The 1,111,560-nt window shown below is 40.6% G+C and overlaps 5 protein-coding genes across 6 annotated transcripts; 3 read left to right on the top strand and 2 right to left on the bottom strand.

Annotated features, from left to right (window-relative positions):
* The first annotated feature begins 40,162 nt into the window (after positions 1-40,162).
* Positions 40,163-110,933, top strand: LOC134336989 (uncharacterized). Its single transcript, XM_063031731.1, has 15 exons — positions 40,163-40,486; positions 43,648-43,741; positions 48,240-48,302; positions 50,370-50,432; positions 53,058-53,241; positions 54,455-54,659; positions 63,573-63,751; positions 65,697-65,862; positions 75,582-75,743; positions 83,260-83,423; positions 86,896-87,077; positions 91,912-91,969; positions 99,007-99,159; positions 105,370-105,570; positions 109,632-110,933. Exons 1-15 carry the CDS (start codon positions 40,336-40,338, stop codon positions 109,668-109,670), a joined length of 2,064 nt encoding a protein of 687 aa, XP_062887801.1. The 5' UTR covers positions 40,163-40,335; the 3' UTR covers positions 109,671-110,933.
* Positions 110,934-153,029: 42,096 nt separating this feature from the next.
* On the top strand, positions 153,030-337,206 carry med13a (mediator complex subunit 13a). 2 transcript variants are annotated; one of them, XM_063031090.1, is made up of 31 exons: positions 153,030-153,389; positions 166,921-167,155; positions 202,397-202,481; positions 210,816-210,899; positions 238,174-238,319; positions 240,423-240,620; positions 242,866-243,069; positions 245,045-245,204; positions 249,777-249,881; positions 256,237-256,932; positions 272,151-272,373; positions 273,423-273,513; positions 274,848-274,966; positions 275,378-275,465; positions 275,998-276,212; positions 276,513-276,709; positions 277,922-278,853; positions 282,890-283,069; positions 286,953-287,176; positions 287,327-287,519; positions 288,045-288,453; positions 290,635-290,854; positions 306,337-306,528; positions 308,087-308,310; positions 309,529-309,671; positions 317,745-317,903; positions 321,582-321,740; positions 326,153-326,280; positions 327,887-328,048; positions 329,213-329,313; positions 330,131-337,206. In XM_063031090.1, exons 1-31 carry the CDS (start codon positions 153,315-153,317, stop codon positions 330,261-330,263), a joined length of 6,480 nt encoding a protein of 2,159 aa, XP_062887160.1. In that variant the 5' UTR covers positions 153,030-153,314; the 3' UTR covers positions 330,264-337,206. The 2 variants fall into 2 exon arrangements, with proteins under 2 accessions (XP_062887160.1, XP_062887159.1); XM_063031089.1 differs by having other exon boundaries at positions 275,375-275,465.
* Positions 337,207-337,282: 76 nt separating this feature from the next.
* On the bottom strand, positions 337,283-406,221 carry ints2 (integrator complex subunit 2). Its single transcript, XM_063031091.1, has 25 exons — positions 405,896-406,221; positions 404,038-404,345; positions 396,224-396,362; positions 394,646-394,748; positions 394,170-394,283; positions 392,642-392,772; positions 388,485-388,658; positions 386,875-387,104; positions 385,201-385,326; positions 383,088-383,159; positions 377,905-378,019; positions 374,891-374,959; positions 372,484-372,618; positions 370,055-370,231; positions 362,786-362,894; positions 361,297-361,401; positions 356,011-356,175; positions 354,958-355,159; positions 354,504-354,629; positions 346,984-347,185; positions 346,182-346,418; positions 344,625-344,732; positions 341,062-341,167; positions 340,090-340,266; positions 337,283-339,247 (listed from the first exon to the last, which is right to left on the bottom strand). The coding sequence occupies exons 2-25, from the start codon at positions 404,328-404,330 to the stop codon at positions 339,069-339,071; spliced, it is 3,594 nt and encodes a 1,197-aa protein (XP_062887161.1). The 5' UTR covers positions 404,331-404,345; positions 405,896-406,221; the 3' UTR covers positions 337,283-339,068.
* A 283-nt stretch (positions 406,222-406,504) lies between these two features.
* brip1 (BRCA1 interacting helicase 1) lies at positions 406,505-718,688 on the top strand. Its single transcript, XM_063031229.1, has 21 exons — positions 406,505-406,572; positions 410,507-410,648; positions 411,305-411,416; positions 417,773-417,940; positions 424,322-424,452; positions 425,875-426,009; positions 471,121-471,405; positions 505,564-505,785; positions 505,889-506,088; positions 507,482-507,614; positions 510,612-510,766; positions 512,252-512,417; positions 514,179-514,316; positions 530,305-530,466; positions 600,892-601,051; positions 614,898-615,019; positions 688,677-688,789; positions 692,397-692,479; positions 706,410-706,766; positions 713,227-714,180; positions 717,017-718,688. Exons 2-21 carry the CDS (start codon positions 410,556-410,558, stop codon positions 718,243-718,245), a joined length of 5,118 nt encoding a protein of 1,705 aa, XP_062887299.1. The 5' UTR covers positions 406,505-406,572; positions 410,507-410,555; the 3' UTR covers positions 718,246-718,688.
* A 230,478-nt stretch (positions 718,689-949,166) lies between these two features.
* Positions 949,167-1,056,363, bottom strand: tbx4 (T-box transcription factor 4). Its single transcript, XM_063031730.1, has 9 exons — positions 1,056,208-1,056,363; positions 1,044,742-1,044,836; positions 995,914-996,033; positions 990,049-990,196; positions 977,448-977,600; positions 961,959-962,047; positions 961,084-961,086; positions 956,657-956,892; positions 949,167-949,783 (listed from the first exon to the last, which is right to left on the bottom strand). The coding sequence occupies exons 1-9, from the start codon at positions 1,056,361-1,056,363 to the stop codon at positions 949,167-949,169; spliced, it is 1,617 nt and encodes a 538-aa protein (XP_062887800.1).
* Between the last annotated feature and the right edge of the window lie 55,197 nt (positions 1,056,364-1,111,560).

The following is a 1,111,560-nucleotide window of genomic DNA, read 5'->3' as shown; positions in this document are numbered from 1 at the left end:
ACATTACATCCTTGCTTTTATGTTCTAGTCCTGTTGAAATGAATGCTAACATTGCATTTGCTTTCTTCACCTGCAAATTGGCCCGGCGTAGTGGCATCAGTGCCAGACTTCAGGACGAAGGGTCCTGAGTTCAAATCCAGCCGGCTCCCCTGCACGCTTTCCATCCGTGCTGGGTTACGAGCTGGTGATCTCTTTGGAAACTCACCTGGCAGAAGGCAATGGCAAACCACTGCTGTAACTTGCCTCGTATGCGTTTTCCCACTGCGTCAGAGAGGCGTGGAGGGAAAACGTCCGCTAACCAGAGAAACTCCGGATGCGACGTACCTTTCCTTTACCTGCAAATTAACCTCTAGGGAATTCTGCTCATGGACTCCAAAGTTCCTTTGCGCCTCAGTTGTTTTGTATTTTCTCTCCATTTAGAAAAAAGTCAACCCTTTCATTTCTTGTACCAAAGTACATGACCATAATACTTCTCAACACTGTATTCCATTTGCCATTTCTTTGCCCATTCTCCTAATCTGTCTAAATCCTTTTGTAGCTTCTCCACTTTCTCAGAACTACTTGCCCCTCCAACTATTTTCATAGCATCTGCAAACTTTGCAACAAAGCCACCAATCCATCATTGACATATAATGTAAAAAGAATTGGTCCCAGCACAGACCCCTGTGGAACACCACTAGTCACTGGCAGCCAAACAGAAAAGGCTTCCTTTATTCCCAATCTTTGTCTGCTACCAATCAGCCCCTGCTTTATCCATGCAAGAATCTTTCCTGTAATACCATGGACTGGTAGCTTTTTAAGCAGCCTGTCAAAGGCCTTCTGAAAATCCAAGTACACAACATCAACCAATTCTCCTTTGTCTATCCTGCTTGTTATTTCTTCAAAGAATTCCAACAAATTTGTCAGGCACGATATTCCCTTGAGGAAACCATGCTGATTATGGCCTATTTTATCATGTGCCTCCAAGTACCCTAACACCTCATCCTTAATAATCGACTCCAACATCGTCCCAACCACTGAGATCAGACTAACTGGCCTATAGTTTCCTTTCTTCTGCCTCTCTCCCTTCTTGAAGAGTGGAGTGACATTTGCAATTTTCCAGTCTTACGGAACCATTTCAGAATCTAGTGATTTTTGAAAGCACATTACTAATGCCTTCGCAATCTCTTTAGCCTTCTCTTTCAGAACCTTGGGTGTATAGCATATTGTCCAGGTGACTTATCTACCTTCAGAACTTCAGTTACCCAAGAACCTTCTCTTGAGTTATGGTAACCACACACTTCATGACCCCTGACACCTGGAACTTTCACCATACTGCTTCTGTGGTCGTGAAGACTGACCCAAATACTTATTCAGTTCACCTGCCTTTTTGTTGTCCCCTATTACTCAGTGAGATTCTATCTCCTGTTCTCCTCCTCAGCACAGGACATCAATTTTCAGAGCCTCCCTAACTAATCATCTCAGGTAAAAGGAAGAAACTTGTTTTCAATATCCTGACAACAGGAATTCTGCAGATGCTGGAAATTCAAGCAACACACATCAAAGTTGCTGGTGAACGCAGCAGGCCAGGCAGCATCGCTAGGAAGAGGTACAGTGGACGTTTCAGGTTGAGACCCTTCGTCAGGACTTCGAAGTTCTGACGAAGGGTCTTGGCCTGAAACGTCAACTGTACCTCTTCCTAGGGATGCTGCCTGGCCTGCTGCATTCACCAGCAACTTTGATGTGTGTTGCTTTCAATATCCCGAGTCCTTTTCAGAATATCCCAAGCGACTTTACAGCTAAAGAAACTTAAGGGGTCTCTGTTTCCATGCTCCATTTGCAGAACCCATATTCATGGGCTCCTCTTAAATCTAGGGATCTCTATTCATGCCCACCTCCAAAATGCTTGGTGTGCTGCTCTTGAAACAAAAAAGCTTCTAGTCATGTGTTGTTCTTAATAGAATTGAGCCCCCACGCCCCCGACTATAAAGATGAGAGCAGAAACAGAGTATTTAAGAGGTTCCCTAGGTTTAAGAGGAGCAGGTGAATTTGAAGATGCTGGAGTTTGAGAGTAGAGTAGGAAAAACAACATGTTGAGTTTGAAAGGAACACAGAAACAGAAGTCTCTTCAGTTTGGGAGGACCATTGGAATAGAGACTCATTGAGTTTCTTTAAGCTAATAAAGCTATTTGGGATAACCTTTTTATACTTCATACTTTATTGTCGCCAAACAATTGGTACTAGAACGTACAATCATCACAGTGATATTTGATTCTGTGCTTCACACTCCCTGGATTACAAATACTAAATATTAAAGATATTAAAAATAGTTAAAATTAGTAAATATTAAAAATTTAAATTATAAATCATAAATAGAAAATAGAAAAATGCAAAGTAAGGAAGTGCAAAAAAACTGAGAGGCAGGTCCGTATATTTGGAGGGTACGGCCCAGATCTGGGGCAGGATCCGTTCAGCAGTCTTATCACAGCTGGAAGGAAGCTGTTCCCAAATCTGGCCATACGAGTCTTCAAGCTCCTGAACCTTCTCCCGGAGGGAAGAGGGACGAAAAGTCTGTTGGCTGGGTGGGTCGTGTCCTTGATTATCCTGGCAGCACTGCTCCGACAGCGTGCTGTGTAAAGTGAGTCCAAGGACGGAAGATTGGTTTGTGTGATGTGCTGCGCCGTGTTCACGATCTTCTGCAGCTTCTTCCGGTCTTGGACAGGACAACTTCCATACCAGGTTGTGATGTACCCTAGAAGAATGCTTTCTATGGTGCATCTATAAAAATTAGTGAGGGTTTTAGGGGACAGGCCAAATTTCTTTAGTTTTCTCAGGAAGTAAAGGCGCTGGTGGGCCTTCTTGGCAGGGAACTCTGCTTGGTTGGACCAAGTCAGGTCACTTGTGATATTGACCCCAAGGAACTTAAAGCTTTTGACCTGTTCCACTTGCGCACCATCGATGTAAATTGGGTCGTGCAGTCCACTGCTCCTTCTGACGTCAACAACCAATTCCTTCGTCTTGCTGACATTGAGGGATAGGTTATTGTCTTGAAAAGGATCGAGATACAGTATAAATACAAGTTACAAACACAATAGTTTCTGTAGATGTCCCCAAGCAATACATATAAAATGTTGGATGAACTCAGCAGATAAGACAATATCTTTGGAAATGAATAAACAGTTGATGTTTTGAGCCAAGACCCTTCGTCAGCACAGGAAAGGAAAGGGGAAGTCATCAGAATAAAACGGTGGGGAAAGGAAAAGGAGGACAAGCTAGAAGGTGATGGGTGAAGACAGATGGGTGGGAAAGGTAAGGGGCTGAAGAAGAAGGAACATGATAGGAAAATAGAGTGAGCCATGAGAGAAATGGAAGAAGGAGCAGCTCCAGGGGAAGGCAATAGGTAGGGGAGGAGAGGAGAGGAGGTAAGAGGTCAGAGTGGGGAATAGAAGTAAAGGGAAAGGAAAGGAAAAAAATACCGCAAGCAGAAATCGATGTACATGCCATCAGGTTGGAGCCTAACTAGATGGAATAAGAGGAGGCCATGGACCGACATGTTGCTATGGAAATGGGAATCAAAATTAAAATGTTTGGCCACCAGGAAATTCTGCTTTTGGCAGACGGGTGGAGTGGAGGAGCTCAATAAAGCAGTCCCCTAATTTATGTATGGTCTCACTAATGTAGAGGAGGCCGCATCGGGAGCATCGGATATAATAAATACAGTATCCCCAACAGATTTGTAGGTGAAGTGTTGCCTCTATTGGAAATATTATTTTGGGCTCTGAATGGAGGTAAGGGAGAAAGTGAATGGGCAAATGCAGCACTTCTGTAGCTTGCAGGGTTATGTGCCAGGAGGGAGATTAGTGGGGAGGGACAAATGGACAAGGGAAACACAGAGAGAGCGATCCTTGAAGAAAGCAGATGGTGGGGGGAGGGAGGTAAGTGGTTAACAGATGTGGTGGGGATGAAGGAACTGAGAAAAGGGAATAGTATTTTTACAGGAGTCAGGGTGGGAAGAGGTATTGTCAAGATAGTTGTGGGAATCGGTAGGTTTGTAAAAGATGTTGGTAGACATTTTCCGGAAATGGAGTCAGAGAGCTTAAGAAACGGGTGAGAGGTGTCAGAAATGGACCAAGTGAATTTAAGGGCAGGGTGGAAGTTGGAGATAAAGTTGATAAATACAAGTTCCTTCCTTTTACTTGAGGTTTGTGGTACTATACGTGGATAGAAGGGGTTTGTATGGATATGAGACAAATATGGACAAATGGGAGTAGATTGGTGGACACCATGGTTGGTGTGGAAGAATTGAGCTGAGGGACAGGTTTCCATGCTGTATTACTTCATGCTTCTATGATTCCAAACCTTCCTCCTACATATTGTGCTAGATTTCAGATTGCTACATGTAGGCAAAAAACAAATTTAGAAGATCCGTGACATTGTTTTCATGATTTGTCACCTCTTCCTCTAAAGTCTGATAGTCAGATTCTGTTCATTTGTTTGTTAGCTGCCGTGTCATATGATGTGGGCGACCATGGTCTTTCCATGACCATGATTGTTTTTGGGAATTTTTTTCTACAGAAGTGGTTTGCTTCTTCTGGGCAGTGTCTTTATAAGATGGCTGACCCCAGCCATTATCTATACTCTTCAGAGATTGTCTGCCTGGCATCAGTGGTCGCACAACCAGGATTTGTGATATGCACCAGCTGCTCATACGACCATCCGCCACCTGCTCCCATGGCTACACATGACCCTGATCGGGGGGCTAAGCAGGTGTCACACTTTGCCCAAGGGTGACCTGCAGGCTAACAGAGGGAAGGATTGCTTTAGACCTCCTTTGATGGAGATGTATCTCCACATCACTACCCATGAGATTCTGTATATTGTGTTAATCTGTTGAGAATATAGAGGAGGGAATGAGTAAATTGAGTTGAGGTACTGTATATGTGGTATAAGATCTGATTGTAGCCTGAGGACTGAAAAGCATACTCCTGTTCCTGTACTCAGGAAGTGAAATTATATTTGGATCCATCAAAGATTGTGAATAGATATTGTTTAGATATGAATCATAAATTAGTTTGCTTTAATAGAAAGGAACAAAATTCTCTATGTCCCATTCATTAGCATGGTGAAGACCAAAAAACCTGTGATTCATCCATTGTGACTGATATCGGTGGGAGGTCACGAACACTGCAGAGCTGCAGTTGAACGGTGTTAATGGATGTGAAATGACATCATCAGCAAAAGTTTGGGTTTGAATCATGACTGTAAGAGCTCATTGATTGGAAATAGGAACAGAATTAACTAGGAGAGGACTGAGCAGTGCTGATCTCTTAAATTGTTTGAAACAGTTAGCCAATGAACCACTAGCTCCAGCACAGATAAAGTGATGTGACAAGACTGGATGGCAATGAACATAGCCTTGGTAGAAAATGATAGGCATTTTGATGATCTGGATGTACACAGCTTTAATGTTCTAACCCTGAAGGTTTTAAAGATAACCAAGTCAAGGGCTGATGATTCACCAAAGTGTTCAAAAATAGAGTATGACAAATTGGAGTTCTATCATAAGTAATTTGATATATTTTTCTAGATGTTAGTAATGCATGCTCCAGAAGAAACTACATGCTGTCCATACATATGACTTGTTTTGTACAAATCAGGGCACTACTCGTGACTATTTCATCTGCAAAATGGCATTTCAAAGGCATTATTCCTAGCTATTTAATTTCCAAATCTGTATAGCTACATTTTTCATGTCACGAATCAGTTGTGTCCACCTTGTGGGGGAGCATCACTGTTTAACAAAGCAGGAACAAATCAGACAAATCAAAATGTAATGGTTGGTCAGTAACTAGCATTGATTTTAAAAACATATCAGTCGATGTTTCCTCTGGCTGCATTGTCTAGAACAATAGGTCACATTCTCAAAAGAGGCAAAGCTGAGTAAGATAAACAGTTTCATAGACACAAAAAAGTCTGCAGATGCTGGAAATCCAAAGCAACACAGGATCCTGAATCAGGGTCTTAACCCAAAATGTTAATTATTTATTTATTTCTGTAGATGCTGCCTGATTTGCTGAATTCCTCCAGCATTTTATGTGTGTTGCTTAAGACAGACAATTTCATACTTTGCTTGGAAAAGCTGGGAAAATAAAATTGGATGTTGTCTATCCACATGCTTGTTTTCCTTGAGGCATCATTCTTTGCCACTTCCCACATCCTATCTGGACACTGAGCTGTGATGAGAGTCCTTGATGGGAATGGTTTGGACTCAAATGCTGGAGTATTTGAGGCTAGGATCGAGACACGGTATCAAACTGGATTGAGAACTGAGCTCAAAACTAACAATAGACAATATGACTAAAAGGGTTCCAATTGAGCACTAAGGCTCTGTTCAGGTGCTCTTTAAATACACAATTCTTGGCACCCAAAATGTGATTGCCAGTTAGCTGGACAGTCCTGAATCTTTAAAGGGGCCACACCAGCTATCCATATTCCAGAAAGTTAGAGCGTCTAAAACCCAGAAGCTGGTGAAATTGGGTGCTTGTCGTAACAGGACTTCCTCCCCTATGGCTGACTCCTGACAGCCCAGGCTGCTCGGAGAGACGATAATTGTAGTCGCGGATGAGAGCCAGATACAAGATATCCCTTTCAGGAGCCCAGCACAGTTCCTTGCATCTGGATCCTTCCCAGTTCACAAGGAACTGCTGACCACCCTGAACAATTTGTGAATCCAAATTCTTCTCACGGTAAAGACCTGCTCCCCATCGACAAACCTGGGAGGTGGTGGGACTGATGGTAGTGAGGCTAAAGGGCTGATGTTCACAGGTTTTAATTGGAAATGTGGGAAGTGGGATTGATCTTGAGGGTTTTGGGGAACTTCAAGGTGTAAGCCACCAGGTTTACTTTCCCGAGAATCTTGAAGTGTCCAATGAACTTGGGCACCAATTTCCTGGACTCCTTTCGGAGAGGTAAATCCTGAGTTGACAGCCAAACCTGTTGCCCAGGCTGCAAAACTGGTCCCTGTGTTCTCTTGCGGTTGGCCTTTATTTCAGCCTTCTGGGTAGAAGCTAACAAAATCTCGCTCGTCCGAGTCCATCTCTCCTTGCAGTGTCAGACTGGATCTTTGGGACAGAAACCCCAACTTCGGCCTCCTGCTCAGGGAAGAGTGGTGGAGAATACCCAAATTGGCATTTGAAAGGGGGGCGTCCTGTGCTCCGAATGCTGTAAAGTGTTGTGTAGGACCTCTACCCACATCAAGTGGTTGCAACACTCAGCTGGTTTTTCAGAGGCCAGGCACTTTAGGGTTCATTCCAAATCTTGGTTCACCTGCTCTGTCTAGCTGTTGGGCTACAGGTGAAACCCAGAGGAAAGCGTTGCTGTTGCCCCAATCAGCTTATAGAATACCCTCCAAAAACATTACGTGAATCACAGACCATGATCCAACACAATGTCCACCAGAAAACCATGGATCCTCAAGATCTGGTGCAGGACAATTTTGGTCATCTGCACTGCAGATGGTAGTCTGTCCAAGGCAATGAATTTGCAGGCTTTCAAAACATAATCTACATTTACCATGATAATGATCATCCCCTTGGAAGGAGGCAGGCCTGTGACAAAGTCCATGGAGATGTGCGCCCATGCTCTTTGTGGAACAGGCTGAGGGTGAAGGAGCCCTTGAGATTGGGTGCAGGGTTCCTTGTTCTAGGTGCACACCGCCCATGCCTGCGTATATTGACAGACCTCCCTCACCATTCTAGGCCAGCAATATCTTCTCTTAATGAACTCGAAGATCCTGGAAATCCCTGGGTGAGAGGTCATTCTCAATGCATTTCTCCATTGAAGAACCTAAGACCGGACAGAACTGGGAACGAACAGCTGACCTGGAGGGCCATTCTGAAGGATCTCCCCTTGTGCCTAGGTCTTCTGAACAAGTGTGTCGATTCCCCACTGAATTGGCACTATCACCTTGGGGCAAAATGGTGGTAGGCTGCTCCTCTCATTTGGGTTCGTCAAACTGATGGGACAAGGCATCTGGCTGTTCTACGAGTCTGTGGTGGTCAGCGCGATCATGTTTGCTGTTGTGTGCTGGGGCAGCAGGCTGAGGGTAGCAGACACCAACAGAATCAACAAACTCATTCGTAAGGCCAGTGATGTTGTGGGGATGGAACTGGACTCTCTGATGGTGGTGTCTGAAAAGAGGATGCTGTCCAAGTTGCATGCCATCTTGGACAATGTCTCCCATCCACTACATAATGGACTGGTTGGGCACAGGAGTACATTCAGCCAGAGACTCATTCCACCGAGATGCAACACAGAGCATCATAGGAAGTCATTCCTGCCCGTGGCCATCAAACTTTACAGCTCCTCCCTTGGAAGGGGTCAGACACCCTGAGCCAATAGGCTGGTCCTGGACTTATTTCCTGGCATAATTTACATATTACTATTTAATTATTTATGGTTTTATTACTATTTAATTGTTTATGGTGCAACTGTAACAAAAACCAATTTCCCCTGGGATCAATAAAGTATCACTATGACTACGACTACTCTGGTTCTTAGATCCTTGTCAATAGGTAAGGATGAAATTAAAACAGTTAAAGAGAAGAGACCACCTGGCCTGCCTGGAATTCAGTCTCTTGGCCTCCTGAATATAAGCCAGGATCTTGTGGTCTGCCCATACGATAAAGGGGCTGTTGGCTCCCTCAAGCTAGCATTCATCCAGAGCCAACTTGACTGTGAGCAGCTCTCTATTTCCAATGTCGTAGTTCATCTCTGCCAAGGTTAGCCACCCAGAAAAGAACACACTCTGATGTCCTATACATCTATTCCAGCTCTGTAGCATTTGAGATGCTAATGTTCTTCTGGCATTTTGATCATACACAGATTTAATCACAACTGCACAATGGTCTCTAAGCACTGAAATTCCCTCAGAAAGCTCTCCACCTCTAGACGTCATTTGTCCTATTGTGACCTATGTGATGTAGTTTGATAATGTCCTTTTTCTTTACAAATGGTATATAATTAGAAATAGAATATTGTGACAAGGAGAAGAGTAAGCGTAGAAAGAATAAGAAAGAAAAGGTAATAAATGCCCTTAGCCAGTAGAAACAATTTAGAAGCAAGGAAAATTTATTTTGTAGAATGAGCTTGGAAGACACCTACAAATCTACCCAGTCACACACATTTCCTTCTCTTGTTCAACAGCTGAACATCCATATGAGCTAGCCATGTATCTGCATCTGCTCATTCATAATCTATTCCCAACGTGGCCTGAAATTTTTGGAATGGCAGAAAGAGTGATGATTCGTCTAGAAAATGAAGACCCAGAACTCTTTGCTCACGTTCATTCTTCATTCACCAAAAATGCCTTGCTTGATTCCATGGTAAGAATTAATTGACAGTGAAGACCTGAATATTAGAGAAAGGCATTATAACTGTGTACAAACAGAGGAATGAGGTGGGACCAAACCATTTAGTTCATGGACGGATGGTTTCTGCCACTGTCTGTAAGGAGTTTGTATGTTCTCTCCATGACCGCATGGGTTTCCTCCGGGTGCTCTGGTTTCCTCCCAATGCCCTAGTTGGTAGGTTAATTGGTCATTGTAAATTGTTCTGTGATTAGGCTGGGGTTAAGTCAGGGTTGTTGGCTTTTGCGGCTCAAAGGGTTGGAAGGGCCTAGTCTGCACTTTATCGCTATAAATAAATAAAATAAAATAAAAATCATAATATTGGGTAGCATTTATCCATGCTAAGTGGCTTCCTAAAGGCATGACACATTTTGGAGACACTTTCCTGGTGTCATGGATTCTTGATTACCTGACTGGCAGATCACGGTACGTGTGCTTGCAACACTGTCTGTCCGACAGAGTGATCAGCAGCACTGGGGCTCCACAGGGGACTGTCTTGTCTCCCTTTTTCTTCACCATTTACACCTCGGACTTCAACTACTGCACAGAGTCTTGTCATCTTCAGAAGTTTTTGGATGACTCTGCCATAGTTGGATGCATCAGCAAGGGAGATGAGGCTGAGTACAGGGCTACAGTAGGAAACTTTGTCACATGGTGTGAGCACAATTATCTGCAGCTTAATGTGAAAAAGACTAAGGAGCTGGTGGTAGACCTGAGGAGAGCTAAGGCACCAGTGGCCCCTGTTTCCATTCAGGGAGTCAGTGTGGACATGGTGGAGGATTACAAATACCTGGGGATACGAATTGACAATAAACTGGACTGGTCAAAGAACACTGAGGCTGTCTACAAGAAGGGTCAGAGCCGTCTCTATTTCCTGAGGAGACTGAGGTCCTTTAACATCTGTTGGACGATGCTGAGGATGTTCTACGAGTCTGTGGTGGCCAGTGCGATCATGTTTGCTGTTGTGTGCTGGGGCAGCAGGCTGAGGGTAGCAGACACCAACAGAATCAACAAACTCATTCGTAAGGCCAGTGATGTTGTGGGGATGGAACTGGACTCTCTGACGGTGGTGTCTAAAAAGAGGATGCTGTCCAAGTTGCATGCCATCTTGGACAATGTCTCCCATCCACTACATAATGTACTGGTTGGGCACAGGAGTACATTCAGCCAGAGACTCATTCCACTGAGATGCAACACTGAGCATCATAGGAAGTCGTTCCTGCCTGTGGCCATCAAACTTTACAACTCCTCCCTTGGAGGGTCAGACTCCCTGAGCCGATAGGCTGGTCCTGGACTTATTTCCTGGCATAATTTACATATTACTATTTAATTATTTATGGTTTTATTACTATTTAATTGTTTATGGTGCAACTGTAATGAAAACCAATTTCCCTCGGGATCAATAAAGTATGACTATGACTATGAGTCTGCTATGACCACTGGGGGGTGCGGATATTCCCAGAACCAGTCATAGCTCAGGGATATTGGAAGTAAGGTAAATATCAACATAGCTATAGAGCTGTGGAGGTGAGGGGCTACTCAAAGTCCAGGAGGACCTTCTAAGTATGTAGAAATGGACTTTGTAGTTTTAACGGCCACAGATTAGGAAAGAGTTGGCATTTCAGGGTGCAGGGTGTAGGATTAGATCAGGTCTTGAAAGCAAAAGGCCAAGAATGGGGGCCAGAATCAGAACCAGTTTTATTATCACTGGTATGTCATGAAGTTTGTAGATGTGGATTTTATGGCAGCAATGCAGTGCAAGACATTAAAATACTATAAGTTACAAAAGTAAAATAAACGTATAGTGCAAAAGAGGAATAGTGAGGTAGTGTTCATGGACCATTCAGAAATCTGATGGCAGAGAGGACGAAGCTGTTGCTAAAACATAAAAACATAGAAACATAGATAAACTACAGCACAATACAGACCCTTCGGCCCACAATGCTGTGCTGAACATGTACTTACTTTAGAAATTATCTAGGGTCACCCATAGCCCTCTATTTTTGTAAGCTCCATGTACCTATCCAAGAGTCTCTTAAAAGACTGTATCATATCTGCCTCCACCACCATTGCTGGCAGCCTATTCCATGCATTCACCATTCTCTGCTTAAAAAACTTACCCCTGACATCTCCTCTGTACCTACTTCCAAGCACCTTAAAACTGTGCCCTCTCATGATAGCCATTTCAGCCCTGGGAAAAAGCCTCTGACTATCCACATGATCAATGCCTCTCATCATCTTATACACCTGTATCAGTTCATTTCTCATCCGCCGTCACTCCAAGGAGAAAAGGCCAAGTTCACTCAACCTATTCTCATAAGGCACGCTCTCCAATCCAGGCAACATCCTTGTAAATCTCCTGTGCACCCATTCTATAGTTTCCACATCCTTCCTGCAATGAGGTGACCAGAACTGAGCACAGTACTCCAAGAGGGGGGGTCTGACCAGGGTCCCTTATAGCTGTAACATTACCTCTCGGCTCTTAAACTCAATCCCACGGTTGATGAAGGCCAATGCACTGTATGCCTTCTTAACTAATAACTAAACCAAAACATTGAGTGTGTGTCTTCAGGCTCCTGTCCTATATCCCTGATGGGAGAGGTAACAAGACTAGGGTATGTCTTGGATGGTGAGGGTCCTTTTGGATGCTGTCTTCTTGAGACACTTGTTTTGAAGACTTCCTCGATGGTGGGGAGCATTGTGCCCGTGATGAACAGAGTGATGATGGTGAATCTGGTGTGAAGTGGTTGGAAGTTGGAGTTTAGCAGATCAGCAGTATGAAAACAACTTCGCTGGATGGAACCAAAGATAGATTCCACTGAAGGCATACTCAATTGTGAAAACAAATCTGAAGCTCTCCAAATTAGGGTTGCTGATTCCGCCTATACTATTGCTAATGTTGTTCATGGAACTGGAATTAGAATTGGTTTATTATTGACACATACCAAGATAAAGGGAAAAGTGTAGTTTTGCTGTTATCCATGCAAGGCATAAGTACATTGAGGTAGTACAAGGGAAATGCAGAAGATAGTGTTACAGTGACATATATAAAGACTGGAGGTATTGAGAATACAGTTAGACAATGAGATACAAGGGCCACGACAAGGCATATTGTGAGGTCAAGAGTTCACCTTTACCATACATGCGGTCCATTCAAGGTTCTTGTAATAACAGGGTAGAAGCTTTCCTTGAGTCTGCTAGTGTGTGTTTCCAAGCTTTTATATCTCCTGCCCAACGGAAATGGATAGAAGAGAGAATATCCAGAGTGGGAGGTGTCTTTGATTTATTCTGGTTGCTTTTTTTGAAGTTGCAAGAAGTTCAGACAGAACCCGTGGAGGGGAGGCTGGTTTTCATAATAGACTGGGGTGTGTCCACAACTCCCTGCAGTTTTTTGTAGTCTTGAGCAGACCGTTGTCATACCTAGCTTTGAAGCATCTGGATAGGATGCTTTTTATAATACTCTATAAACAGGAACATGCTGCTGAATTTCCTTAGCCATTTGAGGAAGTTGAGGTGTTGGTGTGCTTTCTACGTGATTGCATCAGGATAAGCTATTGATGAAATGGAAGTGCTGGTGTGCTTGACTGATCCGGACAAACTTTTGATGAAGTTAAGGTTTTGGTGTGCTTCCTACAGATTGGATCAGGACAAGCAATTGGTGAAGTTGAGACACTGGTGAGCTTCCTGTGTGATTGGATCAGGACAAGCAATTGGTGAAGTTGAGACACTGGTGAGCTTCCTGTGTGATTGGATCAGGACAAGCTATTGATGATGTTTACACAGCTGGGTTAATTTCTATCAGTCTAATAAATCTGTATCTTCAAAATGCTTATTACATTTCAAAATATTTCTTTTTCTTTTTCAATATTTTAATTAATTAATTACTTGCATAGAGGAATACAAAATACATTATGATATTATGGAATCAGAAACAAGATTGAATTGCCCCATAACTACGTATAGTAAATTAACCATAATATTGCAAAGGTATATTTTATTCTAATTACATTTCAAAATATTTCAAGTTACCAGAACACATAAATCAGAAAAAGTCACCAAATAATCAAGTAAATTTTGCACAACTGTGCTTGCAGAGAATGAAGCCTTATCAGAAAGCACAGAAAATTTGAAAACTAAGATCTGTGATCATTCCAATTATCCAACTGTTAACTGGTGAGACTTCAGCAGGGCATGCTGTCGTCTGTATTTGTAAGCATTCACTGGGCTGCATACTGTACAAGGAATATAAACTTCCAGATCACCTTCCTTACCTGTGCAATTAAAACAGAAAATATTGGAAACACTTAACATCAAAATCAGCTAACTTTTCAGCAGTGGGACCCTTTGTCAGAACTTAACACTGAGCCTTCATTGTTGACATTTCATCAGGAACTTATTTTAGGAAGTAAAGTTCTAAGCTACTGCATTCCATGCTATCCATTCTAAAGTTAATGATGTCTTCAATTCTCTTTTGGTATCCTGAATTTCTTCCGGAGCAATTTGTCCGGGAAAAGATACAAACTCAGAAGTTCAACAACTCTGAAGATTGGCATCACAACAGCAAAGAGTGTTTGGAAAACCCAATTATACTCCTCAGGAAATGGATGGGAGAGGTAAGAGCAATGAAGAAAATTGCATAATGTTCAATAGGCTCTGAGAAATCTTTTATTCTTTTGTTTTCTCTCTTCAAGGGATACATGATGGATAGTTTAACAAGTACTTTGCACTCTAGGTATCTTACAACAATAAATGCCTTTCAGAGATAGATGGATAGACAGATACTTTATTGATCCCAAAGGAAATTGCAGTGTCACAGTAGCATTACGAGTGCACAGATATTCAAATATTAGAAGAGAAGTAAGAAAGAATAAAAGTAAGTTACCTTAAAAATAAGATATACAATATTTTCAAGTCAAAGATTACAAGATCACTTCCCTGGCTATAGGTTGACTCATTATAGAGTCTGATGGCTGAGGGTAAGAATGACCTCATATAGAGCTCTTCGGAGCAGCGCAGTTGTCTTAGTCTATTACCGAAAGTGCTCCTCTGTTCAGCCAATGTGGGTGAGAAACATTGTCCAGAATTGCCAGGATTTTTTGGAGGGTCCCTTGTTCTACCATAAGCTGCACTATGTCCAGTTTGATTCCTATAGCAGAACCAGCCTTTCTAATCAGTTTATTGAGCCTGTTGGCATCACTAGTGTTGATGCCATTGTCCCAGCACACCACTGCATAGAAATTGTCCTGTTAACAACAGACTGGTAGAACATGTGAAGGAGAGGCCTTCATACTCTGGCCCTTCTTGTACACAAACTCTATGCTGGTGCTCCACTCAAGTTCTCAAGGATCAACCGAACCACTGAGCCATTTTACTGCAAGTAGCATCACAGGACTTTCACAACAGCCTCAAACTATATGCACATTACTTGGGAATGCCGTAACAAACATGAATCACTGCATTTAAAATCCCTTTCCTTCCTGTGAACATTGAGACTGATTGAGAACGGTGTTGTTCTGCCGAGCGTTGTGAGCATGCCAAATTGGCACTGGAATGTGTGGCGACACACAACCCCCTCAAGCTTGTCTTGGTTGTTAATGCAAAAATATATTTCACTGTGTGTTTTGATGTACATGTGACAAATAAATCAGAATCCGAAACTGAATTTGAATTGTATTGCTGAAACAAGCACAGGTATCACACCAAATTAATTTACACCACATATTGAGCTATATAACTTCTTTGTGCAATTGTTTGTGTCTCATAGGGTTCTGTGGGCATTTTGGACCTGCCAGCTGTGCTGCTGACCTGGGACCAGCTCTTTATGCAAGACTGGAAAGCTCAGGTGAGGGAGGATTTCTGCCTGACAATCCTCCTGTTATTGAGGGAGCCTTTAATGGAGGCTAATGATCAACACAGTCTGAAACGGGTGAGAGCGAAATATAGTTTGTACTACCAACACCTTTAATGATTTACAGTAATTGGAGATGATTCCAAAAAGGAATCCGAATTCACAGATGAAGGTTGCCACTCAGCACTGTAAAACCTTTCTGAACTGTTGCCAAAGTAGAATGTTTAAAATAAAAACAAAAATAAAACTAAAAATACTCAGCAGAGCAGGAGGCAGCTTTCTAAAAATTTAATAGCATTGAGAAACATGAATTTTTGAACCTAACAAAAAAAAACTAAAAACTCAGAATTTATCTCTGTAATAAAAAATTAAGACAATCTGGAACCATCTACTTTAACTGAAAAGAGTGGGGTTTAATCAATCTAAGCACCAGTCTGATTTGGAAAGGTCAGGTAAGAGTTGAAATGTGGGGTGGGATGGGGTCCAGGCCCAGAGCATATCGATGCGACACGGCCTGGGTCTCACAGCAAGGAATGACCCAATGTTTGGACGATTTAAATGCGGGGATAGATAGATTGAAAAGGCAGGGTGTCGGGACCAGAGGCAAGGGCTGGTTTTGCTCACTGCTCCATGATGTTTACTCCGCTCTAAATTGCATTGAGGCTGAAGTTGTGGCCCGCCTTGGCTGCTCCAGACTCGGTGCCTGCAGGTTCCGCCACATTTACTCCGCTATGCAATGAACTAAGGCTGTGGCTGCGGCTTGCTCTGGGCTTCGTGTCTGAGGACTCACTTTCATTCTAAATGTTATTTGCTTACTTTTATTGTTTGAATAATTTGTTTCTTTCTCTCTCTACACATTGGGTGTTTGACGGTTTTTTATGGGTTCTTTTGGGTTTCTTTGTTTTGTGGCTGCCTGTAAGGAGACGAAGCTCAAAGTTGTAAAATGTATACGTACTTTGATAATACATGTACGTTGAACTTTGAAAAAAGCTGCAGATACTGTTACTCTGCAATAAAAACAGAAATTGCTGGAAATATTCAGCAGGTCAAGCAGCATCAGTGAAGCAAGAAGCTGAGTCAGCATTTCAGGTTGATGACATTATGCATCTTTATATTATTAATTTTTTTAAAACAGAGCCACCTCCTTTTACCTAGTTCTTTGGTACAGGAATTATCACTAGTGCACCTTGCATTTGGGGTGGATATACAAAGGCAGCAAACCCAAATGAGCTTGTTCTTTTTATGTCTTTGAAGTAACATTACTTTCTGTTATGTATGGGAGCATTTATTATTTCATTAGAAATACAGACTGTCAGAAATGATCAACTTTTGTTTTTGATGATGCTTTATTACGAGGTAAATGAGAAACATCAATATTGGTTGTCATTGTCTCAACTGGTAGTACTCTCAGATGTAACCAGATTTAATGGTTACTTGGACTAGTGAAGACCCAAGATGTTTCCATGCAACTTTACGCCTTGGAGAATTTATGTAGAATTTAACAAAATATTTCAAGGGACTGTGCCTAATCAATAACTTCCATATGGAGATCAACATGAGAGCTATTGTGCATGTTTGTGTTTGAACAACAAAATTATCGGAGTGAGAGATGACGTTTAGATTATGAACATCAGCGTGGACACTTCAGGCTCAGTACTTTGTTCTTATTTTGCAGTATTTGGTACTTACTGTGGAATGGCATACAATTTATATACACAACTTGTAAATGGTAAATGGTACCAGTTGAAGGTGGCTAATTGTCAGAAATGAGGGGATCCACTTCAAAATGATGTGAGATAGAAAGTATTGCATCCTGTTAGTCCACTGGGGAAGTTGGAGGCCCAGTGTCTACGAGTCCGTGAGCCCAATGGAAGCTGGAGGCCGGAGGCCCAGAGGCAGCTTGTGCTGTTTTCGGAGGACTGGCTCTTCTATGTGTGAGGGGTGGGTGTAAGGGATGTGAGGGGCTTGTTTTGCTGCTGTTGTTTTGTTGCTTTTGTTCGGTTGTTGTTTTTCTTGCTTGTATTGATCTGCCGGACATGGTGGGCGTGCAATGTTGGCGCTGGAACATGTGGCGACACTTGCGGGCTGCCCCCAGCAATCCTTACATTGTGTTGGTTGTTAATACAAATGTTTCAATGTACACGTGATAAATAAATCTGTTTTGCTTTAGGTTTGTCAAAAGAGAACCTTTGAGCAGCTACATTATCCACCTGCACTGACACAGATAGACAAGATGGTATTTGGCATGCTTGGCTTCATTGGTCAGAGCATTGAGTACAAGGTTGAGATGTCATGTTACACCAGTATATGATGTCAGTGTGACCATACCTGTAGTATTGCGTGCAGGCCTGATCACCTAGCTATAGATAAAATGTCATTAAGCTGGAAAGGGTGCAGAACAGATTCTCAAGGATATTGCCTGGACTGGAGGACATAAGTTATAAAGAAAGACTAGATAGGCTGTGGCTCTTTTTTCCCCAGTAGTTGGGGGAGATGGAAGAGCAGCCCAAGGAGTTGCAAAGGGGATACTGTCTTTAAAATGCTGAAAGGAGAGGGAAGGGAAGGACAAGGGGTACCTAATAGAGGTATTATGAAATCCTGAGGGTTGTAGATTATATAAATGATCACAGCCTTTACCCAGGGTAGGGGAGCCTACAACTGGAGAGGACAGATTTATAAAGGTGACCTGAGGGTAATGTTTTCACCCAGAGGGTGGCAGGTATTTGGAGAAAGCTACCAGAGGATATAGTGCAGGCAGTATAGTCACAATGTGCAAAAGACATTTGGACAGATAAATGGAGAGAAAAGGCACAGACAGATATGAACCAAACAAAGATGGATTGTTCAGACAGGCAACTTGGTTGGTATGGAGAGGTTAGGCCAAAGGGCCTGTTTCTATGCTATTTACCTTTATGAGTTGAGAGTCAAAGGTCATAACAAGCAAATGTTCAAAAAGGAGGAGGGTCTTAGTCTCCAAGTCAATCATTATGCACTTACTATATCTTTTTCCAAAGGTTTTCTTTTCTTATGCCAACCACCTGTACACAGTGGATATTCAAAGATCTTGGATCCATTTACAACAAGGTGGCCTACCATCTGATATTCCTGGGTTGAACCAACTTAAATTAAGGTATGGATTTTCTGGTATTTGTTTGGATAATGGCTAACCAGAATCATTTTCGTTAGAGATTTCTTGCCTCAAGACCAGCCCTGAGTCACTGAATCAAATTTGTGGTCTTACATTGAAATTGGTGGTGTTGCACACACTGCCTCATTAATCTTACCTCAGAACTTCAGTCTCCACATGGTGAAAAACGATGTCAATACAAATAATTACTCAAACATTTCATAAGCCCCGTACAAAATTTTTGGTTTCATTTGGAGTGTATGGGCAGAAATTGGAGATAAAGATAAGATACTTGATATTATAAATCTGAACCTGCTTTTAATTCCCATTGGCCCAGGGAAGTTTTTTTTTGCCCCTAAGATATCTTCATTTCATCCTGAACTGTGGCTTCCCCTTTACCATAGTTGAAAGATCTAATTACATCTAATCTAATTCCTGCAACTCTGCTCTCACTTCTCTAATGCTAGCCAAAGTTAAGGATAGAGTTCTCCTGATCCAGATCTAACCCCACACTAACCCCTGCAGTCAATGGATCATCCTTTGGGATTTCCACTACCTTCAATGAAATTCACCACTGGACATATTTTCCCCTTCCCTCTCCTTTCAGCATTTCAAAGAGATTATTCCCTTCTCAACTCTCTCGGCTGCTTTTTCATCTCCACCAACTACTTCCCTCTTCATGGCACTTTCCCATCCAAAGTTCAAACTTCAAAGTAAAACTTATTATTAAAGTATGTATATGTTATCATATACTACCTTGAGATTTTTGCAGGTATTTACAAGAAAATAAAGAAATATATAATTTACAAAAAAAAACTATACATAAACAAATACTGGCAAACAACCAAATGTGCAAAAGAAGACAAATATTGCAAATAAATAAGAATCCAATTGCAAAGGATCAACACAACATTTCTCGACATTCAGGGACCCAAAAGTAGCAATTCACCATTTTACCATGCAAATGACCATACCTGTAGTATTGCGTGCAGGCCTGATCACCATGCAAAGTAGCAAATACTAATTACTTCAGTATTCGTCGACCATTCCCTGACCTTAACTGTTCTCCACATTTGAGATTCTCCCACTGTTGGAAATATTGAAGTTAATACATCAGGTAACTGTAAATCATCCATCTACAACATTCTCTCTCTCTCCATTATCATGACATGACATTTCAATTTTATTTAGAGATGAGCACAGTAACAGGTTGTTTTGGTCCAATGAGCCTGTGCCACCCAATTACACCCATGTAACCAATTAACTATTAACCAAATAACCCAAATGTATTTGGAATGTGGTAAGAAACTGGAGCACCAGGAGGAAACCCATGCAGTCATGGGGAGAACATACAAACTATCTACAAACAGCAGTGGAATTAAACCCGGCTTACTAGTGCTGGAATAGCCTTACACTAACCAGTACAGTATGTTATTGTTTCTTTCCTTGTATTCTCATTCCCCCTAATTGCACTCATTTCACAGTTTCCACATTCTCTTGTTTACATTCTTACTGTCTAACTTCATTAATTCATTAACTTATTATCTGCATCAGTAATTTACTCCAGTGCAACTCAGGCCCCATCATTATCAGAAATATTTCCATTGTTCTATCTATCCCTTCCACCACCATCTCTGCAATTTAAAACTAAATTGTTTTCTCTGATTCCTAGTATTGATGAATAGAAGCTGGCAAACAACCAAAGGAAAAGGATGCAGTGCTTTCCCAGCGTATGACACATAAACTCTTCTCAGGTTTCCGTCCAGGTACAGGCATCAATTTTAACTGATGGAGATGGCAGAGTTTGTCATCGCAATATTGATTAAATCGATACCTGTACCCACTGGAAGTCCAATGAAACATTAACTCCATATTTCTTTCAATAGTCACTGCTTGACTTGCAGAGCATTTCCTACAATTTTTGCTTTTACAAGAAATCTCCTTTGGTTGAATGTTGTGAATGTTTATAACAAAATCATACAGAATTTTTCTTTAACTTCCCATACAAAGGAAATTATAGCTCAAATGGTGATCACCACTGGATGAAGTTAGAATAATTCTGTCACAAACTTATGTCAAAGGGGCAATGTTACAATAGTTGTGGGGGATTTCAATATGCAGGTAGATTGGGAAAATCAGGTTGGTGCTGGATCCCAAGAGGGGGAAATGTCTAGGATGCCTATGAAATGTCGTTTCAGAGCAGCTTGTGGTTGAACCCACTACAGGATCAGCTATTCTGGACTGGGTGTTGTGCAATGAACCAGAATTGATTAGAGGGCTTAAGTTAAAGGAACCCTTGGGGCCCAGTGATCATAATATGATAGAATTCACTCTGCAATTTGAGAAGCAGAGGCTAAAGTCAGGTGTAGCATCATTGGAGTAAAGGTAAATGCAGAGGCATGAGAGAGGAGCTGGCCAAAATTGATTGGAAAGGAACACTAGCACGGGTGACGGCAGAGCAGCAATGGCTGGAATTTCTGGGAGTAACTTGGAAGGCACAGGATATATACATCCCAAAGAAGAAGAATATTCTAAAGGCAAGATGACACAACCATGGCTGACAAGGTCAAAGCTACCATAAAAGCCAAAGAGGGGGCTTATAATAGAGCAAAAATCAATGGGAAGTTTGGGAAGCTTTTAAAAACCAACAAAAGGCAACTAAAAATGTCATAATGGAGGAAAAGACGGAAAACGAAGTTAAGCTAGCCAATAATATTAAGGAGGATACCATAAGTTTCTTCAGATATATAAAGTGTAAAAGAGAGGCAAGAGTAGATATCAGACCACTGGAAAATAATGCTAGAGAGGTAGTAATGGGGAAAAGGAAATGACAGATGAACTGAGTAAGTATTTTACATCAGTCTTCACTGAGGAAGACACTAGCAGTATGCCGGAAATTGGAGAGTATCAGGGGGCAGAAGTGTGTGAAGTTGCCCTTACTATGGAGAAGGTGCTTGGGAAACTGAAAGGTCTGAAGGTAGATAAGTCGCCTGGACCATATGGTGTACACCCCAGGGTTTTGGAAGAGATGGCTAAAGAGATTGTGGGGCACTAGTAATGATTTTTCAAGAATTAATAGATTCTGGAATGGTTATGGAGGACTGGAAGATTGCAAATGTAACTCCACTCTTTAAGGAGGGAGAGAGGCAAAAGAAAGGAAGTTATTGACCAGTTAGCCTGAGCTCAGTGGTTGGGAAGATGTTGGTGTCGATTCTTAAGGATGTGGCTTTGGGATACTTTGAGGCACATGATAAAATAGGCCATAGTCAGCATGGTTTCTTTAAGGGAAAATCTTGCCTGACAAATTTGTTGAAATTCTTTGAAGAAATAACATGCAGGATAGACAAAGGAGAATTGGGGGATGTTGGATTTTCAGGAGCTCTTAGACAAGATGCTACACATGAGGGTACTTAACAAGTTAAGAACCCATAGTATTACAGGAAAGATACAATCATGGATAGAGCATTGGCTGATTAGCAGGATGCAAAGAGTGGGAATAAAGTGAGCCTTTTCTAGCTGGCTGACAGTGTCTAGTAGTTTTCCACAGGGGTCTATGTTGGGACAGCTTCTTTTTACGTTATATATTAATGATTTGGATGAGGGAATTGATGGCTTTGTAGCTAAATTTGTGAATGATACAGAGACGGGTGGCGGAGCAGATAGTTTTTTGGAAGCAGAGAGGCTATAGAAGAACAGATTAGGAGAGTGGACAAAGAAGTGGCAGATGAAATACAGCATTGGGAAATGTATGGTCATGCAATTTGGTAGAAGAAATAAAAGTGTTGACTATTTTCTAAATGGAGAGAAAATTCAAAACTCAGGGGTGCAAAGGGACTTAGGAGTCCTCATGCAGAATTCCCTGAAGGTTAATTTGCAGGTTGAGTTGATGGTGCCCTAAACGTTAATTTGCAGGTTGAGTCAGTGGTGAGGAAGGCAAATGCAAATTCATTTCAAAGAGACTATAATATAAAAGCAAGGATGCTTTATAAAGCACTGGTGAAGCCTCACTTAGAGTATTGTGAATAGTTTTTGGCCCCTTATCTAAGAAAAGATGTGCTGACATTGGAGAGCGTTGATAGGAGGTTTATGAAAATGATTCTGGGATTGAAAGGCTTGTCATATCAGAAGTGTTTGGTAGCTCTGGACTGCTGTTCACTAGAATTAAGAAGAATGAGGGGTGACCTTATTGAAACCTATCAATTGTCAAAAGGCCTCGATAGAGTGAATGTGGAGAGGTGTTTTCTATGGTGGGGAAGTCTAATATCAGAGGACACAGCCTCAGAATAGAAGGGTGTCCTTTTAGAACGGAGATAGGGAGGATGTTCTTTAGCTAGAGAGTGGTGAATCTGTTGAATTCGTTGCCATAGGCGACTGTGGAGTCCAAGTATTTGGGTATATTTGAGGTAGAGGTTGATAGATTATTGATTAGTCAGGCATGAAGAGATATGGGGAGAAGACAATAGATTGGGGCTGAGAGGAAAAATGGATCAGCCATGATGAAATGGCATAGCAGACTAAATGGGTCAAATGGCCTAATTCTGCTTCTATGTCTTATGATCTTATGGTCTTATAATTATTTACTTTCATTGTGGAAATTAATTGGCTGCTTATACTCAAGATGGCAATATTATCCTCAAGATAACAAAATATGACCTTGACTAAACAAGTTGATTAAAAACGACTCACATTCAAAAATTAATCAGCTTGGCTTCTTGCTTTTGATGTAGCAAGGGAGTTGTTGCAGCACCAGACTGGATATGTCAAGAGACCAATCGTGGGAATATGGGAGGAGTATATTTGAAGATGGCAGGTTATATGATTAAAATCAACAGTAATTCACCTAACCAGTGTAACGTCAGGTTGTACCCAGTTGACCCTAAAGGGAATAAGATGATCTTCTGTTCTGTTGATGTTAATGTCTTTAGAAAGACACACTATGTTAGGATTCATTCAGGAAAGTGTACAGTGAAATTGCAGGCGCAAACACGAGGAATTCTGACTGAGTTGATAGGGATAATGTTCACTCCCAGTCTTCCACTTGAACTTGGAAGGTTCCATTATTTGATTACCAGTGATTATTTCCGCAGTATGCAAGCACAGCTGTTGCTTTTTTAAAGTATTAAAATTAATAATAATGCTCTACTCTGAATTACCAACTGCTATGGTAATAATGGAGTTCGGTGCCCTGAGGCATGATGAAAGCAAGTACTTATATCTGGTAAGTGGTAAGCACTTGCCGTTCACTCATGTTTATAATTCCTCTTTCCTCACTATCTACTGACTCGGAACTTGATGAACAACCATGGAACAATTGGTCCTTGCTGGAGATTTGTTCCTCAGAGTCCCTTAAGTACTTTACAAGTATTGTCATTCCGCATCATGAGAGCCAGCATAGTAAGTTTTGTAAGTCTTATTTGTGTGTGGGTGGCTTTGCAAATGTTCATTAACCATCCAAAGGATGTCTTTAACCTTCCTCCTGCTCAGATGAGAAAACCTGCAAGATATTGCTGCTCTCCTGAGTGTGTGCCTTTAGACTCCTCCCCAATGATAACAATGAGAAGAGGCATGTCTAGGATGGTTAGGGTCCCTAATGATGGATGCTGCCTTCGCGAGGCGTTGCCTTTTGAGGATGACCTCGAAGGTGGGGAGGTAGTGCCCATGATGGAGCTGGTTCAGCCTCCAACCCTCTGCAGGAGTTTCTCCTCCATGAACACTACCTCACCATTTTGCTTGCTTTTTGCACTACATTTTTAAAAAATATATTCCTTATTGTAACTTATAGAATTTTTTAAGTGTTGCACTGTACTGCTTCTGCAAAGCAACAGATTTCTCATTGATAATAAACCTGATTCTGAGAACCAGATTACAGAAAAAGCATATATATTTCTCTTTTTCACATTACTTGTGAGCCAAAAAGTGCTGAAATACTCCTTCAGATCCCAACAGGGGAATTAGGTGTCACCTACACTGAGCTTCCTTCCCTGACCCCCTTCTCTGCCCTCCCTCGTAAACCATTTCCTTCCCTTCCATGAAACTCCTCAGACCCTGCTAGCCACACACCCACAACTTAGCTAAATGCTGCTGAACTTCCAGTTGCCCAAAGACCCATTCTTACCCTCCAAATTCCCAGCCAATGGCATGTAAGTGAAGCCTAGAAGATCACATTACCCGCACTCCATTGATAAAGATAGAACAGTGATGGGGTGGAATGGTATTCAGCATTTGTTGTGTTCCCTGTCAGCCCAAAACTCACTCCAAGATAAATTTGGTGTTTTCCAAACATTGTGTTTCTAGCCTGGAGCCTAGATAATGATCAATAACATTGCCCATATGTGATATTTTATCTCTTTCTACTCTAGTCCAGCTGGCTGGTGGTGTAGTGGCATCAGCGCTGGACTTCGAAGCGAAGGCTCCCGAGTTCGAATCCAGCCGGCTCCCTTGCACACTCTCCATCTGTGTTGGGTTGAGCGTCGAGCTAGCAACTCGGTCTCGTAAAAATAAGAAAGCCTGCTAAAAAAACACCGTCATGACGGTGTCCCGATGACTCCACTCAGAGTTAAGGGCTTTCTTCTTCTACTCTAGTCCAGAGACGCTAACAACAACTAGATTTTCTGGTTTGCATAGTTTAGTTCCATGCTGAGCTTTGAAATAACTTTTAATGTCCAGGAACATGATAATTTCTTTCCATGGTAGAGACTAAATAGAGCTGATGCCTTTTCATTCATGTAATCCTGTAATATCGAGTTTGAAAGTATGCCATACCATACAGATCCCCTTTCAGAGATTGGCACTTTAATTAGTTTTCAGGTTTACTTTGAATTTTCACTGTTTGAAATATATCCTCATGCTCCTTAATCTTTGAACACATGCAATTTCTTAACATTAACAGATTTAATAATCAATCAAACTCTTATAAATTTATTTAAAGAGATATGGCCCTTTTTGATGGTGAATTTTAAATACAGTTATTGATCTATTTATCCCACAGAAATCTGTATGGACCAAACCCAAAGAAGAAAAGAGCTTTGACAGGTATAGTCACAGATTGTTGGAGTAATATGGAAATGGTATGGAATGTATTATTTATAATTTTTTTTAAATACAGTGGCAATTCTCTTTTGAAAAGTCACTTCCTAAAAGCTGACATCTCCCTCATTCAATATATAGTATTTAAAGACTAGGTGAACAGTCTTAGACTCTCCCAGCATTTTTGTGCCATTTTTCAAGGAGGTGTAATAGCATGGGTGGATAGGATCCTCTTGTTGTTTGCTTCACTTCTACTTCCATGTGAAGCCACTTGCTTGACTCTAAAAATGTATAAAAGTTACAACGCACACAGAATGCTGGAGGAACTCGTCAGGTTGGGCAGCATCTATGGAGGGAGGTAAACAGCAACTACAGAATCTCATGTGTCTATAAAATTTAGAGGCCTGGAAGAACCATCTGGTTCATGTGTCCTATATAATTTGATGCCTATTTACCCTACTCATCCATGCGTAATGAGAAAGAGGGGCATTAGACCCCTCTGTGTTGGATACTGTTGGGGGGGATGACTTACCTGGGACAAGCTCCAGTGACATCTCCGGCACTGAGTCTGGCTCTGCAGTGCAGAAGGGAGGGGGGAGAAAGAGGAGAGCGGTAGTGATAGGGGACTCGATAGTTAGAGGTGCAGATAGGAGGTTCTGTGGTCGTGACAGAGAATCCAGGATGGTTTGTTGCCTCCCGGGTGCCAGGGTCAAGGATGTCTCTGATTGATTGTATGACATTCTGAAGTGGGAGGATGATCAGCCAGATGTCATGGTGCACATTGGTACCAATGACATAGCAAGGAAGAGTGAGGAGGTCCTGGAGAGTGAGTATAGAGAACTTGGCAGGAAGTTGAAAAGCAGGACCTCGAGGATGGTAATCTCAGGATTGCTACCTGTGCTACGTGCCAGTGAGGGTAGGAATAGGATGTTCTGGAGGATGAACAAGTGGTTGAGGAACTGGTGTAGGGGGCAGGGTTTCAGATTTCAGGATAATTGGGACCTCTTCTGGGGCAGGTGGGACATGTACAAGAGAGACGGGTTACATTTGAACCACAGGGGGACCAATATCCTTTCAGGGAGGTTTGTTAATACTATTGGGGAGGCTTTAAACTAGATTTGCAGGGGGATGGGAACCAGAGTGCCAGAGCTGACAGTGTGGCTGGGGTGAAAATAAATTATGTTAAAAGTTCAAGCAAATCCGCTAATAGAAAGGTTGTGAGTGGTGGTAAAAATCTTCTGAGGTGTATATATTTCAATGCTAGGAGTATTGCGAGGAAGGCGGATGAGTTGAGGGTGTGGATTGACACGTGGAATTATGACGTTATAGCAATTAGTGAAACTTGGCTACAGGAGGGGCAGGACTGGCAGCTAAATATTCCAGGGTTCCGATGTTTCAGATGTGATCGAGGCAGAGGAATGAAACGTGGGGTAGTAGCATTGCTTGTTAGGGAAAATATTACAGCAGTGCTCAGGCCAGACAGATTAGAGGGCTTGTCTACTGAGTCCTTATGCGTGGAGCTGAGAAACAGGAAAGGTATGGCCACATTAGTGGGATTGTATTACAGACCACCCAATAGTCAACGAGAATTGGAAGAGCAAATCTGCAGAGAGATAGCAGGCAACTGCAGGAAACATAAAGTTGTGGTGGTAGGGGATTTTAATTTTCCATATATTGATTGGGTCTCCCATACTGTTAGGGGTCTAGATGGTTTAGAGTTTGTAAAATGTGTTCAGGAAAGTTTTCTAAATCCATATATAGAGGGACCAACTAGAGGGGATGCAATATTGGATCTCCTGTTAGGAAACGAGTTAGGACAAGTGACAGAAGTCTGTGTAGGGGAGCACTTTGGTTCCAGTGATCATAACACCATTAGTTTCAACTTGATCATGGACAAGGATAGATCTGGTCCTAGGGTTGAGGTTCTGAACTGGAAGAAGGCCAAATTTGAAGAAATGAGAAAGGATCTAAAAAGCGTGGATTGGGACAGGTTGTTCTCTGGCAAAGATGTGATTGGTAGGTGGGAAGCCTTCAAAGGGGAAATTTTGAGAGTGCAGAGTTTGTATGTTCCTGTCAGGATTAAAGGCAAATTGAATAGGAATAAGGAACCTTGGTTCTCAAGGGATATTGCAACTCTGATAAAGAAGAAGAGGAAGTTGTATGAAATGTATAGGAAACAGGGGGTAAATCAGATGCTTGAGGAGTATAAGAAGTGCAAGAAAATACTTAACAAAGAAATCAGGAGGGCTAAAAGAAGACATGAGGTTGCCTTGGCAGTCAAAGTAAAGGATAATCCAAAAGAGCTTTTACAAGTATATTAAGAGCAAAAGGAATGTAAGGGATAAAATTGGTCCTCTTGAAAATCAGAGTGGTCAGCTTTGTGCGGAACCAAAGGAAATGGGGGAGATCTTAAATAGGTTTTTTGCGTCTGTATTTACTAAGGAAGCTGGCATGAAATCTATGGAATTGAGGGAATCAAGTAGTGAGACCATGAAAACTGTACAGATTAAAAAGGAGGAGGTGCTTGCTGTCTTGAGGAAAATTAAAGTGGATAAATCCCCGGGATCTGACAGAGTGTTCCCTCGAACCTTGAAGGAGACTAGTGTTGAAATTGTGGGGGCCCTGGCAGAAATACTTAAAATGTCGCTGTCTACGGGTGAAGTGCCGGAGGATTGGAGAGTGGCTCATGTTGTTCCGTTATTTAAAAAAGGATCGAAAAGTAATCCGGGAAATTATAGGCCAGTAGGTTTAACGTCGGTAGTGGGTAAGTTATTGGAGGGAGTACTAAGAGACAGAATCTACAAGCATTTGGATAGACAGGGACTTATTAGGGAGAGTCAACATGGCTTTGTGCGTGGTAGGTCATGTTTGACCAATCTATTGGAGTTTTTCGAGGAGGTTACCAGGAAAGTGGATGAAGGGAAGGCAGTGGATATTGTCTACATGGACTTCAGTAAGGCCTTTGACAAGGTCCAGCATGGGAGGTTAGTTAGGAAAATTCAGTCGCTAGGTATACATGGAGAGGTGGTAAATTGGATTAGACATTGGCTCAATGGAAGAAGCCAAAGAGTGGTAGTAGAGAATTGTTTCTCCGAGTGGAGGCCTGTGACTAGTGGTGTGCCACAGGGATCAGTGCTGGGTCCATTGTTATTTGTCATCTATATCAATGATCTGGATGATAATGTGGTAAATTAGATCAGCAAATTTGCTGATGATACAAAGATTGGAGGTGTAGTAGACAGTGAGGAAGGTTTTCAGAGCCTGCAGAGGGACTTGGACCAGCTGGAAAAATGGGCTGAAAAATGGCAGATGGAGTTTAATACAGACAAGTGTGAGGTATTGCATGTTGGAAGGACAAACCAAGGTAGAACATACAGGGTTAATGGTAAGGCACTGAGGAGTGCAGTGGAACAGAGGGATCTGGGAATACAGATACAAAATTCCCTAAAAGTGTTGTCACAGGTAGATAGGGTCGTAAAGAGAGCTTTTGGTACATTGGCCTTTATTAATCAAAGTCTTGAGTATAAGAGCTGGAGTGTTATGATGAGGTTGTGTGAGGCCGAATCTGGAGTATTGTGTTCAGTTTTGGTCACCAAATTACAGGAAGGATATAAATAAGGTTGAAAGAGTGCAGAGAAGGTTTACAAGGATGTTGCCGGGACTTGAGAAACTCAGTTACAGAGAAAGGTTGAATGGGTTACGACTTTATTCCCTGGAGCGTAGAAGAATGAGGGGAGATTTGATAGAGGTATATAAAATTATGATGGGTATAGATAGAGTGAATGCAAGCAGGCTTTTTCCACTGAGGCAAGGGGAGAAAAAAACCAGAGGACATGGGTTAAGGGTGAGGGGGGAAAAGTTTAAAGGGAACATTAGGGGGGGCTTCTTCACACAGAGAGTGGTGGGAGTATGGAATGAACTGCCAGACGAGGTGGTAAATGCGGGTTCTTTTTTAACATTTAAGAATAAATTGGACAGATACATGGATGGGAGGTGTATGGAGGGATATGGTCCATGTGCAGGTCAGTGGGACTAGCTAGAAAATGGTTCGGCACAGCCAAGAAGGGCCAAAAGGCCTGTTTCTGTGCTGTAGTTTCTATGGTTCTATGGTTCTATGGTAGACCAGAAAAAATCTGCAGCCAATAAGAAAAGGATTCTCTAGAGACTGACTCTGAATTCTTTTAGAGTCCTAGGGCAGAGAGCATTATTCTACAGAAACATGTCTTTTGGCCCATCTAGTCTGTGCTGAGCAGTTGTGTTGCATAGTCCCATAGTTCCCCATGCCCATCCCACCCATGTACCTATCAAAACTTATAAGAGTCATAGGTGATTAAAATCATTCTAGGTGATCATATGGTAATGAAGTTATCTGTAAGAACAATATCTGTATCCCAATCAAGAACTGGCTCTCATGAATTCTATGGCAGCACCCATGACAGTGGCTGTCATTGTACTCCCGAGGCTCACTACTCTCTTGAGAACAGAAACCAAAGGTAATGTTTAACCTATTGCAGATAAGAATAAGGAAGTCAACTACTTAGGGCTGTCATAAGCAACTTTTTGACTGAAAACACTAAGGATCTTTGAAATTCTGTACTCCAGACGAATACAATAGACAATAGGTGCTGGAGTAGGCCATTCGGCCCTTCGAGTCAGCACCGCCGTTCACTGTGATCATGGCTGATCGTGCACTATCAGTATCCAGTTCCTGCCTTATCCCCATAACCTTTGATTCCACTATCTTTAAGAGCTCTATCCACCTCTTTCTTGAAAGCATCCAGAGACTTGGCCTCCACAGCCTTCTGGGGCAGAGCATTCCATATATCCACCACTCTCTGGGTGAAAAAGTTTTTCCTCAATTCCGTTCTAAATGGCCTACCCCTTATTCTTAAACTGTGGCCTCTGGTTCTGGACTCACCCATCAGCGGGAACATGCTTCCTGCCTTCAGCGTGTCCAATCCCTTAATAATCTTGTATGTTTCAATAAGATCCCCTCTCAGCCTTCTAAATTCCAGAGTATACAAGCCCAGTCGCTCCAATCTTTCCACATATGACAGTCCCGCCATCCCGGGAATTAACCTTGTGAACCTACGCTGCACTCCCTCAATAGCAAGAATGTCCTTCCTCAAATTTGGAGACCGAAACTGCACACAGTGCTCCAGGTGTGGTCTCACCTGGGCACTGTACAGCTGCAGAAGGACCTCTTTGCTCTTATACTCAATTCCCCTTGTTATGAAGGCCAGCATGCCATTAGCTTTCTTCACTGCCTGCTGTACTTGCATGCTTGCTTGCAGTGACTGATGTACAAGAACACCTAGATCTCATTGTACTTCCCTTTTCCTAACTTGACTCCATTTAGATAATAATCTGCCTTCCTGTTCTTACCACCAAAGTGGATAACCTCACATTTATCCACATTAAACTGCATCTGCCCACTCATCCAGCCTGTCCAAGTCACCCTGCAATGTCATTACATCCTCCTCACATTTCACACTGCCACCCAGCTTTGTGTCATCGGCAAATTTGCTAATGTTACTTTTAATTCCCTCATCTAAATCATTAATATATATTGTAAACAGCTGCGGTCCCAGCACTGAACCCTGCGGTACCCCACTGGTCACCGCCTGCCATTCCGAAAGGGACCCGTTAATCGCTACTCTTTGTTTTCTGTCAGCCAGCCAATTTTCAATCCATGTCAGTACTCTGCCCCCAATACCATGTGCCCTAATTTTACCCACTAATCTCCTATGTGGGACTTTTATCAAAGGCTTTCTGAAAGTCCTGGTACACTACATCCACTGGCTCTCCCTTGTCCACTTTCATAGTTACATCCTCAAAAAATTCCAGAAGATTAGTCAAGCACGATTTCCCCTTCGTAAATCCATGCTGACTCGGACCGGTCCTGTTACTGCTATCCAGATGTGTCGTAATTTCATCTTTTATAATTGACTCCAGCATCTTTCCCACCACCAACGTCAGGCTAATCGGTCTATAATTCCCTGTTTTCTCTCTTCCTCCCTTCTTGAAGAGAGGGACAACATTAGCCACTTTCCAATCCACAGGAACTGATCCTGAATCTATAGAACATTGGAAAATGATTACCAATGCGTCCACGATTTCTAAAGCCACCTCCTTAAGTACCCTGGGATGTAGACCAACAGGTCCCGGGGACTTATCAGCCTTCAGACCCAACAGCCTATCCAATACCATTTCCTGCCTAATATAAATTTCCTTCAGTTCATCCATTACCCTAGGTCCTTTGGCCACTATTATATCTGGGAGATTGTTTGTGTCTTCCCTAGTGAAGATCCAAAGTACCTGTTCAACTCGTCTGCCATTTCCTTGTTCCCCATAATAAATTCACCCGCTTCTGTCTTCAAGGGCCCAAATTTTAACATTTTTTTTTCCTTTTCACATACCTAAAGAAGCTTTTACTATCCTCCTATATATTCTTGGCTAGTTTACCTTCGTACCTCATTCTTTCTCCACGTATTGCCTTTTCAGTTACCTTCTGTTGCTCTTTAAAAGTTACCCAATCCTCTGGCTTCCCACTCATCTTTGCTATGTTATACTTCTTCTCTTTTATTTTTATACTATTCGTTACTTCCCTTGTCAGCCACTGCCTCCCCTTACTCCCCTTAGGATCTTTCTTCCTCTTTGGAATGAACTGATCCTGCACCTTCCGCATTATTCCCAGAAACACTTGCCATTGCTGTTCCACTGTCATCCCTGCGACCACTCAGAGTCATAGAGTTTTACAAATAGTAACAAGCCCAACTTGTCAATGCCTTCCTGAGCTTGTTTCATTTGCCCGCATTTGGCCTATATCCCTCTAAATCTTCCTTATCTATGAATTTGTTCAAATGTCTTTTAAATGTGATGTACCTGCCTCTACCACTTTCTCTGGCAGCTTTTTCCCACATATCCACCACTATATGTGTGATAAACCTGCCTTTCAGGTCCCCTTTCTATCTTAGGCCAGAAGGCCATTGGACATTGGAGCAGAATCAGCCATTCGGTCCATCGAGTCTATCCTGCCATTTGATTTTGGCTGATTTATTTTCCCTCTCAGCCCCATTCTCATGTCTTCTCCCCATAACCTTTGACACCTTTACTAATTAAGAATCTATCAACCTCCACTTTAAATATACCTAGTAACTTGTCCTCCACTGCTGTCGGTGGCAATGAATTCCACAGATTACCTTCTTCTGGCTAAAGAAATTTCTACTCATCGCAATTCTAAAGGGATGTCCTTTTATTTTGAAGCTGTGCTCTCTAGTCCTAGACTCTCCCTCTGATGGAAACATGTCCTTCACATCCACTCTACCTATCCTCTCTTCATAAACCTATCCCATCCGGCTGTAGACTCCTCTACCCTGGGAAAAAGACTGTGACCAGTGACCTTATAATTTGCATACCTCTTTAAGGTCAACCTAAAGCTTCCTTCAGTCCAGGGAAAATAGTTCTATCCTCTGCGGTCTCCTTCTGTAAACTTCAAGCCCTCCCCCGCCCCCAGTCTTGTCAACATCCATGTGAATCTTTTACTTCACCCTCTCTAGCTTAATCACATTCTTCCAATAGTGTGGCAGCACACAATATTCCAAACTTAGTCTCACCAACATCCTATATAGCTGTAACATAATGTCCTAACTCTTGTACTCAGTGCCCCATCCAATGGAGGTAAGCATGCCTTTTTCACCAATTTACCCAGCTATGCCACCACTTTTTGGAATTGTACTTGTATATAGACACAAGAAATTCTGCAGATGCTTAAGCCTAAAGCAATCATGGGTGAACAAGAGGATATGCACAGAATGCTGGCGGAACTCAGCAGCTCAGGCAACATCCATGGAAATGAGCAAACATTCGATGTTTCGAGCCGAGGCCCTTCTTGGAGTACTTGTATGTAGTTGACTTGTACCCTAGTTTCTCTGTTCTACAAGGCTTGTATTTAATGAGTATTTTTAAGACTGAGATTCGCTAAGAACAAGATCCAGGTGAATCTGAGAAGATAGAGAAACAGGGATTTGAGAGGGAAGGTCTTTTATGAATATACGGTATAAGCAGGCTCAAAGCGTTAATCCTGCTCCTTTTTCATGTATTCTTACAGTCTTAGATGATTTGAACATGCTCATGCTACACACCAATCTGTTAAATATCCTTACACCAACGGGTTTGGGATTAGCAAATCATTAGATTGGAGACCTCGTGGGGCCGGCTGGTGGCACAATGACATCGGCGCGAACCCGGGAGCGGAGGTTCCCAGGTTCGAAACCAGTCAGGTCCGCTCCCAAGTCGTTTTCCATCCGTGCCGGGTTGAGTGTCGAGATCGCAACTCGACCTCGTAAAATAAAGGGAAAAATATTGTGAAAATGTCTGTGTGAAGAGTGGCGTGTCACACAGTCTCGCTCTCGCTCTGCGCCTTGTAAAAGCCATGAAAAAATACATGATCACAGACATATGCACACACACGCAGACGCTCACGCACAGACTCGCACACATGCAGGCACACGGCAAAAAAAAAGATTGGAAACCTTGTGAACATGAGCTTCTGTCCTAGCATTCTAAGAGAATTTGCTTTAGGTTACACAATTAATTTTCCAAAATTTTATAAGTGGCATTGTTATTTTGTATTGGCCATCTCTTAATATTTTATCCTTTGTCCACATTTTAGTGGTATTAACTACTGTTTTTATTGAAATTACTTCAAATTTGAAGGAATTATTAGCTCATTTACTATTATTTGTACTTAGGTACCAATGACCCTGATACTAAAGACATGTTGGGTGAGATCCGACCTATTGGAGTAAAGAATATATCCGTGAAACTATATTTACTGAAATTCAAATCAGAGGTAAATAATTCATTTGGATAATATGATGATATTGCATACTGTACTGTATTGGGGTACCCCGGTAATGTAGTGATTAGCACGATGCTACTACAGCTTGGGCATCGGAGTTCAGAGTTCAATCCCAACGCCCTCCGTAAGAAGTCTCTGTACGTCCTCGCTGTGGAACGCTTGAGTTTTCTCTGGGGCCTCTGGTTCCCCCCCCCCGCCCCTACCAACCAAAGACATATGAGTTAGGTTCATTGGTCATTGTACTGTAAAATTGTCCCATGATTAGGTTAGGATTAAATCAGGGTTGTCGGGGGTTGCTGGGTGTTGTGGTTCAAAGGGCAGGAAGGGACTACCCTGCACTGTATCTCAAATAAATAAATAAAATGTTCTGATGATGGGTCAGAGGGGAAAAGTGTATATTTATGACTTGCTACAGTTGTGACTGAATTGAGTCTCTGAAATTGTTAGATATAGAGGTCTTTATTCATCATGACAAGCAGGCATTCTCTTGGAAACCTTCTCAGTCTAGTCTCACCAGATTCAAAGCACGTCAAGTTTTTATACTCTCGGGGGAAAAAGATAACAGAAGGTGATTCAATACGACTTCAGTAGCTGCAATGATATTGTCTACTTCGATATCTTGAGTCTGACAAATGGTTCCTTTGAATGACATACTTTAAATGGGCTCCCACTAAAACTGATAAGATGCTTCACGACGTTGAAACAGATTTGCAGGGACAAAGTAACTCACATGGATATGCTGCTGAGGACAATGAACCCAGGCACCCAAAATTAGTGCTGTGACAGCTGACACTCTGCACAAATACCCAACTATTGATAGACAGAACAAATCTGCCTGTTGCTGTATTTGATATAGTAAGTAACAAAATAACTTAGCTGGTGTTTGATGCCTAGTTTGATAACAACCAATTAATATAGCCCCATTGTCTTATGTTTGGCTGATGCATAGGAGAGTGTCTCCTAGTCAATCAGTTTACAACCCTTATCTCTTGATTAGCCTTCTGCTGTGGGCTACTGCTCTGTTTGTTTACAAGCTTTCCTTTTAATATCAAATTGATTACTGCTTGCAATTTACATTAGAATGTTTTTTTTCATGACAGGTTCTCATAAGAATGAATGCAAGCTATCTCCACATACAGGGCAGCATGGTAGTACAGCTGTTAGTGTAACGCTTTACAGTACCTGTGGCCGCAGTCGAGGTTTAATTCCCACTGCTGTCTGTTAGGAGTTTGTACATTCTCCCCATGTCTGTGTGGGTTATCTCTGGATGTTCCTGTTTCCTCCCATATTTTAAACACATAAGGGTTAGGGTTAGTGGGTTGTAGACATGCTTTGTTGCCGCCAGAAGCATGGTGACACTTTCGGGCTGACCCCAGCACATCCTCAGACTGTGCTGGTCGTTGACACAAATGACACATTTCACTGTGTGCTTCAATGTACATGTGACAAATAAAGCTATTCTTTAATTCCATCACTCCTGAATCCTTAATAGCCGTGTTTTCGTATTGTCGTGTATCTGGAGGGGTGAGTACTCCATTTGAAATTTGGAACTTGGCGATAATTGGAGCTAAATTCATAAAATATTAATAAACAGGTCATTGAAAGTAAGAAAAGGACAATAGGTGCTGGACATATGACAAAAAAATGGAAATTGCAGAAATTACTCTGCAGGTCAGGCAGCATTTCTAGAAAGAGAAACAGAGTTAACAAACTCTTTATTGAAACCTGTGAATCATCAACCTGAAATATTAATTCTGTTTTTCCTTTCATAGTTGCTGTGTTCATCGCTGAATGTTTTTGGAATTTCTAGGAAGAGGTGCAGTCGACGTTTCAGGCCGAGACCCTTCGTCAGGACTAACTGAAGGAAGAGTGAGTAAGGGATTTGAAAGTTGGAGGGGGAGGGGGAGATCCAAAATGATAAGAGAAGACAGGAGGGGGAGGGATGGAGCCACCCCTCCCCCTCTCCAACTTTCAAATCCCTTACTCACTCTTCCTTCAGTTAGTCCTGACGAAGGGTCTCGGCCTGAAACGTCAACTGTACCTCTTCCTAGAGATGCTGCCTGGCCTGCTGCGTTCACCAGTAACTTTTATGTGTGTTGCTTGAATTTCCAGCATCTGCAGAATTCCTGTTGTTTGCGTTTTTGGAATTTGTTGTTTTTATATTAGTATTGATTAACCAGTTTTTTAGTTTTCCATTTCAATGCATTCCTCTTTTCTAGCTTGGTATTTTTACTGTTTGTTTCTGTATTTGTGAATTTAGTGCATGAAACATAAAAAAATGTAGTGGAGAAGGAAATGGCGATTGAGTAATATGTGGATACTTCAATCATCCAGTACTCCAGAAAATCCTAAAGTTAGAGCTATCTTTCTAAGTTTGTATTACCTGTGTGAAGTTTTGTACATTGGACATCTGTGTTGTTAAGTCAGTGTGAGCTAGCCACAACTTCCCATTTATTTTAAATAATCACATTTCTACACTTTTTTAATCTGCCTAGTTATTGAGCAAGGTTACACTGAGAGATATACAAAGTTGAAGTAGTAATTGGCTATCTGTCTCTTCAAGCTTGCACCACCATTTAACATCATGGTTGACCTTGGCCTCAAGTGCAATTTCCCATTCCTGCAAATTCAGCAGTCTTGCATCGATGCTTTATTAATGCTAAATATTCTCATGTGCAGAATACCATAGACGGCTTCTTACTCTGTATCTCTGCTTTTTCTCAGGAGTGGTTAAAGGATTTTAATCCACTTGCTGTAAAGTTAACTGTTTCTATATTCTATGGAAACTCGAAATTGTGCTCAAAATTGGCTATATCTAAGCCAATCCTTTTGAAATTGACTGAAGAAGGAACATCCAGTGAGGCAGCAGTGACCAAAGTAACTCTCAAGTTTGATGGTATGGATAAGATATGAATGTTTCTCTGGTGATATGGAAAAAACATATTACTTATTGAAAACTTGATGTATCACTTTCAACATTTCTCACATATCCTTAACTTTTCAACTTGGAAAAAGTTGAAAGTACATCTTCTGAATACGTTTAGTCTGGAATGTTTAGGCGCGATTCTGATTTGGAAGCATTTAGTCATAATTTTGCAGATGGTGAAGTCCACAAGTTAATTAGAATTCCCTAATTTTTACCATTTGATACATAATTATACTCTTTTGAGTCATTTACAATATTTGGCCCTTTGACTGATGCAGAGAACAACACTAATGCAACTATTTTAGAAAATGCTTTATTATCCTAACTTTCTATTTAAATGATCCTTTGTAATATTACATCAAATTATCTGTGAGATTCATATGGCACAAGAACTCTGGACAATGACTACATTACAAATTGTGAAAAGCTTAGGAACGTATCTGACAAGTTGGATAGGTGAATTAATCTTATTTTGTCTTTTCATTGGATTGTGGCTGCATCTTAGTTTGATCCTGCGTCATAATTCGATAACCACAGATACCATTGCTTAACAAAATCTATCAAACTCAGTATTGTAGTTTGCATTTGATTGCCAACATTTATCTCCTCTTGTTTGGAAGAGAATTCCTGATTGCCTTTACCTTTTTGTGTGAAACAGTATATTCTACATTATCTTGAATGGCCTAACTCTAATTTTAATGTTTAACACCTTTGTTCATCATAAGGCCACTCTATAAATAGAAGTATTTACTTAATTATTTATTCAAATCAAAACTTAAAAGGTGAATTTAAAACTGATTGTTAGCACAATAATTTTTCTAATTTCTGCTTAACTACCAGCTCAATGTTGTTGAAATTCCTCTTTCAGATATATTTGAGTTTGAGTCACTCATTCTATCTAAGCTCAAAGTCACAAATTCAACTGGCCAACCATATGTCTTTATCAAACTGCTGTATTGTCCCACTATGGAAGGTGTGTATATTAAAAAGAACCAATTTTTGAAAATAAATATATTGTTTTGATTCACTTAAGTTGTTGTAGAAACTATGCATCATATGTTAAATAATCAAGTTATGAAAAATATCAAACACTACATTATCTAAAAGAAATATTGTAAGATAGTCATGCTTTTTTCTAACTTGGAAACTTTCAAACATCTTCAAATTTGCAAACTTATCTTACCTAGTCAAACAAAAATTACATTCTGCTGTTCTCATTAACAGAAATGGATCTACGAAGGGACAGCACAGCTTAAACACACTTAACTCTGAACAGAAGAATATTATGTTGTACATTATAAAATATAAAGTTTATATTCTTTCACTTAGCTTGAGCATTATCATTGGTGATTTTCTGATCTTTTGATATAAGTTCTATTTTCTAATTGGTATTCAAAAGATCATGAATAAACCAAATTTTTTAAAAGTATATACCCTGTATATATATTCTTATTCTCTTTGCTAGCCTGATATGACAACTTAACTGTGTGTTTGGAATGATAATTATATTTAATCTAAAAATCTCATGGTTAACTTAGAACTCTTGATGGTGTGTAAGTAGATTACTTCCCAAATCATTGCTCATAACTATCAAAGTATATCATCTCTGTCAAATAAATTGTCGAAAATGTGTCACATAAAAAACCATGCTGTAAGCAAGGCTTTACATGCATGATATTAAGAACCAGACTACCTTGGCAGATCAATAGGTTGCTGTTCCAACAGTGTTTTGGAATTTCACCTCTTAATTATTACCACAGCCCTTTCTCCCACTTAGGAACCTGCTCACCATTTTATTTGGCCTTTTTATCAAGTTTTTCCACCATGCATTTTCTTTCTCATGCTTGGTGGAAAAACATGGCTTCTACACAATCACAAGTTTGTTGTCATGTCTGCTACTGGTTCTGAAAGACCTCTTTGAATTCTTTGTGGTGTCAAGCATTGATTTACTTGGCAACATGAAGACAAGGAAATGCATTAAAACCTGACTCCCATGGCCAACTCTTATAAAAACAGAAGTGGGAACGTGAATTGACCATATGCCCACCGAGCTTGCTTGACCATTCAACATTTTGGCTGTCCTACTTCAGATACTCTTTTCCATCTCATACCCAAATTCCTCGATCCATTTAGGGGAACATCTATCATTTCAGCTTAATATGTTTCTACTGAGGGACCGAGACCATGTAGCACTTTTCTGTAGAAAGCTCTATAATAGATTGGTCTCGGCCTGAAATGTCGACTGCGCCTCTTCCTATAGATGCTGCTTGGCCTGCTGCGTTCACCAGCAACCTTGATGTATGTTGCTTGAATTTCCAGCATCTGCAGAATTCCTGTTGTTTGCGTTTAATAGATTCACTTCCACTTTCCCATTCAAATGTACAGCTATGTTTTAATGTCCATTCCTTGCCTCTGTTATTCTGCATGAGATATAATTATGTTTTGAGTAAAGAGGTTCTTCCAAATGCCTGGTTTAAATTTACTTTTCATTTAAAAATAACTCTTTTCTTTTAAATAATATCTATATCTTTAACTTCTGTGTTCTTTTGTAATGTAATATCTTTATAATTTAGGCTTGTTTGATTCTCTGCACAAGCTCTAATTAGTGAATATCCACTGTGGCAAACAAAACTGAACATAATGTTCCAAATGTAGTTCAATTTCCACCTCCTGTATCTTACAATGAAACCTCCTTAGGGAGTACCATATTGATTTTATATGTGAATTTTACAACAGTGGTTGAACATCAAATTACATGCAAAGCACAATGGAATGTTCTGAGGTCATGAAAGCTACTATATAAATGTACGTCCTTGAGGGAGTGTCTATTGAAGTACAATACAATTACATAGAAATTAGAACCCTTTTGCATCACTATTTTACTTTGTCCTTTGCTTGAGAAGACTTTAATTTGATATTTACATTTCTTGAGTTAAAGGCCAATCCTTGAAATAGTGCTGATCAGTGAGGGTGTGCATCAACCAAAGCTAGAAAATCTGATACTTGTGCTGAAATACTTTAAAAATATCACTTTCTATGTGTAAATGAATGTAAGTCTGATCTAATTTTAATTTTGCAATTACCTCTTGTGCATTATCTTGTTCATTTATTAAAATACTCGAAATAAAATTATAACCTATAGATTTTGGAACAATACCCATGGGCTGGATTAAGAGAGACCTATTTCATCAAGAAACCACAGTATCTGGGTTTGTATGGGTACCTCAACCACAATTTCTGGACATTATACTGCATCCAGGAAAACTCCCTGACAACATTATTGATGAAGTTCCATCTTACTGCAATTCAGGTAATCAAATAAAACAAAAGAAAACATAACTCAAACTAAGTATTTAATGATCAAAATAAACTAATACCTCTTTAAATTGTTTTTATGTATTAAACAAATAAAAATCCTATTAATTCCAGACCCTATGCCCTGTTACTGTCAAACTGCACAAGAATTTACAATGTGCCAAGATAATTCATGCTAGCGGGTGGTGTAGAGGCAATAGCACCAGACTTCGAGGCAAATAGTCCCAAGTTCAAATCTGGCCGGCTCCTTGCACACTTCCCATCCATGTTGAATGCTACAGAAATAGAAAAAATGCCGCCCGAAAGCAGGAGGCATGAAAAGGAACAAGAAGATGATTCATGATGAGTTCTGGGTAGTCTGGTAGGAGACCAATTGAAGAACTACCATGAAACGAGATATTAGCAAACTTGACTGGACCTCTCTGAGTCTTGTATGGAGGGGAGTGGTTCCATCTGCCACAAAACTAATGAATGATGGGAACAAGGATGAGGATTTCATATCCTGGTGGCTCTCATTTCCTTGGCCTCAAAGGGCTCTAGCAACACTCTCTTAGTACAATAAAGGTTTATTGTGAGATTCTAGAAAACACAGGTCACTTCTCGCACCTCAGGAGCCATCCCCTAGTAAAAGGCAAAACTTAACGATAAAATGCACCATCAAACTCAATGTGCCAGCTGAACTTTTGATTAAGGAAAAAATTGTTTTCAAAAGACTTCAGACCTGGTACAAAATTCGTAGTCATTGGGGTAACAACAATTCCTGTCCTCCTATGATGTTTTTACCCTTGAACTACCAACAACAGGAACCTCAAGGCATTTGAATGATATCACCAATGCTATCTCCCCTAAGTCCTCCAAATCACATGAACGGATAAGCAAACCAATATCAGTGTCCTTTTGCAGGCCAACATGTCCAATATTTAGACCTGGTTACACTTGGATATTGTTTGGATGTCCAACAAGTTACTCCACTAAACTATCACCTGTTCCAAGTTTTGTTATCAGGTAGCCACGTTGAATGAACTGAAGCATTGTTCCTTAGTAACATAAATTGGGCTCTTGACCTCACAATCTACCTCGTTGTGATCTCGCACTTTATTGTTTACAAGGACTGCTATTTCTTTGTAGCTGTTACACTTTATTCTGCATTATGTTATTTTACCTTGTTCTACCTCAGTGCACTATGTAAGGATCTGATCTGTATGCAAGGCAAGCTTTTTTACTGTATCTCAGTACTGGTGACATTAATAAACCAATTCCAATTTCAAAAGGGTAGAAATGGGTTCTAGCTGAAATCATAGCTAAATTCAGGACTAAATTAATAGACTGAAGGCAGAGAGGGGGTGAGAATATTTTTTTAAATTGCAAGACATCCTCTACCATAAAAGACCAACTCATGTTCCAGCTTGCATAACTTTATAACTTTTGAGGTGTGGGGGGAGGGCTAACCTGGATTTACAGATCTCAACTTACATTGCCAAGGGTCTGCTTTTAGAGCCACCTGCTTGACCTGAAATCTATAACAGTTTTGTACCAGATATGATCCCGGCAGATGTTCCAGATTATGCTGTTGTGGCTTTCTAATTATATCAGAACATATTTCATATTGTAATAGTAGCTTGGAACTCAGTGATAATCAAACCATCTGAAAATAGCTGCTACAGATAAAGTGGCCACTGAGTGTATTTCTGTATGTTCATGGTCTTCCGCTGCTACAAACCATCCACTTCAAGGTATGTCACTTCAAGGTTCGAAGTGTTGTGTGTGCAGAGATGCTCCTCTGCACATCACTTTTGTAACAAAGTTCAAAGTAAAATTTATTATCAGAGTACATACGTGTCACCATATACAACTCTGTGGTTATTTGAGTTACTGTCACTTTCCTTGAATCAGTTTGGCCATTCTCCTCTGACCTCTTTCATTAACAAGGTGTTTTCAACCACAGAACTCCTGCTCACTGGATCTTTTTGTTTTGTTTTTTGCACCATTCTCTATAATCTCTAGAGACTGTTGTGTATGGAAACCCCAGGAGATCAGCAGATTCTGAGATATTCGAACTCCCCGTCTGGCACCAACAATCATTATACAAAGTCACTTACATTACATTTCTTCCCCACTTTGATGTTTGATCTAATCAACATTTGAACCTCTTGAGCATGTCTACATGCTTTTATGCAATGAGTTGCTGCCAGATGATTGGCTGATTAGATATTTGCATTAATGAGCAGGTGTACAGGTGTACCTAATGAAGTGGCCACTGGGTATATTTCTAGCCCAGTGCCTTTAGTGAGATACATTGCCCAAAACTGAATGCAGAATGGGCTCTTGCCATATAACTGAAACATCCTTTATTAGCTTTCAAATTCCAATCACTCTGAGATAAAGTCCAACATTCCATTAACCTTTCTGATTGTATATTGTGCATGTGGGTTTCATTTAGGTGATTTTTTTATGTACTTAGAGATTTAAATTTCTTTGCTGTTCCACAGGACCTAATCTCCTTCCATAAATAAAATATTCTGAAATGACCTTCTCTGCTCCAAAATGCATGACCTTACATTTCCCCAGGCCAAGCTCCATTTGCTATAGATTGGCCCACTCATTTAGACTGCCTGATTCTTTACTGTCACCTTCAACCCAGATAACATCTGCAGAATAGAATGTATTCTAAATTGTTTCATCTCATTTATTAACCTGTAGCACGAAAAGCAAAGGCCCCAGTATAGATCCATCAAAATCAGAACACTGAAAGTTCTAGAGAACTCAACAGGTCAGGCAGGATCTATGGAGGGAAACAAACAGTCGATATTTCAGGCTGAGACCTTCATCGGGACTGGAAAAGGAGAGGGCAGAAGCCACAAGACTATAAAGGCTTTCATTCCCCTCATAAATGCAGCCTAACCTGCTGAGTTCCTCCAGCATTTTCTGTGTGTTACTCAAGATACCCAGCATCTGTAGAATCTCTTGCATTTAGAATCAGAATATGTTCCTTTTATCTTTGCTCTTTGTTTCCAGCCTTAGAATCAATGGCCAGCCCATGTCATGGCCTTATGTTTTCAATGTTTTTGGTTTAAGTGGGAAGTGGGGTGGGGATGAAGCACACCAAATATTGGAAGAATTTGATTTCATCTCATCATATATCTGATATTTCGACAGAACTCATCCAGCAAGGGTCTAGGATCACACTAACTGTTTATGATCCATTCCTGGAAACACAGAGGCATCAAGACCAGCAAGAAGAAGAAAACAAGTAAATTGCAAATATTTTTATTACTAAACTTTAAATGTTACCTGTTTTACCTTATCTCAGGGCGGTGCTACAGTATTGAGTGAGAACAGTATCACCGAGTCAAATTTTAGGGTTCATTATTGACTACAGCTGCAGAGCAGCAAGTGGAACAATTGAATTTTGAAACATTCTTCAAATTCAGAAGTGAACTCCACAGCCAATACTGTTATATAACCTGCCATTGTGACATGTGCACAGCAATCCTTTAATGGTTTCTCCTATAATTCTTCGCTTTCTGCAGAGGAAAGACCAAGCCACTACTCCCCTCAGCACTATTCCCGAAATGACGAACGAAGTGCAGATTGTGCTAGTGATTAAGCAGCACATTAAATTGTTTCAGATCATGAGCGGTTGTGGGGGAAATGGCAAAAAAAAACTGCAAGCTGTCAAAAGTGAAACTTTTCTCCTGGGCACTGGTCCAAATTAGAGAGCCGATGGGAAAATTGGGGCGTTTGTTGGAACAACTTAGATTGTGCACAGCTAGCCACACAATTGGCAAGTGCACAAATATGTAATTCTAACCCTGACTTCAAACAGTACTGGTGTGAAGAGCTGAGAGCCTCCTAGTCTCCATCAGGAATGGTGAGATATTCTAATGAAAGGACAATAACCTCAAATGTTAACTCTCCCACTCCATCGATATTACCAGTTCTGCTGAATATTTCCAGTATTTCCTGCTTTTACTTCAAGGTGATGTACTATGGCAGCCCTTGAAATTGAGCTGCTGATTAAAAGTAACATGTCAGTGCAAAGGGAAACTGTCTGGGGAATTTATCCAGTCTGGCAAACATCATGGGATTTATTTCAGAATGTTACCCATAACAAATCACTTCCCCTGAATGAAGACTTGCAGTCATTTAAAAATATATTTCATATATATGTTAATCCAACAGGAATGATAAAATTCCCAATCCAGACTTTAATTAGTGAGATCGTTTCCCACCAGAAGACTGCATCTGTCATTACTTCTGCTGTTCCTGTCATTTTATTGTTCCCTTGCTGGATGGCATGACAGCAAATGTTCACCAGCTAAGTGTGCAAAATATGACTATAAATTCATACCTGTTTATCAACTTGGCTGGCTGCCTAACTTAAAAGATCGTGTCAATTAAGGCACTCACTTGAAATCACATTTCATATTGCTAGTGCAATAAGAGTGCTGTCAATTAGACATCAGAGACCTGTGGCTCATTAACTCTGCAGGAACAATAACTCTGAAGCATTTCCTCACCTGGGGTGATGTGTTGAATTGGCAGAGCTAAGCCCGGATCTCAAACCTTCCTGTCAGGATGTATTTTTAACTAATTTTAACATACAGACCCATACAGAACCCTCTACTGAAGATGAATACATTTTGTATTTTGAAAATCTGAGAAGTACCTATAAAATCAATTAATATGTCGCAGTCACAAGTGAATTCACAAACTTGTGAATGCTGGGGGAGGGTCGAGAGATTTAAAGTCTTGAGATATAATTTTGAATTACTTTAGACAAGACACTGAAAATGATTTTAAAATGTGGTAACTTTAGTTATATTGTTATCATTATCATTAATACAAAAATAGAATTGTGATTCAGTTGTTTGTCCAATTAATAGATAGTCATTAATCATCTATTCAGTAGGGGGAAGGAACTGAGAAGGAAGACAGTCTGTCCATTGGGAGCTTATGATAAATTGAGGCTCGGGGGACTGCAGATATTGGAATCTGGAGCAACAAGGGCTGAGGATGGACAGGTCATTGTGGTAATGGGAAGAGGAATTCAATTCAATTCAATTCCCCTTCCTGTTCCCACACTGCCCTTGCCTTCTTTACTGCTAGGATGGGCCCCAACACAAACTGGAGGAACAACGCCTCATATTCTGCCTGAGCACTCTGCAAAGCCAGTAGCCTTGTCCCTTCCCACTTCTTCTGATCCTCTTCCAGTCCTCCATTTTTGAACCCTTTGCACCCAGCTCCCTTTACTCAGTTCCATTGCTCCTCCCTCCAGGTTCAGTCCTCTTACTGAACGCACATGCAGTTCACTTACAGGTCCCCCTCTCTGCTGCCCCTCCCACTTTTTAACCTGTTTCTGATTCCAGCTGCCATTTTCCTCTCCTCTAATGGTTCTCTTTATCACTTTCAATACTTATGAGGTTTCAGCACTGGTAACCTTTTGTGTTCCTACTTATCTCCCTCCAGTAACTCTCTCCAATCTTCACACACCCTTCCTCCCATCTTGCCCCACTTGCCTCTACATGTTCATTCTCATTCTCTCTCTCTCTCTCTGTCTCCCTCCCTCCCTCTCTCTATCTATCATTCACCTACCACTGTCTCCTAATTTCTCCATGCTTCTCTTCTCCACCTGGCACAACCTGCCTGTTACCTTACATCCCTCCTCAGTTCACAAATAACCTTGCACTCCTTTTTCATCACCCCCTCCCCTCTTTTATTTGATTTAGAGATACAACAGAGTATCAGGCCCTTCTGACCCAATGAACCGGCAGCACCCAGTTACACCCATCTGACAGATTAATCTACTAGGTCTCTGGAACATAGGAGGAAACTGGATCACTCGGAGGAGTATGCAAATGCCTTACAGACAGCACTGGAACAGAACTGTGTTGCTCCCAAATGCTGGCCGCCTCGCCCCTCCACTCTCAGTCTCAACCTGAACCATCGATGATTCCTTCCCTGCCATAGATCAGAAACAGAATCAGGTTTATTATCACCAGCATATGACACAAAATTTGTTAACTTAGCAGCAGCAGTTCAATGCAATACATAATCTAGCAGAGAAAAAAATAAAAATAATAATAATAAATAAACAATTATGTATATTGAATAGATTTTTAAAAAGTGCAAAAACAGAAATACTGTATATTTTTTTAAAGAGCGAGGTAGTGTCCAAAGATTCAATGTCCATTTAGGAATCAGGTGGCAGAGGGGAAGAAGTTGTTCCTGAATTGCTGAGTGTGTGCCTTCAGGCTTCTGTTTCTCCTACCTGATGGTAACAGTGAGAAAAGGGCATGCCCTGGGTGCTGGAGGCCCTTAATAATGGACGCTGCCTTTCTGAGACACTGCTCACTGAAGGTGTCCTGGGTACTTTGTAGGCTAGTGCCCAAGATGGAGCTGACTAGATTTACAACCTTCTGCAGCTTCTTTCGGTCCTGAGCAGAAGCCTCTCCATACCAGACAGTGATGCATCCTGTCAGAATGCTCTCCATGGCAAAACTATAGAAGTTTTTGAGTGTATTTGTTGACATGCCAAATCTTTTCAAACTCCTAAAAAAGTATAGCCGCTGTCTTGCCTTCTTTATTACTCCATCGATATGTTGGGACCAGGTTAGATCCTCAGAGATCTTGACACCCAGGAACTTGAAGCTGCTCACTCTCTCCACTTCTGATCCCTCTATGAGGATCGGTATGTGTTCCTTTGTCTTACCCTTCCTGAAGTCCATAATCAGCTCCTTCGTCTTACTGACATTGAGTGTCAGGTTGTTACTGCGGCACCACTCCACTAGTTGGCATATCTCACTCCTGTACGCTCTCTCGTCACCATGAGATTCTACCAACAATGGTTGTATTGTTAGCAAAAATTTATAGATGGTATTTGAGCTATGCCTAACCACACAATCATGTGTATATAGAGAGTAGAGCAGTGGGCTGAGCACACACCCCTGAGGTGTGCCAGTGTTGATCATCAGCGAGGAGGATGTGTTATCACCAATCCACACAGGTTGTGGTCTTCTGGTTAGGAAGTCGAGGATCCAATTGCAGAGGGAGGTACAGAGGCCCAGGTTCTGAATTTCTCAATCAGGATTGTGGGAATGATGGTATTAAATGCTGAGCTATAGTCGATGAACGGCATCTTGACGTAGGTGTTTGTGTTGTCCAGGTGGTCTAAAGCCATGCAGAGAGCCATTGAGATTGCATCTGCCGTTGACCTATTGTGGCGATAGGCAAATTGCAATGGGTCCAGGTCCTTGCTGAGGCAGGAGTTCAGTCTAATCATGACCAACCTCTCAAAGCATTTCATCACTGCTGACCAGCAGACTGATTGTTCCTTATTATAAATTCATTGGTTTTCTGTTTCCAAGCTGGGGGGTCTATCTCATAGAGCCTTACAGTATGGGTAAAGGCCTTTCAGATCAATCAGTCCATACTAACCATAATACCCATCAAAAGTCATCCTTCAAGCTGGAATCTGGAATAAGGTTTTCAGAACTCTGCCACCGTAGTTCTCTGCTCCACCACCTGAACCATCAAAGGAACATACCTAATTAATCTTTCTAAATAATAAAAAGAAAGAGCTTGCATTGACATCAGGACATCTCAAAGATTCCACAGACAGCGAATGTAAAAAATAAGTTCTCTCGTACTGTCCCCTCTTACAATCATTATAGCAATATTTTTGTAAGAATAGTTTGACACTATTTTGGCAAATTTTATTCTGAACTTTGGTGGTTTTGTTTCGACAGTGACTCTTTGCGCTACAACAAGGAGGAGGAGGACTGTGGGAGATTTGAAAAGGGATCATTAAGGTAAGCAACAGGAATTCTGCAGATGCTGGAAATTCAAGCAACACACATCAAAGTTGCTGGTGAACGCAGCAGGCCAGGCAGCATCTCTAGGAAGAGGTGCAGTCGACGTTTCAGGCCGAGACTCTTCGTCAGGACTAACTGAAGGAAGAGTGAGTAAGGGATTTGAAAGTTGGAGGGGGAGGGGGAGATCCAAAATGATAGGAGAAGACAGGAGGGGGAGGGATGGAGCCAAGAGCTGGACAGGTGATAGGCAAAAGGGATACAAGAGGATCATGGGACAGGAGGTCCGGGAAGAAAGACAAGGCGGGGGGGGGGACCCAGAGGATGGGAAAGGGGTATATTCAGAGGGACAGAGGGAGAAAAAGGAGAGTGAGAGAAAGAATGTGTGTATAAAAATAAGTAACAGATGAGGTACGAGGGGGAATGGGGCATTAGCGGAAGTTAGAGAAGTCGATGTTCATGCCATCAGGTTGGAGGCTACCCAGACGGAATATAAGGTCGTACCCCATCTGTTACTTATTTTTATACACACATTCTTTCTCTCACTCTCCTTTTTCTCCCTCTGTCCCTCTGAATATACCCCTTGCCCATCCTCTGGGTCCCGCCCCCCCAGCCTTGTCTTTCTTCCCGGACCTCCTGTCCCATGATCCTCTCGTATCCCTTTTGCCTATCACCTGTCCAGCTCTTGGCTCCATCCCTCCCCCTCCTGTCTTCTCCTATCATTTTGGATCTCCCCCTCCCCCTCCAACTTTCAAATCCCTTACTCACTCTTCCTTCAGTTAGTCCTGACGAAGGGTCTCGGCCTGAAACGTCGACTGCACCTCTTCCTAGAGATGCTGCCTGGCCTGCTGCGTTCACCAGCAACTTTTATGTGTGTTGTTCATTAAGGTAAGATTTTCTTGGTTTCAGTAGAGACTGTGTGAAGCTGTAACAAGCAGGAGTACGGAAGGGACCATTAAGGCAAAGCCCCCAGAAGCTAATAAAAGGAAGTTGGGCTGTAGCATAGTGAAGGTTTTGGCTGTGCCCATGTCTGCAAAGTAAGTGCTGTTGTTTGTTTTGAATCTTTGGCTCATGAGGTTCCTACGAAGATGCTGAGCAGAGGTAGAGGTAAGGGCCAATGAGGTCATTTAACTTTATTATTCACATTTATTCTGGCTTCTTCTCCCTTCCTTTCCAGTCCTGAAGGGTCTTGGCCCAAAATGTTGACTGTTTATTCCTCCCCATAGATGTTGCCTGATTTACTGAGTTCTGCCAGCATTTTGTGTGTATTGCTTAGAATTTACAGCATCTGCAGAATCTCTTGTGTTTGTTATTCACACTTAGTATAGTTGGGCCAATGAGTTTCTTGTGCAGGACGTAGTAAGCTAGAGAAACTTCCAGTGTCCCTAATGACCACATACACCTGTAGGAAGTGCAGCACCTAGCTGGCCACCTCAAGAAAATAGATCTGGGCACACTTAAGATAATTCGGGATGCTAAGAATATCATAGATGAGAATTTTAGTGAGGTGGTCACATCTAAGGTGCAGCAAATCATAAACATAAGAGGTTCTGCGGATGCTGGAAATACATACAAAATTTACGGTGCAGGCTGTAGGTAGGTGCAGGGTGACCACCAGGAAAGACAAAGATAGTGAGAGGATAATGTGCCCCTTATATCCATTCCATTTAGCAACAATACAGCTATTTGGATACTCCTGGGGGGGGGGTGGAACTAACTTTCAAACAAGGTAGCAGCAGCAGCCTCATCAGCTGTACTGTGCCCAGGTCTGAGGCCAGCATGGAAGGGCAAGGTCAAACAGGGAGGTAGAGATAGGGTACTCAGTAGTTGGTGCCACAGATGTCTGTAGCCACAGGTGAAATGACTTAATAGTGTATTCCCAGGTGCCAGGTCAAGACTGTCTCCAAGCAGTTGCAGAGCATTTTTAAGGAGGATGGTGAGCAGGTTGTTGTGCATATTGGTACAAACGGCATAAAGGTGAGGTCCTGCGGAGTGAACGGAGTTAAGAAGGAGGTTATAAAGTAGGCCATCAAGGGTAATTGATGTCTGGATTTTTTTCCCTTGCAGGACAAATGTGGATTGCTCCCAGTGCAGCAGAGGAGTGAGGCCAGAGATAAGAAGAAAGACCAGGTGAATGCATTGTTAAGGAGTTGGTGCAAGAGGCAAGGAATTCAGTTCTTAGGTCATTAGGATTTCTTCTGAGGCAGAGGTAACTTATATGAGGACAGGATGCACCTGAACTGGAGGGGGAACCAATAACCTAGGAAGGAGATTTACTAGTGCCACTCAGGAGGATTTAAACTAGATTGATGGAGGGAGTGTTGTGGGAGGGATCCTGAGCAGTGTTGAAGCAGATGTGGAATTGGAGGGAAATACTGCAGTCAACGACAGCAAGATTCGTAAATGGCAAAGACAGAGGAAAAACCTCTGGTTTTACTGCATTTATTTCAATGCTAGAGGCTCAACAGGTAAGGTGGACAAACTGAGGGTGTGAATTGGCTTTGAGGACTGGGATAATACAGCCATATCAGAAACATGACTGAGAGAAGGGCAAGACTGGCAGCTCAGTGTTCCAGGATACAGATGCTACAGGAGTGACAGATAGGGGAGGAGGGGGAGAAGGATATTCTTGGGGGATCATCCAAGATTTATGATACAAGGTTATCTGTACATCGAAACATACAATGAAATGCATTGTTTCCACTCACAACCAACACACCCTAGGGTGTGCTGGGGGCAGCATGCAAGTGTCGCCCATGCATTCCCGTGCCAGCATAGCATGCCCACAATGTTAGTGTCGCCCATGCATTCCCGTGCCAACATAGCATGCCCACAATGTTAGTGTCGCCCATGCATTCCCGTGCCAACATAGCATGCCCACAATGTTAGTGTCGCCCATGCATTCCCGTGCCAGCATAGCATGCCCACAATGTTTGTGTCGCCCATGCATTCCCATGCCAACATAGCATGCCCACAATGTTTGTGTCGCCCATGCATTCCCGTGCCAACATAGCATGCCCACAATGTTTGTGTCGCCCATGCATTCCCGTGCCAGCATAGCATGCCCACAATGTTAGTGTCGCCCATGCATTCCCGTGCCAGCATAGCATGCCCACAATGTTTGTGTCACCCATGCATTCCCATGCCAACATAGCATGCCCACAATGTTAGTGTCGCCCATGCATTCCCGTGCCAGCATAGCATGCCCACAATGTTTGTGTCACCCATGCATTCCCATGCCAACATAGCATGCCCACAATGTTAGTGTCGCCCATGCATTCCCATGCCAACATAACATGCCCACAATGTTTGTGTCGCCCATGCATTCCCGTGCCAGCATAGCATGCCCACAATGTTAGTGTCGCCCATGCATTCCCATGCCAGCATAGCATGCCCACAATGTTTGTGTCGCCCATGCATTCCCATGCCAACATAGCATGCCCACAATGTTAGTGTCGCCCATGCATTCCCGTGCCAGCATAGCATGCCCACAATGTTTGTGTCGCCCATGCATTCCCATGCCAACATAGCATGCCCACAATGTTTGTGTCGCCCATGCATTCCCGTGCCAGCATAGCATGCCCACAATGTTTGTGTCGCCCATGCATTCCCATGCCAACATAGCATGCCCACAAAGTTAGTGTCGCCCATGCATTCCCATGCCAACATAACATGCCCACAATGTTTGTGTCGCCCATGCATTCCCGTGCCAGCATAGCATGCCCACAATGTTAGTGTCGCCCATGCATTCCCATGCCAGCATAGCATGCCCACAATGTTTGTGTCGCCCATGCATTCCCATGCCAACATAGCATGCCCACAATGTTAGTGTCGCCCATGCATTCCCATGCCAACATAGCATGCCCACAATGTTTGTGTCGCCCATGCATTCCCATGCCAGCATAGCATGCCCACAATGTTTGTGTCGCCCATGCATTCCCATGCCAACATAGCATGCCCACAATGTTTGGCAAAAAGGACACAGAAGACAACAAACAACAACATTAAATACAGTCCAGAGAGGCTAAGTAGGTAGAACTTAGAAACAAGAAGGGGATGATCATTCTGATAGGACTGTATCATATGCCCTCCAAATCTTTAGGTTGTGTTGGTTTCACTGCACGTTTCAATGTACAAGTGATAAATAAGTTAATCTGAATCTGAATAGTCATTGGGAATTAGAGGACGAAATGTGCTGGATGATCACAGATAGTTGTAAGAATAATAAGAGTAGTGTTACTAGGAGATCTTAACTTCCTAAAAATGGGAAAAGTGTAGAAAAGATACACAAGGATGTTGCCCAGACCTGAGAGACTGAATTCTAAGGAGAGGTTGGACAGGCTAGGACTACATTCCTTGGAGCTTAGTAAACTGAGGGGTGACCTCATAGAGGTGTGTAAAATCACACGAGGTATAGATAGAGTGAATACACATAGTCTTTTTCCTAGGGAAAGGAAACCAAAAGCTAAAGGACAAAGCTTATAGGTGATATGGAAGATAGGGGCAAATTCTTCATACAGAGGTGGTGTGTATATGGAAAGAGACGCCAGAGAAAGCAGTTGAGGCAGGTATAATAATGACATCTAAGAGACATTTAGATAAGTATATGGAAAGGATAGGTTTTATGGGATACAGGACAAATGTAGAAAAATGCGACTAGTTTAGGTGGGCACCTTGGTAGGCATGGATGAATTGGGCTGAAAGGCCCATTTCCATGCTGGATTAGTCTATGACTCTATGGTTTGATTTTGCCAGATCTTCGTCCTCTGATGACCACATTCTAACTGTACCATGGGTTGCCCATAATCCGTCTGTGGCGTTACCAGATCCAGCTAGGGTAAATGAGGCTTTTGATCTGTACATTGATGTAATACGTTATATTCCAGACAATGCAACCATCACCAAGGTAAGAAATGAAGTACATGTGGTGACAACTTGTGTCATGGGGAAGGAACTACTTTTTTAAAAAATTTTCTTCTTTAGTGGGTGAAGGGTACAACCATTACAACATATACCAATTTTTTTACACAAAAGGCCTTCACTCTAAGGGTGGTACAAGTCTGGTGTGAATATTATTTTGTGACTATATGTGTTATCTTAACATGTATGTACTATGTGTGACTGTATGTATCGTGTTTTACAATGGAATGCTGTTTGAATGACAATTAAACATGAACTTGAACGAGCTGCCAATGGAAGTGGAGGATGTGAGTTCAATTGCCACATTTAAGAGATGTTTGCATAAGTACGAGGGGTAATTGATAGGTTCGTGGCCTAAGGTAGAAGGAGTCAATTTTAGAAAACCTAGCACATTTGTTTTTCAACTTAGTCCCCTCCTACATGTACACACATAGTCCAGCAGTCGTGGAGCATACTGATCCCTTCTTTGTAGAAGTGGTACACAGCAGGGGTGATTGATAAGTTCGTGGCCTAAGGTAGAAGGAGATGAGTTATACAGCTCTCGTTACATGCACGTGCAGTTCAACTCTGAGTGAAAATGCAGAAAGTTTGAAGTTAATAACTCATCTTCTTCTACCTTAGGCCACAAACTTATCAATCACCCCTGCTGTGGACTACTTTTTGGAGGTCCAAGACGCCAACTTCTACAAAGAAGGGATCCGTATGCTCCACGACCGCTGGACTAAGTGTGTAAATGTAGGAAAAATAAATATGCTAGGTTTTCTAAATTTGACTCCTGCTACCTTAGGCCACGAACCTATCAATCACCCCTTGTATATGAACAAGAGAAAATCTGCAGGTAAGTACATGGATGGGAGGGATATGGAGGGTTATGCTCCAGTTACAGGTCAATGGGACTAGGCAGAGTAACAGTTTGGCACAGATTAGATGGGCTGAAGGGCCTGTTTCTGTGATGTAGCACTCTATGATTCTATGAACAAATCATTCTGATGTTTAGTCTCCTTTGCATCCAAGCAATGTCTATTAATAATTTGGATCACTGATGGGCAGCTTGCTATTTTGAGAGCGGAGCTGGAAACGTGGCGGACCATACACAGGCCTGATGGAAGGGAATAAGGGGCGGTATAGGACTAACTGCAAAAACAATAAAAAGTATTATTGAAATGTAAGGATGAGCAGCAAGTACCAATTTTACTCAACTCCTTTTTTCTATTCATCCTAATATATTAAAGGTGACTGGACGGCTAATACATTCCGGCAGGGATGATGTTCCTGACGTTTTGGCTTTTCCAGTAATCACCAGCCGAGCAAGGTGCCCAGAGTTCCGCTACCGTATGACTGTAAACGTGAAAGGCAAAGTGACTCTAGATCCCAATGCACTTGTTTTACTTAGAGTGAACACAGTTGATTCCGACACTGGCAAACTGTCTGTTATAGGTAAGTAACTATTTATCTGAGTGAATCAAACATAGGAATTTTTTTAAATGAAGCATGATGATGTAATAAAGTGTTTAATTTCCTATGATCATATCAAACTCATCTCTGGGATCTTGGTGTGCCAATGCATTTTGGGATATCAAATACTAACAGAACATATACCATAAATTGCAGGGATTTCTGGGGTATTGATGTGCAAAGTAACCTTGGGGTGCAAGTTCACAGCTCCCTGAAAATGCTGACACATGTGGATAAAGTAGTGAAGAAAGCTGAGATATCGAGTATACAATTTGGGATGTCATGTTGCAGCTGTACAAATCATTCAGTAGGCTGGACTTAGAGTATTGTTAGTGCAAGAAATTCACCAGGATATTGCCTGGATTGGAAGACTTTAGTTATGGGGAAAGATTCTCTGAAACACTGGGCGATTTCACAGAGGCTCATAATTATAGTTTCTTCTCCTAGCAGGCAGGGGTATCTAGTTACAGAGAGCATAGCACACCAGATTTAAGGTGAGAGGAGAAAAATATAAAGAAGATCCAAGAGGCAAGGTTTCAAGTGGATATATGGAATGAGCCACCAGAGAAAGTGATGGAGGCAGATGTAGTTATAATGTTTAATATTCATTTGGACAATTCTTGAGTAGGAAGAGATTCGAGGGATACAGGCCTAATGTGGGCAAATACAATTGGTGTATACAAGCATTCAAGCCCAATTTATATAACCATATAACAATTACAGCACGGAAACAGGCTATCTCTCAGTGCCGTACAACTCTAACATTCTGTATCAACAGATAATTACTTATTAAGGAATTATTAACATCAAGAATTTTGTTTGCCCATCTAATGAATTAGTGCAATAGCATGAGTGACAATAAGCTTCGATAAAAAAGGCAAATAAATAAATTTCTAAAGTTCTGTCATTAAGAATCAGATCCAAGACCACAATTACGACAGATACAGTCTCCAAAATGCCAAGCCATTGAATTCTAAAATACAAAGATTAAAGAGATCCCAGTTAAAACTATAATGGACAAAACATAATTATTCTTTAATCATAGATTTTTTTGTTTTAGGGGAATAAGATTGTCACATGAACATTGAAACATACAGTGAAATGTGTTGTTTTTTGCATCAACAACCAACGCAGTCCGAGGATGTACAAGGGCCAGCCTACAAGTGTCATCATGCTTCCGGTGCTAACATAGCATGCCACAACTTATAACCCTAACCCCTACACCTTTTGGAATGTTGGAGGAAACTGGAGCATCTAAAGGAAACCCACTCAGTCATGGGGAGAACATAGAAACACCTAACAGACAGTAGTGAGAATTCAGTCCCAATCTTACAGCTGGCATTACACTGACCACTACACTGCTGTGCTGCCTGTACCAGGAAAGAACACTTAGAAGAACAAGAAAGAAACTAGGAAGGGTTGTTTAAGTTCCTAGTTTAATCTGCATATTTTTCAATTATTATTTAATTGGTGAACTACAATTGTTCAGTCAGTGAATCTCGTCCTCTCAACCATTTACATCCTGGCTAAGTATTGGGTATCCCCAGAGCCAAGGATATTGAAATTCCAGACACAGAGAACATCTCTGGCTCCAGTGAGGACCACTTTTCAGCAGCCAATTGATCCCAGACTTGACCTGCTTTCTATTTGTTTATTTTCATCATAGTTATGGCCAGAAATTCTAAGGACCTTCGGGCTCCAAACCAGCCAATGTTGAAATCGTAAAAGAAAACAGGAAGTATGATGGAAAGAGCAAACATCCTTCTTTTTCTTTCCAGATGGTTATGTTAGTTTTCTGATGTATTTTCTGACCTAACAGAGGAAAGTCCCAGTGGTCGGGTCTCTGGCACCGAGTCTGCCTTCTCTGACTCAGAGGAGAGGGGGAAGAGGAGGCACGGTTTGGTTATGGGGGATACGTTAGTTAGGGGAATGGACAGGAGGTTCAGTGGGCGAGAACGAGATTGCCTCCCGGGTGCCAGGGTCCAAGATACCTTGGATCGAGTCTTAAGCATTGTTAATTGGGAGGGTGAGCAGCCAGAAGTCGTGGTCCATGTAGGTACCAATGACATGGTTAGAATGAGTGACGAGGGTCTGTATAGAAAGTTCAGGGAGTTAGGTGCTAAGTTAAAGAGCAGGGCCTCCATGGTTGTGAGTTCAGAATTGCTACCCATGCCACATGCTAGTGAATCTAGAACTAGGAAGATTATACAGTTTAATAGGTGGCTAAGGAGTTGGTGGAGGAGGGAGGGCAGAAGATTTTTTGATCATTAGGCTCTTTTCCAGGGAAGATGGGACCAGTACAGAAGAGACGGTTTGCATCTAAACTAAAGGGGGACTAATGTCCTAGTGGGAAGGTGTGTTAATGCTTCACAGTGGAGTTTAAACTAGAGTTGCAGGGGATGGGAACCAGAATGCCAGAACAGTGAGTGGAGAGGTTGTGGAGGCAGATGTAGGTAAGACCTCGGACGAAGTTAGGAATCAAAAGGCTGAGCATGATGTAAAAGGTGAATACAGGATTGAATACACCTCTGTGAATACACGCAGTATAGGGAATAAGGTGGATGAACTTGCAGCACAGTTGCAGATTGGCAGATATATGTTGTAGGTATCGCTGAATCATGGCTGAAAGATTATAGCTGGGAGCTTAATGTCCAAGGATACACATTGTATCGAAAGGATAGGCAGGAAGGCAGAGGGGACGGCATTGCTCTGTTGGTAAGAAATGAAATCAAGTCATTTGATAGAGGTAACATAGGGTCGGAAGGTGTTGAATTATTATGCATAGAGCTAAGGAACTGCAAGGGTAAAAAGACCCTGAATGGAGTTGTATACAGACCCCCAAACGGTAGTAATGATGTGGCCTTCAAATTACAATAGGAGATACAAAATGCATGCCAAAAAGGCGATGTTACAATAGTCATGGAGGACTTCAATATACAGGTAGAAGGAAAATCAGGTTGGTGCTGGGTTCCAGGAGGGGGTATTTCTCGCAAGCCTACGAGATGGCTTTTTAGAGCAGCTCGTGGTTGAGCCCATTAAAGGATCAGCTGTTCTGGATTGGGACGTTGTGCAATGAACCAGAATTGATTAGTGAGCTTAAGGTAAAAAAAACCCTTAGCTTCAAGTCAAGTCAAGATTACCATCATTTCAACCATAAGCTGCTGGTACAGTACACAGTAAAAACAAAACAACACAAAACTACATTACACTATGTGAGACAGCACAAAGCTACACTAGACTACGTAAAACAACATAAAAACTGCACTAGACTACAGACCTGCACAGGACTACATAAAGTGCACAAAACAGTGCAGGGCAGTACAATAATTAATAAACAAGACAATAGGCACAGTAGAGGACAAATTACAATATTATAATAAATGATGTAGATGTCAGTCTAGTGTCTGGGTACTGAGGAGTCTGATGACTTGGGGGAAGAAACTGTTACACAGTCTGGTTGTGAGAGCCCGAATGCTTCGGTACCTTTTGCCAGATGGCAGGAGGGAGAAGAGATTGTGTGAGGGGTGCGTGGGGTCTTTCACAATGCTGTTAGCTTTGTGGGTGCAGCGTGTGGTGTAAATGTCTGTAATAGTGGAAGAGAGACCCCGATGATCTTCTCAGCTGACCTCACTATCCGCTGCAGGGTCTTGCGATCCGAGACGGTGCAATTCCCAAACCAGGCAGTGATGCAGTTGCTCAGGATGCTCTCGATACATCCTCTGTAGAATATAGTGAGGATGGGGGGTGGGAGATGGACTTTTCTCAGCCTTCGCAGAAAGTAGAGACGCTGCTGGGCTTTCTTGGCTATGGAGCTTGTGTTGAGGGACCAGGTGAGATTCTCCAACAGGTGAACACCAAGAAATTTGGTGCTCCTAACGATCTGTACAGAGGAGTCGTCGATGTTCAGTGGAGAGTGGTCGCTCCGTACTCTCCTGAAGTCAACAACCATCTCTTTTGTTTTGTTTACATTCAGAGACAGGTTGTTGGCTCTGCACCAGTCCGTTAGCCGCTGCACCTCCTCTCTGTATGCTGACTCATCGTTCTTGCTGATGAGACCCACCATAGTCATGTCATCGGTGAACTTGATGATGTGATTGGAGCTGTTTATTGCTGCACAGTTGCGGGTCAGCAGAGTGAACAGCAGTGGACTGAGCACACAGCCCTGGGGGGCCCCCGTGCTCAGTGTGATGGTGTTGGAGACGCTGCTCCCAATCCGGACTGACTGAGGTCTCCCAGTCAGGAAGTCTAGGATCCAGTTGCAGAGGGAGGTGTTCAGGCCCAGCAGTTTCAGCTTTCCAATCAGGTGCTAAGGAATGATTGTGTTGAATGCTGAACTGAAGTCTATGAACAGCATTCAAACGTAGGTGCCTTTTTTGTCCAGGTGGGTGAGGACCAGGTGGAGGGTGGTGGCGATGGCGTCGTCTGTTGAGCGATTGGGACGATACGCGAACTGCAGGGGGTCCAGTGAGGGGGGCAGTAGGGTAAAGACCCTTAGGGAAAGTGATCATAATATAATCGAATTCACCCTGAAATTTGAGACGAAGCTAAGGTCAGATATGTTAGTATTACAGTGGAGTAAAGGAAATTACAGAGGCTTGAAAGAGGAGTTGACCAGAATTGATTAGAAAACTACACTGGCAGGGGTGATGGCAGACTAGCAAAGGCTGGGATTTCTGGAAGCAATTTGGAAAGTATGGGATATATACATCCCAAAGAGGAAGATGTATTCTAAAGGAAAGATGACACAACCATGGCAAACAAAAGAAGTCAAAGCCAACATAAAAACCAAAGAGGGGGACATATAATAGAGCAAAAATTAGTGGGCAGTTAGAGGATTGGGAAGCTTTTAAAAATGAACAGAAGGCAACTAAAAAAGTCATTAAGAAGGTAAAGATGGAATAAGAAAGAAGATTGGCCAATAATATCAAAGAAGATGCTAAAAGTTTCTTTAGATACATAAAGTGTAAAAGACAGTGAGAGTGGATATCAGACCGCTGGGAAATAATGCTGGAGAGTTAGTAATGGAGGACAAGGATATGTCAGACAAACTGAAGATGTATTTTGCATCAGTCTTCACAGTGGAAGACACCAGCAGTAAGGTGGAAGTTCCAGGTGTCATGAAGTGCATGAAGCTACCATAGCTAGAGAGAAGGTTCTTAGGAAACTGAAAGGTCTGAAGATAGATAAGTTACCTGGACCAGATAGTGTACACCCCAGAGTTCTGAAAGAGGTGGCTGAAGAGATTGTGGAGGCATTAGTAATGATCTTTCAAGAATCACTGGATTCTAGATTGGTTCCAGAAGACTGGAAAATTGCAAATATCACTTTTCTCTTCAAGAAGGGAGAGAGGTAGAAGAAAGGAAACTATAGGCCAGTTAGTCTGACATCAGCAGTTTGGAAGATGTTGGAGTCAATTATTAAGGATGAGGCTTCAAGAAACTTAGAGGCACATGATGAAATAGGCCGTAGTCAACATGGTTTCCTCAAGGGAAAACCTTGTCTGACAAATCTGTTAGAATTCTTTGAAGAAATAACAAGCAGGATAGACAAAGGAGAATTGGTTGATGTTGTGTACCTGGATTTTCAGAAAGCCTTTGACAAGGTTTCACACATGAGGCGCTTAATGTGTTATGAGCCCATGGTATTACAGGAAAGATTCTAGCATGGATAAAGCAGGATCCGATTGGCAGGAAGCAAAGAGTGGGAATAAAGGGAACTTTTCTGGCTGGCTGCCGGTGACTAGTGGCGTTCCACAGGGGTCTGGTTGGGACCAATTCTTTTTACATTATATGTCAATGATTTGGATGATGGAATTAATGGTTTTGTTGTGAAGTTTGCAGATGATATGAAGATAGGTGGAGGGACAGGTAGTTTTGAGGAAGTAGAGAGGCTACAGAAGGACTTAGACAGATTGGGAGAATGGGCAAACAAATGGCAGATGGAATATAATGTTGGGAAATATGTGGTCATGCTCTTTGACAGAAGAAATGAAAAGGTTGACTATTTTCTAAATGGAGAGAAAATACAAAAATTTGAGATGCAACAGGACTTCGGAGTCCTTGTGCAAGATTCCCTAAAGGTTAATTTCCAGGATGAGTCTGTGGTGAGGAAGGCAAATGCAATGTTAGCATTCATTTCAAGAGGATTTGAATATAAAAGCAAGGATGTAATGTTGAGACTTTATAAAGCACTGGTGAGGCCTCACTTGGAGTATTGTGAGCTGTTTTGGGCCCTTTATCTTAGAAAGGATCTGCTGAAACTGGAGAGAGTTCAAAGGAGGTTCATGAAACTGCTTCCAGGATTGAATGGATTGCCATATGAAGAGCATTTGATGGCCCTGAGCCTGTATTCACTGGAATTCAGAAGAATGAGGGGTGACCTCACTGAAAGCTATGGAATGATGAAAGGCCTTGATAGAGTGGATGTGGAGAGGATGTTTCCTATGTTGGGAGAGGTTAAGACCAGAGGACACAGCCTCAGAATAGAGGGGCATCCTTTTAGAATGGAGATGAGGAGGATTTTCTTTAGCCAGAGTAGTGAATCTGTGGAATTCTTTGCTACAGGCAGCTGTGGAGGCCAAATCTTTATGTATATTTAAGGCAGAGGTTGATAGATTCTTGATTGGTCAGGGCATGAAGGGAAATGGGAAGAAGGCAGGAGATTGGGGCTGAGTGGAAAATTGGATCGGCCATGATGAAACAGTGGAGCAGACGTAACAGGCCAAGTGGCCTAATTCTGTTCCTATATCTTATGGTCTTATGGTATATACTATACAACTTTGAGATTCATCTCCTTATAGGCAGGCACAAAACAAAAAAATCCAATAGAACCCATTAAAAATGAAGACCATCAAGCAACCAATATGCAGAAAAAAACAAATTGTGCAAATAATAAAAGTAAGATTTCCAGCAACTGCAGAATCTCTTGTGTTTATGCTCCTTCCTTTCCAGTCCTAATGAAGGGTCTCAGCCTGAAACATCAACTGTTATTCTTTTCCATAGATGTGCCTGACCTGCTGATTTCCTCCAGCAGTCTGTATGTGTTACTCTGAATATACTTAAACTGTGTAAAAGTCTGAGAGGTGACCATTCGTTCTAAACATAACCACCACTGTAACCTTGCAGCTCTTTGTACTGAGAGTGAGGATGGTCTTCTCATGTAAACTGAAAAAAAAATTGTTTCTAAGCTTCTGCTAAATACCATTAGCTAAAGCTATTTGAACTACTGCATGAAAATCCTATTCATTAATAAAGCTGTTAAATATTGGTAGATAAAATTACAAGAGATAGATGAATGCTTAGTTGCTGCTCTATGTTGTGTGGTAACTACTTATCAATAGATGTCAAATCTTTCCTGCATCATAGTATTTTCTCCTGGTACCTATTAAATATGAACATTGTATTACAGCTACAATGTTCAGTGCTACATGGCAACATGACTCAGTTTCATGTCATGTTTACTCATAGGAAATGTTACCAAACTCAGCTGTTGCTGTACTGGAATGACAATGTTGTGAAGAATTGTTTGGAACAGGTTAAGTGCTTCATCGTAAAAGAGAGACAGAGGAAGAGTAGTGGAGAGAGACAGAGACTTGAAAACAGACACAAGGAGAAAATCGTATGCAGTGATGAGAGGCACCAAGAATCACTCCTTCTCTGCAGCTGCAAATGGTTTCATACCAAGTGGTATTGTCTCAGTCCAAAGAGAGATCGACCAGTTTTCTTGACTGAATAGTGCATGGTACAAGGGCTATAAAAAAAGAATAAAACAATTTTAAAATGTCTTCTTCTTAGGCATTTCTTTGGAAACAATGGTGACTTGCTTCTGCTCCAGTTCTCTGGGTTCTGAGGTGATTAATGATGTGGCTTCAACAGACTCTTCTACAGGTGGGAGAGATGTTGCTTGATGCTGTTAGCCACTGGATAGTTAGGGATGTTGAGCACTCCTTCCAGTGTTGGTGCACCATTGTAGAGACTTCGTGCTCAGTACATGCCCAACTGCTGGTTCTCCATTTTGAGTAGTCTCAAGATAAGAACTTCCGTGAGTTAAAGAAGACTATAACAGTGTTCTTCAAGTGTTTGCTCTGTCTTCCTCATGGAGCTCAGAGTCTTTGTTTTGGGAGTCAAATGTCAGGCATGCTGTTATTAGTACAAGAACAAAGATTCTTGCTACAATTTCCAGAGCACTGAGTGCAGTTTAGATCTTCTTCTGGATCTTCTTTTCCAAGGAAAGATATGCTATCTAGAAAAGGATTGCAGCAAAGATTAACCATATTGACACTTGGAAAGTGAGACATTGGTGTAAGGAGAGTTTAGATCAACTCAATTCAAAGCAATGAAAGGAGATTGTATTGAAACTTGTGGATTTCTCACTGAGCTGGACTAAAAGCACTTGACTGGGATTTCAGGATGATGAAGGGTCTTGGCCCAAAACATCGATCGGTTATTCCTCTCCATAGATGCTGTCTGACCTTCTGAGTTCCTCCAACGTTTTGTGTGTGTTACTCTGGATTTCCAGCATCTGCAGAAACTCTTGTATTCACAATTTTATGACATAGGGTAAGCTGTTTAGGATGGAGATTAGAAATTTCTTCACTTAAAGGAGGACAACCCTGTAGAGTTTGCAATCATGAAGTACTGTAGAGTCATTGAATATGTTTAAAGAGATACACTTCTGGGCACTAAAGGTATCAATGGCAATGGGAAAATGCAGGAATGTGGTATTGAGACAGAAATCAGCCAAGAATAATTCTGCTTCTGCTCCTGTGTTGCTGTTTCTGTGTAACTATGAGGGAAATACAGCACTTATAAACTGATTATTGGCACTCTAGGATTACTGTGTCTAATATTGACATATTCCCTGTTTATACAACTGTTTATCTGTTTGATCTTCTAGGGAATACTGTGGTTTCCTTGTTCAATAAACATGGAGATTTAAATGTTGGAGGATTCCAGCTCAAACTGAGAAGAGGGATGCCATCAAAAGGTCAGACTCTTCTCACTGCATCATCTCTAAATCATCATCCTATGATTCCCTGCTGCAGTTTATTAATCCGACTTTTACCACACACACAGGTAATTTAGCTCAATTATCTCAGTTCAGTATTTATATAGCTCTTGTGATGATGTACTGCTTGTTTTAATATGAAGTGGTTATATGAGGAATAAATGGAGCCTGTCCTATGACATCTATTGGAAAGTGCTTTCAGAACAATGAAGTATTTTGAAATGCAGCTGCTATAATTGGCGGGGTGCACATAGTGTCCATTCTGCATATCACAAGAACTGCTAAGATGGAATATGATCTAAATTGGATAAAGTTGACTGAGCATAGGATATAAACTTGGTTGTTAAAAGTTCTTGATCCTTACTGCAATGCAGTGGATTCTGGTTAATTGGGAAACATCAGGACCACTACATTTTGGCCCAAATAAGTGGCTGCCCCACTTAGCCAAAGATTTATGGGAATAGTTTAAAAGATATAAAAAAGACAAACTGCTGTTTAACTGAGTAAAAAGTTATATATTTAAATGAAATACAAAACAAATTAGAACACCATCAATACTACTACAGTACTATAAAACTGTGTATTAGTTCCTAATGGTTATCGATGGAGAAATAAATTCAGTGTACGCTGCTGTGTTCTTTTGATTAACTGTAAATGAGCAAAATCAGCTTAGATGCCTAATGCAGATAATGGACTACCTTCATACAATCCTTTTGACAATTGCATACTCCAAATCTTCATTTTCATTGTAACATTCAAGATGATTGTCAATTCCTTTAAACACTTCAGAATTCCTAACTTGTTGATGTAGTGAAATCATTTCATTATCACTCCCGGCTGTTTCAGGCGTCTCTAAACCTGTATGCTTGAAACCACAGTGAGCAAAACAGTTCAGGATCATCTTACCAACTATCAGTAACAAAAATCATTCCTTTTTGAACACAAACACATGTAACTGATGCTACTTTAAAACCATTCGCTCTAAGCAGAGTGTAGTGTCTAACAGCCGCACAAGTGCATTTGATTGACACTAGTTAAAAACTATTCGGCAACAGTCTCCTGTCCCAATTAAGCAGCATAGTGTCACAAATAAATGAAGGGAATTCACAGCTATTTTCTCAATGAGTTTTTGTTCTTCAAGAGTAGTCTCAAATAAGTGGCTGCCCTAGTTAACCGGAATCTACTGCACTTCTGATGTAAATGGAGCAGCACAGTAGCGTAGCAGTTATCTAACACTGCAGAGCACCGGCCTTTATATGGCCTGCTCCTGTCTTGATGAAGGATCTCAACCTGAAACATCAGCTGTTTATTCCTCTCCATAGGTGCTGCCTGGTCTGCTGAGTTCATCCAGCATTTAGTGTGTGTTGCTATGGATTTCCAGCATCTGTAGAATCTCTTGTGTTTACGTACAGGCTATGACCCTCCATTTTTCTTTCATCCATGTGCCTATCTAGGAGCCTCTGAAATGTACCTAATGGCTTCTACCACCACCTTGGCAGTGCATTCCATTCCCTGTGTAAACAATCTAGCCTTGACATTTCCCATCAACTTTTCTCCACTCATCTTTAAAAGATTGAAATTACAATTTGTGAGATGACTCCCTTTATTGTCCCCTAACTCAAACAGAGCTGATCATGAGTGCTTTGGTATCATATTGACTAGAAAATCCGAATGGGTGGAATTCTGTCTCCTGTAACTTGTGGCTGATTCTGACTTCGATGTATCATGGGAAGCTTCTGCTGAGGCAGGGATTTACTTGTATTTCTAGTCTATTATTTCAAGGGGTGATCCATTCTACCATCACAAGGGCTTAACTTTTCTATTCTTCGGTTAAAGGTGCCGGAAATAGGGATGACTGGAATAAAACTGCTCATCATTTTGAACTTGATTTCTTATTTTAATTATGAAGCTTTCCATATGACTCCTCATGAAAAATGAGTGGACTAAAGCTCTAGTGAATATCCAATAATGATACCCCAGTCCCAAATTGTCCATGCTCTTCTCTTTGTTCAGGATCCTGTGCCCCCTCCAGGCTATTTGAGTGGATTTTACTTCACAGAGGATGCAGAACCAAATAAATCTGAGCTGGAAATCATTTCATCCTTCCAACAGGACAAAGAATTCACAGTCTCCGTGGGTGACACAGCAGCAAGCCTAATGAGCAAGGAGCAGACTGAAGGTAATGATTCACTCTCTAGGGAGGATTCCTATTTATTGATGAGTTAGGCATGACTATGATTGAGGTGAAGAAAGATTTGCATTTGAATAGCAACTTTCTTGACCCATATGTGTGCTGTGATTTTACAACCAATAAAGCACTTTTGAAATATAAAATCTTGGGCAGAGAATTTGTACACAGCAATGTGTTAATAACCAGATTATCTATTTTTGCATGCTGGTTGAAGGATAACTATTAGCTCTGACACTAGAAAGAAGTAACTCCTGTTTTTGATTCAGGTGAAACCATGGGACTTTTCAGATCCACCAAAGCCCTTGGTTTAAGGACTTACCCAAAAGGGCACATTGAACAACACAGTATTCCTTCAGCATTGCACTGATTTTAGATTAGACTTTAGCCATCAAACCTCAACATTGGTACTTGTGTCCAGAGTATTCCAGTCAGAAATGAGGATCTGGCTGCTAAGACAGGGCCAAGAGAGGATGGAAGGAAGAAAGGGAATGCGTTTCTGGTCCTGAAAATGAAGGACTGAATCCTGTTCAAAGTTTTCTTGTACTTTATCCAAATGTTTGCCATTCATGCCCAAGTCCCTCTGGTGAATGTCAGCAGGCTCTTGTTGCGTGTCCTCACAGCTGTATCCCATCCCTGTATTTATAGACAATAGACAATAGACAATAGGTGCAGGAGTAGGCCATTCGGCCCTTCGAGCCAGCACCGTCACTCACTGTGATCATGGCTGATCATCCACTATCAGTATCCAGTTCCTGCCTTACCCCCATAACCTTTGATTCCACTATCTTTAAGAGCTCTATCCATCTCTTTCTTGAAAGCATCCAGAGACTTGGCCTCCACAGCCTTCTGGGGCAGAGCATTCCATATATCCACCACTCTCTGGGTGAAAAAGTTTCTCCTCAACTCCGTTCTAAATGGCCTACCCCTTATTCTTAAACTGTGGCCTCTGGTTCTGGACTCACCCATCAACGGGAACATGCTTCCTGCCTCCAGTGTGTCCAATCCCTTAATAATCTTATATGTTTCAATAAGATCCCCTCCCAGCCTTCTAAATTCCAGAGTATACAAGCCCAGTCGCTCCAATCTTTCAACATATAACAGTCCCACCATCCCGGGAATTAACCTTGTGAACCTACGCTGCACTCCCTCAATAGCAAGAATGTCCTTCCTGTATTTCTGGGATAGATGATCCAATAGCAGTGAGAACTCTGATTTTCTTCTGTCTAATCCAGCACCATCAACATGTAATTGCCTCTATATTATTTATTTTGTTCCTTTCTCCAATATTTATATAGCTAATAAATAAAATGTCAAAAGAATGTGAAAGTAAAAATTAATATGTCAGTGACTTTTCTCCTGGAGTTCCGGGCACAAGGGTAATGTTCAATTTCTGGAGGGTCAAGGGTAATCATGAAGGCTGGCAAATTTTAGCACGGAATGAGTTTCACATCTGTGACTTACCTGGTCTGCATGATTCAATTATTCACTGAGCCACTTGGATAAGCAGACTGAGCTGCTTGCCAAGCAAATACACAGACAAATATTACCTACGTACCCTGTCTCCTTCCTGTCACTTTACCTGGCAACATGACTAGAATCGGGAATACTCTGCACAAATCATCTCACTTCATGGAAGCACTTATTGGATCCTTGTGCTACTTTTGGGTTTAAGTGCAGAAACTATGCAACCATTGTGCAATATATGCAATGTACAATATGTAGATGAAAGGCTGTAAACAAAAGTCAATATTGTTTGGTGCAGAAGATATACCGTAAACCACTCCAAAACAAATCTACAGAGAAATAATCAAAATAATTAACTAAAAAAGGCTTAAAATTTTTTTACATGTTATTACTACTACAAGGAAACAGACTACTCAATACAACCAGTATTATTTGTTTAATATCAATAGTGAGGCAGGATGTCCACCACACAAAACCATGCTGACTATTCTAATCAACCCCTGGCCTTTCCATATGTAGAGAAATCTTATTCCTTAGGACTTCCTCCGATATGCCTATACTGATGGAAAGCTTGTTTTTCCTGCTGTACTCCTTACATAGAGTCACAGAGCACTACAGCATGGAAACAAAACCTTCAGCCCAGCTAGTCCATACCAGACTGTATTCTGCCTCGTCCCATCAACCTGCACCTGGACCATACTCCTCCCATTTACGTACTTATCCAAATTTCTCTTGAATCTTGCAGTTGAATCCAAATCCACCACTTCCACTGGCAGTTGTCCTGACGAAGGGTCTCGGCCCGAAACGTCGACTGTACCTCTTCCCATAGTTGCTGCCTGGTCTGCTGCGTTCACCAGCAACTTTTATGTGTGTTACTTCCACTGGCAGCTTGTTCCACACTCGCACCGCCCTTTGAGTGAAAATGTTCCCCTTTTTACCTTTAACCTATGACCTTTAGTTCTAGTCTCACCAACCTCAGTGGAAAAAGCCTGCTTGCATTTACCCTATCTTTACTCCTCATAATTTTGTATACCTCTGTCAAGTCTCCTCTCATTCTCCTGCGCTCCAGGATAAAAAGCCATAACATTCCAGAAAAATGTTCCAGGAACAGCTATAGTTATCCTCCATTCTTCTGACATTCCACCTGTTGGAGCCCCAGACCTGCACTCCTTTGCTTCCCTCAGCAACCTCGAGTAAATTTTGTCTAGCCCTGGGATTTATCAAGCGCTCCACTTTTTAAATCCTGACTTGATTGAGATTATTAACACATCCTTCCTGAACTCACCAACTTTCATATCCTTCCTCTTGTGAATACAGATGGAAAATATTGACTTAGAGACTTATCCATATCCCTAGCTATATACATAAGCTACCCCTTTGGTCTTTAAGGAGTAAACATAAAAGAGATTCTGCAGAACCTGGAAATCCAGAATAACAAACACAAAATGCTTCACAGGTTAGTACTTCCCTTAGTGAAGAAATTTCTAATCTTCATCCTAAATGGCTTACCCCATGCTGTGCTGTTGTGAGCACAAGAGATTTTGAAGATGCTGAAAATCTAGAGTAACACACTCAAAATGCTGGAGGAACTCAGCAGTCGAAGTTTCAGGCTGAGGCCCTGAATCCTTTCACTGGCTCCCGATATACGTACTTATTCTTGCGACTCTCTTTTACTTGTCAAGGGTATTTTGTGGCCCTTATTTCCCTCCTAATTTCTTTTTTTTTAATTCTCTCCTGTGCATTGTAATTTCCTTTAGAGACTCCCTGAATCCCAGTTGCTTATACTAGACATACGTTTCTGTTTATTTCCTGATCTTACCTTTGCCATCTTTGTCTTTCACCCTGACCTGAACATGATGGCTCTGAACTCTTACCAACTTTAAAAGATTCCCATTTGTCAGCTCACAAATATCTGCTCCCAATCCACTTTCATCAGATCATCTCTTATGTCATTGAAATAAGCCTTCTCTCAGCTGATGATCTTAACTTGAGGACCCGCGTTATCCTTCTCATAAATACCAGAAATGTGGTCACTGTTCACAAAATGCTCTCCCAATAACCAGCTCCTGTTTCTTTTCCTAAGATAAGGTCAACTGCTGTCTTGCCTCTGATAGGTCCCTGAGTTTTGACTTGAAGGGACTTAGTAAGTTCTGCCTCTCACACAGAGACAATCCCAGTCAGTATCGGGCAAGTCAGAATCCCCCAGTACTATAGCACTATTGCTTTAACACATTTCTGCAATTTGCTTTTTATTTATTGCTCTCATTCCTGCTGACTGTAATTGGGAGGCTTATAACATAACCCCAGCAAAGTAATCAACCCTTTCTTATGTCTAGTTTATACCCATTTGGCCTTATTGAATAATCCCCCCAAGATTCTAAGTCCTGACATTTTACTCCCTAGTTAGTGATGCGAATCCTCCCTCCTCTTAATCATTCTCTTGTGCCATGTCTGAAACTCTGGTAGACTGCAGCATTAAACTAAGAGTCATATCTTTCCCTCAGCTTTTGATGTTTCTGTTACATCATAATTGCAAGTGCTGATCCAAGCTCGAAGTTCGTCTGATTTACCTTTGAATCTCCTTGTAGTAAAGTGACTGCTGTTGATTGTGTTGGTCCTTCAATGTCCCCGACCTGTCTCAGTTTGCTCGCTCCACTGAACTTGCTTGATTTTTCTTCTACAGTTTTCGCCCAGCTGCATTGCTGGTGTGTTTCCAAACCCCTGCCAAATTAGGTTAAATCCTCCTGAACAGACTGAGCAAGCCTCCCATCTAAGGAAATTAGTCACCCTCCAGTTTAGGTGCAACCTGTTATTCTTGTACGAGTCTCACCTACCCCAGAAGTGATCCCAGAGATCTAAGAATAAAAGTGCATATCATTTTACAATCTAAATTAACCCTTGCATTTACAGTCCTGCACCTTCACAAATTTCTGTACAATTTTCTTAAAAACGTAAAATATCACAGGCCCCTTGAGCCTTTTTTGGCATTTAACAACTCCACTTGCCTACTAATCTCTACTTCCATTCCTTACTTTGTAATTCCAATGTACATTGATCTCAGTCTTGAATGTAATCAATGACTGAACATCCACAGCCAGATGGAATGGAAATTTCAAAGATTCACCCTGCCTTCTTTGAAGAAGTCAGCCCAGAACTCAGCCAGTCATTCAGAGATTGTGGCCCACAGTTCTCGCATCTCCAGCCAAAGGAAGAAACTGCCGAGCTCTTTCAGAATCCCATAAATTTAATCTCTGAAGGGAAAGTTTTGAATAGTTTCTTCCTGTGCCTCACTTTCCTTCCTACCAAGATGGAAGAACATCTGTCTAAGCTGGCGTGCTTTGGCTGCTTATATGATGCTATGTGCTTGTGGTGCAGCTACGAATAAGGTTTTTAATCGCATCTGTGCATATGACAGTAACCTGGACTTTTGACTTTGGCCAGGTGTTCCCTTTTAAATCAGAAAATAATATTCAACTCTGCTGTCTTTCCCTAGCCAAATAATGAAGTGATTGAAAAGATTTCGGTTTTCATTTCCAGTGTATGATTAAATTAATTGATTTGAGCCAGGCCAGTCATTGTGATTCTGCTGTGGATATAAATATCTTACATTATGTATTGGACGCCTGACTGTCGTCTCATAACCCTTGCTGGAAGTACACACCAGCTGGAGACAAATTTCACTGCATCTGCAATGCCACAAGAGTTGTGGGTGTTCACATCCCAAGCTCCCAATGTTGAGCAATCATGAGTTATGTATCGGGGAGTTGCATTACACCTATTCAGGAATCCAGAGAAATTTCAACCAAAAATGTCTTCCTGTTTTAAGCACAAGAGATTCTGCAGATGCTGGCTATCTTAAGCAACACACATAAAATGCTGTCGGAACTTAGCAGGACACGCAGTATCAATGGAGTGGGATAAGCAGTCAATGTTTCAGGCCGAGACCCTTCACCAGTCCTCATGAATGGTCTTGGCCTGAAACATTGACTGTTTATTCCCTTCCATAGATACTGCCAGACCTGCTTAGTTCCTCAAGCATTTTGTGTGTGTTGCTTATTTTAAGATCAGTTTCAGTACATTTTGAATTGGATTTAATTTCATGGACACATACTGTAGTTATCCTAATCAAATTATCACTTTATCCATTTGTCATATTACCCATGTGATAAATGCTACACTTCATTTCCCTTTACTAAAAGGGCAGTGGGATTCCATTAGCCAATTCATGACCAGCCAGTCTAAAGATTCAGGTTCATTTATTTATCACATGTACATCAAGACATACAGTGACATGCGTTGTTTGCATGAATAAACAACACAGCCTAAGGATATGCAGCGGGCAGTCTGTAGGTCTTGCCACACATTCCAGGGCCAGCATTACTTGCCCACAATGTTCAACAGAACTACACAAGCAACAACAACAACACAACAACAGCAAAACAAGCCCCTTTCCTCCCACCCATCCACCCACTCACTCACAGGATTGTACATTTTGACATACGATAACCCAGTAAATAATTCTCCACCATTTGCAAAAAAAAACTTTTACTATCCGTAAATTCAGTTGAAAATGTACTTTCTACATACCGTATAAAATGGTGCAGAGTATTGGAGTTGTCAAGAAGTATTCAGACAATCAATGCTGTGCACTGACCTCTAGTGGAGTGGCTTAAGGAGCTGTAGTGTAATATTCCTGTTCTCGATGCCAGCAAGACAAGTATTTTCCTTTTGGAGAATTGTTGTTTGGAAATGTTGACATTGTTGCATGTTGTGCTTCCATGATTGAACAAGATGGAAAAGAGGGTGCACACCTGCAGATTGATGCATCAATTAGTTAATGGACGCATGCTTTTAGACCATCTTCCATAAGACATGGGAGTAGACTTAGGCCCCTTAGCCCATTGAGTGTTCTTTGCCATTCCATCATAGCTAACTTATTATCCCTCCCAACCCCATTCTCCTGCCTTCTTCCTGTAACCTTTCACACCTTACTAATCAGGAACCTATGTCCACTCTATCTAGGCCAGGGGTTCCCAACCTTTAACCCTTATCGTTAACCAAAGGGTCTGTGGACTTCAGGTTGGGAACCCCTGATCTGAGGTCTTTCAATACTGGGTAAGTTCCAATGAGAACTCCCTTATTCTTCTAAACTCTAGCAAGTACAGGCCAAAAGCCATCAAACGCTCCTCATACGTTAACACTTCCTTTCCTGGGATAAGTTTTGTGAACCTTCTCTAGACCCTCTCCAATGTCAGCACAACCATTTTTAGGTAAGGGGTCCAAAACAGCTCACAATATCCTTCGTTGCTTTTATTAAACAATTAATAATAGGCAATAATATCACAACAATCAGGAACAATAGCTTTGATTTGTTGTGTCTTTTAACAGAGTAAAACATCCCAAAGAGAAATAAAAATTGAGGGGCTGAAGTTTGGGCTGCAGCCAACAAGAGCACATAGATAAACACAGGAAAACTCAGACTGCATGGGGCTGGTTGCATAGCAAGATTAAGATTGGAATGCCAGGATAATAAATAGGGATGCGGAGAGAGCTGGAAGTCCTCAGTAGGTCAGCTATCCCACGATGCATTGTGAGTGAGGTGCATTGGAACATTGTGAGGAAATGCAAGGCCCTACACAAGTACAGGGAGAAGAATAGAGGAACAAGGCTAACGAGATTGGAAACAAGCAGTCACCACTGACTTGATGGTGTGAATGCCCTGCACCCCTCCCTACTTTTGGCATGGTTCATTGTGAAAGCCTGTTGAGTGAAATGCTTGAGGCAAAATTCCACTTCAGAATAATTCAGCAAAAATGCATGAATACAAAATTGAAAATTTCACCTTCTTTTGTCTGGGTCCAACAAGCTACTGCACTATGTTTAGAATTCATTGTTTACATTTTCTTGCAATTCCAGCAAATTATACCTTTATTTTGTTTTGCATTCTAATCCTCATTAATTGTTAGAAGATCGAGTTAGGAGGAAGTTAGGCTTGAGAACACAAATGAAATGAGACTGCTAACTAGAAGAGCCAAGTCCACTCTGTCCAGTTAATCCATGACTGTATGATTTGAGTGAGTTAGATGTGAAGTACTAAAATGAAAGTCCAGAATGCTTTCTTCCACACAAACGTTTGAAATAAGATGCCAGACAAAATAGTAGACACATAAACCCTGAAGTTATTTAAGAGGCGATGAGCTGCTTTGTTTGAGGACAAATGCCTTAGGTTCCTTTGGAAAAACTACCTGGATGGTCTGAATGCCTTCCCTCATTTGTACTTGGTGATTCAGAGTGAGCAGAGTTGGAGAACATAATAATTATTATCAACTAGCTGCTTTCACACAATCCTACTACATATCAGGAGGTTGTTCAGGTCATCATGGCTGTATCAGTTGCCTCTGCCAAATTAGTTGCACTCCCCTGATGTTTTTTCCCCTTCATTTGTGAACTAACTTTACTTTTACAAATATAAATTCCATTCCATTTTGGAAGTTATTGCTGAATTTGCGTCCACTACTTTGGATAGGCACTGTGTACAGATCAAAGCAAATTGTTGCTTCATATAGATCCCCCTTGGTCCACATGCTGCCCCATCCCCCAACCCTTTTTTGCTATTTCTAGTTAATGTGGATATCAATTTTCCTGCTAGGGCAATAGGCTTTTATTACGTTGGTCCATTTTGTAGCTCTACTCAGAATGTTAATTCATTTTTTTCAATTGTTTTGATGATGGGGTTTGGGGTTACATCTCCAAATAATTTATAGTAGCACTTGACTTGAGACTATTGAACTATGTCATAAATTGCAAATAGCAGGTTAAAGAGATTTATTATTCATCACCTTGGGTCAACTTTGAACCAGAGCCCAGGCGTGTAAGGATTTTATGTTAGCTCAGTCCTCAAAGATATATATTTTAAACTCATGACTGAACTCAGTTCTGGGAGGTACAGTAAGTTTCAGTACGAGTTTTGAGCTGCTACACTGGACCTGACCTTTGAATTGAGCCTGTCAATGATTTAAAGAACTTGCAGATCAGTCACCAGGGAGCCACATGACAATTATTTTCAGCTACTTTTATTTAACTTGTGTGTGATTCAATTATATCAAAGTATCAGTGCAGCTGTAGCTTTGGTATTGTAAAGATGTGGTCACAAGGTTTGTTTTACCACAAGGTGAAATAACAACTTGCATTTATTTCATGCTAGCGGACGAACTAAATATTCCTGGCTAATTAACATAAAGAAAAAATCTGTATAAACACTTAGCAATATTTGAGGTTTGGAAATGCTGACCAGATCAAAAATAGTGTTGAGAGGCTTTCAGAATCAGGTATAATCTACTGGAATATGTCGTGAAATTTGTTGTTTGTATAATTGTTGAGAGATATGAAGGACTAACATTAAATTCCATAGAGAAATGATATAGAGGAAGTCAAATGAAGGACTAGGGCCTAGTTTCCTTAGTGCTGGGACATATAGGAGGCCAACGTGTAGGGATGAAATGCTGCAATATGAAGAAGTTGAGTGTTGTAGGTGAGTGAGCAATTGTCGAAAAGAATGAAGATTTAAATTTATTTTGGTTACTGAATAAATATGGATCATAATTTTTTTTCATTTACTGCATACCTACTTCCAATGTGTTTGTAGTATTTCAATTCAATTCAAATTTAATTGTCATTCAACCATACATGAATACCTATGAATACAGCCAAATCAGACAGCGTTACTCAAGGTGCACCAACAGTCACACAGCACCAACAGTCACACAGCACAAACCACTTGTTTGCATGAACAAGATAGCAAGCACATAAAGCTATCAATAAGATACAGCCACGCAATAAAAAAAGTCCAGACTCAAGCCGTCATTGCAGAAATTTGTAGTTGACCACAAAAGAGCTTGACTTCTACCGTGCAAACACTGGGGGGAGGACAACATCGACTCCACCGGAACACCGCACCAGCTCTGATATCTCTCTCCTGGTGCCCGTAGACAGGCAACACCGTAGCTTGAGGAGTCTTCAAGGCTTCAAACCCTGTTCTCCTTTGCATCCGTCGGACACTCTGGAGCCCAGACAATTTATGGCTACCAGCATCGTTGCATTCCATTGCACTTTACTCTTGCAGCATATCTTGCCAAATCCTTACCATGGTGATGCAGGCATCTTGGAGGTTTGATCTGAATTTCTTTTGCATAAACCATTAGTACAAATATATGTGCACATTATGTTGGTTTTTGTCTTCATAGTTCCCTGTGAACAGTGGACAGCCTGGTATGAGGAAAGACTAGATGAGAGGAAGCATCTTCCACCTCAGCAGCCACTAGAGCACCTCAGTATAATCCACATGGTTCGGTATCGGCAAAGAGCTGGATTACGCATCCGAATTTCCCAGGTTCATGGATTGAAACGTTAGTAAATTATTCTGTACTTCAGAATCACAATATGAATGTCTTACAAGGCTGAACTTTTACATAGAATGTAGAACATATAACATTACAACACAGTACAGGCCCTTTAGCCCACTATCTTGTGCTGATCTCTGAACATGTGTTTACTTGTTGAAAGCATTAGGTGAAGGAATAAACCCCAAAGTCAGAGGGGAAACAAGAGACTCCAGATACTGGAACCTGGGGTAAAGATAAACTGCTGGAGGACTTAGCAAGTCAAGAAGCGTTCACCAGGGCAGGCGGAGGGGAAGATTCGGATCGAGATCCTCCATCAGCATTGAGCGGGAGGGGAGAAAAGCTAGCCTCTGTAAAGAGGAGAGAGGGAGAGAGCAATAAAATGGGGGCTGCTAGTGATAGGTGATGTGAGGGATGATGGGCAGATGGGGGCAGGTGGCAGAAGGGGGTGACATGGAGTGGAGATGCAGAGGCAACTGGAAGCAAAGGGCAGGTGGAACCAAGTAAAGTTCAATTTATTATCACAGTACATATAGGTCACTATATACAACCCCGAGATTAGTCTTCTTGCAGGCATTCACAGTAAATACAAAGAAACACCATAGAATCAATGAAAAACCGCACACAACAAAGACGGACAAACAACCATTGTGAAAAAGACAACTGTGCAAATACAAAAATAAATAAATAAATAAGCAATTAATATTGAGAACAAGAGTGGTTGTGGGAACAGTTCAGTGTTGGGATGAGTGAAGTTATCCCATCTGGTTCAAGAGCCTGATGGTTGGCGGGTGGTAACTGTTCCTGAACCAGGTGACGTGGGTCCTGAGGCTCCTGTATGCCCTTCCTGATGGCAGCAGTAAGAATAAAGCATAGGCTAGATGGTGGGGGTGGGGGGGGGTCCTTGATGATGGATGCTGCTTTCCTGTGACATCGCTCCTTGTAGATGTGCTTAATGGTGGGGGCGGCTTTACCCGTGACAGACTGGGCCATATCGACTACTTTTCATAGGCTTTTCCATTTAAGGGCATTGGTGTATCCAAACCAGACCATGATGTTACTAGTCAGTATACCCTCCACCACACATCTATAGAAGTTTGTCAAAGCTTTAGATGGCGTGCTGAATCTTGGCAAACTTCTAAAAAAGCAGAGGTGCTGCATGCTTTATTTGTAATGACACTTACATACTGGATCCAGGACATTCCTCTGAAATGGTAGTGCTAAAGAATTTACAGTTGCTGACCCTCTCCACCTCTGATCCCCTGATGAGGATTTTCTTCATAGACCTCCAGTGAAAATGGGTGTCGCCAGTCTGTATACAAAAGGGAATAAAAATGGGAGGATTGAAGGTGAATCAGGAAGAGAGAGAGAGTGTAAAAACCTGAAATTGGAAAATTTAATGGTCATACCATTGAGCTGTAGATGTCCCAGATTGAATATGAGGCATTGTTCTTTTAGTTTGTGTTAGGTTCCATCCTGGAGAAGGCCAAGGATGCACAGGTCAGTATGGGAATGGAAATGGAAATGGCAGGCCACTGTAGCATTAGGACAAGAACTGTTAGGATAGAAAACAGCTTCTTCCACTGGGCCATAGGACTACTAATCTCCCTGCCACCACGTATGAATCTCATCAACAGTCTCATCACATATGAAGCGCCAGTATAACTTTTTAACATTTATTGTAGGAATTATATCTTTGTCTATCCTATTCAGTAGCAATTGAATTTATACAGTGCATAAAAAACAGTAAAACAACGCAAGGTGTTTTAAAGCAGTATTAGCCTGTAACATCTGACCTCAGTCTTTATGAGGTTTGTTCGGCAAAAGTGACAGATTTTCCTTAATATTCACGAATTCCTTAAAGGAATTTAAGGAATATCTGAAAGTTAGGGAGAGGAGAGCTGGGTTGGGGAGGGGAAGGGAGGGGAAATATCAGAAAGAGAGGTTTAGGGAAGAAATTCTGAAACTTGTGGTCTGGAGACCTAAAGGTTTAACCATCAGTGTTGGAAATGCAAACTGGAATTCTAAACACAGTGGTCTTCACTAGCAACCTATTTCCCAGGCAGTTTCCAGATATTGACAAAATATTGATAAAACAGTGGATTTCAATTAATTGGGACACATTGGACCAGTACATTTTTTTTACCCAATTAAGCGGCTGCCCCAATTAGCAGAAGTTACATAGAAATGGTTAAAAAATGTATAAAAAAAGACAAACTATAGTTTAACTGAGTAACAAATTATGTATTTAAATTAAATACAGAACAAATTAGAACACTAATAAAATTACTACAGTAATAAAAATCTGTCATTCCTACTAGTTATCAATGGAGGAATTTATTCAGTGTATGCTGTCATGTTTTGATTGATTGTAAATGAACAAAATGAACACAGACACCTACTGCAGATAATGGAATGCTTTCATATACTTTCAACAATGAATCCACCAAATAATTATTTTCATTGTAACATTCAAGATGATTGTTGATTTGATATCTTCAAGTTCTTCGCAATGCCTAATTTGCTGAAGTAGTGAAATCGTTTCATTTTCACTCCTGGCAGTTTCTGGCATCTCCAAGCCTGAATGCTTGAAACCACAGTAAGCAAAAAAATTGTGAATTGTTTTACTGTTCATTTCTCACCAACTATCAGGGATAAAAAAATCACTTTTATTAACACAATACATGCAACTGACAGTATTTAAAAACTGTTTGCTCTCAGCACGGTGTAGTGTTTAATGTCCACGCAAGTGTACGTTACTGACGCTAGTTAAAATCTTTGGCAGCAATCTCCTACCCCAATTAAGCGACACAGTGTGCCAAATAAGTGAAGGGGATCCCAGCTACTTTCTCAATTAGTTTTCATTTCAGAATTATCTCAGATAAGTGGCTGCCCGATTAACCAATGGCCCAATTGACCAGAATCAACTGTTCTTCTACCTAACAGAGAAGACAGGCTAGTTTTGTGACTGCAGTGAGATTCACAGCCAGAAAGTGAGCATTTCTTTTAATGTCTCTATTTAGATACGGTGTAAGCATGTCAGCAGTCTTTGCAGTTAGTGCTGCAGCTACACATCTTCAATCACCCGGGTTCAGTCCTGACCTCCAGTGCCGTCTCTATAGGTCCTCGCTGGATTATGGTGGAGCCCTGTTCCTGAGAACTGTTCATGAGCCAAACAGTTGATAAATGTGGCTACACGCAAGATTCCCACATGATCGAAGAGCAGCCACCAGCTGAATCCCCACATGGCTGAAAATCTCTGCAGCCTTGCAGCAACCAGGAAGTCCACCCCGCCACTCTCCCAAAAGCTCCGTCTTATTTATATACAGGCTGTGCATTCTAACCTAGGGAGGGACTGTGTGGAATTTCATGTAATGATGCAAGATTCCTCAGTGCTTTGGTTTTCTTCCACATCCCAAAAGTATGCTACTGTGTTAATTGGGTAGTATAAATTATCCATAGTTAAGACAAGGAAGTTAGTGGGCTTCTGAGGGCGAATAAGCCTTAGGGCTACAGGGAATTAGGAAGAGAGGGAATGGCACTTCTCTGGCATAACTTGAGGAGCCAAACACTGTTGTTCTGTGGTGCAGTGCTGAAGAATAAAAGGATTTACTGGTGTATTGTTGGTTTAGAGCTAGAATCACAGTCTATTTAGGTATGCATTGCAAAATGTATTGTACAAATCACAATGTACAAAAACAACAGAAACATTTATTTACTACTACGTCGACTCAGGCCTAGGGGGCCGGCATCGGGCACGATGACGGACTGTCCACTTCTCCCTCTCCCTCATCAGTTCATCTACATTAGCCGTACCGCTGTCTTCTAGGAGCGTGTTGACCATAGTCTTGGGAGGGCACCCAGGGTTCATCCTCCCGTGCTTGGGCTCCCATATGATGACTAGGCTGGCAGGTAGCTCGGGGTAGTGTAGACAGTGCCCCGCTAGTTGCAGTCTTCTCTCCTCGATTTTAGTGGTGAGCATCAGTAGGTTGTTATAGAGCTCGACGTTCGTCATGTGCTGTTGCCAACTCACGTCAAGAGCCATCTAGAGCATTTGTGTATAGCAACCATCTAGAGACTTTCACATCGTCTTGGTGAGTGTCCACGTCTCGCATCCGTACATGAGAATGGACTCTATGACTGCTATGAAAATCCTCTTTTTAAGCTGTTATGTAAACAGCAACAATGAATATCAATCGAGACAGGTTATATAAAAATAACCAAACATTTATTAAACACAGATAAACAATAAGGTAAAAAAAAACGAACAAAAACTTTAACCGGAAGTTAACCGATATGCAGCTGTTCAACGAATCAACACTCAGCTCTGGTTCTTAAAGCGTTAAATGCGAAAGCAGTTCTTAAAACGATAAAGTCAAATATAGTTCTTAAAGCGATAAATTCGGAAGTCCAACAGATTTATACATTCAATTGGGGAGACACTTCTCTAGAGAAGGATTTCTTCACAGATGCAACTTTCCTGCTGGTTCTGTCCACAGAATCCACGTGGAGGTAAATAAACAGTTTAAAACAACTGACCTTAAATCCTTTTAGAGAGAGAGCGCAAACCGTTGCATGAACTCTTTGCTCTTTTTAGCAAGAGTTATCTTTGATGCAGGTTGCTACTCCAACGAAAACTCAATAAGGTCGATCCTTTATTAAACTGCCGAACGATGCCGACTCCTCTCGATCCCTCGATCCTGCACTTCGATAAATTCTTCACTCTCCCTTCTAATGTTGGAATTGAGTAAATCAACGCATCTAGCCAAAAATTTCCAGTCCAATAATATGGTATTCCTGCAACAGAACGCACACCCGTTTTAAAAATGAAACTGCGTCACAAAAACAAACACGCAACAGAAACGGAGATACCTGGAAATCTACAAACTAAAAAACCCTACTGCATCATCTGGGTCGACCCTTATATAGTCATGATGCACATGTCATCACGTGACCTCACATCGGCGGGAAAATCACATCAGGTGACCTCCAAAAGACCATTACATCATTATCACAGGGAAAAAACAGATCTCCTTGAGCATGTAACAAAGCCCTCTGGTTAGGTTCGACTTCCAGATTTCCTTCATGTCGTTCATAGCCCTCCACGCCAGCGCCTTCCGTATCTTTATGTCCTTCTCCGAACTCATCTTTGAAATAACTCCTTTAAATTAGCCTGTAAATTTCAAGGTACGTTGGATAACAAGGACCATAAGAAACTGAAGCAGGAGTAAGCCATTCAGCCTTTTATTACTGTTCTCCCATTTAATAAGATCATACCTAACCATTTATCTCAGCTCCACTTTTCTGCACTTATCTCATTCTCCTTGATTCTTTTAATAGCTAAAGATCTATCCACCTCTATCTTCAACATATTCAATAATCACAGGTAGATAGGGTCGTAAAGAGAGCTTTTGGTACATCGGCCTTTATTAATCAAAGTGTTGAGTATAACAGCTGGAATGTTATGGTGAGGTTTTACAAGGCATTGGTGAGGCCGAATCTGGAGTTTGTGTTCAGTTTTGGTCACCAAATTAGAGGAAGGATATTAATAAGGTTGAAAGAGTGCAGAGAAGGTTTACAAGGATGTTGCCGGGACTTGAGAAACTCAGTTACAGAGAAAGGTTGAATAGCTTAAGACTTTATTCCCTGGAGCGTAGAAGAATGAGGGGAGAGTTGATAGAGGTATATAAAATTATGATGGGTACAGATAGAGTGAATGCAAGCAGGCTTTTTCCACTGAGGCAAGGGGAGGAAAAAACCAGAGGACATGGGTTAAGGGTGAAGGGGGAAAAGTGTAAAGGGAATATTAGGGGGGGCTTCTTCACACAGAGAGTGGTGGGAGTGTGGAATGAGCTGCCAGACGAGGTGGTAAATGCGGGTTCTTTTTTAACATTTAAGAATAAATTGGACAGATACATGGATGGGAGGTGTATGGAGGGATATAGTCTGTGTGCAGGTCAGTGGGACTAGGCAGAAAATGGTTCGGCACAGCCAAGAAGGGCCAAAAGGCCTGTTTCTGTGCTGTAGTTTTTCTATGGTTTCTATGGTTTCAAATTGCATCTCAACAGCCCTTTTGAGTAGAGAATTCCAAAGAATCACTGTGAATGAATGTGTGAAGAAATCTTGGTTGCAAGTTTAACCTGAATTGTCGACCCTGCGTTTTAAGACCATGGCCTCTGGTTCTAGATATTCCAGCCCATGGAATAATTTGTTCCAAATCCACCATGTAAAGTTATAGAACATAGAACATAGAATAGTACAGCACAGTACAGGCCCTTCGGCCCACAATGTTGTGCCGACCCTCAAACCCTGCCTCCCATATAAGTCCCCACCTTAAATTCCTCCATATACCTGTCTGGTAGTCTCTTAAACTTCACTAGTGTATCTGCCTCCACCACTGACTCAGGCAGTGCATTCCACGCACCAACCACTCTCTGAGTAAAAAACCTTCCTCTAATATCCCTCTTGAACTTCCCACCCCTTACCTTAAAGCCATGTCCTCTTGTATTGAGCAATGGTGCCCTGGGGAAGAGGCGCTGGCTGTGCACTCTATCTATTCCTCTTATTATCTTGTACACCTCTATCATGTCTCCTCTCATCCTCCTTCTCTCCAAAGAGTAAAGCCCTAGCTCCCTTAATCTCTGATCATAATGCATACTCTCTAAACCAGGCAGCATCCTGGTAAATCTCCTCTGTACCCTTTCCAATGCTTCCACATCCTTCCTATAGTGAGGCGACCAGAACTGGACACAGTACTCCAAGTTATGTTGAAATAAACTTCCATTCCTTTACACTCATGGGAGTGTTGGTGCAGTGAGCTTAATCCATCTTCATACAATAAACCCATTATCCCTGGATAAACCTGGTGAACTTCACTGCACTCCTTTTATCACAACTACTTCCTTCTTTCTAACAACATAGCATTGTGGGCGTGCTACGTTAGCACCGGAATGTGTGCCAACATTTGCAAGCTGCCCCAGCACATCCTTCGCTGCGTTGGTTGTGAGCACAAATGATCCATTTCAGTCTATGTTTCGACGTACATGTGATAAATAAGTATGTAGATGGGATCCTGGTTTGTAAGTTCAAAAACATTTGAGGAGAGAGATGATGGCATATTTGAGGGAGGGGACGACAGTTCCTGAGGAATGAAACTATTAGTATCAGCTAACATGGAGGCCAGAAAGGGCATTTGGATAGTCAGCAGTTTGGAAGGAAAGGGTTCGAGAAACAGGAGATGGGTCTCGAGGATGCAGAATTTGGAAATGTGATTGGAGGAGATATTTTATGGTGAATTCCTGACAGTTTTAGCAAAACTAGGAATGGCCAATAAATGCTTGAGTCTTATCTAAGCTCAACAGCTCAAAACAAACGTAACTACTGAGATGCTCATTAATTAATATCATAGTTAATGACAGAAAGGCTTGTATTACATGCTTGTATTATAGAAGATGTGAATTAACAAATCAGTTTTAATATTATTCAATACAGTGTTTTGTGAACATTTTTTTTTCTTGTACAGGAGATGGCTCTTATGCGAATGCTTTTGCCAGACTCCTGAAAGGAGGCAGTGCATTGCATTTACCTGAGATAGCAGAATTCAGTGGTAAAGATGAGAAATTCTTGACCCGTAAACATGACTTTGCCAGCCTTCAGAGATCACCTCGCTGGGTAGATACATCTCAAGTAAGTAACAGGAAATATGAATAGAATAATTTTTTTTCTATTTTGTAAATTTCTTACATGTATGCAATGTCTTTTTAGATGGTCAAAATGTTGGCAAAAAGTTTTAGAATAGTGAATTGTTTTGGAGTGCAGATAAACAACATGTTCTTCTGTTGTTGAGTCTCCGATGGTCCAAAGGCACACTCTTATGGATGTTTAGGGTTTTTTTTTCAGATTTGACGCTGCACCAACTGCTGTCAGCTTGACTTGTAGCATTCTAAAGTCAAAAGGTTGTAGAATAAAGTGCACCATGGGATTTGGGATTTGAGTACGTATTTCAAACTAAGAGTCTTTGAGTATTGCACTGTAAGTGATGTATCTTCTGGATGCTACATAAAGGAAACCCCATGACACCATTCAGAGCAGAAGAGATGTTTTTTGTACTGTCCAGGATAACATTCATACCTCAACAATACAGCCAAAACTAGATTAACTGCTCATTGATCTCGCTGACGCGAACAATATTGGCTGTCACTTTTGCTTTCAAAAATTGTATGTAGAAGCACTCTGTTGTAGTTTTTTCAGATCAGTATTAAATGTATGTTCCCAGTATGTGAAAAAGAAGTAGCATACCCAGTTACCCAGCATCACCAGCGAGTTGATCAATTCAGCAATAAGCATTTCAAGATTTCAATTTGCATTAAACCTTCTTCAAAAGGAACAGAGTGGAATCGTGTGCAAGTCAGCACGCCCAGTTTTTTGATCTTCTGCTCATTAAATTGGATAGCTGAAAAATCCTGAATATTAATTAATTTCCTGATTGATCTGAGGCTCTTCAGAGTCGTCAAGTCAAGTCAAGTCACTTTTTATTGTCATTTTGACCATAATTGCTGGTACAGTACACAGTAAAAACGAGATGTAAAACTTGGTGATTACAACTGTTTATTGGGTGTTACAAAACAACGAACAAACAAAGAAAAGTGACAAAGAAAAAGAAGTTGTGGTTGTCCCATGCTCAGACTAGTGATAAAGAAAGTTCCAGTGATAACACATAACCCACCCCCACGTGGCCACTTTATTAGGTACACCTCTACACCTGTTCGTTAATGCAAATATCTAATCAGCCAATGATGTGGCAGCAACTCAATGCATAAAAGCATATAGACATGGTCAACCGGTTCAGTTGTTGTTCAGACCAAACATCAGAATGGGGGAAGAAATGTGACCTAAGTGACCTTGACTATAAAAGAATTGTTGGTGCCAGATGAGGTGGTTTGAGTATCCCAGAAATCGTTGATCCCTTAGGATTCTCACGCACAACATTCTCTAGAGCTTACAAAGAATGCTATTGACAATAAACTGGACTGGTCAAAGAACACTGAGGCTGTCTACAAGAAGGGTCAGAGCCGTCTCTATTTCCTGTGGAGACTGAGGTCCTTTAACATCTGCCGGACGATGCTAAGGATGTTCTACGAGTCTGTGGTGGCCAGTGCTATCATGTTTGCTGTTGTGTGCTGGGGCAGCAGGCTGAGGGTAGCAGACACCAACAGAATCAACAAAATCATTCGTAAGGCCAGTGATGTTGTGGGGATGGAACTGGACTCTCTGACGGTGGTGTCTGAAAAGAGGATGCTGTCCAAGTTGCATGCCATCTTGGACAGTCTCTCCCATCCACTACATAATGTACTGGTTGGGCACAGGAGTACATTCAGCCAGAGACTCATTCCACCAAGATGCAACACAGAGCGTCACAGGAAGTCATTCCTGCCTGTAGCCATCAAACTTTACAACTCCTCCCTTGGAGGGTCAGACACCCTGAGCCAATAGGCTGGTCCTGGACTTATTTCCTGGCATAATTTACATATTACTATTTAATTATTCATGGTTCTATCACTATTATTTAAGGTGCAACTGTAACGAAAACCAATTTCCCTCGGGATCAATAAAGTATGACTATGACTATGACTAAATAAAAAAACATCCAGTGAGTGGCAGTTCTGTGGGAAGAAATGCCGTGTTAATGAGAGAGGTCAGAGGAGATGGCCAGACAGATTCAAGCTGACAGGAAGGTGATAGTAACTCATATAACCATGTGTTACAACAGTGGAGTGCCGAAGAGCACCTCTGAATGCACAACATGTCAAACATGAAGTGGGTGGCTGCAGCAGCAGAAGACTATGAACATACAATCAGTGGCCACTTCATAAGGTACAGAAGATACCTAATAAAGTGACCATGGGGTGTATAAAATAGCTAGGTTCAAGCTGTGTGACAGTTGCTGCAGAAAAACTGAGAAGCTTCAAAAAAAAGATACAGTATCAGCTACACTACAATTACTGGAAGATTTACTGAACAATTACACCTGTAAATACAAGCTAGCATAGGAAAGTTAAAATACCAGAAAAAAAACACAATTCTACTTCTTAGTCCATTATCCCATTTGTTCAATTCACATTCTGAGTCTGACAAGATGTCTTCTTGCTCATTTTGTCTGTTTGAAATCTTCTAAACCTTTCATTCTCGCATGCATCCTGTTACAGCCGATCCGACTAGCTTTCTTACTTTTTTAACTTAGGTTATTTGTAATTTTTTTTCACGGTAACACGTTGAAGCTGCACCCTCTCTAACATGCTGGTGGAGAGAGTTTTATTTGGGTTTTTAGCGCTGGAAATAGTTATATTTGGACACGTCTCATTAGTGGGGCAGCAGTATGGTCGCATTGTTTATTCCAGGGACCGGCTGATTGCGCTTATGCCGGCTGGTTTAGCGAGCAGAGCGGCGGACACCCCTGTTGAAATTTGGAGGAAAACACACAGAGGATGCAGAGGGGGATCAAAAAGGCAAGGAAAAAGGACCGGGTCGAGACAACAGAGACTTATGGAGAAGAGGAGTTATAAGCCATGTCTTCCCTCTCTCATTATGGGCAATGTGAGATTGCTGGGTAATAAAATGGATGAGTTGACGGCGCTAGCCGGGAGTCAGAGAACATTTCGGGAGAGCAGTGTTATGTATTTTACTGAAACGTGGACATACCCGACCAAAACGTTTCCATAGAGGGCTTCCAGACTGTCCGGGCTGACCAGAAGTGCACTGAGAGCGGTAAGCGTAAAGGAGGGGGGGCTTGCTGTTCTGGTTAACAACGGATGGTGCAATCCTGGTCATATTACGATCGAGGAACATGTTTGTAGCCCCGATATTGAACTTTTTGCTGTTGGACTCTGGCCATATTCCACCGAGATGCAACACTGAGCGTCATGGGAGGTTGTGGCCATCGAACTTTGCAGCTTCTCCCGTGGAGGGTCAAACACCCTGAGCCAATAGGCTGGTCCTGGACATATTTCCATCTGGCATAGTTTGCATATTGTTGTTTGATTGTTTGTAGTTTTGTATTGCTATATTTATGCTCTATTCTTGGTTGGTGCAGCTGTAATGAAACCCAATTTCCTTCGGGATCAATAAAGTATATCTATCTATCTATCTATCTATTCTTCAGGTGTTACATCCAAATTGTGATATCCACAGTGTGTTGCTCGTCCAGATATTCAGCATCAATGTTGTGTACACTCCTGACCGTAGTGGTCAGGAACCAGGCCAGGTCACATCACGCTCAGGAGGCGAGCCAGAACCAAATGACCTGCTACAGCTTGGGTGGTCAGCAATCCCTCTTTTTGATGGGTGAGTACATTGTCTCTTTCGCCATTCATCCCAACAAGCCAGACATGTCACTGAAATTTTAAAGAAGCCGTGACCTTGATGGTTTGTAACTAAGAAATTCTGTTTCCAAACTTGGCAAGATGGGTGAGTCAGATTCTTTTGATACGGTTCCATAATATTGTGGAGCAGTCATTGTAAGAAGTGCAAATTTATTTTTACTCTTTTAAAAATTACAATGAATCCTTGAAAATATTACAGGGCTTGTCTAATTTTTGCCACAAAGTTTATGGACATTTTAGTTCATATCCATATTTCTAATTTTATGTTTCTGTAATTCTTTATTCTTTGTAATTGTTGAATGTGTTTTTGTTGCATGTCTCACCAACACGCCACAGCAAATTCCTAATACATGTGAATGTATATGGTGAATAAAGTTGACCCTTGATGTTGATTCATGTTTTGAATAACTTTCTCCTTTCTTTCTCAAAAATATTGCTATTTTATCAAAAACTCAGCATCTTTGGACAAAAAGTTAACATTTCAGGTCCCAGCATTTTCATCAGAACCAGAGAGAAGTTAGAAATAAGACAGGTGGTGAATCTGTGGAATTTATTGCCACAGAGAGCTATATAGGCCAGATCACTGGGTGTATTTAAAACAGATCTTAATGAGTTCTTAGAGACATACAAAACTGTAAATGCTGGAATCTGGAGTAATGAACAAACTGCTGGAAAAACTCAGTGGGTCAAGCAGTGTCTGTGGGAAGGCAGAAACTGCTGAAGTTTCAGGTCATAGCAGTTTCGACCCGAAACATCAATATTTCCTTTCCTCCCACATATGCTGCTTGAGCTTCTAAGTTCTTCCAGCAGGTCAATTAATGGTTCCTGATTGGTAAATGATTTCAAGGTTACCGAGAATAGGTGGGAGAATGGAGTTGAGAAAAGAATAAAAAATAACCATGACTGGAATGGCAGAGCAGAAAAAATGGGCCAAATGACCTAATTTTGCTTCTGTATCTTATGTTCATACGATCTCAGTTTCAAGTTGCAGAGAGAAAAAGGGACAGAGAGGTCAGAGGGCAGATTCTGTGATAGGGTGAGGGGTGGGGGAGGGTGAGGAGAAGGGTGATCCGTAAACTGAAATAGTTGAATACAATGTGTTCATTTCAGATTTATTCTCTGATTCTAATAATTTCAGGTACTATTTCTCTCCTATTTGGCTATCATTCTCTAGCCTTTACCATCTCTTAAAAGCATCACCAATTTTGACATTTAAACTCCTTGCCCTTCACCCTATTGGCGACCTTTCCTTTTCTCTCCACTCCTTCACACTTTCTCTCCAACAGAAAACTTACTTCATTCTGACTTCTCATAATTTAGTGAAAGTTATTTCACCTGAAATACTAACTCTTTTTCTCTTTCCACAATTGGAGCCTGGTCTGCTGAATATTTACAGCCTTTTCTTTTTAGATTTTGAACATCTGCCATCTTTTTTGCTTTTAGAAGGATGATTGAAAGGGGAGTTCTTTAAAATTTAGTTTGAATTTGTTCTTATCTGGTGCCTGCACACATCTGTCTCCAATGGGGTTATTGATTAGCAACTGAGATCAGGAACTCAGATGACTAATTTTCCTCCTTTCTTGTGGCAATAAGACTAACTTAGATTTAGATTATAAGAACACTCAGTCCTCTTTTATTGTCATTTAGAAATGCATACATGCATTAAGAAATGATACAATGTTTCTCCGGAGTGATATCACAGAAAACAAGACAGACCAAAGACTAACACTGACAAAACCATATAATTAGAACATATAGTTACAGCAGTGCAAAGCAATACCATAATTTGATGAAGAACAGACCATGGGCACGGTAAAAAAAAGTCTCAAAGTCCCGAGTCAATCGACTCCCGAGTCCCCATAGCAGGCAGCAAAAGGGAGAAACTCCCATAAACCTCCAGGCACCGTCAACTTGCCAATACCTTGGAAGCAGCCAACCACAGCCGACACTGAGTCCATCCATCCGAAAACTCCGAGCTTCCGATACAGCCTCCCAAGTGCCATCCTCTGCCGAGTGCCTTCGACCTCTCCCTGGCCACTGAAACACGCAAAGCCGAGGATTTCGTGGCCTTCGGCTCCAGAGATTCCGGTTACCACACAGTAGCAGCGGTAGCAAAGCAGACATTTCAGAAGTTTTCCAGATGTTCTGCTGTGCACTCACGTCTGTCTCCATCGAATCGGGATTGTGCACGGTCCCCTTCTTGACAGATAACAGACGTCATCACCGAAGTGGCCGCGCGCAAGTATTAAACTTGCTGATGGTGCCACAAACTGTCTGGATTGGTTAGTTAGCACCTTTGCAACTAGTAATTAGCAGGAGTTGGCTTCTTGATTCCAAAGTCCTGTTGTAAGTTGAAGGTCATCTCGCGACAGTTAAAATAGTAAGCCCTTTGAAATAGGCAGAGAACCTGCAAAGGCCTCACCCTAACACAGGCCCCTCTGTCATAATGGCCTCCTGGTATGGTGTCCACTGTCCCCACTTCCACCAGTAACTTGTAAAACTAAAGGATATGACTGTAAGACACAGCACCAGAATTAGGTCACTTGGCCCATCAAATCTACACTGCCATTCCACCATGGCTGATTTATTATCCCTCTCCACTCCATTCTCTTGTCTTCTCCCTGTAACCTTACAAATCAAGAGCCTATCCACTTCCACTTTAAATATGCCCAATGATTTGACCTCCACAGCTGTCTGTTGCAAAGAATTTTGCAGATTCACTACCCTCTGGCGAAAGAAGTTCCTCCTTATCTTTAAAGATATCTAGATCTTAAAGGGCCTGAGTTCCCCAACAATTGAAATGTGTGGGGGTCAAGTGAAAAGTGTAAGGAGGGCTCTGCCAGGCCCTTGTTCTGCATTGGAGAAATTTGGAGTTTTTATCAATGCTTCCAGGAATACATCATCACCTTCCCCATCTGAGAATATAAAATTACTTCATTTGTCTCTACAATAATCTAAAATAAAATAAAGGGGATGGCATGGTAGCATAGTGGTTATCGTAACGCTAATATAGTGCCTGTGGTCACTGATCGGGGTTCAATTCCTGCTGCTGTCTGTAAGGAGTTTGCACATTCTCCCCGTGACCGTGCGGGTTTCCTCTGGATGCTCCGGTTTCCTCCCACAGTCCAACAATGTATGGTTAGGGTTAGTGAGTTGTGGGCATGTTATGTTGTTTCCAGAAGTGTGGTGACCTCCCCAACACAATCCTCGCTGATCTGATTTGACACAAACGACACAAACTTGTGACAATTACAGCTAATCTTTAAGATCTTTAAAAATGTTTAAAATAAAGAACCTTATTGTCTATGGAATCTTTCACAACAGCAGGATGCTCCAATTTTTAAAGTGTAGTCACTACTGTAATGTAGAAAACATGATAGACACAACAAAGTTGAACAGATAATGACTTAATGATCTGCTTTTTCAAATGTTGATTGCTGGATAATTATTCACAAGGACCCAGGGAGAACTCACCTACTCTTCATTGTGATAGTTCAATGGGATATTCTGTGTCTACTTGAGGGGAAGATAAGGGCACTGATTTAGTTTTTCATCGAAGAGACGAGACACAAAAAATGACGGACCTGAGAAAGATAAGAAACGAGTTTTTGTCTTGTACTGACCTTTGTGCATGAGAACATTCATACAGCTGCATAAACAATGCTTGGCAGGAAACAGGAAAGTACTGAGTTTGAGGCTAGCAATGGTGCACGTGCAGTTCCTGTCTCCAGTACCGCAGAATGCCCTGGACTAACCTAGTTATGTCAGCTAAACTGTTATGCAACATACACAAAATACAGGAAGAGCTCAGCAAGTCAGGCAGCATCTACAGAGGGAAATATACTATATAATGTATACATATATGCAAAGGTGCTCAAAAAAGGCCAGCAATGTCATGAAGAACCCCACCTACCTTGCTTATGGACTGTTTAACACACGCCCCTCAGGGAAGAAGCAACACAACATCCACACCAGCACCACCAGACTCAAAAACGGTTACTTTCCCCAAAATGTCAGGCTGATCAACATCTCCGCCCACTAAACCACCCCACCACCACTACATCCACATCAATCACTCTTCTCCACAACTCTCAGCACACTTCATACCCCAATGAACTCCCATGTTACTTGTGATTTTATGCTTATTGTGTTTTTTTTTTGCACTGCATCAGATATGAAGTAACAATCATTTTGCTTTCCTTTGTACAGTCAACATGTTGGGCTCAGACCCTTCATCAGGACTGGAAAGGAAGAGGGAAGAAACTAGAATAAGAAGGTGGGGGAGGGGAAGGAGTACAAGCTGGCAGGTGGCAGGTGAGGGGGAAGGGAGGTGGGTGGGGGAGAGGGGATTACATGATAAACTGGGAGATGATGGGTGGAAGAGGTGAAGGGTTAAAGAAGAGGAAATCTAATAGGAGAGGACATGGAAGAAAGGGAAGGAAGAGGGGAGGCAGAAGGAGGTGATGAGCAGGTGAGGAGAAGAGAAGATGTGAGAGGGGAACCAGAACGGGGAATGGAAAGAGAAGGGGAGGAATGGAGAAACTACCAGAATTTAAAGAAATTGATGTTCATGCCATTTGGTTGGAGACTCCTCAGGTGGAATATGAGGTGTCATTCCTCCAACTTAAGTGTAGTCTCATCATGGTAATGGAGGAGGCCATGGACGGACATGCCAGAATAGGAATGGGAAGTCAAATTGCAATGGGTGGCCACCGAGAAATCTTGCCTTTTACAGTGGACAGAGCAAAGATGCCTGACATAACTAAACTGTTACGTTTTTCTCTCTCACCTTCCAGCCCTTATGTGAAGACAGGAGTTCACAATGCTCCACTTTTTCGAGGCTCTCCACATGCTGTAAGTAATTAGGAAGCTTGAAATCTTTATCTAGATTTTTTTTTACAGAGTGTGCTAGGTGTCTGGATGAAGTGATGGAAACAGATATATTAACAACATTTAAGATTCATTTAGAGAGAAACATGAACAGGCAGAAAATGGAAGGATGTAGATCATGTATGATACATGCACATAGGATTAGTTTAAATCAGCACCGTGGTTGGCATGTGTATCATGGTCTAAAAGGCATGTTCCTATTCTGTGCTATGTTCCAAACATTTTAAACGTGCTTGCTCTTATATGTCTATGCTACTATATGGTATTTTTTTGTCATTTGGAGGAATATTTTTGGAGTCAGCAATGTTATAATCTCCTTTTATTAACAAAAAAGAGAGGCATGGTAGCATAGCAGTGAGCTTAGTGCTATTACAGCACCGGCTGTAAGATTGGGATTCAATTCCCAGCAGAGTCTGTAAGAAGTTTGTACATTCTCCACATAACCGTATTGGCACTGGAAACGTGATGACATTTGCAGGCTGCCCAACACAACACTTAATGATCCAATTTGATGGAAACAATGCATGTTGCTGTATATTTTGATTTACAGGTGACAAATAAATCTAATCTTTATCTTTATATTTTATTAACATATCATCTCCCTGATGTTGTCACATACTTGTCACACATTAGTTCTTACCTGCTTCAGCATGTACTAATAATTCTTATTAGCATGCCTGCCCCAGAAGGCTGTGGAGGCCAAGTCGCTGGATGCTTTCAAAAAAGAGACGGATAGAGCTCTTAAAGATAGCAGAATCAAAGGTTATGGGGATAAGGCAGGAACTGGATACTGATTGTGGATGATCAGCCATGATCACAGTGAATGGCGGTGCTGGCTCGAAGGGCCAAATGGCCTACTCCTGCACCTATTGTCTGTTGTCTATTGTCTATAATAAGAAATAATCAGCACAACAGAATCAGAATCAGGTTTAATGTCACCAGCATACTTTGTGAAATTTGTTGTTATGTGGCAGCAGTACAATGCTATACATAATAACAAAAAAATTGTAAAATACGGTAAGAAGTATATATATATTTTAAAAGGTTAAATTAAATAAATAGTGCAAAAAGAGAGAGAAAAAGGACTGAGGTAGTGTTTTGGGCCAAGACCTCAGCCCAAAACTTCTACTGTTTACTCTTTCCCATATATGCTGCCTGGCTTGCTGAGTTCCTTCAGCATTATGTGTGTGTTGCTTTGGATTTCCAGCATCCATATGCAGATTTTCTTGTTTTAATAAGGTAGTGTTCATGGGTTCAATGTCCATTCAGAAATCTGATGGCAGAGGGCAAGGAGCTATTGCTGAATCATTGAGTGTGGGTCTTCAGGCTCCTGTACCTCCTCCTTGATGTTAGCAATGAGAAGAAGGCACGTCCTGGATGATGGGGGGGGGGGGTCCTTAATGATGGACTCTGCCTTTTTGAGGCTTTTGCTCCTTGAAGATGTTAATTTAATTAACTCTTGCTTCCTGGATATACCTATTTGTTTTCAAATTGAGCAGCATTGCTGATGGATTTATCATGAAAGCTACACAGTTCAGGAATATCCACATCTATAAGTAACTTCAATCAAATTTAAATGGCAAAGGATATGATCCAAATGACCATCACAACCCCATATGTATGAAGAAAGAAATGGTTCAAAATTCTGAAGGGAGGCTGCATGATTTGGAATCTAGAACAATAAACAAAACTCAGAATTGTTCAATCATCATTCATTAATCTTCCAGTTTAAGGTGGCATTACTGAAGATAAATAGATAGATAAAACACAAAACAGACATTAAAATGTGCAATGGTTTGTGTGAACTGAAAAAAATGTGACCTACAGTTAGGCTGCTTATCTTGCTATCTACTATTCCAAACAAGATGATTGTGTAATTCCTCTGTTAATTATCACATTAATTAACTGGTAATGTATCTATTCGCACTCTTTGTATTTCGTAATTTAATCTATTAACTAGCCTATACTGGAAAAACAAATGTATCGTAACATTGTCCTGGATAAACCATTCTCCTTTCATCAGGACAATTTACAGCAGCTGAATTCGTGAGTAGTTTAGACACTCTGTGATGGCAATCTCTAGTCTTCCCCAGTTGACAACTCACCTGGAATGAAAATCATTTTATCCAGCACTTCCACTGGGATTATGGCCCATTGGAATGTTCATAATTTGGATTTAATTTTGGAATATCCACTCTGCTGATAAATCAGAATCAGGTATAATATCACTGCATCTGTCATGAAATTGGTTATTTTGCAGCAGTAGTATGTTAAAACTATAAATTACTATAACAAAATATGAATTAAATTAGATACATAGTGCAAAAAGAGAACAAAAAAAATGAAGTAGTGTACATGGATTCATTGTCCATTCACAAATCTGATGGTGGAGGAGAAGAAGCTGTTTCTAAAATGTTGAGTATGTGTCTTCTGACTCCTGTACCTCCTCCATGATGGTAGCAGTAACAAGAGCACATGTCTGGGTGATGGGGGTCCTTAATGATAGATGCTGCCTTTTTTTGAGATGTTGCTTTTTGCAGGTGCCCTTGGTGCTGGGGAGGCCAGTGCCCATGATGGAGCTGGTTGAGTTTACAACATTCTGCAGCTTTTTGTGACTCTGTGCAGTGGCCCCTCTATACCAGATGGTGATGTAACCAGTTATAATATTCTCCAAAGTACATCTGTAGAAATTTGCTGGAGTCTCTGGAGACATACAAACTAATGCAATACTGCCCCAGTCGTACCTTCTTTTTAATTGCATCAAAATGTTGAGCTGGGAGATGTTGACACCTAGGAGCTTGAAACGGCTCATCCTTTCCACTGCTGATCCCTGGATGAGGACTGGTGTCTGTTTTCTCAGCTTCTCCTTCCTGTAGTCCACAATCAATTTCTTGGTTTTATTGATGTTGAGTGCAAGTTTGTTGTTACGGCACCACATATCTAGCTGATCTATCTCACTCCTGTACACCTCCAATAATAGTTGTGTCACTGGAAAATTTATAGGTGGTGTTCGAGCTCTGCCTAACCAAACAGTCGTGAGTAAAGAGAGTAGAGCAGTAGGCTAAGCATACATCCATGAGGTGCTGTGGTGTTGATGTTACTTCCAATCCGCACTGGCTGTGGTCTCCTGATTTTAAATCAAGGATCCAATTTCAGGGGCCAGTACAGAGACCCAGGTTGTTGATTAGTATTGAGGTATGATCATGCTGAATATGAAGTTGTCATCAACAAACAGCAGCCTGACATAGGTATTGCTGTGCCCAGGTGATTCAAGGCTGAGTGGTGAGCCAGTGAGAATGCATCTGCTGTGGACCGGTTGTGGCAGTAGGCAAATTGCGGCAGGTCCTGGTTCTTGTTCAGGCGTAAGCCTAGTGAAAACGGAGGAAGGAAAGCCTTTCATAACCACCAGATACTTCAAAGTAAACTAGAGTCTGGCCACCACCATGACTATTCCTGACCTAACCTGAGCCCATTTAATTGTAAACTTAAAATTGCACCACTAAACTCAGGTGCAGAGACACCAAATGCCCAGTAAACGCTGTCAATTTAACCCATGCAATCCCAGGCATACAGATGCCAGGTAATGATGTTTAAAAATATCATTACCCTCAGAATTACATGCCTCTCATTATCCTGGTTCATGGGAAAAACACAAGCCGGGCTTGGTCAACTCTGGCTGGGTCACCTCGGGGAGTGTGTCTAATGATTAAAGACCCAAAACACCCAACGATCCAAAGATGCATTACTGATGATATGTCCCAGTGCACACCTGGTTCGTTGAACCAAGTGGTGTCGGACCACGATAATGAAAGGCACGGGCCAGATTCACCTGGCTTCACCACACGAGCCCATCCGCCACAGCACCTCATACCTCAGCACTCAAAACTCCGCAGCCTTACCTCTCCCAGTCACACATATACATCCACCAGCCCAACACTCAAACCTAATCCTAAAGTTAAAAAAAGAGGGCACACACCCCCACAAACCGTAGGCACATCCCAATTAACCCTGGCAACACCCCCACAAACCCTAGGCACACCTCGATTAACCCTGGCCAAACCCAATGACCTGTGTCAGGAGGGGTAAGATCCAAGAAAGGCAAGTGTTGGGCCTGGTTAATGAAGGCGTGGGTCGGATCAAAGTGGCAGGGTTGATTGAATCTGAACCTCAAGTGAGGAGATCAAAAAGCACAAGAGGGCTGATTTGCCCACTGCCTGCATACTCTCAACCTAATCTTACAGTGACACGCTCTTCATTCTCCCGGTCCATGAAACGCCAATTAAAAAAAGCCAAGATACCCAAAAGGCGAGAGAGAACCAGTAAGTTAAACCCAAGCTGGGTCCACAGAAAACAAGTCCAAACAAGTCAAACTGCCCATCTCTCACACACTCACTCATTATAGTATGACTCACAGGGAATAACCTGTTGTACCAAGGACAGAGGTAGCAGGCTCATGGGAACATCACCCCAGGAGGTTACTCTCCCTAGTCACCATCCTGACTTGAAAATATATCGCTAACCCTTCAATGTAAGTCCTGGAGCTCCCAACTGATGATATTGTCAAACAAAACAGGGGCCCTGTGAGTTTAGTGGCAATCAGAGAGACAGAAGCACTGCCCTCACCTTAAGGAGAGTCTCCAAGGACCAAAACCAAAAGACATTCTTTTCTTTGAGTTCTTAGAGATTCTTCTTAAAATAGATTCTATTCAGTGCTCATTTATTGTAACACATGATTTAAATAGACTATTTGCTGAATAAATACACTGCAGTACATCTTGTCCCACCTCCTACATATAAGCTCGAAGAGTGATATCAGCACTTGTCTTAAATATTCATGTTCACCAACTAACCACGTTCAGCACTTCAGAACATTTAATAGGAACATAAGTGGACTACACCCCTTACCAGGTCTGCCCTGCCACCTTTACTAAGTATTTGCAATGAATTCAATTGCATAATGTTGTTTTTCTTTCTTGAGTAATTTCCAGGCTACTTTTGAGTCACTCTGGAAATTTTGGTGGCTTCTCCTCGGCATGAGTCATGCTAGTGTCCTTACCGTCTGCTCCAGCATCCATAGGGTGACACAATTTGAAAGGCCGCACTGTGTCAGCAACTTTGAACTGAGAGTGGCTGTCAATGGGTACTACAGGGATAAAATCAGTCTTTGTCTGTGTGTGTGTAGCTTTTCACTGATTTTAATTTAAAAAGATAATTATTGAGGTACGATGCAGAGTAGGCCCTTCAAACCATGCTGCCCAGCAATCCCCCAATTTAATCCTAGCCTAATCACGAGACGATTAACAACAACCAATTAACCTATCAACCGGTACGTCTTTGGACTGTGGGAGGAAACCAGAGCACCCAGAGGAAACCAACATGGTCACGGGGAGAATGTACAAGCTCCTTACAGGCAGTGGCAGTGGCAGGAATTGAATCTGGGTCAAGCGATGTGCTACTGTACCATCCTTACTGTAAATGCCTGCAAGAAAATTAATCTCAAGGTGGTATATGATGACATATATATGTACTTAGATAATAAATTTACTTTAAACTTTGAATGTGCTTTGCCCAGTGCATCATTGGATTGTTTGTCATGTTAAGCCAATGAACTTGAGCTCTCCTCCACCATACCTAGTCCATTCTATCTCCTCGGCCCTGCCCCCTCTGCAGCAACTTCCCATCATCTAATTTCCAATCTCTTTCTCCTATGCAGCCCCCATTCCTCCACCCTATTAATCAGCAGTCAATATCAGTCTCCCCTTCTTGAGCCACACCACCATGCCAAAGGTCCACCCAGTCCATAGCAGAATCCCAATCAAAATGGACAACTGGACAGAATATTCTCACTATTAAAAATGGGTAATAAACAATTTGTTGTTTGCATGAGCCAAGAGGAATTCCAAGGTGAACTGCCAGCTCATCTGCATTGGTAATATTGCCTGAGGATGGAACAGCAGGACTGAAATTTAGGCACCACTCCAAGTTACCCTCAGGTCTACAGCACAAGGTAGAATGTCAGTCATTCTCTAATGGAACACACCTATCCACAGGGTGTGGAGTGAGATGTGTTGGTTTGCAGAGGAACCTAACTACTGATGCACTCATCTACCGTTTACTGAGCGCCAGATTTGAGTGCACTTTCATTTCTAGGCGTCTTCCTTAAATACTTGTTCAAGATTCAAAGTAAATTTATGTCACCAGATACACCCTGAGATTCAATTTCTTGCAGGCATACCCAATAAATCCATAATAGAATGATAACCATAAAAGGATCAATGAAAGACCGCACCGGGCCGGCTGGTGGCGCAATGACATCAGTGCCTGACCCGGGAACGGAAGTCGCTGGGTTCGAAACCAGTCGGGTCCGCTCCCGAGTATGTTTTCCATCCGTGCCGGGTTGAGTGTCGAGATTGCAACTCGACCGCGTAAAATAAAAGCGAAAAATTGTGAAAATATCTGTGTGAGGAGTGGCGCACCACATGGTCTCTCTCTCTCGCTGCGCGCCCTGTAAAAACCATGAAAAAGACATCATCGCGGACAGATGCACACACACGCAGACGCACAAAGACTCGCACGCACGCAGGCACATACATGCCAAAAAAAAAGAAAGACTGCACCAACTTGGGTATTTAACCAGTGTGTAAAAGACAACAAATTATACAAATACAAAAATAAAGAAATACAATTACAAAAAGAAGACGGTTAACCCCTTTTTATTAATCCAACATAGAACATAGAAATTTACAGCACATTACAGGCCCTTCAGCCCACAATGTTGTGCCTACCATGTAACCCACTCTAGAAACTGCCTAGAATTTCCCTACCACATAGCCCTCTATCTTTCTAAGCTCCATATACCTCAGAGTCTCTTAAAAGACCCACCACTCTCTGTGTGCAAAAAAGAGTACCTAACTAAATGTACATAACTTGAGCAAAATAATTATTTTAATTGCAACAGCAAGACTAATGCCAAGAATATGTGTTTTTTTTTGCCTCTTTAGAATTTTCTGGATTATGTGATTTCACATTCTGTGAAATCTGCTGTGGATGAGTTCCTGCACAAAAAATGGTTAAAACTCACGAAAGAATACAGCAGTATTACAATAGAAGTGTGGGACGGACATTACTTTGATGATGAACGCATTGATTTACCGGTGAGTTTAAAGCTTAGAAATGTTCATTACCGTATCTCTGTCCTTCAGAGAGTGCACTTTCTGAGCTACTGTCCTGCAACTATTTTGCTCTTCATTGTGCAGGCTGGCAGCATTCAAAGAGCCCGATATTCCACCCATGCTTAGGATAGTCCTGACATTTTGGCTACAATGCATGACTGCTGTTTGCATTTTAACTCAACAGTTTACAATTGCTGTCTGTGTTGCAATAGCTGTAAACTGTAATTTACAATGATTTTGTCACAGTGGAGCTAACAAAGATGCTACCACGATGCAAACAACAGGAATTCTGCAGATGCTGGAAATTCAAGCAACATACATCAAAGTTGCTGGTGAACGCAGCAGGCCAAGCAGCATCTATAGGAAGAGGCGCAGTCGATGTTTCAGGCCGAGACCCTTCATCAGGACTAACTGAAGGAAGAGTGAGTAAGGGATTTGAAAGCTGGAGGGGGAGGGGGAGATGCAAAATGATAGGAGAAGACAGGAGGGGGAGGGATAGAGCCGAGAGCTGGACAAGTGATAGGCAAAAGGGGATACGAGAGGATCATGGGACAGGAGGTCCGGGAAGAAAGACAAGGCGGGGGGGGTTGACCCAGAGGATGGGCAAGAGGTATATTCAGAGGGACAGAGGGAGAAAAAGGAGAGTGAGAGAAAGAATGTGTGCATAAAAATGAGTAACAGATGGGGTACGAGGGGGAGGTGGGGCCTTAGCGGAAGTTAGAGAAGTCAATGTTCATGCCATCAGGTTGGAGGCTACCCAGACGGAATATAAGGTGTTGTTCCTCCAACCATGATGGGTCGTTTGAATACAGGAGTACTCAGTTCCAGGTACAGGAAGGAGGAATTAGGAACAAAGTCCCACCGGATCACTTATCTGCCCTGAAGTTTCTGAACTTTCCTAAAAGCAACTAAAACTGAGAACAGGAGGAAAAGATTACGAGACTTGTGGGCCGCCCCCAGCACGTCCATAGGTTGTGTTGGTTGTTAATGCAAATGATGCATTTCACTGTATGACTAGATGTACATATGATAAGTAAATGAATCTGAAGCAGATCTGGAAGAGTCAGGAGCTGACATCCCTGCAATCCCACCTCAGTCACTCTGTACACTCATTGGATGCCAGACAGAGAGGCACCGGTGAACAGAGAAAATGGTCCCCACTTCTGCAGGGACCCTGGGAACAACCTAGGAGTCAAAAGGCTAAATAAATTACTTCTCCCAAGTCCTATTCCTCCCTATGCCGAGAAACTAACTCTGACAGCTCTTTGTCAAGGGTTGGATCTCTTCCAAGCAGATGCTTATGATATCTAGTAGGTACCTTTTGGAAACAGTGTAGGTAGTGAAACTGATTCTGGCAGAAAGCCCCTCATTGGGCCTTCTTAGGAGAAAATTCCCCTTTATATCCACATTGTTGTGTTTATTAGCTGGCATAGAGGATTTTAATGGGAAGGTAGATATACATGAGGGACAAATGAATTAAGGCAAGTGCTGTAGGGATAAGATGACGAGCCTCTGCTTTTGCACTGCAGACTCTAAGTAATGTTTGAAAATGAAAAATAATTTGCATTAATTTAACATTATTAACATTCTCATGATGCCCCAAAGGTAATGAATTACTTTTTTATAGTGCAATAATTTTTATTATGTTGGTAAATGCAATAGTTACTTTGCATAAAAGAAAAATCCCGTTGACAAGAATCGACGTGAACAACCCAGTTCATCTACTTCGGCAATAGAACAGCGCGTTTACATTGATGACATTCTTAATCATGCCATTTGAGAGTAACTGCAAGTTAATCTCAAATGACATGATGAAGAATATCATCCACCTTTTGATGGAATACACCTTTGCACAGGATGTGGAGAGAAGCGTATTAGTTTCTGACTTGGTTCATCTCTAGTGGCTCAATAACATATGATTCAAAGTTCAAAGTAAATTTATTATCGAAGTACATATACGTCACCCTGAGAATCATTTTCTAGCAGATATTCACAGTAGATACAAAGGAATACAAGGAATCAATGAAAAACTACACAAATAAATTCTATGCTTTATTGACTATCTCTCTGCCCTACAATGAGACAGGTAACATTTGCAGCCAGATTACTTTAGGTTAACAAGGCCTTGTGATCCATCTGTAAACTGCTGATTTTCCAGAAAATGGGACTGTCCATGATCAAATGTTACCAATTAGCTCAATCTAAGATGCAAGAATATACCCTCTTAAGCAAGATGACTCCTGCACAAGGGAACCATGGAAAGATGTTACCATATAAAACCACTGTCTATAATCCTTTGGAATACTAATAAGATTCTTGTCTGCTTTTTGTAAGAAAGCATATGTACATTATACAGTAGATTCTGCTCAATTGGACTATCTGTTGATCAGGACAGCTGCTTATTTTGGACAAAAAGAAAAAAAACAAATTGCCAGGATTCCCTTTGTTTATTTGGGATTCTATTGCCACTTAATTGGGGCAGGAAACTTTCTGAACAGATTCTAACTAGTGTAATTCACGCACACTTATGTGGGCATTAGACACGACACCATGCTTAGAGCTGGCATCAGTTGTGTGTATTGTGTTTTAAAAGCAGTGATTTTGTCACTGATAGCTGGTGAGAAACAAGCAGTAAGACAATTTAGACGGTAACGCATCTCCCCCATTTCACGCACATCTGCTCTCACTCCATCCTCCCGTCACCCCACTAGGAATAGGGTTCCCCTTGTCCTCACCTACTACCTCACCAGCCGCTGGGTCCAACATATTCTCCGTAATTTCCGCCACCTCTAATGGGATCCCACCACTAAGCACATCTTTCCCTCCCCCCTCTCTCTGCATTCCGCAGGGATCGCTCCCTACACGACTCCCTTGTCCATTCGTCCCCCCCATCCCTCCCCACTGATCTCCCTCCTGGCACTTATCCGTGTAAGCGGAACAAGTGCTACACATGCCCTTACACTTCCTCCCTTACCACCATTCAGGGCCCCAGACAGTCCTTCCAGGTGAGGCGACACTTCACCTGTGAGTCGGCTGGGGTGATATACTGCATCCGGTGCTCCCGATGTGGCCTTCTATATATTGGCGAGACCCGACGCAGACTGGGATTTCATTTCGCTGAACACCTACGCTCTGTCCGCCAGAGAAAGCAGGATCTCCCAGTGGCCACACATTTTAATTCCACGTCCCATTCCCATTCTGATATGTCTATCCACAGCCTCCTCTACTGTCAAGATGAAGCCACACTCAAGTTGGAGGAATAACACCTTATATTCCATCTGGGTAGCCTCCAACCTGATGGCATGAACATTGACTCCTCAAACTTCTGCTAATGCCCCACCTCCCCCTCATAACCCATCCGTTATTTATTTATATACACACATTCTTTCTCTCTCTCTCCTGTTTCTCCCTCTGTCCATCTCACTATACCCCTTGCCCATCCTCTGGGTTTCCCCCTGCCCTTGTCTTTCTCTCCGGACCTCCTGTCTCATATCCCTTTTGCCAATCAACTGTCCAGCTCTTGGCTCCATCCCTCCCCCTCCTGTCTTCTCCTATCATTTTGGATCTCCCCCTCCCCCCTCCCACTTTCAAATCTCTTACTATCTCTTCTTTCAGTTAGTCCTGATGAAGGGTCTCGGCTCGAAACGTCGACTGTACCTCTTCTTAGAGATGCTGCCTGGCCTGCTGCGTTCACCAGCAACTTTGATGTGTGTTGCTTGAGACAACTTAGAACTTAGAATTGCCTCAATTGCTCACTGTGGTTTCAAGCATTTAGGTTTGGAGATACCATAAACAGCCGGGAATGAAAATGAAATGATTTCACTACATCAATAAGTTAGGAACTGTAAAGAATTTGAAGGTATCAACAATCATCCGGAATGTTACAATGAAAATGTAGATTTGGAGGATGCAATCATTATCTACAGTACAAGTCTGTGCTGATTTTGTACATTGCATACAGTAGATGAATTCCTCCATCAATAACTATTTGGAACTAATACGCAATTTTATAGTACTGTGGTACTATTGGTAGTGTTCTAATTTGACATAAGATGGAGGAGCAGAATTAGCCCATTTGGTCCATTGAGTCTGTATTTCATTTAAATACATAATTTGTTACTCAGTTAAGTAATTGTAAAAAAGGCAAACATCTGTAATAACAGCAAAGGACTGGAAAGTTATATTGATGTAAATATTCTCCTTTCATCTTTAAGACATAAATTTAAATCAGTTTGTGCTGCCTACAGATTCCTAAAATAAATATATCTATGTACAGTAGTAGAAATCCAATTGCTAATTAATGTGATGTTACGGCGTAAGTTTTGATATGTTGAGGTAATTATTTTATTCCAAAAAAGAACAGTAAATGTGATTTTTGGTATCACTGTTTGAAGAATTGTTATAACAATTGTATTTACTAAAATGCATATACTGCATTGTCAAAATCTTTCACAAGAATGGTCCATTTTGTTCTCATCATTCTTACTGATTCACTTAATAGATTAATTTTAAGTATGATTAAGGCTTCTGATTTTTAATTTTAAAATACCACCATATGCTCTGTGAATTCTTAAGTAATAAGCACAAGGAAAATTTATCTTCTTTAATTCCGAAATTTCCTTCCATCTGCACATCATTTACACTTTCATTGCTCTGTCAATAAAACATAAGAGAATTGAAGGCATAGTAATGGAAGGACTAGAAGCAGTAGTTGATCTCATGAGCTCTCAAGAAGATCATGGAGTTATTGCATTGTTAAAATAGAACAGAACTTTATTGTCATTGCTCAAGACAATGAGATGCCTTGGCGGGGGGGATCTGTAATGCGGGACGTAAGGGGCTGTATGTGAGTTCAAAGAAGACATACCCTCCCTGCTTTGTGTAGTTTTCAGTGATCTCTTGTATCTGTGTACATGGGAGTCCCCAGTCTGGGTTAAATTAACAGGGAATGTGTCATCCTATTCTCAATGATTTAATTTCATAGATCCAGTCAGTAATCTTACACCAGTTATTAGGCTTAGACCATTTGTGAAGTAGGTTTATTTTACAGGTCTAGTTATTTAGGCTTAGTTTTGACCATTCAGGGAGCAGGTTCTGTTTTTAGGCCAAGTTTTTAGGCATCATTTAGACATTTTGGGGAGTAGCTTTGTAATGTTTCAATTCTTTTCCTCTTTGCTCTTTTTCTTTGAAGGTTTGACTCGTTCATGTTAGCTTCCAGGCCCGAGATCTCCAAAGACGGGATAGTGAAGTCTGTGCCTACTGCTAGTTGACCTACCTATCCTATGTCCAATTGACCTATCCTATGCGCCTTTGCCTCTGGTCTCTTGGAAAGCCTGAAGGATTACAGGCAGTGAGTTCTAGATCGTAACTCTCTGTGGGTGAGGGAGGGAGGAGAAGTTTTTGCTCACATCCCTATTTTGTCTTTACTTAAGTCATAAATTACGTTTTCTCTCAAGATCTTTACACAATCTCTCTGTTTATCCCTTTAAAATTGTGGCTGATTCTGTGCATTATGTCTTTTTCCTTTCCGACCACCCTCATCCCCTGGTTCCCTTGGTACTCTTGAATATAATGAATGTTAAACATACTCAATCATTAAGCATAACCTTCTTGAGTTAAAGAATTTCAAATATTTATTGCTGGCTGAGTAAATAAATTTATCTTCAACTCTGTCCTCAGTTGCTAATTTCTTATCCTAAGGAATATATTTTAAATAAATAGGAAATAGTTGTGAAAAAATAGCACATGGAGCGAAAAAAGCAAATCTCATTCATGGCAACACACAAAATGATGGAGGAACTCAGCAAGTTGGGCAGCATCTATGGAGGAGGATAAACAGCCTGCATTTCAGGCCAAGATCCTTCATCAGGACAACACTCATGGTTGAAGGGTGTGTTTTATAAGGTTGAAGGGAGTTGTGTGGGTCAATGACATTAAAGCAATTTTGTTAGGGATGGAGGAGTTAATGGAAATGTATGAAGAATAGATATGTAGGAGAGTGGAATAAGATATGAGCTGCAGGAAATTGAAGGAGTTGGATCTTATGAATATTCAAACCTTGTAGCAGGGTGATTTTAAGAAATTGTGACTGCATTGATGATCATAGACTAATGTCAATGTTTGCAACTGAAAATGTCAAGTCGCTGTGTACCTGCTGTCTAATTCCTCTACTTTTTATTTCATCTGCATCAGGTTATTAATGATCTTCTCACAGTGGATAAAACTAATAAATTTCTAAAAGTGCAATCTAACAAGAAAGGAAAAGATATGACCCAGCTTGTCTTGCAGAGCTTGGATCACAGAATCCGGAAAGCTGGAAGAAATCACCCAGAATACAATCGCGAGGAACAGTTCTTTGAAGAAGCTATGGCAGAGACGTTCTGCAGGCTCGTGGTCTGTATAGCCAAATACTGTGCATGAAATCTATGAGTAACAGTGGGTTTTGCAGTAATGAGCTCTGCTACTGAACTGTCTCTTCACTACAATATTATGTTGACATGATTAATGGGAAAATTCCTTTACTGTGAATAGCTTCTCATGCACCAATTAGTTCTTAATTATAATTAAATCCATATTGAAGGGCTTAGCTTGAAGAACTGTAGCTGTACAATAAACCTACTCTTGTTTCCACAACAGTACCAAAATATTGTAACTACTAACCAGCACAAGTGGTTACAAGAGCTTGGTTTCAATGCTTAAGAGAAATCTGAATAGGTACATGGTTGGTAGGGGTATGGAGGACTGTGGTGCCAGTGCAGGTCGATAGGAGCAGGCAGTTTAAATAGTTTTGGCGCGGACTAGATGGGCCAAAGGGCCTGTGGGTGTGCTGTACTTTTCTATGACTGTGACTAATTTTTTTAATCTCTAATAATTTAAAGATTAACAACTATGATTTCTTTTTAAAAATCTACTATGTGCGTCCCAGTTTCCCTCTCTGAAGGTCAGCACAGCATCGTGGGCTGAAGGGCCTGTACAGTGCTGTAATGTTCTGTGTTCAAAGTTCTATGGATCTGGCCCCATCCTGTCCACAGTTGGGAAGATGACCCGGGCCAGTCAACTCGTAGCAGAGATTACAAGAAGGTGCAGTGGCAGCCCAGGGTGTCAGCTCTGCTTCTTTTTCCCTCTGGATGAAGCTGACATGACAACATAGTGTGTTCCAACTCCAGACCAGCATCCCACTGAACGGCAGCTCTCAGAACGTCATCTGTCAATTCTTGTCAACTGTTGGCGCCAAAATATTTCTGTCTTCTACAAGAACTGGGGCATCCAGACATGACATTTCAGCACACTAAAATGCATTTTTTCCCAATCACCCCACTTCAGTACAGCATCTGTCAACACTGAGAAAATCTCTGCCTAGAGAACATTCAAAGCTGTCTTCTATTATAAAAAATCTTACAAGCTTTCAATTTAAATTGAATAAAAATATTCCACATATTTTACTGTAATGGTTCAAATTTCAAATTAATTTATGCATCAAAAATACAGAACGATTTAAAGGGACAAGTTAATGGAGAACTGATTTGCATAAACCTATCCCTCTTATTCATATTTCAGAGTTTGTTTAACTAGCAGCTAAAGAAGATGTTTTAAGATATATTTCACCCTCAGCCTCACACCAAAATCCTACTAAACTTGAAGTTTGGGTAAACTGTGAGGAAATGACTTATTATAGTTGAGTGAATTTGCAAAGTAAATATTGATTACAACATTTAAGAGAAGTTTGGAATAAGACATGGATGGAGTATGTTGGCTATGCTCCAGGTGCAGTTCGATGGGACAATCAGTTTGGAACTAGATGGGCCAAAGGCACTTTTTCTGTGCTGTAGTACTCTATAACTCTAAAGTACTCTTTGTTTTTAAAGATGTCAATTCTCTACACTCAATGATATTCGACTCCACCAACCACATGCGGTTGGATAATTTATGTTCCTGTAATCAATGTGTAATCTATTATGGGTCTCCAGGGGTGATGTAAGTGATCCAACATCTATAAGACCAGACTTTTTATAAAACTGCAAACATATCTGCTGTAACTATCTAGTCTATGGCTTACAAAGATTATCACTATTCAGATGTTACTTCGATCCATAACATAGTAGATGATACTTGGGTTATTTCCCATTTTGCTGCCATGTTATTTTCTGTAAGACAGAATGACCAGTATAATAATCCCAGTAGTCATAGAATAGAATTAGATTAATACAACAAACAAATCCTTCAGTCCCTGAATTCACACCAAGCATCAAATAGCCATCTACATTCAATTACAATATTCATTCCATTTTATCCTTTGCACATTCCCAAATCACAGCCTCATGAATTTCCGTGAAAGAAATCCTGTTGAAGTGTGCAAATTTTTTACTCATAACCCATTCCTGTCTCAATTTGTTGGGTTGAGGGATCAACAGTTTATGTCCAACACCTATTCTCTTTCAGTGAGTCACATCTGACAAAATTGTGCATTATTACTTTATTTAGAGATACAGCACAGTAGCAGGCCTTACACTGCCCAATGTAACCAATTAACTGAATAACCCACATGTCTAATCAACAGCCTTCAAAAGCTGGGCCCCTTTACTTCCCTCTGTAACTGGATCCTTAACTTCCTGTCTGAGAGACCACAGTCTGTGCAGATGTTCTCTCACTGGCAATCAACATTGTAACACCTCAAGGATGTGTGCTTAGCCCACTTCTCTACACCCACAACTAAAACAACCATCTATAAAGTTGCCAATGGCACAACTATTGTTGGCAGAATTTCAGATGACAAGGAGGAGGTGTACAGGAGTGAGATAGATCAGCTGATCGAGTGGTGTCATTACAAGAAACTTGCACTCAATGTCAGTAAGACCAAGGAATTAAGTAAAGACTTCAGGAAGGGGAAATTGAAGAAACACGCACCAGGGATCAGAAGTGGAAAACAATGCATGGGTGAGCAATTTCCAAAGAGTCAGCAAGTTCTTGGGTGTCAACATTTCTGAGGATCTATCCTGGACACAACGTATTGGTGCAATTACAAAGAAGGCACAACATCAGCTATGTTTCATTAGTTTGAGGAGAATTGATTTGTCACCAAAGACACTTGCAAATTTCTACAGAATACAATGGACAGCATTCTAACCAGTGTCAGAAAAAGCTGCAGAAAGTTGTAAACTCAGCCCGCTCCTTTGTGGGCACCAGCCTCCCCAGCATCAAGTATAACTTCAAAAGGCAGCATCCATCATTAAAGACCCCCATCACCCAGGACATGCCCTCTTGTCACTGCTACCATCAAGAAGGAGGTACAGGAGCCTGAATACACACACTCAACGTTTCAGCAACAGCTTCTTCACCTATGCCATCAGGTTTCTGAATGGACAACGAACCCATGAACGTTACCTCAGTATTTCTTTCCACTACCTATTCAATTTAATTTTCTTTTATACGTACACTTATTATCATGTATTGCAATGTGCTGCTGCAAAACAACCAATTTCACGACATATTCCAGTGATATTAAACCTGATTCTGATGGTTTTGGAATGTGGGAGGAAACCAGAGCACTCGGAGAAAACCCACATGGTCACGGGGAGGACATACAAACTCCTTACAGACAGCAGCGGGAATTGAAGCTGGCTTGCTGGCACTAATAGAGTTGTGATAACTGCTCCACTACAGTGCTGCTCCCTGTTGTGTCTGATCATTAGAGTTTGTCCAGTTTCACTGAGCAACAAAATGAAAGTGTCATAAAATCTTGATTACTAACCCCAATCAAAAGCTCCCTCCAAAATAATTCTCACAATTATTCATTAATTCTAAGCTCCTCTTCCTTTAGATCACCATCTGTACTGATATCTGTGCCTCAGTCAAACATCCACATGGCTTGTTGCATTCAATCTTTAAAATGTTGACCCCCATTGGGCTTTGATTATACCTTCCCCCACTAGTATACCTATTGAAAACACACCAATTTTAGATATTCAATGGCCATTCAGTCTCTTGAATCTATTCTACCATTCACTTCTGATCCATCTAGTTGATTTTATAGTTCTGCAAGAGGGAATTGTATAAATATCTGGTACAGAAAGTTTGCAAGCCTATGGAGAATAGGCTAGTGGGTGGGACTGTTTTGATAGAAAGCCAACATGCTGAAGGACCTCCTGTGTTGGAGCTTTTCCATGATTCCAAATATTCAGTGCAAAATAACTTGTTGATCTTAGGAATTCACTTTCCAAGCCACTTGAGCTTGTTGTAGGCATTGCTAACATTCCCCTGGAACCGAATGCTTTTAGGTTTCACTCCCTTGATTGACTACATTACAGCAATAACTACATTTCAAAGCTGCTTTACTGAGTGTAAAAACCTTTATAAATGCAACTCATTCTTTCTTTTTGATATGATGGATGTCTCTGTTATGAAGTTCACAGATGTATTCAATAAGTTGTAATTTTCCTTCTCATCTTCTAAAACAGGAGTCAGCACTAATGACGACAGGATATGGACCTCTCTGAACGATAGCCAGATGGAGTATGGTTTCTGCAGTTGTAAATGCACCACATGTAAATTTAATGACTTGAAAAGGATTTGTAACCTTCACGTAAATGATTCTTCTATTATACTGTAACTAGGAAATTTTACCTGCAATGTTTATGTTTTAAGAGGCCGTGATGTTTCTGTACCAGTTTTTATTATTACTTGACAAAAGTTTTACTGAGAATATGACATGCCAAACAAGCAGGGACTTGCTTGGAAAAGCAAAATACTGCAAATCCTGGATATCTGAATTAAAAGAGAAAATGCGGAAGTACTCAGCAGTGGAAAGCAGCTAAAATGGAGAGAAATGTAGAATTAATGTGTCAGATTCATGGTCTTTCATGAAAACTCATCAGGTGACCTGCTGCTTGCTTGGAGGCAATGACCACTGATTTAAATGGGACGATTTTAACGCAGTGCGCTATCAGCAAGGCAGAGTTCATGGTTACACTGTGGCAACACCTCTGAAAGAGGTCAACTTAACCCCATCAAGCTTCTGAAGAAATCAAAATCAGACTGGGACAGGAAGATAGGACATTGCAAGAAATTTCTTTTATTACTTTCTCTGTCAAAACCCTGTTACTTTCCCAAAGGATTGTCAAGATACAGGAATTTACAGATGATGAAATGGTGCATTCTCAACACCAAGCTTGCATATCAACTATTAGTGGACATTCTGTTGAAATGATTTGGAAAGGAAATCAGGGAGCTTCACTGACAGATGTGCCTTCCATCCCACATACTTTTTAGTTATTCACTACACAAGTAATTCAGTACATATGGGTGTCAATGCAACAGCATCTCCCTGCAATAGTGGTAAGTGGGTGAAGCTTGAAAACAACAGACAAAGCTTAGCAGAGGCCAAGCTGGACTAGAGAAATGGTGAGAGAATACGACTGCTCCGTTGTCATTTCTTTTTACTATAATGTAACTATCAGGCAGGAGGTAAACTTGCAAAATAATTCTCTGAGGCTCTTTTAAAAACAAAAAAGATGAAAGTACCATTCTTAATCTTCATATAACCCTGCGCATGTAAGTTGTTTATTTTCTATTTCTCTCATTGTGTTAAGTCTGAGACTCAGTAATTTGTCTTCAAATTGCCGTCTGTGTGAGATGAATGTATGCTTTATGGACTGGGGGAGTTAAAAGCTTAGACTCGGTAGAGGGTCACCAATGATAAACCTTACTGGAGGCAAAATAGAAAAATTAAAAAAAAGGTCAAGGACAGAATAAAATGCTCTCATCTACCCTCTGGAACTTGTCTCCATGGCATTCTATTGCTTAGCCCAATATCCAACTGTATTCTGAATGACTCTAATATTCTGGCTGATGGAAGTTATTTCAGAAACTTATCACCCAAGGTCCTTTGAGTATGTGTGCTATATTTACTTTTCTCTAGTTTGTATGTATTACTGTCCTTCTACTCTCCTGCCCGTGTGACTTACCTTATCTAAACCATTTAATATTTTAGTTACTGAAATGAGATAGCTCCTTAAATCTTTCACTGCAGGGATCTTTTTTTTTTGGAAACTTTCTTCATGTGTTGCATGCCTTGTGCTCAAAAGCTTTTCTTTGTTCCTCCTGAGTCTGAACATCCCTTTAGTGAGAAGAATTATGCACAGTGTTACACATGTAATCTAACTAATGCATTAGACAGTCGTAGCATAAACTCTTAAACTCATTCCCAGGACATATTCCTGCTGTGATAAAGTTTACACCCAAATTATAGTTGATTTATTTTAAATTTAGTCCACAATGTTCCTTTGTGCAAAACCAAAGATGCTGTGGTTGGTTACTAAAAATATAGATATGCAAGAAAATAGAAAAATAGAATGGAAATTGAACGGAGAAAATGCTTGTGTTGGAATATAAAATCCAAGCACATTTGATTGCTGCTGGTCATAAACACAAGAGATTCTGTGGATGCTGGAAAGGCAACACACACAAAATTCTGGAGGAACTCAGCAGGTCAGGCAGAGGAATAAACAGTCGACATTTCAGTCTGAGACCCTTCATCGAGACTCTGTCCTGATGATGGGTCTCAGCTGGAAACATCAACTGTTTATTCTTCTCCATAGATGCTGCCTGACCTGCTGGGTCCCTTCAGCATTTTGTGTGCTTTGATTGCTTTTGGTCGTCTTCTCTGTATTATGAAGCTTTTTTTTTCCTTGGTGCTGTAACTATTTAAGCCTTTTGCTATCTAACTCATAATAAGGGACTTACACCCTCATCATTTCCTTGGTCCTGCGTAACTTTTTCAGAGTCTGGAAAACTGCTAAGAGATCTTCTCCAATGTCCCCTTTGTCAAGAGGTGCACAATAGTGCATTAAAGCATGTCAACATCTGGTTTTCCTTCTCTCGCAGTCTGAAGCTATATGACAATCAGGCAAACACATGTAAATCCAAGCAGGTGAACAGTAGGAGCCACAGCAGCTCTGTGGTTAGCATGACACTATTACAGCTCAGGGTGTCAGAGTTTGGAGTTCAATTCCAACAGCATCTGTAAGGAGTTTGTATGTCCTCCCCATGAATATGTAGGTTTTCTCCAGGTGCTCCAGTTTCCTCCTATATTCCAAAGCCATCCTGGTTAGTAGATTAATTGGTCTTTGTAAATCGTACTGTGATTAAGCTAGGATAAAATAGGTAAGTTGCTGAGCGGTGCAGCTCGTTGGGCGGAAGGTCTTGTTCTGTGCTGTATCTCCAAATAAAAAAAAATTAATTAATTTCCTGCTGTTTTGAGAAGATGTCAAACACTGGGGATGGTATTATCACCCTGTCCTTAAAAGGAATTTCATGCCTTTTGAAATGTGAGACGTTGATAATCAGTGGGCTAAGGTTAAAGAGAGAGCAAACTCATAAATGATTTGGTTTTCATTAAAGAAAGAAGACTCGGTGCCGAACTGCTAATGAAGGTACCAATGATGTAGCTCATTCTGAACACACAATTTAGGGGGTACTAGTTTTTTGCTGTTTTCTGGCTCTCTACCCCTTAGCTCTTAACTAAGTTGATTATTTTCAGGTTTTAGTTTTCAGGTATGATTATGATCGCAAGCCTAAGATAAAGAATGTAAAATCTGCCTTTAAATTACTTTAGCAATTAATCCATCCTATGTTTCTGCAGGAATTCCCATTGATCCAATGATAAGTCGTAAAGCCAAGTCAAAACTAAACCTTGTTTTAGACTTTAAGCAGTATGTAATATTGTTAGACAATAGGTGAACAAGTGGATACACACAAAATGCTGGAGCAACTCAGCAGGTCAGGCAGCATCCGTGGAAAGCAACAAACAGTCATAGGTGCTGCCTGACCTGCTGAGTTCCTCCAGCATCTTGTATGTGTTGCTCTGGCTCTTGTGTTTATGAACAAGTGGATTTATAGTTTACATAGATATGTCAGAATTAGAATCAAGTTTATTACCACTGACATATATCGTGAATGAAATTTGTTGTTATGCAGCAGTGGTACAGTGCAATACATAAAAAATAACTGCAAGTTACAATGAGAATTATTTAAAAATAAAAGTATTGCAAAACAAGAGCAAAATAGTGAAGTAGTGTTCATATGTTTATGGACAGTTCAGAAATCTGATGGTGGAAGGGAAGAAGCTATTCCTAGAGTGTGTGTCTTCAGGCTCCTGTACCTCCTCTCTGATTGTGCTAATGAGAAGAGGGCATGTTCCAGATTATGACGATTATTAATGATGGATGCTGCCTTCTTGAGCCATCGCCCTTTGAAGATGTCCTTGCTGGTGGGGAGGCTAGTGCCCATGATGGAACTGCCTGAGTTTACAACCCTGTGCAGGTTTTTTTGATTCTGTACATTGATCCCTCCATACCAGACAGTGATGCAACCAGTCAGAATGCTCCCTGCAGTACATCTATAGAAATTGCTACACTCTTTGGTGACATATCAAATCTGCACAAACTCCGAATAAAATATAACTGCTGACATTATATTACAATATACACAATATTTCTAATGAAATCTTGGCAAAAACATTAAATTTTTTTTTTGTCATTGATATTAAAGCGAGTCAGTGGCTGAATATTCTGTCATGGGCAGTGTTTTTGATTTCCTGAAGGCTCTCCACAACTGACAAGGCATAATACAAAGATGATGGAAACTCTCCACTTGCCTGAATGAGTGCAGTCATAACATGCAAGAACCTTGACAAGCACCCAAATCAAATCTGTCTGCTTGAGTGACACATAACTCTAAGTGTTCACCTTCTCCTCCACAGTGACTGCAGGGTGTACCATCTGTGGGATGTGTTGTATCAGTCCAATAACTCATCAGTTGTAGGATGACTGAAGGTTCGCAATTCATTACACTTAAATGATTTGCTATTAAAACCTCTTGCTTTTAAGTGAATTATGTGCCTTTGAGAGCAACCATCGTCCATGGGAATGCCATCTCTTCCAGAGTTGTCAGCCCTTCGTTGTTCATCTTCTAACTGTTTAAGAAAATATCTCATCACCATGTAGTCAAGGGCAGCTAGAGCTGGGTAATATATGTTCACCTTTATATACATGATAATTATACTTTCTGTGAGAGTTAAGTGGTCTAATCTCTATCTTTGAAAATAACACAATGATTTAAACAGCTTAATTTGCTCAAATTTCTCCCTGTTGCAGGACTTTCTGGGATTTGAGTAACAACTTGCGTAATTTAAAAGGAGCTGCCAACCACAAAGGCCATAAGCAAACTCACCCGGATATAACCAAACAGAACCTCAGCATTTGTTTCCTGTTATGTTTAGGAAAAATAATTTTGACAACAAGTAGTTATAAGTGGAGTTTGAGGCCTGCTGTTGTGTCCTGTGGTCGATATCGAGGGATCGAGACTGGAGGGTTGAATCAGAAGTCTGGAAGTCAAGGCCCATTGGCCAGAGCCCCAGGTCTGCAAGTCCACTGGAGTAGCTGAAGGCCGAATGTCTGTGTGTCAGGCTCCAAATCTGAGTCCACTGGAGGCCAAAGAAGATGGCCTATCTTTGGGGTCAGAGTACTGTGTATGTGTGTGGGTGGGAAGGAAGAACGGAGCTTGTTTTTCTGTTGTTGTTTTATTGTTTGTTGTGTTCAGTGTTGTTCTGCCAAACTTTGTGAGCATGCTTCGTTGGTACCCAAATGTGTGGCGACATTTGCGGGCTGCCCCCAGCACAGCCTCTGGTGTGATTGTTGTTAATGCAAACAACACATTTCAGGTGTACACATGATAAATAATCTTGAACCTTAAAGGACTGTCACCAAATCAAATGTGGTCAACAAATGCTGTATTGTCAAAAGGGGCATAAGTTTAACAAGTGTTGGATACAGTACGATTTGAATAGATGTTTTCCCATTTAAAAGAAGTATGAAATAGACCGTTGAATAAAATAGTTACAGTTGTGTCAATTAACACTATTAAAAAGAGGATTTATGTTGGAAATTATATAGATATTTGTAGCTTTAATTAGCTGCCTTGAAGGATGTTGTAATTTTTGAACTGATGGAAGTTATGATTCTGAGGTAGGCTGTGTCTCTGGTGAAGTGAACTATGTTATACACTCCAGCATCTTGTTCAAGATACCTTCAAGTCACAGGGAACATTTCTACAGGAAATCAAAAGAATAGAATTTATGATAAAATATGTCATATTTGGTATAAGATGGGACTCATAGAATCATAGAAAGGTACAGCACAGAAACAGGCCCTTCAGCCCATCTAGTCCATCTTGAACCATTTAATCTGCCTTCTCCCATCGACCTGTACCAGGACCTTAGCCCTCCAAACCCCTATTATCCATGTGCCTATCCAAACTTCTCTCAAACATTGATATCGAACTCACATGCACCACTTGCGCTGGCAGCTTGTTCCACACTCTCACCACCATCTGAGTGAAGAATTTTCTCCTCATGTTCTTCTTAAACTTTTCACCTTTCCCCCTTCCCTCATAGTCCCACCCAACCTCGGTGGAAAAAGCCTGCTTGCATTTACTGTATCAATATCCCTCATACTTCTGTATACCTCTAACCTCCTCTATTAATCTTCTCAAATCTCCTCTATCAACCTCCTATGTTCCAAGGAATAAATTCCTAACCTATGCAATCTTTCTATATGATTCAGGTCTTCCAGATCTGGTGACATCCTTGTAAATAATGTTGAAAGAGTGCAGAGAAAATTTACATCTTTCCTGAAAGTAGGTGACCAAAACTGCACACAATACTCCAAATTAGGCTTCATCAATATTTTATACAACTTTAACAGTAGAGTAGTCTTAGCAAATTGATTTGCACTTTATAATTTTAGGTTTACTTGTGACCTTCTCAATTTGATTTCTTCCTTGAGTTAGTTCCCATTGAGAACTGTTCATAGACTACCAGTATAATTGAGTATACATGCAGTAAAACTCCAATAATCCCACACCATAAGGGCACTGGTGATGCTAAAATAAAAACAGAAGATGCTGGAAATACTCAGCAAGGCAGATTGTATCTATGGGAAGAGAGACAGAGCTACAGTTGAGGTTGAAGACTTCATCAGAAATGAGAAGGAGACAAAAACAGATTATAAAGCTGCAGATCAAAAATATAATAGATTCTACCAATTCTGGAAATAGAGTAACACACGCAACATGCTGGAGGAAGTCAGCTGGTCAAACAGTATCAATGTTGGAATAAAGGGTCAATGTTTCATTCCAAGACCCTTCCTCAGGACTGGAAAGGAAGGGGGAAGAAGCTGGAATAAGAAGGTGGGTGGGGGGCAGAGGAAGAAATACAAGCTGGAAGGTTACAGGTAAAGCAAGGTGAGGGGGGAAGGTAGGTGGGTGAGTGGGGATGGGACGATGAAGTGAGAATAAAGCTGCAGAGAGGATTGGGGAGGGGGTTGTCTCCGACAGGATAAAACCAGGGTAAGATGTAAGCAAGATTGTTGGTCAATAGTGAATGGGAACAGTTAGAGGGTCAGAACATAGACAAAAGAATGCAGGGTTTGCAAAGTGCAGATTAGAAGGACATGTCTGGGAGGTCAGGCTGGAGATGTCCTCCAGTCCAGGAGGATAAAGTGGGGTCACGGGGGGGGGGCACAAGTTGTAGATATCTAACTTCCAATGTAGCAGAGAAATCAAGTGTTATTGTTTTACCTTGTAGTACCTCAAATAACCTTGTTTGTACCTTATCCCTGCTTTTACCCTTTTAGAGACATCCCTCCATCCCAAACCCTCCCTGCTACCTTATAAGCTGCTTTTCTCTCCTTCCCAGTTCTAAGTATCTTTGACTTGAAACATCAGCTCTGTTTCTCTTCCCACAGATACAGGCAGATCTACTAAGTATTTTCAACATTTTCTGTTTTTATTTTACACCTTTAATTCATTTTCATTGGGAATTCATCAGGAAGGAAGTACAGGAGCCTTAAGTCCCACAACTACGGTGTAGTATCAGTTACCCTACAACCATCAGGCTCCCAAACCAACATGGATAACTTCACTCACCACAACTCTGAACTGATTCCACAAACTGCACATTCATTTTCAGGGACTCTACAACTCATGTTCTCAGGATAACTTGTTTAGTTTTTTTCTGTATTTGCACATGGTTTGCTTATCAGTCTTTCTGTGTGTGTAATTTTTCATTGATTCTATTTTATTTCTTTGTTCTACTGTAAATGCCTGTAAGAAAATAAATGTCATAGTAGTATATGATGACATATACAGATATTGACAGTAAATTTACTTTTCAAACTTAACTTACTGTAGATGCTACACAGTAATATATAATAAGTTCTTCCAGTTGACCTGGTGAATTTAAAGGCACTGCAGGAAATGGGACCCCAGGGGGTTTAAAAGGAAACAGAACCCCGATGAGTTTAAAAAGAGCATGGAAAGTATCAACTGGTGAGTCAGATGCTGAACCATTGAGACTTCTGAATAATCTGAGAAGAGATTATCAGAATTTTAGAATAATCTTTAAGAGAGAAACCACTCTGCTGCGAAACAAGAAATTTCATGATATATGTGAATGACCATAAGACCATAAGAACTAAAGACATAGGAACAGAATTAGGCCACTTGGCCTATCAAGGCTCCATGGTTTATTTATTATCCCTCTCAATCCCATTCTCCCGCCTTCTCTCTGTAACTTTTAACACCCTTACAAATCATGAGCCTGTCAACCTCTGCTTTAAATATACCCAATGACTTGGCCTCCACAGCTGCCTGCAGCAATGAATTCCACAGGTCCATCACCCTCTGGCTAAAGAAATTCCTCTTCATCTCTGTTTTAAAGAGACATCCTTGTATTCTGAGGCTCTGCCTTTTGGTTCCAGACTCCTCCACAATAGGAAACATCCTCTCTACGTCCACTCTATCATGGCCTTTTAATAAACTTGATTTCGGATTCTAATTAGAAAGAAGAGACTCTTATCCCATCGGTGCGGTCTGATGTCAAGATCATAGAAGAGAAAAGCTTTTGTCTCATCTAATGTAACCCTTTGTGCAAAACTGGCTGTAGTTGAAGCTGAATTAGAAATCAAAACTTTAAAATAACTGCTTTGACTTTGAAAGTGCTGCCCCACTAAAACTGTTAAGTTATCAATGGCTCTCTGCATAGAAGTAGATGTTACCTTGTGCCATTTTCTTATTTCAAAATCAACATACCCTCTATTTTTTTTACAGCTGCACGGAGCAACCATTGCTCTGGGCTGGAGATTTTTACATGGCCTGAAAACTGTGCAGCACTTCAAATTTTTTTTTTTGTAATATGCATGCACCAAATGTTTAGAATGAGAATTGAAAAATCACATACTTTTTTAATTAATTGAAGGGTATAATGCAACAAAGAAAATATTTCACGTTTCATAAACTTTCTCTATCTGAATCCAACTCCAGCAATGTAGCAACAAAGGCTATGTGCACAGAACATTTCAGTTACTGCGTGGCCATGCACCCACACAGCTTAGAGGGAACAGTGTTTTAGATTCAAGATTGTTCAGTGTCGTTTCCAGTACACAAGTGTAAAGGAGAACAAAATAATTGTTACTCTGGATCTGATGCAGCACAAAATAAAACACAATAAGATAAGGAACACAAGAAATGTAAATACGTAGGATAGCTTATGTACATAGATTGATTGTATGTCCGTAAAGTGAGACTAGGTGCAGGAGTGTCTGTACGTAAAGTGACTCTGACAGGAAATGGTAAAGTAGTGGTAGTTGGGGGTGTAGGGGTGTGAGTTAGTGGTTGGAGGTGTTGATCAGCCTTAATGTTTGGGGAAAGTAACTTTTTAAATCTGGTGGTCCTGGCCTGGTTGCTACATAGATTTCTCCCTAATGAGAGTGGAACAAACAGTCCATCAGCAGGCTGATTACGAAATCCGATTTTCTCTAAGACATGGGACAGTGCTTGACAAGTGAAAATGTCAGCATTCAAATAAACTGGAATGACATGTTATGTAGTGAAGGTATTTGCCTTGGATTAAGGAGGTATTTTGTTTTGCAGATTCATGTCACAACCTTGTTTTGAGGATTTATTGTTTTTTTTAAACCTGTCCATTATCACTCTAACAACATGAATAAAAGTAAGCTATCAACATATTTAAAAGTAAGGGCATCAAAATAATGGGGAGAAGGTGGGAGAATGGGGTTGAGAGGGATAATAATTCAGCCATAATCAAATAGCAGAGCAGACTCGATGAACTGAATGGCCTAATTCTGCTCTGACACACAGTGGCCACTTTATTGGGTATAGCTGTACACCTCATTAGTATAAATATCTAATCAGCCAATCATGTGGCAGCAACTCAATGTATAAAACCATGCAGACATGGTCAAGAAGCTCAAACTAAGCATCAGAAAGAGGGAGAAATGTGATCTTAGTGACTTTGACCATGGATTAATTGTTGGTGCCAGACAGGGTGGTTTGAGTATTTTAGAAACTGCTGACCTCCTGGGATTTTCACACCTTGTTAATGGGAGAGGTTAGAGGAAAAAGGCCAGGCAGGCTCTAGCTGACAGGAAGATGACAGTAACTCAAGTAACCACACGTTGCAGCATTGGTGACCAAAAAAGCAACTATGAACGCACAAAGTGTCAAACTTCAAAGTGCATGGGCTACAGCAGCAGAAACCACAAACATACACTCAGTGGCCACTTTATTAGGTACCTCCTGTGCTTAATAAAGTTGTCACTAAGTGTATATTTTATGGTCTTCTGGTCAAACCTTTTCTTTCCAATAAGTGAAACACTTTGAATTTCAATACACTCAAATGCTTTATTATTAAAACCTTATCACTTTTAAAATAGTTTTGTGGTGTGGCCTTTGGCCATTGATATTTGCATTTGATTTTTTGAATAACCAATTAAATAACAGTGCTGGGGCATAATGTAATTTTCCAAAAACAAAATAATAAGCAAAACTTTGGAGGAACTTGGAGCTGGAGATCTATGAGAAAGTCAGTGTGCAGAAAGGTTTGGGATACATCAAGTTGTTAGTCGAGCCTCCAGCATCTCCTTCTTTGTTTAAGCGATCATTTTCATCTGATTGTGCATTGTCAATTTCCTTGGGGTCATTTTTTTCCCCTTTAAAACAGCACAAAGTGGATTAATTTTGTCGTACAGATGTAACATTTCTAATCAATCTGCTACAGTTTTGAAAAGGAGTGTATGGAGTGTCTAGGAAGAAGTAACACCTCTGGTGATGGGGCTTGTTGTGTCCATTCTGGGGCAGCTCATTCATCTTTGGTCCCCCCCCACCCCCCAACCCAGACACCCAGCTTTCACCTGTGATTCTGAGTAGCTGTTTACATGCAGGCAGGCTAAACCAGGTAGCCAGTGGGCCTCATACCCCGGTGATCCCCCCGGCAAGTGAAATCGGCTCCAGCAGATCTGGCGGATGAGATCAACCATGAGGTCCAACGGCCAGGAAGGTGGTTCTGCAACACTTTGTGGTGAGCAAAGGGCATGCCAAGGCACGGAACAAGTCATGGTCATCCACTCCAACCGAGGAAGACCCAGTTGTGATGACTACTTGCACCACTGGACCAGAATTTCCGAGCTGGAGAGACTGGAACTGCGCCAGTACAAAGGCTTTTCCTCTTTAAAAATTCTCCCACACGGGTTTCCTGTCATCGTCAAATACGATGGACAACCACTACAATTCTGAAATTTGAAAACAGAACAATGGGTCAGCTAGAATGTATATAGAGGGAAACACAGTTAACATTTCAGGCCAACAACCTTTTACCAGAAATGGGATAAGTTAGAGATAATACAGGTTTTAGATATAAAGAAAGGGGAATGGCAAAGAGAGCACAAAGGGAAACCTGTGATAGGGCTGAGGGTAGGAGGAGAGGTTAATGCCAGATGATGGACTATTGCCTGTCATGGTACAGCATAGCAATGAGTGCAATCACGTTAAAACACCAGCCATCACCGATCGGAGTTCAGTTCCTGCTGCTGCCTGTAAGGGATTTGTGCATTCTTCCGTAACCATGTGGCTTCCTCCAGCTGTTCCCGTTTCCTCCCATGTCAGGGTTAGGGCTAGTAAGTTATGGGTGTGTTACGTTGGTGCCAGAAGCATAACGACAGCTGCACATCCTCTGACGCATTTTAGACCATAAGACGTAGGAGCGGAATTAGACCATTCACCCATCAAGTCTACTCCACCATTGCATCATGGCTGATTTATTATCCCTCTCAACCCCATTCTCCTGCCTTCTCTCTGAACTTTTGATACCCTGTCTAATCAAGAACCTAGTCTACTGTATGTTTTGATGTACCTGTGACAAATAAAGCTATCGTTATCTCGCTTTATAACGAGAAAGGGTTACGGTTACGGCTCCCACAACCCGCCTGGGCTGCAGGAGTGCTGCACTGATTGCCTCCATTGCTCACGGTTGTGGGCACGCGCCTGGGTTGTGGCAGAGCTCTTGCTGGAACAAAATTGTCTGCGAAAGAGGGTATTAAAGGCATTGGTGAATAATAAAGAAGGCATAAATAAAGGGGGGCAAATAATTATCTGAAATTACCGGCAGAGATAAAAATGTGAGTGTGAAAATCTGAAATACAAAGTCTAAGATTGCTAATTAAACAAAATTTTAATCATTTGAAACAGAAAACTATTTTGCCTTCATACTTAAAATGCTGTAAATGGCAGTGTGATGGCTTAAGGTGAGGTCTTCAGTCCTTTCCTAGTTTAACCTACCATTAGAACAAGAAAGAAAGTAAAGGAATTGAGACAAGCATGAGATGTAATCCTGTGGATCATTAATAATGTGGCTGACAATTATTCTGTCTGCTGCTGCTCATTTAAACAGCCCCAGGCAATTTTGCTGGTATGTTAACTATTGAGATTGTTGTATAAGAGTTAACTCCAGCTTTATTTTTAAAGGGACACAACCAATAAACTGCAAGCAACACACATAAAAGTTGCTGGTGGAACACAGCAGGCCAGGCAGCATCTCTAGGAAGAGGTGCAGTCGACGTTTCGGGCCCAGACCCTTCGTCAGGACTGCAAATTGTGAATGGTTTAAGAAAATATGAAATGTAAATGTAAAGTAAAATAACTCTGCCACGGACAATCCCAACCCAGCTGCAAAAAGAGGAGGGTTGGGCATGGGGCTCGCAAACTCATCCCGTAAAAACCCAGAGCTACAGAAGCTCCAAAGACCTCATCCCTGGGAGAAGAAGGACCTTCAAAGATGGGCTGCACCTGGGGACAACTTGAAGGACTGGCCCAGGATGGAGGACTCTAGTGATCTGCGCTTGGTGGCCTACACCCCAGTAGCAGTGATAGGCTTAAATAAATAAAGTAAAATAATATCCTTGGTGGAAGCAGTAATGACGCATTCCAGTCCTCTTGGCCCTCAGATTCCTGGCCAAGTGCTTAATTAGCAGCTTAATTAGACCATTTGCTCCGCAATTCCACCATGGCTAAAATTCCACAGAAAGATTTTTGGTGCCAGTCAAGTCTATGCCAAAATTTACCTGTCTGGATGAAGGGTCCTAACCTGAAATGTCAACTGCTATTCCCTTTATTGATACTGCCTGACCCACCAAACTTTGAGCAGTGTCAATGGGAGGAAAGAAATTGTCAAAGTTTCAGGCCAAAACTCTGCATCAACCATAAGTCAGAGTGTGCAACAGCACAGAAACAGGCCCCTCAGCCCATGCTGGACTGTTATTTTGTCCAGCCCCATCGCCCTGTACCTGAATCATACTCCCCCCCCACCCCCGTCCATATACTTATCCAAACTTCTCCTAACTGTTCCAGCCAAGCCCACGTCCACCACTTCCCCTGGCAGCTCTTTCCACACTCTCACCGTCCTTCTGGTCGTATTCCAAAGAGTTGGTATATGTTGTAATGCGATCATGTTTGCTGTTGTGTGCTGGGGCAGCAGGCTGAGGGTAGCAGACACCAACAGAATCAACAAACTCATTCATAAGGCCAATGATGTTGTGGGGATGGAACTGGACTCTCTGACGGTGGTGTCTGAAAAGAGGATGCTGTCCAAGTTGCATGCCATCTTGGACAATGTCTCCAATCCACTACATAATGTACTGGGTGGGCACATTCAGCCAGAGACTCATTCCACCGAGATGCAACACAGAGCGTCATGGGAAGTCATTCCTGCCTGTGGCCATCAAACTTTACAACTCCTCCCTTGGAGGGTCAGACACCCTGAGCCAATAGGCTGGTCCTGGACTTATTTCCTGGCATAATTTACATATTACTATTTGACTATTTATGGTTTTATTACTATTTAATTATTTATGGTGCAACTGTAACGAAAACCAATTTCCCCCGGGATCAATAAAGTATGACTATGACTATGACTAATGGTCGTACCCTTCACCCACTAAAGAAGAAAATTAAAACAGTGTAGTTGTAAGTGGATCTGACTTGCCCATTACACAAATTGTCACCACGTGACCTTCGTTCCTTACCCAGGTGATGGTTACATTGTCTGGAATATAACATATTCTATCAACATACAGGAGAGAAGGGATCATTTTATCCTAGCTGAATCTGGCATTTCCAATAGCTGAATTATAGGCAGCCCATGTTCCTCCAGGAACTTATTTTATGCTCCAGGTTCCAGCATCTGCAGCTCCTTGTGCCTCCTCTGCCAACACTTTACCCTCCTCTTCTATCTGAAGGTAGACTGGATTACAATGCATTTGAAAAGTACTTTGAAACACGTCTTTGAACACATTGAAATTGGTAAATTGGTTTATTATTGTCACACACAGTGAAAAGCTTTGTTCTGCATGCCATCCATACAAGTCATTTCATCATATTGGTGCATTAAGGTACAATAATAGTGGAATGCAGGGTGACGTGTTACAGGGGGAATGCAATGCAGGCAGACAATAATGAACAAAGTAGATTGTGAGGTCAAGAATCCATTTTATTATACAAGGGGAACATTCAATCATCTTATAACAATGGGATAGAAGCAGCTCTTGAGCCTGGTGGTATGTGCTTTCAGGCTTTTTGCGTCACACACAGAATGCTGGAGGAACTCAGCAGGTCAGGCAGCATCCATATAAATGAATGAACAATCGACAGTTTGGGCCGAGACCCTTCTTCAGGACTGGAAAGGAAGGGGGAAGATGCCAAAACAAAAAAAAGGTGGGGGGAAACAGGAAGAGGGATAGCTGGAAGGTGATGGTCTAAGCCAGGTGTGTGGGAACGGTAAAGAGCTGGAGAGGAAGGAATCTGATAGGAGAGGAGAGTGGAACATAGGAGAAAAGGGAGAAGGAGGGGCATCAGATGGAGGTAATAGGCAGGTGAGAAGAGAATAGGACAGAGTTGGAATAGAAGAAGAGGGGAGGGAAATGATGCACTATCAATAACTCCAAAAGACTGGAGGTAGAGTAAATACTGAAAGGCTTTTATTAGCAGTAAAATGTGACCTCCACCGTGCTGAGTATTTACCCCTGGACTGAGAGGAGGAGCAATGGCACAATTGCCTTTATTCAGGGCTCTGTGGGAGGAGCCACAGGGGCAGTCAGCAGAGGGGCGTGTCCAGACAGGTAATCCAGTTACAACATATATATATGGTTTACCACAGGGAGGGAAATATCTTAGTATCTTCTGCGCAATGGGAGGGCAGAGAAGAGAGAATGTCTGGGGTGGGTGGGTTGTTTGACTATGCTGTTCCTTTACCAAAGCACTGAGAAGCGTAGACAGTGTCTGGGGGGAGACCTGTTTTCATGATGTGCTGAGCTTTGTTTACAATTCTGCCCTGTTTTTACTTCATTGTCTTAGGCAGAGCAGTTGCTATACCAAGCAGTGTTGTATCTGGAAAGGATGTTTTCTACGCTAGATCTATAATAAAATTAGTGAGGCACTTTGACAAAGCTTTTGAATTTTGAGAACTACAGACCAGTGGGTCCTGTCCACCATGTTATAAAGATCACCAAGGGAAACTGAGTGTTTGCGAATAATTTAATCTGCTTGCAGTTGGAATGTTGAAGAGAAGATTAGATTAGATTAGATTAGATTATGAGGACACACAGTCCTCTTTTATTGTCATTTAGTAATGCATGCATTAAGAAATGATACAATATTCCTCCGGTGTGATATCACAAAAACACAGGAGGCAAGATGAGGCAAGAAAGGAGATTTACATGTAACAGATCGAAGGGAAGAAAGCAAAATGAGTCTCCTCCTGCAAAACAACATATTTCACAACATACAGTACTGTGCAAAAGTTTTAGGCAGCCTAGCGTGTGTGTGTGTGTGTGTGTGGGGGGGGGCGTCTGAGACATTGGCACAGTACTGTAATACAGTGATATTAAACCTGATTCCGATTCTTATCTTTTAATCTTCTCATTCAAATCTTGAGCCATTCTGAAATTTCCTCTTGCTTGTAAATATCTTGGTCATGTACCATGTCTGAAGTGGATGTATGGAGACCATTCTGTGTGAAATCAGTGCTCGAGTGCCAGAGATATACTCAATGTTGACTGGATCAGCTCACGCAGTTGTAGCCAGAGACCTGACTTTTAAATTGGTGTGTCTGATTTCTAAGGACCCCATGATTCAGGTTTTCAATATTTCCCCTCAATGTTGATTTGAAGAAAGATGTTACACAATTGCTGTGGGGGCATTAGGACCCTGAGGAGTGGATAAATCTTTGTGACTTTCAAAAAGTCACAGGTGTTTTTGATTAAGCAAATGGGTTCAGATATTTTCTAAATGCTTTACAAAGACTTTAGGGAGGAATATGAAGGGATGTGATAACAGTGTATGTTTCTGGTTTTACAACTAATGATTAAAAAGTGTGTGAGAATGGTGAATTGCCTTTGGTTGAATTGGTGCTGGGAGTCTGAAGGGGTGAGGCAAGAGTTTGTAGGAGGGGAAGGAGGGAAAGAGCTTTGCAAAGGGAATTGTTAGCTTAATCACTGAAGTGGTTGATAGAGGTGCAGGATATGTCAAGGAAATCACTGAAGTGGGATGGACTAAGACTTGAATGTGAAATGTTTATCTAAAACTGTTGGTCTATGAACTGCAGGATTGGATGTTAGTGTAGATTAACAAGTACAGAATATCAGAGTGCCAAGTTGTGTTTCAAATAGATGTAGTCTAGTGAAAGAAAAAAATAGAGTAAGCTTGACAGGAAGGAAAGACCTTTGTTTTCCCTTTTTATACAAACCTGATATTCTGAACTGATAAGCAGTTTTGAACTGACTTTGTTGATTTAGATTTTTCTGAAGTGGATTGCAGATGCTTTGTTCTATTGTGTTCACCAGGTGGTTTAGACTGAACTCTACAGTGAACTGAATGACTTCTCTGTGTAAGTGGGTTTCAACCTGCTTTATATGTGCTTTGTTTTTATCGGTGGATGAAAGGAAGCCATGTATGACCCATTTTAGATGCTATTCCAGGTGATGAGTCAGTGCAAAATATATGAAAGTGTTGTCTGTGCATTACTGGTTTAGTCATTTAATGTAAGTATTACAGAGAATTTGAAGAAAAGTAGCATGATTTGCTATCGTGCTATTTTTGGTACCTTTTGTTTATAATGGATGAGTTTTAAAAATGCAGGCAATATTTTACATTAAAGTTATACTCATAATTGGATCATGTTGAAATGAAAAAAGACAGCAGTGCATCTTAATATAAGTATATAAAATTCCATGGTTTTAAAATACCTTTTAAAAACGAAGAGCAGGATTATTTTAAATACTCGTGTGTTTTCCAAGATGGTTAACTTTCCAAAATGTTTCTTCAAAATGCAGTATTTGAATAATTGTTGGTATCAGTGATTTGAATACTTTGGGTAAGTGGGTGTTCTCACTCAGTTACTTCAATGTGCAATTCTTGAATTGTTTTGCTTATCTGAGTAACATGTTCAGAAAGTGCTCCTGATCTCTGAATAGTATAATGGAATATATCTGGGGGATATGGGGGATGGTGGTAAAAGTTTAAATTATTTATGTTTTCTCCATTATTTCCATTCTGTGTATCATAAGCTTCTGTATAAAAACTATACTTTTATTATAGTTATTTCGACTCTCCAGTGTTGTGCTCTGTAGACAGCCATGGAAACAGTCTTTTCAGCCCAACTTGTCCATACCAACCATGGTGCCCACAAAGTGGGTCTAATCTGCTTGCATTTGACCCAAATCCCTTGAAACCAGAGGTTCCCATGCTTTTTTATGCCATAGACCAATACCTTTAAGCAAGATGGACCCCAGGTTGGGAACTCCTGATTTTTATAATCATCATCATCATCATCACCTGCCGTGTCATATGACAAAGGCGATCATGGTCTTTCCATGACCACGATTGTTCTTGGTTAATTTTTCTGCAGAAGTGGTTTGCCATCGCCTTCTTCCGGGCAGTGTCTTTACAAGACGGGTGATCCCAGCCATTACCAATACTCTTCGGAGATTGTCTGCCTGGTGTCAGTGGTCGCATAACCAGGACTTGTGATATGCACCAGCTGCTCATATGACCATCCATCACCTGCTCCCATGGCTTCCCGTGACCCTGATCGGGGGGCTAATCGGGTGCTACACCTTGTCCAAGGGTGACCTGCAGGCTAGCGGAGGGAAGGAGTGCCCTACACCTCCTTTGGTAGAGACAGATCTCCACCCTGCTCTAAACCTATCCTATCCTTGCACTTATTTAAATATCTTTTAATAGTTATTATTGTTGCACCTACTTCAACCACTTCTGGTAGCTCATGTCATAAACGCACCATCCTCTGCATGAAGAAGTTGCCCTGTGGGACCCTCTTCACCTCTCATCTTAAACCTATGCCCTCTAGTTTTTAGTTTGCCTTCCTTCAGATAAAGACTGTGCATTCACTGTAACTATAGACCAAGATGTGATATTTCTATAAGGTCACCACTCAGTCAGTATAAAGTCCTAGCCTGCCCATCTTCTCATTGTAACTCAGTCCCTCAAGTCTTGGCCACATCCTCCTAAATCTTCTCTGTATCCTTTCCAGTTTCATGATGTCTCTCCTATAACACACCCACAACTGTGTGCAAAACTCAGTGTGGTTTCACTAACATTTTGTACAACTGCAATATAATATTCCAGCTACTGTACTGAACGCCCGAACAGATAAAAGCCAGAGGGCCAAATGGCATCTTCACCATCCTCTCTACCTACTGTGTGCAGCTTTCAGTGAACTATGTACTTCATACTCCTAGTCCTTCCTGCTCTATAACACCTTCCAGAGTCGGACCATTCATTGTACAACCCTTCCCTGGTTTGACTTCCTAAAATGCAACACTTCACACTTAGTTGAATTTAAAAACCATTTGCCAGTCTTTGGCCAACTTATTCAGCTGATCAAGATCCCCCTGCAGTTTTTAATAACCTTCACTGTCTATGATACCATCTATTATAATATCATCTGCAAATGTACTAACCCTACCTTGTACATTCACATTCAGATAGTTTATATAAATAACAAACAACAAAGTTCATGGCATTGACTCCAGAGACATACAACCAGTCCCAGACCTCCAGTCTGAGGCTACGTCCACACTACGCTGGATAATTTTGAAAACACCGGTTTCAAGTAAAAACGATAGGCGTCCACACTAAGCGTTTTTCAAAATATCTCCGTCCACATTAGATGGATATTTGGGCGAATCTTCTCCTACTTGGCACGCGCAGGACACACAGAAAACAAGCAAAGAGGAAATGGTATACTTGGTGCGCGTTTGTCCAGTTACAGAGTAGAGAAACTTAAAAGGAATTGCTCTTGGCTCTCGCGCAAGAGGACTTAAAACTTTTAAAAAAACAAATTCTGGAGCGTATGGAGGCAACCGACAGGGAGTTCACGGACAGTATGACCCGGCTGACGACGAACATTGAAAAACTGACCAACTCTGTTGCATTAATAAAGCACCTTGTTAAATGTATAAAACATGTCTGCATCAGTGTTATCTTGTATTTCCATACAATGTTACATTAGGCTGTTACACATCTATTGTCAGAGAAGTACTTGCATAAATAGGTAAACCACCCTCATACAAGCAAGGACAGAAAACAGGGCAAAGTGAGTATATTTATTTATTCAGTAAGCTATGGGTCAAAGTATTTGGTGAGTACATTTCTAACTCTTCTGGCTTCAGTCTTGTTGCCGTCTGTTCTGAAATTGTTAGGTTCTGCGAAGTGCAGAATCAAATATTGCAGTGATGATTGTATGCTCTAGTACCAATTATTTGGCGACAATAAAGTAGTAATAATAATAAGAAGAAGAAAACAATGAAATGCCGCGCTGCTGTCATTTGTTCCGGCACGTCATGACAGCGGTTTTAAAAAGCTCCGGTTACCCCATACACACTGCAACGGATATTAGGCGTTTTCAGATTTATTCACTCTGGAGACCGTTTCTGAAAATCTCCGTTTTCAGGGGCTGAAAACGCTGTTTTAGTATAGACAGAGGGTCAAAATGAAGAGAAAGAGCTTTGTTTTCAAAATTATCCGGCATAGTGTGGACGTAGCCTGAGTGACAACTTTTGATCATCACTCTCTTGTTTTATTCACTGAGCCAATATGAATCCAATTAGCTATCTTCCATGAGTCTGAACATGACAGACTATCCTGCATTGTACGTTCTTGTCAAAGGCCTTGCTAAAATCCACGTAGACAGTATGCACTTCCCTACCTTCCTCTCTCTGCTTGGTTACCTCTTTGGAAAAACTCTGGAAGATTTTCCATGCACGATTTTCCAAGTACAAAGCCCTGTTGACTCTGCCTATACAGAACTGCCTCCTGTAACTTGTCCACCACCAATGTCAGACCCATTGGCCTGTGATTCCCTGGCCTTGCTGCCCTTGGATGACAGTGTAGCATTAGCCACCCTCCAGTCTCTAGAATTCTGCCTGTGTCTCAAGATGCAGCAAATATCTCTGCAAAGGCCTCCACATTTTGTTTCCCCTAGCTTCCCACAAGTTCTTCTGAGGATGCACTTAATCAGGCCCTGGCAATTTATCCATCTTAAAGCACTTTAAGTGCCAGCAGTACCTTCTTCCTGATAATCTGAGAGCCGTTTAAGATATCATCGGGTGGCAGCCTTGCCATTTCTTAAACATTTTGTCTGTTTTTTATGAGGCCGAATTGCTGGCTTGACGCTCGACCCAGCACGGATGGGAAGTGTGCAAGGAGCCAGCTGGATTCGAACCCTGGGCCACTCACCTTGAAGTCCGGTGCTGATGCGACTACACTACCGGCCAGCATGTAGGGTAATATCTAACCCCAAACCTGTTGGTGTGGGACCCAAGGCTCCCATCCATCCTTCTTGATGGTAGTAACGAGAAGAAAGTACAGCCTGGGTAGAGGGGGTCTTTGATTATTGCTGCTTTCTTGTGGCAGCACTCGAGGTAAATGTACTCAATCAATACATCGCAATAATTAGAGACATTACAATAAGAACAACCCAAGAAAGTGATCATTTCCTTTGTGTTTCTCATTTCTACATATGTGGCCTCACTGGATGACTTCCCTCCCCATCCCCAGGTTACCCTCTCTAAGCATTGTTGTTATAGTCTCCCCCCTCTCTTACCTCTGCCTCTGTGGTGCCTGTAGCATCCGGGATCTGGAACACCGCCATTCCTGCTCCTCTCTCAGCCATGCTTTTGTTACGGCCATCACATCCCAGCACCCAGAACGAATCTATGACCTAAATACTTCCGCCTTACCTGCTAAGCCTCTCACACTGAGTTAAATGATGTTTAAACCCATGGCCCTTCCTGTTCCTTTGCTCTGCTTCTGGGATTCCTGAATACTAAACTTGCCTTTGTTAGCTACAGTATCCTCCCCACCCCCGCCATCTTCTCACCTGCTTTGCAGGTCCCACCCCACACCCTTTTTGCCAATTTAGTTTAAACCCTCTTGAGGAGCACAAGCAAGATTTCCTGTCGTGATATTGGTCCGCCTGCAGTTAAGGTCCACCTATGGCTCTTGTAAAGTTCACCCCTGCTCCGGAAGAGATCCCAGTGACCCGAGGACCTGAATCCCTGCGGGAGCTCTTTGACCACACGTTCATCTGGCCTATCTTGATGCCAGCCCACACTAGCACTATTTCTCGACTTTGTGATGTCAGGTGTTTCCAACAGATTTTGATATTGGCCTTTTAAAAAGATCTTTAGTGTGTGTGTGTTTTTTTCCCCCCATATTTGAGTTTAAGATGACATTGAGTCCTTTTTGGGTTCCAGTTTCTGTGTAGTTGAAGACCTTTGGAGAATGTAGTCCCTCCCAAGTAATTGAGTGGAAATGCTAAGTATCTGAGCCTCCCTCACCAGGAAAAATATTATACTTTCCAAAAATTTCAATGGATGGAATCGGTAAAATTGGCTTGTATACAGTACTGTGCAAAAGTCTTAGGCACCCTAGATTTTTTAAAATATGTAATGATACAGCTCTATAAAACTCTGGTTAGGCCACACTTGGAGTAGTGTGTCCAGTTCTGTACCCTTTCCAATGCTTCCACATTCCGCCTATACTGAGGAAGGATAGGAAGGATGTGGAAGCATTGGAAAGGGTACAGAGGAGATTTACCAGGATGCTGCCTGGTTTAGAGAATGTGCAATATGATCAGAGATTAAGGGAGCTAGGGCTTTACTCTTTGGAGAGAAGGAGGATGAGAGGAGACATGATAGAGGTGTACAAGATAATAAGAGGAATAGATAGAGTGGATAGCCAGCGCCTCTTCCCCAGGGCACCACTGCTCGATACAAGAGGACATGGCTTTAAGGTAAGGAGTGGGAAGTTCAAGGGGGATATTAAAGGAAGGTTTTTTACTCGGAGAGTGGTTGGTGCGTGGAATGCACTGCCTGAGTCAGTGGTGGAGGCAGATACACTAGTGAAGTTTAAGAGACTACTAGACAGGTATATGGAGGAATTTAAGGTGGGAGGTTATATGGGAGGCAGGGTTTGAGGGTCGGCACAACATTGTGGGCCGAAGGGCCTGTAATGTGCTGTACTATTCTATATTCTATGTATGGCCTCCACAGAGCCCCGATCTTAACATCATCGAAGCTGTCTGGGATTACCTGGAGAGACAGAAGCAAGCGAGACAGCAGAAGTCTGCAAAAGAACAGTGGCAAGTTCACCAAAATGATTAGAAAAACCTACCAGCCGATTTTCTTATAAAACTGCATGACAGTGTACTTAAGGGAATTGATGCAGTTTTAAAGGTAAAGGGTGGTCACACCAAATATTGATTTGATTTAATTTTTTTTACTGTTTACTGCTCTTTATAGTTTTTTTTATATTAAGAAATTTTTTATTTCATTATTTTTGAAAGCATCTTTGCTTTACTGATTTTTTAAAATATAAATATCCCTGAGACTTTTGCACAATACTGTACTCAATCCTTTATTTCTGCAAGGTGATCTTCAGTTCTATTCCTCCCCTCACCTCACCAAACTCCACAGGTTATTCCTATACATCGTATAGATAAGACACTGCAGGTTGAAGTTGAGTTTATTGTCATGTGTACGAGTACATGTATGAACAATGGTGTAATGAAAACCCTACAGAAACAGTATCACAGGCACAAAGCATCATTTACAATCAAAATATGAGCATGAATTATATATAATTTTTACACAAGAAAATGTAATTAAAACAAAAAGTTTCTTCCTGTCTGTCAACAGCCTCTCAGTCAATGTCAGCAAGACCAAGGCACTAATTGTAGACTTCGGGGGGGCGGCGGGGGGAATCAGAGGTCGTTGAGCCAGTCCTCATCGGAGGATAGGGTCAGCAAATCTAAATTCCTGGGTGTTACTATTTCAGAGGGCCCATCCTGAACTCAGCATACAAGTGCAATTGTGAAGAAAGCATGGCAGTGTCTTTACTCCCCTAGGTTGCAGAGATTTGGCATGACATCAACAACTTTGACAAACTTGTTATAGATGTGTAGTGGTGAGTGTATCAGCTGGCTGCATCATGGCCCGGTGTGGAAACACCAATGCCTTTGAATGGAAAATCCTACAAAAGGTAGTGAATTTGGCCCAGTACATCGCGGTTAAAGCTCTCCCAACCATTGAGCACATCTACATGAACCTCCTGGAGGTTCAGCACAGTGACCACTTTGATCTTTGTGCTAAGATGGTCTTTTCCAAGTTCAAAGTAAATTTTATTATCAGAGTATGTACGTCACCCCATACAACCCTGAGATTCATTTTCCTGTGGGCATTCTCAGTAAATCTATAGAATAGTAACCATAACAGGATCGATGAAAGATCAGGTAGAGGACAGAAGACGACAAACTATGCAAGTGCAAATATAAATAAATCACAATAAGTAACAAAATCAATGGATGGGCATTGATCCTATTATGGTGCTGAACTGCCAAGAGGACTACAACCCTGTCGTAGGGTTTGGAGGCTCGTGTGCCTCAATGACCCGGAGAGCTGTGTCGGCTGGAGCCAGGGCTTTATGCTTTGGCTCTTGGTAGGGTCATCCATGCCAAACAGATCAAAGGGTAGAGGCCAGACTAAGAGTGGTCCATCAGTCCTCCAGCTTCGGGAGTTCAACTCAGGGCTAAAAACCCTGACTGATCAAAATAAAGAAAATTCTGTCTATGTGGTCAAAGACAGAAGACAGAGAGCTGGAGGACCTTCATTGCTGCTTTAAATGGCAATAGCATAAGATATAGGAGCAGAATTAGTCCCATTGAGGCTGCTCTGTCATTTTATAATGGTTAATCCATTTTCCTTTCAGCCCCAATTTCCTGCCTTCTCCCCATATCCCTTCATGCACTGACTAATCAAGGATCTATCAACCTCTGCCTTAAATATACATACAGACGTAGCTTCTGCACCCACCTGTAGCATCAAATTCCATAGATTCACCACTCTGGCTAAAGAAATTCCTCCTTATCTCAGATCTAAAAGGATGCCCCTCAATTCTGAGGCTGTGTCCTCCAGTCTACTCCCCCCGCCCCATATCCTCTCCGCATCCACACTACTGAGGCCTTTTAGTATTTGACAGATTTCACTTGGGTCACCACCTGTTCTTAATGGCCAATTGATTAAAAATGATGGTGTCGTGATGCGGATTGTGCTGACTGGTTCAAGGACCAAATGATTGAAGAGAATTCACTGCTCTTGAATCTGGTGGTGTGGGATTTCAAACTTCTGTACTTCCTGCCCAGAGGTAGCAGTGAGAAGATGGCGGGGGCCTTTTGATTTTCCACCTTGCGGCAATGCCTCATGTAGATACTACCAATAGTGAGGAGGGGTAAGTGGTATTAGAGGAGTTTGTTAGTAATTAATTGGGTATGCTTCAATAAGCAGGGAAAAAAAATTGGATACAATGGCTTGTATATTGACCTAAATGTAAGGATGAACAGGGAGAACACACCAACCTGACAGAATTATCTCTGTCAGCAAGTAAAGGGTGCTGCCAGTAAAAAGCTGCCTGAGCCAATAATGACCTACATTTTTCTTTTGTGTCAGTACAGTTCATCTAAAGGTCTCATTTCACATTATTATTGAGGACTGCAATAAAAACAGAAAATGATGGAACACCAAGTTAGTCAGGTTGCATCTTATTTGTTTAGTAATTCAGCGCAGAGCAGCCTCTTCCGGCCCAACAAGCTGCATCGACCCACAACCCACTGATTTAACCCTACCCTAATCACAGGACAATTTACAGTGACCAATTGGCCTACTAACCGGTATATCTCTGGACTGTTGGGGGGGTGGGGGGAACCGGGACACCCGGTAGAAACGTACACTCAAGCTGTCCTCCCGTGTACAAACTCCTTACGGATTATGCCGGAATTGAACTCTGAACTCTGGAACAGCCGAGCTGTAATAGCGTCCACGCTAGCCACTACGTTACCATGGCGCCCTGTGGAAAGGGAAGCAGTGTGAGGTCCTTTGGCAGCACAGGGAAAGTTGATTTTTCCATTGGATGTGCAGAACTAAAGGAACTCTGATAGACTGAGGCCAAATGGGTTAATGTGGCAGCTCGGATCAGAGCCTGCTGCTTCGTCAATGTTGTGTAGCTGATGGCAGGGCTGAAGGATGGATTCGGCGGACCACGTGATACTAGTGAAAAGAATGAAACTCAGCTGTCCAACTGGCCAGTTTTGCTATGGACAGGAAGCAAGCATGAGTGAATTACCTGAAGTTGGAAAATTCAATATCTGAAGCCTACAACATGCCCAGATGGGAGATGAGGTAGTGTCCTCTAGCTTGGATGCAGCTTATTGTAACAATGCAGGAAATCTCAAATGGGTCAGTGGAATGGAGAATTTCAGTTAGAAGCAACTGGAAACTCGAACCCTTCACCTAATCTGTTTTCTTTTTTCACTCCCATGTGGAGGAGATGCATTGTGAACACCAAATACAATGGGTTAGATTGGAAGAAGTGCAACAGAATCCTTGCTTCACCTGGAAAGGCGAGGTCCCTGGATAATGAGAAGAAAGCTTTGAAGGGATGGGTTGAATGGGGAAAGTGCCTTTAGGCAAGAGTAGAGGAAGAGTGGACCCACGAGTTGTGAGAGGTGTGATTCTGCCAAAATGCTGAAAGGGATAGAGAATGTGTCACTCGAGATCAGATCTTATTGGAGCTGATGGAAATTGGAAGGGATTGCAGAGGGTTGCAACCTGAAATGTCAACCATCCATTTCCCTCCAGGGATGCTGCCTGACCCTATGAGTTCCTCCTGCTTTTTATGTGTATTTGAGAAATGTACTTGGGCAGGTGCTGTTATAGATCCACTAATCTATTAGTTCTATAACTATAAATAACATGGAGGACTATCAGTTAACTTGACAGATTTCTGTTATATTTGTTGACCAATAGCTACACTGTTCTAGTTTAAGAGAAATTCTTTGCTATTCTGGGAACTAAATTCTCTGTTTGGGCTGGCACAGTACTGTAGCAGTTAGAATAAAACTTTACAGTGCCCCTAATGTTGAATATCCCATTGCTTTCTGTAAAGAGTTTGTATGTTCTCCCTGTGACTCCGGGTTTCCCTCTGGTTGCTCAGTATGTCTCCTATGTTCCAAAGGTGTGTGGTTCAGGGTTAGTAAGCATGGGTATTTCATGTTGGGGATGAAACCATGGTGATGTCCTTGGACTGTGTGGGTCATTGATGTAAAACAGCGCATTTCGTTGATGTGAATGTGACAAATAAAGCTCATGTTATCTTTTTCCACCGTGATTAGTAACCACAATATTATCTTGTATGCTATCTCTGCTCTGGTTTGGGTAGCATTATTTGTGTTGTTCAGGACTGGTAAACCTCACTGGCGGTTGCCCATCGTGTCTGCTGATGACAGGAAGCCTGTGAGGGAGAGTTTTTAAGGAGGAAATGCCATTGCACTGGGGCAGTTCCACTCTCCCGACCAGGTCCAGTGGGACGAAGAAGTGTCACAAACTGGGGTCTTCCTTGGTTGCATTGGATGCCCATGATGTCTTCAGTGCCTAGTTATGCCCTTTGCTCTCCACAAAGTGTTGTAGTACTGCCTACCTGGCCGTCAGATCTCCCTGTGGATCTCATCCGCCCAGTCCACCAGAGCTGACTTCACCTGATAGGAGAGGCATGTCCCTATCTTACTAAGGTATGGGCTGCTGGCTACCCTCTCCTGGTTTAGCCCGCCTGTCAACGCGGTGTACTGAGGTGTGGCCGCTGTCGCGTACAAACAGCTACTTGGAGCCATAGGTGAGAGCTGCGTGTCCGTTGGGGTTCAAAGGTGAGTGAGCTGCCCTGGAGTGGACACAACAAGCCCCTTCACCAGAGATGCTACCCCTCCCTGGACACCCCATACGCCCCTAAGCCTCGCTATTGCATCTACAAAATATACCCTTTTACTCTCTTGAGTGTTTTCTCCTTTTGAAGCTCACAGTACTCAGCTGACCATGTCATAGAAAAATAGAAACCATAGAAACTACAGCACAGAAACAGGCCTTTTGGACCTTCTTGGCTGTGCCGAACCATTTTCTGCCTAGTCCCACTGACCTGCACACGGACTATATCCCTCCAAACACCTCCCATCCATGTATCTGTCCAATTTATTCTTAAGTGTTAAAGAAGAACCCGCATTTACCACCTCGTCTGGCAGCTCATTCCATACTCCCACCACTCTCTGTGTGAAGAAGCCTCCCCTAATGTTCCCTTTAAACTTTTCCCCCCTCACCCTTAACCCATGTCCTCTGGTTTTTTCCTCCCCTTGCCTCAGTGGAAAAAGCCTGCTTGCATTCACTCTATCTATACCCATCATAATTTTATATACCTCTATCAAATCTCCCCTCATTCTTCTACGCTCCAGGGAATAAAGTCCTAACCTATTCAACCTTTCTCTGTAACTCAGTTTCTCAAGTCCCGGCATCATCCTTGTAAACCTTCTCTGCACTCTTTCAACCTTATTTATATCCTTCCTGTAATTTGGTGACCAAAACTGAACACAATACTCCAGATTCGGCCTCACCAATGCCTTATACAACCTCATCATACGATGAAGCATTGGCAAAATGCTGCCTTGTTGTCAAGGGCAGCCATACTCAACCTGCATCTGGTATTCTATTCTTTGGTCCTTGTTTGGACCGAGGCTGTGAGCTCTGAAGTTAAATAGCCCCAACAAAATTCAAACTGGACCTAGAGCAGATTATTAGTGAGCAACTACTACATCCTTATGCCCTGATGTCTTCTCTTATTCCAAGAGATGACCGAACATTGGATGGCTGGATTGGATTTGTCAGCCTTTTGTGAACAGGACATACCTGGGTAATTTGCCACATTGGGTAAATGCCAGTATCATAACTGCACCAGGGCAGCTTGGTTAGAGGCACAAGGTGCTGTGTCCAGTGCTCTTGTCTGTGTTTTTCCTACCACATAAATTGAATCAACGGGACTGGAGGCTGGCTTCTGTCAGGATCTCTGGAGAGAGCCAAGGTGGATCATGCACATAGTAGTTGTGGCTGAGCACGATTGGAAAATTGTCTGCACTGGTGCTAGACCCTGCCATCATTGAGGTTGGAGATGACACTTTATTTGGTTGTTTAATGTCCATCACCGTGCACGATTAGATGTAAGATTAGATTAGATGTGAGATTAGATTAGATTATGAGGACACGCAGTCCTCTTTTATTGTCATTTAGTAATGCATGCATTAAGAAGTGATACAATGTTTTTCCAGAATGATATCAGAGAAAACACATAGCAAACCAAGACTGAAAAACTGACAAAAACCACATAATTAAAATATGTAATTACAACAGTGCAAAGCAATACCGTAATTTGATAAGAACAGACCATGGGCACGGTAAAAGTCTCAAAGTCTCTCTCAAGTCCCATCATCTCACGCAGACGGTAAACCTCCAGCACCGCCAACTTGCCGATGCAGCATCCGGGAAACGTCCGACCACAGTCCAACTCCGAGTCCGTCCAAAAACTCCGAACCTCCGACCACCTCTTCGACACCAAGTAGCATCTCTGCCGAGCGCTTCGACCCTGGGCAAGGCCGAGGATTTGGGGCCTTCCCCTCCGGAGATTCCCGAGAGAGGATCTAGGCTGAGATTCTAGGTGGCAATGCAATTAAACTTTCCTAGGTTTAGATGGGTCACGTGTATTCTATTGCAAGTAGACTCTGTGGAATTGGGTCAATGTTGAAGACTCCAAGGGCAGCGTCCCTCACCAGCATACAACTGTGCCATCACCTCCTCGGGGGTGTAACACCAGAGTGAGGAGCACCTGGGAACAATGAAGAATCTGGCATATTTTGTGCAAGCTATGATTCTCTTGGTAGCTAAATTGGCTTATTATCGTCATGTACATGAAATTATGATGATTAATTACGATAGTGCATTAAGGTAGTACAAGGTAAAGCAATAACAATACAGAATAAATAGTTGCAGTTACAGGAAAAGTGCAGTGCGGGTAGGCGGCAAGGTGACAATGCAGTTGATTGTGAGGTCAAGAGTCTACCTTGTATGAGGGAGCTGTTCAATAGTCATATAACAGCAGGGTGGAAGCTGTCCTGGAGCCTGGTGGTCCATGGTTTCAGGCTTTTGTATCTTCTGGCCAAAAGGAGGGGAGAGAAAAGGGAATGTCTGGGATGGGTGGGATCTTTGATCATGTTGGCGGCTTTATCAAGGCAGTGAGCAGTGTAAACAGAGTCCATGAATGGGAGGCTGGTTTCTGCGATTTTGTCCACAACTATAAGACCATAAAACATAGAGCAGAAATAGGCAATTCAACCCATTAAATCTGCTCTGCCGTTCCATTATGGCTGATTTTTTTTTTGTTCAAATCCTTCTCAACCCCATTCTCCTGCCTTCTCCCTGTAACCTTTGATGCCCAGGCTAATCAAGAACCTCAGCTTTAAATATATTGAATTAAACTGACTTTATTACTTACATCCTTCACGTACATGAGGAGTAAAAATGTTTACGTTAAGCCTCCATCTCAATGTGCAAACATGGTAATTTATAATAAATAGAACAGTCAATGTAACATAGAAATACACTCAGATCAGCGTGAGTTAATTGGCCTGATGGCCTGATGGAAGAAGCCGTTCCAGAGCCTGTTGGTCCTGGCTTTTATGCTGCGGTACCATTTCCCGGATGGTAGCGGCTGGAATAGACTGTGGTTGGGATGACTTGAGTCCCCAGTGATCCTTTGGGCCCCTTTTTTTTCACACCTATCTTTGTAAATGTCCTGAATCATGAGAAGTTCACAACTACAGATGCGCTGGGCTGTCCGCACCACTCTCTGCAGAGTCCTGCGATTAAGGGAGGTTCAGTTCCCATACCAGGCAGTGATGCAGCCAGCCAGGATGTTCTCAATTGTGCCCCTCTAGAAAGTTCTTAGGATTTGGGGGCCCATACTAAACTTCCTCAACCGTCTGAGGTGAAAGAGGCGCTGTTGTGCCTTTTTCGCCACACAGCTGGTGTGTACAGACCACGTGAGGTCCTCAGTGATGCTGATGCCAAGGAATTTAAGATCCATTGGTGTCAATAGGGGTTAGCCCATCTCCATTCCTCCTGTAGCCCACAACCAGCTCTTTTGTTTTCGTAACATTGAGGGAGAGGTTTTTTTGACACCACTGTGTCAGGGTGATGGCTTCTTTCCTGTAGGCCACCTCGCTGTTGTTTGAGATTAGACCAACCAATGTAGTGTCGTCAGCATATTTAATTAGCAGGTTAGAGCTGTGGGTGGCGACACAGTTGTAGGTATACAGAGAGTAAAAGATAGGACAGAACACAGCCCTGAGGGACTCCTGTGTTGAGAGTCAGAGGGTTGGAGATGAAGGAGCCCACTCTTACCACCTGCTGGCGATCTGACAGGAAGTCCAGGATCCAGCTGTTCAAGGCAGGGTCAAGGCCAGGGTCTCTGAGCTTCCTGTTGAGCCTAGATGGAATTACGGCATTGAATGCTGAACTGTAGTCCAAGGACAGCATTCTCACATAAGCATCCTTCTTCTCCAGGTGTGTAAAGACAGTATGTGGAGCAGTGGCTATTGCGTCATCTGTCGATCGGTTGTGTCGGTAGGCAAATTGTACTGGGCCCACTTTGGGTGGTAGCACGCTGCAGATGTAATCCTTGACCAGCCTCTCAAAGCATTTGCTTATCATTGAGGTGAGTGCGACAGGACGCCAGTCATTCAGTCATGTTGCCTTGGTCTTTTTTGGTACAGGGACAATGGTGGATAATTTGAAACAGGAGGGCACTCTACACTGGGAGAGGGAGAGATTGAAAATGTCTGTAAACACACCTGTCAATTGTGCTGCGCACATCCTGAGTTCTCGCCCTGGGACGCCGTCTGGTCCCGCAGCCTTGCGACTGTCCACTCATTGGAAACATCTGCATACCTCAGCCTCAGAGATGACCAGGTTGTAGTGGTGGCTTTCCTCGGAGGCTCAGAGTTAGCGACATCGAACCGAATGTAAAAACAATTAAGTTATTTTGGGAGAGAGGCTGCGATGTTGGCGGCACCATTACGTTTGGCTTTGAAGTCTGTGATGGTATGCAACCCTCACCACAAATCACGTGTGCTATTTGTTGTGAATCTTGACTCAATCTTGTCCCTGTATTGTTGCTTTGCAGCCTTGATAGCTTTGCACAGATTGAAGCTGCTTTTCTTCAGCTCCTGCTGATTGCTGGCAGCGTAAGCTTTGTGTCACACGGTAAGTGCTGCTCGCACGAAACTATTGATCCAGGGTTTCTGGTTTGGGAAGACCCTGACCGACTTCTGGGGGACAATATCGGCAATGAAACATGTGACTCCATCCGTGAACTCGGAGACATCCACATCATGGAAGACATTCCAGTCGACGTCATTGAAGCAGTCCTGCAGCATGGAGGCCGATTGGTGGGACCAACAGTGGACGGTTTTAACTATGGCTGCCTCTTGTTTCAGCTTCTGCCTGTACATCAGCAAAAGCAGGATCAAAGAGTGATCTGATTTTCCAAAAGCTGGGTGAATATGCTCAATGATTTGGCTTCAACAGCCGTCTGTGGCAATGAAATCCTCAGATTTACCACCATCTGGCTAAAGAAATTCCTCCTCAAGTGTGTTCTACGTGAGGAATTCCCAACCTGGGTCCATGGACCTCTTGCTTAATGGTATTGGTCAATGGCATAAAAAAGATTAGCCGCCAGTGGGTTAGCGGCTTCTGCACCGGACTTCGAGGCGAGTGGTCCCAGGTTCAGATCCAGCCAGCTCCTTGCGCACTTCCCATCCACGCCGGGTTGAGTATCGAGCAAACAACTCTGCCTCATAAAAATAAACAGACAAATGCTAAAGAAATGACACATCTGCTGCTTGATGCGCCACAACGCGCTGAGAGGAACAACAATTTTTTTTTAGAAGGGTTGGGAACCTCTGTTCTAAATGGACATTCCTCTCTGTCACGACTGTGTCCTTGGTTCTAGCCTTGCCCACTATAGGAGACATCCTATCCTTGGGTGGAACAGGTACTACACCAAGTCATGATGCATCTGGATAGGAGTCTTTCTGTGATGCATTGATAACACTCTAATGAGGCCTTTCAACATTTGATAGGTTTCAATGAGATCCCCCTCATTCTTCTGAATTCCTGTGGGTACCAGCCCAGAGCCATCAATCAGTCCTCCTATGGTAACCCCTTGATTCCTAGAATCATTTTCATAAACCTCCTCTGAATCCTCTCTAATTTTAGCACATCCTTTCTTAAGCAAGGGGTCCATAGACCCCAGACCGAGAACCCCCGCTCTGTAAGGTCACTCCCCCCCCCCCACACAACCCCTCCAGCCTGCTATATTCCAGTAAGAACAAAGCCACAGACCCCTTGCTAAATTGGCTGGCTGACAGAAAACAAAGCGATTAATGGGTTGCTTTCGAAATGGCAGGCGGTGACTAGTGGGGTACCGCAGGGTTCAGTGCTGGGACCGCAGCTGTTTACAATATATATTAATGATTTAGATGAGGGAATTAAAAATAATATTAGCAAATTTGCCGATGACACAAAGCTGGGTGGCCGTGTGAAATGTGAGGAGGATGTTATGAGAATGCAGGGTGACTTGGACAGGCTGGGTGAGTGGGCAGATGCATAGCAGATGCAGTTTAATGTGGATAAATGTGAGGTTATCCACTTTGGTGGTAAGAACAGGAAGGCAGATTATTATCTAAATGGAGTCAAGTTAGGAAAACAGGAAGCACAATGAGATCTAGGTGTTCTTGTACATCAGTCACTGAAAGCAAGCATGCAAGTACAGCGGGCAGTGAAGAAAGCTAATGGCATGCTGGCCTTCATAACAAGGGGAATTGAGTATAAGAGCAAAGAGGTCCTTCTGCAGCTGTACAGGGCCCTGGTGAGACCACACCTGGAGTACTGTGTGCAGTTTTGGTCTCCAAATTTGAGGAAGGACATTCTTGCTATTGAGGGAGTGCAGCGTAGGTTCACAAGATTAATTCCCAGGATGGCGGGACTGTCATATCTCGAAAGATTGAAGCGACTGGGCTTGTATACTCTGGAATTTAGAAGGCTGAGAGGGAATCTTATTGAAACATATAAAATTATTAAGGGATTGGACACGCTGCAGGCAGGAAGCATGTTCCCGCTGATGGGTGAGTCCAGAACCAGAGGCCACAGTTTAAGAATAACGGGTAGTCCATTTAGAACGGAGTTGAGGAAAAACTTTTTCACCCAGAGAGTGGTGGATATATGGAATGCTCTGACCCGGAAGGCTGTGGAGGCCAAGTCTCTGGATGCTTTCAAAAAAGAAATGGATAGAGTTCTTAAAGATAGTGGAATCAAAGGTTATGGGGATAAGGCAGGAAATGGATACTGATAGTGGATGATCAGCCATGATCACAGGGAATGGCGGTGCTGGCTCGAAGGGCCGAATGGCCTACTCCTACACCTATTGTCTATTGTCTATTAATGATTTCTTAGATAAGGGGCCCAAAACTGCTCATAGTACTCCACTGGTCCCTATCAGTGCCTTATAAAAGCTCAACGTTACATCCTTGAATGAGTGTTTAGGGAGTAGAGCAGCTGGCTAAGCTCCAGTGTTGAGAATAATTGTGGCAGAGCTGTAGTTGTGTATCCTTACTGACTGCGGTCTGTTGGTCAGAAAGTCGAGGACCTAGCTGCAGAGGAAGGTGTTGATTTATGTATTTATTTATTTATTTACAGATACAGCGTGGTAAGAGGCCCATGTCACCCAATTACACCCACGTGACCAGTTACCTCACTGACCTGTACGGCTTTGAGATGTGGGGGGAAAGTGAAGCACCACAAGGCAAACCATGCGGTCACGGGGAGAACGTGCAGAGTCCTTGCAGAGAGCGGCTGGAGGTGACTCCTGACAGAGGTCACTGGCATTATAAAATGTTACACTACCATGTCACCCCAAAAGTGTTGAGTCACAGGTTCTTGGGTTTGTTTGGAATTATAGTATTAAAGGAAGAACTGTAGTCATAAACAATATACTAACATAGGTGTCTTTACTGTCCAGATGCTCTAGTGATGATGTGTAACTTTCGGTCATTGTTAATAAGATTGCTTACTATTTTTTTTTCCAAGTTCCAGATCATTAACAAATTTAAATTCAACATCTGCAGTGGGATTTGAACTTGCCTTTTGGAGTGCTCATCCAGGTCTCTGGACAACTGGTTGAGTAATTTTGTCACGGTGCCAGCACTGCGCTCTTGTCACAGACACCAGAAAATGACCACTCGGGCTTTTGGGACTTTTTGAAGAAATTGGCTCTTTCCTGCATTACAAAGATGATAGGTTTTCAAAGGCATGGAAACTCCTACATTATCACAAATTCTTTCCTCAATATTTGGTGGGGGGCTGGGGCTTTATTTCCCAGTTTGCCCCTTTCCCCTTCTCATAATCCAAGACTCTTTCAATACTCTATGCCATAGAGTCTATGGAGACCAGGAGATAACAACTGGGACTTTTCTGTACTATAAAACTTGCATTATTGTTCGTTTTAACACTATTTAGCTCATTGGAAGCTTGTATTTTTTTGTATTTATTTTCACTTTAAAGGAGATTGATATAAATAGCTTTTAATTGCTGCTTTATATCCCACCAGACAGTGAGTGTAACTGTGAATGTATGTGGTATTTTGGATGACATGGTGATTAGAGAGAGGAGGTGTCTTCAATCTGAAATTTGGGCCATCATGAACAGTTAAATTTGGCATCTTTTGGAAAATTTAAACTCGCTGATCTAAGTATTAATGTCTGGGTGGTTGCTTTGGAAACTGGTCTTCAAAAAGGCTATGAACCTTTTGTAAATTGCCACTTGTTTAAGATTTGAGCACTGGCTGTAATATTGAGATAGATGCGTATTTGAAAGATTTGAGGATTGTGGGGAACTGGCACAGGAGATGTGGTTGGAGATGCTATTGAGAGGTAAGGGAGGACCTGGTGATTACCAGGCCATTTCCTTGTTCTTTTTGTACCATTAAACCTGGAAGTTTTATCTTAATTGCAGTTTTGCAACAATTTTTTGGTGAATTTGTTTCTGAGCACAAGATGCCAGGTGTAGCCTCTTGGCTGTGCAAGCCTACACTGCCATTCAATAAGATCATGACTGTCCTGACTATAGATCAGATTAGTGGAATTAAGCGGTCTATGTGAAGACCAGGATTTGGTCAATGTGATGCATCGGGAGTCAGTCTGAATCTTTGCACACCCTCTGTGGCATGTACACTCAGATCACTTTATTAGTTACATATGTACACCTGCTTATTAATGCAGATATTTAATCAGTCAATCATTTGGCTGATTATGGAAGTTGTCCTGTCCAAGACCTAAAGAAGCTGCAGAAGATCGTGAACACAGCGCAGCACGTCACACAAATCAATCTTCTGTCCGTGGACTCACTTTACACCGCACGCTGTCGGAGCCAGGATAATCAAGGACACGACCCACCCAGTCAGCACACTTTTCGTCCCTCTTCCCTCCGGGAGAAGGTTCAGGAGCTTGAAGACTCGTACAGCCAGATTTGGGAACAGCTTCTTTCCAACTGTGATAAGACTGCTGAATGGATCCTGACCCGGATCTGGGCCGTACCCTCCAAATATCCGGACCTGCCTCTCGGTTTTTTTGCATTACCTTACTTTCCATTTTTCTATTTTCTATTTATGATTTATAATTTAAATTTTTAATATTTACAAATTTTAACTATTTTTAATATTTATAATATTTACTATTTGTAATCCAGGGAGTGTGAAGTGCAGAATCAAATTTCACTGTGATGATTGTACGTTCTAGTACCAATTGTTTGGCGACAATAAAGTATAAAGTACTTGGCAGCAACCGAATGCATAAAGCATACAGACGGAGTCAAGAGGCTCAGATGGTTTACAGACCATACACCAGAATGGGAAGACCTGTGCTGAACAGCTGGCTAGAGTGTTCACTGAGATCTTTAACCTCTCAATTCGGCAGTCTGAGATGCCCACCCGCTTCAAATTTCCCAGTGCCTACTAAGAACATGGTAACCTGCCCCAACGACTGTCATCCAGCAGCACCTATGTCCACAGTGATGAAGTGTTTTGAGAGGTTGGTGACGAAACATCAACTTCTGCCTGAGAAGCGACTTGGATCTGCTCCAATTTGCCTACCGGCACAACAGATCCACGGCAGATGCCATTTCATAGCCTTTTCACTCCACCCTGCAACATCTGGACAGCAAAGTTGCATACATAGGGATGCTCCTTATTGAATACAGCTCAACAATCAATACTACCTTTCCCTCTAAGCTGATCAATAAGCTCCCAGACCTTGGCCTCAATACCTCCTATGCAATTGGATCCTTGATTTCCTCACTTGCAGACCGCAGTTAGTTTGAATTGGCAACAACATATCCCCCATAATGTTCATCAGCATAGTTACACCACAAGGTTGTGTGCACTGCACCCCCCCAAACTCTGTTAAGCTTTACACCTAAGCACAGTTCCAATGCCAGATTTAAATTTGCTGACAACATCATTGCTATTGGCTGAATCAAAGGTAGGGAGATAGAAAATCTGGCTGAATTGTGCTACAAAAATAACCTCTCACTCGATGTCAGCAAGACTAAGGAGCTGATTACTAACTTCAGGAGGAGGAAATCAGGGATCAGAGGCGGTGAGGGACAGCAACTTCAAATTCTTCAGTGTTATTATTTCTGAGAATCTGTCCTTACAAAAAGTAATGGTATGGCCCAGTCCATCATGGGTAAAGCCCTGCCCACCATAATACATGTCTGCTCGGAGCATTGTCACAGGCAAAGCAGCAACTATCTTCAGAGAACCCCCAACACCTAGGACGTGCTCTCTTCTCACTGCTGCCATCAGGAAGAAGGTTCAGGAGCTTCAGGACTCACACCACCAGGCTCTTGAACCAGAGGGGACAACTTCATTTAACTTCACAACTCACAACACGCTGGAGGAACTCAGCAGGTCGGGCAGCATCCATGGAAACGATTAGTCAACGTTCCGGGCTGGAACTCTCCGTCAGGACTGAAGAGGGAAGGGGCAGAGGCCCTATAAAGAAGGTGGGGGGTGGGTGGGAAGGAGAAGGCTGGTAGGTTCCAGGTGAAAAACCAGTAAGGGGAAAGATAAAGGGGTAGGGGAGGGGAAAAAGGGAGGGGATAGGCAGGAAAGGTGAAGAAGGAATAGGGGAAAACACAATGGGTAGTAGAAGGAGGCGGAACCATAAAGGAGGTGATAGGCAGCTGGGGGAGGGGGCAGAGTAAAATAGGGATAGGGGAAAGGAGGGGGAGGGAATTACCAGAAGTTGGAGAATTCTATGTTCATACCAAGGGGCTGGAGACTACCTAGACAGTAAATGATGTGTTGCTCCTCCAACCTGAGTTTAGCCTCATCATGGCAGTAGAGGAGGCCATGTATGGACATATCTGAATGGGAATGGGAAGCAGAGTTGAAGTGGGTGGCTACCGGGAGATCCTGTCTGTTGTGGCAGATAGAGCGGAGGGGCTCGACGAAGCGGTCCCCCAATCTGCGTTGGGTTTCACCGATGTAGAGGAGGCCGCACCGGGAGCACCGGATGCAATAGATGACCCCAACAGACTCACAAGTGAAGTGTTGCCTTTAACTTCACTGACTGGACTGTTCTCAAAACTCATAGTTTTACTTTCAAGAACTCTTCATCTAATGTTCCTGATAGTAATTATTTATTTTATAATTATTATTTCTTTCCCTTTATTTTTGTATTTGCATACTTCATTTTTTTGCAGACTGTTTGTCTACTCTGTTAGTGTGGTCTTTCATTGATTCTTTAATGATTATTAGGTTTATTGAGTACGTCCACAAGAAAATATATCTCAGGATTTTATATGGTGATTATCTATTTTGATAATAAATTTACTTTGAAATGGGATCTAAGTGATTTTGACCATGGAATGGTTGGTGAAAGCCAGAAGGTTTAGATCTCTTGTGATTTTCATGTGCAAGTCTCTCGAGTTTACAGAGAATGGTGCAAGAAACAAGAAACATCCAGTGAATAGCATCTCTGTGGGAGATAACACCTTGTTAATGAGAGAGGTCAGAGGAGAATAGCCAGACTGGCTCAAGCTGACAGGAAGGTGACAGTAACTCAAATAACCACGTGTTACAACAGTAGCGTGCAGAAGAGCATCTCTGAATGCACAGCATGTCGAACCTTGAAGTGGATGGGCTACAGCAGCAGAAAACCACAAACGTGCCACTTTATTGGGTACAGGAGGAATAGACTGGCTCAAGCTGACAGGAAGGTGACAGTAACTCAAATAACCACCCCTTACAACAGTAGCGTGCAGAAGAGCATCTCTGAATGCACAGCATGTCGAACCTTGAAGTGGATGGGCTACAGCAGCAGAAAACCACAAACGTGCCACTTTATTGGGTACAGGAGGAACCTAGTAAGGTGGCTACTGGGTGTATGTATTTTGGAGAAAAGCTCTTGTGGAGCTTTGCTGGGAATGCTGAGGATACTCACTAGTTTGCTTCTCCTTCCAGTGGGTTTGGAGGATTCTGTGGTGGCAGAATTTGAGGCACTTCAGTTCTTTAGGACACCTTCGTGTTCTTGAAAATGGCCCTTGGTGTCAGGTTTGACATCTTGGTCTGTTGAGCACTTGTTTCCACAAGCAGGCTGCAGATATTGTGAGTGGCAATATTTTCTGTGCATTTTAAAAGACTTTACAATGTGCCGACATGGCATTAAAAGAATAGAAGGAAATTATTGATTTTAAATTCTTTTTCTCTCTACTTCATTTAGGGATTTGACATCTTTGGGGAAAATGTATTCTAACAATCCACACTTGCAGAGTTTTATATCTAATCCAATTTATAGATCTTGTCCTGTGAGGAACAAAAACAAAATTATTTCTTTTACTGTGCTCTCAATATCTTTGGTCACATCGACAAAAATTCAATATTCTTCTGTAGAGTGAGGAGTGCCCCACGGAGAACTGTGCACCACTTTTTGCCTAAAGTCAAATGCCATCATAGAGACAGCATTTGTTGCTTCAGATTTTTTTTATTTTATGAGGAAGCCAAAATGGAACTTCTTTAATAGTTTCTGTGGAACTACAGTTTTCATAACTTCATATAAAGTTCTATAGATACACAGCAGAGAGTATCTAATTGGTTGCATCATAGCCTGGTATGGCAGCATCAATACCCAGGAATGGAAAAGGCCATAGAGAGTAATGGACACAGCCCAGTCCATCACAGGAAAAGCCTTTCTCACCATTGAGCACATTGACATTGGGCACTGCCACAAGAAAGTAGCAGTCATCATCAAGGACCCTACCATCCAGGCCATGATCTCTTGTCACAACTGTTATTGGGCAGGAGATTCAGAAGCCTTAGGTCCCACACCACCAGGTTCAAGAAGAGTTATTACCTTTCAACCATCAGGCCCTTAAACAGTGTCGATAATTTCACTCGCCACAAATCTGAACTGATTTCACAACCTGCTGTCTTACTTACAAGGGCTATACAACTCATAATTCTCAGAATTACTTATTTACTATATGTATTTTTTTTTAGAATTTGCACGGTTTGTCATCTTTTGCACATTGCTCGTCAGTTTTTGTGTGCAGTTTTTCATTAATTCTATTGTATTTCTTTGTTCTACTTTAAGTGCTTGGAAGTAAATGAATCTCAGGATAGTATAAGGTGATGTATCTGTACTTCGATAATAAATTTACTTTGAACTTTTAAACTGATTCCACAACATGCAAATTCAATTTCAAGGACTTTGCAGCTCATGTTCTCAGTAATTTTTATTTGCAGTTTGGTTGTTTATGTATAGTTTTTCAGAAATTGTACTGAACTCCTTTACTTTCTTGCAAATGCCTGCAAGAAAATGAACCTCAAGGAGGTAAATATATGTTGAGATATACACTTTAATAATACATTTTACCTTGACTCCATTTCCATGACAGATTAGATCTGAGAAGGTGATTTTGAATATTATGTGAAGATGTCTATTATTCTTTCTTCCCATGGTGTCTGTGTTTTTTGAGGGTGGGGGAATGTTTGAAGAGATGCAAGAGCATGAGAATTGTGGATGGGAATTCCAAAATGAAATCCTTGCATTATCATCTTTTTCTACCTCCTTCAAAGTTGGTTCATGTAATGAGTCTGTGTCATTAGATTTTTTTTTGCTACGAGAGGCACTACAGCAGACTCTGACCAAATTGTTTTCTGATATTTGCACGATGCAGTAATGAGTGGGAATCACATTCTTCCCTCTGTCCCTAGGGGCACTGAACCAACTAATTTCCTTGTCACCCAAATGACTTCAGTTTTTATAAACAAATATTTATCATGCAAGTGGTACTTAGCTGATTGAACGGAGCTTTACGATTTATCTTGGGATGAATCTTGCTTTTTCATTTTTCTCAGTAAATTTGCTTGACCAGTAAACTTGCTGTCCAGTGCTGTGGGTTCTGAGGTGAAGGCCCAAGAGGGACCTGTAAGGGTGGGAGATGCTTGACAAAGTGGGGAAGTGGATGGATGGGGAGTTGGAGTACTTCTGGTATCCCAACAATGGGATTCTATAGTCTCTCTGCAGGTCTGTTTTAACAAGTGGATTGCTCTATGTCTGTAAGGATGTGTTTTTCTTTAAACATGTGAATATCCTTGAATTTTTTTTTTACCAGATAATTTTGCGCCACAAAGCATGGCCTCTATTATTGTTAATAGCAGAGTAATTGTCTCTAACAGAATTTTTACTGTAAAATTTATAATACCACTTGTATACTGAGGAAGTTACTATGCGGCAGTTTGTAATTCCATGGTAGTTAAGTTTAATGTATGTAATAAAAATAAACACTTTTTGGATTTTGTTATATGCAATCACTTAAAGTGAATGAACTTTGAAAGTATCAGTGCAAAGTTAACTGGACATGTGAGCTTTCCTCCACACTACGCTTGACTCTATGTTTAGAATTATTCAGCTTTTGATCCCACAGTGTCTGCAAAGGGTTATATTTTCATGCAATTTTTCCGTGAACACTTTGTTTTCCTACTGTGTTGCCTCCAAAACTGGTGCTTTTTATTTGTAATCCATTGCTGCAAATAAAATCTGTCATTATGAGATCATTTCTTTGTGCCCTATGTCCTTGTGAAGTTTATTACGTTTTCATCTAGACTGTATTGCTCCATCGTTCAGATGGCAGTACAAGTGGTAACTCCTTTTATTTGTGAAATTGTGTGTAATTTGCAAAGCATGACAGATTGGTGAATTTAAAGTGTAGGCTTTCTGACTCTGTCTGTGCCCCTTAGGGGATTATAAAGAGTCTGTGAGCTCATCAGATTTCTCTCGGGTTAAAGCCAGACATATTGTAACCCATGGGGATAGCAGCATCTTGAATTCTAAATGTTTTTTGTATTTGTTGATTTACTAACTTTTTTTGGTTTTATATAAATTCTCTACAAAGTTGCAACTGTTTTCCTTTTGGCTATCTAACACACGGATAGGGGCTCATTGTGTTTGCAAGGAGTTTCTGCTGTGTCAATGTTTGCCTAATATTCTTGATACAGCACCTTTGCCTCATTGCCCAAAAGTATTTGCAAACAATAACTGCAGAAAATGCTGGAAACGGTTATTCGGTCAGGTAGCATCTGTGGAAAGAGAAACTGCCAATGTTTTGTGTTGAAGGCATTTGGGGATGTTTAGAAATGTTTTCAGCATTTTCTATTATTTCAGATTCCAGCATCTGCAGTTACTATTTTTATATTTGTAAAACAATTTTATAAATTTGAGTACAAAATATATACAGCTGGTTGAGCAGTATTTGACCCAAGTTATTTCAGCATTTTGTTTCTCTTTCTGACTTCCAGTGTATGTAGAGTTTTGAATTTTGATTACAAATGCATAGTGTTTTTCATTTGGAGATACAGTGTGGTAACAGGTCCTTCCAGCCCAGTGGGCCTGCACTGCCCAATTACACTCATGTAATCATTTAACCTGCTAACCTGTACATCTTTGAATTTATAGCAACGTGACAGAAGACAAGAAGCTTTCTCCTTCACTCCCAACAAGAAAAAATCTAAATTGTTTTCATCATATTTAAAATTTACTCTAAAAGGAGACAATCTATGAAGTGGAATGTAAAAGATTTTTGAAAACACTTGAGTCAGAAAGGTTGGTGAAAATAATTAATGCCAGACTGCAAACAAGCTAATTTTGAGGTTTGAGGGGAAAAACATTCTATTTTAAAAAATGCATAAACAGTTGTAGATCTGATGCATCACCCATACTTGGGAGTAATCTTTTTTTTAAAAAGCCATTATCTGATTTGCTCTGTTTCCCCTACTTGACTTGTGTCTACTGTTCTCAAGTTTAGAAATAACTGGTATGAATACATCTAGTTACTCTAGAAACTTTTCAAAGATATTGATGTACAGGAGGGTTTAGTGTGACAAGTTGTGTGTGGGGAAGGATAAAACATAGATATACTTTTTGAAACAAAGGGAGCTTGAGAAACATACACCATTTGAAATTGAAAAGGAGGAAATGTGATCATTTACTAAGTACTTGAATTAAAATATGCGATAGGATGGACATCCTCTCTGGGCTGCAGGATGTATGGCCGGCCTCCTCAGCGCCCCAAGTGGCCGAGGCGCGAAGTGTTTTGCAATTTGATTTGCGCTCCAGCGCGCCCCAAGTGGCCGTGCGGGGGAAGCGCGGCCGCCGGGCCAGTCACGTGACGGGCCTCCGCCATTAAGTCTGGGACTGAGGCTCCCATTAAAGGAAGGGATTGCACACAAACCTGAGTCTCCGAGAGAGAGAGAGAGAGAGAGAGCGCGAGAGAGAGCGAGAGCGAGAGAGAGAGAGAGAGAGAGAGAGAGAGAGAGCGAGTGTGTGTGTGTGTGAGAGAGAGAGAGAGAGAGAGAGCGCGAGAGTGAGTGAGTGAGAAAGCGAGTGAGAGAGAGAGAGAGAGAGAGAGAGAGAGAGGGGGCAAGGGGGGGAGGGAGGGAAAGAAGGCAAGAGAGGAGACAGAAGACAGATGCCTTCACCTCGTTCCCCTCTCTGAGAGGAGAAAGGGAGGAAAAGAAAGGAGGCGTGGAAAAAAAAGGAATAAAACACCTCGGATTTCATGTGGAAGAAAATAATTTGAGGGAATTTTCTCGAGGGGACGACTTTTATTCCCCCCCCCCGTGTATGTATTTCCTTTCGAAGTGCGCGTTAGAGCTGCTTGGACGATGCAGGGATCGTGATGATGAGTTCGTCCGGCTGCTGGGTGGCGAACGGGGCGAGTTTGGAGGATTGCTACTCGAACCTCTTCTCTCTGGTGAGTGATTGAAGCGGCCGTCGCGCAGCCATTTTCCAACCGCGGCCTTCACTCAGGCGTAGTGGAAGGGGAGGGGGGGGTGTTGTAAAAATACCTGTAACCTAATTCAAAATACACATTTCTAAATGGACAAGAGGAGGAAAAATACAAACCACCCTTCTTTTAAATTTAAAAGCAGTCACTTTTTTCCACAAATACTTCCCTCTTCTTCTCTCCCCCCCCCCCTTTTAACTTGCAGATGTCTTGAAGTGAAAATTCCTCTATATCTGACAGGGGAAAAAGTATTTCTTTTCTTACTTGGTAATTTTTAGATGTTTTCGGCCGAGTAAATATTAAATTCGTAACCGCACTCATTTATTAAAAAAACAATTTTGACTCTACCTCTTGTCATGTACTAGTTTGAAATGAAGATCGCCTTTTAAACTTGTAAATGATATCTGGTTTGTACTTTTATAAAAATGCTTTAATCATTTGTTACCCTTTCACTTGAACTGGGAGAAGGTATTTTAACAGCCGGAGCAAGAGTTGGTAAAATATCGCTTAACAACATCAAAACTGCGATAGGCTCCGAGGCTGTCATTTTATCTCGGGCGATTTAAGTGTATTTTTAAAAGGTGACTGGTTATAATAAAGAGCTACATGTAGAATGCAGCCTCTTTATGCTTTATTTCTTCTTTCTCTTACATTTCCACCCCCTCCATCGTCGTCGTTCACTCTGGAGGCGAATAGAATAACTGCATCGTGAAAGGGAAGTGTTTTTGAAAACCCCCAGAGAAAAGCAAAAATATATAGATAAGCAGCCAGTTCCAAAGTGAAAATTTCAATCGACCGAAGGGAGAGATTCAAGGGTTTTAAGAGTTTAAATGCAGTGTAAGACGTGTTTCACTGGGCATATAACTTTTTAAAAAAAAACTGTGGAATGGAAAGTCTTTCATTCGGAGTGAGGGAAAGTTGTCAAAGGTCACTTAAATTGTATTTCTAAATTTATTGAGTGGAAGACATGATTCGGGCACCATTTTCCCTTTTGAGCAAGGCAGCAGAAATACGTTGTGTGTGTTAATTAACATTTAGATAATTAGTTATTTTGAAAGCAGAGTTGTTGATTGCTGTCGAACAAATGTGGCCTTTGCATTCCTCTAAGCTGACAAAATATGTTTGCTTTTATGAACATTGAATTTAAGGCAAAGGATGGTGGAATGGAAAGTTTAGGAGTTTGTTGGTCCTATGGGAGTCTTAAATAATCTTTAACACTTTTTGAGAAGCTTTTTTGGAAACCCTAATATGGCTGCCCAGCTGTCTTCTAAAAATGATTAGTTACTCTCATTACAGTCGAATGTGTCACCATATAATGTTTTTTTAGAGAGGAAAATGTGGGTGAGTTGTGGAACATGAGAATAAAAAAAAGTGCTTCCCACTATTCCACATTTCAAACTATAAATGTAGCAAGTCACCAAGAAAAGGGAAATCGGATTAATTTTAAAATGACTGTTTCCCTACTTTTACGTGGCTTCCCTTCCCCCACTGATCTTGGCTCCACTGAGGAACTTTTAATGCTTTGATTTCTCCTCTCTGAGATAACTTGAATAATCTGAGCAGCAGACTTCGTGACTGTTGTAGTTTTTGTTGGTGTCTGGCGGGATATGTGATCAGATGAAGTAAGAGCAATTACTGCTTTTTCCTCCAGATTTATTCTCACCCACCCTCTTTGCCCCACCTACCCATGAAAACAAGAGAACACTTTATTTTTGCCCCCCCCCCAATTGACATGAATTTGTGATCCTTATTGCATACAGGAACTTTGCTTTTTAATTGCCTCGCTGCAAAATCCTGGCAAACTCTTTGAATATTGAAAATCCACTCTTTAGTTTACTGAAGACATTTTCCTAATTTTCATGTTTTAATAATAGTGATATTACTTGATGTAGATTAATTATGTAGAAGAGGTTTAACATGATTTATGTTTGTATTGTGTTCTTTCAATGAAAAAATGCAGATTAAGAAAAATCTAATGGCCTTTCTGATACAGACTCTGGGCTGAATGATTTCCTTCTGCAGTATTTGGATCTTTGAATCTATGACTCTTGCTAGAGTTGACTCCATGAATGACAGTTGCTTTGTGGTCTTTCCCAAAGTTGCCTTTCTTCTGCATGTCATTAAAACACTGGCATTTAATTCATCTTGTGGGTCATGGGAAGTTAAGCCTAAACCTAACTTCATGTAACAGAAGGCAATCAAAAGTGTGCCATGCCTATTGCCCCTGATTCCTTCCTCTGCCAAGTTCACTTTTACTGTTTAATTTTGTCTTTCCTAGTATTATAACTGCGCCAATATTGTGCTGTTAGCATTACACTGAGGCTTTGGTTATAAGTTCTTAGGCAATGTTAAGTATTTGTTCTCCATTCTATCAGACTACACTGTTTTGCTACGTTGATTTTTCAGTAATTGACCTATACCAGTAATGGCACTTCAGTTTCATTCCATAGTTTCAATAAAAGATGTAATTGTGCTTCATAATTTTTCTGTTTTGTTCTCCCAATATTATGTTTCTAAGAGGGGGAGTTTTGGAGGAGGGAGCTTTCTCTTAATAAATCCATATACATAAGATTTTCAGACAAGCAAATCTGTTCTGCTCTTGGTCTGTCCTGTGAAGTCACTAATGAAATGTCCTGGAATTGCTTGATTATAAAGTATTGTTTTCAGATTGGGGAGTTGAGTTCGAGCCTCCATTGACTAGGCTTCCTGAACTGGAGTCTATAGCCAGTCACTAATTTGGGGTCCTGCATTTGGTAGTTGCTTTATTTTCAGTTTGGGGGAACCTCTTTTGGATTTATGAGCTTGCTGCCCACCAGTGTTGTCATCAGTTCAGCTACAGCATGATATTTAACCAGAGTGGATACTGTCCTGCCTTTAAAAGGAAACCTAAATTTGATTAAAATAACTTAAAATACTCCTACTGTCCCCTTAACAAATACAGTAAGTACTGAGCCATACAGAATTTAGAAGATGCCTAGCCCTTACATCAGACTTGTAAGCAGACATCTTCATCTTGTCCTATCTGTACTAGGATGTTGAGTGCAAATATAGTTTCTCTTGTTTCAAGTTACTTGTTTTTGTTTAATGATTCAGTTTCTTGTTTATCCTTGGAAGAAATCTTGCATCTTAAAGTACTTGTACTAAATTTTCATTTCCAACACTCCACCATACCTTTTTGATTGTGATAGCACCTGTTGGAGCTTGTGTGCATAGTTTCTCTAGCACCTTCACTTAGAAACTTGAGAACCAAATATTCATAAGCTCTTTGATACTGGAAGGTTGATAACTACGTACAATACCATTTTTGCTAGCGTATTGTCAGCATGCAACTTCCATAGTGATTGAGTTCATATTGAGCAATGGGAAGTCAGTTTATGTATTTTTTTGAAAACATTGAGGTCACTTGTAATAATCTTGATTTCTTTGGTGCTTAAGATGACCTCATTTGGCAGGGAGCAGGAACTAACTTGTGTATGGGTGTTTTTACTTGGATTTCAATATCCTGTTTAGAGGTAGATCTTTGTGTATTCATAATTTTTACATTTCCTGTCAGAATTGCCCTTAATGTTTTGCACTTGCTAATTAATATGGAGATGCCACACAGTGATGACTGGCTGCCTGTGTTAACATTATTGACACCTGCAGTCTTGTGGGTTCTTGAAGGAAGGGGGAGCCTATGGTCGGAAATGCTTTTCTGTAGATTGTTGTAGGTAGTAAATCCCATGAATGCTTAAATGTGATGAACGACTAGCAGATTAGCTTGTGGTGTTATTTGAAGTTGTATTGTTAACACTAGAGCTCCCTTCCTCCTGTTCAGTGTGCAGTAGGATATTTTCCATTCATGCAGTTACACTGGGGCCTCTGTTTAATTTTTTACATGAAAGATGGTTCCTCCCACAATGCAGCACTTGATCGGCATGTCTTTGAGGGCTAGTTGAGATTGTTTGTTTCTATAGTGGGTTATGAGCCTACTTTCAGAAGCTTGTGCCTGAAAAAGTTTTGTTATATAATTCTGTTGTGTTTGTATAGTGAAGAGCTTTGACAGAAGCAAATGAATCTTCTCTAGCTCTGCTGTAATACATGGCCAGCATAGCTTAATGGTTAAGTCTCCCTATAAAGGCCACTTATTTTGCTTAATATTGTCAGAGTCCCAAAATCTCATGGTATCGCGCTTGTTTTTGAATAGTTTTTGATATGGTAGGTGAAGAATAGTTCTGAGGTGAGTTGACATTGCCACTTAAATGCCAGGAGGATACAATGTGGATAAAAATGATAGCTTTTGGGAGCAAATTTAGTTAGGTGATGCAAGGTATTTTAACAGGTTTTTATTTAAAATATAAATAGGCATTATGCATTGCTATGCTTAAGGTGAAGATAAAATGAAGGAATTTTTCTGCTCAGTTGTAAAACGTGATGAGCTTGCTGGAATTTGGAATAAATAGCTTTACTTCGGCACCAGAAAGGAGACAATTGCGTGGATAGGCTTTTGTATTTTTTTATTGCTCCTCCATGCTTTCTCTTCTCAAGATATAGTGGGATCTACCAAGAATTAAAACACATTTTTTACGTGTTCTGTAGTTTCCTGCAGGACAAATAACCGTTTAAACAGAAGATGAGATCTTTACACAGTGGGAAGTCCTTTCTTTGCAGGTGATGCTAGTTTTTGGGGGGTGTCCAAAGACAACCATTGCACCTGTTTGTTCTTTTGTCCCCTGTTGCACTGAAACACATCCAACTTGGGTGATTGGCTGTCTTGTAGGGAGTAATAGTTGCAAATTAAAATAATTACTTCCCTCACCATTTAGCTGTGTGAGAACAAGTTCAACGAGGCAACAGAGGAAAGGCACAGGAAACGCCACAACAGAGCCTCGGCCCCTGCTGCCCCTCCAGGCTTCACCTGCCAAGTATATGGCAAACAGTGCCTGTCAAGGAGCCACTCCAGCCACTCCAGGACGCACATATTAAACCCTACTAACTGACTGGAAGGAACCATCATCATCCTATGGGATGGATAGTTAGAGAGAGAGAGGGAGGGCGGTGTGGTATAATCAGGTTGATAAAATTGCATGGCAAGGAGAAAATACTATATATTAAAATTTTCCGTTTGTGAACTTATTTTTATTCCGCAATTAAGTTGCTCTTTCTGCTGTAATCAAACAATTTTAATGAGCTGGCATCTACATAGCACCTTTAACTTTGAAAATGCCCCAAAATTCTGCACAGAAGTGCAAGAAGAAATGGCTGAGCTATGTGATTTTTGGATGGAATAGTAGAATAGATGAATTGGTTATTTTAGAACAGTGATTTGGGGAAAGATGGTTTAACATAGATGAAGTTTTTATTTGTACTGATAACTACTATCTGTGTTTATAAAGTTGGTGTTTGTATTCCTAGAAAGGCAGTGTGTTATCATTCCCTTTTGTCTCATTTTCATTTCTGTAAGTGACATGAAGCATGAGGTGCTGTTGCTTTTTAAAGCTAGTTGAGCAATATTAATAGAAAAATGTAATATACTGAAATGCCATAATGGTAACTTGTAGAACAAATTAATACGGCAACATTAATTCAGTATTGTATCTAAATTCAGTAGATTTTTGTATTCACAAGTCAGAAAATTAAATTTAAATTTTCAGTTCTTTGCATTTGTTTGACATTTTCAAAAATACTTTTCTAGTTTTAGTATAATTCTTTGCCCAAAGGAGCCAGATATCTGCATTGTCTTCTGAGAATTTCACTTTCAATAAAGTGACTCTTAGGAAATGTGTGGGGCAAGTATAATTGTTTTTTTTTATTTTCCCATGAAGTACGGTGTTGATTAGAATGAAAGCTCTGAGCAGGAAACTGAAGAATTGCAAGCATTGGCTAGGTTTGCCACTCTATGTACAACATTCTAGGGCCACATGCTGACTTTTTTAGATCCAAATTTTAAGTCTGTGTGAAAGGGTATTTCAGGAACAGTTAGGAGAACAGCTGTTGTTATGCTGAGATTCTGTGGCTGTATATACTTTCCTTGGGACTTGGCTGAAACCAGACTATGGTGATGGAAGTTCAGTTGAAGGTTCTGTAAGATGTATTTGAAAATCAAAACAAACAAAAAACTTCACCTTCTTGTATCCAGATTAATTAAAGAAATACTGATGGAGAGAGTTTCTGCCCTAGCAGTTTTTGTTTTTGACTGAACTTTCCATTTTAAATAAATTCTGTATTAAGACATCATGGAAGTCTTGCTGAAGCATGGTGTGCAAGCAGATTGTCAAGTTTTTTGGGAAGGAATCCAAGCATTTGGAAAATATTGTATGTGTGTTTCCTTATGTTTTCCAACTAAACTCAGCAATTGATTGTAGAGTTGTACAGCATGGAAACAGGCTCTGGCTAACCGAATCCAAGTCGCTGTTATACCAGTGTTCATGCTGTTGCTCCTATCTATGTTAATCCCATTTACCAACATTAGGTCCATAGCCTTCTGTGCCTTGGCAATCCAAGTACATGACTAGATGCTGTTTATATGTCACAAGTGACTGCCTTCACCACCTCTTTGGCCATGCATTCCAGACTTTCAACTACCCTTTTGTGTAAGAAGAAAAAAAAGTTGCTTTTAAGCTACATACCTCTGACCTTTAAACCCATGCCCTCTTGTATTGGACTCCTCCAGCTGGCAAAAAAAAGATTTTTACTGTCTATCCTATCAAACCTCCTCATAAATTCTGTATCTATCTGGTTATCTCTCAGCCACCTCTGCTTCAGTGTCGGTAACTTTTTACTGGTGTTTTTTTGGGTGACATTTTAGACCATAACACACTTTCTTTGAACGATTGCTTGCTCAGGTATTATCTATGTGCAGTGCCTACAATAGTGAATTTTTAGGTTAACTAGGGAACTGAGATTTGCCTTGAATTTTAATTTTTTACCATTGCCTTAAACATAGATTAGAGGATCTAAAGTGATGTTTTGAATGGGGTCTCTGACATTTTGCTTTTCATGTGACAGTGATGGGAACAGATATTGGAGTGGCAGCTGGTGGGGTGGGACCTGGAGGAGAACAGCATCTTCTGTGAATTTGCTTTACAATGAGATTTGATGTTTATAGTCTAGGTTGTTTTGCTGTGAAATAATTCTACAGAAAAAAAAAGTTAGCTTCATTATCCTGCCAAATGATGGATGTTTAGACTTGTATTGTGGAGCAGATGTGCTTGAGGAATGCTGTCCTCAGTTATACAGGAACCCTGATTGAGATGAATAAAGTAAATGGGGGAAGAAAAATAGTTTTCAATTTCAAAAACATTTTCAGAATGTGTACTTGGATAGCTATTGCTAATTGGTCACTATTTTGGTGGCTACTTCACAGATTCAGTACGCTCAATCCTATTCTGAAAAGAATTAAAGTTTAAAGATCAGTATGGCTTTGTTTGGATTAGCTTTATTTGCCTCTGCTGCAGTCTGGTGCAGTTGGAAAAGTATTTTTGATGTGTACATTCTGACGTATAGCTTTTAAGTTTATTGTCATCTGACTATACATATATACAACCAAATGAAAAACAGTGTTTCTCTGGAGCAGGGTGCACCCACAAAATGAAATATTATCACACACAACACAAAACAAAATATCATCACAAATAAGTTAATAGAATGTAATTCATTGTGCATATAGTGCGCAGCACAGGTAAACAATGGAAGTGCTAACTTTGGGTGTAATAGTAAACATGTCCCATATTATCCTCTTCAGTAAAAGATCCTGTGTTATCACTTGAAGAGCAGAGAAATGTGAACTGTTTGGTTTTTGATGCAGTGCATTTATTATGTAGTGAATGTATCCTCCATTACCATTGCTACAAGATTCTCTTAATTGCGTTGCTATTTTGGGACTTTGTGCCAGTTGACTGTTTCCCTGCTTCACCATGATGATTACACTTGAGCAAATTAAGTATTTTTGAAGTGTTTTGGGAGATTGTGGGGGAAAAAAAAACAAATAAATATGATCTGGGTTTTGAATTGGCCTGATGCTTTAGTCTTTTTTTAAAACTGCCAAGAGGTTTTCTCATGGCCACTCATTTTGGATACAAAATTTTGTGTTGGAGAACGTTTCTTTTTATCGGTATTCATTTTAATCTGTAGGATTAGTACTTGGTTTAGATAAATGACAATGTATTTGTCACACTGCCTGCAACTGAGTTGCATAAACGTAATTTAATAAGTGGAGCAATTTATTTAAAAATACTCCACCCACTACAGTTCATCTTTTCATTGATCCCTTCCAGGAGTATTTTGTTTTCAAACACTGTGTTCAACAAAAAACATATTTGGTCTACATTCATAAATTTGAAAAGTGATCTACCCATAAAACACAGAAAAACATAACAGTAGATTAGATTCATTGAGTAAACAGCCTTCAGACAGGAACTTGTAACTAAAATACTGTGGTCTTTAATGTGTTGTCTTGCAATACAAAACATTTTAAAAGTAACTTCCTGTTTTCAAACTTTATCTGAAGCTTTGTTTAGAAGCAAGTGCACATAATTTTCTTTATATAGTTCTGGATTTTGACCAGAGTGTAAAGTCATTCATAATATAGTCTGGCACAGCACCCTGTGGTTGAATATCAGCCCAGCATTCCAGTTTAGTTGTACACAGACATAGAGTTCTCTGCTGTGCTTTTTTGGCTGTACAAATGCATTCCAAAGCAGTTAGAGAAGTTAGTATTAAACCTGCTGATTTACTTGCCACAGATGTCTATCTGTAGTAAAAGTATTACTGCAGAAGAGTGACTATTACAGTAAACTCTGAAATTTCTACTATTTTAATAGGTTAATAGAATAAGCTTGAGCAAAATATTATAAATGTTGGAAACCTGAGGAAACTCAAATGCATAGAATCAAGTGGATTTAGGAAGATGAAATATAAAATTAAAAACTAAAAATGTCTGATTTAAGCTTTGATGAAAGATCAAGTTAGTTTGTCTTTAAGCTCAAGTTGCCTTCCAGTTTTATAACTTTACAAGCAAAATCCTTGGGATAATTTGAAATTTTTCCACTTTCAACTCAATTGCCTGAGATATATTGCAACTTTCAGAGTTGTGCTTCAGTACTAATTAATATTTTCTTGAGCTAATTTTTCTGTAAAGTATATTTTCACTTGCATGTTGCTTACACAGTTGAGGAATCTGGAGATGTATTATTTTTTAAAATATACTATAACATTTGGGATGGAAAGAAGTTCTGCTTTAGACTTGTGTTAATAGCATTTTTTTTCTTAAAAGGGGGTGTGGAGAAAAATAGGGCAGTGGTAAGTGAATTGCATGATATGTCTGTAATTAGAACTAAATTAACCTAAAGAGACTGGGGCCATAACTCTTTTAATGTCTTATGGATATAACTTGTAATTGGGTGTCTAATTTGTGACTAAAGCAGTCACTTTTGTTGTGGAGCTTGAAAAGCCACAGTAAGAAATAAAGCTAACCAGTTGCTAATCTGAAATCTGAACAGAAACTGCATTTGCCTGCATGATTTGACAAATTGTTTAAAAATGGATTCTGTATTCAATAGAGTTGCCTTTGTGGAATTGTGTACATTTATTAAACATATATTGGGTGGGAGTGTATTCACTTGTATTAAAAATATTGCAATTGATTCACTGTTGAATCAACTGGTTTCAGTTGAGTCAATCAGTTCTGACTTTTGAAGTCTTGAAAGCAGTTTAGTTCCTAGTTAATGGAGCAAGGATCAAATTATACTTGAAGACAATTTTCTGTGTATTGAATTTAGTATTGCATTACTTGAACCTGCATGTTCATGATCTTTTCAAAAGCAAAAGGTGTAAGCCATTTGGCACTTGCCCATTCATCGAAGTTATGGCTAATATTTTTATTTCCAGTGCTGCTTTCCTGTACCAGGAACAACTTTGATTCCCTTATTATCTCCTATTTTTAAAAAAAAATCATTGTTCTGACTTGAATACATTTAATGGTTAACCTCTGTAGCCGCCTTGAGTAGTGAATTACAAAGATTCATGGCATCTGGTAGAATAAATTTCTTTATTTAGCCTAGATAGCTGGCCCCTTATTTTGAGACTGTTTCTCATTCTAAGTGCCTCAACCAAGAAAGTGACAGCTCTACATCTACACTTATTGAGCCCCTTAGAATTTTCTACATCTCGATGAGTTTGCCTCTCATTCCTCACACGTGACTGCACAGCCAAACACCTGGATAATCACTCTGTCAAGTTTGCCGATGACACAACGAGTGGGACTCATCACCAACACAGATGGCCTATAGAGAGGAGGTGGAAGAGCTTGAGACTTGGTGTCAGGCAAATAACCTCTTTCTTAATGTAAATGGAATAAAGAATGTTATTGACTTCAGGAAGACTCGCACCACTCACACTGCCCTTTACATTTGTGTCACAGCAAGCAGTTTCAAACTCCTGGAGTGTACTACTTACATCTCCCGTGGTTATAGAACACATCCTGCGCAGTCTGGAAAGCTCACGAGCGCCTCTATCTTTCTGTGGACGCTGAAGGGAGCTGGACTGTACACATCTATACTCGTGCAGTAAAGAACATCCTAAAGGACTGCATCACTGCTTGGTATGGAAACTGCATTGCAGCAGACAGGAAGGCTCTACAATGGGTAGTCAAAACTGCCCAACGCATCACTGACACCAGCATACCCCCCCCCCAACACCCCCCCCACACCCCCCTCCCACACCCCACCACACACATCAAGAGGATGTATACAGAACGCTGCTGGAATAGTGCCAGTAAACACCCTGCTCATCTACTGATTGGCTCACTCCTATCAGGAAGGAGACTACATAGCATCCACTCCAGGACCACCAGACTCAAAAGCAGTTACTTTCCCTATGCAGTAAGACCGATTTAACACCTCCACCCACTAACCCATCCCACCACAACTTTATTAATAACGAGAAAATATGCATGAAGGGTCTCAGCCTGAAACGTCGACTGTACTCTTTTTCCATAGATGCTCCGTGTCCTGTTGAGTTCCTCCAGCATTTTATGTGTTGCACAACATTATTATTTCCTGTCAGTCTCCTCATGTACAGACTCTTGTGCATTGTGTCAATTTATGGACACAAAATCAATCTATGTATGTAAGTTATCTTGTGTATCTATATTGTTTCTTGTATTTATTCTTTACCTTTGCGCTGTATTGGATACAGAGTAACAATTACTTTTTCATCTTTACACTTGTATACAGGGAATGGCATTAAACGATCTTGATTCTTGATTGATTCTGAATCTTGAATATAGGCCTAGTCTGCTTGATCTCTCCTAATAAGGCAAAACCACTACTAGAAAGTGGTCTGGGGAACCCTCCCTGCACTCCCTCTATCAGAAATCTTTTCTTGGGTGTGGAGACCAGCCCTGTACATTGTATTCCAGACGTGATCTTGCCAGAATCCCTTTTAATTGGAGCAACATGTCTCTACTCTTATACTCCATGTCTCTTGCAGTAGTAGTTAATACATTGTCTTTTCAGCTACTGGTTGAAGCTGTATATTAACTTGGTGATTTGTGTACAAGGGCACCCTGATCCCTCTGAACACCAGTGCCATTTAATATCTTGGCATTTAAAAAAATCTGCCCTTTAACTAAAGTGGATGGCTTGGCATTTTTCTTTAATTATATTCCATTTGCCATGTCCCTTTGCTCGTACTAAATTTCATAATTCCAAGAAGGGAACTCTTTATCTACTGAATACAGAATCTATTTTAAAACAGATTGTCAAATCATTCAACCACTTGGGTTTCTGTTCAGTGTTTACCTAAAGTCCTTTTGCTCCGCATATAGTGCACATTGCCTTGTGGCTTTATCATCAGCAGACCTATATTGTATATAGTACATTTTGATTCCCTCTTCCAACTCGCTGATAAAGATTAAACCAGAACCAATCCCTATGACACTCATTGCCTCCAGTCCAAAAATACCCAGTTTATGCTTAATCAGTCAACCTACATCAGCATATTACTCTCAATACTCAAAGCCATGACTTTTAAATTGTTTGATAATCTGTTGTATGGCATAAATTAAGGGCTTTCAGAAGATCCAAATTCAGTACATCAGTTGTCTTACAAGTTTCACCTCAAAATTCCAATGGATTTGTCCAAATCTGTGTCCCTTATCATAAATCATTTGACTCCAAGGGCCCTGTTTACCTCTGCTTTAATAATGGCAATGAAACTACCAGAACCTACTCGTGTCAAGTGCACTGGACTATAGTCCCTTGGATTTTTCTCTCCTTTTAAATTGTAGGGTTATATTTCCTATTTTATCCATTGGAAGTTGTTCCATGATTTATGGAATTTTGGAAGCTGACTGTCAATGCTGCCACCCCTGTTATCTTGGAAGTCAGACATTTGGTATTAAGGATTTATTATATGAATATTACCTTTCTTAACTAAAGCTCATTTCTTTGAGCTTATTTTATTCTAAAGATGTAGTCCTTTACAATTTCTGGGAAGTTTCTGTGGTTTGCTTAATTTCTCCATTCTCCAGCTGTAAGGTAACCGCATTTTTTTTTTACATATCTGAAGATGTTGCAGTCTGTTTCTCACTAACCTCTCATTCTGTTTTCCTTTTATCAATATCATCATCTCCTTTGATTCTGACATTTTCTCAGTACTCAAGCTTTCTGCTTTTATTGGCAATGATAGACCCTTTCCTTTGGTCTCGTACTGTCTTTAATTCTAACCATGACTGAACCACTTCTCCTGTTTTTTCCCTTAATGGAGATACATACTACTTATTTATACATTAATTCAGTTGTTAGTCTCTGCTTGTTTCTGTTTTTCTTGATATAGGTTACCAGTCTACCATAGTCAACATCTACTTTGTCACTTTGTAGTTTGTTTTTGATCAGATTAGATGCCCTGGTATCATGTTAGTTAAATTTTTAATAATTACAGTTTATTGACTAACCTTTTATTTCCTTTTACTATTTTAATTGCTCTGCATTAAAGTTTCCAGTAGCACGGGAGATCCTCTAGTAACCTGTTGAAGGCATTTTGCAGTTAGGTATTCAATGATCGCTTCTTTTTGATCATTGATTCACGGGGAAGGTGGGAATAATACGTCTGCTGTAATTGCAAAGTTTAGTGACTTCTTTGTGTCAATTTGTTGTCACACAGGAGGCTAAACCAAATTTTACATTGATTATGTGCAGTAGTGCACAGGTATTTGGTTATAGTGTATCTTTATCGGTTATTGTATGCTTTCACATTGGAGCCATTTTAGTATTGTCCTGGATCACTTATGACTGATAGATTAATGGCTAAATGTGGAAAAATGTTTCTCTTTGGTCTTGCTGGTGAGAGGTAGTTGAGCACTACTAAAGCATAGACCTTTGACTAGGGATATGAATTAAATTCCTGTTGTCCTAGCTTCATATCAAATAACTTGCCATTTTGAAAGTTTGTTTTCATTATAGCACAAATGACTTTGATGCAATTAACATTGGGGTAACACTTTTGTGTGTCTGTCTAGGCTGACCTACCTGGGATTAAATGGCGCCGTTATTCGTGGCAAGGTCCTGTTGGAACACCACTCGTCATCCCAGTGGCTGAAGATGATGCTATTCTTTGCAGTTTCAGCCGTTGCTTGAAGGCTAATGTACTTTGTGTCTGGCGAAGGGATATGACACCTGGCCACAGGGAGCTTTGGATTTTCTGGTGGGGCGAAGTTCCAAATTTTGCTGATCTCATTCATCATGAACTCAAAGGTGAGAATGAAAGTGGGCTGATTGTGACTTTTTAAAAATATAATTTTTATGATCTGACACCTTGATCAAGGCTGCAGTTCTCTTGGTGTATAACACGATTACTATATTGAGATATACAGTTGCTTCCATGGCTACACTCAGCAAATGACTGGGTAAGGTATGGGACAGAGGCTGAAGCAGAAATGAAAAACTGTAAAAATGTCATCAACATTTTCCCAAAATAGCTGGCTGTTCAGTAACAAGTGGTGAAATGTCATAAGATTACTTGGCTAGTTTGTTTCCCACTGTTTTAAAGGACTTTAAGGTTGTAAAGTAATGTGGTCTAATCCAACAATGGCCTCTAAAATGATTGCACCAGTACTGCTTTGTTCTTTTGTGTAACTTTCTGCAACAGTTCAGAGGTTGCAATCGCTTCATTCCAATGAGTTCTCAAGCACATTCTTCTCCCTTTTCTTTTCATTGGTGTCAAGACAATTGAGTGCCATTATCTGAAATTTTATTCATTAGCCCTTTGTTTTACCACCACTTTTTGTGGCTCTTTTTAAAGGAAAACTGGTATTTTTAAAAAACATTTTGATGTACTGTATTTCAAAGTACAAGTGTTGTTTAAATATACTGCAAAAAAAGAATTCGGTGATCTTTATTAACTACAGGAACCAGATTTTGGTTTTCTTGCTCCATGCAAAGATGAGGTCAAAATTTTGCAAGATTTTAGAGTTGTGGTTATAGGGCCTTTGAGTTGTACAGCACAGAAACACCAATCCCATTTATTCATGTTAGTTCTGTAGCCTGAGAGGTTAAAATATCCTTTCTAAACATCTCCCTCACTTTAAACCCGTGCCTCATGGCTTAAGAGACTTGCACCAAGGAATAAAGATTTTTTTCCTACCTTCCATATCTATCCCCTCATAATTTTCTATACCTCCTATCAGGTCCTCTGGATCAGCTGGGTTTGCTTTCTCTGGAGGAGTCTTTCCTTAACTGAAATACTCCGATCCAAGGAATTTTCTGGTGAATCTTCTCCGCACCATTCGGTGCATTCACTTTTTAAAAATGGTGTGGCAACTTAAACTGTACACATTACATCAGGTGTGGCCTGATGTTTCAGGAAACTCTTAACATGAAATCCCAGCTCTTGTAAACTATGCCGTAGCCAGTGAAAGCAAGCATCTCATCTAACCTTCTCCGCCTTTCCACCTGTACTGCTACTTTTAGAGATATTCAAAGTTCAAAAATTTATTATAAATTTACATAGATGTCACCATATACAACCCTGAGATTCATTTTCTTGTGTGCATACACTATAAATCCAAGAAACACAATAGTCAATGAAAGACTGCAACCAACAACCTGTTGGGTGTAAAAGACGACAAACTCTGCAAATACAGAAAGAAGGAAAAAAAAAGCAATAAAGATTAAGAATGAGATGAAGAGGGTACAGTTTAGTGTTGGGGCAAGTGAAGTTGAGTGAAGTTATCCTCTTTGATTCAAGAGCCTGATGATTGAGGGGTAATAACATTCCTGAATCTGGTAGTGTGTCCCCTGAGGCTCCACCTTCATAGTAACACCAGTGAGAAGGGAAGCATGGACTCAGGGTCCTTGATGATGGATGCTACTTTCCTTTGACATTGCTTTATGCAGATGTGCTCAATGTGGGGAGGGCTCTACCTGTGATGGACTGTGCCATATCCTCTACTTCTCGTAGGATTTTCTGTTCAAGGGTATTGTTGTTTCCATACCAGGCTATGATGCAACCAGTTAGTATACTCTCCACCACACATCCATAGAAGTTTATCAAGGTAGAGATGATGCTTTGCTTTCTTTGCTGGCTCGTGGACCTCTGTTGATTTCAGGAAGAGGAAACGATTAGCTACTTGGTTTTGTTGACATTGGGTATTTGCTGATTGTTGAGGCACCCCTCAGCTAGATGTTCAATCTCCCTCCTACATGCTGTTTTATCACCACCTTTGATTCTGCCAATGACAATGGTGTCATCAGCAAGCTTAACTATGGCATTGGAGCTATACTTAGTCTCGCAGTCGTAAGTATAAAGCAACTACAGAGTGGGGGCTAAGGCTCTCAGCATTGTATTGTACTTGTGCTAATGGAGATTGTGGAAGAGCTGTTGCCAATCCAAATTGACTGTGGTCTGTAAGTGAGGAAATTGAGGATCCAGTTGCACAAGGAGCTATTGAGGCCAATGTCTTGAAGCCTATTGATTAGTTTTGAGGGTATAATATTATTGGATGCTGAGCTGTAGCTAATGAAGAGATTTCCTGATGTGTGCATCTTTGCTGTTCAGATGTTCCAGGGTTGAGTGAAGAGCCATTGAAATGGCATTTGTGGACCTGTTGTGCCCGTAGGCAAAAATGGAGTGGATCCAAGTCACTTTTCAGACAGGAATTGATGTGTTTTATCACCAACCTCTTGAGGCACATCATCACTGTGGATGTAATTGCTACTGGATGGTAGTCATTGAGGCAGATTACCATGTTTTTCTTGGACACCAGTATGATTGAAGCCTGCTTGAAGCAGGTGGATATGTCAGGCTGCTGAAGTGAGAGGTTAAAGATATCAGTAAACATTTTAGCCAGCTGGTCAGCACAAGTTTTTAGTACTTGGCCAGGTATCCCATCTGGGCTGGATGCTTTCTGTGAGTTCACCCTCCTGAAGGATTCTCTCATGTCGACTTGAGAGACTGAAGTTACAGGGTCATTGGAGGCTGTGGGAGTCTGAAGGTTCCTGCATGTTTTGCTGGTCAAAGTGAGTATAGAAGTCATTGAGCTCATCTGGGAGCAAAGACTTGTCACCCATGTTACTTGGTTTCACTTTGTAAGAAATAATAGCATTCAAGCCCTGCTCCAGCTGTTGGATATTGTTCAGTGATTCAACTTTACATAGAAACATAGAAACATAGAAAATAGGTGCAGGAGTAGGCCATTCGGCCCTTCGAGCCTGCACCGCCATTTATTATGATCATGGCTGATCATCCAACTCAGAACCCAGCCTTCCCTCCATACCCCCTGACCCCTGTAGCCACAAGGGCCATATCTAACTTCCTTTTAAACATAGCTAATGAACTGGCCTCAACAGTTTGCTGTGGCAGAGAATTCCACAGATTCACCACTCTCTGTGTGAAGAAGTTTTTCCTAACCTCGGTCCTAAAAGGCTTCCCCTCTATCCTCAAACTGTGACCCCTCGTTCTAGACCTCCCCAACATCGGGAACAATCTTCCCGCATCTAGCCTGTCCAATCCCTTTAGGATCTTATACGTTTCAATCAGATCCCCCCTCAATCTTCTAAATTCCAACGAGTACAAGCCCAGTTCATCCAGTCTTTCTTCATATGAAAGACCTGCCATCCCAGGAATCAATCTGGTGAACCTTCTTTGTACTCCCTCTATGGCAAAGATGTCTTTCCTCAGATTAGGGGACCAAAACTGCACACAATACTCCAGGTGTGGTCTCACCAAGGCCTTGTACAACTGCAGTAGTACCTCCCTGCTCCTGTACTCGAATCCTCTCGCTATAAATGCCAGCATACCGTTCGCCTTTTTCACCGCCTGCTGTACCTGCATGCCCACTTTCAATGACTGGTGTATAATGACACCCAGGTCTCGTTGCACCTCCCCTTTTCCTAATCGGCCACCATTCAGATAATAATCTGTTTTCCTATTTTTGCCACCAAAGTGGATAACTTCACATTTATCCACATTAAATTGCATCTGCCATGAGTTTGCCCACTCACCCAACCTATCCAAGTCACCCTGCATCCTCTTAGCATCCTCCCCACTGCTAACACTGCCACCCAGCTTCGTGTCATCCGCAAACTTGGAGATGCTGCATTTAATTCCCTCATCCAAGTCATTAATATATATTGTAAACAACTGGGGTCCCAGCACTGAGCCTTGCGGTACCCCACTAGTCACCGCCTGCCATTCTGAAAAGGTCCCGTTTATTCCCACTCTTTGCTTCCTGTCTGCTAACCAATTCTCCACCCACACCAATACCTTACCCCCAATACCGTGTGCTTTAAGTTTGCACACTAATCTCCTATGTGGGACCTTGTCAAAAGCCTTTTGAAAATCCAAATATACCACATCCACTGGTTCTCCCCTATCCACTCTACTAGTTACATCCTCAAAAATTCTATGAGATTCGTCAGACATGATTTTCCTTTCACAAATCCATGCTGACTTTGTCCGATCATTTCACCGCTTTCCAAATGTGCTGTTATCACATCCTTGATAACTGACTCCAGCAGTTTCCCCACCACCGACGTTAGGCTAACCGGCCTATAATTCCCCGGTTTCTCTCTCCCTCCTTTTTTAAAAAGTGGGGTTACATTAGCCACCCTCCAATCCTCAGGAACTAGTCCAGAATCTAACGAGTTTTGAAAAATTATCACTAATGCATCCACTATTTCTTGGGCCACTTCCTTAAGCACTCTGGGATGCAGACCATCTGGCCCTGGGGATTTATCTGCCTTCAATCCCTTCAATTTACCTAACACCACTTCCCTACTAACATGTATTTCGCTCAGTTCCTCCATCTCACTGGACCCTCTGTCCCTTACTATTTCTGGAAGATTATTTATGTCCTCCTTAGTGAAGACAGAACCAAAGTAATTATTCAATTGGTCTGCCATGTCCTTGCTCCCCATAATCAATTCACCTGTTTCTGTTTGCAGGGGACCTACATTTGTCTTTATCAGTCTTTTCCTTTTTACATATCTATAAAAGCTTTTACAGTCCGTTTTTATGTTCTCTGCCAGTTTTCTCTCATAATCTTTTTTCCCCTTCCTAATTAAGCCCTTTGTCCTCCTCTGCTGAACTCTGAATTTCTCCCAGTCCTCAGGTGAGCCACTTTCTCTGGCTAATTTGTATGCTACTTCTTTGGAATTGATACTATCCCTAATTTCTCTTGTCAGCCACGGGTGCACTACCTTCCTTGATTTATTCTTTTGCCAAACTGGGATGAACAATTGTTGTAGTTCATCCATGCAACCTTTAAATGCCTGCCATTGCATATCCACCGTCAATCCTTGAAGTGTCATTTGCCAGTCTATCTTAGCTAATTCATGTCTCATACCTTCAAAGTTACCCCTCTTTAAGTTCAGAACCTTTGTTTCTGAATTAACTACGTCACTCTCCATGTTAATGAAGAATTCCACCATATTATGGTCACTCTTACCCAAGGGGCCTCTCACGACAAGATCGCTAATTAACCCTTCCTCATTGCTCAAAACCCAGTCCAGAATAGCCTGCTCTCTAGTCGGTTCCTCGACATGTTGGTTCAAAAAACCATCCCGCATACATTCCAAGAAATCCTCTTCCTCAGCACCTTTACCAATTTGGTTCACCCAGTCTACATGTAGATTGAAGTCACCCATTATAACTGCTGTTCCTTTATTGCACACATTTCTAATTTCCTGTTTAATACCATCTCCGACCTCACTACTACTGTTAGGTGGCCTGTACACAACTCCCACCAGCGTCTTCTGCCCCTTAGTGTTACGCAGCTCTACCCATATCGATTCCACATCTTCCCGGCTTATGTCCTTCCTTTCTATTGCGTTAATCTCTTTTTTAACCAGCAACGCCACCCCACCTCCCCTTCCTTCGTGTCTATCCCTCCTGAATATTGAATATCCCTGAACGTTGAGCTCCCATCCCTGGTCACCCTGGAGCCATGTCTCTGTGATCCCAACTATATCATAATCATTAATAACAATCTGCACTTTCAATTCATCCACCTTATTACGAATGCTCCTTGCATTGACACATAAAGCCTTCAGGCACTCTTTTACAACTCTCTTAGCCCTTTTTAATGCTTGCCCTGGATTTGTCGGCCTGCCACTTTTACTTTTCCCCTTTGTACTTTTTGCTTCTACGCTCATTTTACACCCCTCTGTCTCTCTGCACTGGTTCCCATCCCTCTGTTGTGAACTAACCTCCTCACACCTAGCCGCTTTAATTTGATTCCAGAATTGTCACTTCAGACATGAGATGGCTTTCTGTAGATTGTACCTGGACCTCTTGTATCTTGGTTGTCAGGTCTGAACGCCTCTGATCTGGCCTTCAGTAGATTGTGGATCTCATGGTTCATGCAGGGATTCTGGTTGGAGAAGGCAGAGATTTTGTGAGGAAGCACTCTCTGACTGTTTTTATAAAGCCCATGACAACTGGTGTATTCATTCCGACTTTTCAAATCATTTAACAAAATGAATGTTAATAAATGGCTGACCTGTAGTTGACTTGCAGAGAATTAGAAATCCAGCAGGTCACAACTGATGACGATGAGCTCTGAAATTAATCAACAAGGTATCATGTGTTATTAGTTGGTGCTCTTGTAGCTGATAGTCCCACATTTGCTGAACTTGAATATTTTGATACTGTGCTCTTTAGTTCTGGATACTCCTACTATAGGAAACATCCTGTCCACATCCACCCAAAATAGCCCTTTCAACATTTGGTAGGTTTCAATGAGATCCCCTTGCATTCTTCCAAAACTGTGGACAATACTTCAAGTGCAGCCTAACTAATGTCTTATAAAGCTTCAGCATTATCTCCTATATTCTATTCCCCTTGAAACAAATGGCAATATGGCATTTGCCTTTTTTACTACAGACTCAACCTGTAAATTAACCTTCTGGGAGTCTTGCACGAGGACTCGAGTCCCTCTGCACATTTGAATTTTCTCCCCATCTTGATAATCTGCACTTCTACCAAAATGCATTGTCATACATTTCCTAACACTGTATTACATCTGCCACTTTTTTTTGCGCCATTCTTCCAATTTGTCTAAGTCCTGCTGCAATGGCATTGCTTCTTTAGCACTACCTTCCCCTCCACCTATCTTCGTATGATCTGCAAATGTTGCCCCAAAGTCATCAATTCCATTATCTAAATCATTGACAGCATAATGTGAAAAGCCGCGGCCCCAATACTGACCCCTGAGGAAAACCACTAGTTACTGGTAGCCAACCAGAAAAGGCTGCTTTTATTCCCACTTGCTGCCTCATGTCTGTCAGCCATTCTGCTATCCATGCTAGTATTTTTCCTGTAACGCCATAAGATTTTATCTTCTTAAGCAGCCTCATGTGGCACCTTATCAAACGCCTTCTGAAAATCCAAGTAAATGACATTCACTGCCTCCTTTGTCTGCCCTGCTTGTTACTTCCTCAAAGAACTAACAGATTTGTCAGGCAAGTTTTCCCTTTACAGATAACATGCTGACTTTGACTTATTTTATCATTAGTCTATTAGTACCTTGAAACCTCATCCTTGATGATAGACTCCAACACTTTCCCAGCCACTGAGGTTAGGCTAACTGACATATTTCTTTTCTTTTGCCTTTCTCCCTCTTAAGGACTGGTAAAGAAAGATAGTTTCACTGCTGTTGGGTATGCAGATCCAGGATTTGTACCCAGCAGTAATGTACAATTGGTGATGTATTTCCCATTCAGGATGGTGGCCTTGTATATCTACTTGTTCTGCTTGGTGGTAGAGATCACAGGTTTGAGAGATGCTTGTTAGCGTAGCCTAGAGAAGTAACTGCAGTGAGTGTAGTAAATGGGTAAATAAGACAGGCCATGCCTGCAGGACTGTCATCACACCCGAGGCTTCATTCTATCAGTCTGTCCATAGCTTTTGCAATTTCTCATCAATGGTGAACTCTCTGGATGTTGATATTGGGATCTGGGTAATGGAAATGCCTTTGAGTATCAAGGGTAAGTAGTTAGATTTTCTAGATTGCCATTATCTGGTACTTTCATGGCCTGGGTGAGTATAATGATTTGTAGATGATATTGTGTGGGTAGTTAGGATTTAGTTTGACTTCCATTCTTTTATGGCTTCTGAGATGATTAAGGCCTTCAATGGATGAAGTGGAGGGCATATTTACACAGGTCTTGTGTGCTTCAGAATCAGAATCGGGTTTATTATCACCAGCATGTGATGTGAAATTTGTTAACTTAGCAGCAGTAGTTCAATGCAATACATAATCTAGCAGAGAGAGAGAGAGAGAAAATATAATAATAAATAGAGAATAAACAAACTACGTATATTGAATAGATTTTTAATGTGCAAAAACAAATACTGTACATTTAAAAAAAAAAGTGAGGTAGTGTCTAAAGCTTCAATGTCCATTTAGGAATCGGATGGCAGAGGGGAAGAAGCTGTTCCTGAATCACTGAGTGTGTGCCTTCAGGCTTCTGTACCTCCTACCTGATGGTAACAGTGAGAAAAGGGCATGCCCTGGGTGCTGGAGGCCCTTAATAATGGACGATGCCTTTCTGAGACGCTGCTCACTGAAGATGTCCTGGGTACTTTGTAGGCTAGTGCCCAAGATGGAGCTGACTAGATTTACAACCTTATGCAGCTTCTTTCGGTCCTGTGCAGTAGCCTCTCCATACCAGACAGTGATGCAGCCTGTCAGAATGCTCTCCACGGTACAACTATAGAAGGTTATGAGTGTATTTGTTGACATGCCAAATCTCTTCAAACTCCTAATAAAGTATAGCCACTATCTTGCCGCCTTTATGACTACATCGATATGTTGGGACCAGGTTAGATCCTCAGAGATCTTGACACTGAGGAATTTGAAGCTGCCCTCACTCTCTACTTCTGATGCCTGAGGATTGGTATGTGCTCCTTTGTCTTGTACTTCCTGAAGTCCACAATCAGCTCCTTCGTCTTACTGACGTTGAGTGCCAGGTTGTTGCTGCGGCACCATTCCACTAGTCGGCATATCTCACTCCTGTCCGCCCTCTCGTCACCACCTGAGATTCTACCAACAATGGTTGTATCGTCAGCAAATTTGTAGATGGTATTTGAGCTGTGCCTAGCCACACAGTCATGTGTATACAGAGAGTAGAGCAATGGGCTAAGCACACACCCCTGAGGTGCGCCAGTGTTGATCGTCAGCGAGGAGGATATGTTATCACCAATCCACACAGACTGTGGTCTTCGGGTTACGAAGTTGAGGATCCTATTGCAGAGGGAGGTACAGAGGCTCAGGTTCTGAACTTCTCAATCAGGATTGTGGGAATGATGGTATTAAATGCTGAGCTATAGTTGATGAACAGCATCCTGACGTAGGTGTTAGTGTTGTCTAGGTCGGGGGTCCCCAACCTTTTTAGCACCGCGGACTGGTTTAATATTGACAATATTCTTGCGGACTGGCCGACTTGGGGAGGGGAGGGCGGTGGTTCAAGTTCAACAGTGCATGACAGTTAATGAGGAAAGGTGCAGCTGACTCTTATCATTTCATAGCGCCAAAACATGTGGTTTCCTCGTGGCCCGGTAGCACATCTTTGCAACCTGGTGGTTGGGGACCACTGGTCTAGGTGGTCTAAGGCCGTGTGGAGAGCCATTGAGATTGCATCTGCTGTTGACCTATTGTGATGATAGGCAAATTGAAATGGGTCCAGGTCCTTGCTGAGGCAGGAGTTCAGTCTAGTCATAATCAACCTCACAAAGTATTTCATCACTGTTGATATGAGTGCTACTGGGCAATAGTCATTAAGGCAGCCCACATTATTCTTCTTGGGCACTGGTATAATTGTTACCTTTTTGAAGCAAGTAAGAACTTCTGCCCGTAGCAGTGAGAGGTTGAAAATGTCCCTGAATACTCCTGCTAATTGGTTGGCACAGGTTTACAGAGCCTTACCAGGTATTCCATTGGGACCTTCTGCCTTGTGAGGGTTTGCTCTCTTTAAAGGCAGTCTAACATCGGCCTCTGAGACAGAGATCACAGGGTCATTGGGTGCAGCAGGGATCTTCACAGCTGTAGTTATAGACTTCAGATTTTCTGAGCAATCTGAAGTGCTCCTTCACTTAAAACATTTATGACTTGGGGGTTCTTGAGTCAGTGGGAGCGATGCATCTTCTTCCCTCAAGGAGGCCTTGTGTACTATTCCAGTTTCTGACCGATGTCTTCAAATAGTATGTTTCACAGCATATTGCTCGGCAAGTGAATAACATGGCCTGCAAATAAAGTGTAATTGGATGCTGGTTTGGGAGAAGTACTGACATTTCTTTGCTTATTCTTTTGGTGGATTTGAAGAATTTTGTGGAGGCCATATCTGGTACCTTTTGAGGTGGCTGGTGTAGGTAGTCTATGTCTTGGAAGGATACAGGAAGGTGGGAACTATTGTTGCCTTGCAGACCTTTGGTTTGGCAAGACTAATGGTCTACAAGATAACAATAGTTCCCATATTCCTTTGTTGTTCTAAGACTAAAGTTTTTGTGTATAAGATTGAAAACGATTGAATTTAGTAATTCAAACGATATAGAAGGTGAGAGTTTTCAACAACAAAAAAAAGTTTAAGGTAGTGTTCTGCAGGAGCATTTGGGTTGAACGTGGGGCTCATGTTCCAATCACAGTGGTAAAGTAAATGAATGTTTAAGTTTATTTTTGGACTGGGCTTAATGGAGAATATTACATTGTGTACGAGATGGTTGAAAGGCTTTGGAAAGTCAGGTGATGAGTCACCTAGTGCATCTGAACTGCTAGTTGGTTTCCATATTGATGGGAGACTGTTTAAGGCTAATAACCAACTTTATTCAATCTAGTTGTAGAATACACCTTCTGGTGCTACTTGGACATGTCTTCAGTGATGAACCCGAGGTCGTAGGGTGTTTCGGGTCTTTAAATCATCAGACAGCCTCGACTGGGTGACCCAGCCGGGGGTGATCAGCCCCCGACTTGTGTCCAAGTGGCGCACTAATCCACCACAGCCACCGCGAGGCTTTTTCAGCACCCTCCAGAATGTTCTTGGTGGCTCTTCTGCACTGCAGTCCTTTAACTCCAAGGAGTTTTCTAAGTATAGTTTCATTATGAAGAACAGAAAAAAAATACAGATTTGGATAGGGGAAGGGGAAACTTGTAGCAAATATGCATTACATTAATGTCAAAAAGTTACTGTTCAAGGACAAGTACTCAAGTTGAGTAACATCTGCAAACAGTTTTGCTTCTGAAGAGTTACTGGATTTTTAAGTAGGGAAATTATTAAATTGTGTGGGAAGGGGCAAACAGTGTTGGAGAGAACAAAATGCAGTTGCAATTGCTGAAAATCTGAAATTGATTGGTGCCAAAGTGGGTTGATCAAGTGGGGTTTGTGGAGGGTGGGGTGATGGGAAAACCATTTCGAGGTGAGAGTGAATGATCTTGCAATCTTTAAGGCTGCAAAGATTAAGATTTGTTATACTGGAGTTATTACAAATAAAGTGCGTGCCTGTGGTGTGTATTTTCATGGTCTTCTGCTTCTGTAGACCAACCATTTCAAAGCTTGATATGTTAATCTTAATGTTATTCAACATTTGCTGTATAACCTTGCATCTCCTAATGAGTGTGTTTCAATTTTTATTTAAAAAAAATATATTTAGTACTATTTGCATCAACTTCTGTCAGCACTGTTTTTAAACTGTGACTTCATTGGATTGTATTTATCTTGCAGCAAGCATTGCTGAGGTCAAATCCAATGGAATTGAATCGCACAAGTGAAGCACTGAAGTTAATTTTATCTCAATTCCAAAATTGATATCGTGGAAATACTGTATCTAGTTTTGCTGTAGTTAATTGTACAATGTAATCAAATGTGGACCTTTGTAAAAATAAGTCTTGGATAAAGGAGAACATAAATGGCTTTTTAAGTGGTATTCCATAAATAACTTTCAGAGGTGCTACATTTTTTATCTCAACGATCTGAAAAACAAAACTGCAAATTTGAAATTCCAAAATGACATGATTAAGCAGCATGTCTGAGGGGAGGCAAAATTAACAAGTTGGGTTAATGAACTTCTGCAAGTTAAATTCTGATGAAAGGTTCTCGCTGTGTAACCCTCTGAATATTTCCAGCATTTCCTCAATTTCTTATGGAATCTACAGTCAACCTATTTTGTTTTCTTCATTTCTGTAATGCCAAAATGTGGCTTGGGCATTTATTTGCAAGGTTGTTCATGATTTAAACCCGCTGTTAACTGGAGGTTAGATGGGGAAATAAAGGAAAGTGATGGAAGGTGTCATTGATTAATCTGTTTCAGTATCCTTTATCTGAAATGCTTGGGACTGGAAGTGTTTTGGATTTCAGATTTTTAGGAGGATGTTAGAATATATAATGAGTTAGCATGACATTGCCATCATTTCTACCCCTGAATTTATGTGCTATCAGTAAGCAGTCTGTTGTACACTTGTTCATCACATGTACTTAACAGTAAAAATTATTACATACCATTAATTTTAATAAAAATATACTGCGTGCAGAATAACAAAAGAAGCACAGCAGCATCAGGAGAAGAATTATCAGAATCAGCTATTGAACAACAAATAACGGCAGGTTTTTAGTCTCCACTTGTGGCGTGTTTTGATTTAAAAAGTTACCATACACTGTATCTGTGGTATAGTTCTTTTAGGTATAAAAAACAATCAGCATTGTAAACTTGTTCTGGTGCTAGATTTTCGTGATCAGCAGACGCTTTAAAAATTTAATGTTGTGCCTTTTTTAAAAGTTATGCAAGCAGCCTGCTGAATATTCACAATTGCCTTCAATTTTCAGTTTGTCAAATAGATCTTTGCTTGTTTCATCAGCATACTATTAAGACCATAAGATATAGGCAGAATTAGGCCATTTCATCATGGCTGATCCATTTTTCGTCTCAGCCCCAATCCACCGTCTTCTCTCCATATCCATTCATTCCCTGAGCAATCAAGAATCTATCAACCTCTGCCCTAAATATACATACAAGATTTGGCCTTCACAGCTCCTGTGGCAATGAATTCCACAGATTCACCACAGATTCTGGCTAAAGAAATTCCTCCTCATCTCCATTCTAAAAGGATGCCCCCCTATTCTGAGGCTGTGTCCTCTGGTCTTAGACTCTCCCACGATGGAAGACATCTTTTCCATATCCACTCTATCAAGGCCTTTCACCTTTCGTTAGGTTTCGATGAAGTCACCCCTCATTCTTCTGAATTCTACTGACTACAGGCCCAGAGCTATCAAACGCTCTTCATATGACAAGCCATTCAATCCTGGAGTCATTTTCGTGAACCTCCTTTGAGCCCTCTACAGTTTGTCTTTCTAAGATAAGAGAGTCAACTGCTCACAATATTCCAAGTGAGGCCTCACCAGTGCTTTATAACATCTCAACATTACATCCTTGCTTTTATATTCGGTCCTCTTGAAATGAATGCTAACATTGCATTTTCCTTCCTCACCACAGCCTCAACCTGCAAATTAACCTTTTAGGAAATCCTGCACAAGTACTTCCAAGTCCCTTTGCCCCTCAGATTTTTGTATTCTCTCCAATTAGAAAATAATCAACCCTCATTTCTTCTATCAAAGTCCACTTCCTGACACTGTATTCCATCTGCCACTTCTTTATCCATTCTCCTAATCAGTCTTGAGTTCTACTGTAACCTCTCTATTTTCACAAAACTACCTGCTGCTCCACTGATCTTCATATTGTCTGCAAACTTTGCAACAAAGCTATCAATTCCATCCTCCAAATCATTGACATATAACAATAAGAGAATTGGTCCTGACACAGTCAACTGGTCAATGGCGCCAGTCAGAAAAGGCTTCCTTTATTCTCACTTTGTCTCCTGCCAATCCTTTTATCCTTGCTAAACTCTTTCCTGTAATACTATGGGCTCGTAACATGTTAAGCAGCTTCATGTGTGGCACCTTGTCAAAGGCCTTCTGAAAATCCAAGAACACAACTTCAACTGATTCCCCTTTGTCTATCCTACTTGTTGGACTTCTTTGGGAAAAAATAACAAATTTGTCCGGCAAGATTTTCCCTTGAGGAAACCATGCTGACTATGGCCTATTTTATCATGTGCATCCAAGTACCTTGAGACCTCATCCTCAACTCCAACATCTTCCCAACCACTGAGATCTAACTAACTGGCCTATAAATCTTTCTTATAAATCTTCTTGTAATTTTCCAGTCTTCCAGAACCATTCCAGAATCTAGTGATTCTTGAAAGATCATTGCTACTGCCTCCATAATCTCCACAGCTACCTCTTTTCAGAATCCTGGGGTTTACACCATTTGGAGACTGCAAGTTCAGGTGACTTGTCTACCTTCAGACCTTTCAGTTTACCAATAAACTCTAGTAATGGTAACTTCACACACTTCATGACCACTGACACCTGGAACTTCCACCATACTGCTAGTGTCTTCCACAGTTAAATGGTATATGTTCACTCTGACGCTGATAATCCATTCTTTTAATATACTGTCCACATTTTTTTTGCCTTGTGCAGTGTTTTTCTATTTTACATTAATTTCTGTTAATTGCATGTGTGAAGTCACTTCTCTTAGCTGTCTGTGGTGTGCAGAGACCCACTCATTGCCTGGGTACCTTTCCAGCACCTTGTGGAAATTTCCTTTTGTAATGTCATGTCAGCGCTCGAAAAAATTTCACATTTTGGAAGTTTTAGGATTTTGGATGGGTGCTCAGCCTGTACAATCAAGTGGTGCCTTTTCACTAATGTTCACCATCGACAAAACCCCCTGCATTTACTTACCTAGACTCTCTGACACTACCTATCAGACCTATGATCTTTGCACCGAAAAGAGCAAGATATTTGGGTATATAAGGACACCACCTAATACGAGGTGCACACACTTTTGATCTGGATGGTGACCTAGCCACAATTCTTTTCAAAATCCTGGAACTCTATCCAGTTATACTGTGGAAAATGGAGTGCAGTAGTTTGAGGTTGGCTGGTTAACAGTACTTCCAAAGTCTATTGAGATGACACTGAATTTAATATGGTTAACATGTAGGATTACCTTGATGGCCTTTCATTTAGTTCTGATCCTTAAAGATTCTCTCACAGCGTGGGTGAAAGGAGTTTGGTAGATTGTGCTCCAAATAGGAAGAGGCATTTAGGAATGCTGCTTGCTATTAGGTAGTGACATTTGACCTTTGTCCATTTGGAAGGCATTCGAAGTATCTGAATGAGGCCAATGTTGGAGAGCATCAAGTTTAGGCATGAAGGATTGGGGCTGAAATTTATTGAAGAATCTAGGAAATTATAAGAAAATGAAAGAAGTAGAATGGGGTCTGATGCAGCAATTACGCTTGGAATGAGGTACCTACCTGCTTTAAGTAGGTTGCAATCATACCGGTACCTAAGAAGAGTGTGGTAACCTGCCTCAGTGACTATTGTACAGTAGCATTAACATCCACAGTGAAGTGCTTTGAGAGGTTGGTAATGAAACATATCAGCTCCTGCCTAAGAAGTGACTTGGATGTGCTCCATTTGACCTACCATCACAACAGGTCCACAGCAGATGCCATTAGCTCTTCACTCAACCCTGGGACATCTGTTCAGCAAAGATGCATACATCAGGATACTCTTTATTGACTACAGCCTGGCATTCAATATTATCATCCTCTTAAAATTAACCATAAGCTTCAAAATCTTGACCTCAATACCTCCTTGTGCAATTGGATTCTCAATTTCCTCACTTCTCAGTCAGTCCAGGTTGGCAACATCTCCACAATCTCCATCAGCATGGTGCACTACAAGGCTGTGTGCTTAGTCTCCTAGTCTACTTGGTTCGTACTTAATGGCAGTGTGGCTAAACATAGCTCCAGTGCCATATTCACGTTTGCTGACTTCACCACTGTTGTCCAAATCAAAGGTGGTGATGAATTAGCATTGGGGGGGGGGGGGAGAGAGAGAGATTGAAACTCTGGCTGAGTGTTGCCGCAGCAACAACCTCTTGCTCTGTGTAAGTAAGATCAAGGAACTGCCTATTGACCTGAGGAAACCGGAGATCACTGAGCCAGTCCTCATTGGTGGGGATCAAAGGTGGAGAAGGTCAACACCTTTAATTTCTCGGTGTTATAATTTCAGAGGACCTGTCCTGGGCCCAGCATGCAAGTGCAATTATGAAGAAAGCACAGCAGCGTCTCTACTTCCTCTGGAGTTTGTGAAGATTTGGCATGACATCTAATACTTTGAAAACCTCCTATAGATGTGTGGTGGAAAGTATATTGACTGGTTCCATTCGCGGTCTGGTTCCATTCGCGGTCTGGAAAGGAAACACCAGTGCCCTTGAATGGAAAATTCTACAAAAAGAAATGGATACGACCCAGTCCATCACAGGTAAAGCCCTCTCCTCCAGTGAGCACATCTACATGGAGCGCTGTCACAGGAAAGCAACATCTGTCATCGTGGACCCCCTCCACCCAGGTCATGCTCTCTTCTCACTTTTCCCATCAGGAAGAAGGTATAGGAGCTTCAAGACTCTCACTACCAGGTTCAGGAAGTTATCCTTCAATCACCAGGCTCTTGAACCAGTGTGGATAACTTCATTCATCTTCACTTCCCCAGCACTGAATTGTTCCCACAACCTTGGTGACAGGAGCTCTTCATCTCATGTTCTCAATATTTATTGCTAGTTATTTTTTTTCTTTTGTTTTGTGTTTGCACAGTTTGTCTTTTGCACATTGGTTGGTTGTCTGCCCTGTTGGGTGTGGTCTTTTCTTTCTTTGATTCCATTTTGGTTCTTGGATTTACTGAGTGCCCTCAAGAAAACTAATCTCAGAGTTGTGTATGGTGACACGTATGTAATTTGATAATAAATTTACTTTGAGCAATGATTTTTCTTCTCACCCATTCCCACTGATTTCTAAGCATTTGGTGAGATAGTTGGTCAGATGAATTTCAGAGGGTGTGCCTCCCTCTCCTTCACCATTCCCCATCCCCTTTACCCCCTCTCACCTTATCTCCTGGCCTGCCCATCGCCTCCCTTTGGTGTTCTTCCCCCTTTTCTTCCATCGCCTTCTGTCCCCTCCTATTAAAACTCCCGCTTCTCTAGCCCTGTATTGCTTTCACCAATCGACTTCCCAGTTCTTTACTTCACCTCTCCCCCTCCTGGGACTTGTTACCTTGTGTTTCTCCCTCCCCATATCCTACCTTTTAACTCTACTCCTCATCTTTTTTCCTCCAGTCCTGCTGAAGGGTCTCAGCCCAAAGTATCGACTATACTTTTTTTTTTTCCTTTATGCTACCTGGCCTGCTGAGTTCCTCCAGCATTTTGTGTGTGTTGCTTAGATTTCCAGCATCATCAAATTTTCTCTTGCTGTAACTTTGTTGGATGTGGCATTTGGGCAGTCTATAACATTAATCGCAGGGCAAATTTGTGGTGGTGGTGGGGAGCCACGAGACAAAGCATTTTGAAATGCATTAAGAATGTGTTGAAATTCTGTTAAATAAATGTGAAGTAGTGTACTTTATTTTAGAAAGTATCCTATTAAGCTTATTATATTAATATAGCCTTAAATATTTCCATTATCTGCTAATTACCATTTAAAGCTAGTTTAGGGCTTTTTAAAAAAAAATCAAAATGTTTCCCAATTTCCTAACATTGAATTTTGCCATTTTAAGCACTTCTGCATTACACCTGAGTTGGATGAGTGATTTTTCCAGAGGTGACTTTTTAGACTGTATGACAATAGTAGCAATCATTGCAACTGCAGCCATAAAATTGTGTATTTTGCTGATGCAGGTGTGGAATTTGACAATTTAAAACTTGAATTATTTTATTCTCTGAAAATTCAATGCTACAGGTCTAATGTTAAAATTGATTCAAAAATGCCTTTTAACTTCTATTGCTGCGCAGCTAGTAGAGAAGCTACCTCACAGCTGCAGTAATCTGTGTTCAATCCTGAGCTCAGTGCTCTGTGTGTGTGTCATTTTTCTTATCTTTCATTTCTTTCTCTTTTTTCCTTCCTTTCCTCCCTCCATGGAGAATAAAACAGTATAAAAGGGCACTTTGACATGAACTTGATAAGCTGAAGTTATGGTAATATGACTTGCTGATTCCAGTGGTTCTTAAACATCTTAATAACATTTTAGGTTGTGGCCTTTGAAACGGTGAAAGTAAATCCAGGCCTGTGTTTTGTGGTCTTGGAGAGCCAGAGGGCTGACAACTTGGCAACAGTTCTTTAAATTGCCATGGACCCTAATTCTGTGCACTTTGGTAGCGTAGTAGTTAGTGTGATATTTATGGTTCAGGGCTTTCCGGAGTTCGGAGCTCAATTACGTAGCAGTCTGTAAGGAGTTTGTAATGTTCACCCTGTGAACTATGTGGATTTCTTTGGGTGCTTCAGTTTCTCCCACAGTCTAAAGATGTACTGGTTAGTAGGTTAATTTGTCATTGTAAATTGTCCTGTGATTAGACTAGCGTTGAATAGATGAGTTGCTGAGCAGTGCTGCTAGTTGGGCAGGGATGGCCTGTTCCGTGCTTTAAATAAAATAGTTAAGTTTTAAACTTTTATGTTCATTAGTGGAAGTAATATTTTCAATATTAAGTACTCTGTTTCATTTGCCGGACTTTCAGTATTGTTGTAAGAAATCATGCTTGAACATTGATTCACTTGCATGTTAGCTCCTATATGTATTTTGGGCTTTGCATGAAATGAAGATTGAATAATTTTAGGCAGTGAATACATGAAGTATTGTATGTAATTATTAAGCTTTCTAAGCATAAGCTTATGATTTGTTGATTTTCATCATTCTCTGTATATCCATGTGTGAAAAGCATCACTTGCTGAGCTGAAATCGGGCAACATTAATTAGCAGTGTGCAGTTGTGCAATGCTATTAGATGGACTTTGGGGAATAGAGGAATGCATTTGCTCTGCTTAATGACCACTGATATAAGCATCCTTCTGTGCATTATAAACTGTTGGTCAAAATTAATTGGAGTATTTGTTGCAAGTACTACAGTAATCACTGCAAAATATTTTTTATTACTTTGAAATACAATGGGTAATTTTCATTTTTTTAAATTGGTCTGTAAAATTGGAAACTAGAATATATCTGCTGGGTTGAATCTTGAGTAAATTCTTGTCAGATGTAACATCAAAAATGGATCTCTTGAAGATGATAGAATGTAGTTCTCTTGAATCTTGAGGCTAATTATGTTCTAGTTAGCTGACTTAAATTTGGAATTAATCTACAAAGGATTTTAAAACCATAACCATTCTGTAAACCTTGTATAGATAGTTATGACAGAAGGAGGCTAGACAGGCCTGTTGAGTCTACCGACAAAACAACAATCTAATGTTTTTCTCTTTTTTATTTTGCAGTATCCTTTCCAGTGGTGTGTCTTCCATTGGCTAATTCTCCCAAATTTTAGTTTAAGTGTATAACTTCACTTGATTAGCAAAAAGCTGAGGAGTCAGATGTATCATTGTCTCGGTGCTTAGCTGCTGGAATGATGTTGAGTGGGAGTCTGTGTTTCATGCCTAATTCAGATACTAGCTTGACAGCAAGAAAGTGAGTAAAATCTAGCCTAGTGTACTAGGTAATGACTCTTCATTATGACGTATGAACTCTTGAGTATTTCCAGCATTTCCCCATCTCATTTCAGATCTTCAGCATCTGCTGTATTTCCCTTTTTTTGCTCTACTTTGAAGCTTAATCAGTTAAAATCATGCATTGGAGGTGTAAACAGCATGGTATGTGGTTGTTCAGATTTTCCAGCTTGGCAGCTGTCATCAGTTTGCTGGCTTGGTTAACTGAACTGTGCTGTAATGGGGAATCAGAATGCTCTTTCAACAATTTTTCTACAATTTCCTGTTTAATGTGGATGTCTCATTATCTTTAAATAGATCATTAGGTGGGAAGTGCATTTGCACATCTACAGTGGCATGCAAAAGTTTGGGCACTCCGGTCAAAATTTGTGTTACTGTGAATAGCTAAGTGAGTAAAAGATGACCTGATTTCCAAAAGGCATAAAGATAAAGATGACACATTTCTTTAATATTTTAAGCAAAATTACTTTTTTATTTCCATCTTTTACAGTTTCAAAATAACAAAAAAGGAAAAGGGCCCGAAGCAAAAGTTTGGGTGCCCTGCATGGTCAGTACTTAGTAACACCCCCTTTGGCAAGTATCGCAGCTTGTAAACGCTTTCTGTAGCCAGCTTTCAATTCTTGTTTGGGGGATATTTGCTCATTCTTCCTTGCAAAAGGCTTCTAGTTCTGTGAGATTCTTAGGCCGTCTTGCATGCACTGCTCTTTTGAGGTCTATCCACAGATTTTCGATGACGTTTAGGTCGGAGGACTGTGAGGGCCATGGCAAAACCTTCAGCTTGCGCCTCTTGAGGTAGTCCACTGTGGATTTTGAGGTGTGTTTAGGATTATTATCCTGTTGTAGAAGCCATCTTCTTTTCATCTTCAGCTTTTTTACAGACGGTGTGATGGTTGCTTCCAGAATTTGCTGATATTTAATTGAATTCATTCTTCCCTCTACCAGTGAAATATTTCCAGTGCTACTGGCTGCAACACAAGCCCAAAGCATGCTCGATCCACATTTGTGCTTAACAGTTGGAGAGGTGTTCTTTTCAAAATTCTGCACCCTTTTTTCTCCAAGCATACCTTTGCTCATTGTGGCCAAAAAGTTCTATTTTAACTTCAGTCCACAGGACTTGTTTCCAAAATGCATCAGGCTTTTTTAGGTGTTCCTTTGCAAACTTCTGACGCAGAATTTTGTGGTTAGGACACAGGAAAGGTTTTCTTCTGATGACTCCTCCATGAAGGTCATACTTGTGCAGGTGTCACTGCACAGTAGAACAGTGCACCGCCACTCCAGAGTCTGTTAAATCTTCCTGAAGGTCTTTTGCAGTCAAACGGGGGTTTTGATTTGCCTTTCTAGCAATCCTATGAGCAGTTCTCTCAGAAAGTTTTCTTGGTCTTCCAGACCTCATCTTGACCTCCACCGTTCCTGTTAACTGCCATTTCTTAATTACATTACGAACTGAGGAAACGGCTACCTGAAAACACTTTGCTATCTTCTTATAGCCTTCTGCTTTGTGGGCATCATTTATTTTAATTTTCAGAGTGTTTGGCAGCTGCTTAGAGGAGCCCATGGCTGCTGATTGTTGGGACAAGGTTTGAGGAGTCAGGGTATTTATAAAGCTTTGAAATTTGCATCACCTGGCCTTTCCTGACAATGACTGTGAACAAGCCATAGCTCTAACAAGCTAATTAAGGTCTAAGACCTTGGTAAAAGTTATCTGAGAGCTCAAATCTCTTGGGGTGCCCAAACTTTTGCATGGTGCTCCTTTCCTTTTTTTCACTCTAAAATTGTACAAAACAAAAGTAAGACACTAACCTTGCTTAAAATGTTGAAGAGAATGTTTCATCTTTAACTTTATGACTTTTGAAGATCAGTTCATCTTCTACTCACTTAGCTATTCACAGTAACAGAAATTTTGACCAGCAGTGCCCAAACTTTAGCATGCCACTGTATATTGCACACCTAGTATATTTTTTTTGGGTCTTGGGTGGACAGTGGTTGCTGGTGTTTAGTAGCTACAAGTAATGTATCTGATCACACATGCTGCCAGGAAGTGACATATCCAGTTGCAAGGTTCAAATCTGCTCCTGTTATATGTGAGCGTTTGTCCTTTTAACTGACTATGGAATGATGCCTTACAGCAATTGTTTCATGCCTCAAATTCAGTTTGGCATCTATGATATTGCTGTTGGAAGGCCATGTGTCACCCTCCTTAATAACCTCAATATTGTTAAATATCTTTTTGTCAACAGCTTGTTCAGGTTTTTTGTTGAATCTGGTAAAAGTTGTGACTTGTTGCTTCAACAACTTCAATCATTTTAAGTAAAGTTGTACTCTACTGTAGCCGGCTGGTGTCGTAGTGTCATCAGTGCCGGACTTCGGAGCGAAGGCTCCTGAGTTCGAATCCAGCCGGCTCCCTTGCACACTTCCATCCGTGCTGGATTGAGTGTCGAGCTAGCAACTCGGCCTCATAAAAATAAAAAAAAAACGCTGTCATGACAGCGTCCCGATGACTCCACTCGGAGTTAAGGGCTTTCTTCTTCTTCTTCGTCGTACTCTACTGTGATGTGTTGGGTTATTTTTATTTCAGTGATCACAACTTTAGTAAAGACAAACTGTTTGTTACAAGGAGTTCTTATTGGCATGTAACTTAAGTCCATGACTAAGTAGACTTCCAGTTATTGGAGTTCAGCAAGCACTTAACAGGAAGCCTGGATGCCTTGATATCCCAGGTATAACATGTGGAAATGCATTTAAGTATGAAAACAAGTTATTCTTTTATTTTGGTGAGGGCAATAGAGAGCTGATTTTTGTCCCTCCTAAATACCATCCATGATGGGGAATTACCACTCTGGTGGGGAGGAGCCTCTGCAGTTCTATCCTTATTGCTGTGCCTCCTACAAAGTTGTTATTTTCTTTTTTTGGAGAAAATCTTTTGGGCCTCTGTTCTGAAAATCACATTTTGATTAGTTTTAAACTTCAGTTTCATGTATATAATTTTGAGAAGTTTGAAAATTTCAAATAAGTTTGAACATTATTTGAAAATTTGTATAATATTGTAAAATAATGTTTTTTGAAAAATTACCACGTTCAAAATTGAAAAGCAGATCTGAGTCTTCCTTTAAGACACACAAGGTTAATTCATTCATCTGCGATTGACTATAGCTCAGCATTTAATACCATCATTCCCACAATCCTGATTGAGAAGTTGCAGAACCTGGGCCTCTGTAGCTCCATCTGCAATTGGATTCTCGACTTTCTAACCAGAAGACCACAATCTGCAGATTGGTGATAACACATCCTCCTCGCTGACTGTCAACACTGGCATACCTTGGGTGTGTGCTTAGCCCACTGCTCTACTCTATATACACATGACTGTGTGGCTAGGCATAGCTCAAATACCATCTATAAATCTGCAGACGATACAACCCTTATTGGCAGAATCTCAGGTGGTGATGAGAGGGCGTGCAGGAGTGAGATATGCCATCTCGTGGAGTGGTGCCGTAGCAACAACCTGGCACTTAACGTCAGTAAGACAAAAGAGCTGATTATGGACTTCAGGAAGGGTAAGAGAAAGGAACACATACCAATCCTCATAGTGAGCAGTTTCAAGTTCTTTGGTGTCAAGATCTGAGGATCTAACCTGGTTCCAACACATTGATACTGTTATAAAGAAGGCAAAACAGCAGCTGTACTTCAATAGGAGTTTGAAGAGATTTGGCATGTCAACAAATACACTCAAAACCTTCTATAGTTGTACTATGGAGAGCATGCTGACAGGTTGCATCACTGTCTGGTATGGAGAGGCTACTGCACAGGACCAAAAGAAGCTGCAGAGGGTTGTAAATCTCGTCATCTCCATATTGAGCACTAGCCTACAAAATGTCCAGGACATCTTTTGGTGTCTCAGAAAGGCAGTGTCCATTATTAAGAACCTCCAGCACCTCAGTGCCCTTTTCTCACTGGTACCATCCGGTATGAGGTACGGAAGCCTAAAGGCACACAGCGATTCAGAAACAGCTTCTTCTCCTGTCATCCGATTCCTAAATGGACATTGAACCCTTGGACACTACCTCACTTTTTTAATATTATTTCTGTTTTTTGCACTATTTTTAATGTATTCAATACATGTATACTGTATTTGATTTATTTATTACATTTATTTTTTTCTCTCTGCTAGATTATGTATTGCATTGAACTGCTGCTATGTTAACAAATTTCACGTCACGTGCCGGTGATAATAAACCTGATTCTGATTTTTAATTTAGTAATTAAGTTGCCATGTAACTTAATTCATTTTGAAATGGTTGTTTACACAGTTCTCCTGGCTGCAGTAAGAGTAGTTGGTTACTTTTTACTGCCTTTTTGCAGATGTTTTTGAGCAGGTTTGTGGAGATGACGACAAATGGATACCTTCCTCTTTTCCCTAGAATTACTTGGATTCCTTGTTGAATCTTTTTGGGCTAGTTCTAGTATCCCTTGAATGTTTGGAATCAAGAATCTTTTGGTCAGGGTGGGAAATGAAAAAAGCTAGGAGCAAGAGATCCACTGAGGAATATTGCTTTTGAATTGAAGTGTACTTAACTGCAATTTACATTTAACAAAGTTATAAAATTCAGAATTAAATCTTAGAACTTGAATCATATTGACCTAATGTCTGTCAAGTTTAAAGGAAGTTTATTTTAGAAATGCAAAGTTAATCCTATTCCTAGAACTTCAAATCAATGATATTATCATGACAACTGTTTATAAACTTCATTTGAAATTATGCCAAGCACCTAGATTTGGTACATAGAACTCTTATGTATAACTTTTGAGTAATTGTGCTAATTTATGCAAATCTGGCTGCAAAATTGCAACACCTTTGTATCTTGTTTGCTGTGAGGTACATTGTATGGCCTGTTGCCACAAATATAGGTGCTCTAACAATCTGGAGAAGGAGGTGCAACACAATACTCTTTTAGCAGTGCTCATTCTTTGCATTTACTGCTTTTGTTACTGTTTATTCTAACATCTGGAATTGGAACTCATCAATATAATCACTAGTTTAAATTTGGCGGGGGGGGGGGGTGCAATTTAAGTACATTCAACTTCCCAATACCCTGTATATCAATCTGAAGTATAATTTGTACTGTCTGCCTAAAAATTTGGCAAGAGTAATTCAAGATGATTAAGTACCAACATCTCCACAAATTTGTCAAAAGATATTACATGTAAGCAACTTAGTTATTGCCCATACATATTTAGAAAATTTTTCTTTTTAAAATTTATTTCTTCAGAATATCCAACAGGTCTTGAAAATTTTACTGGATTGTTTTACCTCATTAGATTAGGATACAGATATTTAAAAAAAAATGGCTGTCTTTAGAAATGATTTGTAGCTACTGCCAGAGCTCTAATTGGTGACTGATTTTTTTCGCTTTGCAACAGCAAAGCATTTCCTCATTATTTTGTATAATTTTGGTTGAAATACTAATTTTATTTTTTATATATCTGAACTGCACTCACACATGCCTGAAACCATTTGGAAGGTTGTCAATATGTTGAATGTGTGCAGGTCATGCATTGCTGATTAGGAAAGTAAGTTAGGTCTATTATCAGGCCTATCATCATATCATCAGACCTAATGTCTGCATTTAAAATCAGTGTTATCCAATGTCGTCATTTTGATTGTTATGATGTGTATAGGTGGCCAGCTGGTATAGTTAACATGCAGCTAAAATTGAAAGCTTTATTTTTTATTTTTAGAGATTCAGCGCAGAACTGGCCCTTCCTGCCCAATGAGCTGCACTTCACAGCAACCAACCTGTTTAACCTGAGCCTAATCACGTGACAATTCACAATGACCAATTAACCTACTAACCAGTATGTCTTTGGACTGTGGGAGGATACCAGAGAACCCAAAATAAGTCTGTGCCTTCACAGATAGGATGTACAAACTTCTTGTAGAGAGTGCTGGAATTGAATTCTGAACTCTGATTGCAAGCTGTAATAGCATTGCACTAGCACCATGGTGTCCAACATGCTGTCACTATACAATGTTTTGTCAGTATATCAACAAAATGCATTTTTAGTAAATCCAGGTATTGAGAATTTTTTTAACGGCATTGTGGTTTCACTTTAAAATCTCCTGTATTCTTTGGAAAAATTTAAAATAGTATATGTACTTGTTTCTTTTGAGTTGCGATTCCTTTTTTCTGCTTCTCCTTTGCAAAAAAAAATTCCAAGGGAAATATTTTCTATAGCAAATACTTCCTGAATTCTATTTAAATTGAGTTCTGCAATTAATATAACTTTTGTTGTAACAAGTGTAGGATTTCTGCAAATTGTCACATGGATGTTCAGTAGTCCCTTGAAATAGTTTTTAATTCTGCATCACATGAAATGAAAAAATTGTCAGGTGCAGCTTTGAGCAATGGAGTGTGTAATTCATGCTCACATGTGCTCTCAGTGCAGGACAGAAAATTTGCAAATAAAGTTGTGCGTGGGGATCCCAACCTCAACTCGCCATGGTGATTTCAATACTGAAGGAATTTTTCACAAGGAAGGAATTCCATGGTTTCATGAGTTGGATGGCACATGGATCAATTCACTTTTCCTGAGTGTGTTCCTCCGTAGGTACAAATTGCTTTCTTTGGTTAAACTACAAAAGTTTTTTTTTACCCCAGTATTTTAGGGAATTGCAACACCTGTATTTGTGTTTTACAAGACCTTTTATCAGTTATGCATAGAGGGAGCTAAGCACCATCCCTGATGCACCTTGAGCTTTAGTTCAGGAGAAATCAACCAATTTCCTTTCATCCAGTGATTTAGAAGAAGAACTTAAAAACATCTCTAAGTATCTGGAGAGCCTTCTAACCTGTAGAAGAGTTGGATTGAAGTATAGATCAATATTGGCCTGTAATTTCCAGTGAGACCATTTTGGCATAATGATAGGACCAAGACTGGATATTGATTTTGGAAATGTGAGATTTAAATTTCCTAACTGCTATGATGGAACTTAAACAAACCAATAATAACCAGGGAAATACTGGATTGTCATAAATCTCATCTAGATTACTAATGTAATCTTGGAGGAAAACAGAGCCTGAACTGTCTAGAATCAGGGGTGGTGAGCCTATGGCATGTTTGCCTAAGATGGCTAGTGCAAAAAAAAAAGTTATTGGCACACTACCATGCACTGTACTGTAGTCTCTCGATTCTTTAAATCCCACCCATAAAAAAAGATACATAATTATTTTTATTTCCAAATGAAGCAGTGAATGATTTGTTACAACCCAAGAGCAGCATGATGTTTCCACAGGAAGCATCTCACACCAGCTTGGCAGCAGCTAGATGATCACAAGAACACTAGTCATTGGATGATATGTTTTGAAACCTTCACAGATCAGTATTTGAATAGTGAATAGTTGCAATAACAATACTATTTAGAAATGATATTTCCAATTTAAAAATGACCATAAACTATTATTAATTCATTAATCAATGATAATCTCATCAAAATTACCATAACACGAGAGACTTTTTTTAAGATTATTGGCAGTTTGGGGGCATGCTTTCAAAAAGATTTGCCACCCCTGGTCTAGACTGTGTGACTTGAAACATGCCAGTTTAGGTGTGTTTTCTGAAATGTGGCTTAGCAATCTAAGTTCATGGGTCGATTCTGATTTGAACTAACAAAAGTGTCAGTTTTGTTAGTGACGTCTCTTGAATAAATAAGAATATCCTTTTCTCCTGTCTTCTGTGTTGATCATCCTCAATTGCTGTCCTTGATACACTTAGAGATGGTATTTCTGAAGTATTGAAATATTGCAATGTTCTGGCTGTTACTGTATCTGTTTCTACTTTGTATGACTGTCTAAAGAGTAATGCTGTTTAACGCCTTGACCCCTGACCAGGTTGTGTGACTTCTCCAGTATGTTCATGAAAGTCCAATCTGTTCTGTTTCATGAGCACTCTGTTCCTTTATGTTCGTGTTATGCTTAGTATCATCAAGAGCTGGGGTTGTAATAGTGTGGTTGGTTCAATGTATATTTTTATAGGGCTGTAGCAATGAGGGAATTTCTCTGGCAATTTTTTCAGGCCAGCTGGGTTTTGTTTTTTCTTTAGGTGTTGAGTGTTTTTACCTATTGACACTTGTATACCTATAATTTCTGCATTGGTATTTGAAGTGTTGGTGTTGTGTTAAATTGGAGGCTTAAAATATCTTAAGTTTACTGCACCTTGAATTAGGGAGTTGGATATTCAAGTAATTTTTTCAGAATTTGCATAGTATTTCCATCTTTGAAGGTGGAATGCGATTTAAATGTTTTGCTGTTCACTCAAAAAAAAAATTTTTGGTAGTGCATTCCAGTAACATTGGAAAAACAAATACGATCAAGTCCGCTGTGAAAACTTAGCACTTCTGAAATATTTCACTTAGGGGAAAATTCCAGTTTTAAAATATGCACTGGTTTGTGTACTCCACTTGGGTTTATAATTTGAATTTCAAGATCAGCTTATCTTTTCTACATTTCATAGAACAAGTAGTTCCATGAAAAATAAGTCGTAGCGGTCTTTTCAATACAGTTGGGCAGCTGCCAATTTTAAAATGGTTTGTTTTCCAAGATCTTTCAGACATGTTTAGTACCCTGGATTGATTAACTTTTGCCATTGGGAAATTTTAGTCCCCCCTCATAAGAATTGATCATATTTTAAATTCTTGAGTTTTTAAACATCGGGCACCATTGTTGAAGTTAAACAGCTCTGTCTTAGCTATTTACCTGAGATGTTATTTGCAAAAGTTAGTTGCTTTTGATGCTGTGGGTATATCTTGAAATCATGATACACAATATTATTTACGTTGTATGAAGCTTGATCTCTGCTTGGACTGTAAATGTATTTAGTACTTTGTTAAAGTCCATTGGTAAATTCAACTGAGTTAATGTTTACCTAGTTTGTCTGCTTTTGGCAACAGTTGCAATTTTTTATTCCACTGGACTTGCTTTCTTCAAGGTCTGCCAACGGTGTCACAACTTATTGATCACACCTGATCACACCCTTCCGAATGCTAGAATTCTTGAAATGCATTTCAAGTTTTTTAATCTGACTCCTACAGAGGCACCACACCTCCATAGCTATTGACATTTTATCTGGTTAAGCATTCATTTGTAGATGGCTGCTGTGTGGATGTCTTTACACAGACAATTTTAATGCTTGGTTAAGGATAATTGCTTGCAGAGTTACTGTACTGACTTAATTATTTAATATTATGGCATCGCTAATAATCTTGTATAGACACTGGAAGTGGAAGCTCATTGGGTCCAAGGGAGAATGGCATTTGAATTAAATATTAGTTGAGTGGCAAAAAACAAAGCATTCAAAGCCACTGGAAGCTTTAATGGCTGTGCTTTGGAGAAGGGGAATGCAGGCTAAATACAGTGCCTATAAAAAGTGTTTCTCTTCCCCCCCCCCCGAGAAGTTTTTGTTTAAATGTTTTACAGCTTTGAATCACAGTGGATTTAATTCGGCTTTTTTGACACTGATCAACAGAGAAAGACACTTTAATGTTAAAGTGAAAATATCTCTTCAAACTGATCTAAATTAATTACAAATATAAAACACAAAATAATTTGATTGCATAAGTATTCACCCCTTTAATATGACGTGCCAAATCATTGCTGTTGCAGCCATTTCGTTTTAGAAGTCACGTAGTCAGTTAAATGAAGATCTCTATTTGCAGTCAAGATGTTTCAATTGATTGTAGTAAAAATACACCTATATCTGGAAGGTCCAGCTGCTGGTGAGTCAGTATCTGGCAAAAACTATACCATGAAGGCAAAAGAATACTCCAAGCGACTCCGTGAAAAGAGTATTAAAAAGCACAAGCCAGGAGATGGATACAAGAAAATTTCCAAGTCACTGCATATCCCTTGGGGTACAGTTAAGTCAATCATAAAGAAATGGAAAGAATATGGTATAGCTGTAACTCTGCTTAGAGCAGGCAGTCTTCAAAAACTGAGTGATCGTGCAAGAAGGGGACTAGTGAGGGAGGCCACCAAGAGACCTATGACAACTTTGGAGGAGGTACAAGCTTCAGTGGCCGAGATGGGAGAGACTGCGCATACAGCAACAGTTGCCCTGGTGCTTCATCAGTCACAGCTTTATGGTAGAGTGGCAAAGAGAAAGCCACTGTTTGGCGGGGGTGGGGGGGGTATAAAAACTCTAATGAAATTTGTTGGCATGTGTGAGACTCTGAAATCAGCTGGAAGAAGGTTCTATGGTCTGATGAAACCAAAATTGAGCTTTTTGGCCATCAGACTAACAGTTACGTTTGGCATAAGCCAAACACCATCCCTGCCACGAGGCATGGTGGTGACTGCTTCATGCTGTCAGGATGCTTCACTACAGCGGGCCCTTGAAGACTTGTGAAGGTAAAGGGTAAAATGAATGCAGCAAAATACAGGGAAGGCCCAAGTATTTTAAAATCTGAAGTTCGTAATGCAATAAATAAGATGAAGAAAGGAAAGGCAACAGGTCCTGATGAATTAGTAATAGAACAAATTATTGCCCTTGAAGATTATGGAATTGAAAAACTTACTGATTTAATCAATGACATTTATGAGTCTGGAATAATACCAGAAGAGATGAAAAAATCAGTATTTATCACTCTTCCTAAGAAAGCTGGAGCAATAGAATGTGAATTACATAGGACCATAAGTTTAATGAGTCATATCACCAAGATACTTCTAAGAATTTTGATGATAAGAGCTAAAAGTAAGATACAAGCTGAAATAGGTAAAGAACAATGTGGTTTTGTGAAAGACAAAGGTACAAGAAATGCAATATTGTTGTTAAGGATACTATCAGAATGAGCTATTCAAGTGCAAAAAGATTTGTTTGTTTTATCGACTACACAAAAGCATTTGATAAAGTGAAGCACAATAAGTTATTTGAAATATTACAGAAAAACTCTAGATCTAGATTTGAAAGATCTCCGCCTCATCCGAAATCTGTACTGGGAACAAACTACCGCTGTAAGAATAGATGGAGAAGTGAGTCAGTTTATGAAAATCAAGAGAGGTGTTAGACAAGGGTGTGTTTTCTCCCCTGATTTATTTAATGTGTACAGTGAAACAATATTACAAAAAAAATAGGAGACATCTTGGGAATCAAAGTTGGCAGTGAAAACATAAATAATTTCAGATATAAAGATAGCACTGTGTTAATTGCAAGTGCGGAGGAAGAACTACAAAACTTAATTGATATAATTGTTGAAGAAAGTCCAAAAATGGGTCTATCTATCAGTTGCAAAAAGACAATGTATGGTGATATCCAAAAAGAAGGAGGATCCTATCTGCAGGCTGAGAATAAATGGGGAAGACATAAAACAAGTAAAGAACTTTTGCTACTTAGGAAGCTGGGTGACATCAGATGGCAGGTGCGACATGGACATCCAAAGAGTAGGGATGGCAAAAGACACCTTTACGAGAATGAAGAGTATACTGACCAATACTAAACTAGGTATGACAGCCCACCTCAGAGTACTGAAATGTTACATTTATCCAGTTATGTTATATGGCTTAGAATGTTGGACAATATCTAGTAACATGAGGAAATGAATTGTAGCAGCAGAGATGTGGTTTTTGAGGAGGATACAAAGAATATCATGGACGAAACAAATATCTAACGAGGATGTCATGAATAGAGCAAACACAAAAAGAGAAATAATGTATGAGATCATGAAAAGGCAATGTAACTTCATTGGACATGTGATTAGGAAAGAGGAGTTAGAATGCACGGTAATTATGGGAAAGACTGAAGGGAAGAAAGCAAGAGGAAGACAGACAAATGATGATGGAGACAGCAGCTAGAGAATTGGATTTGAATACCAATGAATTAATCCACTTGACCCGAAACAGGAGTATGTGGGCCATGGCAGTCAAAGCTCAAACTGGGCATGGCAGGCACCTGATGATGATAAATTTTGCAGCGTGTAATTCTAGACCTGTTATGTAGTTTTTAATACGGTAGTTGATTGTGACTTGAAGAGGCTTTGATTAAATAGATTGACACCAAAAGTGAAAGTTCTTGGTTACATGAATTCATCAATAGATTGGTTAGATGGTCACAGTGGTAAATGAAGTTCACTCCTGAAAAGGGAGTGGGGGATTAGGATGCCACAGGAAAACAGTGGTTAGTGCAATGTTCTCGCTCGGGGTGCTCTGGAGTTCAGCTCTGGTGCTGTCTGTAAGCAGTTTGTATGTTCTTCCTGTGAACTGCGTGGGTTTTCCCTGGGTGCTCCAGTTTTCTCCCTCCGTCTAAAGACATACCAATTAGTAGGTTAATTGGTCATTGTGAGTTGTTCTATCATTAGGCTAGTTTAAAATAGGTGGGTTGCTGGGCAGTGCAGCTCATTGGACAGGAAGGGCCTGTTCTGCGCTGTATCTCTGAATAAAGTACAATAAAATAAATAGTAATTTATAAGATACTAAGTTTAGAGGGATAAATGATTCTTGAGTGCATGCCCATATAGTCCTGAAGGTAGCAATGGAACATAGAACAGTACAGCAAATGAACAGGCCCTGTGGTCCACAATGTTTGTTCTATCCATGCCAGTTTTAACTAATCCCATCTGATTTTACATGGTCTATATTCCTGATTTCTCTGCCTGATCATGTGCCTGTCTTTATGCCGCTTAAAAGATACTACTTTTCTATAGCACATTCCATATGCCTGTAACTCGTACAAGGCTTTGACCTGAAATGATTGCAATTCTTTTCCCCTCTTAGATGTTAGGAGCCAACTGAGTTCCTCTAGCAGATTGATTCCAGTATCTGCTGTCTCTTGTGTCTTCTGTTTTTAAGAAAACCTTACTTCATAATTCTCCTTTAAGCTCTCGCCTGCCCCCAAAGCCACACCCTCTATTATTTAACATTTTGTAATGGGTGGGGGTTTGGGAAGCAGGGGAAAGATGCTGACCATCTATATCATATTTATGCCTCATAATTGTATTTACTAGCAGGTCACTTCTCAACCTCTACTCCAGGTTAAAAACAACCAAAATCAGTTTTATTATCACTGACATGACATGAAATTTATCGTTTTGCAACAGGAGTAAGGTGCAAGGACACAAAAATCTAGTAACAAAGATCGAAAAGATCAATCCTGACACCACACGCTGGACAAGAATGGCTGACTGTCTGGTGCGACACGCTAAAAAAAACCTCACTCTAAGATATTTGTTTTTACTATAGTTCTGATGAAGGGTCTCGCCTCAAACTGTCAACTCTTCATTCCCTTCCAAAGGTGCTGCCTGACCTGCTGAGTTCCTCTAGCATTGAGAGTGTGTTACTATTTACTTGTATTTACACTTTCAGGGAGATTTGGATTTGCACTCCAAGGTTCTGCTGTACCTCAATGATCAAGGTGCAACACTTCATATTTGTCTGGATTAAACTCCACCTGCCATTTCTCTGGCCACATTTCTAATTGCTCTATATTCTGCAGAATCCTTTTGACAACCTTCCTCACTGTCCACAGCTTCTCCAGTTTTTGTCACCTGTGAACTTGTTAATCAGTCCACCTGCATTTTTGCCAATATCATTTGTACAAATCTCAGTGGTCCTGGGACTGATCCTTGTACGTCACTGGTCAGAATAACACCCTTCTACCACTATCCTCTGTTTGCTATGGCCAATCCAATTTTAAATGCAACCTGTCAAGTTGCCTTGAATCCCCTGTGCCTGTATCTTCTAGATCAGCCTACCATGAGGGACTCTTCAAACATCCAGTATGCTGCCCTCATAAATTGTTTTCACTACCCCCTCAAAATAAAACCAACTTTGATAGACAGACCTCTTCCCACACAAAACCATGCTAGCTATCCCTATTGCTTTTCAAGATGCAGTTAGGCCCTGTCCCTAAAACACTGAGTAAATGTGGTTGAATTGGTATATGCATTACATCTATTTCGGTTGAGAGACAATACAAAATCAGGGAAGCTGTTTGAAAGGATAGGTCATAACTTGGAGTCCTGTAAACTGTCTGCTGTTTTCTCTGTAATGGAATGTGAGGGGTATTCGGTATAGAAATTATTTTGTGTAGATGTCAGGGTTGGCAAATTGTAGTTGAGGATTAGGTGTGGACTGTTGTGGCTTTCTTTGGGTGTAGGTGGGTGAAATTGAAACTAAGGAGTAATTATGAAGTTTAAGGAGTAGAGGTGTCATTAGCTGGACATAGGTTTAGGATGGTTGTTGGAAGATTTGGAGGGCAGTTTTTTTTACTTGTGGTTGTGGGTAGTTAAAACGTGTTGCCTAGAGGAATAGTGATGTAGAAGTCCTCCACACATTCCAAGTGCTTGGATATGGATTTAAAAAGCCATAATGTTATGGACCAAGAGCTGGAAAGTGCTAGTAATACAAAATGTGCACTGATGTAGCTTTTTCTATACCATAAGCTTATTCCATAATTACTGCTAGACATTTGTGCAGTACATCGACCTTTATATAGCAATGTTATTTTAAATAATTGGTGTTATTTGCCTGTTGAGCATTTATTAATTTTTACTATGATGCTATTGCCCTGGGGCACATGCTTTCAACTTGCAATTTTTTTTGCTGTAATGAGTGGCCTGCCATTCTTTGCACATAAAAGGCTGCCTGCCAAGGCACCCACAATGCATTTTACCTAGCTTTTATTTACTGGAGTTAACTTAAACATTTCCAGAAACTTGAATTAAGGAATGACAGTAGTTAGTCCTTAATTATGTTGGGTAATGATGTAGTGTCACTGATTTAATAACTTTCCCATTAAAGTACATATATTTTAGTTTTTAGTGAGTAAATTATTGTACACATTTAATGGTTTTATTGATTTGTATTCCTGCATCAAAATTTTGAAAGCCATCTTTTTGTAAACTTTTTCCTGTTTTCAGTAAAATAGCATTGAAACAAAGCAAGGTGTTCATTAGGCTGCCAACTTTTGAGTCCTGGGCAGGTTCTAGTGACACCAAGTTTCCAGTTACAAGTTGAACATGTTACCTATGTCTTGAACTTGACCTACCTTATCCTTTGTACGATCAATTCAGCTCCTATATTGTTTTAGTTAGCTTTGCATGCACTGAATTGAACTTTACATTTACTTTCAGATGTCTGGTTTCTTAAGAACTTTGTACAACTCCAATTGATATTTAAATGTATGATACTACTATAGAAGTACTGAGGGGCAGGACAGTGTAAACTTGGATGAGATAGAAAGTACGAGTAAATATCATGCACCTCACCATGCAGTTTCTGAATGCTTGCAAGATGTACTTAGGACAATAATGATTGAAATGTATGTTTAAGACTCATGTATGTCACTTGGGTATCTTGAACATGATAGGGATTATTGGTCTTGTGCTTCACAAACATGAAAAAACCTGCAGATGCTGGAAATCCAAAGCAACACACTGTCCTTGAAGAATGGTCTTGGCCCAAAACGTTGACCGTTGACTCTTCTGTAGATGCTGCCTGACCTGCTGAGTTCCTCCAGCATTTTATGTTTGTTGCTTTAAAGTTGGTCTTTTTAATGTTTCGTGATTATTTGTTGGTTAAGGTGTAAGAAAACTTTGGAAATTTTTTTAGTGGCTTTCATAAAAGTGAATTCCTTATTACTTGTTACATTGATATCTTTGGTATTTATCAGTCTTTTTGTCCATGTCTCTGTCTAATCCATTGGTTTTCCATCTTGAAGTCCTCGAAATGAAGTTTTAAGTCCATGCTATTTTTGCCATCTCGTGAACTGAATTGTTAACACTTGACCCAGCATTCAGATACAGAAAACTTAAACCAGAGATTAAGATTGTTAGTTTAACCAGAGATTAAGTTTCTGGTTGTTAGCTATCAGAACTATCAAATTAACACTTCATTTTGCTTTTCATTTTACAGTTGAAGAGAATGGATTGTGGGAGCAGGGTCTGTCTTACGAGTGTCGAACTCTGCTTTTTAAGGCCATTCACAACTTGCTGGAAAGGTAATTGTTAGACTTTTCTATAATGGAACTTGTGTAAATTATTGACAAATTTCAATTTCTAACCCAATCTTGGTTTCCAAACTGATATGTTTGTATGCATATACATCTATGATGGAAATAGTATAAAGTGCATTCATAAGTATAATGTTGAGTTGGGGAGGTTGTCATAGAGTGACTTAGAATTATTATGAACTTCAGGTGTTTCTGTAAATTAGGTGACTATTCTCATTGAATAATTGGGAATAATTGTAGTATAGCTAGTCTGTAGGATAATTGTAGAAGAAGTTTGTTGATTCTTAACAAGCTACATAAGACTATCATGTATAATATCCAATCTTTGAGTTTGCAAAACGGATTGCAAATACATGGGATTTAGTAGTGGGTAAAGAATTGTTCAGTTCCTTGCCTCAAAATATTTGATAAAAAGTTTGAATATAATTAGTGCTTTAATAATCTTTTTTGTAGTTGTTTAGTTCAATACACATTCTGAGATTTAATTTCCATTCATTTGGTATGATTTAAGCAGGTCAGTTTCTTATAATTATTTTGTACCTTTGTTTTCAAAACTAAAATTGCATTGTCAAGCTTTGAATAAATAGATCTTTGCCGCAATCTAATCTGTTTCTGGTCTGTAGGTATTTAGTAACAAATCAATATTTTGCGTAGAAAGAGAAGGATGAACATAGGAACAGAGTTGACATTAAATATAATCTCAAAAAGTACCAGTTTTCAAATCCAGAAGATTCTAAGCTGCTTTTGATACGTTTGGTTATCTTCAGTGATTCTGTTTACTCTACCTGGAAGTCCATGCCATTTGGCCATCGTATGAAATTCATTTCCAAATTCACTAGTTTTAAGTGTTTCCCCTGATCACTTCCATGTGCCTTGTATATTGCAATAAAGCTGCATCTCAATTTACCCATTAACGATAGAAAGTTATAGATTTCTTCATTTTCAATGTAATTTCTGATAGAATCAGCTTGACGTCTCTTCCCTGAATTGCTTGTGTGCTTAGATGTTTCTGAATCTGACCACGAGGATAATTGTGTGTAAATGGCTTTTTACAATGTGCGTCTATATTCTGTACCATCCAAATCCTGAATGACGTCTGTAACTGAAACTACTGTAGACTTAAAGATGTCTCGATCCAAAGAAAAATGCTGTTTTATACAATTACTTTCAGATTTCACGTGTTATGTTGTGTAGCTGGTTTATAGATTTGTTTGCGTACTGTTGCATGGAACTAAAGGTGTGGTCTTCAGAAAGCTGAGATGTTGTTGAATTGAGTCCAAAATTCCACCCTTTAATGAACACCTTAATAGTCTGAATTGCTGATACATTTTTACAAGTGGTAGCTGGCTTCAGCAATTTTCTAAGTATAAAATTTGTTTTTTAAAGATGTTTCCTCTATAATAGAAGGAAATTTAAACTACTGGCATACAGCCATAAGTAGTGAACCACTTTGTATTTTTAATAATCTATAGAGCGAATCTTCTGGGAGAAGGTCCTCTTTGATATCTTCCTCTTTTAGAGGAGATGTCTTGCACCTAAGGACCACATTGAGTGGCAGACAAATATTAAGCCAGGTGGTGGTTGGTTTGTAACTGCAAAACTTTGTTTTCACTAACCCTGCCTACCTGGAAGTTGTTGATCATTATTACCCTGTGGGTAAGGACAATACTTGGTGGTCCTTGAGTACACTGGAGCTTTGTTTCACAAATGATTGACATAGAACCCGTTGCTGCTTTGACCATCTTCCTATGGGGTAGGGTATGTCCTTGCACTCGTCCTCTATCTCAAAAGAAAACTGGACAGCTTAAATATCACTGAAGATATATATTTGCGGTATAAACTGAAGTCTCAAATGGTTGTGGGATGGTGTGTACTAGTCAAATCAAGATGGTGGAATCTGGGCCCGAGAGTGGGAAAAGTCACTATCAGAGTGGACTTGGAGGTGATTCAAAGCAACAACACTGAGGTGGCAGGGCCCAACCCTGAGAGCGAGGAACGGCCCGCTGCTTGGCTGATTTAAGTGTCGGGCCATATTGGAAAAGTCAAATATGGGCTGAGTTGAGCCAGTGGGTCTAGGCCCGTGAGTGAGGAATGACCTGATGTTTGACTGATTTAAGCACCAGGCCACATTGAAAATGTCAGTGTGTTGGGGCTGGAGGAGAAGGATGGGCTCGCTGCTTTGCAAGGTTTATTCGTCTCTGCACTGAACTGAGGTTGTCGCCTGCAGGTAACAGGCTTCTGGACCAGCTGTGACTGGCTTTGTGCCCATGGACTCACTTTTATGAATTTCATTAAATATTATTTGCATACTTTTATTGTTCACACAATTTTTCTCCCTCTCCATTGGGCGTTTGATGGCCTTTTTTAAATGGGTTCTATTGGGTTTCTTTGTTTTGTGGCTGCCTGTAAGGAGATGAGTCTCAAGGTTGTATATAGTATGTATACTTTGAACATTCAATGCCAACTGTTTTGGGTACAATTTGGCCTTTTTATTTGTTTGCTAATTGTACGTCTACATTGGCTGGTATTTTAGACAACAATCAAATGGCATGGAAATTTCTTGGCTCATAAGGAAACCTTCTTCCTTCATGGGCTTTCCCTCTTGCCATTCAGCAGTCTTAGTCTGAGCAATCTGGCACTGAATCCCTAAATAACAACTGGGTGATGTCCACTACTTGTTGGAAAATTCCAGCACTCAGCTCTGTGGCTAGGAGTTGACTTCACTGGCAAGTAGGTAGCTGGGTTGGAGATCAAGCCACACTGCCAGAAATAAAATATATTGGTCCTTCGCTTAATGCTCAGATGTGTTCACTGGAACAAGAGTGCTAATTGAATTGGTCCAAAAAATGGTTGTTACAGTTTTGTATGCGTAAAGATACTGCGTGTTACTCTACCGGGAATTTGTGGATCTCTTCTCCATTTGTGCTTTTGTATCAATATGTTGAGGCCTGCTGAATGTGAAGATCCTGTCAAAGGTCTGTCACTACTTGATCAGTGTGGCTGCTCTGTGCTGTGGTGTGGGTCACAGGGTTGCTTCCTGATTGGCATGGTTGCTGCTGACCTTTACTGGGATTTAGCTGAATTTGCTCCATGGTTTGACTGCCCATGCTACAGATTAATGATGGGGTGATATTTGGAGCTGGCATGGATCTGATAGGCCAAAAATCTGACTCCAATATTGTAATTAGTCAGGTCCTCCTGATCACATGGTGGTGGAGGCAATGACAGCTGTTGGCTTCCCTTTCACTTTGCTCATTGTCTTTCCCTTTGCTCGTTGTCTTTCCCTTCCCTCTGGGAGAGCACAACTTTCCTTGCCCATGGATTTTACTATGATATTGAACACAATGTCCAGTAACCTCTAATGAGTTTTTAATAGAGAAATCTCTGAGCGAGGAAGTGCTGTGTGGCCAAGTCGGGTAGAAGACAGCAGTTTCCATCAAATCCAACAGGCGATGAAGAGTATGACTATAACATCCAGGCAGTCAACACATAGAAATGCTACTATCCGTGCCCCAACACTGGTCCACAGTGTTGCCAACTTGAGACCCCAGCTTGAGGTGGAGTACCCTCACCGTTCACCCATCAGCCTCTCCACACCAAACCATGAAAAACTCTTTGCTGTGGGGGTGTCAAAGGAGGGCAGTGCTCATAGCAGATTCTTGGCACAGGCATATGCAGAAGAAGAGAGTATCTGGTTTGTCAGGTGCCTAGCACAGGAATGTACAAGCCCATCTGTGAGTGTTCTGTTTGGGAGACCGAGAACATCATAACAAATTGGCACTCTGGCGAAGTGCTAAAGGTACATACTGGTTAATAGCATCTGCTTCCATAATTCGACAAATTCTGGCTTAGAAATCCTTCCGGTAAGGTGGCTGCACACTCATTTTCAGCAGCCTCTCTGGGTCCAAACAAGGTGTAATTGTTTGTCCTTTACATCTTTTTTTTAATAATATGGCAAGATATTAAGAACATCAAGTACTACAGATCTAACTCATCAGCAAGTTGCTGGATAGTGGAGGAGCTGGACTTGTTGCAGATCGTGTGGCTGGTTGCTACAGGAAGGCATTGGAGGCCGTGTGTAGTCCCAACATACGGTACAATTGATTGTCTCGGACAATCCTTGTGATCACAAAGCTCTGTTGGACATTAGTAATGTAGAATACTGCAAGTCCGGTTCACTGGTTCATTAGTGAAACTGATGGCAGGGGAGCTGCGTGGTTGTTGTGCAGACTAGGTCCTTATGCCGTGAGGTTACCTGTTGCAGCCGCCTAGGGCTGTATTCATGGGTATTCATGTAGGGTTGAATGATAATTGAACTTGAGGTTGTCCATGTCTTTACTGAATAAGGACTGAATACAGATATGCTTATAATTCCCCCTTCCTTGAAGTTAACTTCTGTCATGTTGTTTTGTGGTTAAACATTGACAATTCTTTTCTAGGAAGGAAGAGTGCAAACTCCCAAAATCTGAATCTGCACTTAAGACAAAATGATGCTCATTATAGTGATCAACCTGGCTCTGACATTACTCCAAGATTAATCTAATTTTCTCTGTCCTCCCCCCGCACCCCCCCAGATAGCTCCCCATTTTTCTTTCAGTAGGAGTATGGATTGTTTTAAGATAAATTGACTTCCCATACTTGATTTGGTTGCAAATGTAATTAGTAGTTAGTTATTTTGTGATACTGGGTCTATTATTTAGGATTTAATTTGTGTCCTAGCTTGTCATATGACAGTGGACATGTGGGCAGCCCTATAGTTTTAGTAATTTAACTAACGTAAAGCTTGGTGAAGTATTTGAATCCTTCAAAATTTTGGAGGTTGATCACTGTAGAATATATTTTACAAATTTTGACTTTAACAACCAACCACTGTTCATATTACTAACTTTGAAGGAGGAGCTGTCAGAAACAAAATCTCAAATGATGAAAAATAATTTGTTTTTTTAAACACTAATTGTCATATCTGTGGTCCAAAAAATTCCACCTTCAGAAGAAAATAAAATTATTCAAAATTCTTCTTTTGACCGCTATCACCAATTGTAGAACTAATATCAAATACTTAGCCTCTTGCCGAACATTTTATTTCCTCCCTATCCAGTGCATCTGCCTCCATGATAAATTCAGTTGTTTTGTAGTTTAGTGTCCAAGGAAAATGCTACAAATCCAGCAATCTTTGAAGTGTTTGTACTTGTTGCCTCTTGTTTAGTTTATAAAAATCACAAGGATGTCAATTATAATGGTCTCTCCCCAATGTAATGCTTGCTTTTCTCTGCTCCCTTTTGTAGAGTGTTTTCTCTCCCAGTGGAAATCCTTAATTGCCTAGGCTTTTCCTGCTTTTTCTTCTCCTAGCTTCCATGCTGGTAGAACATTAGCTAAAGTCTTGTTGATTATATTATCCAGTCAATCTTGAAACAATATGGACAGTGAACAGGGGCAGGATTGAACTTGCCCCTATCTCTCAATAATTGAATAATCTGCTCCCAGTTTGCCAAAGATAAAAGTGGCAATAAGTATGAAAGTTATTGGCATGTGGGATTCTGCAGAAGATTCTGATGAATGTAGTCATCTTACATATACCCATAGAATTTAACTGTAACTTGAATACCTTCAGAACTAAGACAAATGTGACTGCATGTCACCACCAACACCAGCCGCACCCCCCGCACCCATCAAACATAGTCAGACAGCTGTGAATCACAGTTTGCCTTGCTCACTAGAAGCTGGAAATTTTTAATTTCTTTAAAAGAACTGGAACCTGATGTTAAAAACAAATTGTAGACACTGTCTGTATGGCTAGTAGATTAATATGAAACCTGAAGTGATTTTGCTTTGGTTGCTCAAGTAACAACTTAGAAAGTAGTGCAAAGTAACTGCTGCTATTTATTGTGCTTTTCATTTGATATATTTAGTTTGTATAGTTCTAGTGAGTAGCTGTAATTACTAAAGTGTTCAAAAGTTGTCTAAACTGTAGATTTAGCATCAGGACCTTTGAGTAATTTAACATTATTTTACCCATTCAGAGACAGATGAGCACTCTGAAGTAACAGACTGGAATAATTTGTTCTTGGATTAGACCTTCGGTTTCTTTTACTCTGTGGTACAAAATGTTTTGAGCCAGTAAAGATTGTTATTGAAAAATTATAAAATGCTGTTTGCTGATAGTTTTTTTTACATTCCCTTTATCAGACCAGGTTACTGAACACGTTTCTGCATTTCTCAGCAGATGTGACTAAAGCTGCATATTTTACTTAACTTTTAGCTCTTATGGCAGTGCATAGTGTTTCAAAACAAAGCTAGTATTGGTTTTCTCCCACAATATGGCTGAGAAATCTAAATGCTGAAATGATATAGATGGACTCGACTGTAATCTCCCATTCCACCAAAAACATTTGTAAGAAGTGACAAAGAGAAAGATAAATTTGCTTAATTTGAGAGCAGCATTACTTGATCTTGTCAATACTAGATCAAAACATGACTACTAAATCAATGTGAGTAAATTACCATGGTCATCTTTTGACAAAGGGTGAAACTTCTAATTTCTACACCTTCTTTGGGTTTTGCTGTAAGATGTACAACTGAACTTTTGAAGTGTCTTTTTACAGGTCTGCTTATTGAGTGTTCTCCCAACTTAAATTTCAGAAATCTCAATACAAAAATTCTCAGGATGAGGCTTTTCATTCTAGAATGGAGGAGATGTCCTCCTTTTTCAAAGAAAGGGGCTTCTCTTCCTCCACCATCTACGCTGCCCTCAACAGCATCTCTTCATCTCTTCTATTTCACGCACGTCTGCCCTTAACCCATCCTCCCGCCACCTTACCAGGGACAGGGTTCTTGTCCTCACCTATCACTCCACCGGCCTCCGCGTCCAGTGCATAATTCTCCGAAACTTCTGCCACCTCCAACTGGATCCCACCACCAAACATATCTCTTCCTCTCTCCCCCCCCCCCAACTTCCTGCTTTCTGTAGGGATCTCTTTCTATGCGACTCCCTTGTCCATTTGTTTTTCCCCACTGATCTCCTTCCTAGCACTGACCCCTGGAAGTGGAATAAGCGCTACACCTGCCCCTACACCGCCTCCCCCCTCACTACCATTCAGGGCCCCAAACATTTGTTCCAGGTGAGGCGACACTTCACCTGTGAGTCTGTTGGGGTCCTGTACTGTGTTCGGTGCTCCCAATGTGGCCTTCTTTATATTGGTGAGATCGACTAGATTGGGAGACCACTTCACCGAGCACCTATGCTCTGTCCGTCAGAACAAGTGGGATCTCCCAGTGGCCACCCATTTTAATTCCACTTCCCATTCCCATTACGATATGTCGATCCGTAGCCTCTTCCACTGTCATGATAAGGCCACACTCAGGATGGAGGAATAGCACCTTGTATTCCATTTGGGTAGCCTCCAACCCGATGGTGTGAACATCGATCTCTCAAACTTCCAGTAATGCCTGCCAGCCCCCCCCCCCAACCATTTCCCGTCCCCTTTTCCCTCTCACGTTATCTCCTTGCCTGCCCATCGCTTCCATCTGGTGGTCCTTCTCCACCCCCCACCTTCCTTTTTCTTTCTTCAATGGCCATCTGTCTCTTTCACCAATCAACCTAGAACTTTGCTTCATCCCTCCCCCTCCAAATTTCACCCTAACATTTCTCTCTCCCTCCCCCCACCTTTCAAATCTACTCCTCAGCCTTTTCTCCAGTCCTGCTGAAGGGGTTCAGCCTCAAATGTCGATTGTGCTTTTTTTCCATAGATGCTGCCTCTTGCTGAGTTGCTGCAGCAATTTTTGTGTGTTGCTTGGATTTCCAGCATCTGCAGATTTTCTTTTTTTTTCAAAAATTCTCAACAGATATTGTAATAATTGTCCTGTGTTTCAATATTACCATAATATCTTGTGTGTGTGAAAAATTGAATAGACAGTGGGCGTACATTTTATAATGATGAATTTCTATTTCCAACTCCTTAAAATTGTGTTTCCTTATGGAGGAAGGGAATAGTTTTCCACAGCAAATTATCGGACTGTTTCATTGAATCTGTTACTTGGCTCTGAATTGGTCACTTGAATGTACTTTTTGTTTTAATAATATGGATAAAATATTTTTGGTCTGTCTTCCCCTCTGCAGAGTGTGATGGAATTATCTTCTCTGGTAAACTCAGCATACTGAGTCCTCCTTCAAATAAGAGCAGAATTTCTAACTTGTATTCTGTTCCAGGGAAGATTTTGTGTCAGTTTGGCTGATTGAAATATAAACTTGAAAAAAAGCAATGTTCCAAAGTTGCTTTTCAACAGTTTTTCCATTTATGACCACCTTCCTTTTCTTTTTCAAAGGTGCTTGTTAAATAGGAACTTTGTGCGGATTGGGAAATGGTTTGTGAAGCCATATGAGAAGGATGAGAAACCGGTAAACAAAAGGTAAATATGGTTATAGTAGAACTTTTTATTGTTGCATCTCTTGTCACATTTGTAATTGTCTTTTCAGTTGCTCGACTCTTGCTAAAATTTTAATACTTTGCTTTCCCCGATTCTGATTTGGGGAGCTGAATGATTTTCTTAATTTATGAAATTTCAGTCTCCACAGCCTGAGATTAATTCTGATTGTGACTAAATTGGTAACCTAATGTCAGATTTTATTTTTTTAAACATTTAGATTATTGAGCTAAAAAGAGTTAAACCAAATAAATTGTCAAACATAATTGAGCTTGCTTGATTTGTTTTTGTCTTTCACAAGGATAGGATGAAAGTAATTTCTACTACTGGGATATGGAGTTACATGTGTTCTTATTGACCTTAGCATTGACACTTCAGTGTTGTGACCTTAAGGTCTACTTGTACAGACTTCACTCTGATCAAAAGAAGTTGGAATTTAACTGGTCAATCTCTTGGTTTGAAGTTTAACATTTCAGTTCACATTATGACTGCTTTGTTGCACTGCATGTGGAGAATTATAAGCCAACTTTGTAAGGTGGACTCTGAAGACGGAGTGTTGGAAATGGCCTGCAGGCAGGCTGTGTCAATGAGCAGAAACAGAATTAATGTTTTTCCACAAAGGTTTTTCATCAGAACTTGAAGTAATATGTAACTGATGAAATGCTTTTAGAAGGGGAGAGGTGAGAATGAATTGGATGTAGAGCAAGAGAATGACAAAATGATGGTGTAAACTGGGAGAAATTGAAAGTTTAGTAATTGCAATTAATCTGTTTGGAGGAGGATGAATAGAAGGTGAGGTGTGAGGACACCAGTCTGCTGGAACTGTGGGATACTAAATACAACAGTTGCTGGAAATCTGGAATAACACTACTGAAAGAACTTGATGGAGCAGAATTGGTGAAGGGTGGGAAATGTTACTTATTAATAACTTTTCATCAAAACTGCTCTGTCCTGATGAAAATGCGAAAGCCTGTTTCTCATTGTTAAATTCAAGTCCTGGGTTCTGTAACATTCCTGTTTGGAAGATGAGATGTTGTTCCTTGTGCTTACTGTAGGACTTGTTTGTACTCTGTAGTAGGCCCTCCATTAATTGGGGTCGACCATGGATGTTGCATCCTAGCTGTCTCAACGAGTCAAGGCAGTACAATATAGAGAGCAAGCTGTTGCCTGTGTAGACTGCTTCTCTCCATGCAGCTGATGAATGTAAAGGAGAGCACATTGCTAGTGTCAAATGCAGTACACTCTATTAGTATGAGTGAATTGTTACTTAAGCTGCAAGAGGACTTTGGAATCTCTGGGTGCTTTGAAGGAAATTGCATGTGAAGAAGCTGCAAGAAAGGAGTGGATTTTGAGAGAGATTGTGGAGTACACCAGGAAGTCACAGAAGAAAGTTTCCTGAGTTTTTTAAGGAGGTGACCAGGGAAACTGGGCCTGTCCAAGGAGAGATTTGCTGGAGAGGGCCTAGAAGTGGTTCACAGGAATAAAAGGTGATGAGTGTTTGATGCCTCTGGGTCTTTGGGGAGGATTTCAGTGAAACTTAAAGGATACTGAACGGCCTTGACAGAGTGAATATGGAGAGGATATTTAAATTAGTTGGACCATGTAGGTTCAGAGGGCAAAGCCTTAGAATAAAGAGGTGTTCCTTTATCACTGGGGTGAAGAGGAATTTCTTCATCTAGTAGATGGAAAATCTCAAAGTTCGAAGTACATTTATTATCGAAGTATGCATACTATATACAACCTTGAGATTTGTCTTGTTACAGGCAGCCAGGAATTAGTTGATACAGAGGACTGTGAGGGTCAAATCATTCTGTATATTTAAGAAGGATGGGGTTTTTGGTGAGGGGTTTAAGGGTTATGGGAGAAGATGAGCCAAAGTGTTGGGGGAAAAAATCAACTCTGCCATTATTGAATCATGGAGCTGACTTAATGAGCTAAATAGCACAATTCTGCCCCAGTATCATAAAAACCTATAATTGAGGGCAGGTGATGGACGTTATCAAAGTAGGTAAGTAGATTTTGTGTTGCAGGGTAAGCTGGTCCAGAAAGTTTGAATACATAGGATCCAGGGCAAAAAAGAAAATTGATATGGGCTTGGTAGGAGGAGGAGGGTTGCTTTCCAGATTGAAAACCTGTAACTAGTGGTGTGCCACAAGCTTCAGTGTTCCAGTATACTCATTGTTATCCATACTAAAGATTTGGGGGAGAATGTAGGTGGCAAGCAATAGTAAGCTTGCATCTGATGCCAAAATTGGTAATGTGGTGGACAGTGAAGAAGGTTGTCTAAGGTTACAACAGAATCTAGATCAGTTAGCAAAGTGGAGAGGGAATGGCTGACTGAACGTAATTCTGACAAGTGCAAAGTTATGCTGCTGTTGTATTAAACCAGCTGAATTTGGCATCTGAACAGGTCAGTTACAATGAAGGATCAGTGACCTGTTAAACTACTTTTTCTCTGTAGATCTCAATTATAGCATTGGCTTTGTTTTCACCCTCTTTCTCTGATTTGCATTTTACCAGACTGATAATTTGGAATCAATATGGCTTTGTTTCTCAGCTGGCAATACCGTTATTTGCATCTGTCTCTCCTGATCTCCATTCTGTCACAAACTTGTCTTTGTTCTTTCAATCTCTCTCCTTTCTCTGCAGCTTGAAATATTTTTGTTTCCATGGTTCAGATGAAGTGTCATCAATCTGAAGTATTTTGAGTATTTGCAGCATTTTCATTTTTGTTTTTCTTCCTTATCTGGGTTTGTTATTTTTTTGCCTTTTAGATTGTGAAATGCCAGTTGTATTTAAAGACCAATATTCAGAATGTATAATTCATAATTTAACTAACATTGTTTCAGGCCAAATAGAAGTCAGTGGTGGAACACTTAGATTTCAGGTTTTTGGGGAAACCTTTGAAGTACTGGGATATGCAAATACCTGATTAACCACTCACATTTTAAGGTTATTGCATACAGTAAATTAGCTTCCTTATGATTTCTCAGAAGTGTTAATATGAAGAGAACCAATGTTAGACAAAGAAATGTAGTAATTTAGACAAGTGTCATACCAAGGTGTTGCAGCCAGCAAAACGGCCAACTTCATTAAGGCTAGGCTGTGATTATTAGCATTTGAAGGAAAGGAGCTCAGCTCTGATGTATTGTGAGTGCTCAATGAAGGCAATATGTCTGTAAAGTTGTGAGTTTTAGATCTATTGCCAAATTAAATGAAAAGCAGGGTTGCTGCAGATTATGATTTGAGTCTCCGGGATAACACTATAGTAAAGAAAACCTTTTCAATTTCGTTTATTATTTAAAAGGCTGCTATTGATTTTGGGTTAAACATTTCAAGTAGTTGATTAAAATAAAGGCTGAATTGCTTTAAGATGATCTGCAGATAGTTACCAGAATTTATTCCACAGGATGTTGATCAAACAAGTGGCTTGATTTTCTTTTTTAATACTTCCTTCTATAAGAAAGAATATTTACCCTTCATTACTGGTTCAGAGATTTGTTAGTACATTTCAAAATACCTTGACAAATTAGATGTGCTAAATTCTAGAAATATTCAGCTGATTTTCTGTAATAGAAAGTATACTCACTACAATCCTAATCACTGAACATTTTAGTATAAATTGGTAATCAACGTTGTTGGCAGGGCAGGATAATCGTACATAATCTCCAAAATTAGCTGACAGGAGATTATTCTCCTAGCTAGCTGCAGTTCCAGAGAGGTGTTTTTACAGACTGCTGGCTGATGGAAGTTGGTGCTTGAGAGTGAGAGAGATATTGTGCATCTTACGACACTAAGATTGGAGGCGTTGTGGACAGCGAGGAAGGCTTTCAAAGCTTGCAGAGGGATCTGGACCAACTGGAAAAATGGACCAGAAAATGGCAGATGGAATTTAATGCAGACAAGTGTGAGGTGTTGCGTTTCGGAAGGACAAATCAAGGTAGGACATGCACAGTAAATGGTAGGGCACCGAGGAAATGAACAAAGAGATCTGGGAGTTCAGATACATAATTCCCTGAAGGTGGCGTCACAAGTAGACAGGGTTGTAAAGAAGGCTTTTGGCGTCCTGACATTCATAAATCAAAGTATTGAGTATAGGAGTTGGGATGTTATGGTGAGGTTGTATAAGACATTGGTGAGGCCAAATTTGGAGTATTGTGTGCAGTTCTGGAAGGATATCAGTAAGATTGAAAGAGTTCAGAGAAGATTTACTAGGATGTTGCCGAGTCTTCAGGAGTTGAGTTACAGGGAAAGATTGAACAGGTTAGGACTTTATTCCTTGGAGCATAGAAGAATGAGGGGGGATTTGATAGAGGTTTACAAAATTATGAGGGGTACAACAAAGTAAATGTGAGCTGGCTCTTTCCACTTAGATTAGGCGAGATAAATATGAGAGGATATGGCTTTAGGGTGAAAGGTTTAGGGGGAAACTTCACTCAGAGTGGTGGGAGTGTGGAACGCGCTGCCATCAGAGTGGTAAATGCGAGCTCACTCTTAAGCTTTAGGAATAAATTGGATATCTACATGGATGGGAGAGGTCTGGAGGGTTATGGACTGGGTTCAGGCCAATGGGACTAGCAGAATAAAGTTTTGGCCCAGACTAGAAGGGCCGAATGGCTTGTTTTCTGTGCTGTAGTGTTCTATGGTTTAGTATTTAAATGCTGTTAGTAGACCTACTATACTTAAGTAAAAGTAACGCGATTTAATAGGGAAACTTGAGACTGATGGAGCTAGATCTGTCTTGGGTAATATTTGTAGCTGGGAGCAATATTAGATTCATAATCAAAATATATTGGAAAAAGATCTAGTGCTTTCCCAGCATCTATGACAAACACTTCTTGGGCTTCCAATTGGGTACAGGTATCGATTATAATTGATGTTTCAATGGCAAACTTTGCCATCTTCATCAGGTACCAGACTAGACATGCTAGTTTGTCATCAAAATGTTTGTTATAATCGATACCTGTACTCGGCTAGAAGTCCAAGAAGAGTTTATTTGTAGAAATATATATATATATTTAAAATCAACTAGTTTAGTGTAGTTTAGTGTTGTTTTACGTAGTTCAGTGTAGTTTTTGTATTGTTCATGTAGCACCATGGTCCTGAAAAACATTGTCTCGTTTTTACTGTGTACTGTACCAGCAGTTATGGTCGAAATGACAATAAAAAGTGACTTGACTTGAAAAGCTACTATAGTGCTTTAAATTTACTGATAATATGACTCTTCTGGATGTTTACACTGTGTGATTATAAAACCTGTTTATTCTTCCTGGATTACAGAGCTAAAATTTCTAGTACACACCCATAATTTTTGAAGGTTAATGTTATCAGTTACACAAACAATTGTAGCCAATTAATCTACCAAATTGGTTTATTCATAGATTGCAATTTACTCTACATCAGAAAGCTTGGGTGTTTAGTACTGCAGCTCTTTAGAAACATCCATGAAAGGGCAAGCAGATAATGTGTTCCTTTTGTGTTTGAACAGAACTTAAAAAGCAGACATATTCAATTCCTGAAGGGTGTGGCAAGGTGCCTGATGTATGTTGAACAGACTTTATTGAAGTGTGCAGCTGTTCTTCTGGAGTTGGGTTCTGTTATGGCTGTCAACTAAAAAAAAATCATGTGTCTAATGCCAAAAAAGTTAATTTTAAGTAGCGATAAGTAAAATCTATCTACATCTGTTTTTAAAAAGCAACTAGAGACAAAGTTTTGGATGATTTTGATGAATGGAGGAATGGGTTAGAAGGTTATTTATTTGATAGGTTATCTTTCTTCTCAAATGGGAAGTTTTAACGTTTGAAGAGGCTAAGGAACTTCAAAGGATATTGGGCAAGCCTTTTAAAACTTGGTCAGAAGAGATAAGATAGCTGTTTGCATTGAAGGAAAGTAAATATTGTGAGGGGAGGGGTGATTTGAAATGGAGGATGACAGAACCCAAGTAGTAGGAACTCTACTATCTACTTTAATTTGCTGATTGAATATGGTAACTTTTCATTGCTGGTATTGTTGGGGGAGCTAGAGATAAATTCTTGTAAGGTCCAAGAACCAAAGTAGAAACTAGAATAAAATTGAATTTGGGATTAGAATTGTGGGGGGGAGGGGGGAGGAAGATGAGGATAATGATTGGGAAGGCAGGGGCAAAGCAGAGTAGATGGACTCTTGTCATAGCATCTCTGAGCTGTTGGTGCTCTTTTTTGAGGTAGTGTTGGAGGCACTATCAAAGTTTAAGAATACTAATTTGTAGGGAAAAGAAGCTAAGGTGAACTTTTGCAAGAATGAACTGATTTGACAGATGAGAGTAGGGTCCAGTATCTGCTTTATGGTCCAGCTAGATCTGATGCTGAACCACGTAAATTTGCATCCTTTGGAATTGTTGGTTGTGGGGGGGGGGACTCAATTAAAGGAGTAGTGTGAGAGAGTGCAGTGTTTTAATCAGGTTTGTCATTAGCTTTGATAACTATTTCCAATAACCTACGCATAATATTAAGTGGTTTCAACATTACTAATGTTCCTAAGCTTTGTCAAGTAGGATGTTGCCGTTAAACTGAAACTAAACTGGTTAAGCTATACATCCTGTGGCTGTAAGACTAAACTGGATACTTAGTGGTGAGTGATTTGCCTTCTGTTGCCCCGAGCATTTTGCCCCTAATGGGGCTCGTGTGTCAGTAAGTACACATTACTTGCTCCAGCAGCACTTCAGAAGCTTGATGCCATCCGGGTTAGACTATCTCGATTAATGCCTCATATCCTCCCTAGGTATTTGCACCATCAACAAAATGCAATAGTTATTCATTTCGTTTATTCTGGCAGTGTCTCCCAAACCCACTGTTTCTCCAACCAAGGTGGAAAATGTGTATGAATCCGCCTTCATGATGCATTGTGACTTGGAAATGTTTTATTCATTATCACTGCAGGGTTAATATTTTGAAATGGCTTATCAAACATCACTAGCTATAGTTTTAGCAGAAGTTGCCGCTAAGAAATTAGAGCAGGAATGGGCCATTTAGCTGGTTGAGTCTGCTCCACTATTCAATAAGATCATGGCTGATCTGGCTGTGGATTCTGGTCCCCTTAACCCTAATTTCCCTACTGTGCAAGGATCTATCAAACTGTTTTAAGTGTATTTAATGAGTTAGCCCCTACTGTTCCCTGAGGCAGATGATTCTGCAGATTCACAACTCTAGGAAATGCAGTCCTTCCTTATCTCTATCCTCAATCTGTCCTGAATCTTGAGGCTATTCTCCTAGTCCTAACCTAGAAACAACCTTGCTCATTTACCTTATGTCCCTTTTATAATTTGTATGTTTCTATAAGATTACCTCATTCTACAGAGTTCCAGGGTGTAGGTTCCCAGATGACTCAATCCCTCATCTGTGGAATCAACCTAATGAACTTCCTCTGCATCTCCTCCAAAGCCAGTATATGAAGGATCTCGGCACATTGACTCTTTATTCCATTCTCGCTTGCTGGGTTCCTCCAGCATTTTGCGTGCATTACGCCAATATTCCATTTACCGCCTTGATAGCCTTGTACGACTCATTCACCAGCACTCCCAAAACCCTCTGCACAACACCATGCTACAATCTTTCACAATTTAAATAATAATCTGATACTCTATTTTTCTTTCAGAAACGAATGACCTCACATGTACCAATATTGTATTCCATTTGCTCATTTACTTAACCTATCTATAATCTCTAGATTCTCTGCATCCTTTATGCAATTTGCTTTTCCACTCCTAGTGTTATCGGCAATTTAGATAGCTACTCACTGACCCTTCTTCCAAATCGTTAATGTATATTGTAAACATTTGCAAGACCAGCACTCCTGTAGCATTCATTCATTACTGACTGCCAACCAGAGAAACACCCATTTATCCCAATGTTCTGCATTCTGTTGGTTAACTAATCCTCTGTCTGTGCTAATACAACTTATTGCATTCTTATGGATAAGGCTTTCATGCAACACCTTATTGAACATCTCTAGAAATCCAAGTATGTTATGTCCACCTATTGCCCTCTATCATTATATCTTTATAGAACTGCAGTAAGCTTGTTAAACAGAACCTGCTCTTTCTGAATCTCTGCTGTGTCTGGCTGATGGAATAATTTCTATCCATATGTCGCTACTACTTGTCTCTTAATGATGGCTTCAAGCATTTTCCTGACTAGAGGTGTTAAGCTGCTTATATTACCTGCCTTTTCCCTACATTCTTTTTTGAATATTGGCATGACATTTGCTGTTTTCCCATCTGCCAGGACCTGCCCCAAAAACAAAGAAAATCACACACAGACACAGACACCCCTGAAGGAACTCAGCAGATCAGAAATAAAGAGTCGGCATTTTGGGCTGAGACCCTTCATCGAGAATAGCAAGGAAAGGAGAAGAAGACAGAATTAGAAAGTGGGGTGGGGAGAGTGGAAGAACTACAGGCGGTCTACAGGTTGATTGGCGAAGCTAGGTGAGGAGGAAAGTGGGTGGGGGAAGGGGTGATAAAGTGAGAAACTGGGAGTGGAAAAGGTAAAGGGCTGAAGAAAGAATATGATATGAGAGGAGAGTTGACCTTGGGAGAAAAGGGAGGAGAAGGGGCACCAGGGGGAGGTAATGGGCAGATGAGGCGAGAAGAGAAAGGTGTAAAAGGCAAGCCAAAATGGGAGAATTTTGGTAAGTTATCATAAATGCCTCTACAATAACTCTGCCATTCCATCAGGATGAGTGAGGAACTTGTTCTTTTAGTGGTAGCTGGAAAGTCAATTTGACAAATTCTTTTAGAACATGTACATGAGATTTTAAAGTAGAACCTGAAATCTTTCTCTAAATGTTCATTTAAATAGACTATAAAACTTGCTTGTATAGGAGACCAAATGTTAAATTTTTGGACCACAGTTTGTTAAAAGTGCAACCTTGGTATATTGTTTAAGATTTGCTCTTACTTGAAATGCAAGTACCATTCGGAATTTTACTCATTAATATTAGATTATGAGAACAGTCAGTCCTTGTTTATTGTCATTTAGAAATGCATGCATGTATTAAGAAATGATACAATGTTCCTCCAGAGTGATATCACAGAAAAACAGGACAAACCAAAAACTAGCACTGACAGAACCACATAATTATAACATACAGTTATAGCAGTGCAAAGCAATATCATAATTTGATAAAGAGCAGACCATGGGCACGGTAAAAAAAAAAGTCTCAAAGTCCCAATCGACTCCCGAGTCCCCGATAGTGGTGGCAAAAGGGAGAAACTCCCTGCCATAAACCCCCAGGCACCGACAACTGCCTATTCATTGGAAGCACCCGACCACAGCCAACACTGAGTCCGTCCATCTGAAAACTTCGAGCCTCCGACCAGCCCCTCCGATACAGCCTCCCGAGCGCCTTTGACCTCGCCCTGGCCGCCGAAACAAGCAAAGCTGAGGATTCGGGGCCTTCTCCAGAGATTCCAGATCACACAGTAGCAGTGGCAGTGAAGCGGGCATTTCAGAAGTTTCTCCAGATGTTCCTCCGTACTCTCATGTCTGTCTCCATCAAATCAGAATTGTGCACGGTACCCTACTTGACACATAACAAATATCATTCACCGGAGTGGCCATGCGCGCTGCGAGTACTTACAGTTCACATTAAGTTATTGATCTCTGGCACTTCTAGAGGGAGGCATCAAAGACTTGCAAATTTCTGTAGGTGTACAGACAAACTACATCACAATGTAATATGGAGGCTCCAATGCATAGGCTCGCAGAGAACCTTTCAGACGGTTGTAGATTCAGCCAGCGCAACCCTTTCTACTATCAAAGACATCTTCAAGAGGTGCTGCATCAATTCAAAGAGAAAAGGAGTTACTGGTTTGGGTTTAAAAGCTTTCAACAGAACTGGAAATGTCGAGGTTTGCTTCAGCTGCACATGTGGACCTTGGTTCAGTTGGTTTTGCTATATACTGATGGCAGTTGTGCCTGGGTCATGTCCATCAGAAATGTCTGAGAGATGCTAATCTGTGATGTTATTTCAAACACATTGGTTCTAATTTTGTTGTGTCCTTGGTTAATTATAAATGCCAAAAATTAGATTTTGTAGTCTGTTGTTATCTGGTTGCAGAAGTTTCTTTGAAGTATAATTTTAAGGAAACCTTTTAGGAAAGGACCCTGTTCTGTTACTTTGGCAATACTTGATCTGAAGAATAACAATTTTTTTTTAAAAGGTACTAATGTTACCTTACAGTTTCTGTTGACTAGAATGAGAGCTGACGAGAACAGTTTTCATATTACTGCAAGAAACCCTGCTCAAATACTCGTGGTTAAAAAGAACCTCTGCAAAAAGTCATCATTGGCATTTTTTTAAAACCTCTAAATTTTGGGGTTGGCCTTCAATTACAAGTTGATAAAGAATTACTTGTTTATCTTTTCATGTCAATGATAGCAGGTAATACTTACCTAGTGAATGCATTACAGGCCTAACCCGTTGCTTGTAGTTAAGGCTTTGGGGAAGGGAGTTTATTTGCATCATGTTAGATTTGGTTTGGAAAAATTCAAATTAAGGTCAATTGCTTTTAAAACTGTTTCACAGCTGCAGAATTTTAGTCGATTTAACGATAAAAACTTATTAGATTGATTATTTCAGTTATATTGGTCAAGAATTTCAGAATCCTATTTATTATCACTGACTTGTATGACACAATTCAGAAATCTACAGAGGAGAAGATTCTCCTGTTCTGAATGTGCTGTTCCTGAATTTTTGAATGTGGGTCTTTCCTAATGGTAGTAATGAGAAGAGGGCATGTACTGATGGTGGGGTGAGTTGTACTTGTGATGGCACTGGCTGAGTCTACAACCCTTTTTAGTCTCTTGTGATCCTGTGCACTGGGAGCCTCCATACCAGGCTGTGATGTACCCAGTCAGAATTCTGTCCATTGTAGATCTGTAGAGATTTGCAAGTGTCTTTGGGTGGGGGGGGGGGCGGGGTCTGTGTGTCCATGAAAGGTTTGAAAATTTGTACACAGTGATGAGTGCATGTGAAATGATGTATTGTGGAGTTTATGGTATTGCAGAGGAGGAGATTGTACTGAGATAGCAAATGCATGGTTGTGTTTATGCCACACAAAACTGAGCCATAATGCTGCTGCAAGTGGATCTGTGCTATTCTGTGCAGATGTGTAATGTGAAACTTACTTTGGGTTGATAATAACAGTAAATATGAACTATTACAAAAACACAAAGAAATCTGCAGATGCTGGAATTTTGAGCAACACATAAAAGTTGCTGGTGAATGCAGTAGGCCAGGCAGCATCTCTAGGAAGAGTACAGTCGACGTTTCAGGCTGAGACCCTTCATCAGGACCGAAATGTTAACTGTTCCTCTTCCTAGAGATGCTGCCTGGCCTGCTGCGTTCACCAGCAACTTTGAAATGTGAACCATTGTTCATCTTTGCCATTGAAAGAGGGATGAAGTTTGTAGTAAAGATTGAATAATAAATGGCTTGGTCTTTACAGTATTGGAGAGAATTCCTATTCAATACTGGATGCCTGACAGTTTGGAAAGAATCAATTGTACACATTGTTCTTGTGGTGAGGCCAGGGGCACAGCATGTAGATGAGAAATTAGGAAGTCAACAATGGATCTTTGTGGACTTGAATAATTTAGTTCCAAATGAGGTGATACTGAGGTTGTGGGTCGATAGAAAATGTAACCAGATGCTGAAGGTCCTATCCATTTGGCTGGTGAGTTCAGCCAGATTTAGAAGAATGAAGGGGAAAATACCTCTGTTAGTGACTTTGCATGTTGTTGGAACTCTGAGTCAAATATTTAATATATAGGCCTTAGTCCAGACAGATGGAGCTCATCACCCGTGGTTAGGAGCTTATCTAGGTGACGATAAATTCTGATTTTAAACATCTTCGGCAGTGTGGTTATACCCACTCATGGGAAAGGCTTTGGGAGTAAACCACAAAGTGAAACATCCAGAGCTGGAGTCTCTAAGGCAGTCCTATGTTGAGTTCAACACTGACTGGCAACCCCTGTGATGCAGCTGGTGGCAAACTTCATCAGTCTCTGCCATTCTTTTGGATTCATCATTTGTGTGGAGAGGGGAGCCTGCAGCATGGGCAGCACCTTGCTCTCCATATTGTAGTGCCCTGGCTTGCATATGACAGCTAGAACATAACGTCCATGGTCAATCCTGACGCAATTAGTACAAACATTTGTGCAGGGGTGATGGTGATACAAAATAGGAGGTGGTTTGTTTTTAGGATTTCCATATGATAAATTCCTGGTATTGTCCAGAACTTCTACAATAAAAATTCTCCAGGGTGTCAGCTTTGAAATTTTGGGTTCAGGCCCCCACCCCCACCCCCACCTGGCACATGGTTACAAAGAAACTGGTATTTCTACACCAATAGAGTAACGTGGTTGCAGTTAAACAACCACCAGTTAGACCACAATTTGCAAAATTGTATCCTGAAATGTTCCTGTTCAGTTGTCAGTAATAATTCTTGCTATATGAGTGAAATCTGTGCAAGTGAAAATTAGTTCCATCATGGGTACTGGCCTCTGTGGTATCCTAAACATCTTCAAGGAGTGATGCCTGAAGGTGCATACTCAGCAATTCATGAACAGCTACTTCTCATTGGACATTGAACCCAGGAACACTACCTCACTACTTTTGTTTTCTTTGCACTACTTATTTTAACCTGTGTGTGTGTGTATTCAGTTTTTTCTCTATTTATTATGGATTGCATTGTACTGCTGCTGTAAAGTTAACAAATTTCACAACATGTGCCAGTGATATTAAACCTGATTCAGATTCTGACTCTGAATAAATAAGGTGGTGTTGTCTGGATGCAATTTTACAACCTTGGGCAAGTCCTTTTAGAGCTAGTTAGCAGGGTTATGCTTGTGCACCACTGGAATCTTCTGTGATTATAGGCGATTAGCATCTGTTCTTTGTCCTAAAGCTTTAACTATATTTTCAGTTGTCTAGTTTTGCACCTTGCATTTATTCAAAGCAGCAGAAAGTGGCTTGCATTTGCTGTTGAGTTGTATTGTAGCTTAGGCTGTAACTGGAGAGCAAACATTTTGGCTCAGTGTAGTACACCAGGAAAATTTGGAAGAGAAGGGAAGTATTCAACTACTAATAACACCAAAGGCTGATAACTGTTTGGCCATATTGCCATGCCAATACAAAAATACTGAATCTGATAAAAACAGAACAATGTTTTTGCTGAATTATGCAGTTTATTGGCATCACTCCAGCTTGCACTGGTGAAACATGTTAGCATGTTGTTCCACAACAGCTAAGTAGCAAGAAATCTTGCTTCTGTGGTCCACCATTTCCTTTGTGTCAATAATCTGGAAACTGTTTGCATTGCAAAGTGAGAAATGTAGAATTCACTGGGGTTTTTAACAAAAAGTTTGTTCATCATATCCCTCAATAGTAATTTACAAATTGCTTTTTATTAAAGCAGTGATTGATAAAATGAATTTTTATCACTTCTTGCCCACACCTCCTTGACCTCTTGAGACTTAAGAAAAATGAATGTGCTACTGCCTTAAAGAACTGCTGTGGTCTAAAGTGCTAATTTTATCTCCCTGTGGCCTCTTCTGGGACATGTTATTCTGAGGGACTATCATGTGACCAAGCTACTGAAGCCTCTTGAGTTTATCCAGCACTTTAACAGATCTAATTTCAAGCCATCTGCAGTACAAGCTAAATGTCATCACTTCTGATCACTATTCCTTTCTTGTGCAGTTACAAAAGAATTGTGCAATCAGCATTTGAACATGCAAATTGAGTATGCCATGATTTAAAAAAAAATTGCCTATAAACTGTTGGAATTAAACAGGTGATTTTTTTTACTGCAATCCTTGCCACAACCTCTTCAAAAATGTTAAAATGCTTTAATAATACTAAAATTACAAAACAAAATTGATCTAGACTTAGACAAGTGGTGAACACTTAATTTTAAGGTCAGCTCTGCTCTCAGGCCAGTTGCCCTCTTTTAGTAAGTGTAGTAAGTTGGTGATAAAGACACAAACGTATATTTCAATTAGTTAGAAAGCTTGTAATACTAGCTTCATTTACATATGCTGATTTTCAAATTGGCTGTTGTAAATTTATGAGAACTTAAGTTTTAAATTCTCTGGTTTCAAATCTCTGTGAATAAAAATTTTAATGAACTTTAATAAACTATTGTACTTATTGTCTTTGGTCTTAAACTAAAGGGCCAGACACCATTTTGTATTTGTACATGTTTCCATAGGCATGGCTCTAAGGCCTCAGTCAGCTGTTCATCTTGCATACAGGTCTAGACTGTACAGCTGTTTTGACTGGATAATTTTAGAACCATCAATGTTAAATCTTTTAACTCGTCGGGTTGGGCAGCATCTGTGGATGGAAGCAGTTTCTTGAGTCCCTTCATTCAGTCCAGATGATTGCCCTTCATCATAGATGTCATCTGCCCATTGCCCTCCACTAATGCCACCTAACAAAATGGCACAAGATAGAAAGAAGTCGGCATGGTTTCTTTAAGGGAAAATCTTGCCTGGTGAATCTGTTGGACTTCTTTGAGAAAATTACAAGTAGGATAGATAAATGATGCAGTGGATGTTGTATATTTAGACTTTCAGAAGGCCTTTGACATGGGTCACACATGAGGCTGCTTACCAAGTTAAGAGCCTACGGTATTACAGGAAAGTTACTGGCATTAGTGGCGGACCAATCGATTTGAAGAGAGAGCTTTGCACAGGTTGAGGAGAAGAGATTAAAAAAACGAGCGTTTCGCGGGGCTTGGCGCATTAGCGGTGGACCAGTTGATTCGCAGGTCATTAGCAGGAGCAAATAAAAGTAAAGCACTGTGGCCATTGTGTGAGTGGACCAGTGTAGGAGTGGGAACATGAGGCTTTGGTGTCGAGGCACAGGTAAGTAGCAGATGAGGCTTTTGTAGTGGTTGAATAAAAGGTCACTAAATTACAGCTAATTAAATAAAGTAGGGATGATGCAGTATCAGGTGTTTTGCTGTAGCCGCACGATGTGGGATCTGGTGGACCCCATTGTGATTCTTGGTGACCACGTTTGCAGCACGTGTTGGCTGCTTGAGGAACTCGGGCTCAAAGTTGATAACCTGGAATCTGAGCTACAAACACTGTGGTACATCAGGGAGGGGGAGAGTTACTTGGATTCTCTGTTTCAGGAGGTAGTCACGCCCATTAGATTAGCTGCCTCAAATTTGGTCTATGGTCAGGGACAAGAGGGTGTGACTGCACTGTAGTTCAGGGAACCATTGGGGGTGGGGAGAGAAGAGAAATGTCATGGTAATTGGGGATTGTATAGTCAGGGGAATAGACAGTTCTCAGCCACGAGGATAGTGTCCTGAAGGCTGTGTTGCTTGCCTGGTGCCCAGGTTCGGGACATCTTATCTGACCTGCAGAGGAATTTGCAGTAGGAAGGGAAAGATCCAGTTGTTGTGGTCCATGTGGATACCAACAACATGGCTAGAACGAGGAAAGGGGTTCTGCTGAGGGAATTTGAGCAGCTAGGGACTAAATTTAAAAAGCAGAACGATAAAGGTAGAAATCTCTGGATTACTGCCTGAGCTACGTGCAAATTGGCATAGTGTCAAGAAGATTGGAGAGTTAAATTTGTGGCTCAAGGATTGGTGTGGGAGAAATGGGTTTGAATTTATGGGAAATTGGTACCAGTATTGGGGAAGGAGGGAGCTGTACCAATGGGGCGGGCTCCATCTGAGCCGTGATAGGACCTGGATCCTAGCAAATCACATAACTAGGGCTGTGAATAGGTCTTTAAACAAAATAGTAGGGAGTGAGTTCAACAGATTGGAGAAGTATGGATAAAGTAAAAAAAAAAGTGAAAAAGAAGCCAAAGATTAAAAAAAGAGTAAAGTAAGAGGTGGAGTGAAGAAAAGTCAAGTGCAAAGGAGTGAAAGATTGCAAGATTTTAAAAGCACAATGAGTGTGAGGGCACTTTATTTGAATGCCCATAGTACCTGAAACAAAGTCAGTGAACTTGTGGCGCAAATCAGTACAAAGAGGTATGTTTTAGCGGCCATTACAGAAATGTTGCTGGGTGGGGAGAAGTGGGAATTAAATATCCAAGGATATCAGGCAATTTGGAAGGATAGGCAGGAAGGTAAGGGAGGTGAGGAAGCACTCTTAATTAAGATGAGATCAGGGAGATAGTGAGAGACTGTATGAGATCTAAGGAGCAGAATGTTGAATCCATCTGGGTAGAGATTAAGAATAGTAATGGAAAAAATCATTGGTGGGAATTGTCTGTCAGCCACTGAATAATAACATTACAGTGGCATAGGCAATAAACAGAAATATCTGAGGCATGTAAGAATGGAACAGCAGTTATCATGGGGGATTTTAACTTGCATATAGATTGGGTGAATCGGGTTGGTCGAGGTAGTCTTGAGGAGGACTTCATAGAATGCATCCGTGATAGCTTTCTTGAACAGCTTGTTACTGAATCTACAAGGGAATATTCTATCTGAGATCTGGTCCTGTGCAATGAGACAGGTAAAATTAATGATCTTATAGTTGGGGATCCTCTTGGAAAGAGTGATCACAGTATAATTGAATTTCTCATACAAATTCCTTATGTTTACTAAATGGAGGGTGCAATAGTTCAATCGAAAACCAGTGTATTATGCCTAAACAATGGAGACTACAATGGGATGAGGGAGGATTTGGCTATTGTAGACTGGGAACACAGGTTATATGGTGGGACAGTTGAGGAACAGTGGAAGACTTTCAAAGAGATTTTTCATGGTGCTTAACAAAAGTGAATTCCATTTAAAAGCAAGGACGGTAAGGATGGGGTGAGCCAGCCATGGATAACAAAGGAAATAAAAGAAGGCACCAAACTAAATGCTCAAGCATAGAAAGTCGCCTAGAGTAGTGGGAAACTGAAGATTGGGAAAACTTAAAGAAGTGACAAAGTACCACTAAGCGAGCAATAAAGAAAGGGAACTAGATTTTGAACATAAACTAGCATAAAATATAAAAACAGATAGTAAAAGTTTTTATAATTATATAAAGTGGAAAAGGTGGCTAAAGTGAATGTAGGTCCCTTGGAGGACGAGAAGGGGGAATTGATATTGGGTAATAAAGAAACGGCTGAGGCTTTGAAAGACTATTTTGAGTCGGTCTTCACAGTGGAGGACACATCTAACAGGCCAAAGAAAGATGTTATGGATGTGATGAGAGATGAGGATCTCGATACAATAGCTATCACTAAAGAGGTAGTGCTGAGCAAACTTTTGGGCCTAAGGATAGACAAGTCCCTTGGTCCTGATGGAGTGCATCCCAGGGTACTGAAGGAAATGGCAAAAGTTATTAGTAGAGGCTTTGGTGATGATTCTCTGTACTCTGGACTCCTGGCAGATTGGAAAATGCTGAATGTCATGCCACTGTTCAAAAAAAACGGATGTAGGTAAAAGGTAGGTAACTGGAGGCCACACACACAAAATGCTGGTGGAACGCAGCAGGCCAGGCAGCATCTATAGGAAGAAGTACAGTTGACGTTTCGGGTCGAGACCCTTCATCAGGACTAGCGGAAAAAAGAGATAGTAAGAGATTTAGGAGGGGGAGGGGGAGACCCAAAATGATAGGAGAAGGCAGGAGGGGGAGGAATGAAGCCAAGAGCCGGGAAGTTGATTGGCAAAAAGGATAAGGCTGGAGAAGGGGGAGTATCATGGGATGGAAGGCCTTGGAAGGAAGAAAGAAAGGGGGAGCTCTCAGAATGAGGCTTTTCATTCCAGGACGAAGGAGATGTCTTCCTTTTTTAAAGAAAGGGGCTTCCCTTCCTCCACCACCAACTCTGCCCTCAAACACATCTCTCCCATTTCACGCACTTCTGCTCTCACCCCATCCTCCTGCCACCCCACTAGGGATAACCTCCCCCTTTCTTTCTTCCAAGGCCTTCAGTCCCATGATACTCCCCGTTCTTCAGCCTTGTATTCCTTTTGCCAATCAACTTCCCAGCTCTTGGTTTCATCCCTTCCCCTCCTGTCTTCTCTTATCATTTCGGGTCTTCCCCCCCCCCCAATCTTCAAATCTCTTACTATCTCTTTTTCCTGTTAGTCCTGATGAAGGGTCTCGACCCGAAACATTGACTGTACTTCTTCCTATAGATACTGCCTGGCCTGCTGCGTCCCACCAGCATTTTGTGTGAATTTCCAGCATCAGCAGATTTTCTTGTGTTTGCTAACTATAGGCCAGTTAGTTTAACATCTGTAGCTTGAAGTTATAGTTAAAGAGAAAATAATGAGCCATCTGGAAAGAAATGGATCCATCAGGCAGATGCAGCACGGATTCAGCAAAGGCAGGTCCTGTTTGACACATTTATTGGAGTTCTTTGAGGATATAACGAGTGCAGTGGATAGAGGGGAACAGATAAACGTTATTTAGTTGGACTTCCAAAAGGTGCTCAATAAGGTGCTGCATAAAAGACATACAAGATGAGGATGCCTAGAGTTGGGGATGATGTATTAGCATGGATAAAGGATTGATTCATGAATAGAAAGCAGAGAATTGGGATACATGTGTGTTACTCTGGTTGGCAATCAGTGGTGAGTGGTGTGCTGCAGGAGTCTGTGCTGGACCCGCAACTGTTTACGAACATAGAATAGTACAGCACAGTACAGGCCCTTTGGCCCACAATGTTGTGCTGACCCTCAAACCCTGCCTCCCATATAAGCCCCCACCTTAGATTCCTCCATATACCTGTCTAGTAGTTTCTTAAACTTCACTAGTGTATCTGCTTCCACCACTGACTCAGGCGATATACATTAACGATCAGAAAGCGGGGACCAAGTGTAGTGCATCTAAGTTTGCTGATGATACTAAATTGAGTGGAAAAGCAAATTGTGCAGAAGGTACAGAGAGTCTGCAGAGAGACATAGATAGGTTCAGTGAGTGGGCAAGGGTCTGGCAAATGGAGTACAATATTGGTAAATGTGAGGTCATCCACCTTGGAAGGAAACATGAAAGAGCAGATGATTATTTAAATGGTAAAAAAAATTTGCAGCATGCTGCTGTGCAGAGGGACTTGGGAATGCTTGTGCATGAATCACAAAAGGTTGGTTTGCAGGTGCAGCAGGCTATCAAGAAAGCAAATGGAATGTTGGTCTTTATTGCTAGAGGGATTGAATTTAAAAGCAGGGAGGTTATGCTGCAACTATACGGGATACTGGTGAGGCCACAACTGTGTGCAGTTCTGGTCTCCTTGAAGGATATATTGGCTTTGGAGGTGATGCAGAGGATGTTCACCAGGTTGATTCCAGAGATTAGGGGGTTAGACTATGAGGAAAGAGGCAGGAAAGTTGTTTACACTGATAGGTGAGACTAGAATAGGGGTCATAGTCTCACGATTCGGGGGAGTAGATTTAGGACAGAGATGAGGAGGAACTGCTTTTCCCAGAGAGTGGTGAATCTGTGGAATTCTCTGCCCAATGAAGCAGTGGAGGCTACCTCAGTAAATATTTAAGACAAAGTTGGATAGATTTTTGCATAGTAGTGGAATTAAGAGTTATGGGGAAAAGGCAGGTAGCTGGTGATGAGTCCATGGCCAGATCAGCCATGTTCTTATTGAATGGCAGAGCAGGTTTGATGGCCCAGATGGCCGACTCCTCCTATTTCTTATGTTCTCGTGGTTAGAGCATTGGCTGATTGGTAGGAGGCAGCAAGTGGTAATAAAAGGATCCTTTTCTGGTTGGCTGCCAATGACTAGTGGTGTTCTGCAGGGGTTGGTGTTGGAACTGCTTTTTATGCTGTATATAAATGATTTAGATGATGGAATTGGTCGCTTGGTAGCCAAGTTTACAGATGATACGAAGATTGGTGGAGGGGCAGGTAGTATTGAAGAAACAGGAAGGTTGTAGAAGGACTTAGACAGATTTGGAGAATGGGCAAGTAAGTGGCAAATGAAGTACAATGTTGGAAATGCATGGTCATGCACTTTGCTAATAAAAATAAATGCAGAATATTTTCTGAACGGGGAGGAAATCCAAAAATCTGAGGTGCAAAGGGACTTGGGAGTCCTTGTGCATAACACCCTAAAGGTTAACTTGCAGGTTGAGTCAGTGGTGAGGAAGGCAAATGCCATGTTAGAATTCTTTTCAAGAGGTCTAGAATACAAGGGCAGGGGTGTGATGCTGAGGCTTTATAAGGCACTGCTGAGGCCTCACCCTGAGTATTCTAAATGGTTTTTGCCTCCTCATCTAAGAAAAGATGTGCTGGCATTGGAGAGGGTTCAGAGGAGGTTCACAAGAATGATTCTGTGAGTGAAATGACTATCATATGATGGACAGTTGATGGCTCTGGGACTTTACTCACTGGAATTTAGAAGGATGAGAGGGGATCACGTTGAAACCTTTTGAACGTTGAAAGGCCTAGTCAGAGTAGATGTGGAAAGGATGTTTCCCAAGGTGGGGGAATCTAGGACAAGAGGGCACAGCCTCAGGACAGAGGAGCGTCCATTTAAAACAGAGATGCGGAGGAATTTCTTTAGCCAGATGGTGGTGAATTTGTGGTATTTGTTACCATGGGCAGCTGTGGAGGCCAGGTCATTGGTGGGTGTACTTAAGGCAGAGCTTGATAGGTTCTTGATTGGACATGGCGTCAAAGGTTATGGGCAGAAGCCTGGGAAGTGGGGCTGAGGAGGGAATAAGGATCATCCATGATTGGATGGCAGAGCAAACTCTGGGCCAAATGGCCTATTTCTGCTCCAATGTTTTATGATTTTGTGGTCTAACCTGCTAAGTTACCCTGGCATTGTTGTTTTTTCTTGTTGTCGTTGCAGATTCCAACATCTGCATCTCCATTTTGACAATACCATTGACTTAGTTGGAAGTTAGAAACACTTTTTTCTTTGTTCCCCCTAAGTAGAGTTCACATTTTGTCATGGTTGACTCTGTTGAAGTCAGTGAACTTGCATCAAGAATCCACTGCATGACATTTCTGATCCTTTGACAGTATGTTGGAATACTGAGCTTTCTGAGGAGTGAGTGAATTTTCTGTCTTGAGGCACCAAATCTCTATGTCCAAAACCAGGACTTGATGCGCAACATGTATTGAAAAGGAAGGCTATGGTTGGTGGCTAATTTGATTAATCAGCACGGCTTGCAGTCCAAGTGTCTATGGAGATTGGAATGGAGATAGCAAGTTTCCCATGATCTCCCAAACTTGGATGTCAAAGTAAAATGTATTATCAAAGTACATATGTCACCATATACAACCATGAGATTCATTTTCTTGCAGGCATAATAAATCCATAATAGAATATATCAAAATAGTTAAATCAACAAAAACCACACCATCTTGGGCATTCAACCAGTGTGCAAAAGACAAACTGTGCAAATAAAAAATAAATAACTAATAAATAAATTTAAAGAACAAGGTGAAGAGTCCTTGAAATAAGTTGTGGGACAAGCGAAGTTGAGTGAAGTTATCCCCTTTGGTTCAAGAGCTTGATGACTGAGGGGTAATAACTGTTCCTGAACTTAGTGGTTCCCGAGGCTCCTGTATTTCCTTCCTGATGGCAGCAGTGAGAAGAAACCATATGTCTTTGGTGGTGGGGCTCCCTGATAATGGATACTGCTTTCTTGTGACAATGCTTCGTGTAGATGTACTCAGTGGTGGGGAGGGCTTTACCTGTGATGGACTGAACTGTATCCGCTACTTTTCGTAGAATTTTCTTTTCAAGGGCATAACAGGTGTATGTAACAAGCAAGGTGTTTCCATACCAGGCTGTGATGTCGCTGGACAATATACTCTCCACTACACATCTATAGAAGTTAGTCAAAGTTTTAGATGTCATGCTGAATCTTCACAAACTTCTAAGTAAGTAGAGGCGCTGTTGTGCTTTCTTAGTAATTGCAGTTACGTGCTTAGGCCCAAGACAGGTCCTGTGAAATGATAACACTAAGAGAATTTAAAGTTGCTGACCCTCTCCACCTCTGATCCTCCGATGAGGACTGACTTCTTGATTTCTTCCTTCTGAAGTCAATAATTAGCTGTTTGGTCTTGTTCACATTAAGAGGTTGTTATGGAACCACTCAGCCAGATTTTCAGTCTCCCTTCTATATGCTGATTCGTCACCACCTTTGATTCGGCCTACGACAGTGGTGTCATCAATAAACTTAAATACGGCATTGGAGCTGTGCTTAGCCACACAGTCATAAGTGTAAAGCAAGTAGAGCAGGGGGCTATGCACTGCCTCGTCGTATACCTGTGCTGATAGAGATTGTGGAGGAGATGTCAATCCAAATTTACTGGAGTCTGCAAGTGAGGAAATCAAGGATCCAATTGCACAAGGAGGTATTGTTAGGATAATTCAACTACAGGTCGACCTTCTATAATCCGGCACCATTGGGACCTGAGGAGTGCTGGATTAGTGAAAATGCTGAATTACTGAAGAATCACATTAAGCAATAGCTAACCATCTTATCATACCTTTAAAATATCAAAGGATTCAAAGGTTCATTTAATGTCAGAGAAATGTATACAGTATACATCCTGAAATGCTTTTTCTTCGCAACCATCCACGAAAACAGAGGAGTGTCCCAAAGAATGTACGACAGTTAAATGTTAGAACCCCTAAATTCCCCCCCACTCCCCTCCCTCCTGCGCCAGCGAGCAATGATCTCCCCACGATCAGCAAAAAATAAAGCGCACCCACTACCAGCACTCAAGCGTGAGCTGAGCGATAGCAAAGACACAGACTTGCAGTTACCCCAGAGACTACATTGCACTCGCAGTTACTGAGGGAATCCTCGTTGATTTCTTTTCCTCCACTTAGTAATGTGCTTAAATTCTGCGGGTCACCACGTCTGATCTGAGGTCGTAGGCAGAAGAGAACGGAGCGCTGGCTGGGCGATGCTAGAGGGCAGTTCGCGATTGCTGGCAGGTGGGCGAGAAAGCGGACCAACCCAGTGTGTGCCAGCTTCCCCGCTGCTGGCAGGTGCCGGGCGACCGCGCCTCAAGCAAATTATATTAATAAATGTAGGAAAACAAGCAGGAATTGCCTGTCTGTGCTTACAAGAGCACGCCAACATGTGAACAGATCCAGCGCAACCAAAACAATGCGCAGCAGGTTGGTACAGTGGCCAGTAAAATTTGAATTTACAGTTGTGCGGCAAATTTGCAATCGATGCGGATTATCGAAGGATCCAGATTACAGGATTAGTGAAGGTCGACCTGTATTCCTGAAATCAATCCAGTGAACTTTCACTGCATGCTCTGTCACAAGAGCATCCTTGGGCAGGAAGGCCAGGATTGTAATTGGTATTCTAGATGCAATCTCTTCTCATACTCTAATCCTTTGCATTTGAGACCATCGTAATGTGCTGCTTGCTAATTACTTCCAGTGATTTGTATACAAAGCTATTGCAAGTCTCCCTACCTTTAACTCTCTCACCATTTTAATGAAAAAAATCCATTATATTTGAAATCAAGGTCAATGACTTCATTTCACATTATATTCTGCCTGCCACATGTATGCCCATTCACATTGCCTGTCTATATCCCCTTTAGTTATCTGTATCCTCCTCTCAGCCCTTGGCCATCTAGCTATATTCAGTCAACTTTATATATTACACATGATCACCTGATTGATTGATAAAGATTTTGAATATGTGGGACCCTAGTACCAATTCTTGTGGAGTACTCCACGTGTTACAGCCTGTCATCCAGAAAATGACCCAGTTGCATATGGAAGTCTAGCAATCTGCCTAACCCTGCAGGACTCTTTAGCTATCTGACAGTGCATGGGGCTAGAGTGAAGCAAGTTGCCCTTTACACATTCAACATACAATAAAGTACTTTTTAAGTGTAGTCAAATGCCACTGCTTGTTTTAAAATCCATTGCACTATATAATTCAAACACTCTTGATTCATTTTGCCTGAAGCCATTGTGAACCTTGATAATTTAAATATATTATGCTGGTAATAATGTAAATTTTATGGAAAACATTTTAATGATCATTGTATCCTTCTAGATACTAACTTGATTAACTTAAACAGTGTAAAAGGCTGTTTTGGGAATACTATTTTGCTCAGTTGATGTTTTCTTTATTGTAACAAAGTCAGTAGATTTTGCAAATGCATTTATTTCCAGACACATTTGTATAAGGAATTTTAGTTGTTTGTCTCTAAATGGCACTCATTGGCCTTCGTTGTCCAATGTGTAGACTATATTTTGGATGGTTTATCTAAAATACATTTGGACTGGTTGTTGCATACATAGGAGCTAGTTCCTACACTGGCAATATAACTGTATTTTGCTGTCCATTGTGTCAACACCTCCCAATAACTGAGCAATTGCACATCTTTTAAATACCTCCATTCAAGGCACAACTTGTTAAGTCAAGCTGAATAAAAAATGTATGTTCAATCCACGTTAATAAATGGGAATTTCTAATAAAGTGTATTTACCTACAGAAGAAATTGCACTACTTTATCACATTAGTAAGTATTACTATGCCAATACATGAATTAGTAACACACAGAATTTTGGAGCAACTCACCAGGTCAGGCAGCAACTATAGAGGGTCGACATTTTGGGCCGAGACCCTTCATCAGGACTGGGTTTATGAAATGGTGATGTCCATAAGTAAATGATTTGCTCTGGAACTTAAAAAAAAAATATAATAGTAATAGCACGAACTTGGATTGAAGGAAGGCCTTATGCCCACAGATCGCATGACAAACAGTTCCCTATATTATTTCTGTGAAACCAGTCTTGACCAGTTTATGAAAATTAAATGATATAATAAATGATGTCTGTAATCCCAAATCTTAAAAGTACTCTCATTTCTCTTTCATAAAACATCAACAGAAATATGATAAAGACCATTTGGTCCTACTTGTTTACGTGTACTTCTTTTCCAAACTCTCCACATAATCTCTTCAATTTCATTGTACCTTGGGGAAAAAAATCTTTTGATTGCGCTGAATATTGAATATTCTCTGTGATGAGCCTTAGGAGACCTCTTCATTTCTGTCCTGATGACCAATCCCTTACTTTAACCTTGTGTTCCCTTACTTTAAATATCTCAGTTAGGGAAAGCATTAGCTCCACATCCAGCCAATACCCAGGAGCATTTTATTTGCTTTAATAAGGTTACTACTTGCTTTTCTGAACTCCTTTTTAAACATGAGTTGTTGCTCATTTTTCCCCGTCTTTACATGATAATGCTACCCTCCCCCAGGAATCAATTCCTCTGAGCCTTCTCTGCACTTCCACACTAGTACGGAATATTCCAGTTATGGTTGCATGGGTTAAATATATTTGGAGCAAGAAACATCTACTCTTGTACTCAAAGGGTCTACAATAAATGCTAATGTGCCATTTTCCTCCCTGATTGCTTGTGGCACTTGCATGTTAATATTCAGTAAATGTGCAAGAAACCTAGGCCCCACCACACATCAACACCTTTGTGTTTCTCACTATTTGAAAAGAATTCAGCTTTTTTGCTTTTCTACCATCTGTCTCATCAGGTTTGCACACTTTAGTTTTCAATTGTGTAAAAAGATCACATTCCTGCGTTACTGTTCTGGATATTTTAATATGGAGGAGAATGTGCATTATACAGGTAGTTTTCTGCAGCCATGGCAGTAAATTTTAGTTTGTTTTATATTGAAGATGCTTTCTTTTGGAAAAAAAACTTACTGTTATCTGTCTTCTATCTGAAATCTTTGTGGTTATTGAAATGTTGATTTTTTTTCCCCTTGAGTTATCTTGTGATGCAGTCTTTATCATCTTTGTAGAATTGTGCATAGTTAATTTTATATTGACATATTGATAATATGATCTGACAGCCTACACTGTAAAATTGTGAGGGGCTCATTGAACAGTAAAAGCCAGCAATCTGTCTGTGTGTTGTCTGTCGCCTTATAGTCCGCCTGATGTTTATCTGGACTGATGGCATTAAGACAACTAGCCGTGGGCTAGCAGATAAAATGAGGTTCCAGTTAATGGTTGTGTTTTTCCTCCTCCTTGATTAGGATAGAATATTAATCTCATTTATTCTCAAATATATCCAATTACTGATTGAAATATAGAGAAGGTATTGGAATAGACCTCCTACCTCTTCTGGAAAATAGAAGTAGTTAGCAACTTACTATCCATTATCTGTAATTAATATATTTTGAAAGGGTCAAGTTATATTAAAATCATGTGCAATAGAACAAATACTCTGTACTTGGAGATCCCAATATTCTGAGTATATTTGTTTATATGGATTTGATTACCATACTTTTAGTAGCAAAATTGTACTTCCAAATTTTAATTATTGTGTTTTTAATCACGTAATATATTTCTGATTTGAAAACCACACTTTGCATTAGTCTTAAATTCCTTTATTAGGAAATAGGAATCCCAGAATTACTGCAAATGTCTGAATAATAATAGCAATCATAAATCTCTAACTCTCAATCCTGTAACAGAATTTAATGATGTTCCAAGGTTTTCCACTAATGGTATACTAAATAAAATATGTCTCAGCAATGTAATGAGTGCATGATTTGCTGGCCCTACTTTTCGGCTCCAAGCCAGCAACAGTCCTGACAGTTGTGAGGAACTGTTAATGAGTGCTACCTGTGTTCTGCTGATTCTCTGGTTTGTGCATTCACTTGCCATCTGCTTAGAGATTTTATTTTAAAGGCGGGGGGGTGAGGAGTCCCTAACCAGATTAGCTGTATATTTTCTCATTGTGGACTGTCACGGGTGGCTGTAGGCTATCTGGAAAATGCCAACCAAGGAGTAGGACTGATGTTTGAACTAATTAGACCTACTTGCCTGTTTAGTATCGAGGGTTACATCCCAACGGGTAACTTCTTGAAGAGCATTCCCTATGTATTAGTGGTAGCACATGGGTCAGTTTCTGTGAGTTGCGCTCTTTTTCATATGGTATATCTGTAAAATTTGCTGCGGGCTTTGATTATGTTTCTCTCAGTTATCAAAGAATGGAGTCAAATAAGCTAAATTAGCAGTAATTTTTAAAACAAAGCTCTCATTGAAAAGTACAGTGAGGAAAAATGAGTTCCACCTTGATCAGACAGGCAGTGTATAGAGGCCGGAGCTTCAGGCAGGAGGCGGGCAACAATAGGTCTCTTCCTCTAATAAGTCTGTTTTAAATATGTGGAAATCTGAATGTAGGTGAGACTTGTTCTTTTTGATTATTATCTTTTACAATATATTGATGAATATATTCACAGTTAACCATTGTTTCTCCTTCCTCTAGTGAGCACTTGTCCTGTTCCTTCACATTTTTCTTGCATGGGGATAGTAAGGTCTGTACCAGTGTTGAAATAAACCAGCACCAACCAGTGTACCGTCTGAGTGAAGAGCATGTTACTGCTGCCCAGGCATCCTCCAATCCTTTCCAAGGTAGGAAAAGCAAACCGAGAACTTTCAAAGGAATGGTTCCTGTATGTTTGTTGATGAGGGTAAAAATGCATAGCTGGGTCAAATTCTACTGAATGTAGATACAGCTGTTACCACTCCCACTATAATGTCCTTGTAGATAAAGGCAGCACCTGTTTACTGTCAAACTATACTGGCAAGGGTGTTGCAGTCTTGCTGATCTTGCTTGAGGTTCTGTAAATATTCCCCTTACTCCTAATGGATATCTAATGATCTTGTGTAGCCTTGATTGTGATGGGATACACAAACGAGAAGTGACAAATTATTCTTGTCTGTTTTCAGAGAAGAAAGTCTGAATGAGCGTCTTCTGCACCACATTGAGATAATTCTACGTAGTCATAGATGAGGGAATATGTATTTTTGAAAAAGTTTAAAAAACCCCCCCATTTATTTTAAGTGAATAGTAAGCTAGCAATGTAATTACGTGATTGTTTGGTCATTCTTTATACCCCGTATTACTATCCAGTTAGAATATTTAATTTGTATTCCCTAAAAGATGTATTGGTTTTTGAGTACTTGTAATGGATGTTGTTCTAGGTTGCAACCTTATGCAAGGGAGATTTTTCCGAACTACTATTACTACTCCTAATCAAAATTGTTGTTGACCTGACTCTGAGATTGCTGAAATATAAATTTTGCTTTTAATTTAGCAACACTTAAGTAATTGATTTAAAACAATTTTTAATATGTCTTTTGGCCTACTTCAATGTAATTCTGTGGGTTCATATTTATTCCTTCTTGCTCAGTGTGTGAACAATCTTCATCTATCCCACACTATAAGTACTGAGGAGCCACATTTGTATGTGTTTGCTTTGATGCATCAGTTCTTAATTTGTTTTTTTTAGTTTTTCATCATATTGCATCATTTACCTCTTTAGGAAATGGGTTGTGTATGTGCTCCAGGAATTCACTACAAGTGCCCCTTTGGTTTGACCAAATAGTCACATTATTTGTGAGTGCTCAGCAGAAGGGAAAGCAGGAGGCCATTTAGCTAATTTGGTCCAGGCAGGCGCTAGGGGAGCCATCCCTGGACAGAGAAGATTTTCCTGTATTTTGGTAGTGCAGTGGAACAAAAGGATCTGGGAGCGCAGATCCATGATTTCTTGAAAATAGCACCATAGCCAGTCAGTGTTGTAAAGGAAGTTTGGCACACTGGCCTTCATAAATCAAAATACTGAGTACAGGGGTTGGGAAGTTATATTGAAGTTGAATAAGATGTTTGTAAGGATGAATTTGGATTATTGTGTGCAGTTTGGTCACCTACCCAGAGGAAAGATTATCAATAAGATTGAAAGAGTACAGAAAAAATTTACAAGGATGTTGCCAAGACTAGAGGATTTGAGTTATAGGGAGAGGTTGAATATTTTAGAACCTTATTCCTTGAAGCGTAGGAGAATGAGGGGAGATTTGATAAACGTATATATTAATTTATGAGGGGGGGTGAGGCTTTTTACTGAGTTTGGGTGAGACTAGAAATGGGTTAAGGGTGAAAGGTGAAATGTTTAAGGAGAATTGAGGGGGGGGCTTCACTGAGGTAGTGGTGAGTGTGTGGAATGAGCTGCCAGTGGAAGTGGTGGACGCAGGTTTGATAATATTTGGGAGAGTGTGGGTAAGTACAAGTGGGAGGGATATAGAAGACTATGGTGTAGGTTTGGGTTGATGGGACGAGGGAGAACAACAGTTTTGCATGGATTAGATGGAGCCAATTACTTGCTTTTGTGCAGTAGTACTCTATAACTCCATTTTACTCAGCGTTTTGTGTAATTAAAACTTTCTTTTACTGCTCTACTAGTTTCTCCATTACCCAAGTTCTGTGTCATGGTACTATTTTTGACATTTGTTCCCTGTCAGAGAAATAATGGTGTAATCCAAAAGTGACTTGGACTGTTTTTGAGACTGCTTCAGTGCATTCCACATAGATTACTTTTATTTCATAATGGGTACTGCAATTCATAGATCCGAGTTTTTAAAGCTGTTGATTTTGGCTGAACTAGAATTACATCCAAGAGGTAAGTGTATAGCTTGCCAATTCAGTAACATTGACAACTTGTGTTTTGATTCTTCCAGTGATCCTCAGCCCTTTTGGATTAAGTGGTACTCTGACAGGTCAGTCGTTCAAGCTATCTGACCCTCCCACTCTTAAACTAATAGAAGAATGGAAGCAATTCTATCCAATCCAAACTGGCTCAAAGGAAACCACGGACGACAAGCAGGAGGAGTTAGATTGGGATGATGACTCAATAGCGGCTGTTGAAGTCATTGTCGGTAAGTAGAAATAAAAATGTTGCAATCGTTTGATTTTATTCAGCTTTATGTAAATTGGATTGTAAAAACAAAGTGACAAATTAAAATGTAAATACAAACATTAAAAAGTTCTAACTGCACATGATTATAAAGCAAAGATCTGAAAATGCTGGAAATAATAAAAGAAGAACATAAAGTAAGTTATGAACTGATGAAGGGGTTATCAGCCTAAAACTCTTCCCCTCACCACAGTTACTGCCTGTCCTGCTGTGTACCTCCTGTTTTTATAATTTTTTTGCCAGTAAAAGTTTTATCAAGCCAAACAATTAATAAATCACTATTTCTGTTGGAGAAGTGTTCCTTCAGCAGTGCATAATTTATACCAATACTTCACAGCAGTATTCGGGGGAAAAACCTAGTAATTCATTGGTAGGATCTGCCTTTCATTTTCCTGAGAAGTTTCTCAGATATTGGGTGGAATATAGTATCAAGAAGTTAGTTTACAACAGAGTGATGACACATACTGTGCTTCATTAATTCTTTTCTATAGAGTATTGACTTGTATCCTTATTACTTTTATCTTGGAAATTAATTGCCTATAGAGATATATTATAATTATTTTGTTTAAATTGTTTGAATTTTGTTGGTTTTTGGCTTTAATGTCCATATATCATTGTTCACTGAGACCTCTGAAGATGAAATATTTCCTCCTCTCATGTAGTTTGGCTGTATTAGACTGTTGATTTAGATATTTAGCACTTCTAACTAGAGGCAACGTAAAGCAATAAGTACAGATATTTTTGGTTGTGGATTTCTGAGTACGTATTGAAAAACAAGTAACCTTTGGAAGTGACTAAAGCCTAAATTTGTTATTGTCCTGAAATCCCCTTCTGGAGTTAACATTGAGTAAGACAATAAAAATTTACATAGGGTGAAAAAATTTTATTTGTAGGAAAGCATAATCTATCAAAAGTAAATTTGCATTTATATTGTGAGTCAGGCCAATGAGGAAATGGTGAAATTATTAAAGAAATGTTATTTTATGTGCATAGTTTGATTTTTTTAAAATCAATAATATCTATCCAGATGTCAATGTGTCTTGAACTTAAATTCCTCTAAAGAGAGCAAAACCCCTGGGTCCTGAATGCATCTGCTTGTAACATTGAGTATTTGTATGCTTCACAACTAGACTTGTCAGGCTAGCTGCAGGAGGCAATGTTTTCCCCATCTGAGGAGATTATGACCAGAGGACTCAGTTTGCGGGTAAATGATGGCCCTTTCGGACTGAGATGAGAAGATTTTATTTTCATGCTAACTGGTGGTAAACGTTCAGAATTTCTAACCCAAATGGCTGTGAGGGCTTAGTAGAATTTATAAAGAAGAGGTTGTTTAAATTCTGCATGTTGAGAGAATCAAGGAAAATGGGATGGCACTGAAGTTGATGAACGGTGGAACAGACTCATTAGACTGGCTGGTTAGCAAGTGTTCCTCCACACAGGAAATTTACACACTGTAGTAGGATGCATGGAATTAAGCAATATATTAGTTTGGATTAAGAGCCGATTAATGGGAAGAAAACGAAGAGCAAGAATGAGTGGGTCAATTCAGGTTAGCAGTCTATAATTAATGGGGTACCAAATCTTCACAATCTACATCAGCTAGACATTGATATGTTTTTAGCTGTTGAAGGAATTGAGAGATATGGGTTTGATCCATGAAAGTAGAAGTTGAGCCATGATGTTGTCTAATGGCGGAGTGGTTTGGTTAGTTTGAATGGCATCATCTCATGCCTTACATTCAATTGAACTTGCAAACCATTTTAGAAAATACATGATGCAGTCAGGAACTGTGGGAAATCACAGTTAAAATAATGTTCTTAAGATCCATGGCACAGCAAGTTAATCTAGTGTAACAGCCTAACCTTAGCACACTGTGTCTGTACTGTTGTAGCTTGGTAAATTTACTATAGCAATTTGACAGCATCCACTCAAATCTATGACATGTTATTTGGAGAGCTTTTCTGAACTTTTACACCACCTTAATTTGGGAATGTAATGTTCCTTCATTGTGGAACTAAATCCCCAGAGTTACCTACCTAAAACAACACTGTAACTTCACGTTAGATTGCAGGACTTTAACCTTCTCAAGGATAATAAGGAATCTGCATTTAAGCGTTCATCCTTCCAGGAATGCTCATGTCCCATGAATGAAGTAAAAATGGCAGCTTTTTAAAAATTATTATTAACGTGCACTGTTCTACTTGCAGCTGGTGTGCGAATGGTGTATCCAGCGTGCTTTGTCCTGGTGCCTCAGCCTGATGTCGCGACAACTGTTACGAGCAACACCACTGGATCGTCACATTGCACAGTTGCATATTCAAGTGCCCACCAAGTGCCTGCCCCAGTGAGGGATCCCGCCATTTCCTCTGTGACCTTGACTCCACCCACATCACCAGAAGAGACTGAAACAGGTAATTATGAGAAATTTATTGTTTGTTATGAATGCTGCATCACCACTTTTGGAAACTGAAATAAAGTAATTGCTTAATTAATTACATCATGAACTGAATCATGGTGTTTTTTATTACCAATAATTGCAGCTTCATAGTGTTTTTGAAGAATTTTCAGTATTTTTTTTTGGTGATTTTCTATGACTGCCAGAAGGAGGCAATTTAGCTCCTTACGTGTTTTTTGAAAGAGATGTCCAATATGATACTAAACCCCGGCACTCTATCCATTAATTTTACAAAGTAGCTCTTCTCAAATACACATTTGATTATCCTTTAAAACTCAAGATGGAAACTAAATCTGCTGCCTTTTTAAGTAGTGTCCTCACTGTCCATAAAATCCTCTATGAAATGTTTTTGCTAATTTTTCTAATTATATGTTAGTACTTCAGTATTCGATCTATTTACTAGAGGAAAAGGTTCTCTCTTGTGGATATTTCAAAGTCCTTCAATAATTGGAATACTTCAACCCTTCTCTTTCGGTAGAATTGCCAGAACTGTATGCAGTCCTCTAGCTGATGCTTAACAGAATCAGGTTTATTGTCGCTGACTTATGACATGAAAGTTGTTGTAATGCAGCAGTAGTACAGTGCAAAGATGTAATATTATAAATTACAGAAGTGAATAGTGCAAAAAATTGAGGGTAGTGTTCTTGGACTGTACAGAAATCTAAAGGCAAAGCTGTTTCTGAGTTATTGACTGTGGGACTTCAGGTTCCTGTACCACCTGCCAGACGGTGGTAACTGGTAACTTAGTTAGAGATACAGCATGGCAACAGGTCCTTCTGGCTCAAGGAGCCTGAGCTGCCCAGTTACACAATTAGCCTACTAATTACTACATCTTTGGAATGTGGGAGGAAACCCACATGGTCATGGGGAGAATGTGCAAACTCCTTACAAACCAACGTTGGATCTGAACCCAGGTTGCTGGCGCAATAATAGCATTATGCTATTCTCTACACTACTGTACTGCCCAAACTTTCTACATTTCTTAAACAAGAGAAAATCTGCAGATGCTGGAAATCCAAGCAACACACACACAAAGTGCTAGAGGAACTCAGCAGGCCAGACAGCATCTAGGAAAAGAGTACAGTTGATGTTTCGGGACAAAACTCTTCAAACCCTGCTGAGTTCCTCCAGCATTTTGTGTGTGTTTCTAGCTTTCATCTTGATTATCCCTATCTATAAAACCAAGTATCCTTTAGACACTCTTCCCAGCTTTCTCTTCGTATAGCTATATGGAATGAGGTCCAGCTGCTTTTGTATCTTTCAAAATAATACTAGGTAGGTGAATGCTGCTACAAGTTGCTTCTAGTGTGGATCACTGTAGTTAACCACATTACTCTGAACCCATTATGTTTTGTTTTTGGATACCATCCTGTTAACAGTTTGCTTTGCAAAATTTTCCATCAGTTCCTAACTTCAAAATTGCACTTGCTGTGCATATAACTGTATAGTGAGGGAAAACAACTACCGCTGATCCCTCGGGTATCCGGTGCATTCTTTCCTTCCCCCGTCAAAAGCATTTGCTTACTGCTATTTGCTTGCTCCTATTATTAATTACCACAATCTTTTAATACCATAAACTCCATTTTTCCAAGATGTCTGAAAAAAAATGCAGATTCTGTAAATCTAAAATGAGAACAAAGTGCTGGAAACACCATGCAGTTTAGAGGGAAGCTGTTTTTAAAAAAAAAGAAAGAAAAAAAATTAATCGGAACCGTCAAAAAGTTAAAAGAAGTTAGTTTAAATTGATAGGTATGTGTATGCTAGATCCTGCCTTCATTTTGTATTCACCACAAACGTGATAGTTTTGTGACAGCACTTACACAAATTGCTCATCTTAGATGGCATTCACAGAACAGGTTTTGTACATGTTGACCTAACACAAACTTTTGTGCTCTTCAAACACTGCTAATTTTGACTTTTCTCTTTTCTAGCTGAAACTCAATCCACCCAGAAATGGACGAAGCTTACTTCTGTACCTGAGGGATTTAATATAGAGAATTCTGGGCATGGTGGGAAGATCCCTAGAAAATTAGCCAATCAGGTCGTAGAGAATGTGTGGCAGGAATGCAATCTCAACAGAACCCAGAAAAAGTGAGTACTTTATTAAACTAAGCTGAGCAGTGGTGGGCTACTAGGTCAGTGAAGCTCATTTGGTGCATGATGTGCTTTATAGTATTACTGTAAGTTTTGGAGCAAAGAGATCAAAGGGATGTCTGTCTCCTATTTTTTCCCTTATTTCAGTTCTTTCGTTTGACAGAAATGCTGTTTTCAGGTTTATCAACACCAGCAGCTGAAATCAAAATGCTAAATTTTATACCATACTTGCAAAGGATGGTATATCTTTCACATACAAGGAGCAAGTGATTTGACCCATTTTCTTGTAGTGGTCACTCATTTAGGAATTGGAGCAACAATGTTTCTTGCCCCTGGCAGCAGACTTGAGGTTGGATAGAACTGGGGTTTTGAGACTGCAAGATGTATGTGATGTACAAGATGGGGAGGTAGTTGTTACAGGGACTGTGTAACATACATGAGGAAAGCCTGGTTGTAACAATGTCTTGTTTTATGTTCAGAGATGAATGTATTGAATGAAAAATACTATCATAATTTGAAGCTATATTTATAATGCTTATCAGTTAGATAATAATGCATCCTAAAGGCTAAATGAAAGTTGGTCAGCAAAAAAGAAAATTCATCAAAAACATTCATTGCGTGACTTGTTTATAGGGAAAATCCAAGACAAGTCTTTGTTAATATCACCCCAATTTATTACTTCAGATGCTATACTTGTTTGCATTTCACTCCAGTTGCGATAGTTATAAATCTACTTCAGATCAGCTACTGGGAATTCATTATAGGTTAAGAGGGCATGCTACAAAACTCTTAAGTTTCTTGTTTATGACTCACTGAAATCCTCGAAACAGCACTGATTTAAGATGCATTTAATTTTGGTACTTAAATAATCCTTCATACCTTCATAACGTTTTGTGAAGATTAAGGAATCTTATGTATTTAATTTTATTTTTAAATTAAATTAAAGTCAGTTTTACAACTTGGCAGTATAATTAGGTAATTTAAAATTATCTATTCATTTATTATCAATATAATACATTACTGGTGAATTTTGACCTGAAAGTAAGCAACAAGAAAAAGCTGTCTGTTGATGCCAAAATTCAGTTTTGGATGGTTTTTGGTACAATTATTTTGCCAAGGATTGTTAATTAGATAACATTTCTTTTTAATTGTTGCTTTGGATTGCTATGACATATTTCTTTGACAGTACCCACCAACAATCTCAAGAAGGTGTCCGATGAATTGTACATTGTATAGTCTACCTTTGGCACAGTTCTTTACCTATTATACTTGCAATCCAACCTTCTGAAATACTTGTGTATTTAACTTGTGTGATTGTTCAAATTTATGGCTGAGTTATTGGACCAGGTAAAGAGTGGATGACAGTTGCAACATTGGCTGTTTGTTAGTGGTGAACAAGTCAATGATAAGATTTATCTGTGAGGAGGAGGAAAAAGAGACCATACCATCAAGTGCACCAGCCTGTGCCAAAGTAACTTATTGAGTTTGTGTCACAACATTAGTGAAAATGCAGGAAATGTCGGAATGTATGGATTGAAGACCAGCATAAGAAAAGTACCAGTGAAATACTCAAGCAGGAAAGCCAAAAGTTAAATGAGCATTTTAAAAGAGAAAAATAATGTTCATCATATTGGCGAGTATTTTTTAACACAAGCCAAAAATGGCTTGGGTGGTTTCCTCTTCACAGACTAAAACTTACCAGCGAGGTTGCATCTAGGGATCGTAATGGGATGAGTACATCCTGCCAAGCTTCTAAAATTGAGGAAAAATTAAATTGACTGGAGCAGGACATTAATGCAGATGAGATTGTGTTGTAGTGCAGAAAGACAGTGGCAAGAATGTTTCTTGTTCAGAAAGGATTGAAAGCATCAAGGTTGAAGGAAGCCAAGGATTTATTTTAAATATTTCTATAGATCACATGGTGAAGCTGTGTTTGCTGAGCTGATTGAAGAAGCATGGCGAGGGTGGGGGGGGGGGAATAATCCTGTTGTATCCTTTTATTAGCAATCAAACATAAATGCCTGAGTTACTGCTCATTCATTGTGGATTGGTTCTATAATTGCTTCATTCACAAAACTGAAAAAGCTATTATTTAAGGTTTTGCTGATCATAGACAATGTTCAGGTCACTCATAGAATTAGTACTTTGCTTACTCTGATGGGGAGATTGTGTCTTTACTTTGAAGCAACATTTCCTTCATCTAGCCTTTGAACTGGTGATAATAAAAACGTTATGCCATTTAAACCTTATATATAATTATATTTTTGGCCTCATTGGAAATGCAATGGATGCTGATTCTCACTGTAGTGTTATTTAGTGCTGGAAAGAATGCAGAATCACTTACTATAACACATTAAAGAATCCATGGATGAACTAAAGCCACATTTTGGCAAAACTTGCATAAGGAAGTTGCCAGTGTCGTCTTCAGATTTTCTTCACTTGGTGGAGAGCTGAAGCACCTCATAACTCTGGCCTGTTAGGTGGGAGAAGGAGGTTTCAGTGGTATTGAGGAAAAAGGAAGTGGATGTGATAGGCTGACAGTGAAGTACTCATTGTAGCAGGCTTGGAAGAAAAGGTTAAAAATGACAAATGACTGACAAAGTCAACTTTTCAGTGTGCAAAACAGCTAAATCAGTTAAAGTCCCCTCCATGTAGTGAAGTCATAAAATTAAAAGGGAAGGTTTGGCAGCAGTAACCCTGTGCCAAAAAAAATCTTGATAAGACAGCTGTCTATCATGATGTTCTTTAATAAAACCCATCCAAGATCTTCACCACCACCATATCTCACCACATCCACCACCATTTCTGCCTCTACAATGATGCTGTAATGTAAGATTCTCTTCATTATAGCATATTAGAATAAGTTTACAAATGGTGTGTTATTATTACCCTTTATATTCTGTGCCATTTTGACTTCTGTGCTTGTGTAAAAATATTTCGAAAGGTTTGGAATTTGTAACTGTTCCTAGAATTTCCTTTGTGAAAATTAAGGGTTTACTGTAGTTCCAAGTGTCATGCAGTCCAGTGGTATCTCATTTAGTTGATTGATCTTTAGGTAAGTGTAGAATAGTCAGAAGTGGTGGTCATCAAATCCATAGGTTTTCCGGCTGATTTTTTTTGTGTTTCCTGCTTACAGATGTGAGCTTTCAACTTTTGTCTTAGTCTTTAGCAGAACTGACATTTGAGCCTGTCTCTTTTCTGTCTTAACTACTTACTCTTTGCTTGGTTAAAAGTTTGAGAAAGAGCAGAAAGGGCATAGTTTTTAGTAAAGTAAACCCACTTCGGAATAATTCTGTTTATTTTCAGAAAAACTTGGGAGTTAAGTGTAGCTCATCTTTATTTGATCTTAAAAAATGCTTATTTGCTGTTTTATAGTTAGAAAAGAAAAGACTGTGACTTCCTGAATTTGTCAAATGAAGCATCGGTGGGCATGCTTTGGGCTGGTTTCTTAAAACTGCTGAAATGAAGTGGGGTCTATACTTCCTACTATTTTTTTTAAAGAAATGTATACTGGTGGTAAAACAATATACACATGGGGAAGATGCATTTATAATAAAAACTTTGTTTTAGAATTCATCTTTTGAAAATGTCTGTGACCTGTCTGTTGATTGCTATTTATTTTGTCTTGCAATTTTTAACCTCCTGGAAAGCTGGTTGAAATGAAGTGATATCCATAACTAACACTATTGTTTATCATTATTCATAGTGTATGCAACCTTTGTAGTGGTCCATTAATGTTCTAATGTGAATCTTATAATTTTGCTATTGAACATTGGTTGCCAAAGAATTGTTGCTGCAATGAGCCATATACCTACCTTCAATCTGGAAACAAAAGTTGTGGGCTGGCTGGTGGCGCAATGACATCAGCACCGGACTCCGGAACGAAGGTTCCTGGGTTCGAATCCAGTCGGGGCCACTCCTGAGTACGCTTTCCATCCGTGCGGGGTTGAGTGTCAAGATCGCAACTCAACCTCGTAAAATAAAGGGAAAAATACCACGAAATGTCTGTGTGAGGAGTGACCCGCCACACAGTCTCTCTCTCTCGCTCCGCACCTTTAAAGACATGTCCTGGCAACACTGCACACGCACGTACGTGCATGCCAAAAAAAAAGAAAACAGAAGTTGTGTTTCTGTGGATGTTACTTCTTGTGAGGCCCTATGTTTTCCAGAGGTTTGATCTACTGTGCATTATTTCCCTGCTGTTGGATGTTTCTGAAGCTTGGCTTACTACATTTGGTAATTCCATTCCTGGAACTTATAAATTCCATTCCTGGAATTACAAGCAATGGAGTTGGTAGGCGAAAGTTAACAAAGGGAACTTATAAATTGGAACCTCAGGAAAACAGACCAGTTGCAGTGTAATTAACCTGGAAAGATTAATCTGTTAGTGACTGAAAGCTGCTCCTCAGCCACCCAAGTCTCAAAAATTGGTTGAAGGTACATTTTTCCCAGCTTACAGCTTCTCTCTGGCTATTTATAGGTACATTATAGTAGTCTAACAGATCTTAAATTACTTTTAGGAAAATCTTCAGTATTAAAATTGATTAAAACCAAACTTATCACTTCCAGGCGGAAGTTTTCTACTGTGAATGGCTGTGAAGAAGATGCATCGGACAAAGAGACATCCTGGGATTTTGTTGAAGCCAGGCATAGAGTGAATTGCAACTGTTCGAGGTACAGAAATATTACTTAATACATGCATGTTTTAAAAGAAAATTAGAAAAGGACATTATCCATCAAAAATACAGATATTTCCTAATATGCAAGTTATATATTTTTTAAAAATTAAGAAGCTGTGCATGTGTATTTTTAAAAAAAAACTGAACATAATGGACCTGCTTAATTTGTCAGCTATGAGAAAAGATGTCTGCCATGTTGAACAGGATTCTTCAGATCTAATATCTTCAGGTTCTGATGTTCAAAATGCATTTATTATCAAAGTATTTACACTATATACAACCTTGAGATTTGTCTCCTTACAAGCAACCACAAAACAAAGACACCTAATAGAACCCAAAAAAAAAGACCAAATGTTGCGAATCTCTTTCAGAGTATTGAGTATTTTCTGTCTTTTATTGTAACCTGTTAACCTTGCTGATGTATATTTTTTTCAAAATGCAAAGTGATAAGGCTATGATAGTTGTTTTGTTCTAGTGGCACTGAATTGGCTTTATTTGGGACCTTTGATTTTTCCCAGTAACTGGCCAGCACCATTCTGAGTACAACTGTATTTTAATCACTTGAACAGAATGTTAATCTTATCATTTAAAATGAAAATGACAGTGACTCCTTTACGTATATATAAATTTTATAAAATGGAATGTGTGTTAATATATTTTATAAGGACGATGGTTGTGTTGGTTGGAGGTCAATCATCTCATCCTCAGGTTATTAACTGCAGGAGTTCCTCGGGGAGGTGACTTAGGACTAACCATCTTCAGCTGCTTCATCAATGACTTTCCTTCCATCATAAGGTCAGAAATGGAGATGTCCGCAGATGACTGCACGTTGCAGAACACCTTTCGTGACTCCTCAGATGAGTGTAGCAGTTCATACCCAAATGCAGCAGGACCTGGACAATATCCAGGCTTTGGGCTGACAAGTGGCAAGTAATGTTCGAGCCAGATAAGTGCCAGGCAATGACTATCTCCATAAATAGAGGCTGTAACCATCATCCCTTGACATTCAATGGCATCACCATCACTGAATCCCTGACTATCAACATCGTGGGGATTACTATTGGCAGGAAACTAGCCATATAAACACCATGGCTAGCAGAGCAGGCCAAAGGCTAGGAATCCTGTGGCGTGTAACTCACCTCCTGACTCCCTAAAGCCTGTCCACCATCTACAAGGCTCAGGTCAGGTGTTTAATGGAATACTCGCCTCTCGCCTGGATGAGTACAGCTCCATCAACACTCCAGAAGCTTGACACCAACCAGTGCAAAGCAGCCCACTTGATTGGTACCCCTTCCACAAGCATCCAGTCCTTCCACCATCAACAAACAGTTGTGGCAGTGTGTAAGACATCACCTTCTAGACCCACGACCACTACCATTTTGAAGGACGAGCAGATGCCTGGGAACACCACCACCACACTCACCATCCTGACTTGGAAACATTGTTCATTCATTGTTGCTGGGTTAAAATTATGGAATTCCCTTCCTAACAGCACTGTGGGTGTACCTACACCTCAGGGACTGCAGCAGTTCAAGAGGGCAGCTCATCACCGCCTTCTCAAGGACAACTAGGGGTGGGCAATAAATGCTGGCTTAGTTGGTGACACTCACATCCTGTAAATGAATAAATTGAAAAAATATATATTTTCAAACAAATTGACAAATAGGTTGATGCCAAAGTTGGTAATTGTGAAACAGCCACGGCATGGTAAAGGAGCTGATGGTGAAAGCAAAAGAAAGCCAAAAGTTTGTTGAATAATAACTGCAGATTACTGTCAAATATTTTCTCCATTTAGTTGAATGCTTTGGTGCATAATTGAGACCATACCAGTTTCTCTACTCTGAATAACTGAAATCCCTTATTCCTATAATGTTTTGCCAAAAAAATTCTAATCTCACCTTTTTGAAACTACACCGAATTGAATACAACTTTCCAACTGAAGCTGAACTAGTTTATTTTAATGAAAGTTCAATTTAACTTCTGTTTTTACACTTGTATATGCCAACAACTCTACAATTATCAACCTTTTCAACATGTTCTACTATTTCTAATGATTTGTATGTACACATCACAATTTTGGTAACTACCCTCTTGTTATTTGTACTAGTTATTCACACAGCTTTTTTGACATTCTTCCTACCTAGTTGTAATTGATAAACCATCATTCTATTAAATTTCATCTGTCATATATCTATCCTTTCACCGGTATGTATCTTTCTAAAGTCTGCTAATGTGTTTCTTGTTTGTTGCTACATTTCTAACTTTCATATTTTCTGCAGAATTTGAAAAAAACAGTGGTATTAATTGCAGCCCTTGGGGAGCACCACTGTATACCTCAGTTCAGTCTGGAAATATTCACTATCACTCACGTTTTATAGTGAGGTCAGCTGAGAAGATCATTGGGGTCTCTCTTCCCGCCATTACAGACATTTACACCACACACTGCATCCGTAAAGCAAACTGCATTATGAAGGACCCCACGCACCCCTCATACAAACTCTTCTCCCTCCTGCCATCTGGCAAAAGGCACCGAAGCATTTGGACTCTCACGACCAGACTATGTAACAGTTTCTTCCCCCAAGCCATCAGACTCCTCAATACCCAGAGCCTGGACTGACACCAGCCTACAACCCTCTACTGTGCATATTGTCTTGTTTATTATTTATTGTAATGCCTGCACTGTTTTGTGCACTTTATGCAGTCCTGGGTAGGTCTGTAGTCTAGTGTAGTTTTGCGTTGTTTTACGTAGTTCAGTGTAGTTTTTGTGTTGTTCATGTAGCACCATGGTCCTGAAAAATGTTGCCTAGTTGTTACTGTGTACTGTACCAGCAGTTATGGTTGAACTGACAATAAAAAGTGACGACTTGACTTTAGTTTCTGAGTCTATATCTTTACTGTCAGTGTTCCTTTAATCCATGAGTTTTGATTTTGCTAACACTTGTTATTGTATTTTAATGGTCCATTAGTAATAGTTCTTAATAGTGGGCAGCAATAAGTATCATATGAAACGAATTGGATCTCCTGTTAGGTAACGAATTAGGGCAAGTGACAGAAGTCTGTGTAGGGGAGCACTTTGGTTCCAGTGATCATAACACCATTAGTTTCAATTTGATCATGGACAAGGATAGATCTGGCCCTAGGGTTGAGGTTCTGAACTGGAAGAAGACCAAATTTGAAGAAATGAGAAAGGATCTAAAAAGCGTGGATTGGGACAGGTTGTTCTCTGGCAAAGATGTGATTGGTAGGTGGGAAACCTTCAAAGGGGAAATTTTGAGAGTGCAGAGTTTGTATGTTCCTGTCAGGATTAAAGGCAAATTGAATAGGAATAAGGAACCTTGGTTCTCAAGGGATATTACAACTCTGATAAAGAAGAAGAGGGAGTTGTATGAAATGTATAGGAAACGGGGTAAATCAGGTGCTTGAGGAGTATAAGAAATGCAAGAAAATACTTAAGAAAGAAATCAGGAGGGCTAAAAGAAGACGAGGTTGCCTTGGCAGTCAAAGTGAAGGATAATCTAAAGAGCTTTTACAAGTATATTAAGAGCAAAAGGATTGTAAGGGATAAAATTGGTCCTCTTGAAGATCAGAGTGGTCGGCTTTGTGCGGAACCAAAGGAAATGGGGGAGATCTTAAACAGGTAAGGAAGCTGGCATGAAATCTATGGAATTGAGGGAATCAAGTAGTGAGACCATGGAAACTGTACAGATTGAAAAGGAGGAGGTCCTTGCTGTCTTGAGGAAAATTAAAGTGGATAAATCCCCGGGATCTGACAGAGTGTTCCTTCGGACCTTGAAGGAGACTAGTGTTGAAATTGCGGGGGCCCTGGCAGAAATATTTAAAATGTCGCTGTCTACGGGTGAAGTGCCGGATGATTGGAGAGTGGCTCATGTTGTTCCGTTGTTTAAAAAAGGATCGAAAAGTAATCCGGGAAATTACAGGCCGGTGAGTTTAACGTCAGTAGTAGGTAAGTTATTGGAGGGAGTACTAAGAGACAGAATCTACAAGCATTTGAATAGACAGGGGCTTATTAGGGAGAGTCAACATGGCTTTGTGCGTGGTAGGTCATGTTTGACCAATCTGTTGGAGTTTTTCGAGGAGGTTACCAGGAAAGTGGATGAAGGGAAGGCAGTGGATATTGTCTACATGGACTTCAGTAAGGCCTTTGACAAGGTCCTGCATGGGAGGTTAGTTAGGAAAATTCAGTCGCTAGGTATACATGGAGAGCTGGTAAATTGGATTAGACATTGGCTCGATGGAAGAAGCCAGAGAATTGCTTCTCTGAGTGGAGGCCTGTGACTAGTGGTGTGCCACAGGGATCAGTGCTGGGTCCATTGTTATTTGTCATCTATATCAATGATCTGGATGATAATGTGGTAAATTGGATCAGCAAGTTTGCTGATGATACAAAGATTGGAGGTGTAGTAGACAGTGAGGAAGGTTTTCAGAGCCTGCAGAGGGACTTGGACCAGCTGGAAAAATGGGCTGAAAAATGGCAGATGGAGTTTAATACTGACAAGTGTGAGGTATTGCATGTTGGAAGGACAAACCAAGGTAGAACATACAGGGTTAATGGTAAGGCACTGAGGAGTGCAGTGGAACAGAGGGATCTGGGAATACAGATACAAAATTCCCTAAAAGTGTCGTCACAGGTAGATAAGGTCGTAAAGAGAGCTTTTGGTACATTGGCCTTTATTAATCGAAGTATTGAGTATAAGAGCTGGAATGTTATGATGAGGTTGTATAAGGCATTGGTGAGGCCGAATCTGGAGTATTGTGTTCAGTTTTGGTCACCAAATTACAGGAAGGATATAAATAAGATTGAAAGAGTGCAGAGAAGGTTTACAAGGATGTTGCCGGGACTTGAGAAACTCAGTTACAGAGAAAGGTTGAATGGGTTACGACTTTATTCCCTGGAGCGTAGAAGAATGAGGGGAGATTTGATAGAGGTATATAAAATTATGATGGGTATAGATAGAGTGAATGCAAGCAGGCTTTTTCCACTGAGGCAAGGGGAGAAAAAAAAACCAGAGGACATGGGTTAAGGGTGAGGGGGGAAAAGTTTAAAGGGAACATATGTGGGGGGCTTCTTCACACAGAGAGTGGTGGGAGTATGGAATGAGCTGCCAGACGAGGTGGTACATGCGGGTTCTTTTTTAACATTTAAGAATAAATTGGACAGATACATGGATGGGAGGTGTATGGAGGGATATGGTCCGTGTGCAGGTCAGTGGGACTAGGCAGAAAATGGTTCGGCACAGCCAAGAAGGGCCAAAGGGCCTGTTTCTGTGCTGTAGTTTCTATGGTTCTATGGTAAATAGAAACTCTAGCATTTTTATAACCTCATTACTAATTTCCATTTTGTTTTCGAATATTAACATGTTGGTGCACTTTGAAGCATGGTTAATTGTGTTCAGATACCAGTGAAGTTTATTGCTATTGAATCCAGATTTTATAATCCTTTGTATGCAGTACTGCTCCTGAATTGGACTGCTGAAGTTTTTATGTAACAATAAGTGAAATTTGGTAACAGTTATTTGCTGCCCATGAAATATTCCCATAGAAAATTGGTAATATGCTTTGAGATGTAATTTAGCAGTGCTATATCCAGTAACACATGGAAAATCATTTTTAGATTGCTTCCTGATCTTCCTATGATTTTAATATAGGCTAGTAAGGACAGAGTTAGAAACTCTATAAGGTATAATGGGCAAGGCAGATGATGAGCGGAGTTAAGAATGAGCTTATGATGGACTGTTGAAGCTGCTTCTGGTAAAGTTGAATTGGGGCTGAAATACATGGTGACATTTTCATCAACATATTGAGGAAAGAGTGCTGTGGACAAATTAAAACTAGGTAATTTTCATTCTTGGCTACAGGCTGTCCCTGGGTTAAGAAAGCCCGATTGAAGGACACCTCTACAAATGAAGGAGCTCCCATAATATCAAAGTGTAATGTTATCTAATCTGTTTATTTAGAGATACAGCGCAGAACAGGCCCTTCCAGCCCAATGAGCAGCACCACGCAGCAGCCCACCTATTTAACACTAGCCTAATTACATTGCAATTTGCCATGACCAATTAATCTACTACAGATACGTCTTTTGGACTGTGGGAGGAAACCGGAGCACCTGGAGGAAACGCACAGTCATCGGGAGAACATACAAACTTGTTATAGTTGGCGCTAGAATTGAACTCTAAAATCTGCACCTATTTGTTTTTGATAACTAAAGATTGACTTCATTCCCTTGAACAGTAACTCCTCATTTGAATGATCTTGGATATCTCTAGTCACCTTGATGTGAACAGAACTGCATCCTTTTTCTAAAAGAGTCTTTTATAATTATTTTGCAGGCACAAGAACAAAAGAGGGACTGGAATGCAAGGACAGTCTCAGCCTCCAGGACCACAACTGCCAACAGCTCTCAAGCACAAAATAAATGACAAGCAAGACAAAGGGGATAAACAACAGAAGCGGCCACAAACTCCATTCCATCACCGTAATTCAGCATGCGATGATGTTTCAATGGAACAGGACTCAGCCAATCACAGACTTGGAATCAGGCCGCAGGACAGTAGAGGAAGATACCCAAATGCGAGGCCTAGTGACCATAGCTCCTCAAAATCCTCACAGTTACACATGCCAGAGATGGCAAACTCACCGCCACCACCGCCACTCAGCCCTCATCCGTGTGAGAGGGGTGAGGAAGTTGTTGATACATTTAAAAACCCATTGACACCTCACAGTCAACCATTCTGCCAGATGCCTGCACCAGATCCACTACTTCCAGCCAAAGCTGTAGAGGACAGGATGGAGGCACTTCCCACCCAGGCTTTCCCGTTGGGTTTTCCAGAAGTTTTGGAGCCTACAACATACAACAGTGGTGCTGTACAGTTGGAAGATGAAGGGAGTGCTGTCACGTGGAAGTGTTATCGATTACCCTCCCAGGTGGATGATGATTTTACTCCACCGCAGCTGCCATTAGATAAATACAGGGAGGAGTACACTGCAGCAAGTAACTCAGAACGTACACTTCCTTCTGCCTCAGAGTAAGTGTTGCAGTAAACCATTTTTTATATGTTTTTATTTCTTATGTTTTTATAGTTGCGCATCCATAATGGAAATTTTGAGGTGGTATCCATTTCATTAGTAAAGTTTAGACTTTAAAGTGATTACACAGTTGCAGTTTCGATAACAAGTAGTTGAATCATCTATGTAGATCAAGAAAATCCTAAATATGATCTTTCTTGTACTGAAATGGTGATTGGAGGTAGCATCTCTAAGGAGCCTCACTCCTGATTGGTAATGAGTTAGAACATGCATTATCATTTGTTCCTTTGTCTAGGTACACTTAGTTGAATAAATGTTCCTGATGTTCACCATGGATATTTTTAGTGCTATGTATGTTTCAACATTTAGATTCATGTCAGATACTGATCGGTCCATAAAATAATTAAATTACTAAACTGCATCAATTGAGCTCTTGTAAATTTGAATATTCACAAAGAATGGCTTATCATAGCACAAGGTACAATGCCTACTTTTAAAAAAAGTATTCTGTCTCCTCCCCCCGGTAGAGTTTTCATGTTTTATTATTTTATGACATTGAATCACGGGATTTAATTTGGCTTTTTTTGGATGCTGATCAACAGAAAAAGACTCTTTCGTGTCAAAGTGAAAGCAGATCTCTACTGGGTTGAATCATTCTTGCCTTTTTCCATTTTGATATCTTAATTTATCAACAAGATAAAGAAAATTAGTTGTGAAGACGAAAAATTCACCATTGGTTGGGCAATGTATTGTATGTGTTTAGAAAAAGCCACTTTCAGCAAAGCATTGGTAGAAACTTGAGAGTGGAATATCTGCATCCATTCCTTAGAATATTGAGGAAGGACATTTCAAAGAAAGGAAGCAAAAATTTACCTGATAATTGGTGAATATAGTTGAATATAGCCAATTCTGTATAGTTGAATAGAACACTAAAATATCTGAAATGGGAAACATTTTGTGTCATGGTAGGCCAATTCAATGAAAACTTTAACAACTGCAAAAATGATTATTCAACTGCTTTTGAGCTAATTTGAAATATGAGCTGATCAGAATCTGGTATTGGTGACAGTCTGAAGCACCAGTGTTGAAATGTGCTGAGCTTTACTGGTTCTACAGTGCAGAAACTTAGAATAAAGTGAGTACATTATCCTGGCTGAGGATCAGTGATATTCAGATGTTCAGTCTTTTAGATTTGTATCCTGGTTCTTTCACTTGATTCTTTTGGAAAGCGAGAGGGTGGAACTTCAGATAAGAAGCTTCCAGTAAGGTGATGGCGCACTTGGAAGCAGCGTCCACTCTGGTCCAGTTAAAGGTGTAAAAAGTTTGTCTTGTGTGTCTTTTTTTATGATCGCTAGTCACTGCTGGATATTAAGTACTACAGGACTATACCATTGTTTTGGTGTTACCTGGACGTTGTGGTTGTTGGCTTCAGTTGTTTCCATGACTTGTGTTGATTTTTCCCTTCTCTTGGGTGTTGGTTTTATAATTTTTTAAAAATTTAATTGGGTTATTTCGGGTTTCTTGCTTTATGGCTACTTGTTAAGCAAATAAATCTCAAAGTTGTATATTTTATGCATTCTTTGATAAATGTACTTTGAACTTGAGCTTTTGAACTTATGTACTGTTGGACAGTGTGTGGTCCAAAAAGTGTGAGTGATTTTCTTGGATGTTTTTATTGTGATCGCATGACCCTGCTGGACATTGGCAAGGTACAACACTGCAAATCTGGTACATTATTCTTGCGGACCAGCCGACGGGGTTGGGGGGGAGGTGTTCAAGTAGGGTTAAATTCACCTCAACATGTCTTTTACAGTTAAGGTTGCCAACATTCTCACTCCCAAATAAGGGACAAAAGTAGCAGTCAAATCCTGGTACATTTTAACCCAAGAAAGACTACCATGACCATGAAGCTTTGCACGAGCACCTGTGTGCGCATGCGTGATGTGCGCATGTGCGTACGTGCAGATATTTCCCCCCGCAAATCGGTTTTGCCTTCATCTTCCCGACTATACTGTATATACATTATTTGTACTTTATATAGGCTGTGTATTTATCATATTCCTGCTTTTACTATATGTTAGTGTTATTTATTTTCGGTTTTATGTGTTATTTGGTATGATTTGTTAGGTTATTTTTTGGGTCTGGGAACGCTCAAAAAAAATTTTCTGATATAAATTAATAGTAATTGCTTCTTCGCTTCACACCATTTCAGCATGAAAGGTTTCATAGGAACACTCTAACTTAGCAGGGGAAATACGGGACAAACCAATTTAGCCCAATATACGGGATGTCCCGGCAAATACGGGATAGTTGGCAACCCTATGTTCAAGTTCAACAGTGCGTGATAGGGAATGAGGAAAGGTGCAGCTGACTCGTATCGTTTCCTCACGGCCCGGTAGCACATGCTTTGCGGCCCGCTGGTTGGGACTGCTGCGTTAGCGAGATTGACAGTGGGGAGCTGTGTTGCCTTGGTTGTGGTGAGGACTAGCCCAGACCATAGGGTCGTCTTTAGTAGTCGCCCAGGGGAGGTGATAACGAGGTGGTGCAGGAGAGGCATCTGGGGGGTATGCTGGAATCTGTTCTGTGTTGGGGGCTGGCCCTTTCTGTCGATACTGCTCTCCATTCGCTCAGTAGAAGAACAAGCTGGACACTCATGGACTGAAGCTAATTATATTTTTTCTTGGTGCCTATGCTTTTCTGACATTGTAACCATATGTGCTATGTGCAGTGTGCTGTTGCTAATGTGTTTTGCAGTTTGGCTTTGGAGGAACACTGTTTTGTTTCGCTAGATTCATGTTTGGTTGAATGATAATTAAACCTGAACTTGAGAGCTTGGTCTTTGGGATGATGCTAGCAGTGAAGGATGTCTTCAGCTTCCCATTTTCTTGCTGTCAGGATTTTCTTTGACATGGCCTTGGAGGTTACGAAGCAGAGCATTATATATCCACCTCAGTTATTTGTCTGCATTCATTGAAGTTTGTGTCAATGAGATTGAATCTGATCATGAAAGTTCTGATGTTTTGAAGCTAAAGGTAGAATACATTGAGTTCCCACAAAGTTCCCTTTTGGGTTGTGGTCATTGCTGACAAAGCTGGTGCTTATCACCTATCCTAGTTGCCCTGAGAAAACGATATGCATCTTGAACAGTTTAATACAATTGACAGCTTTTCATTGCTAAAGACAAGTTCACAATATTTTTATCCACAGAATAACTTGATATTCTCTGAAGTCGCATAAGCCAAATCCAGTAGGAGCTAGTGATATGACCTAACCATTTTTAAAAATATAAATAGCAGCTCAGTAGCATTTGTTGTATTTTATTTAAAATATTCCTTACTTTTCAAACAATTCATGCTGAACTCCCGTGGTTGATTAATCCTGTTGTATCATGACTACATTTGAACTGCTTATTGAGTTTTTAATTATTTTCTGTGTATCATTGGCACTCACTAATTTCCATTATTCATGGCATCAACCAATAATAGATTGAAGTATTTAGAGGTTTTGGAGTATTGTGAGTTGTTTTGGGCCCTATATCTGAGGAAGGATGTGCTAGCATTGGCAAAGTCCCTGAAGAATGATCCCAGAGATGAAAGGTTTAACATATGAGGAGCATTTGCTTGCCCTAGGTCTGTAATCGCTGGAGATTAGAAGGATGAGGCAGTGGATAATTGAATACATTGCTGCAGATGGCTGAGGGAGACCAATTATTTGGATATGTTTAAGGCAGAGGTTGATAGGTTCCTGAATTGTAAAGGTGTCAAAGGTTATGGAGAAAAGAAAGGAGAAATGGTTGAGAGGGATAATAAATCAGCCATGATTAAATGGCAGAGCAGACTAGATGGGCTGAATGGCCTAATTCTGCTCCTATGTCTTATGGTCTAAATTTTTGAATGTTTTGATATTAATGAGAATATGATCAACTGATTATAAGAAGCGTATAACCTGTAACACAATGAGGTATTTCTGTATAATATGAACAGTGGTCGTGTATAGTAGAGAAAAGTCCAATATCAGTTCATTAAATGGTTCTGATCAAACTTTATGGGACATTATCCACTATTCCACTGCTTTCAAGCAATACTCATCCAATTATATAGTTTTTATCAGAACCATTTGATGAACTGACTGCATGGAGTTTTCTCGACTGCAAACTGCCATTGTTCACACAATACTGAAATATGCAGTTGTATCACTGGTCACGTGCTGTAACTGTTCATTATAACTGTTGCCAATATTCATTTTATGATGGAGCATATTATGACACTTCAATGCAGAAGACACAGCTATGGAGACTTTCCCACATACTCATCTATCAACCTATTCCTTGTCCCTTGTGCTCATCAAGGTACATCGATACCACTTGGCAAAGTCTGCATTCTCACCATTCTTGGGGGGGGGCAGGGGGGGAATAAAGTTTTATATTGAATTTGTTTAAAAAAAATTCAAAATGACTATTTTGCATCAATAACCTCTAGATTTGCTTTTTCCCCACCAATAAGATCACATTTTTGATCTATGCACAGTTGTCCAAAGTTTTCTCAACTCCAAAGATCTTTTCAAGCATTGCTCAGCTGTCTTCTCTTTCCTGATTCTTAATACTGTAGTAATAAATGTGTTTGCTGCTTGGGCTGCTGGCACTAACAACAAGGGTAACAATAACGTGCAGTGGTCAATCGCTCCATGGATGTAACCAATTCTGAACAAGCTTCACCTTGTCTATTTAAGCATATCAAAAATTGGCTGAAATGTGTAAGAATACTGGAGTCTGGCTCCAAGTGTACTTATTTTTCTGACTCCCCAGTGTTCTTGATTCTGGTTCTGGTCAACGCAGGGCCCACATTTCAACCAAGGCTCTAGCTGCAAGTTTATTGATGTTTGTGAACCTTTTTTATAGAAACCGTACTCCCTGGTGTCATTCAGATAAAGCTTGATAAAGTTCAATATAACTTGCCTACTTTTCAACACTTCCCTTCTGGAAGTAGCTCGCTTATACTTGGTTTTCTTCTGTGATTGCCTTGCATCACAAATTGCAGTCATATTTAAAAAATTTGTGCTCCCAAGTCCTTTTGCAAACCTATATCCTGCAACTAATTTTCCAAGTTGTTTGTGATCCTTTTATTTGCAAAATGGAATCCTTTTCACTTATGAGTTTGTTAATCTTTTACCCATACTGTAAAATTATTAATTCTTATTGCACATTGCTGTCTTTTTTAAAATACTGTTAAAAGGGATGCACCCGTTTAACCAAAGTATTGAGATAAAGACTGAGCTTGGATAAGTAAAGCATAATGTTTGTTATTCCTTTATAATTGGTAATGATATAGCTATTTTAAGTTGCACAGTAATGCATGCAAGCATACTAAGATCCCAGAAGGCAGGAGTTTTCCTAATGATGTAAGTTACAGCCATTTAGCAGTTGAGAGGGTACTGATTTTTGTATTGGTACAGCTATTCACTAACTGTATGGAAGTAAAATAATGCTTGATTACTTTTTTTTTCCAAATCAAGTATTTATTGAACATCTCAAATTTGAATATCCCAAAAAATAAAATTCCAAATGTTTCTGCAGTAAAGATCCAAATTCTCTTTTCCCCGCACTCTCATGAGCTGCTATCCCCTACTCCACAAGATCCACACATGTGGATAATCCTTAACGCAGATGTGTACCAGGGTGAAGGAAGCCCGTCCTCTTTCTGATTCTTATGTCACTCATGCTTTTTGATCTCCTGCTGCACTCTGTTCCTTATTGCACTAATGGGCACAGTCCTCAGTAAATAATCAACGCACTTCTGGCAAATGGATTCAGTTAGCATACAGTGAAGTATGCAAGGCCTACAATATGGAAATTATTTAAGGCATTTAACATCAGGATTCCATGCTATTGAGATACACAGACCTTTTTATCTCTGGTCCAGATGGTTAAATTAGTGCACCCCCTTGCTGAAGGAATCTGCAACTGTTTCTTTAGATGTCCTAAAATCTTTTTAGTTTAAATATATCTAAAATGGCTGAATAAATAGAATTGTAGAATACTTAATTATCAAGATTGGAAAACAATATCCTTTAATTGCTGAGATGCAAGAGGTTTTTTTTTTACACTTTTAGAATAATTTTGGATCTTCTGTGCAAAAAGGCCACAGTCTCCTATCAGACTGGAACCATTATGCAGTCACACCCATATGTTAGTTAACCACTGGAAAGATAAACACAACTAATTGACATTACTGTATCTTACTGAAAATAAAATTGACAGTTTCAGGTCATGATTTTTCCAGACGTTAGTTTTAAGTTTGAACTAAAGTTACTGTATAAAGAGCTATTTAAATAGGTTTTTTTTAAAGTTACTCTTTTTGTGGGAAAAGTTCATTTATTAATACATCATCTCCTAATTATTATTCTCCAATACCTGGGCAGCCTAGCTCAACAGTAGTTTTGAGTGAGTTGGTAGAAACCCACTTTTCTTAATGTGGTATTTTCATGTTTAATCCTGTGAATTGGGCACGTGGCCAAGCGGTTAAGGCATTTAACTAGCGACCTGAAGGTCGTGAGTTTGAGCCCCAGTGTGTTGTGTCCTTGAGCAAGGCATTTAACCACAGAGTGCTCTGTGATGACGCCGGTGCCAAGCTGTATCGGCCCTTGCCCTTCCCTTGGACAACATCGGTGTCGTGGACAGGGGAGACTTGCAGCATGGGCAACTGCTGGTCTTCCATACAACCTTGCCCAGGCCTGCGCCCTGGGGAGTGAAGACTCCATGGTCTCGCAAGACTAACGGATGCCTTTAATCCTGTGAAGAAGTGCCAGGTCTCTGACATTGTTTATTTTCTAACTTTTCAGTTCAAAGGAAGACCTTTGCTCTGGTGAGAGGAGGTCTTGGTGAAATCATTGTGGAAAAAGTGCCTTTTACTCCTGACACACTAGACTAAAGTATAGAGCAACTTAAGTAATTATGATTGTAAACACAAGAAAATCTGCGGATGCTGGAAATGCGAGCAACACACACAAAATGCTGGTAGAATGCAGCAGGCCAGGCAGCATCTATAGGAAGTACAACCGATGTTTTGGGTTGAGACCCTTCGACAGGACTAATGAAGAAAAGAGATAGTAAGAGATTTGAAAGTGGGAGGTGGAGGGGGAGACCCGAAATGATAGGAGAAGACAGGAGGATGAAGCCAAGAGCTGGGAGGTTCATTGGCAAAAGGAATAAGGCTGGAGAAGAGGTAGTATCATAGGACAGAAGGCCTTGGAAGAAAGAAAGGGGAGGGGAGCTCCAGAGGAAGATGGAGAACAAGCAAGGAGTTGTGAGAGGGAAAGAGAGAAGGAAAAGAAAAATAAAATAAAAAAAATAAAAATTAGGGATGGGCTAAGAAGGGGAGGAGGGGCACTGGGAGGTCTTGCTTCCTCTGGCGGACAGAGCATAGGTGTTCAGCAAAGCAGTCTCCCAATCTGCGTTGGGTCTCACCAATATACAGAAGGCCGCACCGGACACAGGTCTCACCAATATACTATTGTAAGTTAGTGAATATTTGATATGAGCAACACACACAAAGCTGGAGGAATTCAGCAGGCTAGACATATTCTTTGGAAAAGAGTACACTCGACGTTTTGGGTCGAGACCCTTCATCAGGACCTGTTTAGTCCTGATGAAGGATCTCATCCCGAAACATCGACTATACCTTTCCATCGATGCTGCCTGGCCTGCTGAGTTCCTCTAGCATTTTATGTGTGTTGCTTGAATTTTCAGCATCTGCAGATTTTTCTCTTGTTTGTGATTGAACATTGATAATGAAGTAATTTTGACTGTTGTTTCAAATTGAACAATTTGGCGTAAAGTTGGGTCTAAGACAACTTTGAAGAGAAATTGAAAATAGAACACGGTACAGTACAGCACAGGAACAGGCCCCTTGACCCACAATGTTGTGATAAGCCAAGTAGATCTTGCAGTGCTTTGACATACTCTGGCTTTCCCATCTGTAGACATGACTGAAAGTGTATTAAAATAGTCACCCCCTACAAAGAGGGAATGTCAGCTTGGAAAAAGCAAGAGGGTTTTAGGCAAAGCACAGTGAGGAGAGAAGCAGATGTTAAAAGCAGAACCCTGCAGTAACTGGAGTCATCTTTGATAGAAAGGAGGTCTTCATGGATGAAGGAAGGTAGGTGTTGCAGCCTTAACCTATAATGTCTGGAGTTTATTAATGACCTATCTTCCAGTTTGAAACTAACTGTGAAGATGTAGCAGCATCAGTGATATATCCAGGCCAAGACTGAAAAATAGGGTAGTTCTTTTCTATCACATGAGAACCAAGTAATGACCTATTCAACAAACTGTCGTAGCACTTCGAAAGGGATTGTAGTCACTATAGAGTCATAGAACACTACAGCACAGTCCCAACTCCTATACTTAGTACATTGATTTATGAAGGCCAATGTGCTAAAAGGCTTTCTTTACGACCCTATCTACCTGTGATGCCACTTTCAAGGAATTGTGGATCTGCATTCTACCACACTCCTCAGTATGCTATGATTCACCGTGAAAGACCTGTCCGGGTTGGTTCCTCCAAAGTGCAACAACTCACTTGTCTGCATTAAATCCATCTGCCATTTTTCAGCCTATTTTTCCAGCTGGTCAGATCCCACTGCAATTTTTGATAGTCTTCCTCGCTTTCCACCACACCCCAGTCTCGGTGTCATCAGCAAATTTGCTGATTCAGTTTACCACGTTATCATCCAGATCGTTGACATAGATGTCAAACAATAATGGACTGAGCACCGATTCCTGTGATACAGCACTAGTCACAGGCCTTCAGTCAGAGAGGTAACCATCTACTACCATTCTGGCTTCTCCTGTGAAGCCAGTGTCTAATCCAATTTATTATCTCATCCTGAATACCAAATTACTGAACCTTCTTGATCAACCTTCCATGCAGGACCTTGTCTTGCTGAAGTCTATGTAGCCAATATCCACTGCCTTGCCTTTACTAACTTTCTTGTTAACTTTCTTGAAAAGCTCTATAAGATTGGTTGGACATGTCTTGCCATGCACAAAGCCATGTTGACTATCTCTAATCAGTCCCTGTGTATCCAAATACTTATATCTGGTCCTTGAATACCTTCCAATAACTTTTCCACTACTGATGTCAGGCTCACCCGCCTATAATTTCCTGTCTTGTTCTTAGAGCATCTCCTAAACAATACAACAACATTAGCTATCTTCCAATCCTCTAGCACCTCAACTGTGGCTAAGGATGTTTTAAATATCTCTGCCAGGGCCCCTGCAATTTCTGCACTAGCCTCCCATTGGGTCCAAGAGAACAACTAACCATGCCCTGGGGATTTATCCAACCTAATTTGCTTCAAGACAGCGAACACCTTCTCCTCTATAATCTGTATAGGGTCCATGACCATACTGCTGCGTTGCCTCACTTCTGTAGACTCTGCGTCCGTCTCTGGAATAAATGCAGATAAAATTTAGATACCCCTATCTCTTTCAGCTCCATGCATAGATTACCAGTCTGATCTTCCAGAGGACCAATTTTGTCCCTTGCTATCCCTTTGCTCTTAATATATCTATGGAAGCCCGTAAAATTCTCCTTTACCTTGTGTGCCAGAGCAGCCTTATGCCTTCTTTCCACTGTATTTCAGTGGAGTAAAGGAAATTATAGTGGCATGAGAGAGGAACTGGCCAAAGTTAACTGGAAAGAGACACTGGCGGGAAGGACGGCAGAGCAGCAGTGGCTGGAGTTTATGTGAGAAGTGAAGAAAGTGCAAGCAACACTCACAACACGCTGGAGGAACTCAGCAGGTCGGCCAGCATCCGTGGAAACGATCAGTCAACATTTCGGGCCTGTCCTGACGAAGGGTTCTGGCCCGAAACGTTGACTGATCGTTTCCATGGATGCTTCCCGACCTGCTGAGTTCCTCCAGCGTGTTGTGAGTGTTGCTTTGACCCTAGCATCTGCAGATTATTTTGTGTTTAGGAAGGTGCAAGACAGGTATATTCCAAAAAAGAAGAAATTTTCGAGTGGAAAAGGGATGCAACCGTGGCTGATGAAAAGTCAAAGCCAAAGTTAAAGCAAAGGAGAGGGCATACAAGGAAGCAAAAATTAGTGGGAAGACAGAGGACTGGGAAGTTTTTAAAACCTTACAAAAGGAAACTAAGAAGGTCATTAAGAGGGAAAAGATGAACTATGAAAGGAAGCTAGCAAATAATATCAAAGAGAATACTAAAAGCTTTTTCAAATATGTAAAGAGTAAAAGACAGGTGAGAGTAGATATAGGACTGATAGAAAATGATGGAGAAATTGTAATGGGAGGTAAGAAGGTGGCGGAGGAACTGAGCAAGTATTTTGCATCGGTCTTCACTGGACACTCAAGGATGGCAGGGAAGAGAAGTGTGTGCAGTCACAATTACGACAGAGAAAGTACTCAGAAAGCTGAATAGTCTAAAGGTAGATAAATCTCCCGGACCAGATGGAATGCACCCTTGTGTTCTGAAGGAAGTAGCTGTGGAGATTGCGGAGGCATTAGGGATGATCTTTCAAAAGTTGATAGATTCTGGCATGGTTCCGGAGGACTGGAAGATTGTAAATGTCACTCTGCTATTTAAAAAGGGGGGCAAGGAAGCAAAAAGGAAATTATAGACCTGTTAGCTTGACATTGGTGGTTAGGAAGTTGTTGGAGTCGATCCTCAAGGATGAGGTTACGGAGTACCTGGAGGCATATGACAAGATAGGCAGAACTCAGCATGGCTTCCTTAAAGGAAAATCTTGCCTGACAAACCTATTACAATTTTTTGAGGAAATTAGGCTAGACAAGGGAGATGTAGTGGATGTTGTATATTTGGATTTTCAGAAGGCCTTTGACAAGGTGCCACACATGAGGCTGCTTAACAAGATAAGAGCCCATGGAATTACGGGAAAGTTACATACTTGGATAGAGCGTTGGCTGATTGGCAGGAAACAGAGAGTGGGAATAAAGGGATCCTATTCTGGTTGGCTGCCGGTTACCAGTGGTGTTCCACAGGGGTCTGTGTTGGGGCCGCTTCTTCTTAATTTGTACATCAACGATTTGGATTATGGAATAGATGGCTTTGTGGCTAAGTTTGCTGACGATATGAAGATAGGTGGAGGGGCCGGTAGTGCTGAGGAAACAGAGCCTGCAGAGAGACTTGGATAGATTGGAAGAATGGGCAAAGAAGTGGCAAATGAAATACAACGTCGGAAAGTGTATGGTTATGCACTTTGGCAGAAGAAATAATCGGGCAGACTATTATTTAAATGGGGAGAGAATTCAAAGTTCTGAGATGCAACGGGACTTGGGAGTCCTCGTGCAGGATACCCTTAAGGTTAACCTCCCGCTTGAGTCAATGGTGAAGAAGGTGAATGCAATGTTGGCATTCATTTCTAGGGGAATAGAGTATAGGAGCAGGGATGTGATGTTGAGGCTCTATAAGGCGCTGGTGAGACCTCACTTGGAGTACTGTGGGCAGTTTTGGTCTCCTTATGTAAGAAAGGATGTGCTGACGTTGGAGAGGGTACAGAGAAGATTCACTAGAATGATTCTGGGAATGAGAGGGTTAACATATGAGGAACGTTTGAACGCTCTTGGACTGTATTCCTTGGAGTTTAGAAGAATGACCGATAGAAACATTTCGAAAGTTGAAAGGCATGGACAGAGTAGATGTGGCAAAGTTGTTTCCCATGATGGGGAAGTCTAGTACGAGAGGGCATGACTTAAGGATTGAAAGGTGTCCATTCAGAACAGAGATGCAAAGAAATTTTTTTAGCCAGAGGGTGGTGAATCTATGGAATTTGTTGCCACGGGTGGTAGTGGAGGCCAAGTCATTGGGTGTATTTAAGGCAGAGGTTGATAGGTATCTGAGTAGCCAGGGTATCAAAGGTTATGGTGAGAAGGCGGGGGAGTGAGACTAAATGGGAGAATGGATCAGCTCATGATAAAATGGCAGAGCAGCCTTGATGGGCCGAATGGCCGACTTCTGCTCCTTTGTCTTATGGTCTTCTTTTAGCCCTCCTGATTTCCTCCATAAGTGTTTTCTTGCTTTTCTTATACTCAAGTACCTCATTTGTTCCTACCTGTCTGTATCTGCTATGCATCTCCTTCGTTTTCTTAACCAAGGCCCCTGTATCTCTTGGAAACAAAGGTTCCCTTGCCTTTTATTCTGACAGGAACATACAAACTCTGTGCTCTCAAACTTACACTTTTGATTTCCTCTTACTTAGTACTTCTTTGCCAGAAGACAACCTATGCAATCCACACTTGCCAAATCCTTTCTGATACCATCAAAGTCAGCCTTTCTCTAATTTAGAACCTCAAACAGAGGACCAAATCTATCCTTTTCCATAATTACCTTAAAACTAATGACATTATTTTCACTAGATGCAAACTGCTCCCCTATGTAAACTTCTGTCACGTGCCCTGTTTGATTCCCTAGTAGGAGATGTAGTATCACATTTTCTCTAGTTGGGACTTCGATGTACTGATTGAGGAAACTTTCCTGAACATGTTTGACAAACTCTTTCCCATCTATTCCTTTTACAATTTGTGAATCACAGTCAATGTGTGGAAAGTTAAAATCGCCTAACATCGCAGCCTTATGTTACTTGCAAGAGTCTGTGATCTCTCTGCAAATTTGCTCCTCTAAATCCTGTGGACTGTTGGGTGCTCTATAATATCCATTAATGTTGGGTGTACCTTTCTTATTCCCCATTTCTATCCACGAGCCCTCGCTAAATGAGCTCTCTAGTCTGTCACGACTGAGCACTGCTTTGACGTTTTCCCTGACTAGTAATACCATCCCTCCTGTTGCACTTACAACAATGGAGGCCAGGCGCATTGAGCTACCAGTCATGCTCCTCCTGCAACTGAGTCTCATTAATGGCTACACTGTCATAATTCCAGGTGCTGATCCATGCGCTAAGCTCATCCACCTTTCATACAGTGCTCCCTGTATTGTACTACATGCAGCTCAGAACATTAGATCCACCATACTCAACCTTTGGATTCCTGACTTTGTATGTAGTTTTTGAGATTGCCATGAACCCAAAACTTAAGTGGATTAGCCACACTAGCCCCTGACTTCAAAATTGGAAAAACATGCCAGAGGCTGGGGATGTTGTGGCAGATGATTTATTTGTAACTAGAAAACCTCTTTTTGCCATCTTTGTGTCATGTATACAATGGAATGCTCAGCACTTATCCTGCTTTAGATTAGCAACAGTAACACAGATATGACATGAACGGCTTTTGTATTCAAGCTTTGATCATCCTCTTTACTGCTAGTGAATAATGGTGTCCTGATTCTACATTCAATGATACTTTACAACTCCTGTTCTCAGTATTATGTTTGCATTTACACATTGGTTGTTAGTTGTAGTCTATGTATAGATTTTCATAACTTCTATTTTATTTCCTCTAAATGCCTGCAAGAAAATGAGTCTCAAGGTAGTATATGGTAACATAATAAATTTACTTTGGACTTTCATAGGAAGTGCCAGAGAGTTCACCAAGGTTGTGCCTTGCTTCTGCTGAAGCGATACAATATATTAGTGTTCCTTCAGTGCTGCGACAACATACTGGAATTGTTTGCGTTACACCCTTGTAAATGTATCATCAGAATAAAACTGCCATTATTTTGACACTAGGAGAGCTCAATAAATGTTGCCTTGTGGGTAATGTTGGTTCCTGAGATTTAAAAGTTCAACAGTATTTACTTGGGAGCTGCTAATTAGGCATGATATGGCATTTTACTTGCTATTTCAAGCTTTTTGGTCTGTTTCACATTGGTATAATATTGGTAGGGAGAGGGAAGGGGATAAATAAAATCTATAGGTTTTTACTTGACATTGTGGTTTACTGTTAATTAAGAAATCCTAATCCACACCAGTGTTTCTTTGTAGAGGTACTTGAGAACCTTTTGAAATTATATAATACTTGCAAGTGCCTTCACACTTGTTTCACAAAACTTTACACTTTTCTGAATTGAATTCTGTTTGTCTCTTTTTGCACAACAGTCCAGTCCATTGAAATCTTGGTGCAGTCTAAAGGTTTCCTTCTTGTTAAGCATTGAACCAATTTTTATATCAATTGCAAGCTGATTTATCATGCCCTCCTAATTTTAAATGTAAATTATTAACTTGTACTAAAAGTATGAAGGGACAGAGAGTAAGTAGTCGTCAAATATTACCCTTTCCTGCCATAGTTACTTCAGTGGTGAGTACCTCTGAAAAAGAGGGTAAAAGGTTGGAACAGTATCCTGGATTGTTTAAAGCAACAATATTAGCGACATTCCTTTTAAATTGCATTTCTCAGCATCTACAATTAATTTTCAGACTGAGCCTTCAGAGGTCTTTGTTATTGTAGTTAGTGATTGAAAGGATTGGGAGAAAATGTAGGTTGAATACTGCCGTTTAGTACTTTTTGGTTTAGGAAAATTTTGAGTGCTCAGCCGTTGATAGCACTACCGAATGTGTGAAACAACTTTCTGGTAGTCACAAAAGCAAAGAAATCTGACTAAAAATTACTAAAATCTCTATTAAAAAATGCCTTTTCTGAGGTAAATCTGTTAAATTATCACTACAAACAGTGAAGGGGTGAGTTCAGTAGATGAAGCAGTGCAGATGGAGTTCTGATTCTAGTACAGCTGGCCTGGGAGCGAGGTTGGATCACTGGGTGCCGTAAGGAGAAGTTGGGACTCTGGCAAGAGCTGATTTTGCTCGATCTCCGCGGTGTTCACTCTTCTCTCCAGGCTGCCCGAGCCTTTCGCTGTCCATTGTTTGGCCAATTTAAATACTGACCTAGATAGACTGAAAAGACAGGGTGTCAGGGACAAGAGCAGATTTCGATCGTTCTGCGATGGTCATCTACATGGCACTGAGGCTATGAAGACTGCCCCAGCTGCCGGGCTCTGTGCCTGCTAATATGATGAACGGATAATCGAGGCTTTAGGCTTACTCTGGGCTGCTCTGGGGTTTGGATCTGAGGGCTTGTTTTTGGTTCAGAATATGCTGCTGTTCCAGTACAGTTGTTTGCATGACTTGTATTTTTTTTTCTTTAAATTGGGTTCTTTCGGGTTTCTTGCTTTGTGGCTACTGGTGAGCAAGCAAATCTCAAGGTTGCTTAATTTATACATTCTTTGATAAGTGTATGAGGGTTCTTGAATGTGGGTTATTTAATTTTTTTGAACTTTTAAAACTTTTAGGTTGGTGGCACGTTCAAATAAGCCATTAAAGATTTCTGAAGAGCGGATTCAGACATATATCCAGAGGATAAACCAATGTTACAAAAGTAGTCGTCTGGAGGCTGATTCTAAGTCAGAAGTTGATCCATATGCATTTGATGATGGAGATGAGGAGTTCAGCTTTCCTGATAAGAAAGACAAACAAGCCACTGAAAGGGATCCTGGAAGGAAACATGCACAGAAGGTGAGCCATGATAGATGAATTTTTCCATTGATGTTGCATTTCCAGAACAGCTTAGTTTATTGATGTCACTAAAATTTCATTTACACATGAAATTTTTGAGGCTGCAGTGTTTAAAATATCAAAAGAAATACTTTTATTCCATTTTCAAAGCTGGGCGAATAACCAAAAAGTTTTAGAGTGACAGAATTCCATCCAGAGCTTGCAACGTAGCCTTCTGAAGGCATGTACAGTAAATGAATGGTGCAGGGGAAGGGAGATGCACAGGAAATGAGCTAAAAATGAAAATTGGAATGGCAGTGCTGAGGAGTTTGCAGAAATAGGAAGTAGTGAAGCCAAGAAGGGCTTCAAACGTAAGAATAAATTCTGACTTAGTGTTGCCTGGAACTTGGAGTCAGTATAGTTCCACAAAGATAGTGACGGGTGAGTAGAATTTAATGTGAAGTTGAACCTGGGCGGCTTTAAAGAAGATAAAGAATTAAATTAACTTGGAGATTCTGCAAAAGCTATGGTATGTATGTCCATGTAACGTTTCAGTAATGTTTCAAGAAGAATTAAACCATAATTTAGTGAACATAATCTTTATGCTACAGTAGCAAATTCTGTGTATTAGAACAGAAATGAAGTTGACAGAATCAAAATGATGGGAGATCATTTTGGATCTCCCCCTCTCCCTTCCACTTTCAAATCTCTTACTAGCTCTTCCTTCAGTTAGTCCTGACGAAGGGTCTCGGCCCAAAACGTCGACTGTACCTCTTCCTAGAGATGCTGCTTGGCCTGCTGCGTTCACCATCAACTTTGATGTGTGTTGCTTGAATTTTCGGCATCTGCAGCATTCCTCGTATTTGCAAAATCTTTATTCTCTTTCCCCCAGTGCTTGGTATGACCAGTGATATGTCAATAAATAGCATTGATGGTTGAAAACAGTGCTTAGATGTAAATTAAAGGAAAATGCTCAAGCTTTGGACTAATAAATATCTGGTCACAAAATTCCGCAACGCAATACCATTTGTACATGGATGCAGGTGTAAATTGTAATTTCTGTATTACAGAGCGATAGTGAAAGTGCTGGCACATCTCACTCAACATTACCAGTAGAAGGAGAAGATGCTATGTCACTGTTCAATTCTGGAACAAAGCCTGGTATGGTTCACTTTTTTTCTTCTCTTTTCTGCTACTTTGTCTCCTCACTTTCAGAATTCTCAGATCAATTGAAGATAGATATTTGGGATGTATGTTTTCTATTTAGATTCCATTTATTAGCATGTTAAAAATGAGCAACAATCATGGGAAGGTTAAATATTTGGGCTACAAAATTTTGAACAGAATTTATTTTATTGATCCTCTGAATTTATTACTGCTGCTTCTAAATTGTCATTTCATTGGCGTCCTCTGATTATTGTGTTTGATCAATATCTTTGTTTTCAAATTTTTATTTTCAGAGAATCAAAAATCATTAGTTGGGTTGAGTTATTTTATTGTGACGAAGTAATCAAATACTGAGCAGGCCAGTTTTGTGTGTGTGTTAGCTTTGTATATGTTTTATTGTCAGCAGGCATTGGTCAAATCAAAAAAGCTGCTGCAGAGGAGGATATTATTTTTAAAGGGATTTCCAGGTTTAGAAAATGATTTTTCTCATTTTTGTTTTCTTTCTCCCTTTTATTTTGAACTGATGGATGGGATTACATTTTCAGCTGAACTTTGATAGGATCAACACACATAAAATACTGGAGGAACTCAGCAGGTCAGGCAGCATCTATGGGGGGGGGGGGAGTACAGTCTACGTTTCAGCCCAAAACGTAGACTACTTTTTCCATCGATGCTCCCTGGCTTGCTGAGTTTCTCCAGCATTTTGTGTGTGTTGCCTGGATTTCCAGCATCTGCAGACTTTTCTCTTGTTTGTGATTGGATAGGATCAACTAGTTAATGTTAATTTAATGTTGTTTTCTAACTTCTGGTTTTTGTTTCAGAATTATATTAACTTTTTCTTTTGCATATTTTTTCGCACTTTTGCATATCTATTTGGATCTTTACAAAGACCTTTTAAAACAAAACTGTTGATAATTAGATAACCACATAATATCTCCAGATTTTTGAGAACAAACCTGCTTTTAAGTGCTAGTTGATAGCTTCTTTATATCAACATAGCTAAGGCTAACTGTCTCATGGGAGTGGGGGCTAGTTGTGGATGTCAGTTTTGCTTGGCGTCCAATGTATTTCCTCAGGAGTCTCAATGGGGAATAAAATTGTGTTAAACCAGAACTTAATCTAATCCTTTATGGTTAGAGTATTATGGCCATTCTTCTGTACCGTAACATCCTATCTAACAGTAAATTTTATTATACTGACCAAAGCAGGTCAAGAGGGCAGCATGTCATTTGGGAATTAGGTGTGGTGTTGCTAGCAGTAGTCATGTGTCATATATTAAAAATCCTCTAACTCGTAGAATTTTAATAGGTTTTCTTTAACTGTTGTAGATGGACAAAAGTCACCCTCGCACAATCGGACTGCATCCACCAGTCTCATGAATGAGGTTGATTTAGTTGTTTCATACAAAGACCTTGACAATCTGTTTGATGACGAGGATGAACTTGTGGTGAGATAGTTTGCTCAGTTTATACTTCCTGATGCTTTTCCTTACTTGTTACTGAAGGAATAGGTGTACAGATTTGGAATATGTAAAACGTGCAGATTTTTGTTTTTGGACATTTGATCCTGTTTGCCAATTTGCTTCTAAAACTTTCTGGATTTGTGGTGCAGGAAATATTAATTTTATTTCCTCTTAAGCGAGTATATTTACTTTTAAAATGTAGAAGAAAATCTTTTTAAAAAAAAAAATATGGAAATTGCATGGTTTACTTCACACAAGTGTGAGTTAGACCTGAATTGTTAATTGTGGACCATGAACTATGGAAAAACAAAATGTTAATTTGTATAGCCATCTAAAGGAGTGGTGTAGTATGCACTATTTTTCTGAAGTGACTATTCATCTAAATGTTTTTAGCAGGCTATTTCTCGAACACATGTTGGATTGGATGAAAAAATGAGCAACAGGGATTCAAAAGCGGGGCCTTTTGATGCTTTCCCCTGTATAAGTAAGCAAAAGTTCCTATTCTGAATTTGTAATCCAGGGAATATCCATTATCTGTTGTTTATCTTAATTATTTCTTTCCTTTTTAAAAAGAAAAAAGGTTGTCTTTGTTTTTCTGTTGCATTGCCAAATTTGAGACTTACTGTGATTTAAATGAAATATATATTTAGTGCCAATGTAAGAGTTGGTGTCTCTTTATGCTGATCAAGGAAAAGTGTTTGTGCAACTCTTTAGTCTGCTGGTTTATGCTTATTAGAATGTTGAATTATTGGTCAGTTGTTATTGTATCTTGAACTTCAAGTTTATATATGTTCTTCCGATACCTGATGACAGAATTTTGAAATGCGTTTAATTGTAGAGCAGGTGGGCTGTGTAGTTTGGTAAATGGCTTACTCAAAAGTTTCAGCAGTTGATTAAACTGAGCTATGCCATATTTTGGTTTTGTTATCTTCTACAGAATATTGTAGTATAATCTAGTGAACTTCGATTTTTTTTTCCCCCTCAATGTTTGCTCTGTTTTGGATTTGTTCTCATAGGCTCTGCAGATCTCCAGCAAATGTTTCCCACACCTCCATCCTTGGAGCAACATGGTCCAGGCTACTCTCCAATGAATATTAACTGTAAAGAGTTTGGAGGCTTAGATAACACTCCAGGAATGACTCTAGATGGCCATCATTTTACTACAAGCTTGAATCATTTCAAGGTTGAAGTAGAGGAGGGCATGGGTAGCCCAAAACCTTCAGAGATCAAGGTAACAAAGTTAAAAATAGTTTCTTTATAACTATTTTGAAAAGAATATCAGAGGTTTATAAAATCAATTTAATGGATTAAACTGATTATATAGACTGTAATGGTATCTACTTCTATGCTCAAAAACATCTTAATACCATGGCAACCAGATATTAATTGACGTTATTATAGGAAGCCATCCCAGGAGTCTCCTTGGGTGGAGATGAAACAAAAGGCTGTTTTCTGCATTTGATCTGGCATTATTACTAGTGTATAATCCAAAACCTGGATTAAAGTTCTCTTTCCTGTTTTTCTTCCTTAGGATTTTTCCTATGTCTATTGCCCTGAGAAGTGCCAAGGTTATGTGGGTTGTACTATGTTTGCACCATTGAAAATTTTACCAAGCCAGTGTATGCCGCCTGTTAAACTGCTAGAGGAGTGTATCTATCGTCCATCATGGACAGTTGGCAAGCTAGACCTGCTCCCTCCTGTTGCTCCCATGCCGTACATCCGGGACATGTAAGTTTAAATTGCGCTGTTGGTTAATCAGGTTCAGACAATTGCAAAACTGCATTCAAACAGGAAATCGTTATTTTCAATGGATCAGAAGAGAATTAATGATAGGTTTTAAATAGAGCTACTTCCAATGACTGCTGTGTCACTGAAAGGGAAGTCATAAATTAAAATTCCTCTAAAAGGGTTAAGAACATGAAATGCTTAAACGTTGGAAGTAGAAATGATTGTAGGGTTTTAGTTGATAATTATTTGATGAAGAAGAGGGTAGAGAGTAATGCTGAAAGTAGGAGTCATTTTAGTGTTAGCAAGTTGTTACATTGATTGTTGTCTAATTGGCTTCTCTCCAGGCATCTGTTGTCATTGTTATTTGAGTGCAAAGTTGCAGTGGGCCAGTATATTATTCCCTGTTCTGGAAATGTACAGTATTTTGTCTTGCACTTTGTCAACTCTCTTGATTTTAAGGTTAATGAATCTATTCTTCGTTTCTTGTCTGTCATTGGGATTAAAAATATACTCTCACTTTTTAATCTGATTAAAGTGCAAGAAGGTACTGTTGCTTCTGTCTACTGATTCTTCATGTATCTGGTGCTTATAAGAGGCTTGGAGTTGTTTACTGTCCACTTTGTGGTGTCTTTAGATGAACAATACAGGTGAATTAATCTTGCATAGTTGAAATTGTTTTTAACCTCTCTAGATTTTTGCTTTCATTGTCTTGTTGAAAATCTCTGCACTTAGTATCTACTATCATGGAACCGTGGAACAGTGGCATTGGAATGCACAATACTTAGCCCCATCATAGCCACAAAAAGAAGTTAATCCCACTGAGAATTTGGATCTGTAACTAGCAGAGTGGGTTGAACTTGTTAACCATGTTGTGTAAAGGTAAATGCTATGTATCACACAGCTTTTAGTTAGGGCCTCTTGGTTTATCATTGGAGTACAAGCAATAATCATTGTAGATTCAGCTGGAGAAAACAGTGCCACAGTTTGTTTGTGAAACTATATCTTAAAGGAAATGGTATAATTTATAATCAGTCCATCTGCTGCAGTATTTTCTTGATGGATGAGTGTTGACTTGGTGAAAATTCTATGTTTACAGACTAAGAAAACAAAAGCATTTTGTCTGTCTTGTTCTTTACATTGAATGTGTGTATATTTCAGAACTTGAATGCATTTTTGATTTGGGTTTAACTAATAATCTGCTCTGTTTTGTAGAAACATTCCCAGTGTTGGTAGTGGTATGGATCAGGATTACATTCAGACTTGCACGCCACAAATGCATACCCCATTTGGAGTGACGAATAGTGCTCCTCCCAGTAATAGTGGTGCTGGTGTTCTTCCATCACCTGCCACTCCACGCATCTCTGCCCCTACTCCCAGAACACCAAGGACGCCACGCACTCCTCGTGGTTGTGGGGGCCCAGCCAGTGTCCAAGGCTCGGTGAAATACGAGAACTCTGATTTGTATTCGCCTGCCTCTACGCCTTCAACGTGTCGCCCGTTAAACTCAGTAGAACCTGCAACAGTGCAATCCATCCCGGAGGCACACAGCCTTTATGTAAATTTGATTTTATCTGATTCCATTATGAATTTCTTTAAAGACTGTAGCTTCGACAGTTGCTGCATCTGTGTCTGCAACATGAACATCAAAGGAGCCGATGTTGGCTTATACATCCCAGACCCAACCAAAGAATCTCAGATCTCCTGTACGTGCGGATTTAGTGCTGTCATGAACCGAAGGTTTGGAAACAATGCTGGGCTCTTTTTGGAGGATGAAGTGGATATCATTGGGCGAAACACGGATTGCAGCAGTGAGGTTGAGAAACGATTAGAGGACCTCAGGAATGTTTCTCTTGAACAAGGAGAAGGAAGCCCCAAGGAGCCTCTGAAAGTGCCTGATGAGTTAATATTGCTACTTCAGGACCAGTGCACTAATCCCTTCTCCCCGCTGAGATCGGTGGATCCTTCAGTAGTGGCAAAATTGCGGACAGTGGGATCACCAGTACGCGTGGAGGATAAAGATTATCACAGGGAATGTTATACGGCTTTGGAGCAGGGATATCAATTCATGGAAAATATGTCAGGAGGAAAGCTCGATGAAACACTTATGAAAAACTCTTGTTTGCATCTATGGTCAAGAAGAAATGGTGAGTTGTTCTGAATTTGATGGGTAGCAGCAGAGTTCATCAGTTTTTTGGAGTAGATTGTATTTTTTCTAATTAATGATAGAATCATACAGCACGGAAACAGGCCCTTTAGCCCATCTAGTCCATACTATCTATCTACCCTGCACTGGGACCATAGCTCCCCATACTTCTCTCATCCATGTACCTATCCAGACTTCTCTTAAATGTTGTAAGCTACCACATCTAATACTAGCTCATTCCACACTTGCACCACCCCAAGTGATGTTGTTTCTCAGGTTCCCCTTATAAATATTTCACCTTTCACTCTAAATCTCTAGTTCTGGCGTTACTCAACTTTGGGAGATAAAGCCTGCTTATATTACTCTATTTATACCTTTCATAATTTTGTATACCTCCATAAGATCTCCACTTACTCACCAGGGAATAAAGTCCTCACCTTTACATTTTAGAGATACAACATGATAACAGGTCCTTCCAACCCAACGAGCCCATGCTGCCCAATTAACATACTAACCTGTGTGTCTTTGAAGTGTGGGAGGAAACTGGAGCACAAGGAGGAAACCCAAGCAGCGGGAAATGAACCCAGTTCACTGGTGCTGTAATAATGTTAGGTTAATTGCTGTGCTACTGTGTTGCCCCTATTCAACCTCTCCCAATAACTCTGGTCCTCAAGTTCTAGTCCGTTTGTTATGTGTCATGTCATATGGTGTGGATGATCAGGTCTTTCCATGACCTTGATTGTTCTTAGCAATTTTTTCTACAGAAGTGGTTAGCCATTATCAGTACTCTTCAGAAATTGTCTGCTCAGTGTCAATGGTCAAAATAATCAGGGCTTGTGATATACACCAGCTGCTCATGTGATTATCCACCACCTGCTGGCATGCCTTCATGTGACCCTGATCTTTGGGGAGCTAAGCAGGTGCTACACATTGCCCAAGGGTGACCTGCGGGCTAATGGAGGGAAGGAGTGCCTTACATCTCCTTTGGTAGAGACGCATCTCCACCTCACCACCCAAAGTCCTGGTAACATCCTTGTAAATTTTCTCTGAACTCTTTCTAGCTTATTGATGTCTTTCCTGTAGATAGGTGACAGAAGACTGCATACAATATTCCAAATTTGGCAATTCCAACGTCTTGTACAGCTGTAAGATAACAACCCAATTCCTGTAATCAGTGCTTTGATTTATGAAGGCGAATGTGCCAAAAACATTATGACTCTACCTGTGACACCATTTTCAAGTAATTATGGATCTGTATTCCCAGATCCCTCTGTTCTACTGCACTCCTCAGTGCTCTACTGCTCACCATATAAGACCTACCCTGGATGGTTCTCCCAAAGTGCAACAAGACATACTTGTCTGCATTAAATTCCATCTGCCATTTTTCAGCCCATTCTTCCAGCTGGTCCAGGTCATGCTGTAAGTTTTGATAGTCTTCCTCAGTGTCCACTGTGCCCTTAATGCAAATTTTCTGATCCAGTTTATTACATTATCATTTGAATTATTAATATAAATGATAGGGACCCAGCGCAGATCCCTCTGAGCTACCACTAGTCACAGGTCATCAGTCAGAGAGATTGTGTTGGACTTTTTTTTTAGTTATAATGAATAATTTTGCACTAACTGCTTGCTCAGAATGCTTCAGATACTCACTGATAGTATCGTGTTTGGATATTTGTTGCTAAATTTCAATTGTAACTTTGCAAAAGTGATCTAGATAAAAGATTGACTGGTTTTTAAAATTTTACAGAAATAATATGAACAAATTATTTGGCAATTGATCCTGTGGTTCTCTGTAATGGAAAAGAATTGACAAATGTTCAACTGTTATAGATAGAAGATTGGTGTCTGAAAATGATTTACTTGAGAGATACCAAAACATGCTCAAAAATGTAGCTTATGATTTTAAAAAATATTTAGAAATTTATGTTATGCTATAGAATCAATAAGCATTTTTATTTTGTTCGTTCTTTATTTCCCCCAACTTAAACATGGTGCTCTGGTCATGCCATATTTGTTGTTCAATTCTGCTATTTTCTCTAATATTTTCATAATTCTGTGCTTTTTTTTACAAAAATAAGATGGAGATAATTTTAATTAACCACCTACTTTGGTATGGAAATAGTTTTCATATGTATTTGTTTTAAGGATTGCTGCCTTTGTTGATGTGTGTTGTATCATAACATTATTGTATCATAATTACACAGCATGGAAAGAGGCTCTTGGGCCCAGCTCATCCATGCCGACCAAGATGCCTGTCTTAAGCTAGTCCCATTTGCCTTTGTTTGGCCTAAATGCATGTCTAAATATTTCTTTTCCATGTACCTGTCCAAATATCTTTTAAAATTTTTTAATTGTACTTCCACCATATGCCCATGTATGTGCAAAACTTGTCCTTCAGATTGCCTTGAAATCTTTCCCTTCTCATTTTAAACCCATGCAGTCTAGTTTCAGACTCCTCTATCCGGTGAAGAGATTCTATCTAATCTATCTCTCCCTTTTATGATTTTATAAACCTCTGCAGGGCCACCCCTCGGCTTCTTTCGTCCAAGCAAAATGCACTCAGTTCAGTCTCTTCTCGATAACGCATGCTCTTCACTCTAGGCAAGAGCTTAGTATTTTTTTCCTGCACCTTTTTTTTAGTTTTATTACATCCTTCTTGTGGCTTGGCAACCAGAACTGTGTACAATATTTCAACTGTTTTCCAACCAACAATTTCTGTCACTAACATAATGCCCCAACTCTTGTATTCAAGGCCTCCACACTGTTACCCCACTCCATCCCAATCTCTTTTCTATTAGCAACTGATATCCACTCTTTTGTTATCTTTGGGCCATTTTTGTGTTGGTTTGGCATCGTTGTGACATGTATTACAAAAGAGAGAGAAAACCTGATTAATATATTGCTTTTTATATTCTTTGAATGCCTCAAAACTACTTTTCATAAGACCATAAGACAGAGGAGCATAATTAGGCAACTTAGCCCATCGAGTCTGCTCCGCCGTTTCTTCATGGTTCTCAGTCCATTCTCTTGCCTTCTGCCTGTAACCGTTGATGCCCTGACTAATCAACTACCTATCAACCTCTGCTTTAAATATACCCAATGACTTGGCCTCCACAGTTGTCTGTGGCAATGAATTCCACTCATTCACCACCCTCTGGCTAAAGAAATTCCTCTACATCTCTGTTCTAAAGGGACTCCTATTCTAAGGCTGTGCCCTCTGGTCCTAGACACCCACATCATTAGAAATATCCTCTCCAAGTCCACTCTATCTGAACCTTTCAATATTTGATGGGCTTCAATAAGATCCCTCCCCTCACTCCTCTAAACTCCAGTGAATAGAGGCCCAGAGCCCTTAAGTGCACTGCATATGTTAACCCTTGCATTTCTGGAATCATTTTTGTGAAATGTAGATATTTCGGTATGCAAGCACAGTTGCTTATTTTGCTTCTAAGCTATTTCAAATGGCATTAGCTAAAGTAACCAGGTCAAATGGTAAGGTTTGACTAGCCCACTTTTACACAGAAAATGCAAAAGCAGCATTTCCCTGTTAAAACCTTCACTTCAGTTTTGGAAGTCACTGAATTATGCTCTTCAATAGTGATTTAATATTTTAGAAGTGGGTAAGAACCTGTGCCACATTCTCTGTCAATCTGTTGGTGCTCCAATGCCAACTGATAATCATTTCCTGACCATTGCTAGCTGCTTGAGTGAATGCAAGATTATATAATATGAAATACTTCTATTTTTAACCCAGATTGTTTTTTTGTTCATTGCACATATTGAATGTTATGGGATTCTTGAAAATGCTATTAAGAATGAACACTTAGAGTCTGTATTCATCTGTTTAATTAAATGGAATGTTGATCCACATTAAAATAAGCAGTTTAATGTCTGATTAAAATGGCATAAGCTATGCTTAGTGTTTGCTTGTTAATATGCACAATATATTTTAACGTAAATGGAAACTACATTTTTTCCTGAAATTTTGAGTTCCTATTCCTGAAGGTAAAATTTGTTCTCTTTTTTTCCTCCAGCTGTGGATGTCAGCATGCTGTGTTCACAAGATCTTCTGCGCCTGCTTCTCTCTCTTCAACCTGTTCTGCAGGATGCCATTCAGAAGAAACGAGCAGTCAGGTCATGGGAGAGCATTCAGCATGTCCAAGGACCACTCACTTGGCAACAGTTCCACAAGCTGGCTGGTCGGGGATCTTATGGTAAAATAACTGCTACTTTAGTTTGCTGCCATTGGATACAGTGTATTTGCCAATATATTAATATAGTTATAAAAGCAGTTTTAATCTCCACTTTAATCTCTATAAATCTCTGTAACCTCATGTAAGTTCATCATGAAGTCATGATTACTAATACCAGGCTATGCAAATAGGATAACTATTAATTTTGCAACATCTTAAAGTGATTTACAGGGGCATTTTCATCCAGAATTGGCCATGGTGATATTCAGGGAGATGGCCAAATGCTTTGGTCAATGAGATTGATTTTAAAGTATCTTAGAGGAGGAAAAAGATATAGCATAATTTTGGGGAGACCTCCAAAATTTAGAGCCTTGGCAGGTGAAAGTGTGGCATCGTGCTTAAATAATTAATTTAAGGGTGATCAAAAAATCAGAATTTAAGCATTTTGGGGCTGAAGTAGTCTTAGGCAGTCATTGGGATTTGTGACCCACGATGACTTACTTCCACTCTGTGTTGTGGTTCTAAGGTTACAGATAAAATCATTGTGGAACCTTAAATTGTACCACAGGTGGGCCAGAATATGTCTAGTGTGTTGATGGTTTGTATTGTGGTGTACTCCTCCTGTTGTTAATCCTGAGCTCCTGGTGCATAGATTTGAGGATCCCAATGCCATCCTAAATACTCCTTTGAGCTGTAAAGGACCATGGATTCTCGGTCAATGGGGAGGTTGAGTTTATTTGAAAGAGGCTCTAAGCTCTCCAACTGGAAACTCCTTCCCGTGACAGAGTTTGGAATAGAGTGCTTGTTTTGGGAGACTTGTTAGGCAGCTGAATGACGTGTTTGCCCAGAAGAACTGACTGAGGAAGATCAGTGCTGGGAATGTTAGCTGGGAGAGCGATACTGCTTTGTCTTTTTCCAACAGATTTGAAGGATTTTATATAGGAGGCATTGGTGCCATCTTTCCAGTGCATTGAAATGGCTGCTGTATGTAGTCCAGAAGGTCAAGGATTACCTGCTGCCCAATAATCCATGTGATTTGTCCTAGGTTTGAGTTCTAGGTCTGGAGACATTCTCTCAATTGACCTGTGGCTGTACTGACCTATTGAAGGCAATGTGACTTTCATTGTTGATGTCTGCCCTTTCTGAGATGTGACACCTGAGCCTGGGAGTGTTGGACAATGGGGCTAGAAGGCCAGTGATGTTGTGGGGATGGAACTGGACTCTCTGATGGTGGTGTCTGAAAAGAGGATGCTGCCCAAGTTGCATGCCATAGGAAGTCATTCCTGCCTGTGGCTGTCAAACTTTACAACTCCTCCCTTGGAAGGTCAGACACCCTGAGCCAATAAGCTGGTCATGAACTTATTTCCTGGCGTAATTTACATAATTACATATTACTATTTAACTATTTATGGTTTTATTACTATTTAATTATTTATGGTGCAACTGTAACGAAAACCAATTTTCCCCGGGATCAATAAAGTATGACTACTATGACTAGATTGGTTGTGGACCTTTGTCCTGAGGATATTGTATGTAATGGACATCCTAAAAAGTACTTCTGTTAACAGGTGGAGCAGATTAGTGTGGATGAGTGTGGCTGAGGGACGTGAAAACATGAGCATTTTAAAATCCATTTTATTCATAACCAGTTGTAGGTTAGCATGCACAGACCTGATGGATATTTGTCAAGATAGTCAGCAAAATGTTGTATGATACCGAAAAAAAGAGTGGCAAACCAAGAAAATAGTAGGACTGTCAATTCTTGAACTAAAATGTGCATGACAAAAGTTCCTGCAGCATATGTGCTGAAGTGTTGTTCCTTGTTACCCTAGTCTGATATAAGTTTGGGTAAGTGGCTGTGGAATGGAATTCTTGCTAAGTACTAACAACCATGTTGTTACTTTATCATCTTGGAACAAGTTTCTGATCTGCCTATTTTATACACACAATAGAGAGAGAGGGGGAAGAGAGGGAGGGGGAAGAGAGAGGGACGGGGATGGGGAGAGAGATTGATAGATCTTTGGTCTGTGATGATCTAACATGATTTGGTGAGTTCTCCCTGTTCTCCCTTCACCCAAACTTTTCAAATTTATTTATAGGATGTAGCTGCAGGCAAATTCAAATTAAATTTGCTTTTGTGGGATAGTAATAATGGTTAGCTGTTTTCTTAAATTGCTCTAGCAAATTAGAACGATCCACCCTATGATCCATGTCCTCGGTAAATACAGATGCAAAATACTCATTTAGGACCTCACCCACATTCTCCAACCTCAAGTACATGAACCGTCCTCCATCCTTCAGTGATCCTACCTGTTCCTCTGTTAACCTCTCGCTCTTGACATTTGTATAAAATGCTTTGGGATTCTCTTTAATCCTACATGGCAAGGATTTTCCACAGCTCCTCCAGGCTCTCCTAATTCTCTCCTTGAGTTCTTTGCTGGCTTATTTATAATCCACAAGAAGTTCTGTTTATTTTAGCTTCCTAAACAGCAGAAAGAAAACTATAGACCTGTTGGCCTGACATCAGTGGTTGGGAAGTTGTTGGAATCGATTGTTAGGGATGAAATTACGGAGCATCGTTACCCGAAAGGAAAATCCTACCTGACTAACCTACTACAATTTTTTGAGCAAATTACAGGCAGGGTAGACAAAGGAGATGCAGTAGATGTGGTGTATTTGGATTTTCAGAAGGCGTTTGACAAGGTGCCATGTGTGAGGGTGTCATGCAGCTGAAAGGATAGTCTAGTTCTCTGCCTTGTGAGTATTGTTCAGACTCGGATTGGTTGTGCTAACCTGGCTAATACTGATGAAGGCTAAAGTCAGAAACTTGCTCCTGAAAGTATGAAATGAAAGTTGTTTACTTTATTAAAATGATTGTTTAAAGTATTGAATTGTTATTGCTATGAGTTTCCGAACAGTGCAACTCTGTGTTACGTAGAGGGTTGATACTCAATGGATTTTGTACAAAGAGAATCTGTGTTTGTGGTGTATCTAAGGGTGCTCAAAAGCACTTTACAGCCAGTGAATTGTTTTGTAATTAGAAAGTTGGTGCGTATCAGGGCCCCAGAAGTAACAATAAAATAGCAAACAGTTAATCATCTGCAATAAAAAGACAATCAGTTTGTGGTGAGCTCATCCACTCCCTTTAACAGTGCCATTAGATTTTTGAAAAATGGTAACCCTAAGTTTAGAGACGGCTTTGTTCAGCATCCTTTTGACTTGGAAGTGTCAACATAGATTGAGTTTAAAAACTCTGGTGGGATTTGAACCCGCACCACCTGATTTGTACAAGAGTGCCAAGCTTGAAACTAAGTACCTTAAATGCTGATCCCATGAAGAGAGTAATCTCAGTGGTCCTTTTCCTTAGAGTAGTTTTGACAATGTTGTGATCTCAGTGCTTCAGAATGAGATGTTTTAGGATAACATTTTACATAAGCAGTTGCGGTAATTCTCTAATTATTTGGAAACAGCAGAGTAACTGACCATATTGTGTTTGAAAGTAAATAGGCAAGAAGCCAAAATAATTGCCCACTCATCACATGGTAATGATTCCAAGATTCTTTTATGTTTGAAAAATGCCTTATTCACATTCCAGCAGCAGAGCATTCTGCATATTGTTTAAGGTGGGTTTGGAGTAGTATACACATACCATTAGTATTTCGTGTGGAGGAATGACATTGATGTAGATTAGCTAGACCAACAAGTCTATTTTCCTGTTGTGATTTTATGTCTGGTTTGACAGTGGAGACTTAAAGGGATATTGTCTACCAGACCTGTGGTTATAAAGATGCAGGTACACCATACAATTATCAGCCATTACGTGATAGGGGTAAAGCAGAAGGGTAAAAAGGACTGATAATTTGAGCATTTGGGTCTTAACTAATAGCCTCTTTCATCAACACAGGTACTGATGAGTCCCCGGAGCCGCTTCCCATCCCAACATTTATGTTAGGTTATGAATGCGACTTTCTGGTGTTGTCTCCATTTGCATTGCCATATTGGGAGAAGCTTCTCCTTGAGCCCTACGGATCACAGAGGGATATTGGGTATGTGGTGGTATGTCCGGAAAATGAAGCCCTTTTAAATGGAGCAAGGAATTTCTTTCGTGATCTCAGTGCAGTCTACGAGGTAAGTCATCATTTATGTATATGAGCTTAAATATTTAAAAGGTAAATTCCTTTTGCCACCTTATGTTGACAAAATGATGGTTTGAATAAAATCACAATGCAAAACTATTGTTGAGAATTTCAACAAAATTTTTTTTTGCTTGAACTTTAGTCCTGTAGACTTGGACAGCACAGGCCTATCTCAAAGTTGCTTCCTGATGGCATCATGAAAGTGGGGACCAAAGCAGCTTTGAAAATTGCAGAACAGCCGGTAACTGACTGGTTCTCTCAGCATTGTATGAACACCAACAGTGAAGCTTATTCCAAACTGAAACTTTACGCTGAAGTATGCAGACATGATCTAGGTGAGTACTTGTGATCACTGTAAGCTAGCATGATATAATTCCTTGTCACATAGTTATCTTGAGTGCCTATGTCATGTCTATTATAGTAATTGATTTCTAATACTAAAGCAGACAACATATTGAACATTGCAATTTCTTTGCAAATGAGACAGATTGCACAGTTAACCGACTGTACATTTGCTGTTTTATATAGAAAAACATTAGAACCCTGGTTTCATTCTTTTTACTAGCATGTGCTATTTGTGAAGTCTTGGAAATATGTTAACATAAGATACTATATGCTAGAAGTCTACAAAAAACGTTAACATTTCTGGTGAAGGGCATTTATCAAAAGACCTGGATCACAAAGTTAACTAGAGCACTATATGTCCAAGATGTATCTACTTCCAGAAGTTTTTATTTTTACACTAAGAATTGTTCTGATCAATATTTGAGATAGTTTAAATAAATGTTATTTTGTGCATTTTATAAGAAACTTACAGCCGTGCTCAGTGTTTTAAAATATATATTTTCTCCTTGTTTCAGGCCCATATCTTGCCGGTCAAACACTGGACAGTTCCTTGTTATCACAACCTAATCCAGTTTCCCCACCCAGTCGGTCCACTACTTCTCAGACTCCATTACAGTGTTCTGCTGGGGCTGCATCTGCTGCAGCCTCCAACTCCACTCCTGTACTGGCCAGTACTTTAACAAACACTGCTGTAGCCTCCACGGTTGCTGCTGCCACTTCGAGCGTGCCCCTGGCCAATTCATCATCAGCTGTCAAACAGTCTTCCTCCTTTTCATCATTTGCACATTTGAACAACTCCTCTAGCGCTGTGACTGCGCAGGGATCAGCCACCCAGAATGGACAACTACCCCAGCAGAATACTGGAACATCCAATGATGCAACAACAGGTGGTACAGGGCAGCAGCATCAGGATCCTCCAGAGAGGTGAGCGAGTTGGCATTTTAAAATATTCTGATTTGTGAATATTTTGCACGTGAATGAACTGAACCTTGCACGTCTGCAGTCCATTTCATGTGCAAATATAGATGATGTTGTTTGGATGCAAAGCAGATTATAACAAAGTTGTTTCTTTCTTGATCTATAAAATTCCAAGTTACACCATTTTTATGTACAAAATGGTGCATGGGATCTGACAGGCTCCCTCACCCATAAATGTTAAATAAATGTGTTCTTCTGCAGATCTAGAAAATAATTCAAATTTTTAGTACCAGGGCATAGTGGGCAAGGCCAGCATTTATCATCCATACCTAATTGCCCTTAAGAAGACACTTTCATATTGCTATTGGGTCACGAATTCTACAATTTAGACCCAGCAACAATATTGGAAGATAAATTTCCAAGTCAGGATGGTATGCAACTATAACAGACATCCTTGCAATTCATGGAATTACCATTGTAAAGGCTCCAATTTTTAGTGTGCAGGGAATAACCACTGACTAAAAGTGCAACTGAATCATAATACTGTGGATATGAGAGCAGGACATAAGCTGGGTATCCTTCAATGACTGTTTCTAAAAGTGACCACAAATTGTTGTTTCACTAGTGGCAAGACAAAAATCAGAAATGTAATGAAATATAGAGTTGTTCTCAGTACTGCAGATGTGGCCTAAACATGCGTTGGTAATATAATTTTTCTTGCATTTTTTGATAGGAACAAGCAGGAACAGCAGTAATAGGAAAGTTTCTTTTGTTTTTGTGTATGCAGTTTCTATAATTTGGATTCCTCTTGTACCAAAGTAGTTGTCTATTATCACAAATCCAGGAGAATATATACAATCCATTGGAATCTGAAAACCATTGGAGCTGGGGCCTGAAATATTTACAAATGCTCTAACTTGAGCAATTTATATGTCATTATATCTGCCTGTTTGGTTCAATTATCCCAGGGTGTTATGTAGCCTTGGTTTTAAAGAGATATGTCAGATAAACATCACAACAGTAGTCCAGACTTTTTGACAGCAATGAAATCTATTAAGATGGGAGTGAATCAGAAGAAGCATTACTAATGCTGTCTTCATCGTACAGATGTGTCACAGAAATTACTTGTCTGTTTTTTTGGCTTCCGTTGATAGCCGCCCAAAATACAGGGATATTGTCAAGTCCTGAGAGTAATGTGTCTTTAATGTAATTGGTGAACCACTGTGAATAACAGATTACTGGATTCCTATCAAAGAAATAGAAAATTGATTCACTCTTCATATCTTCATCGAACCATTGCATGTTCTTTTTTGCCGCAGAGCCCCCTTTGACTTACTGATTCAAATTCATGTTTTGTATTTCTTTTTGGGCAGAGTACAGATGGGTTGTTTTCTTTTCCTGCTGGAAATAAGATTGCTCTCTTCACCTCTCGGTAAAATTGAATGCTTGTATTTACTAATTATTAATGTCTTTCGGTGGAGCTTGCCTTAGTTTTGTTAAAAAGAAATGTCAAGAACAATTAAATATTTTCTGTGTGCCATGGAGAGAAAACTAATAGGAGCTGCAAACACTACTTGCTTGCAATTCTGAATTATAGAATAATAGAGCTGGCGGTATGTTTTCGTATGTCCATGACAGAGAATGTACTTTGGGCTGGCCAGTCAAGGAGATGAACCAATGAAAATGGAATAATTATTTTACTTTCAGAAGGAATAAGTTATTTTCCAGGTATCAGTGATACCAGTTTGCATATGGCCAAGGAGTAAAAACAATTGGCTTTCCTTATGTTTCCTTGCTACATAGAAGTAGGCCATTCTGCCCATAGCATATACTGGCTCTCAGAGTATGCAGATTGTCCTATCTGTCACTGCTTCCCTGTGTTATCTGTTTTCTCTCAGCTACCCATTGATACCCTTCTGACACTCACCTACACCATGGGCAGTTAATAGTAACCAATTAACTGATCAGCAAGCACACCTTTGGGATGCACAGGGGAGACTTGCAGGATCATATGGAGAAGTTGAAGACTCCATTCATGCACCATTCACAGTTGGGATCAAGTCACTAGATCTGTGTGTCATTGTTGACAAATGCACAATTATGCCACCCTTGTATTCATACTGAGACGCCTTGGTTCATAATATGCAGCTATATGCTGACTTTTGATTCTTTTTGTTTGTATTGCAGCACCATGGAAAGGGATAAAATTGGAGTCCCAACAGAGGGGGAATCACATGCTGTCACTTATCCACCATCTATTGTTGTATACATTGTGGATCCTTTTACATATAATACAGATGATGAAAGTTCGTCACCTTCAAATGTTTGGACACTTGGGCTGTTGCGCTGCTACTTGGAGATGATCCATTTCTTGCCCCAGCACATCAAAAATGCAATATCTGTGCAGGTGGGTACAGGTTTTTAAGATAAGAAAGTGACTATAGAAGAGAAACTGGTTCCTTTAATATTGTTGCAAGATTGCTTTAGCATTCGAAGAATAGCTCTCCTTCATGCCCAAAATCTTTATGCATTGACCTCTGTAGGAACCCACATAATGCATTTGAAGGTGTTTGTTTCGTGTGTTAGTGTGGTGGATAATTATTTGTAATTTGAAGATTATCTGATATTAGGGTGCTTTAAAACAATCACATTGGAGCATTAGATACACTTGAAGGTAAAATTTGAAGGATTTTATGGTGATTCATCATAGAATGAAGTTGTTTATAAATATTTTCTATTACCCACCTGGCTTTATCTAGAATGTCTGGAGTGAGGGGTATCCTTTTTTTCCCAGATCCAGGTGCCTTGCAGCAGTAATTTAATTGTGAAGGCCTTCTGAAAGTCCAAGTATACCAAATCCCCTGCTGTTTCCCCCTTATCCTTTTTGTTAGGATCTGAGTCTAACAAATTTGTCAAGCGTGACCTTTTTTTTCATAGACTCTGTCCAGTCCTATTGTTTTCTAAAGGCCAGTTTCATAATAAGTGCTTTCTGGTAGTCCCAGCTACAGAGGAATTCTGATAGTCCACTATTTGATTGTGTGGAATTCCTGCCTGCTTGGTGTCTGGCTCCCTTTGGACTTACTGAGGCCCTTGTTTCCATTGTTCTCTTTGAGCTTACCCAGTCCATTGGAAGAGTTATTATAAGGCCGTAAGATCTAGGAGCAGAATCAGGCCATTTGTCCCATCAAGTCTGCACTGCCAGTCCATCGTGGCTGATTTATTATCCCTCTCAACTCCATTCTCCTGCCTCCTTGTACATTAGCCCTTTCACTCCTGGGATCATTCTCATGGACCTCCTCTGGACTTTTTTTCAATGCCAACACATCCTTTCTGAGATAAAGGGCCCCTAAACTGCTCACAATACTCCAAGTGCGGCCTGAACAATGACTTATAAAGCCTCAGCATTACATCCTTGTTTTTGTACTGTGGTCCTCTTGAAATGAATGCTAGCATTACATTTGCCTTCCTTACTACTGACTCAACCTGTAAGTTAACTTTTAGGGCAGGAATTCCCAACCTGAGTCTACAGACCCCTTGCTTAATGGTATTGCCCCACGGCATTAAAAAGATTGGGGACTGCCGCTTTAGGGAATCCTATGCAAGGACTTCCAAGTCCCTCTGCAACTCTGAAATAGCCCATACCTTTAATCTTTCGTCAAAGTGCATGATCATGCACTTCCCTGCATTATATTCCATCTGCCACTTCTTTGCCCCTTTCCCCAGTCTTCTGCAGACACCCTGCTTCCTCAGCACTACCGGCCCATCCATCTATCTTCATATCATCTGCAAACTTGGCCACAAAGCTGTCAATTCCTTCATACAAATCATTGATATACAACGTGAAAAGAAGCAGCCCCAACACCGACCCCAGCGGCATAGCACTTGTCACCAGCAGCTAACCAGAAAAGGGCCCCTTTATTCCCACCCTTTACCTCCTGCCAGTTCCCCAATCTTTGATCCATTTAAGTTTATTATCTTCAAAGGTTCATTTTATTGTCAAAAGTATGCATGTACGATACAACTCTGATACTTGTCTACTCCAGATAGCTATTAAATATAGAAAGACCCATGGGTGCTGATGAAAGAAAATTCATCAGCCACCCCCTCCCCTCCCCCCACCAGCACGAGAAAGAAAAGAAACAAAGCCGACAGACCCCACAATAGCCCCCTCTCCGCAGCAAAAAAAAACAGCGTAATTAACGATCGCTACCCCCTACACACAATAATCCCAGATTCTTGATACTCTCACTCGCAGAAAAAAAACAGCAGCAGTAGCACCAAACCCCCAACTAGACACACACACGCACCACCCATCTGCCAACCGGCTACAGAAAGAAAACACTGAAAAGCAGAAGGAAACCAATATAGAATATAGTCAAATAATCACATAAACGTCAGAATATGGGAAACGTCTTTTTGGCTGCATACAAGGATAACAGCTGCACGAACTCAGTCCTTCCATAAAGAGTGACCACCGACCTGGGTCCAAACGCTGCCGATCTGGGTTGAATGCGCCAACCCTGGTCCGAACACCACCAATCCAGCTGCTGGCTCTCTTCCACATTCATCTGGATTCTTCAGTTTTCCTCCCTACTTTGAGATGGAGTTGCTCATGACGCTGTGCTTCGTCTGTGGTATTTTCCACGAGTCAGCTTGTGTATCTTTCCTGTAATACCTCAAGCTCTTATTTTGTTAAGCAGCTTCAAGTGCAGCACCTTGTCAAAGGCTGCCTGAAAATCCAAATAAACAATATGTACTGACTCTCCTTTGTCTGTCCTGTCTGTTATATCCTCAAAGATTCCAACAGATTTGTCAGGCAAGATTTCCCCTTGCTGGCTTTGATCTATTTTATCATGTTCCTCCAAGTACCCCAAAACCTCATCCTTATTAATAGACTCCAATATCTTCCCAACCACTGAAGTCAGACTAACTGGTGTATAATTTCCTTTCCTCTACCTCCCTCCCTTCTTGAAGAGTGGATAGACATTTGCAATTTTCCAGTCCTCCAGAACCCATTCAAAATCAAGTGATTCTTGGAAGATCATTACTAATGCCTCCACAGTCTCTTCAGCTACCTCTTTTAAAACCCTGGGGTTTACACCATCTGGTCCAAGTGACTTATCTACCTTCAGACTTCTCAGCTTCCCAAGCACTTTCTCTTTAGTACAGGTTTCCCCCGCCATCCGAAGGTAGAGCGTTTCTATGAAACGGTTCGTAAGCTGGAATGTTGTAAAGCGAAGAAGCAGTTACCATTTATTTATATGGGAGAATTTTGTGAGTGTTTGCAGACCCAAAAATAACCTACCAAATCATGCCAAATAACACATAAAACCTAAAATAACAGTAACATATAGTAAAAGCAGGAATGATATGATAAATACACAGCCTATATTAAGTAGAAGTACTTTTCCACAGTCATTGCCGGCACTGTTCTCGGTAGCGAAAATCTCACGCAGGCGCTCTCGGTAGAAAATCTCACGCAAGCGCTGTTGGCAAAAACACTCCCTCCAGTAACCTTTAAGCAATGAAGCTGCCAAATCATACCAAATAACGCATAAAAATACACAACCTATATAAAGTAGAAATAATGTATGTACAGTGTAGTATCACTTACGGGAATCAGGAAGACAGCTTGCCGAGCACACTGATGATGGTGTGTTAGACTGAGTCGTCAGAGTTTGGGTGGTGCAGTGGCCCCCACTCTCCGGGCTGCCGACCGATACTGATCCGCGAAGCATGCAGGGGTCCAGCGGTGGCCGGGAGGCACACAGCACATCTTTTAAGAAAAAAGCCGAAATAAACAAGCTAATTAATTAGGTGCCGCCCGGCACGTGGATGTTGGCCCAGATTAGAGGCGACGCAATCGTACACCCTTGACTTGGAGCCTTCTTTCACAAATGATATGCGATGTTCTGTGCAGCATGGGGCAGGAGATAAGTTGTGCTGCAGTACTGTCTGCTCAACTGCTTCTGTTACAACTTTGAGAACATTGTTATGTCTCCAAGTGTACATGCCACTGGAAAGATTGACTCTGCATGCACTCAAAATATGTTGAATTGTTCCCTTCTCGCCACGATCAGCACACCTGTCTGTCTTATCTTCATACCAGGTGCTGAGGTTGGCAGATGTTGGGAGCAGGTCGTATGCTGCTCTGCATAGAAAAGAAATGCGGAGCAGTTCCATCTGCCACAAAACATTCCATGATAGATGTCGTTGTTCAGTACTTTCCCACCAGGTCCAAGCCCCTTGTTTGGCCAGGCCAGCTGTTTTAGCTAACCCCTTCTCCTCTTTTACCTCTCGTATTTCTTGCATTACAAGCTCATGGCACTCCTTACCTGTAGAAGGTGACCACCACTTGTGGGTTGTCCATCCAAGTCCCTGGCGGCCTTGCTGGGTAGCCCCAACTGTCTCCTTGTGCTTCAATCTAGACTCTGCCTCATCAACTCCTACGTGGGCTGACCACTTCCTGCCTGATCTCACATCCGGCTGGGTGTTCTTGATGACAGGGTCTTTTGAGTCTTGAAGCATCAAGAATGATCTTACCTTGGCTACCTTGACCTCTTCAACGAGGGATTGCACTGGGATAGTAAGCTTTGTCTGGCTACTGTGGATTGCAGCATTGGTGAGGCTGCTCAGTACTCCAAGCCACTTCTTCACATATTTGTTGATCTTCCATTCCATTGCCTCAACATGGGACATTGCCACTTAATAGACAGTTAGTGGCCACATTATCCGTGGCATCAGTCTGTACTGCAAGCACCACAACTTCAACTTGCCAGGCAAGCCACACTTGTCGACAGACATCAGACCTCTGCTGATCTGTTCTCCTGCCTCTTGAATCCTCTTGTGTCTCTCAGCTCCTCTGTGTACCATCGCCTGAGGCTTTTAACTGGTTGGTCCTGAATGGATGGAATCTCCTCTCCGCAAAGGGTGAAATGGAAGTCAACCAGCTTTCCTCTCCTAAAAACAAGGCTCCTTGATTTCTTGGTCTTGAACTTCATTCTTCCCCAATCCATTAGCTCCTTGAGTCTAGATAGTAACTTTCCACTGCCTCTGTGCTAGGACCTAAAAGGGTGAGATCGTCCATGAATGCTCGTATTGGTGGTAATTCCTCTCCGCCATCAAGTGCGACACCTGGTCCCACTGATTCTGCAGCCCTCGCAATGACATCCATGGCTAACACAAAAAGGACGGGTGAAATCGCACATCCCATTGGAATTCCAGCATCCAAGCTCTGCCACCTAGTTGTAAGCTGCTGAGTGGAAAACCTCATCTGGAAATCATTGTAGTACTGCAATAACAAAGTTCCTCACCTTAGCAGGAATCCATAGGAATTCCATTGCAAACTCAATCAGGGCATGGGGAACAGAACCATATGCATTTGCAAGATCAAGCCAAACTACGGCCAGATTTCTTCTCTATCTTTTCGACTCCTGGATGGTATGCCATATCATACTAGTATGTTCAAGGCATCCCGGGAAGCCTGGTATTCCTGCCTTCTGCACAGATGTGTTTACCAATCCATTTCTCTATCACAAATGAAGATATTCTTTCTGCTGGAATGCCAAACATAATCTTCCCCTCTATATTCAGGAGTGAAATTGGTCAGAACTGATTCAATGTAGTAGAATTCTCTTCCTTCAGGATGTATGCTCCTTCAGCCTCACTCCATGACAAAGGAACAACACCTTGTCTCCACACCACCTTTAACAATCTCCACAAGTATTTCCTCAACTCTTCACACTTCCTGAACATTTTATACAGCATTCCATTAGGTCCTGCCACTGAACCTGACCTTGCCTTTCTGATGAACCATTCGACTTCTGCCAGTTTGGGTTCTGACAAGTCGAACTTCACTCCTGGCTTGGTAGGCTTCACAAGCCCGGAAATGTCTAGCAAAGGAGCTTTCCGCTGTTTGTTAGAGTAAGTGCTTGCCAGGCGATTCTCAAGTTCTTGTTGAGAGATGATAAGCTGCCTGCTCTTACTTTGTTCAAACAATTTCTTTGTGAACTGGTGAGGGTTCTCAAAGAACGACTTTCTTGCCTTCTCTCTCTTTCTCTTTTTACGTTGTGACTCTGCACGACGGAGTGATGCTAACTTTAATTGAAAATGCTTTTGGAGATCAGCAAGCTCTGGCTTGTCACCCTCACTTGCTACCTTCCACCTCTGTCTCAATGATCTAAGCTCTCTCCTCAACCTACTAATCTCCTTCTGGCACCTGCTTGGTGTCTGTGTAGGCTTTGCTTTCTTCAACTCAACCAAACCAAACCGGTACTTTCCAACATTGTAAATCATATTGCCCATCACTTCCAACTTTCTCTTTGATGTTCCCCTGAGAGTGTTCTCCAACATCATACTGATATCCTCATCAAACATGCGCCAAGCCTTCTCATCTGCCATTGCTGGCCACTTGACCTTCCTCCTCTTCTCTACCTCCTCACCACTGCCATCATGCGAAGGATCTACCTGGGTACTGTGGTCTGAGACCTGACCTGGGTTATCTCTTGTCTGACCTGGAGTATGATAACTCTCTCCAGAGCGAATGGCTGTGGCTTGTGAATCAGTGGTTGAAAAGACCACATCATCTGTGCTTGGTGAAGTAATTTCATCTTCATCCAAGAATAATCACCAATAATCTGGAAAACATGTCACTCCAGTAATCCAGCTCTACCAAAATCCAGAGAGGTGCCAGATTACTGGAGTTTTATTAATCTGATGTTTGAGTAGCGTTGTAGAAGGAAAATGACCAGATATGTCCTCTTTATAAAAGGCAAGACAAATCTAATCCGGCTAATTTACCACACAATTAGTCTGTTTTAAATATCAGCAAAGTTGGATCAATAGTACTGTGAATAACCTATACACAGATGCTCAGTTTGGGTTTTTGCTGGGGCTTTTTGGCTCAGACATCCTTACAGCCTTGATCCAAATGTGGATCAGAGTTGAATTCCAAAAGTAAGATGAGATGTGGGGGGAGGGGTGGGAAGTGGAATCTTAGGAGTTACTGCTCTTGACATCAGGAACTTTTGATGAATTGTGGTACCAGGTGCCTTGGCAAAACTAAAGCCAGTGAGCATAAAAGAGAATGGCTAGTCATACCAAGGAAGGCGGTTGAGGTTGTTAGAACTTAATCAGTATTCCCACTTTATCAAGGTTACCCATTATTAAATGTAAACTCTGTTTTTCTTTCCATGTATATTGTTCGACTTCCTGAATATTTTCTACATTTTGTTTTAATTAACCATGTTACATTGGGGAACTAGGGAAATGTGCCAGGTTACTTTCTTTACCATTTTAATGTAGCCTGCAAAAAAGAAACATGATTTAAGTATTCTGCTGTTTTTAGATGTCTTTCTACTGAACTCATGAATACTAAACAATTGCTAAACCTTGAGACCTGTCTTTTTCTTTTAGTTCCTTGCTTTTCTCTATTTCTAGCATTTTTACCCTGCCCCTGTGTAATCTCCATATTGGGCCTAATGTTTTGTCTGTGTGCAGGAATTCTCCCCACATCCACTCGTGACATTTTAGTGCCACTATTCTGGAAAAACTTGTGTATTTGTATCTGGTGAGCAGTGCTATGGCGAATCGACTAATTCGTCAGGCATTCAGTTTGGATCTTGTCATTTGATATTCTATTAATGTTTTGAATTACTACAGTATTTAGAACTAGTTGGGACAATAATATCACATCAGAACTTAAGTCACTAGATTTAGACTGACTGGAAGTGTTTGGAACAGGCAACTTGTATACTTTTTTTTGCTTGTTTACACGTAATCTGCATGGTTTGATCTTCTGTACAAAATCTGAACAAAGTAATGAATTCATGCATGTGTGTGAGAGGGAGAGAATTTGTAACCAAACTCTCTGTGCCAGGATTAACTGGTCTGAGGCCAACAGAGTATCTTGATTCTTGCGTTTTATTTGTTAGATGCTGAATATTTAATGAGGATTTTATGTTTTGCGTTGTTTGAAGCAGATATTAACACATTATTCACACAGCATTTTCTTTTTCCTTTGGGATGGGTGAAAAAGGGAGCATTGTATTAAAATGATCCATGCTTTAGTGACATTCCTTGGTCATGGCATGTAACAAACGGAAGGAGATGGATTGCTAAACCCAGTTGAGTAAACTGGCAGGTTACCAGTTTAAAATGTGCTTGCTTATACAGTGGGGGGGGGGGGGAAGTCTCCTGATGTTAGATATGTTGACCAACATTGGACAGGGTGCCATGACAGCATAGTAGTTAGTGTGACACTATTACAGCTTGGGGTGTTGAAATTTGGAGTTCAGTTTGGTGCTGCCTGTAAGGAGTTTGAATGTTCTCCCCATGACCATGTGGAGTTCCTCTGGGTGCTCCGGTTTCCTCCCACAGTCCAACAACATACCATTGTAACTTGTCCTGTGACTGGACTGCGGTTAAATAGTTTAGTTGCTGGGGAGTGCAACTTGTTTGGTTGGAAGGGCCTGTTCCACACTGTATCTCTAAATAAATAACTTTGCAGCTGCAGAGACTGAAAGCATCCACAATCCCAATTCTGTTTCCTTTCATAATTGTACAAGGAATAGAAGCTCCACATGCTGCTCTGTGATTCACCAAGATCATGGTTCATCACCTCTTTGCTTCACAAGCGGTTCCTTCACCTCTAAATATCTATTGCTCTCCTGTGTTCTCTAAAAATAATCTAACTGAACCTTTAAGTATCTATTGGAGTGCTCCCCTTTCATTTTGGTTCAGAAAGGACAACCTTGCACTTTATTGAAATCCGTCTGAATATAGAACAGTAGAGCACAGGAAAAAGCACTTTCGCCCATGGTGCCAAATTAAACCATATCCCTCCATTCCTTGCATATTCATGTGTCTGTCTACATGCCTCTAAATATTGCTGGCAGCATGTTCTGGGCACCTAATGTGTTTAAAAACAAAGCTTGCTTTGCACATCTTTAATCTTACCCCCCCCCCATCTTAAAATTTGCCTCTTGAATTTGATACTTCTAGCAGGAAGACAAAGTTGTGGCAAACAGAACTGTACACAGTAATCCACATGATTTCCCACCTTTTATACTCAACATCTTGACCACTAAAGGCAAGCACACTGTTTGCCTTATTTCCTGTAGTAACTACTTGTGTTGCTGTTTTCAGCGACCCATGGACTTGTCACTCTGTCCATCAATGAGCCATGCCATTGACTGAATACTTGCCCATTACATTTCATCTATCAAAGTGCAACACATCGCACTTATGCTACCTGCCACTTCTCTGGCCTTATCTTTGACTGATCTATATCCTTTGACAACCTTCACAACGTACAACTCCACCAAGTTTTGTATTGTTAGCCATCTTTTAGCTAATCTACATTTTCATCCAAGTTATTTATTTGTATATAGCACGGATCCCCGCAGAACATCACCAGTCATCGACCTCTAGTCAGGGAACCCTCTTGTCTATAGCCAACTCATTTTTGAACCCAATCTACCAGGTCATTGTGGTCCCATTTGTCTTAATCTGTGGGTCACTCTAGCATGAAGGTCCTTACCATATTTCAAAGATATATGGGTTAGTAGTTAATTGGCACATATGTGTAATTGGCTGGCATGGGCTAGTTGGCTCAAAAGGGCCTGTCACCCTGCTGAATCTCTAAATAATAAAGTCCATCTAGACAGCATCCACTATCCCACCCCATTAATCATCTTCATAACCTCCTCAGAAAAGTCTTATTGTTTGTAAGACATGCCCTGGCCCGCGCAAAGTCATACTGACTATTTGTAATAAGACAAATATATGTAAGTCTTATTCCTAATTCTCTCCAATGGCTACCTTCCAGATGTCTGGGACCTCGCTGCTGGCAAGCAAATATATATTGTCAACTGCCAGGAAACCTCCCCTTTTTGCTGCTCTCAATAATCTGGGATAGGTCCCATCAGTCTCTGTGGACTTCATCCATCTTCGTGTCCTTCAGGAGACCCAACATTACCTTCTTCATGATATCAACAATATTGGCAGAACTCACACTTACTTCACTGTCCTGCATGTACATTTCTTCAGTGAATACTCTTGCAGCCTCACCCGTTTCCTTTGCCTCCAACTATAAATTCCCTTCATTGTCCTTGAATGGCTGTACCCTCTCCTGAGCTTCAATCTTCAGGTGTCTATGTACTTTTATAATTCTACTTATACAGCACTAATCTTTATTCCACTGGCAAAGATCAGCACGAGTCTTTTCATCATCCAAGTCAGTTATAAGTATTGAGAAGCTGATCTCACAGTACAGAAGCTTCAGGTGAAGAAAGCAAAAGATGAATTTGAAGAATGTGATTCTGATCTTTCTGTAGTGATCAGTGTTGTATTTTAAATTACTCCCCTTCATCAATCCTGATGGCTACACAGACTGTTGCTTTAGTGGTTTTATAGCCATTTAGGCAAGAAACTGGAAGACCGAGTAATCTGTGTTTTGTTCTACACAACAGCACAGATTTGAATTATTATGGTGTCTTTAGGATGTTATGGCATTCTAAACTACTGTGAATTATTTTCAAAATAATGGGTATAATGTGGCAATTAGATGCGGTAAGATGAGTGCAATTGGACGCAGCGGCCTCTCTGGGTTTAACCAGAGGTGCAGTTGCTCGTGCCTTTTCTTTCACAATCGCAAGATACTGCTGGTTATCAAGAATATCAAGTACTGCAGGTCTACCCCAATAGCAATTTGCTGGATAGCAGGCGAGCTGGACTTGTTATGCATCATGTTGCAGCTTTCTATAGGCACTGTCAGTGGCAGCGTGCAAAGGTGGTGCCTGATCCAACGGATAGTGCTGGTGACTGTTTTGGATGTTTTGATGTGATCGCAAGACCCTGTTGGACATTGGTAATGTAGAATACTGAGTCTGGTTCATTGGTGAGACTGACGGCAGGGGAGCTGTGTGGCCTCGGTTGTGGCATCGTCCAGGCCTCATTCAAGCCTCAGGGTCACCTTTTGTGACTGGCAAGGAAGGGTCAGCACTACTGGATTTTGTACTGGGTTGGAGGCCTTCTCCCATCAGTGCTGGCCTCCAGTGTTTGCTTGGTGGGAGACAAGTTGGATTACGCTTGTCTGTGGCTGCACTACATGATATAAGGAACTATTCTGGCTGTTCTTGCAGAAATGTGGCTCCAGGACAACAACCATGTACCATCATTCAGCAGCCATGACACTTGGGGACTTAAGCTATATTATTATTGAAAATAAAAACTTGTAACTTTTTTCCCATAATTACAGTGCCTCAAAAACTATTCACCCTCCCCCTTGGAAGTTTTCATGTTTTTTTCATTTTACAACATTGAATCACAATGGATTTAATTTGGCATTTTTGACTCTTGCGTGTCATAAGACCATAAGATATAGGGGCAGAAGTAGGCAATTTGGCCCAATAAGTCTACTCTGCCATTCAATCATGGGCCGATCCAATTCTTCCAGTCATCCCTGCTCCTCTACCTTCACCCCATACCCTTTGACGCCCTGGCTAATCAAGAACATATCTATCTCTGCCTTAAACGCACTTAGTGACAGCCTCCACAGGCACGCGAGGTAACAAATTCCACAGATTTACCACCTCTGACTAAAGTAATTTCTCCGCATTTCAGTTCTAAATGGACGTCCTTGAATCCTGAAGTTGTGCCTCATTTCTTAGAGTTCCCTACCATGGGAAATAACTTTTCCATACCTATTCTGTTCAGGCCTTTTAACATTCGGAATGTTTCTGTGAGTTCCCCCTCATTCTCCTGAACTCCAGGGAATACAGCCCAAGAGCTGCCAGATGTTCCGCATACAGTAACCCTTTCATTCCTGGAATTATTCTTGTGAATCTTCTCTGAACCCTCTCCAATGTCAGTATATCCTTTCTAAAATGAGGAGGCCCAAACTGCACACAATACTCCAAGTATGGTCTCACAAGTGCCTTATAGATCCTCAACATCCCATCCCTGCTCTTATATTCTATACCTCTGGAAATGAATGCCAACATTGCATTCAGCTTCTTCACAACCGACTCAACAGGAGGTTAACCTTTAGGGTATCTTGCACAAGGACTCTCAAGTCTCTTTGCATCTCTGCATTTTGAATTCTCTCCCCATCTAAATAATAGTCTGCCTGTTTATTTCTTCCACCAAAGTGCATGACCATACACTTTCCAACCTTGTATTTCGTTTGCTACTTCTTTGCCCATTCCCCTAAACTTTCTAAGTCTCTCTGCAGGCTCTCTGTTTCCTCAACAATACCTGGTCCTCCACCTATCTTTGTATCATCGGCAAATTTAGCCACAAATTCATTAATCTCATAGTCCAAATCATTGACATATATCGTAAAAAGCAGCAGTCCCAACACCGACCCCTGTGGAACTCCACTGGTAGCCGGCAGCCAGCCAGAATAGGATCTCTTGATTCCCACTCTCTGTTTTCTGCCGACCAGCCAATGCTCCACCCATGCTAGTAACTTCTCTGTAGTTTCATGGGCTCTTATCTTGCTAAGCAGCCTCATGTGCGACACCTTGTCAAAGGCCTTCTGAAAATCCAAGTACACCACATCTACTGCATCTCCTTTGTCTACCCTGCTTGTAATTTCCTCAAAGAATTGCAGTAGGTTTGTCAGGTAGGATTTTCCTTTCAGGAAAACATACTGGCTTTGGCCTATCTTGTCATGTGCCTCCAGGTACTCCGGTAATCTCATCCTTAACAATCAATTCCAATATCTTCTGAACCACTGATTTCAGGCTAACAGGTCTATAGTTTCCTTTCTGCTGCCTCCCACCCTTATTAAATAACGGAGTAACATTTGCAATTTTCCAGTCATCCAGTACAGTGCCAGAATCTATCGATTCTTGGAAGATAAATCGTTAATGCCTCCTTAACCTCACCAGCTACTTCCTTCAGAACCAGAGGGTGCATTCCATTAGGTCCAGGAGATTTATCCACCCCCAGACCACTAAGCTTCCAGAGCACCTTCTCAGTCGTAATTTTCACTGCACAAACTTCACTTTCCTGACACTCTTGAACGTCTGGTATACTGCAGACATCTTCCACTGTGAAAACTGATACAAAATACGCATTCAGTTCCTCTGTCATCTCTGCATCTCTCATTATAATATCTCTAGCCTCATTTTGTATTGGTTCTATAGGTACCCTTGACTTTTTTTTTACCCATTATATACTTAAAAAAAGCTTTTAGTATCTTCTTTGATATTAGTAGCCAGCTTCCTTTCATAATTTATCTTTTCTTTTCTGATGACCTTAAGTTTCCTTCTGCAAGTTTTTAAAAGCTTCCCAATCCTCTATCTTCCCACTAGCTTTGGCTTCCTTGTATGCTTTCTCTTTTGCTTTTACTTTGTCTCTGACTTCACTTGTCAGCCATGGTAGTGTCCTCCTTCCCTTTGAAAATTTCTTCTTATTTGGAATATATCTGTCTTGCATTTCCCTCATTTTTCACAGGAACTCCAGCCATTGCTGCTCTGCTCTCCTTCCTGCAAATGTCCCTTTCCAGTGAATTTCGGCCAGTTCCCCCTCATGCCATTGTAATTTCCTTTATTCCACTGAAATACAACACATTAGATTTTATTTTTTCCCCCTCAAATTTCAATGTGAACTTGATCATATTGTGATCACTGTTCCCTAAGGGTTCCTTAAGCTCTCTTATCACCTCCGGATTATTGTACAACACCCAATCCAGCACAGCTGATCCCCTAGTGAGCTCAACAACAAGCTGTTCTAAAAAGCCATCCTTTAGACATTCTACAGATTCTCTCTCTTGAGTTCCAGTACTGACCTGGTTTTCCCAATCCACTTTCATGTTAAAATCCCCAACGATTATCATGACATTCACTTTCTGACACACCTTTTCTATCTCCTGCTGTAATTTGTAACTCACATCCTGGCTGCTGTTTGGAGGCCTGTATACAACTGCCATTAGGGTCCTTTTACCCTTTCCATTTCTTAACTCAACCCATAGAGACTCTACACTTTCCAATCCTGTGTCATCTCTTCCTAATGATTTAATATTATTTCTTATACTCAGAGCCACACCATCCCCTCTGCCTACTAACCTGTCTTTCCGATACACCGTATATCCTTGGGTCAAAGTGAAAACACCTCTACGAAGTGATCTTAATTACAAATATAAAACACAAAATAATTGATTGCATAAATATTCAGCCCCCTTTAATATGACATACCAAATCCTCACTGGTGCAGCCAATTAGTTTCAGAAGTCACATAATTAGTTAGATCGAGATCTGTTTTTGGAGATGTGTATGCAGTCAAGGTGCTTCAGTGATTGTAGTCCAAATCACCCTGTATCTGGAAGGTCTAACTGCTGGTGAGTCAGTATCCTGGCAAAAACTACACCATAAAGACAAGAACATTCCAAACAACTCCATGAAAAGTTTTTTGAAAAGCACCAATCAGGAGATGGGTAAGAGAAAATGTTCAAGTCACTGAATATCCCTTGGAGTACAGTTAAGTCAATCTTTAAGAAATGAAAGAATATGGGACAGCTGTAAATCTGCCTAGATCAGGCCATCCTTAAAGACTGTGTGACTGTGTAAGAAGGGGACGAGTGAAGGGACACCACCAAGTGACCTATGGCAACTCTGGAGGAGTTGCAAGCTTCTGAGATGGGAGAGACTGCACGTACAACAACTGTTGCCTGGGAGCTTTACTAGTCGCAGCTTCATGAGAGAGTGGCAAAGAGAAAAGTACTATTAGAAAAACAAACTCATACGAAATCTTGGCTAGCATTTGCCAGAAGGCATGTGGGAGACCCTGAAGTCAGCTGGAAGAAGGTTCCATGATCTGATGAAACCAAAATTAAGCTTTTTGGCCATCAGACTAAATGCTCTGTTTGGTGTAAACCAAACACCATACATCTTCCAAAACACACCATCCATACCGGGAAGCATGATGGTGGCTGCATCTTGCTGTGGGGGATGCTTCACTGCAGCAGGCCCTGGAAGGCTTGTGAAGGTAGAGGGTAAAATGATTGCAGCAAAATACAGCGAAATCCTGGAGGAAAACCTGACGTATTCTGCAAGAGAAATGTGACTTCGGAGAAGATTTGTTTACCAGCAAGACAATTAACCCAAACATAAAGCCAAAGCTACACAGGAATGGCTTAAAAACAACAATGTCCTGGAGTGGCCAAGTTAGAGTCCAGACCTCAATCCAATTGAGAACTTGTGGTTGGATTTAAAGGTTTGTGCACTCATGATCCCCATGCAATCTTAGAACTTGAGCAGTTTTGTAAAGAAGAATGGGGGGAAAAAACTACATTGTTCAGATGTGCAAAGCTGCTAGAGACCTGTTCACATAGACTCAAGGCTGTAATTGCTGCCAAAGATGCATTTACTAAATACCGACTTGAAAGGGGTGAATACTTATGCAATCAATTATTTTGTGTTTGATGTTTGTAATTAATTTAGATCACTTGGTGAGATCTGTTTTTGCTTTGACATGAAAGTGTTTTTAAGTTGATCAGTGTCAAAAAAGCCAAATTAAATCCACTGTGATTTGGTGTTGTAAAACAATAAAACTTCCAAGGGGAGTGAATACTTTCTATAGGCACGGTGTGTATGTGCTCTGTGTGTTGGGGTTTAGTTCTGTGTTTTGTACCCTGGACCCCAGAAGAATGCTGTTTCATTGGCTGTATTCATATGTATGGTTGAATGGCAACTAAACTTGAAATTGAACTGGTTGATTGTCCCTTTGGTACTACTGGCTGTTCCCAAAATGGAAATTTAAAAGTTTGATCCCCTGCATTGCTCTAGCTAAAGAATAGACCACTGTACCATATCCAGGCTGGAACTCTAATGAGAATTAGATTAAGATTCAAAAGCATTCAATTTTGGATTTTTCTCTTCACAGATTGTTCCATGTCAGTATCTTTTGCAACCTGTGAAAAATGATGATCGACACCTCTATTCCCAGCACCTTAAATCACTGGCATTTTCTGTGTTCACGCAATGTCGGAGATCCTTACCACCTTCCACGTATGTCAAAGCACTGACTGGCTTTGGCCCAGGACTGGCCTTAGACAGCACCTTAAAGAGTCCTGATGTAAGTAATGTGCTTGACGATCTTACAAATATGTTCTTCATTGTACATACCAAGGGAGTTTGTTGCAATTCTGGGTAGCTCCAGGGGCAATACTATTGTTGGTACAACAATAACTTTGTTATTGGTCCTCAACTCTAAATTAAGTGTGTTGCTCTTATTCTCAATTCTTGCACCAGGCTGCAAGAAATGGATGAGTTAGATTTTTTCACTGGGCCAGATTGGCATGTACCCAATTAAACTTGATGCCTGGCTTAACATCTGTTGATTTTGGTAAATACATTCTGTGTGTCCGAAACAAATTGGATTTTCTGCTGTACAAATATACACTTTGGGATCAGAAGTAAACCATTTGGCCACTCAAGCTCACTCTGCCATTTAATATGGTCATAGCTCATCTGTTTGTATCCTTAGCTCCACATTCCTCTCTACCTTTGCTAGCCTTTCTCCTTGCTAACCAAATATCTACTCACATCTTACTTTAAAATATTCGAAGACGATGCGGCCATTACTCCATAAAGGTAGAAAGTTCCAAGGACTTTAAACCCTCAGAGAGAAAATGTTTTTCCTCCATTCTATAGGGAATGGGAAACCCATTGTTTTTAAACAATGACCCTACAACCTTTGAGGCGTAGGTTATTAGGTTCTGAGGATTCGTCAAGCTTTAGCCCCAATAATTTTATGAGAATTATTTTTTTACTAATTTTTTTCCTTCAGTGTCTCTCCATGCCCCTCTCCACCCTGTCTGTCTGCTCTTCCTTTGCAAAGACAAAACTAAAGTGTGTTTAATTCTTCCATTTCTTTGTTCCCAATTATAATTTCTTTGATATCTGGTTGTAAAGTTAAAAGTACCTTCCTTAACACATATATAATGAGATAAAGGTGGCAGACAAGCCATGATTGCATGGAAAAGAGTGGGAACTTAGATCCAGGGTTTTCTGCCGTTAACTTGTTCCTGAATTTGAGCACAGTGGGTATTTTGATAGTCCTGACTTGTAGATGGATATACGAAGTCCCCAAGCACGTTAACAATAACCATTACTGGTGCCATCACCCTTGCTGGAGGGAGGATGTGGAGATCAAGTAAGTAGGTGTCAGCTTAACTGACAGCACTTACAGCTGGCTTCATTTTCAGGCTTTCTGGATAATGGTGATTCCACATATCATTTCTATCACAAAAAAATGTCGAAGATAATTAGCTCAGTGGCACCAAGGCAGTTCTGCAATGATCTGGTGTCTTGGACTGAGGCCATTGTGTAGTTCTACTGCGATGACCTGGTACTGTTCAAGTTTAATCTAGGACCTATTGTGAATTTTTCACTCAGGAGTAGGATACTTGCACTGTACAGCAAATAACTAAAACCAAAACTGCCTTCCTTATGCTGTTAGGAATTGGGATGACTCCAGAAATAAGTATTATACACAAGATTGATGTAGAGCTCGGGGCCTCTGCTTTATATTTGTGGTACAATAAAGAGGTGCACTTAATCACTAAGCTATTTGTGTAGTTGAGATATTTAAAACACAAGCTAATTCTGAACCTGCCTGTTTTTCCCTACAGAGGCCGGAATATTTGCGCATTTATAGCCCACCATTTATTTTGGCTCCCGTGAAGGATAAGCAGACTGAGCTGGGGGAGACGTTTGGAGAAGCTAGCCAGAAGTACAATGTGCTTTTTGTTGGATATTGCTTGTCACATGACCAGAGGTGGCTGCTTGGAACATGTACAGATCTGTATGGAGAGCTGTTGGAAACCTGCGTCATTAATATAGATGTACCAAACAGGTTTGTAGACTTTTGGAAAATATCAAAATACGGACTAATTCATGCTGTCTAGTCAGTAGTCAGTCTGGTGGCCTAGACTGGTGGTGGTACTTTCCATTCAGTATTCTTGTAGCGAGGCATTGGAAATTATCCCAAGTACAAGATAAGCTTTTTGGGAATATACTGATTAACCACTCCTATTAAGAATTGAGAAGCTGTGTGGCCTTGCCTCAGCTTTGGACGTAAGAGTTGACTTGCGACACTCTTGATGTTAATGAGGTTTTTTTTCGAGGAAGTTTTTGCATGTGATCCAATGGGAAATTCAGAATTAGTCCTTTTTATGATGTCTGTTACTGTTGCACGCATATAGTACTGCCTGAAGGATGGTAATTTAGAGTTCTCTTTGTGTAACAACCTGTCTGATCATTTCATGACTCAATTTATTGATTGGATTGCTTTAGAATTCTGCTTTGGCTCCTGTTTTATTATAAGATTTTTATGTAATCTGTTTTCCCCTCCCACTCAAACTAAGTGCTAGGAAATTTCTTGAGCTACGTAAGGGCTTAGCTAGTAGGCGTCATTACTCTTTTCATGGGTCCAATTCAAAGTTCTGTGTAGTTTGCTCAAGCAGACAGTCTTTGAGCTTTATCGGTAAACGTTAAGAGTGTTTGGTCTTGGATGGTATAGAAACCAAGCCTGACTGTAACTTTGCGTGAGGTTTTGGATGTTTTTCCCAATGCAGACCAATAATCCAAGATCGACCAACTCCCTACAAGAAGTGAACCGATTTTGTATGTCTCAGCCACTTACCCCCTGGATCCTTGGGTGGTGGACTGAGCACATTTGCTCGGTACTCAATTTAATTGCATGGTGGTACTACTAATATTACTACATCAACTCAGGCTTAGGGGGCCGACGTCGGGCACAATGACGGACTCTCCACTTCTCCCTGTCCCTCATCAGTGTGTTCAGTTCATCTGCACCGCCATCTTCTAGGAGCATGTTGACCATAGTCTCGGGAGGGCTCCCAGGTTCATCCTCCCATGCTTGGGCCCCCATATGATGACTAGGCTGGGGGCTGGTAGCTCGGGGTGGCATAGACAGTGCCCCGCTAGTTGCAGTCTTCTCGCCTCGATTTTGGTAGTGATCTCTTTATGTTGTTACTTATATTTTCAAGAGAAAAGGATTTTGGTAAATCAGTTTTACTCAGTTAAAGTAGTGATTTGTTTTATTTGACAGGGCTCGCAGGCGGAAAGGTTCACCCAGGAGAATGGGTCTGCAAAAGCTCTGGGACTGGTGTTTGGGTATTATGCAGATGACATCACTTCCTTGGAGAGTTGTCATTGGGCGCCTTGGGAGAATAGGACATGGAGAGTTGAAAGGTAAAATAAATCAGAGTAAATCTGTCATGCAAGCAGGCACATTGCATATTTGTTTTGCAATTTTCTTTTTCTATCAAATGATTCTCATTCTTGGATGTATTGATTCCAGATGTGAACCGTGACTAATAGGAATCATTGTCATTATATATACACACATGAAACGGCCCTGTATTTTCTTAAAGAATATTTGCTCACAACATTGGGTGATATGCTATTTTATAAGATTAATGTTGTAATCATGTGATTTAGCTTTTTTTCCCCTTATTGTAGGGATATGGGTTAGGCAGAGTTCAGTTGTTTGTGAGGGAACCATACGAATTGAAAGGTACTTTAAATACCATAAGACCATAAGACATAGGAGCAGAATTAGGCCATCTGGCCCATTGAGTCTGCTCCGCCATTCAATCATGGCTGATCCTTTTTTTAATTTCCTCCTCAACCCCAGTTCCCGACCTTCTCCCCATAACCTTTGATGCTATGTCCAATCAAGAACCTATCAGTCTCTGCCTTAAATACACCCAACAACCTGGGCTCCACAGCTGAATGTGGCAATAAATTCCACAAATTCACTACCCTTTGGCTAAAGAAATTTCAATGCATCTCTGTTTTGAAAGGGCACCCCTCTATCCTGAGGCTGTGCCCTCTTGTCCCAGACTCTCCCACCATGGGAAACATCCTTTCCACATCTACTCTGTCTAGGCCTTTCAATATTTGAAAGGTTTCAATGAGATCCCCCCTCATTCTTCTGAAATCCAGCAAGTGCAGACCTAGAGCCATCGAACATTTCTTGTATGATAACCCTTTCATTCCTGGAATCATCCTTGTGAACCCCCTCTGGACCCCCTCCAATGCCAGCACATCTTTTCTAAGATGAGAGGCTGAAAGCTGTTCACAATACTCAATGTGAGGCCTCACTGGTGCCTTATGGAGCCTCAGCATCATATCCTTGCTCTTGTATTCTCGACCTCTTGAAATAAATGCTAACATGGCATTTGCCTTCCTCACCACCAACTCAGACCTGCAAGTTAACCTTCAGCATGTTCTGCACAAGGACTCCCAAGTCCCTCTGCATCTCAGATTCCTGGATTTTTTCTCTGTTTAGAAAATAGTCTGCACATTTATTTCTACTATCAAAGTACATGACCATGCATTTTCCAACATTGTATCTAATTTGCCACTTTCTTGCCTATTCTCCTAATCTAAGTCCTTCTGCATCCTACCTGTTTCCTCAACACTACCTGCCCCTCCACCAAATACCAATGTAATAATGCTATTTTAATATTTATGGCTGACCCTAATAAAAATGTGTGTGTGAATATATAGAATACATTGTTCCTGGATGTTAATTCATAAGTTGTGCCTAAAGAGGGAGGAAATTTTCATCAGTTGCCTTAAAACTTGTCTAGTATTTAGAAACTGGCATCATTTTTGAAATTTGAATTTACATAAATTGATATCACTCAGATGACCTACTTATGAAGGCAAAAACATAATTTTATTAGCTCTACTGTAACCTACAGGATACTGATCATATGTTCTTATCAGTGAAATATCGAAGGTTATTGTCATACCAAGCAGCATTACAGGAACATAGCATTCAGAATTAAAGCATATTTTACACAATTTTAACAAAAGAAAAGAAACAGTTAAAGCCCACTTTAATGCGTAAAGTGATCAGAGTGGTCATAGTGTTGCTGAACCCTCGTGTTTAGGGTTTTGCAGGTGGTTGAATGGAAGTCACTGTTCTTAAACCTAGTTGTGTGCAACTTCAAGCTTCTGTACCTCCTGTCCAATGATAGCTGCAAAAAGATAGCATGACTTGGGTGGTGACTTCGATGGATGTTCTTTACTTGAGGCATCACCTCGTGTAGACACTACCAATTTAGATACTGGTTATCAGAATACCATATCAGTGATGAACTTGAAAGAGTGTAGCCAAAATGATTGCAACTTTTGTATGAAGCTCCACTCTTTTACTTTTAAAGTTCAAAGTTATTTTTTTATCAGAGTACAGACCTGTCATCACATACAGCGGTGCTATAGAGTTTGTGAACCCTGTAGGATTTTCTCCATTTCTACATAAATATGACCTAAAATGTGATCAGATCTTCATGCAAGTCCTTAAACTAGATAGAGAACTCATTTAAATAAATAACAAAAACATATTTGTTTATTTATTGAGAAAATGATTCATTATTACATGTATTTGTTGGAAAAAGTATATGAACCTTTGCTTTCAGTACCTGGTGTGACCTGCTTGGACAGCAATAACTTCAACCAAACGTTTCCAGTAACTGTTTATCAGCCCTGCACATCAGCTTGGAGGAGTTTTAGGCCACTTCTCCTTGCAAAACTGCTTCAACTCTGGGATGTTGGGGGGCATCCTTTTGTGAACTGCTTGCTTTAGGTCCTTCCACAACATCTCTGTAGGATTAAGGTCAGGACTTTGACTTGGCAATTCTGGAACACTAATTTTCTTCTTTTTAAACCATTCTGTTGTTGATTTATTCTTGTTTTTTGGCTCATTGTCTTGTTGCATTATCCAACTTATATTAAACTTCTGGTGATGCACTGCTACACTAAAATACTCCTGTAAAATGTCTTGATAAAATTTTGAATTCATTGTTCCCTCAAGCTGTCCAGGCCCTGAGGCAGCAAAGCAGCCCCAAACCATCATGTATCAGTGTGGATGGGGTTTTGATGTTGGTGTGTAGTGCCCTTTTCCCTCCAAACATAGCAATGTGCATTTCTGCCAAAACGTTCAATTTTTGTCTCATCTGTCCACAGAACGTGGTCCCAGAAGTGCTGCAGAGCATTCAGGTGGACTTTTGCAAACTTACGATGTGCAGCAAATATTTATTTATTTATTTGGAAAACAGTTGTTCGTCTGTGGTGTCCTTCCACGAACACCATTCTTGTTCAGTGTTTTTCTTATAGTGGGCACATGAACAGAGACTTCAAGTTCTAGAAATTTCTGCAGGTCTTTTATTTCTACCCTTGGGTTCTTTTTCACCTCCTTCAGCATTGCACCTTTGCAGGATGCCCACTCCTAGGGAGAATAGCAACAGTACTGAGTTTCCTCCATTTGTAGATAATTTCTCTTACTGTGGACTGATGAACACTCAGGTCATTTGAAATGCATTTTGTAGCCTTTTCCAACTTGATGCATCTCCACAATGCTAAGGTTCTCCCCCATTTCACGTACATCCGCTCTCACTCCATCCTCCCACCACCCCACTAGGAATAGGGTTCCCCTGGTCCTCACCTACCACCCCACCAGCCTCCGGGTCCAACATATTATTCTCCGTAACTTCCGCCACCTCCAACGGGATCCCACCACTAAGCACATCTTTCCCTCCCCCCCTCTCTCTGCATTCCGCAGGGATCGCTCCCTACACAACTCCCTTGTCCATTCGTCCCCCCCATCCCTCCCCACTGATCTCCCTCCTGGCACTTATCCGTGTAAGCGGAACAAGTGCTACACATGCCCTGACACTTCCTCCCTTACCACCATTCAGGGCCCCAAACAGTCCTTCCAGGTGAGGCATCACTTCACCTGTGAGTCGACTGGGGTGATATACTGCGTCCGGTGCTCCCAATGTGGCCTTTTATATATTGGTGAGACCCGACGCAGACTGGGAGACCGCTTTGCTGAACATCTACGCTCTGTCCGCCAGAGAAAGCAGGATCTCCCAGTGGCCACACATTTTAATTCCACATCCCATTCCTATTCTGACATGTCTATCCACGGCCTCCTCTACTGTAAAGATGAAGCCACACTCAGGTTGGAGGAACAACACCTTATATTCCGTCTGGGTAGCCTCCAACCTGATGGCATGAACATTGACTTCTCTAACTTCCGCTAAGGCCCCACCTCCCCCTCGTACCCCATCTGTTACTCATTTTTATGCACACATTCTTTCTCTCACTCTCCTCTTTCTCCCTCTGTCCCTCTGAATATACCTCTTGCCCATCCTCTGGGTCACCCCCCCCCCCGTCTTTCTTCCCGGACCTCCTGTCCCATGATCCTCTCGTATCCCCTTTTGCCTATCACCTGTCCAGCTCTCGGCTCCATCCCTCCCCCTCCTGTCTTCTCCTATCATTTTGCATCTCCCCCTCCCCCTCCAGCTTTCAAATCCCTTACTCACTCTTCCTTCAGTTAGTCCTGACGAAGGGTCTCGGCCTGAAACGTCGACTGCGCCTCTTCCTATAGATGCTGCTTGGCCTGCTGCGTTCACCAGCAACTTTGATGTGTGTTGCTTGAATTTCCAGCATCTGCAGAATTCCTGTTGTTAAAGTTCTCTGAATGTTGTTTTGATCAAGGCTGGTGCATATAAAGAAATCTTTCTTGAGAAGGGCAGGCTCTCTCAGTAACCTGATTTTGTGTGCCTTTTTTTATAGGGCAGGGCACCTCTACAACCCACACCTTCAATCTTATCTCATTGATTGGAACACCCAACTCCAAATAGCTTCTATAGAAGGCATTATTCCAGAGTTCACATACTTTTTCCAACAAATACATGTAATATTGGATCATTTTTCTCAATAAATAAATGAACAAGTATTATGTTTTTAGTGTTATTTATTTATCTTCGTTTAGTTTTAGGATGTACGTGAAGATCTGATCAAGTTTGAGGTCACAATTATGCAGAAATGGAGAAAATTCTATAGGGTTCACAGCTTACTAGCACCACTGTACAACTCTGAGATTCTTTTTCTGTGGGCATACTTAACAAATCTATAGAACAGGAACTGTAAACTGTGCAAATGCAGATATAAATAAATAGCATTAAATGACGAGCATGAAATAAGAATATAATAGAGTCCTCAAACGAGTGTTGCTGTTCCCTTTTGATCAAGAGTCTGATGGTTGAGAGGTAGTAACTGTTCTTGAATCTACTGGTGGAAGTCCTGAGGCACCTGTACCTCCTTCCTGATGGCAGCAGCGAGGAAACAGCATGGCCAAGGTGGTGAAGATCTTTGATGAATGCTGCTTTTCTATGGCAACGTCTCCTGTAGATGTTCTCAATGGTTGGGAGGGTTTTACTGTACAGTCGTGATGTACTGGGCCGAATCCACTTCTTTTTGTATGATTTTCTGTTCAAAGGCATTGGTGTTCCCATACCAGGCTGTAATGCAGCCAGTCAGCACACTTTCCACCACACTTCTATAGAAGTTGGTCAAGAATTTCGAAGACATGCCAAATCTCCGCAGACTCCTGAGGATGTCGTGCTTTCTTTGCGATTGTATTTATATGATGGTCCAGGACGGGTCCTTTGAGATGGTGACACCCAAGAATTTAAAGCTCTCCACCTCTGATCCTCCGATGATTACTGGCTCGTGGACCTTTAGTTTTCCTTTCCTGAAGTCTATAATCAGTTCCTTGGTCTTACTGACATTGAGTGAGAGATCTTCAGTCTCCTTCCTGTATGCTGATTCACCGCCCCCTTCGATACAGCCAACAACAGTGGTGTCATCAGCAAACTTGCACATGGTATTGAAGGTGTATGTAGCCATACAGTTAGAGGTGTAAAGTGAATAGAGCAGGGGGCTAAGTACACATCCCTGTGGTGCTCCTGTGCTGAGGAGATTGTGGAGGAGATGCTTTTGTTAATCTAAACTGACTGGGGCCTACAAGTGAGGAAATCCAGGATCCAATTGCACAAAGGGTTATTGAGTCCCAGGTCTTGGAGTTTAATTTTGAGGGGATGATGGTGTTAAATGCTGAGTTGTAGTCGATAAAGAGCATCCAGATGTTCCAGCGTTGTGTGAAGAGCCAACAAGATAGCATCTGCTGTAGACCTGTTGCTTTGGTAGTTGCCATTCAGACAGGAGCTGATATGCTTCAACTCCAGCCTCTGAGAATGCCTTCATATTTGCAGTGTGTTAGTAAAAATGAAAAGCTGAAAATTCATACAAAAAATTTGTGAGTTTGGTATTCTGCCTCATTAAATTATCTCTGTTCACATGAAGGCATTTACATTCAAATGACAAGGAACTTGCATCTAAAATGAAGCAAAAAAATCTGAAAATATCCGACAGGTCGCGCAGCATCCCTGGAGAAACAGAGTTAACATCTCAGATTGATGACTTTTCATCAAATCTGTTGTGAAAATTCATCAATCTGAACTCATCACAGGTGCTTCCTGCCCCTTAAGCATTTTCTAGCATTTTTTTTTGTTTTTAGTTTAGACTTCCTGGATCTATAGCGTTTTGTTTTCAAATGAATCACAGTATTTGGAACTGCATCCATTCTTGTTTTTGCTGTTGCTTATAAATAAAAATTTGAGCAAGGGCTGGTTGATTGTAACTGGGAACAGGAACTCCTTATTTTTATTACTTCTCTGCCACATTATGTACTATAAGCTGAGCAGGACCATGCTGGATCCTGAATTTGCTCAACATGATCTCCACTGATTAAATTTATTTTCAGGGATCTTGATGTGACACACCTTTTACGGTTTACAGGAGATTTGGATGTATTCAAATACAGGTTAATATCTACAATTATATCCCAGCTTTAATTTGGTTTATAGTATTCTACTCTTTTTGTCTGGTTTGTGGTTCCAATATGAAACTCTAGGCTGACATTCTAATGTAGTTGAGTGTGCCTACTTTTAAATGAAACATTCAACTACATAGATCGAAAGTAGAGGTCATGCTAGTGTTGTAGCATTTAGTTCACATTATTGAAAGAGGTTACAGTCATTGCTACATAATTGTTTTGTTGGAAAAATGCCATATTTCCTACAATACAACAATGACTATACTTCAGGAAAAACTTCATTAACTATAAGGCAACGGGATGTCCTTGAAAGACACAGTTTCATGTTTATTTTTGCTTTTGCATGGAACAGAGAAAGGAATGTCATGTAAACCTGAAATATTATCAGTATTTAAGATGTTGGAAAAGACTTGTAGCTTGGGTTGAGGATGTTGTTGTTGAGTGGCTCGCCGAGCTGGTTTGTTAGCAAGACATTTCATTACCCAGCTAGGCAACATCATCAGCGCAACTTCAAATGAAATGTTGGTGATCTACATTGTTCGTCTTTTATATGTCCTGTGATTTGTCCGTTTGTGTGTTTTTATGGATATGTGTGCCATTTCTATTCGATACCGTTTATATACCGTTGATGGGCTTGGCCCAAGATAGTGATATTGGTCCAGTGGAATTGATGTGCTTCGCTGTCACAGTGTATAGATACAAGGGAAAGTTGATCATGACAGTTTACAGCCAGTTGGTGTTCATGTACCCTTGTTGATAGCTTCTTACCAGTCTGTCCAATATAATGCTTGTTGCATGGAATTTTATATATAGTATTTGTTCTGTGCATCATTGGTGGGGAGTCTTTTATTCTTGATAGACATTGGCGTGGTGTGGCTGTAGGTTTGTGTGCTACTGTGTTGTCAAATATCTATACATTGTGACAGCGAAGCACATCAATTCTACTGGACCAATGTCACTATCCTCGGCCAAGCCTATCAACAACAAGCCCGAGAATTCTTAGAGGCTTTGTTCTCCACACGGAATTCTATCAGCAAGCACATCGAAATGAACCTAGTTTGCATCCCACTTCAGCGTCAAGTCGTCAGTCCAGAGTCAAGAGCCAATTCATACCTGATTACTTGTGTCAATCAATGAGGGCAACGTTAATCCTACATAATGGTCAACTAACCCAGCCCGGACAACAATGATCGGCTATTCGGATTTTAACGAGCCAATCACGGATTATATAATTGATAACCAATAGAAGTGGCAGATACACACAGACACACACACCCCACCCCTCACCCCACAGGACACATAAAAGAGAAACAATGTAGATCACCAACATTTCATTCGAAGTTGCACTGATGATGTTACCTAGCTGGGTCATGAAACATCTGCAAGCTAACAAGCCAGCTCGGTGAGCCACTCAGCAACAACATATCAGTTTCTTTAGTAACTTTCGGGCTATTATGCAATTCTGTGGAATAAATATACATTCAAAATGATGGAGAAAACAACAGGAAAAAATATTCTTTGATCTCCGGTGTAGATTTGTCTTTCATGTCAGTCTTTGTTTTCTGCAGACTGGAGTTGCTTGCTTGGTCGTCGCACTTTGCAGTCCCTCAGCCGGCACCTAAAGGACACGTGTAAGATGTGCGGTATTTCTGCAGCTGATTCTCCAAGCATCCTTAGTGCTTGCTTGGTTGCCATGGAGCCACAGGGATCGTTTGTGATCATGCCTGGTAAGAATTGTTCACAATATATTGAAGTATGAATGTATTCTTAATGATCAGTTTGCAGATGTTAAGTGGTGTGTAAGTGATGTTGATGTAATTTTATATAGGTATGATTTGTGATTAACCTGCTGAAGAATCTAAATAGAACCTGTCCTTTCATGCAACACACATCAAAGTTGCTGGTGAACGCAGCAGGCCGGGCAGCATCTCTAGGAAGAGGTACAGTCGACGTTTCAGGCCAAGACCCTTTGTCAGGACTAACTGAAGGAAGAGTTAGTAAGAGATTTGAGAGGGGGAGGGGGAGATCCAAAATGATAGGAGAAGACAGGAGGGGGAGGGATGGAGCCAAGAGCTGGACAGGTGATTGGCAAAAGGGATATGAGAGGATCATGGGACAGGAGGTCCGGGGAGAAAGACGGGGGTGGGGTGGAACCAGAGGATGGGCAAGGGGTAAGGTCAGAGGGACAGAGGGAGAACGGATGGGGTACGAGGGGGAGGTGGGGCATTAGCGGAAGTTAGAGAAGTCAATGTTCATGCCATCAGGTTGGAGGCTACCCAGACGGAATATAAGGTGTTGTTCCTCCAACCTGAGTGTGGCTTCATCTTTACAGTAGACGAGGCCGTGGATAGACATGTCAGAATGGGAATGGGATGTGGAATTAAAATGTGTGGCCACTGGGAGATCCTGCTTTCTCTGGCGGACAGAGCGTAGGTGTTCAGCAAAGTGGTCTCCCAGTCTGCGTCGGGTCTCGCCAATATATAGAAGGCCACATCGGGAGCACCGGACGCAGTATATCACCCCAGCTGACTCACAGGTGAAGTGTCGCCTCACCTGGAAGGACTGTTTGGGGCCCTGAATGGTGGTAAGGGAGGAAGTGTAAGGGCATGTGTAGCACTTGTTCCGCTTACTTGGGTCTTTTTATTTTTTAGGCTTTGGTGTTGTCTCTTTAGGGAGTATAAGATTTGTGGTTGGTTAAACCTGACTACAGCAGTGATGAGGGTAATTATAGATTGAAAGGGTGGTTGAGTGTTCAATATGGAAACATACAGTCTTGGTCTTTTGGAGGGTTGTTGGATTACTGGAGTAAATAGCACTAATTTAAAAAGAGATTGAAGATCAGCTTTGTCACACATACATCAAAACATAACGTGTCATTTTCATCAGTGATTAATCCAGTCCAAGGGCATATTTGGATCAGCCTACAGGTGTTGCCCCACTTCCAGCACCAACATAAGCATGACCACAACTTCCTAACCCCAACATCTTCAATCCTGTAGTGTGAAACGGTGGTGTTTGCTAATGATTACACAATATTTAATTCCATTGTAAGTCTGAAAATGAAACAGTCTCTGCCTACCTGCAACAAGACCCAAGCATTTCAAGTCTGAGCTGTTAAGCAGCAAGTCACATTCATGGCACTGCAGTGATGGTCAATGGCTTTCTCTAAAACTTCAGTGTTTTATCACCTATCCATTATCTTCATTGACAATACCGTTACTGACTCTCTTCCCATCAAGATCGTGTGTGTCATTATTGACCAGAAATTCAGCTGGATAATAATAGGACTTGCGGACATCAGTGCAAAGCAGAGGGGAATTATTTTGTGGTGGATATCTTCCCAACACAGTGCAAAGGCTTTCATCCATTTGCAAGTCACAAGTCAGAAGTGTAATAAAATACTTCTTACTCAGAGGAGGGCAGCTCAAAAAATGCCCAAAATGCTTTTATTGCTAGAGTGGGACAAATTTAAAGGTGATGTGAGGGGCAGGTTATTTACACAGAGTGATAGGTGCTTGAAATAAGTTCCCAGTGGAAGCAGAATTTCGGAGTTTAAGGTCTTTTAGATAGGCACATGAATATGGAGGGATATGGATGATACACAGGAGGTAGACACTTGTTTTAAGTTGGCATCAAGATCAGCACAACTCCATCCAGGAGAAGGCAGTCCACTGAATTGATATTCTCTTCACCACTCTAAATTTTCAATGAACTTCATCGCTGCTGCACTGTGGATGCAATGTGTACTGTTTATAAAATGCACTACAGTTAGTCGGTCCTATTCTCAACTATTGCATCCTCTACCTGGAGGACAAGAGCAGTTGGTATTGAGATGCAGTGAAAAGCTTGTCTTGCATACTGTTCATACAGTACACTGAAGCAGAACAATAAAAGAATGCAGAATAAAGTGTAACAGCTACAGAGAAAGTGTAGTGCAAGTAAACAGTAAGATGCAAAATTATAATGAGGTAGATTGTGAGGTGAAAAGTCCATCTTAACATACTAGGGAACCATTCAGTAGTTTTGTAATAGTGGGGTAGAAGTTGTACTTGAGACTTGATTGCATTTACCCCTACAAGTGATTTCTCATCCTGACTGAGGAATGTTCCTTCAAAGTTGTTGGGCCTAAATCCATTAGAAAGGAATTGAAAAGATGTTTGAGATTAAGAAGGATTGAAGGGTTAACTTCCAAAGATCTGGCACAGCCAAACACCTTTGTATGATTACCAAATTTTGCAGCTGGAATATGTCTGCAGGGTAGTTAATCCAGTGTACTGTTGCCTAAGTTAATCAATTACAGGTTTAAGGTAATAGGAACCTGAGGGGCAATTTTTTCCACCCAGAGAGGGGCAAATGTATGGAATGAACTGCAGAGAAAGTGGTACATTAACAACATTTAAAAGGCACTAGGACATGTACATGGCCAGGAAAGGTCTACAGGGATATGTGTCAAACCCAAGCAAATGAAACTCACTGAGGTGGGAATCCTGGTCAATATGGGCCACTTGGGCTGAAGGGCCGGTGTCCATGCCCTGTGTGTGTAGAGAGAGAGAGAGATCTACATTTACCTCAGCACTATTAGATTATTGATGGAAGTATGACTGCATTAATAGTGCATAAATAATCCATGGATACAGTTGGATGAATTTCTTCACCATTTGTGAGCAATTGCATTTCCATATGTCCTGCTTCTATGTGTTTGTTTGGATCAATTATAGAGTGGCACTAAAGCAACTGAGTGAATAACAGGAGGTTCCAGTGACCACACTCCTATTAAGGAGTGAGAATATGAAAGAGCCAATAATCTAAATTTATTATGTACTATAAATATGTTGGAGAAATAACTAGTATTATAGAACACAGCTTGTTGTCAAAACATTTCAATATTGTTTCCCAAATTAATTTTTGAAATGCAGTGACTATTAATGGAATCAGACTTTATAATTATCTGGGATGCTGGAATGACCTGACTGGCATTTTTTTTGATGGTTAGGGATGAATGTTGACCAGGGCAGAAGGAGAATTCACTACTCTTTCAAATGGCACCACAGAATTTTCAAAGTTATTTATGGTACATTAACATGAGTGCATAATTTGCTAGTTGTTAAGTATTTTTAGCCTGGGTAATTAAAACCAGGGGTTCAAGAAGTATTTCAAGTCTCCGACTTGAACATATTACCAGTGTCTGCAAGCTATCAGGAAATCACATTTTTCTTTTTTGAAGTGCTGTTATGAATCAAATGAATTAATTCATTCCATCAAAAAAGTGAAAGATAATTAGAACTGAAGGTCAGTCCTTATCCTGAAGCCGTTAGGAATAATATTACTAACTGCTGAAACTTAACAGGGAATCTTAACTTTCAAATGTTGATTTAAGAAACGATGGATGTTTTCTGTTTCTGTAGACTCTGTGTCCGTGGGATCAGTGTTTGGCCGTGGCACATCTCTCAACATGCAGACATCACAGCTGAGCACACCGCAGGATACGTCGTGCACACACATTCTGGTGTTCCCCACTTCGGCGATGGTGCAGGTGCAAACTGGGAACTACGAAATAAATGTCGGTTAGTGCTGCCTGTCTGTGCATTAGCAGGTTTTTTTGTTTTAATTGGCCTATAATTTCTCGTTCTTGTTTTGGTTTTGTTGGCTTATGATTTGTATCTTTTCCATTGGGTGGTAGCTTGATTGATCAATCGGTTGTTTCAAAAATGAAAATCGGTAGGTTTTTTGTTTTTAAATGATTATTGCTTCATTAACCTAGATAGTAACAGAGCTGAATAAATCCAGGAACCCCCTGGATTCAGAGCCTGATCCTTGTTATCTCATCTAGGGTAATTGTAGGCATGCTATACAAGGTATGGGGTGATAAAGAACAGAACAAGATACTGGTGCTAGAATCTGAAGCAACGAACAAACTGCTAGAAGATCTCAGTGGGTTGAGCAGCATGAAGGGAAGGAATTGTTGATGTTTCAAGTCAAAGTGTCCTAATACAGGCTTTTGATTCAAAAAGTTCAAGATTTCTCTCCCACAGATACTGCCCAACCCAACCCTCTGAGTTTCCCCAGAAGAATGTTTGTTTCTCCAGAACTCTTGTTAAGTTCACCACTTTTAGAAGCTGTTGAAGATCAGCTAGATTTCCTTTCCTACGAGCAGTATGTGAGAGTTCGGGTTGTGTGATTTTCCGGTGTACGCAACTGAAGAGTAATAATTATACAGGAGTGAATATTGTGCACATCTTTGAAAATGTTTAGTGAGTATCATAACAGGGAAAAAACTTTGTTGAGCACTAAACACACCAGGCCATAGATGTACTCCTCAGATGAAGCAGAACTTGAGTTATTACAGTCTACCATGGGCTAAGTATAAAATGACGGTCACTGTTTCTAAACTTCAGAGATTCTGCAGCTGCTGGAAATCTTGAGCAATACATACAAAGTGCTGGAGGAACTCAGTCGGTCAGGCAGTATCTGAGACGGCATGCTGGTGTACTGGTTAGCACAATGCTTATAGTACAGGCTTAGCTGGCTCCGGCTGACAGGACCCGGTATGGGCCCCTGTCCAGGGTTATGGATCCCACTGCCTTGTGGGTATCTTCGGGAGAAGAGAAGGCTAAGGAGTAAACCCTACACAAATCCGGAGTGGAGCCCCTGAGGCGGTTGGATGACGTATCACGTCACCTCCTGGCAGCTCCTGCTGCCAAGCTTGATGCCAAATGTACTGCTTTGCATTCCTTTGGACCACATCTGCGAGGTTGAGAGGGGGATCTTGATGTCTGGGCAGCCCAGGATCTCCATATTCATCGCCCAGGTCTGCGCCCCAGAAACCGGGCGCATCCATTGTCTACTTAGATAGATGGAGCCATTATCTATCTTATAGTACAGGTGATCAGAGTTCAATTCCTGATGCTCCCTGTAAGGAGTTTGTATATTCTCCTTGTGACCATGTGGATTTCCTTCTGGTGCTTGGTTTCCTGCCACTGCCCAAAGATCTACTTTGCTGGTAGGTTACTTGGTCATTGGAGATGGTCACATGGTAAGGCTAGGGTGAAATCAGGAATTGCTGGGCAGTGTGGCTCAAAGGGCCGTAAGGGTTTATTCCACACTGTATCCCTATAAATAAACAAATAAGCAGGGAATAAACAGTCTACATTTCCATAAAACATAGGAGCAGAATTAGGCCATTTGGCCCATCAAGTCTGCTCTGCCTTTCAATTGTAGTGGATCCTTATTTCCCCCTCCTCAGCCCCCGCCTTCTCCCCGTAACCTTTGATACCGTGGCCAATAAAGAAATTGTCAATCTCTGCCTTAAATACACCCACCATCCTGGCCTCCACAGCTGCCTGTGGTAACAAATTCCACAAATTTGCCACCCTCTGGCTAAAGAAAATTCTCTGCATCTCTGTTTTAAATGGATGCCCCTCGGTTCTGAGGCTGTGCCCTCTTGTCCTAGACTCACCCCACCATAGGAAACATCCTTTCCACATCTACTTTGTCTAGGCCTTTCTTCATTTGAAAGGTTTCAATAAGATCCTACCCCACCCCCCCATCCTTCTAAGTTCCAGTGAGTGCAGACCTAGAGCCATACAGGTTACCATATGAGGGTTACCTAATATGGTAACCTGTTCTTTCATTCCTGGAATCATCCTTGTGAACCTCTTCTGAACACTCTCCAAAGCCAGCACATCTTAGAAAAAAAGCTCAAAACCGTTCATAATACCTCAAGGTGAGGCCTCATTAATGCCTTATAAACCTTCAGCATCTCATCTCTGCTTTTGTATTTTGATCTCTTGAAATGAATGTGAACATTACATTTGCCTTCCTCACCATCAGATCAACCTGCAAGTTAACCCTTAGGGTATTCTGTCCAAGGACTCTGAAATCCTTTTGTATCTCAGACTTTTGGATTTTTTTCTCGTTTATTCACGTTTATTTTTTTTCTATCAATGTGCATGACCATGCATTTTCCAGTATTGTATTTCATCTGCCAATTTCTTACCCATTCTGCTAATCTGTCTAAGTCTTTCTACAGCCTTCCTGCTCCCTCAACACTACCTGCCCTTCCACTAATCTTCGTATCATCTGCAAACTTGGCAATAAAGCCATCTATTTCGTCATCTAAATCATTGATATACAACATGAAAGTGGTCCAAACACCAACCCCTGTGGAATACCTAGTCACTGGCAGCCAAGCAGAAAAGGATCCTTTTATTCCCACTTCCTGCTTTCTACCAATCAGCCCATGCTAGTAACTTCCCTGTAATACCACGGGCTCTTAATTTGGTAAGCAGCCTCATGTGTGACACCTTGTCAAAGGTGTTCTGAAAATCCAAATATACAACATCCCCTTTTATTTATCCTATTTGTAATCTCCTCAAAGAATTCCAACAGGTTTGTCAGGCAAGATTTTCCCTTAAGGAAGCCATGCTGATTTTGTCCTATCTTGTCCTGTGTCACCAAGTACTCCATAACCTCATCCTTAACAATTGACTCTAATATCTTCCCAACCACTGAGGTCAGGCTAACTGTTTGTATAATTTCCTTTCTGCTGTCTCCCTCTTTTCTCAAAGAGTGGAGTGACATTTTCAATTTTCCAGTCCTCTGGAACCATGTCAGAGTCCAATGATTTTTGAAAGATCAAGACTAATGCCTCTGCAATCTCTACCACTAACTCTTTCAGAGCCCTAGTGTACAGGTCATCTGGTCCGGGTGACTTATGTACCCTCAGGTCTTTCAGCTTTTTGAGCACCTTCTCCTTTGTAATAGTAACTGCACTCACTTCTCTTCTCTCACACCCTTCAACACCTGGCACACTGCTGATCTCTTCCACAGTGAGGACTGATGCAAAATACTGATTTAGTTCATCTGCCATCTGCTTGTCCCCCGTTATTTTGCCTGTCTCATTTTCTAGTGGTCCTATATCCACTCTGATTTCTTATTTTTTATATACTTGAAAAAACTTTTCCTGTCCACCTTGATATTGTTTGCTAGCTTGCTTTCATAATTCATTGTTTCCTTTCTATTGATTCTTTTAGTTGCTTTCTGTAGGTTTTTAAAAGCTTGCCAATCCTCTATCTTCCTGTTAGTTTTTGCTTTATTGTATGCCCCCTCTTTTGCTTTTACATTAGCATCGACTCCCCTTGTCAGCTACAGTTGTACTATTTAAGTAATTCTTTGTTTTGGGAATACATCTATCCTGCACCTTCCTCATTTTTCTCAGAAACTCGAGCCATTTCTCTGCTGTCATCCCTGCCAGCATCTCCTTCCAGTTTCCAGTTTTGGGCTGAGACCCTTGATCAGGAGTCTTTAGAAGGAATCAGTGTTTTTTTTCTGTAGGCTCAAAGGACTTGGAGCCTTCAGTGAATTGGAACAAGGTTTCTCAGTCCTGATAAAGAGTCTCTGCTCAAAGCATCAACTCTTTATTCCCCTCCATAGATGCTGCCTGACTTGCTGAGTTTGCTTCAGCATTTTGTGTGGATTGCTATTTCTAATGCCAAGATGCCAAAGTGATTGACTAATTCACTGACTCGTAAACTTTCTCTTATGGTTACTCAAATTCAGTAATGGAGAAAAACAGGACATTCTAGAAAAAAATTCAGGTCAAGCAGCATATGTGGATAGGGAACCAGTAAATGTTTTAAATTGATGCTGTTTGTCAGAATTCTGAACAAGAGTTCTTAGACCTGCAGAATTAACTGTTTCTCTTTTCACAGCTGCTTTCTGACCTGAACATTTTGGGATTTTTTTTGGGTTTCCAGAGTCTTTTTAAATTTTCATTCATGTTTGGGATGGGTTACAAGGAATTGTGGGCTCACACCACTAGAAACAGCTGAGTGTGAGTGATGGGAGTGGCCCACAGAGTAGTGGAAGACCAGTTCCTTGGTCTAATATGGTGTTGATTGCCATGTTAGAAGATGGGAAACTTTTGTTTTTGAAAAATTATGTTCTGCTTTTCTTATGATTTCATTTTGATTTTCAGAGGAATTTGGGATTTTTGAATTATTGGACCCAGATGATGATCTAATAATAAACTTGCCAGCATCTCCACCCACACCACCGGCACATTCACCAGGCTCTCATTATCCACATGGTGGTGATACTAGCAAGGTAACGTATGTCGTGTTGGCATCAGTAACCCTTCCTTATTGTTAATTGTTATTTCTCTGCAATACTTCAGTAAATCACTTCCCAATTTACAGAAAATAAATTGGTTTGTCCATCAAGATTCATCAATAGTAAGTATTTTTAATAACTCAAATAACTCATGTTATTTTTTAATACCACTTTTTGTGGACAAGTAACTTCCTAGCCTCAATTCTAACTTTGCTAATGTGACCTTGTGCCCTTCGCCCTGTTATAAACAAGGTTATGTTGCTAAACTGGATACAGAACAATATCCTGGGATGGCATGGTAATGTAGCGGTTAGCATGATGCACTTACAGCACCAGTAACCTGGTTTCAATTCTGCAGATGTATGTGAGGCGTTTGTATATTCTCCTCGTGACCACTTGGTTTTCCCACATTACAAAGACTTCGGTTGCATGGGTGTAATTGGGTGGCGCGGGCTCATTGAGTTGGAAGGGCCTGTTACTCTGCTGTGTATCTAAAATTAAAAATAGCTCCAGATTTTCAGCAGGATTCCTTGCTATGGCCTCAAATTCCTTATGTGTACCTCACTGCTCTGCTTGTCCTTGTTTTCTGTGCATCTGTGATATGCCCTGACATTTATCACAACACCAGAGCATTGTAACAGCTGCCAAACCCTAGCATGATTAAATTACCTTGGGCAGATATTGTGTGTTAACTGGCAATGTCTGGGCTTGATATGTTAACAAGGAGGTGTTGAAAATCCGCCAAAATGTAAACTTTTCCACACTGTATTTTGTATTAAAATCCTATTTGTTTTCCCTCTTTGTTTTAAAAAAAATAAAACTCTTGCTGGAAAACTCTGCAGCACTTTTATACCACATGACTTTTCACAGTGACTTATTTTCTGATTTGTTTTCTTCAAAACTTACCTGCAGAAGAAGCTGCCTTTGTTTCCAGCTTAAATGCGTTATCCATTAAATATCAATTATGTTCATTCTATTTAAAATTTTTTAATTTGTGGAACAGAGTAATAAGATGATAGGAGAGGGTTTAGGATGAAGTTCTGCCCAAGAAAGCATCTAGTTAGTAGCTGAGTGTCAGAAATAAAGTATGTGTTCCATTTATACTCATTTGTTGAGGAATTTCTTGAACACCCACCCTCTCCACCACCTTGGCTCAAGTTGGGCACACTGAATGTATTCTTGAGACTTCTTGACAGGAGCTTTTACCTACAAGGATAAAGAGCAGGAAGTGCATGACAACAAGCGTCTCCAACTCCCCAGCTCCTCTTGCGTCCCACCAGGAATGTGAATGTTTCACTCATTGCCAAGTAGTCAGAACCCTCAAAGATGGGTGTGCTCCCTCACGGGCCACACTGGTTCTCGAAGATGGCCAAAGCCGCTTTCTGAAGAGAAACTAAAAATGAGCCATGAACATCTGGTCTTTGAAGAGACTCCTATTAAATACCAGGCACATGTTACCTTCCCCCTCGCCAAAGGTTATGTTGAAATGAAATTATTATTCCATTTGATGTCAGAAAAGATGGGGCTTTGAAACGCTATAGGTGGATGGGCTTAGTTACGCATTTGGAATTATTGTAATTGCCATTTTTCTTTGTTTTAGGGACAGTGCACAGACCGTCAGGAATCTCACGATGAGGTAACCATTCTGCAGCAGCCCCTGGCCCTAGGCTATTTCGTCTCGACAGCTAAGGCTGGGCCACTTCCTGATTGGTTTTGGTCGGCCTGCCCTCAAGCACAGAACCAATGTCCACTTTTTCTCAAGGTATTTGTTTTTAGCAAAACCTGTAGAGCCTGAAAGTCATTCAGCATACCTGTGTGGGAAATCACTATTGCACTTCACCAGTTGCGCAGACAATGCTCGCTGATTTTTGTGTAGAAGTTTTGAAGAATCTAGATTGTTGATTTTTAAGCTGAGTTTGTTTTCTAACACTTGATGCCGGTTTGCTGGGTGTGGACTTTTTCACTGGGGGGGGCACTTCTGCTAACAAGTTACTTAACTAATTAACTAATTTTTGTTTTTTTATTTCCTCTTAATGCTTACCATTCAAAAAATTTTGGAACAAAATCTGATAAAATATTCCAGCTCTGGCCTTGGAGAATTGCCACCATAGTGGTGTCAATATGGGAAGCTCAGTTTCTCCCAAGTTCCAGTTGCTGCTGTTTATTTTTCCCAACATATATCGCGACTGTTGGAGGGAGGGCACTCTGCTTTTACTGTAACTGTTCTGTTGTCAGAAGATTCAGGATTGTTTAATGTTTTTTCCCTAGTACTTAAGTGTAAAGGTGAACAAAATAATGTTACTCTGGATGCGATGCAGTACAAAAAATCACAATAAAGAACACAAAAAAACATAAATATAAATACATAAAATTTTATGTCCATTAAATGATGCTAGGCACAGGAGAGTCCGTACATAAGTGTCTGACTGGAAATGATAAAGTAGTGGGGTGTCTCTGTGCTATGTATTTATTTTATTCATACTTCTAATTAAGTTTGGAGCAAGTAATGAGTGAAAGTAAAATTTTGCTTTTATCTAATTTGATGACTTCAGGATCAATTTACATTGTGTAACTTTGTGCAAGGAAGTTGAAGCTGCCAACAGTTACTGCCATCTGGTGTTAAGGATGGTACTACAATAATATGTTGAGCTGGTCTCAAACACATGCAGATACTGGAATCTGGAGCAACTAACAACTTACTGCAGGGACTCAGTAAGCTTGAGTACTGTTAATGGGAGGAAATGAATTGTTGATGTCTTTGGTCGAAACCCTGCATCAGATATCAGGGTTATGACCTGAAACATCGTCAGTTCCCTTCCTCCCACAGATGCTGCTCGACCCATTGAGTTTGACCCACTGTCCAGCATATTATATGTTACTTCTGTATATCCCTCTAAATGGGTTTAATTTTTTTTTTGGTTTTCAGGCCTCCTTGCACCTTCATGTGCCTTCAGTACATTCAGATGAATTGCTCCATAGCAAGCACTCCCACCCCCTTGACTCAAACCAAACCTCTGATGTGCTCAGGTAAGGAATACTGCATTATTCTGAAATTATCTTAAAATTAATTTTGCAACACTGGTGTTTGTTGAGATCCTTTTGTGCATCCAGATATTTTGTAATTGAATTGTAATTTCACACAAATGCCCTTTAATGTGGATTGTATATGATGATAACTAATTGGGAGTCACAGACTTGCAATGTAACATTCATCGTAAATGCCACTTGTCCATATCCCTGGTGTCATTTTATGAGTGCCACAGTAGTGTAGTGGTTAGTATGACACTATTGCACCTTGGGAAGTTGGACTTCAATTCTGGCATCCTCTGTAAGGAGTTTACACGTACTCCCCCTGCCCATGTGGGTTTCCCCGGGTGATCGGTTTCCTCCCACAGTCCGAAGATGTACTGGTTAATTAAGTTAAATATTCATTGTAAATTGTCCTGTGATTAGACTAGAGTTAAATAGGTGGGTTGTTGGGTGGTGTGGCTCATTGGGAAGAAGGGCCTGTATCTCTAAATAAAATGAATAAAAACAAGTTCTTATTAATGTTATGGATAATATATTCAGCATCTCAGAAATTGGCCAGTCATATTTTCGATTTACAGGATGTTAGATTATGAACAATAATCTGCTTATCTGCACACAAAACTGCATTGTGATGGCAATTAAGTGAAACATTTGCGTACTTCAGGTTTATGTTCAGTTACAGCTTTCAATGTTATTTCTTTCGTAGCAGCATTGCAATTTATGTTAACGGCCCTGTGAAGTGTTGGCATGCTATCTACCTTGTAGGTGCTCTTGTTTGTAGTGTTTCAAATTGTAAAATTCTTTCAAATGCCAGGTTTGTTCTCGAACAGTACAACGCTCTTTCCTGGCTCACCTGTGACCCTGCCACTCAGGATCGCCGCTCCTGCCTCCCCGTTCATTTTGTGGTGCTGACGCAGCTGTACAACTTCATCACAAGCATGTTGTAGACCAGGCGAAGAAGTGGCCAGAGATTCGGGAATAACTCTTAGAAAAGGGATGTCGTTTGAGAGCATCATTGAGAGCAGGATTCTGTGGGAAGGGAAGTGGACGATACTCATGGACAAAATGGAGAGATTCATGAAATTGGGTCTGAAGCACCTGAGGGTGTCCCCCCCACCCCCACAACCCCCGTAATTGCTTGATGGGTTTTAAAGCCACAGGCAGTTATCCAAAAAATGCCTGCATCTTAATTTATTGTAAGTTTTTAAATGTTGTATAAATTGTCTTATATTTTGTATTTTTTTTAATTTTTCAAGAAGGTTTATATTACCTTCAGGCTTTAAAGCATTTGTTGTACTAAAATATCTATAATCGTCTTAAGAGTTTGCAGTAGGTTGCTATAAAGTCAGGAGCAAGAGCAGCAAATATCTATTGGCTCAATGTACATTTAGTAGGGGCAGGAGTTAGTGTCAGCCACATCTTGTGTGGTGAAAACGCAGCAAAGCTGCCAATGCAGAGTACTTGTACAGTAAATAAAGTATGTTCACTGTGTTTATAACTGAAAAAAGGACATCTTAAGCATTTCCTATCATGCATTTTTGAAGCCAGGGATAAAAGGGGAGGTGTGTGGGGGGGGTGGGAGTGTTCAACAGGTAACAGGGCTGAGAAGTCGAATGCTCTAGCTGGGTCAGTCCCTGTGACCTGCCTATTTGTATATATAAAAAAAATCAGTAACTTTAATTTGTTACTACTGTATAAAAATTGTGCAGAATGGTAACTAAATTTTGTAGCAACATAATTTTTTTCCAAAATTGAATCAATGCAAAGCAGGTGTGATGGTCTGTTGTAGTGTTAAGGTTTCTAGGCCCCAGACTTTTTATCATTGTCTGAACTTTATGATGGCTTTAGAGAATGGACCGCTTGACTGATCCAGGTACCATCTTTGTGAAAATTACACGCATATGCTTTTTCTTGTTTTGGTCCTCCATTAATTGTGATTCAGTGGTGAGCACACCTGATAATTTAACACAGACCCCATTACTCTATGGTTTACTTTTGTATGAAATGTCTTTTTTTTTATTGTTAATTAATTACTGCAGACATTTTAAGATTTGGAATACTGAAAATTATTGGGACATTTAGAACCTTTATAAAGCTTCAGCATTCAATTGTGGGTAACATAGATTCAAATAAATGGCCTCTCAGGTTAGCAACAATTTGAAAATAATAGTGACAGATGGTTGGCTCAACATTTGCCTCGTATGCCCTTACATCTCCACATCTCCACATTTCCCATTGTCATGTTACATTCTGAACTTAAAAGAAATTTTATTTTCTTTGAGAAGTAAAGTTTTTCGATATTAATCTGTTCAAGTTGCTATGTAGACTCAGTGCCTTTTTTCTAAACAACTCCAATTCCATTTTTATACATTCACAAGGTAAAATTTACATTTCAATAAAAAGATCTAAAGGGTCAAATAGTATAATGATATAAATAGTTTGAAGCTAAACTAAGTGATGAATTTCCGTTTAGGAAGTTAAATTCAAAACCACCTTCAGAGGTTTGCCTGCAATATAATTTGTGGGAAGAAATTCTTATGACAATTATTTCAGTTTATCTTCTGTAGTGTCGAACAGGTTGAATAGAGACTGGTTGTAGGTCCTGACAGAAGGACTGGACCACACTATGCAAATATAATTAGGTTCCCATTTAGAAAAAATAATTTTAAAAAATTTTACCATTACAATCTCTGTGCCTGCATGAAACTGATTGGTAAAGGTACAGATGGTTTTGAGACACTCCTGTCAGGGGTGATGCTGTAGTATTTCCACATGGGAAGAAAACTAATTATAGCTGAGTAATTTCTCAAATAATTTGTTGGAGAATTTGTGAAGTATGTGCAAGTGTAAATTTTTGAACTTGTGGCTGTAATACGAACTCTCTACCATGTGGTGACTGTATAGACAGTAACTGTTAGAGGTGTATTAGTCTGAGCAGCAGGAAAACACCAGGTTTGAATTGATAGAAATTAAAAAATTCTAACAAGTATACAAATATGCCACCAGAAACCATCAGAAAAAGAACTTGCCAATTAAGTGAGAGTCCGCTGCAGGAATATGTAATTCAAAAAAGTGTTGCCTAACTTCATAAGTAATTTTTGCTTGCATCTTCTAAAAGGCTGATTTTGCCAGAGGTATTGAGTGACCAAAATCCAAGGACTAATTTGCCCTTCTCAGGATGATTTCAGAAAAATGTTGATTATTTATGTAACATTTGATCAAATCTGATCCCTTTATGGCTGGGTATAGTAGGAGCACATTTCTTTCTGGTAATGTAAACAGGTTTGCCTCATCAAGTGAAAACCTGAATAGCACTTTATGCTTGTTTAATCCTTGGGAAAGTATGCATGGCATAAATTCTGGAAGACAACTGAAACTTGAAGCCTTTTACATCTTACTGTTTAACCTTTATAAATTTCACAAGGGTGGCTTTTCTGAAGGTAGCAAGGAAATGATAAACATATGAAATAATGTTTAACTCAAATGCTCTTAATTACTGAAGAACCATAATTACTAAGTGCAGCAGGGAGTGATATCAGTTGTTGGCAATTTTTTTATAAATAATAAAAATGTACATAGCTTTTAAAGCTATAGCAATATAGAGGCCTTCAAGAAATAGTTGAGATAGGAGTTTCACAAGAACTTAATTGGTACAATAATCATGTTCCAAGACTGCATTAGGACTGTTAAAGTTAAAACTCCCAGACTTAATGTTTAAAGCCCAAGTCATCAATCTGTTTTTCAAAATTCTCTTTAACTCTTTTCTTCTCTTGGGTGTTTGCTTCTTGCCACTCTGAGCCTTTGTACCAATGGACATTGAAGACTGAAGCTTGTGGCTGAAGGTGGCCATTGTTAAATGTCTAAGGAGCTCGGTTGAGTGATCCTAGAGAAAACTTGACCCCAAGTAAACAGGAAATGTAAGGTGTGAGCATGTGGTGAATTTATGAAAGAGCATTTGCCCTAACCTTATTCCCTAAAACTGTCCTCTGTTCAAAGTACACTTAAGTTCATTAGTGTAAACCCTTAATATAAACAAGCCCACTACCTACAATGCCGAACGTTAAAGTTTTACCAAAATTTCACAAACACTTTTTTAGTTTGAATTATGACTCTTCTTTGGAATAGTCCTCTTAATGATAGGAGATAATTAACAATCATTACAATTCCAGGGTACCATTGAACCAAAATGCTTTGTTGAGTGGCAACAGCACTCTGGTTCCTGTTCTTTCCCTGTGACCAGTTTTTGATGTCTACACAGCATAGAAACAGGGCATTTAACTCGTCCTGTTGATGCTGACCATCATGCCCATCTATAACTAATCCCATTTGCCTGCATTTATTCTATATTTTTCTCCAGCCTCGCTCATTCAAGCACCTGCCACGATGCCTCTTAAATGTTGTAACTTTTTCTTTCCCTGGTATCACCCCTGGCATCTCATTCCAGGTACCAACTGTGCGTTAAAACATACAGCTCCGATTCCCTTTTGTATTTCTCTTCAGGTCTTGCAAATTGTAAATTTACACAGTTGAAATAAAGAGCAGACCTCCCCCTACCTCCCTGATTCTCAGTTACATTTTCAAATATAAAATCTTGTTTAATTAATGCTGAGTGTTGGCGCACATTTCTAGAACATTGTGTAAGCTATAGATGACTGAACATCTTGGGCATTGTGACATTAGAAAATTGCAATATCAACACAATTGCTTTTTTTAAAAAAAAAAGTAAGCTATCTTTTTCCCTATCCAAGATTGTGTTCATTTTTAAACTTGTCCCCAGCCAATTCATTCCTGTGGAAAAAATGGGTTAAGTAACTCAGAGGGTAGTTGGTAAGATGCAACCCAAATGGTTGTATCTTATCACAGAAGTGTCACCCCAGAGGGTGATGGGGAACACCACAGAGCGAACTTTGTGGTACTAAGTTGACCATGGTACATCTGTTATGACAATGGCTGCTTGTTTGAAATAATCAGAGTAAGTGAATTGACTTTGTTAACTCTGTTAACTTTTTTCCAATGATGTTGCTTGACTTGGCCCAAACCTAAAATTTCTTTCAAAATTTGCTTAAATAAATTTAAAACTGGTAAATATACAACAAATTAGATTTGTTTTGTCATATTTTAGTTCTTAATAATCATAGCAGTTGTGGGTTTAGAGAAACTGCTAATGTTTTAATTGAAATATATTATTCCACATATCCCTGCCTGACTCTTACTGCAGTTATATTCAGTGGTGTTCTTGAAACCTGGTGCATGTGCATAATCTGGTGGTTATATGATAGTATTAAGGTTGAAAGGATATCTTCATTAAATGGAGTTTCACCACAGTGCAGGCTTTCTACTGTTACCCACAATTTATTGCTAAGTTTATTCTCCAGTGTGGAGAAGAGCAATCATTGTAACTGGGTCATCATGATTTAAGGTATGATTGCCTGCAGACAATACTATTCTGGATACTTCCAGCAGTTTTACAAACCTATGATCCCTACGGGAATCTGTAGCCTCTTCCCAGTTCAGATATTTTCTTGGTCATGCTCAAACCAGATCTGAAAGTGGTCCATTTGATTGTGCAAACACTAGTAATCCCAGTGCTTAAATAATGCATTGCTTCAAAGTTTTTTTTGTCTTATTTAAATTTCATAATTTAATCTTTTTTGTCAAAATATTTATAGATTTTTGAGCTGAATTGCAGTAGATTTAAAAAAAACTCAAATTTTATTAATTGTTGGATTTTACAGAGTTGATGCCTTGCTTATTTTTAAAGAGATAAAATATTGGGAGAACAATGTCATGTTTTACTGAAAAGTTGGTTGCCTGTAACAGCTGGGCAAGCAGTGATGAAAGCCCAGATGTAGTGACGAATGGTCCATTTTTTTTCCTTGGTGTCTTGTTTTGGTATAAAACATCCTGCTTGCAAAGCTGCAGCTGTACTTCCTTTCGAGTCTTTCAATGAATTATGAACAAATTTTAGTCTGGAGATCGTGGCAAACACTAAAAGCTACATACAGTCCAAAAAGCTTAAAGTACAAATTATGGTCGAATTGTTGAAAAAGTTTATACTTTTTAAACATTTTCAGATGAAAATAAATAATTTATTCATAATATTGGTGTGACACTCCTTCGTCATTTTATTTACTTACTCAGGTCTATTCACTTATGCGGATGTGGAGTAGGACTGAGGTAGAGATCACAGGATTAATTATCTAACATAAATACTGCTTGCTGTATAGTTTCAGTGAGAGGATGGATTAATCATTAGGAGTAATAGTTGGTTAGCAGAACTGGAATAGTTATTTAGTCCCTGACCCTGCTCCATCACCTAGCACAAGTTGCAATTATGGCTGATCTATCACCTTATACTTTCTTCTCCTCCTCCTCCTCCCCTGCCCCTGCCACCCCCCTCCCCCCAGTATTCCTCAAAACACTTTTGTACTCGAAATCAATCTTGACTGGACCCTACTGTTGTTTTAAATTTCACTTGTAATTCTGTAGGTCTCTTTACTGAAAAGAAAATCTGCTGTGACAATTTTGCATTGTTTGAGTGATGATTTGTACACTGATGTAAATATTAGTAACAATGCATTAGCTGGGATGAAGTTCAATCCATCATACACAACTCTCTGATGCCATCTCTGGTTCTGGTAAGATGGCAGCAGACTCAGATGCATCGGCCTCTCCAGGGCCGGCCAAAGGTATTTTTGTTTTTCTAAACGTTTTTTTTTATGCTCGCAAGACCCTGCTGGTCATAAAGAACTTCAGGCACAGGTCTACCCCATCATTGAGTTGCTTGATAAGAGGGGGAGCTTGGAGGAGCGGTATTTGGTGCGGACCATTTTGCTGCCTGCTAAAGAGAGGTGTTGGGAGTCAATTTGCAAAATTGGTGATTGTCTTGGATATTTTTCTTGTTGCAAGACCCTGTTAGACATTAATGTGAAATACTGCAAGTCTGACTCACTTGTTTATTGCAGAGACTGACGTAGAGGGAGCTGTGTGGCCTACTGTGGGGGCAAGACTGCTCTGTCTGTGCTGCTCTCCAGTATTCACTCAGTGGAAGGTGAGCTGGGTTGTGTATATATACATGCATTCATCGGTGGAAGCCGAGAGCTTGCTTTGCTCTTGCTAAGAGCATCCATGCACCATCAATCTACAGGACATATCACTTAGACTTGGGTGCTACTATATTCCCTTTGCGTGACTGTTTTGCAGCTTGACCCCAGAGGAACGCTGTTTCATATGACTATTCATATCAGGTTGAATGATTATTAAATGTAAATGTGAATTTGTTCCTGTTGCCTCAGTAGTGAAGGCCTGCAGCCAATGGTATTTGCCAACTATGGTCACAGACTGGAGTTTTGTTCTATGTTGTATACTTTAAAGTGAGTGAAAGATTTCAAAATTGTATGTAATCTATTCTCAGCTCTCACAGAATCTGTGAAAAGATGCTAAAAGGAGAAAACCTGCAGATGCTCGAAATCAAATAATACACACAAAATACTGGAGGAACACAGCAGGCCAGGCAGCATCTATAGAAAAGTGTAAACAGTTGACCCTTTATCAGGACTGCAAAAACAAAGATTAGTCTGCCAGAATAATTAGGATGTGCTAGTGGTCACCTATTTCAATTCTGTTTCCCATTCCAACATGTTAGTGCTGTGATGAGGTCACACTCGAATTGGAGGAGCAACACCTTATATTCCATCTGGATAGTCTCCAACATGAGGGCATGAACATAGATTCCTCGAACTTCTGGATATTCCCATTCCCATTTCACTCACCTTACCTGCCCATCACCTCCCTCTGGTTCTCCTCCCCCTTCTCTTTCTTCCATGGCCTATCGGGTTTCCCCTCCTCCAGTCCTTTTTCTCTTTCACCAATCCACTTCCTGGCTCTTACTTCACCCTCCCCCTCCCAGTTTCATTTATCACCAACTACCTTGTCCTACTTCCTCTCCTTCCCCCCCCCCGCTACCTTCTTACTCTGACTTCTAATCTCTTTTCCAGTCCTCAAGGGTGTCAGTCCAATATGTTGCTGTTTATACTCTTACCATAGATGCTGCCTGGCCTGCTGTATGCTAAGGAGATTATGGAAAATAATCATTTCAGATCAGGTTGCCAGCCAGAAGAGAAAGATACCAAATTTCACAGCAATTCATGGCATCCAACCACAAAGCTGCTCTGCTGCCAAGATCAAGTACATCTTTCCTGTGCTTGGTGTCCAGAACATTGTTGTACTTTCACTACGTCTTAACATTATTGCTCAACTTTTGTTCCCTTATGCTCTTGTCCAGCTTCAACTTGTTGTATTGTTTCAGTTCTGCTGGGCTCATCATACGAAGGGATGTGGAGAGAATCCAAAGGAGATCCGAGGATGGTTCCTCGGGTGAGGGAATACATTTAAGTATAGAGAGTGCAACTGTTTTCTAAGGAGAAAAGTGGAGGGGAAATCAGATGTGATATATAAAATGGTGAGTTAGTCACTTTAGCACGGCTGAGGTTTTCCTCTGGCAGGAGTGAAAAATTTTGCAACACAATGCTGGAGGAACCCTTCAGGTCAGGCAATGTCTGTGGAGAAAGATGAACAGGCAAGAGTTTGAGCTTCATCAAGACTTTGCATGACACCCAGTGCCACCATATTAAGAAAGTGGGATCAGGAAATTATACAACTATTTTGTAACAATGTCAGTAGCCCCCTTTGTTAGTTGTTATCTCTCCTGCTATATTTAAAGGGATACTGTAACGTTGGGAGACTTGGGTCATTACTGTCAAGATGTAACTACAGGTTCCTTAATCACTTCAACACCACAGTGTACTACTTTTCTAGGAATTACCTGTTAAGTTACATATTTAATGGTTGCCTCATTTCACACTGCTGACACTCCATTGCTGGAGATGTTGCAACCATGGCAGCCCACAAAGCAAGTTATAGCTCTCTTCATCTCCTACCTTACTGCTAGACTCTGATGTGGAAAATATACAAGTGCACTGGTGACATCTTAGCTGATTCACCAATAAGCCCATAAAAGAAAACTGCAGACAGAAAAATAGTTTGCCACAGACCAGAATGGTCAAAGGCTGTACTGTAGTGCTCTAATCTGCAAGCTTTAATAAATAAAATACCAATTAGGCAATTCTATTAAATAATCTAAATAGTCATGTCATCAGAACAAACACCAGAACTAAGAGACGTAGCAGTGATCTGCCGACTTTAGGAGATGGGTCAATAGTCGTGCTAATGGGTTACTTGGAAACTATGATAATGGAAAATAATTGACTACTTCTGACAGTGTCACAGTCCATTTCTTTCTCTCTTTTGGTTATTATATTTTCTCCTCAAGGACAAAGCATGAGGGTGGGAAAGGAATGTTAGATTGAGGAAAAAAGGAACAATTATCAAATGATCAGCATATGCTTATGGATGTACTCTAAGACATAGGTAACAAGCAGTGAGCACCAATTTAAAATGTAAATGGACAATTTTTTTTATTACAAAGCAAATCTAAGTTGCAATTTGCAGAAAATTGAATAGTCAGGTTTTTATAAAGATATTAAAATGTCGATTTCTTTTTCAAGACAATGGGTCCAGCTTGGGCTCTGGCTGTAATTGAAAATCCATTCTGTATTTGGATTTATGCAGAAAACAGCGCCTATGTCTCTGATAAAAAAAAACTGCTCCATCATGCACCAGTCTCATTTCACGACGCTACCACGTTAGCTGTTGCAGTGTTAGCCGATCCTTGACAAAGCTTCATTCTAGTACTAGACTCCAACGACAGCTGTATTTATTATTTCTAAGAAAGTTGCTTCGATGCGCTGGCACAAAAGCACATCAGGGTCCAAACTCTCAGTAATATTCTCCCCCTTTTTAATCACCTCCAGGTCTGTACTTGAGTAAAAGTTGGCACTTGCGTGAGGGTTCTCTTTTAGATTCTTGAGACCTAGAAAAAGACAATTAACATAAAGCTGCCTTTCTTGACTTGTGTTAGAATGTAGCTGTGTAACTATGGTTTACACCAGTTTTATGTAATCTGGTCAATGCTGCAACCCTGGTATTCTGAATCAACAGGCATGGACTTGGTTACATATTTTTTTGTTTTAAGACTGTATTTCAACTTCAGTTAGGAAGATCTGCAAAACAGCTTTCTTCACCCCCCCCCCCACCAGATTAGCAGGAGTAATCAATTGCTTCTAAGAGCATTCAGAAACAAACCTCTGGGACCTAGATGATCTATACCATTCTAGCAACCCTTTCCAAATGTGGAGGGCCTAAACAAGAAAACAAACACTATCCATAATTTTGTATTTATAGAAGTGGAGGAGAGGGAGCAGCTTTGGTCAGATTAGATTTTCTTTGCATGTAGGTGATTCCTGTTAGGTATATTTATTAAGTCAGAGAACATCTATGGAAAGAAATAGACAGCTGATACCTGGACAGTGACTGTCCAGTTCCCCCCACATATGCTATTCAAGTTCCGGCTCCAGATTCCAGCATCTGTGGCACCACTGCTATATCATTGCTTCAAAGCACATCAACCTTTCCAGCAACCTGGCTGGTGATCAGGAGTCTAAACTCACACCTAGAAGATCCACACCCAGCATATTGTTGCCAATCTGCTAATTTAACAGTAAACCAACAAGAACTGACCAGAAATTTTCCACAGTGACATTACTGAACAACAACTTTTGTGGTTTTAGGTCAGAGGGTGTCAAATTATCTCCATTTCTAATGGTTATATCGGAAGACATTTTAGATCAACTAATGTAATGAACAAATACATACGTGTGATGATGGGGTCAATATCTTGTGCCTGAGTGGCGACATGCGAGGCACAGACTTGTCCGGTCTGAATTAGTAATGAGGTAACATCATCACAGAGAGGTGGGAAAGCTCGGCAGAAAGACACTAAACAAGGCAATGTCGGCATGAAGAAGGCAAACCGTTTAGCCTGGGTCAGCACTGTACAAAGAAGAAAATGGTTGTTAACACTTCAAAGTTTATTCAATACAAAGGCACAGCCTCCAAAGGTAGGATTTTTAAACAGAATTGTAGCTGAAATGCCCTGCCAGCGGTGGTGGTGGAGGCAGACACGGGCATTGAAGAGGCTCATGGATGACGCACATGGGTGATAGAAACATGGAGGGCTTTGCAGAACACAAGTGTTACAAGGTTCGGCAGAATGTAGGCCAAAGTACCTGTTCTGTGTTGTAATGTTTTGCGTTCTACGTAAAGTGCTGGAATACTCAGTCCAGACAGCATCTATGTCGAGAGATCAAAATTAATGTTTCAGGTGAGAATTTTTATCTGACCACCTTTGGATTTTCAGTATTTTGCATTTTTTTGTTTTAGTCACCTTAACCTTAGTTAGCTCCCAACTTTTCTCAATCTCAACCTCTCTACTCAAGAGCCCATTTCAATGCTGTAGCATCCTGACTCTAATCAATTTGTCAGCCAGAATATAGCCTGTTTGTGTTCTATAAATTGTTAAGCAATATGTTACCTGCTTTCCACAATCTTGGTGGCCTAGGTTATGGATTATTGCCTTGATTTCTTGCGCTAGGCATTAGTGTACAGTCCCCTTACTTGGTTTGTTTTCAAAGCACACAGTTTTCAACTATTCTGAATCGGTGAAAAACTCAAGTAAGGGATACGAGAACGGGACAAAAGCAGCACTTGCAAGGAAAGAAACTCTTTTGTGACACATTCTCCCTCATATTTCACATTTAAAGTATGGCAGCTCTGTAAAAATCTCACCTGTCAGTATTGTTCCCATGACGTTGATGGACAAACGTGCTACACTGAGAGACTTGGGCAATGCATACTGGATACACAAGTGAGACAAAAGTTGGATGGCAAATATCTAAACGAAGAGCACATCAGAACAATTACATTTCATTTTGGACATAAGAGATCTTAGGAACCTGCTTTTGGATCTGGCATAAACTATTTGAGAGATTTACAGCTGGACAGAGGCCATTATCACAATTTTAAGTCAAGTGAAGTAAAATTTATGGGACAATTTTCCAGTTTACCATAGAACTCAAAAGTAGCTGGCAGCAAATTCACACATATTGAGGCTTCTATATTGAGGTTAAGACATGATGCTGGGAGAAGCTTTATAATCTGCATTAAACCTCTTCTATACCTGCATGGGAAAGTTTGATGTCAGTATTTCCATACCCCAGGTAATATTTTTATATTCATTGAAGGGACATGGGTATTATTGCAAAGGTCACTATTTATTCATCACCCCTAAAGTTAATACATTTAAAATAAAGGTCTAATTTAGAGAGGTCAGCATTGATTATACAAGGGAAAGTTAATTTTTTGGACCTTCAGAATACAATAGTGGCATTACCATACCAACTCCAAATCTATTATGTGGCTGTAAGATTGATCGAGTTGCCTTCCTCTTAAGACGACCAGCAGCATTAATATCGTAATCACAAGAAATTCTGTAGATGCCAGAAATCCAAAGCAACATACACAAAATGCTGGAGGAACTGAACAGGTCAGGCAGCTTCCATGGAAAAGAAACAGTTGTTTTTTCCAAGGCCGCCTTCGGGACTGGAAAGGGAGGGGAGGGAAAGGAGGATGGCTAGAAGGTGGTAGGTGAAACTGGGTGGGTGGAAATGGTAAAGGGCTGGAGATGAAGGCATCTGACAAGACCATAAGACAAAGGAGGATAGGACACCAGGGGAGGTGAGAAGTGGTAAAAGGTCAGAGTGGAGAACATAAGAGGGAAATTTTTCCTACTGGAAGGCAGGAATATTGATTTCTCCTTCAAGGTGTTGCTCTTCCACTCTGAGGATGGCTTCATTGTGGCATAAGAGGCCATGTTGGAATAAGAATCAGAATTAAAATGTTGGGCCACTAGGCAGTTCTGCTTTTGGTGGGTGGAGCAGCTTGACGAAACAGTCCCCCAATTTATGATGAGTCTCACCAATGTAGAGGCTGCATGGGAGCACAATAGATGACCCCAGCAGATGCGCAGGTGAAGTATTGACTCACCTGGAAGGACTGTTTAGGGCCATGAATGGAGGTGAGGGAGGAGATGAATGGGTAGGCGTAGTACTTTGGGCACTTGCAGGGATAAGTGCCGTGAGGGAGAGGAGTCGGTAGTAATGAGTGGACAAGGGAATCACGGAGCAATCCCTGCAGAAAGTGGGGGGAAGTAAAGATGTGCTTAGTGGTAGGATTTACACAGATGTTGCCAGGGCTTGAAGATCTGATAAACAGCAAAAAGTAGAATAGATTAGGACTTATTCTTCTATGCTCCAGCAAATAGAGAGTAGATCTTACAGAGATATACAAAACTATGAGGAGTTTAGTTAGGATAAATGCAAGCAAGTTATTTTTCTACTGAGGTTGGGTGACAGTAGAACTAGAGATCACAGGTTAAGGGTGAAATCTTTCAGGGGAGCCTGAAGGGGAATTTGTTCACTCAAGGTGGTGGGAACTTGGAACGAGCTGTCAGTAGAGATGGTGGATGTGGGCTTGACTGCAACACTTAGAGGTTTGGAAAAGTACATACGTGGATGAGAGGGGTGTGGAGGGCTATGGACCAGGTACGAGTAGATGGGACTAGGCAGAAAACAGATGAGCATGGACTAGACAGGCCAAAGGGCCTGTTTCGGTGCTGTACTGCTCAATGACTCTGGATCCCTTTGGAGATGGCAGATGTTGCAGAGGGTGATGTGTTGGAGACAGAGGCTCATGGGGGTGCTATGCAAAGACAAGAGGAACTCCCACTCTTAAGGTGGCAGGAGGATGGGGTAAGCGCAGACTTTCGGGAAAAGGAGAAACCTATGAGGGCAGCATCAATGGAGGAGGAAGGGAAACTCAGTTCTTCGAAGGAGGAGGTCATCTGTCCTAGAAAGGAAAGCCTCATTCTGGGTGGGAACTGGTAGGTTTATAAAAGATGCTGGTTGACAGTTTGTCTCCAGAGGTGGAGACAGGGATCAAGAACGGGGAGGGAGGTGTCAGAAATAGATTAAGTGAATTTAAGGGACAGGGTGGAAATTGGAACCAAGGGGTAAAGAAAGTGTCTTCATACCTCGACTCAAGTTGAGTGAGGCAGGAACAGACAAAGACAATGGGCCTACCCAGAGAGTCAGGTTTGGGTAGGAGGTAGAAGTGAACAGTGTGGGTCTGCAGGGTTGATAAGGTCAGTGACGGTAGTGGACAGTTTTCTGATGGTCTGAGATGCTGCCTAGCCTCAGAAAGGTAGAGGTAAGGGCACCATACTACAACAGCACCCTCTTTGTAGGTTTGATGGCAAGATTGGAATTGGTGCCGAGAGAGTGGAGGGCAGTGCATTCAGAGGGGGGAAGGTTTGAGGAGGCATCATACCAAAATCATGATATAAATATCTATCGGATAGGACTCCCCAAAGCACCTCTGAGAACCTATCATGTTTTTGTTGTCGGGTAACTTGGGGCACAGAATTTCATTCCTGATAAAATTTATCTACTTTTCGATCAACAATAAATCAAGACAGGTAGTGGTCAAGTGTTGGTGAGAAACCACTTAAATTTAAATGCTACTGAAACACTTTCTCTGAATGATATTTGACTGCTATTTTGGAATACAGGAAACCAGACTAAATGATACCCAGTTTAATTATGTGCATAGAATAAATGAGCTGAACTACATGTAGTGGCCACTTTATTAGGTACACTTGTACATCTCATTAATGCAAATATCTAATCAGCCAATCTTGCAGTAGCAACTTAATGCATAAAAGCGTGCAGATATGATCAAGAGATTCAGTTGTTGTTTAGACCAAACATCAGAATGGGGAAGAAACGTGACTTTGACCCTGGAATGACTGCCGGTGCCAGGGTGGTTTGAGTATTGCAAAAACTGAAGTCCTGGCATTTTCTGGCACAACAGTCTCAGTCTAGAGTTTTCAGAGAACGGTGCAAAAAATAAAAGATATCCAATGAGCAGCAGTTCTGTGGGTGAAAATGCCTTGTTAATGAGAGAGGTCACTGAAGAATGGCCAGACTGGTTCAAAATGACAGGAAGATGATGGTAACTCAAATAATCACGCATTACAACAGCAGTGTGCAGAAGAGAATCTCTGAACACACAACGCGTCGAACTTTGAAGTGGATGGGCTCCAGCAGCAGCAGATCACACTAGGTTCCACTCCTATACCCAATAAAGTGGGATCTGGAGTGTATATAAAGTACATTTCACTATATAATGTCTATTGTTTCTTTCATTTGCTCATTTCTTCATTTGTTGAGCCTACCAGTTATACAATACTGTATGTAAATACAATAACTGCATTTCAGTGGACCCTGAATTACCTGCTTCTCCAGCTGTGGTTGTGCCAGGAGTTCAGGAATGAAGTCCAGGCATATGTGAATGGAGGGAATTCCAGCCACAGTCAGGGGCAATAGCTCACTTGGGTAACCCTGTGAAAACAAATTTTGTTCAAACTCAAGACACAAAGATCATCACACAGAAAAAGTCTTCGGGTAATACGTGGAGAGGGGAGAACCAAACAGGGAGAGAAGATGATGTTCACAATTAGGCGAGCAGCTGACTTCATGCTGCTTCCTGATCAGTTTTAAAAAAACAGGATTAAATTAACAATTGTTATCGAACATATTTGTTTAACACCAAGTTTTATGCCCGTCACCTAGAAACTACCAATTACTGTTTTATGAATCCTAATGGCCCTACTTTAGTTCACTGCAGAATTGGATGCAGGTATTAATTCTAAAGTTTGAGCTGCAGCTGCCTCAAAGTCAATTCATCTGGTTCCTTGGCCCACGCAAACCTGCATAATGCAATAAACACCACATGGAAAGAAACACCTTGAACCACAACGTGTCTGCTACATGAACCCCAATACTTGGACAAGTATCTAACTGGATCACAGGCAGTACTCGCAGCTCAGATAGGCCAGAGAACCAAACGGATACTGCACTGTGGACAGCATTTCTCTCACCCAGGAGTTTATAATGAAGTCCTGGTACTATTCCCTGATACCACCAAAACTGATATTTCTCCTCTCTGCTGTGATATGACAAACAGAACAATGATAACATTACAAAAGTACTGAAGTGTTTTGACATCCTGAGGATGTGAAATATGTAAGATAATGTAACATCTGCAGTGTACCGATCAGCTCAACAATACCTCTGCCTATCACAATCAAGGCAGCACTTTTAAAACTTTAAGGTAAAGCCATAATTGTGCACTGTCAGTTTTCCAGAAACTCAGCAGGTCAGGCAGCATCCATGGAGAGGAATAAACAGTCAACGTTTTGGGCCAAAACCCTTCATCAGGACAATTATTATTTTTCTGCATAGATGCTGCCTGACGTGCTGAATTCTTCTCGAATTGCATGTGGGTTTCTCTGGATTTCCAGCGTCTGCAGAATCTTGTGTTTGCCTGTTTCAGCTTGCAGCACAAATTAATTTGCTAAATGACTAAATGTAAATTTCATGACAAATATCAGTGATAATAAACCTGATTCTGATTGATCACATTCTTACTTTCTGTATCTTTAATGCCATCATGTTTATGGACTACAAATATCACCAACACAGCACCTGATGCTAGCTGAAATTCTAATACAGTGTGGACGTGGTGCTGCAGAGTTGAGATGCCACAGTTTGATCAAATAACCAAATCAAGAATACCCCCACCAAATTGCCCTATGGTTCAGGTGACAGTACACACCCTTTGGTTGATTGTTACTTCTTTCAGTGTTCCAACCTTAACAGATGATACCCATCTCATTGCTATTCAGTTCACATGGCTGCTACATAATAAGAGCACAGAACTTAAGTAACTTTGTTCTGTGAAGCTCTGGGCCATTTACGAGTATCATTTGATAAATAAGCTGCACTAACCTGAAAGTGAACAAGTTTGGCAATATTTGGATCTGCAATGAACAACTGATGCAGGAGACAGCAAATGAGACACTGCACCTCCCGGACATTGCTCAGTAAAGTGTCCTGACTGTCCTCAGAGCATTCAGACAGACCACCTGTTTGGTCCAGCGGTTCCAGAAACCTTGCAGCACCACAAGACCTCTCTTCTTCAGTAGGCAAGCAAATCTCCAGCAGAATCTGAACGGCGGCACTGTCCTGCAAACAGAACACCACTGAACATTGAAGGAAAAATATTACCACGTAAAGGCCACAGACAAATACGTGTCCTTTCACTTTATTTGGGGGTATTGTTAGTATTGTTTCAGATATTCTCTTCACATCAAATTAATTTACAAGTGAGGGCACAAGCACACACAGGTCGGGATGGTGATGTAGTATTACAGCACCAGTCACCCGAGTTCCACTGCTGTCTGGAAGCAGCTTGTGCGTTCTCCTCAAGACCATGTGGGTTTCCTTCAGTTTTCTCCCCCGACATTCTAAAGATGTACAGGTTAGGGCCTGTTACCATATTACATCTCTAAATAAAATAAAACAAACAAGTGCATGCACGCATTTCATACCAGGCAAGTCAACGATCTGTGGCTCTTTCAGCTGCTCAAAATACCTGTTTGAAACACAACCATCTCAAAAATCTTTCCCTCACACCATGATCATATTTGCAATTACCCAGACTTCAGTCTATCCATCCTTCCTGCACATTCATTTCAGACTACTCTCTAGATCGTATCTAAGAGGCTATAGCATAATGCAGCATTATTACCTGGGCTGACAATAAGGCATTTTTCAGTTCCTCCCTTGTGACCTCTGGAGTGTCAGGCTGCCCCACAATCCCCATTGTATTGTTCTGATACAGTTTGGTGTCCTGATCCGCATTTTCCTTGAGGTGGGCACTCAGATAGGCCTTTGAGGCCAGAAGGTATCCATTGAGCATGTGCAAGGTGATGTCCATTAGTGGTGGACACCTAAAGTTAAAAAACAAACATATAAAACACTACAATATTAGCATTTCCCCGTAACAGATGACGTGGAATATCATAAGTATAAGGAAACTATTTAATGTTCCAGTGAAGTATTACTATGGCCCCAAGACAGCGGTCCCCAACCACCGGGCCGCAAGGCATGTGCTACCGGGCCACGAGGGAACGATATGACTTGGCGATATGAGTCAGCTGCACCTTTCCTCATTCCCTATCACGGCCACTGTTGAGCTTGAACGCATGCGAGGTCATTACCCGCGCGTCATCCATGTCAGCGCGGGAAGGAGATCAACTCCTCGAGCTTGCAAATGACGGCGGGCTGAAAAGCATATTTGACATAACATCTGTTGGCATTCTGGATCAAAGTCAAGGCTAAATATCCTGAGATAGCCATGAAAGCATTGAAAACGTTGCTTCCATTTCCAACATTTTTCTGCAAAGCGGAGTTTTCTGCAATGAATGCAACGAAAACTAAATTGCGGAATAGACTGGACATCAGGAACCCCCTTCGAGTAGCACTGTCTCCCATCACCCCTCGATAGGATCGTCTTGTTGCAGGAAAACAAGTCCAGGGCTCCCACTGATTCAGCAATATTGGTGTGTTGCAATGATTTTATATGTTCATACAGGGAAAATATGTGCTGTGTGTTTAATATCCAAACGTTACTTAAAATGTTATGATGCTATTGACTTATAAAACCATATAACAATTACAGCACGGAAACAGGCCATCTTGGCCCTTCTAGTCCATGCCGAACGCTACTCTAACCTAGTCCCACCGACCCGCACTCAGCTCATAACCCTCCATTCCTTTCCTGTCCATATACCTATCCAATTTTTCTTTAAATGATATTATCAAACCTGCTTCTGCCACTTCCACCGGGAGTTCGTTCAACACGTATTTCAAGCCCCCTTGTCCTCCCCCGATAATTGACTTATCGCTATATTCATGCGAGGAAAATATGCGCTGTGTGTTTAATATTAAGTTCATTAGATAAACTCTTTTAGAAACGAAATTGAGTGTATTAGCCACTTATCACCTATATTGCGTTTGTGATTAACACCAACCCCCCCCCGAACAGAATCGCCAAAAACGATTTGCAGGGAAAAAAAAATCAGCAGGTACACGCATGAGCACTGGTGCCCGCAGAAGGCTTCATCGTCATTGTAGTCTCTCTCTGTCGTTGGCAACCCTATCCCCCCAGCCTCCCCCCCGGGGTCAGCTGGTCCGCAGTGCAAAAAAGGTTGGGAACCCCTGCCCAAAGAGTAGCAGCAGACTGGAGTGTGATACATGTTCCTTACTTTCTTCGGGGTAATTGGGTTAGTACTGGGAATTATAAAGCCAGTGAGTCTTTCTTACATTCAGGAAATCAGGACACACGGGATCCAGGGAAACCTGGCTGCATGGATTTAGAATTTGCTTACCCACAGAAGGCGGAGGGTGGTAACAGCTGCTGTGCCTGGAGGTCAGTGACCAGTGGTGTTCTGCAATGCTCTGTTCTGGGATCCCTGCTATTTATGATTTTTATAAATGACTTGGATGAGGAAGTACAAGGGTGGGTTAAGTAAGCTGCAGAAGACACGAAGGTTGGTAGAGTTGTGCAAAGTGAAGGTTTCACAAGTTACAACAGGACATTGATAAGAGTGCAGAGCTGGGCTGTGAAATAGTAGATGGTGTTCAAACTAGAAAAGTGAGGATTCTTAGCAGTGTGGAGGAACGGAGGGATCTTGAGGTCCACGTCCATACAGTGGTGCTAGAAAGTTTGTGAACCCTGTAGAATTTTCCCTATTTCTGCATTTTCAAGCAAATCCTAAAACTAAATAATACTAAAAACATTATACATGTTCATTTATTTGAGAAAAATATCCACTATTACATGTATTTGTTGGAAAAAGTATGTGAACCTTTGCTTTCAGAAACTAATGTGATCCCCTCATACAGCAATAAGTTCAATTAAATGTCTCTGGTAACTGTTGACCAGTCCTGCACATCAGCTTGAGTCATTTCTCCTTACAGAATGGCTTCAACTCTGGGATGTTGGTGGGCATCCTTGTGTGAACTTCTTGCACAATGTCCTTCCACAACATTTCTGTAGGATCAAGGTCAGGACTTTGACTCTGCCATTCCAAAACACTAATTTTCTTCTTTTTAAGCCATTCTGTTGTTGATTTACTCTTGCCTTTTGGATCATTGTCTTGTTGCATTATCCAACTTCTATTAAGCTTCAGATGACGGACTGCTACCTCGGCATTGTTCCCTCAAGCTGTCCAGGCCCTGAGGCAGCAAAGCAGCCCCAAACCATCATAGAAACATAGAAAATAGGTGCAGGAGTAGGCCATTCGGCCCTTCAAGCCTGCACCGCCATTTATTATGATCATGGCTGATCATCCAACTCAGAACCCAGCCTTCCCTCCATACCCCCTGACCCCTGTAGCCACAAGGGCCATATCTAACTTCCTTTTAAACATAGCTAATGAACTGGCCTCAACAGTTTGCTGTGGCAGAGAATTCCACAGATTCACCACTCTCTGTGTGAAGAAGTTTTTCCTAACCTCGGTCCTAAAAGGCTTCCCCTCTATCCTCAAACTGTGACCCCTCATGTATCAGTGTGGATGGGGTTTTGGTGTTGGTGTGTAGTGCCCTTTTCCCTCCAAACATAGCAATGTGCATTTCTGCCAAAACGTTCAACTTTTGTCTCATCTGTCCACAGAACGTTGTCCCAGAAGTGCTGCAGAGCATTCAGTGGACTTTTGCAACCTTACGACATGCAGCAATTTTGTTTTGGAGAGCAGTTGTTCATCTGTGGTGTCCTTCCATGAACACCATTCTTCTTCAGTGTTTTTCTCAGAGTGGGCACATGAACAGAGACTACAGCAAGTTCTAGAAATTTCTGCAGGTCTTTTGCTATCACCCTTGGGTTCTTTTTCACCTCCTTCAGCATTGCACCTTGTGGTCTTGGTGTGATCTTTGCAGGATGCCCACTCCTAGGGAGAATAGCAACAGTACTGAGTTTCCTCCATTTGTAGATAATTTCTCTTACTGTGGACTGATGAAAACTCAGGTCTTTAGAAATGCCTTTGTGGTCTTTTCCAGCTTTGAGCATCTGTACAAATCTTATTCTAAGGTCCTCTACAAGTTGTTTTGATCGAGGCATGGTGCACATAAAGGCATCTTTCTTGAGAAGAGCAGGCTCTGTCAGTAACCTGTCTTTTTTATAGGGCAGGGCACTTCTACAACCCACACCCCCAATCTCATCTCATTGATTGGAACACCCAACTCCAAACAGCTTTTATAGAAGGCTTTACCCCAGAGGTTCACATGCTTTTTCCAAAAAATACATGTAATATTGGACTATTTTTCTCAATAAATAAATCAACAAGTATAATGTTTTTAGTGTTATTTATTTAATTTGGCTCTCTTTTTCTAGTTTTAGGATTTATGTGAAGATCTGATCATACTTGAGGTCACATTTATGCAGAAATAGAGAAAATTCTACAGAGTTAAAAAGCTTTCTAGCATCACTGCACCCCTACAGATCGCTCGAAGTTGCTGTGCGAGTTGATGATGTGGTTAAGGTGACATGTGGTGTGTTGGCCTTCATTAGAAGAGATGTCAGAGGCAGTGTTGTTGTTTTTTTTTTAAAAAATACAGAGTGAATAGAACACCCTGCTGGGAGTGATTATGGTAGAGGCAGATACATTCGGGACATTTAAATGACTATTAAATATGCATCTAGATGAAAGAGAAGTGGTGGGCTACGTGGGAGGGAAGGGTAGATTGACTGTGGAGTAGGTTAAAAGGTTGACACAACAATGTGGGACAAAGGATCTGTACGGTCCTGCACTATGTATGCATGTACTTCGTTTGTATTACATTCTATGAAGCCTGAAGTGGAAATTAGAATTTTACCCAGCCAGGATTAGCTCAAAACCAAAGACCATAGCAAAACCAAACATCAAACCTAATAGAACATCAATGCTAATCTGGCAGACTGTTCCAAGGTTCCCTTAGAATACTTTGGTAGTTGGGACAATGCACAGCAAAGCTGATAAATGCTTGTAATCTCCAAGATCTGCATAAATAGTAGAAATTCAATTCTGGGTACACTTGAGAGGAGATCATTGCTGTGGAGGATAATGGTAACCTAGACACACCAAACCAATACCCTGTGGGTTAATGCCAAAAAAGATTGTATTACCACAAGCTTATAAGCTTCTGGGATAATCTGATCAAACATTCCGCCCCACCTTCTGCAGGGATTGCTCCCTATGCAATTCCCTTGTCTGTTTGCCCCTCACCAATGATCTTCCTCCTGGGACTTATCCTGGTAAGCAGAACAAGTGCTACATTTGCCTCTACACCTCCCTCACTACCATTCAGGACCCCAAACAGTCCTTCCAGGTGATGTGACACTTCACCTGTGAGTCCGTCGTGGTCATATACTGTGCACGGTGCTCTTGGTGTGGCCTCCTGTATATCGGTGAGACCTGATGTAGATTGGGAGACCACTTCGCCAAGCACCTACGCTCCATCTGCCAGAAAAAAAAAATGGGATCTCCCAGTGGCCACCCATTTTAGTTCCACTTCCCATTCCCATTCAGATGTATCTATCTCCTCCACTGTCGTGATGAGGCCACACTTAGGCTGGAGGAACAACACCTTATATTCCATTTGGGTAGCTTCGAACCTGATGGCAAGAATATTGATTTCTCGAACTTCCAGTAATACCCCACCTCCCCCCTCACCTTCATCATTCCCTATCCCCCTTTCCCTCTTTCAATCATTGCCTTGCCCGCCCATCGCCTCCCTCTTTTCTTTCTTCTATGGCCTTCTGTCCTCTTCTGTCAGACTCCTCCATCTCTAGCCCTGTATCTCCTTCACCAATCAACTTCCTACTTCTAGTTCATCCCTCCCCCTTCAGGTTTCACCTATCTTCTTGTGTTGCAAAGTTTTCACAATATTGATAACTGAAGAAGTTGCTACAGAGTAGCGATTGACACTGGCTGGGAAGCCCAAAGTAGAAGATGAAGCTCAACAGCAACAGACACAAAATGTTGGAACTCAGCAGGCCAGGCAACACCTATGGAAAAAAATAGTACAGTTGGCATTTCAGACCGAAATCCTTCAGCAGAACTGGAGGAAAAAAGCTCGAGTAGATTTAAAAGGTGGGGGTAGGGAAGCCAGAACCACCAGGTGATAGGTGAAACCTGGAGGGGGAGAGATGAAGTAAAGAGCTGGGAAGTTGATTGGTGAAAGAGACAGGAGGCCATGGAAGATAGAAGAAGGGGTAGGAGCGCTAGAGGGAGGTGATGGGTGGCCAAGGAGATAAGGTAAGAGAGGGAAAAGGGGATGGGAAATGGTGAAGGGGGTTGGGGGCATTACAGGAAGTTTGGGAAATCAATGTTTGTGCCATCAGGTTCGAGGCTACCCAAACAGAATATTAGGTGGTGTTCCTCCAACCCAAGTGTGGCCTCATCACGACAGTGGAGGAGGCCATGGATGGACTTAATGAGAAGTGGAATTAAAATGGACGGCAACTGGGACATCCCACTTGTTCTGGCGGACGGAGTAGATACTTGGCGAAGTGGTTTCCCAATCTTCGTTGTGTCTCACCAAAGGGCACAACTGGAACACCAAACACAGTAAATGGCCCCAAGAGACTCACAGGCGAAGTGTTGCCTCACCTGAAAGGACTGTTTAGGACCCTGAATGGTAGTGAGGGAGATCAGTGGGGAGGGATGAATGGACAAGAGAGTCACGTAGGGAGCGATCCTTGTGGAAAGCAGAAAGTGGGGGGGGGTGGGGAAGAAGAGGGAAAGATGTGCTTGGTGGTGGGATCCCATTGGAGGTGGCGGAGATTATGTGCTGGAAGCGGAGGCTGGTGAGGTGGTAGGTGAGGACAAGTGGAACCCTATCCCAGGTAGGGTGGTGGGAAGATAGGATACGAGCAGACGTGTGTGAAATGGTAGAGATGCAGTTCAGTGCAGCGTTGATGGTAGAACACCTTATTTTCCATTTGGATAGCCTCCAACCTGATGGTACAAGCACTGATTTCTCAAATTCCCGGTAATGCCCCCTGCACCCTCCCTCTTCACCATTTCCCATTCCCCTGTCCCTCTCTCATCTCATCTCCTTGGCCACCCATCGCCTGCCTCTGGTGCTCCTTCCCCCTTTTTCTTTCTTCCATGGCCTTCTGTCTCTTTCATCAATCATCTTCCCAGCTCTTTACTTCATCCCTCCCCCTCCAGGTTTCATTTATCACCTGGTGGTTCTCCCCCCTCCCCCCAACTTTCAAATCCACTCCTAGTCCTGCTGAAGGGTTTCGGCCTGAAACGTTGACTGTACTTTTTTTTCCCCCGTAGATGCTGCCTGGCCTGCTGAGTTTATCCAACATTTTGTGTGTGTTGCTCAGATCTCCAGCATCTGCAAATTTTCGCTTGTTTGAGATGAAGCTCAAGAATTAGTTACATGGATTTCAGGAGTGAAATTAAGAAACATTTCTCCATATAAACAGTGGTAAAAGACTTACACATTGCTGATGTGAAATCAAAGACATACAAGTCTTTTGTTAACCAAAGGTATTAAGGGATATGAACAAACAATAGATATATGGAGTGTGGCCAGAGATGAGCAACTACTTTATTCAATGACAAAGTCCGATTAGTGATAGAAGTAGATACGATAATGGTGTTTAAGGGGCTCGTAGACAGGCATGTGAAAATGCAGGGACTGGAGAGAAAAAGATCATACGAAGAAGACAGAGATTTAGTTTAATTTGGCAGATATCATAGGTCAAAAGGCCTGTTCTTGTGCTGTACTGATCCATGTTCAGATTCAGATTTATCACATGCAAATGGAAACATACAGTGAAATGCACCCTTTGCATTATCAACCAACATATCTAAGGATGTGCTGGGGGAAGCCCGCAAGTATTGGCACACATTCCAGCACCCACAATACTTGACAGAACACAACAAGTAACAAAACAATAGCAAAACCAGTCCCTGTTCTCCCTCCCACTCAGGCTTCCAGTCTCCGGCCTCTAATCGAGTAGTCCCAGCAATGTGTACGGTTCTTAAATCTGAAGTGACCCTGCAACTCACTGCCCACCTTTTTCACAGATCAATCCAGGATGGAGAAGAAAGAAGAACCAGAAATGCACTGGAGTATTTAGGAACAAAAGAATATTTGGTCCAATAAGTCTATTACTTTTTGTTTTGAACCCATGATACTCTGAGTGAGAGGCAACACAGGACATTGAGTTTGGAGTGATTCATGCTGAGCTCGCTGTCAGCGCCTTACCTGTACACTCTGCGGTCACATCGCAGCACGATCAGTGGATCAATCATCAGGTCATTCTGTGTGTACTTTTGTTGGCGAAGCAGCTTGGCCTTTGGCTGCAGGGCGTTCACAGTCATTACCCAGAGCCTACAAACATAAAGATGTCATTTAAGGTGCTCAGTGAAAGCCAACTAACCAGTACTCGATAAAATCAAGGTTCCATTTAACCAATGAACTCTATTTGACCAACTAATGAAGAATGATTACAAAACAAACGTCAAAAATGACCACGTCCAGGCAAATGGGATTGGTTAGACTGGTATCAGATGTGATGGGCTGTGCTGCTCGATGTTCTATATCATTACATAATAGTATGGGTAAATGAACACATTGCATGGGGAGGATGGCCAAAGTTCTGGATAAGGTTTCTAAACAAAGACCCCAGGATCAGAACTCTGTATGAAGGATGTCCTACCTCCTTGGCATAACAGTGTTGAGAAGCCTCCAGAGCTGATTAACTATTTGCAGAATTTGTCGGGGAACCCCTGGCTCCAGTAACTTGTATAAATCCAACATCAAAGCTTCAGCAAATGGGATCAGCTCGCTGGCAGACAAAAGGGTCAAGTCCTCCAAGATCTGTATCAGTTGAGTGTAATTGCCAGAAGCCACCTGGAAAGCTGGAGATAACAGAATAATGGGAATTATCAAATAAAATGATAAATGAGAATGTCTCTATGGTGGTACTATTGCTAGTTTTAAAAAAATGGCCAGAAAATACAATGCACTTATGCAATCTCCAAATATTTGTATTCTGAATAAGACCGTAAAACTTAAGAGCAGAATTAGACCATTTAACTCAAAGTCTTTCAATCATGGCTAATGTATTATCTGTCTCAAACCTGTTCTCTTGCTATTCGTGATATTTTCAGTGTCATCTAAACTCAGACACCAATCTTCACTTTTCTTAAACTACGTGGCCAGAAGACCATTAAGATGTAGGAATTAGGTTATTTGGCCCATCAAGTCTATTCTGCAATTCAATCATTGCTGATTTATATTTCCCTTTCAACCATTCTCCTGCCTTCTCCCTGTAACCTTTGATGTCCTTAGTCAGACTATATATCAACCTCTGCTTTAAATATATCCTGTGACCTTGCTTCCACAGCTGTCTGCAGCGATCAACTCCACTCAGTGAAATACCTCCCCATCTCTGTTCTAAAGGGATATCCTTGTATTCTGAGTCTGTACCCTCTAGTTCTACACTCCCCCACCATTGGAAAAATCCTCTCCATGTCCACACTTTTTAAGCCTTTCAATATTCGATAGGTTTCAATGATTCATTCTTGTCAGCTCCAACAAATACAGGCTTAGAGCCATCAAACACTCCTCATAAATTAACAATTTTATCTCGGAGATCATTCTTGCAAACTTCCTCTGGATTCTCCCCAATGCCAGTACCTCTTTCCTTAGAGATCTCACCAAGATGCGCAGTTGTTCACACAACCCCAGTCAGCTTTGGTACTGTTACCTTCCTGCAGCTTCTTGGGCGAATGGCGCTTGGCCCGACTGGTCAGAAGCATTCTGCTGAGCAGGACCTCCGTGCCCGTGACCTCCTCCTCACACATCCAGTCGTCCACCATGCACAGGTGAGGGAAGTTGGTGGCCAACAGGCGCAACAATGCAGAGTGTAGGCCTGAGGAGAGGAGAACCATTGTCTGTTCAAGATGTGCCTCTTAACACACAAATCTAAATAATTCTGAAACCTAATTGAGGCTGTATCATATCACATTGCAGCAAAAGGACGACAGTTACAACACAACTTTACAAGCTTCTTTTTGAAGACAACTGAATACACGTTGGATGATTGAAAGTCAGTTGGGAACTGCAATGATAGTTTTGCAATAGAATTAGGATCTGAACCAATACACCACAGTTGTCTTGGACTTTTATAAAAAAGTGTTCCCACAATACCATTCAGAGTCTTCCCCAACCTGAAGCCCTAAACAAACCATAAGATTCAGTCTGCTGCGGGCCAGATCAATGGCATTCAGGTCTGGCAACCAAGTTAAACACAGAGTTTCAGGTACGATACTTCTGGTCTAGATGGTGCCAGCAAACAATGATTTCTTACGCAACATCTTTCCAGTAGCAAACCTTTCCAAATATTTCACTTTCTACACCTTCTGCTTGCTTTTTTGTGTTTACAGAAACTGTTGGAGCCTGTGACACACAAGTCTCCATCTCAATCAAAGATGTGTCCGGAGAGCAGCCTCGTGGAGATCATAGATGGGAGGCCGACTAGGTCCGAGAATGCAAGGTAACTCGTGGAAAAGATCAGAGATGAAGTGCAGGGTCATGAATGCCTCCATCTCAAAGCAGTGAGGAAGACTGAAGCATCAAGGTGAATGCAGAGGGGGTCAGCGATGGCTCAGCACGAGACGGTCTGCAGGCGGATCGGCACGTTTGGAACCAGGTTGCGGACACTCTTTACGGAGGACTGAAGCTGTGTAGCTACTCTTCCTGTACACAGCAAAAAGATGTTTCCCATATTCTGAGATTTGTGTGATTATTGGACTGTACTTTATATTAGTTTCCTTCAGTTTTTCAGTGTTTTCTTGTGGATATGTTAATTTTCTGAGTGTAAGGGGAGTTAGGGGCTTGATGCTACTGTTGCTGTGCGAGTGAGGGGGTCAGGGATTGTTTTGTGTAGAGGGTTGTTGATGGTTATTGTGGCTGCTTTTTGCTGTGGACGAGGAGAGATTTTGGGGTCTGCGAGTTTTCTTTTTCATGCCATGGGGGGGGGGGAAGGAGGATTAGATGACTTTTCTTTCTGTATTTAATGGGAATCTGGAATAGACAAATATCGAAGTTGCATTACACATGCCCATTTTCATAATAAGATGAACCTTTGATCTCTGGAAAGCCATCTTATGTGCGAAGTGGCAATTCCAGACCAAACATGAACCACTGAAGAATCACACATAAAAGTTGCTGGTGAACGCAGCAGGCCAGACAACATCTCTAGGAAGAGGTACAGTCGACATTTCGGGCCGAAACCCTTCGTCAGGGAGACAAAGGGTCTTGGCCCGAAACGTCGACTGTACCTCTTCCTAGAGATGCTGCCTGGCCTGCTGCGTCCACCAGCCACTTTTATGTGTGTGCTTGAATTTCCAGCATCTGCAGATTTCCTCGTGTTTGCGTTTCTAAGACCACTGAAGGACGCTTGACAGCTGTGGCAGGGCTTGAATACCATCTCCTGCTACAGAGTGAAACCAACTGACAAGGCTTCGTTTACAGACCAGCTCAATGCTTTTATGCTTGCTTTGACTGTCAAAACACGGAGGTACTTCCGTGAACTCCCACAGCCCCCCCACGACCCTGTGATTTCAGTCTCTGAGGCTGATGTGAGAGCATCCTTCATAAGGGTGAACCTACAAAAAGCATCTGGTCCAGAGCTAAAGACCTATGCCGATTAACTGGCTGGAGTATTCACCGGTATCTTTAACCTCTTTCTTCTGCAGTCTGAGATACCCACCTGCTTCAAGCAGGTTTTACTTATACCGGTGCCCAAGAACATGGTAACGGGCCTCAAAGACCATCATCCAGTAGCACTTACATCCATTGTGATAAAGTGCTTTGAGAGGCTGATGATGAAACACATCAACTCCTGCCTCAGAAATGACTTGGATCTGCTCCAATTTGCCTACTGTCACAACAGGTCAACAACAAGTATGGGAGATGAGGCTGAGTACAGGGCTACGGTAGGAAACTTTATCACATGGTGTGAGCAGAATTATCTGCAGCTTAATGTGAAAAAGACTAAGGAGCTGGTGGTAGACCTGAGGAGAGCTAAGGCACTGGTGACCCCTGTTTCCATCCAGGGGGTCAGTGTGGACATGGAGGATTACAAATACCTGGGGATACGAATTGACAATAAACTGGACTGGTCAAAGAACACGGAGGCTGTCTACAAGAAGGGTCAGAGCCGTCTCTATTTCCTGAGGAGACTGAGGTCCTTTAACATCTACCGGACGATGCTGAGGATGTTCTACGAGTCTGTGGTAGCCAGTGCGATCATGTTTGCTGTTGTGTGCTGGGGCAGCAGACACCAACAGAATCAACAACCTCATTCGTAAGGCCAGTGATGTTGTGGGGATGGAACTGGACTCTCTGACGGTGGTGTCTGAAAAGGGGATGCTGTCTAAGTTGCATGCCATCTTGGACAATGTCTCCCATCCACTACATAATGTACTGGTTGGACACAGGAGTACATTCAGCCAGAGACTCACTCCACCGAGATGCAACACAGAGCGTCATAGGAAGTTATTCCTGCCTGTGGCCATCAAACTTTACAACTCCTCCCTTGGAGGGTCAGACACCCTGAGCCAATAGGCTGGTCCTGGATTTATTTCCTGGCATAATTTACAAATTACTATTTAATTATTTATGGTTTTATTACTATTTATTATTTATGGTGCAACTATAACGAAAACCAATTTCCCCCGGGATCAATAAAGTATGACTATCATTTCATTTGCTTTTCCCTCAACCCTGGAACATCTGGACAGCAAAGCTGCATACATCAGGATGCTGTTCATTCACTACAGTTCAGCATTCAATAATATCACCACTTCAAAACTAAACAATACACTTCAAGACATTGGCCTCAGTGCCTTCTTGTGCAATCAGCTCCTCCATTTCCTCACTTACAGACCAGACCCCAGTCAGTTCAGATTGGCAACACCTCCTCCATAATCTCCATCTACACAGGTACACCACAGGTGCACCCCTGCTTTATACCTACAATTGCGAGGCCAAGCACAGTTCCAATGCCATATTTAAATTTGCGGAGGACACTACAGTTGTTGGCCAAATCAAAGGTAGCGATGAATCAACATATAGGAGGGAGGGTGAAAATCTGGCTGAGTAGTGCCACAACAACCACCTCTCACATAATGTCAGCAAGACCATGGAGCTCATTATTGACTTCAGGAGGAAACCGGAGGTCCATGAGTGGGTTCTCAGCAGGGGATCAGAAGTGGAGTGGAGAGGGTCAGCAAATTCTGCAGTATTTTCATTTCAGAGGACCTGCTCTGGGTCCAGCACACAAGTGCCATTACAAAGAAAGCACAGCAACACCTCTACTTTCTTAGAAGTCTGTGAGGATTCAGCATGTTTTCTAAAATTTTGACAAACTTCTATAGAAGTGTGCTGAAGAGTATATTGACCGATTGTTCCACTGCCTGGTTTGGAAGCCCTAATGCCTACAAAAGGTAGTGGATATAGCCCAGTCTATCACGAGTAAAGCCCTTCCCACCACTGAGCACATCTACACGCCACGCTGCTGCAGGGGAAGCAGTGTCCAAAGAACGCCCACCGTCAACTCTGCCCACTGCTGCCATCAGGAAGGTGATACAGGAGCCTCAGGGCCCACATCACCAGGTTCACCAACAGTTATTACGCCTCAACCATCAGGCTCTTCAACCAGACGGGATAACTTCACTCATCCACATCACTGAACTCACCTGTAATGATTCTTCATTTTATGTTTCTGATATTGAGTTTATTATTATTATTTATTTTTGTATTTAGTTTTTCAGGTGCACATTGATTGTGGTCTTTCATTGATTCTATTGTATCTCATTTTTACTGTGAACACCCACAAAAAAAAATCTCAGGATTGCATATGGTGACACACATGTACTTTCATAATAAACTTACTTTGAACTTTGAATTAGAGGAAAATTGCAGAGAATACATCTGACAACCAACTGAAATTTAAATTCTAATCTCTACTTTCCAGCCTTTCATGAAGGTGTGCGTGCTTGAAGGATTTATTTCAACGACAGTAGCAGCATTCTAGTACCTCACCTGACTATCCTTCTGTGAGCATTGATAGCAAGCTGAATCCCATCTTCTTCTCAACCAGTACCACAAATTGTTTAGTGATTGGAAAATCAATTCAGACCATCTTTCTTCCACCTTTCCCTAGCTCAGATATGTACAGCAACCCAATCAAATGTGATAAGCAAATAAGACACAAAATCTTCTGTGATGGTAGTGGCCTATTACTATGCTTAGCACATTCTTCCCATGAAACCATGGGAAACAAGCTGCCAGTGGAAGTGGTGGATGCAAGTTCAATTGCAATATTTAAGAGAAGTTTGGGTAAATACAGTACATGGATGAGCAGGGAATGGAGGGTATGGTGAGGGTTGATGGGATTAGGCAGAACAAGGTGGAATGAGGGTCCTGTTTGTGATGTAGTGCTCTATGATTCTAAGGCTATAAACCTTACAACTTCAATAGATAGAGACAAAGTCCAATGGAATCTCATTTCAACAGGACTGAAGAGAGTTAATAAGATTTATAACAAGGATTCAAAGATATTCATAGCACATAGGAGCATAGGAGTGGAATTAGGTTATTCAGCCCATCGTCTGCTCTTCCATTCTATTGTGGCTGATTTATTATTCATTTCAACCCCATTATCCATGTTACCTTTGATACCCTTACAATCAAGAACCTATCAACCACCGCTTTACATATACTGAATGACTTGGCCTCCACAAAGGTCTGTGGCAATGAATTGTACAGATTCACAATCCTCTGGCTGAAGAAATTCCTCCTCATCTCTGTTCTAAAGGAACATCCTATTCTGGTGCTGTGCCCTCCGGTCTAAGAATCCCTCACTACAGGAGCCATCCTCTCCACATACACTATCTAGGATAATGGTAGGGGTGTCATTTTGTTTATCATCACAACTTGTGTGTTCAGTGTAGCCTTGTGGTACAACTGGAGTATCTGCTTTTACCTCCCAGCTCCTGCTGAAGCCCCTGTGCCTGCCGAATCAAGTACTTGATAGGAATCTGGTCCATTAGTGCTGCAGAGTATGACTTGGGCTTCTTCTGCATTGCAGCTGTAAAACACACACAAGAGTGAAAGAAATATTTAGTACACCCACCAACGATAGCCCAATCTGACAACAATCCAATAGGTTTTAAAGGAAAAATGCAAGGGTCAAACGAGAAAAGTGAAACTTCATTCATAGCTCAGTTTGATAAAAACAAATTAATAGTGACCATCAGATGAACTGAAATAATATTTTCATTTATGCAATAACAATGTATGTTCCAAATCACTTAGCAGTACTTTTGCCTGGTTTAAAAAAAACTGACATTATGTGGGAAACAGAGTAGTCAATTAGTGTCTAAAAGGTTGCCATAAAGTACTAAAATATACAAAACAACTTATCTGGTCATGTATGTTAGCTGAAGAATAATGCTTCCTAGGTCAGTACAGAAAACTCCTTTGCACTTTTAAAATTGTTTCAGAGGCTGTTAAACTGAAGTCATTTATGACTCTAAGGTTTAAGTGAACAATCCAGACAGTGCAGAATTCCTTGAGTAATACAGTGGATGTCATAGTGGGATTATCTGTTTAAAAATCCCCAGAGGTTGTCTTAAAATTGATAGGGTGGTTAAGAAAATGTTTCGTGTGTTAGCCTTCATTAGTTGGGAGACTGGGTTCAAGAGCTGTGAGGTAATGTTGCAGTTCTATAAAACCCTAGTTAGACCTCATTATAGGAAGAACGTGGAAAGTTTAGAGAATGCTGCCTGGATTAGAGAGCACGTCTTATGAGGAAAGGTTGAGTGAGCTGGGGTTTTTGTCTTTGGAGCAAAGGAGGGTGAAAGGTGACTTGGTAAAAGTACAAGATGATAAGACTGGACAGCCAGCATCTTATTGCAAGGGTGGCAATAGTCACAGGTGGCTTCTTTTTTAAATGACACAGAGGTAAATTAATTGAATACATTGCCAGGGATAGAGGCAAATACATTAGGACATTTAAGAGAATCCAAGATAGTCTGATGAGATGGAAAAAAATAGGAGGGCTATATAGGAGGGAAGGGTTTAATTGATCTTGGAATAGGTCATAGGGTTGGCACAGTACAGGTTGAAAGGCCTGTACTGTGATCTGCTGTTCTATGTAAAATCCCAAGCAGCAAGTAGTACTATCGAGCCACAACTGACACAGGTTATCCTCTCTAATGTGGAAAATCACCTTTGTTCCATTTTGCACTACAATCTGTTGAAGAGCCAAGAATGAAATATCAAGACAAGCTCAAACTGTTCTTGATTTGCTGCCTCTATTTTGGATCTACTTAGAGGAGGCTGTGGCAAGGGAATTTTGTGTCTCACAGAATACTTGATTTTATCACCGACTACTGAATGGTAGCGCATCTAAGTGTGAAAGGAGAGAGTTGAAAAGAGCATGTTTCTCAGTGAGGCAGAGGAAGACATACCCAATGGTTTGATGTTGGACAAGAGAGTCTCTTCATATGAAAGAGTGTAATAGAGGACCAGCAACTGGGCAGTGATGCTACGTCTCTGCCGACACCTGTTGTTCTCTCCCTGGAACAGGGGAAAGGAAAATTAAATCAGCTTTCTTTAGTTTACATGGTAGACCATTCATTTAATATTTAATACCCTCAAAATATTTTCACAACAGTTACAACTTTAAAACAAGTCTGCATTCAACAAAGGATAAATTACAGGGATATATTGCACAAATTTGTTATGTCTACGGGTAAAGTGGGGGATTATATGGTGGAAAGCAAACCCTTGACTGGCCGCAATTTACAACATGATGTTCCTTAACACATGCAACTCTGCAGGAACAGCAGCTACACATTAGAAGATTTAACTCGATTAACAAGTTTAAACACCTCCAAAGGAGATAATGCTGCATCAACAAATTCAATAACAAAACCGCAAAGGAATGGAGGAGCAGCACATTACCAAATACACTGATGTTTCCATTAACACACAGTCATGTGTATATACGCCTAGCCACACAGTCATGTGTATATACAGAGTAGAGCAGTGGGCTAAGCACACACACCTGAGGTGTCAGTGTTGATCGTCAGCGAAAAGGATATGTTATCACCAATCTACACAGACTGTGGTCTTCCGGTTAGGAAGTCGAGTATCCAATTGCAGAGGGAGGTACAGAGGCCCAGGTTCTGCAACTTCTCAATCAGGATTGTGGGAATGATGGTATTAAGTGCTGAGCTATAGTCGATGAACAGCATCCCGACATGGGTGTTTGTGTGGTCCAGGTGGTCTAAAGCCATGTGGAGAGCCATTGAGATTGCGTCTACCGTTGACCTATTGTGGCGACAGGCAAATTGCAATGGGTCCAGGTCCTTGCTGAGGCAGGAGTTCAGTCTAGTCATAACCAACCTCTCAAAACATTTCATCACTGTCAACGTGAGTGCTATTGGGCGATAGTCATTAAGGCAGCTCACATTATTCTTCTTAGGCTCTGGTATAATTGTTACCTTTTTGAAGCAAGTGGGAACTTCCACCCGTAGCAGTGAGAGGTTGAAAATGTCCTTGAATACTCTCACTAGGTGGTTGGCACAGGTTTTCAGAGCCTTACCAGGTACTCCATTGGGATCTTCTGCCTTGCGAGGGTTCACTCTCTTTAAAGACAGCCTAACATTTGGCCTCTGAGTCGGAGATCACAGGGTCATCAGGTGCAGCAGGGATCTTCACAGCTGTAGTTGTGTTCCCTCTTTCAAAAGGGGGGGGCATAGAACTAGTTGTTTAGTGGTTTTTTTTCAGAATAGCCTGGTTAAAATCTCCCAAAACGATGGTGAAGGCGTTAGGGTCCGCTGTTTTGTGCATGTTGATCCCATCGCTCGATCATCTAAAGCCTGCTTGACATTGGCTTGAGGTGGAATGTAAACTGCTACCAAAATGACCCCAGAGAACTCCCGTGATAGCTAAAAAGGACAGTACTTAACTGCTAGATATTCCAGGTCCGGTGAGCAGAACTGGGACAGCACCTATATATTTGTGCACCAAGAAGAGTTGATCATGTGGCATACTCCTCCACCTCTGCTTTTGAGAGACGGATTATAGTAAACCCGTTGATCTGGATCTCTGCATCTGGTCCGGAAGGGGTTAACCAGGATTCCATGAAACAAAGGATACACATGGTCCTAATCTCCCTGATTAGGCACCCTAGCTCCGAGATCATTGATCTTATTCACCAGAGACTGCATGTTCGCCAGCAAGATAGTCAGTATAGGGAGTTTAAAACCCTGTTTCCTTAAACGCACTTGTAACCCCGATTTACACCCGCGCTTCCTCCGAGGTGTCCTCCGTGGGCACTTCTGAACACAATTGCTGTTATTTCCTTTGGTTTTAAGCAGCAATAGTTAGCTTAAATACATTAATACATCTTTGTTGACTGCACTGACCTTGGAAGCAGTTGTGCTTTTTAGCTGCATCAGGCTGAAATGGGAATATTTAATTGTATCCATTGAGAGTACTGCTGCTATTCTGATTGTAGCTCTTAATGTTTCCATTCCTACTTGTGTGTGGACACTAGAGTTCATTTTGGCCTTTGCTGGAATATACAGTAGTTCAATAATAGTAGTTTATTAACGACCTGGATGTGGGGGTAGAAGGGTGGGTTGGCAAGTTTGCAGACGACACAAAGGTTGGTGGTGTTGTAGATAGTGTAGAGGATTGTCAAAGATTGCAGAGAAACATTAATAGGATGCAGAAGTGGGCTGAGAAATGGCAGATGGAGTTCAACCCAGAGAAGAGTGAGGTGGTATACTTTGGAAGGGCAAACTCCAAGGCAGAGTACAAAGTAAACGGCAGGATACTTGGTAGTGTGGAGGAGCAGAGGGATCTCGGGGTACATGTCCACAGATCCCTGAAAGTTGCCTCACAGGTGGATAGGGTAGTTAAGAAAGCTTATAGAAACATAGAAAATAGGTGCAGGAGTAGGCCATTCAGCCCTTCGAGCTTGCACCGCCATTTATGATGATCATGGCTGATCATCCAACTCAGAACCCTGCACCAGCCTTCCCTCAAACATACCCCCTGATCCCCGTAGCCACAAGGGCCATATCTAACTCCCTCTTAAATATAGCCAATGAACTGGCCTCAACTGTTTCCTGTGGCAAAGAATTCCACAGATTCAACACTCTGTGTGAAGAAGTTTTTCCTAATCTCGGTCCTAAAAGGCTTCCCCTTTATCCTCAAACTGTGACCCCTCGTTCTGGACTTCCCCAACATCGGGAACAATCTTCCTCCATCTAGCCTGTCCAATCCCTTTAGGATTTTATACGTTTCAATCAGATCCCCCCTCAATCTTCTAAATTCCAACGAGTACAAGCCCAGTTCATCCAGTCTTTCTTCATATGAAAGTCCTGCCATCCCAGGAATCAATCTGGTGAACCTTCTTTGTACTCCCTCTATGGCAAGGATGTCTTTCCTCAGATTAGGGGACCAAAACTGCACACAATACTCCAGGTGTGGTCTCACCAAGGCCTTGTACAACTGCAGTAGTACCTCCCTGCTCCTGTACTCGAATCCTCTCGCTATAAATGCCAGCATACCATTCGCCTTTTTCACCGCCTGCTGTACCTGCATGCCCACTTTCAATGACTGGTGTATAATGACACCCAGGTCTCGTTGCACCTCCCCTTTTCCTAATCGGCCACCATTCAGATAATAATCTGTTTTCCTATTTTTGCCACCAAAGTGGATAACTTCACATTTATCCACATTAAATTGCATCTGCCATGAATTTGCCCACTCACCCAACCTATCCAAGTCACCCTGCATCCTCTTAGCATCCTCCTCACAGCTAACACTGCCGCCCAGCTTCGTGTCATCCGCAAACTTGGAGATGCTGCATTTAATTCCCTCATCCAAGTCATTAATATATATTGTAAACAAATGGGGTCCCAGCACTGAGCCTTGCGGTACCCCACTAGTCACTGCCTGCCATTCTGAAAAGGTCCCGTTTATTCCCACTCTTTGCTTCCTGTCTGCTAACCAATTCTCTATCCACATCAATACCTTAGCCCCAATACCGTGTGCTTTAAGTTTGCACACTAATCTCCTGTGTGTGACCTTGTCAAAAGCCTTTTGAAAATCCAAATATACCACATCCACTGGTTCTCCCCTATCCACTCTACTAGTTACATCCTCAAAAAATTCTATGAGATTTGTCAGACATGATTTTCCTTTCAGAAATCCATGCTGACTTTGTCCGATGATTTCACCGCTTTCCAAATGTGCTGTTATCACATCTTTGATAATTGACTCCAGCAGTTTCCCCACCACCGACGTTAGGCTAACCGGTCTATAATTCCCCGGTTTCTCTCTCCCTCCTTTTTTAAAAAGTGGGGTTACATTAGCCACCCTCCAATCCTCAGGAACTAGTCCAGAATCTAACGAGTTTTGAAAAATTATCACTAATGCATCCACTATTTCTTGGGCTACTTCCTTAAGCACTCTGGGATGCAGACCATCTGGCCCTGGGGATTTATCTGCCTTTAATTCCTTCAATTTACCCAACACCACTTCCCTACTAACATGTATTTCGCTCAGTTCCTCCATCTCACTGGACCCTCTGTCCCCTACTATTTCTGGAAGATTATTTATGTCCTCCGTAGTGAAGACAGAACCAAAGTAATTATTCAATTGGTCTGCTATGTCCTTGCTCCCCATAATCAATTCACCTGTTTCTGTCTGTAGGGGACCTATATTTGTCTTTACCAGTCTTTTCCTTTTTACATATCTATAAAAGCTTTTACAGTCAGTTTTTATGTTCCCTGCCAGTTTTCTCTCAATCTTTTTTCCCCTTCCTAATTAAGCCCTTTGTCCTCCTCTGCTGAACTCTGAATTTCTCCCAGTCCTCAGGTGAGCCACTTTTTCTGGCTAATTTGTATGCTTCTTCTTTGGAATTGATACCATCCCTAATTTCTCTTGTCAGCCACGGGTGCACTACCTTCCTTGATTTATTCTTTTGCCAAACTGGGATGAACAATTGTTGTAGTTCATCCATGCAATCTTTAAATGCTTGCCATTGCATATCCACCGTCAATCCTTTAAGTGTCATTTGCCAGTCTATCTTAGCTAATTCACGTCTCATACCTTCAAAGTTACCCCTCTTTAAGTTCAGAACCTTTGTTTCTGAATTAACTATGTCACTCTCCATCTTAATGAAGAATTCCACCATATTATGGTCACTCTTACCCAAGGGGCCTCTCACGACAAGATTGCTAATTAACCCTTCCTCATTGCTCAAAACCCAGTCTAGAATAGCCTGCTCTCTAGTTGGTTCCTCGACATGTTGGTTCAAAAAACCATCCCGCATACATTCCAAGAAATCCTCTTCCTCAGCACCTTTACCAATTTGGTTCACCCAATCTACATGTAGATTGAAGTCACCCATTATAACTGCTGTTCCTTTATTGCACACATTTCTAATCTCCTGTTTAATACCATCTCCGACCTCACTACTACTGTTAGGTGGCCTGTACACAACTCCCTGTACACAATGTATGGGGTGTTAGCTTTCATAAATCGAGGGATAGACTTTAAGAGTCGCGATGTAATGATGCAGCTCTATAAAACTCTGGTTAGGCCACACTTGGAGTACTGTGTCCAGTTCTGGTCACCTCACTATAGGAAGGATGTGGAAGCATTGGAAAGTGTACAGAGGAGGTTTACCAGGATGCTGCCTGGTTTAGAAAGTATGCATTATGATCAGAGATTAAGGGAGCTAGGGCTTTACTCTTTGGAGAGAAGGAGGATGACAGGAGACATGATAGAGGTGTACAAGATAATAAGAGGAATAGATAGAGTGGATAGCCAGCGCCTCTTCCCCAGGGCACCACTGCTCAATACAAGAGGACATGGCTTTAAGGTAAGGGGTGGGAAGTTCAAGGGGGATATTAGAGGAAGGTTTTTTACTCAGAGAGTGGTTGGTGTGTGGAATGCACTGCCTGAGTCAGTGGTGGAGGCAGATACACTAGTGAAGGTTAAGAGACTACTAGACAGGTATATGGAGGAATTTAAGGTGGGGGCTTATATGGGAGGCAGGGTTTGAGGGTCGGCCCAACATTGTGGGCTGAAGGCCCTGTACTGTGCTGTACTATTCTATGTAATATCTCAGCCAAGTGGACAGTAAACTTCATTTCAGCTGACCATAAAATCCATGGAGACATAACTTGGACTATTTTTAAACATATAGAGAATAGAAAACCTAGGGACACATTAACCATGCGGGTATGTTAAATTTCAGTGAGATAGAGGCGACAATTAAAATTGATTGATAAAAATGTGAAGGATATTGGGAAGGAATGCAGGGTAATAAGGAAGGAAGATGAGAGGAGGCAAAACAAATTGGAGGGGATAATTCTAAAAGGGATAATTGAATAGATAGATTTGTGGGTATCTTTATATAGTTTGTTGAAGGAGGTAGGGAAAGCTATGAAAATGGTTAAAATGCATTTAATATTCTGGACCACAAATGAGACAATACACTGGAAGTCATAATGAATCCTCAATATGCAAGTTCAGCTACAAATTGAGGACAATATACATTGTGTATAGTTCATCAGGAAAGGTGCAAAGAATTCTGACAGGGTGTAGAAAGTTTACTAAAACAAAGGACTAGTTATGATCGCAAACACGAGGAATTCTGCAGATGCTGGAAATTCAAGCAACACACATCAAAGTTGCTGGTTCACCAGCAACTTTGATACGTGACTAGTTATGATGATAGACTTAAGAAATTGGAGTTTTTTTTATATAGAACATATCAAAAGTTAACAAAATTATGAAAGGTAAAGAAAGTTATAGCAAAATTACTGTCACTAGCAGGTCAGAAGCTTGGACATGGAGTGAAAGTAACTGGTACAAGTATTGAAAGTGACAGTGAATGTTTAGGGTGTTGTCAGGGTAATAGTGAAGACAGCTTCAACTGTCACATTCAGAAAGGAAATGCATAAATGTTGGGAAGGGAAGAGCCTATCAGACTGGGGGTGGGAGACGGTGGGGGAATTAGTCTTGGATTGTTCGTCCATGTCAGACCTAATTCAATATATGATTCCAGCAAAAGGGTTGGTTGCTCCATCACCACCAGGAGTGGAAACACTAACTTTTCCTCTAATTCTGCACCAACTAAATTCAGTGCAGACTGGAACCGAAGAACTGAATTTCCTGTGTTTGCTGCAGTCTACCCTGTGACAGTACACAAAACAATCAGTGGTGGAAACTCAGTGTTGCACAATTTCCTTTCTTCAATTTACCATTGCTAGTGAGAAGGCTGATTCACGTACAAGTTGAATCTGTGGATGCATACAGGTTCAAGGAAAAATAGCAGCCCAGTGATACTACTGTGACAAAGGGGGAATATTACAGCAGGTGATCAATTTTTAAAAGCAACACACAAAATGCTGGAGGAACTCAGGCAACATCTACGGAAGGGAATAAACAGTTGATGTTGCAGGTGAAGACCCTTCATCTTGGCCCAGAACATCAACTGTTATCCCTCTCTAAAGTTGCTACCCAAACTGCTGAATCCCTCAAGCATTTTATGTGTGCTGCTCTAGGTTTTCAGCATCTGCAGAATCTCGTGTTTATGATTTACTTCTAAGAACAATTGATATCACATCAGTGTATTCTATCAACAAGAACCATCAACTTGTAATACTTCAGTACAAATCTTCTGCCTTTACAGTTTCAGATCTTACCCAGGTAAGGCCATTGAATACATTCAGGACCTCCTGTTCTGTAATTGGTTGATTTGTGGCTTCTGGATTACCCTTGGATGCTGGCGTTAGGATGGAATTGATGTATACATCAATCAGAGGAATCAGCTGAGGGTGCAGGGGTGTTGTAGTCTCACACATCTGTCTATAAATCCAATCCTAAATGTATGAACAATAAATAATATTGAAAATTGTAGCATTCAGACATCTTGTAATTGATGTTGGCCCTCTGGGTGCGAGATATGAAACAGCAAGCAAGGGTGGAGTTCCGCTTGGGCCACTGAGTTACCATAAAAGGGGATGATGCAGTTCCCAAAACATACTTTCATCTAAAAGTCAAACTGTGCACAATCACCTGTCTTAAGAACATTACAGTGGAAGCATCATAGGATCTGCATGTTAACCGATTAAAATTGATTACAGTATTTCACATCCACAAATAAAGATATTGTCATTACTAGTAAGAGGAAAAACATCCCGAAAGGGAAGACACACTTTAGGTAGCAACACCACAGCAGGAACTCAAGCCATCCATTCTGCTCCACAAAAAAAAGTCACATTTTTTCTACATTCTTACTATGGGACTTCATGTGTGTGGGGGTGGGAGAAGGAGAGGGGGGAGAAGTAGTTGGTTGATGTCATGGATTAAACAGGTTTGAGACTATCAGTCATCTCCTGACCCAATGGAACCAACAAGTTGAAAGACTGTTTGCAGCCTTTGATCTAAGCATGAATGTCAGATCGTATCTGTGCCTTTACTCAGACTGTCCACCACCAAGGACCTTCAGTATACCCTCCTTCCATTACTATTATCAGGGAGGGCACACACTCAATGATTCTGGAACAGCTTCTTCCCAACAGCAGATTGCTGAATGGTTCAGAAATGCTACCTCATTATTCCTTTTCTGTTAATTTATAGATTGTTATGTCTGTGCTGTACTGCTGCCGGAAGATATCAAATTTCATGTCATCTGTCAGTGATAATAAATCCAATTCTGAGACTAACCATCTCCACTTGCATAATGTCTGGTTTTGTTTTTGTTGGTGGAACTCTCATTCATGCTTTTGTTACTTCAATTTTTTTTTCCCCAATCACATACTTGGCAAGTCTGAGGTCACTATAAATCCGTGACCTCTCCCAACTTGCACTAACTGCTACCAACTCATCACTTCTCAATGCTTCCACACACACCTGCTTCTAAAATCAGAACCAGAATCAGGCTTATTACCACTGATATGTTGTGAAATTTGTTGCTTTGTAACTGCAGTGCAAGACATAAATATCATTATAAATCACAAAAATAAATAAATAGTGCAAAAAAAAGGAATAGTGAAATAGTGTTAGTGAGCCATTAAGAAATTTGTTGGCAGAGGGAAAGACTCCCGAACCATCTCCTTGATGCTAGTAATGAGATGAAAGCATGTCCTGATGGTGAGGGTCCTCAGTGACAGATGCTGATGATGCCCTCGATGGCGGGAAGGTTGTTCCCAAGATGGTCTGGCTGAATCTACAACCCTCTGCAGCCTCTTGTGATTCTGTGCATTGCAGCCTCCATACCAGGCAGTGATACAACCAGTTAGAATGCTCTCCACCGGTATGTCTGCTGACATACCCAGTATCCTCAAGCTCTTAATGAAGTAGAAATTCTGTTTTAAAATTCTTTTTCCAAATCTCTTCAATCCTTTCTGGTCTTTAACTTTCAGAAGCATCTGGCATCTTGACAATCCACAAATTTTATCAATAAATCATTAGCAATAATGCTTTCAGATGCTAAGACTATATAATCCATCATCTGGGTTAGCACAATGGTGTAGTAGTTAGTGTTGCACTGCACAGCTCCAGAGACCTGATTTGATTCTGACCTTGGCATGGAGTCTGCATGCACATCTTGTGACTGTGTTTCCCCCCAGGTGCGACTGTTTCCTCCAATATGCTAAAGATATGCTGGTTGACAGTTTAGTTGGCTAAATGCCCCAATATAAGAGGATGGTAGGAGCAGGGTGGGGAGTTGATAAGAGATGCAAAAGGAAAGACTGGATTAGCGTAGATGGGCGCCAGATTGACAGTGTAGACCTGGTGTGCCAAAGGACTTGCTTCCGTGTTGTATGGTTCTATGACTCAAAGCTTAGTCAAACCAAATCTTCCCTAATATTTCTATTGGGAAGAAAGAAACTGAAGGGTTAGGACTGCCTGGACTGTTCCTAAACATAGCCATCATAGAACTGAAGGTGTAATTATTCTATGATATAATGATTCTATGAAGGATGATATGTCTGTGTGCACCTGGGGATATTTTCATTTATTAAAGGTGTTATATGAATGCAAGCTGCTGTTGACATCAACCATGGGCAAAGTACGACCTTACTGTCTAAAAGAAATTGTATTTTTAAATATAAGAAAAAGTCAGTACCTTGATGGAAACCTTATGCTTAGTGAAAGCACGACTTCTTAACAGCTGGTAAATACAGTGTATAGGTAGGAACCCTGTGATGATGGCACTCAGGTTACTGGTAACAGGTACTCGCACAGCGTGGGCAGTCACCACCTAAAATTAGAAGTTAAAAAAACATGTTGCAACTAACACATCACTAAGTTTAATATTCACAATTCGAGCTTACTTGATCAAGATCTAACCCACCCACTGCTTTGCACAGTAGTACAAAAGTGATGTACATTTGTCATCCTTTCTATTAACCAATTCCTGATTTAAAAACAGGAAAGTTTGGAAACATCCACGTCAGGCAGCTGTTAAAATTTTAGTTTAATTACACAGACCCACAGAGCACCACAGCACAGAAACTGGCTCTTTGGTCCATCCAGTCCATGCCAAGCTATTATTACCCACCATCAAAACTTGGAAAAGTTAACAATGAAACTTGTTTAAACTCAACGTTCAAAGTAAATTTTATCAAAGCAGATATATGTCACCAAATACTACCCTGAGATGCATTTTTTGCAGGCTTTCATTGTAGAACAAAGTAGTACAAAGAATCAATGAAAAATTAAATACAAAGACTGATAGATTGTGCAAAAACAAAAGAAACAAGAACTACTACTACTAATAAAAATGATAAAAAACTGAGAACTTGAGTTGCAGAGTCTTTGAAAGTGAGTCCAAAGGTTGTGCTTAATAATCAGTTCAGTGTTGTGTTGAGTGAAAATTCCACACTGGTTGAGGAGCCTGATGGTTGAAGAATTTGCAGACATCTGCATGCGTATGCACTCTGCCTTTCAGAGTGGCAGTGAGGGTGAGAGACAGAGTGCAGAGACAGAAGATCTGTGATACGTTCAAGACCAAGAGAAACGAAAAGGCACAAGTGATGATGCTGCCACTGGCAAGGGGGCAGTAAAAATATTTCTGGAGAGGTACAATCAGAAGACAATTGGAATCTGAAACATCAGAAGGTTAAATTCTAGAAATGTGAGAAAAATGATTGGCTGCTTAAAAGCAATGAATTCAATCCAAAAGCAAAGTACTGCAGATGTTCAAAATCTGAAATAAAAGCAGAAAATACTGGAAAAAGTCAGTTTTGAAGTTTATTGCAACTAAAAAACAAACTATTTCCACACCACAAATGCTGCCTGACCAGCTGAGTGTTTCGTAGACAATAGGTGCAGGAGTAGGCCATTCGACCCTTTGAACCTGCACCGCCATTCAGTATGATCATGGCTGATCATCCAACTCAGAACCCTGTACCAGCCTTCCCCCCATACCCCCTGATCCCTTTAGCCACAAGGGCCATATCTAACTCCTTCTTAAATATAGCCAATGAACTGGCCTTAACTGTTTCCTGTGGCAGAGAATTCCACAGATTCACCACTCTGTGTGAAGAAGTTTTTCCTAATCTCGGTCCTAAAAGGCTTCCCCTTTATCCTCAAACTGTTTCCAACACTTTGTTTTATTGCTACTGGATTCAATGTTTATAAAGCGCTACTCCTGAAACTTGTTATCATTAGCAAGAACAAAAAGTGATTACAAAATCCATGTTTGATTTCCACAAATTAGAGGAAACCACTCTGTTCTGGACTGTTCAGGAATCTGACAGTGGAAGGGAAGAACTGTTCCTTTCAGGCACCTCCTTCCCTTATGGTAGTGATGAGAAGATATATCCTGGATGGTGACATCAAGATAAATGCCGCAGTCACTAAAAAGGAGCAAAAATCTTGCTGGCCAGTTTTCTCACGCATTGTACTGCCAACCTAGACACTGCTTTGCTGCATCCACACATTCTGTAGCAAAAAATAAAAGTTGAGAAGGGGCAAAAATAATAAAAACCAGTTTGATAAAGGGGGAATGGTTCCTCATTCAGGTTCCACAGACCTTGCCTGTAAGCAGTAGTTTACCTCCCGCACACAAGCAAACAGAATGCCAGATACACCCACATAAACTGTTCCATGACTAATCAATTAGTTTCTTCTGTTTAATTAGCAACTGTGAATATTTCTTCCCATTTTACATCACCTCCTGTTTCACAGAGTACATCTCGACAGCAGCTGGCTGTATAACACTTTATTCAAATGATTGTCCTGTATATGATGAACAGTAATAGATACCACCTTCAGCTTATTCCTGGTCATTTCATCTGATAGCAACAGTAGCTTCATTTAGGTATGATGAATGATGTGTGATGAAGTATATAAATGAAACTTGTCATCAATCTTGAGTCATAAAATGAAGGTTTCAAGATTAGTAATTTGAAATGCAAGATTTAAATTGGACATGAACTGCTTAATTAGCAATTCTTTATACAAAGCACACACAGTATTCCCTTGTATACAAATGCTAAGGTAAAGGCTTTTACAAGCTGTGAACTCACCTGCTCTGTGAATATCTCTTGTGTGAAAATGGTTTTCATTCTGTTCAGTGAGCTTGGCTTAATTGCAATCTATGAAAGGAAATGTAAGAATGTAAAATCAAGGTCTTCTAACAATAAATAACAGGTTGGTGCTCTGTGGTCTGAAACTAGTCTTAATGCAAAGCTTATCTCAGAGTAACACGGATTTACAAAGTTAAGTTTTTAGGGGCATATTTTGGATTCATGTGCTGGGATTTCTAACGTGCACAACTGGTGAGAACAATAGGTTAGGATGTCAGCCGACTTCACTCCTTCCATAGTGCATCATACAAAGACATTTTTACAAGGCTGCCACTGACAGACTAACTTGCTTCAAATGAAATAGAAAAAATAAATCAGGAAATTGCAAATGCCAGAAATCTGAAGTAAATTAGAAAATGCTAGAAACATACACTACGTCAGGAAGCATCTGTTAAAAGTGAAACTGAGTTAATGTTTCAGGTCAAAGACTCCATCAGAATGGAAGGTGAGAAAACAAGCAAATTTTAGACTGCAGAGAAGATGGGGCGAAGGGTTGGAAATATCTGTTAGATCGAAGCTAGAATCACACAAGTGATCCTGATGTTTATGAAACCATCTGGTTAATAAATGGAGATGATAAACAAAACGGCATGATGAAATACCATTCTGAACTGCTGCCGGAACTGTAAACCTCAAGAGAATGCTGAAATGCTCAGGTGGAGAGTTAATGTTATAATGCTATCCTTGCTAGTCTCCCATCTTTTAACATTTGTAAACTTGAGCTCATGTAAATTCTTATGATCGGTCTGGTATTACACAACACTTTAATAACTACTCATTGGCATTATCTTCACTGACACTCTTATGCTGGCTCTTAATTCACCAAGAAACTACTGTTCAAAATTTCAATCCTGTTTAATTTGTTTTATGGTGTCTGCTCAAAGTTTTGACATCTACAACTCGGTGTCGATTTTTCCAGTGCATTCTTTTTCCTTTTGTTATGCTGTTGACAGCCACCATCTCCACTCATTAAGGTCCTGCAGTAGAATTTCTTCCCTAAAGCTCTCCAGTTTTGAAACCTCACCTTTTGTGCACACCTTCTCCTGAGCTAATAGCTTTATCTTTGTTCTCATTGTGTTTCTGCAAAGTATTTTTGGGATGTTTTAGTTGAAGGTGCAAGCTGACACGGGTTAAACACGAAATTCCTCCATCAAAAATGCTGTTGTTCATTTCTATAATTGCCTCCTCTCACATTGAGCTTTAAGCCTCGGTTCAGTGGGTGCATCATCACATCTGAGTAATTCATGTCATGTCCTGAAGGGCTGGGAAGGGGGTTCAGACGAGTGTACCCATTTTCCAGAGTTTTCCCTCTGGAGAAGACAAAAGCCACTGCACGCTGTAGAGGGTGGTACGGTAGTGTAGCTGTCAGCATAACACTATTACAATGCCAGCAGTCACTGATTGCGGTTCAATTACTGCCACTAGCTACAAGTTTATACATTCTCCCCATGACCATGGGGGTTTCCTCTCACATTCCAAAGACGTATGGTTAGGGATAGTGTGTGGGCATGTTAATTTGGCACCAGAAACACTTGCTGGCTGCCCTCAGGACATCCTCATTGACTTGATGCAAATGACACATTTCACTATGTTTTGATGTACATGTGACAAATAAAGCTAATCTTTAATTTTAAATCTGTTGTTCTATTCCATTCCCAAAGGGAAAGGAAGGTCAGAAAGAAACTTCTAAGCAAACTCGTTTTACCATGAGGGCAGTGCCACTACACTGTCAGAATAATTTTGTTTCCAGCCTGAAATTCTATTCAGATTTTGCATAGAAAGATTTACAACTTTTTTGTATTTTACTGAAAATGTTTTAGGTCTTTAACATTAGTCATTAATAGCTCGAGATTATCGGAGTTCAAAACCACAACAGCACCAACTTGTAGCATCTGCTTCAATGCTGTAGCAGATGATTAATTCCCCTAGAGGGAGGAATCATTGGCCTGCAACTCTTGTTTACGCTCTGGTGACTATGACTATTATTAGTTGCAGTGGGGATCTGATGAACACCCTGAGGAAATAGAATGAAATAAGGTGCTTATGTACATGCAGTGAATATTTTTAAATACAGTGGATTCCAGTTAATTGGGGCAGCTACTTACTTGAGACAAATCTTAAAGAACAAAACCAAATCTGGAAATTAGCCAGGATTCCTTTCATCTATTTGGGACGCTATGCTGCTTAATTGGGACAGGAGACTGTTGTCGAGCAGTTTCTAGCTAGTGTGAGTCACATGCACTCGTAAATGGCCATTAGACAACACACTGTGCTTAGAACTAACAGTTTTTAAAATCACGCTAGTTGGGTATTTTCATGTTTAAAAAGCAGTGATTTTTGTCACTGATAATTGGTGAAAAATAAGCAGTAACACAATTCTGAACTGCTTTGCTCAATGCAATTTCAATCATTTAGACAGAGTTGTCAGAAAAGTCTGGGAGTGAAAGTGAAATGATTTCACTACTTCAAGTTAGGAATTACAAAGAATTTGAACGCATCGACAATCATCTTGAATGTTACAATGATGCAATTGTCAAAAAGCTTTTTATGAAGGCAGTCCACTATCTGCCCTAGGTGTCTGTGCTGATTTTGTTCATTTACGGTCAATCAAAAGAACATGGGAGCATATACTGGGTTAATTCCTCGGCTGTAATTATTAGGAACTAAAACAGTTTTATAGTACTGTAGTAGTATTCAGTGTTCCAAATTGTCCCGTATTTCATTTAAGTACATAATTTGTTATTTAATTAAATGGTAGTTTGTCTTTTTTTAAAAATACCTTTTTCCATGTAACTTCAGTAATGGGGCAGCTGCTTAAATGGGCCAAAATGTACTAATCCCGATGTGTCCCAATTAACCGGAATCCACTGTATTTGTTCTGAAAGAGAAACCTTTAGTTAAGAAGTAAATGCATTCAACTTGTTGACCTACACACATGCCAGAAGCAAATTTACCTTCATACCCAGAGTGGAACACACCAAATCGATGATGGCATTAAGTTGGTTGCTATGGAAATACATAGCAACCAACAGCAGCATCTCACCAAATGAAGCAGAGACTCCTGTAGTACTGGAACGTAAACAAGAAAACAGCGCAAGTCATTATTCCTTCATTGTGGAAGTGGAGGTCTAATGAACAATATAGAGATTAAAGATTCAAGTGTAATGCCCTGGTTAAATTTTTTTTACTCCTAATGCTGGAGGGCATTTCATTTAGTAGTTTTCTGTAGAAAGATTGTGTCCTGCTGATAGTGTTTGTGTTTCAGTTAGAGATAAGGGTCTGTGACATTCAGCTTAGGAATGCTGTGTCAGCTAATCAGGATGGTGGAATTGGGAGAAGGTTTGAGAGAAAGCTGGGCAGAGAGAAATTTGTGACAGACACTGGTGGGGTTCATGGTCTTTTTGGCAGGCGATGGAGAGGAGATGATCAGGAGGGAGGTCCGTTGGATGTTTATAATGGGTCCTTTAATGTTCTTTTTCTTTTTCTCTTAATAACTGGTTGATTAAGCTGAAATTAGTAAATACACTTTCTTTATAATAGTATGCGGTGTGCCATCTGTTATTTCTTGCCAATGGATAATTGCATATGGGCAGTATTTACACAGCATTTGCTCAGATCAGGGTTCCCTTAATTGAAACATCTCAACTTTTCTGATTTGGTGGGACCCAAATCATACCCACCCTAGACATACATTGCTTGAGAAAGTTGGCTTTCTCACCACTGAGACCAGTGGCTGTTAGCAGAGCCAGCTGACTAGCCAAGTTTCTATACAAGCCCGGTGAGGGGGGGTTTCATTGTGAGGACTCATCCAGGATTCATTTGCTGAATGCTGTGCAATTGATCTAAGAACTGATTAAGTGGTTTGTGGTGTTTATGCCTGCGTTTAAACTAGTGTCGGGACAAGTGATTAGGTGACTTGATTATGGATGCTGCAGGGATTCAGCTTTGGTGTGATTCAAAGTGACTACCCACAACTAATGCTTGTGTTCTGAGCCGCGTGGATATCTGCAGCCCAGACAAATTTCTGATCAGAGTGCCAAGTTCAGTTAAAGTATTAGGGAAAGTTACACTCGTTAAATGGTGGTTTGATCAATCGACGGGCGAAGATGTCTTGTTAGTCCAGATTAGCAGTGACATGAATAAAATTGCGCTGTCCGGTACGATCGGAGCACCTGGAGAGGTGGAGTCATGAGCCGTCCATACTCTTAGAGAAAAGGGTGAAGAATTTAAAGACAAGTTTCTTGTAGCTGAAGGAAAAGACTTTAAAAGACAAGTTGTTCTCATTTCTGTGAAGTGAGGGAAAGGAGTTATCTCATGTGAAAGGTCCAATGGGTCCCTCAGCTGGTGGTGAAAATTCTGATTTGTTTTCGGCAATTATACCCCAGTAGATAAATGTCAAAGTGTACTGGTGGAAAGTCAAAGTTATTGCAAGCTGAGAATGTTTTCAGGAGTCAAGCCCACCCCTGATGGGGAGGAGAAATAGGAGACTTGGGTAGAGCAGACATCTCAGTTACTGGATGAATGGCAGTGCTCAGATAAAATGAAAAAATAACAACTGGTAGAGTCTAAAAGGTCTGGCTGCTGAGGTGGTGAGGTCCTTAATGCAGAGAACATGTTGGTCATGTCAGTGGGCTATAAGCGAGCATAAGAAAGCAGTTTTGGCGTGAGACAGCCCAGTGGAGCTTATGATAAGGTTCAGGCACACATTCCAGGAGAAAGGGAAGAAACTTTCTGCCTACATTTTCAGGCTAGAGAGAGACAGCTGCATTGCTTGTGTTGCAAAAGGGCCGATCAATTGGGTGAGATAAATCAATTAAGGATGGAGCAAGTGGTGAAGGGCGTGCTGTCACATGACATGATTGCTTTAAGCATCCAAATGTCTCATAAGACCCTTCTCCTCCCTTGTTTGTTGAGCTGATCAGAGAAGTAAGAGGGGGAAAACATGACAGAGGAGTGGAAGGCCTCTATCAGCAGGGCAAAGTCCTCAGTAGTAGCCTCTGTTGCTGAAACAACCCCTGTTGCCATACGAGCTGTAGTTTTGCAGAATGTAGTGAAAAAGCTGCAAGCCAATGTACCTCAGTTGACGTTGGCTAGTGCTGCCACCAAGCATAACAAGGACGATAGGAAGCCGAATCCATCAGTGGGACGTACCAAGCAGAGGGCTGTTATTGGCTGGGGTCTCCTGACAAGGGCAATGACCAATATTTTCTGTTACAACTGTGGCAAGGATGGACTTTTCAAATGGGAGTGTGAAGGACAGGAAAGCCTACGGAAAGTGACCTAACAGTTACTTAAACAGAAGAGGAAGTCTGTAACTTTGGAGCGACCCAGTAAGGGAATTGCCTTGCATCTCGGCGGGTGGGGGGGGGGGGGGAAAGAGACATGTTCCAATCAATGTATCGAGGAATATACTAAAGCGCAAATCTCATTTCCTGAAGGTTTTGTAGGGTCAAGCTCCAGTGTATCCATACAGATTGTGGGTATTTATGCTAAAACCATACTTGACAGAGGTTAACATGAGGAATTCTGCAGATGCTGGAAATTCAAGCAACACACAAAGTTGCTGGTGAACGCAGCAGGCCAGGCAGCATCTGTAGGAAGAGGTACAGTCGACGTTTCGGGCCGAGACCCTTCATCAGGACTAACTGAAGGAAGAGCTAGTAAGAGATTTGAAAGTTGGAGGGGGAGATCCAAAATGATAGGAGAAGACAGGAGGGGGAGGGATGGAGCCAAGAGCTGGACAGGTGATTGGCAAAAGGGGAAATGAGAGGATCATGGGACAGGAGGTCTAGGGAGAAGGAAAAGGGGGAGGGGGGGGAAAACCCCAGAGGATGGGCAAGGGGTATAGTGAGAGGGACAGAGGGAGGTTCTCAGGTTATTCTACTGTACAGATCCTTCTACAACTGGTATTTGACACATTTACCATGGACAATACTCAGTGCCCTAGGAATATGGGGCCTCAGTACTGATAAGTGTCCATATGATGGTTACTTGTCATTGAAGCTGGAGTTTTCGGAAGAAGATGTTGGAGTAGCCAAGGCCCTTGATACAGTATCTATCTGGACCTGGTTGAGAAGGGTGAAGCTTCCATTATTGTGGGAACAAATACTCCCATTGTGAGAAGGCTCGTGGGAGTCTACAAGGAGAGAAATGGAGAGAAGTTTTTGAAAGCTTTCTCCATTCACCCAGTGTTCAGAGCTGTTTTTGAAAAGGTGCAAGTTCCTCCTAAGCAGAATGATGAGCATAAACAGGGAACTGTATGGTACAACCAGCCCAAACCCATTGTGTTACATCCTGGGGAAGTAGCTAGAGTAATGGGAAACCCTAAATTCCCCAGAATGCTTGATGCCGAGGCCCCCGATGGATGCTCCCGATGATCACAGAGAGTCATGCTTAGCTGCTAGGGTGCTGGTGAGCCCAGAACTGCAGAAACCTTCACTGTACACATAAGCAGGATGACAGTAATTGTCAGGAACCTTGGAGAGAGAGGTCACTCCCAGAGGTGGGATGACAATGGCACATCTTTTTCTGGTGACAGTAATGTCTAGTTTTCTGGTGAGAAAACCAGGAGAGACCATCTCCTGTATCAGGAAAGTTAACAGCAAAGACATTCAACTTTGGTGACTCCCTGGTACCCAAGAGATGGAAAAGGAGACTGACAGAAGATGTTAAAGTTCGAAGATGTCTTTTCTACTATTGAGTTTGATGTGGGTTGCCCCTAGAGTACTTACCACACCATCTGAGTAATAGAGGATACCCCTTAAAGAGAAGGGTCTCGATGATTAGCACCAGTGGAGGTAGAAGATGTTTGGCAGCATTTGATGAAACTGAAGGAAGCTCCAATTATCAATGAGTCAAGAGTCCCTATGCATCCCCATAGTGGTGGCTAGGAAGCAGGAGGTGTGAATGGGTGCTGACTAGTTGACATTGAACCGACGCACAGTCCCTGACCAATATACTGTTCCACAGGTAGAGGATGCTCTGGCCTGCCTGAGTGGAGCAAAATGATTCAGTATGCTGGACCTAAGGAATAGGTATTATCAAATACTCATGAGTGAAGCTGACAGAAAGACAGCATTCATATATCCACTTGGATTCCTTCAAGAGCACCAGCTACTTTTTAACGTGTCATGGAGAAGACTGCTGGGGACATGAAATTGCTTGAGGTACTGGTGTACTTGGATAATCCCAGTGTTCAGGTCCACCCTGGAAGAGCATGAGACGATGCTACTGGTGGTAACAGTTCGCCTGAAAGGTGAAGGATTAAAATTGTCACTGGACAAGTGCCAGTTCTATAAGATGCCTGTCCACTATGTCAGGCACATAGTCTCACAGATGGAGTAGCTACGGATCCATCCAAGAAAGAGGTGGTGACCACATGGCCAAGGCCCAAGAATGTGAGTGCTCTGCACTTATCCCTTGGATTCTGTGGGTACTACCAGATATTCAAGAAGGATTACTCCAAAGAAAGCCACCCTCTGAATCAGCTTCTGTGTGGTTACTCTCCCTTGGGAAAGAAAGGGAGGAAAATGAAAGGAGAATAAGATAACATTTATCTTAGCCATTTGGAGCCTTTTGGAGAAAGATGGGATGCAAAATGTGAACAGGCCATTCAGCTGTTGACTAAAGCACCTTTGCAAACCCCAGCTGCCGCATGTACTGCAAACTGAAGCCAGCTGTGAGGGTTTGGGGGTGTGCTGTTTCAGGAATAGGGCAAAGGGTTGAGACCTGTTGCTTTTGTCAGCTGGAGTCTGTCACCCTCCAAATAAAACTACCTTACGCACAAATTAAGAGTTTCTGGCATTGATATGGGCTGCAGTGGATAAGTTAGTAACCATCTATATGGTGCCAAATTCAGGTGAGGACAATTTGTATCCTGACCTTTGTGAAGTTGGATGCCATAAGTTGTTGTTGGTTGGCGGCATTGTCTGCTTATGATTTCAGCCTGAAATATTGGCCGGGGACCTGGAACATTGATGTAGATGCGTTGTCCTCATGTTCACATGAGGTGCTAGAAGTGGACAGAGAGTGGCAGAGCCTTCCTGCCTCTGGAGTTAAAGCAACGTGCCAGCTTTCTGCCACAGGGAAATCAGAAGCAAGACTATGACAGGAAAACAGAGCCAACATTCAGTCTTACCTTTCAAAATATGCTTCCTCTCTGATCATCCAGCTTAACCACATCACAGTCATTTGCTCCTGCTCAGGTGTGCTAGAAACATTAAAATATGAGTCTAAATACCAGGATCAACTTTGTATGATTTTTTTATTCTGTGTATAATGAATATTCTGCCTGCAAATGCACAGTGAACATCCCAGGGAACAACCATGCAAGACTGGTGTTAAATTACTCATGAAGACGACCTTTTTCTGGATGCTTTCCTTACAGTATTATTCAGAAAATGCACTTTAACAATACAAGGTTTTCCTTAATAGAATTATTCCTACCTACAACCACAGCCACCTAGTACACAAGGGGAACACTGTACAAATCCAAGACTTCCACTGAACAGATTAGTATATGCCCAACTTCACTTGCCAAAATCTTTTAACCCCTTATCTAAACAGCATGGAAGAACCTTTACCACATGGACTATAATGGTTTATAAAGGTAGTTCACCATCTCTGCCTTCTCAACAGATGGCTAATCAACACTGACCTACCAAAGTATACCTAAATCTCACAACTGAATGCATAAAAACGTGTTTTTTTTTTTTGGTTTGTTTATTTATATAAATGGAATTATGAGATAGGTTAAACATCCTGCATGGAGGCAAACATTGCTGTCCAATCAGGGTAAATGATAACAGAAGTGCTCTTAGGCTCACTTTCAAAATCTCTACCATTATACTGCTCAGAGCAAATTGTACCCATTCCCTCCTTTGGGATTACACTTTTCAACTGCATTACTCCTCCGTCAACAAGTGTGGGGGGCTTAGAAAACAAGCCTGTTAACCAACATCCAGATACGAACAGACTAAATCTAAGTATTGACTAGATATTTGACTACGTAGCCTAATCTTGTACTCCTGCACACTTGGATCACATTTGTTGTGCTAATTTTCTTGATAACCTAGATGTACGTTAGGGCCCTGTCTTTACATGTCAATTTCACTGTGGGGAAAGGATAGTTCTGATACAATATAGATCTTAGTCCCTCGTAACACCATACAACTGTGCTTAACTTTCCCTTAAAACTGGGCATCCCTGCACCAAAACAAGCAACCTGCTTTTCAGTCATTTGTTATTGAACTAGGTGGGACTACAATTAGAGGTCATGGGATAACGGTGAAAGGTGAAAAGAGCTGCCAGCACAAGTGGTGCACGTGAGCTTGATTTCAACATTTAAGAGAGGTTTGGACGGGTACATGAATGGTAGGGGCATGAAGGGCTATGGTACCAGTGCAGGTTGATGGGTGTAGGCAGTTTAAATGGTTTTAGCATGGACTAAATAGGCTGTAGGGCCTGCTTCTATGCTATATTCTTCTCTAAAGATGCAGAAATTATCTCACGCACATACAGTGCAAGTTAAGGCTGGCAAGAGTAAATACATCAAACACCACTTAACGGTATCCTACTTCTCTGATCCTAAGTTGAACTTTTCTTGCATCTTCAATAGAAACAAAACAAATTATGAAGATGTAATACCTATAAATCATTACAGGAAAGTTGAGAGGTTCTGATAACTATAAAAGTAAGTGATGTGGGTCATCCTTAAAGCAACCATTAGATTATAGCTCCATATTTGTCTGTTTAAACCATTTCCAATTATTCAGGACTGACAATAGCTGTCAAGTGTGGCTGTTGACACACAGCAAGCATCAAGACAGACATTAGTAATTAATTACTGACAATTTATGCTCAGCATATAGTTATAATCAAATTTCAAAACCCAATGTTCTTCATTTATATATAGTGTTATGTACTATTTTTCTTAATTTCCTTTTCTCATGTAAAAGTAAAAAGTAAATTTATTATTAAAGTACATACATGTCACCATATACTATCCTAAGATTCGCTTCTTTGTGGCCATAGTCAGTATATCCACGAATCATAATTGAATCAATGAAAGACCAATTCACCAATACCTGTACAAAGTGACTATTCTTCATTTGCAATTGACAGCCAAGTCTGATCTCTGCTCTAACCAGATTTATTTTTCCATCTTAGGAGTCACTAAGTAATGAATATCCAGGCTAACTTTAACCATCCTAGCACTGCAATACTGGCTCAACTGCAGACTTCCAACTTACCTGACTAAGCTGGGAAATGCTAGCAGCATGCAGAATGAAAGGGACACAAAGCGAACGCCAGCTGGAGTTGCTGGTGGACGGCTGGTCATCAGCTGTAAGAGTTGTTCAGCTTCCTCATCAGTAGGCCTAGATGACAAGATTATATGCAATAATGCAACACGCTGTGTAAAATGAAGCTATAGCTAACTACGCACAAAACAGGAAATCTGTGGCATATTGCAAAAGACTAAAATGGTGCACCAATAACAAATAAAAATGTGCACCATTATTAGGTAGCAGCTGGAAGGGTTGCTTCAGTGATGCACTGCATGACACAGCATAGAATGGCAACATTCAGAGGGTGTCAGAACCCAAGGTTGCGGTATGGAAGCATATGTAATAACATGCCATGGAATACCAGATAAATATAATGATAGTGGAATGTTAGGTCAGAAAGTTCATTATTATTATTACTGTAAGCAACAATCCTTTCAGTTGGTACTTACTGTAATAATGGTGCACACTCATTTTTTAACATTACAATGCTACTGATACCAGGATGAAAAAGCATACTCATTTGTTATCTTTGTTATCTTTGTTAAAATGAAATACCCCAGTTCAAATTCGGTATCTAGAGTGTAGCAATGGAAAGTGACCAGTCTCTTTGAAATATATCCGGCTATTATGAAGGGTTGGACAGAAAGCAACGTCAGTAGTTCACAATTCAATGTATGAAACCCCAGAGAAATGGAAGGATTGCAGTGTGGAATGAAATATACTACAGCACAAAAGTTTGGCTACAGGTTGATAACTGTGTGAAGTTGTGGTGGTGTGTGGGGCAGGTACATCTTCTGCATTGGTGGGAGATGGGAAGGGTTTGTCTTGCTGTTGTGTCTGTCATGTACGTTGGCTGCATGTTATTCTGTTGACTATCGTGTGCATGCTTGTTGGTGCCGGGAGTGTAGCGACACTTGTGGGCTGCTCCTAGCACATCTCAGACTGTGTTGATTGTGAACGCAAACACACTTCACTGTATTTTTCAATGTACAACCTTAATGACTATCCTTCTGCATCCTTCCTCAGCAATATTTTTTTTCAATTTTTTCCTACTCATTGTATTTCCATGCTATTTGCCACTTTGCATTCAAGTTAGTGATTCCCAAAAGATTTTCTCATCCTAACAAAGGCCATTATTTGGTCTAACATTCTTACACACAACAGCCACGTCTGTGAAAATCAAACAGTAGTAATAAGCAAATTTCTCTCCAAACTACAAGTTTGAAAGGCTTAAGATTAAAGCCTCCACCATCTTATCAGTTAATGCAGGTGGATGAGGAAGCAAAGCTATAACTTTGATAATCAGTTGGACTCTTTCCTTGCACACGTCTGCATGGAGATGTAATACTAGGCTAATTCTTATACTCTGAAACTATGATGCTCTTTTAATGCCAACAGACAAGATTAAGGTACCAAAAAAAATGGGATAAGCATCTGGGTACACAATGTTTCTTAATACTAAGCAGTTTAATTTACCATTTTGATTACTGACTCATCAACAGCCAAGATTGCTATATTTTTCCACCAATTCTGCTCCCTTTCTCTAATAATTCAGTAGTTTATGCCACACATCCTTTGTGAAATATCCACTGAACAACAATCCCCACACGGAAATCCATATATCATCTCAGTCCATACTTGAGGCCAGCAATTCCCATCAGTGCACAGTACAGACGTAGCATTGCGCTCGCCTTCACCACGTTTTCTTCCTTCAGTGCAGAGTATACTGATATGTTGGGCTCCATGTCCGTGTCTGCGGTGTCTTCACCAATGCGGCTACTGCTGACTGTCGGGAGGATTGCCATTAGCTCCAGTAACAGCTGTCGTCTCATCTGCCACAGTACCGAACTGCTGCGCTCCCGCTTCCGCTGAACAACAAAAAATTTGGAGTTACACTTTGCATTTTAATTACTCTTACTGCCAAAGGGGAAATGTAGCAGAGTATTAACTAATCATACTATACTGCTTCTACCACATAGAAGACAATAAAGCCTAGAAAAAATACATAATACAGCAAAATCTTCCTCCTTACAAGTTTCTATCCAAAAATGTCCAAATCAAAAGGCAGAAAAATTCTCAGTTTCAAAGTCACCTTCTCTACCCTTTAAGGAAGCACTCCACTCTTTGGCAAAATTATTCCCCTCAAATACTGTAACAGTGTTATTTTACATAACACTGACATACTTCCTTAGTCTCAGGACAACCATCACCAACCACTTGCATCCATACACAGCAGCACAGTGGTTAGCTATTGTTTACAGCACCAGCTGTAAGATTGGGTTCTGATTCCCACCTGTCTGTAATGAGTTTGTACATTCTCCCTGTCACTGCATAGGTTTTCTCCAGGTACTCTGGTTTCCTCCCGCATTCCAAGACACTGGTTAGGGTTATTGAGTTGTGGGCTTGCCATGATGGCAATGGAAGCGCGACAACACTTAGCCCAAGCACAATTGTTTCTGATTTGATTTTATGCAAACAACACATTTCACTGTATTTTTCGATATACGTGACAAATAAAGCTAATCTCTTCAATAATGTTAGACATCACAAGGCAGGAGCATGGTCAAGAAACAAGTGATACAAGTGATACCTAGGCAGAGATGCCTTAAAAGAGCAAAGGATTTAACAAGAGCAGCAATAATAGATCTGGAGAGACATGGCACCATGAGGAATGCTGACAACTCAGAGGATTGTAGAACTGGAGGAACCTACAGAGACAGGTGACACCAATCATACTGCTAAAGAATACAAAGATTAAACTTTAAGGTAGGCACATTCAAGTGCTTTATCGTTTGAAAGAGTAACTGGAAACCAAAAAATGTTGGTGGGCTGTAAGCTATTATTTGGCCAATTGGAACAGAGTTCACAAATAATTGAAATGGCATTGTTAATGGTTGACATGACATGAAAAGAAAAACATGGAGAGGTTGGAGAGGATATTCCAGATCCTAAGGAGCTGAAGAGTAGAGTATTGATAATTGGATAACTGCACACAAGGACAACATATCATTTTGTAAAACTGCACTATGGCAATAGACCATGTTGTGCTGACACAGTCATTATTCATTAGTTATCCTTGATGTTGTAGGGTCCTGAAAATTAAAAACAAAATTAGTCATGAGGAACGTCATCAACATTCAACAGGAAGACTTCAATTTTTAGCAGATCTTTTGAATATTGTGTCCAATTAGTTTCAAATTAACTTTCAAAACCAGGTGAAGTCACAGCCAACATTGTTTGTTTCTCACCTGCTGCCCATTGCGGATGAACATCCCAAACCAGGTTCTCACTTTAGCATTAGTTCCCAATAACAGGCCACTAACAAATGACACTAAGTCAGTCACGGTATCGTCAGAGCCATCATTCTTGCACTGGTCTAGGGTCAGAGCTATTCCAAGGCCAGGGAGGTGGCATTCCTCCACCTGTAACGAAAACAAGGCAGCAAAAGCACAAGGAAGCCCAAGAACACCATTTAGTACATGTATTCATAAACTGTGTATATGTATTCTAATATGGGCTGTCCACTACTCCGTTATTCTGTACTTTAGCGTGTACTAAGTTCTCCTCCTTACCTCAAATTATTAAATTTGACTAGATTTAATTAAATTGATAAGCGGCAAAGAGTTTGTGTTGTGATCCAAAAGCAAACTCGACTAGAAATTGATAACAAGATCATAATATATAGGAGCAGAATTAGGCCATTTGTCCCATCGATTCTGCTCTGCCATTCGATAATGGCTGATCCTTTTTTCCCCTTCCTCAGCCCTACTCCCTGGACTTCTCTCCCTAACCTTTGATGCCGTGGCCAATCAAGAACCTAATCAATCTGTTTTAAATACACCCAATGACCTGGCCTCCACACCTGCCTGTGGTAACAAATTCCACAAATTTACCACCCTCTGGCTGAAGAAGTTTCTCCCCATCTCTGTTTTAAATGAACTCCCCTCTATCCTGGACTCCCCCACCATGGGAAACATCTTTTCCAGATCTACTCTGTCTAGGCCTTTCAACATCTGAAAGGTTTCAATGCGATCCCCTCCTCATCCTTCTAAATTTCAGCGAGTACAGGCCCACAGCCATCAAGCATTCCTTATATGATAACCCTTTCATTCCTAGAATCACCTTTGAGAACCTCCTCTGAACCCTCTCCAACGCCAGCACATCTTTTCTTAGATGAGGAACTCAAACTGTTCACAATACTCAAGGTGAGGCCTCCCCACTGCCTTATAAAGCCTCAGCATCACATTCCTGCCCTTATATTCTCGACCACTTGAAATGAATGCTAACATTGCATTTGCCTTCCTCACCACTGATTCAATCTGCAAGTTAGCCTTTAGGGTTTTCTGTACAAGTACTCCCAATTCCCTTTGCATCTCAGATTTTTGGATTTTCTCCCCATTTAGAAAATAGTCTGCACATTTATTTCTTCTACAAAGTGCATGACCATGCATTTTCCAACATTGTATTTAATTTGCCACTTCCTTACCCATTCTCTTAATCTGTTCAAGTCCTTCTGCAGCCTTCCTGTTTCCTCAACACTACTGCCCCTCCACTAATCTTTGTATCATCTGCAAACTTGGCAACAAAGCCATCTATTTCATCATTAATATACAGCATAAAAAGAAGTGGTCCCAACACCGGCACCAGCAGAACACCTAGTCACTGGCAGCCAAGCAGAAAAGGATCCTTTTATTCCCACTTGCTGCCTACCAATCAGCCAATGCTCTAACCATCTTATTAACTTTCCTCTAATAAAATAGGTTCTTAATTTGGTAAGCAGCCTCATGAGTGGCACTTTGTCAAAGACTTTCAGAAAATCCAAATATATAACATCCATTGCATCCCTTTTATCTATTTTATTTATAACCTCCTCAAAGAATTCCAATAGGTTCAACAGGCACGATTTTCCCTTAAGGAAACTGTGCTGACTTTGTCCCATCTTGTCCTGTGTCACCACGTACTCCATAGCCTCATCTTTAGCAATTGACTCCAACATCTTCCCAACCACTGAGGTCAGGCTAAGCGGTCTATAATTTCCTTTCCGCTGCCTCCCTCCTTTCGTAAAGAGAGAAGTGACATTGGCAATATTCCAGCCCTCTGGAACCATGCCAGAGTCCAATGATTCTTGAAAGGTCATTATGAATGCCTCCACAATCTCCGCTGCTACCCCTTTCAGAGCCTAGGGTGCAGTTCATCTGGTCAGGGTATATTATGCACCTTTAGGTCTCAGTTTTTTTTTTTTGAGCACCTTCTCCCTTGTAATAGTAACTGCATTTACTTCTCTTCCCTCACACCCTTCACCACATGGCACACTGCTAGTCTCTTCCACTGTGAGGACTGAAGAAAAAAATTTATTTAGTTTATCTGCCATCTCCTTGTCCTGTTATTATTTCTCTAGCCTCATTTCTAGTGGTCCTATATCCACTCTCATCTCTCCATTTTTGTTTTGCATACTTGAAGCTTTTTCTATCCACCTTGATATCGTTTGCTAGCTTGCTTTCATATTTCATCTTTTCCCTCCTAATGATTCTTTTAGTTGCTTTCTGTAGGTTTTTAAAAGCTTGCCAATCCTCTATTATCCAGCTAATTTTTGCTTTGTTGTATACTCCCTCTTTTGCTTCTACATTAGTTTCAACTTCCCTTGTCAACCATGGCTGTACTATTTTGCCATTTAAATAATTCTTTGTTTTGGGAATACATCTATCCTTAACCCTCATTTTTCCCAGAAATTCAAGCCATTTCTGTTCAGCTGTCATCCCTGCCAGCATCTCCTTCCAATCTACTTTGGCCAGCTCCTCTCTCATACCACTGTAATTTCCTTTACTCCACTGAAATACTGCCATATCAGATTTTACTTTTTCACGATCATATTGTGATCACTGCCTCCCAAAGGTTCCTTTACCTTAAGCTCCCTACTCACCTCCAGTTCATTACATAACACCCAATCCAGTATAGCTGATTCCCTATTAGGCTCAACAAGTTGTTCTAAAAAGCCATCTTGTAGGCATTCAACAAATTCAGTCTCTTGAGATCCCTTAACAACCTGATTTTCCCAAAATACCTGCATGTTAAAATCTCCCATGACTATTATAACATTGCCCTTTTGACATGCCTTTTCTATTTCCTGTTGTATTCTGTAGTCCACATCCCAGCTGTTTAGAGGCCTATTTATAATTGCCATCAGGGTCCTTTTACTCTTGCAGTTTCTTAACTCAGCCCACAAGAACTCAGCATCTTCTGATCCTATGTAACATCTTCCAACCCTAAGTCACATCTTTCTCATGATTTGACGCCATTCTTTACCAGCAGAACCAAGCCACCCCCTCTGACTACCTTCCTATCCCTCCAATACAATGTGTAAAGCTGGGGAAGCAACCTCATTTTAAATAACTGAACTTAAAAAAAAACTATACTGGGCCATGAGAGCACTCAATACTGTTGAGTAGTTGCCAGTTCATACTAAATTGTTATTATTCAAAGGTTAATCCATTAATCCTTTTGCAAGCAAACACTTCATGTTAAGATACTGTAAGGGCTCTATTATTCAACGTAATTTAATTCTTGAAATGTGAAATTAAGCAAAACATATTTTTAAATCAATGCAAATGATCATAAATTTACGTTATTCTGAATGCAATTTGTACTTGAAATTCCTCAAACACCCGAATTACTAGTTCAATCTTGGGCAAAGCACCAGAATTTTACTCATCACAAATTCTGACCAATCTCTCGATTGTTTTCAGTCCCAATTCTCAATTGAGAATGGCTTCATTTCTTTTTAAAGGTGTCAGCTGACCCCCAAAGCAAATGATGTCTTTGCACCTTCCCACTTCAACCCCAAAATACTGGTGCACTGAAATCTGCAGGTACAGCAGCTGAGATGCAATGCTATTGAAAAGTGCCACATTCAGCTGTTATTACACTGACACAAGAACATAACTATAAAAATTCATTCCAGACATCAGAAGCAGTATCACCAGCAGGCAACTACATTGATTATGGCTGGTTTGAAAGGGTGCAATCAAATTAGCTGCATTACAGTGAAGACAAATGCAATTTTAAATTGGGCTTCAGTATATTACAAGACAAAAGACCACTAGCCCACCGTGTTTTTGCAGGCCAAAAGTGGAGCTATATGGAATACCTTCCATTCTCTTGGATGTTGCAACGTGGGTTTCTGCCCCACCACCCTTTCAGGCGGTTCCAGACTTTCACCCACTGCTTTGAGTGACAGGCTACACTGATGTATATTGGTTTAAGCAGAAATACAGTGACAATGACAGTTGACGTGCAGTGCCAGGCACCAGTGGAAACTGCACTGGCCACTGTGGCCTTTGGAACCTGCCCACTGAGAGGTTTGTGACAGAATGAGTGTACTACATGCATACACAATATCATCTCTTACCACCATAGCTCGGACATTTAAGGCCTGTGTAGGATTCATCTTACAAAGCTGCCGAAGGGCCTCAGTCCTGCGCCGGCCCCCAGTACTCTCCTCGTCCTGCCGCTCACCATTCTTTATTAAGCTCCTGCAAACTGACAAACAGAGGGTCTGTGTTACACCCAATTCACAACATCAGAAGGGAAATAAATCATAAACTGAGAAAGTGTGTTTTTTTGTATATGGATTCACATTTTTAAATTACATTTCTTCCAATACGTGAACTCTCCAGCACATTTATGGACAAATAGGTGAATGGAACACTACAGCACATTGCAGGACCTTTGGCCCTCAATGTTGCGTCGACCTATATAAAACTACTCCATGATCAATCTAACCCTCCCTCCACAGTACGCAACCCAAACCCTCTATTTTTCTTTCATCAATGTGCCTCTGTAAATGTCTCTTAAAAGCATCAGCCTCTACCACTACTGCTGGCAGTGCATTCCAGACACCCTCCACTCTGTAAAAATAACATACCTCTGACATTGCACCTAAACTTTCCTCCACTCACCTTAAACAGATATCCTCAATATTGGCCATTGTTGCCTAGGAAAAAGGAGGTGGCTGTCCACTCTATCTATGCCTCTCACAATCTTATATACCTTGATCACGTCACCTCTCATCCTCTTTCGCTCCAAAGAGAAAAGCCTTAGTTCAAGCAAATTTTCCTTACAAGGTGTACTCTAATCCAGACAGCATCTCTGAAATGCTTCACATCCTTCCCATAATGAGTGACCAGAAACTAACAATCCTTCAAATGCGGTTGACCAGAGTTTTATAAAGCTGCAACATTACCTTGCGGCTCTTGAACTTAATCCCACAACTAATGAAGGCCAATACACCATACACCTTCTTAACTATCCTATCACAAACAAGAGAAAATCTGCAGATGCTGAAAAATTTTCTGTGCGTTGCTTAACTATCAACTTTGAGGTATCTACAGACATGAACCCCAAGTCTGTACCTCCACTCTACCTGTAAGGTTGACCTTCCAAAGTGTATAATTTTATACTTTTCCAGACTGAACTCCATTTGCCATTTCTCCGCCCAGTTCTGCATCGTTTATATCTTCCTTCCACACTATACAGAACACAATTGACCTTTGTGCATCTTCAGACACAATTTCCTTTGCTAATATTTTAAAAAAATCAAATAGCAGGGTCACAGAACCAAATTCCTGACTTGGGCAAAACACAAGCCATTACAGACTGCAATATTAAATACATAACTCAGTTACAAACAGACTCTTGAGCTTTTTCAAGCCTACTTATTATATTTAATTTAGAAAAACAGTACTGTAACAGGCCCTTCCAGCCCAATTACACCTAAGTGATCAATTAACCCATTGACCCATACATCTTTGGAATATGGGAAGAAACCAGAGCACCCAGAGGAAACCAATATGGTGAAAGAGAAAAGGTACAAACTCCTTTAGACAGCGGTGGAAATTGAACCGTGTTATAGTCATGACTGCAAAAGGAAGACTTACCTTCATTAAAGCTGTCTGGGACATTGGCCACCAACAAACACATGAACCAGGACCCATTCTTCACATGCAACAGGGCTTCTGCTACTTCAGTAATTGGCAGTAATGATGGAAGTTCTGCAGTAAGAAAACAATGCTTCAGCTTAGATATCAACTATATTCTGAATATCTTGTATTACACCCAGGGTATTGTTTTAATTTTTCAGAATATTATTTACACCCAACAGAAAATTTATAACAATTCGGATAAGCCAATTATTCCTCACCAAATGGACAAATTATTCATTTTCTGGTATTGGTCTATATGATGAGAAGCCAAGTTTCTGTAATTCGATTAGTTAGTTCACATTTCAACTCAGCTTTAGAAGGAGCTTTTCCACTGTTGATGTTCTGCTGCAAGCAAATTTTTCCCAAAATTTGTACTTAGAAAACATTAATCCAAAGAATTAAGATAATTTCACTGACAGCGCAATATTTACCTGCTTGAAGGATACACAGCACATCTGCAACTTCATCGAGATATACAGGGCTTTCAAACAGTTCTGAAGATTTCATAAAAAATTCTCCATTTGAATCAGTTACCTTAAAACACAAATAAATAATAGTAAAATTTATATTAATTAGTCCTGATGAAGGGTCTCGGCCTGAAACATCGACTGCACCTCTTCCTAGAGATGCTGCCTGGCCTGCTGGTTATGTGTGTTGCTTGAATTTCCAGCATCTGCAGAATTCCCGTTGTTTTAATTAGAATTTGTTTTCAAATTATTGCCTTTGATACTCAGTTTTCCAAGCTTCTTCCTGGTGCCCCCTTTAAACAATGCAACAATATTACTGTCCTCCAGTTTTCTGGTAACCCATCCACAGTTAACAAAGATGCAAACACCTCCATCACAGCTATCTCAAAAAAATATTATCTCTAACAGCAACTTGAGTACCATTGGTTGTGTGCCCTTGGAACTGAAGAAAATTGGATTTCACTTCTACTTTTAATGCTTTCATGAAATCCTAATATGCTTCACAATCAGTGCATGATCTTGAAATGTTCTTTGGCAAATACAAACAAAGTTACATACAGAAGTATGCTGCAAGGAACAAATTATAGATAACCTATTAATCTTTATGGATGGTATTTCACAAAATAGTAAAATTGCTAATTGTTTTGTATGTACTCTTTCATTCAGAAAATGATCTGATCAATCATAAACATCAATGTGAACAGTTCTATTTCTGAAGAACAGGTCTTTAGTTGCAGCTTTATGTGGTTTATGTTGGCTTCATTAAGGAAGGGTTCACTTTCTATCCGGAGACTCTCACCACTCTTCCCCATCAGTAGGTTCATACGTGCAAGCTTTAGCTGAGGAAAACTTAATCTCCTGAAGGATGTGAAAATACATTCTGGATTTTCTGGAAAGTGACTGGTTGTGGCAGGGATTGGGGAATGAAAGATAGAACAGCCCCACTTCAGCCTCAGATTTGTATTGAAATGGGATAATCTTTGTGCTTGTCGAATGTCTGCACCATTATCACTGTGGCCTGGCCTTGAGCATATGTGACTGGGACCATGAGAATACGATACACCGTAAAAATGCAGTGTACTATGGGAATACAATGTAGCAGCCTTGAGAGTACAGGCATTGGAACATGAAAGTTAGGTGAAAATAGGGGTGTGATTTGTGAAGTGTGGTGACGTGCTGATTGATTCTGTTTTGGTGGTTTGAGCCGGTGATCATGTATTGGCCCACCTACAGCAGCTTCGTAGCAGTGGAACAGATATACAAGTGGAATAGTTGGGGATGATTGAGGTTAGTTCTTCGAGGCCACACCAACATTCTAGTTGGGAATGGTGCCACACATTGGACGCAGTGGTATGGGCGCTGCAGCAAGAGGGACTTGTGCCTACCTAGACAAATATTTTAATGCTTGGTATTCTGTCCTAATCAACAAAGTTTTGTGGGTTCTATGTAAATAATTGGCATCTGTGATTTCTGCATCACTGGGTAGAATCAGCAAACCTTTTAATGTTATGTATCAAGATTAATTTAGGCTGCCCTCTGTACCTTGTTCATGATCACCAGCAATTCACTTAGTGCTAGTCTGAGTCGACGAGGAGAGTCGCTGTGTTCAAACTCCAAAGCCAGGCCATGCTGCAACTGTGACACCAGGATGCTCTCTCCATTTGCCCCACCTAATTTGTGCCTGTCAAGTGGAAAGCAAAGCCCTTAAGTGAGATTGTTGGAAAACAATAAATGATTAAATAAAGCAACACAAAAATCACATTTGCTCGTTGCTTTTCAACACATCAGGATATTCTAAAACGCGTATTTTTGAAATATATTTAAGATTGTAAGCATAAGAGTCATACAATATAGAAATAGGCCCCATAACCCACCACATCCATGCCAACTTTCAATTACCCATCTCAATTATTGATATCTCATCTTGGTCAAGTGCACTAAGTTCCTGGCAGTTCACATCATGGATGACCTCACCTGGTTCGTTAACATCAACTCCCTGAACAAGGCAGCACAGCAGTGCCTCTACTTCTTAAGGTTGAGGAATGCAGGGCTCCCCACCCCTCACCAATCTTAACTGTGTTTTACAGGAGCACCAGTGACAGCATCCTGACAAGTTGAATCTTCATCTAGTATGGCCACTATCGAGCATCGGACCAGAAGTCCCTACAAAGGACTGTGAGAACATCTAAGAGGATCATAGGGGTCTTTCTAACATTCATCAGGGACGTTTATCAGGAGCACTGCGTACGCAGGGCCCTTAATATTTTTAAGGATCCCACTCATCCATCATCTCTTTGACTTTCTGCCATTAGGCAAAAGACTACAATGTATATAAACAAGAGCAGTCAGGATGAGAAACAGCTTGTTCTTCCCAGGCCATTAGGCTCTGAACCCCCTGCTGCATTGTACTTGAAGTGTTACTGGTTAATCTGTTCTGCACCTTCCAATACACAATATTAATGCACTTTAGTTTGTTATTTATGCATGATTCATCTGCAGATTTTATCCTTACCTTCATAAGTTATCGTGTGTTATGTGTACCACTGAGCTTTACATCCTAGTTCGGAAAAACATCTCTTTTCTACATAAATTATATGTTTATACACATTTTATATACATGTATACAATTAAATAACAATGAACGCGACTTATTTTTTTTCTTTCTTTTTTTCTTTTTAAATCTTTTTATTGAATAAGTATACAAAAAGGTAAACCATTTAAACATTAATACAATGTTAAAATATAATAGAATTCCAGAAGGTATCAATACCAAAAAAAATACTACAAACAATGTAATTTAAACATAAAAAACCAAGATAACATAATAGTATACTAAATTTTATATATATATATCAATGGAAAAAAAAAGAAAAAAAAAATCCCAAAAAAAACCCACCGTGCAACTAACTAAAAGCAAAGCAAAGCAATGGGCTAACTTGAAACCAAACAGAGTTAAACTTAAAATCACGTCCTCAATCCCGACCTCCTTTAAAAACAGTGAAAAAAAACAAGAAGGGTATGTATTACATTAAATGAAAGTATCGAATAAAAGGTCCCCAAATCTGTTCAAATTTAAATGAAGAATCATAAAGGTTGCTTCTAATTTTCTCCAGATTCAAACATAAAATCGTCTGAGAGAACCAAAAAAAGGTAGTTGGAGCATTAAGCTCTTTCCAATGTTGTAAAATACACCTTTTCGCCATTAAAGTAAGAAATGCGATCATTCTACGGGCTGAAGGGGAAAGATTACTAGAAATTTTAGGAAGTCCAAAGATAGCAGTAATAGGGTGAGGAGAGATATCTATATTTAATACCTTAGAAATAATATTAAAAATATCTCTCCAAAAAGTTTCCAAAGTAGGACAAGACCAAAACATATGAGTTAAAGAGGCTATCTGCCCCGAACATCTATCACAAAAAGGATTAATATGCGAGTAAAAACGCGCTAACTTATCTTTGGACATATGTGCTCTATGAACCACTTTAAATTGAATTAGGGAATGTTTAGCACAAATAGAGGAAGTATTAACTAATTGTAAAATCTGCCCCCAATCATCCACAGAAATGGTAAGCCCCAATTCCTGTTCCCAATCTACCCTAATCTTATCAAATGGAGCTTTCCTAAGTTTCATAATAATATTATAAATCATAGCCGATGCACCTTTCTGACATGGATTGAGGTTAATTATTGAATCTAAAATATATGTAGGAGGAAGCATTGGAAAGGAAGAAAGTATAGTACTTAGGAAATTTCTAACTTGTAAGTATCTAAAAAAATGTATTCTTGATAAATTATATTTATTAGATAATTGTTCAAAAGACATAAGGGAACCATCTAAAAATAAATCCAAAAACCGTAAAATACCCTTAGTCTTCCAGGTTTGAAAAGCGCGATCCGTAAAAGAGGGAGGAAAAAATGTTACCTAAAATAGGAATCGCTAACCCGAATTGATTAAGATCAAAAAATTTTCTGAATTGAAACCAAATACGCAAAGCATATTTAACTATCGGGTTAGAGACCTGCTTAAGGCGTTTCGAATCAAAAGGGAGAGAGGAGCCTAAAATAGAGCCAAGTGTATAACCCTGAACAGATTGTAGTTCCAATGCTACCCATTTAGGAATAGATAGTATATCCTGATCAAGTAACCAAAATTTCATATGTCGAATATTAATAGCCCAATAATAGAATCTAAAGTTAGGTAATGCTAAACCTCCATCTCTCTTAGCTTTCTGTAAATGTATTTTACCCAGTCTCGGATTCTTATTCTGCCAAATAAATGAAGAAATTTTAGAGTCAACTTTATCAAAGAAAGATTTTGGAACAAAAATTGGTAATGCCTGAAACACATATAAAAATTTTGGCAAAAAAAACATCTTAACTGCATTAATACGACCAATCAAAATTAAATATAAGGGAAACCATTTAGATGAAAGTTGAGTAATATGGTCTATTAATGATAAAAAGTTAATCTTAAATAAATCTTTATATTTACAAGTAATTTTAATCCCAAGATAAGAAAAATAATTATCAATCAATTTAAATGGAAATTTATAATATAAGGGAAGATGTTTATTAATCGGAAAGAGTTCACTCTTACTAAGATTTAATTTATAACCTGAAAAAAAACCAAATTGTGCTAATAACTCTAAAACAGCAGGAATGGATTTCTCAGGATTAGAAATATATAACAGTAAATCATCAGCATAGAGTGATAATTTATGGGACTTTAATCCCCGAGTTATCCCAGTAATATTTGAAGATTCTCGAATAGCAATTGCAAGAGGTTCTAATGCAATATCAAATAATAGGGGACTAAGAGGACAGCCTTGTCGAGTACCTCGAAAGAGAGGAAAAAAAGGTGAGTTTAAAGAGTTAGTACGGACCGAGGCTACAGGGGAATGATATAACAGTTTAATCCAGGATGTAAATTTCAAGCTAAAATTAAACATTTCAAGCACCTTAAATAAATAGGACCATTCTACTCTATCAAAAGCTTTCTCGGCGTCTAAAGAAATAACACACTCAGGAACATTTTGTGAGGGAGTATAAACAATATTTAACAATGTATGAATATTATAAAAAGAGTAACGACCTTTAATAAAACCCGTTTGGTCTTCCGAAATAATAGAAGGAAGTACTTTTTCTAGTCTATTTGCTAATAACTTAGAAAAAACTTTAGAATCAACATTTAATAAAGATATTGGTCTATAAGATGCACATTGAGCAGGGTCTTTATCCTTCTTTAGTATTAAAGAAATTGACGCTCTATTAAAAGATTCAGGAAGTTTACCAAGTTTCAGAGAAGCCTCAAAGACCCTACAGAGCCAAGGGATCAATAAAGAAGCAAAACATTTATAAAATTCAACGGTAAACCCATCCGGGCCAGGAGCTTTCCCCAGATTCATAGAAAAAATAACATTCTTAATCTCATCCATAGTAATGGAAGTATCTAATATAGAAGACATATCCTGTGAAATCTTAGGGAAGTCTAACTTATCTAAAAAATCATTCATATATTTAGAATCTCGAGGAGACTCTGATTGATATAAAGAAGAATAAAAATCACAAAAGGTTTGATTAATCCCCACATGATCCAGTATCAATTGATCATTTTGGTCATAAATCTGATTGATTTGAGATTTAACATAATTAGATTTCAATTGATTAACCAGCAGCTTGCCAATTTTGTCACTGTGAACATAAAATTCACTTCTTGTTTTCCTGACGAAGGGTCTCGGCCTGAAACGTCGACTGCGCCTCTTCCTATAGATGCTGCTTGGCCTGCTGCGTTCACCAGCAACTTTGATGTATGTTGTTTTCTTTAATTGGTTTACAATCGAGGACGATATTAATAAACTGTGTTCCATTTGAAGTTCAGTTCTTTGTTTGTATAACTCCTCAGAAGGAGCCATAACATATTTCTTATCAATTTCTTTAATCTTGTCCACAATTGCCATCTCCTCCTGCTTCTGTTTCTTCCTCAAAGCAGCAGTTGACCCTAGAAGGGTCAACAATTTCATTCGAACTCCAATGCTAAGATTCGAGGTGTCTCTATTTTTATAGATTCCTCAGTTACTTTTATACAACAGGATATTATTTCTGATCCGAATGGTAGATTTTTATTGGTTAGTGGTTTACTATTTAATAAAAAAGTAGTTTTGGTTAATGTTTATGCTCCTAATATGGATTGTCCGGAATTTTATAAATCATTGTTTATTTTTTTTTAACCTAAGAGATACAGCACAGAACAGACCCTTCTTGCCAGCAGCCCACTCATTTAACCCTAGCCGATTCTCAGGACAATTGTATGCCTTGGGAATTCATGGGGTTGTCTGGATATACAAATGTTTGAGAGTACTTACTTCCAGCACCACTCAGCAGTGCATTCCAGAATCCAGCCACCCTCAGGATAAAAGCATATTTTTCTCAGAACCCCGCTAAACTCTTCTCCTTTAACCCTAAACCTCTAGGGTTTGGTGAGAAATTGCGGCAGCTCATTTGTACACAGCAAGGGCAGACAACATAATGAATGAATTTTTGTTTCTAATGTTGACTCAATCTTGCTTGATGGATGAATACTGGCCAGTACTCCAAGGATAACTTTCATTCTTTCTTTGAAGTGATGCTGCAGAGTACTTCCACGTTCACCCATGAGGAGAAAGGCTGTTGATTTGGCATCGCACTAAGATGATACCTCTGATCCTGCTGCACTTAGTCAATTCTGCAATTCATCAAGTGTTTGGCTGTATGGCTATCTCAGAATAAGGGACTAAAATCTAGAATCTTTTATTCCACAGACAGAAGCGTTAACAACTCTGACTTAAACTTTCAACAATAAACACAAATAATTCATATTCCTAAAACATGTGCAATAAAGAAATAAAGATTAACTTTATTTGTCATATGTACACTGAAATATACAGTGAAATGCGTCATTTGCGTCAACAAACAAGTCTGAGGATTGTTGTGGGGCAGCCTGTGAGTGTCACGATTCCAGCGCCAAAATAGCATGTCCACAACTCACTAACCCTAATGATATGTCTTTCGGATGCAGGAGGAGACCACATATTGGATGTGGTATGAAAGTACGGCAGTGAGTCTACTTCCTTTTAAGTTTGTGTAGATTCAGAATGACATCTAAAATTTTGACAAAAGTTGGGGGGATGGGAAAGATGTACTTGGTAGTGGGATCCCGTTGGAGATGGCATCTACTATAAGCCCACGGACTCTCACAGCTACCTGGACTATTCCACTTCCCACCCTGTTACTTGTAAAAACACCATCCCCTTCTCGCAATTCCTCCGTCTCTGCCGCATCTGCTCTCAGAATGAGGTTTTTCATTCCAGGACGAAAGAGATGTCTTCCGTTTTTAAAGAAAGGGGCTTCCCTTCCTCCACTATCAACTCTGCTCTTAAACGCATCTCCCCCATTTCACGTACATCTGCTCTCACTCCATCCTCCTGCCACCCCACTAGGAATAGGGTTCCCGTCCTCATCTACCACCCCACCAGCCTCCAGGTCCAACATATAATTCTCCGTAACTTCCGCCACCTCCAACGGGATCCCACAACCAAGCACATCTTTCCCTCCCCCCCCCCACTTACTGCTTTCCGCAGGGATTACTCCCTACACGACTCCCTTGTCCATTCGTGTCCACCCCCCCCCGCCTCCATCCCTTCCCACCAATCTTCCTCCTGGCACTTATCCTTTTAAGCGGAACAAGTGCTACACATGCCCTTAAACTTCCTCCCTCACCACCATTCAGGGCCCCAGACAGTCCTTCCAGGTGAGGCAACACTTCACCTGTGAGTCGGCTGGGGTGATATACTGCGTCTGGTGCTCCCGATGCGGCCTTCTATATATTGGCGAGACCCGACGCAGACTGGGAGATCGTTTCGCTGAACTCCTACGCTGTCTGCCAGAGGAAGCAGGATCTCCCAGTGGCCACACATTTTAATTCCACGTACCATTCCCATTCTGATATGTCAATCCATGGCCTCCTCTACTGTCAAGATGAAGCCACACTTAGGTTGGAGGAACAACACCTTATATTCCGTCTGGGTAGCCTCCAACCTGATGGCATGAACATTGATTTATCTAACTTCCGCTAATGCCCCTCCTCCCCTTCTCAACCCATCCCTAATTTATTATCTATTTTCCCCCCCTCTTTCCCTCTCACAATAACTCCTTACCTGTTCTTCATCTTCCTCTGGTGCTCCTCTCCCCCTTTCTTTCTTCCAAGGCCACCTATCTCATGATACTCACCTTTCTCCAGCCTTGTATCCCTTTTGACAATTAACTTCCCAGCTCTTGGCTTCATCCCTCCCCCTTCTGTCTTCTCCTATCATTTCAGGTCTCCCCCTCCCCCTCTCAAATTTCTTACCATCTCTTTTTTCCGTTAGTCCTGACAAAGGGTCTCAACCCGAAATGTCAACTGTGCTTCTCCCTATAGGTGCTGCCTGGCCTGCTGCATTCCACCAGTATTTTGTGTGTGTTACTTGAATTTCAAGAAAATTCAAAGATTTTCTCGTGTATGAGGATATTGACTGGTTGCGTCACAGCCTCCTATGGAAACACCAATGATCCTGAATGGAAAAGCCAACAAAAAGTAGTGGATACAGCCCAGTTCATCACAGGTAAAGCCCTCCCCACCACCGAGAACACCTACATGCAGTGCTGTGGCAGGAAAGCAGTATACATCATTAACAAGCCCTCCCACCACTCAGGTCATGCTGTCTTCTCCCCGCTGCCATCAAGGTGGGACAGGAGCCTCAGGACCAACACTGCCAGGTTCAGAAACAGTTATTACCCCTCAAACATCAGGCTGTTGAACCCAGTGGGGATAATGTTATTCAACTTCATTTGCTCCATCACTGAACTATTCCCACAACCTATGGACTCACTTTAAGGACTCTTTGTCTCATGTTCTGGATATTTGTTGCCTATTTATTTACTACTATATATTTTTTCTTTTTGTAGTTGTACAGTTTGTCATCTTTTGCACTTGGTCCATTCTGTCGGGTGTGGTCTTTCATTAATTCTATTATGGTTCTTGGATTTACTGAACATACCTACAAGAAAACGAATCTCAGGGTTGTATATGGTACTTTGATAATAAGTTTAATTTGAACTTTGAAACTGGAGCACCCGGAGGAAACGCACGTGGTCACGGGGAGAACATAGAACGATGTCCTTACAGATAACAATAGGAGTCAAGCTCCGATCAATGACTCTGTAATGCAATTGCATTAACTGCTAAACTACTATGCTGCCCCTACCCATTAGCTTATCAAGAAATAACAGAACTTATGATTAACATCTGTAGTAAATTATTTATACCAGTAATATAAAATACCTTAGCTGTTGTTCTTTTGTAGCGTCCTGTTCTAGTGCATGGAAATCCACTGATAATAAGGCCACAATAGAGTTCACCGCTTCAATCCCTGACAGGAGGCGTAGGATGAGTTTTTTATCTTGAGCCCAGGCATCACTCTGGTCAGCTGGGGCACATAGAGCCATTCTCACTAGGCAAGGCAACAGCAGCCTCAGCTCTGGGTCACTCAGTGCCGCCAGCTTTACCACATCCACCTTTTGCATCGCCTCAAATGCAAAGGAACTCACAAACTGCAGGCATGTAAACTCCGTCATCTTCAGTGAAGATACCTGAATAGAAAATAGCATTTACAAATTCTTTCCAGTTCAATAAAATCACACAAATATGACAGTTCTCCCAATAACTTCTGCAATACTGCACAACTGAAGAGATAGTTCTGCTTTTCTTCCTTTAGTAACTTAAATGAATTTCAAAAACCCATCTTTAGGCTACTGGAAATTTATCTTTGGTTGTTTCCCACACTCCTTAGAAATACAAGGAGTGGAGTGGGCTACACACATCAAAGTTGCTGGAGAACGCAGCAGGCCAGGCAGCATCTCTAGGAAGATTCATCCTGAAGGGTCTCGGCCTGAAGCGTTGACTGCACCTCTTCCTAGAGATGCTGCCTGGCCTGCTGCGTTCACCAGCAACTTTGATGTGTGTTGCTCGAATTTCCAGCATCTGCAGAATTCCTGTTGTTAGTGGAGTGGGCTAGTTAGGATATCTGTGAACAGAGCTAAAATCCATTTACTTGCCTATGCACTAGATCCTTTTGTTTCTTGACAGCATTCCTACTCTAAAGTAAAACAGAAAATGCTGGGAACACTTAGCAGATTAGAAAGCATTTGTAAAAAGAGAAATTATTAACATTTTAGAGCTGAACCCTTCTCATTCCACAGCTGCTGCCTGACTTGCAGAGTATTTCCAGTTTTTTCTGCTTTCATTTCAGATTCCCAGCAACTGTGTTTATTTTTGATTTTCATTAACAATCTCTCAACATCTATTGCTTTGGGTGGGGGGGGGGGCAAAATTCCAAGTCATTTTGTCAGAGAAGAAAAAAAAGAGGCATCTCATTTTGTTTCTTTATTAACTAGTTCTGCTTAAAGATTATGATTCTCCTTCCAGGTCATGCAATGTCTACCCTCCATACCCTGCCCATTACCACAGTATTCCAAAGAAATTGTTTCTCAGTATCTATGACTGTGAATCTCAAATTCTTTTAAAATACCTTACTAGCTCATTCCTCATTTTTAACAACATTTTTACTTCAGAAGACCATGAAGTTTAGACCAACAAATTTAGAAAGCCTATTGACACGTCCATGGCAAACAATATTAATTCAGCACTTAGTTTCCATGCTGTCAACCACACATAAATGCAGGTACATTTTTTTTTGTATTTATTTTAAAGGCCACCTTCCAAATATGTGTCATACTGGGCCTTAATAACTAAGTGCCATTGTAAAACCAAACCCAAAGGATGCACAATTAGATTAGATTCAACTTTATTGTCATTGTGCCGAGTACAGATACAAAGCCAATGAAATGCATTCAGGATCTGACCAGAAATGCAAAGAATAATGTTATTTCCAAAATTATGGGAGAAAACAAGAAGTCTGCAGATAAATTTTTAAAAAGTTTTACTCTACAGTATCATTTCTGCGTATAGCTTTAAAATAAATCATAAAATGATTCGTAATATTTATGTAAAATAATACAATTCCTATTACCAATACTATATCGTGGATTTTAATTATTCAATTAGATCAAAATATAGTACTAACAATACATTTCATCTAACCATAACAATAATACGCGCAAGCTTGAGTTCAGTTACGTACCTGCTTAGGAACCAAATGATGTTCTTATTAAAATAATAATGCGTGAGGCCTAGTTCTAACTAAGTCCCCGATGTTGCGTAATCCTATTAACCGAGAGGCATATCCTGCGCCGGGGCCTCGCCATTCGCGGGCGATGATTTTACTCTTCCCTAGCTGACGAAACCATCAAACAGAACGTTAACTAAATATCCTCAAAGTGGTCCGTATTCAAGGAATTGTGCTAAAATTATATTTAGTTCTTTCAAAAAATGTAATTCCTGAGTTCATCAATGTGGACTACAACTCCTAACTCCTCTTTACCCTGTCCGACTGGAGACACCGTACTGAACGGCACATGGGATTGTGGGCCATCCTGCCGTAACCATAACAACTGACAGTCCTCATCTGCGGACGAATTCCCCACACCTTGTGCCGATTGGTTGGTAGAAGTCTCCGCATTTTGATTGGCTGAGACTTGGTGAAGCCGTTGATTGGTTCCAGGTGACCATACGACGCTAATTTTCGGACCAGCCGTCGATTTGACGCTATTGTTGATTGGCACGTTTAACCTTTCTGCTATTTGTCAGTAGGCAGCAGGGGGCGGGATTTGAGTTCTGCGCATGTGTTATTCGCACGAGCTGAAGGCGCGAATTGATGATGTTCGATTTATGTTTGAAGTAAAACAAAATTGGAGAACTGTGAGTAAAATAATTGTGTAAAAGTTGAATTATTGAAATGCAAATGTGCCTCACAGTTCCAAACTGTTCGCTCTAGCTTATAAATAATGAGGGCATTTGAATTGAATTTGTTGAAATGGTTGATTTTTTATCACCGAAATAAATTCCTTCTCACAATCGCGCATTTCTAACTTGAGGAAGATTTGGCCGCGCAAGTGTTTATTTCATATTGTACAACACAGCAGGAACTCAGCAGGTCAGATGGCCGGAATATACAGAGGCCTCATCTTTGCTATGTCTCAAGTTCTGGCATCTGCAATCTTGTTCTTTCACTTACCTCGTACATAACTTAAGGTTTCATATTTCCAGACATGAGGCTGCAGAACCTGGACAATTGAAAAGGAGATACGGAAGCCTTGGGTCCCACACCATTAGATTCACCTTACAACTATCGGGCTTCTGAATCAGCATGGATAACTTCACTCACTTCACCACTGCACTGATTCTACAACCTGCAGACTCACTTTCAAGAACTCATTACAACTCGTGTTCTCAGCTGTTTTCCTTTGCATATTGGTTGCTTGTTAGTCTTTGTTTCTGTACAGTTTTTGGTAAATTCTTTTCCTAGAAATGCCTGCAAGAAAATGAATATTAGGGTAGTATATAGTAAAATATATGTACTTTGATAATTTTTCCTTTGAACTTTGATAATGAAATAAAATAAAGCTCAGTGTGCTGGAGGAACTTGGTGAATCCAGCAGCATTTGTGGAGGGAAAGGGATTGTTGACGTTTCAGATTGAGATCTCGCATCAGAAATTTTTCGACCTGTGATGACATGTCTTGAAACGTCGACAATAATATCAGGAAATAAGGCAGTCGAGGGTGGAGATTATCCCAGATGAGTGGAGGCAATAATGCACCAAGCATAACTAATAAAAATAAGGTGTTGACTTGCAAGTTTGATTGTACTTTTAATTAAAGCTGTTATCAACATGCTGGATGAGAAATGCTCAATGGATTTAAGACTTTCAAAGATGTTTTGGTGAGGAGCCAGATCATCTTTACAACATCAAACACTGATATTTCATGCTGGACCAGGAGCTGACTGGAACAATAATATAAAAAAAAAGTGGATAGATTTGTCCTTGTAGACAATGCTCAAAAGCTTTAGCGGCCCTAATGTATTGATAATTTAATTTCCAAATGTAGAGTGATGTTCAATCTGTGAAAATGGAGGTAGGTGGTAGAGAAGGAAAGATATTTGGGCATTCTCTGTAGTTTAGTGCTGATAGAATAAATCATGTATTGGGGTGATTTATTAGGTCAATTGATTATGAAACCCTGATGAGACCTCAGTTAGAATAGTGTTCAATTTTTGCCCCCTTGTATAATGACTTTTGATTGCAAAGAAAAGCTGTAAGACCAATTACCTATGTAAAACTTACATTGGTTTATTATTGTCACATGTACTGAGCTACAGTGAAAGTCTTCGTCTTGCATGCCATACATATAGATAATTTCATCACATCAGCACATTGAGGTAATACAAGGGAAAAGCAACAACAAAAGGTAGCATGAAATGTTGCAGTTACAGCAGAAGTGCAGTGTGGGCTAGCAACAAGGTGCAAGCGCATGATGATTGTGACCTCGGGAGTTTAAAGTGAGGGTTTGTGATTCTGTATTTAATTACAGTATGGACATATTGCTAATATGATAGCAATTCATTTTTGACAACTGGAGAATTTGTTTTCCAGTTGTCTAAAACTGTAAGTTAGGCTGCATCTGGAGTATTGCATTCAGTTCTGGCTGCCCCATTCTGTGTAGGAAGGATGTTGAGAAAGGAGGGAGCCTGTAGATGGAATTGGGTAGGATTGGAGAATGGGCTAAGAAGTTGCAGATGGAACACAGCACAGGGAACTGTATGGTCGTGCACTTTGGTAGAAGGAATAAGGGCATGGAGTATTTTCTAAATGGGAAGAGAATTCAGAGATTGAAGGTGCAAAGGGACTTGGGAGTCCTTGATCAGGACTCCCTAAAGGTTAACTTGTAGGTTGAGTCTGTAGTCGTCATCATCATGTGCCATACTCTGCCAGAGCCTCAGTGACCACTTTCTTCCACTGCGATCTGTTGGCAGTCAAACCTCTTGCATCTCTGGCGGTGAGGCTGGTCCACTTCTTGATGTTGTCAATCCAGGTTGTCCTCCGTCTGCCTTGGGAGCGGTTTCCTTCTACTCTACCTTCAAGCACAGTGCGTTCCAGTGTGTCATCAGTTCTTGAGATGTGTCCGAAAGTAGTCTGTAATAAGAAGGGCAAATGCAATGTTAGTATTCATTTCAAGAGGAGTAGAATATAAATGCAAGGATGTAATGCTGAGGCTTTATAAGCCATTGGTTATACTACATTTAGAGTACTGTGAGCAATTTTGGGCCCCATTTCTTTTTTAAAAAAAAAGAATGTGCTGGCATTGGTTCAAAGTTGAAAGTGAAATTTATTATCGGAGTGCATATGTGTCACCACATACAAGTCTTTTTCTGTGGGCCAAACTTAACAAATGTATAGAACAGTAACTGTAAGCTGTAAACATCAGGAATTGTTAACTGTAAACAAACTCTGCAAATGCAGATGTAAATAAATAGCAATAAATAACAAGCATGAAATAATTCAACGGAGTCCTTAAATGAGTGTAGTTATCTCCTTTTGCTCAGGAGCCTGAGGGTTGAGGGGTAGTAACTGTTCTCGAACCTGGTGGTGCAAATCCTTAGGCACCTGTACCTTCTACCTGATGGCAGCGGCGAGAACAGAGCTTGGCCTGAGTGGTGAGGATTTTTGATGATTGATGCTGCTTTTCTACGGCAACATTTCATTTAGATGTGTTCAATGGCTAGGAGGGTTTTACCGTGTATGTACTGGGCCAAATCCACTACCTTTTGTAGGAATTTCTGCTCAAAGGCATTGGTGTTCCCATCCCAGGCCATAATGCAGCCAGTCAGCACACTTTCCACCACACATCTATAGAAGTTTGCCAGGATTTTCAATGACATGCCGAACATCCGCAGCTTTTTATAGAATGTTGAGAGCGGAATTCTAATATTAAGGGAGATGAGGCTGAGTACAGGGCTACGGTAGGAAACTTTGTCACAATGGTGTGAGCAGCATTATCTGCAGCTTAATGTGAAAAAGACTAAAGAGCTGGTGGTAGACCTGAGGAGGGCTAAGGCACCGGTGACCCTTGTTTCCATCCAGGGGGTCAGTGTGGACATGGTGGAGGATTACAAATACCTGGGGATACGAATTGACAATAAACTGGACTGGTCAAAGAACACTGAGGCTGTCTACAAGAAGGGTCAGAGCCATCTCTATTTCCTGAGGAGACTGAGGTCCTTTAATATCTGTCGGACAATGCTGAGGATGTTCTATGGCGGCTAGTGCGATCATGTTTGCTGTTGTGTGCTGGGGCAGCAGGCTGAGGGTAGCAGACACCAACAGAATCAACAAACTCATTCGTAAGGCCAGTGATGTTGTGGGGATGGAATTGGACTCTCTAACAGTGGTGTCTGAAAAGAGGATGCTGTCTAAGTTGCATGCCATCTTGGACAATGTCTCCCATCCACTACATAATGTACTGGGTGGGCACAGGAGTACATTCAGCCAGAGACTCATTCCACCGTGATGCAACACTGAGTGTCATAGGAAGTCATTCCTGCCTGTGGCCATCAAATTTTACATCTCCTCCCTTGGAGGGTTAGACACCCTGAGCCAATAGGCTGGTCCTGGATTTATTTCCAGGCATAATTTACATATTACTATTTAGTTATTTATAGGTTTTATTGCTAAGTAATTACTTATGGTGCAACTGTAACGAAAACCAATTTCCCTCGGGATCAATAAAGTATAACTGTGACTATTAAACATATTTTTCTGTCTAAATAATTTCTGTTTTAAATTTATTTTGCAGATTTAAACAAAAATTCATTTCCTCAATGTATTAGGATTAATTGCTTAAAATGGCATCATCACCGTCAGAGTATACCATTGGTGGAGTGAGAATTCTTTTTCCATGCAAGGCATATCCATCTCAGCTTGCCATGATGAATTCAGTAAGTTCCACATATTTGTGTAATTGAGCACACATTTTGAATGATGATCTGCTTCTTAAGTTCTAAGTGGTAGACAGAATATGAGTGTCGTCTCTAGGGGAGCCAGATGGCACCAAGAAAACTCAACTTGTTGTAGGGTTGATTCCATTTGAAAACTGTGTGGTGAAGTTGACATTCAAATAACTAGGGGAAGGAGCTCTGAAGCATTATTTAAATCAATTGAGCATCCTGGTACTAGTGGAATCTGAGGAAAAGATTTATTTGACAGAACTAGGATTCTGCTCCTATGTCTTATGGTCTTGTGGCTGAAAGTAACCTTGTCAAATAATGCCTGAAAGAATAGACTAGTTGCAACTGGACAGGAAGCAGAAAGTCATTATGTAAACATTACATTATTTCTGCTTCAGTGAACCTTGTATATTTCATGCTGCAAACCTTAATTTTACCACTCTTAATGTTTCCAGTTTTTAATTATTTGAGAAGAGTTGCATTATTGGTTTGCATTTTTTACTAGATTTGTATTCCTGTATCAGTTGGAGAGTAGTAACAGTCTTAAGTGTAATGACCTCACTATTATTTATATTTTTGATCTTGATTGTGGGTGACTGGCTGAATTAATGGTGAGATGCACATTGGTCCGATTTGTTTTCATTCAGATCATTCGTGGTTTGAACTGCCAACAGCACTGCCTGTTAGAAAGTCCTACCGGAAGTGGAAAGAGTCTTGCATTGCTTTGCTCTGCACTGGCCTGGCAGCAGTCTCAATATGGTACACTTTATTTATTTCCTTGTATATTTTGTGCAGTTATGAAGAATTTACAATGCAGTTTTTATGTATCACTGCTGATTGTGTTACCATCACTAAATATATAGTAATTAATTTGTGAAAAATGAGAATATTGTCTATGTAAGTGAAAGGTGGGGACACCAAGTCAAAGAAACCTGCATGTTTAGCGTTATCAGGGGTTGAATTTAACAGAAAAAAACTAAGAATATTGTAGACTTAGAGAACTGAAAATATTAGGAATATCGTAATCATAGACAGGACTTAAACATTCTTTGTACTTACATGTTTGTGATGCTGCTGCAAGCAAAATTTTCGTTACACCTGTAGCTCACTGTACTTGTATGCATGAAAATATTACTTTCCAGGGTCAAATGTCTAACTCACCAGATTGTATTGTATTAAAACCTATTTTGCCATCAAGAAGACGAATTGACGAATACACAGGAGTTCAGACTAAAGTTATAAAAAAAAAAGTGCAGATTTTGGCAACAGAAAGTGATAAATAATAATGTGATAAAACTGTAAGAACAAAACAAAGGGTATGGAAAAAAATCTTACAACCAGTTTCAAAATGGCACAAATTTTGACAGTTTTTCGGTAAGTGGTGGTGGTCAGGAGCTATAGGAGTCCCTTAGTGAGTGTAGTCGCTATTACTAAGGAGAAAGTACTTGGGAAGCTGAAAGATCTGAAGGTCAATAAGCCATCTGGACAGATGGACTACACTCCTGGGTTCTGAAAGAGGTAGCTGAAGAGACTGTGGAGGCATTAGTAATGATCCTTCAATTGGAAACTAGACTGGAAAATTGTAAATGTCGCTCCAGTCTTTAAGAAGGGAGGGAGTCAGAAGAAAGAAAACTATAGGCCAGTTAGCCTGACTTCAGTGGTTGGGAAGATTTTAAGAGTCCATTATTAAGGATGAGGTTTCAGGGTACTTGGAGGCACATGATAAAAGAGACCAAAGTCAGCATTGTTTCCTTAAGGGGCAATCTTGCCTGACATCTGTTGGAATTCTATGAGGAAATAACAGGCAGGATAGACAAAGGAGTCAGTGGATGTTGTTTCCTTGGATTTTCAGAAGGCCTTTTATAAAGTGCCTCACACAAGGCTGCTTAACAAAATAAGAGCCCATGCTGTTACAGGAATGATGTTAGCATGGATAGAAGATTGGCAGGAGGCAAAGAACAGGAATAAAGGGGCGTTTCCTGGTAGACTGCTGGTGACTAATGGTGTTACACAACAGTCAGTGTTGGGACTGAATCTTTTCAAGTTGTATGTCAATGATTTGGATGATGAAATTGATGGCTTTGTGGCCAAGTTTGCAGAAGGGTAAGTTCCTTTAATGAATCTAATTACCTTAAGAGTAGGTAATGGAGGCAGCAGTTAGGGCAGTCAAGTGCTCCGTGTGCAGTATGTGGGAAGTCAGGGCAAGCACAATCGTCCCTGATGACTGCACCAATAAAAGGTGCATCCAGCTGCAGCTCCTCACAAACTGAGTTAGGGAGCTGGAGCTGGATGAACTTCGGATCATTCGGGAGGCAGAGGCAGAAATAAGCAGGATTTACAGGGAGATAGTCACCCCTAAGAGTCAGGAGACAGGTAGCTGGGTGACTGTCAGGAGAGAGAAGGGGAATAGACAGAATGAGCAGAGCACCCCTGTGGCCGTTCCCACCAATTATAAGTATATCATTTTGGATACTGTTCATGGGGACGACTTACCAGGGACAAGTTGCAGTGGTGGCGTCTCTGGCACCGAGACGGGACCCTCAGCTCAGAAGGGAAGGAGGGAAAAGAGGAGAGCAGTAGTGATAGGGGATTTGATAGTTAGGCGGACAGATAAGAGGTTCTGTGGAAGAGATTGAGAATCCCAGATGGTCTGTTGTCTCCCTGGTGCCAAGGTCAGCGATACCTTGGATCGAGTTCTCAGTATTCTCAAGAGGGAGGGTGAGCAGCCGGATGTCGTGGTCCATGTAGGGACCAATGACGTCGGTAGGAAGAGTGAGGAGGTCCTGAAAGGTGAGTTTAGGGAGTTGGGCGCCAAGTTAAAGGACAGGACCTCCAGGATAGCAATCTCAGGATTGCTACCAGTGCCATGTGCAGGCGGGTTTAGAAATAATAAGATAGCATAGATCAACACGTGGCTGAAAACATGGTGCATGAGGGAGAGCTTCAAATTTATAGATAATTGGGCAGTTTTCCAGGGAAGGTGGGACCTGTTCCGGCGGGATGGTTTACATCCGAACTGGAGGGGGACAAATATTCTTTCAGGTAGGTTTGTTAGAGAGGCTCCTGTGGATTTAAACTAGATACAAGTGGGGAGGGGAACCAGAGTGTAGGAACAGATGTAGGGGAGAAGGAAGAAAAAGAAAATAGTAAAGTTGTTTACACCGTCAGTGATAAACAGAGTAAGAGGTGGAAAATTTCTTAAATGCATTTATTTTAATGCTAGGAGCATTGTAAGAAAGGTGGATGAGTTTAGAGCATGGATTGATACCTGGAAGTATGATGTTGTAGCTATTAGTGAAACATGGTTGCAGGAAGGGTGTGATTGGCAACTAAATATTCCTGGATTTTGTTGCTTCAGGTGTGATAGAATCGGAGGGACAAGGGGGGAGGTGTTGCATTGCTTGTCAGAGAAAATATTACAGTGGTGCTCTGGCAGGACAGATTAGAGGGCTTGTCTAGGGAGGCTATTTGGGTGGAATTGAGGAATGGGAAAGGTGTAGTAACACTTATAGGGGTGTATTATATACCACCTAATGGGGAGCGAGAATTGGAGGAACAAATTTGTAAAGAGATAGCAGATATTTGTAGTAAGCACAAGGTTGTGATTGTGGGAGATTTTAATTTTCCACACATAGACTGGGAAGCCCATACTGTAAAAGGGCTGGATGGTTTGGAGTTTGTAAAATGTGTGCAGGATAGTTTTTTACAGCAATACATAGAGAAGGGGCAGTGTTGGATCTCCTAGGGAATGAGTTAGGTCAGGTGATGGAGGTATGTGCTGGGGAGCACTTCGGGTCCAGTGATCACAATGCCATTAGTTTCATTATAATTATGGAGAAGGATAAGTCTGGACCCAGGGTTGAGATTTTTGATTGGAGAAAGGCTAACTTTGAGGAGATGCAAAAGGATTTAGAAGGAGTGGATTGGGGCAAATTGTTTTATGGGAAGGATGTGATAGAGAAATGGAGGTCATTTAAAGGTGAAATTTTGAGGGTACAGAATCTTTATGTTCTTGTTAGGTTGAAAGGAAAGGTTAAAAGTTTGAGAGAGCCATGGTTTTCAAGGGATATTGGAAACTTGGTTCGGAAAAAAAGAGATACCTACAATAAATAGGCAGTGTGGAGTAAATGAGATGCTCGAGGAATATAAAGAATGTAAAAAGAATCTTAAGAAAGAAATTAGAAGAGCTAAAAGAAGATACGAGGTTGCTTTGGCAAGTAGGGTGAAAATAAATCCAAAGTGTTTCTACAGTTATATTAATAGCAAAAGGGTAGTGAGGGATAAAATTGGTCCCTTAGAAAATCAGAGTGGACAGCTATGTGTGGAACCAAAAGAGATGGGGGAGATTTTGAACAATTTCTTTTCTTCGGTATTCACTAAGGAGAAGGATATTGAATTGTGTAAGGTAAGGGAAATAGGTAGGGAAGTTATGGAAACTATGATAATTAAAGAAGAGGAAGTACTGGTGCTTTTAAGGAATATAAAAGTGGATAAGTCTCCAGGTCCTGACAGGATATTCCCTAGGACCTTGAGGGAAGTTAGTGTAGAAATAGCAGGGGCTCTGACAGAAATATTTGAAATGTCATTAAAAACGGGGATGGTGCCGGAGGATTGGCATATTGCTCATGTTGTTCCATTGTTTAAAAAGGGTTCTAAGAGTAAACCTAGCAATTATCGGCCTGTAAGTTTGACGTCAGTGGTGGTTAAATTGATGGAAAGTATTCTTAGAGATGGTATATATAATTATCTGGATAGACAGGGTCTGATTAGGAATAGTCAACATGGATTTTTGCATGGAAGGTCATGTTTGACAGATCTTACTGAATTTTTTGAAGAGGTTACTAGGAAAGTTGACGAGGGTAAAGTGGCGGATGTTGTCTATATGGACTTCAGTAAGGCCTTTGACAAGGTTCCACACGGAAGGTTAGTTAGGAAGGTTCAATCGTTAGGTATTAATATTGAAGTAGTGAAATGGATTCAGCAGTGGCTAGATGGGAGATGCCAGAGAGTAGTGGTAGATAACTGTGTGTCAGATTGGAGGACGGTGTCTAATGGTGTGCCTCAGGGATCTGTACTGGGTCCAATGTTGTTTGTCATATATATTAATGATCTGGATGATGGGGTGGTAAATTGGATGAGTAAGTATGCAGACGATACTAAGATAGGTGGAGTTGTGGATAATGAATTAGGTTTTCAAAGCTTGCAGAGAGATTTAGGCCAGTTAGAAGAATGGGCTGAAAGATGGCAGATGGAGTTTAATGCTGATAAATGTGAGGTCTACATTTTGGTAGGACTAATCAAAGTAGGACATACATGGTAAATGGTAGGGCACTGAAGAATGCAGTAGAACAGAGGGATCTAGGAATAGTGGTGCATAGTTCCCTGAAGGTGGAATCTCATGTGGATAGGGTGGTGAAGAAAGCTTTTGGTATGCTGGCCTTTATAAATCAGAGCAATGAGTATAGGAGTTGGGATGTAATGTTGAAATTGTACAAGGCATTGGTAAGGCCAAATTTGGAGTATTGTGTACAGTTCTGGTCACTGAATTGTAGGAAATATGTCACAAAATAGAGAGAGTACAGAGAAGATTTACTAGAATGTTACCTGGATTTCAGCACCTAAGTTACAGAGAAAGGTTGAACAAGTTGGGTCTTCATTCTTTGGAGCGTAGAAGGTTGAGGGTGGACTTATTAGAGGTATTTAAAATTATGAGGGGGATTGATAGAGTTGACGTGGATAGGCTTTTTCCGTTGAGAGTAGGAGAGATTCAAACAAGAGGACATGAGTTGAGAGTTAAAGGGCAAAAGTTTAGGGGTAACATGAGGGGGAACTTCTTTACTCATAGAGTGGTAGCTGTGTGGAACGAGCTTCCAGCAGAAGTGGTAGAGGCAGGTTCGATATTGTCATTTAAAGTAAAATTGGATAGCTTTATGGACAGGAAAGGAATGAAGGGTTATGGGCTGAGTGCAGGTCGGTGGGACTAGGTGAGAGTAAGCGTTTGGCACGGACTAGAAGGGCTGAGATGTCCTGTTTCCATGCTGTTATATGGTTTATATTATATGATACAAAGGTAGGTGGAGGGGCAGGTGGTGAAGCAGGGAGTTTGCAAAAGGGCTTGAGACGGATTAGGAGAATGGGCAAAGAAGTGGCAGATGGAATATAGTGTAGTGAAGTGTGTGGTCATGCACTTTGGTAGAAGGAATAAAAGTGTAGACAATTTTTTTTTTAAAGGGGAGAAAATTTAGAAATTAGAGGTGCAAAGGGGATTGGGAGCCCTCATGCAGGATTCCCTAAAGGTTAACTTGCAGGTTGAATTGGTTGTAAGGAAGGCTAATGCAATGTTAGCATTCACTTTAAGAGGACTAGAGTATAAAAGCAAGGATTATATGCTGAGGCTTTATAAGGTATTGGTCAGACTGCACTTGGAGTATTCTGAGAAGTTTTGGGTCTCCTTACCTATGAAAAGATGCGTTGGCATTGGAGAGGTTCCAGGGGAGGGTTATGAGAATGTTCCCAGAATTGAAAGGGTTAATGTATGAGGAGAGTTTGATGGCTCTGGGCCTGTAGTCACTGGAGTTTAGAAGAATGGGGCGGGGGGTCTCATTAAAATCTGTTGAATATTGAATAGTGGATATGGAGAGAATGTTTCCTACTTGGGGTGAATATTGAACCCAAGGGCACAGCCTCGGAATAGAGGGACTTCCATTTAGAAAAGAGATAAGTAGGAATTTCTTTAGCCAGTGGGTGGTGAACCTTTGGAATTTGTTGCCACAGATGGGGGTGAAGGCCAAGTGATTGGCTATATTTAAGGTGGCGGTTGATAGGTTCTTAGTCAGGGCATCAAAGGTTACGGAGAGAAGGCTGGAGAATGAGGTTGAGGGGGAAAATGGATCAACCATGATGCAACGGAATGGAAAAGCAGAGTCAAGTGGCCCAATTCTGCTCCTGTGCTTTATGGTCTTAAACTTATAACAAAGCTGCAATAGGGCAATTGACCATTTTGTTCAATTTCTTTCTCATACTGTACAAAGTTGTGACATTCCTAGTATTGGGTAACAAATTTGCAAGATAACTGTTGATCCTATAAGTACTGTAATGAATGATTTGTTTTGTAGAGAAAACTGGAAAAGGAAATTGCTTCAATGACTGTAAGAAACAAGAAAGCCCACTTGTCTGTTTCTGTGTCTGTCACGGAACGAAAATACCTCCTGATCCAACAGCAGTGACAGAACAGGTCAGCTCAACTGCTGCAGAAAATGAAAAACCCTCAAGTTTAAATCAAGGTACTGGTGAGCTATCTTGTATAGCTATTTATATGAAGCATATCTATAAATATTTTTTTCTGCTTGGTGTCTGTCCAAATGGGCCTAGTACTAACTCAAGATTTTTAAGCCATTTAATTCATTTCTAAATCCTTATAGATTCATTTTGCTTGGATTTCCCTATCTCAGTATGAAAGATTACTCAAGCTATTGGAATAAAAATAACACACACAAAATGCTGGAGGAACAAATCAGGCAGCATCTCTGGAGGGAAATGAACAGCTGACTTTTCGGGCTGAGACCCTTCATCAGGACTAGAAAGGAAGAGGGCAGAATCTTGTGTGTGTTGCTCAAGATTTCCAGCATTTGCTGAATTTCTTATGTTTAGAATAAAAGTAATAAAGAATTTCAGAGATGTGGGAATTGTGGACACCTGAGAATTCAAAAGTTTGGCGTGTTAAGAGTTGGAGACCAGTACAAGGACTGGAAACCAGGAAATTACAGGTTCTTGATATGAAGCTTTTCCATTGGGATTAAAGTATAAATGCAGCCATTCCATGAGGTATTGTTTTTCATTTCCCACAGTATTTTCAAACTCCTGTGGTATTGTATACATTACTATGAAGCTATATTTAAAGTTTTAAACATGTGACATCTGAAGAGTAAGAAGGATTGTGACTCTGGAAGGAGGAGTTACTGAAGTGAATCAAAAGAAATCATAGAATTATTAAGGCACAAAAGGAAACCCTGTATGGTTAATCAAGTCTATGGTAGCTCCAGTAAATCTTTACTGTGCCTTCCTCTAGGATCTTCACGTTCTTCCTAAAGTGGGCAACCAGAAATGGACAATACTCCTAATTACTGGCGTAACCAGTGTTTTGTACTGTTTAAGATGGACTCTCTGCTTTGGTTTTCTTTGGCTCTATTTATGAATTCCAGGACCCCATGTGCTTTATTACTCATTCTTTCAGTATGCTTTTCTACTTTCAAGTGTGTGTGCACAAAAATATCTAGTTTTTGTTCCTACAAGACCTTTAGAACTATAGCATTTAGTCTCTATTGTCTTCCTTTATTTTTGCCATCGTGAATTATTTCAGACTTGTGTCAAATTTCATCTGTTATCTCACTACCCGTTCGGTCAGCTTGGGTGAAAGAAAATGTTAAAAGTGTGAAGGATGTTGCAGATCCTGAGTTGGTGGTATTACTCTGGTGCTATGAGGTGCCTATTGTATGTTGGCCATTTCTCAGAAATCTCTAGAATGCTATGGATCACTGCCTCACTGTAGGTTGCAAGCTTGGCTTCGTTTTCCTCAGATGGCCCTTCTGGTTCAAAGGTATAAGTTAATGTCAGAGAATTGTATACATCCTGAAATGCTTTTGAGTACTGGATACAGATGGGTTTCATTATTGATGCTTGGTATCACTGATGGGCAGGGTTGCAGTGCAGTGATGGGCAAAGAATGGTGCCAAAAACCAAAAAAAAAATCCAGCGAGTTGATGTAACAAGATGTTTTCGCTCACAGAACAGCCACTCGCTGGATTTATTTTTGTTTTTGGCACCATTTTTTGTAAACTCCAGAGTCTGTTGTGCATAAAAATCCCAGGAGATCAGCAGTTTCTGAGATACTCAAATCACCCTGGGCAGCACCTAATTAATTAGCTTGTTTATTTTGGCTTTTTTCTTAAAGATGTGCAGGACACGCTCCGGTTAGCACTGCACCCCTGCTGATCGGTGACTTCTGGTGTATGGGAAGTGTTCCATGTTGACCAGTCTTGATTCTTGATGATGTTTGTACAAGTGTGGTTTGGTTATGGACCTTGGTTTTCTAGCTGTTTGGGACTAGGGACCATATCTTTGCATGATTCACTTTAGAACTGGGTTCCCCAATGTGCATGTATGTAAGTTTTGTGACTTGTTGTCTGCAGTTGTTGTTATCTTGGTTCTGGAGTAGAGGTGATAAAGTTTCAGTAGTTTTTCCACTTGTCCTGTAGATCAGCTTCACTCCAGCAGAGAGCTTGTTAAGTTGAGGAGAGGTATGACATGAACGTATGAAAAGAGTTTTGTGACAACACATCCTTTCATGACTTCAGTCTGCATTGGCTCTGTGGTGAAGGGCTATAGATAAATTTGGGAATAGGATAAGAGTGAAGTAAATGCTTTGTACAAAAAAACCAAATAAATTAAGAAGTTGCCCAATGATTTTACAAGTTCTAATATTCTTGATGTGGTCGTGTGAGAAAGAGCTACTGAAATAAATATTATTGGAGCAATTAAATAATAATATTAAGATTAGGCTGGGCTATTTGTTAGGTCCAGAATGGTTAATGATATAGCTATGAAATTAACATGTTGCAACTAACAATTAATAGAACCATAAAATTAAATAAAGCTATTAGATTGGAACTAAAACATATAAGAGAACTGACAGGCAATGGAATGAATAAAATATGGTATTAATATGAAAAATAAACAAATTGAACAAAAATTAAATAATATCAAGGCAGTAAAAATGAAATGTTAGAAATCTTTGAGCATCAATGAAGCCAATGTTATGTGGTGTGGTTTCCCAAGAAACTAATGGCACAATTATTATGAATTTGCAAAAAAAAGAATGTTGAGTAAAGGAGAATGGATGAAGTAGCATAAGGGTGACTTCAGGCCTGACAGAATGAAAGTGGAACATTATTTAAATGTTCGTATATTTGTAGGTTATTAGCGAAAAAAATTGCAATCTGATTCTGGATTTTACCACAATGACATCTGGTGGTGAAACTCCAGCATGACAAGCAGATAAACCTTCCTTATTATAAAATTGATGATAATAGTGACAAATTATGAAATATCAACTTAACCTTTGAGTTTAGGAAGTGTGTACTGCCTGGAAGGAATTGACATTGGTGAGCAATTAAAATTATCAACTTTTGGCATCAATGCAAGTATGTTTAAAGGAGGAAATCGAGAAGTTGATATTGATAATTGGATTATTATTGTCACATGTACAAGTACCCTGGAAAAACTGTTTTGCAAGCCATCTATACAGATAATTTCATCACATCAGTGAATTGAAAGGAAAAACAATAACAGAATGCAGAGGGTCCCACAGTAACATAACGGTTAGTGCGACACTATTACAGCTCAGGGTGTTTTGGAGTTCATTTCTGGTGCTGTTCCATAAAGATTCTCTGTATGTCCTCTCTGTGGAATTTATGAGTTTTTCCCCTGGTGCTCTGGTTTCCTCACACAGTCCAAAGTCATACCAGGTAGGATGATTGATTATTGTAAATTGTTCCATGGTTAGTTTAGGATTAATTGGAGTTGTGGGGTTGCTTGGGCAGTGTGGCTGGAAGGGCCTACTCTGTGCTGTGTCACCAAGTAAGTAAATAAACTGAATGTTAGAGTTACAGACAGTACTGTAAATACTGTAAAAGTGCAGAACAAAGGCCACAACAAAGATTGAGCTTTAAAGTCCATCTTGTGGTAACAGGGGGGACCATTTAATAGTCTTACATTAGTGGGTTAGAAGCCTTGAACTTCATGGTATGTGAGGAGGGAGAAGAGAGAATGTCCAAGGTGGGTGGGTGTCTTGGATTATGTTACTTTACCAAGGTAGTGAGAACTGTAGACAGAGCCATGGAGGAGAGACTGGTTTTTGTGATATGTTGAGCTATGTCCACAACCTTCTGCAATTTATGGCGGTCTTGGATAGAGCAGTTGCTATAGCAAGCTGTGAAGCATGTGCTGATTTAAAAAAAATGGTAGGGGACATGGCAAATTCCTCTAGCTTTCTGAGAAAGTAGAGGCGCCGGTGTGCTTGCTTCGTATCTACATGGTTGGAGCAAGTCAGGTTCCCTCCTAAGAAGTTCTCAACCCTCCTGACCTCAGCACCATTCATATAAATGTGCTCATTGTACCCCTTTCTGAAGTCAGTGGCCGCTTTTTTGTTTTGTTGACAGATTTGAATTGAATTGAATTTATTTCTTGCATCCTTCACATGCATGAGTAAAAATCTTTACGCTACATCTCCATCTGAATGTGCAATGTGCAAATTATAGTATGTACAGTAAGATGTACAATGGAACAGTCAATATAGTTTAGAAATTCAATTGTCAGCATAAAGTAATCAGTCTGATGGCCTGGTGGAAGAAGCTGTCCTGGAGCCTGCTGGTCCTGGCTTTAATGCTGTGGCACAGTTTCCTGTATGGTAACAGCTGGAACAGTTTGTGGTTGGCGTGACTCAGATCCCCAATTTTCCTTTGGGCCTTTTTTACACACCTGTTGCTGTAAATGTCCTGAATAGTGGGAAGTTTACATCCACAGATGCACTGGGCTGTCCACACCTGCGACTGAGGAAAGTACAGTTCCCATACCAGGCAGTGATACAGCCAGTCAGGATGCTCTCGGTTGTGCCCCTGTAGAAAGTCCTTGGGATTTGAGGACTCATGCTGAATTTCATCAACTGTCTGAGGTGAATGAGGCACAGTTGTGCTTTTTTCATCACACAGCCAGTATGTACAGATCAAGTGAGGTCCTCGGTGATGTGTAAACCGAGGAACTAGAAACTATTCAGCCTTTCAACCCCAAATCCATTGATGACGATAGGGGTGAGCTTGCCTCTGTTCCTCCTGTAGACCATAACCAGCTCATTTGTTTTGGCAACATTAGGGAGAGGTTGTTTTCTTGACACCCCTGTGTCAGGGTGATGACTTCTTCTGTAGGCTGCCTCATTATTATTTGAGATAAGGCCAATCAATGTAGTATCATCTGCAAAGTTACTTAGCAGATTGGAGCTGTGGGTAGCGGCACAGTCATGGGTGTACGGAGAGTAAAGGAGGGGCTTAGGACACATCCCTGGGAGGCTCCTGTGTTGAAGGGCAGAGGTGAGGGAGCCCACTCGTACCACCTGCCAGCGATCTGACTGGAAGTTCAGGATCCAGCTGCACAAGGCAGGGTGAAGGCTGAGGTCTCTGAGCTTCTTGTCAAGCCTGGAGGGAATTATGGTGTTGAATGCTGTACTGTAGTCCAAGAACAGCATCCTCACATTAGCATCCCTCCTATCCAGGTGTGTAAGGACGATGTGTAGAACTGTGGCTGTTGCGTCATCTGTCAGTTTGTTGTGTCAGTAGGTGAATTATAGGGTGTCCAGTGTGGTTGGTAGCGTGCTGCAGATGTAGTCCTTGACCAGCCTGTCAAAGTATTTGCTTATTATTGAGGTGAGTGTGATAGGACGCTAGTTGTTTAGATGTGTTACCTTGATCTTTTTGAGTACAGGGGGAAAGATTGTTATTATGATACCACACCACTAGGCTGTCTATCTCCTTCCTGTTCTCTGACTGATCATTTTGAGATTCAGCCCACTACAGTGGTGTCACTTGTAAATTTGCAGAGATGCTCTGTTTGTCACTGACTGCTTTAAAATGTTCATAAATACAGTACAAGAAATGTTTTGTATTTTCTATCACTCTGACTCCAGTTTGTGTCTTTGCTAAATGTTACTCCCTCATACAACTTCATCTGTCACCCATTTCTGTCTTCCTCATGCTACATTTGCTGAGGTACAGTGATGAGCTGGTTTGGTATACTGTATTTGGTTTTTTTTATTTTGGTATGGAAGACATTACTGTGGAGTCCAAGTTCCCAACAGAAGCAGTTGTTTGGGAGCTGCTAGATTTTGATCAGTTGGGATAAAGTGATCAAGGCCCATAAAATGCATTTGGTTTCAAGCACAGGCAGAGTAAACAGAGACTAAATAATAGGATTTAGTAGTACTAGATTACAGAAATGAAATAAGATGAACAGCACCGGCCTTCATTTGTGTACTTTGCTATCTACACCTTGAGTTGGGAGATTCTATTGTACCCTGTTGAAGTTTGGTAGTGGATGATGAAGCACTGTTGTTGGAAGCCACAACAGACTTGTTAATACCTTAATATTATATCAGTGCTTATTGCTGAGCGTATAGGAAAATATAAATATTTTAAGTGGAATTCTTGTTGTTTGAATAACATTCTTCAGTAAGCAAATTGCCCAATATGAATTTTGATATATTACACTAATTATTACTAGTGACAGTTATTCTTACTTAAATATGATTCTCACTGATATTGAAAATTATTTCCCACACAAATGTTGATTTTATATATTTCACTTGGTTTACCAAAGTTTTGTAATGCAGTTCAGTTGCTTGTATTTCTTTTGTAATAGCTTGTCTGTTTGTGGGCCATATCCTCTCAGATCATTGTGATGTACAGCTGCTTGTGCCTTTAGCTCTGTAAGCTTGGTATTTTAAAGTCGTTAATCAACAAATTCTATACCACCTTGTTCATGTTTTGTTAATATTATAGGTAATCAAACTGTTAATGTAATGCATATAAACAATCAATGTTTTTTTTCTGTTTTTCCAGATGCTGCATATAGTCCAAGGAATACATTGTCCTCCAAACTGCATACCATGATGAAAGCAGCTTTAAATAAGAGTGATGATGATTTTCAGTCAGAGAAAAAGCGAATGCGTATGCCTGTAAATGATCCAAAGGTATTATCCTTTTTTGTTCTCATACTATTATTTGTATGACTTAGTAAATTGCTAGCTTTCCACTAATTAGATTGACGTGATGGATTCATTCTGGCTTCTATTCCTACTACGTAATGCAACAGAATTCTTGGAATATGTGATAATGATTAGAAAATAACAAATTTTTGAGAATATTTAGCATGATGCTGGGTTAGAAATAAGAGTGTCTTTTGGAGTTTAAAGGTTCTGGCATTTTGATCTTGTGAGAATAAACTGAGAAAGCCAGTCAGTAGGTTAAAGTAGATGATTAACTTTTCAAGTAAAAGAAATTAATTGAGTACAACCTCAGAAGTCATTCAGCTGCTTGTATTGCAACTTGTATAGCCAAACATCTTTGCTCCTTCTGGCCAAGTTAATGAAATCAGTAAAGACACAGAAAAGTTTTAGATAATGTTATTGGTTTTTAACTGAAAGGTGAAACTGTAGTCCAGCAGTTCAATCATCTTAATAAAATCTCAAACATATATACTATAATGTGACTGCAGCAACAATTTTTTATATACTAGCTTTTAATAGGTTGGGTTGGGATTGCAGAGGGTCTTAGCTAACTTCTCTGGAGTATTTTTAATCAAAGAATTGACACCAGCCCAACTGAACATATATTAGGGGAGATGATTTAAAAGGAGGAAAGAGAAGATATTGTGAGGGAATTCACAATTTGAATATTCAGAACGTAGTGATTTTCTTTGGGAATTTTCAAGCGTGCAAGATTAGAGAATGTAGAGATTTTGGGAGGATACAGGGCTGGAGGAGATTAGAGTTAAAAAGAGTAGGGACTTGAAAACAATGGGAGAATTTTAACATGGAAGCATGATTTACCATGGCTAGTGTCAGCAGAAATCTGGGGGAAAAACTGAATGGAACATGATGGGAGTTGAGAAATGGAGGCAGCATTATAGAATGCTTATGGAGAGTAAACTTGAACAGAGAATACTTGAATGGAGTAATATCAAGTCTAGATATAAATATAGTAGACATCTAGATGAGGGCTTTTAAATTGAGCTGAGGTTCGTGTTGAACTGCCAAACCCATGCACTTTGAAGAAAATCTGTTTTAATAATAAGATTCTACAATATTTTAAATCTGCTTTTTCACAGTAGAAAATGTCTGTTTACTGAATTTTCATAGTGTTTTCAAGTTGCTCACTTCTGAACTGTGTAAGATCTTCTATGTTAAACTAAAAACAAAACTACTGGAAAATGAGAATCTTTGAGATTTAATCTCTGGTTTGCATTTCAGTTTTAAGCATACATTTTTCTAAAAAATCTATCAGTGAAATGTTTCTAGCAATTCACACTCTTTCCACCTCCCATTGTCGTAAAATGAAGTATGTTGAAGCTGGTACCAAATGGTCTCTTTTTTTAAAAATATATAATTTTGCAGATTCGAAAGCGGAGGTGCTTTGAGAAAGGAGTATTTTATATTGATTGCGATGATGTGACTTTGGATCAAGGGGATACTGGATCATGCAAGATGAATGTAAATTCTGAGGAACCACATGTTTTACATTCCCCACAAGTATGTTGTATGCAGTAATTTTTTGAGGTTTCTGTTGCTTTAATTATTAGAAAATTAATGTACTAGTGAAATGCTCTATTTTAAAATGGTCTTTTAATCATGTTATAAATCTAATTAACTGGTTTTGGATTGTGGGCAAAACCAGCATACGCTGAGAATCTTAAATAAAAACAGAAAATGCTAGAAACATTCAACAGGTCAAGCAGCATCAATGGGAAGAGAAACAATGAGGTGTCAAGAACTCATCACATTCTCTTTTTTCCCCCACCTCTCTCGCATTAGTTTTCTCACTTTTCTGAATGTGTTTACTTTTCACACTGATGTTAATTGACCTGATGATGCCTTTAGCATATTCTGTTTTTTTTTGTTCTCCATGGTTGTTCTCGAAAAAGTGGTGGTGAGCCTCTGTAATCCTTCAGTGATGGATTTATTTTCAAGATTTAGACCAATGTCAATAAAGGTATAAACAATCAAAGTTGGTCCAAGTTAGCCTTTTGCTGACATAGAAGGGAATCTGCAGGTGGTAATGATCCCATCTGTCTGTTGCCCTTATCTTTCTTGATGATAGAGTTTGAAAAGATGAATTTTAAACTTGCAGATCGTAACTTCCTCTTTGAGAATTCATGATGATTTTCTAATTGGCGTGCTGTCAGTAAGGGTAAAGATGTAAATACTGTATTTTGTAAATTGAATATTATATTTTACACAAAACCAAATATTTCATAATAGAATTCTGCAGTTTAATGGGATTAATTTGCTTGCTCAATTTATAGAGTGTTGTAGTGAGGATTAACATTAAAGGAGGTTAGGTTCGGGAGTATTTGGCCCTCTTGGTGTACTTTGAAATCCTGGCTGACTTCTCATCTAAATCCATTTTCCTGCATTTCTACAAAATACCTGAGCAGTAGAAGACTGATTTTCCTTAACACTTTTTATTTAAGAATTGATTTAATTAGTGTGAGGGTTATGTTTGATACAAAACTACTACTTGACCTAGCTTCAGTCGCCATTTGCAAAAGGAAATTCTGAATAATCTTTCTGGGAGGGTGTAGACCAGTTCCAATCGAAATTTGGCCTTTACAGGGTCTTTCCTAGAATTTTCAGTAGCAGTACATCCATTTGTATTCAAAGATAAGCATTAAGAAATTTTGGTCAATAGTTGGTAGTCTGATTATTTTCCGTTATTTGAGATCCTGTTGTTTAAAGAAACCAAGATCTTCTTACGCAGAGGTGAGAACACTATTGAATCAAAACTGACATCTAAATTTGGAAAGAAAAAGGGCAATTTTGAGAGGAAAATAAATCGCCTTCTTGTGAAGCTCTAAGTCATCTACTTAAAATATTTAGAGATGGTTTAAAAATTTGTTTTTGTGGCTTTTGTTTATGAATAAACCTAATATAATAATTACTTGGCAAGTTGTAAACAATTAGAATGGTTTTTCCATCGTATTCTGATATACAGGTGTACTTCAGAAAAAGTAATGGATTCTTTCAACATGATGAATAAACTTAGAAGCACAAAGATGGAATGCATTTGATCTGATGTGCTCCTTGCATTTACTGTCTCTGTTATACCCATGGCTGTGCTTTTTCAGCCGTGCTGGTCCAAATGTTTTCATGGTCTTGCTGCTGCGACCATCCTAAGAAGTGGCATGGAATGTGAGTGGGTGATCCCGAGGCCTGGCCTCCTGGTCTGTGCTTTTGTCCTTTTGAATGCTTGCTGCTATCAAAGGCTATTTTAGCAGCTTCTAAGGCTACATCCACACTACACTGGATAATTTTGAAAACAAAGCTTTTTCTCTTCGTTTTGACCCTCCGTCCATACTGAAACGGAGTATTCATCCCCCGAAAACGGAGATTTTCTAAAACACTCTCCAGAGTGTGTAAATTTGAAAACGATTGTTTCACGTTGTAGTGTGGACGGGGTAAACAGAGAGATTTTAAAACGTTGTCATGACAACACAACAACAATGCTTTTTCTGCTTCTGCTTGGTGCTGTGCAAGCACTGCCGGACGGCTGTTACAATGCGCAGTCAGTGTGAACGGCGTGAGAGTTAAATTGTAAAGTAAGCTTTTTTTGACTAGATCCCCTAAATTGAATTGATTGAGTCTATCTTTAAAAATATTAATGTCAGAAATACTGCGCAGGTCTGGCGGCAGAAGATTCCACTCTCTTGTTGATCTTGGGTAGAGGACGGCTTCATGCGTGTGTTGTTTACTTTGTTGTCTACGTTAATAGTTTGGAATTAAACATCTCTACTGGTTTGCTGACTATGTAGTCGTTTGTAATTCGCAGAAACAGCTCGACTTCATTGTCTGTCTAAACGAAGAAGTCCGGTCTGATTTTTCCAGCGGAGGTTTTCTTTGTATTCCTCGAAGACATTGTTGAAAACTTTCTTTCGCTGTTGTTGTTGGTATTCTAGTTTAATTCTATGGAAGTAGCACAACGCAGCCGTAGAAACGTAAATATTATACCGTTTCCTCTTTGCTTGTTTTCTGTAGATGTGTCTGCGCATGCCCAGTAGGAGTAGATTCGCCCAAGTATCCATTTTGGTGTGGACAGAGATATTTTGAAAAACGCGTAATGTGGATGCCTGTCGTTTTCACTCAAAACCGGCGTTTTCAAAATTATCTGGTCTAGTGTGGACGTAGCTTAAGTGTTTCTGTTGATCAGTGATAACAAAAAATATTTGAAATAGATATAATTAATGAAAAAATACTTAAAATTTAAAGAATGAAGGATTAATTTTCAAGGACTCAGAATCGGAATCGAGTTTATTATCACTGGCATGTGTCGTGAAATTTGTTAACTTAGCAGCAGCAGCAGTTCAATGCAATACATAATATAGAAGAAAGTAAATAAATCAATAACAGTATAGGTATATTGAATAGATTAAAAATTGTGTTTTAAAAAAAACAGAAATAATGTATATTAAAAAAAGTGAGGTAGTGTCCAAGGGTTTAGTGTCCATTTAAGAGAATCGGATGGCAGAGGGGAAGAAGCTGTTCCTGAATTGCTGAGTGTGTGCCTTTAGGCTTCTGTACCTCCTACCTGATGGTAACAGTGAGAAAAGGGCATGCCCTGGGTGCTGGAGGTCCTTAATAATGGACGCTGCCTTTCTGAGACACCGCTCACTAAAGATGTCCTGGGTACTTTGTAGGCTAGAACCCAAGATGGAGCCGACTAAATTTACAAGCCTCTGCAGCTTCCTTTGGTCCTGTGCAGTAGCATCCCCATACCAGACAGTGATGCAGCCTGTCAGAATGCTCTCCATGGTACATCTATAGAAGTTTTTGAGTGTATTTGTTGACATACCAAATCTTTTCAAACTCCTAATGAAGTATCGTCGCTGTCTTGCCTTCTTTATAACTTCATCGATGTGTTGGGACCAGGTTAGATCCTCAGAGATCTTGACACCTAGGAACTTGAAACTGCTCATTCTCTCCTGATCCCTCTGAGGATTGGTATGTGTTCCTTCATCTTACCCTTCCTGAAGTCCACAATCAGCTCTTTCGTCTTACTGATATTTAGTGCCGGGTTGTTGCTACAACACCACTCCACTAGTTGGCACATCTCGCTCCTGTATGCCTTCTCGTTACCGTCTGAGATTCTACCAACAATGGTCGTATCATAAGCAAATTTTTAGATGGTGTTTGAGTTATGCTTACCCACACAGTCAGGTTACTTGTCTGAGTGCTACTGGTACCCAGTACTACCTGTCGGGTGGTCGGCGACTAAACCGCGCCCCCGCCCCACCAGGCTTGCCTGGTGAGGTGGGTGGCTAGACACCCTGCAGGACGAGAAACAAGACCTGTCAAAGGGCGGATGAATCCTCTCATAGGGTCAACGGCCATCTGGCAAACACGTGCCGTGAAGTGCGGAAAGGGCATCCCTTGCATTGAAGCTTGGTCTGGCCATTCACTGCAACAGAACTTCCCCCAGCTGTCTTGGACCTCACCATGCCGCTGGATCCGGGACGGGATGTTGAGAGGGTGGGTCTGGACCTGTGCAACCCCCTATTCACCTAAAATCCACTCACGCACACACTGTTCCTTTCTGAGGAGTGGGGTACCACCCCACTAACTGACTGAAAGGAACCATCATCATCCTATGGGATGGATAGCCAGAGAGAGAGAGACCCACACAGTCATGGGTGTAGACAGAGTAGAACAGTGGGCTAAGTACACACCTCTGAGGTGCACCAGTGTTGATTGTCAGCGAGGAGATGTTATCACCAATCTGCACAGATTGTGGTCTTCCAGTTAGGAAGTCGAGGATCCAATTGCAGAGGGAGGTACAGAGGCCCAGGTTCTGAACTTCTCAATCAGGATTGTGGGAATGATGGTATTAAATGCTGAGCTATAGTCGATGAACAGTATCCCGACATGGGTGTTTGTGTTGTCCAGATGGTCTAAAGCCTTGTGAAGAGCCATTGAGATTGCATCTGCCGTTGACCTATTGTGGCAAAAGGCAAATTGCAATGGGTCCTGGTCCTTGCTGAGGCAGGAGTTCAGTCTAGTTATGACCAACCTCTCAAAGCATTTCATCACTGTAGATGTGAGTGCTACCGGGCGATAGTCATTAAGGCAGCTAACTTTATTCTTCTTAGGCACAGGTATAATTGTTGCCTCTTTGAAGCAAATGGGAACTTCTGCCCGTAGCAGTGACAGGTTGAAAATGTCCTTGGTTGGCACAGGTTTTCAGAGCCTTACCCGGTACTCCATCAGGACCTTCATCTTGCGAGGGTTCACTCTCTTTAAAGGCAGCAAGCATTGCTGCCATTCATGCTATTGGGTTTTGCTTTGTTATTCTCAATGGAATTAATTATTATAATTTTTGTATTTTCATAGTTTGTCTTGTGCATGTGGGTTGTTTGTCCTTCTTTGTGTGTAATTTTTCAGTGATTCTTTTGAGTTTCTTTATATCTACTATGAAATCCTGCAAGAAAATGACTGTAGTATATGGTGACATCTACAGACTTCAATAATAAATTTACTTTAAACTTTGAGATTTACTGAAGAACTGAATAAAATATTAGATGTTAATTAAATGAGTTAGGAGTGGAGTGCCTTGTGGAAATTTGTCTGTGTTTGCCTTTTCAAACCAGGTTGCTGAACCCAACGAAATGTACTACGTATGTTAGCCGTAATTGTTCCGGAGCATGCAGGCCAAATGCGTACATCTGGACCCAGAGTTTGGCTTGTCTGAGCTCTATCTGACTGTGTGCTGAATTCAGCAGTGGAAAGGAAGATCTGATGTTTTGGCATCTGACCTCCAGCTTATTCTGGTCTTCCATGTTGAGTCCACAGGCATGGAGGTTAGGAATGAGCTTGCCCTTGTACTGCTAGCAGTTCTCTGTGAGGCTACCAGTTAATCAGCAGCACAATGCAGCCCACTGAATTTTGTGTTGCCAATAATATCTCAAAGATATTATAACCATTACTATCATTTCACAGTTTGAGGTGTGTTCACTAATGGTATTTAGATGATTATAATTCCACAATAAATATCAACCACAAAGGTTGACATTTTATTGATTATTTAGCAATATCAAAATGGTTCAAAATGCAGAAATTAGCACTGTCACTTGGGGAAAAAATGTTCAAATTCTATGTGGGTTTGGAAAAATGCTCTGTGTTGTTCAGCTGTGTGAACAGTAGGGGATGTTGTTGTTCTGTAGTAGCAAGCCTAGTTATAATTGGAGTTCAACTGCTGATGCTCTGATATTCTGCTAAAGTAATCATGTAAGATTTACTTAAAACCTGTGGACCAAGAAAACAAAGGAAAGACCAAATCATCCCTTTTCCCTCCTGAGAACATCTTTTCCTGAATCGTGAGTTGATAATAGAAGGAATTATTTTGCCTTGTTTTGTTTGAAGCAGCTAATATTTTTTGTCCAAATGCATTCTTGCTTCCCCATTTTTTTTTTCAGCCAGTTATGTATCCATTTTAGCTTCAGACATTTTTTGGCACTAAATTTTCATTGTGGCAAAACATTGTATACTCTGACTCTATGGTGCATTAATAAATCATTCCTAATCTTTTTCCACGCCTTTTATATAATAATTTTAAACTGCTGATTTCTATCCCACCCTTCTCACCGATTCCCAAATAAAAGCTGGATATATGTGTGTGTGTACACATATGTATGTATATATACATATACACGCAGTTCTTGTCCATCTAAAATTAAGAAATGTAAGAAAAAAATCCTGGCCAATCTTGATCAAAAGATCAATACTCATTAAACACTAAACACTTTGACCATGATAAGTTTAAAAAAGCAAAAGATGATTGGCTGATTTCTTAGTGTTGGCAGAGTTTGGTTTATGCACTCTTGGTCAGTGGATTTGAGGATTTAATGTGTGCATACTATGAAGGTAAACTGCAGATGTGCATTCAATTTTGAAAATTAGTGTAACTTCTAAAAGTCTGCCACAAGTTTTAGCATTCCAATTTTCTGCTGCTTAGAGTATGAGCGGGTTAAAATTATGTTTGTGTTGTTCTTGTAAAATATATATGCAGTTAACCTAGGAACAGCTGTTTCTCATTTGCAATGCTGGATTCATATATCATTGCTAAAGAAAATATTAAGGCTCAGAAACTCAAGCTCTTCTCAGTCCCCACTTGAAATAGGAGCACACTAAAACATTAATATGCAATTAATGTTGGTCATACAAGTTGATGCTAATAAGGGTATGTTGACAAAATAACTCGGAGATTTGTTAAAACAAGTTTAACTTATGAAATATTAAATGTTTAGCGATAACCACACTGGAACTGTTTTCATCCAAGGGTAATGTGGTACTTATCAAGCACCTCGTATTTCTGGAGATAAACTCTAGAAAGAATGCTAGCGCCCAGAGGTATAAGGGTCCCTGAATTTAGGGAAAAAAAATGCATTTTTGGCCCAGTGTAAATTCAAACTTTGCAAATTAAGTTACCGTTTGGAAATATGAAACGTGGGTGGCTTAAGTTTGGAAAGGTAGTGTATAAAGTGTTGGAATTTTTTAAGATTATTACTAAAATAGTTGTATAAAATGTTTTCATTTACTTTGGTTGAATAATGATTTGACTTTGTTACCCATGCAGCATGGTGGATTAAAGCAAATTTTAAACAGTGTTTAATTTGCCTTGTCAGTAATACTTCCTAATTTTTAACTAATTGTCTTCAATTGTGTATGTTTCGTTTTCTTAACAAATGCATATTCACACATGACACACATTTTAAAATAAATCATGGTACACCGGCTGAATGTGCTTTGCTGAATGTAGTTTGGTGTTGTCAGTTGTATCTTATGAGAATAGATTTAACAAATGATTATCAATTTATAATAATAATCTGCAGTAAATATTAGCAGCCTGTATATTAATTTAGCAGCCTTGTGTTTGAGTTGGGAACAACTTTAATTCAACCCTGTTATGCCATAGTATGTGGTATGAAACTACAGCACTTGGGTATCATTGCAGAAGCTTTAATGAGGGGAGAGAGGAATTGGAAAGGAAAGAAAATATATAAAATAAAGAATAAAAAGTAAAAAGGAAAATAGGCAACAAAGAGAAAACTGTACATTAAACAAGAGGACAATATATGAGAAATATTTTTCTTTAAATACAGTCTAAGATTTGCTGATGTTAAGAGAGAACATTTAAAGAAATTTATTGAGGGATATGTGAAAAGTTTAAATATAGATCATGCACATCAAGAAATGGTCCGTAATTTACCACCAAAATAATGGTATATGTTTTGTTCATCATTACTTATACAAGATATACAAATGGGAGCTATTTGGCTGTTACATTTGATAGCAAGTGTGCAGTTAGATGTAGATGTTCAATATTTGATATTTGAAGGGAACTGACTGATGTTTCCTTTTCTATCCAAATGCATTGAACCACATGAAGCGCCTGTACTTGGGAGATGACAGTGAATCTCATCTCAAAGTCAGAGTTCTCTGAGATGACACAGCTAATTAAAATGAGTATTTAATTAAAGATGGATTGGATTAATCTTGGTTTCTTTCATAATGTGTTGCATGATAACTATGTGAGCCTCGATGAAAGTTAATCTTTGAAAGATTATTAATTAAAATCATTGACAGTTTTGTTATTTTAAAATCTTTATCTTGAAAGTTTTCCTTTTTTCTCAATCATTGGTTTCTTGTCCATTTCTTTTCTGATTTTGTTTTGAATTCAATCTCTTTAATTCACCAGCCTTTCTGCTGATTGATAGATTAAAGACACTTGTTTTTTTTGCCTTGTCCGTTTGGGCAGGAATTCCAGACCAATATCACTCTCTGGGTGAAAATGTGTTCATAAACTTGTACTATTTAGCACATTGCGCCCACGGTGGTGTGGACGGGTAAAGGGATGGCTATTCTGATATCCAGCACTCAGTCTTCAACCCTCTAATTTATTGTACTTTGTGTTTTAAATATGTTGAAGATTTTTGGATCTCTACTATCTGTACTTGGTACAATGACAATAAAGTTGAATCTAGTCTAATCTTTTCTCCCATCTACAATAACACCTTAACTGCTAGTTCATGATCTTGTTGCAAAGTGAAATGGGCTCATCCTGTCAAGCCTGTTTTAAACATGGAGCAGTGTCGGCCCTTCAGCTAACGGTGTTGACCTACTCTACTCTAACCCTTTCTTCTCCCATAGCCCTCTGTTTTACTTTCATCCTGTCTTAAATATCCCGAATGTATCTGCCACTATCACCACCCTGGCAGTGTGCTCCAGGCATCCACCACTCTCTGTACAAAAGAAAACAACTCTGACATCCCCCTTAACTTCCCTCCACTAAATTATGTTCCCTCATCTCCCCAACTTCTGTACCACTAACCACAGAAAGACCCAGTGTAAAATGCCCTTGGTGAGTGGTAATACAGTGGCATGCAAAAGTTTGGGTACCCCTGGTCAAAATTTTTGTTACTGTGAATAGCTAAGCGAGTAAAAGAGGACCTGATTTCCAAAAGGTAAAAAGTTAAAGATGACACATTTCTTTAATATTTTAAGCAAGGTTAATTTCTTATTTCCATCCTTTACAGTTTTAAAATAACAAAAAAGGAAAAGGGCCGGAAGCAAAAGTTTAGGCACCCTGCATGGTCAGTACTTAGTAACACCCCCTTTGGCAAGTATCACAGCTTGTAAACGCTTTCTGTAGCCAGCTAAGAGTCTTTCAATTCTTGTTTGGGGAATTTTCGCCCGTTCTTCCTTGCAAAAGGCTTCTAGTTCTGTGAGATTCTTAGGTCGTCTTGCATGCACTGCTCTTTTGAGGTCTATCCACAGATTTTCGATGATGTTTAGGTTGGGGGACTGTGAGGGCCATAGCAAAACCTTCAGCTTGTGCCTCTTGAGGTAGTCCATTGTAGATTTTGAGGTGTGTTTAGGATCATTATCCTGTTGTAGAAGCCATCCTCTTTTCATCTTCAGCTTTTTTACCGACGGTGTGATGTTTGCTTCCAGAATTTGCTGGTAGTTAATTGAATTCATTCTTCCCTCTACCAGTGAAATGTTCCCTGTGCCATTGGCTGTAACACAAGCCCAAAGCATGATCAATCCACCCTCGTGCTTAACAGTTGGAGAGGTGTTCTTTTCATGAATTTCTGCACCCTTTTTTTTCTTCAAACATACCTTTGCTCATTGTGGCCAAAAAGTTCTATTTTAACTTCATCAGTCCACGGGACTTGTTTCCAAAATGCATCAGGCTTGTTTGGATGTTCCTTTGCAAACTTCTACTTTCAATATTTTTATTAGTTTCTATTTAAAAGAATACAGAGTACAAGAAAGTATATATAAAGGTTGAAAAAAACAACTACCAATTACATTATAACAATTTGTAATAGCAATCTCATTACCCCATATTCATGTAGGTTAGTCAAAGGTATATTGAAATATACTAATTTATTACAATTTTATTGCAAAAAAAATCTAACTCCTACCAAGATCGAAGTTGTTTATTAAGGAAAAAAAAAGGTAAAATACCTTCTCGTATAATAAAAAATTAATAATAGCCAACATTTAAATTTAAACAACAAATTGAGGGTTTTGAAAGTTTTGAAGATAATTTGGAAAGGCTCCCCACAATGTTTGAAAGTCTTGACGAGATTCAGAAATTGAACAACGAATCTTCTCTAAATCTAAGCATGATATAACATCGCATAACCATTGAGCTTGAGTAGGAGGAGAAACATCTTTCCATTTAAACAAAAGTGCCCTCCTAGCTATAAGAGAGCTAAGGGCCAAAATATGTAAATCTGATGTCTTCAACTTGATATCTTGTCCAGCAACAATACCGAATAGGGCTGTCAGAGGATTAGGCTTAAAATTGACTTTGAAAAGTAAAGAAGTTTGAAAAGCTTCCTTCCAATATTTTTCAAGACATGGACAAGTCCAAAACATATGAATTAATGAAGCTTCTCCATTATTACATCTGTCACAGTAGGGAGATATATCTGAATTAAAAATGAGATAGTATATCTTTAGTCATATGGACTCTATGTACCGCCTTAAATTGTATGAAGGAATGGCGAGCACATAGCGATGACGTATTAACCAGTTTAAAAATTTCATTCCAAATTTCCTCAGATAGTGATGTCTGTAAGTCTTGTTTCCAGAGATTCTTACTTTTGTCGAAAGGAACATTCCTCGTCTCCAGTAACATACTATAAATATTAGATACTGAACCATTATAAAAAGGTGGCAAATTAAAAATTACATCTGGTAAGTTCTTATCTGAGCTTATAGGAAATGTGCATAATTGAGATCTTAAAGTCTCTAATTTGTAGATATGTAAAAAAGTGAGTTTTGGGTAGGCTATATTTAGCTGACAATTGCTCACATGAAAAAAGAGTTCCTCCAATAAACATATCCCAAAAACATTTAATACCCAATCTGCCCCATTCTTTAAAAACTAAATCAGTCATGGGGGGTAAAAAAATTAGAATGAATGGGACTAGAAAGAGAAAATCTCAATAAACCAAAATGTTTTCTAAATTGTATCCAGATCCTTACAGTATGTTTAACTATTAAATTATCAGTTAGTTTACTTACAAATAAAGGAAGTGAGGATCCAAGAAGAGAAATAATAGAAAATTTATTAACAGAATAAGCTTCTAAAGAAACCCATACCGGACAGTCTACATGATTAATATAATATATCCAAAACGTAAGATATCGTATATTAACTGCCCAGTAATAAAACCTAAAATTAGGTAAGGCTAAACCTCCAGACTTTTTAGGTTTTTGAAGATGAACTTTATTTAAACGAGGATGTTTATTTTCCATATATAGGGAGGATAAAATAGATTCAAGAGACTCAAAAAAGGATTTAGGAATAAAAAAGGGGAAAGCCTGAAAAAGATATATAAATTTAGGTAGAATATTCATTTTAATATAATAAATTCGTCCAATCAACGGTATTGAAAGAGGCGACCAATTTAACAATATCTTTTTTACATGGTTCAATAAAGTAAGAAAGTTTTGTAGTTCTTAGTGATGGTTACACCCAAATAAGTAAATTGATTCTTTACAATTTTAAAAAGATTAGTATTAATTGATACCAAATTATTTAAAGGAAATAATTCACCCTTGTGTAGATTCAATTTATATTCTGAAAACTGTCTAAAATGGGAAAGTAAAGAAAGTATACAAGGTAACGAAATCTCAGCATTAGAGATAAAAAGCAATATATCATCAGGTTAAAGCGAGATTTTGTGGGTGATACCTGTCCCTGAAATAGCACAGATATCATTAGATTCTCAAAAAGCATTAGCAAGGGGTTCTAAAGCTAAACCAAAAAGCAAAGGACTCAATGGACAACCTTATCTAGTTCTGCGGTGAAGTTTAAATGGTTTAGAAATTTGAAAATTAGGAAGTACTTGAGCAGGAGATAAATAAAGTAACTTAATCCATTGAATAAAATCTGGTCCAAAATTTAATTTTTCTAAAGTTTTAAATAAATAATTCCATTCAACCCGGTTGAAAGACTTCTCAGCATCTAAGAATATCACACATTCCAATATCTCCTGAGAAGGAGAGTAAATAACATTTAATATACGGCGTATATTAAAATTGGAATGTCGGTTTTTAATAAATCCAGTCTGATCATCAGAAATAATAGAAGGTAAAATATTTTCAATCCTACAAGTCAGAACTTTAGAAAGAATTTTAGTATCTACATTAAGTAATGAAATTGGCCTATATGAAGAGCATTCAGTTGGATCCTTGTTCTTTTTTAGGATAAGTGAAATAGAAGCTTCATAGAAAGATTGAGGCAAACTACCCAATTTGAAAGAATCCAGAAAGACTAAGTGTAACTGTGGTATAATTAATGAATTAAAAAGCCTTATAAAATTCTCCAGAAAATCCATCTGTTTGCAATTATCTGCAGAAAGTGCAAGGATACTTAAATGATCTAAAAAATTGTTCATTACAGTATTTAGGGGAGTCAGAACTATAAAGTTTAGAATAAAATTTTCTAAAGGTATCATTTATTTCAGAGTAATCATTTGTCCTATCACTATTAGTTTTACAAATTTCTTTAATTTGTCGTTTAACTACAGAAGTTTTTAATTGGTTGGCCAATACTTTGCCTGATTTATCTCCGTAAAAATAGAATTGAGTTTTATCTTTAAGAGGTTGAGTTTCAATTGGATATGTTATCGGAAGATCATATTTAGTTTTAACTTCAACACGTCTTTTATATAAAACGGGATCTGGAGCTATAGCATATTTTTGATCTAATTGTTTTAATTGATTGGCTAATCCAATTCTTTCTTTAAAAGCTTTATTCTTAACACTCGCAGTATAAGAAATAATTTGTCCTTTAATATAGGCCTTGAAAGTATCCCATACAATAAGATTAGAAGTCTCTTCCTTTTTATTCTCTTCAAAAAGCAAAATAATATGCTTCTCTAGAAATTTTAAAAATTCCTTATCAGATAACAAAGTTGTATTAAAATGCCAGAATCTGTTGGTTTGAAGAAGACCAGGGTGTTTTAAAGATAAAAATATAGGAGCATGGTCTGAAACAGCAATCTCTTTATATTCACAGGAACAAACTGATGAGATCATTTGACTATAGATTTAAAAAAAAAATCAATCCTGGAATATGTGTGATAAACATGGGAAAAAGAAATGAATATTCCCTATCTAAGGGATGTATGAAATGCCAAACATCAACTATACCACACTTCAGTAAAAAGGATTGAATAAACAAAGCTGATTTATTAAGAGACGGTGGATTAGAAGATGATCGGTCTAAGATTGGGTCTAGCCAACAGTTAACATCGCCTCCCATCACCAAAGAATGAAGATTCAGATCTGGTAAAAACAAAAAAAAAGTTCAAAGAATCCTGGGTCATCTACATTTGGGGCATACACATTGGCAAATACTGTTAACCTATAATCTAGTTTCGCTGAGACTATAACAAAATGTCCATTAGTATCAGGCACTACTTTATGTTGGACAAAGGAAAGTGTATTATCTATAAGAATTGAAACTCCTCAGATTTGGCCTGAAAACAAGAGTGAAAACAAAGTCCATTTCAACGGCTAAAAAACCGTAGATTATCACATTTGCGTATGTGAGTTTCTTGTAAAAAAAATAATAGGGACCTTAAATTTCTTAATATAAGCAAAAATCTTACTACCTTTGACAGGATGATTTAACCCTTTCACGTTAAAACTGAGTAAATTAATAGTTTGGTCCATTTTTAATACTATTTAAAGGAAGGGTTAAAATGTAAGTTAAAAACCAAGCCGTAAGCCTTGAGAAATGGTAACCAAGCAACAAGTTGGCTAAAAATTCGCGAACAACTTCTAGGAAGAAAACCATGACCCAGCCCACCTCCCAAAGAAGGAAAACTGACCAATAGAAGGTCGGCATCTACAAACTACTGACAACCCCCCAAAAAACCTGGTGATCGCTCCAATTAGTTTCAAGGATATTTATATTCCAACCTAGACTAAACAAAACCTAAACAAGAGATTCAGCTCTTGTATATCAAAAATACAGTATTAAAAAATACGAAAGGAAATTAGTTACAAAGGTTTACCAAAAGTAAAAGATACAATTATTCATACAGATAGACATTGAACGTTAATCTTATATCTTCATGGAAAAAACAGACTAAGCAATTAGCTTTCAAATTTAAAAAAAACTTTGTGCTTCAACATTCAAACGAAGCCATTCGAAGGATCCTTCTTTAATTAGATTCTCAGTCAAACTCGGTAGCCAAGGGACGGGTTAAAACCCTTGTTTTTTAAAAAAAAATTCCAACAAAGCTTGTTTAAACTTAGCACACTCCTGCATAACCTCAAACGAATAACCTTTGAGAATCTTAATATTCCACCTGAGAACCAGACATGGCCCTTCGACGGGATTTGCGAATTAAAAGTTTCTCATTTAATCTTGTGTCTTCATGTAAGGAGAAACTAGACAGTTAGCCTTCGGATTTAATCTTCAGATTTCAAATCTTTTGTGCTTCAGTAGTCGAGCGGAACCATTCGAAAGAACAGTTTTAAAGTGTAATTCTCAGCTGGGCTGGGTAGCGAAGGGAAGGCTTGAAACCCATATTAAAAAAACTCAGACATAACTTCCTTGAATTTAACACTTTCCTGCATAACCTCAGGCGAATAATCTTCAACAATTCTAATCTTTTGACCGCTATAGTCAATCATGCCTCTTTGATGAGATTCGCGAATTAAGAGTTTCTTTGTTTTAAATTCATGAAAATAGATTATTACTGATCTTGGTTTCTGAGTGTTAGGAGACCTAAATGCAGGAAATCTGTGAACCCGTTCGATCATAGGCACAGACGTCAAAATCTCCGGAAATAATTCTTGCAAAAAGTTTGCAAAAAACTCCATAGGATGGTTACCTTCGATTAATTCTTCGAGACCCAGAACCCGTAAGTTGTTCCTTCTATTTCTGTTTTCTAGGTCGATAATCTTCTGTCTTAACTTTTCATTGGACTTTGATTGCTTTTCACAAAGCTTATGCAATTCATCCACTTCTGTTTCCAGAGCCAACAAATTTTCCTCATTATTATTGATACGTTTATCGTGTTCATTAAGAGTTTGTTGAATAGAGTCCAATTTACCATCTATTTGTTTAAATTCAGTGCTGAATTGTTGAAACTTTTCAGAGGCTTCTCGTGTATGACTTTGAAGCAATTCCATAATAGAATCCAAAGATGCAGGAAAATCATCCATTTTAGTACCTCTGGCACTCCTTCCAGCCATAATGAAAGAATGTCACACTTAAAAAAAAGTTTCAAGACAGGTTGGAAATAGTAAGATAATTAAAATTGGAGCAACGGCAGATTGCTGTTACTCCATCAGCCACCACTAGGAAATCTTTTGCAAACTTCTGACACAGAATTTTGCAGGAAAGGCTTTCTTCTGATGACTCTTCCATGAAGGTAATATTTGTGCAGGTGTCGCTGCACAGTAGAACAGTGGCCCCACCACTCTAGAGTCTGCTAAATCTTCCTGAAGGTCTTTTGCGGTCAAACGGGGGTTTTGATTTGCCTTTCTAGCAATCCTACGAGCAGTTCTCTTGGAAATTTTTCGTGGTCTTCCAGACCTCATCTTGACCTCCACCATTCCTGTTAACTGCCATTTCTTAATTATATTACGAACAGAGGAAACGGCTACCTGAAAACGCTTTGCTGTCTTCTTGTAGCCTTCTCCTGCTTTGTGGGCATTATTTATTTTAATTTTCAGAGTGCTAGGCAGCTGCTTAGAGGAGCCCATGGCTGCTGATTGTTGGGACAAGGTTAGAGGAACTAGGGTATTTATAAAGCTTTGAAATTTGCATGACCTGGCCTTTCCTAATGATGACTGTGAACAAGCCACAGCCTAACAAGCTAAGTAAGGTCTGAGACCTTGGTAAAAGTTATCTGAGAGCTCAAATCTCTTGTGCCCAAACTTTTGCATGGTGCTCCTTTCTTTTTTTTCACTCTGAAATTGTACAAAACAAAAATAACACACTAATCTTGCTTAAAATGTTGAAAAGAATGTTTCATCTTTAACTTTATGACTTTTGGAGATCAGTTCATCTTCTGCTCACTTAACTATTCACAGTAACAGAAATTTTGACCAGAGGTGCCCAAACTTTTGCATGCCACTGTATCTGTAAGGAATTGATGGGAAAATGGGACTAGTGTTGGATTAGCTTAAATGGTTGGATGATGGTTAGCACAGACATGGTTGGCTGTAGTGCTAACCGTGCTTCTCTATGGCAAAATGCGTCCTGGAAGAATTAAGGCTTAGTTTTCTCAATGGCCGGGATTAATATAATTTATGATTACTGGATATCAGTGGTTGTCTAAACTTTTGAACATGTATGAATTTGTTACTGTTCGCAGAGGATAATGATGTGTGACGCTTGTGTAGATAAGTTTAACAGTTTCACAAAGTTTTATGGTTGGAACACTATAGAGCCTGAACCTATTTGCTAATTTACCGATGCTGAAACAGACCTCTCTGGAAATGTATTTCAGCAAGATACAGTGGATTCTGGTTAACTGGGTCATCAGTTAGTTGGAGCAGCCATTTATTTGGGGCAACTCTTAAAGAACAAAAACAAATCAGTAAAGTAGCCGGGATTCCCTTTGTTTATTTGGGACACCATGCTGCTTAATTGGGACAGGAGACTGTTGCTAAACAGTTTATAAGTAGTGTCAGTTATTTGCACTTCTGTAGCTGTTAGACACTTCATTGTGTTTAAAGCGAATATTTTCATGTAACGTTAGTTGTGTGTGCTTGTGTTATATAATCAAATTGGACTGTTGGATGCTGATTCAAACAGCAATGAGTTTTGATAATTTTGTTTTTATTTTGACTTAAAACATTTCAGACTCTTTCCAAAATGCCATGAAAAGATTTGACACTAGCTGAAAAAGTTATCCTATTGGACCAAGTTAATAGCTACCATCTAACACCACTGATTGTCATCTGGCAGAGGAAATTTATTGTTGGATTACGACCCTATTTCATGCAGGAAGACAGTGAAAGCAGAATCCATTGTAATAGTACATTAATAGCACTATGTATGTACATTTTGAAATGTAAAAAATTAATCACATTCTCAGGGTAAGATGTAAATTTTAATCCATGATGGTTGATTCTTAAAATACAGTAAATATCGTACATCAAAATTGATTTGCAGGAGGGGTTCCTATCCTGGGGTCCATGGACCAACCCTTTGCTTAATGGTATTGGCCATGGCATAAAAAAGGTTGGAAGCCCCTGATCAATAGAGTTTACAGTGAACTTAAAATGATTGAAGCTAGTCTACATGCTATAGGTCTATCAGCAGCATATGCAACTCCATGTACATTTGCTGGTCTACTAGTAAAAGTATGTAGATACTTATATGTAGCTGATGCACTTGGCTATCTCAATGCATATTACACTGTCTCCAATAAATTTGGTTTGACTTTCCACATAAGCAAATTATCAAACGTTCACTGATACTAATGCTCAGAAAAAAGTAAATATGTATTTATGGTAAGAAGCCATTCTTAACTATTTCAAAGAAGGTTGTGATAGAGGCATTTGGTAAAGGATTTGGAGATTATGGGATGGAGAAAGTTTGATTATTTTTGTTCGGTTGATTAAGGCTAGGTTTCCATTTGAGAAACAGCAATTTTCTGTTTTGTTTGTGATGCACAGTCGTGCACTTTTGAGAGAAGAACCGCATGTTCTGAAAACTGTAAAAGTACTTCGTACATCCAGCGGTACAGTGAAAAGAATCCAGTCCATGTGGCAGTCTTTCACACAATGCTGTATTGCTTAGAGGTTTCCTTACACTGTTCATAATAGATTAAGAACGACTTCAATTACAAATTTCTGGAGACTGGCAGTCTGTTACAATGGAAGTCATAGCAGTGTCTGAGAGTAATTTACAGTAATAGGATGAAGAAAGTTACGGATTTGTATTACACTCTCTCACCTGACACCGCATTTGATCCTTTGCCTGTTGATTGACATTTTGAATGGGCTCTTTGAAATAAGCTCCAGCTTAATTAAAATGCTTGCTAAGTTAGCTACGATCAGTGAGTGCCAGTGATAAATATTGAATTGAGTTCACCTGCTGGTTACAGAGAGTGCATAAACAGATGCTTTGTGTCACATATCATGAGACCATCGAAGGAGAGCACCACTCTTGTAAGAAAAGAAATAGAGAGAATAGATGTCGAGTGATAGTGTAGCAAGCTCACTTCATTTCTGGTATCTTATTCAGGTATGAGAGTGTGAGATTTCACACAGTAGGAACTTGGAGTTGTATCATTCACATGCCTTTGTAACTGTATGAAGTGGAAAAATTTCATTTTGTATGGCACCTTTTTTTTCTTTCTTATTCATTTGCAATGGTGAAAGAAAGGACCTGTTCACAAATGTAACATTACCTGTTAAATTACTCACTTTAATATTTGCTAATTAAAGTTGAACTTTTCAGTATTCCAGGTTCCTAGACCCAGAAAGTTAAAGTGCTTTCCGGGGGCGGGCGGGATTATAGTAATGAGTAGATTATTGCCCACATGTTCCATTGGGGCTGATTATTCTTTGTTGTGGTTTATGGTTCCATAGTGAATTATTGCTAAACTGGTCTCTGATGTGTCAATGTGTCTTCTACTTCTGTGTCTCTGAGCTGGAGCGCAGAAATTGAAAATGCATTGAAGGTCAGCTGCTGACACATCTGACCTTGCACTCTACTGTTGGACTTGCTATTCATTCCAGGGCTGTATTTTTGCTTTTCCTTATTTTACTGTACATCTTTTAAGTTAAGGAGCAGTTCAACTCATGTTCTCAATATTATCTATTTGTTATATTTGCACAGTTTGACTTTTGCACATTGTTTATTGGTCTTGGTGTAGTTTTTCATTCATTCTATTGTATTTCTTTGTCAACTGTGAATGTCTAAGAAAATTAATCTTGGGTAGTGTATTGTGACATATATAATTTGATAATTTATTTTTGAACTACTTAGCCTCTTTTAGCTAAGTTTAGCTAAAATATTTTGGTTTTAAATGTGGTTGAATATCAGCGATATTTAAAACAGAGTAGTATCCTGGCAAAGTCTGTCAGGGCTTTCTGGGGGCAAGGCCTTGTGATTCCCTGCCTGAGGCCTATTTGCTACTGTCTGTAAATGTGCCTTGTGGAAGAATTGTGATAAGACCATAAGATATAGGAGCAGAAGTAGGCCATTCGGCCCATTGAGTCTGCTCCGCCATTCAATCATGGGCTGATCCAATTCTTAATCATCCCCACTCCCCTGCTTTTACCCCATACCCTTTGATGCCCTGGCTAATCAAGAACCTATCTATCTATGCCAATCAATCAACCAATCGTGGCAACAAACTCCACAGATTTACCACCCTCTGACTAAAGTAATTTCTCCACATCTCAGTTCTAAAAGGACGCCCTTCAATCCTGAAGTCATGCCCTCTTGTCCTAGAATCCCCTACCATGGGAAATAACTTTGCTCTTTCTAATCTGTTCAGGCCTTTTAACATTTGGAATGTTTCTATGAGGTCCCCCCCCCCCACCAGTTCTCCTGAACTCCAGGGAATACAATCCAAGAGCTGCAAGGTGTTCCTCATATGGTAACCCTTTCATTCCTGGAATCATTCTCGTGAATCTTCTCTGAACCCTCTCCAATGTCAGTATATCCTTTCTAAAATAAGGAGCCCAAAACTGCACACAATACTCCAAGTGTAGTCTCATGAGTGCCTTATAGAGCCTCAACATCACATCCCTGCTCTTATATTCTGTACCTCTAGAAATGAATGCCAACATTGCATTCGCCTTCTTCACAATCGACTCAACCTGGAAGTTAACCTTTAGGATATTTTGCACAAGGACTCCCAAGTGCCTTTGCATTTTTGCATTCTGAATTCTCTCCCCAACTAAATAATAGTCTGCCTGTTTATTTCTTCCACCAAAGTGCATGACCATACACTTTCCAACATTGTATTTTCATTTGCCACTTCTTTGCCCATTCCCCTAAACTATCTAAGTCTCTCTGTAGGGCTCTCTGTTTCCTCAACACTACCTGCTCCTCCACCTATCTTTGTTATCGTCGGTAAATTTATTAATACCGTAGTCCAAATCATTGACATACATCGTTAAAAGCAGCGATCCCAACACCGACCCCGTGGAACTCCACTGGTAACCGGCAGCCAGCCAGAATAGGAACTCTGTATTCCCACTCTGTTTTCTGCCGACCAGCTAATGCTCCACCCATGCTAGTAACTTCCCTGTAATTCCATGGGCTCTTATCTTGCTAAGCAGCTTCATGTGCGGCACCTTGTCAAAGGCCTTCTGAAAATCCAAGTACACCGCGTCTACTGCATCTCCTTTGTCTACCCTGCTGGTAATTTCCTCAAAAATTGCAGTAGGTTTGTCAGGCAGGTTTTTCCTTTTAGGAAACCATGCTGGCTTTGGCTTATCTCGTCATGTGCCTCCAAGTAATCTCATCCCTAACAATCGATTCCAACAATTGTTGTGGAGACTTTCAGTCTAGTCCATCCTGTGAAGATAAGGTGAATTGGATTCTTCAAAGTTGCTGGTGAACGCAGCAGGCCAGGCAGCATCTCTAGGAAGAGGTACAGGTGACGTTTCGGGCCGAGACCCCGAAACGTCGACTGTACCTCTTCCTAGAGATGCTGCCTGGCCTGCTGCGTTCACCAGCAACTTTGTGTGTTGCTTGAATTTCTAGCATCTGCAGAATTCCTTGTGTTTACTAATTAGATTCTGATGTTTTCAATCGCAAGTTCTTTCGGAAGTCAGGAAAGTGGCATAAAACTTACAGTTTCTCGATTATTTTATTAGTTTTAATAGAACAAAGAAAACTGAAAACAGACAGTAACAGTATGTGGATGTGTGTGTGTGTATAATGTATATGTAGTTATTAAAAACACTAGCTGGTAATTAATTGTTAAGATGCAAGAAAAATTAGTCTAATCCAACAGTGGGATTAACAGTGATAAGTGGGATAGAGATGGCATTGGCAGTGAGCATGGGCAAATGATAGTGGGTCAGATTGAGCACAATCTATAAAAATGTTCCAGCAAATGTCAAACAGGTGGAGAGACTTAGTGGGTCAAGCGGCATATTAAAGGAACTGACGATGTTTCAGGTTGTGAACCTACATCAGGTCTTGACCCAAAATGTTTACAGTTCTTTTCCCTCACAAGTGCTGATTTAACTGTTGAGTTCTATTTATAGTTTGTTTTTTCACTGTAGGTTGCAGCATCTGTAGTCTCCCTACAAATGGCATCATGTGCTATGCTTTTGAAACTAGTACTCCTTTATTGTACCAATAGGGGGCAGCCTTGCTGTGAGACAGATATAGGTTGTGCTCATTTGTTGCCCATTTAGCCGCTGGCTACCCTCTTGACATCTACAGTTATCAAAACAGAAGATGCTTAACTCATGAATGTATGGCACAAGAATAAAACAATGTTTTAACTGTTAAATAAAAAGGGAAAATACTGAAAATATTTAAACATGAGATTCTGCAGAATCTGGAAATCCAGAGTAACATACACAAAATGCTGGAGGAACTTGGCAGGTCAGGCGGCATCTGTGGCAGGAGGAACAGGTTTAGCATTTGAGGTTTGAGATCTTTTGTATAAAAAGAGTCTGGCAAAAGATCTTGGACCTGAAACGTTAAATCTGTCTCACCTTCTGAAGGTGCTGGCTGACCTGCTGAGAGTTTTCAGTATCTTTCATAGTTCTAGTACCTGCAATCCTGAACTGTCAGACCTTGATGTCTTTATTGTATTGGATGGAAATCGTAGCTAGCAGAAGAATCAGAATCAGTTCTAATATCACTGACGTGTCGTGAAATTAATTGTTTTGTGGCAGCAGTCAGTGCAAAACATGAAATATAATATAAATTAAAATAAGTAAGTAGTACAAAAAGAGAGCAGAACAGTGAGGTAGTGTTCATGGGTTGGTTTATTGTCTGTTCGGAAATCTGACGTCAGAGGGAAGAAGTTGTTCCTAAGATGTTGAGTGTGTTTATGTACAAGATTGTGATTGATATAAGAATTGTAATTGTACCTAATTACTTGGCAGTTAATTAACTGGTACAGAAGAAGTCTCAGTTGGATCTTTGTGGACAAATCCTCTGTAGATGTGGAACAGTACAAAATTAAAATGCATTGCAAGAGCTATTTATGAAAGATACTCAGTGTTTCATTGTGGAATTGGATATTAATGTTTGACTGGTAACATCTCTTTGCATCTGTGTGAATGAAGATTTACATCATGGAAGTGACAGAAAAAGAATCGGGTGGAAGTGAAAGTATCTAAAATGATGAAGGCTGTTATTCCGCTAATGTATGACAAAAACAAATGTATTTCATGGAATATGTAAGTATGTGTAAAGAATATGTAAATAAACCCTATCCTCGTTATATGCGTCTTCAGACAATGCGAATTCACAGTTATGCGAGGAACCTATTTCTATCAACTTCTCCTTATATGCGTCCAAAACTCAGTTATGCGAGGAGCACTGCTTTCCCGCCAATACAAGTCACGTGCGCATGCCTCACAGTCTCACTCCTGCCAGTCTCGCATTGGTTTTGGCAATGTGCAGATGTGCGATCTTGCGCTCTTAAACTTTTGTTCTTTTTACCTACGGTGCACTGATTTTGTGCTTGAAATATTTAACTATGCCTCCTAAGCGTCTGATGTCAAGTCCTGGGCCATCAGCTAAGCGGCAGAGAACCACTTTGACACTTGGGGAAAAAAAAAGCTGGAAAAAGAAAAAGGGTGGTGTCAGATGAAGGTAACACAGCTCTGGGACGCTACTTTGGCCTGGGTGTGTCCACGATCAGAAACATAAAGAAAAATGCTGAGAAAATAAAATGTGCAGTGATTGATTCATCACAAGTATCTTTTAAGATTGTTACCAAAGTGTGTAACCTGATTATGACAAAAATGGAGAGAATGTTGAGTTTGTACGTTGAGCATGAAACAAAGAAAAAAAAACACTTCGTTCCAATCATCTTCGTGTGAAAGCTTTGGAAATATATGGTCGCCTTTGTTCAGAGGCTAGTGAGGAAGTGTCAAGTGATATTATGCAAGTGCTTTAGTGCAAGTAGGGGATGGTTTTCTAAGTTTGTTAATTGACACAGGCTTCACAACTTAGCTGTGTGTAGTGAGCAAGCCAGTGCTGACCACGAAGCTGCTGAACGCTACCCTGTGCAGTTGCGGGCTTTGATAACTGAGTTAGGCATCACACCAAAGCAGGTGTTTAATGCAGACGAGACCAGGCTTTTTTGGAAGCGTGTGCCGAAATGCACTTACATAAGTAAGGGTGAAAAAATCTGCATCAGGTTTCAAGGCAGCAAAGGATAGATTGACTTTGCTTATGTGTTCCAATGCTGAAGGAGACTGTAAGATGAAGCCTGTCTTAATTTACCATTCACTAAACCCCCATGCTCTTATGGGTTTGAGTAAGAATATGCTTCCTGACCACTGGGCAGCTAACAAGAAAGCATAGGTCACTGGTCAAATCTTTGAAGATTGGTTTGCTAATCATTTTGCTGTTGAGGCTGAACACTACTGCTGGGAACAGAATCTTGCCTTTAAAGTTCTTTTGTTGCTTGCCAATGCGCCAGCCCATCCTAAACATTTGGACAGCATTCATCCTAACATAACAGTGTGTTTTCTGCCGCCTAACATAACATAACTGATTCAACCACTCGACCAAGGTGTGATACCCACATTCAAGGCGTATTTCTTACGGCGCACTATCTCTCAGATGCTACAAGCAACAGACGATTTTGAATATCCCGGGAGTTTACCAACGGTGAGAGAATGGTGGAAGTCCTTCAACATCAGACATGCCATCAACAACATTGATGAATCCTGGAAAGAGGTCAGGTCTTCCACTCTCAATGGAGCGTGGGAATCAATTTGGGCAGGGTGTGTGCGCACCCTCAAGGGGTTTCCTGCCTTCACTGCAGCTGTCCAGGATTGTGTGGCCTTGAGCCGTAAAATTGGTGGGGAAGGATTCTCAGATCCCGAGACTGCTGACGTGGTAGAACTCCTGGATTCTCATGATGAAGGATGACCTTCTGCGTTTAACTCAGACTGATGGTAATAACGATGAAGAAGAAATTGTCGAGTTGCAGGTGAAGGATTTTACAGTGAAGCAACTGGCAGAATTTTTTAAGGCTGTGGAACACTTGGCACAAATGGTGATGGACATGGACCCAAGTTTAGAACGGAGTCAGCATTTCAGTCATTCCCTACAGTCAAGCCTTCTTTCCTACAAGCAAATTTATGCTGAAAAACAAAATGCTGCCAAGCAAATGACCCTCACCACTTTCTTCAAACCGGTGTCATCTCCTGCTGCCGGCAGTACTGGGAGTTCTGTGAGTTTTCCTTCACCCCTTGCTGTCCTTGATGATCCTGACGACACACAACCATCCACCTCATCCATGTAAAGCTGCCCGACACCACAACAACCACTCATCTCCCGGAGTGAACACACCTGCCACTGTTGGTGAGTACTGTACTGTACACCCTAGTAGTTAACTTACTATGATTTATTACGTTGAATATTACCTTAACTTGATGAAATATAATACGAATGTTGCCTTGTGTACTGCTTTTGTGTCGTATTGGTAAGAAAATGTGAATAAATTACAGATAAAACATATTTAGGAAGCCTCCAGAATGCATCCCTATTTTCTCCGTTTAAATAATTATTCACATTATGCGTTGACTTTGAGGAACATATCTCCCACATATAACGAGGATACGGTGTATACTTTTCCTTGAATACAATCCCTGCCATTTACAGCCTGTATATTCCCTTTGGGAGGTATGCTTTTGAACAGTCTGTAAGACCTGGCATTTTTTTGCAGTATTCTGCAGGATTTGGTGAACTAGACTCTGAATGCAGGTATGGCTGCAGCATGGTGTGACCCGGCCCGAGAGTGCAAAATGAACTGATGTTTATCTGATTTAAGCACTGAGCTAGTATAAAAAGCTTAAGGCATCAAAAGGCGAAGGATGAACTGATGTTCTCAATGAGGTTTTATTCGCCTCAGCACTGAACTGACTCTGCAGCTGTGGCCTGTATCCTTCAGCACTCGCATCGGTGCTGAATTGGCTCTGTGGCTGTGGCCTGTAGCCATTGGGTTCTTGGAACAGCTCTAGCACAGAGCTGGCTTTGTAGCTTGTGGGTAACACACACAAAATGCTAGAGGAACTCAGCAGGCCAGGCAGAATCTATAAAAAAAATGTACAGCTGATGTTTCGGACCGAAACCACTCGGCAGGACTCACCTCCAAGGACCCTGCGGTTCATGTTCTGTGTGTTATTTGTTTACTTTTTGTATTGTTTGCACAATTTGTTCTTTCTTTCGTACATTGAATGTTTGACAGTCTTTGTTGTGGTTTTTGTGGATTCCACTATGCTTCCTTGTTTTATGGCTGCCTGCAAGGAGATGAATCTTGAAGTTGCATATGGTACACACATTTTGATAAATGTATTTTGAATTTTTACACCTTACCATACCATATGAATGCATACAACAATTGCTTAAAATGGCTTTTGAAACAATCCAGTGTCAATTTTAGTGACATCTGATATTAATGCAGCCTGCACCCATTAACACGGTAATATAGATAATTCATTGACAAGCAAAAAAATTACTTTGAACAAACTGACAAGATAGAGCTGAGAAGAAAAGGAATCCTTGTTTGCCAAGGATTTTATAAGTAAGGAGAAACCGATTATCAAAGAATGCTGCTGAGAGCCAGGAAAAACACTTATCCACACTAAAAAATTGTGAAAATGGTGGCAGCACCTGTGATTTGACATAATGATCAGTTGGGCAGTGGATTTCTTTCCATGATGATTACTTCAGTGTAGAAAATGTAACTGCTATTTTTAGGGAAAACAGTATGGTGTAAGGTATTAAAAGCTTAGAAAATCGTAAATCACTACTAATCCATAAGCAGCGTAGAAAAACAATAGGGATTATAAAATCATTTCCGATTTAAATTCTTTGTATGAACTCTGTTTGCTTTTACACATGATTGTCTTGAAGTAAATGCTAGCTGTAACTTTTAAATAAGGGGTAAACAGAAGCCAATCATGCATTTGTGTAAAGTACCACATTTTAATTTCCATGTAGTATTTTAACAGCTAGACATCTGTTATTCCTTCAAAGCCAATTATTAAAATTGCTCTTTCATTTTGAAAGTAATTCATTATCGATATTTGTTTACACTGTATACAATTTATTAACCAAATGAATGAATAGTTGTTTTTGTCATAGTCATGGGTTTGTTAAAAGTTGCTGTGTATGTCACTGTTTTCATTTCTTTTTATGGTCTTTTTCATACCTTGTATCATTTTTTTGTTTGTAATGCTCTGTTTAAGATTTTTACCACTATGCTGTAGGTATTTTATTTTAGCAGTTCTGTAAGAGCAGTCTATTCTGCTTTTAGCATGTTTGGATTTGAGCTAAAGATAAGGGACTATGTTATTCAACCTAGGAATGTAATATCAGCCAGTCAGGATGGTAGAATTGGGAGAAGGTTCTTAAGAACACTGGGCAAGAAAGGTTTTTGTGATGGACACTGGAGGTCTTTTTGGTGGGAGCGGAGAGAAGACAGAAGGGAAGATGGCGGAGGATGCTGTCCCTGTTACACAAGATATTTTGTGCAGATGAATGGCTTCAAGGAGGAAGGACCAATACTCTTGTGGGGGAACTCATTTGTTTGAGGTGGATTTTGAGCAACATTTGGAAGGTTACACGCACGCTGGACCCACGGTCTGTGAGTTAAAGACAACTTAAAGATGAGCTCCAACTTGTGTGCACATTTGGACCAGGTTAACTGTAATAGGCCCTTTTAATATTTTTTCTCTTCTTTTTCCTACTAAATTAAAGCTGACATTTGTAAATACATTTTCTTTATAATTGTATGCAGTGTACGATCTGTTATTTCTTGCCAACAGCTAATTGCATGGGAGCAGTATTTACACAGTATTCACGCAGATCGGGGTTTGGGTGGTCGAGACATCCCAACTTCCGGTTTTGGTGGGACCCAAGTCATACCAATCCTAGACATATGGAGCTTGAGAATGGTGGTTTTCTCACTGTTCAGTTGCTGTTAGGGAGCGGCTAACAAGCTATATCTATAGAGATGCCTGGTAAAAAGGGTTTAATTTGTAATTGCCAATATTTGTTATTTCAGTTCTTAATTCAAGTCAATTAAAATGTTGGCCAATGTAAGCTGAGAAGTTTTCTATCTTTCTATCTTGTCCAGATATACCTGGGCATGCTTAGGCAGGGTGGATACTGCATAGCAGGACAAGTTTTAGAAAGGCTATAGAAGCAGCGCACACACATGCACACAATGTTGTGTGTGTTCATTATAATAAAGTAATAGTATTTTCAGGAGTATTTGTGATAACAAAATGTCTTGCCAATGTTGCAACAGCTGCGATGCTTTCTGTTATATTTTGTGTGTGTGTATGCTTAATTCTCAGACAGAGCATGACTCCTCTTATTAAGAAAGCATATGAGTTCTACTTTGGGTGTAAAATTGGTGACTAAGTCTAAGCCTGGGCTCCTCACATTTTGCTGTGCAATGTGCTCTGTCGATCTGGGAGGTCCTTGGAAGTTCATGCCGTTTGCTGTCCCGATGATATGGTGAGAGGAGAAGGATCGTGTGACAGATTACTACTTCTGTGTGACCAGTGTGTCTGGTTTCTGTGCTAAAAATAAGAAATCAATTGAACACCATAAATCAAACAGGTCATCAAAGACACGTAATTCGAAGAACTTCTAGTGGGATTGGAGAAAATCGCATGGAAGGCGTTCAAGGATGTTGTTGAAAATTTTCTTCACAACTACAGAGCACCAAACTATGTGCAACTGGTTGGCAACATGCTTCAAGTGTACAAAACCATGAATCAGAACCAGAATCAAAATTGGATTTAATGTCACTGACATATGTCATGAAATTTCTTAACTTTGTGACAGCAGTACAATGAAATACATTATAAATATATAGAGAAAAAAGTTACATTAAGTTTGTATGTCTATTAAATAGTTAAGTTAAAATAGGTAATGCAAAATTACAGAAATTAAAAAATGTAGTGAGGTAGTGTTCATGGGTTCCATGCCCATTTAGAAATCAGATGATAGAGGGGAAGAAGCTGTTTCTGGATCGCTGAGTGTGTGCTTTCAGGCTTCTGTACCTGCTTCCTGATGGTAATGGTGTGAAGAGGGCATGTCCTGGGTGGTGGGGATCTTTAATGATGGGTGCTGCCTACCTAAGGCACCACTCCTTGAAGATGTCTTGGGTACTATGAAGTGCAACATGTCACTAAAGATTCACTTTCTGCATTCCCATTCAAACTTCTTCCCTGCAAATCATAACGCTGTCAGTGACGAGCATAGTTGAAGGTTTCACCAGGACATTGCGGTCTTGGAGAAACAGTATCAGGGCAACTGGAATCCATCAATGTTGGCTGATTATTGTTGGACAGTTAAGAGAGAAGCCGCAGACACTGAGTACAAATGAAACAAAACATTTTAGCTTCGTTGAACTATTGCAAAATGTCAGCACTATTATACAATTAAATGCATTATATTCAATAAAAGTTAATTTACTTGTTTCTCCAAATTCGTACATGATACAAGTAATCAGAAATTTGTGTTCAGCTTTAAGCGGTCTATCATAAAAAAATGAGGAAGCAACACTTTCAAAAAATATTTGCTGTCCAGTGCAGTAGCTGCAAGAAGACAGCATGGTTCAGATGATTGGGATTTGATGATAGATATTGCCTTCCTGAGGCAGCACAATTGTACCATTTCCTATACTTTCTCTGTCATTCTTACTCCACCTTTTCAGAGCCGTACTTTTCTTGATTCTGTTAACCTTGCCCTCTACCACAACAGCTTTCATACCCAACAGCTCATGTTCCTCTAACAATAATACACCACTGCAAAATCCATTCTTCCCACCACTTGCTACTCTTCTTGAGGCACCCACTTCCACAAGTGCAGGAAATTCTCTATCTGTCACAAAATTATGTGATGATTATTATTATTATTCTCACCACTTACCTATTGTACAGGCTAAGATGCTTCTTACAATTAACATGTATTTGGTTTAATGTACTATTTTACTGGTCATAGTATATTTTCTTTTATTTTGGTGTGACAAAGTGCAAATTGATTTCTTGCTTTGAACACTTCTGTTCAATTTGCAGGAGCATTTTTCACTCTTGGTTGCTTGACCTCTTAATTCTACTTTCAGTGGTCTTCCTGTCCTCAGCCTTTTACAGTTAGTTCCTCAGTGAAACTGACAATAATTTGGACAACATTTGATTCGGTTTGTTACAATCTTTTGGACTCAATGGGGTTCAATAATTCCTTATTTGTTATTTGTGCTTGTCTCATTTATTAGCGGACAGCAGGTGCCGATGAAAATTTTCATCTTTCTCTGTTCAACTTCTTACCTTTACCACTCCGTTTTAATATTAAATATGATTTTCTTTTTGTTTTTTAGTCACTTGTGTTCCTCTTTTTCAGACTTTCAGGAAATCCATTTCAATATTTTAACACCTGAAGTATCAAGTAATTTTCTTCATGTGCAGCATTTCTGTGTTCATGGCAGCCCCTGTGTAACAGCTATTTGGGTAATGCAAATCTGTTGTGATGGAATTCACAAATTGGAAACTAAAAAATATCAGATACAGAATAGAACTCGCTCTTACAAAATTTTCAGAGGGTGAAAGAAATAAACACAAAACATGAAAGAAACAACAAACTTTGTCAGTTTTTATTTTTGGTCACTCAATACTAGGGGAAATAATATTTGGTTCTGACATCACTGGATCAATTGGGTGGGCAGTCATGATTGAGGCCTCCTTTGCTATGCCCTCTCCAGTCTAAGCACACATGAACAGCTGTGCACTTCATCCATGAGGTATGTTCTCCGATGTGCTGAATTGTGGGGACCTGCAGTAGCCACAGCAAGCGGTTATCCCTTGGGTTTAACTCCAATTCCACTAAGTCGCTGCACTTTAACCTGACAGCCCACTGAAATACTCTACACCACCTTTCTCCCATGAACTTCAGTTTTTGATTCCCAAAACTTTTTTCTCTGATAAGCCCGCTTCCTAAATCCTTTCCGAACCCATGAGAAAATGCTTTGCAGGTGAAGAGCATGGCAGTGCTGTGTTCCGAAGCGTTCACACATCCTCAGACTGGAAAGGGCTTGGTAAATGAGATGCTTAACAAAGAAAGCCAACCCAATTGATGCAGTGATATCATTATTTAAATCTTATTGTCCCACAGTACTGAATGACTAAAAATAAAAATTAGCAAAATTAGTTTATTTCACACGAACACGACAAACTATCTCTTACTATCTCTTCTTTCAGTTAGTCCTGAAGAAGGGTCTTGGCCCGAAATGTCGACTGTACCTCTTCCTATAGATGCTGCCTAGCCTGCTGCGTTCACCAGCACTTTTTGTGTGTGTTGCTTATTTCACACGAGCCTTGTTACCACCCCCAACTCTTGTGTTTAATGTTGGCATCAGCTGTTAGCTAATGGTCATGGGTCACTAATAAACTGGCATAGTATGAAAGAGAAGACATCCCTAAAGAGCATATCTTTGCTTGTAACATTTAGATTCGATGGGAAGAGTGAGTTTGCATTTCAGAAGCTCATGATACAGCAGTTTTCAAGGAACATAACTTCCATGACGCAGGAGTTGCCTATATTAAAGTTTGCAGCATTTGGACTGTATTTTTGTAATCTTTCTGTTTTGATTAATTATTTATGCAAGAGTATATCTGACACACATAATTTTGTGAAAGAAAATCTCGTTAGATGTCAGTTAATTTTGAATCTGAGCCTGCGGTTCTGTGATTGCAGTTAAAATCAAATTACGTTTTAAGTCTTGGCTACATATGCCTCATTTTAAAATCATGTACCTTTTCAAACCTTTGGGTGGGGGGAAGTTAGTTGGATTTTATTTTTGATTCAGTTTGAAAATTTTTTTTTTCATTTGTTACTGTTTTGCAAAGCTGGGTATTTTCCTTTGTTGAAAACTAGTTATGATATTGATCAGTAGTCTCTGCACAATATTTGGTTTCTGAAAGTTATGATTAGCCAAGAAGTACATTGTTGAGATTATAAAAATATTAATCCACTGAGTAAACCAACATTTAAAAAAACTTTTTTAATAAGTCTGTGGAGGTGCTTTTAAGTTGTTAATTATCAAAATAATCAAAAGCTCATTTATATTTAGTGTCAGCCCGCTCTGTGCAGATCCTTTTGAACATTTGTCAATGCTTCAGTGTTCCTTTAATTGGCAGGTGGAGGTTGTGAATAAGTATTCTGTGATCATGTTGTGTGGGGAAAAATAGACTTTTCCCATTGTTACAACTTCCAAATAAATCCCTTCACTTTTCTCCCTAGAAGTTAGTTTGACACATTGACAATAACTTCACATTGATGTAGTTGAAGATTATGCTCTTAAAGTTGTTGGATAATTTGCCAACCAGATAGCTTCAGGCACAGTTATGAAAAGTAGAAGCCTTTATGATGAAAGTAGCATCTTTATTGCATAGTTACCTTTTCAATTTTGTGTAAAAGGCAAGTGGGAAGGAAAGTCTCTTTATTCTTATTTTATTGCCAAGTCATCAAATGTCAAAAGTTCAATTTGTGTTTACAAACCAATAAAAATAAAATGGATAGTTGGAATAACATGCATGCCAAGTATTAATTTGCTGTTGTGTAGAAGAACAAAGAAATGTTTGCAGTCTATTTAATGAATAAGATGATTTGCTACTACATAATTCCTTCAAGTATTAAAGTAGCAGTAGTTTGAATGATGAAGAGCTTTTGCACCTTTTGACATTAGTACCTTTCAGGACATTGAAGTAGGAAAAACTAATTTTTTTTATGCATATGACTAAATTGATTGTTGTTTAGGCATCCTGGGCCTCTGCAACTAAAAGTGGTGATATGATGTAAAGATCCCTCAAAATGGAGAGGATTATGGATAGGCGAGCACATGCTGTCCTTGATTGCAAATGCTTTGCAAATAGTTTGAAATTTTTTTAGGAAAACTGCAATAGCAAATTGCAATCTGGGGAAAGCTCCTGGCCCTGATGGGTTTACCGTTGAATTTTATAAATGTTTTGCTTCTTTATTGATTCCTTGGCTCTATAAGGTTTTTGAGGCTTCTTTGAAACTTGGTAAACTTCCGGAATCTTTTAATAGAGCATCAATTTCTTTAATACTAAAGAAGGATAAAGACCCTGCTCAATGTGCATCTTATAGACCAATATCTTTATTAAATGTTGATTCTAAAGTTTTTTCTAAGTTATTAGCAAATAGACTAGAAAAAGTACTTCCTTCTATTATTTCGGAAGACCAAACGGGTTTTATTAAAGGTCGTTACTCTTTTTATAATATTCGTACATTGTTAAATATCGTTTATACTCCCTCACAAAATGTTCCTGAGTGTGTTATTTCTTTAGATGCCGAGAAAGCTTTTGATAGAGTAGAATGGCCTTATTTATTTAAGGTGCTTGAAATGTTTAATTTTAGCTTGAAATTTATATCCTGGATTAAACTGTTATATTACTCCCCTGTAGCCTCGGTTCGTACTAACTCCTTAAACTCACCTTTTTTTCCTCTCTTTCGTGGTACTCGACAAGGTTGTCCTCTTAGTCCCCTATTATTTGATATTGCATTAGAACCTCTTGCAATTGCTATTCGAGAATCTTTAAATATTACTGGGATAACTCGGGGATTAAAGTCCCATAAATTATCACTCTATGCTGATGATTTACTTTTATATATTTCTAATCCTGAGAGATCCATTCCTGCTGTTTTAGAGTTATTAGCACAATTTGGTCTTTTCTCAGGTTATAAATTAAATCTTAGTAAGAGTGAACTTTTTCCGATTAATAAACATCTTCCCTTATATTATAAATTTCCATTTAAATTGATTAATAATTACTTTTCATATCTTGGGATTAAAATTACTTGTAAACATAAAGATTTATTTAAGACTAACTTTTTACCATTAATAGACCATATTACTCAACTTTCATCTAAATGGTTTCCCTTATATTTAACTTTGATTGGTCGTATTAATGCAGTTAAGATGTTTTTTTTGCCAAAATTTTTATATGTGTTTCAGGCATTACCAATTTTCGTTCCTAAATCTTTTTTTGATAAAGTTGACTCTAAAATTTCTTCATTTATTTGGCAGAACAAGAATCCGAGACTGGGTAAAATACATTTACAGAAAGCTAAGAGAGATGGAGGTTTAGCATTACCTAACTTTAGATTTTATTATTGGGCTATTAATATTCGACATATGAAATTTTGGTTACTTGATCGGGACATACTATTTATTCCTAAATGGGTAGCATTGGAATTACAATCTGTTCAGGGTTATACACTTGGTTCTATTTTAGGTTCCTCTCTTCCTTTTGATTCGAAACGTCTTAAGCAGGTCTCTAACCCGATAGTTAAATATGCTTTGCGCATTTGGTTTCAATTCAGAAAATTTTTTGATCTTAATCAATTCGGGTTAGCGATTCCTATTTTAGGTAACATATTTTTTCCTCCCTCTTTTACGGATCGCGCTTTTCAAATTTGGAAGACTAAGGGTATTTTACGGTTTTTGGATTTATTTTTAGATGGTTCCCTTATGTCTTTTGAACAATTATCTAACAAATATAACTTATCAAGAATACATTTTTTTAGATATTTACAAGTTAGAAATTTCCTAAGTACTATACTTACTTCCTTTCCAATGCTTCCTCCTATATATATTTTAGATTCGATAATTAACCTTAATCCATGTCAGAAAGGTGCATCGGCTATGATTTATAATATTATTATGAAACTTAGGAAAGCTCCATTTGATAAGATTAGGGTAGATTGGGAACAGGAATTGGGGCTTACCATTTCTGTGGATGATTGGGGGCAGATTTTACAATTAGTTAATACTTCCTCTATTTGTGCTAAACATTCCCTAATTCAATTTAAAGTGGTTCATAGAGCACATATGTCCAAAGATAAGTTAGCGCGTTTTTACTCGCATATTAATCCTTTCTGTGATAGATGTTCGGGGCAGATAGCCTCTTTAACTCATATGTTTTGGTCTTGCCCTACTTTGGAAACTTTTTGGAGAGATATTTTCAATATTATTTCTAAGGTATTAAATATAGATATCTCTCCTCACCCTATTACTGCTATCTTTGGACTACCTAAAATTTCTAGTAATCTTTCCCCTTCAGCCCGTAGAATGATTGCATTTCTTACTTTAATGGCGAAAAGATGTATTTTACAACATTGGAAAGAGCTTAATGCTCCAACTACCTTTTTTTGGTTTTCTCAGACGATTTTATGTTTGAATCTGGAGAAAATTAGAAGTAACCTTTATGATTCTTCATTTAAATTTGAACAGATTTGGGGACCTTTTATTCGATATTTTCATTTAATGTAATATTTACCCTTCTTGTTTTCTCTTCACTGTTTTAATGGAGGTCGGGATTGAGGACGTGATTTTAAGTTTAACTCTGTTTGGTTTCAAGTTAGCCCATTGCTTTGCTTTGCTTTTAGTTAGTTGCACGGTGGGTTTTTTTTTGGGGTTTTTTTTTTCTTTTTTTCCATTGATATATATAAAATCTAGTATACTATTATGTTATCTTGGTTTCTTATGCTTAAATTACATTGTTTGTAGTATTTTCTTTTTGGTATTGTTATCTTTTGGAATTTTATTATACTTTAACATTGTATTAATGTTTATATGGCTTACCTTTTTTGTATACTTACTCAATAAAAAGATTTAAAAAGAAAGAAAAGGAATAACATGCATGCCAAGTATTAATTTGCTGTTGTGTAGAAGAACAAAGAAATGTTTGCAGTCTATTTAATGAATAAGATGATTTGCTACTACATAATTCCTTCAAGTATTAAAGTAGCAGTAGTTTGAATGATGAAGAGCTTTTGCACCTTTTGACATTAGTACCTTTCAGGACATTGAAGTAGGAAAAACTAATTTTTTTTATGCATATGACTAAATTGATTGTTGTTTAGGCATCCTGGGCCTCTGCAACTAAAAGTGGTGATATGATGTAAAGATCCCTCAAAATGGAGAGGATTATGGATAGGCGAGCACATGCTGTCCTTGATTGCAAATGCTTTGCAAATAGTTTGAAATTTTTTTAGGAAAACTGCAATAGCAAATTGCAAAAATTATTTCCATTATGAAATTTTATTTTGGTTGATTTATTGCTTTGTTTTCATGTAACTTTTTCTATGCCGTTTTCAGAATCATTAATGTGCTACACACTTTCAACAAATGAGGACTTTCATTACAAGCTGCAAATCTTGCTCTGCAGGCATGAACCATGTCAGACATTAGAGCACATATATCTTACACCCATGTGTCAGCTGTTTTCTGCCTAGCTGCTGACAAGAGCTCCATTCATAATTCTTTTTATCCTTTCAATGAATAGGTAATTATTCAATATAAAGCTGGATATTTCGATTGGGGCATTTAGTGCAGCAGTGCAGTGTAACAAAATCTGCTGTTATTGGCAACCTGAGAGGAGAATGTTTAGAGTTCCTGCAGTGATGTAACTTTAGCTGCTTTGAGCCGCTCTTTACTTGGCACATCATTGAACCTTTTATTCTAATAACTGATTGCACAGGATGGGTCACATTTACCCCCATTCTTTCATGTATTGTAATGTTTAATAGCAGACAAAGTTGAGTGGAATGGTGGGTAATTTGAACTTGCCTTTCCATAGATCAGAGACTAAAAACAAGTTGATCCTCAGTATTGTGGTACAACCTAAACAGTGACTTGGCATTTATTACTGGAGGATGATCTTACTGGTTTAAGTTGAAAGCAGCAAATATTTCTTCTACTTGATTGATATGGTTTGGAGGTGAGCAGCATAGATTAGCCACATGATAAATCTCTGAACTCAATTGTATGAAAATATTCCTGGCTCTTTTAGTCTAGTTTGTGAAACAAGTGAAGATTGTTTCACATCTTGCACATTCTAACATCATGATTTGGGAGTGGAAGCCTTTTATTGTAAAGTGAGAGTGTAATGTAACAGGGCTCTGATGTTTAATTTGACAAATGCAAGCATAAGCTTCTCACTTTTACTTATAAAGCCTGTTTATACAGTGGAATACTGCTGATGAAGAAGGGATTGAGAGATTATTCTTAAATATGATTAAAAAACAGTTACAAATAGACTGTTATGTTTTGCCAGCACAATAAGCTGGTTCTAAAATGTAATTTGGCTTTTTTTATTAGTTGATATAATGCATGCTTTTGTGACTTATGATCTTTAAAAATGAGTAAAAAAAAATCTCTGAAAGATTCTAATTTTCAAAAACTTTACTGATGTACTTGTGTTTTATTTGCATACAGTATTTTCTTTTTTTGTAATGTACTGGAGAAATGTGATCGAATGAAAAATTAAACTGTTGATTTTAAGTTGCCAACAGTTGACAATTTTTAGTTTTGAAAGTGTGAAATGTTTTAAGAACTACTTAAGGATAACAAAATATTGGATTGTGATAAAAATCTTATAGGCTTGAAAAGGAAAATTCATTTAGGGTTCCTTCTCTGGATATGGTGTACAGAATTGCCCTACAGCTGAATAACCATCTGTCGCTGAAGATAATTGCAATTTGGCAGAAAACAATTGATAAGTTTCCCTTTCTCACATGTGTTTCTGAGTTGTTATTTATTCCCATCATCACTAATCCTGTTTCTTTGGCTTTCTTTTCTTGTTCCTCCAACTTTCTTCATTTCACATTTTCACCTAATTCTTCTCCATCTATCTTATTGTCTACCTTTTATTTTATTTCATTTCATTTCTCCCTTCCTCCCTCTCTCTCTATTCGTTATTGCTTTTTAATTTCATTTTCTCCCTCTTCCTCCTCCTCTTCTCTTTTCTCTTACCCATCTCTTTATTTCTTTCCTCACCTCCCTTTTTTCTTTTCCTTCCCTCTCACTCCCTCTTTCATGTTTCCTTTTCTCTCTCTTCCATTTACTCTTTTCTCAAATAATCATTATTCTTCCCCCTCTCCTTCTGAATTCCCTTTCACTCTTACCTTTTTCATTTTTTTTTCTCTTTTCTCCATCTCTTTTCAGTTTTTGAAATTGTTATCTCAACCGAAGTTAGCTTCCACAAAATCCATTGCACAAATCAATGTTCACACTCAAGGAAGTATTCTTTTTCATGCTTTACTAACTGCAGAAGCCTGTTTTGTCAACAGAGAAATCTGAGTCTTGGGTTTGGCTTGAGCACAGCCCAAGGAAGCCTGAAAATCTAAAGTCTGACTAGTAGGAATATATCATAGAATTGTACTAGATAAATTTGAGACAATTAATTGATATGGATTTCAGAATGACATTGGCTATAACACACAAAAATACAATATTGAACTAATTTGATTGAAAAATATGGAGCATTCAATTGTTACATGTGTGGTGGTGCCAGATTGTCACACCAGGATTGGATTTACAAAGCTGATACTCTGAGGATAATTCAGATTGTGGAGTTTTGTCCAAGTGTCAAAATTTTCAAATAGTAGGAAATTGGATATAATCTACAAATAACTAATTTGTAATGGTAATTCATAGGAATCTCAATAAGCTAAATGAATGGAGAGCTGGAGCAAGTTGAAGTTTGAGATGAAGTATAAAGTATGAATATCTTTCAAGTTAAGTAAAAGTCAACTTAAATTATTCAGTGGAAATATTTTCCTGCTAATAGAGCAAAGAAAGTGGTTAGAAACATAGAACATAGAAAACCTACAGCACAATTCAGGCCCTTTGGCCCACAAAGCTGTGCCGAACATGTCCTAACCTTAGTAGTTACCGAGGGTTACCCAGAGCCCTCTATTTTATTAAGCTCCATGTACCTATCCAGGAGTCTCTTAAAAGACCCTATCTTATCCATCTCCACCACCGTCGCCGGCAGCCCATTCCACGCACTCACCGCCCTCAGCATAATAAAACTTACCCCTGAATTCTCCTCTCTACCTACTTCCAAGTACCTTAAAACTGTGCCCTCTCGTGCTAGCCATCTCAGCCCTGGGAAAAAGCCTGTCATCATCTTGTACACCTCTGCCAGGTCACCTCTCATCCGCCGTTGCTCCAAGGAGAAAAAGCTGAGTTCACTCCACCTATTCTCATAAGGCATGCTCCCCAATCCAGGCAACGTCTTTGTAAATCTTCTCTGCACCCTTTCTATGGTTTCCTCATCCTTCCTATAGTGAGGCAACCAGAACTGAGTACAGTACTCCAAGTGGAGTCTGACCGGGGTCCTATATAGCTGCAACATTACCTCTTGGCTCTTAGACTCAATCCCACGATTGATGAAGGCCAATGTCCCATATGCCTTCTTAACCACAGAGTCAGCCTGCGCAGCAGCTTTGAGCGTCCTATGGACTCGGACCCCAAGATCCCTCTGATCCCCCACACTGCCAAGAGCCTTATCGTCAATACTATATTCTGCCAGTATATTTGACCTACCAAAATGAACCACCTCACACTTATCTGGGTTGAATTCTATCCGCCACTTCTCAGCCCAGTTTTGCATCCTATCAATGCCCCGCTGTAACCTCTGACAGCCCTCCATACTATCCACAACACCCCCAACCGTTGTGTCATCAGCAAATTTACTAAACCATCCTTCCACTTCCTCATCTAGGCCATTCATAAAAATCACGAAGAGTAGGAGTCCCAGAACTGATCCCTGAGACACACCACTGGTCACCGACCTGCATGTGGAATATAACCAGTTCTGAGGGCAAGCCAGTTCTGGATTCACAAAGCAATTCACAAAGCAATGTCCCCTTGGATACAATGCTTCCATACTTTCTCAATAAGCCTTGCAAGGGGTACTTTGTCAAATGCCTTGCTGAAATCCATAAACACCACATCTACTGCTCTACCTTCATCAATGTGTTTAGTCACATCCTCAAAGAATTCATTTAGGCTCGTAAAGCTCGACCTACCTTTGACAAAACCATGATGGCTATTCCTAATCATATTATACCTCTCCAAATGTTCATAAATCCTGCCTCAGAATCTTCTCCATCAACTTACCAACTACTGAAGTAAGACTTACTGGTCTATAATTTCCTGGGCTATCTCTGCTCCCTTTCTTGAATAAGGGAATGACATCCACAACCCTCCAATCCTCCAGAACCTTTCCCGTCCTCACTGATGATGCAAAGATCATCACCAGAGGCTCAGCTGTCTCCTCCCTCACCTCCTACAGGAGCTGAGGATACATCTCGTCCGGTCCCAGTGACTTATCCAACTTGATGCTTTCCAAAAGCTCCAGCACATCCTCTTACTTAGTATCTACATGCTCAAGCTTTTCAGTTGGCTGTAAGTCATCCCTACAATCGCCAAGATCCTTTTCCATAGTGAATACTGAAGCAAAGTATTCATTAAGTACCTCTGCTATCTCCTCTGGTACCATATACACCTTTCCGCTGTCACTCTTGATTGGTCCTATTCTCTCGCGTCTTATACCAGATCAAGTATAGCCTCTCCTCTGGTAAGCTTATCTACCTACATCAAGAAACCTTCCTGAGCACACCTAACAAACTCCACCCCAACTAAACCCTTCACTCTAGGGAGATGCCAAGTGATATTTGGGAAATTAAAATCTCCCACCACAACAACCCTGTTATTATTACACCTTTCCAGTGTTTCCCTATCTGCTCATCAATGTCCCTGTTACTATTGGATGGTCTATATAAAAAAAAACACCCAGTAGAGTTATTGACCCCTTCCTGTCCCTAACTTCCACCCACAGAGACTCCGTAGACAATCCCTCCATGTCTTCCTCCTTTTCTATAGTCGCGACACTATCTCTGATCAACAGTGCCATGCCCCCTCCTCTTTTGCCTCCCTCCCTGTTCTTTAACATAGAACATAGAATAGTACAGCACAGTACAGGCCATTCGGCCCACAATATTGTGTCGACCCTCAAACCCTGCCTCCCATATAAGCCCCCAACTTAAATTCCTCCATATACCTGTCCAGTAGTCTCTTAAACTTCACTAGTGTATCTGCCTCCACCACTGACTCAGGCAGTGCATTTCTGAAACATCTAAAGCCTGGCACTTGAAGTATCCATTCCTGCCCCTGAGCCATCCAAGTCTCTGTAATGGCCACAACATCATAGCTCAAAGTACTGATCCATGCTCTAAGCTCATCTGCTTTGTTCATAATACTCCTTGCATTAAAATAGACACATTTCAAACCATCGGTCTGAGCGCGTACCTTTTCTATCACCTGCCTATCCTCCCTCACGCACTGTCTCCAAGCTTTCTCTATTTGTGAGCCAGCAGCCTCTTCCCCAGTCTCTTCAGTTCGGTTCCCACCCCCCAGCAATTCTAGTTTAAACTCTCCCTGATAGCCTTTGTAAACCTCCCTGCCCTGGGATTCAAGTGCAACAAGTCCTTTTTGTATAGGTCATGCCTGCCCCAATGATCCAGAAATCTGAATCTCTGCCCTCTGCTCCAATCTTTCAGCCATGCATTTATCATCCACATCATTCTATTCCTATACTCACTGACGCGTGGCACAGGCAGTAATCCCGAGATTACTACCTTTTGAGGTCCTGCTTCTCAACTTCCTTCCTAGCTCCCTGTGGTCTGTTTTCAGGACCTCCTCCCTTTTTCTACCTTTGTCGTTAGTACCAGTAGGTACCACGACCTTTGGCTGTTCTTTTTCCCACTTCAGAATATTGTGGACGCTATCAAAAACATCCCGGACCCTGACACCTAGGTGGCAAACTACCATCAGTGTTTCTTTCCTGTGTCCACAGAATGGCCTGTCTAAACCCTAACTATAGAGTCCCCTATCACTGATTTCAAAGTTTTGACAAATATCTTATTTAAAGATAATTGTTCGGCTTTCAAGGTTTCATTCATGAGCTAAGTTATGACTCTCTGGGGGTGCCCTCCCTCAGTCGGGGTCAACCTTGGATGTTGCGTCTTAGCTGTCGACATAGTCAGCAAACTGATGCCCATGTGGCAGGCTCCCCCTCTCCATGCAGCTGATGAATCCAAGGAACAGCAGAGACTGATACGGTTTGGCATCAGCAGCATCATAGTAGTTGCCAGTCAGCATTTAACTCAGTGTAGGGACTCCAGCTCCAGCTTTTTCCTCTGTTTACTCCTGAAGCCTTCCCATTGAGGGGGTATAGCCAGAAGGCAGTGGAGGTTTGAGATCAGTTTTCCTTCTCTTAAATGAGCTGCCACCCATGGGCTGACAAATCACACCTGCCCAAAGTGACTGGTTTTAAGATAACTGACCTTCCTTTGCCCCTTCTGTCAGTAGAAATGGTTCCGCTTATCTTAGTAGCGAAACCACATGTGAAGGGCAGGAGCTGGTCTTGGTTGTCAGAGGCTGTTTGAGATGAACACCTTTGGAGCATTTAATCCGTGTATTCCCTAACCAGAAACCTTGGATGAATTATGAGGTCAAGTCCCTTTTAAAGGCTGAGCTGCGGCTTTTAGGTCTGGGGATACCAGTCGCTACACGGAATCCAGGCGTGAACTCCGGAAAGCCATTTAGGGTGCCAAGAGGCAATATCGAGCCAAGTTGGAAACCCAGGCTAACCAGAGGGATGCCAGTAGACTATGGCAGGGTCTAAATGAGATCACTGCGCGCAAAGAAAAGGATGGGAATATCAATAACTGTGGCACTTCTCTTCCTGATGAACTTAACGCATTCTATGCAAGATTCGAACAGAAGAGGACAGTCCCGCTCCCTCCGGATGAACTGGACCTGGTGGCATCAAGATTCATCATCACTGAGGAGGACGTTAGAAGGGTCTTCCTGAAGATAAATCCAAGGAAGGCAACGGGCCCAGATGGCGTCCCAGGACGGGTTCTCCGGGCCTGTGCAAGCGAGCTAGCTGGAGTGTTTGCTGACATCTTCAGCTGCTCCTTGCTTCAGTCTAAGATCCCCTCCTGTTTTAAGAAGGCAGTGATAATCCCAGTGCCGAAGAAGAGCAAGGCGGCATGCCTGAATGACTATCGACCTGTGGCTCTGACATCAATTGCTATGAAGTGGTTCGAGAGATTGGTTATGGCACACATCAACCACAGCCTACTGGTCAACCTCGACGCTTTGCAATTCGCCTACCAGAGCAACAGGTCAACGGCAGATGCCATCTCTCTGGCCTTCATTCCTCCTTAGAACGCCTGGAGAATAAAGACGCATATGTAAGGTTCCTTTTCATTGACTACAGCTCTGCCTTTAATACCATCATTCCAAATAAACTGATTCCTAAGCTCTGGAACCTGGGCCTTAGCACTCAGATCTGCAGCTGGATCTTCAACTTCCTCACAGACAGGACCCAGGCTGTAAAAATAGGGGACAAGCTCTCCTCTACAATCACTCCGAGCACCGGTGCCCCACAAGGCTGTGTACTCAGCCCCCTGCTGTACTCACTGTACAGCCATGATTGTGTAGCCAAGTTTCCATCAAACTCAATATATGTTTGCTGATGACACAACAATTGTAGGCCGTATCTCGGGTAATGATGAGTTTGAGTACAGAGAGGAAATTAAGAACCTGGTGGCATGGTGCGAAGACAATAACCTATCCCTCAACGTCAGCAAGACGAAGGAATTGGTTGTTGACTTCAGAAGGAGTAGTGGACCGCATGATCCAATTTACATCGGTGGTGTGCAAGTGGAACAGGTCAAAAGCTTTAAGTTCCTTGGGGTCAATATCACAAATGACCTGACTTGGTCCAACCAAGCAGAGTTCACTGCCAAGAAGGCCCACCAGCGCCTTTACTTCCTGAGAAAACTAAAAAAATTTGGCCTGTCCCCTAAAACCCTCACTAATTTTTATAGATGCACCGTAGAAAGCATTCTTCTAGGGTGCATCACAACCTGGTATGAAAGTTGTTCTGTCCAAGACTGAAAGAAGCTGCAGAAGATCGTGAACACGGCGCAGTACATCACACAAACCAATCTTCCATCCTTGGACTCACTTTACACCGCACGCTGTCGGAGCAGTGCTGCCAGGATAATCAAGGACACGACCCACCCAGCCAACACACCTTTCGTCCCTCTTCCCTCCGGGAGAAGGCTCAGGAGCTTGAAAACTCGTACGGCCAGATTTGGGAACAGCTTCTTTCTAACTGAGATAAGACTGCTGAACGGATCCTGACCCGAATCTGGGCCGTACCCTCCAAATATCCGGACCTACCTCTCGGTTTTTTTGCACGACCTTACTTTCCATTTTTCTATTTTCTATTTATGATTTATAATTTAAATTTTTAATATTTACTAATTTTTACTATGATTAATATTTTTAATTTTGAAAATATTTTAAATATTTTTAATATTTGTAATATAAAGTCAATAAAGTATGACTATGACTATATCTGTACTCTGCTTTCTCCACTACCATGGTAAACCAGATGAATGTAATCTCAGATTTCACTTGGGTAACTTACAGTCCAGTGGAGGGAGTGTAGAACCTTTCCAATGGAAAGGTTCTAATTTCAGGTAACCCACTCTCCCATATGCCTTTCCCACCCTCCCATGTTCCATTCCCACTCTCCCGTGTTCTTTTCCCACTCTAATGAGTCTATCCAATTTTTGTCTTCCTTTGCTCACCTTTTCCATCTCTGTCCCCTTGTTACCACATTACCTTCTCCCGCTGTATTACATTTACCCATCACCTACCAATCTACTGACTTGAATTTATTTTCCTTTGGTTCACCTTTCTAATGCCTTCCCCCTGCCCTAACTGCATGCATTCATATCATCATCACATCCACACCCTGCTACCCTCCGCCAATCAGCTATCAGCCTCTGTCTCAAAATTTGTGACACACTTCCCCCAACCTTTCCTGCCTGCTTCCATCTTCTCCTTGTTCCTCTTTCCCCTCCCTCCCTCCTCCCCATCTTCCACAGATGCAACTTGGCCAGCTGATTTCTTCCAGCAGTTTATATTTTGCTTGTTGACATGACTGAAGGGTCGATGAAACTCTTGATTTTCTCTTTATATTTAACAGCAGGTCATTGTCCTCAGTAGACTTAGATTGACCAGCATGTAAGAAAGAATGGAGCACTTTCTATTTCTTTTTTCACTCTAGCCTCAGATCAACTTCTGTACTAGAGCTAGTAGAGTCAGCAAGCTTTGGAATGATATGATAGAACAGCACGGAGTAGCTTAGACACAGACTCTTTCTATTGGATAGAATGTGGTTTACTCCTCAGTGACACCATCTTTAACTAAATGGATAAGTGTGGAATGATCAACCAAAAGATAAGTGAATATTTCATATTTAATTTATCTTATTTACAGCTCCACACATAGACACTCCATTTTTTTTGTTACTTGTTAGCCTTTATAGAAGTCTCTGCTTCTAACATTTCTGTCATATAATGTTTCTGTTTTCACACTACCACAATTTTTCTCTTTTGCTGGAACTTAAAATTTATTTCATGTTAAATCTTACTCTGAACAGTCCTTGATCAGAAATGTCACCTCTTTTTCTACATGTGCTGTCTGACTGAATATTTTCAGTATTTCCTGTTTTACTTGCTTATGATTTATTTATATTAGTAATCCTGCTAAGAATTAGAGCTTTGTTAACAAATTGAAGATGTATAGATTTTTATATCAATCGTTTAATAAACTTATTTAGATATTGAAGTGCATAAAGTGTAATAGTTTGATTTGGTCATTGGCTGGTTCTGATTTCTATAATTTCTAAAGTCATGTTCTCCCCACATTGCCATCAATTTATCCCAGATTCTAGCATTCATCTAAACTCTGGTTAATAAATTGGTTTCCACTTGTTTTCTCTCTAGTTACTCAATTACCTTGGTTTCGTATCTGTGTGGTAAATCTAGAGCAAAATAACTCTTATAAACTGTTAATTACATTTAAATAATTATAGGATAATTAATATGCAAACTGTGAATTTCACAAGATATTTCAAATAAATCCAGCGATTAAATTGTTTTCTTTCTTTCTCTTGCAGGTTTCTCGCCCCTGTAACCTGTGCACTTGCAGTTTGAAGACAAATGGAAATGATGAAAGTGTTGCAAAAGGGAAGAATAATGTAAAATCACAAGTCCCAAAAATATTTTTTGGCACTCGCACACATAAACAGATAACACAAGTCACTCATGAACTTCGGCGTACAGCTTACTCGTATGTTCGAATGACCATCCTGTCCAGTAGAGATCACACCTGTGTACACCCTGAGATCTCTAATAGTTACAATAGGAATGAAAAATGCAAGGAACTCCTAGAGGGGAAAAATGTAAGTAATCTTCTCTTTATCAAAAGTCAGGCATAGGTGTTATTTCCTTTGACTGTCTTGGACTAACTCCTTATCCAGTTTCCAAGGAACTGGAGGGTGGGGATGTTCTGGGAACTGCTTCCTCCTCTTAACTATTTAACTGTGCACCTACCCTTCATGATTAGTTGAGGCAGTTCTACAGAGTTTGTTAGTTGTGAGTTTGCTTTGCTCTGTCTTTTGCATGCTGATTTTCAATTTAATATTCCTGTATTTCTGTTTTGGAATATCAACAGTTTGGCACCTTTATTTTTAGGTATACCAGTTAAGGTCTCCAGATTTTGGAATGTCCTTCTGCTCTCTTTATTTTAACTAGGGTTAATCCCTTAGCTTGATTCTAGTATCAAGGACATGCTGTATATACAGAAAGGTGTTGGGAAAGTGCTGGTAACATCATGAATGATCCCACCCTACTCATGGACTCAAACAACAGGAATTCTGCAGATGCTGGAAATTCAAGCAACACACATCAAAGTTGCTGGTGAACGCAGCAGGCCAAGCAGCATCTGTAGGAAGAGGTGCAGTCGACATTTCAGGACGAAGGGTCTCGGCCTGAAACGTCGACTGCACCTCTTCCTACAGATGCTGCTTGGCCTGCTGCATTCACCAGCAACTTTGATGTGTGTTGCTACTCATGGACTGTTAGTCTCACTTCCATCATGGAGGAGGCAATGTAACCCTAACCCTAACCCTAACCCTAACCCATCCATGCTAAGATCACTAGACTCAGAAACAGTTACTTTTCCCAAGCGGTAAAACTGATCAACACCTCCACTCACTAACCCACCTTTCCACGTCCTCGATCACCACTAATTTATAATTTTCTTTGTTGTGTGTATATGTCTATAAACTTTAAACAAGCTTGAATCTAGAAATAGAATGAAAAGTTTGCAAAGGCATGAGAATATAGATTATAATGTTGTGATGTGTGGTTCTGTTGTTGCTGATGGCCGATAGTACCTCATGGAGGCTCAGCTTTGAACGCCTAGGTCTATTTTTAAATCCATGTCATTTAGAATCATTGTGCCACAAAAACCAATGTAAAATCTCTTTACAAGGGCTTGGTGGTCACTTCTATCTGCAATGGTGGATTGTCAGGACAATTTCTTACAGGTTTATCAGTGATGGTTCACTGGCTATATGATGCAGATCTAACCAAGCAACTATTTCCTTTTGGATTAAGCCTGCTGGTTTTTTGGTGTTACAAAAATACTCTGTGTTGATACTGTATTCTGAAGTTGCATTCCTCTCTGAACTACCTTCAGTATTTTCCAAGTGTTGGTCACATTGGCAAAGCAATGATTCATCATCTGAGAGAGAGTGATAAGTGGTTGTTTGGAGGAGGTTTCCTTTACTATAGAATATTTCCAACAATGCCCATCTTCTGTATATTCCAGTGTATTCCATAGTGGTCACCCCCATCTAGTAGGCCTGGTCTTAAGTCATTAAGAAGGTAAAGATGGAATAGGAAAGTAAGCTAGCCAGTAATATTAAAGAGGATACCAAAAGCTTCTTCAGATACATAACCTGTAAAAGAGAGGCAAGAATGGATATCAGACCGTGGAAAACAATGCTGGAGAGGTAGTTATGGAGGACAGGAAAATGGCGGATGAACTGAATAAGTATTTTGCATCAATTTTCACAGTGGAAGACATTAGCAGTATGATGGAAGTTCCAGGTGTTGGGGGTTATGAAGTCTGTGAGGTTACCATTACTACGGAGAATGTTTTTGGGAAACTGAAAGGTCTGAAGGGAGATAAGTCACCTAGACAAGATGGTGCACATCCCAGGGTTCTGGAAGAGGTGGCTGAAGAGATTGTGGAGGCATTAGTAATGATTTTTCAGGAATCACTAAATTCGAGAATGGTTGTGGAAGACTAGAAAATTGCTCATGCCACTCCACTCCAAGAAGGGAGAGGGGCAGAAGAAAGGAAATTATAGGCCAGTTCGTCTGACCTCAGTGTTTGGGAAGATGTTGGAATCGATTGCTTAGGACGTGGTTTTGGGGTACTTCAAGGCAACTGATATGATAAGCTGTAGTCAGCATGGTTTCTTCAAGGGAAAATCTTGCCTGACAAATCTGCTGCAATTCTTTGAAGAAATAACCAGCAGGATAGATAAAGAAGGATTGGTTGATGTTCTGTATTTGGATTTTCAGAAAGTTGCTTAATAAGCTGGGAGCACGGGGACTGCCCCTGTCTGCCAATGGAGTAGCAGTATTTTTCTGCTGCTCTTAGTTTTCTTTCTTTCCCCCTAGTTTGAGCTTTGAATTTAAAATTTTTACTTGTTGATTCTTGAGGGGGATCAATATGTCTATGTCTACAAGAAGTGGGAAGAATTTACCTGAACCTGGTGATAAAGGTAATGGGAAAGGAAAGGTGCAAAAGGAAAGATCTGGTGAAATGCCATCGTGGGCTGAAGATATCGTTCGGACACTGAATTCAATTAAGGATCAGAATGGATCAATTAAAGACCAACTGGAAAAGAATAGTAATGAAATGAAGTCGTTTCTGGGAAAACTTAAAGACCTGGAAACTCAAGTTATTTCACTCGAAGAGGAATTGAAGATAACTAAGCAAAAGTTGTCTGAAGCTACAACTCGTTTGGAAAAATATCAAAATAAGATTATAGACCTGGAAACTAGGTCTGGACGAAGGAATATAAAAATTGTTGGGCTGCAGGAAGGAGCTGAATATGGAGATCTAATGGCTTTTCCACACTTTATTTCCTACCATTCTATCAAAGCCGCCTGCTATAGAAAGGGCACACAGGGCGTTTATCTCGAAATCGAAGGATTCTAGTAAACCAAGATCTGTTCTGGTTTGCTTTCATCACTTCAAAACTAAAGATCAAATAATGCGACAGGCAAGAAAACAGAGAGTTTTTAGATTTATGGAATCTGAGCTCCGCTTCTACGAAGATTATCCAAGAGAGATAATAGAACAAAGATCAAAATTTGCCCTCGTAATGAAACAAGCATATGATAAAAATCTTTTCCCGTCTTTGAGGTACCCGACAAGAATTAAAATTTTCCCTGCTAATTCTCCTCCTCGTACTTTTTTTGATCCAAAAGCTGCACTGGATTTTGTTCAGGCTTTACCTGCTGCTGTCACCGACATCGCTATTGAATGATCCATCTGAAAGGCTGTTTGGCTATTTATATATTATTCGCATTTTGGAAAGAAGATTTATGAAGGTGTCTTGTATATTTCATCGAGAGTCTAATTAAAGAAGACAGAGAATTATTCTTTATTGCATATTATTAGTTTTCCTTTGGAAAGATGTATGATTTAAGTATCTCTGTTCAAATGATCTCTGGACATTCTATGACTGAGGGAAGAAGATAAGGCGATTTGTTCCTTTAATTTAATACTTGGTAGCTAATTGGTAGTTTTTTCCTACTAATAGGGCTTTTTATATATTTTTTTCTGTTTTATTATTACATTTTATAATTGAATTTAAAGCTTTTTTAGGGAACTAATATTAAACTTAAACATGGCGCTGGTTTTTCTCTCTAAGAGATAACATTATTTTGGTTCTTTCTTGTTTATTAGTCGATGGAATGTAAATACCTTTTTTTGCTGAGACTTTATTGTCTTTTTCACAAGGTCACTTTACTTTTTTACTAACTGGGGGGAGGGAAAGAAACACAGACGGAGCAGTCAGCAGCTTTGAATTCTATCATAGATCGCTTGCCTCTTTCGGGTTTCGGGGTGTAGGTGGGTGGGTTGAGAGTCAGGAGTTTTTTCCCATTGGGTGGTTCCGGAGCATGCGTGTTTTTTATTTGGTTGTATTCTTCATCACTGCCATCTTTGATCATCCTGTATTGGTATGTGCTCTATGCATGTATAAAGTAGAATGAAATTATAGTATGCTGTTCAAACGGATTAATATAATAAGTTGGAGTGTACCTGGTTGGAATCATCCTATTAAACGAAAGAAGACTTTTAAAATTATTAACCGATTCCAACCTGATATAATTTTTGCTCAAGAGACACGTATCAGGGCGGGAGATCAAAATAGATTTGTTAGATGGTGGAATGGTTTGCAATTCCACTCTACTTCTCAGAGGAAAACAAAAGGCGTGTCTATTTTCATTAAACCTAATATATTTATTCAAGAGGATATTGAATCAGATTCTAATGGTAGATTTTTAATTGTTAAAGGAACAATCTGTAACAGAAAAGTTGTTTTGGTTAATTTGTATGGTCCTAACTTAGATGATCCTTTTTTTAAAAAGGTATTTGCTTTACTGCCTGACTTAAATGAATATATGCTCATAATGGGTGGGGATTTTAATTGCTGTTTAAATCCTATGATTGATAAGAGCTCAACCAATCAGCGACTTCCAAATGGATCCGCGTCATTTATAAATTCCTTTTTGATTGATTTTGGGTTGATTGATTTGTGGAGGTATCTTCATCCCGACAATAGAGAATATTGTTTCTTCTCACATGTTTATAAAAAATATTCGAGGATCAGTTATATTATAATCGATCCCCGCTTCTTGCCTAGCATTAAAACTTGCGAATATGACGCTATTGCTATATCTGATCATGGGCCTCTGAGTTTGTCTTTTGAATTTGATGATGTCATTCTTGCCCGCCCACCTTGGCGCATGTCTCAGACATTATTGCAAAACTCTGACTTTGTCACTTTCATTGAAACCCAGATAAAAGAATTTTTTTCTTTTTAATGATATAGGGGGTATGTCTAAATTAGTTATATTGGATACATTTAAAGCATTTTTACGTGGTCAGATTATTTCTTATTCAGCTAAATTTAAAAAATAAACTAAAGCAGAATTAGGTAGAATTTCAAAACAAATTAAAGATTTAGATAATACTTATGCAATTTTCCCCAATACTGATTTATTTAAACAAAGGGTGGAACTTCAATCACAGTATAACCTGTTATTAACTCATCCCATTGAAGCTTGTTTGCTTAAGTTAAAGAGCCAATTTTATATGTCTGGGGATAAACATAATAAACTGCTTGCATCTCAATTAAAAATGGCGGCAGCCAAAAGGCAAATCATGAAAATTCGTAGGAAAGATGGTACCTTAGCTCAGGAATATGAAGAAATTAATAAGATTTTTCAAGATTTTTATGCTGAGCTATATAAATCTCAATGCCTGTTAGATTCCTCTAAAATGAATGCTTTTTTACGAAAGGTTGTTTTTCCTAAAATCTCGGCTGAGGATCAAAAAACTCTCGATGCTCAAATTACTGAAGCCGAAATTCATAAAGCTATTTTTTCAATGCAATCTGGTAAGTCCCCAGGACTTGATGGCTATCCCGTAGAATTTTATAAAAATTTGGCAAGTTGCTTTCTCCGTATATGTTGGAAATGTTTAAGGATTCTTTTGTGAAAGGTGACTTACCCTCTACTTTTTATGAGGCCTCTATTTCTTTAATTCTTAAAAAAGATAAAGATCCTACTGACTGTGCTTCATATAGACCTATTTCATTACTGAATGTTGACGCTAAGATTTTGTCAAAGATAATGGCCAATCGGTTGAAGAATATTTTGGGTAAAATTATTTGTAAAGATCAAACAGGCTTTATAAAGGGTCGCTATTCCTTTTCAAATGTTCGGAGACTATTTAATATTATATATTCATCCTCTTCTAAAATTCCACAATGTGTTGTATATTTGGATGCTGAAAAAGCGTTCAACCGAGTCGAATGGAAATATTTATTCAATGTTTTAGAGAAATTTGGATTTGGTGTTAATTTTAATAATTGGATTAAAATGATATATAAAGCCCCTATTGCTACTGTTGTCACTAACAATCATAGGTCTCCTTTTTTTCCAGCTTTCACGGGGACAAGGCAACGCTGTCCATTAAGTCCTTTGTTTTTTAATTTAATATTAGAGCCCCTTGCTATTGCTCTTTGTGAGGCTAAAAATATCCATGGGATCTTTGTGAATGAGACCATGCATAAGGTCTCTCTTTATGCTGATGATTTATTGGTTTATATATCTAACCCTGACGAATCCATTCCTCCCTTGTGAAAATTATTTAATGAATTTGGAGGTTTTTCAGGATATAAAATAAATTTTAGTAAAAGTGAATTGTTTCCTTTAAATGATTCTGTCTCTATATATGATAATACTCCTTTTAAAGTTTGACTCTTTTAGATATTTAGGTATTATAATTACTAAAAAATATAAGGATCTTTATAAAGCTAATTTTGTTCCCTTAGTAGATTCTATTAAGTATTTATTTAGTAGATGGAGTCCACTTACATTTTCACTTGTTAATCGTATTCATATAGTTAAAATGATGATTTTACCGAAATTTTTATATTTATTTCAGAATATTCCTGTTTTTTTGACTAGGAAGTTTTTTGATTGGATTGATTCTATTATTTTATCTTTTATTTGGAATAATAAAAGACCAAGAATTAGTAAATATCATTTACAAAAATTGAAAAAGGATGGAGGTCTTGCTTTGCCTAATTTTAGAATGTATTATTGGGCTGTAAATCTGCGATATATGTCTTTTTGGTTATACTGGGTTGATAAGAGTGATCGGCCAATTTGGGTAGACCTGGAACTGAAAGTTGTAAAACAGTTTTATTTAACCTCGTTATTGGGAGCTCCTTTACCTATGCAATTAGGTAAAGTTGTTAATTTAAACCTATATTCTGTGATTAAGTATTCTTTACAAATTTGGCTCCAATTCTGCAATTCTTTTAATCTTAAAAAATTTAAACTTTGTAGTTTAATTTACCGAAATTACTTTTTTAAGCCGCCTTTGAGTGATCCAATTTTTTTACTTTGGAAAAATAAAGGTATTAATTCTTTTTTGGATTTATTTAAAGAAGATAGATTGTCCTTTGAACAATTAATAAATATTCTCTTTCATACTCACACTTTCTGCAATACCTTCAAGTTAGATATTTTTTACAAAAATATTTAAGTAATTTCCCTTACATATTGGAGGCTGACCTGTTAGATACTATTATGAGTATGAATCCTTTGATTAAGGGTTCTATTGGAAGAATTTATAATTTATTATTAAAATGGGATAAGCGACCTTTATCTAAGATTAGACAGGATTGGGAAAAGGAACTTAATTTGACTTTTATGATGGAGGATTAGATGCGGATATTGATGTTGGTTAACTCTTCTTCAATTTGTTCTAGCCATTCATTGATTCAATTTATTTTATTTGTACATCGTTATCATTTGACAAAGGAGAGACTTTCTAAAATCTTTCCTAATGTTGATAGTCATTGTGATAGATGCAAATCTGAGAATAGCTACACTGACCCATATGTTTTGGTCTTGTTCTATATTGGAACAGTTCTGGAAGTCGATTTTCTCAACAATTTCTAAAGCACTTAAAATTAATTTACAACCTAATAAATTAATTGTGCTTTTTGGAATAGTTCCTCAAAATATTCATGGTATTTCTGTGTCTGACCAACATGTTATTGCATTTGTTACATTGATAGCTAGGAGGGCCATTTTGTTGAAGTGGAAGGATACATCAGTTCACACTTTGTCACAATGGTTCTCTCAAGTGATGCTATGTCTTAGATTGGAGAAAATTAGAAGTCGAACCTTTGAACCTTAATTTGATTTTGAGAAAAGATGGGGCTCATTTGCTCGTTATTATCATTTGAGTTAATTGATATAATTTTTCCAGGATCTAATTGTAAATTTTTTTAGTATATTTTCTTTTCTTGCTGGTGGATTGATGTTTATTTTTAGAAGGTTTTTGTATGACGCATGGCTCCAGGGTTGTACGCCTAATGGGTTCTCTTTTTTTTCCCTCACTTGTCTGCTCAGTAGGTTTTTTTTGTTATCACAAAATTTTGTTTTCAATCTTTAAGATAATGGTTTTTTTTAGGCATTGTAAATGTTGTTACTTGGATGTAATGTTATTTTTCCTATATATACAATAAAAAGATTTGAAAAGAAAGAATAAGCTAGGAGCACATGGTATTACAGTGAAGATTCTTGCATGGATAAAGAAATGGCTGACTGGCAGGAGGCAAAGAGTGGGAATAAAGGGAGCCTTTTCTGGTTGGCTGCTGGTGACTGGTGGTGTTCCTCAGGGGTCTGTGTTGGGACTGATTCTTTTTGTGTTATATGTTAATAATATGGATGATGGAATTGATAGCTTTGTTGTAAAGTTTGTAGACAATACAAAGATAGGTGGAGGGACAGGTAGTTTTGAGGAAGTAGAGAGATTGCAGAAGGACCTAGACTGATTAGGAGAATGGGCAAAGAAGTGGCAGATGGAATACAGTGTGGGGAAGTGTATCATTATGCACTTTGGTAGAAGAAATTAAAGGGTTGACTATTTTCTATTTGAAAAGAAAATACAAAAATCTGAGGCACAAAGGGACTTGGGAATGCTTGTGCAAAATTCCTTAAAGGTTAATTTGCAGTTTGAGTCTGTGGTGAGGACAGCAAATGCAGTTTTGGCATTCATTTCAAAAGGACTAGAATATAAAAGCAAGGATGTAATGTTGAGACTTTATAAAGCACTGGTGAGGCTTCCCCTAGAGTGGTTTTGGGCCCCTTATCTTAGAAGGAATATGCTGAAATTGGAGAGGGTTCAAAGGAGGGTCATGAAAGCGATTCCAATGTTTGAGTGGCTTGTCATATGAAGAGTGCTTGATGGCTTTGGGCTGTATTCACTGGAGCTCAGAAGAATGGGAGGTGACTGTATTGAATGGTGAAAGGCCTTGATAGAGTGGATTTGGAGAGGATATTTCCTATGGTGGGATATATCCTCTGCTCTAAGACCAGAGGGCACAGCCTCAGAATAGAGGGGCATCCTTTTAGAGCAGAGATGAGGAACAATTTCGTTAGCCAGAGAGTGGTATAACTATGGAATTTGTTGCCATAGACATCTGTGGAGCCAAGTCTGTATGTACATTTAAGGCAGAGGTTGATAGATTCTTGATTCGTCAGGGTGTGAAGGGTATGGAGAGAATGCAAGAGATTGGGGCTGAGAGGAAAAATGGATCAGCCATGATGAAATGGCAGAACAGACTCAATAGGCCAAATGGCCCAATTCTGCTCCTATGTCTTATGGTCTTGTGGTCTATTGGTGAGTGGATTGTGGTAAGCAGTGGAGCGCGTTACCCGTTAGTGATCTATCTCACATTTTATCATATTTTCTTACGACATAGAAAAGGGTCATTTCACAGGCATTCAGATCAGTACCATTTCCTCTTTTTCCCTACAGCTAACTTGCTCTCTCTCATCCTGACTCTCCTTCCGGCAGGGGCAATTTACAGTAGCTGGTTAGCCTTGTAACACTAAATCCCACATGGAGGTAAAAAATTATATGACATTATTTTGGTTAAAATTGGAGGAGTTCTTTACATTGTCTTGGCTAGTGTATATCCCTTGGTCAGCATCACTTGTGATATTTGTACAGGTTGAGTATCCCTTATCCGAAATGCTTGGAGCCAGACATGTTTCAAATTTATGATTTTTCAGATTTTGGAATATATAATGAGATAGCTTGGGATCACCATCATTAGCATCAATGTCAAGGCCAATTAACATCAAACTAATTGCCAATTAAGCATAACATTAACAGAAAGAATAAAGATGAATAAAGATTAGCTTTATTTGTCACATGTACATTGAAAAATCAAAACAGTGAAATCCGTTGTTTGCATCAACAACCAACACAGTCTGAGGATTGTGCTGGGAGCAGCCCACATGTGTTGCCATGCTTCTGGCATAAACTGAATGTACCTCGTTCTGTTATAGATGGTATTAATAATTGCAGGGCGTTCGTGCTAGGTATCACTCGGAATTCCAAAGTGTTAGCTCTGGGAATTCTTTTAAATAAAGTAAACATACATTGTGTGAATAGATACCTTAATGTTTAACTATAGTGAAAGGAAAAGAGTTGTTGAACAATGGTCCTTAGGAACTGGGTGTGGCAGAAGAATCTTACAGACCACTATGTACAACTGAATTATAGTCAGATACTGTCAAGTGTTGTAATATAAACCCTATGTTACCATTTACCTTTTGAGCATTCTTGTTACCACTGCCCCAGGTGGCAATTAACATGAAGAATACAGCACTCAATCACTTAATTGTGTTATAGTTCATGCCAAAATGACAAAAATAGCTGAGCATTTATTTTACGCATTCTTTAGCCTGGAGGAAGATTAGAATTGTAATGGTCAACAATTACACTGTCACCATTGATGAGCCTGTTTAGAAAACTGTATTATCCTCACCTAGGTAAGATGATAAATAGTTAGCTGATAGATTGTGAATGAAGGATATTTAAGAATGCATTTAACTTGTGATCACACTTCTAGAGATCTGATAACTGTTGTCATCTTGTTGTAATGGATAGATTTTCACATTCTGCCATCAGTCTTCAGCAGGTGTCAGTGTTGAAATGCCTGAGGATCATTTCATTTAGAGAACTAATGTGGATGTACTGAATCAAATACTGTGTTCAAATTTAAGTTACTGTCTTTCACTTATGTGCCATTTTAAAATCAGTATTTATAAAACTGCCCTACATTCTTCTATAATTATTCTTGCTTTTTAGCAGTGTGGACTTTGAACATTGTTGAATAAAGCAGCACTTGGCTCTGATAAATTTTAAAAAATGTAGTAATTTCTGTGGGGCCTCCTGAAAATTAAATGTTTTAGAACCTTACAGGAATGGTCATATTTAATCTTTTTAATGCATTTGTGTGTTGGTGAGGAATGCAAACTGCATCTTTTAATGGCCTGAGATTATTTTGTTTGCATATTTAATGGTCTTGGTTAAATTATGATGGCAGCTTAGCATTAAAATTTCTCTTGTTTAATAAAAACACCCTATTGACGGTGACCACATGTTCGACTAAATAATAAGGCAAGTCTGAGGTTACTCAAAGTTCAAAGTAAATTTATTATCAAAGTACAGTTGAAGTCAGAATTTACATACACCTTAGCCAAGTACATTTAAACTCAGTTTTTCACAATTCCTGACATTTAATCCTAGAAAACATTCCCCGTCTTAGGTCAGTTAGGATCACTACTTTATTTTAAGTCAAGTCAAGTCACTTTTTATTGTCATTTCGACCATAACTGCTGGTACAGTACACAGTAAAAATGAGACAACGTTTTTCATGACCGTGGTGCTACATGAAACAATACAAAAACTATATTAGACTACAGATCTACCCAGGACTGCATAAAGTGTACAAAACAGTGCAGGCATTACAATAAATAATAAACAAGACAATATGCACAGTAGAGGGCAGTAGGTTGGTGTCAATCCAGGCTCTGGGTATTGAGGAGTCTGATGGCCTGGGGGAAGAAACTGTTACATAGTCTGGTCATGAGAGCCCGAATACTTCGGTGCCTTTTGCCAGATGGCAGGAGAGAGAAGAATTTGTATGAGGGGTGCGTGGGGTCCTTCATAATGCTGTTTGCTTTACGGATGCAGTGTGTGGTGTTAAGTGTCTGTAATGGCGGGAAAAGAGACCCCGATGATCATCTCAGCTGACCACACTATCCGCTGCAGGGTCTTGCGATCCAAGATGGTGCAATTTCCGAACGAGACAGTGATGCAGCTGCTCAGGATGCTCTCAATACAACCTCTAGAATGTGGTGAGGATGGGGGTGGAAGATGAACTTTTCTCAGCCTTCGCAGAAAGTAGAGACGCTGCTGGGCTTTCTTAAGAATGTGAAATGTCAGAATAATAGTAGAGAGAATGATTTATTTCAGCTTTTATTTCTTTCATCACTTTCCTAGTGAGTCAGAAGTTTACATACCCTTTGTTAGTATTTGGTAGCATTGCCTTTAAGTTGTTTAACTTGTGTCAAACGTTTTGGGTAGCCTTCCACAAGCTTCTCACATTAAGTTGCTGGAATTTTGTTCCATTCCTCCAGACAGAACTGGTGTAACTGAGTCAGTTTTGTAGGCCTCCTCACTTGCACATGCTTTTTCAGTTCTGCCTGCAAATCTTCTGACTTCAACTGTACATTTATTCACCATATACAACCCTGAAAATCATTTTCTTGCAGGCATTCACAGTAACTACAAAGAAACACAATAGAATCAATGAAAGAGCACACAGACCAAGATGGACAGACATACAATGTAGGAAAGATAACAAATACAAAAATAATAATAGAATAATAGTAAATAAATAAGTAATAAATATCAAGATCATGAGATGAATAGTCCTTGAAAGTGAGTCAGTTCAAGAGCCTGATGGTTGAGGGGTAATAACTGTTTCTGACCCTGGTTGTGTGGGTCCTGAGACTCCTGTACCCTAAAGCCAGCAAGGCTTGAGTGGTGGAAGCCCTTGATGATGGATGCTGATTTCATGCTACAGTGCTCCTTGTAGATGGGGAGGGTTTTACTTATGAAGGGCTGGGCTGTACCTACTACTTTTTGTAGATTTTTTTTCCATTCAAAGGTATTGGTGCTTTCATACCAGGCTGTGATGTGAGTAGCCTATAGTCTCCACCGTACATCTACAGAGGATTTTCACAATTTTGGACAACAAGTCATATCTTCATGCAACCCTCTCACTGGGGCTTGTATACAGACTTCGTTCGTTAACTAACTCTGAACAGCCGCATGGCTCAGCTGTAAAGGCCACCTTTCATAAACAGTACAAGTCTAGGGTTGGTATGATTTGGGGTTCAACCAAACAGGAAAGTGAGGATGTTCCAATTAAGGAACATGGGTTGTAACGAATGCTGTGTAATTACTGTCCATACACTGTTATCTGTAGCCCAGAAATAACAGATCATACATCAGCATAAAATTATAAAGTAAGTATATTTACCAAATTTTCAACTTTAACAAACAGTTACAGAAAAAGAAGGAAAAAAAAGGGCCCATTACAGTTAACCCAGTCCAATGTGTACATAATCGTGGAGCTCATTCTGGGGAAGTCGGGGGTGTACCTCTTTACTTGCACGCTGGAGATCTGGTCTGCGTGAAAGCATCTGCCGCATTCCGAACTTCTCTCAAAAACTATCTCAAGAAAACTGGCTCTCTCTTAGGAGTATTGGCCCTTTCTCTTTAGAGCCATTCAGCTGCACAAAACACTTCTTGCAATGGGGACTCTCCTTGCAACAGCATCCTGCAGCATGTTCTCTTGTACCCACTCTGCAGCTCCCATTAAAGACCCCATACCAGACTACTGTCCTTCAGAAAACTTTCCCCACAGTTCTCTAGAACCTTTGCTCACATCCCACAATCCAGATTGGCTGACACACATTCCTAAATTGGACAACATGGCTCCTTATCTTTAGCCGAAGTGAAAACACTCTTTCTAGCAGGACGCACTGCTTTTACAGAAAGCCACTAAAATAAAATACCTCACAGCATAGCAGTAGAAATCTTAACCAGGGTATGGTATGACATTTACAATCTTCTACCAAGATACAATGAAAAGCTTGTCTTGCCTATTGTTCACAAAGATCAAAATCATAATGCACTGAGTTAGAAGCTAAAACAAAAACAATGCAGACTGAAGTGTGAAAAGCTACAGAGAAAATGCAGGTAAAAAAGTGAAAGTTGTGTATGAACAATAAAGTATGTGGTAGATTATGAGGTCTAGAGTCCATTTTATTGTCCAAGAATCTGATAACAGCAGAATAGAAACTGTCTTTGAGCCTGGTGGTATGTGATTTTAGGCTTTATGTATCTTTCACCTCTTTGGAGATGGGAGAAAGGAGAATGTCCAGGGTGGCTGGGGTCTTTCATTATGCTGACTGCTTTGCTGAGGAAGTGAGAAGTAAAGAGAGCCCCTGGAGGGGAAGATGGTTTCTGTGATGTGTTGAGCTGCGTCCACAACTTCCTGCAGTTTTTTTTGTGGTCATGTGCAGAGCAGTTGCCATACCAATCTGTTATGCATCCAGATAGAATGCTTTTGTATGGTGCATTGATAAAAATTGGTCAGGGTAGACAAAGACATAGTAAATTTATTTAGCCTACTGATGTAGTGGAGGCATTGATGAGCTTTCTTGGCCATGACATCAACGTGGTTGGACAGATTATTGGTGATGTTCACTCCTAGGAATTTGAAGCTCAATCTCTCAACCTCAACATGGTTGAAATAGACAGGAGCATATGCATCACCTCCCTTTATGAAGTCAATGTCCAGTGCTTTTGTCTCGTTGGCATTGAGGAAAATGTTGTCATGAAAACATGTCACTAAGCTCTCTTATTTACTTCCTGTACTCCAACTTGTTATTTGAGATATGACCCTACTGCAGTGGTATCATCTGCAAACTTGTAGATGGAGTTAAAGCAGAATCTGGCTTTGCAGTCATAGCTGTACAGGGAATACAGTAGAAAGCTGAGGATGCAACCTTCTGGAGCACCAGTGTTTAGAATAATCATGGCAGAGGTGTTGCTGCCTTTCCTTACTGATTGCGGTCTGTTGATCAGGAATTTAGGATCCAGTTGTAGAGGGAGGTGTTGAGTCCCTGAGCCTGGAGTTTGATGATGAGTTTGCCTGGAATTGTATGTTGTAGGCAGAACTCTAATCATTAAACAATTGTCTGACATGGGTGTCTTTTCTATATTTTTCTGAATATTTCAATTAATTTCTAGGACTTTGAGGTGTCTTCATATAATTTGCGCGATTATTCAAGTCCACAAACAATCTGTTTTTATTACCTATGATTAAATGTAATAGTTAAAAACTGTTCAAAAGCTGTTGACTGCAGCAATTTTTCAGGAGAGCATCAAGGTGGCAAGGCCTCAGAATATGCTAGGTGAAATCTATTTGCAGCTCATGGTCTGCTCAGTGTTTGGGATGGCCGTGATTACAAACTGTTGGACCAAGGGGCAATCAAAATTAAGGGCAATCATAGGGAAAAGGCAGCTGGATACTAAGGGTGATGAGCTGGATTGAGTGTGATCTGGTCATTTGAAACAACTCTTACACTTGTTCACCTTCATCCTTGTTTGATATGGTTCATTTCCACTAGTGTCCTGTTGGTTAAAGTTTTGAAACTTTGGGTAATTCAACTGTTGAAGCAGTGAGATGGCAGGCAAAGCAAAGGCCTCTCTTCTATAGTTCAGTGACATGACTTGCTATTGTCAATACATCATGCTAACATTTTGTCTAAGTGGTTCAGTTCAGCTCTGGAGTTATAAGTATGGGAATTAAAGCATTAATAAATATGTGATATTGCTGCTTCACTTTCTAAGGAAAATATGATTATAAACTGTATTTAAGCTGTTGAAACATTATTGTTGCAAGGTCAAAACTGATTTGAAAAACGTGTTGTAAGAGAATAAAATAAATTGGACCCTTTTAATAGGTAGGTAATAACTATATAAAATCTGGTTTTGATATTTTATCTTGCAAGAGTGATTCATAGTTGTTTTTGCATTGCTATTGTTTTTGCTTATGATGTATACATAAAACCTCAATCCATCTGGCTCGAAGATTGTTTTGATCTGGAATATGTGGTTTAATTATTAGCTTTAAATTGTAGTTCATTAATTTGTTTCTATGCTGATTTAAATTCAAACCTAATTCTTGGGAGTAAAAGATAGTGAAAATAAAATTGAAGAATAAATAAAAAGTAAATGCCACATTATGTTAGATTTTGCAACAGATACTGGCCATGAATTTGAAATGTTAGAGATTCTGTCATTGTGTGAATCTTTTTAGTCAATACCCCATCTGTGAGATTGGTTGAATATTAGAGATCCTTATATACTACTTAAAGAAATTCTCAGTGTTTTGACCTCTCAGTTCTCCATCAACACATCAAAACAAATTAACAATTCATCAGACAACAGGAATTCTGCAGATGCTGGAAATTCAAGCAACATACATCAAAGTTGCTGGTGAACGCAGCAGGCCAAGCAGCATCTATAGGAAGAGGTGCAGTCGACGTTTCAGGCCGAGACCCTTCGTCAGGACCTGACGAAGGGTCTCGGCCTGAAACGTCGACTGCACCTCTTCCTATAGATGCTGCTTGGCCTGCTGCGTTCACCAGCAACTTTGATGTATGTTGCTTGTAACAATTCATCAGTTTCATTTGTTCCATTTGGGATTTCACCATATGCAGATTAATAGTATTCTTGCCTCTATCACAACTGATTCCTTTTCTTCAAAAGTAATTAATTGAGTGTGAGAGGCTTTAGGATGCCCGGGGGGGGGGGGGTGGAAGTTTCTTTTCAGTGATGCCACATAAATAACAGAACAAATTAAAATGTGAGAACAAATGGAACAACCTAAGACCGAATCAAATTTCGCTCTTGTGTTGAAACTGGAAACCGTGTCAAACTTGCAGTTGACCCAACTGTTAAATAGTTGGCAACTTTTAGCTAGACATGGCACCTATGAAGCTGTTTAAATTAAAAAAAACAATTTGGGTTAGTATACCACCTTAACAACAAAATAAATTACTTTTGAAATGTAGTCAGTTGTTATGTAGCTAAACCCAGCAGGCAATGCATGTGCAGTAACAACACAAACATCAAGGAAAATGAATTAAAATATTCGTTCTTGTACTTTAACTGAGAATAAAATGATGGCTGAGGAAGGGAACAAATACCATTCTCTTTTTAACAAATGGGTGCAAAAGCTTATTATTCAGACCTAAACCTTGCTAACCCATTCAAATGGGTCTTGACTGTTGTGTACATACCTCTATTGATGCTTCTGGACACATCTTCAGTGATGTTCCTGGAATCATCGGGTGTTTCGGGTCTTTCAACATCATACAACCTCCTCCAGGTGACCCAGCCGGGGCTGATCAGACCCCAGCTTGTGTCCAGATGGCTAGCTACTTATGACTTCTTGGCTCCCCTCTTTTGAGCCATCTTGAGGCCCTCTCTGCCGCATCGGTGGTACTGCGGATGGCTCTCCTCTTCCTCTCTCCCTCGATGCCCAAAATGCTGAAGGCTGTAACTAAAGAACAGGCTACAAATCCCCTATAACCAACCTCCACTGGGAGACACCCCGCTCTTCATCCAGCCTGCTGACAGTTGCTGACCAGTCCTGCGTACTTGGCGAGCTTCCTTTCAAAGGCCTCTTCCAAGCTATCTTCCCATGGGACTGTCAGCTCCAGCAGCACCACTTGCTTAGTCGACTCAGACACTAGGACAATGTCTAGTCGCAGGGTGGTGGCTGCGATATGGTTGGGGAACTTCAGCTGCCCTTCAAGGTCCACCAACAGCTGCGAGTCCCTTGCAGAGGTCAGAATGCCTGCAGATGTTCTTTTGCCACCTCTGACAAAGACAATGGTCTGCTTGGAGGGTCGGGACCGCTTCGCCCACTCAACTCCTGCGCTGATGGCTTCAGCGATGGTCTTCAGGACCTGATCATGCCTCCACCCGTACCGTCCCTCACCAAGTGCCCTTGCACAGCCGCTGAGGATGTGCTCCAGGGTTCCTCGCTTGGAGCACAGTGGGCACGCAGATGACTCTGCCTTGCCCCATGTGTGCAGGTTTGATGGGCTTGGAAGCACATCGTACACTGCCTGGATGAGAAATTGGATGCGGTGTGGTTCGGCTTTCCAAAGATCAGCCCAGGTCACTTTCCTCTCAACCGCATTCTCCCATCTTGTCCAAGCTCCCTATTGCTTCATTCCCACCGCCTTGCAGGCTCTCATCTCCTCCACCACTGCTCTTACCTTCTCCTGAACTAGACAACGCATTTCCTTCCCTCTGGTGTCCATCTGGGGAGTTGGAAAGGATCCTAGCCCAGCTCGGCCTCGTGTGACCACTCCCACCAGCCTCCTGTGACGCAGCCTCGCCTCTGCCTCCTGAACAGCTTCCTCTGCCCTCCACTTCCTGCCAGTACTTACTTGGATCCCTGCTCTAGCCATCGTCGGGTCACTTGAGTCCCTATACTGTAGCACTTCTCTGGCTCTTGTTACCTTGAATTCTTCCTCCAAGGATTTGAAGGGCAGTTGCAGTTTGTTGTGGTGTCCATAGAGTGCGATGCTGCTCAAGCTCTTTGGCAGCCCCAGCCATCTCCTGAGGTAGTTGCTAACCCTCCTCTCTAAGGTTTCGACTGTCAAGATCGGAACTGCATAGACGAGGAGGGGCCACAGGATTCTGGGAAGAATGCCATGCTGATACACCCAGGCTTTAAACTTCCCAGGTAGGCCAGACTTGTCCACAGATTTCAGCCAGCCATCCAACTCGGTGCAGGTTGCCTGAATGGATGTTTTGTCCCTTAAAGAACTGTCAAAAACTTTGCCTAAGCTCTTGACTGGCTTTTCTGTGATGGTTGGGATGGCTGTGCCTGCGATGCTGAACCGGAACTTGTTCTCCACCTTCCTTTTCCTCAGCACCATCGATCTTGATTTGGCAGGTTTGAAATGCATCTGGGCCCACTCCACCTAATTGGTGGTCTGAAATCTTTGTCTGATCCAGCATGCATTTTTTGGGGAAAAAAGCTAGTCCTACATTTCCCTTGCACTTTGTCCTGAATTTCCAAGGTTCAGTTTTAAATTTCCATCATCCCAGATTCCCAGCATAACTGATTAGTGTTCAATTTTTAGCTGTTTACAACTTTGTAATCTTATTCTTATAAATATGTGTTGTGTCGCTTTTGAGTTTAGTATGCCCTGCTTAAGCAGGGCGCTACAGCTCAGTACTTAACACTATCATCTTCTCAAAGCTTGTCATCAAGCTTGAAGTCCTGAGCCTCTGTACCTCTTTCTATGGATTGATCCTCAACTTTATCACTGGGAGACCACAGCTGGTATAGATCTCCTCACTGCCCATCAATACAATCTCATCTCAGGACTGTGTGCTTAACCCCTGCTCTCTCTCTACCTATGACCATGCAGTAAAGCATAGCTCCAATGCCCTCTACAAATTTCTGCATGACACCACCATTATTGGCAAATTCATGGATGATGGTGAAAAGACGTACAGGAGTGTGTTAAAACAGCTGGTTGAGTTGTATAAACTTGTGAGTAATGTCAGTGAAACTATGGAACTGATTGTGGCCTTTAGAAAGGGGAAGTCATGAAAATGAGCACCAGTACCCACACCCCGCACTTCCCGTTTCTACCTCCTACCCAAGATCCACAAACCTGCCTGTCCTGGCCGACCTATTGTCTCAGCTTGCTCCTGCCCCACTAAACTCATTTCTGCATACCTCGACACTGTTTTATCACCCCTTGTTCAATCCCTTCCGACCTATGTTCGTGACACTTCTCACGCTCTTAAACTTTTCGATGATTTTAAGTTCCCTGGCCCCCACCGCTTTATTTTCACCATGGATGTCCAGTCCTTATATACTTCATCCCCCATCAGGAAGGTCTCAAAGCTACTACGCTTCTGTTTGGATTCCAGATCTAATCAATTCCCCTCTACCACCACTCTGCTCCGTCTAGTGGAATTAGTCCTTACTCTTAATAATTTCTCCTTTGGCTCCTCCCACTTCCCCCAAACTAAAGGTGTAGCTATGGGCACCCGTATGGGTCCTAGCTATGCCTGCCTTTTTGTTGGGTTTGTGGAACAATCTATGTTCCGTACCTATTCTGGTATCTGTCCCCCACTTTTCCTTCGCTACATTGACGACTGCATTGGCGCTGCTTCCTGCACGCATGCAGAACTCGTTGACTTTATTAACTTTGCCTCCAACTTTCACCCTGCCCTCAAGTTTACCTGCTCCATTTCTGACACCTCCCTCCCCTTTCTAGATCTTTCTGTCTCTGTCTCTGGAGACAGCTTATCTCCTGATGTCTACTATAAGCCTACTGACTCTCACAGCTATCTGGACTATTCCTCTTTTCACCCTGTCTCTTGCAAAAACGCCATCCCCTTCTCGCAATTCCTCCGTCTCCGCCGCATCTGCTCTCAGGATGAGGCTTTTCATTCTAGGACGAGGGAGATGTCTTCCTTTTTTAAAGAAAGGGACTTCCCTTCCTCCACTATCAACTTTGCTCTTAAACGCATCTCCCCCATTTCACGTACATCTGCTCTCACTCCATCCTCCCGCCACCCCACTAGGAATAGGGTTCCCCTGGTCCTCACCTACCACCCCACCAGCCTCCGGGACCAGCATATTATTCTCCGTAACTTCCGCCACCTCCAACAGGATCCCACCACTAAGCACATCTTTCCCTCCCCGCCTCTCTCTGCATTCCGCAGGGATCGCTCCCTACACAACTCCCTTGTCCATTCGTCCCCCCCATCCCTCCCCACTGATCTCCCTCCTGGCACTTATTCGTGTAAGCGGAACAAGTGCTACACATGCCCTTACACTTCCTCCCTTACCACCATTCAGGGCCCCAAACAGTCCTTCCAGGTGAGGCAACACTTCACCTGTGAGTCGACTGGGGTGCTATACTGCGTCCGGTGCTCCCGATGTGGCCTTTTATATATTGGCGAGACCCGACGCAGACTGGGAGACCGCTTTGCTGAACATCTACGCTCTGTCAGCCAGAGAAAGCAGGATCTCCCAGTGGCCACACATTTTAATTCCACATCCCATTCCCATTCTGACATGTCTATCCACGGCCTCCTCTACTGTAAAGATGAAGCCACACTCAGGTTGGAGGAACAACACCTTATATTCCGTCTGGGTAGCCTCCAACCTGATGGCATGAACATCGATTTCTCTAACTTCCGCTAAGGCCCCACCTCCCCCTCGTACCCCATCTGTTACTCATTTTTATGCACATATTCTTTTCTCTCACTCTCCTTTTTCTCCCTCTGTTCCTCTGAATATACCCCTTGCCCATCCTCTGGGTCCTTCCACCCCCCCCCTGTCTTTCTTCCCGGACCTCCTGTCCCATGATCCTCTCGTATCCCCTTTTGCCTATCACCTGTCCAGCTCTCGGCTCTATCCCTCCCCCTCCTGTCTTCTCCTATCATTTTGGATCTCCCCCTCCCCCTCCAACTTTCAAATCCCTTACTCACTCTTCCTTCAGTTAGTCCTGAGTAAGGGTCTCGGCCTGAAACGTCGACTGCACCTCTTCCTACAGATGCTGCTTGGCCTGCTGCGTTCACCAGCAACTTTGATGTGTGTTACCAGTACTCACTGAAGGGTCTGAAGTAAAAGGGTGAGAAGCTTCAAGTTCCTGAGCGTCGGTGTCTTGGAGGATCTACCTTGGATGGAGCCATGAAGATGGTATATCAATATCTTTACTTTCTTAGAAGTTTAAAGAGATTCTACAGGTCATCAACACTGACAAGCTTCTACAGATGTACAGTGGAAAGCGTTCTGACTGGTTTCATCACAGTCTGGTGTGGAAGCTCCAATACACAGGAATGCAAGAGGCTATAGAGAGTGATGGACTAGGCCTGTCCCATCATGGGTACAGCTCTCTTCACCAGTGAGGACATCTAAAGAGCAATGTATTGGGAAGGTGACATCCATAATTAAGGATCTCACCCCCAGGGTCGCGCCCTCTTTTGATGTTGTTATCAGACAGGATGTACAGGAGCTTGAAGATCCACATTTCAAAGTTCAACAACTGCTTCTTCCCTACTGCTATCAGGTTCTTGAACTAACTTGAAAAATCCTAATGCCATCTTAGGATGTATATACCTCAACTTGCCGTAATGTTATGTTTATTTTGTTGTCTATTTATGTTTGTCATGTTTTAAAGTAATATGCTGCTGCTACAAAATTCTACTTCTCTATTGCATTTATACCCTGCATATGTATGCCCATGATAGTAAACATGAACTTGACTTGTTTACCTTCAGTGCTACATACAGAGCCCTTTGCTCAGAATAGGCACCATTGAGGCACTACCCTCACCAGTAGTGGAGGAGCAAATGGTCTCAACCTGACGAGTCTACTATACATTTCCCTCCTTAGATGCTACCTGACCCACTGAGTACCTTTGAGTTCCTTTTTTCATGTGTGTGTATGTGTGTGTGTGTGTGTGTGTGTGTGTGTGTGTGTGTGTGTGTATATCTGTCTGTCTGTCTCTGTCTCACCAATAGTTCCTAATTGCTAGAAGTGAAAATTGAGTTGGGTTCATTCCATCTACCTCACTTGATCAATTAATATCACCTCCCTGTACAAAAAGGCACAGCAGCGCCTGCACTTCCTAAGATTAAGGCAAGCAAGGCTCTTTACACCCCTACCTTAACTGCATTTTACAAGGGCACCATTGAGACCGCCCTGCCAAGTTGCATCTTCATGTGGTATGGGAATAGTCGACCATCAGACCAGAAGTCCCTTCAAAGGACTGTGAGAACAGCTGAGAGGATCATAGGGGTCTCCCTGCCATCCATCAGGTACATTTATCAGGAGCACTGCATATGCAAGGCCCTTAGTATTATTAAGGATCCTACCCATCCATCCATCCATTATCCTCTTTGACTTTCTACCATCAGGCAGGAGACTACGATGCATAAAAACACCATTGGTCAGGATGAGGAGCACTTTCTTCCCCAGGGTGTTCGGCTTCTGATCTGCTGGCCTCATGGTATTCAAAGTGTCGCTGGTTAACCTGTTCCATTCTTTACAGTATTTGATATTAATGCACTTCAGTTTTTTAATTATGTGTGATTCTTCTGTAGATGATATCCTTACCTTGATAAATTATCGTGTGTTATGTGTACTACTGTGCTTTACACCCTGGTTTGAAGAAACTTTGTCTCATTTCTATATACATTATATGGTTATATATGTTATAGCTAGGGGTGGTGATAGAGATAAACTCCCAAAACCCATTAAATGCTCCCAATCTCATGTGCCGCAAATAGCCTCTGACAGCCAAGTCCAGCTCCTGTCCTTCATGTGTGGCTTGGCTACTAAGCCTGGTGGAACTGTTTCTACTGACAGGAGAAGGGGCAAAGGCAGGTTACTGGCACATTAAAACCAGTTGCTTTGGGCAGATGGGGCTCATCAGCTGTGGTTGCTAGCTCATCCAGGAGAAGGAAACTCTGATCTCAAACCTCTGCTACCTTGCGGCTATACCCACTCATGGGGAAGACTAAGGGAGTAAAACTCAAGGGAAAAATCTGGAGTTGGGGTCCTATACTATGTTCAGTGTTGACTGGCAACTCCTGTGACGCTGCTGGTACCAAACTGTATAGGTCTCTGCCATTTTTGGTTCATCAGATGCGTGGAGAGGGGCAGCTTGCTCTCCATATTGTACTGCCCAGACTTGCCTACCTAGACAGCTAGGACGCAATATCTATGGTCAACTCTTACTGATGGAAACTATCACATCACACATTATATACATGTATGTATGTAGTTAAATGACAATAAACTTCACTTGACTTGACTATATTTAACTGCTGTGACACAAGGTTGCTTTTAATTACTAAATAACATTAACTCTGTTTCTTATTCTCTTTTCAATGATTGCTGAATTATTTCATAAAACCATCCACTGTCTTTGTAGTAAAGTTTTATTAAATTTGAAATATATAGCCTCGTTCAAAATCAAATTATATCTACTTTTGTTTCCTTTTCATTTTTTGTGCATCTGCAGATAGATTCTCATGATTGTTTTCTGGTTTAATATTTGTCTTCCATTGGTCTGGGATATTGGTGGTCTGTTTATCAAGTTTATGTGAATGTTCATCTGATATTAGCCCCAGGAGGTATATGAAAAGTATGCAGTGGAGCTTTCTAACTATTTTCCATTCCCTACATCTTGGAATGCATCTAAATTCTGCTTAAAGTTAAAATACAATTGACATAGACATATAAATATTAGTTTAATGGCAAAGTACATTTAGTCCATTTTAAAAATGAGCCGCTTTGAAATTTGTAGTTTGCTGTGGGTTTTTACAGATTGATCCCTGTGAGTTGTATTTGAACAGAGAGCATTCTTTTGAAAGTGCATTCTTTGGATATCCTTAGAAATCCTTTAGCCTTGCCTTTCTCATGAGCTGAACCTTGCCATTGTTGAGAATGGAGGCACACAGGCAACATTCTGTTAGCTGTCTAATTGTCTTCAGTATTCATAAATTGAATTGCCAGGATCGGAGAGATTGTTGGCTGTAGGATCACTATCTTTATTGTGTTTCCTCTGAAGAGGAGACATTCTGCATGGGTGAAATATTCTTCCTGAACCATATCAGAGTGACAGAGTTCTTGATCAGATTTCATGCATTTCCCACAACTCTGCTCTCACCATTTCTTCTCTTATACAGTGTGAGGACAAAATTCCCCTGGCTTTTACTGTCCACTCCATCAGCCTTAACAATGTAATTTCTGTAAGTTCCGACAAAATTCCACTACCACATTCCCCATCTCTTCCCTTTAAGCATTTCTAAGGTATTGCTTCTGGTCCACTTTTCCATCCCCATCTATCATTCTGTTTGTGGTAACCAGAGGAAATGTAACACCTGTCTTTTCGCATCTTCCTTTTCTACCATCCAGTGACCTAAACAGTCTGTTCAGGAGAAGCAGTAATTCACTTTTCCTTTTTCCAATGCACGTAACTGCATTCAGTGCTCACAGTGTGGCCTCTTCTGCTCTGTACAAACCAAACAAAGACAGGGCAATCTGAGCACCTGCATCCAGTCCACATGAATGATCCTGAGCTTCCAGTTGCCGATCACTTTAATTTGCTTTTCCTTTCCTACTCTGCACTATTAAATGAAAGCTACGAAGCTTGAATCAGAATTGGATTTATTATCACTGACATTTAACATGAAATTTATTGTTTTGTGGCAGCAGTATGATGCAAAAACATAAAGATTACTATAAATGACAAAAATAATTCAATTGTTGAGTATGAGAGTAACACCTCATCTTCTATTAGGTACATTGTAGCCTAAATGTTGAATTCTCCAGCTTTTGGTAAATCACTCTAAATCATAGAGATTAATGAATGTGAGTAGAATGCTGGCCTGATTCCATAATGACTAGTTCTAGTTTTCTCTCTCTGCATTGGGATTTCCAAATTAGCCATGCCATCAAATATTATGTAAACTTTACATAACCAACTAAGCTGGCCGAGTCTTCATTATATTTGAATGTAGGCTTAGTTTGTTGTTAGTTAGGCCATCTTTTGCTTATGGTAGTTTAGTAAAATTTGAGTAACTGGCTAGTTCATTTCAGAGGAAGCTAAGGATGATGAGATGGCATACAGAGAGGAGGTAGAGCGGCTGGTAGAATAATGAAAAAACAACAACTTGAGTCTCAATGTGGGAAGACTAAAGAGGTGATTTTTGAATTTAGGAAAGTGCAAGCTACCACTCCTCACTGCACTTAAGCAGCTCCTTCATGGACAGAGATTCTGGGAGTGCAGATAATGGGTCTCTCAACACCACCTCTTTAATCAAGAAAGCACAGCAGTGTCTCCAGTTCCTGAGGGAATTGAGGTGAGCTAGGCTTCCCTCCCATTCTAACCAGTCATTGAGAGTGCACTGACCAGCTGCATCACTCTCTGATAAGGGAATTTCAAAACCCTGACTGCAAGACCCTACAGGACTTGCTGAAAGGATCATTGGGTTCTGTCTTCCATCCAGCCAAGATACTTAACAGGAGTGCTACCCCCCCCCTACCCCCAACCATCAGGCAGGAGGCACCACAGCATTAAGAGAAGGACTGTTGGGATTGGAAACAGTTTCTTCCCCCGAGCCATGAGACTACTGAACTCCCTGCCTCCACCTAGGTCTCACCATGTATGGAGCACCAGTAGCGTTATACTGTTTACTTTTTAATTTGTGATGTAAATACACCTTATTAGTTGTTACTTTATTTGTGGTAATATTACTTTATGTTGTGTGTGAGGTATACATATTGTGTTGTGCACCTTGGTCTGGAGGAACCTTGTTCTGTTTGACAGTATATATGTATACAGTATAGTTGAAATGACAATAAACTTGAACCTCAATTTGTATAAGCCACGTAACTGCAGGTCCAATGATATACACATCAGAGAACAGAGGCAACAACAGCTTTTCTTCCCTAATAGATATTAATGAACTAGATGAATATTTACAATCATCCAGCAGTTTCAGGGTCACTTGTAAATGATAAAAGTTTTTTATTCTAGATTATTTAATTAATTGAATTGAAACTCTACAGATGTCCTGATAGGATTTGACAACATCATTCATCCAGATGTTTGGATTTCCAGAATTCCAGAATGTTTATATAATTGTAAAATTTTGTGGGTACTTAGTTACTGATTTGCCTGAACTAATCAGCTGATCTACAATTCAATTAATTTTCAGCTTTCATGCTAGCTCCAGTAACCGAAAAGTAACGCTAGGAAACAATTGACCTGACTTGTGTTTTTATCTTTGATGTTTCCTGCTATCTGATGTCATTCTCGCTTTCAGTTTACCTTACATTTACTTGTGCCATCTGCTTTCTGCACATTCTTCAAAGTTCAAAGTATATTTTATGATCAAAGTACATAAATGTTACCATATACAACCGTGAAATTCATTTTCCTGTGGACATACTTAGCAATTCTATAGAATAGTAAACTATAACAGGATCAATGAAAGATCAACTAGGTTGCAGAAGGCAACATACTGTGAAAATGCAAGTATAAATAAATAGCATTAAATGATGAGAATGAGATAAAGAGACCTTAGAGTAAGATCATTGGTTGCAGGAACATCTCAATCATGGGGCAAGTAAGTGTAGTTATCCCCTTTTGTTCAAGAGCCTGATGGTTTAGGTGTGGTAACTGTTCTTGAACATGATGATATGAGTCCTGAGACTCATGTACCTTCTACCTCTAACTCTTATCTGATTCGGTTTTGGTTAGATTGTTCTCTAGAAGCCTTTTTCATACTGTTTTAAAAACATAGAAACATAGAAAACCTATAGCGTAATACAGGCCCTTTGGCCCACAATGCTGTACTGAACATGTACTTACTTTAGAAATTACCTAGGGTTACCCATAGCCCTCTATTTTTCTAAGGTCCATGTACCTATCCAGGTGTGTCTTAAAATACCCTATTGTGTCTGCCTCCACCACTGTCACTGGCAGCCCATTCCACGCCCTCCAAAAGATATAGGAGCAGAAGCTGGCCATTCGGCCCATCAAGTCTGCTCTGCCATTTAATCATGGGCTGATCCAATTCTTCCAGTCATTCCCACTCCCCTGCTTTTACCCCATACCTTTTGATGCCATGGCAAATCAAGTACCAATCTATCTCTGCCTTAAATATACCCAATGACTTGGCTTGCACAGTCGCTTGTGGCAACAAATTCCACAGATTTACCACCCTCTGACTAAAGTAATTTCTTCGCATATCAGTTCTAAAAGGACATCCTTCAATCCTGAAGTCATGCCCTCTTGTCCTAGAATCCCCTACCATGGGATATAACTTTGCCATATCTAATCTGTTCAGGCCTATTAACATTTGGAATGTTTCTTTTTTTTCTCACGCATGTGCGTGCGTCCGTGCATGTGCGATGTTGGTGGGACGATGTCTTTTTCATGCCTTTACAAGGCGCGGAGCGAGAGAGAGAGAGACTGCGTGACGTGTCACTCCTCACACAGACATTTCGCAGTATTTTTCCTTTTACTTTACGAGGTCGAGTTGCGATCTTGACACTCAACCCCGCACGGATGGAAAGTGTACTCGGGAGCGGACCCGACCTGGTCTGAACCCTGGAACATCTGTTCCAGAGTCCGGCGCTGATGTCATTGCGCCACCAGCCAGCCCTACATTTGGAATGTTTCTATGAGATTCCCCCCTCATTCTCCTGAACTCCAGGGAGTACAGCCCAAGAGCTGCCAGACGTTCCTCATATGGTAACCCTTTCATTCCTGGAATCATTCTCGTGAATCTTCTCTGAACCCTCTCCAATGTCAGTATATCCTTTCTAAAATAAGGAGCCCAAAACTGCACACAATATTCCAAGTGTGGTCTCACAAGTGCCTTAGAGCAGGGGTCTCCAACCCTTTTTGCACTGCGGACTGGTTTAATATTGACAATATTCTTGTGGACCGGCCGACTGGTGGGGGGTGGGGGTGGGGGGGGGTGTAGGGTTGCCAACGGACAAGAGTTGCAGTCAAATACGTTGTATTTGCCCCGAGAAAGACTACAATGACCATGAAGCCTTGCGTGGGCATCAGTGCGCATGCGTGATCTGCCTATTTCTGCCCCCCCCCCACACACAAATCATTTTTGGCGATTCTGTTCGATTGGGGGGTTGGGGGTGGTTGTTAATCACGACCGGAATATAGGTGATAAGTGGCTAATACACTCAGTTTCGTTTCTAAAAGGGTTTATCTAACGAATTTAATATTAAACACACAGCGCATATTTTCCTCGCATGAATATAGTGATGAGTCAATTATCAGGGGAGCTTGAAGTTAGTGTTGACGAACTTCCAGTAGAAGTGGTAGAGGCAGGTTAGATATTATCATTTAAAGAAAAATTGGATAGCTATGTGGACAGGAAAGGAATGGAGGGTTATGGGCTGAGTGCAGGTCGGCGGGACTAGGTGAGAGTAGCGTTCGGCAAGGACCAGAAGGGCTGAGATCGCCTATTTCCATGCTGTAATTGTTATATGGTTATATAGGTCACTTATAAGTCAATAGCATCATAACATTTTAAGATATTAAACACACAGCACATATTTTCCCCCGTATGAACATATATAATCATTGCAACACACCAATATCGCTGAATCAGTGGGAGCCCTGGGCTTGTTTTCCTGCAACAAGTCGGTCCTATCGAGGGGTGACAGGAGACAGCGATACTTGAAGGGGGTTCCTTATGTCCAGTCTATTCCACCATTTAGTTTTCATTGCATTCATTGCAGAGATACGTTGGAAATGGAAGCAACGTTTTCACTGCTTTCGTGGCTATCTTAGGATATTCAGCCTTGACTTTGATCCAGAATGCTGGCAGAGATCTTATGTCAAACATACTTTTCAGCCCGCCGTCATTTGCAAGCTCGAGGAATTGATCTCCTTCTTGCGCTGCCATAGATGACGCGTGCGTAGTGACCTCGCGCGCTTTCAAGCTCAACAGTGACCATGACAGGGAATGAGGAAAGGTGCAGCTGACTCACATCGCCAAATCATATCGTTTCCTCGTGGCCCGGTAGCACGTGCTTTGCGGCCCGGTACTGGTCCGTGGCCTGGTGGTTGGGGACCGCTGCCTTATAGAGCCTCAACATCACATTCCTATTCTTGTATTCTATACCTCTAGAAATGAATGCCAACATTGCATTTGTCTTCTTCACCACCAATTCAATCTGGAGGTTATCCTTAAGGGTATCTTGCATAAGGACTCCCAAGTCCCTTTGCATCTTTGCATTTTGAATTCTCTCCCCATCTAAATAATAGCTTGCCCGTTTATTTCTTCCACCAAAGTGCATGACCATACACTTTCCAACATTGTTTTTCATTTGCCACTTCTTTGCCTGTTCTCCTAAACTATCTAAGTCTCTCTGCAGTCTCTCTGTTTCCTTAACACTACCCGCTCCTCCACCTATCTTTGTATCATCGGTAAATTTAGTGACAGATCCATTACCGTAGTCCAAATCATTGACATACATTGTAAAAAGCAACTGTCCCAATACTGACCCCTGTGAAACTCCACTGGTAACCGGCAGCCAGCCAGAATAGGATTCCTTTATTCTCACTCTGTTTTCTGCCCACCAGCCAATGCTGCACTCACGCTAGTAACTTCCCTGTAATTCCATGGGCTCTTACCTTGCTAAGTAGTTCATGTGTGGCACTTTGTTAAAGGCCTTCTGAAAATCCAAGTGCACCACGTCTACTGCATCTTCTTTGTATACCCTGCTTGTAATTTCCTCAAAGAATTGCAGTAGGTTTGTCAGGTAGGATTTTCCTTTCAGGAATCCATGCTGGCTTTGGCCTGTCTTGTCATGTACCTCCAGGTACTCTGTAATCTCATCCCTAAGAATTGATTCGAACAACTCCCAATCACTGGTCAGTCTAGGTAGATAGATAGATATACTTTATTGATCCTGAGGGAGATTGGGTTTTGTTACAGCCGCACCAACCAAGAATAGAGCATAAATATAGCAATACAAAAACCACAAACAATCAAACAACAAAATGCAAACTATGCCAGATGGAAAATTATTCCAAGACCAGACTATTGGCTCAGGGTGTCTGACCCTCCACAAGAGGAGCTGCAAGTTCGATGGCCACAGGCAGGAACGACCTCCCGTGCTGCCCACTGTTGTATCTCGGTGGAATATAGCCGAAGTCCAACAGCAAAAAGTTCAATATCCGGTCTACAAACACGTTCCTCGATCGTAATATGACCCGGATTGCACCATCTGTTGTTAACCAGAACAGTAAGCACCCAACTCCTTTACGCTTACCGCTGTAAGTACACTTCCGGTCAGCCCGAACGGCTGGAAGCCGTCCATGGAGAAGTTTTGATCGGGTATGTCCCCGTGCAGCCCCGTTCCAGTGAAACACATAACTCTGCACTCCCAAAATGTTCTCTGATGCCTGGCTAGCGCTGTGAACTCATCCATTTTATTACCCCCCGAACTCCTCTTCTCCATAAGTCTCTGTTGCCTCGACCCGGTCCTCTTTCCTCGACTTTGTGATCCCCCTCTGCATCCTGTGTGTGTTTTCCTCCAGATTTCAGCGGGGCTGTCCGCCGCTCTGCTTGCTAAACCGGCCGGCATAAGCTCGGTCAGCTGGTCCCTGAAATACACCATGCTTCTGTCCCGCTAATGAGACATGTTCGGAATGTAACTATTTCCAGTGCTAAAAACCCAAATAAAGCTCTCTCTACCAGCATGTTAGAGAGGGTGCAGCTTTGACGTGTTACCGTGAAAAAAAATACAAAACATAACGTAAGTTAAAAAGTCTAACAGGTCTATATTTCCTTTCTGCTGCCTCCCACCCTTCTTAAATAGCGGAGTAACATTTGCAATTTTCCAGTCATCTGGTACAGTGCCAAAATCTATCGATTCTTGAAAGATCATCGTTAATGCGTCCACAATCTCTCCAGCTACTTCCTTCAGAACCTGAGGGTGCATTCCATCAGGTCCAGGAGATTTATCCACCCTCAGACCATTCAGCTTCCTGAGCACCTTCTCACTCATAATTTTCACTGCACAAACTTCACTTCCCTGACGCTCTTGAATATCTGGTATACTGCAGACATCTTCCACTGTGAAAACTGATGCAAAATACGTATTCATCTCCTCTGCCTTCTCTGCATCTCTTATTACAATATCTCCAGCACCATTTTGTATTGGTCCTATATCTACCCTTGACTCTCTTTTACCCTTTATATACTTAAAAAAAACCTTTTAGTATCTTCTTTGATATTAGTCGCCAACTTCCTCTCATAATTTATCTTCTCCTTCCGAATAACCTTCTTAGTTGCAAGTTTTTACAAGCCCCTCCAATCCTCTATCTTCTTACTAGCTCTGGGTTTCTTGTATGCCCTCTCATTTGTTTTTACTTTGGCTCTGAATTCACTTGTCAGCCACCGTAGTGTCCTTCTTCCCTTTGAAAATTTCTTCTTATTTGGAATATATTTGTCTTGCACTTCCCTCATTTTTCGCAGGAACTTCAACCATTGCTGCTCTGCTGTCTTTCCTGCAAATGTCCCTTTCCAGTCAACTTCGGCCAATTCCCCTCTCATGCCATTGTAATTTCCTTTATTCCACTGAATTACCGACACTTGGATTTTATTTTTCCCTCTCAAATTTCAATGTGAACTTGATCATATTGTGATCACTGTTCCCTAAGGGTTCTTTGAGCTCTCTTATCACCTCCGGATCATTGCCCAACTTAACAACAAGCTGTTTTAAAAAGCACATTCTACAAATTCTGTCTCTTGAGGTCCAGTACTGACCTGGCTTTCCCAATCCACTTTCATGTTAAAATCCCCAACGATTATCATGACATTGCCCCTCTGATACTCCTTTTCTATCTCCTGCTGTAATTTGTAATCCACATCCGGCTGCTGCTTGGAGGCCTGTATACAACTGCCATTAGGGTCCTTTTACCCTTGCTATTTCTTAACTCAACCCTTAGAGACTCTACACCTTCAAATCCTATGTCATCTCTTTTCAATGATTTACTATTAAATCTTTTACATAGAGCCACACTACCCTCTCTGCCTACTAACCTATCTTTCCAATATACTGTATATCCTTGGATGTCAAGCTCCCAATGGCAGCCATCCACTAGCCAAGTTTCAGAGATGGCCATAACGTCATATTTGCCAACTGTAGCTGAATTTCAAGATGAATTGCACGCACCACTGCGTTTTTTTTAAAAAAACTTACCCCTGACATCTCCTCTGTACCTACTTCCATGCACCTTAAAACTGTGCCCTCTCGTGTTAGCCATTTCAGCCCTGGGAAAAAGCCTCTGAATATCCACATGATCATCTTATACATCTCTATCAGGTTACCTCTCATCCTCTGCTGCTCCAAGAAGAAAAGGCCAAGTTCACTCAACCTATTCTCATAAGGCATGCTCCCCAATCCAGGCAATATCCTTGTAAATCTCCTCTGCGCCCTTTTCTATAGTTTCCACATCCTTGCTGTAGTGAGGTGACCAGAACTGAGCAGAGTAATCCAAGTGGGGTCTGATCAGGGTCCTATATAGCTGTAATATTACCTCTCGGCTCTTAAACTCAATCCCGTGGTTGATGAAGACTAATACATTGTATGCCTTCTTAACCAAACAGTCAACCTGTGCAGCAGTTTTGAGTGCCCTATGGACTCGGACCCCAAGATCCCTCTGATCCTTCTCACTGCCAAGAGTCTTACCATTATTATATTCTGCCATCATATTTGACCTACCAAAATGAACCATCTCACACTTATCTGGGTTGAACTCCATCTGCCACTTCTCAGCCCAGTTTTGCTTCTTATCGATGTCCCGCTGTAACCTCTGACAGCCCTCCACATTATCCAAAACACACCCAACCTTCGAGATTGTATAATTTTGTTAGTTGCTAATAAAGGATCAAATACATTTGTTTGACTATTACTTGATTGATCAGAGGGCATGTCATACAGGATAAGTACCTGTGCGAGGTCTCCAGCAGCACTGGTTTGTTTGAGTTACTGCTACAGGCGTTTTACGGCAGCCAAACAACCTACCAGCCCCAACACCTTTGGAAGGTAGTGAAAAACCAGAACACCCAGGGGGAAACTATAGTCACCAGGGGAGTGAGCAAACTTCACCCAGGCAGCACTGGAAGTTGAAACTGGAATGAGGTTACTGGGAGCTGTGAAGCAGTAGTGTAACCACACCATTCAATACTGCAAATAAAAATTTGGACTGGGGTTTTTTTCTGCTTCATAGTTTTGTGTGTTATTTTGAGTAAACTGTTATGCTACAATTGGGGCATAAATTTTAAGCAGATACTTTCTGCTGGAGCAATCATTTAAGTACTATATATCATAGAACGTGGAACACTACCACACAGTATAGACCCTTTGGCCCATAATTTTGTGCCGACCTTTTAACCTACTCTTAAGATCAATCTTTAATTAATTAAGATACCCTTTCCTCCTACGTAGCTCTTCATTTTTCTATCATCCATGTCCTATTTATGGATTTCTTAAATGCACCAAATGTATCTGTCTCTATCTCACACTTAACCATTCTCTCTCAAAAAAACACTTGTCTTTGATATCTCTCCTATACTTTCTTCCAATCACCTTAAGATTTACACCCCCTGGTATTAGACATTTCTGCCCTGGGAAAAAGGTCTCTTGTTTTCTATTCAAATCTGCTGATCTTTATCACTGTTTTAAAAGGTAAGTGGAAAAGTGAATGGGTTCATATTCTATCAATTAAGTTAGTTGCCCTTTGTTGACGCAGTGCAATCTGTGCAAATTCTTCAAACTTCTTGACTTCACAAAAGCACCATGAGTAAATCCTGAAAATAAAACATTTTTCTAAATGCACTTTGTTAGTTGATATTTTTATAGAACTTCAGTGCCTACACCTTTATCCACATGAGAATCAGTAGCTAATTATTCACTTCAATATTTCCATAAAATATACTTCCCTTGTGACATAAAGTATCAATTCTTCATCAGTATCGTGATGAGGGGTCTCGGTCCAAAACATGGACTATCCATTTCCCTTTATTGATGCTACCTCATCTGCTGAGTTCCTCCAATATTTTGTGTTCTGCTCCAGATTACCAACGTCTGTAGTCTTTCTTGTGTCTCAAATCTTAAATGCTGCAGATTATCATGACTCTTTCATCACTACAGGTAACATCGTTTGTTTTCCGATTGTAGGGAAAATCATGCCGTTACTATCATGGTGTCCATAAAATGAAGGAACAAAGTTCTTTACAGGGGATTCATGGTTTGCGAGTTGCTTGGGACATTGAAGAGTTGATAAGCCTGGGAAAGAAGCTTCGCTCATGTACTTACTTTGTGGCACGTGAATTGATGCAAGAGGCAGATATTGTATTTTGCCCATATAATTATCTTCTGGACCCACAAATAAGGGAGAGTGTAAGTACTTTTGAAAGAAAAGGTCTCAATATTAGTTTATGTGTTGCTGGGAATGTGCATGGTGATTGCTGTAACTCCTTTATATTTTTTTGTCTTGTAATAGATGAAGATTAACTTGAAAGGCCAAATTCTTATCTTTGATGAAGCACATAACATTGAAGACTGTGCAAGGGAATCTTCTAGTTTTAGTGTCACAGAAAATCAGCTGTTATTTGCTCGCGAAGAATTGGACGCCATGGTCAACCAAAACATCAGGAGAAGTGATCATGAGGCACTGAGGGCTGTCTGTTATAGTTTTACAAAGTATGCATATTTGGTTTGGAATCAATTTGGTTTGGAAACTTTTTCTATTTTAATGCTTTAAAAGCCTGTAGTAGGAAAATTTCAACATTGATCCTACATTATAAAGAATTGTAGAACACATTTTAGATACTTGGAGCATCAGAACAAAAACGTATGTAAATTGTCCTGAAGAAAGTTCTCAGCCGACATGTCAATTGTTTATTCATTTTCATAGATACTGCCTGACCTGCTGAGTTCCTCCAGCATTTTGTGTGCCTTGCTTTGGACTAACAGCGTCTGCAAAATTTTTTGTGTTTACATGAATAAATTGACTTCCATAACTCCACAGTGCACATATTATTTAAAAGGGCATTTTTGTGAGTGTAGGCAAGGCTGTAATCTCATCTTGAGGATCAAGTTACTGTGAATTGATCACTGTTCACTGCCTTGGTTAATGAATAATATGGTCCATTCACAAAAAATGCTGGTGAACACAGCAGGCCAGGCAGCATCTCGGTCCGAAACGTCGACTGTACCTCTTCCTATAGATGCTGCCTGGCCTGCTGCGTTCACCAGCATTTTTTGTGTGTTGCTTGAATTTCCAGCATCTGCAGATTTCCTCGTGTTTGTGTATGGTCCATTGGTGAGATTACCTCCCTGCTTCCTATTTACATTGATTCAACTTCGGTACTTATTTTGCTAATTTGTCAATGGATTATGGGGTATGACCTATTAGGGGAAAGCTGCAGCTGTCAGGTCTCTGATACTGAGCCTCTTGCTCAGATAGGAAAGGGGTAGAAGAAGAGAGTGGTAGTGATAGGAGATTCATTAGGTGAACTGATTCTGTAGATGAGAACAAGGTGGATGGTAGGTTGCTTCCCAGGACCCAGGGTAAGGGACATCTCGCATTGAGTGCACAGCATTTTTAAGGGGAGGTTGAGCAGCTGGAAGTCATGGTACATTTTGGTACCAGTGACATAGCTAGAGAACGGAAATGCATGGCACAAGCAGCAGTGCAGAGATTCTACCCTTGAGGTCCTGAAGAGTGAATATGGGGACTTAGGAAGGAAGCTAAAAAGCAGAACTTCCTCTCTTTCTTCCTCTGTTCCATTATTGAAGTTTTGTTGCCCAGTTATTTTATTCCTTGGGGAGAAATGCAGTTTTTCTCACTATTGCCATATTTAGTGTTCCTTTTTGGTGTAGTATTGGCATATGAGTTTGGCATGGCCCTGGTGCCATTAAGTTAACATTTCATTGTATGTTTTATGGAGTTTAAGTTTATTCTATGTTGAGAAAATATCACACAATCTTCAATATGCTCATTGTGGAGCAGATGCCAATTAATAAATGAGAAATGCTTTTGCAGAGTTGTAATTTAACTATTAATGGCTGCTTGTGCAATTTTATTTTGCAGCTGGCTAAAGGAGAGTTCTGGCCATCTGGTGGAGCGGGAATTTGAAACATCTTGCAAAGTCTGGAATGGGAAAGAAATGATAAATATTTTTCACAACTGGGGATTAACTAGTGCTACATTTAATATGCTGCAGGTAATTTGATTGTTAATAAGATTAAGAAGAGTTCGGTAAAACATGAAGCTCTTGATAAAATGTGAAGCTACATCTAACTTCAGGTTTTGAATTTCCTTCTCTTGTTTCCCCTATCACAATTTCCAAACCTTCACTCTAAAGAACGTATCAGAAGTTTAGCCAATGCTGTTGTTAACTAACTTTTAAATCTCTAACATTTGCAATAATTTTATGCATACTACACAAAGAGATATCTGGTATTTCTCACAGTGAGCAAATGAGAACTGGTTGTTGAGGTGATTTTACTAGATACCATTTGTGATATGCATTTGGCAAGTGGTTTGCTTTGTAACCTATCAGGAAAGAACTTCGGACATAATTTTTTAAATGCTTAATTGGTTAATTACCTGTGGTCTTGGATCCAGGAGTCAAAATCTGAAGTTGTTTTTAATGGACTTGGAGATTATAGGGCCAATTGTGAATGTAATTATTAAAATAACTGCATTTTAGATCATGGTCTTGGTGACTATTTCAAAATATGAGGAGCTTTGAAATGCTATTTCATTATTTTACAATATCATGGATTTTACCTCGATCATATGTAAATATTCAAATAATGTATACTGTTTAAGGAGTTAATTACAAATGAGCTATTTTGAGATTATATCTGAAACTTCTTTAATTCGCTATTTAGGCAGTTAGATAATATTACAGCTACAGGGATCCATTTGAAATGGCAGCAGCAAACGATAGAAAACAGGAAATTCTCACCACAGATACCTCTTATCTTTTGGAGAAATCTTATCATTCATTAATACTGTTCTACTGATGACTCCAAAGCTGCCTGTAGCGGCCAATTCTACATAGAAACATAGAAAAACGTTCAGCACAATACAGGCCTTTCAGTCCATGATGCTGTGCCGAGCATGTACTTGTTTTAGAAATTACCTCAGGTTACCCACAGACCTCTTTTTCTAAGCTCCATGTACCTATCCAGGAGTCTCCTAAAACACCTTATCATACCCGCCTCCACCACCGTCGCCGGCAGCCCATTCCATGCACCCACCACACTCTGCATCATAAAACTTGCCCCTGACATCTGCTCTGTACCTACTTCTAAGCACCTTAAAATTGTGCTCTCTCGTGTTAGCCAGTTCAGCCCTGGGAAAAAGCCTCTGACTATCCACATGATTAATGCCTGTCATCATCTTGTACACCTCTGTCAGGTCACCTCTCATCCTCCATCACTCAGCCTATTCTCATAAGGCATGCTCCCCAATCCAGGCAACATCCTTGTAAATCTCCTCGGCACCCTTTCTATAGTTTCCGCATCCTTCCTGTAGTGAGGCAACCAGAACTGAGCACAGTACTCCAAGTGAGGTCTAACCAGGGTCCTATAAAGCTGTAACATTACCTTTTGGCTCTTAAACTCAATCCCATGGATGATGAAGGCCAATGCACTGTATGATTTCTTAACCACAGAGTCAACCTGTGCGGCAGCTTTGAGTGTCCTATGGACTCGGACTCCAAGATCCCTCTGATCCTTCACACTGCCAAGAGTCTTACCATTAATACTATATTCTGCTATCATATTTTACCTACCAAAATGAACAACCTCACACTTATCTGGGTTGAACTCCATCTGCCACTTCTCAGCCCAGTTTTGCAACCTACTGATGTCCTGCTGTAACTTCTGACAAGCCTACACAGTATCCACAACACCCCCAACCTTTGTGTCATCAGCAAATTTACTAACCTATCCCTCCACTTCCTCATCCAGGTCATTTATAAAAATCATGAAGAGAAGGGGTCCCAGAACAGATCCCTGAGGCACACTACTGGTCACCGACCTCCATGCAGAATATGACCCAATTCTAAAAAATCAATGCCGCTGCTGGTGAGCCCCATAGATTGTTATCCTTGTATGACACACCCTCCAATCAATCCATTAATAATGTTCCAAAAGTTGAAGAATATATTCGATCCTTTATTAGCAACTTGCAAAAAAGACTATCTTGAAGCAATGAACCTTATGAAACTGTGACTAGTGATTTTAAATTTGTGTGAGAATTAAACAAAATGAAGCATAACTAACTGGTCAGCAAAAGATATGACCATGCCCCCACCCATGTGACTAGTTATCATAATAAACATAATAAATGGACAACACAGAATACAATGCAGATGGAGAACAGATGCATGGCTCCTGCACTGTCTACTGTCATTAAATTGGAAAGTGTGCAGAAATGATGTGCCAAGATTTTACTGGGACTGGAAGGCTTGAGTTAATGGGAGAGGACAGGCTGGATTTTTTTTTATCTTGGAGCATAGAAGGTGGAGGGGTGACCTCATGGAGGCATATGAAATAATGAGGGATATAAATAAGGTGAATTGTCTTTTTCCCCCAGGGTAAAGGAGTCTGAAACTAGAGGATGGAGGTTTAAGATGAGAGGGAAAAGATTTAGAAGGAACCTAAGGGGTTGCCAGAGGAAGATGTAGAAGTGGCTGATCACATTAAAAAAAACATTTAGTCCCTGGGTCTTGGCCCGAAACATCGATGTTTATTCATTTCCATAGATGCTACCTGAACTGTTGAATCCTCCAGCATTTTATGACTGTTGATTCCGATACATACGTGGCTAGGGAAGATTTGGAAGGATATGTGTGGCGACACTTGCCGGCTTCCTCCAGCACATCCTTGGGTGTGCTGTTTATTAACACCAATGATGCGTTTCTCTGTATGTTTTGATATACATGTGATAAATCTAGATCTGAACGTGGAGAAGTGGGTCTAGTTCTGGTAGACAGCTTGGTCAGCACAGATGAGTTGGGCTGATGGGCCTTTTTCTGTGCTGTATAACTATGACTAATCTGCAACTACAGCTGTTGAAAATACTGTAACTTAATGTTGATAATTATTGGGATAAAAGATAACTTTGTCATTCACTTTTAATATTGTGATGCTAAATGAGGTGATTGATAGTAATCTTAATGTATGAATGAACTTCTGATGTGCAGAAACGTCTGGATGCTGTGATAGAGAAGGAAGAAAAGATAGTGGTGCTGAATGGACAGGAGGAGTCAGTAACGGTTCCAACTATAAGTGCTTCAACACAAATGGTGCTGAAAGGACTCTTCATGGTACTTGATTTTTTGTTCAGGGACAACAGCAGGTGAATAGATTGATCTTTGGACTGTGACAGCTGTGGTTTTTTTAAAGCTTAAACTAATTATTTGAAGCTGCAGCTCTATAAACAACTTATGTTTAGTTTAATACGCCAGCTAAAAAATTCATATAAATTGTGAGCAAAATCTATTTATACTGTACAATATCTAGCTATGGTGGAATCTCCATTTTCTGTGTTCCATGTTTATTGAGATTTTATTGGGCAGATCTTTGTGTATAATACTCATGCCAATGCAAAAATCAAAAGCCCAATCAATTTAAATCAATCATGGATTAGGAAAAGGATTACAATATATGCTGTATGTCTGTATTCCTATTTCTAAAATCTTGGGAGTAAGTTGCATAAAATTAGTAGTTGCATCTGTTAGTACCTGATAATTTCTGGCATTTGTTTATTATTGTTGATAATGTTTCTGCCATATATGGAAAGTTAAAGGGCAAAAGAAATGAAATTATCCAAACATACATTTCTGAAGCTAAACAGATTCCTCACAAATCAATAATTGGGCTCTTAGTTGGCACTTTGTTACACCAGCACTTAATTCGTTGTAATACCTAAAGGATATTCACATTTATGTATCCTGGTAATGAAATTCTGCAAAATGTCAGTTTTTCAGAAATGGTCTTTGTAATATATTTTGCGTTCAAGCAGTTGTGCCTTACATTGAGAATATAGCTTCTGGAATGCTGTTAAAATCTTAGATGAGCACTTTACTGCCAGCAGCAAAATGTTTTCCTGCGTTTTACTTAGATATTTTATAATATTTACTGAAATGGTGGCAGTTATACATGGAGGCATTCTCATTACTCTAATTGAGCCCCCTTTATAAAAAAAAAATCAGAATTGAGTTTGTCCATGCAAATTTCAAATGGTGACATTGTTTAGCCCAAATCTCAGAGGTGGAACACCAAGGGTTAAGTTTAATCCAGTGCATCAGACAACATGATAGTTACAATATTAAAACCTAGGATCATTTCCAATTAAACATATCTGAGTGGATTGCAATACATTTTCTTCAAGGTTATTACTTTTATGAGCTTACAGTGAAGGGATTGCTTCCATCTGTGGATGAAAATAAATGTGTTTTAAAAACTTTGGATTAAAGTGATTATTTTAGAAACAGATATTAATTTTTAAAATTAATTTTGCAATATTAATTTCTGCAAGTTTAGTTTTGGTTTTGCTTACCTAAATTATTAATAGTAGTATACCAAAGTAAAAAGCACTTTGTAGCCTGTTCTATTCTCAGATAACTATAATTGTATCTAATTGCATATTATATATAATAAATATGTCTATGATTGCAGTTTCTAACTTGGCACACTTTTTAATAATTCTGGCTGATGGAAGTCTATTTGATACCTTGGAAGCTGCATTTTCTTATAACATTGAATATTGCATGATCTTTGAGGGGAAGTTTGTTGTGATAAACATTATCACCATTTTGATTGTAGTGTCTTGTTTCCAAAGTTTTGCAGATGACTATAGGGTGGCAGTGCAGCAGGTTTATACATGGACCAACCAGCCAGATTTTATTGATGAAAATGGATTCTTTGTACGGCCTCAGAAGAGGCGAAATGCACGTAAGAAGTCTGCTGTACTGTCCTTGAACTTTTGGTGTTTAAATCCAGCAGTGGTGAGTATGCTTTTGCAACAGTATAGTTTTGTTTTTGTCACTTTGCACTTTCTAGTAAGAAAGGTGGGTGATTCAGTGGGTGAGAGTACAAGTTAAAGATAGCAAATTTTTATGGCAGGTATGCTGCAAACTATTGCATTGAAATTATTATGAAACCTGTTTAGTTTTGCTTGGTTTTCTGTCTGTTCCCTCTCCCAGTCCTCTCACTCTGCCATACTGCCAGCCCCTTGCTTTTACTTACTTAAGCCCATCGCCCCCCCACTGGGGCACAGGCCGCTGACAGCAGTTCACCAGAGTCCTCTGCCCTGGGCCAATTTTCAGGTTGACCCCAAGGTTAGCCCATTTCTTGGTGTATCCTTCCTCTTCCTGAGGATGAGGCCTTTGGAGCTTCTGTTGGCATTTTTGTAGCACTGGGTTTTTACAGGATGCCGTTTCTAGCTCCATGCCCAATCACAGTTTGGCTTAGGACTGTCCATGGTAGGGTTCCTCTTGCTCTGCCACACCACTCACCTCCTATTCTTCCAGTCAGAGTTTGCTGTTTGTGGTCTTTGACTGCATCTACCATTCTTTGGAAGGGGTTTTAGGTATACAGAGTGCTGTTGCAGAGTTGTTGGATTGCTGCCATACAAGTTATAGAAGATGCATACTACTGCTACAGTGAGCCAGTGATGGTTGGAGTTGATGTTAAGGGTGAATAGCAGTCAAATGGACTGCTTTATTATGGTTAAGGTTGAGGTCTTTCATTGTTATTGGGGCTGTGCTCACATAGACAGAAGTGTTCTGTCATGTGCCTGAATCTGGGAATCAGGAGGTGAGTTTCTTAATGCAGGTACATGGTCTCCAACCTGTTTCTATAGCCACATTATTTTAAGTGATTGGTGCAGTTACATTTCTATGTAATGGAGGCCCACCTCTTTTCCTCCCTTTGTGGATATTGATTTTGGGGTCCTCAGTAATGGAAATATCGTTGAATGTCAAGATTTTGTTAGACTCTCTCTTGTTGGGGTGGTCCATGTCCAGATCATATTTAACATGAAATTTACTCATCACCTATCTGTTCTTGCCTGAATGTTCTCCAGGTGTTAATGAATGCTGCACAGACAACTGTATTTCCTGAGTTAAGAATTTAATTGGACTATGCAGTTGTAAACAATTGTTTCAACTTTATGATGCATTAGTTTATTGTGCTTTTCCCTTCATTATCTGATTCCTGTTGACCTTCCTGATTTTTCTATGCTCCTTCCATTTTGCATCATTTTTCTGCATTGTGCTGTGTTATTTTAATCTACTTTTTCACCCCCTTGCTCTCTCAATTGCCATCTTGTCCTGTTCTCTTGCTTGTGTGTTCTTCCCAGATTTTAAATGTTAAACTTTCGCTTTACACAGGTGCTGCTTGGCCTGCTTTTTCCATCTTTTTCTATTTGCCTTAAAATTTTTATTATTTAGAGATAGAGCGCAGAAGAGGGCCTCTGGTCCTTCGAGCCGCATTACCTAGCAACCCGACATCACCTGGTGGGAACCCATCACTGCAACCCCAGCCATTGTCGTTGTTGCTAGTTCCTTACTCATGCCTTCTCCACTTGTTCTTTTTGCATTTTTTCACTGCCAGGATGAGGTCAAGCCTAAGAACAAAATAATAACTTTCTGATGCTTAAATATTTTGCTACCCATAATATATTTTAACCAAGCAAGAGTCACCTGATTTTTTTATTTATTGAAGTAGTAATCAAAAATGTTTTTATTTTTGTGTTATCTCTGTAGGCTTGTTCAGATCTTAATGTTGTTAGATCAATCATTCTATCGTCTGGAACTTTGTCCCCAATGGAATCATTCTCTTCCGAGTTGGGTGTGAAGTTCAGTATCCAGCTGGAGGCTAATCATGTAATTGATAACTCTCAGGTAAAAAGACCAATTATTTGTTTCTAAGCTGATGATTTGGTGAGCAAGTGGCAAAAGACCTCTATCAAATTATTGAAATCAAAAACAAAGCCAGAAAATGCTGCAAAAATCCACCAAGTCAGGCAGCATCTGTACAAAGAGAACCAGTCAACGTTTTGCATTTATGACCCTTTTGTCAGAATTCTCATTTGCTGTATGAAAATTTTTTTAAAAATGCATCTGCTGGAAATCTGAAATAAAACAGAAAATACTGGAAACACTCAGTAGACAGAATTTATGGAAAGAAAAACAAGTAATATTTCAAGTCTGAGTCACTTCTTCCCAGATTTTAAATGTCAGACTTTCTCTTTACATAGGTGCTGCCTGGCCTGCTTTTTCCATCTTTTTCTGTTTTCCTTAAAATTTATTTTATTATTTAGAGATAGAGTGCAGAAGAGGCCCTCTGGCTCTTTGAGCCGCATCACTTAGCAACCCGATTTAACTCCAGCCTAATCACAGGACAATTTGCAATGACCAATTAACCTGATAACTGGTATGCCTTTGGACTGTAGGAGGAAACTAGAGCACCCAGAGGAAACCCATGCTCACATGGGAAGGAATGTATATCTTGGCTTACAGAGGACACTGGAATTGAACTCCAAACTCCAAATTGGACACCTGGGCTTTAGTAGTGTCATGCTAACCACTATGCTACCGTGGTGCCCCTGATTATAACTGCTTTTATATGAAGCTGTAACTATTTGAGCATATTTGCATGTTCACACTTCTTAGTTAAACATTTATTGGTTGCTTGTATTACCAAGAAATTGCTTTGCTGGAAAATATTTTGTTTTTTTTTGGAATTTTCCCTATTAGAATCAGAATCAGTTTTATCATCACTGACATATGTCCTGAAATTTTGTTTTATGACAGTGATACAATGCAAGACATTTATATAAAAAAAAACTATAAGTTGCAATGTGGTTGGTAAGATGGTGCTGGTGATATATTGGCAATGTTTTGCAGACAGCTCACATATTCTACTAAATATGCTTCTTCTGGACTGTGGTCACTCCAATCTGCAGCCTGTAATTTCTGTTTGGAAGTTGTACTTTTGAACCATTTGAATGATCTGGCTTTTTTGCAGTCTCCTGAAGAATTCGGCAACTGGACTCTCGAAAGTGCAGGTATGGCCATAGTCAGGTGGCCATTGCTGTTGGGACCTGAGAGCGAAAAAGAAATCAATGTTTAGGTTATTTAAGTTTTGAGCCAGATTAGAAAGTTTTGACCGTTCTCCCTCTACTCTTACTGCTACCATCAGGTTCCTGGACTGTCTACACTTGCCTCAACACTGAACTGACTCCGTGGCTATGGACTCACTTTTGGGGACTTTGCGATTCTGTGTATTATCTATTTACGTTTTTTATTGTTAATTTTTTGCACATTAGTTATTTATTAGTCTTTGTCATGTGGGGTTTTTCATGGATTCTGTTGTTTCTTTGTTTTATGGCTGCTTGCAAGAAGATGAATCTCTAGTTGTATACGATATACATACTGAGATAAATTTGAATAAATAGGGCAAAAGTAGAATAGTGAAGTTGGATTCATGAGTTTTTAGATCATACAGATATCTGATGGCTGTGGGGGAAAAATCTTCTTGAATGTGGATCTTAAGGTTCCTGTACGTCCTCCCCAATGATAGTAATGAGAAGAGGGAATGTTCTGGATGGTGCAGACCCTTAATGGTGGATGATGCCTTTTGAAGATGGTTCTCAACGGAGGGGAGGGTTGTGGCTGTGGTAGAGCTGGCTGAATTTATCCTCTGTAGCCTCTTTAGATCATGCTCATCGGAGCCTCCATACCAGGTGGTTATGCAACTAGTCAGAATGGTCTCCACTGTGCATCTGTAGAAGTTTCTAAAGTCTTTGGTGATATACCAAATCTCCTCAAACTCCTGATGAAGTATAGCCACTGGCTTGCCACTTTTGTGATTGTGTCAATTTATTGAGCCCAGGAACTTGAAACTGCTCACCCTTTCCACCACTGGTCTATGAGTGAGAATTGGTTTCTGTTCTCTTGGCTTCCCCTTCTTAAAGTTTGCAACAGTTACTTGGTTTGGCTGACGTTGAGTGCAAGGTTGTTCTGGCGACACCAATCAACCAGTCAACTTATTTTGCTCCTTGTTGCCATCTGAGATTTTACTGTGGCATCATCAGTGAATTTATAGATGGCATTTGAGCTGTACCTAGCCATACGGTGCTCAGTGCAGAGAGAGCACTGGGCTAAGCATGGATCCTTGAGGTGCTCCCGTGTTGATTATCAGTGAGGAGGAAATGTTTTTTCTAAGCTGCTGTGGTCTCATGAAGAACTCAAGGATTCTGTTCTGTTGCAGAGGAGGTACAGATATTCAAGTTTTGAAGGTTGTTGATTAATAGTGAGGGGATGATAGTGTTGAACTGTGTTGTAAATAATAACAGCAACCTGATGTATATATAGCTTCTGCTTAAAATTACTGAAATATTCAAGCAAATATGTTACTTGCTATAAATATAACAAACTAGTTGTAACTATTTTGTGTTGCTTCAAAATGTGAGAAAGCATGCATTTTATTTGTCATTTGATAATGCTTTTATTTGCATTAGCATTGCTCTTCTCTTTACAGAGACTGATGTCGTGTTGTGTATTTTCCGGCATTTTCTACTTTAGCTGAGTCTTAAGAGTCACAACATGTAATAATACCCTTCAGCCCAACTTGTCCATTATGACGAAGATGCTCAGCTATGCTAATCCCATTTGCCCTTGTTTGGTCTATGTCCCTTTACCTTTTTCCTATTCATGTATCTGCCCAAATTTCTTTTTAAATGTCTTTATTGTATTTGCGCTAACTAATTCCTCTGGAAGCTTGTTCCATTTGTGAAATGAGCAATATTTTGCTTTTGTGACTAATATGTATATGATACACAATTTATACTAATTATAAATTATAGACTTGCTTGTTGGCCAGGAACTTGTCCATCTTACTTTTTGGGTAGGAGATGGAGATCTAATAAAATGACTGTTACATGTGCAACCCCCTCACTAGGCTCATTTGCAAACTTGACTCATTAGCTGGCTCTGCGAACAGCCAGGGAACTCAGCGGAAAGAAGGCCACCTTTCATAAACAATATCTGTCTAGGGTTGGTATGATTTGGGGTTCAGCCAGAAGAGAATGTCGTGCTGTTCCAATTAAAGAAAACTCGATTCGAGCTAATGCTGTGTAAATGCTGCCCATACGCAATTTTAAGTTGGCACAAAATAACGGATTGTACACCGCATACAATTATAAAGAAAGTGTATTTACAAATATCAGCTTGACGGAACAGTTAGTAGAAAAAGGAAAAGAAAAAAGAAAAAAAAAATTAAAGGGCCCATTTCAGTTAACCCAGTCCAAATGTGCATATATAGTTGGAGTTCTTCTTGAGTTGTCCTTTTTACTGTGTGAAAGCACCCATCACATTCTGAACTTCACTCGAAATCCATCTGGAACCAATGGGCTGTCTCTTGGGAGTATTGGCCTTTCCTCCTTGGAGCCGTTTGTCTACACAAAACACTTTGTGCAACAGGGTTGCTCCTTCCCACGGCATTCTCAGCCATCTTAGATAGATAGATAGATGTACTTTATTGATCCCAAGGGAAATTGGGTTTCGTTACAGCCGCACCAACCAAGAATAGAGCATAAATATAGCAATACAAAAACAACAAATAATCAAGCAACAAAGTGCAAACTATGCCAGATGGAAAATATGTCCAGGACCAGCCTATTGGCTCAGGGTGTCTGACCCTCCACGGGAGGAGCTGCAAAGTTCGATGGCCACAGGCAGGAACAACCTCCCGTACGGCCCAGTGTTGTATCTCGGTGGAATATGGCCGAAGTCCAACAGCAGTAAAGTTCAATATCCGGTCTACAAACACATTCCTCGATCGTAATATGACCCGGATTGCACCATCTGTTGTTAACCAGAACAGTAAGCACCCAACTCCTTTACGCTTACTGCTCTCAGTGCACTTACGGTCAGCCCAAACAGTCTGGAAGCCGTCCATGGAGAAGTTTTGATCGGGTATGTCCTCGTGCAGCCCCGTTCCAGTGAAACACATAACACTGCACTCCCAAAATGTTCTCTGATGCCTGGCTAGCACCGTGAACTCGTCCATTTTATTACCCACGGAACTCCTCTTCTCCATAAGTCTCTGTTGTCTCGACTCGGTCCTCTTTCCTCGCCTTTTTGATCCCCCTCTGCATCCTGTGTGTGTTTTCCTCCAGATTTCAGCGGGGGTGTCCGCCACTCTGCTCGCTAAACCGGTCGGCATAAGCTCAATCAGCTGGTCCCTGGAATACACAATGCTACCATGCTTCTGTCCCGCTAATGAGACGTGTCCGAATGTAACTATTTCCATTCTTCCCTCCTGTCCTACCTGTAGCTCCGCCAAATGACCTTGAACCCCACCAGTGTCCTTCAGAAAAGCTCTCTCCACCCAACCCTCTCTAAAACCTCCTATTTCCACTATCTTGATTGGCTGACACAACATTCCTATGTTGAACATCATTTCCCCTTATCTTTGGCTGAAACCCAAACATTCCACCAGCAGGGCCCACTGCTTTGCTAGAAAGCTACTAAGTGAAATACCCTGCAGCATTAGCAGTAAAAATCATGACCAGGGCATTACAAATGTTTGAATTGAAATTAAATAGTCATTGTACATTATACTTCAAACATTGAATATTTCCTGGTGGATACATTTATACTGATGACTTAGTAGTCACGTGGAGTGTGGAGGAAACAGTGCTTTTCACAGAGAACTTTGCTTTTGCTTAGCAGTAAGCAATCCTGTCTTATTGATTCAACTTAACTATACTGCACAAATATATCTGATGTGAGAAGTTAATTTAAATTGTATTTAACTGAATGATTCGAGAAAAATGTTCTGTGCAAAGATGTTGTGGAGGAGAGGGTTGGGGGAGTGATTTTCCATAATGCAGCCACATGATCTTCCAGTTAAAAATAAGATTTTATTCACACAAGTTCCATTGGAGCAAATTTTATTTAATATCTCAAAATTTTGGCTAGTTGTTTGTGAATTCTGTCAGGGCAAATTTCCACGATAGTGTAGTGATTAGCATGACGCTATTACAGCTTGGGTGTCGGCATTCAGTTCCAGCGCTGTATGTAAGAGGTTTGTATATTCTTTCTATGAGTGTGTGAGTTTTCTTAGGGTGCTCTGGTTTTCTCTCACAGTCAAAAACATACCTGTTAGTAGGATAATAGGTCATTGTAAATTGTCTTGTGATTAGGCTAGGGTTAAGTAGGTGGGGTGCTGGGCAGTATGACTTGTTGGACTGGTAGGGACTGTTCTGCATGGCATCTCTGAATAAAATAAAATAAAATAACCTCAATAACGATAATATTGGGTTGTCTGTATTTATCTAAGGTAGGTTTCCAAAAATGCATTTGGAGATCTAGGAATTATTTTGTCTCTGCGATATGCACTAAATTAAATTAAATATAGTACTAAGGCTTTAGGTTTGGAATCAATTTGTCTAGTTATACATGCCACTGGATTGGTGAAAGAGTTAAGTGACTAGGAACAAATCATGGATATAGTCTATACACACAACTCATTAAATAAGTTCAAAGATCTACATTATATAGATGCACCACAGGAATGTTTGAGACTTCATTAGTTTTATGTTTTTTAACTTGAGATTATGCCATCTGGTGAGGCCCACTAATAGCATTCTTTATTTTGGTTAACTGAAATAATGAACAGAGCACATTTTATGCAGAACAGAACATATGTGTACTTAGCTCTTATTTAAACCTTATTAATAAATACTGCATTAGATCAAAGCAAGCTGGGGGTGAAAATTGCACTCGTCTGCAAAATGTTAGTGTAGAAAATTGACTGGGAGACCACCAAGGCAATGCATATAGGAACAGATAGCATGGTTGGCAATAAAATTAAGATATGTGCTCTTAAAATTTGCATATAAAATGTTCTGCTTCAATAACATTACATAGCGGTACTTAGAAAGTAAGGGCATCTTCTGGGATTGTTGATTTTGCTGTAAGTATTAGATCAAGTGAACTTTTTAACAATTCTCTGCTGTACTTTAATTGATTCTAAAAAGAGGGAGCTACCAGCATTATGCTTGTATTCCAAGAGCAGTTATTTAGGAATGTCGGCCTGAATCTGAGCTATTGCATCCTTAAAGTAACATTCAGTTCAGGTTAGGGTGAAAATAGTTGAATAATGAGCACACTCGTTATAAGATAAGATAGATTACACACGTGCTTGTTCACTACTATACCATTCAGTGAATGATCAGCATAGAGATGCAATCCACTCATTTCCTCTGTCATTTCTTGCAGAGGGAAATAATCCTACTTTGATAATGTACAAAATAAAATTAATAATAAAAATTGTAAGCCACTTTTGTTAAAGAAATAATCAGTTCAGTTTTCTCAAATTAAAACTTAAAATATGTATCTTTTTGTGGATCTTGCAACACAAGATTAATAAGTTACATATGTAAATAGTGCATTAATTTTCCTCTGAAGATGATCACACTTGGGAATCAACAAAATAAGTAGGCATTCTTACGTTGCTCCGTAGGATGAAGTGTAAAAATATTATTTAATAAAATTATAGATTTAATGCTAACATCAATCTTGGCATATGTTGTCCTCCTGGTATGTACTTCAGTGCTGTGTAAAACAAATTTCTGGATACATTTGTGTAGGATAGCAACAGTATTATTGGATTAATGATGCATTGATGAAATAGTGGGTTATTTGCTATTCTGCTTGAAAAGATGGCCATGGAATGATTAGAGTAGTGAGGCACATTCAGGAGAAAGTTGAAAAGTAAGTAATGCTGGAATTCTTCTAGAATTAAAATGTTGATTCTCAGAGTAGCTGAATGCTCTTCTGAGAAGTGTCCGAAAGTGCTTTAGGTCTATGAAATGTGTAATTTTCTAAGTTCTTCAGCACAGGCAAACATGATAGCTGTTCTTATGATTCAAGTAGATATTAATGTGATGAGTATTGAGGTAATTTGTTTCCATTTGAAAAAAGAATGAGGAACTTTTGTTATTCTTGAACAATGCCATAAAACTTTAAAGTTCACTGTAATAAGATGATGGATTTAATATAGTTTTGGATCTGAAGAATTCATCCTGGAAGGTGTTTGGCGAAAACTTGTAAACAGGTTCAGCCATGAAAAGTTTTTTTTTCTAATTGTAACAATGTTGAGTTGCTCTGAATAGTTGCTTCTAAAGTTTGATGTTTCATTAGAATTGAATCAAGACTGCTTTATTTTGTTGAAAGCTAATGCTAAAGCTAATATATCAGCTGAAAGATCATGTTGCTGTATATTTCTGACTTTTTGCATATTGGCCCTTGTGCTCTGCATTCATGATGCTTTTTCCCGTTCATTCCTGATCTTGTATATCCCACTGAATCTTAACTTAAAATGGCTTTCAAAGCTTCATTATCTTTTACAGTTAAAGCTTCAAAGCTAAATAAAAATCACACTTCGTTACAGCTCTAGTTTAAATGTCAGCAGTTAGGAAATTACCTGTACATCTGCAAATTATCAGTCAACATCAGTGCTGAAGTACCACTTTATGAGTTAAACAGTGGTTATTAGCAGAAAAGTTAGCCTCATAATGTCTTAAGTTTTGCTCCATTAGATCTGTACAATATAATACAGAAGGTTATGTTACATTTGTGTAGCTGAGAAATGCATTGCCTGTTAGTTACCTTAACTACTTCACCACTGGAAAGCAGTAATGATTTAAATTAAATTTCATTATCTGTTAATACTGTCATTTCCTTACATGCTTCCTACAACTAGGTCATTATTATGCAGAACATTATATTCATTTAGTTTATTTTAATAACTAAATGTACTTTTGTACAAGGTAAATGGAACGATTTCTTAAGCCACATAAAACTTGATTTACAAGGGAAAAAAATCAAATTTAAGCTTATTCCTTGGTATTAGAGGCAAGCACAATATCATACGACTATAAAATATAGGAGCAGAATTAGGCCATTTGGCCCGTCGAGTCTGCTCGCCATTTCGTTATGACTGATCCATTTACCCCTCAGCCCCAATCTCTTGCCTTCTCCCCATAACCCTTCATGCCCTGACTGATCAAGAATCTGTAGCCTCTGTCTTAAATATCAAACGTCAAAGTTCAAAGTAAAAATTATCGGGAGTACATGCATGTCACTAAGTATTACCCTGAGATTTTTTCTGCAGGCATATTTCACAGTAACGAAACAGGATATGTAAACTGTAAACTTCAGGAACTGTACACAAGCTGTGTAAATGCAGATAATAAATAAATAGCAATAAATAACAAGCATGAAATAACAAGATAAAAGAGTCCTTAAATGAGTGTATTTAAACCCCTTTTGTTCAAGAGCTTGATGGTTGAGGGTAATAACTGTTCTTGAACTTGGTGGTGTGAATCACTGTTACCTTCTATCTGATGGCAGCAGTGAGAAAAGAGCATGACCTGGGTGGTGAAAATCTTTGATGTTGAATGCTGCTTTTCTATGGCAACATTTCTTGTAGATGTGCTCAATGGTTGGGAGGGTTTTACCGTGATCTGCTGGGCTGTATTCACTACATCTTTTGTCGGATTTTCGACTGAAAGGCATTGGTGTTCCCATACCAGACTGAAGTGCAGCCAGTCAGCACACTTTCCACACTCATCTAGAAAAGTTTTCCAAGGTTTTTGATGACATGTTGAATCTCTGCAGACTCCTGAGGAAGAAGCAGCGCTGTTGTGCTTTCTTTGCAATTATAGTTATATGATGGGCCCAGACAGGTCCTTTTGAGATGGTGACACCCAAGAATTTAAAGTTACTGACCCTCTCCAACTCTGATCCTCCGATGATTACTAGCTGATGGACCTCTGGTCTTCCTCTCCTGAAGTCTACAATCAGTTCCTTGGTCTTATTGACACTGAGTGAGAGAGTTTGTTTTTGTTACATCACTCAGGCAAATTTTCCACCTCCCTCCTGAATGTACCTTTGATACAGCCCACAACAGTGACGTCATCAGCAAACATGTATATGGTGTTGGAACTGTACTTAGCCACACAGTCAGAGGTGTAAAGTGAGTAGAATAGGGGGCTTAGTACACATCCCTGTGGTGCTCCTGTGCTGATGGAGATTGAGGAGGAGTTGTTTTTGCCAATCCAAATTGACTGGGATCTACAGGTGAAGAAATCCAGGATTCAGTTGCACAAGGGGGTATTGAGGCCCAGGTCTTGGAGTTTACTGATTAGTTTAGAGGGGATGATGGTATTAAATGCCAAGCTGTAATCGATAAAGAGCAGCCTGAAGTATGCATCTTTGCTGTCCTGATATTCCAGGGTTATGTGAAGAGCCAATGAGATAGCATCTGTTGTAGACCTGTTGTTTTGGTAGGCAATATATATCCAATGACTTGGCCTCCATGACTGTCTGTGGCAATAAATTCCACAGATTCACCATTCTCTAGCTAAAGAAATTCCTTCTCACTTCCTTTCTAAATGGACATCCCTTTATTCTGAGATTGTGTCCTCTGGTCCTGGACCTCCTCTCCACATCTATCCAACTCTATTGAGGCCTTTCAACATTTGATAGGTTTCAATGAGATCCTCCCTGATTCTTCTGAATTAGTAGTAGAGGCCCAGAGCCATCAAACGCTCATATGACAAGCCTTTAAATCCCAGAATCATTTTCGTGATTCTCCTTTGAGCCCTCTTCAATGTCAGTACAACCTTTCTTAGATAAGGGGCCCTAAACTGCTCATAATACTCCAAGTGAGGCCTCAACATTACATCCTTGCTTTCATATTCTAGTCCTCAAAATGGATGCTAACATCTCATTTGCCTTCCTCACCACTGACTCAACCTGCAAGTCATCCTTTAGGGAATCCTTTTTGAGAACTCCCAATTGCTTTTGCACCTCAGATTTTGGAGTTTTCTCTCCATTTAGAAAATTGTCTGTTTTTATTTCTTCTACAAAGTGCATGACCATACACTTCCTGACACTGTATTCCATCTGACACTTATTTGCCCATTTTCCTAATCTGTCTAAGACCTTCTGCAGCCTCTCTGCTTCCTCAGCACCACCTGCCCCTCCACCTGCCTTCGTATCATTTGCAAACTTGGCCACAAAGCCATCAATTCTGTCATTCAGACCATTGACATATAACATAAAAAAGAAGCAGTCCCGACACAGACCCCAATAGAACATCACTAGGTACTGGCAGGCAGCCAACCAGAAAAGACTCCCTTTTTTCCCTCTCTTTGACTCCTGCCAGTCAGTTAATGTTCTATCCATGGTAGTATCTTTCCTGTAATACTATTGGTTTTTAACTTGTTAAGCAGTCTCATGTGTGGCACCTTGTTAAAGACCTTCTAAAAATCCAAGTATCCAGCACCAACTGATTCTCCTTTGTCTATCCTGCTTGTTATGTCTTCAAAGAATTCCAACAGATTTGTCAGTCAAATTTTTCCCTTAAGGAAACCATGCTGACTACGGCCTGTTTTATCATGTGCCTCTCAGTACCTCAAAACCACATCCTTAACAATAAACTCCAATATCTTAAGGGAGCTAGGGCTTTACTCTTTGGAGAGAAGGAGAATGAGAGGAGACATGATAGAGGTGTACAAGATAATAAGAGGAATAGATAGAGTGGATAGCCAGCGCCTCTTCCCCAGGGCACCTCTGCTCAATACAAGAGCACATGGCTTTAAGGTAAGGGGTGGGTAGTTCAAGGGGGATATTAAAGGAAGGTTTTTTACTCAGAGAGTGGTTGGTGTGTGGAATACACTGCCTGTGTCAGTGGTGGAGGCAAATACACTAGTGAAATTTAAGAGACTACTAGACAGGTATATGGAGGAATTTAAGTTGGGGGCTTATATGGGAGGCAGGTTTTGAGGGTTGGCACAACATTGTGGGCCAAAGGGCCTGTACTGTGCTGTACTATTCTATGTTCTATGTTCTATCTTCCCAACCACTGAGGTCAGACTAAATGGCTTATAATTTCCTTTCTTCTGCTTCTTTCCCTTGAAGAGTGGAGTGCCAGTTGCAATTTTCCAGTCCTTTGAACCCATGCCAGAAACATTTGTTTCTTGAAAGATTATTGCTAATGCCTCCACAATCTCTTCAGCCATCTCTTTTAGAACTCTGGTGTAGACCATCTGGTCCAGGTGATTTATATACCTTCAGACCTGTCAGTTTCTCAAGCACCCTTCTCCCTAGTAATGGCAACTTCACTCATTTCTGCCCCCTGGCACTCTTGAACGTCTGGCATACTGCTAGTGTCTTCCACAGTGAGGACTAATGATTAATACTTATTTCAGTTCGTCTGCCATTTCCTTGTCCCCCATTACTACCTCTTCAGCATCATTTTCCAGCAGTCCGATATCTACCCTCCCCTCTCTTTTACTCTTGATATAGCTGAAGAAGCTTTTGGTATCCTCTGTAATATTATTGGCTGGATAGCTTTCGTATTCCATCTTTTTCCTCCTTATGGCTTTTTTAGTTGCTTTATGTTGGTTTTTAAAAGCTTCCTAATCCTCTAATTTCCCACTAATTTTTGCTCTATTATATGCCCTCTCTTTTGCTTTTATGTTGGCTCTGATTTCCCTTGTCAGCCATGGTTGTACCATCCTGCCTTTAGAATACTTCTTTGGGATGTATCTATCCTGTGCCTTCTGAATTGCTCTCAGAAACTGCAGCCGTTGCTGCCCTGCCATCATCCCTACGAGTGTTCCCTTCCAGTCAAATTCGCCAAGCTCCTCTTTCATGCCTCTGTAATTCTCTTTACTCCTCTGTATTACTAATGCATTTGACTTTAGCTTCTCTCTCTCAAATTACAGTATGATTTCTATCATATTATGATCACTACCTTCTAAGAGTTCCTTTATTTTAAACAATCAGTGTGTACCTATTGTCGTGGTTTACATTGACCCGAAAATATGTTATGGTCAAGTCCCATGAACACTTTCTAGATATGTTAATGGGTAACTACTGGGAAGAACTCCAAGCTTCCCAACATATTCCAGATGTGCCAACATATCAGCTGACAGCACTTGCCAGGATTAAATGCATGTGGTTTGATGTCACATAAGCTATTCTCCCATTTGAGGGAGGGTTAAGATAATTTATAATAACACAAGCAATAATATAGATAAATAATACATTGTCGCTTATTGAATATCAAAAATTAACAGATTACGTCTTGGGTATAACTAATAGAATGCCATAGAGAGGTTAGTTTTGATACTTTGGTTCAACATTATTCGTCGAGAGATGAGAAAATAAACTGAGATCTATATTAGTTTTCCATTTGGCACTACCCTGTAAAACACAGATTTGTCCTGAAGTCTGAACATTCCTGTACGTCTGCTTTCCATGTCCCCAAACTCCATAATTAATAGATAAATAAATAAATTATATATGTGTGTGTGTGTGTGTGTGTGTATACGCACAAACTTATTTGAGATTTTCCACTGTTATGTTGGGAAGCTGGTGCAAACCTCCCACTTGCTACTGTGCACTGCTGTGCTAGGATACTGATGTGAGTTCATGATCTCCCTATTGATGCTCCAGCAACAATTACCCATGGTTCCATGTGGAGAGGCAATCTGTGAAGTTTGATGTCAAGTGGACTCTGGTGAATGGTGTGGCTGCTCAGTGCCTAGTTGTGGGGCTTAGGTTCTGCATAATGAGTATGGACTATTAGTGGTGGGGGGGGGGGTGGTCACAGATCAACACCTGCTTTGTGATGGCAGACTGCCCTGAATCCCATGATAGCTTTGTTCGCCTCCTGTTGGATGTGATGGAAATTACTGTTTCCTCTCCCTAACCTGAGTCTTCTGTATGATGCCAAGCTCAACAGTGGTCACTAGCTATTGAGCTAATTCCAAGTGAGGAATCTCTGGTTTGGGGAGAGCTGCATGGCCAGATAAAGAGAGAGGCTGATGCTGTTTCCATCATATCCAATAGGAGATGATGAGAGACTGTACAATCAGTGGAGCAACCATTGCATCCCAGCAATAACTCACATTCACATCTCAGCACTGATCAGTTGCCCTGCTTTCCTCAACCCTTGTAGGTAGCCTCTCCAGAGAGAGCTATGGGTAATTTATTGCTGCGGGAGTTCCAGCATGGAGAACAGGGATCTATACCATATTCTTGACAATTCTGTGGATACGTTTAGGGATTTGTGCCAAGTTTCTGACATGATATGGTGTAGTGATGGGGAGAATGGGGGTGTATGCCTAGTTCCTGCAACAACAGTGTTCTTACTCGTGAATCAGTCTGGAATATTATAATGATTCTTTTTAATACTAATTCCATTAATGCTATCATTTCTGGGGAGCACATCCTCAACGCTGTTTGGGCAGCATTTTGACTTATTTAGCATGTTTAGGCAGTTAAGATAATATGAGGAGAATTAGACCCTTCAAGCCTGCTCTGCCGTTCAATGTGATCTTGGCTAATTGGTTCCAGGCCTCATCTCCTTTTCTGTGTGAATTTCCTGTCGTGCACAACTCCCTGATTTTCTTTTTCAAAAATGAATTTAGCTGCTCTTTACATATTCCCAATGATCTGCTCTCAACAACTAAGGTGGAGAGTTCCGGAGATTCACTAATCTCTGCAAGAAGTTCCTATTTAACTCATTTTAATTAACCATCTCCTAATCTTGCAACGGTGACCGTTTATTGGAAACATAATAGCATGTCATGCTTCCTATGGTTCTTACATTTTTCAGTAACATCACCCCTCATTCTTTTAACCTCTAAAGAATATAAATCAAATATATTTAGGCACTTTAGATAGGATTATATTCTCTTCCCATGAGTTATGGTTCGTTGTGTTCCTCGTTCAGTTTATTTTCATTGTGTTAAGCTAAAGCCAAAGTTTTCTCTTCTCTTCCAAGAGATCATGACAATATTGTTTTACGCTGTTCCCACAGATTTACTTAACTGATCATGATATTTTTTGAATCCATCCTCTTTCTTCAAGCAGAATGTCCTCCATCACTTTAAATCTGGTTTAATTTGACCAAGTGTTTATTTATTAAATAAATATTCACAGCCAAGTGATAGCGTCATCATTTACTGAATTCTGTATTGTAATACCATTGCTGAGTTTGATGAGAAGACAATCCTTGACAATAAATGGTATTATTTGTGTTTTACCATAGCCACAAAATGACCAGAGTGATGAAGGTTGGTTTATTTAGTGCTTGGCTTATTGTAAATCTGCAGTGTGGTTTATACCAAGTTACAATAATTCAATCCATTCATCTTTGTCAGGGGTTTGCTCCATAGAAGGTATCACAATGGAAGATGGTCAACAGGTACACCACAGATGTTGTACTAAATGTTGAAGGATGGGAATTGACATAATTTGTAGGAACATACATGGGAAAAGAATAGCAAGTGGCTGACAGTACAGGACAGGATAATGCATAAGGGAAACAGTGCAACACACACAAAATGCTGGAGGAACGCAGCAGGCCAGGCAGCATCTACGGAAAAAAGTACAGTCGATGTTTTGGGCCGAGACCCTTTGACAGGACTGGAGAATAAAAGATGAGAAGTAGATTTGGAAGGTGGGGGGAGGGGAGAGTAAAACACAAGGTGATAGGTGAAATCAGGAGGGGGAGGGATGAAGTTAAGGAGCTGGGAAATTGATTAATGAAAAAGATATAGGGCTGGAGAAGGGGGTGTCTGGTAGGAGAGGACAGAAGGCCATGAAAGTAAAGAAAAGTGTGGGGTAGAAGCGCTAGAAGGAGGCGATGGGCTGGCAACGAGATAAGTTGAGAGAGGGAAAAGGGGATGGGGAATGGCAAAAGCGGTGGGAGGGCACTTCCAGAAGTTCGAGAAATCAACGTTCATGCCATCAGGATGGAGGTTACCCAGACGGAATATAAGGTGTGGTTTCTCCAACCTGCGTGTGGCCTGATCATGACAGTAGAGGTGGCCATGGATTGACATATCAGAATGGGAAATGGATTTAAAATGGGTGACCACTGGGAGATCCCGCCTCTTCTGGCGGGCAGAGCGTAGGTGCTCCGTGAAGTGGTCTCTCATCTATGTCAGATTTCACCGACATACAGGAGGCCATACTGGGAGCACCAGATGCAGTATATGACCCCAATAGACTCACAGGTGAAGTGTTGCCCCACCTGGAAGGACTATTTGGGGCCCTGAATGGTAGTGAGGGAGAAGTTGTAGGGGCAGGCTACTTCCTATTCCCATTCCCATATGTAAATCCACGGTCTCCTCTACTGTCACGATGAGGCCACACTGCCTGGCCTGCTGAGTTCCTCCAGCGCTTTGTGTATGTTGCTTGGATTTCCAGCATCTGCAGATTTTCTCTTTTCTGTGAGTGAAACAGTGCAAATGTTTTGTACACCCATATTCATTAAATAATACATCTCACTTGGGTTGGTTGAGAAAACATTGGTCAGGCAAAGAAAGTTGCTGGGTGTGTTGGTCAGAGGATGTTATTTACATATTATTATTTATGTATAATATAGTAATCGTATGAGCCTTGATTAAATTACAGATGGACAATTTGCATGAAAATTGGAAATAATGCTTCGAGCGGAAGGTCATTGATCTGAAACAACAATTCTGTTTCTCACTCCACAGATGCTGCCTGATATGTTTAGTATTGCCAGCTTTTCTGATTTCTATCACATTGAGCTTTGGCCTCATTATTGCTCTGTTAAACTGTCAATAATATGATTGTTTAATTAAGTGACAGAATCCTCCTTTTACCTCTGGAAAATTAGTATTGTGTAGTGATTTACATTGTGCTCTATTTTTGATTTCTGGTGTTTTTTTAGATGGTGGGTGGAAGGGGGGGAATTAAGAAAATGTTTACATTTATATTGAACTATCTGGATATCATTATGAATTCTTATACCACCGTTGTACCCTAGGTCTGGGTAGGAACAATTGGAATGGGACCAACTGGACGAAAACTCTGCGCTACTTTCCAACATACTGAGACGTTTGAGTTCCAGGATGAGGTTGGAGATTTGCTGCTGAAGATTTGCCAAGTTATCACTCAGGGTGTACTCTGCTTTCTGGCTTCCTACAAGGTAACAGAATAATAACCATGAGATAAGAGACATAATTGGTATTTTACTAATAAACAAATAGCTTTGCAGTATGCTCCAGCTTAGTATATCGTTCTAATGATTCCACAACTATGCAAATCATTGACTTGACATGTTTATGATGGTACAAGATACCACTTCCATTATTTTGAACCTTTACAAAGTATTATAGACTGTAAATGATCAACTTTCTAACTATGTTATGCTATTTTGTATGGTGAAATCAGTTAATTGTTATTACAAAATGTCGTTGTACTTAAATACAAGTAGAATGCTAAATTATTATTAGCTATTTTTCCAAAGCCCAATGGGTGTACAGAATATTTTATACATGAAATAAATATTTCAGTTAAACTGACGTAAAGGATTATTGTAAAATATCAAAATGACTTTAAAGTAAAGCTGTGTTTTTACAGTGATTCTGGGTTCTTTGGAACATCAGACACAATTTTTGTCTGTTTTTATAAATCGACTCAACAGAAATAAGGGGCAGCCATGTTGAAAGATTTTAGTATACCTGAGTACAGCTGCAGACTTCTGTTTTCTGGCTTACTTTTGGTATAGGCCAAAGTGCTGACGTCAATAAAATGATTTTTAATACTGTGAGTTATTCTAGTCACATCTGTTCAATGAGTAATTTTGGTGCTGTATGCAAAGCTATCATAGGAGGAGAAACAGTTTATCGAATAGTAAATTTTGTAAAAATTGGGAAGAATTGCTCAGTATTCACTGTTGGAGGGCAAGCAGCGATTTACTAGAGTATATTCTCAAGTTCCATCTTCTTTCATAAAGCAGACATTTAAGGAAAATAGCACATATTGTAGCTAGAAAAAGATTGAATAACCGAACTAGCAGAGACATAGCATCTAATTTGCAATACAAGCTTTTAAGAATGAGTTGTTTGAATTTAGTCTAGGTGGTTGTGAAATAAACATAGTTGTACAGTTCAAAACAGGCTCTTTGGCCTGCCATGTCAATGCTGATTATCAAGTGCCCATCTTTACTTATCCTATTTGCCGATTTTGGTTTGCAACGTACCGTGCCCTGGAAATTCAAGTACAAATATACTCTCTGGTACACAAAAGCCATATTTATTGAGTTAAAACAGAAAATAGAATGCTGGAAAAACTCAGTGGATCAAGCAGCATCTGTGGAGGCAAAAGCCATAAATGGATATTTCAGATTGACACCCTGCAGCTGGACTAAAATGTCAACTTGCACATTTTACCTCCACAGATGCTACTTGACCTGCCGATTTCTTCCAATGTTCTTTTTTCTCTTCTAGTTCCAGTACTCGTGAGGCAAGATGGCACCGGAGTGTGGTGACTTGTTGCAAGCTGGTCTCTGCAGATCTACTCATCATTTATGGTGCAGTTTAAGCTGCATCTGCAGTCTCTTTTGTCTTTATTCAAAGAGTGTCTATGGATACTTTGACATCAATTTCATGTGGCTATTAAAAAGTGCCCATAATTTGCACAAATTGGTACTAAATTATCTCCTTAAGCCAGAGAAACCAGAAGCAAACTAAGTGAAATAGGTGGCAGTATTCATGCAGTTTTAATCTTTTGTCTGATTTCTGTAAGGCTGACTTGGAAGTGATACAGAAAAGAGGAAAAAGTGGAGAAGTGTTCCATTTTCATTCACATATGTAAAATAGTGCAAAAATGAATAAAAAAATATAAAGAAGAGGTCTTTTTTTAAAATTTGAAGTTATGAGCCATTGAAAAATAAACTACAAGAAATTGCTCTAAAGTAAAACTAATAAAGTCCTTTCTGTGATTATGAATTCCCATGAGCATCAAACCTTATTATTCTGGTAATCAAAGAAGGTCAAGTTGCAGGATGCTTTTTAGTAGATCTTTAAACTTGGACTGCATTTGAATTTTTTTACAATATACTTTTAGTAGTGGACATTTTATTAAACTAAATATACTGTATTTAGGATTGATGTTCTCTTTATATATTTATGGAACAGAGCTAAAAATTAACAAGTCTAGTGAGCAGCATTTTATAACAGCAACTTTGGGGACTGAGGGTGGTCCTCTAACATGGGTGGTCATGTTTTCATGATTAATTTTACTGTTGGGACCAGCAATGATTTTCACTTTAAATGGGTGGTCTTTCTCTGTGTTTGTGTATTACAAGGCTTGTTGTACACTATATACAGAATGTATGTTAGAAAGTGACACATTGAATGTTGTGACTAGATAATCCTGACACTGATATATCAGATTCTGATGATTTTTGGCAAAACAGTTTTGTGCACCTTGAACTACTTTGCCATCATGCACAAATGTAAAGAAGAACTGAGAGGGATAAATAGAGTTTAGATTTTGCTCGGCCATAATCTCACTGGAAAAGTGGAACAAATTCAAACAGCTGAAAGGGAAACTGCTGTACCTTGCTTCCTCCCTTATGTTTTTATATCAAAGCATGATTCAGTTGCTTGCTGTTGGACATTAGAGCTCTTAAACACCGGAAATATCTTCCTGCAGGGCAACACAAAGTGATCAGAATCAGATTTATTATCACTGACGTATGCTGTGAAATTTGTTGTTTTGAGGCAGCAGCACAGTGCTATATATAAAATGTACTATAAATTATAATATAAATATTTTAAATTAAATAAGTAGTGCAAAAAGAGAGCGAAAATAGTGAGGTAGTGTCGATTGTTTGTTCAAAAATCTGCTGGCAGAAGGGAAGAAGCTGTTCGTAAAACAGTGAGTGTGTGCCTTTGGGCTCTTGTACTTCTTCTCTGATGATCTGAATATTTTTCTTTAATTATTGTTAAATAACTTACCATTGGTTTCTATAAAAGATAAGCTTTAATTTTTATTTGTTTTCTTCACCCAGTTTTATCCCCTTTTCAAACTAATTTACCTTTGAGTTAGAAAACAAAACTGAAGGGAAAAATAATTGATTTCTGATTATTTAGAGGAGTTAAAAGATAGTATTAGTTCAGGAAAAAATCGCACAAGAGTAAAAGCTCAACCATTATTATAGAATAGTATAAATTGCCTTTTCTGAGACCACATTGGTTTTGAGCTACACTCACAACATGCTGGAGGAACTCAGCAGGTTGGGCAGCATCCGTGGAAACGATCAGTCGATGTTTCGGGCCGGAACTCTTCATCAGGACTGAAGAGGGAAGGGGCAGAGGCCCTATAAAGAAGGTGGGGGAAGGGTGGGAAAGAGAAGGCTGGTAGGTTCCAGGTGAAAAACCAGTAAGGGAAAAGGTAAAGGGGTGGGGGAGGGGAAGCAGGGAGATGATAGGCAGGAAAGGTGAAGAAGGAATAGGGGAAAGTACAATGGGTAGTAGAAGGAGGCGGAACCATGATGGAGGTAGTAGGCAGCTGGGGGAGGGAGCAGAGTGAAATAGGGATAGGGGAAGGGAGGGGGAGGGAATTACCGGAAGTTGGAGAATTCAGTGTTCATACCAAGGGGCTGGAGACTACCTAGACAGTATATGAGGTGTTGCTCCTCCAACCTGAGTTTAGCCTCATCATGGCAGTAGAGGAGGCCATGTATGGACATATCCGAATGGGAATGTGAAACAGAGTTGAAGTGGGTGGCAACTGGGAGATCCTGTCTGTTGTGGCGGATGGAGTGGAGGTGCTCGACGAAGCGGTCCCCCAATTTGCATTGGGTTTCACCGATGTAGAGGAGGCCGCACCGTGAGCATCGGATGCAATAGATGACCCCAACAGATACACAATTGCAGTGTTGCCTCACCTGGAAGGACTGTTTGGGGCCCTGAATGGTGGCAAGAGAGGAGGTGTAGGGACAGGTGTAGCACTTACGCTTGCAGGGATAAGTGCCAGGTGGGAGATCTGTGGGGAGGGTCGTGTGGACCAAGGAGTCACGGAGGGAATGATCCCTGTGGAAAGCAGAGAGGAGTGGAGAGGGAAAGATGTGTTTAGTGGTGGGGTCCTGTTGAAGGTGGCGGAAGTTGCGGAGGATAATGTGCTATATCCGGAGGCTGGTGGGGTGGTAGGTGAGGAGAAGGGGAACTCTGTCCCTGTTGTGGTGGCAGGAGGATGGGGCCGAAGTGCGGGAAATGGAGGAGACCTGGGTGAGGGCATCATTGATGACGGCAGAAGGGAAACCATGTTCCTTAAAGAAAGAGGACATTTGAGATGTCCTGGAATGGAAAGCCTCATTCTCGGAGCAGATGCGGCGGAGACGAAGGAACTGGGAATCGGGAATGGCATTTTTGCATGTGGCAGGGTAGGAAGAGGTATAGTCGAGGTAGTTATGAGAGTCAATGGGCTTGTAGAAGATGTCAGTGGACAGTCTGTCTCCAGAGATGGAGACCGAGAGATCGAGAAAGGGGAGAGAAGTGTCCGAGATAAACCAAGTGAATTTGAGGGCTGGGTGGATGTTTGAAGTAAAGTCGATGAAATTGATGAGCTCAGCATGGGTGCAGGAAGCAGCACCAATGTAGCGAAGGAAAAGTTGGGGAGCAGTACCAGAATAGGTTTGGAGCACAGACTGTTCCACATAACCAACGAAGAGGCAGGCATAGCTGGGGCCCATGTGAGTGCCCATAGCTACACCCTTGGTCTGAAGAAAGTGGGAAGAGCCAAAAGAGAAGTTATTAAGTGTGAGAACCAGTTCTGCCAACCGTAGGAGGGTAGTGGTGGTGGGGAACTGATGGGGTCTATTGTCCAGAAAGTAGCGGAGGGCTTTGAGGCCTTCTTGATGGGAAATGGAGGTGTATAAGGATTGGACATCCACAGTGAAAATGAAGCGGTCGGGGCTGGGGAACTGGAAGTTATTGAAGAGGTGGAAGGCATGGGATGTATCCCAGATGTAGGTGGGGAGAGACTGAACTATGGGTGACAAAATGGAGTCCAGGTAGGCAGATACAAGTTCAGTGGGGCAGGAGCAGGCAGAAACTATGGGGCGATGATGGGTAGAGGGAAGGTTGGGAGTCATGGGGAGAAAAGAGGGTAGTGGAGGAATAAGATGGGCGGTAGGACCCAGCAGCAGTAAGTGCGGTCCCAGTCTGGAGAGGGTCAGGACCTTGGTCCGAGCTGAATCTGGAGCTGGGGGTGGCGAAGCCTGCAGGACGCCAGAACTGAGGTCCGAGTCCTAGGACAATAGACCTCACCAGTTCCCCACCACCACCACCGTCCTCCGGTTGGCGGGTCTGGTACTCACATTCAGCCCTCCTGTAGATTTTTATTTAAATAACCATCCTAATATCAAGCTGATTATTATGTAGTATCCAATGATGAAAACCAACATAACCTTGTCCCCAATGAGACCCTCAAATCACACTGTTAGGAATAATTTCTGGATCATAATTAGAGGTCGATATACTGGCAAGTTTACTTCTTTCCAGTCAGGGATATCAAAACCAATTGTAGTTCAACTGGCATGATCCTGATGAAGGGTTTTGGCCTGAAGTTTCAGATGTTTATTCCTCTCCATAGATGCTGCCTGAGCTGCGGAGTTCCTGCACCACTTTGTGACTTTGTGTGTGTTGCTCAAGATTTCCAGGATCTGAACAGTGTCTCGTGTTTATGCAGTTTAACTGGTACTATTTGGGCTCAAATTAGCTAGCAGTATAGCTTTGGATCTGGGACCTTCCTGCTTTGTATGGTTTAATTTCTTGCATACTTATAATGTAGTAATTGGGAAATGATTGGGTGTAATGGAAACAGCTCTGTAGGTCTAACTTGAAGAGATGAATGACTAGCCAATACTTGCTACTCTTTTTCCCTGTCCTTGAAGGCATGTTCCCGTATTAGGGTGGCTCCATAGTAATTGGACCAACTTGCATCTAATGATGAGCATGAATTTGGGGATTGGCATTCAAACGAGCTTGGTCCTTGTCCTGATAACATCTACAGGGGTGCACTGAACTAGAGTGGCAAAAATAATTAGCAATGAAGAATGTGGGTTTTTTTTTCTCATTGTAATGAAGTTACATTCAATTGTGGCCATCGTACTGTCTCTCCAGAATGGATAGCAATATAAGTAGAGTACAAGTCTCATTTGTAATTCAGAATTGAGATTTCATTTCGATGTTTGGTGAGATGAAAGCTATAATGACAATGTGAAATTAAAAATAATTTTACCGTTTTGTAACAATGCGATACTCAGTTACTACTTTATGGAATATTAAGCAAGAGAATCACAGCTATACCTCCAAAAAATGTAATCTCAGGTATTGGATGATGCCTGAACAGAAATGTTAGAATTCATTAGTTCATGATAGAGCTGAGTTGTTTGGAAACTTTATCAGGAAGTAGGACAGAGAAATCTAGGGAAGATGAGAACAATTTTAAAACTGAAGGAATAAAATGTTTAAAAACTTGGCATTTGAGGATTTTAGTAATAGAGAAGAAAGTTCTTGGAACATAGTAACTGGTTGAAGATCAAAGTGCTAATTTATTACATCAAATGAATGTATTTGAAAAAATGGAACTCAAAAATGTATTTAGAGCTGGGACCTAATATGGGAGACTTGACAATATTTTCTGTGGAAATTAATGGAGGGATATTTTGCCCTAAAATAAAATTCCCCAGGCCTATGTTTAACTATTTAATTAAAAGCAATCCACTTTGCTATATTTAACAAAATCAATTGTTCTATTGTGGCTAGAGTGTGTTAAAACTTTGTCTGGTTTGTGCACAGAAGCAGATGTCCTATAAATTGGTTAAGATCTAATAAGAATTAGCTTGAGACTTAAGCATCCTAAATAGTGCAGTCATGTAATGTAGTTTGTGTTAAGATCCATCGGATGGCTGCAAAGGCCAAGAGTTGGAGGTTAGTTGTAAGATAATACTTACATAAATTGTCTTATTTGTCCACATGTATTTTGAAGAATAACTCAGATTATAATATGGGTAATTTGTAAAAGAACTGGAAGGAGCGAAATCAATATTTATGGCAATAATTGTCCCTTAATTTCCTTAGCAATTGATTTGTTGTTAGATGTTGTGTACCCTTGGAAACATGATACTTAAATTGTTGTACTACTGTTTGATTGGCTAACAAAGGATTTGCAAAAATATTGTATGGTGTAAATTCCTTAGATATTTAAGTTCTTAAGATTCATAAGTATTCAAAATGATTAAAAATCAAAGGAACAATTATATACATCATGATATATTTTTACTAATTGATACCATTCTGCTAAATAATTCTTGACATGTCCTGAGTTTGTCCCTCTTAAATAATCCTGAGGTCTGGGTTTCCTTTTGCAGCTGTATGCCTCCCTGTGACCTGCTCATATTAGTACTACAGCCATCCTTCTAGTCAGATTTGGAGTAGTTATGAATCCTCAAATGGTGAATCTGGTTAGCCTGTTCTTTTGATCACTATAATTCCCTTTTAAAATCTTGTGCTGTAACACTTGCATGTGAGAGACCCTGTACTTAATGATAATTCCACATAGAAAAGCCAAATTTCCCTGGAAAGCATAGACTAATTATATATTACAGTATTGCTTCATAGTTTTTTAGTGATATAATTTACTGAATGATGATGGTAGTTTTTGAAAGAGAGACTAAATGAATAATTGTCTTTTTGTACATTGCTGTAAAGATAGTTTCAATGCCAGCTGATTGCAATTTCTTTTGTTCCACTTGTAATTCCACAATTGGCATAATAGAATAAAAAATTGTTATATTCCAGAACATCAAATTATTAAGGCCTGAATTAAAGTTGAATTTTCATCAGTGAGTAGATATGGTTAAGATGGTAGAGAAAATATGTTAGTGTTTATCTCTCTGCACAGTAATGTGGAACTTTATAGTCTTAATAAAACTTATATTAAACAGTCCTATTTGTAGCCCACAAAAACCTATTGCCTCTGTATTCTAATTAAATTATGATCAGCAGTGTGTTGCTGACAAATCAGTCTTTCACCAGACCTATAACATTTTCTGGTTTCTACGTTCCTTGCTTCTCAGACATTTTTTTCTGTTTGGCTTAAAATTTGAGATCATATTAAGAAAAATTAGTTTTTATTAGGCGTAGAATTTGAGGTAAATAGCCTAGAATATGGCTTCTTTATCAAGGTGTAAGAGGTCAGTTACATGTTGGTTTTGAATAGGATTGACTTTGAGGGGGGAAATATTAATAGGCCCTTAGGTTGCTTCCTTATGAATAAACCAGTTTGTACTTCAGAGATGAGACTAAGGTTTAAAAGCTAGGTATATGGATGCTGAAACATTGGGATCAGAGGCCCTCAGGGTCAAATGGGAGTGTGCTATATTGCATACTGGCATAGGACTCTTGGCAAGAATTGAAACTTGCTGTTTAGCAGAAAATGAAGTCTTCACTCTCAGGTTTTGATTGGGTTGGGTTTTAATTTTGTAGCCCTGCTGATTGCTAAGGCCTAGTGTACAGAAACAATGCAGATCAGGTATAAATTTGATGGGATTAAAATTAATTTGTGTAGGTTAGTTTATGGATTGCAATATAGGTTTCTGTTTCTGTTGTGGTGTTACTTATTGTAACATAATTAAGGATGATTAAATTTCTTCCCAAAGAGATTAAGATGATTCATAGCAGTCATGGTGAATGTGAAAGTGTTGCTTGTGTAATGAGAGTTGATGCTTGTGGAAGATGAAAAGCTATTAATATAATAAAGGGACGGTTAGAGGATACCATAGTCAGACCTGATCTACTCATCAGCAGTTGATTTCATTTTCAACACTCTACTTATATTCTTCTTATAGGTTACCGCATTTTACACCTTGAGTAAAGGATAACTGAAGATGTATTTGAGGACATAATGATACTTAACAATTATTTTGAACTCTCATAAAATCCGTCTGCACAGACAGTAGGAAAAATATGTACAGTCGGCCCTCCTTATCCGCAGGGGATTGGTTCTGGGCCCCCTTGCGGATACTAAAAAACGCGGATGCTCAAGGCCCTTATTTAACCTGTCTCAGTGTGGGTGGACATTAGGACCCAGGGGAGCTCCGGACCCACTGCCCGCGGCTGCTGCTGAATCCGCAGTGTTTCTGTTCCGTTGACGGAAAATGACAATTGAAAATAAAGTGGAAATAGTAAAGCGATCAGAAAGAGGTGAAGCGCCATTGGTCATTGGAAAAACGTTAGGCTATAGTCAATTTTAAAGGATAAAGTGAGAATAATGGAGCATGTGAAGGCCCTGCCCTGATGAAAGCTACAGTTATTACTAAGCAACGCAGTGGTTTAATTATTGAAATACATACATTTCTTAAGTGTTTTATATGCATAGAAAGGTAAAATATATACTATATACTGAGACAAATGTTTGACTGACGCTAAATAATACCGGATGTACCTATTCCGACTTATGTACAAATCCGACTTAAAGACTGCCTGTACTTTAAATCATCTCTAGATTACTTATAGTACCTAATACAATGTAAATACTATGTAAATAGTTGTTATACTGTATTGTTTAAGGAATAGTGACAAGAAAAAAAAAGTCTGTACATGCTCAAACAACGAGTGCTGGAGAGAGAACTTGCTGGTTTTCCCGATCCGCGGTTGGTTGAATCCGTGCGTGTGGAACCCGTGGATAAGGAGGGCCGACTGTATTACATAATCTCATACTATGTGAAAGTTGGCACGGAAATTCCTGAGATCATTGGTAGATATTTACAGATTATACTCAAAAACTAGGTGCAAAACTATTTGTGGAAGAACAGACCTTTCAACTAACTTCTAAAATACATCTATGTCTTTAAATTTTAACTTTTGCTTACAGAATGATTTATAAAGAAGTTTGAAAAATTTGACAATTCTTAGAAGCTTTCCTCTGCTCTTCCCAGCACCCACTGTTATCCCTCAGCACCCACATGAGTTAGAATATTCTGAACACTGAAAATTGAAGACCACTGTTGTGTTGACAACATTGCAACTATTTTGTGTTATCAGTTAACCCATCTTATGTATGGTCATTTGATATGTTGAAATTACAGGCACATGTGATTAACAGCAGTGAATTAGTTTCTGTTCATGTTTGCATTTTATTTCATTTCCTTTATAAACACTAGCCTATAGCCAGCTGAAAATTATATGCATATTTAATTAGCCATAATCATTTGTTCTGCTTGTCATGGTTCTTTGTACTTAGTTCAATCCTTTGATTCAATATTTCAATTTAAATTAAAATGTATAATCAATTGTTAACACTCCTATATGCTCAATAAGTACATGTGATGTCAAGGACATGTATAAAGCATTCTGGTATTAAAAGAAAACTGAACAGTAATATATTGAGGAATGGTGGATACCTCAAAGACCTTGATGAGTTGCCATATTTATGTAACTAGTCTGGGTGACTGCTTGGTTAACACAAAAGACAGTGTTATTCAGTATGCTATATCTCTACCAAAATGAATGATAGAAACTGACATGTACTGCTACTAACATTTATTCTATTGTCTGCAGTGTGATGTGACACATGTCATAGTCACTTCATTGTGTAAGTAATGTTTTATATTTACAAAAGAATATTTTAAAATTGGTTTAAGCATTTTGAATATGATAGTTTGTGTTTGGGTTCTATTGATAGCTAATTAACAGGGCATTTGTAATACTGAATTGAAGGTATGATTCTAAATTCTATATCCACAAATTCATGTTACATGGACAAAAGAATAGGCATTTACAAATTAATAGCCTTCAGCTGTTCAAATCTTTGCAACATACTGTACATTTCAGCAGACAGCACATTGTCTATAAATGAGATGCCTTGCAGCATGATAATATTTTGGTATTAATGTTTTTCTCCCACAAGTTCTTATTCTTCGCCATGACTTTTGCATTAGATTTAAATAAAAGTTAGGTGTGCCCCGGGAAAAGAACAATTGCTTACTAAATTGCCTTGGATTTGTTCATGTGTCTTTATTGTCAGTGATAATATGTTGCAGTCTTTGTGATAATTACATGAAGTAAAGAGAGCTAGCATTGTCAAATAATTGCTGATATCAGAATCAGGTTTATTATCACTGATTTGCAGGTCATGAAATTTTGTTGTTTTGCAGCAGCAAGACAGTGTAAAGATGTAAAAATTACTAAATAGTGCAAAAAAAAATCAACGTAGTGTTCTTGGATTTGTGGACTGTCCAGAAGTCTGACAATAGATGTCATCCTTTGTGCATCATTGTGGGGCCAAAATGAAAATACTCTTCCCACAGCATTGCTGCTGTATATAATTTTGGTATTGAGATTACAGGAGAGTAATTAAGTAATCTTAGTGAACTACTGTACTGCAACTTGAAAATCTGACATCTGACATCCTACAGCTATAATGCACCAGTTTTGACAAGGGCAGATACACTGCTATCCCTGTATTGTGTTGATCCATTATGCCTTTCTTGGCTGGAATAATACTTCTACTTAATAGCAGGGAAACTCCAAATCAAAATAAAATCTTTGAAGTTTACCAGCTTGCAGAACGTATCCAAACAGCTTGTTAATTGCAGCCATGTTCACTTTTATTTGTTCGAGAGCACACTGTGTTATTGGCATTTGACCAATGGGATTGCAGTACATAATGACCCCTTTTAGAGCTGTTTCAGTTACCATTCTTGTCTAGGGAATGCATTCTGGGGACTAAGTCAGGTATATTATAGTAACATAGAAAACCTACAGCAGAATACAGGCCCTTCGGTCCACAAGGCTGTGCCAAACATGTCCTTACCTTAGAACTACCTAGGCTTACCCATAGCCCTCTATTTTTCCAAGCCCCATGTACCTGTCCAGGAGTCTCTTAAAACACCCTATCGGTTCCACCTCCACCACTGCCTCTGGCAGGCCATTGCACGCACTCACCTCTCTCAGCGTAAAAAACTTACCCCGACGTCTCCTTTCTACATACTTCCAAGCGCCTTAAAACTGTGCCCTCTCGTGGTAGCCATTTCAGCCCTGGGAAAAATCCTCTTGACTATCCACATGATCAATGCCTCTCATCATCTTATACGCCTCTATAAGGTCAGTTCTCATCCTCCATTGCTCCAAGGAGAAAAGGCCGAGTTCACTCAACCTATTCTCATAAGGCATATTGATTAAAGAAAAAGAGTAAACAGCTAATGTTTTTGGTGGAGACCCTTGATGTCCTGATGAAGGGTTTTAGTCCAAAATGTTGACTGTATTCTCTTTTCCATAGATGCTGCATGGCCTGCTGAGTTCCTCCAGCATTTTGTGTTTGTTGCTTTGGGTTTCCAGCATCTGCAGATTTTCTTATGTTTATTGACTAATGAAGTAGGGAACACTGATTCGGTGGATGGCTTCATCCTGGATGATGTAGCAGCCAGTCCCACCCAGGGAAGTAGTGAATATACCATTATACTCCTAACCTGAGTCAGGTAAATGGATGTACTCAGCTAAATTATGAAACAAGAAGCTTGTTGTAGTATGCTGATTCTCAGTAAACTCTGGTTCTTGTACCCTGGTTGAAATCCATTTTGGATCATTGATGATTCAGGATATTGTTAAAGTTCAGGGCACATGGGCACTCTAGAGATTTGGCTGGAAATCTTCTCATTTGCGATCAATAGCAAAATTTAAAAATATATGTAGCTATGCCTCAAAATTTGTTTTTAAACATCTTTTCTAGAAGATGCTATCTTGTATCTTTAATTCAGGTATCTGATTGACACCAAATTCTTTCTCCTAGAGTTGAAATGTCTAATACTAGAAGGCGTACATTTAAGATGAGAGGGAGTAAGTTCAAAGGAAATGTATGGAACAGGTTTCATAGAGAGTAATAGGTGCTTGGAATGTGCTGCCATGAATGGGGCGGGGGGGAGGCAAATATGATATGAATGCTTCAGAATCTCTTAGATGAACACATGAATGTGTAGAGAATGGAGAGATAGTATAGGCAGAAGGGATTAGTTTTGTTATTTACTTTTATTTTAGAGATAATACACAGAATAGGCTCTTCCGCTCCTTCAAGCTGCACCGCCCAGCAACCCCCGATTTAACCCTACGCTAATCATGGGACAATTGGTTTACTAACCAGTATGTCTTTGTACTGTGGGAGGAAACTGGAAGATCTGGAGAAAACTCAGATCATAGAGATCTATGATTTCATAGAGAGGATGTACAGACACCTTACAGGCATCAGAATTGAGCTCTGAACCAGTGCCCAATTTGCTATAGCGCAGCACAAAAACTACTATCCTGCCATGTCAGCTTAGACTTTGAATTAGTTCAGCACAACACCTTAGGCCAAAGGGCCTGTTCCTGTGCTCTGCTGTACCATGTTCTTGAACCCATAACATGTCTGCACTATAAAGGTTCCCTCTTTAGATAGCTAGAAGCATATCAAATAATTGAAATTGAATATTTTTTTTGGGATTTTACACAAATAAATAAAACATTTGCTTGCAATATTAGAATTAAGAAATTGCTATATTTTTTCAATTTTTCTCCATAATATTGGCATTTTACAAAAAGTAATTTAATCTTCAAAAATTCTGCTTCCCTTCTTCCCACATTTTTTTTGTTTTTAAACTAGGTTCTGCAAGTGTGCCATATTTAACTGCTAAATTTTAGTTCTGTTTTGAAGATTATCACTTGAATATGAGGGACTAGTCTGGAGATTTTGGCATCAATTTTCCTTCTAGACATGAGACTCAACTTCTTGTTTTCCAGTCACAATTGTAAATTTAAATAGAAGCTCAAATGCAGGTCTGTGACAAAATAAGCAATTGTAAGGACTAAAGCTGAACACCATGACTGAAAAGTGAAATAAGTTGCTTATTTATACATTTGGAAGGTTGGACAAGTTGGGAAATAAAACTGTAAGATTTTTTTGGTAATGGTCATACATACTAAAATGAGTTCAACTGTTGTATGCTACATTCAGCCCATATCAAAACAGGACGATTGTGTAGAACTTAGAAGTTTGTTTATTAAGATTTATATTAATTCTTTATTCAGTTATTCAGTTGTGCTAGTTGGATATCAAATGGCATTTATCTGAATAGTTTGAAGGAGATAGCTTTGTCTTGTAATTGATTGGTAATTATATTTAGTATCATAATGTCTTCATTTTGAAGTTTGGCAGTAATGGTACAAAAACTAAAGGTGCCTTTTATAAATGAAAAGGAGGGCTTTTTATTTTGAAAAGGTGTTTAGGATAGCAAATTAACTAATTTATTTGTTTTACCAGCACTCATATAATCTAAACTACAGTGTAAGAATTAAGTGTATTTCTATCAAGTTTAGGGTAGCTTTCATTTTCTTTCATAAAACCTAAGATTTTCTGATCTCACATTTCAAATTATGTTGTGCTTTTTAGTTACTAGTTGACAAAAACATTGTTCTGTAATGTTTATTGTGCACTTTATATGAATTATTTATTTGCATTTAAGATCTTTGTCAGCATAAGAGTTGAGTGGGTTTGGTAACATTCTCAAATACGTAACTTGTACAAATCAATGAAGAGGTTGAAGGTAGGTACATTGATAGATGGGATGGCCTATAAATCCCAGTCAACAATTTGTTAATTGTATTCTGTGCAAAAGAGTATTTCCATTTATTTTTACTTCTATGTTTCTTTCTTTTTGGGATTTAAAAGGTAATGCAATTGTGACAAAACAAAATTATGCTCTTGTTTTCTAAGCTGCTGTATGTACTTCTGCCTCTCTGACCATTTTTCAATTGAATTATCTGGCTAAGGTATCTCCTCCTAAGAGGTTAGTGAGTAGCATAGCTTGAACACCTCTGACACCCACAGGAGAAATGACTCCCTTCAGCTTTGTGGCTACCCTTAATAACTTGCTCAAGTTTTTTTTTAGAGATAAAATAGTTGTGGTTTAAATGCATTAATTCATGTATTAATACATTTATTGTTTTGAATTTCATTCTTTTCAAAACTAATTATTTTTCCTTGTTTGTAGGAAAAACTAGATTTTCTTTAATAGCATTATCATTGTTTTTATTTTTCTTCTTTACCCTTTGCTCTTCCAGAAGCTTAAGATTGAAGGACTTATTAAAGAGCTGTGACGGATATGAAATATTCCAAAATTCTGAAATGGAAAGAGATTTGCATTCCCTATAATTTAAAGGTCATACCAACTAAATAACAAATTGCCCAAGCTTTCCCTCACAATGGAAAATATTTTACTCTGCAATTGACAACCCACTGTCAAGATTGTAGGAGCACATAGTTTCGAAGCATGTGATTCTTGAGGATGTCTTTTTATTTGTAACTCATTTACGACTTAAGATATGAAAAAAACCATGAGGAACAATTCCTTCCATTTCACTATTGGGCTCAGTACAGAATGATGTATTTATTCAACATCTGTGCATTTCCACATATACTCAGGTTCTTTGGCTGAGTATAGGTGTTACATGCTGGTTGCTTTTGGAATAACAGGTAGTATTTTACATATTACCTGCCATGGTCAAATATTCATATGTATTGTGATTTCAACGCATTCATTGAATGACTTATTCATGTAATAAAGATACTTGATTCAGTCATTTCAATATGCAAAGCAAACTTGAAAAGCAGTCCATGTAATGAAGCAACACACATCAAAGTTGCTGGTGAACGCAGCAGGCCAGGCAGCATCTCTAGGAAGAGGTGCAGTCGATGTTTCAGGCCGAATGTGTGTATAAAAATAAGTAACAGATAGGGTACGAGGGGGAGGTGGGGCATTAGCGGAAGTTAGAGAAGTCGATGTTCATGCCATCAGGTAGGCTATCCAGACGGAATATAAGGTCGTACCCCATCTGTTACTTATTTTTATACACACATTCTTTCTCATTCTCTCCTTTTTCTCCCTCTGCCCCTCTGAATATACCCCTTGCTCATCCTCTGGGTCCTCCCCCCCCCCTTGTCTTTCTTCCCAGACCTCCTGTCCCATGATCCTCTCGTATCCCTTTTGCCTATCACCTGTCCAGCTGTTGGCTCCATCCCTCCCCCTCCTGTCTTCTCCTATCATTTTGGATCTCCCCCTCCCCCTCCAACTTTCAAATCCCTTACTCACTCTTCCTTCAGTTAGTCCTGACGAAGGGTCTCAGCCTGAAATGTCGACTGCACCTCTTCCTAGAGATGCTGCCTGACTTGCTGCGTTCACCAGCAACTTTGATGTGTGTTGCTTGAATTTCCAGCATCTGCAGAGTTCCTGTTGTTTCCATATAATGAAACAATTTTTAAGCACGTGAGATTCTGCAGATGCCGGAAATCCAGAGTAATACTCACAAAATGTTGGAGGAACTCAACGGGTCAGATAGCATCTATGGAGGGAAATAAGCAGTTGCCATCTTGATCGGCAAGAAGTTGTGCGACTCAAGAGAGTGAAGGTAGTAAGAAGGTGGATACATGCATAAACCAATGAGTGTAACCCTAGCAATCAGAACTGCTGTATTTATAGTAAAATGGCAGCTAATTGAAGTTCCATCGATTTCAATGCACAAAGTTAAATGATCTCCAGGTGTATATTCCTTCTAGGGATGGGGATATCATCATTACAGAAATGTGGCTGAGTGAAAGGCACGACTGACAGCTCAGTGTTCTGAGGTATTGATGCTTCAGGTGGGACAGAGAAACGGGTAAAGGAGGAAGAATGTCTTTTTCATAAGGGACATTACAGCAGTGCTTAGAGAGGCTATTCTTGAGGGATCATCTATTGGGTAGAACTTAGAATTAAGAAGGGGATGGCCCCCCAATAGTCAGCAGAAACTTGAAGATCCAGATGTGTTGAGAAATTGCATGTAGTTGTGAGAATAGTAGTGTAGTGATAGGGAGAGATTTCAATTTTCATGATATCGACTGGGCCATCCGGAGTACAAAGGTCTTAGATGGGGCAGAAAGTGTTTGGTGTGTCCAAGGAAGAAGCAAACCTGGAGGTCCTTTTAGGGAACAAGGTGGGCCAAATAACTAAAGTGGCAGCTGGGGAGCACTTTGGATCTGTCAAAGTATTTCAATCATAAAACATAGAAGATTACAGCTCCATACAGGCCCTTTGACCCACAGTATTGTACTGACCTTTTAACCTATTCCAAAATCAAGCTAAGCCTTCCCTCCTACATAGCCCTCTATTTTTCTATCATCTGTGTTCTTATCTAAAAAGTTCTTAAACACTCCTAATGTATCTGCCTCTACCACCACTCTTGGCAGGGTTTTCCACAAACTCATCACTGTGTGTTGTAAAAAAAAAGGCTTACTCCTGACATTTCCCCCTATTTGTTTTCCTCCAATCCCTTCAAAATTATGCTCCCTTATGTTAGCCATTTCCACCCTGGGAACGTCTCTGTCTAACCACTTGATCTATGCCTCTTAGCAATCTGGTTAAGTCACCTAACATCTATCAAGTCACCTAAAATTAATAGAATTGTGATCAAATTCTATTAGTTTTAAAACAATTATAGAAAACAATAGAACAGGTCCATGGGTTAAAGTCCAGAACTGGACCAGGGCCAACCAGAGTTAGGGGAAGCATGTTCTTGTAAGGATGAAGGTTAGACACACCAAATTCATGGAAACCTGGTAAGGAAAAAGAAGGAAGCGTACACTGCATTTGGGCAGTTGAGTACGAATGAATCCTTCAATGAATAGAAAACATTTAAGACCAGGCCAAAGAGGAGAATCAGGAGGGCAAAAAGAGGATATGGGATAGATTTATCAGGCAAGGTTAAAAGAAAATCCCAAGAAGTTCTTTAGTTATCTTAACAGTAAAGGGGTCACTAGGAAGAGACTGGTCCTCTTAAAGACCACCAAGGCTGCCTATGTGGGGAGCTGCCAGAGATGGCTGTCATTTTTAATGTCTATTTCTCCTCAGTATTTACTAATGAGAATATCATAGATGCCAAAGAAATGAGGGTAATAAGTAGTGATGTTTTTGATCATATGCATATTTCAGGAAGAAGGTATTTGCAACCTTGATGCACATTAAGGCAATCAAATCCCTATGGCCTGACCAAGAGCACCCTTGGACCAAAGAAGTTGTTGCAGAGGCCCTTGTAGAGATAACTGCTTTGTCATTAACCGCTGGCGAACTTCCAGAAGACTGGATGGTGTTTAATGTTGTTCCATTGTTCAGGAAAGGTAGCAAGGACATGCCAGCAAATACAGGCTGATGAGTCTGACTTCAATTGTACGAAAGTTACAAGAGGGAATACTGAAGAACAAGATTTAGCAGTATGTGGATAGTCAAGGTCTGATCAAGAATAGTCAGCATGGCTTTGTGCGTGAGAGGTTATGTTTTGGAGTTTTTCAAAGAAGTAACGAAAGGGGATAGATGAGGATAGGAATGTTGTCTTTATGGACTTTCATTAAGGCCTTTTACAAGGTCTTGCTTGGCAGGTTGATCTAGATAGAAAGTTAGGTTGCATGGAGAGAGTTCAAAGGAAGTTTGCAAAAATGATTCCGGGATTGAATGGCTTGTCATACGAAGAGCGTTTGAAAAAACTCTGGGCTCTGGGCCTGTATTCACTAGAATTCAGAAGAATGAGGGGTGATCTCATTGAAACCTATTGAACAGTGAAAGGCCTTGCTAGAGTGGATGTGGAGAGGATGTTTCTTCTAGTGAGAGAATCAGAGACCAGAGGACACAGCCTCAGAATAGAGGGGTGTCCTTTTAGAACAGATGAGGAGTAATTTCTTTAGCTAGAGAGTGGTGAATCTGTGGAATTCTTTGCCAAAGGCCGCTGTGAAAGCCAAGTCTTTATGTATATGTAAGGCAGAGGTTGATAGATTCTTGATTGGTCAGGGCATGAAGGGATACGAGGAGAAGGCAGGAGACTGGGGCTGAGAGGAAAATCGGATCAGACATGATGAAATGGCGGAGCAGACTCGATGGGCCAAGTGACCAAATTCTGCTCCTATATCTTAGTCTTGTGGATTTGTAGGAGCTAGCGAGGTGGGTTCAAAATTGGCTTGACAACAGGCAACAGAGGGTTATGGTTAAAGGTTGATTCTTCAGCTGGAAGCCTGTGACTATTAGGATGTTGGGACGTCTTGTTCACTGTTTATCATAAGTCAAAACAAGGTAGGACTTGTATGCTGAGTGGTAGGGCACTGATGAATGTTGTAGAACAGAGAGACTTGGGAGTACAGATGCACAGTTTGCTGAAAACAACTGTGCAAGTAGGCAGGGAAGTGAATAAGGCATTTAGCATGATGACATTGATCAGTCAGGGTATCGTTTAGGAATAGGAACATTATGCTGCAATTATGTAAATTGTTGGTGAAACTGCACTTGGATTATTGTGTACTGTTTTAGTCACTTTGTTTTTAGGAAAGATTGTCAAGCTGGAGAAAGTGCAGAAGAGAAATCTGGTCAAGATGGTGTTAAGCTGTGATCTCCGTCAAGGTCATGGCTCAGATTTATTTGCTTTTTAATTTTGGACGGATGGTTTTTGGGACAGAGATGTGAGTTTGGAGTCATATGAGGGTTTAGGGACAAGGATGTGGAGGAGTTAGAGGTCAGACCTGAGTCTAGGCACTCTGCTCAAAGGTCAACGATGTGGACTTGTGATGAATGACATCTGTGGATATTGCGCTAGCAAGCACTGAGGATGAGGACCAGCAAAGACGAAGGCTGGTGGTTCATCAGTTCAGCTCATATTCCCAGGTCAGTGGTTCCCAGGATCGAATGTCCATGCGAGCAGGGAGCACGAGAGCTACAGAGTAGGCACTTTGGCAAGACTGGAGTTCGAGGCTTGATGTCACATAATTGGCTAGTCCTGGAGTTGAAGCCCAAGCATTGATTGGAAGTCTGGAAGTTGAGATCCGATGGCCAAGGCCCAGGGTCTTTGTGTTTGAAGTCCATTGGGGAAGTTGGAAGCCTGTTGTGCTGGAGGCATACTGGCCTGTTCTGGGGTTTGAAGACTACCTGTGTGGGTGGGAGGATGGGAAGAAAGGGGCTTGTTTTGCTGTTGTTGTTTTGTTGCTTGTTATGTTCTTTTCGATTGTGCCCGCCATTGTTCTGATGGACATTATGGGCATGCTATGTGGACATCAGAATGTGTGATGACAGTTGAGGGCTGCCAACAGTACACACTTAGGTTTTGCTTGTTGTTCATGTAAATGATGCCTCTCACTCTATGTTTTGATGCACGCATGATAATTATGAATCTGAATTTGAAGAGGATGTTGTCTGGATTTAGAAGTACTAAGTTATAGGGAGAGGTTGGCTTCATTGGATCTTTATTTCCTGGAGTGTCGGTAATTGAGTAGTGACCTCACAGTCGTTTATAAAACCACGGGGACTCTGGATAAGGTCATGGACTTTTTCTCCATGACTGGAGAGTTTAAAATTATAGAGCACATATACAGTACATGATTAAGAGGGGAGAGGTTTAAAAGGGGCCTGATAGGCATTTTTTTTTACACAGAGTAGCTCAAATGAGCTGTCATAGGAAGTTAGCAAAGTGTACAGTTGCACTATTTAAGAGGAGGGGAAGGTCTAGGAGGGTTATGGGTGGAAAGTGGGTAACTGGGACTTGCACAGAGGATGCTGTGGTCAATGTGGACCAGTTACGTTGAAGGATCTATTTTGGTGTTGTATTATTCTATAACTGAAATTAGCTTGTGTGTTTCCTACATTGTAATAGTGATTAGATATTGAAAACCATAGACTGCATTGGGACATTTAAAGATGGTGAAAGGTGTTTGTAAAAGGTGTGAATCATTTGATTCATTTCATGGTGTAAGGCAAAATGCTTGAAATTTAAAAATCCTTATAAGATTGCCTATAATACATGTCTGCTTAGACAAAGTCCAGATGACAATTATTGATTGGATTTATAGTCAAGGAATGGCAGTGTTCTTTTAAGGTCAGGTCTTTCTTTATAAAAGTAACTGCAGAATGGAGTATTAAACAATAGAGATTGAAGCTTTCATGTACTCTGGCATAATACTAAACATTATCAGTTGCATGTGCACTGTTTCAGTGTTCTTGAGGCTTTTTGAAAATCCAGCCATAAAATATTGCTAGTCCATTATATGTCAGTAGGATAAAATGGTGTAAGATCCCTTATTATAAACTGCCTTCGTCATCTGCAGTGTTGGGAAGGGAGTGTCAAAACTAGAAGGATTACTCAGAAATTCAAGATGCTTTTACACAAGATCAAGATAAGGACCATTAGGGTCTATGTCGCCGCCCTGTCTACATTAAGATAAAAACTGGCCTGGCGCCTAGCACTAGGATGATCCATTCAATATGTGTCATATCAAAGTGGAAGCCTTCAGCAGACATGGAAAAATGCTGGCCTGCATAAATTTTAACAGGGCCTAGCTGCACTCCTAATTTTTTTTTATTTTGGCTTTGTTCTGCAACAAAGCTTACAACCTAATAATCTGTTCATATGTATAGCCTTGATTTATGGGATAATGAGCTAAAAGAATTCTCTTTATACTGGGGTTTTAACTCATAACACTTAATATTTATTATTAATGTTGTGCCCAAAAATGCTTACAGGTTTAAGTTTCACATCTGTATGTTATTCCAGAATCCTTGTTTATAGATTAGAAGATGATTAGGGCTCTTGGGACACTGAACTTTACATTTCATGCCAGGAAGTCCATTACTATTTGCAATAGTTCTTTAACAATGCAGCAGTAAAAATGTAATCATTTTTGTTTGCAAACTTATTTGTAGTTTTTCTTTTTATGTAGCTTTAGTCTGAAAATGTTCCAGTAGTCTAGTTTAGACTTTAAGGTCTGACACCTGTGTACTTTTGTGCTAACTGAATGCAAATCAGGCATAGTATTAATACTGATGTCACTTTATTTTTGCTGGTGCAGACGTAGTAGGGCAGTAAATATATGCTGACAATTTTAAAAGCACAGAAATATCTGACAGAATTTTAATAACTGATTATCGGAGAAGTCAATTATTGCAGGGTTACCAAGCATTTAAGGATCTTTAGTGAATCAGAAATATTGGATGTTTGTAGCACATGAAATTACAACCCTTATAATACTTTCCAATGTTGATACTGTCACCTACTTTCAGTTCAATTTATATTTGGAGTTATTTTTCAAGATTTAAATCCTTCTTCTTCATTCTTTACACAAGAGTTTTTGCCGATGTTAGAAATCTAGAATAACACATCTAAAATGCTGGAGGAACTCAGTAGATTAATCAGCATCTATGGAGAGGAATAAACTGTTGATATTTCAGGCATGATGAAGGGCCTTGGCCTGAAACATTGACTATTTATTCTGTTGCGTAGATGCTGCCTGACCTAGTGAGTTCCTCTAGCATTTTGTGTGTGTTCTTCATCTTTCTCTATGTTTTGTTTTTACCTATATTCCTGTGATCCATCTCAGTGGCTCCTTCAGATCCAGCCTCCTTTCAAATTAGATTGTTGTTGATCTGCACCACAGTTCAATCAAGTCCAAGTCCCTTAATATTCATACTTAAAAGATATTGATATAAGTTTTGGATAACTGTAAGTTATTCACCAACCTTCCATAGCCTTTTAGGGAGACTACTTTTTGACATCTCGTGAGCAGGTTTGTTGGAGCTGTTGGGGAGGTTTAAATTAACTTGGTAGGGGGTAGGATCCGGAGTGAAGGCACTCAGGATAGGACAGATGGTAAAAAAGTAAAGCTAGCGTGCAGTCAGATTGTCAGGAAGGGCAGGCAGGTGATGGGACTTAGTTGCAGCCAACAGGCTGAGTATCAAATCATTAGGGATGCAGAATCAGAGAGGATAGCAAATTCGGTACTCCAGGTGTTGTATCTAAATGTGCGTAGTATAAGAAATAGGTGGATGATCTTGTTGCAATATTACAGATTGCCAGGTATGATGTTGTGGCCATCACTGAATCATGGCTGAAGGATGGTTGTAGTTGGGAGCTGAATGTCCAAGGTTACCCAGTATATCAGAGGGATAAGAAGGTAGGCAGAGGGGGTGGTGTGGCTTTACTGGTAAAGAGTGGCATCAAATCAGTAGAAAGATGTGACATAGGATTGGAAGATGTTGAATCCTTGTTGGTTGAGTTAAGAAATGACAAAGGTAAAAGAACATTGATAGCAGTTAAATACAGGCCTCCCAATAATGGCTGGGAGGTGGACCACAGGTTACAACAGGAAATAAAAAAAGGCGAGTCAAAAGGGCAATGTTATGGTAGTCATGGGAGATTTTAACATGCAGGTCGATTAGGGAAAATCAGGTTGGTAATGGATCTCAAGAGAGTGAGTTTATTGAATGCCTAAGAGATAGATTTTTAGAGCAGTTTGTCACTGAGCCTACCAGGGCATCAGCTATACTGGATTGCATGTTATGTAATGAACTGGAGGCGATTAGGGAGCTTAAGGTAAAAGAACCCTTAGGACCAGTGATAACAATGCGATTGTGTTCAACTTGAAATTTGATAAGGAGAAAGTAAAGTCTTTTGTAGCAGTATTTCAGTGGAGTAAGGGAAGTTACAGTGGTATGAGAGAGGAGTTGGTTAAAGTAATTTGGAAGGAGCTGCTGGCAGGGATGTCAGCAAAGCAGCAATAGCGTATGTTTCTGGGAAAAATGAGGAAGGTGCAGGACATATGTATTCCAAAAATGAAGAAATTCTCAAATGGTAAAATGGTACAACTATGGCTGACAAGGGAAGTCAAAACAATTGTAAAAGCAAAAAAAAAGGCATACAACAAAGCAAACAATAATGGGAAGATAGAGGATTGGCAAGTTTTTAAAAACCTACAGAAAGCAACTAAAAAAAATCATTAGAAGGGAAAAGATGAAATATGAAAGCAAGCTAGCAAATAATATCAAAGTGGATAGTAAAAGCTTTTTTCAAGTATGCTACAAATAAAAGAGAAACGAGAGTGGATATAGGACCGCTAGAAAATGAGGCAGGAGAAATGATAACGGGGGACAAGGAGATGGCTGATGAACTAAATGAGTATTTTGCATCAGTCTTCACTGTGGAAGACACTAGCAGTATGCCTGATTATATTGTGTGTGAAGGAAGAGAAGTGGGTGCAGTTACTTACAAGAGAGAAAGTGCTCAAAAAAACTGAAAGACCTAAAGGTACATAAGTCACCCAGAACAGAGGAACTGCATCCTAGGGTTCTGAAAGAGGTAGCGTTAGAGATTGTGGTGGCATCAGAAATGATCTTTCAAAAATCATTGGATTCTAGCATGGTGCCAGAGGACTGGAAAATTGCAAGTGTTACTCCACTCTTTAAGAAAGAAGGAAGGCAGCAGAAAGGAAGTCAGTTAACCTGACCTCTGTGGTTGGAAAGATGTTAGAGTCAATTGTTGAGGATGAGGTGATGGAGTACTTGGGGACACAGGACAAGATAGTACAAAGTCAGCATGGTTTCCTTCAGGGAAAATCCTGCCTGACGAACCTGTTTTAATTCTTTGAGGAGGTTACAAGTAGGATAGATTAAGGGGATGCAGTGGATGTTGTATATTTGGACTTTCAGAAGGCCTTTGACAAGGTGCCACACGTGAGGCTGCTTACCAAGTTAAGAGCCCATGGTATTACAGGAAAGTTGCTAACATGGTTAAAGCATTGGCTGATTGGTAGGAGGCAGTGAGTGGGAATAAAAGGATCCTTTTCTGGTTGGCTGCCAGTGACTAGTGATGTTCCGTAAGGGTCGGTGTTGTGACCACTTCTTTTTATGTTGTATATAAACGATTTAGATGATGGCTTTGTTGCCAAGTTTGCAGATGATACAAAGATTGGTGGAGGGGCAGGTAGTGTTGAGGATACAGATAGGACGCAGAAGGACTTAGACGGATTAAGAGAATGGGCAAGAAAGTGGCAAATGAAATACAATGTTGGAAAATACATGGTCATGCACTATGGTAGTAGAAATAAATGTGCGGACTATTTTCTAAACGGGGAGAAAATCCAGGATTCTGAGATGCAGAGGGACTTGGGAGTCCTTGTTCAGAACACCATGTTGGTTAACTTGCAGGCTGAGTCAGTGGTGAGTAAGGCAAATGCCATGTTCACATTCATTTCAAGAGGTCTGGAATACAAGAGCAAGGATGTGATGCTGAGGCTTTATGAAGTACTGGTGAGGCCTTGCCTTGAGTATTGTGAACAGTTTTGGACCCCTCATCTTAGAAAAGATGTGCTGGCGTTGGAGAGGGCCCACAGGAAGTTCACAAGGATGATTCCAGGAATGAAATGGTCATCTTACGAGGAACGTTTGATGGCGCTGGGTCTGTACTCGCAGGAATTCAGAAGGATTGGGGGGGGGGGGGGATCTCATTGAAACCTTTCGAATATTGAAAGGCCTAGACAGAGTAGATGTGGAAAGAATGTCTCCCATGGTGGGAGAGTCTAGGACAAGAGGGCACAGCCTCAGGATAGAGGGGCACCCTTTCAAAACAGAGATGCGGAGAAATTTCTTTAGCCAAAGGGTGGTGAATTTGTGGAATTTGTTGTCACCTGCAGCTGTGGAGGCCAGGTCGTTGGGTATATTTAAGGCAAAGATTGATAGGTTCTTGATTGGACATGACATCAAAGGTTATGGGAAGAAGGCCGGGAACTGGGATTGAGGAGATTTTAAAAAAAGGATCAGCCATGATTGAATGGTGGTGCAGACTCAATGGGCTGGAAGGCCTAATTCTGCTCCTATGTCTTATGGTCTAATTTTATCCTTCAAATAGAGATGGTAATTTTGATCATTCCTAAGATGCGATGTTACACGGAACGGGTGTAATTATAGCCTGGCACTATTCACATATGTAGTCTTGAATATAAATGTGACCCAGGGGAGTTATAACTGGAAATGTTAAGAGATGCATACAGATGCAAAGATATACTACTTCATAGTGCTTTCCTCTTGAGCGAAAAGACCACAGGAATTTTTATTTTGTTACCTTACTGTCTCCTGCTGAATGAACTGGATACTGTATTTCACCCAACATCAAGGTGATCTCATTCTAGATATTTAGTGGTAAGCTAAAAAGAACTTTAAACTAAAATAGACACAGGTTTGTAAAGAAAATTTGGATAGAAATCAAAGCAGAATGTAGACTTGATTAAGAACATGATGAATGAACTAAAGTAACATTTTGTTTTTGTCAAATTCTTAAGTTCCTATGAGTTTTCCAGACCATGCGCAGATTCTAATTTATTGAATTATGATCAGAGTCAGTAAAATGTGTCTTTGTAAAATAAGTGCCTGCAGCATGTGTGTTCTGTGTATGTTGGTCAACAGAAATTGAAATTAATTTGGGGTGCTTGTTGATCTTCAGATATTTAAGGTCAAGGGGCAAATCCAGAACAAGCACACTTCATCTTTGAGTCTCTTGGGGGGGCCATGTACTGTATCCAGTACTCCAGGTGTATCCTCTTCTACATCAGTGAGACCTGGGGAGATTGGGGGACCACTTCTTCGAGCAGTTTTGCTCCATCCACCAAAGAAGGTGTGATTTCTTGGTGGCCACCCATTTCAATTTGATTTCCCATTCCCATGCTGACATGTTGGTCCATGGCTTCCTATAATGCCAAGGTGAGGCCACAGTCAGGTTAGGGGAGTAACATTTCGTATTCTATCAGATACTGTCCAACCTTATGGCTGGAACATTGATTTCTCCAACTTCTGGTAATTTCTCTCCTCCCCCATCTCTTTTTCCATTCCTCACTTGGTTTTCTTCTCATCCTTTATCTTCTCGTCAACTGCCCATCACCTCCATCTAGAGAGAGAAGGAGATGATTGGCAGGTGAAGAGGACCTGCCCATTCTGCCTCCTCCTTTCCCTCCTTCCCTCTCTTCCATAGTCCACTACCCTCTCCTATCAGATTCCTTGTCCTTCAGCCCTTAACCTCCTCCACCTATCATCTCCCAGCTTCTTACTTCATCCGCTTCCCCAGTTTCAACTTATCACCTGCCAGCTTGTACTCCTTTCAAGCTTCTTCACCCTTCCTTTCCAGTCTTGAAATGTCAACTATTTGTTCCCCTTTGTGAATACTGCATCCAGCATTTTGTGTGTGAATCACAGGTTGTTTCTGGTGAGGGCCAGAAACTATAGAGTCAAGCAGTATAGAAATGTGACCTTTGGTCTAACTTGGCCATTCTGATCAGGTTGTCTATCTGAGCTAATCCCATTTGCCAGCATTTGTTATGCATCTGAAGATACCACTCTAATTTTGTTTGGACATTAAAATTTATTTTGTGGTTGATAGAAAATTGAATGAACATTTTGAAAGTGATAATCTTGCATTGGGGAATATTAATTAATGAAGCAATGGAAGAAAGGAAAACATTGAACATAGAACATAAAAAATTTACGGCACATTACAGGCCCTTCAGCCCACAATGTTGTGCCGACCACGTAACCTACTCTAAAATATCCCTAGTGCATAGCTCTCTATTTTTCTAAGCATCATGTACCTATCTAGGAGTCTCTTAAAAGACCCTATTGTATCTGCCTCCATCACTGTCGCCAGCAGTGCATTCCACACATCCACCACTGACATCCTACCCCTACCCTTGACCTACCCCTGACATCCCCTCTGTACCTACTTCCAAGCACCTTAAAACTATGCCCCCTTGTGTTAGCCATTTCAGCCCTGTTTAAAAGCCTTTGGCTATCCACATGATCAATGCCTCTCATCTTATACACCTCTATCAGGTCACCTCTCATCCTCTGTCGCTCCAAGGAAAAAAGGCCAAGTTCACTCAACCTATCCTCATAAGGCACACACTCCAACCAGGAACATTCTTGTAAATCTCCTCTGCTCTCTTTCTATAGTATCCACTTGCTTCCTGTAGTGAGGTGACCGGAACTGAACACAGTACTTCAAGTAAGGTCTTGTACAGCTGTAACATTACCACACGGCTCTTGAACTCAGTCCCACAGTTGATTAATGCCAACACATCATACACCCTCATAACAACACTGTCAACCTGTGCAGCAACATTGAGTGTCCTATGAACACAGACCCCATGATCTCTCAGATTCTCTGAGTCTTACCATTAATACTATATTCTGTCTTCAAATTTGAGCTACCAAAATGAACCACTTCACACTTATCTAGGTTGAACTCCATCTGCCACTTCTCAGCCCAGTTCTGCATCCTATCGATGTTCCACTGTAACTTCTGACAACCCTCCAGACTATCCACAACACCTCCAACCTCTGTGTCATCAGCAAACTTACTAACCCACCCTTCTACTTCTTCATCTAGGTCATTTATAAAAATTACAAAGAGGAGGAGTCCCAAAACAGATCCCTGCAGAACACCACTGGTCACTGACCTCCATGCAGAATACGAACCATCTAGAACCACCCTTTGCCTTATGTGGGCAAGCCAATTCTGGATCCACAAAGCAAGGTCTCTTTGGACCTCACGTCTCCTTACTTTCTGAAGGAGGCTTGCATGAGCATCCTTATCAAATGCCTTACTGAAATCCCTATACACTACATCCACTGCTCTACCTTCATCAATGTGTTTTGTTACTTCCTCGAAGAATCCAGTCAGGCTCGTAAGGCATGACCTGCCCTTGACAAAGCCATGCTGACCATCCCTAATCACATTATGCCTCTCCAGATGTTCATAAATCCTGCCTCTCAGGATCTTCTCCAACAACTTGCCCGCCACTGAAGTAAGACTCACTGGTCTATAATTTCCTGGGGTATTGCTACTCCCTTTCTTGAACAAGAGAACAACATTTGCAGTCCTCTCGTTCTTCTCCTGTCCCTATTGATGATGCTAAGATCATCACAAGAAGCTCAGCAATCTTCTCCCTGTCTTCCCACAGTAGCCTGGGGTATATCTCATCTGGTCCTGGTGACTTATCTAACAATGCTTTTCAAAAGCTCCAGCACATCCTCTTTCTTAATGTCTATACGCTCAAGTGTTTCAGTTTTCTGTAAGTCATCCCCACAATTGCCAAGGTCTTTTTCCCCCGGTGAATACTGAAGCAAAGTATTCATTAAGTACCTCTGCTACCTCCTCCTACTCCATGCACAGGTTTCCACTATCGCACCTGATTGTCCTATTCTTACACGGCTCATCCTCTTGCTCTTCACATACTTGTAGAATACCTTGTGGTTTTCCTTAATCCTGCTCACCAAGGCCCTCTCATGGCCCCTTTTGGCTCTCCTAATTCCATTCTTAAACTCCTTCCTAGCAACCTTGTAATTTTCTAAAGCTGTAATAGTACCTATTTTCTTGAACCTTTCATAAGCTTTTCTTTTCTTCTTAACTAGATTTTCTACATACTTTGTACATTATGGTTTTTTAACTCTACCACCTTTTCCCTGCCTCAATGGAGCATACTTATGCAGATCTCCATGCAAATATTCCCTGAACATTTGCCACACTTCTTCTGTGCATTTCCCTGAGAACATCTGCTCCCAGTTTATGTTCCCAAGTTCCTGCCTAATAGCATGATATTTCCCCCTACCCTAATTAAATGTTTTCCCAAACTGTCTGCTCCTATCCTTCTCTAGTGTAATAGTGAAGGAGATAGAGTTGTGGTGACTTCCTCAAAAATGCTCTTCCACCGCGAGATCTGACACCTGACCAGGTTCATTTCCCAATACCAGATCAAGTTAAACCTCTCCTCCAGTTAACTTATCTACATATTGCGTCAGGAAACCTTCCTGAACACACCTAACAAACTCCGCCCCATCTAAACCCCTTGTGCTAAGGGGCTGCTAATCAACGTTAGGAAAGTTAAAATCTTTCATCACAACCACCCTATTATTATTGCACCTTTCCAGAATCTGCCTCCCTATCTGCTCCTCGATATCCCTGTTACTATGGGGGTGGGGGTGTCTATGAAAAAAACACCCAGTACAGTCATTGCCTCTTTCCTGTTTCTGACTTCCACCCACACTGACTCAGTTAACCATCCCTCCATGACTTTCTTCTTTTCTGCAGCTATGACTCTATCCCTAATTAGCAATGCCATGCCCCCACCTCTTTTGCTTCCATCTCTGTTCTTTTTGAAAAATCTAAAGCCTGGCACATTCAGCAGCCATTCCTGCTCCTGAGGCATCCAAGTCTCTGTAATAGCCACAATGTCACAGTTCCAGGTATTGATCCATGCTCTAAGTTCATCCGTCTTGTTTTGATGTACAAAATGTAGAGCATATACTCAAGAACTGCATTGCAGTAGAGACTGAATGTTTGACAGGTTTAATGATTTGGCTTTCGTTGCTGGTTAAGAGCCTAATGATACTATAAATTGAAGGCCTGCGGTGAACTTCAGTTGTTTTTTCTTTGTATGTGACTACATTTCGGCAAAAAGATTGTACCAAAGAGCACAGGGCAACATTACCCATGGAGGATGTCTTCACCATGTACACCCGACAATACCCTTATAAGAACTATCTGATAATCATTATCTACCTCTTGTTTTGCGACAGTCTGCAAGAAATACAGTTTTGTGAGGTGATGTGAGCTTATCATTTGCTTATGCAAGCTCAGTTGACGGCTCTCCTTCAGAACTCTGCAATTAGGTACAGAGGAGATAGCAGGGGTAAGTTTTTTACGCAGAGAGTGGTGAGTGTGTGGAATGGGCTGCCAGCAATGGTGGTGGAGGCAGATATGATAGGGTCTTTTAAGATACTCCTGGACAGGTACATGGAGCTTAGAAAAATAGAAGGCTATGGGTAACCCTAGGTAATTGCTAAAGTAAGTGCATGTTTGGCACAGCATTGTGGGCCGAAGGGCCTGTATTGTGCTGTAGGTTTTCTATGTTTCTTTCTATTTAGATGCAAGTACTATTAAGTTACTTCTTACAGTGAATTTTGAACATTCTCCTCACCCCCCCCCACACACACACACACACACACACACACTTGCACGTTCTCACACACACCTATTAGATGGTCCCTTAAGACTGAGGTAACTTAATCGCACTCCAATTTGTAGGGTTCTGGATTTCATGGAATTCCTGCTGGTGGTTGCGCTGAAGTGTTTTGATGCGTTATAGGTTGTCAGGGAACCAGAATCTATTGAAAGTTAGAAATCACTGTTGCCCAGAAAACAAGTTTTGTGCCAAGTTTGAAGTTTTAATCTTTAAATGGTCTTCTCAGATAACCAAAGACTGTGTGGTTGACTGAAGACATTAGTTTCATCTTAGATGTATGTCTCTGTTTAAAATTAGCTCTGAACATGCAGGAAGTGATCTACTTTATTCAGGGTCTCACTGTGGATCTTTGTTGTCGGAGGGTGTTGCAGAGCGGCAGGATAGGCACATTAAGATCAACATCTACATCCTCTCCCACGCCAACATCCCCAGCATTTGAGGCCCTAATTACACTCAGTTGTGCAATCCGTATCGTTCACGTACTGGATTCTAGACTCCTGACACAGTATACTCTATCAGAGTCATACAGCACTTAAGGAGGCTTTTTGGCTCACCATGTTCATTCCAGTGATAAGTTACTTATCTAAACTTTCCTCAGTTCCCTCAACTCCGCCACACTCTTTACTCAGTTCCTTTAACTCCGCTGCATCTGCGCCCAGGATTTGGCTTTGCTTTTCAGGACATTAGCGATGTCCTATTTCTTCAAAGAATGGGGATTTTCTCCCTCTGACATTGGTTCTGCCCTCACCTGCACGTCCTCCATTTCCCGAACATCTGCACTCCCCAATCTTGCCACCTTAACAATGATAGAGTCACTTTGCCCATACCTACCACCCCATGAGCCTGTGCATCATTTTCCGCAACTTATGCCATCTCCAAAGGGATCCTACCTCCCTTCTCCCCCTCTCTCCCACTCTCTACAGGGATTGATCCCTCCATGATTCCCTTGTCAATTTGTCCCTCCCCATTAATCTCCCTCCTGGAACTTATCCTTGCAAGCGGCCAAAGTGTTACACTTGCCCATTCACCTCCTCCATCCCCTCCAAACACTCCTTCCAGGTGAGGCAACACTTCATCTGCAAATCTGCTGGGGTTATGTATTTGTCTGATGCTCCCAATACAGCCTCTTTTACACTGGTGTAAACTGGAGAACTGCTTCATTGAACATCTCTGCTCTGTCTACCAAAAGCGGAACTTCCTGGTGACCAAACATTTTAATTCCAGTTCCTATTTCCGTTTTGATATGTTGGTCCATGGTGTCCTGATGAAGCCATCCTCGTTGTCAGACATCCCACCCTGAAAAAACTCACTTCAGGGAGGTAGCACCATCAATTTGCGGGAGACTCCTGGAACCTCCGGGAGAGGTGGGATGTCTGCAATAGAGTAGCTCCTTAGCAGCTAGCCAGCTAGTTTAAATAACATTAGCTATGCTAATGAACGAATGACACTTGTTAAACTCACCTCGACATGTCTTGTACAGTTTTAACCCACCAAGGGCAACAGAAAAGTCACTGTTGCAAACAGTGCAGTGAGCAACACTGTCATTATTTTGACCCCTATTAGGCAGGGGTACACTTTAGTGTAGTCTGGAGTGACGTACGTTTTATATTTTCTTTTTTTGGAACACTCTGCCACTCTGACTTTTTTTGGAACTCTCTCGCTCTTACTCTTGCTCCCTCTGTCTCTCGCGCACGTGCTCTCTTGCTCGTGGTCGCTCTCACTCGCGCTCGCACTTGCTTTCTTGCTGTTGCGCGCACGCTTGCTTTCTCACTCTCGCGCTCTCTCAGTAGCTCTCTCTCGCGCTTGCTTTCTTGCTCTCGCTGTCTCTCGCATGCTCTCTTGTGGTCGCTCTCACTTGCGCGCGCTGTCTCGTGCTTGCTTTCTTGCTCTTGCGCTCGCTCTCTTGCTCTTTCTCGCGCATTCTCTCACAAAAATCAATTTCCGGGACATTGTATATAATTTGCGGGCATCAGGGAGCCACTATTAATATGCGGGAGACTCCCAGAACTTCCGGGAGAGGTGGGATGTCTGCATTGTGGAGGAGCAACACCTCATATTCCGCCTGGGTAACCTCCAACCAGATGGCATGAATATTGATTTCTGCTTTTGGTGGGGAAAAAAATTCCTCCCCCTCCCCTCTTTTTGTTATTCCCACCTCTGGACTCTTACTTCTCACCTGCCTGTCACCTCCCCCTGGGTTCCCTCCTCTTTCCCTTTCTGCTATGGACCACTGTCCTCTCCTATCAGATTCCTTCCTCTCCAGCCCTTTACCTTTCCTACCCAGCTGGCTTCAGTTCTCACCTAGCTATCTTTCTTCCCCTCCCCCCACCATTTTATTCTGGTGTCTTCCCCATTCCTTTCCAGTCCTGAAGATGGGTCTCGGCCTGAATTGTTGACTATTTATTTCCATAGATGCTGCCTGACCTGCTGTTCCTCCAGCTTTGATTTCCAGCATCTGCAGTGTTTTTCATGTTTATTATCTATATTAATCACCTTTATGGTCGTTGTTCATAAGGTGTTTATTTAAATATTGGTTAAATACTGTGAAAGTACCTGTCTTGAACAGGCAGTGCTTTCCAGATGTCAACTATCATCTGGGTGTTAAATCTCCTTCTGAAACCCTCTTATCTTAGAAAAATGTGCCCTCTGGTTATATACTGTATACCTTTGACAACCCAGAGCACTCTTGTTCTGAGCCCTGTCATGGAAAGAAATGGACAGTGGAAATGATTTAAGGGTATTCTCAAAATCTCCTTGAAAAATTCCAGTAATCTCACTGACTCCTGGGAATCCCTGTCCCATTACCATTCAAAATGAGCAAAGAGATATGGGGATAACTCTGAAAGCCTTTAGTCCATACATCAAGAGTAGACAATGGCTCTGCCTAAATGGCAGAAAATACTTGCCAAATCACCCACCCATTTGCTTCGGCAAACATCCTCTGCCCTATCCGTGATAATATCTGGAAGTCCTACATTGGCATCAATCATCTCAGCCATGGAACCAAAGTGGAAGCAAGTTATCTTTGTCCCCAAGGATCCACTTATGAAGATATATTGGAGGCCTAATGGAAAAATAAGCACTATATTAACTCTCAAGCTGCAACAGTTTGGGTGGATGTAATTACTAGGCCAAGACATTGAAAAGTCATTGGTTAAAACACATCAGTTCTAATTTTTTCCCTAGCCTCTACTGATAACATAAAATTCTCAAGGAAGAAAGTAGCTCTTAAGTGGCATCCTTTATGTGCAACACTTATTGAGATTGGCATATAATTAATAGTAAGCTGATACTGTAGTTTCTAGTATGAATGTGTTTAATCAAATAGTATTTTTCAATGTGTGTGGATATACAGTTTTAACATCTGCAAGTGAAATTTGGCAACTTTCTGAAAGATAGTGTGTTGATCCCTTTACATTTGATTTACGCAGTAACTACTGTATAATGATTGTAATTTACTAACAGTTCATAAATTTAGGAAGACAGCTGCTTGGTCTGAAGGTGAAATTTTATTGGAAGCAGATAGCCATTAAAAATCATCTTCAAATTTCTTGGAACAAAATTTATCTGGCTGTGAAAATGATGAATAAATTAAGATATTTGAAGAGATTCAGAAGCTTATAATGTAAGTTCAAATAACTGACTAACTTAATAAGCAGAATGATATTGTTTTAATGCAAATCAATCCCTGAAATTTTCAAAAAATAGATTAAGTTTTAGTAGTAATATTTGAAACATCTGGAAGTTGAGTAAATGCAGCCTCCCATCAAGTCTGATTCTGTTTGATTATCTCCCTTGTGAGATTTCTGTGTTTATATGTAAAAGACGATTGAATGATAATACCCATACCCCTATAATATTCACACCATTCTGTGAACAGAATATATGGATATTGTAGGGGTATTGAGCATGATAATCTATTTTTTTTAATTTTACTTACTCCATAAAAGTACACTCATAGTTTAACTTTGTTCTGTGGTAAGAATTTTATTTAAAGAAATTGTAGGACCTAACAGGGATCAGATTTCCCCTTATCCACAACTACCACCCCATGAGCATCCAACACATAACTTCCCCACCTCCAACAGGATCTCACCACCAGGCACATCTTTCTCTTCCATCCTCCCCCCTGCCCCCCATTTGACTTCCTCAGGGATTGCTCTCCCCCAACTTCTTGTCCACTTGATTCCACCCCCCCCCAACATGATCTCCCTCTGGCACTTATCCCTGCATCTGTGCAAAGTGTTGTACCTGCCCCTACAGACTCTACTTCACCACCGTTGAGAGCCCTAAACAGTTCTTACAAGGGAGATGGTGCTGATGGGGTAATTTTTTGCATCTGGTGCTCCTGGTGTGACCACCACTACATCAGTGAGACCTGGTGCAGATTGGGGGAATGCCTCATTAAGCATCTTCTCTCCATTTGCCACATTAGCCAGGGTCTCCTGGTAGCCTCCATTTCAATTCCCACTCCCACATCAGCATGTCTATTTACAGCATTCTCTACTGCCATAATGAGGCTAAATGCAGGTTAAAGGACCAACACCTCATATTCTCTCTTAGTAGTCTCCAACATGAAGGCATGAGCATCAATTTCTCTATCTACCAGTAACTATTTACCTCAGTCTCCTCCCACATCTCCCCCTATTCTGATGGCTGTTTTACCACTTTTATTCCCTTCACTGCCTTCATGACCTGCCCATCACCTACCTCCCTTTGGTTCTCCACCTCCCCTTTATTCCATGGTCCACTGTCCTCTCCTATCAATTCCTTCTTCAGCTGATTAAACTGGAGCATATGGATCCCTTCTTTGTAGAAGTCAGCGTCTTGGACCTCCAAGAACTGGTCCACAGCAGGGGTGATTGATAAGTTCGTGGCCTAAGGCAGAAGGAGATGAGTTATTAACTTCAAACTTTCTGCATTTTCACTCAGAGTTGAACTGCACGTGCATGTAACAAGAGCTGTATAACTCATCTCCTTCTACTTAAGGCCACAAACTTATCAATCACCCCTGCTGTGGACCACCTGGAGGTCCAAGATGCTCTCGTTACATGCACGTGCAGGTCAACTCTTTGAGTCAAAAATTGACTCCTTCTACCGTAGGCCACGAACTTATCAATCACCCCTCGTAGTTGCCAAGATACATTAAAATGCTGTAATTTACTGCATGTTAATTAGATTCTTAAAAACTTTTTGCATTAACAAATATCTATTCTGTTTTGGACATGCTGATCAGTATATCCTGAATCTTGGGGGTTTCAGTGCCTTTGCTTTAGAAATGGACACTAAAATATTTAAATTGGATGCGGTAAAATGGTGATAATTGTCTCTTGATAAATAATTTAAGTTATTGACATTAGGGAACACATGTAAAACATCCTGAAGGGTTAAAAACATGAAGTCCTTCCCATTATCTCTTTAAATATGTACCGTGAAAGGGTACCACAGTTAAGGCTAAAATAGACGTGTGTAAATACAAAAGTTTACTATACCTAGCTAGGCCCCACATCACTTATTTTCCAGGCTACTACTGATGTTTGGGTTATGTTCTTGGTGGCTTCAATTTAAGCCAATAATCCAGACCTAGCAGAGACATTGATGAACTTGTCCTCTTCACTGAATGCTTATGTTTGTTCCAGACAGACAAGCCAAGAAGGTATTTTGAAGTTTTGATACTCTCCAGTCTGGCTTTTACAAGAATGTATTAATTTTACAACTGTTTTGGACTTGAATGTTGTTAAAATGCACAATGTAGAATTTATTTTTCTTAATGGTTTATGGGCTGTGGTTCAGAAAAAATGTTAGAAGTGCACTGCATTTGTATTTTTGACTTGGTTTTCATCGAATGCTTGAACACTGTAAACAGGAGTAATAAAGCCATATGATCCTGTGATGTGAACTTAAATTCAAGTATATCTAAAATGCTGATTAGTTATCTATTTTTATTTTTTACAACATTAAATCACAGTGGATTTAATACTTTTTTTGACACTGATCAACAGAAAAAGTCTCTTTCATGTCAAAGTGAAAACAGATCTCTACAAAGTGATCTAATTTAATTACAAATGTAAAACCTAAAATAATTGATTGCATAAGTAATCATCCCCTTCAATATAACACACCAGATGATCACTGGTGCAGCCAATTGGCTTTAGAAGTCACATAATTAATTCCATGGAGATCACCTGTATACAGTCAAGGTGTTTCAATTGATTGTCGTAAAAATACACCTATATTTGGAAGATCCAATTACTGTTGAGTCAGTATCCTGGCAAAAACTACACCATGAACACTCCAAGCAACTCTTGCAAAAAAATTATTGAAAAGCATAAGTCTGGAGATGGATACAAGAACATTTCCAAGTCACTGAATATCCCTTGGAGTAAAGTCAATTTTCAAGAAATGGAAAGAATATAGCACAACTGTAAATCTGGCTAGAGCAGTCCGTCCTCAAAAACTGAGTGACCATGCAAGAAATGGAGTAGTGAAAGAGGCCACCAAGAGACCAGTGACAACTCTGGAGGAGGTACAGCTTCAGTGGCTGAAATGGGAGAGACTGAGCGTACAACTGTTGCCCGAGTGCTTCACCAGTCGCAGCCTTATGGGAGAGTGGCAAAGAGAAAGCCACTGTTGGAAAAAAAAACTCTCATAAAATCTTGGCTAGAGTTTGCCAGAAGGCATGTGGGAGACTCTGAAGTCAGCTGGACGAAGGTTCTATGATCTGATGAAACCAAAATTGAGCTTTTTGGCCATTAGACAAAACGCTGTTTGGCATAAGCCAAACACCGCACATAATCAAAAACACACCATCCCTATTGTGAAGCATAGTGGTGGTTGCATCACACTGTGGAGATGCTTCACTGCAGCAAACCCTGGAAGGCTTGTGAAGTTGGAGGGTAAAGTGAATGCAACAAAATACAGGGAAATCTTGGAAGAAAACCTGATGTAGTATGCAAAAGAACTTGGACTTGGGAGAAGATTTGTTTTCCAGCAAGACAATGACCCCAAACATAAAGCGAAAGCTACAAAGGAATGGCTTAAAAATAACAAAGTCAATGTCCTGGAGTGGCCAAGTCAGAGACCAGAACTAAATCCAATTGAGAATTTGTGGCTGGACTTGAAAAGGGCTGTTCACTCACGATCCCCATGCAATCTGACAGAGCTTGAGCAGTTTTGTAAACAAGAGTGGGGAATAATTGCAGTGTCCAGATGTACAGAGCTGATGGAGACCTGTCCACAACAACTCAAGGCTTGATTGCTGCCAAAGGTGCAACTACTAAATACTGACTTGAAGGAGGCGAATACTTCTGCAATCAATTATCTTGTGTTTAGTAATTGCAATAAATTTAGACCAATTTGTAGAAATTTGTTTTCATTTTGACACAAGAGAGTCTTTTCCATTGTTCAATGTCAAAAAAAGTCAAATTAAATCCACTGAGATTCAATGTTGTAAAACAATATTGACTTTTGACTGTAGTGGCTCCCAGAAAATTTCATTTATTTCATTGCTGACAAAAAAGTTGAGAGATATATTCAGTTTTCAGATTTAGAATTTATAATATTCCAGAAAGAGCATACCTTAAAAGGCATTGAAAATGGGTTAGGATCCGTTATTTCCCACATTGTAAATGCTCCATCTTGGCTGGGCTATTGGATAAAAAAAAAATTCTCAAAAAAAGTGTAGGGAGAAAGTACATTCCTTATACTTTTCCTTTTGAATTAAGAAAATAGGTAAGATTCCACTGTTAAATATTTAATGATTTTTCTTGTAAATACATGTTTGTGTAGCACATTGTAATATATATTAACACCCTAGGGTAATAAATGCAACAGATTCTGCAGATATTGAAATCCAGAGCAATAGACAGATATTGCTGGAGAAACTCAATGGGTCAGGCAGCATCTATGGAGGGAATAAACATTTGAGGTTTCAGCCTAGACCCTTCATCAGTAATAACCCTAGGGTTATTACTCATCAAAGCTGTAAAAATATAAATCTTAACTGGTAACATGAAACTGAGAAGCTTAGTTCTTTGCCTAAAATGTTTAGTATTGTTGGAAATGAGAATGACTGAATTAGAGAATATTTAATATACCAATAAATTCTTCTCTAGCTTCCAGCCGGGTACAGGTATCAATTATTACTGACGTTTTAATGACAGACTCTGCCATCATCTTCAGGGATGATGCCTAGGCATATCTAGTCATGTGGTATTTATAACCCCATAGCCCATCCCTCCTGATTGGTTAGTCCTCATCCAAACAGGTTTCCGCTCTCCCACCTTGTTTACAATCGAATTACAGTTCTTATTTAGCGAGACCTTTGTCTTTGTTAAAATTCTTGTCCTCTAGTTTTATTTCAATGGCTTCCTTTACCAGGCAGTCCCAAAAGCCATTAGTGCGGCTCAGTAGTTTCGTGCTGCCAAAGTCAATTCTATGGCCATTATAAATGCAGTGTTCCTATACTTCTGTGGTTTCTGGAGAGATTGCCTGAAGAAATACCAAATTAATGCCATCTACAAACCCATAAGGAAACTCAAGTCACAGCTTATTCAGGTCAAAAATGACCTGGGCCTCAGGTTGGCTGGCATTTACATGATTCCCTGTGAATGCAGAATACCGTATATTGGCCAGACGGGATGCAGGGTGGAAACCCGCATCAAGGAGTATGGGATGTGTATCTGTTCGGGTTACTCAGAGAAATTGGTGGTGGCAGAACACTGCATTCACAATGGCCATAGGATTGACTTAGGCACAAAACCACTATGCTATGCCAGTGCCTTTTGGGACCACCTGGTAAAGGAAGCCATTGAAATAAAACCAGAGGAAAGAAGTTTAACAATGGCAAAGGCCGTGCTCTAAGTAAGAGCTGGAATTCGATTGTAAAAAAGGTGGGAGAGCAGAAACTTGATTAGATGTGGACTAATCAATCAGGATGGACAGACTGCTGGAGTGTAAATACCACCTGACTAGACATGCCCAAGCATCATCCCTGAAGAAGATGGCACAATATGTCATTGAAACATCAGTTATAATTGATACCTGTACCTGGCTGGAAGCCCGAGGAGAGTTTATTTGTCACGTACGCCAGGAAAGCACTGATCCTTTTTCCATATTTAATTACTTTTGACTATAAAGCTAAAGATTTAGAATAGTAACGAATACATTCACAACAAAGTATAAGTTTTGATAAATTTGAACATTTGTCAATTTTAGTCATGGTCATACTTTATTGATCCCGGGGGAAATTGGTTTTCGTTACAGTTGCACCATAAATAATAAATAGTAGTAGAACCATAAATAGTTAAATAGTAATATGTAAATTATGCTAGTAAATTATGAAATAAGTCCAGGACCAGCCTATCGGCTCAGGGTGTCTGACCCTCCAAGGGAGGAGTTGTAAAGTTTGATGGCCACAGGCAGGAATGACTTCCTATGACGCTCTGTGCTGCATCTCGGAGGAATGAGTCTCTGGCTGAATGTACTCCTGTGCCCACCCAGTACATTATGTAGTGGATGGGAGACATTGACCAAGATGGCATGCAACTTAGACAGCATCCTCTTCTCAGACACCACCGTGAGAGAGTCCAGTTCCATCCCGACAACATCACTGGCCTTATGAATGAGTTTGTTGATTCTGTTGGTGTCTGCTACCCTCAGCCTGCTGCCCCAGCACACAACAGCAAACATGATAGCACTGGCCACCAAAGACTCGTAGAACATCCTCAGCATCGTCCGGCAGATGTTAAAGGACCTCAGTCTCCTCAGGAAATAGAGACGGCTCTGACCCTTCTTGTAGACAGCCTCAGTGTTCTTGGACCAGTCCAGTTTATTGTCAATTCGTATCCCCAGGTATTTGTAATCCTCCACCATGTCCACACTGACCCCCTGGATGGAAACAGGGGTCACTGGTACCTTAGCTCTCCTCAGATCTACCACCAGCTCCTTAGTCTTTTTCACATTAAGCTGTAGATAATTCTGCTCACACCATGTGACGAAGTTTCCTACCGTAGCCCTATACTCAACCTCATCTCCCTTGCTGATGCATTCAACTATGGCAGAGTCATCAGAAAACTTCTGAAGATGACAACTCTCTGTGCAGTAGTTGAAGTCCGAGGTGTAAATGGTGAAGAGATAGGGAGACAAGACAGTCCCCTGTGGAGCCCCAGTGCTGCTGATCACTCTGTCGGACACACAGTGTTGCAAGCACACGTACTGTGGTCTGCCAGTCAGGTAATCAAAAATCCATGATACCAGGGAAGCATCCACCTGCATCGCTGTCAACTTCTCCCCCAGCAGAGCAGGGCGGATGGTGTTGAACTCACTGGAGAAGTCAAAAAACATGACCCTCACAGTGCTCGCTGGCTTGTCCAGGTGGGCGTAGACACGGTTCAGCAGGTAGACGATGGCATCCTCAACTCCTAGTCGGGGCTGGTAGGCGAACTGGAGGGGATCTAAGTGTGGCCTGACCATAGGCTGGAGCAGCTCCAGAACAAGTTTCTCCAGGGTCTTCATGATGTGGGACGTCAAAGCCACCGGTCTGTAGTCATTGAGGCTGCTGGGGCACGGCGTCTTCGGCACAGGGATGAGGCAGGTCATCTTCCACAGTACAGGAACCCTCCGGAGCCTCAGGCTCATGTTGAATACATGGCGAAGTACTCCACATAGCTGAGGGGCACAGCTTTGAGCACCCTGGTACTGACACCATCCAGTCCTGCAGCCTTGCTTGGGTTGAGACGTTTCAGCTGTCTTCTCACCTGTTCAGTCGTGAAGCCCACCGTGGTGGTTTCGTATGGGGGAGGGGTATAGTCATGAGATCAGGGTGGGGGACTGTGAGGAGGGGTAGGAGGAAAGAGTGGAATATGTGTTGGTTGGGGGCCGACAACAGATGGCTCATGTGGGGGATGGGCAGGGGTCACAATGTCAAATCTGTTAAAGAACAGGTTAAGTTCATTGGCCCTGTCCACACTGCCTTCAGCTCCTCTGTTGCTAGTTTGCCGAAACCCAGTGATGGTCCTCGTCCCCCTCCAGACCTCTCTCATGTTGTTCTGCTGGAGTTTCCACTCAAGCTTCCTCCTGTACGTGTCTTTAGCCTCCCTCATCCTGGCTTTCAGGTCCCTCTGTATTGCCCTCAGCTCCTCCCTATTTCCATCTCTAAACGCCCTCTTTTTAGTGTTCAGGATGTCCTTAATGTCCTTTGTCACCCCTGGCTTGTTAGTTGAATAACAAAGTTCTTCTCGGAACATTGCAGTCCACACAGAAGTTAATGTAATCAGTGATGCATTCTGTGAGCCCATCAATATCCTCTCCCTGTGGCTCACAGAGTGCCTGCCAGTCTGTCACCTCAAAACAACCCTGGAGTGCCTCATAAGCCTCCTCCGACCATTTCCTCACTGTCCTCGAGGTTGCAGGTTTACTCTTCACCAGAGGCACGTAGCAGGGTTTTAGATGCACCAGATTGTGATCTGACCTTCCCAGTGGGGAGAGGGGAGAGGAGCTGTATGCATCCTTAACATTAGCGTACATCAAATCTAGAGTCCTCTCCCCTCTGGTTGTACAGCTCTCATACGGCGTGAAGTTGGGCAGTGTTCTAGCCATGGTAACATGGTTGAAGTCACCTGAGATGGTAATGAGGGCACTCGGGTGCTGGGTTTGTTATCTGGCTATGACGGTGTAAATGATGTTAACACGCCGATGTTGGGTTGGCAGAGGGAGGGATGTACACAACAACCACAATTGCATGCAAGATTTCCCTTGGCAAATAATATGGCCGGAGTCCAACAGCAAAAAGTTCAATATCTGGGCTACAGGCACGTTCCTTGATCGTAATATGCCCAGGATTGCACCATCTGTTATTTACCAGAACCGCCAGCCCCCTCCTTTGCGCTTACCGCTCTCAGTACAATTCCGGTCAGCTGGAACGGTCTGGATGCCCTCTATGGAAACGCTTTGATCGGGTATGTCCTCGTGCAGCCACGTCTCAGTGAAGCACATGACATTGCTCTCCCAAAATGTTCTCTGAATCTTTAGGGTTGTAGTCCTTGATTTTAAAGGTGTTAGCTAAACTTTTAAGGAACAAGGTTAAAGTTACGTGATTTAAAATTATTATCCAAGTTAATCAATAGATCTTCCATTGCCTAGAAATTATTGGTTTCTGCCTTTGAGTTCCAGCATGACCTGGGTACACTCTACCTGGAATTTGATTGCTAAAGTAGCTTATTGCACCCATAATCAAGGCTGAATTATGAACCATGCGCGTGAAGTCTTTAGGGGAAATCGGGCATCTTTGAGACTGTGAGCTGTGTGGGTGCATGGCCGTGCAGTATTTGAAATGCTCCTGCGTGCACAGTTTTTGTTGGCGTACAGCTGGATTTTTCTTTTATGTACTACGAAAGCGTTGCCTCAATTATATCACAGCAATACTGTGATTTCAAGTTTGTCATTTCTGAGAAAGCTAATCTGGTTCAGTTAAGACGTTCACTGATATGTTGAACTACATGCTTAGAACTGAAGAATTGTCAATTCTTGTTGACATCGTTGGAACATCTCAAGCTTCTGGTGCTGACTGTGAAGGTGGATTCAATCTTATGAATTCAATCAAATGTAGATTCAGAAACAGACGAGAAGTGGATCATTTGGGTGATCTGATGAGGATTAGGATGTATCATCTGGATGCTAAATTAATCTGGACAATGTTTATAGACATATTTGTAATAAAGACAGACGAGAAAAGATTTACGAAAAGTGAAAGATTTTCTTGTACTGTTTTAAATTATACCCTTCAATCAATCAATAAAATCAAAAGAATGTGATTTTTTTTCAATTTTCATTCTAAATATTCATAGTATGCATATTATTAAAAAAAAATTTAAAGTGCCGATGAAAGATGTCAGCCTGAAACATTGTCTGTTTATTCTTTTCTGTAGATGATGCCTGGCCTGCTACATTGCATTGTGTGTGTGTTGCTTTAAAGTGCCATGCAGTTTTCAGGCCATGTAAAAACTTCCCGCTCAGAGCAATGGTTGGACTGCGCAGCTGTAAAAAAAAATTAGAAGAAATGTTGTTTGGAACCATTTCTTTAGTGTGGCTGCCTTCAGAAGGAAATCATATTAAATTATTAAAGCACACACTGCATTAGAATTTATGAGTGCATTAGGTGATAAAGAGTTTAATGTGAAATAAATATGCTTGTCTGGAATTTGGAATGCACAGTTAAGACTGGAATATCTTCATGCTGCAGAATTTTTTAAATTAAGTATGAAATGAGAGTACTTTTCTGTGGAGCAAGTTTTAAACAAGTAGATTTAAAACCGACTTTCTTTAATTCCTCAAGAAACACAAAAGCTAGAGACTGTGAATGCACCAGGGATCAGAACTTTGGTTGTAAATGGTAATTACATTGTTGATTCTCTGAAGGTCAATAGATACATGTGTAAGTTCAAGCTCTTGCTCATCATTCTAGGTATAGGTTCAAGTCCCTGCAAAGGTGTACAAGTTTATAAGATGATTACATTTTAAATGACTGAACTATCAAGGGCATTTTTGTTTGAAGAGAAGGTCAGATTCTAAATTGATTAAAAGCATTAAACAGGTTATGGTAGTTCTGAAGTAGGTGTGGTTTCAGTGTCCAGCAGATGTCAATAGCAAATTGACTGTGAGGAAATCTAGTTTTAAATCAAATAAGGTGTACACAGTATAATTGCAGACAATGCTATGTTTGTCATGAGGGTTTACTACAACTTGCCTATTAACAATCACTAAAAAGTCTTCATGTTTCTTTTGTTTTATAGCAGTTTATTTCTTGTAGTACACTTGGTCAATTTTGATTCAGGGAAGTGCTGTCTCCTTCTGTACTGTAGGCAGTATACCATTATTTTTGTACATGCTTAATTTTAGCAAGTTGTAATGCTGCCACTCTGGAAATAAAAACAGAAATTGCTGGAAACACTCATCAAATAAGGCAACATTTTTGGAAAGAGAAACAAAGATAACATTTCAAGTTGAAGATGCTTGAAGAACTAAGGAAGAGTGAAAACAGGAAATGAAGGGAAGGGATAGATATCTCTTATAGGGTAAGGTCAAATTTGCAGTGGGGCTAAATGGTAGATGTCATCTGCCAAGAGGTAATGGGATATTTAGAGAGAAAATTAATAAAAGCTATGAAATCAGAGCATTTTGAAATCGAATGTAATGAACACAAAGTCTTGAAATGCAGAACAGCTGCAGGTCTAGCAGTTTAATTAGAGGGGGAGGAGTGAATCTATGTTGCATATGGATGACTTACAATAGAAGTAGGCAGTTCCAATTTGGATAGAGTTACCTGAAAGCAAGCAGTCTGAAGTTATATTGGGTCTAGATGGTTGCAGAGTGCCTAGATGGAAGATGAGGTTTTGTTCATTAAGTTTACATTGGGCCTCATCATAACATTGCACATGGCTACAGGCAGAGGTCAGAGTGGGGTGAGATTAAAATGGCTGGTGATAGGGAGTTCATAGACTTCAAAGGTGCACTGTAGAATGATCATACAATCTGCATTTGGTTTCTCCAGTGTAAAGAGGATTGGCTTCTTGAATGATGGCAAGGGAAGAAGTAAAAAGGAAAACACTAGAAAATTTGCAGATGCTGGAAATTCAAGCAACACACACAAATGCTGGTAGAACACAGCAGGCCAGGCAGTTTCTATAGAAAGAGGTACAGTCAACGTTTCGGGCTGAGACCCTTCATCAGGACTAACTGAAAGAAGAGATAGTAAGAGATTTGAAAGAGGGAGGGGGAGGGGAGATCTGAAATGATAGGAGAAGACAGGTGTGGGAGGGATGAAGCTAAGAGCTTGGGAAGTTGATTGGCTAAAGGGAAACAAAGTTGGAGACATGGGAGAAAGAAAAGGGGAGGGGAGCACCAGAGGAAGATGGAGAACAGGCAAGGAGTGATTGTGAGAGGGAAAGAGAGAGAGAGAAAAAGCCGGGGGTGGGGGGTGGATAAATAAATAAATAAATTAGGGTATGGAGTAAGAAGGGGGGCATTAGCAGAAGGTAGAGAAATCAATATTCATGCCATCAGGTTGGAGGCTACCCAGACAGAATATAAGGTGTTGGTCCTCCAACCTGAGCGTGGCTTCATTTTGACGGTAGAGGAGGCCATGGATTGACATATCAGAATGGGAATGGGACGTGGAATTAAAATGTGTGGCCACTAGGAGATCCTGCTTCCTCTGGCAGACAGAGTGCAGGTGTTCAGTGAAACTGTCTCCCAGTCTATGTTGGGTCTCACCAATATACAGAAGGCCGCACCGGGAGCACCGGACACAGTATATCACACCAGCCGACTCACAGGTGAAGTGTCGCCTCACCTGGAAGGACTGTCTGGGGCCCTGAATAGTGGTGGGGGAGAAAGTGTAAGGGCAGGTGTAGCATTTGTTCTGCTTACAAGGATAAGTGCCAGGAGGGAAATTGGTGGGAAGGGATGGCGGGGGGGGGGAACGGGGGGATGAATGAACAAGGAAGTCGCGTAGGGAGCGATCTCTGCAGAAAGCAGAAATTTGGGGGGAGGGATAGATGTGCCTGGTGGTGGGATCCAGCTGGTGGAGTGATCGGTGAGGACAAGGGGAACGCTATCCCTAGTGGGGTGACGGGAGGATGGGGTCAGAGCAGATGTGCGTGAAATGGGAGAGATGCGTTTGAGGGCAGAGTTGATGGTAGAGGAAGGGGAGCCCCTTTCCTTAAAAAAGGAGAACATCTCCTTCGTCCTGGAATGAAAAGCTTCATTCTGAGAGCAGATGTGGCGGAGATGGAGGGATTGCGAGAAGGGGGTGGCATTTTTGCAAGTGACAGGGTGGGATGAGGAATAGTCCAGGTAGCTGTGAGAGTCTGTGGGCTTATAGTAGACATCAGTAGATAAGCTGTCTGCAGAGATAGAGACAGAAAGATCAAGAAAGGGGAGGGAGGTATCGGAAATGGACCAAGTAAATTTGAGGGCAGGGTGAAAGTTGGAGGCAAAAGGATGTGATGTATTTCCTGTGGTTACCTGGGAAAATGTTGAGAGAAGGGGAGTAGTTGGTGGGCATAGAAGAGCAGAACAAAGAGACCAGGGAAATGCTCTCTTAGATGAATTTAGAAAGTCAGAGATTGACTATGTGAAGACCATAAGACACAGTAGCAGAGTTAGAGTGGGTAGATGATTCATTTACACTTAAATGACTTTGGCTACCAGTCTTCTGTTCTTTGACAAAGTACTGTGGATTGAGTTCATAACAATGCATTTCCTAAAAGATGTGAACCCAGTTCATTTGTAACAATGCTGTTCCTAAAAGCTGTGAATACCAGAATACTAGTCCAGACGCCGCTGGTGCCTCTGGGATAGAAGTGTGAAGTTTACAGGTAGTTTTGAAGACAGCATTATCTATACTTTAATATGAATTTTCCTCTATGTTAGCACGTAAAATACCAAATAAATATATTGTGGATTCGGTTTGGAACAATGGATTCCTGAATACCAGTCCAACTGCTGTTGGCGCCGGTGGGATGAGTGTAATCGGGAGGTGTGAGGTTGTATGTAGCTTCAAAAGAAAGCCTTGTCTATACTTTGTAAATATGGAGTTGTCCTTTGTGTGTGTAGCAAATAAATATCGAGCCTCATGTTGGGCAGCAGACCTTTCCACCTAAAGCATTTCTGCCTGTGTGATGCCTGCTGAACCTTGTTGAATAAAGAAGCTGCTTTGTATCTACCAGTAATTCTTTCTCCAGTGATTTCATTCACGTCGCAACAAGCAGAATTAGGCCATTTGCATTAAATTGTCCATTAAGTCTGTTCTACCATTCCATCATGGCTGATTTATTTTCCCCCTCAATCCCATACTCCTGTCTTCTCTCTGTAACCTTTGATGTTCTTACTAATCAAAAATCTATTACCCTCCACTCTAAATATACTTGGCTTCTACAACCGTCTGTGGCAATGAATTCCACAGATTCATCACCATTTGGGTAAAGGAATTTCTCCTTGTCTCTGTTCTAAAGGGAGGTCCTTGTTTTCTGAGGCTGTGCCCTTGGGTCCTAGATTCACCCCACTATAGGAAAAACGCTCTCCATGTTCACTATACCTAGGCCTTTCAATATTCAATAGGTTTATGTTACAAGATGCTGAACATGAGAGTAGGGCAGAAATTGGCAGCAGAAATGATGACATTTTCAAGTTCTGTGTGATTACTGAAAGCTACATCTTAGAAATGCTGGTTAGGTTGGTGACCGGTAGCAGTTTACTTAATTCAAAAGAAACCTACAGAGTTAATGAGGGCACCATCCAGCTAACAAAGGAAACTGATTGCCAAAATTGAATTTGTCTTCAATTAGCGAATGGTTGTTTCTAGGTTTATTTTTTAAAAACTTTGTGTTGAGCATGCCAGGTGCAATATTGACTGGTGAAGTTATAGAGCTGTAAGGTCCCTGCATTACAACTAAACCACAAGACATGCATGAATAAGGCAAATATATTTATTTATAGCTAATCTGTATATATTCATTGTGCCCAGACCCATATTTTGTATGGAAAAAAAATCACAAAATTACTTCTGAAGAATTTTTATTCTTTCATTTTACCTTCAGTTGTCTTCGACTTAAGGCAAATGTATTATTGTATTGAAGATGTAACATAATCGTGGTATGATGTTTTTTAACATTACTGTCTCCTTCCCTCTTAAGCTGCTCCTTATATTAGACCACAAGGCCATAAGATATAGTGGCAGAATTAGGCCATTTTATCATCGCTGATCCAATTTTCCTCTCAGCCCCAATCTCTTGCCTTCTCCCCTATCCCTTCATGTCCTGACCAGTCAAGTATCTATGCATATTTACGGCAGAGGTTGATAAAGATTTGGCCTCCACAGCTGCCTGTGGCAAAGAATTCCACAGATTCAGCACTCTCTGGCTAAAGAAATTCCTCCTCATTTCCATTCTAAAAGTACGCCCCTCTATTCTGAGGTTGCGCTCTCTGGTCTTAGACTCTCCCACCATAGGAAACATCCTCTCTATATCTACTCTATCAAGGCCTTTCACCATTCGATAGGTTTCAATGAGGTCACCCCTCATTCTTCAGAATTCTACTGAGTACAGGCTCAGAGCCATCAAATGCTCTTCATATGACAAGCTATTCAATCCTGGAATCGTATTCTACCTTTTTGGTAGGCTGGTCTAAGCTGGGGTAAAATTTGGTTTGATGGTCCGCTTTGGAATATTTTGCGTTTTCAAAGCAATATTACTATGTTTATACTGTAAAATGTTAAGTGCACATTCTTGCATTAAGGTAATTTTCAAAATGCATGATTGAAAGTATTGAATATTAAATGCAAGAGATAACAGGAAAAAAGATGGTAGATGAGGAAGTCTCAAGATAGCTTCATATCCTATGAAATGCAGATCTATCTAATGATCAAGCCTTGTAGCTTTATGTTAGAAGATGCTGAACAAAACCATGATTGTTTCTGCACTATTGCATTCTGTTGATTGAATGACATAACCTTCCTTTTGTCAACAATTTATATGTAGTTACAAAATTGATGTGATTAACATGTCTCTTCTTTGAGATTGTGATCAGAGCAGATCATTAAGTGTCCTTATACTCTTGGCACAAAATGGAGATTTGGATGAAACATGAGTTGAGCCTTAGCTTTTTTTCTGAATTAGATGAAGATGTCTGCATGGAATCAAGCAGTGGTACTTCACAAACCATTTCCCTTAACTGTGAAAACCACCTGTACAGTAAGGGGCTCCTAATAATCGGATTTAATCAAACAAGTAATAAAGGGATGATAAAACTATTTACAGTTAAAATATTAACCTTACAGGATTGCAGATAAGGTAAATAATCTGGCAATTTGAAAATAAATCACAGGAAACGTAACAGTAGAATTGTGAATAATATTTTAATTAGTGCTGTCCCTTGTTTTGAATTATACTGTAATCTGATTTAGATGGTTGGATAGACAATTCATTGTGCAAAAGTTGTATTTCTATTTCTGAGAAAAGGATTATAAGGAGCACGATTTAGGGTGTTGTGCTGTAATAACAAAAGAGGGCAATGTTGATTAGTGTAGAGAAGATCAAAGCTCAAGTTGTTAGAGTTATGATTTTAAGATAAAATGCAACACCTTATTGTCCTCTGCAGATTGTAATTTGACAGGATGGTTTTGTAGTGAGTACTTGAACAATCCAATACCACTTGGAGACTAAGCCCAGGGGGAATGGAGGGTGGTTAATCCTGTATGATGCGCCTTCCATTTAATTCAAAACATGGTTTCAAAGTCAAAGAATATATTTGATCCTTTATTAAGAAACTAGCAAAACAAACAATCTTGAAGTGATAAAACTAATTAAATTTAAACTAGTGACGTAACAAAATAAAGTCTTAGTTTAATAAATGTACTTAAGCTTTCTTCAACATAATTAAATGTAATTAAGAAATTTTAAGCAAAGTTGAGTGTTATTAAGCTGTCAACAAATAAAAAGATACTATTCTCAGCTCAAACAGACTAAAGACAAAGCATGAATACATAACTAAAACTCTTCGCTTTTGCTATGCCCCCTACCCAGTGACTCACTTCACAATAGACAATAGTAAACACGCAGCACAAGAAAGATAAAAACAGATACATGGCTCCAATAGGTTTGGTTGCATTACCAAATGAGAGTTGAGAGGATTGTTTTTACATAGGATTTTGATGTTCTAATCTGATAAAAATCTATAATTTCTTTCAATAAAGTGAATCAATATCACAAAAAAATTGCTTGGGGATAGATCAAAATGGCTCTTTCAAAAAGCTGGTATGCACTTGATCTGTTGGTTTCTTTGTAAAATTCTATTGTTCTATCCAATAATAATGTATCATTATATGGTTGATTTTTGTATATATACAATATCCTATCTATCAGTCTGTATGCTGATTCAGACTCTGGGGAAACTTGGCAAGTTCTTAGGCAAGATTTGAAACTAGATAAGACTTAAATAAAACCTGTTATAAATCCGGACTATTTTGACAACCCAGCCTGTCACTCATAAGAATTTTATTCTCTGTTCCCCCACCTCTGCCCACATCTGTTTTCCAGATGAGGGTTTCCATTCCAGGAGATCCATGATGTCCTCTTTTTTTTTTCAGAAATGGGTTTTCCCTTTCATCACAATTAATGTTGCCATCATCTTCTCCATTTACCACACATCTGCCTTCACCCCATCCCCCTCAAATATCAGGGATAGGGTTTCTCTTGGCCTCATGTACCACCATCGAGCCTCTGTATCCAACTCATAATTGCTGCAACTTTTGCCATCTCCATCTCCAATGGGATCCTACTACCAGGCACATCTTTTCCTCCCCACTTGCTTTCCGTAGGGATTACTCTGTCCGCGACTACCTAGTCAACTTGTTTTCTCCCACCCCCTAAACCGATTTTCCTCCTGGAGCTTATCCCTGTATCGATGCTAAGTGGCTCCACCTTCTCCCTCACCACCATTCATGGCCCTAAAGGGTTCTTCTAGGTGAGGCAGTGCTTCACTTGTGAGTCTGTCAGGGTTATTTAGTCATTTATTGCATTCGATGCTCCAGGTGCACCCTTCTCCACATCAGTGAAGTATCACTTCTTGAAGATGTCTTGGATACTATGGAAGTTAGTGCCCATAAAGGAGCTGACGAAGTTTACAACTCTTTGCAGCCTAATTTGATCCTCTGCAGTAGTCCCCCCCCCCCACCCATACCAGATGATGATGCAGCCAGTTAAAATACTCTCCACAGTACATCTGTAAAAATTTGTGCGCCTTTGGTGCCATACCAAATCCCCTCAAACTATTAATGGAAGAAAGTATTCTTTCTGCATTGAAAATTTTTCATTTTTGCCATTTTGTGAATGCAAGTATGAGTGAAGTATATGTTCTACATAACTTACTTCATTTTAAAATATAATTAATAGTTTTTTTTCATATTTTAACACCCTCATTTTGAACATCATTTTCCCTGAGTCTGTTCAATTTGCTCTATCTGGATCCTAATAAAATAATATATTTGGAAGTGCATAAACTTATCTCAATTTATCTTTTTTTTTAACCCCTTTCTTCTGGAAAAAATTCTGTTATCTCCTTCAACAATAGGCCTATCTTAAGTCTAGCTGGTGGTGGATACAACAGGTGTATGTTAGTTCTATCTATGCAAATTATGACATTTCAGTAGGCGTTCCAGGTTTTGCCTGAAACTTTTGCAATGTAGTGTTGCAGATAAGCCTTAAAGCTTATTGCATTGAGTTCCTGCCAAAAATTGTTCGACAGATGAATCCAAGTATATTAGACAGTGTTGATACTACCAGTCAAAATGATGGATCCAGCAGCATGTTGATGCTGTGATTTCATATTAAATCTAATGCAGATATATCCCAGAAGGGATGCAGATTTTTTGATGAGAGACACCATACTTGGAAATTAAAATTTATTTGTCAAAAAGACCTGTATTTTAGACCACAGATAAATGTTTATCCAAATTTCTCTTTTGATTGGAGCTGCTATGTGGACCAGAATTCTGATGCCCACCTCAAGAATTGTATTCAACTGAGAAGAGCTTTAGAAACTCACAAACAAGAGAAAATCTGCAGATGCTGGAAATCCAAGTAACACACAAAATGCTGGAGGAGCTCAGCAGGCCAGACAGCATCTATGGAAAAGAATAAACAGTCACTGTTTCGGGCCGAGATCCTTCATCAGGTCCCGAGGGTCTCAGCGCAAAAGTGACAGTTTACTCTTCCATATGTAAGAGGTTTCTTCTTTTATGTTACTGCGTTGGCTAATTAAAATGGTTTCTTTGTTACGTTAACTGCTGAGAAAGTCCTCCCGCTAGCAGTTTGTTTGGATTATGTTATTGATAAGAGCAAACGAACCAATTGGGATAGATGTTATTCTTTCTAGTGTGTCTGTAAGTTATTGTGATGCGCGGGTTTTGGGGCAGAAGGCGCGAGAGAGAGAGAGAGAGGATGGACAAGGTGCTGTGAGTCGGCTAACGGGGTCGGACCCCGAGCAGGAGTCCGAGGTCCATGGTGTTCGGCGAGGAGAGGAGACGGAGATGGACTCATGTGGAGCGTCTGGTTGACCACCGTTGTTGGTCCCAGGCGGCAGGTCGAGGTGGTCTGAGGGGATCGCAGAGTGAAGAAGGAAGGTCCCGAGCTCCAACTGTTTGTGCACGAAGAGATTGAACTTTGATAAGTGTGGCGCCTTGTATCTTCCTTTTATATTTTATCTCTATTAATTATGTAGTTCCAGTAATATCTATAAACTGTAATTCATTTAATCGTATCTGGTGTATTTTCTGTTATTTGGCGGGGTGGGGTACATCACACAGCATCCACACAAACTTTATTACCAAGTTTGGTGGGGCCGAGGGCTGTTTCCCTAGATGACAGCGGGCTGAGCGACCCTGTGGTTTGCCGGGGGGGCTACACATAGATGTTGCCTTATCCGCTGAGTTCCTCCAGAATTTTGTGTTTGGTGCTTTAGAGACTGTTGTTTGAAGAAAGTATAAAACACATAGTAAGAATGATGGTGAGCCTTGGAGAGTTCACTTTCTTAAAGTGACCACATTGTCGGTAGTGTAATCTGGTTTATTGACCATTTCACCAAATTCTTTGGAAAGGATATTATTTTCAGACAAGTAACAGGATGGGAGTTTATCTCCAAAAACATGTTGTTGACATTCTTCCAAAGAACAGAAGTAACCCCCAGATATAGAATAGTGAAGGTGAGATCAAGCAGGGTTGGATGCAAAACTATTGGATGCAGATGGTGGTAGAATACTTAACCTGTAGTTTTGTTCACTATTTCGTAAAACAGTGGATGTTAAATACGTGAAAATTAAGTGTTTACTGTGGTTAATTTTTTTCTGGAACGTCTGCAACCATTTCTTGTAGTTGAATTTTTTGATATAACAACTTAGTGCCTTAAAAAAAGGAAATTCTTTTTGACTCTCTTATCCACTTATGACTAATTTTAAATGTGTGATCATCCACTCATCTGCTAGTTTCTTTTTGTCGCAATGAACGAAATGAATTCAGTCATAACTATTGCCATGTGCAATTTTTTTGTGAAATAAACATTTTTAATTATGGGTATAATTAAATTGAATTATTACCATAATTAAAATTTAGTGTAATGATTTTAATTATGGTAATAAATATGGTATCTTGGTAAAATTTAGAACAATCTTTAATAAATAGGTGTGTCTACTTGGAACTGAAGTGGTCTGAAGAAGATTTCTAATGGTCCCTTGAAGCACAAGGCATGACCAGTTGTCTGTTTTGAATGTGTAGTTTGATCTTGTCTGTCAGAAAAGGTTTTAAGGTTCTGCCATGTGTATTTTGGGTCAAGGGCTGGGAGTACAAGAGAATGCACTCCTGGACTAGCAATATAGAAGTGCTTGTTTCATCCTATTTGGGTCTGCAATTGAAAATGCAAAATGGCATAAGAGATGTGAAGGAGCAGTGGGACAGTGTTTCTATTTGTGATGTAGATGCTGTGTCAGTAGTCTCAATATTGAAAGAATGAAGAAAAATGCTAAATGCATGTGCAAATGGTGCATAATCCTACTTCATATGTAAATGCATATATGTTATTACATCCCCAGGGTGCTGCTATTTTGTCAATAGAGATCAATACAGATTGCTCTGGGACATAAGGGGTGTGAGATTTGCTTACATGAATGACTTGATGCCAATAAATTCAAGGAGGTATTATTACAAAATCTGATTCATAGCAGTTAACTTAATTGCTCAATTACAAGTACAATTTAAAAGTCATTAAGACATGCAAACTCACTTCTGGAGCTGAATTCCAAACCAAATAAAGTATAAATTTCACTCTTCCTGCAATCTTCTAAAAGCCTGTTCATTCTAGTTGTGTGCAGTCTGGTCTCTGAAAGCCCAACTAATCCACCTATTTTCACATCTAAAGCATTACTTATCTCTACCTTCTACCATAAATTGCTAAAGTCTCGTTTGTTGTTCTTTTTTGAATGGTTGCTCATCTGAGATCTACTTCACAGACCCATCAGGAATTTTCTGTCTGATTCTGTTTTACATCTCATTTAGAAATGATGTCTTAGTATTCCGCCATGAATTTAGAAAATTCGTGTCCTCATTTCAGATCTTATGACCTCACGATAGTCTATTTCTGCAAAGTCCTCCAACCTAAATGCTTTTGAATATAAGCATGTGTGTACTCTGATTCAGTCCATGTGGTAGAACACTCAGCCATTCTGGTTTAGTACTCTGAAATTATCTTGCTATAAATTCTGATATCTGATATGTTCCTTTCAGTGTTAGCATACTTCATATGTCTAATTATTTTCTATTATCCTTGGAATTTTATAATCTTCTCATAGGAAGTACAAATGTATTCAATATATATATAGGAGTAAATGGTATTATTGAGGGATTTCTCATTAACACAAAATGTAATGTACTGTCAGTTTGCAATAGACATCAAGTGGCGAACTGTAAAATACTTTTGTTGTTGTTAAGCATGCAGCATGAGAAGTCAAATTTCAAATTGGTGGGAGAAATTTGGCTGTTTCATACCAATGAACGAATAATTAGTCATCTGTGATGCTCTTCTTTTGTTATTTGGTTTTACTTCAATGATCAGAGGCAAATTTCTGCCTTAATATCTGCATGAGTTAGATCCTGAATATCCAGCATTTGTAGTGTTATGATTTAACTTTGTCACACGAGGTTATGCTCCTCTTGTGTTGGGAAGTTGGGTGTTCTTTTGCTCCTATGTACTGTAGCATGTATTCCAAGTTGTGTGATCATGCAACAAGAGGAATCTAAAGGTGCGTTATTGTCTAAATGCAGAGAGAGAGAGAGAGAGAGGCGACAAGTGAATGAAATTCAGAGAAATATCGGTATTCTAGTGCACAAATCTTATAAGCTGGTCCAACAAGTAGTTCAGAAGACAAATGACATGTTTGAGTTGGAGTTTAAGAATAGGACGATTTTGTTCCAGCTGTATCGGGTGAGGCCAGTCCTGGAATACTGTCCTTGGTTTTGATCCTTCTACATAAAAAAAAATGGATATAATGACGTAGGAGGCAATCTGAAGGAGATATGCCAGGCTAATTCCTGGGATAAGAGGGTTGTCTTATCAAGAGAAGCTGGGGTCTCTGTTCTTTGGAGTTTTGAACAACATGTAAGATCAGAAGGGGACTTCGCAGGATAGACGTTGAGATGTTTCACTTGTGGGAGGGTCGTGTACATAGGAACAAATTTGCAAGTTTAGAGGCTAGTCATTTAACATTGAATTAAGTAAAAATCTCTTCTGCTAGAGGGTGATGAAACTCTAGAATTTTCTGTCCCAAAGGGTGGTGGAAGCTACATCGTTTTAGATATATTTATGGATGTGATAGATAGATATTTGAAAGAGAGAAGAATTGGGGGCTATGGTGAAATGGCACAGAGGAGGAGTTGAGGCCAGCAGAAACCAACGTGATCATATTTAATGATGGGCAGACTTTAGGGTCTGGTATCCTACTCCAGCTTCCATTTTCTTGTTTTCTTATGATAATATGGCTGAAAAGCAAAAAAAAAATCAAATCAGATACTATAAATCTGACAAAGATACTAATTTGAAACTTTTAACTATTTCTCTCTCCTGACCTGCTTATTTCCATCATTTTCTGTTTTAAGAAAGTCTGATGCATTTCTGTACCATACTGATAGAGGTTAGACATTTGGATGACCTTGAAATGCCTCTGTCATAATTATTTCATTAGTTATCAGCAATAGTTAAGAACCCATGGAAGACCAAGGAGGTTTCTATATTTCTTCACTATTTTTGGAGTAAATAATTTGCAGAATGCCCAATTTGTCTATTTAATATTCAATGCACTTTGAAGGAATTAATTCAATTAGAACTGTACCTCTTCCTAGAGATGCTGCCCGGCCTGCGCGTTCACAAGCAACTTTTATGTGTGTTGCTTGGAGTCTTTGAGAATGACTTTGAATGCAATTCAGAAAGTATGTATTTTGATGTGGTGACCATGTCAAAATTGTCAGGCTTTTGTTCAATTGTATTTTTATATCCACCTTTTGAAAAGAATGTGGAATAGCAATTAAGGTTTCCCTATTATTGTACTTATGCATTTACAATGCTGTGAACAAGTTTCAGAACATGAATTTTATTACAAAATAGTGTAAATGCAAACATATTTAATTGATTTAACATTACTTGTTGCACAGTTGATGTAGTCACTTTGTATAAATTGCAAGATGTGAGATATTGATGATCATTTTTTTAACCTCTGATCTCAGACGAAGGAATACTATAGTATATATTAAATTGAGGAATGCATGTGGTAGCACAGAGATGGAAGAGATTAATGATTAATTTAAGGAAACAAAAATTATTTTCCCTATATAGTTCCTTAGGGATTTAGCATCAGAAGTCTTTAATGGTCTCACATTCTAAAATCTGGTAAGTTATATGGTAATTTGAAAGTTAAATTTGATCTTCTTTGACCCACTTCCAGTTTATTGCAGAGTGTTCCTTGATTTTGCTGCTGTTCTTATTAATGGAGAAAACAGAAGCAAAATAATGAAGATTTGAGTGTGGAAAAGAGCTTTCAGATCAGTCTTTGCCCCAAGGAATTATTTTAGCTTATCCTAAGATATAAACATGGCAGAATTATAGTTAAATGAAGCTATAGGCTCTCAACAACTTGAATTAATAAAAGTATTGCTGCAGAGTGTTATTTACACTGTTAAGTTTGTTTTTCTTAATCGTTGTTTTGAAGCTCCACCACCATGATATGAATTTTGGCAGACCAAATGACAAAATGAAGCAGAGACTGAATTCTTTATAAAGCAGGCATAGATAAAGAGTACACCAATATACTGAATTACATAGAGATTTCAATATGGAAGAATTAAATATTTAATCCAAACAGTCTTTGTTGAAGTTAATCCTATACAAACAGATAAGCAAATAGATCTGATTACATTTCACACTGTTTCTTTATTCCTTTGGCATTTTCTTTACTCCTGAATAATATAATCTTAGCTTTTGCCTCAATTGCTGAACCTAAAGAAATTCCTCTTATATCATGTGTCAAATCTCTTACATAGAATCCTTTATTGAAATGATACCGTTTTTTAATCTGATTAACTCCTGGGGACAGTCAGGTGCTTTTTGTTGTTCCGGTATTTCATATTAAAGCACTTATAATCATATTACTAAAATCTGTATTTTTATAGTGAATAAAGACCTTTCTCCCCCAAGTATTTCCCAATAATTGTATTTCCTCTTGTCAGCTATCACCCTGGTGAATATCATTCTATATCCTGGAACCCAAAAGGGTTTTAAGCAGGGTCATCATAATCTCTTTTCTTTCATGTGTTTATCAGTATAGAGTTGATGTTGATAATGAAAATTTCCAAATTTCCATCAGTTATATTTTATGTATCAGCTATATTTTCCATCATCACCGTGGTTGGATGATGAAGAATGATGCTGACATTCAGGCCCTGATTGATTAAAAAAGAAAAGGCCACTGCATGTGATGAAACATCATCTCATGCGGAAGAAAGACTTGCGTCAGCAACTTAAAACTGAACCATGAAGGAAGGTCATTGCATAAGTGATGGCCAGAAAAGGCCAAAGAAATTAAGATTATTCTGAGAAACATAATATGGGGTTCTCTTCCAGCAAGCAAAGGCTTTTTATGCCCAAGTTCCTGTGGATGATGCTCCATAAGGGAAGTAAAGTCACCAAAGTTGGTGAAAGAAGCATTTGAAACTCTCCTAAACAGTGAATTAACTGCCACTATGGAATCCATCTCAGTGCTCTAATAGAGAATTATAACTCTTCCTCCACCCCATCATTATTTTATCCTTAAAGAAGTCAGTTGTGCCATCATGCAAACCTAGAAAAACTGGCTAGAGGGGCATAAGTTTAAATTCTCCTGGATAAAGAACTGGTACATAAGCTCACAATTGCGTTATATCTGGCCTGTTGAGAAAATTCCAAAGGACTAGGGAAATGTCAATATTTTGAAATCTTTGAGAAAGTAGATAAGTCAATCAAACCAAATCAAATTGCAGTTTAATTATCATTTAACCATACATGGATACAGTTGAACAATATAGCCTTGCTCTGGGGCCAAGCTATAAAACATACACAGCACATTCGAGATAGCGAGTGCATATATAGTCATGCAAAAAAGCGTGTGTGTTTGTGTGTGTGTGTGTGACATATATATATGTCCCCCAAGTCCCTTAGTGACATGCCCCGCAAATTGATGGTGCAGATCCCAGCAGTCCGTAGACGAACACACATGCAATCCAGCTTGTCATTCCACTGATCAAGCACTGGGGGGGAAGCACCAGTGGGAGAGGCCAGCCCCCAAATGAACATGGAAGCCACACTCTGGCACCTCCCCTCCTGGACAGTGGCAGGCAAGCTCACTGCTTGAGCCCTAGTTCTCACTACAACCTGGGTCATGCAGCTACCCTGCCATCTGTTGCGCCACCAAAGAAGGGAAAAAGGCTTGCAGTGTCTTGCGATTGCAAGAGAAATGTTCAAGAAAATCACTGACAATTACACTGCATGCTGCCTTCGTACACCAACTCTGATGCCTTCCTGTGGCAGGCAGCAACAAGGTCTGCACCAAGTCCAGCAACTCTGCCAAAAAGCAGATCACTGATGGGGTGGACCTGCAGTACCCGAAGTTCTTGGAATCCAGCATTGTCTTGCACTTTAAAAAAAGAATAAAACACCTTCGGTTGTCCCCCGAAAGGCCACTGCATCTGAACACACTTCCAGTTTACTGGAAGTAGATCTTACTGAAAATCAGGGTATGGAAATTAGCAAGGAATTGACTTGCTGTCTACAGCAGGTTAAATTCTTGTTGTACTGTATGCTCATCAAAAAATGGTGGCTTTTTTTCCCCAAACCAACATGCAAATCCAAACCCACCTAATCTAGTGGTCAAGAAAACTGGTGTGGAGATTACAAGCTGGAGGAGTTTGCATTCAATTGTTCTCAATAGAGTCGCAACACACATCAGGCAGTGGCTGACTTCTTCAAATGGAAATGAAAGGAGAAGAAGAAGGAGTATGGAAGGCAGACCGCTTATGGATAAACAACTTTACCTTCTGCAGGCAGTGTGTTGTTCTAGAACTCCCAACTCATCTTGGAGCCTATTAGGTTCAAAGGTTCATTTTATTGTCAAAGTAAGCATGTGCTATACAACTCTAATATTTGTCTTCTCCAGATAGCCATGAAATACATAAAGAAAAGGAAACAATACTCACAGACCCCAAAATTCTCCACTCCCTCCCCTGCAAGAAAAAACAGCGACAATAGCATCAATTCTCTTTCTTGCAGAGAAAAATGACAAAAACAGTCTCAGATCCTCTCACTTGCAGAGTAGACCAGCGACAGTAGCATCAAAACTCCCAGTCTCCCCCCCATCCCCCCCCCACCTTACACACCCTCTTACATTAGTAAATTTGTGGTGGACGTTCTTCTCAAATTTGAGTCATCGAGTGTGGAACCCAATATTTAACATGTTACTTTTGATCTTAAAATTTTTGCTGGAGAAATCTGAGTTCTCCCATGGAACATACTGCTCCGCAGCAGCCAGCAAATTTGTCGCACCGGTTCCCTAAACATTCATTCATATGTGTGGACTGTATGAAAGTCAGCCTGAGGATGATCCCCATGTCTTTTGCAATCTGTTCTGTGTTAAAGCATGTGACTTTGTTAACCTATTGTCTTGCCTTATCCGCTTGACCCAGTGTTGAATTCTGTATAATTGATTACCTGACTCTCCCTTCCACTGCAGTGTTTTCATTCTACTATTTTTTAAATCATTACCTAGAACTTAATACTTCAAGACTCACCTCATTGTCAGTAACTTAATTTTACTCACGTGCTTGTGGAGTAATGTGCTATTTAGTTTAAAAAAGTGTTATTGTTTTAACATTTTTTTTCTCTCAATGGATTTTATAATTTGCCTGAATTTTTTATTATTCTTATGGTCCTGTGTCGACTTAAAACACCACAGCTTTGCTTTGTGATTATTCTGAACATTGTGATAGTACAAAGTAATCAGATTCAAAACTAACTCTGGTCTGTCATTCTACCAAGTTCTTGATAACATTCCTGCAAACTGATTGAATTTGCAAGACCAGCTCTGGAGAAAAATCTGTACCCTGTCATAACTTTATTTAAGGTTCTATCAAAGCAGCTTCCACAAAAAAATTGAAACAACCACTTCTTAAAACCAACAATAAAGCACATTATTTTAATTTGTCTAGAAAAGAACAAACATTGTTCAGGTGAATTCAGATAGGACAAAGGATATTTGGACCTCATGTTTAGCTGTCGAATTTTTATGCATTAGAAGATGGGCATGGATTCTCCAAGTTATCCCAGATGTTATATATGAATCCCATATCTACAAAGATTATATGTCAGGATAATTTAGGGGGGCCATAATCATGGCCCTCATTGAGAAAGGAGTCAACCTATGTCTCTTTATATGAGAGTGATTGGTGCATCTTCCTCAAAATTTGCTCCCCTCAAAAATTTGTTTCCATCTTTCATCTATAGACTGGTATACAGTCTATGATATTAACCAGCCAAAAACCCAAACTCCTGAAGATAAGTATCAAGTAAGGCTATGTTACTATCTCATCATGTTTCTCAATCTTTTCATCTCAATGCCTCACCTCCAAAAAATCTTCCTGCTGGAGTGGAAGGCAGCTAACACACATTGCCACCACTCCAGAAACAAGTTCATCCCAACTTCGCAATCGAGCAGCTACGCATTGCATGGGTGCACATTCAAAGGGTAAGCTCCAAGTCAACCTCTACTTGTTCACTGAAACACAGGAGAATGAGTTTTGCATTCAACATCTGCAAAACCATGGTCTTTTTCCAAACCCTCTAACTGCCGCCCCCCCCCCCCGCCCCCATCCTATTGCCTTAGGAAATGTGGACCATTTTGCATATCTTGGAAACTACCTCTTAATGAAAGCAGATGTTACTAATAAAAGCCATACGGCCCACGGTGTTCCAACTTAGCCTTAGATAGGTTAAGAGAAATTGAGAAATAGTCATAGTCATACGTTATTGATCCCGGGGGAAATTGGTTTTCGTTACAGTTGCACCATAAATAATTAAATAGTAATAAAACCATAAATAGTTAAATAGTAATATGTAAATTATGCCAGGAAATAAGTCCAGGACCAGCCTATTGGCTCAGGGTCTCTGACCCTCCAAGGGAGGAGTTGTAAAGTTTGACGGCCACAGACAGGAATGACTTCCTATGACACTCTCTGTTGCATCTCGATTGAATGAGTCTCTGGCTGAATGTACACCTGTGCCCACCCAGTACATTATGTAGTGGTTAGGAGACATTGTCCAAGACAGCATGCAACTTGGACAGCATCCTCTTTTCAGACGCCACCATAAGAGAGTCCAGTTCCATCCCCACAACATCACTGGCCTTACTAGAATGAGTTGGTGTCTGCTACCCTCAGCCTGCTGCCCCAGCACACAACAGCAAGCGTGATCGCACCAGCCATCACAGACTCGTAGAACATCCTCAGCACCGTCCGGCAGATGTTAAAAATGAAGAAGATTAAGACCTCAAATCTGGTGCATGCATATAGTCTCCCTGGTCTCAAGAAAGATTCTCAGACATGAATTGCTTACACCAGCCATCTCAAAACACCTGGAGAGGCAGCAACCACATGGTCTCTGCAAGGTGCTATAATTGGCAGTACTGCTGAACCAATATCAACATTCTCATGTAAGCCAATGTAGAGTCTCTAATTGTACTCAGTCAGCTCTGATAGGCAGACTATATCAGTTGGATACATATAGGTTAGATGACTTAAATATTCAAGTAGTTAAATAATCTTACAAAGAAACAATTTTAATTTTTCTGTCAGGTTGATTTAAAAAAAAGTATTGTTGATTATGTCTACTGATTTCAGCGTCCTGAACTGTGCAGTCTTGTTTGGCCATTTTAGTAGACCACTAAAGAGTCCGACACACTAGTGGTCTGGTGTTGCATTCTGGGGAGTTAAGTAGGTGATAAAATATCTTCCTAGAACTGGATTTTCCTACAATAATTCAGTGGCTTTCTTGAATTTAAATTCTGCAGGTGTCGCAATTCTGTCTGTTAGGGATTCATCAGACCTGCTTCTCCATCACCAGCCTTGTTCTTCCACCTCCTTCACAACTCCCTTTCTCTTACTTGTTTCTTTCCGGTTCCTAACCCACCAGTATCCTTCACAATATCCTCAGATGTTTAAAATGTTTTGTATTTTTATTTAAACTTGGAAGTCACTTTATTGAAATTATTTTATTTTAGTTCTAAAGGTTATGCCTAATTCTCTACATTTATTTCTTTAAGATACTTCTTAAAATCTTCCTGACCAAACTTGAAGTCACTATTCTAATCTCTCCATGTGTGGTTTTGTGTTTATTTTAATATGCAGTGCCTTGGGATGTTTCAGGGGTGCTATCTATATAATACAAGTTGTTAGTTAATTAAAATGATTTGTTTCCCAGTTTCTTGATTATGTAGATATAAGCTGCTGTCAGTGCATGAAGCAGTCAGTACAGATTAAAATCAAAAATTTCTGGGCAACCACAGAGATGTTCTTCCAGATTAGGATATTTGATTTTAACATGTACCGTTTCTGCAGCAGTTTCCAATACAATTGGAGAATGGAAATCTGTAATTGAGGTATTTAATTATTCTTGTAAAATAGCTCTGTAATGAATGCAGGAATGCAAAGTTAAAAGTTCTCAGCAAATCCATGAGAAAAGCAGTAATGCAGAAGGAGTTAGGACAATTGTGTCATCTTTGCATGTCATGAATTGAAAGTTTTGATCAAGAAGAAATTTTCTTACTGCTTTCTAAATATATAAATTGTTTGGAGGTGTGTGATCTGCTGTTTCTTGCAGGATGCAGGCCCAATGATATTGTAACTTTTACTCTGTTTAGGCCACAAAAACTCTTGGTGAATAGAAGTGCTCGACATCCACTCACTAAATTTATGTCGTCTTAAAAAGTGTTCAAAAATGTATTGTTTTAAATATAAACTTTGAACTGCTGGTATGATATAGAAGAATTACAGTATATGGTCAAAAGAAACTGAGTGCATTAGAAAACCTGATAAACTTTGCCTTGACTGGTAATGCTGTGATTTTCAGTGGGTGGTGATGTTAATGTTACTTTTGCTCAGATTGTAAAGGTCACACTTTAAAGATCCTGATTACAGAGATGGGGGTTTTTAAGTACAAATATGTATATTGTTAAAGATACATCTATGTATGTAAATTACACTAAGTGACATTTAAGATAAATATGAAGTGAATAAAAGAACATAATAAATTGGAGCAGGATGGAGCCTTTTGGTCCCTTGTCATTCAATAAGATCACTGTTGGTTTTTCTCTTGATGCCCAACATATTCCTAATTTATCCCTTAATTTCTCCAGAATTCTGTTAATCTCAGTTTTAAATGCAATCAATGACTGAGTCTTCATAGCCCTTCAGATTTAAATTACTCCTAATTTCAGTCCCAAATTGCGTTCTCATTTTGGAATAAAGACATAGTTCAGCCATGAAAATACCCTCCCTGAATGTATTCTACCAAGTCCTCCATAATATTGTATGTTTTTGGTCTCTAAGTAAGAGGCCTACCTCCTTAATCTCTTTTTATGGCAGATCTGTCATTCCAGGAATCAGTCTCATCTTGGCTGCATTGTCTATATGGCAAATATACCTTTTTAGGAAGTGAGATCAAAATTGTACACAGCACTCAGGACTCATGATGGTGGCATATTTTTATTCTTGCGCTCAAATAGTCTTGCAATTAAGGCCAGTGTACCACTTGGATTCCAGCTTACCCTACTTGATGAATCTGAGTTAGCTTTCATAGAAACGTACAGCTCAGGAACAGGCCATTCAGCCCACAATATTGTGCCAAACCAGCTAAAAAGCACATTTAAAACACCCAAACACTAATCCCTCCTACCTACACAATATCCAGATCCCTCTATCTTCCTTATATCCATGTGCCTATCCAAACGTCTCTTTAAATATCTCTAATGTATTTGTCTCTACCACCATACCAGCCAGCATTTTCCAGACATCCACCACTCTGAGCAAAAAAAATTTACTCCTCACATCCCCCTTGAACCTATCCCCTCTCACCTTCAGTCCATCCCCTCTGGTATTAGACATTTCAACCCTGGGTACAAGATGCTCTCTGTCCACTCTATCTATGCCTCTCATAATTTAATAAACCTCCATCAGATTGTCCATCAGCCTCCGGTACTCCAAAGAAAACAACCCGAGTTTATCCAGCCTCTCATGATAGCACATATACTCTAACCCAGACAACATTCTGGTAAACCTCTTCTGCACGCTTTCCAAAGCCTCAGCATTCTTCCTACAGTGGGGTGACCAGAACTGTATGCAATACTCCTAACGTGGCTTAACCAGAGTTTTATAAAATTGTAACATAACCTTTCGACTATTGAACCCAATGCCTTTACTGATAAAAGCAAAGGCTCCTTAATCACCTTATTGACCTGTGTAGCCATTTTCAAGGAGCTATGAACTTGGATCCCAAGTTCTTTCTGCTCAGCAACACTTTTAAGGACCTTTCCCAAAACAATGTACTACCTCCTTGCATTTGCCCTTCCAAGGTGCAACACCTCACATTTATCTGGGTTAAATTCCAACTGCCATTTCTCTGCCCATATTTAAAACTGATCTATATCACAGTGTATTCTTTGCCAGTTTTTTACACTATCCACAACTCCACCTATTTTGGTATCATCTGCAAACTTACTAACCTACCCATCTACATTTATATACATTACAAACAGCAGAGGTCCCAGCACAGATCCCTGTGGAACTCCACTAATTACCGACCTCCAGTTCGAATAAGCCCCTTTGGCAACTACTCTGTCTTCGATGTGCAAGTCAGTTCTGAATCCAAACGGCCAATTCACCGCAGACCCCACACATCTTAATCTTCTGAATTAGCCTCCTATGAGGGACTTTTTCAAATGCCTTACTAAAATCCATGTAGACAACATCCACTGCCCTACCCTCATCAATCTCTCTTGTCACCTTGTCAAAAAAACTCAGTCAAGTTAGTAAGGCATAACTTGCCATGCACAAAGCCATGCTGACTTTCCCTAATTAGGCCATGGGTTTCCAAATGCTTATATATCATATGCCTAAGAATTTTCTCCAGCAATTTCCCTACAACTGACATGAGACTCGGTGATCTATAGTTCCCAGGATTTTCCCTTGTTCCCTTCTGAAATAGAGGTACAACATTAGACACTTGTCAGTCCTCTGGGACCTTGCCGGTGTCTATAGAGGGGACAAATATACTGGTCAAGGCCCCTGCAATCTTGTATTTTGCCTCCTTGCCTCCTTCAATAACCTGGGCCTGAGGACTTATCCACCATAATGCTCATTAAGAGGCCCAAAGCTTCTTCCTTCTTAACCTCTAAACACCCTAATGTTATTTATACTTTCATCAAAACACAGATCCATGTGAGCATCAATATTTCTCAGTATTTTACCATTTAAAAGAATATTCAGAATTTTTCTGTTTCCTAAATGAAGCTAATAACTTTATGAAGGTAGAGTTTAGTATAGTGTAAGTTGTAATGGGTCATTGGACCAAAAGAGCCTGCTACCTTTATGTATCTCTAAATGAAATAAAAATTAAAACAGAGTTGGTAGGATCAGTTTTCACATAATGATATTGCATGTTGTGATGTGATGGCGCATATGGCAACAAGGAAAAAAGTTAACAAGTTTGACAGTAGATGGAAAATTATGGGTATGGATTTGAAAGGTATCATTTAACTTGTGTCAGAATCAGTTTGAAAGTCTTAAATTGTAAATAACTTTACCAGAGGCATTCTTCAAAAAAAAATTGGTGTGGATTGGGCTGGTACTAAGAAAGGAGGATGATTGAAAAAGATGTGCAATCTTTCTTCGATGTTATGCCATGTACAGTTGTATTTAAGAGTACCCAAAATTTATTTTTTCATTGAAAATAAATTTAAGCTTATTCATGGATACTATTTCTTCATCAATTTGGCATATTGAATGAAAGCGATATTATTAGAACTGTGATGTGTATTCTCTCAATATCAAATGAGGAGAAATTTTATCTCATTGGCATTGTTTGTCTACATAAAATATCAAAAAATAAAGATTGGCTTTATTAGTCACATGTATATTGAAGCTGATAGTGAAATACATTGCTTGCATCAAATCAATTAATCAAAGATCGTGCTAGACAGTCCACAAGTAATGCGACGCTTCTGGTGCCCAAAACTCACGAATCCTAACCCAGGGATTTCCAACCTTTTTTATGCCATGGGGCCTTACCATTAACTGACCCCACATTGGGAACCCTTGCCCTAACCATACATCTTTGCAATGTAGGAGAAAACCAGAGCACCCAGAGAAAACCCATGCGATCATGGGGAGAACGTAGAAACTCCTTACAGACAGCGGCTGGAAGCCTTTCCACATTGGTTGTTTGTGTGTAGTTTCTCATTGATTCTTTTGTTTTTCTTTGTATCTACTGTGAATGCCCACAAGAAAACTAATCTCATAGTAGTATATCATGGCATATACTACCCTGAGTAATACATCAAAGTGACAGGCTTTGATATTAACTTTACTTTGAACTTTGATACCCCCACCTTGCCGCTGGTGCTGTAAAGCATTGTGCTAACTGCTATGCTGTCATGACTATCAGCCTGTGCAAGTTGAAGGTCAGCATGATAAGGAGGCAGCTGAGCCAGTGTCTCATTGATTCATTGATCTATGTTCAATCTTAAGCCCCGTGTGCTATGTCCCTGTGTCCATGTGCATTTGCCCCCAAGTACTCCGATTCCCTCCCATGTTTCAAAGATCTGTTGGTTGGCAGCTTAAACATTTTTCTTAGAAGATACGACTCTTTAACTTTAATTCTGGCCTCTGACACCAAATTTCCAGTGTCCTGGGACCCTGAGATGCTTTTCGCAAGGGTTAAAATGTCTGGTACTACGAAATATACATTTAAGGTGGGAAGAGTTAGCTCAAAGGAGATGGGTAGGATACTTTTTTTTAAACTACAAGTGGTGGGTGTGATGGTGGAAGCGGTCGGGTGCTTCCAATGGTGCTGCATCGGCAAGTTTGCGGCGCTTGGAGGTTCATGGCAGGGAGAGTTTCTCCCTTCTACCGTCTGCGAGAGGTGATGAGGCTATTAGGACACTTTGAGACTTTTTTTTACAGTGCGCATGGTCTGCTCTTTATCAAATTACGGTATTGCTTTGTACTGTTGTAACTATATGTTATAATTATAACATATAACTATATGTTATATGTTATAACTGTACCACTTCCTAGAGATGCTGCCTGGCCTGCTGCGTTCACCAGCAACTTTTATGTGTGTTGCTTGAATTTCCAGCATCTGCAGATTTCCTCATGTTTGTGTTATAATTTTGTGGTTTTTGTCAGTTTTAGTCTTGTTTTATCCTGTGTTTCTTGTGATATCATTCTGGAGGAACATTGTATCATTTTTTAATGCATGCATTTCTAAATGACAATAAACAAGGACTGAGTGTTCTCATAATCTAATCTAAAAAATACGATAAAGCGGTTTATATGCTCTAGATAGCCAGAAGAATGTGCTGAGAATAGAGTAATATGGACATTGTGAAGGCAGAAGGGATTAATTTACTTAGATATTTAGTTACCAGTTCATTTAGTCTGGCAAACATTATGGGCCAGAGGACCTGTTCCTTTGTAGTTCTATGTTCTATAATTCTACTCTAAATTGTCCATAGTGTAGGTGGATGGTATGAGAGTCAAGCTGCATGGAAAAAGTTGGGGAAAGTGATTGATGGGAATGCTCTGAGAGCTGGCAGAGACTCAATGGATCAAATGGTCTCCTATGTTGTAATTATAGAATAATAACTACAGCATCTGGAGGTGTGGGACTTGAGGCTTCTGAACCTCCTGCCTGATGATAGTAGTGAGAAGAAGGCACCATGAAAACAGCAGAGGTTTATCTTCTTTACCATTACATATAGATCTCTCTACTCCGTGATCCATAGAAAAAAATAATAAAGAGGACCAAGAAAATTGTTGTCAGACCCTGTGTGCCAAGGCCTTTAGGAGATACTTGAGCAACATTTTACTATTTACTGTACATTTCTAATTGCTGCTGTTAATTAGTGTATAGAACCTGCTTATAGTGAGCTTTGCTACAGGGAAGCAGTATAATGCAATTCCTCCCTAAACGTGATGCTTCAGTAAGTTGATTATTGTGAATATTTGCACTGAATTCTTACTTGATAATTGACAAAATGATGGTTAGCAATTGAATGTAAACTTGTGCCTTTGATGCTGTACTACTTGTATGCAGCCAAAGCATTTACTAAGAGGTCAAAGTACTTTCCTTGATAGCTCATAATAGTTTTTTTTCACTGTTAACTAGACTGTGTTTTACAGCCCATGACATAAAAAATATCCAAAAGATAAACTCTTCATGTTTTTTTGTATGTACTCTATTAATCCAAGAGAAATATAACATTTTTACATGGTTTTAACTGGTCTCCATATAAATTACATGGGAACTGCTTTATCTAAATGTATTCTTCATAATTACACCCATTTGTTGGTGGAGACTCTGCAGAGGGGTGGAAGAAATTGCAGTATGACAGCCTTATGTGGACAGTTAAAATGTTAACACGAATATATCAAAATAACATACTGGCGAGTATGCAGAAAAAAATTTAGGAATTGCTTCCTAGACTGGAGGGCTAGAGTTATATGGAGAGATAAGGAAAGCTGCAACCTTTTACCTGGAGAGGAGGAGCTGAGGGTGACCTCATAAAGATTTATAAAATTATGAAGGGGTATAGATAAGGTCGATAATCACAGTCTTTCTCCCAGGATTGTAGTGTTAAAAGCTAGAGGGTGTAGGTTTAATCCAATCACAAACAAGAGAAGATCTGTAGATGCTGGAAATTCGAGCAGCGTGCATGAAGTGCTGGAGGAACTCAGCAGGCCAGGCAGCATCTAGGAAAAGAGTACAGTTGACGTTTCAGGCCAAAACCCTCCAGTAGTACCAGTAGTTTAGGGTGAGAATAAAAATTAAAGGGAATTTGGAAGTTTGTTTGCCCACACAGAGGATGATGGATATATGGAATAAGCTGCCAGAGGAGATGTTAAAGGGCAGATACAATTGCAACATTTAAAAGACTTTTGGAAAGGTACATACATAGGAGATTTAGAGGGATATGGCAAATAGGATTGGTGTACAGTAGATAGGCATTTTGGTCACCATGGATAAGATGGGCCAAAGGACCTACTTTCTTGCTGTTTGACTATGAATTTGGAAAAAGTAATTAGTTTGGTCCAGTGAATGATTTGCCATCCAAATCTACTTAATTTGAAAGCTATATTTGGTCTCAATTTGTTAAGTATTCTTACACTTGAGCAGTGGATATTCAGCATTAATAATTATTTAAATCTTTGTTCATTTGTTTAAATTTTATTCAGTGAAATCAAAATCACATTGCTTCTTGTATCCAAAAGTATATCCTGCCTATATCTTCCAGATGCTGGACAAGCTGCAAAGTCGCTGGATGCTCACAGGATTATGGGGGAAGCTGGAGGAAATAAAGACAGTCATTGTCGAGTCAAAAGGAGGTGACAAAAGTGACTTTGATGCATTGCTGCAGTCGTACTATAACGTAATAAAGGATGGGGAAAACAAAGGTACTTCAGAAAGGAACTGGCAGTCAAAGTTAAATAAGCAGAAATATTTAGCTTTTTGACCTTTAGACAGAAATACAATCAAATGTACAAACTGCTAGTGGAAATGGTGGAACCGGGTTCATTTGCAATGTTTGAGAGAAACTAACATGGATAGAAAGGGTATGGAGAGCGATTGTCCAGGTTCTGGTTAATTGGACTAAACAGAATAACAGTTCAGAATGGATTATATGGGTTGAAGGGCCTGTTTTGTGCTGTGGTACTTTGTCTCTAATCAGTGGATTAAACCTTAAAATTGGTTCTTGAATCTAGAAATAGGAGAAACCCCTTATCTGACTATGTCATGTGAAATTTAATACAACCTACTCATAAATGTGCAAATGATTTCAGGTGTTGTTCATTAGCAACTATGGATATATTAGTTATATTTCAATGATAAAATGAATATGTGAAAGAAATATGTGTATGATTGCTTGGCTTAATAAAGAACTATTATTTATTTTCCGATGTTAGGGTGCCACGATAGAGTAGTGATTGGCAAGATGCTATTACAGCTCAGGACGTTGGGGTTTGGAGTTCAATTCCAACATTATCTGGATATAGAACATAGAACATAGAATAGTACAGCACAGTACAGGCCCTTTGGCCCACAATGTTGTGCTGACCCTCAAACCCTGCCTCCCATATAAGCCCCCACCTTAAAATCCTCCATATACCTGTCTAGTAGTCTCTTAAACTTCACTAGTGTATCTGCCTCCACCATTGACTCAGGTAGTGCATTCCACGCACCAACCACTCTCTGAGTAATATCCCCCTTGAACTTCCCACCCCTTACCTTAAAGCCATGTTCTCTTGTATTGAGCAGTGGTGCCCTGGGGAAAGAGGCGCTGGCTATCCACTCTATCTATTCCTCTTATTATCTTGTACACCTCTATCATGTCTCCTCTCATCCTCCTTCTCTCCAAAGAGTAAAGCCCTAGCTCCCTTAATCTCTGATCATAATGCATACTTTCTAAACCAGGCAGCATCCTGGTAAATCTCCTCTGTACCCTTCCCAATGCTTCCACATCCTTCCTATAGTGAGATGACCAGAAATGGACACAGTACTCCAAGTGTGGCCTAACCAGAGTTTTATAGAGCTGCATCATTACATCGTGACTCTTAAACTCTATCCCTGGACTTATGAAAGCTAACACCCCATAAGCTTTCTTAACTACCCTATCCATCTGTGAGGCAACTTTCAGGGATCTGTGGACATGTACCCCGAGATCCCTCTGCTCCTCCACACTACCAAGTATCCTGCCATTTACTTTGTACTCTGCCTTGGAGTTTGTCCTTCCAAAGTGTACCACCTCACACTTCTCTGGGTTTGATCTCCATCTGCCACTTCTCAGCCCACTCCTGCATCCTATCAATGTCTCTCTGCGATCTTTGACAATCCTCTACACTATCTACAACACCACCAACCTTCGTGTCGTCTGCAAACTTGCCAACCTACCCTTCTACTCCCACATCCAGGTTGTTAATAAAAATCACGAAAAGTAGAGGTCCCAGAACAGATCCTTGTGGGACACCACTAGTCACAATCCTCCAATCTGAATGTACTCCCTCCACCACCACCCTCTGCCTTCTGCAGGCAAGCCAATTCTGAATCCACCTGGCGAAACTTCCCTGGATCCCATGCCTTCTAACTTTCTGAATAAGCCTACTGTGTGGAACCTTGTCAAATGCCTTACTAAAATCCATATAGATCACATCCACTGCACTACCCTCATCTATATGCCTGGTCACCTCCTCAAAGAACTTTATCAGGCTTGTTAGACATGATCTGCCCTTCACAAAGCCATGCTGACTGTCCCTGAAATGCCTATAGATCCTATCTCTAGGAATCTTTTCCAACAACTTTCCCACCACAGATGTAAGGCTCACTGGTCTACAATTACCTGGACTATTCCTACTACCTTTTTTGAACAAGGGGACAACATTCGCCTCCCTCCAATTCTCCGGTACCATTCCCGTGGACAACGAGGACATAAAGATCCTAGCCAGAGGCTCAGCAATCTCTTCTCTTGCCTCATGGAGCAGCCTGGGGAATATTCCGTCAGGCCCCTGGGGACTTATCTGTCCTAATGTATTTTAACAACTCCAACACCTCCTCTCCCTTAATATCAACATGCTCCAGAATATCAACCTCACTCATATTGTCCTCACCATCATCAAGTTTCCTCTCATTGGTGAATACCGAAGAGAAGTATTCATTGAGGATCTCGCTCACTTCCACAGCCTCCAGGCACATCTTCCCACCTTTATCTCTAATCAGTTCTACCTTCACTCCTGTCATCCTTTTTTTCTTCACATAATTGAAGAATGCTTTGGGGTTTTCCTTTACCCTACTCGCCAAGGCCTTCTCATGCCCCCTTCTTGCTCTTCTCAGCCCCTTCTTAAGCTCCTTCCTTGCTTCCCTATATTCCTCAATAGACCCATCTGATCCTTGCTTCCTAAACCTCATGTATGCTGCCTTCTTCCACCTGACTAGATTTTCCACCTCACTTGTCACCCATGGTTCCTTCACCCTACCATTCTTTATCTTCCTCACCGGGACAAATTTATCCCTAACATCCCGCAAGAGATCTCTAAACATCGACCACATGTCCATAGTACATTTCCCTGCAAAAACGTCATCCTAATTCACACCCGCAAGTTCTAGCCTTATAACCTCATAATTTGCCTTTCCCCAGTTAAAAATTTTCCTGTCCTCTCTGATTCTGTCCTTTTCCATGATAATGCTAAAGGCCAGGGAGCGGTGGTCACTGTCCCCCAGATGCTCACCTACTGAGAGATCTGTGACCTGTCCCGGTTCATTACCTCGTGCTAGATCTAGTATGGCATTCCCCCTGGTCGGCCTGTCCACATACTGTGACAGGAATCCGTCCTGGACACACTTAACAAACTCTGCCCCATCTAAACCCTTGGAACTAATCAAGTGCCAATCAATATTAGGGAAGTTAAAGTCACCCATGATAACAACCCTGTTATTTTTGCACCTTTCCAAAATCTGTCTCCCAATCTGCTCCTCTGTATCTCTGCTGCTACCAGGGGGCCTATAGAATACCCCCAATAGAGTAACTGCTCCCTTCCTGTTCCTGGCTTCCACCCATATTGACTCAAAAGAGGATCCTGCTACATTACCCACCCTTTCTGTAACTGTAATAGTATCCCTGACCAGTAATGCCACCCCTCCTCCCCTTTTTCCGCCCTCTCTATCCCTTTTAAAGCACTGAAATCCAGGAATATTGAGAATCCATTCCTGCCCTGGTGCCAGCCAAGTCTCTGTAATGGCCACTACATCATAATTCCATTTATGTATCCGAGCTCTCAGTTCATCACCTTTGTTCCTGATGCTTCTTGCATTGAGGTACACACATTTCAGCCCTTCTACCTTACTGTCTTTACACCGTTTATTCTGTTTCTCTTTCCTCAAAGCCTCTCTGTATGTTAGATCTGGCTTTACTCCATGCACTTCTTTCACTGCTCTATCGCTCTGGGTCCCATCCCCCTCGCAAATTAATTTAAACCCTCCCGAACCATGCTAGCAAACCTACCTGCAAGGATATTGCTCCCCCTCGAGTTCAGGTGCAACCCATCCAATCTGTACATGTCCCACCTTCCCCAGAAGAGATCCCAATGATCTAAAAATCTAAAACCCTGCTCCCTGCACCAACTCCTCAGCCACGCATTCAACTGCCATCTCCTCCAATTCTTACCATCACTGTCACGTAGCACTGCCAGCAATCCTGAGTACGCCACCTTTGAGGTCCTGTTCCTCAACCTTCTGCTTAGTTCCCGAAACTCACACTTCAGGACCTCATCCCTCTTTCTGCCTATGTCGTTGGTCCCAACATGTATCATGACTTCTGGTTGCTTTTCCTCTCGTACCAGGATGTCGTGCACCCGGTCAGAGACATCCCGGACCCTGGCACCCGGGAGGCAACAAACCATGCGGATGTCCTTCTCACGTCCACAAAATCTCCTGTCTGCTCCCCTGACTATAGAGTCTCCAATGACGACAGCTCTCCTCTTCTCCGTCCCACCCTTCCGCACCACAGGGTCAGACTCAGTGCCGGAGGCCCTGCCACCGTGGCTCACACCTGGTCGGTCGTCCCCGCCAACAGTATCCAGGACGGTAAACTTATTATTCAGGGGAATGGCTACAGGGGTGCTCTGCACTACCTGTCTGCTCACCTTCGCTTTCCCCCCTCTGACTGTCACCCAACGACCTGCTTCCGACAGCCTAGGTGTGACTACCTCTCTGTAGCTCTCATCTATGACTGCCTCATTCTCCCTTATGAGTCAAAGGTCATCCAGCTGCTGCTCCAGACTCCTTACACGGTCTTCCAGATCGCTCAGCCGTATGCACTTCTGGCAGATGTGACTCTGCAGGAGTGGGGAGTTCCCCCAAGACTGCCACATCTCACATGAGAGGCACATCACCGTCTCAGGAGACATTGTAAAAACTAACTGCGAGCTAGCTTGTCCTCCGCCTCTTCTCATCGAAGCCTCTCGAGTCAAAGCCTCAAAGCTTCACTCCTTCACTGGCCCACTCACGCACTGGCCGCTTTCCTCTGGAATGCATGGGTTTTCTCCAGATTTTCCAGTTTTCCCCCACTGTCCAAAGATGTACTTGTTAGTATGTTAACTGGCCATTATAAATTGTGTCCTGATTAGGCTGGGGTTAAATCAAGGATTATTAGGCTGTGCAGCTGGAAGAGCTTATTCCATGCTGTATATCTAAAAAAATAAATAACAAGCTGTATGTCAGATGTTCATCTTAAGTAGAACAGTGCTTAATTCTGGTGACAACATTTTGTGGTATGTCTTAAAACCCTCCCTTGTGCTTACCAATATATTCTCAAGTAACAAGATTAATCTCAATGCTTTTATCTGTTTGATTATTTTCTATTTTAAAACTTATAAACTGATATCAATGATACTTTTCTCATACCATGGTTTAGTAGTATTTTTAACAAGTATTGTCCAGTTGCACTTACATCCACAGTGATGAAGTGTTTTGAGAGGTTGGTGATGAAACATGTTGACTCCTGCCTGAGAAGTGACTTGGATCCGCTCCAATTTGCCTACCGGTGCAACAGGTCCACAGCAAATGCCATCTCACTGCCTCTTCACTCAACCCTAGAACATCTAAGCAGCAAAGATGCATGTGTCAGGATGCTCTTTACCAATTACAGCTCAGCATTCAATGCCATCATATCCTCAGAATTAATCAATAAGCTTCAAGATCTTGGCCTTAATACCTCTTTGTGCAATCATTGTCGTCTGCACCCTTAGTGCCTAGCTGGCACATGCGGCCTCCTCTTTGTGCAATTGAATCCTGGATTTCTGGACCCTAGTGAGTTTGGATTGGCAGCAACATCTCTACGGATTCCAGCAGGTGCACCACAAGGCTGTATGCTTAGCCCCCACTCTACTCACTTTACACTTATGACTGTGTGGCTAAGCATAGCTTCAATGCCATATTCAAGTTTACTAATGACACCACTGCCGTAGGCCAAATCGTAGGTGGTGACGGATCAGCATATAGGAGGGAGACTGAAAATCTGGCTGAGTGGTGGCATAACAACAACCTCTTACTCAGTGTCAGCAAGACCAAGGAGCAGATTACTCACTTCAGGAGGAGGAAGCCAGGCCATGAGCCATAATCATTGGAGAATCAAAGGTGCAGAGAGTCAGCAACTTCAAATTCCTTGGTGTTGTTATTTCAGAGGATCTGTCCTGGGCCCAGCACCTAAGTGCAATTGCAAAGCAAGCATGGCAGCGCCTCTACTTCCTTAGGAACTTGTGAAGATTTGACATCACGTCTAAAACTGACAAACTTCTATAGATGTGTAGTGGAGAGTATATTGGCTGGCTGCATCACAGCCAGGTATGGAAGCATCAATGCCCTCGAAAGGAAAATCCTCCAAAAGTAGTAGATACAGCCCAGTCCATTACAGGTAAAGCCTTCCCAACCATTGAACATATCTACATGAAACATTACAGGAAAGCAACATCCATCATCAGGGACCCCTACCTACCATCATGCTCTCTTCTTGTTGCTACCATCAAGGAGAAGATGCAGAAGCCTCAGGGGTAGTTATTACCCTTAAGCCATCAGGCTCTTGAACTACAGTTGATAACTTCACTCAACTTCCCTTCATAATTGAAATATTCCCACAACCTATGGACTCATCTTCAGGGACTCTTCATATGCTTAATATTTATTGCTTATTTACTTATTGTTATTATTTCTTTATGTTTGTATTTGTGCAGTTTGTCTTTTGCACATTGGTTGAATGCCCAATTTGGGGCAGTCTTTCATGGATTCATCTATTTTGGATTAATGAGTATGCCAGCAAGAAAATGAAGCTTGGGGTTGTATGTGGTGAAATACTGTGTATGTACTTGGATAATAAATTTGCTTTGAACTTTAAAGTGTTCCTTTTGACATCTCCTTTTGTCTTAATGGCAATTCCTTTGATTTCCTTATTTCATAATCCCCTAACACTGATGAAACATCATCATTGACAGCAGTTCCTATAGTCATTAATAACAATGTTATTATTAATACTTTGTGCAGAGGTTGCACACTTTAATGCTATAATTTTGTCTCTCTTTTATATCATTGGTTTGCAATCAACATCTGATAATATATTGCTTTCTGTCAGTATCATAATTTCATTCTAAGGTATACAAAATGGGAGTAGAATTGGTTGCTCAGCCCATCGAGTCTGCTATACAATTTGATCATAGCTGATTTATTTTCCTTTCCATGCTCCTGCCTTCTCCCCATAACCTTTCGCATCCTTACGAATCAACGTCTACTTTAAATATACCCAATAACTTAGCCTCCACAGTGGTCTGTGGCAGTGAATTCCACAGATTCACCATTCTCTGGCTAAAGAAAGTAGTCGTCATCTCTCCTAAAGAGATATCTTCTACTGAGACTGTGCCCTCTGGTCTTTGACTCTTCCAATATTGGAAACATCCTTCACTATCCTTCACTTCCACTCTATCAAGGCCTTTCAATATTTCATAGGTTTCAATGAAATTCCACCCCCCCCCCCCGCCACCCACTATTCTTCTAAACTCCTGTGAGTATAGACCTAGAGCTGTGAAATGCTCCTCGTACATAAACCTTTTCATTCCTGGGATCATTCTCTTAAACCTTCTCTGGATCTTCTGCATTGCCAGTACATTCTTTCTTAGATATGGAGCCTGAAACCACTGTCAATACACCAAATATGGTTTGACCAGTGCCTTAAAAAACATTACATCTGTGCCTTTGTATTCCAGTTCTCTCAGAATGAATGTGAAGATTACATTTGCCTCCCTTATTACCTACTCAACCTGCAAGTTAACCTGTTAAGTTTTTCAGTTATTCAGTCCAAAATAATCATGACAAATATATTGAATAGAGCATAGCAGTTAGTGTGACACTATTACAGTCCTGGGTATCAGAGTTCGGGGTTCAATCCCAGCATACTTTATAATGAGTTTGTATGTCCTGCCTATGGGATACATAAATTTCCTCTGGGTGCTGTAGTTTCCTCCCACATTCCAAAGATGTACGATTAGTAGGTTAATTGGTCATTGTAAACTGTTCTGTGATTAGGCTAGGGTTAAGATCAGGGCTTACCATTGGATCTCTAAAATATACATTCTCCTGAAATTGATATACATTATTTCCTGATTATTTAGTTTTGATCTTGTCCAGTGAAACGATGAGTAACCTGCTACCATTTTTAAGTTACTGCCTATACTTATTTTTCAGAGAAGACACTGTAATCTTTTAAAAAGGCACAATAAAAACAGTTTAATTACAAACCCCATTTCCAGAAAACGATGAGATATTTTCCAAAATGCAATAAAAACAAAAATCTGTGATATGTTAACTCACGTGAACCTTTATTTAACTGACAAAAGTACAAAGAAAAGATTTTCAATAGTTTTACTGACCAACTTAATTGTATTTTGTAAATATACACAAATTTAGAATTTGATGGCTGTAACACACTCAACAAAAGTTGGGACAGAGTTAAAGTAAGATTGAAAAGTGCACAGAATATTCAAGTTACACCAGTTTGGAAGACTCCACATTAAGCAGGCTAATTGGCAGCAGATGAGGTATCATGACTGGGTATAAAAGTAGCGTCCATCAAAGGCTCAGTCTTTGCAAGCAAGGATGGGTCGTGGCTCACCCCTTTGTGCCAAAATTCGTGAGAAAATTGTTAGTCAGTTCAAAAGAAACATTTCTCAATGCAAGATTGCAGAGAATTTAGGTCTTCCAACATCTACGGTACATAATATTGTGAAAAGATTCAGAGAATTCAAAGACATCTCAGTGAGTAAACGGCAAGGTCGGAAACCACTGTTCAATGCGCGTGATCTTCGAGCCCTCAGGCAGCACTGCCTAAGAAACCGTCATGTTACTGTGACAATTATAGCCGCCTGGGCTCGGGAGTACTTCGGAAAACCATTGGCACTCAACACAGTCCATCGCTGCATCCAGAAATGCAACTTGAAACTGTATTACGCAAGGAGGAAGCCATACATCAACTCTACGCAGAAACGCCACTAAGTTCTCTGGGCCTGAGTTAATCTCAGATGGACCGAAAGACTGGAAACGTGTGCTGTGGTCAGATGAGTCCACATTTCGGCTAGTTTTTGGAAAAAACGGGCGTCGAGTTCTCTGTGCCAAAGATGAAAACGACCATCCAGATTGTTATCAGCGAAAGGTGCAAAAGCCAGCATCTGTGATGGTATGGGGGTGCATCAGTGTCCATGGCATGGGTTAGTTGCATGTATGTGAAGGAACCATTGACTCTGAGGCGTATATTAGGATTTTAGAGAGACATATGTTGCTATCAAGGCGACGTCTCTTCCCGGGACGTCCATGCTTATTTCAGCAGGACAGTGCCAGACCACATTCTGCACGGGCTACAACAGCGTGGCTTTGTAGACACAGAGTGTGTGTACTTGACTGGCCTGCTGCCAGTCCAGATCTATCTCCTATTGAAAATGTATGGTGCATCATGAAGAGGAGAATCAGACAACGGAGACCACGGACTGTTGAGCAGCTGAAGTCTTATATCAAGCAAGAATGGACAAAATTTCCAATTGCAAATCTACTACAATTAGTATCCTCAGTTCCAAAACAATTAAAAAGTGTTATTGAAAGGAAGGGTGATGTAACACAATGGTAAACATGCCTCTGTCCCAACTTTTGTTGAGTGTGTTGCAGCCATCAAATTCTAAATTTGTGTATGTTTACAAAATACAATTAAGTTGAAAATATCCCAACTTTTCTGGAAATGGGGTTTCTATAAAAGGAGACTCAGTTAACCTTACCAGCCTGGAGGGAAACTCTCAGATTTGGAATAGCCTTTTGTTCTTCATAGTAGAAAGTAAAATTAGGCGAATGTTAAACAGGCTACTGATTCAATCCTGTTATTTTTTGTATGAAGTTGCAGCCAGCATTATAATATTTACTTCCAGTAACTAAGAGCACGGGTATCCCATAAGTAATTTCATTTTGCCATGTTGAGGACCTGTTAAACACAAGGTGGTTGTTTTACTGATATTACTGTACTTAGTTGCTAAGCAGCACTGTAGCAATATAATTTGATTTGATGAATATTTAAAATGCATTTTTGATAGCTTAATCAGCATAATTGTACTGAACAATGTTAACAAAGGATAGCTCTGTCTAGCGGAATTAGTCCTTACTCTTAATAATTTCTCCTTTGGCTTGCTCCCACTTCCTCCAAACTAAAGGTGTAACCATGGGCACCGATATGGGTCCCAGCTATGCCTGCCTTTTTGTTGACTTTGTGGAACAATCTATGTTCCAAACCTATTCTGGTATCTGTCCCCCACTTTTCCTTCGCTACGTCGACAACTGCATTAGCGCTGCTTCCTGCACGCATGCTGAGCTCGTTGACTTCATTAACTTTGCCTCCAACTTTCACCCTGCCCTCAAGTTTACCTGGTCCATTTCCTACACCTCCCTCCCCTTTCTAGATCTTTCTGTCATCTATCTCTGGAGACAGCTTATCTCCTGATGTCTACTATAAGCCTACTGACTCTCACAGCTATCTGGACTATTCCTCTTCTCACCCTGTCTCTTGCAAAAATGCCACCCCCTTCTCGCAATTCCTCCGTCTCCGCCGCATCTGCTCTCAGGATGAGGCTTTTCATTCCAGGACGAAGGAGGTGTCCTTTTTTTAAAGAAAGGGGCTTCCCTTCCTCCACTATCAACTCTGCTCTTAAACGCATCTCCCCCATTTCACGTACATCTGCTCTCACTCCATCCTCCCGCCAACCCACTAGGAATAGGGTTCCCCTTGTCTTCACCTACCACACCACCACCCTCTGGGTCCAACATATAATTCTCCGTAACTTCTGCCACCTCCAACGGGATCCCACCACTAAGCACATCTTTCCCCCCCCCTCCCCCCCCCTGCTTTCCACAGGGATCGCTCCCTACGCGACTCCCTTGTCCATTCATCTTCCCCCATCCCTCCCCACCGATCTCCCTCCTGGCACTTATCCTTGTAAGTGGAACAAGTGCTACGCATGCCCTTACACTTCCTCCCTCACTACTATTCAGGGCCCCAGACAGTCCTTTCAGGTGAGGCGACACTTCACCTGTGAGTCAGCTGGGATGAAATACTGCGTCCGGTGCTCCCGATGCGGCCTTATAGACAATAGACAATAGGTGCAGGAGTAGGCCATTCGGCCCTTCGAGCCAGCACCGCCATTCACTGTGATCATGGCTGATCATCCACAATCAGTATCCAGTTCCTGCCTTATCCCCATAACCTTCTATATATTGGCGAGACCTGACACAGACTGGGAGACCGTTTCGCTGAACACCTACGCTTTGTCTGCCAGAGAAAGCAGGATCTCCCGGTGGCCACACATTTTAATTCCACGTCCCATTCCCATTCTGATATGTCTATCCACGGCCTCCTCTACTGTCAAGATGAAGCCACACTCAGGTTGGAGGAACAACACCTTATATTCCGTCTGGGTAGCCTCCAACCTGATGGCATGAACATTGACTTCTCAAACTTCCGCTAATGCCCCACCTCCCCCTTGTACCCCATCCGTTATTTATTTATTTATATACACACACTCTTTTTCTCTCTCTCCTTTTTCTCCCTCTGTCCCTCTTACTGTACCCCTTGCCAGTCCTCTGGGTTCCCCCCTCTCCCTTTCTTTCTCCCTAGGCCTCCTGTCCCATGATCCTCTCATATCCCTTTTCCCAATCAACTGTCCAGCTCCTAGCTCCATCCCTCCCCCTCCTGTCTTCTCCTAACATTTCGGATCTCCCCCTCCCCCTCCCACTTTCAAATCTCTTACTAGCTCTTCTTTCGGTTAGTCCTGACGAAGGGTCTCGGCCTGAAACGTCGACTGTACCTCTTCCTAGAGATGCTGCCTGGCCTGCTACGTTCATCAGCAACTTTTAAGTGTGTTGCCCTTTCAACTTCCATTTTGTGATACTTAGAAGATAATGAATGGACTATTACAATGGAACTGTTCCACATCATAATGCTTTGTGAGTTGGTTCCTGATAAGGAGGCAAGAAAATTGGAAAAAAAAGAGCTCATTCATTAATTAAGTATTCTAAAGATGTATAGCTTTTTAAATTGTGGACATGCTCCATTGGCTCCAGAGGCATGGTGACACTTTCAGGCTGTCCCCAGCACATTCTCAGACTGTGTTGGTTGTTGACGCAAATGACACAGTTCACTGTATATTTTGATGTTTCAATGTACTTAATGACAAATAAAGCTAATCTAAATCTAATCTAAAAAAATGTATCTGAAGTATTTATTTATTAAGTATTTATCGGCATGGAACAGTCGGCTGAAGGGCCCGTTTCTGTTTTGTTTAATATTTCATCATGGTGTGGGCAGGTGAATTAACATCGTAACACTTATCCCATTACAGATAAGTTATTTGTTGAATTAATGCATTATGATTGGAGGAACAGTTCAGTTTTGAAATTGTGTGAGGGACGATGAAGCTCAACTCAAAACTTATTAAATCAGGGGAATCACATGAATTATTATTATTATTAATTTGATCTGAAACCTGGGCTTCACTAGCAAGGCCAACAATTATTACTCAAACATAATTGCACTTGAGAATATGGTGATAAGCTCCCTTCTTGTGCTGCTGCAGCCCTTCTTGTGAAGGGTGTTTTTGGAGGGGAAGTTGCAGCACAGTCCCAGAAAAACTAGTGGTATTTTTCCAAGTCAGGATGATGTATGATATGGAAGGCAAGTGTAGATGTTGACATTTCCATGCACCTTGCCCTTCTTGGTTGTAGAGGTTGTTCATTTGGTAGATGCTGTTGGCGTTGTCCAATGGCAGTGTCTTTTGTAGATGGTACACACACTGCAGGTATTGTGCACCAGTAGGGGAGGAAATAAATCAATAGGGTGATGGAACAAGTATAAAACTTCTTGTGTGCATTTAGAATTGTTCTTATCCTTCAAACTCCCATTTTGTGCCCTGTACATGATGGCAAGGTTTTGATTTCGGATTGTCAAGAAGTGAAGTCATTTGCAGCAGGATACTCTGCCTCTGACCTGTTGAAGCCATAGTATCTATGTGGCTGGTCCACTTAAACATTTGTTCAGTGGTAATCTACAGAATATTAATGGTTGAAGGAGGCTTGGAAATGGTGATGTCAATATACTTAGGTGGTTAGACTCTTGAAGGAGAATGCCATGTTACTTGTAACATATCAGTCCAAGCCTGATCTGAATGGTAGTTTGGTCTTGCTGGATATTGGCAGGGACTCCTAATTTTCTGTTGAATTGTGAAAGAAATGAACATTATGCAGTCAGTCTTAACTGTCTTCACCTTAAAATGGAAGGAAAACCATTCATGAATCAGCTGAAGATGGTTGGGCCTAGGACACTGCCCTGGAGGAATATCTGTAGTTTTATCCTGGACTTAGCCAGCTGTTGCAAACATTTTCCTTTGTGCAAAGTATGGTTCCATGAATTGGAATGTTTTAATTTTGCTCATGAACTTCAGTTTAAATTAATGCTGTATTTGGTCAAATAGTTTCTTGACGTTTAGGGCAGTCCCTCTCATCTTAGCTCTGAAATTTAGTCCCTTTGTTCACATTTAGACAGATGCTGAAGTTGTGATCTTGGTGAAACCCAAAATGGGCATCAGTAAGCAAGTTATTGGTGAGTAAATGGTCTATGTTAGCATTCTTGATAATGCTGTCCATCACAGAGCTGATATTTGAGAGCAGAGTCTGAGTAAGAATTAGCTAGATTGGATTTGTCTTGTGCAGTTTTCCATTTTAGGTTCCAACACGGTTACTGTACTGGAACAACTTGGCCAGAGGTATAGGTCATTAGTGCTGCAGCTGTCTGGTTTCATAGCCTGCTATTGTAGTAAAATTGTTTTGAGTCACGTAGCTTGAAAAAAAATCCTAATTATAACAATTTTTTGGGCTAGTTTACACGTTTAGAGTTGACTCTACATGTAGGCCAATGTGAGAGAAGTAAGTGGCTGTTAAGAAAACACTTCAACAAAAACATATTTCAAGCTGTACATTTTGTGGAATGTTTCCTATTGACTAAAACCAGTGCAAACTAAATTGCATGTTTAAGCCCTAAAAGGCTGAAGTTTGCGGAACCTTTTAGTCCCAGGTCAAAATGGTTAGATGTACACATCAGGTAATCTTTTGTGAGTTGATTTATGTTTACCTTTTTAATCTTCTTTTTGGCAAATGTGTTGTTTTTTTTGTTTTTGTTCTTAGGTGGAGCACTCTTGGTAGCTGTTTGCAGGGGAAAAGTCAGCGAAGGGCTTGATTTCACTGATGATAATGCTCGTGCGGTAGTTACAATAGGAATTCCTTTTCCAAATGTCAAAGACCTTCAGGCAAGTAATCTAAACTAAGAAAAAAGCCAAGAAAGGCAGCTCAAACCTTTCCACTCACATCAAAACCCATAGAAAATGTGTGTGGGTTTTAACAGAGTTGCATGCAATATGTTAGCAGCTTTGTTATTGTGAAGTTTACGCAACTGGATATTTGTCTCCAAAATACTATTATGTAGAAATAATATTAAGTTGAGGTTTAAAGAAAATCAAGTTTCTAAAAGCACATCAATTGCAATCTTCACTTAAAGCCACTGTAAATTAATTAGCAACTTGCATACATTAAAGACAATTACATTAAAGTTGCAATTACAATGAATATTACAATCTCTGTTATAATTTAGTATATTTTTAATATTTTATGATGAATGGAATAGTTTCTATTTGAATTACTACATTCATCCGCTGTGCTCATCCCATCTTTCTGCCACCTAACATTGATAGAGTTCCTCTCATCCTTATCTACCAGGCCATGAGCCTCCATATCCAACACATCTTCCACAACTTTCACCATCTCCAAAGGGATCTTACCACCAAACATCTCTTTACCTCCCCCTTTCCACTTGGTGCACCTTATATTCAGTCTGGGTAGCCTCCAACCTGATGGCCTGAATATCAATTTCTCCTCTGGTTTAAAAAAAAATTCCCTCCCCTTTTTTTTTCTATTCCACACTCTGGCCTCTTACCTCTTCTCACTTGCCTATCACCTCCCCTTGGGTCCCCTCCTCCTTCCTTTCTCCTGTAGTCCACTCTCCTCTCCTATCACATTCCTCCCTCTCCAACCCTTTACCTTTCCCACTCACCTGGCTTCACAGATCACCTTCTAGCTATCTTCCTTCCCCTCCCCCTTCCCACCTTTTTACTCTGGCATCACCTTCCCAGTCCTGAGGAAGGGTCTTGGTGCAAAACATTGACTGTTTATGTATTTTCATAGGTGCTGCCTGATCTGCTGAGTTCCTCCAGCATTTTGTGTGTGTTGCTTCAATTAGAACATAATGTTTGCAAAACCATCAGATTGTCAGAGGTTTATAATTTTCAAAAATATGTAAAAACTAACGTGATTGTTTTCTTTCATGAAGTCATGATACATATCTACATGCTCTATTGAAATGTTATTTCAATTATATAATTTTATATAATGGATCCATTATATGTGAGCCACAAGCAGGTATTTCCATAAGACCATCAGATATAGGAGCAGAATTAGGTCATTTGGCCCATCAAGTCTGTTCTTCCATTTCATTATGGCTGATCAAATTTTTCTCTCAGCCCCAATCTCTTGCCTTCTCCATGTATCACTTCGTGCCCTGACCAATCAAGAATCTATCAACCTATTCCTCCACAGCTTCCTGAGGCAAAGAATTCCAGAGATTCTCACTCTCTGGCTAAAGAAGTTCCTCCACATCTCCGTTCTAAAATGACGCCCCTCTATTCTGAGGCTATGTCCTCAGGTCTTAGACTCTCCCATCATAAGAAACATCCTCTTCACATCCACTCCATCAAGGCCTTTCACCATTCGATGAGTTTCAATGAAAACAGCCCTCATTCTTCTGAATTCCGGTGAATACAGGCTCAGAGGCATCAAACGCTCTTCCTATGACAAGCCATTCAATCCTGGAATCATTTCTGTGAACCTCCTTTGAACCCTCTCCAGTTTCATCATATAAAGGGCTGAAAACTGCTCACAATATTCCAAGTGAGGCCTCACCAGTGCTTTATAAAGTCTCAATATTACATCCTTGCTTTTATATCCTAGTCCTCGTGAAATGAATGCTAACTTAGCATTTGCCTTCCTCACCACAGACTCAACCTGCACATTAACCTTTAAGGAATCCTGCACAAGGACCCAAGTCTCTTTGCACCTCCGTTTTTTGTATTTTCTCTCCATTTACAAAATAGTCAACCCTTTCATTTATTCTACCAAAATGCAACACCATACACTTCCTGACACCGTATTCCATCTGCCATTTCTTTGGCCATTCTCCTAATCTGTCTTAAGTCCTTCTGTAGCCTCTCTACTTCCTCAAAACTATCTGCCCCTCCACCTATTTTCATATCGTCTGCAAACTTTGCAGCAAAGCCATCAATCCCATTATCCAAATCATTGACATATATTGTAAAAAGTATCAATCCCAACACAGACCCTTGTGGAACGCCACTAGTCACCAGCAGCCAGCCAGAGAAGGCTCCCTTTGTTTCCACTCTTTGGCTCCTGCTAATCAGCCACTGCTTTATCTGATGTAATACCATGGGCTGGTAGCTTGTTAAGCAGCCTCATGTGTGGCACCCAGTCAAAGGCCTTCTGAAAATCCAGGTACACAATACCAATCAATTCTCCTTTATCTATCCTGTTTGTTATTTCTTCAAAGAATTCCAACAGATTTAAATAATTTCCACTTGGGATCAACAAAGTACTTATTATTATTATTGAAACACAAGTCCAAGGTCTCAAGTCCAAAACAAAGATATCCATGAGTTCCCTCATCGAGTTCCAATATGCAGATGGCAACAGTGTTGCAGCTCTTTCAGAAAACTGCCTACAACAGATTCTGACTGCCTTCAACCGTGCATACACGAAACTTGGACTTACCATCAATTCCAAGAAGACTCAGATCATCTATCAACCGTCACCAATTGAGACAAATCGGATAGAACCATCAATTCAACTTGGCGAAACAACCCTGGAAAACGTGGACCACTTTCCGTATCTTGGAAGTCACCTCTCTTCCAGTGTCGACCTTAATGACGAGATCCAACATTGTCTTAAATGTGCTGGAACAGCTTTTGGACATCTCCAAACAAGAGTCTTTCATGACCGTGACATCCGAACAGACACCCAAATGTTACGCTCCTGTATGCATCAGAAACCTGGACAACATACTGACAACATCTGAAGGCACTTGAAAAGTTCCATCAACGCTATCTTCGAAACATCTTAAATATCAGTTGGGAAGATAGAAGAACCAAAGTCAGTGTGCTAAATGAAGCAAAAACAACAAGCATTGAAGCCTACGTCATCAAGAACCAACTAAGATGGAGCGGTCATGTTGTTCGGGTGAAAGACGAACGTATGCCGAAACAAATCTTCTACTCCCAGCTTAAAGAAGGCAAACGTAAAAGAGGCGGACAACAGAAAAGGTTCAAAGACGTCTTAAGAGCCAACATGAAGAAATGTAACATCAACATCAACAATTGGGAAACCAATGCCAAGGAAAGGAAACTCTGTCAAGCCATCATCCGAGAAGGAACAGCAACTTCCGAAGCCAACAGATGTGCAGAATTAGAAGAAATGAGAAGAAAATGGAAAGAAAGGCAGCAACAACCAAAGCCTGATCTGCCATCTGGAACTACCTGTCCTGAATGCGGAAGAACTTTCAAAGACAAGATCGGACTCATAAGCCACTTGAGAGCCCATAAGTAGATCAACAGAACGAAGACCATCATCCTCGACCTCGAGGGATAGCCATGACGACGATTATTATTAGATTTGTCAAGCAAGATTTTCCCTTCAGGGAACCAAACTGATTATAGCCTATTTTATAAAGTACTTCCAAATACCCTGAGACCTCATCCTTAATAATCGACTACAACATCTTCTCAACCACTGAAATCAGACTAACTGGCCTGTAGTTTCCTTTTCTTCTGCCTCTTTCCCTTCTTGAAGAGTGAAGTGACATTTGCAATTTTGCTGTCTTCCGGAACCATTACAGACCATTCCAGAATCTAGTGATTTTTGAAAGATCATTACTAATTCCTCCACAATCTCTTCAGCCACCTCTTTCAGAACTCTGGGGTGTGTACCATCTGGTCCAGGTGACATCCACCTTCAGACCTTTCAGTTTCCCGAGAACCTTCTCTCTAATTATGATAACTTCACACACTTCATGCCACCTGACATCTGGAGCTTCCACCATACTGCTAGTGTCTTCTACAGTGAAGACTGATGCAAAGTGCTTATTCAGTTCATCCACTATTTCCCTTACCTCCATTACTACCTCTCTAGCATCGTTTTCCAGCAGTCCAATGTCCACTCTCACCTCTCTTTTACACTTTATATGTCTAAAGAAACTTTTGGTATCCTTTTTAATATTATTGACTAGCTTACTTTCGTATTCCATCTTTACCTTTTTAATGACTTTTTTAGTTGTTTTCTGTTGATTTTTAAAAGCTTCCTAATCCTCTACCCACTAATATTTGCTCTATTATATGACCCCTCTTTGGCTTTTATGTTGGCATTGACTTCTCTTGTTAGCCATGGTTGTGTCACTTTCCTTTAGAATACTTCATCCTTTTGAGTTGTATATATCCTGTATCTTCCTGGTTGCTTGCAGAAATCCCAATCATTGCTGCTCTGTCATAATCCCTGCCAGCGTTCTTTTCCAATCAACTCTGACCAACTCCTCTCTCATGCCTCTGTAATTCGCTTTACTCCACTGTAATACTGCTACACGCAAACATGAGGAAATCTGCAGATGCTGGAATTTCAAGCAACACACATAAAAGTTGCTGGTGAATGCAGCAGGCCAGGCAGCATCTATTGGAAGAGGTACAGTCGGTGTTTTGGGCCGAGACCCTTCATCAGGACTAACTGAAAGAAGAGCTAGTAAGAGATTTGAAAGTGGGAGGGGGAAGGGAGGATCCGAAATGATAAGAGAAGACAGGAGGGGGAGGGATGAAGCCAAGAGCTGGACAGTTAATTGGCAAAAGGGATATGAGAGGATCATGGGACAGGAGGCCTAGGGAGAAAGAAAAGGGGGACGGGGGAAAAAAGCCCAGAGGATGGGCAAGGGGTATCATGAGAGGGACAGAGGGAGAAAAAGGAGAGAGAGAAAAAGAATGTGTGTATATAAATAAAAAAACAGATGGGGTACGAGGGGGAGGTGGGGCATTAGTGGAAGTTTGAGAAGTCAATGTTCATGCCATCAGGTTGGAGGCTACCCAGACGGTATATAAGGTGTTGTTCCTCCAACCTGAGTGTGGTTTCATCTTGACAGTAGAGGAGGCCATGGATAGACATATCAGAATGGGAATGGGACGTAGAATTAAAACGTGTGGCCACTGGGAGATCCTGCTTTCTCTGGTGGACAGAGCATAGGTGTTCAGCAAAATGATCTCCTAGTCTGTGTTGGGTCTCACCAATATATAGAAGACCACATTGGAAGCATCGAGTGCAGTGTATCACCCCAGCTGACTCACAGGTGAAGTGTCGCTTCACCTGGAAGGACTGTTTGGGGCCCTGAATGGTGGTGAGGGAGGAAGTGTAAGGGCATGTGTAGCACTTGTTCCGCTTACAAGGATAAGTGCCAGGAGGAAGACTGGTGGGGAGGGATGGGGGGGACGAATGGACAAGGGAGTTGCGTAGGGATCGATCCCTGCGGAAACCAGAGAGGGGGGTAGGGAAAGATGTGCTTAGTGACGGGTTCCCGTTGGAGGTGGAGGAAGTTACGGAGAATTATATGTTGGACCTGGAGGCTGGTGGGATGGTAGGTGAGGACAAGGGGAACCTTATTCCTAGTGGGGTGGCAGGGGGATGGAGTGAGAGCAGATGTGCGTGAAATGGGGGAGATGCGTTTGAGAGCAGAGTTGATGGTGGAGGAAGGGAAGCCCCTTTCTTTAAAAAAGGAAGACATCTCCCTCGTCCTAGAATGAAAAGCCTCATCCTGAGAGCAGATGCGGCGGAGATGGAGGAATTGCGAGAAGGGGATGGCATTTTTGCAAGAGACAAGGTGAGAAGAGGAATAGTCCAGATAGCTGTGAGAGTCAGTAGGCTTATAGTAGACATCAGTAGATAAGCTGTCTCCAGAGATAGTGACAGAAAGATCTAGAAAGGGGAGGGAGGTGTCGGAAATGGACCAGGTAAACTTGAGGGCAGGGTGAAAGTTGGAGGCAAAGTTAATGAAGTTAACGAGCTCAGCATGCGTGCAGGTAACAGTGCCAATACAGTCGTCGATGTAGCGAAGGAAAAGTGGTGGACAGCTACCAGAATAGGTTTGGAACATAGAATGTTCCACAAAGCCAACAAAAAGGCAGGCATAGGCAGGACCCATATGGGTGCCCATAGCTACACCTTTAGTTTGGAGGAAGTGGGAGGAGCCGAAGGAGAAATTATTAAGAGTAAGGACCAATTCCGTTAGACGGAGCAGAGTGGTGGTGGAGGGGAGCTGGTTAGGTCTGGAATCCAAAAAGAAGCAGAGAGCTTTGAGACCTTTCTGATGAGGGATGGAAGTATACCGAGACTGGACATCCATGGTGAAAATAAAGCGGTGGGGGCCAGGGAACTTAAAATCATCGAAAAGTTTCAGAGCGTGAGAAGTGTCACGAACATAGGTAGGAGGGGATTGAACAAGGGGAGATAAAACCGTGTCGAGGTATGCAGAAATGAGTTCGGTGGGGGAGGAGCAAGCAGAGACAATAGTTCGGCCAGGACAGGCAGGTTTATGGATCTTGGGTAGGAGGTAGAAACGGGAAGTGCTGGGTGTAGGAACTATAAGGTTTGTAGCAGTGGATGGGAGATCCCCTGAGCGGATAAAGTCGGTGATGGTGTGGGAGACAATGGCCTGGTGCTCCTTAGTGGGGTCATGATTGAGGGGTAAATAAGAGGAGGTATCCACGAGTTGTTGCTGTGTCTCGCCAAGGTAGTGGTCAGTACGCCAGACTACAACAGCACCCCCCTTATCAGCGGGTTTTATAGTAAGGTTAGGATTAGAGTGGAAGGAGTGGAGAGCAGTGTGTTCGGAAGGAGTGCGGTGAAGTCGAGACGGTTGATGTCCCGTTGGCAGTTAGCAATAAAGAGCAGGCAGAAGACCAGAGCGGGGTGTCCATGAAGAGGAGGAGGGTTGAAGACGGGAGAAGGGGTCATCGGTGGTGGTGGTGGGAGAGTCCTTGCCGAAGAAGTAGGCTCGGAGATGGAGCCGGTGGAAGAAGAGTTCCGCGTCATGGCGAACACAGAACTTACTGAGGTGTGGGCGAAGGGGACAAAGGTGAAGCCCTTACTGAGGACAGAGCGCTCTGCCTCAGACAGTTGAAGGTCAGAGGGGATGGTAAAGATCCAGCAGGGATGAGAACCTGGATCAGAGGGGGGGAGGGCGAGGGAGGCCAGGGGTGTCAGTGGAGAGGGGAGGAGGAGGGTAGGGGTGAGAGGAAGATGGAGCCTCTGAGGGCCCAGGAGCTGATGATACTGATACATCTGGTTTTAGCTTCTTCAGCAGTTCTCTTTTTAGCATTATGCACCCCTTTGTTCTCTTTGCCTGTAATTAAAAAAAATAAATTAGGACATTTATTGTTGCATGCTTCTCTGATTTGTATTGTTACATGAATGAAATTGCCGGAGAATATTACTGGTAGATACAAAGCAGCTTTTTTATTCGACAAAATAATGTGCAGCAGGCATCTTATGGAGACACTTTCGGTGGAAAGATCTGCTGGCCCAGTGTGGGGCTCGATATTTATGTGGGCCAGCCTGTGCTTCTAACTTCAATAGACAAATAGAACTGAAGACTGATTCATTAGAACTGAATTACTATCTGCTATACTCGCATAACTCTAGAATACTCCCTAACTGGTCCCACCACTCAATATCCATTTACTGTACATGTTGAGTTATAATAATGACGTCTGAATTTCCTATCTGTATCTAGTGTGTTTTTCCATTTTGGAATGTAATTGTGGAGTTTTGCTTCTTATTCTGTAGTTTGTATATTGTCACAGTTCACTTTTTTTTCCAAATGAAAATTCAGAAGGATGATTAGTATGCTGCAGGGGTCATTTTTTTCCATACAATGCAGTCATTATTATAATTAAATTATTATCCTCTTCCACATAGTGCTATCTATTTAAGATTTTATATTGATTGATCCAAACTAATTTTGGTGTTACATAATTTCTTGTTGGAGGTTTGAGCCACAGGTGTGAAACATGGCTTATAGAACTCTGAGATTATTTCCATCTTCTTTTATAGTGAACGGAAGGAACAAGCACAAACTTTCTGTTCCTTTATTTATAGGACATTGATGCTCTGGTGAAATTAGTATTTATTTTCCATCTTTGATTAAGTGGTACTGTACCCTTTATGTGGTGAAGGTAATGCATATACTTAATTACACTTACGCCCTGTGGGTGTTGAAAAGGATTTGTGAATTAGAAGATAGGTTATTCACCACAGGATATACTGAATTTGACCTGCTCTTGTAGCCATTGTGTGAATATCTTTGTTCTAGTTATATTTCTAAATCAATGTTGACCCTCCTCTGAAGGATGTTAATGGTCAGGTTCTCGGTGATGATAATGCTTTTAAATGTCACAGTGTGGTGATATAACTTAAGGAGAATCAAATTGGCTGAAGCTTGGTTTACTGAAATCTCAGAAAGTGCAACAATCAGTAATCCACAGCACTTCTGACTGAAGATGGGTGCAAATATTTAAATTTTATCTCTTGCACTTATTGTCAGTTACGTGCTGTTTTTGAGGATGGTGATCTTCGAGTGTCTTCCCATGTTTAATTGCATATAGGCAGAAGTTCTGATCTGTTGGCTGTGAGATATACATTTATTTAAGATTATGTGAAATTTATATATTCTATTAATATACAGATTTTGGTAAATTGGTTTATTGTCATATGTATTAAAGTACAGTGAAAAGTGTGTCTTGCCTACCATTCATACTGATTAAAGCAGTGCAGTGAAGTCGTACAGGCAAGACAGTAACAGAATGCAGAATAAAGTGTTTCAGTTAGAGAAAATACAGTGCAGGTAGATATTAAGATAGATTGTGAGGTCAAGAGCCCATCTTATTCTGGGGAACCATTCAATAGTCTTTTAACAGCAGGATAGAAGCTGACCTTGAGCCTGGCGGTACATGCTTTTAGGCTTTTATAACTTCTGCCTGATGGGAGGGGGAATGGGTGCACTGCCCCTCTTCTTGAAATCAATGACCAGCTATTTTGTTTTGCTGACATTGGGAGAAAGGTTATTGTCATGACACCATGTTGCTATGATCTCTATATTCTTATACTTCGACTTATCATTATTTGAAATACAGTTCACTATGGTGCTATCATCTGCAAATTTGTAAAATTAGAGCAGAGTCTGACTAGCAGCTATGAGTGTACAATATATAGAACAGAATAGAGGGCTGAGGATGCAGCTTGTGGGGCATCAGTGTTGAGCATAGTTGTGTCAGGGGTTTTGCTGCCTATCCTTAAAGATTGTGGTATGTTGGTCAGAAAGTCAAGGATCTAGTTGTGAAAAGAGATGTTGAGTCCCAGGTCTAGAAGTTAGGAGATGAGTGCCCTAGTTAGTTTCAAAACCTAATAGATTTGTTTTTGCTTTTGTAATGAAGGTATGTCTTTGAATATTTAGAGATAATAGAAGAATCAAATTGTAATTCAGCCAGTTAAGGCCTGTATTTTCTCATGAAATTTTCTACTTTTGGAAATTTGGTGTGAAATTCATTTTGCTAAGAACATGAAATTCCCTGAGGGTTCTTCATTTGGGGGTCTCTAGAAGCAATACTTGTTATTTTTATGAGTATCTCGCATAACAGTTTGATTTTTAAAAATTATAGATGAAATTATATCTTTCAGTGTTGGTTGAGGAATGGCAATTGTCAACTCAATGCATTGCAATTTTTCCAAAATATCAGTTTTAAAGTTTGTAGAAGAGGGAAAAAGAAGTAGAGTAATAAGTCTGTAAAAATGACAGTTCATTCACTGTTTTCTCTGTTTATCGTGTCCTTAGCAAGTTGCAGTGACCTTTAAGATTTTACTTTCGATCAAACAGTGCTCAGAAATTGAAAACTGGAGCTGTCACCTTGGGTATTCTTAACGATGATTGACTCTTATAGTTCACCTTAGACATAGTGGCATGAAGCATATCACAGTGATGTACCTCCAGGGAAGCTGTTTGAGTTTTCTTCATTTCTGCTTGGCTGACAGTAGATTGCATTTGCCGCTCATAAGAGAGTTTTGGTTGTATTAGATTTTAATCATGTCACTTGTTCAGAATTCCTGGAAGCAACCAAGATTGAGATGAGTATATGAGAGCAGGGTAAATTTGTATCATAATTTCTTGAAGCATAAAGTTTTGTATTTATCAGAATGTCACAATCTGTGTTACTATTCACTGCAAGTGTCTATGTATTACCTCAGCACTGTCAAATATGGACAGTTTGGAGAAAAATAATGTGATAACCTTCCACACAGCTGGACAACAAATTCTTAATTTATTTCAAATATGATTGGTAAAGTGCTATTTTCTGTAATTCTTCTATGATTTTTATCATTTCAGATAGAATTACACTAGTTAGCTGACTCATGGATTTGGAAGGGTTTAATCTATGAGAGTGCCAAGAGTTATTCTCAGTTTAATGGTGACTAATTGCAAATGTGTTTTCCAACTTCTGTTTTGTAAAAATTAGTGCAAAGGTCATTATGAAAAATTATTGCTATCACACTTGTATGGCTAAATATGTCTGCAATTCTGAATTGATTGTTTTTTTATAGCAGACCATCAGAAAACTATTTGAATTGTTTGTGAGGTAAACTTATCATTATCTAAGTGTAATGATGATCCCAAATTTCAAAAATATGTTTTTGAGTGTACAGCACTTCTATTAATTAATATTTTTTGTTTTTCAGATTAACTTAAATTATTTAACACCTGAATGACAAGATTAAAATAGTTTCTGTTTGATTTGTTATTGTGCAATTAATTAAGTTGTTTGGTTGGAAGGCTGCATAAATTTGAATTGCTCAATTACTTGTTCAATAACACATCGTATCGACTGAAAAGGAGTGTAGTTCTTGGTTTGGTTGCAGTTTTGTCCAGTTTTATTTTTTAAGACTTGCTTTTCATTTCATTGTTGTCCAGGTGGGATTCCCTCACTACATGTTTTCTACTTTCAACCAGGAAGACGGATTATCTATAGCATGGACTCTTCAGTGTCTATATTCACTCGATGGCAGTATAATTTTAGTTAACTTGGATGCCAATCCATTCCTCTCTTGCATTTTATTCATATCCATTCCAAGTGAACTCTCAGGACTAGGTTAAATAAATTAATTTTATTCACCCTGTTAATTTGGTCATGTGAGTAAATGGGATATATACTCGGTACTCCGTCCTGACGAAGGGTCTCGGCCTGAAACGTCGACTGCGCCTCTTCCTATAGATGCTGCTTGGCCTGCTGCGTTCACCAGCAACTTTGATGTATGTTGCTTATATACTCGGTAGCTACTTTATTAAGCACACCTGTGCACCTACTTGTTAATGCAAATATTTAATCAGCCAATCATGTGACTGCAACTCAATGCATAAAAGCATGCAGACATGGTCAAAAGTTGTTGCTCAGACCAGACGTCAGGATGGGCTACAAATATGACTTTGATCATGGAATGACTGTTGGTGCCAGACGGATTGGTTTGAGTATCTCAGAAACTGCTGATCTTCTGGGATTTTCATGCACAGAAGTTTGTAGAGTTTACAGAGAATGGTGCAGAAAACAAAAAAGATCCAGTGAGCGGCAGTTCTGTGGGTGAAAAAGGTTGTTAATGAGAGAGTTCAGAGGAGAATGGTCACACTGGTTCAAACTGACAGGAAGGTGACAGTAACTTTTCAACCACGTGTTATTACAGTGGTGTGCAGAAGAGCTTCTCTGAATGCACAAATCGAACCTTGAAGTGTATAAGACCATACCGGGTTCCACTCTTGTACCTAATAAAGTGGTCACCGTGTGTATCTTTTATTAGAGATGTTACTATTTCTTAGCTCTTGAAGTGAAGCTGAAGCAGTGCTTCCTTGTGGTGATCCATGAAAGGCTGACATCAGCTCTTTCTCAGTCCAGCATGCGTAATACAGCATAATAGGATGGCTGGTGGACTACGTAAAGCAATGCCCAAGTGACTTGTGTAATTTCTTTTTGTTTTATTGTGAGGGAGGAGATGAGGAGGTCATTGGAAGCCTTAAATGGTACCTCAGTTTGATTATCCCTGGTGTATTGCAATGAAGTGAGTAGTTATCTGAAAATTGGACCCGAGGTATGTAATATTGTTCATTAGAAAATCCATTTAAACTTGAGATTTCAGATTCTTTTTTTTTTCAAATCTTTTTATTATATATATAGGAAAAATAACATGAGTACATCGAAGTAACAACACTTACAATGCCTCAAACAAAACATTATCTTAAAGATTGAAAACAAAATTTTGTGATAACAAAAGAAAACCTACTGAGAAGAAAAGTGAGAAAAAAAAGAGAACCCATTAGGTGTACAACCCTGGAGCCATGCGTCATACAAAGAGCTTCTAAAAATAAACATCAAACTGCCAGCAAGAAAAGAAAATATACTAAAAAAATTTACAATTAGATCGAGGAAAAATTGTATCAATTAACTCAAATGATAATAACGAGCAAATGAGCCCCATCTTTTCTCAAAATCAAATGAAGGTTCAAAGGTTCGACTTCTAATTTTCTCCAAACTAAGACATAGCATCACTTGAGAGAACCATTGTGACAAAGTGGGAGCTGATGTATCCTTCCACTTCAACAAAATGGCCCTCCTAACTATCAATGTAACAAATGCAGTAACATGTTGGTCAGACACAGAAATACCATGAATATTTTGAGAAACTGTTCCAAAAAGCACAGTTAATTTATTAGGTTGTAAATTAATTTTAAGTGCTTTAGAAATTGTTGAGAAAACCGACTTCCAGAACTTTTCCAGTATAGAACAAGACCAAAACATATGTGTCAGCGTAGCTATCTCAGTTTTACATCTATCACAATGACTATCAACATTAGGAAAGATTTTAGAAAGTCTCTCCTTTGTCTAATGATAACGATTTACAATTTTAAATTGAATCAATGAATGGCTAGCACAAATTGAAGAAGAGTTAACCAACGTCAATATCCGCATCCAATCCTCTGTCATAAAAGTCAAATTAAGTTCCTTTTCCTAATCCTGTTTAATCTTAGATAAAGGTCGCTTATCCCATTGTAATAATAAACTATAAATTCTTCCAATAGAACCCTTAATCAAAGGATTCATACTCATAATAGTATCTAACAGGTCAGCCTCCAATATGCAAGGGAAATTACTTAAATATTTTTGTAAAAAATATCTAACTTGAAGGTATTGCAGAAAGTGTGAGTATGAAAGAGAATATTTATCAATTAATTGTTCAAAGGACGTCAATCTATCTTCTTTAAATAAATCCAAAAAAGAAGTAATACCTTTATTTTTCCAAAGTAAAAAAATTGGATCACTTAAAGAAGGCTTAAAAAAGTAATTTCGGTAAATTAAACTACAAAGTTTAAATTTTTTATGATTAAAAAAATTGTGGAACTGGAGCCAAATTTGTAAAGAATACTTAATCACAGGAAACAACAGGAATTCTGCAGATGCTGGAAATTCAAGCAACATACATCAAAGTTGCTGGTGAACGCAGCAGGCCAAGCAGCATCTATAGGAAGAGGCGCAGTCGACGTTTCAGGCCGAGACCCTTCGTCAGGACTATCCTGACGAAGGGTCTCGGCCTGAAACGTCGACTGCGCTTCTTCTTAATCACAGGATATAGGTTTAAATTAACAACTTTACCTAATTGCATAAGTAAAGGAGCTCCCAATAACGAAGTTAAATAAAACTGTTTTACAACTTTCAGTTCCAGGTCTACCCAAGTTGGCCGATCACTCTTATCAACCCAGTATAACCAAAAAGACATATATCGCAGATTAACAGCCCAATAATACATTCTAAAATTAGGCAAAGCAAGACCTCCATCCTTTTTCAATTTTTGTAAATGACATTTACTAATTCTTGGTCTTTTATTATTCCAAATAAAAGATAAAATAACAGAATCAATCCGATCAAAAAACTTCCTAGTCAAAAAAACAGGAATATTCTGAAATAAATATAAAAATTTCAGTAAAACCATCATTTTAACTATATGAATATGACCAATAAGTGAAAATGTAAGTGGACTCCATCTACTAAATAAATACTTCATAGAGTCTACTAAGGGAACAAAATTAGCTTTCTAAAGATCCTTATTTTTTTTAGTAATTATAATACCTAAATATCTAAAAGAGTCTGAAACTTTAAAAGGAGTATTATCATATATAGAGACAGAATCATTTAAAGGAAACAATTCACTTTTACTAAAATTTATATTATATCCTGAAAAACCTCCAAATTCATTAAATAATTTTCGCAAGGCAGGAATGGATTCGTCAGGGATAGATATGTAAACCAATAAATCATCAGCATAAAGAGAGACGTTATGCATGGTCTCATTCACAAAGATCCCATGGATATTTTTAGTCTCATGAAGAGCAATAGCAAGGGGTTCTAATATTAAATTAAACAACAAAGGACTTAATGGACAGCCTTTCCTTGTCCCCCTTGAAAGCTGAATAAAAGGAGACCTACGATTGTTAGTGACAACAGTAGCAATAGGTGTTTTATATATCATTTTAATCCAATTATTAAAATTAATACCAAAGCCAAATTTCTCTAAAACATTGAATAAATATTTCCATTCGACTCGGTCGAATGCATTTTCAGCATCCAAAGATACAACACATTGTGGAATTTTAGAAGAGGATGAATATATAATGTTAAAGATTCTCCGAACATTTGAAAAGGAATAGCAACCCTTTATAAAGCCTGTTTGATCTTTACAAATAATTTTACTCAAAATATTCTTCAACCAATTGGCCATTATCTTTGACAAAATCTTAGCGTCAACATTCAGTAATGAAATAGGTCTATATGAAGCACAGTCAGTAGGATCTTTATCTTTTTTAAGAATTAAAGAAATAGAGGCCTCATAAAAAGTAGAGGGTAAGTCACCTTTCACAAAAGAATCCTTAAACATTTCCAACATATATGGAGAGAGTAACTTTCCTAATTTTTTATAAAATTCTACAGGATAGCCATCAAGTCCTGGGGACTTACCAGATTGCACTGAAAAAATAGCTTTATGAATTTCGGCTTCAGTAATTTCAGCATCAAGAGTTTTTTGATCCTCAGCCGAGATTTTAAGGAAAACAATCTTTCGTAAAATAGCATTCATTTTAGAGGACTGTAACGGACATTGAGATTTATATAGCTCAGCATAAAAATCTTGAAAAATCTTATTAACTTCTTCATATTCCTGAGCTAAGGTACCATCTTTCCTATGAATTTTCATGATTTGCCTTTTGGCTGCTGCCATTTTTAATTGAGATGCAAGCAGTTTATTATTTTTATCTCCAGACATATAGAATTGGCTCTTCAACTTAAGCAAATAACCTTCAATGGGATGAGTTAATAACAGGTTATATTGTGATTGAAGTTCCACCCTTTATTTAAATAAATCAGTATTGGGGAAAATTGCATAAGTATTATCTAAATCTTTAATTTGTTTTGAAATTCTATCTAATTCTGCTTTAGTTTGTTTTTTAAGTTTAACTGAATAAGAAATAATCTGACCACGAAAAAATTCTTTTATCTGGGTTTCAATGAAACTGACAAAGTCAGAGTTTTGCAATAATGTCTGAGACATGCGCCAAGGTGGGCGGGCAAGAGTGACATCATCAAATTCAAAAGACAAACTCAGAGGCCCATGATCAGATATAGCAATAGCGTCATATTCGCAAGTTTTAACACTAGGCAAGAAGCGGGGATAGATTATAATATAATCGATCCTCGAATATTTTTTATAAACATGTGAGAAGAAAGAATATTCTCTATTGTTGGGATGAAGATACCTCCACAAATCAATCAACCCAAAATCAATCAAAAAGGAATTAATAAATGACGTGGATCGATTTGGAAGTCGCTGATTGGTTGAGCTCTTATCAGTCATAGGATTTAAACAGCAATTAAAATCCCCACCCATTATGAGCATATATTCATTTAAGTCAGGCAGTAAAGCAAATACCTTTTTAAAAAAAGGATCATCTAAGTTAGGACCATACAAATTAACCAAAACAACTTTTCTGTTAACAGATTGTTCCTTTAACAATCAAAAATCTACCATTAGAATCTGATTCAATATCCTCTTGAATAAATATATTAGGTTTAATGAAAATAGACACGCCTTTTGTTTTACTCTGAGAAGTAGAGTGGAATTGCAAACCATTCCACCATCTAAAAAATCTATTTTGATCTCTTGCCCTGATATGTGTCTCTTGAGCAAAAAATTATATCAGGTTGGAATCGGTTAATAATTTTAAGTCTTCTTTCGTTTAATAGGATGATTCCAACCATGTACATTCCAACTTATTATATTAATCCGTTTGAACAGCATACGGCGATGAAGAATACAACCAAATAAAAAACACGCATGCTCCGGAACCACCCAATGGGAAAAAACTAACTCTAAGCCCACCCACCCACACCCAGAAACCCGAAAGAGGCGAGCGATCTATGATAGAATTCAAAGCTGCTGACTGCTCCGTCTGTGTTTTCTTTCCCTCCCCCCAGTTAGTAAAAAAATAGTGACCTTGTGAAAAAGACAATAAAGTCTCAGCAAAAAAAGGTATTTACATTCCATCAACTAATAAAGAAGAATGAACCAAAATAATGTTATCTGTTAGAGAGAAAAACCAGCGCCATGTTTAAGTTTAATATTAATTCCCTAAAAACGCTTTAAATTCAATTATAAAATGTTATAATAAAACAGAAAAACATATATAAAAAGCCCTATTAGTAGGAAAAAACTACCAATTAGCTACCAAGTATTAAATTAAAGGAACAAATCGCCTTATCTTCTTCCCTCAGTCATAGAATGTCCAGAGATCATTTGAACAGAGATACTTAAACCATAAATCTTTCCAAAGGAAAACCAATAATATGCAATAAAGAACAACACTCAGTCTTGTTTAATTAGTCTCTCGATGAAATATACAAGTGTCCTTCATAAATCTTCTTTGCAAAATGCAAATAAAATACAAATAGCCAAACAGCCTTTCAGATGGATCATTCAACAGCAGCGTCGGTGACAGTGGTAGGTAATGCCTGAACAAAATCCAGTGCAGCTTTTGGATCAAAAAAAGTACGAGGAGGAGAATTAGCAGGGAAAATTTTAATTCTTGTCGGGTACCTCAAAGACGGGAAAAGATTTTTATCATATGCTTGTTTCATTACGAGGGCAAATTTTGATCTTTGTTCCATTATCTCTCTTGGATAATCTTCGTAGAAGCGGAGCTTGGATTCCATAAATCTAAAAACTCTCTGTTTTCTTGCCTGTCGCATTATTTGATCCACTGTAGACATATTGTGGCGATAGGCAAATTGCATGGGTCCAGGTCCTTGCTTAGGCAGGAGTTGATTCTAGCCATAACCAACCTCTCAAAGCACTTTCGCACCGTAGATGTGATTGCTACTGGATGATAGACATTAAGGCAGCTCACCCTGCTCTACTTAGGCAGTGGTGTGATCGTTGCCCTTTGAAGCAGGTGGGTACTTAGGACTGTAACGATAAGTGATTGAAAATGTCTTTGAACACACCACCAGTTGCTTGAATTTCCAGCATCTGAAGATTTCCTCGTGACCAGTTGGTTGGCATTGGTTTTCAGAGCCCTGCCTGCAAGGGTTCACCCTCTTGAAAGACAATCTGACGTCGATCTCTGAGACAGAGGTCACAGACGTGGTCACCGGATGCTGCAGGTGTCTTCATAGCTGCAGCTTTATTCTCCCTTTCAAAGGTATTGAGCTCATCTGGTAGTGAAGCATCACTGCCATTCATGATACACACATCAAAGTTGCTGGTGAATGCAGCAGGCCAGGCAGCATCTCTAGGAAGAGGTACAGTCGACATTTCAGGCCGAGATCCTTTGTCAGGACTAACTGAAGGAAGAGTTAGTAAAAGATTTGAAAGTGGGAGGGGGAGGGATGGAACCAAGAGCTGGACAGTTGATTGGCAAAAAGGATATGAGAGGATCATGGGACAGGAGGCCCAGGGAGAAAGACAGGAGGGGGGGGACCCAGAGGATGGGCAAGGGGTATAGTCAGAGGGACAGAGGGAGAAAAAGGAGAGTGAGAGAAAGAATGTGTGTATAAAAATAAATAATGGATGGGGTACAAGGGGGAGGTGGGGCATTAGCAGAAGTTAGAGAAGTCAATGTTCATGCCATCAGACTGAAGGCTCCTTTTTTAAAGAAAGGGGCTTCCCTTCCTCCACCATCAACTCTGCTCTCAAACGCATCTCCCCCATTTCACGCACATCTGCTCTCACTCCATCCTCCCGCCACTCCACTAGGAATAGGGTTCCCCTGGTCCTCACCTACCACCCCACCAGCCTCCGGGTCCAACATATTATTCTCCGTAACTTCCGCCACCTCCAACGGGATCCCACCACTAAGCACATCTTTCCCTCCCCCCCTCCCGCTTTCTGCAGGGATTGCTCCCTACGCGACTCCCTTGTCCATTCGTCCCCCCCATCCCTCCCCACTGATCTCCCTCCTGGCACTTATCCTTGTAAGCGGAACAAGTGCTACGCATGCCCTTACACTTCCTCCCTTACCATCATTCAGGGCCCCAGACAATCCTTCCAGGTGAGGCGACATTTCACCTGTGAGTCGACTGTGGTGATATACTGCGTCCGGTGCTCCCGATGTGGCCTTCTATATATTGGCGAGACCCGACGCAGACTGGGAGACCACTTTGCTGAACACCTATGCTCTGTCCGCCAGAGAAAGCAGGATCTCCCAGTGGCCACACATTTTAATTCCACATCCCATTCCCATTCTGACACGTCTATCCACGACCTCCTCTACTGTAAAGATGAAGCCACACTCAGGTTGGAGGAACAACACCTTATATTCCGTCTGGGTAGCCTCCAACCTGATGGCATGAACATTGACTTCTCTAACTTCTGCTAATGCCCCACCTCCCCCTCGTACCCCATCCATTATTTATTTTTATACACACATTCTTTCTTTCACTCTCCTTTGTCCAGCTCTTGGCTCCATCCCTCCCCCTCCTGTCTTCTCCTATCATTTTGGATCTCCCCCTCCCCCTCCCACATTCAAATCTCTTACTAACTCTTCCTTCAGTTAGTCCTGACGAAGGGTCTTGGCCTGAAACGTTGACTGTACCTCTTTCTAGAGATGCTGCCTGGCCTGCTGCGTTCACCAGCAACTTTGATGTGTGTTGCTTGAATTTCCAGCATCTGCAGAATTCCTGTTGTCTGCCATTCATGATGTTAGGTTTCACTTTGTGGGAAGTAATGGTCTGCAAACCCTGTCAGAGTTGATGTGCATCTGATTTGGCCTCTAACCTCAATCAGAATTGTTCTTTTGCTCTTGAGATAGCCCTCCGTAAGTTGTAACTGGACTTCTTGTATAACACTGTATCACCAGTCTTGAATACCACAGATCTAGCACTCAGCAGACCACGAATCTCCTGGTTTATCCATGGCTTTTGATTCCTGTATGTAGAGTGTGTTCTTGTAGGCACTCATTCATCCACACAGATTTTAATGAAGTCAGTGACAACTGTGGCATTCAGACTTGAAAATGAATCCCTGAATACTGTCCAGTCCACTGACTCAAAGCAGTCTTGTAAGCGCTCCTCTGCCTCCCTTATCCATACCTTGTTGGTCCTGTCTACTGGCGCTATGGTCTTCAGTCTCTGCCTATACAGAGTAAGTGAGAGCTGAGTGCTAGGTGGGGACTAAAGGTGGACTAACTGCCTTGAAAAGGACGCAACATGTTTCCCCACCAGAGGTGCTACCCCTCCCTGACACCCCATACACCCATCCTCGTAGCTGTTTGCATGCACCAGCGGCTGCACCCCGGGCAACGACTTCGACAAGCCAGCTAAACCAGGTGAGGGTAGCCGACGGGTCTCAAACCCTTGGTGAGATAGGGAGATGTCTATCCCAGTATGTGAAGACAGACTCTGGCAGATTGAGTGGACGAGACCAGTGGAAGGTCCAACAGTCAAGAAGGCGGTCTCTGCAAGCGTTGTGAAACGTGTAGAGCACGACAAGACACAGAAGACATCCTGGTCATCCACTGCGCCTAGTCCCATCTCCCGCCTTGTCGACTCTTGTCTTGCCACTGGATCCAGATGGGAATTGGTAAGAGGGAGTGAGGCTGACGCTGCGCTACTCTCCCTCACTTAAATCCAAATCATGCGCTAGGCTCGACACCATCGATGGTGTCGAGGTCTTCTTCGATGACGACGATGGATGAACAATACAGAGTAAGTGATCAGACTTTCCAAAGTGTTGGTATGGGATGGCACAGTAAGTGTTCTTGTGGGTAATATGACACTGGTCCTGTGTGTTAGCTCCCTTAGTTCCACAAGTGATATGTTGGTGATAATTATTTTGAGACTTTGTCAATCTGGCCTGGTTAAAATCCCCCAAAATCTTGGGGAAGGCATCAGGTTGCGCTGTATCAATACTGTTGATTATGTTGCTCAGTTTGTCTTCTAGAGACTGTTTCTCACAGGCCTGAGGTGGAATGTACACCACTATCATGATGATGGCTGAGAACTATATGGACAGGAAAGGAATGGAGGGTTATGGGCTGAGTGCAGGTCGGTGGGACTAGGTGAGAGTAAGCGTTGGCCTATTTCTGTGCTGTAATTGTAATATGGTTATAACTCCCACGGCAGATTAATGGACTAGATATCACTAGATATACCAGGTCAGATGAGCAGGACTGGGTCAAAACCACCATGAGTTAATCATAAAGCATACTTAATTTCCTCTACCTTTAAAAGATTCAGTAGTCCTATCTTGGCTGTAAATCGTGAAGCCAGCGAGCTGTATCACTCTGTCCAGGATGGCGGAGGAATTCAAGTGCCTGAAACAAAAAACACGATAGTCCCTGATGTCCGTCTGGTACAGCAATTTTCCAGAGATTGTACGCTTGAATAGATGGCAGTGGAAGCTCATACAACCCTGCAATATTCCTCATTGAAAGACCTCACATTTTGAAAGATACTATTGAAGTGCCTGTGCTACATGGCTTCATGTAGATGGTTCACACTGAACCCTCAGTATCTATGTAGTGATGAGAGTAAATGTTTAAGGGTGCATTAAGAATATAAGAAATAAATGCACAGTTCGGCCATTTGCCTGCTTGTGCTTGTTCTATCAGTTAGTATGATCACGGCTACTAGGATCTATCTTGAATTTCTACTTTGTTCTATCAATGTAGAGAGCCTCACATTTTTCCACATTATATTCCAACTACAATTCATATAGTCTTTCTGAATCCTCAAAATCTCTTTCCATCCTCCTGACAACTCCTATTCCCAACCAGCTTTGTGTTACCAGCAAATTTATACTCGGTCTCTTCATCCAAAACATTGATGTAAAAGGTGAATGTCTAGGGCTTTAGCATTGTTTCATGTGGTGACCCAACAATTACAGGTTCCTAACCATGACTGTGGAGAAGACAAAGGAAATCATTGTGGACTTAAGAAAGGTGCAGACAAACCATCCCCCCTCTGCGAATACGTGGCTCCTCCATAGAGAGAGTTAAGTGCACCAAGTTCCTGGGAGTTCATATCACAGATAGTCTCACCTGGTTCCTTAATATCACCTCCCTGAGCAAGAAGGCACAGCAGCAACTCCACTTCTTAAGAAGATTGAGGCAAGCAAGCCTCCCCCACCTCCCCCCCCATCTTAAATCTGCTTTTCAGGGGCACCATTGAGAACGTCCTAACTAGTGCATCGCCATCTGATATGGGAGCAGTTGAACATCAGACCAGAAGTCCTTACAAAGGACTGAGAACACCTGAGAGGATCATAGGGGTCTCCCTACCATCCATCAGGGACGTTTATCAGGAGCGCTGTGTACACAGGGCCCTTAGTATTATTAAGAATCCCAACCATCCATCCAGCATCCTCTTTGACTTTCCACATCAGACAGGAGACTACGATGCATAAAAACAAGAATGGTCAGAATGAGAAACCGTTTTCTCCCCCTAGACCATTAGGCTTCTGAATACCCTGCTGCATTGTATTTGAAGTGTCACTGGTTAATCTGTTCTGCACTTTACGATATTTAATATTAATATACTTTAATTTGATATTTATGTGTTATTCTTCTGTAGATTTTATCCTTACCTTCATAAGTTCATGTGTAATATGTACTACTGTGCTTTACACCCTGGTTCGAAGAAATGTTCTGTCATTTCAATATATGTTATATACATGTATATAGCTAAATGACTTGACTTGAGCTTGAAAATACATCTGTTGATTCCATTTCTCTATTTTTTTTTGCCCATTGACCAATCTTTAATCCATACCAAATTTATTAGCTTCAGTCCTTTGTGATCTAATCTTATTTAATGGATTTATTTGTGGCATTTAATCAAACTCCAGATACTTCACATCACTGATTCCCCTTTCTTGCTTGAAAATTTTAGTTGATTGGTTGAACACAATTTCCTTTCTATAATTCCATGTTGCCTCTGCTCAGTCCTGTGATTATTTTTAATAATTTGTAGTATGTTCCTTTACTGATGTTAGGTTATCTGTATATGTCCCTATTTTTCACACTCCTTTTTAAATAGTTGGCTTGCATTTGCTACTTTCAGTCTTTGGGACTGACCTAGAATCTTTGGAATATTCAAAGATGACAAACAGCATATCATTATCTCCAACACCATCTATTCGGATATAGGCCATAATTTCCCATGGATGTAGTCATAGTCGTAGTCATACTTTATTGATCCTGGGGGAAATTGGTTTTCGTTACAGTTGCACCATAAATAATTAAATAGTAATATGTAAATTATGCCAGGAAATAAGTCCAGGACCAGCCTATTGGCTCAGGGTGTCTGACCCTCCAAGGGAGGAGTTGTAAAGTTTGATGGCCACAGGCAGGGATGACTTCCTATGATGCTCTCTGTTGCATCTCGGTGGAATGAGTCTCTGGCTGAATGTACTCCTGTGCCCAACCAGTACATTATGTAGTGGATGGGAGAGATTGTCCAAGATGGCATGCAACTTGGACAGCATCCTCTTTTCAGACACCACCGTCAGAGAGATTAGGTGCCGCCCGGCACATAAGTATCATCCCAGATCAGAGGTGACTGCCGATTGCGTTGCCTCTGATCTGGGCAGACATTTACGTGCCGGGCGGCACCTAATTAATTAGCTTGTTTATTTCGGCTTTTTTCTGAAAGATGTGCTGAGTGCGTCCCAGCTACCACTGTATTCTTCGTGGATCAGTATCGGTCGGTGGCCTGGAGGTTGGGGACCACTGCACCACCCCAACCTTCGACGACTCAGCCTAACACACCATCATCAGTGTGCTCGGCGCTGTCTTCCCAATTCCGGTAAGTGATACTACACTGTACATACATTATTTCTACTTTGTATAGGCTGTGTATTTTTATGTGTTATTTGGTATGATTTGGCAGCTTCATAGCTTAAAGGTTACTGGAGAGAGTGTTTCTGCCGAGAGCGCTTGCGTGAGATTTTCGCTACGGAGAACAGTGTGGCAATGATTGTAGAAAAATAGTTCTACTTTATATAGGCTGTGTATTTATCATATCATTCCTGCTTTTACTATATGTTACCGTTATTTCAGGTTTTAAGTGTTACTTGACATGATTTGGTAGGTTATTTTTTGGGTCTGTGAATGCTCACAAATTTTTCCCATGAAAATAAATGATAATTGCTTCTTCGCTTTACGACATTCCGGCTTATGAACCGTTTCATAGGAACGCTCTACCTTCGGATGGTGGGGGAAGCCTGTATTGCAAAAATAAAGGAGCTGTTTGTGGACTACAGGAGGAATGGAAACAGGCTAATCCCTATTGATATCAATGGATCTCGGGTTGAGAGTGTGAACAGCTTTAAGTTCCTTGGCATAAACATCACTGAGGATCTTATGTGGTCTGTACATACTGGCTGCGTGATGAAAAAAGCACAACAGCGCCTCTTTCACCTCAGACAGTTGAAGAGGTTTGGTATGGGCCCCCAAGTTCTAAGAGCTTTCTATAGAAGCACAATTGAGAGCATTCTGACTGGCTGCAACACTGCCTGGTATGAGAAGTGTACTTCCCTCAATCACAGGACTCTGCAGAGAGTGGTACAAATAGCCCAGCGCATCTGTAGATGTGAACCTCCCACTATTAGGACATTTACAAAGACAGGTACGTAAAAAGGGCCCGAAGGATCATTGGGGACCCAAGTCACCCCAACCACAAACTGTTCTAGCTGCTACCATCCGGGAAACAGTACCGCAGCGTAAAAGCCAGGACCAACAGGCTGTGGGACATCTTCTTCCACCAGGCCATCAGACTGCTTAATTCATGCAGACACAACTGTATTTCTATGTTAGATTAGATTAGATTAGATTATGAGGACATGCAGTCCTCTTTTATTGTCATTTAGTAATGCATGCATTAAGAAATGATACAAGTTGTTCCTCCAGAATGATATCACAGAAACACAAGACAAACCAAGACTAAAAAAAACTGACAAAAACCACATAATTATAACATATAGTTACAACAGTGCAAGCAATACCATAATTTGATAGAAGAACAAACCATGGGCACGGGTAAAAAAAAATCTCAAAGTCTCTCGGAAGTCCCATCATCTCACGCAGACGGTTGAAGGAAGAGAACTCTTTCTGCCATGAGCTTCCAGCGCCGCAAACTTGCTGATGCAGCATCCTGGAAGCACCCGACCACAGTCCGATCTGAGTCCGTCCGAAAACACCGAGCCTCCGACCAGCTGTCCAGTACTGAGCACCATCTCTGCTGAGTGCTTTGACCCCGGCCCCGCCAATAGGCAAAGCTGGAGATTTGGGGCCTTCCCCTCCAGAGATTCTCGATCGCACAGTAGCAGCGGCAGTGAAGCAGGCATTTCAGAAGTTTCTCCAGATGTTCCTCCGTGCTTCTCACGGCTGTCTCCATCAAATCAGGATTGTGCGCGGCATCCTACTTCACAAATACGATATCAACTCAGAGTGGCTGCGCTCGCCATCTTCCCCTCCCCGTCCTCCTGTATGTACAACAGGATATTGACTATCCTGTTGTACATACTATTTATTATAAATCACTACAGAATTGCACATTGCACATTTAGAAGGAGACGCAGGATGTAAGTAATAAAGTCAAATCAATTCAATCCTTAATTACTCTAAATCTGTTCTTCCCTATTTCTAGATTATCTGTATCTTTCATGAAGGTAAACACAAAATATTTGTTTAATTTGTCGTTTGTTTTCATAGTACCTAAACATTTTCCTGTCCCAGCCTGTGAAGCACTACCATTAAATTCAGCTAATCTTTTTTTTCTATCTATTGAGATTTTTAAGGTCTTTATATTCTTTGCAAGATTACCTTTGTATTCTGCCTATATTGTTTCTCCTTTGCTGAATTCTGGATTTTTCAAAGTCCCTGATTTACTGCATGTTTGCCTAAATCTAATACAGTTTTAACTCCTTGTTGCCATAGCTTCAGCACATCCATTATTCCATTATTTAAAAAGAGAACAAGGGGTAATCCTGGAAACTATATACCAGTGAGCCTCACATCAGTGGTAGGGAAGTTACTGAAGAGAATTGTTACGAATAGGATTTATGAACATTTGGATAGCCATAGCCTAATTAGGTAGAGCCAGCATGTCTTTGCGAGGGACAAGTTGTGTCTTACTAACTTGATTGAGTTTCTTGATGAGATGACAAGGGTGATTAATGGAGGTATAGCTGTGGATTTGGTCTGCGTGGATTTTAATAAGGCGTTTGACGATGTCCCTCATGCAAGGCCCACTCAGAAGATACATGGGATCCATGGTGAATTGGCCATTTGGGTTCAGAACTGGTTTGCGCATAGAAGTCAGAGGATAGTGGTTGAAGGGACTTATTTAGCTGGGGGGTCTGTGATTAGTGATGTTCCACAGGGATCTGTACAGGGACCTCTTCTGTTTGTGATTCAAATATTTGAAGTACATTTATTATTAGTGTTATGAACCAGCAGTAATAGATATGAATTTGAGTCAAGTTTTTTTTATAAAATAAACAACGACCTTTATTAACTTCTGCTCAAAAACATAGAAAAATAAACAAACGACTAAGTTAAACGGAAGTTGACGGTGTTATGTGTCTATAGTTATCAAGCAGTTGAACTTAAAGACAATTCTTAACAGATCTTACTTAAGCACAGTCTTAAGGTGGTAGTTTAATAAGTCCATGTGATTTATACAGTCATTAAGGAGAGACTTCCCTGAAACGATGAATCCTTTGAAGTAATGATGAATCTGCCGATCACAGCCGAGCGATGCCTTGTCCGAAGAAATCACGAAGAAATAAAGTGTCCTAAAGGAACTGACCTTTTGGCTGGAGGGTATTTGCTGCACAAATCTTCCCGACCTTGCAAAAGTTTAACTCAAATGTGCATGCCACAATTCCCAAATGAAAATTCAAAAAGGTTGATCATTCCCAAGACACCGAACGACGTTAACTTTACCCAATCCTTTGGGTTCGGATAACGCTGATAATGTCTTCACTTTCCGATACTGGACTGTAAGGAGAAAATAAACATGTAACAAACAAAACCAGTTGTGTCTCAAAAACATCCAACCGGCAACAACAACATTGCACCAAAAATAAAAATGAGAGCTGCGTCACAGTGGTGGGCTTTTCTTTTATACCATGCCATCACATGACATCACCTCACCCCGCTATCATGAGACAATTACATCATGCCCATCACGAGATAATGACATAATGCTCACAAGTTAGTTACATCAAGCTCACAAGATAATTACATCATGCTCACGGGATGTGTAACATTAGAGTATGTATACAGAATACAACTCTGAGATTCATCCTCCCGCAGGCAGCTACAAAACAAACACCATGGAACCTGTTCAAGAAAACATCAAAAACCGAACGCGGGAAAAAAGATCAAATTGCACAAACGGCAAGCAACACATACAATATCAAATATCAAACCAGGACACCAGTAGCAGTCAGTTTAATTCAGTTCAGTGCCTCGCTGCTAGCCCACTGCAGTTCGCAGGGCCATTTTTCACCAAAGCGCCCCAGTCTGCATTGATCGCCCTGATCAAACTGCTCAAAACCAGCAAAAAAAAAGAGTAAACAACAGGAATTCTGCAGATGCTGGAAATTCAAGCAACACACATCAAAGTTGCTGGTGAACGCAGCAGGCCAGGCAGCATCTCTAGGAAGAGGTGCAGTCGACGTTTCAGGCCGAGACCCTTCATCAAAATGTATATCATAGGTTTCAGTTGCATGCAGCTCAGTAATTGAATCATATTTGAAAGAAGAAGTAGTAAAATAAATAGTGAACTGTCTGCAGAATATCACTATTGGTTTCATTGTTTGCTGGGACCATCTATATATATGAATGACCTGGAAGAAAATGCAGATGGGCAAGTTAATCAGTTTGAAGATGATACGAAGATTGGTGGTGGTGTGGATAGCGTGGAGACTGGCAGAGAATATAACGGGATATAGATTAGTTGCAGGTATGGCAGATAGAGGTTAACCTGGCCAAATGTGAAGCGCTGCACCTTGGTAGGTCAAATGCAAAGAGACAGTACACTGTTAAAGGACAAAATTCTTAAAATTATTGATGACCAGATGGATCTTGGGATCCAAGTTTATAGCTCCCTGCAAGTGGCTACACAGGTTGATAAGCTGGTTAAGAAGCATGTGGCATGCTTGCCTTTATCTGTTGAGGCATTGAGTTCAATAGTCAGGAAGTTATTTTGCAGCTTTATAAGATTCTAGTTAGGTCGCATCTGGAGTGTTGCTGCTGTTGACCACAACAAGATCAGTAAATGCTAACCTAGCCAGTGGCACAGATTCTGAAATGTTGATACCTAAATACAAATAGGTTTAAAATGATAAAAATACTGCTCTGACTTGTCAAATTAGGTATTTTAAGGTGGTATTTTAGTCTTTTAATTTAAGGGATAGTATTTGTAACTGCCATTAGTAACTAACCTAATACTTAAAATCTTGTTAATAATATGCCTAAGGTATGAGCTACATAGCTTCCTTTTGTGCTGTAACAACTTTAATGGTAAAGAAATCACTTGAGTATGCTGCCATTTTGTTTGCAGGACATAAGCATCAGGTTGGTTTTTAGATGTTTTTGTTGGCAACCATATCAGTCAATTTGGCTATTGGCAATTACAGTTACGGTAGTTAATTATGGTGGCTAGTCAAAACAATTAACTTCATTCTATGAACTGTCAGGTTTAGCATGACATATCAGTAGACTTGAGCATAATTGCTTACTGTCGTAATTCTGTTTGAGGTCAGTGCACATTATTGTGACATAGACATATAACTGGAGCTCAAATTTAATACTAGATTGTGATTTTATTTCAGTTTTGCTTTTCTTCAAATCAACTATATGCTATTTGTAAGGTTTGCAAGAATTTCTTTTTCTAGCATTTATTAAGACAGTTTAATGTTCAATTGGGTAAATCTTAGATTTTAAACAGGTGAATATATGTACTTTATGAATAATATTAAATATTTCAAGGGAAATCATCTTAAATGAGATAACCGTTGACAATGTGAAATTTACAACAAAAATAATATAGTTACAAAATAGAAAATACACCAGCAAAGAGGAAAAATAGGTTTATTAATTTAAGTGGGCACATCTTTAGGCCTGAGAAATGGAAGATGGATATTCCCTTTCTCGGAGACTGGAAAACAATGGATAAAGGAGATGAAAACAGGAACTGCTGGGCACACGCGGGAAGTCAGACAGAATATATGAAAATTGAAAATTAATTTTTTTGGTTAAAGACCTTCATCAGAACTTGGAAAACTAAAAGCTGCAGTGGTGAATAGGGATGAGTAAGACAAAGGAAATATATCCAATAGGATGAGATCAGAGTTGTTTTGGGAACCCGCTGTTGATTAAAATAATCTGGTTGATAAGTTAATCGAGGCAGTTAGAACTAACTAAACAAAGACAAAGCTGGGAGGTAAGGGCAGTAGAGAGGAAAAGCACAAACAAAGACCTTATGAACATCCTAGCATCACTTTATGGACATGTAATCAATCTATGTATTTATTATGTGTTTTATTATTACTATTGCGTTCTTTATCTTTTGTGTTATTTTGTGCTGCATCGGATCCAAAGTAACAATTATCTTTTTCTCCTTACGCTTGTGTACAGGAAATGACATTAAACAGTCTTGAATATTGAATCTTAAAAGCTGTGAAATACTGAGCTGTAGGGACTGCTAAGCATGTCAGGTGTTAGAATGGAAAGAAAATAGCTTGTTTCATTAGGCAATGAGGTGTCCTGATACAAGCAGAGAGAGAAACAAGCCGAATGAATGAGAGATGCTGACAGGAAAAGGCCTTTTGAATTTCAGACCAAATGGATCCAGCATGCCAAATAGTGATCATTGAATATTACAGAATTTGATTAAAGCTTTGGAGGGACTCTATGGTAAACCATTACGAGTGATGGAGCAATAGTTGTGAATGGAACTTTGGATTTTAGTAAAAAGGTAAACAACTTTTATTGGGTTTCCAAATTTATGAAACCCCTGCCTATGCAGCAAATATAACATGATTGTAGTGTTTAATGTAACATACATAGTATGATTGTTCTGGATCTTGGCAATGGTATAGATACTAAATACAATTTATGTCTGCTGTGCTAGTTTCTATATAGTATACTCATTTCCCTTATGGTTTAAATTAGAATTTGGTTGACACTCAGTATTTTCAATTAGAACAAATAATTGGAATTTTCTACGAAGTACTCATAGTTTGATGGAGGAATATGAGAGAACCTCCAAAGGAAAGTTTGATGTTAAGGAGAATTTTTAAAAATCAACTGAATTCAACTGCACTTAAATTTGCATAATCTTTACCTCTCTCGTTGTGATGTTGTTCTTTAACTGTCATATTTAATGTTACAGTATTTATAAAGATTAACATGCTTGGACTATTCCAGAACTGAACATTTCCTCTTGTAGTTTTTCGTTTTGTTAATAAACTGCTTGGATTCGAAGCTTGTAACATTGGCTGCAAATCAAAGCTCTTGAAGGCTGTTTCAAACTGAGCATGTTTAGTTTAGCCTTAAAATGTAAGCCACACCTAGTTAGTTGGAATGTGATTTTTTTTCCATTTTGTAGCTATTTTTAAATTAGTGTCATTTTTCTATTAAGTTGGTGGTTTCTGAAAGCTAGAAGATTGTATTTCAGGGCCAACCTCTGTTGTGTTCTTTGTTCAATATCCTTTGTTAAAATTTCCCATTAGTAACACACTGAAGCTCTGGATTGCAGCCAGTACAAATGGCCAAAGGTTGATGAGTGGTGCAGTAATAACTAGGTGGTAGCATTCATAAAGGAATCAGTCACCTCTACAATTTCACGTTAAGTATTTTCCGAAGAAAGATTTAACCCTTTGATATAAACTTGAATGTACATATATGGCTACTTTTCAAATTAGTTACAAAAATAAAAATGGTAGGTTTCACCCAGAACTGCTACAGGTCTGCCGTGTAATTTTTCAACAGACAGATCTACTCCATGTTTCAATTTTTGATTTGTTATCGTATCAGTATCTGGTACTATTGATCTGGTGTCTGTGATTTGATTGGGAGAAGTGCACAGATGCAGTAGCTCATCATCACGCAAGGCCACTGAGAAGATTTAAAAAGTGAGGAGTTTGTTTCATTAAGAGATTCAATTGGGAGAAGTGTGCAGACACAGTAGCTCGTCATTGTGCAAGGACACTAAGAAGGTTCCAGAATGAAAGGGAGACTCTGCCTAGTGGAACATTCTTCGAAGGAGCAGTTGCTGGAGCAACATGAGTCAGAGTAGTAGGGCTTCGGCTCATTGGGGCTTCAACGAGGACGGGCCTAGGCGAAGTAAAGAAGTAAGTTACTTTCGTATCTCTTTTTTCCTCTAACTTAAGAATAGTGGGCGACTGCAAAGTCAGTTCTCTGCTCTGGGTGTCAGATGTGGGATATCCAGGAGACTTCCAGCCTCCCTAATGGTCACATCTGCGCCAGGTGCATCGAGCTGCAGCTCCTTAGAGACTGAGTTAGGGAACTGAAGCTGCAGCTTGATGACCCTCAGCTTAACCTTCAGCACCTTCAGTTTTAAGGTGCTTGGAAGTAGGTACAGAGGGGCACTCACAACACACTGGAGGAACTCAGGAGGTCGGGCAGCATCCGTGGAAATGATCAGTTCAATGTTTCCATGGAGGCTGCCCGACCTGCTGAGTTCCTCCAGCGTGTTGTGAGTGTTGCTTTGACCCCAGCATCTGCAGAGTATTTTGTGTTTAGGTACAGAGGGGATGTCATGGGTAAGTTTTTCACACAGAGAGTGGTGGTGCATGAAGTGCACTGTCGGCGACGATGATGGAGGCAGATACAATAGGCTCTTTTAAGAGACCCTTAGCTAGGTACATGAAACTTAGAAAAATAGAGGGCTATGCGCTAAGGTAATTCTGGGCAGTCTCTAGAGTAGGTTATATGGTTGGCACAACATTGTGGGCTGAAGGGTCTGTAATGTGCTGTAGATTTCTATGTTCTATATTCTGAAATATAAGAAGGTGAACTTGTAAATCTATTTATTTCCACTGTAAAAACTATTGGGAAAGTAGGGAGCAATTGTTCACTTAATTAACTCAATAGGACATGACAAAATTAATGCACTGGACATTGCAAATGAATGGTCATTAATAATGTTCCAGCTGTAGTACTGGAAACCTGCAGCTTGAACTGGCTGATGCTCTAACTATTTTGTTTGGTACGTTTTCAGCTCATTTATTCAGCAATGTGGAAGAATGCCCATCCATGTCCTATCCACAAAAAGCAGGGGATCCAACTCAGCAATTGTTAGAAGCACAGATTCTGTAAATTTGGAGTGAAACAGTAAATGCTGAAAGCACTCAGCAGGTTAGGCACCATTTGTGAAAAGGTAAACAAATTTGGAGTTTCAGGTTGAAGACCCCTCATCTGCTTCTTTTGCAGTTATTGCCTGACCTTCTGTGTGTTTTCTAAATGTTCTGATTTTATTACAGTAAACCACAATGCCTTCACAAAACATCCATTCATCAACAAACTGAAGGAATGAATTGCAGGGACTACTAAATTCCAGATTTATTTCATCCTTGGATTCTGGAGTTAAATTGAGCATGACTGCCCTTGTCATAATACCTCTTGGGGAAGCCTGCTAAAACTGAAGTTATCTGAGAGGGTGGGATCACTCAAAGACAAAAGAGTGACTTTGCGTGGAGCCAGTAAAAGTGTGTGAAGTCCTTAATGAGCACTTTGGTTTGGTATTCACCAAGGTAAGAGACCTGGAGGATAGTGAGATTATGAAGGGGTATGTTGATATTCTTGAACATGTTGATGTTAAGATGAAGGAAATGTTGGGTATCCTGAAAGACATTAAGGTGAATGTCCCCAGGGCTTCGTGGGATCTATCCCAGCCTATTCAGGGAAGCAAAGGAGGAGGTTGTTGAGTCCTTGATCTCTATATCCTCTTTAACTATGGAGAAAGTCTAAATACCAGAGAATAACCAGTGTTTACACTGGAGAAACTCAGCAGGCCAGGCAACCTCTGTGGAAAAGAGTAAACAATCAATGTTTTGGACTGAGACCCTTCATCAGGACTGGAAAAAAGGATGAGAAGTCATCTTGAGAAAAAGATGAGATGGATTTCTCTTTTTTTCAAGTTCCAATGAAGGGTTTTGGCCCGAAATGTCAACTGTTTATTCTTTTTCTGCTCTGGCCTGCTGAGTTCCTCCAGCATTTTGTGTGTGTTGTTTGGATTTCCAGCATCCACAGATTTGTTCGTGAACAACCAATGTCCCTTTGAATGTGACTCTAGTAATAGTTAGCATAGCTTTGTGCAAGGGCAGTCCTACTTCGCAAATTTGATGGCGTTTTCTAAATAAGAGAGGCAGATGATATAATTATTGAGGGAAGGTCACTGGATGTTCTCTACATGGACCTTAGGAAACATTTAACAAAGTTCCTCATGGTAAGGTTGACCAGAAGGCTAAGTCACTTGAGATCCACGGTGAATTGGTAAATATGGATCTAAAAATCGCTAAGGAAAACACCGGATACTGGTTGAGGGGAGTTTTGTGTTCTGGAGTTCTATGGCCCTTAATAATATTCAGTATTATAATAATATATATTAATGATCTAAATGAAAAGCTACATGGTCTGATTAATAAGTTGTGAGGTGACCTGAAATTTGGGAGAGTTGTAGGTAGTGAAGGAAGTTGTCAAAAAATGCAGCATGGTGTAGTTCAATTATAATTTTGGATGCAGAAATGGCAGCAGAGTTTAATCCAGACAAGTGTGAAGTGTTGCATTTTCGGAGCTCAAATACAAGAAATTAAAATACAATAACTGGCCGGCGGAGACAATGTGGACCTAAGGGTCTGTTCCTGTGTTGTATCTTTCTAATATCACAGCAGGATTTTAATGATTCAATTGAAAGGCCCAACACCTCCTTCACTGGATGTATTGTTTTGGGTAATGACCAGAATACCAGTAGCTGTACCATCTTGTGCTCATTCCCCTACTAAAAAATAAGGTATGGAGATTGAAATAGCAAGAAACAGAAAAGATGCTTGGTGAAAACATTCTTGGTCTTGGCTTAGGAATATTTTTCTAGTTTGATTTCATGTGCCATTTGGTTTAAATAGCCTATGCAAACTATCAGCATAACTTCTGCATGGAAAGTTTGTCATGACCTAAGGATTATTTAATCAGACTACTGCTCAGTGCAGATTGCTTGTGAGTCAATTCTGCACTTTCAGAAAAGATTCTTATTACTCCCTTATTTATTTTTACATCTCAGACCTCTGTACTAGAATTGTTGCTCATAACATATATTAATGACAGCAGAAAAGAATATTCTTCCAAAGAAGAGCCTTTGACTCTCCCTCTCTCTGCACAGAGTATCGAGCAGAAGCTGTCCATAGAAGTAAAAGCTGCCTGAATCTCAACTGGTGATGATTTTGCAATACCTGGCACACACAATTCAGTTTATAGAATTGCTAGCTTATCTCAGCCTAACTATCCATGCTAAAGTTTTCTCCATATTCACTCCATTTCTTTCTTTTGGTCCTAACACTGAATGCACACCCATGTGAGGGCCTCATAAATGGTGTGGAACTGCAGGAATCAGCAGGTCCTTGCAAGCTGGTCATGCACCAAAACCACAAGATGAAAAAAATTCTTGCTCTACAGAAAAAAAAATTGAAGTGAATTAATGCAACAGGCTGAGTTCAGCTCACTAATACAATAGAGTTTGCATTAATGAAAACTCCCAAGCTAAAGTAAATACTTTCCAAATCCAGTTAGCTTTCAACATGCTTTTCCTTGAAACTTCCTGCACCATTTATTCAAATAACACTGCTGCACATGAGAATTGCAAGCATATTAGCAAGCCTTGTGTGCAACTATACATCACCTCCACCCTTGAAATCAGAAAAATGAAGATTACTTGCCATCTGGTTATTCTTAAAAACAAAAACAGTCTACTTATGCACTGTATATACTGTTAATTAATGAATTAATAAGACCATAAGACATAGGAGCAGAATTAGGCCATTCAGCCCATTGAATCTGTTCTGCCATTCCATAATTTATTATCTGATTTATTATCCTTCTCGACCCTTGACCTCATTCTCTTGATTTCTCCCCATAACCTTTGATACCCTGACCTATCAAGAACCTATCAACCTCTGCTTTAAATATACCCAATGACTTGGCCTCCATAGCTGTCTGTAGTAATGAATTCCACTGATTTGCAACCCTCTGGCTAAAGAAATTCCTCTTCATCTCTGTTCTGAGGCTGTGTCCTCTGGTCCAAGACCCACCCACTATGAGAAGCATCCTCACCACATCTACTCTATCTAGGCCTTTCAATATTTGAATGTAATCTTGTCATTCTAATGTCTGTATGTCAATATTGAACTTTGGTATGTTGTAATAGCAACTGAAGTATTCGGATGTCTTTTGTGTCCTTAATAAAGCTGAAACTAATGTACCATGTTTTGAGCCTATGTATATTGTTTAGAAATCAATTTGACGGTCTGTGAGATAGTAAAGGCAAAACCTAGTAGTAGGACAAAAAAGCAGGTTTTAAAAATGTATTCCTTTCAATTTAATGCTCTTTACCAAAATCTTGGATGACTGTATTTTCAAACTATATAATTTGCTTATATTGTATTTTTATTTATAATATTGGTTTTGAGTGGAAGCAACTAAAAGTAGCATTTGAAATAATAGTTTGATTCACTTTTTACAGTTTATCTTAGTTTACAGATTTTTTAATATTTACTTTCTCTTTACAGTTGCATCATAATAATTAACACATGTACCAGGATTACAAAATTTGGTAAAATTGAGCAACAACATAAAATCTTGATAAAGTGGTTTCAGTTTGTGATTCATTGGTAAATGTTAGGGGCAGAAAAAAAGTAGTTGATGGTTTAAACATTTGATTAAGGTTTATATGTAATGCCCAGTTTACAATTTGCCACTGAAATATTTGCCAACTTTAATTATATTTTAAACTTGTAGTAAGGTATTTGAAGAAAGTTATGCATTGTAGAAAATCACAGGGCAATCAGCTGTTTACCAATATTTTGTGTGTTTCAATGTATGTGTAAACTACTTGATCAGTGTCCCATAAGATGGACTCCTGACTTCAGAAATCTACCATATCGTGACCTTGCACCTTATTGTCTGCCTGTACTACAGCCAGGTGTTTCTCTAGATAACAATTAATCTTTTAGAGAGTAAAAGGAAACTGAATTAGAAACAATTAATCCATCATTTGTCCAAATGGAATACATGATTTTAGAGCAAAACTCAAACTGCTGGAGGAATTCAGTGGGTCAGGCAGCATCTGTGGGGGAGAGGAATTGCTGATGTTTTGTATCGAGACCCTGTATCAGGTCTGAGAATTGAGAAGGAAGATGGCTAGTATTTAAGGAAGTTGGAATGGATTCATGGAGGCCTGTAGGTGATAGGTGGACCAGAGATGGGTGAAGGTTGAAGCTGTGTCAAAGAGCGGAGAAGTAGAAATGGGAGACAGAGGCAAGTGGGTAATAGGTGGGAGCTAGAGATTCCAGCATCTACAGTCTCTTGTGTCTCCATGAATTTAGAAGAAGTATAATCTGCGGCAGAGCTGGTTAGAAAATTGCGCACACATTCAATACATTTGAATAATGTCATTGTCCAGGATTCCCTAAAGGTTCATTTGCAAGTTGAGTTGGTGATAAGGAAGGCAAATGCAATATTAGCATTCATTTTGAGAGGACTAAAATATAAAAGCAAGGATGTAATGCTAAGGCTTTATATGGCATTGATCAGTCCGCACTTGGAGTATTGTGAGCAGTTTTAGGCCCTTATCTGCGAAAAGATGTGTCACTGTTGGAGATAATCCAGAGGAGGACCAGTCCTATCTTTCTCCATGACTTTCTTGAAACTGATTTGGTCACAGGTCCCAATGTGTCCTTCCATTTGACTCATTCCATCAAAGTAATCTCAGCCTTTTTTTTAAATTTCAAGGTTCTACGTTATTCTCTTGCTGGATGTTTCTCTACCCCCCCCCCCCCGATCAGTTGTGAAAACCCCACCCCCCTTCCACTTGCCTCCACCTCTGCTCTGAGGGAAGCACAAGTAACTCAAACCATTGAGCTGTCAGTCTTGCCTATACCTCAACCTTGTTTCCATAATAATTAATTTCACAATATATATCAGTGATAATAAACCTGGTTTTGATAATATCACAATCCCCTGTGCCAGTTCATGTTCTGAGCTCATTTGCCTTATTTTTGAGGCATCTTACATTAAAGTAAATGCGGTTTAACCCATCAGACCTTCCACGCTGCCTATAATGCTCCTGCTTAGCCAACCTTCTAGATTTGCTTACTTTAACCTCAATATTTGTTTCACCTTTGTCATTTAATACACTACTAATTTTCTCCCCCTGCCAGATTAAATGAAACCCTCCTGAGTAGCACAAGCAAACCTCCCCACAAAGATATTAGTCTACCGTAAGTTCAGATGCAACCCATCCCTCTTGTTCAGGGAATGTCTTTCGGAGAAAACATCACAACAGTTCAAGAAGCTGAAGTCTTTCTGCCTGCAAAAAGTGTAGACAACACAGTCAATTGCTTTATCCTCTGATTCCTACCCCTCAAGCTCTCATCTTGAATCAAAATTGTTTATGTTAGTTTTATGTGTGAAATGTATTGCAATGTAATACTTTGTGGATTTACTGTAACCAGATTGCTATTAGCTGTTTCTGCTCAGGTTTGTCTTAGATAACTTATTACTTGCATGATGGGTTAAAGAATTTGTTGTATGGGATTCAGTTTACTCAGCATTTCTGAGTACCCCTCATATTTATAGCTCAGCTTGATGTCTGGTATGTTAGATTTGTTTTCTTGATTAGCTTTCTAAAAAAAAATGATAAATTTGCCATGGGCGACCGTTAATGTGCAACTCTAGCTTTTTTTCATTTCCTGCTTTGACAACTATGAATTTCTGTTGTAATTAGTCACCTGAAATAAGTAATAACACGCAAAAAGCTTAGGGTACAAGATCTTAGGCTAACTTTATCTAGTGCATATTAAGATTGTGTAGGATGCTGGCAGTCATTAAAACTACAAAACTCACCCATTTGCTCTTGGATTACTTGATATTTAAACATGCTGTTTATTTAAACTTGCTGTGCTGCCAGTGCTAGAAGTCCACATTTGTAGTTTGTGATCTTGCTGAGACTACACACATTTCATGCATGATTACCTTTAAAACAAAACTTTGTATATTGAGAAGTTCTATTTAAAGTAATGCCATAGTTAACTTTTCTGCATTAATTTGTGGTAGCTTGGTCTAAATTACAATATCTTTACAAAATGTATTTCTGTACATTGTGTAATTAACAGCAAGCTGCACAGAATCGTAATCTTTCAGTTAGGCAGCATTAGGCAGTATGAGTCATTATCAGTTTAAGGTTTTAATTTCAGATTTTGATTTTGATTTACCTAGATTTTCAATGCCTTTAGGTATAAATTCTTAAGATTTCTTTGGTGGTTATTGGATTTTCATATCTGATACCAAACCTCCTGTATGGTATCCTCCGAATGGTTTACACACAGACCATTGCTTCTGATGTAGGTGTTACCAGTTATTGAGAGCTCATTATTTTGCTGAAGAACATTGCAGGAAATTATTATTATTATTTGCACAGTAGTCAGTTGCACAGAGGCCCCATGATTTTAAATGGGTACAGTGGTTTATTACTTCCACATGTGCCAAGGTACAGTGAAAAACTTGTCTTGCATACTGTTAGTATAGATCAATTCACTAACAGTATTTTGAGGTGGTACAATGTGTAAAGCATTAACAGTGTAGAATCAGGTAGAGAAAATACAGTGCTGATAGACAATAAGGTGCAAGATCCTAGCAAGGTAGATTGTGATTTCATTGGGGAATATAAATTGATATGAAGAACAGTAATCCAGGGGATTGAATTTATGATCTTAAGAACCCAGTATCAAAAAAGGCTATTGACAAATAAATGGCATGTTTGAGTGTGACATAGAGCTAGCTATCTATATGTAACTTTAATAATGAATTACATCTTCAACCCCTAAAAAGACAGTTCTCATTCTGTCCCTATGTTATTTCCAAACCAACCATTCATGACGTTGCAAATATAATGTTAGCGACTTGAATGATAGGACCAGTTATAATATATCCAGTCTCAGTTATAATATATCCATTCTTACTGATGAACCCAAGAAAACCCAGTTTGGGTTTTCAAGAGGATGCAGAGAGACTTTGGAGGGCAGCGACAGGTTAAGTAAATGAGCATGGATATGGCAGATGGAATATGATTTGGAAAACTGTGAGGTTATGCATTGGTGAGTATGTTTCAAATAGAGATAAATTTAAAAGGTGTTCAGAAAGGCTGCGTTTCCTCAAATACATGTGATCTGCAGCAAATTGGATGTTTGGATTCAGAACTGGCTTGCGCATAGACGACAGAGGGTAGTGGTTGAAGGGACCTATTTGAGCTGGAGGTCTGTAATTAGTGGAATTCTGCAGGGATCTGTGCTGGGACCTCTGCTTTTTATGATGTATATAAATGACCTGGATGAAAATGTAGATGAGTGGGTTAGTAAACTTGCAGATCTTGCACCAAGATTGGTGGGGTTGTGGATAGTGTAGAAAACTGGCAAAGAATACAGCACAATATAGATCAGTTGCAGATATGGGCTGAGAAATGACAGATGGAATTTAACCCAGATAAATGTGAGGTGTTGCTCCTTGGTTGGGCAAATGCAAGGAGACAGTACACTGTTAAGGGCAAGGTTCTTAACAGTGTTGCTGAGCAGAGAGATCTTGGGCTCCTTGAAAGTGGCTACACAGGTTGATAGGATGGTTAAGAAGGCTTATGGGATGCTTATTTTTATTAGTCGAGGCATTGAGTTCAAAAGTTAGGAGGTTATGTTGCAACTTTAAAAAGTCTGGTTAGGCAACATCTGAAGTATTGCTTATAGTTCAGGTCGCTCGACTATAGGAAGAATGTTGAGGCTTTGGAGAGGGTGCAGAAGAGGTTTACCAGAATGCTGCCTGGTTTAGAGGGCATGTGCTATCATGAGAGGCTGGATAAATTTGGCTTATTTTCTATGGAGCATTAGAAGCTGAGAGGAGATCTGATAGAGGTTTACAAGATTATGAGAGGCATAAATAGAATGAACAGAGAGTTTCTGTTTCCCAGGTATGAAATGTCTAATACCAGAGGCCATATATTGAAGGTGAGAGGGGATAGTTTTCTAAGGGGATGTGAGGGGTAAGTTTTTTTTACTCAGAGTTGTTGATGCCTGGAGTGTGCTGCCTGGTATGGTGGTAGAGGCAAATATAGAGGCTTTTAAGAAACATTTGGTTAGGCACATGTATGTAAAGAAGATGGAGGGATATGGATATGGTGCAGGTAGGAGAGATTAATGTTTGGGTATTTTGATTTTTTTTTTGCTGGTTCAGCACAACATTGTGGGCCAAATGGCTTGTTCCTGTGCTGTATTCTTCTATGTTCTACAATCGCAGCAAGTAATTTGGAAAGCAAGTATTTCAAAAGGAGTTTTATTTAAGGTTAAAGCTCTATTGCACCAGTGAGATCTATAGGAACCGATGAAACCACTACTGTTTTGTACAAGTCTGGTGTCTTCCTATGAATGATAGAGTCGTGATTGAGAGAGAGAGACTTGCAATTGGAAGGATTCACCAGATTGATATCAGGGATTATGGGCTTCAGATTGGTGTGTCTGATTTTACTGAAAATTACAACATTATGAGGCTCAACAGGGTAGATGCCGTTGGTGTTTCCCAGCGACTGCAGTATCAAAACTGAGAACTGAAATAAGAAATTGCTTGACCTAAAGAATAATGAATCTTTAGAATTATCTAACATTCCAGAGGAATGTGGGCACCCAATTCAAAACAGAGATTGATAAATTTTTCAATATTAAGAGAATATGTGCAGGAAAGTGGTACTGTACTGAGGTAAAAGATCAGTTGTAGGCCTTTTAAATGACGAAGTTGGCAAAAGTCACTAAATGGACTCATTTTTTAAATCTATTACTATTTTGTAGTGCACAGATTTGTGCTGTAGTCGCATGTCAAAAGGATTGGGTTGACGCCATTGAAATTCAAGGTTTGCTGACTGCATGAGTTTCAAATTCTACTGAAATACTTTGACACTCCACTGGTCATGGTCTTTTCGGTCCCATACTAAGCAGATGCGGATGAATAGGTTTGGTGGTCTTGGGCCACTTGATCCTTGAATTGGGCAGCAAGGCATTGTGCCACACTAGCTCTACTTCCAGAGGACCCTGACAGGAGGCATAGCTGGAGGCGAAACCTTAACTCCTGACAAGGATTTGTAAGTGCTTTCAAATGTATCTGACAGACATTCATATAAAAAGTGTATTAAATGACTAAATTAAAAGAAATTAATTGAAAAAATGCATTGGAATCTGTCACTTAGTTTATCATTAACCTTTGGTTAGACATATTGTAAATTGAAATTTGTTTACTAGCAAGTGACAATTCCCTTCAGAACAATGAACCACCTACTTGATATGGTCCATTGATAGGCTGAAGGGAGATTTTTCTGTTAACTTATGGCATCTTGCTTTCTATAAGAAGAAAGTTTGCATTAAAGAAAAACTTATCTATAACTGAAAAAATATTGCATTTTTGTAGCATATTTTAAGCCTAAAGTCATCGAGAACATTTTTTTGACCACTGACACTTTTTATATGTACTAATTGTTATGTTGGAAGACAGATCAGGTGCTTTAATTTCTGTCAGTATAACTCAGCACTTGTAATTTAATGATTCTAGTGATCTTTGACAAGATGCCACGCTTGAGGCTGCTTCACAGGTTAAGAGCCCATTGCATTACAGAAAAGATACTGGATAGAGCATTGGCTGGTTGGAAGGATGCAAAGAGTGGGAGTAAAGGCGATCATTTCTGCTTGGCTGCTGGTGACTAGTGATGTTCCAGAGAGCTCTGTGTTGAGACTAATTCTTCTTACATTATATGTCAATGATTTGGATGGTGGAGTTGATGGCATTGTTGCAAAGTTTCTGGACAATATGAAGATAGGTAGAGGGGCGTGTAGTTCTGAGGAAGAAGAGAAGCTACAGAAGAACTTAGATTAGCAGAATGGGAAAAGAAATGGCAGATGGAATACAGTGTTGGGAAGTGTATGGTCATGCACTTTGGTAGAAGAAATGAAATTGTTGACTATTTTCTAAATGGAGAGAAAATTCCAAATTCTGAGGTGCAAAGGACTTTGGAGTCCTCGTGCAGGATTCCCTAAAGTTAATTTGCAAGATGAGTCAGTGATGAGAAAGGCAAATGCAATGTTAGCATTCATTTTGCGAGGACTAGAATACATAAGCAAGGATATAATGTGGAAACTTTATAAGGCACTGGCGGGTCTTACTCAGAATATTGTGAATAGCTTTGGGCCCCTTATCTAAGAAAGGAGGTGCTGACATTGGAAAGGATTCAAAGGAGGTTCACGAAACTGATCTGAGATTGAAAGGCTGTTCACATGAGGAGTGTCTGATGATGTGGGCCTGTACTCACTGCAATTTAGAGGAATGGGGGGGGTGGGGAAATCTCATTGAAACCTATCGAATGTTGAATGGCCTTGTTAGAGTTTATGGAGAGGATTACTATAGTAAGGAAGTCTAAGATCAGATGACACAACCTCAGAATAGAGGGATGTCTAATTAGAAGGGAGATGAGGAATTTCTTTAGCCATAGAGTGGTGAATTCATGGAATTTGTTGCCACAGGTGGCTGAGGAGGCCAAGCTATTGGGTACATTTAAGTCAGAGGTTGATAGATTTTTGATTAGTCAGGGCGTGAAGGGATACGGCGAAAAAGCAGGAGACTGGGGATGAGAGGGAAAAGGATCAGCATAATGAAATGGCAGACTTAATGGGCCAAATGGCCTAATTCTGCACCCATATCTGATGGTCTTATGGTCTAAAAATAATCTAACAAAAAGTAGGCTAATTAAATACCATTGTTATCTAAGACTTTTTATTTTTGGAGTTTGACAGGATTTGCCTTGTATATCAATTGATTATTTGAAGATGGATATCCATTTCAAACATGCCGGACTCTGTATCTGAAGTTCAATTAACCTGTTTTGAATTAACCAATCTTGTTAATATGAAAAAAGGAGAATCAATATGATTTCTGTGAAAACTTATGATAAGGATAAAATTATGAGAATACTGTCATTTATATTGATAGTGCTTTGCAGATATCTTCAAGGCAGGGCTTTTAAAGAAAGTAGAATTGAAAACACCATCTTCACTGAAGGGAAAGTGGAATGTAGAAATGTAGAGGGTGGTTCAAAATAATCCTTCTGGAAGAAAATGATGGATTAAATTTCTTTTAATTAGGCTCACCCTCTCTGCTAGTTGGTGTGTTTGCAGCAAATGGGGGACAACCTCCTAGAATGGCAGTATCGCTAATGATATGGAGCAGTGTAATTCAAAGCAGGCCAAGAGGTGTTGGAGTAAGTTCAATCACAGAAACTGAGTTGTGATTGTAAAAATCCTTATTACTAATTTAAACCAGAGTATCATGCCAACTGGTTTTAATTGACCTATTCCAGGACATTCAATTGATATTGATAGAGAGACTAGCTGAAATATGATTGTATTTGTAAATATTTATTTGTATGAATAAAAAATATGTTGCATTTTCAGGTGCACTTATTATGTACTGCCAAAATTGAAACAAAAGTCATCAAACTCTCCTCCTTTTGGAATTGTCAAGTACTGATACTATTTCAGTTCCGTAAAGATTTGATGATCCACTTCTGTAACTGCATTGTGATTGCTCTTGAAATAAAATAACTGCAGTAATTGATTTTTGTTTACCTGTTAAGGCATTTGTGGTATGTTGTGTAGAAAGTTACAGTAGCACTATCTGTTTTCCAGATCAGGAATCTTGTGCAGATTAATGCATTGCATTGTAATTATCAATCGTTTTATTTACTTCATAAAAGGCATTATGTTCCCAGTCATGAATATGTGACAAACAAATGCTGCAGGCTAGCTTCAAGTTTTTCTTTCTTTCTGACTTACCTTGATTAACTGGTTAGAAAGATTTGACAAATTAACACAGTTTAACATGGTGTTGATACTGTTTATTTAAAAGAAGCTCAAGTATAAGCAGCAGACACAAACCTGTGCACTTTAAGGCTTTGACTTAAAATGATGTCTGTACGACCTCCCAGATAGATCAAAGAGTCATTGCTCTGACAGCTACAAGATGGGAAAGCTAGCCGTAGGCCCCTTGCGGATCATCAGCCGCGCTGCTGTGTCTGTAAAGGATGGCTGGTGGCTAATTGTCTCTTTTGAGGATGAGCAGGTAAGGAAAGGGCTCTCTGCTGACATTTGGTTAATTCCTGGTTGCCTGTGGTTTATTGCACATCTTGAATATTTGCTAGCAGGAGGGATTGGCTTTTTCACATATGTAACATGTCATTTCTAATCAAACAAAATGTGCTGTTTGAAATTGCAGCATAATAAGTTGAAATGGATTCTGATTGCATGGATGTGACACTTGCTGCCTGTGGGTGCTGTCCTTTATCTGTACTGGAGTTTGATGTTCAGTTACTTCTCTTAAATACTAATTAAAATTACCTAATTTCTAAACCCACATAGTTACATTTAATTCTTCGTCAATTTTCTTTTGAATGTGTGCCTTATATTCATCTTACTCAAAAACAATCTGTTGGGATTATGAATGTTTTGTATTAATAAACCCCTTGTTCTTTTGATTTCGTAATGTTTTTCTGTCTGACAAAATGTGCATTTTATTTAGTATCACATGAATGAAACAGAAGCAAAGTACTGTGAATGTTGTCAGGTGTTTTTGGAAATACAAAGAAATAAAAAGGAAGTTAATATTTCAATTGCATATGAAAATTAGACATAACAAATGCATTAAGCAAATGCAAAGGTAAGGTAAGGTGGGAGTGTAAAAAGCAAAGAACAAAAAGAAAAGCCAATTGTAGGGTGAAAGAAATGTTCAATACTATCATCCTCTCAAAAGTAATCAATAAGGTTCGAGGCTTGACCTCAATAGCTCCTTGTACAATTGGATCCTCGATTTCCTCACTTGCAGACCCCAGTTCGAATTGGCAACAACATCACCTCCACAATCTCCATCAGCACAGGTGCACCACAAGGCTGTGTGCATAGCCCCCTGCTCTACTCACTTTACACCTCCAACTGTATGGCTAAGCATAACTCCAACACCATATTTAAATTTGCTGACAACACCACCATCGTAGGCCAAATTAAAGGTGGTGATGAATCAGCATTTAGGAGGGAGATTGAAAATCTGGCTGAGTGGTGCCAGAGCAACCTCTTAATATCAACAAGACCAAGGAGCTGATTATTGAATTCAGAAGGAGAAAACTGGAGGTCCATGAGCCAGTCCTCATTGGGGGATCATAAGTGGAGAGGATCAGCAACTTTAAGTTCCTCAGTGTTGTCATTGCAGAATACCCGTCTTGGGCCCAGCAAATAAGAGCAATTACAAAGAAACCATGGCAGCACCTCTACTTACATAGAAGTTTGCCAAGCTTTAGCACGACATCTACAACTTTGACAAACTCTATAGATGTGTGGTAGAGAGAATATTGACTGGCTGCATCACAACCTGGAATGGAAACACCAATGCCCACAAAAAATAGTAGATACAGCCCATCATGGGTAAAGCCCCTCCTGCTTTCGCAGAAAAGCAGCATCCATCATCGGGACCCTCACCACCCAGGACAAGCTCTCTTCTCACTGCTGGCATCAGGAAGAAGGGGGAGGAGCCTCAGGACTCACACCAACAGGTTCAGGGACAGTTATTACCCCTGAACCATCAGGCTCTTGAACCAAAAGGGATAACTTGCCCCATCATTGAACTGTTCCCTCAGTCTATGGGCTCACTTTCATGGACTCTTCATTTCATGTGTTTGATATTTATTGCTTATTTGTTTTTTATTATTGTTATTATTTCTTTTTTTAATTTTTGTATTTTCACAGTTTGTGCCTTTTGCACATTGATTGAGCGCCAAAGCTGGTGCAGTCTTTCATTGATTCTATTACAGATTTATTGAGTATGCCCGCAAGAAAATGAATGTTAGATTAGATTATGAGGACACTCAGTCCTCATTTATTGTCATTTAGAAATGCATGCATTAAGAAATGATACAATGTTCCTCCAGAATGATATCACAAGAAACACAGGACAAACCAAGACTAAAACTGACAAAACCACATAATTATAACATATAGTTACAACAGCGCAAAGCAATACTGTAATTTGATTAAGAGCAGACTATGGGCATGGGGGAAAAAAAGTCTCAAAGTCCCGATAGCCTCACCATCTCACGCAGACGGTAGAAGGGAGAAACTCTCCCTGCCATGAACCTCCAAGCGCCGCAAACTTGCCAATGCAGCACCACTGGAAGCACCCGACCGCAGCAGACTCTGAGTCCGTCCGAAAACTTCGAGCCTCCGACCAGTCCTCCGATACTGCCTCTCCGAGCACCATCCTCTGCCGAGTGCTTCGACCCCACCCCGGCCGCCGAGCAACAAGCAAAGCTGAAGCCTGGGGGCCTTCCCCTCTGGAGATTCTGGACCACACAGTAGTAGCAGCAGCAAAGCAGGCATTTCAGAAGTTTCACCAGATGTTTCTCCGTGCTCTCACGTCCATCTCCATCAAATCAGGATTGTGCACGGCACCCTACTTGACAAATAACAGACATCACCACCGGAGTGGCCACTGCGAGCTGCATCGTGCCGCCATCTTCTCCTCCCTCCTTTGAATCTTGGGTTTGTATATGGTGATATATATGTACTTCGATAATAAAATTACTTTGAACTTTGAGGCTAAATTAAATGAAAGGAGATGGTAGTGAAATAAGTCTAAAAGTAAGTTTAGAGGCATGTCACATATTGTTATTTCACATTGTTGAGCGCAAAGTTGAGTCCAGAAAGTTGTAATATGCATAACTGAAGTGGTGTTCTTGATGCTCGTGTTTAGTTTGGTCCAACAATGTAGGAAGCAGAGGAGAATGAGTGTAAAATTTTTGGGTGGCATGGTATCATAGCAGTTAGTATTGTGCCATTACATTGCCAGCGACTCAGATTCAATTGCCACCACTGTCTGTAAAGACTTTGTACATTCTCCACGTGACCACATAGGTTTCCTCCAGGTGTTCTGATTTCCTCCCATATTCCAAAAATGTACAGGTTAGTTTGTTAATTGGTCATATGCGTGTAATTGGGTGGTACGGGCTCATTGGGTTGGAAAGGCCATTTGCCATGCCATATCTTCAGATAAATAAGTAAATAAATTGATTAAATTATATGCAACAGGAAGCAGAGGGTTATGTTCTGAGTATTTTGTGACACCCCTGTTAACTCTACCTCAAGTCAAAAGTGTTGTCTGGCTATTTCATAAATTGAGCAAAGATGTCCACAAAGGTGCTGTGCTTTAATCAGCAGCATAAACAATTGCCAGAACACTCAGCTGACTCCTATTTTTATCAGGATGTCCGAATACTAAATTCTAACTGAGAAACAATGCAAGATTATTCTTTGTCAGTTGCACAGACCTATTGAACTTCTGCACTTTGATCATATTATAAGTTGGGATTTTTGGTTGGTGTTGAACTTTTGTAATAAAAATTTTATAACTGCTTTAAGCTGTTTATAATGAAAATGCATTTGGGGATCACTTTTACCGTGGCTATAATTTTTTTAACTATTTAGTTTTGTAACTGGCTTTATAGTGTGTTTCTTGCCACATTTCTCTCAGTTTCAGTAGTTTGGCATATATTTATAAGAAGGATCATCCACAAGTTGAGTAATACTTGTACTATCATTTCCTGACTCACCATAACATGATGGTTGGCAAATGAATAATGCTATGATAAAACTCTAAACAATGTTAAACATTGTAAAGCTTCCTTGTTCAGACAATCAAAAAAACTCTCAAGCATTATATGCTTAATTATTCATGGAAAAGAACAACAACGTTTGTTGTTGCAGTAGTTTTCTATCTAAATTTTCAGTATCAGTTGCTTAACAATTACCCAAATTTTGTTCACTTTCCTTGAATGTGAAGTACATGCAATCATTAGTTTCAAATATAGAATATTTAGGACACAGCTGAGCACATCACGGAAACCTGCCTCATGTACTCTGTCTACATTTCTGTGGATGCTATCTACATTTCTCGTTGCCTGAGTAAAGTTGCCAGAATAATCAACCCACCCCAGGCATTCTCTCTTCTTCCCCTCTCATCAGGTCGAAAATACAAAATCCTGAAAACACTTGCCACCAAGCTGAAAGACAGCTTCTACCCCACTGTTGACTGACGTTCAAGTAAATTGTATATCTTTTTCTTGCTACCAAATTCAGTTATATTTTGAGGTTGCTCATTGCAAAAAAAATCCATCCATTGGTAATGCTTTATGCATAAACTCCTGTCCAAAATTGCTAGAGGAATGGTAAAAGTTTGCACCCTATTACAGACAAAACAAACTGGAAAAGTAATACTGATCATTTATTAATACCAATAATTTTCAAAAAAACAGTTGGCAGATTTGTTTACTGAAGCTTGTGGGGCAATAGAATATCTTATATTTTTTAAAATCTCATACCATGTCGTCCTGTCACTCCTGTTGATGTTCACTTGTCCTCCTCAACCATCATACTGTCCAGATGAAGAGTCTCAATCCAAAAATTTTCCCTCCACAGATGCTGCTTCACCAGTTCAGTTCCTCCAGCAGTTTGTTTTTTGCTCCAGTTTTCAGTACTTGCGTTCTCTTATGTTTCCATTTTAATATTGATGGTAGGACTAGGGACTGAATAGGATAACATTCAACGTTGATAACCTGAGGGTAGGGTTGCTTCATTACCTTTGTAGTTCTAAAACTGGGCCTATCCAGCCCCAGGCTCAGGTCTCACTATTTACCAAATGACCCTCACCACTGTGGAAGGTTTAAAACCTGAAAGTTTTGTTGGCAGTCCACCATGTCTGCCATTTTTCTCATTTTCTGAGAAACTGGCCACTCATCTTGATCACTGTGAGCGATTCTCTGTGTTTGTGCCATTGCTGCAGTCAGTGTTTTTTTCCCCCTCTCAACATATTATGCACTAAAATTATTTAACACTCCTAACTAACTTGTTTTGCCACATTATTTCCTTTGAAACTTTCATAGCAATCAGAAATGATGTAAGATTGTTTGAAAGAATTTAAAGTATTTTCAATCTGAAGTGCCGTTCTTTAAAGACAGATAGTGTTGAATTTTGCAACTGATTCTATTGTACAAGATTCAAATGATCTAGGTTAGTGATGTGTACTGAATGATAGTTTAGTTAGAAACTAATACTCTACACCACACTCCAAATGCTAATCTAGAATGCCAAAGCAAAGAAAGAATGATCCAAACTAAGTGCTCCTGAGTCTGGGGTTGAGTAGGATCCAGGATCAGCCATGATGGAATGGCAGAGCAGACTTGATGGGCTGAATAGCCTAATTCTGCTCCTATGTCTTATGGTTTTACTGTTCTAACACTATTGAATGATTTCCAAGTATAAGATGAACTTTTGACCTCTCAATCTACCTCATGATCTTTGTGTGTGCTCCTGCACTGCACTTTCTGTGTAGCTGTTACAATTTATTTTTCATTCTGTTATTGTTTTTACCGGTGCTACCTCAATGCACTTTATGAACAGTGTGTAAGATGAAATTTTCACTATACCTCAGTCCATGTGACAATGATAAAGTTTTAAAGTCAATTTATTATCAAAGTAGGTATATGTCATTTTGTGATTCATTTTCTCGCAGACATTCACAGTAGAACAGAGAAATACAATGGAATCAATGAAAAACTGACAACCAATGTGCAAAACAAGACTATCTATGTAAATACAAACAAAAAATACTGATCTATGAGTTGTAGAGTCATTGAAAATGAGTCCATAGGTTGTGAAATCATTTCAGTACTGAGGTGAGTGAAGTTATCCATTCTGGTTCAGGAGCCTGAGGGTTGAAGTGTAATGATTTCCTGAACTTAGTGGTGTGGGACCTAAGGCTCCACTACCTCCTTCCCGATAGTAGGGATCCTTGATGATGCATCTGCTTTCCTGTGGCAGCATTCCTTGTCGATGTGCTTGTGGTGAAAAGAGCTTTGCCTGTGATGGACTGGGCTGTATCCACTACTTCCTGCAGGCTTTTCCGTACCAAGCTGTAATGCAACCAGTTAGGATACTCACCACACTGCAGCCATAGAAGTTTGTCAATTTTTGATGACATGCCAAATCTGCACAAACTTCTAAGAAAGTAGAGGCACTGATATGCCTTCTTTGTGATGGCATGTATGTGCTGGTCCCGGGGCAGATTGTCTGATATGATAACACAAGGAATGTAAAGTTACTGACCCTTTCCACCTTCAATTCCGTAATGAGCACTGGCTCATGGTTTCTATATCCTATAGTCAATAATTAGCCCTTTGGTTTTGCTGACATTGAGTGAGAGGTTCTTGAGGCACTATTCAATCTGATTTTCAGTTCTCCCCTCTATGCCAATTTGCCACTTCCTTTGATTTGACCTAATCCCAATTCCAATAACATAACATTGCAAGTACTTGGTTGCCAGTGGTTACCAGAAAGAAGAAGGTCATTATGGTGCTTTGTGGTTCACAAGTTAAGGCTGCAGAAAGATTTACTTGGGAGATTAATACATAATTTTGAGGCTTTTTTGGAAACTAGATCCAGCGATAGCATTGCCAGTATTGTGTTCACAAATGGAAGGACAGATTGTGCATGGGGATTATTATGTATAGCTATTTTGAATGGGATAATAACAAACCCTAGTATGTAACTGAAGATCAGAGTAGTATAGACTTGTGGGCCAAACTCCCTCCTGTGAACTTGGAAATTATCCAAAATGGTATTAAGTAGGTAAGAGGAATAAGAAAATATAATACAAAACATCCTGAAACCCAACTATAACATTCTAAAGCCAATACTCCAGGCCATTCAAAAAAAGACATTAAAGCTAATTTTTTATTTTGCAAAAACCTAATTGATGTCATAGGGCACATATTTCACATTGCCCCATATTAGGAACCTGGACATCCTCAAAAAACACATATAGTAGCATGCAAAAGTTTGGGCACCTCTGGTCAAAATTTCTGTTACTGTGAATAGTTAAGTGAGTAGAAGATGAACTGATCTCCAAAAGTCATAAAGTTAGAGATGAAACATTCTTTTCAACATTTTAAGCAAGATTAGCTTGCTTAAATTTTTTGTTTTGTACAATTGTAGAGTGGAATAAAGGAAAGGAGCACCATGCAAAAGTTTGGGCACCCCAAGAGATTTGAGCTCTCAGATAACTTTTATCAAGGTCTCAGACCTTAATTAGCTTGTTAGGGCTATGGCTTGTTCACAATCATCATTAGGAAAGGCCAGGTGATGCAAATTTCAAAGCTTTATAAATACCCTGACTCCTCAAACCTTGTCCCAACAACCAGCAGCCATGGGCTCCTCTAAGCAGCTGCCTGGCACTCTGAAAATTAAAATAATTGATGCCCACAAAGCAGGAGAAGGCTATAAGAAGATAGCAAAGCGTTTTCAGGTAGCCATTTCCTCAGTTCGTAATGTAATTAAGAAATGGCAGTTAACACGAACAGTGGAGGTCAAGATGAGGTCTGGAAGACCAAGAAAAATTTCCGAGAGAACTGCTCATAGGATTTCTAGAAAAGCAAATCAAAACCCCCGTTTGACTGCAAAGACCTTCAGGAAGATTTAGCAGACTCTGGGGTGGTGGTGCACAAATATGACCTTCATGGAAGAGTCATCAGAATAAAACCTTTCCTGCATTCTCACCACAAAATTCTGCGTCGGAAGTTTGCAAAGGAACATCTAAACAAGCCTGATGCATTTTGGAAACAAGTCCTGTGGACTGATGAAGTTAAAATAGAACTTTTTGGCCGCAATGAGCAAAGGTATGTTTGGAGAAGAAAGGGTGCAGAATTTCATGAAAAAAACACCTCTCCAACTGTTAAGCACGAGGGTGGATCGATCATGCTTTGAGCTTGTGTTGCAGCCAGTGGTACAGGGAACATTTCACTGGTAAAGGAAAGAATGAATTCAATTAAATACTAGCAAATTCTGGAATCAAACCTCACACCATCTGTAAAAATGCCAAAGATGAAAAGAGGATGACTTCTACAACAGGATTCTTAAATCTACAATCTTAAATTCTGATTGTTCCCATATTATTAGCTGCTCTTTTATGTGCTGCTAAGAATTGTAATTAACTTTAGTTATGCTGCTTTAGTTGCATTTCCATTGTGTCTAACTTGAATAACTAAACCTTGCATGATAAAATGTATATTTATTTATAAATGACATTACCTCATGATATTTTCAGAAAGATGGATGAAGTGCAAAACTGAGCAATGGAATTTTTGTATTTGTTTGGCAACTTCATAGAGTTGTACAGCACAGGAATCGGCCCTTTGGCACTAGTCATCCATGTCAACCATGATGCCTATTTACTCTAATCCCATTTACTCACATTAGGCCCATATCCTTCTACCCCGCTATCCAAGTACCCACTCAAATGCCTTTTAAGTATCTTGCTCCACTTCCATATAATTACCTTTCCCTATGTGAAATTGCTATCTCTCACATCTCCTTTAAGCTTCTCCTCTACACCTTGAATTTATGCCCTCTAATTTTAGACTTCCCCCAACTTTAGGAAAAACTCTGACTTTTTTCCTGTCTATGTACCTCGTAATTTTATGCATTTCTCCAAGGTAACCCTTCAACTTCCTTCAACCTGGCCTTTCCAGTATCTATTTATTACTAAAACTTGCCATTCCAAGCAACATCCTGTGACTCTTCAGCATTTGTGATACAAAATTCCAACTGCACAGAACCATGTTGACTCCTTATTAGTCCTGCCTTTCCAAGTGAACACAAATCCCTTGTTTGACATTAGTTGTTTTCTTCCTCTACAGAGGCTTTCTGTCTTCTTTCTTTTTCAATCTTTTTATTAATTTCAAAGTATAGAAACAAAACATAGCAATAATACAAATAGTAGGAGAAATATTGTTACACTTAAGAAGAGTAAGAGGCTTTCTGTCTTGATGACAGGAAGGACGTGGAAACTATAGGAAGTGTGCAGAGGAGATTTACAAGGATTTTGCCTAGATTGGGGAGTATGCCTTATAGGTTGAGTGAACTCGGCCTTTTCTCCTTGGAGGATGAGAGGTGACCTGATAGAGGTGTACAAGATGATGAGAGGCATTGATCATGTGGATAGTCATAGTCATATTTTATTGATCCTGGGGGAAATTGGTTTTCGTTACAGTTGCACCATAAATAATAAATAATAATAGAACCATAAATAGTCAAATAGTAATATGTAAATTATGAAATAAGTCCAGGACCAGCCTGTTGGCTCAGGGTGTCAGAGGCTTTTTCCCAGGGTAACATGAGAGGGCACAGTTTTAAGGTGCTTGGAAGTAGGTACAGAGGCGATGTCAGGGGTAAGTTTTTTTTAAGCAGAGAGTGGTGAGTACGTGGAATGGGCTGCCATTGATTGTGGTGGAGGCGGATAGGTTCTTTTAGGAGAATCCTAGATAGGTACATGGGCTGAAGGGCCCGTATTGTGCTGTAGGTTTTCTATGTTTCTAAATCCTATCCCTTTCTTTCTCCCAGTAATTTCTCTACTCTTGATGCAAGGCTCTCCAGCATGTAGTTTCAAGGCTTATCCCCATTGCCCTTTTTGAATAAGGGAATCAACATTCGCTATCTTCCAGTGATGTTGATATTTGAAATAGAAATGTAGTAAAATCCCATTTATAACCATAAAAACGTGAGAAATTCTGCAGATACTAAAAATCCAAAGTAACACACACAATGCTGGATGGGCTCAGCAGATTAGGCAGCATCTATTGAAATGAGGCCCATCTTCAGGACTAGAAAGGAAGGTGGAAGACACCAGAATAAAAATGTGCGGGGAGAGGAAAGGGGATAGCTAGAAGGTGATCGGTGAAGCCAGGTGGGTAGGAAAGATAAAAGGCTGGAGAGGAAGGAATTGATAGGAGAGGATAGTGGATTATAGGAGAAAGGGAAGGAGGAGGGGACCTGGGGAGGTGATAGGCAGGTGACAAGATGCCAGAGTGGGGAATAGAAAAAGAGGGGAGTGGGAGGGAACCATTTTTTAAAACTGGAAGATGAAATCAATATTCATGCTGTCAGGTTGGAGGCTACGCGGACAGAATAGAAGGTGTTGTTCCTCCACCCCGAGGGTGGCTTCATCGTGGCACAAGAGTAGGCCATGGACTGACATGTCGGAATGGGAATGGAAATTAAAATGTTTGCCCACCAGGAAATTCTGCTGTTGGCAGATGGAGCAGAAGTGCTTGATAAAGCGGTCCCCCAGTTAAGTCATTGTTATACTGTGTTAGTAATATGAGATGTCTACTGTTTTTGGAAGTACACAAGGTATGTAATTGGCAAATAATTATATTTAAGTTAAAAATTAAGATAAGTCAGTTAAGTACAGTTTCCATCATTATTCGAGAATTTGACAACACAAAAAAGCAAGCTTTCTCTAGGTCAGGGGTCCCAAACGATTTTTATGCCGTGGACCCCTACCATTAATCGAGGGGTCTGTGGACCCCAGGTTGGGAACCCCTGCTCGAGGTTGTCTTATGCATCCATTTTCAAATAATGATAGAAGTGTAAAATGCTTTTTATCCATGAAATACTAAGTTGGAATTAAATATCATTTTAATTTTCATGAATAATTTTTACTATGGGCAAAGAAGTTAGCAAGCCTGTGCTTATTTTCAGTTCAGCTATCTATGCAACAACCAGCTTGAAAGTGGGTGCATGTGGGTGGATTAACAGAAGCCTCAGGAAAAATCAATGCCTTGGCCCAGACCAATCCACCACCACCCCCCCCCCCCCACTTTTAATCCACTACATGCACCAAGTTTCCAGCTGGTTGCTGGAAAACTATCAGAACTAAGAATAAACTCAGGCTTGTTGTATTCTTTGCCCCACTCCCCTACCTTGCTTGAAGTGTTGAGGTCAATTGTACAACTCCTCCTTCTTGCTGTTATCAGTAAGCTGAGAGCATTTGAACTATTGCACTTATAGGGTATACGGTATCTTTATTCCTGTAGCCTGCATGTGAGCCCTCCTTCTTCATCTTCAATAGTTATATAAATAGATTTACTCAAAAATATCATCCTATTGATTGACATCAAAAATCAAAGTAAATTTATTAGTACATACAGTATTTTGCAAAAATCTTAGGCATGCTAGATTTTTTTATGTGGTTTCAGATAGTATGGCCTGCACAGAGCCCTGATCTCAACATCATCAAGGTTGTCTTGGATTACCTAGGGAGACAGGAGCAAGCATGACGGCCAAAGTCTGGAGAAGAACTACAGCAAGTTCTCCGAGATGTTTGGAACAACCTACCAGCCAATTTGCTTATAAATCTGTATGACAGTGCACCTAAGAGAACTGATGCAGTTTTAAAGGCAAAGGGTGATCACGCCAAATATTGATTTCAATAAGTTTGTTTTACTATTTACTGCTCTTTATGGTTAATTTTTTGAAACTTAGAAACTTCAAATTTCATTATTTTTGAAATAATGTCGCGTTACAGAATTTTTTTACATGTGCCTAAGTCTTTAGTACTCTATATGTCATTGTATATAACCTTGAGATTCATTTTTTGCGGGCTTACCTAGTAAATCCAAGAAGCATAATAGAATCAATGAAAGACCACCCAACAGTACAGATAAACAACCAATGTGTAAAAGACAACGAACTGTTCAAATACAAAAGAAATAATAAATAAATGAGCAATAAATATCAAGCACATGAGAGCCCTTGAAAGTGGGAAAGTTTCGGTGGTGGGATGAAGGAAGTTATCCCCATTGGCTTAAGAGCCAGATGGTTGAGGGATAATAACTGTTCCTGGACTGGTGGTGTGAGCTCCTGCACCTTCTTCCTGACAGCAGTAGTGAGAAGAAAGCATGATCATCACTATATTTTATCCATTTGCAAATTTACTCTAAAATGGATTTAAAGCAAGGTATCAAATCTGCTATGGCGACGAATGAGTAGCAACAGAATTTTTCATATGGTCATGTCAAAGATAATATTAAAAAGTTAATCTGAGATGATATAGTTTGAGATAGTATGTCAATGTGACCTGTAGAGCATTATGATCAGATTTGTAAATAATGGACAATTATTTTTTGACCAGTGGCATTTTATGCCAAAAGAATATTCACCTATAATTTTTAAAAGGCCTCCCATGAATAGTGAATAATGATTTCTTAAATTGGTTTTTTTTGTGAACCAATTATCATCCTTTGTCAGTCAGCAGTTGCAATTTTTATAATTATTAATCTGTTGAGAACATAAGCATTTCCAGCTTTCAAAGCGCACGGTTTCTGTCATCCATCATTATAAAATTGCTTTACCATGGATATCTGAAGCGGAATATCTAATATAGAATTGTGAATTTATCTTTTTTAGCATTCTCTGCTTTCAGTGAACTGTTGAATGAATGGGAACAAAATAAAGTTATCAATTTATCAAACAGAAATCAAGTTATCCCAACAAAAAAGTGGCAATCCCTTCTAACAAATGATAATATTACATGCTTTGATTTTCAATCGCCATCCTGCCCCAGTTCTCAATTTTGTATTAAAAGAAAAGACACTTCCTTTTGTCTTTCGGTATGAAGCATTCAAAAAAATTTCAACCCTAAAGGGCTTTAAGTGATTGTTAATAATAACAGGTGTAAACTTTGGCTAGGGAATTGTATTATTTTATCAGTAATAGATATACATCAGAACCAGGTTTATTATCAGTGGCATGTGACGTGAAATTTTTAAAACTTAGCAGCAGCAGTTCAATGCAATACATAATCTAGAAGAGAAAAAAAAATAAACAAGTAAATCAATTACAGTACATATATTGAATAGGTTTTTTAAAAACGTGCAAAAACAGAAATACTGCATATTTTAAAAAAAATGTGACGTAGTGTCCAAAGATTCAATGTCCATTTTGGAATCGGATGGCAGAGGGGAAGAAGCTGTTCCTGAATCGCTGAGTGTGTGCCTTCAGGATTCTGTACCTCCTACCGAATGGTAACAATGAGAAAAGGTCATGCCCTGGGTGCTGGAGGTCCTTAATAATGGATGATGCCTTTCTGAGACACCACTCCCTGAAGATGTCCTGGGTACTTTTATAGGCTGGTACCCAAAATGGAGCTGACCAGATTTACAACCTTCTGCAGCTTCTTTCGGTCATGTGCAGTAGCCGCTCCATGCCAGACAGTGATGCAGCCTGTCAGAATGCTCTTCATGGTACAACTATAGAAGTTTTTGACTGTATTTGTTGACATGCCAAATCTCTTCAAACTCCTAATAAAGTATAGCTGCTGTCTTACCTTCTTTATAACTACATTGATATGTTGGGACCAGGTTAGATCTTCAGAGATTTTGACACCCAGGAACTTGAAACTACTCACTCTCTCCACTTCTGATTCCTCTATGAAGATTGATATGTGTTCCGTCGTGTTTCCCTTCCTGAAGTCCACAATCAGCTCTTTCGTCTTACTGACGTTGAGTGCCAGTTTGTTGCTGTGGCACCACTCCACTAGTTGGCATATCTCACTTCTGTATGCCCTTTCATCACCACCTGAGATTCTACCAACAATGGTTATATCGTCAGCAAATTTATAGATGGTATTTGAGCTATGCCTAGCCACACAATCGTGTATATAGAGAGTAGAGCAATGGGCTAAGCACACACCCCTGAGGTGTGCCAGTGTTGATTGTCAGCAAGGAGGATATGTTATCACCAATCCACACAGATTGTGGTCTTCCGGTTTAGGAAGTTGAGGATCCAATTGCAGAGGGAGGTACGGAGGCCCATGTTCTGCAACTTCTCAATCAGGATTGTGGGAATGATGCTAAATCAGTAATTTCATTAATTTACATTGAGAACCACTTGTATTTAGTTACTCCTAAAACTTTTCATTGAATGCAGAACTATTGATTTGAGTTTCTAAGACCATTCTATGCACATCTAATTTAATTCCCTTTTATTTTGTTTGTTTTATTTTAATTGAAAATTATTGTTGTCACTTGTCTGATTAATTTAAGTACTATGAATAAGTTCGACTTTAAGAATGACACTAGTTATGTTTTATAATGATATGTCACAGCAAAATGCTGGAGGAACTCAGCAGGTCAGGCAGCATCTATGGAGAGGCACAAACAGTCAATGTTTCGTGCCAAGACTCTTCATCACGACTGGAAAGGAATGGGGAAAAGTCAGAATAAAGAAGGTGGGGGGTGGGGGTGGAGGAGTACAAGCTAGATAGGTCAGACCATTTGGAGGGAAGGGGGAGGGTTAATGAAATGAGAAGCTGGGAGATGAAAGGTGGAAGAGGTAAAGGGCTGAAGAATAAAGAACCTGATAAGAGAAAAGAATGGACCATGGGAGAAGGGGAAGGAGGAGGCACTCCTGAGTGAGGTGATGGGTAGGTGAGGAGAAGAGAAGGAATAAGAGGGGAACCTTTTTAATATTGACATATTTGATATTAATATTGAAAGCTGCTCTGACAATGCTTCTAAAGTAAGATGATTAGAAAGTGTGTAAACCTCATTATGCCAGTGCTTCTAATGGGATTTCAGTTGATATTCTGCAGTCTTTTAAAGTAGACAGAACTGCCCTAACCTATTATCAGCTTGTTTTCCCTACTCATTGAAATGAAATGATAATTATTGCCAGGGAATATTTTAAACAATATTTTCATTGTTGTATGGAAATGGATAGCTCACTTGGTGTCATGTTAAAGCACTTCATGTTTGTGGAGAAGTAAATATTCTCATGTATTAATCCCAATGTCTAATAAATTGAGCCAAGTAGTTTATTAATCTGATGAAGAAAATTGTAAATAATACAAATCACAGAACATGCAATTGGAAGAAATTATTATTTTCATTGGTCGATATCACTATTTCAAAACATCTATTTTATTTGCAGTTATGGGAGACTATAACTTAGTCAGAACTTTTTTTCTTCCCTGTGAAACATACAAACACGTAGTTGAACATTCATCAGAAACCTGTGTGCATTTATTATCTATACATGAATTATAAATTGCATATATTGGCTGTGGTGCGGATTATGCACTGATTTGTAAGAAAGCATGTTGGAATTGATGTAAAACATATTAGAATAAGAGCTGCATCTATCCTTCATGATTACTTGATTTCCACCCAGTTTGTTTTTACATGCTTGTTTGAATCAAGCTAATAAAATGGCATCAACCACAATGCCTCCATGCATTTAAACTATATAGTATTTTCTTAATCTTATCTTCCATAAGGTGAAAAGCAGCTGATCCTGTAATGGGGCCAAATTTAAACTGACATGTTGCTATAAAGGTTTAATGTTTTGTAGTATTCAAACTGAAATTGTTTTTCATCTAGTCTAGATGGGGAACAAAAGGCACTCTGTGCCTTTGCAGTGTTTCATACTTTATTTGTTGGTAGTTGATAGACTATTGAGTCGATTATCACAAGTCGGCAGAAAGTGAGTATTACTATGCGGTAAAAACGCACATTCTGAGTGCAAATTCAGCTGCCATGGTGCAGTATTTACAGTAATCTGCAAAAGTCTTAGGCACATATATACAGCTAGGGTGCCTAAGACTTATGCACAGTACTGTAGTAATTTTATGTATTGCATTATATTGCTACCACAAAAAAAACGAATTTCGTGACATGTATGAGTGATAATAAACCTGATTCTGATATGGGTTTCTATTGTGGGCTGAGAATGGGAAGGGGCAGGGAGAGGGGAATCATGGTTGGGAGAAGGGGAAGGGAGTGGGGAACACCAGAGAGAAACTCAGAATTAATTAATAAACCAATTGTTTGGAATCAAATAACCTGGCCTGCTGTCTCAGAGCTGGGTGTGTCTGCATCTGCGCATCCCCTGCCCCGGCGTTCTTTTCCTGTCATCTGTCCTACACACCTCCTGCAGCGCTCCACCCTCCCCATTCCCAACATCCTTTGCTCCTGCGAGATTTACAAACTTGCTCTCCGTTCCACATTGAAAAATACCATACTGTGCAAAAGTCTTATGCACCCTAACAGGCAGGTAGGCACACACACATGCGCGCACGCGTATATATACCTACTACTACATGTGCTGGGTTTATGCTGGAAGAAGGAATCATAACCAGGAGTCTGCACTTTACTCCACCTGCTGCTTTCACGGGATTTAAAATTCAAGATTGTTTAACGTTATTTCCAATACACAAGTGTTAAGGGGAACAAAAATAATTGTTACTCTGGATCCAATGCTGCATTAAAAAACACTAAGATAAAGAGCACAATAACTATAAATACGTAAGATAACTTACATATGTTGATTGTATGTTTGGCACAAGAATGTACATAAGGAAATGGTAATGTAGTGGTGGTTGTGGGGTGAGGAGGGGTGATTTAGTGGGTGGAAGTGTTATCAGTCTTACTCCTTGGGGAAAGTAACTTTTTGAGTCTGGTGGCGTGGATGCTACATAGCCTCCTCCCTACTTGGGAGCAGGACAAACAGTCCATGAGCAGTGTCAATGAAATTCTTCATGATGCTACTGGCCCTTTTCTGACATCTTTCTGTATATATATCTTTGATGGAGGGTAGGCTGGTACCAGTGATGCATTGAGCAGTTGTAGAACCTTCATGTCCACTGCTTGGTAGTTTCCATACCATGTAGTAATGCAGCTTGTTAGGATACTGTGCATCTATAGAACTTTTCTATCTACCTATTTACTTAATTCTCACATCTATCCCGCAGCGTGAAGGAGTAAAAATCTTTGCGTACAGGCATGTGAATTTATACGTCTAATGTCTTGTAGAAAGAAGCTGTCCCATAGCCTGTTGGTCCTGGCTTTAATGCTGCGGTACCGATTGCCAGACGGAAGCAGCTGAAACAGTTTATGGTTGGGGTGACTGGAGTCCCCGATGATCTTCCAGGCCTTCTTTCTGCACCTGCTATTGTAAATGCAGGGAAGTTCACATACACTGATGTGCTGGGCTGTTCGTACCACTCTCTGCTGTGCCCAACGATCAAGGTTGGTGCAGTTCCTTACCAGGTGGTGATACAGCCATTCAGTATGCTCTCAATGGTGCTGCTGTAGAGGTCTTGAGGATTTGGGAGCTCATACTGAACTACTTCAGTCGCCTGAGGTGGAAGAGATGCTATTGTGCTCTTTTTGCCACATAATCGCTGTGTACAGTCCAGGTGAGATCTTCGGTGATGGGTATACTAAGGAACTTGAAACTACTCACCTTCTCAATTGCAGACCCATTGATGTTGATCGGGGTGAGTCTCTCTTCGTTCCTTCTGTAATTCAAAATCAGCTCTTTTTGGACATTGATGGAGAGGTTATATTGGCACCACTATGTCAGGTTGTCAACCTCTCCTCTGTAGGCTGTCTCATCACTGCTAGAAATAAGGCTGATCAAAGTCATGTCATCTGTGAATTTGATTAGCAGATTTGAGCTGTGTGTTATAGATGACGTGAGTATATTTTATACTTTATTGTCACCAAACAATTGATACTAGAATGTGCAATCATCACAGCGATATTTGATTCTGCGCTTCCCGCTCCCTGGAGTACAAATCGATAGTAAATATTAAAAATTTAAATTATAAATCATAAATAGAAAATGGAAAGTAAGATAGTGCAAAAAATCCGAGAGGCAGGTCCGGATATTTGGAGGGTATGGCCCAGATCCGGGTCAGGATCTGTTCAACAGTCTTATCACAGTTGGAAAGGAGCTGTTCCCAAATCTGGCCGTACGAGTCTTCAAGCTCCTGAGCCTTCTCCCGGAGGGAAGAGGAATGAAAAGTGTGTTGGCTGGGTGGGTCGTGTCCTTGATTATCCTGGCAGCACTGCTTCGACAGCGTGCAGTGTAAAGTGAGTCCAGGGACGGAAGATTGGTTTGTGTGGTGTGCTGCACCGTGTTCACGATCTTCTGCAGCTTCTTCTGGTCTTGGACAGGACAACTTCCATACCAGATTGTGATGCACCCTAGAAGAATGCTTTCTATGGTGCATCTATAAAAATTAGTGAGGGTTTTAGGGGACAGGCCAAATTTCTTTAGTTTTCTCAGTGTTACGAGAATACACATAAAATTAAGATGTTTGCTGGCCTGGGCTAGCATCAGTGGCATCAGCAGTTGGTCTGCCACCTGCCCTCAGGGGAAGGAGAGATAAGGAACAATGGAGCAGCGTCTGGAGATGTGTAATGAAGGGATGTGGGAGGAAGAGCTGTCTGGAGCGGCTCCCCCCTTTGAACCCTGAACTGTTTGAAGTGATGGACAGGCGATACCCCAGCAGGGGGATAAAAAGGGACAGGTTCGCTAAGACAGACACACACGCCACCCGAGGTAACGAGACCCTGGAAGCGGTGCGCTTCTCACGAGTGGGTGAGAAGTCCCAGACAACGACAAGGGTGGAAAGGTACGATCAGCGGGAACCCGGTGTGTGTCCGCCCTTGCCTGGGTGCCGGGTTCACTGCAGAGGATCGACCGCATCTGGAGGAGGGGTCACAGTCGGTGACCTCAGGTGACATCACCAAGGACCCGCCCAAAAAGCTGTTTGTGAGCCATCTCGCTGGTCTGTGAGCCATCCTGCTGGTCTGTGAGTGAAGCCGTTCTGAATGATGAGTTGTTCCTATTCTATCTCTCTCTTCCCCCACGTTGTCCACCGCCATGGCAACGATTACTGCGAACTGAACTACTAAACTGGACTGAACTTTGAGTCATTTTGAAATTGGTCATTTACCCCTAGACAACGATAGAGCTTGATTGATGCTGTTATCTTAATTCTGTGCACATGTGTGTTTATCATCACTGAACTGTTGCATTTATTATCCTTTCGATTACTGTGTTGCTTGTTTCTTTAATAAAACTTTCTTAGTTCTAGTACTCCAGACTCCAACTGAGTGATCCATTTCTGCTGGTTTGGCAACCCAGTTACGGGGTACGTAACATAAGTGGGGTTCTCGTCCGCGATTTTGAACGCTAAATTTGGGACGGAGTAAATTGATTGGGTTAAAATTCCCGAAAGAAAGAAAAGACAAACAGCAGAAATGGAGGTTGAGGAATTTATAAAGGCGCCGACCTTGGAGGCATTAGAGGATGCCAGGAAATCGGAATTGATAGCTGTGGCAAAACGGGTGAATCTTGCTAAGGTGAAGTCGACAATGAGGAGAGAGGAGATACACAGAGCTATTGTAGAGCACTATGTATCTAAAGGTGTGTTTCCCCAAGGTGAGCTGGGGGAGGGGTCTATTGAAAAACCTGCTGGAGACGCGGTACAGGTACAGCTTGAAAAACTGAGACTCGAGCACGAGTTCCGGGTACGGCAGTTAGAACACGAAGAGAAGCAGTTAGAAAGGCAGGAGAGGGACAGACAGTTGGAGAGAGAGGAGAAACAGAGGGAAAGGGAATTTGAGCTGGAGAAGTTAAAGATAAGGGCCGAGCAGGGGCTCGTGCCGAACCAAGGTGGAGGGTTCCGGGCGACCCAGGAGGTTAGGCTGGTTCCCCCATTTGACGATACCGATGTGGATCGGTACTTTCTCCACTTCGAAAAAGTAGCTATAAGTCAGGACTGGCCGAGGGATAAGTGGGTTGTCTTACTTCAGAGTGTACTGAAAGGGAAAGCCCAACAAGCTTACTCCGCCTTATCCGCGGAAGATGCCCAGAAGTATGAGGTGGTGAAGGAGGCCATCCTCAGGATTTATGAGTTGGTCCCGGAGGCATACCGGCAGAGGTTCCGGAATGCGAGGAAGCGGTGGGACCGCACGTATTTGGAGTTTGCTCGCGAGATGCAAACATATTGTGAGCGTTGGTGCGCCTCGAAAGGGGTAGAGGGGGATTATGACAGACTGCTGCAGCTGATTCTGATTGAGCAGTTTAAAGGTTGTGTCCCTGAGGGTATGAGACCCTACCTCGATGAGAAAGAGGCAGCCACGTTAGCCGCAACTGCTAAGTTAGCGGATGAGTATGCGTTGACGCATAAAATGAAGGTTGCCCCGAGTAAAGGCTACCAGAAGGGTAGTCAGGACGGCGGGGAGAGTCCACCGGAAAAGTCAGAAAGTAAGCCGGGGACTAGTGAAAAGGATAAGGTAGACCGGGAGCAGCCTGGTAGGAAGTCTCCTGGGGTCGTCTGTTATAATTGTGGGAAAGTCGGACACTTTGCGTCCAGGTGCTTTGCCCCAAGGAAGGAGACGGGGAAAGGAAAAGCGGAAATTTTGAATGGCTGTATCGAGCTGTTAAGCGAACCGCTAGGGAAGGACAGGTCTGAAAAAGTCCAGGAAGGGCGCGAGAGGTTTATCTCGGCCGGACTGGTGTCAATGAAAAAGAGGTTAAAACCAGTTCCAGTGCGGATCTGGAGAGACACGGGAGCGTGTCAGTCACTAATACTGAAGAGTGTATTAGAGTTTAGCTCAGAGACCCAGACTGGGGAGGTAGAGGTCAAAGGTGTTGGGGAAGGGACAGAGTCAGTCCCTTTGCACCAGATACATTTACAGAGCAACCTGGTCTCTGGACTAGTCACGATCGGGGTGAGGTCCGAATTACCGATGAAAGACAAGTCTTGCTCGGTAATGACATCGCCGGAGGAATCGTGTTCCCAGTCGTGAGATTGACGGGTCAGCCTGCCAGCATGGAGGCCCCGCCCGCGATGGTGAATTTGGCTGAAACATTTCTGCCAACCTTGTATGAGACAGGGTGTAGTGAGATAAGAGGTAGTGAGGGAGCTGGGACGGACGTAGCAGTAGCCAGGAAAGAATTTGTGCAGACGCAGGAGCGAGACGAGGGGCTGATGGTTTTGGCCGAGACCGCTCTCTCTGACACAGCCTTGACAAGCTATTGTGCGGATGAGGAAGTGCTAAGGAAGAAAGGGAAATCAAGTACAGTACCCGCAGATGAGGAATGGGGGGTGGTGCAAAAGAGTTATGGGGATGAGGTTTTTAACATGGCCCACGAGGTACCCCCCGGTGGACATTTTGCGGTGCTGGAGGAAACAGTTGGTGGAATCATGAAAGAGATTTACCGGCTGCCCAGGGGGAAGAATGTTATTGATCATGACCGACGCGAACTGAGACGGTCGGCTTTTGATATGCTAACAAACCTAGTCGGTGTTAGCGTGGAAATCAATGAAGCTAGGGGCCCCCTGCTAAGAGGAAAAAACCATTTTGAAAAGATTAGGATGGGATCGGTCAGATGGGAGAAGGCTATTGTTTTGGCCAGGTCTACTGATAAGGTCTCTCCCTTAATCCCCGAAGGAGTAATTAAACGACTCGCACCCATGTGTTTGATTGTCCCGAGGAAATGCAAAGAACTGGGACGTTGGGTTATGTCTGTTACAATAGGGCAGCCAAGCAAACAACACCCATATTTTTCGAGTAATTCAGTGACTAAAGGGCTGATGAACACAGAGGTGTGTATTGGCAATTTAACACGGCTGTCTGAAGCCAGCTTGATAGTGAACCTTGGAAAAAATGAATTCGGCCACACGAATGTCACTTACCTGGGAATTGTGGTGACACAGGGGCAGCTGGCAGTGATGCAAGCTACAGTGCAGGCTATCGCTGACCTCCCAACCCCGACAGACAAGAGGGCCCTCAGAAGGCTTTTGGAGATGGTGGGGTACTGCAGGAAGTTTTGCAATAACTCTGCGGTCAATACCCGTCCCCCTCCTACTAAGCCCTTGCGAGGAAAAATTGAGTCGGAATGGGACGACCCTTGTTATTGTGGTCCGGGACAAAACCAAATGAGAGGTTACATTGGTCGCAATTTATCAGTGTTTTTGGCCACTATGAAGTTTGCTGAGTTGGAGCCTGGTCTAAGGGATTATTAATAACACGTGTAAAAGGAACAGAAAATGTGATGACTGTCTGTCAAGGTGTTGACAGCTTCAAATTCTCTGTATTAGCTAAATAACTGTTAACGATGTATATTGTGTATGTATCCGATAATGTAGTCATGTTTGTAATTTTTACCTCCCGGTAAAAATCCTTAAAGGGGGGAAGTGTTACGAGAATACACATAAAATTAAGATGTTTGCTGGCCTGGGCTAGCATCAGTGGCATCAGCAGTTGGTCTGCCACCTGCCCTCAGGGGAAGGAGAGATAAGGAACAATGGAGCAGCGTCTGGAGATGTGTAATGAAGGGATGTGGGAGGAAGAGCTGTCTGGAGCGGCTCCCCCCTTTGAACCCTGAACTGTTTGAAGTGATGGACAGGCGATACCCCAGCAGGGGGATAAAAAGGGACAGGTTCGCTAAGACAGACACACACGCCACCCGAGGTAACGAGACCCTGGAAGCGGTGCGCTTCTCACGAGTGGGTGAGAAGTCCCAGACAACGACAAGGGTGGAAAGGTACGATCAGCGGGAACCCGGTGTGTGTCCGCCCTTGCCTGGGTGCCGGGTTCACTGCAGAGGATCGACCGCATCTGGAGGAGGGGTCACAGTCGGTGACCTCAGGTGACATCACCAAGGACCCGCCCAAAAAGCTGTTTGTGAGCCATCTCGCTGGTCTGTGAGCCATCCTGCTGGTCTGTGAGTGAAGCCGTTCTGAATGATGAGTTGTTCCTATTCTATCTCTCTCTTCCCCCACGTTGTCCACCGCCATGGCAACGATTACTGCGAACTGAACTACTAAACTGGACTGAACTTTGAGTCATTTTGAAATTGGTCATTTACCCCTAGACAACGATAGAGCTTGATTGATGCTGTTATCTTAATTCTGTGCACATGTGTGTTTATCATCACTGAACTGTTGCATTTATTATCCTTTCGATTACTGTGTTGCTTGTTTCTTTAATAAAACTTTCTTAGTTCTAGTACTCCAGACTCCAACTGAGTGATCCATTTCTGCTGGTTTGGCAACCCAGTTACGGGGTACGTAACATCAGGAAGTAAAGACGCTGCTGGGCCTTCTTGGCAGTGGACTCTGCTTGGTTGGTCCAAGTCAGGTCATTTGTGATATTGACCCCGAGGAACTTAAAAGCTTTTGACCTGTTCCACTTGCACACCACCGATGTAAATTGGGTTGTGCAGTCCGCTACTTCTTCTGAAGTCAACAACCAATTCCTTCGTCTTGATGACGTTGAGGGATTGGTTATTGTCTTTGCACCATGTACTCAAACTCATCATTACCCGTGATACGGCCTACAATTGTTGTGTCATCAGCAAACTTCTATATTGAGTTTGATGGAAACTTGGCTACACAGTCATGGGTATACAGTGAGTACAGCAGGGGGCTGAGTACATAGCCTTGTGGAGTACCGGTGCTCAGAGTGATTGTAGAGGAGAGTTTGTCCCCTATTTTTACAGCCTGGGTCCTGTCTATGAGGAAGCTGAAGATCCAGCTGCAGATCTGAGTGCTAAGGCCCAGGTTCCGAAGCTTAGGAATCAGTTTATTTGGCATGATGGTATTAAAGGCAGAGCTGTAGTCAATGAAAAGGAGCCTTACGTATGAGTCTTTATTCTCCTGGTGTTCTAAGGAAGAATGTAGGGCCGGAGAGATAGCATCTGCCGTTGACCTGTTGCTCTGGTAGGCGAATTGCAGAGCGTCGAGGTTGACTGATAGGCTGTGGTTGATGTGTGCCATAACCAATCTCTCGAAGCACTTCATAGAAATTGATGTCAGAGCCACAGGTTGATAGTCATTCAGGCATGCCACCTTGCTGTTCTTTGGCACCTGGATTATCGTTGCCTTCTCAAAACAGGAGGGGATCTTAGACTGAAGCAAGGAGCAGTTGAAGATGTCAGCAAACACTCCAGCTAGCTCGCTTGCACAGGCCCGGAGAACCCGTCCCGGGACACCATCTGGGCCCGTCGCCTTCCTTGGATTTATCTTCAGGAAGGCCCTTCTAACGTCCTCCTCAGTGATGATGAATCTCTATGCCACCAGGTCCGGTTCATCCGGAGGGAGCGGGACGCTCCTCTTCTGTTCAAATCTAGCGTAGAATACGCAAGAATATATTGAGTATAGAAGCCTACATTAAATCTAGTATATAGACTTAAGTTAAGTAGTCATCACCTGATTTTGTATCCCATCATGTTGCTCGCTACTTACTCTGAGTAAATCATTTTGATATTGATCATCATCTTGAAGCAGCCTTTAAAGTTACCTACATTGGCGGGAATATTCGTATGGTTTGATCAGTGGTTGCAAAGTACCTGTTTAATTCGGCACCATTTTATTTCACACTGTGTGTCCAGTGAAGTCCAATATATTCATTTCATGTACCTCTGCGTGCTAGTTTCAATACTTAATTTATTCTTAAGGACCATTGCAAATTAAGTTTTTGAACTTGAATCATTTGCAGTAAAGTGAGGCCTTAATTTGTGCACAGGGTGTAACCAACAGCTGTGAACCTGAAGTGTCCGAGCTGAAAATCGTGGTGCTTCAAAACTCTAATGACCCAAGTTCAATCTTGATCTTGGTTGCTGTATGTTTGGTGCTTATGACCATGTGAGTTTCCTGCAGTTGCTCTAGTTTTTTTACCCCACATCACAAAGACATGCTAGTAGGTCCTTTGGCTGCTGTAAATTACCTCTAGTGTAGGAGAATTTGGGGGAGTTGATGGGAGTTGACAGAGAATAAGTTGGATAATCATAAAACCGGGGAAAAGTCATGCTAATGAGCCAACCTGGTAAATGGTAGCAACTTTTAAATAATCTTTGCCAAAATTGATAATAACATAGTAGTAAGCATGCACAATAATTTTGTTTATTGCTGAAGTACTTATTGAAACATAAACTTAAATGTTAATACATAAAACATATTTAAATTGTGACGGGGTCCTGAATCACCTCTATGAACTGTGCTTTTGAGAAAAGAGAGAGAGAGTTATTTAACACCGACATCTTGTTTTTAAGAGACAGAGAGAGAGAGACAGACAGACAGACGAAGACCGCTCAGAGTTTGTTTATACTTTCCCAAGGACATCGCCTGCTTGTACGTTCTTACAGACAGCGAAGGGAGGAGCTGTTTGAATGACAGTTGGTACTCAGTACAGGGAGATAAAATAGAAGGTCAGTTGATAGACCTCGGACACATAATATTGGACACTGAATGAGCTTTGTTGTGCCCACAGAAAAAGTGGGTTTTTGGAGGATCGATCAGGCAGATTGATCAGTGGCTCTTGCAATGTGAAGAGGGTGTGACTGGTGGGGAATTATTTGTGTGCCCAACCCTTACCTGGGTTGATAGCTCCACCACAGAAGAACGGTGACTTCTAAAGGATTTCGGAGGACAACGGGAAGACCGATGGTGTGAGCTCACCTGAAGACTCAAATCTCTCCCTCTCTCTCTCTCTCCATCACTACTCAACTCAATACCACAAACTGAACTGAACTTTACTCATTATCGTAAGACTATCTATTTACCCCTAGACTTGAAGAAGCTTAGTTTTCATATATATTTCCACACTTACTGATAAACTTACTTATATATAATTATTGCTAATCTGTTTGATTTATCTGCATTTATATTACTGTGTTGCGTAGTTACTAATAAATACCATTAGTTAATAGCAATGCTGGACTCCAAGATGTTTTCCATTTCTGCTGGTTCTTTAACCCGTCACGGGGTATGTGACAAAATGAAGTGATGGATGAGAGTTTATTCTGACTTAATGGTTCAATGATGGTCACGGTAGTTCCACACAAGCTGGTTGCTTAAAATATTGAGATAGCTATTTGTAAAAAAATAAAAGTTGTTATTTTTCAATAGTGATGTTCTTATTTGATTAATTTGCTGTATCTAGGAACTCTGATTTTATTTCTATCATCAGAGTACTCTGCTGGCTTATTTCAGTATTAAGTTATCTTGCCTTGACCCTTTATTTTCCTCAGCAATTGTAATGAGTAAATATTGCTGATGACTTTTTATATTCCTGCTTACATTTCTCTTTTACCAACTAGCCTGGTGTTATATACTTGCAATCTTATTTATTAAAATTAAAACTGTGGTCATTGTGATATATGCAAAGAAATAGTAATTGGTTGAAACACTTCAACAGTAATGAGGCAGTGCAGGACGAGAAACAATCCCTGCAGTTTATTGTCCCTTTAATCCTTTTAAGCATTAAGATTATATAATTACAAACATGAGAAAATCTCACTATATAATTCCTTGGTTAAATGTTAAGAAATCCATTGCATGTAGAATAGCTTACAAGGGAAGGAAATAGTATTTTAAAATATCAATGCATATATCCATATTTTTATTCTTCCATTCTTCCATTCTTTCGGGTTTGGGCATCACTGGCAAGGCTAACATTTATTGCCTGCCCCTACTTATCCCTTGAGAGACCGTCCTTGAGGTTTGTTGGGGCTTTTCAGGGAATATTTAAACATTCGAACTGGATCCACATTTAGATCAGAAAAGGTAATGATTTCCTTATCTCAAGTCCCTTAGTGAATTAGGCAAGTTTTTACAAGTACCTAGTAGTTTTCGTTATTATTGTCATGGTAGCACAGTGGTTAGCGCAATGCTTTTACAGTTTGGGGCATTGGAACTCAGAATTCAATTCCAACATATCTAAAAGGAGTTTGCATGTCCTCCCCATGAAGACGTGGGTTTCCTCAGTGCTCTGGTTTCCTCCCACGTTACAAAGCTGTACCAGTTAGTAGGTTATCTGGTCATTGTAAATTGTCCTGTGATCTCTATCTCAGAGGTCAATGTCAGGCTGTCTTTTAGGAGGGTAAACCCTTGCAAGGTGGCAGGTGCCAATGGAGTACCTGGTAAGGCTCTGAGAACTTGTGCCAACCAACTGGCGGATGTATTCAAGGACATTTTCAACCTCTCATTGGTCGGAAGTTCCCATCTGGCTATCAGCTCCCTCTGGTGGTCCTCCCCCTTTCCTTTCTTCTATGGCCTTTTGTCCTCTTCTATCCCCCTTCTCCAGCCCTTTTTCTCTTTCACCAATCAACTTTCCAGCTCTTTACTTTATCCCTCCCCCTTTCAGTTTCACCTGTCACCTACAGCCTTATATTTCTTCTATCCCTCCCCCCACCTTCTTACTCTGACTTCTCATCCTTTTTTCTCTCTAGTTCTGATGAAGGGTCTTGGCCCGTAACGGCAGCTGTTTACTTTTTTCCATAGATGCTGCCTGGCCTGCTGAGTTCCTCCAGCATTTTGATGTGCTACTTTTATTATTTCTGTTTTACACTATTTTTAATTTAACTGTTTAATATACATACTGTAATTGATTTACTTTTTTTATATTATTGTGAATTGCATTATACTGCTGTCACTAAGTTAACAAATTTCACGACATATGCCAATGTTATTAAATCTGATTCTGATTCTGATTAGGCTCAGGTTAAAATAGGTGGGTTGCTGGACAATGTGGCTTGTTGGGCTGCAAGGGCCTGTTCTGCACTTTTCTCTAAATAAATAAAATATAATAAATTATTGTTTATTTCCCCAAATTTCAAATTATTTAAATTCTAATCTGCCCTGGATATGATTTGAAATCAATTCTTTGGATAGTTAACCAAAGCCCCTGAATTACTGGTCCAATAATTTAATTGCTGTGCCTACATTGTACCCATTGACTGTGATATGCAGTCATGTTTGAGGTTCAGCTGCCTGATATTGCAACTCTTTTTTTATGTCAACACTGAGGAGTGAGAGAACTTTTAAATCCAATTGATTTTCTTTTCAACAAATGTGAATTGCCTTTTTTTTTGTTATTAGATTTGAAGTTTATGTAATGTGTAAACTCTTGCAATCAGGTTTACTTTTTTGGTTTATGATGAAAAATGTCTGTTCTTTGTATAATGACGTTAATAGTTTAATGAAGATCTAAAGGATGCCAAAAGAACATGTGTGTTCAAATTTAATTATTTGATGTGCAGAAATGAACAAAGAGCCAAAGTGGATAATATTACATTGTGCAGCTATAATAATAAACATTTAAGGACATTATTATTTAGAAAGTCAAGCTAAAAACTGCAATTTTTTCATTTTATTACATTGAATGTTTTTATTATATGCATTCATATACTCTAATACATGAATGTTATTTACACCTAATATGTGTGATTTAAATACTTGTAATACTACCATGGTAACTATTGCAAAGTTTACTACTGTTCCCTGATGATTACTTTTTGAGTTTGCCAACTACAGGATCTCTGTGGGTTACAAATGTTCTGACTTACAGAAATTAGACTTTACATTTAAGAGCAGTTTTCAAGTTGATAATAAAATATTTCATGGTATACATTATTGCTGTATATATTCCATTAAATTAATTGTTGGTAGTGTTAAGGTGAATATTAAATGAAATGCAAGTGTATGCAGAGTGGTACAATATAGGTAACTACAGGATGTGAATGATTATTATTTATGGTGAAATCAGTTTATGGAAAATTGTGAGTAAAGGAATCTTGCATAATTCTGGGACCACCTGTATCTTTTAACTAGAGAATTGCAAGCAATGGTTTCTCCTCTTGTGTCCATACTATCATTTCTATTTATTTATTTATTTAGGGATACCGTGTGGAACAGGCTCTTACAGCCTAACAAGTTGCACCGCCCACCAACCCACCTAACTAACCCTAGCCTAATCACAGGACAATTTAAAATGACCAATTAACCTACTAACCTAATTAACCATCCTTGGACTGTGGAAGGAGACTGGATGTACAAACTCCTTAAAGACTGCACCAGAATTAAACTCTGACTCCCAAGCTATAATAGCATCACCGTAACTGCTGCGCTACCGTGGCACCCGTCATCTCTGTAAACTCATTTGGTTCCCTCTATTTCTAAATTTTGCCCGTCAGGGACATGATCCAAAAGCATTCCATCTATTTCTACATGTTAATGATGACATTGACCTCACTATTGTATTTCTTGAATGTATGTAAATTGTCAACTGCTTCTAACACATTAATTCTGGATAAACAGAAATTTGTTACAATAGGAAGACCAAGATCATTCTGCATTTCGAACTTCCTCCTTGGAAGTTGTCAAAAACTGAACTGGATTGTTTGCAACATTTTTCTCGTGTCTTTTTGTTCAGTGCCGGACTTCGTAGCAAAGGCTCCCGAGTTTGAATCCAGCCGGCACCCTTGCACGCTTTCCATCTGTGCTGGGTTGAGGGTCGAGCTAGCAATTCGGCCTCGTAAAAATAAGAAAGCCTGCTAAAAAAAAACACCGTCATGACGGCGCCCCGATGACTCCACTCAGAGTTAAGGGCTTTCTTCTTCTTTTTGTTTATACCCAATCACGTTTGCCTCATTCCCTAGCCTCCTTTTAGATTTTTTTCAAACTTACATCTGTCAGGTTTCTGCTGCTTTGGCTCAGTGCCCAATTCTCACTGTGTCTTTGTAAAGTACTTTGGGCCTCTTATAAATTCAAAGGTGCTGTGTAAGCGCAGATTATTATTAAGATATTTGATTTGTAAAAATATTTCTTACAAACATTTTGATTAGCAAAAATGCCTTTGGAAATATGCAAGTTAAATGGAAACGCTCCGTGGCACCCATCACATTGGGTAGCATGTGTCCAAGAAACACAATTCCCGATTGGTTTTCTGGAAGGGTTCTATAGTGGCAATAATCACAGGAAATGTTAGCAATTCTCAGTAAGTCAGGTAGCACTTGTGTGAAGAGAAGCAGTTAACCTTTCAGGTTAATGGCCTCTCGTCCAACTGGAAACATGAAAAAGCAAGCACGTTTTAAGTTGCAGAGAAAGGGGGAAGAATGGAGAGTGTATCTGGATAAGCACAGACACCAAGAGAATCTAAATTACTTAAATGTTTGGTGGAATGTTGACTAATTTGTCATCTCAACATGTGGTGCTTAGCCTGCTGAGTGTCTTTGGTAGGATTTTTTTTTATTGTTGTGTTCTACAACGTGAATTATTATTCTATTACACAATTTAACACTTTTAACACATAATGAACTGGGTCCATTGTTCCCCTTCAGGTGGAATTAAAGCGGAAATATAACGACCAGCATTCAAGAACACGTGGTCTGCTTCCTGGTAGTCAGTGGTATGAGATTCAGGCATTTCGAGCATTGAATCAAGCCCTTGGAAGGTAAGAGCTCATGGTTAGATCTCCAATTTGCCGGTATTTAGGGGAGGAGCAAATGATCTTTGGGGAGGAGAGGTGACGTTGAAGTCAAGGAGGAGGTATGGGAGCCTAAAAACCCACACTCAATGTTTTACCTACAGCTTCTTCCCCTCTGCCATCAGATTTCTGAATGGTCCATGAACACTTACTCATTATTCACCTTTTCTGGTATTTATTTATTTTGTAACTTATAGTAGTTTTATGTCTTTCACTGGACTGCTACCACAAAACAACACATTTAACAGTATATGTTAGGGATAATAAACCTGATTCTGAACTTTGTAGAACCTTGAGAATGAAGATGCAGGTCTTAATTGAGGTCTGCATAATTCTTGCAGAAATGCTTTGTGATAGGACATTCTCTTGCAGATGTAAGGGGATGCAGTAAATATTGAGGAAGTATGATATAGACAAATTTACATGCACTTGGTCCTTATCTTTTAAATTTCAAATTCAAGTTTAATTGTCATTCAGCCATACATGAACACCTATGAATACAGCCAAATGAAACAGCGTTACTTTGGGGCCAAGGTGCAAAACACAGTACCAAATGCACAAGGCACATGTAGCACATATAAGATAGCAGTAAAATGCAGTTACACAAAAAATATATAGTCCAAGTCCCTGAATTCACGAATGGTGCAGCAGTCTGCAATCAAACACAATACAGTTTGTCTTCTGACTTGTGCATACTGGGGGACAGCACCATCTCCAACATGGATACTGCGCCTCACCGACTTCAACACCTCCCCTGCATGTCTGCAAACATGTAATACCACGGCTTGAGTGCTAGTTCTCGCTGCAACTGTGGCCACACAGTTCCCCTGCCTTCCATGTCCACTGTTCGCCAATAACTCAGTGAACTGGACTTGCAACATTCCAACGTCCAACAAGGTCATGTATTTACAAGAAAAGTGATTAAGACAATCACTCGCTGTTAGACCGCACGCCTTCTTCACGTATCGCTGCCTCTCTGTTGCAGGTATCATCATGCCCTGCATGAAGTCCAGCTCCTTCAGTTTCTCCGTCAACAAGCAACAGCCTGATAGAGTAGATCTGAAGTACTTTAAGCCCTTAATGTTTATCATGGTCTTGTGATCATAAAAAGAAAATGTTGAAAAAGAGAATAATGCCTTTGGGTGACTCTGTGAAGCTGCTGCATCGGAGCGCGCTGCCATCTTACCGGAAATAGGATCGCACGTTATGGGTACTAGTGGGAGCGGCTTTTGATTGTTCAGGGTGTGAATCTCAATATGTCTAACATTTGAATAGAGATCTTTTGAACAAACACACCAAAAAGCTAAATTTTTGGAGTTGCTGAATTACTCAGATGCTTGTGTAATTTACAAATTGATTCACAAAAACTAGAATCAATATGCTGGATACTTAAATCTTCCAGTCTGAAATCCCTCAAACTACAGTGTTCATCTGATTGAATACTTTTCAATAAATCACTTTTGGTTGTAAGCTCCAAAGGTGATTTTTTTTAATGGTGCTTTGCATTGCTGTTTATTTTGATTATTGAGAGTACCCATGAAATATTAACGCTGTTAGCAGGCTTTCAAATCAGCTTGTTTTCTACATTTTATGAGCTTGTGTGTTATGAAATCATCCAATGAAATACTTCTTGAAATTTTGGCATTAATAGTGAATGAAAAGGACAAAATATTAATAAATTATTATTGAATTGGAACTTTTAATAAATTCACCTTGTAATATCTTTGAGAATATTTCCTTAAGTGCTTAAGTGCCTTAGCCACAAAAAGTATTTAGCTTTTATTTTAGTTAAATTTGTTACATTTCAAGCATTCCTAATCATACCATGTAGAAATATCTGTTCTGCTTTTTTATCCTCTATATGTATCTTAATACATTTCAGCAAAGTTGTAACAGTAATAAATGCTTTGGTCTTATTGGGCAAATGGGAGCTCTTCTATAGGGAGTGACTGGTCTCTCAAAAAGTGTGTTTTCCTGTGCAAAGCTTCATTGAAGCTTCTTCCATGAATCCTGTTGGAAGTACTCAGCAGATTAGATAGTATCTATGGAAGGAAATGGACAGTCAACTTTTTGGGTTGAGACCCTTCACACCAGATGAAAGATCTCAGCCCAAAATGTTGGTTGGTCATATCCATCTACAAATGCTACCTAACACACTGAGTTCCTCCAGTAGCTTATTTTTGCCCCATATTCCGGCATCTGCAGTCACCTGTATTTCTGTTGAACCTACCATGTAATGTAGGGTTTGTTTATTATTCATCAGTTAATGATCTCATAACACAGTTTGTTAGCCAAAGTCTTGTTCATCTTCCAAGGGAAAGTTCCAAACAATATCACAGTAAGAAAGTTCAGGAGCCGTCTGTCAAAAATGCCTTTTCATCCATTTGTGATGGGTTAGATTAACTGTAATTACGTATATTTTTCCATTTTACCGTTTCCTTATGTAATTAATTACCATTTTCTAGAAAGACAGTATATCTTATCTCCTGTTAGAAATATTCAATAAACCACATGAAATGTCCTTTCTACAGTACGATTACCTTATTCTATGGTTCCTCAATTTTATGATTATCGCCTCTTACTCAGATCTCTAATATGCTATTACTTTTCGCAAACATGAGGAAATCTGCCGATGCTGGCATTTCAAGCAACACACATAAGAGTTGCTGGTGAACACAGCAGGCCAGGCAGCATCTCTAGGAAGAGGTACAGTCGACATTTCGGGCCAAGACCCTTCGTTAGGACTAACTGAAAGAAGAGCTAGTAAGAGATTTGAGATGGGGAGGGAGAGGGGAGATCCAAAATGATAGGAGAAGACAGGAGGGGGAGGGATGGAGCCAAGAGCTGGACAGTTGATTGGCAAAAGGGATATGAGAGGATCATGAGACAGGAGGCCTAGGGAGAAAGAAAGGGGGGGGGAAGCCCAGAGGATGGGCAAGGGGTATAGTGAGAAGGACACAGGGAGAAAAAGGAGAGAGAGAAAAAGAATGTGTGTATATGAATAAATAACGGATGGGGTACGAGGGGGAGGTGGGGCATTAACGGAAATTTGAGAAGTCAGTGTTCATGCCATGGCATGACTGTACCTCTTCCTAGAGATGCTGCCTGGCCTGCTGTGTTCACCAGCAACTTTTATGTGTGTTGCATGCCTTTTGTTTTTCATGCCTTGTCTTCTCCCCATAAAGGAGTATAAATTTTAGCCAAAGGTTGGTGAATTTGTGGAATTTGTTGCCACATGCAGCTGTGGAGGCCAAGTCGTTGCGTGTATTTAAGGCAGAGATTGATAGGTTCTTGATTGGACATGGCATCAAAGGTTACAGGGAGAAGGCCGAAAGCTGGGGTTGAGGAGGATATTAAAAAAAAGGATCAGCCATGATTGAATGGTGGAGCAGACTTGATGGGCCAGATGGTCTTATGATCTAAATGTATGTGGTGTAACTTCACTACTTTGGGATATTTACCATCATAAATATTCACAAAATTTTTATTTATTTTTAAAACTGAAGATGTTCCTGAGTATGGTTCATAGCTGGATTATGAAAATTGCAGAATGTAATTTTATTTACTCATACAGATGTATCCGACATAAGACTGACTGGGGAGCACTGATCCTGGTTGATGACCGATTTAGAAGTAATAACAAAAAATATATAACAGGTAAGAGGCCATTACGATGTCTTAATTACTTTATGTTAATATATTCATAATAGTGTAGTTTATACAGTATTTGGTCTAAAGTGGTGTGGATTAGTGACATTAAAGATTAGCAAGGTGACTGGAGCTTGGCTAATCTTGTTCCCTTATTCAGTAATGGCAATAGGAATAAACCAAGTGAGCATTACATCAATAGCAGGGAAATTATTGGAAGCAAATCTAAGGGGCAAGATTTATTTTCACTTGGAAAGGCAGGGACTAACTAGGAGTCAGCATGGTTTTGTGCAGAAAAATATGTCTCACAAATCTGATTGTTTTTTGAGGAGGCAATCAAGAAAAATGATGAAGTCTGGACAATAAACATGGTTTGCATGGACTTCAGCAAAGCTTTTGGCAAAGTCCCACATGGTGGGCTGTGAAACAATGTTAAGGGACATGGGATCCAAGATCTGTTGACAACTGGATTCAAAATTGGCTTGGTGATAAGAGACAGAGGGTAGTGGTCAAGGGGTTTTCTTAAATGGAGGTCTGTGACAGGCATTAATGCTGGGACCGTTGTTGTTTGTCAGATATATAAATGACTTTGATGGGATTGTGGGTGGACTGATTTGTAAGTTTGCTGATGATACAAAAATTGGTGATGTAGCAGGTAGTGAAGAAGATTGTGAAAGCATATAGTTTGGCACAGATCAGTTGGAAAGCTGGATGGAGCAATGACAGATGGAATTTAATCCAGACGTGTGTGGGAACACATTTACGTATTCAGATTCATTTATTTATCACATGTACATTGAATCATAACGTGAAATGTGTTGTTTACATTAACAACCAACACAACCTAAAGATGTGCTGGGGTCAGCCTGCAAATGATGGCATGCATTCCACCACCGACATAGCACCCCCACAAAGTCAATACCGACAGTACATATAAATAGCAGGGACTTTAGGAGTATTGATGCACAGGAGAAACACTATAACTCACTCAAAATGGCAACAAAGATGCATATGGCTTTGAAGAAGATATTCAACATGCCTGCTTTCATAACCCTAGGCATTGAGTATGAGAGTTGGGATGTCATGTTGCAGCTCAATAAAACTTTGGTTACATAGCAATTGGAGTATTGTATGCAGTTCCAGTTGCCACACTATGAAAATAATATGGTATCAATAGGCATAATGCAGAAAATATTCTCCAAGGTGTTGGCTGGAATGGAGGCTTTACTTATAAGGAGAGTTTGGATAGGCTGCCATTATTGTCACAGGAATGTAGGAGGCTGGGGAGTGAACTTAAGAAGGTTTATAAAATTAAGAGTGGTGTAGATAGTACTTTTCATAGGGTGAGGGAGTCTAAAATTAGGAGACAAAGATTTAGAGTGAGAGAAGAAATTTAAAAGAGATCTGGGGAGTGTTTTTTAAGTCAGAGTAAGTGATTGTATGGGACGAACTGCCAGTGGAAGTAGTGGAAATAGATACAATTACAGTGATTTAAAGACACTTGGACAGGTATTTAGACACAAAATGGGCCTAATGTGGGAAAATGGGACTACTGTAGAAAGACATGATTGGCATGGATAAGTTGGGCTGAAGGGCCTATTTTCGTGCTGTAAAAATTAGGAGTATTAAGGAAAGATGATCTGAGGTCAGGGAGTTATATGACATAATCAGAAGAGTCATGCATTGAAAGAATCTGAAAAAGAAGAAAAAAAATAAATTTTCATTCATATAAAAACCTGCAGCATTGTTAATCCTAAAAATCGGTGTATCAAATATGCTGTAAAACACCGCATCAAAATTGAGAATGTCAAACTACCGCTTACTTGTCACTGGATGGTGCTATAGCTCTGTTTTGACATTTTAGTTTTGAAAGTAATGTGAAACAGCTGCTTGAGATATGACGGGACCATAAAAATTTTATTTGCATCGGATTCTTAAGTAATGCTGATGTTTCTTGCCAATGCAGCAGAATTTGGCTGAAAAAACATTATGTAAAGTGTGTTACTCTAAGACCCGTGCCACATTAACCTTTTTCTTTGCCAGATGAATAGGAGTGTCTTATGAGCAGCACAACAAATCCAATGATGTTGTGTTTTAAAGGGTTAAGAAAAAATATTTATTCCTAGTGTACCCATGAGTGGCTGACTTGTAAAATTTTATAGAGCACATGAGCACCTGTAAGTTTTTAGAGGGTACACTTGAGTGAGATATTTTGACTTTGAGAACTCCATGGATTTAAAATGCAGATAATGGGAATTGCTCCAAATGCAAAGACACAGTTAAGCGGCTGACCAGTTTTCAAAATGGTTTTAACCACTTCACTTTTCTACCCGAATTTTATCCTCTTCTGTTTTATTAGATCCCTTGTGTTACTACATTTCCTAACTTGCAATTTGGAGTCAGTAAGAGGTGGTCTCCTACTTGCCCTCCACCCCTCTTTGGGAGAAAACATTAAAAAATAAACTTCTTCTCTGTTCCAAGATATGTCTTGGATTCATCTTCAAAAGGGCACTCCTGATATTTAAAAAAAATGTTTTGCTTTCAGTCTCTTATCCAGTCAATTTTTAAGGGCTGCCTGAGTCAATTGCTTATTAATCCTGAAAAATGGCCAATTTTACTTTTCAAGTTCATATACTAAGACCTGTTTCTAACCCTGTTTAATTCTGTTTTAAGAGAGATTTTCATTCCTCCACTGAGGATTGAACTCCCAGAATGCATTCCAGTAGTACACAAACGCATCCTACTTTTAGTTAAATGACTTCCATTAGTATCTAGGATTAGGAATGGAAAAATTGGTCACTGCTGTGTTTTAGATAAAAACAGAAAATGATAGATTAGGCCATATCTGTGGAAAGAGAAACAGAGCCAACATTTCAGATTCAAGACCCTTCACTAGAACCAGAAACATTGAAAGGCATTAGTGTTAATTTGCAGAAATGGTGTAGTATGGGGTGAAAAATCAAAAGAAATATCTCCGAAAGGATGAGATCTTGATTACCCAAATGATTCCATAGCTGATGAACCGGACTGATTAATAGACTTATGAAGATTGTTAGTGTGCAAAGGTACATATTAAAGCTGATACTGCAACCTGATGCCAAAGAGCGAATGCTGGAGGTTTCCAGCAGATCAGACAGTACCTGTGGAGATAAACCAAAGTGCTATTCATCTGTTGCACTTCAGTGAAACAGACAAGCCAGGATGGGAGAAGAATGGAGAATTAGTGTGATAGGCAACTGGAAACTGCTGACAGAAGTGTTCTTCAGAGTGGTACATTTTCCAGTGTAAAAGACACCATATTCTTTCAAATCTTTTTATTATTATTATTATTATTATTATTATCGAAAATTAACACGAGTACATCAAAGTAAGCAACACTTACAATGTCTCAAGAAAAAAGACATTATTTTAAAGATTGAAAAGATTTTAGTGATAAAAAAAAACCCTACTAAGCAAGAAAAAGTGGAGGAAATCTATCAATTAACTCAAATGATAATAATGAGCAAATGAACCCCATCTTTTCTCAAAATCAAACATAGGTTCAAAGGTTCGACTTCTAATTTTCTCCAAACTAAGACATAGCATCACTTGAGAGAACCATTGTGACAAAGTGGGAGCTGATGTATCCTTCCACTTCAACAAAATGGCCTTCCTAGCTATCAATGTAACAAATGCAATAACATGTTGGTCAGACACAGAGATACCACAGGTATTTTGAGGAATTATTCCAAAAAGCACAGTTAATTTGTTAGGTTGTAAATTAATTTTAAGTGCTTTAGAAATTGTCGAAAAAACTGACTTCCAGAACTGTTCCAGTATAGAACAAGACCAAAACGTGTGTCAGTGTAGCTGTCTCAGTTTTACATCTATCACAATAACTATCAACATTAGGGAATATTTTAGACAGTCTCTCCTTTGTCAAATGGTAGCGATGCATAATTTTAAATTGAATCAGTGAATGACTAGTACAGATTGAAGAAGAGTTAACCAGCTTCAGAATCCGCATCCAATCCTCCGTCATAAAAGTCAAATTGAGTTCCTTTTCCCAATCTTGTTTAATCTTAAATAAAGGACGCTTATCCCATTGTAATAGTAAATTATAAATTCTTCCAATAGAATCCTTCATCGACGGGTTCATACTCGTAATAGTATCTAACAGGTGAGCATCCAATATGTAAGGAAAATTACTTAAATATTTTTGTAAGTAATGTCTAACTTGAAGGTATTGTAAAAAGTGTGAGTATGAAAGAGAATATTTATCAACTAATTGGTCAAAAGACATCAGTCTATCTTCTTTAAATAAATCCAAGAAAAGAACTAAGACCTTTATTTTTCCAAAGTAAAAAAATTGGATCACTCAAAGAAGGCTTAAAAAAGTACAGTAATTTCGATAAATTAAACTACAAAGTTTAAATTTTTTAAGATTCAAAAAAATTGCGGAACTGGAGCCAAGTTTGTAAAGAATGCTGAATCACAGGGTATAAGTTTAAATTAGTAACTTTAGCTAATGGAATAGGTAAAGCAGCTCCCAATAACGAGGTTAAATAAAACTGTTTCACAGCTTTCAATTCCAAGTCTACCCAAATTGGCCGATCATTCTTATCAATCCAATATAACCAAAAGGACATTTATCGCACATTAACAGCCCAGTAATACATTCTTAAATTAAGCAAAGCGAGACCTCCACCCTTTTTCAACTTTTGTAAGTGACATTTACTAATTCTTGGTCTTTTATTATTCCAAATAAAAGATAAAATAATAGAATCAATCCAATCAAAAAACTTCTTAGTCAAAAAAAAAGGGATATTCTGAAATAAATATAAACATTTTGGTAAAATCATCATTTTGATGAGACCGACAAGTGAAAATGTAAATCTCCATTCATCTACTAAATAAATACTTCATAGAGTCTCCCAAGGGAACAAAATTAGCTTTATAAAGATACTCATATTTTTTAGTGATTATAACACCTAAATATCTAAAAGAATCCGTGACTTTGAAAGGAGTATTATCATATATAGAAACAGATTCATTTAAAGGAAACAATTCACTTTTACTAAAATTTATTTATATCCTGAAAAATCTCCAAATTCATTGAATAATTTTAGCAAGGCAGGAATAGATTCCTCAGGATTAGATATATAAACCAATAAATCGTCAGCGTAAAGAGAAATCTTATGAATAGTCTCATTGACAAAAATCCCATAAATATTTTTAGCTTCACGAAGAACAATAGCAAGGGGTTCTAATATTAAATTAAATAACAAGGGACTTAATGGACAACCTTGTCTTGTTCCCCCGTGAAAGCTGAAAAAAAGGAGACCTACAGTTATTAGTAATAACAGTAGCAATAGGAGCTTTATATATCATTCTAATCCAATTATTAAAATTAACACCAAAGCCAAATTTCTCTAAAACATTAAATAAATATTTCCATTCGACTCGACCGAATGCTTTTTCAGCAACCAAAGAGACGACGCATTGTGGAGTTTTAAAAGAGGACGAATATATAACGTTAAATAGTCTCCGAACATTTGAAAAAGAATAACAACCCTTTATAGAGCCTGTTTGATCTTTAAAAATAATTTTACCCAAAATATTCTCCAACTGATTGGCCATTATCTTTGACAACATCTCAGCATCGACATTCAATAATGAAATAGGTCTATATGAGGCACAATCAGTAGGATCATATTGTGAACATGGAATGAAGTACATTAGAATGGAAGAAGTGCAGGTGAATAATCTCTTCAGCAAATAGACAGTTTGGGTCCCTGTTTGGTGGGAAGGAGCAAGGTAAAAGAAGCTAAAAGTGGGGCGGCACTGTAGCACAGTGGTTAGTGGAACGCTATTACAGTGCCAACAATCACTGATCAGGATTCAATTCTTGCTGCTGCTTGTAAGGAGTTTGTATATTCTCCCCATGACCACGTGGGATTCCTCCGGGTGCTCTGGTTTCCTCCCAATTTTCAATGATGTACTGGTTAGGGTTAGTGAGTTGTGTGCATGCTGTATTGGCACCAGATGCATGTAGGCCACCCGGCACTATCTTCGCTAATTTGATTTGACGCCAACAATGCATTTCACTGATGTACATACTGTATGACAAATAAAGCTAATCTTTAATCTTTAAAAGAACAGATGTGGCATCTCAAGCAATTGCAGTTGATGAAGTTAGAAGAGTGCACTAGGGAACTAAGAGCCATCAAAGCTTCTTTTTCCACAGATGCTGCCTGCCCTTCTGAGTAGTTCTAGCTTTTTCTGTTTATTTATTAGAATTTCAGCATCCACAGTTCTTATTATTTTCAAGAAACTATTTTAGACTTTGTCTTGTGCAATGAGATAGGTTTAATTAATAATTTCATGCTAAGACATTCTGCAGGGAGAATGATGACAATATGATTGAACTTTATATTCCATTTAGAGGAGTATGGTTCTTTTGGAAACTAGATTTTGAATAATAACAATGTCATATACATATATATGAGTTTAATTGGATTGGGTAAATTGGAAAATTATATTAAAATGTTTCATAATAGAAAAACAACAGCAGATGTTTCAAGAAATACAATATACTTCTCAATTATGAAATTATGTACACTCCACTGAGAAATAAAACTTCAATGGGAAGAGTGGTCCCTGTAGCTAATGAAAAGTTTAATAGTGATGATATTAGATTAAACGGTTTATAATTATACCATGCAAAATGGTAAGCCTAATGATGTGTAGAGTTTTAGAAACCAGCAATGGATAAGTAATCATCATCGTCATGTGCCGTGCCCAGTTTGATTTTTGACTGCAAACATAAAATAATCTGCAGATGCTGGGGTCAAAGCAACATTCACAACACGCTGGAGGAACTCAGCAGATCGGGCAGCATCCGTGGAAACGATCAGTCAACGTTTTGGGCCGGAACCCTTCATCAGGACTGAAGAGGGAAGGGGAAGAGGCCCTATAAAGAAGATGGGGGGAGGGTGGGAAGGAGAAGGCTGGTAGGTTCCGGGTGAAAAACCAGTAAGGGGAAAGATAGTAGGGTGGGGGAGGGGAAGCGTGAAGGTGATAGGCAGGAAAGGTGAAGAAGGAATAGGGGAAAACACAATGGGTAGTAGAAGGAGGCGGAACCATGAGGGAGGTGATAGGCACCTGGGGGAGGGGGCAGAGTGACATAGGAAGGGAGGGGGAGGGAGTTACCAGAAGTTGGAGAATTCTATGTTCATACCAAGATATTGTCCATGATATTCTTTGCATCCTGCTCAAAAACCACATCTCTGCTGCTTCAATTCGTTTCCTCATGTTACTAGATATTGTCCAACATTCTGAGCCATATAACTAATAACTAATTTCTAGTGGATAAAGGGGAAGATGGAACATGTAGGAAAACTAGCAAGTAATGTATTACTAATTACATAAATCACCTAAGTATATAAAACTGAAGAGTATAACAAAAATAGATATGGATCCCTTGGAGGGAGAAGAGAGGAAGTTATAATGAGAATTAAAGAAATAGCTGAGGCACTAAACGAATCTTTTTTTGTATAGAAACTGCATTATCCATTTCAGAAATGAGGTCTGATGAATGTGAGGAAGTTAAAGTAATTAATATTAAGTAAAGAGAAAATACCAGAAATTATGTAGGTTAATATTGACTAATTCTTTAGATCTGATAGCCTGTTTCCAGGGTTCTAAAAGTTGTAGCTGCTGGGAAACCAGATTCATCATTGATAATCTTCCAAAATTCTATAGATTCTGGAACACTTTAGAAGCAAATGTAATACCAAAATACTTGAATATGGAGCGAGGGGAAATGGGTAACTAACTATAAACCAGCAGGTCTGACATCAATTGTTGCAATAGTTCAAGAAACTAATATAAATATGTTGTTGCAGGACACTTAGATTCACAAAGAGAAAATTCTATTATACATCTTGGAGTATTTCAGACTATAACTAGAAAATAGATTCAGGGGAATCTGTAAATGTGATATATGCAGACTTTAAAGGTACTTGATAAGGTACCACACCAAAGGTTGTTGAATGAAATACAGTAAGGGCTCTTGAAGTTTGAAGTATCAGATTAACATGGATAGAAAATTAATAAATAGCTATGAATAAAAGATGCTTATTTTTTAAAGATTAGAAGGCTATAAATTGGTAAATCAGTTTTGTATTTGTCTTGTGGGATAGTGGAAAACTTTGTTTTGGATGAAGGTGGAACTGTAATCAATAAACAATAGTCTACTGTAGGTATGTTTACTGTCCAGATACTTCAGAGATGACTAGGGCCAAGGAGATGGCGCCCACTATGGACCTGTTTTGGTGGTAGGCGAGTTGCAGTATATTGAGATTTATTGGGAGGTTAGAGTTGATCAGCCTCATGAAACATTTCATGATGGTTGATTTCAGAGCCACAAATCCTTATTTGTCTATGTCCCAGGATTTTGAGAGTGACATTAGAGATAGTTAATATTCTGATGATCATCTTCTGGAAATATTCCTGTGTATTGAATGGCCTTGCTGTTTAGAAAAAGAGGGAGAGAAAGCAGTGAACTTACCTACCTGTTAGCTTAATGTCAAGGGTAAAGGGGTAGCACACTGCGCTACAGGTATGATTGAAACACAGAGACCTTAGACATCCCACACTCGACTATCCTGGTGGTAAATATAAAATCTCTGGAAAATAAAACTGAAAACCTCAGAGCAAGATTGCAGTTTCAGAGGGACATCAGGGACTATTGTGTACTTTGCTTCACAGAAATATGGCTAACCCTGCCATTTTGGGTGCAGTGCTACAGCCCAATGGCCTCACCATTCACTGTAATAACAGGTCAGTTGAGTAATTTAAAGATAAAGGAGGTAAATATGTTTCATGATTAACTCATCATAGTGCACAGATGTAATGGTTCTGTCTCAGTCCTGCTTACCTAACTTAGGATATCTAGTGGTTAAGTGTCATCCATTCTTTCTGCAAACGAAGATTTCCGCTGTCATTCTGGTAATGGTGTATATTCCACAGCAGGCCAACATCAGGCAGGCACTGGACAAGCTGACCACTATGATCAACAGTTACAAAACAGTGCACCTTAATGCTTCCCGATCCTTGCGGGAGATTTCAACCAGGCCAGCTTGAAGACTTCTCTGTACAACTACCAAAAACATATCACCTGTGGAATCAGAGGAACCAACACACTTGACCACTGTTAAACCACCTTCAAGAACATTTAGCATGCCATCCCACACCTGCACTTTGGAAAGTCCTATCACTTCTATTCCTGGCATGTAGGCAGGGTTTAAAGACCGCAGCACCAGTGGTGAGGACCGAGGAGGTATGGTCAAGCGAGGCAGAGGAGTATAGGACTACTTTGAGTTGGTGGACTGGACTGAATGAATATGCCACAGTTGTAATTGACTTCATCAAGACCTGTGTAGATGTGTGTGTGTCTTCAAGAACATACTGGATATACCCAAACTAAAAGCCTTGGATGAAACAGGAAATCTGTAGTCTGTTGAAGGCTAGATCCAGAACTGTACACAAAGTGCAGGTATGACCAATGGAAGGCTATTTTAAGAACAAAAAAAAACAATTCCAATTGAAGTTAAAGACAAAAATCGACGCACATCAACTCTGACAATGCTCGCAGGCCGTTACTTCCTGCAAGACGAAACCTAACATTATGAATGGCTGAGATGCCTCATTCACAGATGAGCTAAAGAGCCTTTTATGCATGCTTCGAAAGGGAGAATCAAACTCCCTTCAGCATCTGGTGACCCTGTAATCTGTGTCTTGGAGGGTGACTTTAGTACATCTTTTATAAGGGCCTCAGCCCATAATGGTTTACTTGGTAGGGCACTGAAAACTAGTGCCAACCATCTGGCAGGAGTTTTGAAGGACTTCTTCAAGTGCTGATGAAGGGTTTCAGCCCGAAACAACAACTGTTTACTCTTTTCCATAGATGCTGCCTGGTCTGCTGAGTTCCTCCAGCATTTTGTGTATATGACTTCAATCTCTCACTGTTGCATTTGGAAGTTTCTACTTGATTCCAAAAAACAACATTTGATTCCAAAAAACAACATTCATACCAGTGCCCATGAAGAGCAAGGTGAGCTGCCTCAACAACAGTTGCACTTAAGTCGACTGTGATGAAGTATTTTAAGAGGTTGGTCATGGCCAGAATCAACTGTGAGGTTCCAGTCAAAAATATAAAGAAACTGATGACTGCCGAGCTATTTTATTATCTACAGAATATTATGATGGTAAAAGATAATGCTAATATTATATATAATATAATATTGGCCTGGTTAAAGTCCCCGGCTGTAATGAGCAAAGCCTCCGGATACCTGCTCTCAAGTCCACTGATGTTGGCATACAGTATGTTCAGAGCACACTCCACGTCCGCCTGGGGGGAAATGTAGACTGCTGTCAGTATGACCGAGGTGAATTCCCGTGGCAAATAGTAGGGACGACACTTCACTGACAGGTGTTCCAGGTCCGGGCCGCAGGAGCTTGTCAGTGCCACTGTGTCCGAGCACCACACAGTGTTGATCAGTAGGCAGACACCACCTCCCCTCATCTTGCCCGAAGACGCCGTGCGGTCCATCCGATGGATCGAAAATCCCTCCGGTCGGATGGCACAGTCGGGGGTGGCAGGGGAGAGCCAGGTCTCGGTGAAACAGAATACACAGCAGTTCTGCATCTCCCTACAGTAGGTGAGTCTCCCTTTAAGATCATCCATCTTGTTCTCTATAGCGGACCACACGACCCAATTTACATCGGTGGTGCGCAAGTGGAGCAGTTCAAAAGCTTTAAGTTCCTTGGGGTCAATATCACAAATGACCTGACTTGGTCCAACCAAGCAGAGTTCACTGCCAAGAAGGCCCACCAGCACCTTTACTTCCTGAGAAAACTAAAGAAATTTGGCCTGTCTCCTAAAACCCTCACTAATTTTTTATAGATGCACTGTAGAAAGCATTCTTCCAGGGTGCAACACAACCTGGTATGGAAGTTGTCCTGTCCAAGACCGAAAGAAGCTGCAGAAGATCGTGAGCACGGCGCAGCACATCACACAAACCAATCTTCCGTCCGTGGACTCACTTTACACCGCACGCTGTCGGAGCAGTGCTGCCAGGATAATCAAGGACACAACCCACCCAGCCAACACACTTTTCGTCCCTCTTCCCTCCGGGAGAAGGCTCAGGAGCTTGAAGACTCGTACGGCCAGATTTGGGAACAGCTTCTTTCCAACTGTGATAAGACTGCTGAACGGATCCTGACCCGGATCTGGGCCGTACCCTCCAAATATCCGGACCTGCCTCTCGTTTTTTTTGCACTTCCTTACTTTCCATTTTTCTATTTTCTATTTATGATTTATAATTTAAATTTTTAATATTTACTCATTTTTACTATTTTTAATATTTAATATTTGTAATCCAGGGAGCGGGAAGCGCAGAATCAAATATCGCTGTGATGATTGTACGTTCTAGTATCAATTGTTTGGCAACAATAAAGTATAAAGTAAAGTAAAAGTAACATTATGTAATATTGTAATATTGTTTTTGAGTTTTATAATAGTGGAAGTATATATGATAGTGTTTAAGAAGCATTTAAACAGACACATGATCAGGTAGGGAATTGAGGGGTAGAGACCAGATGCAAGCTGATGTGCAATGTTTGGGTTATGAATGGAGATATCGGGGCATGCTAGCCAGTGAGCAGGATGTTGTTCTTTCTTGTGTGACTGGGAGCCAGGAATTTGCGGCTTTTTGCCGGGGAGAGATGAGAGAAGACGTGAATGGAGAGAATTGGTAGACCTCGGACTGAGTGGACTTGGAGCGAGGGTCCGAAGGTCAGCGACGATTGGAGGAGGTCGATGGTGGATGAATGGCATTACCAGTGAGCTCCAACATTGCGCATTAGACTGTTTCATGAGAATGGGCCCTTTTCCTTTTTTTGTTTTCTTTACTAACCATATAGTCAAATTAAGAATTATAAAGCTCAGTGGTTTTAATCGCATATTGTATACTGTTTGTTATTTCGTGGTACTGATTTGTAACGGGGGACACATTGCGCAGCATCCACTCAAACGAGATTTCTTAAGTTTGGCCGGGGTGGGGGTGGCTATCACCCCGTATATTAAGTCACTAACTGAAGCAAGAGTTACATGTGATTTTATACCCACTTAATAACTTAAACATTTTACAGCATTATAGTTTGGTGTTGCTATAACCATATAACAACTACAGCACGGAAACAGGCCATCTCAGCCCTTCTAGTCTGTGCCGAACTCTTACTCTCACCTAGTCCCACCGACCTGCACTCAGTGCATAACCCTCCATTCCTTTCCTGTCCATATATCTATCCAATTTAACTTTAAACGACAACATCGAACCTGCCTCAACTGCTTCTGCTGGAAGCTCGTTCCACACAGCTACCACTCTCTGAGTAAAGAAGTTCCCCCTCATGTTACCCCTAAACTTTTGCCTTTAACTCTCAACTCATGTCCTCTTGTTTGAATCTCCCTCACTTTCAATGGAAAAAGCGTATCCACGTCAACTCTATCTATCCCCGTCATAATTTTAAATACCTCTATCAAGTCCCTTCTCATCCTTCTACGCTCCAAAGAATAAAGACCTAACTTGTTCAACCTTTCTCTGTAATTTAGGAGATGAGACCCAGGCATCATTTTAGTAAATCTCCTCTGTACTCTCTCAATTTTATTGACATCTTTCCTATAATTCGGTGACCAGAACCGTACACAATACTCCAAATTTGGCCTCACCAATGCCTTATACTATTTCAACATTACGTCCCAACTCCTATACTCAATGCTGTGATTAATGAAGGCCAGCCTACCAAAAGCTTTCTTCACCACCCTATCCACATGAGACTCAGGGAACTATGCACCATTATTCCTAGATCCCTCTGTTCTACTGCATTCTTCGATGCCCTACCATTTACCATGTATGTCCTATTTTGATTAGTCCTACCAAGATGTAGAACCTCACATTTTTCAGCATTAAACTCCATCTGCTATTTTTCAGCCCACTCTTCTAACTGGCCTAGATCTCTCTGCAAGCTTTGAAAACCTACTTCATTATCCACAACACCACCTATCTTAGGATCATCTGCATACTTACTAATCCAATTTACCACTCCATCATCCAGATCATTAATATATATGACAAACAACATTGGACCCAGTACAGATCCCTGAGGCACACCACTAGACACCGTCCTCCAATCTGACACATAGTTATCCACCACTACTCTCTGGTGTCTCCCATCCAGCCACTGCTGAATCCATTTTACTACTTCGATATTAATGCCTAATGATTGAACCTTCCTAACTAACCTTCCATGTAGAACTTTGTCAAAGGCCTTACTGAAGTCCATATAGACAACATCCACCGCTTTACCCTCATCAACTTTCCTAGTAACCTCATCAAAAAATTCAATAAGATTTGTGAAACATGACCTTCCACACGCAAATCCACATTGACTGTTCCTAATCAGACTCTGTCTATCCAGATAATTATATATACCAATTGTAATAAGATTTGAAATGAAGTAGATAAAGAATGGTATTTAACATGAATAATTATATTTTTAATAAACTTTTATAAGTTAATCAGTCAATTTAATCTTGAGAATACTGGTTGGGCAAGCATCATTTTAAAAAATTATCCTTTTTAGGATTTTGGAAATAAATGTCAAAATGCCAAAGTTGAAGAGAAAAAAACCATTAATTTTGGGAGCAAACTTAAATTGAATCAGTTTGCCAAAGCTAGATTCCCCCTGCCCAACCTTTGTTTATACTTACCTTTTTTGACTCACTTAAAGAATTATGTCACAAAATCTATATCCCATTTTCTTAATTGTTTGTTCCCCATGTTAGGTTTTCAACATTCCTTTAATTTTCATTTATGTAACATTTATTTAATTACAGGACTGTCAAAATGGATCCGTCGGCAAATTCAACACCATCCAAATTTCAGCTGTGCTCTAGATTCATTGACCATGTTTTCCTATGCTCAGCAAAAGATTGTTGATGATTTACCCAAGATCCTCAATAGAATGCCAGCTATTGCAACTGGATGTTCAAATGAAAATTTTCCAAAGCCTGCAGAGGATAAGAACAAAGATGGTCAGTCACTGATTGTCAGCCCTCAAACCTCATTAGAAAATAATATTTTGAAGAGCACCCAACCCAAAGCCTACATAGAAAAAGAAAAGAATAGTCCCAGTGCATTTCCTACATCTCCCTTCTGCAATACCAGCAAAGTGAGCATCAGAGGAAGACCAGGTTAGTAATTAATAAGTACCATTACTTCTTGTGGATGTTTAGTGGGCTTTTGTACTCTACAAAAGCAGTATAAAGGTTTTAACATGATTAGCTTGGTTCCATATTTACTTCAACTGAGGCACAACAAAATACCTTCCCTAAAATTATATTTTCCATTTGGCAATTAACTATAGTTTGGGAGAGATAAAAATATTTCTGTATTGCTCTCCCAGAGGATAAGAGGCAGGAGCAGTTTGCAGCAGTGGCCAATCCGGACATTGGAAATTTAGAGAAAAGGATACTTCAATCAGGTCCACTTCCCAAGAATAAAAAGCAAGAGTGGTTCATGGCAGCATGATAGTGTTTTGATCAGCAGCCAATCCGGACATCGGAAGTTTGGAGAGGAGGGATCTTCAATCGGGTCTGTTGCCCGAAGATAAAAGGCAGGAGCGGGTTGCAGCAGTGTAATAGAGCTTTGACCAGTGGCCAACCTGCATTTCGGATTGATTAGTAAAAGCAAATTAAAGAAAGGCAGGGGTAAGTACAACAGCCATTGTTGCACTTGCCATAATCTGAGTGGACATAGTCAGAGTGGTGATCTTAAGGCTTTAACTCTTTGATGCTTCAGTGAAGAGAGGCTTCATCAGAGAAAGCAAAGGAAAGAAAAGGTCAAATTTTTTCTCTCTTCTTTTCATCTGCTCAGCTTGGACGGTAGAGATGTCAGGCAGGATAGTGAAATGCTCCTTTTCGGGATCCCTGACCACTACAACTATGAAGTGTATCCAGCTGCAGCTTCTAACAACACGTTAAGGAGTTGGAGCTGGAACTGGATGAACTCTGGATCATTTGGGAAGTTGAAGGAGTAATAGATAGGACATATAGAGAGGTAGTTACAACCAAGGTGCAGGACACAGGAAACTGGGTGACAATCAAGAAGGGGAAAAGGGTTAAGGAGCCAGTGCGGAGAACCCCTGTGGCCACTTCCCTCAACAGCAGGTATATCACTTTGGATACTGTTGGGGGGAATGACCTAACAGAAGAAAGTCACAGTGGTCCAGTCTCTGGCACTGAGTCTGCCTCTGTGACTCAGAAGGGAAGAGGGGAGAAGAGGCATGCTGTGGTGATAGGGGATTCGTCAGTTAGGGGAATGGACAGGAGGTTCTGTGGGCAAGAACAAGATTCCTGGATGGTATATTGCCTCCCGGGTGCCAGGGTCCAGGATATCTTGGATCAAATCCTCAGCATTCTTAAGGGGGAGGGTCAACAGCTGGAAGTTGTGGTCCATGTGGGTACCAAAGACCTGGGTAGAACAAGTGATGAGGTTCTGCATTGGAAGGTCTAAGTTAAGGGGCAGGACCTCCAGGGTTGTGATCTCAGGATTGCTACCCATGCCATATGCTAGTGAGGCTAAAACTAAGAAGATTATGCAGTTTAATATGTGGATAAGGAGTTGGTGTAGGAGGGAAAGCATAAGAATTTTGGATCATTGGGCTCTCTTCTTGGTAATGTGCTCCCTGTACAGAAGGGATGGTCTGCACCTGAACTGGAGGGGGACTAATATCCTAGCAGGAAGGTTTGTTAATGCTGCATGGTGGGGTTTAACTAGATTTGCAGGGGGATGAGACCCAGAGTGCCAGAATAATTAGTGGAAAGGTTGTGGAGGCAGATGTTGGTAAGACCTCAGCCAAAGTTAGGAGTCAAAAGGTTAAGCTTGGCGCAACAAAATTGAAAAGGGTGAATACAGGACTGAAGGCGTTGTATGTGAATGCGCACAGTTTACGAAGTAAGGTAGATGTACTTGCAGCATAGTTGCAGATTGGCAGGTATGTTGTTGTAGGCATTACTGAATCATGGCTGAAAGATTGTAGCTGGGAGCTTAATGTCCAAGGATACACATTGTATGAAAAGGATAGGCAGGAAGGCAGAGGGGGTGCTTTGTTGGTTAAAAAAAAAAAATGAAAGGTGACATAGGGTTCAAAGGTGTTGAATTAGAGTGGATAGAGCTAAGGAACTGCAAGGGTAAAAAGACTCTGATGGAAGTTGCATACAGACCCTCAAACAGCAGTAAGCATGTGGCCTACAAATTACAGATAGGAAATGTATGCCAAAAAGGCAATGTTACACTAGTCGGGGGGAGGGGGGGTGCTTCAATATGCAAGTAGATTGGGAAAATCAGGTTGGTGCTGGATTCCAGGAGGGGTATTTCTAGACTGCCTATGAGATGGCTTTTTAAGAGCAGTTTGTGGTTGAGCCCACAAGAGGATCAGCTATTCTGGATTAGATGTTGTGCAATGAACCGGAATTGATTAGAGACCATAAGGTAAAAGAACCCTTAGGGGCAAGTGATTATAATATGATCAAATTCACCTGGAATTTGAGAAGGATAAGCTAAAGTCAGATGTATCAGTGTCACGGTGGAGTAAAGGGAATTACAGAGGCATGAGAGAGGAGTTGGCCAGAATTGATTAGAAAAGAACACTGGCAGGGAAGATGGCAGAGCAGCAATGGCTGGAATTTCTGGAGGCAATTCAGAAGGCACAGGATATGTACATCCCAAAGAAGAAGAAGTATTCTAAAGGAAAGATAACACAACCATGGCTAATAAGAGAAGTCAAAGCCAACATAAAAGCCAAAGAGAGGGCACATAATAGAACAAAAATTAATTAGGAAGCTTTTAAAAACCAACAGAAGGCAACAAAAAAAATAAGAATGTGAAGATGGAATACGAAAGTAAACTAGCCAATAATATTAAAGAGGGTACCAAAAGTTTCTTCAGATACATAAAGTGTAAAAGAGAGGCGAGAATGGATATTGGACTGCAGGAAAATGGTGCTGGAGAGGAAGTAATGGGGGGGGTCAACGAAATGACGGATGAACTGAATAAGTATTTTGCAGCAGTATTACTGTGGAAGACTCTAGCAGTATAGTGGAAGTTCAGGTGTCAGGGGGCATGACGTGTGTGAAGTTACCCTAACTAGAGAGAAGTTTCTTGGGAAATTGAAAGGTCTAAAGGTAGATAAGTCGCTTGTACCAGATGGTGTGCACCCTAGAGCTCTGAAAGAGGTGGCTCAAGAGATTGTGGAGGCATAAGTAATGATCTTTCAGGAATTACTAACTCCTGGAATGGTTCCGGAAGACTGCAAAATTACATATGTCACTCCACTGTTCAAGAAGGGAGAGGGGCAGACGAAAGGAAACTATGGGCCAGTTAGTCTGACCTCAGCGGGTGGGAAGATTATGGTGTCAATTATTATGGATGAAGTATCATGGTACTTGGAGGCGCATAATAAAATAGGGTGTAGTTTGCATGGTTTCCTCAAGGGAAAGTCTTACCTGACAGATCTGGTGGAATTCTTTGAAGAAATAACATGAGGAGAGACAAAGTAGAATTACCTGGACTTTCAGAATGCCTTTGATAAGCTGCCACATATGAGGCTGCTTAATAAGCTACGAGCTTGTAGTATTACAGGAAAGATTCAGGCATGGATAAAGCAGTGGCTGATTGGCAGGAGACAAAGGATGGGAATAAAGGGAGCCTTCTCTGGCTGGCTACTGTGACTAGTGAGGTTCTGCAGGGGTCTATGTTGGGACCAATTGTTTTTATGTTATACGTAAGTCAATGATTTGGATGATGGAATTGATGGCTTTGTTGCAAAGTTTGTGGACGGTATGAAGATAGATGGAGGGGCACATAGTTTTGAGGAAGTAGAGAGGCCACAGAAGGAATTAGACAGATTAGGAGAATGGGCAAAGAAATGACAGATGGAATACAGTGTCGGGAAGTGTATAGTCATGTACTTTGCTAGAAGAATTGAAATTGTTGACCATTTTCTAAATAGAGAGAAAATACAAAAAACTGAGGTGCAAAATGGAATTGGGAGTCCTGGTGCAGGATTCCCTAAAGGTTAATTTGCAGGTTGAGTCTGTGGTGAGGAAGGCAAATGCCATGTTAGTGTTCATTTCAAGAGACTAGAGTAGAAAAGCAAGGATATAATGATGAACCTTTATAAAACATTGTGAGGCCTCGGTGAGCAGTTTTGGGCACGTTATCTTAAAAAGGATGTGCTGTAACTGGAGAGGGTTCAAAAGAAGGTTCATGAAAATGATTCCAGATTGAATGGCTTGTCATATGAAGAGCATTTGATGGCTCTAGCCTGTATTCACTGGAATTTGGAAGAATGAGGGGTGACTTCATTGGAACGTGTTTAATGGTGAAAGGCCTTGATAGAGTGGATGTGGAGAGGATGTTTCCAATGGTGGGAGAGTCTAAGACCAGAGGACACTGCCTCAGAATAGAGGAGTGTCCTTTTAGAACGAAGATGAAGAGGAGTTTCTTTAGCCAGAGACTGATGAATCTGTGAAATTCTTTGCCACAGGAGCTGTGAAGGCCAAGTCTTTATGTATATTTAAGGCAGAGGTTGAAAGATTGATTGGTCAGGGCATGAAGGGATATGGGGAGAAGGCAGAAGATTGGGGCTGAGGGGAAAGTTGGATCAGACATGATGAAATGGCGGAGCTGATCCGGTGGGCCAAATGTCTTAGTTCTGCTCCTATATCTTATGGTTAATGTAAGTTAGTATCCAGCTTCACTGAAGAAACTTTTTTTTTTATCATTAATTGAGATTTTGATCTTCTACTTCACGAAATGAGATTTTGATACGAGTCTGATTTTGAATAATTTTAGCCCATGAAATTCAGTTGCTGTTAAACAATGGAAGATAAAACTTGCTTTTCTCCTTCTTGAGTCAGTCTTGTCAGTCATGCGATGGTGTTCATTTTAGCTTGAAGAAACCTGTGTTGCAAATCATGTCATGCTGACTACAGGAGGACATTGCACATGACCAGTGAGCTACAAGGTCGTCTGTCCTAAACTATTTTCTGCTTAATTCTAAAATCCTTATGCACTGAAATATATAAAATCAGAAACCTATTTCCAATCAGCTCAATCAATGTTTAGTCTTTAATTTATAAAATCTTTCCTGCCTCATAAGTGCCTGGTGTTCTTGCAGATCAAGATAGGATATGGGTTGTGGGCACACTGGCAGAATTGTTCTCCATTTGGTTAGCAGCTGTTAGAACTGTGTTGGTTCATGACCTTCTCTTGTGCCAAGATGAGGCCATCCTCAGGGTGGAGGAGCAGCACCTTATATTCCGTCTGGGTACCCTCCAGCCTGATGGCATAAATATCGATTTTCCTTCCAGTAAACAAATTTCCTGCCCCCATTCCCTACTCTGACTTGTTACTTCTCACCTGCCTATTACTTCCCCCTGGGTCCCCTCCTCCTTCCCTTTCTCATATAGTCCACTGTCCTCTCCTGTCAGACTCCTTCTTCTCCAACCCTTGGCCTTTCCCACCCACCTGGCTTGACCTATCACCTTCCAGCTGGCCTCTTTCCCCTCCGCCCACCTCTTTATTCTGGCATCTTCCCCCTTCTCATTCTTGAAGAAGGGTCTCAGTCCAAAATGTTGATAAACTATTTATTTCTATAGATGCTGCCTGACCTGCTGAATTCCTCCAGCATTTTGTGTGTGTTGTTAGAATTCTTGTGGTCTTAGTTCTATTAGATTTTTTTTTCCCCACTGACCGGATGTGGAACACTCACCCATTTATCAAGTGCTTCACCTTATGTTCTGGCTCACTGTTCTGAACTATATTTGATTGGGCTCATCAAAATATTAGTATAAAGAACTATAAAGTCAGCAAATATAGTGCTTTCTAACTTTCTCAGTGAGCCCATCAATCCTAATACCACTTCCTGCTCATTTCCCCATTCTTAAAAATGTTGTTTTGTGTGTGTTACTTCTTCAAATCTGTATTGACTGATTTTCAACACATATTGTAATGCAATCCAAATTTTAATAACTCTTAATGATCTGTGTACTAATTTGGAATTGATGTCCAAATTCACTGAACTTTAGAAATAATTATTTGTATTTACCTTTCCAAACTTTGTCATAACTTTGAGAGCTCTTTTAAAGTTCTTAACCTAGTTCTATGAGATGAAGTTCAAAGTGTATGTTGTTTTTTATTTCAGGATATCCTTTCTCTCAAGTGACACTCAAAATCTCATCAGTTACTTTCACTCATAATCTCATCAGTGGCTGTTTTGGGACCTCAATATCTATTGGTGGTTACTAGGCCTTTTTGAGTTTGCACTACAATCTCCCTCACCAGTAATTATAACTTGAGTACCTGAATTATGTCTATACTCAAAATAAAATGTTTTAGGTATGCTATGTTGGTGCTGGAGAATGTGTGGCAACATTTATGGGCTGCCCCCAGCACATCCTTCGGTTGTGTTGATTGTTAATGCATACGACACATTTCATATGTGATAAATAAAATTAATCTGAATCTAAAAAATTGTATTATATTTTTATTTTTCACAGTATATTTTGCATGGTTCAGATAATTGCATATTTAGTTGGCTTCAAGTAATGCTGCATTGACATTTTTTCCTCATTATTGCATGTACTACAGGTAACAAGAGAGAGAATTCTTCTGCAGGCAATATTACCAAGACTCCACTCTTCAAAAATTCTAGTACCAAAATGAAAAGTGATGTCTCAAGAATAGCATCAGCATTCACCACGCAGTGTTTCAGTAAAAAGCCCTCGACTTCAGCACCCATTCAGTCACATTTTCCAATCGTAGAATTGATGCAGGATGATGAATACAAAAAAGATCAATGTAACTCTGTCACACAGAGACAGCAAGAAATGGAAGTAACTTCATTACAGTTTGAGTCTCTGTTGCATAGAGATACAAATACATCAATAAGTTTTAAAGAGGATATATTATTAAATGCAGCGCCATGTCTATTTGAGAATAATAAGGACAATCAAACGGCTTACGATAGTAGGGGAAATTCTTATAACAGCTCCGTGGATGCATTACCTTCCTCTGTTGTGGAATTATCCTTTGATGATGAAGGAAAAATGACGGAAATACAACCCTTGATTGACAATGATAGGCAGCAGCCTATGGAAGCAGAAGAGGGTGTTCAGGTTGAGACATCGTGCTTCACCCCAGAGCTTTTTGACCAAGATTCAGAAGAAAACTGTTCAGAAACAGTGATTGCTAGTTCACCATGCACACAAAAAGATGATGACATCCATGATCATACTGTTATGCCTGAAATCATAGGAAGTGAACGTGTGGAGATCTTTCAGCGTACAAATGACGGATCCAGTAGCAGAACGACAGAATTCAGGGAAAATAATAAAACATGTTCAGGTTTTGAATGGAAGAAAGCTGAACCCAGTGGTCTGTGTTCAAATTTGGAAGTGAAAGACAAAAGTATATCTGAATTAGCTGTTCCAGTTGACAATGAGGAGGAGATCAACACTAGATACCAGGAGGGTGCCAAATTGAGAAATACTGACAAAGTAGCCACAAGCAGGAATCATAGACTGTCCAGATCTAGAAATAAAGGTAATAGATTAATAACTCAGTATTTACATACCCAGCATCTAGGATTTACTGAAGATTACAACTAATGTAAAACAAATGTATCCTATCTAGAAACAGGTGTTTTATCAGTCAAACCAAACCAATTAATAGATCTTTTAGTCTCTAGCTTGTTTTAATTTGACAATCATAAGAAATATTAATGCTGGTGAATAAAACATCCTCTTTTCAAACACCTAATACAAGCTTAGGTCAGGTGTTGTATGAGAAGATGTCACTGTACAGTCCCTGTCTGGGCAGTAATTTTGAAATTATGTTATTGAATTATTTTTCAGTGAATTTTAACTGCTATAAGTTTGTCACTATAAGCCTATATTCTGCAATGTTATTCACAAATTTCAGTAAAAGCCCACAGTTCTGAAGTCTTTGAACCAACTGTTTTTGTGTCCTCTCCTTCATGAGTAATGTTTTTCTAAAATAATAAAAGTGGTGATTGGAAGGCAAAATTTATGTTAATTCCATTAAAAACCGTTATTACTGCAAACTACTGTTGCTTTATACTTTGTTAAACAGAGTTGCTCCCTCTTTTAAAACTACTTTAGCTTTTAAAAGTAGGAAGTACTACCCTTTTCTCTCAGATGTTTTTTTTTACAAATTATCTCTCAATTCTCAAATACCATTTTATTTGCTTATATTCCATATATTTCTGGCTCCACCCATTATGATACACGGGTCTCTAGGTTATACAAACAATGAGAGAGATAAAAGTATACTATGTATTCCCCAAAATTGAACCTTTAAAGTGACGGAACATGTCATGCATAATATTCAGCATGTAGTTTGGGAAGCTGCTTTGCATTGTCATGTAACCGTGACACAATTGTATCAGAAACTACAGTGCTTAATTTGATCAATAAGGAAGATGTGTGAAAACTCTCAGAATTTTAACTACATTTAAGAATTATAATCTGTATTAAAATACTTATTGATTTAAGGTATTGGTTGCTGAAATAAATAGAAAAACATAAAATATTTCCAGCAGAAGGGTTTTTATGATTACATTTCATGTTTGAAATTAATTATCCAGATGTTCTTTGTATTATATTTTTGGCTTAAGGTATTATGAAACATGTTAAAATATAATCTCTAAGTGTAGTAGACATACAGTTAATGTAATATGAGAAGAGGATTGTTGACAATGGTTACTCTTCATTTTACCATCAATTTGTCAGATGGCTGTCAGTTGGCCACTGATTTTTTGTTTCGCTGCATTACATTGATTTGCTTCTTGAGGGTAGGAGTCAGCCTGCTGTTTATTACCCCATTTTTTTGGTCATTCCAAACCAGTCATAAATTTTACAGTGTTAATGATTATTTTTCTAGCCCTGTCCATTTATTTCTTCAAAACCAACCAACAAGGTCCATAAATGGGTCTGACTCCAGTTTGTCTTTGCTGGAATATCTGACCTATGCTTAATATTTACCATGATGGTATGGTTCAAATAATTGTCTCATTAGGAAACAGTATCCTGGGACTAGTATTTATAACTTCATGCTGTAAGACATGATTATTTCATTATACAACTGCTTTAAAAAATTACAAAATACACAGAAATGTAATAAGCAGGTCTTGTATATTATTGAAGACCACGTAGTTAGATAACAAATCATCACTAAAGAATTCTGTTATATAATTGATTTTTGTAGATTCCCCCTGAGTGTTCCAGCTTCTTCACACTTCCCAAATAACATTAGAATAGGTTACATTGCCCTAGAGTATTGGAGCAAAATAGGAATTGGAAGAAGCTGATAAGAATGTGGAAGTATAGGTTACTATGGTGGTGGGAATGTGATTGCTCCTTGAGCCAGCATTGATCCACTGGAGCAAATTGGCTGCCTATATCAAGGGGATATGAAATAGGGTTGTTTCTCTCATATATTGAATAGGAGCACACAGAAGCTTTGTCAGGATATCCAAATTGAAAACATTGGTCTTACAATGTGACCCAAAACCTCATCATCCACTAAGGCAAGAGAATAAAGAAGTCCTTTTTCCCCAAAATATACATATTCCAGTCACTATAGATGACGAAGCTTTGAAAGAAAGCTATTTTGGGTAACAACGTTGTGCTGATGTTTGGTCAGTCCTCCATTCACCACTAAGCACTTTTTTTTGGACATGCAAGTTTTGCATTTACAGCTTTATGATGCAAAATATTATCAGGAGGAACCTGTTTTCTGCCTTTGGTTCTTCAATTTGGGATACTACACTTTTTAAAGCTTTTTTTAGAATCAGATTTCCCACACTTTTAATACTGTCCATTCTGTTCTCCTCCATAGCTTTGTAAAGGCTATCTTTCTAGGTGTACATCTAATTCAATTTTTTAAAAATATTGTTGAATCTGCTTTAGTATATTTTATATTTTATTAATTCTTGTATTAAAAATGTACCTCCTTTTGCCTTGATTTTTTGTCAAATATTTTAAATAGCACTAAATACCAAATGTGCTATAAATGTAAAGTGTATTCAAATTTTACTTTAAAGAATCTTAATAACAATTCAATGCTGTGCAATACTTTGAAGCCTCTAATGTTCATTCATTAGTTTGTTGTTGAATAGGGCTTTGTTCAGCAGAATTCTGAATATTGTCAATTCCAGCTGTTTTGTATTTCTTAATACTTTTGGTGTAATTTTAAGTACTCTATTTGATGAATGCTTTAACAAGTGGCATAACTCCAACCTCAGTATCAGGTAGTCAGAAATTTCCTAATTTCATTCTACTTTTACTTAGAATGATAAGTGAACAAAAGTCACTGTTTAAAATTTCTTGTTCACTTTCCATCTTTGTTAATTTCTTAGGAACTAATACTGCTTCAGCTTCATCTGGTGGAGAAGAGCAATCAGCTTTTCCTGTTGAGTTTCCAAAGGCTTTATCAAAGCCTTCTTTCCTAAAAGGGCAAGGAATTTGTTCAGAGGAGTGCAGCACTTTCCTAAGAAATAGAAGAAAGTCTGCAGATGAGGATAAACAGCCAGTACAAAGTACATTAGCCGAGGTTGAAGATATTCTGAAAATGCCAAATAAGATATTAAGTGAAAAACAAAAGGACTGTTCCATTAAGTGCAACAAACTCCAAAAACAAAGCAAAGTGACATCATGTGAAAGGAACTGTCTGATAGAGGGGAAGATTAGAAGGCCTCATGTTAGGGAAATTGTCCAGGGAGTAAAAGAGAATTCATTTGTGGAGGAAGTATCAGAAAGATGCACTTCAAATGGATCAAGCATGAAAATTAATTTTAAGGAAAATACAGGAAAAAGTAAATCTATTTCATCTCATGTAACTGGTTGTAAGAATCGAAGGAAAATTAGAAGAGCAGAAAATCTATCTTTAATTCAACCGAATTATAGACTGAGAAGTAGGTCTGTAAATATGCTTTCTATAAGACCCTATCAAAAGAGAACAGATGGAAGAACCCTAAATTGTGTAAGTAATGGTAAGGGCAGCCTTGTTAGTCAGACTGTTGAAGCATATGACCAGTTGTACAGTAAAAGGTCCAGCAAAGGACTTTTTCCCAAGGAATATAAAAGTAAGATTAAAATGTCTCGTGATTTTAAAACAATGGCAAGAATTCAATTAAAAGAAAAAAGACGAAGGAACTGTTACAGCAGCCAGCTGTTGGCCAATTCCTTGTGGCATGAAGGAGAACATAATAGAAATTTAAAATCTATACGAGAGAAAGCACCCATTATTCAGTTTGAAATATTAATACCAGAGGAGTGCTCTTCCCCATTGAAATTAGCCCAGGTACAGCACAGTGAAGATAATGTGGAAAATTCAATTTCAGCCATAAGTTATAAAGAAAGAAATTTGAGGGCTGTCCTACATGATAAATATTCTGAACCAATGGACAAACTACCTCAACCAGAAGAACATACAAACATAGATGAAATTAATCCTGATATCAATGTAGGTGATGTTGCTCTTATTGTAAAGGAAGCATCAGGAAATAACTCATCAGCTATGAAACAAATGACCTCTAACACAAAAATGAAAAAAAACATCTCAGAAGGTGAGAAATGCAACTCTTAGATGCTTAGATTACAAAGTTAATTAGTTTTTTTGGGGGGGGGAATTTAATTTAGAAAATGTTTAGTCTACAATAGTCGATTTTTTTTGTAATAAGTTGAATTTGATTTTAAAAAAAGGCATCCGTTAGTCTTGCGAGACCATGGATCTGTGCCTGGAAAGTCTTCACTCTCCAGGGCGCAGGCCTGGGCAAGGTTGTATGGAAGACCAGCAGTTGCCCATGCTGCAAGTCTCCCCTCTCCACGACACCAATGTTGTCCAAGGGAAGGGCAAGGACCGATATAGCTTGGCACCAGTGTCGTCGCAGAGCACTGTGTGGTTAAATGCCTTGCTCAAGGACACAGCATGTTGCCTTGGCTGGGGCTCGAACTCACGACCTTCAGGTCGCTAGTCCAATGCCTTAACCACTTGGCCACATTAATGTATAGGTAAACAAGAGCATAGTTTTAAAAGCCCTGGCCAACACTTACAGATGAATTCCCAATCTAGTCTTCAAACTGCTTTCTGTAAATATAGAATAATATGTAATAGTAAAACATGTGGTTATATAATAAACTTATACAGACGTACTATTGAAAGTATCTTGACTGGTTGCATTATGGTCTGGTATGGCAATTCAAATGCACAGGACATATGAAGCTGCAGAGAGTAGTGGACTCAGCCCAATACATCAGTAGTATCTACAGGAGACATTGCCTTAAGAAAACAACATTCATTATTAAAGATCCCCTCTGTCTGAGCCATGGTGCTTTCTTTCAGCTACTATTGAGCAAGATGACTTCCCTTCAACCATTCAGTTGTTGAACTGTCACAACCGCAATCACTACAGATTAGCAATACTATGATCTCTTCAATCACCTCCACTAAGATGGACTTTTCTTTATTCTAGTTTTTTGTTGTATACTTGATTTGTTTTTCATATGAATGTTGTTTTTCTGATGCTTTGTACCTGTGATGCCTCTGCAAGTAAGTTTTTCATTGCATTTGCGCACACGTGTACTCATGAATATGACAGTAAACACTACTTTTGATATGCTCATGAAGGGTCTTTGACTTCAAATGTTACCTCTATTTCTCTCACCACAATACTGATTGATCTAATGTTTCCAATATTTACTATTTTCATTTCAGAAAGAAGCTCAAATCCCACCATGGCAGCTGGGAATTGAAGTTTTGTTAATGAAGTATATCATTCAAGTATATATTTCATTAAAAAAGCATTAGCAATGGTGACTGGCTTGAACTAGTTCATCTATTCACTAATGTTCATCAGGGAAGGATATGTGCCATCTTTATTTGTTCTGATCTATATATCCTCCAGTCCCATTAATAGGGTTGATTCTTAGATAGTGCTCATTTTAGTGACAATTGGAGATTGATAATAAATGCTCATGCTGTAACATTCTGAGATTAACAAAAAATAAGATCAAAGCGGCATTTGACATTGTATCAAGGAGACCAAATAAACAGCACAAAGAAAAGTTGTGGCCTAATTAATATATATAATATTTCATAGTTTCACAGTTGTTGTATTCTAAGTGACAAATGAATGCAAGTAGGCTCTATGCCATCTTAACCAGCTTATTTACTTGCGCACTGCCTTGAAAGGTCCTTGGATATATACACCAAGGTGCCTCTGTACCTCAGTACTTCCTGGGATCCCACCATTCATTGGATATATCCTAGCGTTATTTCTCAAAGCATATCTTCTTATATGTTAAAGAAAATGGTATTGAGGCCTAGGTCTTGGAGTTTACTGATTACTTCTGAAGGATGATGGTGTGAAATGCCAAGCTGTAATCCACAGATCCCTGTGATATACCACTGATCACTGTTGCAGGTTTAAATTCCACCTGCCTTGCTCTGCCCATGTTCTAAAATCACCCGTGTTATTTCATAGCTGAATATTAGCCTCACAAAAAAACAACACAATCAAGGCTTGTATCACCTGCAGGTATTATTTATCATTCCTGCTACATTCACATCCAGATTTCTGGTTGCTGGAAGAAAATCATCTTAGCCAAATATATCATTGTATGAGTTTGTCAGGCAGTGTCTTAGGCTCAAGCTTTATTATTGATGATCTTCCCTCCTTCATAAAACCAGAAGTGAAGATTATTGCTATTGGTTACATGCATAACTCCTCAGACAATGGAACAATATATGCTTGCATGCAGCAGGACCTGGATGGCATTAAGATTTTGACTGATAAATGACCAGTTTGCACCAGGCACAACACATTGCAGCCATTGTCAAGTTGCAACAGATGAAAGTTGTTACTTTCCTTTGACATTCAGCTTTATCAACCTCACTGAATTCTCCACCATCAATGTTGGGACCAATGACAAAAAAAAATTAACAACTTACCACATAAATACCATGACCGCAAAAGCGGTTCAGAGACTTGTTTGAGTATTGTGACTTGCCTGTTAATATCGAACAGCCTTTCACCATATTCAAGGCACAAGCCAAGATGGTACTGTCATAGTGTTCCCCCTGCCTAGATGAGAATGTGACCAAATAACTTAGCAATCAGACCTTGTAAGATGATGGGCTTTAACACTCCTACATAGAAATGAAGGCAAATAATAATGAAAACTGAAAACCTCAGCAAGATAGGTTTAAAAAGACTTAAAATCTGTGAACTATAAGTTAATATACTCCAAGAGGAGATTGAGGATGCTAAACCAAATCTGTGGGCAAATCACAGGATAAAGTATGATTTGTTCCAACTTAGTGTTTACATTGGGGACTAATGAGCCCTCTATTGGCTGCAACTTGAAGAGGGAAACTTTATGAAGTTAAGCATGTGCATCTTCCCTACTCTTTTTCTCTCCTGAAAACTTAAAAGTTCTCACTCTCATCTTTGCTTTATGACTACTAGGTCAATAAAGTAATTTCTATCTAATCTCTCCCCCAAAGTATAATTATCTGCATTTTATTTGGAGGTCATGACATTTTGTCAGTGCATTAAATGTATTGAATCAAATCCATGCTAAGTCAGAAATGGCATAAATGAAGCTTTTGGTCCATACTTTGTGTTCTTATCTTTTTAAGGGTTAAAGGTGTACAGGTCATGGAAGGGCAGTGCTAGCAAAAGAGTAACAGCAAGAAGCAAGAGTAGACAGAAGAGGACTGGACCACATGAAGTAAGGCCATCAACTAATCAAAATAGCACACAATTCATTCAGAGCGCACACATTTTTATATTCTTTGCATTAATACTAAATATTTAAAATTTATTTAGAAAGAAATCCATGTGAGTTAGACCAGTAACTAATAAATGCTGCTCCATTCTTGTCACCTTTTCTGAAGTGTTTCAGAAGAGTTACATGAATGGAATTTGTTCTCCCATGTATCCCACAACTAATCTTATGAGGAAAGATTGAGCATCTAGGGCTTTTCTCTTTGGAGCAAAGGAGGATGAGGGGTGACTTGATGGAGGTGTACAAAATAATAAGAGGCATAGCTTGAGAGGATAGCCAGAGACATTTCCCCAGGGTGGAAATGGCTGATACAAGTGGGCATAATTTTTATGGTGATTGGAGGAAAGTATAGGGGGGGTTGTTAGTGGCAAGTTTTTTTTTTACAGAGAGTGGTGGGTGCATGGAAAACCCTGTCAGGGTGGTGGTAGAGACAGATACATTAGGGGTACTGAAGAAGCCCTTAGATAGGCACATGGATGTTAGAAGATGGAGGGCTATATAGGAGGGAAAGGTTAGATTGATCTTAGAGTAGGTATAGATTGGCACAGCAACATGGGTTGAAGGGCCTGTACTATGCTGTTGTTTTCTGAAGTCTATAATCATGCCGCTTATGTGAGCTTAGACATTGATTGTCAACAGGCAAGTACTTTATGTAGAGTGTATCTCATCAAAGTCGAATCATTAGACAGCTAGACAGTTCATGAGTTGATTATTAAACAGGAGTGCCAACCCTGGATGATTTCCTCTCTATCTAAAAGTGCTGAAAGCAATTACAGCAGTCTTACTGTGATTGATGATACATAACTAACAGTGATAAATATATGCTCGGTCACATTTCTGTATTTTGAAACAAAGTTTTCAATATCTTTACCTGACTTCCTCAGTAAATACTCAAACTGCCCATTTTATGGATATTGAGAAATCTGTTCAAAGATTTCTCCTGCCAACTCTGAAAAGCTTATGGCAGAAATGACTTTATTCTTAGGAATGTTGAACGCCTTGAGTGCTTACTCTCAGGTTAGCAGTGAAATCACTTGCCATAATTGATTGTGGCACAGTAGCATTGCTACAATAGCATAACACTATTACAACGCCAGCAACCCGCATTCAATTCTGCTGCTGTGTGTTAGGTGTTTGTACATTCTCTCCATGACAATGTGGGTTTCCTCCAGGTACTCCTGTTGCCTCCCACGTTCCAAAGATATATGGGTTGAGGTTAAAAAGTGTGGGCATGCTATGTTGGTGCCAAAAGCACAGCAACATATGTGAGATGCCTCTAGCATGTATCTGGACTGCATTGGTCAATGATACAAATGACGCATTTCACTGTATGTTTTGAAGTACATATCCAAATGAAGCTAATCTTTATCTTTATATCTTTTGATTATGTTAAGCAATATAGGCAGAAATAATATAACTTAATGTATCTTCAAATACATAAAGTGTAAAAGACAGGTAGGAAGGGTAGTAATGGGGGTACAATGAAATGGCAGATGAACTGAATCAGTATTTTGTATCAGTCTTGGACACTAGCAGTATGGTGAAAGTTCCAGGTGTCGGGGCATGAAGTGTGTGAAGTTACCATAACTAGCGAGAAGGTTCTTGGGAAACTGAGAGGTCTGAAGATAGATAAGTCACCTGGTGCACACCTCAGAATTCTGAAAGAGGTGGCTGAAGAAATCATAGAGGTATTAGTAATGATCTTCCAAGAATCACTAGATCCTGGAAGACTGGAAAATTGCAAATGTCACTCCACTGTTCAAGAAGGGAGAGAGGCAGAAGAAAGTTAGTCTGATCTCAGTGGTTGGGAAGATATTGGAGTAGATTATTATGGATGAAGTCTCAGGATACTTGGAGGCACATGATAAAATAGGCCATAGTCAGCATGGTTTCCTCGAGGGAAAATCTTGCCTGACAAATGTGTTGGAATTCTTTGAAGAAATAACAAGCAGGTTAGATAAAGGAGAATCAGTTGATACTGTAAACTTGATTTCAGAAGGCCTTTGACAAGGTGCCACACATGAGGCTGCTTAATAAGCTACCAGCCCGTGGTATTAAAGAAAAGACTCTAGCATGGATAAAGCAGTGGCTGATTGCAAGAGGCGAAGAGTGGAAATAAAGGGAGCCATTTCTGGTTGGGTGCTGGTGACTAATGGTGTTCCACAGGGGACTGTGTTGGGGCTGATTCTTTTTATGATGTACGTCAATGATGTGGATGATGGAATTGATGGCTTTGTTGCAAAGTTTGCAGATGATATGAAGATAGGTGGAGGGGAAGGTTGTTTTGAGGAAGTAGAGAGGCTACAGCAAGAGTTAGATATATTAGGAGAATAGGCAAAGAAATGGCAGATGGAATGCAGTTTTGGGAAGTGTATGGCTATGTACTTTGCTAGAAATGAAAGGGTTGACCATTTTCTAAATGGAGAGAAAATACAAAAAAAAACTGAGGTGCAAAGAGACTTTGGAGTCTTGTGCAGGATTCACTAAAAGTTAATTTGCACCTTGAGGTTTGTGGTGAGGAAGGCAAATACATTTATTTCAAGAGGACTAGAATATAATAGCAAGGATGTAATGTTGAAACTTTATAAAGCACTGGTGAAGCCTTATTGGGAGTATTGTGAGCAATTCTGGGCCCCTTATCTTAGAAAGGCTATACTGAAACTGGAGAGAGTTCAAGGAGATTCATGAAAATGATTCCTGGATTGAACAGCTTGTCGTATGAAGAGTGTTTGATGGCTCTGGGCCTGTATTCACTAGAATTCAGAAGAATGAGGCATGACCTCATTGAAATGTATTGAATGGTGAAAGGCCTTGATAGAGTGGATATGGAGAGGATGTTTCCTCTGGAGGAAGAGTCTTAAGACCAGAGGACACAGCCTCAGAATAGAAGGGCATCCTTTTAGAACGGAGATGAGGAGAAATTTCTTTAGCTAGTGAGTCGTGAATCTGTGGAATTCTTTGCTACAGGCAGCTGTGGAGGCCAAATCTTTATGTATATTTAAGGCAGAGATTGGTAAGGACATGAAGGGTTACAGGGAGAAGGCAGGAGATTGGGGCTGAGAGGAAAATTGGCTCAGCCATGATGAAATGGTGGAGCAGACTTGATGGGCCAAATGGCCTAATTCTACTCCTGTATTTTATGGTCTTAATTTGAATACAGATTGAGTACAGGCACATCATTGTTCTAACATTAGATTACTTTGTTAGCCAAAATTTGAAAATACCCTTTGTAATAAGGACCAAAACTGCAACATCAATCTAAGGTTACCAGTAACTTTTGGTTCTAATTGCTGAAGATGCAGTCTCTGATTCTTACATGATCTAATCTGTTTTAAAAGTTTAAATCTGGTTATAACTGCAGTTTTATCAAATAATGATTTAAATTGAATTATGCTATATAATTTTATTTAAAATACTTCATAAATATCTACAGCATGTTGCTGATACAACAATTTATTAAAGTTTGCATCAATGCAACGTTCCTTATTTTTCTCTTCAATATTAGCATACATGAGAGTAAATGCAGTAATTTCTTATGCATGGCCTACCTGTAATTTCAGGAAAAGAATCAAAGGCTGGAGCCATGCCAACCTGGATTATACTGTGTTACCTGTGGTGTTGAACTAATACAAAATGCTACAGGTAAACATTATCAGCATAAGGGAATAGATTAATTATTTTCATTTTAGTTATGTTATGCTCTTCCAGAGAAATTGGGATTAGTAGTTCTGTAGATGCTGGAAATTCTGACCCACAATACATTGGGACCTCTTTGTCGAGTGCCGTCACTCTGTCCACCACAAAGGGCGTGGGATTCCTTAGTGGCTACCCATTTCATTTTGACTTCCCATTCCCATTCCGACATATCCGTCCATAGCCTCCTTTTCTGTCACGATGATGCCACACTCAAGTTGGAGGAGCAACACTTCATATTCCATCTCTGTAGCCTCCAACCTGATGGTATGAATGTCGATTTCTCTAACTTCTGGTAATTTCTCTACCACCTCCTCCCCCCCCCCCCCCCATCCACCCCTTCTCTCTTTTGCCATTCCCACTGTGGTGCCTTTCTCATCCCCTCTGCTCATCTGCCCATCACCTTCCTTTGGTACCCCTTCCCCTTCCTTTTCTCCCATGGTCCACTGTCTTCTCCTATAAGATTCCTTCTTCAGCCTTTTACCTCCACCTATCCTCTCCCAACTTTTGACTTCATCCCCCTGCCACCCACCCACCTTCCTCCTCATCTGATGTACAGTATATGTATAATACTGAATGCCCTACCTAATTTCAGGAAAATCTTCAAAATCTTCACTTTGCATCAAGTGACTACAATGCCATTAGTTTCAAAGTAAGTATGCAGAAAGATAGGTCTGGTCTACAGGTTGAGATTCTAAATTGGAGAAAGGCCAATTTTGACGGTATTAGAAATGTAGATTGGAACAGGCTGTTTTCTGGCAAAGGTGTACTAAGTAAGTAGGAGGCCTTCAAATGTGTATTTTTTTTTAGAGTACTAAACTTGTATGTCCCTGTCAGAACAGAAGGTAAAAATAAAAAGTGTAGGAAATGTTGGTTTTCAAGAGATATGGGGCTCAAGTTATGAGGGAAAAAAAGAGGTGCATAACAGGTATAGGCAGCTAGGAACAAATGAGGTGCTTATGGAGTATAAGAAATTCAAGAGAACACGTAAGAAAGAAATCTAGAGGGCAAAAAGAGGACATGAATTTGCTCTAGCAGACAAAGTGAAGGAGAATCTTACGGAATTCTACAGATATGGTAAGAGCAAAAGAATTGCAATTGACAAAATTGGTCCTCTTGAAGATCAGAATGATAATCCATATGTGGAAGCAAAACAAATGGGGAAGATCTTAAATAATTTTTTTGCATCTGTGTTTACTCAGGGGGTGGACACAGAGTCCATAGAATTGAGGCAAAGTGGCATCAACTTCATGGACCCCATACAGATTACAGAGGAGGAGGTATTTGCTATCCTGAGGCAAACCTGGGTGGATAAATCCCCAGGGCCTGACAAGGTGTTCCCTCGGATCCTATGGGAGGTAAATGCAGTACTTGCCAGGGCCCTAGTAAAGATATTTAAATCATCCTGAGCGACAGGAGAGGTACCAGAAGATTGGAGGACAGCCAATGTTTTTCCACCGCTTAAAGAAGGCTCTAAACTTAAACCAGGAAATTATAGGCCGGTGAGTCTGACATCAGTTGTGGGAAAGTTATTGGAAGGTAGTCTAAGGGACTGGATATATAAGCATTTATATAGACATGGACTGATTAAGGATAGCATAGCTTTGCGTGTGGTAGGTAATGTCTAACCTGTCTTATAGAGTTTTTTGAGGAAGCTACCAGAAAAGTGGATGAAGGCAAAGCAGTGGATGTTCCCTACACGGACTTTAGTAAGGCATTTGACAAGGTCCCACATGGGAGATTGGTCAAGAAAGTTCAGTTTCTCGGCCTTCAAGAGGAGGTAATAAATTGGATTAGACATTGGCTTTGTGGAAGAAGCCAGTGAGTGGTAGTAGATGGTTGCCTCTCTGACTGGAGGCCTGTGACTAGTGGTGTGCTGCAGAGATCAGTGCTGGGTCCTTTGTTGTTTGTCATCTCTATCAATGACCTGGATGATAATGTGATTAACTGGATCAGCAAATTTGCAGTTAACACCAAGACTGGGGGTGTAGTAGACAGTGAAGAAGGTTATCATGGCTTGCAGAGGGATCTGCAGCAGCTGGAAAATGGATTAAAAATGGCAGATGGAATCTAATGCAGACAAGTGTGAGATGTTGCACTTTGGTACAACCAATCAGGGTAGGTCTTACAAGTGAATGGTAGAGCACTGAGGCGTGTAGTAGAACAAAGGGATCTGAGGATATAGATCTGTAATTCATAGAAAATAGCGTCATAGGTAGATAAGGGTATAAAGAAAGCTTTTGGCACATTGGCCTTAATAACTCAATGGATTGACTATAGGGTATGGGATGATATGTTGAAGTTGTACAAGACATTGCTGAAGCTAATTTGGAGTATTGTGTGCAGTTTTGACTACCTACCTACAGGAAAGATGTAAACAAGGTTGAAAGAGTACAGAGAAATTTTACAAGGATGTTGCCTGCTCTGGAGGACCTGAGTTATAAGGAAAGATTGAATGGGTTAGAACTGTATTCCTTAGAATATGGAAGATTGAGAGGTAATTTGATGAAGATGTACAAAATTATGAGGGGTATAGATAGGGTAAATGCAAGCAAGCATTTTCCACCGAGGCTAGGTGAGACTACAACCAGAGGTTATGAGTTAAGAATGAAAGGTAAAAAGTTTAAGGGGAACTTGAGAGGAAACTTCTTCACTCAGAGGGTTGAGCGAGCTGCCAGCACAAGTGGTGCATGCAAGCTCTATTTCAATGTTTAAGAGAAGTTTGGATAGGTACATTGATGGTAGGGGTATGGAGAGCTATGATCCCAGTGCAGGTCAATGGGAGTAGGCAGTGTAAATGATTTTGGCATGGACTAGATGCGCCAAAGGGCCTGTTCCTGTGCTGTACTTCTCTAGGACTCTAATCTGTGGCCAAATTGCAGACAAAATTGCATAAAAGTAATGTTACCTTTTAATTAACAGCAATAATTTGCAAAAGTCAGTAGGCGCAATCATTTATTATGGAGGAAGCAATTTAGTCTGCATTTAAGCACTTACTTACAATTTAGAACATTTTTATGCCTTCTTGTCTCAATGAACTGCATGGGTTTCCTCTGGGTGCTCTAGTTTCCTCCTACATTCCAAAGGCATACCAGTTTGTAGGTGAATTGGTCATTGTAAATTGTCCTGTGATTAGGCTAGTGTTAAATAGATGGGTTGCTGGGCCGTGTGGTGCATTGGGCCAGAAGGGCTTATTTTGCACTGTATCTCTAAATAAAAAAATAATTTTGTATTCCTCCAATCGTTGGGTGCTATTACTGAGGCCAGTGAGGATGCAAAGATCATCTTCCACGCCCCAGCAATCTCTTCCCTCACTTCTTGTAGTAACCTGGGCTATATCCCATATGGCTCTGCAGACTTTACACAGTTCTTCAAGATCTCCAATCCTACCTCTTTCCTCTTTCTTAACCTCAACGTGCTCCTGCACTTGGTTATTGGAGAGTAAGTGCACTTGATAAGCACAGTTGGTGAAACCTTGCAAAATTAGTATAAAACACCAATACAATAATTTGGTGGTAATTAGTCAGATTTAATTTGTGCTGGTTTTTGTGGTAATGAGGTACCTATTTACATTGTCAGATAAGTACAAGTATTGTAATTGTAATGGACCAGCTTATTTAGAGGCGTGGATAGTTCTGGAGCCTACATCTTCTGTACTACAGCTTGCCTTATTGCCCTCAGCATTTGTAAACAAATCTTGATGCTGAAAATTACAGTAGGGATGAAGAATTGGGTGATGTATTTAAATGGTTTATTCCATTATAGTGTTATACAGAATTTTCCAACTTTGGGAAGACAAACATACTTTAATCAGACTTATTTCCACCTTTACTTTTTAGTTTTTAAAAGCTGAATGAATGAGTTTGGGCATCAGGATGTACAATCAATAACAAAATTATTAGAAGATTTAAAGATTCCATGTGTACTTAGTTCGCCATTAGAAGACTTGCCTTTTGTTGAAAAGTTTGTGGATTCAAGACTTATTCTAAAAACTTAATCACATTTTGTAGGCTGACATTCAAGTTAACTGAGGGAAGATTACACTGTTGAAGTTGCCCTCTTATGAGAGACATTAAGATGCCTACTTTATTTAAATGAAGGTGGAAAATCACAAAACCCTTTGATTAGGACCGAGGAGATCTTCAAGATACCCTAGACATCATTTACCCCCTCTGCCACTGTCACTTATAGTCAGTCTTATTCTATGTTAAGACCTGGCTGTATACAAATTGTATGTGCCACTTTGCCTTATAATGGTTTACAAGTTTTCAATGAAGTTTTTTTAAGTGCTGAACCTTTGGGAGTAGTTCTTTCTTGTTTAAATCTGCCACCATAGAGGTACAAGCATCAGATCACATTTAGCTGCAGGAATGCAGTTTTAGTTCTGGAAACATTAATAAGAGCCCTGACATATTTGTCTGTGTAACTTAATTTCTGCAAAGTTTTGTAAAGTTATAAATAACCTAATATTGAAGCTTTATGCCAGTACCTAGAAATATTGAGAAAATTGAATGACAAAGTGAATCTGCATAAATGGTCAAACTCTCAAATAATATTCCTTTATCTCCTTGTTTTGTTTAAAAGAATTGTTTGGGAGAAATCATTACTTTAAGTAAAGGAACCTTTTTATTTAAGAATAAACCTTTGCTGTAACATACTTTAGTTATTACATCTGCAAGCACGTACTTCTGGATTGCTGGTGTTATTAACTTGATCTATGTGGAGACACCTGTGCTCCTTTAAGTAGTTTAACAAAGCTGAGGTCTATTTTCAGATTTGCTGGTAAAAGCTGCCTGTAACAGAGACAATATTGCCAATCTGAGGAAAGTTATCCAAAGTGCAAACAAAAAATCCAACCTTCAGAAACACTGCTGCAGCTGCCAGACTGAAACAGTTTATACCAACAACTCCAGTGAAATTTCGTTAGTTATTGAAGATGAAAGAGGAATTTCCCACCTTAAGAAAAACACACAGACTTATGAAGTCACAGTAATGAACCAAGGTGTGAATATACTTAAACGCTATTCTAAAATAATTTTGCACTCACCATATTATTTCAATGGCAATACGTTTGTGCTACATCCTTGTCTTTGCTAGATCTATGCTTTTAAGTAGATTAATAACTGTCAAAATAACACAATCAGAAGTTAAACATAAAAATTACATAGAGAGGAAGTGAAAAACCTTAACGATTCTCAGTAATGTTCCTATTATGGTTTATATTCATGCATGGATCAACAGCACTGTTGATAGCATGGGAGATTTATCAGCATCTAAGAAAACAATATATAATGGATGCACTAATACAAATCTAAGAAACTAGTTCCAAGTTTAACTGTACACTCTTCTGTAGATTCTTATATACTCTCCCGCTCTCTGTGGCACCATTGGTAGGAAAATCTTCTAATCTAAAGCCTCCAAAATAAACCCCAGCTTAGTTATTTCTCTTTATATTTTCATGAATTTCCTGACATGAGTCTGAAGCTCTAGTCCATAAATGGTGTAGGTCTCCAATCAAAAGACCGGAAAGTGAGGACAAAAGAAGGCTTATCTCTCGATTAACCTTTGTCATCAGTTCCAACCATTGCACAAGGTTGTGGGCAGTCCTTAGACACATGACCAATCTTCTAATAAAAGCATGTCATCCCAGGTATTATGCAGATTTTCTCCTTGGAGGATCTCATCAAAATTGGTTGAATCATTAGGTATCTAAGGCATTTGAAAAGCAACATTACTACTGGTTTGATGGCTTTTCTTGAATTTAGACCATGTATTTTTCCCTACAAATACTACAACTAGTAGAACAGCATTAATGATAATCATGTGAATAATTATTAAAATAATTTAACATTATCAGACCCACTGTCTTCTGCCAATTGTATTCTTAACCTTTTCTCCTGCACCTACACCTCCAATAAGTATAAGTAACTCTTTCATCATTAAAACTGACAACATCCACCTTAACTGCTTCTTATTCCTTCCCTTAGATCTTCACAATAAGCCCACTTTAAGGCTCTCTTCTGCCCTAGACCTAAAGATGCAACCTTTTGTTGTCTCTGTACAATCATCCCTCGATCTACTGGGATGTCATTTTGTTCACATTCCTGTTCACACAGTTGCATTCCCTTTAAAATTGCTGCACCCATTTTCCCTTCTAATTCCCATGTGAGTTGGTACTGTTAACAGATTTTATGTTTCTCTGCAAATTGGCATCTCCTTCTCTGCAAAAACAATGCTGAAAGAACTCAACAAGTCAGACTGTGTCTATAGAGGGAAAGAAACAGTCAATGTTTCAGGCTGAGACCTTTCATCAGGTCTTAAAGGAAGGGGGCGGAAGCTAGAATAAGATTTGGGTGGGAAAGGAGTACAAGTGGTAGGTGATAGGTGAAATCAGGTGAGCAAGACAATGGGTGGTTGAGGGTGGGAAAATTAAACAAGAAATTGGAAGGTGATAGGTGGAAGAAGTAAAGGGTTATAAAAGAAAGAATGTAATAAGACAGGACAGTGGATCATGGAAGAAAGGGAAGATGGAGGAGAACCATGTGAGGTGAGGTGAGAAGGGAAGGGATGAGAGGTTAACCAGAATGAGGAATGGAAAAAGTCCTTCCAGGTGAGGTGACATTTCACCTGAGTCTGTTTTGGTCATCTTTTGTGCCTGCTGCTCTAGGTGTAGCTACATCAGTGAACCAAAGACAAATTGGGGAAATTAAACAACTTTGTTCGGTCCACCCAAAAGGCAAGATCTCCCAATGACTCATCATCATCATCATCATGTGCTGTGTTGTAAGACGTGGGTGATCATGGACTTTGACCATGATTGTTCTTGGCAATTTTTTTTTACATAAGGGGTTTGCCATTGCCTTATTCTGGGCAGTGTCTTTACAGGATGGGTGACCCGAGCCATTGTCAATACTCTTCAGAGCTTGTGTGCCTGGTGTCAGTGGTTGCATAAATAGGACTTGTGATATGCACCAGCTGTTCATATGACCGTCTACCACCTGCTCCCATGGCTTCACATGACCCTGATCGTGGGGTTAAGTGGGTGCTATACCTCGCCCAAGGGTGACCTGCAGGCTGATGGAGGGAAGAAGCACCTTACACCTTCTTTGGTAGAGACATATCTCCAACCCGCCACCCATGGGAAGTGGCTACCTATTTCAATTTCCCTTTGTCCTGACGAAGGGTTCCGGCCTGAAACGTTGACTGATTTTTTCCACGGATGCTGCCCGACCTGCTGAGTTCCTCCAGCATGTTGTGAGTGTTGCCTCAATTCCCCTTCTGACATGTCTGTCCATGGCCATACTCAGGTTGGAGGAGAAACACCTCATATTCAGTTTTGGTAGCCTCCAAATTGATGGCATGAACATTGATTTCTCTAAATGATTTTACCCTTCCGAGGAAGTGCAGGCTGTGATTAGGCAAGAGTTAAATAGGTTGGTTGCTGTGTGGCACGTCTCGTTGGGCGGAAGGACCTGTTCCATGCTGTATCTCTTAAAAATAAAAAAATTAAAAATATCCTTGGTATTACATTTCAGATTTATGACACATATCCATGCTTTCACAAAGTTTATCTTTCTACCTCTTAATTTTTCCTCCATCTGAAGTAATCTGATGTGGCAAATCTCATTCATGGCTTTGTTAGCTATAGACGTTCAGGCTTCTTTTTGACTGGCCTTGTCCCCTGGTTTGCCTTCTCTTCTCAGACATGGGAAATCATGCAGTGTATCTGAGTTCCTTTTGCCAAGGTTTGGAACTTCAGCAGTGATATCTCCTGATCCTGAAGCTTTGTTGTTTCTCATCTGGTATATGACCTCTTTGAATTAGGGTGAATCAAAGCCCATTTATCACCTGTGTGTTGATCTACATTGCCTCTTAGTTTAGCAATGCCTTCATCTTAAAATTCTTCTCCTTGTTTCCAATGTTCCCGTCCCCATTTCCATAATTTCCTTAAGTCCTCCAAGATATCTTTACTGTTCTTGATCATCCCAATTTTAAATTTTCATAATTGGTGACCATGTCTTAAGTTGCTTAGACCTAAAGTTCTACTTATCTTTCCTCCTTAAAACAACTTTTTAAATCAAGACTTTGATTCTAAAATGTGACTTGGTGTCAAATTTTGTTTGCCTACACTTTTCTGAAGTCATTTTGGGATGTTTTACCACATTAAAGGTGTTATTTGAATACAAATGGTTTTTGGATTAAAAATAACATTCACTTTAGGAAAATGAAATTGTTACTGTAATATGTTATAAGTTGTGTTTTGAAATATTACTATTTTATATTACTTTTTATCCTCAATATATTGATAAAAACAAAGCAACTTATTTGAATGCATTGATAGATAGAATAGAACAGAACTGTATTATCATTGCCTAAGACAATGAGATTATGGTGCTACTCCATTTGTGCAAAACAGATACTTACAATGCTTGTGGTATGGCTTAATTTAAAAAAAAAATCTTTATTTACATGCAGCAAGTGAATTGGATAGCACATAACACCAAAAGGCCATTGGCAAGCCAGGGTGTAGCATTATTCAGCTGCACAATAGCCCTTGGTCTTACTGTCTTGGCCAAGATGTTTCTGTATCTCCCACCAGATTGCAGGAGATTGAACAGACAGTGTCTTCAATGTGTCGTAGGCATCAAGAATTATAAATTGTCTCCTGGTCTGGTAGCTGAGTCTCAGTGATGTGCTGAGCCGTCCTAATCACCCATTGGATGCTTTGTGATCTGTCTTGCTGCAGCTAGAGTACCACACTATCATTCCATATGTCAGTATACCTCTATTGCACATCGATAAAAGTTAGCCAGCAAATTTTGGAGCAGATTAGCTCTCCTTAACCACCTCAGGTAGTATATTTGCTGTTGTGCCTTCCCTACTGTCGAAGTGTGTTAATGGACCAAGAGATCTCCTCGGTGATGTTCATCCCAAAAACTTGAAACTGGAGATCTTTTCCACTACTTCACCATTTATGGATAGTGGGGCTTGTTTGGGACTTCTTGCCTTCCTGAAATCAGTTATCATTTCTTTAGTCTTCTTAATGTTTAGTGATAGGTTGTGATTCCCACACTAATCGGACAGTTTCACCACCTTCTCTATTTTGCAGATTCATTATTGTTTGTGATTAGGCTGAACACAGTTGTGACATCTGTAAATTTGATGATTGAATTTGTAGCATGAGCAGGAGTGCAGTCATAGGTGAAGAGAGAGTAGAGAAGGGGTCTCAGTACACACCCCTTTGGGGCACTGGAGTTAGGGTTGGTGGGGGTAGGGGGTTAAATGTGCACTTGCCTAGTTTCACTATCTGATTACAATTAGTAAGGAATTCCAAGATCCAATTACAGATTGATTTTCTGAGACCTAAATCATGGAGCTTGACAGTCAGTTTGTTCAATAGTATGGTGTTTAAAGCTGAGCTATGAAAAAGCATCCTGACGTAGGTGTCTTGGTATACTCCAGGTGTTCCTAGACAGTATGAAGGGCAATAGAAATGGCATCTTCACGATCTATAATTGAGCTATTAGAAAAACACACAGATTCTTCAAAGTGTTATCAGACAGCCCCAGTTTTTTTACACCCTACATTTTTATAATCAAAGCAGTTAAATTGTTTATAATTGGTATTGTATTCTTATTCAGTATGAAAAAAGGTTTAAGCTATAGATTTGTGTTCTTAACAGTTGTCTCTGCAAATCCATTGGAGGCATATGGTTCCTTTCATAGACTGTCTAATGATTTTTCAACCACAAGCTGTCTTTTCTTGCCTTTCAACAGTCTTCAGTACCTAACAGCTTGTTATTTTAATTAGGATAATATACTGACTTGGTTGCCTAGAGCAAAAGGTTTTTGTATTGCTTTTTTTAAAATTAAAAAACCAATACATAGTCTTTGTGTATAGCTGACTTTCTAAGTTACAGATGTGACTAAAGCAGAACTTTGAAAACTTGCTCACATAGTAGCTAACACAAGGGCACATTTATTTGAAGTTGTGATTTTGACTTAACATATCACAATGATGTACAATGTGTTTGAAATGAATATATTTAGTAAGAGAGATCAGCCATTGTGAATGGTTATTTAAAATGGCTAAAAAATCCATCTAACTCTGACCTTTTTCAAAAATCCATAGACACCTTGTACAACTACATCAAATCCCACCCTCCATTTATTTTGTTTGATCTACTTTTGCTAGTTCTCTTTCTTCCCATCTGTTTGTTGTGTTATATACATGGATTGTGATAAAATATCTCAACTAATTCTCAAATGTGAAATTGAGCAGTCCACATACTTTAGATGGTTTAGGACAATCACACAAGTTCCCTGTCTTTTGTGTTAATAGGCTCGCAACAAACTGTCTTATCGTTAAATGCCATCTGGAATTCACAGGATTGTACTTTGACTAGGTACCTGCAGTGCACAAATTGCATCAGACAATCATATCCGCAATGCTTATTACTGGCTGCTGAAATAATGCAACTGAGAGACCTGAGAAAATCAAAGGTAGGAAACCCAAACCAAAAAAAAATTGATATGTTGACCAGTAAAAACACATATTACCCCTTTTAGTTTGAAACATTTTGTTGTATTTACTTAGAAGAAAGCGTTATTTGTGTTAATAGAATGGCCTTTTGGGAGACGATGTTAAGAGGTCGTGTTTCCAGCTATTAGTCATTGGAACTCTTAATGGGAGAATTTTCTATATAGGTCACACAATTTATAAATGTAGGAAAACAGAACCAATCCTTTTTAGATGTAGTATAGTGAGCTACTATAAACTAGTAGCTTAACACAAGGGAAATGAGGCTCATTAAGTCAGGTATATTGGTCAGGTAAGTTGAACCATTGATGAGAATGAAAATAGCAATGTTTTGTGGTGGTTGTAATGCCATCCTTTGTCTACAATGTTCTTTCTAGGCAAAGGGCTACAAGTATCCACCAAAACGACCTGAAATAGTACCCATGAGAATAGAAAATCTGAGTAAAAACTATACAGGCACTAATTCTATGATTTTGAAATCACTATCAAATACCTTAGATTATTGAAATCACCAATGAAGGTTACAGAAACTTAACATACAAAGGGGTCAATAGAAACCTGTGCTGCAATCTCTTGGTTTAAATGCCAGAAGTATTAATGAAATCAAAATGGGACAATTTACCAGAAAATTGTCATTTGAATTCATTCATGTATTCAAAAATGAATGTGATGGCCAAAAGATTGTAATGTTTACTATGCTTGGATTGCATTTTTGTATATTAGAGCAACACACACAAAATGCTGGAGGAACTCAGCAGGCCAGGCAGAATCTAGGAAAAGAGTACAAGATTTTCAGCATCTGCAGATTTTCTCGTTTGTGATTTTTGTATATTAATTGTCTTTCAGTATCTGTACACAAAGAATAATTGTATCATCTCTCAATAACCTAATGAATACCTGTATGATTGATAGTGCAAGACAAATGTCAGTTTTGTAGTCATACAACACATCAGAAATTATACATGCAGTTGCTAATACTTTACCAAGCATTAGAATGCAAACTGAATTTCATTTGTAACTTAAAGTGAATCATTGGTGCCTGAACAGTGCTGGGTGCATGGGAACTTATTGGCTGATTGTGAGATAATAGGTGTCAAAACACAAAACTAGAGGGGCCAATGGTTCACTCAGTGCATCTTCAAAGTGAATGCCAGAGTATCAAAATTTACTGTGTTGTGCTTACTGTGAGCTACTGGATAGGATAATCACTGCCAGAACTGTACCTAAGCTATTGCCACGCACTAGTCCAATGGAGGGAAAGGCAAAGTAGATTAAATTAGATTTGTGTAAATCAGACTTCATAGGGGCCTTGACTTACACAAAGGATAAAACTCAAGGGATTTTACATTAAGGTTGATTATACTTTGAGAGATTGAAGTCAGCCATTAGGAAAAGTTGTATTTATCATTTTATTAGTCAGCTTATTATTAGCAATAAAATACCTATTATGTTCATTGTGCTGTGAGCTATATTGTCTGGATCCAGATAACTAGCATAATTAGAACTTTGATTTAAGTACTACCTTTAATTTAGAAAAGGTCATATAGGCATAATCTAAAAGCAAAATTGGTATTCTGCTGAATGCAAGTTTCATGGACAATAAAAATAGAGGAGCACGTACATCAAAAGTGAACTTATAATTTCTACAGAAACAGAAGATACAATATCAGAGGTTGTAACACTCAAATTCATTGAATTCTTTTAACATCATCCTGTTTTATTAATTTGCTTATAATTTTTAATTCTGATAAGGACTTTAACATTGGAAGAGTTAGTGCATTTCCTCTTGCAGACAAGCCACTTCTCCACATAATGTAATGTATAATATGAATGATTAATTATTTCATTTCAGATAAGAAATTTAGACGTTTATTCAATCTACGATAAAATAAAATAAAATTATTAGTGCATCATGCTATTATATTTGTTTAATAGTAAATGTATGAATCTAAACTTTAATCCTTTTCTCACAATTTTTAGTAGCCAAGATCAATGATTTGAGGTATAATTTTATTATTTGTCTGAATGATTTAAAACTGTAATCTACCAAACAGACCAGAAGGAATTTCAGTTTAGTTCTTGGTCTCTTTGGTTAGGTATTGCTATATACATTTAAATACACGTCAGTACCCAAAAATGTATGTAAGGTCTGAATTAGACCCAACGGACTACACAAATTTTGCTGAATCAATTTTTTTGGAATAGACAGTATTGTTGGAAAATAGATGAGTATAAAAATGACAGTGTTTAAATCTAACTCAATATGTCTACCTTACATCAAATGGGAAGTACTTTTCTGCTTTGGATAGACTACTCCCGAGTGATGCCAAGAATTAGTAGAGAAGAACAAAGTACTGTACATGAAAATTATCTAGAAGAAAATGTTTCAGGCAAGTCCCAATCTTCATACCTGGTGAAAGTTCTGTTGAAGTATCTCACCAAAAACATTGACTTTTCTCTCTCAGATTTTGGCAGTGCCCCAACAAATTGAATTTGTAATTCCTATTTAACTCAAGTTTGTCAGGGACGTTAAGGAAAAAGAACTATTTTAACATTTTAACAATAAATTTGCAGGCTATAAGAGTATGAACAACAATATTGTAAGACGATTGTCAGAAAATTAAATATAGCACATTGACAACAGTGATTGAAGATTTAGTTTTGACATGCTACTAGATAACAAAATGCTACCTAAGTTTAATTGTACTGGTGTATTTGTTTCCTAAATGCATGAAATTGGATGAAACAAATCCAGATTTTTTAAAATAAAGATAAACTATAAAATGATTGGTAACAAAAAGGAAATCTGCAGATGCTGGAAATCAAAGTAATACACACAAAATGCTGGAGAACTCAGCAGGCAAGGCAGCCTGTATGGAAAAGAGTAAATACTCGATGTTTTGGGCTGAGCCCCTTCATCAGGACTAGGAAAAAAATATTAGAAGTCAGAATAAGAAAGTGGTGTGAGGAAAGGAAGAGGTACAAGCTAGTAGGTGATAGATGAAGCCAAGAGAGGGGGAGGGGTGAAGCAAAAAGCCAGGAAGTCAACTGGTGAAAGAGAAAGGGCTGGAGAAGGGGGAATCTGATAGGAGAGGACAGAAGGCCATGGGAGAAGGGAAAAGGAGAGAAGCACCAGAGGGAGGTGATGGGCAGGTAAGGAAATAAGGTGAAAGAGGGAAATGGGAATGGTGAAGGAGAAGGGGGGAACACCACCACCTCCCCACCAGGGATAGGGTTCTTCTTGTCCTCACCTACCACCCCATCAGCTCCCAAGCTTCCACATGCAGCACAATTCTCCCTAACTTGCTCCCTACACGACTCACTTGTCCATTCATCTCTCGCCTCTGATCTCCCTCCTGGCACTTATCCTTGGAAGTGGAACAAGTGCCACAGCTGCCCCTACACCTCCTCCCTCATTACTATCCAGGACCCCAAACAGTCTTTCCAGGTGAGATACTTCACCTGTTGGGGTCATTAATGTATCCAGTGCTCCTGGTGTGGCCTCTTGTATATTGGTGAGATCCGATGTAGATTGAAAGACTGCTTTGCCAAGCACCTATGCTTCATCCACCAGAAAAAGCGGGATCTCCCAGTGGCCACCCATTTCAATTCTACTTCCCATTCCCATTCTGACATCAGTCCGTAGTCTCCTCTACTGCTGCGATGAGGCCACATTCAGGTTAGATGAGTAACACCTTATATTCCATCTGGGTAGCCTCCTACTTGATGGCATGAACATTAATTTCTCGAACTTTGGGAATTTCCCCCCCCCCCAACATTCCCATCTCTCACTTTATTTCCTTACCTGCCTATCACCACCCTGGGATGCTCCTCCCCCTTCCCCTAATCCTATGGCCTTCTGTCCTCTCCTATTAGATTTCCCCTTCTCCAGCCCTTTATCTCTTACACCAATCAATTTCCCAGCTCTTTATTTCGCTCCTTCCCCTTTCCTGGTTTCACCTATCACTTACTACCTTGTACATCTTCCACACCTCCCCCCTCTTCTTCCCCTCTGATTTCTAATCTCTTTTTACCAGTCCCAATGAAGGGTCTCGGTTGGAAATGTCTATTCTTTGCTCTTTTCCATAGATGCTGCCTGGCCTGCTGAGTTCTTATAGCATTTTGTGTGTGTTACGTAAAATGATTGATACTGTAGGGCAGCTAGTACAATATCGATCAGTAAAGAAAGCAGTTTAGTCCTAAATAAAAATGCTAATATTTCCAATGCATGTTTTCAGATAGATTCCTTCTAAGTTTCTTTCTATATTAATCCCAAATGAATGAATCAATGAGTTTGATATGTGCATTGAACAGTAGCTGGGGGAGCTCAGGAGGTCAAGCGTGATAAGGGGGATAAGTGTAGTGAAAGAAATTGTTGACTTTTCGTTTTGAAGTCCTGCATCATACGGTTGTCCTTGTGCAGTTTCAACCTGAAATGTCAACAGTTCCATTCCCTAGAAATGCTGTTCGACCTACTAAATTCTTCCAGCATATCGTTTGTTGCCCTGGATTCCAGCATCTACAATTTCTTGCGATGCCAAAGTACTAATGGTTATGGAGTTACGGCTTTGCTGATTGAATTTTATGTTAAGCCATTTTTTTTGGTTAGCTTCTTGTGTCAGCTGGTGTTCAAACCAGCACGTTAATACAATCACAAGGAAAATGTGCCAATATCTTTCTTAGAAGGTTAAGGAGGCTCAGCATGCCACCAGACATTCTAACCAACAGATGTATTATTGCAAGTCTCCCGATTGGTTGCATCATGGTCTGGTAGGGCAATTCAAATGCTCAGGGATGCAAGAAGCTGCAAACTCAGTCCAATGCATCACAGGCACATCCCTCTGAACCATCAGTAATATCTATGTGAGGTGCTGCCTCAAGAAGGCAACATTTTCTTCAAAGATCCCCCCCTCCACCAACCCGGGCTATGCCATCTTCTCTCAGAAACCATCAAGCAGGAGTTACAGAAGCCTGAAGTCCCACACCACCAGATTCAAGAATATCTATTTCTCTTCAATTTTTTGGTACTTAAACCAACCTGTAAACATCTCAGTAATAGCAAAACTATGGCCACTTTATACTACAAATGGGGTTTTTATTCTCTGTCATTTCTTGTATAATTTTGTATAACGTATGTTTAATTTATGTGTTTCTTGTGTCTCTAATGCTACATGCCTTGAGGCTGCTGCAAGTAAGTTTTTCATCGCACCTATGTGCTTATGACAATAAACTCAACTTTGACTGACCGTACATGCATATTTTGCATTTGTAAATCATGCATTCAAACATCTTTCTGGATCTTAGAGCTCTGCAATTGCTCAGTATTTGGAGAGTATGCTTCATTTTAATTTTTCCTACCAAAATGTTCAATCTCGCATTTTCCTATCAGCTCCACTTGCCGGACCTTTGCCCACTCACTTAACCCATTTATATCCCTTTGTAGCCATCTTACATCCAGTTTACAACTTACTTTCTTGCTTGCCTTTGTATTGTCTGCAAATTTAGCGGCCATATTCTTGGTGCCTTCATTCAAATTATTGTTCAAGTTTTAAGAAAGTGAAGCCCCAGCATTGGTCCCTGTGGCAATCTGCTCATAACATTGTTCCAACCGGAGAAAGACACATTTATTTATGGAAAAAGCAATAAACAAAAAATATTGTTGCTGTATTTAGTGTAATAAAAAGTTCTTAGGCTATTAGTGTTTATTGATTTATACTGCATCTGTTTGATAAATAGTTAACTGAAACTGGAGTGGGATTATAGACTGCAGATGATGCTTAAAAGAATATGTCACATCGGTTTCTATAAAACTCAGATAGTGGAGGGAGGACTTTGAAAAACAACAATTAAATTAAACTGACTATTATCTTTACCAAACAGAAGTAATTTCTGCCATTGTATTAACCACATAAGTTTAGTATGCAGGTAAAGCAAGTAACTAGGAAGGCCATTAGAATGTCAGGCATAGATTGCAATATAAATGGAGTGTAAAAATGGGAAGGATTTGATGCAACTTCATGGGATATAGGTGAGACTCTTATCAGAGTACTGCATACTATTTTAGTCTCCTTATTTAAGGAAGGATGTTATTGCACTGGAGGAAGTGCAGAGAATATTCATGAGAATATATTTCTTTGAATCAGATGTCTAGAAATAAGGGACATAGTTTCTGAATAAGGATTCACCAATTTAAATATGAAATTATTGTTTTTCCCTCTCAAAGGGTTGTAATTCTTGGGATTTTCTATCTTAAAGAGTTGCATATATTCCAGGTGGTGATTAATAGGCAAAGACGGGATCAGTTGGGATCTTATTGAATAGCGTATCAGGCTTAATTGGCCTACTTGTATTGTTTCTTATGCAAGATTTGAATGATCTAATGTGAACACCGGAGATGTATCATCAATGCCATCTCTCCTAAATGAGGAACGATTGTCACTATGATCATGTCCAGTCAATTTCAGGTACCCAACACCAAAGTGTTGGGGAAAACAGCACTTAATTCCAAATCTGTCACAGTGAGAAATTTCCAGGAGCAATGTACAAAGTGGTTCAAAGATTTTGTGAATGTCTCTTAGCATCAGAATCCCTGACATCTCACTGCTGTAAATGAGAACAAGCAATGGGAAGCCATTGAGCAACTTTAGTTTCTACAAGAGCACTCTGTACATGAACAGCAAATGAACAGTAAGTATCCCAAGCTACCCACACACCCTCAAGTACTACCCACCCCTACCATGGCAGAACTTGTAAATTTTACATAAGACTCAGCAGTCATCTCAGAACTAAAGTGAAAGGAAGTTGTTCTCAAATCTGAGGGACTCTTCTATTGACTGCATCAAATTCTGTTATGACATTAACCAGATACAAATACAATCCGTAAAAATTCAAATTGAGCCAGAGCACATATGCGTGCAAGTAAGTGGATTTTCAACATTGTAGTGTGTAGTGTTATTTAGAGAGGGATTTATTTGTATAGCTGGTGTCAGCAATCCAATAGATATCTAAAGCTAAAATAAGTGCTTTCCAAAGGTGTTGATTTTTAGTATAGCAGGTGGTTCATGTCCAAATGTGTGATCAGCTGCTTCTGATTGTACTTACTTTGTGTTTTGTAAAGCATAGAAATAACAAACCTGACAGTGACTGCTTATGGCAGGTCCTGACTGTACTCTGTTTCCTGCTGTAACAACAGAGACACAAAGTTTAATTCATTCAGTCGGATTCATTCTAAACATCAATTGCTGCAACAGCCATTGTTTACTTATTGTATCCCAATTACTTTGTAAGTTTCTGGGGGTTTATTGTGGCCTTTTCCTTCTTTTGAGTAATACGTTGGATTAAAACGCTAACAGATGCTGTTAGTATGAAAGGACTGTAAACAAGTGGTGACACAGGAAAGAAGCAGACAAAAGCTGATGACTGACATCCTTTTTCAACTTAGCTGTATACTATTGGTGTGAATTTGGAGTGTGTAATTTTAATTGATGAAAATAAGTCTTTAATCTTTTGCCAATTTCTTTTTTGAGACTCTTAGCAAGATAAAAGTATCTTACACCATATGCAGGCAATATTTTCCTCTTGCTGCCCTGTGAATTTCTCAAGTATCTTAACCCTTAAAATCCCTAAGGAATTTTATACTTCAACCGATGATTGAAAGCTACATGCACTTTTTTAAAAAAATATAGGCATATTTGAAGCAAGGCTGGTATTGATCAACATTTCATTGCATATTGGTGTTACTAGGAATGCATGGCAAGCATAATAACAGAGAGAAGAACTGAGAATACTCAGCAGGTCAGAGAACATCTAAATTCAGAACAACTATTCATAGTAATAATGGGCACAAAAACTACCAGATTGTTATCTGGACACCAGAGATTCTGCAGATGCTAGAAATCCAGAGTAACACATACAAAATGCTGAACCTCGGGTCAGGCAACATCCATGGAAAACAATAAACAGTCGACATTTTGGGCCAAGACCCTTCATCAGTCTTGATAAACTGATTTCAATAAAAATGCACTAATAACTGCAAGCATTCTCATTTGTTCCTTCTCTCCTCCCTACTGGCTTCAATATTTGTCAATTGTGAAGGAAGGTCATCCAGCCAAGAATTAGCTCTCTCGTGCTACAAATAGAATAGACTCAAGAGATTCGCTGCTCAAAACTGTACATCCATGAGATGATCTGGACCATCAGCACCAACAGAAATGTACACCAGTATAAAATGTAATCTTATGACCCAGCACTTCCCTCATTACCATTGCTGACAAGCCAGGAATCAACCCTGGTTTAATGAGAAATGCAGGAGGCCATGCCTGGAACAACGCACATTCCTGCTATGTTTTGTCGTAAATACAGACGGAATATCAGACAGCTAATAAGAAGTGAAGTCTCTGAGAATGTCACCATCCTCAACAAAGGTGATATCCTTGGAGATCTGAGTGTGAATGCTAAAGATAAAACTGAAGAATTCGTAATCACATTCAACCAAAAATGCTGAATAGATCTATTGCAGCTTTCTCCTAAATTCCCCAAAGCTGCAAAGGGCAAGTTAACTTATTCCATATGATATCCAGCGTTTTTGGCTGTTTACTGCTACAGCAACATTTTTTGGACTGGTCATCATCTCAGCTATATTGTTGAAGATTTCATAACCATCCACACCTCTAAACAAGAAGTCGCAGTACTTTTACAGTCTATCCAACCATGTAAAATTTTAATCCATTTCTGTTTACAAAAGAACAGATCGAATTCAATCTATCTAATCATCACCCAATCAGTCAACTCTTACTTACCAATCCTCAGTTTAGATTTATGCCAATTCCACTATGCTCCAAACTTGGTCCTCATTATAGATTTGGTCCAAAGAAAACCAAAAAGCAGAATTCCAGAACTCACGAGTCACAGTCTTGGAACAAGAAGTAAGCCATTTAGAATTTCAGTGAGGGGAAATCTCTTCACACAGATAGTGATGATCATTTGAAATTCCATACCTCAGAGGGACATAAAGGCTCAGTCACTGGGTTAATTCAAAACAGAAATTGATATGTTTCCACATGTTAAGAGAATCAGGGGATATGGTGATAGTGCAGGAAAATGGAGCTGAGGTGGAAGGTTAACCATGACAGAGTCATAGTGAGATGGTGTGGGAACAGGCCCTTTGGTGCAACAATTCTGCACCAACATCAACCAGCCTTTTTACACTAATTCCTCCTTTTATTCTCATCAATATGTGCTGCACCATTGTGCCACCTGATCTCACTGAATGGGAGAACAAACTCAGAGGGCCAGATGCTAATTCTTGATGTTCTTGTAAAAACCATACAGTCATAAAGTGGTCAACATTTAATTACAAATTCCGCAGCCCACTATATATATATAAATAAAATAAAAAGGTGTTTATCTGCCTGTTCAGTGTTGCAGACAAATATTGAGTCACTATTCGTAGAAGTTCAAGGATTTCTATAATTAATTTTCCCATCATTATTCCCTGAACTTGGACTACAATTCATTCACATTTCACTACTGTTTTATGAGGAATCTCTGTCCAGGATAGCAGCTACTTCTCATGAAATAAAAAGGAAGGTCATTTTTCAAAACAAGTAATTATGCAAAGCGGTTTGGAATATCTTGGCATATTAACTTTAAATAAGTATTTTTGAAAGAACTATATCCTGCTTTGAATATGTGGTTCCAGACAAATCATAAAATATATGAATTATTAAAACTTCCATGCTTTAATGGTTCAAATCAAGGACTTCTGTGTAATAAAGCAGTGTTGTTGGATTATTGGACGAAGCCAAGTTTAAGGCAGTGAGCAGATGAAGAAGTAAAGCTAGATAAGCTGAAAGAATCACAAGTTAGTTAAGTTGAATTAAACAAACCAAGAGTACAGAGGACAGAAGGGGGAAATTTTGTGAAACATAGTGTGTTGACAGGGAGAGGCGCCTGATGAGTGAGAAGGATTCTGAAGAGTGTGTGTCACCATCAGCAGGGTGTCTGTGCATATGTTCGAAAGTAATTCCATTAGTGGCACCCAAGACCCATAAACTGCTGCTAGAAATGCCAAAAACATAATATAAGTATAGCTAAAACACATCTGCACACCTTAAATGTGGCTGCTGAGGTGTCAAATTTGGCTTGAAAAATATGGTATACATTCGCTAATTTTGTTGCAGTTGTTCAGAGATACTATGAGGTTGTTGAAGCGGTCAAGAGATGAATTTAGCCATGCAAAAGAAATTAACTTTTAAACCAGCACAACTTTATATTTTAAATAAAAACTGAAAATGCTCACCAGGTTGGGCAGCATTTGTGGAAAAAATGATTCAACACTTCAGGTGAAAGAAAGATCACAGATGTCTGTTCCTTTCCACAAGTACTATCTGATCAGCTTTATGTTTACAGCAATTTGTTCTTACTTCAGATTTTCAGCATCTGTAGTCTCTGATTTTAAAAGTCAGTTAGGATAATGTAAATTTAAGTTTTGTTTTCTTTTTAATTAACACACTGGCTTGTCTACCACAGAGTAGGGTTAACACACAAGGTTTTCAGAAAATTACTGAATGTCCTTTATGCATTATTCCTGATGTGGGTGGGGGGGGGGGTTGGGAAGGAATTTATGAAAAGAGAGTGGGGAGTCAACACCAGATGTATCATTTTACATGTGGAAGCAAGAAGGGCAGGAGGTTGATACAGGGATTTTTGGATGGAAATGTGCAAAGGAAGGGGAGAAAAGCAGGTATTAGTGAAAGTCGGATGAATTAGAATAGATTTAATTAATGCCGGTCCAATTAAAATGGATATTGGAAGAAAAGCATTGAAGACAAATAAGTGTCAATATGAAAAAGGATCTAGTGCTTTCTCAGCATAAATGACAAATAAACTCTTCTCAGGCTTCCAGCTGGGTACAAGGATCGATTATAACAGATGTTTTGATGATGACATCTACCACCTTCATCAGGGATGATGCCTGGGCGTGACCAGTCCAGTGGTATTTACGGTGCCTATAAAAAGTGTTCACCCCCACCCCCCAGAAGTTATCGTGTCTTATTGTTTTATAATATTGAATCACATTTAATTTGGATTTTTCTGACACTGATCAACAGAAAAAGAGAACTTCTTCGTGTCATAGTGAAAACTTTCAACAAAATTGATCTAAATTTATTACAATTATTAAACAAAATTATTGATTGTGTAATTACTCACCCTCTTTGTCAGTATTTAGTAGTTGCACCTTTGGCAGCAATTACAGCCTTGAGTTGGTGTGGATAGGTCTCTTATCAGCTTTGCACATCTGGACACTGCAATTTTCCCCATTCTTCTTTACAAAACTGCTCAAGCTCTGTCAGATTGCATGGGGATCATGAGTGAACAGCCCTTTTCAAGTCCAGCCACAATTTCTCAATTGGATTGAGGTCTGGACTCTGACTTGGCTAGTCCAGGATTTAAACTGTTATTTTTAAGCTGTGTAGCTTTGGCTTTATGCTTGGAGTCATTGTTTTGCTGAAAAGCAAATCTTCCACATCGCATTTCTTTTGCAGACTGCATCAGGTTTTCATCCAGAATTTTTCTGCATTTTGCTGCATTCATTTTACCCTCTACCTTCACAAGCCTTATAGGCCCCGCTGTAGTGAAGCAACCCCACAGCATGATGCAGCCACCACCATACTTGGCTTACATCAAACATAGTGTTTTGTCTGATGGCCAAAAAGCTTAATTTTGGTTTCATCAGACCATAGAATCTTCTTCCAGATGATTAGAGAGTCTCCCACATGTGTCTGGCAAACTCTAGCTGAGATTTCATGTGAGTTTTTTTTCAACAGTGGCTTTCTCTTTGCTACTCTCCTATAAACCTGTGACTGGTGAAGCAACAATTGTATGCACAATCTCTCCCATCTCAGCCTTGTAACTCCCCCAGAATTGTCATAGGTCTCTTGGTGGCCTCCCTCACTGGTCCCCTTCTTGCACTATCATTCAGTTTTTGAGGGCAACCTGCTCTAAGCATATTTACAGGTGTGCCATATTCTTTCCATTTCTTGATGATTGACTTAACTGTACTCCAAGGGATATTCAGTGCCTTGGAAATTTTCTTGTACCCATCTCCTGACTTGTCCTTTTCAATAACCTTTTCGCAGAGTTGCTTGCAGTGTTCTTTTGTCTTCACAGTGTAATTTTTGCCAGGATACTGACTCGCCAGCAGTTGGACCTCCCAGGTACAGGTGTATTTTTACTACAATCAATTGAAACACTTTGAATGCACACGTTATCTCACACTAGTTAAATTACCTAAATAATTTAACTAATTATGTGACTTCTAAAACCAATTGGCTGCACCAGTGATGATTTGGTGTGTCATATTAAAGGGGCAAATAGTTATGCAATCAATTATTTTGTGGTTTATATTTCTAATTAATTTAGATCACTTTGTAGAGACCTGTTCTCACTTTGACACAAAAGAGTCTTTTTCTCTTGATCAGTGCCAAAAAAAAACCCAAATTAAATCCTGAAGAAATACCGGATTAATACTATTCACAAACCCATAAGGAAGCTCAAATCACAGTTTATGCAGGTCAAAGATGACCTGGAACTCAGGTTGGCTGGCGTTTACAGGATTCCCTGTGAATGCGGAACAGCATCTATCGGCACGGTGGAAACCCGCATCAAGGAACACAAGAGGTGTATCCGTATAGGTTTAGATTAAAGTCTGCCACGAACCTTGTAGCCCATTAGGCTGGTGCTTATGCCAGTTTCCGTGGCATTTGGTATCTCCCAGGGCTGGTCCATTTGACAGGAAGACTCACAGAGGTGATAGAAGGGTATTTTAAAATTGGTATATTCAGTATACCATATAGTTATGCTGTTTAAAGTGTGAAAAGAACAATTCAATGTAGCATCATCAAGTTAGTTTGAGAGTTGATAATCTTGTTTTCATCTAATTTATAATCATGGCATGTGAAATTATATTTGTTAAGATTAGAACTGTCATTGTTTTGTACTGCCAAGAATTTTACAAGTTGCACCTATCTTAGAAAAGAGACAGAAAAAGAGCTGAAACTGGGCATAACATTTTATTTTAAATGTTTTTTTGGAAACGCAAACTGGCTTTGCCACTCTGGATTGCTAGAGTGCTTTCCTTAGTTTGTTGAGCAACCTACTTCTACAATGACTCCAAATGATTCTCAAATGACTCCATAGTTTGCTAGGAGGTACAATTTCCAATCATCCCTCTCCAGAGCCAGTGGGATGCAAGTCTTCTCTAGTAGTTTGGATATTGCCTTCCCAAGACTTTGAATTGGCTTTTAGCCTGGTTTGTTGCCATAACCCCTATCTCTACTGGTATCTTTGAGGCTATTGTGAAATTCTCATCAGTAGAGCTGTGGGCCTGATTTTAACTGGTAGATTCCTCGCAGTTAGGCTAGTTGAGTAAATTGCCAGTGTGTGTCTCAGGCCTAACTGCTGGCATTTATTGGGAAGACCCTAGCCCAATGAGTGAATGAAATGCTGTGGACTTTGTTTCTTAATTATCGGAGAATAGAGTAATGCATATTCAGTAAATGGAACACCAGCTATAACAGAAAAAAACGCTGCATGGCACTTTTACCCACCACTGCAATCTCAAAGACAAAGTAATTCCACAGACTAGGGAGATGAACCTTTGATGCTTTGTTGAGGATTTTGCACTCTGCTTTATTTAATTGAGGCTCCCAATAATGATTACAGTCTATCAGACAAAATGGTAGGAATTAATTTAAAAATAGTGGTTGGATTCATAAACAGACTGTTCTGTAATTTGTGAGAATAATAAATTCCATATAAGCCTTAGAGGCTTTCAGGACTCACTCAATGAAAAATAACTTTTAATAAAGCTGTCTTTATTTTCCTAAAAGGGTCCAAACTAAATAATTTTGTAAGATCTACTTTCTAATACATTTTAAAAGCCTAGTCATCCTCTAAAATAAATTAAATGTGTACTTCTATAAATAAACAATATATTGCACTCATCCTTGCAATAGGTGGGTATAATATAAATACAATTTCATTGAATTACTAAATATGACCCAGTGTATATGAGCACCATTAACAAAAGATGCAGAGGAAGGTTATTCAGCCCTTTGAGCCAATATTCTGTAAGAACTTTGTTGATCTTCCTCAGTTCCACCTTCCTGCTCCACTCTTTCATTCCCCTTCTTTTAGCAGTCAGTGATCGATAGCTGTCTTGAATAAGTGTGTGGTCAATGGATGGAACTAGGAAGGGCTGAAGATAAGTGAAGGGGGCTGGGGATTTATGGGAATGGAAGAACTTGGAGAGGATCAGAAGGAAAGGGAGAAGGAGGGCAAAAAGAGAGTTACCTCAAATTGGGAAATTCAGTATTCATGCCATTGAGTTGAAGACTACCCAGGCAGAATGTAAGGTGTTGTTCCTCCAGTTTGCATTAGGCTTCATCCTGGCACTACAGAAGGCCAAGAATGGACAGGTCAGTGTGAGAACGGGAAGGGCAGTTGAAATAGTCTGCAACAGGGAGTTCAGGATGGCTGTTGTGAACTTCATACAAGTAGTTTGTTTGTTGCTCCAGATTCCAGCATCTGCAGTTGCTTTTGTCTCTGCTGCTTTGCAGAATTCTCACAAAAACAAAGCATATCTTATCCAGGTATTTGATTTTCTGTAGGTAGCATTGGTTTGAATTTTAGTGAGTTGTGTTAGTATTTTTGCAAGACATGAATCTGTCCAGTAAACTCTCGATGCACTGCTTCCAGGGCAACTATTTCTTTCCTGAGATATTGAGACCAAAACCAAATAGAATGCTCCAGGCATGGTTTCGCCAGACAAGAGTACCAGGTACTTGTACACCAAACCTTTTCCAATAAATGGTATTGAGTACAGAAGTTGGGATATTATGTCAAAGCCGCATAAGATGTTGGTGGGGCTGATTTTTGAGTATTCTGTGCAGTTCTGGCCACCTGCCTACAGAAAAGATAGCAATGAGTTTAAAAGAGTGCAGGGAAAAATTACCAGGATTTTGCCAGGATTTGAGGACCTGAGTTATAGGGAAAAATTGAATAGGCTCAGACTTTAGTCCCTGAAGGGAGATCTTACAGAGGTATGAGGGATATAGATAGGGTGAATGCATACAGGCTTTTTCCCTCCTCAGGTTGGGTTATACTAGAACTAGAGGTCATAGGTTTAGGGTGAAGGGTGAAATATTTCAGAGGAAGATGTAGTTGTTGGTTCAATTGTAGCATTTAAGAGATGTTCATATTGAGTACCTTACAAAAGTATTAGGCACATACTGTATACAGTATATAGCTACAGTATGCCTCAGACTTGCATAGTACTTTAGTAATTTTAGGTATTGCATTGTACCGCTGCTGCAAAAAAAATCATGACATATGTGAGTGATGATAAACCTGATTCTGATATGAGTCTCTGTTGTGGACAGTGTGTGAAGGGGGCAGGGAAGGGAAATCATGGCTGGGAAAAGGGGAGCGAGTAAAAATCACCAAAAAGATATTCTGTAATGATCAAGAAACCACCGCCCGCCACCCCCTGCCCCAGCACACCTTCTCTACCACCTCTCCCACACCCCTCCCATGGCGCTCCACCCTCACCATTCACAACATCCTTTGTTCCTGCCAGATTTATAAATTTGCTTTCCACTCCACATTGACAAATACAGCACTGTGCAGAAGTCTTAGGCACCTTAGAGATATATACACACACACCTAAGATGGTATGGACTAAATGGTCCTGTTTCTGTGCTGCAGTACTCTAGGACTCTGAAGGACTAACATGCAATTTGCCTTTTTAATTGCTTGCTTTCCTGTATATTGACTTTCTACTATTCATAGAAACATAGAAAACCTACAGCACAATACAGGCCCTTCGGCCCAACATGTCCTTACCTTAGAAATTATCTAGGGTTACCCATAGCCCTCTATTTTTCTGAGGGCCGTGTACCTGTATAGGAGTCTCTTAAAAGACCCTATGGTATCCACCTCCACCACCGTCGCTGGCAGCCCATTCCACGCACTCACCACTCTCTGCGTAAAAAACTTACCGCTATCATCTCCTCTGTGCCTACTTCCAAGCACCTTAAAACTGTGCCCTCTCGTGCTAGCCATTTCAGCCCTGGGAAAAAGCCTCTGACTATCCACACGATCAATGCCTCTCATCATCTTGTACACCTCTATCAGGTCACCTCTCATCCTCCGTCGCTCCAAGGAAAAAAGGCCGGGTTCACTCAACCTATTCTCATTAGGCATGCTCCCCAATCCAGACAACTTCCTTGTAAATCTCTTCTGCACCCTTTCTATGGTTTCCACATCCTTCCTATAGTGAGGCATCCAGAACTGAGCACAGTACTCCAAGTGGGGTCTGACCAGGGTCCTATATAGCTGTAACATTACCCCTCGGCTCCTAAACTCAATCCCACGATTGATGAAGACCAATGCACCGTATCCCTTGTTAACTACAGATTCAACCTGCGCAGCAGCTTTGAGTGTCCTATGGACTTGGACCCCAAGATCCCTCTGATCCTCCACACTGCCAAGAGACTTATCATTAGGTTTATTAGGTGTGTTCAGGAAGGTTTCTTGACACAATATGTAGATAAGTCTACTGGATGAGAGGTTGTTCTTGATCTGGTATTGGGAAATGAACCTGGTCAGGTGTCATGTCTCACAGTGGGAGAGCATTTTGGAGATAGTGATCACAATTCTATCTCTTTTACCATAGCATTGGAGAGGGATAGGAACAGACAAGTTAGGAAAGCATTTAATTGGAGTAAGGGGAAATATGAAGCTATCAGGTGGGAATTTGGAAGCATAAATTGGAAACAGATGTTCTTAGGGAAACATATGGAAGAAATATGGCAAATGAGGTTATTTGCGTGGGGTTCTGTGTAGATATGTTACAATGAGACAGGGAAAGGATGGTAGGGTACAGGAACTGTGGTGTATAAAGGCTGTTGTAAATCTAGTCAAGAAGAGCTTACAAAAGGTTCAAAAAACTAGGTAATAATAGAGATCTAGAAGATTATAACGTTAGCTGGAAGGAACTTAAGAATGAAATTAAGAGAGCCAGAAGAGGCCGTCAGAAGGCCTTGGCGAAAGGACTAAGGAAAGCCCCAAGGCATTCTAAAAGGATGTGAAGAGCAAGAGGATAAGACGTGAGAGAATAGGACTAATCAAATGTGACAGTGGAAAAGTGTGTATGGAACCGGAGGAGAAGGCAGAGGTACTTAATAAATACTTTGCTTCAGTATTCACTACAGAAAAGGATCTTGGCGATTGTAAGGATGACTTGTAGCGGACTGAAAAGCTTGAGCATGTAGATATTAAGAAAGAGGATGTGCTGGAGCTTTTAGAAAGCATCAAGTTGGATAAGTCACCGGGACCGGACTAGGTGTTCCCTAAGCTACTGTGGGAAGTGAGGGGGGAGATTGCTGAGCCTCTCCTGAGCATCATCAATGAGGACAGGAGAGGTTCCGGAGGATTGGAAGGTTCCGGATGTTGTTCCCTTATTCAAGAAAGGGAGTAGAGATAGCCCAGGAAATTATAGACCAATGAGCCTTACTTCAGTGGTTGGTAAGTTGATGGAGAAGATCCTGAGAGGCAGGATTTATGAACATTTGGAGAGGCATAATATGATTAGGAATAGTCAGCATGGCTTTGTCAAATGCAGGTCATGCCTTACAAGCCTGATTTTAAATTTAAAATATTAAGAAAAAATACTAAATCTAATGAGGGGTTGTGTTACTGAACTGACACAGGTGGATGTATAGTTGATCCAAAGGTTTCTATACAAGTTCAGGTTCTAACATATCAGCTTGAGAATTTAAGTTCAAGTAAATCTGAAATAAAATATTGATAACAGTAATAGTATCTATGAGATTATCAGGAGGTCATAAAAACTTATCTGGTTCTCTGATATCCTCAAGGGAGGGAACTCTCTATCTTATCTAGTCTAGTCCATATGTAATTACAGTATGGTTGTCTACCAATTACACATTGAAGTAGTCCAAAAAGTCAGTCCATTCACAGGCAGATTAGAAATGAACAGTAACGTTCACTTGCTCATTCCATGTCCTGTGAATGAATTGAAATTATGTTAAAGCATTTAAAAGTACTAAAAATAAACAGTTAACTGCTAGCACTTACCTCATCCTTCACATCTATTATCCTCCTTTGACATTATTGCTGGACTTTAACCAGGTCAGATGGAGTAGGTATCAGTGGAGAAATATTTGGGAACAAGTGTTTGTATTTTAATTTGTAGAATAGCTGCAGAAAAAGATATACCTGTAGTTAAGGAAGCTATGATGAACTTCTATAAAGCATAGAAGTAAAACTAAAAATGATGAAAATACCCAGCAAGTCAGGTAGTATTTATAGAAAGAGAAACAGTTTATATTTTAGATCAGTGACATAACATTGGAGTTTGAAAAAGCAAAGGAGTCACGCATATTAATGTTGCAAAATGGAGAAGAGGTGGAAAGAGCACATGAAATAACTGATAGGATGGAGAGCAAAAAAGATTGAATAACAGGTGGTGTAGCTAGATAGATAGATAGACAGACAGATGCTTTATTGATCCCAAAGGAAATTACAGTGTCACAGTAGTATTACAAGTTCACAGATATACAATATTAGCAGAGAAGTAAGAAGAATAAATAAAAAATAAGCTACATTGAACAGTCTAGCAGGAGGGGGTCATCACTTCCCCTGCTATAGGTTGACTCATTATAGAGCCTTATGGCCAAGGATAAGAATGACCTCATATAGCGCTGTTTGGAGCAGCACAGTTGTCTTAGTCTGTTACTGAAAGTGCTCCTCTGTTCAGCAAAGGTGGCATGGGGGGGTGAGAAACATTGTCCAGAATTGCCTGGATTTTCCGTAGGGTCCTTTGTTCTACCACAGACTCCTATGTGTCCAGTTTGACTCCTATAACAGAGCCAGCCTTTCTAATCACTTTTTTGAGCCTGTTGGCATCACCGATGTTGATGCCATTGCCCTAGCAAAGTAGATTGTACTTCTACGTTGTTGTGTGACGACTTAGCAATTGTACCTGATTTGTCTACCAGAGGTGTAAAAATAATGTTGGACAGAAAGTTTAAGAGAATGAAGCTGATTGACAAAAGAATTAAAGTGAGAAGGAAAGAAAGTCACAGTAGAGGATTAGGATCTGGAATGCAATGCCCAGGGTAGTAATTGTGGGAGATTCAGTTGTATCATTTGTATGGGAGATGGATAAGAATCTGAAAAGAATGACTATTCAGAGATAATAGATGAGGATAGAATCAGAATCAGGTTTAATATCACTGGCATATGTTATGAAATTTGTTGTTTTGCTGCAGCAGTGCATAGTAATAAAACTATAAATTACAATAAGTGGAAATGTGGAACTAGCTGGTTCCCTCTTACACAGAGCCAGTATGGACTTGATAGACCAAATGGCTTCCTTCCATGTCGTAACCTATCATTCTGTGGAGCAGATATCCAGAGTCGCACAAGAATCCCAATCTTGCTAGCACTTGTGCAATGTGAGTAATTTTGAAGAAATGCCTTGTGAAATCCAGCCCAAAGTTGTTATTTGCATTTTCTCCCACCTTGTTTGGCCACTTACATTCCCACTTAAATGTTTATAACATGGGGTGGGGACAAAGGGTTAATGCATTTTTAGATTTTGTTGTTGTTGAAGCAGATTAAACTGGTTTCTGTTTCATATGACAGCATATAAAATTAATTTTTGCTGCATTTAAGCCCTGCCTTGCTGAATACCAGCCTGACCTCAATCTGTAAAAGAGCCTTACAGCAAAGATGAGGGTCGATTGAAACGGAAAAGGTGAAATTTTTTTTAAAGACTGTATATTTGTTATTGCATGTTAATCCGATTCATTGTTGATAAAGATTTCATCTGCCACACAAACTCGTTATCAGTTATTTCCAAGAGCTCGTCTCTGTCTAGACCAGATTGTTGCCCCTTATTAGTGGAAACCAGGGACCTTATTAATTTGCTTTGCATTCTGATTTCTAGTAGATAATCAATATGCAAGCCCTGTGCAAGACAACAGTTGCTCTTGTTGTTCCTTGTTATTAATTAATAGAAATTTCTAATTGCTAATTCCTTTCAATCCAAGAGTACAATTACACTGCCTGTTTAGAAAATTACATATTGCCTGTTTTTTATTGAATAGGCAACTGTGTGTGTGTGTTTAAATCTTTTTATTGAGTAAGTATACAAAAAAGGTAAGCCATATAAACATTAATACAATGTTAAAGTACAATAAAATTCCAAAAGATAACAATACCAAAAAGAAAATACTACAAACAATGTAATTTAAGCATAAGAAACCAAGATAACATAATAGTATACTAGATTTTATATATATCAATGGAAAAAAAAAGAAAAAAGAAAAAAAAAACCCCCAAAAAAAAACCCACCGTGCAACTACCTAAAAGCAAAGCAAAGCAATGGGCTAACTTGAAACCAAACAGAGTTAAACTTAAAATCACGTCCTCAATCCCGACCTCCATTAAAACAGTGAAAAAAAAACAAGAAGGGTAAATATTACATTAAATGAAAATATCGAATAAAAGGTCCCCAAATCTGTTCAAATTTAAATGAAGAATCATAAAGGTTACTTCTAATTTTCTCCAGATTCAAACATAAAATCGTCTGAGAAAACCAAAAAAAGGTAGTTGGAGCATTAAGCTCTTTCCAATGTTGTAAAATACATCTTTTCGCCATTAAAGTAAGAAATGCAATCATTCTACGGGCTGAAGGGGAAAGATTACTAGAAATTTTAGGTAGTCCAAAGATAGCAGTAATAGGGTGAGGAGAGATATCTATATTTAATACCTTAGAAATAATATTGAAAATATCTCTCCAAAAAGTTTCCAAAGTAGGGCAAGACCAAAACATATGAGTTAAAGAGGCTATCTGCCCCGAACATCTATCACAGAAAGGATTAATATGCGAGTAAAAACGCGCTAACTTATCTTTGGACATATGTGCTCTATGAACCACTTTAAATTGAATTAGGGAATGTTTAGCACAAATAGAGGAAGTATTAACTAATTGTAAAATCTGCCCCCAATCATCCACAGAAATGGTAAGCCCCAATTCCTGTTCCCAATCTACCCTAATCTTATCAAATGGAGCTTTCCTAAGTTTCATAATAATATTATAAATCATAGCCGATGCACCTTTCTGACATGGATTAAGGTTAATTATCGAATCTAAAATATATATAGGAGGAAGCATTGGAAAGGAAGAAAGTATAGTACTTAGGAAATTTCTAACTTGTAAATATCTAAAAAAATGTATTCTTGATAAGTTATATTTATTAGATAATTGTTCAAAAGACATAAGGGAACCATCTAAAAATAAATCCAAAAACCGTAAAATACCCTTAGTCTTCCAAGTTTGAAAAGCGCGATCCGTAAAAGAGGGAGGAAAAAATATGTTACCTAAAATAGGAATCGCTAACCCGAATTGATTAAGATCAAAAAATTTTCTGAATTGAAACCAAATGCGCAAAGCATATTTAACTATCGGGTTAGAGACCTGCTTAAGGCGTTTCGAATCAAAAGGAAGAGAGGAACCTAAAATAGAACCAAGTGTATAACCCTGAACAGATTGTAATTCCAATGCTACCCATTTAGGAATAGATAGTATGTCCTGGTCAAGTAACCAAAATTTCATATGTCGAATATTAATAGCCCAATAATAAAATCTAAAGTTAGGTAATGCTAAACCTCCATCTCTCTTAGCTTTCTGTAAATGTATTTTACCCAGTCTCGGATTCTTATTCTGCCAAATAAATGAAGAAATTTTAGAGTCAACTTTATCAAAAAAAGATTTAGGAACGAAAATTGGTAATGCCTGAAACACATATAAAAATTTTGGCAAAAAAAACATCTTAACTGCATTAATACGACCAATCAAAGTTAAATATAAGGGAAACCATTTAGATGAAAGTTGAGTAATATGGTCTATTAATGGTAAAAAGTTAGTCTTAAATAAATCTTTATGTTTACAAGTAATTTTAATCCCAAGATATGAAAAGTAATTATTAATCAATTTAAATGGAAATTTATAATATAAGGGAAGATGTTTATTAATCGGAAAAAGTTCACTCTTACTAAGATTTAATTTATAACCTGAGAAAAGACCAAATTGTGCTAATAACTCTAAAACAGCAGGAATGGATCTCTCAGGATTAGAAATATATAAAAGTAAATCATCAGCATAGAGTGATAATTTATGGGACTTTAATCCCCGAGTTATCCCAGTAATATTTGAAGATTCTCGAATAGCAATTGCAAGAGGTTCTAATGCAATATCAAATAATAGGGGACTAAGAGGACAGCCTTGTCGAGTACCACGAAAGAGAGGAAAAAAAGGTGAGTTTAAGGAGTTAGTACGAACCGAGGCTACAGGGGAGTGATATAACAGTTTAATCCAGGATATAAATTTCAAGCTAAAATTAAACATTTCAAGCACCTTAAATAAATAAGGCCATTCTACTCTATCAAAAGCTTTCTCGGCATCTAAAGAAATAACACACTCAGGAACATTTTGTGAGGGAGTATAAACGATATTTAACAATGTACGAATATTATAAAAAGAGTAACGACCTTTAATAATAATAGGCAACTGTGTAAATGTTTATTTTCCTGTGTGCAGCATTACTAGAGAGGCAGCTTTGGTTCATGGGGTTATTTTTTCACAAAATGCTGTTAGAAAATTACTTTCAAATGCCTTGCCAGTGCGATATGTGAAAATTTTGTCAATAACTGATGATTGTAGATGAGACTTTTTAAAAAGAATTGGTATTGCCCTCTCTGCTATTTAAACTCAGACTACAAATTTCATTCACCAATGAAATACTAGATAGAAGAATTAGATAATATTTACATGACTAATAATTTTATCAGCTAATTCATATGCTTCAATAACAGAGACAATGCTACTGCAAAAAAAAATTATTTTTAAATACCAATGTATTGCATTCTTACATACACTCAGTGTCAACTTTATTAGATACACTTGTACACCTGCTGGATAATGCAAATACTGTACCTAATCAACCGATCATGTGGCATACATAAAAGCATGCTGATATGATCAAGAGGTTCAGTTGTTGTTCAGACCAAACATCATAATGGGGAAGAAATATGATCTAAGTGACTTTGATCGTGGAATAATTGTTGGTGTCAGATGGGGTGATTTGAGTATCTCAGAAACTTCTGATCACCTGGATTTTCATGCACAACACTTTGTGGAGCGTATGGAGAATGGCATGAAATATAAAAAAATGCCCAATGAGTGGTAGTACTGTGGGCAGAAACGCCTTGTTAATGAGAGAGGTCAGAGGAGAATGGCCAGACTCGTTCAAGCTGACTAATAATGTGGCCATGAGTGTATTTTTATTCTAAAAGTTACTGATCTCAGATGAGCAGCTGACTCACTTGCAACAATTTTATTAAAAATAAGCTTTTATTAAGACCTGGTTATTATGCCTTGGAAATTAAATGTTGATCTGAGAAGGGTTTTGTAAGAATTGGCTTTGTAATCCATCTTGACAGTACCATATATGTAGCTCCAGTTTTAATTTTTAATCTTTACAACAAAGCAGCACGTCAGCTGAAAGGAAATGGGAGATACACAGTGAAAATCCTTAGCAACACTAATTGAGTAACAAATAACTTATTGAAAGGTACCATCAGAGCAACTTACCAAGAGTGAAATGGACATGGAAATTCTTTATTGTCTCCACATTATAGCGCCTTCTTGATTCACTGAAGTTAGTGCTGTCTGGATCGTCAGGTGTGAGGGCTTAGAATAGATGGAAGATGACAAACTAATGCTAAATAGTGAGTTATCTAAAGAGCAAAGGATCAATGTGCAGGAACTCTGGGATCAAAGAGCAGTGATTTGGAAAACTGACTTTTCAGGTCACGCATATGCCTAAATCTTGACCTTCCAAGCAGAGAAAATAGTAAGTGCCAGCAGTTATAGCTACAGGTGTCAACAGGGCTTCAGGGAGTATTGATATAACAGTGGCCTAGATTAAAATCCATTACTAAGGACACTCACCATATGGGGTGTGCCCTCTTCTCATTACCACCACAGGAGGAGGTATAGGAGCCTAAAGACCACACTCAACATTTCAGGAACAGTTTCTTCCATCAGATTTCTGAACAGTTGATGAACACTACTTCACTATTTTGCTTTCTTTTTGTATTATTTATCTTTATATACAATATTTTTTATTGTAACTTACAGTAGGTTATGTTTTGCACTGTAATACTGAGGCAAAACAACAAATTTCATGACATTTGTCCAATATTATAAACCTGATGTTGATTATTAGTAATCATGCATCATTTGAATGTGCAGATGTGCCAACTTATTACTTAGTTTTGGTACATAACTGTACACTTTTGAACAAGATATGTATGCACTTTGTGGTATATGGGTTACATTTTTTTCTTTATATAGTTCAGCACATCTTGGGCTGAAGGGCTTATACTGTTCTATGTTATATGTCTAAGCCTGATCAAATTGAAAAGTTAATATGTTTTCACATGTTCTAAGGATAGCTGAACCTTTTAATGTGGATTTCTTAGATTAACATTGCCTCAATATCTGCTGTGTGTTTCTATGACAGTAAAGTGACTTAGAGTTTTCATGTTCATGTGTTTCTAGTGCAGTGTAAAATAGAACAGCTGCAACTAACAGCATTGTGCAGTCTATCCATGATTTAATAGTTGGCTTACTATTAAAATCCCTTAGTGTTATTGTGTTTAATAGATAGCAAAATATGCAAGTAAATGTGCCAAATATATCAGGTTTTACATCATCTGATTTGTGTAAAGTGCCAATGTGTTTAATATCTTAGCATGCCACATTAAGTATGACATTCTTAATCTAAATATAACAAGCAAGCACAAATATAAATCTTCTGTAAAATATCTCCTGAGACTTTCTCAGGAACTGATGGAATGTAAACATTTGATCAATTTTATGTAAAATACATAGTTTCATTGAATATTTTCTTATAATTATACAAAAAGCAGATGTGTACATTTCTGAAATATAGGCTAATGTTTAGTCCAGGTCTTTTGCTACAAACACAAACTATGTTTTATTGTATAGATGTTGTCTAATTGTTCTCCACATATCCATCTCCTCATATTTTCAATGACCATTTTCAGCATTTGTTGCTTCCCATTTTACATCTCTTAAACATATGGATGCCAACAGTTCTCAAGGTGAAGTCTTGACACTCTGTCAGTTACTTAAGTGCTATACCAACCTGAGTCCTCTAATGCTAATCATGTGGAGCTTGTGAGGACACTTTATCCACGTGTGACAACACATAGCTTTACTGGCCCCTACCCCATCATTAAGGAGGTGTTGACCAAGCCAACTCTGAGACTTTTTTCCCCTCTTCAGAATTCCTGATCCAGCTGGACCCCTCCACATCTATTAACGTGTCTTGAAGTCTGTTTGATTATTAAACTATAAGACAATAAGACATAGGAGCATAATTAGGCCATTTCACCCATTGAGTCTGCTCTGACATTCGTTTATGGGTGATTTATTTTCCCTCTTAACCCCATTCTCCAGCATTCTCCCATAACTTTTGACACCCTTACTAATTAAGAACCTATCAGCCTCCACTTTAAATATACCCTTAAAAGCCTGTCCTTTGGAGTTTAACATTTCTCCCCCAGAGAACACATTCTGACTTGCTACCCTATCTATGCCTCTTATAATGTTAAAAACCTCTTTCAAATCTCCCTCAGCCTCCGCTGCTCCAGAGAAATCAATCCAAGTTTGTTCAATCTCTCCTTATAGCTCATACCCTCTTGAACAGATGTCCAACTAACCTCCTTCTACCTGGCTGCTTTTGTTCTTACATGGAGAAAATTCTCTATCACTTTTTCCAAATTAAAGATGTAGGTAGCTACAGGATTCTGCAAGGGTTCAGGCTGTGCCTGTCTCTGTAGATTTCTATAACAGTCCTCAATTCGGTCCTACACAGTGCCTCTCCCTTGCCTGCATATTGACATTGATGACTGTATTAGTGCTACTTCGTGTTCACACACAAAATGAACATTCCTTTGCTGCCAATATTCACTTCTTAATGTTACATGGTCCATCTCTTCCCTTCCCTTCTTACTTCTTCATCTCTGTGTTTATTTCAAGAAAGAGACAAGTAACTAATGTCCATTATACACAACCATAGACTCCCACAACTATCCTGAGAACCCCTACTCCCACTCTGTTCCCTAGAAAGTCTCTATTCCATTCTCTTTATTTCTCCAAATTCTGTCACCTTGTGTATTCTGATAATGACACTTTCCTTAACTGGGCTTCTGAAATAGCTTCACTTTTCCTTACTCATAGCTCCCCCTCCCTATACCACAACTACCATTCAACCACTTTTACACCAGTTTCCTTCAGTTTTGCTTCAGTTTTACAACATGATCTGACTATCAGAAATCTTCTCCTTCAGTCTGAAGAGACCATCATAATTGCAACTCCCAGGTCCATTGTTACATCTCTACCAAGATGTATACCCCATCTCAAGGCACCTTCACATGAAACCTCAGGAGATCCAAAATCTGCTCAAAACATGGAAACACTCCCACAGCCCCCAAAGACACTGTGATTTCAGTCTCTAAGGCCGAAGTGAGAGCATTCTTCAGGAGGATGAAACCACAAAAAGCATCTGGTCCTGACGTGGTACCCGGCCAAGTACTGAAGACCTGTGCTTATCAACTGGCAGGAGTGTTCACTGATATCCTTAATGTCTTGCTGCAGCAGACGGTGGTATCCACCTGCTTCAGGCAGGTTTCAATTATACCAATGCCTAAGAATCTCAATGACTATCACAAGACAAGACAAAGGAGCAGAAGTAGGCTATTCGGCCCATCGGTACTACCAACCAGTACCACTTACAATCACTGTGATGAAGTGCTTTGACAGGTTGGTGATGAAACTTATTAATTCCTGCCTGAGGAGTGACTTGGATCTGCTGCAATATGCCTACCGACACAACAGCACAACAGCAGATGCTATTTCATTGGCTTTTCACTCAACCCTGGAACATCTGGACAGTGAAGAGGCATAGATCAGAATGGTCTTTACTGACTACGGCTTGGCATTCAGTACTATCATACCATCAAAACTAATCAAGAAGCTCCAAGACCTTGACCTCAGTACCTCCATGTGCAAATGTATTCTCAATATCTTCACTTGCAAACCCCAGTCAGTTCAGATTGGCAAAGACATCTTCTCCACAATCTCCATTAGCATAGGTACACCACAAGGCTGTGTGCTTAGACACCTGTTCTATTCACTTTACAGTTATGACTGTTTGGCTAAGCACAGCTCCAATGCCATATTTAAGTTTGCTGACAACACCACAATCGTAGGCCAAATCAAAGGTGGTGACAAATCAGCATATAGGAGGGAGATAGTAAATCTTGCCACAACACCAATCTCAATGTCAGCAAGACCAAGAAGCTGATTATTGACTTTAGATGGAGGAAATCGGAGGTCCATGAGCCAGTCCTCAGTGGGGGAAATCAGGGGTGGAGAGGGTCAGCAATTTTAAATTCTTCATTGTTATCATTTCAGAATATCTGTACTGGATCCAGCATGTAAGTAGCATTATAAAGGAAGCACGGTAGCACCTCTACATTCTTAGAAGTTTGCAAAGATTTGGCACATCATCTAAAACTTCGACAAACTTCTATAGGTGTTTGGTTTAGAGCATATTGACAAGTTGCATCAGGGCCTGCTACGGAAACACTAATGCCCTTGAATGGAAAAGCTTGCAAAAAGTCATGGATAGAATCCAGTCCATCATGAATAAAGCCCTCCCCCCCATTGAAAACATCTATATGGAATGCGGTTGCAGAAAAGCAGCATCCATCATCAGTGGCACTTACCATCCAAACCATGCTCTCTTCTTGTGGCTGCCAGCAGGAAGGAGATACAGGAGACTCAGGATCCACACCACCAGGTTCAGGAACAGTTATTACTCCTCAAACATCAGGACCTGAAACCAGAGGGGATAACTTCATTCACCCCAACACTAAACTGTTCCCACAACCTATGGGCTCACTTTCAAGGACTCTTCATTTCATGTTCACAAAATGTATTGTTTATTTATTTACTATTATTATTAGCTTGTTTTTTTGTTGTTTCTTCGTATTTGCTGTGAACGCCTAGAAGAAAATGAATCTTAGGGTTGTATATGGTGACATATAAGTAGTTTGATAATGAATTTACTTCAAACTTTAACCATTGCTCATCTTCCAGTTTAGCCTTGTGCCTTTAGTATTCACAATGTGACCTCTTCAACATTGAGAGATCAATCAGAGATTGGGTGACTACTTTATAGATTATCTTTATACAATTGACCTTGAGCTTCCAATCTCTATCATCTGATTATTTATTCCACTTTCATTCTGATTTCAATATTTTTGGCCTCTTGTACTATCTTAGCAATCCTTAATGTAAGTTTGAGGGAGCATATCTGTCATTCAATATCATGTTATAGGCCTTTGGCCTCAACCTTGAATTCAACAACTTCAAGTAAATAATCTTTTCAGTTGAATTAAAACTAGTCTTTTCTAATAAAAAAGGCATTAACCTGTATATTAAACCAGTTTTTTTCTCTCTCCACAGATGCTACCTGCTTAGAGTATTTCCAGCATTTCCTTTCATTTTAAGATTTCCCATAACTGCAATTTATGTTTAACAATTTTTTTAGATTAGTGGAACCTCATAGAACTGAATTTGCATTCAACCTTCCACATGGAATTCCAAAACCTGGCAATAAAATGGATTTGAAGACTCATGGGATACCGTGGAGAAACCGCACTCTAGGAGAACATAGGATGGAAGTGATTAGGTTAGCATTATTTGTCACATGTGACAGTGAAATACATACTTTGTGTCAACAATCAACACAGTCTGAGGATGTGATGAGAGCATCCTGCAAGTGTTGCCATGCTTGTGTCACCAACATAGCATGCTCACAACTTACTAACCCTAACCCGTATGACTTTGGAAATGTGGGAGGAAACCAGAGCATCTGGAGAAAGTCTATGTAGTCACAGGGAGAACGTACTCTATGTAGTCACAGGGAGAACATACAACCTCCTTATAGACAGCTGTGGGATTTGAACCCCGATTTCTGGCACTGTAATAGCATTATGTTAACCACTACATTACTGTTCTGCTTTGAGGAAGTACTATGTCAATAGTTTCATGCCAGGAGAATGTGATTACAGAAATACGACAGTGAATGTTGCACCACAATGTAGGAGGGAATGAGATACTAGCAGCATGAGCCAGTGGAAGTTGTTGCTTCTCAAACCACTCATTCAGCTTATGAAATAGCAATCTAACTGATAGAAATAATCTTGAAACGTCTTCAGTCATTTCAGTGGGAACACTTGTTAATGTAACTTGCTAATCAAATATTAACAACAATCTTTTATGACTTTGCACCTAAATATATCTCAGGAATTTGAAATCACATGTGCATTAGCATCTATTTCATTTTCTTTGGGTTATTATGTAAGTCAGCAACAAAACTGAGTTCCCACCCCAAATCTCTCTAGCCAATGCACAGTACAATCATGTTAAAATATAATATAAATATCATATTGTCTGAAGTAGAAGAGGGAAAAGCAGTGCTGCAAATGCATCACCTCTGTTATCTTTTGTATCACTATCTAGAGTTCTGTCTGATCTGATCTACCTTATGAAGATGCTTCAACGGCTGAAAATCACTTCAGAATATCTTGTATTGTGAAAGACACGATATAAATATCAGTCTGACTATGCCTTAAAATTAATAAATGTTTAATCACTTAGCAACAAATACAATTTTAGATTAGAAGAAGCTAATGTGGTATAAAATGTGGCTTTAATGCTTGCATTTTACCAACAAAGTAATTGCATACAGTTTTCCCGAAACTCGCTCCTTTACTTAACTTATTGAAAGTGATAATCAGTTTACAGATCAGGGCTGAGCAGCCGTTCTGGTGATTATTGATGTTTATATTCTGTCTTTCACAATACAAGACATTCTGAAGTGATTTACAGCCAATGAAGCATCTTGGCAATGAAGGTCAGATGAGACAGAGTTCTAGATTTATTAACAATTAAATATTGTTGTCAGGAAGTGTATGCAGAAGCTGGTTGCTTTCTCCACAGTCGGAGAAAATCAGAAGGACCCAGGATCTTCTTGTGTGCTTCTAGCGTTTTGATTTTACAGTCTGCATCAGAGACTTGGAACTCAAAATGTCTTGGTCCAAAACCCTAATGTTTATTCCTCTCCATAGATTCTGCCTGACCTGCTGAGTTCCTCCAGTATTCTGTGTGTGTTACTCAATAGTGTGTGTTAAAAAACAAATTCAGAAAATGATGAAAAATGCAAAGTGTTATTTCTGTAAAACTAAGCATATTTTAAGGCTATGAAAGAAGTTCTCAAATAAAAATTTTGTTTGTCAGTTCTCTCACTGAAGAGTTCAACTTGATTTAATTTTAGAAGAGAATAAAAACTGATTCATATTCCTTTACATTATGCATGTGTAAAATACTTGGATTTTATAGTATCATTTTTAATTAGTATTTTTATTAGATCTCTCTAAAACTTAAGTTGAGCATCAATTGAATTCAGTGTGTGGGCCATTAGTGCTTTATAAAAACAGCTGTCGTCAGTGTGTACTAGTTGTCTAGTTTATAATAAAATGAATAGATGTTGTCAAGACTCATTGCCTTATATAGATTATAATGTCCTACTCTCTGTACAGCTGCTATTGACCTCCCAATTATTCACAACAAAAGCTGTCTTTGTCACATGACATAAGAAGTTGTAGCAGTAAATATATGCTGTTTCAACAGAGAATAGTAAATCAAAATTAAAATGATTTGTGTTTTTGTACTGTTAACACACTTGATTTTTTTGGCAATTGTTTCAGAAAGTTGAGGTAGACCTTTTTAAAATTTGTTCTTATGACACAGAAGGAATTTCACACATTATTTCCAAGGTGACTCCAGCAAAGCAATCCCATCTATACTACTCCCCAACATAAACACAAGATACTAGAAATCCTGAGCAACACACACAAAATGCTGGAGGAACTCAGCAAGTCAGGCAGCATCTATGGAGGGGAATTAAATAGTCGGTTTCAGGCAGAGACGCTTCATCAGGACTCCTGATTCCTGATGAGGGGCTTTGGCCAACTGTTTGTTCTCATCTATTTGCTGAGTCCTATTTCCCATCTGCTTATTTCACTGTAACCCTACAACTTGTTCTCTCATAAGTCTACCTACTCCCCTTTGATTCCCTGGCCACAACCCTACACTGAGGGATCATTTATAACTACTAATTGTTCTTTCAACTAAGGGAAGGAACTAATGCACCCCAGGGTTAGGATTGAACTTGGGATCTTAGAGTTGTTACAGCACTAAACAGCTCAACCAGTCCCTGCACTTACTAATCATTAAGATACATATCCAAAAATGAATAGTTATTACTTAAGATAACCTACTATGAAATTAAACAAGATTATAATCAACATCACCAACACCTCAATATCTAGAGAAATTAATGTTAAGAAGATTTTTTTCAATGCTAATATCCATTTGGCTCAGCCATCATCATTTACAAGAGCCAGAAGTTGTTGATGCATGTCCTACTTCACATAATTGACTTGAACAAAAGTAGTGTTCTCCTCAGTGTCCTAAAAATTCAATACTTATCCCTCAAACAATGTAAGGGAAATACATTATATAATCATTATAACATTATTATTTATAGTCGATTACTCTGGACAAATTTTATGGTCTATTTCTCACAGCAAAGACTATAATTTTAAAAAGTACTTTATCATTGTAAAATTCATTTAGATGTAATGATGTTGTGAAAAGTACTATTGATTTTTCTTCCTTCGAGCAATGGGTCCAGTTTTTTGAAACTACCTTGCCCTTCAAATTCACTGGCTCAGGATGTTGGCATGAATTAAAGCTTCATGGAATATTCAGGAGAAAGAACTTTATTTTCTTTTGTATTAAAGCCCTTTGTATGACTAAAAATACTATTGTAGATATAAGGAAATCAGCAAGCTGTTTTCCAATTTCCGACTCTAGTGGTTTATTCGCTTTTTATTAATTATCAGAATGAAGAAGCAGAAGATCAGGAAAGTGCATTTGAGTTTACTTTTCTGGAAAGTAATCCATCAACTGTTACATTGCTTGTTATGCCAATTCTGCCCTCTTGATTTAAATGTAGGACTTCTCAGAAATATAAATTATGGTAAAATATATCATCTTTGGGTTGAGATCTGTGAGATTGGTTGTACAAACATCATAAATAGTGAAACATGGCAGCATATTTATGTTCAAAAAGACTCATGATATTCTACACAGCAAAACTATTTTTTAATTTAAACTTATTTAACAACTCTTTTGTCTCTGCCCTTCTTGCCGTCCTCAATAATAATGTATAATATTTTAAGTTTACCACTGAGCAAGAATCTGAGAACGTCTCACATGGCTGTAATGTAAGAAAAATTCGTGGTGACTTCTCCAGTTCAATAATGTTGTCAAGTTACAATTCAGAGCCCTAGGCACTGTACTTGGATTGGAATAGATAATAGATAACTTTTGTATATGTGTCCAGTATATTTGTGTTTGTGATTTAACACTTACTAAACTCACAACATAAGCAATGATTTACATTTACATAGCAGCCTTAATATAGTAAATAAATGACAAATCACTTAATTTCTTGTATGAAATCTGCAGCCAAGGGTACAGCTTTAAAATGCGCAGAGGATCAGGCAACATCTGAGGAGAGATAAATGGAGTCAAGATTTCAGATCATTGGTCTGTGTTTCAGTTTTTTGATTTTTTTTTTGCATTTCCTCTTTTTATACTGAAAAAGGAACATTTTCATTACAATTATATTTGCAGAGGAGCTGATGCATTTGCTGTTTTTTTTAGATACACTGAAAAGGAAAAAAAAATTATTAAATATTCTGTTAATCTGAACCTCCTGACAAAGTGAGGCATACTGTATGTATACCTTAAACACAACCCACAGCCATTGGACAGAATGTGTGGGAAGCTGAAGCCGTTCTTTGGATCTGTCATAACGTTTACTGTAGGTGCTGAAAAACATATGAAAACACAAAATGAAATGTTAGCATTTCAGCTCAACTTATATCTGTTTATCTCTCCACAGGTAGTACCTAAGCTAAAGAATGTTTCCAATACTTTCTATTTTTCAGCTGCTCCAAGGAATTAAATTCTTACAGTATGTTGACAGCAGCATAACACTACCGTAAATCAGTTTGTTCTCAGCAATGGCACACTCACCACTCAATCAAAAAGCTGTGGGCTCATGTCCATGACCTGAGAATGAAATGCAGGCTTTTACTTCAGCAAAGGAGATGTTATCTTTTGGTTGAGATGCAAAGCAGAGGCCCAATCAACTAGTTTCGATGACCTCAAAAAATTATTTGGGGCAGAGGGAGTGCAGAAGAATTTTCTACACTTGTGGGTTTACATCAATTAAACAGGTTCATATTGGTCAAGAGAAAATGTGCAGATGCTGGAGATCCAAGCAACACACACAAAATGCTGAAGGAACTCAGCATCTATGAAAAAGATAAACAGTCGACATTTTGGGCTGAGACCCTTCATCAGTTCTTCCCTTGGTTGCTGTTTCTGGGTATATCTAATGTACAGATTGGGTGATATGTTTGTCAGCTTTATAGGAAAGCTATAATTGTACAGTCAAACCCCACCCCCTGCCCACACACACATTACAAGGACCTGAGTTCTTAGAAAATGGTTATAACACTAAGCTATGTCACCCACGCATGTGGCAAGGAATACAAATTAAAGAATATAAATCACAAACAAGCAGAAATCTGCAGATGCTGGAAATCCAAGCAACATACACAAAATGCTGGAGGAGCTCAGCAGAACTCAATCCTGCTGAAGAGTTTCAGCCCGAAATATTGACTGTACCCTTTTCCATTAATGCTGCCTGGCCTGTTGAGTTCCTCCAGCATTTTGTGTGTGTTAAAGAATATAAATGTCGTGTTTATTTATTTTCATATAAATATTGTAAAAGCAAAGTATTATTCTGCACTTAGTAGCCACTTTATTAGGTACAGGAAGTACCTAATAAAGTGGCCACTGATTTATGTTCTTGGTCTTGTTCTGCTGTAGCCCATCCACTTTGAAGTTTAGTGTGTTGTGCATTCCAAGAACTGTTGTAACATATGGTTATTTGAGTTACTGTTGCCTTTCCATCGCCTTGAACCAGTCTGGCCATCCTCCTGACCTCTCTCATTAACAAGGTGTTTTCACCCACAGAACTGCCGCTCACTGAATGTTTTTTTTTGTTTTTTGCACCATTCACTGTAAAGTCTAGAGGCGGATGTCTGAAAATCCTAGGTGATCAGCAGTTTCTGAGATATTCAAACCATCCCATCTGGCATGAACAATCATTCAACTGTGAAGGTCATTTGGATCACATTTCTTCCCCATTATTATGTTTGGTCTGAACAGCAACTGAACTTCTTGATCATATCTACATGCTTTTATGTGTTAAATTGCTGCCACATGATTGGTTGATTAGGTATTTGCACTAACAAGCAGCTGTACAGGTGTAACTAATAAAGCAGACAACTTTTTATATCCCAAATATTTTGGCAATGCTTTGGGAATTCAGTAAGGGCAAATTTCTGTTTTCCAAACTGCCCTAACGTACGGGTCAATTTACCAGAGACTTTTTGTTGGGCATTTGCAAGGATGTTGCCAGGACAAGACATTTTTAGTCATGAGAAAAGACTGGTACTGTTTTATTTGGAAGAGAGGAGGCTGACAGGAGACTTAATTAATGTGTATAAAACAATGAGTTGCCTTAACAAAGTAAGTAGAAAGAATTGATTTCCTTTTGCTAAGGGGTCAATAACAAGAGGTATAAACTGGGTATTAGATAGAAGGAGTATAGGAAAAACTTTTTCACTCAGAAGTAAGTAGTAGTCCAAAAATTACTACTTGAGATGGTGGCGGAGGTAGAAATCACTACTTGAGAGGGTGGCAGAGTACTTTTCATCACATATAAAAAGTACTGGAATGTGTATTTAATGAGCAATGGATTTCTAGCCATAGATTTGCAAGGCTATAGGTCAAGTGTAGGAATTTGGGATTAGCCTAGTAGCTTTTTTAACATCTTGCTGATATTTTCTAAAAGGGGCCCAAGGCCCCAGCATTGTGCACTTCATGGCCATTTACTCAAGCACAGCGTTCCTTCACAATTCCTTTTTAATTTCCAAGAATAGGAACTGGGAAGGCCAATTTTGGGAATAACTAGAAGGCAGGTGTTGAAATATGTACAGCATTTATTTCATAGATTAGTTTTTGGAGTTGTGAGGACCAAAGGCTACAAAGGCATCACTGCAACAGCTTCACATCTGGTGTAACATAAATGTTTCCAATGTATTTATTGTCATTAGCTATAGTCAGTAAATACTACATTTGTCACAATGAAATCTCCTTTTGTCTCTTACAGCACTCTGGTACCCCTGTTATTGCTAGGTTATATTAAATTATATGCATAGGTGACACAAAAATTATAGTAGCAAGTTGCTTAGTCATTCTAAATTACCACCAACTTGAAACTTATAAATTGTGTGATCTGCAGTATAACAGTAATTGAATGACAGAACATTAATATTGCAACACCCTTAATATTTCAGAAGAAAAAACTTTCACTATATTGAGAGGCTGTCCTGTCTGGATTCTGTCTGCAGTGTGTATCTGGAATGTCAGTCTAACATTGAGTAACGAACTAAAACAAAGCAGAAAGTTACAGAGTGTCAAAATGATTTGCAAGGAATCATAAATTGCACAAATTCAAGAGGCCATTCAACCTATTGTCTCTGTGCTGGTTATACTTTGAAATTATCTGCTGTAATTCCATTTCACTGTCCTTTCCCTCTTGCTATCTATTTTCCAATGAAGCTATTCTTTCCCCATTTAACTGCTGTGGATGATGTAGCTTCAGCTGCCATTTAATGTTTTATATTCCATATTCTAATAACTTTTGGATAGGAAAAATTTGCAACATTTTTAGATGTTTTTTCTATTGAATAAACTTGAAAGTTGTTCATAAAGATTGAATTCAAAGATGCAAGTGAACAATAAAGATAAAGTTCTTAACTCCTGTTTGGTGTATGCCAAGCAAAGTTTCAGATGTCACTTGTAAGTATGTCACAGGTTAAAGAAAGTCACAATATGATAACTGCCTTAAAAAGATGAGCAACACACTCAAAATGCTGGAGAAACTCAACAGGTGAGGCAATATCTATGGAGGGTAATAAAGAGTTGATGTTTTGGGTGAGAATCTTCATCAGAATCCTGATAAATCAGGAGTTCCCAACTTGGATTTATTTGACCCCTCAGTTAATAGCGAGGGTGCATGGCATAAAAAAGGTTGGGAACCCCGGTGATAGAAGGTCTCGACCCAAAATATCTACTATTTATTCATTTCCATAGATGCTGTCTAACCTGCTGATTTCCTCCTGCAATTTATACATGTTGCTCTGGATTTGCATCATCTCTCGTGTTTACCTTAAAAAGATTTTTGTTTTGCTCAAGCAATTTTTAACTTGTCTAATAAAACACCATTATGGATTCTAACACTAATAGATTCTATGTAGGAATACTTAATACTTACTATTAATTTACTGACTGCAGTTTCTGTAGATCTGTAAATCTCTTAAAAATTATTTGCAATGCTCCCTTTGAATTAAATGTTTGAGTTTGCACCATTTATGATCAGAATATCAAAAAAGGATAATTATATAAATGTATTTTATGCACGTCTATTATTAATTATAGATTTTTGCAGCTATCTTAATGTTTTAAATAGTAATTCTGTCCTATTTATGCATACACATTCAGTATTCAGTGAACTTTTTTTTTCCACTAATGTTAAAATCGGGGAGCTAGAATTCTGTAAAGCAGGTGAAAATTAGAATTGAAAGTTAGCTGTTGAAAATTAGAGAGGTCACTTCAGCCACCTCTAAGCACCGAAGGCTCTCATTGTGCTTATTTTAAATAGGACCTTAAATGATCAACAACACATCTATCTATCTCCAGTGAGGGTGATTAAGCAAATAGATGCACTACTCTGACTGTACAGCACCACTTGTAATTTTCAGGTACATGTGTTGTATACTAGGTAACTAATTAAGTACAAGAATTTTGCTAGATTTCTGTGGTGCCAGGAGAAGAAATTAATATTACTTGAGTTGCTGGTCCATGTTTGCATCCCAACCTCCTCACCCCATACCTAACTAATTCATCCACTTCATAATCAGATGAGAGATGTATTTGCTTCTAATGGGGTTCATATGCAAACTTAAAATGTGTTGATTTCCTCCAACTTTAGGAGTCTACTCAGTCTGAAGAAGCACTTATTTGAAAAACTGATAGAAAACAGAAGCAGCTAGTTTATTCAATGAACATACTATATGTATGACCATGATCTTAGAAGGAAGGTTGCCCGTGTTTTTTCACAGCTATACTGGCAGTGCAGAAAATGAGCTCTGTCTGTTTTATACAAACACACACACACACACACGTATAATTTAATTATGCAACTTAATTAAGATATCAAATGCTGGAAAGCAGGTCAGGCATATCTATGGAATGAAAGAAGAAATAAGTTAGTTTTCATTAGGTAGAGGTTGGGGAGAGGGGATGGGTAGATCAAAGGGAATATCCCTGATAGGATGAATATAGATAGGTCAATTGAAGCAGTTACAAGTGCATTAAGCTTCTTTGTCTTGTGAAGTTGGAGACCTCAGTATTGAGGTCCAAAAAGCTGCAATATTGCATATATGATGAGGTGTTGTTCCAAAGAGAGCAAGGTCAGAGTGCAAGTGGATTGGTTAATTAAAGTGATAGGTAAATTGAAGCTCTAGGTCCTCCTACCAGCTGAATGCAGGACTCTCACTAACGTTCGTTTGGTTTCACCATTGAAGAGGGAACTACTTGTGAGCAGCAAATGCAGAAGGGTGGTTTTGAGTGCCAAGGCATTATAAAGCATTGGTCAGGCCATATTGGGAATATTGTGAGCAGTTTTGGGCCCCATATCTAAGGAAAGAAATGCTGGCGTTGGAGATGGTCCAGAGGATTTTAAAAAGAATTATCCCAGGGATGAAAGGTTAACATATGAAGAGCATTAATGGCTCTAGATCTGTATGTGCTAGAGCTTAGAAGGATGGCGGGGGGTGGGGGGTTGGTTTGAAACCTACTGAATATTGAAAGGCTTGGACAGAGTGGATGCAGAGAGGATAATGGGAAGTCTAAGACCTTTATAGGATGTCCAGAGATGAGGATGAATTTCTTTAGTCAGAGGGTGGTGAATCTGTGGAATTAATTGCCCCAGATGGCTGAGGAGACCAAAACGTTGGGTATAAGTAAGTTCTTGATGTGTAAGAGTGTCAAAGGTTACAGGGTAAAGACAGGAGAATGGAGTTGAGAAGGTATAATAAGCCACGATAGAATAGCAGAGTAGGCTCGATGAGCCAATTGGCTTAATTTTGCTATTATGTCTTACGATATTCTTAGATTGAGTAATTCTTTAAATAATTTATAATCTTTTTAATGAATAACAAAGACAAATGAAAGTGTTGTAGATTTCCATAACATCTGAATGCAAATAGATATCAGGTTTTTAAAAATTCTGTCGATTTCTAAGACTAGTTAAACCTGAGCAGATGTTTAAGATTAACCTTCCTCCTCCTTCTGAATATTGATTCTGCTTGTCACTATTAATGCCCAGCCCAGTATAAATGTCCGGAAATTGCTGTTAGTGTGTATTATAGAAAATGTCTGTAGTGAAGAGACTTCTTTCTCATAAAATTATCCTTCCATCGCAGGAGAGGATTTCTAATGTTACAGTACCTCTCATGGGCCTCTCAAAATGGAATTGCTTCATTATAGAAATACCCTACATCATGTTTGTTGAGTTATCAGTAAAACTTCTTCACATGATTTAAGATACTTATTCTACTTTTTTTTCTATTCAATAATTCACTTAAGTACTGTATAACTGATTTTATGAATATAAGTTTATGAATTTGATGAAACATAGTATCTCAAACAAATCTTAAAACTAGAATCTTAACACATCTTTCAATTACAATTTTTACATTTAGACCATAAGACCATAAGATATAGGAGAAGAATTAGGTCATTCGGCCCTTGAGTCTGTTTTGCCATTTCATCATGGCTGGACAATTTCCCATCTCTGCCCCAATTTCCTGCCTTCTCCCTGTATCCCTTCATTCCCTGACCAAGCAAGTCTATCAACCTCTGCCTTAAATATACATAATGACTTTGTCATAAAGGGGGCATTGGGAGCAGACCCAAAAGCAAGACACAGACACTGAAGTACTAGGAACAAGACTAAGTTTGTCAAGAAAGCAAGGGGAGTCAGGAAGAAACAACGCTGGACATGGGCACAGGCCCTGAACGAGACAAGGACACTGGGCCTGGGCTAGACTAAGTCTAAGACTAAGAAAGCAGGACCAGGACAAGGAACTTGGAACTAGGAGCCTGGGCTAAGACTCTGAGCCAGAGACTGGACAGGGACCTGGAACCTAGGTCTTGACTCAGGCTCGGAACCCGAATCTAGGCGAGGAGAAGACCTGGCTACAGGACTGGATGTGGAACTCCTGCACAAGACAAGGCACATGGACAGGATGAGAACACAAAGCCTTGACCTGGGCAGGACAAGGAACTCCAGGGCAGGACATGGCTCTTGGCCGAGGTTTGGCTCGGCTCTTGGACTCGGCTTGGTTAGGCTCTTGGGGACGGAGCCGGGACTCTTCCTAGGAGCGCAGGGCTGGGACCCTTTCTTGGATGCAGAGCCGGGATGCTTTCTAGGATGCAGAGCTGGGATGCTTTCTAGGACACAGGGCCAGGATGACTGCCAAGGATGCTTGCTGAGGTAAACTGCTGAGGATTCAGATGGGGACGATCCAGCACAGGAAAAGGAATCTCCAGCACCGGGCTGAGCGAGGTACTCCCGGGCTTGGCAAGGAACCAGAACTGGATGAGGACACGAAGCTCAGACTTGGACGGAGCTGGAACATGGCACCTGGACTTGGTCTTGGAAAACAGAGCCTTGGACTTGAGTGCAAGAACACGGAACACAGAGCCAGAACCCCTCGTTGGGGACAGGATTTAGGGCTGGGGCTTTACACAAAGTCAGGACCCCTCCTTGGGAACAGGACATAGGGCCGGGACTCGAACACAGACACTAAACACAGGGACACAAAGAGACAGTTCCAAACTCAACAATAGATTCCTTGTCTGGGCATGGCAAGGCTCCGGTCTCACTCCGGCGGTTGAACTTGACAGGGATACTGACGAGGTTTCAGGCGAACATTGCAGGCAAGGATTCAGAAGGAAGGGAGAGGGAAGGGAACAGTCCAGCCATACATGGACCTAGCAAAGCAAACACTGTCAATTAACTCTTGCCATCCTGGGTTCCCTCCTGTTGAATACCCCCACCCCCCCCCCACCTGCCCAGGTAGTCCATAGTCCAGGAAAGCCTGTTAGGTCACCAGGAGGCTCCCATGGGGTGGGGGGGGGGTGTGTGTGGTGGTGGATACTGTCATGGTCCGGTCTGTGATGTCGGTATTCTGGTTCATGGTCCAGTCCGTCGATTCCTGATTCCGGGTTTCCCTGTTTTCCCTTGTTCCATTGGGTGCCTTAATTGAGGCACTTGATTCTTGTTTTCAGCTGGCACATAAGTACCTCTCAAACCAAGGATTCCCTACTGGACTGTTCCCTTCCCTTCTGCTTCCTTCTGAGCCTTCGTCTGCAACCTCGGCAGTATCCCCATCAAGTTCAACTGTCAGAGTGAGACTGGAGCTTTTCCACGACAAGAGAAGGAACTATCTATCGTTGAGTTTGGAACTGTCTCTTTGTGTCCCTGTGTTTAGTGTCTGTGTTTTGAGTACGACTCCTGGCCCTACGTCCTGTGCTTCCCAAGGAGGGGTCCTGACTCTGTGTTCCTTGTTCCTGTGCTCAAGTCCAAGGCTCTGTGTTCTTGTGTTCCAAGACCAAGTCCAGGTGACGTGTTTCAGCCCTGGCCAAGTCTGAGCTTCATGTCCTCGTCCAGCTCAGGAGTTCCTTGCCCAGCCCGGTTCTGGAGATTCCTCATCCTGTGCTGGATTGTCCCCATCCGAATCCTCGGCAGTCATCCTGGCCCTGCGTCCTAGAAAGGGTCTCGGCCTGCATCCTAGAAAGGGTCCCGGCCCAGCGCTCCAAGGAGGAGTCCCGGTTCCATACCCAAGAGCCTAACCAAGCTGAGTCCAAGAGCCAAGCCAAACCTAGTCCAAGAGCCACGTCCTTCCCTGGAGTACCTTGTCCAGTCCACATCCAAGGCTCTGTGTTCCTGTGTTCCAAGACCAAGTCCAGGCGCCGTGCTCCAGCTCTGTCCAAATCTGAGCTTTGTGTCCTCATCTAGTTCCGATGCCTCGCCCAGCCCGGTGCTGGAGATTCCTTGTCCTCTGCTGGGGTACCTCGTCCTGTGCTGTAGCCACATCCTGTTCTTGCCAAGATCCTAGTCCCGAGTCCTAGCCTAGACCCAGGTTCCAGGTCCTTGTCCAGCCTCTGGTTCTGGAGTTCCGAGTTCCACGTCTGGGTCCCGTGCTTCTAGCCTAAGTCCTAGCCCAGGCCCTAAATCCTAGTTTCGTCCAGGGCCTGTGTCAATGTCCAGCGGCGTTTCTTTCCTTGCTTTCTTGATACTAGTCCAGTGTCTGTGTCTTGCTTTTGGGTCCACTCCCATCGCCCCCTTATAACAGACTTGGCCTCCACAGCTGCCTATGGCAACGGATTAAAGCGATTCACCACTCTCTGGCTAAAATTTCCTCCTCATCTCCAAACAACTGGGGTCCCAGCAATGAGCCTTGCGGTACCCCACTAGTCACTGCCTGCCATTCTGAAAAGGTCCCGTTTATTCCCACTCTTTGCTTCCTGTCTGCCAACCAATTCTCTATCCACATCAATACTTTACCCCCAATACCGTGTGCTTTAAGTTTGCACACTAATCTCCCGTGTGGGACCTTGTCAAAACCCTTTTGAAAATCCAAATATACCACATCCACTGGTTCTCCCCTATCCACTCTACTAGTTACATCCTCAAAAAATTCTATAAGATTCGTCAGACATGATTTTCCTTTCACAAATCCATGCTGACTTTGTCCGATGATTTCACCGGATTCCAAATGTGCTGTTATCACATCTTTGATAACTAACTCTAGCATTTTCCCCACCACCGACGTTAGGCTAACCGGTCTATAATTCCCCGGTTTCTCTCTCCCTCCGTTTTTAAAAAGCGGGGTTACATTAGCCACCCTCCAATCCTCAGGAACTAGTCTAGAATCTAAAGAATTTTGAAAAATTATCACTGATGCATCCACTATTTCTTGGGCTACTTCCTTAAGCACTCTGGGATGCAGACCATCTGGCCCTGGGGGTTTATCTGCCTTTAATCCCTTCAATTTACCTAACACCACTTCCCTACTGACATGTATTTCCCTCAGTTCCTCCATCTCACTGGACCCTCTGTCCCCTACTATTTCCGGAAGATTATTTATGTCCTCCTTAGTGAAGACAGAACCAAAGTAGTTATTCAATTGGTCTGCCATGTCCTTGTTCCCCATAATCAATTCAACTGTTTCTGTCTGTAAGGGACCTACATTTGTCTTAACCAATCGTTTTCTTTTCACATATCTGTAAAAGCTTTTACAGTCAGTTTTTATGTTCCCTGCCAGTTTTCTCTCATAATCTCTTTTCCCTTTCCTAATTAAGCCCTTTGTCCTCCTCTGCTGGACTCTGAATTTCTCCTAGTCCTCAGGTGAGCTGCTTTTTCTGGCTAATTTGTATGTTTCTTCTTTGGAATTGATACTATCCCTAATTTCCCTTGTCAGCCACGGGTGCACTACCTTCCCTGATTTATTCTTTTGCCAGACTGGGATGAACAATTCTTGTAGTTCATCCATGCGATCTTTAAATGCTTGCCATTGCATATCCACCGTCAACCCTTTAAGTATCATTTGCCAGTCTATCTTAGCCAATTCACGTCTCATACCTTCAAAGTTACCCTTCTTTAAGTTCAGAACCTTTGTTTCTGAATTAACTATGTCACTCTCCATCTTAATGAAGAATTCCACCATATCATGGTCACTCTTACCCAAGGGGCCTCTCACAACAAGATTGCTAATTAACCCTTCCTCATTGCTCAATACCCAGTTTAGAATAGCCTGCTCTCTAATTGGTTCCTCGACATGTTGGTTCAAAAAACCATCTTGCATACATTCCAAGAAACCTTCCTCAGCACCCTTACCAATTTGGTTCACCCAATCTATATGTAGATTGAAGTCACCCATTATAACTGCTGTTCCTTTATTGCACGCATTTCTAATTTCCTTTTTAATGCCATCCCCAACCTCACTACTACTATTAGGTGGCCTGTACACAACTCCCGCCAGCGTTTTCTGCCCCTTAGCGTTATGCAGCTCTACCCATATCGATTCCACATCCTCCCGACTAATGTCCTTCCTTTCTATTGCGTTAATCTCCTCTCTAACCAGCAATGCTACCCCACCTCCTTTTCTTTCATGTCTATCCCTCCTGAATATTGAATATCCCTGAATGTTGAACTCCCATCCTTGGTCACCCTGGAGCCATGTCTCTGTGATCCCAACTATATCATATTCATTAATAACAATCTGTACTTTTAATTCATCCACCTTGTTATGAATGCTCCTTGCATTGACACACAAAGCCTTTAGAATTGCTTTTACAACACTCTTAGCCCTTATACAATTATGTTGAAAAGCGGCCCTTTTTGATTTTTGCCCTGGATTTGCTGGCCTGCCACTCTTACTTTTCACCTGACTATTTTTTGCTTCTACCCTCATTTTACACCCCTCAGTCTCTCTACACTTGTTCCCATCCCCCTGTTGTGAACTAACCTCCTCTCTCCTAGTCTCTTTAATTTGATTCCCACCCCGCAACCATTCTAGTTTAAAGTCACCTCAGTAGCCCTCGCAAATCTCCCCACCAGGATATTGGTCCCCCTGGGATTCAAGTGTAACCCATCCTTTTTGTACAGGTCACACCTGCGCCAAAAGAGGTCCCAATGATCCAAAAACTTGAATCCCTGCCCCCTGCTCCAATCCCTCAGCCACGCATTTATCCTCCACCTCATTGCTTTCCTACTCTCACTGTCGCGTGGCACAGGCAGTAATCTCGAGATTACTACCTTTGCAGTCTTTTTTCTCAACTCCCCTTCCTAACTCCCTATATTCTCCTTTCAGGACCTCTTCCCTTTTCCTACCTATGTCATTGGTACCTATATGTACCACGACCTCTTGCTCCTCACCCTTCCACTTCAGGATATCTTGGATGCGATCAGAAATATCCCGGACCCTGGCACCAGGGAGGCAAACTACCATCTGGCTCTCTGGACTGTGTCCACAGAATCGCCTATCTGACCCCCTTACTATCGAGTCCCCTATTACTACTGCCGTCCTCTTCCTTTCCCTACCCTTCTGAGCTACAGGGTCAGACTCAGTGCCAGAGGCACAGCCACTGTCGCTTCTCCCAGGTAAGCTGTCCGCCCCCCAGCGGTACCGGAACAGGAGTACTTATTGTCAGGGGGCACAGCCACTGGGATACTCTCTAGTACCTGACCCTTCCCCTTCCCCTTCCTAACCGTGACCCACTTGTCTGCCTCCCGTGGCCCCGGTGTGACCATCTGCCTGTAACTCCTCTCTATCAACTCCTCACTCTCCCTGACCAGACGAAGGTCATCGAGCTGCAGCTCCAGTTCCCTAACGCGGTCCCTTAGGAGCTGCATCTGGGCGCACCTGATGCAGATGTGGACGTCCGGGAGGCTTGGAGACTCCAGGACCTCCCACATCCGGCACCGCTGCCCTCACACTCATACTGCCCCTCTCCTCAAATAACAACAAAAAATGAATACCAAACCTTCCTCGCCTCACCCGTTTCTGCCTAAGCCCGTTGAGCCGAAGCCCTTAAGCCTTCACTCTGCTCCCGGCTCACTCCGCCGCCCGCAAACTACGCTGCCCGCTGTATAAGGCTCTGTTCCTTTTAAATCTTCCGCGCCTCACTGCCTGACGTCACATGCCTGCGCAGTCCTGCCTCTGAACAATATATATTAATGACTTAGATGAGGGAATTAAATGCAGCATCTCTAAGTTTGCGGATGACACGAAGCTGGGCGGCAGTGTTAGCTGTGAGGAGGATGCTAAGAGGATGCAGGGTGACTTGGATAGGTTAGGTGAGTGGGCAAATTCATGGCAGATGCAATTTAATGTGGATAAATGTGAGGTTATCCACTTTGGTGGCAAAAACAGGAAAACAGATTATTATCTGAATGGTGGCCGATTAGGAAAAGGGGAGGTGCAATGACACCTGGGTGCCATTATACACCAGTCATTGAAAGTGGGCATGCAGGTACAGCAGGTAGTGAAAAAGGTGAATGGTATGCTGGCATTCATAGCAAGAGGATTCGAGTACAGGAGCAGGGAGATACTACTGCAGTTGTACAAGGCCTTGGTGAGACCACACCTGGAGTATTGTGTGCAGTTTTGGTCCCCTAATCTGAGGAAAGACATTCTTCCCATAGAGGGAGTACAAAGAAGGTTCACCAGATTGATTCCTGGGATGGCAGGACTTCTATATGAGGAAAGACTGGATCGACTAGGCTTATACTCGTTGGAATTTAGAAGATTGAGAGGGGATTTTATTGAAACGTATAAAATCCTAAAGGGATTGGACAGGCTAGATGCAGGAAGATTGTTCCCGATGTTGGGGAAGTCCAGGACGAGGGGTCACAGTTTGAGGATAAAGGGGAAGCCTTTTAGGACCGAGATTAGGAAAAACTTCTTCACACAGAGAGTGGTGAACCTGTGGAATTCTCTGCCACAGGAAACAGTTGAGGCCAGTTCATTGGCTATATTTAAGAGGGAGTTAGATATGGCCCTTGTGGCTAAAGGGATCAGGGAGTATGGAGGGAAGGCTGGTACAGGGTTCTGAGTTGGATGATCAGCCATGATCATACTGAATGGCGGTGCAGGCTCGAAGGGCCGAATGGCCTACTCCTGCACCTATTTTCTATGTTTCTATGTTTCTCAAAGGAAGCCCTCTTTTGAGATTGTGTTCTCTGGTCCTAGACTTTCCTACCATAGGAAACTTCCTTTCCACATTCACTCTATCGAGTTCTTTCAACATTCAACAGGTTTCAATTAGGTCACCCCTACTTCTTCTGAATTCCAGCAAATAGAGGTCCAGAGCCATCAAATGTTCTTCATATGACAAGCTGTTCAATCCTGGAATTATTTTCATGAACCTCCTTTGAACACTCTCCAGTGCTAATACATCCTTTCTAAGATAAAAGGCCAGAAATTGCTCCAAGTGAGGCCTCGCTAGTGCTTTATAAAGGCTCAACATTACATACTTAGCTTTTATATTCTAGTCCTCTTGAAGTGAATGCTAGCATCGCATTTATCTTCCTCGTCATCAGCTCAACCTGCAAATTAACCTTTAGCGAATCCTGCACAAGGACTCAAATTTTTGAATTTTCTCTCCATTTAGGAAATAATCTACCCTTTTATTTCTTCTACCAAAATGCATGACCATAGACTTCTCGACACTGCATTCCATATGCTACTTCTTTGCCCATTCTTCTAATCTGTCTAAGTTCTTCTGTAGCCGCCTTCTTCCTCAGAACTACCTGCCCCTCTTCATATCGTCTAAAAAAACTTTGCAACAAAGCTTTCAATTCTGCCATCCAACTCATTGACATTTAATGTAAGAAGAAGCGGTCCCAACACAAACCCCAGTGGAACACCACTAGTCACCGGCAGCCAACCAGAATAGGTTCCCTTTATTCCCACTCTTTGCCTCTTGCCATTTAGCCACTGCTTTATCCATGCTGGTATCGTTCCAGTAATACCATGGGATGTTAACTTGTTAAGCAGCCTCATGTGTGACACTTTGTCAAAGGCCTTCTAAAAACTCAAGTACTGATTCTCCTTTGTCTATCCTGTTTGTTATTTCTTCAAAGAATTTCAACAAATTTGTCAGGCAAGAGTTTCCCTTGCTGGCTACAGCCTATTTTGTCGTAGGTCTCCAAGTACCCTGAGACTTCATACTTTATAATCGACTCCACATCTTCCCAACCACTGAGGTCAGACTAACTGGCCTATAGTTTCCTTTCATATGCCTCTCTCCCTTCTTGAAGAGTGATGTGAAATTTGCAATTTTGCTGTCTTCCAGCACCATTCCAGAATCTAGTAATTCTTGGAAGAACACTACTAATGCCTCCACAATATCTTCAGCCATCTCTTTCAGAGCTCTGGGGTGTACACCATCTGGTCCAAGTGACTTATCTACCTTCAGACCTTGCAGTTTCCCAAGAATTTTTCCCTAGTAATACCAACTTCACATGCTTCTGACCTCTGACACTCGCGAACTTCCACCATACAGCTAGTGTCTTCTCCAATGAAAACTGATGCAAAATACTTATTCAGTTCACCTGCCATTTCCTTGACCCCATTAGAACTTCTCCAGCATCATTTTCCAGCGGTTCAATATCCACTCTCAACTCTCTTTTTACAATTTATGTATCTGAAGAAACTTTTGGTTTCTTCTTCAATATCATTAGCTTATTTTCATATTCCATCTTTTCCTTCTTAATGACTTTTTAGTTGCCTTCTGTTGGTGTTTCTAAAAACTTCCCAATCCTCCAACTTTTCACTAATTTTTGCTTTATTATATATCCTTGCTTTGGCTTTTATCTTGGCTTTGACTTCTCTTGTTAGCCATGGTTGTGTCATCTTTCCTTTAGAATACCTCTTACTCTTTGGGATGTATATATCTTGTGCCTTCCGAATTGCTTCCAGAAATTTCAGCCATTGCTGCTATGCCGACATCACTGCCAGTGTTTATTTCCAATCAATTTTGGCCAACTCTTCTCTCATGCCTCTGTCATTCCCTTTACTCCACTGTAATACTGATGCTTCTCCTTCTCAAATCTCAGCATGAATTCTATCATAATCTTTCATCTCTCTCATTAAATCCAGTTCATTGCAGAACACCCAGTCCAGAATTGCTAGTTCCCTAATGGGCTCAACCATGAGTTGCTCTGAAAAAGCCATCTCATAAGCATTCTAGAAATACCACCTCTTGTGATCCAGTACCAACCTGATTTTCCCAATCTACCCCCATATTGAAATCTCCGATGACTATTATTACGTTGCCCTTTCGGCATGCATTTTCTAACTCCTGTTGTAATTTGTGGACCATATCCTTACTACTGTTCGGAGGTCTTTTATAACTCCCATCAGGGTCTTTTTACCCTTGCAGTTCCTTAGTTCTACCAATGATTCAACACCTTTCAACCCTATGTCACCTCTTTCTAATGATTTGATTTCAATTTTTACTAACAAAGCCACATTCCACTCCCATCTTCCCACCACTTTAACAATGTGTTCTTACCTACCACTTCATGAGCCTCCACCTCTAACACATCATCCTCCACAACATCCAACATCTGCAAAGGGATCCTATCACCAAACACATCTTTACTTCCCCCCCCAACACTTTCTGTTTTCCGCAAGGGTTGCTTCTTCTGTGATTCCCTTGTCCATTTGTCCCTCCCCAATAAGCTCCTGGTGTGGCTTCCTCTACATTGGAGAGACTTGTAAATTGAGGGAAAGCTTTGTTGAGCACCTCTGCTCCATCCAGCATAAGCAGAACTTCTTGGTGGCCAAACATTTTAATTCTGATTTCTATTCCTGTTATGACATGTCAGTCCATCACCTCCTCTCGTGCCATGATGAGGCCACCCTCAGGATAGAGGAGCAACACTTATATTCTGTCTGGGTAGCCTCGAACCTGATGACATGAACATCAATTTCTCCTTCCAGTAAAAAAAAATTTCCCTTCCCCTTTCCCTTTTCTTCTATTCCCCACTCTGGCCTTTTCCCTCTTCTCACCTGCCTATCACCTCCCCCTGGTGTCCCTCCTCCTTCTCTTTCCCCTATGGTCCGCTCTGTTCTCCTATCAGATTCCTTCCTCTCCAGCTCTTTACCTTTCCTACTCACATAGTTGCACCTATTACCTTCTAGCTGTCCTCCTTCCCCTTCCCCCACCTTTTTATTCTGGTGTCTTCCCCCTTGCTGCCTGACCTGCTGAGTTCCTCCAGCATTGTGTGTGTGTGTGTGTTGCTTTGGATTTACAGCAACTGCAGAATTTCTTGTGTTTATGATCCGCAGTTGTTTTTTTTATTTTCAATAGTCAATAGGTGCAGGAGTAGGCCATTTGGCCCTTCGAGCCAGCACCACCATTCACTGTGATCATGGCTGATCATTCACAATCAGTTCCCCATTCCTGCCTTCTCCTCATATCCCTTGATCCCACTATCTTTAAGAGTTCTATCTAACTCTTTCTTGAAAGCATCCAGAAAATTGGCCTCCACCGCCTTCTGAGGCAGAGCATTCCACAGATCCACAGCTCTCTGGGTGAAAAAGCTTTTCCTCAACTCCATTCTAAATGGCCTACCCCTTATTCTTAAACTGTGGCCCCTGGTTCTGGACTCCCCCAACATCAGGAACATGTTTCCTACCTCTAGCGTATCCAATCCCTTAATAATCTTATATGTTTCAATCAGATCCCTTTTCATCCTTCTAAATTCCAGAGTATACAAGCCTAGTTACTCCAATCTTTCAACATATGACAGTCCCGCCATCCTGGAAACTAACCTCATTGACCTACGCTGCACTCCCTCAATAGCAAGAATGGTCCTTCCTCAAATTTGGAGACCAAAAGTACACACAATTTTCAATGAGCATAAGTTGATCAACATGTGATGAAAATAGGTTAAAGGGAGATGAGTTGGGGAATGGGAATCGTGAATGTTCTGAGAGCCAGCAGAGATAGGATGGGCCAAATAACCTCTTTCTTTGTCATAAAATATATGAAATACAAAACACTACGCAACAGCAGCTGTTAATGTACAATATCAATGCAATAAATTTTCACCCTTCCTTTTCATCCCAGTGAGTAAAATTGATTGGAATGTCATTGACTAACTATTAAACACTATTAAAATGCATTCTTCATGGTAAATTCTCTCTTCCTGAAGGTATTTAAATCACCTCTACCTCATCACTTTTACACTCTTTATGTCTATATATCCTGTGTGCACAATTCCCAAAAATGCAAGAGAACACTCAAAGAAGAAAACCAGGAGGGCTAAAAGAAGACATGCTTTTGCTCTACAGACAAGGTGAAGGAGAATTCCAAGGGCTTTTTAAAAGATCTATTAAAACCAAAGGATAGCAAGGTACAAAATTGGTCCTCTGGAGATCAGAGTGATAATCTACGCGTGGAGCCTAATGAGATGGGGGAAATCTTAAATGGATATTTTGCATCGATATTTACTCGGGAGACAGTCGGGAGACAGACGCAGAGTCTATAGACGTGAGTCAATGAAGCAGCGAATTCATGGACCCTATACAAACTGAAGTTTGCTGTCTTGAGGCAAATAAGAGTGAATAAATCCCCAGAGCCTGACAATGTGTTCCCTCGGACCCTGTGGGTGGCTAGTGCAGAAACGCTGGGGCCCAAGCAGAACTCTTTAAAACTTACTAACCATGGGTGAGGTGCTGGAGGACTGGAGGATAGCTAATGCTGTTCCATTGTTTAAGAAAGGCTCTAAGAATAAGCCAAGAAATTATAGACCAGTGAGCCTGACATCAGTGGTAGAAAAGTTATTGGAAAGTATTCTAGGGGACCGTATGTGTAATTATTTAGATAGAAAGGGACTGATTAGGGATAGTCACCTTGAGCATGATAAGTTAAGTCTAACCAATCTTATAGTTTTTTGAGGAAGTTATCAGGAAAGTTGATGAAGGCAAGGCAGTGAATGTTATCTACATGGACTTTAGCAAGTCTTTGATAAGGTCCCGCATGGTAGGTTGGTCAAAAAGATTCAGTCAGTTGGTACTCAAGATGAGGTAGTCAATTGGATGAAATATTGGCTTCACGGAAAAAGCCATTGAGTGGTTATAGATGATTGCCTCTCTTACTAGAAGCCTGTGACTAATGGTGTGCCACAGAGATCAGTGCTGGGTCCATTGTTTGTCACCTATATCAATGATCTGGATGATAATGTAGTAAACTGGATCAGCATATTTGCAGTTGACACCAAGATTGGGTGTGTAGTGAACAGCAAGGTAGACTATAAAAGCTTGCAGCAGGACTGGGAAATAGGCTGAAAAATGGCAGATGGAATTTAATGCAGACAAGTTGCATTTTAGGAGGACTAACAAGGTAGGTCTTACACAGTGAGCAGTAGTGCACTGAGGAGTCCTGTAGAACAGAGAGATATGGGAATACAAATCCATAATTCCTTGAAAGTGGCATATCAGGTAGGTACTCTTGTAAAGAAAGCTTTTGGCACATTGACCTTCATAAATCAATGTACTGAGTACAGGAGTTAGGATGTTATGTTGAAATTATATAAGATGCTGATGAGACCTAATTTGGAATATTGTGTCCAGTTTTGATTGCCTTCCTACAGAAAAGATGTAAGGAAGATTCAAAGAGTGCAGAGAAAATTTACAAAAATGTTGGCAGGACTTGAGGATCTGAGTTATAGGGAAAGGTTGAATAGGTTGGGACCTTATTCCCTGGGACATAGAAGATTGAGGGAATATTTGATAGAGGTATTCAAAATTGTGAGGGTTTTAGGTAGGGTAAATGCAAGCAGGCTTTTTCTATTGAGGTTGGGTGAGATTACAACTAGAGGTCATGGGTTAAGGGTGAAAGTTGAAATGTTTAGGGGAACACGAGGGGGAGCTTCTTCATTCTGAGCATGGTGATAACATGAAACAAGCTTCCAGCGCAAGTGGTGGATGCAGGGTCAATTTCAACATTTAAGGGAAATCTGAATATGAAGTCTATGGAGGACTATAGTCCGGGTGCAGGTCAATGGGACTAGGCAGATTATTGTTTTGGCACATACTAGATGGGCCAAAGGTCCTGTTTCTGTGCTGTAGTGTTCTATGATTCTATGACCCTCTTTAAGTTCACTTGTAGCATATATTGTTCAAACTTAAAGTCTTCCACTTTCTGCAGCTTTTGTGTTAGATTTAGCCACTAGATTTTCAGTTCCTAGGTCCATACGATAGATTTATACTAAACAAAACAGCTTAGTGTAGTACATCAGTGGTAACATTCTTCTTTTACTGCTACCTTTCTGGGTTGTATCAGGCAACCAAAAATATAACCCAGAGCTTTGTATGGTATTGTTGACATGGATCATAATAGCAATAAATTTCATTCTCCCAGTATACTAATCAAAAACTAACCTGAATAGCTTAGTTTGTAAACCTTGGCATTAATTTAAGCTCACTGGAGCTATTTATTGCTTTGTAGATGTGGGATCCTGAGTTTTATTACTTAAATATGGTTCATAAAGAGTTTTCTGCTGTTTTCAGCAGGAATTATGTGCAGTATTCTGGCATGTGACTGATGAACAGGCCAGAAATAATGAATGGTGATTAAAGCTTGCTCTGTTATGTTTAATTTTTTTATGATATTTCTTTGTCAGCTAATTTCATGCTATAATTAACCTCTTTATACCATAACCCATTAACACTTTCAATGTTGTCACCAAAAGTTATTTCTAGCCTCAAGACTATTTGGCACTTCACTCACTGTTATTCAGCAACTTTGCTTAATACACGAATCATTGTGATGATGTAATTATTATATATATTTTTCATTACTTTGGGCAGTTTATTCTTAATAAACATAAGCCTGGAATTTGAATTCTATAATAATTTTCCCAGTATTCACATAATGCAGAACTGCATTCACCTAGAGAAAATCACATTAGCAGTCAATTCTGGGTTAATTCATACCAGTATCAATTGGACTGGGCACTTATGATTGTTATCCACATTAATGTGCTTGACTTTATCCTGGTGTCAGACACACCTGATGGCCACACAACACACATTTCTGCTTATATCACACAATGGCTTTCATGGAACATTATCAGAAGAAACTGCAACACATTCTTGCTTTTTTTGCCATTTCAGGAATACTCTGCTGACATGGGGAAACCTTTCTGGGTGCTTCAGAAGTGACAACAGATGTTCAAACTACTTCTAAAGTCCACAGAGTGTGATAAAATTAAAACATTTGCTCTATGTTGCCCATTCTCAAGGAACTCTCCCTTTCTGCAGGAGAGTGGAAGCAATGAAGTACTTTAAAGTGTTAGTCCAAAATGTTTGTGCAGGCATTTGTTGCCAATTAACTGAACTCTGAAAATTTACATACAAGAGAAAATCTGCAGATGATGGAAATCCAAACAACACACACAAACTGCTGGAGGAATTCAGTAGGGTAGCTAGTATCTCGATGGGTGAAAAATTGCACTTGTTTCTCAATCACACTTTATTTACTAGTGTACAAGGAGAACAGCATGGGCCTCATTCTAAAGTCTGCACAAAGGAATGACAATCTTATAGAGAAATTCACGAGCTAGGTACAGATATTGACCAATTAGTAACCTTATGTATGTTCAAATTCCTTATTTGCATAATCAATCACCAATCACACTATGATAATATAGGTATTAATAGCCAATAAAATCTATACTTTAAAGGCTAATAATATTTAAGAATTAGTAAAGTAACTCATTAGTAGTAAGTTTCATTGTAGAATTCTTTATTTGCATATTTATCTTGTTTTGGTATACTACAGTTAGTAGTTTCAGTCCCCTGCTACGCAAAGGGGAGCTATGCTTTTCAAAAATCTTTCTTGCTTGTGCATATCTATAAACTGTCCTGGCTTGGACATTATCTTAACCCTTGCCATGTCATGACTTACACTTGGATTTTCAGAAGGTCTTTGACAAGAAGCCATACATGAACAAGCTACCAGCCTAGAAGGCCATAAGACACAGGAATAGGATTAAGCTATTCAGCCCATTGAATCTGCTCCGCCATTCCATCATGGCTGATCCCGGATCCTACTCAATCCCATACACCTGCCTTCTCGCCATATCCTTTGATGCTCTGACCAATCAGGAAACGATCAACTTCCGCCTTAAATATATCCACGGACCTGGCCTCCATCACAGTCTGTGGCAGAGCATTCCACAGATTCACTACTCTCTAGCTAAAAAAATTCCTCCTTAACTCTGTTCTAAAAGGTCACCCCTCAATTTTGCCCATTCTTCCAATTTGTCTAAGTCCTGCTGCAATTGTATTGCTTCTTCAACACTACCTACCCTTCCACTTATCTTTGTATCATCCGCAAACTTTGCCACGAATCCATCAATTTCATTATAAAAATCGTTGACAAACAATGTGAAAAGTAGCAGTCCCAATACTGACCCCTGAGGAACACCACTAGTCACTGGCAGCCAACCAAAAAAGGGCCCTTTTATTTCCACTCGCTGCCCTCTGCCTGTCAGCCATTCCTCTATCCATGCCAGTATCTTTCCTGTAATATCATCGAATTTAATCTTGTTAAACAGCCTCATGTGTGGCACCTTGTCAAATGCCTTCTGAAAATCCAAGTAAATGTCATCCAGTGCCTCTCTTTTGTCCACCTTGCTTGTTACTTCCTCGAAGAACTCTAACAGATATGTCAGGCAAGATTTCCCCTTACAGATAACATGCTGACTTTGACTTATTTTATCATTAATCTCCAAGTACCCCCAAACCTCTTCCTTAATAATAGACTCCAACAATTTCCCAACTACCGAGGTTAGACTAACTGGCCTATAATTTCCTTTCTTTTGCCTTCCTCCCATCTTAAAGAGTTGAGTGACATTTGCAATCTTCCAGCCCATTGTATTACAGGAGATATTCTGGCATGGATAGAGCCATGGCTGATTGACAGGAGGCAAAGATTGCAAATAAAGGGAGCCTTTTCTGGTTGGCCGCTGGCGACTAGTGGTGTTTCACAGGGGTCTGTGTTGGGACCAATTCTTTTTATGTTATATGTCAATGATTTGGATGATGAAATTGATGACTTTGTTGCAAAGTTTGCAGACAATATGAAGACATGGAGGGGCGGGTAGTTTTGAGTAAGTAGAGAGGCTACAGAAGGAATTAGACAGATTAGGAGAATGGTAGAGAAATGGCAGATGGAATACAGTGTCGGGAAGAGTATGGTCATGCACTTTGGTAGATGAAATGAAAGTGTTGACTACATTCTAAATGAAGAAAAAATACAAAAATTTGAGGCACAAAGGGACTTGAGAGTCCTTGTGCAGGATTTCCTAAAGGTTAATTTGCAGGTTGAGGAAGACAAATGCAATGTTAGCATTCATTTCCAGAGAACTAGAATATAAAAGCAAGGATGTAATGTTGAGACTTTATAAAGCCTCACTTGGAGTATTGTGAGCAGTTTTGGGCCCCTTATCTTAGAATGGATGTGCTGAAACTAGAGAGGGTTCAAAGGAGGTTCATGAAAGTGATCATATGAAGACATGGGCCTGTATTCATTGGAGTTCAGAAGAATGAGGGGTGACCTAATTGAAATCTATCAAATAGTGAAAGGCCTGATAAAGTGGATGTGGAGAGGGTGTTTCCTGTGGTGGGAGAGTCTAACACCAGAGGACACAGCCTCAGAATAGAGGGGCGTCCTTTTAGAATGGAAATGAGGAGGAATTTGTTTTGCCAGAGAGTGGTGAATTTGTGGAATTCTTTACCACAGTCAGCTGTGGAAGCCAAGTCTTTCTGTATAATTAAGGCAGTAGTTGATAGATTCATGATTGGTCAAGACAAGAAGGGATATGGAGGGAGAAGGCAGGAGACTGAGGCTGAGAGGAAAATTGGATCAGTCATGATGAAATGGTGGAGCAGATTCAATGGGCCAAATGATCTAATGCTGCTCCTATATCTTATGCTCTTATAGTCTCATTATAACATCCATGCTGGTATGTCTCTATACTTGTGGAGAACAGCTAAATGGCTACATACAGCAGCCCTTTAATCTGGTGGAACCATGAGCTGCTGATGACTTGCATCATCATGTGCATTAAGAGCAACAAACACACAGTTAAAAGTAGCATCTTGCTGCCCAATGAGAAGGGTAATCTGCTAATAAATAGCATCTCTTTGCTCAGTGCAGACAACAGGTTTACCATCACCGATTGGAGTTTGATTCCTGCTTTGTCTGTAAGGAATTTGTATGTTTTCCTATGACTATAAGGGTTTCCTCTGGGTGCTTCGGTTTCTCCTACTTTACAAAGACATACAGTTAAGGTTTGGGTTAGGTACATTGTAGGCATGATATGTTGACACTGGAGGGCTGCCCCAGGCTGTGTAGGTCATTGACTTAAAATGGCGTATTTCACTGTATGTTTTGATGTACATGTGACAAATAAAGATAATCATTAATCTTTGAGGTTATTCTGTACCAAAATATTTATGTTCCTGATGAGCTTCAAACTACTCTTAAGCAACAAAAATCAGACCTCTTGATGGAAGAAGGAGAAAATGTATAAAATCATTGAGCTGTACAGTACAGAAACAGGACCTTCAACTTAACATGCCCATGCTGACTGTGCACCTGTCAAAGCTAATCACATTTGTCCATATCCCTCTATTCCTTTTTTCCTCCTGGTACCTATCCAAATGCCTTTTAATGTTGTAACCACAGTTGCCTTTACCATTTCCTCTGGCAGCTTGCGCCCTAAAACCACCACTGTATGAAAAACCTGTCCCTCAGGTCTTCTTAAAATTTCTCCCTTTCTCACCTTATGCCTACATCCTGTAGTTTTAGAATGTCCCATCCTAGGAAGAAAAAAATATTGGTATCTACCTTGTCCTTTTCTGTCATAATTTAATAAACCTCTTTTATAGCGCCACTTCTCAGTGTCCAGTGGGAATAAACCTCGTCTATAAAAATTCATTTATCATTACAGCCCAACATTCCAAGCAACGTCCTAGTGAATTTCTTCTGCCTTCCCTGTACAAATGTCACCACACCCTTCCTGTACTGTGGCGACCACAACTGTATACAATATTTGAAATGTAGCCTGACCAATGTTTTGTACAGTGGCAACGTGACATCTATCTGTTATACTCAATGCCTCACCTATGAAGGCATGCATGCTGAATGCCTTCTTCACAGCTCTATACACCCATGTTGACATTTTCAAGCAACTATGAACTCACAGGTTCCTCTGTACATCAAGGCTCCTGAGGTACCTGCTTCTTGCTATATATGTCCTGTTAATATTTGATATCACAATTGACCAGAAGCAGAAAAACATCATGCAACCTCTCTCTGTATCTCCACAGCGGTCTCCTGAATCAGCAGGTCTTGTGCTATGGCTTTGCAGCTAATTCCTGCACTATGTCTGTAGAGTAGCAAATCTCAATCTGCATCCTCATCAGCTTTCTCATAAAAGTAACCTTATCATTGACCTCATCTAAATCCTTAGAAACAGTATGCATATGTGGATCTCACCCTTGGCGAGCCTCTACGCTTGATTCCCTACACCCCAGTGCCAGATTATGTTATGCATATCTTCCCATTCTTCTTTCTAACCCCAGTGTTCACATTGTCCTTAGTCCCTACCTCTGAGTTGGTGCTGTGGGATGTCAGACACATTGGCTATTGTCATTACCTCCTCCTTCCTCTCTTTTCACTTTTCACTCCCGTGTTCTGCCTGCTCAACTGATTCCTTTCTCTGATTGTGGCGTTTGTGCTGTATTGAGTGTAAAAATGAACACAGACCTGCTAGGTTGATATATACTGCAATGTTGCATTTTAAGGCTTCTTTCTGTGTATTAAACACTGTACCCTGTTTCAACCTTGTTTTTGATTTACTTTGGAGGAGGGGACAAAAACTGACACAAAGTTTAATTTATCCATGTGATCTAATTACTAGGCTATATAACCTAAAGCACGAAAACTCTGCAGGTGTATTAGGTAAATCACTTACAACAGTATAAATTTAATCTTAGAAACATCTGGAAAATTTTCATCTCAGTAGGCTTTTAGCCTGTTCAAAAATTTCATACGTGCAAGCCCACATTTTATTAGTATCATTTTCATTTTTATTTGAGCAATACATCAAACTCTGTAAATTGTAAATAATAATATTTGGAGTCAAATTCCTGTTTCCTAACATTCCAATTCAATGAATATTTTATGACAGCAGTTTTGTCACTCAACAAGGATCAATTTTCCTTCAGCATTGGTAAAAGTGTCAACATGACATTTATATCAAAGCATGACAGATAGTTGCTGCATTTCAAATGAGTGAACCATGATTGATCTATACTGCTTTGGTTTATCTCCACAAATGAAACGTGTTGGAAGATGGTGGATTTTATTTGTGGTGATACAGGTTAAAGCAAAAAATCTAACAATGTAGGTGAATAGCAGTGTTAGACAAATCCTTGCTCCTTCCCCCCTCTCCAAATCACCTTGTGAGATTCATTTTCTTGTGGGCATACTCAATAAATCCAATAACCATAATAGAATCAATGAAAGACAGGGCAGACAACCAGTGTGCAAAAGACAGCAAACTATGCAAATACAAAAGAAGATAATAAATAAATAAACAAACAGACATCAAGGGCATGAGATGAAGAGTCCTCGGAAGTGAGTCCATACATTGTGGGAACAGTTCAATGATGGGGCAAGTGAAATTGAGTGAAGTGCTCCCCTCTGCTTCAAGAACCTGTTGGTAGAGGATTAATAACTGTCCTGAACCTGGTGGTGTGCGTCCTGAGGGTCCAGTAGCTTCTTCCTGATGGCAGCAGCAAGAAGAGAGCATGATCTTGGTGGTGGGGTCCATGATGATAGCTGCTGCTTTCCTGCAACAACACTCCATGTAGATGTGCGCAATGATGTGGAGGGCTTTACCTGTGAAGAACTGGGCCATATCCACTACTTTTTGCAGGATTTTCCATTCAAGGGCACTGGTGTTTCCACACCAGGTTGTGATGCAGCAAGTCAATAGACTCTCTACCACACGTCTATAGAAGTTTGTCAAAGTTTTAAATGTCACACCAACTCTTTGCAAACTTCTAAGGAAGTAGAGGCGCTGCCATGCTTTCTTCATAATTGCACTTACATGCTGGGCCCAGATCTCCTGCTCAGAACATGCAACAATACCAGATGATAATTTGAAATTCTTTTATTTTGAAGAGGGTTGGGTTATGGAAGAGGTGTTTAAAACAGTTCCAGAACAGCAATTAGAACTAGGCCAGTGAAAAGTAGAAATTCCATTGAAACAAATTGATCTGTTCTAGGTTACAGACAATTCAACCCCATGCATGATATCCTCAGAGCAGCTCAGCAAAGCATGTTATGTTCCATCTATATAATTAAGAAATCTATAATGATAAGTAAGAATGGAAGTTACCATATGATGTTACTGTGCAGGTGTATAAAATGTTCTTATTGAATATATCTGCTACAGAGGCTAACAAAGACATTATTCCACGCAAAAGTAACAGCACTTCATGCTAGATTCTAATAATTAAATAAATTTGGAATCTTTTTAAAATCTGGTAACCATGACACCACTAGATTGATATAAAACTTCACTAATGTCTTTGAGAGGAAGAACTTGGCTATCCTGTCCTACTACATCCTACTTGCGGCCTCAAACACACCAAAATAGTTAATTCTCAACCACCACCTGATATGGCCTAGCAATTAAGCATGGTGTAGTGAAAGTTGATTCAATTGTAGTATTCAGAAGACAGCTGGATAAGTATCTGCAAGGAAATAATTTACAGGGTAGTGGGAAGGGGACAGAGAAATGGTGCAAGTTGAATTGTTCTTCATAGAGCCAGTACAGACACAATGGTCTGAAGAGCCTCTTTCTCTTCTGTAATTTTGTGAGTGATAATATTTTCTGCGAAGAAGATGAACTTAAACATTTTTATATGTGAAAGAGCATATTGAAATTGAATAATCCACTATTTTATATTCTTACAAAGATGCTGAGCAATATATAAATGTAAACACAGAGTCAAAGATTAATGTGTACTATTTTTGAATAAAACTTTTTTTTAAAGTATTTTGAGATGTTTTACAAGTTTAAGGAATTCTTTAATTGTAAGCAGATCCCTTTTAATTTTGTTTCATGGATAAGTGTATTTCTGAGCAGCATCTTCTGGGAATCTGGACATCCATAAGGGTGACTGTGATGATGTCATCCATTATCTCTTATACTTACAAATGCGATTTGCTTCTCTGAATAGAGAAATTGCACAACATTGGAGCTTTTAAGTGGAAATTACTGCAAAACTAGACACAGGAATCATTGTAAATAATTGCCAGAAGGCACCCATGGCCAATTTGGGCAGATGCATGATGTCTACATTCAGCTGATTTGAGCAGCAGATAAACACCTCCTGTACTATTAAAGAACAAATGGCTTTATGTAACCATTTTAATGGATGTGTTATTGTATTTTGAGTTGTATTCATCCCTCATTGTTTGGGTCTGATTCTCTTAACAGAAATGGAGTTTTTTTTTGGTCTAGGCTGTGAACAAGGGTTTAGATGTTGATGGTAATGGGAATAAGACAAACAATATAAGGAGAATGTATATTCTCCCCAATATCTCTTTATAATAGGAAAAAACTTATCTATGACCCATGTCTTTGCATATTTAATCCCCTTCACATTAATATCGCAGGAAGTTATCTGTTGAAATGGTGAGTGGCAAATATTATTAAGAGCCAGTTAAAATATTCAATGTTATTTATCTTTAATATTAAAGATGGATGTTAAATGTGGCAATAAAGCATTTGGTTAAAATATAATGTTGATTATTCATTTTAGTTAAATGGGAGAGATTGTCTAGAATCACAATATCTGTAAAAGTCCAACAGCATCCAAAAAAAATCTGTATAAACATAAACAACAGGAATTCTGCAGATGCTGGAAATTCAAGCAACATACATCAAAGTTGCTGGTGAACTCAGCAGGCCAAGCAGCATCTATAGGAAGAGGTGCAGTCGACGTTTCAGGCCGAGACCCTTTGTCAGGACTAACTGAAGGAAGAGTAAGGGATTTGAAAGTTGGAGGGGGAGGGGGAGATCCAAAATGATAGGAGAAGACAGGAGGGGGAGGGATAGAGCCGAGAGCTGGACAGGTGATAGGCAAACGGGGATACGAGAGGATCATGGGACAGGAGGTCCGGGAAGAAAGACGGGGGGGGGGTGACCCAGAGGATGGGCAAGAGGTATATTCAGAGGGACAGAGGGAGAAAAAGGAGAGTGAGAGAAAGAATGTGTGCATAAAAATGAGTAACAGATGGGGTACGAGGGGAAGGTGGGGCCTTAGCGGAAGTTAGAGAAGTCGATGTTCATGCCATCAGGTTGGAGGCTACCCAGACGGAATATAAGGTGTTGTTCCTCCAACCTGAGTGTGGCTTCATCTCCACAGTAGAGGAGGCCGTGGACTTCGCTACATTGACGACTGCATTGGCGCTGCTTCCTGCACGCATGCAGAACTCGTTGACTTTATTAACTTTGCCTCCAACTTTCACCCTGCCCTCAAGTTTACCTGGTCCCTTTCCGACACCTCCCTCCCCTTTCTAGATCTTTCTGTCTCTGTCTCTGGAGACAGCTTATCCACTGATGTCTACTATAAGCCTACTGACTCTCACAGCTATCTGGACTATTCCTCTTCTCACCCTGTCTCTTGCAAAAACGCCATTCCCTTCTCGAAATTCCTCCGTCTCCGCTGCATCTGCTCTCAGGATGAGGCTTTTCATTCTAGGACGAGGGAGATGTCTTCCTTTTTTAAAGAAAGGGGCTTCCCTTCCTCCACTATCAACTCTGCTCTTAAACGTATCTCCCCCATTTCACGTACATCTGCTCTCACTCCATCCTCCCACCACCCCACTAGGAATAGGGTTCCCCTGGTCCTCACCTACCACCCCACCAGCCTCCGGGTCCAACATATTATTCTCCGTAACTTCCGCCACCTCCAACGGGATCCCACCACTAAGCACATCTTTCCCTCCCCGCCTCTCTCTGCATTCCGCAGGGATCGCTCCCTACACAACTCCCTTGTCCATTCGTCCCCCCCATCCCTCCCCACTGATCTCCCTCCTGGCACTTATCCGTGTAAGCGGAACAAGTGCTACACATGCCCTTACACTTCCTCCCTTAACACCATTCAGGGCCCCAAACAGTCCTTCCAGGTGAGGCATCACTTCACCTGTGAGTCGACTGGGGTGATATACTGCGTCCGGTGCTCCCGATGTGGCCTTTTATATATTGGTGAGACCCGACGCAGACTGGGAGACCGCTTTGCTGAACATCTACGCTCTGTCCGCCAGAGAAAGCAGGATCTCCCAGTGGCCACACATTTTAATTCCACATCCCATTCCCATTCTGACATGTCTGTCCACGGCCTCCTCTACTGTGGAGATGAAGCCACACTCAGGTTGGAGGAACAACACCTTATATTCCGTCTGGGTAGCCTCCAACCTGATGGCATGAACATCGACTTCTCTAACTTCCGCTAAGGCCCCACCTCCCCCTCGTACCCCATCTGTTACTCATTTTTATGCACACATTCTTTCTCTCACTCTCCTTTTTCTCCCTCTGTCCCTCTGAATATACCTCTTGCCCATCCTCTGGGTCACCCCGCCCCCCCCCGTCTTTCTTCCCGGACCTCCTGTCCCATGATCCTCTCGTATCCCCTTTTGCCTATCACCTGTCCAGCTCTCGGCTCTATCCCTCCCCCTCCTGTCTTCTCCTATCATTTTGGATCTCCCCCTCCCCCTTTCAAATCCCTTACTCACTCTTCCTTCAGTTAGTCCTGACGAAGGGTCTCGGCCTGAAACGTCGACTGCACCTCTTCCTATAGATGCTGCTTGGCCTGCTGCGTTCACCAGCAACTTTGATGTATGTTGTCTGTATAAACATATTAGTTTCTGTACAGATCTATTAGCATGTGTTACATGATCTGTTTATTACAATAAAGATCTATTAAAAATCCAGGCATCTCTAAGCACTGGAGAACTGTGGCTTAACCATTATCAAGTTATTGTTTTCCCCTTTCTGAGTGTTTTCAAAATATAGTAACTTTTGTTATGATGTTCTGAGTACAGGGTTAACCCAGTGTTTCCTGTTGCCTTCAATTTTGATTTTTTTACCCCTCTCTGACCTGATCTATTTCTGTCCTCCTATACAATTGTAACATGCCCAACATAAGCTTGAGGAATAGTACCAATCTTTTGTCTGTCTGATCTTGTTGTAGCTTTCCAGACTGAATGTTGAATTCTATATCTTCAGGTGACTCACTTCTTCTGTTCCATTTCTGCTGTAAGATATCCCAGAAACTTAGTTCTTCGGTTCTTCTTTCTCCATCAGTATAATCTGACCTTCTATAACCCTGCATTTCATAAGTTACATTGCTACTCACTAACAGCCCATCTTTGTTCCACATTTTACTCTATCTCTCTAATTGTTCCTATTAACCAATCAAGCAGATGACCTCAACAACCGCGGCTTCACCCTTTACTCTTATTCATCTCCTTCCCTGCCTTCTTGGCAATTTAAAACTAGCTTGTTTTCCCTCTTTGCCAGTTCTGACCAAAGTTGTGTGTTGTGAAATGCTAACTCTGTTTCTCTTTCTATGACATCCACTGAGTGCTTCACTGCTGGGTGTTTCCAGCATTTTCTGTTTTTAACCACAGCTTTGTGTTATCGCACTTACACGTAAATCTGCTCAAGTAATGTTTTAAAGAGCCATTTTATCTTTTGAAAATGGTAAATCCTTGGAAATCTTATGTTCAGAGTGAAATATGAGGACAAGAAATTGACCCACAATTTAGGTCAACCAGGTCTTTGTACAGAAATTTTTTTGCCAGATTTTTCAGGCTGGTTGAGGTCGTGTCTACCCTCTCAATGCCAATAACAGGGTTAGGATGGAGTGTCATCACATTTCTCAAGTTTAGGGAGCTGTAGTACCCAACAAGTTTTCAATTAAAAGAGTATTGTATTTAAGAAAATTAAGAAAATGTCACCTGAGACTTCATAAGGACTTTGTCTCTGGAAATTTCGGGTCAGCCTTGAACTTTAGAGAAGTTTTACTTTGCTCTGGACCAGGACTTCCGAGGTTGAGAAAGCGGAACTCCCCTAATGCAATGGCTTTTCCACTTTAAAAACTCCCCCATGCAGGTTTCATTGTCACTGTCAGACACAACAGACAACCAATCACTTTGCTGTAGCCTGATCTGTCCTTACTCTACAGCAAACTTCTGCTTCCTTTCATGCTTGTGGGACTGTATACTCTCAAACTGGCTGTTGCATTCTCTATTTTTCAGCATTGCCTACAATTCAAAGTATTATAGTAACCTAGAGATGATTTGAGCCATCCCGATATAACAAAAGGCGTAATATAAATGCAAAACTTCTGTGGAGAAACCAGCTACAGTTCCAGATATTTACATTCCAGAGAGCCAATTTCTGTATAGTCCTCCACGAGGCATTGCCAGAGAGAGCACTACTACAAGAAAGCAGCATCCATTATCAAGGACCGTCAACATCCAGGCCTTGCTTTCCTCTCGCTGCAGCCATCGGGAAGGAGAAACAGGAGCTTTAGATTCCATATGACTAGGTTCAGGAACAGTTGTTACCCTTCTGAACCAGGGTGGGTAATTTCACTCACCTTAACATTGAACTGATTCCAAAACCTATGGAAACACTTTCAAGATCTCTATAACTCATGTTCTCAATATTATTTGTTACTCTTTTTTTTGTAATTGCACAAATTTTCTTACGTATATTGGCTGTTTGTCCATTATTGTGTCTGGTTTTTCATTGATTCTATTGTCCTTTTTTGTATCTACTGTGAATACCCACAAAAATGAATCTCAGGGTAATATATGGTGGCATATATGTACAACTGTAATAAATTTCACTTTGAACTTTGAAGTTTCAATATATGGGAGTTTGATGGTGTTAGCCACTGAATGGCAAATATGTGTCAAACTTCTCGTGGATCATATTTAATGTACTGTAAAGAAAATATTTATTTGTGGTGATGTGCAGAGATTCTTGCATGCACGTGTACAATATGGTGTGAGCTGTCATAGTCCTTTTATACTCATTTTCAATAGTTAAAGCATGATCATTGTTGCTTGAAATGGAATTTCAGGTTCAGGACAGTTATCACCCCTCAGTCATCAGGATCTTGAACCAGAGGGGGCAACTTCACTCAACTTCACTCGCCCCGTCACTGAACTGGACTCACTTTCAAGGACCTTTCATCTCATGTATTTGTATTTACACAGTTTTGATTTGCACATTGGTGTTGTTCTCCCAGTTGGACCTGGTTTTTCATTGATTCTATTGTGTTTCTTGTAATTACTGTTGAAACCCCTCTGGTTTCCTTGACTGCTTAAACACAGGGAATACACATTCTGGTCCCGCCAAACCCGTGCGGTTTAGACGGCTGCTCCACCCCAAAGCCCGGTTTGTGTGGATGTTGTTTAATTTGCTACCCTGTTACAACCCAGTGCCAAGAAATAACAGACAGCAAACTGCATATGATTAAAGGACTTATATTTATGAATCTTAACTAAAGGGTTAGTAAAGAAAAGAAAGGAAAAAAACAAAAAAGGCCCATTGTAATTAAACAATCAGATGTGCATAAGTTGGAGCTCAGCTCTTCCAAAAGTCATACATGTTCACTGATCCTCAGTAGACCCCGGCACCTTGTTCCTTTGAGTAACGGTCCCCCACTGGGTTGAATCCTGTGATTGGTTCTCTCCAGCGTCTTCTCTCTTCATCTCCCATTGAACAAAAAAAACTCAAGATCAACCTTAGTGTCCCTCACAAAACCTCCCCTACCCAGTGTTCTCTCAAACCTTCTCCCAGTTCCACTATCCTAATTGGATGATACACATTCCTTAGCTTCTCTTATCTTCAACAATAACCCAAACAGGCTGAAAGCAGAACAAACTGCTCTTACAGAACTGCTAAAATGAAATACCTACAGCATCGCAATAAAAATATGAACCAAGGTGTTAAAGGAGAAAATGAATCTCAGGGCTGTACACGTTGACGTATATGTACTTTGATAATAAACCAACTTCGAACTTTGTAACACCACTTAGACTACAACAATGAATTACATTCAGATTGGAGATTTGATAGAGATATACAAAATGATGAGGGGTATAGATAGGGTAAATGCAAGCAAGCTTTCTCTTGGGTGAGATTAGAACAAGATAGCATGCGCTAAGAGTGAAAAATAAACTATTTAAGGGGAACATAAGGGGGAACCACTCAGAGGTGTTGAGAGTGTGCAGCAAGCTGCCAATGGAAGTGGTGGATTCAGGTTCAAATTCAACATTTAAGAGAAATTTGGATAGGTACATAGAAGGGAGAGACATGGAGGTCTATGGTCTGGAAGCAGGCTGATGGGACTAGGCAGATCAATAGTTTGGCACAGACTAGATGGGCTGAAGGGCCTGTTTCTACAGCATGATCCTGAAGGCTAAGTATTGAGCAACATATTGTGGTGCTCAGAGGATGGTCAAAGAACATGGATAAAGTTGGGGTATGGAGACCGAAACTGTTGGAATCTGGAGCCAAAAAACAAACTGCTGGATGAACTCAATAGGTGCGGGTAGGGTGGGTGGGGGAGGAATTGTTGACTTTTCCAATCAAGACCCTGCACCTGGATTGGAGTGTAGAGAGAAGATAACCAGTATAAAGAAAAGGAAAGAGATAAGACAAGGGCCACTTGACCACGTAGGGTTATCATCTGTTCGGATTCTGCTGCTGCCTTAGAGTCTATAAAAGGGAGTAAATCAAAAGTTCGTCCTGACATAGTTATTGAGATTCTCTTAGTGTTGTTTAGAGTAGGGAAGATGGGTTGTGCAGTTAGATTTTCATGGATATCTGGGCATGTTGGGATGGAGGGAAATGAAATTGTGGATGGCATTACAAAGTCTTCCTTACAGAGCAGGCAAGTAGAAATTAGAGTTCCCCTAGGCAGAGCAGAATTGAGAAGTAGGATTCAAAAAGGTATAGAGAAGAAATGGCAGGAGGATTGGAAAAATGAATTAAGGGGCAGGCATTATTTTTCTAGTCACCCGCTAGTTAAAAAGGTCTCAGACTGTTACCTTTTAAGTTGTAGAGATATGGTGAAATTTTCAAGACTTAGGTTGGGGCATTGTGGGCTAAACTATTATTTAAAGATAATAGGAAAACATCCTACTGGATTATGTGACTGTGGTAGTCTAGAGACAGTCCAGCATGTTTTGCTGAGCTGTAATCAATACAAAATTGAAAGAAGCATGCTGTTCAAGAGGCTATCTGGCTTAAATTTACTTTGGTTTTCTATTCAATCTTTGTTTGGCCATCAAGAGAATCAACATCTGATTGAAGAGCCTATCATTCAGTTTATATGTGAGACTAGGTTGTATTTGAGTTCCTTGAAGTTCTATAATTAATTATACATCCTGCGGAGGGCTGTAATACACCTAGATGTGTCTAATCAGCCAGAAATAAAAGAAGAAGAAGACAAGGGCCACCCAGTGATGGGTGGACCGAGGAGAGGTAAGGGATGACAGCAGGAGGAGCCAGGTTTGAATGTAGTGTTGTGGGAGAGGGGAGGATAAAGGGTGGAGTGGGGGTGGGGAGTCAGGGGCTGTTGGAGGTACACATTATTACTTGTTGAGAGCATCATGGACTGTAAAGTTAACTGGTATGCGCATTAAAATTCTGCAGTTAGTAAAGGAGTAAGGAGTAATGATGATATTGCTGACTATATGCTAGCTCATGTAAAGGAGTGAACAGGTACTATATCCGGTTGCCCAGACTGATTAAGGGCATTTTTGCAGTTGGATGGTGTAGTATTCTGTCAGAGGTCTTGGTACAGCAAAGGGAAGCCCCCTTTTCATCAATCTCTAATTTAAAAAAAACTTATGCTTCAAGACTACTCATCACTACTGCTGTGAATTTTGCCACCTTCATGTATAGTTGGATCCTTGAGGTAGCAATGAGTTGTATAAAAAGTACAAGGTCAAGTTATAGTATTGATTTCAGTAACACAGGGCATATAGGAGACTAACACACACAGTGGAAAGGCTAGCCTTCAGATTAATGGCACAAATTTTTTAATACATGGTTTAATTATGATATTTTAATCCCTAAATTAAATAATTACACCACCATAGTTCAATAGCTTGCTGTAGAGAAACAAAGAGAATCACATTTAAAAAGAAGATTAATAAAATATTAGCAACACACATCAAAGTGGCTGGTGAACGCAGCAGGCCAAGCAGCATCTATAGGAAGAGGCGCAGTCGACGTTTCAGGCCGAGACCCTTCGTCAGGACGAAGGGTCTCGGCCTGAAACGTCGACTGCGCCTCTTCCTATAGATGCTGCTTGGCCTGCTGCGTTCACCAGCAACTTTGATGTGTGTTGCTTGAATTTCCAGCATCTGCAGAATTCCTGTTGTTTGCGTTAATAAAATATTATTAGTGAGAAATGATTCAAGGACATTGGAATTATATTTCCCTGAATCTCAGCTGCACCATCAAGTATAGAGCTGGAGACACAGGAAATGTAGAAACACTAAGAGCTGCTAGAGCAAAGTATCCCTTTATCAAGTCATTAAACATGGAAAAATAAACAGCTGTTTTTTTTAACTGAGTATTTCCTTCAAACAGAGATCCGTGCATTAGTAAATAGGCCCATGGGGGGGGGGGGGTGGGGAGAGGGTGGTGAAAGGATTAGTGGAGAAGACCTGGAATCCATCTCAGTTCCCAGTCATTTGAAGTTGTTCAATACACCTGGAGCACTGCTTCTGCTTTGTTCCCTGGAACCTTTTCACCTCTCCTCGACCTCCAGACTTCCATGATTTCTGAGCTGCTTTTAATCTGGGCATGTTTGGGAGATAATTATCAGTCCCTTTCTGTCCTTGTCCCTTCCCAGCTTAGTCCTTTTCTTGCCAAGTTGGTCAACTCTTGAGTGAATAACCCTTACCCCATCCCTTACCATCAGCTCTACCACTACAATTAGTAGCTCTAAAAGCCAGTATCTCCCTGCAGATCAGCTCATCAATCAACTCGAGAAATGATAAAATGTAAGATAAGCCAAAGGTAGACCCATAATTGCTTTTGAACAGAGAAATCAGACTAACATCAGTCAGGATAAGTTATGTTTCATGAAATACTACAAGCAGGTTCCACACCAGTTTAACCGTTCTAGAGTTTGCAGAACAAAATTTTATAGATGAGTAAACAACATAGTGTCAATGTCACAGACCAAACCTTGTTGTCTACTGCCTATCATTGAGTTATGCTATACAATGAGGCAGAAACTTGGAACAGATATTGGAAAAGAACATCCGCCAATAGCCAGGATGTGAGTCACCAGCTAGAGACACGGGAATGAACCAGAATTTGTGTTTTCAGCAGTACCTTGTACGTGACTCATAGTTGGAAGATTGTCATAAGACAATCATAATGTCAACAAATATTTAAAGACAATATTATACTGACTGGTATGGTATTGCCACTAAATGTTCATTAATGTCATCAAATATATCTTCTTCACTTACAAGTAAATGGAGGCAACGCAAATATCACCCCACTACTCAACCTGCACATTGAAGAGTTTCTTCTATTATTAGAATCTTTTAGTGATCTGTCAAATATCCACCCTATTTCTTAGATTTGATGCGCTTGATAAATGGTCAATAATGTAAAAAGAAATATACAGTGTATACCAAATAACAAACGCTTACTCAGTTTTTTTGTGTTAGCCTTTTCTAATTCACCACTGACAGTGGAGATATTGAGGCAGATGTTATAGAACTTTTAATGATAAAAATAAAGGGCAGCAATACCACGGTGTTTTCCATCTGTCCCCTTTCAGCCTGACTCTCTCATTCAATTGGTAATTTTCTTATACATCTCAGCAAAATATCTGTTGTGCATTTCCTTGACCAATCATATTGCAGGATTATAAAGTGAAGCACTAAGAAATGTAAATTTAGTTGCTCATCTACCATTTGACTGAAAATGTTGTGCCATTAAATATTCTGCAGTAGTGAGTGCCATTAACCTCACTGTTATCTCGATTGTAAAATTGGGTCTAATAGCTGTAGGCGTCACTGCAACAACCTATAAAGTTTGTCTCACAAATACCTCCTAGCCCTAAAATCGCTATCATCTTGAAGAGTAAGTGGACTTAATCATGGGAACACCAGTTTCTCCAGGTTTCCCAAGACATGCATCACCACATACGTATGTTAATAATGTTCCTGGAAATCACCAATATACATCGTACTGCATGGACTGTAACAGATCAGAGGTTTACCACAACCCTATTTGATGATAGCTGGCAATGGCTTTTTAGTGTGCTTTGCCATATTCTATGATTGAGCTAAAAAATGACCATATTTAAAAATGCCAGAATGAAAACAAAATTCAACTTTTTCTTAAATGTCGTGCCAGGCTAAACAGAAAGAAAAATGATTCATTTTGGTGTGATTCTTTTTAAATGTTGCCTGCAGCACTTGTTCATGTCTGTAGATAATGACTGAGGGTGTGTATGACAGGAGGGATGTGTACACAGCAAACACCCTAAAAACAAACAAACCTTATTCTGGCTAAAGCAAAAGGAAAACTCTTCAGCAGCATAAAATTCTGTACTGAATACTGTAGTTATTATGTGACAAGGATGCCCCATTTCATTAGAGGAATCATTCTCCAATGTGTACTTATGGCTTTATGCGTAACAAGAGCTATTCCAAAGATGCCATAAAAGGTTCAAAATTGCTCTTTGGTTAATAGAAGTCACATGTTTGTCTGTAAGGAACTCAATCCAAATACATAGTAAGATTTTAAAAGGATTATCTAATAGTATTGATTGTCTTATTGTTCAAGCATATTTAATGTTGTACAGTAACAAATGTATACAAAAAGTTCAAAAAAACTCCAATAATTTAACATAATTAGCATGAGAGACCTTTTTATTTGTCACATTTGAGAAGCATTAGTATAATTTCTTTGTAAATATTGGTGGTATAGATGTGCAGTTTTGATTTCATTTTTAACATCTATGTTATATTTTTTCAGTGAACTAATTGAAAAGTGACAAAATTACCCCAAATGCTGATAAAGAAACAAACAACTGTAGAAGCTTCCAAAATCTTGCTTAGGTCTTTAGTCCCCAAATATGATTAATTTTTCTCCTCTTTTCCTTGCACCACTCGGCTTGAATAAACTTATAGGATGTTTGACAGGCTGTTTAATTGTGACCATTATTACAACTGATCTCAAGCCTGAAGTCAACATATATGCACATTTTAGCAGGATAGCAGTCAAGAGCAGAAACAATAATTCTCCACAGTCCAAGACAACTAAAAAAAACTAAACACGAGGAATACTGTAGATGCTGGAAATTCAAGCAACACGCATCAAAGTTGCTGGTGAATGCAGCAGGCCAGGCAGCGTCTCTAGGAAGAGGTACAGTTCACGTTTCAGGCCGAAACTCTTCGTCAGGACCGAAGGGTCTCGGCCTGAAACATCGACTGTACCTCTTCCTAGAGATGCTGCCTGGCCTGCTGCATTCACCAGCAACTTTGATGTGCGTTGCTTAAAAAAAACTAACCCTACTATACTTTCACTGGGTGGCAGCTATTAGGCTTTGCCTTTATTTAGTACTCTACAAAAAAAAATTTGACTTTTACAAAAGCCACAAGAAATATAATATCAATTCAAGTGAACCAAATAAGGGTTTAAAAGGAACAAATACATGTAATGTTGGGCTACAGTTAGAACTCAGGCTGAATAGTTGCTAAAAAGATAATGTTGAGAACATGATCATAGAGGGTGGAGATCCTGAAGTAGTTGTCAGTAAAATTATTATCTAGAAAAGTAATTTGACATAAGAATGCTGGAAGTAAGTCAGCCAATGTGTATAATGAGAGAAACATAGTTAAGGTTTCAGGTCGAAGGGGAAAGTTCAACCACATGAAACACTTAGCCAGTTTCTTATTTTACAATTATTTCCTGGCCTTCAGATTAGTTCCAGCACTATTTGATTTTTATTCAGATTTTCAGCATTCTGTATTTTGATAAAGCATTACATTGGTTACATTTGGTCAACTTCTTTATTTTCAGCACTCAGAGTCCCAGGAAGTGTGTTGGCTGCCAAACTGCCCCAAGCAAATTCTGAGACCCAATTTTGATCAAGCTTCAATTTAATGTTTTCATGCTCCCTGTGAATTTTGTAATATCCTGCCCCATTTTGTACTGGGTTATGGATTATTCCCCCCTGTTTTCAACATTTCTCCTAAATATCTCTGATATTGATCAATCTCCTGTGCATTTCATTGGTTCTTTCAACTGCAGATGACATGTAGAATGTTCTCAGTTATGCATTCATCTGTTTAATGTAAAACTTGAGTTATGTCCATTAATGGTGGTAATAACATTACAATAAGTGTGAATGTATCATTTTGCCAAGTAATCTCAGAAGTACATGACCCTTCACCACAAAGCCATATAATGCAAGATTGAAGCAAACTATGAACTTTCAGATTCCAGTATATCAAACAATAGTGCTAAGTAATTAATCTGCTGCATAAACTCTCTGCCTCTATAAAGAGTGCATTAGTGCTAAAATTATTTTACAAAAATTTTGATACAAAGCTCCTAAGAATTATAACTGCAATTCAAGTGAAGCAAATGGGCTTAAACATGATTGTCTTTTTATAGTTTCACAATATGTAAAGCTTTTATGAGAACCTATGTTTTAATGCTTTGAGAGGAGTTGCAAGACTCACCTAGCGTCTTTCAAGGTACTACTACAAGTTTTCACAACTAAGAAAATACAATACTTTGCAGTTGTCCATATAGTCTGACATAATGCATTCTTAATGGAGCCTTGGTTTGCTTACATACCATCTGTTTCTCTTTCTTTCATCCCTATAATCAAAAAGAATGACTTACTACTTATTAATTATTACATCACCAGATTTATTGAAGATCTAGGCAGCTCACTGTAAGTCCACATGCGGATCTATGTTACTTCAAAATTTCTAACAAAATTCCAGGTTTATTTCAGAGTAATTCAAAATACCCAATTTGTAAAATGTTCTATTTCTCTGATGTGAATTTGAGATATTCCAGTTGTCTATGCTCTTCAAACCAAATATTTAAACGTTGAGACCCGATAAATTTTGTAATAGAGCCTATTACTTAAAGATTCATGTTTCTCAATCAACTTTCCAAATTTCTAGCAAGATTTACGTTGCTCTTTTCATATGTACTGGGTAATCTTCTCTAGCATTTCTCAAGATGAATTAAGAGCAGATCCAGCAAAAGGAGAAAGGTTGGTGTACCACATTCACTTCTAGGATAAGAGGAATTAAGTGGAATGGGCCAAAATTCTCTGGAGAATGGAAGAATGAGAGATTTTGAAATCTGTCAAATTATGGAGCTCATTCTTGAAACTGGTTTCCCTGGCCAGGGAGTGTAGATCCAGAATTCATTACCTCAAGGTTTAAAAAAGAGATAGTTAAAAGGAGATAAAGTGCTTTAGATGTGCAGTGCTGCTGCATTGTTTAATGATGACTATTTAGTACTAAGATATAAATCTTTGGAATTTTTTGCCACAGTCATTGACTGTTTGAAGATGACTATCAATAGATGTTTTTGGGAATTAAAGGGGATAGAAAGTTAAATGTAGAGATGTTCAGTCATGAGTTCTCTAATAGAGAATGGGACAAAAGGCTGAACGATCTAGCCCTCCTCCCATTTCACACGTTTCAATAGCAGAAAAGAGACTGCTGTACAGTTATTCTAGAAATCCTGTGCATATGTTTATGCATTGGTTTTATGCAGCTAGTCAACTGTTACCTGCACCTGAAAAAAATTAGAATCAGAATCAGATTTATTATCACAGGCATATGATGTAAAATTGTTGTTTTGTGCAAAGACACAAAAATCTATAAATTACAAAAATGAATAAATAGTTCAAAAAGAGGAATACGAGGTAGTGTTCATGGACCATTCAGAAATCTGATGATGAAGGGATAAAAACTGTTCCTATATTGTTGAGTATGGGTCTTTAGGCTCTTGTAACATCTTCTTTGATGGTAGTAACAAGAAGAGGGCATGTTCCAGATGGTGAGGATCCTTAATGATGGGTGCCGCCTTCTTGAGGTACGACCTCTTAAAGATGTCCTCAATGGTGGCGAGTGTTGTGTCTGTGATGGAGCTGGCTGAGTACCCAGCCAAGTATACCATCAGAGCCTGATGCCTTGCAAGTATTTAACCTCTTAAAGAATGTTCAAACATCAACCTCCAAGACAAAGATCATGGGAACACCAGATGCTATGGGGATTCATTTAGGTGCAGTTTTATTTTTCCTTTAAAAGAGTAAGTAGAAAAACACTGTGCTCGTTGGAGGGTGAAACATCACAACCATTTATACTGTTAGGTTCGCCTAATAGAAAATCATGGCATGCAAACCCTGCCACAGTTGTATATCTAATTCTGCCTCTGTCTTCACTCAGAGTTGCCCTTACGCTCTTACAATGGCCTTCCGTAGGTGGTACCTGGACTTCTTGTAGGATGCTTGATAGCCAGTCTTGAACACCATTGATCTAGCCCTCAGCGGGCTAATGGCCACCATTAGCCAGAGGTAAAGCTTGCATGAAAATCCAATTGAAAAGAGTGGAATGGAAAAGCCATTTTCTTGTGGTGTTTTTGTGCTTATTGTGGATTTGCTGATTGTAGGAAAATGTATGTTATAATGTACATTTTTGGTTCAGACATTTAGCATCTTCTTACTTCGGTATTTTTCCAGCTGAACATTAACAGTGAAATGGTAACTTTTAATAAAAAATAAAACTAGCAAAATCATAAAGCAGAAATTAATAATATAATATTAAAATAGGCAGTAGGTCAATCAGGATCTACATAGTCACAAATAAGTTAATGGATTCAATAACCTGTAAACTTCAATTGAGAATTTTATAAATGATTGGAAAAAATGAGCAAAAGATTTGCAAGTGATTGAGCTAATTACACCAGAAATGGAAGAATTAAAGGAAAAATTAAACCTTGGATGTAGCAGGGTTAAAATTTAAAACCATTGAAACTACTGATTTGACCTCTCAAAAAGAGAAATCCCAGATGACTGTTTACATGCAGTCTGCAATACTATAACTGCACTGAAAACTGATCTACACATAAAACATCAACCAGCTTCCCTGAATGTTGTCATCACCAGGATTTGGTGCTATTGTGGTAATGAGGGATGTCTTGAAGGTCTGAAGTCACTAGTGTTTGAGCAGAAGATTCCATGTACTCAGGATAAATAGATTTGATACTGACACTTGTGATGCTGTCTGATAAGCTCTTTTAATTCTCCCTATTTCTACCTTATAGCATTATTAATTCACAATATTCAATTTAAGAACAACACTAGACATTGAATAATTATATATGCAAAGTCCAGATGTCTATTACATGTTGATTTACTTACAAAATTACACCTGTAGATGTCAGTCTATATACACTTTTCACCAGAGTTTGTATAACCTCATCTCTGTTTAAAAAAAATGGTGCACAGTTCTTTGAATTGATATTAACTGTTTATCCATTTGTAGAACTGTGAATAATTAGGCTATTGTAGAACCATACTGCATTTTAAAATGACTTTATTCTTAACAAAGTGTTGATATTGAGGTGTGCTATAAAAATGCAACTGCTTCCATCTTACACATGTTCATGCATCTCTAGGGAAGTAAAGACATATGTATATATTTAACAATTGATAATGAATACAAGTGCTATAAATAACAAATGAAAGTTAATAATATTTATTCATCTGTTTGTTTTAAGAACATTAGATTGACTATGTGCCTCTGAATAATGTTGGTGCCAGTTGTTAGCCAGTTTTTAGCTATTATTTCACTCTGTGCAATACTTTATGTAATAGAAATAAATTAATTAAACCTCTTCCAATATCTTATAAACTGCTCATTTATAACTTCTGTAAGTATACAAAAAATGTAATAAGGCCATAAGACATAGGAGCAGAATTGGGCCATTTGGCCCATCGACTCTTCTCCAGCATTCTGCCATGGCTGATTTATTATCCCCCTCAACCCCATTCTCCTGCCTACTCCCCATAACCTTGGACACCCTTACTAGTCAAGAGCCTATTAACCTCTGCTTTAATTATACCTGATGAATATTCTTAATTAGACTTTGTGTACTTGTTTTTGAAATTGTTAAGTCAAAGGAGTCCACTGCAACAGTTACCATGCTTGATTATTTTGTGTTAATAAAAACTTCACTTTCTAGTTCTTTCAAAATAGTTCTGTTCATGATTTCTGCATCTGTGAAAGCAAATTAATTGAATCAATTATTAGCTCTTGCTGAGCTGACCAATAATGTCATTGATCTGAGTAAAAAAACAACTGAGTTTTGAAAACTCTCTGGGCCCTGTTTGTTTGACTGCTGTGAAATGAGGGAGCAAAAACAGCTGATAATTGGCAGTAACAGGATACCACTACATTAAGCTTTATATATCTTTCATTTAATGAGGATTATGAGAAGTAGGAGGTTGTAGTTAAAAAGGTAGCACATAATAAAAAGCAAATATAATTAATGAGAGGAGACACAATAGGAGGTTTAAGTATGCTTGAGCTGCCTGCATGAAATGGATATTCATATGCTAACCTGAGAGGAGATGGTTGTATTAATGTTTTTTCCCCTCTGATGTTAAAATAAGGTTGGTAGTCACATGCTTAGAAACTGTGCAGGAGATTAGTTCAACTGTTTACTTTCTTTTGACCTCTTTGAGGGAAATCATAATGAAAGATGTGATGGATTTTGTTTGATTAGAAATGTATTTTTACTACGTCGCTTTACATTATCAGGAAAGTTGTCATACAAGATGGAAGCAGTGTGGAAAAGCACTGCAAGAATGATCTCACTTCAAATTTCAAATTGTTTAAAAGCATATACATTTGGGGTATGAGAAAGAAATGGAAAGATGTTCATGCCTTTAGAATTAAGTGCAAGGGAGAGAGGAAACTGCATGCCAAGCAAAGAAAGTTTTAAAAGCTGTAAATGTATATACTGTATATTATAAAGTTTTCCAAAGGTCGTGGCTTCTTAACTGAAGCAATGAAAGATACTTCTCAAATGATTATCTTTGTAAAATCACTGACAGTAAGTCACACCACGATAGGTTTGCCCAAAGAATGATACTATTTCCTTAATTTTTCCAATAATTATCATTATGAGAGGTATGTGATAAATTATCTATATGTATTAATTCTATTTTAGACTGTCTGAAACTGAGCTGAACCCATAAATTGACATATGCAAGGTCTAGTTCATCATCTGGAATATCATTAGAGCAGGGTTGTTCCTTATTATCCATTTTCCATCAATAGAAATGTTTATTGATTAGCTTATTGGTGTGCTATGGCTGATACATAGCAGTATGTTGTGGAAGAAGTCATTCTACCCTTCCATGTGATATATTAGCTTTTTACATTAGCTTCTTCCCAGGTATATCTGGTACCCCAAACATCACCATCTATTTTATCAGTAATATTTCTACACAGCTAGCTAAATCATGGACTTGAATGGATAATTGAGTGTGAAGAATTTTTATTTAAATTAATCTTTTAATAGAGTAAAGCATCTCAAGATTCTTCACACAAGGGAAGTGTAGAGACCATAAAAAAGTTATTCTTCACACTCTGAAGTATACAAAGCATGTATACTTGTCTACATTAAAGTAGACAATTATGATCTTGTTCCCCTTATAATGCTCTAGTTCCTTCTTCCTCTCTCTGTTCCCAAAAATTCAGATGTCATTTTTGAAAAGGCATAATAATCTTTCATATTTCAACCAACTTTTGAAAATAAAATCAATAACCTGAAGAGTTTTCTACTTAATCACTGGACCCCTGCATTTCTGTTACGGTCTTTATCCCGATGAACCAAATAACGCTTATTAAAAGTTCTATTATAATTTCTGCAGGGTATTCTGGTTTACAAAGGATTTAGCCCTGGGAGTCAGTCATGGATCATTAAATGCAGTGACCCAGCAAGTTTTAGTTCTGAATATCAGCAGCAAATGAAATTTCAGTCTCATTGATGCAGAGATGGTGCAATTCACCACATGGCATTTTAGAGTCATGATATATAGTGAAAGCTCAGGAAGCTTGCAAAATTGTCACAGTTGAGGCAGGTATTGCAGGCTCTAACAGCTCTTTTTAGCAAATAACAATTTACCAGTGTTGGCTTAAGAATTACCTGCAGTTTGTTCTGACAGGCTTGGTATTAAGAATAATGTTGTAGTGTTGGTGTTGTCATTAGTAACATATTCATAGGTTTAGAGATGAGATTTTAAATTTCTTGGCTGGCATGTCTAAATTGACATGATCTGACACTTAGATGACAGATTTATGAGAAATTAATGGTTGCCTAACCAGGTCGTGTATACAAGAGCTTAAACCTCTATTGACTTGTTGTGGGTGTGAAAAGAACTCTCACAAGTTAATTAAAACAAGTCACGCAACTTATTTTTGCCATAAAAATGACATTAATTGATGAGGTTCTTTTCTTTCTTAAAGAACTTAAAGAATTCATACAGCAAATATTGTGAACCACAAGCTTCTCCACTTAAACCATTATGGGGTAGAAATTGCTTTGTGCATGAAATTCTATGGTGAAGTGATGCTGCACTGGGGATCTGAAACGGTTTCATTCACAGCTCTAAGGAAATAATATTCTAACTCAAAGCGTGCAAAGCAGTCGGTGTGTTAGAATTGCAAATGCCAGTCTGTTTGCACTTAAAGTGAGCAAGAACTTTCCTGAGAGCATTGAATTAGGGATTGTGAGGAGCATATTGTTAACTTGTTCAGAATACACAATTGCACAAGCACGTTCTAGTCTTGTGATACCTCTTCCTAAAAATGTTGGTCGTTGGTGTCTCATTCAATGGTTATTCATCTTTGGAGAGCAGCAGCAGCTAAGTGGCACTCATGGCAAACAGTCAATCTGTTTCTGTACGCACTTTCTGGCAGAAATGCACAATATGATCAGATGCTCTTCGGTTCATCGGCCCTAGTTAAGGGTGATGAAACTAATTATTGTGGTCTGTCAATCATCTCAGCTAACTCCATGTATTCAGAATCAAACTTAAAACCTTTTCCCAAAAGCCTGCATTATTATTTAATAAGACCAGATTAAAACTTGTCTCTAGAGGGAACAACACACACAGCTTTCTTGAGAATGCTCATTTGCAATTAGCCTGGGCTGAGCCTTCCTTCCCACTGAGGAGGAGAGGAGAGCAGAGGAGGAGAACGCTCATCAGTCCTGACCCCACTTCCCATTGACATCTGCACTCATGCCCAGATTATAGGCAATAAAAATGAGTTTGTACCTCTGTTTTAGTGGAAGCATAGCATAAAGATAATGAGACCAGATTGGGACACAATATGGAACATGGAGCACAGCGTAATGGGGTGCCTTGGGGTCTACAAAATCTCTGAAATGCTCTTACTCAAAGGGTTCTTTGTAAAATAATTTTGCATAGAATTTCAAATAGAACATAGAATAGTACAGCACTGTATGGGTCCTTTAGCCCACAACATTGTGCTGACCTTTTAACATACTCTAAGATGAATCTAACCCTTCCCTCCCACATAGTCCTCCATTTTTCTCTCATCCATTGCCTATCTAAGAGTCTCTTAAATGTCCCTAATGTACCTGCCTCAACCACCACTCTTGGTGATAGAGACATGTACATTAGGGACATTTAAGATACCTACATAATTACCTATCACTCTTTGTGTAAAAAAAAACTGATTTTTTTTCTGATAACTGACATTCTCCCCTATACATTCCTCCAATCACCTTAAAGTTATGCCCACTTGTATTAGCTATTTCTGCCCTGGAAAAAAAGTGTCCTACTATCCACTTGATCTACAGTCTGCCTTTTATCATTTGTACGTCCCTATCAAATCACCTATCACCCTCCTTCGCTCCAAAGAGGAAAGCCCTAGCTCACTCAACCTATCCTCACAAGACATGCTCTCTATTCCATGCAGCATCCTGGTAAATCTCCTGTGCACCTTCCGATGATCCTGTAAAACTCATGCAGCAGAAAAAAAAATCAAAATTTGCAAGCTAGATCATTATCATTTACAAAGAGAAACTCAAAACAAATTCCTACTAAGTGTGAGTGACAGTAACATTAAAGTGCAGCCCACTGGTTTTACACAATCCACTTTTGTAAAGAGCAGCACTGTCATCCACCGCTGTAAATTCACAACATTGACTTGTTAATGACATGAAGATATATCAATGTGAAGAACGTGGTGAAGTAGGAATGAAAATGTGTCATCAAGTTCACTATGTGAGTGGAAGTGCAGTGTACATCATGTGTAACCTATGTGTTAAGGGTCATTGACCACCAAAGGCTTATAAAGCAGAACCACTCAATATAGCCTGACAATAATCCATGTAATTTCATTTCCAAGGACACAAAAGAATATTAAAATCTAATTCAGTATTATATTAAAACAAATTGATTCTAATGAATAATTGAAAACAGAAAATAACTTTGTAAGGGGCTAAGCAAACAGATAATTCTTTCTATCAGGTTCCAGCTATGCCACAGATCTGTAATTGTTGGTGTATCTTTAAAGACTAATATCTATGAATTAAGCAACTTCACTACAAGCTTTGTCTCACAAGTGAAAGAAAGAATATTAAATATGACATTACTTGCCTAGAAGTAAGTACAGGAGTTATACTGAGAATTCAACACAGGAGGAGTGATTCCGCTCAAAATTTAAAGAATACTGTGCTAGATTAGTTTGTTCTTTATAATGTGACTATTATAACAATCAATGGTGGTAAATAAAAAAATTATAGAACATTGGAATTGTGACGGGGTGACAACTTATCATGTTGCCAGAATATGTAGCAAAGTACCATCCACATACAGTAATTATATTTATTCGTGTTACTTTCAGCAATTTTGTTAATAAGCAGTGTGTAAAGATTTTTTTAAAACAGCATATAGAAGAAAATGTGTGACTTTATGTTACAAGGATCTGAAGCAATGCTGAAAGCCTAATTAGAATTTAATTTTCCCTTCCTGGTGAAAATATAAAATGTTGAAGAAAGATCTTATTTTCATGCTGCAGAGGGCAGTATAGGGTTACTCCCTGAAGTATGCCCCAGTTTTTCTGGGTTTGTTTGCCAAATTATTATAAGCAGTGTGGCCACCAGTTGGAGATGAAAAAAACACACCACAATAATTAACCCCTTAAGCACTAAGTGCCAAGGTCTCTGTTTCGATTTAGTGCCAGTTTTTAAAATGCAAGAGCAGAATTTTCTATTTACTTCAGTGTGTGTGAAAGATAGCTCACAAAAATGGAGTTGGCTTCTATATTACAAAGAATTAAGGTCATTGTAAAAGTTTTAAGTTGTCTCCATATCTGAGAACGAATCTCACGCAGAATTCAACTGAATTCTGTACTTCCAGTTTGCTTTCTGCCCTAATCTGCATTCATCAAACCCTGTCCTTGCAACTACATTAACCTCTGACATAGTACAGCTTTCATGAGAAATTGTTCAGTGATTAAACAATGGCTGAAAATTGACAACTAGTTGTTTCTTGAAAATGGGGGAATGGGAGTCTGATGCTGGAATGATGGCAGGAAACTGAATGAATGCACAGAGAATTTCCAGGTCACTACTCCAGGATAGAGTCCAAGAGATAGCTAATCCAGGTGTGTTTGCTTCTGTTTGAGTGAACTTTGTCCACTTTGAACCCAGCTGGTCGATATGCACATTCCACGAGAAAGGGAAAAAAAAGATTTATGCAGACTAATGAAAATGTTTTTATAAATAACATAGACATTGATAATTTACATGAAATGACTTTGAAGCGGATTTATTACATGTACAATATTAACATACAGACTATTCTTGTATTTTTAATGGAATGGTTTTGTTTTTAAAGTTTACCAATATATTTTGCATGTTCAACGATTTACTTTCATTTGTAAATTTTACCCTGAGTTTCCAGTTGCCTGTGTCATATTTTCCATCCCATTCTCACACGAATCTGCCTATCTTTGACTTTGTACACTGCTCCATCTAAATCCTATGTAGACTCAAGAAGCAGCACTTCATCTTGGCACATTATAGCTTTCAGAACTCAGGTTACAGGTCATAGAACATGGAACATAGAACAGTAAAGTGCATGATGTTTAACCTACTCCAAGGTCAATTTTATGATTCCCTCCTTTATAACCCTCCATTTTTCTTTCATCCATGTGCCTACCTAAGAATCTCTTCAATGTCCCTAATACATCTACCTCTACTACCACCGCTGGCAGTGCGTTCCATGCACTTTCAACTGTCAATGTTAAAAGCCTACTTCTGACATCCCCCCACCTATGCTTTCATCCAATCACCTGAAAATTATCCTATTTTGCATTGGCCATTGTCACCTTGGGAAAAAAGATGTTGGCTGTCCAGTCTTTACATTTTATACACCTCTACCAAGTCATCCCTGGTCCTCCTTCACTCCAAATATAAAAGCTCTTGCTCACTCAACCTATCCTTATGAGACATTCTCTCTAATCCAGGCAGCATCCTAGTAAATCTCTACTGCACCCTCTCTAAAGCTTTCACATCCTTCCCATAATGAGATGACCAGAAATGAACATAGTACTCCATGTATGGTCTAACCAAGGTTTTATAGAACTGCAACAATACCTCACAACTCTTGAACTCAGTTTCCCAACTAAAAAATGTCAGCACACCATATGCCTTCTTAACCACCCTATCAATTTGCTCAGCAACTTTGAGGGATATATGGATGAAATCAGCCATTGTTGCAAACAAGAAGCTGTCAATTCATTTGAACACATTTGCAATATCAAAGGTTACCACACTTAGAAGAACACAAGAGGGTAGTTAGAAATTATTTTGTTTATGTGAGGACACATCATTTTCATTATTTCTTAATTTTTGCAAAGTCAACCCATACAGGGTGAATCAAGTTTTAACTGCTGGATACTATAAGCACCGCCCTAAACATAAAACCGTAAAGATCAGTTTTAACCACTGACTGCTCAAAATTTTCAGCAAGTTTCAGTTGCAAAATTCAAAGAAAGCCCTGCTACAACTTGCCAGGTCTAGACCAGCATAATATTGGCTTCCAGAAATGAACCAGGGTGACAAAAGTCTTATTTCAAGGAAGCAGAGTTTTCCAGAGCAGAAGATGCCCATTTTCTTTAATGGAACCAAAGGATGCAATTTCTTTACCAGAATCAGAAGCAGGTTTATTATCACTGTCATATGTTGTGAAATTTGTTGTTTTGTGGCAGCAATATAATGCAAGATGTAAAAATTACTGTAAGTAACAAAAATAAATAGCAGTGAAAGTGACAAATAATGTGGTAGTGTCATGGACCATTCAGTAATCTGTTGGCAGAGGAGAAGAAGCTGTTCTTAAAATATTGATTGTGGGTCTTTAGACGTCAGTAACTTCTCCTTGATGCAAAAAAGATGGTGAGTTTAGTGAGTGTCAATAATGATGGATGCCACCTTCTTAAGGCACCACCTCTTGAAGATGTCCTCAATGGCAGAAAGCGGCTGCCTGTGATGAAACTGGTTGAGTCTACAACCCTCTGCAAGTTCTTATTATCCTGTGCATTGGAGGCTCTGTAACAGGCTGTGATGCAACTAAACAGAATGCTCTCCACAATACATCTGCAGAATTTTGCAAGAATATTTAGTGAAATACCAAATCTCCTCAAACCCCTAGTAAGTAGAGCTGCTGGTGTGCCTTCTTCACGTGTAGATCAGAATAGAAGACATTTACTCAAACACAATTAAGACACTGTTATATATAGTGATGAAAGATTTAATAGATTCTAATGTGAAAGATGGAGCAATTGATGAGCAAAAATCTAAAATCCTGTACATCTAAAACAGCATTTCGAAAACATAAGTAGACAGATTACTCTGGATAGATTAAAGAATTGAGATTCCTCCTTTCACATCAGGTTCATTTGGTTGGTACACAGATGAGATTCGTGGTAATAATCATTTGCATTCAGACCTCGGTTGCATGGATAAAATCATTGACTGTATGGTTAACTGATCATAGATTTAGCTTACTGTGTTGGAAGATATTATTCTACATCTTGTTATTAAAATGAGACAATACTATTCTTAACCACTGGTATTATCATTATCTTTCAGACCAGGTTTTCTCCAAATTAATCATTTGGATTTGAAATTTACTTTTATAAATATGTAAATGACATCTCCTACTGTCAGGGTTTTATATTTTTACTATGCAGTCAGGAACATAAGGTTTGCAGGGTGATGAATGTTAACCCACAGAGAGTTCCACCAACTGTTTAAATAGAATGCTATTTTTGGCCATGGTAAAATTGCTGCTGCAACCATTAGTTTAAACAAGGGCAGTCTGGGTTAGCTGAAGAAATGCAAAATTTATCAAGGGAATGATAAATGTCTTTTTGCCCCATGACCTTGCTTGGGATCTCTCCACCATCACATTTTGTTGGGCTTGTCACCTATTGTTCCAAAGTAAAATGATGGCTCATAAATTGTTCAGACTTTTACCTATCATGACATTGAATGTCAGTGATAGACTCATTTGTTAAGAGTTGCAGGGCAATTGATCAGAGTGATCTATCTAGAGTAACCTAACTACTTGTGGTTTTGAAACATTGTTTTAAATGTACAGAATTTTAGATTTGTTTATCAATCCCTTAATCTTTCACACTAACCAAGGCATTTTCTGATCATTGTATATAATAATGTTGTAACTGTGTTTGAGTTCTGTCCTGATGTAGCAAACTAAACGAAAATATTAGATTAGAGCAGCACACAGTGTTACTGTCTCACAGGTTCAATCCTGAATATGGGTGCTGCCTGTGAGGATCTCCCTGTGACCATGTGGATTTTCTTAGATTCTCTCATTTCCCACCACGTCCCAAAGACACGCTATATGCTGGTAGACAATGGTCACTGTAAACTTTGCCTTAGCGTAGGTAGGTGAGTTGTGTAAGAAAATGCGTCACAGGGAAATAAGGGGAATGAGACAAAAGGGATTGATCTGCTGGGCGCTGACCTGTTTAGTAATAGTAATGTAAAACACAGATATATAAATTTTTGGAATTGTTAATCCTTTCTTGATATAGTCTCATTTATGTGAAGCTGTTTCCAATAATTATGTTTAATTTCCATACAACTTTATGGTATATGGTTTAGAGCTCAATATTTTCATAATTTTTCCAAGAGATACTGTATATTATAGGGTGTTCATTGTGCACTAATTGTATGTATCTGAAATAATAACCCAAAAGTATAGTTGGTTGCACACCTTCCAGATAGTTTGGCTGACATAATTTGACAGGTAGTAAAATTGATAGATTACTCTTTCAAAACAGCCTCAATTATGTGTGATTTTTTTGGCCAAACTTCTTGTGACTTCACATTTGCTTGACCTTCATTCATTACAATAATGGATTTTCATTTCATGCCAACTTCAGGCAGTCAATCGGCTAAATTATTGGGCCAAGAAACCAATTAAATAATTAGTTATTTTTTAATTATCTGATATCATTTGCATATACTTGATAGACCAACTCCCTCTCCATGCACTTGTAACCTTTTTCTGCATTTCACCATGTTCTGTTCCAATCAAAACTCTTTAGGTCTAGCTCCCCATAGCTGTTGCTGATTTCCTCAGATAAAGGCAAGCAGCCGTATATATCCTTCTGGTCACAAATGGAAAATGCATCACTCTTCTGCTAATTGTGTACACATTTCCACTGCTGTCATTGCTGTTTCTCCTTTTCAATAGGCTTTATGAAGATACCTCTCAGCCAAGCAGCACTTTACAACTTTAACTCACCCAAACATTTTCTTTTTTTCTGGAGAAGTTCACATGCAAGTGAAAGAGGAATTGACCCCTAGGGTGCCTGCCTTCTATCGTGTCCTTGCACAGATGGAGCAGAAAAGCATGCTGAGTATTAGAGAGGCATCTCATGAACTAGTGACAGTAGTGAAACTGGAAAGTATTCACGAGACGATAATGTATAAATGCAAGAGATTCTGCAAATGCTGAAAATTTAGGGCAATACACCCAAAATGCTGGAGGAACTCAGCAGGTCAGGCAGCATCTGTGGAGAGGAGTAAGCATTTGACCTTTCCGGCCAAGACCTTTCATCTGTGCTGAAATGTCAACTGTTTATTCCCCATCGTAGATGCTGCCTGAGTTCCTCCAGTATTACATGGGAAGATGTTTGCAGTTTTACCTTTCATTCTCCCTTCTGATAATCAGACATTTAGGCTACATTTAAGCACATTGGTGCTACCCACCAGTTCCAGCCATCCGCTGCTGCATAACTTTCACACGCCATGCTGACACTTTTCTCTTCCATTACCACTCCGTTCATTCCTAGCTCAACACAGAAACTAACACCAGAATAGTTATGTGCAGGAGATAAACAAAATATGACTAATGGAGAACAAGCAAGTAACAATATAAAATGAAGTCCAGAGAATGGCACTGGAGGCCAAGATCAAATTAGAACTTATTTATTTTATTTAGAGATGCATTGTTAACATTTTATTTAAAAGGCCCTTCCCTCTCCACCCATTTACACTCATGTGACCAATTAACCTTCTAACCTGTACATCTTTGGAATGTGGGAGGAAATTGGAACACCCAGAGGAAACTCATGTAGTCACAGAAGAACATACAAACTTCTTATAGGTGGTGGCAGAATTGAACCCGGATCACTGATGCTGTAATGGTGTTATGCCAACTGCTATACTACCATGCCTCCCCACTGGGAACTGGGCAAGGTGCCCTGGATTACCAAACACCCAACAGAGTGGTTCAGTGAAAGTAACAAACATTTGTCTTAGCTGAGTGATAACAGTTCATTAGCAATCAATTCAACTAACACCCAGAGTTAGAATATAGAACAGTAGAACACAAAAACAGACCCTTCAGTTACACCAAAATGTCTCTGCAGTTATTAGATGTGGACATCTCAAGGACTCATGTTTGTGACCAGTCAAGACAAATGCTGCTTCCACCTCTGCTTAAATCAATGGGGGAACAACCCATAGAGCAGTATACAGAAGTATTTTTGTTACTGTATGACCTAAGAGCTTATCTTACCATTACATAACATTTGATGCCTTTACACTTGGATAAAATACAAGGTATATGATGAGTTTTTAGGAGGAAGTGTGGTAGGAATTTTAAATAGTACAGAATCGTTGAATCATACATTATGTCATCAGTAAAGGAAAATTCTTTATTTCTAGATAGAGTAAATAGATTTAATGTGATTATCATTTCAGTATTAAGGGTGAGGGATGGTACATTCAGCTGGCTCAGTCCTTTGACTACACTTTGGGATGACCTTCCTTAACTTTTGCTTCATCGTTGCTGTTCACAGACCCCATAGTTTCTCATAGGAAAGTGCAGCACAGAGACAGGACCTCACAGCCCACTTTGTTCATGCCAGTCATAATAATTATCTTCACTAGATTGCAACAGATCTGTATCCCTCTAGGCCAAGGGTTTCCAACCTGGGGTCCACAGACCCTTTGGTTAATGGTAGGGGTCCATGACATAAAAAAGGTTGGGAACCCCTGCTCTATGCCTTTCCTATCTAAGTACCATTTCAACATTGTAATTGTATTTGCTTTTACTGCTTACTCTGGCAACTCATTCCAAGTATTCACCATCTTTTCTGTGGTAGTATGCAGCGTAGTGGCTAGCATAACACTATTACAGTGCCCATAATCAGCAATTGGGGTTCAATCCCACCACTGACTGTCAGGAGTCTGTACGCTTTCCCCATGGATTTACTTCCACTTTCCAAAGACGTACAGGTCCAGGTTAGTAGGTTATGAGTATACGATGTTGGCATGCCAAAAGCATGGTGGCATTTGCAGGCTGTTGCCAGCACATCCTTACACTCTGTTGATCATTGATGCAAAATGATGCATTTCAATGTATATGTGGTAAATAAAGCTATCTTTAGGTCTTTTGTGCCTGGTGCCAGTTCAGTTAACAAATAACATTGTGCTTAATGGGGCACACTACAGTGTGGTATATTCTTCGTGACCTGAACTAATGTTCCTCAGAGGTCTATAATGCACATAGAAATCTACTCCATAACATTTCAAGAATTCTTTGATTCAGTTAATAGCTTGCAAATACACTTCCAGCCAGCTGTTAACCTGAATGATGCTTGTCAAAGCTCATTTTGTATGTAGCTCTTAATAATTTACAGAAAGTGGAGGCCATCAGCTCTTCATAAATGGAGTCAAATCTGGGCCACAGAGGAAGAATACAGTGTTCTTACACACTGCAACACCTAGTCCCCCATAGACAACATTTCCCCTTAATGGGAATACTGCTGATGAAGTCAACAGGAAGTTTGGCAGTGGAAGTCCAAGGAACCTCATGTGTGCAATACTGCTATTAATTTTCAACTTTACAGCATTATAAATCATAGCTACAATTCTTAACTCTGTTTTTGATTAGGAAATTATTTATAATCTTTCTGGGTTCAAGCTCTGAGCTATTCAGTCTCTAGAATCTTTGGCACATGTAGCACAGTGAAAGAGTTATACACAGTTTCATCCCTGGACTTGGTACAAAATATTTATGAAATATTTTACTTAGCATTTTTTACCGAGTATGTACCAAAATGTTAGTGCCAATGATGAAGCTACAATCACCAATTAATCTGTAATTGTTTTTCATTATGACCGTTGAGAAAAATGAGCATCAACCCAGCAGGTTTCATGTACTGTACTTCAGTGGCTATTTTCACCTCCCATCAGAGTGTGCTGCTGGGAACTGTTTTGTTTACTTCACATAGAAACCATGGGCATGACTGAGAACTTATTGACATTCCTCTAACACGTCTTGGTAATGGATCCATCTCTTCCACCTATGCCTCCATCTCTTCTGTTACCAAACAGCAAACAGCCCGTGCATTCTGTCCTTCCTCTGCCTTTATGATCCCTCATCCTGCCACGTTTTTTTTAGATTTCTCATCTCTGGTTCTGATTATTTATTTAGACATTCTATTCCTTGCGATCTTAACTTCCTTGCACATACTCTTTACTCCTCTATTTTCAGTTTCACTTTTACCCAATATGCAATCCTTCCCAGAGATCAATAATTTCCTCTTCAAGTATGTATTTGACTCTCCATTCTAAATTTTCCAGTTCCCTTTGCCTTTCCAATGCTCAATGCTTACTATCTTCCTTTCCCCTTTATTGTAAAAGTTTAAATTTTTTTTCAGATATGTGGACTGCTGTACAAATGCAAAACATTATTACCTAACCTCCATTGTGATTGTAACACAATACAAATAAAATCAAGGGTCACAATGAAATACTAGTGACTAGTTTTAGACCATCAAAACTATATTACACACCAATATCCCTAAACAATAATCATATAAAATGAATTTTTATATGTGAAAGCATACTGATACATCTTTAAATAATATCTCAATCTGGTTATACAAATGCATTAAGGCTACAAATGATGTTTATAGCATAAGCAAATATTTATTTGGCCTCAAGGCAAAAATAGCTCTCATCCCAGAGTAAACATTACAAACCATATATATAAATTAAATCTTGCCATATTGCATACAAAAGCCAATTAACTATGATCATTTCCTTCGTTCTGCCTTGTATACCTTGCTCTGTTCTAATGCTCTTGTGCACTGTTACGAGTGGCTGCAGTAAGGCTGGAGGAAGACTGCTTGCTTTCACATGGCCTTCAAGGATAACCCTGAGCAGCTGGGCTTTGGCAGATCCAAATCCAGTTTGCACTGTAGGGTATTGTAATGGGTGACAAATGACACATATTGTTCACAATAGAAGCTATTTTAAATAATTCACAAACACCACCATTGAGTTGTTGTGTTCACTTTAAGAGACGGTGTCTGATGTAATGTTGTCAGTGGAAGGCAACTGCTTATTGTTTGTTCATAATGGAAATAAAGGGCTACGGCTTTTGTGAAGTGCATAAAACAACTCTCACATGTTTTATTCTCAAAATCCTACAACACCATCTTGGCAAGGGCAGTGGCAAGCCAAGCTAACTCACTGACAGGCAACAGAAAGCCCAGACATGATGAAAGGACAAATGATCTCTTCTTGAGAAAGACCTCCAGGTTTATACGCCAGGAATCAACTGACATTTCCACAAGATGGAACTTGGTATATCTATGGGAGAGCATACTGTGAGACCATGCTGGGCCCTTTACATTCAAACCCACAGCGATGAAGGCAGAGTCAAAGTTTGTATAACAGCTAGATGACCTTGCCTTTCTGCATTGTTCCCTCTAATTTGTAATGACTAGTGTGCGCAAAAATCTTGTTCTGTGTAATTTTTTGCCCAGTCACAACATATGTGCACTTATCTTTATATATACAGGTATTCATTTTAACAGCTAGCAAAAGACTGTCAATAAGAACTTTGATCTCCTGTAGGTTTAATCACTTTAATTCTCATTTACAGGCCTGTAGTGGGTAATGAAGGATTTTCTCGCTGGAGCTTTTGCACCCCATCCGTATTAGATTAGATTAGATAAAACTTTATTTATCCCCAAAGAAATTATTGTTGCAGGGTTGCTCAGTCAGAAATTTATATTTTAAACTAAATGATTTGCTTGCTAAATGATGCTTTAAAAAGTCAAGTTTTCAAATATCACTCCACTTTTTCCCACTTGCAAATTCTCCATCAACTTTTGTATCATGACAATACATGCAGGTAACACCATTTTCTGCATTGCACGTAAATATTTCTTGTAGCTGCACATTCCTGGCCTCATGAGCTTTCAATGTAACGGTTTTTACTGTTTCATTTAGCCATTCTGCTTTAAATGAACTAGCAGTTCATTTGCACCATGCCCTTGCTTCTTCAGAATTCGACAAAGTCAATCAATAATTTCTTCAATTAAAAACAGTATAAATAAATGAGTTCTAAAATCTGCAGACAAATCGTCGCAAACTCCACGTGGCCAACACCATCGCATCAGAAACCGGAAAAGAAAATGTGGTCGTGTATGATTGTGAAATATACTTAACATGCAAATGAGGTGGAGGGTGACAACCTTTAGTGTTCAGTTTAAATTCCTTTGTGCACTAGTAGCAAAAGATGTGTGTGCGCACCTTAGAAGGAACATTGGCCTTCAGCTGTGTTAACATCTAATGCAACATCACAAAGCAGGATGTTTTCTACTTGGGTTCCTGTGTGTTGATATACATCAAAACAAATGAAGATTGTGCTGGGGGGCAGCTCACAAATTTTGCCATGCTTCCAGTGTCAATGTAGCATGCCCACAACTTACTAACCCTAAACTGTACGTCTTTGGAATATGGGAGGAAACTGGACCACACAGAGGAAACCCACACAGTCATGGGGAGAACCTACAAACTCCTTACAGACAGCAGCAAGGATTGAACCCCGATCGGTGATCATAGGCATTGTAAAGTGATTATGCTAACCGCTAAGCTACCATGCCACCCTATACAATGCAGACCATCCATGCTACACCATGGTCAGGTCCATAGAGCCGGCAACTACTTGGCCAACATAAGAACATAAGAATAGAAGCAGCAGTAGGTCATTTGGCCCTCATGCCTTCTCTATCAATGCCATAATGGCTGCCCTTTTGCTTAATGCCACAACTGCAAAAGCCCAATCTACCTTGATTCTCTTAATATTAAAAAATCTGTTGATTTCTTGGCTAGAATATTCTTATCAACTGAACGTCCACAAACATCTTGGACCTACGATTCCAAAGATTCATAGCCCTTTGACCTAAAGGGCCAACTACTTATTTTGAGACTGTAACTTACCCTGCCCCCCTCTCTTTCTGCTCTCTCCAGTTCTAGGCAGCCAGGCCAGAAAAACATCAATTATATGTCTACCTAGTCAAATGCTGTAATTTTTTTTCTCTGTAAAATTATCTGTGATTTTTCAAAGCTCAGGACAGTAAAGGCCCAGTCTGCTTAATTTCTCCTCATACATCAAACCTGCCACTGTAGCAACTGCCCTGGTGAAGTTTTGCAATACTTCCAATCCTTCCAAATGTTGTGTTGCCGGGCACTTGCACTATGTTCTAACCAGGGCTTTACGTAATTGGATCAATTTGTCTCTGCTTCTGTACTCACACCTTCTTGTAATAAGAGCCAATGTATCATTGCCTTCCCAATTTCTGGCAAGTGATTTGAACATAAGAACATAAGAAATAGGAGCAGGAGTAGGCCATCCGGCCCATCGAGCCTGCCCCGCCATTCAATAAGATCATGGCCAATCTGTCCGTAAACTCAGCTCCATCTACCTGCCTTTTCCCCATAGCCCTTAATTCCCTTACTATCTAAGTGTTTCTTAAATATATTTAGTGAAGAAGCCTCAACTGCTTCCCTGGGCAGAGAATTCCACAGATTCAGCACTCTCTGGGAAAAACAGTTTCTCCTCATCTCCGTCCTAAATCTTCTCCCCTGAATCTTGAGGCAATGTCCCCTAGTTCTAGTCTCACCTACCAATGGAAACAACTTTCCTACTTCTATCTTATCTATTCCTTTCAAAATTTTGTGTGTTTCTATAAGATACCCTCTCATTCTTCTGAATTCCAGAGAGTACAGTCCCAGGTGACTCTACCTCTCCTCATAGGTTAACCCCTTCATCTCTGGAATCAACCTGGTGAGTCTCCTCTGCACTGTCTCCAAAGCCAGTATATCCTTCCTCAAGTATGGAGACCAGAACTGCACGCAGTACTCCAGGTGCGGCCTCACCAGTACCCTGTATAGTTGCAGCATTGACCTCCCTGCTCTTGAATTCAATCCCTCTAGCAATGAAGGCCAACATTCTGTTTGCCTTCTTAGTAACCTGTTGTACCTGCAAGCCAACTTTTTGCGATTCATGAACAAGCACTCCCAAGTCCCTCTGCACAACAGCATGCTGCATTTGCGTACATTTTGTCACGTACCCTGTGACGGGCTAAAGAACCAGCAGAAATGGAAAACACCTTGGAGTCCAGTATTGCTATTAACTAATGGAATTTATTAGTAACTACACAATACAGTAATGTAAATGCAGATAAATCAAACAGATTAGCAATGATTATATGTAAGTAAGTATATCAGTAAGTGTGGAAATATATGAAAACCAAGCTTCTTCAAGTCTAGGGATAAATAGATACAGTCTTACGATGATGAATAAAGTTCAGTTCAGTTCGTGGTATTGAGTTGAGTAGTGATGGAGAGAGAGAGGGAGAGATTTGAGTCTTCAGGTGAGCTGATGCCGTCAATCTTCCCGTTGTCCTCTGAAATCCTTCAGGAGTCACCGACTGTGACCACAACAAAAGGGGACCGTTCTTCTGTGGTGGAGCTATCAACCCAGGCGAGGGTTGGACACACAAATAACTCCCCACCAGTCATGCCCTGTTCACACTGCAAGAGCCACTGATCGATCCGCCTGATCAGTTCTCCAAAACCCACTTTTTCTGTGGGCACAACAAAGCTCATTCAATGTCCAAAACCATGTGTCTCAGGTCTATCATCTGACCTTCTATTTGTCTCACTTTCTATTTATCTCACCATGCTGAATACCACTTGTCACTCAAACAGCTCCTCCCCTCTTTGTAGGAATTTCCAAGCAGGCAGCAACCTTGCAGAAATGTAAACATACTGTGAGCAGTCTTCGCCTCTCTCTCTCTTAAAAACAAGATGTCGGTGTTGTATACCTCTCTCTCTCCCTTTTCAAAAGCACAGTTCATAGGGGTAATTCAGGATCACGTCAGAATAGATCCCCAGGGCCCTCTGAACACTAACACTTTGAATCTCCCACCATTTTAAAACCCACTCTATTTTTTGTATCTTCATCCAAAATGTTTGACCTCACATTTTTCCATATTATATTCCATCTGCCATGTGCTTGACATAAGAACATAAGAAATAGGTGAGTGGTTGTCCACTTTTTTCACTATGCCAACCTACCATTCAATGAAAATAGTAGCTAGTATTTTACCTCAGCACAACTTTGCTGCCTTCATCACATATCCCTTTATTTCTTTAATATGGGATGTTTCTTATAATGGGGGTGTCTAGGACCAGGGGGCACAGCCTCAGAATAGAATGGACATCCCTTTAGAAGAGAGATGAGGAGGAATTTCTTTACCCAGAAGATGGTGAATCTGTGGAATCCATTTCCACAGATGGCTGTGAAGGCCAAGTCATTGAGTATATTTAAAGTGAAGGTTGATAAGTTTCTTGATTTATAAGGGTAAGGATTACGGGGAGATGGCAGGAGAATTGAAATGAGCAAGCATCTTAATACTGTGTGCCTGTGTAATTGTATGAGCAATCTTTAAAATAAATCTTGATTATTTTTATTTAATTGAGACTCTGCTCACATAAAGGAATCATTACCAAAAAGACATGAACAGAAGTGAAGGCTGTGTAACACTGGACTATGGATGTAATTGCTGAGGTGAGTCCATAAAACCAAGACAAGTTTTTCAACATTTCAGTGGAATAAACTATTGAAATTCATAAGGTTAACCATAAAAAGATTTGTCAAAACTGAAAATTTTTATGACTTGAATTTTGTTCTGTGATAAAATTTCAAGACTGACAATGCTAGCAGATATATTATTCATTCCCATATGCAGAGGACATTGATTCTGACAGTGTAATCTTTTGCTGATGAGTAAAAGTTTCCTATTTGATTAAATCAATGATTGCCTTGAAAGTGTTTATTTATGGCTTTAGTGTGCTGAAATAATGAAGATCACCAAGAATTTGACTTTAAGTTAGAGCCGGGGAATTTTTTTTCAACAGCTCTTCAGTTAAATTGTGTTTTGGAATAAAACCAAGTCATTACAGCTGGCCAATGCACATTAGCATTCCTGATTTATCATTGCTTCTTGGTTACAGAACATTTATTAGACAAATAGTGAGTTGCTCAATGTTGATGTGGTCTGAGTAACTTAAATATAAAATTACTAAAACTTGCATTAATATAACAAACAGTAATTAGATAAAAGCACATTTAGTTTAAAGTTCAAAGTAATGTTTTATCAAAATACATGTATGTCGTCATATACAACCCTGGAATTCATTTTCTTGTGGGCATTCACAGTAAATTCAAGAAACACAATAGAAACAATGAAAGACCATACCCAACAGGACAGACAAACAACTAATGTGTAAAAGATAACCAATTCTGCAAATGCAAAAAGAAAGAATAAAAGAAATAATAATAATAATAATAATAATAAATAAATAAGCAATAAATATCGAGAACATGAGACCAAAGGTCCTTGAAAGTGAGTCCATATGTTGTGGGAACATATGATGGGGTGAGTGAAGTTGAATGAAGTTATCCCCTCTGGTTTAAGAACCTGATGGTTGAGGGGTAATAACTGTTCTTGAACCCGGAGGTGTGATTCCTGAGGCTCCTGTACCTCCTTTCTTGATGGCAGCAGCAAGAAGAGGGCATGGCCTGGATGGTGGGGATCCTTGATGATGATTGCTGCCTTCCTGCAACAGCACTTCATGTAGATGTGTTGTCACGTGACCGGCAACAATGAATTATCAATGGAGTCAGGTTTTATAAAAACAAACAAACATTTATTAAACTCTGCTCAACAATAGAGAAAAGTATTCCAATGACTAACTTAACCGGAAGTTAGAGCAACACACATCAAAGTTGCTGGTGAATGCAGCAGGCCAGGCAGCATCTCTAGGAAGAGGTACAGTCGACATTTCAGGCCGAGACCCTTCATCTCGGCCTGAAACGTCGACTGTATCTCTTCCTAGAGATGCTGCCTGGCCTGCTGCGTTCACCAGCAACTTTGATGTGTGTTGCTTGAATTTCCAGCATCTGCAGAATTCCTCATGTTAACCGGAAGTTAACTGCTATACGCCAACTCTGGAACAGTTCTTAAAAGGGTAAATTCGAAAGTCCAGGTGAATTACACAGTCAATAAGGAGAGACTTCTCTGGAAACGGATTTCTTCGAAGACGTGACGTTACTGCTGATTCTCCAAAAGTTTCACGACGAAGGAAATAAAACAGGTTAAAGGAATTGACCTTTTTTCTGGCGAGTGAACACTGCACAAACTTCCCTGCTCTTGCAGGAGTTATCTCAGATACAGGTCACCATTTCTGAACGAATACTCAATAAGGTCGATACTTTATTAAACCGCCAAACGACTCCAACTTTATTCGATCCTTCAGGCTCTCATACTTTCGTAAGGTCTTCACTCTCCAATACTACTGTAAAGGTAAATCAAAGATACACCAACAGAACTGGCAGTGATTGGCAAAACTGCCGGCACAGCGATTTTACCTTACAATAGAAAGTAGAACTCCACTTTAAAGTGAAACTGTGTCATGAGACGAATATGCAGCATAACGGAGTAACTGACAGACTAAACTGAAAAACTAACTGCTTCACAACAGTGTTTCCCTTTATATACCTGTTGAGAACATGTCATCACGTGACCTCACACTGGCAGGAAAATTACATCACCCGACCATCACAGGACCATTACATCATGCTGAACAGATACCCAATTACATCATGGTCATAAGACAGTCAGAAGATACCCACGAAGTATGTAACAGTGTTCAATGGTGGGGAGGGCTTCACTTTGATAATCTGACTGTATCTACTACTGTTTGTAGGCTTTTCCATCAAGGGCATTGGTGTTTCCATATCTGGTCATGATGCAGCCAGTTAATATATTCTCTACTGCAGATCTGCAGAAGTTTTCAAAATTTTAGATGACATGCCGAATATTCATAAACTATGAAAGTAGAGGTGCTGCTGTTCTTTCTTCGTAATGACACCTACTTGTTGGACCCAGGGCAGATCTTCTGAAATAATAATGCCGAGAAATTTAAAGTTGCTGATCCTCTCCACGTCCGATCCCCTGATGAGGATTGACTCATGGACCTTCAGTTTCCTCCTTGTGAAGTCAATAATCAGCTCTTTAGTCTTGCTGTCATTTAGTGAGAGGTTGCTGTGGCACCATTCAGCCTGATTTTCAATCTCCTGACTGTATGCTGATTCGTCACACTTTTGATTTGTCCAACGGCAGTGGTGTCATCAGCAAACTTAAATAAGGCATTGGGGCAGTGCTTAGCCTTACAGTCATAGAGTCATGAAGAAGTACAGAACAGAAACAAGCCCTTCAGCCCATCTACTCCATGCCAAAACCATCTAAGTAGTCTACTCCCATTGGCCTGTACTGGGACCATAGTCTTTTGTATTCCTACTATCCATGTACCTATCCAAACTTCTCTTAAATGTTGAAATCAAGCTCTCATGGACCACTAGAGCTGACAGCTCATTTCACACTCTCATGACACTCTGAGTGAAGAAGTTTCCCATCATGTCCTCCTTAAACTTCTCACCTTTCAGCCTTAAGCTATGACCTCTGGTTGTTGTCCCACCCAACCTAAGTGGAAAAAGCCTGCTTGCATTTACCCTATCTATACCCCTCATAACTTTGTATACTTCTGTCCAAACTCCTCTCAATCTTCTACATTCTAAAGAATACAGTCCTCACCTATTCAATCTTTCCTTATAACTCAGGTTCTCCAGACCTGGCAATATCCTTGTAAGTTTTCTCTGCACTCTTTCAACCTTGTTTACATCTTTCCTGTAGGTAGGTGACCGAAACTGCACACAATACTCCAAATTAGGCTTTACAAATGTTTTACACAACTTCAACGTAACATCCCATCTTCTGTACTCAGTACATTGATTTATGAAGGCCAATGTGCCAAAAGCTTTCTTTACAACCCTAACTACTTGTAATGCCACTTTCAGTGAACTATGTACCTCTATTCCCAGATCCTTTAACTCTTCCACACTCCTCAGTTCCCTACCGTTCACACTGGTTTTTTTTTTCCCCTTTCTATATGATCATGTATTGCATTGTACTGCTGCTGCTAAGTTAACAAATTTCATGACACAAGCCTATGATACTAAACCTGATTCTGATTCTGTATAAGACCTACCCTGGTTGGTCCTACCGAAGTGCAAAACTTCGCACTTGTCTGCATTAAATTCCATCTGCCATTTTTCAGCCCATTTTTCCAACTGATGCAGATCCCTCTGCAAGTGGTGATAGCCTTCTTCACTGTCTTGGTGTTATCTGCAAATTTGCTGATCCAGTTAACCACGTTATCATCCAATTCATTGATATAGATGAGAAATAACGAAGGACACAGTTCCGATCTCTATGTCACACCACTGGTCAAAAGGTCTACAGTCAGAGAGGCAACCTTCTACTACCACTCACTGGTTCTCCCATAAAGCCAAAGTCTAATCCAATTTACTACCTCATCCTGAATGCCAAGCAACTGAACCTTCTTGACCAGTCTCCCATACGGGAACTTGTCAAATGCCTTGCTAAAATCCATGTAGACAACATCCATTGCCTTGTCTTCATCCCCTTTTTTGGTAACTTCCTTGAAAAACTCTATAAGATTGGTTAGACATGACCTAAAAACAAACAAAGCTGTCCTGACTATCCTTAATCATTTCAGATATTTACAGTGGCATGCAAAAGTTTGGGCACCCCAGTCAAAATTTCTGTTACTGTGAATAGCTAAGCGAGTAAAAGATGAACTGATTTCCAAAGGGCATAAAGTTAAAGATGACACATTTCTTTAATATTTTAAACAAGAAAGCTTTTTTATTTCCACCTTTTATAGCTTCAAAATAACAAAAAAGGAAAAGGGCCTGAAGCAAAAGTTTGGGCACCCTGCATGGCAGTACTTAGTAACACCCCCTTTGGCAAGTATCACAGCTTGTAAACGCTTTTTGTAGCCGGCTAAGAGTCTTACAATTCTTGTTTGGGGGATTTTTGCCCATTCTTCCTTGTAAAAGGCTTCTAGTTCTGTGAGATTCTTGGGCCGTCTTGCATGCACTGCTCTTTTAAGGTCTATCCACAGGTTCTCGATGATGTTTAGATCAGGGGACTGTGAGGGCCATGGCAAAATCTTCAGCTTGCGCCTCTTGAGATATTCCATTTGTGGATTTGGAGATGTGCTTTGGATTGTTATTCTGTTGTAGAAGCCATCCTCTTTTCATCTTCAGCTTTTTTACAGACAGTGTGATATTTGCTTCCAGAATTTGCTGGTATTTAATTGAATTCGTTCTTCCCTCTGCCAGTAAATGTTCCCCGTGCCACTGGCTGCAACACAAGCCCAAAGCATGATCGATCCACCCTCGTGCTTAACAGTTGGAGAGGTGTTCTTTTCATGAAATTCTGCACCCTTTTTTCTCCAAACATACCTTTGCTCATTGCGGCCAAAAAGTTCTATTTTAACTTCATCAGTCCACAGGACTTGTTTCCAAAATGCATCAGGCTTGTTTATACGTTCCTTTGAACTTTTTGAATAGAACTTTTTGGCTGCAATGCCTCCACTCCAAGGAAAACAAACTCAGTCTGTCCAGTCTCTCCACATGACTAAACACTCTGTCCAAGGGAACATCCGGTGAATCTCCTTTGCACCCTCTTTTGCAATCCTATTGATTCCCTTAGTTTCCTTAAATCTATTTGGGGGGGTGGGTGGGATTGAACTGAATCTTCTTGGAAGTCTGTCGGAAAGGACGATGACATCAGTGACGCCTCTGATGAGAGCGAAGCCCAAACTGGGAAGCACAGATGAGCCTGCAGGTTGGGCACAGCATGGCCATTGAAGGATTGGGTTTTCTCTCCAGACGGAGCATAGTAGCTGGCCGAGTTCATGATAGAACAGTTCCTTCTGTTCAGGGGTGTAGGTCATGGTGGATGCATAGCCACTGATCAGAGTCAGATGAGTCTTGGCTTTCAGAGGCAGTCTCATTACCATGAGGCGATCGTTGATTCCTCTGGAGAGGAACTCCAGTTTCCTGATGATTGTGGTACGGATGGCAAAGCCAACTCTGGCTTCTCTAGCCTCATCCTTTCCTTTGCCACTCCAGAAAAGCATGTAGCCAGTCCCTGCATCTGTGATTTCACCAGTCGCAGCCAGGTGTGTCTCACTGAGTGCTGCAATGTCGACATTGTACTTCTAAAGCACGTGTCATACAAGAGCAGTTAGCCCCTCTGGTCTGTTACTGGTCCTGTTGTCCATGAGTGTCCTGACATTCCAGGCTCCAACATAGAGTTTGCTCAGCTTTCTGGTGGTTCTTCTTTCTTTTGTGGTTTTTGAGGTATTTGGACTGCAAAATAGATGTCCAGTCAGCTGCGGTATGCTGACAGGATAGGGTGAGGCAAGGTTTCTTTAGGTCACCTTTTCCAGACCCTTTCCCATGAGGGAGGAGCAGTGAAGTCCTGAAGAGGGCTGCTCCGTCACCAAGATGGCTGCTGAACACTGCCCTTGACTCTTGAGAAGGGAGTGACCATCCTGCCTTAGCCACTTGAGTGCAGGTCTGTGGCGAGTGGCTCCCAACACCATCGTATGCCTGCCGCCATTGCCACTCGCCTATCACCCCAGGTCTTGAGCTGGTTGTGGAGACTGGTGTCACCAAATCTAGGGCAGGAGGTGTATGAAGACCATGAGTTGCCCAAGCATCACAATCACCCTCTTGGTCCAGACGCTGATGTCCAAAGAGATGTCAGGCACGAAGCTTTGACGATGGCTGAACTGCAGGAGCTGCCAGAATGACATTGAATCAACATCAGATTGTCTTAGGGGCTCCGACTCCGGGTTTCTTCCTCAGGGTTTACTCCCGAAGTCTTTCCCATGAATGTGCATAGCCACAAGGCAAGCAGAGGTTTTAAATAAGAGTTTACCTTCTCCTAGGTGTGCTGCCTTCCCAGGCTAACATGTTCCACTTGCCTGAAACAATTGGTTTTAAGGTGCCAGTGTCCCGCCTTCACCCTTTCTCCTGTCAGTGTAAACAGTTCCACCATGTGGTCGCCAGGAGTTGGACTTGGTTACCAGAGGCTAATTTGAGAACACGCCATTGGGAGCACTTTAGAGTTAGTGGGAGCTTATCCCCACTACCATCTTGGCTATGACAACCATTTGGAACCATAAAGTGAATGATTAAACTTCCACAGCCATCCAGGGTAGACAATTCTAAAGATTCATCCTCTTTGTGGAGGAATTTCTCCTCACCTCAGTCCTCAGCGTTTTTCCCTTATTATGAGGATGACTCTGTTCTAAACTCCTAGGCCTAAACTTTTCCATGCATCCATCCTTTTAAGCCATGTAAGAATTTGCTATGTTTCAATGAGAACAGTTAGCATTTTTTAAACGGTGGAGAATGCTGTCTTAGACTAATCGTACGGCAGACTGACCTTATCTGTCTTAATTCTTCTTTTAACTACCTTAACATCATAATATCGGACAGATTGCATTGAATCCACTAGCAATCTGCTGGAGGAACTCAGTAGGTCAAATGGCATCGTTGAAAGAATGGAATTGTCAGCTGAGTTCTTCCAGCAGCTTGTTGCTCCAGATCCCCACATCTGCACTCTCTTCTGTCTGCAGATTGCTTAATATGTTGCTGTGGCTAAACTTCCCAATACTTAGGATAAAACTGTGGGCAAGTATCTTCCACTGTTAGGACTGTATGCAGTTTAACTGCAACTGACTTAATTAAAATCCAGTGTATTTTCCACATGACTGTTTCAATTGACCTATGGGAGAGTTGCCAAGTAACAGCCAAGTGTTTACCCATCACTGGAAAGAGAAACATAGAGAAGCACCTTTGGTCATGTTTGTGCTCCTTGTAGCATCTCTACTGATTACAAATCAGCAATTGCTTCAGCTTCAGAAGTGGTCTTGACTGAGATTATATTTTAATTTTATTTCTTAAATCATTAAAAATTATGTAGCACATGCTCTCTTCTGAGTAAATAATTACTTTAACGATAACTAAATATTTACTTATCTAACATTATCAAACTTCTGTTTTTATACCTTCAGTAGCTTGCATTTCATTCATGTGTCACATTGGTATACTTGGATTTTCAGAAGGCCTTTGACAAGGTGCCGCACAGGAGGCTGCTTAGCAAGATAAGAGCCCATGGAATTACGGGGAAGTTACTAGCATTGGTTGATCAGCAGAAAGCAGAGAGTGGGAATAAAGGGATCCTATTCTGGCTGGCTGCTGGTTACCAGTGGAGTTCCACAGGGGTCGGTGTGGAACTGCTGGTTTTTACGATGTATGTCAATGATTTGGACTATGGGATTAATGGTTTTGCAGCTAAATTTGCTGATGATACAAAGATAGGTGGAGGAGCGGATAGTGTTGAGGAAACAGAAAGCCTGCAGAGAGACTTAGATAGTTTAGGGGAATGGGCAAAGAAGTGACAAATGAAATACAATGTTGGAAAGTGCATGGTAATGCACTTTGGTGGAAGAAATAAACTGGTAGACTATTATTTTGATGGAGAGAGAATTCAAAATGCAGAGATGCAAAGGGACTTGGGAGCCCTTGTGCGGATACCCTAAAGGTTAACCTCCAGGTTGAGTCGGTGGTGAAGAAGGTGAATGCAATATTGGCATTCATTTCTAGAGGTACAGAATATAAGAGCAGGGATGTGATGTTGAGGCTCTATAAGGTACTCATGAGACTACACTTGGAGTATTGTCTGCAGTTTTGTGCTCCTTACTTTAGAAAGGATATACTGACATTGGAGAGGGTTCAGAGAAGATTCACGAGAATGATGCCGGGAATGAAAGGGTTACTGTATGAGGAACGACTGGCAGCTCTTGGGCTGTATTTCCTGGAGTTCAGGAGAATGAGGGGGGATCTCATAGAAACATTACGAATGGTAGAAGGCCTGAACAGATTAGATATGGCAAAGTTATTTCCCATGGTAGGGGAGTCTAGGACAAGAGGGCATGACTTCAGAATTGAAGGACGTCCATTTAGAACAGAGATGCAGAGGAATTACTTTAGTCAGGGGGTGGTAAATCTGTGGAATTTGTTGCCACGAGCTGCTGTTGGAGGCCAAGTCATTGGGTGCATTTAAGGCAGAGATAGATAGGTTCTTGATTAGCCAGGGCATCAAAGGGGAGAAGGCAGGGGAGTTGGGCTGACTGGAGGAATTGGATCAGCCATGATTGAATGGCGGAGCAGACTCGATGGGCCAAGTGACCTATTTCTGCTCCCATATCTATGGTCTTATGGTCTCTGAATGAAGCATCCTAGTGTAATCTTATACTTGAATATTCCCCTTTCTCAATGAGCTGTTTATTGTTCTTTGAAAGAATTTCTGTCCTCTGCTTCATGATCAACTTGTGACAGAGAATTTCATATTCCAACCATCATCTGCTTATATGTTTCTTCCCTGCCTTCCTTTGCATTTTTATTGTGATTGTCTTAAAGTTATGTCCCCATTTGTTTCATCGACAAGAAACAGAAATAATTAATCACAATTTATTTTATCATGACTCTTAAATTCTTCGTAAGTTTACCCCTGACTATCTCTGCTCTATATAGAAGGCAGCGAATAAATAATCAGTTGATATAATTAGGTAAGTGATCTTGCCCATGGAAATATTTATAAATTATAATTAATTTAGCACATTTGTAATCAAGTCCATTATTTTAATGCAATGTTAATCAAATACAGTTCTCTTGTCCAAATATAACTTAGACTAATTACAGTCATTGTAATTTCATTTCTTTGGAATAATGACATTGTACAGAACATTGTCATCAATGTAATATTAAAATACAGTGGATTCCAGTTAATTGGGCCATCAGTTAATTGAGGCAGCCGCTTACTTGGGACAACTCTTAAAGAGCAAAAACTAAATCAAGAAAATAGCTGGGATTCCCTTTGTTTATGTAGCTAGGCTGCTTAATTGGGGCCGGAGATTGTTGCCAACAGTTTCTAACTAGCATCACTCATATGCACTTCAAAGTTCAAAGTAAATTTATTATCAAAGTACATATTTCTCACAACCCTAAGATTCATTTTCTTGAGGGCATACTCAATAAATCCAATAACCATAATATAATCAATGAAAGACTTCACCAACAGGGTGGACAACCAGCGTGCAAAAGACAACAAACTGCAAATACAAAAAGAAAGAAAAGAAGTAACAATATTAATAATAATAATAAATAAGTAAGCAATACATATCAAGAATATGAGAGAAAGAGTTCTGAAAGTGAGTCCGTAGGTTCTGGGAACAGTTCAGTAATGAGGTGAGTGAAGTTGAGTGAATTTATCCCCTCTGGTTCAGAAGCTTGATGATTGATGAGTAATAACTGTTCCTGAACCTGGTGGTAGCAGCAAGAAGAACATGACCTGGGAGGTGGGGGTCCTTGATGATGAAAACTGCTTTTCTGTGACAACATTCCATGTAGATGTGCCTAATGGTGAAGAGTGCTTTACCTGTGTTGGACAAGTTCATATCCACTACTTTTAGTAGCATTTTACGTGTTTAAGGGCTTTGATGTTTCCATACCAGGCAGTGATGCAGCCAGTCAATCACACTCCACCACACATCTATAGAAGTTGGTCAAAGTTTTGGATGTCATGTCGAATCTTTGCAACTTCTAAGTAAGTAGAGGCGCTGCTATGCTTTGTAAAGGCAATTACGTGCTGGCCCTGAAACATATATTAGCTGATTTGCACACAGAATTAGAGCTCAAGATCCAGCAGGTTATCTTCCCAAGGTCTGTTTAATTCCATCTTTATTTTTAATAATAATTATCAGGAGATAAGTAGAATGTGTCAACTTTTCAAATCAACTTGATGCAGTGTGGAGATGTCAGTATTGAATGTTTTAACTTATCTCACCTTATTCATGATTACTTACCCTTGATATCCTTCAATTTTCACCTCTTCTCCTTAGGCAGTGCATCAGAATTGAGGATTATTTGCTTTGCTTAGTGTCTATGCATTAAAGGAAATGATGAAATGGCATTGTGTGATACTTTTTCTTGTGGTACTTTGGAAATTTGATGCCTGTGCAGGTTGGAGTTAAAAGAATGTCAGTGATTGGATGAGAATGGATGGTGTATCTGTGTGTCAAAGTGTCAACATGAAAGAACTTTATCTTGGTTGAGAGCTTCCTTTGACATGCCAAACGAGGTAATAAAATTTCTATCATTAAGGCCTCTACCATTCCCGATCATGCTCTCTCCTTGTTGCTTCCATAAGGCAGTGGGTACTAAAGCCTGAAGACCCACACTTCAAGATTTAACAGCAGTCCCCCCTCCCCATTGCCATCGGGTTATTGAACTGACCTGAAAGACCCTAACACTACCTCAGTCTATATTTAATTTTTCTCTCCCTCATCTTGAACTAATATCATTATGCTTATTTTTGTTTATTTTCTGATGTAAGTTATCTATAATTTATGTTAAATTAAGTGTACATGAAGGTATGTTTCTAATGTACTGTTCTGCTGCTGCAAAAAGCTAATTGTCATAGCATTTATACCCTGGGTATATATGCCCATGAAAATGAACTTGAAACTTGGTCTGTGAAATTACCATGGAGAATAAGGGCTGATATCTTTCTGCCATTTGATGTGATGTAATCCATTTAGGAACTTGCCATTTCCCATTATAGTACATATTTTTGGATGTAAGCCACCCTAATGCTGTTTTAAATGTCTTGTGGTAATTTAATTTTTTTTTTGTATGGTACCTAGTTCATCAAAATTCAATGACAATTTGGAGCACCACAACAGGGTGAAATTCAATTCATAGGCTCACCAAAATACTGTCTCTATGTTGATGAAGTGGCTATCACTGCATCTTCAGCTAAACCGAATTTCCTCTGGCTAATATATTTGGCACCTGTGTTTTTCATGTGCTGCATTGCCCGCATAACTTTTAAATTAACCATTGGTCTAAATGCAATATGAAAAGACCATCAGTGCAGATAGCAAACAAAAAAACCTCATGAGAGTCTTGTTTTGTACACAGTAGTTCTAAACTACTTTTTTATCTTTGACGACATCTGATGTCCCACAGCAGCCTGATATCTTTTAAATCACTTTGATTCATGACCAGCACCTTAGAACATGAAAAAATGACTGTCTGCATCACATTTTATATCTTTTGAAAGCATGCATGTTAAGTGCAGAGTCAGACACTATGTCTTGATAATTTCCTGCTTGAGTAATTGTATCAGTATATTGTTTGTGTAGTTGAAAATTTAAGTACACAGTTACATGTGAGTGTTTTCTGATACAGTAAAGTGATAAGAGTCGCAGCTCAGAGACATGTATCAGAAAGATCTGTGCTTGCTCAGATTGAACCTGCAGTTCTGTGCTAAAGGCACAAAGATTCATAGAAGAGGAATGTATACCCGTAAGAGATTAATGTAAATTTAACATAAAAGAAGATTATGATTTTAATAGTTGTTCCAAACTCAGTGTTAATGTTTGTGGAATGACCTCATCTGTGCATTCAAGCCTTTCTGTAGAATAGGACTTTTTATGCCAAATAAACAGCAATTAAGCACATTCAGGCAGAAACTAGTTTACAGTGTTTAGATCATGTGAGCTGGTCAGATAGAACACAGATTCAGCTACTATCTGCCCACCAGTGTGTTGAATGACCCATTTGAAATCTGACTGATGATGTAAACCAGATTCGCCTCAGTGACTGCCTTCATACAGGCACCAAGTCAGGATACAACAGTATAAACCTGGCTCCAGACCCATTAATGAATAGCCCATGTCTGTCTTCTGCACCCTACCCCATTCAACTGCATTTCTAATGCAGAAGGGTTAATTATCAATAACTCTATTACTGTACAATCATATTCTTCATATTGAGATGCGATTACTGAACAACATTTTAGGCTAGCAGAAAGCACTATTTGCTGTCTCAGTATCCTGATGTCAGCTGAGTTCATCCTGAAAAGGAACAAAACCCTTAACCTTTAGTATCAAGGTACAAAGAGAATGAATTGCTAGTTAATATTTGTGAATGCAGGTCCTTCCCCAGGTCATGAATGCCTGATTTAATGAACAGCTCATTTATATGAACAAGCATTTGGAAGACCAATAGGATGGATTTTCTAGCTGCTACAGGACTGCAGGCATCTTCTGTCATGTGAGAAGTCTGTATGCAGCAATAGCATTGCATCTTGTAGGGAAATCTCAATGGCTGTGCTGAGTGTCCTTGTTAAACTACATGTTGCCCTTAGTTGGCCAGTCACCTTATTAAATATATTGCCAGGCAGCCACATTTTTGACTTGCAAACTGGTTATGAGCAGTTCTCGGGAATGGAATCCTGCCACAACATGGGGAGGATCTGTACTCACCCATAACATTTATATCTCCTCACCACCCAATCAATATTTTTTTTCTTTGAAATATATAGAATTTTTCTGATGTTTGCCTTACCAATGGATTTATCTATTAAGTACATAAAATTGTTTATATAAAGACAATTAAAATCATATATTTAGTCTTACTATAGTGTCAAATCTTAAATTGATCAGCATCCAAAAACCCACAATACCATTGAGATTACTGAGAGACTCATAGTGTATTGTAACTTAAAATGTTCTGATATCTAATTGTACATTTGTGGATATAATTTATTTGATTCATAGCTTGCAGCCAGCATGACCTAACTAATGATACATTGCCTTATTAATTTTCCCATGTCTTGGTCATTGCTAAAATGTGGCCAGGTGTATTTCCATGCTAAATGTTTCATTCTCTGCCGTTCACTCTGTAACGACCACTATCCAATTTTGACAATTTTGTCGCTGCCATCTTTATAAGATTATGTTTTTATTTGAAAATCCCTTGCGCTTTCTAAGTTCCAAAGTTCCATAGGAGGTCATTGTGGTTTTGTCAGCACTCCATGCTTTGATGGTTATGTGATGTATGATCATTTTTTATATTAAATCTTACTTATTGACATGGAATTCAATATCCTATGATTCCCTCACAATACAGTTCAAAGTAAAGGTAAACAGCACAAATCTGTTTTTGAACAGTTATTATTAAACTTTTACCAGGGGTCTTGAGTTGAGCATGTCACCCTTTAGGCATTTAAAAAAAATTGAGAATCCAAATTTTAAGTGTTTAAAAGTTTGTCTATCCAGGTGTGCTATGGCAATGCCATGTTGACCAATCTTCATTTTATGTTCTTAAATTATATTGCATTGCCAAGGTCAATTTGACAATACGCCTCAGGTTGAAACCATTAATTTATCTACAGTATATTCCCATTTCTAACTACACACCCTTTCTGCTTGACGGATTTTTATAAAGTCAGACAATACTTTGAAACTTTATTTTTGACGGCTGTCACATTTTGTAACAAGGAAGTAATAGGAAAGTGATTTGTAACTCAACTGAACCTCTCACTGATTAACTTACAGAGAAAAATATTCTGAGAAACATGCTGTGCTCTTTGACTGTTGCACAAATTTCAAAGTGCTACAGAAAAGTTGTACTCACTGCAGTTGGTGTAACTATGAGCCAGATCCTTTTGTAGCTCAAATTAAAAATTACTTCGGGGAATCTAAAGAAAATAGCTGCAAATGTTTGAGCTGGTGGATATAGCAAAGTTTAAGGAAGCCTTGCTCATAATAGCAAATTGGCCTATAGATTGAGGAAATTTTGTGATGAATATCATTCTCTCCAGTTTGAATAACTTTTGTTATGTACCTGTGATGTTGCTGCAAGTAAGTCTTTCATTTTGACATTTTTATTGGCACAAGTAAAGATAACCTAAAGAACTTAACCTGTAATATATGATCAATGGACTGAATCCAACATGGCAATCATTCTTTAAGAGTGCAGCTTGGTGTAAAAGGAAAAAGGTTTAGTGGTTCTCAATAACATTGTGGAAACATATAGTACTACTGCCCTCACTGGTGTTCAGCTACTGAATATACTGTATGTGTACCAGAAATGATCAGCCCTACAGTGCCTCCTCTCTATTAAAGCCATGAGATTAAAGTACGTAGTCTTATTCTGGGTGGATCTGTTAATTAGGACACAAAAACACAATTTGGAAACTGGCACCATGTGTGGAGGAAGTTCTTGCAGGTACATGGTACACCCATCTTTGGTACTCATTATTTCCTTCTGTCAAAACATTTTTTGCTGAAATGGAGCTGCATCCAAATCATAACAAACAGTTGGTGAGAAAATATATAGGCTGTGATGGTACTCTAGTTTTAATGTTGAGGTCAGCAGTTAGGATAGAGGGGTTACTGCTGTCGTGTCAAGTGTCATCCACCCACTGCTTCATCTGATCTAGGTATTCCATGATCAATAACTTTTGTACTGTGACTTCACTTATGCTGCATCATAGATAATGCCATTTTCCAAATGTTGTAATGCTCTGTGACAGATAATCGTAGAGCCATAGAGAAACAGCAAGGATACAGGTCCTTCAGCCCACTGAATTCATCCCAGGCCATCAACCACCCATTTATATTAACATAACATTCTTATTCTTCCACAATCTCATGAATTCCCTCCTACCTTCCATCATTGCCTATGCACTAGAGGCAATTTACAGTGGCCGATTAAACTAACAACCCACATGTCTTTGAAACGTGAAAGAAAGCTAGACCACACAGGGGAAATTTACACAGTCACAGGGAGAACTTGAAAACCACGCAGACAGTACCCATATTCAAGACTGAGTCTGGGTCCCTGGCCTTGTAATGTTCAGCTTTACCAAGTAAACAATTGCACCAACCCTAAACAACTACCAGAACATTAACAACAGGAATTCTGCAATGCTGGAAGTTCAAGCAACACACATCAAAGTTGCTGGTGAATGCAGCAGGCCAGGCAGCATCTCTAGGAAGAGGTACGGTCGACGTTTCAGGCCGAGACCCTTCGTCAGGACTAACTGAAGGAAGAGTTAGTAAGAGATTTGAAAGTGGGAGGGGGAGGGGGAGATCCAAATGATAGGAGAAGACAGGAGGGGGAGGGATGGAGCCAAGAGTGGACAGGTGATTGGCAAAGGGGATACGAGAGGATCATGGGACAGGAGGTCCGGGGAGAAAGACAAGGGGGGGGGGGAACCCAGAGGATGGGCAAGGGGTATAGTCAGAGGGACAGAGGGAGAAAAAGGAGAGTGAGAGAAAGAATGTGTGTATAAAAATAAATAACAGATGGGGTACAAGGGGGAGGTGGGGCATCAGCGGAAGTTAGAGAAGTTGATGTTCATGCCATCAGGTTGGAGGCTACCCAGACGGAATATAAGGTGTTGTTCCTCCAAACTGAGTGTGGCTTCATCTTTACAGTAGAGGAGGCCGTGGATAGACATGTCAGAATGGGAATGGGATGTGGAATTAAAATGTGTGGCCACTGGGAGATCCTGCTTTCTCTGGCAGACAGAGCGTAGGTGTTCAGCAAAGTGGTCTCCCATTCTGCGTCGGGTCTCGTCAATATATAGAAGGCCACATTGGGAACACCGGACGCAGTATATCACCTGTCCAGCTCTTGGTTCCATCCCTCCCCCTCCTGTCTTCTCCTATCATTTTGGATCTCCCCCTCCCCCTCCCACTTTCAAACCCCTTACTAACTCTTCCTTCAGTTAGTCCTGACGAAGGGTCTCGGCCTGAAGCGTCGACTGTACCTCTTCCTAGAGATGCTGCCTGGCCTGCTGCGTTCACCAGCAACTTTGATGTGTGTCACCAGAACATTAGCCGAGTTCAAGCTCTTCCTCCTCGTGAGGTTAATTTGATAACATGAATCACAGAGAGAGGTTGTTTCAAATATGGAAAAAGTGATACCCTGTGAAATCTTGCATCCTGTCCAATCAATCCCATTCCTTACAAATATATTCCTTGCAATCCAGGGTTGACTTGTTTTGACATTTGAGATAGAGTGTTTTTTTCCCACATTTTAACCTTGAGCTGAAATCCTTAGGTCAGTATTAGGAAGAGGGATAGTTGTACAGCTGGGGCACTTTTATACCAACGAGAACATGCAAACGTCAACATCACTGAAGTGCCAATATCAAAGAGTAAAACTGTAATGTGATACCTCACACTTAATTTTTAATAGATCAGCCAAACTTCTTGAAAATAAAAATACAATTACCTTCCTCCTCATCCATACACACCCCTCGCACCATTGCCTTAGTGCAGGTTTTAAGCATTGTAGCAGACTTTCACAGCTAAGTTTCATTTGGTATATTTTTTCAAAGCATAGAATGAAGCAATTAGGTCCATGGAGACTATCCTGAGTCTGAGTCTGAATACATTCTCCCACTTATATCCCCATAACCTATTCTCTTATATGTGCCCATCGTCTCCACTCTAATTTCCCTATGCTTGCCTATTTAAAGATTGATTTAATGTAGTTAATTAATGTTCCAATCAGCACACCTTTTGTATGTGGGAGGTAGGTGAAGCATGCAAGAGAAACTCACACAGACACAGGGAGAATACATACAACTGCATATAGAGCTGAGGTCAAAATTCTACAGGGAGAAAATCCCTATACTCTACTATTCTGGGAATTTTTCCAGGTCTATGGTACTTAAAAATCTAACAGATATCCCTGGAAAATTGCATGAGCAAACTAGAGTCTATTTAGAAGCAGATTCTGTCACATTTTCATCCATAAATCAACTGGTATCGGATCAGAATTTGAGGGCCATTATGTTTGACACTAGCTTGCTATGGTGTCACTTGCTTATTGCACAAGGCTGAAGGGTGGCTTGGGAGAACTCAGCTGCTTATAGACTCCATATTGTTTTGCCCTGATCTAGATGATGTCAAAGGTTGTTGCGCAATAAAGGGCACTAATTTCTTTTTTGTTTCTCCAAAGCTATTTGGTTATAGTTTTAAAATCTAAGCTATCCAATTGGAATTAGTTTTAGTTGAGTCGATTCAGAAACTATTTTGAACCTCATTTTCAAATTTCATATCAATAATTTTATAGCTTTACATTAAAAAAACTATTTTTTGCTATTTTTCTTGTGTTGCAGATGCAAAATTTGATCAGGTTTAAAAACCATTTAAAGCCATCTGTATCCAAGGTGTTTTATTGTCAAGAGGAAAGGGCAGGCAGTGAAGTCTGTTTTTTTGAGATATAATTCAATCCACATAGAAACATATGTCCAATAATAGTCTTGAGGGGATTTTTAAACAGGAAGCAAGTTGCCCAAAGCCAAGCAATTCAGTAGAATTATGCCTCCTGTGTGCATCAGCTATCATCTCTTTGTATGGAGTTATAACGGTGAGTTCACCTGATAATATTCCATGTTAGAACTCCTTATACAGTTATCAGTTATTACCCCTCAACCATCAGGCTCTTGAACCACAGAAGATAACTTCACTCAACTTCACTCATCCCCACAGTGAACTGTCTCACAACTTATGGACACACTTTCAAAGACAGTTCATCTGGATATTAATTTTTTTTTTCTCTTTTTATATTTGCAAAGTGGCTGGCTTTTGCACATTCTTTGCTTGTCCATCTTGTTGTATGTAGTCTTTCATTGATTCTGTTGTGTTTCTTTGTATTTACTGTGAATGCCCACAAGAAAATAAACTTCAGGGTTGTATATGGTGGCATATATGTTCTTCGATATTGAAATTACTTTGAACTTTGAACTAGAAACATTACATTTTTATTGAGTCCCTAAAGATAGATAAGGAAAAGGTTATATGTTCATTCTGCTGAGTTCCAAATATCAGCTGTATTCCTAAGGGAAAGTGAGGTCTCTCTCCAAAGTAAAAGAAAATGGAGACAGGAAGCTCAGTGGCCAGAGTTGGCAATGGTTGAACTTCTCTCGTACATATGTGTAGCCCATTGACAATAAAAAGAATAATATTTGCAGAATGTGCAGTTTTATGGACGGGAATACACTACAAACATTTGTGAATAATATAATATTTAAATACTGATATCTGCTGAAAAATACAACAAGCACAAAATTAAAATCTTAAGCTTGGCTGAAAAAAATGAACTTTCAATTAAGAGTATGTTCTTTTACGTTCTATTCACATGTTTTGGAAAATATTTGGAAATTATGTAACTTGTTTATGTCTGTATCTTATCAGGGTATGCATTGGTGACGAGTTTCACAGTTTCAGGTGAGATAAGACTGCTGTATATGTGAGCAAACTAATAAGGAAGTGGATTTTTATCCTAGAATCTGGCATCAAAATGAAATTGTGGCTTTAAATAACATTTTGGAATTGTATTTAACATCACAAGAACATGAGCTTGTTCATAGGATGACTTTTTGAAAAGCAGGCCATCTTAGTTCATTTATACTCATGGGCGGATGTATGCTTCTATAAGCCACCCACTTCAAGGTTCGACATGTTGTGCATTCAGAGATGCTTTCTGCACATTATTGTTGTAATTGTGTGATGAACTGGGGACCAAAGCTTTAGGCCTACTCCAGCTGCTCTGGGAGCAGTTCTGGGACTCAGTCTGGTTCAGGATGCTGTTAACTTGCTTCTATTGTTTGCATGATGTATGTGTGTCTTGTTTTCTCTCTCTCATTCTCTGCGCAGTGGTTTTGTTTTTTTTATCGGGTTATTCGGGTTTCTTGCTTTGTGGCTGTCTGTAAAGTGACAAATTGCAAGATGTATAATGTATAATGGGTAACAAAGAGATGGCAGGGGAACTAAATGAGTATTTTGAATCAGTCTTCACAGTGGAAGACATTAGCAACATACCTGAAAGCCAGAGGTCTCAGGGAATAGAATTAGATTTAGATGATGAAGCCACGCAGTCCTCTTTTATTGTCATTTAGTAATGCATGCATTAAGAAATAATACAATATTTCCTCTGGTGTGATATCACAAAACATAGGACAGACCAAGGCTGAAAAAACTAACAAAACCACATAATTATAACATGTAGTTACAACAGTGCAACAATACCATAACTTGCTGAAGAAGTCCATGAGCACAGTAAAAGTTCAAAGTCACTCAAATGTCCCACATCTCACGCAGACGGAGAGAAGGAAGAAAAACTCTCCCTGCCATACCCGACCACGGTCCGACTCTGAGTCATCCGAAAACTTCGAGCTCTGATCAGCTCTCCGACACCGAGTACTGAGTGCCATCTCTATCCGAACGATTCAACCTCCTTCTCGGTCGCCAAAAGCAGGCAAGGCCGGGGATTTTGAGGCCTACCGTCTGAAAGATTCCTGACCACGCAGTAACGACAGCAGCAAACGAGCGTTTCAGAAATTTTTCCAGATGTTCCTCTGTGCTTTCATGTCCATCTCCATCAAATTAGAGTTGTCCATGGCCCCTATTTAACAGATACGATATCATTTTTCATCGGAGGGCTGCGCACGCGCGGCGCGCTGCTCTCTCTCCTCCCGCCGATTTCCGAAACAAGATTACTAGAGAGAAAGTGCTCGGGAAGCTAAATGGACTAAGAATAGATAAGTCTCCTGGACCGGATGAGGTGCACCCATGGGTTCTGAAGGAGGTGGCTTTGGAGATTATGGAGGCATTGGAAATGATCTTCCAGGAATCAATAGACTCTGGCATGGTTCCAGAGGACTGGAAGGTTGCAAATGTAGTTCCGCTGTTTAAGAAAGGAGGGAGGCAGCAAAAGGAAAATTACAGACCTATTAGTCTGACATCGGTAGTTGGAAAGTTATTGGAGTCGATCCTCAAGAACGAGGTTATGAAATACCTCAAGGTGCATGACAAGATAGGCCCAAGCCAGCATGGTTTCATGAAGGGAAGATTCTGCCTCACCAAGCTATTGGAATTTTTTGAGGTAATCTCAAATAAGATTGATAAGGGAGAGGCTGTGGTTGTTGTGTACCTGGATTTTCAAAAGGCCTTCGATAAGGTGCCGCATAAGAGGCTGCTTAATAAGATGAGAGCCCATGGAATTACAGGAAAGATATTGGAATGGGTGGAGCGTTAGCTGATAGGCAGAAAGCAAAGGGTGGGAATAAAGGGATCCTATTCTGATTGGTTGCCGGTTACTAGTGGTGTACTGCAGGGGTCGGTGTTAGGGCCGCCTCTTTTTACAACGTATATTGATGATTTAGATTAGGGATTAAATGGTTTTGTGGCTAAATTTGCAGATGACACCAAGCTAGGTGGGAGAGCAGGAAGTTTTGAAGAAATGGAAAGGTTGCAGAGAGACTTGGTCAGTTTAGGAGAGTGGGCAAAGAAATGGCAGATGAGATACAATGCTGAGAAATGTACCGTTGTATATTTCGGAAAAAGAAATTATCGGGCAGATTATTATTTAGATGGGGAGAAAATTCAAAAATCAGAAGTGCAAAGGGACTTGGGGGTCCTCGTGCAAGATACCCTAAAGGTTAACCACCAGGTTGGATTGGCAGTAAGGAAAGCGAATGCTATGTTGGCATTCATTTCAAGAGGAATAGTGTATAAGAGTAAGGAGGTATTGATGAGGTTCTATGGGGCACTGGTGAGACCTCATTTGGAATACTGTGTGCAGTTTTGGGCCCCCTATCTTAGAAGGGATGTTCTGATGTTGGAGAGAGTTCAGAGAAGATTTACGAGGATGATTCCTGGAATGCAGGGTTTAACATAGGAGGAACTCAGCAGGTCGGGCAGCATCCATGGAAATGATTAGTCAACGTTTTGGGCCGGAACCCTTCGTCAGGACTGAAGAGAGAAGGGGCAGAGGCCCGATAAAGAAGGTGGAGGGAGGGTGGGAAGCAGAAGGCTGGTAGGTTCCAGGTGAAAAACCAGTAAGGGGAAAGATAAAGAGGTGGGGGAGGGGAAGCAGGGAGGTGATAGGCAGGAAAGGTGAAGAAGGAATAGGGGAAAACACAATGGGTAGTAGAAGGAGGCGGGACCATGAGGGAGGTGATAGGCAGCTGGGGGAGGGGGCAGAGTGAAATAGAGATAGGGGAAGGGAGGGGGAGGGAATTACTGGAAGTTGGAGAATTCTATGTTCATACCAAGGGGCTGGAGACTACCTAGACAGTAAATGAGGTGTTGCTCCTCCAACCTGAGTTTAGCCTCATCATGGCAGTAGAGGAGGCCATGTATGGACATATCCAAATGGGAATGGGAAGCAGAGTTGAAGTGGGTGGCTACCAGGAGATCCTGTTTGTTGTGGTGGACGGAGCAGAGATGCTTGACGAAGCGGTCCCCCAATCTGCGTCGGGTTTCACCGATGTAGAGGAGGCCGCACAGGGAGCACCGGATGCAATAGATGACCCCAACAGACTCACAAGTGAAGTGTTGTCTCACCTGGAAGGACTATTTGGGGCCCTGAATGGTGGCAAGAGAGGAGGTGTAGGGACAGGTGTAGCACTTACGCTTACAGGGATAAGTGCCGGGTGGGAGATCCGTGGGGAAGGACGTGTGGATCAGGGAGTCACGGAGGGACCGATCCCTGCAGAAAGCGGAGAAGGGTGGAGAGGGAAAGATGTGCTTAGTGGTAGGGTCCTGTTGAACGTGGCGGAAGTTGCGGAGGATAACATACTGGATCCGGAGGCTGGTGGGGTGGTAGGTGAGGACAAGGGGAACTCTGTCCCTGTTGTGGTGGCAGGAGGATGGGGTGAGGGCCAAAGTGGGGGAAATGGAGGAGATGCGGGTGAGGGCGTCATTGATGACGGCAGAAGAGAAACCACGATCCTTAAAGAAAGAGGACATTTGAGATGTCCCTATACCTCCTCCCTTGCCACCATTCAGGGCCCCAAACAGTCCTTCCAGGTGAGGCAACACTTCACTTGTGAGTCTGTTAGGGTCATCTATTGCATCCGGTGCTCACGGTGCGGCCTCCTCTATATCGGTGAAACCCGACGCAGATTGGGGGACCGCTTCGTTGAGCACCTCCACCCTGTCCGCCACAACAGACAGGATCTCCCAGTAGCCACCCACTTCAACTCTGCTTCCCATTCCCATTTGGATATGTCCATACATTGCCTCCTCTGCTGCCATGATGAGGCTAAACTCAGGTTGGAGGAGCAACACCTCATATACTGTCTAGGTAGTCTCCAGCCCCTTGGTATGAACATAGAATTCTCCAACTTCCGGTAATTCCCTCCTCCTCCCTTCCCCTATCCCTATGTCACTCTGCCCCCTCCCCCAGCTGCCTATCACCTCCCTCATGTTTCCGCCTCCTTCTACTACCCATTGTGTTTTCCCCTATTCCTTCTTCACCTTTCCTGCCTATCCCCTCCCTGCTTCCCCCTCCCCCCACCCCTTTATCTTTCCCCTTACTGGTTCTTCACCTGGAACCTACCAGCCTTCTCCTTCCCACCCTCCCCACACCTTCTTTATAGGGCCTCTGCCCCTTCCCTCTTCAGTCCTGACGAAGGGTTCCAGCCTGAAACGTTGACTGATCATTGCCACGGATGCTGCCTGACCTGCTGAGTTCCTCCAGCGTGTTGTGAGTGTTGCTTTGACCCCAGGATCTGCAGAGTATTTTGTGTTAACATATGAGGAGCTTTTGTCGGCTCTTGGACTGTATTCATTAGAGTATAGAAGAATGAGATGGGATCTCATAGAAACATTTCGAATGTTGAAAGAGTTGGACAGAGTAGATGTGGAAAGGCTGTTTCCCTTGGTGGGTGAATCCAGGACAAGAGGCCACAGTCTTAGAATTAGAGGGTACCCATTTAAAACAGAGATGAGGAGAATTTTTTTTAGCCAGAGGGTCATGGATTTATGGAATTCGTTGCCACATACAGCTGTGGAGGCCCGATCATTGAGGGTGTTTAAGGAGGAGATTGATAGGTATCTAATTAGTCAGGGTATCAAGGGATATGCGGAAAAAAGCCGGAAGTTGGAACTAGATGGAAAAATAGTTTAGCTCATGGTGGAGTGGCGGAGCAGGCTTGATGGGCCGAATGGCCTACTTCTGCTCCTTTGTCTTGTGATCTTGTGATCTTATACCTTCTTTGATAATAAATGTATTTTGAATCTCTTGTGATGGCAAGACCCTGCTGCAGGTCTACCCCATCAGTGAGTTGCTCATGGGTGAAGAAACTGAAGGAGCTGGGCTTGGTGCAGACCATGATGCTGCCTGTGACAGGAGGTGTCGGTGTGTGAAGGAGTTGTGTGATCTAACAGTGAGTGATCATCTTAGTCACTTTTCCTGTGTGCACAAGACCCTGTTGGCATTGGAGATGTGGAATGCTGCATGTCCAATTCTTTAAATATTGGCAGACAGTGGGGGAGCTACTTGACCTCGATTGTAGAGAGGACTAGATCTCAAGCTGTGGTGTCGCCGGTTTGCAGCCACACGGGGCGGGGGGGTGGGTGGTGTCAGAATCGGGTGCTCCACCAGAGTCCCGATGGCTGTGTGACATGGTATCCATGCTAGAGTTGGTGCTAACCCCAGTGTTCGCTCAGCAGAAGACAAGCTGTATTGTGTTCAACTGCAGGCTCCTGCAACATTCATGGACTCAGGGATTTGGACTATATTTTTTTCATGTGACTGTATTTTACTACTATTTTATACTGTATGTGCTGGTTATCTTATATGTGGTATATGTGCCTTGTGCTGTGTATGACTGTGGGTACATTCACAGTTTTGTTTGGCTGTATTCATGTATGGTTGAATGACATTTAAACTTGAACTTGGAAATATGAGTAATAGGAACAGCTGTGGGAGTGTCCCAAACTTTGATTCAGTCTGTTGCATCCATCAAAGAGGATTTTAATATATTGGATTCCAAGTAAGTCTTAAAAGAGAAAGAATAGTTACTGATCTATAACACCACCTATTTTCCAACTTGGGAATATGGTTAGATTACTTACTTTATATGTACTTACTTTATATCTGATATTATCCAAAGACTAACTGTGTCTGTCTTGAATATAGTCAACAACTAAGCCTCCACAGCCATCTTGGTAGAGGCTTCCAAAGATTCTCTCTCCTCTGTTGACGAAATTCCTTCCCATGTCAGTCCTGACTGAACCCTTTTTTCTAAGGCTGTCACCCCTGGTTTCAGTAAGGTCATCTTTCATTATTCTAAACTCAAACGAGTATGGATTCAAGTCTTCTTAACCTCTCTTCATAGGGCAAATCCTCACAATGTAGTAATCACAGAGAAACTTAGTTGCAGTCCTTCTACTGGAAGGGAAACCAGACTTGTAGACAATACTCCAGCTGAACTCCTACTGGGAGCGCGTGTAGTTATCACTAATCTTATACTCAAATCCTCTTGCAGTAAAGGCCAAGATACATTTACCTCCCAAACATTTGCAGTACCTGAATATTAATTTTAGTGATTCATGTGCAAGGATACTCAGGTCCCTTTGAAGAACAACACCTTTCAGCATGTCACCATTTTAAAAATGCATTGCTTCTCTGTCTTTTTTTCTAGTTATGTAGATAAATTCATATCTTTCAACATTTCATTTCATCTGCCAGGTGCTTGTCCATTTACCTAACCTGTGAATATTCCCCCAACACATCTCCTCAGAACTCAAAATGTTACCCAGCTTTGTATAAATTGTGATTGACCTATTCCTCCAAGTCATTGATATAGAACATGGAACAGTATAGAACAGGAACAAGCCTTTTGGCCCCCAATATCTTAGCCGGCATTGATTCCAAATGAAACAAAGTCCATTTGGCTGTGCTTGGTCTACACTGTATCCCTCCATTTCCCATATGTTTATGTCCCTATCTAAATGCCTCTTAAACATCATTATCGTTGCTGCTTCTACCATCCCTGGAAGTGTGTTTCAGGCACATGCCTTGTGTAAAGTAAATTTGCCTAACACATTTCCTTTAAGCTTTTTCCTTCTCACCTTAAAACTATGCCCTCTAGAATTTGACATTTCCATCCTAGCAAAAGGACTGACTATCTAATCTAACCATGCCTCTCGTAATTTTATATAATTCTATTAGGTCGTCCTTAGTTTCCGATGCTCCAGAAAGAACAATCCAAGTTTGTCCAACTTTTCCTTAGAGCTAAGATTCTCTAATCCAGGCAGCATCTGGTGAACCTCTTCTGCATCCTCCCCAAAGCGTCCATATCAGTACTGCAATGCAGCAGATAGAGCTGCAGCAAGTACTCCAAACCTAACCTAACCAAAGCTTTATACAGGTGCAACATGACTTCATAACTTCTATACTTAATGCGTATGAAATACTAACCTTCATGTTAATGAAGGTTAGTTTGCCCTATGCTTTCTTTACCATCTTATCTATTTGTATTGTCAGTTACAGAGTTATGGACTCGCACCCAAGGTCCTTCTATACACCAATGCTCCTAAAGCTGTGTATTTACTGCAACACACACAAAATGGTGGTGGAACACAGCAGGCCAGACAGCATCCATAGGAAGAAGCACAGTCGTCGTTTCGGGCCGAGACCCTTCGTCAGGACTAACTGAAAGAAGAGATAGTAAGAGATTTGAAAGTGGGAGGGGGAGGGGGAGATCCGACATGATAGGAGAAGACAGGAGGGGGAGGGATAGAGCTAAGAGCTGGAAAGTTGATTGACAAAAGGGATACAAGGCTGGAGAAGGGAGAGAATCATGGGACGGGAGGCCTAGGGAGAAAGAATGGGGGAGGGGAGCACCAGAGGAAGATGGAGAGCAGACAAGGAGTAATTGTGAGAGGGACAGAGAGAGAAAAAAAAAGAAAGAAAGAAAGGATGGGGTAAGAATGGGAGGAGTGGCATTAATGGAAGTTAGAGAAGTCAATGTTCATGCCATCGGGTTGGAGGCTACCCTGACGGAATATAAGGTGGTGTTCCTCCGACCTGAGTGTGGCTTCATCTTAACAGTAGAGGAGGCCATGGATAGACATATCAGAATGGGAATGGGACGTGGAATTAAAACGTGTGGCCACTGGGAGATCCTGCTTTCTCTGGCAGACAGAGCATAGGTGTTCAGCGAAACAGTCTCCCAGTCTGCGTCGGGTCTCACTAATATATAGAAGGCCGCATCGAGAGCACCGGACGCAGCATATCACACCAGCCGACTCACAGGTGAAGTGTCACCTCACCTGGAAGGACTGTCTGGGGCCCTGAATGGTGGTGAGGGAGGAGGTGTAAGGGCATGTGTAGCACTTGGTCCGCTTACAAGGATAAGTGCCAGGAGGGAGATCGGTGGGAAGGGATGGGGGAACGAATGGACAAAGGAGTCGGGTATGGAGCGATCCCTGCGGACTCCCTGCCGGCACTTATCCTTGTTAATGCCCCTCCTCCCGTTCTTACTCCATCCCTTATTTATTTATCTATCTATCTGTCTATCTATTTATCTATTTTTTTTCTCTTTCTGTCCCTCTCACAATTACTCCTTGCTCCAACTCTGGACACTGGAGATGAAGTAAAGATGAACCTCTATGCCCAACTTGACCATGTCCTTTCCTCTGCTCCCAACAATGACAAGATCATTCTCTTGGAAGACTTCAATGCCAGAGTCGGGAAAGATCATAGGCTCTGGACTGGAATAATAAACAAGGAAGGAGTTGACAAGGTCAACGCCAGCGGAACACTCCTCCTCACCAAATGTGCTGAACACAACCTGGTGATTACAAACACCCTATTTCACTAGAAAAACGGGCACAAAGTCTCCTGGCAGCATCTATGCTCCAAACACTGGCACCTCATCGACTACATCATCGTACGATCTCGGGACCAACAAGATGTACTGATAACAAGAGCTGTTACTGGTGCTGACGAGTGCTGGACAGACCATCGACTCATCTCATCCACCATGAGAATGAAGATTCGGCCCAAAAGGAAACACCAAAATCAGAACACTATTAAGAAATTTAATGTTGACATCCTTCAAGACATCAGCCATGTACAGAAGTTCCAACAAAATCTTCAAGAACAACTGCCTCAACAAATCCCACCATTTGTAGAAGAACACTGAAATCAATTGAAGAACGCTATCATCAAATCCTGCAAAGAAAAAATTGGGTTCAAGACGATAAAACATCAGGATTGGTTCGATGATAATGACAAGCTACTCCAAGAACATATCGAAGAAAAGAGAAAAGCTTTCATTACCTGACAAAATGACCAACAATCGGCTACCAAAAGGAAGCGCTATCAAGAATGCAAGGCTGCAGTCCAGAAGAGCACCCAAAACCTGAAAAACCAATGGTGGAGGAAGAAAGCTCAGGAAATCCAACAACTAGCAGATGCCAACGACACTCGAGGCTTTTTCAACGCAACTGAAGCTATTTTTGGCCCATCCATGCACAGTTAAGCCCCTCTCAAAAACAAAAATGGTTCAACCATCCTGAAGAGCAATGCTGACATCAATTCTAGATGGATGGAGCACTTTGAAGATCTCATTTGACAGGAATGTGATTAACAACATTCCCAAACAGCCCATTGATGACTCCCTAAGCAAAATACCAACACTTGAAGAAGTCAAGGAAGCCATGAAAACCTTGAAAAACAACAAGGCCGCTGGACTTGATGGAACACCAGCTGAGTTCTACAAAATTGGAGGTAACCCGCTTCATTATCAACTGCATCAACTTCTCATCAAGATCTGGATAAATGAAGACGTACCAGCAGACTTTAGAGACTCAGCAATCATTACCATCTACAAAAGGAAAGGCGATTGATCCGAATGCGGAAACGATCGTGGAATTTCCCTGTTAGCAACAACAGGAAAGATCCTCACCCGCATCATGAACAACCGGCTCAAGCCTTTAGCTGAGAAGATCCTTCCGGAGACACAAGCCGGTTTTAGACCATCACGTGGAGCAAGCGACATGATTTTCACAATGCAACAACTACAAGAAAAATGTCGTGAACAACTTCAACCTTTGTACATGACATTCATTGACCTCACCAAAGCCTTTGACTCGGTATCAAGGGAACTCCTATGGGATGTCCTATCCACTTATGGATGCCGTGAAAAGTACATTCGAATCCTGAGACTCCTCCACGATGGCATGCTTGCCACAGTCATGGTCAGCAACAGTAACTGTAAGCCTTTTCAAGTTACATCAGGAGTAAAACAGGGATGCGTGATTGCCCCAACTTTGTTCACCATCTTCATTGCGACAATCATCCACATTATCAAGGACAACCTACCCCCAGATGGCAGAGTTTTCAATCTTGCCCGCCTCAAATCCAAAACGAAGTCATCCACGAGTCCCCTCATTGAGTTCCAATACGCAGATGACAACAGTGTTGCAGCTCTTTCAGAAAACCACCTACAATAGATTCTGACTGCCTTCAACCATACATGCACGAAACTTGGACCTACCATCAATTCCAAGAAGACTCAGACCATCTATCAACTGTCACCAATTGAGACAAATCGGATAGAACCATCAATTCAACTGAAGTCACCTCTCCTCTAATGTCGTCGTTAATGACGAGATCCAACATCATCTTAAATGCGCTGGAACAGCTTTTGGACATCTCCGAACAAGAGTGTTTCATGATTGTGACATCTGAACAGATACCAAAATGTTAGTGTGCAAAACAGTGGTAATCCCAACACTCCTGTATGCATCAGAAACCTGGACAACATACCGACGACATCTGAAGGCTCTTGAAAAGTTCCATCAACGCTGTCTTCGAAACACCTTAAATATCAGCTGGGAAGATAGAAGAACCAACGTCAGTGTGCTAAATGAAGCAAAAACAACAAGCATTGAAGCCTACGTCATCAAGAACCAACTAAGATGGAGTGGTCATGTTATTCGGACGAAGGACAAACGTCTGCCGAAACAAATCTTCTACTCCCAGCTTAAAGAAGGCAAACATAAAAGAGGCGGACAACAGAAGAGATTCAAAGATGTCTTAAAAGCCAACATGAAGAAATGTAACATCGACATCAACAATTGGGAAACCAAAGCCAAGGACAGGAAACTCTGGCAAGCCATCATCCGAGAAGGAACAGCAACTTTTGAAGCCAACAGATGTGCAGAATTAGAAGAAAAGAGAAGAAAATGGAAAGAGAGGCAGCAACAACCAAAGCCCAATCTGCCATCTGGAACTACCTCTTCTGAATGCGGAAGAACTTTCAAAGCCAAGATCAGACTCATAAGCCACTTGAGAGCCCATAAGTAGATCAACAGAATGAAGACCATCATCCTCTACCTCAAGGGATAGCCACGACGACGAGGACTCCTTGCCTGCTCTCCATCTTCCTCTGGCGCCCCCCCCCCACCTTTCTTTCTCTGTAGGCCTCCCGTCCCATGATCCTCTCCCCTCTTCAGCCTTGTATCCCTTTTGCCAATCAACTTTCCAGCTCTTAGCTCTATCCCTCCCCCTCCTGTCTTCTCCTATCATGTCGGATCTCCCCCTCCCCCTCCCACTTTCAAATCTCTTACTATCTCTTCTTTCAGTTCAGTTTTAGTCCTGACGAAGGGTCTCGGCCTGAAACGTCGACTGTGCTTCTTCCTATGGATGCTGTCTGGCCTGCTGCATTCCACCACCATTTTGTGTGTGTTGCTTGAATTTCCAGCATCTGCAGTTTTCCTCGTGTTTGCTGTGTATTTACTGCTTACTTTACCCTTACATCTGACAACTCAAAGTGCACCACTTCACATTTGTCCTGATTAATCTCCATGTGCCATTCCTCTGCCCATATCTCCAACTGATGTAGATCATGCTATATTTGACAACCTTCATCCCTATTCACAATTCTTGTGTCTTCTGAAACACTACTAAGCAGTCCATCTACACTTCTGTCCATATCAACAAAGGTACATCACTAATCCCTGTGGAACATCACTGGTCACAGTCCTACAGTGAAACACTCCTCCATCACAACCCTCTGTCTTCCAAGCCAATTTTGTACTGAATCTACCAAATCACCATGAATCCCATGTCTCTTAATTTTCTGGATCAGCTCACCACAAGAAACCTTGTAAGATGCCTTACTGAAGTCCATATATAAACATCCACCACCCTACCCTCATCAGTCATCTTTGTCACCTCCCCAAAAACTTCAGTCAAATTTGTAAAACATGATCTGCCCACATGAAGCCATGCTGACTGTCACTAACGAGCCCAGGCTTTTCCAAATGTGAGTAAACCCTATCCCTAAGAATTTTCTCTAATAGCTTCCCTATACTGACATAAGGTTCACTGACCTATTACTTGCAAAATTATCCCTACAGAAGATTTTTTTTAAAAAAATCCTCTGTCAAGGTGCCAGCAATCTCATCTTGTGCCTCTTTCAGTAAGTTGATAGAGATTTATCCTTCTTAGTGTTCTTAACAGACCTAACACTATCTCTTTCTTGATATCAACATGTCCCAGAATATTACAATATCTCACATTTATCTCATTTTCCACCATATCCTTCTCTTTTTGGTTAATACTCATTTAATACCTAATCCACTTTCTTTGGCTTCAGTCATAAATCTCTTTATATTACTTAAAGGACTGGCTGATTTCAGCTTTCCAAACCTTATATATGTTTCCTTTTTCTTTTAGGCTAAATTTACAAAATTACTCATGATCTAAGATTCCCGAGCCCTGCTATCCTTCTTTTTCTTTCTCACAGTAACGTGCCGGCCTTGAATTCGGATCAGCTAGCCTTTAAACAACTCCTAAATATCTGATTTGGACTTCCCCAGTAACAGCTGCACCCAATCTCTCCACAGTTCCTGCCTAATAATTTGCCTTCCCTCAATTTAGTACTTTCCCCTGATGTTCAGACATATTCATAGCTATCTTAAAATTTAAGAAATTGTGTTCACTGTTCTCAAAATGCTGTCCCACTGAAACATGAATTGCTCTGATGATTTATCAGCTGACCACAGTTCAAAGCCTCTGACTTAATCGAAAAAGTTACTATACTTGACACCTGTGAACAGCACTAATTCCAAGATTTTACCTAAAATCTCTTTGATATTTTAAACTTTATGTGGAAATATAAAAAAGGTGATGAAAAAGCTTTTCAAAAAATATGTAAAGGGTAATGTTTTGCATTTTGCTGGGTTCAGTGTTTGGTGTTAAGGATACCCTGACAGGACATCAGTAATGCAAGATTAACCAAATTTAAATGACCTAACTGTTGTGTGATTTTAACTCATGCTCTGGATCATCAGCCCTCTGAATGATCAGGCAAATGAGTTAACAATTCAGAAATTGTGTCTTCTGAGAAATGGTTCCCAGGCCAAAGACAGGTCCCAACAAGAGCTTTATGCAACCATACATAACCTTCACCCTATGTATTTCAGATAATCTTGTTTTCGTGGTTCAGTTGCATTATTATGATCAAAGATGATCCAGTGATTTAGCTTGCCATGTTTAAATAGGCCACAGTACATTAATAGATGTTAAATAATACACATGAATCACTTTGGTCAAATAGAATCCAAAACGCTATTAAGTAGAAACCAAATTATTAGTTGCTTTGTAATTTCCTTAGCTTTTTAAATCGCACCACTTAAGAGATTAAGGGTTTACATTTTAAAAGTTTAATCTGCATTTTGAACTATAATTATGGATCTTTTTGATCCTGCAGAATAGAATAATTATTAGAAAATAACGATTAGCACAAAATTGTCGAGCCTTGATTTGAACATCATTTTTCTTAATATCACAGCCTAGAAATTAATTTGCATTACTCCAAAATAAATGATGTTGTGCAGATGAAAATTGTGCAAAATCACTTGCCAGGGACTAAGACAATTCTGGATCTTGTAAAAGCCATCAGGAAATTCAATTCTTGATGACTCAGTAAGATTATTGTTTTTCCAGCACGTTCACCCCATGTAAAGTTGATCCAAATGACATAATAGTTATGAAATATGCAAGATTTGTTGGAATTTTTAACCTCTCTAGTACGATAAATAATGAATCTTATTTACTCATAGAACAGCAAGATTTCATTAATTCCACTTCTCTCAAATCTGTGCTATATATAACACGGTACATGGAATGGTATAACACAGTACCTTTCGGCCCACAATGTTGTGCTGCCCTTTTACCTACTCCAACATCAACTCCCTTCCACATAGCCCTCAATTTTTCTTTCATCCATGTACCTATCTAAGAGCCTCTTAAATGTTCCTAATGTATTTGTTTTTACTACTATCCCTAGCAATGCATTCCATGCACCTACCACTCTGCGTAAAAAAAAACTTACCTCTGATATTCCCCTGATACTTCTCCCAATCGCCTAATAATTATGCCTCTTCGAATTAGCCATTTCTGCCCTGGAGAAAAGTCTCTGGCAATCCACTTGTTCTATGCCTTTTATCATCTTGTGAAACTTTATCAAGTCAATTCTCATCCTCCTTCTCTCCAAAGAGAAATGCCTTAGCTTGCTCAACCTATCCTCATAAGGCACGTTCATGAAGGGCAAATCTGTTCTTTGATCTCACAGAGATCTGTGGCTTTATAAAACCTCAAGCACTGCCTCACAGAGTTTTCCAAATTACTTTGCTTGTGGTGGTCAATGTGACAATCACTAAGAATTAGAAACATTCGCTCCTTCTTGGTAACCCTTTTGTCAAGCATCTAGTGCATGTCCCACAGTTCCCGTAATAGCCAAAAATCTGACAGTATCTGCCTTGAAAATATTGAACATTTGGAATTTCCATTGTCCTTACAGTGGATCCTTTTCAGCTTCTTTGTGTCAGGATTATCTAGTTGCAACTGATCTCTAACGCAAATCACAGTTTGCTGTTTGTTGCTACGTACATTAAGGAGGTCAACCAAGCTGTATATTCAAGGGAAACAGAATTCACTACAGTTGTACAATTCCATAGGATCAGACAAAGCAGATAAGAGTATATTCTGACATTGCATGCTTCCTCAAAGCATTCATGTATCATGCTCATACAATAATGAGCCTTACAGAGACCGCTTTGGGATTTCTTAGCATGGACCACTTGGCACTAGCTCTAGTGACTGCCTTCAACCATGCATACAAGAAACTTGGACCTACCATCAATTCCAAGAAGACTCCAATCTTCTATCAACCGTCACCAATTGAGACAAATCGGATAGAGCCATCAATTCAACTTGGTAAAACAACCCTAGAAAACGTGGACCACTTTCTATATCTTGGAAGTCACCTCTCCTCCAATGTTGACCTTATTGACGAGATCCAACATCGTCTTAAATGCGCTGGAACAGCTTTTGGATGTCTCCAAACAAGAGTCTTTCATGATTGTGACATCTGAACAGACACCAAAATGTTAGTGTACAAAATAGTGGTAATTCCAACGCTCCTGTATGCATCAGAAACCTGGACAACATACCGACGACATCTGAAAGCACTTGAAAAGTTCCATCAACACTGTCTTCGAAACATCTTAAATATCAGCTGGGAAGATAGAAGAACCGACGTCAGTGTGCTAAATGAAGTAAAAACAACAAGCATTGAAGCCTGCGTCATCAAGAACCAACTAAGATGGGGCAGTCATGTTGTTCAGATGAAAGACTAACGTCTGCCGAAACAAATCTTCTACTCTCAGCTTAAAGAAGGCAAACGTAAAAGAGGCGGACAACAGAAGAGATTCAAAGACGTCTTAAAAGCCAACATGAAGAAATGTAACATCGACATCAACAATTGGGAAACCAAAGCCAAGGACAGGAAACTCCGGCAAGCCATCGTCCAAGAAGGAACAGCAACTTTCGAAGCCAACAGATGTGCAGACTTAGAAGAAAAGAGAAGAAAATGGAAAGAGAGGCAGCAACAACCAAAGCCCGATCTGTCATCTGAAACTACCTGTCCTGAATGCGGAAGAACTTTCAAAGCCAAGATCGGACTCATAAGCCACTTGAGAGCCCATAAGTAGATCAACAGAACAAAGACCATCATCCTTGACCTCGAGGGATAGCTACAATGACGAGTGGATATCTACATTTCCTTGAACATTGGAGATGCAAAAGACTGCAGATGCTGGAAATCTGGAGCAATATAAGAATGCTTAATGTAATTAAACAGTAAGAAGAAAAAGAAGCAGTTTTGGTGGGATACAACTTAAACCATCCCATTTCTATTCATGATGGGAAGACCGACAAACACCGTTAATCCAGGATTTATAGTGTTTATTGGTCTAACCATCATCTCACTGCCTTTCCAGATCCCTCTGACCCTTTGAATATATTCTTCCACCAGCCTTTCATAGTTGAGGTATCTATTTATTCATCAGAAACACTCTCCTAAAGTTGTAAGAATGTCCCTTGCATTCTGGCAAATCTCTGTCAGAATTGCATGCAAAGATTACTCCTTAGCTAGATGCCAGTAGTTGTGAAAACTTGCAGCCTATCAGTAGGGAATGTTGCACTAAAGACAACATTGCCAGTTTCAGTTCTGTGTTACAAAGGGAAAATCAATAATGCCATTCTGTGAACTTGTAATTGAAGAGCTCACTTTCTACGATACTTTTAATACCATATTGGGCTGACCCACAACACTCCACTGATGCCATTAAAAGCAGTATTGCAATTTCTAACACGTAGGTCACAATAAAAAAAAGTCTTTAAATGTATCTTGGGGGCTAGAAAAGCTTACATATTGTTCAGTATGGATACAAGAGACTGCAGATGCTGGAAATCTGGAGCAATATAAGAATATAAGGATGAGGCTTTTCATTCCAGGATGAAGGAGATGTCTTCCTTTTTTAAAGAAAGGGGCTTCCCTTCCTCCACCATCAACTTTGCTCTCAAACTCATCTCTCCCATTTCACGCACATCTGCTCTCACCCCATCCTCCCACCACCCCACCAGGGATAGGGTTCCCCTTGTCCTCACCTACCACCCCACCAGCCTCCGGGTCCAACATATAATTCTCTGTAACTTCCGCCACCTCCAACGGGATCCCACCACCAAGCACATCTTTCCCTCCCCCCACTTTCTGCTTTCCACAGTGATCGCTCCCTACACAACTCCCTTGTCCATTCGTCCCCCCCATCCCTTCCCACCAATCTTTCTCCTGGCACTTATCCTTGTAAGCGGAACAAGTGCTACACCTGCCCTTACACTTCCTCCCTCACCACCATTCAGGACCCCAGACAATCCTTCCAGGTGAGGCGACACTTCATCTGTGAGTCGGCTGGTGTGATATACTGCGTCCAGTGCTCCCAGTGTGGCCTTCTATGTATTGGTGAGACCCGATGCAGACTGGGAGACCGTTTCGCTGAACACCTATGCTCTGTCTGCCGGAGAAAGCAGGATCTCCCAGTGGCCACCCATTTTAATTCCACGTCCCATTCCCATTCTGATATGTCAATCCATGGCCTCCTCTACCGTCGAGATGAAGCCACACTCAGGTTGGAGGAACAACACCTTATATTCTGTCTGGGTAGCCTCCAACCTGATGGCATGAACATTGATTTCTCTAACTTCCCTTAATGCCCCACTCCCCTTCATACCCCATCCTTATTTATTTTTATTTTTCCCCCTTTTTTTCCTTCTCTCTCTGTTCCTCTCACAATCACTCCTTGCCTGCTCTCCATCTTACTCTGGGCTCTCCTCCCCCTTTCTTTATCCCCAAGCCTCCTGTCCCATGATCCTCCCCCTTCTCCATCTCTGTATCCCTTTTGCCAATCAACTTTCCAGCTCTTAGCTCCTTCCCTCCCCCTCCTGTCTTCTCCTATCATTTCAGATATACCCCTCCCCTTCCCACTTTCAAATCTCTTACTATCTCTTCTTTCAGTTAGTCCTGACGAAGGGTCTCGGCCCGAAACGTCGACTGTACCTCTTCCTAGAGATGCTGCCTGGCCTGCTGTGTTCCACTAGCATTTTGTGTGTGTTATAAGAATGTTTACTATGATTAAGTGATGTTAGAGCAAAGAGAAGCAATTTTGGTGAAAGACAACTTGATTCATCCCATTTCTATTTATGATGGGAAGAACCACTAAACACCAGCGATCTATGATTAATAGTGCTTATTGGTCTATCCATCATATTTTACTTGACCAAATTGCATTGATAAAAATATTAATCATTGCTGTAATCAACTGCAAACGCTGATAATTAAAATTAAGGATCAAAGTTACATGGAAATGAAGTTGTTATGATAGCATTCAGGTAGTTTTCATGTTTGGAGTGTGGGAGTGTGTTATAATGTACTTGCTTTACTATTTAATTGTAAAATTATTCTTTTGGATTATTTTTAATGGAAAATTCATTCATTGAGTCATAGAGAAGTAAAGCACAGAAACAAGCCCTTTGGCCCATCTAGTCCATGACAAAACTATTTACACTGCCTACTCCCATAGACCTGCACTGGGACCATAGCCCTCCATATCATGGACCACTTGTGCTGGCACTCTCATGACCTTCTGACTGAAGATGTTTCCCCTCATGTTCCTCTTAAACTTCTCACCTTGCACCTTAAGCCATGACCTCTAGTTGTTGTCTCACCCAACTTTAGTGGACAAAGCTGTCATAATTTTGTACGCCTCTATCAAATCTCCTACTATTCAAAACTATAACTCAAAACTCTTGCAAGTCATGCAACAGTTAAGCCATATCATCTCCATTGGCCGGAACAGTGCGGCTGACAGCTCCAATGATATTGGTGATAACTCCTGATAAGTAATTTTTTATTTTGAGACAACTGATCATCCTGTAGTAATACAAAATAAAAATTTTAAGAGCAGGAAGGGAGTTATCTCCATTGCCTTAGTGAATATTTATCTCAGTCATTTTTTTTAAACAGTTAACTGGTCATTGGCAAATGGACTGTTCTTTACAATGCAATTGGGTGTAAGGCATGTATTATATTTGATGAAAGACTAACACCAGCATTTATTAATACCTTTCTCAGCTCTTCAAGAAAATCTCTATGCTTTATATTGTAGTCATGAACTGCATCTATGAGTAAGTGTACATCTTTCTCTTTAAACACAATGCAAGTTGTACACACATTTATATTAAATTCAAGTTCACTTTGGTGCACATTCACAGCTCTGGCACTGGTGATTTTAGTAGTCAAAATCGGTCACATTCTGTTTAGTGACAAGCTTAGCAGTAAATCATTTTCCAGTTAGAAGATTTGGAGATAACATTGTGGACTTAAGTCTCTTAGTTTGCCTTCCTAAACTAGCTTAAGCCACTTGCTGAGCCTCATTACAGTTGACTCACAGGATTAGGCTCAAGGTTTTCATAAATGTAAAATACTATAAAAGCAGCTTTAGAGAAAATGCTATTACCCTGTAATAGCACTAAAAAAAACTAGATACATTTTTAAATTTCATTTGCACTTGATGCATTTTGGGAGCAGAATTCTGTTGGATGTTTGAAGTATTTGTCCTGGGATCAGTGCCAAAGGAATTAAAAGTAATACTGCAGTGTTATATAACTTGATAATGTTTTGAAAAGGGTGCCATCCTATGAAGTTTATCATCAAAGCCAATGCTGTAGAGACCAGAGCATGGATAACAATAGTTTCTGTAATATTAACTCTTTTAAACTCTATTTCTTGTTTAGAATTTACTATCCATCACACAATGAATGTCAAGAAAGAAAAAGGAAAGAGCTTTTATTTATATAACAACATCTCACATCACAATACAGTTTACAACAAATGGGTCACATTTGAAGTATACGTAGGCACTGCTGTTTTGTAGGCAAACATGGCAATCAATTTGTACTTAGCAAACTTCATAAAATAATGAATGACTAAGTAGTTTTTTGTAGTATTGGTTAAGCAAGAAATGATGGCCAGAACACTAGGATTATTCCAATCTCCTCTTTCCCTCCTCCTCTTTGATTGTTTCTACTGCATCTTCCAAGTGAAATATATGATTATGATTATGATTATGAGGACACACAGTCCCCTTTTATTGTCATTTAGTAATGCATGCATTAAGAAATGATAAAAATGTTTTTCCAGAATGATATCATGAAAACACATGACAAACCAACTTAAAAACTAACAAAAACCACATAATTATAACATATAGTTACAACAGTGCAAAGCAATACTGTAATTTGATAAGAACAGACCATGGCACAGTAAAAGTTGCAGAGTCTCTCGAAAGTCCTATCATTTCACGCAGACGGTAAACCTCCAGCGCCGCCAACTTGCCGATGCAGCATCCGGAAGCATCCGACCACAGTCCGACTCCATGTCCGTCCAAAAAACTCTGAGCCTCTGACCACCTATTCGACACCGAGCACCGACCACCATCTCTGCCAACCATCTCGATCCCGACCCCAGCAACAGGTGATACACAAAGCCGAGGATTTGAGGCCTTCGTCTCCGGAGATTCTCGATCGCACAGTAGCAGCGGCAGCGGAGCAGGCATTTCAGAAGTTTCTCCAGATGTTCCTCTGCGCTTCACGTCTGTCCCCATCAAATCCGGATTGTGCACAGCACCCCTAGTTACACATATCAATATTCATTCGGAACGGCCGCGCGCGCTGCATCATGCCGCCATCTTCTCCTCCCTCCTTTAAAAAGTAATATTAAGTTAATTATATTAAATTAATGCCTCTAATCTATTCTCCATATTTGGTTAAAACACACACACTTTGCTTCACTGGTTCAGAGTGGTACTTAATTGTTATATTTACTATATCTCAATTCTGAATCAGTGGAATGCATTGCCACAGATAGCTGTGAAGGCCGAGTCATTGGGTATATTTAAAGGGGAGGTTGATAGGTTCTTGATTGGTAAGATCATCAAAGGTAACAGAGAAAAGGTAGGAGAATGGGGTTGGGAGGGAAAATAAATTAATCATGATTGAATGATGGAGCAGACTTGATGGGCCGAACTGCCTAATTCTGCTCTTGTGTCTTATGCTCTAATTCATAGGCAGCTGACCATAAGTTAATAGCTCTCAATCAGAACCTGTACATCTCTAAACCAATTACTTTTATTCTGTTTGCTTGCCATTTCACAACCTTCCTAGCATGTGATTCTGAGAATTCCAGATAAATCAATTTTGGAGGTCATGATACCCATGGCAGTCCATCTCCCCATTTATTGGCAGGATCTTTATTTCCAGGCACACGTGTGAGGCTGTATTTGAGATTACTGAGGTCAGATTTCTCATTGAGGGTTGCCTGTTTGAGTGTTTCTACAACAATATTTCAGGAGAAAGAAGGTTCAATTATAGCATTAGTCCTGGTGTCGGGTCTTGGCCTGAAACAGCGACTGTTTATTTCTCTCTATAGATACTGCTTGACCTGCTCAGTTCCTCCACCATTTTGTGTGTTTTTTTTAACATTTCCAGCATCCACAGAATCTCTTGTGTCTCATTCATTGGAGACGATTGTTCTATGAGATATTATGCTCTGTGAGCTTAAAAATCTTACTGGTAATAAATGTTTGCTTTAATCTACTTTAATGTTATTTCAGGGAGTTTTACATCAGTAAAAAGCACACAATGCATGCCTCCACCACTACACTCTGACTTATATCGCCAAGTCAATTTTGGATCCAATTAGCCAGTCTGCTCTGGTTCCCGTGTCCTTTAACTTCTGGACCAGCCCATTACATTGGACTTTGTCAAATGACTTACTAAAGTCTCTATGAACAATGTCTACTTAAAGCCATCCATAAGTCTTGCGAGACCATGGATCTGCACCTGGAAAATCTTCACTCTCCAGGGCACAGGCCTGGGCAAGGTTGTATGGAAGACCAGCAGTTGCCCATGCTGCAATGTTGTCCAAGGGAAGGGCATTAGGACCCATACAGCTTGGCACCAGTGTCGCCACAGAGCAATGTGTGATTAAGTGCCTTGCTCAAGGACACAACACTTTGCCTCGGCTTGGGCTCGAACTCACGACCTTCAGTTCGCTAGTCCAATGCCTTAACCACACAATGTCCATCATCAATCTTCTTAGTTATCACTTCGAAAAACTCAGTTAAATTAATGTGGTCTGATTTCCCTACGTCAAACTATGCCTACTATCCTTGATCAATCTGTGACTTTCCAAATATACATAAATCCTATATCTAAGGCTTTACTCCAATAATTTTCTTACAACTGATGTAAGATACTCCAGCCTGTAGTTACCTAGCTTATCCCTACTGCCTTTCTTAAATTCTTAAATAAAGAATATCCTCATTTTTGGACCTCACCTGCAGCTAAAGAAGATACAAATATCTCCATTAGACGCCCAACTGCTTCCTCCCTTGCTTTCATTGACAATTATCTCAACAATTGAGGTACAATCATGTTGTAATGGCTTCTGGAATTGCACAAACATTTGGCTCATGATCCACAAAAAATGATGTAAGTGTTTTAAAATCTGGGTTGTTCTCTCTGGAGTACCAGAGGCTGATGAGAGATCTGATAGAGGTATTTAGAATTATGAAAGACATAAATAGAATCTTGTCCCCAGAATAAAAATATCAACTTTTAAGATAGTGGGGGAGTAGTTTAAAGACGATCTGAGCGCCAAGTTTCATGGGCAGAGTGGGTAGGTGCCTGGAATAGGTTACGAGGGATGTTAATGGAAGCAGACAGTTTGGTGGAGTCTAGGAGTCTTTTAGATAGACTATGAAGAGAGTGGAAGGATATCTATGATACACAGGAGGAGGACATTTGGTATAAATTGTTTTCAAAATCAGTAAACATTGTGGGCTGAAATGGCTTATCCAGTGCCGTAATTGCTCAATGTTAAGATTATATCGAATATATTGTGAGCAGATTCCAGTGAGCATTAAAGTTAAAAGTACATTTATTATCAAAGTCTGTATACATTATACAGCCTTGAGGTTCATCTCCTAACAGGCAGCCATGAAACAAAGAAACCCAGAAGAATTCTTTTAAAAAAGAAAACCATCAAACACACAATGTGCAGAGAGAACAAAAAATCATGCAAACAATAAAAACAAACAAATAGCATTCTGAACTAAGGTCCACAAAGAGAGTTGTCCACAGACCCTTAATTCAGCACAAAGCAGAGCAGTGAAATGAATGGCCTGCCCCTCACCTCAGGCCCCGACACCCTGACCTTTTCAATGTGGCCCAGCGCCTAAATCATCATCCAAACATTGGGTTCAGTCACTTCGATAAGCTCTGGGGCCTGGACCCCGCTACCTCAATTCGGCCTGTACTGGACCTTTTCAATTTGGCTAGCACTTAAATAAATCATCATTCAAATGTCAGATTCAGTTGCTTTGATACACTTTGGAGCCTGGACCCCTTCGCCTTGATTCAGCCTGTACCTGACCTTTCCAATTCAGCCCAGCACTTAAATCCATTGAACCACAGGTCTTACTCTCTCTTGACGACAGATCGGCTGCCTCTCCTTGCCTGCTATACTCAATTGATAACCAATTTCATTAAAATCTAGAATATTTGTTTTGTCCCATGGTTTACAAGAACCACTTGCTGATTTACAACTCTGTGGGTGGAAAATTTATTCCTTGAGCTCTGCAGGTGACATTTTTGTTTCAAAATGGCACTAATATCCTTAGCAGACATGTATGGAAGGATGTCATATTGGTGAAGCAGTTACTGTGCTTGCAGTTAATGTCCACTGGAAGTATACAAGTTATAAATGTGAAGCTATCGATCAGCACAGCCAGTTTGAGGTTAGTGACAAGTCATAATATCACACAGTTCAGTGATGAAGGTCATCATAACAGTACTTTTTAAAGAGGACATCAGCTTCTTTGGGTGAGTTCTTGATTGATTTCTTCTGCATATTGCCAGTCTGTACTGGTGTTTTCTGGTTCTTTAATAAGGCTAAAATGATGTTTCTCTTACTGAAACACATTAAGATCAGTTCAAGAGTTCTGCTCAAACGATGGTGAATTCTGCTCGCAAATATGGTGAGTCTTGTCAGGGCATCAAATATGCCCTACATGTTAATGGAGCAATACTTTTCCCCAAAAAATTTGTTGTTTTCATGAGATATGCATTTATGCAATATAGGACATTATGTTGCCTTCATTCACTGAACCAAACAGATCATTACATTCATTTACAATGTTTACATTATGTCAACATGTCATCAGTTTTTCTGTCTCAAACATTTCATCTGCAATATATTTAAGAGATTATCCCACAGGAAGCAACCCCTTAGTGCCCAGTGGTCAGATGATTCTATACTGTCACCTTTTTCCACAGGGCCTTTATTTGTGGTTACACCAGATCAGTACATCACTGTAACTTGGATTATTCAGTCTGCAGCATTTGCACTGGGAGACCAACAGGTTTTGGACAAAGTGTATCTTTCACCAAGTTAATGATCTTCCAGAGGTGGTTGATGTTTGTCTCAGTATGCATCCCTGGAAAAGCACTGAATCATGTGTAATTCAGCTGCATGGGATGAACCTTCACAAGGAATACTGCAGCACCTTCCAGGCTTTCTTGTCAAACACACAGCCAAGACTATGATCCATGTTAGCGGAGCAATTCTAGCAACAAGAACATCTCACTGATGTATTATTCCAGGAAATATCCACCTCCCATTTAAGAGCTGATAATTGGCTTTAAGCAACGGTTTCCATTTTGAGTAGTGCAGCTTTTTCATGCCACAGTTTTGTAATTAACAGGCAGTCTAACATTACTGTGCTACCTGTATTAAATGTGACAAGTATACATTAAAACATTTTAGGTTCAGCTGAGTTTATCCCCTTATATTTTTGCTTGCCTTTTTTCCTGTGACAATATATCCCACCTACATAAATCTCCAAGATGTAAGCAGCAGATGGATTGGATTTGGGTATAATGTCCTAAATGAGAATGGAATGCTCTTTAAGCCTACAGTTATATCTTTTACTTTAAAAATAAAAGCTTTTAAAACTAATTTTCAATCAACAGATCTCTGGGATTATCGACTCGTGTGATTATGCACTAAATAACAAAACAAGTTTCCTCGCATTCATCAGCTTCCTTTTGTAGGCTGATAATCACCATCAAGCCTGTTTACTTCTTCTGTCAGCCTCTGGTACTATAGGCCACATTGTCAATATGAAGACTTGATCTTCATGAAACCATCAGTTAAAACTAAGGTATAAGATGCTGAATGAAAGTTGCAATCAGGATTAAGTAAACATTTATTTTCTGAGATTTCTAATAGCTTTTGCTACTTAATCCGAAGATCTCTCTCCTCAAGTATGTTCACAAAGTCAGGCTACACGTGTACTTGAATGATGACTGTCGGCCACTGCCAAGAAATGAAGTATTTAGGATCAGCTCACTTGAAAGACCAGGTCACTGTAGGCCACTACATATTGGGAGCAGAGATTAAAGGTCCAACTTTTTTCATTTTCAGTGGTTTTCTGTAATTCCCAAACATAAAACAAGAAAAGAATTATGCTTTATGAAAGCTATAAAAACTGCCATTTTTCTGATGTCATAGATTTCATATCTATGTCATTTAAGTATCATGCTTGTATCTACATGATCAGTAATGCTGGCTCATTGGACAGTCAAGTGATGAGTAACATCTGATGGGAGATTGGAATGAACCCACATTCATGCTTCCCATGAGTGTAAATTATGTTTGTTTTAACTACAAGACGTTGAGTAAATTTGTGTGGGACTTACAGAATTATTTTTTGATTGTTCAGGGGGCTGCCCCACCCAACTTGGTCCATCCATGTGCAGTAGCAGAAGGAGCCTACACAGTGGTCCTTCCCCAATGAGCCTTACTGACATCTTGCTGTGCTGGAAGACCAACAAGTTTTGGGTAGACCAAAGGGTGTCTTGCACTGAATTGATGACCTTCCAGCAGTACTTGATATCTGACTCAGTGTGTGTCCCCTGGAACACAGACTCTTGCATCTGTCTCCATGCCTCTTAGTACATTGTACAAAGAGGTGAGTAACCATTTCTTCCCCAATGTAGCCATCTGGGGGCAGCATACACTGGGGGTGATATCTCATCTGTACAGGAAAGCTCTAACTGGGAGGATAACTGTCAGCCAAGTGAGGTCTTGGTGCTTGTTGGTCACATTTGGCAGTGAGGCATTCTGGCAAACAACTTGGACCATTTTCTCAGGGAACAAAGCCACAGAATCCAGTGTCCCTGTCCCGCAATGACTAGTACATTCCACACTGACCAGTAGCTGAAGGACTTGTGTCAAAATTGTTTACTTGGAAGAACTCTTCCACAAAGGCAGGTAGTTCAGCAACATCTAGCTGACTGGGCTGTTGTGCAGTAGAGGGGGCAGGCCTATCTTCCACTATACTAGGGACAATTAGAAACTTAATACGTTGTGAAGCTTGGCGCCCATGTACTTCTGACCACACACTGATTGATACAGCTATATGCAAAGGTGGTTTTCAGGATGAGGATCAATTTGGGGACACTTGCCCCCATTCTCAGAGGACTTGTGTATCATACCCATCAGACTGGGTCCATCTTGGACTTCAGTAAACTGAAAGACATCCAGGATTATTACTGAGGCACAGGAGCGGATAACAGGCCATACCTGCACTAAGTACGGCAGCCCTGAGAGCATATCAAACCTGATGACCAAGTTCTTCTCTTTTATTGACAGAGAATGCCATTTCCACAAACCAAATATTTCTTTGACCTTCCCAGTCTGCTCCAGCCAATTTTTACTGCATGCTTCAACCCCTTGAAACTAGATTAACAGCATTTTTAGGTAGTCTTGCCTGACGGTGTAAAGGACATTGGATCAGTCGAGCCAGTTACCGAAGAGCATGGCCTTGCTCTTCTGGTGGTTGACTCTAGCCCTGGATGCCAACTTGAACTGGTTGCAGATGCTAATCAATCAGCAATCCGACCATGGATCCAAGAAGAAGGCATTGATATTGTATCTGTATAGGGAGTTTTGACTAGTATGGCTCCTCTCCCTGGCAATGTTATCCCTCTTTTGTTCTCATCTTTCTTGATAGATTTATGTTCTATGCAGCACACAAACAAGATAGGGACAGTGGTCAGCCCTGTCTGATTCCAGACTTGCTGAGAAAACTATGTGTTTCCTGCCCATTGATTTGAAATGAACTACGGATCAGTGTAGGGCAGCTGGATCCAATATATGAAAGCCATTTTGTAGAGCACATCCATCACGTGTCCTGTCAAAGGCTTTCTCCTGGTCCAAGCTGACCAGGCAGGCATCCAACCCTCTACCCTCCACATAGGAAATGGTATCCCTGAGTAGCACAAGGCTGTCAGAGATTTCCCTGCCTAGTAGGACACAGGTTTGGTCTGGGTAGATCCCCTGTGCCAGAGCAGACAATCCGGTTGGCAATGGTCTTGCACAGGATCTTATAGTCTATGATCAGTACTGAAATAGGTCTTCAATTCCTGATGTTCTCCTTCTCTCCCTTCTGCCTGTAGTTGAGGGTGATGATGCCCTTCCTCATGGAGTCTTACATGCTGCCCACCAGAAGTTATACATTTCCAGCAGGTCCTGATCCCTACAGTCCCACACAGCTGAGTACAATTCAGCTGCTAAGCCATCTCTTCTGGGAGTTCTATTTGTACTAAGCGAACAGATGGAACCAGTCGGCTCCTCCAGCATCAATGGCTGATCCAGGCTCTCCTGCTTATGGTCTTCTATACCTCTGTAATAGAGGACTGGAAGTTCTGGTAGATAATGCTGTCTGTGGTCTAACTGTCATACAAAACTGTCGTAAAATGATCTGCTGATTCTTAGTATGTTTGTTTATGAGGATGTTACTGAGCTGTATTCTTCTTTAAGACAGTAAATCACAGAGCTCCTCCTGTGAACCTCTCAGAAGGTCCCACCCTGCTCCACAAAGCAGACCTCAGATCTGAAAATGATCTTGGAGGATTCAGAGACATCTAGCCTCTTCACCTCTCACAGTTCCTCTCTCACATCCACCCTCCCCTATACTGCAGAAGGAGAAGTTGTTACAAATCAGGCTGAAGTTAGTGCATTAGTCCATACGACTCTGTCTTGCCTTTTAAACACCTTTGAGGATGAAAAACTTCTTGATGTTTTTCTATGTTGCTTTTCACAGTGAAATGTAGATTCAAAGAGGAGCTTCATGGCGCTCCAACCTGCATATTCCCTCTTTAGTTCCTCCATGTTCTCTGTGATTAGTGGTTTGAAATTCAACTTCCATGTCCCCCTACCTGCCTTCTGGCTCTCTTATAGGTGACAGGACACACAAAGAAGGTAGTGATCAGAGAATCTGACTGTGACTGCCTTCAATATGAAGGGGAAGTTTAATCTGGGGCCATAATGAGCAGTCTGTTCCAGTCAAAGTTTGTTGCGGCTGTGCACCTTCTGTGAGTGTGCCAAAGGTGTTACATGACTTTGCATCTTTAACCATTTCCATCAGGAGTCTGGAGCTACTGTCAGTTCCTGTCAACACACGATGTTGTCCAGCTGCATCAAGTCTCCAGCCAGAATGACTGGTAAGAACACTGCTAGCAGTGCTGGGAACTGCTGGAGGATATCTAGCTGTTCACTTAGCACAGACTTACAAATTAATTAACTGGTGCAGAGTGGTACAGTACATCAACCACAAGAAGCAGCCTCACCCCACCCCACCATCACCTCTTTGCTATCAGTGATAGACTGTCCCACCTTCCTGCAACCAAATACCCAGGCTGGATGTGTGGCCATCATTCTCCCCTGAAAATATAGACAATCCCTGAGACCACCATCATGACCATCTCTGATAGTTGCTGAGCTGTAATTGATAAACAGCAGCCTAATGTACTATCTGTTTTGCTGCTATCAAGGTACTCCGAAGCAGAATGGAAAGCAGTGGGATTACACCCACTGTATACATGTTGGGCCAATAGACAAATTGTAGTGGGTCCAGGTCATTGCTTAAGCAGGAGTTAATTCCAGCCAACCTCTCAAAGCACTTAATTACAAAAGATATGAGTGTTATTGGTCAATAGTCATTGAGAAAGCTCACCCTGCTCCTCCTGGGCACTGGTATGATTGTTTCTGTCTTGAAGCAGATGGGAACCTCAGACTGCAGCTTTGAAGTAACTGCTCTCTCTGTATCCCTGCAACCTTTTCTTTGAAGTGCTTATTAATCTGCTTCGATAAATTACCATTTAGTTTTTGTTGTTGTTCAGTCGTTAAGTTGAGTCCAACTCTTTGTGACCTCATGGACTCCTGCACACCCAGCCTTCTTGTTGGAAATTGCCTCCCTAAGGTAAATGAGATGTGGTCAAAAGCAAGATGGAAAGACTAAACATTGACATATTGGATACCATTTAGTTTACATGCCCCAAATTTTTTCACACTGCTTATAGATACTTGTTCTTATCTTCTAATAAGTCTTCTGCCACTAGGAAAATTTCCCATTGGTAACTCTGTCAAATTTATTGTCATGTTTTTGAATACCTTTTCTAGAAACTTGAAGGAATTTGGGGGTATGGAAGTGAATCATTCAAAGCTGAATATCCAGTTTCTTGTCTACGCTTGTACTGTAGTTGTTACATTGATGTTTCACTCAAGTCTGTAGTCAACAGTGACCCTTTCCCAGAAGGTTCAAAGTAAATTTATTATCAAATTACATACTCTATATGTCACCATTTCCAACCCTGAGATTCGTTTTCTTGTGGACACACTCAATAAATCCGTAATAGAATGATAACCATAACACCTTTTGATTTAAGAGCTAGATGGTTGAGGGCTAATAATGTTTCCTGAACCCAGTGGTGTGAGTCCTGAGGCTCCTGTACCTTCTTTCTGATGACAAGAGTAAGGAGAGAGTATGTCCTGGGTGGTGTGGGTCCCTGATGATGAATACAGTTTGCCTGCAACAGCATTTCATGTAGATGTGCTCAGTGGTGTGGAGGGCTTTACCCATGATGGACTGGGCCATCTCCACTACTTTTCATAGGATTTTCTGTCCAAGGGCATTGGTGTTTCCAGATCAGGCTGTGATGCAGCAAGGTAATATACTCTCCACTACATATCTCTAGAAGTTTGTCAAAGTTTTAGATGTCATGCCAAATCTTTGTAAACTTCGAAAGAAGTGCCATGTTTCCTTCGTAATTATACTTACACCTGCTGGACCCAGGACGGATCCCCTGAAATAATAATATAAAGAAATTTAAAGATTTTGACCCTCTCTACCTCTAATCCTACAATGAGGAATGGCTCATGGACCTCTGGTTTCCTTCTCCTGAAGTGTCTAGTGTGTTGGGATCTCTGGTGCTACAGGTTATAAGGGGATGGCAATTGAGCAGGGTTTTCTTCAAGCAACCCTGGTTGAACTCCATGACTATGATTTGAAATGCATCAGGGCAGACTGTTTCTTGTTTGGAGGCATCATATAGTATCTCAAGCGCTTGATTATAGTTGGCCACTGGTGGTATGTAAGCTGTAGTCAGGGTTATGGAGAAGCACTTCCTAGGTAAACAGAATGGATGGCATTTGACTGTTAGGTATTCAAAGTCGGGGGAACATGAGTTTGACAAAACTAGATCCAGTAGGGGACCTAGCAGTGGTAATACTGCTGAATGCTATGGAGAGTGCTTAGGCTCTGCTGTTGGAGGTGATCATTACCTGGTACTTATCTGCCATAAAAATTACTTGCTAAGCCTGAATATTGACCAAGCCAGGTCATGCTGCCTCTGACTATCCACATAATCAATGCCTCTCATCAGCTTATACACCTCTCTCAGGTCATCTCTCATCTTCCACCGCTCCAAGGAGAAAAGGCCAAGTTCACTCAACCTATTCTCATAAGGCATGCTCTCCAATCCAGGCAACATCCTTGTAACTCTCCTCTGCACCCTTTCTATAGTTTCCACATCCTTCCTGTAGTGAGGTGACCAGAACTGAGCACAGTACTGCAAGTGGGGTCTGACCAGGGTCCTATATAGCTGTACCATTACCTCTTGGCTCTTAAACTCAATCCCACGGTTGATGAAGGCCAATGCACCGTATGCCTTTGTAACCACAGAGTCAATCTGCGCAGCACCGTATGCCTTCTTAACCACAGAGTCAATCTGCGCAGCACCGTATGCCTTCTTAACCACAGAGTCAATCTGCGAGCGTCATATGGACTTGGACCTCAAGATCCCTCTGATCCTCCACACTATCAAGAGTCTTACCATTAATATTATATTCTTCCATCATATTTGACCTACCAAAATGAACCACATCACACTTATCTGGGTTGAATTCCATCTGCCACTTCTCAGCCCAGTTTTGCATCCTAATGGTGTCCGGCTGTAACCTCTGACAGCCCTCCACACTATCCACAACACCTCCAACCTTTATGTCATCAGAAAATTTACAAACCCATCCCTTCACTTCCTCATCTAGGTCACTTATAAAAATCATGAAGAGAAAGGGTCCCAAAACAAATTCCTGAGGCACACCACTGGTCACCAACCTCCATGCAGAATATGATCCGTCTACAACCACCCTTTGCCTTCTGTGGGAAAGCCAGTTCTAGATCCACAAAGCAAGGTCCCCTTGGATCCCATGCCTCCTTACTTTCTCAATAAGCCTTGCATGGGGTACCTTATCAAATGCCTTGCTGAAATCCATAAACACTACATCTACTGCTCTACCTTCATCAATGTGTTTAGTCACATCCTCAAAAAATTCACTCAGGCTCATAAGGCACGACCTGCCTTTGACAAGGCCATGCTGACTATTCCTAATCATATTATGCCTCTCCAAATGTTCATAAATCCTACCTCTCAGGATCTTTTCCATCAACTTTCCAAACACTGAAATAAGACTCACTGGTCTATAATTTCCTGGGCTAACTCTACTCCCTTTCTTGAAGAACGAAAAAACATTTGCAACCCCTCCAATCCTCTGGAACCTCTCCCGACCGCATTGATGATACAAAGATCAGTGCCAGAGGCTCAGCAATCTCCTCCCTTGCCTCCTACAGTAGCCTGGGCAACATCTCATCCGGTCCTGGAGACTTATCCAACTTGATGCTTTCCAAAAGCTCCAGTACATCCTCTTTCTTATTGTCTATATGCTCAAGCTTTTCAATCCGCTGTAAGTCATCCATACAATTGCCAAGATCCTTTTCCGTAATGAATACTGAAGCAAAGTATTCATTAAGTACCTCTGCTATCTCCTCCGGTTCCATACACACTTTTCTACTGTCACACTTGATTGGTCCTATTCTCTCATGTCTTATCCTCTTGCTCTTCACATACTTGTAGAATGCCTTGGGGTTTTCTTTAATCCTGCTCACCAAGGCCTTCTCATGGCCCCTCTGGCACTCCTACTTTCATTCTTAAGCTCCTTCCTGCTAGCCTTATAATCTTCTGGATCTCTATCATTACCAATTTTTTGAACCTTTCATAAGCTTTTCTTTTCTTCTTGACTAGATTTTCTTTTCTTTTTCAATATCTTTTATTAATTTCTACATAGAAGAATACAGAGTACACGAAGATACATAAGTCAAAAAAAGATAAAATAATACCAAACATTAGGAATTCTGCAGATGCTGGAAATTCAAGCAACACACATTAAAGTTGCTGGTGAACGCAGCAGACCGGGCAGCATCTCTAGGAAGAGGTACAGTCGACATTTCGGGCCGAGACCCTTCGTCAGGACTCGGCCTGAACGTCGACTGTACCTCTTCCTAGAGATGCTGCCTGGCCTGCTGCATTCACCAGCAACTTTGAAAATAATACCAAATACATTATATTTGAGTCACACTTGCAATCTCATTACCCTATATTCATGTAAATTAAATTAAATCGTAATATTGAAATATGATAATTTTTTAAACACAAAAAAAGAAAATAAACCCACTACCAAGATTGAAGCTGTTTGCTAAAGAAAGAAAAAAGGGAAAAGAAATCCTTATCATATAGTGAAATATGTTATTAGCCAACATATGTACTTTAACAGCAAATCAAAGGTTTTAAAAATAGTTCAAAAATGGTCCCCACAATGTTTGAAAGTCTTGGCTGGATTCAGAAATTGAACAACGAATATTCTCTAAATTTAGACATGACATAACATCACGTAACCATTGATCATGAGTAGGCGGAACGACATCCTTCCATTTAAGCAAGAGCGCCCTCCTAGCTATAGGAGAACTAAAGCCAAACTGTGCAAATCAGATGTCTCCAAAATAATATCTTTTCCTCCAACAATACCGAATAAGGCAGTCAAAGGGTTCGGCTTAAAATTTACTTTGAAAAGTACAGAGAAAATTTGAAATATTTCCTTCCAGTATTTTTCAAGACTTGGGCATGTCCAAAACATATGAATTAGTGAAGCTTCTCCATTGTTACATCTATCACATTAGGGAGATATATCTGCATAAAAACAAGATAGCTTATCCTAGTCATGTGGGCCCTATGGACCACTTTAAATTGGAGGAGGGAGAGGCGAGCACATAATGATGCTAACCAATTTAAAAATTTCATTCCAAGTTTCCTCAGAAATTGAAGTCTGTAAATCTTGTTCCCAGAGATTTTTAATTTTGTCTAAAAGAGCATTTCTCATTCTCAGCAGCATGCCATAAATACTGGATATTGAACCATTATGAAAAGGTTTCAAATTAGAAATTACATCTAATAAGTTCTTATCGGGACTTTTAGGAAATGTATATAATTGAGATCGCAGAAAGTCTCTAATTTGTAGTGTTACGTACCCCGTAACTGGGTTGCCAAACCAGCAGAAATGGAACGCTCGTTGGAGTCTGTGATTACTAGGAACTAATAAAGTTTTATTAAAGAAATAAGTAATACAGTACGCTAATCGTAAGGGTATAAATGTAACAGATTAGCAGTGATAATACACACATATACACAGAACTAAGGTAATAGGAATCAACCAAGTTCTATCGCAGTCTAGAGGTAAAATAATCAGTCTTAAGTGAAGCAGAGTTCAGTTCAGTTTAGTGCAGTTTGAAGTAATCACTGTTGTTGTACCGTTGGAGAAAGAGAGAGAGAGAGAGTGAGAGACGCAGTTGATTTCGGGCAGACCTTTTGATGTCTTCTAATCTCGCTGTGGTCACCGACTGTGACCCCTCCGTTCCGGATACGATCGTTCTTCCGCGGTGAACCCGGCACCCAGGCAAGTGCGGACACACACCCCAGGTTCCCACTGATCGTACCTTTACACCCTGTGAGCCTCTTGACCGATTCCCGCGAACCGGTCCTCCAAATTCCCACCAACTTGTGGGGGCACACTGCTCTTTCCAGGGTCTCGTGGCGTGTCTCGTGCCTTAGCAAACCTGCTGTTTTTATCCCCCCTGCTGGGGTATCACCTGTCCATCAAACTTCAAACAGTTCAGGTTCAAAGCAAACGGTTTGTCAATATCTGAATTGTGTTTCTTTCTCGTTGATCTCTCTCTTCTCTCTTATTAGCATTTTGAATGTTTCTCCATTGTCTTCCATTATCTCTCTCATTAGCATCATCCATCTGGTAGCTCTGCTTGGCGTCACACATGACAGTAGATATCGAAAAAGTGGGTTTTTGATAAGCTATGTTTAACTGACAATTGCTCAAATGAAAAGAGACTTCCTCCAACAAACAAATCCTGGAAGTATTTAATACCCAATCTATCCCATTCTTTAAAAACTAAATTGGTCATAGAAGGTTTAAAAAAATAATTAGGAAAAAATGGGACTTGAAAGAGAAAATCTCAATAAACCAAAGTGTTTTCTAAATTGTGCCCAGATCTTCAAAGTATGTTTAACTACCAAAATTGTCAGTTAATTTACTTAAAGATAAAGGTTACTTAAAGATAAAGATTACGTAAAGAGAAATGATAGAAAATTTATTAACAGAATTAGCTTCTAAAGAAACCCATACCGGACAGTCCTCATGGTTAATATAATATGACCAAAATGTAAGATTTCGTATATTGAGTGCCCAGTAATAAAACCTAAAATTTGGTAAAGCTAGACCTCCATTCTTTTTAGCTTTTTGCAGATGAACTTTATTTAGTGGAGATTGTTTGTTTTTCCATATATAAGAAGCTTTTTTTTTCTTCTTGATTCTCTTGACTAGATTTTCAACATTCTTTGTACACCACGGTTCCTGTACCCTACCATCCTTACCTTGTCTCATTGGAACGTACCTATGCAGAACGCCACGCAAATATCCCCTGAACATTTGCCACATTTCTGTCGTACATTTCCTTGAGAACATCTGTTCCCAATTTATGCTTCCAAGTTCCTGCCTGATAGCTTCATATTTCCTCTTACTCCAATTATGCGCTTTCCTAACTTGTCTTTTCCTATCCCTTTCCAATGCTATGGTAAAGGAGTTAGAATTGTGATCACTATCTCCAAAATGCCTTCCTACTGAGAGACCTAACACCTGACCAGGTTCATTTCCCAATACCAGATAAAGTACAGCCTCTGCTCTTGTAGGCTTATCTACATATTGTGTCAAGAAACCTTCCTGAACACACCTAACAAACTCCACTCCTTCTAAACCCCTTGCTGTAGGGAGATGCCAATTAATATTTGGGAAATTAAAATCTCCCATCACGACATTATTATTATTACACCTTTCCAGAATTTGTCTCCCCATCTGCTCCTTGATGTCCCTGTTACTATTGGGTGGTCTATAAAAAACACCCAGTAGAGTTATTGACTCCTTTCTGTTTCTAACTTCCACCCACAGAGACTCAGTAAGCAATCCCTCCATGATTTCCTCCTTTTCTGCAGCTCTGACACTGTCTCTGATCAGCAGTGCCATGCCCCCACTTCTTTTGCATTCCTCCCTGTCCTTTCTGAAACACCTAAAGACTGGAACTCTAAATAACCATTCCTGTCCCTGAGCCATCCAAGTCTCTGTAATGGCCACAACATCATAGCTTCAAGTACTGATCCATGCTCTAAGCTCATCTGCTTTGTTCATGATGCTTCTTGCATTAAAGTAGACAAATCTCAAACCATTGGTCAGTGAGTGGTAGTTCTGTGGGTGAAGATACCTTGTTAATGAGAGAGATCAGAGGAGAATAGCCAGACTGGTTCAAGCTGACAAGAAGGCTACAGTAGCTCAAATAACCGTGCAGAAGAGCATCTCTGAATGCACAACACATTGAACCTTGAGGTAGATGGGCTGCAACAGCAGAAGACCACGAACATACACTCAGTAGCCACTTTATTAGGTACAAGAGGTACCTAATAAAGTGGCCACTGCATGTATGTATGTCCTATATTTTTAAAATGCCAGGTATATTTCTGCACAAAGTAATTTACTGAAATAATACAACATCACTCCATTTGTCCTTGTAGATTTGAAATATTGAGTCAACAATATCAAGATAGGTTTGTGTCCAACACAGCATTAATTCAACACAGCTGTTTCTATATAATGCTTTGGTCACCATCTTCTGTAGTCTGAGCTCTCACAACTGTTGGCTAGATGAAGCTAATATAATCAATTTTGATCGACCAACAGACAGGAACATAATTCTTTCTTTGAATGTTTCCACCTGTTACCAATCTGGATGCATCTAGTAAAAATGCTACACCAGCAGCAAGATGATAAATGGGTTCCCTTTTGGTAATGTCATAAAGTATAAAGCCCCAATGGACAACAAATTTTTTCAAAAGTGTTGCTTCCTCAGAATTTTTTTTTGTTTATGATAGACTGCTTGAAGATCAACACAAATATAATTTCAGACTACTTGTATCACATAGGATAACAAATTAACTTTTATTGCATATAATGTGTTTAATTGCATAATGGTGCTGATACTTTGCAATAGTTCAACTAAGTTAAAAATACTTTGTTAATGATTTTCATTTGTACTCAGTGCCTGAGGCTTCTTGCTTAAGTGTGCAACAATAATTCGCCAGCATTGATGGATTCCAGTTGCCCTGGTATCTTTTCTCCATGACCGCAATGTTCTGGTGAAACCTTTCACCATGCTCGTCGCTAACAGCACCAAGATTTGCAGGGAAGAAGTCTAAATGGGAATGCAGAATATGAATCTTTAGTGACATGTTGCATTTCATGGTTTATATGCTTGAAGCATGCTTTCAACCAGCTGCATGTAATTTGGTGTTCTGTAGATGCCGAGAAAAATTTCAACAACTTCCTTGAATGCCTTCCATGTAATTTTCTCCAGTCCCACTAGAAATTCTTCAAATTGCATGTTATTGATGACCTGTTTGATTTGTGGACCAAAAAAAGTGCTTTCCTTAATCTTGACATTAGTTATTCTGGGAAACATCTGTCTCAAATATCAAAATCCTTCATAGAAATCTTTGTGCCTGGTGATAGTAAATTCCATCCTTACAGTCCTGAACCCAATAATTATTACTAAAACCTGTCCTGCCATGCAGCAGCCATGCTGCCTAAGCATGCCTGGACAAGGTAGGAAACTTTCCAGCTTACACTGTAGGCAACATTTTAATTGACTTGAATTATGAATTGAAATAATAAACATAAGTTTATTTTAAAAATGGTGCATGATAGGAAAATTTCATGGTGATTTTCATGATCAGTAGCCCAAAATTCATAAGGTACACCTAAAGGTATTCAGAAAGCAAAATCTTTGTTGTCCAGTGTTATGTTTTCCACGTTGTGGAATCTCTAGTTGATGACATCAAGGCACAAGCACACTGCACATGCACAGTGGCCAATTTGTCACAGCCATTTTGTGCAGGAGTTCTCATCTGCCACTCTTTCACAAGGGAATGAAACCTCATAATATAAAATACTCTGACAGTTTGACTGCAGATATATAACATTGGTCCATTTCTCCCCTTGTGAATTATATTTTTTCCTCAGGCCAGTTACAATCATTTTAACAATATTCCTTCATTTAGATTATCTCTAGCATGTTGATTCTGCTGCAGGGTAATGGCCTCTTGACATTTGGCATTGCCTTAAAAGCTAGTAGTAATGGTCTGGCTTAGTTAGCAACTGCAGTCACCCAAAAACAATATGTTGTGTTCAATAAGAGAATAATTACTAGAGCTTAAAAACCCTGTGATTGCACGCTGTGTTCTTTTTACATCTGCCAAATATTCACTTGCTTTCACATTTTCTCTTGCAAAATGGGTTTATCTTAATAATTACAACCTAAATATTTGTAAATAATGTTTAATTGTCACTCCAATAGTAAAATAATGAGAGAAATTATAAATACTGGAACTATTCAGAGGTACAGACAGCATTATAAATGTAATAGACCAGTTGTGTCTGTTATGGAAGGTAATAAGGGATAGAGTGAATACACGAGATTCTCTGAAACTGAAAAAAAGAGTTATACTGTATTTTAAATGACCTACAATCTTCTTCATAGAAAACAGATTAAAGTTACTCTTAACAATTTAACATTTTTACACAGAATAACAGTACTGTCAGATCATCAGTCATTTTGTAATTATTTTCCTAAGACAATGTTTAATAGTCATTTGGTTCATATGCTCCTACAAGTATAGATTACTTTCAATATAACTGATATGAAACTTGTGTTTTGGTATCACTGCTTGGGTTAGGGGTAAAAAATTGAGTTAATCTAAGGACAGAAATGAAGAAATCCATCTGAGTATCTGCCTAGGAGATGGACCTAGGAGCAAGATTGGCTGATTCTGTGGACATATCTAGAGATTTAACATGACACCATTGATTTGGCTGTGAAATAATTGTAACTTAGGAACGAGAATCTCAAAAGAACATGAAAAAAAACGTTATAAGTTGCAATGCACATTGGTTCTGGTTTGTCTTTAAGGACTTTGGTACACTATCGCTAATGTAATTGGAGCAATGTTCCGGAAGCCTGGACTGATGCTCCAGAGACATGAGTTTTAACCATAGCAGCTGGAGAAATGATGTTCTCAAGAACACAGTGTTAATCTCAGCAATGGTTCCCATGAGACTTTGAGATTATTGAGAAAATCTCTCATCTTCTCTACCATTTAAGGAAAGAAATCTGCTGTGTTTACCTGATCTTGGTTATATGGTTAGGGCCTATGGGATCCAGGAAAGATGGCAAATTGGATCCAAAGTTTGTCTGGAAATTGGCAAGAGAGGGTTATGATAGAGGGCTGTTTTTTGTGATTGGATATCTAGGACTAGGTTCCACCTTTGCTGTGGATACAGTGGATTCCGGTTAATTAGGACACATCAGGACCAGTACATTGTGACCCAATTCAGCAGCTGCCCCAATTAGCCAAAATACTGAATAAATTAGAACACTACCAATACTACTACAATACTATAAAACTGTGTACAGTATTAGTTCTTAATGGTTATCAACAGAGGAATTCATCCAGTGTAAGCAACTGTGTTCTTTTGATTGACTATAAATGAACACAATCAGCACAGACACCTAGTGCAGATAATGGACTGCCTTCATACAATGCCTTTGACATTCACATCCTCCAAATCTCTTTTTCATCGTAACATTCAAGATGATTGTGGATACCTTCAATTCTTCATTGTTGAAGTAGTGAAATCGTTTCCTTTTCACTCCTGGTCGTTTCTGGCATCTCCAAGCCTGAATGCCTGAAACTGCACGGAGGAAAACAGTTCAGAATTGTCTTATTGCTTATTTCTCACCAACTACCAGTGACAAAAAGCACTGCTTTTTGAACACAAACACATGCACTGCAGCTGTTTAAAAACTGTTCGCTCCACACAAGTGCACATGACTGACACTAGTTAGAAACTGTTTAGTAAGTCTCCTGTCTCAATTAAGTGGCACAGTATTTCAAATAACGAAAGGAATCCCGGCTATTTTCTTGATTCATTTTTGCTCTCTAAGAATTGTCCCAAATAAGCAACTATCCCAATTAACCAATGGCCCAATAAACCAAAACCACTGTATATGTAAATGATTTGGATGTTGATATAGGTTGGATGATCAATAAACTGGCAAATACCACTAAAACTAGTGGAGTTGTTGACAGTATAGAGGGTAGTCTTAGGCTACAGGTTGATATCAATATGATGGTGAAATGGGCTGAGAAATAGCAGATGACATTTAATCCTAATAATTGTGTAGGGATGCATTTTGTGAGTACTAATGAGACTAGAACATATTCCATGAATACCAAGGAGTACTGAAGAACAGAGGGATTTTGTTGTGCAAATCCAAAGATCATTGAGAGTGACAGCACAGCTATAATTGAGAGAAGTCAGTCATTATAGGTGGCTCATTATAGGTTGACCCATTTGATTCGATGCTGAAGTTTGTACTTGCCAGACTGCACTTTCAGCAGTTGATGAGAGAAGCACATAAACAAAAGTCCTAATTGACCAGTTCTTCTCATATGCTTCTAATATGATAATATTGTTAAAAATTATCTCTGCATACCCTTTTGGAAACTTCTGACTATTATCATCTTTCACTTCTGTAGCCCTCTGAGGTGCTAAATGGGAAATGTTTAGAACAAATCTAGCTGCTTAGAACCAAACACCATGACATTCTAGATGATAGAACATTGCTGCACTACAGCAATGCTGTACCGTCCTTTTTACCTATTCCAAGATCAATCTAATCTTCCCTTCCACATAGCCCTCCATTTTTCAATCATCCATGTGCCATTTAAGAGATATCTAAGAGAAATTTCCGTGTGCCAATTGCTGAAAAAATTGCATTCCTTCTAAAATACAAACAGAAAACACTGGAGCTACTTAGGAAGAATCTGTGGAGAGAGAAAGAGTTAAAGTTTCCATAGGTGACCATGTTTCAGACATTTCTCACCACAGATGCTTCCTGACCTGCTGTGTATTCAGCATCTGGAGTTTTTTTTTGCTTTACAATTATTTCATAACCTGTAACTTCATTACCCAGCAGATTCATCCTACTGTCATACTAAGAACAATTTCAATTCAGTGAGGATCATAAATCAACAACAGAAGAGATTCTACAGATGCTGGAAATCCAGAGCAATACACAAAATGCTGGAGGAACTCAGCAGTCAATGTTTTGGGGCAGAGCCCCTTCATCAGGACCAATCGGTGGTCCAAATGAAGGAACTTGGCCTGAAACGTCAACTGCTTATTCATTTCCATAGATGCCGCCCGATCTACTGAGATCCTCCAGCACTTTGTGTGTGTGCTGATCTGTATAAATCAGCATACCAGTAGCCACAAGCTGCTATGGTCCAGCTGCAGGTTGATGGGACTGGGAAAGATAATAGTTTGGCATTGACTAGATGGGCCGAAGGGACTGTTTCTGTGCTGTAGTGCTCTATGACTTTATGAATCTATAACTAAAAATTGGTTTACGCAGGATCACAGGACTCTGTGCATACTTAATAGCAAGAGCAACATTATATAGCCATTCAATGGATTACTTCAAAGCATTGTAGTCATGCTACAATAGTCATAGAAAATGGTAGACAATTAAATAATTAAAGGGAAGAGGAAGGTCACCCTCAGTGACTCCAGCACCCAGTAGATTATATGGTACATAGAAAGAGTTGACAGCTATTTATAGCTCATACCAGAAGGCATCCTTTTAAGGTGAGTGGAGGAAAGTTTAGGGGAGATGTCAGAAGTAGGTTTTTACAGAAAGTGGTAAGTGCCTGGATTGCTCTGCCAGGGGTGGTGTCAAAGGATGATACATTAGAACAGAGGGATCTAGGAATAATGGTGCATAGTTCCCTGAAGGTGGAATCTCATGTGGATAGGGTAGTGAAGAAAGCTTTTGGTATGCTGGCCTTTATAAATCAGAGCATTGAGTATAGGAGTTGGGATGTAATGTTGAAATTGTATAAGGCATTGGTAAGGCCAAATTTGGAGTATTGTGTACAGTTCTGGTCACCGAACTATAGGAAAGATGTCAATAAAATTTAGAGAGTACAGAGGAGATTTACTAAAACGTTGCCTGGGTTTCATCTCCTAAGTTACAGAGAAAGGTTGAACAAGTTAAGTCTTTATTCTTTGGAGCGTAGAAGGTTGAGGGGGGACGATAGAGGTATTTAAAATTATGAGGGGGATAGATAGAGTTGATGTGGCTAGGCCTTTTCCATTGAGAGTGGGAAAGATTCAAACGAGAGGACATGAGTTTAGAGTTAAAAGGCAAAAGTTTAGGGGTAAAATGAGGGGGAACTTCTTTACTCAGAGAGTGGTAGCTGTGTGGAACGAGCTTCCAGCAGAAGTGGTTGAGGCAGGTTCGATGTTGTAATTTAAAGTTAAATTGGATAGATATATGGACAGGAAAGGAATGGAGGGTTATGGGCTGTGCAGGTCGGTGGGACTAGGTGAGAGTAAGAGTTTGGCACAGACCAGAAGGGCCAAGATGGCCTGTTTCAGTGCTGTAATTGTTATATGGTTATATGGTTATATTAGGGACATCTAAGAGACTCTTACAGAGACAAATGGATGAAAGAAGATTGGATGGTTATAGGCTATATAGGTGGGAAGGGTTGGATTGACCGTGGAGAAGTTTAAAAGGTCATCACAATGTCATGGGCAGAAGGACCCATACTGTGTTATACAATCAGATTAATCAAGAGGATCTGAATTGGTAATCTCTGTCATACTTTATAGGTTTGTCCCAATTTGATTTAATCTATGTGATATCAGAAAATGTACTGTACTGTTCTATAATAAATGTAACTGAATGAGAGCGCTCGGAATACAGCAGAGGGGCTGGCCCTGTATAGATTGAGATTCAGATTCAGATTCATTTATTTATCCTACGTACATCAAAACATACCATGAAATACACCATTTGAGTTCACAACTAAAGGATGTGCTGGGGGCAACTTACAAGTGTTGCCCAATGTTTCAGCACCAACATAGCATACCCACAATGATAATATCTCAAGAGTAATGTTGAATATATTAATTGCACCTACAGTATACTCAAGGTGTTCCAGATCATGAGGTATATTTTGTAAACAAATGTAAAATGTCAAATCCAATTTGCCCGCTTGCAATTCCAATTGCCTTCTCTCCATCATCAGTTAGATGATGGAAGGCACTGTCGAAAGTAATATCTAGCAGTACTTAGTCTCAAATAACTTACGCACTGGGTTTCAGCACCATTCTCCTCCAACCTCACTACAATCTTATTCCAAGCACAGGCAGAAGAGCTGAATTCCAGAGGTAGGCTCCAGAATGAGTGACTTCTTGTAAGTACACCAAGAGAGTCTACAAAAAATAAAGTTACTGTACAAACATACTTAGTGTAAAAAATTTGTAGAATGTTTATCATTTACCTGTGGAAAGTGGCTCACTCTTGAATCCTCAAAGCCTTTCTATAGCTGAAGATTCAGGAAACATATAGAATGTTCACTACTTGTCTGGTTGAGTGCAGCTCTAACAACTTTCAAGAAGTATAACATGTTTGGGCATGCAGTGAGCATTTCATTTTGCTTCCTCTAGAGATGGTGGAGAGTAGCCCACTTGGCTGCCACCATCCCAAACATTTACTCCATCCAGTACTGGCACATTGTGGCTAAAGTGTAGAATGGCCAAAAGGTACAGCAGTGCACCAAGACTCCTTTGAGACTACCATTGAAATATGAGCAATTCTGACAGGGATAGACAGACTGGATGCAGGCAGGATATTTCCTACAGTGAAAATATCTAGAACAAAAGTTCACAATCAGGATTTGGGAGAAGGTGTTTAAGACTAAGATGAGAAATGTTTTACTCAAAAAAGCAATCACAAAAGGTGGAGGCCAAGTCACTGAATATATTTAAAGAGAGCTAAATTTCTGGACATAAAAAGGGGAATGGGGAGAAAGCAGGAATATGATACTGAGATGGACAGCTAGCCAGGATCTTTTTGATAACAGAACAAACACAGAAGCTGAGTGATCTATTTCTGCTCCTTTTTTTATGTTTTCAATAACCAGGTTGGTGACCCCCTACAACAAACCATAAGGACTGCACATGCATGGCAACGCCAATGGTTCCAAGATTGCTTCCTGGTCACACATCATTCTGACTTGAAAATGTATATTTTTTTTGCCGGGTGAACATCTTGGATCTCCCCACTAGATGGTAGGAGGACCCTTACCACACAGGCTACAGAGAAAGCAGTTCAATAGCCCTTTTTCAAGGTGCCAATAAATACTGTATTTGTCAATAGCTCACAACACCATTCCCCAAAAGGATCCTTTCAAGTTCACCTGTATGCCTTTTGTCCCCTTCACTTCTATAGTTTCCTGTCTTTGCCTTGAAAAATAAGTCAATATTATTTCTCTGAAGTTTAAAGTTTAAAGTAAATTTATCATCCAAGTATGTCTATTTTACCATATACTAGCTTGAGATTCATTTTCTTGCAGGCAATTACAAGGAAATAAGAAATGCAATAGAATTTTTAAAACTAAACATAAACAGATGAAGACTAACAAACATCCAATGTGCAAAAGAAGACAAACTGCAACATTTAAAAATAATACTGAGAATATGAATTCATAACAGCATAAATGTTTAAAGATATTTTTCATTTTTTGAAAGAGCTCAATAATCTTTAGATGAAAACTATGAAATTCCGTGCAAAGAACAATGGGAACTTCATATTTTTTTTATTAAAAGTTTTTGCTAGTCCCAATGTTATTTCACTGTGGCTCAGTGCAGTGTTTGAAAACTGCTTTTCCCCCTTCGGCCAGTGTTGCATTTGATGAACAGTAGAGGTCCTCGTGGCTTTAGCTCATGCATTCTGATCTCTCACTTCACAGCACTCTTCTCAACAATGTCATTGGTAAACAGTTACTCTCTCCACATTTGATGTAATGTGTATTCTATCCAACAGGTGTGTTATAGCATCCCACCATGGTTTCTTCAACAGTATTTCCCAAATCAAGATTGCAATGTTGATGCCTTCAAATTTTTCATAGTTTCTAACTTGTTGAAGTAATGAAATCATTTCATTTTCACTCCTGGCCTTTTCTGGCATTTCCAAACCTGAATGTTTGAAATTGCAATGAGCAAAACAGTTCTGAGTTGTCTTATTGCTTATTTCTTGCCAGCCATCAATGACAAAGATCATTGATTTTTGAACACAAACACATGCAACTGATGCTATTTAAAACTGTTCACTTTAAGCACTGTGTAGCGTCTAATGGTCTCAAAGGTGCACATGATTGAAGCAAGTCAGAAACTGTTTGGCAACAATCTCCTGTCCCAATTAAGCGGCATAGTGTTCCAAATAAGTGAAGGGAATCCCAGCTATTTTCTCAATTAGTTTTTGTTCTTTAGGAGTTATCTCAAATAAGCCCCAGTTAACCACAATTCGCTGTTTTAGGGGTAGCAACTTGGCAAGATTCATCATGATACAGCACATCTCTACCAAAATATTAACGCTGCAAAACCAATCCAGAAATTCTAATAAATTCCATTCCTCTCAGCCTTTTGTTGTGGTTTCCACTTTAGGATCTAAGCTAGAGGCTTTAGAATTCCTACCCAAACCTTTCCGTTCTCTCTTTTTTAAGACACTATGTAAAATCTCCCTCTTTGCCCAAGTAATTGTCATCTGTTTTAATAGATCTTTGACGTGGCATCAGTTTTTGACCTCTTACTCTCCTGTAAAATGCCTTGAACATTTTATTGTACTGAAGTCATTGTGTGCATGCACATTGCTGCTGGAATGTGGTTGTGTAAAAACTGCTTATTCCTTTCCAGTTCTGATTATTTTCGTAATTTCCAAATAAAGCAATATATTTGTCCTGTAATATTTGTTACATTTCTTTTCTGCTGACAATATGGTGAATGAACAGGCATTAGTATGAATTGCTGAGTTCCTCCAGCAATTTTTGTGTGTTGCTCAAGATTTCCAGCCACTGCAGAAGGCTTATTAATGTATATTGAATTTATGATATCCCATTGAGGAGAAATGCTATTTATTCAAGTCAAAAATAACATGAGAATATCAATTGTTACTAACATACTTTATCACTCATTACAGTCAATAAGTTTTAGCATATCCATCTCCCGGGTTTAGCATAATCTGTTTTCTCATTCAGCTCTCAGCCTGTCAACATTTGCTTCACACTATTGGTCACCGGGGCATTTCTTATTATTTCCTCTGTGCCACTAATACTTTCTACTTAATTGACTCCCCAAACTGGCATTGCTAAATTACAGTTAAATTTATATTGTGAATATACATTTGGGTGACTTCTGCTCATTTTACTTAAGGTTTTCAATAACTGTTGAAGGAGGAGACACTTATTCCATTAGACTGGCTCTAGTTAAATCAAAGTCCCTGAGGTGAAAAAAATAATATTCTTCTCTCAATTACTCACCCCCTTAGAGATTTACAAGACTTTAGATACAACACTGAGTAGTCTCATCTGCAGAAATTCTCTGATGACTCAGCAATAGTTAGGTGTATTAGGAGAGGACAGGAGGATGAATACAGGGCCCTGGTGAAGGACTTTGTCAAATATTGCAAGTTGAATCATCTGCAGCTCAACACCAGTAAGACAAAGGAGATGGTGATGGACTTTAAGAAGACTAAATCTGTACTGCTCCCTATTACTATTGATGGTGAGGACGTGGATGTGGTGAGGACCTACAAGTACCTTGGGGTGCACCTAGATGAGAGATTTGAGTGGAGCACCAACACAGAGGCTGTGTACAAGAAGGAACAGAGTCACCTCTACTTCCTGAGGAGTCTGGGGTCCTTTGGAGTATGCAGGCTTCTCCTTCACATGTTCTACCAATCTTCTATGCGCTGGTGTGCTGGGGCAATGGCATCAACATGGGTAATGCCAACAACCTCAATAAACTGATTAGAAAGGCTGGCTCTGTTATAGGAGTCAAACTGGACACATTGGAGGCTGTGGTAGATCAAAGGACCGTACAGAAAATCCTGGCAATTCTGGACAATGTTTCTCACCGTCTGCATGCCCCCTTGGCTGAACAGAGGAGCACTTTTAGTAATAGACTGAGGCAACTGCACTGCTCCAAGAGCGCTATATGAGGTCATTCTTACCCTCGGCTCTTAGGCTCTATAATCAGTCAACCTAGCTGGGGAAGTGATGACACCCTCCTGTTAGACTGTTTGAGGTAAGTTATTTTTTTTATTCTTTCTTACTTATCTTCTAATATTTGTATATCTGTACACTTGTAATGCTACTGTGACACTGTAATTTCCTTTGGGATCAATAAAGTATCTGTCATTGTCTGTATTGTCTGTATTTTCTGCTTATCATCTGTAAAAACAGTACGTTGCTTTTTTTTCAGTGGCTGATGAACTTTGTTCCACTATCACCCTGCCGCATTCCCTTAGTTCACAGGAATAAAGGAGAGAAGAAAAGGAAGACCCTACTTAGGCCAGATTTTGCCTTTTAATAACAAAAAGGTTGATCTCTGCCCAATTACAGTATATTTGAATCACATTTGAAAGAACAAACTTTAATGCAAATCATGTCAGTTACTAACTTAATTCATTTTAAAAGTAACATATTTCTTAGTTTTAATTAGTCCAGTGATAAAGCAATGCAAAGTGCCAAAAATTAGAAGGCAGAAGATCTGACACAGGTGATTGCAGAGCAGACATGATGGGCCAAGTTAACCAATTCTGCTCCTATGTCTTATGATCTTATGTCTTATAATGCATGCAATTTATAGAAACATAGAAACATAGAAAATAGGTGCAGGAGTAGGCCATTCGGCCCTTCGAGCCTGCACCGCCATTTATTATGATCATGGCTGATCATCCAACTCAGAACCCCGCCCCAGCCTTCCCTCCATACCCCCTGACCCCTGTAGCCACAAGGGCCATATCTAACTCCCTCTTAAACATAGCCAATGAACTGGCCTCAACAGTTTGCTGTGGCAGAGAATTCCACAGATTCACCACTCTCTGTGTGAAGAAGTTTTTCCTAATCTCGGTCCTAAAAGGCTTCCCCTCTATCCTCAAACTGTGACCCCTCGTTCTGAAATTTATGTTCTCTGTCTTCTGACCAACTTAAACAGTTGTTTAAAAATATATTGATTGTACCAGTTCATCTTCATTAAGTAGTTTTAAATATCTTTCTTGTAATTGCATGTTAACTTTGTTCTAATATATTTGCCATACTAATCTTGATGGCAGCAGTGAAAAGAGAGCATGGCCTGGAGGACCCCCACCATTCATGCCATGCTCTTTTCTCGATGTTGCCATCAGGAATGTACAGGAGCCTCTGGAACCACACCGCCAGGTTCAGAAACAGTTATTACACTCCTCCAAGCATCAGGATCTCTTGAACCAGAGGGAATAACTTAACTTGCCCCATCACTGATCTGTTCCCACAACCTATGGACTCACTTTCAAGGACTCTTCATCTCACATTCTTGATATTTATTGCTTATTTATTTTTATATTAATATTTTTTCTTTTTGTATTTGCACAGTTTGTTGGCTTTTGCACATTGGTTGTTTGTCTGCTAGGGGAAGTCTTTCATTGTTTTTATTGTTTTTCTTGTATTTACTGTGAATGCCTGCAAGAAATTAAATCTCAGTGTTGTATATGGTGACATGTACATATGTACTTTGATAATAAATTTACTTTGAACTTTGATACTAATAGGAAACAATAGAAAAACTTGTCACAGAGTACATTCTCCAGTATAGCTTTGCTTGTAAATTGCGGTTTGTTATTCTGTGTTTCTTCAGTATGTATCTCCATCCATACAAAGAAAAAAAAGGTAGACTCATCTCTAGTAATTAAATATCCACCTTGCACTACATTGCAAATTATATCTATTATTATACAATGTCTCACATGCACCTCATTAGGTATTTTGTTTGCCCTTGGATAATTTGTCCCTCAGTTTTGAAAATCTAGCTCCAAGTTAAACACTCAACATTGCATTAGTCTTTTTGATTATTTTCTGTACGTAACCATGATGATTTTTTAAAAAAACAAGATCTTTTGGAATTTTACTGCTTCTGTCTCTTCATTCCTTGGAAATTACTATGTTCTTTCCACATTAAGCCCAATATAGATGATTTCACAATTGCCTATGTTGAAATTAATTTAACCTCAAATATATATAAATAGGAATTAGCAGGATAAGCAATTATAATAGATTATAATTTGTAGTTTAATACTTCCATCTATATTTCCTACAGCGACACATTTGTGCCATTGGCAAACTTGGGCATGTAACATTAGATCCTTTCTAGTATGGTGAAAAGAAGTACACCAGTATTGGACCACTGTGGGACACCACTATTCACATTCTGCAAATTGAGATTCTGCCCATTGTCCTCATTCTCTACATCTTGATGCTCAGGCAATTTCCTAGCCTAGACTTTACTTTGCCTTCAACTAAATGAGCTGCCGTTCCAGCCAACAATTTCTTCTGAAGGATTTTTTCACATATTGCACTTCTGGAACTCTATTCAAAATAATACCTCTAAGTTTAGAAGCTGAATCAATCTTTTGCAAGTCCAGTTTTATCTTACTGATCAACTGATTTTTGTAAGCCAATCTATCTTTAATTATTATTTCAAGATTCTAGCAATTTCCCAGGTTCAAAGTAAATTTATTATCAAAGTACATACATCACCATATATAACCCTGAGATTTGTTTTCTTACTGACATACATAGTAAATCCAAGAAACACAATAGAATCAGTGAAAGACTGTACCCAAGAGAACAATCAATGTGCAAAAGACAAACTGTGCAAATACAAAAGAAAAATTAATTAATTAATTAATTAACAATCAATATCAAGAACTCTCTTGAAAGAGAGTTTATAGGTTGTGGGAACAGCTCAATGAAGCTGTGATTGAATTTGGGTCAAGTTTTCCCAATGTTAGACCAACTAGTTTGTAATTCCCTCGTTTTTCTCTCTCATTATTCTGAAACAGTATACTGACATGTGTATTTTTCAATCTAAAGGAAAGGTCCTGAAGTGAGAGAAAAATTATAGACTTGAAAAGCTCTTGCTGAAAAGAGATCATGATATTGTGGGAAGTATGTTAATGCATTGTAAAGACAGGTTATTACATAATGTTAAATGAGTCTTTTCAATGCTCAGTCATTTCTTGGTTCATAAGTATTTACCATCAGTATAAATGATTTGGAGGAAGGGGCAAGTTCATTGAAGATGCAAAAACAGGTAGAAAGGCATTGCAATGAAAATATTAGGTCTCTCAAAATCAATATAGACAAATTGTGTGATCAGATTAAACTCTGGAAAATACACTTAATGAAGGAATCTTTGAGGTAATGCACTTCGGAAGGAGGAATCAAAAAGCAAAGTATTATCCTTAATGGAGTGAGACTGCTAATGAATGGAGTGCCAAGGGATCTAGATATTTTTGAGCACATAACAGAAAAAGGTAGAAAGCTAGACATTCTTTGGAGTTTGGAAGAATGAGGGGTGATTTTATTGAAACATATATGGTCCTAAGGGAGTTTGACAGAATGGATATTGAGATCTTGAACAGAATAGATATTGAGCAATTCATTAGCAAGGGCAAATAAAAATAAGGCAGGGCCAAGCAGTGTGACCATTGTATGAGTGGACAATGTTAAAGTTGGGAAGCTTTGGTTCATCAGGCTTGGGAAAGGTTCATATCTGTTAAGTTTCTTATTTGTTCTTCATTCTTCATCTATTAGTACATAGTTGGAGCAGTGAGAATGGCTCCAGAAGCTGTGCAGTGTTCTTTGTGTGAGATGTGGGAAGTCTGGAAGACCTCCAGCCTCCCGGATAACCACATCTGTACCAGGTGCACCCAAGATGCAACCCCTCAGAGAATATGTTAAGCTGTAGCTCAATGACTTTCGGCTTTTATGGGAAACTGAGAAAGTTGATAGGAGCTACAGGGAGATAGTCACACCTAAGTTGCAGGAGGCAGGTACCTGGGTGACTATCAGGTGAGGGGAAGGAAATGGGCAGCCAGTGCAGGCCAACCCCCTCAATGGTAAGTATGCCATTTTGCGTATTGTTGCGGAGTGGGAGGCAGGGGGAGGGGGAACCTACCAGGGTGAAGCCACAGTGACTGGGTCTCTGGCACTGTGGCTCAGAAGGCAAGGGAGAGAGAAGAGGACTGCAGAAGTGATAGGAGCTTCCCTAGTTAGGGCAGTAGACAGCAGATTCTATGGATGTGATAAAGACACCTGGATGGTATGCTGCCTCACAGGTGCCAGGGTCAGGGATGTCTTGAATCGTGTTCAAGGCATTCCAAAGGGGGAAGGTGAGCAGCCAGATTGGCACTAATGACATAGGTAGGAAAAGGGAGGAGGTCCTGAAGAGAGAATTTAGAGAGCTAGGTAAAAAGCCGAAAAGGAGGACCTTCAGGGTAGCAACCTCTGGATTGCTGCCTGTGCCATGCGCAGGTGAGGGAAGGAATTGTATGATTTGGCAGGTGAATGCGTGGCTGAGGAACTGGTTCAGGGGGGCAGAGTTTCATATTTATGGATCATCGGGATTTCTTCTGGGGAAGGTATGACCTATACCTGAGGGGGACCATTATCCTTATGAGCAACAGCTATTGGGGAGTTTTAAACTAATTTGGCAGAGGAATAGAAAACTGAGTGATAGAGCTTATGTTGGGGCTGTTGGTATACAAGCAGATGCAGTGTGTAATGATTCCATCAGGAAGAGTAGGTAAATTGCTATCAGTGGAATAAGTTGCAGTGTATCAGGGGGACAAAATCAAAAAGAGTTGACGAATACAGGATTGAAGGTGTTATATTTGAATGCACATGGTATACAGAATAAGGTAGATGATCTTCTGGCACAGTTAGAGATTAACAGCTATAATGCAAAATAATTTGCAGATGCTGGGATCAAAGCAACACTCACAGCACACTGGAGGAACTCAGCAGGTCGGGCAGCATCAGTGGAAACGATGAGTCCACGTTTTAGGCCAGAACCCTTCGTCAGGACTGAACAAAGAAGGAGGGGGAAGGATTTGAAGAATGCTTGTATGAGCGGGTCTGAGTCAGGATGTGGTCGAAGAGTCTGAGAGAGGTGGAGTTCACAGAGGTGGAACAGTAAGAGAGGGTCTCACTGAACTCCTGTCCAAGAGAGGATTTAAACTTCTTCAGGGTAGGCATATCTCGAAGAGACTTCACAGTGGAGTAATGAATCATAAACACAAAATAATCTGCAGATGCTGGGATCAAAGCAATACTCACAGTATGCTGGAGGAACTCAGCAGATTGGGCAGCATCAGTGGAAACGGTGAGTCAACGTTTCATACAAGCATTCTTCAAATCCTTCCCCTCCTTCTTTGTTCAGTCCTGACAAAGTGTTCTGGCCCGAAACGTCGACTCATTATCTCCACTGATGCTGCCCGACCTGCTGAGTTCCTCCAGTGTGCAGTGAGTGTTGCTTTGATCCCAGCATCTGCAGATTATTTTGTGCTTACGATTCATTACTCCACTGAGAAGTCTCTTCGAGGTATGCCTACACTGAAGAAGTTTAAATCCTCTCTTCGACGTGAGTTCAGTGAGACCCTCTCTCACTGCTCCCCCTCTGTGATCTCCACCTCTCTCCGACTCTTCGACCACATCCTGACTCAGACCCACTCATACAAGCATTCTTCAAATCCTTCACCCTCCTTCTTTGTTCAGTCCTGACAAAGGGTTCCGGCCTAAAACGTCGACTCATCCTTTCCACTGATACTGCCCGACCTGCTGAGTTCCTCCAGCGTGCTGTGAGAGCAGCTATAATGTTGTGGGCATCACAGAGTCATGGCTGAAAGAAGATTATAGTTGGGAGCTTAAAATCAAAAGGACAGGTAAGGGGCCTTGCAATTTGAGAGGGAGAAGATAAAGTCAGATGCATCAATATTACAGTGGATTAAAGGGAGTTACAGAGGCATGAGAGAGGAGCAGGCCAAAGTTGATTGGAAGTGGACATTAGCTGGAATTTCTGGGAGAAATTCGGAAGGCACAGGATAGATACATCCCAAAGAAGAAGAAATATTCTAAAGGGTGGATGACACTATTGTGGTTGACAATGGAAGATAAAGTTAACATAAAAGCAAAAGAGTGGACATATAATAGAACAAGAATTAGTGGAAAGTTAGAGGATTGGTAAGCCTTTAAAAACCAACAGAAAGCAACTAAAAAAGTCATAAGGAGAGAAAAGATGAAATATGAAGATAATCTAGCTAATAACATTCAAGAGGATACCAAAAGTTTTTTCTGATAAATAAAGAGTAAAAGGGAGGCAAGAGTAGACATTGCATCACTGAAAAATTATGCTGAAAGGGTAGTAATGGGGGAGAAGGAAATAGCGGACGAACTGAATAGGTACTTTGCATCAGTCTTCACTGTGGAAGACACTAGCAGTATGCCAGAAGTTTGAGAGCGTCAGGGGGCAGAAGTGAATGCAGTTGCTATTACTAGGAAGAAAGTGCTTGGAAATTGAAAGGTCTGAAGGTAGAAAAGTCACCTGGATAAGATGGACTCCACCTCAGGATTCAAAAGAGGTAGCTGAAGAGATTGTGGAGGCATTAGTAATAATCTTTCAAGAATCACTAGATTCTCGTGTGGTTCTGGAGGACTGGAAAATTGCAAATGTCACTCCACTCTTCAAGATGTGAGGGAGGCAGCAGAATGAAAGTTGTAGGCCAGTTAGCCTGACCTCAATGGTTGGAAAGATGTTGGAGTCGACTGTTAAGGATGCGATTTTAGGGTACTTGGATGCACGTGATAAAATAGGCCAAAGCACAGCATGGTTTCCTTAAAGGAAAATCTTGCCTGACAAATCTATTGGAATTCTTTGAGGAAATAACAAGCAGAATAGATAAGGGAGAATTGATGTTTTTGTGTAGTTAGAAGGCCTTTGACAAGGTGCCATATATGAGGCTGCTTAGCAAGATAAGAGCCAATGATATTTCAGGAAAGATACCAGCAATGTATAGAACATTGGCTGATTGGCAGGAGGCAAAGAGTGGGAATAAAGGGAGCTTTTTCAGGTTGACTACCGGTAGCTAGTGGTGTTCTGCGGGGTCGGTGTTCGAATAGCTTTTTATGTTGTATGCCTATGATTTGGATGGCGTAATTAATGGCTTTATGGCCAAGTTTTCAGACGATATGAAGATAGGTGGAGGGGCAGGTAGTGTTGAGGAAACAGAGGCTGCAGACAGATTTAGACAGATTAGGAGAATGGGCAAAGAAGTAGAAGATGGAATACAATATTGGAAAATGTATGGTCATGCATTTTAATATAAGGAATAAAAATGTAGACTATCTTCTAAATGGGTAGAAAGTTCAAAAATCCCAGGTGCAAAGTGACTTGGGAGTCCTCGTGCAGGATTACTTAAAAGTTAATTTGCAGGTTGAGTCAGTGTTGAGGAAGGTAGATGCCATGTTAGCATTCATTTCAAGAGGACTAGAATATAAAAACAAGAATGTTATGCCTTTGTTTTAAAAGGCATTGGTGAGGCCTCATTTGAACCATTGTGAGCAGCTTTCTACCCCTTATTTAATAAAAGATGTGCTGACATCGGAGAGGGTTCAAAGGAGGTTCACAAAAATGATTCCACGAATGGAAGGCTTATCATATGAGAAGCGTTTGATAGCTCTGGGTCTGTACTTGCTGGAATTTAGAAGACTGGGGGCGGGGATGGGAGGAATCTCATTGAAACCTTTTGGATGTTAAGAGGCCTAGATAGATTGTACGTGGGGAGGATGTTTCCTATAGTGGGGGAGTCTAGGACTAGAGGACACAATCTCAGAATAGAGGGACAGCTACTTATAATGGAGGTGAGGAGGAATTTCTTTAGCCAGAGGGTGCTGAATCTGTGGAACATTGCCACAGGCACCTGTGGAGGTCAGGATGTTGGGTGTTTTTAAGGCGGAGGTTGATAGATTCTTGATAAGTCAGGGCATGAAAGCTTACAGGGAGAAGGCAGGAGAATACGGTTCAGAGAAAAATGGATCAGCTATACTCAAATGGTGGAGCAGACTCGATGGGCCGTATAGTCTAACTCTGCTCCTATATCTTATGGTCTTCCGTTCTTAATAAGAGGGTTGTCATTGAAAACTAGAATGTGTAGGAATTTCTTTTCACAGAGAATGGTGTGTCTCTAGAATTCTCTGTCCTGGAGAGCTGCAGTGGTTAGCTTCTAGGGGTGTTTATAAAGGAGGTGGATTTTTGAAACGTCATGGAGTTGAAAAGAGGAAAAAGGCTGAGGTATATGTGCTATGTTCATAATCAATAAGCAGAAAGGGCTTGCTGACTCCTGATTTTCTGTATTTGTGTTAATTTTGCCTTGTCTCTGTCTATGATCCAGTATCACAGTTGTCAGGATATCCAGGATAATGACCTCTTTCTCCACTGTAAACTTGAAATATTTCACATGTGCATCATTTTATTTTCATTAAAGTTAGGAATCCACAATGCTCCTGACAGCCCTCCATTTTTCTTTAATAATGATAAAATCATAAGCAATTTTGTTTGATTTAGTATCTTCTTCAGTTTAATTTCATACTCTCCTTTTGTAACTTCTGCACGGAATTTCACCCTGATAAAATTCATACATTGTTTAAGGAGCACTCCGTTGATAAGAAGAAACTGTCCACACATTTTGGATTCACATTCATTTGACAGGTGCTTACTTAGCTCCTTGCTAGTTAATTTGAGATGACTGTGTTTCACTTCAGATTCAACTTATCATTTTTATTACTCGTTCAATGGATGTGGACATCACTGGCAAGGCCAACATATATCATCCAACTGCTCTCTGAACCTAATGGTTTCTTAACCAGAAGACAATCAAGTCAACCCAGAGTCAGTTGTCAGCCAAAGTGGGTGAGAACAGCCAATTTCTATTCCTAAAGGAGGCTGCTGAGCTAGATAGATGTTTCATGATAAATGTTGCCAATAGTATCTTTTTAATTCTAGATTTAATTGACTAAATTCAAATTTTCCAGCAACCAAGTTGAAATTTCAGCACAGCTGTTGATCAATAGTTCATCTTTTGGATGGTCACCTAGGGAATAAGATGAATATCTGGTGGGTAGATGTTGCTGGGCCACAGAGAAAGGGCTACTGGATGGAACCAGAGAATAGCTCCAGTATAGATCAGATTTTAATATGATGGGCAGAATGGCCTCCTACATTGTAACCATTTCATCATTCGAATAACTGTGCCACTGTACCATGCACTCTTATGCCAGTCTACGAAGAGATTCAAAGCAGACAACATTACTTCTACTCTCAAGTATAAATTTCATTGCACTACTTTTTAAGTCAAAATTCATGACCTAGTAGATATCTGAGTTGATTAATTCTAAACAATGGATGACTCGTTGACAGTAATTTGTGTTCTTCTAGAACCCACTGCCTCAGAAACTATACTTAACAGTCCTCAATGGTTTTATAGCTGACTCAATTAAATCGATTTTCCTTGATTTGCATATTAATATTTCTATTATCTTATGGGTCCATTATTCTTTGACTTTCAATATTATTTGTGGCATGGGAATTCCTTTTTCCTTGTTAGCTAATTAAAATATGAAATTTGACCACATTGATTCTTGAGCAGATCGCTTATACACTAAAATTTGAACTCTTGATCTGTCAATCAACCTTGTCGTGGCACTTGCATTTTAATTGTCTGCCTGCTCTGTATTTTCTCTGTAAGTACAATGCTACATTATGCATTCTTCTTTTTTTTTTATTATCTCAATATATTTATGTATAGTATGATCTGGATGGCATACAAGCAAACATTTTTCACGATATCTCAGCATACAGAGTGGCACAGAAGCATAGAGGTTAGTGTAATGCTACTACAGTGCCAGCGACCCCGCTTCAATTCTGCCACTATCTTTGAGAAGTTTACATTCTCCTCACGATCACATGGGTTTCCTCTGGGTGCTCCAGTTTTCTCCCACATTCCAAATTCGTAAAGTTAGGGTTAATGAGTTGTGGGCATGCTATTTGACACTGGAAGCATGGCGACACTTGCGAGCTGCACCCAGCACATCCTTGGCTGTGTTGGTTGTTGAAGCAAAATGATAAAATTTCACTGTATTTTTCGACGTACAATGTGACAAAAATAAACCAAACCTAGTATTCCTGTGTTTTGAGCATTTTGAGACATCCTGAGGTTGTAAATAGTGCTATATAAATGCACATCTACCTTTCAGCCTCAAGGGAAAACAAACACAAATGATTCTGCTGGAAATCTGAAGCAGCGCACACAGGAACTCAGCAGGTCAGGCAGCTTCTATGGAAATTAATAATCAGTCAATGTTTCTGGTTGTTCATTAAGGCCTGAAACGTCAACTGTTTATTCACTTCCTTTGATGCTGCCTGACCTGCTGAGTTCCTCCAGCATTTTGTGTGTGAGCCTCAAAGGAAACTGGCTGATGGAATTATATTCAAATATGGCACTGCATCTGTGGGAATTGAGGAAATCAAAGGGTTTCACTTTAAGCAAAATGTTAAAATGCTGCATTTTACTGTCTTATAACACTTGTGTAGAAAGCAGTGTAAGCAGATACAAAATGTACTGCAAGTTCTGCAATAAAACTTGATCATTGCTTCAGTTAAAAGTAGCCTTTGGATGTGAACTGTTCCTTCCCTTCCTCATTCAGGTTGTTCTTTATTTCAATAGTAAATGCCGTGCTTTAATTTTTAAGAAGCTTCTTTAAACGCATTGTTAACCTCAATCAGTTGAGAATTGCTTTGCTTCCAACAGAAAAATAAAATCAAATAAAGAGGAGAAAAATAGCTGATTTTCAATATGACCATTTCACAAATTTAGAGTACTCTAAATAGAGTATTTAGAGTTTGACAGATCTCATCTTGTTGTTCCATAGTAAATTTACAGTGGCAAGTACCAGACTCTGAAGGATTGTGGAAAGTTATCACTCCCTCAGCCTCGAATTGTCCACACTGCTGCATGGCCTGGACAACAGGTCCTTACCGTGGGCTGCATCAAATCTGCTCACCTCCCCTTCTACAAGAGCCAGAGTGTTTTTAATGCAACCAGTTCACCACAGATCACCATGTTTGTCAGGGGAGTAGGAAAGGTTTAGAGATATAAGGGCCAAATGCAGGGAAATGGGAATACTTTGGATCAATAGTATGGTCAACATGGACAAGATAGGCCAAAGGGTATGTTTCTATGCTGCCTGTTTCCGTACTGTATGTCCCCATGCTATAAGTAAGCATGTGAAACCTTGTAAGCATATGTGCTAATATTTCATCAAAAGGGTGAATTGCTGCTAGCCATCAGCAACACAACTGATCTCTGCCCTTCCTTAAAATAGCCAGAACATTTAACAGGCCCTGTTTTTTTTCTCAACAAAATTAAACAGTTCAACAAAAGTAAGCAAGGACATGCTCAAGTAAATATCAACAAATTAATGAACAGATTTTGAGGAAGGATATTATATTTCCTTGACAAGGAATATTCAAATGAAGATCAAGACATTTTAAAATAGTGAGGAACAGTGAATCATTGTTCATTCTGGGCAAGTTTATTTTCTACTTGCTGATTAAACATCTGTAGTATCTGTGAGGTTGAATTCTACTTGTAATGAAAAAAAAACTTCAATGCAAAATAAATAATGTAAAATAAGGATATATTTTACACACTAAATTTCCATTTACTGCAGAATAAATGAAACAGTACAATATTATTTAGTCCTGACGAAGGGTCTCGGCCTGAAACGTCGACTGCGCCTCTTCCTATAGATGCTGCCTGGCCTGCTGCGTTCACCAGCAACTTTGATGTATGTTGCCAATATTATTTAGATTTACTTTTGCCTGAAAAATCCAATGCAACTTCCTAAACCTTAAAAAATTTAACAATCGTATCACAAACTTTAACATCTTAGGAATAGGCAAAATATCACTTTATAAATAAAATTCTTTTTCTTGAGGTCATCTTTAGTATTTCCATAGCTTACTTTTGTAGATGGCATTATGTATGGGTTTGCAATTTGCAAAGGTAATAAGTGGGTAAAACGGTTGAAAAAAGCGCATACTACATGGATCTTTAGTGAACTTTATTAGAATACTTATGTTGTGAATGCATTGTTTCTATTAATTATAGAAGTGTGTCCTCCTGTGGGACGCCAAGGAGTTATGTTTATAACCTTATGGTCTGGCTTGAATTCTCACAGCTAAAGTATTGAATTAACATGAAAGGAATACATCATGAATAAATTCTGATCAAAGAAACTAGTGCACAGATTATTTAAATACAGACACTTACATAGAAAGTCAAGTGACAAGACATCAGCTTTACTCGCATGTGGATCAAATCAAAATTATCCAGTAATTGACTCTTTACAAGGTCCAACAGCATTGTAATGGACTGGCTATTAAGTCTCTGAGCATTTATAGATAGGTCCAAAGTTTTTGGATGAAGGCAGAATACCGTTAAGAGCTGTTTTACAAGTCTGTAGAATTAAATGTATTAGCCTAAAAATGCACTGGTGCTGACTCTCCCGGCCTGGGATTAAAATGATTGTAACAGCCTTGTGTGAACTGGGTAGCACTGAACTAGTGGGAAACAGGGAATGATCTTTCAGAAATGAACTCCAGATGAGACTGTCTGCCTGTACCAGAGACAGGCTTTGTTCCTGTGATGTCCTGAGGATTTGCTGGTCCTGTTTTAATAGAAATTGGCTGTATTTCTTTTTACTGGAAACTTCAGAAATGTGAGTGTTTGGAGTTGTCTGGGAATCTAATAAACTTTGAACTTGTATGAATGAAATAAACGGAATCAGAAGCAGCTCACTTGGTCCTCACTTCGGATAACAGCACATATCTCAGGTCACTGAGCTATAACCCATCGTCCCTCCACTCACCCTCTCTGCACCACCCCCACCTCACCATCATCCACCCATAAAATTCTGAAGAATCCTAGTAAGAATAAGTCAGTCCAGTTTGTTATTTTGATTGTTTATCTCTTCTTTCTAGGCAGTACTTCTGGGTCAAGGATAACCTGATTCCACTCCATTTCTGAGCATTTTGAAGTGATTGTTCAAAGTTCAAAAAGTTCAAAGTAAATGTTATTATCAGAGTAGATATATGTCAACATATAAAACCCATAGATTCATTTTCCTGCAGGCAAACTCAGCAAATCTGTAGAATTATATAGAAATATAGAAGAAAAGGGGGAGGAGCACCAGAGTGAGGCGATTGGCAGGCCAGGAGATAAGGTGAGAGAGGGAAAAGGGAATGCAGAATGGTGGAGGGCCCGAAGTCAAAATCGATGTTTTCGAGCTTCTGGTAATGGCACACCCCACCCCCCTTTCACCATTCCCCATCCCCTTTTCCCTCTCTCACCTTATCTCCTTGCCTGCCCATTGCCTCCCCCTTTTCTTTCTTCCATGGCCTTCTGTCCTCTCCTATTAGATCCCCCTTTCTCCAGCCCTGTATCTCTTTCACCAATCAACTTCCCGACTCTTCACCACCCCTCTCCATCCCCTCCTGGTTTCACCTATCACCTTGTGTTTCTCTCTCCCTTTCCCCCATCTTCTATATCTGACTGCTCAACTTTTTTTCTCCAGACCTGCTGAAGGGTCTTGACCCAAAACATCGACTGTACTCTTTTCCATAGATGCTGCCTGGCCTGATGAGTTCCTCCAGCATTTTGTGTGTGGTGTGAATCCTGAGGCACTTGTACCTTCTACCTGATCACAGCAGTGAGAAAAGAGCATAGCTTGGGTGATGAGGATCTCTGATGATGGATGCTACTTTCTGACAATAGCATTTCATGTAGATGTTCTCAATGGTTGGGAGTGCTTTGCCCATATTGGGCCAAATCCACTACCTTTTGTAGAATTTTCCTTTCAAAGGCATTGGTGTTTCCATACCAGGCCAAGATGCAGCTAGTCAATACACTCACCACTACACATCTATAGAAGTTCATCAAAGTTTTTGATGTCATGCCAAATCTGTGCAGACTCCTAAGGAAGTAGAAGTGCTGTTGTGGTTTCTTTGCAATTACATTTATATGCTGGGCCCAAGACAGGGTCTCTGAAATAGTAACACCCAGGAATTTAAAGTTGCTGACCCTCTCCACCTCTGATCCTCTGATGAGAACTAGCTCATGTACCTCTGGTTTCCCTCTCTTGAAGTCCACAATCAATTCATTCATCTTGCTGACATTGAGTGAGAGGTGGTTGTTATCACACCACTCAGACAAATTTTCAATCTCACTCCTGTATGCTGATTCATCACCACCTTTGGTACAGTGCATAACAGTGGTGTCATCAGCAAAGTTGAATATAGTATTGGAGCTGTGTTTAGCCGCACAATCATAGGTGTAAAGTGAGTAGACCAGGGATCTAAGCACATAGCCCTGTGGTGCACCTGTGCAGATGGAGATTGTGGAGGCGATATTTTTGCTAATCCAAACTGACTGGGGTCTACAAATGAGAAACTCTAGGATCCAATTGCACAAGGATGTATTAAGGTCAAAGTCTTGGAGCTGATTGATTAGTGTTAAGGGGATGATGGTATTAAATGCCGAGTTACATTTAGAATATCCTGATGCATCTTTGTTTAGATGTTCCAGTGTTGTGTGAATAACCAATGAGATGGCATCTGCTGTGGACCTGTTGGTCAATGTGAAACCCGCAGTCTCTACCACAGATGGAGCAGGAGGTGTTTCATGGGGAGAATGGGTGGATAGTTGGTGAAGTGCTGCGCTCTTTCTTCTGTATCTACAGGGCTATGTGTCCTTCTGATCAAAGTTATCAATGCCTTTTCATTTTGAGCAATCACGAGTCATTAATTCCCACAAGTTTGATGAGATGTCACATATTTTCAGTAAGTTTTAGAGAACATCACTGAAATGTTTCCTTTGTCCACCAACTACTGTGACAGAGTTTGGAATAGAGTGTCTGTTTTGGGACTCTGGTGTCAGCTACTCATGAATAGATACAGGGCTTTTGGCAGTATATATGGAACTATCTTGCAAATCTCTAGAATTAAATATATTAGCTTGAAAATGCACTGATGCTGACTATTAGGTTGAGATAAAAATTATTGTGGCAGCATTTGTATGGACTGGGTAGCATTGAGCTAGAGAAAACTAGGGAAGAAAACCTGTTTTCCTGTACCAGAGACTGACTCTGCTCCTGGGACGACCTGAGGACTGCTGGAACTTAATGAGTGTAATTAAGCCCTCAATGCTAAAGATGTAGGCTTGGGTTTGACATTGGTTCGTTTAACCTGCCTGTGGATTAGGAAGATTTCACAGACACTGTGTTGGAAGAATCTCTCTGGTGCTTTAGGCTGCTTTCCATAATCCAGATCTCAGAACCATGCAGGAGTGTGGGGATCACTGATGCATAGAGGACCATGACCTGTGTGCCAGGTTTGAGGTCATGATCCAACAATCTTTCTTTTTAAATCTTTTTATTAATTTTCCAAAATTATAAACAGAATAACAGTATTGATACAGAGATATTGGAATAATCTTATTGTTGATAAACATGTACAAAAAAAAGACTTCAAATAATACAGGTGTAATAGACTTCCAAACTCTTAATATAGTTAATCATAGAGAAAAAAGAAATAAAAAGAAAAAAAATGCAAAGAAAAACCCCCCAAAAAATCAAAAAATAACTAAATCCTAAACCCAAAAAGAAAGCAAACGGAACAAAACAAGGCTAGACCAATATCTTAAATCGAATACATTCAATAATGTTGTCAACTCCGCTCCTCTATTCATATATTTTAAGTTAATAAGAAGGATTCGGAAAAGGTCAAATTACATCATATGAAAATGTTGAATAAATGGTTTCCAAGTCTCTTCAAATTTAACTGAAGGATCAAAAATGTCACTTCTAATTTTTTCTAAATTTAAACATGATATAGTTTGGGAAACCATTGAAATGTGGTAGGAGGGTTGGTCTCCTTCAGTTCAATAAAATGGATCTTCTGGCCATTAAAGTAACAAATGCAATCATCTGACAGGCTGAAGAGGATAAAAATCTATGTTCTGTCATTGGCAAACCAAAAATTGCCATAATAGGATGGGGCTGTAAGTCAAAACGCAAAACTGTTGAAAGAATGTCAAAAATATCTTTCCAGAATTTTTCCAAGAGAGGGCAGGACCAAAACATATGAGTCAAGGAAGCCACTTCAGAGTGACATCTGTCACAGATAGGGTTTATATGGGAATAAAAACAAGCTAGTTTATCTTTAGGCATATGGACCCTATGCACTGTGATCCAACAATCTGATGCAGCACAAAAAACCCTCAAAAGATAAAGAACACAATAATAATAAAAAGAAGCAAAATAAATAGAAATACATTAGATAGTTTATTTACATAGATTGATTGTATGTCCATAAAGTGATACTAGGCTGTTCATAAGGTAATAAAATAGTGGTGGAGTTATTGGGTGGAGGTGTTGATCAATTTTACTGCTTGGGGAAAGTAACTGGTGGTCCTGGCATAGATGCTACAGTACATAGTCTCCTCCCTGATGGGAGTGGGACAGTCAGTCCATGAGCAGGGTGGGTGAGCTCCTTCATAATGTTATTTCTGTCACCTTTTTGTATAAATGTCCTTAATGGTGGGTAGGCTGGTGCCAGTGATGTATTGGGAAGTTTTGACAACTTGTTGTAGAGCCTTCCTGTCCACCACAGTGCAGTTTCCATACCAAGCATTGAAGATGCGACTCTTTCAAGGTTTCTAAATCTTGCTGCCTCAAATTTCTTGGCAAAAAGAGAAAAGGGATAAGCTAGAGTGGTGGATACTGGTTAGACATCAACAAGTGACAGTTTTGTATCGAGTGGAGGAGAAGGAAAAGGTGTGAGTATGGTTATAACCTGATGGGTTGAAATGTGTCTTTAATTGTATAATAACGTTGTACGGTCTGACTGACAATTCAGAGAGAGATTATAATTGTTAATGTGAAAGAATGAACAATAGTAGTAAAAGCAAAGGTTTTAGGGCAGTGTTCCAAGCGTATTTTAAAAGTCTATTCATAAATGCTTTTTAGTTTTTCAAATGTATTTTGAAATTTTGACACAATGAACATGAACTTATTTAATTAAAATTATTGTTCTATTAAATATTTTTAATTTTATTAATCAACGTTTTTTACCAAAATATGGTCACATAATTCTCCCATTGTTTCAGTTTTGGGAAAATATTCACAAAGAATTATTGTTTGTAAAGTAATGACAGTGTGAATTTTTAAATGAAATTACATTTTTTCCTCTAAATTACATTTTTTATTGTTATTGCTGGAAAGGCAAACATTCGTTGCATTGAGAAGGGTGCTGAGATATCTTTTGAACTGCTACATTCCAGTAGGGTTGGTCGGTACCATCTGAAAGGAATAATGCTCATAGTGATTTTTGGCAAGGTATACATCTCTAGAGTTAGAAAATATGTGATAGCATTGCACCAGCGGTAGCTTTATTACTTCAAATAAGTAATCACTTTTTGTATATATTCCATATTAACATCAGTACAGCAGAAAATGTTACCCCACCCCCCAAAAGGTAAAAAACCTCATTTGGAGAGATTTCTGGAGTTTTATCAATGCCATGATGTTTTCAATATTGTTGTATCAAATCAAAATAATCTTAAGCTTTTGTCATAGCATATAGAATTACAGTACAATAATTCAAATGTGGAGTTCCACACAGCCATAACCTAGGCCCCATTTGGTTGTAAAATGAATATATTTAATCAAAGACTGCTTTCCATACTTTGTTTTCCATACTTTCATAACCTAGTAATAATCATAATAATTTTCCAAGTCTTCCACGTCTTCATCTGAACTTTCCACACTCTCTGAGGTGGATGCCTGGTTCTCATAGTCTGCCAGTCTACAGATGTCAGTACACCTGAAGCCATTTGCAACACACATACATCTTGGGAGTGAACATTTTTTTGGATAGTTACAGGCCAGTAGATCCAGGATGGTATCGGGTGCTGGCTGGCCTTCCATCCAGTGCACAACCAACTGTTCAAACTCCTCTTCTTTTTCCATCTTCCATCCTCTGCCAACAGGGCTTGGCACTTGTGGGTCCTTCTCCAAACCACCTTCTCCATATACCAGCCTGATAGTTGGCTCGCTGTGCATGTGTTGTTAAGCAGTCCTTGCATGGTGGGAGTCGATGTCTTTGGATTTCACCTTTTTTGGCACAGAAAAGGTGATACCTGAGCTCATTGGCCTTGGTGGTCAACCCCTTTTTGGGCATACAGGAGACGTGTAAATGCCTCCAGTTTGTCCATAAGTTCTGGGGAGACCCTCTGTGTTTGAGTCTTGGTGTCAGGATTTCCAGAGAGCAGTCCAACAAGAAGCCGCTCTAGTTGATCCGGTATGGAGGTATGAGCACTATCTTTCACATCAAATGGATGGAATGGCCAGAGAGTCACAGTCATCTCCTGTCTAATGATTGATCTGATATGTGATGAAGTCTGATCTATGATCTTGTCGAAATTGGTTGCCTTGGCCCTCCAAACTTCGAGTTCCCTCTGTAGAGTTTGATTCTCCAAGACAATGTCCCTTAATGATACACTTTCAGGAACCATTAACAATTTTCCTTTGCCATCTGGAAATATATCTACTGGATTGCCCAGCTCAGATTCCAGCTTCCTACGAATGTGCTTCCTTGTAGAAGCTTGCAGGAGTATTACTCCACCAGATAGCATGAAAGATTCAAGTTTCGTGATCAAGGAAGTGACTTGTACAATCATCTTGTTGGGTATGCTATCAGTTCTGATATACTTGAAAAGGTCTTTATAGGCTTTTCTTTCAACCTTTTTATACAGTTCATCACCATCTATTTCATCATCATTCTCTTTGTACTCAGGTTCCTTTTTCTTGATTCTGGTATAATCCTTATAGCATGAAACATGATAGTGGGTCTCTGCAGCAACTATGTCTCTGCTTGTTACTATATGGACAGGAATGGAATGGAGGGTTATGGGCTGAGTGCAGGTCGGTGGGACTAGGTGAGAGTAAGAGTTCAGCATGGACTAGAAGGGCCGAGATGGCCTGTTTCCGTACTGTAATTGTTATATGGTTATAGAATCTTTTCACCTTCCTTTTGGGTTGCACATTCTCATAGTGTTTGGTCAGCTCTGAGTTGTACACAGAAAGCTGCCACTGCTGCAATGCTATCACATATTTTCTAGCACTAGGGGTGTATACCTTGCCAAAAATCACTATAAGAATTATTCCCCCCAGATGGTACCGGTGGCCCAAATTTGGGGTCCTGGCTCACAGACTAATGATGCTGAGAAGAAGTTCCAGAAATTAAGCCTAGCAACAATGCAGGAATGGTAATACACTTATCAATCATGATTGTGGGTAACTTGACAGGGAACTTTATGTGGTGGTGTTCTCATGTAAATCGTGCCCTTTCTTTCAGGTACATTGTTGGAAGATGCTACCAGAGCACCTACATAAGATGTATTTTGCAGGCTGCACATACTGGTGACATACTGCAATGGTTGTAAAGGAAAAGAAAGTTAGGTTGGTGGATGGGGAGCCATTCAAGCAGGAGCTTCTTGAGTACTCTTAAAGCTCCATACATTCAGGCAAATGGAGAGTATTCCTTCATCCTACTGATTTGTTCCTTTCTGGATGGTGGAAAGTATTTGAGTGTCAGGAAATGAATCACTCACTGCAGAATACCATGCCTTTGACCTGCTTTTGTGGCCACAGTATTTACATAGCTGATTCAAAGAGCTTCTGGTCAGTGGTGACTCAGGATTTGCAGATGCTGCAAATCATGAGCAACAAACAAAACACTGGAGAAACTTAGAGGGTTAGGCAGCATCAATGGACAGTTCACAAATCACCTGCCAGCTCTTGTTCCATCCTTTCACCCCACCTAATTATACTGGTTACCTCCTAAACAAAGAGGGTCTCAACCTGAAACATTGACATTGCATTTTCTTCTACACATGCTGTCTGACCATCTCTATTGCCCCGGCATTTTATGCATTGCTTCTGGTCAGTGGTAACTGCTGGGATGTTATTGGTGTAGGTCTTGGCAATGGCAATACCATTTTTTTGGTGGAGTTAGTCATTATCTGGTATATGGATGGCTCAAATAATACTTGCAGATTATCAAACATGCACAAATGTTATCAAAATCTTGCTGCTTTTGGGCATGGACTCGTTCATTTTCTAGGAAATTGATAATTGAACATTACAGTCATGAGTAATCAGTTCCCCCACTTGTGACCTTATGGTGGAACGAAGTCACTGATGGTCACAGCCCTGAGAAAATCCTTCACCAATGTGCTGGAATGATTGACCTCCAATAACTCCAGCCCTCTTCCTTTTGTACAAGATTTGACTCCAAGCACCGGTGTGTTTTCCCATAAGCAGATGTTGCCCTCTGTTTTATTCAGAGGTCCTTGATACTATACTCAATCACCTGCTCCTCTGATGTCAAGAGCAGTCACTCACATTTCTGGAATTCAGCTCTTTTATCAATGTTTCAACCAAGAGTACGACGAAGTCTGGAGCCAAGTAGTTATGGTGAATTCTAAATTGGTATCCAAAAGCAAGTTATTGAAGAAAAAATGCTGCTTTATTGCCGTGTGTTCAATGCCTTCAGTCACTTTACTGATGATGGAGAGCAGAGTAACCAGATAGGATTTGTCTCACTTTGATAAATAAGATATTCCTGGGCAATATTCCAGGTTGTCAGGTGGATGCCAGTGTTATAACTGTACCTGAAAAGCTTGATGTGCAGCTAACTAAAGACTGGCTTATGTGTAGAATATGGTGGACATAGCCCAATCTATCACAGGCAAAGCTCTCCCCACCATTGAGAACATTCACAAGGAGTGCTGCCACAAGAAAGCAGCATTCATTATTTAAGGATCCTCACCATCTAGGCCATGCTGTCTTCTCACTGCTGCCACGAGGAAGAAGGTACAGAAGCCTTAATCCCACACCACCAGGTTCGGAAACAGTTATTACCCAAAATGAATTCATTCTACAAACTGTGGACTCACTTTCAATGACTCTAAAACTCATGTCCTCAGAATTATGTATGTATGTATTCATTTATTTATTTGCCGTTTGTATTTTGCACATTTGTTGTTTGTCAGTCTTTTTGTGTGTAATTTTTCAATGATTCTGTTGTATCGTAAGCCAAGTACCAACATCACCAAGCAAGCACTAATGTGAAATCCCCAGGGAAAGTGGAACAGAGGCTGGCCAAAGATGCAACTTGAAGCTGAGACCAAGAAGATGGACTACGCCTGGGGTCAACTTGAAAGACTAGTCCAGGAAGAAAACTCTGGTGAACTGCTGTTGGCAACCTATAGCCAAGTAAGGGTGATGGACTTAACTAACCAACTAACTTCTTCTGGTAAGATGACGCAACACTCAGAAGCAGCGGCTTCTATGGGGTCAATCAAAGGTATTATTGACTTTTTTAAATGTATATTTTACATCGCAAGACCCAGCTGGACATTAGGAATTTAAAGCAATGCAGGTCTACCCCATCAGCGAGTTGCTTGTTGGTGGAGAAAATGAACGAGCTGCATTTGGTGCAGATTGTGCTGCTGCCTGCATCAGAGAGGCGTCAGAGCAGCTTTGTGCAGTCTAACAGTCAGTGAATGTCTTGGTCACTTTTCCTGTGATCACCAGACCCTGTTGGACATTTTTAATGTGGAATGCTGCAAGTCCGATTCACTGGTTTATTGGTGGACGGCGGGGGAACTGCATGGCCTCGGATGTAGCAAGGACTAGATGCGGTGTCGTCTTTTTACAACCGCCCGGGAGAGCCAGAAGTATCAGAGTTGGTGCGCTCCACTGGAGTGCCAGAGGTGATGTGGCACGGTGTCCATGCTGGAGTCAGTGCTGCCCCCAATGTCACGCGGTAGAAGACAGACTGTATTCTGTTTGACTGCAGTCTACTGCAACGTTAATGGACTCAGGATCTTGGACTAATTTTTCTGTGACTGTATTTTACTGCCAGTTTATATGTGGCTTGTGCTGTTGTTACTGTGTTTTGCACCTTAGCCCCAAAGTAACGCTGTTTCGTCATGGGTATTCATGTATGGTTGAATGACAATTAAATTGAACTTGAACTAACTATTGCATTTCTCTGTTCTACTATGAATACCTGCTAGAAAATTAATGTTAGGGTAGCATATGGTGACATATACATACTTTGATAATAAATTTACTTTGGTCGATGAACTTTGATTCCTGGAAGAAGAGGAAATGGATTGTATCTTTGCCACTTCTGGATGGACATGGTCATAGTTGCTTCTGCTTTATCTTCAGTACTCACATGCTGGGACTTACTGTCATAGAGTCATAGAGCAGTACAGCATGGATGTAGGCCCTCTTGGTCCACTGAGTAACTGCCAAGCAGATGCCCACCCAGCATTGTTGAAGATAGCAATGTTCTTGGAGCCTCTTCTTTATGACCAATAATTGTAGGGGATTTCAATCACCTTAGCAATAACTCAATAGAAGCAATGGACGGCTCTGCTGTTAAACAAACACTGCCTTAAGTACTTACGGTGATGGATCTGTGAAATTCGTTGCCACAGATGGCTGTGGAGACCAAGTCACTGTTTTTTTAAAAGCAGAGGTTGATAGGCTCTTGATTAGTAAGGGCCTCAAAGATTATGGAGAGAAGGTAGGAAAATGGGGTTGAGAGGGATAATAAAATTAGCTGTGATTAAATGGCAGAACAAACTCAAAGGCTGAATAGCTTAATTCTGCTCCGATGTCTTATGGTCTTAAGGTTGTTTTTTTTCTATAAACTTAAGAAATTGTGTAATGTGGTCATTTCTTATAACACTGTTGTACTATGTCTCCAATTTTAGTTCTGGTCTAACTGCCTGAATAAAGAGTTGAATTTACTTGATGCTCCATATCTAAGTAAGTCAGTGATACTATCGCTTAGCTCCAGAGAGCAGTTTGAAAGAACTTACTGTACACAATGGGGCTGAATCCTTAAAATAAATTTAGGAATGAGTTATTTTGGTTGTAGTGATTATAATTAAAATAGATTTGCATAGAATGGAAAAGAGCAGGAGAAAAAGTTTTCAACAGGGAAAAGGTCAATTTAACAAGGCTGAGATTTAGCAACAGTAATCTAAAAGCAGTTACCAGGATAAAGGTGACTTTTGAAGTGGCGCAACATGTTCAAGCAAAGACAGAAAGCACTTAGAGCATCTTCCCACTGATAAAGGTGAAGAACTTCTAAATGTGAACCTGCGTTGACATTGCGGGATACATGGAGCAGGACAAGGCAAAAGCAAAGGGGGGCTTACATAAAATACAGAAAACTGAACAGTGCAAGAAACCTAAAGGAATATATAAAGTGCTGGATAAGATTTTGAAGCCAAAGAAAACACTTGAAAAAACATTAAAAACTAACATCAAGGAAAACCCAATGATGTTTAATAGTCAAAAGGGCAAGAGGATAACTCATAAAAGGATAGGTCTTATTAGGAACATTTGTGCCGAGGTGGAAGACATTGGCATGGTTACTAGTGAATGCTTAACTTCTGTCTATACAAAAGACAGGCAGCTACAGGAATTGTAGTAAGGAAGAGTGTAAAGGAAGGAGGGAGTAATATTTAAAGTTAATTTCATTGTAAGCAGATACACTCGGTAGCCACTTTATTAGGTACAGGAGGTACCAAATAAAGTGAACACTAAGTGTATTTCTGTATGTTCATAGTCTTCTGCTGCTGCAGTCCATCCACTTCAAGGTTCAACATGTTGTGCATTCAGAGGTGTTCTCTGCACACCACTGTTGTAATGGGTGGTTATTTGAGTTACTGTTGCTTTTCTGTCAGCTTGAACCAGTCTGACTATTCTCCTCTAACTTCTGTCACTAATGAGGCATTTTTGCCCACAGAACTGCCACTCTGTGGAAGTTTTTTTTTTGTTTTTCATACCATTCTCTGCAAATTATAGAGGCTGTTATGCATGAAAATCCCAAGAGATCAACTTTTCTGAGATACTCAAAACACCCCATCTCGCACCAACAATCATTCCACGGTCAAAGTCACTTAAATCACATTTCTTTCCCATACTGCAACTGAACCTCTTCGCCATGTCTGCATGCTTTTATACATTGAATTGCTGCCACATGATTGGTGGATTAGGTAACACATAGCATCAGATTTACAGCATCTGCAGGTTTTCTCTTGTTTGTGGTGGATTAGATATTTGCATTAATGAGCAGGTGTTCAGGTTTGTATACCTAATAACATGGCCACTGAATGTGAATTGCCAGGCCTAGATGAAATATTACGATAAACAAGTCAGGAAACAGTGGAGATTTTTGCTTATTATTTTTTAATCCTATTCAACTACAGGAATGATGCCACAGGACATGATTATTACTAATTATTTTAAAAAGGAGGAAGGAATTATAAGTAGTTAGTCTAAGACAGGTGAAGAGCAAATTGGTGAAAAAAGTTTGAGGGATAATATAAACTATTTAGAAAGGGAGAGGGTACATTTGGATAGCATGCATTTGCCAAGGAAAGATCATTCTGACTGATTGATTTGATTGTAATGCCAAAAAGTATATATTCTGCAAATCTAAAGTTTTAAAAAAGATGAATACTCAGCAAGTCAGGGAGCATTCATGGAAGAATAAGCAAGCTGGTTTCCTTTCATCAGATCTTGTTTGAATATTTTGAGAAGATAGAGGGTCAATGAAGTTGGTACATTTCATACTCTGCATACAGATTTAAGCAAAGCTTTGGACAAGGTCCTACAGGGTGCACTGATCATAAAAATAATAGCTGATGCCATTCAAAAGAAAATAGCAAGCAGAAACCAAAATTGGCTCAGGAAGCAAAGGATAATGGTGTTTTAATGATTGGAAGGCTGTTTGCAATGGTGCTCACTGCTCAGTAGTAGGTCCCTTAATTTTTATGGTATATATTAATGATTTAGATATAAAAGTTTGCAGGTGATACAAAAATAGACCATATGGTTCATATGAAGCAGTAGGATGCAGAAAGAAATGTGGCAAGTAAAATATAGTCTGGAGAAATATGTGATAATGTAGTTGGGGCAGAAATACAAGGTAAAGGAATGCACAATAAATGCTAAGATACTGAGATATGTAGTGCATTTCCCATAAATTAGAAGCAGGTCCTCCACTGTTGACTGCTGGACATCCCAAGTCACATGTATGGAAAATTGATTTTTGCTTATGGAGCCTGCATATAGTGATGACCTCACCCACTCACCCAGTTTTTAACTGGAGGATTGATGCCCATTTTAATGTTAGTTGAACTGATGAGCAGAGAATTCAAGGCATCTATGCTTTTCAATATAGATCTGTCTTTAAGAGGTTGATCAAGATCCACACCCTCTCAACCCTAACCCTGTTTACCTTTCTGACCAGGGCTCTTCTCTGACTCACCTCTGATCCCAGCCAGATCCCCCCCACACACACACATGCACTTACATAGATCCTGTGATTGACACTCAATCACTTTCTGTGCTAGCTTCTTGCTCCTGATACTAATTAGACATAAGGCATTTGTGCACTAATAAAATATGCAATATTTATTCTATAACTGTTCATCATACCTTGTGTGCAGTTGATTTCTGCTACTGCAGCAGCTCCCATAGCAACTCTGCCTTAACATGACTTTGAATGTAGTACAATTTCTCACCCAATTCTGATGTGCCTTTTTGCATTCATTGTATTTCATTAATGCATATTTGTGAAATTTGATCACTCATTTTGTTGGACATCGCACTTCATTAAGTTCTGTCCATAGAGATAGGAAATCATGGACACTGCTAACACAAACCTACACCATAAGCCTTAGAGCACTGAAAACATACAAAGTTTGTTTTAAAAAGAACAAATATTCTTCTACCTTTTCCACTCTGAGAGGTTAAGAGGGTTGAATTTTCCTGTGTGTAGTGTTTGCTAAGAAATGCTTTTTTAACCATTGTAATTAGACACTTGAAGCTTCTATGAGATGAAACACCTTTGGATGTCAATGTTCCATATCTTGCACCATAAATAAATGATTTCTGATTAACATGTTAGACTTAATCAACAAGTTGTTTTCTATGTTCTAAGTATAGAAGTTAGTTGGCATTAGTGAAAGGCTACTAATTATCAATGGCATTCACCTCATTATTATGGTCCATTTGTACCACATCTGTAGCACTGTGGTTCTAAATTCTTTTGCTTTCGATAAAATGTAGTTATTGCAAAAAATCCTTCTGTAGAATCATTCTGTTTTCATTAAAAGCATAAAGATATGGTCCAATTCTATCACGTACACCATGTATTCTTAGTTCTGGTCTCCATTCTTCAAGATTTAATAGTACCATATAAACAGACCACAGCTTTTGTTAGTCTGTGCATTGAATATGCTCAGCAGTTAACGATGTGTTGATTGCCTCAGACTGTCCTCTATTTATGTATAGAAACAAGCTGACCAAACTCAGTTATTGTAAATTGCCAAATTGTTTTGGCTTATTTGTTCTGTTTTGTGGAAGCTTACTTAAATGCTTAACCCATTATGAGTGGTGTCCATGTTCAGGTGAGCTTCAGGATGAACATGAATTGCACAACATTGCTGAAAGACTTAGATTTATTCCAACCAGTATTTACCTTCAACCCATCACCAAAATGGAGTATTCATTTATTTAGAGATACAGCGTGGATACAGGACCTTCTGGTCCAATGAGCCACACCTCCCACTAATCCTCCTATTTAACCCTAGCCTAATCACAAGACAGTTTACAATTAACCTACTAACTGATACGTCTTTGGACTGTGGGAGGAAACCAGAGCACCTGGAGGAAACCTACACATTCACCAGGAGGATGTACAAAAGCCTTACAGAGGATGCCAGAACTCCAAGCTCTGATGGCCCGAGCTGCAATAGCATTGCGCTAACTGCTATGCTGCTGTGGAGCCCCTGTATTTGTTCCTTCTTTGCTGTTTTCAGAATGTGTATCTTGGTTATTACCTCAAGCTATAAAATCTGTACTGTATTTAAAAAATAAAATAGGTCCCGAAGCAATTAAGCAATACTGGCATAAAGTAATGGAACCTATCACTTACAGCTAGAAGATAAATAATGTCCAAAATGTCCAAACTCTACCCTGCCCAACTGGGTGCTCTCTGGTGGGTATTTTTCTGAGTAGATTTTAACTGGTATTTACTCAGTGAAGCTTACAGAAAATGTATCCAGGTCTAGTGTGGAGAGTCTGGATCCATCTGAATTCCAGATTTTATTTAAATGGAACCAGTCTGCTGCAGATGCTGAACGAGCATTCCAGAGTAGTTCACCAGTTTCATTTGGTTGTTTGATGCCAAGATTTTTAGGCAACCATAAGAGCCATCAAAGTTAGAGTGGGAATTAACCTAGAAGCCAAGAAATGTCAATCACTAGCACTTTTTAAACTTCATTAGGTGGCTCGGGTCACCAGGCTGTGATTTCACTTATGTAGTTCAGAGCAGTTTAATTTCAGTCTGAAGCAGACCATTGATTTGGAATTTTGGCAAATAAATCTTGCATTTCAAGGAGTGGAAATTTCACCAGGTACCTCTGTGTGTTCCCTCAAACTTGGACTTACCTGAGGATTAGCAGTGCCAGAAGCTGAGTGTTCAAACCTGATTGTTTAATAAGGTACTCTAGTCTCAGTGACTTTAGTATCTTAAATAATGGCAACTACTTTATATTGTTCAAAATCTTCATATATTCAGATTCAGATCCAGATCTAGATCCATTTATTTTTCACATGTACCTCCCTCTGCAATTGGATCCTCGACTTCCTAACCGGAAGACCACAATCTGTGCGGATTGGTGATAACACATCCTCCTCACTGACAATCAACACTGGCACACTGGGTGTGTGCTTAGCCCACTGTGCTACTCTCTATATACACATGACTATGTGGCTAGGCATAGCTCAAATACCATCTATAAATTTGCTGATGATACAACCATTGTTGGTAGAATCTCAGGTGGTGACAAGAGGGAGTATAGGAGTGAGATATGCCAACTAGTGGACAACCTGGCACTCAATGTCAAAAAACCGAAAGAGCTGATTGTGGACTCCAGGAAGGATAAGACGAAGGAACACATATCTATCCTCATAGAGGGATCTGAAGTGGAGAGAGTGAGCAGTTTCAAATTCCTGGGTGTTCCTAAGATCTCTGAAGATCTAACCTGGTCCCAACATATCGATGTAGTTATAAAGAAGGAAAGACGATGACTATACTTCATTAGGAGTTTGAAGAGATTTGGCATGTCAACAAGCACACTCAAAGCTTCTATAGTTGTACCATGGAGAGCATTCTGACAGGCTGCATCACTGTCTGGTATGTGGGGTGGGGGGGGCGCGGCTACTGCACGGGACTGAAAGAGGCAGCGTCCATTGTTAAAGACCTCCAGCACCCAGGGCATGCCCTTTTCTCATTGTTGCCATCCGGTAGGAGGTACAGAATCCTGAAGGCACACACTCAGCAATTCAGGAACAGCTTCTTCCCCTCTGCCATCAGATTCCGAAATGGACATTGAACCCATGGACACTACCTCACTTTTTTTAATATACAGTATTTCTGTTTTTTGCATGTTTTTAATCTATTCAGTATACATTTACTGTAATTAATTTGCTTATTTATTATTACTATTTTTATTTTACTTATTTTTTTCTCTTCTATATTATGTATTGCATTGAACTGCACTGCTAAGTTAACAAATTTCACGTCACATGCCGGTGATAATAAACTGGATTCTGATTCTGAAATATACAGTGAAATGTGCCGTGTGCTTTAACACCTAACACAACCTAAGGTTGTGCTAGGAGCAGCCCACAAGTATCGCTACACATTCCGACACTAACATTGTATGTCCACAATGCTGGACAGAACAACACAGATCACAGCAAAGCAGAACATGGCAAGCAACAAAACATCAGTAACAAACTAAGCCCCTTTCCTCCTATATTACTTAAGAGTCTTCTCCAATAATGGTGGAGGGGCTTGTGGCTTCCTGAAATCCTGAGAGTGGTGCTTTCTGGAGCTCCTGGTAGGATCACCCATGGTGGTACAGTAAAGGAATACATTCCAGATAAAAACAATGCAACCAACGTCTTAATTAGTGAAGCTGGCGGAAGATGATGACACATCACAATGGCATTGAAGGCAGAGGAAGGCTGCAACAGTGAAGGGTTCCCAGACATCTTGCATTCCATGCCGCTGGACGCTGATCTAGATCTGTCAAGGATCATGTGGTGGCTGCCTGTACATCCACCTCCCCACATTAAACAAAATTACACACATACATTCTCCATTACACAAGTAACCCCTTAGGAGAACATCGTATTTGACTCGAGTGATTGCCCTATTACTTGAGAGTGCTCCAAGCAGTTATTTTCCTTATGTGTACTACTGAATTTGCAAATTTCTATATATATGCTCCTTTTGTGCAATAGTAAAAACTATCATCTTTAACAACACAATTGATAACTACATTTAAAAAAAAATTTGCCTTAAACATTATGACCTAAAGCTTGTTTAGTTTTGGCATCTATCCTCAAGCTACTTTTATAAGAAGTTGTTTGGTCTGCTGAGTGCATCCAACATCGACTTTAGGGAGCTGCATTGATGGCAGTCAGTTAGGTGACTATTTTCAGCTGAAAAATGGTTGGGTTGCCATTCAGTTTCTGGACCACTTTTTTCACTACTTAACTACCTTTGAAATAGTATGAAACTCCTTGCCTAAGTGAGTGAAAAAACAGACTTATTTTAGACCAGTTAATGCCTAATAAACATTTTATACACCATTGATGTTGTATTGGACTGTAATATATGCCAGTTTATTTTAATTCCCTTTTTGTGCTGTGAAGCAATTAGACAGTAAAGGGTCAGCAGTGATCCAAAATGCAGTGGTTTCAAAGTGATTATTGAAAGAAGTTGGTGCATGAGTACGTTCAAGTTTCCTGGAGCACATTCCTAACTACATGAAGCCAAATTCCTTACAATTCACTCACACAATGTCCTCATTCTTATCAATAAACTTGACCAAAGCATTATTTGCCCATTTTAAATCTCCAAGCTAAGATTATACACAGGGGATTTGGAGAAGGAGAATGAAAATGCATTAGACATAGAAAGCAATAACTAATGTTACTCAGAATGCAAAGTACTAGTTGATTTTTAGAGAAAACGAACACACAACTGATACAGTAATATTAACTGCAAAACATCTGTTCAATGTTGTGAATTCAAATCCCACACTGACCCACTTAATGTGGATAAGCAGTGTAGTGCACAGGCATTGCAACTTAGAGGTAACATTCCCTCTAATATTTTTTACAACTGTGTGGACCAACCATTGCTCTGAGCAGGAATTTTTTACGCGGCCTGAAAACTACGTGGAACTTTAAATTTTATTTTGTAATATGCATAGAATGAATATTTAGAATGAGTAGCTGCGTGGCAACAAAGGCAATGTATGCAGGAGTATTTCAGTTACTGTGCAGCCACATACCCACACAGTTAAGAGGGAACAGTGCTTGGAGATGCTGCCTTTTGGATTCTGATGTTAATCTCATGGCAAACATTAAAATCACTTGGAAAAGCAGGAATACCAGTGTTCAGACTAAGATATATCCCCAAAACATTTAGAAAATTTGAGGGCAGCGTTTAAGTTGGAGGCAATGTTGATGAAGTTGACGAGCTCGGAATGGGTGCAGGAAGCAGCACCAATGTAGTCATCAATGTAGTGTAGGAAAAGTTGGGGAGTGATATCAGTATAAGCGTGATGAAGCATCAACCATTTCGACTTTACCACTCTTCTCTCCAATTCAAACCTCACTCCAAACTAATCCTAACCTCACTATCAAACCCACAGATAAAAGTGCTGTAGTGGTCTGGTGGACTGACTCCTACCTTGTGAAGCACAGGCAACAACTCTCAGACATCTCCTCCTACTTACTCCTTGAATGGGACCTCACTAAGGAGACCAGGCTATTGTCACATGCACCATCACTGACCTTATTAACTCAGGGGATCTCCATCCACAGCCACCAACCTTATAGTTCCCTTATTCCACACCCCCCATTTCTACCTCCTTCCCAAGATCCATAACCTGCCTGTCCAGGTAGACCCATTGTTTCTGCTTGTTCCTGATCCCCAAACGTATACCTGCATACCTTGACTCTGTTTTATCCCCTCTGGTTTAGTCTTTCCTACCTGCATCCATGACACTTCACATGTCTTGAGATTTTCAATGACTTCAAGTTCTCTGGCCCATTTTCGCTATGGATGTCCAGTCCCTAGACACCTCCATCCCATATCAGGAAGGCCTCAGAGCCCTCTGCATCTTTCTGGCCACCAGATCCAATCAATTCTCCTCCACCACAACTCTCCCCCATCTGGCAGACTTGGTCCTCACTCTCAATAATTTCTCCTTTGGCTCCCCCAACTCTCTTCAAACAAAAGGTATAGCCATGGGCACTCACATTGATCCCAGTTATGCCTGCTTTTTTGTTGGCTATGTGCAACAGTCTATGTTCTAAGTCTACACCAGTATCACTCCTCAACTTTTCATACGCTACGTTGACAACTGTTTTGTTGCTGCTTTCTACACCCATGCTGGGCTGATCAACTTCTTCAGCTTTGCCTCCAACTTCCACCCTGTCCTCAAATTTACCTGGTCCATTTCCGACACCTCCCTCCCCTTTCTCGATCTCACTATCTCTATCTCTGGAGACAGTTTATCCACTGATATCTTTTATAAACCCACAGATTCTCACAGCTACCTGGACTATACCTCTTCCCACCCAAGGGTCTTGGTCTGAAACTGTTTACTCTTTTCCATAGATGCTGCATAGCCTGCTGAGATCCTCCAGCATTTTATGTGTATTACTTTGATTTCCAGCATCTGCAGATTTTCTTTTGTTTGTAATGCCTACAACTTACTCATCTGTATGCCTTTGGAATGTGGAAGGAAATTGCAGCACCCAGAGTAAACCCAAGTGGTCACAGGGAGATCTTACAAACTTCTTACAGACAGCAATGGAAATTGAAGCCCAATTGTTGGTGCTGTAAAGTGTTCTGCTAACCACTATGCTACCTTGTCACCCTTAGCCAAATGTAGAGTTAACTGTGCTACATCTTTCTTGTTCATCCTTGCATGTGTCAGTGAACTTATTTTCCATGATCATACAGATCTAATCTATTGTGAAGTTCACAGCACATTACAAAATTAAGCTTTGATTTTTTTATTGGTTATTTACAATCCTGGGTATGCTCTAGTTTGCTTATTTTTATTTATTTTTCTTCCCTGACCTATCATATTATGAATATCAGATTCCTCTTCATTGTGTTGTGTTGCTGCTCTTTCATTTCCTCTTGACTTATTAAAATGTTTCATTCTGGAGTCCTCCCACCTCCCAACCCCTCCAGTTTAATTTGAAGTCTTGTCTATAACTAGAGTTATGCAATTCAACAGAATACCAATCCTGACATGGTTAGGTGGAGTCCATCCCAATGGAACAGCTCTCTCCTTCTGCAGTACTGGTGCGAGTGTTCCATTTGTACATCCCAAGATAAACTGCATAATGCTCCACCTGCATTTGTGCTCCCATTATTCACACTGGTGGTGCAAGCTGAAGAAACTTTACTTCACATGAGTTCAAAGCTTCATACTTTCCTTTGGCACAATGCCTGAAACACCGTGAACACTTTTGTCTGACCACAGTTTCTCTGTGGTCCTTATTGAACAGAACGTGTACAGCAAAGATAGGCTTTTACATGCTGCAGTTCAATGCATCTTTTAATTAAAGAAATTCTTGACAATGTTTAGCTTCACTCATTAAACATGTTACAGAGTCACAAGGCTGAACAATGATGATGGAAAACAATTCATTTGTTTTTTCTCCCAATAAGACCATAATACATAGGAGAAGAAGTAGACCATTCAGCCCATCGAATCTGCCTCTGCCATTTGATCATGCCTGATTTATTACCCCTATCAACCACATTCTTCTGACTTCACCCCGTAACTTTTGATACTTTTACTAATCAAGAACATATCAACCTCAACATTAAATATACCCAAAGGCTTGACCTCCACTGTCATCTCTGGTAAAGAATTCCACGGTTTCACCACCGTCTGGCTAAAGAAATTTCTCCTCATCTCTGTTCTAAAGGGATGTCCTTGTATTCTGAGGCTGTGCCCTCTGGTCCTAGGCCTCCCTTCCCCTTCCTATAGGAAAAATCCTTTCCACTGTCCGCTCTATCCAGGCCTTTCAATATTTGATAGGGTTTGATGAGATACCCCCTCATTCTTCTTACCTCAGAATCAGAATCGGGTTTATTATCACCGGCATGTGACATGAGATTTGTTAACTCAGCAGCGGCAGTTCAATACAATACATAATCTAGCAGAGAGAGAGAAAAAATAAAACATAATAATAAATGAACAAGTAAATCAATTATGTATATTGAATAGATTATCCAAAAATGTGGAAAAACAGAAATAATGTATATTAAAAAAGTGAGGTAGTGTCCAAAGCTTCAAAGTCCATTCAGGAATTGGACGGCAGAGGGGCAGAAGCTGTTCTTGAATCTCTGAGTGTGTGCCTTCAGGCTTCTGTATCTCCTACCTGATGGTAACAGTGAGAAAAGGGCATGACCCGGGTGCTGGAGGTCTTTAACAATGGACGCTGCATTTCTGAGACACCGCTCGCTAAAGATGTCCTGGGTACTTTGTAGGCTGGTGTCCAAGATGGAGTTGACTAGATTTACAACCTTCTGCAGCTTCTTTCGGTCCTGTACAGTAGCCCCTCCATACCAGACAGTGATGCAGCCTGTCAGAGTGCTCTCCACAGTACAACTATAGAAGTTTTTAAGAGTATTTGTTGACATGCCAAATCACTTCAAACTTCTCTAAAAGTACAGCCGCTGTCTTGCTTTCCTTATTACTACATCAATATGTTGGGACCATGTTAGATCCTCAGAGGTCTTGACACCCAGGAACTTGAAACTGCTCACTCTGTCCACTTTTGATCCCTCTATGAGGATTGGTATGTGTTCCTTCATCTTACCCTTCTTGAAGTCCACAATCAGCTCTTTCGTCTTACTGACGTTGAGTGCCAGATTGTTGCTGCAGCACCACTCCACTAGTTGGCATATCTCACTCCTGTACGCCTTCTCGTCACCACCTGAGATTCTACCAACAATGGTTGTATCGTCAGCAAATTTGTCGATGGTATTTGACCTATGCCTAGCCATGCAGTCATATCTATACAGACAGTAGAGCAGTGGGCTAAGCACACACCCCTGAGGTGCGCCAGTGTTGATCGTCAGCGAAGAGGATATGTTATCACCAATCTGCACAGAGTCTGGTCTTCCAGTTAGGAAGTCAAGGATCCAATTACAGAGGGAGGTACAGAGGCCCAGGTTCTGCAACTTCTCAATCAGGATTGTGGGAATATTGGTATTAAATGCTGAGCTATAGTCGATGGACAGCATCCTGACGTAGGTGTTTGTGCTGTCTAGGTGGTCTAAGGCCGTGTGAAGAGCTATGGAGATTGCATCTGCAGTTGACCTATTGTGGCGATAGGCAAATTGCAATGGGCCCAGGTCCTTGCTCAGGCAGGAGTTCAGTCTAGACATAACTAACCTCTCAAAGCATTTCATCACTGTCGATGTTACTGGGCGATAGTTGTTAAGGCAACCCACATTATTCTTCTTTGACACTGGTACAGGTCGACCTTCACTAATCCGGCGCCACTGGGACCTGAGGAGTGCCGGATTAGTGAAAATGCCGAATTACAGAAGGATCACATTAAGCATAATCAGTGCTGGATTATCGAAGGAACTGGATTACAGGTTGTTGGATTAGTGAAGGTTGACCTGTATAATTGTTGCTTTTTTGAAGCAAGTGGGAACTTCTGCCATAGCAGTGAGAGGTTGAAACTCTAGGACAGGCCTAGAGCTATCAATCATACAGAGCTATCATACATTAATCCCTTTGTTCTAATGATTTTATTTTATATTACATTTTTGTAGTTGTTATATGGGAGCTTGCATGAAACACTAATAGATGAACATTTGTAGAATCATTAACATTCTGTACCACAGAATTGCATGACACTAGTTTAATTTATTGTTTTTTACAATTAAATTCTCAATTTTTCTCATGCCAATGGCTGGGGATTACCCTCCAAGAAATATAGTAATAGGGTTTATAGTAATCATTGAAGAATGCAGTAGTTTAAGTTTTATTTTTACTCCATGATTTCAATCTTACTAACAAGAAAGCAAGAAGCTGGGCAATTAAAGCTGCTCTTAACTTAATGAATGGGGATTTGGAGCAACATTAATAATCTGTGTCATTGAATTGCAAGACAGTACTTGAAGCCTGAGAAGAGTTTATTCGGTACTTGTTTAGTTCTGGAACTGATGTGATGTGCCAAAGAGATTCTCATGAAGAAATTGAAATAGGCCTTTATAACTCACGCTTAACAGGAATCCATCAATGTCAGTCTTCATACAGAAGAGCCCATTTACAACAAATACAGACCTTGCAATAAATGGAATGGGATGGGCATGCAAGGTCCTCCAAGGCCTGTAAGGAAAGCTCCAGCTGCTTTCCAGGACTACACACTACCACTTTGTCTCTTTTTTATTGCTAAATTGGATTATTATTGTCATTTTTGCCGACGTGTAGTGAAAAACTTGATTTGATGCCATCATTTTGTTACAAACAGTGCATTGCAGCAAATAAAGTAGAAATGCTGAATAAAGTGTTGCAGTGCAATCAATACGCTGAAAGACCATAACTAGGTAGATTATGAGATTAAGAGTTGATCCCAGGGACCATACAACAGTCTTATAACAGCAGGATAGAAGCCGTCTTTGAGCCTGGTGATACATGCTCTCAGGCTTTTACTGTACATCTTCTACCCAATGAGAGAGGGAGAAGAGAATGTATTAAATGTGTTCCTTTCAATTCCACACTCTTCCACCTACCTTCAAAATAGCTAGGCATTCCTTCAGCAGCCAAAATGTGCCTTCTTCCACCCAAACTAGACAGGAAGTTGACCACCAGCATATAATCATTACTAGAACATTGAAACATCCCTAAACCTCGATCCATATAGTACTTCTCACACTTGACCTGATCACTGCTTAACTATAACTGTTTTGCATTAAAATCAACCCCAATCTACCAGTCTTGCCTCAACATATGCTTTGCCATCTTGTTATTTGGCATTAGTCAAATGAAGTATTTTGCAATGCTAATTACTATTTCTTCTTACTTCTGTAGGTCTGGTTGGTTCCCACTGCTGTTTGGCATTGCCCTCTGCTTCAAATTCCTGATACCACACTGGCAAAGTGAGGAAGGAAACAGTGAAACCTGACACGGAAAGTTGGCTTTTACTGTAGTTTCTCCGCCTAGTCAATTTCCATCTATGAAGCAGGCCTTTTATCTGCACAGACATCTGATGACTACGTTTACGGCCTATGTTTTAACTGATGTGGCAAACTTACAAGCCTATAAAAACATAAGTAACAAAATCACAGTTTCTGTTATGTTCAGACTTTTGGTATGGCCATTCGTTTAATTTGTACATTAGAATTCAATCCTATAGCTGTTCTTTTTCAGATGCATTTTACTGTGTGTGATGACAAATTTGAATTCTGCAGAATCAGTATACCACAAGCAATATACTGGCGTTTTAGCTGCTCAGAACTGACTGCATCGCCTGATTCTTTCCAAAGGAGCACAGATTCCAATGCTAACCATAGTGTGGAATGTATGTCAGAATGAACGAGCTGACGCACAAACTACAGTAAACACCCAGTAAATGACCCCTTCAGGCACCCATAGCATTGTTTGGTTCAATTCATTTTAATTAATGCTTTCAATGCCAAAAGTTTGTATGTCTGTGTTATCCTACAATTTCCCATTGTCATATTATCTCTGCATATGTTGTGAGATATTTTTTGTGAATATTTAAAGCACGTTCTGCGTTGTAGCAATGATTTATTCTCCCATTAGAAGGCCGTGGATTAGCAACGTGTTTAGTTTCCCTCACTAGCAATGTACCGTCATGAAATCAAATACATTCTCACAGTTTCTCTGATGACACCAGTGAATACTACAGGGACTGGCTGTTGAAAACAATGATCTGGTGATAAAGAGACTTGAACAGAATATGCACTGAATACTTATCTATTATTTATCACATTCAATTAAAAGATCTGTCCTGCATATGGACTTTTAAAATTAAAAGTCTCATTTGAAGGAGATTCAAAGAATCTTTAAAAATTGCATTCTACATAATACCCTCCGGTTCTGCCGACTGTGTCAGTCTCGGGAAGACAATCTCTGGCCCCATGATCGAGGTGCAAACCCTTCTGTTTGTATGGATGCTGCGTGATGTGTTACCGTTACGAATCAGTACCATGAAATAACAAACAGTACACCATATGCCATTAAACAATTTACCTTTATAATTCTTAATTTGACTAAAGGGTTAGTAAAGTAAAACAAAAAGAAAAGGGCCCATTTTAATGAAACAGTCTACGGTGCACAAGTTGGAGCTCACGGTTTCTCTTCCCCTGCTCTTCCATCGATTTCCCCTGGCCTCGCCGACTCCCGGCTCCACTTCAAGTCCACTCCTCTGGTGTCTACGACCTCTCCTTTCTCACATCTTCTCTCTCCATCTTCCGCCGAACAAAAGACCCAGATCTTCTTGGTGTCAGACACACAGCCAGAAAAAACACTCCCCTCATTGAATGGCTCACATTCTAAAACGCCTGTTATCTAAACATAACCCAAACACTGCGGCTACAGAAAGGCCATTACATTAGCAGTGAAAACTTTCCCAGGGTGTTACATACAAACTCAATTTCTGTATAATTTAGAGGCAGCACATTCTCAAATAGCCAATGAGAGGACAAAGGAACACTGGTGGAAATTAAAAGAAATAATAAATATAAAAATGTTATGATTTCATGCATCATTTGCATTTAAAAGTAAGGCAATCACATGTGTATTGGGGCACTTCTAAAGCCGTCGGGAGTGGCTTAAACAAATATGGCAGGGGGATGGCAACCTGTATGATAGAGATGAGAATGAGCCAGCAGCTTTACAAGTAGATGCTGTAATAAGTAATATGAATGTAAGGAAGGGCAAGCCAATGATTGGGTACAACTGCTGACAGAGCAAAGAGTTAAATTGTACCACAGAGGTAAAATTCATAAGGGCGTAGAATGCAGGCTGAACGTGCTGTACTTAAATGCACGTAGCATTTGGGATAAGGTGGACGAACTCATGGCACAATTAGAGATTGGTCGGTTTGACATTGTGGGCATCACTGACTCGTGGCTGAAAGAAGGTCAAAGTTGGGAGTTTAACATCAAAGGATATACTTTGTATTGAAAGGACAGGCAAAAAGGCATAGGCGGGTGGTGTGGCTCTATTGATAAGAGATGGAATTACATCGTTAGAAAGAGGTGATATAGGATCAGAGAATGTCGAATCTCTGTGGGCGGAGTTAAAAAACTGCAAAGGTTAAAAAAAATATGATGGGATCTCCAAATAGTAGCCAAGACGTGGGGTTGAGACTGCAAAGGGAGCTAGAAAGGGGAATGTAATAAGGGTAATGTCACAACTGTAATAAGGGACTTAAATATGCAAGGGGATTGGGAAAATCAGGTTGGTGTTGGATCACAGGAGAGGGAATTTGTTGAATGCCTAGAGATGGCTTTATAGAGCAGCTTGTGCTCGAGCCTACTAGGGGAAAAGCTATCTTAGATTGGGTGTTGTTTAATAACCCAGATTTTATTAGTCAGCTTAACGTAAAGGAACCCTTAGGAGGCAATGATCATAATATGATTGAATTCATACTGCAATTTGAGAGGGAGAAGCATAAGTCACATGTATCAGTATCACAATGGAATAAAAGGAATTACAGAGTCATGAGAGAGGAGCTCCCAGGTGGATACGGGCAGGGATGATGGCAGAACAGAGGTGACTGAAGTTTCAGCGAATAGTTCACGAGGCACCAGGATAGCTATGTCTCACAGTAGAAGAAATTGTTCTCAAATGGCAGGGCTAGACAACTGTGGCTGACAAGGGAAGTTAAGGACTGCATAAAACCAAGGAAAGGGCATACAAGGTGGCAAAAGTGAGTGGGAAGTTGGACGATTGGAAGTAGGATTTTAAAAGCCAACAAAAAGCAACTAAAAAAGCTATAAGAAGGGAAAAGATGAAATATGAGGGCAAACTACCCAATAATATAAAGCAGGATACTACAATATTTTTGAGTTACATAAAGAATAAAAGGGAGATGAGAGTTAATATTGGACCACTGCAAAATGAAGCTGGTGGGGTAGTAATGGGGGACAAAGAAATGGCAAATGAACTTAATGGATACTTTGCATTAGTCTTTACTGTGGAAGTAACTAGCAGTATGCCAGAGGTCCGTGAGTTTCAGAGAGCAGGAGTAAGTGCCATTGCTATTACAAAGGAAACATTGCTAGGCAAATTGAAAGGTGTTAAGGTGGATAAGTCACCTGGACCAGATGGACTACATCCCAGAGTCCTGAAAGAGGTTGCATTAGTCATGATCTTTCAAGAATCACTTGATTCTGACATGGTCCCTGAGGACTGGAAAATTGCAAATGTCACACCACTCTAAGGGAGGAAGACAAAAGAGGACATTATAGGCCAGTTGTTGGGAAAGTGTTGGATTCATTTTTGAGGACGAGGTTTCGGGGTACTTGGAGACTAATGATAAAATAAGTCAAAGTCAGCATGGTTTCTGTAAAGGGAAATCTTGCCTGACTTATCTTTTGTAGCCTGGGGAAAAGTACACACTCAGGACAACTAATACGTTTTCAGGTTTTAATTCCTTTATCTGTTTTAGATGTTTTAGTGCCAGAAGAGGGTCAAAACGAACGAATTTACAACCAGTTCCTACTGCTACAATCTCAGTTTAACTTCCGATCTACACCCCTGTGAATCGACAAATTGCATATGCAGTATAAAAATACATAAAGCAAACTGCATAAAACTAATACAGTCGTGGCAATTCTGAAGGAACACAATACAAACAACATTAGAATCCCACCAACCCTGTACCTTATACATAGCAGTGAAAATGTAAGCTAATACATCTCATCTAAGATGTTGACTCCCTTTTAGTACACACGTGCTTAACTTCCAAACAGAGACTAAACATTCACGTTATGCTGTTACACTCACAATCAGTCATGATACAATAAAGTTAGACAAAAGGTACACTTTGGCACAACTTTTACAAGATATTGCCTGGTAGTTAAATTACAGGAAGACTGACCTACTTGGCCGGTAGGGAACTTTGCACAAGCCACGCTATCCAGTGCCGATGTCTTCACTCGTGAAAATCTAAAGCATCCACATGTAAAACATGTCTAGTTACCGATATTATCGATTCGCCAACAAGCGTAAATGAATTCACATGGATACCGTCAATAAATACTCACCTTTCCTCGCCATGCCCAGTACATCTGCAGAAAACAAAAATGGTCTCTCCACTATCCCGTGAGTGCGTAATGACATCACCATCTCCACTTTAAGGCACAGACAACTATTCTATCATTACCCAGATGGATGCCTAAGTACACTTTTAACGATAATGAATAAGATTCGACGGTCACCCAGTTACATATCTGTTAGAATTCTTCGAGGAAGTAACAAGCAGGGTGGACAAAGGAGACACAGTGGATGTCATTTACTTAGATTTTCAGAAAACATTTGAAAAAGTGCCTTGCATGAGGCTACTTAACAAGATAAAATCCTGTGGTGTTACAGGAAATATACTGGCATGGATAGAGAAATGGCTGACAGGCAGGAGGCAGTGAGTGGGAATAAAAGGGTCCTTTTCTGGTTGGCTGCCAGTGACTAGTGGTGTTCCTCAAGGGTCAGTATTAGGAGCGCTACTTTTCACATTGTCTGTCAGTGATTTAGATAGTGGAATTGATGGTTTTGTCGCAAAGTTTGCGGATGATATGAAGGTAGGTGGAGAAGTAGGTAGTGCTGAGGAAATAATTCGATTGTAGCAGGACTTAGACAAATTGGAAGAATGAGCAAAAAAGTGGCAGATGGAATACAGTGTTGGGAAATGTATGATAATGCATTTTGGTAAAAGGAATAGTAGCACAAACTGTGATATAAATGGGGAGAAAATTCAAACATCAGAGGTGCAAGGGGACTTAGGAGTCCTCATGCAAGGTTCTCAGAAGATTAATTCACAGGTTGAGTCTGTGGTAAAGAAGGCAAATGCAATGTTGCTGTTTACTTCAAGGGGAATAGAATATAAAGTCAAGGAGTTAATGCTGAGGCTTTATAAGACACTTGTCAAGCCGCACTTGGAGTTTTGTCAACAGTTTTGCGCCCCATATCTCAGAAAGGATGTGTTATCATTGGAGAGAGGTCAGAGGAGGTTCACAAGGATGATTCTGGGAATGAAGGAGTTAACATATGAGGAGCATTTGGCAGCTTTGGGCCTGTACTCACTGGAATTTAGAAAAATGCGGGGGGAACTCATTGAAACCTACCAAATGTTGAAAGGACTAAATAAGATGGATATGGAGAGGATGTTCCCTCTGGTCTGGGTATCTAGACTAGAATGCACAGCCTCAAAGTTGAAGGGCAGTCTTTTAGAACAGAGGTAAGGAGGAATTTATTTAGCCAAAGAGTGGTGAATCTGTGGAATGCTCTGCCACAGATGCAGTGGAGGCCAAGTCTGTGGGTATATTTAAAGTGGAAGTTGATAGATTCCTGATTGGTCGGGGCATTAAGGGATATAGTGAGAGGGCAGGTATATGGGGTTGAATGGCATCTGGGATCAGCCATGATGAATTGGCAGAGTGGACTCGATGGGCTGAATGGCCTAATTCTGCTCCTATGTCTTATGGTCTTGTGGTCCAATGAGGTTAACTTGCTGAAGTGCTTGGTTTCCTTTGCTCCCCCAGAATTTTATATTATTCCATTACAAAGATTAATTCTGCAAAAGTCAAAAGATCAATTTAATTGTATAAGACCTTTAGGCTAGCTGTTCGTTAGTTTTTTAAAAATCCAACTGAAAAGCAGATAGATCCTTGATTTAATAATTAATCTATGTACTGTACATTTATGGAAACAATTAAATGACTTTCTTAATGGAAGAACAATTTCCTCACAAAGTGGTAATAAAGAACACAAATCTCATCCAAAAGGTCTAGGTAGAATTGTTGGAGTGAAAAATGCTGGAGTTATAATATGAATGTGCACAAACCTGGGTGCAATGGAATTCCTTTGCTGCTTTCTTGTGAATTCATTCTGTGAATTTACCTTTCTTCTCCAAATTTTGTGCATCATTTAAAGTACCCAAAAGCAGTTATCCATCTTAAGCACTTTATTTACTGCAAGGAAAGCAGTTGCAATAAAAAATATAGTAAAAACAGAAATTTATATTAAATAAAAAGAAACAAAAATTATTAAAATAGTGAGAGAACCCTAACTTGCAAAATAATGTACAGACCTCCAACCATGACTTTTAATAATATGACCTAAATACCAGGTATACCAACCAGTCATAAACTTTGTTTATATAGATGATGTGCATTGGAGAATGGCATAAAAATCATGATACCCTTCTGAAAGCCCACTGAGTAAAATTTAAAGTTTTAAATTAATATGCCATCTAAAATAACAGAAAAATGGTATTTCAAAGCTTACCCATAACAGAATTTAAGGCTTTTTTCTTCAAAATTGAATCATTCTTTGTGATTCCTTATTTTATCATCTTTGTAAGAAATTTTAATTTACTAATTTGTTTAATTGAAAATCATTTCTCCAAAATGGTTAACCTAATACAGATGAATTCAGTGTTTCATCTGCATTTTGTTATACAGCTCCTTGAGCAGCGTGGAAGCATAGCAGTTAACACAACATTTTACAGTGCTAACAATTTGGGTTCAATTCTCACCGCTGTCAGTAAGGAGTTTGCACATCTGCCCCATGACCGTATAGTTATCCTCTGGGTGCTTCAGTTTCCTCCATTATGATGGTGCTGGAAGCATGGCGACACTTGCAGACTGCCTCCAGCACATCCTTGGACTGGATTGGTTGTTGACACAACCAACATATTTTACTGTCTGTTTCAATGTACATGTGATAAATAAAGTCAATCTAATCTATATTGCTGAATGGAGTCATAGACAGAACTGAAGCTACAAGATCATAGTGGTAATCTGCACCAATGTTGTTGCTGCAATATTTCACAGCCCAACTATTTATACTCTCTGAGGTTTGATTTCTGTAATCCACAAGAAAATAGTGTAATCTGATAGTTGCAAATCGAATTCAAAGTCAATTTGCAACTAAATCTCTGCTTTCTCTCTCTCTTTTAAAACAGGCATGTTTACCCTTGTCATATGGAACTTGTGTTAAATGAGAATGATGGTTTTTTTACTCATCGGTTCACTTATGAAGGAGTAACACTAACTGCCACCAATATGCTTTGCTTCTTAACATCATGGGACAGTAGCATTAACTTCTTTCAAAAGGCTACTCACCCAAAACTACACATATTGACGTCAAGAAGGTGAGCATAATGAAAACAATTTTATAAATACATTTCTCAAAAACTATAAAATAAACAAAATGCACATATAGAAACAAGAAAAAGAGTTTCTGTGTTTTCTCAGTCTTATGAGGCCATGTTCTTGTTTCTGATGTTGCGATTTAATCATTTTACAACTTAGCATATCCTACTACCAATCTGTTAATCAAGGATTGTGATCATTCTTAGTTCATTTATACAGGGCCCTCCGGCTCTTTGAGCCATGCTGCCCCAGCAACCCCTTAACCCTAACCTTTACAGTGACTAATGAACCTGCCTGGTATGTCTTTGGATTGTGGAGGGAAACCAAAGCACCCAGGGAAAACCCATGCAGTCCACAGGAAGGACATTCGGAGACTACTTACAGAATGGCACTCGAATCAAACTCTGAACTCTGAAACGCTGTGAGCTGTGATGGTATCATACTAACCACTCCTCTACTGTGGTGCCCACTCTACCTTTGTAGTTCAGAATATAAAGGCAGGATGTATTCTATAGTTCAGAATATAAAGGCAGGAACAATACATTGAAAGGATCCTGGGTTTTATAGATAGAGGCACAATGTACAGGAGGAAGGAAATCATGGTAAAAATTTTTGGAAGTACTGGTTTGACTATAAATGGAATATTGTGTCCATAGTGAAATGCAAAGGCTGCAAAGTGCTTACAAAAAAAAAGTGCTAAGATGATTCTAGGAATGATGGAATTCAGTGATGGGGTGAACTTGGAGAAGCCAGTGTTGTTTTCCTTGGAGGCAAGGGATATAATGGGCATTATATGAAATATAGACACAGGAACTTCAGGGAAAAAAAAACATTCACATTGGAGGAAGGCTTAAGAGCCAGTGCATAATAAGAGCTATCTTTCAATCAGGACGGCAATTGAGATTTTAAAGGTAGAACTTCACGGCAGTTTTTCTCAGTTGAGGAGTGACCAATCAGCAAGAGGCAGTGTGTAAAAAGGGCTACCTTTCAGTCAGGTCCGTGTTCAAGATTTAAAAAGCAGAGCTTCGCAGCAGTTTTCTCTGAGTTAGACAATCAACGTAAGCAGTGTATAAAAAGAGCTAGCTTTCAATCAGGACGGTGATCAAGATTGTAAAGGCAGGGTTTCTCTGAGTTGAGGAGCAACCAATCAGCAGGAGGGATTCATTAGAAAAGGCTAATAAAAATAATGCAGGTGCAAATGGAGCGGCTATTTTTTTGAGCGTGCCAGTGTTTCGAATGGCTTTGGCTCATCAGGCTTGGCTGAGGTAAAGTCTTTTGTAGGTCTCTCTTTTTCTGTACTTACTTGTTGATCCTTATCTGTTAGGGCATAGTAGTGTATTGAGAATGGCTCCAGGGGCAGCGTTTTGCATTGTGTGGAACGTGGGAAGTCTGGGAGACCTCCAGGTTCCCAGATAAACACATCTGCACCAGGTACACCAAGCTGCAACTCCTGAGGGAATGTATTGAGGAACTGGAGCTGCTGCTCATACGGGAGAATGAGGAGGTAATAGACAGGAGCTACAGGGGGGTAGTCACCCCTAGATTGCAGGACACAAGTACCTCGGTGACTGTTAGGAAAAGGAGGGGGAATGCACAGCCAGTGCAGAGTACACTTGTGGGTGTTCCCCTCAATAATAAGTATATAACTTTGGATTCTATTGAAAAGATTCTATTGATTGGCAACTAAATATTCCTGGATTTAATTGCTTCAGGTGTGATAGAATTGGAGGGACAAGAGGGGGAGGTGTTGCATTGCTTGTCAGAGAAAATATTACAGCAGTGCTCTGGCAGGATAGATTAGAGGGCTCATCTAGGGAGGCTATTTGGGTGGAACTGAGGAATAGGAAAGGTGTATAATGCTAAAAATATTCATCTGTACATCTTAACACAATACTTGTACTTATTGTACAACATCCTACTTATTGCTATCTTGAAAAAACTGTTTTTCCTTTGGACCAAACCATTAAGACAGCTCAGAGTCAGGGGCCACAAAAAAAATCATGTGATCCCCCTTACTACAATGTCAGATTGAAAACCCCCAATCAGCATAAATATGGACTGTTATTGGACCAGTGACTCTGTAAATATCATTTTGCATTTGTCACTGGTCCATTGGCTGAATCACTTCAGGGAAAAATCGCTATAATTATAATCCCATCAAAATATTATTATTTTGAATACAGGAACCTGTCTTCCCTCCATTACTTAAGTATTAACCACATCCAAAGGAGCACAGAAATTAAACTCTGAGAACCAAACTACAACAATATTGTTGGACAATTTTGGCCCAAGCCTTTGTGGATAAATGGGCACCTAGGTGCACTGAAGCCAGATTCTGACAGGCTGTAATAATTGTGGACTTCTGACCATGTGAAGAAGCGCAGGTGCAGGAGTATTTGGGGGAGACATTTTATTTTTATTTTACTTAGATTTACAGTGTGGAATAGGCCCTTCCAACCTTTCGAGACACACCACCCCGCAACCACCACTAACCCCAACTTTACCTTAACCTAATCGTGGGAAAATTTACAATGACCTACCTGGTATGTCTTTGGACATTATATTTGACATTAGATATTTATATATGTCTCAACAAAATAACATTGGTCTTGAGTCACATCTTCACACAGTTTTTAATTACCTCTGACAAACTCGTTCTGGTTGTAACGAAGCCAAATTAACAGAATAAAAATATTTGAAGTACTGATCTTTCCCTGAACTTTTGAAAATATATATTTTTCTGCTATTTACAATACATAAAAATATAGTTAAAATTATTGTTTATACCTCCGGCAAGATGCAACCTTCATTAGATATATTTTTCTTGTGTTGACCCTAATCTTACTGGCCCCATATCCCCTTCTCTTTATCTTCCTCCGCCCTTTCAATCTACCCACCAACCACACATTCCTCCCACCAGTTCCCATCCTCACCTCCTTCCCTTTCCCATAGTCCACTGCCCTATCAAATTCCATCTTCTAAAACCTTTTGCCTCTGCCACATATCACCTTCCAGCTTGTTACATCATCTTCACTCACCACCACACCTACTTATCTAGATTCCCCTCTCCCCACCCTTTTAGCTCAGCTATCTCCCTTCTGTTCAAGCAACACACATCAAAGTTGCTGGTGAACGCAGCAGGCCAGGCAGCATCTCTAGGAAGAGGTACAGTCGACGTTTCAGGCCAAGACCCTTCTGTGTTGCTTGAATTTCCAGCATCTGCAGAATTCCTCGTGTTTCCCTTCTATTCAGTCATGATGCCAATCCATAAAGTCAGCCGTCCATTTCTCTCCTTAGTGCTACCTGACCCGCTAAGTTCCTCCAACATTTTGTGCGTTGCTCCAAATTCCTAGTATCTGCAGTCTCTCTTGTGTCTCCATTAGATATAATTTTGCTTGATGGAACTATTTGTAATACATAAGCGGAAAGTACTAATGTAACTCCTATAATAAATTACAGGAGCAACACATTCATTTTGAGCCATTTTCAATTATTCAGTCAGTGTTTTCAAATGATAATTTCAGATCCACATGAACCTCACTTGGAACTTGGGGTTTTCCATTCCACAATTTAACCTTGCTTCTTTTATTTTTACTTTTCTTATATACTCATTCAGTTCTCACTCAATCCTCCTTCACTTCCAGAAACAGTTTGAACTCTCAGTGTAATGACAGTACCATATGCTAAAATGGGCCTGCTGAGCATCAAGGCCAAGTACTTAAGTCTTCCCTCAAAAATTCACCAGTGTTTTTAAAATAATTAATTGGTTGTTTTATTGCAGCATCTCAGTGAGGGCACTATTGGACATAAATGGTTCTTGCTGAATATGATATTTATAATATTCAAAAGATTCAGGGACCTGACAAAACATTTCTGAATGTGTGAATTTCATTGCCTTTCTTGCATAATACTATACAAAAAATAATCTTTCATTTATCCACTAAATGCATTTTAAAGCTGAATATAATGTTATATAATATGCTTTAAAGAAAAATGCATATGGTCAAAGACATTTTCCTTCATTTGGTGCAATGTTGTTGACAAATTCCATTAAAGAATTCAGGAAAAAATAAGTTATTTACAGGTAAAACCTGTGGCAGAGAAGGTAGGAAATATCTGATTAATACTTTCTGAATCACGAAAGCAATGTCATAGCATTTTAAGCATCCTTGCCTTAAGCCAACATCATTTAATGGAGAAATGTCATTTCTTAAAGAATTATGATAATTAGATTTTCATGGTGGTGAGTATATATTCACAAAGCAGACAGCCAGTGTTTTTGCAAAATTTGCTCTTTTTCTGTGAGTCAATCACTAACGAAAACTGGATGTTGATTTTCTATCAGTAATATTACTTGGCCCCACACCCAGATGTCAAACTACCTACAAATAATTACTTACAGCAAGGAACTGAGCCATTTGACCCAACAAACCCATGACATAATGTGCATTCCACAGAAGTCCAGTCCCTTCCTTCATCTTGTCTCATCAACAAATATTTCCTTTCTCCTTCATATCTTTATCTAGCTTCTTCTTATCTATAACTAAGCTATTCACTTCAACTGCTCCTCGTAGGAGAAGTACGCTACGCATTCTAGTCACCTCCTGCCTGGTTCTAGTCTCCCCCAGAGGACAAAACTTCTTTTCCACATCAGCCCTGTGGAATTATTTCATAATCCCATAGAGCTCTATTTGGTCAGCTCAGTGGTACTGAAGTTAACCAGAAACCTGGGTTCAGCTCTAACCTTTTGTGTTGCCTGTGTAGAGCCTGCACACTATGTTTGTTTCCTCTGGCTGCTCCAGTTTGCTCCCACATCCAAAGACATGTTTGTAGGTTAATTAGCTCTTGTGAATTACTTCTAGTTCAGTCTGTGGCAGGAAAATGAGCGGTGAGTACATCAGACGGAATAGCTGTATAAAATTTTATGTGGTATAGACAGGGTAGGTGAATGTTTCCCATGGTAAGGATATCAAAAACAAGAGGGTCTTGGTTTAAGGTGAGAGGAAGGAGATTTGAGGGGCAAGTTTCATACACATATTGGTTGATATGTGTAACTTGCTGCCAGAGGAAATGGTAGATCCAGATGCAGTCATTATATTTAAGAGACTTTAGAAAGGTATTTGCATAGGAAAGGCATAGCCAGTGCTGGTGACTGGTGGTGATCAGTAGGAGCAGGTGTTGGGACAACTTTATATGTCAATGATTTGGATAATGGAATTGATGGCTTTGTGGACAATACAAAGATGGGTGGAGGAGCAGGTAGTGTTAAGAAAGCATGGGAGTCTGCAATTAGGAAAATGAGAGAGGTGACAGATAGAATATAGTGTAGAGAAGTGTATGGTCATGCACTTTGGTAGAAGGAATAAAGGCATAAACTATTTTTAAATGGGAAGAAAATTCAGAAATCAGAGATGCAAAGGGACTTAGAAGTCCTTGTGAAGATTTCCCTAAAGGTTAACTTGCAGTTTGAATCAGTGGTAAGGAAGGCAAATGATGTAACGCTGAGCTTTAGAAGGCTTGGACTGAGCAGTTTTTGGCTTCTTATCTAAGGAAGGGTATGTTGGCATTGGAGAGAGTCCAGAGGAGGTTCACAAGAATGATCCTAGGAATAAAAGGGTTAAAGTATGAGGAGCATTTGATGGCTCTGGGCCTGTACTCGCTGGAATTTAGAAGAATGAGGAGGGATCTCATTCAAATAGGTGAAAGGCCTAGACAGAGAGAATGTGAAGAGGAAGTCTAGGACCAGAGGGCACAGGCACAGAATACAAGGATGTTCCATTAGAGCAGAGACGAAGAGGAATTTCTTAAGTTAGAGAGTGGTGAATCCGTGGAATTCATTGCCATGGATGGCTGTAGGACTAGCCATTAGGCATATTTAAAGTGGATGTTGATAGGTTTTTGATTAGTCAGGGTGTCAGAGGTTATGGGGAGAAGGCAGGAGAATGGGGTTGAGAGGGATAATAAATCAGCCATGATGGACTTGATGAGCTGAACGGCATAATTCTACCCCCTTGTCACGAAAGGATAGAAACCTGATAAGGGCAAATGGAGTGAGTGTAGTTAAGTGAAAAGGTTAACATGGGCATGGAAGACTGAAGATCCATTTCTGGGCAGAGCAGCTCTTTCACACCATCACTTCGCCATGTTCTCCAATGCACATTAATTTCAGTTTCATGTTGAGTTTTCTCTCTGCTGGTTACAGGTGAAATCTTCCCCACACCTCATTAGAGCATTTTCTTCAATAACAAATCATCTGTAAAACTGAAGTTAGAAACCATCAACATTGCCTAACATATATGTTCTTTCATTGCACACTAAGTAATAAATTCATTGCACATCATTTTAGCAGTACAATATTATAAAATAAATGATAGTAAATCAGTGGCTGGCTTTATATTTTTTCCTATTTTTATTCCAAATTTAAATAAATCACTCTGCCATTCCTTGGGTTAAGCTTGGCCATCTGACGTTTACACTATTGCTTCCAGACAACTTAACCCCAAAGCGACGTGCTGGAACACTGACAAATGTGTGTTCTTATTGTTCTGAGGGGCCTATAAATCTCCTAATTGGTGAAAATCTAGCCATTTACAAGGGGTGGAGTGGGATCTATCTTCCTAACAACAGTTGCAAAAAAGCATGCGGATAAAGGGGACTTCTATCTTTGTAGTCATGCATGACTGTTATTAGTAAAGCGTTCCATTTATGCTTAAAGAATGAACCTCAACAAAAAAAAAGAAACAAGAACCAAAAATGCCTTACGCACTCTAGTTCTACTCAGGTCAAGTGGCACCAGTGTAAAGGTAAACAGTTACAGTTTCAGGTTGAAGGTCCTTTGTCCGAATTTGTAAAGAGAGAAAACAAGTTGTCTTTCGGTTGCAGGAAAGGTGAGAGGGGGATAGGCAGAAGAACTGGAATATCACTGATGGGGTGAGACCAAGGGAGTTTATTTAACCATTAAAGTAGTTAGAAGCACTTGTTAACAACAGGGCTATGGATCACCTAGGTGGCCAGGCTATATTATGAAAAACTGGGAGGCTGGAATGGCAAGTACTGTTACACACATAATTTGATGTTTATTTACTAACAAAAAACAGATAGATTTTCACCCATAGATGTTAACAGAAAATAACACAGTATTGCATTGCCAGCATTCCTCTAGCAATGTCTTGATTTTAAACTTCTCCAGACTTGTTTTCGAATCTCTTCATGGCCTTGCCTGTCCATGGATTTGTAACATCCTCCACTCTTCCACGACCTCTGGTTTCCTCAACCCTCACAACATTCAGGATTTCCATCACTCCACAGCTAACAACCACATCTCTAGTTATTTAAACCGCGGCCTATGCCATTCCAATCAGACCCCTTTTCTTCTACTTTAAGATTAACCAGTCTAACTTTGACTGACCTTTTCATCAGATATGCCTTTGTTCCTTTGTGTTGAATTTTGTTGGATAATGCTCCTGTAAATGCAAGACACCTAGTGATTTTTTTAATAATTGGCCCCCAGATTGGCACAATTGCCTATAGCTGCTAGGTTGATCCTGGTACCAAAGTAAGAATAAGTATGCTCCTTCTGTTAAAGTGATTTTTCAAAAGCACAAATTGATCTCTTTTGTAATTACAGATGACAGGGAATTTATCTACCTATATTAGTGCATTAAATCTATCAATGGTGATTATGGTAACAAATAGTCAATTTTAGCTTAAGTTTATTAATTTCTTTAGCACTAATCTCTTATGAAGTAATTGCATCCTTTTCTACAGCAGAAATAAGCATTTTATTAACTATGTGATTGCTGAAATGTCTGTATTATTTTCATTTCCACAACCATTTTCATGATAAATACTTATTTTTATACCTTTAGGGGACATCGCACTATGTACTGCATCACATGTAAATCTAAGGTGTTCTTACCTTTCTTTATCGTAGGAAGGTATCATGCCACAAAATACAATCTGGTTATCTAGTTGTACGTTTAGGTCTTTTTTAGATTTGTTAAGGATACAGCTAGCCTACAAAATTGCAGTAATTACCTTTAACAAATTCATCATTTATTAAGTACCATGGCAACTGCAAGGAATAAAAATGGCGCTATGAAAATGCCAGCTTATTCTTTCACTCTGTAGCTCAGTATTGATTGCAAAATGAGCACGGCAGAAATATCCTTTTGGTACAACGCAGAAAACAGTTAAAGCAACAGCATCAAAATAGCAGCTTGTATTTGCATAGAATTACGCGGCAACTATTCTTTTCATGCCTCTTTAATATTTGCAAAGTAAATTAAGATGTCTGCTAACTTAGTGTTATTACATCCTTGCCACATTTTCTGTGCTTTCAGTGGCCGGCTGCTGTCTAATTTTAAGGGATAAGGTTAGCCACCCTGTACAGAGAAAAGAATCAAACACAATTCTAAAACACTGCTTTCTTACATTGGTCTATCTGCTGTCCACTTAACAGGCACATCTTGTGTGTCTGCTTAAGGAGGTCAGAGGGCAGGAAGATTATTTGGGTTGAAACATGGTAAAGGAAGGGTGTCAGGAGGATACAGTTTCCCTGAATGTAGACTTTGGAGAAAATGTAAACTCTTTCATAAATAACATTTTTTCATTATTTCAAACACATAAGGAAATCTTCCCTACCTTAAAAGTGCAAGTGTCACATTCTCCTGATCTAGAACACTTCAGCATACTGCACAGTAACAGAACTAAATTCATTCTTTTCAAAATCTCCTTTTGCTTGTTTTTCCTGACAAACTTTCTTCAAGAGTTTAATGAAAATCAACAGCTGGAATGTTGACAGCTAACTAAACATGATTGACATGGAGTTATGCATCAATCCATATCATGAATTAGAACATGAATGAGTTAGTACACTGATGTAGATATCTGAAATGCTTCAAAGATTCAGATCTGAATTTAGAGTGGGATTTCTAAGAAGTTTATACAAGATCTTTTAATACTTTTGAGCCATAATTATATACTAAATTGAACATTTGAATAAAACACATTTTTTTCAAATTTTCTCTGCATCAATAATTGAACCTTATGATTTACACAGGTTTTACACTGCAAACAATTGATTACCCAAGTTTGCAAACATTTCACTTTGTTATCAGAAACTGCAAGTAAAAAGACTGTATAAATTTATCAAATTATGCACATGAAAATGGCTAGTTTACATGGATAATTAAGCAAACAAAAATATAATTGGCATTATTCAGCAAATGGACAATGATTCAAAGATTAAGTTACAAGAAGAATTACAAATGGGTCATTCCAGAAGTGCCATGGACCCATTCAATGGTACACAGCAATAGCAGAATGAAAGTGTACGTTCTTTCTTCCCCATTTCCTGCAGGCACTGGCTTTCAAACATCAGCCAATGGAAGGTGCTGGATTAAGTGATCCTGTTCCCTTTGGGAAAGGGCAGGAGATGCCATAACACAAATGCTTTACATCTTTCTATGGGCACTTCAGAGCCGCCTCAGCAGCCGGCTGGTTACAATCTGGGTGACAGAATAAAGTCCGCCATGATCACACGATAGGAAATGATGGGTGGGGTACAACCCGAAGAGAAACTGATTAAAGAAACAAAATCTTCAAAAATAATTACTGCTTCAGCCACTGAATTCACAGTCATTCAAAAATATTCATAGATGATTTTAAAAAATTATATTGTTATTTATATATTCCACTATTGGATATAATCACATAATTGTCTTTTAGTGCTGTCCATTATACACAAAATGCTTTGCAGAACCCTTAAATTTCTAAGTTTAGTCAGATAGAACTTCGTTATAGGAGGTTACTGCAGAATTTGCTCATTATGTTTTTCTTGGTTTACACTTGTTTAAAGGAATCCTTTTTGCAATTGGTTTTGGGAATTCACCATAGAGCAAGGAATGTATAATCTGAAACAAATGGCGAGAAAAGCAGTATCCTGGGAGAACAATTCCGGGCGGTTTCTTTGACGTGGCGGAGTCCCGTTGAGGGACCTTCTTTGAGGCATGTGGTAAGCTTCTGATTCGGGTCCGCTACTCGGCGGTAGAAACCCAGGCCTTTCCTGCGTCCTTCTTACTAATACTGCTTCCTTACATCGTTCTGAGTCAGCTGTCTGTCCAGTTTGCCACGGGCCCCAGGCCGGAATGGTACTGGGTGGGGAGCTCCCTCGGTAAGGACAGGCTTTGTGAGAAGAGGAACTCGCGAGAGTTCTGAGCATGAGGAGATGGTGGGACCCGGTCGTGCGGGGAGAGGGGCACTCTGTCTCGCGGTGAACAGGAAGACATGGGCACCCTCTGTCGAACCTGCTGCTGCGGCGGCGAGTGGTAGCCGCCGAACTGTGTCTCGCACGGGGGCTGTGAGCTCTGTGCGGGGAGACCGGGGAGATGAGGCATCATAGCCGTGGTGGTGAAGTGGGCTGAGAAATGCTGGTAGGGAACGGTGTCCATGGTCTGAACGCTGCAGTTTCCATAGGATGGAACAGACGCCCACATGTTGCAGTTCAGCGTTTGAGGAGGATGTTCCTCGACCGTGCTCCCTCCAGGCACGTCGTTCACAGGGCCGGAAAACATGCAGGCATCCCTTAAATCTTGTTCATTCCGATACGGCGGGTTCATCATCTGCTGGTCATAAGGTGGCGGGCGGAAATAATGTTCATCAGCAAGGGCAGCGGGCGCTTCGAGAAAGGGTCGTTTACAGGGCAACTCTGGGTGGCCGTGGGCTTCTGAAAGTGAAAAGGGGGAAAAGAAGAAAGTTACGATCTGACATTTACTTTACTGATCAAGTATAGCAGCAGTCTTCAAACCGACCAAAATATTATTCAATCTCAACGACACTTCGCGACTTATTTGTTAATTTTAAAACAGCGTTTTAAAATGTTATTCTGGAAACCGATTGAAATAGGACGCGGTTTAACATCCGAACTGGTTCAACAGGAGAATTCGACACCCGGCGTTATCCTTCGAACTTAAAATGACACTTTAAAATGTCCTTATAACTCATGAGTGAAATAACTTCTCGTTCATTTAGCTACAAGGTGACGTAACTGGAGACGAAACGATTTTCTCAGGGTGAATGTTAACCTGATCCCGATCTTCCACGATCTCCTTGTGACCGCGAGGGTTTCAACCCAAGTCCTAAGGATGGGCTGGTTGCCGGGTTAATTGGCCGCTGTACTGTGGTTGGATGTCGGGAGAATCAGAGCGGAGTCGATGTCAGAGAGTAGGTTACGACGGGGGTATAGAGGGCTGGGTAGAATGCGCGTCAAGGGCACCGATTTAGACTGGGGTTAGGGTTAGGGTTAGGGTTAGTTGGCGCCGGAACCGTGGCGTCAGATGCGGGCTGCTCGGCATAATCCTTGTTGATCTGATTTGAAGCAAACGACGCATTTCACTGTACGTTTCAACATATATGTGACAAATATAGCTAATCTTCTAGACTTGATGCGCCCAAGAGCCTCATTCACAGTTGTAAGAAACTGTGGACAAAAATAGAAATGAGAACATTGTATTACAAGGTTGTACTTTCAATATCTGTGTTGAGTACGGGGAGAGGGGCGAGGTGTGCGGAGGGGGGAAGGTGGGAGGGAGAAAGGGGAAGAGGGAGGGGGAGTGGGAAAGGGGGAGGGGGAAGGGGAAGGGGAGAGGAAGGGGGAGGGGAAGGGGGGAGGCAAAGATGATTATTAAAGGCGACACAAGAGATTGCAGATGCCGGAATCTGGAGCAACAAACAATCTTCCGGAGGAACTGAACTGCTCAATCCGCTGAGACCCTCCAGCAGTTTGTTAATGCTGATTGTTACAGGTGTTGCAGTATAGTGTACCGTCGAGTCGCAACACATCTAACCAGATGAACTGATTTTCTATATATTTTAAGTAACACCTGTTTCAACCTTATACACGTATGTTCTTATAACGTTCTTCATAACTTACTTTTTGATGCAAGTCTTGATCTTTCACGCGCATATTTCAAAATGTTGATTATTTTCTAAACAGTAGTCCAAATTTGCCGTTACGGCGGATTTGATCTAATGTAATTCGTCTCATAAGGGTATGTTTTCATTCTGCTTAATTCTTCAGCACCCGCCTCTGTTTGCATTATTACTTGGTTGCCAAAGTAGCGAGCAGTCTGCTGCCGCCATTACAACGAAAAGGTGCAGAAGGAACCTCCTCGGATTTGTTCTATTTTTCCTGGTAATTTTTCCCCGTTTGAAAACCTGAGAACTAGGCGACGAATTTTAAAGTAATCGGCAAACCATCGGACAAGATTTTTCTCCCTTGCCATGAGTTGTTGATTTGAACTGCGCTCTATGAAACAAGTGGAAGCAAATTCAATATTAACTTCCAAAAGGGAATTTGGGGAATAGTTCAACGGGAATCTCTGGCGGAGTTCTGGGGAGAGGCCAGAGGGTCGCCCTCTGAAAGAGCCACCACACATTATTACCTGCCAGATCGAGTCCAGTGCTGTTTAATTTTGCGATTCAATTCGATAAATAGTAACGATGTGCTTAATCACGTCCATTGAGGTTAAAGAATTTCTACACTTCACTCCGCCGTCAGTTGCTGAGTTCCGCGCTAACCGAAAACCAATTCAACGCTTATGCCCGAAAGCCCGAGCTGCTGCGAATTCCGAGGCTGAAAACTTGGAGTTCAAGGGGAAATCACGAATCCTTCAATCGGTATGTTTCAAAGCTCCACTGGAATTGCAGCTACTCTGTGAATCACCAGTCTAAATACTTAACGGGAATGATTCGGCACATCAGTCAGCAATATGTGTTCGCATTCTAGGCGAGTTGTAGGACTCGAACTCAGTGATACAGCACTGAAATAGGCTGCCTTCACAAAATGCTGGAGGAACTCAGCAAGTCAGGGAGCGGAGCAGAGGACGTTTCGGGCCGAGACCCTGCATTAGGATTGGAAAGGAAAGGGGGGAGAAGCCAGAATAAGTAGGTGGGGGGGGGGGAGAAAGGAGTAGAAGCTGGCAAGTGATAGGTGAAGCCAGTTGAGGGGAAAGGTGAGTGGGTTGGGTTGGGTTGGGTTGGGTTCGGGAGGGGAAAGGTGAGTGGGTTAGGTTGGGGAGGGGGAAGGTGAGTGGGTTGGGTTGGGGAGGGGAAAGGTGAGTGGGTTGGGTTCGGGAGGGGAAAGGTGAGTGGGTTGGGTTGGGGAGGGGAGGGGAAAGGTGAGTGGGTTGGGTTGGGGAGGGGTGAGTGGGTTGGGTTGGGGAGGTGAGTGGATTAGGTTGGGGAGGGGGAAGGTGAGTGGGTTGGGTTGGAGAGGGGAAGGTGAGTGGGTTGGGTTGGGGAGGGGGAAAGTGAGTGGGTTGGGTTGGGGAGTGGAGGGGAAAGGTGAATGGGTTGGGTTGGGAGGGGAAAGGTGAGTGGGTTGGGTTGGGGAGGGGAAGGTGAGTGGGTTGGGTTGGGGAGGGGAGGGGAAAGATGAGTGGGTTGGGTTGGGGAGGGGAAAGGTGTGTGGGTTGGGTTGGGGTGGGGGAGTGTGGTAAAGACCTGGGAAGTGATAGTTGGAGGAGCTAAAGGGTTGAAGAGAAAGGAATCTGATAGGAGAGGACAGCGGATCATGGAAGAAAGAGGAGGAAACAGGCCCTTCAGCCCAAGTAGTCTATGCCGACCAAGTTGTCTTACCTGAGATAGTGCCCATTGCCTGTGCCTTGGAATGATGGGACACTTTCCATACAGTTGCTCATTTAGTGAATTCCGTGTCATAGTTAAACCGATCAAAGTGTAAGTGACGATTCCACCCTCCCAGACAAGGTGGACAGTATTTAAGGAGAGTGGGTTGTCCCTTACTTCATTGCCCGTCCTAATCTCTGTGGCATATGTCAGTTCTCTCAATCAGGGAATATTGAGAAAAGAGGCAAAAAAATAGTACAACCAAACACATAAGGGAAGCGTCTAAGGATTTAACCTCTTGTGAAACCAAGCTGCAGTGAGAAAGGGGAAGGGTTTATATCGATTATATGGAGCGAAATGAAAACGATGCCAGGGTTGATCCAAATGGCCGCCAACGAGCGCAAAATTAGGAACAGAAGGCATTGTTGCCTCGCTGCAGCGAGGTCTCAATATTAAATTCAAAGTAAATCTATTATCAAAGTGCACGTATGGCACCATTTACAACCCTGAGATTTTTAGGAGCGGGTGGGCGCTCCTTGTAGATGTGCTCCATGGTGGAGAGGGCTTTATCGGTGACGAAGGGGGGTGTTTTAAAGAAATAGGAATGTAGATGGGGAATGCAGGATACTGGGGCGTTCATTGCCAACGCATTGGCAAAAACGCAACATCTAGTGAGAAACAGCATAAAACAATAACAGCAAAAAATAACTTTATAAAGTACCTGTTCATTTGTCGGCAAAATGCTAGTCCCTTTGATTGCACTTTTATTTTAGAATATATGTGGACATTTCAGTAATTTACTGCCACCTAAGTGGAAACAGCTTGTCCGAGAAGAAATCGAAGGAACGTTTTAGCTCCGTTATAAAAATACCATTACTGTATAGCTACAAAGACAAATCTCCTCAAACACTGATCAACGAAAGGAACGTTTATCAGCCTAAGCTCAGTTAATTACCAACCATCTGCTCTCAGAACCGCTCTTGTAGCTACCCAGACACCAGCAATACATTTTCCATCACATTCCCCAATAGAGTCAACAACCCTTTTTATTCACCTTATCGCTCTTTCTCTCCTATTCTCACCAGTCAAACTACATTTTCCATTAATGTCAGTCAGATAAAGACACACTAATGAGTAAAATACATTTAAATAAAGGTGTGTGCTGGATTGCCTCGTTATATAAATAGTGTATAGTTTATAAAATATATGTATAAATTAATAAATACCTTTTATAAGTGATAATGACCCAGAATTTGAGGCGCGAAATAACCTTTAGGCTGTCATTGTACATTGTCAAAAATGGAGAAAACTTGTAACGTCTGGTGTTGTCAAAAGTGGAAGTACAGAAGTTATTTTCTCTGTTTCTCGGCTACTCCACGGGGAGCGTAGTAGATCAGCGACTGGCTATCGTATTTCGCTTCTGAGAAATAGTTCTATTGTCAATACAGTAACGGGACCGAAGTGTGGAAGCAGGGTTTAATCAGTTCCGCATTGTGCGTGTATTAAGTTATACGATTGGAGCAAATGGTATAGAGACTGAAAACGAAAACAGGAAGTGGAAACTTTCCAGTTCTAATGAATGACCGTTGACTTTCTTTCTTCCTGCCTCTGTGCCGCCTGACCCGCTGAGAACGTCCAACATTTGAAGGTACGAGAGACTGCAGAGGCTGGTATCTGGAGCAACAAACAACGTGGTGGAAGAAGTCAGCAAGTCGTCTGTTGGGGGAAGTACTTTTCCTGCACAGATCGTTCCGACCCGCTGAGTTCCTCCAGCAGGTTACTGGGTAGTGTAACGGTTAGTATGCAGGGTACAGGGTTAGAGTACAGTGTTAGTATATAGGGTTAGTTACTGGGTAGTGTAACGGTTAGTATATAGGGTACAGGGTTAGTATACAGGGTTAGTTACTGGGTAGTGTAACGGTTAGTATACAGGGTTAGTAAATAGGGTTAGTTACTGGGTAGTGTAACGGTTAGTATATAGGGTACAGGGTTAGTATACAGGGTTGGTTACTGGGTAGTGTAACGGTTAGTATACAGGGTTAGTAAATAGGGTTAGTTACTGGGTAGTGTAACGGTTAGTATACAGGGTACAGGGTTAGTTACTGGGTAGTGTAACGGTTAGTATACAGGGTTAGTTACTGGGTAGTGTAACGGTTAGTATACAGGGTACAGGGTTAGTTACTGGGTAGTGTAACGGTTAGTATAACGCTATTACAGCGCCAGCAACTCGGATTCAATCCTCACTGCTACCTGTAAGGTGCTAGTACGTTCTCCCGTGACCGAGTGGGGTTTCTCCACGCGCTCCCATTTCCTCCCACATTCCAAGGACCAATAGATTAGGCTAATTGGTCACATGAGTGTAATCGGGGGCGCAGGTTTGTTGGGCTGGAAGGGCCCGTTACCATGACCTATCTCTTAAAATAAATTATTTGCTCTTGCAATATTTGCAGTTTTTATTTGTAACGCATGAGTGAATGAGTTGGAACTTACCTACAAAGCTGGAAATATTACTTAATATCCTTTCTAGCCCTAAACTATCTCCTCATACAGATATCCCAGGAGACCCTATTTTAACTTTTTCTTTCAGATTGCCTCCACTTTTGCATAATTCCATCTTTATTGTGGTCCCTATGAAATTATTAAGAATTTAGTAATAGATAAGCACATTGAATTCCCTGGTTTGCTGTCACTGTAAATTCTTAAGTAGGTTTGGATATTTTATCAGGCTTTTGCAACATTAGTATTGGATATGTCTGATGTCTGGCAGCATGTGATTTGAAACGGTGAAATCTATGCCACAGAAATGGTTGGATCCTTGTAGGGGACTTTCTCCAGAGACTCCAAGCACTATAACTTCACTGCCGACATCAAAATTCGGGGTAATGTGTGGGAAAGATCCTGAAATCTTCCCTTTCCAATTCAAAATTCGAAATGTGTCCCAGGCAAAATGCTGCCCAGGCAACTTTGTAACTGTGGACTGTGAGGAGGAAATGGAAATGCCTGGAATTGGATAGGGTGCCATTAAACAGGCTATTTCATCATGGATTTTGTCTGTTTTTTAATGACAAAAAGTATATAAATATTTTGTTTACATCATACAATACTCTTTGTTATATTCATTTTACATAAAATGCATTAGGGGTGTACATTAAATGCCAGCTTTTTGACAAGATCCAAATTCTGAGATGAATAGTTTTAAAAAGGTGCAATATGTAAAATGGAACACATGATTTAGAGTTTGACAGTACTGTGCTGAAGTCTGAGGCACCCTAGACTTTTTAAATATGATTTCAGATGGTTTGGCCTCCCCAGAGCCCTGATCTCAACATCACTGACGCTGTCTGGGATTGCCTGGAGAGACAGAAGCAAGCAAGACAGCCAAAGTCTGCTGAAGAACTGTGGCAAGTTTTCCAAAATGCCTGGAACAACGTATTAGCCAATTTTCTTATAAAACTGCACAACAGTGTACCTAAGAAAACTGATGCAGTTTTAAAGGCAAAGGATGGTTCCCGAGTTTGAATCCAGTTGGCTACTCCTGGGCACGCTTTCCATCTGTTCCAGGTTGAGTGTCGAGCTAGCAACTCGACCTCGTAAAAAGTACTAATGGTGTCAAGGTCTTCTTCGATGACGATGGACGAACCTTAACTCATTGGCAGTAGTTTTCAAATCCTGGAGGAATAAAGTATCATCTGTCCTGAGGGATGGGAAGTCATTGACGCAAATGACCTGTAGGAAACTGAATGTGGTGTGTGTGGGCATGTGTGGGTGTACCTGCTTAGTGAGAGGAAGCTAAGGGTGGGCAATTGTGGGTAATAGTGTGTATTGTAAAACTTCTCAAATGGAGAGAATACATTTCATAATTAGTCTTGAAACAGAATTCTTTGAAACACTCTCAGTACTGTCCTTTACTTTTTGCTTGAGCCTTATAGATGAATCACTATTAATTTTGCACTTAAATGTTGTTATCAATTACCTCGTGGTTTAAAACAGTGATAGATAAGTCCTGAATCTCTCTGGGGTGCAAATGGGCTGATTGCCAGATCCTGAGTGCCCGATGCTGTTATTTGTATTGGTCCATTGTTGTCATAAGGGTAGTGCTGATGACCCTGCGTCCCATGAGTCAAGTTGCTTTCCATCTTTGGTGTCAATTGACCGTGGTTTGAAATAAGTCTTTGTCTAACAATGCTTTTAGAAATAACTGGATATTCTCTGCAAAGGAAACAAAGGACATCAGAAAAATAGTCTACTGGTACTGTAGATCAACTCTAACATTAAATATTGAGACATCAGACCAAAAGGGAGAAGGAAGAGAACTGGACTAAGGTGCACAGACAAATATATTTCTGTGCAAAATAAAACTGATCATTTTGGGAACCAACATTGAAGTATAAAAACAACACCACAGTTGGGAGATGTAATTTCAGAGAATCCGGTCATCAGAATTAAAAAATATAGTTCCACTGTAACTGCAGAAGGAGAAATTCTTCATCAAAATTGTTGACACACAAATATAACTAAAGCATGGGGAAAGGAAGTGAGATTCTTAGCCTGCAAGTCTAAATGTAACCTTTTAATAAGGCAAGAGTTTAAAAATTTGGACTGAATCAGTAATTCATTCTTCACAGAGACAAAAGAAAACACATTTTAAAATCTTATAAATTCAAATGGCAGCCTTCCACATTCAGCAGGAAATATTCCTTCTTCCACCATCTGCCTTTATTTTACTTGTAAAACCTTTCCATCATAACCAATACTGTAGTTCTTCCGTTTTAAGAGAATGATCTCACTATCAGAAAACTCTATTAAAGTCGTAGGGCACAGAGTGGTATTGCAGTACTGAAACAGGTTGTTCCAATCAAAGTTCAAAGTAAATTTATTATCAAAGTACATATATGTCACCACATACAACCCGAAGATTCATTTTCTTGTGAACATACACTGTAAATCCAAGAAACATGATAAAATCAATGAAAGACCACACCCAACAGGATGGACAAACAATCAATGTGCAAAAAACGATAAACTACGCAAATACAAAAGAAAATAAAAATGAATAAGCAATATGTAGTGCGCATGCGCCGGTCGTGCATGCAGCCTGTTATAGCCCTTCCGACCAGTGTCTTCTTACTTTTTAACTTAGGTTATTTTTTGTTTTTTTTTGCACGGTAACACGTCGAAGCTGCACCCTCTCTAACATGCTGATAGAGAGAGTTTTATTTGGGTTTTTAGCACTGGAAATAGTTACATTCCGACACGTCTCATTAGCGGAACAGAAGCATGGTAGCATTGTGTATTCCAGGGACCAGCTGATTGAGCTTATGCCGGCTGGTTTAGCGAGCAGAGCGGCGGACACCCCGGCTGAAATCTGGAGGAAAACACACAAGAAGATGAAGAGGGGGATCACAAAGTCGAGGAGAGAGGACCAGGTTGAGATAACAGAGACTTATGGAGAAGAGGAGTTCGGCGGGTAATAAAATGGATGAGTTCACGGCGCTAGCCAGGCGTTAGAGAACATTTCGGGAGTGCAGAGTTATGTGTTTCACTGGAACGGGGCTGCACGAGGACATACCCGATCAAAACTTTTCCATAGAGGGCTTCCAGACCATTCAGGCTGACCGGAAGTGCACTGAGAGCGGTAAGCGTAAAGGAGTTGGGTGCTTACTGTCCTGGTTAACAACAGATGGTGCAATCCGGGTCATATTACGATCGAGGAACGTGTTTGTAGACTGGATATTGAACTTTTTGCTGTTGGACTTTGGCCATGTTCCACTGAGATACAACACTGGGCAACACGGGAGGTCGTTCCTGCCTGTGGCCATCGAACTTGCAGCTCCTCCTGTGGAGGGTCAGACACCCTGAGCCAATAGGCTGGTCCTGGACTTATTTTCCATCTGGCATAGTTTGCATTTTGTTGTTTGATTGTTTGTGGTTTTTGTATTGCTATACTTATGCTCTATTCTTGGTTGGTGTGGCTGTAACGAAACCCAATTTCCCTCGGGATGAATAAAGTATATCTATCTATCTATCGATAATAAATATTGAGAACATGAGATGAAGAGTTTTTAGGTTGTGGGAACTTTTCAGTGATGGGGCAAATGAAATTGAGTGAAGTTATCCACACGGGGTCAAGAGGCTGATGGTTGAGGCTAATAACTGTTCCTGACCCTGGTGATGTGGGTCCTGAGGCTCCTGCACCTTCCTCCTGATGGGAACAATGACAAGAGAGCATGGCCTGGGTGTGGGGGTCCTTAGTGATGGAAGCTGCTTTCCTGTGACAGTGCTGCATGTAGATGTGCTCTGAACTGTGCTAACCGTTAGCACACTAACCTGAGTTAGCATTTAAATCCATCAGGAGCAAACAACTTTACCCACCTCTTTCTATTAAAACCGCAAACACGAGGAAATCTGCAGATGCTGGAATTTCAAGCAACACACACTAAAAACGCTGGTGGAACACAGCAGGCCAGGCAGCATCTCTAGGAAGAGGTACAGTCGACGTTTCAGGCCGAGACCCTTCGTCAGGACTAACTGAAAGAAAAGTAGTAGAGATGCTGCCTGGCCTGCTGCATTCACCAGCATTTTTAGTGTGTGTTCTTTCTATTAAAACTTCCTTTTCTTCTTCATTCTGTTTCCATCATTCCGCCATTCCATATCGTGCAGTTTGACTTTGGATATTAACAGTCTTTGACTGCAGTGAATTCTATGAACTCAGTTTTGCTGATTTTACACAGAATATTTTTTCATCCATTCCTGTCATTCTAGACTTTCTTTCAGACTCAAGGCGCAGGTTGAGTCAGTGAGGAAGGCAAATGCAATGTTAGCATTCATTTCAAGAGGACTAGAATATAAAAGCAAGGATGTAACGTTGATACTTTATAAAGCAATGGTGAGGCCTCACTCGGAGTATTGTGAGCTGTTTTAAGCCCCTTATCTTAGAAAGGATGTACTGAAACTGGAGAGGGTTCAAAGGAGGTTCACAAAAATGATTCCAAGATTGAATGGCTTGTCATATGACGAGCGTTTGATGGCTCTGGGCCTGTATTCACTAGAGTTCAGAAGAATGAGGGGTAACATCATTGAAACCTATCGAATAGTGAAAGGCCTTGACAGAATGGATGTGGAGAGGATGTTTCCTATGGTGGGAGTGTCAAAGCCTCAGAAGAGAGAAGTGTCCTTTTAGAACACAGATGAGCAGGAACTTGTTTAGCCAGAGAGTGGTGAATCTGTGGAATTCATTGCCACAGGTAGCTGTACAGGCCAAGGCTTTATGTATATTTAAGGCACAGGTTGATAGATTCTTGATTGGTCAGGGCTTGAAGGGATATGGGAAGAAGGGAGGAGATTGTGGCTGAGAGGAAAATTGGATCAGCCATGATGAAATGGTGGAGCAGACTCAATGGGCCAAATGGCCTAATTCTGTTCCTGTATCTTATGCTCTTACGGTCTTATTGTGGTAAAACCTCACATGATTTGTCTCAAAGTAGAAATTATTCCAGGAAGAGAGTACTGTTGTTTCAAGGTTGGTACTTTCGTGCTAGAATCTGAGCTTTGGAATTTCCTCTTAACAGGAGGTACTTAGGAATCCTATTTCTGTGCTCTCAATATCTTTTCATTGTGTGGAAACAATCATTTTACACTGTAAAAATTGGATCCACACACAAAATGCTGGAGGAACTCAGCAGGCCGGGCAGCATCTTTGGAAAAGAGTAAACAGTCGATGCTTTGGGCCAAGACCCTTCATGCGAACTGGAAAGGAAGAGGAGAGCAAGACAGTGGGGAGGGGGGAGGAAGGCGTACAAGGTGGTAGGTGATAGATGAAACCGAGAGAGGAGGAGGAGTGAGGTAAAGAGCTGGGAAGCTGATTGTTGAAAGAGATAAAGGGCTGGAGAAAGGGGCATCTGACAGGAGAAGACATTAGACATAGAGGAAAGGGAAAGGGGAGGAGCACCGGAGGGAGGTGATGGAAGTTATGAGCTAAGTTGAGAGAAGGGAATGGTGAAGGAGAGAAGCCATTACCAGAAGTTTGAGAAATCGATGTTCATCCCATCAGGTTGGAGGCTATCCAGGCAGAATATAAGGTTTTCTCCTCCAACCAGAGTGTGGACTCATCGTGACAGTAGAAGAAGCCATGAAGTGACATGTTGGATTGGTAACGGGAAGTAGAATTGAAATTGATGGCCACCGTGAGATCCTGTTTTTTGTGGCAGACACAGAGCATTTTAACACAGAGTCCTCATTACCTCTGAGTTTTACATTCTGAACCTCGCAAGATAAAATCAAGAGTTATATACACAAGAGATTGTGCAGATACTGGAACTCTCAGGCAACACACACCAAGTTCTGGAAGGGTCTCGTCCCAAATTGTCGACTATTCATTTCCCTCCATAGATGCTGCCCAACCTGCTGAATTCCTTCAGCATTTTGTGTGCATTGTTCAAAAACTATATTACTTTTTTCTTTCTTTGACTGTTTTTATTAACTTATCAATTAGCAATAATTGGAAGAGGCAGCTGAATCCAAAAAAATATTGGAAGTGCTTGTATCGTGCTTTGTGAATTTATATTTAAATCTCTTTGATCTTCATCTACATGGAGCTTAGATCTATTCATACTTGTTGTCTTTTCCAAACGCATCATCAAGTGACACAGTGGCACAAGCAGATGAGTTGCAGACTCAGGACTCAAGTGACCCAGGTTCAATTCATTTCACTGGTGTCCGGAGTTTACACATTCTCCCTATGTCTGTATGGATTTCCTCTGAGTGTTGCCATTTTCTCCCAACTCCCAAAGCCATGCAGGTTGGTGGTTATTTATTCACTGAAAAGTGTCCCTCGTGCAATGTAGGAGGTGGAAATGAGAGCTTAAGCGAGTATAAGAGAAAATTAGTGGAGGATTGAGACTGCTTTGTGTACTGGCATTGATTAGATGGGTTGAAGAGCCTCTTTCCATCTTGAAGGGGAATTAGAAATATTTTACTTCCTGAATTTGAAACATATCCTCAATTTCTGATGCATTCATATATTTTACAAATAATATTTTACAGCTTCCTCATTCGTCATCAATTTTCTGATGGAAAAATATTATAGTTGAAAATAAATTAGTTTTCTGAATTCTAAACAAATTGAAAAAGTTAAAGAAATAAAACATTTTAATATGCCCAGAAAATACACTGCATTGTAGAATAAGAATTGTAAAAGAAACACAACTGATGTTAGAAGAGAAAGATGGAGTCATTGAAATAAAATGTAGTACCTGCATGTTTGTTGCATAACGTACCTCTGCAAACGAGATACGCGCAAGTCACTGTCATCTCCACCTCTGAATCCCTTCGCAAATGGATTGTTTTCAATCTTCAGCTGGGTAATCTGTGTGGATAAGAGACAATATTTGTTATTTTGGTCTTCATCTTATTTCCTCCTTTCTCACTGAAAACATCCATTTAAGGCTATTCTTCACAATCTGCTCTCACTGCCTGCTTATGTCCAAAGTAATAAGTCCATATGTCATAGGATCAGATTTATGCCATTCAGCCCATCATGGCTAATTTATTATCCCTCTCACCCCCATTATCCTCCTCTCAACCCCATCATCCTCCCTTCTCCCTGTAACCACTCATGCCCTTACCAATCAAGAACCACTTTAAATATGTTGAATGACTTCGCCTCCATAGCCATCTGTGAATATTTATTCAATTGTATACTTTTGATTAGAATTGGTGTATTTACACTGTAATAAGACCATAAGATATAGGAGCAGAATTAGACCATTTGTCCCATGAATCTGCTCTATCATTTCATCATGGCTGATCCAATTTTCCTCTCAGCCCCGATCTCCTGCCTTCTCCCCTTATCCCTTCGTGCCCTGACCAATCAAGAATCAATCAACCTCTGCCTTAAATATACATAAAAACTTGGCCTCCACAGCTGCCTGTGGCAAAGAATTCCACAGATTCGCCACTCTCTTTCCAAAAAAATTCCTCCTCATCTCTGTTCTAAAAGGACGCCCTCTATTCTGAGGTGGTGACTCTTCCATCACAGGAAACATCCTCTTCACATCCACCCTGTCAAGGCCTTTCACCATTCGATAGTTTTCTATGAGGTCACCCCTCATTCTTCTGAACTCCAGTGAATACAGGCCCAGAGCCGTTAAACATTCTTCATATGACAACTCATTCAACCCTGGAATCATTTTTGTGAACTTCCTTTGAACCCTCTCCAGTTTCAGCACGTCCATTCTAAGATAAGGAGCCCCGACCTGCTCACAATACTCCAAGTGAGGCCTCACCAATGCTTTATGAAGTCTCAACATTACATCCTTGCTTTTATATTCTAATCCTCTTGAAATGAACGCTTATAGAAACCACTTTGCCTTAGTATTGCATTGAAACTTCAGTACAGCAGAAGTTCATTGCAAATTAAAGAACAGATGAATGACAATGTATGCCCCTGGGCCCTTCATGTGCTGAGTTTAAGTTGAAATTAATCCCTGTCTGTTACTGAAGAGCTAAAGCTAGGAAGTCATTCAGAAGCCACCCTCCTCCTCACTCCCAAAGTGGTTATTTCATACTCTATTAGACTCTGAGCATCTGTTTCCCTCTTGGAAAATAAAGATGTCTTCAGCGCAGATTTAAAACTTGATAACAGGATCATCATCAAGATGTCAAAATTTCAATTGAAACTGAATGCAGGAGCTTAGAACCAGCAAGTAAATGGATGTTGTCCAGAGAGGCTGAACTGTTCTCTGCCTTTTGAGCTCAGTTGTTTGCTCAGGCAGAAATTAATACCACAACTGAACGTGCTCCATCATGGGCAGTAGCCTCACCACCATCGCGGACATCTTCGAAAGCCGATGCCTCAGAAAGACGGCTCCATCATTAAGGACCCCCACCACCCAGGATTATTACTACGATCAGGGAGAGGTACAGGAGCCTGAGGACACACACTCAATGTTTTAGGAACAGCTTCATCCCCGCCAGTTTTCTGAACAGATAATGATCCCATGGATAGAAATCCGGCAAAGGAGAAAAAAGGCCGGAACGCATCTCCAAGAAGAAAAGCAAAAGGACAGAACTCCGCTTGCTGCTCAATTTAAATAATGATTTAAAAGTTTTTACTCTCAATGCCCCCCTCCCCCTTACAAAGAAAATACATAACCTTAAGATAAGAAAGCCTCTTATAATTTATAGCATATGTTATGTATTCACTGTACTGCTACTGCACAACAACAAATCTCACAACATATATCAGTGGTAATAAACCTGATTCTGGTATATATTCGGTGCATTTTGTGGGCATGGAAAACTAGTTTATTTCTAAGCTTCATTTAGTGCAGCATTTTAAATCAAAGTGAAGGCAATGTGCCACGTGTTACTTTGAAAGGTTGATTCTCATATCAAAACTAGTTTCGTTGTCAATCTTGTGTGATATTATCGGAACTGAAGTACTCCCAGCCATCCTTCCTCTGTGGTGTACTGAAGGATGCAGTATCCCTATGTAACATATATATTTGATTTATTTTAGTTGTAAGAAGCACCGCAGTAAGGTCAAAGATTTGACACACTTGGCTCGCGTTGCCACTTAGATTAACCTATTTAGTTCCCTAAAATGAAAAGGGCCCAGGCAGCACATTCCCGGCACCCATTTAATGAATGACAGCATGGAAAGGCACTACCTGGGGAAAGTTAACCTGTGACTTTGACTCCTAGAGCATTGGAAAGATTTAACAGGAACACATAGAAACATAGAAACATAGAAACATAGAAAATAGGTGCAGGAGTAGGCCATTCGGCCCTTCGAGCCTGCACCGCCATTTATTATGATCATGGCTGATCATCCAACTCAGAACCCAGCCTTCCCTCCATACCCCCTGACCCCTGTAGCCACAAGGGCCATATCTAACTTCCTTTTAAACATAGCTAATGAACTGGCCTCAACAGTTTGCTGTGGCAGAGAATTCCACAGATTCACCACTCTCTGTGTGAAGAAGTTTTTCCTAACCTCGGTCCTAAAAGGCTTCCCCTCTATCCTCAAACTGTGACCCCTCGTTCTAGACCTCCCCAACATCGGGAACAATCTTCCTGCATCTAGCCTGTCCAATCCCTTTAGGATCTTATACGTTTCAATCAGATCCCCCCTCAATCTTCTAAATTCCAACGAGTACAAGCCCAGTTCATCCAGTCTTTCTTCATATGAAAGACCTGCCATCCCAGGAATCAATCTGGTGAACCTTCTTTGTACTCCCTCTATGGCAAAGATGTCTTTCCTCAGATTAGGGGACCAAAACTGCACACAATACTCCAGGTGTGGTCTCACCAAGGCCTTGTACAACTGCAGTAGTACCTCCCTGCTCCTGTACTCGAATCCTCTCGCTATAAATGCCAGCATACCGTTCGCCTTTTTCACCGCCTGCTGTACCTGCATGCCCACTTTCAATGACTGGTGTATAATGACACCCAGGTCTCGTTGCACCTCCCCTTTTCCTAATCGGCCACCATTCAGATAATAATCTGTTTTCCTATTTTTGCCACCAAAGTGGATAACTTCACATTTATCCACATTAAATTGCATCTGCCATGAGTTTGCCCACTCACCCAACCTATCCAAGTCACCCTGCATCCTCTTAGCATCCTCCTCACTGCTAACACTGCCACCCAGCTTCGTGTCATCCGCAAACTTGGAGATGCTGCATTTAATTCCCTCATCCAAGTCATTAATATATATTGTAAACAACTGGGGTCCCAGCACTGAGCCTTGCGGTACCCCACTAGTCACCGCCTGCCATTCTGAAAAGGTCCCGTTTATTCCCACTCTTTGCTTCCTGTCTGCTAACCAATTCTCCACCCACACCAATACCTTACCCCCAATACCGTGTGCTTTAAGTTTGCACACTAATCTCCTATGTGGGACCTTGTCAAAAGCCTTTTGAAAATCCAAATATACCACATCCACTGGTTCTCCCCTATCCACTCTACTAGTTACATCCTCAAAAATTCTATGAGATTCGTCAGACATGATTTTCCTTTCACAAATCCATGCTGACTTTGTCCGATCATTTCACCGCTTTCCAAATGTGCTGTTATCACATCCTTGATAACTGACTCCAGCAGTTTCCCCACCACCGACGTTAGGCTAACCGGCCTATAATTCCCCGGTTTCTCTCTCCCTCCTTTTTTAAAAAGTGGGGTTACATTAGCCACCCTCCAATCCTCAGGAACTAGTCCAGAATCTAACGAGTTTTGAAAAATTATCACTAATGCATCCACTATTTCTTGGGCCACTTCCTTAAGCACTCTGGGATGCAGACCATCTGGCCCTGGGGATTTATCTGCCTTCAATCCCTTCAATTTACCTAACACCACTTCCCTACTAACATGTATTTCGCTCAGTTCCTCCATCTCACTGGACCCTCTGTCCCTTACTATTTCTGGAAGATTATTTATGTCCTCCTTAGTGAAGACAGAACCAAAGTAATTATTCAATTGGTCTGCCATGTCCTTGCTCCCCATAATCAATTCACCTGTTTCTGTTTGCAGGGGACCTACATTTGTCTTTATCAGTCTTTTCCTTTTTACATATCTATAAAAGCTTTTACAGTCCGTTTTTATGTTCTCTGCCAGTTTTCTCTCATAATCTTTTTTCCCCTTCCTAATTAAGCCCTTTGTCCTCCTCTGCTGAACTCTGAATTTCTCCCAGTCCTCAGGTGAGCCACTTTCTCTGGCTAATTTGTATGCTACTTCTTTGGAATTGATACTATCCCTAATTTCTCTTGTCAGCCACGGGTGCACTACCTTCCTTGATTTATTCTTTTGCCAAACTGGGATGAACAATTGTTGTAGTTCATCCATGCAACCTTTAAATGCCTGCCATTGCATATCCACCGTCAATCCTTGAAGTGTCATTTGCCAGTCTATCTTAGCTAATTCATGTCTCATACCTTCAAAGTTACCCCTCTTTAAGTTCAGAACCTTTGTTTCTGAATTAACTACGTCACTCTCCATGTTAATGAAGAATTCCACCATATTATGGTCACTCTTACCCAAGGGGCCTCTCACGACAAGATCGCTAATTAACCCTTCCTCATTGCTCAAAACCCAGTCCAGAATAGCCTGCTCTCTAGTCGGTTCCTCGACATGTTGGTTCAAAAAACCATCCCGCATACATTCCAAGAAATCCTCTTCCTCAGCACCTTTACCAATTTGGTTCACCCAGTCTACATGTAGATTGAAGTCACCCATTATAACTGCTGTTCCTTTATTGCACACATTTCTAATTTCCTGTTTAATACCATCTCCGACCTCACTACTACTGTTAGGTGGCCTGTACACAACTCCCACCAGCGTCTTCTGCCCCTTAGTGTTACGCAGCTCTACCCATATCGATTCCACATCTTCCCGGCTTATGTCCTTCCTTTCTATTGCGTTAATCTCTTTTTTAACCAGCAACGCCACCCCACCTCCCCTTCCTTCGTGTCTATCCCTCCTGAATATTGAATATCCCTGAACGTTGAGCTCCCATCCCTGGTCACCCTGGAGCCATGTCTCTGTGATCCCAACTATATCATAATCATTAATAACAATCTGCACTTTCAATTCATCCACCTTATTACGAATGCTCCTTGCATTGACACATAAAGCCTTCAGGCACTCTTTTACAACTCTCTTAGCCCTTTTTAATGCTTGCCCTGGATTTGTCGGCCTGCCACTTTTACTTTTCCCCTTTGTACTTTTTGCTTCTACGCTCACTTTACACCCCTCTGTCTCTCTGCACTGGTTCCCATCCCTCTGTTGTGAACTAACCTCCTCACACCTAGCCGCTTTAATTTGATTCCCACCCCCCAACCATTCTAGTTTAAAGTCACCTCAGTAGCCCCCGCTAATCTCCCTGCCAGGATATTGGTCCCCCGAGGATTTAAGTGTAACCCGTCCTTTTTGTACAGGTCACACCTGCGCCAAAAGAGGTCCCAATGATCCAAAAACTTGAATCCCTGCCCCCTGCTCCAATCCCTCAGCCACGCATTTATCCTCCATCTCATCGCATTCCTACTCTCACTGTCGCGTGGCACAGGCAGTAATCCCGAGATTACTACCTTTGCGGTCCTTTTTCTCAACTCCCTTCCTAGCTCCCTATATTCTTCTTTCAGGACCTCATCCCTTTTCCTACCTATGTCATTGGTACCTATATGTACCAGGACCTCTGGCTCTTCACCCTCCCACTTCAGGATATCTTGGACACGATCAGAAATATCCCGGACCCTGGCACCAGGGAGGCAAACTACCATCCGAGTCTCTGGACTGCGTCCACAGAATCGCCTATCTGACCCCCTTACTATCGAGTCCCCTATCACAACTGCCCTCCTCTTCCTTGCCCTACCCTTCTGAGCTACAGGGCCAGACTCTGTGCCGGAGGCAGGGCCACTGTCGCTTCCCCCGGGTAAGCTGTCCCCCCCAACAGTACTCAAACAGGAGTACCTGTTGTTAAGGGGCACAGCCGCCGGGGTACTCCCCATCACCTTCCTTTTCCCCTTCCCCCTCCTAACCGTGACATCAAACTGTTATGATCACAGGTTTATGATCTAAGCCCACGGCATCTCATGACACTGCTCTTCCCACAGACACTTGAGCTATGAGGGGATTCTTCCTTCCCTTTAAAAAATGCATTTTTCAATTACAGTTTCAGGGCTTCTCTCTCAGTTATCTAATATATCTCTCTCAGTTCCCACGGGCAAAGTGTGCAGGGAAATGTTCAAGAACTGACCTTATTTGTACAGTTGCTGCAGAGGTGCATTCTAAACGGGCCACTATCTCTCTGTATCAGTCAGATTACTGAATGTGTGCTCATGCTACACTGTGCAGTGGATATACTCAACACTAACTTACAGGCAGCATTCACCACAATCTGTGTTGACTTTATAACATGAATGCAAAATTAAAAATATGAACAACTTTTCCATAAGGAATAGGATCAGAATTAGGCCATTCAGCCCATCGAGTCTGCTCCGCCATTCCATCATGGCTGATCCCGGATCCCACTCAACCCCATACACCTGCCTTCTCGCCATATCCTTTGTTGCCCTGACCGATCAGAAGACTATCAATTTTCGCTCAAATATACCTACAGTCCTGGCCCCCACAGCTGTCTGTGGCAGAGCATTCCACAGATCCACTACTCTCTGGCAAGAAGAATTCCTCCTAACCTTTGTTCTAAAGGTTCATCCCTCAATTTTGAGGCTGTGCACTCTGGTTTTGGATACCCCAACCATAGGAAACATCCTCTCCACATCCCCTTATCTAGTTCTTTCAACATTTGGTAGGTTCCAAAGAAAACCGCCCCCCCCCCCATTCTTCCAAGATTCCAGTGAGTACAGGTCCAAAGCTGCCAAGTAGTCCTTGAACATTAACCCCATTCATTCCTGGAATCGTGAACTTCCTCTGGACTCTCTCCAATGAAACACATCCTTTCTGAGATATGGGGCCCAAATCTGTTGCCAATACTCCAAGTTGAGCCTGACTAGTGTCTTATAAAGCTTCAGCATTATCTCCTTGTTTTTATATTCTATTCCCCTTGAAATAAATGCCAAAATTGCATTTGCCTTCTTCACCACAGTCTCAACCTGTAAATTAACCTTCTGGGAGTCTTTCACAAGAAGTCCTAAATCCTTTTGCATCTCTGATGTTTGAATTTTCTCCCTGTTTAGATAATAGTCTGTGCTTTTGTTCCTTTTACCAAAATGCTTTATTGTACATTTCCCAACACTGTATTCCATCTGCCACTTTTTTGCCCATTCTTCCAATTTGTCTGAGCCCTTCTGCAATCGCGTTGCTTCCTCAGCACTACATACCTCGTCACCTATCTTCGTGTCATCTACAATCTTTGCCACAAAGCCATCAATCCACTATCCAAATCATTGACAAACAATGTGAAAAGTAGCGGTCCCAATACTGACCCCTGAGGAACATCACTAGTCCAGCAGAAGAGGCCCCATTTATTCCCACTCTCTGCCTCCTGTCTGCTAGCCGTTCCTCTATCCATGCCAGTATTGTTCCTGTAATGCCACAGGATTTTATATTGCTAAGACGCCTCATGTATGGCACCCTATCAAATGCCTTCTGAAAATCCAAGTAAATGACATCCACTGCCTGTCCTTTATCTCCCCTGCTTGTTACTTGACAGAACCCTTACTGACTTTGACTTATTTTATCATTAGTCTCCAAGCACCCTGAAACCTCATCCTTAATAATGGACTCCAACACTTTCCCAACCACTGAGGTTAGGCTACCTGGCTATAATTTCCTTTCTTTTGTCTTCCTCCCTTCTTAAAGAGTGGAGTGACATTTACAATGTTCCAATCCTCTGGAACTATGCCAGGATCAAGTGTTTCTTGAAAGATCATAACCAACGTGTCTGCTATCTCTCAGCAACCTCTTTCAGAACTCTGGGATGTTGTCTATCGGGTCCGGATGACTTATCCACCTGAAGATCTTTGAGTTTGCCTAGCACTTTTTCTTTTGTAACAGAAATGGCACTCACTCCTGCTCCCTGACATTCACGGGCCTCTGGCACACTACAGGTGTCTTCCACAGTGAAGACTGGTGAAAAGTACTTAATAAATTCATCCGCCATTTCTTTGTCCTTCATTACTACCTCACCAGCACCATTTTCCTGTGGTCCAATATCAACTCTCACCTCCCTTTTACTCTTTATATAACTAAAAAAAGGCTTTTAGTACCTTGCTTTATATTTTTAGCTAGTTTTCCCCCATATTTCACCTTTTCCTTTCTTAAGGTTTTTTAGTTGCCTTTTGTTGGATTTTAAAAACTTCCCACTCACTTTCGCTGCATTAAGTGCCCTTTCCTTAGCTTTTATGCAGACCTTGTCTGCCTCGGTTGCCTGCTCCTGTGATTTGAAAACCACCTTCTGCCGGACACATCTCTCCTGCACCTTGTGAACTATTCCCAGAAATTTCAGCCACCTCTGCTCTGCCGTCATCCCCACCAGTATTCCCCGTCCAATCCACCTGGGCAAGCTCCTTTCTCATGCCTCTGGAGTTCCTTTCATTTCATTGCAATACTGATACATCTGACTCGTGCTTCTCCCTCTCAAATTACAGTATGAATTCAATGATATTATGATCACTACCTCCTAAACTTAAACTCCTTAATAAAATCTGGATTATTACACAACACCCAATCTAAGGTAGCTTTTTCCTGAGCAGGCTCAAGTACAAACTGCTCTAAAAAGCCATCTCGGAGGCACTCAACAAATTCCCTCTCTTGCGATTCAACACCAGACTGATTTTCCCAATCCCCTTGAAGTACCCCATTACAATTGTGACATTACCCTTATTACATGCCCTTTCCAGCTCCCTTTGCAATCTCAACACCACATCTTGGATACTATTTGGAGGTCTATATATGATTCCCATAATGTTTGTTTTTACCCTTGCGGTTTCTTAACTCCACCAACAAAGATCTGACATTTTCTGATCCTATGTCACCTCTTTCTAAAGAAATAATTCTATCTCTTACCAACAGAGCCACACCACCGCCTATGCCTTCCTGCCTATCCTTTCGATACAAAGTTTGTACTTGATATTAAGCTCCCAACTATGACCTTCTTTCAGCCATGACTCAGTGATGCCCACAACGTCATACCGACTGATCTCTAATTGCGCCATGAGTTCATCCACCTTATTCTAAATACTGCACGCATTTAAATACAGCACCTTCAGTCCTGTATTCTTCACCCTTTGAATTTTGCCTCTGGTACAATATAACTCTTTGCACTATCTGCAGTTGTGCCCAATCATTGGCTTGTCCTTCCTCATGTTACACCCATTGTCTAAACCTGCTGGCTCATCCTCAGCTCTATCATACTGGTTGAAATTTTCAAACACGTATCTATCTTCCATTAAAACGCTACCATCTGCTGTAGAGAGCTGAGTATTGGCCTGGAACCTGTTGTAGTGATTCCCAGTCTGCTCTCCAGACTGACAGAATTCCTGGCAAAATCATTCAGTCCAGTTCCTTCATGTTAACTTTTGAGCATTCCTGTTAAGTTAATGATCCTGACAACAATTCTGTTTATAGGGAGACAGTTCCCGTACGAGATGACAAGGGGAAATCTGCAGGTGCTGGAAATCCAAGCAACACAAAATGTGCTGGAGGAACTCAGCAGGCCAGGCAGCATCAATGGAAAAGAGTACAGTTAACGCCTCGCCCTGAAATGTCGACCGTACTCTTTTTCATAGATGCTGCCTGGCCTGCTGAGTTCCTCTTTTGTGCGTGTTGCTCCCATACAGGTTGACAGTTTTGTTATAATCTTTGTGTTAATCTTTGTGCAATGCAATCACATGTCACAGCAAGTTTCCAGTTCCTGGTGCCTATCTGAAGCAGGTGACAGAATCCCAAGATGCAAGATTCAAGATTTGTTTGCATTCTTCAGTACACGAGTGTAAAGCAGAATGAAATGATTGTTACTCCAGATCTGATGCAGCATAAAATAACACTATAACCATAAAAACACAATAAATAGAAATGTAAAAGGGAGGGGAGGAGAAGATGGAGCACGCGGCTGCTCCGAATTGATATAGTATTTGTGAAGTAGGATGCCGTGCACAATCCTGATTTGATGGAGACAGATGTGAGCAGCATGGAGGAACATCTGGAGAAACTTCTGAAACGCTCGCTTCGCTGCCGCTGCTACTGTGCGATCGAGAATCTCCGGAGGGGAAGGCCCCAAATCCTTGGCTTTGCCTATTGCCGGGGCTGGGGTCGAAGCACTCAGCAGAGATGGTGCTCGGTGCTCGGTGTCGGAGGGCTGGCCGGAGGCTCGAAGTTTTCGGATGGACTCAAGATTCGGCCGTGGTCGGGTGCTTCCAGGATGCTGCATCAGCAAGTTTGCAGCGCTGGAAGCTTATGGCAGGGAGAGTTTCTCTTCCTTCTACCGTATGCGTGAGATGATGGGACTTTCGAGAGACTTTGAGACTTTTTTTTACCGTGCCCATGGTCTGTTGTTCATCAAATTACGGTATTGCTTTGCACTGTTGTAACTATATGTTATAATTATGTAGTTTTTGTCAGTTTTTTTAGTCTTGGTTTGTCTTGTGTTTCTGTGATACCTTTCTGGAGGAACATTGTATCATTTCTTAATGCATGCATTACTAAATGACAGTAAAAGAGGACTGTGTGTCCTCATAATCTAATTGATCTAATCTAAAAGCAATCGTATAAAACACAAGGTACAAGAAACTGTTGAGTTTAGCCTTGTATACGTAAGATTAGCTTTTATGCCAGTGCATAGACTGATAGTGACACTAGGTACAGTATCTGAACAAAAGGTGACTCTGACAGGAAATGATAAAGTGACAAAGTCACTCTTGGCAAGAGGAACTCTTCTGGGTAGCAGGATATGAAAACACAGTAGGCCCATGACTGTGTCAGCGTAGGTATGAGGGGTGAAGTGTAAGCATAAGATGGCATTGCATGGAGGGAAGAGGGGTGCTGAGGGACTCTGGAGAGGAGTGGCTGATGTGGATATGGTGGTGACAGGGTCTGGTGGTGACAGGGTCTGGTGGTGTGCATTAATGGGTGCTGTCTGCCAAATTTACAACAACAGAACAGGGAGTGGAAGTTTAGGGTCAATATATCTATGCATAGATAAATCATGGATTCTTCATGGGTCCTTGTTCCAAATGAATTGGCAGGTTTGTTAAATGCAATTATAAGGAAAGAGTAATAAAAACCACTTTTTCATTTGAGTTTATCCTCAATACCCAGTGTCACATTCTCTCAAATGCCAATTTCCCATGACAGTGATTTATAAAGCCTCAATGACGTGGAATCCAACATACTAAACTTGTAAAATTGCCATAACTGAGACTGTATAAGGCATTGATCAGACTGCACTTGAGGTATTGTGAGAGAATTGGATCCCTTATCTAAGAAAGGATGTGCTGGTATTGGAGAAGGTCCAGAGGAGGTTACAAGAATGATCCTGGGAATGAAAGGGTTAATGCATGTGGCGTCCTTCTTGACATTGGGCCTGTACTTGCTGGAGTGTAGAAAAAGTAGAGATGAATTTCATTGAAACATTGAATATTGAAAGGCTTAGATAGATTGGTCTTGGAGAGAACGTTTCCTCTGGTGGGGGAATCTGTGACCAGAGGGTTCAGTCTCAGAATAGATCATCCCTTCAGAATAGAGATGAAGAGAGATTTCTTTAGCTAGAGGGTGGTGAACCTGTGGAATTTATTGCCATAGAGGCCAAGTCATTGAGTATATTTAAAGAGGAGGTTGATTAGTAAGAGTGTGAAAGGTTACTAGGAGAAGGCAAGGAAATGGGGTTGAGAGGGATAATAAATCAGCATTGATGAAATGGCAGAGCAGACTTTATGGGCTGAATGGCCTAATTCTGCTCCTATTGTTTAAGAATGAGAGGGGATCTGATTGAAACATATAAGATTATTAAGGGATTGGACACGCTAGAGGCAGGAAACATGTTCCCGACGTTGGGGGAGTCCAGAACCAGAGGCCACAGTTTAAGAATAAGGGGTAGACAATTTAGAACGGAGTTGAGGAAAAACTTTTTCACACAGAGGGTTATGGGTCTGTGGAATGCTCTGCCTCAGAAGGCAGTGGAGGCCAATTCTCTGGATTCTTTCAAAAAAGAGTTAGATAGAGCTCTTAAAGATAGTGGAGTCGGAATATGGGGAGAAGGCAGGAAAAGGGTACTGATTGTGAATGATCAGCCATGATCACAGTGAATGGTGGTGCTGGATCGAAGGGCTGAATGGCCTACTCCTGCACCTATTGTCTGTTGTCTATTGTCTTATAGTCTTATAACATGCTGCAGACTGTTTGGGAGTACCAGGATTTTGAACCAACAGTGATGCAGGAGCAATGATCTGTTTCCAAGTCAACAGGATCTCTGACTTGGAGTGGAATCTATCTGGTGATATTCCCCGCTATCTGCTCCTCTTTTACTTCAGCAGGAGAGTTAACAGCAGCAGAAGTCTTGGTCATTTGTTACAATCCATCTTGTAATTGGGACAAGGTGATTCTTTGGACATTGGGATTTTATTTAGAGATGCAGCACAGAACAGCTTCTTCCGATCTAACAAGCCATGCTGCCTAGCAACCCACCCATTTAATCCCAGCCTAACCACAGAACGATTTACAATGACCAATTAACCTGCTAACCCATACGTCTTTGGACTGTGGGAGGAAACTGGAGCCCACGGAAGAAACCTATGCATTCACGGGGGAGAGTGTACAAACTTCCTTATAGGCAGGGCCAGAATTCCGACACTCTGAACCGTAATAGTGTCACACTAACTGCTATGCTAGCGTGGTCTTTACCTTTTATTTAAGAATACAACTGTCGTCTCAGATTAACCAAATGATTTGTATGTCATCTTGCTGTAATGAAGCCAATGGGAAGAAAACCTTGAGAACTGTGTATTATAAGGAATATGTATACCTTTACTACAATGTTTCTGTCGGCTACTGTAGCTCAAAGTGTGTAACTCAAATCCACCCTGTCCCTTCCACTCACTGTGTGCCACGACCACAGATTCAGCAGTGCAGCAGATATGGCAATTGTGCTTGTGAATATGCACGTGTCAGCTAATTATTATTTCATTGTGGTAGTATTTAACTCCATTTATTCCATTGTAGTATTTGTCGAGACTTGGACACAGCAACACTTCGCTGCCTGCTTGCATTCTGCCTTGCCTGAGAAATTGGATGGTCGAGTCAACTGACTCTGAAGACTAGCGGTATTCATTTTATTCTTAGTTGTTATTTTCAGCCGCAGTGTAGGATTCGTTTTCCATTTGAGAGTTTCAGTTAATGGCCCTGTTTGGCCCAGTGTTTATTGTTTTCTTTTCCCTTTAACACTGTTCACATTAAAGTCTGTGATCTATCGACCTGCTTCAGTGTCTCTCACTCCGAACTTGGTGATACTGTGATTCACCCTGCTGGAAACCTCCACTTGGTAAATTGGTTTACCATTGTCACATGTACTAATGTACAGTGAAAAACTTGTCTTGCATACTGTTCATACAGATCAATTCATTACTTTCGTGCTTTGAGGAAATACAAGGAAATCAATAACAGTATGGAATGAAGTGTTACAGTTGTAGAGAAAGTGCAGTGCAGGCTGACAATAAGGCGCAAGGTAGACTGTGAGGTCAGGAGTTAATCTTATTGAACTATCACCATTCAGAGGTGAGATAGAAGCTGTTGTTGAGCCTGGTTGTGCATGCTTTCAGTCTTTTGTATCTTCTGCTCTATGGGAGAGGGGAGAAGAGGGAATATCCAAGGTGGGAGGGGTCTTTGATCATGCTAGTTCCTTTACCAAGGACAACATTCATTTCATCCCAGGGTACAGCAATAATGATCATTCATAAAGCCCCAAATTTGCTCAGGAAGGTACCCTGCTACTGTCTCACTGGTCATTAGGAAAAGCAGCCTTTGAACAGCTGTATTCTATGACTGAAAGTAAGCAACTGAAATACCAATCTGCTCTGTGGATTTGCCGAGAGGATCTGTGAATGCTGCTTATATGATGCTATGTGCCTGTGAGGCTGCTGAAGGTAGGCTTTTCATTGGACCTGCGCTTGTACATATGACAATAAAACTCGACTTTGACTTTGAGGATGCCTAACTTGTAAAATTAGTCAGTTTGACCATGGGGACCAGCCTCTGTAATATGCAAGATATTTTCAAGGAGCGGTGCCTTAGGAAGGCGGCGTCCATCATTAAGGATCCCCACCACCCAGCACATGTCCTCTTCTCACTGTTACCATCGGGTGAGGAGATACAGAAGCCTGAAGGCACACACTCAGTGATTCAGGAACAGCTTCTTCCCCTCTGCCATCCGATTTCTAAATGGATATTGAACCCATGGACACTACCTCACTACGTTTTTATTTCTGTTATTTTGTGCTACTTATTTTAACTTAACTATTTAGTAGACATATATACATATACTTAATGTAACTCATTTTTCTCTATATTTATTTACTATTTCATATTACTGCCATAAAGTTAACAAATTTCACAACATGTGCTGATGATATTAAATCTGATTCTAATTCTGAAAAACATTTTACGAATTGTTCTTCAACACACATCAGCACCGTAAACAGTTCAGTGATGGAAGGAATTCTCATGGTCCGTTTTCGATGTGCAACAACAATAACTTGGTTTCTAGATATGTACAGTATAGTGCCTTCAACTCCTTAAACCACCGTTATGAAGATTCAGAGGAGCTTTGGCTGACAGCAATCGACCACAAGCCAAAAAAGGTGACCACATGCTTGATTTGAGAAGGGTAGCTTAACGCCCTTTTCACTCCTGGACCTAGGAGGGCGGCAAACAGTCCTGCCTTCAAGGCAGAAGTCCCAAAGAGGACTCGCCCTCCAACCCCAATAAATTCTTTTAACGCAACAGGTGCTTCTGAGCTCTTTGAACTTCACATAACTGAGAAATGCAGAAATCACCAGGAAATCATGCAGTTTTGGGGGTTCGTTCAGGTGCCATCTGACTTCAAAGACAGAAACAGTCTCCTATTTCTCACTACACCTTCTGTCCTTGAACTGTTGGGCCACTGCAGAAAAAACATATAGCAGATGCAACCGGATCCACTCTGGATTCAGTAACGAGAGGTACAGGCCTGAGGAATTCTCTTCATTCCAAGCTTACATCAATGTGGCTATGAGGACTGACTGAACGTGAGCAGAGAAAGAATGTGAGAGACGGCTTACCTTGTGGTTCTGGTACGACGTGACTGAAATGAATGTTGTCTCTGTGAATACATGGGTAGAGAAGGCTGTGTTCTTCGAACCAAATGCATTATTTTCATCTGCTTTCACGATGTGGAGCCTTGGTTGGTACTTGTGCATGGAATTCAAAATGATCTGGGGAAAGAGATAAAATATATCAATATTAAAGTTTTTGAGATTAACAGGAAGATGCTAATTGAGTGAAATATGTGTCCAGGTCCAGGCAATGAACAAAAGATCTCTGGCCAATGGTTTCTTCCCCCTGTCTGTACTATAACAGCTAAGGTTGTGGAGAGTATTGCCGTAGCTAGCAGCATTCCATGATGCATAAAGAGGAGTGGTCATGTTACAAGGAAATCTTTGGGAATTACATCAATAATTAATAATGGGGCAGCTGGAAATTCCTCTGAATGACAATCACAAGTGGAAATGCAGTTTTTCATTTTATTTTCCATTGCACTTTATTTCTGGTCTCTGCTGGTTTCTGACGGAGGTCCCACTGCTGCGATGAGATGTCTCTTCGCTCAGGTGAAAATCCCCAGGACAGCACCTCTCGAGAGGGAAAGGGATTCAGTCTCTCCGGCCTAGTCAAATGTGCCTCAGTCAACATTTCCTCACAGGTGGAATAAAGAAAAAGTGCAGATACTGGAAATCTGGAGTGAAAACAACAACTACAGGAAAACATCCAGCAGGTCAGAAGCAGGTGTAGACAGGGAACAGAGTTGGGCTTTCAGATGTGCCTGACCTACTAAATGTCACTCGCACTGTTGTCTTCATTTCCACAACAAATCTTCTATCTTTATTGTACTGTTGTTTATGGGAGCTTGCAAAAGTGACCGCGCTTCATAAATATTTCATCATTTTCTGCCTTTCTCTGTACCTACAGTCAAATGACCACTGATTGAAGATTGAATCATTTAATTGTGAATAATTGTAAAATTGTAATTGTAACTGAGGTAGGATGGGTAGTTTGGCGAAGTAAGTTAATAAATTAGAAAATCGTAGAGCTAATAATCATATACCCTGTAGTTTCTGTGTTTTGAGTTAAGAATGGTTGGTTTTGTATTTACCTGCTCCAATAGCATAGAAATGAGACACTGTAGAAATCAGAATCGGACTTAATATCACCAGCATACCTCATGAAATTTGTTGACTTTGTGGCAGAACAATGCAATACATAATAATATAGAAAAAACCTGGGAATTACAGTAAATATATATATATAGTAAAATTAAATGAATAGTGCAAAAAATAGAAATAAAAGAGTAGTAAGTAGTGTTCATGGGTTCAATGTCCACTCAGAAATCCGATGGCAGAGGGGAAGAAGCTGTTCCTGAATCATTGAGTGTGTGCCTTCATGTTTCTGTGCCTCCTTCCGAGGGTCCTGAATGATGGAAGCCGCTTTTTTGAGGCATCACTCCGTGAAGATATTCTGGGTACTACGGAGGCTAGAACCCGTGATGGAGCTGACTAAGTTTACAACTCTCTGCAGCTAACGTCGATTCTGTGCAGTAGCCTTCTCCCACGCCAGCCAATGATGCAGCCAGTTGGAACGCTCTCCACGGTACATTTGTAGAAAATTTTGAGTGTTTTTGGGGCCATACCAAATCTTCCCAAACCCCTAATGAAATATTGCTGTTGTCATGCCTTCTTTGTAGATGCATCGATATGTTGGGTCCAAGTTAGATCCTCAGAGATATTGACAGCTTGGAATTTGAAATTGATCCCTCTCTGAGGACTGGTGTGTGTTCCCTTACCCTTTCTGAAGTCCAGAATGCACAGGATTCCAAGAGGCTGTAAACTCAGCCACCTCCATCACAGGCGCAACCCTCCCCACCAGCAAAGGAACCTTCAAGAGACATTGCCCCAAGAGGTGGCATCCTTTGCTAAGGATCCTCACCACCCTGGGACATAGTCATAGTCATAGTCATAGTCCTTTATTGATCCTGAGGGAAATTGGTTTTTATTACAGTTGCACCATAAATAATTAAATAGTAATATGTAAATTATGCCAGGAAATAAGTCCAGGACCAGCCTATTGGCTCAGGGTGTCTGACCCTCCAAAGGGAGGAGTTGTAAAGTTTGATGGCCACAGGCAGGAATGACTTCCTATGACGCTCTGTGTTGCATCTCGGAGGAATGAGTCTCTGGCTGAATGTACTCCTGTGCCCAACCAGTCCATTATGTTGTGGATGGGAGACATTGTCCAAAATGGCATGCAACTTGGACAGCATCCTGTCCTCTTCTCATTACTGCCATTGGGGAGGGGGTACAGCAGCCTGAAGGCTCAACGATTCAGGAACAGCTTCTTCTCCTTCTGCCATTAGATTTCTGAATTGTCCATAGTCACACAAAACATCGTTTTTGCTTTTTATTGTAATTATATTAGATTATGAGGACACTCAGTCCTCATTTATTGTCATTTAGAAATGCATGCATTAAAAAATGATACAACATTTCTCCAGAATGATATCACAAAAAACACAGGACAAACCAAGACTAAAACTGACAAAACCACATAATTATAACATATAGTTACAACAGTGCAAAGCATTACCGTAATTTGATAAAGAGCAGACCATGTAATAATTTTACATCTTTGCACCGTACTACTGAGCAAAACAACAAGTTTCATGACATATAAGCTAGTGATAATGATTCTGATTCTGATTTGTTGCTCTCCCTTCAAAGCACAATCTTCTTTGACGCAGAAGGTGAAGCACCTTCAATAACTCCAAAAGACTGAAGTAGGGTAAATACTGAAAGGCTTTTATTCGCTGTACAATACGAACTCCATGCTGAGTGTCTGCCCCCAGACTGAGGGGGAGGGGCAAGCAAAATCACCTTTATTCAGGGATCTGTGGGAGGAGCCACAGGGGCAGTCAGCAGAGGGGCGTGTCCAGACAGGTAACCCAGTTACAACATATATATGGTTTACCACAGAAGGTTCACCATTAAATCCCACTGCAGAGACCCGATCAGAAAACCTAAACTGAAACCTTTGGTGCCTACTTGAGTATACTTCAGTACAAGAGGTGCCAAATTGAGACATTAAATCAAATGCAAATCTGCCATCTCAGGTGAACGTTAACTAATTAGACAAAATTATATCTGTTCAATATTGGACAGTAGAAGCAGGTTCTTTGCTTACTGTGTGTGGGCCAATGCTCCAAACAAATTCATATTTGTTACCTTATATCAATAACTAATTTAAAGTTCATTGATCAAAATACTTTGAGGATTTTTAAGTTTTTAAAAGGTGCTATACAAAGGCAACCACTCTCAATTTTCTATGTGGAGTAGTTGCTTGAGAGCACTCTCTGGATCCACTTCAAGTCTTTGATACGTGATGAGTAACTTGGTTTGGATATACAAATACCCTGTGATGTTGTAAACAAGGTTACTGTTGCCCTGTCAGAGACCATTTTATGTTTCTCCTGAAAGTTATCAGATATCAGAATCTTTGATAATATTAGCAAGACATATGACCAAAACTTCAGTCACTCCCACTCTGACCACCTCTGCCTGTAGTCTCCTGCATTATACTTTATACTTTATCGTCGCCAAACAATTGGTTCTAGAACGTACAATCATCACAGCGATATTTGATTCTGCGCTTCTCACTCCCTGGATTACAAATATTAAATATTAAATATATTAAAAATAGTTAAAATTAGTAAATATTAAAATTTAAATTATAAATCATAAATAGAAAATAGAAAAATGGGAAGTGAGGTAGTGCAAAAAAACCGAGAGGCAGGTCCAGATATTTGGACCCAACTCAAGCCTAACACCTCCTCTTCTGACTGGGCACATTGCAAATTTCTAGACTCAATATCAAATTCTCCTTCCTGCAAATTCAGGTGGTTCTCTTTCTGTCTGTCCCAGAACTGGCCGCTCTTACTTGTCATGCAAGTGTGATTGTGGCTCATTTCTTCTCTCTCCATTAGTACAACCTGGGCAGCTTCACATCTCCCGTACCCCTGCCTTCAGCAGCAAATAACATGCTGAAAGAAGCAGTACATGCTTCTGAAGGCCATATTAACACATTTGTTCTCACCCTATCAGAAATATTTCTTGTTCCGTCCCCCTTTCACGGCACCCCCACCCCCAACCTCTCCTCCTCTTTTTCTCTCTCCTTTTTCTTCTGACAAAGGATCTTGGATTTGAAAGTCAACTCTGTTTCAACCCACAGATGCTACCTGACATGCTGAGTGTTTTTCCTTTTTTCCCCACTCTGATTAAAGGCCCGTTACATCTTCTTGCATCTCACCTTAGGTTTCAGTTTTTTGTTGGAGGGCTACGAGGGCCAAGGGTTAGATTGATCTTGGAGTTGGTTAAAGGGTTGTACAATATCATGGGCCCAAGAGCCTGTACTGTTCTACGTTCTGTGTTATCATAGTCTACACTTCACTGCCTGGGAGAGGAATGGAGTGGGGCTCAAGTCCTTTTCCGTGTGATTAGTAGGCAAGGAAAGCAAGCTCAAGGCCCACTGATCAGTAACGAAACCAAGTGCTAAATGTCACCTTCATTTTTATTGCTGATTTCTTCCAGAGAGCAATAGGGACACCAGCTCAAAGAATGCTTGGAATGTTGGCAGCACAAGACCATTTCAGTGCCTGTGTTTCTTTACAGAGGAGGGAAGGTAATTTAGAGGAAGATTCTCATAGCTGAATGTTTTCTGTTACAAGTCCAGCTTTGTCATAAATATTTATATCCTTGTTGAGGACAATGGAGCCAACATTAATTCTGTGTAGGGTAGCTGGAGATTTGACTTCCCTCCTGCTGCTGTCATTAGACAGTGATCTCTTCAGGTGTCAGCGAAGGAACAGTTGATAGTGCTCCCACCTCTGAGCTCAATGGGCAGGCAGCCAACGTGGCAGTAAATTTATCAGAGACTCTCTCAGATGGATGAAAAGCATCCCATGGTATACTTCAAAAGAAAGTGCTGAGGTTTTGTTGTCTTGGTAATAGTAATCGGCATTAAAATATCTAAAATTATTTTTTTGAAGTGATACTTTCCTACACTCAGTTTGACCGCGGCAGTTCAACATCGCAACAGGGAAACACTTCGAAACGAGATATGTTGGACGGAACACATTTTGGTAGCTCTGTTTGCCTTCATTAAAGCAAACAGAAGATTCAATGTCAAAGTAAAACTTATTATCAAAGTATGTACATGTTACCATATGCTACTTTGAGATTCATTTTCTTGCAAACATTGGCAGGAAAATAAAAAAATACAATAGAATTTTGTAAAAAAACTATACATAAACAAAGACTGACAAACAACCCATGTGCAAAAGGAGACAAATTGTGCAACTTAAAAAATAATGCTGAGAATGTGAGTTGTAAAATCTCCTTGAAAGTGAGTCTGTGTTGTGAGTGGAGTTATCCATGCTGGTTTAGGAGCCTGGTGGTTGTAGGTTAATAGCTATTCCTGAGCCTAGAGGTGTGAGACCTAAGGCTTCTTTACCTCCTGCCCGATGGCAGCACCGAAAGACAGCATAGCCTGGAAGATGGGTTCCTGCAAGAGTGCTCCTTGTAAATGTGCTCAATGGAGGGGATGGCTGTATGCACCACTTTCTGTAGACTTTTCCCATTCCTGGGCATTGGTGTTTCCATACCAAGCCACGATGCAACCAGTTAGGATACTGTGCATCCATTGCATTCTACAATGAATCAAGTCTTTCAAGCTATCTTGGTGCCTTTCCAAAAGTAGAAACAGGCAATAAATGAATTGGCCCACTTCTGCTTAAGGTGCTCAGCCGACTTGTTCTCTAATGAGCACTCTTACAGATCCAGAGACAGTAAATTACATCTCTGACTTGGCATCCAATGTATGTGGCACAGGAAAAGTAGAAATGGTGTGTTGAAGTAATGGAAAATATGAAAAGCAAATTGAATTTGTGATGGAATGAGCCAGAAATTGATCTCCCATCATAATGAGTGCTACACTGACACCCACCAAGCCATGGCGACCCATAGTTTCTCTACTAAGCATCCTACCAAGACCTTATAAGTCTAAAGAACTCAGCTCTCAATGGGAGTCTTATACGCCCGGTAAAATAATTGATCTGCCCTTGGGCCAGCTTCACTGCCAACTTTGGCAAGAAATCTACAGAGGGTGAAAGTGTTAGAAAAGTTCAGGAATTCTTCTGGTCTCTGAACATTGGTTCTCAATATGTGGTGGAATGGAATGGGAATAGACTCAAATTCAGCCCCTCCACACCTCCTGAAACACCAATAGAGGCCAGAAAGGTACAATGTTGAGTTTTTATAATCTCTGTTTCTGCTGGGACATAAGCAATTGGTTTTGAAGTTTCTGTCTTTCATAGAGAAATCCCTGACCTGTCCTAAAGTGCATGCTTTATATAGTTAGCACAGAAAGGTAGGTGGTCTCAGTACACTTTAGTAACTAACGTACAAAAATACTAAATTCTAATAATACATTCAGTGGCCACTCTATTAGGTATACACCTGCTTGTTAATGCAAATATTCAATTAGCTATTCATGTGGCAGCAACTCAATGCATAAAAGCATGTAGACATGGTCAAGAGGTTCAGTTGTTGTTCAGACCAGACCATCAGAATGGCGAAGAAATGTGATCTAAGTGACTTTGACCCTGGAATGATTGTTGGTTCCAGACGGGTTGGTTCGAGTTTGTCAGAAATTGTTGATCTCCTGGAATGTTCATGCACAAGTCCCTAGAGTTTACAAAGGGTGTTGTTAAAAAAAAAATCCAGTGAGCACAGTTCTGTAGGCAAAAGTGCTTTGTTAATGAGCGGTGTCAGAGGAGAATGGCCAGGCTGAGTCAAGCTGAAAGGAAGGCAACAGAAACTCAAATAACTATGTGTTACAAGAGTGGTGTGCAGAGGAGCATCTCTGAACACACATATTGAACCTTGAAGTGGATGGGCCATCGCAGTAGAAGACTATGGACACGGTCACTTTACTAGCTACATGAGACACGTAATAAAGTAGCCACTGCATGTATAATCTTTTAACCTGTCCTAAAGTGTATGTTTTATATTGTTAGCACAGAAACACTAGTGGTCTCAGTACAGTTTAGTAACCAATGTTCACAAATACTAAATTCTATATTCCACGTCCCATTCCCATTCTGATATGTCTATCCATGGCCTCCTCTACTGTAAAGATGAAGCCACATTCAGGTTGGAGGAACAACACCTTATATTCCGTCTGGGTAGCCTCCAACCTGACGGCATGAACATTGACTTCTCAAACTTCCGCTAATCCCCCTCGTACCCCATCCGTTATTTATTTATATACACATATTCTTTCTCTCTCTCTCTCCTTTTTCTCCCTCTGTCCCTCTCACTATACCCCTTGCCCATCCTCTGGGTTTTTCCCCTCTCCCCCTTTTCTTTCTTCCTGGGCCTCCTGTCCCATGATCCTCTCATATCCCTTTTGCCAATCAACTGTCCAGCTCTTGGCTCCATCCCTCCCCCTCCTGTCTTCTCCTATCATTTTGGATCTCCCCCTCCCCCTCCCACTTTCAAATCTCTTACTAGCTCTTCTTTCAGTTAGTCCTGACGAAGGGTCTCGGCCCGAAACGTCGACTGTACCTCTTCCTAGAGATGCTGCTTGGCCCGCTGCATTCACCAGGAACTTTGATGTGTGTTACTAAATTCTAATGATATGTTGTTAAGTTGAATTGAACGAACACCAGAAAAATAACTGCAGAAGACTATTAGAAGAACACAACTGGTTCACTCAAAGAGAGCCCACTGCCAATCATGCCTACATTTGATTCTACCTCTCTATTTTCAGAATTGCCTCTCATACTAAAAGATTCAATGCAGAAGAAGAAAAAGAACAGACTTTAAACAATGCAGGGTATGACCTGAGAGTCTAACTCGGAGGATAATACGTTCATTTGAGTGTAGTGTATCAACTCGACTGGTGAGTGCAGACTACTGAAAAACTCCTGGTCACTCTCCATCATTATTTTCTATAAGGCATCTTGAAATGTAAGTTGTTGCATAAAGTGCCCTATTGATAGTCAACTAAATCAATCAGCAACATTCCCATCCAGGTACTGAACAAAGTACAAATACTTGATTCTTGTATTTTTATGCAGACATTAAGCACTTCACTGTAAAAGAGCACACATAAAAGGTAGGAAAGCATGAACTTTGCCGGTCGATTATTTTCCTCTTTACATCTATTAATAAATTATAATCAGCAGCATATTTAGTCGCCGATAAACTGTCTGCACAAACCAACTGTTTTCATTTAAAGCACGTTTAGTGTGCTCTCTAAATATAAAGAACCAAGCTGAGTGCACGTAACCAATAATTGGTACCATTAACTACACATGTTCACATTAAGAAGTGTTTGAGAAATAAAAGAATGTGCTCTTGTGTTATTCTCTTTTGAGCTGATTTAGGGAGAATGAGCTTTTGAGTTGAGCTCAAGAGTTGAGTTGAAAATGAGTTGAGCTTTTGAACGGCCTGTACGGTGTGAACTGACGTCTCGATGGCGCAGCATGGCGGGTACGGGCTGTATCGAGGCACCCGGGCACAAGGCCGGGGAATGAGCCAATTAGGGTTGCCAACTGTCCCATATTAGCCAGGACATCCCGTATATTGGGCTAAATTGGTTTGTCCCATAGGGGACCGCCCTTGTCCCGTATTTCCCCCACTAAGGTAGCTATGAAACCATTTGTAAGTGGAAATGGCGTAAAGCGAAGAAGCAATTACCATTAATCTATATGGGAAAATTTTTTGAGCGTTCCCAGACCCAATAAATAACCTACCAAATAACACATAAAACCTAAAATAACACTGACATATAGTAAAAGCAGGAATGATATGATAAATACACAGCCTATATAAAGTAGAAATAATGTATGTACAGTGTGGTTTCGCTTAACTGAATCAGGAAGATTAAGCCAAAACCGATTTGTAGAAAAAACCGGCATATACACACAGGCGCACGACACGTATGCGCACACAGATACCCGCGCAAGGCTTCATGGTCATCGTAGTCTTTCTCGGGGTGAACACAAGTGTCCTGTATTTGACCGCTACTTTTATCCCTTATTTGGGAGTGAGAAAGTTGGCAACCCTAGAGCCAATGCTTGGCCAATTTAAGCTCTGGACCAGATTGGAAAGGTGGGGCAGGGCTGAACGGATCTGGCAGGGCCCAGGCCTGACAGCATATTGAAGCAACAGGGCCCAGGCCTGACAGCATATTGAAGCAACAGGGCCCAGGCCTGACAGCATATTGAAGCAACAGGGCCCAGGCCTGACAGCATATTGAAGTATCAGGGCCCAGGACTGGGACAGACATCCCACCCACCAAAAACTCATTTCAGGGAGGTACCACCCCCGCCCCTCACAATCCCATATCCCCCCCCCACCAGTCGACCTCCAAGGGTGTATGTAATACTTTGTTTAGTAACCTTGTCTAACCTGTAAACCAAGTTGGGTATATGCAGAAAATGTGACATTAAAATATGTACTTATATTATATTATATCATGTTTATTCTATTACAACTTTAAGCAAGTCTACAGGGAGTTTGACCTCATCACATAGGACATCAATAGCGTAGCTCCTTAGCAGCTAGCCAGCTAGTTTAAATAACGTTAGCTATGCTAATGAAGAAATGACACCTGTTAAACTCACCTCAACATGCCTTTTACATTTTAACCCACCATGGGCAATAGAAAAGTCGCTGTTGCAAACAGTGCAGCGAGCAACACTGTCATTATTTTTGAGGTCGACTGTAAAGCCCACCCACAGAGAAAACTGATAAGTCTACTTAGCACGAAGAGAGACCAATCAGGATGCTCGCTCTCACTCTCCCTCTTGCTCTCCTTCTCAAAAAAGGACATTGTATATAAGTTCCGGGCTTCGCGGAGCCATTATCAACATGCGGGAGACTCCCGGAGCTTCTGGGAAAGGTGGGATGTCTGCCTGAGAGCATATTGGAGCAACAGGGCCCAGGCCTGAGAGCAAGGAATAACCCAAGGCTTGGCCGAATTAAGTGACGGGCCTGATTGAAAAGGTCAGGGTGTCGGAGCTGGAGGAGAGGGACAGGCTGTTGCTCAGCTCACTGCTCCTCACGGTTTATTTGTCTCTGCTCTGAGCTGAGGTTGAGGCCTGCTACGAATGAGCTCCTGGATCGGCTGTGGACTCACTTCCATGAAATTCAGTTCTGAATGTTATTTGCTTACTTTTATTGTTCGCATGGTTTGTTTTTTTTTCCTACAAATTGGGTGTTTGACGGTCTTCTTTTCTTAATGGGTTCTATTGGGTTTCTTTATTTTGTGGCTGCCTGTAAGGAGATGAATCTCAAGGTTGTATTCAGAATAAATGTACTTTGAACTTTGAAAGATGAGCCAGTCAAGATAGCATTGGAACGGTCACATCAGATTGTATAGCATAAAAGTTCCAAACTTTAATGACTTCCACTGCCTATAAACTGACTATAACTTCCCAGTAGCTTGCCAACTGATTTTCTTCTTCAGAATTAACCAGCTTTAAGTTGTTCATGGCTTCTGTGCCATTAGTTCCCTTTTCCCTATTTCATCGCCTGCAAACTTCATTATGACGGCTTTTTTATGAAGATGGGATTTGATTTCATTTATCTTTTAGTTCAGCAGATGTGGCTTTGAGTGAGACTAAATTTTAAATCCTAACTTTATTTCTATGTAGTACTGACTGGAAAGTTAATAATTGAAGATTATTATTTCAGGAGCAGAATTATTTCCTGTCTGGGCATACGTGCATACTCAGGGGAAAACTATCGTAAATTTTAAATTATGATCCTCATTCTGATGCTTGTAACTGACTGCTGGGCATTCTAATGGCCCATTAAAGGGTTTGCCCCCAACTTTGCAGTCGTACAGATTGGAAAGTTAGAGTTCCTTTCAATTTATCTCAATGGTGGTGTTTGTACACTTTGTTAAAAGTCCACTTAGCACTTGCAGGCTAAACTGACATTTCACATTTGTGCTGAACAAGTGTGGATTGACAGAAGAAAGAAGAGACACTCATACCCCTGTAATTTTGGATGGAATTAAAAGATCCAGGAGCGTGATCGGAGATGAGCAAATAATCTAGTGTAATTCTCACCGTTATTTGACACCAACAGAGCAAATGTGAGGATTATTTCTTTTTGTGGGATCTTATTGTGCAAGCTACACACACAACACGCTGGAGGAACTCAGCAGGTCGGGCAGCATCCGTGGAAAAGATCAGTCGACCTTTCGGGCCGGAACCCTTCGTCAGGACTGTAGGGGGAAGGGGCAGAGGCCCCTTATTTTGTGTTTTTTATTGTGCAAACTAATTGACATTACCCTAGATTACACTTCAAAAGTAGTTTAAGGGCTGTGGTCTTTGCAGTTTATTGAGGATGTGAACTATGACATATCAATTTAAATTTTTTTCTTTATATATCACCATCTCAAATTCACACTCTCTACAAGAGTGTAGAATTATCCCTTAAATCTATCACTTTGAGATAGACTTGTGCAATGTTTGTTTAAAAATAGTTGAAACTTCTGATGAAGTTCTTTTGTCTGCTATGTTTTATTCATTGAAAATGGATGGTTTCACTAATAAATGAAATAAAATAAGTCATAATTGAAGGAAAGTAAGTCATACATTACACACACATTAATGTTGTGGGGTAATTTCATGGTGTAAGAACACACAAGTTGCAAATTGCTTCTGCATACAATTGTATTGACAGGAAGTCCATGCCAACTCCATTAGTAGAATTACACACAGAATTACAAGATACAGCATCCTAATATAAAGTGCCTGTGATAATATCACTTTAAATGAATGTGCAAAGGAAAGGCAGAATTGGAAAGGTGATGGAACTTCTGGTATGAAACAATGGAGGTTGTATTAAGGAATTACCTTTGATTTATTAAGGAGAGTCTAGCTATAACCGTGGGGATCGAGGACAGGGTCAAGATTATGGACTTGATACAATGGCCTGAATTATACATTTAAAATGTGTATAATGTATGTGGAGATTCCATGACTGATGATGACATTGGCTGAATGGGTAGTGTTGTCACCTGGGTCACCCTTTACCTGAGTCAATTTGGCCTGAGCATGTACTTGGTGCCTTAATGGGACACCACAATGTGGAAGTTCTGGGCTTCAGCTAAGAAGTTAAATATCATCACCCTCTCAGGTAAAAGGTCTACTGCATTTCAAAGGGTTTCTTTCTGACCTTTTGGTCAATTTCAATATGACTGAAAAAGTTTATCTGATTGCTGCCATGTTACTGTTTGTGGGATCATACTACGCACAAATTTACATTGAAGCAATAATCTTTCTTCAAAGGTGCCCCATTAGCAGCAAAGCATCTTGAAAATGTGAAAGGTGCTCTTTTAATTGAGTTGGTAGGTGCCTTTGGGGGCAATGAAAGAACTGATAACAATGTTGTAAGAGTACAGGCCTCTCCCACCCCAACAGCAGCCTGGGTAAGGACATTACGATTCGATGTTGGAGACGAGGTGGGGGCCGTCTGAGGGGAATTGGCCATGCCTTCACAGGTATCAATATTAACTAACTGGTAACCGCTCACTTACATGTCCAAATGGGTCCAGGTGATTGTTGGTCAGCTTCAGTTTCTGGAAGGAGACAAGCTGCCGCATCCAGTGTGCTCCTGTCGCTGGGGAATCGGGGTGCACGTACAGCCTCCCGGGCATGGCCGGCTCTGCCTTTCCAGCCACCATCCTGTACAAAACGAGCTGTTAAACATCCGTGCTGTGAGGTGTGGGGTGACCTTGTAGCAAAGGGTCAACATCAGAAGGAGACTGATTGGTAGAGAATTAGCAAAAACTTCAAAGGGAGATGGGAGAAGAAATTTATTCCATGCAGCATATCGGAAAATTTCTGGAATCCACTGCCTAGTAGTCAGCAAATGCAGATTCGAAGGATTTGGATAACCACTACAAAAATAAAAGGGCTAAGGAGAAATATGAGTTAAAAAGGGTGTCATCAATGTGATGCCCAAGTATCATTTGTTGTTATCTCATCAGCAGAGGGCTTGGGTTTAGTTGTGGCACAGTGACATAGCAGTCAACGTAACGCCTTACAGCACCAGCGATTGGCGTTCAATTCCTGCTGCTGCCTATAAGGAGTTTGTATCTTCTCCTCGTGACCCATGTGGGTTTCCTTGTGCTCCAGTTTCCTCCCACATTCCAAAAACATCTGGGTTGTAGGCATACTACGTTAGCTCCGCAGCACGGTGATACTTGTGGGCTGCCCCCTGCACATCCTTGGACTGTGATGGTCACTTGGGAATGTTACGAGAATACACATAAAATTAAGATGTTTGCTGGCCTGGGCTAGCATCAGTGGCATCAGCAGTTGGTCTGCCACCTGCCCTCAGGGGAAGGAGAGATAAGGAACAATGGAGCAGCGTCTGGAGATGTGTAATGAAGGGATGTGGGAGGAAGAGCTGTCTGGAGCGGCTCCCCCCTTTGAGCCCTGAACTGTTTGAAGTGATGGACAGGCGATACCCCAGCAGGGGGATAAAAAGGGACAGGTTCGCTAAGACAGACACACACGACACCCGAGGTAACGAGACCCTGGAAGCGGTGCGCCTCTCACGAGTGGTGAGAAGAACCGGACAACGCACAGGGTGGAAAGGCACGATCAGCGGGAACCCGGTGTGTGTCCGCCCTTGCCTGGGTGCCGGGTTCACTGCAGAGGATCGACCGCATCTGGAGGAGGGGTCACAGTCGGTGACCTCAGGTGACATCACCAAGGACCCGCCCAAATGCTGTTTGTGAGCCGTCCTGCTGGTCTGTGAGTGAAGCAGTGTTCTGAATGATGAGTTGTTCCTATTCTATCTCTCTCTTCCCCCACCTTGTCCATCGCCATGGCAACGATTACTGCGAGCTGAACTTTGAGTCATTTTGAAATTGGTCATTTACCCCTAGACAACGATAGAGCTTGATTGATGCTGTTATCTTAATTCTGTGCACATGTGCGTTTATCATCGCTGAACTGTTGCATTTATTATCCTTTCGATTAATGTGTTGCTTGTTTCTTTAATAAAACTTTCTTAGTTCTAGTACTCCAGACTCCAACTGAGTGATCCATTTCTGCTGGTTTGGCAACCCAGTTACGGGGTACGTAACATAAGTGGGGTTCTCGTCCGCGATTTTGAACGCTAAATTTGGGACGGAGTAAATTGATTGGGTTAAAATTCCCGAAAGAAAGAAAAGACAAACAGCAGAAATGGAGGTTGAGGAATTTATAAAGGCGCCGACCTTGGAGGCATTAGAGGATGCCAGGAAATCGGAATTGATAGCTGTGGCAAAACGGGTGAATCTTGCTAAGGTGAAGTCGACAATGAGGAGAGAGGAGATACACAGAGCTATTGTAGAGCACTATGTATCTAAAGGTGTGTTTCCCCAAGGTGAGCTGGGGGAGGTGTCTATTGAAAAACCTGCTGGAGACGCGGTACAGGTACAGCTTGAAAAACTGAGACTCGAGCACGAGTTCCGGGTACGGCAGTTAGAACACGAAGAGAAGCAGTTAGAAAGGCAGGAGAGAGAGTTAGAAAGGCGGGAGAAAGAGAGAGAGTTAGAAAGGCGGGAGAAAGAGAGAGAGTTAGAAAGGCAGCAGAAAGAGAGAGAGTTAGAAAGGCAGGAGAGAGAGAAAGAGGTAGAAAGGCAAGAGAGAGAAAGACAGTTGGAGAGAGAGGAGAAACAGAGGGAAAGGGAATTTGAGCTGGAGAAGTTAAAGATAAGGGCCGAGCAGGGGCTCGTGCCGAACCAAGGTGGAGGGTTCCGGGCGACCCAGGAGGTTAGGCTGGTTCCCCCATTTGACGATACCGATGTGGATCGGTACTTTCTCCACTTCGAAAAAGTAGCTATAAGTCAGGACTGGCCGAGGGATAAGTGGGTTGTCTTACTTCAGAGTGTACTGAAAGGGAAAGCCCAACAAGCTTACTCCGCTTTATCCGCGGAAGATGCCCAGAAGTATGAGGTGGTGAAGGAGGCCATCCTCAGGATTTATGAGTTGGTCCCGGAGGCATACCGGCAGAGGTTCCGGAATGCGAGGAAGCGGTGGGACCGCACGTATTTGGAGTTTGCTCGTGAGATGCAAACATATTGTGAGCGTTGGTGCGCCTCGAAGGGGGTAGAGGGGGATTATGACAGACTGCTGCAACTGGTTCTGATTGAGCAGTTTAAAGGTTGTGTCCCTGAGGGTATGAGACCCTACCTCGATGAGAAAGAGGCAGCCACGTTAGCCGCAACTGCTAAGTTAGCGGATGAGTATGCGTTGACGCATAAAATGAAGGTTGCCCCGAGTAAAGGCTACCAGAAGGGTAGTCAGGACGGCGGGGAGAGTCCGCCGGAAAAGTCAGAAAGTAAGCCGGGGACTAGTGAAAAGGATAAGGTAGACCGGGAGCAGTCTGGTAGGAAGTCTCCTGGAGTCGTCTGTTATAATTGTGGGAAAGTCGGACACTTTGCGTCCAGGTGCTTTGCCCCAAGAAAGGAGACGGGGAAAGGAAAAGCGGAAATTTGGAATGGCTGTATTGAGCTGTTAAGCGAACCGCTAGGGAAGGACAGGTCTGAAAAAGTCCAGGAAGGGCGCGAGAGGTTTATCTCGGCCGGACTGGTGTCAGTGAAAAAGAGGTTAAAACCAGTTCCAGTGCGGATCTGGAGAGACACGGGAGCGTGTCAGTCACTAATACTGAAGAGTGTATTAGAGTTTAGCTCAGAGACCCAGACTGGGGAGGTAGAGGTCAAAGGTGTTGGGGAAGGGACAGAGTCAGTCCCTTTGCACCAGATACATTTACAGAGCAACCTGGTCTCTGGACTAGTCACGATCGGGGTGAGGTCCGAATTACCGATGAAAGACGTGGAAGTCTTGCTCGGTAATGACATCGCCGGAGGAATCGTGTTCCCAGTCGTGAGATTGACGGGTCAGCCTGCCAGCATGGAGGCCCCGCCCGCGATGGTGAATTTGGCTGAAACATTTCTGCCAACCTTGTATGAGACAGGGTGTAGTGAGATAAGTGGTAGTGAGGGAGCTGGGACGGACGTAGCAGTAGCCGGGAAAGAATTTGTGCAGACGCAGGAGCGAGACGAGGGGCTGATGGTTTTTGCCGAGACCGCTCTCTCTGACACAGCCTTGACAAGCTATTGTGCGGATAAGGAGGTGCTAAGGAAGAAAGGGAAATCAAGTACAGCATCCGCAGATGAGGAGTGGGGGGTGGTGCAAAAGAGTTATGGGGATGAGGTTTTTAACATGGCCCACGAGGTACCCCCCGGTGGACATTTTGCGATGCTGGAGGAAACAGTTGGTGGAATCATGAAAGAGATTTACCGGCTGCCCAGGGGGAAAAATGTTATTGATCATGACCGACGCGAACTGAGACGGTCACCGGCTTTTGATATGCTAACAAACCTAGTCGGTGTTAGCGTGGAAATCAATGAAGCGAGGGGCCCCCTGCTAAGAGAAAAAAACCATTTTGAAAAGATTAGGATGGGATCGGTCAGATGGGAGAAGGCTATTGTTTTGGCCAGGTCTACTGATAAGGTCTCTCCCTTAATCCCCGAAGGAGTAATTAAACGACTCGCACCCATGTGTTTGATTGTCCCGAGGAAATGCAAAGAACTGGGACGTTGGGTTATGTCGGTTACAATAGGGCGGCCAAGCAAACAACACCCATATTTTTCGAGTAATTCAGTGACTAAAGGGCTGATGAACACAGAGGTGTGTATTGGCAATTTAATACGGCTGTCTGAAGCCAGCGTGATAGTGAGCCTTGGAAAAAATGAATTCGGCCACACGAATGTCACTTACCTGGGAATTGTGGTGACACAGGGGCAGCTGGCAGTGATGCAAGCTACAGTGCAGGCTATCGCTGACCTCCCAACCCCGACAGACAAGAGGGCCCTCAGAAGGCTTTTGGAGATGGTGGGGTACTGCAGGAAGTTTTGCAATAACTCTGCGGTCAATACCCGTCCCCCTCCTACTAAGCCCTTGCGAGGAAAAATTGAGTCGGAATGGGACGACCCTTGTTGTTGTGGTCCGGGACAAAACCAAATGAGAGGTTACATTGGTCGCAATTCATCAGTGTTTTTGGCCACTATGAAGTTTGCTGAGTTGGAGCCTGGTCTAAGGGATTATTAATAACACGTGTAAAAGGAACAGAAAATGTGATGACTGTCTGTCAAGGTGTTGACAATTTCAAATTCTCTGTATTAGCTAAATAACTGTTAAAGATGTATATTGTGTATGTATCAGATAATGTAGTCATGTTTGTAATTTTTACCTCCCGGTAAAAATCCTTAAAGGGGGGAAGTGTTACGAGAATACACATAAAATTAAGATGTTTGCTGGCCTGGGCTAGCATCAGTGGCATCAGCAGTTGGTCTGCCACCTGCCCTCAGGGGAAGGAGAGATAAGGAACAATGGAGCAGCGTCTGGAGATGTTTAATGAAGGGATGTGGGAGGAAGAACTGTCTGGAGCGGCTCCCCCCTTTGAGCCCTGAACTGTTTGAAGTGATGGACAGGCGATACCCCAGCAGGGGGATAAAAAGGGACAGGTTCGCTAAGACAGACACACACGACACCCGAGGTAACGAGACCCTGGAAGCGGTGCGCCTCTCACGAGTGGTGAGAAGAACCGGACAACGCACAGGGTGGAAAGGTACGATCAGCGGGAACCCGGTGTGTGTCCGCCCTTGCCTGGGTGCCGGGTTCACTGCAGAGGATCGACCGCATCTGGAGGAGGGGTCACAGTCGGTGACCTCAGGTGACATCACCAAGGACCCGCCCAAATGCTGTTTGTGAGCCATCTCGCTGGTCTGTGAGCCATCCTGCTGGTCTGTGAGTGAAGCAGTGTTCTGAATGATGAGTTGTTCCTATTCTATCTCTCTCTTCCCCCACCTTGTCCATCGCCATGGCAACGATTACTGCGAACTGAACTTTGAGTCATTTTGAAATTGGTCATTTACCCCTAGACAACGATAGAGCTTGATTGATGCTGTTATCTTAATTCTGTGCACATGTGCGTTTATCATCGCTGAACTGTTGCATTTATTATCCTTTCGATTAATGTGTTGCTTGTTTCTTTAATAAAACTTTCTTAGTTCTAGTACTCCAGACTCCAACTGAGTGATCCATTTCTGCTGGTTTGGCAACCCAGTTACGGGGTACGTAACAGGAACTTCACATTTCTCTGTATGTTTCAATGTACATGTGACAAATAAGGTTAATCTTTAAATCTTTCCGTGGTCAAATAGCCATGTGCATAATGAAATGAATGTGCTCCTTCTGTGAGTGTGATTTGGTGATTTCTAAGGGCAGTTTCTATGTTAAACAATGGCTTCCCCTGGCCCACAAACAGGAATGGACAGCCTGTCCCTGTACTAGATGCCTATCGTTACCTAATGAACTGGACGACTGAAGTTTTAAGCACTTACCACTTGTTATCACAGAATTTATAACGATGGTCATCTGCAGGAACAATGTCAATCAGCAGAATGTACTTGGTTTTCGGATTCATTCCTGTAACCTTCACCTTGTAACTTGGAAACATTCGCCTGAAGGGAGGCAGAAACAGGGAAGTTACTAAATGATGCCAGAGTGTCTATCCCAATGTGCCGAACCAGCTCATTTATTGCTGCTAGGTCAAACTTTCCAAATCCACTGTGCAATATCTTTTTTACCACACCACTGTATCACTTCAAGAAGACAGTTCACCACACCTCCTCAAGGGTAATTAGGGATCAGTAGTAAACTTTGGCTTTGCTAGTCCCATTCGCATCCCGAGGATAAATTTTTTAAAAGGTTTATAATTGATGCTATGAAAGAAATAAGCTGTTATACACTCAGTGGTCCCTTTATTAGGTACACCTGTTCATTAATACAAATATCTAATCAACCACCATGTGACAGCGTGGTCAAGAAGATAACTTGTTGTTCAGACCAAGCAACAGAATGGGGAAGAAATGTGACCTAAGTGACTTTGACTATGAGTGACTGTTGGTGCCAGATGGGGTGGATTGAGTATCTCAGAAACTGATGATCTCCTGGAATTTTCACAAACATCATCTCTAGAGTTTGCAGAGAATGGTGCAAAAAATTTAAAAAAAATCCAGTGAGCAGCAGTTCTGCAGGCGGAAATACCTTATTAATGAGAGAGGTCAGAGGAGAATGGCCGGGCTGGATCAAGCTGACAGGAAGGTGACAGTAACTCAAATAACCACACGTTACAACAGTGGGGTGCAGAAGAGCATCTGTGAATGCACAACACATCAAACCTTAAAATAGATGGATTATAGCTGCGGAAAACCATGAACGTACACTTAGTGCCCCCGAGTGCATTTTGAGGATAATTTGTATACCCTAATAATGTTCTGTTAAATTTAGAAGACTTTCTGTAATAGTGCTGCTTAACTCAATTATGTGTTTACAGGGTAGGTAGAGAGAAATTATTTTCCCTGGGAAGGAGTCCAAAAACAAGTGGGGAGAGGTGGAATCATCTTAAAGCTAGGATCAGGTAATATCTTCACACAGAGAGATGTAAAGTGTGGATCTCTCTTCCCCAATTAGCAGCTGGAGAGTTCACTTTAAAAATATAAAGAATGGATTGAATTTATTTGTTAAATAAGGATATAACCAAAGAGAGCAAATAAAGATAAAAAATCGCAGATCAACCACCATCTATTATATTCGCAGAACAGGTTTGAAAACTGATTGATTTTCTTCTTATATCCCATCTTAGATTTATCCTAAATTCTTGGAGTGGCATTGTAGCATAACAGTCAGCGTAATGCTATTACAGTGCCTGCAACTGTTTCAGTTCCACAGCTGTCTGTAAAGAGTTTGTACGTTCTCCCTGTCACCACGTGAGTTTCCTCTGGATATTCCGGTTTCCTTCCACATTCCAAAGCTGTACGGGTTAGTAGGCTAATTGGTCACATGGGTGTAATTGAGTGTCGCAGGTTCATTGGGCTGGGAGGGCCTGCTACTGTGCTGCATCTCTAAGTAAATAAAAGTAAATAATTTGAGTGATGTTAATTGTTAAACACTTATTGATAATTTTTCACATGCAGTTTTGTTGAGATATTTAACCCATTCGAACAAACAGGTCATCTCTCACAGTAAAATGAACTCTTGTGGTTTCCTCTGCAATTAATTGTGGCTCATGGAGGGCATGAGGTGTGGCATTTTAGTTAGACTTGTATCGCTAAAAGTTTACGTTCCTGGTTGTTCTTTGGCGGCATCTGACATGTAACAAGCATTTGCAGCAATCCGGCCAGTGGAAGGTTTGGGTCCATTAGTGACCCTCTCCATGATCAAATGTTTTCAGAGTTCCTGCAAATAGCAGATTGGAGTCACAGTCCTTCTTGAACAAGAAGGCAGCACCTTGGAAAAGAGCGAATGGCTGAAAGTTCATGTAGCACCATGGTCCTGAAAAACGTTGTCTTGTTTTTACTGTGTACTGTACCAGCAGTTATGGTCGAAATGACAATAAAAAGTGACTTGACTTGACTTGACTTGAAGAAATGACCCTCTAGAAAGAAAAGCATCATTGTAGCATCTTTGAGAATCCCTGGATATTCAAAGAACATAGAACATTACAGCACAGTACAGGCCCATCAGCCCATGATGTTGTGCCAATCTTTTAACTGACTCTAAGATCAATTTAACCCTTCCCTCCTACAAAGCCCTCCATTTTTCTATCATTTATGTGCCCATCTAAGAGTTTCTCAAATGTCTCTAATATATCTCCATCTACCACCACCCCTGGCATCTAGTAGTTTGTTAAGTGTTTTGGAGTCCCGTCACTAATGTAGAAAATGTAGCAACTAATTTGCACATAACAAGGTTCCACAGACTGTGTAGCTTGTTATGTAAGTGATGGTGGTCACGTGATAAATATTGACCAGGGCCTTGAGGAGAAGCCCTTGTGCTTTGGAAAGATGCCGTGGGATCTTCCATGCAAGTGGAGGAACTAACGTCTTCTCCAAGAACTGCGTCACCAGCGTTGGCGTGCTCCCCCAGCACTGGTGCTGAGATGCCGTCCCTAACTACGTGCTCGCATCTTGCGATACGGGATTAGGAAACCAACGCCTGAATCAGAAGCAGAAGAGCCCGAACGAGCAAGTGCGGAACTGAGGCCAGGGGCTTACAAAAGGTTGAGAAAAGAAAGAACTTGAATGGGTGCAGGATTTATAAAGCGAAGCGGAAGGCATAGGAGGCGGGGAAAGGAAGAGGACGAAGGGGAGGCCACGAGTGGGGGCAGTAAATGAGATGTATCATCAGAGAGGCGTCATCCTGACCAGGATTTATTATCCTTGGCTTCTGGAAAATAATTTGTTGCTCAGCCCACATACCTGAAGTTAGCAGCTAAAGTAGCCTGGCCTTATAAATTTTAAGTGCTTTTTTAATGGCCATAAAAAGAGTCAAGGCATGTGAGATTCATATTGTTGACATATCTGGACATTCTTAAGTGGGTTCACACAGAACTCAAGTAGCAGAATTATAGTCCACTAAAGTAGTTGAACGTAGCAGAGCTTTACCAGAATGGCAATGTTTTTCAAGTTTGAGGAGGAGAGCTTGCTGCCCAACTGACCTCCTGATCCCTGGTTTTCATTTTCAGATTTTTATTAATGTCCTCATGGGATTTTTAACTGTCTGTGACCTGCTGCAATTTTTCTGGACCTTGTCATTGTATACGACATGTTTGAAATGTTTCAGCTTATATGTGGGGAATGCAATTAATAAAAATGTTTTATGTGGTTGTTTCAAACACCCTCCATTTCTTCTTTCCACAATGTGCTTTCACTGAACAGTTGATTGTTTTGATATGGAGATTGTTGTATGACAGAACACCAGAGATAAGTTGCTGTTAAATGTTTTCATAACATTAGAGTTGTCCCCCTCCTCACCACTGCTCTTAATGAGTTGCATGCGTGCATGCTGCAGGTCACTCTGCAAAACATCCCACAACCTTTCACTCTTCCACTGTTTAGTCCTGACAAATGTGTTTTACAGTAACTGCCTGTAAGTATCAAAGCCCATTTTCTGACTGTCACCATTCCCTGCCGTCAATGGTGCTGTTCTGACACCACGCATAGTTGTAGTTCTGTCACCACACGCCAGTGCAAATGCTGTTCTTCTGACAGTCAACACCCACCAGAGTGGGGAATCAATGCTGGTATCAATGCTGCTCGACTGTCACCAGCCATCGGTGTCAAGCATTTATTCCCATTGTCACCTTGACGGATGACAATTGTGTCCTTCCGACTGTCACCACCCGCCAATGTGATTGGTATTCTTTCACTGTCAATAGTATTTTTTGACTGTTACCACCTGTCAGTGTTTACCCCTCACTACCTGACTGTGGCATTGTAATATTCTGATGATCAGTGTTCAACCACCATAGCCTGTCAGTGTCAATGAAATGTTCTGACTGTATCAGATACTAAACGGCCTCTCCAATGAACGTTAAAAGAGGTTACGGCAATATGAGAAGAAGATCACAGAGAGTGCAACCAGTATGAGTGAAAATGAGAATAACAACCTTGCATTCTGACATCCAGTGGTACCTCTACATGGGTGACCATGGTAGCACAGTGATTAGTGCAACATTTTACAGCACCAGTGATCACCAAATGGATTCAGTTTCCCACCACCGTATGTCAGGAGTTCAGTTATCGATCAGATGGAAAATTTGATCATAAGAGATATGCATAGGATCAGAATTAGGCCATTCAGCCCATCGAGTCTGCTCTGCAATGGCAAATGAAGTTTAATCCCAACAACTATGAGGTGATGCATTTTGGAAATGCCGAGTCTTTTTTCAAACAAGAGGTCCTAAAAGCAAGAGGACGTAAGTTTAAGATCAGAGGCCAGAGATTTAAAAGGGACATCAGGGGGCATCTTCTTCACGCTAAGGGTGTATTTGCAATGAGCTGCCAGAAATAATGGTTGAGGTGGGTACAGTAACGATGTTTAGAAACAATCTAGATCAAGACATGAGTAAAAGAGGGTTAGAGGGCTATGGGCTAAATACAGGCAGATGCTCCCATGCTTTACGACCCTATGACTTCATGATTGGGATGGACAGAGATAACCAACTGCCTGTTAACGTGCTCTATGACCCAGCTAAATTCTGACCTTTATTTTTTGAGAAAAGATGGGGCTCATTTGCTCGTTATTATCATTTGAGCTAATTGATATAATTTTGTCACGATCTAATTGTAAATTTTTTAGTATATTTTCTTTCCTTGCTGGTGGTTTGATGTCTATTTTTAGAAGCTTTTTTGTATGACGCATGGCTCCGGGGTTGTACACCTAATGGGTTCTTTTTTTTTCCTCACTTTTCTGCTTAGTAGGTTTTTTTTGTTATCACAAATCTTTTTTCAATCTTTAAGATAATGTCTTTTTTGAGACATTGTAAGTGTTGTTACTTCAATGTACTCATGTTATTTTTCCTGTATAATATAACAATAAAAAGATTTGAAAAGAAAGAAAGAAATTCTGATCTTTATTCCATTTATAGATGAGATTTGGTTCTTCCCTCAGTGAAAGCCATTGATCTAGTTAAACCTCTCCAAATTAACAATTTAATTACAACTTGGCTGGAGTTCCCCTGTTGCTGTTAGTAGAGAAGCAAGATTATGGGGAGCAAATATCAACTGAGGTGGGAAATGTTTCATCTCATCATGTGTCTTTCACAACAGCATTGCCAGGTTGATTTTTCCAAGCGGTGTGATTTCGCCCAGAAATCCAGGCTAGCTTGCTCGACCCTAGGAAATGTTAGTTTTCACGTTCATGGCACTGAGCGGAGCAGCACCCAGTGACCACACATCAATGCAGTCGTCACCGAAGGAGTGCAGAAATACGTCTAAGGATATAGGGCTGCGTTTTGTTAGGGGTGTAAACCTAGCAGGAGTCTGGCCACATGTTATAAATCCCATTTCCTGCCCTGCCCGCATCTTCAGAGCTTCTAATACTGTTTCCATTACATTACTGCACAATACCCCAAGAAAATACGACAGCTCTACTGCCAGCACTCCTCCCCACCCACCCCACTAATACTCCTAAGGAATGAGGTACAGGAGCCTCAGTTCCCACACCACCAGGTTCAGGAACGGTTACTACCCCTCAACCATCATGTTCCTGAACGGTGTGGATAACTTCACTCACCTCAACACTAAACTGATGCCACAACCTACGGACCCATTCCCATTTCTGATATGTCTATCCACGGCCTCCTCTACTGTAAAGATGAAGCCACACTCAGGTTGGAGGAACAACACTTTATATTCCGTCTGGGTAGCCTCCAACCTGATGGCATGAACATTGACTTCTCAAACTTCCGCTAATGCCCCGCCTCCCCCTCGTTCCCCATCTGTTATATATTTATATACACACATTCTTTCTCTCTCTCTCCTTTTTCTCCCTCTGTCCCTCTCACTATACCCCTTGCCCATCCTCTGGGTTCCCCCCCTGCTTTTCTTTCTCCCTAGGCCTCCTGTCCCATGATCCTCTCATATCCCTTTTGCCTATCACCTGTCCAGCTCTTGGCTCCATCCCTCCCCCTCCTGTCTTCTCCTATCATTTTGGATCTCCCCCTCCCCCCCCACTTTCAAATCTCTTACTCACTCTTCCTTCAGTTAGTCCTGACGAAGGGTCTCGGCCTGAAACGTCGACTGCACCTCTTCCTACAGATGCTGCTTGGCCTGCTACGTTCACCAGCAACTTTGATGTGTGTTGCTACGGACTCACTTTCAAGGTTTCTACAATTCATGTTCTCGGTATTATGTATTATATATTATCTATTTATTTAGCTTTGCAACTGCGCTGTTTGTCTTCTTATGCACATTGGTTATTTGTCCGTCTTTGATGGTGTGTAGTTTTTAATTGATTCAATTGCGTTTCTTTGTACCTATTGTGAATGCCCACAAGAAAATATATCTTAGGGTGATGTATATGATAATAAATTTACTTTGACCTTTGAATTTTGAAGGCACTCTTTGGAAACTTTAATTTTGGTCTCTGTAGCAAAATCTAAAACATACGTTGCAGAACTCCCTCGTTATTAAACCATCCTACTTTCTGTCTGCAGGCAACATACAAAGCAAATCAGTGCGTGAGGCAGAATCAGGCATCAGAATCATCCCAGTCCTCTTGAAGAACTCAACTTGGTTGTATCATGGCCTGATACGGAAGCATCAATGTCCTTGCACAGAAAAGCCGAGTGGATACGGCTCAGTCCATTGCAGGTAAAGCCCTCCGCACCACTGAGCACATCTACACTGAGCGTTAACACAGGAAAACAGCATCGAGGACGGTCACCATCCAGCTCACGCTTTCTCCTCACTGCTGTGATCAGGAAGAAGGTACAGCAGCCTCAGATCCTGCATCACCAGGTTCAGGAACAGTTATTACTCCTCAGCCATCAGGCTGTTGAACCAGAGGGGATAACTTCACTCACCCCCATCACTAAACTGTTCCCACAACCTATGGACTCACCTTCAAGCACTCTTCATCTCATGTTCTCAATATTTATTGCTTATTTATTGCTGATGTTGTCGTTTAAAGTTAAAGTTAAATTGGATAGATATATGGACAGGAAGGGAATGGAGGGTTATGGGCTGAGTGCAGGTCGGTGGGACTAGGTGAGAGTACGAGTTCAGCACGGACTAGAAGGGCCGAGATGGCCTGTTTCCATGCTGTAATTGTTATATGGTTATATGGTTATTTATTGTTTTCTCTTTGCACACTGGTTGTTGTCTGTCCTGTTGGATACAGCCTTTAATTGATTCATTGACAAGAAAATGAATGTTGGGGTTGTATATGGTGACATGTACAGTATGTACTTTGGTATTGAACTTTCACTGTCCATTTCCACCCTTTGATGCTGCCTGACCTGCTGAGTTCCTCCAGCTGCTTTGGGTGTTGCTCCAGATTTCCAGTATCTGCAGTCTCCTGGTCTGTCACCAAAGTCCCTCGCAAACCTCTACAGGTGTACCACGGACAGCATTCTGACTGGTTGCATCACTGCCTGATATGGAGGCGCCACCCCACAGGATCAGAAAACGCTGAAGACGGTGGTATACTGTTATTCCATTGCCAGCGACCCAGGTTCAATTCCGGCACTCTCCGTAAGGAGTTTGTACATCCTCCAGGTATTCCCGTTTCCTCTCACGTTCCAAAGACGTACGGTTAGTTTTAGTGAGGTGTGGACATACTATGTTGGCACCAGAAGTGTGGCAAAAACTTGCGAGTGTCCCAGCATAATCCTCGCCGATTTGATTTGACTCTAACAATAGCATTTCACCACGTTTCAATAATTCAATGTACATGTCACAAATAAAGCTAATCTTTCATCTTTAGATGTTATTCTAGTGTTGGAGAAACATTCAGAACAAAAGTTAGTGTGCTCTAGGACATTCTGTTTCTTGTACACATGAACAGTAATTTGCTGAGGATATCAATGTATTAACTACAGGAGTTGGAATGTTACACTGAAGATCTGTACGATGTTGGTGAGGACTAATCTGGAGTATTGTGTGCAGTTCCGGTCACCTACCGACAGGAAAGATGCCAGTTGAAAAATGGAAAGATTGCAGAGAAAATTTACAGAGATGTTACTGAGAGTTAGGAACCTAAGTTATAGGGGAAGATTGAATAGTCTAGGAGTTCATTCCCTAGAGTGTATACTTTATACTTTATACTTAATTGTTGCCAAACAATTGGTACTAGAACATACAATCATCACAGCGATATTTGCTTCTGCACTTCACACTCCCTGGATTACAAATTTAAAATATTAAAAATTTAAATTATAAATCATAAATAGAAAATAGAAAAATGGAAAGTAAGGTAGTGCAAAAAAACCGAGAGGCAGGTCCGGATATTTGGAGGGTACGGCCCAGATCCGGGTCAAGATCCGTTCAGCAGTCTTATCACAGTTGGAAAGAAGCTGTTCCCAAATCTGGCCGTACGAGACTTCAAGCTCCTGAATCTTCTCCCGGAGGGAAGAGGGACGAAAAGTCTGTTGGCTGGGTGGGTCGTGTTCTTGATTATCCCGGCAGCACAGTGTAGAAGGATGATGGAAGAATGATAGTGGTATACAAAATTATGAGGAGCAATAACAGGGTAAATACAAACCGACTTTTTTCCCTGAGCTCGGGTGAGACTAGAACTGGAGGTCATGATTTAAGGGTGAAAAGTGGAATGTTTAAGCGGAACATGAGGGAGAACTTCTTTACTCAGAGTATGGAGCTTGCTGCCAGTGGAAGGGGTGGATGTGGGTTTGATTGAAGAGAAATTTGGATAAGTACGTGGATGGGAGGAGCATGGAGAGCTGTGGTCCAGGCATGGGTTGATGGGACTGGGCAGAATAATAGTTCAGCATGGACTAAATTGGCTGAGCTGCCTAATTCCGTGCCAATTTGCTCCATGGCTCTATTATTCCATTAGCACCCATCTGCCAATAGCCAGTTAGATATTCGAAGAAGACCATCTCCTATAAAGCCTTCACAAATTCAGATTTTCAAAGTGATTTTATAGAAAATGAGGTACTTTTTTCAAGAAGAATCTCTCCTGTAATACAGCAAGCACAGCAGAGAGTTTGCTAACAGCGAGCTCCCATAAATAAGAATGTGATTATGGCTGGATAATACATCTCAGCCGTGTTGACAAAATGATATATAACATCACCTGGACTCAACTGTTTTTTGAGATAATACCTCTTACAATTAAATTAGAATCCAGACATAGTTGTTTAAAATCTCATCCAAAATTTGGCGTCTCTGATTATACAACACTCCTTTGGCATGGGCTGGGAATGTCAGGTTTGCATTCTGAAAGTCAGGTCTCTGGAACAGATCTTGAACTGAGGACCCCCAACAGAGCCAAGCATGCTGGCCACTGAAGAGGGAGAATATCTGAATGACCTTGCCAAATGGGCTGAGCATTTATCATTATTTAGCTGCACAAATCACACAGCAGAGTGAAATAGGCACCTTTTGGATAAATTAACATTGCTTTTAAAAGCTGTGTTATTTTATGGCATTGCTCTGGTTGCTCTTAGAGCTGCTTTACTTTTAGTGCTTAGTGAAAGATTTTTACTCTAAAAAAAATGCTTTAGACAAGATCAAAGACAGGGGTGTCCGACAGACCCTGCTCCTCTCTTAAGTATATAAATGCTTTAGGCCTCTGTGTCCCCTTATCACGTCTTCCACCAGTCCTTCTGCTGCTGTGTATACACTGAAGACCATTCACTTTGAAGTGCTGGATTAGGCCAGAGGCAATTCTTGTAATAACAAACAACACCAGTTCAATGGGAGTTCTTGCGTCTTGTCCGATGTTAATTTTTCAAATCCAGCCTCTCTATCCCCAGCACAAACTCAAGAAGTGAAGTCTCTAGACGTGAGGAGGTGTCGTCTGCAGCCACGTTAACCTGGTGTCAAGTCCGTAGACAAGGTGCTCGTGGTGCTCTGTGGCAACCTGTAAAGGCTGAAAAGTGAGTTATTTTCCAATTTCTGGCAGGGCACCAGTTACTAAGTTCGTGCCTTTCCTTGTGAGCCTCGTGTGCTTTTAGGCTTTGTTACAGCTTTTCCAATCACCACCGCCTCACCCCTCCCCAACCACCATACTTCCCCCTCATCCTGAATCATTCCCCTACCCCAACGGTGAGAAGACACCAAAGAACCTGGACCCCTCAAAGTATCTGTTGAGAGCTTGCTGTCTCCGTCCTCTGTGCTTTTCTTCCTCATAACTTGGGGAAGTGTTTGCAACGTTGAACCCACCAATGCCCAGTGAGCAAATGGAAGTTGGCGCTGGGGATTTCATGTGCAGATTGTCAGCTGTCTGTCTGTCCTTGTAGAAGGATGAAAATGGTCAAGCTTCCAATTTACCATACTAGGAATTTATTTAGTAGATTTATAACAGCAGGATAGAATCTATCCTTGAGTCTAGCCATAGTGCTTTCAGGCTTTTGTATCTTCCTCCCAATGGAAGAGGGGAGAATGGTGAACGTCCATGGTGGGTGGCCAGGGCATACAGTATTTATTCATAATCATAGTCATAGTCATACTTTATTGATCCCGGGGGAAATTGGTTTTCGTTATAGTTGCACCATAAATAATAAATAGTAGTAGAACCATAAATAGTTAAATAGTAATATGTAAATTATGCCAGGAAATAAGTCCAGGACCAGCCTATTGTCTCAGGATGTCTGACCCTCTAGGGGATGAGTTGTAAAGTTTGATGGCCACAGGCAGGAATGACTTCCTATGACACTCAGTGCTGCATCTTGGTGGAATGAGTCTCTGGCTGAATGTACTCCTGTGCCCAACCAGTACATTATGTAGTGGATGGGAGACGTTGTCCAAGATGGCATGCAACTTAGACAGCATCCTCTTTTCAGACACCACCGTCAGAGAGTCCAGTTCCATCCCCACATCACTGGCCTTATGAGTGAGTTTGCTGGTTCTGTTGGTGTCTGCTACCCTCAGCCTGCTGCCCCAGCACACAACAGCAAACATGATCGCACTGGCCACCACAGACTCGTAGAACATCCTCAGCATCGTCCGGCAGATGTTAAAGGACCTCAGTCTCCTCAGGAAATAGAGACGGCTCTGACCCTTCTTGTAGACAGCCTCAGTGTTCTTTGACCAGTCCAGTTTATTGTCAGTTTGACTCACAATAGAGGTCAGGAATGGAAGTCAAAGAGTTAAGCACTACATTACATTCTTTTTTTTGGTGGGGGGGGGGATTCTCATTGGTAACAGAAGTGTTATTATCCATGTGGTGAGTGTTGCTTCCATCTGAGCCTGCAGTAATGACGCTCCACTCCTCCACTCCTCATCCCCAGTAACAGAAGGTTAGTTTCCTTCCTGGGAAGCCTTGTCTCCAACTCCAGAGCCAGGCTGAACTCTTCCTGGTAAATGACACCCACAAAGAGTGGGTCTGCATCAGGAAAATGTATCCGGCACTTCCCCAGCCCCCCTCTGGGGATCAAATGTAGAACTTTAGACAGTCTTAATCCCTTTCCCTTACCGATCAAGGTAATTAATTCTGAAAGCTGCTAAGCCAGGGGTAAAATATACTCCCTCCAACCTATCAACTGATGTTTAATAGAGTTAACTTCAAATAAATCCTCATCTGACCCAAATATCACTCTAGCTCAAGTTTAAGTTCTGTTCTACCACTCCTAGACACAGAACATGAAACACAGAGCACAGTATAGGCCCTTCAGCCCAGGATGTCGTGCCAACCTTTTAAACTACTCCAAGATCAATCTAGCTGTGTAGCAGTATAATAGTAAGGCACTCCTAATGTGTGGTATTCTCATACATCTTGCAATCCAAGAACAAAAATTTAACAAATCAGCTCAAATATATTATCTTAAAAATTTCCAGAAAAAAATTGAATCAATAAATGAAACGGAAAAGACTAACATTTTGTTGAAGGCTTTTTTCAGGTTTTAGTTGTCTTGTAGGGTTATGTAATTGGGAGAAATGTGCGTAATTCACAACCACTGACATTGAGTTGGGCATTAAGAGGCTGGTCTGATGTGGTGATGTTATTACGTTAAGATTTTTAGCGTGCTTTTGTGTTTAGGTTTTGGAGCTCAACAAAATATGTTGTGGGTTTCATTAAACATAAAACACCTCACATCATTTTATTTGTGAAAACCTACGTTGGTGACCCTGATGCACTAGGACGATTCCAGAGTTATTGAAAGTGTTGGCCAATGCAGTCGCTTTGAAATTGCCGGAGTTTTGGGAGCAAAATGCCATCACTCGGTTTGTACAAGCTGAGGCCAAGTTTGCTCTGCGAGAAATCACTGCCGACGGCACCAAGTTCTACTACGTGGTAGTGTCGCTCAACAAGAGAGGTGAGTCTGCTTGAACCAAGAAATACCAATTGCTGAAAACTCACCTTTTACTGACTTTTGGGCTAACAGAGTCTGAGCACGCCCAACAGTTGCTCTCCTCACACGGTCTCAGTGATGCCAGGCCTTCAGAGCTGTCTCTTCTGGGAAATCACCATCCTTGTTTTATTTTTAAGGAACTCTTCATGCAGCAAATGCCTGATCAAGTTTGCACAGCCCACGCTAATGCAGCTCTGAAGGACTATGGGGACCTTGCTAAAACGGCTGATAGTCAATACTCAGCTAGGCAGCAGAGTATCATTCCTCCTTTCTCTACCTCAATAAACCCGGTCAGCAAGGCTGCCAACAAAAGGACGCCCATGGTTGCAAAACAGATGACACTGGGCCTGTGGTTTTACCATGCTCACTTTGGTAAGAACACTAGGAACTGGCAACCGCCTTGTAGCTTGGATAGTGGCAGTGAATGCCATGGGTTCCAACCGCAGGGTCGTCTACTGTTCCGTGCAGACACCCTTTCAGGTCGACGCTTCCTGTGTGACACGGGTGCCAGCATCACTTGTTAGCGTGAAGGTGTAGAGCAATGAACCTCTCTGGAGGCCATCAACGGCAGCAAGATCCTGACTTATGGGACATGATGGGTGACACTCTGCTTCAGTGGGTGACGTTGCACATGGGACTTCATCCTGGCTAAAATGGCTATATCTCAGCTTGGTGCAGGTTTCCTGTGTGCCCAAGGACTGTTAGTCGACCTTAAGAACCGCCAGCTTGTGGATGTCAACGACTTAGGGTCGTTACCCTGCTCCCCCCAGTAAGTTCTCTGTCAAGTGCATGCAGCACCACATGTGAGTTTACTCGACTGCAGGGCAAATTCCCAAACCTCACCAAGCCCACATTCTCCACTGCAATCACAAAACACTGGATCAAGCATCACATTTCTATAACAGGCCTGCCAGTCCATGCCCATGCACGGAGACTGGACCCAGAAAAGCTGGCAATTACGAAGGCTGAGTGTGCCAATGTGGAAAAGCCTGGCATTGCATGCCAGTCGAATAGCCCCTGAGTTTCACCCCTCCATATGGTCCCAAAGTCCACTGGTGGTTGCCGTCTGTGTGCTGATTACTGATGCATTAATGAGGCCCCCATCCCTGATCGTTACCCAATCCCACACATTAGACCATAAGATATAGGAGCAGAATTAGGCCACTTGGCCCATTTCATCTGCTCCGCTATTTCATCATGGCTGATCCAATTTTCCTGTCAGCCCAAATCTCCTGCCTTCTTCCCTTATCCCACCATGCCCTGACCAAACAAGAATCTATTAACCTCTGCCTTAAATATACGTAAAGACTTGGCCTTCACAGCTGCCTGTGGCAAAGAATTCCACAGATTCACCATTCTCTGGCTAAAGAATTTTCTCCTCATCTCCGTTCTAAAAGGACACTCCTCTATTCTGAGGCAGTGTCCTCTGGTCTTAAACTCTCCCACCATAGGAAACATCCTCTCCACATCCACTCTATCAAGACTTTTCACCATTCCATAGGTTTCAATGAGGTCACCCCTCATTCTTCTGAATTCCAGTGAATACAGGCTCAGGGCCATCAAGCACGCTTCATATGACAAGCCATTCAACCCTGGAATCATTTTCATGAACCTCCTTTGAACCCTCTCCAGTTTCAGCACATCCTTTCTAGGATAAGGAGCCTAAACCACTCACAATACTCCAAGCTTCACCCTCACTTATAAAGTCTCAAATTGCATTCTGGCTTTTATATTCTGGTCCTCTTGAAATAAATGCTAACATTGCATTTGAGTTCCTCACCACAGACTCAACCTGCAAATTAGCCTTTAGGGAATCCTGCACAAGGACTCCCAAGTCCCTTTGCCCTTCAGTTTATTTGTATCTTCCCTCCATTTACAAAATAGTCAACCCTTTCCTTTCTTCTATCAAAGCGCATAACTATACACTACCCAACACTATATTCCATCTGCCATTTCTTGGCCCATTTTCCTAATCTGTCTGTCCTTCTGTAGCCTCTCTACTTCCTCAAACCTACCTGCCCTTCCACCTATCTTCATATTGTCTGCAAACTTTGCAACAAAGCCATCAATTCCATCATCCAAATCATAGACATATAACTTTAAAGAAGCTGCCTCAACACAGGCCCCTGTGGAACACCACTAGTCACCAGCAGCCAGCCAGAAACAGGCCCCTTTTACTCCCACTCTTTGCCTCCTGCCAATCAGCCACTGCTTTATCTGCCAGAACCGTAGCGTTAGGCTACATCACACTCACAGTCCAATAGCCTATGTGAGCAGTTTCACTGCTTCTTAAAGGCTGCTCCGAGGGCTTCTGTGGCCGCTGAGTATTGGCATGATCATCTCCCGTGGGTCCTGCTCGGGCTCAGGAGGACCTGCAGTCATTCGCGGCTGAGTTGGTATACGACCATTATGAGTGCCAGGTGATTTCACTCCTGATGCCATGACCGCCTGGCCAGCCTCTAAAGGGCATTCTACCCTCCTCAGTAAAGTCAATTCGCTTTCACCTATTCCTACCTCCCATCATGGCATTCAGCACCTTGGGATCCTATTGGCCTACATTCCGCCTCATTTGTTTTCACCCACTATGATGCACACCAACATCCCCTCAGGCCCCCATATAATGGCTCGATCTGTGTTTTCGAAAGGGGTGAAAAGACTTCTATCATAGATAAGAGGGGTAAACCTGAACATATTTCGGTATGTGTCTCTACTTTCTGTGAAGGCTGAGAAAAGTCCATCTCCCAACCCCCATCCTCACCACATTCTACAGAGGATGTATCGAGAGCATCCTGAGCAGCTGCATCACGGCCTGGTTCAGAAATTGCACCATCTCGGATTGCAAGACCCTGCAGCAGATGGTGAGGTCAGCTGAGATCATCAGGATCTCTCTTCCCGCCATTACAGACATTTACACCACACACTGCATCCGTAAAGCCAACAGCATTATGAAGGGCCCCACACACCCCTCATACAAATTCTTCTCCCTCCTGCCCGTCTGGCAAAAGGCACCGAAGCATTCGGGCTCTCACGACCAGACTGTGTAACAGTTTCTTCCCCCAAGCCATCAGACTCCTCAATACCCAGAGCCAGGACTGACACCAGCCTACCGCCCTCTACTGTGCTTATTGTCTTGTTCATTATTTATTGTAATGCCTGCACTGTTTTGTGCACTTTATGCAGTCCTGGGTAGGTCTAGTGTAGTTTTGTGCTGTTTTACATAGTTCAGTGTAGGTCTTGTATTGTTTCATGTAGCACCATGGTCCTGAAAAACTTGTCTTGTTTTTACTGTGTACTGTACCGGCAGTTATGGTCGAAATGACAATAAAAAGTGACTTGACGACTTGACTAGATTGTCTTAAACCGGCCCACCAAGATTTGGCGTATTCCGCTACCATGCCCCTGGCGTCACAACCTGACTGTAAGTGTGTCAGCCTCCGGGCGAGCCAGCGGCACCTGCTGTACCCCCACCCCTGGAACACAGGACCCGAGCCGGGTGGCTCGTCTGAGCTCCAGGCAGGCTGATAATGCTGGTTTCAGTAAATTATGGAGGGCTTGTGTAGGGTAACGTAAATGGAAGAAAGGTACATAATTCACAACCACCAACAGTGAGTTGTGGTTTCACTCTAACAGGCTGTCTGACCTGGTGACGTTATTATGTAAAGATTTTTAGTGTGCTTTTGTGTTTAGGTTTTGGAGTTCAACAAAATATGAAACAGGTTTCATTAAACATAAAACACCTCACTTTGTTTTATTTACTTTTTACTTTGTTCCACACGGTAGGCTTATTCAGAAAGTCAGAAGGCATGGGATCCAGGGAAGTTTGGCCAGGTGGATTCAGAATTGGCTTGCCTGCAGAAGGCAGAGGGTGGTGGTGGAGGGAGTACATTCAGATTGGAGGATTGTGACTAGTGGTGTCCCACAAGGATCTGTTCTGGGACCTCTACTTTTCATGATTTTTATTAACGACCTGGATGTGGGGGTAGAAGGGTGGGTTGGCAAGTTTGCAGACAACACAAAGGTTGGTGGTGTTGTAGATAGTGTAGAGGATTGTCAAAGATTGCAGAGAGACATTGATAGGATGCAGAAGTGGGCTGAGAAGTGGCAGATGGAGTTCAACCCAGAGAAGTGTGAGGTGGTACACTTTAGAAGGACAAACTCCAAGGCAGAGTACAAAGTAAATGGCAGGATACTTGGTAGTGTGGAGGAGCAGAGGGATCTCGGGGTACATGTCCACAGATCCCTGAAAGTTACCTCACAGGTGGATAGGGTAGTTAAGAAAGCTTATGGGGTGTTAGCTTTCATAAGTCGAGGGATAAAGTTTAAGAGTCATGATGTAATGATGCAGTTCTATAAAACTCTGGGTAGGCCACACTTGGAGTACTAAGTCCAGTTCTGGTCACCTCACTATAGGAAGGATGTGGAAGCATTGGAAAGGATACAGAGGAGATTTACCAGGATACTGCCTGGTTTAGAAAGTATGCATTATGATCAGAGATTAAGGGAGCTAGGGCTTTACTCTTTGGAGAGAAGGAGGATGAGAGGAGACATGATAGAGGTGTACAAGATAATAAGAGGAATAGATAGACTGGATAGCCAGCATCTCTTCCCCAGGGCACCACTGCTCAATACAGGCTTTAAGGTAAGGGGTGGGAAGTTCAAGGGGGATATTAGAGGAAGGTTTTTTACTCAGAGAGTGGTTGGTGCGTGGAATGCACTGCCTGAGTCAGTGGTGGAGGCAGATACACTCGTGAAATTTAAGAGACTACTAGGCAGGTATATGGAGGAATTTAAGGTGGGGGCTTATATGGGAGGCAGGGTTTGAGGGTCGGCACAACATTGTGGGCCGAAGGGCCTGTACTGTGCTGTACTATTCAATGTTCTATGTCTATGTTCTGTGAAAACCTACAATCTATTCTCTATTTTTAACTTCACAAATTTTCAGCATCTAATATTTAGCAAGACAGAAGCTGTAATGTCCACATGTATGGCATTTTTCGTGATCGCAATGTACTGAAGCCACAAAGTGCTTCTTGAGCTGCCGGTGTAATGTGAGACAGGGAAAGATTGAACAGGTTAGGACTTTATTCTCTGGAACATAGGAAGTGGGGAGAGAACTGCCAGAGGTATGCAAAATTAAGAGGGGTATAGATAGGGTAAATGCAGAAAGCTTTTTCCACTGAGGTTTGGTGAGACTAGAGCTAGAGGTCATGTATTAAGAGTGAAAGGTGAAATGTTTAAGGAAAACATGAGGAGGAACCTTTTCAGTCAGACAGTGGTGAGAGTGCGGAACGAGCTGCCAGTGAAAGTGTGGATGGAAGTTCGATTTCAGCATTTTAAAGAAGTTTGAGTAAGCACAAGGATGGGAGGGCTACAGCCCAGGGGCAGGTTGGTGAGACTAGGCAGAACAATAGTTCGGCATGGACTAGATGGGCTGAAGGGCCTGCTTTTATGCAATAGTACTCTATGGCTCTATAACCCCAATAGGGAACTGTACACAGCAGGATCCCACATGTAGCCGTGCAATGGTAGTCAGGTAATCTCTTATTCCTGCTGTTTGTTCTTCTGTCATAATGGTGTCCGGTGATTTTTTTTTCAGTTCTGTCTGAGAGGGCAGACCCTGTGTTGGTTTAACCTCTCCTCAAAAGGAGCAGGAAGGTTGAAGTGTGTCTGAAATGTTACTGAGTTCACTATTGTCCACTTCCTTTTTTTTTCTACAGCTTCAGTGGAGGTATGAACTTGTTCAAGTTTTGATGTACACAAGATTGACCACAATTACCTCATAGAATCATAGAGCACTACAGTACAGAGACAGACCATTCAGCCCATCTAGTACACGTCAAACTATTATTCAGCCTCGTTCCATTGACCCGCAACTGGACTATAGCCCTCTATTCCCCTCCCATACGTTTACTCATCCAAACATCTCTTAGGTATTGGAGCCAAGTCCACATCCACCACTTCCAATGGTAGCTCACTCCACACTCTCACCACCCTCTGAGTGAAGGAGTTCCCCCTCAAACATTTCACCTTTCACCCTTAACCCATGACCTCTAGTTTTAGTCTCACTCAACCTCAGTGGAAAAAGCCTGCTCGCATTTACCCTATCTATTCCCCTCATAATTTTGTACACCTTCATCAAATCTCCCCTTGTTCTCCTATGCTCCAGGGAATAACGTCCTAACCTTTTAAACTTTTCCCTATAACTCAGGTCGTCAAGTCCTGGCATCATTTATTACATGGTTTGCTTTCCTCCACAGGTTAAATCATGCCCTTTGTGGGGGGGGAGCTGAAATTTGCCCTCTGCCTTGCTAAAGGGTGAACAAGTAATTCAGAGCCCCAGTTTGCCGCCATCTCCACCCACCACCTTCTCGGTTAATTGAATCACTCAGTGATTCCACCCTGGATAATGGTGACAGGTTTTAGACCAGCCAATAGCTGGGTAATTATCAAGTCTCCATGTCAGACATCCCACCCTGCAAAAACTCATTTCAGGGAGGTAGCACCATCAATTTGCGGGAGACTTCCAGGAGAGGTGGGATGTCTGCAATAGAGTAGCTCCTTAGCAGCCAGCCAGCTAGTTTAAATAACGTTAGCTATGCTAATGAATGAATGACACCTGTTAAACTCACCTCAACATGTCTTTTACGGTCTTAACCCACCATGGGCAATAGAAAAGTCACTGTTGCAAACAGTGCAGCGAGCAACACTGTCATTATTTTGACCCCCATTAGGCAGGTGTACACTTTAGGGTAGTCTGGGGTGATGTATATTTTATATTTTCTTTTTTTGGAACACTGTCGCTCTCTCTCTCTCTGTCTCTCTCTCTCTCTCTCTGTCTTGCTCTCACGTTCTCTCTCGTGCTCTCTCTCTTTCTTGTTCTCTCTCACTCCATCTCAAAACAATCGATTTCCGGGATATTGTATATAAATTGCAGGCATCAGGGAGCCACTATTAACATGCGGGAGACTCCCAGAACTTCCGGGAGAGGTGGGATGTCTGCCATGTTTTATAAGAGTAAAGTCTGATATAAAGATACAGGCCCAATGATTATTCTTTTGCTCAAAAGTTATTCTGTTTCAGAATCAGGTTTAATATCACCAGCATATGTCATGAATTTTTTTGGTTTGCAGTAGCAGTACAATGCAATTCATAATAATAAAAACTATGAATTACTATAAGAAGTTACATAAAATGAAAATTAAATAAGTGGTGCAAAAAGAGAGGGAAAAATACTGAGGTAGTGTTCGTGGGTTCATCGTCCATTCAGAAATCTGATGGCAGAGGGGAAGAAGATGCTCTTGAACTGTTGAGTGGGTGTCTTCGGGCTCCTGTGCCTCCTCCTTGATGGTAGCGATGAGAAGAGGGCATGTCCAGAGTGATGGGGGTCCTTAATGAAGCATCACCTTTTGAAGATGTACTTGATGCTGGGGAGGCTGGTTCCCACGATGGAGTGGGCAGAGTTCACAACTTTCTGCAGCTTTTTCCAATCCTCTGCAGTGGTCCCTCCCCTCCACGCCAGACAGCAATGCAACCCGTTAGGAATCTGTTTAAATGAGACTTATTCCTGTAAGCCTCTGGTATGATACTGTCAGTGCATGTTTGAAAATATCCTGAGAATGGATTTGTTTTAATTGTTTAGAGATACAGCACGGTTACAGGCCGTCTGGGACCAATGAGCCCGTGGCTCCCAACTACATGAATGTGAACAATTAACCTACTAACCCGTACGTCTTTGGAATGTGGGAGGAAACTGGAGCAACTGGAGGAGACCCACACAGTCATGGAGAGAACGTGCAAAATCCTGGCAGACGGCGGCAGAATTAAACCCAGGTCGCTGGTGTACGAAATAGTGTTACGCTAACCGCTACACTACATGCCACCCCCTATTAAAATGCTTTTTGAAATTTAAGCACTATCCGTCTGGGATTACAAGAACTTTGTGGCCTGATTACGCAGGCCCAGGGCACGAAGGTTCGAGGGCGATATCTACTTTTGGTGAATTCTGGACGGTTGCTACAATTATACTTGTTATTGCTCAGTTTAGGTATCTCATTGGTATGGGATTGGTGCATTAGAATAAGGATTAGTGCAGAACTTTCATTAGACCACCCTACCATACACAGCTTTTGTCTCCAGACCTGAGGATGGATATACTGGCTCTGAATCCAGCAGTGGATGGATTGACTAGATTGGCCGTGAGAGCATGAAATGAGCTGGCAGCACAAGTGCTCCATGCGAGCTCGATTTCAACACTAAAGAGAAGCTTAGATAGTACGTGGATAGTCAGAATATGGAGGGCTATGGTCCAGGTGCAGGTCGTTGGGAGTTGGCAGTTTAAATGGTTTCAGCATGGACTAGATGGGCCAAAGGGCCTGTTTTGGTGCTGTACTCCTCTATGACTCTTATGATTTGCTGGAATAAGGAGTGATTAAGTAGGATTAAGTAGAATACAAGTGAGGGGTTAATACTGTGCCTTTATTTAAGAAGGGCAGCAAGGGAACCAGGGAACTACAAGTCAGTGAGCATTACATAAGTGGCGGGAAAGTTACTAGAGGGGACAAGATCCATCTGCATTTGGAAAGGCAAAGAGCGTGGATAACATGGCTGTTCGTATGAGAAAGATTGTCTTAAAATTTGAGGTTTTTTTTGAAGAAGTGATTGAGAAGGGAAGGGAAAAGTTTTTTTTTTACATGGACTTTAGCAAAGTTTTTGACAAGGTCTTATCTTCAAGACAAGGTAGATAATAAGGTGGCTAAGAAGATGTACAGTACACTTGCCTTCATTAGTCAGGGCAGGAAACGTGTAGTGCAACTTGGTCTGGCAACAGCTCAAGTATTGTGAAAGTTCTGTTCACCACACTAGACAAACACGATTGCACTGGAGATGGGAGATGGTGAGAGGCGATTCTTAAATGGAATATTTCAGTTAACAGGAGGGACTAAGTAGGCTGGTTTATGTCCATTAGTGTGGAGAGGGCTGGGAAAATATTGATAAAGGTTTATAAAATTAGAGGCATGGATAGATGGGCAATGGGTAAATTTACCCCTCAGCAGTTGCATTTCCAGACAGGGGTTCTACTTACAATAAAGTGTATGATATTTAAAGGGACATTTGAGGAAAAAGGAGTTTTTGAAATCTGGAATGTACTGCCTGATTGAGTGGTTGAGCAAAGGCTCTGGCAACATTTCAAAAATATTGAAATGAGCAATACAAGTGCCAAGACATAGAATATTGTGCTGAAAACAGAGTTAGTATGGAGACAGCAGCCATCAGAATTAGAGACAGGAAGAGACTTGCTGATGATTGGTGTCAGAATTCACTTCTTGTGCTATAATTTACACATTATAAAATCATGAAAGCCTCATGCCACGAACGCAAATTGTCTTTTTCCCAGGGAAAGGGGATGAAAAATGAGAGGACATAGATTTAAGATGAGAGGGGAGAGAATAATAGGAAGCTGAAGGGAAGCTTTCTCACTCAGGGTATTACATGAATGGAATGAGTCCGCTGAAGCAAGTATATTAATAACAGTTAGGATCATTGAACAGGTGCCTGGACAGGAAAGGATTAAGGGCCAAATGTGATGAGCTTAGATGGGCATTTTAGTTGGAATGGATGAGTTGGGTCAAGCAGCCTGTTTGCATGCTGTGTGACTCTATGATTGGCCCACACTCAAGACAAAATAAAGCATAGAAAAGAAATTGACAGGGAAGATTCTGAGATGTTGTTGCATGTCAGTCCCTGAACCTATGAATACTACACCACCATCTCACTGTCTTTTTGCCCTTCTTATTTATTTTTACATTCCTTATTGTAACATACGGTTTACAATTTTCTTTAGTGTATTGCACTGTAAGTAAAGGCATCCGTTAGTCTTACGAGACCATGGATCTGCGCCTGGAAAGTCTTCACTCTCCAGGGCACAGGCCTGGGCAAGGTTGTATGGAAGACCAGCAGTTGCCCATGCTGCAAGTCTCCCCTCTCCATGAGACCAATGTTGTCCAAGGGAAGGGCATTAGGACCCATACAGCTTGGCACCAGTGTCGTCGTAGAGCAATGTGTGGTTGTGTGCCTTGCTCAAGGACACAACACGTTGCCTCGGCTGGGGCTCGAACTCACGACCTTCAGGTAGCTAGTCCAATGCCTAGTCCACACTGTATTGCACTGTACTGTTGCTGCAAAACAACCAATTTCACAACATATGTCAGTGATAATAAACCGGTTCCTGATTCTGATTCTGATCCGATAGGAGTGTTCAGTGTTTGGTTTAATCTCTTATCAAAAACTATAGAAAGAACAGAGGTGAACTGGCAGTCTTCCTGCTGCATTACTGAGCTCGCTATTCTCCAGTTCCACTTTCTGAAACTTTAGTGGAGATGCTAAACTATTTAGGTTTGGATAAATGGGATTAAATATGAAGTAACCGGAGAAGAGATTGACCATTTAGAACCAAGAGTATAAGGTCTTTGGAAACGATCTACAGTAGAAGCTTGGTTTTTGATTATGTTCAAGATTCAGATCAATAAGAATCATGGGGAAGGTGTTTCAGGCACTAGAGGGTGAGGACAAGTATTTTTTAAATTTTTTTTATTTAGAGATACACCTCCCTCACAGGCCCTTTCCGGCCAATTGAACACACGCCACCCAGCTACACCCATGTGGCCAATTAACGCACTAACCCGTAGATCTTTGGAATGTAGGAGGGAATTGGAGCATCAGAGGGAAACCCACACAGTCACAGGGAGAACAGGCAAACTTCCTGTAGGCAGTGGCGGGTTGCTCGTGCTATAACAGCATTATATGCTAACCAGTAGACTTACCGTGCCACTCTGACCAGAATGAGAAGTAGGATAAGGAATGTCAGTAATATGGAGAAACTGGGGTCATTTTTCTTAGACCTGAGGAGCTAAAAGAGATTTGATTCAAAATTATGAATGGCTTTAAAGTATAAATAAGAGTCACTGTTTCCATCGGCAGAGGATCACCAGCGAGAGGTGACGAATTTAACTTGACTGGTAAAGGGTGAAAGGTAATATTGTAATTATGAACGGGAATCTACCTCCTGAAAGTGGGGTCAAAATAAAGACAATCGTAATGATCAAACGGGAATTAGACAAATACATGAAAAGGAGAAAGTTGCAAGATTATGGGGGAAGTTGTGAAGTTTCAGCAGAAAGTGTGGGGTGGGAGAGGGATTGCAAGCATAGACATGATGGGCTGAATGGTATTGTTGTGTGTGGTAAAATTCCATAACTGGAAGTGTGTTGGTAAAAGAAGGAAGGGGAATTCGGAAACTGCAAAGTTCTTGACTTTTTAAGTGTAGTTTTACAAATAGTGCCAAGTTTCCAGACAAAACCCTCCCTCCCCGGTTGTCAGGTGATCTCTGTTATTTTTTGGACTTCATCAGTGTAGTGTTCTCAGGCAGGACTGCTGCTGGAAGACAAGAGCCATGAGGAGTGAAATGTTTCAATCAGTCTTTAATCAGACCAACGTCAGGCCCTCACCCCCTCGCCATTTACTGAATCTGTCTCCGGTTGCCATTCAACCCTTGGTGAAGATTGAGCATATGGGAGCCATGAGGTTTGCGCTGAAAGGCAGAAGCACCCCACTGTGGACTGGTTTTCATTATGTCACTCCAGCAGCAACAATTCATTGAATGTGCAGAATCTTCTGCTTCAAATTCTTTGCATTTGAACAGCAACATGCATTTATATAGAAACATAGAAAATAGGTGCAGCAGTAGGCCATTCGGCCCTTCGAGCCTGCACCGCCATTTATTATGATCATGGTTGATCATCCAACTCAGAACCCTGTACCAGCCTTCCCTCCATACCCCCTGATCCCCGTAGCCACAAGGGCCATATCTAACTCCCTCTTAAATATAGCCAATGAACTGGCCTCAACTGTTTCCTGTGGCAGAGAATTCCACAGATTCACCACTCTCTATGTGAAGAAGTTTTTCCTAATCTCAGTCCTAAAAGGCTTCCCCTTTATCCTCAAACTGTGACCCCTTGTTCTGGACTTCCCCAACATCGGGAACAATCTTCCTGCATCTAGCCTGTCCAATCCCTTTAGGATTTTATACGTTTCAATCAGATCCCCCTTCAATCTTCTAAATTCCAACGAGTACAAGCCCAGTTCATCCTGTCTTTCTTCATATGAAAGTCCTGCCATCCCAGGAATCAATCTGGTGAACCTTCTTTGTACTCCCTCTATGGCAAGGATGTCTTTCCTCAGATTAGGGGACCAAAACTGCACACAATACTCCAGGTATATAACATAGAACATTACAGCACAGCACAAGCCCTTTGGCCCACAATGTTGTACCAGCTGTCTAAGCTACTCCAAGTCAAATCTAAACCTTCCCTCCCACACAGCCCTCCACTGTTTCCTATCATTGGGCGGGGAGGGGTGGTCTTGGACCAGAGGGCACTGCCTCAGTACTGAAGGTTATCCCTTTAGAACAGGAATGAGGAGGAATTTCTGTAGTCAGTGGATGGTGAATCCGTGGGATTCATTGCCGTGGATAGCAGTGGAAGCCAAGTTGTTGGTTACATTTGAAACGTAGGTTGTTAGGTTCTTGATTAGTAAGGGCACCAAGGAGAAGGCAGGAGAATGGAGCTGAATGGGATAATAATTCAGCCATGATGGAACGGTGGAACAGACTTGATGGGCTGATTGGCCTAATTCTGCTCCTATGTCTTATAATCTTATTTTTCTGTCATCTATATGCTCAAAAGTTTCTTAAATATCCCTAATGTTTCTGCCTCTATCAGCACCCCTTACTGTATATAGCATGCTTTAACATATATAGGCACTTCACAACATTATATAGCATGCTTTAACATATATAGGCACTTCACAACATTATATAGCATGCTTTAACATATATAGGCACTTCACAACATTATGAAACAAAATTCAGCACATATAAACATATTAGGACTGGTGACAAAAAGCTTGGTCACTGAATTAACTTTTGAAGAGCATTTTAAAGAAGGAATGGGAGGCAGAGAGACGAATAATGTCAGGATGGAAATTCCAGAGCTTAAGGTCAGGCTGCTGAAGACTTGCCTGCGAACAGTGCAGCAAATAAAAGCTGAGATACGCACCAAGTCAGAACTAAAGAAACACGGGTCATGAGAACGGGGGCAGTCACTGAAAGAGGGAAAAAACTGCCCTTGGAGGGACTGGAATCTAAGGAAGAGAATTTTAAAACCATTGCTAGTTGGTGTTAATCAGCAAGCACTTTGAGTGCACGAGGACTTAGTGTAAGTTAGGACACACACACCACAGACACAAGAGATTCTGCAGATGCTGGATATCCAGAGTAACACACTCAAAATGCTGGAGGAACTCAGGAGGTCAGGCAGCATCTATGGAGAGGAATAAACATTTGAAGTTTTGGGCCAAGACACAGCATCCGGAGAATCTCTTTTAAATATAATTCTTGACTTTTTTTTCTATTGATTTTTTTTAAAGAAGCATGGCAGCACCTCTACTTTCTTAGAAGTTTGTGAAAATTCGGCACGTCATCTAAAACTTTGAAAACTTCTATACATGTGTGATGGAGAGCGTATTGACTGGTTGTATCACTTCCTGGTATGGAAACACAAATGTCCTTGCCCTTGAACAAAAAGCAGTGGACACAGCCCAGTCCATCACAGGTAAAGCCCTCCCCACCATTGAGCACATCTACATGGAGTGCTGTTGCAGGAAAACAGCATCCATCTTCAAGCACCCTCAACGTCCAGGCCATGTTCTCTTCACACCTCTGCCATTAGGAAGGAGGTACAGGAGCCTCAGGTCCCACACCACTGGGTTCAGGACAGTTATTACCAAACCCCCCCCAACCATCTTCTCTTGTGACCACTAGACCCTGTTGGACATTGATAATGTAAAATGCTGCAAATCCGTTCCCTTGTTTATTAGTGAGACAGACGGCAGGGGAGCTGTGTGGCAGTTGTAGCAAAGACTAGGCCTTGAGCCACAAGCTTGCCTGTTGTAGCAGTTCAGGAGAAGAGTCGCCGGAAGCGGTGTAGTACGGCTGGTTTGGGGGCTGGCCCCCGCCTGTTGGTGCTGCCCTCCAGTGTTGAGTCAGCGGAATGACAAGCAGGATTGTGCATGAGCATGGAAACGTTCTTCTGCAAACTGCTGAGAACAGCTTGTCTTGTCGATGACACCCAATGTGCCATCAGTGTACAGGCATGTCACTCGGGGACTTGGGCTACATATTTTTTTGAGTGACTGTATGTTTACTTGCTATGTTATATGTGCCTTGTGCTGTGTACGGCTGCTGGGAATGTGTTTTGCAGAGGAACATTGGCTGTATTCATGGGTTTGCATGTATGGTTAAAGGATAATTAAACCTGAACTTGAACTGAATTTGTCGTCTTTTGCACTTTTGTTGTTTGTCTGTCTGTGTTCCGTTCAGTGTTTCATTGATTCTATTGTGTTTCTGTGAATGCCTGCAAGAAAATGAATCTCGGGGTAGACATACACGTACTTTGAACTTCGAACTTTGAACTTTATTCTCCATTTTGTTCTGCTTGAACAGTGCACATCTCCAGGGATTATCTTTTATTTTCTTGTGGATACTTTGTTCCTTTTAGACCCTTCCATTACTCAGCTAAGGATGAGTTACTTGGACCCTACCTTCTGTCAATGCTACCCGGCTCTGGATAATGTCTTGCATTAGTCACTATAACTCATTCTCCTTGGAGTGGATGGCAAACTTTAACTTCCAGTTACTGGTTCTAGAATATTGGTTAAAATCAATTCCTGTAACTGGATGGGAGGTATTAGAGTCAATTAATTAAAACTAAAGTAGTCCATACTGCAGAAATGTTGACAATTATTGCAGGATCTCACTGGTATTCCTTCTTTTTCTTGTCTTGAAGGGGTTAATTAAATAAGTAGATTGGTTTATTATTGTGACATGTACACGCACACTGAAAAACTTTGTTTTGCATGCCGTCTGTACAGATCAATTCATCACATCAGTGCACTGAGGTTGTACAAGGGAAAACAATAACAACGCAGAATAAAGTGTTCTAGTTACAGGGAATGGGTAAGGCAGGCAGGCAAGGTGAAAAGTCATGATGAAGTAGATTGTAAAGTCAAAGTCCATCTTATCATACTAGGAGACTATTCGATAGTCTTATAATAGCAGGCTAGATGTTGTTCTTGAACCTGGCGGTACGCGCTTTCAGACTTCTGTATCTTCTGCCCAGTGGACGGGGAAGAAGAGAGGATGTGCAGGGTGGTGACAACAAGCCAATATGCATCCGCTATTTTTCATTTCACTCACGAAAAGTATCAACAGTGGTAGTTAAAGAGTTATCATAGGATAGATTGTGAGAACACTCAGTCCTCTTTTATTGTCATTTAGAAATGCATACATGCATTAAGAAATGATACAATGTTTCTCTGGAGTGATATCACAGAAAACAGGACAGACCAAAGACTAACACTGACAGAACCACATAATTACAACATATAGTTACAGCAGTGCAAAGTAATAGCATAATTTGATGAAGAACAAACCATGGGCACAGTAAATAAAGTCTCAAAAGTCCCCGAATGGATCGATCCCCCGAGTCCCCGACAGCAGGCGACAAAAGGGAGAAACTCCTTTCCATAAACCTCCAGGTACCGTCAACTTGCCGATGCCTTGGAAGCAGCCGACCACAGCTGACACTGAGTCCATCCGCCCGAAAACTTTGAGCCTCCGACCAGCCCCTCCGATACAGCCTCCTGAGCGCCATCCTCTGCCGAGCACCTTCGACCTCGCCCCGGCCGCTGAAACAAGCAAAGCTGAGGATTTGGGGGCCTTCTGCTCCGGAGATTCCGGTTATCACACAGTAGCAGCGGCAGCGAAGCGGGCATTTCAGAAGTTTTCCTGTTGTTCCTCCGTATTCTCACGTCCGTCTCCATCAAATCAGAATTGTGCACGGTCCCCTACTTGACAGATAACAGACATCACCAGCGAAGTGGCCGCGCGCGTTGCTGTCGCGCCGCCATCTTCTCCTCCTCCCAATTGTCATTATAGGTGTTATAAAAGAATAGAGAATTAATAGAATAGTTAAATAACTATTTACATTTTATTTCTTTGATTCTTATTGGTAACAACAAGTTTTTTAACTTTCTGCCCACTAGTAGGGGAGAGGAGGGAATATGATTATTATTAATTATTAGGGATGTCGTAAGAAAACAATAACCAGCCAACTCTCATCAAGCTTCCATCAGTCTAATTCTTTACAATTATCCTTGGGGTGTAGGCAATACCATTAGAGTATAGTGCTCCTCCTATGCAGTTTGATAATTGCAAAGTGATTTGTCGGGGACTCGGGGGATCGATCCATTCGGGGACTTTTGAGACTTTATTTACTGTGCCCATGGTTTGTTCTTCATCAAATTATGCTATTACTTTGCACTGCTGTAACTATATGTTGTAACCTCCAGGTACCGTCAACTTGCCGATGCCTTGGAAGCAGCCGACCACAGCTGACACTGAGTCCATCCGCCCGAGTTTCAGTGAAGATGAATACTTTGCAAAGTGTCTCAAAATCAGGACGATATGTAGCTTAAGGGCTGCAGCCTGCCTTAGCCAGTCATGGAAGCTGATTTGGCGGTCTTTGTCTTGGTGAGTGTGACCTTTAGATTGTATGTCCATAGTGAGCCAGGATACAAGTTCAAACGAACAGCTTTGATCTGGTTGGGATCAAGCTTTATGAGTCCCAAGTGAATTAAGAGATTTGCAATCACATCTGACAGTGGCTCAGAATGGGTTCTTAACCCTTAGCCCAGCATTTAAAATTTCAGACAGAACAATGTAAGTTGAAGACAGCGTAAGTATATTTTTAATTTTATAGGAAAGCAAACCCTTGCGCCCACAATATTCTGATATGGAATGAGGTTCTGTGCCTGTGTCTAGGCACAACGGGATATTGACAAGTGAAGCGGAGGGATAAAACCAGAGTCAGTTTACACTGGGCAGCTGTGAGTCCATCCAGTTTAGATCTAAGACTAAGAAAATGAGTGTGTTATAAATGGCGAGGAATGAGTAACTGTAAGTGAATAAGGAAGTTTGGAGATACATGTACATGAGTCATCTAAAATTAGCAGACAGATACAAAGAATATTCAAATGGCCCAGGGAGTAGAGAGAGGACTCGCTACAAAGGGAAGGAAGTGGTACTTCAGATGCATTGGCCAGAATCCAGCGGTTATGTCCATGCAACTTAAGGAAGGATATATAGGTCTCAAAGGACTATCAGTATGGATTCAAAAGAATATTACTGGACCTTAGAGGATAAATTACTGAAGCCAGGTTGCATAAACTTGGCATATTCATTGTAGAAGACTGAGAGGTGATTTGATTGAGATGTTCAAAATGTTGAATGATTTTGGAGGGTAGAAACAGAGCCTTAAATGATCTATAAACCATAAGACATAGGAGAAGAATTAGGCCATTCGACCCATCGAGTCTGCTCCACCATTCTATTGCGGTAGATTTATTATTTCTCTCTACCTTGTTCTCCTGCCTTTTCCCTGTAATCTTTGATGTCCTTACTAATCAAGAACTTACTGACTTCTGCTTTAAATATCCCCAATGACTAGGCTTCCACAGCCATCTGTAGGAATGAATTCCACAGTTTCACCGCCCTCTGGATAAAAAAATCTTCCTCATCTGACTTAAATGGACGTCCTTCTATTCTGAGGCTGTGCCTTCTGGTCCTAGACTCCCCCACTGTAGGAAACATCTTCTCTACACCCACTCTTTCTGGGCCTTTCAAAATTCAATACGTTTCAATGAGATCCACCTTCATCCTCCTAAACTCCAGAAAGTTCTGGCCCAGAGCCATCAAGCACTCCTCGTACGTTAACACTTTCATTCCCAGAATCATTCTCGCGAACCTCCTCTGGACCATCTCGTATGCCAACACATCTTTTCTTAGATAAGGCCCTCAAAACTGGTCACAAAACTCAAAGTGCAGTCTGACCAATGCCTTATGAAGCCTCAGCATGAGATCCTTGCTTTTTATATTCTAGTCATCTTGAAATGAATGCTAAGGTTGCATTTTCCTTCCTTACAATGTGTCCATATGCATGCATGTGTGTTTGTGTGTGTGAATGCGTCAAAGTCGAGTTCATTGCCATATACACAAGTACCCGTGTACACAGGTGCAATGAAAAATTTACTCACAGCAGCATCAGAGGCAGGTAGCAACAGATGAGTAGCATTCACAAGAAAAAACATAAACATAAATTATACACAACTTGATGGTGTGCAGCTTAGGCTAGGTATGCTGACCATTGCGGGCTGGCCCGAGCACGTGCTTGAGACTGTTGGTTGTCTGAGTCCAAGTCCATATCATCACTGAGTTCTTCACTGAAGATATAGGAGCAGGAACGTTACACTAAACACCCACAAAAACTGGTTCCCTCCCAACCTGCCCCATTGGACTTCTGGCATCAAAGATCCATGGTCACTCTCATGATTATACTGACTTCATCCCATAACTTGAGAATTTGCTCTCAGTGAAGTGAGTCATTAGATAAATACAGCACAGAAAAAGGCCCTTCAGCCCATCTAGTGCATGCCAAGCCATTTAAAATGCCTATTCCCATTGACCATAGCCATCCATACCCCTCCCATCCAAGTACCTACCCAAACTTCTCTTAAACATTGAAATCGAGCTCACATACACCACTTGCATGTTCTATACTCTCACCACCCTCTGAGTGAAGAAGTTTCTCCTCATCATCTCCTTAAACAGTTCACCTTTCACCCTTAACATATGACCTCTAGTTGTAGTTCCACCCATCTTCAGAGGAAAAAGTCTGCTTGCATTTACCCTATCTGTACCCCTTATAATTTTGTCCTCCAGTCCCAGCAAAATACTTGTAAATTTTCTTGTGATAAACAAGAAAATAAGGAGATTATCAAGAATTCCCCAGTGCACTCGCAGAGATTCACAAACCCAGGCTCTAGCCAATGAGCCTTAACTTTTGAACTTCCATTCAACCTTCCAGCTTCCATCTTCAGCATCGACTCTGGACTCGACGATGACCATGATCATAAGACTTCGAAGCAGAATTACACCATTCAGCCCATCAGGTCTGCTCTGCCATTCCATGATTGATTTATCGTCCCCCTCAACCCTATTCTCCTGCCTTCTCAATCTTCGACACCCTAACTAATCAAGAACCTATCAACTCCTGCTTTAAATGTACCCAATATCTTGGCCTCCACAGTTTCACCACATCTGGCTAAAGAAATTCCTTCTCATCTCTGTTCCAAAGGGACTTCCCTCTATCCTGAGGCTGGTCCCTCTGGTTCTAGGCTTCCCCACCATAGGAAACATCTTTTGTACATCCATTCTATTTAAGCCTTTCAGCCTTTCAATATTCGATAGGTTTCAGATAGATCACCCCCCTCACTATTCTTCTGAACTCCTGAGCCATCAAACAATGATTCATTGTGGTTATAGTCCATTCTGTGGCATTGCTTTGTGCTTCGAGGAATATCCCTCCTGGTCAACAATTTACCTGTCTGCCTTAGACCATGAGATCATAAGACAAAGGAGCAGAAGTCGGCCATTTGGCCCATTGAGTCTGCTCCACCATTTTATCATGAGCTGATCCATTCTCCCATTCAGTCCCACTCCCCCACCTTCTCACCATAACCTTTGATGCCCTGGCTACTCAGATACCTATCAATCTCTGCCTTAAATACACCCAGTGACTTGGCCTCCACTGCCGTCCGTGGCAACAAATTCCATAGATTCACCATCCTCTGACTAAAAAATTTCTTCGCATTTCTGTTCTGAATGGGCGCCCTTCAATCCTTAAGTCATGCCCTCTCATACTAGACTCCCCCATCATGGGAAACAACTTTGCCACATCCACTCTGTCCATGCCTTTCAACATTCGAAATGTTTCTATAAGGTCTCCCCTCATTCTTCTAAACTCCAAGGAATACAGTCCAAGAGCGGACAAACGTTCCTCATATGTTAACCCTCTCATTCCCGGAATTATTCTAGTGAATCTTCTCTGTACCCTCTTCAACGTCAGCACATCCTTTCTTACATAAGGAGACCAAAACTGCCCACGGTACTCCAAGTGAGGTCTCACCAGCGCCTTATAGAGCCTCAACATCACATCCCTGCTCCTATACTCTATTCCTCTAGAAATGAATGCCAACATTGCATTCGCCTTCTTCACTACCGACTCAACCTGGAGGTTAACCTTAAGGGTATCCTGCACGAGGACTCCCAAGTCCTGTTGCATCTCAGAACTTTGAATTCTTTCCCCATTTAAATAATAGTCTGCCCATTTATTTCTTCTGCCAAAGTGCATAACCATACACTTTCCAACATTGTATTTCATTTGCCACTTCTTTGCCCATTCTTCCAATCTATCCAAGTCTCTCTGCAGACTCTGTTTCCTCAGCACTACCGGCCCCTCCACCTATCTTCATATCGTCAGCAAACTTAGCCACAAAGCCATCTATTCCATAATCCAAATCGTTGATGTACAATGTAAAAAGAAGCGGCCCCAACACAGACCCCTGTGGAACACTACTGGTAACCGGCAGCCAACCAGAATAGGATCCCTTTATTCCCACTCTCTGTTTCCTGCCAATCAGCCAACGCTCTATCCATGTATGTAACTTTCCCGTAATTCCATGGGCTCTTATCTTGTTAAGTAGCCTCATGTGAGGCCTTGCCTGATTTTAGCCAGTCAAGCCCTTTGGTTCCATAGCAAACATACAATCTCCACCCGCGCCCCCCCCCCGCCCCCCAGGCACTGTCTGTAACAAGGAAAACATGCTCCTGTCCTTCTCCCACCCCTTTGCCTGCCTTGGCAGTTGTTACATCCATCAATTCAAGGGCTTCCTCATGAATGGAGTCAAAGTACATGCAGAACGATCCAAATGCATGGCAAAGCAGTTAACGGAGCTTGAATCTAAAGTAACAGGCAGTCTTCAGGGGGAACATCATTGGTGGGGAGGAAGAAAAATTGTCAGTGTTTCAGGTAAAACTCTGCATCAGTCCTGATCTTCCCCACCCTCACACCCCCCACCCACGCTGCCTGACCCGCTGAGTTCTTCCAGCAAATCGGTTGTTGCTCCACATCCCAGTACCTTAAGTCTCCATGCATCCCTGTTACCTGTGCTGGTTCAGGATGTTGTCGGGATCTTTCTGTGTGGAATTCAGAGGGATTAGCATAGGTAAGGAAAGAAAACCAGAAACTGCTGCCACTGTGGCCAAGGTTCACCTTTGACTCTAGGGTTCAGTGTTCTCAGTTCTAATGAAGGTAACACTGGTGTGGTTGCTCCATACACTCCATTACAATAGCAACTGCTGACCCATGAACTCCGCGTTATTAATTTTTGCAACACTTTTCGTCCTTATTTCGCTTTTTAGCTTCTTGGCAAACGATAATGTTTTCTTGTTTTCCTTTCAAAGATTGTTCATCTCAACCCGCCATTTATCCTCAGGAAGTTTTGCCCTGATCCTCATCCATCTCCTAGACATTTTAACAGTGAACTGTAAATCTTACTAACAAACTGTGAAGGGCACACAGGACTGTTGTTATCAGCAAGTCGCCTGTATTTACTTTATGTATCGTTGAAAACGAATTACTGAATCCTCCTCATTTTGAATTCTTGGGAATTTTGGAACTGGTTATTTTTATTGCTTCTGATGACCAAGTCATAACTTGAGAGGAGACTATGGTTGAAATTTCTGATTAATTTTTGCCTGATGTAATTAGGTTAAATCCCATATGATGGCCTTGGTCTAATTAAATCACCGAGAGTTCTGAACTTAGACTTTCTTGAAATATTTGTTTTAATGATATTTCTGCCCAATGTCTTTTATTTTTGGCTCATTTGAGAAATGTCTTGAAGTACTCAAAAAGTTGACTGCTCGGGGCAGTAAACAGATTTGTGAACAGGAGGGCATAAAAGCTGGAACTGCTTACTGTATACCAGAAGTAAAAGTTCAGAGGGCTTTTATTTAAACCAAGAAAATTACTCTGTTCTAGGTATTCACCTTGTATGTATATATGTAATGTGATGCACTTAATGTTGTAAAGTATCTTTCTTTCTGTTTCTAAGGTTATGAATGAACTTAGTCTGTAAACATTGAGCTTGGAATGTCTGCCATTAAAAAATAAGATTCTGTGTTTTATTTAGTACTGAAGTAAATCATAAAGTAAGGGATCATGTTAGAGAGTCAGGACAGAAAGCAAGAGAGCAGGAGGAAGTCTTCAGCCTCTCCAGCACTCTGCCATTCAATAACATCCAGTAAAGAGATGGAGTATGTAGCAACATTTACCAGATGCCCACAGCACATCCTTGGCCGTTACCACAAACGAAGCATTTCGCTGCATGTCTTGGTGTACTTGTGGTAAATAAATCTGAATCTGAACATTATGTCTAATCTGTTCTCCAGCCTTAATTCCATTTAGCTGCCTAATTCTGACAACCTTTAACTTCCGGATCGCCTAAATCTCAGCATAGTTATCTGTCACAAATTCAGGATCAGAATCACATTTGTTATCACTGACATATTTATTTATTGAGATACAGCGCGAAATAGGCCCTTCCAGGACTTCGAACCACGCCGTCCAGCAGTGGCCCAATGTAATCTGAGCCTAATCACAGGATAATTTACAATGGCCAATTCACCTACCAACCGGTACGTCTTTGGACTGTGGGAGGAAACTGGAGCACCCGGAGGAAACCCACATGGTCATGGGGAGAAAGTACAGACTCCATTTCAGGCAGCGGCAGAAAATGAACCTGGGTCACTTTGACTGCAAAGCATTGCGCTAACCACCATCCCATGTCACTTGTGACCTTCATTGATTTGTAGCAGCACAGTGCAATACATAAAATATTCTATAAGTTATAATAAGGAATTATATATATATATATATATATGTAGTTAAGAAGGAGAGCAAGATGATGAGGTAGCATTCATGGGTTCATGGCTGTTCAGAATTCTGATGGTGGAAGGGAAGAGGATGTTTCCGAAATACTGAGCGTGTATCTACGGACTCCTGTACGTCCTTCCTGATGGTATTAATGAGAACAGCACATCTCCTGGATGGTGGGGGGTTCTTCATGTCAAATGCCACCTTTCCAGTCAGTGGCAATGATCTTTTTAGATATACTAACATTCCCTTTACCTGGCCCCAATAGAACGTGGGTGAACACCTAAAAATACGCAAGTATTCCCTCCCTGTCAGGCTCTGGAAGTGGAATCTTGGCTCAGTGTTTACCAATTCTTCAGTGCTTAAAAAGGGTACTTCATTCCAGCTCTGTGTAAGGTTTTTGCACGGTCCCTGACAGCAGAGATCTATTGAGAATAGCTCTCTGTGCAAAAGTATCCGGCCTGAAAGTTCTGCCTTTGGCCCTCGGAGGATCAAGGTTGGTGATATAAAGGGTCGGGACGTCATGGGATGGAGGAATGGAACTCAGGCACACGGTCAGGCTAGAATTCCATGGAAAGGAGGTTAGACATGTGGTCAGACTGGAATATGGTGGCAGCAGGGGTCTCTGGCCCCTGGACATGGGGAAGCAGCAGGGTAAACACACAACAGTCCGACGTCCGGTTGTGAAAGAGTGAGCAGTCAGAGACTGACAGGGGTCTTTAGCAGTGGAGGGGGTTGAAATATTTACGTGAATATCAAACAAGAGAAAACCTGCAGATGCTGGAAATCTTTTTGTGTGTGTTAAGTGAACAACAACAACAACTGTAAACCAACAGAAGATGGCTGCCTTGCTCTAGCCAGCCATGAATCAAGTAATGCTGGTCCCTTTTAATTAGTGCAGGGGTAGCCTCCTATTTCTAGTCAGGCTCTGGTTCTGTGTGAGTGGACTGACCAATTCATGCGTCTCAGGTGCATCAGTAAATGTTACACAAATGGTATTTTCAATATGAGCATTAAATGTAATTTGGCATCACTGCACTTGCCTGGTGCCATCCAGGCCTCATAGGGTTGTGAGTCTGTGGAATTTACAATCTCAAAGGGCAGCAGAATTAGATTTTCTTAAACAGGGTAAATGGTACCAGAGTCAGGGTGAAACATACACGTAGTGGCCACTTTATTAGGTACACCTGCTCATTAATGCAAATATCCAATTTGCCAAACATGTGGCAGCGACTCCACGCAGTAAAAGCATGCAGATATGGTCAAGGTTCAGTTATTGTTCAGATCAAACATCAGAATGAGGGAGAAAGGTGACTTTGACCGTGAAATGATTGTTAGTGCCAGATGGGGTGGTTTGAGTATCTCAGAAACCGCAGATCTCCTGGGGTTTTCACACACAACCGTTTCCAGAGTTTACAGAGAATGGTGCGAAAAGCAAAAAAAAACACATCCAGTGAGCGGAGGTTCTGTGGGTGAAAATCTCTTGTTAATGGGAGAGGTCAGAGGAGAAAGGCGAGGCTGGTTAAAGCTGACAGAAAGGCGACAGCAACTCAAATAACCACGCGTTACAACAGTGGTGTGCAGAAGAGCATCTCTGAATGCACAACACATTGATCAGAGAAGATTTACGAGGATGATCCTGGAATGCAGGGGCTAACATATGAGGAGCGTTTGTCGGCTCTTGGATTGTATTCATTAGAGTATAGAAGAATGAGAGGGGATCTCATAGAAACATTTTGAATGTTGAAAGGGTTGGACAGAGTAGATGTGGAAAGGTTGTTTCCCTTGGTGGGTGAGTCCAGGACAAGAGGCCACAGTCTTAGAATTAGAGGGTACCCAGTTAAAACAGAGATGAGGAGAAATTTTTTTAGCCAGAGGGTCGTGGATTTGTGGAATTCGTTGCCACACACAGCTGTGGAGGCCCGATCATTGAGGGTGTTTAAGGAGGAGATTGACAGGTATCTAATTAGTCAGGGTATCAAGGGATATGGGGAAAAAGCCAGAAATTGGAACTGGATGGGTGAATAGTTTAGCTCATGGGGGAGCTGCGGAGCAGACTCGATGGGCTGAATGGCCTACTTCTGCTCCTTTGGTCTTGTGATCTTGTGATCTTATGATCCTTGAAGTGGACGAACAGAAGACCATGAACGTACACTCAGTGGCCACTGTATGAGGTACGGGAGGTGCCCAATAAAGTGGTCACTGAGTGTACAGCAGAGGTTAGTCAGATTAGCCACGATTTTATTGAATGATGGAACAGAGAACAGGGCCTGAGTGGACTGTCTCTGTTCCTAATTCTTATGTTCCTACACTTACACATCTGCACATCCCGCAAAAAGAGAACCTGGAACAAATTGTAGAACCAGTAGAGAAAGAGCTGGACACAAACACGAGGAATTCTGCAGATGCTGGAAATTCAAGCAACAGACATAAAAAATGCTGGTGAACGCAGCAGGCCAGGCAGCATCTATTGGAAGAGGTACAGTCGATGTTTCGGGCCGAGACCCTTCGTCAGGACTTTTTGATTAGATTCCTTAAATTGGACAGAAACAATATTTAAGATTTAAGCCCCTCCCACCTTCAAATCTCTTACTAAAGTATCTCTTCTTTCGATTAGTCCTGACGAAGGGTCTCAGCCCGAAACGTCGACTGTATTTCTTCCTATAGGTGCTGCCTGGCCTGCTGTGTTCTACCAGCATTTTGTGTGTGTTGCTTGCACTTTAAGATTTGTAGCTTTACATAAGTTTGAAAGATTTTGTCCTCCGGCTCTGGCTAATGGCACGGATTGCTTCTCATTATCTTCGGCCTCAAGCACACAAGAACCATATTAATGACACCGACCACTCCAGCAGTACAGTCTGCACTGAGCTAAAAGCTCAGCTGATGCCAGACAAAAATCGAGAGTCCTCCGTCAGCATGTGATGGAAGCTGTTCTGTGTCTCAGCTCCCAGCTTTGCTCCCAATATCAGTTTGAGTAGTTGGTGGAGACTTCAAATGCAAAGGAACACACAAGGTGCTGAAGGAACTCAGTAGGTCTGAGAGAAGGGGAGGGTCAGCATTTCAGGTCAAGACACATCATCAGGACCAGTACTCAGGCCTCGACTGGGTGAGTCACAGCAGCAGCTAAACAGCATTCCCTGAATATTTATAATTTAGAAGTTCCAGTTGGTTCCTACATTGTGATATTCAGGTGCTCCACCTGTTCCATTACTGTGAATTGCCCTGTAATTTATAGCTTATAGTATTTGCAGATTTTTGGAACATTCACATTTAATAATATATATATGGTTGTACATCCTAAAATGTCCCAAAAGGTCCTTGTACAAGTGTTAGAACTGCACAACAAGGAAACTGGTTCTTCATGCCCTCCTGGCAGTCCTGATCAAGTTACCTGTATGAATTGGTCCCGTTTCTCTGTATTTATCCCATATTGCTCTAAGCCTTACCTATCTATTTAACTGTCCAAATGCCTTTTAAAGGTCATAACTGTATCTACCTCTACCACTTCTGGTAGCTCTTTCCATAAGAGTATTGTTCGACAAATCTAATAACCCTCCGCAATTAGATTTCTGAATTCATAAACACTACCTCACTATTTTTGCTCGCTTTTTGCACTAGTTACTTTTTTTAAAATATGTTTATTGTAATTTATAGTTTTATATGTATTGCACTATATTACTGTAGTCAAACAACAAATTTCATGACACATGTCAGTGATAATGAACCTGATTCTGATTCTAAACTAACACGGAGGTATGCTTTAGGTGAGACAGTGGCAGATGCAAGGGTCAGGGGTCAAACGGGTCAGGGGTCAAACGGGGCAGGGGTCAAACGGGGCAGGGGTTGGCCCCCAGTAATCATCTGAGAAATACGTGCATCCTGCAGTTATAGATAGTCTTGCTTATAGTCATAGTCATAGTCCTACTTTATTGATCCCGGGGGGAAGTTGGTTTTCATTACAGTTGCACCATAAATAATTAAATAGTAATAAAACCATAAATAGTTAAATAGTAATATGTTAATTATGCCAGGAATTTATATAAGGTTTACAATAATATACATGGTATTAAACAAGGCAAAGAGTATAAAACTACTCCGTTAAATCACATTGGCGAGCAAGTTCCAAGTCTGCAGTGTTACCAACCATAGCCAAGTATCCAGTACCTCCATGGCAATGCTTTGCATAGTCATTGACAATTGTGTTGAGTAACATTCAATTACAGAGTAATCTGGTTCAATTTTGAAAGGAAGAGTGATGAAATATTTGCAGCTCTCTTTACTTTGTCACCATATATATCATGAATATAAGCATGATTGAGTGTGAGAAAAACAAAACGAAAAATGTACATTTGGTTTGTGTTAAGCTGACAGGCTGTTTGCATCAAAATCATGTTCACTATTCAATATAACTTAACAGCAACTGACAGAAAATACTAATATCTACATAATATATTTTTGAAAATATGTCTGGCCTGCCTTCGAATCCTGTTATGGTGTAAGTCAAATAAACAGAGCTGTGGTGAGTTCTTTGAAAAGTTACCGAGTGAAGCTCCAACACTTTATAAATGCCAGCGGAGATGAAAGTTTCCACTGAAACTCATAACTGTCAACCAAACGCCTATGAGTTTGGTGATTTAACAGTTATTGCACCTTAAACACAAGAGTTTCTGCAGATGCTGGAAATCCAGAGCAACACACACACACACAAAATGCTGAGGAACGCAGCAGGTCAGGCAGCGTCTATGAAGAGGAATAAACAGTCTTGATGAAAGGCCCAAAACATTGACTGTTTATCTTTTTCCATAGATGCTGCCTGGCCCACTGAGTTCCTCCAGCATTTTGTGCAGTTACCGCACCTTACTGTGAAACTTTTTAATAAGAAGCATGAAAAGACAATGCATTTTTCTAAACCGTAAATACCCTGTTAGGGTGTTCAAGTGTTATATTTCCTTCTTTTTCAAGAGCACTCCTGGTTAGAGTCGAAAGACGGAAAGAAGTGTAACGTGGCCGGAGATATTGGAGCTGGCGCAGTGATGTCCTGAGCCCATGACAGGTGCTACATAAATGTAAGTGTTTCTCTACTTTGTGAACACACACCAGTCCTCAATGAGCGGTCAGTGATGGAAAGGGTGAGTAGCTTCGGGTCCTGGGGTATCAACATCACAGAGGAATTGTCCTGGGCCCAACACATTGATGCAATCACAAAGAAGGGATTCCAGCAGCTCTATTTCATTAGCAACTTAAGGAGATTTATTACATCACCACATCTTCTTCCATATACCCTCCACCAACAGATTTTTGAACGGTCCATAAACCCATGAACACTACTTTGTCGTTCCTCTTTGTTTGCATTATTTATTTATTTTTGTTAGTTGTAGTAACTTTGAGTATTTGCATTAAAACTAATCAATAAGACCTTTGCCTCAATATCTCCTTGCGCAATTGGATCCCAGATTTCCTCACTTGTAGACCCCAGTCAGTTTTCACATTGGTAACAACAGCTCCTCCACAATCTCCATCAGCACAGATGCACCTTAGCCCCCGCCCTACTCATTTTACACCTGTGAGTGTGTGGCTAAGCACAGCTCCATTGCCAAATTCAAGTTTGCTGACTTCAGTACTGTTGTGGGCTGAATCAAAGGTGGTGATGAATCAGCAGAGTGGGTATGTGGCCAGGTGGTTAAGGTATTGGACTAGCGACCTGAAGGTCGTGAGTTCGAGCCCCAGCCGAGGCAGCGTGCTGTGTCCTTGAGCAAGGCACTTAATCACACATTGCTCTGCAATGACACCGGTGCCAAGCTGTATCGGCCCTTGCCCTCCCCTTGGACAACATTGGTGTTGTGGAGAGGGGAGACTTGCAGCATGGGCAACTGCTGGTCTTCCATACAACCTTGCCCAGGCCTGCGCCCTGGAGAGTGAAGACTTTCCAGGTGCAAATCCATGGTCTCGCAATGAATCAACATACAGGAGGGAGATTGAAAATCTGCCTGAGTGGTGTCATAACAACCACCTCTCACTCAATGTCAGCAAAACCAAGTAACTGATTATAGACTTCAGGAGAGGGAAACCAGAGGTCCATGAGCCAGTTCTCATCAGTTAGTATCTCATCAGGTGAAGATAGCTAGCAACTTTAAATTCCTGGGTGTTACTGTTTCAGGGGACCTGTCCTGGATCCAGCACGTAAGAGCAATTGCAAAGAAAGCACGGCAGTGCCTCTACTTCCTAAAGAGTCTGCAGAGATTCAGCATGATATCTAAAACTTTGACAAACTTCTATAGTGTAGTGGAGGGTGTATTGACTGGCTGCATCACAGCCTGGTATGGAAACACCAATGCCTTTTGAATGGAAAGTCCTACCAAAGGCAGTGGATTCAGCCCAGTACAACCCACCCAGCCATTGAGCAGATCTACATGAAACACTGTTGTAGGAAAGCAGCGTACATCATCAGAGATCCCCACCACCCACACCGTGCCATCAGGTAGAAGGTACAGGAGCCTCAGGACTCGCACCACCAGATTCACCCCTTAACCATCAGGCTTTTGAGCACAAGGGGATAACTACACTCACTTGCCCCATCATCGAATGTTCCCACAAATAGGGGAGGAGAAGATGGCGGCGCAACGCATCGCGCACGGCCGCTCCGAAATGATATCAGTATTTGTTAAGTAGGTACCGTGCACAATCCTGGTTTGATGGAGACAGACGTGAGAAGCACGGAGGAACACCTGGAGAAACTTCTGAAATGCCTGCTTCACTGCCGCTGCTACTGTGCGATCGAGAACCTCCGGAGGGGAAGGTCCCAAATCCTCGACTTTGCCTATTGCCTGTTGCCGGGGTCGGGGTCGAAGCGCTCGGCAGAGATGGTGCTCGGTGCTTGGTGTCGGAGGGCTGGTCGGAGGCTCGAAGTTTTCAGACGGACTCAGAGTCGGACTGTGGTTGAGTGCTTCCAGGGTGCTGCATCGGCAAGTTTGCAGCGCTGGAGGTTCATGGCAGGGAGAGTTTTTCTTCCTTCTACGTCTGCGTGAGATGATGGGACTTTCGAGAGACTTTGAGATTTTTTTTTACCGTGCCCATGGTCTGTTCTTTATCAAATTAGGGTATTGCTTTGGACTGTTGTAAATATATGTTATAATTATGTGGTTTTTGTCAGTTTTTTAGTCTTGGTTCATCTTGTGTTTCTGTGATATCATTCTGGAGGAACATTGTATCATTTCTTAATGCATGCATTACTAAATGACAATAAAAGAGGACTGCGTGTCCTCATAATATAATCAATTATCTCACTTTTAAGGACTCTTTATCTCATTATTTATTGCTATTTATTTTTATTTGTAGTTGCACAGTTTGTTGTCTTCTGCACTCTGGTTGATCTTTCATTGATCTTGTTGTAGTTACTATTCCATAGATTTGCTGAGTATACCCACAAGAAAATGAATCTCAGGGTTGTATATGGTGACATTTTTGTACTTTGATAGTACTTTGGCATAGAACTTTTGAGCTTTATATTGCTGTCATAAAACAATAAATCATGTCATATAAGTCAGTGGTAATAAATCTGATTCTGATTCTAACACTGGTTTGTGTAAGTAATTTTTTTGACAGTGACAATGATTCCATAACTTTCATGGAGATCCTAGTTAAGCCAGTATTGATTTTAATTTGCCTAGACTGAAAATGGAAAATGCTGAACGACTCCAGCTGGTCAGACATCATCACGGAGTGAGGAATGGATTTAACATTATAGATCAGAGGCCTTTCATCTTGTGATACAACAACACAAGTCCTCTGCTACATTACAGTAGACATCTGAGTTCCAGGCAAGGACACACAACACATGCTATCTCGTAATTGCAGAAGCAAAAGGCCGTTGTTTTGGCATTTATTTTGTTGGCACCAGAATGTATGGTGACACTTGCACATCCCTGGGTGAGTTGGTTGTTAATGCAAACAATACATTTCATTGTGACTCTAGCATATTTCTACAGATATAGTCTCTACCGGCTCCATCAAGGGCACTGACCTTCCCAGCATTGAGGACATCTTCAAAAGGTAATACCTCAAAAAGACAGCATCCATCATTAAGGACCCCCCCCATCACCCAGGACATGCCCTTTTTTCATTTTTACTATCAGAGAGGGGGTACGGGAGCCCAATGACACACACTTAAAATTTAAGGAATGGCTTCTTCCCCTCTGCCATCAGATTTCCGAACAGACAACGAACCCATGAACACTACCTCTCTATCTTTGTTCCCCTTTGTGCACTACATATTTCATTCAATGTTTAAATATATTTCTTATTGTAATTTATAGTTTTTAATGCATTGCTCTGTATTGCTGGCACAAAACAACACATTCCATGAACTATGTCGGTGATATTAAACCTGATCCTGATTCTATATGTTTTGATGTATGCATGATACATAGGTCTGAGTCTGAACCTACAGCTGAATTAGTCAAGGGAGTCAGTTGAAGGTGTTTAAAGTGAATTATTTTTGCCCCAAGTAATATCGCTGATTTGAACAAACTAGGAAATTTGCAAAAATAAAGGAACCTGCCTTGCAGCTATTTGAAAATATTTTGCTAAATGGATCTGCAAAGTAACGGAATGGATTTTACACTCAATGAAAATTGTCAATGCTAACTGTGTCAGTGTTAGCTGTAACTCAACTTTTCATTACACTGTGAAACTGGCAGAATTTCCATGCATCTATACCGTAATGTGCTTTCAATGATACAGTGCTGATCCATCAGCTGCAGCCCTTTCCCCTCCAGTTTAAGGCAACTTAGCAAACTGATCAGATAGAACTGATAGGAGAGGAGTTAGTCCTGCTGTAAAGCCCCCTGAAAACAGCAAACTTTAGACCATTAAGACATTAAGAATTAGGCTCTCTAAAGGCATATGATTTAGGATTAGTAAATTGTGGGCTTGCTATGTAGGTGCTGGAAGCATGGCGCCTCTTTTGGGCTGCCCCCAGCATATTCTTGGACAGTGTTCGTCATTAAAGCAAATGACACATTTTACTATATGTTTTGATGTTTCAATATACATGTGACACATAAAAGTTAATCCTATTCACCATGCAATATCTACTGTGGTAAAATGTGCAGAAGGTACCAGTGGGATTGATGGAGCACCACAGATTCCCTGTAACTAAACAATCTGTTGACATATCTTCTATAGGTCAGCCCATTAATGAGATCTCTCAGGGGGAATTGACTACACGTCAGACAAGTGCTGCTGGTGGTCTTGGCAGGTGGGTACGTCTGTGAGCTTTTCACAGAATAACTCTTGAATAAACGTTAATTGCTAAAGTATGCAACCAACTCATTCGTAAGGCCAGTGATGTTGTGGGGATGGAACTGGACTCTCTGACGGTGGTGTCTGAAAAGAGGATGCTGTCCAAGTTGCATGCCATCTTGGACAATGTCTCCCATCCACTATGTAATGGACTGGTTGGGCACAGGAGTACATTCAGCCAGAGACTCATTTCACCGAGGTGCAACACAGAGCATCATAGGAAGTCATTCCTGCCTGTGGACATCAAACTTTACAACTCCTCCCTTGGAGGGTCAGACACCCTGAGCTAATAGGCTGGTCCTGGACTTATTTCCTGCATAAATAATTTACATATTACTATTTAACTATTTATGGTTTTATTACTATTTATTATTTATGGTGCAACTGTAACAAAAATCAATTTCCCCCGGATCAATAAAGTATGACTATGACTATGACTATGCAGACATTTTCCCAGGGCAGAAATGGCTAATAAGTGGGGGCATAATTTTAAGCTGATTGGAGGAAAGTATAGGAGTGGAATGTCATTGGGTAAGTTTTTTACACAGAGGATCATGGGTGCATGGAACGCCCTGCCAGGGATAGTGGTAGATGCAGATACATCATGAACCTTTAAAAACTCTTTGAGAGGCACATGGATGACAGAAAAATGGACGCTGTGTGGGAGGAAGGGTTGGAGTTATCTCAAAGTAGGTTGAAAGTTTGGTACAACATTGTGAGCTGAAGAGCCCATACTGTGCTGTAGTATTCTACGTTCTATCAGAGGGTGAAAGGTTTTGGATAAGATGCTACACCGAGTTCAGATAATGATAAACGGTCCAGCAACGTTGATCAGAGAAGAGAAAAGAATTCTCTTTCAGTCAACCATTCATCCTGCAGCCCATACAGGCCATTGGCCGTTAACCTAGTTACTCTCTGTGAGGACTGCTGTCTGCAAATTGGTTCCCAGTTTTCCTACATTAACAGAGACAATCAACAAAATAATTCATTGACTTGCAAACTTTTTGGGATGTCCAGCAGAAATGGAAGTAATATAAATTTTGATAAACACCATAAGAAATAGGAGCAGAATTAGGCCATTCAGTCCATCAAGTCTTCTCCACCATTTCATTATGGCTGATCCACTTTCCCTCTCAACCCCTTTCTTCTGCCTTCTTCCCATAATCTTTCACACCCTGGCTAATCAAAAACTCATCAGCCTCCACCTTAAATACACCCAATCACTTGGCCTCCAGAGCCGTCTATGGAAACAAATTCCACAGATTCACCACTTTCTGGCTAAAGAAAATCCTCCTCATCTCCATTCTAAATGGGCAAACCTTTATTTTGAGCCTGTGCTGTCTGGTCCTAGACACTCTCACTATAGGAAACATCCTCTCCACAGTCACCCTATCTAGGCCTTTCAACATTCAATAGGTTTCAATGAGATCCCTCTCATTCTTCTAAGTTCCTTCAAGTACAGACCCAGAACCACCAAACACTCCTTATACAATAATCCTTTCATTCCTGGAATCGTTCTCATGATGAGGAGCCCCAAACTGCTCACAATACTCCAAGCAAGGCCTCACCAGTGCCTTATAAAGCCTCAGCATCACATCCTTCCTTTTACATTCTATTTCTTTCAAAATGAATGCTAACCTTGCATTTGCCTTTCTCATCACTGACTCAATCTCCAAGTTAACCTTTAGAGAGTCCTGCATGAGGACTCCACCTTTTTCAATTTTCTCCCTGTTTAGAAAATAGTCTACGCTTTTATTTCTTCTACCAAAGTGCATGGCTATATACATCACTACACTATATTCCATCTGCCACTTCTTTGCCCATTCTCCTAATTTTAGTCCTTCTGCAGCCTCTCTACGTCCTCAGTACTCCATGCCCCTCCATCTACCTTCACATCGTCCACAAACTTGGCCACAAAGTTATCAATTCCTTCATCCAAATCGTTGACATATAATGTAAAAAGAAGCAGTTCCAACACAGACCCTTGCGGAACACCATGAGTCACCAGCAGCCAAGGAAAGGTTCGCTTTATTCCCACTCTTTGCCTCCTGCCAATCAGAGAGTTCTGTATCCATGCTAATATCTTTCCTGTGTAGCCCCCCGGTAAGCCTCAGGTTCGCTCAACTCGTTTTCGTCTAGGGGGGGCAGCCTTCAGCCCCACCAGACTGGGTAATCGAGTTTGTGTGGATGCTGTGTGATGTACCCCACCCCGCCAAATAACAGACAATACATCATATGTGATTAAATGATTACACTTTATAGATCTTACTGGAACTATGTAATTAATAGAGTTAAAATATAAAAGGAAAGTAAAAGGCGCCAAACTTATCAAAGTTCAACCACCTCGTGCACAACATTTGAAGCTCAATTAACAGAGTCTTCCTTCTACCATTCGATCCCCTCTGACCCCCTCGACCTGCCGCCTGGGACCAACCACGGTGGTCGACCAGATGCTCCACACAAGTCTGTCTTCATCTCCTCTCCTCGCCGAAGACCCTGGGCCTCGGGCTTCCGCTCGGGGTCCGTCCCATCGGCCAGCTTACAGCATCGCGTCCACTCTCTCTGTCCCCATCACGCCTTCTCCCCCAACACCCGTGAAAACAAGAGCTTACAGACACACAAGAAAGAATAGCATCTATCCCAATTGGTTTGTTCCCTCTCTTATCAATAATATAACCCAAACAAGCAGAGAGAGAGAGAACTCCTTACATCGCAGTTACTTCAGAAAAGCCATTTTAATTATAACATAACAAAGAAGCCATTTTGTTAGCCTCCACAGTAACATAAAAGAAGAAAACCCTTACACCTGTAATACCATGGGCTCTTATCTTATTAAACAGCCACATGTGTGGCACCTTGTCAAAGACCTTCTGAAAAACAAGTGATTGTGCAGATGCTAAAAATGCAGAATAATTGTGATAGTAAACTGCAGATTTATGGTTGCACGATCTGAAACCAAATATTCCTGGATAATTGACGTTTGGAAAGGACAGGTAAGGATAAACGATGATGTAATTCTGACAATGAAGGATGATTTTAGCTTGGTAGGTCGGGAAATAGAGTTAACCTTGGGTGGCAATCAAATGAGACCACGTATCCACAACCCACAGACGTGGAGAACAAGAGACCACAAAGAATAATTAGTAGAAAAACAAACAGCAGTGCACGAATAAACTCTTCTCGGGCTTCCAGCTGGATACATGAGTCAATTATAACCAATGTTTTGATGAGAAACTCTGCCATCTTCATCAGGACAAATACCCAGGCAAAAGATGAGCTGTTGTTCCATGACAGTAGTACTGATGGAAGTAGGAGTAGTTTAAAGGTCTTCTGAAATCAGCTCTGCTGTTCAAGAGGGTCTTTGTGTGTAGTTTTTCAATGATTCTGCTGTATTCCTTTGTCCCTCAACAAAATGAATCTCAGGGTAGTATACAGTGACACTTTATACTTTGAACTTTACATCTAAGCTTGCTGATAGAGCACATCTAGGTTGTAAAGTGAGCTGTAGGGGGTGGGTGGGGGCAAGAGTCCATAAAACAACAGAGACAGGTGATGGAAAGGCAGGAACCTGTGTATTTTCAAGATCTTGAATTCACATATTAGGCAATGTTCCTTTTTTCACCATGCAGTAAAATAGATGGGAGGAATTCAGATCCCACCATCTATCACACTGTTAGTGAACATTACATTCTAAACTTAGCAACTATATGACACAAATAATATTCATAAATGATAAAGGTTTTCCATTCCCGGAGTGCAGAGTCAAATCAAACAAGGGGGCCTTTAACCCATTGTACCTGTGCCTACTCTCTTAAGGAGATTTCCCATTAATCCCATTTGCCTGCTCTTTTCCTGATGTGCTGCTGATGTCCCCAGTTTAAAGAACTTACTCCAGGCAGTGCGTCCAAATCACAACTTCCAATATAAAACATCAAATTCTGCAAGTCACAATGGGGTGTTTAGGTGATTATTTAGGCAAGGTGTCAGCTAGTTTGCATCCATTACATAATCCCAAAGCAACCAAAGAATACATGGTGTAATTAAATACAAACAATGTGTATGAAGTGTACAGCTCTTCCTACTTACGCACTAAAACCCACCTGCCAGCCTTGGTGATGATCATTTCTGTGCCCGCCTCGTGAAATTTCTTCCAAAGTTCCTTTTCATGGAGATAAACCTTGATGTTCTCTATGCTCTGGAAGTGAATGGATGTCTTTAGTACTGTAAGCATTAACTTAATTCAAATTCCAATGGCTAACTTTTGAAACATTCTGTCATCAATCAATGGGATGCTTGACCACATCCTGTGATCACACGTTCACTAATGTATACAACATGTTCAGATCTTCCTCAGAAATCATCACCAAGACCTGGACAGTGGCACTGTAGCATAATGGTTTACATAATGCCACTAGAGTGCCAGCGATCTGGGTTCAATTTCACCACTGTCTGTAAGGAGTTTGTACGTTCTCCCTGTGACTGCGTGGGTTTCCTCCACGTGCTCCAGTTTCCTCCCCCAGTCCAAAGACGTACAGGTTAGTAGGTCACATGGGTGTAATTGGGCGGCGTGGGATTGTTGGGTCACAAGACCCTGTTACCCTGCTGTATCTCCAAATAGCTAATTAACTAAATAGATAGATAGGCAACACAACACCCATGCCAGGATGCTGTTCATCGACTATAGCTCAGCATTTAACACCATCATTCCCACAATCCTGATTGGTAAGTTACAGGACCTGGGCCTCTGTACCTCCCTCTGCAAATGGATCCTCGACTTCCTAACCGGAAGACCGCGATCTGTGTGGATTGATGATAATATCTCCTCCTCGCAGATGATCGACACTTGCGCACCTCAGGGCAGTGTGCTTAGCCCACTGCTCTACTCTCTCTATACCAATGACTATGTGGCTATGCATAACTCAAATACCATCTATAAATTTGCTAACAATACACTGTTGTTGGTAGAATCTCAGATGGAAATGAGAGGGCGTATAGGAATGAGATATACCAACTAGTGGAGTGATGACGCAGCAACAACCTTGAACAATATTTGTTGGCCATTTATAGACGTTACTGGCATTGGTGAGCACTCTAAACTAGAGTCATTTGAATCATAGCGTACTACAGCACAGAAACAGGCCCTTTGGCCCATCTAGTTTATGCTGGACTGTTAAATTTCCTAGTCTCATTGACTCACACCTGGACTATAGCCCTCTATACCCCTCCTATCCAAGAACCTGATCCAAACTTCTCTGAAACGTTGAAATTGAACCCACATCCAGCAATTTCTCTGGCAGCTCATTCCACACTCTCACCACCCTCTGAATAAAAAATCTCCCCCTCAAGTTTTTCTTAAATATTTTATGTTTTACCTATGATGCCTAGATCCAGTCTCACCCAACCTCACTGGAAAAAGTCTGCTCATACACTGATAATAAAAAGAATTCCCTCCCCACCACCCCCCACCCCACAGAAGTTTTCATGTTTTATTGTTTTACAACATTGAATCACATTGGAGTTATTTTGGCTTTTTTTAAAACACTGATCAACAGAAAAAGACTCTTCCATGTCAAAGTGAAAATAGATCTCTACAAAGTGATCTAAATTAATCACAAATATAAAACACAAAATAATTACTTTACCCTATTCTTGCCGAACAATTGATACTAGAGCGCACAATCATCACAGCCATATTTGATTCTGCGCTTCGCGCTCCCTGGAGTACAAATCAATAGTAAATATTAAAAATTTAAATTATAAATCATACATGGAAAATAGAAAAGGGAAAGTAAGGTACTGCAAAAAAAACCGAGAGGCAGGTCCGGATATTTGGAGGGTACGGCCCAGATCCAGGTCAGGATCCGTTCAGCAGTCTTATCACAGTTGGAAAGAAGCTGTTCCCAAATCTGGCCGTACGAGCCTTCAAGCTCCTGAACCTTCTCCCGGAGGGAAGAGGGATGAAAAGTGTGTTGGCTGAGTGGGTCGTATCCTTGATTATCCTGGCAGCACTGCTCCGACAGTGTGCAGTGTAAAGTGAGTCCAAGGACGGAAGATTGGTTTGTGTGATATGCTGGGCTGTGTTCATGATCTTCTGCAGCTTCTTCCGGTCTTGGACAGGACAACTTCCATATCAGGTTGTGATGCACCCTAGAAGAATGCTTTCTACGGTGCATCTATAAAAATTAGTGAGGGTTTTAGGGGACAGGCCAAATTTCTTTAGCTTTCTCAGGAAGCAAAGGCACTGGTGGGCCTTCTTGGCAGTGGACTCTGCTTGGTTGGACCAAATCAGGACACTTGTGATATTGACCCTGAGGAACTTAAAGCTTTTGACCTGTTCCACTTGTGCACCACCGATGTAAATGGGGTCATGCGGTCCGCTACTCCTTCTGAAGTCAACAACCAATTCCTTCGTCTTGCTGACGTTGAGGGATAGGTTATTGTCTTCGCACCATGCCACCAGGTTCTTAATTTCCTCTCTGTACTCAAACTTGTCACTACCCGAGATATAGCCTACAACTGTGGTGTCATCAGTAAACTTATATATTGAGTTCGATGGAAACTTGGCTACACAATCATGGGTGTACAGTGAGTACAGCAGGGGGCTGAGTACACAGCCTTGTGGGGCACCGGTGCTCAGAGTGATTGTAGAGGAGAGCTTGTCCCCTATTTTTACAGCCTGGGTCCTGTCTGTGAGGAAGTTGAAGATCCAGCTGCAGATCTGAGTGCTAAGGCCCAGGTTCCGGAGCTTAGGAATCAGTTTATTTGGAATGAAGGTATTAAAGGCAAAGCTGTAGTCAATGAAAAGGAGCCTCACATATGCGTCTTTATTCTCCAGGTGTTCTAAGGAGGAATGTAGGGCCAGAGAGATGGCATCTGCTGTTGACCTATTGCTCCGGTAGGCGAATTGCAAAGCGTCGAGGTTGACCGGTAGTCTGTCGTTGATGTGTGCCATAACCAATCTCTCGAACCACTTCATAGCAATTGATGTCAGAGCCACAGGTCGATAGTCATTCAGGCATGCCACCTTGCTCTTCTTCCGCTCCGGGATTATCGTTGCCTTCTTAAAGCACGAGGGGATCTTAGACTGAAGCAAGGAGCAGTTGAAGATGTCAGCAAACACTCCAGCTAGCTCGCTTGCACAGGCCTGGAGAACTCGTCCCGGGACACCATCTGGGCCCGTCGCCTTCCTTGGATTTATCTTCAGGAAGGCCCTTCTAACGTCCTCCTTGGTGATGATGAATCTCGATGCCACCAGGTCCGGTTCATCCGGAGGGAGCGAGACACTCCTCTTCTGTTCGAATCTTGCGTAGAATACGTAATTAATTACATAAGTATTCACCCCCTTTAATATGACACACCAAATCATCACTAGTGCAGCCAGTTGGTTTTAGAAGTCACATAATTAGTTAAATATAGATTACTGTGTGCAGTCAAGGTGTTTCAATTGATTGTAGTGAAAAAAATACACCTGTATCGGGAAGGTCCAACTACTGGTGAGTCAGTACCCTGGCAAAAACTACGGCATGAAGACAAAAGTAACTCCGTGAAAAGGTTATTGAAAAGCACAAGTCAGGAGATGGATACAAGAAAATTTCTAAGTCACTGAATATCTCTTGGAGTACAGTTATGACAATCATCAAGAAATGGAAAGAATATGGCACAGCTGTAAATCTGCTTAGAGCAGGCCGTCCTCAAAAACTGAGTGACTGTGCAAGAAGGGGACCAGTGGGAGGCCACCAAGAGACCTATGACAACTCTGGAGGAGTTACAAGCTTCAGTGGCTGAGATGAGAGAGACTGAGCATACAACAACTGTTGCCCGGGTGCTTCACCAGTCACAGCTTTATGGGAGAGTGGCAAAGAGAAAGCCACTGTTGAAAAAACTCACATGAAATCTTATCTAGAGTTTGCCAGAAGGCATGTGGAAGACTCTGAAGTCAGCTGGAAGAAGGTTCTATGATCTGATGAAACCAAAATTAAGCTTTTTGGCCATCAGACTAAATGCTATGTTTGGCGTAAGCCAAACACCGCACATCAACATAAACACACCATCCCTACCGGTGGCTGCATCATGCTGTGGAGATGTTTCACTGCAGCAGGCCCTGGAAAGCTTGTGAAGGTAGAGGGTAAAATGAATACAGTAAAATACAGGGAAATCCTGGAGGAGAACTTGTTGCAGTCTGCAAGAGAACTGCAACTTGGGAGAAGATTTGTTTTCCAGCAAGACGCTGAACCCAAGCATAAAGTCAAAGCTACACGGGAATGGCTTTAAAAAAATAACAAAGTTAATGTCCAGGAGTGGTCAAGTCAGAGTCCAGACCTCAATCCAAATGAGAATTTGTGGCTGGACTTTAAAAGGGCAGTTCACTCACGGTGCCCAAGCAATCTGACAGAGCTTGAGCAGTTTTGTAAAGAATGGGGAAAAGTTGCATTGTCCAGATGTGCATAGCTGATAGAGACTCAAGGCTGTAATTGCTGTCAAAGGTGCACCTACTAAATATAGACTTGAAAGGGGTGAGTAATTATGCAATCAATTATTTTGTGTTTAATAATTGTAATAAAATTAGACTAATTTGTCAAAATTTGTTTTCACTTTGACATGAAAGAGTCTTTTCTGTTGATCAGTGTCAAAAACAGCCAAATTAAATCCACTGTAATTCAATGTTGTAAAACAATAAAACATGAAAATTTCCAAGGGGAGGTGTGGATACTTTTTTTGTAGTACCCTATGGTAGAGCAGAGTCAATGGGCTGAATGGCTGAATTCTGCTCCAATGTCTTATGATTTAATTATCTCTACGTCTCATAATTTGTATACCTCTATTAAATCCTCCCTCATTCTCTACACTCCAAGGAATAAATTCCTAAAAGAGGCACATTGGATTCAACCATGTTGCTGGGTCAGCATTCAGGTACAAACCTGATGGGTAAGGACAGCAGACCTGTTTCCCTGAAGGACTTCATTGAAACAGGCATGTTTTTTAACTCAATGTAATATTTTTTAATGAATATAAAACATTACAGCACAGCACAGGCTCTTCAGCCCACGTTGTTATGTTGACCTTTTAACCAACTCTAAGATCATTCTGAACCTTCAATTTTCTGTCATCTATGTGCCTATCTAGGAGTCTCTTAAATGCCTTTAATATACTATATCTGTCTGAACCACCAAGCCTGGCAGGCTTCTCTTTGTGGGGGGAAAAATATACCTTACCTCTAACTTCCCCCTCACTCCAAACCTTCCTTCAATCACCTTAAAATTATGCCCTTTGTATTCATCATTTTCTCTCTGGGGGAGAGAAGGTGCTGGCTGTCCACTAGATCAATGTCTCTTATCATCTTGTACACCTCTATCAAGTCAGCTCTCATCTTCCTTTGATCCAAAGAGAAAAGCCCTAGCTCACTTGACCTCTCCTCACAAGACATGCTCTGTAATCCAGGCAGCATCCTGGTAAATCTCCTCTGCATCCTCTCTAAAGCTTTCACATCCTTCTTCTAATGAGGTGACCAGAACTGAGCACAATATTCCAAGTGTGGTCCTACCAGGGTTTTATCAAGCTGCTGCATTACTGCGTGGAGATTTATATTCAACAATGCAATAAAGCTGCAACATTAAGTCACAGAACTCCGCCACGGATGGTCCTGACCCCAGCTATGAAAGGAGGAGGATTGGGCATGGGGATAGCAACCCCATCCTGTTAAAAACCCAGAGCTACCAAAACTTCAACAGAAGCTCCAAAGACCTCAACCTTGGGAGAGGAAGGATCTTCACCTAGAAGACGTATAAATTCGTGTGGTGAAAGTGGAAGCCATAGGGCCAATTAACCTTCAACCCAGGACTGAGTATTCTGGTGAATTGTTGTCAGCAGCCTATGCCCAGCAGGGGTGATGGGTTTAAGAAGAATTAAGTCTCAGCTTTATTTTATTGATGAATTTAAATTCTCCACTGCAGTGGTAGAATTGGAATTCATAACTCTAGATCACAAGTACAAATCTCCAGCTGCTGGTCCACAGATCTAACTTACACCCTTAATTTGGAAAACCAAATGTTCCAGATTTTCCTTTTTTATCTTTTTCTAGCTTCTTGTTTTTTTTCCTCTATTTTTATCCTTCTTTCCCACGAGCTGAATATGGGTTACTCCTGTTCCCTGTCAGGCTGAGGGCAGGCTTGGTAAGAGCTGGCCCACATTGCACTGGAATGGATGACAGCATCTGGGATTTCTGAGACTCACTGCTGAAGGCACAGTAACTGGAAGGCTGGCTAAATCCGGGTTCTTGGACTCTGAATCCAAGCCAGAAATGGACATCTATGTTTACTGGGAGTCAAAGGAGCCCGTTGAAAAAGTACAGCTGCAAGTTACCCCTGAATCTAGAGACAATCGCCAGTTTCTATGGTTGAACAATTTATTGGAGATGCTGCAGTGCAGAGTGAGTTACTGGCACAGTGATATCTGGTGAAAATGTGGATCACGTCACCTGGTCTCCTCTACCCTGATTATAGCATACCACAAGGACCAGTTTATGGAGGAAACCAGTAATATTGAACCTGAAAGAACATCTTGTACAGTCTCAACATTTGCAACATGTATTGTTATTATTGTCACCAGACACCACAAGATGCTTGCCAGTTTGGAATTGTACACAAACACGTATAGAAGGGGAATTACTGCTGAAGAAGTAAATATTAAGTGTGCTTTATTAGGTCATAAAGAAGAAATTACCAATGATGGGTTCGGAGTGAATGTGTGTGGAGGATGAGATAACTGACAGTCAGCCGCGAATGGGAAGGAGTGCCTGAAAAGACAGATTCAGGAACATGGTAGATACAAGAAAGATCATGAAGTGGTAGAAGTTGCCAACCCAGTTGTAAGTGGAGAACTCTGAGTGGAGAGTAAAGATTTTGGAAGCAGAAAATCCTGGAAATACTTAGTAGATCAGTCAGTTAGAAAGGGGAAAGTTAATATTTCAGGTTGGACACCTGGAGTCTCCAGAACCCTTTGATTTTAGTTCATGATCATTGTTCTGGGAATGGATCAGATCTGAAGTTTTCAGTACATGATCATTGTTCTGGGAATGGATCAGATCTGAAGTTCTCAGTACGTGATCATTATCCTGGGAATGGTTCAGACCTCCAGTTCTCAGACTTGATTTCAAATTTATCCTTCCATGGGCCTCCAGTTCTACAAAACTAGAAGAATTATGGTTTCCTCTAATTCTCATCCTTCTGTATCCATTGTCTGTGACAGAGTGAGAGCAAGGTTCCTGATGTAATCTCACTTTCAAAGAATCTACAAATCGTGTTTCCAGCTTTATTTATTTACTTATTTGCTTATTACTATTATTTTAGTTTTCTGTGTACTTGCACAGTTTGTCAATCTTTGTGTGTAGTTTTTCATTGGTTCTGTTGTATTTCTTTGTTCTACTGTGAATGCCCACAAGAAAATGAATCTCAGAGTTGCATATGCATAATGTACTTTGATAATAAATTTACATTAACGAGGACAATGAGGAAAGGGTTAATTTGGCCGTCCGTTATCCATCTGTAATAGTGACTTCATCTTCCTCCATCTGCAGACACTACCTGGGCATTTCCAGCAATATTCTTTCGGTTTTAGGTCTCAGCAACAATTCTGACCTGTATTTTGCAACTTTAACTTAGACCATAAGAACATAAGATATAGGAGCAGAATTAGGACATTTGGGTGATCGAGGTCTGCTCCATTTCATCATGGCTGATCAATTTTTTTCTCTCAGCCCCAATCTCCTGCCTTCTCCCCATAACCCTTCATGCCCTGACCAATCAAGAATCGATCAACCTCTTCCTTAAATATACATACAGACTTGGCCTCCGCAGCTGCCTGTGGCAACGAATTCCACAGATTCATGACACTCTGGCTAAAGAAAATCCTTCTCACCTCTGTTCTAAAAGGACGCCCCTCTATTCTGAGGCTGTGTCCTCTGGTTTTAGACATTCCCACCATAGGAAACATCCTCTCCACATCCACTCTGTCAAGGCCTTTCACCATTCAATAGATTTCAATGAGGTCACTCCTCATTCTTCTGAATTCCAATGAAAACAGGCCCAGAACCATCAAATGCTTTTCGTACATCAAGCCATTCAATCCTGGAATCATTTTTGTGAACCTTCTTTGAACCCTCTCCAGTTTCTAAGATAAGGACCCCCAAAATGCTCACAACACTCCAAGTGAGGCCTCACCAGTGCTTTATAAAGTCTCAACATTACATCCTTGCTTTTATATTCTAGTCCTCTTGAAATGAATGCTAACATCACAGTTGCCTTCCTCACCACAGACTCAACCTGCAAGTTAACCTTTAGGGAATCCTGCACAAGGACTCCCAAGTCCCTTTTCACCTCAGATTTTTGCATTGTCTCTTCACTTAGAAAATAGTCAACCCTTTCATTTCTTCTATCTAAGTACATGACCATACACTTCCAGACACTGTATTCCAACTCAAAACAAACTGGCCCTCCACCTACCTATCTTCGTATCTTCTTCAAACTTTGGAACAAAGTCATCAATTCCATTATCCAAATCAGTGACATATGATGTAAAAAGAATGGGTCCCAATGCAAACCCCTGTGGAACGCCACTAGTAACTGGCAGCCAACCAGAAAAAGGTCCCTTTATCCTCACTCTTTGCCTCCTGCCAATCAGCCATTGCTTTATCTATGCTCGAATCTTTCCTATAATACCATGGGCTTGTAGATTGTTTAGCAGCCTCATGTGTGGAACTTTGTCAAAAGCCTTCTGAAAATCCAAGTACACAACATCAACTGATTCTCCTTTGTCTATCCTGCTAGTTATTTCTTCAAAATTCCAACAGATTTGTCAGGCAAGATTTTCCCTTGAGGAAACCATGCTGACTAAAGGCCTATATTATCATGTGCCTCCAAGTACCCCAAAACCACATCCGTAATCATTGACTTCAACACGTTCCCAACCACTGAGGTCAAACTAACTGGCCAAAAACTTCCTTTCTTCCTTCTTGAAGAATAGACTGACATTTGCAATTTTCTAGTCTTCCAGAACCATTCCAGAATTTAGTGATTCTTGAAAGATCATTACTAATACTTCCACAGTTTCTTCAGCCACCTCTTTCAGAACCCTGGGGGTACACCATCTGGTCCAGGTGACTTGCCTACCTTCAGACCTTACAGTTTCCCAAGAACCTTCTCTCTAGTTATGGTAACTTCACACACTTTGTGACCCCTGACTCCTGGAGCTTCCACCCTTCTGCTAGTGTCTTCCACAGTGAAGATTGATGGAAAATTCTGATTTAGTTCATCCACCATTTCATTGTCCCCCATTACTACCTCTCCTGCATTGTTTTCCAGTGGTTTGATATCCACTCTTGCCTCTCTTTTACACTTTATGTATTAAAGAAACTTTTGGTATCCTCTTTAATATTATTGGCTAGCTTACTTTTGTATTCTACCTTTAACTTCTTAATGACTTTTTAGTTGCCTTCTGTTTGATTTTAAAAGCTTCCCAATCCTCTAACTTCCCACTAATTTTTGCTCTATTATATGCCCTCTCTTTGGCTTTTATGTTGGCTTTGATTTATCTTATTAGTCACATTCGGGTCATCTTTCCTTTAGAATACTACTTCTTCTTTGAAATGTATATATCCTGTGTCTTCTGAATTGCTGTCAGAAATTCTAGCCATTGCTGCTCTGCCATCATCCCTGTCGGTGTTCCTTTGCAATCAATTCTCGTCAACTCCTCTCTCATGCCCCTGTAATTCCTTCCACTGTAATACTGATACACCTGACTTTAGATTCTACTTCTCAAATTTCAGGGTGATTTTGATCATATTATGATCACTTGCCTCTAAGGGTTCTTTTACCTTATGGTCTCTAATCAATTCTGATTTATTGCACAACACTCAATCCAGAATATCTAAAACCTCTCATGAGCTCAAAAAAGCTCTAAAAAGCCATCTCACAGGCGTTCTAGAAATTTCCCCTCTTGATATCCAGCACCAACCTGATTTTCCCAAGCTACCTGCATGTTGAAATCTCCCATGTCTTTTGTAACATTGCCCTTTTTGTCCCTGACAGAAACACCCACCCTACCGAACGCACCACCCACAATCTCTGCAATTTAAAACTAACTTCTTTTCCCACTTCCCCAGTTCTTGTGAAGGGTCTTCAATGCAAAATATTAACTCTGTTTCCCTTCCCACAGATGCTGCCTGACCAGCTGAGGATCTCCAGCACTTTCTGTTTTTATTTTAGTAAAGAGCCTGGATTTGCAGCATCTGCAGTATTTTGCTGTTACTGAGTTTATAGAGGGTGTGAAATGGAAGGTCAGCAAGAAGGGCCCTGGTAAAGTCTGAGCCGGAGGTTACAAAGGCAAGAGTTTCCCAACCAATGAGGATAAGCACGTGAGATCCAGGGATCAAAAAAACAAGTAATTCTGCAGATGCAGGAAATCCAGAGCAACACACTCTAAATTCTGGAGGAACTCAAAATAAAGGTGTTGGCCACCCATTTTAATTCTACTTCCTATTCCCATTCTGAGATGTTGGTCCATGGCTCCCTCTACTCCCACGATGAGGCCACTCCCAGATTGGAGGAGCAACACCTCATATTCCAACTGGGTGGCCTCCAACCAGACGGCATTAACATTGATTTCTCTAACTTCTGGTAATTTCTCCCCCTTTTCCCCTTCTTTTTTTCTCCATTCTCCATTCTGGGTCCCCCTCTTACCCTACCTAATCTCCTTACCTGTCCATTACTTCCTTCTGGTGCCCCTCTTCCTTCCCTTTCTCCCATGGTTCACTCTCCTCTCCTATCAGATCCCTCGTCCTTCAGGCCTTTACCTCTTCCACCTATCATCTGCCAGCTTCTTACTTCATCCTCCCTCCCCCACCCTTCTTCCTTACCCCCAGCAGGCTTCACCTATAACCTGCCATCTTGTACTCCTTCCCCTTCCCCCTACATTTTTATTCTAGCTTTCTCCCCTTCGTTTCCTGTTCTGATGAAGAGTCACAGCCCCAAACGTCGACTGTTTATTTTTTTATTGAGATACAGTGCGGAATAGGCCCTTCTAGCTCTTTGAGCCATGTTACCCAGCAATCTCCCAGTTTAATCCCAGCCTAATCATAGGACGGTTTACAATGACCAGTTAACCTACCAACCGGTTCATCTCTGGACTTTCGGAGGAAACCAGAGCACCTGGAGTAAACCCACGCGGTCCAGGGCAGACTGTACAAATTCTTTACTGGCAGTGATGGGAATTGAACCTGAGCGGCTGGGACTGTAAAGCAATGTGCTCCCCTCTGTTGACCCGCTGAGTTCCTCCAGCATTTCGTGTGTATTACTCTGGAGGTCCCGAGATGAAATGAGGGTTCTCGGCGAGGGATTGGGTGAAGATTTGAAGCTCAGATTGAAGTATAACAATGCACTTCAATGTGTAAAGTTGAGCAGCATACACGGAAGGAGAAAGAAATAGGAGCGGAATAGTTACTGGGAAGAATGAGGTGGATTCAGTCTAACAAGCCTGTGTTATTCCACGTGAAGGGACAGATGATGCTTCCTTACCTGGTCAGGGTCCTGTCCCTGTGGACTGTCTGGAGACATGCTGCTCGCCCCTGGTGCTCCGTGCCCTGGGGACTGCAGGTTATGCTCCCCGTGTCCATCCACTTGAGCTGCTGCATAGCTCTCCTCACTTTCTGTCGCAGTCTTTTCTTGCAGCATCTCCTAATGAAATAGCACACATGTACTCACTGTGGGACAACATGTACACAAGGTTTGGTTGCTATGATCAAATAGACACTCAGGTTACACTCTCAACTGAGTTTTACCAGTCATATGCATGACTAGGCCATGAATCCTTGTTTGTTTTTTGCTAACGTCCCTTTCCGTCTTTCTTCCATGAGCGTGAACTCTCTGAGCTGCACTGATTCACTTTGGAAGAGGAAAGATACAGATTTTGGAGACCGGGCACAAGGAGTGGGATTAATTGGTGAACTCCATCAAAACTGTGAAGGGCTGATGGTCCAACTAATTCAATGATGTTAAATCAGAACACATTATGCAGAAAATCCACCTTTGGGATTACTCTTAACATCAACAAGAAGTTGAATAGTTAAACAATGTATGACACCCACTTGTTTATTAATTACAACCATGAGGCTCCCGAAATGGTGTGGATAATTTCACTCACCTAAACATTCAACTGACTTGACAACCTACAGACTCACTTTCAAGGACTCTACTATTCATGTTCTCAGCATTATTTATTTACTTTTTTCATTAACTTCACCATTTGTCTTTTGCACATTGGCTGTCTGTCAGCCTTTATGTATAGCTTTTCATAAGTTATATTGTATTTCTTTATTTTCCCGTAAACGTCTGTAAGAAAATAAATCTCAAGGTAGAATATGCTAACGTATACATATTTTGATCATAAATTTACTTTGAACTTCGTTTTTAAGAACTGGGCATCCATAGCTATGTTGATTTTATATTATTGCAACTTTGAATAAAGCAGTGTCGGAATTTAGTTCAAACCAAAATTTTTACACACAAATTGTACACCAGTATGTAGAGCTGGAAAATGAACTTTGAAGTGTTGGCATAACACTTTTGCTTTAACTCTTGGATCTAAAAATAAAGATTATCTTTATTTGTCTCATGCATATCGAAACATCAATGAAATGTGTCATTTGAATCAAATCAGAGAGAACTGTGCTGGAAGCAGCCCACTAGGTGACCCCCCCACTTCCGACATGAATAAAGCATGCCCACAACTCACTAACGCTAAACTGTACGCCTTTGAAGTGTGGGAGTAAACTGGAGCACCTGGAGAAGATCCACATGGTCATGGGGAGAATGTACAAACTTCTTACAGACAGCGGTGGGAATTGAACCCCAGTCAGTGATTGCTAACACTGTAATAGCAATGGGCTAATCACTACACTACTCTGCTGCCACAGTGGTTCATTTATAAGGTGTTTTCACCCACAGGACTAGACACACAATGGCCACTTTATTAGGTAAACCTATACACATGCTTGTTAATATAAATATCTAATCAGCCAACCACGAGGCAGCAACTCAATACATAAAAGCATGCAAACATGGCCAAGAGGATCATTTGTTGGTCAAACTAAACATCTGAATGGGGAAGAAATGTAATCTAAGTGACTTTGATCATGGAATGATCGTTGATGCCAGACAGGGTGGATTGAGTAGCTCAGAAACGTTGGATCTCCTGGGATTTTCATGCACAGCAGTCTCTAGAGTTTGCAGAGAATGGTACAGAAACATCTTGTGAGTGGCAATTCCATGGGCAAAAACGCCTTATAAAATGAGAGAGATCGGAAGAGAATGGTCACACTGGTTCGAGCGGACAGGGGGGTGACAGTAACTCAAATAACCATACATTACAACAGTGGTGTGCAGAAGAGCATCTCTGAATGCACAACATGTCAATCCTTGAATTGGAAGGGCCGCAGCAGCAAAAAATCACAAACATACCCTCAGTGGCCACTTTGTTATATTCCAAGATCATAGAATTGTTATTAATCAGAAGGAGGCTACTTGGCCATCAAATCTGATACCTTAGGTGATTCCACAAACACTTTATAAGTACCTGTATTCAGCAAGATCAATTACTTGTTTCCCATCATATAACTGAAGTGGACACAAGTGTTGGTGCCTGGAAGTGACTTGAAAATCACAAAGGCTGGAGCTGGCAGAGCGGCACAATCTGTTTCAGATGCTGATCATTGACCCACAAGGAGTACTCTACTCTCTGAGCTGTGTGTTCAAACCCTGCCTAAAGACTTGGGCTGGCAACAAGTGAAAATGCTCCAGCATATATTGGCACCTAGATTCATTCTTGAAATTTTGTAAAATAGATGATTTTACGACCGATGCTTTAACAACACATCTGTTGTAAAATCATCATCATGTGGCTAACAATACCAGAGACAACGAGAAAGCTGGGCTCACTCTCACTGCCATTCCCATTTCCAACACAGGAAAGGATATAGATCACCAGCCACAGGCAATGAACTGCAAGACACACCCTTTTACTAGGAACTTAGTCAAAGAGTTAAACCCTTTAGAAAGTCTGAACAGAGGAAAAATAATAAAGTCATCTATTTAACGAAATATCAGGAATGAATTTAGCTGCCAATATATCCCGGAGCAGTTCCATTTGTTGCCAACTTGCACTAAACTAATTATATTCCCTAATGAAATGCGTTGATTCTAATCTTTTCTTTTAAATAGGCAGTTTCCAGTTTTGCTCACTTGGGAATAAAAAAATAACAACTTTGCTCTTTTTCGTGGTTTTTACAGCCAGCTCACTAGTTAGAAATCCATTTCAGTCCACTTCGCAACCTTCCCAATTGCTGCAAGCTAACTCACACCTCCCATTCCAGTACGCTTCCAACCCTGGTCCTGTCTTTGCGATACCTTCATACCAACATTTGGCTCATCCTGGACGGGGAAGTAAAGTGTTGGAGGGTTCAATACTAAATGGAAGGAGCAAGTACCACAATAAATCACATATCTAAGACATGTCAGGAAAAAGAAATTTAAATTAACTAACTCCAGGTATTTAACCAATATATTTTCATTCTGAGACGCAGGGCATAAATTTGACGTCAAGTTTACATTTACACAATCATATAAAGCAGTTGGCTCCAGCCATCAGAAACACCTTCAAAAGGAGGTGCCTCAGGTAGGTGGCATCCATCAAGTAGAACCTCCACCATCAGAGAAGGTACAAGAGCCTGAAGCAAATGTTTCAGAACAGTTTCTTCCCCTCTACCATCAAATTTATGAATGGACCATGACCCTATGAACACTACCTCACTTTTGCTGTCTTTTCGCACTACTTATTTATTTTTATACATTTCTTATTGTAACATAGTATTTTTACGTATTGCACTACACTACCGTTGCTAAACAATAAACTGCATGACAAGTGTCAGGGATAATAAACGTGATTCTGATTCAGACTGAAGGGGGCTATTTTGCCCCTTGTTCTTGTGCTGGTCCCTTTCCCTGCAGAACGATTCATCCAGCTCCCTTTTGAAATCTACTTCTATTAATCTTTCAGAAAGATTGTTACAAAAAAAACCTCCCTATTTGCCCACCGATCAAAGGACCACCCACCCACCTCGGCAACCAGGCCCAGCAGTTTCCTTGCATTTTGGGTCAAAGGGTTCTGTATTCATTTCCACTCCTGAGACTTGAGCACAAAGAAGGTGACACTTTCTAAGGCCCTCCCTACCACTGAGTACGTTCATAAGGAGCGCTGCCAGGAGAAAGCAGCGTCCATCATCAATGACCCCCACCATCCAGGCCGTGCAGGAGGTGCAAGAGCCTTAGGGCCCCACCACCAGGTTCAGGAACAGTTATTGCCCTACAACCATCAGGCTCATGAACCAGCATGGATAACTTCACTTGCCTTAACAATGAATTGATTCCACAACCTACAGACCCTCAAGGTCTCTAAAACTCATGTTCTCAGTATTATTTTTTTTATTTCCACAACTTGTCTTCTTTTGTACATTGGTTGTTAGTCAGTCTTTATTTATGCATAATTTTTCATAAATTCTATTGCATTTCTTTGTTTTCCTGTAAATACCTGCAAGAAAAATGAATCTCAGGGTAGTATGCCATGACTTACAGTATATTTACTTTGACAAAATGTTGCACTGTCCTTCCCATTAAATTGAGCCTCTTTCTCTCCTCTCAGAAACATGTAAAAGATTCCTCGGAATTACTTTGAAGGGAGGCACGTTAGTTTCCACAGAACTCTGGCAAGTTTCAACAAAATAAAGCAAATTATCTAATCAATATCACATTGCTGAGTGTGGTATCTTGCTGTGCTGAAATCAGCTGGCATGTTTCCTGCATTACAACAGTAACTACATCTCAAGGATCAAGCACAAACAAGAGAAAACCTGTAGATGCTGGAAATCCAGAACAACACACACAAAATGCTGGAGGAACTCAGCAGGCCAGGCAGCATCTAAGGAAAAGAGTACGGTCAACGTTTCGGGCCGAGACCTTTTAGCAGGACTGGAGAAAAAAAGATAAGGCCTAAAACGTTGACTGTACTCTTTCCCATAGATGCTGCCTGGCCTGCTGAGTTCCTCCAGCATTTTGTGTGTGTTGTCTCAAGGATCAAGAATCAATTTAATTCGCCACGTTGTAGGTATGCATGTGTTAAGAATTTGCTGTAGAGTGTTGGTCAGAGCGCCACATACAATAAACGGCAATGTTCAACGATTATAAAATACAAAGAATTATATAAAAATAAAGGTTAAAGTATGGACATGAAACAAAATGTGCATAAATACATATATACCAGCGTGTATTTACATCAATGAGTGTTGTATAACTTATAAAGTGTGCTGTAGATAACTTTATTGTACTTTTGCCAACAACCTTCGGCCTGTTTCATCTGCTATTGGAACACATTTCCCCATCCACTCTTTTAAAGCCTGTCAGCATTCTGAATACGTCGAACAAGTCACCCTTAATCTTTTCCACTCAACCTTCTATTTTGCCACCAGTTTGGTGTTTTAAAGATTTAAAAAAATTAAAGATTAGCCTTATTTAACACATGTACATTGAAACATACAGTGAAATGCTTTGCGTCGAGGATGTGCTGGGGGGCGTGGGGGAGCGCGGTCACCATATTTCCAGCGCCAACATGGCATGCCCACAATGTCCATGCCCATAACCCATACATCTTTGGAACATGGGAGGACACTGAAGCACCCAGAGGAAACCCATGCAGTCATGCAGAGAATGTGCAAACTCCCTACAGACACTAGCGGGAGTTGAATCATAATCTTACTGCCAGTGTTGTAAAGCGTTATGCTAAATGCTGGGCTATCGTGCTGCCAGGGTCCAGTTTAGGTCCTGCACACAAAGTAACTACCAATGATAAAATCAGAAGATCCTGAAGACTTTCAGCAGGTCAGACAGCATCTATGGAGGAATGTCTTGGGCCGATGATCTTTCATCAAAGATGATGCTTCAGAGTTCAGAGCATCGCATCGGTTACCAGATGGGGGGGGAGGGTTGGAGGGTTGATTATTTCAGTTTTTCACCCCTCCATTCTACCTGTTAATTCCTAATGCTTTATTGTCCCCAATGGTTCTATTGTTTAATCCATGAAGCTGTTGGGCACCATGATGCTACCCAGCGTTATTGAAAAACAATTTTATTAAAAGCTCTAGAGCAGGGGTTCCCAACCTTTTTTATGCCATGGACCCCAGCTTGGGAACCCCTGCTCTCAACACTGCAAATATAACACGACAATATAAAATGGTAGATATCCAGTAGGTCAGTTTGCAGTCATGCAGACCCTGTAGATTAGGTCAATGACCTTTCTTCAGAACTGTTTTTACGCATCCTAATTCCATCCCAACATTTTCAGATTCAGGGTTATTTATCAGACGTACTGTGTTGTTGCATAAATAACTAACACACCCGAGGTGTGCTGGCCTGGGCCCATACGTGTCACCCCACACACGTACACACACCAACAATGTTCAACACAACATCACAACACACAACAGAGAATAACACGAGCAACAGCACAACAGAACAAAACCAGACAACAACAGCAAAAGCAAGCCCCTTTCATAGAAACATAGAAAATAGGTGCAGGAGTAGGCCATTCGGCCCTTCAAGCCTGCACCGCCATTCAGTATGATCATGGCTGATCATCCAACTCAGAACCCTGTACCTGCCTTCCCTCCATACCCCCTGATCCCTTTAGCTACAAGGGCTATATCTAACTCCCTCTTAAATATAGCCAATGATCTGGCCTCAACTGTTTCCTGTGGCAGGGAATTCCACAGATTCACCACTCTCTGTGTGAAGAAGTTTTTCCTCATCTCAGTCCTAAAAGCCTTCCCCTTTATCCTCAAACTGTGACCCCTCGTTCTGGACTTCCCCAACATCGGGAACTATCTTCCTGCAACTAGCCTGTCCAATCCCTTTCCCACCTACACACACAGACAGGCCTCCAAGCCCAGGATAGGCCATCCCTGGACCTCCACTTTCTGGCCTGGAGTCTCAGACATCAGGCCTCCAACCTCAGGACTGGCAGAAATCAGTCCTCCACCACCCAGTCTCTGGCCTGGAATCACAGACATCAGGCCTTAGGTCCTGATTGCCTGGTCCATTCATAAAGTCAGATTTATTCTCAAAGTACATGTATGTTCCATGTGCTACCTTGAGATTAATTTTCTTGGGGCATATATAGGAAAATAAAGAAATACTATAGAATCTATGAAAAACTATGCGTAAACAAAGACTGACAAGCAACTAATGTGCAAAAGAAGACAAATTGTGCAAATAATTTTAAAAATTACTGAGAACATGAGTTGTAATTGTGCAAACCAAATAATTACCTTCCTGTAATTCCATTCCATTTTGTAAAGGAGGTACAGAGTTGGCTGTCCTCTAATCCATTAACACCACTCCTTTAATAAAAATGGATTGGAAAATGATAGTAGGATTTCTGCATGGTCCTTCCTTGTTTCTTTAACATCCAGTGAGGGATGAGATCAACATCCGGTTTAGCTGGTTTAGCCAACAGAGCGGCAGACACCCCTGCTGAAATCTGGAGGAAAACACACAGGGGATGCAGAGGGGGATCACAAAGGCGAGGAAAGAGGACCGGGTCGAGACACAGAGACTTTTGGAGAAGAGGAGTTCGGTGGGTAATAAAATGGACGAGTTGACGGCGCTAGCCGGGAGTCAGAGAACATTTCGGAAGAGCAGTGTTATGTGTTTTACTGAAACGTGGCTGCATGAGGACATACCCGACCAAAACTTTTCCATGGAGGTTTTTCCAGACTATTCAAGCTAACCAGAAGTGCACTGACAGCGGTAAGCGTAAAGGAGGGGGGGCTTGCTGTTCTGGTTAACAACGGATGGTGCAACCCTGGTCATATTACAACCGAGGAACATGTTTGTAGCCCGGATATTGAACGTTTTGCTGTTGGACTCCGGCCATATTCCACCGAGATACAACACTGGGCGTTCCTGCCTGTGGACATCGAACTTTGCAGATCCTTGCGTGGAAGGTCAGATGCCCTGAGCCAATAGGCTGGTCCTGGACTTATTTCCAACTGGCATAGTTTGCATATTGTTGTTTGATTGTTTGTGGTTTTTGTGTTGCTATATTTATGCTCTGCTCTCAGTTGGTGCAGCTGTAACAAAACCCAATTTCCCTTGGGATCAATAAAGTATGTCTGTCTGTCTATCTATCTATCTATCTATCTATCTCCTCCACGATCTTCACCAACACAGCTGCACCACAGGGCTGTGTGCCTAGCTCCCTGCTCTATGACTGTGTGGCAAAGCACAGCTCCAATACCATATTCAAGTTTGCTGACAAGCCACTGTTGTGGGCCGAATCAAAGGTGGTGATGAATCAGCACACAGGGGAGATTGAAAATTTGGTTGAGACGTGTCATATAAACAACCCCTCATCCAATGTCAGCAAGACCAAGGAACTGATTATAGACTTCAGGAGAGGGAAGCCAGAGGTCCATGAGGCAGTCCTCATTGGAGGATCAGAGATGGAGAGAGTTAGCAGCTTTAGTATTTCAGTGGAATTGTCCAGGAGACCCAGCATGTAAGTGTCATGGTCCGGTCAGTGAGGTCCAGATTCTGGTTCACGGTCCAGTCCAACACTCCTTATTCCAGGTTTTCTGGTTTTCCCTTTTCCTGTTGGGTACTCTAATTGAGGCAGCTGATTTACATTTTGAGCTGGCTACATAAATAGCTCCTTAGTTCAGTTTTGGTTGCTTGATTAAGAGGATGGGAGGAGATAGAAGGGAATGGGAATATCCAGTAATGATATCTGAGGAGGAAACTGCAGTCTCCAGTAGGGATAAGGCTGAGGTCATGGCCAAGTCATTTGTACTGATACACAGTTCAGAAAATTTGTCTGAAGAAGGGAGAAGAAGAAGGGAAAGAATAATGAGCCAACACCCAGGTGTGTTAAGCAGAAGGGAAGGAACAGATGATATAATTGATGATCCATTTACATTAGCAGAAATGGTGAGAGCAATAAAGAGATCGAGACCAACCTCCCCAGGGAAAGATCTGATATGCTCTGTGATGCTAAAAAATCTAGGAGAAGGAGCACTCTTGAAGTTGCTGCATTTTTATAACAGAGTGTGGGAGGAGGGAAGATTACCAAGTGCATGGAAAGAAGCAGTAGTAATTCTAATAAGGAAGCCTGGCAAGGATCTGTCAAAACCCACTAGCTACAGACCAATTGCATTAACATCAAGTATATGTAAGATAATGGAAAGGATGATAACAGAAAGGTTATCATATGAGCTTGAGAAAAGGGGAATGTTGGCAAGTTATCAGAGTGGTTTTAGAAAGGGAAGGAATTCCATGGACTCAGTGATTATGTTAGAGACTGAAATAAGGAAGGCCCAGGCAAATAGAGAGTCAGTAGTGGCAGTGTTCTTTGACATTGAAAAAGCCTATGATATGATGTGGAAGGAAGGATTATTAATTAAACTGCACAAGATGGGGGTTGGTGGGAGAGTTTTTAATTGGATTAAAGATTTTTTGTTTGGTAGAAAAATTCAAGTTCGGATTGGATCAGAATTATCAAAACAGTACATAGTGGAAAATGGCACACCTCAAGGTAGTGTGATTAGCCAGTTACTTTTCATGATTATGATCAATGATGTCTTCACAAAGGTACCAGTGGATATAGGTAGGTCACTGTTTGCGGATGATGGGGCCTTGTGGAAAAGAGGCAGGAACATGGACTATATAATCAGGAAACTACAAGAAGCAATTGATGAAGTGGTGGAGTGGGGTTATGATTGGGGATGTAGATTTTCAGTAGATAAAACTCAAATTGTATTTTTTACCAGGAAAAGGGTTGAGGTAGGGAAGAAGTTAAGGATGTATGGGGTTGAATTAGAAAGGGTTGCATCATTTAAATTTCTGGGAGTTATATTTGATTCACGATTAACATGGGCAGACCATATCAGGAAAGTTAAGGAGAAATGTAAAAAAGTAATAAATGTGATGAGATGTTTGACTGGTAGGGAATGGGGAGCAAGTTGTTCAGCTTTGAAGAGAATGTATGTGGCTCTAGTAAGATCTGTATTGGATTATGGAAATATAGTATATGGATCAGAGCTAGGTCTCTTATAAGGAAACTGGATGTGATTCAGGCTCAGGCCTTGAGAGTGTGCAGTGGAGCTTTTAAAACGTCACCAGTGTCAGCCCTACAGGTAGAAATGGGAATAATGCCTTTGGAACTAAGAAGGATGCAACTGATGGCAAACTACTGGGCTAACTTGCAGGGGCACAATGATTCTCACCCTACTAAAGGAGTGTTGCAGGAGTGCTGGGAAAATGGGAGGTTCAGAGGGATACCTTTAGTCGGGTAGTGAATGATATCGTGAAAGAATGTGGAGTGTTTGATCTGAGGATAAGTCCTTCAGTAGTTTATCCGGTTGTAGCTCCATGGAAGCTTGTATGGCCTGACATAGACTGGCATTTGTTAGAGGTAAAAAGGAAAGAAAGATATAAAATAGATTTGGTAAATGCATTTAACTGTCATGTGATGGAAAAGTATAGTGATTATACTCACATTTATACAGATGGTGCGAAGGAACCTGAAACAGGAGTGACAGGGTTTGGGGTGGTAATACCAGCAAAAGAAATTGGAATCAGCAGAAGAACATCTAATAAGTTAGGGGTGTTTACAGTGGAGATGCTGGCAGTGTTGGTTGCGTTGCAATGGGTGCAGAAAGCCAGACCATCCAAAGCATTGATATGTTCAGATTCATCCTCAGTTCTAGCAAGTTTAAGGTCTTTTCACACAAACAGTCGGCAAGATGTACTTTATGAAGTCCTTCAGTTAGTTACAAGAATTGCAAATCAGGGAGGTCAGGTAAAATTTCTATGGGTTCCAGCACATGTAGGGGTGAAGGGGAATGAGAGGGTGGATGAGTTGGCAAAGAAGACGTTAAAGAAAGAAAATGTGGAAATGCACATTAGTATCAGTAAAGCAGAGGTTAAGTGTGTAATCTGGGAAAAAGTCAACCGAATGTGGCAAGAAAGATGGGACAGGGAGGGGAAAGGGAGGCATCTATATCAAATACAAAAGAGTGTTGCAGTTACTAGGGTAAGTAATGGAAACAGAAGAGAGGAAATTGTGTGGACTAGGTTAAGGCTGGGGCACTGTGCATTAAACAAAACATTGAAAATGATAGAGAAACACCAGACAGGATTGTGTGAGGAATGTCAGGAAGAGGAGTCAGTAGAACATGTAGTTCTGAGTTGCAGGAAGTATGGGATACAGAGAGAGATGATGGGAATTAAACTAAGGGAGTTGGGGATGCAGGAATACACATTAAAAGGGTTGCTGGGCATGGGTGAGAGAGCACAAGTCCGGGTATTTTTAGCGTTTTTAAGGAGTACAGGGGTTTTTTATAGAATATGATGAATAAACAGGAATAGGATACTAGGATGGTCAAAGATGGGAGGGTGAAGTGTAGGGGTGTGTGTGTGTGTGTGTGTGTGTGTGTGTGTGAGAGATTGGGTGAAGGGATTTAGAATGTATGTCTAGTGCACATTCTGGAGCAGAGGGTGGCGGTAATGCACCATTAAGCTGGATGCCAACCGTCGTAAAACAAGATACAGACAGTTTTGGTTGCTTAGGCTGAGTTGAATTGAAGTGTGATAGAGACTATGATTTCCAAGCTGCTTTGCAGGTCCCCGCTGGGGACTGAGCAACAGGATGGTTAGTGCTGCTGATGGAACTGTGGAGTTGGAAAAGAGCACGGAGGCTGCAATTGCTGAGTTGATGAAGAAAATGTCCTGCAGGATGAACAGGTTGATGGATAGCGAAAGTGAGTTTGAGATGGAGGAATGGAGTGAAGAGAATGAAGAAAGGAAACAGGTATGAGATGTCAAACTCTAAGGAGTCAGGGGACAAACAAAATAGGATAGTAAAACAATGGAAAGAAGATGAGATTAAAGCAATTATAACACTGAGTGAAGATGGAGTGTCTTTTGGTGAATGGAACCTGATTCATTTGATGAAGATAGTCAACAAATTTATAGGTGAAATCAAAACAGCAAAGATTTTATGAAATGGATTGCTATTAGTGATTTGTTGGGATAGGTGCTCAACAAGGCAAAGTGATAAGCTTAAGTAAAATAGATGGCAAAAAAGTACAATGCTCAATACCCAACAATAGAAAGTGGACTAGAGGAGTTATTTTGGGGATACCAACAAAAGTTACTATGGATGAGGTTAAACAGAATATAAAAGGAGCAAAAATTATTGAGGCCAAATGTTTGAAAGTTACAAGAAATGGGAAAAAGTATGATAGTTTATTGGTTATGATCAACTTTGATGAAGAGAGATTGCTGACTAAAGTTTATTTAGGGTATATGTGTTATGAGGTCAGAATATATATACCACTACCTTTAAGATGCTTTAAATGTCAGAAATTCAGGCATATGGCGGCTGTCTGCAGAAGGAAACAAAGATGTGGAAGATGCACTGGAGAACATGAATATGGGAAATGTGAGGTAGGAGCTAGGCTGAAATGCTGCAGTTGGGGTGAGGAACACTGCAACTTATCAAGGGTGCATTATTAGCAAGAAAGAAGCTGAGATACAATATGTAAAAGTAACTCAAGAGATCAGTTATGTAGAGGCAGTGAAAGCATTTGCTGGAAAAAAGGCTATCAAGCAAACAAATACAGGGAATAATAAACGGTGAACTGTGAGAGTTGTAATATGATAAATAAGGACACACTAATTATGAATAAGAAGGATTTTGTACTGTTTATGGTAGATGCAATTAACTGTTCACTGCAAACAGACAAAAGAACTGAAAAAATTAAAATTAGAGTCAAGTCTGCAGAAAAGTATCTTGGTATTACAGGGCTTGGGTGGGAAGCAGTCAATGATATGCTGAATGGAGGATCAAACAGTTCACAGGCAGGAGAGGTGGGAAATTAATGGCTATATATATATATATATATATATATAGATATATATATATATATATATATATATATATATATATATATCTCAAGGGAATGTAAGGAGTCTTATCGCAAATGGTCAAGAATTTACAAAATGTGTACCAGAATTTAAGGGAAAAACCTCAGATTTTGTTACAAGAAACATGGTTGAAACCCAGGGTAAATGTACAGAACTCCAAGTAGAAGTACTCAATAAGAACAACCGTGAGTTGGAAAGAGATTGGACAAAACGGTACTGCATTTAAAGGAGACGGTTTCTGAAAAAGATGCTTGTTGTCAAAAATTCAGTGACATGGAAAACAAAATGGAGGAACTTATTCCAAAGTTACAAAAGGAAAAAGGTTGTTGCAAAGTGAATTATCTATATTCGGATTATAAAATGAAAATATGGAAACAACTGAGGAAGGATTTCAAGATCTCAATAAACAACTACAGGCTTTGATTCAAGAAAAGGAAAACTTGAAAATAGCAAATAGACTTGGAAAACAACAATTTTAAATGTTAAGCATGTGATAATGAATATTCTCAAGCAAGTATCTTTTAGTTTTACAAATGATTCAAATGAAATTAATGTAATTTGAGGCAATGCAATTATTTGGAAAACACGTGACAAAAATTTGAGAAGGAAAACAATTTGCGGCATTGCTATTTAAAGAGCGCATACAGCATTTGCAAGTGGAATTATAATTAATTATACATCCTGCGAAGGGAAGAAGATTCGCCTGCACTGCTGTCAAGTTCAACTGCCGGAACAAGATCGTTGTTTTGAACTGTCTCTCTGTCCATGCCTTCACTAGGTAGGTCTGGCCGTTTGCCACTACCTTGTGTTAGGAACCATCTCTTTGTGTCCTCGCCTCCACTGGGTAGGTCCGGCTGTTTGCCGCTACCTTGAGTGGAGATCTCTCTGTGTTCTGTTTGAGTCCTGGCCCTACATCCTGTTTCTAAGGAGGGGTCCTGGCTCTGTGTTCTATGTTCCTGTCTCTCCCTCAACCAAGGCTCTGCGTTCCTGTCTCTCCCTCGACCAAATCAAGGCTTTGTTTTCTTGCCCAACCCAGTGCTGGAGTTCCCTCATCCTGTGCTGGAGTCTCTTGTCCTGTCCAAGAACCTCGTCCTGTCCAAACCAAGGCTTTGTGCTTTCGTCCTGTCCATGTGCCTCGTCCTATGCAGGAGTTCCATGTCCAGTCCTGTAGCCACATCATGTCCTCGCCTAGATCCAGGGTCCGAGCCTGAGTCAAGACCCAAGTTCCGGATCCTTGTCCAGTCTCTGGCTCAGGGTCCAAGCCCAGGCTCCTAGTTCCCAGTTCCATGTCCTGTTTCTGCTATCCTAGTCAAGTCCTTGCCCAGGCCCTGAATCCTTGTCTCGTCTCGGGCTGTGTCATGTCCAGTGTCCTTTCTTCCCCACTTCCCTTGCTTTCTTGACACACCTAGTCCTGTTCCTAGTACCTCAGTGTCTGTGTCTTGCATTTAGGTCCGCTCCCAGCATCTCCCTTGTGACAGTAAGTACAATTGCAAAAGAAGCATGGTAGCGCTTCTACTTGGGAGTCTGCAGAGATATGGCATGACATCTAAAACTTTGACAAACTTCTGTAGATGTGTAGTGGAGAGTATATTGACTGGCTGCATCACACCCTGGTATGGAAACACCAATGCCCTTAAACAGAAAATCCTACAAAAGGTAGTGGATTCGGCCCAGTAAAGCTCACCCCAACCATTGAGCACATCTACATGAAGTGCTGTCATAGGAAAGTAGCATCTATCATCAGATATCCCCACCACCCAGGTCATGCTGTCGTCTTCTGCTGCTATCAGGTAGAAGGTACAAGAGCCTCAGGACTCGTACCACCAGGTTCAAGAGTAGTTACTATTCCTCAACCATCAGGCTTTTGAATAAAAGGGGATAACTACACTCACTTGCCCCATCATTGAACTGTTCCCACAATCAATTATCTCACTTAAGGACTCTATCTTATTATCTCATTTTCACATAATTTATTGCAATTTATTTATACTTGCATTTGCACAGCCTGTTGTCTTCTGGACTGTGGTTGATCTTTCACTGATCCTGTTATAGTTACTATTCTATAGATTTGCTGAGTATGCCCACAGGAAAATGAATCTCAGGGTTGTATATGGTGACATATATGTACTTTAGTAATAAAGCATCCTTTGAACTTTGAGATATAGAGTCCTGTTCCTGTCTCCCTGTCTGATATAGGGTTGGAAGGACTAATACTATGATTGGCTCAGTACTCCTGTGTTGTGAAGGAAAATGGGCTTCACTGCCCCTCTCAATTACTAACTGGCAACCCCCTACTGGAAGCAAATGAAGAATGGTGGGGGGGGGGATCAGATGTAAATGCAAGCCTTCTTTCTTTCTTTTACATCCATCAAAAAAAGTGTTCGTTTCCTCACAGGATTGGCAGTGTGTCCTGTTACTGTCCCAGACCTTTTAGTAACTGATCTGTTTCTATAACAGCAGCTTTGTAATGAGTCCTGTAAGCCTGCCTCTAGCTTATGCCACCATTGAGGATTTGGAAGTAGATCTGACTTGAGCGGAACCTCTGGCTGCACTTCAACAGTTTATGAAAACTTTAATCAGCACTCGCTGGAGTACTGGGTCCGTGATGTACAATTGAAGCAGTAATTTAGCTGTTTAAGTACTTCCATCTGACTGAGCAGGAATGAGGCAGCTGCTCTAAGTTTCCTCAGAAAGGTGTTAAAATGCCATTTGAAACCAGGTTCCTGAAAATTTCCATCAAAATCCAGTGGAATTTGATCTCGATGTGGATTATCTCAAAGAAATCCAGAAGGAAGACTAGCATTTAAGCAGCTCCCTTAACGATCCAGGATGTCCCAAAGCCAACAAAGTACTCCTGAAATATGGCCAATGGTGCAATATACTTACACATAATGTATGAAGTGCAATGGATAATTTACAAGGGGTAAGGTCCAACAAGCAATAATTCTCAGATAATGTGACTTCTAGTAACAATCAAGGAGAGATAAATTTTGCATAGAACACCAGAGAAAGGGAATTATTGATATCCACCGGAGAAGGCTGCTGAACTCCTGTTTTAATGTCTGATCAAAGGCAGTGCTCTAATAACTTTCCCTTCACGTCTCTCTGATGCGTCAGCCACATTATGTGCTTACCTCAATCGGAGGACTTGAACCAATTTACAGAGCAGATCAGTACCTCCTGAACCCTGGCTGAAACCCAGCACACCCTTTAACATATGGATTTCCCACACTGTCTACTCGTCTTAATTCTATGTTCCTATTGCAATAGGAAGTTCAATAATTCTGCAAACAATTGGATTGAGTCAACTCCAACCCGTAACGTCTTCAAGATCTATTCCACACTGAGAGTGTAAGCTTGATGAACTTATACTAAAGTCTTTATTATTTCATAACAATTCCAGTTTCATTAAAAAATCATGTGGATCATAACTTGGATCTCAACTTTCTCTATTTTTCCCCGTCATTTTCTCTCATTCTCTGTCCTGCAGCTAACAACTCCAGACAAAGGTCCAGAAAAGGTTCATGAGAATTAACTCCAGGAATGAAACGGTTAACACGTGAGGAGCATTTAATGGCTTTGGGTCTGTACATGCTGGAGTTTAGATGAATGGGACATGGGGGATCTAATTGAAATCTCACTATTATAGAAACAGCTAGATAGAATGAACATTGAGGGGACGTTTCCTATAGTTGGGATGTCCAGGACCAGAGAGCACAGCCTCAGAATAGAAGGACATGCCTTTGGAACAGAGATGATGAAGAATTTCTTTAGCCAGAGGGTGGTGAATCTGTGGAATTCATTGCCTCAGACAGCTGTGGAGGCCAAGTCATTGGGCATATTTAAATTAGTTTGATAGGTTCTTGATTAGTAAGGGTGTCAAAAAGAAGACAGGAGAAAAGAGTTGAGAGGGATAATAAATCAGCCATGATTGAATGGCAGAACAGATTCAATGGGTCGAATGGCCTAATTCTGCTTTTTGTCTTACGGTTTCATTGTCTCTCTTTGAAATGAGGCTCATTTATATTGGTTGCCACCTGATCAGCACCCAAGTCACTGAAAAATCTTAAACAATCGCGGAAAGGGAGTATGTGTGCGAGGCCGGTGTTCTGTGCTTGGTGTCAGACGTGGGAGGTCCTGGAGTCTCCCAGCCTCCCGGACGGCCATACCTGCACCCGGTGCGTCGAGCTGTAGCTCCTAAGGGACCACGTTAGGGAACTGGAGGTGCAGCTCGATGACCTTCGTCTGGTTAGGGAGAGCGAGAAGGTGATGGAAAGGAGTTGTAGGCAGGTGGTCACACCGGGGCCTGGGGAGACAGACAAGTGGGTAACAGTCAGGAGAGGGAAGGGGAAGAGTCAGGTACTAGAGAGTACCCCTGTGGCTGTACCCTTGACAATAAGTACTCCTGCTTGAGTACTGTTGGGGGGGACAGCCTACCTGGGGGAAGCAACAGTGGCCGTGGCTCTGGCACACTGTCTGGCCCTGTGGCTCAGAAGGGTAGAGCAAGGCAGTAGTGATAGGGGACTCTATAGTTAGGGGGTCAGACAGGCGATTCTGTGGATGCAGGAAAGAAACTCGGATGGTAGTTTGCCTCCCAGGTGCCAGGGTCCGGGATGTTTCTGATCGAGTCCACGATATTCTGAAGTGGGAGGGAGAACAGCCAGAGGTCATGGTACATATTGGTACCAATGACATAGGTAGGAAAAGGGAAGAGGTCCTGAAAACAGGCTACAAGGAAGGAAGTTGAGAAGCAGGACTACAAAGGTGGTCATCTCGGGATTACTGCCTGTGCCACGTGACGGTGAGAATAGGAATAGAATGAAGTGGAGGAAATGTGTGGCTGAGGGATTAAAGCAGGGGGCAGGGATTCAGATTTCTGGATCATTGGGACCTCTTTTGGGGCAGGTGTGACCTCTACAATAAGGATGGGTTGCACTTGAATTCCAGGGGGACCAATATTCCTGGCGGGGAGGTTTGCTAAGGCTACTGGGGAGTTTAAACTAGAATTATTGGGAGGTGGGAACCAAACTGAAGAAACAGAGGAAAAGGCGGTCGGCTCACAAATAGAGAAAGCTTGTAGACAGTGAAAGAGGGAGGATAGGCAGGTGATAGAGAAGGGACATGCTCAGACTGATGGCTTTAGATGTATCTATTTTAATGCAAGGAGTATTGTGAACAAAGCAGATGAGCTTAGAGCGTGGATCAGTAGTTGGAGATATGATGTGGTGGCCATTACAGAGACTTGGATGGCTCAGGGACAGGAATGGTTACTTAGAGTGGCGGGTTTTAGATGTTTCAGAAAGGACAGGGAGGGAGACAAAAGAGGTGGGGGCTTGGTACTGTTGATCAGAGATAGTGTCGTGGCTGCAGATAAGGAGGAAAACATGGAGGGATTGTCTGTGGGTGGAAGTTAGGAACAGGAAGGGGTCAATAACTTTACAGGGTGTTTTTTAGGCTGCCCAATAGTAACAGGGATATTGAGGAGCAGATAGGGAAACAGATCCTGGAAAGGTGTAATAATAACAGAGTTGTCATGATGGGAGATTTTAATTTCCCAAATATCGATTGGCATCTCCCTAGAGCAAGGGGTTTAGATGGGGTGCAGTTTGTTAGGTGCGTTCAGGAAGGTTTCCTGACACAGTATATAGATAAGCCCACAAGAGGAAAGACTGTACTTGATTTGGTATTGGGAAATGAACCCGGTCAGGTGTCAGATCTCAGTGTGAGAGCATTTTGGAGATAATAATCATAATTCTATCTCCTTTACAATAGCGTTAGAGAGAGAGAGGAACAGTCAAGTTAGAAAAGCATTTAATTGGAGTAAAGGGAATTATGAGGCTATCAGGCAGGAAATTGAAAGCTTAAATTGGGAACAGATGTTCTCAGGGAAAAGTACAGAAGAAATGTGGCAAATGTTCAGGGGATATTTGTGTGGAGTTCTGCATAAGTACGTTCCAATGAGACAGGGAGGATATGGTAGGGTACAGGAACCATAGTGTATAAAGGCTGTAATAAATCTAAGTCAAGAAGAAAAGATAAGCTTACAAAAGGTTCAGAGAGCTAGGTAATGTTAGAGATCTAGAAGGCTAACAGGAAGGAGCTTAAGAAGGAAATTAGGAGAGCCAGAAAGGGCCATGAGAAGGCCTTGGCGGGCAGGATTAAGGAAAACCCCCAAGGCATTCTACAAGTATGTGAAGAGCAAGAGGATAAGATGTGAAAGAATAGGACCTATCAAGTGTGATAGTGGGAAAGTGTGTATGGAACCGGAGGAAATAGCAGAGGTACTTAATGAATACTTCAGTATTCACTATAGAAGACTGTCTTGGTGATTGTCGTGATGACTTGCAGCAGACTGAAAAGCTTGAACATGTAGATATTAAGAAAGAGGATGTGCTGGAGCTTTTGGAAAGCATCAAGTTGGATAAGTCACCGGGACCGCATAAGATGTACCCAAGGCTACTATGGGAGGTGAGGGAGGAGATTGCTGAGCCTCTGGCAATGATCCTTGCATCATCAATGGGGATGGGAGAGTTCCAGAGGATTGGAGGGTTGCAGATGTTATTCCTTTATTCAAGAAAGGGAGTAGAGATAGCCCAGGAAACTATAGACCAGTGAGTCTTACTTCAGTGGTTGGTAAGTTGTTGAAGATCCTGAGAGGCAGGATTTATGAACATTTGGAGAGGTATAATATGATTAGGAATAGTCAGCATGGTCAAAGGCAGGTCGTGCCTTATGAGCCCAATTGAATTTTTTGAGGATGTGACTAAACACATTGAAGGAAGAGCAGTAGATGCAGTGTATATGGATTTCAGCAAGACATTTGATAATGTACCCCATGCCAGGCTTATTGAGAAAGTAAGGAGGCATGGGATCCAAAGGGACCTTGCTTTGTGGATCCAGAACTGGCTTGCCCACAGAAGGCAAAGAGGTTGTCAATGGGTCATATTCTGCATGGAGGTCGGTGACCAGTGGTGTGCCTCAGGGATCTGTTCTGGGACCCTTACTCTTCATGATTTTTATAAATGACTTGGATGAGGAAGTGGAGGGGTGGGTTAGTAAGTTCACTGATGACACAAAGGTTGGAGGTGTGGAGTGCTGTCAGAGGTTACAGTGGAACATTGATAGGATGCAAAACTGGGCTGAGAAGTGGCAGATGGAGTAGTATAAATGGTAAGGCTCTTGGCAGTGTGGAGGATCTGAAGGATCTTGGGGACCAAGTCCATAGAATGCTCAAAGCAGCTGCGTAGGTTGACTCTGTGGTTAAGAAGGCATATGGTGTATTGGCCTTCATCAATTGTGGGATTGAGTTTAAGAGCTGAGAGGTAATGTTACAGCTATATAGGACCCTGGTTAGACCTCACTTGGAGTACTGTGCTCAGTTCCGGTCGCCTCACTACAGGAAGGATGTGGAAACTATAGAAAGGGTGCAGAGGAGATGTACAAGGATGTTGCCTGGATTGGGGAGCATGTCTTACAAAAACAGGTTGAGTGAATTTGGCCCTTTCTCCTTGGTGCAACGGAGGATGAGAGGTGACCTGATAGAGGTGTATAAGATGATGAGAGGCATTGATTGTGTGGATAGTCAGAGGCTTTTTCCCAGGGATGAAATGGTTGTCACAAGAGGACACAGGTTTAAGGTGTTGGGGAGTAGGTACAGAGGAGATGTCAGGGGTAAGTTTTTTCACACAGAGTGGTGAGTGCGTGGAATGGACTGCCAGCAACTGTGGTGGAGGCAGATACAATAGGGTCTTTTAAGAGACTTTTGGATAGGTACATGGATCTTAGAAAAATAGAGGGCTATGGGTAAACCTGGTAATTTCTAAGGTAGGGATATGTTTGGCACAACTTTGTGGGCCGAAGGGCCTGTATTGTGCTGTAGATTTTCTATGTTTCTATGTTTCTAATGAGTCAAAATGCAAACAAAAATCCATTGAGTATTCCCAGTATCTTCTGTTTATACTTTCAAACTGCAAACTTTGGTTACACAGAAAGAGGTACCTGGAGTCTGACACTGTCTCTGTTGGTCTACTGGTGATTGTATAGCTATCAGGAGCAGAAGTACAAGCCAATTTTTGCCTCATTCAAGAACCGTAGATATCACAACTCTAATCCAGCTAAGACGGATGTTCACCTTTTAATTCTGGCTCTTGTCTGTGTTCATTAACCAGCTGCGGTTCAGTTTTTGCACTTCTGGCTGTTTGAGAAGAGCATCAACTCAAGCTGAAGACCAATCACTCGAGCATAAACGTCTGAGGTGAAATCTTAGCAGGGAGTGCTGAACTTCTGCAACGTTTTTTAGTTGGATCTGAAACCAAGGCTAGAGTTATACTCTCAAATGGATGCTGAAGACCCCATAGTGTATTTTAAAGAAGAGAATGTTCTAGAACATAGAACAGTACTGCATGACAGAAGCCCTTCAGCCAACGATATTCTGCCAACCTTTTAACCTACTCCAAGATGGGCGTGAAGATGGCGGCGCGACACAGCTCGCAGCAGCCACTCCAGTGGTGATGTCTGTTATTTGTCAAGTAGGGTGCCATGTACAATCCTGATTTGATGGAGACGGACGTGAGAGCATGGAGGAACATCTGGTGAAACTTCTGAAATGCCTGCTTCGCTGCTGCTGCTACTGTGTGGTCCAGAATCTCCGGAGGAGAAGGCCCCGAGTCCTCGGCTTTGCTTGTTGCTCGGCGGTCAGGGTAGGGTCGAAGCGCTCAGCAGAGGATGGTCCTCAGAGAGGCTGTGTCGGAGGGGCTGGTTGGAGGCTCGAAGTTTTCGGACGGACTCAGAGTTCGCTGCAGTTGGGTGCTTCCAATGGTGCTGCGTCGGCAAGTTGGCGGCGCTTAGAAGTTCATGAGAGGGAAAGTTCCTCCCTTCTGCGGCCTGCGTGAGATGATGAGTCTATTGGGACTTTGAGACTTTTTTTTACCATGCCCATGGTCAGTGCTTTGCACTGTTGTAACTATATGTTATAATTATGTGGTTTTGTCAGTTTTAGTCTTGGTTTGTCCTGTGTTTTCTTGTGATATCATTCTGGAGGAACGTTGTATCATTTTTTAATGCATACATTTCTAAATGACAATAAACGAAAACTGAACTGAAGATCAATCTAACCCTTCCCTTCCACATAGCCGACCAGTTTTCTTTCATGCATGCGCATATCTAAGAATCCTTAAATGTCCTTAATGTATCTGCCACCACCCCAGCAGGGAGGTCCAAGCACCTGTCACCCTCCGTGTAAAAATACCTACCTCTAATATTTCCCCTGTACTTTTCTCCGATCACCATAAAATTACGCCCTCTCATATTAGCCACTTCCAGCTGGTCAATACTTACAGTAGCCTCCTTTCAGAATCAGATTTATTATCTGTCACATGTTGTGAAATTTGTTGTTTGGTGGAAGTAGTACAGAGCAATATATTAAAAATTACTAGTTAAGATAAAAATACTTCAAAAATAAATAGAGCAAAAACAAGGTAATTCAACATCACAAAATTAGTCATCATCACATTTTTCTCTGTGGGAGCTTGCTTGCTACAAATCATACACATGTTTTATTTCTCTATTTAAGATATACAGCATGATACAGGCCCTTCCAGCCCAATGAGCCCATGCTGTCTAATGACCAGTGTGTCATTGGAATATGGGAGGAAACCAGAGTGCTTGGAGGAAATCCAAGCGATCATGGGGAGAATGTACAAACTCCTTACAGACTGCAGCAGAACTGAACCTGGGTCTCCGGACTGCAATAGCGTTTTGCTAGCTCCTATGCTACCATGCTATCCCTGTCTTTCCCATATACTCCCATATTCTCCCTACATATAAAAGACACACACCACCAGGCTCAGGAGCAGTTGGTACTCTTCAATCATCAGGCTCCTGAATCAAAGGGGATAATGTCACTCAACTTCATGTGCCCCATCATTGAAATATTCCCACAACCTATGGTCGCCCCTTCAAGGAGTCTTCATCTCATGTTCTTGATGTTTATTCATTTATTATTATTATTATTTCTTTCTTTTTGCATTTGCACAGTTAGTTGACTTTTGCACTCTGGTTGCACACACAAGTCAGTGCAGTCTTTTATTGATTCTATAATGGATTTATTGAATATAACCGCAAGAAAATTAATCTCAGGGTTGTATCTGGTGACATATATGTACTTTGATAATAAATTTACTTTGAACTTTGACTGCATTTCAAAACGATTTCATTTAATAGTTCATTTCATCTGAAGCACTTTGGCACCCTCCGAAGTCACAATAGGATCTATTGAAATGAACAACTTCCCTCTTGTGGGAGCCTGCACTGTCAGGGCACAGTCCTTTGGGTGAGGTTGAAACATGGCCAATCTGTCCTTATAGATGAATATAATAGCTCCCGGGATGCTAACTGGAGGAGGGTAGAAGGGTTTTGCTGTTGTGATTACTTATCTCTCAACTAATATAAATTAGACCGATTACCTCATTTCTGTTTGTTTGAGTTTGCTGGAGGCAAATTCATTCAAAGACTTCAAAAGCACTCAAGTAACCTAACTTGGGATAGCCAGTTAATTACAGGTCCAATTTTCCTTTAAGGGATAGTCTCTTCTGATGGGTAACTTTATTGAGTGAAAAAGGCATAAGGTGACAAAGAATTTTATTACTGTTACTGTGGGGGGAAAAAATGTAAAAATTATAGTAGACATCGTCAGGATATGATAAATTAAAAATGAGTGTGGACTTGACGTAATTAATGAATTATACAAGAATGGGCAATGCTGATCACAATGCGATCCACTGGCTCCAAAGGAACTTCAGATATCTTTCGCTAAAAATTGTCCTCTAAATAATTGAGTTATGTGATTTTATTAAGCAATGCAATTATGTGCAGTTTCGCTGCAATATTTCAAAAGTTTTAAAGAAAATCCATAAATGAAACATTTGTTGGAAAAACTCAGAGTAACAATGTAATATCATTCACCATAGATTGACAGAAGCAAATATGATCAAATTTCAAAAGTGCTATTTCTCAAATGCCACATTCTGGACTGTGGCAAACATTTCAATGTTTTAGAGTTCCATCCTTATATCATTAGTGATCTAGTCATAGTCATACTTTATTGATCACGGGGGAAATTGGTTTTTGTTACAGTTGCACCATAAATAAATAGTAATAAAACCATAAATAGTTAAATATTGATATGTAAATTATGCCAGGAATAAGTCCAGGACCAGCCTATTGGCTCAGGGTGTCTGACCCTCCAAGGGAGGAGTTGTAAAGTTTGATGGCCACAGGCAGGAATGACTTCCTATGATGCTCTGTGTTGCATCTCAGTGGAATGAGTCTCTGGCTGAGTGTACTCCTGTGCCCACCCAGTACATTATGTAGTGGATGGAAGAGATTGTCCAAGATGGCATGCAACTTGGACAGCATCCTCTTTTCAGACACCACCGTCAGAGAGTCCAGTTCCAACCCCACAACATCACTGGCCTTACGAATGAGTTTGTTGATTCTGTTGGTGTCTGCTACCCTCAGCCTGCTGCCTCAGCACACAACGGCAAACATGATCGCACTGGCCACCACAGACTCATAGAACATCCTCAGCATCGTCCGGCAGATGCTAAAGGATCTGGTGTTGTTCACGGAATTACCGGAATCAGAATCAGAATTGGTTTAATATCACCAACGTATGTCATGAAATTCATTGTTTAGCAGCAACAGTACAGTGCAATATGTAAAAAATACTATAAATTTCAACCAGAATGTATAAAATAAAGTAAATACATAGGGCAAAGATAGAGCAAAATGTTGAGCAACATAAATTTCAGAGCCCTCTGAACACAATTCTATTTCTTCTAGACAGGCTACTGGAAATCATGAACAGAAGCTACAAGACCAAGTCTGAGGTTGGATGTTCTTGGTGAGTGACTCATTTTCTGACTCCATAAAGCATTTGCATCATCTACATGTTATAAGCCTGATAGAATATCTGTTTGAAAGAGTGAAGCTCCAAAAACATTAAAGAAGTACACCATATCAAAATAATCGGCTTGAATATCACTCATGCTGGCTACGGCCTGTTCCATCTAAAAAAAATACTGCAGCAACACCCATGGTTTCGTCTCAGATTCAGATTCAATCATTTATTTATCATGTGCACATTGAAAGATACAATGAAATGTGTTGTTTGTGTTAGCAACCGGCAAACCCAAGGATCTGCCAACATAGCATGCCCACAATGTTCTTCAGAATAACACAAGCTGTAGCAACAACAAAATTAAACAAGACAACAACAAAGCAAGCTCCTTTTCCAAAACTGGCCTCCAACCACAGGATAGGCTGCCTCTGGGACTCCAGTCATTGGCCCCAGGTACTCAGACTTGCAGACGTTGGGCCTCCGACTTCAGACTTTACCCCAGTGCACCGATCACAGTCCACGATATGCTGGGGCAGCCCACAAGTGTTGCCATGCTCCCGGAGCCAACATAGCATGTTCACAGCTTACTACCCCTAACCCACACGTCTTTGAAATGTGGTAGGAAACCAGAGCACTAAGAGGAATTCCACATGGTTACAGGGAGAACATGCAAACTCCATAGACAGCAACAGGAATCAAACCCTGATCGCTGATCAATTATACTTTATTGTCGTCAAACAATTGGTACTAGAACGTACAATCATCACAGCGATATTTGATTCTGCACTTCACACTCCCTGATTACAAATATTAAATATTAACACTATTAAAAATAGTTAAAAATAGTAAATATTAAAAATTTAAATTTTAAATCATAAATAGAAAATAGAAAAATGGGAAGTAAGGTAGTGCAAAAAAAAACGAGAGGCAGGTCTGGATATTTGGAGGATACGGCCCAGATCCGGGTCAGGATCCGTTCAGCAGTCTTATCACAGTTGGAAAGAAGCTGTTCCCAAATCTGGCCGTACGAGTCTTCAAGCTCCTGAGCCTTCAGGAGGGAAGAGGGACGAAAGGTGTGTTGGCTGGGTGGGTCGTGTCCTTGATTATCCCGGCATTAGGACTGAGATGAGGAAAAATTGTTTCACTCAGTGGGAGGGGAATTCTCTACCCCAAGGCAGTGGAGGCTTGCTTACTGGATCCATGTAAAAACATGCATCAATACATTTCTTAATGTTTAAGGAATTGAGGGTTGGGAGATTTATAGGAAAAATGGACCTGAGGTAGAAGATCAAACAAGATCCTGATGAGTGAAAGGCTGGGTAGCCTATAGAACTCATGATTTCTATCTTCTTACATTCAGTGTCATAGAATCATAGAAAAGTACAGCACAGAAATAGACCCTTCAGCCCATCTAGTCCATGCCAAAGCCATTTAAACTGCCTACTCCCATCGGTCTCCACCAGGACCATAGCCATCCATATCCCTACCATCCAGGTACCTATCCAAACTTTTCTTAAACGTTGAAATCGAGCTTACACACACTACTTACACTGGCAGCTCATTCCACACACTCACGGCCCTCTGAATGTAGAAGTTTCTCTTCATGTTTCCCTTAAACTTTTTACCTTTCACCCTTAACCCATGACCCCTAGTTATAGTCCCCCATTCTCAGTGCAAAAAAGCCTGACTACATTTACCCCTCATAATTTTGTATACCTCTATCAAATTTCCCCTCAGTCTTGTACATTCTAAGTAATAAAGTCCTAATCTATTCAATCTTTCCCTATAACTCAGGATCTCAAGTCCCAGCAACATCCTTGTAAATTTTCTCTGTTCTCTGTCAGAGTCCCAGGGTGGTACTTATAATTTTAAAGTGTGGAGTATTGCTGTAACGTTGGAAAGATCCATCGGAAACACAGCAAACTGGCATTGTTTTGGTTGTTAATGACAGTGGTTGTGAGGATTCATTCACACTGTAGGATTTGAGTCCATACTGATTGAGGATTACTCCAAACTCAAGGAATTAGCACATTCTGCAGTGGCTACTTGATGGACAGTCCCTGTGGTCCAGTGGTAAGGAACCATGTGGGAATATAGAACTGACACCTGAATTAATGCCAAGCAGGAAAAAGCTAATGAGGAAACAGGGGTCTAGCCTGGCTCCTATCTGAACTACAGTTCCTAACATCAGTTTGTAAACATCTAATGTAAACAGAATCCACAGATTTTACCCAGAACCTCCCAAAGAACCAAGGTGCCATTAGCTTGGACATAGCAACTATTTAGAATGTGGAAGTATTTTACAAAGAATAAGATGTACCTAAAAATTTTAACATTAAAAGTTCGATATGATGAATTATTCCAAAGTATACCTTAGCTGAACATTAATTCCTCCCACATGCATGTCTTTATAACTAAAACAAAGAAGCTATGTTGTTCTTTTGATTCTGTGTGTCGCTCCCTCTATTCGAGAGAATTATAAATACCTTACCAGTTCAAAGTTTTTGTGGATGAGTTGTAACTGGGAGTTAGTTACAGAATACACGTGGACTAAGATGTTAACTGTCCTGTGCTATCACCAGTGGGATCATTAGCTGATCTGCCACCTGTCTTCAGGAGTTTCGGCCCGCTTATGATCAAGACTCCCTCGAGGTGGTGGGCCAGCAGTGCTAAAGCACCATCTCCCACCGGTGAGCTTAAAAACTTGGCATCTGCCTCTATCAGAGTTGTTGGTGGCTTCCATCCAACAGATAGTCTGCTCTTCATGTGTCTATGCAACTACTGAAGGGTTTGCAAAAGATGTATACACTGTCTGACTATCTGCCCCTCTGGACATACTTGGTCCACACCCATGCTGATCCTTTCTCTGCTGCCTCAGCTACAGCCCTGCTGGTTGACTTGATCTCTCTTCTAGTGAAGCCAAGGTCACGCAGCCACTTCTGGAGAGTGAATGTAAAAACCCACGGCAGCCTACTTCGAATGGATAGCATGAGACCTTCCACCCTCTGTCTCTGCACTCTGATCTCAGGGTACATAAGCTGGATCACAAAATTACTGTGACTCAATATTTGGAATTTTGCAGATTCTAAGGAGAAAAAAAAAACCCCATTTCAAAAATACTTTGGATGGTACATTGTTCTCTTATGCTAATAAAACAGAGATTCTAATAAAAGGTTTACTGTTTTGAGGCAACAGTAGACCATAAGACAATAGACACAGCAGCAGAATTAGGCTAATCAGCCTATGAGTCTGCTCCACCATTCCATCATGCTTGATTTATTATCCATCTCAACTCAATTTTCCTGCTTCCCCTCGTAAACTTTGATCCCTAACTAACCAAGAACCTATCAACCCCCGCTTTATGACTTGGTCTCAATGACTTGATCTCCTCAGCCATCCTGGCAATGAGATTCACAGATTCACCACCATGGCTAAACAAATTTCTTCTTATCTCTGTTCTAAATGGATGCTCCTCTATTCCGAGGCTGTGCCCTCTGGTCCAAAACCCACCTACTAAAAGAAACATCCTCTCCACAGCCACTCTGTCTAGGCTTTTCAACGTTTGATAGATTTCAATGAAATCCACCCTCATTCTTCTAAACTACAGTGAGTACAGGCCCAGAACCATCAAATGCTCCTCATAATTATCTTTTTCATTCCTGGAATAATTATCTTAAATCTCCTCTGGATCCTCTCCAGTGCCAGCACATCTTCTCTTAGATAAGGGTCCCAAAACTGCTCATAATACTTCAAGTGTGATCTGACCAATGCCTTATAAAGCCTTAGGATCACATCCTTGCTCTTATATCCTAATCCTCTCAAAATGAATGCTAACATTGCATTTACCTTTCTTAGCACTGACTCAACCTGCAAGTTAACCTTTAGGGAATCTTGCACAACGACTCCCCAGTTCTTTTAGATAATAGACAATAGGTGCAGGAGTAGGCCATTCGGCCCTTCGAGCCAGCACCGCCATTCACTGTGATCATGGCTGATCATTCACTATCAGTATCCAGTTCCTGCCTTATCCCCATAACCTTTGATTCCGCTATCTTTAAGAGCTCTATCCATCTCTTTTTTGAAAGCATCCAGAGACTTGGCCTCCACAGCCTTCTGGGGCAGAGCATTCCATATATCCACCCCTCTCTGGGTGAAAAAGCTTTTCCTCAACTCCGTTCTAAATGGTCTACCCCTAATTCTTAAACTGTGGCCTCTGGTTCTGGACTCACCCATCAACGGGAACATGCTTCCTGCCTGCAGCGTGTCCAATCCCTTAATAATCTTATATGTTTCCATAAGATCCCCTCTCAGCCTTCTAAATTCCAGAGTATACAAGCCCAGTTGCTCCAATCTTTTGACATATGACAGTTCTGCCATCCCGGGAATTAACCTTGTGAACCTACGCTGCACTCCCTCAATAGCAAGAATGTCCTTCCTCAAATTTAGAGACCAAAACTGCACACAGTACTCCAGGTGTGGTCTCACCAGGGCCCTGTACAGCTGCAGAAGGACCTCTTTGCTCTTATACTCAATTCCCCTTGTTATGAAGGCCAGCATACCATTAGCTTTCTTCACTGCCTGCTGTACTTGCATGCTTGCTTTCAGTGACTGATATACAAGAACACCTAGATCTCATTGTGCTTCCCCTTTTCCTAACTTGACTCCATTTAGATAATAGTCTGCCTTCCCGTTCTTACCACCAAAGTGGATAACCTCACATTTATCCACATTAAACTGCATCTGCCATGCATCTTCCCACTCACCCAGCCTGTCCAAGTCACCCTGCATTCTCATAACATCCTCCTCACATTTCACACTGTCACCCAGCTTTGTGTCATCGACAAATTTGCTAATTTTGCACCTCTGCTTTTTGAATTTTCTCTCCATTTAGAACATAGTCAACACCTTTATTCCTTCTATCATAGTGCATGACTACACATTTCTCTACATGATATTCCATCTATAGAACAAATTATCACCCTTGAAGATTATGGAATTGAAAAACTTACTGATTTAATTACTGATCTCTGACTCCATCACACTGAGCACTGGATCCCCACAAGGCTGTGTGCTTAGCCCATTGCTGTTTACACTGCTAACACATGACTGTGCAGTCAGATTCAAGGAGAACATGATCATTAAATTTGCAGATGGTACCACAGTGGTGGGACTCATCAGCAGAAATGATGAAACAATGTACAGGGAGGAGGTCAAACACCTAGAGAGCTGGTGCAGTGATAACAACTTGATGCTTAATGTCACCAAAACCAAGGAGATGATCGTCGATTTCAGACGGTCTCAGCCTGAGCACACACCCCTCGGCATCAGCGGCTCCACAGTGGAGAGAATGGAAAACATCAAGTTCCTTGGGGTGCAGATCTCGGACCATCTCACCTGGTCCAGGAACACCACTGGGATTGTGAAACGGGCCCAGCAGAGATTGCATTTTCTGAGGAAGCTTAAACAAGCATCACTCCCCACTAACATCTTAACTACATTCTACAGAGGTGTGGTTGAGAGTGTGCTGACCGTTTGCATCACAACCTGGTACTCCAGCTGCAGTGCTGTCGACAAAAAAGCCTTGCAGAGGGTGGTTAGGGGAGCAGAGAAGGTTATTGGGGTCTCCTTACCTTCTACTCAAGACCTCTTTCAGAGTCGATGCCTCCAGAAGACACGGTACATCATTAAAGACCCCTCACACCCTCTCCACGAACTGTTCGTTCTTCTGCCATCAGGCAAACGTTACAGGAGCATCAAAACTAAAACCACAAGGCTACTAGACAGCTTCCTCCCACAGGCAGTCAGACTGCGAAATAGCTGCTCTACCTGACTCTGCTTTGGACACTTCTAACTTGCAATGGACACTTATAACTTGATTTTAATTGACATGTGGCTGTTGTGTTTTACTATTTATTGTTATGTTTATTATTTAGTGTTGCGTTTGTTATGTTATGATTGCACTGCTCCTGGGAAACGCTGTCTCATTCTGCCCTGCAGAGCTGATGTACGGTTAGAATAACAATAAAGTGTTTTGAATCTTGAATCTTGAATCATGAATGAAATTTATGAGACTGGAATAATACCAGAAGAGACGAAAAAATCAGTACTGTATTTATCACTCTTCCTAAGAAAGCTGGAGCAATAGAATGTGAATTATGTAGGACCATAAGTTTAATGAGCCATATCACCAAGATACTTCTAAGAATTTTGACGACAAGAGCTAAAAGTAAGATAGAAGCTGAAATAGGTAAAGAACAATGTGGTTTTGTGAAAGACAAAGGTACAAGAAACGCAATATTGATGTTAAGGATACTATCAGAACGAGCTATTCAAGTGCAAAAAGATTTGTTTGTTTTATCGACTACACAAAAGCATTTGATAAAGTGAAGCACAATAAGTTATTTGAAATATTACTGAAAACTCTAGATCTAGATTCGAAAGATCTCCGCCTAATCAGAAATCTGTACTGGGAACAAACTGCCGCTGTAAGAATAGATGGAGAAGTGAATCAGTTTACGAAAATCAAGAGAGGCGTTAGACAAGGGTGTGTTTTCTAACCTGATTTATTTAATGTGTACAGGGAAGCAATATTACAAAAAATAAGAGACCTCTTGGGAATCAAAGTTGGCAGTGAAAACATCCTCCCTTTAGAAAATTTCTTCATCTTTGCAATATATCTATCCTGCACATTCTGAGTTGTCCCCAGAAACTCTTGTCATTGTATTTCTGCCATCACCCCTGCTAGAGGCCCCTTCCAATTAACTTTGGCCAGATAATCTCTCATGTCTTTGTAATTCCCTTTTACTCCACTGCAATACTGTAAAATGTTCTAGAATATGTGTGAATTATGAAAAGGCTGCTTTAGTTTGTGTGAAACCCCAGTGAAATTGATTGATACACAAGCATAAAAAGAAGCCTTGTTTCCATAATATAATGAGCAATTTAACACATATCAATTAGACATAGAGCATAGAATACTTCACAATTCTTTAGTACCTCCTACTCTCACACAGAGGGTGGTGAGTATATAGACTCTGTGGTCACTTTATTAGGTACACTTGGACACCTGTCCTTTAATGCAAATGTCTAATAGGCCAATCAGCCATAGGCAAGGACAAGAGAAACTCTATCACTGTTAATGTGGTGAGAAGATGGGGTGAGCGTGGAATAGAGGAGATGTGGGTGAGGGCATCATCAATAGTAGAGGAGGGAAACCCTGTTCTTTAAAGGAGGACATCTCTGATGCCCTGGAATGGAAAGCCGTGAGCTGGAAACGGGTGAAGAAACTGAGAAAAGGGATTTTTAAAGGAAACAGGGTGGGAAGAAATATAGTCAAGATAGCCATGGGAATCAGTAGGCTTATAAAAGATGCTGGTTGACAGTTTGTCTCCAGCGATGGACACAAAGAGATCAAGAAAAGGGAGGGCAGTGTCAGAGATGGACCAAGTGAGCATAAGAGCAGGGTGGAAGTTAGAGGAAAATGGATAAAGTTGACAAGCATAGAGACACCCAGCAGCACCAATGCAGCGGAGGAAGAGTTGGGGAGTATAACTGGAGAGGACTTTGAACATAGACTGTTCTACTTAGCCAGCAAAGAGGCAGGCATGGCCTGGGCCCTTGCAAGTGTCCATGGCTACCCCTCAAGTTTGGAGAAAGTGGGAGGAGCCGAAAAAAAACTTGGTTCATGTTGAGGACCAGTTCTGCCCAATGAAGGAAGGCGATGGTGGGGAGGGGGATTGGCTGATTCTTTTGTCAAGAAAGAAGTAGAGTGCGACAGTAACTCAAATACCAAGTGTTGCAACCGTGATGTGCAGAAGAGCGTCATTGCAAGCATAACACATTGAACCCTTAGGTGGATGGACTACTGTAGCAGAAGACCACGAACATACACTCAGTGGCCAATTTATTAGGTACAGGAGGTAAAACTGAGTGTAAGGTCCGGTGTGAGATGTTCGCTAATGACTGCAATGGTCAATTCTATTTGCAATTTCTCAGTGGATGATCCAGTCCATATCTGCATGGACCCAAGTCATTTGTTTATTTAAGGCAGAGATGATGATTCTTGACTGGGCAGGACATGAAGGGGCATGGGGAGAAGGCAGGGGATTAGGGCTGAGAGGAAAATTGGATCAGCCATGGTGAAATGGCAGAGCAATCTCGATGGGCCAAATGGCCTAATTCTGCTCCCATACCTTATGGCCTTATGGACTACTTCCAGCACCAGAAAGCAAATCCAACAACTTAATAACAAAAGTCGACTCAGCCCATGAGAGGCCTGCATCATGCCCTACAAGGAGCAGATTGGAAGTCTGTGTGGGGTGCCTCTCCTTGCACAGACTAGAGCAATGTGTGGTTAAGTGCCTTACTCAAGGGCACAAACACGCTGCCACAGCTGAGGCTCGAACTAGCGACCTTGAGATCACTAGACAAATGCGTTAACCACTTGGCCACGTGCCCAACACAAAAGGAAACAGATGCATTTCCGCTTTAGCTGCTATTCAGAGAGTTATATGGAGGGAGGCAAGACAGGGCCAGGATGGAAATGGAAATGACTCCAATGCGGACCCAGGTGAGAGACAAATGGAATGGGCTGAACTGCTGATCTCACTTCAGGTTCAAGTTCAGATATTGTAAATTGGGCATCTTCAACCAACTGGAAGAAACAGATGTCTTGATATGGCCTAAACTTTGCAAAGGACCATAAGACTAGAGAACAGTTGCACTTACTCAAAAAACACAAGCTTGTTCAATCTTCTAACCAATAAGTGTTTGCTTACATCACTGCTATTTATTTGCTAAATGCATGTCTAACTGCATCACAATCCTCAACAATATCTAGCATTGTTTAGTCTTCACTACCACTATAAAAGGGACCAAATGAAAGTCCCGGAGTGAAAATGGCTTCATCCTGGCCCTGATTTTTTTCCAAATCTATTTAGCACAGCCTGTACTCAGTGGGATTTTTATAACCTGGAAAAATGCAGCGTTATTTACAGGATTTGTTCTACGCTTCAATTAAATCCCCATTCTTTGCTCCAAACATTTCTGGAGACAAATCTCATTGGGTAGGCTGTCCACAATGGGAGTTGAGTGGCAGGTGGATTGAACAACTCATCATATCCTGGTGGGTCAGGTACAGAGTGCATGGTTTTAATTGGTTTGCAGGTCACTTCACTAAATGATAAATAGTGCTATTGATCAAGTGGACTTGTGCCAAATGCAGTTCTTCTGTTGCTAGGAGCCTATCAACTATGTCTTTGTAAAATGAGCAATAGTCACTCACATTACATAAGCGCATCATGGTCAGCAATGAATTAAAAATAAAGTCACGAGAGACGTCTCTTTCCAGAGAGTGAACATGATGTGTTTGGGCTGAATAGCACAGATGCATTTAAAGGGCTGAACAGAAGGAGATGCTGGCAATATTGATTAAGTAAAGGAGGAAGCCTGTAAGGAGCTTAAGTGTTGCCACATAGATGTGAGACCATAAGACCAAAGGACACAGGAGCAGAATTTGGCCATTGAGTCTACTCCACCATTTAATCATGGGTGATTTGTTAACCCTCCCAACCCCATTCTCCTGCTTTCTCTCCATAACCTTTGACATCCTTACTAATCAATTATTTTGCTGAAAATATGCCCAATGACTTGGCCTCCATAGCTCTCTGTGGCAATGAATTCCACGGATTCACCACCCTTTGGCTAAAGCAATTCCTCTTCATCTCAGCTCTAAAGGGACAATCCTCCATTCTGAGGCTGTGTCCTCTGGTCCTAAACTCCCCCACTATAAGCAACATCCCCTCCACGTCTACTCTATCTTAATGCATCCGTTAGTCTTGCGAGACCATGGATCTGCGCCTCGAAAGTCTTCACTCTCCAGGGTGCAGGCCTGGGCAAGGTTGTGTGGAAGACCGGCAGTTGCCCATGCTGCAAGTCTCCCCTCTCCATGACACCAATGTTGTCCAAGGGAAGGGCACTAGGACCCATACAGCTTGGCACCAGTATCGTCGCAGAGCAATGTGTGATTAAGTGTCTTGCTCAAGGACACAACACGTTGCCTAGGCTGGGGCTCGAACTCATGACCTTCAGGTAGCTAGTCCACTTAACCACTTGGCCACTTGCCCACGCCTACTCTGTCTAGGCTTTCAAATAGATTTCAATGAGATCCCCCTCATTCTTCTAAACCCCAGTGACTACAAGCTCTGAACCATCAAACACTCTTCACGTGTCAACACTTTCATTCCTGGGATCATTCTAATGAACATCCCCTGGGCCCTCTCCAATGTTATTTCAGTGCTGCATTACAAGTTGTATTTAATATGTAAAATCAACACATTTATTTTACACATACTACAATATGGATTAACCTCTCATCATCAATGTTCCCTGTAATTAGTAACAACCAGTGTGCATAAAAAAGTTGTGCTGTGCAATTTTTTGCCCAGTGACAACAACATGTGTGCACTGAATAATTTCTTCATTAAAAACAATATAAATAAGCCAGTTCTCAAATCTTCAGGCAAATCATCACAAACTCCACGTTGTCAACACCGTCTGCATCAGAAACCAGAAAAGGAAATGTGATTGTGCACAATCGTGAAATATACTTAACATGCCAACAAGGTAGAGGGTGACAACCTTTTGTGCTCAGTTTAAGTTTCTTTGTGTACTAGTAGCAAGCAAAAGATGTGTGCATGCGCACTCGCATACACCTTAGAGGGAACATTATGATCTCCAGTGTCACTCTATAACATTTATTTATACCTTCTCAAGGATCAACTTTAGTTGCCATATGCATTTATGTGTATTGGGAATTCGCTGTTGTGTGTTGGTTAGGGCTCAACAGGCAATGAAAAGCAAAAACATTCAGCAATTATGAAGAATAAAGATTATATAAAAATAAAGTTAGAGGTTAAAGTACAGATATGGAATAATGTGCAGTGACGGGGTTAATAGAGGGGTGGGTGGGGATGTTTGATCAGATTAACTGCCTGGGGGAAGAAACTTCTAAGATTAATCAACATCATTATCACTAACAGAAGCATCTGATTTTTTTCATGTATGTTTAAACATTCTACCAAAATTTGAAATGAGTTTGACAAATGTATTTAGGAAACTTGAACCTGGTTCTGTAATTGACCAAACTGTAAGATTATAAACCATGTCTCTTCTGGTTTATATGTCAAAATATCTATTGTGTTTTATATTCAGATCCATTTCTACAGCCTGTAATGAACTGCTTGCTTGGGTGTTGACAAATGTAAAAGTGAAATGATGGAAGGCAAACTAGGGTGTGACAACTCTCATAAAGATATGAATTTGAAAGCAGTTCTTCATGTGGACTGCAGTAGATCTGTACGGTCCACAGATCTAATCAAGGCCATTGATTTACTCTGCCAAAATCAAATGCTGTGTTTATTCCATATATTTTACCAATTCTTTGCAACTTATTTTATACAATTCTGTATGTTTTTCTATGTCTACTAAAAATGAATGCCCTTTTCCATGACTTACAAGGGCTCTGCTGTTCCCTATAATCAGATACACTTGTTTATGGTGAGTGGTTGAGTCAAATCCCACTTTTATTACTTGGATGTTTACCAGTGTTTTGGGATTACTTTCTGGAATTCTGTTTTCTCTAACAAGCCTCAAACTTTGTCTTCTTTTCCAGTTACCTTTCCAAAAATGAAAAAATGAGAGATTTCTCAGGAGCTATAATTGTCTCAACCTCCCTGCCACTTTAATGCTTTCAAATAGGAACCAAACAGAATTTAAGATAAACCATTTCTAAGTTACATTTTCCATATTTAATGGGCTAGTGCATCTCTTTTTAATTAGAAAATCCACTTTTCTGATTTTTTTTTACATCAAAGCAATGTTCATAATGGTCAGATGTACAGAACTATATCCAAACCCACATCCCAGAACAATAGCCCTGTTGGCACTCGATTGCCCTGCAGCTGCGCTGGAACCAAACCACAAAAGAATTTAACACAGCAGTGAACCCACCTTTATTAATAAGGCTTCATCAATTTTTATCATATATTGAAAACCGCAAGCGATAAATTACACTGCATCAGTTGCTGAACAGGTTTACTCAAGAATGTATCATGTTGCCCTTGAGCTGACAACCTAGACCACAAAATATAGACTACCTTCAGGTTCTCTTAAATGCAGAGTTCCATGCTGGTTAAGATCCAAACTGTATTGTAAAGTGGTGTCCACTCTAGCTAGTGCATAATCTGTAGTATAACTTGGGTGTGAGGTTTCCCAAACCAAATTTCACCTTGATGATGGAATCTCGCTTTGATCTGCCTTGAGAACACCACACTACAATCAAAATCATTGCAATGTAAATATTAAGAAGTTGGACTCTATAGTCTTCTCAAGTTTTAGACATTCAGATGTTGCTACATGAAAATTCTTGAAAGTGGTCTGATAGACTTCCAAGAGTTCTTTATTTTTTTTTCATATAGTGAATTGCCAACTTTCTTCAGTAATGTTCAAATGTTCGTCCATCGTCGTCATCGATGAAGACCTCGACACCATTGATGGTGTCAAGACTGGCGTATGATTTGGATTTAAGTAAGGGAGAGTTGCACAGCGTCAACCTCACTCTCTCTTCCCAATTCCCATCTGGATCCAGAGGCAAGACAGAGTCTAGACGGCTGGAGATGGGACTAGGCGCAATGGATGACCAGAACGTCTTCTGTATCTTGTCCTGCTCTACATGTTCCACGACGCTTGCAGAGACCGCCTTCTTGACCATTGGACCTTCCACTGGTCTCGTCCGCTCAATCCGCCGGAGTCTGTCTTCACATGCTGGGATAGACATCTCCCTATCTCACCGAGGGTTTGAGACCCGTTGGCTACCCTCACTTGGTTTAGCCAGCTTGTCGAAGCCGTTGCCCGGGGTGTGGCTGCTGTCGCATGCAAACAGCTACGAGGAGCCACAGGTGAGAGCTGAGTGCCAGGTGGGGAACAAAGGTGGACTAATCACCTTGAAAAGGACGTGATATGTTCAGATATTGAGGAGATGTAGTTGCACACCACCAGATTCAGGAACAGTAATTACCCTTCAACCATTAGGTCCTGAACCTGAGTGGATAATTTCGCTCTCACCAGCACTGAACTGATTCCATAACCTATGGACTCACTTTCAAGGACTCTATAACCCATGTTCTCAATATTATTCATTATTTATTTAGTTATTATCATTCTTTTGTTTTTCTTTTTGTATTTGCACATTGTTGCCTTTTTGCACATTAGTTGTTTGTCCATCTCTGTGTGTGGTTTATCAATGATTCTATTCTGTTTCTTTGTTCCACTGTGAATGCCTGCAAGAAAATGAATCTCATGGTAGTATATAGTGACATATATGTACTTGGTAATAAATATAACTTTGATATAACAGGAAGATTCAAAAGAATTTCTTAAAGGGAAATTGGAAAGATAGTTGAGTTCAGAAGTCTTGTCAGCACAATGGGAGAGACCACAGATCTCACATTTCAAAGTTCAAGATAAATTTATAATCAAAATACATATACAACCCTGAGATTCGTTTTCTTGCAGGCATTCTTAGTAAACCCAAAAGCCATAACAGAATCACTGAAAGATCATGCCCAACAGGGCAGACAAGCAATCAATGTGCACAAGACAACAAACTGTGCAAATATAAAAGAAAAATAAATAAATAAGCAATAAATATCAAGAACATGTCCTTGAAAAGTCCTTGAAAATGAGTTCATAGGTCATGGGAACAGTTCAGTGACAGAACAAGTGATAATATTCTGAGTTACACCTCAAAAAGAAGAATGTGCTAGCTTTAAAATTCTTTAATAAAATAGCATAGCAGAGCAGTGTTACGGCAAAAAACAGCTGGTAACCCAGCCTGGATGTGCCAGTTCCAGCAATTACCCCTTAGCCGTCAGGTCTTGAACCAGAGGGGATAACTTCACTCAACTTTGTATAAGATGATGAGAGGCATTGATTGTGTGGATAGTCAGAGACTTTTTCCCAGGGCTGAAATGGCTATCACGCGAGGGCGCAGTTTTAAGGTGCTTGGAAGGAGGTACAGAGGAGATGCCAGGGGTAAGTTTTTTACGCAGAGAGTACTGAATGTGTGGAATGGGCTGCCGGTGACGGTGGTGGGGGTGGATACAATAGGGTCTTTTAAGAGACTCCTGGATAGGTACATGGAGCTTAGAAAAATAGAGGGTTATCGGTAACTCTAGGTAATTTCTAAAGTGAGTTTTATGAGCTGAAAGGCCTGTATTGTGCCGTAGTTTTTCTATGTTTCTATGTTTATTATCTCATGTCACCATAAATAAGGTCAATTTGTAAAGCTGCAATCCTTATCTTTATTTGTTAAAGAATTTACCAAAAAGAGATCAAAATTACATTTTTTAATTTTTAAAAATATTTTAAGGAGCATTGAGCAAATATTAGTACATGGAAGTATGATAATGATAGAAGCTGAAACACCAAAAAACTACGTTCACTTTTAAAATTGATGGTATTTTTGAAATGTCTGTGTGAGAGAATTGTGAGATCAATATTTTGGTGTTAATGTTCACATACATGAAAACCTTGGTGCTCTCAGCTATGCTATTAGAGACATAGAGCAATACAACATGTAACGGGCCCTTCAGCCCATCTAGTCTGTGCCAAACCATTAATCCATTCCACTGATACTGTATCCCTCTTATCCATGTACATTTCCAAATTTCTCTTAAATGTTGAAATTGACCCCACGTCCACCACTTGCACTGATAGCTCATTCCACACTCTCACCACCCTCTGAGTGAAGGAGTTCCCTCTGATATTCCCTTTAAACATTTCACCTTTCACCCTTAACCCATGACCTCTGGTTGGGTCTCAGTTAACCTCAGAGGAGAAAGCCTACTTGCATTTACCCTATCTATACCCTTCCTAATATTTTACACCTCTAACACATCTCCCCTTAATCTTCAACATCCTAGGGAATAAATTCCTAACTTATTCAACCTTTCCCGATAACTCAGGTCCTCAAGTCCCAGCAACATCCTTGTAAATTTTCTCTGCACACTTCCAATTTAATTTGCATCCTTCCTGTAGGTAGGTGACCAAAAGTGCACACAATAATCCAAACTGGGCCTTAATAATGTCTTACACAATTTCAACATGCCATCCCAACTCCTGTACTCAATACATTGATTTATGAAGGCCAATGTGCCAAAAGCTACAACCCTATCACTTTCAAGGAATTATGAATCTATATTCCAAGATCCTTCTGTTCTACCACATTCCTCAGTGCCCTTACCTCTCATTGTGTAAGACTTAGCCTGCCTGGTCCTCCCAAAGTGCAGCATCTCACACTTGTCTGTATTAAATTCCATCTATCATTTTTCAGTCCTTTTTTCCAGATGGTTAAGAACCCACTGCAACCTCTGCTAGTCGTCCTTGCTGTCCTCTACACCACCAGTTTTGGTGTCATCTGCAAATTTGCTCATCTAGATGACAAACAACAACAGACCCAGCACTGATCCCTGTGACACTCTGCTAGTTACATGCCTGCAGTCAGAGAGGCAACCATCTACAACCACTCCCTGGCTTCTTCTACGACGCCAATGTCTAAGGCGTCGTAGAAGAACCCAGGGAGTGGTTGTAGATGGTTGCCTCTCTGACTGCAGGCATGTAACTAGCAGAGTGTCACAGGGATCAGTGATGCCAAGTAATTGAACATTCTTGACCAACCTCCCATGTGGACCTTGTCAAATGCCTTGCTGAAGTCCATGTAGACAACATTCACTGCCTTGTTTTCATCAACTTTCCTGATAACTTCCTCGAAAAACTCTGTAAGACTGGTTAGATGTGCATAAAGTTATGTTAACTATCCCTAATCAGTCCCTGTCAATCCAAATACTATATATCCAGCCCTTTAGAAGACCTTCCAATATCTTTACCACTACTGACAGAAACGTAGAAAACCTACAGCACAATACAGTCCCTTCGGCCCACAAAGCTGTGCCAAACATGTCCTTACCTTAGAAATTACCTAGGGTGACCCATAGCCCTCTATTTTTCTGAGCTCCATGTACCTGTCCAGGAGTCTCTTAAAAGACCCTATCATATCTGCCTCCACCACCATCGCTGGCAGCCCATTCCAAGCACTCACCACTCTCTGCATAAAAAAACTTACCCCTGACATCTCCTCTGTACCTACTTCCAAGCACCTTAAAACTGTGCCCTCTCATGCTAGCCATTTCAACCCTGGGAAAAAGCCCCTGATTATCCACATGATCAATACCTCTCATCATCTTATACATCTCTATCAGGTCACCTCTCATCCTCCGTTGCTCCAAGGAAAGAAGGCCGAGTTCACTCAACCCGTTCTCATAAGGCATGCTCCCCAATCCAGGCAACATCCTTGTAAATCCCCTTTAGGCTCACTTGCCTATAATTTCTTGGCTTATCCTTAGAGCTTTTCTTAAACAACGCAACAATGTAACCTATCGTCTAAATCCTGGCACTTCACCCAGGGCTAAGGATGATTTAAATATCTCTGCTAGGGAGGGAACATTGACTCAGACCATGAGCGGCCTGTGTCGGGCATTTTCATGCCTTACGAGGCGCAGATTGGAAGTCTGTGTGGGGCGCCACTCCTCACACAGACACTAGAGCAAAGTGTGGTTAAGTGCCTTACTGAAGGACACAAACACGCTGCCACAGCTGAGGCTCGAACTAGCGACCTTCAGATCACTAGACGAACACCTTAACCACTTGGCCACGTGCCCAACACAACTGCTAGAGCCCCTGCAATTTCTGCACCAGCCTCCCACAGGGTCTAAGGGAACTCTTTATCAGACCCTTGGGATTTTTCCAACTTAATTTGCCTCAAGACAGCAAAAACCTCCTCCTATGTCAACTGTATAGGGTCCAATACCTCACTGCTGCATTTCCTCACATCCATACACTCTGTCTCTGTCTCCCAAGTAAGTAAAGATACCAACAATCCATTTAAAATCTCCTTCATTTCTTTCAGCTCCACACATAGATTACCACCCTGACCTTCCATAGGACCAATTTTCTCCCTTCCTGTCTTTTTCGCTCTTAATATATCTATAGAAGCCTCAGGAATCCCTTTCACCTCATGTCTTCTTTTAGCCCTTCTGATTTCCTTGTGTTCTTTTACATTTTTTATACTCTTCAAGTACTTCATTTGTTCCTGCATGCCTATACCTGCCATGCACCTCCTTCTTTTTCTTAACCAGGACCTCAATATCTTTTGAAACCATAAATCTGTTTTCCTTGCCTTTTATTCTGACAGGAACATATTAACTCTGTACTCTCAAAATTACTCTTTTAAAGGCCTCCAATTTACCAAGTAAATTTACCGGAAAACAGCCTATCCCAATCCGCACTTGCCAGTTCCTTTCTGATATCATTAAAATTGGCCTTTCCCCAATTTAGAATCTCAACCCGAAGATCAGACCTACCCTTTTCCATAATTACCTCGAAACTAATGGTATTGTGATTATGTACTAGGTGCAAAGTGCTCCCCTGCGCAAACTTCTGTCACCTGCCCTGTCTCATTCCCTAATAGCAGATCAAGCATCGCATATTCTCGAGTTGGAAATTCTATGTACTGATTAAGGAAATTTTCCTGAACGTATTTGGCAAACTCTTTCCCATCCAGCCCTTTTACACTATGGGAATCCCAGTCAGTATCTAGAAAGTTAAAATCACCTACTGTAACGACCTTATGTTTCTTGCAACAGTGGGCGATCTCTCTACAAATTTGCTCCTCTAAATCTCGCAGTCTTGGGTCAGCTATAACCCCATTAACGTGGTCACACCTTTCTTATTCCTCAGCTCTACCCATAAAGCTTGACTATACCAGCTCTCCAGTCTGCTGTGACAGAGCACTGCCGTAACGTTTTCCCTGAATAGAAATGGCAACCTTTCCCGTTTAATTTCCTCCCGCTCTATCACGTCTAAAGCAACGGAATCCCAGAACACTGAGCTGCCGGTCCTGCCCCTGCAACCAAGTCTCATTTATAATTACAGTGTCACAATTCTACGTGTTGATACGTGCCATAAGTTCATCTGGCTTTCCTACAATACTCCCTGCATTGAGATATACGCAGCTCAGAACATTAGTCTCACCATGCCCAACCTTTCGATTCCTGACCTTGTGTGTAGAATTAACAACATCTTTCTCCACAACCATTCCACTATCTGTTCTGGTGCTCTGGTTCCCGTCCCCTTGTAAGTTTAGCCGCTCCGTGCAGCACTAGCAAACCTTCCCTCTGGAATATTAGTCCCCCTCCAGTTCAGGTGCAAACCCTCCCACCTTCTGTAAAGGTTCTGTCTTTGCTGGAAGAGAGCCCAATGATCCAAAAATACTTCCTGTACCGACTCCATAGCCACGTGAGATCTTCCTGTTTCTGGCCTCAACAGCACGAGACACGGGTAGCAATTCTGAGATCAGAATCCTGGAGCTCCTGTCCTTTAACTTAGCACCTAACCCTGAACTCGCTTTGCGGGATCTCGTCACCCATCTTACACAGGACATGGTATTGACGACGACTATGACCTCTGGTTGCTCACCCTCCCACGAAAAACTGCTGCGGACTCGAAAAAGCCGCAGCAAGCAGGTCTTTGTCCCTGACCCTGGCACCCGGGAGGCAACAAACCATCCTGAAATGTCATTTTCATCCACAGAACCTCCTTTCTGTACCCCTGAACAACGAATCTCTTATCACTACATCTCGCCTCTTCTACCCCTTCCCTTCTGAGCCACAGAGCCAGACTCAGTGACAGAGACCTGCTTGCTGCGGCTTTTTCCTGGTAGGTCGTCCCTCCCCCAACAGTATCCTAAGCGGTATACTTTATATCGAGGGGAACGGCCACAGGGGTGCTCAGTACTTCCTGCCTGTTCGCCTTCCCTCTCCTGACAGTAATCCAGATAACTGTCTCCCTGTAGCTCTTATCTATCACCTCCTCATTCTCCAATATGAGCCAAAAGTCATCGAGCTACAGCTCCAGTGTCTTAACACGGTCTCGGTGCACTTCGGCCAAATGTAGTCATCACGGAGACTGGAGGTCTCCCAACGTTCCCACATCTCACATGAGAAACATCCCACTAACTCTGGGCCCATTGTCAGCGCACTAACTATGTAATAACAAAACAAAACCTTACTCGAAACTAACTTAAAAGCCTGCATTTGTGCTCATCTAAGCCTGCTCTCGCCGAAGCCCATTGAGCATGTTAGTAAATACTGGACAGAAATTCCACCAAACTCTTCGCCTGGTTTCTAGTGGTGACAATGCCATGATAATTGTGAAAGAGTGGATACTCCGCACTTTTGTTAATCGTTACAGAAAAAGCGAAAGCCTACAAATGCTTACTATTTGGAGCAGAAGCAGAAAGTGAAGATGCTGGCGGGTCACTCAACGCCAGGACAGAGGACTGAGAGTTGCTGCGCGTATACTAACTGGCCAGTTGAGTTGTTCCGGCTATTGTCTTTTTTTTAAATTCCAGCTTCCTAGCACTGACTTGATTAGTTATGATTAAGGCATCATCGAATATGCTCATCATATCATTACTTCTTTAAGGCACTATCTTCCATAAGGCAAATGAGAGTGAATAGTACCTTTATATTGTGTATATATATATATGTGTGTGTGTGTGTGTGTGTTTGGGTGTGTGTATATATGTGTGTATACACACACACACACACACACACACACACACACACACACACATATTTATATATGGAAGGCTAGTTACTATAGCTAGGACGCCTAAGACTTCTGCATAGTCCTGTAGTAATTTTTTTATGTATTGCACTGTACTGATGCAGCAAAAAAAAACAAATTTCATGACATATGTGAGTGATGATAAACCTGATTCCGACATGGGTCTCTACTGTGGTCTGAGAGTGGGAAGGGGACATGGAGAGGGGAACCGAGACTGGAAAAAGGGAAAGGGAGAGGGGAGGGAGTGGGAAGCACAAGAGAGACGTTCTGTAATGATCAATAAACCATTTGTTTGGTATCAAATGACCTTGCCTGGAGGCTCAGGGCTGGGTGAGTCTGCAACCGCGAGACCCCCCCCCCCCGCCCCTGGCACTTCTCTGCCACCTGTCCTGCACCCCTCCCCACACACACACCCTTCCCATGGTGCTCCACCCTCGCTATTTCCAACATCCTTTGCTCCCACCAGCTTTACAAACTCGCTCTCCACTCCATGTTGACAAATACAGTACTGAGCAAGTCTTAGCTATATACACATATATGCCTAAGACTTTTGCACAATACTGTATGTATATATCTATGTCTATGTCTATCTATATTTGTGTGTGCGCGTGTAAAGCACGCTATATAATATAATATGCGATGTGTATAGCAGTTAGTCACTTCCCATCGTACGCTTGGCAGTGGTGCCCAAGAGTTTGTTGGATCAGCCTGGCCTCACTCAGGAAGGAGAACATAGAATAGTACAGCACATTACAGGCCCTTCGGCCCACAATGTTGTGCCGACCCTCAAACCCTGCCTCCCATATAACCCCCCACCTTAAATTCCTCCATATGCCTAGGAGAGGAAGATTCCTCTGGAGACACTGAACCGTGTTGTGCAAAATTAAACATCCCATTCAGAAAATACACCAGCCCCCACCCACATCCCAAACCCCAGCTACCTTCCTTGGACCTCCAGGCAATTTTAATACTTACAGATCTCTGAAATGTTTGGAAAGCTCTGCCTGTACACTCTAAACACTTCGGAGATTTTATTGCTATGAAAAGCTTAGCGGATGCGTGTAAACGTGTCCGTGGCAGAACTGGATCTGTGATAATGCAGAGAAGGGGCTGAAACCCCCAAGTAAAGAGCCGACATGAGTAAAGGAAGTTTAAATTGACTGGCAATGGATGGCGAGTGGGAAAAATACAGAAAACAATAGTAGCACTCCGACACGTGCCGCCGTGTTTTCAGAAATCTGTATGGGACACCACAATAATTCAGAAAATGTCACTGCACCATCATCCAATCGCCCACTCTCAGATCAGAGGTCGCATCAATATGATGCAAGGCATCTGTGTGTGTTAAACTACCGAGATGTTCACTTTTAAATAAACACCCACTGCCCGCTCCCACATACACACCGCCACTTTAGAACAATTAACGTTGTGGCGACAATAGAATTAGAGAAAAAATAAGCTAAATAGTAAAAGTATCAAAGTACATATATGTCACCATATATTACTTTGAGATTCATTTGTCCTACAGGCATGCAGAGCAGAAAAAAGAACTACATTAACATCACTGAAAAGCAACACACGTGCAAAGAAACATAGAAACATAGAAAATAGGTGCAGGAGTAGGCCATTCGGCCCTTCGAGCCTGCACCGCCATTTATTATGATCATGGCTGATCATCCAACTCAGAACCCAGCCTTCCCTCCATACCCCCTGACCCCTGTAGCCACAAGGGCCATATCTAACTTCCTTTTAAACATAGCTAATGAACTGGCCTCAACAGTTTGCTGTGGCAGAGAATTCCACAGATTCACCACTCTCTGTGTGAAGAAGTTTTTCCTAATCTCGGTCCTAAAAGGCTTCCCCTCTATCCTCAAACTGTGACCCCTCGTTCTGGACCTCCCCAACATCGGGAACAATCTTCCCGCATCTAGCCTGTCCAATCCCTTTAGGATCTTATACGTTTCAATCAGATCCCCCCTCAATCTTCTAAATTCCAACGAGTACAAGCCCAGTTCATCCAGTCTTTCTTCATATGAAAGTCCTGCCATCCCAGGAATCAATCTGGTGAACCTTCTTTGTACTCCCTCTATGGCAAAGATGTCTTTCCTCAGATTAGGAGACCAAAACTGCACACAATACTCCAGGTGTGTATTTATGGTCTCCTTTTTATACATCTCCTTTTGAAAATGTCCTTAATGCTGGGCAGCTAGTGCCCATGATAGAGCTGGACAGGTGATAGGCAAAAGGGATAGGCATGGGACCTCCTGTCCCATGATCCTCTCATATCCCTTTTGTCAATCACCTGTCCAGCTCTTGGCTCCATCCCTCCCCCTCCTGTCTTCTCCTATCATTTTGGATCTCCCCCTCCCCCTCCCACTTTCAAATCCCTTACTCACTCTTCCTTCAGTTAGTCCTGACGAAGGGTCTCGGCCTGAAACGTCGACTGCACCTCTTCCTATAGATGCTGCCTGGCCTGCTGCGTTCACCAGCAACTTTGATGTGTGTTGCTCGTCTGTGGAGTGTCTGCGGTGTCCACAGTAGCCTCGGGAATCGCTTGAAAATTTCACCAAACGGGAGTAGAAGCCCCACTCGCGAAGAGTAAGCGACACACACAAAATGCTGGAGAAACTCTGCAGGCCAGGCAGCATCGATGGAAAAGAGTATCGTCGTCGTTTCGGGCCGAAACCCTTTGGCAGGATATTGTTCTGTCTACTCTGAAGACCAGTCCAAAGGCAAGCAATTAATCTTTAATATATGTCGGGGAAATACAAAAGACATTTAAATTTTAGCTAATAGAAAATGGAACTGAATAAATAGCTGATAAGGAATGACGTAGGAGGGACAGAGATAGGAAACACAGGCGACAGCAGATGCTGGAATCCGGAGTAACAAAACAGTATGCTGGAGGAACTCAGCGGGTCGAGCTGCATCTGTAGTTGAGAAAGAATTGTCGAAGCTTCGGGGCGAAGACCTGGTGTAAATGATGACGTCTGTCCCAATGCAAAGTTACGACCAAGAATGTCAAAAATTCCTTCCCCTCCTACAGATGCTGATCGACTCGCTGGGCTCCACCAGCTGATTGTTTAGAACGTGGAAGGACGGGAAGGTACTAATTTAATACAAGTGGGTTAGGGTTAGGATAGGAGACCGAATGGCCCCATCGCCTGAGTTCAAGTAGTTCTTAAATTTTAAATCTGTTCAGGACTGTTTCAAAAAGAAGTTGGGCGGCTCGGTAGCGCAGCGGTTAGTAAAACGTCTTACAGCGCCAGTGACTCGAATTCTATTCGCGCCGCTGTTTATAAGAAGTTTGTGCGCTCTCCCTGTGACCTCCGGGGGCTCCGGATTCCTCCCACATTCCAAGGATGTACGTTTTCAGGGTTAGTAAATCGTGGGCATGTTGAGTTGGCACCGGAAGCGTGGCAACCTCTTGCACCTCCTTGGATTGTGACAGTCGTTGACGCAAACGACCGTTTCATTGTATGCTTTAATGTTTCAATGCAAATGTCAAAAATAGAACTAATTTTTAATTATTATTTATCAAATGTGTTGGCCTAGTAAATGCAGTTAATCCATCAATTGTTAGAAATCTAAAATGGCCTGTAATACCTGGCATAGCAATTGAATCACTGCTCGTGGAACGGGTGAAATCAGGTGAATTGAATGGTTAACTTGGGGAGAAATTATTTAGTCATTGCGGATCAATCCCTAAGGGTAACAAACAGCGAAGCTTAGGGATTGATATGTAGATTCCAGTTACTTATTTAATATTAATGCTAGATGTGGGGATCCTATAATCTAACACTGATATGAGATTGATGATAATTGATCATATCGAAGGAGGATTGTACCCAAAAGTCATAAACCAGGTAAGTTTTAAGGAGGATGGGAAAATGATGTGAATTGAGAAACTGTTGTGTCGTAACGTAACAAACGGATTAGACCGTGGGAATGAGCTCAATTCTCTGTTTTGTCTGAAGAATGAAACATCAGAATTTTTTATTAAATAGTTAATGTTGTTTTGTGGAATTTGACTGACCTTGTTCACAAAGCACGGGAGGTTAACGTGTAGCTAAAACAAGCAATAAGGCAGGCAATTGTTTCGCTGGCCATGCTCTCTTCTCGCTACTACCATTGGGCAGGGGGTACAGGAGACTTAGGTCCCACACCAGCGGGTCCAGGAACAGTCACTACCCTTCAACCACCAGCCTCCTGAACCAGCGTGGATAACTTCACTCATCACGACACCGAACTGCTTCCACAACCTATGGCCCCACTTTCAATTATTCTACAACTCATGTTCTCAATACATAGTATTTATATATTTATTTAGTATGAATTTTTTTACTACTTTTTGTTATTGTACAGTTAATTATCTTTTCCGCGTTGGTCGTCTGTCCGTCTCTGTGTGCGGTTTTTCATTGATTCTATTCAGTTCTTTGTGTTTACTGTGAAGGCCCGCAAGAAAATTAATCTCAGGGTAGGATATGTGTACTTTGATAATTCATTTTACTTTGAAGTTTTAATTCAACTTTGGGCTTGTAGCGATAGAGCAAACGTACTGGAATTGCGGGCTTTTTCTGCAGCCCTGCATGCTCCCCTTCACTAAAAGAAGGCCTTGAAGTAGACGCTACAAAGGTTCACTATAAAGGAGAGTGCGGTGACGGTGGGTGAACATCTTCGCTGGAGTTGAAGAGAATAGGTCATTCAATTGAAAAGCACAACCCTTTTAAGGTGACTCCAGTCGGTAGATGTTGGGGTTGGCGCGTGGCCAAATGGTTAAGGCGTCGGTCTAGTGATCTGAAGGTCGCTAGTTCGAGTCTCAGCTGAGGCGGCGTGTTGTGTCCTTGAGCAAGGCACTTAACCACACATTGCTCTGCGACGACACCGGTGCCAAGCTGTATCGGCCCTAGTGCCCTTCCCTTGGACTCGATGGCGTGGAGAGGGGAGACTTGCAGCATGGGCAACTGTCGGTCTTCCACACAACCTTGCCCGGGCCTGTGCCCTGGAAACCTTCCAAGGCGCAAATCCAGGGTCTCACGAGACTAACGGATGCCTATTAGTTGGTAGATGTTGGGGTGTCTTTTCCGACCGGAAAATTTTAAACCAGCAAGTTTTTCAGCCAGTTAGCAATACGATGCGACTTAATCGTTTATAGTGCTCTGAATCTCTCAGATTCACCACAAAAAAAAGTTAGATCATAAATACGGGAAATTTTGCAGACGCTGGGAATCCAAAGCAACACACCAAAATGCAGGAGGAACAGGCAGCATCTATGGAAATGAATAAACAGTCGACATTTCGTGCTGAGAACCTTCTTCAGAAAGGTTAGATACTCAGTTGTTGAGTAAATTTCAAACTGGGATCAAATATATTCTTGGGATGGATGTATTTTAGGACACTAGAGGAAGCACTGGGTTTGGAGATCGGTTGGCAAACTAGAATTGACATAACGATTCATCTATGAGCCTTTTGAGAAGGTCGGAACTAGCCTGTTAGCCAGAGAGGTGCACGCCTGGTACAATCTCCTGTGTGGGAAGTGGCCGATCACTCCCTGAAGCTAGTCCGGCCATTTAATGAAGACAGAGTTGACTACTTGGGTGCTCAGCGTTTACCACCTCTGCCTAACGAACACGTATTAATAGTGTCAAACATCAATTAAACTGAACGTCCCCGGCAGATTTTCTGTCACCCAGTTCTGGGCTACATAACTCAACACATGTATGCCGTGAGAGATTTTTCGACGTTTTGATACAGTCATGATTTTTGATATATGAAGAGCAATCTCACAACTGGGGAAATAAAACACCCTGCATTGTACGGTTTAGAATTCCTTCCTGTTGTGGCAGCACGCGGCTACACGTAAAATCTCTCGCGAAACAGGTCGCCGATTTTTCAAACGATAAGTTCAGCTTCAATTTAGCTTCCTACAGGAAATCCAATCAGATTCGGGCCAAAGGAAGCACTGATAATTGAAACGTCTTAGATATTCGTGGAGAACAGTAGAACATTGATCTTCTTAAGATGCAACTTTCCAGTATGTACTGTACAGTATTGAAAACTTGCCTGGAAATTACAAACGTTTGCTCTCACGACACTGATCTTTAACCTTAACATCAAAACGTCACGAAGGCAATCTATTATAAATTATATTGAATGAGTCTATTTCTGCTAATGTCTGTCACAAAAAGGCCTCCTTGTCCATTTCTCACCTCCCCCTCCCCCTCACTTTATCAGCTTGTCAATTTCAGCTTCTGTATGTTACGAGGTCTTTATTCCTGGATTGTCTCATCGAAATATAATGACAATGTTGCTTTAAACATTTGCAGTAATCCATCATCTCTGCTGGCGCTTGTTTCTGCGCTGATCATCCTCGTTTATTTTGCCTTTGCCTACGTGTTCGAGGAAAGACAACCCCGGGCCCCAAAACCTATGTCAAGCGCATTGGGTGAAAGTAAAACTTTGAAGCCCAACACCGTTAGATATTTTACGAGAGAGCACCCTGCAACTTATGCGAGTCGCCGCGGCAATTCGCTATATTGGAGACAATTAGAAAAAGCTTCTAATTTCAAGAACGACAGAAGAACTGAACGAGGAAGGACAATCTAAACTTGATGTACACAAACACAAACAAATAGACCAAGGAACAACTCATCAGAGAGAGAGAGAGACTTGGAATGGAAAGTTTTACTCCCCTCTCGATTGGGTTAGTTAACATTTTTGTCCCCAAAGTTATATGAATTTGTGATCAATATTTTACGAAAGTACTTTGAATTTATTATAACTGGCATGCTGCACAGTCCTAAAAGAAAGACAAGAACATTGCCGATGGTTCGAAGATCCCCGTGAGTGGGGAAAGATTTCTAACAAAGAAATGTCATGTGTAAACTAGAAATCGATCTAAATGAGGTAGGAATTGACAGAGGCTCATTTAAATTTAATCAGTTTCAGTTTAGAGCTTTTATATTATGCATTTACATGAGATAATTAATTCATTGGTATCTAGGAACAAATTAAGTAATGCGCGCCTTTTCCTGATTCAGACCCCGGTTTTAAGAGCGTAATGCATTTCCAGTTTATTTTAAAAGCAACAAAATAATTACAGTTGTCGTTTTGTGGGGTTGGTCCAGCTTTTTTTTGCACATCAGGTCCGTTCGCTGCCGTGTTAGCGGTCTGTTCTAATATGCTACCCTCTTTCGATATTTAATCAATAGCAGAATGAAGTACATCTTTTATTCTCGCACTTTGCTCCATTAGCCCCTCGCCTCATTAGATGGTTTTGTATTGTGTCGATTGATCATTTTTTCTATCGATAAGACCTCTATATCTATTTGTTTTTTTAAAAATCTGGTTCTATGATTCTAAAGTTCCAAAAAAAATCAAAATAACGGTCTCGGTAAAATGCTAATTGGCTGTAATCTTTCCCAGTTGTTTGTTGTGATCTAGTTTTTGAACAACGGGATACGGCTAGAAAAGTAGAATCAATCGAATTAATTTTAATGTTTAAATCTTCTTGAACATTGGCTTTTACAGTGAACTTGTGTGGAGGCAGCGTATTGGCAGAGTAAATTAAAAATTACATCTGTTAAAGCATGAATGTAATTCGTCTCCACATTTGACCCAAGTTGATTTTGTACCCCTGCTATCTGGAACGTAACATTTTGTTTAATAATCCCATTTAACAATTACAACTACCTATTCTTCAACTACCTTACTCTTATTTCTATAACAGTTTAAAAATCTCTCTCTGCCCAACCTCGATAGGGTCCGAAAATTAGGATTTGCAACAGTCTGATATGAACTTCACTCTGCTCTGGTACGGTAACAATATACACAACTCCATGTGTCAACTGTATAGGACGAAAAGTCAGCAATAACTTAAACACGCGACCTTCAAATAGCAACTTGGAATGTGCGTGATGGCGCGGGGTCGTGATTGGTCTGATTTATATCTCAGAGAATAAATATCCAGACGAAGCAAGGAACTCTCGATTTCTTAGATTCGCTGTTAAGCAGTTGTTGTTTTAGAATAGACATTCAATATATTTCTAAAAAAAAAACACCTATTTGTTTTCTGCAGAATTTGCGTGTTGGTTCCGCGCACTCCAGGGCGACATTTATTAAATACCCCCTTATAACTAAAGTTTACTACTGGAGCGCGTAGACATTCTCAGCCGGAGACACTTGGTCAAAGCCTTGGAATCCTGCTCTACGTACCTTGACTCGTGGAGTAATTTCCAGGAAGTCTGCTTGTCGTATATTAGAATGAAACCTCAACAACATTAAACAAGTATAAATGCAACGTATTTTTAAAATGGAGTCCTAAAATTAAATATTCAAGCATCCTTGCATCCTGTTAAAATTGATTCCAATCTTAGTGAAATCTGTTCGGCATTTTCTATCAGTGTTTTTCCCCAATTAAATTTCCTTTGCGAACCTCACTGGGCATTGCTATACTCACATCTCTCTCACTACACATTTGTGACTCTGTGTGAATGTGTGAGCACAGAATGTAACCAGTGCCCAGCGATGTATATCCACTGCCAGGTACGGGTGCAAAATCGAGTTCTCGAACTTTTTAACGGAAAAACATCACATTTCACTACAAATTTACTCAGAGAGAATTCGGATGAGCGTTTCCAGATACATAGAAAATAAATACTCTTCTGACTAAACTAAACCTTCTAACATTTTGGAAGAACTGTTGTGCACATCGTACTCTGAGGTTTACCATAACATACTAATGAAAATAGCCTTTTTGCAACAATTAAAATACGCTTAATTAATAAAGCAACATAAATGCCTTGAATAAATTAAAGCAAGAAACGAGGAGAGGAGAGTATGGGTGTAATAATTAACATTTCTGAATTTAATACAGATTAATAAAAATATATCATATATGCAGACTGATCTTTTCCCACTATACAACGAGCAAAAATCCGAATTATTTGATTAGACTGGGTAAACTCTGAGTTTAGGATTTTCTGCAAACTGTCAAGGTAATCTCTAGTTATTGGTCAGCGAAAATAGACATTTCTTTAAAAAGTGCAAAGCACCTAAAGTCCAATTGTGAAAGTTAATGTAGATTTTAAATTGAAATGTCCAAACAAAGGTAGAAAGGACGGCAGACGAGAAGAGACAAGCTTTCTTGTAAAACACTTTCACTTCAAGGCCAATGTGGCCAGACAAGCAAGAATGAGATAAAGAGAAAATACACAAAAGTCCACCGGAGGGTCACGCGGCCGCAGAGAGGCCGCAAGCTCCGCCAGGTCTGCCTCCTCTGAGGTGGTGCAGAGTTAGCAGTTAAACTCTGCAAAACTTCAAACTCACGGGCCTTCGCGAAGGAAAGAAAGGTTTGAATGCGAAAGCTCGCTTCGCTCTCTACAATGAATACAGTATCTGACAGTGAGTGAGTGAGAGAGAGAGAGAGGTTTTATCTAAGTCGTTTCTAATGAGTTTGTTTTCTAATTTTACACAGCCCCCTTCTGTTCCATTTTCATTTAACAACCAACACAAATGGTCACTTACAATAAACTGAACCTGTCTTCTATCCGATTCGATCAGCGAGTACCCATTCGGAGTTTTGCAAAATGCAGCAGATCCAAATAATTTTTTTGGGGGGCCCTAGTATTTCCACCGGATGAAAATACGACCCGGGACCAAAGTCTTTGAATGTGTAGCGTCAGGCGACCCCAGTAAAAACAAATATCCCGTGGACCTGCAGTGAAGTTGGTTTCTGCAGAAGTCCCCACGATTGTGGGCGTCCCACTCCTCAATTGCTCCTGGGATAATCTGGGAATGTCCAGTGTATATCTTAATATTCTCAATATACTTAAAGCGAAGTTGGAGGTGATCGGGTGATTCTCACGCCATGAACCAGCTGGAATCTCTCCGTTACTCTACTCTGGTGCCCGTTAATTATCTGGTACAAGGCCGACTTGCCTTAATGCTGACGTCGATCTGTCAATCACAGCCCGCCTCCGAGGAGCCTCTGTGCACGCATTTAGTCGGCCAGGCGAAGTCTCAGGTTAGCAGATTCCGTAAAAAAAATCATTCGGTGAAGTTCAGTAACAATAAACGCCCCAGACTTCCATCATTAAGTCATTTCGTCAATCTACAAGTCCCCACAGTAGGACTCAATGGTGTCCTGGCAAAGACACCCCCCGCCCGGTCCTGATAAATCAAACCCATAAGACCATAAAACATAGGAGCAGAATTAGGCCATACGCTCCATGGGGACTGCTCCACAATTCGATCATCTTACTTCCTTAAGCCTATTACCCCTTCTGAGCGATAGGCTGCCGACAGCAGCTCGTCTGGGTCCTCTGTTCTAGGCCAGTCTTTCAAGTTATCCCCAGGTGTCTTGTAGGTGACGATCCTTCCTCTCCAGGGATGAAGTCCTTGGAGCTTCTGTAGCTCCGGGCTTTTACGGGAGGGGATTGTTAGCCCTATGCCCAACCCTCCTCCTTTTGCAGGAGGGCTCGGGACCGCCCGTACCGGAGTTCCATTCGAACACGCCTGATTATTTTGCCTCTCAACCCCGTTCCCCTGCCTCCTTCCCGTAACCTTCAACGCCCTCACTAATCAGCAACCTATCAACCTCCTCCTTAAACATACCCAATGACTTAGCCTCCAAATTAAGGGGATCACCTTCACCATCACACGTCCGTCCATCTCATACCAGAGAGTACCCCAAAACCCATCCATAACATTATTAGGGTGTCAATTACTCTGCCCCACATATTATAACGTGAACATCGGAGCCAATAACTCCCTATTGCAACAATCCCAAATAAAACAAAGCCATAGTGACTTTAATGAAGAATGGTCTGTATTCTATATTCATACTTCAAGAATCACAGACTTTCCAAACTTCGAACAATTTTTACCCCATGTGTGCAGCGATAACATGTAACAATTGTCCATCGTTGACCTACTGCTGACCGATTTCGCCAACCTAGGGAACTGGCTGATCTCCCTTACACACCATCGTTTATCCCTTACAGAAATTCCAGCCCAAACTCAATAACCAATATTTATGCTTGTTCCCTCACCCGAAATCAACCCCTCGTCGCTACAAGATGGCCACGTCTACCCCTCGCCAATTCAAGCTAGACAGCGTCGTGTTAGCGTTACTGTGTTGCAGCTCAAGGCGTCGGAGTTTGAAGTTCAGTTCCCAAACCGTCTGTAAGGAGTTTGTA

Source organism: Mobula hypostoma, chromosome 23 (genome assembly GCF_963921235.1).
Source record: "Mobula hypostoma chromosome 23, sMobHyp1.1, whole genome shotgun sequence".
Taxonomy (NCBI): domain Eukaryota; kingdom Metazoa; phylum Chordata; class Chondrichthyes; order Myliobatiformes; family Myliobatidae; genus Mobula; species Mobula hypostoma.
This window is presented reverse-complemented; position numbering and strand designations above follow the sequence as displayed.

What these genes read in the sequence shown, in the direction of transcription:
- ints2 (XM_063031091.1), bottom strand. Translation starts at nt 404,330, where the DNA reads ATGACGGAGTTTACATGCCTGCAGTTTGTGAGTTCCTTTGCATTTGAG. An exon ending in GAGGAAGCATATTTTGAAAG is followed by an intron (nt 378,020 to 383,087) that starts GTAAGACTGAAT and finishes TTTACGTTCCAG; the next exon opens with TACTACAGGAGTCTCTGCTT. An exon ending in TATTGACCCCATCATCACAC is followed by an intron (nt 339,248 to 340,089) that starts GTATGTATTTGT and finishes GTCTTTTTCTAG; the next exon opens with GTCTCAAGAATCTAAAAGAG.
- brip1 (XM_063031229.1), top strand. Translation starts at nt 410,556, where the DNA reads ATGGCATCATCACCGTCAGAGTATACCATTGGTGGAGTGAGAATTCTT. An exon ending in CAAATGTCAAAGACCTTCAG is followed by an intron (nt 615,020 to 688,676) that starts GCAAGTAATCTA and finishes GTTCCCCTTCAG; the next exon opens with GTGGAATTAAAGCGGAAATA. An exon ending in GAGCATCAGAGGAAGACCAG is followed by an intron (nt 706,767 to 713,226) that starts GTTAGTAATTAA and finishes CATGTACTACAG; the next exon opens with GTAACAAGAGAGAGAATTCT.
- med13a (XM_063031089.1), top strand. Translation starts at nt 153,315, where the DNA reads ATGATGAGTTCGTCCGGCTGCTGGGTGGCGAACGGGGCGAGTTTGGAG. An exon ending in TCTATGGTCAAGAAGAAATG is followed by an intron (nt 278,854 to 282,889) that starts GTGAGTTGTTCT and finishes TTTTTCCTCCAG; the next exon opens with CTGTGGATGTCAGCATGCTG. An exon ending in GGCTGGTCGGGGATCTTATG is followed by an intron (nt 283,070 to 286,952) that starts GTAAAATAACTG and finishes TCATCAACACAG; the next exon opens with GTACTGATGAGTCCCCGGAG.
- tbx4 (XM_063031730.1), bottom strand. Translation starts at nt 1,056,363, where the DNA reads ATGCTGCAAGAAAAGACTGCGACAGAAAGTGAGGAGAGCTATGCAGCA. An exon ending in AGGGACAGGACCCTGACCAG is followed by an intron (nt 1,044,837 to 1,056,207) that starts GTAAGGAAGCAT and finishes ATTCACTTCCAG; the next exon opens with AGCATAGAGAACATCAAGGT. An exon ending in ATCATCACCAAGGCTGGCAG is followed by an intron (nt 996,034 to 1,044,741) that starts GTGGGTTTTAGT and finishes GCCTCCCTTCAG; the next exon opens with GCGAATGTTTCCAAGTTACA.
- LOC134336989 (XM_063031731.1), top strand. Translation starts at nt 40,336, where the DNA reads ATGGGCTGGATTAAGAGAGACCTATTTCATCAAGAAACCACAGTATCT. An exon ending in GAGATAAGAAGAAAGACCAG is followed by an intron (nt 50,433 to 53,057) that starts GTGAATGCATTG and finishes TGATTTTGCCAG; the next exon opens with ATCTTCGTCCTCTGATGACC. An exon ending in TACATGTGGTGACAACTTGT is followed by an intron (nt 53,242 to 54,454) that starts GTCATGGGGAAG and finishes AATATATTAAAG; the next exon opens with GTGACTGGACGGCTAATACA.